Genomic DNA, 1,153,433 nt, shown 5'->3' on the forward strand with positions numbered 1-1,153,433 from the left:
ACTCATGATCAGAGGTGCATGCCTACCACGATTCCAGGTGTCCAGTATAATCCAACAATGTCCAGTAAAAGAAAATGACTTTCGTTCCTCCTGTGTCTTTAATGACTTTAAAGCCTTTCCCAAAGCTCCTCAGCATTCCCCTCATGTCTTGACTACATCTGGATCACTTGCCTGTTTTTAATCACTGACAAAGGGAATGGCCTCTCTGGGTTAGATAGATCATATTTACTTGCCCACCTGAGGATGGGCACTGGGTCAAAACTGAGACTTCCACAATGTGGAGGAGCAAATAAGGGCTTCTGAGTAGCATAAACAGAAACTGCAACAGGGTGAAACTAAATGTTGAGGACCTGTAAGAAATCAGACATTTCCTGCCCTTGAAAAGCCTGGTCTGAGATTGTAGTTCTCAACCCTATCAGACTTAGCAGACTCTTTATTATTACGTGGGAACATTTATAACATCGATCACACCCACTATCCTAAAATGAAATTCACATATAATTTACCTACATACACAATTCCAGAAATGGTCAGTCCAGTGACTCTATTGTAATATAAAGGAAAAGTGAAACCAATTTGTAATACAACATGAATTTTAACATACAAATGCCCAGATACTACTACACTAGAAAACCATGAAGTAGTCAGGTGCTTCCTCTTAGGTGTGAAAAAGTAAAACTGCTCACTCAAGTACTGTTAATCCTATTAGATATTTTATTTTATTATCTTTTTTTCAGTTTATTTTTGAGAGAGAAAGCACGAGTTGAGGAGGGACAGAGAGAGGAGAGAGAGAATCTAAAGCAGGCTCCACTGTGTGTGTGCAGAGCCCAATGTGGGGCTCGAACCCATGAACCGTGAGATTATGACCCAAACTGAAGCAGCTGCTTAACCAAATGAGCCACCCAGGTGCCCAACACTATTAGATATTTTATAATTTTTTTTTTAATGTTTATTTTTGACAGAGAGAGACAGAGCATGAGCAGGGGAGGGGCAGAGATAGAGGGAGACACAGAATCAGAAGCAGGCTCCAGGCTCTGAGCTGTCCGCACAGAGCCCGATGCGGGGCTCGAACCCACAGACTGCGAGATCATGACCTGAGCCGAAGTCGGATGCTCAACTGACTGAGCCACCCAGGCACCCCTGGATATTTTAAAATAAAGACCGAATTCACGATTTATAAAGAGCTGTATGTATGTAATGAGGATAACAAGTATGTGTTATTGGCCAAAGAACATGAATAATGTTACTGTTAAAAATGTCATTTTCCAAAATGGTGATCAAATTCTTGCTGAAGTTTTGAATAAAAGAATAGTATTCCTTCTGTAGGTAGGAAAGTTTGTCCCGAGCGAATATTAAAATTATATAAGTAACAAATAAAATAGGAGTTCTAGGCTCAGATAATAAAAAGGTGGGTTTATAATTTTTTTATTGAATATTGATATAGTGTGTAAGTTTAAGGTGCATATTTGATACATTTATATGTTGTAGTATGATTGCTAGAGCTAGCTAACTCCTCTATCATGTCACATCAATATTTCTTTTTTTGGGGTGGGAAACATTAAGATCTAGTCTCTTAGCCACTTTGAAGGTTATAATATAATAGTTGCCTATCAGCACTATCCTGTGCAGGACTTACCTACTGTTTGCAAATTTGTACTTTACATTTTTAGAAATTTTAGAATAGTTTTAGATTTATAGAAATGTTGCAAAGATAGCACAGTTCCCATATACCCCATACCCAGTTTCCTTTATTTTTAAAATCTTAAATTAGTATGGTACCCTTGTCACCACTAATGAACCAAAGTCTACACTTTATTCACATTTCCTTAGTTTTCAGCTACTTTTCTTTGTTACAGGATCCTATCCAGGATACCATATTACATATAGTTGTCGTGTCTCCTTAGACTCCAGTAGGATGTGATAGCTTTTCACACTTTCCTTGTTTTTGAGAATTTTGATAGTTTTGAGGAGTGCTAACTAGTCAGTGTTTCTCAGTTGGAATTTTATTAATATGAATTTTTTCTCATAATGAAACTGGGATTATGGGTTTTTAGGAGAAAGCCTATGAAGTGTCCTCAGCACATCTGATCAAGGGTTCACATTATCAACACGATGTATCAATGTTGCTATTAATCTGATCACTTGGCTGAGGTAGCTTTTGTTGTTTCTTCACTGTGAAGTCAATTTCCACCCACCCTCTTTCCACTCTGTGCTCCATGGAAGGAAATCAATATGTGAAGCCCACTTCCTTGAAGGGAAAAGCAAGCTTTTTACCTGTATGAATACTCGGTGAGATTTTTCAAAGTTGTGCAGGCCTTTACAGGATGTCTCACAGCCCTATCCCTTGTCCAGTAAGAACCAGTTGTGAAACCCAACCGAAAATGCCCCACGAGTTTCCAAAACTACCCCTAGGGGTCAGTAATGCCCTGTGGAGAACCACTGGCCTAAGATCTAAAATCTAGTTTCTTTAAAGTGGAGTGTGAACTTAAAGCATTTACAAAGGAATCTGAGTTCAGAAACCATAGTTTCATGCTTTTCTCCTTATTCACATGTTTTTTTGCCTCTAATTCAGGAGCAAGTTATTTTAGCTGTCTTTGAGAGTTCTTCAGGCTGTTCAGCTTTCCTTGTACATAAACTCATTTTATTGTTTTATATATTTCATTAAATTATATACTTATAACTATAAGAATAACTGTCTTGAACATGTGATCTGTCAGTAGACACGACTAACTTGATAAGCACACAACTCATCAGGTAAGTGGAAGTGTGCAGGTGTCCAAGAGAGTGACCAACTGGTTATAGTTATTCAGCCCGCCAGGGCATCAGTTCTTTACTGAGGAAATGGTAAGTCAAATCAAAGCAATAATCAGTGAAGTGGAAGCTGGTTAAGAGAATTTTTACTGTAAATGCATCGATGTGAGTCCTATCAATATTAGCAAAGATTACAGGAGATTTTTTTTACATGGCAATACCTAGGACTGCTGTACTTGTAACGAAACAGGCACTTTCATAGACTTGATCCAAACTATTGACACATCAATTTTGCATTAGGTTTCAAGAGTCATTAAAGACTTTAAAATGTTCAGATCCTGGGTGGCTCAGTCGGTTAAGCGTCCGACTTCGGCTCAGGTCATGTTCTCGTGGTTTGTGAGTTCAAGCCCTGCATCCGTCTCTGTGCTGACAGCTCACAGCCTAGAGCCTGCTTCAGATTCTGTGTCTCCTTCTCTCTCTCCCCTCCCCTGCTTATGTTCTGTCTCTCTCTTTCTCTCTCTCTCTCAAAAATAAACATTAAATTTTTTTTCTAAATGTTTGGATCCTTTTATCCAGTGTTATTGTGATATTCTGGGAGTTCTATTTCCTAGAAAATAATCAGTTTAGTTTTAAAATTATATCCTATTTATTGCTTCCATCATTATTCATAATAGCAAAAACTTAGAAACAACTGTCCCAAAATGGGGAAATAGTTAACTATCATAGCATCCTCATGTGAGAGAGTATTATCTATTTCAACACATTGTGTTTTAAACAGACATTTAAAGATATAGAAAGATACTCATGAGATACACTAAATGAAAAAGCAATATGTGAACTTAGGTACATTACTTTCTTGATTTGGTTTTAAAAGAAAACAAGTACACAAAGAAATGACCAGAAGGAAATGTATCAAATTGTGATTATCCCTGGCTGCTGAGATTATCAGTGATTTTATTTCTGTCCTTATATTTTTCTGTATTATCTAAATTCTCTAAAATAAGCAAGTATTGGGGCACCTGGGTTGCTCAGTCAGTTGAGCGTCTGACTTCGGCTCAGGTCACGATCTCACAGTTTGTGGCTCTGTGCACGATCTCACGTCCGGCTCTGTGCTGACAGCTCAGAGCCTGGAGCCTGCTTCAGATTCTGTGTCTCCTTCTCTCTCTGCCCCTCCCCCTCTCACGCTTTGTCTCACTCTTTCTCAAAAATAAATAAATGTAAAATAAAAAAAAATATTTTTAAAATAAGCATCATTTTTATAATCTGGAAAAGAATGAGAAATATTGTTTGATTTGCTAACATTTGATTTTTTTCACCTTTTGAATACAATGAGGTATTTTAACATGTTTTTGCTACTTAAACTTCTGTTCAGGATGGTGACATATTAAAAATTATGACATGCTTTTATAGTAAGTTATATTAAGTTAAAAAGACAACATTCTTGATGAGAAAGTTCAATTCAGTGACATTCAAAATTTCTTTTAACATTTAGAGAGAATGTTTAATTTTTTAAAAGTTGAAACAAGTGGGGCGTCTGGGTGGCTCAGTCAGTTGGGCATCTGACTTTGGCTCAGATCATGATCTCATGGTTAATGAGTTTGAGCCCCTCATTGGGCTCTGTGCTGACAGCTCAGAGCTTGGAGCCTGCTTCTGATTCTATGTCTCCCTCTCTCTCTCTGTTTCTTCCTTGCTCGCACTCTGTCTCTCTCTCTCTCTCAAAAATAAATAAACATTAAAAAAAAAAGTTGAAACAAGTGATAATCCATGAAGAAAGTTAGTAAGCATTGTATTTTTATCTATATTGTCTGCTCTTAGCTGATTCTGTAAGAACTTTCTTTGTTTCTTATATTCATTTTTTATTTTATTTTATACTGTAGTCCAGGGGCACCTGGGTGGCTCAGTCAGTTAAGTGTGTGACTCTTGATTTCGGCTCAGGTCATGATCTTATGACTGGGATTGAGCCCTGTGGTAGGCTCTGCACACTGAGCATAAATCCTGCTTGGGATTCTTTCTCTCCCTCTCTCTCTGCCCCTCCCACCCCCCATTCTCTCTCTTCTCTCTCTCAAAATAAATAAAAAATAAACATAAAAAAATTTAAAAAACAAAACAAAAAACTGTAGTCCAAAATTGGACCTCAAGTCAATGGCACACTTCGAGCATGAATGTCACCTGTGTTTATTTGAGAAAGTGCTAGTCAATATATTTGGAGGACCAACATATTGTAATCATCTTACCAGTATATTAAACAGCCTCACTACTCCCAAAGGGTGGTCCCTGTATCAGCAGCATCAGCAGCACTGGAGGGCTAGTTAAAAATTAAGATCTTCAGGCTTCACTTGAGACCTACTGAATGAGAAGCTTTATTTTCAAAGGATCTCCAGGCAATTAGTGTGCACAATAGTTTGAGAAGCACTGTTGTACAGACTCCTTTTTAAAGCCACTGATCTCAGAGAAGTATATTTCCAAAAATATGAATTTTTCTCCCATTGTTATAAATAAAGTAAAACACTCATTATTTGTAGCAATGAACATAAGGGATTCATATCTAATCTACAAACTCAGAGGTGTAAGAATATGAATTTTTATTCCTATTGCACATAGTTTAAAGGCCCCATTTTCTGAGGGGGTTAGGTAGAAAATGAATCTCAATAAATTCAGGATCTCTCCTGCTGCTGTTCTCTGAGATAAAATCTTAAGTTCCTGTAATGTCTAGAAGGTTGGGGGAATGTGAGCATCTGATCTTCCACAGGAGAACCATTCTATTGGCATTTGCTAAAATGTCAAGTGTCCTGTTTGGTCCTTTGTTATAGATCTAATGTGGCTTGCTGTTAGTCCATCATTCATTCTTATTGCCGAGGCTCTCTCAGGTCTGTTCCCTCCCTTGTGATTTTATTCTGCTGTTTCCATGTTATGTCAGCTATTTCCATTCCGCTATTTCCATGCTGTCAGGGAAATCTTTGGGGCTAAGGGTTCTCCTCTACAATATTTACCGAGGGAGCACTGGATGGTTCTGCAGCTCCTACATCACAAGGGGATGTTTCCATGGGGAACCTAACTCATGAGGTTTACATATGGTCCTACCTATTAGATATCTCTCACACCATTTCTTCAGGGATCTTGCTGACGTCCAGGTTTCTACCTTGGAAGCCAAAAAAAGGGCCCTTTTCCATTCAGATCTGAAGATACTCTGTCTCAGGACTCTGATTTCCCTTTACCTTAACCCACAGGTGCAGAGGAAGGTACGGCCTCCTCTTGGGGATTCACCAGGTCTCAGAGCTCTCCCTCTTGACCTGTCTCCTCACAACTCACAGCATAAAGGCTTATATTTTTGAAAGTCAAAGGCTTTTTTCCTTTTGTAACATTCCTAAGGCCTGTGTTCTAGCCGCCTGAGTGAAGAAGGGCCATGGGTCACAGAACTGTTGGGAGAAAAGTTAACGTTTTAAAACATCACGTCACATGAATAATAGGATATAAATCCTTGTAGGATTTATAAATCTCATATAAATCCTTAACGGATTTATATCCAATTATTATTTTATTATTGTAGTGTGCTCAGCATGACTGGGAGCACACAATCAATAATATTAAGTGTTTTCATAGAACCAGAAGGCTGGAAGTATAAGACAGGGATCCTGTTCTGTGAATGTTATAATTTGTGGAGGCAAACTGCACAAAACAACTACAGCACAACAGCAAAGCAAACTATCAGGAGTAAAGTAGGTTTAAAACCAATAATAGCTATCCTACTTGGGGCTATTAGTGGCAAGTTATAACACCTGAAGGACTTGTTAGAAGAATCCACCTTTAACTCAGTGTTCCCCGGATTTGGGAGCAAGAACCTCCAAACAAGCAGGGCCAAGATCTGTAGGGATAGGGAGCACAAATGCCCCAAGTGAGTAACCAAGCAATGGTGGCAGGCAGGGGCTGCTTACAGTTCTATCCACTGGTTCCTGAACACATATAATGCCTATTGGGTGTACAATACTAATAATGATACTTGCTTGAGGGTATATGATGTGCCCTGGCAGATGGCATCTCATCATTGCAGGCTTATATCTCCAAGGGGACACCTCAGCTACACCTTCAGAAGAGCTTCTCATCACACTCTCGTACCAGCAGCTTCTTATCTCTCCATATCAAATTTGAACTGGCTCAGGCATCCACATGCCATTTAAGTAGGAAGTTCAGAACCACTCTGTTAGTGCAGTACGTGATAGATCTAGTAAGTTCTGTGGCCATGTGTCCACTGCTACACCTCTTTTGCTGTAAAATGGACCCTTTGGCTGCCATCACCATGAGAAAAATATGCTCCAGGCAGCCACTGCCCTTCTAGCCTAGAGCCCAGCATGGGATGCATGGAGCAGAGTCATCCCAGGTGTCTGAGAGCCTGAAACAGAGTGACCTTAGCTGATCTGCACAAGCAAGAAATAAGTGCTTATTGTATGCTACTGAGATTTTTGTGACTGCTTGTTACACAGAATTTTTCAGACAATAACTGGCACACTTCTTTATCATTATCCCCCGAATTTCTTAGTTTATCTTGTTTTATTTTCTAATTTCTTAAGTGGAATGATTACTTATCAATACTACTTTAAAATCTGAAAAGTGCATTTAAAAAGATTAGTTTTTCCTGATGATACAAGCAAATGGAAAGATGTTCCATGTTCATGGATTGGAAAAACAAACACTGTTAAAATGCCAATGCTACCCAAAGCAATCCAGAGATTTAATGGAATCCCTATCAAAGTATCAATAGCATTTTACACAGAACTAGAACAAATAATCCTAAAATTTGTATGGAACAAGAGACCCCAAATAGTCAAAGCAGGCTTAAAAAAGAACAAAACTAGAGGCATTAGAATCCCAGATCAAGATATACCACAAAGCTGTAGTAATAAAAACAGTATGGTACTAGCACAAAAATAACACATAGATCAACAGAACAGAGAGCCCAGAAATAAACCCATGATTATATGGTCAATTAATCTATGACAAATGAGGCAAGAATATGCAATGGGAAAAAGAATGTTCAACAAATGGTGTTGGGGAAAATGGAGAGCTACATGCAAAAGAATGAAACTGGACCACTTTCTTACACCATACACAAAAATAAGCTCAAAATGAATCAAGGACCTAAATGTGAGACTTGAAACCATAGAAATCCAGCACAGGCAGCACAGGCAGTAGTTTCTCTGACATGGAGTATAGCAACATTTTTCTAGATATGTCTCCTGAAGCAAGGGAAACAAAAGCAAAAATAAACTGTTGGGACTACATCAAAATAAAAAGCTTCTGCAAAGGAAACAGTCAACAAAGTAAAAGATAACCTACTGAATAGAAGATACTTTGCAAATGACCTATCTGGCAAAGGGTTAGTAGCCAAAATATATACTTATACAACTCAACACCCAAAAAACCAAATAATCCAATTAAAAAATGAGCAGAAGACATGGACATTTTTCCAAAGACATACAGATGGCCAACAGACACATGAAAACATGTTCAACAACACTAATGAGGGAAATGCAAATCAAAACCACAATAAGATGTCATCTCACACCTGTCAGAACGGCTAAAATAAAAAACACAAGAAAACAGGTTTTGGCGAGGATGTGGAGAAAGGGGAACCCTCTTGCACTGTTGGTGGGAATGCAAACTGGTGCAGCCACTGTGGAAAACTGTATGGGGTTTCCTCAAAAAATTAAATATAGAATTACCCTATGATCCAGTTATTCCACTACTGGGTATTTGCCCAAAGAATATGGAAACACAAATTTGAAAAGATATATGCACCCCTATGTCTACTGCAGCATTATTTACACTAGCCGAATTACAGAAGCAGCCTGTGTCCATTGATAGATGAATGGATAAAGAAGATGTGATATATATGTGTGTGTATATATATCTGTATATATCTCTATATATGTGTATACACACACACACACACATATAGTGAAAGATTACTCAGCTATAGAAAGAATGAAATCTTGCCATATGCAACAATGTGGATAGTATGATGCTAAGTGACATAAATCAGGGAAAGACAAATACCATGTGAGTTCGTTCATGTGGAATTTAAAAAAACAAATGAACAAAGAAAAAAAGAGAAAAACCAGAAAACAGACTCTAAACTACAGAGAACAAACTGGTCAGCAGAGAGGAGATGGGTGGGGGATGGATGAAATAGGTGAAGGGGGATTAAGAGTGCACTTAACGATGAGCACTGAGTAATGTATAGTTGTCCAATCACTATACTGTACACCTGAAAGTAACTTAACACTGTATGGTAACTAAAGTGGAATAAAAAAAAAATTAAGAGGTAATTGTTAAAATGAAAATTAGAAAAATAAAAATACTAGTTTTTCCTTTTCCTCAGAACTGTTTTGGTCACATAGTACAGCTTTTGATGTTAGATGTCATTTACTGCATTGTGGCTAGTGAATGAGAACTGTATCACTTCTTCCTTTTGAAATTTACTATAATTTTCTTTGTGAACAAACATATGCTTGACACTCGCGAACAGTATGTATCTTCTGTTATGGGCTACCAAGTTCTATTTACAACTGCTAGATCAAAGTCACTGAGAATTTAAGTAACCTCCACAGCCACTGCTATCTCCTCCCCCTCCTCCTTCCTCTTTTTATTCTTCCCCCTCCTCTTCCTCTTATTTGTCTACTTGATGCATTGAATTCTGAGAAACACATATTAAAGTCCCCTAAGTAAATTTTTGAAAAGTTTTTGCCTTATATAGTTTGCTACTATAGTGTTTGATACATAAAGATTTATAACAGATCTTCACTTCTTGGGCTTTTATCATACAAAATATCCTTTCTTTCTCTGTGTAATGCTGTTGATTTTGAATTGCATTATATGTGAACTTAATATTGCCACCTCTGCTTTCTTTTTGTTTGCATTTAGCTGAAAGTTTTGCTCTTCTTTCTCCCTTTTAAAGTTTGTTTACTTTATTATCTTTAGCTAGCCAAACAAAGTATATAGAAAAAAAGTGAATAGTTGCCCTCTCCTCCTCCAATAAGTTATCTTGAAGAAATTTACATTAAAAAGTTGGTGTATACCTGTCCTTCAACACCATTCTCTAAGTCCATGAAAGTAAGTATAAATGTGTTGCACTTGGCTGAATAATGGCTCCCTGAAGTAACCAGGTCCTAATCTCTGGGGCCCATGAGTGGTACGTTATATGGAAAAATGGTCATTGTATATGTGGCTAAATTGGGGATCTTGAGATGAGGAGGTTATCCTGGATTATCTGGGTGGGCCCTAAATGCAATCATAAGGGTCCTTGTAAGAAAGAGTCAGAGGGATATTTGACACAGAAGAGAACAAGACAATCTGACAGTGACAGTAGAGATTGGAGTGATGTGGTGACAAGCCAAGGAATGCTGGCTGCCACCAGAAGCTGGAAAAGACAAGGGACAGACACGCCTCCAATGACTGAAGAGAACATGAAAATTAAAGATATTTATAATAATCTTTGATATGTCTCTAGACACATAATGGGTATACAATGCTCCATTAACTCTCAAGGTATGAATATAGTTCCAGCACTCTTATCTCTCCTAACCAAATTAAAAAAAATTTTTTTTCGTCTATTTATTTTTGAGAGAGAGAGAGACAAAGCATGAGGAGGGGAGGCGCAGAGAGAGAGAGACACAGAACCCGAAGCAGGCTCCAGGCTCCGAGCTGTCAGCACAGAGCCCAATGCTGGGCTTGAACCCACAAACCATGAGATCATGATCCAGATTGAAGTCAGACACTCAACTGACTGAGCCACCCACGTGCCCCGCTCCTAATCAAATTTAAATTGGCTTAAGCACCCAGATGTCACTTAGGTAGGAAATACAGAATCTCTCCATTGGGCTATTCCCATTGACCCTAAATTGATTTTTCTCAATGAAATATGCTTACCTTCTGTATCAAATCATCTGGAGATATTGTTAAGAAAGACTCTCACAATATCCATTAATCAGAATCTCTTAGGAGTGTCTGGGTGGCTCAGTCGGTTACGCATCCGACTCTTGGTTTCGGCCCAGGTCATGATCTAACAGTTCGTGAGTTTCAGCCTCACATTGGGCTCCACGCTGACAGCACGGAGTCAGAATCCCACGGAGTTGGGATTCTCTTTCTGCCCCCCCTCTGCTCCCTCTCTTTGTCTCTCTCAAAATAAATAAACTTAAAAAAAAATTTTTTTTTAATCTTTGGCAGTGGGACGCGCCATGCCCCAGATCACTCTTTTTTTGTTTATTTTTGAGAGGGAGAGTGAGCAAGAGAGAGGAGAGAGCAAGAGAGGGGCAGAGTGAGAGACAGACCTAGAATGTGAAGCAGGCTCCAGGCTTTGAGCTGTCAGCACAGAGCCTGGGGCTCGAACTTGTGAACCATGAGATCATGACCTGAGCTGAAGTTGGATGCTTAACTGACTGAGCCACCCAGATGTCCTGCCCCAGGTCATTCTTACACACACTTAACACATGACCTTTCTTAATTCCTATGAGACTGAAATTCCTATGAGACTTTTAGACTGGCACTCTCCAATAGAATTTCGTACAATGATAGAAGTGTTCTACACATGCACTGTCCAGCCTATAGCCACATGTGGTTATTGAGCCCTTGCAATGTGACTAGTATTACCGAGGAACCAAATTTCTAATTTAATTAAATGTAAAAGGTTACATGTGGCTAGAGGCTACCATATTGGACAGCGCAGTTTTAGGCTATTAGTCCTTTAGGCACCCTCTGTGCCTGGTACATGGTAACCTGTGAATAAAAACTGAAACAGGAAACAGGTCTGCGCTATTTCAATTTTTTGAGGTTCCTGGTATATTAAGAAATGACAAAACAGGATTACAAAATCTGTGGTATACTGTAACTGTTTACCTTACACTCTTTGTTTTTCTTCTGATGAGGAATTTTAAGATCTCCTCTCTAAGCAATTTTCACATATGCAATACCATATTACTAACTACAGCCACCATGCTGTATATTCCATCTCTATGACTTATTTTATAAGAAGTTTGTACCTTCTGACTCCCTTCATCCATTTCATCCACTCTCCATCCTCTGCCTCTGGTAACTACAAATCCGTTCTCTGTACGTTTGAGCTTGGTTTTGTTGTTGTTATTGTTTTAGATTCCACATTTAAGTTAGATCATATGGCGTTTGTTTTTCTGTCTGACTTATTTCATTTAGTATAATGCCCTCAAGGCTCATCCAAGTTATTGCAAATGGCAAGATTTCATTCTTTTTTATGGTCGAATAATATCTATTGTTCATATATACCACATTATCCTTATCCATTCATCTGTTGGACACTTTATTTCCGTATCTGGGTTGTTTTAAAGAATACTTCAATGAGCATGGGAGCACATATATGTTTTTATATTAGTGTTTTTGTTTTCTTCAGATATATACCCAGAAGCGGAATTGCTGGATCATATGGTAGTTCCATTTTTAATCTTTTGAGGAAGCTCCATACTGTTTTCCACAGTGGCTGCCCTGACTTACATTCCTGCCAACAGTGCATAAGTGTTCCCTTTTCTCCACATCCTCACCAACACTTGTTATTTCTTAACTTACACTTTCAAAGAAGCCTTATTGTCCTATTCTCAGGATAATTACAAGATTAAAATATTACATCATAGACACATTATTGTCTGATAACAATGCCTAATTGTTATGGGGTATTCAATTGCCTTTCTACCTTTAAATTAACCAACATAAAAGATGTATTAAGACAATGATGAATTCTGCTTTAAGATTTTCCATGTATTTTCAGTTAAAGCATATATGTGCAAATACATACATCAGTGAATACAAATCAGATCACTAATACATGGTAGAAAGGAATTTAAACCAAGAATATGATTTAGATTAGATTACAAAAATTCTGGCTTACTAAAAGAATATACTGAGAGGTTCTGAGAAATTATTTGGTTGGAGAATTAGGGATTTGAAGTTTCCTACTTATGTTTGCCAATCATTACTTTATCTACCTCTATCAGAAGGAAAAAGCAAAAATAAAAGAATGACATGATAAAGATTTGCAATGACATTAAAACTTCTTTGAAAATAATTCGTATTCCTAGCTTTATTTGGCTGAAGTGAAACCCTAGAGACCTTATAAACAAGACATTGTTATCAGCATGGAAGAAACTTAAGTTTCAACTCCTGCTTGAAGGGTAAGTGGCTACCTTTAAGGTAGTCATCATTAAATGTTTATCATTCATTTCTCTACATTTTCCCACCATCAATTGAGGTGGCTAGTGCAATTACACATAGCATGTGGAAAATTATAAATAAGTCTGAGCAATAGAAAACCCAAATTTAAGTAGGTTAGGACCAGGAAACAAATTAGAATGCAGATAGGCAGGCCACAGGTTCCTATTCAGGCACTAAAGCTGAACTGAAACTTGACTCAGAGCTTCCTCATGGCCAAAGTGAAAAGGGAAACACATCCAATTATATAATTTACTTGTCTGTAAGGAAGACATATTCAGTTATTTAAGGATAGCCAAGCATTTCATGACACTTGGGTCTGAAAAAAAATTCTCTCATGGGATTTTCCATGAGAAACATAAAATGACTGAATGCACAAAAACTCTACAGTAAACGCACTAGTGGGCTCTGTGGAGCTGTCTCTTCTAGAATCCCTTAATGTATGCTGAAGACACAATATTCAAAAACAAGTCATTAAAAGGCTCCTGGTAGGGGGCAAGGAAGGTTTATGTGTGTATGAGCTCAGGATAATACAATCAGGTATGTAATTTTCTAGTGAACCAGCTAATATTCTGTAGTTGACTGAAGGCTAATTCATATTTAGAATTCAGTAATGCAAATAGCAGATGGTTGACAGCCTTTTGTGAAGAATAAGTCCCAATGAAATTCTCACCTACATAGAAACACTTCTCTCTACAAAGTGGTGAACAGAGTGACAAACTGGAGGGAACCCAGGATTTTCCTTTAAAAACAACTCTTCAAAAATAAGAAAAATTAGTAAGTATTTAAGTCCATAAAGTTCTACCCAATTGAGCAGAGGGTCTGCAAACCCACATACTGTTTTGTTTTGTTTCAACAAAATTCATGTTAGTTACCAATACTTAAAGATCAATAGATTTCAAGTCTGGCAACCCTGGATGCTCCTATCACGACTTGGCAACAATCTGTTGTATGAAGAGTACAGCGCTCACTCATCTCTGAGGCATTTGAATGCCCTGTTGGAAAATGAAGATTTGGATTGAAAAATCTTCAAAGAAGAAATTATCCGTTGTTCACGTTGGCTATAGAAAAATCTGAATGCTCCCCTGAAATGAATGACTTTTAGCGAAGTGATTATCCAGTAAATCTACCTGCAGGAATTACTTGTAAAATATACCCTTAAATAAAGAAATGAATCTGGTGTTAAGTTACTGGATCGAAGCCAATTAAACTTGAGAACATGTACCAAAATAATACTTTTAATTTTAGGACAGGTTATCTTTATCCATTCTTTCAGCCAATGGTAAACCACAAAATCAACTGTATATTAAAGATCATTACAATAAAATAACAGCATTAAGGAAGATAATCAACTTCCTATCTCTAAAGCAAGGTAGCATACGTCAAAAGAATCCATGGTAGATTGAAAGTGGTTTCAAATTACTTAGCTACAGGTTAAAAACAAGGAGGGCCACAACTTGCTTCTACTTGAAATATCTTCTGATATATCTGAACACAAATTCTATTCATCTGGACTTACAAGAAATGCAGAAATCCTGGTTTCCTAGGAACTAGGATTCTGTATTGAACTCATGGAATTTAACCTGAAACTAGTTCTTGTCCACAGAGTAAACTCTGAGAAATCATTTGATGAAAGCATGCTTTTATTTGCTTTTTTAAATTTGTAATTATAAATGTACACTGTCAAAAATTTGTAAAATAAAGAAGAGTTTAGATGATTTTTCCCCCAACTTTTTAGTTTGAAAAATTTCAAACCAACAGAATACAGATATGCAGGCCAACGCAGTTACTAAAGCTGAGGCACAAATTTACTTGGAACTTCTAGGCAGTCAAAGTGAAAGGAGACAACAGCCAGTTATGTAATTCACATTGCCTATACAGAGAAAACATATCAGTTACTCAAGTATAGCCAAGTGTTTCATGATATCTGGCCTGAGAAAAAATTCTCTTGTGTTCATTTAATAAGGAATACAAAGCAATATCACACACAAACAACATTCCTACAGTAACTGCATTGATGAGTTCTGGAAACTATATCGTCTAGAATTCCTCCATGTTAGCAGGGGGTGCTTGGTATAAAGGTAGCAGCCTGGAGGTTAAAAGCATGGACTCTAGACCCTCACTGCCTAGGGCTGAATCCTGGCCCCATCAGTTATTAATTGTGTGAAAATCAGGAAAAATATTTCCTGATTTATAGTATTGTGATTAATATCACAAATATCAAAGAGCTGTTATGAGGCTCAAGTGGGCTAATGCCTATTATGTACTTAAAACAGGACCTGGCACAGAGCAAGCATCATCGTAATTACAGTAAATGCTAAAATAAAGGTGTGCACATGATGTAATAGTACAGAGGAAGGGCACTTAAACCAAGAGCCTGAGGGAAGGTTTCCTGGAAGGAGGATGCCTGTGCTGGGTCCAAATCTTAGTGTACTACTTAACTGTTGTTAGTATGACCTTGATGAGATTACCTAAACTTTGTATCCTGACCTGCTACAACAGAGATACAATGTCAGTTGTTGATACAATAAAGCTGATGTTTGCAAAATTAAATGAGATAATACACGAGAATTAGATGAGCAAATGTAATAGAGCATGGAAATATAACAAATAGCTGTTTCTTCTGGGATTTGGTAGAAAAGTAAAAAAATTCTTCTTGCATTCAACTATTATGTATGTCCATTTTTTCCAGTTAAACAGTGTTCTTAGCTGGGAAGTAGCTGTACATGAATAATCTTTCAGATCACAACAAAACTACCTAAATGGAATGTTAAATGATCAGCATTGGCTTAGCAGAGCTCTCATTTTTTTTAATCACCGTGGGAAATGTCTTGGTACAGTTACATCCACCTTTGAGGTATGCTGTGCCTATCTGAGGGAGTAGGTAAATACCTTGATTTCAATTAGACAAAATCAGTTACTCCCTTATCTGTATCACTTTATACATACTCCATGTCACTTCATACAGATTTCTACTACAGCACATAGTGTACTGTGTTACAGTTAAGAGTTCATTCAATTTGTACCTTGCTTTGTTTTAAAAAGAACTACAGCAATTAGTTACATCGTTATGTGTTTATCTCCCAAAATTGTGAGCTTCTCAGATAACTGGGTCATGTCCACCTGGAGAGAAGCTAGTATATAAATATATTGACAATGTTTGGTGAAATAATCTAAGTAGGATTTGAAGTGTGCTGTTACAAGCAAATGAGTCTAATATAAAGTTGGGGGGGATTATCTAGGAATTTATGTGAAAATCATAGGCTCAGCCTGATCTCTCCTTCGGTACAGGAGAAAACCAAAGCCTGGAAGAGTTAAGTGATTTGCCCAAGGTTATCCAGCTAGTTAACTGCCAGAACCAAGCAAGACTAGAGTCTCAAACTCCCATCAACCAGTCTGAAGGCCAATCCACTATATTGACCTGCCTTTCAGACCCCAGTCATTTGATGTTTATATCTGCTACTTTACTAAAGCCATTATTATTGGTCACCAATCCCTTTTGTTGCTAAATCTAGTCAGTGCTTTTCAGCCATTGATATACTTAACCTGTTTGTAATCTCTGACTCTGATGACCCCATCTCCATCTGGCAATTCCTTCCAACCTTGGCTTTTGAGGCATTATGCTCACCTAGCTCTTTTATCTCTCTGGCCATTGTTCCTCAGACTTCTTTGTGGGCTTCTGTTCATCTGTCACTCCCCTTTATTTATTTATTTATTTATTTATTTATTTATTTCTTTCTTTCTATTAAATATAATTTATTGTCAAATTGGTTTCCATACAACACCCAGTGCTCATCCCAACAAGTGCCCTCCTCAATGCCCATCGCCCACTTTCCCCTCTCCCCCACCCCCCATTGTCACTCCCCTTTAAAGTCAGTGCTTCCTGGGACTGTATTCCTTGGTCCTTTTTATTGTTTCTTCTAGATTTTCTCCTGATTGATCTCATCCATGCCTAGGACTTAAATTACCAATTACAAGTTAATGTCCTCTAAATCTATTTTATTTTGACTCAACTTCTCTCCTCATTCATAGATCTGTGTAATTCAACTGCTTATTGGATGTTTTCCTCTGGATATGGAGGTTCCCTCCATCAAGTCCCAGTTACAACTCAGCAGTCTTTGAGGGAACCTGAGAAACTTGCACCCTTCTTTTTCAGATAAAGGAGAATGTGGCAGAAGACCAACCATCATCTTTACTACTGACTGTATTAGTTTCCTATTCCTGTTGTAACAAATACCACAAACTTAGTAAAGAACACAAATTTACTACCTTAGAGTTCTGGAGATCAGAACTCCTCTAAAATCGAGGTATTGGCAGAGCTGCGTTCTTTCTGCGTTCTAAGGAAGAATCCATTCCCTTGCCTTTTCCGGTTTGCAGAGCTGTCTGCATTCCTTGGCTCCATCTTCAGTGCGAGCAGTGCAGAGTCTTCAAATCTGTCTTTCTCTCTGACCTTTGTTTCCTTCATCATATCTCTATCCCTGATTCTGACCTTCCTGCCTCAAAGCCCAGCCAGATAATTGAAGATAATCTCTCCATCTCAAGATTCTTAATCACACCTTGCAAAGTCCCTTTTGCCATGGAAGGGAGGGAGCATATTCAGATTCTGGAGATTAGGGCATGAACATCTTTGGGGGACCATTACTCTGTATGATACAACTGGCAAAGTTGGTACTGAATATTGCCTGTGGATAGCAAGCTTCATAATGCCAAACTCTGAAATTAAATAGGTTTACTAACTTTGTAGTCCTGGACCGGGCACCCTCAACCCCACCCCAGGTCCTGGTCTTCCAGAACAGGAGAACACCAGGGCATTGCACCCTGCCCGATATGGGGCTTGAACCTACAAACTGTGAGGTCATGACCTGAGCTGAAACCAACAGTCAGGTGCTTAACACTTAGCTTAACCACTTAATTTACTGAGCCACCCAGGTGCCCCTAGTTTTTCCTTTTAAAATCACCATCAGAAAGTTACTGCTCCAGGGAGGAGTGAGCTGGGACAGGTACAGTGAGAGGCCAGGAGTGTTATTTTAATGGATTCACTCCAGATGGAAAGAGACATCATGAGTGGAGAGTGTTTCCCCAACAAATATATCTATATTTGAACTCATCATCATCTCATCCCACAAATCTGATCATCCTCCGAGGCTGTCAACACCACTATCTATTAACTTAGTACAGAGACTTTGTACTCATTTTTCTTCCCATCTTGTGAAACGGTTCCACCATCTACTATGGCACCCATACTAGAAACTTGGTCTACTCACGTATCCCCCAACCTCCCACTCAGTACTGTCAATTCTACCACCTTAATAGCACTCACATCTATTCCTTTCCCTACATTCCTACTGCCAATACCTTTGTTAAGACTCTTATCGCTTAAATGGAATACAGCAATGGCCTCAATACTGGCCTCTCTGCCTCAAGACTTAACCTCTTTACTGTCCATTTTTCACTTCCATACCTTTGTTCATAAAACACCTTTTGCCTGAAATTATGTCCTTTTTGGTTAGTCTCCAAACCCTGGTACCCCAGTTTGCCCAAGCGTCAAGCAAAACTGACTATCCAACATCAGCCAGGATCAGACTTAAAGTTACGTTTCTGACTCCAAAGTCCATGCTCTCATCTGCTCCTGCTCGACTGCCTTCTAACAAAAATATTTTAAAGTCTAATGGGTTTATACTTTACAAAGAACCTCCGCATACAGTATTTTATCTTAGCTTCACAATTCCTCAATGTAGGCAGGATGGGTACCGTTACCCCATTTATAAAATGAGGAAACGGGAATTCAAGGCTCGATCCATCACACCCTGTTGCTGGGTTAACGAGTGTCACTCAGCAGTCTTCCGCGTTAACCGCACCCTCAGCCCCCTTTGGTCCCACTTTTGTATAACCTTCCTGCACTTTGCAGAAGTAGCCCATAGGATCCGCGCCAGTCTGGACAAGGCAGCTGCTCTTTCCGCCACAGGCGCCCTGGAACCTCGCGACGGGGACCTTCCCATCTGCCGTGACGCGATCGGTGACACCACACAGTGACGTATGGTGACGTGCTTACCCGGAGCCAGGTGCCGGCAGGGCAGCCACACCCTGGGGCCCCCAACTCAGGAGGGCGACGGGTCGGGCGGGTGGGGAAACGGCGCAAAACCCGCCAAAGGCCACATCCGAGCCCTAAACCCTCAGATCCCGCCCGCCGCCGACCGGTTGCTAAGTGACGCCAGCGCGCAGAGGCGCGTGCGCGGCCACGGCGGTGTGCGTGAAGGCGGACGCGCGCCGCGGCGGCGGCGGCGGCGAGGACGGCGGCGACGGCAGCGGCCGAGGGGGCGGTGGCTATAAGGGCGGTGCGGAGCAGGCGGAAGAGGCGTCCGTGCGGGCGGCTAGGTCGCCGAGAAACATCGTTGGGGTGAGTAGCCGGGACCTCGCAGGGGAGGTGGGGCCTGGCCGCACCTGCTGCGCGGGCCCGGGGCGCGGAGACGCGCACCCCCACAGTACCCGCGCGCGCCGCTCCACGCCCCTCTGCCGCTTTTCCCGGGGGCGGGGAAGGAGAGGGGACGGGGGCTGGCGAGGGTCAGTTCCTAGGCGCTGGCGCTCCGGGAAGCGGCAGCGAGGTGCCGACGGAGACTGTGTGTTCCCGGAAGGTGTAGTGGGAAGTAGGTGTCTGGGGGCGTCGAGGTGGCTTTGCCAGGCTCCCCGACAGAGGAGTCGGAATCAGGAGAAGCCCGGGTTCCCAGAACAGCCTCGCAGCCTGCCTGAGACGAGGTTGACCGGGATGGAGAGGAGGTGGAACCGGGGACGTAGTAGGGCTGGGATTCGGAAAGTTTGGCACTGCTGGGGCCTTCCTCGCCCCTGCCCTGGCTGGGCTCCGAGGAGGAGCCGGTTGTTATGGAGAGAGTTGTGAATCAGTGCCTGCGTGCGGCGTCAGACACACCCACGACCTGGGGAAGGCGATTGTCAGTACTGATAGGGGGCAGCTAACCTGTTGCCTGGAGTTTCCAACTTCACATGTGTGTGCACGTGCGTAAAGCACGCATACAACTTTGCCCTAGGCATTCTTTCACGTTGCTACAGATTTTAAGGCCAGGGGGCAGATATCCATCCTAAATTCTCACTTCCCTCTGGACTCAAATCAGCTGTTTTATTTCTCAGAACCTGTTGTGTTTCTGTCATTACTAGGGCCAAAAAAAGTATGGAGGCACTGTTTTTTATTTTCCTTAATAGAAGTACAGACGTCCTGTTTCCTAGGCACAAAATACAGATTCTGTTCAACGTGTGGGCTGGAAAATGTTGGTGGACAGACAAGCCTGAGTGTGAAGGTGTAGCAAATCATCAGCCCAGTGCTCTCAATGCTCTGGCTCCCCTCGTGAGTCAATGTGTGGTGATTGCAGTTGCCATCCTTGGGAGAAAAGAGTATTGAAGATAGGGAAAAAGTCGGTATTTTCTGGCTTTTGATTAAGGCAATGCCTAGAACAGAGGTAGATGATACTGAAATTTAATCAGGATCTGTGCAAGAAAATTGAAGAAACATAACTTGTCAGTTTTCATTCAGCTCTAAAATTTTGTGGTTCAGTTTCATAACTGAGGATCTGTGAAGTATGCTGCCTGAGGTGCTTACGTCTTGGAACCAGTAATCTTGCTCTGTAGCACCTAGAGTACTGGAGATTCAGTGTCTCTTGCTCACTGGACTAGGTAGCTTTTAGGACAGGTGTCGTGTCTTTTTTATTCATGGCTTTCTCTTCAGCATCTACACAAGTTTTGCCACAGAGTAGGCATACAATAAGGTATTTGTCATATATTGCACTGTGTATGAGTGTTTACCAATGAATCTAGCTTAGTCCATCAAGGAGTTAATATACGTTCTCCTCCCCCCCCCCCCCCCAATCATCTTATATGTGGGAAAAGGGAAAAGAGTTATATGGGTACAAATGACATAGAAAACCTGGCTTTTTTGGATAAAGAGCAAATAGACTGGGGGTGCCTGGGTGGTTCAGTCAGTGCAGCGTCAGACTCTTGATTTCTGCTTAGGTCATGATCTCACTTTCATGAGATCAAGCCCTGAATCGGGCTCCACACTGAGCATGGATCTTGCTTAAGATTCTCTCTCTCTTCTTCCACCCTTCTCCCCTGCTCATGCTCTCTCTCTAAAATAAAAATAAATAAATACATTTCTAAAAAAGTGTAAATAGTCTGGGCACAATTGGCTAAGTGTGATTCTTCATCTTAGGTCTTGATCCTAGGGTGGTGAGTTCAAACTCCACTTTGGGTGAGTTCAAACTCTGTGTTGGGCTCCTCACTGAGTGTGAAGCCTACTTAGAAAAAAAAAAAAAGCAAATAGTTTGTTATGTGTATGTCAAATGTATGAGCAAAAATATGTCAAATCATTATGAAACCAAATGAGGCAGTATGTAAACAGGTGCTATGTGAGATGCTGTACTTTAAGTGCAGTAGAAATTTAGAAAAGATAAGACCTGTGGTGGGCTGAGTTAATGAACTCTTTGGAAGAGGTAAGATTCGATCAGGTCTTTGAAAGAGCTATAAAATTTGAATTAGAGAAGAGGCAAGGAATCATGTTGAGAAAATTGTGTGAATGTGCTTGATGAGGGAGATATTGAGGAGACCTACATATCTGGTGAGTGGAGTTTACGGTCTCTGATAGGGAGATGTTGGAGAGAGAAGGTTTAGCAGATTGGGAAGGAAAAGTGTTAAGACTAAGGCACTCACTGATAACAAGATAGGGGCTGCTTGCTAGGTGGAATGGGAATTGTGTTAGAATAGTCTTAGACAAGAGTAAGTGTTATCCTTAAGGGATATTATGGTTGAATCAGGATTGGGTTGTTGTATACTTCTGATGTCAATTACTAATTTGAATAAATGCCTCATTAGTGTGAGTGTATCTTATGTACTTTGTCAGCAGCACGTGTCCCCATTTCTAAAATCTACCTAGTGTGCTTGGGCCTTTCCACTGGAAATCTGAAATGATGTACCCAAAGCAATTATCCAGCTATTCTCAGTGACACAGTTTTGCTTGGGATTATCTTTTAGAGTGCCCTGTGAGGTTTGTACTTAATCTCTGATTCTGTAAAATATACAAGTAACGTTTGCTGGGAAAGGAGTCTGTTTGAAGAAGGATGCTAAAAAGCATTGACAAAAAGATTTGAGAAAATTAAAGATGTTGCTGCTGAGTATCGAACCTTTGTTCTTCATAATATCTTTTGTTGTTATGTGGAAATTCTTCAGGCCCATTAAACCTGAAGCTGAATTGCTAACCTACCATGTGTAAAGTTGCAACACCAAATGTTGCATTATTTAACAACTCAGCAAATATTTATTGGGTGCTGGCTATGGCTAGATACTGTGGTGGGTGCTGGGAAGACAAAGAACATGACACGGTAAGCCCAAACCCTGTGAGTTACTACGTGTTCATTAGACGAGACAAACCCCTAAACTTGGGATGTTATGATAAGAGTTAATCACCTTGGAATAAGTAAAATGCTGAGGGCATTGATCACTTTGGAGGAAAAAAAATTGATAGAATCAGGGAAAGCTTTAAAAAGAAGAGGATAGAACTTAGCCCTGCAGGTTAAGTAGAATTTTGCCACATGTAAAAGGGAAAACACACAGTGTAGGAAGAGGGGAGAGCATAAGCACAGTTGCTAGAGATTAATATCAACAGGGTTTTTGGAAAACCTTGAATTGTTTCTTGATGAGACAGGAAAGATATGGTTGCAGCCAAACTATTAGGGGTTTTCATTCCATTCTAAAAAGCCTAGATTTTCCCTCCTCCCATTCCAACCCCCGTGTTGGTGATGGAGGGCCTTGGAAAGTGGACTCATAAGAAAGTTAATTGGCAGTTCCCGTGCAGAGCTGCATTGGCATGGAGAGGCTAGCAGACCGGTTAGGGTATACGTAAGAGATGCTGGGAGCCTGAAGAGGGACAGCAGGAATGGATGGATTGTAGAGATATTTTAAAATCTCTCTAATAGAGAGTTGTTAAAATCTCTAAATGTTATGACCAGTTAGTGGTGAGAGAGAGTGGGAAGTTAAAGATGTGTCTAGCTTTAGTAACTGGTGATTATGATGACATTAAATTAGAAAATACAGGAGAAGCAACAGAATTGCAGTGGAGGGAAGAAATGATGGCATGTTAATTATCAGGTCCCTGTGTAGAGTTTGGAGAGGTCCACTGGGTGATTGGAAATTCTACTCCAGAGTTGATGAGGCAGTTTAGGAATAATTGTAACAGTCTATAGGGCCAAGAAAATAGTACTATTCTAGGAGTAGTGTAGTACTTAACACTGTGGACTTTGGAATCAGGAAAACCTGAAGTCTTGTCTATTTCACTTACTGGTTGGGTCAGGTGACCTTGGACAAGTTGTTTAACATCTCTAAGCCTTAATTTCTTCTGAAAAGTGGGGTTAATAATACTTCAAAGAATAGTTGTGGAGATTAAATAAATAGAATGTGCACAATGATTAACATAATGCCTAGCTTATAAATGCTTAATAAATGATAGCTGTTGCTATTAATAGTGGTAGTAATAGTGACAGTTATAGAGGTAGTAGAAGAAGATACAACTACCCAGAAGAGTGGAGAATGAGAACTGGAAAGAACAAGGAATGGAACTTGTGGACATCAACACTTAGATTAAATTTAGATTGGTTCTCAAACTTGAGCATGCATTAGAAATACCTGAGGCCCAACGATCTCTTTTGCCGTGCTGGTGGGAATGCAAACTGGTGCAGTCACTCTGGAAAACAGTATGGAGCTTCCTCAAAAAGTTAAAAATAGAATTACCCTATGACCCAGCAATTGAACTACTAGATATTTATCCAAGGGATACAGGTGTGCTGTTTTGAAGGGATACAGGCACCCCAATATTTATAGCAGCGCTATCAACAATAGCCAAAGTATGGAAAGAACCCAAATGTCCATCCATGGATGAATGGATAAAGAAGATGTGGTGTGTATATGTGTGTGTGTGTGTGTGTGTGTGTGTATGTGTGTATGTGTGTGTGTATGTATATATGTGTGTGTGTATATATATATATATATATACATATACACACACAATGGATTATTACTCAGCAATCAAAAAGAATGAAATCTTGCATTTGCAACTATGTGGATGGAACTAGAGGGTATTATGCTAAGTGAAATTAGTCAGAGAAAGACAAATATAGGACTTAACTCATATGATAAATTTAAGATACAAAGCAGATGAACATAAGGAAAGGGAAGCAAAAATAATATAAAAACAGGGTGTGGGACAAAACGTAACAGACTCTTAAATATGGAGAACAAACAGAGGGTTACTGGAAGGCTTGTGGGAGGGGGGTGGGCTAAATGGGCAAGGGACATTTAAGGTATTTACTCCTGAAATCATTGTTGCACTATATGCTAACTAACTTGGATATAAACAAACAAAAAAAAAAAAACAAAAAACCTGAGGCCTTGATAAAACACAAATTGCTGGGCCCCACCCCCACAGTTTCTGATTCAGTAGGTCTGAGTGGGGATTGAGAATTTGCATTTTGAACAAGTTCTCAGGAGATGCTGATGCTGGTGTTCCCAAGACCTCACTTTGAGGACTACTGACTTAAAGGATGGATGAAAGAAGAGAAACCGGCATAGAGACTAACAAAAACTGGTGGACAGAGAACCAGGAGAGAGTGTAGAGAAGGATAGGGAGGTAGCAGCCTGCAGACTGTAGATCCACCAGTGTGCTTTCCAGTTCTCTAGACTTCATCTTGTTATTACTGTCTTCTCCAGAATTTGGCATAATACTCGGCACATAGCAATGCTTGTTTGAACCTTGAAGCCCCTTAGTACTGTCCTTGTGCATGATTGCACGTACTTCATGTGCAGATTTCATTCATTCTTTTATATCTCTGCTGAGTCATAGGGTGCTGTTTCTAATGTTACACACACACACACACGCACACACACACACACTAACTACAGAAAATTTCTTTCAAATAGCTGATGCATTAGCTAGCTGCTGTGACTTTGAATTAGATGTCTTACCCTCCCCCCTTTTATTTATAATGTCAGAGAGTCCAAAATAATTGTCAGTAACAAGTGTCAGGAGGATAGTCTGTGTCTTGAATTAGGCACTCTGCAGGTTTACAAGGTAAGCAAATAGTATACTCCCTGTACCTTGGAAGTTTGCAGTAGGATGGGTGAAGGAAGGGAACAGGAGGAGATAAGATCACAGAAATGTGGATTGAGAGGAACCTCAATATAAAGGCTTTTTCCTTGTTTGCCGGTATACTTTGTATCTTATGTGTCTGAGGACTTTAGCATATAGAGCAAATATTAGTTCTAATCTCTGATAGGAAGTTAAAAGATTTACACTGTATAAGGAAATCAAACACTAGTTGTGCAAAGATATAAGTACTATAAAGAGAGTTCAGGAGTTAAGTTGTAGTTTCATGATGGACTAGTTAGCTACTCACCATGCTTCTTTGGTTCTTGTTATCTCTCATTTATTTTTTCTGTTAATATTTAAGTATTTTACTTACTATGTGCCAGAAACTGTAAAGTGCTGGGCATAGGGAAATAATTCTCTGGGCATCTAACACTGGCTTTAGTTAGGGGGTATGATACTGTGTAAATGAGTGTGCACCCATGTCAGGAAGATCTGATATCTGCATTTTATAATTTTAAGAATATATTGATACGAGTAGACATTAAGAACTTGAAGTTAAATTCATTCAACTTGTGTATGCAAGGGACCATGAAAAAATATAAGCTGAAAACCTGAGTGTCCTCTTTCTGTCTTGTACCCTCATATTCTATCTTGTTCCATTTTCTCCTTTCCATTCTTACTGCTTTTACCTTCGTTGAAATCCTCAATTTCTTGCCTGGATTATTGCATTAGAGTCTTTAACTATACAGCAGTGGTTCTAGGGACAGCATTAAAGTCTCCTGGTAACTTGTTTCAAGTGGAAATTTGTGGACCTCACTCTAGAGCTTCTGATTCAGAAACTCTGGGGATGGTGCCTGGCGATCTGTTTTATTGCTCTGTCTAGGTGGTTCTGCTGCAACTAAAGTTTGGGAACCATGGACAGGGTGTTTGTAAAATTGTAGGAGCTTTTAAAGAAATTAGTAGATGCCAAAAGTGGAGAAAGAAGTGAACAATCTGTGAGAAGCAGGAACACATGAACCAAGTTGACTAGGGTGTAAGGTACCTCCCACAAGTGGGAAGGAAGACTCATTTGTTTCCTTTCTGGCTGGTTTATTTGTCCTGTAGAGTACGTATTCTTTGGCCCAGGATCCTAAACTCACACTGACGCTTTCTTGCTGGGACCCCAGCTCACATAGAAAATGTCTGTATCTTTTGATGGCTTCCCTCAGGAATTCTACCAGACATTTAAAGCAGAGTTAATACCTATCCTTCTCAGGCTGCTCCAAAAAATAGAAATGGAAGGAAAACTTCCAGACTCATTCTATGAAGCCAGCATTACTTTGATTCCCAAACCAGACTGAGACCCCACAAAAAAAAGAGAACTACAGGCCAATATCCCTGATGAATATGGATGCAAAAATTCTCAACAAGATACTAGCAAATTGAATTCAACAACATATAAAAAGAATTATCACCATGATCCAGTGGGATTCATCCCTGGGCTGCAGTGTTGGTTCAATATTTGCAAATCAATCAATGTTAATAAAAGAAAGGATGAGAACCATATGATCCTGTCAATATATGCATAAAAAGCATTTGACAAAATGCAGCATCTTTTCTTAAAAACTCTCAAGAAAGTCAGGATGGAAGGAACATACTTAAACACCATAAAAGCCATATATGAAAAGCCCACAGCTAATATCATCCTCAATGGGGAAAAACTGAGAGCTTCCCCCCCCCCCCGAGATCAGGAATACGACAGGGATGTCCACTCTCACCACTGTTGTTTAACATAGTTTTGGAAGTCCTAGCATCAGTAATCAGACAACAAAATGAAATAAAAGGCATTCAAAATTGGCAAAGAAGAAGTCACACTTTCACTTTTTGCAGACAACATGATACTCTGCATGGAAAACCCAAAAGACTCCACCAAAAGACTCCTGGAAGTGATACATGAATTCAGCAAAGTCGCAGGGTACAAAATCAATGTACAGAAATTGGGTGCATTTTTATATACCAATAATGAAGCAACAGAAGGAGAAATAAAGAAACTGATCCTGTTTACAGTTGTACCAAGAACCATAAAATACCTAGGAATAAACCTAACCAAAGATGTAAAAGATCTGTATGCTGAAAACTATAGAAAGCTTATGAAGGAAATTGAAGAAGACACAAAGAAATGGAAAAACATTCCGTGCTGATGGGTTGGAATAATAAATATTGTTACAATGTCAATACTACCCAAAGCAATCTACACATTCAGTGCAATCCCAATCAAAATTGCACCAGCATTCTTCTCAAAGCTAGAACAAACAATCCTAAAATTTGTGTGGAACCACAAAAGACCCTGAATAGCCAAAGTAATACTGAAGAAGAAAACCAAAGCGGAGGTATCACAATCCCAGACTTTAGCCTCTACTACAAAGCTGTCATCATCAAGACAGCATGGTATTGGCACAGAAACAGAGACATAGACCAATGGAATAGAATAGAGAACCCAGAACTGGACCCAAAAATGTATGGCCAGCTAATCTTTGACAAAGCAGAGAAACATTTCCAAAGGGAAAAAGTCTCTTTAGAAAATGGTGCTGGGAGAACTGGACAGCAATATGCAGAAGAATGAAACTAGACCACTTTCTTACACCATACACAAAAATAAACTCAAAATGGATGAAAGACCTAAATGTGAGACAGGAAACCATCAAAACCCTAGAGGAGAAAGCAGGCAACAACCTCTTTGACCTCAGCTGCAGCAATTTCTTACTAGACACATCTCGAAAGGCAAGGGAATTAAAAGCAAAAAATGGACTGTTGGGACCTCATCAAGATAAAAAGCTTCTGCACTGCAAAGGAAACCAAATCAGCAAAACTGAAAGGCAACCAACAGAATGGGAAAAGATATTTGCAAATGACATATCAGATAAAGGGCTAGTATCCAAAATCTATAAAGAACTCACCAAACTCCACACCTGAAAAATGAATAATCCAGGGAAGAAATGGGCAGAAGACATGAATAGACACTTTTCCAAAGAAGACTTCCGGATGGCCAACAGACACGTGAAACTATGCTCAAGGTCAATCATCATCAGGGAAATACAAATCAAAGCCACACTGAGATACCACCTCACACCAGTCAGAGTGGCTAAAATTAACAACTCAGGAAACAACAGATGCTGGCGAGGATGTGGAGAAACGGGAACCCTCTTGCACGGTTGGTGGGAATGCAAACTGGTGCAGTCACTCTGGAAAACAGTGTGGAGGTTCCTCAAAAAATTAAAAATAGAACTACCCTATGACCCAGCAATAGCACTGCTAGGAATTTACCCAAAGGATACAGGAGTGCTGATGCATAGGGGCACATGTACCCCAATGTTTATGGCAGCACTTCCAACAATAACCAAATTATGGAAGGAGCCCAAATGTCCATCAAGTGATGAATGGATAAAGAAGATGTGGTTTATATATACAATGGAATGCTACTTGGCAATGAGAAAGAATGAAATCCTGCTATTTGCAGCAATGTGGATGGACCTGGAGGGTATTATGCTAAGTGAAATAAGTTAGTCAGGGAAAGACAGATATATGCTTTCACTCTTATGTGGATCTTGAGGAACTTAACAGAAGACCATGGGGGAGTGGAATGGGAAAAAATAGTTACAAACAGAGAGGGAGGAAGGCAAACCATAAGAGACTCTTAAATACAGAGAAAAACAGGGTTGATGGGGGTTGGGGGAGAGAGGAAAGTGGGTGATGGGCATTGAGGAGGGCACTTGTTGGGATGAACACTGGGTGTTGTATGTAAGCCAATTTGACAATAAATTATATTAAAAAAAAAGAAAAAATGTCTATATCTTAAAACTTCCTGTTTCTGTTGTCCAGCATAGCACACAAACAGAAAAGTATGTGGAACACAAATACTGCACTTAATGAATTAGTTTAAAGTAACATCCAATTTTTTGTCCCTCAGCTTAAGAATAAAACACTGTTGGGGGCGCCTGTGTGGCGCAGTCAGTTGAACATCTGACTTCAGCTCAGGTCATGGTCTCGCAGTTTGTGAGTTTGAGCCCTACATCTGGCTCTCTGCTGTCAGCCTGTCAACTCAGAGCCTGCTTCGGATCCTCTATTCCCCTCTCTCTGCCCCCCCCCCCCCCCCGCTTGTGCTTTCTCAAAAATAAATATTTAAAATTAAAAAATATATAAAAAATAAAAAATAAAACACTGCTGGTCCCTAGGCACTCATCAGGTGCCCTTTCCTGGCCCTTCCCAATCTCAGCATCTCTCCCAAAAGTAAACACTGTCCTGACTTTATAATATTACTTCCTCTTATTTTAAGTTTTATCCCTTAAGTATACACTTCAAATACTTATAAGCTACTTGGCCTATTTTTGAACTTTTTGTAAATGAAGTCATAAATGTGTATTCTTTGTGTTTGGCTTGTTTAATATTACATTTTTGAGATTATTCATCTTGTTGCATACAGCTAATTTTTTGATTTTCACTGCTGCATAGTATTCCATTTCAGGACTATACAATTTATCCTTTATGCTTTTGGTGGACTTTTGGGTTGTTTCTAGGGCCTTTTGTTTTTTAGCTAGGATATTCTTATACATGCTTATGAACATATTTTACCTTAGGGTATAATAGTGTAGAATTACTGAGTCATATATTATACAGGTCTTTAATATCAGTAGATAACAGCAAACTTTTCTAAAGTGGCTAAACTACTTAAATGTTTCTATTTATTTTTGAGTCTTTATATTATCACTTACATCAAGCCAGCTAATACTCCTACCATAGTTTTCAGTACCTAGCTGAAATCCTAGAAACAGAGAAGGCAGCTTAATGAAGAAACACCCTTTGTAACCAACACCTCAGCCAACATCAACTCATTACCTTTTTAAAAAAAATCATTTGTGGGGCACCCGGGTGGTTCAGTCAGTTAAGCATCCGACTTCGGCTTGGGTCACAATCTCGCGGTTTGTGGGTTTGAGCCCCGCGTCGGGCTCTGTGCTGACAGTTCAGAGCCTGGAGCCTGTTTCGGATTCTGTGTCTCCCTCTTTCTCTGCCCTCCCCTACTTGTGCTCTGTCTCTCAAAAATAAATGAACTTTTAAAAAAAATCATTTTTTGAGGAGGTAATTTACGGACATGGTACAAAATTCAGAAATACAAAGGGGTACACAGTGGAAAGGAAGTCTTCCTTTCATTCGTACCTGACAGACCTCCAGTTCTTCCTTCTGGGAGCAGCCACTATTACCGCTGATCGATTAATTTGTTCAGCAGATTTTTATTGAGTGCCACTGAAGCACCGGGCATCGTTACAGTGTTTGGAGACAGAGGAGTGAATAAAAGTGAGAGCAAAGATCTGCTCTCACTCATGGATTCTTCCATTCTATTAGAGGTGATTAAAAGTAGTAAAGATACCTTTGCAGAAATATTCCGTGTGTATATGGCATATTTTGTATTTGTTCTTAAACATAAATGTCACATACCACATTACTGCCCTTGCTTTTTTTGCATTGTATCTTGAGGGCTGTTCCATATTAGTATATGAAGAGCCTGCCTCATTCTCTTTAGCAGCCCTTACAGCGTTCCATTGTATGGTTGTTGTCAGGAAAAAACTGCGGAGGACTGAAATGGGCATAAAATATCCCTGACTGCCCTATCTAGTGCACTCTTCCAGGCTGTCTGTACCTTTCATTTTCTTTGAGCTGTTTTATAACTATAAATTGTAGAAAACTGATAGTAATGCAGATGATTCTTATCCATAGAGACCAAGTGGGTTTTGTCTAGTGGAATGCAATCAAATGTTGTCCTGAGGATATAGACTAGTTTTGCATCTATTTGTAAAGCAGTGTTAGTATTCCACATAGGGTGTGTGTGTGTGTGTGTTCTTTGACTTCTCCATTTAACTGATTATAATATCTTAATGAATGCTTCATTAATTAATGATTTAAATAAAATCATTAAATTAAAATATAAACCATTTGATATGGTTTGTATTTGTATGTGTCATGATACCTTTTAACAGATACATTATAATAAGTTCCCTCTCGATGGCCACTTTATTTCTTCAGAAAGCAGTTCATACGAGTTTTAGACAGTTTTGGGCACAGAAAATCTGTGCTATCATAAAGCAGTACTTTGTGATGCTTCAACAAAGAGATTAATGGATGAGACTGTTTTGGTAGATCTTCCATCAAGCATTGTGACCTAGTCCCTGCCCTCAAGGAGTTTATAGTCTAGTGGAGGAGGAGGAGGAATGTGTCAGATGAAGTGTAGCATGGATACTGGATAATCTAGGAGATAGCTAAAATGAGGTTCCCCTAAGGGCAGAAAGAACAGCATGGACTTGCTTTCCTCACAGGATTTGCTTTTTTTCACACACCCCTGGTCTGGGCTCACTGAGGCAGAACTAAACATCGCCCTCTTTTCAATGCTTGGTGCCAGTGTACTTGTTTTTATGCTTATTGTGGAACTAGTCAAGTCTTGGGGACTCCAGTGGAATCCCGTGGCTCCAGTTGCCAGCACAGTGGTTTGTCTGTTCTTACAGATGGTGGCATTAGCAGGAGAATATAGTGGAGTCACATAGTTGGGGTGGAAGTGGGTTAGTGGTTATATTCTAAAGTCAGGACAAAGTGTAAAAATCAAGTACTGTGAAAATTTTCTTTAGAAGACCCTTTAATGCCTACAGAATCCCATGTCGTGGTTCTCTTAATACAGGAAATGTCCCCAAATAAGGTAATTTGGATTATGGAGTTTAATTTTATTAGAACTTTTGTTTGACGTCCTTAATTTGGCTTATTAACACCTCACCGTTACTAGCAATTTCTGGCTTGCCTCTACAGCACCACTGTGAAACTGTCTTGGCAGTTATGTAACTGGTGTTTGATAAAGTTCTCTCAGATACCTAGTTCCCTATTCTGTCAGTAATCATCTTGTGTGCAGTTATACTGTTTGCATTGATTTCTTTGCTCTACTGTTCTGTCACCCCTCCAGTAAGGTTTAATTACCCAAATATTAATGTAATGTTACACTCTGTTAACTATTGAGGAATTATGTACAATTTATTTCAATGGTATTAAATTCTTTTGATGTGAAACAAACACTCTTTCAGAGGTTTTTTTTTTTTAATGTCTATTTTTGAGAGAGTTCAAGTTGGGGGGGAAGGATGGGGGGAAGGACAGAGGATCCGAAACAGGCTCTGCGCTGACAGTCTGACAGCAGCAAGCCCCATGTGGGTCTTGAACTCACTAACCGGGAGATCATGACCTGGAGCTAAAGTCAGACACTCAACCGACTGAGCCACCTAGGCACCCACCCTCTCCAGAGTTTTTAAAGAAAGGGTTAATTTTCCTAAGGCAGGGTAACTCTGTTCTACCACTTCTCTTCCTTTCTGTTGTCAGTGTTTCTCTTAGGCCTTCAATTAATTTTTTTGCCACCTCCGGTTATCAGTGATTGAGAAAATTCCCAAATCACTCATATCTTGTTTCAGGCTTGACTACAGCAAGGAACACTGAATGGAATCATTGAGTCTGGAGTGATGGGTAGCTCCAGCTATTTCTGACTCCTCTTTCTGTATAAGTAATTGAATTCACGTAAGTTAAATTTCAGTATGATGTGACTCCTTTGTAGTAAGAATTGGCCTAATTCAGATGGAATTGGAGATGAGATTCCCAGGCAGCTTCCGTTTCATCCATGCAAACATCTGTTGATCTCCTGCTAAGTTGTATCAAGTGCTGCAAATACAAAGGAGAATAATTTGTTTCCTGTCCACAAAGGATTTGTGATCTAGTGGGGGAGGTAGATTTAAAGGTAGATGATTGTAATATAAAGTGGTAAGTGCTGTGAGAATAATATATCAAGACTGTTAGCTTAGAATTTATATGCCATGAATACTTAGTCTATCAGTACTTCTGTGGAGATTCTTAATAAGCACTGATGTTCAGAGAAGGCTTCCTGGTCAATCTGATACCTTATTACCCCTAAAGAATAAGGCTTTACCTCTGCAGGGGGTCAAGGGAATATGTATTTTTGACAGGGAGATGGCAAAGTGTGTCAGGGTCAGTGGTGTTGCTGAAGCATAAAGTGACAGGTAGGGCATCCTCAGAGAGGAGGCTAGAGTGGTAGGCAAGGGTCAGTTCAGAGAGGCCTATGGATGTCCTGTCTGTGAACTTGTATACCATTCCAATGACCATAATATGATCATTAATTATAAAGTTACTAATAAACCACCTGTTAAGCACTTACTATATGCCAGGGACTATATTAAGTGTTCTGTAGTTATTTAATCCTCTTGGACATTCACAAGTGAAAATATGATTGGTTGGTTATTGGTTGGTTATTGTGCAAGCCGAGTGGATATGGAACTGAGGGGGATAAAATGGGAGGTGGGGAGATAGTTTGGAAGCTGTTGAAGTAGTGCAGGTGAGAGATGGTTGAAGCCTGAACTAGAGTAGAAGTTATTAGAATGGCATATGAAGGATGAATTAGAGGAATAATATTTAGGAGGTAAAATAAGATCTAATTAATTGATTACACAGGGTGGGGTCAGGGAAAGGAAAAAGTCAAGGGAAATATACAGGTTTTTAGCATGAGTTACTTGTGTGGTGATACTACCTTTTAAGGTAAAGGACACTGGAGGAGGGCCTGCATTAAGAGAAGATTAGTTTGGTATTGACTATGCTGATTTGAAGTGCCAGTGGGGACATGTGGTGGAATCATATTGCAGGCACACAAATCTGAAATACAGAAGAGAGAGAGGTCTGGCTTAGAGATAGAAATTTGGAAGTTGGCAACCAGCAGTTGAAACCAGGAGGAATGATAAACTCACAAGGAAGGCGTGGCCCTGGGGAGTATACGTCTTAAAGACCAAGTAGTGAAAGAAGAGACTCAGAGGTAAAATGAGAACCAGGAGAGGAGAGTGTCACAGAGGCTAAGGGAGTAGAGTTTCAAGAAGGGTATGTTCAAGAGTGTCACATGCTACAGTGAGATCCAGAAAGATAAGAATGGAAAGTGAATCTTGGGTATTCCAATTAAGAAGTCATTGATGACCTTGGTTAGAGTGGTTTCAGTCGGGTGATGGGCCGTGTGAGACTTCAGTGGATTTAGGAGTGAATTGGAGTTTAGAAAGAGGAGGCCAGGGGTGTGGATAATCTTATGAAAAGTTTGAGTAAAAACTGGAAAAAGGATTAGAAAATATGTGTGAGGTGTAAGGGTGAACAGCTACCTCTAAACTCTTCATGCTCTCAACCTTAGGGAAGCTGGTTTGGGCTCAGTTCAACAAGTTGCATGTTTTTGAAACCTTTTGAGAGTGTAGACTCAAATCCTGAGAGCTAGGGTCAGCTGTTTCCTGTAGCCTCCCAGTAGCCCTTCTGTACCTGAATGGACTGTAATTTGGTCTAATTTGTTGTCAATGCAGTGTATGTGTCAGAAAATCATCACCAAAGTGCACCATCCTAAATGATATTTTGGCCAAAAAAAAAAAAAAAAAAGTGACGGGAGAAATTAATAAAGGAAACCCTGGGAAGGAAAAGGTATCAACCATTGTACTATGTCCTTCGCATGTCTTATTCTATACTTTATTGCATCCTCATAGCCACCATTCTGGGGGTGGGGTTATCCCCATTTTCTCAATGAGGAATTGAGATCCTATAGTCCTATGTCTCCTTATCTTACCCCAGCTTCTGCCCCTGATGACTGTGACCTTGGATAGGTTTCTCAGTTTCCTCCTCTATAAAAAGCTGTGGTTTTGATCCTTAAGTCCTTTCCAGCTCTAGGGTTCTAGGCATCTGTGAATATTTATTAGTGTTGCTATTTGGGCATGAAAAAAAAAGGCCATTCAGGGAATTTCCCCCCTCTCAGTGAATTAATAACTTAATAGTAACACTGTCAGGTTGTTCAGACTAAATAATTTATTTTCCCATCACAAAGTGAGTACCCATTATGTATGTGGCCTTAGAAAGCTACTGTAAAATAAATCAAGTAAATAGGCTTGGTGACAGGCTCTCCATCAGTTGTTACTAGCCCTGGGCACATGGGCAAATCGCTACCTGCAAGATTGTGTGATGATTTTAAAGTGTGTTATAGGTTAAGTGCTAAGTATTTTTATTAATTTAGGAAGTACTTTGGCATGTGGCCTTTAAAATTGCATTATTATATTATCATAAATCTTGATTAAGGCAACAAAACATATTTACTATGGCCAGCTTCACAGCTGGGGTGAAATATTTTATAGCGTGTATAATGAGCCACTAGATGATGGTGATTCTCTGTTCACATCTGAAAGATGAGAGTTGGGAAATGAATTAGAGGCTTTAAAGGGCTATTTAATTGTGAAAATTAATTTCAAGGAACAGTGTCATGTGCTCAGTGAGTATTTAATAATTGAAGAGGAGGAGGGAAAAAAGGGAATTGTGAGGCTTTCAAACCTTCTTAAGTCCATTTTGGAAAAAGGAGAAAAATATAATGCTAATGTGACTTTCAAAGACATACTCTACAACAGTAATGTAAAAGAAGCAAAATTAACCAGTACTAGGCATTTTAAGAGTTAAATATTCTCCCAATTTGAAGCCAATGTGTTCTAGATACACTGTGCCTGGCAAGCAGATGTTTTCAATGGATGTGGAATCTCTCAGAGGGCATTTGGAAAACTTACAGGGGCATTTTTGTTTTCTAATGTGGTTGAGATACATATTATTTTATTATAAATTATTTTCTTTTGTTTTTTCCCTTACATTTTAGCCAGTGTCTTATTTTAAGTTGTTGAGTAGGTTCTAAATCTCTGAATTGTATTTCAGAACAGTGTGTGTTGGGGCAGGGGGTGGTTAGCAAGATATTTGTTATAAAAAATAAGTTTGGGTCTGATGGGGTTGATGACCATTATATTAGTTTTCTCTTGGTACATAACAATGAACTACAAACTTCCAGCTTAAAGCAGCAGCCATTTTTATCTCACAATTTCTGTAGGTCAGAAGTCCAGGCACAGTATAGCTGTATTTTTGCTTGGGGTGTCCCCAGGCTGAAATCAAGGTGTCTGCAGAAGCTATGATCTCATCTGAAGCTTGGAGTCCTCTACCCAAGCTCCTTGGTGATAGACAGAACTCAATTCCTTGCTTGCACTCACGTGACTGAGGCCCTCATTTTCTTTCTGTCTGTAAGCTGGGCTGGTGGGGAGGGAGGGTCACTCTTGGGCCCTAATCACATGGCCTACTTGTAGTCTGGCAACTTCTTCAGAGTCAGCAGGGGAATTCTTCCAGTCTGCTTACACACACACACACACACACACACACACTCAAGGGGGAATTGATTATACAGGATGCATACACCAAGGGGTGGAAATCACGGGGGCTGTCTTACAATTTCGCCTACTGCATCAAATCTTCATACCTCTGTCTCTTATCTATGTCAATGGACCTCACTTATTTGAAACAGGACCTGCTAGCTATTTTAAGCATTTGTATAGGTGTTGTCTACTGTGCAACAGGTATTTTTCTAGGCACTGAGATGAACAGGTGCTCCCAGGGAGGTTATCTTCTAGTGATAGGTGCAGTGAAGAAAATAAAACAGAATAGAGGGTTAGAAGTGGGGTGGAGAGTGGATGTTCCTTTAGGTGAGGTGATCAGGGAGCAGATACCTGAATGGTGAGTAGTCAGTAGTGGTCTCTGAGGACAAAATATTCTGGTAGTGCGGACATAATTATAAGGGCCCTGAGTTCAGAGACCAGCTTGTCTGTGTTTAAGGAAGGCAAGACCAGAGTGTCTGGACTAGAATGTACGAGGAGGAGGGTAGGAAATAAGTTTGGGGAGGTGCTTGGTCACAGTGCATGCAGAGCCATGTTAAAGGGTATGATTTTTATTTAACCTGAGATAGGAAGGCGTTGAAGAGTTGTAAGCAATAGGGCGACCAGTCTGATACACATTTTCATAAGGTTTGTGTTGAGAAATGGCCTGTCAGGGGGAGGGCTGATGTATAAACACAAAGAGATGAATTCTGTGAAGGAAATGATTGCGGTGTATGAGTGTAGAGGACAAGGGACCCAGACTAGACTGAAGTCAAGGAAGGCTGCCTTGAGGAAGTGGCACCTGGGAGATGGAAGGTGAAAGACGAAAGGTAGTCCCAGAAGGGGAACAACTTATGCCAAGGCTCCATGATGTAAGGGAGCTTGTCAAGTGAGGGAACATTAGTGGAAATAACTGCATAGTTAGGAGGCAGAGTCCACAAGTCTTGAAGGCCTCGTTAATTGTGTTTTTTTTTTTTCTTTTTTTCTGTTGTTCTTTCATGTTAAGAGCATTGGGAAGCCACTTAAAGGGTTTTAAGCGAGAGTGGGTGTCCTAAAGGGAGGGGTTGAAGGAGACGGTTCATAATCAGTTTTAAAATTTGAGAGATTCCGGTCTGGCTGCTGTGTGGAGGATGGTTTGGAGTGGAAGCAGGGAGATCAGTTAGGAGCTAAGTGATGGTCCGAGTGAGAGACAAGCATGGCGTGGACTCGAATGGTAGCATAGAACTTGCCATGAAGTGAGTCGATTTCAGAGTTCATTTCGGAGGTAAAACCGAAAGACTTCCTGCTGGATTAGGGAGGGAAAGTGAGCTTAAGGGAGGTGTCGTTCTGGTTTCTCGAATTGGGTTCATTGAGCTGGCAGCTCTGCATGGGGACAGTTTTTTCATGGGAGAGAGGACATAGAGAGTATGAAGTGAGTTTTGAAGTACTTCTGAGGTAACCCAAGTGAAGATGTAAAGTAGGCAGTATATAGGAGTCTGGAATTCAGAGAAGAGGTCTGTTAGTATCTATATGAACTTTTTGGTTAATTTTGAGGACTTAAGTATGTCTGACACTGTATTAGATTCTGGGAATATAAAGAGGAAGGAGATGTTATGTTCACTCGGTATTTGTTGAGTACCTCTAGGCACCATGTCATGGTTGTTGCCCTCTGTGAGTTTACTGACCAACAAGGCAGGTGTATAATAAAATCCTAGTGTGTTGTAATGGGGGCAGTGATAGAGGGAAATAGCATGTAAAAAGGGCGCCTGACCCAGATTGGCAACATCAGTGAAGGCTCTTGCTGAAAGGCATGAAACCTGTTCTGAGCCTTGAAAGAAGAGACAGAATTAGCCAGACGAGGGGAATATAGAAAGTGCCGGCAGTAAAAGTCCTGGTTGTCTGAGAGAAGACAGTGGCGTCTAAGAAAAGCCATCAAGTCTACATCCCTGGCTTTCACTAGAGGCTTGACAAGTGGGAAGGCAACGTCTATGCCGGAGTTGGATGTTTTTACGGTGGTGGTGATGGGACTCTTATGAAGCTACTCTTGCTCTGCAGCCCTTTTGGAAAGAGGGGAGAAGAATATTCATAGCTGGCAGGGACTTCAGAGAATTTGTAGCCCTTTCTTCTCACTTACAAAGGAGCCAGTAGCCAGAGGAGAAAGGATTGGCTGATACCTTGTCAGCAAGTCCGTGTCTCCCAGAGTCAAGGCTAAGGGTCCTTACACTGCTACAAGAGTGGCAGTGCCTTTAACTACTTGTTCCCACACTTTCCCTGACATCTTTCGCTGGAAAGAGAATGTTCTGGAAATACCTAGATACTGCCTGCCGTTGAGTAATGCGGGTCTCCACATGGGCTGTGTCTTTGGGAGCTGATGCTAGCCTAGGTTTAGTTCTTTACCTGTATGGCAAAGTGGACTTGGTCCTTTCTGGGCTGCCTCTTTAAATTTAAACAGAAATCTCTCCGGACAGTCCATATTTGTAACTTCTCTCCATCTCTGTACCCATTTGTGTCTTTGTCCTTTTCTTCATCACGCACTGGTAGTGAATCGTAATAATAGTAGTAGTTGTAGTAGTAATGATAGTAGTGGTAGATATTTACTGAGCATTTATTATGTGCCAGTTACCATAGTATTTGCTTTTCTTTACCTCATTTAATTCTACCAACAGCCTCCAAGGTAGCATTTTCTTATTGCCATGTTTACAGAAGAGAAAACAGAGGCTTAGAAAGAGGTTAAGTAATGTGTCAAAGCTTACACAGTAGTATATGGTGGTGCCAAGATTTGAACTCAGGCAGAGTGACTTGAGATACTCTTTACTGCCTTTCCTAAGATAAACTATCTTACAGAAATTCTATATTTCTATCAGAAAACTATCTAATAGAAATATAAGGTGAGCTACAAATGCAAGCCATGCTTGTAATCCAAAATTTTCTAGTAACCATGTTGAAGAATAAAAATAGGTAAAATTAATTTAAAAACTAAAATTTATAATGTTTATTTTTCAGAGAGAGGGGAGGGAAAATATGAGTGGGGGAGAGGCAGGGAGAAAAGGGAACAGAGGATCTGAAGAAAATTAATTTAAAAATTAAAACTTTATAATGTTTGTTTATTTTTCAGAGAGAGAGAGGGAGGGAGGGAGGGAGGGAGGGAGGGAAAATATGAGTGGTGAGGGGTAGGGAGAGAAGGGAACAGAGGATCTGAAGCAGGCTCTGCACTGACAGCAGCGAGCCTAGTGCGGGACTCGAATTCACCGACTGTGAGATCATGACCTAAAGTGAAGTCAGATGCTTAACCACTGAACCACCCAGGCAATCCTAAAAATACTTTATTAAGCCCAGTATATCTCCCATATTATAATTTCAACATCTACTCAAGATAGAAAAGTAAATGAGATGTTTTACTGTGTCTTTGAAATACAGTGTATATTTTATACGTACAGTACGCCTCAGTTTGGACTCGCACATTTCAGGTGCTCAATAGCCACATGTGATGAGTGGCTACCATTTTGGCTAATGCAGCTCCAGAGGTTGATGAAAGTTCCGAGCACTTTCTATTGCTTTAGTCAACTAGAGAGAGAAAAAAACGTGCTGGAAATCAGCAGATGAGGTAACTGAAAGGGAAGAAAGCAGAGTAGTAATTCCTGGGTCTGACCCGTGAACAGGAACAGGTAGAGAAGAGTTTCCTCTGTTTTTTTCCCTGAAGCCAGCCAGTAAGGTATCTTTTTTCTTTCCAAATTGAGACTCAGCATTTTCCCATATTGTTACTCTTCGGCTTATTTTCATAGTGGTCCATTCCTTAAGATGCTTTGGGACTAAACAAGCATTTGCGACTGGCCCATCAGATATTGCAACATTGTTTCTATGGAAAAGACTTAAGCCTCCTGAGGTTTCTAAAAACTTGTTTTTGGAATGTTGTCTTTCATACATTGTGGGGAAGATTGGAGAGGAAATTATAGTTATCATTTGCTTTATGATCTTTAAGTCACAGATCAATGATCTGTTAAAGCACAGAAAGAAGAATAATGAACTTTTTTAGTTCCTATTTACGGGTAATGTTCATCACCTGTTACTTTCTTCCCACTGTACCTAGGTTCCTAGTAAGCCTTCACCAGTTGTTGAAGATTGGCTGAGAAGCAAGTATCTATAGAACTATTTGAATCATTTCCTTCATACACTTGCTTCTGGTTTGGTCCTACCCCTTATAATTAAGCAACACAGGCTCATCCTAACAAGCTAAATAATGTAGAAGTATAGAAAGAATGGACTTCCTTTGTTCGGGAAATGCAAACCTGTCTGTTGGCTAAAAGCACATCAACAGGATTTTTATATTTTTGTGAATGGAAAAATAGAATAATGATAGATTAAAGATTTTAAGGGAATGTTGGCTCTCAGGTTTATACTGTTGTTCATGTTTGTTTATATTCTATAAAAGTACGTATGGCATTTACTATTGAAAAAGCTATGCATCACTAGAGACTTAGAGGACACCAAGAAAGGTGTTGTATAATAAAGTGGTTTTGTAAGTTTAAAAATATTTGAAAGAATTTGAGAAATATGAGAACAGTATGCAAAGTATGATACAGGAGTGTAACCGTAGACAGTAAAGTGGAAATTAGGAAATCAAATACCTGCTGAATATTAGGGGGAGGGAAAACTTGTTGATGAAAACATTTGATTGTAAGTAGTTGAGAGATTTTTTTTAAAGCCGTTAATTTATTTTGAGAGAGCATGCTTCCCTGTGAGGGTGGGGGAGGAGCAGACGGAGAGAGAGAAAGAGGTAGAGAGAATCTCAAGCAGGCTCCATGCTCAGTGCATAGCCCAATGCAGGGCTTAATCCCACGAACTGTGAGATCATCACCTGAGCTGAAGTCAAGAGTCAGATGCTTAACTGACTGAGCCACGCAGGAGCCCCAAGAGATGGTTTTTTTGTTTAATTTTTTTTTAATCTTTATTTTTGAGAGACAGAGACAGCATGACTGGGGGAGGGGCGGAGAGAGAGGGAGACACAGTATCTGAAGCAGGCTCCAGGCTCTGAGCTGTCAGCACAGAGCCCGACGTGAGGCTCGAACTCACAAAATGTGAGATCATGAGCTGAGCTGAAGTCAGCCACTTAACAGACTGAGCCACCCAGGCGCCCTGAGAGATGTTTTTAAGATGAGCACATATATTTTTATCCTTGATCCCCAAGAATGACACAGTTGTACATTTGGGTCTATAGCCTACAGCCTATGCTTGGATCATTTCAATGTAATATTTGTTGATCGAATGTTGTCCTTGTGGAACACCAGGGAGCAATACCTAGTTACTGTTCTCTAGGATTTTGTGTTGTAACTCGTTTTCAGGTAACTCCTAAAAATCTGTTATTTACTAAATTTCTCTGTGCATCAGAATTTGCTCATTTCTACTCACGTTGCTTCTCAGTAAAGTACAAGTCAGATCTTGTGTTTTCATCCTTTTCTTAAAAGCCTTTTGATAAAAATATCTTACCACCTTTTTTAAGTTTCTACTTTTTAAAGTTTATTGAAATACCGTTTATGTAGAAGATAAATCAGTGATTGTTTTAATAGAAGGAAACACTTTAGAAGTACAATGAGTTTAAATGTAAAACTTCCTACTCTTTCCTTTGAGGGCTCCCAGCCCCTCCCCTCCCTAGAGGTTATTGCTGTTATTTCCCATTTGCTGCAGCCATGGACGTTTAGTCCCCCAGCTTTTTGCTATTACAAACAACGCTAAATTAATAACTTTTTATATATCCCTGGAAGTACAATTGTGGAGTTATAGGAAGTATATATTTAAGAATTTGGCAGATTCTGCCAAACTAACCTCCACAAAGCTGAACCAGTTTGTTATACTTCTAACAGTATATAAGAGCATGGCTTCTACACATATGATTTAGCTATAGAATTTTAGAACTTGAAGTTATCACAGAATGTAGCCTACCCCCTCCCACTCCTTTTCCAAGGTAGAAACTGGAAATGGTTTGCCTAGATCTAACCCAGCAGAACTTATGACTACTTCCCAGTCTTAGATCTGTGTTCCCTTGGAGGCATCTTAGTTTTAGACACATTTTATATTGTGAGGTTCTACCAGACTGTGTATCTGTTTCTATGTCTTCTCTGTTATTAATCAAAACAAACTTACTTTTCAGTCTCATATTTGCAGATATTACCCCAAGACTCCTGCCTTTGCCATCTTATCTGCATGGAACCTCTTTTGCTTCATATCCTTAAAAAGTGACCTTCTTCCATTATTTAAAACTCACCTTATCTACAGGGTGTATGGGTTACTTTAGATATACTCATGGTTCTGCACAGTGTTTTAAGAATCTTGTTTCCCCAACAGCAGCTAAACCCTACCTGGGTGGCCAAGTAAAACATAAGCTGCTTCTTTCTTTATAAACTTAGAGCATTTCTGCTACATTTGATCATTTTGTGTTTGTCAAATAATATAATACCGCTTCAATGAAATGAAATCTAACTTAATAGCATTAAAAACTTTATTAATCACAGTATATTTTTTTCTCTTAGAAATGACCTTCAGAAATATTGTGCTTCTAAAGTATGAATAGATTCTCCTCTTGTGTGACTATATTTATTCCTTAGGTGCCTGCATCGTAGCCTTGTTTCTCTTATAAAGGCATGGTCTTAGTATCTTTTCTTGATGGGCTATGAGAATTTGTGTCAGTGATATCCCAAGTTGGTGCTGTAGCTGAGCTGGTCACATATCAAGATTATGACTTTAGGTAAAGAAACAGCTGATGAAATTCTAAGGAACAGAGATCAGCCTTGATGCATATTTTGATCATGATAAAAGAGATAGAATTCAATATTAGATATGAATTAAATTTGGTCCATGAATGTTGTTCAAAACTGAGGATGGCAGTCTAATCATAAGCTCATCAATTATTCAGTAGCATCTTGGGGGTATTAGTGTATAGAATATAGAAGACCCATATACTATCCTTTAGAGTCTTTGTTCTAAAACAGAATGAAAAAAAATACAGTATTCTCTCTCTCTCTCTCTTTTTTTTTTATGGGTTTTATGCTCCCACAGCGTAAGTGAAGTTTATACATGCACCAGAAGAGGGTGAAAGACAGGGCACATATTTGCTTATTCACAGGGGTTTGTGGAAGATTTAGGGGAAGATTGTTTGGAACATGACAGGATGACAGTTTTACAGGAAAGGTCAATTTTCCTAAGCTCAAGAGACATGAACTTGAACTTTTGGCTAAGTTTTTCTGTTGCTAAATGAAGGTTGTTTGCTTGACATGTGCTGTTCGTTCCCTTATTCTTACATATGCACTATAGCTTTGGATTTGGCTATAGATTTAGTTTGGCTATACATTTGGAGCAGTGGCTGTCATTTCAGACAGTAACTCCTAGTCTGCAGGATGATAATTACTCTGATTTTTATTCTTTTTTTTTCATTGCTGTAGATAATGCTATGTTGAAGGAATAAAGACAATGCTCATAAAACTAAAGAGAAAAGGGGGAAAAAACAAAAGGAAGACTAGTATCAATTGTGAACATTTCCTTTAGATTGTGTTCTAGAATGGCAACAAATAAACTTATAAGTCAAGATTTTTAGGTGGACTGACTTCTAAGACTTGATCTTTTTTTAAATTCACAGCTCACAGAAAGTAGCCTGGATATGGGGTTTAACAAACTGCATCAAACTATGCACAGTAGAACATTTTTATAACATCTACAAATGAAAAGCCAATTTCCTTTACACAGACAGTAATGCAAATGTTCACAGTAGCTTTGCTACAAAGAAATTAAATTGTTGCAATTGATTATTCTACTGCTTTAATGGGAGTTCATGCTATAATGTTTATTAATTAGGAAAATATAATATAATTTAAATCTGGGCAAAATATTATAGACCCATAAGTTGCCACTGAAGAAATTAAACAGAAATGGCTTGTCCTGTATTTTCAAATATTATTACAACTAATAACCTCTGCACTCATCATGACTTATTCATTGCTTTTTGGCTCTAGGTGCATATATATTTTTTTGCTCCCAGCATACAGTTCATGCAGTCTTCAATGGACTTGGGACCAATAAGACTGAGCACCTGAAAAAGGATGTTTATATAAACTCTGAGAAGTATAAGTGATAGTCACTTCTTAGAGTTGTAGCCTGTGACTTGTCATTCCCAAAAGTCATCCCATCTTTTAGATGGTTGCCTTACAGGGACTTAAACAGTAGAACAAACACGACCTGAGAGACTGAGGGAAGTTGGTAGCTGGATAATGCATGTCTTTGGGTAAACATTCAGAACTTAGGTTAATAAAATCTGATAGTAAGTTTCACCTTATGCTTTTCTGGAGCATAAGCTTAAGAAAGTACTTTGTAGGGAAGAAAGAAGAAGTTTCAGTATTTAGGGAAACTTTAAAACAACAGAAGGAAGCTCCCTTGGGTCATTTGATATTTTTGTTCTAGGATAGCTGATTTAAACGCTTTTGTTTGTTTGCAGGTATTTGGGAAAGATTGTTTTAGAGATAGGAGCCAGAGAAACTGAAGACAGAAAATAAAATTAATACTGTAAATTATATACTGTTTTTGCCTTGGGAATCTTAGATATTTTGTGATGGAGTAATAGAATAGGTTCCCCCAACCACCACAAAATTAGATATCATTGCCAAACTGAGCCAGAAGCATTGCCTTATTTAGGAGAATGCTTCTCAAAAATGGCCAAGGCCACTGGTGAGCCCTGATCAAAAAATATTGGCAAGTGTCAGTTGATCTCATAGTCTTTCATTTATATATATCCTTTGGCAACTTACTAAAAACCAATCAAGTGAAGTGTTAAGGGTATGCAAAACGGCATTCATAAACCCATATTAGCATAATACTAGAGTCTAGAAAGGATTTTAATTTTTTTAATATTAGCAGTATTTTAATATATATCTGGATAAATGACATGGTGCTCTCAGTACCTTTTTAAAAAAATTATTTTTTAATTCAAGTACAATTAACATACAGTGTTATTTTAGTTTCAGGTATACAATTTTATATTCTGCTAATAATTCTGGCTACTGTGTAGTCTGTAGCAACATTGCAAAGTTCCTGTTCCATGTATGAACATGCTTAAGTTAGAATTATTTTACATTTTCAGAGAGATCCATATTATCAGTGTATGTTGGGTTGGTTGTACTTTTCACAGTTGTTTCTATTCTTGTTTTTTTATTATAAATTGCTGTTCAGTTGTATCATTGTCAGCTTAGTTTGTTATAGATTTTCTCTTAACCCTGTACTGTACATGGATGCATATTTGTATTAACAATATTCTTGGTCTGTAATTTTTCAGTAATTAGAATTTAACTACATTCAGTTAAAATCTGAATTATTCTCCCTATATTAGTAAAGCAGATGTGTACGTAATCTCCAAAAGCTGGTTTGAAAAATGACACTTCATTCTATCAGCCAAGGCATATTTTACCTAATCTAAACAGGGTGTCTTGAAAAGAATTTGAGGACTGCTGGTCAGGGAAGCTAGTTGGCAGGAATCATGGAGTCATTTCTGATTTCTTCCATGTCACTGTGGCATAGCTCTTGTTAGTTCAGGCCTTTGACAGACGTTGGTTTGGATGTGCTGTTTATTGTCTGTGCCCTTAGACTAGTGCCTAATCTTGTCTGTGTCTCAATTTCCTATCTGTAAAATAGAATTAAAAACAGTACTTTCCTAAGCTAGTTCTTTGAATATTAGATAAGATGGCGTGGATAAAATACTTAAGAGTCTGCCTGGCTTATAGTAAGTCCACTGTAAATCGTAACCATTATTATTAGGTAAAAGGTACTTTCTGTGTCCTACTGCAAAATAGTTAATTTGCTACTAGATTGTAATTTTGTTTTAAACTTCTTTTTGGGTTAAAGCATTCAACCAATGTTTGTTCAACATATGTTTTAATGCCTTTTGTATGAAGGTTCGTTGTTGATTTTTTAAGTTTATTTATTTTGAGAGAGAGAGACAGTATGATCAGGGAGGGGGCAGAGAGAGAGACGGGGAGAGAGAGAATCCCAAGCAGGCTCTGCACTGTCAGCTCAGAGCCCAAAACGGGGTTCAATCCCACAAACCCTGAGATTATGACCTGAGCCGAAATAGAGTTGGATGCTCAATCAACTGAGTGAGCCACCGAGGTGCCCCTGGAAGTTCATTGTTAATAATAGTGTATATTTCAAATGATCTTCTTGATTATTTCAAATTTGGAGGTCACTTTTTTACTGAAACATATTTGACATATAACATCATATAGACTTAAGGTGTGTAATGTGTTAATCTGATATGTTTGCATGTTGTAATATGATTGCCATTGTAGCCATAATTACCACCTTTATCATGTTACATGATTAGCATTTCTTTTTAGTAGTTGCAATAATTAAATTCTAATGTCTTAGCAAGTTTGATGGTTATAATACAATTTGTTGTCTATATTCACTGTAGTATGCATTAGATCTCTAGGATGTATTATAAAATCTGATTACTAGGAGTAGAATTATCATAATGGGCATTTACTTGTTGTTTTGGCATTGTTCCATTATCTTCAATCAGCAGTTTCCTTGCAGGAACCTTTTTTAGTCTGTTTGTCATTTTGTAAGCAATAATTTAATTAAAAACCAGATAACATTTGGAAAATTCACATAAGCAGTCACAAGTAAACCTGATACTTACTTGAGCAAATGAGTATACTTCCTGAGCCGTATGTCTTTGTTGAATTCCCTAGATGCTTATTTATCCTAGACAAGTGAGTGTTTTTGACATGCTGATCATGAGAGAAGGCAATGTTCATCTACATATTAAAGATTACTAAAGCTTAATTTTCCCTCTCATTTTTCTAGGTTAAAAATGAATGTCAGTAGAAGCGTTAAGGCTTTCTCACCAAATTCCTATGGCTTGTATTGTACTTGCTCTGGGATATGAACATCCCTTTTTGGAGAAAAGTAGCCAGTTGTTTGAATATTAACTTTTACTCTGATACAGGGATATAACATAATTTTCTGAGTTCCTGTTCATTTAATAACCTGTTTAGCATAGTTGTGGTTGCTTTAGTGTGGTACTTACAGAAGATGGCTGTATTTTACTTTCTGAACATCATAAAATCATGGCTTGCTAGTTCTAGAATTAGTATTATTTGTCTTCCGAAGTCCTAGCTTCCTCAGCAGACAGTGAGTTCTTCAAAGGTAGCAACTTTATCTTTTATTAATCTTTGTGTTCCTGTCACCTAGCACTGGGCCTGTATCATAGAAGAGAGCTCAATAAACCTATTTTTTTCTTCAATAAATCTTTTATCAGATGAATCATACACAGATTCAGAAACTAGTTTGTCCCTTGACAAAGTGGAGAATCAATGTGGGAATTGGTAAATGGAGTTATATACACTTCGATAAAATAATCTTGTTAAATGGTCTTGTTATAATATAGTTCTTTAGTATTCCAAACTGTGTATATCCATAAACATTTATTTACAAACGTATAAAATCATAGAGTGACAGGAATTTGGACCGGGACTGGATGTTAGAAATCATTTCATCTTTCCCAGGGAAAGACGTTTCGGGCATCCTAAAGCCAGAAAATGCCTATGAGACACAGTTGTGCTTCTCACACGGCCCTTACTGCCCCAGTGACAAGACTCTGCAAGGTTTAGGATTAGATTTGCAGAATATCAGAATCAAGGTTACACCTACCAATATGGGCAGTCTACACCTGTTTATTCAGACTTTTGGATGACAAGGGTAGAGTATATATCAAAAGAAGTGAGGTATCCCTCCCATGAGAAAGTAGAATGTGATTTTTTTGACGGTGCTTAAGATGCAGACAGGATATCTTTTATCTCCCCAGGCGATATTAATTTAAAGTTTAAGGAATACTACTTCAAGTTACACACCACATGGGTACCAAGAGCAGAAAGAAATTGCTAAACCATATGCTTGTAAATGCCATTGCTTTCCTCAAGAGAAAGATCATTTATATTTTGTAATTAAAGAGCAGAAGGTCTTTTTAGCCGTAAAGGCCTTTCAGCCAGGAAATAGGCGGGGCCAACAGGGCTTCCCAGGGGGATTTATACAGCATTCAAGGACTCCTTGGCATCTCCACCTGGTGGAACTTTGCTCTTTGTCTATGTCCTGATTAAACACTGGAAAATAAACTTTAATTCTAAAAAATGTGGTGGAAAGCCCTTCTTAAAAGTTTGTAAGCAGTTCTTTCAGAAGTGAGCTTTAAGTAAAGAAACTGATATTTAGGTAAGCTTGTTTGTTTGTTTTCAGACTCCTTAAGAAGTAATTATAACATTACAGTGTTAAAAACGACACATGGTGATCTCATTTTATTGATGGACATTGTTTATTATTTTGGTTTGAACAAATGGGTGTGGGTTTCTTATTGCATAGTAAACAGTCAATAACCCTTAGAATATTAGTACTGCTGCATTTGTCGTCTTTTTTTTTTTTATGCACTTGAACCCATGAACGTTACCCAACCATGAAAAAGAGTGTTGTTTCTATACCACAATCCCATGTAAATAAATCCATATGAAGTCCTGGAACCCTCAATTAATCATAGTAACTATATGCTCTCACGAATGGTGCCATTTTCTGGTGGTGGTATTCTTGTCCTCTCTTCTAGTAGGTCTGTCCGTATTCCCTCTGCCTTCCTGTTCTCTTTCCTCCCACCTTGAAGGAACAGCTTGAGTGAATAGATTACCCTTGCCTTATCCTGTGAACGTCAGCAAATTTAGACTGGGGCTGTCAACAGGAGCAAATAAATCTCAGAGCACTGTTTGCATCTGAAACAATGTGCCTTCAGTCTAGAAAAAGTCGAACTAAAAACCTCTAAGGTGAAGACCTTTAGTTGGGATATATCAGATACAGTGTCCTAGTAGGCCATGCTACCCAGGTATCTGATAATCATTCCTGCCTTGGCGTAATGTCTGTCTTAGTGTAATAAACTTTTTGTCCTTGTCTCCAAGTTGTTAATTTTCATCTGTAGAGATAATATATAGTCCCTCTGCTTACTGTTTTTAGTCGCTAAATCAGGTACTACTCGTTGTGGCAAATTAAAACACTTGCTGTCTCATACCTGAACTAATTTATTTTGTAATTTTAGTGGCCAAAGTTACTGAAATATTTGTATAAAGTTTTATCATAAATGAAAAATCTTATAAAATTTTAAACATTACAAAGCTATGTAGTGTGCTATTTAAAATTTTCACATTAATTAACCCTGATCCATTGGGTTATTAATAACTCTTGTTAACAATTTGACGTTTGCTTTTTATTTAACGGAATAACATTTTACTCTAGTACTGTTTTGCAGCTTGCCTTTTTCCACATAAATACATATATTTCAGATTTTTTTCAATGTCAATGGTATCTAAATTTATTCTTTTTAAATCATTATATACTATTCTACTCTATAGATTTACCATTATTTGTTTATCTAATTACCTTTAAATGAGCATTTACGTTTATTCCAATTTTTTACTGTTACAGAAAGTGCTGAAGTTGACATCCTTATGCATTTAATTTTGTGTTCTTGTGTGAATATCCAGGTTACTTTTTACAAATGGCTAGCCAACATCTTTTATTGAAAAAAATCCATATTTCCCACTACTGAATAGAAATGCTGTGTGTGTGTGTGTGTGTGTGTGTGTATACATATATTTGTAGTGAATTCCTGTGCATAGTTTATTTGTGACCTAATGTGTTCCAGTGATCTGTCTCTAATATGACATTGTTCTAATTGCTCTGATTTATGATTTGCTTTCTCATCCACTAAGCTGGGCCCCCACTATTTTTTTTTCCAGAATACACACACACACACACACACACACACACATACACACACACCCCAAATTTCATATTTATTCTTCCAGATGAACTCCTTTATCCCAACTTAATTTAAAAACTCTGTTGTGATTGTGATCAGGATTACTTTTAATTCCTGTATTAATTAGAACTGTGTTTCTCAACCTGAAACACCTCTTGATAAATATAAAATTCTTACTTCTCAGTGTCAACTTTTTTGTCTGTGCCCATTTACCAAATTATTGTTATTTAACTGTGTTATCCCTACCAAGAATGTTTTCTTGAATTTTGAGGTTTCAAAACATTTTGTGTTCACAATTTAAAGTACAATAGAATTTTTCATACGGTGATTTAGGGGTGATAGATCTCTTTAAACATTGAATCTTTCTATGTCCAAACAATGTATGTCTCTTCATTTATTTCTCCTAAATTCTTTTATAGACTTTGATAATTTACTTATTCTATGAATTTATTCCCAAGTATTGGATGGGTTTGCAATTATAAATTGCAAGTCTTTTTCTTTATATTTTCTGGCTGGTGGTTTTGGTGTGGAAGGATGCTATATATTTTCATATAATAATTTTTTGAGATTACTTTAGTGAACCTCCTTTATTTTCTTTCAGTTGATTTTATTTTTTTCAGTTGATTCCTCCTTTATTTTTTTTCAGTTGATTCTCATGGATTTTTCTTTTTTTTTAATTTGATTATTTATTTCAAAAGGAGAGATGATTTCAGAAAAAATATTTTAAAAAAACTATGTTGATGCACTCTCTGGTTCTTTAACATAGAAGCACAAAGTGCACAGAGGAGAGAGAATTCTTAGAACTATGTCTATAGTAAGAACATGTTAGGACAGACTTCTTAAAATTATGTTACAATTCGAAGATTGTTTCTTACCTCTTTCTTTTTTTTTTTTTCAATATATGAAGTTTGTTGTCAAATTGGTTTCCATACAACACCCAGTGCTCATCCCAAAAGGTGCCCTCCTCAATACCCATCATCCACCCTCCCCTCCCTGCCACCCCTCATCAACCCTCAGTTTGTTCTCAGTTTTTAAGAGTCTCTTATGCTTTGGCTCTCTTCCACTCTAACCTCTTTTTTTTTTTTCCCCCTTCCCCTCCCCCATGGGTTTCTGTTAAGTTTCTGAGGATCCACATAAGAGTGAAACCATATGGTATCTGTCTTTCTCTGTATGGCTTATTTCACTTAGCATAACACTCTCCAGTTCCATCTCATGGATTTTTCATATGGGGAATCAGATTATCTGCAAATAGTGATTATTTTGCCCCTTTGTTTTCTAATCCATTTAACTTTCACTTGGTTCGATTAATTAATTGCATTGTCTTTTGTTTCTGAAAAATGTTAATAGTGATAAGAGTAGACATCCTTGTCTTATTTCTGATCTTTCTAGGAATGGTTCTAGTGTTTTATTATTAATTAGATGCTTATATCCGTTACGGTTAAACTATGTGTATATATCAAGTTAAGGAAGTGTTAGTATCCTAATAAAAGGAAATATACTTTTATTCCTATTCAATTAGAACTTTAAAAAATAAATTTAGTAGTGATTGTTTAAAAATATTTTAGCTTTTATTGAGCTAATTATATGATGATTTTTTTTCCACTTTGGCCTTTTAATTTGAGGACTTATTTTTCTTAATATTCGTCTGTCATGTCATTCTTGGAATTGACTTACTCTGTCATGAATTGTTCTGCTTACTTCTGTTTTCTATGTTTTACATAGGATTTTTGTTATTTATGATGGTTTTTGAGTTTGTAGATATGGTCACATCTTCCTGTCAGGGTTAAATTGGCTTCGTAAGAAGCAGCAGAAAACTACTTCTTCCCATGTGTAGGAATTGTTTAAATAACACTGGAATTATCTGATGCTTGAAATTTTGAAGAAAGCTGTCCCTAAAACTATTTGGATCTGGCATAATGGGAGGTCCAGGATCAAGAATACATTTGGGCAGGTAAGGTAGGCTATTTTCTTGGTATTCCTCTCTCCAGGCCAAATCTAAGATTCAAGAAGTACATCAGATAGGCTTTTAAATTCCTTGTTTTCATTGCTTTTGCTAACATCATTAGATCCTCTCATTGTTTCTGGAACTATACAGAAAATGGCTAACATAGAAGGACTAAACTGCAAGGTTGGCCCTTGTCTGGCATCTAGATGGAAACTTAGATTTTAAAAGTGTTCCTGCCACCAGCTGATAAGAGTGGCTCACTCTAAGCAGTTTGTACAAACAGTATGGTCTGTATTGAACTCTAGTCCTTCTGGGAGTCTGGAATTTGGATACATGCTAGGCAGGGGCTTACTATTGAAACAGCCCCCATGATAAATCCCCAGGGCATCGGGGTGCCTGGGTGGCGCAGTCGGTTAAGCGTCCGACTTCAGCCAGGTCACAATCTCGCAGTCTATGAGTTCGAGCCCCGTGTCAGGCTCTGGGATAATGGCTCAGAGCCTGGAGCCTGTTTCCGATTCTGTGTCTCCCTCTCTCTGTGCCCCTCCCCCCGTTCATGCTCTGTCTCTCTCTGTCCCAAAAATAAATAAACGTTGAAAAAATAAAAAAAAATAAAAAAAAAAATAAATCCCCAGGGCATCAAGCCTCTAACAAGCTTCCTGGTTGGCAGCATTTAACGTGCTGTCACAACTTGTTGCTGGGGGCATTAAGCATGTCCCATGTAATTCCACTGGGAGAGGACCCTTGGCAGATTATGTCTTGTTCTCAAACTTTGTCCCATATGCTTTTTCAAAACCTTTGCTAATTTTGCTTTGTATTCTTTGGCTGTAATAAATCACAGTCATGAGTTACAATCAAATGCTGAGTCACAGAGTTGATTTCATATGTCAGGCCAAGACACTGATATTAAAAGGCGGTAGCAGAGTTATAAAATATAACTTTAAAAAAAGCCTATAACCATGTCATTACAGGTGTGGAAACAGTCTAATTGAAGTTAGAAAATTTGTCAAAGATCACATATGTCGATAGTGGCAGAATAAGGTTTAAAGCTTAAGAAACAAGTCAAGAAACAGTTTTGCTCCATTAACTTTAACATTTTCCCCATTTTATTTATCAAATTAAAATCAGCAGTTTAAAAAATTAACTTTATTGGTGTATGTTTCTAAAACAGGCCTTTTAAAATGCAGGTGGGTGGGCCCAAACTATTACTTTGTAAATAATCTAGGGCATTGGGCAAAAATATTTTCAAATATTTTTTGTTTATAAGCTGTGGCATTGGTAATTTTGTTAGAATAATTTGCCTCTTTGCAGTAAGATTCAAAACGGAATCAAACCCTCAATGAACTTTCTCAGCATAAATTTTGTTTGTATATTTGTGCATCAGAGTAAGCTATGTGACCATACGACAACAGAGTCTAAATCAGTGGCTCCTTTTCAGCCTGCTCATTAAAATCAACTTCTGGAAAGTGATTCCACATTCCAGACCAATTGAATCAGAATTTCTGATGGGTAGGGTTCAAGCATCTCTCCGCAACCCCCTCCCCCCGCCCCCGCCTCCCTTTTTTAAAACTCCTCATGTGATTCCAGTGTGCGTAAGCTCATTGACAATCTCTGGTCTAATTAAATTATTTCTACATGGCTAATAAAAATTGTATTTATTCCGTAGTAAGTGGATAGTCAGAAAAGCATAATTAAACCATAAATTTAGCAAAATGAAATTGTATGTATTAGAAATACAGATCTGGAGAACCTATTAAGATATTTATAAATGTAATGTTAATGTTTATTATGTATCAGTTGAAGAATTAAAAATTTATCTTTGTGCTAGTTAACCAAAAATCAGTCATTTCTCATTAAGAGTCACTTAGTCTCACTTATGACCTAGATAAAATTTTAAGAGAATATTATACCAGAGAATATAGTCACTGGTATATGCATAGCATTTGTTCAGGCAGAGAAAGTCTGTTTTGTTTAGAGCCATGCACCATCCCTGAAATTTGGGATAGTGATGTGAGAATTCATGTTGAAGAGGAGTGAGATTTTGAAGTCAGCTCCCAGTAGATTCCACAATTTCATGGCTAACACAGAAAATAACCATGTTATTTTGAACATTGATTGGGTAACCCAGCCAGAAATCAAAAACTAGAAAACAGTCTGATCCTTTGTCTAGAGTACAATCTTTGATCATATGTTAGAGCACGGTTTGGCAAACTATAGTCTTGAGAGTTCTATCTGTCCCTTTTCTGTAAATAATTTTATTGGAACATAGCCGTGCACATTCATTACTTACTGTCTATGGCTGTTTTTGGCTTCAGTGATCTGTATAGACACCGTATAGCTTGCAAAGCCTAAAATATTTACTATCTGACCCTTTGCAGAAAGTTTGCCAACTCCTCTATTAGACTGTTGTATCTTGCATTAAACAATCGAATCATGCGTTATTTGCTGACGCTCAAGCTGAATTTGGTCTTTCATACACAGGTGACTGGAGATGATTCAGTTTTTAAGGCTTTCAAATGGAGATTGCAGTTGAAGAAGAGGAATTTGCCTTGGCAACTAGGGAACTATGCTGTTAGACCTCTGATGCTGCTACGATAAGGGGCCAGGAACTTGTCCACTTACCTGGGGCAGGTGTCTCCTTGCCTCACTCATCCTCCATGTCCTTCTGTGTCGCTGTCCTTGCTGGTGCTCTGTCTGCTGGGGGTGAACATGGAGTAGCAAGTAACTGGGGAACCTGGTCTGTGAGGATCTTTCACTGCAGTATCTGGGGATTAAGGCCATTTTTTGTACACCTTGCTAATAATGGATCTAGATACGGAAGTTTAAAGATTGGAGTGGCTTAAGCTTTAATCCTGGTCCAAGTGGAGAGTTCAAGAAGGTGTGGAAGTGTAGTGAAGGCACATTCCCCTAGTCTCTGGTGCATTAGAAGGGTAGCAATAGAGGCTGAGCTGTCAGCCACATCTCCACCTTGGGCACCTGAATGCCAGTGAATGCTCTTACTCACTTGCTGGGTAACTTACCCTTAAAAACATTGTACCTGCAAATATTGGAGAGATTGGAGAATATAAACACTTTTAGCTTTCAAAGAACATAACTCCCCTTTCAAACAGGTAAATCTATTAATGATGTTTCAGCCCTTTGATTTTCAGTTACATCTGTAGAAAAGCATTGTATGCAAAAGCAAGGAAGTGCTTATAAATGAGATTAAATGTAATGATGTTTTGGTAAGCAATCTTACCATCAGAGCTGCAAGTTTATACTAGAAATTACAGTCTTGAGAAAAATATTGGGGTTATTTTTTTTTTTGAGGGAGGGTTAAGATTTCATTAATGTCAGGTTATTTTTTATAAAATATTTAAGATATTTTCAGACCAAAATCCCTGAAATTATTTGAAATCTGATGACTTAGTTAATTCTGTTTGTGATTTAGGTCTAGATATATGCCTGGATGACTTTTCACTGGGTATAGTTAGTGATATCCAACCTCATTGAATAGATCTATGCTATAAAGAGGAGTTCTTCTGGTTGTTGATTTTCCTTTCCTGAGGTTCTGATAAATAAGGGGCCTGTATTTGGGCATAGTTTTCTAGAATATGATGGCTCCAAGTTCTTTTGTATTGGAAGACCTGGCATTTTTGTTTTCCTAGTGTGATAAGACATTGAAGGGAATGGAATTAATGGAGTCAGGCTCAATTACTTCCCAGAATAAATTGGTTGATAAAGATACCAGTAATGATAAAATCTCTCTCATGTGAATTTTTTTAAAGTACTTTAAATTCTTGCTTAGCTATGTTTGTGGTATGTGATTTTCTAAGTATACTTCCCTCTCCCCCACTAATTCTTATCCCTCCTTTATATAACAGATCAGCGAATATCACCTGTTCTACAAGATGAGTAACAGTCACCCTCTTCGCCCCTTTACTGCTGTGGGCGAAATTGATCATGTGCACATTTTGTCTGAACATATTGGTGCCTTGCTGATAGGGGAAGAATATGGCGACGTCACATTTGTTGTGGAAAAGAAACGCTTTCCTGCCCACAGGGTAATTTTGGCAGCGAGGTGCCAATATTTTCGGTAAGTGTATATTACTTTTTGAAGATTCAAGTTACTTGTGGAAAACACTGGTATTTTCTACTCTATGACAAATATGTAACAAAGCATAACAATAAATTCTAGCAGTCTTTCAATTCAGCATCTATAAGAATTCCATCTTTGTAGACTTTTTGTTACTTTTTAATCACCTTTTCCTTCAGAAACCATCTGAGAATTAGCGGGATAGAAGGCTTTCCAGGCTAGACAGTCTCACACCAACCATTTTTCAAGGTCTTGAGAATATTTCTCAGGCTGAATCTTTGTTGCCCTCACCTGCTTCTCACAGTTGAACTTCAGCTGATTTATTGATTTATTGGCAGATAGGCTTCTTGTTGTGTGGGTAGACTGACCTCTGGACTTGCTAGTAAATATGTATACCTCTTAGTTTCAGACCACTGAGACTCAGGTAACCCAACAGATCTATCTCTAAGATACGCATTTGGCAATCCCATTAGATTAAAGGGAATTCATTTATTGAAAGGAAGTTTCATAGTTACATTAGAATTAAAACTAAGCAAAATATTTATGGACTAATGTAAAAAAATCCTCCTTGGGGTGCCTGGGTGTCTCATTCGGTTAGGTGTCCGACTTCAGTTTAGGTCATGATCTCATGGTTTGTGAATTTGAGCCCCACATTGGGCTCTGTGCTGACAGTTCAGAGTCTGGAGCCTGCTTCATATTCTGTGTCTCCCTCTCTCTGCCCCTCCCCTGTTTGCACAAGTTCTCTCTCTCTCCTTCTCTCTCTCTCTCTCTCTCTCTCTCTCTCTCTCTCTCTCTCTCTCAAAAATAAATAAACATTAAAAAAAATTTTTTTTAAATCCTCCTTATACATAACTGTTGTCTGTTACTCAGACCTTTAGCTTCCAGGCTTAAGATTGTTAAGCTAAGCTCTAATGACTCTACATTTTACCTAATAATTGTTAAATGGGAATCACCACAGAATTATAGACTGAGTGATAATTTATCCTTGATAAATCCTTGGAGTCCAAGGAGTCCGTATCCATAAAATCATGGATTTACCTAGGAAACTTGATATCTAAAAATTAAGATGCCAAAGGCTTAGAGAAAATTTCAGTTACCTTCTAGTGAAAACTGTAGTCTGATTTTTACAATTAGAGTTAAGTAAGTCAACAAAACAGTATCTAGAGTCACACACACACACTGTTGTGAAGTGAGTCTCTTGGAAATATTTACCATTTATCTAGAACGTGTTTAGTACATTTTAAACATTTTTAGAGCATTCCATTTTGTACATATAAAATGCCACTGTCGATAAAGCCAGGAGCTTCGAAAAGAGAGCGCACACTGTCCTACTCCCCCTGCTGGTGGTCAGCTCAACCCTGACTGCTGGCCTTGGTCTAGTCATTATTCGTTACCAGCCTCTGTCCTCTGCACACTTTTCCTTTGTGTTTCTGTCCCTTTTCTTACTTTTGGTCCATTCATTACTATTAAAGTGTTTGAGAGACCATTCCTTATTAGGTCAGAACTTTTCAGCCTTATGTTTTATATTTGTTAATATTATATGCCTCTCTTCTTTCAAAAATGATTTGAGACAACTGTGTGTGGGTACCTTTAAATGTTCAGGATATTCTTAAAAGAAACTCACATACTTTTAGAAATTTGAAGATCATTTTGAATGAATGGAATGTACTCCCCTCGCTTACTGAACTTGTTCTTGGTGTCTCTTTGTGGATATTAAACATTTATAATCTATGATGGCTCACTAGGCTGAACTCAGAGTCATTACCAAAGCTGTCTTAGATTCTCATTGCAGACACTGTTCATATGCAAAGGAAATTTAGGAGAGGCCCTAGTGTTGTCATAAAGCCTATCAATTCCCACATAAGGACAAACTAACTGTACAAGAGGGGATTTTTCACAAGTTGGGGGTTCATATTTAGTGTTCTAAGGGAGCCCCATGAAAACCACTTTTAAAGTATTGAGAATTTAGGTAAATACCATGGATCACTCTGCAGGGGGAGTAAGTCTTGGCGAGCCCTCCCTAGGAAAGTATTCTTTAATCTAGTAATTTTAAGGTCATGGTGGGGTGCTCGCTGGATTATTGAAAACCTTTAAGAGTGTTTTTAGGCAGAGTATATAACCGGGTGAAGAAGTATGCTCAGAATATTTGTGAATCTTTGCCTGGACGGTTTCAGCTGTTGCCCTGAGGCAAGCCAGAATGCCAAGGCCTGGGGAGGGTGGGAGAAGTTCCAGCAAGTATTGGAGGGAACCCTTGAAATGCTAGTCCTGCTCTGAGAATCTTAGGAGCAAGGGGAGTCTCTTTTCCAAACCCCCTTATTGTCTTGTTTTCACTTTTACACATTTCCTTTCTCACTTGTACTGTCCTTTTCTGCACTCCTCCCTGGTCCTCCTCTGGCTGCCCTTTCTTTCCTGATGGATTAGAGGTTTAACTGGCTCATATTATTCCTCCTGTAGTAATAGAAGTAGAAATTCAAATTCATTGCCTGACTGGATTGTCTGGTTTTCATTTTTTAGATGAGCAGATAAGCAATAATATGGGGATTTTTTTTAATCTGAAAAATACTGAAAAGACAGGAGGAAAAAAAAGTTAAATCACCCATAATCCCATCGCCAGTTTCATTTTTAATTTATAAAGTAACAAATGGAAGTCCTTCCCTACCAGCCATCTAATCCCATTCTCCAGAGACAACCTCTGTTAATAGTGTAAGATGAATTTCCCCTGATTTTTCTCAATATAAATAGACATATCCACATTACCTATGTGCATACACGTATAATTATGTGGTATATGCTTTTTTCCATGCAACCCATGTGGGTCTACAACTTGACTTATCTACCGTATCCTGGACATCTTCCAAGACTGTATATATTGATCTTCTTTATCTCTGTAATAGCTGTATAGAATGCATATATCCATTTTTTTAAGTGCATTTCTGTTGATGGACATTTAAAATTTTTTTTCAACATTTTCATTGTTTCAGTATACATTCTTAAGATGTATCTTTGCTTTGCTGTATTATTTCTCTAGAATTGAGTCCTAACAGATTACTTAAATTACTTTCTCCAAAAGGGCGCCTATTTATAGGGTCAAAGCAGTGCATGAGAGAACTTGTTTTTCTATTGCTTTTGCAGCACTGAATAGTTAACAGGATTTTTAATTTCTGCCAGTCTGACAGGGGAGAATGGCACCTGAGTGTCTGTAATTGTTTTTATCTGATTATATCTTTTCCTACAGATTTTTATTTTTTAAACATCCTTATCTATCTTTAATATGTTTATACGGATTTTGCTGTTCCTTTCAAAAGAGTACTTTCATCTTTCTGTTTAATGAATGTTTATTACATATTTGAGGTCTCAAGATAATTTCATTAGTCCAATTGTTTATGGAATTAATCCAAAATAGTTTATATAAATAATTTCTCTTCCTTTAGAGAAATAAAGTGATTACTATGCATTTCTTCACCTGAATCTTTGTGTCACTAAACAAATTTACGTTTGCATAATGCTGCTAACCATCGTTTCATGATATTGTGGCAAATCTTATTGGAGGTTTTCCTTACGCGTTTCTTCTCTCATGTGCAGAGCGTTACTGTATGGTGGGATGCGAGAATCTCAGCCTGAAGCAGAAATCCCTCTTCAAGACACCACTGCAGAAGCATTCACAATGCTGCTAAAATACATCTACACCGGGCGGGCAACGCTGACAGATGAGAAGGAGGAGGTGTTGCTGGACTTTCTGAGCCTAGCTCATAAATATGGATTTCCAGAGCTGGAGGACTCTACCTCTGAGTATCTCTGCACCATACTTAACATTCAGAATGTCTGCATGACTTTTGATGTTGCCAGCCTCTACTCACTTCCCAAGTTAACTTGCATGTGCTGCTTGTTTATGGACAGAAATGCTCAGGAGGTGCTCTCAAGTGAAGGCTTCCTCTCCCTTTCTAAGGTGTGTCATCATCTGCAAGAACTTCACAGGCATGCCCTGTACAATTTAGATCTGTGCTGTAAGAGTAGAGCAATAGACTGAGATTAAAAAAAGTAAAAATCATCGATCTAGAAGAGGTCATCTGTCTAGCCACCTGCCTCTGGCTACTGAGACTCTGTGTAGATCATATAAAAGAGAGGCAAATTGCTTTTGGTTTCTTTTTTAAGATTCTTCTGGTAGGTTCTATGTCTAAAAGAGACTGCTACAGAGCGGTATCATCAGTGTGATGATAGTCAAATAGGTTCCTTTGTGGTGTTGCATACTATGTTTTGGTTTTGTATTTTTCCAACAGAGTGCAACTAATAATTCCATATTATGGGAGGGAAAATTCATAAAAGAGATCTGATGTATCATTGGGTGTCTTTAAGTCACTGCTGTTTTGTTTTGTTTTGTTTTGTTTTGCTGGCTGAAAAAAATAGTCACACTATTTTGCTCAAAATCATTCTCTGAACCCTGGTGGTTGTCTCTCCTTTCCTTTTTTGTGTTCGTCCTAGAACCTGAATATTTCACATGAAAAAACCTATTTGAAAAGCTATGTATTTTGGCTTGAGTGTAAACTATGATTTTTATTATCCTACTTACTTTTTAGAGGCAAGGGTCTTCTAGGGTCACACCAAGGTTACTGGAGGTCAGTCTAGAAATCTGAGAACCAAAAATATGGGAGTGCAGTAATGCCGTGGAGCAAAAGATTTCGAATTTTAAATTCCAGCTGTATCTTACTGACTTAAAAAAATTTTTAACTTTTTTTTTTTTTTGAGAGACAGAGACAGCATGTGAACAGGGGAAGGGCAGAGAGAAAGAGGGAGACACAGAATCCAAAGTAGGCTCCAGGCTCTGAGCTGTCAGCACAGAGCCCAATGTGGAGCTCAAACCCACAAATGCGAGATCATGACCTGAGCCGAAGTCGGACTCTCAACCGACTGAGCCACCCAGGCACCGCTGACTGATTTCTAAATGTAAACTCTCCTGAAGAACCTGCATGGAATGACAGCTCCCCATGCTGCCATTTTTCTTCTTGTTTTATTGAAGATAGGTGCACAGAGGATGTGTTGGAAAAACTAGACATTTGGTGTAGTGGTTAAAGATGCCCATGGCTATTCATGGAGCCCTTATGGGCAAGAGAGTATATGGCATGAAGGTTAAAGAAAGAAGATGGTCAAAGAGAGTTGCTGAGATATAAGTGATACCTGCAGTTCTGTAACATTTTGCTGATTGATCATACACATGGTTGAGCTCCTTGATAACTGGAATTTTTTGCTTTGTCCTTTTCAGACAGCACTTTTAAACATCGTATTAAGAGATTCATTTGCAGCTCCCGAAAAAGATATCTTCCTAGCCTTGTTAAATTGGTGTAAGCACAATTCAAAGGAGAATCATGCTGAAATCATGCAGGCTGTGCGTTTGCCTCTGATGAGCCTCACTGAACTTCTGAATGTTGTGAGGCCTTCAGGACTGTTGTCTCCTGATGCCATTCTGGATGCTATTAAAGTTCGATCTGAGAGCCGGGATATGGACCTCAATTACAGAGGCATGCTCAGTGAGTACCTGCTTATCCTGCGTTCCTTAGGAAGTTTTCTCCCTCGTCTGATAGTTTCAGCTACAAAACGAGCCACAAAACTCTAGTTGCAGGTATATGTGGTGTGTGGGTCTAAGAACATACAGCTCTGTTTCCTGTTCTCCTCTTAATTCCTCCAGAGACTGGTGAGCCTTTGCAGACCCCAAAGTAGTGATTTCTTGCCATTTCTGGATGGATTTCTTTAGCTGTTCCCTAAAATGTCAGAAATAGACACTTTTCCAAACAGCTTCTCATGCTAAGACCTTTCGTGCCTTCCTTCATCACATCAGCACTGAGTATGTGCTACACGCTTACTATTTTAGGTTCTGTGAACATGGATATTCTAAATAATAATAGTAGCTAACACTTGTGTTACATTTCCAACACTTATGTGATTTTTCTTATTAATAAATATAATAGTGGTTAACACAAGGTGCTTATAACTATCAGTAATAGTTCTACATGATCATTTTTTTAAATGTTTATTTTTGAGAGAGAGAGAGAGAGAGAGAGACAAGTGCAGGTGGAGGCAGGGCAGAGAGAGGGAGACACAGAATCCAAAGCAGGCTCCAGGCTCGGAGCTGTTAGCACAGAACTTGAGATGGGACTCAAACTCATGAATCGCGAGATATGATCTGAGCTGAAGTCAGACTCTCACCCTACTGAGCCACCCAGGCGCCTCTCTACATGATCATTTAATTCTCAAAACAACCCTTTGAAGTAGCTACCATTATTGGCTCCATTTCACAAATGAGGAAACTGAAGCACAGAGAGGTTAAATAATTTGCTGAAGGTCACACAGAAAGATACAGAGCTGAGAGTCAAACCTACTAGGTAGGCTGTGTAATTAACCACTACGCTGTGTGTGTAAATGCAAAATAGTCTCTGCATTTGAGCCTTTTTAATTTCCTTGTGGAAATAAGATCTACTCCCATGAAAAGTTCAGTACAACAGTGTTTAAGACGAGCACATGCTGTGAACTTCTAAAGGGAACCTAGGTTCAGAAGGGTTGAGGGAGATTTCATGGAGATTATGAAGCCTGAGATGAATCCTAACATTTGATGCGAGGGGTATTGGGGCAGAGTGTATTCACAGGGGAGGACTGGTTATGACTGAGAGCCGAGGTGGGACATTTCAAGGACCGTCATCAGGAGAGCTCAGCTAGAGGTAGAAGGCTTGCATTGATAAACAACACAAGCTGTAATGGTCAGCTCAGGCAAAATCATAGAAGTCTTTCAAAGTAGCTTGGGATCTGGCTTATACACAACCAGAAGGTAATTTTCAAGAGGAAGAGAGACATGAGTATGGTGGTGGTCTTGAAAGATTGATCCATGATGTAATACTTGTTGATTTGAAATAGTGAAAAACGATTCAGGGAGACCAGCTGGGTAGGTGTCTGACTTGTGTAAGGTTGATAAACTAGAGTGGTAGTAGGGAAGATGGAAATTTTATATTCTAAAAAATCAGATCTTGGTGATTTAAGGGATTTAAATCTGAGGATTAAGTTTGGGAGGAAGTTAACCATATTTTATCAAATCTAAGAAACCAGAAGTTTTGAGGTCCCATTGTGTTATGTACCACTAAGAAAGGAAACAGTATTGCCAGTTAAACCATGACATACCATCATGTCTGTGTCTCAACTTCAGAAATGTTAAAATTTGAAAAACTCTGTCTTAGAATTGATGAAATGTGGTAGTTCTCCAAAGATGCTGAGCTTGTTTTTAGACTTACTGAGTTTGAGGGTTTCTGGAACATCTTAGTACTCTGAGTTCTGTCTCATGTTAGTCATTTCCCTGAATGATCTTTTCCTTGACCATGTTTCAGACATTTTCTTGAAAACTGACTGATCTTAAATAGGTGTCCTTAGTTTGGACTTCTCTCCTGACCCATCAGATTTAGATTCCTTTTCATTGGGCACAGAAGAAAAAGCACTGGCTTTGGAGCCAGACAAGTTTGACCTCAAATCCGGAATGAGTCACTTACTAGTTGTGTGACCTGGTATTAAGTTACGTAAGGAATTTTACCTTCAGTTTTAACATTTCCTTATATTGTTATGAGAATTAATTGAAATAACGTGTCCAGGGGTGCCTGGGTGGCTCATTCAGTTAAGCGATTGGACACTTGATTTTGGCTCGGGTCATGAATCTTGCAGTTGTGAGATGGAGTCCCATGTTAGGCTCCACTCTTGGTGCGCAGCCTGCTTGGGATTCTCTCTCTCCCTCTCTCTCTGCCCCTCCCCTGCTTGCATACTGTCTGTCCCTCTCAATCAATCAATCAATAAACATTTAAAAAAAAATAATGCGTGCAAATAACATCTGTAAGCTCAATCAAGGAAATGATTGTTTATATTATCATTATTTGTATTCTTCCTCATCTTTATGTGTCTCTGTAGGAATTATCACACTGGTCACATTGTTTTAAAACTTTTTGTTTGTCTTTGGTCCTCGAAGGCAGAGATGATCTTTGTACGGCCTGTTAATCTTTGTACCCTTTAACATACTCTATAGCCTATAGGAGACATTTGGTGCATGAACTCAAGGAGAAATGTCTAATAGCAGTGCAAGCATGTTACTGGAGTTTAGGAAGCAATCAGAACTGGTGAAGAAAGAGTTGAAACCTGGGCTAGAGTGTAGAGAAAGAAGTGAAGATCAAAGTCTGAGACTTGGAGAAGAGCTTTAGCCAAGGGGCTAGAGAAGGAAGAATTAAGTAGGAAGAAAACGGGGTAGGGTTACAGAAGCCGACAGAGGAGAGAACTTTTATATGGAGAGGGTGGTCACAGGTGTCCAGTGATGCTGAGATATAAGAAGAATGAGAATTGAGAGAAAACCTTGGGGTATAAATTGTGGTGGGTTGCTGAGTAGTCTGGGCAGAAGCTTGACTAAACGGGGGGAATTAGGCCATAGGTTTGAAAAGACAGTAAGTACCATGTGTTGACCGTCCAGTGTGTAAATTGGAGTGAAAGGCAGTCGAGAAATAGTTTGGTAGCCAGAGGGAATAGGTCGAGGGAGGTCCGGGTGGAGATTGGAGGTGCTAGAGAGTGGTCCTAGTTGAGGGTCAGCCTTGGATTAAAGTGTGGGAGGGTGGACGGGGGAGAGATAACAAGGTAAGTAATATACTTTTAGACTTTCTAAATTCTCATTGTCAGATCCTCTTGTATAAGTTTCTTTTTTCCCCTTCTTGCCCTGGCTTTGGTTTGAGGTGTTGGGAAGACCCTATAACTGGATTTGCCTTTAGGATAGGTTTGGTAAATTTTGTGGGAGGGAGATGCTTTGGACATTTCACATAGTTAATGGTAGCTTAGAATTGACCAACTGATAAGTATAGGTATTAGATATGGGTTATAATAAACCCATGAAATAACCATGAAAGGGACTACTCAGTTCTGGAATGATATATTTACTGTACTTAACTACTCATAAGTATTAAATTCTTCATTCTGGAATAATTCAGTGGGGTCTCAAGGAAGAGATTATACAGATGTTTGGGAATCTTTTATCTAATTTGTGAACTTGAGAAATGAATAAATAGCAGGCTGTTTTTCAGACTTTTTAACTATATGGATAGCAAAATCAATACTATCAATACTAAGGATGCATATCACTTTCCTATCAGATACTAAAAATATAGGTTATTTTCTAGGTAAATGTTATCCAAACATATTGTTTTATCACATTTCTTCACTGTTAGGAAAAAAGGGTCTAAAATTTGAGAACTGTTCCTGGGATGTTCTGGAACAATAGTTCTGCTTATTTTGAAACTATTGACCAAATTTGTTTGTGTCATTGTTTTCCCAGGGTATAGTTTCTGTGTCTTTGGGGACTTTTCATGAACTGTGGAGAGGTTCTGTTCTGGACTAGGGGCAGCACAGATACTAATGGTCTTACTTTGAGTTTATTAATATTAGTTTCTGGAAAGTTGTACACTTAAAGCTGTATATCCTGGGGATTTTAACCAAATTGCAGCAATTTTTTCCTCCTTAAAAAAAAGGGGGGTACCCAAAGGATGTTTTTAATTTACCATTGATGGTTAGTCTTCCTGAGAAGGTGGTTTTGACTAGTTTTATACATACACCTGGGGAAAAGGAATTAATTTTTAATGAAATTATTTTTTTCCCCCTTAGGGTATTTGAACTACTAGCACTCAGACCATTCCTTTAATGCTTAGTTTTGTCTTATGGAGCCCTTTCTACCTTGAAAGTTAGTGCTTTTTCTGTTTGGGCTGAGTTGTACTTTGTATTGCATGTCTTAGGTTTTAGACTTTGAGAAAGAGTACAGTAATATATTGCTTCTTCATGTTTATAGCAGGGAGCTTATCACAACTTCCATTCTCAAAATTTCTTTATTGAGTAAAAGTCAATCTGTTAATCGGACTGCTAAGTTAAATTATTGGTTGATATGTAAATATGTGTGTGTGTTTAAATCTGTGTTGTAGGTACATGGTACCACGTAGCCCTTCTTATAGTTGCCAGTAACTCAGATGGAGAAAGCTTGCCCCTCTTGCTTTTCTTGCCTAGATTCCTACAAGACTGAGCTTCCTGAGGACTGTAATTATGCCTTTCACCCCTGTTTTCCAGCACCTAGCACAGTGCCCAAATCTAGACTTTTCACAGTAAATGAGTGACTGAATGGATCCATCCCTTGCTTCTAGACTAGATTTCAAAATGTCTCACCTGTCACATACAGGCTATAATAACAGCAGTGAACCTTTAATACTTTCACAACCCTTTGACTCCTCTTTTATTTATCTTCTATAGTTCGTAGTATCTTCATCTGTAAACTAGGGGGGTTCACAAAGAATCTCTCCTGAGTGTTCTTCTGTGGAGGCATTTCCTGTCTGACATGCACTTGTCTGTATTAGATGGTGAGCTTCTGAGTCCAGCACAGTCCAGCACACAGAAGGCAGCTTAGAAATTTTTTTTCTTTAAATAAATAGGATGAAGGTCCCATTCGGCTCTTAGAAGTTTTCATTCTGTGATCTTTATAAGTAACTTGCCTAAAGTTACTGAGTGAAATCAATGCCTGAGCCGGAACCAGTGCTGCTCTGACTCAGGAGGCTGGTGCTCTTCGGTAAAGTCTCCTGCCGGGGTTATTTTCTATCTCTGTTTTGTGTTTGGTGTGTTTGAGCACCAGTACTGTTAAATGTGGAAAGGAAGCCTGCAGAGAGTGGAGATAATGGGGCGAGTCAAGGGAAGACAAGAGTTGTCAAGAAGGCCACGTGTAGTGCCACACGTGTTGGAAGGGAGGAGCCACACATTTTTTCAGGGATGTCAGGTTGGGGAGTAGAAGATGATTGGGGCACAGACTTAGGTAAAGAGATTGCAGTGGGCAGAGAACCAAGTATGGCTTCAAATGACCCATCAGGGGTGGACAGCTATCTCAATCTAGACGTAATAGAAAGTTCAATAAAGGAGGAGTAAGAACATAACACAACTAAAGAAAAATACAAGATAATTAACCTAGAACCACTCAGATTTTGGCACTGTGTCGCTAGCAGCAGGTCCTACTCCATTTCTCCTTAGCTTTTCTTTCTAATACTTGGCTTGTTTCTGCCTACCTGTGGAACTTCAAAGCTTATTTTTTTTCTTCATGTTTGTACAGTGTATCAAAAATCACAAATGTTAAGAAAACTGTTGTTACCCGCTATGCGTTTAATCTCTAACACCCTATATTTTTTGAGAGCTCTTTTCTCGACTGATAGATATTAGGCAGTAAGAATACATTTATGGTCACTTTTCTTCTTACCTTTAACTGTGGGTCTTGTGCGTGTGTGCAGGTGTGCGCACGTGCACATAGACACACACAAATACTTGGGGGTTGTGTTTTTATCCCGTGAGATATTCCGATTATGGTCACCATGAGAGGCTTGTCACTTGTGTAAGTGTTCTCCATTTTAAAGTGAAAGATACTTTCAGGGAATCTGTCAAGAACAGTTAGAAAAGTTCTCAAGCGCCCTTGAAATAAACTTCAGAAGAAGACTTTAGACTTGCAGTAGCACTTTCATTTCCATTTTAGACTTTTAGTTACAGTCACTTGAAACCCTTATGCCTAGTGTGTTGTTGTGAGCTTGATAAATTTTAGAGAAGAGGATGCTTGTGTTTAGAGAAAATCAAAGGGTGGCAGCCATTTCTAAGTCTGAAAGCTTGAGTTCCCCCCTTCTTGGCTTGGTCTTGACTGGTGGTGGCAGAACTGGTGGAGATGGTTCCAGTGGTCTGCGGCAACGGACTTCAGACCCCCCCATTTTACACTCAGCAGTAAGGGAGAAAATACCTCTTTTTACCCAGTGTTACGCATTATTAGCACTGAAAAGTGGAGATTGGAAGTTTTTGTTTGCTTGCTTTATGAAAAGCTTCATTTCTTGGTTGGAGGCATCAGGAGGGCAGGGCCCATCTCTGTCTTCCTTTCTGAGGCATTCCAGTGGTACCTGGTACAGATTGAGTCCTCGGTAAGGGTTTTTTGACTGTTTGAATGCTTTACACTTCCCATGATCCTGTAGCATATCTTATTTGTAGTATGATCTTTACAGTAATCCAGTGAGTGGGTTGGGCACAGCATTATTTGTAGATGAGAAAACCGATCCATACAGACTGACAGGCCTCACTCGGGGGAGTGGGGAGTAGAGCCTGAGTCTTAGACTTAGGTTTTCTCACTTTAAATCCAACTTTCTTTTTTTTAAAAAACCGTACCAGGCTCTGTTTTCTTCCCTCTGAGTCTCAGGTGACCCTATAGGGAAGGGTTTGGAGAGAGGGGTAAATGTGTCTTCCCATCAGAAACCCTTACAAGGCAGGTGGCAGGCAGGGCTCCTGGAAGCAGACTACAAGAATGCATATATATGATTACCATGAACTAAGAGAACTCAGGAAATTCTAAACCTGTATCACTTCATCATGAAAAAGGTTGAGCCTGACTAGGTTTTGTTTTGTTTTGTTTTTTCTGAGTTGCCTTAGCCTTTTGCAAGTTAACTAAACCTACCCAGTCCCCATTGTCAGCAGCATTTATTGTTATCTTCTGGAGCCACTCCCTTCACCTGGCTTCATTTGAAAAATGTTAAAAAAAAAATTTTTTTTTATCTTTATTTATTTTTGAGAGAGAGAGAGAGATAGTGCAAGTGGGGGAGGAACTGAGAGAGAGAGGGAGACACAGAATCTGAAGCAGGCTCCAGGCTCCAAGCTGTCAGTGCAGAGTCCCATGCAGGGCTCGAACTCACGAACCGCAAGATCATGACCTGAGCTGAGTCAGATGCCCAACTGACTGAGCCCCCTAGCTGCCCCAAAAAATGTTTTTAAAACCCACATTTTGGAAGAAATATGCAGTGATGAATTACCCCCTTTCACTAAGAGTCTAATTAAGCTCAAACTTTCCCCTATTCAAATCACATAGCTGAGATGTACTTGTACTGTGAGAATTCAGTATTTGTTTACAGTCTGTGAACTTACTTAGTTCTCTTATTATTGTCTGTTTTTTAGTATATGTTTCATAATAATAATGATCATGTTTTTTCTTAGAGAGCTTACTGTGTGCTTCACAAACATTATCTCATTTAATCCTTGCAACAAATAAACAAAAACATCTGGGTCTAGATATTGCCTTCTTGAGAAACTGAAGTTCTGAGAAGGTAACTTCCCCAGAGTCATTTGCCTCATTAAAGGTGTAGCCCCTATTTGAACTCTGACCTTGAAGCTCAGGCTCTCAACATCTGCTTTATGCCTCCTCCTGTCTTTCCACGGAGAGTGTCAGTCAGAATGCCAGCACCTAGAAAACACGCTCTAGCTCTGTGAAGCAGCCTTTGCATAGAGGACTTCAGAGTTCCAGGAACAAATGACACTTAATAAATCTAGTGTTGGAGAGGGGAGGGGGCTTAATTATAACCATAATAATGATTTTGATGACAGACTGAATTTCCGTTTTTAAAAATCTCAAAGTAAAAATAGATCTTCTTTTAAACATACTGTTTATTAGCTAGATTAACTGCTTCAGCATGTCTGTGTGTATGGTCCATGCCCAGTATCTCCGCTGTATTGGAACGTGTCTTCTTCTGTTGTCTTATCAGATATCTGACCTCTCTGCTTTGCTTTTATATGTCCAGATGGCGGGTACAGGTCATCTTATATGGCATTTTTGTCCTGTAGATAGTAAATTAAAGCTCCTAATAGAGTGAACTCTGCAGAGCTGGTTTGTTTGCCCTAGTACCTGTTTTTTTTCCTACTATTATCAGCTTCTTCCTTGTAGCACTAGTCTTAGGCACTTTGTGGCTATGCTGGCGTCATTAAATCTAAATGGTAGGTGGTATCTTAACCCTCGTAGACATTCCATGTCTTCTATCTCTGTAGACTTGTTTCTGCCACTTTTAATTAAATGCACATAATAGAATCAACTAGAATGTTAGAATTTGTCTTTTTCCCTACAATATAGAATAATTTACTAAGTAACCATTAACCTTGCTTTCCTATTTTTAATTGTAGTACCAGAAGAAAATATTGCAACTATGAAGTATGGAGCCCAGGTTGTAAAAGGGGAGCTGAAGTCTGCCTTATTAGATGGTGATACTCAAAATTATGATTTGGATCATGGATTTTCTAGGCACCCAATTGATGATGACTGCCGTTCTGGCATTGAGATTAAGCTAGGTCAGCCGTCTATTATCAATCACATACGGATACTCCTGTGGGACCGAGATAGCCGGTGAGTGATTAGCATGACTTGGACAGAAAATGACATTATATTTGATTGAATTGGCCTCATTTTGTGGTCATCTCCTTTGGTTTTACAGTTTGATGCTTTATTTCCTTGGGATTGTTTTGCCATTTCTCCTAAAGTTTAGTTCTGGGAGAAGAGTGAAAGGCTATATTCCTTTTAAAAAAACATTTTTTTGCTTTTTTTCTGTTTATAAAAGTAATGAATATGTGTTTATCATGGAAAACAGAAAATATAGAAAAGCACAAAGAAGAAAATAGAAATTGTTAGTAATCTTGCCAGCCATTAATAATCTTTGCATATATCTAGTATAGATGTAATTATCCAACTTTGTATATATTTAACTAGTTATACGCACATGTACATACACAAAACAGAAACCTGTAAAACCGTATAGTTTTATAAAATGAAGATTTGATATCTGAAGGCTGACTTCACTTTGTAGTTGTGAACATTCTACTCTTTAGAAATACTCGTCTAAAATATTACTTTCAGTGGTTGGTATTTCACCACCTGGGTTACCATTACTTATTTACTTGATTCTTCACTTTTGGACATTATAACCTTTTAAATGCATTTTACCCTATGAATGAAGAAAATAAGTTCTCTTTTAGTATATGTATAAATAATCATCCTCAAAACAAAGGAAGTTTTGTGAAAAAAATTTGATGGGCTCCAGCCTAGGAACCCCCCAGTTTGTAGTGGCTTCAAGATTCTGCCTTCCTTCTAGCACCTCTGACACTTTCACCCACTGTGGTTTCTAGGGTTCAGCCACGATGCTCAGAAGTAGTAGAGCAGTATAGGTGACCAAGAACTGTCTTTCTCATCACTGCCCATCATTAACCTAAACCCTACATACCCAGAAATTGATACAGAGTCTCCTAGGCCCTACTCATGCCACTGAGCCTGGGTATGGAGGACTTGATAGTAATGGTGATGATACCTTGTAAATCTTGCACGTTAATTCATTTCTCTTAGCACCACTGGCCATCACTCTTTTAAGCCATTTGAACCAAAAATGAGGAAGTTTTATGAGGTAGGAGTCAGTGTTTCCCATAGGCATAGGTGTTCAAGGTCCCCAGGTTATCTTCATCTGTTTCTTTTTTATTAAGAATGTATTTCCTGGGGAATCTGGGTGGCTCAGTCAGTTAGGCCTCCGACTCCAGCTCAGGTCATGATCTCATGGTTCATGAGTTCAGTCCCCTCATTGGGGTCTCTGCTGTCAGTGTGCAGCCTGCTTTGGATCCTCCGTCCCCCCCCCCCCCGCCCCCCCCCCCCCCCGCTCCACTCACACTCTCTCTTTCTCTCTCAAAAAAAAAAAAGAATGTATTTTCTGATATGTATCTTGTTGGATATAATATGTTTAGTTGGCAAAATGGAGCTAATTCACATATCATTTCCAAGAGTCTCTGGATTAATAATAACAGTATAACAATAATAATACTTATATAGCACTTTCATTACTTTTATGTGATCAGTACTATTCTCAAAGCTTTGCGTATATTCACTCATTTAATTAATAATGAAATTAGTATAAAGATAATAAAAGAAAAGGTTAGTATGTTTGAAACTGAAAGTAGTTATTATCGTTTCCATGATGTTAAATATTTATGGGCCACTTTGTTTTAGTATGTGCTTTACATTCACGGGGGACTTAACTTTCCCACATAGCAGTTCTTTTCTCACAGAAGTGGTTATCATTCTAAGCAAAGGTGAAAAATGCAGAATCTTAAGCCCAAAAGATTCTGACATGTGTTGTAAAATTATATCCTGCATTCCTGATAACCCAGAGAGGTTCAATAAAAGGTTATAACCAGTTTGAGACCGAGCGATAAAATGAATGGGAATGAGGGGGCAGCAGAAAATGAGGGGATGACACAAAATAAGCTGACCTTTTCTGGTCACAACTGTTAGTTGCAGGCTGACATTTATGGTCACCTAAATCTTCCGAGATTGTTCCTGTTGATATTACAGTACAAGTAATAACTGCATCTCAAATTCAAATTTGGCTTATGACAGGGGAATATAGATTGGTTCAGCATGGGACCAGCATCTAATGGTCCAGGGTAGCTGACTAGGGGAGGGTGATAGGCTATTTTCATTACTGCTGGATTATTAGCTGCCAAATTCTTTGTTGTATCCCAAAGAAACACACATTATCTCTTCACCCATGTCATTTATTTTTCTTCAGGCTGGATGTATATGTGGGATTGTGGGAGACTGGGAGGGAGCAGGAGATAAGCTGGCCTTTCCTGGGAACCATTCTGAGTTGGCTTTCCTGAGAGAATAGGGCTGAGCACCCGGACTAGGGAAGGCAGAAGGAGAAGGCATACCTCTTACTTGTCTGTTTTCTGTCCTGTCTCTTGTCATGGCTTTATTAATCTGCTGATGTAGTAGGAGCAAGGTAGCTGGCTCTGTTTGAAAAGGAGCAAATGTCTTGTGTGCCAGATATGTGCTAAACAGCATGCTAAACCCCAAATATGTGAAGACGAATATGGCGTGATCCTTGTTCTTAAGCAGCTTGTGGTCTACTAAAGCATACAGATGTGCCCGAGGGATAATCTCGATACATTGTGGTGAATGCTACAATACAGGGATCTATGCAGATGTTATTATTTTCTGAATTTGATTGTTATGGAGAATAATATGACCATTAGGCAGAAAATGTAATTAGTGAATACTGTAGTTTTTGTACCCTTTAACGTTTTATTAAAGTATAATGTGGTTTTGTTATTTTAATATGGTTTTTTCTGCCTTTTTCCTTTTGATTCATAGGTCTTACTCATACTTCATTGAAGTGTCAATGGATGAACTTGATTGGATCAGAGTGATTGATCATTCGCAGTATCTGTGTCGTTCTTGGCAGAAATTATATTTTCCAGCCCGTGTCTGCAGGTTAGTTCTCGTGGCTAATTAATGATTTTGATGTTTATTTAAGGAGATTTGGACTTTGAGAAATGGGCTACATTTTTTTCTGTCTCATGGAAGAAGACTTTTTCAGGATATCAGCTACTAAATGCATCCCAAGTAAAAAACTTAGAGAAAATATGGAAAATTAAGCATCTTAATTCTAGAGTATACTGCGGAACTGTTTATCCACAGTATTTTGTGCCAGACTTCAGCAGAAGACCCATAAGAACAAGAAGGGAGAGCGAACACTGAGAAGTAGAGATGCTTTTTAAGCTCCATGCTATATACTGAAAGCAGAGTGATTGGTAGGGGTTGTGTTCTTCCTGCAAAAGCCATGGGAGATATTTCTGGAGGCTTCCTTGGTAGTCCTCAGGGCCAGGAGGAGATTTTTATATGTTAGTGTGCATGTTCTGAGTAGCTGTGTTCTTTCTCTAGGTTGGTGCTTATCAGTGGAGTTTGACAGAACCAAGTGTTTCTAGTGGTTTGGGCTGGGAGCAGGGGAGGCTGAGCTGGTGGGGCTCCAGGCTCACACCCTCCCTTCAACTAGAGCACCTTCGTTCTTATTGTTGTTACATATTGTAATCCCATACAAGGTTGCTTTTAAAAAATGTTGATGAGCTACTGTTCTAATATTTCATATTCTTCCTTTAGGTTAAGGCCATCTTCTAAACCTTCTGAATTCTGTAAAACCTATACAACTAATGAATTTGGGTGTTGGAAAAGGTGGTGCCCAAAGTTCTGCTGTTTTTTTTCTTTTCTGTTGTAATTTTCCCTTTGGAAATTGCCCTCAGGTATTCCTTATCTTAGAGTCAAAAGATCAAAAGCAGAAAATGATTGGTTCATTTAGTCAGGTGTGGCAAGAAGAGAAGGAAAGGTATTCGGGGTGTAAACCAGGAGCAATGTGGTTCTGGCCTCTTACCCACTCCCATCCCCACCCTCATCCATGACCCCAGCTGACTGATTTGGAGCAGCTGGGGGTGCCCAATAGCACGTACTCTCCAGGTCAGAAGATACCCTTATACTTAATAAACTTAGGACCTAACAGCATCAGGCTGAATTCTTAACCTCCACCGAAGGAACTCCACAAAAGCTCTCCGCCTTCTGGTACAGTAAAGAATGTTGCCTTTTTTTTTTTTTTTTTTTATGGGTATGACCGGACACAATATTGTTACCCAGGGATCCTCTTGTGTAAAAATGAAAGAAATCAATTTCATTTCCCCAAAGAGAGACTAAAGTGTTGCAGGTCTGGCAGTTGCTCTTTTATCAGGAGTTTTGAATGGATTAAAAAAAGAAGGACAAGAAATTGAGTGAAGATTTTGTGTTTCAGAGCTGCCTAGGGATACTTTGAGAGTGACAGAGGGGCCCCAACTTGGAGGAGAAGATTGAGTCTGCATTGACTCAGGTTATTATGGTTGTATTGGATTAAAAAGTAAGCAACATAGCAACCAAAGCATCTGATGTGGACTGAAGGACTGTATGGGTTGCATTTAATTTGAAACAAGAGGAACTGGACTCCCAGAACAAATCATCATGAATATAATAGTAGCCATGACAGAGGCTGTATGCTTTACCCACTCGGAAATTCCCACTGTGTGGAGGGAGATTTATGCCTTCATTCGCCATCTCTGGCTTTTAGAAAATATACTTCACCTTATTTACTAATGGGTATTACTTATACTCCCCTTTCCTTATTTAGTCTCTTCTGTGTGGCCTTGCTTTTTATTGATGTAGCTTTTATGTGTTGTAGAGCTTGGCTGTATTCATGATGCTGGTTTTTGTCTTGGTATAGCCAGTTCCCAGCGCTGGTCAAGAAAAACTGAGCAAAGATGGTGTTAGAGATGGTGGTAACAAGACAAGGAAATAATCTTGATATCCATAGTAGTTAAGAAATAAATTTAAAAAGATTTATAACCACTTTTACATATTAATTACTACATTCCTTTATAAAGTGCCTTTTGTAATAGACTGGAATTTTGGTAGCCTTTAAAAATGAACCTAAGACTAAGTCTCAGTTGATTATCCAAGGATGTCTTATACTTGGTGTTTCTTATCTTCACACTCATTTATTGACTGTCTAAACAATGTTCTAAATACACATCTTCCAGGAACATTACTGGGTACATATAAATTACTTGGCGTTATTTAGTTAATTTGCACATTTGTACGTCACCTTTGTTTTTCGGTGTCCTTTGAGTATTTGTCTTGCCTCCAATACTAAAATTACAAAGTCTTGGAAGCAAGGAGTATGGATTCTAATCTTTCAGTATTCTTGCATGGTACTCAGACTGTGACCTCGTATGCAGTAGGTACTCTGTAAATGTTAGCACAGGTTTCGTGAGGTCAAGGCCCTGACTGCGTAATGAAGAGAATTGATTCAGCATTAATATGTACATACATTCATTGGCACTTTTTATCCACGTATTTGTTAAAATATATATTAGTGCTTGAAAGGTCTCGGAGTGGTACATGGTTCTGTACTGTTTGCAGAGGTAACTTCCTGTTTTTCATCAGGAAACTGAATTTTGAGGTTAATCCTGAAGGATATGGGTACCAGGTGTTGATGAAAGATTACATCAACTATATGCCCGGAAGAGGAGACTGTGAGTTGGGGAGTGTGAGACTAACTGAATCTCTCTGAGTCTTGGCTGGATTGCACGGAAATCAGTGCTGTGTCATAGAAACCATGGGCTGTGGAGCTAGATAGAGCTCTTCTCACATTCTGGTTTCACTGAATACTGGCATGGTGATCTTCGTTAAGCCGTGCTTCTCCAAGCCCTAGTTTTCTACACCAGTAAAAAAACAGCAATATCACAACACCATTTATGAGGTCTGCCGTGGGGAGTTAGATGACACGGCATATGTACAAACATTGAGTACACTGCTTGGCCCAAAGGAGAGGCTCAGTCAGTAGTGGTTTTTATTTTTATTATTTTTATTATTTTTAAATTGCTTTTATTTATCTATCTATCTATCTATCTATCTATCTAATTTTTGAGGCTCTCAACTGGTGTTTGACCTTCAGAGAAAGAGATTCGTTCTTGCCATCCTCTTTGGCCATGGGGGCTCTCACTATGAGGAAACTGTTCCTGACCTCAGGAGCCTAGTCTTCTTAACACTTTTCCATATTGCCAGTCCATACATAGCAGTCCAAAACATGCCTTAAATGGTTTTCTTTATCTCATAACCTGCGTATTGGTGTGCTTCTAACGGATTTAATGTATTTTCATTTTGGTAAAACAGGTTTTATTGTAACAGAATATATATGGCATAAAATTTGCCATTTATATATATCATGTGGAATGTAGTTCAGTTAGCAGCACTTCACTTCGTCAAGGTAGTAGAGTTTATCTAGTGGCAATAAGGATAATGTCAGGCTTCAAAGTCAGAGTGATTATTCCAACCATAATAGTGAGTGGAGGGAATGATCTGCTCTGTCTTCTGGGCCCTTTTTTAGGAATGTGCTGTAGATTAAGTGGGGACTGTTCTATAGAGCCAAAGTCTAGACTAATAACTCCCCCTGCTCAGCCTCCACCTAGGGATGAAGAAAATTGACTTGTCCACGTTAGTATAATCTTTCAGATGCACTCAGAACCACGTTATGTCTTACCAGCTTCCTCTTTCTCAGGAAAAGGCAATTTCTGCTCTACCCATAAATTCTCCAACCTTTACATTGTCTTGGCTATCTAGTAAGCTCTCTTCAAGCCCTTCCACATCTTTCCTAGATGCTGGAGCCAAGGACTGAACAAAAAACACTAATAAGGAGTGGCAAATATGGAGTGCTTTAAAAAACTTTCTGGCTGTTTCTCAACATGGTGCTAATAATTTGGCAGCCATACAACAGTGCTAAAATAGGAGAGGACCTGAGAATGTGGGTGTGAATGGGTAGAGGTGGATTTTAGAGCCTGCAGGCAGCTAGTAGCTGGAATTACCAAGGTGATCCTGGGGCCATACCTGGGAGTTGAGGGAAGGAATATCAGGCCTGCAAGCACCGTCCCCCAGGTATGCCTGTGAAGAGAGAGAAGAAAAGACTAGAAGGCAGGTGTGTTTTCTGTACGGGCTGGTCAGAGACACGGGAGGAGTCAGGAGGAGCAGTGACTGAAGATGAGGCCAGAAAGAGTATTGAGAAGGGTGTGGCTTGACAGGAATGTGGCACCAGAGGGATGACCTCAGTTAACACAAAACAGAGCTTCTGTCTTTTTCTTCTTTTTTTTTAGAGTTTATTTATTTATTTTGAGAGAGAGAGAGCATGCGCACATGCCTGTGAGCAAGGGAAAGTCAGAGAGAGGAGGAGAGAGAATTCCAAGCAGGCTCCATGCTCAGTGCAGAGCTCAACTCGGGGCTCAGTCCCGTGACCGTGAGATCATGACCTGAGATGAAATCAGGAGTCAGGTGCTCAGCTGAATGAGCCACCCAGGCATCCCCCCTTTTTTTTTGAAATTTTATTTTATTTTTTATTTTTTTAATTTAATTTTTTATTTTTTAAAATTTACATCCAAATGGGGCGCCTGGGTGGCTCAGTCGGTTAAGCATCCGACTTTGGCTTAGGTCATGATCTCACGGTTCATGGGTTCGAGCCCCTTGTCGGGCTCTGTGCTGACAGCTCAGAGCCTGGAGCCTGCTTCAGATTCTGTGTCTCCCTCTTTCTCTGACCCTCCCCCATTCATGCTCTGTCTCAAAAATAAATAAACGTTAAAAAAAATTTTTTTTTAATTTACATCCAAATTAGTTAGCATATAGTGCAACAATGATTTCAGGAGTAGATTCCTTAGTGCCCCTTACCCATTTAGCCCATCCCCTCTCCCACAACCCCTCCAGTAACTCTCAGTTTGTTCTCCATATTTATGAGTCTCTTATGTTTTGTCCCCCTCCCTGTTTTTATATTATTTTTGTTTCCCTTCCCTTATGTTCATCTATTTTGTCTCCTAAACTCCTCATATGAGTGAAGTCATATGATTTTTGTCTTTATCTGACTGACTAATTTCACTTAGCATAATACCCTCCAGTTCTATCCACATAGTTCCAAATGGCCCCTTTTGTTTTTAAGTACAAGAAATGGGAATGTCTTGTTCATGACATTTTTATTATAAAATTATAATGTAGGACATATTTTAAATACTGATAAAGCTTGCCCTCTGGTAAAGTTGTACCCAATTTCTACCAATAACACATGAAAGTGCTGTTTCTTTGAGTCCTTACCAATGTAAGCTTGTCAACATTTTGCCATTGTGAGCCTTGATTTATTAAAAAAAAAAAAAGCAACAACTTATTTTAATTTAGATTTCTTTTATCATCAATGAGGTAGAATAGTTTTTAATAATGGCCATTGTTCTTTCTCATTTATGAAAAGCCTGTTTTTGTCTTCTGCATATTTTTCTTCTGACACAATTATCTTTTTCTGTCTTGGGAGAACTTATTCTGATATCTTGACATATACACATTGAGATATCTATGTATACACACACACACACACACGCCGTCCTTTTGCCTGTCATGTACAATTTGTCTTTAGTTTTTAGTGTTTTACTGGTACTTTTTGCCATATAGAGTTTCACTTTTTATTTTTTTATTTTTTAATTTTTTTTTAACGTTTATTTATTTTTGAGACAGAGAGCATGAACGGGGGAGGGGCAGAGAGAGAGGGAGACACAGAATCGGAAGCAGGCTCCAGGCTCTGAGCCATCAGCCCAGAGCCTGACGTGGCGCTCGAACTCACGGACCGCGAGATCGTGACCTGGCTGAAGTCGGACGCTTAACCGACTGCACCACCCGGGCGCCCCTAGAGTTTCACTTTTTAAAAAATGAAGTCCAAAAAATACATACATACCTGCATACATACATATGTATATACATTAAGTAGTCTAATCTGTTAATCTTTTTTATGATCCCTGGTGGTCTGCTATCATGTTTAGAAAAGGTGTTTCTCATTCTAGCATTAAAGAATATTATATTTTTATAAACTTTTTCTACTATTTGTTATTTTTGTCTTTAGATATTTAATTCAGCCAGAATATTTTTTGTGTGTATTTTCAGTAGGAATAGTCAGTTGACTAAGACCATTTATTTAATAATTGTTCCTTACCACATGAATGTGAACAGTCATATTTATCATATGCTAAATTCTAGCATATTCTCCACTCTGTTTCACTGATTTCTTTGTCTATTGCTGAAAGTGTTGTAATTATTGTAGTTTCCTTTCCCTCTTTTTGATATTATAAATTGCCAAATGTGTCCTGGAAAAAAGAAAGGATGTTATAGAGCATCTGCCGGCCTGTCTTCTGGTCTCAGTGGTCACATTAGAGGCCATAAATGATGATAAATATCTCACTAGAATTGTTCTACTTTCACTTACAACAAGAAATTTAGGCATGCTTCACCAGCTAAGAAAATAGATTTTTCTTCATTTATTCATCAGTTCTTTCATTCATTCACTCATTCATCACTTACTCATTCTGCAGTAAGCTCTACTTTGTGCTCTGCACTGTACTTGATACCGAGGCCATAACACCTGCAGAAGACTGCCATGGTTTCTGCTGTCATGGAATTTGGGAGAAACCAACATCAACAAGTGATAATGCATCAAGTCATTTTAAGTGTTGTGAAGATGGTACTGTGATAGTGACCGTGGTCCAGGGGAGGTGTTGGGGAGGGTATTTTAGAAAGGTGGTCAGAGAAGGCCTGAGCAGGGAGGTGGGTATTCTTTGAGATGAAAGGAGTGATATTTTCTGGTCATTGTTTTAGATAGTTAGCCTTTCTTTGGTGTACATTGATTGTTATTCAGGAGTAACTGGTCTACTGTAGGAGGCCTCATTAGAGGGATACTAAAACTGCACTGTTTTTTCACATAGGACACTTTAATCTCTTTTATTGCTACCATACATTCCAGGTCCCTCCTCATCTCTGCCATCATTAGGTGCAGTATTTTTTTTTTTTTTTTTTTACCCATCTTCATTAGATTATGGTACCCACAGAGTGCTATAGATCTATAGGACATAAAACAAATGAGAAAATAAACATTGCTATTTATGCAAGCATTCTTTCCCAACCATGTTAACATTATACAAAAGCTGCATGTCTTCTTTCTTTTCTCTCTTGTTTTCCCCTGCTTCTGTAACTGGGCACTGATACATTCCTTTACTTTCCGAGGAAGGCACTTACTCATTGGTTCACCGGGATGCTTTAGAATTGTAGCTAGGATTATGCTGAGGCTTTATTTCTTTATGTGATTGGCATCTTCAGAATTCAAGCAATGCCTTATCCAGATATAGGGAAGAAAGGAATAGTTTCACTTTTAAAAAAGGAAACATTTTAGTGCATACTTAGTGTGAATTGTACCTACAACTTTGACGTCATAATTGAACTAGTATAGAGCAAACCTGCACGCAGGAACATTTTCTTCTGAGAATGCAAAGCAAAGTGCAGCCACATGGTGTCACTAAATCATAACAATTTTACTTGAGGCCAAAGAGGTTGAAATTGCTTTTTTGTTTTTTGTTTTTTAAATAAAACCATATTTATACATAGATTGTTCTGAAGTCTGTGATTTATGAAATAAATATGTGAAATATTTGTGAAATAACATGTGAAACTATTTGTACTATTTAAGTCTTTCAACTCACATGAAACATTATGTGTGAAGTCTGTAGATAGCAGCCAGCTCTTGACCCATCGTCTGCAAAGTATAGCAGCTATGTGGGCTTCTGTAGTACATTTATCAGTTTCATACAAATAAGGTGGGTTTTTTTTTTAATCTTCCTTTGGAATTTTGAAAGAAATAAAAGAGTAACTCAAAGGAGATAGATCCATTAAGTAGTTATAAGGAATCGGGGAGCAAAAGAAAGGAGGATGAAGAAAAGAGAGACAGGATTACAGGACCTCGGGAGAGACAGGAAGGGACAGTCTAACAGTGAAGGAGCATGTTCTCTGGGCCAGCCACGTCATTACCTTGTGTATCCTCATGGTAGCTCTACGAGAGAAAATACCGCTAACTACCTAATTTTACAAATGAGGAAACTGAACCTTAGGGAAGCTAAATTTGCAGGTCCCATCTGACTGTAGTTAACATCAGGGCCCTACATTGCCTTTGTAGGATATGAGGTAAAGACATAGCTCTGGTTTAGCGCAGGAGGAGACATGAAGCCCCGAAGAAGCTCTTGCTGCCTCTGGGGCAGCAGCAGTTTCCAGGAATGCCAAAAGAGAGGGCCTGCTGTGGCCGCATTCTGTTCTGCTCGTGGGGTTCATAGCCACCCAGACTACAAGGCCACTGACGATGTGGATGAGGATGATGATGAACAGTTGGGGAAGTTTTCTCTTTTAAAATGTGTCAAAGGGAGTGTAGCAATCCTTTATTGTCAGTTTGTCAATAGAGCTTTGAATTCCCTGGCCCCTTAGTTCCCAATAAGATCACTGTAGCCTTTATTATTACAATAGGGAGCCTGATGTTCTTAACTCCTGATTTGCTTTGCGTCCAGTGTATTTAGAAACATACTTCATATATTATGGATTCTCTCTTGAATTACTTTTTTTTTTAAGTTTAGAAATTTTCTATTTATTATTTTCACTTACAGTCCTCTTATTAGGCCAAAAGAAAAAAGAACCACTGTGTTTTGTTCAGTAAGACCTTGGAGACATGACTGTTTGTGCTTAAGTTATTAAATCACATCCAGGCTTTTTTTGCTTGTTTTGTTTAAAGAGTAATAACACGTTGAACTGTTGTGTGTTCAGTAGAGGAATTGGAATATGAGAAAACAACAGGGTTGTCCTTTTCTTTTGCATTTTATTTTATAATTTTAGAATATAAATTACTGCCTTTTAATAAGCCTATTGCATAAGATGATGTTAATAATACTAATGACTTGTTGTTATTGTCACAAACAGCCGTTGTCTGTTTTTCATTCTGGAAGGGCAGGAACTATATTTGGTGGCACTAATAGTTGCTCCCCAAGCATTTAGGTCCAGGATTAAGTTCAGATAATACCTCTCTGGTTGAGCATCAAAAATCTTTTTTCTCATGCTTTCACTCTCCTCAGCAGTGCTCTGTTACTTACAGGATTTATTCGTGTAGACATTCATCTAACAAACATTTACTGAATACCTGCTGTATTGCAGGCACTTAGTCTAGGTGTCAGGCATAAATGGATGAACTAGAAACAGTTTTTGCTCTCCTTCCAAGGACTGACAAAGTAAAATACGATAGGTGCAATGATAAAGGAATATATAGGGTATGCAAGAGCATCATTATAGGGGTTCCTACTGAAGACAGGATTTGAACTGAGTCATAAAGGACCAAGGGATTGAGCCAGCAGACAAATGGAGAAAGGATGTTCTGGACACTTGCCGAAGGCAGAGTCTGCATTGGACTTGGCCAAACCTGAACCCTCTTCTCAAGACTCTTCATCATTTGGTCCTTCTGCTTCTTTAGTTTCATCCTTGGTTCTTATTAAAAATGCCTTATTTTGTCTCATCAGTCAAAATCGTCTGTTTACCCTCTATCTTCCCATACCTCCCTAAGCTCAGAGACATGTACATGAATGACAGTCCTTCTCTCTTTATGTGACCTTGTATAACTGTTTCAGGTATCTGGGACTTGGTTTTATTTAAAGTTTCTTTCTTTCTTTCTTTCTTTCTTTTTTTAAATGTCTTTCAACGAGATTAGAAGACTCCCTGGGGAGAACTGTAAATTAGGTTAATTTTCACAAATAATATTCAGAAAAGAGCAAAAATTCCCAAGAAGCAGAGAAAAAGTTCCTGTTTTGGATCCAGGATTTGAGTCAGTGTGTCTTTTGCTTAGAAAAAGAATACATTTTCGTAAGTATTTCATTGTTGAGTATGTGCTGCATGTAAGGAAATGTACATTAGGAAATCAGCTTTCCTGTTTGAGATCTTCTTTTGGAATCTGTTTTGGTACTGCAGTGTCCCCAACACTTATTTATGGAACTTAGGAAATCCTGAACCGGGAGGCCAGGTACTGTGCGACTTGGCATGGGATTATGGGTCTATCAAGTAGAACGCAAGGAGGGAATAGAATACAAAGCCATCTGGGACTCTGGGCTTCTTAATATGAGCGAGGAGCCTCCAGCATATGTGAGCTGTGGGACGGGAATAGGAAACCAGGAATTAATGGAAATGGTGGGAAAGAGTTTCCAGGACCTCCAGCACAGCTTCCAGAATGAATAAGAGCATGGTATCAATGGAGTAAAGCTTCACTGACTTTGCTTTCTGAAAGATCAAGAAGAGGGAAGGACACCTAGATCTCAGATCTTGGAGATCAGAAAAAAAACTTAAACACAGATTTATTTGTGAATTATATAACCATTTTTACTCTTGTTTACTTTGGAAATGGTAACATAAAGAAGATATTGGTCAAGTAGTTAATAATAGTCTCAGTGGGGAGTTAGGCCTGTGCATATCAACACATCACCCCACACGGCCTGGCAGTGATTGCTCTGACCTTTTAACATTTATAGCTTAAATCACCCAATTCAGCCATTAATTACATAATATATGTTGTATGCCTCTCTAATTATTTTGTATTGTAGTTCCTGGACCTCACTGTATATTCCTTTGGTAGTAGTTGCTCATCAGATATCTTGTTGAATCTCTTTAGCCTTCTAACATTCCTGAAGGAAGTTGCCTGAATAATAATCTGTTTTTCTGGAAAAATCCTTTTAACATTGCTGTTTTTTCCTCAATGTTAGAGATACTAGGAAACTAGTTTTTGTAATATTTCTTTCCACAGAAAATATGCTCAAAGAGGACTATATGTACAAGCCCCATGGTTAATAAAACCATCAGAGCTTTCTCAGTGATCTTTATAAATGGCACAAGTTCCCTAGACCAGGGTGCTTTCTGTGGATACAAGGTTGGCTTAGGGGAGAGTGGACCAGAAGTGAAACCAGATTGCTTGTCTGCTGCCAGAAATTCTGGGCAGAGTGCCAAACTTGGTTCACCTTCTAAAAATTCATCTCCCAATATGAAAATAGAGGGCTCGAACCCTGCAAAGAATGGTGGTCGCATGTACCCTTGGACTCCCTTCAGCCCAAAGCACATTATCGATGATGTGAGGAAAGGTGGGGGAACTGATTGGTGTGGACTGGCGGCTTTGACCCCATTTAAGAGCTGTAATATTTTCCTGAACAGTCTTACTTCATTATGTTTCAAATTATAATTTCATAAGTTAATAATTGTTCTTCCAAATAATGTGGGTCATATATACACATGAATATGTTCTGCCTGATAGGAAGCTGTAGGTTTAATTTCTAATAGTCATAGAAATTCTGTGCACATTAGGAAGCTATTAGGATGTAACAGCTGTTTTAGTTCTTTTCACCCTGCAAAAGAAATGTGATGCAGACTAAAATGATCAGTAATTATGTATTTTGAAAGCTAAAGCTCCAGTTATAGAAAGAGCTAATTTACACATTAGATACTGATAAAACTACAGTATGCTATGAGTTTCAAAGTTAGTGTTATCTCTTGCCTAAGTCTATGAAAGAGAGGCTGTGCCAAAAGACATTTTTCCCTCTCTGAAATCCTCTTTTGCATTGCCTATTGTAATTTTGAAGTTGCAAATCAACAGTAATGAAGAACTGCTTGATATTTTTGTAAAGAAAAAAATTAGAAGGAATGTTAGAGGGAGTGGGATTTAGAAGGATTTTATTTTATTTCTGTTGATCAGTGCCTACCATCTGCCTTCCATTTAATGTTGTAGAAGCATGCATGCGTTTCTCAGTTCTGAACAGATGATGTGCATGGTTTGTTGAGATATATGTGTATTCTGGATGTGTGTGTGTGTATATATACCTACAGTGCTTAAAATCACACTTGAAGTGTAAAACAGATAATGAGTCTCCATTTTGGGCTAATTTGCATATTCGGCTCTTGTACACAAAACAAAAGACTACAATGACACTGATTTTCTTTTCTACTTTAGAATCGGCACTAACCAGCTGTCAACAAATATTTTGATTAAACACTTTCCTTTATTGGGGAACTTTGGGGCACATTCTTTGTATAAACATATTGTTTTCTTTGATTTCAAGGGACATATTTTCAATATGATTCATGGATGCATCACACCGGTAAGCTGTCATGCACAAAAATATATTTCTCTCTGTAAACTTCCTTTTTACCGTTGATTTCTCTAGGGCAAAAATATGGCTCAGAACAGAATATTCCAACTCAGGATACTTGCCTGAAATAAAGGTGGCAAATAAATGTATAAACCTGCTTTAAGTAAACTGAAAATTTTAAAGTACAGTTCGTTAAGCTGGACTTTTCCAAGAGATTTTTAAAGAAGATTTAACAGTTCCTCTCATACATTCAAAATGTAATTTGAGGATAAAAATTTTGTTAATATTTTGACAAATACTCATTGAGTCTTTCTTCTGTGTATCACGGTACGTAAACGTGTAATTTATAAAAATGGTATTATGGCACATATACTATTTTGAAACCTTGCACGTATATATTTATATTCATTATTTTTTTTTTTGCTTTATCCTTTTTGAAAGCACAGTATTCTTTTTATTTATTTATTTATTTTTTCAATATATGAAGTTTATGTCAAATTGGTTTCCACACAACACCCAGTGCTCATCCCAAAAGGTGCCCTCCTCAATACCCATCACCCACCCACCCCTCCCTCCCACCCCCCATCAACCCTCAGTTTGTTCTCAGTTTTTAAGAGTCTCTTATGCTTTGGCTGTCTCCCACTCTAACCTCCTTTTTTTTTTTTTTTTCCCTTCCCCTCCCCCATGGGTTTCTGTTAAGCTTCTCAGGATCCACATAAGCGTGAAAACATATGGTATCTGTCTTTCTCTGTATGGCTTATTTCATTTAGCATAACGCTCTCCAGTTCCATCCACGTTGCTACAAAGGGCCATATTTCATTCTTTCTCATTGCCACGTAGTACTCCATTGTGTATATAAACCACAATTTCTTTATCCATTCGTCAGTTGATGGACATTTAGGCTCTTTCCATAATTTGGCTATTGTTGAGTGTGAAAGCACAGTATTCTGAATGTACTGTTGTTTACCTAACAGTCTCCTACTGAGGGACTTAGAATGCTTTCAGTTTTACTGTTATAGAACACTCTAGTCTGTATACTTGTCTGATTATCTCTTCACATTGGCAGAGTCAAAGGATATGATCATCTTAAAATGCAAGACCTATTGGTAAATGCCACCCAGAAACATTATACCAGTTTGTTCCTACCAGGAGTATATGACACTACCAGTTTCTTCACATCTTATCAACAATGGGCATTATCATTGTTTTTAATGTTTTGTCAAACCGATAAGCAACTGCGGGCTCTCATTTGTTTTAGTGTGCAAATTTTTGATTATTTGTAAAGTTAAACAGTTGTGCATCTGTTTGTTGATAAGCATCCATATTTTCACTGAAAAGACGAAATTTAAGTTGGCCTGGAAAAATGAGTTGAGTTTTGACTGGGTAATTTTAGAGGGCTTTTTCTTGAGGTCATCTAGGAAAGTGGTTCTCCACTGGGGGTGATTTTGCACCCCCCAGGGGACATTTGGCAATGTCCAGAGACATTTTTGTCAGCCACACTTGAGGGGCAGGGTGCTACTGGCCTCTCATGGGCCTGTACGGTATACAGGACAGCCGCCTGTGACAAAGAATTATTCCATCCAAAATGTCAGCAGTGCCGAGGTTGCAAAACCCTCATTTAGAAGTTTGCAGTAATTCCATATGTGAAGGGAGCTTGAATTAGGATGTCTTTGGTTAACACAGAGAAAGAGAACAGGTGTGAACGAAAAACGAAAAACCATTCAAACTCAAAGACTGGTTGAATATGGGATAAGAATAATAAAAAGTTGAGTCAAAGAGAGCTTCAAAGCTTGGAACCTAGGTGGCCAGGAGGTGGGATGACATTGGTGTACAGAAGTTGTGAGCAAGCCAGCTTGAGCTAGTTGCAGAATTAGTACTTAGGAAACAAATGGTGACACTCTGCGAGTTCATCTGCTTTGCTTTGGTATAGTAAGATTTTTATTTTATGCGTGGTGGCAGGATTATGTTGGATTTTGAATTACAAAATCTCTAGTACCAAATATTTGATCTCAAACAGTTTCCTCTTTCTGAAATGTTCTTTCATCTCTAACTACTGAAATCTGGTCCGTTCATGTAGGGGTTGAAATGCCATTTCCTCCAAGAAATCTTCCTTAATCTCCCCAAATGAAATTAAGTATGCTTTCCTCATTTATTCAGTAAATACTTACCAAGTGCCTGCTATGTGACAGGTACCGTGCTAGGTAGTAGAGCTCCAGTGGAGAGCCTTAAACATACATCTCCTGCTCTTGTAGAGTTTACAGCTTAGCAGGAGAGTCAGATATTAGAACAAGATAATTACAAGTAAAGGAAGTATGATAAAGGCAAAGAAGGAAGACGCAAGTGAGCACTGGGAGTATAACAGAAGAACACAGTTTCAGCCGGGTGAGTCAGGGGAGGCCTTTTAGAGAAGTGCTGTTTAAGTAGAGACCTACGTGATGATTAACAGTTAAGCAGGCAAAGCAAAAGGGAAAAGCGTTTGGAGCAGAAACAGGAAAGCTTTGAGGGAGAAGAGAAGTTGACCTGTTTCTGAGGACATGAAAATAAGTCATTGTGGCTGGAGAGTGGTGACATGGTAGAGAGGCAGAGGTAGGTAGTGGCCAGGTTGTTCAGGACTGGCAGCGCCACATTAAAGAGCCTGAGGCCTAGCAAATATACAGTCCTGGGGGAAGGTATAAAGCAAAGGTGTGACATGATCTGACTTAAGTTTTTTGAAGACCTATGTCCTTGGGGAGTAGGTTCAGGTGGGTGGGAGACCAGTTGGGAGGCCTCTGCTACAGTTTAGTGGGAGAGGTAGGGCAGTTGCTTGTATAAGAATGGTGGCAGGGAAGTTAGGGAGAAATGGAAGGAATTGAGATGTGTTCTTCAGCTTGTGAGAATTCCAAGAAGTGTTGTTCCATGTACAGGCTAGGAGCTGAAAAAGGAGTTGGAAATAAGAAATTTAAGAGCTGTTGTCTTAGAGCATGATATCTGAAGCCACGAGAGTTGATAACATTCAGAAGAGAATGCAATAGAGCCTAGAAGGAGAGAAGAGGACCTAGAACTGAGTCTGAGTGCTCCAGAACTTGATCAAGTAGGAGAGGAGAAGCCAACCAAGGAAATGAGGAAGGAGCAGCCAACAGGAGAAGGACAAGCAGGCAAGTGTGGCTTCAGGAAGGAGGGGCAGGCCAAGATGTCAGAAGTCATTGCGAGATCAAGTAGATGAGGAATGAAAAGTATCCCTTGGCCCTGGCAACATGGCATGCACTGCCCCACTTAGCAGCAGCTGGCATGGTAGGGGTGGAAGCCAGGGTAGAATGGTTGAAGAAATAAATTTATAATGTGTCATGAAATTTACAGTGCATGTACTCCTTGGGATAGCAGTCTCCTAGTAAAATTCATTCAAAGAAACGTGTGTGTGTAAGGATGCTTATTGCAGCATTATTTGTAGCATTGAAAACTGGAAACTACCAAAATGCCTGTCAAGAAGGAAATTCATTTCAATTAAAAACAATTAATTGTATCTATATGAATTGACCTAGAAGGATTTCCATAAAAGTTGTTAGATGAAAAACAACACGATGTAGATAGTGTGTTAATTATGCTTCTTTTATCAACAAGCAAACTACCTTACATATGTATATAAATGTCTGTGTGGATTCATATGAGCATAGAGAATGGTGTGGATGGACAGATACACATCAAACTTTAATACTGATTACTTAAGGAAAATGAAGATGGGGTAGGGAAAGTAAAAAGATAATATTTGATATTTGATTTTTATTTATTTTTTGTTATACTTGCTATAACTTTTTTTTTTAGTTACAGTTGAACTTTAAAAAAAGAAAAAGCTCTGGGAGGTAAGCAAACGGAGAAAGAAAGAATGGATAACTCTTTTGGGAAACTTTGCTCTGAAGGTGAATAAAGATACAGGTTGGAAGGTAGAAGTGGATATGCCGTAAGGATAGAGGTACGAAAGCATGTTTAGATGCTGATTAAAAGGATCAGAGAGAGAGAGATTGAAGAGGAAGAGAGAAAGATAGTCAAAGGAATGAGAAGCACTTTCATTTTGTATAACAGGAGGAAGGGAAGAGAAAGAACAAACCCAGTTCCAGGCTGTGTCAATGTGATGGCTTCTGTTTCATATGGGGCATATGGAATAAACATCAGCTGTGGGTGAAAGGGAACTTGCAGGTTTGAGTAGAGAGAGATCAGAAATTCGTAGTTGTTGCAGACAGTGGGAGGGTCTATTTGAGTCTATTTGACTGTTTATTTGAGCCTGGTAAGCATGATCTGCCAGTGGTAGATTCCATCTGCCTTGTCTGGTTGTCTTTGGTGAAATCAGTTTCTCAGGTTAATGTTCAGAAAAAATGGGTGGTTGAGGCATGGGTGAGAGTTTAACTAGTCCAGTGCAATAGATGGTGGTGGGGCAAGAAAGGAGAGAGTATTTGCAGAGACTCAGAAAAGTCTAGAGGGGCACCTGGGTGGCTCAGTCGGTTAGGCGTCTGGCTCTTGATTCTTGCTCAGGTCATGATCTCCCGTTTCGTGGGACTGAACTCCGCATCGGACTGTGCACAGACAGCACTGAGGCTGCTTGGGATTCTCTCTCTCCCTCTCTTTCTGCTCCTCGCCTGCACATACACACAGTGCTTTTTGCCATTTCCTGTGTTGTACCTAGAAGGGCAGTGCAGTGTTTGCAAACTTTTCAATTGCTCAGTAAATTGAAAGATTATTTTGAACATTGTCATTGAACAGTACTCATTATTTGACCATTATCCCATTGGTTTTATCAGTTTCTTATTTGTGTTTTCATCTTAGAGAAGACATGACCACTAGATATGACATCTTTGGAACAGACCTCAGGAATGTGTTTTATTGCTGTCATAAGGTGTTTTAAAATATACCTTATGGAATGTGGGTCTGAAGGACTCTGACTCACATACTGATCTCTGGAGGTTTGGAGTTTGTTCTTTTAAAATACAAATTGTTGATATCTTATTTTAAAAATGACATTATCTGTAGAGTGTTGGTAATAAAGATGGAAGTCTTCTGAATACTAGGTGCTTTTACATAAGTTACTTTTTTCAGTTCTTAAAATAATTAAAAAAATTTTTTTAACATTTATTTATTATTGAAAGAGAGAGAGCGTGAGCAGGGGAGGGGCAGAGAGAGAGGGAGACACAGAATCTGAATCAGCCTCCAGGCTCTGAGCTGTCAGCACAGAGCCTGACGTGGGGCTCGAACTCACCGCGAGATCATGACCTGAGCCAAAGTCGGATGCTTAACCCACTGAGCCATTCAGGCGCCCCTTAAAATAATTTTTTAAAGATGGGTTTGATTATTCTCATTTTACAGACCCTCTGAAAGGTTAAGTACTTTGCCCAAGATCTCAAAATCAGAAAGGGCTAAGATTCTAACCCAGGTGTATCTGGCTTCAAAGAATCCATTCACTTACATAACTCACTTTTATTTGCAAGGCTCATTAGGTATGTGCTTGGGTCTGGGACCTTATTTAGTGGGGGAGGAGCTTTGTTTATAATACTGGCTTTATCAAGGAATGCTGACAAATTCCACATAATGATATCATAGCACCTTGTTTTCATAGATAAGTAGAGCCTCATTAGAGACTTCTGGAAGTTTTTATACGGTCATAAAAACTACGGTCATAATGCCTGAAAGAATGAGGTATTTATTCAGCTAAGATATGGTTTATAGCTCAGGTACTACCCACAATTTTCCAGACACTTTGGAGTATTTCATTAAGTATTTCTCCTTAACTGGGAGCTAAGCAACCATTGCATTTCACACATGGGGAAAGTGGGACTTGGAGAGCACAATGAACTTACAGTCACACAGCTGGAACACAGCATCTGAGATTGAGGACCAGATCTGTCTGACTCTAAAGGTCTTTTTTAACACACAATGCTGTCTTTTCCATCTCTGTTTATCATCTTGTGGCATTATCTTTGTTTTCTTGTGAGGCTTCATAGATAAAAAAATTTTTGTTTTATTTTGGACTTCAGGATTCTGAAGTAATAGCTTTTCCTGCAGGATAATCAACACACACACACACACACTCACTCACTCACTTTCTAGAACAAGGATAATTACCGTATGCTACATATTTTTTAATCTTTTAAAAGCACTTAGTACCCTCAGTAGATCCAGATTCTTACAGCTGCCAGATATATATTTGGATGCTTAAATTAATAAGTCAAGATTTTAATTTTGCTGCTGTGGTTTAGCAAATGATGCCAGAATTAAATCATTTCCATTATCAAAGAGTAGGATGCATACTAGGTATCATTTTATTCAGTCTATCCTCTGATGATAGGTCATGAAGACAGGCAATGTTAAAATATAAACTGTTAGGATGTGTTTCTGGAATATACTTGTAGTCCTCTGAGGAAGATTTCTAGTTCCCAAAGACCAGCGTATCTATGATGGCTGTGGCCTTTCATATATGGCTCTCCTTGTTATCTGAATCTACATTATCTCATGCCTTATAGTTGGCAAAGGTTTCATGGGGAAACAGAAGTCATTATAACATAAAAATGTTCACTCATGAACTGTCCACGTGTAAAATTAGTTCCCACTCAGACGTTCATTCCTGATGAATATTCTCCTTGTCCATCCTGTTAGTTACAGTGTCTCAGTGATTGTTGGGAAGATGTAAAATCATTGTACTCGATTGCAGAGTCAAATGCAGATTTTGCAAAAATACAGGAAATAAAGATTTAATGAAATCAAGAAAAGTAATGTTGAAGAACTGCCAGACTTGCACGCAAAGTCATTGGCAAATTAAATCTGGCAGTGTTAGACCAGTGAACGACTGCAGAAAAGAAAATCCACCAGAATAATGACGTGTTAGGCATTTTAGAGAAGGATCTGACTATAAAAAATTAAAGGAAATTTGGTGATAGCTGTATTTTTGGAAGAATGTCTGTCACTATAATTGTGCTGGGAAAGTTAGTTGGGAAATGTTAGAAAAACTATACCTAAATGGTATTGATTGAACAATTGTTACTACTAGTATTTTGGTCAGCACAGAGTTGCATTTATTATTTCTGAAATAGAAGATAAAATACACTTGTATTCAACCTCGCACTTCCTTAATGAACCGCTCACATTCACCGTGAAATTTTGGTCCCTGTTTTAAGTGAATTGACTTTAAATGTCCTTGTTCATATAACTGTTGTCCTCAAATAATGAGACCCTCCTGTACTGGGTTATATACCTGTCTTTATGTTTTTGTATGTTGTTCCTCTCCAGTTATGCTGGTAACAATCAGCAGCAACAAACACCGCTGTGGTGAGTTAGAGATAGGGGTGACTCATCCCAAGTAAAAATGTCTTTTAACCAGTGAGGCAAAGAGACAGAAACTTGATGAGCAACAATCTCTTCCAGAAGAATGACTAACCAACAGATTACACTTCTGTGTTGGAGGAAGGGCTTCAGGTCACTCATTAAATCAAAAGGCATTCCCTAAATAAAGATTTCCAGTTTGGGAGCGGTTGAGGGAAATGAATGCCTTAGTATTTATGTTTTTGAAGTCTTTGTTTCTATTCAATGACATTGCCCATAGCTTTAATGTTACGCAGACTCAGATATTTTGGAACTTCCTAATCCATTTGAAAAGAAAAACGTGTTTGTAACTTCACCAGCCTTAATTTGGCCCACCAATAGACTTGGCAGGCTCAGCTGAAACAGCAAGAGTGGAGCCGAATGAACCCTCCCGGCTGCTTTCACTACAGCCAAGGTTCTGGATGCCCATTATTTCTGGAGATGGTCTTCCTTTTCGGATTTTTTTTTTTAAAGTCTTGGAGCCCATGGAATACCCCAAGGGGGTGGCAGTGGCAGTGAATTCAGTATTTTCTGAGTTTTGAAATTAGTGTAGAGGACATATATCAGTTGAAAGTATAATGCACAGTTGATTTTCTGGTAACTTCCAACAACCTGCAAGCCCTGTTCTGAGCAAAATCAGAAGATTGGTTCTTTTTTTTGGAGACCTGCAAAGTAATGTATGCCTTAAAACCATTTTCCAAATAGAGCTCATTCGTAATGACCCCCGTTTACATTCATGCTTCCCTTGAACTTAGGCCAGAATATTTATCTGTGCAATGTAAGTAGCAACATGTTAGTTAAGTGCTTGATTTAGAGTAGCTGGCATTTCAATTTATTTTTCTTTATTGGAAAAGTTCATCCCTTTGAGAGGGGTTGAATTAGTCATTGTGTGGTTTAGGTAAGTCCCTTGATCTGGGGACAAAACATTTGCAGGATTTGTGGAGTTGTCTATAGTACCTGCGTGAGGGACACGTCATGAATCTCTTGAAAGTTGTGAGATTGCTTTTCACTGAAAAGTATGACATGTGTGACTGGCTCCTTCTCCCCCATTTTATGGCAAATCACGTAGCTCATATATCATGCTAACCATAAATCTTAATTTATATTTGTCCAAGGATTTTACTCTGAGATTCACCTTCTTAGAGCTGAAAAGGTTCAATACCATATGGTTTCTTTTTATTAGTATGATTAAGAATGTATTTTCATCAAAGTATACCATCTGTTTGTTATAAGAAGAAAACAGGTAAATACATTGGTATGTCTACTTCACTTTTTTCCTTTTAACCTCCATCCAATTAGCTGATCAGTATAAATCTCTTAGATTGGATTATTTAGAAAATATTTTAGAAAATTTAAAAAGGTATATGTTGAAGCAAGAGCTCCTTCAGGGCAGGTTTTAGCTGTTTTGTCACACACACATCTTGCATTATGTTACATACGTAGTAAAATTTTAGGAAATGTGATGAAGCGATTTGTAACCGTGGTGTTTTCTGTTATATTATAAAACTACAGAAGTATATTATCTGGTTGGAATTACATTTGGCTGTCTGAATAATTGGTTTCTTGTTCCTGGTCTGGTGCTTGGCCCATATTTGGCATTCAAGGTCTGCATCTTGACTTAGCTAATGAATGAATGAGTTAATTAATTGATTCTTAGGATAATTTACTCTGATGCCTAAATGAGGTATAAGACCAGTCCTATAACCTTTATTATAAATAATGTTTTTTTTTTAATTTTTAAAAATTATTATTATTTTTTAATGTATGTTTATTTTTGAGACAGAGAGAGACAGAGCATGAGCGGAGTAGGGGTAGAGAGAAAGGGAGACACAGAATCCGAAGCAGGCCCCAGGCTCTGAGGTGTCAGCAGAGCCCGACGCGACGCGGGGCTCAAACTCACGAGCTGTGAGATCATGACCTGAGCCAAAGTCGGACGCTTAACCGACTGAGCCACCCAGGTGCCCCCATAATAGTGTGTTTTAATGATCTTGCAGGAACAGAATTTGCTAAAAACATTTTCTTTGTAATAAGTTTGCAGTATTTATAAGAGTTTGAAATAGTCTCAAAACCCTAATTTATTTTTTTCTTACATTTACTATCTAAACCTCTGTTGAATTTTGTGGGGTTTTTTTGTTGTCATTTTTTCCATTGAAGCTCATAGGTAATATTCTTTCTGCCTAGATCTTTATGTTTCTAAATGAGCTTTTAAGGGTCCAGGTTAATAAATATATAACCTAGGGGTCACTTGGAGTCTTTCACTCCATGCAGTCTGGGTAAGAGTGCCTGAAACTCCCAATTCTGTGGTCTTAGAAAGTCCAAAATTTCTCCTAAGATATGTGAAGAATCCCAGGACTTAGTTCTCTACAGCTTTGCTGCCTTTGGTCTCCTTTATCCTTATGTGCTAAATTTGTGCTGCATCAGGTTGCCCAGATGTGAAATTCCATGCAGTTTCGAGTTCCTCCAGAAGAGCCCTTTCCAACAGAAGCATTAGCAACCAATGTACACTTTTCTGAGGCTTTCACTGGGAGAGAGAAGGAAAGGTTTAACATCATTCATCCCATCATGAATGCGTTTAAAAATCTGTTTTAGACATTATTTTTCATTTACTCATTGAAGAATATTGAATGAGTCAGGCACTGTGCTGGGCACATGGTAAGCAGGGATGAGCAAAAAGTAGACAGGTCCCCATTTTCATGGAGCTTATAGACCAGCAGTGAAGTTAGGTCATCAGGCAGGCACACAGATTAATGTAAAATTCTAACTGATAAGTGCAGTGAAAAAGAAGTATGTAGGCAGTACTTGAGGATGTTTAAGGGAGGTGGGGCGAATGAAGATTAAAGGAATTACCTGGCCATGGAGGGAGGGCATGGGCATGGAGAAATGAGAGGCAAAGAAAGGCCAGTTTCTAGAGTCTCTTTACCCCACACTGCTGTCTGTATTTTCCTCTGGGGCACTTCTGTCTCTCAGTGCCCAGTCTTATTGGCTGTCTTCTCCAGGATTTTCCCTTAGAACTTGCAAGGTCTTCTCCCTCTGTTAGAGCAGTGCTGCTATCTTCAGGTCCTATCCAGAAATTAATTAATTTCTATAAAACACTCCATATTCCTGCAAGATTTCACCCCCAGATCAAGGGAGCTATTCTAAACCGCACATTGGCAGCATCATTCATTCATTTTTTTTTCATTCACTCATTTGACCAATATTCACTGTGTACTTGTTTTCTGCAGTTTGCCTCCTAGGAGCCAGCAATATAACCCTCCAGTGTAAAGTCCAGGGAGCACAGGGAGCACTCAGTTAAACCTCCTTGCAAGACGGTTGGGCTTATGAGAAGCCAAAAGATTCTTTTATGACCTATGAAACAGTCACTTTTATAAAGTGTCAGGGATGCATCAATGAAACACAACCAAAAAACTGTGGCTTTCAACCTAAAATAAATGGAAAAATTTGAAAGTTGTATATGTTTTGATTTTCCAGACTATCAAATCACCAAATTAAGTGCTATGTAAGTCTTTTAAAATCTATTTATGTTTAAATATAATTATCTAAAAGTGGCCTTGCTTGTTATTGTGCCATCATTTTTGCCCAATTGGATCCGAAAGGAAACAACATCAGGTATGTGGGTGATTTTTAAATAATTGGAAGAGTTTTTTATATTCCTGTTTTCTGTGAGTATGTGTGTTAGTAAATTCTCATTTTGTGTGGCATTATATGTTTTCAAAGGCAGGTAGACTGTATTAAAATTATTAACTTTCTTTAGCCCAAAAGCATGCTTCCTTGATAAGCCTAATGAGCTTTCCCAACGGGATCATGGGGGATGAGGGGGGAGGGGGGTCAGCCTCTGTAGCAGAAAAATTGACACTTGGAAGACTAAACCAGTAAACAGGATATTTTGTTGGATGTCTTCCATGTAGCCAGTATTGAGAACAGTCTAGAAAACCACTGGATGCAGAACTTTGTCTTCCCTATAGCTTAGTGATCAGTTTTAGATCCTTTAGGTTGGCTCATTCAGCTAGATTACTAATGGGAGGTCTTGCCATCATCTCTGTTTTTTTTCAGGGATGGAAGAATTATCAACTGTGGGCTCTTATGCCAGACAGCATCCTACATTATCTAGAATCTTTTAGCATTTTTTTAAATGTCTTCATTTATTTTTGAGAGAGAGAGAGGGAGAATGAACATGAACAGAGGAGGGGCAGAGAGGGAGGGAGACACAGAATCCGAAGCAGGCTCCAGGCTCTGAGCCGTCAGCAGAGCCTGACATGGGACTTGAACTCACAAACTGCAAGATCATGACCTGAGCCAAAGTTGTGCTCTGAGCAGACTGAACCACCCAGGCACCCCTAGAATCTTTTCAAAAGACTTTTTGTTCTTTATTACTTTTTTAAAGTCTATGTATTCATTTTGAGAGAGACAGAGCAAGTGGGGAAGGAGCAGAGAGAGAGGGAGAGAGAGAATCCCAAGCAGGATCCACACTGCCAGCATGGAGTCCAACGTGGGGCTCGAACTCACAAACTGTGACATCATGACCCAAGAGTTGGACACTTAACCAACTGAGCCACCCAAGTGCCCCAAGACATTTTGTTCTTGATCTTCTGGAGAGGCCATATGTCCCACCCCTCTGTTAGTAGGAACTGAGGTGTAAGGTCTATCCGGTTTTTTCTTTTCCAACACTCAAAATGTTAGCCTTAAAGCTGCTAGAACTGAGGTAACACTGCCAGAGGCAGCAGCTTTTTTCTTGGATCTGTTTCAGTGACCAGCCTGTTCCCTCTAATTCTGTTCAGTATTGGGTGAAAATTATAGTCCCCTCACCACTGTCTTGGAGTTAATTTTACTTTCAGATTGACAGACCGTGGTGTGCTGATCCTGTTTGTCTTTTGCCCCCTTCATTTTAATCACATTTAGTGTCTGGTGGCTCTTTCCCCCTTGTGATGATATATTAACGATATGCTGATTGAAGCAGTCAGAGTCCAGGACATTGACTGTACTGACCAGTGAGTAAGATTGGTGGATTTTGAATAATCACACAACTATCGAGTCTTCTGCCTTTCATTTCCTTTATCTCTGGGATTGGGGTGGCCTTGCCATCTTGTTCTCTCTCCTGAGGGTTTCCTGCCTCAGTGAGGTGCTTCTGCCATCAGGTTCTCCTTCAGGACTACTTTCATACTTTATCCTTTCCTATGGGCAGTGTAGTAAATTGAACCAGATCACTTCATGTAATCAAGCTTTCATTTCATGAGCATCTCATTCTCGTTCTCTCTGCACGAAGCCTGAGTGTGATTGACACTACTTCAGGTCCCTGTACTCGTGGTTGGCTGAACTTAAGGAACTGTAGAGGCCCTTAGTTGCATTTTGATCCTAAGCCAAATGTTCTAATCCAGCATCACTAGATTCCTGCTTTGTAGTATTTGGATGTTAAACTAACTGGTGATAGAGTGGTACTTTGATTTTCTTTCAGCTTTTGATTTGCTTTAATGTAAATATATACAGAGAGAACGGTAAATGGCAGAGCAGGAATTCCAATGTCTTCAGCCATAACACAACCAAAACTCCTACTAATTTCTATATTCTGGGTCTAAGACCTGCCCACCCTTCTCTCTCCTTCCTGCCCTAAGTTCCGCCTTCAGAATCTTTAGGTTGTACCTCGCTATTCTCTTTGACCTTCTCTAGTCCGTTCTCTGCGCCGTAGTCAGTCATCTTCCTCTGGTACAGACTAATCTGTTATTCCCCAGTGTAAAAAACCTTGTCTATACCATGAAATCTGATATTCTTGGCACAGAGGTAATACGGTCTAATGGTTAGGAGTACTTTTCTAGAGTCTGTCTGCTTGGCTTTAAGTTTGCCTTTCATTTATTAGCTGAGTGGCTTTGGCTAGTCAGTTAATGTCTTTGTCTTCCATTTGTACACCTGAAAATGGAGATAACAGTAGTGACCTCTATGTACAAGAAGGATTGCTGTGATGGTTGAATTGCTTAAAAACAGTGTAAAGGAATCAAAGCAATGCCTGGCACGTAGTAAATGCTTAGTGAGTATTAGACCTCTATTTTCTAGCCTCACTTCCTGCTGAAACCTTAAGCCAACCAAAACCAAACTGCTTATGGATTCCAGATGTATACTATACTAGTTCATTATTCTGTATCTTTAAACATGATTTGCCTTTTGCCCAGAATGAACTTACCCCACCTGATGACTGAGCATCACCTTCCCTGTGAAAATATCCTGGACTAATCTGAACAACCTGAGTACTGTAGGCATTGAGGTTTCAGCAAAATACAAATCGCACAAAAATGCCTGTCTCTGTGGAGATTATGTTCTAATGGGGAGAGACAGACAATAAACAAAATAAATAAGTTTAAGCAGGGGAGAGGGACTAAGATGTTTATGGGGTAGGATTAGCAATTTCAAATAGGCAAGGCCTCAGTTTAAAGATGACATCTGAGTAACGACCTGAAGAAGATTAGGGAACCTGCCAGTGTGGGCAAAGAGTGTTCCGGGCTAAAGGAACAGCACCTGGCCCCGACTTGGGAATATTCTGCTGTGCTGTACATATGGTTAGGAGCCCACTAGAACTGGAGCAGAAGGGAAAATAGTACAAGATGGGGTCAGAACGGAAAGGGGGCAGGTTTGTGGGGCTTGGTTGAGTGAGATGGAGAGCCAGTGGAGGGTGTTGAGCAGACAAATCATGGGATCTTATCATCTCACGCTCATGGTGAGGTTAGGCTAGAGAGGGGCAAAGGTCATAAGGATAATTTAGGCAAAAGATGGTGATGATTTGGATGGGCGTAGAAGCAGTGGAGGTAGGGAAAAATGCTTTTGATAAAAATATGTTTTGAAGGTAGAGCTAATGACATTGGCCAGTAGATTTGGAGACAAGAAAGAAAGAAAAAAGAATCGGTGATGACACCAAGGCTTTTGGCCTGAGCAACCGAAACGATGGAATTGTGGTAAACTTCGATAAAGGGGACTGTGAAGAGTTGGTTTTAGGGTGACTCAGTTTGAGCATGTTCGATTTAAGATGCGTCTTAGATGCCCAGGTGGAGGCATTGAAGAGGCACTTGCATGTGTATCTACAGTCCAAGGGAGTCTGGGCTAGATCTATAAATTGAGGAATTATCAGCATAAGATGTGTCCTACAGCTGCAGGACTGGATCCGAGCAGTGTTAAGAGGTTGAGGACAGAAGGATCCAGCACACTAGAGCACAGTTAGGCGAGGATGGAGTCTTGGAAGCCGAGGGATGGAGTGACCAACTGTGTCGTGCTGCTGAGAGGTCACGTAAGATGGAGACTGACAGTCGGCAATGGGCTTTGGCAATAAATTGGCCCTGTGCCCTTGTGCAGTAGTTTTAGGTGAATGGTGGGATGGAAGCCTGATTGGAGTAGGTTCAAAAGAGAAGAGAAGAGGGGAATGGGAACAGCGTGGATAGGTAGCATTTTTGAGACACTTAACTATGAAAGAAAGGAAAGAAGTAGGGCAGTGGCTCCCTACTTTCTGGAAGCTTAGCTACATAGTCACTTCTGCTATCAATTGTCTGGGAAAAGTTATTTTTGCAGAAACCTAGTTATTACCATTAAGATTTTTTTCCCTCTCCTGACAGCTGTCATTTCGGGTTGCTTCCCTCCTTTACTTTGACAGTGCCTAAGTTAGGACCTACTGAAATCTCTCTTTCTGATCCTCAAATAGGATGCAAAAATACCAAGCTAGCCCCTGCTTGGGAACAGAGATACTGTCCTCCAAATCAGTTGAACAGGAGTGTCAGTTTGGAAACGCAGCATTTCCTAAGACTTGGGACAATGCCATGCACGCAGAGGAAGAGAACTAATATTTATTGAGTGCTTCCTCTGTGCCAGCACAGCCTAGGTGTTTTACATCATTATCCATTTAACCATAATAGCTACTTGGGGTGGGTGCTAGAGCTTCGTAAAGAGAAGCTTACAGGTAAATAACTGGATTTTGTGACAACCCTCTTAGCATTGTGTTTTATCTTACAAATGATAGCTCATTGGATGCCCAGGGATGTTTTATGAATGACTTTGAAGTGCCAGGCACATTTATGGAACTGGGCACAGAAGCATTAAAAGGAGTTATATCGTGGCTTGCTTTTTAAAAATATTATGAACTTCTGGTTAAGAACATAACCTTAATTTTCTTTAATTTTTAAATGAGATGCTGGAGTTTTGGGAGAATTCAATGAAAATCTTCCAAAAGATCTTAAATCCTTAGAATTTACAGATTCCTTTTACTCCTGGGTTGTGTTGTCCCTTTCTGCAGTTATTGATTTTTCCTAGTTTCTTTTCTATAATGTCTGCCTGGCCCGTATCCACTTCCATATGGATTTATTGCTCATCTTTTTACCCTGCTCTCTTTAGAGGAATACTATGTCAAACTTTTATCCCTTCCATCAGGTTACAACAATTTAAAGGTAGATTGTGCTCCTGGCCTAAACATGTTGACAATGACCCTTAATATTTGAATTATAGGGTGGTTTTCTGGTAAACATCTTAGTATACTGTTTTCTTTTTATGTGTGGACCTTGCTTCTTTACTCATTTACATTTCTCTAGGGAAAGATAATGCCTGAATGGGACAGAAAAGAAATTTTGCTTGGAAATTGCTCCATTCTTTTTTTTTTTTTTTTTTTTTGAGGTGCAATCTAGGAATACTCTATTTTAAAATTTTGAACTTTGCAGGCACATTTTCATTTTAAAAGAAGAGGGAAAATGACTTTTAAAAATGTGTTGGCAAAACCTGAAAAGAAAGCTCTAAAAAAAAAAAAAGGACTCTAGCCTGACAAGGGAACAGGAAGAAATGATTACTGATGATTTCAATTTCCAGTAAATTACAAAGCGTATGTAATAGGCTTTGAAGAGAAATGATTCCTATGGCATACTTCATGCTGCCTTTACAGATAAGTGTGTAAATGAAGGGAAATGAATTGTTTCAGTCTGGCAAATCTGTACCATTTTGGTGGAATGAAAATGAATGAAATTGAAATAATTCTATCATTCCTTACTGAAAATAAAACATATAAATGTTTTTGATGTGTTCCTAGAGAATAGCGTACTTGTAGATTTGCTATAGTACACATAATACTGAATCAGAGGTAACTAAACAAGTATCAAAAATAAGGGTATAATAGTGTGTTATATAATTTACACTGCAAGATTTGAAAATTTGAAATATTGGTGACTAGGAATAATTTTTTTAAAACCTCTTTAGAACTTAGCCAATTTTTCACAATGGGAAAGAAGCTTCATATGTGTATTCATTTTTTTTAAATGTTTATTTATTTTGAGAAAGAGAGAGGGAGGGAGGGGAAGAGAGAGGGAAAAAGAATCCCAAGTAGGCTCCATGCTGTCAGCGCAGAGCCGGATCTGGGGCTTGATCCCACAAACTATGAGATCATGACCTGAACTGAAATCAAGAGTCAGACACTTAACCAATTGAGCTGCCGAGGCGCCCCCATGCATGTCTTCATTTAACAAATATGTTTTGAAAGCCTACAATGTGCTAGATTATATTATCAATAAAACAAAAAAAAATTTGGCTAGCTCCTGCCGTTAAGGACTTTATATTCCAGAGGAGGAAACAGATAATAAACAGTCATATACATAATTATGTTATTTCACTTATCATACCATAAAGGCTGTAAAGGAAAAGAGGTCCTCCCTGAGAAAGTGATGTTGAAGCTGAGACCTGAGGAGTGGCAAGGAGGTAATGACAGGAGGGGCAAGGAGTTCAAAGCACTGAGAGAAGCAGTGAGTCAAGCAGTATGAATAGAGCAACAGAGCAAGAGTGGAGAGGTACAAAATGGAGCTGGAGTAGTGAGCTCAGGACAGGTCCTATAGTGCCTCATAGGTCATGTTGTGGATTTCAAACTTTATTCTGAGAGCACTCCTGGAGAAGCTAGTAAAGTAATTTTAGCAGGTTTGCATTTTTAAAAGCTCACCATGGCCAAAGGACCTGAGTAGACCTCTTTCCAAAGAAGATATGCGAATGGCCAGTAAACACAGGTGAAGATGAAGATGCTCAGCATCATCAGTCATTAGAGAAATGCCAGTCAACAGCACAATGAGATAACACTTCACAACCAATAGGACGGCTGTTATCAAAAACAAAGATGGAAAACAGCAAGTGTTGACAAGGATGCGGAGAAATTGGAACCCTCGTGCATTGGTGGTGGGAATGTAAAAGATGCAGCTGCTGTGGAAAAAAGTCTTCAAAAAGTGAGGCATAAAAAATTTATTTAAAAGCTGTTGTTTAAAAATATGCATAGAGAGTTTAACGTATAAATAAAAAATTAAACCATATGATCCAGCAATTCTACTCCTAGGTATATACTCAAAAGCATTGAAAGCAGACACTGGAATACTGATGTTCACAGCATTATTCACAGTAGTGACGAGGTAGAGGCAGCCTAAGTGTTCATCAGCAGGTGAATGGGTAAACAAAATGTGGTCTGTCCATACAATGGAATATTACTTAAGCCTTAAAAAGGAATGAAATTCTGATACATGGTACAATATTGATAAGCTTTTGAAAACACCTTAGGTGAAATGAACAAGACACAAAAGGATAATACACTCTTCTCCTTAGATGAGATATGTAGACTAGGCAAATTAATGGAGACAGAGAGTAGCATAGAGGTTATCAGGGCTTGAAGGTGGTGGTGCATGGGGAGTCACTATTTAATGGGTGTAGAGTTTCTGTTTGGGATAATAAAAAAGGTCCAGAAATGGATAGTGCTGATGATTGTACAACATGGTGAATGTGCTTAATGCCACTGAACTGTATACTTAAAAATCATTTGGATGATCAAAACAAAGCATAGCATATTTTTATTTTTTATTATTTTTAAATTTTTTATTTATTTTAGATAGCATGAGTGGAGGAGAGGGGCAGAGGGAGAGAGAGAGAATCTTAAGCAGGCTCCATGCTCAGCACGGAGCCTGATGCAGGGCTCAATCCCATGACCCTGGGATCATGATCTGAGCTGAAATCAAGAGTCAGATGCTCAACTGACTGAGCCATCCAGGCACCCCACATAACATATTTTTAAAAATATTACCATGCATATTAGTTAAGGATGCATTTTAGTACAAATCACAAGAAACCCTATTAATGGTTTAAATAATTAGGGTGCTTATTTTTCTTATATAAGAAAACTGGAGGTTGGTAATCTGGTATATAGTTCAACAATGCCTTCAGGAGCCAGGCTATTTCTGCCTTTCCGTTCTGATATCCTTAGTATGTTATTGTCCTCATGCTTGTCTCTGTAGGTCACCAAATGTCTGTCTGTTCTCCTCCAGGCCCACCTCCAGGCCCTTATCGGTATTCCAGGCAGGAAAAAGGAGGACTATGAGGAAGGAGCAGCATCTGTATCCAGAAAAAAAAAGCTGATTGGCTAGAACCTTTGTGTCACCCTGAATTTCTTTTTCTCATATACCATATCTACTCCAGCAACAAGTCCTGTTAGCCCTACCTTCAAAATACACCCAGAATTGGAACCATTTTTCACCATATCTGCTGCAACTGCACTGATCCAAGCCACCACCATCTCCTACGTTATTATAGTGGCCTAATACCTCATCTCCCTGCTTCCACTCTTGCACTCCTATAGCCCATTCTCAACCTCTGGAGTGGTTTTTTTTTTTTTTTTTTTTTTTATTAAGACATAATTCACATGCCGTAAAATTCAACCTTTTAGAAGGTGTACAATTCAGTGATTTTTAATCTTTTCCACGGGGTTGTGCAATCATTACCACTATATAAGCCCGGAGGGTTTTCTTTTTTAAACATAAGTCAAAATCCTCTTAAAGCCTTCCAGGAACTCATGTCATTCAGGATAAAAGCGTAGTTCTTGAGCAGTCTGCAAGGCCTGCATGATCTGGCTCCCCTCTCCTCTCAGACCTCGTCTCCTGCAACTCTCCCCTCATCACTGCTTCAGCCCCAATGGCTTCTCGCTGTTCCATGCCAGATGCACCCTTTCTTTGGGGCCCATGCACTTGCTGGTCCCTCTACCCAGAATGCCTCCTCCCTTACCTCCTTCCAGTTTTTCCTGATGTCACCCTTTCTGTAAGCCCTCTCCTGACCCCCTATTTAAAATTGCAGCCCCCTCTGTACACACACGCATGCACACTCACACTCACTGACACACATTACCATTCTCCCTCTATCCCTTTCACACTGTATTTGTTCCTTCATCTTCATCATCTTCTAGTATACTGTATAAACTACTAACTTATTTTATTATCTGTCCCTCCCTACTAAATGATAAACACCCAGAGGTAAGGTTTTCTGCCCAGCGTCTTGAACAATTGTAATATGTATTTGTTGAGTGACTAGAATGTGTTATATGGCACCCCAACTGGCAACAGAGGCTAGCTTCTAGATTAGTGGAAATGAGAAAAGGGGTTGGGAGTGAGTGTTCACCAAGCCCATTGAAAGTTGCAAGAGCTATTATGGTAGTACATTATGTATTTGACAAGTACTTATTACTAAGTGCTAAACAGTAGAATTAGAAAGGCGAATAAGACATTTGTGGTTCCTGCTGTAGTGGAGTGTATGTTCTAGAAGTTGGTATATCTGTGTGAATATATAATATATATATATATATATACACACATATATATATTGTATATATTGTTTTTGTTTTTGTTAATGGGCATTTAGGTAGTCTCTACTTTCTGGCTATTATGAATAATGCTGCCATAAACATACACAAGATTTTCCACGTGTGGGAACATATTTTTTTCGTGTTAAAATTTTTATTTGAGTACAGTCGACACGCAATGTTACATTGGTTTCAAGCGTACAACATAGTGATTCAACTTCTCTCTACCTTATGCTATGCTCACCAGAAGTGTAGCTACCATCTGTTACCATACAACGCTATTGCAGTATCATTGACTACATTCCCTGTGCTGTTCCTTTTATTTCTGTGACGTATTCAGTCCAATTGCAAGCCTGTATCCTCCACTGCCCTTCACTGATTTTGCCTATCTCTCATCCCCTTCTTCTTTGGCAACCATCACTTTTCTGTATTTATAGGTCTGATTCTGCTTTTTTGCTTATTCGTTTTGTTTTTCAGATTCCACATGCAAGTGAAATCGTATTGTATTTGTGTTTCTCAGTCTGACTTATTTCACCTAGCATAATACCTGCTAGGTCCATCCATGTTGCAACTGGCAAGATACCATCCTTTTTTTATGGCTGTGTAATATTCCTGCGTGTGCAGGTGTGTGTATGTGCACCACATCTTCTTTGTCCATTCATCTGTCAGTGGACATTTAGGTTGCTTCCATATCTTGGCTGTGTAAATAATAAACATAGGAATGCATATATCTTTTTGAATTAGTGTTTTTGTTGGGTAAATACCCAGTAGTAGAGTTATTGGGTTGTATAGTGTTTCTATTTTTAATTGGTTAAAGAACCTCCATACTGTTTTTCACAGTAGCTATACCAGTTTACATTTCCATCAGTAGTACATGAGTGTTTCTTTTTCTCCATATCCTCTCCAGCACTTGTTGTTCTTTTTGATTCTAGCCGTTCTGACAGGTGTGAGATGATCTCTCATTGTGGTTTTGATTTACATTTCCATGATGATTAGTGATGTTGGGCATCTTTTCATGTATCCTTTGGCCATCTGTATGTCTTCTTTGGAAAAATGTCTGTTCAGGTCCTCTGCCCATTTTTTAATCAGATTGTTGGCTTTTTTTTTTTTTTTTTTTTTTTGGTATTGACGTACATAAGTTCTTTATTCTAGATATTAACCCCTTATCAGATATATCATTTGCAAATATCTTCTCCCATTCAGTAGGTTGCCTGTTTGTTTTGTTGGCTTCCTCTGCTGTGCAAAAGCTTTTTATTTTGACATAGTCCTAGTAGTTTATTTTTGCTTTTGTTCACCTTGCCTTAGGAGACATATCTAGAAAAATGTTGTTGGAGCCGATGTCAGAGAAATTACTGGCTGTGTTCTCTTCTATGGCCTTTATGGTTTCAGGTCTCACATTTAGGTCTTTGATTCAGTTTGAGTGTATTTTTGTGCATGCTATTAGAGAGTGGTTCAGTTTCATTCTTGTGCATGTAGCTGTCCAGTTTTCCCAGCACCATTTGTTAAAAAGATTGTCTTTTCCCCATTGTGTATTTTTGCCTTCTTTGTCATAGATTAGCCATATAATCATGGGTTTATTTCTGGGCTCTTTACTCTGTTCCATTGATCTGTGTGTCTATTATTTGCCAGTACCATACTGTTTTGATTACTACAGTTTTGTAATATATCCTGAAATCAGGAATTGTGATATCTCCAGATTTGTTTTTCTTGCTCAAGATTGCTTTGGCTACTTGGGGTCTTTTTGGTTCCATATGAATTTTAGTGTCATTTGTTCTAGTTCTGTGAAAAAAGCTGTTAGTATTTTGATAGGGATTGCATTGGATCTTTAGATTACTTTGGGTAGTATGGGCATTTTAGCAATATTAATTACTCCAGTCCATGAACATGGGATATCTTTCCATTTGTTTGTGTCATCTTCAGTTTATTTATTTATTTATTTATTTAATTTATTTATTTATTTTTATTAAAAAAATTTTTTTTAATGTTTATTTTTGAGAGAGACAGAGACAGAATGCGAGTGGGTTGGGGCAGAGAGAGAGGGAGGCACAGAATCTGAAGCAGGGTACAGGCTCAGAGCTGTCAGCACAGAGCCCAACACAGGGCTCAAACTCACAAGCTATGAGATCATGACCTGAGCTGAAGTTGGACGCTCAACCGACTGAGCCACCCAGGCGCCCTCATCTTCGGTTTTTTAAATCAGTATTTTATAGTTTTCTGAGTACAGGTCTTTCACCTCCAGGGTTAAACATAATTCTAGGTATTTTATTCTTTGCCCCAAAGAATTTATGTTTTTACTTTAAATCATTGTGGAGTCATTAGAAAGCTCAGCTAGGGAAGTGATATGATCTGATTCATATTTTAAATGTGAACTTGCATTTATGGATTCACATACTCATTTGCTTTCATTGGTCATGTAGTGTAAAAGTATGTGGAAGGCTGGGACGCCTGGGTGGCTCAGTCAGTTGAGTGTCCAGCTCTTGATTTTGACTAAGGTCATGATCTTCGTTGAGATCGAGCCCTGTGTCAGGCTCTGTGCAGACAGAGCCCTTCTCTCTACCCCTCTCCCCCACCTCTCAAAATAAATAAAAATAGTAAACATTTTTTTTGAAAAGTATGTGGCGTGCTTACATAAAATGATATTGAAACGTCATTGATAAATGGCAACTTTTGACCTAATTGTTGGGAGACAGTGGAGAGATGGCTGGCAAACAGACCAAGAAAGTATCAGTCCTATGTCGACAGACACAGCCTCCTCTGAGCCCTACCAAGTTTAATCCAAGTGGAATTATATGGCTATGTTGCCAGGTCTTTTAATTTTCGAAGAGAAGCCAGGAATCCAAATGGTTTTTGTTAAACTTTTCAATTTGTAAGTATTAGTAACTAATGTAAGTGATTTATGAAAATATTATGGGCCAAACAGAACAGCCTTGCAGGTAGAATAGGTTTCCAAAGATGACACTTTGCAATCTCTGGATTAGGGTGATGGCAGTGGAGATATGGAAAAACAGATGGGTTTGTGATGACAAACATGGTGATAGAGTGGTTATAGAAGGTACAGGAGAGGTGGCGGAGACAGAAGCCTCACCCTTGACACTGAATTTCTGGCATGTACAATTGGGTGCATAGTGGTCCATTTACTGAGATAGGGAAATCTAGGGAAAGGCAGGAACACCAAACGTTTGGTATTGAGAGATTTTGGATTTGAGATGCCTGTGAGTCATCCAAATGGGGATTTCCAGAGAAAGTTGCATGAAAAGGACTGGCACATGGAAAACAGGTTTTGATTGAAAATGTATATTGGGAGTTAACTGGCATATAGTTGAGTTGAAGCTATAGGAGCAGATGTGCTCAGCTAGGGTGAAAGGTTGAGAGAGAGTACAGAAGAGGGTGTGTGTCTAGCCTGAGAGGCATAACTATTCCTTTGATAAGCATCTCTGCTCTTCCTCTTTCTATGTGTAAACATATGGGTTAAACATGTAATTAAGTTTATGTTTCCTGCTTGAGAAAATAAATATTCCTCTTATCTTTTTAGTAAGTGTAACAGTGATCCTAGGAACCTTAGAAACTCAAACTCATAAGGAGTTACTCATATACAACTAGAGGAAATGGCTAGTCTTATCTTAAACTTGCTAGAAGCAGAGAGAAAAAGCAGTGTTTTGACTAATTCTCAGTAGGGATTTCAGGCCAATCCCAGAATGAAAATTTTATAGTCACCCTCTATGTTCATGCTCCACTAAAGTCCATCCCATTTGAATTCTTCCCTCCTTCCCCTCTTCCTCCTGCCTTCCTCAAATACTTGAGCACCTACTATATGCAAATCATTATATAAGCATAGGTAAGGTAATAGTCAAAGCAAAACCAATAAGACCCATGAAACTTACTATCTATTATCAGTAATGATATATGTTTCTTTAAACATTCTGCTACCCTGAAATTCATTTTGTAAAATTTTTTCATGCTTTTTTATATGGGAGGGGGTAGTGTGGGAGGCCTAAAAGTAAAAAATCAGAATGAATACGAATAATATACATCTCACTTTGGGGGTCTTTCACCTGAGACTACCAGAAACATAGTCATTAAGTTTCTGTTTTACCTATGTGCAACATTAAGACAGCTTTTGTGTTTTCTTGGCTTGCTGTCCTTCTGATCAACCTATGAATGGATGTAAAAGAGGAGGACCCTGCTCAGTGCAGACCATGCGGGGGTGATGCTGTGTGTAGAGTATTGCCACTCTAGCATCTGGTATCTTAGAACACAGCAGGAGATATATATCACAGCTCTGCTTTGCTTTGGAGTTAAATTCAGAGTGGTAATTTTATTTTTAAAAAATTTATGTTTAAACCTTTAGATATCTCAACACTCACTCCCAGTGAAGCACCCCTGAAGCTCTCCTGCTAGTTGGTTCAAGCTTTGGTGTCCAGAGATAACAATGTTTTCTTGGGTTAGACTTTTTATTTTATAAATCTTTATAAAGTTGGCCCTTTCGGTTGACCTTCAGGTATAAGACATACTGCTTTTGTTTAGTGCTTTAAAAAAAGAACAAAAAGTGAATCTGAACAGAGCCTAGCTTTTCTTTTCGTTAGGATTTTGTATCTGCTTTTATACCTTGTGAGCGCCGGAGGCATCTTAAGATGGACATGATTTTATAAATCTTAAATAAAAAATAAATGCCTTATGGGCTTGGGGTTTCCAAGTGTGTAACATGCTGTAAGTCAGTGAGTCTGTTGTAATACAATAAGGTTTATTGTAATACAAACCAATTTATCACAACTATGGTCATGGATTACTAGCCTCATCCATAAAATGGGTCCCACTGTGGGGCATTTCATATTAATTTATTATACCTCCACTACGTGTAGTATTATTACTTAGCTCTTATTAAATGCCAAGTTTCTTAGGCGCTGTACAAAATCAGATGACAGAACTTGACTCAGGCCAAAATGTTGGCACACTGACATCGGAGCCAGGCAGAGGAAGGACAGCCCTGCTTTTCTGTGGTTCACCTGTTCTGATTCCTGTGACCCTACCATACTGTTGATTCCTAAATGATTTCAGTCCCATATACAATTTGCTCATGATTCACATGCCCTATGCATTGTAGGTATTAATAAAGAATCTTAACCTTAACTTTTAAGAGGAAAACGCTCTTTTTAAGACTTTTTCAGGGTAGCAGAAATTCCTCTTAAAAGGAAACGCTAATATTAACATTCCTGCCCTTCATTCTGTGAGAAACTTTTAACACTGGCAATGCAACCACCAAGGGGTTTCTAGATCTATTTATTTCCCTTCACTTGTGCACTCTAACATAGCACAGAATTTTTCCTTAGTCACATCTCTATGAGTCTAATTCCACATACAGCTTAATACAGAATCGTGCTTTAAAATATTTTATTTTTAATACCTCTAGTCAAATCTCATTTATCTCTTATAATTTACTCTGCCTTCTGTTTTATTTGTGGTGTATTTTTATGCCCATGTTGAATTGGTCCAGCTTCCAGTTATGCTCCCATCATTTGGCTTGGACCCAAGAAACACAAATCATTTTTCATATTATCCCGAGAAAAAGATAATCAAATAAATCTCTTTAAAAAATTAATAGACATTTCAAAGCCAATTAGAAGTGATTTGCAGATTGGTTTTGATCGTCTGTGCTTCTGCCTTCAGTTAACATAAATAATCAAAAGTTGGCTGTGGCACAGTATGACTCTTGAGCAGAGCAGTGGTCATCTGGTTATAAATACTCTCAAGACCAGCCATCTGTCCTAAAGGAATTGGGACACCAGAGTCTCAGATTCTTCACTTCATTTCTGCCCATCTTGGAAATTAGTGTTAAACCTGAGTTTATTTGATTAGAGGAGTAAATACATTTAAATAAGGCTGATGTTGGTAATACCTGTTTGAACCAAATTACAAAAACTTAATATTATATTAGTTGCTGACACTGTTGCTATTAGTTAAAAGTGGTGCAAGCAATTAAAAATTTGGTAAACAAAGGGCTATGGACTTAGTAAATTTTGATTAAAAAACTGATGTAGATGATAATTTGGGAGGTATTGAAATTACTCCTGCTTATATATAAAAAATGTTATGTAGATAATACCTGTCACTCCTAAAATGTATCTGGATTTCAGCATTAAAATCAGAATGAATACCCTTACCATTCCTCCCACTCCTATTTGCTTTTTTATTGTTAGTATAGACAATGCATATGCTCCTAAGGAACCCCTTAATTTCCCCAAAGTAATTTGTGATTTTTCTCATCTTTTGGGTTTAATACTGTGGAGTCAACCATTACTCTTTCATCTTAAGAAACTAATGAATTCCTAGGTATCGAGTGTGTAGGAATAGATTTATACTAGGTGACTTTTCCTCCCAAATTGGTACCTCATTACTATGAATTTGCAAAGAGTGGTTGCGGGTTCTAATATGCAGTTCTGATGTTTAATTTTACCAGTATCTGTATCAGTAAGGGAACAGATTAAGCTATTCTGTCAAAGAGACCCAGTGACTTTGATGAAAATAGAAACACAGTTATTTTTTTTCTCACTTAATAGAAATCGAGGGCTGATAGGCAGGCTCCCCCTCCTAACCTCATGGGACTCAGGCTGCCAGGGTGACTCTGCCGTCTTTAGATGGGACTTCCATGGTTCCTCTGGTGGTTTCATAGTAGCAGAGGAGTGCATGCCCAGTGTATTAGATCAAGACTTGGAAATAATTAGCCATCACTTCCACTCGCATTCTGTTGGTGAGGACTTAGTTACTGGCCACACCTATTGGCAATGGAAGCTGGGAAATGAAATCTCAGTTGGGTAGCCATGTGCCAGCTCAAATTTGCCAAAGAGGGAGAACAAGTTTTAAAGGCATGCCACTCCATCTTATATCTAATATTTTCTTTGTCCGTAACATAAGATTCAATGTCATATTGTCAGTACGTGGTAGTTAAAGTGAAGCACTTTCCCTAACTCTCCTTCATCTCCACATCTCTAAGAGAAATAAAAATGTAAGAGACACACTCACCCTTGTGTTAAAATGGAAGATTAACTTGATACAGTAGATCTGCAAAATCAGCAGAAATGGATAGAATTGCTCTTTGCCCTGCAGGAGTCTTTGATTATCTGTGTGTATTTACATATCCAAAAAAAAAAAAAAAGTCAGTCCGAAGGACTGTTAGCCACTTGTGAAAGGATAGTAAAGGGAAATTCACTGAGATAGATTCTGAGAGTTTATCCAAGCATTTTATAAGAGAGTAGTTGTTTCAAGTCCCAAAAGTAAGGCTGTAGATTGATGCCTTTGTTCATTTGAATCCTAACTTTCTTTTGGGGAGTAGTACAGACTCATCAAGCACCTTCCTGAATCCCATGCCATTCTCTGTACACAGAAAAAATGCATCAATCATGCAACCTATAAATATTTCTTTTTTGTTTTTAAATTTATTTATTTATTTTGAGAGAGAGAGAGAGAGAGAGAGAGCGAGCATGCACGTGCACAAGCAGGGGAGGGGCAGAGAGAAAGAGGGAGAGAGAGAATCCCAAGCAGACTCCACGCTCAGCATGGAGCCTGATGTGGGGCTCAATCCCAGGAACCATGTGATCATGACCTGAGCCAAAACCAAGAGTTGGATGCTTACCCAACTGAGCCACCCAAGCGTCTCACGCTATAAATATTTCTGATTTCTAGGACACTGATTTCTCATGATTAAAAATAAGTGGCTGGAAATCATAGTGATATATTTCATCCTTCTCTCAGAAATTAGTCTCTGGTTATCATTTTGACTAATATTGAAGTGGTTTGACTACAGGAATGAAATGTGCTATTCATGTCAGTATGCTTTCACCCATGTGATGAAGTATTTTTTGTTGTAAACTAATAAACCACTCTGGTGCCTACTCCAGCCTTAAGTGAATTTTACTAAGAGTGAGCCCATTTCTAAGGGCTTGATCACCCAGACACTGACAAGATAGCCAGATTTAGCTGGCCTTCCCTTGTTTGGTGCCACCCTCCCCAGGGAGTGAATGACTGATTCTGATCTTTGTTAACTCATGTCTTCATCATGAGCCATGAAAAATGTAGCTAGTGGACAGAGACTACCTCCTTGTGGTTTTATTATATAATGTTTAGCAAGTAAAAGTGGCTTGAAGAATTGAAGTCTGCCTCAGTGCTGCCAAAACAACTATCACTGTGCCAAAACTAAAACTCGTTTCTGAATGGTTAGAACTACATAACTCCATATTGTAGTCAGTGTGTACATTTTTCAGAAGATGCACAATGTTGGACTTACTGGAATGCAGTTCTGTGTAAAAATTGTGTTCTACAGGAAACAACTTAGATAATTTTGTGGTCAAGGTAGCTCATCCATTTATTAAATAAACATTGATTTAAGCCTTGTTCACTGTTCTAAAAATAATCCATCACTCTACTCAGTTTTTCTTAAGCAGTTTTCTTGCTTGCTTGCTTGCTTGCTTGCTTGCTTGCTTGCTTATTTATTCCTGAGAGAGAGAGACAGAGCACAAGCGGGGTGGGGCAGAGAGAGACGGAAACATAGAATCTGAAGCAGGCTCCAGGCTCTGAGCTGTCAGCACAGAGCCCAGTGTGGGGCTTGAACTCGTGTACCACGAGATCGTGACCTGAGCTGAAGTTGGCCACTTAACCGACCGAGCCACCCAGCCGCTCCAGCAGTTTTCATTCTTGAGAATCCTAAGGAGAAGAAAAATCCCTTAGCCTGTCTTAGAACATTTTGTAATATACGACCACTAAAGAGTTTTTTTTTCCCCAGTATTCTGCATATGGATTGTTCTATCATCTGGAGATGAAAACCCAGCCACTAAGCAGCTTTTTTTCAATATGCTTTTGATATAACCTTCTATACTTGGAAATGGTTTGAAGTCACCCCCCATCCCCCAATTTTTAAATTTTGGCTAGCAACTCTTATTTCTGACACTTTCTGATATTTTTTACTTAATAAATCTATTAATTAAGATTTATTAATAGTGATTAGTAACTGGAGAAATCTAACCTCTTGTTTTCCAAGTAGTGTTGTTGGCTAAGGAGAAAAACATTAAATCTCTCTTGTCTCCTTCTAATAATTGAAGAGATGTCTCAAAGCAGCTTCTTGACAAATGGACAATATGATATAGGCAAGAAATCTTAAAGGATTCCAGATTAGCAGGAGAACACAACAGTTTAAAAAACATAAACTTTAGAGCCACATTACCCAGGTGTGAACTGTGGGCCCGCCGCTCACAGCTATATGTCTGGATAGTTGCTTAGCTTTCCTGTGTCTCAGTTTCCCTAACCTTTAAATAGAGATAGTAATCGTACCCACCTTGTAGCATTGTGAAATTTAAATTAAATTAGTTAATATATATATATATATATATATATATATATATATATATATATATAAAAATAATGTTTAAGACAGTGCCTGGTATATACTATGCTATAAGCATGCTATAGTAATAATACCAGGAATAAAAAACATTCTAGACCATAACACTGTTGGAAGATTTTGGGGTGGATTAAGCTGAAGGACAGACAGAATTTGGATGATCTTAGAGGAGGGGAGAGACCTGTCCAGACAAGGCAGGGAGCCTGCATGATGGGTAGAGGGCACTCACTAGACTGGTTTGGTTGGGATGGAGTTGTCTGAAATATGAGGATTTGAATGCTGGCAGAAAGGCAGACTTATGCCCAACTCTCAGACTTTCAGTGTATTGTCAGGAGTTTGGATTTAACCTTTGTAGCAGGTAGAGTATGAGCATGTTTTAATTTTGATACGAAGTAGTTTGCTGGACTGATTGGTGGAGACAAGTGGTTAGTGATGGCCAGTGACATTATAGCCATCGCACAGACTCGAAGTGGGATGGGTACAGTAAAAACAGAGAAGAGATGTCTCTGCAAGAGGCATTGTCATGGAAAATTGAAAGGCTCTGCCTGCCTATCTTCTGAGCACTTTTCTCCTGCCTAGTATGTGCTCTCCCTTCACTTGGTATTTTTAACTACAGAGGGAAAATCGGAATAAGAAGCAGTCCGTGGATAGAGTATCAGATTTTTTGGACATGCTTAGATTGAGAATTGGAAATGTCTGACAGGGAGTTGGAAATGAAGGACTGAAAGGAGAGGAGCTGAGGCTGAGGTAGAAATATGGCAGTCATCTCCTTAGAACTAATATTTGAGGCGTGGGAAGAGTCAAGATCTTTGAGAGAGAAAATGGGAAAAGCTAGGCCAACTCCTTGAAGAACATCTGGTTTAAGGGAATATGACAAAGCAGCGGAAGAACTGGGGGGAAACCAAGACTGTGTTAACAATTCACATTAAAGAAGAGTTTGCAGAGTGCATAATGAGCAGTGTCAAGCTGCAGAACAAACAGAATGAGACCTAAAGTTGGTATTGAATCTAGTGATAAGGAGGCCATTCATAATCTTGGGAGGTAAAGCTTTGATAGAGTACAAGAAACCAGACTTGAGGACTTTTGTCTGAGAAGTAAGGATGTGAAAGGAAGAAGAAATATTGGATGGCTCTGGTAGGTCCAAGTTAACATTTTTTTCCCAAAAATGATAGATGTGCATATTTTCAGAGAGAGAGAGAAGCCAGTGGAAAGGAGAGATTAAAGTTTTGGGGGAATGTAGTAAACTGGAAAGGAGCGGCAGAGTGGAGCCCGTGGGCTTAGCCTCAGAAGGGAGGAGGCACACACTCTCGGGCAGTGGCCTGGGGTGTTTCATCTCAGACAGGGCTGCACACCCAGCAGGTATTTGGAAACACTATATAAAAGGAAGAATACTAGTTATAGAAACAGATATTCAGAAATAAGAGGTGAGAACGAGTGAGTTAATGATGTCTGTTGTGTTAGGTTCAGTCGTTAAGGTAGGAAACAGTCGTCAGACAAGATGTTCGTGAGGATGCTAAGAGTGATGGTTAACATCTACTATATGTTGAGCACCATTCTCAGTGTTTTACATGTATTATCTCATTTATTTCTCAAGCCTGTAGGGTAACTAATAAGGAATATTCATGAACATTTAGGACATTTATGGTGGTAATGGTGCCTAGGAAGCAAACTGTAAGATATGTTTTTTTTTTAAATCTTTAATAGCAGTGAATTTCTTTTTTTTTCAATATATGAAGTTTATTGTCAAATTGGTTTCCATACAACACCCAGTGCTCATCCCAAAAGGTGCCCTCTTCAATACCCATCACCCACCCTCCCCTCCCTCCCACCCCCCATCAACCCTCAGTTTGTTCTCAGTTTTTTTTTTTTTAAATTTTTTTAACGTTTATTTATTTTTGAGACAGAGAGAGACAGAGCATGAACGGGGGAGGGTCAGAGAGAGGGAGACACAGAATCTGAAACAGGCTCCAGGCTCTGAGCTGTCAGCACAGAGCCCGACGTGGGGCTCGAACTCACGGACCGCGAGATCATGACCCAAGCCGAAGTCGGCCGCTTAACCGACTGAGCCACCCAGGCACCCCTGTTCTCAGTTTTTAAGAGTCTCTTATGCTTTGGCTCTCTTCCACTCTAACCTCTTTTTTTTTTCCTTCCCCTCCCCCATGGGTTTCTGTTAAGTTTCTCAGGATCCACATAAGAGTGAAACCATATGGTATCTGTCTTTCTCTGTATGGCTTATTTCACTTAGCATCATACTCTCCAGTTCATCCATGTTGCTACAAAGGGCCATATTTCATTCTTTCTCATTGCCACGTAGTACTCCATTGTGTATGTAACCACAATTTTTTTATCCATTCATCAGTTGATGGACATTTAGGCTCTTTCCATAATTTGGCTTTTGTTGAGAGTGCTAATAGCAGTGAATTTCTTAAAAATGACTTCTTTTTTTTTTTTTTGTGAAGTTAATATATGCTCATTGAAGAAAATTTAGAAAATAAAGCATACATTTAAAATTTTTTTTTTTAAATATTTATTTGGGGCACCTGGGTGGCTTAGTTGGTTGAGCATCCAGCTCTTGATTTTAGCTCAGGTCATGATCTCATGGTTTGTGGGATTGAGTCCCACTTTGGGCTCTGCACTGACAGCGGGAGCCTACTGGGGATTTTCTCTCCCTCTCTCTCTGCCCCTCCCCCACTCATGTGCACTCACACTCCCTTTCTCTCAAAAGAATCTTTATATATTTATTTTGAGAGAGAGGGAGAGCATGAGTTGGGGAGGGGGGGGAAGAGAGAGAATCCTGAGCAGTCTCCATGCTCAGGGTGAAGCCCAACTTGGGGCTCAATCCTACAACCATGAGATCATGACCTGAGCCAAAATCAAGAGCTGTACACTTAACCGACTGAGCCACCCAGGCTCCCCAATAAAGGATACATTTAAACAAAGTCATTCTAAACCCACAAATAAACGTATGTTGACAATTTCTTTTATTTTTGTGAATCTTTTTTCTAAGTTTATTTTTTCTTTTTACAAAATTATATGAATGGGTGTATGTGCACAAGTATATATACTTTGTGGGATTTTCACTTAAAATGTTATTGAGACTATTATTTCATGTCATCAGATATACCATCAAAATCTCACCATTTTTCTTTTGTTGAACCACTGGGTCATTTCTGTATTTTGTTCTTGTAAATAATGTTACAGTGAGCAGCTTTCTTTGTTTACAGCTCTTATTATTACCTTAGGCTGCATATTAGTCAGGATGGCTTGGTGTGTAAGTGATTGGAGCCCACCTTGAACTAGCTTAGGTGGAAACAATGTTTTGGCTGGGATATATAACCGCTAAACTGTCAGGGCTGCAACTGGGCCCCAGGGGTCGCTGAGGCCAGGGACAGCTCAGACTCCTCAAAACACTCCCTCCTCATTCCTAGTTCTCTGTGTGTAATTGCTTTCAGAAGCAGTTTCCCCTCCATACCTTAGGAAACGGGACCACAGATCACTCCTGGGCCATAGCTCACAGCACTGGCAGCAGGGTGGGACCACAGCTTGCTTTCCCCAAAAACGATTTTATTATAAAATTCTTCAAACAAAAAGATCTACTCTTTAAGCATGTTACTTATATTTCCTTTTTCACATATCTATCCTGTTATCTATAGTGCATCTTTTGAAAATACATTTCAGAGTCAATTATAGACATTGGTACACTTCCTCCTAAGTCCTTTAGCATCATATCATTAACTTAGAGTTCAGTATTTGTTTACTTTTTTTTTTGACGTAAAATTTGCATGCAAAGAAATACACAAATTTTAAGTTAAATTTGCTGACTTTTGACAAATCTGTACACCTGTGTAACTCAAACCCTTAAGATGCCCACTTTTTATGATCTTAAGATAAAAAAAAAAATCCCAGGAAATTGCTGTGACTCACCTACTTTGAGTCTGGTGCGCATTCCTGAGCTCACATAGTTAGAGTGAAGGAGGCAGCATTTCCCACCATAAGAGGATTCCGGACAGATAGAACTGTAGATATCTGCAGGAGAGCTTTCTAGAAGTTGAATTACACTAATTGAATTTAGACAGCATGACTTTATGCTATGTAAAAACACGTATATTAGTTTTCATTTTCTTTAGAAAGCCACATCTGATGTCGCAGAGTAGTGGTTTCTTGATTCTGTGTAACTGTGCTTCATCATTTTTTTCTTTAATTTATATATCATGTATTTTATATGCCTTAAACAATAGATAGTAAACTCTTGAGGGCAAAGACCAGTTATTTTTCAAATCTAACTTTATCCCTTTTATAATGGCATGTGATGGTAGGTACTCAGATTCTTTTCCAACCAGCCAGATCCTTTATGCATCAGTGAAGATGCTTTTAACTGCATGTAATAGGAAACTGTGATTCAAAGAGGATTAAATAATAAGGAAGTATGCTTCCTTATGTAAAAGTACAGAGATTGACCAGCTTCAAATTAAATGCCGTTAATTTGTGGCTTTACGGCATTGTCAGAGACCTAAGGTTTTCTGTCTTTAGGCTCTCACTGCTTTAGGCCATTGTTGTGTCAGCTTTGTCTTCAGACTGCATCCTTTCATGGTCATAAGATGGCTGTTACAAGTCCAGGCATCACTTCCAGGTGCAATAGTATTCCTTTTTTTCTGTCTCTCAAAAGAGCTAAGAATCCTTTTCCAGAAGCCTCCTATCAGACCTCCATATGTCATTGGCAAGAACTAGTTGAAATCATCAACCCCACATCAGCCACTGGTGAAGTGTTTGATTCTTAGTATATTTTTAAAATGTGCATTTTAATTGTTTCTTCTTAATTTCACCTGGAATTAGTTCCTGTAAGCCTAATGTCTAAGCCTGGGTTTCTGGAAAACAGAGCCTGAGGCAAGGATTAAAGTGTTGATGCTTCCTTTGAGAGGTACAGATCCAGGTCTGCAAGGGGAAGGGCAAAAGGAGGTGAAGCAAGGAAAGATGCAAAGAAATGGATGTGATGTGTTGTTGAGTAGCTGTTGCTTCACTACAGGCTTGAAGAGACACAGCAGGTCACTCAGTGGGCATGTTTACTTGCCAACAGGATTTCTCTGAAAGGGTAGCAAGGAGGAACCATACATGGAGTAGTCCTCGGAAAAGATAAGGAAAGGGGAATTTATCTACCTGGTTTCCTCCTGTCTCCTCTTCCTAGTTGTTGAAGGTTTGTGCCCTGGGGAGCTGACTTCCCTGTACTCCCAAGCTGAATCACCCAGGCCCTTTATGGCCACTTGGGATGATAGATGCCCTGCAGTGGGGTAGTTCATCCAAGTCCAAAAGTGACTTGGATGAGGCACCAGCCGAGTGAGGAGGTGGCAGGAGGGAGAGGGAGGTGGTTGCAGATATCGGAGAAGGTACGCAGGTTTGTGTCCCAATATTCCTAAGAGGACTGAAATTGAACTTACTTGCTATATAGCTTTATAGTAGTCTCTCTTTATCCATGGTTTCACTTTGCACGATTTCAGTTACCTGTGGTCAACAGCAGTCTGGAAGCAGATAATCCTTCTGACATATCATCATCAGAAGGCCAGTAGTAGCCTAAAGTTACATCATTATGCCTATGTCATTCCCCTCACTTCATCTCATCATGTGGGCATTTTATCATCTCACCTCATCACAAGAAGAGGGTATGAATACTGTACAATAAGATATTTTGAGAGAGAGCGAGCACATTCACATAGCTTCTTCAATAGTACATTGTTAGAATTGTTCTATTTTAATATTCTTATTAACCTCTTACTGTGTCTAATTTAGTAAATAAACTTTATCATAGATATGCATGTATAGAAAAAACATAGTAGATACAGGGTTTGGTACTATCTGTGGTTTGTGGCATCCACCGGGGTCTTGGAATGTATCCTCCCACAGATAAGTGGGGGACTACTGTACTTTGGTTTTTAATTACTTGGAAACATAAGAGTCAGAAAGTGAGTCAGAAAGTAAGTCAGAGACTGTTTTTGCTACCCAAGGCTATGAAGGTTAAGATAATCGCCGTACGAAATGTTTTGCTTTTCTCTGGTCTGGGAATCTCTTTAAGAGGCGTTGGCAATGTTCCAGAGCTCACAAATCATATTGGTTGTTGTGGATCTAGGTCAACATCGACTTCTTCATAGTCTTCCTGAAATATGACTGAGACTGAATGGAGTGGCTCTGGGCACTGTGAGATTGTCTAGTCTTTCCAAGTTTATCAGGATTGATGGGCTCTTTGGGGCCCCAGACACTTGGAAATCCTCTAAATATTGGCTTTGAATTCTGAAAGTTCTTACAAGGCCACCTTCTTTTCAGAGAGCAATTTTTGCTTTTTATTCAGCGTGAAGAGAGACAATTGTATTGAATTGGTGACAGAAGAGGCACAATCTGATAGAATAAAGGGAGGAATGTCCTTTCTGACTTGGTTTGGTTTTTGCATTCTTCGTTTGTTTCTTCCATTTTCTTGGGTGAAGATCTCTTTGTTTTTTTCCATTAGTGTACTTTAGTCAGATCACTGTGTCTGCTTAATAGGTATTACAGAGTGATGGTAGCTGTTTTTGTGTGGGCGATTAAAAGATGAGCTTGTCAGAGATGAATGTTAATTGGCTGCATCTGATAAGCCTGAGGAGACTTCCTGCTTCTGTGTCATCATAGGAACTGAGGCAGAGCAGTTGGACATCCTTAGCATGTCTCTAGCTGAGTGTTCCCGACCCATTCTGCATTGCCTACAGGGAGCGGCACTGGCATGGACACTGGGAGGCCATGTAGCCCTGGGAGCTGCATTGAAAGTGGGAGAATCCCTTGCCAGCCTTTGGTTTGTGCTATCCATATTTTTGAAGGTGTTCTGAAAGGATTTGTGGGTTTTTTCACCAGGCTTTATGTCTAGACTTTACCTAGGGATATAAAGTCACATTAGGTATATTAGTGTTAATAGCATAGTTTCTACCTGTGTTATCTGGTTATTTGACCCTCTTCCTGTTTTAGGCAATTTATGGAATGACTGTTACTTACTTGATTTAAGGAAATCTTGAAAATAAAAAGTCCCTGCCTCCATTTTCTGGTCCAGTGAAGATGTTCATTTGCCTTTCTCTTCTGTTCACCTTGGACACTTGTTACCAACCGTGAAGTGTGAGGCTACTTGTAGGGCTGATTTAAGGTGAAATATTTTCTCCGTTTTGAGGCTCTACTTATAAGCTAGAGTCATAAAAATTCAAGAATCGTGCCAAATGTTCTTTTGTTGATGACTGTGATTTAGTCTGTTATGTAACTGTAATGTATAATTTACACATCCTGAAGATCATCAGTCTCTGTACAAAGTGACTATATTTAACCCTCACTTCTTTGGAAAAAGAGAACATTACCAATTATCTTTGAAACTGTATTTGTGAGACAATGCACATTGACCCACCCTCTGTCTCCATTTTTAATTTTTGGTGTGCTAAGTAGTATTTTATGATTTATTCTGTGCTTTTTGTGTATAAAGGCTCAAAGGAGAGCTTGGTGGCTGATGTCTTGAGGTCCCCATTGCTCATATTGTCTACACCAAGAACAACGGACATAATATCCGTGTCATCTCTGTTAATATTCAGGTCCAGAGAGAACAAAGGGTAAACTTCTTTCTACTATTATTTTTTAGTTGTAGAAGGGGAGTGAAGAGAGAAGATAGTGAAATATTAAATGGTGAACAGTTCTATACTTAGTAGTATGAAAACCATACTTCCTTTTTCTGTTTTGTGATGCCACTAGTGCCTGTGTCATTTGGAAGGTTTTTGAGAAAGAAAATAGTTAATGTTGATTTTCTTGTATCTTAACCTTTGTAAGTTAAGTCCAGTTTTAAGCTCAGATTCCATAATGGTGTCTTGTAAACAAATTCACTTATTTACCACATTTTGCCTCACTGCCCTGCCGCAGGCTCTGTTTATATGAAGTTGTCATGATGTAAGAGGAAATGTTGACTGTGTTCACATAGGACTGTGTTCCCTTAAGAAAGAAAGCCTTGAATAAGAAAATGATGTTCTCATTAAATCAGCTGTTTAAGAGTAGGTGGGAGGAATTGCTATCGATCTAATGGATTTAATAGTTCATATACAAAGTCTGTGGAATAGAAGTAATATTCTGCAGCTGAGTAACTGTAGATTAATCCATCTTCAGACAGAATTCTGGAAGCATCTGTAAAACTGGAAAATTACTTTTTCTTTCCTTTTTTTCAGGCACAACTGGACTAAATGTATTTCCCAAATACTTTAGAATTAAATTATATCCACATAAGTAGATCTACTAAAAATTATACGAAAAATTGAAATAAAATCATAAAATATAACTGTTAGGTTCTCCTTGGCTACATTTACTCTGCTGCTGGTTTGTTTGGAAAGGCTGCAGTGTTGAAGGGTAACCAGAGGTCACTTGTAGAAAGTCTTTCTTTGTTAGGTGGTTCTCTAATAGCTAGTAGTGGTCTATTTTAGTTCAGTTGGATGAAGTAGTCCTTTTAAGGTGGGTGGTGAAATCAGACATTTAAGCTTCTCTTCATGCTCGCCCATTGACCCTTTTAAACCCTTTTCTTTTATTCCACTCACTGAAAGCACATCACCGAGCCCTCCTTCTTTGTCAGGAAAGGCCAACCATTCCCTTTCCCCTTTCCGCCCTAACCTTTAATGAGCGGTTGGTTCTGTGAGGCTATGGGGGCTCCTGGCACATGTGAGACTTTTGATAGGTATAGGTGACATTCTGTGGATGGGAATGAGGTGTCCCTGATCATGTTCATGCTTCATGCCCATGTCAACTATGTATTCCATTCATGCCTGACACCTACAGGATAGTCCACCTGGGTAGTGCATGCCATTCGAAGGTTCTTGAGGAAAGAAAAAGTAGAATAATCATAATAACAACTACAACTCTGTGTATCAGAAAAGGAAAAATGCGGAAGGAATTGAGACTCTTGATAAACTGACAACTAAAAGACAAATAGAGCTGCATTAGGAGCAACAGCAGTCCCTTGTGTCTCTGTAAAGCATCGCAGTTTACAAAGCACTCTCTGGGTTTTGTGTGGTCTTCCCTGATAGCAGGAGAAGGGTGTGAGTTGGCAGGATCTCATGGTTTCTTTAGCCTTACAATCTCTGGATCTAAATATTCACACCTGGGATTTTATTTTTTTAATTTTGAGAGAGCATGAGAGAGCGTGAGCAGGTTAGAGGGGCAGAGAGAGAGAGAAAGAGAGAGAGAATCTTAGGCAGACTCCCTACTTAGCATGGAGCCCAATGCAGGGCTCGATCCCATGACCCTGGGAACATGACCTGAGCCAAAATCCAAGAGACGAACGTTTAACCGACTGAACCACCCAGGCACCCAGTCACCTGTGATTTTAATTGGTATGATTGCCGCGTGTTATTATTAAACTGCTCAAATAGTCAGATAGTCTGTTACTGGTGCAGCTGTTCTTCTTCGTGTTTAGTCTTTTCCCTCTTCTGCTTCTCTCATCACTGTCACTTTCCAGTTTGGAAACTAGAGCATATGTAGCCATCTTTATTTACTTTTGTTCTGTGCTAGCATTTGCCTTCTTCTAAATGAGGTTGTCCTTTATGAGACAGCTGGCAATTTGTTTCTACAGTCAGGGCTCATATACTGCATTTCAGAACCTGGGATATGTTACTAAGCCTTCAAAAATAAAAATATCATCTGAATGAGCACTGCCCTGGTGCTGGTGTGCTATAGACACCCCTCCCCTGCCTCTTCCCTACAAAACAAAAGTCACGCCTGAATGTGTCAGTGACACAATGTCAGTGACATTGGTACTTCTGCTTATTTACCCCACCTCTCCCGATAGTTTTACAATCAATAGTAGTCTGTGAGAATGGCCATAAATAGACATGTATGTGAGTATGTCTTCATATGAATCTCTTTCTCCCAAGCAGGACCATTTCTTTGGTTCATTTTCATGAGCAGTACTCTTAATTTGATTTTATTATCAGCCCACGGAGCATTTTTTTCTCTTTCATTTACATCAGGGTAGTTGAAAGCATCATGGGACTTTTAAAGCACAATGGGAGCACTTCTTAAAACATGCTTTTATTAAATCAACCTTCTAACAAAAATTCTATAAGCCAGATAAACCCCTGAGTTCCCTGGGCTTTAATGAGGTTCATAGTTAGGCATTGGGTTAAGGGTAGGGCACCATGAATCCATCAGAATTTATACTTGGGATGTGTGGACTAACCCAGGCAAAAACCAGTGCTTTTTGACCGGATCCTTGGGATATCTTCATCAATTCTGGTGTTTTTAGATTCTGTGTATTTTGGAACCTTGTTATTTTTACATTACATGTTATCACAAACTTCAGCATTAGGGTACATGGAAATACTTAAGTCTCAACCAGTATAGTATAGCATAGTATATCACTATAGTGGTTAAATATATTTATTTAAGGAAAAATTTATAATGATATGGATTCATTTTTAAAACCTACCCTTTCATAGTTAAACACTTACTTCTTAAGGATAATGAAAGTATTTTCTGAAATCTATTAAACTGTTGATTATTGCCTCTAAAAGGATTATTTGTTTTGTTTTGTTTTTTTTGTGAAAGGGTCAGACTAAGTAGTTTACCTCCCAGTGACACGTCTGCTCTGTTATAGAAGCTGGTAAAGATTTTGCAAGAGCAAGGTATGTAAAGTTGCTAAAGAAGAATTCATTTCAGTTCAGTAAGCGAACTCCCACCTTTTGCTTGGCACTGGAGAGACAGAGACGGCGTGCCCACATCCCTATTCTTAAACAGCTCACAGTTTACTGGAAGAGTGAATTTTATGTGGGTCATCTCAGTTGATTGCACCTAATTGATAGGCACCATATGGTGTTTGGGGTGCACACATTCCACAGGCCCAGTGTGATTACGCGGGTGAGGTGAACCATACCATCCCTTTCCTTTGTCAAACTTGGTGGTAGCTTTTCATTGCTCTGTGGATCGAGCTCAGTATGCCCACTCTGAGCTTTGGAGAGCCGCACGCCATTTCATTTATCTCTTATCTGCTTGCACATATGTGAGGTTAAGTCTTCCCCAGAATTGTACCTTGTGTCCTTCCTGTCGTCTATATGCAGGCAGATCTTTACTCTTCCATGTAAAAATTTGTCAGATGTATGTGAAAAAAGTTGACAGTCTCCCTTCATACTGTGAATTGTGCATAATGAATGTGTAGGTAATCACCATAATTCTAATATATAGGGATTCAAATATACTGAAGGTATTTCCAAACTACTCTGGGAGAGGAGCACGGTGGAGGAAATGATTATTTCTGGGGAGTTAAGAAAATGTTTTATAAAGAAAATCATGTTCATATAGATTGTCAAGGATGAGTTGGAGTTTCCCAGGTGGGAAGTTTATTTTGGGCAGAGGGAATAGTGTATGTGAAAAGTTAGGGCATCATGAGAGAATGGCACCAGCAAGATTTGTATGATAAGCTCTGAAACGCAAGAGCCAAGCCTAGGCAGCTCTTTGAGAATGCTGCATACTGGCGCATTACCAGCTGGTTTAGGCACTTGATAATTTTTTTTTTTTTTTTTTTTTTTAATGAAACATGAGGCTAAGAGTAGCTGGTTCTTTGATCAGGGAAGGAAAATGTGAGTAATCCTGTAAGAACCACATTCATTCATCATTCATCAGGCATTCATTCAACAAATATACACCGAGGCTGCTACGCTCAAAGCAACAAGGGAGATATAAAGATGTTCCTGCCCTGTGTATGCAATGCGTCTTCCCCAAATACAGGGTTTTATTAGATTTTTCTTTTGAAAAGTGTTAATTCTGTGCCATTTTATTATGTTTTATGCATGCTTGCTACCAAAGCACTGTATATTACTGCTCTCTCTGAAAGGTTCAAAACCATTTAACCCACTCCACTGCTTTATTTCAGGCGTTCTCAGTCTGCGTTTTGAGCAGAGTACAGGCGCTCAAATGGCCGGCATTTTTCTGCGTATTGTGCCTTGCTCGCCTGTGTTTATAAGGTCAAGTAGGTGGAGCCTGCAGTATTAGAGATGTGAAAGCTGATTTGTAGTGAACCTTTTAAGCCTAACATATCTTAGCTGCCATTCTTTGCTTATAGTCGGTGCAAAGAGAATACAGTTTAACTGTAGCAAAGAAAAACTGAATAACACTGAAAGCAGAATAGAAATTGTGTTCTTAAAGATTGGACTCCTGATGATATATCCTATTATGCATGTGTGAAAGAACATCCAAACCTGTTCTTGAGGATTATTTTAAATTCATCCCTTCCCTTCCTTTTCCTTCCTTTCCCTATCCTTCCCCACCCTTCCCTTCCCTTCCCTTTCCTTTCATCCACCCACTGCCTGTTCCCTTCTTTCCTTTGCCACATATTTATTGAGTAACTTGAATGTGCCAGCAGTCTGCTGGTATTGGTTTTCAACCATAAACTCCATGTTTCTTGTCCTCTGGGAGAGTACAAGTTATTCTCAATCCTGGCTGTGCATTTGCTATACATGTAAGCCTTTAAAAAGTACAGGTGCCGGGGTCCCTGTCCTGGAGATTCTGATTCAGTGGTTCTGAGGTGCATAGGTAGGATTACTGATGAGTTAATAGGTAATCACAGTTCTCTGAAGTAAGGCTGCAGGATAGTTCGCGAGTTCAAAGGAGGATCACCTAGCCTAGTCTTGGAAGATCAGGGTTGGTGGAGGGGTGCAGAGTAGAAGGCAGAAGCCTTTTTCAGGCTTTTAGGAGTAACGTGTGGACTGCAAGAAGAGAGAGCATGGGAGATTGGTAGTTTATTGTGGTTGGAGCAGAGAACAGGAGGCAAGGAGTAATGAGAGATGAGAGTGGAGAGGCAAACAAGAGTCCAGGTCATTCAGGGCTTTGTCAGCCAGGTTAACAAATTGGAATAATGTCCTGAAGACCATTGAATAAGGGAGGGCAATTAGAACAAAATATGAACACTTTTGCAGATATCTGGGCAAGAAATATCAGTGGCTTGAATCAAAATAGTGGAAATACAGAGTTGTGGACAATTTAAAGAAACATTAGTTAAAAATAAATCACCTACAAGAATAAGTATTTCATTGATTGAGTATACTGACCTTGGTTAATATTAGATGTGTTACTAGGGCTAGGGGTGAGAGACATCAGTGTATCAAAGACTGGATTCTTGGCTTGGGCTCATGGGATGGGGAGAAATACCATTCACTAAGATGAGAACACAGGAGAAAGAGCAGATTTGGCGAAGAGAGGTGATGAGTACAGTTTAAACAATGCTGAGTTTGAGATGTCAGTTAGACATCTAAGACTGGACTTTTAGGCAAATGGTCTGAAGCATGGGAATAGGATCTGAGCTACAGATAAAGATTTAGAGGACATTTACATATTTATTGTAACTGAAACTTTATGGGTGCATGAGATGATTGGTTCATTGTGTATGGAGAGAGGGTTCTGATGGGTTAGAACCCTTAGGAGCACCAACATTTTAGGAAAGGAGGAGAAAAGAGGAAGCCTTAGAGGGATATTGAGAAAGAGTGGTAAAGGTAGGAGGAACATAAAGGGGGTAAATTGTCATATAAGGCAAGAAAACTTTTTAAGAATGAAGGCATGACCAACACGGTTAAATGTCATAAAGAGGTTAGTAAAAAAAAAATTCTCGTTTGCTTTGACAACTATCAGAAGGAAGAGCAGCTGCATGGCATAGAGAGAAGTGGGTTGAAGGGTCTAAGGTGAAATAATCATGAGTGGTATCAAACCATCATATTGTAAACACCTTAAACTAATACAGTGCTGTGTGTAAATTATATCTCAATAAAACTGGAAAGCTAATCATGAGTAGACAATTGTTTCAGGAGGTTTGGGGCCACAGAGATAGGATGGATGGTAGTAACTAGAGGCAGAAGGGTTGAAGGAGAATTGCTGAAATAGGAGAAATGTGATCATTCTGTTGATCCTTCCCCCGACCCCTGCCCAGAGTGATGGATCTTTGAAGGTTCTCTGTGAGTCAGAGTCTGTGTTCTATGCTGAGAAGAAATCCTTGTTCTCATGGATCTTAATTGTAGTAGAATGGCTTCTTAGTAATTGAATAACAAACAAAAATAATGAGAAGCACTATGAAGGAAATAAGCAGGATGCTAGGGCTGAGAATAAGAGGACCTTCTTTATTAGATAGTGTGGTCAAGAAAGGTCTGTTAGAGGAGGTGTACTTTTAAACTGACATCTAAAGGATGCAGAGGAGACAGGATGTAAAGAACCTAGGCAAGAGTATTTCATTCAGGGGAGTATTAAGTGTATAGGTCCTGGGATAGGAAGGAGCTTGGTGTAGTCTAGAAACCAGCAGGAACAGAAGATTTTCGTGGCCACAGTGAGGTGAGCTGGGGAGAATAGTGTGAGCTAGGTCATGTAGTTTATGTTTTATTCAAGAGCAGTGGGAAGCCATTGGAAGAGCTAAAATGACGCAATCTGATTTAAGTTCTGAAAAAGTCCAGTGGCTGTTTTGTGGAGAATGGGTTACAAATGGAGGTAGGGCAAGAGTGGAAGCAAGGAGATCAGTTAGTGGTTAGTTGGATTAGGGTGGAGGTAGAGAGAAGAAGATCGCTAGTGAAATGTATTATGAAGATAAGAACCAGCATGATTTAGCTGATGATTGAGGGATTGAGGGATGGGGAAGAGGGACACTTCAGTGTCTGGTTCATGTCTGTATAAATGATGGCACCATTTACTGAGGGGGAAGAAACTGAGAGGGGCCCAGATTTTCAGTGTGGGTTGGGCCTGGGAGGACATGAGGAATTAAGAGTTCCTATATTATGCATGCTAAAATTCAGCTGCATAAGGATTTGGGCTCAGCACTCGGATGTAGCTATGTGGAGGTTAGAGGAGAGGTTTGGTCTGCGGCTAGAGAGTTAAAGTTTGTTGGCATATAGCTGCATTTCAAGCCATGAGAATGGGCAGGATCACCTGAGAAGAGGATGCAGGACCAAACCCTGAGGAAAATACTAGCATATAGAAGTCAGAAGAGACGAAGCTTGCAAAGAAAATTGAGAAAGCAGCTAACGACATAGGAGGAAACTCATGCTACACTGGAAGCTGAGAGAGGGGTGTTTCAGGAATGAAGGGAGTGAGCAATTCTAGAATGGTTCTCATACGATCTGAAAAGTGACCATGCATTAGGCCTCGTGTGGAGTAATAGTGACCACTGCAAAAGCACTTTGGTGTTACAGTGGGGACAAAAGATGAGTCAAAGACAGCAAGTGAAGTAGAGTTCTATTAATTGCACTAGATCTACTAGAATCTGTTGAATCATTAAGGGCTGCATGATGGTCCATGGTGTGGTTCTGCCGTAGCTCATTCAGTCTTATGTTCCGTGTGCATTTGCTTTGTTTTCATTTTTGCGGTTGAAAATAAGGCAATCATAGACATTCTTCCCTCCGCCCACCTTGCTCCACATGTTTGGGTGTGTGTGTGTGGTGTGTGTTTATCCTTACACACTGGTGAATTTATTTGCAAGGAAAGATTCTAAAGGCAGGATTACTGGGTTCAAGGATATATGTATTTTATGTCATTTTAGCTGGTATTGTTAATTACTCTCCTGAAAAGCTGTGAAAATTCACATTTCACTAGCAGTGTGTGAGCGATTGATGATTTGGGAAAGGAGGTCTACCTGAAGGTGCAAAGTTCTTGAATAGATAAGAGGAGATGGGTTCTGAAGCACCTGTGAAGGGACTGGGCTTTTGTAGGGAAAGGGACACCTTCACCATTCTAGTGGGGGAGAAAGAAGGTCTGAGATGTCCATAGTTTTGCAGTTTGGGTGGTAGTAACATGAAGACATTTTATACTCTCCGTGAAATAAGATATGGACATCAGTGAACAAGGAGGAACCTGGAAGGCTCAAAATATGAAGTTGTTACTAGAAAGTTGAAAACAGAGTCTAGTAAGATTGCTGGGTCATGCTACGTTTATTTTTTTAAAGATTTTTTAAGAAATGTGGTGTTTTTTTGTTTTTTGTTTTTGAGAGAGAGAGAGCAAGTGGAGGAGGGGCAGAGAGAGAGAGAGAGAGAGAGAGAGAGAGAGAGAGAGAATCTGAAGCAGGCTCTGCGATGACATCAGAGAGTCCGACGCGGGGTCGAACTACTAACTGAGAGATCATGACCTGAGCCAAAGTCAGATGCTTACGAGACCGGTGCTTTAGCCAACTAAGCAACAAAGCCAGCTGCCAAAGTCAGATGCTTAACCACCTAAGCCACCCAGGTGCCCTGCCATGTTGCCTTTAAAATGAAGTCTGACTGTGTGGTTTTTCTGTAAATATATACTGTTACTTAGGTTTGTGCTCAGAGAAGCAGGTACTTGGGGTCGTCTAATGCTGGAGTTTGCCAGGCAAGTATGATGGACAAGGGAAGTCAGGGTATACTGCAAGGAAATGCTTACACATAGACCATGCAGTCTAAGCTCAACAAAGGAGGGAACAAAAGGGGACAAAAAGGGGTTGTAACATGGTGACAGGAAGAGAATTTTTAGCCATGAGGATGCTTAAGGCACATGAACAGAAAGGATGGGAAGGGGTGTTGGAATGTGGGGTGTGCGAATTTAGAATTTTGGCTGAGGTATGATTTCTGTTGCTAAAGTCAGGGAGTTGCCCGTGGATTCGGGTCGCTGACATATAGTGGAAGAGGGATCCCCAAAAGAAGCTCTTGAGGACAAGGCAGGCTGAGATATTGTTTGTGCAGTGTCCATCCTGTTGACACATGGTAGCAGGAATGGGAGTGGAGGGCCGTGAGCCAGGAGTAGAGGTTTCCAGCTGGTGGCATGAGTATGAAGTTGGTGGAGAACTGTGGCAGCCTGGGGTGGGGCTTAAGCTTTGAGAGAGCAGGGAGATTTGCAGGCAGAAGGGGAAGAGGAGGGTTGGGGGTAGTGGTGGGGAACAAGGAGAGTTGCCTCTTCTACCTCCTGGCGCTGGGATTCATGGGGCATTGAAAGAAACAGAGCCTCTTGTGAGGGGTGCAGGGGAAGCATGTTTATGGGGCAGTGACAAGGAATCGGGAGCGAGGGGAGGCTGTGGAGGGACAGGTTGGAGAGCAGAGGTTCCTGAGAAGGGAGAATAGGTGGGCTGTAGTCTTAGTGGAGAGGTTAGCCTTGGCCTCCTCATAGAGGGGCAGCAGGCCCGGCTGTGGGTTGGGTAGCCAGAGGCCGGTGCCTCTCTCTCTTCTCTGCAGGAGGTGGCAGGAGCAGCTGCTAAGGGTAGGGCTGTAGGGGATTGCATAGGAGATTGAAAGGCATGGAGGAGGTTTGAAATAGCACCTGTGGAGAACAGACAAATGGAAGTGAGACATGGAAGGATCGTCAGGAGATGGTGGCATGCTCAGCTGAGGTTGGAAATGATGAGTTAGGCACAAACTTCTCCCTCTCACCCTTCCCTTTACATATGTAATGTCTATTTTACTCTATTCCCATCAGACTGAATGAATTGCTTTCTCATCTGTGTTTCCATAGTGTTAAATACCTACTTTTATATCACTCATCACATTGTGTTACAGTGATTTACCTGTTTTCCCTTTTAGAGTGTGAGTTCCTCGATAGTAGGGCTTATGTCTCATTTATCTTCTCTCCATGATCACCTAGAATAATGACTGGAACATAGCAGGCACTCACTTAGTGTTTACTGAATTGAATTGAATTGAATTACACAAGCATAGTCATTTTATTTTCTAATAGTTCTTTTTCTTCATTGATCTGACACCATATATTCTACACAATGTACTGGTGTCTGTGGGCACAGTATGATCATTAAGGCCAAGCCATCCTATTTCCATGCTATGCAGGAGCAAGACCTGTGTCGAAGATTAAAGTATCCCACTCGTCTACAGCTTTGGCATGAATTTATTTACCTGCAGAATTTCTGTCAACGGCATCTTTGTTTGCCTTACTGTTGACCTTACTATTTGACCATAAGGACATTTTTGGAGAATGTAAGTGGATGTCCATATTCTTCTGAGTGAATGGTACTGTGCTGTGTGATTTGAAAGCTGTGGGGGGCTGAACATGGAATAGAGAGCTTTTCTTACAAAAAGAACCCAATAAGCAAAATAAAAAAGTCACCTTGCTTCCAAAATGTTGGAAATAATGTACTGCCATGAAGACCACACAACCATGGAAAAGTATTAATTTGCCCATTAACACGCTCATATTGTTTTGTGGGTAGGAAAATGAAGGGACATCAAGTATTATTCACATTCCATGTCAGTAGCCACAACTTTGGAAGGAAGCTTCCTTAGGTTCCCTCTAATATGGAACTGCAGAATCTCATATGAGAAGGGACCACAGAGAGCAGCTGGTCCAGCCGTCCAGTGCAACATTTGAATCCCCTCTTCAACATGCCCACCAGGGGAGTACCCAGCATCTGCTTGTATACCTCTAAGGATCAGCAGTTTTCCTGGGAACAGAACCAAACTTCCTGGTTCTGCTGATACCAGAACGCTGCTGTCTCTATAACAGTAATCTCAAACTCATATTCCCAGGAGCCCTTTGTACTCAAAAATTACTAAGGATCTCAAAGAGCTTTTGTTTATGTAGGGTGTATCTATCAATTATCTATTTATTTATTCATTTTAAAATGCAATACTATAAGCCCCTTCCAGGTTGACATAAATAGTATTTTTAATGGAAAATAACTGTATATTTTCCAAAACAAAATAAATTTAATGGCTTTGCAAATCTCTTTAATATCTTTTATAAGTAGAAGACCTCTGGATTCTCATATCTCTTTCTTATTCAGTCTGTTGTGATTTCACAGATTGTGTAGCCTGTGGAAAACTCAAGTGTATGTACACAGGAGGCAAATAATTTCTTAGAATTAAGAAGGTTTGACCTCCTAGACCTCCTGAAAGGTTCTCAGAGATCCCTTGGAGTTGCCAAACCATAACTTGACAGCTGTTGCTCTCGTGTGTACACCAGAAGATGGGGTGATTGGTGAAGTAGGTTGTCAGGTACTGGAACCAGAGCAAAAATAGATACAACAAGAGAGAAGGAAAACATACTCATATCTGTGGGCAACAAATACTGCGTGCCTACCATGTGCCTGGATGTAGAGCATTGAAAATATTAACACATCAATTGTTCCTTGCCTTTGTCAATAGGAAAAATATCTTAGGATTGTAAATTAGCTATTTTACCTATATAACCTATTAATTGAGCAAATGACAAAAAGCTATGGGTAATTTGGTTACAGTTTTTAATAAATTTCTATTGTAATTGTCACAGCAGTGTCTGTGGACATTAGAAAATGAATCCTGTGACTGTGTTTTTATACATTACACAGCTGGTTTACAGGCAGTGTTTGGTGTCCGTGGGGATTTGCAAACCCTTGCAAATAACTGTACCTGGCCTGCGTAGCTGCCCCTGCCACCTATCGCCCGAAGGCTGGGAACCATGGTTCTGTGGGTTTTTCCCCCCTCGGAAGTCGTTCATCAGTTCTTGTCACCAGCTAAAGGTGTTGAGTGATAGAGTTGTTCTGGAGTTGTTTTGAGGCCATTATGACTTTTGGTGCCTTCAATTAAGATGGCAGGGTGTCATAAAGGAAAGCCAAAGACAAATAAATGCGTGTGCTTCTGGGGCTTCTGGTTCTCTTCACTTGCGCTGCTCTTGCCAAGACCAGTGGATGGGCACATGCAGATTGAGCACATCTCCCCTGCTCTGTGAAATATTGCCGAGAGCTTGTGGAAGAGAATCGTATCGAGAGAGTTAATACTGAGTTACAGAAAAGTGGAAGTGTGGTAATAGTGCAAGGGGAGGAGTGAGAAATTAAATGGTATCCTTTTTAGAAGTCTGCCTTATTGCAGTCTGCATTGCTCCTTGGGGATTTTTCTACTGAGTACAAGAAAATCAGCAAGCACTTCTTGAAAAACCCAGATGAAATTACTGCCATAAATTTTTTTTTTTTTTTCATGGTATAAAACCCTTAATTTAGATGGGGAGGGTTTATTACCAGTGTTTTCTTGGCATGGCTAAGTTCAATTAATTTCAGATGACAAGCTCACCCCCCCCCCTTGCCTTTTCCCTTTTTTTTTTTTTTTTCCCCAATATGTGGAAAGTACAATTTGTTATTGGTTTGCCTTTGGCTCTGGAGACCTCATTAAGGGCCCGAGAAAGGGATTCTATCTCTCTTTCTTTGACACCTTTCTGTTTTCTGCAGGATTCAGCCCATTTACATTGTCACATGGAAAGTATGTATGGTGTGTGTAAGGGGAAGGTTACTAGATAAAAGTGGTGGTGTTTATACTTTTAAAATACTGATTTGAAATGACTATTGCAAGTTAAGAAATTGTTACCACAGTGTTCAGCTGAGATAGGGAGCTCAGCTTAAGATGAGGCCTCTGAAAAGAATGTGGGCACATTTAGACAGGAAACTTATTTAGCTGTTGTGACAGTTCATATGTAACATACCTGGTTGTTTGAGAGCAGGAACAAGATGTCAACAGAATATTGTATTTGCTCCTAACTCCTAAGGCATAGCATGCCGCACCTTCAGGTTCTTGTTCCTATCAGAATACTGTGAACATATCTTGCAAACAAGGGAAATAATCTATGGTGTTTTGTTTTGTTTTTCTCTGCATGGTAATATAGAATCTATTGTAGTGTGAATAAGAGAAGTCACAAGAGATTCATTACTGTTTGTGAAGTGTGCTGTCTAGGTCTTTCAGCATGTGATTCTTTATTTTACTTACAAAGTAGATATAAAAATTAGAATTGAGGTGATGGAGAATATATATTGCATAAATAAGCAATTCAAACCAAAGTTTTACCATTATAACAAATAAATACCCTGCTTCAGAGGTTGGAGATTAGAATCCTGTTACATTAAATGCTTGACAATTAATTAGCTATTGTCTATAAAGTTCCCAAGATGACAAGTTACTTAAACACTATTATTAGGAGTAGCTGGATTAGTAATAATAATGTTCAAGTGCCATGGGCAACAATGAGGAGATTTTAAAAATAAAGATAAATGGGTGTGATCACAGTCGAAGTGATTTGTGTGCTGAATGCCGAGCAGGCGGTCCCTGTGCGCAGTGTTTTCTGAGCCTGCAGTGTGGAATGTGCAGGGCTTGGCACAGTGTTCTGAGGAGGATGAGACAAAAGTGCTTCATTTGTTAATATTTTTTCTCTGCTTTTTGTGTATTGCTTAACCCCTTGTCAAAATAGTGTTCACTTAGCAAAATTAAAAAGAAAATAAGAAAGCTGACAGAAAATAGGCTCGGCAGAAGGCCAAGTATCAAAGATGAACCTCTAGCCGTTGCTGACAGGCATTGTTTAAGATTCCAGATATGCTAGATCATTCATTAATGTGTTTTGTTTTTTTAAATATGGTACATAAGTGGATGGAGAAAAACGTGTGGGAATTTAACTTGATGGTACAGGTTTTTGTTCTGTGGAATTTATATCCTTAGGGCCCCATGCGTTTTGGATATAATTTTGTGAGAAAATCAGCATGGAACCGAGAACTGGCCCAGTATCAGTAATAGGGGAAAATTTCCACAGACAATGATGCACATGTATCCTTATTGTGGAGAGTGAGCGGTGTGGGGCTTCTTGATTTTTAGAATCAAAGAATTAAATGGGATGATGTACAGAAGTAGTAGGGCCCATCAACTATTTCATATGTCCCTTACGTGACCCAGCCTCTGTTGCTGTCAGGTTTGGGCTATGTGACTCGCTCAGGCCAGTGGGCTCTGGGCAGAAGGGATGTGTGGCCAAAGCATTTAAAGGCCAGTGTGCCCCTTCCAACCCTTTCAGGGTTACTTTCCACTCTGCATTTTTTCAGTACTAGATAACAGGACAAAATAGAACCATACACATTTTGAAATATATATGTGCCTCTAAATAATGACAAAAATTCAGCTTATGTTAACACATACCTATTTAGCACAATCTGCTATTTAGAAGTATGCATAATAGCATTTTCTTCTCCATGAATATGGAATGTGGATGACAGACTAGTTCTGGTATTGTGAGTGGTCCTTGATACCTCATAGGAGTCCTGGAAAAACCTCACTGAGGAAAATACTGGGATAGGTTGAATTTGGTTTTAGATATTATAGACAAGTGCCTTAGCCGGCCAAATTCGTACAGTAAACCACTTTTATAAGTGATCAGATTTCTGTCTCTGATGCTTTCCCGGGAACCACTCAAATGTTGATCTTCCTAAAGATTTGTATTAATAGGAAAGTCAGGTGTTTTTGTAAAGCTAACAAAGTTCAAACATAGCAGTGTTAAGACCAAGGGGCACCTCAGCCTTCAATCCATTTGTTTTCAGCGGACCTAACACATTATTCTCCTCAAATGCCTCTTTCTATAACCCTGGCTGTTGCCACCTTGGTGGTTTGCTTGCAGTTTGGTTCTAGCCAAGCTGGTTTAACTAAGACTTGGAAAAAATACTTTTAGCCTTGCCTGGACTTGAGAGAATAGGTGCTCTGAAGCCTTTATTTGCTGTAATGGCTGCTCAGCTAGTTGGTGGGAGTTCTGTAGCAATGAGGTTGGGAAATCCTCTAGTACATGATGGTTTTCATTATAATAGGTCTGGCTGTAAGGGGCAGTCATCTGTATTGAGGAAAGTTCTTACTGGATACTTCATTTTTTCCCTCTCCCTTACTCTCTCTCCTCCTCGCAGCGTTCTCTTTATAATGAATTCTGAACCTTGAAAAACGGGACCCCACTCTGCTCTATGTGTGGGGTCCAGGAATCCTGATTGTTTGGAAGAGCTAGCCAGCCAGCTTCTAACGCTATACTTAGGAAGTATCTTACTGAATATGGCATCTTTTGTGATGAGTGAAATGATAAAAGAGGGAATGTAATTTGAAGGGGGAAAAAAAAAGGAAAGCATATTCTTGGACCTACATTAGAGAATATAAATCACAGATCAATATAAAGTTCAGATAATACTTCTTCATCCAGAAATTATATGTGACAGCAATGAGAGGTTGGGAGAAGTTCTCTCCATGTGTACATTTTGAGAAGCACAGTGTTTTTATTTGGTACAGTTGCATATTCATTTCTAACAGACTGCATCTTAAAAGGATTGGACTTTTATAGATTCTATGAATATTCAGAGAGTCACCAAAACCAATTCCGTCTTTTACCTTATGCATCTAGAGCCATCTGTCATTTGCTCCCTAGATGGTCCTAGGTCTGTATTGGGAGCTCTCCCTTTTGAGAAGAAGGTGTTTCCTGTGTGGATGGGGGTGGGGGGAACATGTGGTACCTTTGCTGCCCTGGTTGAGAGTTTCCGCCCTCAAGGTGGATCTCGGTGTGTGTCTCTGTCTGTGTCACTAGGCCCCCTTGGGGATCTGGCGTCAGCTGTCTCATGCTTTTAGGGTGTTGTGTAGGACACTGACACAGCGAGAGGAGGCATAACGGCCATTGCTGCTAGTAAGTCATCAGGGTACTTGGCAAGCCGACAAAAGCTAGAAACCTTACTATTTTCATTTTAATTGGCGTGACCATTAGCCTAAAGCCCGAATTTTAGAAGTTGTCCCTTGAGCCCTCTCTCCCTTTTACCCTCTCATTTTCCTGATTCTGATTTGCATCTTCTAAAAGAAATGTTTCTCAACATTCTAAGCTCATATTCTTTTTAATAAATATAGAAATCTTATGCCTCCTTTAATGTTATTTAAGATATCCACTAAAAAGCAAGAATTGTAACAAAGAATCAAGGCAATGACAGTCTTAGAGCAATGCCTTTTTTTTTTTTTACTTCAGTCACGTGAGATCAGTGTGAAAGTGGGGTCCGCTCGCTTGCCACAAGCATTTTTCCTGTTGTTGCTAGTGACAGAGCACAGCATAGGTAACTTTCACACCAACCTGTTCAACTGCTTTGTTTTCACGGTCACCAAGGGCGGAGAGCCTGCTTTGCAAATATAGTCTATGTTATTGTAATTCTGAGAGTGCATGTTCAGACTACACACGTGCCCATCTTCCCCAGAAAAGATGTTGATATGACTCCCATGCCATTTCCCACCACCTCACTGCTTTAAATACTTAACTATAAAGAGAAAAACAGATGAAAGTAATTAAGAGGGGATAAGTAAGACATTCTTATTCATGAGCACATCCGCATCTCCTGGCCACAGTCCCCATGGGTCTCTCTTATTGCTCCTCCTCTTTGCTGTCCTGACCACCCTCAGACCCACCTGCCCAGCAGTTGGGCCCCCCACTGCAGCCTTATTTGGACAGGAGCAATCCGGCATCACCGATTCCCATCACGGTCATAATGCTGCGGGACGGAGACTTGTGGTGCCTTAAATAATAAGAAAGACTTGGTACAACAATAGCGTAAGACGCCCAGGACAAATGTGAGTTCTGTTTCCTTTCCTTCCCTCCCCGGAATTCACTGTTTTTGCTTCCAGAATCATCTTTGGGTCTTCTCATGTATGAATAGTAAGAGAGGACAGAGTTTTCATGGATGAAATCCTAAGTGGGTTTTACTGATTTATCCATGTGCCTTCATCTCTTCTCACTTTGGTTCCAGTCCTCCTTACAAGGAGGATAGGACTTTTGCATTTTTTTAATGTTTATTTACTTATTTATTTTGAGAGAGCGAGAGAACGAGCGAGCAGGGGAGGGGCAGAGGGGGAGTGAGAGGAGCCCAAGCAGCCTCTGCACCGTCAGCACAGAGCCAGCCCAGTGTGGGGCTCAATCCCACGAACCCTGAGATCATGACCCAAGCCGAAATCAAGAGTCAGATGCTCAAGTGACTGGGCCACTCAGGTGCCCCTTTTGCATTCTTTTAGTGGTGAGAGTGGGTATAAGAAAACCAGCATTCTTTGAGGATCTCCATGTGAGTGCAGGCACTGGGCCGAGTATTTTACTAGCATCATTACATAGAATCCTCACAGTGTTCCCATGAGATGAGAATAATTATTTCCTTTTCATAGATGAAGAATGATCTTCATGAGATGAGGCACAGGGATGTTATGTGGTTAAGTTGCTCTGCAGTGGTGGAGTCAGAATCCAAGCTCAAAGCCATTTCTCTTTACACTGTAGAGTTAGTTGCTCTGTTGGTTCCAATGAAAGGAATGATCATTTCAAAAACATGTTTAAACTTTTCTGGTTTTTGGGTAGGCAGAAGAAGAAAAAAAATTAATTAGGTAATCCTTATTATTCTTTGGAAAATAATGACTTTACTCTGCCTGGTAACGATTTGCTGTAGGGTCTGGGGCAATGTTTTCCATACCTTGCAGTTTATAGACTAGAAAACCAAGAACATTATAATCACTGGACTCTGTTTTCACTTGTTATTGTAATTAGAATGATGATCCCCTTTCATATGGGAAATCAATGTATTTTCAAGAATAAAAGTATTATAGGTTGGCCTAGGGGAGCCTTTTTGATAACCTGTGAGGGTAACTATCTTTCCCTGCTTCTTTACAATAATATTTGGAGATTTTTAACTTTGGATCCATTTTGATAGAAGTTGTAATGATGAGAATATAATGTACAAACAATGAATCTTTGATCCTGTTATGTAAAAACAAATGTTCACATATAGAAAAAACGAGTGAAAGACATTTCTATAATTTTTAAGTTGCTCTTTGTACTCATTGTAGAACAGTCCTGTGATTTTTATAATCTCGCTCTAGAGTTTAGATTCGAACACATAACAATTAGTTAATACCACTCTAGTGCTGGCATCCCAGCCGTTTTTCTGGGCTTACAGAAAATAATTCACTCATTGTCATGACTCTGTGTAAGGTTTTTGGTTTCACTTTGATTTCTTTTTTTATTCTCCAGAACATTTTTAGGAGCAACTTAGATTTGAGTAAAAGACTTTAAATTCGGTGAGGAAAATTGGCAATAGAAAAATGGCCAGATGTTGAAATGTACTGATATGTGCTGAGATAAGCCATTCTAATAAAAATAAATAAATAACAGGAGCTAACGTTTTGTTATTACCATTCACCATGGAAAAATTTTGCTATTGAACCTCTGCCTTTGGAAATTGCATTTTGAGCCTTTGACCACAGGAGGGCGCTGTGCTACTGCAAACTACCTATTCAAGTCATAAGTCATCAAATCTCTTCATTTGTTCTTCTCACTAAAAAGATAAAGGATTTATATTCTTGTAATGCCAAATCAGTTCATACTTAACATTCAGCCCTTAGCTGTAGAAACTTGTTTGAATGACAGTAATGGCTTCATTTCAAGTTATTTAAATGTTTAATGCTGTGTAATTTACTCAAATGTGTATAATCCTTTATTTAACTAGATGAAAATAATATACTGTTAACATTGTTTTTAGCATTAATTAATTCAACTAATTGAAGTTAAAAACACTAAAACCAATTTCCTCGTTTTGTTGCATGATCAGACTGCAAAGAGGTATCCCCCCTTGGCCCGGGCTGATCTTGGTTCAGTGCTTACCTCCCCTCAGCCCTGCTCTCTGCCCCACACACACTCCACCCTCTCCCTGCTATTTCTGTAGTTAATTTGATTTCAGTATACTGACAGCTACGGTTGGTAGCAAAACTGATTAACTGTAGATCGTTTCCCCTCTGAAAACTTGTCTTTGCAATGCATTATGACAGGAGCTTCCTAACATTATTTTGTTATTCCAAAATAAATGTAGTAATGATTGAAATCACCAAATTACTCCCACCTTAAAAGGAGGGAGAAGAGATGGAAGTACTTGTTGACATCACTAGTCATGGCAGTCAGTGAGAACTCATTTTCAGCAGGAAAAGGTGGAGCCTCAGCATTCCTGCCTGAAGACCCCAGGAACACAGCTCTGGTTGCCATTGACTCTTAGTAGTAATGACAAACAAAAACCAAAAGCCCCTGCTGTTTTCAAAGCTTTGGTATGGTCTTGGAGATCAGAGGAGAATAAGTCAAAACCAGGTAACACCTTTCTGGCAGCTTGTTTATACTACTGTGATGTGTTATATTAGAACTGCCCATTACAGTTCTCTGTTTGTAGGCATACATGATTCTTTCTCCTTAAACATGGCTCCTCCAGGGTGCCAGAGAAAGGAATATTTTTGCTTTTTGGAATTGTTGATAAATATCTTTTATTCGTCTAATTGTTAGGTCACAGTATGCTTTGTTATCTTAAACTCTGGAAGTTTTGCCTACAAACTGGACAATTTTTTAAGGCTTAAAAATGCAGAAGCAGCTCATTATTTTTAGATTAAAATCTAGATTAGAATTGTCTTAGTTTAAAAAAACGCCAAAAAAAAAAAATTGTCAACTCCTCACAGTATTTTATGTCCTCATGTGATCCTGTATATGCAGTGGCACTATTTTGTTTTGTGAATAAAATCTTAAATAGAAAATTTAAATTTAACTTCATGAGCAAAAGGCAGTCTCATTTAATTTAATGAGCAAAGTACACATTGGCTCTGGTTTATTTGTTTATCAACAGTTTTTTTAAAGACTTATATGACATTTGCACCGCAACATAATTTTCCTTTATCATAATTTTAAACATTATATGTGTATGTTTGATAAATATACACATATTAAAATATGTGTTTCTTAACCATTGTGTATACTGTTAAAAAACAAAATTCAGCTGAGTCAATTTGAGTAGCTAATAGGCTTTATTCAATGGTTCATGAATCAGGTGTCATCCCATCTAGCAAATAGAAAAGATCTTGGAGGAGCTGTACAAAATGGAAGACTTTTGTTGGCAGAAGGAGGCAGGACAAGGAAAAGGCAGACTGCCTCATCTTTCTTTGGGAGATGGAAGGGTTGTATCAGGCAGGTCACCTCTACTGCTGACCAGGGACTTCTAGACTGACCCATTAAGATTAAATTCCTGGGAAAGCTTCAAATTGCAGTTAGGTTCGGTGTTAAGTTTCGGTTTGGGGACGTGGGCTTAACGTAAGTGACTCCATTTTGGGCCAGTTGTGTCTTCTTTTTTTTGATCAGACTCTCAGCTTAACTAAGAAACATGACCAAAATTTCAGTGCCACTTCCAGCTGCCACTGTGAAGTTCTCACAGTTTTTGTTGGTTCCTTGTGTGGTATTCACAGATCATGACATTTTCTGCTTGATCTCTGTGGTATTCACAGGTCATAACTTAAGGCTCATGATTTTGATTTTGATTTTACGTTTATTTACTCTGAGAGAGAGTGAGAGAGCGAGGGAGGGGCAGAGAGAGAGAATCCCAAGCAGACTCTGCACTGTGAGTGCAGGGCTCAGACTCACAAACTGTAAGATCAAGACCTGAGGCAAAATCAAGAGTTAGTCGCTTAACTGACTGAGCCACTCATGTGCCTCTCAGGTTCACAATTTTTAAGTCAGTCATTGTTCTCGTTCCTTTTCTAACGTTTCTTGTCTTAGGGAGATCCTTTGCTTGGTAGTTAATGGGTGTGAACATGCACTTAAGGCTTTTAAGAGAATAGAACACACCAGGGAGATTACCGTGGTTATTATAACTGGAACTGTGTTCCCCAAGATTCAAACCAGTCAAAATCAAATAGGTCAAAGAAAGAGCCCACTGATGGAGTCACCTTTTTAAAACCAAGTGGCTTCTGCAGTGATCTTATGTAATTGAGTTTCAGCCTCCCCAGAAGCGTTAACCCAGGTGCAGCAGGTGGTGTTGGCCATAGCACAGACACCTCCTTGCTCAGCTAAAAGTTAATCAAGGGCTATCCTATTATCAAGGACAACTTTGGCCAGAGAGTCTGAGGATTTTCACTGGGCAACTATTGGGTTAGCAGCAGATTCCGTGGTACTTTGAGAGTTAAGGAAAGGTTCCTGATCATAACCTCATTTGTATTCACTTCTAACCAAGGAGGTAGCACCCTGCCAATGGAAGCAAATTCTGAATCATGAATGTTTCCTGATAATTCCCATTTGAATCTGTGGCTCAAGACAGGAAAGGTGACAGGCATAGAGGCCAGTAAAAATTTTAGGGTCTATAGACCACAAGGTGATTTTATTCTGGTTATCCCCCATGTCCCTCTCTTTGAACAGAGCCCAGTCACACGTTTCACTGTTTGGGGTTGTTAACCAGAGACAGAGACGTTGACCACAGTGTTGCTAGCTAGCATCACAGACAGATTGGACTTTTGATGACAAATACAGCAGTCTGAAAGGTGACCCCCCCCCCCCCCCTTACCAATGGTTTGGGAGCTATGGATGATAGCATTATCTTTCCAGGCCAATGCCAGAGTGAAGGAAAGAGAGAAGAGAGGGCTTCATGTTTAGTTAAAATATGAAGTCTTGATCCAGCATCTTGGGATGAAGCAGTCTACCTCAATGTCAGCTACTTCTTTTCCTAGTCAGTTTGCTTTGGAGGTCTCCAACGTTGGCATAAGACCACATGTCAGGTGGAGCCTTTTTTACCTGTAAGATGTGTATTCAGAGTTCAAGTCCCTGAAGTTTGGCTGCCAAACTTCTTAAATTCTTATCCAGTTCAGTTTTATGATCTTAAAGTTGTCAGAAACCTGTACTTGTCAAAGGTCCTTTTCTTGAATTTCCTTGAAGATGAAGTACTCTTGTAAGAATACTTTTGCAAAGAAAGCATCAGAGTAAAACAATAGCTCCTGTAGATGACAAAAGACTTAAAAATTCCCATTGTTAGGGGTACCCAGCTGGCTCAGTTGGTAGAATGTGAAACTCTTGATCTCGGGGTGGGGAGTTCAAGCCCCACCTTGGGCATAGAGCTTACTTAGAAAAAAAAAAAAAAGCCACTGTTAAAGATCTGAAGAGAGCTGATTATAATGGAATTGACAAAGAAATTTGTCATTTCTGTGACAAATTTGTTATTTCTGTGACACACAATATTTTAAGAGAATAACTGGAAATATAACTGACAAATATTACATATCAGATTTTTAGAGATTTTATATAATTTCTGGAACACATATTAATAACATATATGCATACAAGGATATCCATAAAGACGGTTTAACATCACTTACTTGAAAATGCTTCTCATGTGAATTATTATGTCAAATACACTTAATTAGTTTAACATCTTCCTTTTTGTAAGGAGAGAGAATGAGTCTTAAGAGGTTCCAGAGACTCTCTTGAAAGTTTCTAAATTAGTTCAAGATCAAAAAGACTTCATTTAGAATTTGATTTTGGAAAGCTTGTCAAAAATATCAAAAGGTTTTAAAACACTTGGTTGAAAAGGATCATAGGTCAGTGTGAAACAATACTTAGTTATCTGTTTAATCAGGGTTACAATTAAAGATTTTGCAGACAAATATGCAAAATTAAATAGTTGCATAACTTCTTATTAAGAGTAGACCAATAAACTAAAAACACTTTTCTTTTTAGTAAATGAAAGAAAATTAAGACTTAGTTGTACATAAGCATACTATTGATACTTTTTTCAAAACCCTTCTAACAAATTTGGTCTTGTATAGCTTGACCGCACACAGAATTCCTTACTCGACATTTTTTTTCCCACAGACTTCCTACAGCTTGTCCTGTTTTTCCTCTTTTCCACTTTGAAATAAGCAGCCTTGCTTTAGGACAAAATTACATTCTTTTCCCTCAACAAAAAAAGCATTTCCATTCCTCATATCTTCTTTTACTGAACACACACATCCTACTTTCCTTGTATACAGAGTTGTCTCTCTTGATATTTCTAGTAGTTTTAGTTACATATGTGAGAATTCTTAACCCTTAAAAACCTAATTTCTAATGAAAATAAAGAAGTAAACAATTGTGAACATTGTATAGCTTGGCAAATTTATAAATATCTTTTATAATTTTTAGAACATATGCTTTCTCATAGTAAATTTGTCAGCATGGCACAAAATATGTTTACTAATAGACCCACATATCTTTAATTCCTCTGCAAAAGGAAGCAAAAAGTGGAAAAACCTATGTTTGGTAATTAATGTTTTAGTATTTTATCTTATTTAGAAATAATCTGTATTCAATGAATTTAACTTGATTCAACCTTTAACTTAGCAAAACTTTAAAGGTTTCAGGTGTTGAAAAGATTTGGGGAAACTTTAAAAATTTTTTATCTTACTCATACCTATCTAATTTACTTGTTCTTAACAGTTATGTGTAGATTACCTACAAAAGCTTCATGAGACATTAGACAAAGTCAGCCATCATCCCAAGCTATTTTTGCTGCTGACAAATTTTGTAAGAGATAACATGAACTCATTTGACCTTTAGTAAGTCGAGGGAGAATAAAAGCTGTATGTCTGCATTATTTTTAGTTTGGATAACTGAAGACATCTATGTTAATTAAACCAACAAACTTTAGTCATTAAAATTTTTTTTTAATGTTTGTTTATTTTTGAGAGAGAGAGAGTGCAAGTGGGGGAAGAGCGGGGGGGGGGGGGGAGAGAGAGAGAGAGAGAGAGAGAGAGAGAGAGAGAGAGAATCCAAAGTAGGCTTCAGGCTCTGAGCTGCCAGCACAAAGCCAAATGAGGGGCTCGAACCCATGATCATGACTGAGCCACAGTCGGATGCTTAACTGACTGAGCCACCCAGACGCTCCAAAATTAGTTATTTTTAATGTTTATTTATTTATTTTGAGAGAGAGAGAGCAAGCATGAGCAGGGAAGGGGCAGAGAGAGAATCCCAAGTAGGCTCTGTGCTGAGGGGCTCAAACTCAAAAACTGTGAGATCATAACCTGAGCCAAAATCAAGAGTCAGATGCTTAACTGACTTAGCCACCCAGGCACCCCTAAGCCTAAATTTATTTTAATACCAAATATTTTTTCTCAGTTTCTGTGAACCTGAAATTCATTTGGGTTGGTTTCTGTTCTTAGAATTTCATTTCTGTAAATACTTCATTTTCTTAATACCAATTAAATAGAGCTCTTTTACAAATTAATCTTAGTGATAACTATCCAGAGGTAGAAAAATACCATAAATCCACAACACATCTATGTATAGACACCCTCAACAGAGACCTTATAGTTTCTGTTTTAAAATTACTGCTGTGAATCAGGTACAGAACTCACTAATGATAGAAGAAGTTGGATCTAAGTTGTTTTTCTGCTTTTGTAAAGATTTGTGAGATAAGGACAGTTGGTTTTAATTCTTTAAACAATGGGGTTGTAACTTAAATAATACCATAGGCTGGTCCACCCACAAATCCTTTCACAAGAGCTTTGGAAGGTTTTTCTTTGCCTCTGGGTACTTTAGCTTTAGGGACAAAGCCTACCAGGTTCTGAACTTTTAACCAGAGAGATATTTACAAATCCTTTTAATTATGTTACCAGTTTTTAGTCAGGACAAACAACAGCATTTCTGAGAGTATTAAATAACCTTCTTGGATGTAAGAGAGGTCCCCAAAGAGGATACAAAAGATATTTTGTGTTCCTCTGTCTACTGGGGACTACAGGCAGAAATCTGGGAGAGCTGACCCTGATAAAAATTCTCACTCTTGCTGACTTCTGCCAGTTTCCCCAGGATCTACTCGGCAGGCTCAGAGTGGGGTTTAGAGAGGGTAGCTCCGATATCTCCCAGAATTGGACAAGGTTTTTCATTAATTTTAATTTTAGTTTCCCTTTGCTATGTAAGGGAATAATAGCAGTTTACTAGAAAAAAACCCTTGGAATCCCGTCAACCCCCAGGAGGGACCCATACAGGGGCCCTTCTTTGGGAACAGATATGAGAGCATCTATAAAGCCACTAACTTGATGACTTTGTTTACAGTTTTGTTTCAAAGTCCTTTCAAAGTGCTCGGCTATGGCAATGAGTTCAGTCAGAACAGTGGCCTCCCATTCTGTTTTCTGCCTTTTTATCAATCCACTAATCTCAGGAGGTAACCCTTTTAAAAAACTTTTGAGGATCCTCCCTGGGTTTGGGAAATTCTTTGACTATGGCTTTAGATCAGCTTTTGACCTGGGAATGAGATACCTGAAGAGGAACCTTATAACCTCAAGTGGTCTCATTTTAAAAGGTAACTGTTTAATAGTCTCTTCAGAGAGGAAAGGCAATTGAGACAGAGGATCACTAGAATGAGTGTCAAATAAAGGAGGACAGAGAAAGGCAGTAGGAGTTAAGTCAGTCTTGCCATCTTTTGTTTTAGGTACCTCTTATATGTTTATATATATATTTTTCTAGTCTCTTGCAGCAAATTTTTCAATGAAGGTATTTTGGAATTTTAAAGCCTTTTGGCAGCTTCTCATGCCAGTTAAAATAGGCATCCCATTCTGTTTGTTTAATTTGGGAGCCCTTGCTTTTCCATGCACTTCTTCAGTGATCTCCCCAGTCGGAGCATTTCTCATAATGGCCATTGTAATTCTTGCCTGTAATTCCCCCAGAGAGCTGGCAGCAGTTTGGTAGGACCCTAGCCACAGATGGAGTTTAATCCACCTTTTATGTCTAGCCATATCTAGCTGTAGATGGGGTGTAACCCATATTTTGGGGGCCCTCAAATGGTTATCACACCAAGTTCTCAGGACACAGTAAGATTTTGCATTTTTGTGTATGCTTACAGCTTCTGAGACCATAGTTACTAGACATAGACATAAAATAAGTAGGTGGTATGTTCAATTCTTTGAAATTAAAGGATCCTAACTTTCTTTTTTATTTATGTATTTATTTATCCTTTTATCTAAGCTTTGGGGTCTCAGAGCCAAATTAATACCTAAGAGGGAGGTACTGCAGGATTGGAGATTGTGTGGTGTTTTACAGTGTACCTTGCACAGAAATGTACTTGAGGTCGGTGGGTGATGTAGTATCACTCTAACCCATTCCCTGACCAACTTATCCTAATATGGGAGTCTTTGAGTAGGTGGTGAACATTCTAATGCTTTTAAATGCTTGGCTTGTGCACACCAATTTTTGCAGCTTTTTGGTTTCAGAAATCCCTATTAGCAATAGCCTTGGTCTTCACAAAATAAGACAAACATATACATGTACCTTAGCATCGCGGTAACCAAGAGCCGTTACTAGACACTGGCCAAGAGAAGGGCCTGTATGCACCACCAGTAATTCCCAATCTGGAACTGGGACTGGGGAAAGGACTGAACCTAGTGGACCGCAAAAATGAGAAGTGGAGACTGGACTGGGGTTCCAAACAACAAGGGAATTGCAGGCTGGAAAGCCAATTAGATCAGGAGCACAACACAAAAAGAGCGGAGCTCACGCCCTGGAGAAACTTCCTGATGGCCTTCAAAAATGGTGAGAAAGACAGTTCACAGGGTACCATGCCTGTATTTTTTGTTGTCCCCAGATATCATCAGGATTTGCTTAAGATCCCGCTACTGCCACCAAATCTGTTAAAAAACAAAATTCAGCTGAGTCAGTTTGAAGATCTAATAGGCTTTATTCAACAATTGATCAATCTAGCAGCTAGAAAGGAACTCAGAGGACCTGTACAAAATGGAAGGCTTTTGTTGGCAGATGGGAGCAGGACATATTCTTTGGAAGATGGAAGGGTTCTATGAAGTGGATCACCTCACTACTGATGACCAAGGAATTCCAGACTGACTTGTTCCATTCCTGGGGGAGGTTGAAACTACAGTAGGTTAGGTGTTAAGTTTCGGTTTGGTGACGTGAGCCTATCAGATGTGACTCTGGAGCTTGTTGTCTCTTTCTTAACAACTCACATAATAGTTGTCTCAGTTGGGTAAAACAAAATAGTTGACACAAAATACTATGTTTATTCTTAAATGTATGCCATATGGCTCTTTTAGGAGATGAGTGTATGAAATTAATGAATGACAGGATGATACAAGTTTAAAAATCATTGTTTTAGTTATATTGTTCTTCTCTCTCAAGTCCATAAATGACAAGGATGCCCAGCACTTTATAAAGAGGCCTGCCTTCCATTTGATCTTTATAAACACTATGTCAGGGAGTCTTCATAAATATTATATCCCCATTTTATAGTGAAGGACATGGAGCTATCAGAACATTAAAATTACTTTCCCGAGATCCCAGTATTAGCGTGGTGTGAGGCTGAGGCTGAGACTGAGCTCGGTTTCCTGCTCTTTCCCTCCATCCTCTCTTCTTTGAAGGCTGCTGTGGACCCTGAGGGGTGGCTGTGAATCCCAGGAGAGCCCTCCTGCAGGGGAAAGCTGGCCTTTGTTTCCCTGTGTGTTCTAGACTTGCTTAGGCTGTTTTTGTGTCACTTTTCTCTAAAATGAGATATAGTTAGTCTTTGTCCAGTTTTATCCAAGACATCATAAATAATAACGAAGTTGTAATTTATTAAAAATTTTAAGCCGGGGGGGGTAAAAAAATCTACTAACATTGTGGTTGTTGTTTGTTGTTATTGTTTTGTTTGTTTTTGTTTTTGTCTTATTTTACCTCCTATGTTTCTGGAAGGGGCAAATGGCTCTTTTCTTCTTCTTTATGAAAAACAGTAAGCAGGCTTGAAAAGGAAAGTGCTGGAAGTAAACAGATGGATGAGGCATCACTGAAACACAGGGAAGCAACTCTAATTATTCCTAATAAGCCTTCTTGCGCCAGGTGGAGGACTCAGGCTTTGTTTTTCTTCCTTCATTGCTTCGTAGGTTTGTAGTTTCTTCTCACTTGAGAATGAGGTCCTTTTTTTTTTTTTTTTAATTTTTTTTAATGTTTTTATTTATTTTAGAGACAGAGAGAGACAGAGCATGAGCAGGGGAGGGGCAGAGAGAGAGGGAGACACAGAATCTGAAGCAGGCCCCAGGCTTTGAGCTGTCAGCACAGAGCCCGATGCAGGGCTCGAACTCACAGACTGTGAGATCATGACCTGAGCTGAAGTTGGTCGCTTAACTGACTGAGCTACCCAGGCGCCCCTTTTTTTTTTTAAATGTACTTATTGGTGTGTGTTAATAGATAGGCTGATTTCTTTAATAGATGCAATGTTATCAGTGTTTGACTGCAAAGATTAAGTTAAACCATAAATTAAGACATAACATTTCCTGAAGACATTTTATGTTTTAATCAGTGCTAAGATGAAAAAGATAAATAACTGCTCAAGTAGCAATAAAGTGAAGAAAACGAACCAGTGTTACCACTTAATATTATGCAAGAAAAAATAATTCCTTGTTAAGTACATGTAAATAAATACTAGTCAGTTACCAAATAAAGGTAAGAAGGGCTGTAGCTCATTTAGGTGATTTCTTGTGATGGTGTGTAGCCTGGACTGGGGACTTTGCTGGTAGTGCCCATAACACAGTGTCACTCTTCTTTAACCAACACCTTATCTCTCTTGCCAGCGTCTTAATAGTTGAGAGTGCGTACTGTCGCATCACAGTATTGTGTCTTGCAGGTACTTCACAGGGATGGGGACATCGCTTTCATCTCTGTCACCACTGCCAACCTATTCTTGAGACGTCTCTTCTCTGTGCTTGAGTTTCATGGTCTTTTGTCCCTTGTCATGTCCCCCTCATGCCTTCCCTTGAAAAGCTTCCTCTCAACCCAACCCTCACACCTAGTGACATCTTTTCCCTTTCACCTCAAAACTTTCACTGCTTTTTGTCATCCAAGTGCCTTTGGGGGCTTTGTTATTCTGGCTTTTATGCCATTATCTAACACGTATAGACCCCCAACTGACTCAGAGGAAGCCACAGTGAGGTTACCTGGTGCCTTCTCTGGAAAAATCTGCACATTAATGTTGAGCCCTTTTCCAGCTTGGATTCTGTCTGCCTTTGACCCTGCAGATCATGCTGGCCAGCTTGAAATGAATTTATATAACCTTCGTGTCAAAAGGACTTTAAGTTCTCTCCTGTCAGACTCTCTTTTGCCATCTCTCACCTTCTCCACTCTTCTCATTGACAGGTCTCTCTGGGGTGTGGATTCCAACTAGACTGCAACATCTAGTACTGAGTTCCCTGCCTTCAAGTGTCAAATAAGAACGAGCCTTTGAATTGGACATGCCTTTTGAGATTGTAGTGTCCATGCCTCTCATTTTATAGGGGAGGCATATGGTGCCCAGAGAGACCGTGGGATTTGCCTAAGGACATTCAGCAAGTGGGCAGCAAACCCAGGACTAGCATCTTATCCCCCTGGCTCTTAAGCCATCCAGTAGGGTTTCCTCTACACATTCCTGCCATCTGGCCACCGCCGAGCAGAACCTGTGCAGGCCGGGCAGATTTGGAAGAGTTACACTGGCTGCTTTTTGGAGACTAATGTAGGTCGTTAGCCAGCACCAGGAGATATGGCCCCACTCAACACTGGGCTATACTGATCTCTGTCAAAAGCACAAAGAACAGAGGCAGGGGATTTGACCAGATGGAAATGCTACATTGCTGAGGTTAAAAAAAACAACACATTTAAAAAGATAAAATTAAAAGGTAAATGGCAAAGTGGGAAAAAAAACAAAATTTATGACCAAAAAAAAAAAAAAAGTTAAAGTCTTTACTGTTTGGCTTTTAAAAAGAATAAGATGAATAACCTAGAAGCAAAATGGGAATAGGATATGTGACCGTGGCAATAGAGAGTTCAGGAAAGAATGTGAAAATAAATGTTTATGTGAAGAAAAGACCACCCTCCTTGTGAAATGAAGAGAAACCATTTTGTGCTTATCAGATGGGAAAATACTCTGAATTATGCTCATAGTCATGCTAATAAGGGTGGGGTAAAACGTTCTGTCATACATGCCTGTCCTGGGAGGATTAGTTATAGGAATTATGATACATAAATATAATGGAATTGTCCCACCATTAAAACAGTTTAAGGAGAATTTTGTATGACACAAAAATGTTCACGAGTTGACTTGTAACAAGTGCAAAAAAAAGATACTAAAATAAGTGATATTCTAATTTTTTAAATGACATATGTGTATATGCACTTTTTTAAAAGCTGTAAGGAAATACACCAAATGTTAAGTGTTTATCATTGAACAGAGGGATTATGAATGATTACTCTTCTCTTGAAATTTTTTTACATTTGCTAAATTTTCTGTAATGAATGTGTACTACTTTTAAAGTTAAAGAAACATTTTTTATAAGAGGGATTGAGAACTTGGGGCGCCTGGGTGGCTCAGTCAGTTAAGTGTCCAACTTCGGCTCAGGTCATGATCTTGTGGTCCCTGAGTTTCAGCCCTGCGTCGGGCTCTGTGCTGACAGCTTCGGATTCTGTGTCTCCCTCTCTCTCTGCCCCTCCCCTACTCATGCTCTGTCTCCCTCTCTCTCAAAAATAAATAAACTTCAAAAAAAGTTTTAAAAGAGTGATTGAGAACTCACCTTTAGATCACACGTTCTGTGCAGATCTGCTTGTTCTCATCTGCCCTATTTTAAAAGCTGTCTCCCACTCTTCGGTGTGCAGATTGTGTCTCTGTAGTGAGGTGAAGGCCACTCGGCACAGTGGGAATAGACCCAGCCTAGGAGCCAGCATGAACCACTGAGCTGTGTAAATACGTTCTGGCCTGAAGCTCATTGCTCCTCCACCAATGGTTTCTTCATTTACAGAGTGAAGGAGTTGGTTCCCAGTTTCTACAACGCCCCTTGCAGCTCCAAAATTGGATCATTCTGATATTCCCCAAGCTCTTCAGGAATCTTGTTTCCTTTTTATGTCCCCTTATATCATCTCATTGATCCTAGTCTGGGAGGCCAGATCCACCTTAAAATCTTGACTCTGGGAAGTTTTGTTGTCCGTGGTATTTTAAAAAACAGAAAGAACCCCTTCATAGATACTTTCTAAAACCTTCCTAGAGTTGCCTTTTCTAAGCAGGTATTTTATTCTCTGTTGCAACTATTTTTATATTTTTGCATCCATTTTTAAGTTCTAGACCAGGGGTCAGCAAGCTTTTTTGGTAAAGGGCCTATAGTAAATATTTTAGACTTTGTGGGCCACACAAAAGTCTCTGTGACATGTTTGTCCTTTTTTCTTTGAAACAACCCTTTTAAAAGATGTAAAATCCATTCTTGGGGCATCCGGGTGGCTCCGTTGGTTAAGCGCCCAACTCTTGATTTCAGCTCAGGTCATGATCTCGCGAATTTGTGAGTTCAAGCCCTGCATTGGGCTCTGCGCAGGCAACACGGAGCCTGCTTGGGATTCTCTCTCCCCCTCTTTCTCTGCCCCTGCCCCACTCATGCTGTCTCTGTCTCTCTCAAAATAAGTAAATAAACTTAAAAAAAAATAAGTAAAAGATGTAAAATCCATTCTTAGCTAGGAGGCCACAAGTAAGCCATGATTTGCTGACCTGTGTTCATAACCGTAGAGAAACAAGAAATTATTTTCTCATAGCTGGTGCTGCTTGCAAACTTGTTCTCCTTTCCCCATATTTCTAAGCCAGGTCGTCAGACTATAAATAAAGTAATCTTTCAGGATGACAGAGGAGAATTTATATAATGGGTAACCGAAAGCACATTATTTTGTCTGGTTCATCAAATGTCTATTGAACCAGAAGCTCAGAGGTGAAATCTGCATTATAGGATTGTTTTAAGTTGTTTTTTATATGATTTTCTTTGTACTATCCCTGGAAATACCTTGGAATCCTAGATTTGGGTGAAGACTCAAAAAGTTGACTCTCACACTTTCAGGAGGGCTACATCCAGTGCTTTAAACTCTCCTTTCTAAACATAGTACTTAGTTAAGAGTGCAGATTTTATAATCAAACGGACATGGGTTTTGTCCCAACTTGATCATTTATCCACTGTGGGCTTTCAATTTAGTTAGCCGTCCTGAGCCTCAGCTGCCTCGTCTCTAAAATGAGGACAATAACCTCATAGAGTTGCTGTTAAGTGTCGAAGGAAATCAGGCTTATAACACAGCCTTGGTATGGCTCTTGGCACTCCTGGGGGCTACTCAGTTGGTAGAGGATTATTATTATCCCTTTGTTTTTAAAATTTTTTATTGTTTTTTAAATTCCAGTATGATTAACATAGAGTGTTATATTAGTTTCAAGCGTACCATATAGTGATTCAACAACTCTACACATTACTCAGTGCTCATCATGGTAAGTGTGCTCTTAATCCCCTTCATCTATTTCACCCATCCCCCACCAACCTCCCCTCTGACAGTCACCAGTTTGTTCTCTATAGTTAAGAGTCTGTTTTTTGGTTTGTCTCTTTTTTCCTTGTTTGGCTTCTTAAATTATACATAAGAATGAAACCATATGGTATTTGCCTTTCTTTGGCTTATTTCACTTAGCATTATACTCTCTAGATCCATCCATATTGTTGCAAATGGCAATATTTCCTTCTTTTTTATGGCTAATAGTCCACTGTGTGTACCTACCACATCTTCTTTACCCATTCATCAGTTGATGGACATTTGGGCTGCTTCCGTAAATTGGCTATTGTAGATAATGTTACAATAAACATAGAGGTACATAATATCTTTTCAAAATAGTTCTTTTGTATTCTTTGGGTAAATACCCAGTATATTGCATGGTAACTCTATTTTTAATTTTTTGAGGGAACCCCCCCGCCCACACACACACACTGTGTGACTGCACCAGTTTGCATTTCCACCAACAGCTCATGAGGGTTCTTTTTTCTCCACTTTCTGGCCAGCACTTGTTGTTTCTTGTGTTTTTGATTTTAGCCATGCTGGCAGGTGTGAGGTGAAATGTCATTGTAGTTTTGATATGCATTTCCCTGGTGATGAGGAATGTTGAGCATCTTTTCATGTGTCCGTTGGCCATCTGTATATCTTCTTTGGAGAAATGTCTGTTCATATCTTCTGCCGATTTTTAATTGGATTATTCGTTTTTGGGGGGGTTGAGTTGCATAACTTCTTTATATATTTTGCATATTAACAATCCCTTTTTGTTTTAAAAGGATGTTTAGTGTTCTTCCTCAAGAATTAATTATAATCTCAAATACTAGTCAATCCCAGGAAGTGCTTCTATGACTCTAACTCACATCTCATCTACTCTAGGACTCCCTAGTTTTAGTCTACTTAGCCTGCAGTCCATCTCTTTCTATTTATCCTTGTTAGACATACAAATACATACATACATACATACATACATACCAGTAATGAACTCCTGAAGAATGAAAATAAAATACATCCTCATTAATTTTAATTCTGTTAATCTTTTGCTATAAGTCTGATTTCCCTATGCCCTGGTTATTTTTATTTTTCATCTTTACCCTTCCTGTGCTCTTCTACAGTTGAAGAGCAAAGAGCTGGGCACGGTGTCCTCAACAAGGATTTCATCATCATTTCATTTATTTATTCCGTAAATATTTGCAGAGCACTTGCAGTGTACTGACCACTGTGCCTGAAGCCGGACATAAATGAATGAGACCAAGTCTCTGCCCTTATGCTCTTTACACTCAAGCAGGAGAGGTAGACAAATGAGGTGTCAAGAAATAGGGGCACTTGGGTGGCTCAGTCGGTTAAGCGTCCGACTCTTGGTTTTGGCTTAGGTGATGATCTCACGGGTCTGTGAGTTCAAGCCCCGCATCAGGCTCCGTGCTGACAGTGCAGAGCCTGCTCGGGATTCTTTCTCTCTCGCGCGCGGTCTCGCTCTCTCGCTCTGTGCCCCTCCCCCACTCATGCTCATGTGCTTGCTCTCTAAATAAATTTTGAAACGAAAAAAAGAAAGAAATATGATACTGCTCTGTTTTGAAGAAATTGGAACAGGGCAATGAGCTAGCAGGTGACTGAGTTCAGAAAAGGGACATTAGAATGGGATGATTAGGGAAGGCCTCTCTAATGAAGTCAGTTGACTTGAGACTTGGATGATCAGAAGTTGGGCATGCAGAGAGTTTAGAGAAGAGTGTCCCAGGCTAGTGAATGGCCATGGTACAGGTCGTGAAGTGGGAACTAGCCCAGGGTGTTTGAGAAACAGAAAGAAAGTTGTATATGTCTAAAATCTGGTGATAGTCTGCAGGATGTTGAGAGAAGGTGTGGCTATAAATGAGGGCAGAGAGGAGGCAGCAGCCAGGAAACACAGGCCTTGGTAGTATGGAATTTATTCTAAGAAGCCATTGGAGGGTTTCAGTCAGCGAATGAAATAACTTGGTATGTATTTTTGAAAGATCACTGTAGCCACTATAAAAATTGACTATAAAGGGGACAGGAAGTTAAGCAGGCAAGGAAAAGCAAATACTGAAAACCGGGAAGGAGCTGCCAGGGAGGCAAGAGGGAAAAAAGAGAATCTTCATGGAAGCCTAAAGAAGACAGTCTTTCAGTAAGGGCAGAGCGGAAAGGGAAGTGGGTAGGGATGCTACCCAAGGCAGGTAAGAACAGGAAATTGATTAATAGATCTAGCAAGGTGGAGCTTATTGGTGACCTTGCTAAGAACCAATTCAGTGGAGTCATGGGAGGAGAGAATGGAGGGGGAGGTAATAGGGATAGCAGGCAACACAAGATGAGAGGCATATCACTGGGAAGAGAAGCAGAGGAGTGGCCAAGAGGCTGGAAGGGCACTAAAGGTCAAGGGAGGATGACATTATTGTATGTGAATTGAATGATTCTGCAGGAAGGGAGGATTTGACCATGCAAGAGAGTGGATCTTTGTAGGGAGGGGCCAAGTGAAAGAAGGACTGGGACCTCGAACTCAAGTGGAAGTTTGGCTTTAGATATGGATGAGGTTCCATCTTCCCTTATAACAGAAGGCGAGGCAGGGTGCATGTAGAATGGATATATACTGAATATATACGGGTAGATTGAAAGAGACAAAAATGGAAGAATTTCCTTCATGTTCACAATCCTTGTGTTTTGCTGCATCTTTCTGGTATGTTATGGCCCTCTAGATTTTTTTGTGTGTGCTGTTGTGCTGATTTATTTGTGCAATATATTTTTTTCTCCTTCTGCAGGCCATGTATCTTACATACAGATCTGTTTACATGTCTGTTTTTCCCACTAAACTGGCATCTCTTCAACAAGAGTGGGTATCTTTGTATCTCCAGACACTGCTCACTGTTTGGCAAGAACTGAGTTGAAGGAATGACAGCTACATCAGTACAAAGGACTCATGTAACAGCTACACAAACATGCAGTAGAAAGGAAAGTAATTCAGGAGCATGAATAAAATTCAGTGCTTATATTACTTAGGAGAATTAATCTTTTTAAAATTGAATAAATTGTTACTAGTTACCAGAACTGGGGAGTAGTTAAGGTTAAAAAAGGAACCACCTCACCATCGCCTGGAAGGAGGTGGAATTTTAGCAGCCCCTTTGGGTAGGGACGAGTTAGTGTCTGGCATGCTATGGTGGAAAACACATGGGGAAAACAGATTCAGAAGAAAGTGACACTTAACTGTATATGGGGAAAAGCAAATCCCAGTATGGTCAGCTTGTTTGAGGGGATCTCAGATTAGCAGGGAGGTTGTGTGCTGAGAACAAGATTAAATGCTAAAGAGAAATGGCCCATGCAGATTTGTGCCAAAATGAGTGAGAACAACTTTATAGAAAATTTCAGTTTAGGGTGCTCAGTTGGTTAATCGTATGACTTCGCCTCAGGTTATGATCTTGTGGTGTGTGGGTTCAAACTCTGCATCAGGCTATCTTCTGTCAGTGCAGAGCCCGCTTTGGAGCCTCTGTCCCCTTTCTCTCTGCCCCCCCCCCCCACTCTCTCTCTCAAAAATAAACAAACATGAAAATAAAAAAAAGAAAGGTTCAGTTTAGCATGCAAAGCTCGTTCCCAAATGCTTTCTACTTGGACTGGGAAAAAAACCACAGCAAAACAAAATAGTTAACTTTCCCCTTCAACATTATACAGCACATCCTCAATGAAACATGACTTTCTGAGTTACAAGCTGCCCCTGGCAAAGAGACTGGTTGTAAGAGCATAATCCAACGCGGCCCTGAAATTAATGTTCCATGGGCACTCCAGATTTGTGTGACGTACTGTAAGTTATATCTAACCCAACTGTTCTTTAAGCCGGCTGCATTAAGTATCATGAAATGAGTTGCCCTGAAAGGAACCATCTGAATAAAGAAGCTTTTACTCCTTTATAACTCCTTCTTGTGTGACCCCAGGTCACTGCTGTTGATATTGGGAGCTTCCTCTCCCACTTTTCACTCTCTTGCCTTTAATGGATGGGAGGTCTCCACACCAGGCTTTCTTTCTCTTTTTGGCTGCCAGATGCTAGCAAGTGGTGCTGCCATCCCCCTTGTCTCTGAAAGAGGCAGGCACTGTCCTCTCCATCATGTCTCTCCTCTTCCCAGCGGCCCGCGGGGTACCAGCTGAAGGAAGGTCACAGTCAGAGCTGCCCACCCCACAAGAGCTCATTTTCTCCAGACTTATGAAAATGCGGTCTTCATCTTTCCCCTGGACTTTTACTTTTCAAAACACTTTTCCGACGTGTGGCCTCATTTTATTTTACATTAAACTGACAACGTAACATCTCACCAGGTTATCAGCTGGGAATACAATTCTTCCCTCACTGTGCTGTGCCATCTTGCCAGTTCTGTCTTCGTTACTCAGCTCTCATTCAGAAAGGAATTAATTTGAGTTACATGATGCCGTGGTTGTCTCCTTAAAGAAAGCTAGATTTTTGTACACCTTGGGAAAGTATCTGTGAATGTACTTGAATCTTCTAGATTACACGCCATTCCTCTTTTCTTTCCCTTTCACATCATCGCGGGGTCCCCTCAAATTAGAGCTAAATCTTCCTATTTCTCTCTCCCTACTCAATGGGATTTTACTCAAGGGGCCCATGGTTTCTGTCTTTCATTTCCTTTTGCCTTAGAGAAGTTGATACAAGTGGAAAGGCATTTTCTAAACGTAAGGCTACTGCCATAAAAGAAGAGAATTTTTACTCTGCTGCAGGTGCCCAGGTGTTAGCTTCCCCAGGAGGATTTTGAACAAGCTTGGATTTGGAAATAAAAATTCTTGACCCAGGGTGTGTTGATTGAGCAGTAATGGCAACATCAGTGGCCTGGTCACACAGATGTGGTCCAGAAAGGGATTGTTGCTTGTATGGCAGTGATTCAAGCTTGGACCTGGATTTTAAATTTTGGAAAGTTTTGAAGAAATGGGATTGTTTTCTTCCAAAGATTTGAATAACTTTGCCATTGTGTTGTTAACGTAATCACTGCCTCACATTTGTCTTGTAGCCAATTTATGGTTTTACTAACATGAAGGACAGTATTCTTTTTATGTTTGTCCTTTCTGTCTTTCACCAGGTACACTGTGAATTATCATATAAATAATTTGGACGGTCGGTACTGGGCTAACCAGGGTTTAAGTGACACTGAGAGTGGGAAGCTGGGTGGGACAGGGGTAGGGACCGAATGAGTTGTGTTTCTGAACTCTGATCACTTTGATGGGTTTCATGTTGGACCCCTGTTAGCTTCTACTCACCCTTCATGGCATAGTTAGAAACTATCTTACAGGCAGAACAAAGTCAGGGAAATCTTTCCTCTTGCAGTTTAGGTCGTGTGCTTGTGGTTTCCATCTGTAACAACATAGTGTAGAGAGAACTTTTCAAGCTTTTTGAGAAGTCCTGAGACTCTTATTTTGTCTTCGCTCGCAACCAAGATAATTGAAGCTTTGTCAGTCTATTTCAGGGGCACATCCTCAGGTAGAATGTGATACTATTTGGGATGTTTAGATGGGCCAAAGGGAATGCAACTTGTAGCTCTTTCTGGAGCTATAATGCTGGTCCTGTGTATGATGAAAACGAAATGGAAGTTTTAGCCCACAAGACATACTAAGGCAACTTAGTCATTATACAGTAGCAGCCTCTCTTGTAATTTCCAAAGTCTCCTCAGATTTTTAGTCTGGTGATCATTCATTCCCTTCTTCAAAGAAAAAAAGGATTCCTCGGCCCTTCACTGCAATTGCTGAAATGGATTCACACAAAGTTTGAAGACGAGTGAAGTAGGTGAGAGCCCATCCAGGAGCCAAGAACCCCCCATTTCTTCCCTTTCTTAGTCTTCTGCATTGTCTGTCTGTCCACATTCCCTCTCAGCGAAGACAGAGTCAAATTCAGTGATGCAGAATGGAAAGAGAGTGGTTGTTCAAGAATGATGAGATCCGGCACCATCCTTACCACTGCCATGCGTGTAATTCCCACCCTACCCCACCCCCAAAACAGGAGACAGGATAGAGATAGTCAGATCATACTAATAGACCATTTACCTATATACACATGCTCGGAGGTGCCTAAAAGGCCAATAAGTGGAGATGTCAAATGATATATATAGGTAAATTAATGTGATATTCAAATGAGTAAAGTAGCAACAAAATATGTTAAAGATGGTAAGGCTCATGAAAGCAGAATAGTCACAAATATATAACCTTCCTTTGCACACAGCCCCTTCTCTCAAATACCTACGCACCCAAGCAGAGACTGACGGTAAACATTTTGGACCTCAGCTCCCTTCCTAGTGGAAGGGGACAGACAGGAAGCAGCGTATTGATTGACCACAGCCTCTTTCCTCTTGGGCACTTGCACGTACTTTCATCTCACCTCATCCTGCACAGCACCTTGGTGCAGCACGGCCATTCTCGTTTTACAGAGGAAGAGAACTCAGAGGAACTCAGAGAAGTCACACCATTTTTTATAAAAGCAAAAAAAAAAAAAAAAAAAAAATGGTGGGACCAGATTTCAAAACTAGGTCTGCCTGACTCAGTGACCTTGTGTGGATTCTTTTTCTGTGAAACCATGCTGCCTCGCTAGAAAGCTACTGACGTCTTCTCCTGATGTATTTGTAGCATCCTCGCTCTTCAGTTTAAGCCAAGTTAGTGATTCTTAAATGGCTCCAGGATAAGAGGACCTCCTGTTGAGGCTTTATGAAAAACAAATCTTCCCAGTGAGTATTGCTTTCATCTTCACTTTCTTAACTATAATCAGCATTGATTCTTTCTTATTCCCTGATAGCATTAAGTTATGATAACATTAGGGTGACCGAAAATAAAATTGGCAAATATAGATACCACTTAGGAGATCAGAATGTGAGAATTGGCAACAGTTAAAGTAGGTCTTATCTAAAAAGTATGAAGGTAAATACAAAGTACAGGTTTAAAAGCATTTCATATAAAGATAACTTTGTTTGCTAAACAAGGTTTTTTTTCAGGTGTAAAGGAAAATACAGTCTTGCTGCTGAGCATCTTATGATAAGCATGATTCTGCCCCTGGCATGTCCTATAGATGAGAGTTAGCACTTATGAAAGAAGCCATGTCTATTCAGTTGTATTCAGACTCCATTTAGCATATAGTAGGTACTAAATAAAGGTTATGTTTTGGACTGAATGTTCATCATCCTAAAATTCATACATTGAGGCCATAACCTCCCTCTCCCCCCCATGTGATGGTATTTGGGTGGGATCTTTGGAAGTAATTAGATTTAGATGAGGTTGTGATTAGTGTCCTTATAAAAAAGGGAAGAGACCAGATCTCTCACTCTCTCCCCCTCCCTTTCCCCTCCCCCTCACCACTTGAGGACACAGTGAGAAGGTGGCCATGGGCAAGCCAGGAAGAGAGCTCTCACCAGGAACCAAATTAACTAGCACTTTGATACTGGGCTTTCCAGCCTCCAGGACTGTGAGAAATGAATGTCTTTTATTTAAGCCCCCCCGGTCGATGGTGTTTTGTTAGAGCAGTGGAGCTAAGACAGGCTCGTTGAAATGAAACAGAAACTCGGTCTCTAATAAAATGTTGCCATCTTTCCACTACTTCATTTTGCTTCTGTTCCTTTCACCTCTGAATGGCTGTACTCTCCTCTAGTTTTGACTGCCATCCCCAGCGATTCGAGAAAGGTAGCACAGATTAAGGCTTCTCTTTTCTTTTCCCCAACTTGTGCCTCATTTCCATTTCAGGAAAGACGTCTGTCTCTGTCGCATATCCCTGGTCCTCAGCCCTTATTAATCATCCTCAAATCCCACCCATCCCAGGTGTCATCTCGTGTACACCTGAACGGCATTGGCAAGACCCTTTGGAGCATTGCCATCCCCTCCCTGAGTGTATTTAAAACTCGGTTAGCAAAAGTTTCTATTTAAAAGCTCCAAGGGAAAATTAGGTAGAGTAATAACATTTTCATATGATTATTTGCCATATTGGCATTGAGGCAGAGAAATCTGTTAGAAAAACTGTTTGCTCTTTTCCCATGTGTCCATACTGAATAATCTAGAGTTGGATATGCTGTCTCTATTCTGAAGCTGTCATGTGTTGTAATAAGTGGTTTGACACTTATTATCTTTTTTAAAGCAAAGAGGAAATTGTCAGAGTTCGCATCAGTAAAATAGATCCTTTGTTATTTGTATTATTTTCACTTGAAAGTATATTTTACTCTCTTTGCCTTGATAAAACTGAAGTTTATGCGGTAAAAGACGACGGCATGACATGAAATGCCAGAACTTGGACAGTATCAGAGCAGGATTCAAATGAATCCTTAATTGGTTATTTTTAGAACCAGTGTTTATAGACAAAGCTGTCAACTGAAATCATAGCCTAACCTCATAGGATGTTGGTGCTTTATCAGAATAATTATTCATCAATGACTTTAATCCATCTTCCTGGAGTGGCTAAAAGCGTCCTTTCCCTGCTCGTTCATAAGCACATATCACACACCCTGGCTTTCTTCGGGCCTGTGTTCATGTACTGTAGGGGTGGAAGGAGAGAAGGTGTAGCCTTGCCGGTACACTGAATTATGCTCTTAATTCTGTATCCCTGGGAGGAATTTGTGATCAGGTGATTCTAGCCTTTGTATTGTGCTGCCTTGAAAACAATTTCTGAAATGCCTAGTGGTTAACCTTAAACACACTAGTTTCATTTGGTTTCAATGAACCTTTGATATTCAACAGTTAGATTAAACAGAGTGAAAAACACAATGGCAATCCCAAATTCATTTTCTCCAGCTTGTCAAATGGACATCCAAGATACGGAATGGATGTTTCCAAACTTGCTTGCCATTTTACATTCTTGGAAGAGTTGGAGGAGCTGCTGGAATTCTAGCCACAGGATGGGCCAAGGAAAAGACCACTGAATTGGAGCCATTGTGTTTCTAGGCCTGGCTCTGCCACTCTCTCTCCCAAGGACCTGAATGGAGTCTCACTTTTCTCTTTTACTGATTTCAGTGATTCAGCTAGACCCTATCTCAGGTCTCTTCTCTGCCCCAACAATCAATCAGTGATTTAAAGTGGCAAGTATGGCAGCAGCCTTTGGCCAAGAAGCAACAGGAGATGATGGCTCTGGTAGACTTCCAAGAGCCAAACAGTGCCCCCAGTGTGGAATAACTCCATTCCGAACAAGCACCAAATATTAAATGGCTGTATAGAAGGGGCTGTGTTTGGTGCTGTGGGACAGGATGAAAAAAACAAAAACATAGTCAATTTGACAGAGAAGCGAGAGCTCAACGCACAGAAAAGACACTGATGAGTCAAGGCAGCATGTGTGGTGTCAGATGACTGCTTTGTGTAGTAGAGGTTGGGAGCAGGGATTGAGGTACTCTACAGCGAACTTCTACAGTGCTGCCATGAGCAGTATAGCATTGCAGCCCCAGAGAAGATGCTCAAACATTAGCAGAATGGCTAATGAATGAATATCACAATCTCAGTATGTAAAACTTGAATGGAAGAAGTCTATAGGTAGCCCTCATGGACTCAGAGCTGTGGAGCAGGAGCAGGCCTTGTGCAGGCAAGGGTAGAAGCAGGTCCCTGGGAAACAGAACCACAGACTTCTGAGCAAAGACTGGGAGGGCAGCCTGGGAGTTAGGCTGGAGTCTTTGCCTTTGAAATGGAAACATTACGTAGAGATTTTCTGGAAAACACCAGAAAAACATGGTAAGAAAGTAAAAATCACTCATAACTTCCTAATCCATAGATTACTACCTTAAATGTTTTTAAGTTTGTTTATTTATTTTGAGAGAGAAGAGACAGAATTCCAAGCAGGCTCTGCATGCTGTCAGTGCAAAGCCCAATGTGAGGCTCGAACTCACAGAGTGTGAGATCATGACCTGAGCTGACATCAAGAGTTGGATGTTTAACTGACTGAGCCACCCAGGCACTCCCATAGATCACTACTTTAATCTTTGATTTTCTTTTTGGTCATGTGTATGTATATGCATTTTACAAACGAACTTCAGATCATATATGTTTTATGTTGGTTTTTTGTTTTTTTGGTTTTGGCTTTTTTTTTTTTTAACTTAACATTGTATTACTTTTCTCCACATTACTAAATATTCCTTGAAAACATTTTTCAGGACTGTATATTATTTCATTAGGTAGAGGTGCCATAATTTGATTGTTCCTTTATTGAAGCGCATATAGGTTATTTGCTTTGATATTGTAAATAATGCCACGATGAATATTCTTATAAGTACATTTTTTCTTGTTCTTGTATATAAATTTTGTGATTATTTGAGATTGCAAAAAAAATCGTACTTCTACTTTTAAATAGAATTTAATGCGGCATTTGAGGAGCTCGAACTTTATATTGTAGACTTGAGATACAATCTAAATTTTTTAAATCATGATATTGATTACTAATTTGACTCTAGAAAGTAACTGTAATTGTATCTCAGAAAGAGACTGGAGGATGCCTCTACCCTGGGACAAGCAAGAGTATCATAAAAGAAGACTGTAATAACTGATGCTGATACCTATTTATTCATTCATTTGTGTGAACCAGAAACTGTGCCAGACCCTGGGAATGAGGATGGCTTGGATTCGTTCAAGTCCCTGTCTGTTCTTTCTAGGACTTCTGCAGTCGTTTCTTAACTAGCTTCCCTGTCTTCCACTCTTGGCTTCACTCCATTTTTGACGTAGAAGCTACAGTGTTCTTTTTAAAACAGAAATCAAGTCATGCCCATAACCCTTTAGACTTCCCATCATTCCCAGGATAAAACCCTGTGCCATAATTGTGGCCACTGTACTGCCTACTTTATTACCTCCAGCCTTCTGGCCTTTTTTCATTTTCTAAAATGTGTTGGGCTCTTTCTTACCCCAGGGTCTTCCCACATATTGCCTCTCTTCCTAGAATCTCTTCCCCAATCTTCACCTAACTACCTCATTGCTTATCTTTGAGTCTCAGCTCAGTTTTCACCAGCTCAGAAAATCTTTTTGACTACCTCTGCCCCTTATCTTAATTAAGCCCTCTCATAGAACTCAGTCTTAAAGCACTTATCACAATTTGTAATGATGCTTTTGTGTATTTAATGTGAGTCCTCTGCTAGACCCTAAGCCCAGTGAGGGCAGGGACCATGATTGTCTTGCTCACTTTGACCCAGTGTCTGTAACTGTCCTTGTCATATGGTGGAGGTGAAAGAGTAAATGAAAGGTGAATAGAATAGTCATAGGCCCAGTCTTCTTAGAGTTTATAATCTTAATGAGCTTCCATATTGTCTCTGAGAGGAAGAGAAGAGAAAGAATCAGAAACGGTGAATGAGGACTTGAATTTAGATTGTTGGTAGGATGCAAATGTCATTAACAGAAATGGTTAGGCTTAGTTAAATTAGGAGAGAAATGATGAACCCAATTTTTGGCACATTGAATTTAAGGATGAATGGGGGATAAGTGGAATAATCCATTGGAAAAATCCAGCATTTCAATACCAATCTCTTGCCTTAATGAAACAAAGCCTTAACCCAAGATTACTGTTCATTTCTTATTTGGAGATGTTACTCATGAACCAGAGAACTTTATTTATTTATTTATTTATTTATTTATTTATTTATTTATTTATTTTCCAATTGAGGCCCTGCAGTTTGCTTTTTTTTTTTTTTTTAAGAATATTACATTTATCCTTCTAAATGGCAGGTGAGGAAATAGAAAGAATAAAGCCATCATTTTAGTCTCCCTTGAAGACATGGCATTCTGCCATCTCAATTACAGAAGCTGTGACACCTCCCTGTTCTGTGTGGAGAAGAAAAATAAGTTGGAACTTTCCCCCTCCTTCCCTATCCCAGCCACTGCCATCGACTCCTACTTCAATTATTTTGGAAAAATATCTCAATTACAAATTTGGGGAACTTCCATAGTGTTTTCATATACTTGCTGAGATCTAATCATAGTATCAGGCTTATAATGTTAAATTTTGAATGTAGTGTTTAAAGTCTTGATATTTTGCAGAATTGCAAACATAAATTTAAATTGGAAGCTGATTTTCTCCAAGAAGTAATAGAAATATTCTTTGCTCTCTGAAATGTGAGTAATGCAAGAATGGACTTGATTATGACTTGAGCAGGATTATGGATCTTAGAAAGCCAAACCTAGATATGAGCTCATCTGTTCACATTATAGACCTAGTATATTTTTAGAAAATGAATAAAAATATAAACCAAAAAGCCCATCTCACATGGGTGCCTTTGGCCTTGGATCTCTAGAAGTCATCGAATTTATCCCTGGACTGGTTGGTGGTTTTTCACTTGTTTTCAGGATTGAGACTACCTTTGGGATAGTAGTCCGGCACAATCTGTAGGTCACAACGTGATTTTTTTTTTTAAGTTACTTAAGAGTCTAAGGCGTTGTCTTTTGCTGCTTGGGCACCTTTCTGTGACAGTGCCCAGCTCTCTTTTTCAGTAACCGACTCAGCCTGACACAGTTGTACTTGCTGCTTAACGCTCTGTAAAATGTTATTTAAATATTTCTAACTTATTGTTTCATGCTGGGTTTTATGGAACATAAATTTCTATTTAGGCCACTAATTTACAGTAGAAGTTTGTTACTAATATCACTGCAGGCTCCATCCATCTAAAAATATTGCTCATAACCTACGCTAAAAATATGTTATATATTTGCACTGTATGTAAACAGTGTTGTGTTTTATTAGTGTGCAGTGCTTTGTCTATGGAAATGTTGGTATTGCGGCATATATTTAGTGGGGATAGGAACTCAAGTATGGTGGAAAGTCTACAGAAAAGTGAAATCCCTGCAGGATGGGATTTATGGAATTTTCAGTGTGCTTTGCAGAAAATCTACATACAATATCTACATTCTCTACAAAGACAAAGTGGAATCTTGCAGAATGTTGTAGGAAGCTCTGTTATTTCCCGTATTATCCATCTTTCTAAGTGGTTTATCGAGGATTGAAACTGCAAATATATTCAGCTTAAAAGAGGCAATCATTATTGCCATAATGACCATGTTTTTATTTTTAAAAAAATATTTATTAAATGAACCAGAAATAATGTAAGCCCTATCTTCTTTCTGATCGTGAAGAAACATAATTTCAAGGAATGGGATTTTGTTTTCTTCCTCTTAAGTGTCCTTGAGCCGGAAGAGATGATTTAGAGAATGAAAGGTTTAAGACTTTGGAAGAGTTTCTTGGGATCATTTTGAGTAACCTTCAGTGACTACGAGTTATTTAGACTGGTTAACTGAAAGTGTTCAGCTCTTGTCCTATCCTTCACTAGCAAAAACGAGGGAAAGAAAGCAGATTCATTATGATTAAATCCTAGTTACACAAGCTTGTTTCATTCCTGCCAACCTGATGGACCTGATTTCCCTGGCAGCCCATGTGCTGACCCCATCCTCCTCGTTCTGATAACAGCATAGCTTCTGGGCATCGCCTAGTGAATGCAAAACTGGTGCATGTTGACTAGTCAGAAAGATGTTGTGTCTCAAAAACAGACTGATTTAAGTGGCCAATTAAATCACCAGAGCTGAGCTTTTATCACCTTTTAAAGGTATGTTGAGATTTGATAGCCAGGTTCTTAAATGGAAAATCTTAGAACTTATTTAATATACATTGGCTGGAAAGCAAGGCCATTGGTTCTTCCCCTAAAATAGGGATGCTGTGGTAAGAAGTTTATCATCCTGTGTTTACATGGCTCCCCAGAGTGCCAGGAGCCGTCATCTGTGATGAAGATTTTTTACAAACAACTCTCAAAGAGTTTTAATGTAGCAAATGAATCTTGGAGAATGACTGTCTTTTTATTTTACTACTTCATTCAATGCATGTTAAAGAAGAAGTGGTGAATCACATAATTAAATGTGACTTTTTTAAATCCTTTGAGGTGGCACTTTCCAAACGGTACTTATTGGCATTTTGCTTGGCCTGTTGGACTGAAGCAGGAGGTCATCCAAAGCTCATCCCTTCTGAATTCAGACCAAGAGTAAAAGGTGCTTTATTAGCAGCGTGTTGACTCAGCATGCCTTTAGATAGCTCACATCATCACGCTGTCATCACTCTTCTTAGGCATGGACTCCACCAACTCTTCTCTTGGTGGTCATGTTTAACTTAGAAACTTACAAATGTTCACATTAAAATGATAAAGCTTTCTCCAAAAGCTGACCACTAGATTATTAGAAAAAGTGGGATAGGATTTAAGTACCAAAGGTTTTCCAAAAAAGGCCCGCTTCCTCAGTTGACAAGAAAACGAGCACTCCCTAAACCAACATTTACATCCACAGACAAGGCATTTCCTGCAACTTCCTGAGCTGTAATCCATCCCATCTTCAACCTATGCTTTCATTTTCAAGACCAAGACAGACTTTGGCTACATGGAGATTCTTTGGGGAGGACCATGGTTGCCCTCCCTTCTCAACTTGGCCTCCCATCCACGCTCAGGCCTGTGCTAGGCAGGATGATAAATGTGAAAATTGGACTGCATTTCGTGGCTGGGTTCTTCACTTTGTCATTTTCTTTCCTCCCCTGGTTATTTCTTCTGTTCTTATAAAAAGGAAAACAAAGCCCATTTAACAACTGCAAAGCACACAGTCTGCAGAGGCCTTAAAGATTACTGGCAACAAAATATATTTATGTCTTTAATAAGGATTTGAAATTTACCACTCGCTAGATAAATTTTCCCTCTCTGTTCTTTCTCTCTGGAAATCCTTGGTGTTGGGTGAAACAATTTGGTCTACAGGATATTACATTAATGTCTTTTGATTTCTGAGGAAATATTTTATAGTTTTTTCTGCCAATAATAAAATTTTGAGATAATTCTAAATTCTCGCATACACGGGCAGTTTTGAATTACACATTAAATTATTCTGTATGACTTCCAAATGTCTGAAAACTGAAAGAGCATATCACATGTAAGGAATGCAGGTGGATATGAGAGTTTATTGAAAGGGCAAAGATGTGGCTACAGAATACAGGTCATATATTTCAAGGTGAACATGGAGTGATCGCTTGTAGAATCCAGATTAAAATCAGATGAAATAATTCTGTTGCCTGTGTAATGGTGTTTTATCAAAGCCTGCCTTAAAAGATGAGGAGGTTACCATGCCACAAATCAGGCAGGGTATTTTAAGAGTAGGCTTTGGGATAACTCCTGGTCCCCCTTTTCCTTACCCTTTAGGAGAAATGGCCAGACAGGTCTCAGAGACTTTATTTGGAGATGAGGGATCTGGAAGTACTGTTGAAGTCACTGTGGAGTACATTGGGCTAGGCCATCCACTGTTTTTGCCTCAGTCAGGATATTTACTTGTTGGCCGTTTGTCCAGCATATCTGAATAGGCTTTTTTTGTTTGTCTTTTGGATGCAACTTTAGATTTCTACAAACATATAAACAAGAATAGTAGGCATGAAAAAAATGACATTTTATTTCCTTGTTAAGGAATGGAGCTACCTTCTTTTCTTTATATTATCATTTAAAAATTTTTTATTTTTAGTGTTTTGATAATCTTCTGAGTCCCATTATCTGCTTTGATTTGAATCTTAAGATACTATTTTAGGAAACCTAGAGAGTACAGAGGAAAATAAAACATGATTCCTGCCTTCAAGCGGCTTACAATTTGATAGTTGCAAAAGAACTCTAATGAAAGCAGTATGTGTTAAGTGAGATAAAGAAATACAAAATGCTCTAGGAGTCTAGCAGAAGGAAACCAGACTATGCAGCGATATCATGGGGAGGCCCTAATGTCTAAAAAATTGGGGGCATCTTTCAAGGCCTAATATAAATATTTCTTTAGGAAGCCTTCCCTGATTATCCCTGAAGTGCAGTTGCCCTTTCCTAAATATGTTCTCACACCCTCCCCCCAAACCCCACTCCCCGTTCTGCTGTAACTCTTTAAATGTAAAACATAGGGAGTGAAGATATAGGAGTCCACTATGATCAAACTGTAAACTTGGGTAATCTAGGAAAATTGTGCAGCCTGAACAGAGAGGTTAAGGGGAGGGAGGAGATAAGATTTTGATGAGTTGATGAATCTTCTAGACGTGATGAAAGTGAAGTGCCACCAAGATATCAAAGTGGCTTTGTCGAGCAGGCAGGTGGAAATGTGGAGTGATGTTCCATAGGGTAGATTAGGTTTTCAGTTGACTGCACAAGCTGACGCTATGGATGTGGATGGAAGAAACTGTCTATCTAAAGTTCTCCTAACTCTAACTTTGTGATACCCAAGTAAAACTATTCCTCATACTCGTGATTAATATCTAAGTTGGCACTATGGTCTGCTCTTCTGTTGGGAGGATGGAGATAATTTCTGTGATTTCTACCTTGGATTATAACTGAGGTATTTGTACATAGTGATGCTAATTAGAGCTGCGTAAATTCAGAACCAGGTAGATAGGTTTATGTTTGTTCTTGTGAAAATGACAGGCATCTCTTCCCTAGGTCTAGGGGGAGAAACCTTGAGGACAAAGAAAGACCTGACAGCTTCTGGAAATCAAAGCTGAAAAGAAAAAAAAAGGAAGAGATCCTTTTCCATAGCCTTCTCTCTCTGTGGGTTTGGGAAACAGTCTTATTAACTTTTTCTACTTCTGTAATCTTTTTTTTCTCTTTCCCTAAATTCAAGACCACAAATAGGAAAAGCTGTCATTTGCATTTTAGTTTAATCAGCTCTCTCATTAGCACATTTTAATGTAAGAGTTCCCTGATTTATTGACTGAAGTTTACTGGATGCCTTATGTGTGTTTGGTTATGCATACATTTGTTAGCTGTTGTTCTTGAACTGTGGTGGTGTTATTTATTGATAATACAGCTCATCTGGGTGTGAAGAGTGGTCCAGATTTCAAGGATATTCTAGCTTATTTAAAATATGATTGAACAGTGCCAGTTTTTTTTTTTAAGTGTATTTATTTATTTTGAGAGAGAGAGAGAGAGAGCAAGTGAGAAAGAGGCAGGGGGGCGGGGATAGCAGATCCGAAGCAGGCTCTGTGTTGCCAGGAGAAAGCCCCCATGTGGGGCTTTAACCCACGAACCCTGAGATCAGGACCTGAGCCGAAATCAGACCCTTAACCCCAGCTGAGCCACCCAGGTACCCCTGACAATGCCAGATTTTTAAATGATGTCAGAAATTTATTTCTGGCTCTGTTCACTCAGTCTAACCTTTCTTTTGGGTGTTAGCACTACCCTACCACACACCTATATCTTTGGCTTTTCTACCTTTATGTTTGTGGTTTTAAAATACTGAATGATTTCTAGATAAAGTGCATACCCCAGTTAAAATATTTGACCCATTTTCATAACTGGATTGTATCCATAGAGAAATATTTTGAAGTTTTAGTTCAAAGCACAAACCAACCAACAAAAATAAAACAAAAACCCACTTTGCCTTTTTCAAGAAGAAAATGGAAATGTGGAATTCAGAGTTTCAATCAACTTGGAAGAGGTTACAGAATCATTACAGATTTTACAGATATTAAAATAATAAGAGAATATTATGAACAATTTTGTACTAATAAATTAGACAATATAGTTGAGATGGACAAATTTGTTGAAAGACAAAATCTACCTAAGTCACTCAGGAAGAAATAAATAACCAGTATAGCCAGATATCTATTAAAGGAATATAAATTTACAGCTAAAAACATTTCCACAGAGAAATGCCAGGCCCAAATGACTTTACTGGTGAATTCCATGACACATTTAAGGAAGAAATGACATGGATTCCACACAAACTCTTCTAGAAAAATTGGAACAGAAGGGACTATTTTCCAATTCATTTGTGAGAATGAGGCCCTAACACCAAATTGGGCAAAGATATTACATAAACATTAAGAGGAAAACTACAAACCAGTATCTAGTTTTCTTCATGGAACACAGGTAAAGAATTCTTAAGGAATTTCTAAAATTCAATTTTAGCAAATTAAATCTAACAATCCATAAAAAGGACAATATATCAGGGTGCCTGAGTGACTCGGTCGGTTGAGCATCTGACTCTTGATTTGGGCTCAGGTCATGATCCCAGGGTCATGGGATCAAGCATCATGTTAGGCTTCCTGCTGAGTGTGGACTCTGCTTAAGATTCTGTCTCTCCTTCTGCCCATCTTCCCTGCTTGCACTCTCTTTCTCTAAGAGAAATATATTAAAAAAAAAAAATATATATATATATATATATTTTAAAGGACAGTATATCATAATCAGGTAAGGTTTGTTCCAGGAATGCAAGGCTAGCTTAACATTCAAAAACTCACTAAATTAATTCACCATATTAATAAACAAAAATGGAAAAATCATGTGATCGTTTCAGTAGAGGCAGAAAAAATTTCACAAAATCCAATATCCATTCTTAACCTTCATCAAACTAGGAATAGAAAGGAACTTTCTCAAACTGATAACTCTTCTATGAAAAGCCTGTAACTCACATAAAACCTAAAGGTGAAAACCTGAATGTCTTATCTCAACATCAGGAACAAGTCAGGGAGGATGTCTACTCTCATGACTCCCATGTAGCACTGTACTGGAAGTTCTAGCTAGTGTAGTAAGGCAAGGAAGAGAAATAGAAGGAATTCACATTGGAAAGGAAGAAGTAAAATTGTTTTTATTCTCTGACAGCATCATCATCCATGTAGAAAATTCAATGGAATCTATAAAAAAAAAAAAAGCCACTAAAGCTAATAAATGATTTTAGCAATGGTGCCGGATACAAGATCATTGTACAAAACTGAACTTCATTTCTGTATCATATCTACAAACAATTGGCAATAAAAAAATTTTTTTGAAACAGTGCCACTTACCATAGCATCAAAAATTTGACAAAAGATAGACAAGACACTGAAAACTACAAAACAATGCTGAGAGAAATTAAAGACCTAAGTAAAGGGAGAGGCATACTGTGTGTATGCATCAGAAGATTTAATATTGTTAGGATATCAGATCTCAAACTGATCAGTAGACTCAGTACAATCCCAATTAAGATCCCAGCAGGCACTTTTGAAGAAATTCTAAAATTCATGTAGAAATGTCACAGTGCCTGGGTGGCTAAGATGGTTAAGCGTCCAACTTTTGATTTTGGCTCAGATCATCATCTCACGGTCATGAGATTGAGCCCCGCGTCAGGCTCCACACTGGACATGGAGCCTACTTAATTAAGATTCTTTCTTTCTCTCCCTCTGCTCCTCTCCCTGCTCGCATGCTCTCTCTCTCTCTCTCTCTGCCTCTCTCTCAAATTAAAAAGAAAGAAAGAAATGTAAAGAAGGTAGATTAATGAAAACAACTTCGAAAGAGAAGAACAAAATTGGAGACTTAACATGACCCGATCTTAAGATTTATATATCTAGACAGTATGGGATTGATGTAAAAGCTGATAGATCGAATGGAACTGAAGAGAAGATCTTGTGGAAGTAGATCCACATAGTTATGGATAACTTGTTTTCAACAGAGGTACAAAGGCAACCCAGTAGAGAAGGGAAAGTCTTCAACAAGTGATGCTGGAACAAATGGATGTCCATAAGCCAAAAACACAACACAACACACTTCAGTTCATACCTTGTACAGTGGGAAAAATTAACTCAAAGGATCACTGACCTAAATATAAAACCTAAAATTAGAAAAATTCTAGAAGAAAACATAAGAGAAAACCTTTGTGAGCTTGGCATAAGCAAAAGTTTTTAAGGTACAGCATCAAAAACATAATCATTAAAAAACATAAAATCATTGAATTCGACTTTATCAAATGTAAAAACTTTGGCTCCTCTAAAGACACTGTTAAGACAATGAAAAGATGAGCCACAAATTAGGGGGAAATGTTTGCAAGTCATATATCTGATAAAGAATTTGGAGTCAGGACTCAGAGAGAGTGCTTATAACTTAATAATTAAAGAAAAAAAAAACGAGAATAAAAGGGCAAAAGATTTCAAGAAATAGTTCACCAAAGAGGATAGATGAATAATAAATAAGCACTTGAAAAAAATGCTCACTATCCTTAGTCATTAGAGAAATGCAAATTAAAACCAAAATGAGATGCCACTATGGGGTTGGCTCAAATGAAAAAGACCAACCATACCAAGTGTTGGTGAAGATGTGAAGGCACTGTAACTCTTACGCTGCTACTCTGCTGGTGAGAATGTAAAATGGTATAACCACATTAAAAAATAGTTTGGCAATACTTGAATTGGTAATTTCCTAAAATGTTCAGCATGCATCTGCCTTATGATTCAGCTATTCCACAACTAGATTTTTATCCCAGAAAAATGAAAGCATATATCCATACAAAGACTTAGACATATGTATTCACAGCAGCTTCAGTTGTAATATCAAAAGCTAGAAACAGCCTTAATGTCCGTTAGATAAACGGAGAGATAAATTATGATGCATCCACGCAATAGAATACTACTCAGTGATAAAAAAAAAAAAAAAGGAAAGTATTGATATATGCAACAATATGGAGGAACCTGAAAATAGTTATGTTGAGGGTTGTAAGTCTGTAGAGGAGAAATGGAAGCAAAGCAAGGAGATTATTTGACTGGCTGTAGCTTAAGTGGTTGCATTATTTGGGAAAGCCTGGTTGGCTGTTTGTAATTGTTTTTTTTTTTTGTCCTTGAGGCATTTATAGGAATTAATTCTGGCTTAGCTTTCATTTTGCTTACATAGGCTACCAAGGCATTGGAGCCACCTCAGTCTAATGACTTCCTTGTTTGATTACTTTAACAAGCAAAATAAGCCAAACGAAAAAAAAGTCATACTGTATGATCCCCATTTATACAAAATTTTAGAAAATTCAGTTATCTATAGTGTCAAAAAGCAGTACAGATTGGGAACAGGGGTGGAGAGTGGGGAGATATAGGAGGGTAGGATATCAGAGGGACCCAAGGAAACGAGTGGAAGTGATGTGTATGTTCATTACCTTGATTATAGTGATAGTTTTATATGTCAAAATGATCAAATTATAGGGGCGCCTGGGTGGCTCAGTCGGTTAAGCATCCAACTCTTGATTTTGGTTCAGGTCATGATTTCACGGTTCCTGAATTTGAGCCCCGCATCAGGCTTCTCACTGACCATGGAGCCTGCTTGGGATCTCTCTGCCCCTCCCCTGCTCAGGCACATGTGTGGGCTTGCGCACGCATTCTCTCTCTCTCTTTCCTCAAAATAAACTTATAAAAATGATCAAATTGCACACTTCAACTACGTGTTGTTTGTTTCAGTTAAATAACTGGACTACAACAACTGCATGTACAACTACAATAACAACCACAATGCAACTACATACAACTACAATACAACTACAGTACAACTACATGTACAATTACAATAACAACTACAATAACAACAACAACTACAATAACAAACAACTACATGTTGTTTGTTTCAGTTAAATACCAATAAATCTGTTAAAAGCAGACAAAACCACTTTCCTTTGAAGAGGGGAATGGAATTTTAAAGCTCGGAGTATTTACCAACCTGGAAGAGATTTTTAGGACTTGAATGTGGGTCCAGCTTGCCTGAGGTATTCATGATGGAAACATGGAGGTATGGGGCTGTAAAATTTACTATGCCATTCCCTTCACCTCAAATGACAGAGAATGAAAGTCCTAGTCAGAATTAGGGGGGTGATTTCCTAAAGCACAAAATTTAATTACTTTTATAGTTAGGTGACAAAAATTAAACATTTCATCAATTATTAAGTTATCCAGCTTTAAAAAAAAAAAAAAAGCCTTGATTGTGAAATAATTAGTAACAAATTCCAAGGGTTGCTGAGTGTCTATGTGGTATATGAAGAAACATATCTTTTTGTTTATTATAAATTCACTAGCTATTAAAGTATCCTATTGTTCTTATATTACACTAGTAAATTCTTTTTTTTTTTTCTTTTCTCTTGGAAGGAGAAATAAATACACAACTGCAGCGTGCATAATGATGTTCAGACTAATGTTGTTACCAACCAAAAAACAAATAGCAATGTGTTGTCAGCTTCCTGGGTAGAAATGACATAAGGGGCAGACTGGTTTTATCATTTCTCAGATCCAACTGTTTGATGATTGCTGTGATATTACTAAGTTAGAAAGGAAAAAAACTCCAGAAAACTTAAATACATAGAGAAACTCATGTAGAAATAAGATCATTTGCATTTTTTTTACTGAATAAAATTTAGATTGTAGACCCTTGGAAGTTTAGTGTTGTAACAATTAGTCTGTTAACTACGTGTTAAAGTGTAAGCAAACATTATTTCTGAAGTCATTACAGACTCCCCACACTATTAAATAGGCTATTTGTGTAGGATTTTTAGTTGATATCTCTATCATAAGTTAGCCCGATATGATCCCCTACAGATGATGAAACAAACAGAAACCTATGGCTTTGTGCATGGAATGTTGCCAACCACAACATACAAATCAATTCAGGAGGCAACAATAGGAAACAGAATGGCTTTTTTAACATCAAAGACAGCATGCGGACTTCTACTTTAAAAGAATTAGTCTTTGCAAATAATTATACTTGCAAATAAAATATAAGTTTGTGCAGTGTGAAATGGGTTCTTTGACCAAAATTAGTCTCTGAACTGATCTCCCGATTATCCGTAGTTATAAATATGATTTTCATCTGTGAAGGTGTATTAATAAGGATAGACTAAGCTATGTTGTAACAACAGCAACAAAACCAAAATCTCAGTAATGTAGCATAACGAAAGTCTATTTCTTGTTGACATTACATATCTACCCTGGGTAAGAGATTCTGTTCCACAGAGTCTCTTAAGGCTGGACGCTCCACTATCTTATAGTTGTACCATCTGGAACATGTGGCCTCCTTGGTCACTGCAGCAGGGGAAGGGAGAGTTGGAGAGGCACACGCTAGCCTTTTTCAGCATGAAAGTAACATGTTCTTTCACTCACAGTGCATTGGCCAGAACCAGTAATATGGCTCCACCTAAAGTAGCTGGAGAATTGTGGGGGAGCCCATGCATATTTAGTGATAAGTAAATGTTTCTGCTGAAGAAGTATGGTCAGATTATTACATAACATGAACTCTACTTTGCTTGGCATCTTTGAAATAATACCTTAATAGAAAGTTTCATGTTAAATAATTAAAGTATACAACTGCTAAAGATGCTTTATAAGATGGCCTTTTTATGTCACACTTAAATTTTTCGTGTATTCTCGTTTGTTAATAAGGAGAGGAAGGGGAGAAGAGAATCTATATATTCTTCAATTTGCTATTATTCATATAAATAATAAATTGCCAGTTTCCATTTCCAAATAATCAAAATGACCTTTGACCCAAAGTGAGATTTTTATGTGTGTGTGTATCTGTATAGAAATATGTGGCTATAATGAAAACTCAAAATAGATTTTAAAAATGGCCAGAGTGATTTTTAGTGTATTTGGTTGGGAGTTTCTCCTGTTAGGAATCTTTCCATCCCAGTTTTTACTGATTTTCCCACCAATAAAATGAAACCATTGAGAAGACTCTTCTATCATGATAGAATTATCTTGAGGTTTTATTTTGGCTATTTCCTAAGTCTTTTGGGGTGACAAATCAAATGAGGCAGGACACTAGGATAGCAATGGCAGGGACTTCTAGACTTCCTTTGCATTCTTAAGAACACCAGGGAAATTATTTACATTCAGACCCTTAAATCCACATATATTCAGTCTCAGTTTAACCCAGTCATCTGACCTATTAACATGTAAATTTTAACGAAGGGAAAGAATTCATCGTTACTTTGCTGGTAGGAAAGTAAAAGGAGTAGAAAGAGAGTCCTCAACAAAAGTTCCCCTTGAAAGCCAGCTTCCTTAATTTGTTAGCAAATATATTGACTGCTGTTTTCAAGAGCCCCTTTTGCTTGAGACACTAATTGCCCATCACGGACACTGCAAAATCTAGCACTTGAAGTTTCTACTGTTGGGACTACCGTCTCCTTAGAGCTGCTCATTATTGCCACTCCAGTCCACTTTAGACATCCTGATGTTCTCTTCCCTCACGTATTATGCCTGTGAGAGTTCCACAGCCACTTTTAAGCACTTGTTAAGTATCAGGCACCAAGATTTGTTAAATATAGATATGAAAAAGACATGATCTATGTACTTGAACTAACAAGCCAGTGAGGGGAGAGAGACGGGTAAACGTATTTTAGTGTCATGTTGAATGCTGAGGGCTTTGTCCTGAACTCCACTTTTCTCTCCTGTGCTCTCCTTTCTTAACACACGTATGTACTCCTGGCTCTCAGATTTCTTTCTCTAGTCCAAGTTTCTCTATTATTGTGTCCCAGCTCTTGGCCTGAAATCTCTACTTGGGTGTCTCTTAGACATCTCAGACTTCACACGTCCCAAACAGGTCTTTGATCTTCACTTCTCCAGTCAGTCCTTCTCTATCCCAGTAAATGCCATTATTATCCACCCCATTTCCTTGGCCCCCAAGCCTAGGAGTCATCTTTGATGCTTCCGCTTTTCTTGTTCTTCGCGTTCTGGCCCATGGGAGAGTCCTGTTGGTTTGGGCTCTAAACGAAGTCTTAAATCCATCCGCTGCAGTCATTTTGCACTGCCAGCACTTCATTTGATGCCAGCATCATTTCTTGCCTGGGCCGTAGTGGCTTCCCGACTGGTTTCCTTGCTTACCTCTCCAGTAATTCTCAGTGTAGCCAGACAAGTCTTTAAAGTTAAGGAAGATCGAATTATTTTTTTGCTTACATCCCTTCAGTGGTGTCTTGCCTTCAAATTCCTCCAAAACCTATAAGATTTTCCCTGCCTCTGCTTCTTCATCTTCGTCTCATGCCTCATTCTGCTTTGCTTGTTGAGCTCCAGCTATGATGGGCTATCTTCCTTTCCTTGAACTTGGCCAAGCTCTTTCCCACCAAAGGGGCTTAGCCTTGCCCTTCTCTCTGCCTCTCTGTTCTCTGTGGTTTCTTGTATTTGGATCTCCACTCAAATATCACCTTCTCAGAGAATCTTTTCTGATAACCCTTCTTTATCATACCACTTCATTTTATTCAGAGTGTTTATTATAGCAGTGCCTGGGTGGCTCAGTCTGTTGAGCATCAGACTCTTGATTTCGGCTCAGGTCATGATTTCATGGTTTGGGAGATTGAGCCCCATGTTGGGCTCCACGCTGCATGTGGAACCTGCTTGGGGTTCTCTCCTTCTCTCTCTGCTCCTCCCCCACACACTTCCTCTCAAAATAAATAAGTAAATGGTTTTTTATTTTTTTAACATTTTATTTATTTTTGAGAGACAGAGACGGAGCGCAATCAGGAGAGGGGCAGAGGGAGAGGGAGACACAGAATCTGAAACAGGCTCCAGGCTCTGAGCTGTTAGCACAGAGCCCGACACGGGGCTTGAACCCACAAACTGCGAGATCATGACCTGGGCTGAAGTCAGCCACTTAACCCACTGAGCCCCCCAGGTGCCCCAATAAACATTTTTTCTTTTTTTTTTTTTTCAACGTTTATTTATTTTTTTTGGGACAGAGAGAGACAGAGCATGAACGGGGGAGGGGCAGAGAGAGAGGGAGACACAGAATCGGAAACAGGCTCCAGGCTCTGAGCCATCAGCCCAGAGCCTGACGCGGGGCTCGAACTCACGGACCGCGAGATCGTGACCTGAGCTGAAGTCGGACGCTTCACCGACTGCGCCACCCAGGCGCCCCAAACATTTTTTTTTTAAATGGAAATTAAAACCACAATGAGATAGTAAAAACCACAAGAGGATACCACCAAATGCCTGTTAGGATTACTTTTGTTAAAATAACCAAAAAACTGATTATGCCAAGTCCTCACAAGGATGGAGAGTATCTGAAATTCTCATTCATTGCTGGTAGGAATGCAAAATGGCATAGACATTTTGGAAAGCAGATCAGCAGTTCCTTAGAAAGTTAAACATACACCTACATCTGACACAGCCATTCCACACAAAAACTTGAATATTTACAGTGACATCATTAATAATCGTATAAAAACTGAATGTAACACAAATATCTCTTCAGCTGGTGAATGAGTAAACACATCTTGGCGTATTCATATTATGGACTACTACTCAGCAGTCAAAAAATGAACAGGTTACTGACAGCCACAGCAGCATGGATGAATCTCATATGTATTACACCAAGTGAAAGAACCCGAGACTACATACTGTATGCTTCCATCATGTGTCATTCCTTGGAAAGCAAAACTATAGCAATTAAAAACAGATCAGTGGTTGCCACGGTTAGAGGTTGGGGGAGGTCTCACTGAAAATAGCACGGGGGAAGTTTTGCATTGATGAAACTGCTCTGTGATTGTCGCCATGGCAATTTTTAAAATTCAAAGAACGGGGTGCCAGGGTGGTGCCATCAGTTAAGCATCTGACTTGATCTCTGTTCAGGTCATGATCTCATGATTCGTGAGTTCCAGCCCCACATTGGGCTCTGCACTGATGGTGTGGAGCCTGCTTGGGATCCTGTCTCTCCTCCTCTCTGCCCCTCCCCCACTTGTGCCCAATTGCGAGCTCTTTTTCTCTCTCTCTCTCTCAAAATAAATAATTTTTAAAAAGTAAGGTTTTCCTTTAAAAATAAAATAAAATTCAAAGACCAATACACCAAAAAAGAGTAATTTTAACTATTAATTTAAAAATAAACTTAAAAACAGAGTAATCATGGGCATTGCTCTGTAAACCTTGATTTTGGTTTTTTGTTTCATTGTGCTGGTTGTTGTACCACCGGGCTAACAAAATTCAGTTTTTATCTTCTTTCCAGTAAAGAGGTATCTAGTGACAGGAAGTGTTGGTTTCTCTCAGGCAGCCCACACGACAATGACATTCTTCAAGCTGATAATGCTGTATTGATTCTTCTCATTTTTTATTAGCTTTTGTTAAATGAATGAGGTTTAAATTTCTTATCATGAACTTACGTTATTATTTCCAGTATTTAATTTTACATTAATGTTGCTTTTTAAAACTACTTGTGGAAAGATATTTTTTTAAACTTGTATTTTCCTAAGAGTGGGATGATTTTCAGTGCTTAATGACCCAGCATTCCATATGTGAACTTTCACCTCAAAAATAATTAGACTAAGAAGGTACATAATTTTTAATACTTTGTGCTCATCTCTACTAAAACAACTGGCTCCACCAGAGGATATGAACATTGAGCTAACACTTGTCAGACAGTGTTTTGTACGCTAACTTCATTATGTTTTGTCGCAATCCATTGTGCAAATGTTAGGTTAATTACTTGAAACCCAGACCTACTTGCCTGAAGAATTTCCATTTTGAAGTACATCAGAGTCATTATTCACTACACCTTTTGATCTCCTCTGAAAAACTTCCCAGCATTTGTTTTTCTATTATCTCCCTCAACAAAAGGAAACCACTTTTTGAGCAGCTGATGCACGACCTGGTGTGTATGGTTCTGTTTCCTGAGTCTGTGGAATACATGGATGTAGAATGCGTTCCCAACATGCCTGCCCCGTTTGAAACTTATCCCACGTTCTGACATCTCCTCTTTCCAAAAAGCAGCTTGATTTATTTACGTGACAGTCACAGCAGCTTTAACATTTTAATTCCCTCTATCATCTTCTCTCTCCATTTGGGATGATATGCAATATGCAGGCGGACATTTGATGTTCCAGTGGATATCATAAGAGAATGTTGAAGAGCTAAGTAGGAAGCATTCTTCATACGGAATCTATCCAGTTACCAGGCTGTCCTCAATCACAGGGTGGTTCCGGAGCTACATCCTCATCTACATCATAGCATTTCTTTTAAAACTTGTCATTTAAAAACTATAAAGCCAAATATTTAAAAGCACTCTGGGTGTTTACTTTGCTGAGGCTCACTGTTGATTTTGTTGTTTTATGGAAGGCTGTAGAGAAGTCCATTGTTAATCACGTCCTAACCCTATAAAATATGTAACAAGCTGCTGAACAGAATGATGACAGCAGACAGAGAACAGAGTTTCATTTGAATTCATGCAAATGTAGAGGTTTCCCAGAAAGCCGTTTTTAAAGTATGAGCCACATTTTGAAAATAAAACAAAGAATAACGCCTTGGAGTAGAAATCTGTAATGAAACCCATAATAGCTGAAAGAGTACAATAAATTCTGCTGGGAGAGCGTTCCATTTTCTGTTCCTTTTCAAATTCTAATACTAAACTCTATTAGTAGTCAGTATAAAATAATGAGACATGAAGTCCTGCTGGTGTAAAACTATTACTAATCTGTTACTTTGCATAAATTTTCACTCAAACGATTGTCTGTGGTCTTCTTATGAAGGACCTGTTATATGCTTTCCAGCTAAACAGATGAGACCTATTAACCATCTCCTTTGAATGAATGACGGTGGAATTTGCAGGCATTGCACTTTTTTACAAGTTGGAGAAAGAAAGGGATTGCATACAAGGGACACAAGGGTATTTACTCCAATCAGAGATCAGTGTTCTCATGTGAATACATGAATTGAAGTCCCTTTCAATAATTTTAGGGTCACGTCAAGGAAAAGCAGAAAGGCATTTTTACTCTAAAGTTAGGTATATTCTAAAGTCACCTTCCTGCATCTTGGTCACATCATTGTTTTACTTTTCATAATTATAACAAGAAATTTATGGGGTTCCTGGGTGGCTCAGTTGGTTAAGCACCTGGCTCTTGGTCTTGGTTCAGGTCATGATTTCACGGTTTGTGGGATCAAGCCCCAAGTCGGGCTTGATGCTGACAGTGCAGAGCCTGCTTGGGATTCTCTCTTCCTCTCTCTGCCCCTCCCCTGCTCATGCGTACATGTGTGCTGTCTCTCTCTCTCTCTCTCAAAATAAATAAACTTAAAAAAAATTTTGTCATTTCCTCTCCTGCAAACTCTGATCTTGCCCTTGTCATTCCTGTTTCAGTCATATAGTTTCTTGGTCACACAGACTTTTAAATTAAGTCCATTTTGATTCTTTCTCTCTTCATAGGTTTAAGTAGCCGCCAAGTCCTTTTGATTCATCTTTCATAATTTCTCTCATATCCGTCTCTTTTTTCCATTTGCATTGCCAGCATCCTACTGCAGGCCATTATGGACTCATGCCTAAATTATTACATCTTTAATTGGTTTCCCAACCTCAAGTTAATTCCCTTCCAATCCATCCTGCATATTACCACTAGATTTATCTCACTAAAAACATGGCTTTTCTTACACTCACCCATTTGAAAGTTTGGAAGTGATTGCAGAAGTAATGGAAGCTATTAGTGTTATGAAGAGATGGCGTGGTATTGTGGTATATTGGCTTTGGAGCCAAATAGACATGGGCTGGGATCTCAGATTAATCCCTTAGTAGTGGCATGACCTCAGGCATTGAGTTACTTGACCTTTTGGGGCCTCAAGTTCTTCAACTGAAAATAGAATAATACCATGGTTATTATAGGGGAGTAAACACAATATGTAAAGTACCTCGCTTAGTGGGCTCAACTAATGATGGTTATGCTGAGTAGAAGTATTATTGCTATTACTATTAGGACAAAATGGAAGATGGAAGCAGAGATTAGAAAACATAAGGGAAAAGAGCCCTTCTACATTGGTAGGTGCTTCTGAAAGAATGACAATTTTCTTTTTTTCTTTTTTTAAAATTTAATTTATTTTTTAAATTTACATCCAAGTTAGTTAGCATCTAGTGCAACAATGATTTCAGGAGTAGATTCCTTAATGCCCGTTGCCCATTTAGCCCATCCCCCCTCCTACAACCCCTCCAGTAACCCTCTGTTTGTTCTCCATATTTAAGACTCTCTTATGTTTTGTCCCCCTCCCTGTTTTTATATTATTTTTACTTCCCTTACCTTACGTTCATCTGTTTTGTCTCTTAAAGTCCTCATATGAGTGATTTCATATGATTTTTGTCTTTCTCTGACTAATTTCACTTAGCATAATACCCTCTAGTTCACCCACGTAGTTGTGAATGGCAAGATTTCATTCTTTTTGATTGCCGAGTGATACTCCATTGTATAGATATACCACATCTTCTTTATCCATTCATCCATCAATGGACATTTGGACTCTTTCCATACTTTGGCTATTGTGGATAGTGCTGCTATTGACACTGGAGTGCATGTGCCCCTTTGAAACAGCACACCTGTATCCCTTGGATAAATACCTAGTAGTGTAATTGCTGGGTCGTAGGGCAGTTCTGTTTTTAATTTTTTGAGGAAGCTCCATACTGTTTGCCGGAGTGGCTGCCCCAATTTGCGTTCCCACCAGCAGTGCAAGAGAGATCCTCCTTCTCCGCATCCTCGCCAACATCTGTTGTTGACTGAGTTGTTAATGTTAGCCATTCTGACAGGGGTGAGGTAGTATCTCATTGCAGTTTTGATTTGTATTTCCCTGATGATGAATGACGAGCATTTTTTCATGTGTTGGTTGACCATCTGGATGTCTTCTTTGGAGAAGTGTCTATTCATGTCTTTTGCTAATTTCTTCACTGGAATATTTGTGTTTTGGCTGTTGAGTTTGGTAGGTTCTTTATAGATTTCGGATACTAACCCTTTATCTAATTTGTCATTTGCAAATATCTTTTCCCATTCTGTCGGTTGCATTTCAGTTTTGCTGATTGTTTCCTTCGCTGTGCAGAAGCTTTTTATTTTGATGAGGTCCCAATAGTTCATTTTTGCTTTTGTTTCCCTTGCCTCCAGAGATGTGTTGAATAAGAAGTTGCTGCAGCCAAGATCACAGAGGTTTTTGCCTGCTTTCTCCTCGAGGATTTTGATGGCTTCCTGTCTTACATTTAGGTCTTTCATCCATTCTGAGTTTATTTTTGTGTCTGGTGTAAGAAAGTGGTCCAGGTTCATTTTTCTGCATGTCTCTGTCCAGTTTTCCCAGCCCCACTTGCTGAAGAGACCATCTTTATTCCATTGGATATTCTTTCCTGCTTTGTCAAAGATTAGTTAGCCATACATTTGTGGGTCCATTTCTGGGTTCTCTATTTTGTTCCATTGATCTGAATGTCTATTTTTGTGCCAAGAGAATGAAGATTTTAAAACATTTATTTCTCTTATAGCATTTGCATTTCTTATATGTCTAGGTTCCCTCTCCTTAAATAGACTACAGTGTGTAATTTTTCAGGTACATTAAGACTTCTTTGCAAAGCCAAAGATCAAAGGTCATCAGTTTTGATTAGGAACTAGTCTCATATAGAACAGTAGGTGCCAGACAGGATTGAAAAAGAGATGGGCATAAGAGAAATTAATCAAAGGTAAATCAAAAGAACTTCAGAAAAAAATGCCAGGAGTAAATTGTAGAAAAGCAGAGATAGCGGTAAACCTTTTATCCGGTAGGTTTAGTGAGAAAAGAAGGAACAAATAGGGCACTAGCTGTGGTATCCCTGGCAGGGAGAAGGGGAGGCTTTTCTACCACAGGCTGGTGACATAAAATATTTAGAAGACAGAAGGAACCACCATTGAGGGTAAGTGTGGAAGTAAGAACCTCCATGGGTTGGAAGGACTGATGATTACTGTATTTCACATGACACTTGGGCTGCTCTTGGGCACTACTCCTGTCTTCCTGTGTGGTCACCATCCTTGTACCACAGACAGAGTGGAGACTGCTACTCTTTATGTCTCTCTTCTGCAACTCTTGATCGTTTGTAGATGTTTGAAGTACACATTTAAGGCTAGTGGGAGTTATAAGAAGTAAGTAGTGGCAGGTACTAGATGAGACACAACTGTGTTTTGTAAAAATGTCTTATTTAAAACCCAGGAAAGAAATGGCTGTCACTCATCAGTGAGTTTGATTCAAAGTTTATCATGCCTTCTGGTCTACTTAAGCACTGCACTAGGACCACAGTGACTAGAGATGAACACCTGCCTTCACGGAGCTTACACTTAAGTGAGCACAAAATACAATATAAGACATACATTCATTCAGTGGATATGTGTTAAATTTATGTTTATAACACAGCGTTATAACTTGCCAACTTCTGTGCAAATAATGAGGGTGAAATGGGTCTGAGACACAGACCTTTCCCTCCAGGTATGTGTTGTTAACTCCACTGTGTAGTAACAAGTTCCATTGGTGTAGTTAAAAATAGTGATACAGTTTAGAGTAATTAGGTGTCACACATGCTTGGAAAATCAGCAGAGAAATCATTTGTTGAAGCTGTTTCCTGAGGGAGTGGATGGGCTTTCAATGGCCAAAGAAAAGGAGTTAGTGAGACTGGAGTGAGGATGTTTCCTGACAGAGGCATCAACACAAATAAATGATCAGAGCAGGGAAACTGGTTGGACAGCCTGAGTGATATTGAGGATAAATGATAGGTGAAGATTCAGAAGTCACCTGGTCTAGTCCCCAATCTTGAGTGTACATTAGGATCATTTTGAGGGCTTGTTAAAGTGCAGATTCCCAGGCACTCCCCCATTCTGAGTCATGAAACCTAGAGAGTAGTCTAGTCTAGGAGCTTGCATTATTTCCTCAATTCCTATTATTTTCTGTTCGTCAAGCACATCAAGTGGTTCTAATTCAGCTTCTCCTCATTTTACACTTAAAGAAATACTGACCTGGGCCCAAACTTTCAATCAGTGCTCAAAACCCTTTCTTAGCATCTAAGTGGTTATCTACCCTTTGCATGAACTGGGACCCTGTCTTCTGGGACAGCGTATTCTCTCTTTGAATAGCCCTGCTAAGCAAGCTTTTCCTTTTGTTGAGCTGAAATTTCTGTCTATTCTATCTGTTGATGTTCACTCTCCCACCTTGAGGCCATAGGAAACAATAATAGGCATTTTGCCATGTGAGAGCCCTTCAAGTATTAGAAGGCCTCTCTTCTGTAGGCTGAACACATCCAGGTCCTCATTGGTTTGGTCTTGAGTCCTTTCCCTGTCCTGGATGCTTGCCTCTGAATGCATTCCAGTTTTTCTGTGACCTTTGTAAAGTGTAGCACCCAGAACTAAACATTATTACTGCATGGTCACTGAGTTGTGAGTGAATAGTACCCAGATGGGCCATGTGGTTTTATCAATTATTTCCTCATATGGTCCTCATAAATATTGTAATGGAAACATGGGGACAAAGGGTTGATTGCAATAACCTTTATTAAGAGATTTTATGCCACTGAGAAAAAGAAAGAGACTTGAACTGGCTTGTGTGCTCGGTAGTTGTCAGCTACTAAATTTTGGAATGAAATAGAATGAGAAAGAATACTGTTCTTGTCCCTTTTTTTCCTCCTCTGCTTAATTTCAGTCTTTTAAGTCTTATAAAAATATGCATCTCTTAACCTTCTTCTACCATAACACTTTCTTTTTAAATTTTTTAATTTAAAATTTTTTTAATTTTAATTTCTGCATAGTTAACATACAGTGTTATATTCATTTCATGTGTACAATATAGTGATTCAGCGATTCTATGCATTACTCAGTATTCATCATGATAAGAGTACTCTTAATCCCCTTCACCTATTTCATCCATCCCCCCACCCCCACCCCCCTTCCCCTCTGGTAACCATCAGTTTGTTCTCTATTGTTATGAGTCTGGGTTTTTTTTGGCTTTGTTTTGTGTTTTGGTTTGTCTCTCTTTTTTTTTGTTCTTTTTGTTTCTTAAATTCCACGTATGAGTGAAATTATGTGGTACTTCTTAATGCTTTCTTTTTTCTCTCCCCTTCCCTGTCTTTTTTTCCTTTCCTTATGTGTGAAGAATTTTGCATGTGTCTGTTTCTAGAGAGATTAGCTGACCTTTCATCTCATTCCAGGTACTTTCCAGTAGGGCAAAATGGAGAATCTAGGTGATGCAAGAGGGGTTTCAGTTTGGGGACAGAGCAGTCCGCCATTTCCATCCCATTCTCCCTCCTGTGTGGTGCTTGGCACACCCTGACTGCTGTAGGAAGTTCTTAGGCTGGGGCTCGGGGTTAAGCTAACCAGAGCTGCATCTGAGCAAGCTGAATTTAAGTCAGAAATTGCCTTTTGGAGGGTTATGTAAATGTACGGTTCTAGGTCTGTTTTAAAGCTGTTGAACCAGGACCAAAGAATGTTCTTGTACCTTCTGCAGACTTCATTGTCCAATGGCTGCAGTTTTAACTCAGTTTTTGCATGCTAGCAACTACTTTGAATTTTCCCTCAAAAGCTTAAATGTCAATTGTTTGAAGATGGGGTATTTTTACAGTGTGGTAAACTATATTGTATAGCCTTCCAACAAAGAGGCTGGTTGGGGCAGGGGGCAAAAAGGGAGATACAGTGTTTTTTCCTTTACCTGAGGAAGCCCGATAATAATTTTTCCTGTCTTGTAATCTTAATTATTAAGAAAAGATGTCTGTCAATTAGCTCTTTTATGTCAAAGTTCAGTATAACTGGACAGAGCCTGTACTCCAGCCTCCTTGAATTTTTCCTCTCTCTTGCCCTTTAGCAACATGTTAAATTGGTTGATGACTGTTAGACCTTTTATTTCTTCTCCTGCTGATATTTTTCTTCCAGAATAAGGATGCCAGTGGGCTTTACATGAACTCAATCACAGTTTCCAAATATTACCAACGTTTTAGGTTCTTTTTGACTTTGCTGAATTATTTGCAGCATCTTCTGTCTGTTGCTTGTCATACCAGGTGATTGAAAAGTCCCTTGAGTTTCTTCCTACCTTTCTGATCCCAAAATTGACAGCTGAATTGTAACAAATTGCTGTATACACTGACCCAAATTCTCTGTCTCTAATTGATGGGTCATTTGTACTTCCATGAGTGTTAACAAAGCAGCAAGATTTTTTTGACTCTCCCCTCTACTACAGTGTTTTGTCTCAAGACCAGTCAGCTTTTATAAAGCTTGATATATTTTTCCTTACTGGAAATAAATAAATAAACAAATGAATGAATGAATGAATGAATGAATGAATGAATGAAACAAAAAACCCTGCAGTTAAGTACCCTTAACAAAAATGTGAGTAATGACAGTTCTTTTGATGAGTTGTAAAATTGCCATTAATATAGAAGAAAAATATTAATTACATGGGGAAAAGTTATTGTTCATTTAAAAAAAAAACAAGGAGTTTTTAAGATAATTTTTGGTTTTCTGATTAGCCAGGTGCACAGGAATTTTGCCTGCTCTGATTTGTCTAGATTTGTGTGCATGATTTGACTTAGGACTTTGCAGTATGTGCTAAGAGATTGATTCCACTCTGCCTAACCACTTCGTCTAGTGTACTAGGCATTTGCTTTGACATCGAACAGACCTGGGTTCAAGTTCACCTGTATGACCTTAGGTAAGCTACTTGTCTAAGCCTCAATTTCTCTTTCTATTAAATATGGCTAATAATAGATCCTACCTCATATAGTCCAAGGTTAAATGAAATCATAAATGTAGAGATGCACTCAGTGCCTGGCATAGAGTTAGCACTCAATAAATGGCAGGTATCAGGGTGAACAAGAGTGTTCCATGAACAGAGTCCACCTCATTGTCTACTGATGGAGAAAGCTGCTAAACAAATCCTTATGAGAGTACAGGCGTATCTTGTTTTATTGTGCTTTGCTTTATTGCATTTCGGAAATAATGCGTTTTTTACAAACTGAAGGTTTGTGGTAACCCCGTGTTGAACAAGTCTGTCAGTGCCATTTTTCCAACAGCATTTGCTTATTTCATGTCTCTCTGTCACATTTTGGTAATTCTCATAATATTTCAGTTTTTTTTCATTTCTGTTATATTTGTTATGGTGATCTGTAGTTGGTGATCTTTGATGTTACTATTGCAATTGTTTTGGGGGAGCCATGAACCACGCCCACATAGGACAGCAATAAATGTTGTATGTGTTCTGAGTGCTCCACCAACCAGCTATTCTCTTTCTCTCCCTCTTCTTGGGCCTCCCTGTTCCCTGAGACACAACAATAATGAAATTAGGCCAATGAATAACCCTACAGTGGCCTCCAGGTGTTCAAGTGATAGGAAGAGTCGCATGTCTCTCACTCTAAATCAAAAGCTAGAAATGATTAAGCTTACTGAGGAAGGCATGCCAGAAGCCAAGATAGGCCAAAAGATAGGCCTCCTGTGCCAAATGGTTAGCCAAGTTATGAATGCAAAGGAAAAGCTTTTTGAAGGAAATTAAAAGTTCTGCTCCAATGAACACATGAATGACAAGAAAGTGAAACAGCTTTATTGCTGATATGGAGAAAGTTTTAGTGGTCTCGTTAGATGATCAAGCCAGCCATACCATTCTCTTAAGTCAAAACCTGATCCAGAGCAAGGCCCTAACTTTTTTCAGTTCTGTGAAGGCTGAGACAGGTGTGAGGCAGAAAAAAAGTCTGAAGCTAGTAGAGGCTTTAAGGAAAGAAGCCATCTGTGTAACACAGAAAGGCAAGAGGTAGCAGCAAGTGCTGATGTAGAAGCTGCAGCAAATTATCCAGAAGATCTAGCTGAGATATTGATGAAGAAGATGGCTACACTAAGTAACAGATTTTCAATGTAGACAAAGCAGAAAACAGCCTTCTATTGGGAGAAGATGCCCTCTAGGACTTTCATTGTTAGAGAGAAGTCAGTGCCTGGCTTCACAGTTTCAAAGTATGGTCTGATTCTCTTGTTAGGGCCTAATGTAGCTGGTGACTCCAAGGGGAAGCCAATGTTTAATTACCTTTCTGAAAATTCTAAGGCCCTTAAGAATTATGCCACATTTATTCTGCTGGTGCTCTATAAATGGAACAACAAAGTCTGGGTGACAGCACATCTATTTACAACATGGTTTACTGAATATTTTATTTATTTATTTTTTAAGTAAACTCTATCCCCGGTATGGGGAACTCATGACCCCAAGATCTAGAGTCACATGCTTTCCTGACTGAGCCAACCAGGTGCCCCTGGTTCACTGAATATTTTAAATCCACTGTTGAGATCTACTGCTCAGGAAAAAAAAAAAAAAAGAGTCCTTTCAAAATATTACTACTCATTAATAGTGCACCTGGTCACCCAAGAGCTCTGATGGAGATGGGCAATGAGGCTAATATTGTTTTCATGCCTGCTCACACAACATCCATTCTGCATCCATTTCATGGGTCAAGGAGTCATTTCAACTTTCAAAATGTATTTAAGAAATACATTTCATAAGGCTACAGCTGCCATAGGTAGCAATTCCTCTGATGGATCTGGGCAAAGTAAATTGAAAACCTTCTGAAAAGGATTCACCATTCTAGATGCTATTAAGAACATTGGTGATTCATGGAAAGAGGTCAAAATATCAACATCCACTGGATTTGGGGAGAAGTTGATTCCAACCCTCATGGAGGACTTTGAGGGGTTTCAGACTTCAGTGAAGGAAGTATCTGCAGATGGGGTGTTAACAGCAAAGATGTGACTGAATTGCTGCAATCTCATGATTTTAGTTGTTTTTTTTTTTAATGTTTATTTTTGAGACAGAGAGAGACAGAGCATGAACGGGGGAGGGCAGAGAGATGGGGACACAGAATCTGAAACAGGCTCCAGGCTCTGAGCACAGAGTCCAACGTGGGGCTCGAACTCACGGACTGCGAGATCATGACCTGAGCTGAAGTCAGAAGCTTAACCGACTGAGCCACCCAGGCGCCCCTGCAATCCCATGATGAACTGTTAATGGATGAGGGGTTGTTTCCTGTGGACGAGCAAAGACAGTGATAGAATCTACTCCTGTGAAGTATTTTTGAATACTGTGAAGATTTTTGAAATGACACCAAAGGATTTAGAATATTCCATAAACAAAACTGATAAAACAGGAACAGGTTTGAGAGGATGGACTCCAATTTTGAAAGAAGTTCTGTGGGGTAAACGCTGTCAAATTGCATCACATGCTACAGAAAAACAGTTCATGAAAGGAAGAGTTGATCAATGTGGCAGATTTCATTGTTGTTTTACTTTAAGAAATTGCCGTAGCCATCCCAGCCTTCAGCAACCACCACTCTGCCCTGACTAGTCAGCAGACATCAACATGAAGGCAGGATCCTCCCCCAGCAAAAAGATTACAACTCGCTGAAAGCCCAGATGATGGTTAGCATATTTTAACAATAATGTAGTTTTTTTTTTAATGCTTATTTATGTTGTTTTTGAGAAAGAGTGCATGTGCACACACTAGCAGGGGAGGAGCCGGGAGAGGGGAGGAATCCCAAGCAAGCTCGTGCTCAGCGCAGAGCCTGACACAAACTGTGAGATCATGACCTGAGCCGAAATCAAGAGTCAGACACTTAACCTGCGGAGCCACCCAGGTGCCCCAACAATAATGTTTTTAATTAAGGTATATACATTGTTTTTTAGACACAGTGCTATTATTGCTGTATAGTGTAAAGATAACTTTCATATGCACGAGGAAACCAAAGAAATGATTTGTTTTATTGAGATACTTGCTTTATTGCAGTGGTCTGGAACTGGAAGAACCATAGTATCTCTGAGGTGTGCCTATAGTTGTTTGATTTTGATTACCTATGCAACATGGGCAAAATACAGGGTCCATTTAAAGAGGCTGCTTTTCTGTGGTCAGTCCCTTTTGGTGGTTTACATTGACTGACTGTGCTGTGTCTTCAGCTGGGCTGATTACCCGGATGTGTGTATGGGAGCTAGAAGTGGTGTGAGAGGGAGGGAGAAGAAAGGTGGGTGGAAAGAGAATGAGAGAGTCTGGAAAGGAGTGAGAAGGAGAGAAAAAGAGAGGAAGGGAGGGGTGAGAGAGAGAGAGAGAGAGAGAGAGAGAGGTTAAGGCCAGTTTCTTGATTCCTGGCTTGAATGCTGAGTGCTTGCTGTTCCCTACCATCAACAGAGAGAATAGTGGAGAAGCCTTTGGAGGGGAAGACATAAGGACGTAGCATTATGGACCCTTGTAGTGGGAAACAGGAGTGGAAATGCCAAGATAAGGGGAGAGTGAGACAGGGACAGGTATGCATCGTGAAATGACTACAAAAACATGCCAAAAATTAAAGTGAGCAGCTAGGCTGTGACACATCTCTAGGTATTGAGGCATGGAAAGATTCAGCCAGGGAAAGACACATTTGCATCTCTTCACATGGACTCAGGACCAATCTAAACCAATCTAAATGTATTTTCTGTTCATAGAGGACTTTTGTCTGTAATATCATGTTTCAGTCTTTTTTTTTTTTAATGTTTATTTATTTTTGAGAGAGAGTGCGAATGGGAGAGGGGCAGAGAGAGAGGGAGACACAGAATCTGAAACAGGCTCCAGGCTCTGAGCTGTCAGCACAGAGCCCAACTCAGGGCTTGAACCCACGAACCGTGAGATCATGACCTGAACTGAAGTCGGACGCTTAACTGAGCCACCCAGGCGCCACTCAGGTTTCAGTCTTTGTTAGAATCTCTCACAAAGGCCTGAATCTATTTTCTTTGATTAAGTCAGTATAGAAGTATTATCCATTCTTGTGTGGGAAATTGTTCCATGTGGCTTTTTGTGTCACAAGGTCATATCACCACAGTCCATTCGCCTGCTAAGTAAATATTTTTTGCACATACAAAAGCAGAAATGAAGATGATTTTGTGCAGTTTGAGCTTGTTACAGTGTTTTTTTTTTAAAGGTTTGCTACTTCTGTATTCATTATCACAAGTGACATCATTCTACATTACTCTTTCCAACTTTCCTTCTTCATAGGAAGGGGGCAGCTGTCACTGACCAGAGCAGATAAGGTGAGCTTTCTGGTGGCATCATTATTAGCGTGGGTATCTTCTTACTGTCTAGAACTCAGTACTTTTGTTTTTATTTTATACATACCTCCAGAAAGATTCTGTTATTATATGAATTCAAGTTTATTACAGACTAAATCTTGTCCCCACAAAATAATAGTTGAATCTAACAAAAACCTGCTCCCCAACACTAGCATTACGAAGGTCCTGTGATTTTGTTTTTAGTGTTTCTATACATTTTGGTACAGGGGAGCCAATCTGTCTTGCCATGGTTTTGCTTGGGCCCTTAGAATAGGAACTTTTGCTCTTCTGTGGAATTCTGGGGAGGAAGCTTCATGTTTAAGGGAGTGACCCTGGAACCAGAATGCCTAGGTTATGTCCTGGCTCTGTGCCTTCTAAATGTGTGTTTATTTTTGACAGAGTGCTAGCAGGGGAGGGGCAGAGAGAGAGAGGGAGACAGAGGCTCTGAAGTGGGGCTCAGTGCTCACAGCAGAGCTGGCTCTGTGTTTTCTAGCGGTGTCACTGAGCAGTGTGACTGCGTGACTGTATTTGTACCATATGTAAAATGAGACTGCTGGTAACATCTACTGTACTTCATAGGTTGTTGTCAGGAATAATGAGGTACTGTACGTAAAGCACTTAGAATAGGATCTGGCACATAGTAGGTGCTCAATAAATGTTACCTGCGATTGCCTTCCCTCTGTCCCCCAGGTTGGAAGTGATAGGTTTTCCTTTCTGTGACACTGTAGCATCTGATACAGGATTCTGTATTCAGAAACCTCCTGCAACCTCTTTTCTCTCTAGAAAGTTGTAGGAATGAGATAAATGGAGAGAGGCTCACTATATCCAGAGGAACCACTAGCACCCAGGAGAAGTGAAAACCAGCGTCAAAACTGAACCCTTTTGAGCTGTGAGCAGTGCCACAAGCTTTGGTCTTGGTTTGGGTCACCTAGCATTCTGTGCTCCTCAGGGACTTTCTCTTTTACCTTAGTATGTTAGCTCTCAGTTCTGTTGAATAGTGTTTGTTTGTTTGTTTGTTTTACCCCAGGCTTATAATTCCCTTTATTGCAGTTTCATAGGTGGTCATACTGCTTCTCTACCTCTCCACAGGGTGTTTCTGGGAGTCCTACAATAAAATGAGTTATAGTTTTCTATAGAAAAAATACAAGTGTAAATTACTTCGCTAACTTAGACCTCAGTATCAAAAAACATTCTGGTTTTGGCCAGTGCTCGATTAGAAAAGTAAAGACAGATCAAGTGAAACATCTTTCACTTAAAATGAATTGCTAAACATTGTATGATTTTAAGGTGGCAGAGGACTTAGAAATGATCTGGTCTGACATTCATTTTACAAGTAGTAAAAGAGGTCTGGAGATGCTGTACTCACCATCCACCTGCCCTCATCACGGCCACCAGTTACTGCCACTGTGCTGAGCCCGGCAGTCTGTTAGGACTACCTGGTCCTCTTTCACCGACTAGCAGCGTTTGATTCAGTGGGTCACACTCTGCTCCTTGAAACACTTCATCTACTTGACTCCACGACAGCACTCTCCCTGACTCTCCTCCTACCTCACTGGCTCCTCCCTGTCTCCCTGCCCTCTAAAATTGAAGTTTCCTGGACTATGTCCATACTCTGGCTCACATTGTTGGTGATCTCATCTGGGCTCCAGGGCTTTAAACCATTTCTAGGCTGAAGATGCCCATATTTATATCTCTAGCCCAGACTTCTCCCTTGAGTTCCAGACTCATAAATTCATCTGCTTACTTGATACCTTTATTTGAATGTCTAAGAGACATCTGGAATGTAACGTAAACAGAGTCACACTCCTGAGTTAGCCTTTGAAACCCCCATCCTCCTGTGGTCTTCCATACTTTGGCAAATAGCAACTCCATCATTTGGCTCAGGCCAAAAACCTTGCCATCTTCTAGTCTGTCAGCAAGTCCTGTTAGTTCTACCTTCAGAATATTTCTGGAACATGATCTTTTTTCAGTGTCTCAACTGCCCCCACCCCTATTCAACACCTGCCCCCCCCCCGTTGGATTATTACAAAAGCCCAGTAACTGAGCTCCAACCCTTGCCCCCACCCCCAGAGTCTTCTCTCAACCTAACAGCCAAACTGATCCTTTTATTATTTTATTAAATGTTTATCTATTTATTTTGAGAGACAGAAAACAGGGGATGGGCAGAGAGAGAGAAAGAGAGAATCCCAGGCAGCCTCCACACCCATCAGCACAGAGCCCGAAGTGGGCTCAATCCCACAAACTAGGAGATATGACCGAAGCCGAAATCAAGTGTTGGATGCTTAACCGACTGAGCCACCCAGGTGCCTCCAAACAGATCCTTTTAAAGTGTCAGATTATTCTACTGCTGGCAACACTCCTAGCTTCCTCTGTACTTCCCATTCCACCCTAATTAAAAGTCATACTGCTTACAGTAGCCTACAGAGCCCCACATTATCTAGTGCCACTTTACCTCATAGACTTTCCTTTCTACTACTCTTTTCTTTATTTTTCCCACTCCAGCCACACTGACCTCCTTGCTGCTCCTTGCACACACAGGGCATACTCTAGCCTCAGGATCTTTGAATCTGCTGTCCCCTCTTTTGGAAGCTTTTTCCTCCAGCTATCGGCATGACTCATTGCCTAACCTCCCTTCAGGTCTTCACTGAAATGTCATTTTCTCAGTAAGACCTTTACAGACTACCCTATTTTGAAAATTGCCAAATGCGTATGTATCATCCTTCACTGTTCTTTATTCATGGCATTGATCACCACCCATCATATGTTTTCTACTAATTTATTTTGTCTTATTTAACTTTTTTACTATCTGTCTCTTCCCCACTAAAATGCCTCCTAGATCCTCCAGGATCTCGAGCTGTACATGAAACACAGTAGATGCTCAATAAACATACTTGAAAGATTGAAAGAATGAACTCTTGCTCTTCCTTGGTAGCTTTCAGAGGAATCTGTTCACTTAACTGAGGCCTGAATGACCAAAAGTTCCTTGCCTATTGTTTACATTTGAAAACATTGCCTTATTGGTAGTACTTGGGAGATATTTGAGTAGATCTACTTGTGTCTTCCCTCTGAGCTTGTGCCCTGTCATCACTCCCATAGCCCTGCCAGAAGAATTGGAGTCATCTACATGCCACCCTAGTTGTGAAAGGCTGTTAGCTCCTAGTCTGCACCTTGCATAGGAATCATCATCTACCCACTTCTACCGTTTGTCTGCTACCCACACTTACATGAAAAGTCCAGAGTATGTGAAAGCAATTTTTTATGTACCACATTGCCATAGAGCAGCGAGACAGTAGCATTCTCAAAGTCATATCTCTTCTACAGATGTTTCAGAACTTCAAAGTCAATGCTGTCGATGTAGGTGAAAGTGTCTTCCTTCTCTGTCCCCAGAGATCACTGGACTTTGGAGCTGGTGGGTTTTGTTTAGATTACAATTCCAGCTCTGACACTCATCCAGGTGTGTAACCTTGAAAAGGTTTCTTAAAATCTGAGAGTGGGTCTGAAATGTCACCCTTCAGCACAAGTTGCTTCCCTTTTCCTTTTCTGCTCCTTTGTCCCTTGTCCCTTCCCATCCTGTACCCAGAAAAGAGACTTGACTGCTGGGTTTTCAAACCTTAAATACAGAGGTCTCCATTTGGACATTGTCCTGTGCTTTAAAACTGTATTTTAGATTAATCTTGCACATTTCAGTGTGATCTTTCCCCGTTAATTGTTATTAATGAAACCACCTCCTCTACGTGACTGTGTACTGAGAAAGCCTCGAATCTGTGCTCTACAGGCGTTGCAAAGTGAGACAGATATGTCTTGGATGTAAGATTAAAGATGACTGCATTAGAAAACATGTGGAAAGGGTATTACCGCTTTCACAGTCCTTCTCAAGATGCCATTCTTTTTCAAAGAAATAACAAGAAACCCAGAAAAGGACATATATTATTTTCACACTTCTTTTTTTTTTTCAGTGAATAGAAGTAAAAATGAATAATAATGGGAAAAGAACATGAATCTAAATGAGGTATTTGCATCTTCCTCTATTTCTTCTTCCTCAAGCTGTTGTGAGCTGAGTTGGTAAACCTCAGAGCCTTGGAGCCAGGGGCAAGATACTGAGCAGGACCTTCTTCCCTCTTGTAAGGAGTTACTACTTGCTGTCACCCTTCCATGTGTACAGTAGGGGAGTAGGGCACATCCAGGGTTTCTTGCCATTAATGTCCCTGTTCTCCCTCTATCTTTGTGTCACTTTGACCTTTCAGTCTTAAAACATACACATCATCCTCGATTCTACATTTATGTATTCATACTCCTTAAGCCTTGGATTTACTGTAATTTGTATTAATTAGTATATTAGTGTAGTATACATTTTCCTCAGCCCAGCTTTTTGTGATACCATGTTTGATTCTGCATCTTTCAGAGGATAGAAGAAACTAGTTTGCTTCAGGTATCACAGGAAGCAGAGGAAAAGCTGGTTGCTCGAAGAGTGGGGCACACATACATATTCCTGTGACTACAACTATCATCATCATAGGCTTGTAATTTATTGCACTTCCTGTTTACAGATACTGTGAGGGGTTCACTGTGTGACCTGAATAATGCCAACAGCTGACTCAGATAGAGATTCTGGTTCTTGCTGAGGGAAAAGCACAGAGCTAGGGACTGAGGCATCCAAACCTGTCCTGCTCCCATTTTTAATTTAAAAAAAATTTTTGTTTTAATGTTTATTCATTTTTGACAGACACAGCATGAGTGGGAGAAGGGAAGAGAGAGGGGGAAACACAGAATCCAAAGAAGGCTCCAGGCTCTGAGCTGTCAGCACAGAGCCCGAGGCAGGGCTTGAACTCACGGACTGGGAGATCATGACCTGAGCCAAAGTTGGATACTTAACCAACTGAGCTACCCAAGCGCCCCTGTCCTGCTCCCTTTTTTTAAACGAAAGCCTTCATGAATGAGAATGTTGATGTTAACATATATCCATCCAGATTAGAATTTGAGTGGCTGTTGCTTCATTAGTTTCATTTATAAAATATTCTGTAGCCTTTTCTTGCAGGGTTAGACAATAAAATATGGGGGTGGGAGTGAGTGGGAGATTGGGATTTAAGATGAGAAATTGGAATGTGTTTTTTGGATGTTCCTCACTCTAATGCTTCTATTAGCTGTGGGCAGGAATCTGTAACTGTTAGCCTCATTTTTTACCTTTAATAGAATGGTACTTCCTATTTATCTGCTTATTAGTACAAGGCAGAGATTTTGTATAATATCAGGTTCAAGATACTTAAGAGATTTATGACATTTAGTGATTTTGCTCCATGTTGTTAACTTTATATTCAGAGTGTTAATATTGAACATTCCCTTAGACCTGTGGTTATACCAGAATATACTTATGCCTCAGTGGATTATTAGAAAGATAGAGATCTTATGGAGTACTTCTGTTCTAAAGGTTGGTGGTTTTTGGTATGCTCTAGATTTTTGTTTTTGAGAGCAAATGTTTAATTATTTTTTCTCTAGGGTCATATTTAATAGTTTTCTGTGACCCATGCTTGTGAAAGGTTAAGAGGAAAACCCGACATGTTTCCCTGGGCTAACAGTGAACCAAAGGACATAGCTACTTAGCTGTGGTAAAACAAATCAAACCTGTATTAAGCATTGTATATGTTCTTAGATTTGGGGGGATACTAAAGAAATAACAGCGTATTTCCCCTTTCTAAAAGTGTTTACATGGATAGACACAGATAATCTCTTCTATATCCTTATCTGTATCTACATCTGTGTAGTATATATATCTATCTGTATATGTAAATATACATGTTATCTATATCTACGTATAGATAGCTACTGTATATTTATACATACATGTACATACATGAAACAATTAAAATTAAATTTAATGTATAATCATAGACTTTGAATGTGGACTAGTACCAGAGAGAGAATGAAAGAGAAAGCTCTTTGAATTCGGATGAACTCATTCAACAAATATTGATCGAGTGCCACGCACTCACTGTTGCAAGCACTGAGGATACAGCAGGGAACCCAATAGACAAGGTCCACAAGGTGGTTGTGGAGCTTATATTTTATGGTAGAAGAAAGAAAGATAGTAAATAAACATTGAAATAAATGTGACAGTTGCAGATATGATGAATGCTAGAAGAAAATAAAACATGGCTTAGGAATGGAAAACTTCAAATTCCATGGTCAGAGAAGATAAAATCGGAGCTGAGGCTTAAATGGCAGGAAGGAATCAGGTAAGTAAAGACCTCAGGGGGACGGACACATTCCTGGCAGAAGGAATGCTCTGGAAAAGCCACAAGGCTAGGATGAGCTCTGTTATGTAGAAGGACCAGAAGGAGGGCCCGTGTGGCCAGAGGGATGGTGGAATGTGTGAAGCCACAGACGTGGCTAGAATCCTAATGAACTAGGGCCCTGCAGGCTCTGTCAGGGAGTTTGAGTTTTATTCCAGTGAGATGGGATGCCATTTTAAGCAACTTTTAAGAAACTTGAAAGAAGTCTTACTCTTGTTGCAGTGGCGATATAGGCTGAGGAGAAAAGAAGCAGAGAGACCAGTAAGGAGTTAAAATGGCCTAGAGGAGAAGTGATCAGAGCTGGGCCTTGTGTGCTACTAGTGGAAAAAGAGAGCTGTGATCAGATTCAGGATGTATCTGCAATTTTCCAGAGAAGTAGATACAGTTTGGGGAGGAGAGAAGTTTTTGGGTTAAGCAAGTAGATGCAAGATGGTGAGGAGGACCATGGGAAGAGCCCATTTCAGGGATGGAAATCAAGGGTTTTGTTTTGGTCATGTTACAATTCACATGCATATTTCTAACAGTTACTGGCTGTGGAATATTGAGCAAATTGTTCCAGTGTTCTCATCATTAAAAAGAAGGGTTGTAACAGCACCTGTGGTATATGGTTGGTATGAAAATTAAGGGAATTAATACCTCTGGAGCACTTCACACAGGGTTGGACACCTATTAAGTTCTCAATAAATGTTAACTATTGCTGCTACTATTATTAATATTGTTATGATTGAAGTGTTATGTATTCAGGGGTGATGTTGAGTAGGCAATAGGATGTATAAGTTGAGCTCAGAAGTAAGGACTGGAGATGAACTTTGATAATTATCAGTATTACAGGTGGATATTTAAAACCATGGGACTAGATGAGATTGCCCATTGAGGGGAGGGGAGAGGGAAGGGAAGGGAAGAGGGACAAGGACTGAAGCATGGGACCTCACCACCATTTAGAGGTCAGGAGAAAAGGCAGAGTCAGCGAAGAACTGAGAAGATGCTGTAAGGAGATGTGAGAGAAACCCAAAGGGTGTGTATGGATGGCACCATGGAAGCAAAGTATAGAAAGTGTTAAAAGACAAAAATTGACTGTATCAAATGATGCTGAAAGTAAACTAAGAGTAAAAAGGAGAACAGACCTGATAATTGGGTTTGTCAAAGGGTAAATTGATGGCAACCTTAACAAAGAGCCACATCAGTGGCATGGTGGGAGTGAAGTCCCTATTGGAGAGGCTGGGGAGAATGGGGAGGTCAGAAATGGGGCAGTAACTAGAAAGGGGAGGGGCTTGGAAGATGTCTTGCATTTGTATGTTACCTGGAATGATTCCGCAGAGAAGGAAAATTTTATGATGAAAGAAGGAAAGGGAACAATTATTAAGAAAATGTCCTTGAGTAGTCAAGAAAAGGATATGATCCAAGAGAGACATTGAAGGGGAACAGAGATACTTCTTCCATGTATGTGGAGGTGAGGCAGAATATGGACACAGCCATAGTGGATTTGAGGATGGAACGGGGGTAATTTTTGTTTCATGGCATACCTTTCAAAATGAAGTATAAGGTGAAGCAGTTTAAAAAAAAAAAAAAAGGAGGAAGACTTGGAACTATTCACAGTGAGCTCAGGATCTGGACAAATATTATAAGGTAACAAAAATTGGTTTAAAAAAATTCAAAGCTACATTCTATACAATAAGGAAATAATAAGGAAGGGATAGTCCTCATGTTGCAAAGATGATCTGGTATCATGTATTACCTCTGATAAAACAGAATTATTAAACTCCTGACTTCTATTTTCTTCAGTAAGGAGTTTGGCCTTCAAAAAGGAAAGAGTAAAACAAACATGGTTGAGAAGAAATTGAAGCCCAGGGTGTAAGAGAGCCAAAGGAAGAGTAAAGAAGTATCTGTAGCTTTAGATTAGTTTCTAATCTGTAGGCTGTGCTAAATTACACCCCAGGGGAGTCAGGGAACTTTCAGATCTGATTTGGGATTTTTCATTTACTACGATTTCTAGACAGAAGACTAATAATACAGGTGATCCCCCCCCCCCAAAAAAAAAGAGATTCTCTTTACAAATAACAATACGCCTGATTTTTTTGTGCGTGGTAAAATTCTAGAACTAGTGATTGATTAATTAACCTGATGATTTATAAGCATTTAAGGAAAAATGCATAGTTCTAGTAACCAATTTGAGTTGTCTAAAAATAAGTCATTCCCAAATAAATGGATTTTCTTTTAGAGTTTTATTGGAAAATCAGGGCAGTGCTGTAGCCATAGTATGTCTTGATTTCAGCAAAGTGTTTGATGCTGTTTCTCATGACATTTTCAAAAGTAAGGATGAGCTAACATTTAAGTATGTATGTGTGCAAGGCACTTGATAAGGTGGTGAAATTATATTGAATGTTGGTTCTTAAATCAGCCACCCCCATAGTGGAGTGTCACAGAATTCTGTTCTTGGCTGTGTCTTAACCAATGGTCTTCAGCAATCTAGATGAAAATATAATAAGCACTTGGAGAGAACTAATGCAGTAGATGACATAGCCAAATGAATAAATCATCTCAATGACTGGATAAGCTGTGTTATTTAACAGTCATTCAGGAACCATTCATTAGTTCATTTATTGGTATTTATTGAGAGTTTGGTATCAAATACTCTTCTTGGTGTTGGGAATACATGGGAAAACAAAGAGCAATGAGTCATGGTCCGTGCCCTCAAGGACCATATAGTATGCTAAAAGAATGCATTAATAGAGCAGTTTTCAATATAGAGGAGTGTACAAAGGTCTTTAGGGCATCAGGAAGGGAGTGGTCAGTTCATCTGGGGTGCTGTTCCATGCTGTGCTGTTTTTTCTTCCAAGTGCCCAACACCTGTCGAAAAGTCATCACTTCAGGCTCCTTGGCCCCTTTTAAAAAAGTCCTCTGTGTAGCACCTCTTGATGTTTAAATGTCACGTGGAAGTATCTCACTTATTAACCTTTGCAGCCCCATCTTTTCTTCCCCACCCTCATTCCCACCACCGTTGACAATGCACCCCTCTGAGAACCGGTAACCTTGGGAGTAGCTGTTCTTTGTTCCCCATACCTTTGAAAGGACCTAGTTACCTCCTTTTATGCAAATATGGAAAAGTACCTTCACTTATGCAAATGTTGAACATTAACACTTCCTAGTGCCCAGGAGCAATGTTCCCTCAAACATTACACTGTTCTGGAGTAACAAACTATGAAGGTTAAGTGTACAGGAACAGTTTAATCTTGTAATCAAATAAAACTTACTCTAGTTAACGCAAAACACGTAATAACGTACCTTATCGTTATTGTGCTGCATTGTAATTAGTCAAACAGAGAGTGGTTGACCTAAGAGAATACAATTAGCATTTCTTTTATATATGAAAGTAGATCTTTTGTGCTGTTTTCTTTTTGTTAATTCTCTGTTACCTATAATTATCTTTACTCTCAACAGTTTTTCTTGAGACCAATATAACCTAATCATTTTGTGAGCTCATAAGCACACACACAAATACTTTGACACACAGGTTAGAAAAATAAAACTCTAGTCCTTCTAGTTACTGGGATTCCCTCTTCTCCCTTCTAAGGGAGGTGTCTTTTCTGTGCTTGTTTAACTCGCACAGTATAAGAGCAGCAGTATAAGGCTGCTCTTGCTCCCCTGGTATTGACTTCAGCTGTATATTGGGGATCATTTGGGGAGTTTTTATAAAACCATGATGTCTACATACCCCCCTCACTGAGACTTTGAGGGTAGGTTTGGGGTAGGTCTACTACCATCAGAATTTTTTTAAGGCTCCTCAGGTAATTTTAATATGCACCTAGGGCTGAGCATTCACTGCATCTAAAGGGTTGGAGGTATATTGGCTTCTTGATGTGTCCCAGGAGGGTCAGTGTGAGCCTTATGGTGCTGCTGTAGAGGGCAGAGAGGTCATGCCAGCCTGGAATGTAAGATGCAGAGCCTAGAGAGACTGCACTTAGGAACCTGGGGAGACCAGGAATCAAAGCTTCATTTCAGGCATTTAAGGGAGTATTGAAGGCTGGGTGATTTCTGTTTCCTAGTCCACACATTGTCCCACATCAGGCATTCTTCATTATTTCTTGCAACCCCTAGGAATAGGCTTGTAGCAGCTCTAGATAGCCCCTCCTCTCTTCTTGGAGGTCCATCCTGATCCTCCTTTTCATAAAGACGCCGGAATTGTATCAGATTTAGTTTCTGGGTTGGGCTTGCCATTAAATACGATGTGATTGTGAGGGGCAATCCCTCTCCCATTCCCTGCCTTGGGTGTAACTTGTAGTTAGAATCTCAGAGTTTGAAGAATGACTTATCATGAGACATTGAAACCTATAGAAATTACATGAGACATTGAAACCTATAGAAATTAAATTTATTGCCTAATGTCACACTAATGTTGTGTTAGAAATAAAATGAAAACCCAGTTCTCTTGGCCACAAGTTCACTGTCTTTTCTATACATCATACTATCTTCTAGTATATTCTTCTGAATATTTCCAGTAGAAAATACCTTTGTATTTTGAAGATAGATTAACTTTTAGAAACTTTGTAACTCATTCAGAGTCAAGCCTAGTAGGATGGAAAATTTACCTAATATTTGCGGTCTATAATTGACAGAAAATTTACAATGAACTTGAGCATTGTGATCGAGCCAATTGTTGGGCAAGATTACTTTTTCTGTATCACAGAGAATTTCTCAACTGCTTCAGAATTTCTTCCTTATAAACTGCATGGACAGTATGACCTTGTGGGATGAATTTTGAATGTACTCTGCCATCTGCTTGCTGATGCCTGAAGTTCCTTTAAAGGAGAAAAAGATTTTCATTCCACAATTAGAAGTAAAAGCCTTAAGATGCAAATGCCTGGAGACATAATCCATTGAAACTCATTCACTCATTCACAAATCATTCAGTAAGTATAAAAATAACACTGACGGCCATCACTTCCTTAGTTCCTCTTAGATACCTAGCTCCTAGGTGCTTTGTGTACTCATCTCCAGTAATCCATACAAAAAGTTGAATGTCAGTATTATTTCCATTTTACAGATAAGGAAGCCAAACTTCTGAAAGGTCAATTAACTTGTCCAAGGTCAAGCAACCAGTAAGTGAAAGTGCCGAACATGGCACTGGCTCATGTCATGAGCCAGTTAAAAATACACCCATTTATTCATCTTGGGGGAATAGGCCAACAGGTCTGGTTTAACTTTTTGAGATTCCAGAAACATTCTTTTAACCCATTTCATTATTTGATTTATCATTTTTTGGATTGTATGATTTAACTACAGAATCCCAGTAGTAACTTTTATCCTTTGACCTGATGGATTTCCACTTTTGTTAACCATTTTGACTTTTATTGCCCAAATTAAAAATGAGGAGTTTATTTATAATGACCTGTTTGGCATTAGTGTACGTGTGCTTTGGTCCTCTTATGATAATTTATAAAGGAGCTAATGGATTTTGGTGAAATCACTTAAACTCCTAAAGGGTATCAAAGCATACCTATGCCTGGAAAACCCTGGGTAAAATAGTTAAATGGGCAAGTCATGACATCTGAGAAATGGGGTTTTTAAATGGGTATGTTCTCAATTATCATCTTCAGTAAATTTTGTGTTTCACGGAAGATCTAGTCTTAGAATATTAAATAGAGGAGAGTTCCGCAACCTTAAATCATTTAGGACATTGGTTGTTATATCTATGAGGCCCAATATTCCCTTTTTTATAAGAAATATTATGCAATGGCCCTTAACATCCTGAAATAAAATTTTAGAAAACATAACCTACCCACAAAAATAAATTAAAAAAAAAATCAGTATAACCCCAACTGTTTTTTTAGTGGAATTTAATAGGCTGATTCTAAAATGTATAAAGAAATATAAAGGAACAAAAATAAATCACCTATGAAGGAGAAGAGCAGGGTGGGAAGACTGGCTTGACTATTTGCCAGGACTTACCAGAAGGGGCATGTGCTGGGCTTCTGGGGTGCTGGGCATGGGTTTATTTTACAGCTATTCGCTACATTGTCCCTTTGTACTTTATCCATGTTTCTACATGTTGGTTATATCACAATGAAAAGGGGGTTTGAATAAATCAATATTATGTTCTTGCTGTGGCATAAGGAAGAAATAAAAGGAAAGGATTAGACTAGAAGATAAGGTGCTCCTTTTCCAGGACGCCTCCTAGAGTGATACCCTACCCTCCCTCCACGGAAAACCTCCGATTTAGAGAATTAACTTGATAGGGAGGTTTTACAGTTGTATTTGATGGCACTGGTTTTTTATTTAACCGGTTGAAGACCTGTTTCTTAATTTGTTATTCTCAGTCTTACCTCGTGCTCATTCTGATCGTCTGTGGAAACTAAGAGCAAGTGATCAGTATTTCCAGAGGCAAACATGCATGTTTTTGGCCAACCTGTCTGTATTTTAGTATTTGTACTCCCTATTTCCAGTCCTTTCTTCATTGTCTTTTGCTTTATTGATGTACCGTATACTTGTCATAATGAACTTAATTATTTATTCCATTGACACTTTAGCTTTAGTGAGAACTTCTAGTGTCTAGCTAATGGCTTGCTATTTGGTACCACCTCAGAATTCAGTGGCGTCTCCTTCTCATGCAGTTGTCTGGTCATGGATGCAAATGTTAAACACGCAGCACTGTTAAAGCTGGCCACGTTACCATGAACCCCTTAAGTCCTTTGCTCCACGTGCCTTATCCTGAGGCTGGCATACAGAAGCAGGCATCTTTGAGATGAGCTGTCCCATCTAGAAGGCAGCGTAGAATCTGTATATATACAAAGGAAAGTGTTAAAAGATAAGAATAAATTTTAAAACCAAAACATGTTCAGAAACAAGTGAACAAAATAATCTTGCCATCTAAATAATTTTTCCTTCTAAAACTAAATGTTTTCTAAAACACTTTTGTTGTTAAATACGCTTTAAGACATCATAAAAGGAAATAAAAATCCGAAAAGTTTCATCTAGTCATATCAGTGTAACATTTTAGTTTTTCTTTTTTACCATATTCAATAGTCTAAGGTCTTTTTAAATTAAAATTTTTGTGCTTTTCTTATGTAGCATTGTCTTTCAAACATTTTGTATGTAGTCAACACAGGTGCCAGTTTTAATGGCTGCATAGTATTTTACCATTTTGATAAAACCTACTGTTGACATCTTGGTGATCTTGAATTTAACAAGTCAGAAGCAATCACAAAGGTCTACGATCCAGGGATTTTACTGAAGCACAAGTTTGGGTCACTGTTGGCATTGCCCCAGAGATGCCAAATGAGTTTCTTACATAGTGAGTGAGCAGAGTCCCCTGCCAAACATACCACCTTAGTACCTTCATGCTGTTTTCTGTGTGTGTGTGTGTGTGTGTGTGTGTGTGTGTGTGTGTGTGTCTGCATTGAATTTATTGTATGACTTCCTTTTTTTTAAATATAATTTATTGTCAAGCTGGCTAACATACAGTGTATACAGTGTGCTCCCGTGATTCATTGCTCACATACAACACCCAGTGTTCATCCCAACAAGTGCCCTCTCAATGCCCATCACTCATTTTCCCCTCTCCCTTGCCCCACCCCCATCAACCCTCAGTTTGTTCTCTGTATTTAAGAGTCTCTTATGGTTTGCCTCCCTCTCTGCTTGTAACTATTTTTTCCCCTTCCCTTCCCCCATGGTCTTCTGTTAAGTTTCTCAGGTTCCATATATAAGTGGAAACATATGATATCTGCCTTTCTCTGACTGACTTATTTCACTTAGCATAATACCCTCCAGTTCCATCCATGTTGCTGCAAATGGCAGGGTTTCATTCTTTCTCATTGCCAAGTAGTATTCCATTGTAGATATATACCACATTTTCTTTACCCATTCATCAGTTGATAGACATTTAGGCTCTTTCCATAATTTGGTTATTGTTGAAAGTGCTGCCGTAAACATTGGGGTACATGTGCCCCTATGAATCAGCACTACTGTATCCTTTAGATAAATTCCTAGCAGTGCTATTGCTGGGTCATAGGGTACTTCTGTTTTTAATTTTTTGAGGAACCTCCACACTGTTTTTCAGAGTGGCTGCACCAGTTTGCATTCCCACCAACAGTGCAAGAAGATTCCCGTTTCTCCACATTCTTGCCAACATCTGTTGTTTCCTGAGTTGTTAATTTTAGCCACTCTGACTGGTGTGAGGTGGTATCTCAGTGTGGTTTTGATTTGTATTTCTCTGATGATGAGTGATGTTGAGCATCTTTTCATGTGTCTGTTGGCCATCTGGAATTCTTCTTTGGAAAAGTGTCTATTCATGTTGTTTTCCACTGGTCTTTATGTGCACAGTAACTCTTATAAAGTGATTAAAGAAAAATACCCTCACAGACTCATATAAGTTCTTAGATATTGTCACCATAGTAACGATGCAGGATAGTGTTTATTTAATGACAGAATCTATTAGTCTTATAAAAAGTTCTAGTCATCTACTTATAGAGTAATTAAAAGCTTGACAGGGTTATTTAATTATTTATTTATTTATTTTTACTTCTTTGTCAGGGAAGTGAGATGTTTTCAGTAGTTTTGCAAAATTTGTAGATTTATGAGTACCTTGGGATAAATCAGTTTTGACTGTTTCAGGTCTAGTGCAATTTATATTCCATTGTTGGACATGTAGTTGGTAGAGAAGGAAGATTGTTTTGACCACCATAAAAAGTGTTAAAATGTTTTCTCTTAATACTTCTTTTTATTTAAAAAAAATTTTTTTTTAAAGATAGAGAATGAGTGGGGGAGGGGCAGTGGGGGGGCAGGGCGAGAGAGAGAGAGAGAGAGAGAGAGAGAGAGAGAGAGAGAGAGAGTATGAATGAGAATGAGAATCTTAAGCTGACTCCAGGCCCAGAGCCCAGCATGGAGTATGACGCAGAACTCAATCTCATGACTGGGAAATCATGACATGATCTGAAATCAAGAATCACATACCTAACTAACTTGAGCCACCCAGGTGCCCCTCTTAATTCTTCTGAGTCCTTATTTTGGAGTCTTCTAAAATGTACATTTTCTCTTTTTTCTGGAGTACATCATACTCTGATTCTTTTAATTACCATGAATTTGAAATTTTAGACAAAGAAGAAAGGGACTGATCAGAGGGTCTCATAAATGTGATTTCCAAACATTTCTAAATTACAAGCACTACCTCTTTTTTTGTTATTGAGATATAATTCACATACCAAACAATTCACCACTTAAAGTATACAATTGAGTGCTTTAAGTATATTCACAAGAGTTGTGCAACTATCACCACAATTATTTTTATGACATTTTTATTGCCCTCAAAAGGAACTCCATGCCCTTTAGCTATCACCCTCCCCATTTCCCCATCTCCACCCCCAACCCCAGCTTCAGGCAATCACTAATCTTTCTATCTCTAGATATGCCTGCTCTGAATATTTCGTGTAAAAGGAATCATAAAATATGTGGTGTTTTGTGAGTGACTTCTTTCACTCAGCCTGTTTTCATGGTTCATCCATGATGTAGCATGATACATGCACTGATAAGTACTTCATTCCTCTTTATGGCCAAATAATATTCCATCGTATAGATATGCCCCATTTTGCTTATACATTCATCATGGAAAAGTAGGATTCTTCAAGAACTTGAAATCCCAGTACCCTAGAACTAATGGGGTTTACTGAGTAATAGGAATGGATATGGAATGTTTTGCCCATAGCCAACCTCCCAAAAACAAATAATCAGCAAGTGGAAAGGATGTCTTGACCCTTTTCTGTAGAACTTTTTGGGAACAGAAATTGCAGACAAAAATTAAATCTATTCCTAATGTCCCATAAACAGAATCCCCCTTGGGGCATCAGGATGGTGGGAGGGAGAGCAGAGAACATAGGGCTCTATCCCACGTATTAAGTAAAGAGATAGGATTGCCACATAAGAAGATTACGAAATGCATACCAGTAGTATTCCTATATAAAGGCATGTTCCATACCTGAAATTCATCACACTAATTTTCCTCAAATGCAAACACATGGCTATTTTATAAGAATGGGTTTAGTGATCTTTGGCCCACCTTGCTTAAGAACAGGGGTTACCATGTTCACACCCTCATGCATTCTCATCAAGGGAGGATATTATACACAGGGGTGAAGACTGTCGCTCAGGGTCAAAAAAATCTTACTTTTATGTATAAAACACAGATGTATATGCAGTACATAAATAAATAGATCGTTGTGCTACTAAAATTTCACTGGGGGTGAGGATAATTAGGAAAAAAAGTCTACAACAGCTCCTTAGGAGGGATGGTAATGAAAAGTATGATGAGAAATACTGCCATAAGGAGGAAAATCATTATTCTAGAGGAACCTGGAACAGTTTTGGCTTCATTTGGGGATTTTCCTGAGGATTTCATATAGCAGCCAGGAAACTTTAGTTCGCCCACTGCACTCATATACACATTCACTCTCTCTTCCTCCTACCTCCTTTTCCTCTCCTCTTTTTAGGGGTAGGGTAGGAGGTGTTGGGAGTGGTAGAGCTCAAGAGAGAAAAAGGACCAGAATTCAATTGTGTTGAGAAGTCCAGACCATTCTGTAAAGGGACAGTCTTATATACAATTAGGCCAATTTCTGCATCTGGACCATAACACATTTACATGATAGTTGTGCAAACCTAAACGTATTTCTCCGTATATTAGAGTCAGAAAGAGTGATTTTGTGTAATTTATTTCCCTTGGAAGGCTCATCTCATACCAACACTTTTGTTTCATCAAGATCCTTTATATTTTTCCCTTAAAATTTCAATGCAGTTAAATCTGACTCTTTATGGGCCATAAGCAAAGACATAAATGATAATAGAAAAAAACATTCTTCAGTTATAGCAGGCAAGAGTTCGAGGGTACATTGTTCAGCTGCTTTCTTTTCCCATGGTAGAAAGCTGATAAATGACTTTTAAAAGGTTTTCCTTTTTTTTTTTTTTTCCATCTTCCCCTTTGGGAAAATGTAAGTTGTGATAATCAGTTACTGAAAACAAATGTTACTCATACTGTGGGAAAATGAAAAAGTCAACTAAAACTAATATTCGTATACTGATTTATCAACAAATGTTTGACTACCAGTTATTTGTCAATACTTTATTAGGTACTGGGACAGAGAGGTAAATATGACAAAGGCTCACCTTCAGAGAGGTTACATTCTAGGCAGAGGAAATGGATGAAAAAGCAGTTAACCCTTATATCTCAATGAGATGCATGCAACAGTGGAGAATGTCCCAGGCAGTGTAAGAGTTGACAGGGGGCACATAACTCAGGCAGGTGGGGCTAACTCAAGCTCTACCTCTTAGGAGCTGCCCTTACAGACACATAAGGTGCTTGAGCAGAACCTGGGTGTTGCAGATAGAGCCACAGGTGATGAGAGAGAACATAGCTTCCCAGATTTGAGCAGACAAATTACTTGGTTCCCTTTTTAGAAGTATTGTTTAATAGTACTTTAGAGATACTGAGGGCTATAGAAGAAAGGGGCTGAGCAAGTGCTCTGGTGACTGGGTCCCAAATTGCAGAGCCTTTCTGGTCATGTTCTGAAGTTAAAGGGATAGGCCTTTCTTAGATGGCAGTTCAACATCTGTTTGTGCCACTCAGGACTACCCCTAGGGACTTTCACCCCTCCCCAGCCTTCCCATATCCCAGTGTTTGCTTCTAACCTCATACAGTGCTTGGTACTTTGGAATTCTCTAAAGTGTAGTTTTCCTCCGTCTCTTTATGTTTCTAGCAATGTTTAGCCCGCAGCAATATTTTAATGTCCCGTATAGCCAGTGTTCTGATAGGGCTTCATAGGCTCTGCTAGGATATTTGAACTTGGTCCTGAAGTCATTGATAAAGTATTTGAAGAAATATGATGAAGGAAGGGATGCTTTTTTTTGTTTTGTTTGTTTGTTTTAGAACTCCTCTAGCAGGCAACAAGTATCAGTGGATAGGAATGAAATTGGATGAGACTACCAAACCAAAAACAGTGGGAAACTATGATCATCATCTGACAAAATAAGATGATATGGTGGTGATGGGGATGAAGAAGAGGAATTAGATTTGAAAGTTATTAGATGATACATCAATAATACTTAGAGAGTAACTCTACCTTCTGCCTTGGGTGCTGCATTAGTTTCCTATTGCTGCTATAACAAACTACCGCAAACTTCGTGGCTCAAAAACAGCACAAATTTATTGCCCTACAGTTCTGGAAGTCACAAGTCTGAAATGGGTCTCACCAGACTAAAATCATGGTGTCACCAGTGCTTCATTTCCTTCTGGAGCCTCTATGGGAGAAGCCTTTTTATTAATTTATTATTTTTGCTATTATTATTATTTCAGTCTTTTTCCAGATTCTTAAGATTGCCCACATTCCTGGATTCCTTGACTCATGGTCTCCTTCCATCTTCAAAGCCAGAAATGGCTGGTTGATTCTTTCTCCTATCACATCCCTCTGACTTTGGATCTCTACCTTCTTTAAAGACCTTTTAGACTTTATTTTTCCACCCAGATAATGCAGTGTAATTTCCCTATCTCAAGGTTAGTTGATTAGCAACATTAATTCCTCTTTGCCAGTAACCTGGACTGTTCACAGGTTTTGGGGATTAGGACATGGACATCTTGGAGAACAGGGCTACCTACCTGTTGTGCCTACCATAAATGCCTATGTAGATAGTGGTACCATTGCTGTGTTGGAAAAGGAAAAAGTTTCTGTGGTGGGAGCATTGAGTTGATGATTACTGTCTTAGATGTTTGTGGGTTAAAGTCCCCCATGGAACCTTACAGCGGAAATGTCCAGTAGGCAGTTGGAAGTGTGGGTTTGGAGCTTAGAAATGATTAATTTGGGTGTTCTTAGTTTAAGAATAGTAGCTGAAGTCATGATTTTGGGTGAGATTGCCTAGGATAGGTCTACAGAGTAAAAACAAGAGAAGGCCAGGTGATATCTTGGATAACACCTGTGTTTAAGGAACAAACTAAAGGAAAAGAGCCATGCATAAAAGAGGAAGGTACTGATGAGGAACATAGAAAGAAGAGGAGAAGAATAAAAGGAAAGAATGGTGTCACAAAAGAATGCCCAGCAGTCAGCAGACTGAAAAATACCTGAACAAGTCCTGTGAAGTGGTGGGGCAGAAGAGCAATGGCGGCACACTGAGGAATGCATGGGAAAAAGGAAAGTATGGATTGATATGAAGGACGGAAAAGAGAAAGGGCAATAGCTAGAGGGAGGATACAGGTCTGAGAAAAGTTTTTTTTTTTTTTTTAAAGAATAAATGGTTGGGAAAAAATGATGACTTCATAACAGCAGGGCCCTGTGACTTGCATCCTGTATGATTCAAAGAATTAGTGAGATGTATTGGTAGAGCCAGTATTAGCTATTACTTTTGAGATGCCAGGGAGCACAAAAGACAGCTGTAAAAAACTGGAGAATTGCTTTTGGATGACCCTGGTAATTACAGATGTCTTCCTATTCCAGATAGCAAGGAAGATACTACAACATATCATCAAACAATCCACTTAAAAGAAACACCTTGACAAATACTAGGCACTGAATAGCAATGACTATTTTTGCAAATAGCAAATTTTGTCAGTTGTTAAGTCTCCTTCACTGATAGGCCACAAACCAGAAGAAATAATAAATGTAGCATCTGAACTTTGGTGAACCTTTTGGGGGTATTCTGTATTGTATAATTGTTAAATGTGCATAAAGTTGACATAGGTACATTGATAGCATTAGTCGCTTTGATAAATTTATGTGCCAGACATTGTGCAGAACACTTGATATGTATCAAATCATTCAGTTTTCACAACAGCCCCATTAAGTAGATACTATATTATTATTCCCGTTTTATGCATAGGGAGCTTCTCAAAAATCACACAGTAAGTCAGTGAGACAGAGGGCCTGAATCAGGCATCAAAGCAGCTGGCTTCTAATCCGAACTCTTACAGGAAAAAAATTAGTTTTGTGACTGTGGGAAAGTCCCAACACAGGATGATGCACTACTTCGTTTTTATTTTTTTAAAGACAGATTCTAGAATGCTTCTATAGGAAAATGACATGTAAAACTAAGATGTCACACAATGCACCAGTCCTGTCACATTCGTAGAAAATTATGTCCCCTTCTGATCTGTATTTGGACAAATGATGTCTAACCGGCTGCTTTAGAGAAGAGCAACCAGATGATGAATCAGTTAAAAAATAAGCCCCGTTCAAAAACATTTAAAATAGAGCTTACAAACTGGAGGTCTAAACAGTGGCATTTTTGCTTGACCCGTACAATGTAAAGAAGTCTGAATTGGATGTTAACTTAAAAATTGGGGAATTTCCCGTAAAAGATCCAAATCCCTAGCTGCTCTTGAAAAATAGGAAACTTTGTCAATCCCCCTTGGCTACACTGAAGAGAAGTGTATGTTCTCCAGTATGCCCTTCCTTGCCCTCTGCCCATGACACCCACATGGACATTACAGTTTGCCATTCCTAGTTCAGGCCATATGGTTAGAGAGGGGTCTAACTTTGAGACAGAATGCTTTTTTGAGAAGAGGGTTGTTATTGTCCTCCTTGAGGGAGTCATTAAGAAAATGAAAAGAAAAAAGGAAGGAGAGGGAGGTGAGGAAGAAAGGAAAAAACTTAATTTGAATCAAAATAAGAGTTTGGTAGGAAGAAATGATTTCCTAAGGGTTAGGTACTTGGTAGCAGGGCTATATATTGAACAGCTCCAATGGGCACCACTTTGAATAGCCATGTGAAGGTCCCCCTGTGGTGTTGTACACACCCATCATGTACAGCTTTATATATGCAGCAGGCTGGATTGAGAATCTCTAAGGCAGTGTACAAAATTTCCAACTGTGGACTTTTTTACATAGTGCAAATGGCATGCCGATTCCATAGTACCCTGTCACACAGTGGTAGGACCTCATCCCTTCCCTCAAATGCAGATCCAACCTGCGATACATGAGAGGCTGGTTTCCCCCACAACATTGCCAACAGAGTATGTTTTTCAAGCTTTTGGAAATCTAGCTGAGGAGAGATCTTTACTTCTCTTAAGGGGAGGGAAGTTGAGCATAATTTCATGTTTCAGGGATGCTTGACAATTCTGTGAACTCTGCTCAGTTCTCTCTCCCAGTTTTCGGCACAAGCTTTAGTTCTTTAATTTTAGGAGTTCTTTATGCATTAGGAATATTAACCTGTGTATGTGATAGGAGTTACACAGATATTTTTTCTCATTTTGTTATTTGTACTTTTTGTTTTGTATATGGAGGTTTTTTGGAAGTTTTTTGTCTTTTCACTGTGTACAATTTTGTTTGTTTTTATGTAGTCAAATTTACTAGCTTTCTTTCTTTCTACTTCTGGATTTTGAGTCCCTTAGGAAACATTTCTCCACTCCAAGGATGTGGAGCGATTTACCCGTTTTCTTTAATACTTAATATTTTTTCATTTTTTTATATTTAAATCTCTGATTTATTAGGAACTTATCCTCATGTACGATGTGAAGAATGCTAACCCGAAACTATTTACCAAAAATGTCAGTCTTTTCCAAGCCCTGATCTGAGATGTTAACTCCTTTGTAAAGTATGTATATATTTTCATGTACAATTAATTTGATCCTGTGTCTTGGATTTCTCCTCCATTCGACTGAGCTGTTTATTCATGTGCCAAGACCACATTACTTTATTTATAGAGGCTTTATAACATGTTGTAATATCTGCTCTTCTTTTTCAAGGTTTTTCCTGGCCTTTCTTGCTTGATCATCCTTCCAAATTAGCCTTTTAATTAACTTGTCATTTCAGGGGGGAGGGGACTGATGGTATTTTTGTTGGGATGTTACAAGTTAGGAATTAGGGAATAGGGATATCCTATGATTTTGAGTCTTCCTCTCCAGGAACATAGAATGTCTTAACCATTTGTTCAAATCTACTTTTATGCCATGTTCTTTCTTATACATGTTGCCCATCAGTTTGGGCCAGGCTGAATTTGAAGAGCTTTGAAGAGTTCAGTGCAGGCAGGCAGTCTCAAGAGAAAGAGGTTGGGCTAGAAATATATGCTCGGAACCACTTTCATTCATCATTGATGATTTCATGAAATGACATTTTCACTGTTGCATCTTTGAGTTAGTTATTTAATAACATTTTCTAATGAACTACCTCTTTTAAGACATTTAATTCATACTAGATACAGGACCAAGTAACATTTTTATGCCTTATCAGTGATAGAAATGTTTAGAACTGTTTTTAAATCCTGTGTAGCACAATTTTTCAGTTTTGTGGAACTAGAGAAACTTAAGTTTTTGAGACTGTTTCATTGGCTAAATTTCTTTCTAATTCTAAGACAGAAAGATAGATGTTTTCCACTTTATCAGGTACACAGAAATATTCAAATAAAACCATCAGTATTTTTTAAGTCATCAATTTCTTAGAAAATGCAAAGAAAATGGCAGTGTTTTAAAATAAAAACTCAGTGATGCGTTATAGCCCAGAAAATGTAATAGTTTAGCTTCAGAACTTAGTAATTATGGAATTGGGTTCACTATAAGGAGATGACTAGGTGAGTTAGTTTGAGTTATGCCTTGCTTTTGGCTTTATACTCTGGAAATCACACACACACACACACATTCTAGAGATAGCCTTTTAAAGAAATTTGTAAGCAGAAAAGTAAGGTAGAGTCACAAGTATCTGTTTTTCTGTATTTTAGAAATATTTTTACAGATTAAAAATTAAAATTAAGGCAACTGCTGGCTAGTCTCTACCTTATGCATTATCCTTCATTTCAAAACGAATTAATACCTCTTAGACCTGTGTAGACCATCTTCTGAAAGTAATGCCATGGTGTTGCAAATTAAACTTGCTTAAGGAATTAAGGTAATTAACTTCACAGTCTAGGCCACCAGATATTTCTCTTTGGAGAGTTGTCTGGGTATCTATTTTTCTCTAGCACTAGTGCCTGCAATAGTACCTAAAGCAGTTGAATTTCATACCACTTTCTCTCTTGGTCCTTGCTTTAGGCTGTGTGTGTGCGCAGAATGGACTGAGGGCGGAATGGAAGAAATGCCTATCTTTAGCCTTAGTGGCAGAGAAAGAGGGATATAGACAAAAGTAATTTGGAAGTCCTGTTTGTTGGCAGCCAAGACTTAGGAAATAACAGAAACTGTTGCCTCTTTTTTGTATAGATCTCTTTTTTTTCCTTTGTGGATTCTAGTCAAAAGCTATTTTCTTTGGAGTATTTCTAGCTTGTATGTTAAATGATTTTTCAGGAATTTTTCTTATTGGGCCAATATGCAGCCATAATGACCCTCAGACTGCGTCTCTTGACAGGGGGCTAAGGTATGAATGTCTTAGAACTGTTTCAACCCAGGCAGAAGAAAAACAAGCCTTGGTGGACCTCTTGCCCTATCTGCATTACAAAGCTTTGGATTCTTCCAAGTTTCCAATGCATTTAACCTTCAGGCATTAGAATAAGTGGGCAGAAGGAATAAGAGATGTGAGAACATTTTTTTTTTAAGTTGGAAAATGGATAAGATGTTGCATTGTCACTCATACTGCATTATGACAATGGAAAGTACATGGCAGGGATGGCCTTTGGAGAGAGTGAGTCACAGGTGGCAGTGACACAAGTTGGCTACTGCTGTCTGTAGGGCCACCTCAGGGAATCATGTTCACTCACTACTTAGATGCTATGATTTGAAGTCACAGCCTTCAAGTGTGAATAAATAAAAAAGCTTACTTTCAGGTTATATATTAACTGTTTCATTGGTACTCCTTTTCTGGAGAAAAAAAATCCATTATCTCCAAAAAGAAAGCATAAAGCAGCTTTCTTTTGATCATACATCTGATCATCCATCAGAGAGGCCCATGCAGGTTCTTGAATGCAAGGATTCTTGAATCTATCTGGATGGGTAGACAGGCATCATGGATTTTGTTCATTTTCTAATTAAATCCAGGTCTGATGATCATTTGCATAGTTTTTTCAAGGTTTCCTATTGATCATCCTTGTAGCCATTAACATAGGAAAACATTGTGAAAACACCTTGGCAAAATGAGATAGTATTTTGCTTTTTGTTGAAAACAATCCCTGAACGGATTTTATCCTGCATACTTACCCACATTTAACCACCCAAGCTATCTCCCTTTTCTAAATTAGAACTGAAGTCTAGCACATTGGCAGAATGACTTTAAATGCATAACCAGAATTCTTCAAAACCCCACCACACTACTCAAGCGGATATTACAGATTGCACACAGGAACAACAGTAACTGATTGAACTCCTTAGCCGGATTCGCACACAGCCAGTCTTGTGCACAGACGTGAGAAAGGGTAAACATACCTGATAAAGAATTGAACATAAAATTTCAAAGAACCGGAATTCAAAACTGATGCCCCACCAAAAGAGCTTCCTCCCTTATTGCTCAGAAGTGATCTTTCAATTTGGGCTCATTCTGAAAGCTACCATTTGAATTGGACTGAGAACACAATGTTGAAATTTACTGAAAACAACTCATTGCTTAATCTCTGGCAATTTTGTTTCATTATGTGATCAACAGATGTGTTGCAAGTCGGATTCAAAATGAAAATAAAAGTTTAAACAGTTAGAGTGTGGTCATCAAATAATCTTCCAGACTTGTAGGAAAATAAAATCAAAATCTGAGAATTACCCTCAGATGCAACACAGATTTTTATTCTTGTTCATTCCCATCTCTACACCACTGGTTATATTTGTGTCTTTGTTTACAGAAGTCAGTCAGGTAGCGGGACCAGAACAAGGAATTTGGACTCTGAAGACTTCATTTCAGGACCTGGTTCTGTCCTTTATTAGCTGTGTGAATCCTTCTCAGACCGGTCACTGAGTTTCCTTGAGCAAGGTGGTGAAAGTACCTGTCTTTCCTCCCTCACCAGGGCGATTATTGATTTCAGACGATATGATGCATTTAGAAACTTTAATTTATCCCAGTGTCATAATGAGATCACACACCCAGGATCGGTCCTTTAATCTTCTGACGCTGTTTTTGAGGGTAAGGGTATCAGAAAACTACTTTCCCAGTCTTTTGTACTCCCACCAAACTCTGTGGAATTGGGAATGCCAAGTCCTTACTGTAAGAAAATTTAATTCCCTAATCTAAGATTCCTTTCCAAGTGCCAATTCTGATAAGAAATTTAATGAAATGGTAATGTATGTATATTCCTATACAGTGTGACGTGGGACTTGCTGATAAAGTTGCTGATAGTAGAATTTGGAGATTTTTTTTTTTTATCAGTTCTCAGACTATAGATCAAAATGTCAACAGTACTTACAACTTGGCAAAGAATTTCGCCTTTGGCCTGTGCTGATACTCCACATAGTTTCTCTTTTGGGGACTCTAAAATGTTAGAGCTCTGTTGGAGCCAAAGATTTGTAAAAAGGTGCTAGGTCCCCCTCCTTCTGAACTGCAAAGAATTTGTTTCCTTATCTTCTCCTATCCTTCACCTAAGGACCTATGACGGCCTGTTGGATAGAAGCTCAGATTCTGGGTTGAGAGGCCTAAAATTTAGCCCATTTGAAGGGTAGCGTACTTACACATCTCTTTGCTGGTGCCAATGCCTGTTGACATTCTTACCACTATTACTGAGCTCTGAAGCTCCCATATTTCACCACCACCCCCCAACATCTCCACGCTTCACCAACTAATCCTCCAGAGGCTCTTTAGCAATTCAGTTTGTAAGTGTTGCACACACATGACTTGTAGAATTAGTCTAAGTGCTGAATTGTTTATTATTTTAATATTAGAATATTTATGATTAACGAAGAAATTCGAGTAGGCTTTATGGCTACTTTTCCTGATTGCACTCCTTTCTACTTATTTGAGGACATTTGGCTTTTAGAAATCAAAGAACAAATCGGGTTAAAATAATTTGAAGGTGCAGTCACAAAACAATGTATCATTTGCACTGGGAATGCAACACTAGCTGTGTGTTCCCTTCCTTCCTTCCTTCCTTCCTTTTCCTTTCTTCTTCTTCTTCTTTTTTTTTTTTTTTTTTTTTAACAATAGCACCAATAAAATGGCTAGTATGTGTTTTTGCCAGAGCTTACTTCTCATTACAGCTTCAGTACTGGAACAGAGATTAAGTTTCTGAATTTGAATCCGATTTTTCAGACTTCCAACTTCCTATAAGTTTTTATGTGCTGATGCAGGGTTGCTGTTTTTTAGGTCATAGCGATTTGGCTTTTCTAGAAGCTATCCTTTTTCTAAGTGACTGACAGGAATCATTACTCTCCATGGCAAGAAACCAGAAGTTGGCAGGAGCCCTACAACAACTGTCCAATTGGATTTATTTTTTTTAAGTGTTGTGCCAATTTCAAAATTATCTTCAGTTATAGGGCATCTGTTTTCTTAAAAAGGTTCAAAGCGAGTGATACACATGTAGTGACAGCTTTGCCCAGGTCAGTTGTGAGGGGATGGGCCCTCCCTCAGACAAAGACTTTCTATTTAGTGCTCTGGACAGAAGCCAGAGATCACCATTCATTCCTAGAATTGTGCCAAGCCAAAGCCACAACCATCAGGCAGTTTTGTATTTGTTCCTGAAACTCTCACACTGCGACTTTGATTTCTTCTGGTTGTTTAGAGGTATGAATCTGACAAGGATCGCTTTGTAACGATTGACAATAAGCACTAAAAGCCTCAGTGATTATACTAATATTTCCTGCCTCAGCCACTTCCCAGTATGAATTTTAAAACACTGAAAAGAAAGGGCCAGGGCTCTAATCGGAAGAGAATTCTGAATTTGCCTCTTTCCTGAGAGAATTAATTGACGTAGAAAGTGCTTCAGGTGAGGGCCGCCCGGAGCTGAGCCCTACGTTTTCACCTGTATTGAACAGCCCCACTTTTATCCCCTGCTTTGCTGGCCAGGGCAAATTTGATAATAACAAGCCCAGAATGAAACACATCTGTTTATTTTCCCTTATCTGCTGGTAACAACTAGAAATGCTTTTTGCTTGTTTGAGCTTTGCCCTCCCCAGAATCTTGGTATTTGTTTTGAATTTGGTTTTTGGCAGGATGATATCCCTTGCGTGCCAGGCAGACCAAGGCATGTGTGTTTAGTAGTGTGGGGCTTTGCTTTCTCTTCTTTTATTGACTTGCTTTGGGCTGAAGCTTTCAGTTTTTAAACGTCTGCCTCTTCTCTCCTTGTCCTAGCTATGCTGTCAGTAATAAATGCGTCCTCTATTTTGGAATTGTGCTGGATGAGATGCAGATTTGTCTCTCCTGTTCCTTTATCTAGTGAGTTTCCCCAACCGGGCCTGATGCTGTTTTAAAATTCTCAAGGCTTGGGGCACCTGGCTGGCTTGGTCAGTAGAGTATGTGTCTCTTGATCTTAAGGTCGTGAGTTTGAGCCCCACATTGGGGATAGAATTTAATACTTAAAAAAATTGGGGGGCTCAGTCAGTTAAGTGGCTGACTTCGGCTCAGGTCATGATCTCACATTCATGGGTTCGAGCGCCGCATCGGGCTCTGTGCCGACAGCTCAGAGCCTGGAGCCTGCTTAAGATTCTGTGTCTCACTCTCTTTCTCTGCCCCGCCCCAGCTCACACTCTGTCTCTCTCTCAAAAATAAGTAACCGTTAAAAAATTATTAAAAAATACTTAAATTTTTAAAAAAATATTCAAGACTCACAGAACTGTTCTATGTTAAAAGAAGAGGGTTATTCTGTAAGTCTGCCCAGCAGTCTAGTGCTGTAAAGGAATAGATCTAGATTAGCTTACCTTTTTTAAATTTGTTTTTTATTGAGATACAATTCACATATCATACAAGCCACCATTTTACAGTGTACAATTAAGTGGGTTCTAGTTGTGCGACAACATTCAGAAGGTTGTGCAACCATCACCACTACCTAATATAACATTTTCATCACCCCAGAACAAACCCCACACCCATAAGCAGCCACTCCCCATTAGCCTTTCCCCCCACTGGCAACCAGTGATCTACTTTCTGTCTCTATGAACTTGTCTAGTCTGGATAGTTCACGTATTTCATGCAATATGTGGCCTTTTGTGTCTGCCTCCTTTTACTTACCACCTGCCGTAATGTTTATCGGTTTCATCTGTGTTGTGGCGTGTTTCAGTACCTCGTTCTTCTTTATGGCAGAATAATGTTCCATTGTATGGATATATACTATTTTACTTACCCACTCATTAGTTTTTGATGTTTGGCTTGTTTTCACCTTTTAGCTGTTATACATAATGCTGCTATAAGCACTCATGTACAACTTTTTGTGTGGACATGTGTTTTCACTTCTCTTGAGCATAGACCTAGCAGTGGAACTACTAGGTCATATGCCAATTCTATGTGTAACTTTTTAAGGAACTTTCAGACCGTGTGTGTGTGTGTGTGTGTGTGTGTGTGTGTGTGTGTGTTTGGAGAAAGAGAGATAGCAGAGAAGGGGCAGAGGGAGAGGGAGGGAGAGCAGGCTTAGTCTCAGGACCTTGAGATCATGACCTGAGCCGAAATCAAGAGTCGATACTGAACTGACTGAGCCCCTCCAGAGCCTCCAGACTGTTTTTGACAGCTGCACCATTATACATTCATCCCCACCATTAGTGTGTGATGGCTCTTACTTTTCAGCATCCTGACTGACGCTTGTATTACCAGAATTTTTGTTGATAGACATCCTAGTGGCTATAAAATGGTAGCATATTGTGGTTTGTTTGAATTTACCTGATCAGTAATGATGTTGAGCATCTTTTTTTTGTGCTTATTGAGTATTTGTATATCTTCTTTGGAGAAATATTCAGGTCCTTTGCCTGCTTTTTCATTTAGTTATTCTTTTTCTTTTTTTTTGTCCATTATTTAATCAGGTTGTCTTTTTATTACTGACTTTTAAGAGTTTTTTATTCTGTATTATAGACCCTTATCCGATACACGTTTTGGGAATATTTTCCTCCTATTCTACAGGTTGCCTTTTTCTTTCTTGATAGTGTCCTTTGAAGCACAAAACTTTTACTTTTGATGAAGTCCAATTAATTTTTTCTTTACTTGTGCTTTAGGTTCATATCTAAGAAACTATGGTTGCCTAAACCAAGGCCATGAAAATATATACCTGTGTTTTTTTCTAAGCATTTGGTAATCATAGCTCTTACATTTATGTCTTGGATGCATTTTTTAAAGGTTTTTTTATTTATTTTTGAAAGAGAGAGAGAGAGCACAAGTTGGGGAGGTGCGGAGAGAGAGGGGGACAGAGGATCAGAAGCAGGTTCCCTGCTGGCATCAGAGAGCCTGATGCAGGGCTCGAACTCACAAACTGTGAGATCATGACCTGAGCTGAAGTCGGAGGCTTAACCGACTGGGCCACCTGGGTGCCCCAGGTCTTGGATGCATTTTGAGTTAACTTTTACATATGGTGTATGGCAAGACTATAAATTCATTCTTTTGCGTGTAGATATCCAGTTGTCCCAACACCATTTATCGGAAGAATCTTCTTTCCCCATTGAATTGTCTTGGCACCCTTGTCAAAAATTGACCACAGATGAATGGGCTTATTTCTAGACTGTCGGTTCTACTCCTTTATTATATATGTCTGTCCTAATGCCAGTACCATGCTATCTTGATTGCTGTGGTTTTGTAGTAAGTTTTGAAAACAGGAAATGAGAGTCTTCCAACTTTTTTTTCCTACAAGATTGTTCTGGCTATTTTGGGTTCTTTCCATAAGAATTTTAGGATTGGGTTGTCAATTTCTACAAAAAAGCCAGCTGGGATTTTGAAAAGGAGTACATGTAATCTGTTGATTGCTTTAGTGGTGGTGGGGGTGGGAGGAAGGGGGGGAGTATTGCCATCTTAACAATACTAAATTTTTCAACCCATGAACACAAAATATCTTTCATTTATTTAGGGCTTCTTTAATTTCTTTAAACAATATTTTGTAGTTTTCAGTATACACATCTTTCACTTTTATTGAATTTATACCTAACCATTTTATTCTTTTGATGCTATTATAAATGGTATTATGTTTTTCCTTTCACTTTCTTTTTTTTTCATTCTCATGTATAGAAATGCAACTAATTTTTATATTCTGATTTTATTCAATACTTTTAAGAGTACATGCTGTTATAATTTCAAATATATTGGAACCAGTTGATAAAGCCAGTTTTATCTTCCTTGAAATTCTTTAAAGATGAGAACATGTATAGATAACATTTATTGAGCACTTACATGTCATACACTAAGTATGTTACACTGAATTATTTTCATTTAATGTTTACCTCTATCTCCATTTTATGGTGCCAAACTCTTGCCCATATCCCTACTGTTAATAAATATAAGTGGCACAGCTGAGACTTGAACCCAGATCTCTTACCCCAAAGCCTAGCTTCTTAACCATTCGACCATACTGTCTTACTGGAAAAATACACAGTAGTTCTACCCTGAAAGCCAGGCAATAGATTAAGTAACATGGAAATATTTTTCTGGTCTCTAATTTTTGTTCCTTATCAGAGTTGATCATTTTTCTTTTGTACAGAGGTGATTCTCTCCCTCTTTGGGTAAATTTTAATTTCAGAGAGATACTTTAGCAAGAACACGTGAGCCATTGTAGAGCCTGGGAGCAGGAGGTTCTCAACAGGCAGGAGTGATTAAGGAGCAGTAGGGAACATGAGAAAAGTTATGGCTTTGAGAGACATTTTGAAAGTAGAATCAAGAAGCCAGTTATGGGGCGCCTGGGTGGCGCAGTCGGTTAAGCGTCCAACTTCAGCCAGGTCACGATCTCGCGGTCCGGGAGTTCGAGCCCCGTGTCGGGCTCTGGGCTGATGGCTCAGAGCCTGGAGCCTGTTTCCGATTCTGTGTCTCCCTCTCTCTCTGCCCCTCCCCCGTTCATGCTCTGTCTCTCTCTGTCCCAAAAATAAAAAAAATTAAAAAAAGTTGAAAAAAAAAGAAGCCAGTTATATATGGGAATGAAAAAGAATTCGTAGCCTAGGCCTGTCACAAAGTATATGCTTTAAAACAAACAAACAAACAAAAAACCTTTTTTAAAGGTGCTTATAATTAGCATGAATACTTTTATAGTCAGAAAGCCAGGTAAACTTTATTGTTTAAAAGTCATTGAAGCTCTGGAAGAGACTGAATTAGCCTTGGAGAGTGAATTTGCTGAAACAAGAAGATCTGGGATTCTTAGGGAATGACCATTGGGGTAAATCCAAGAGGATGCAGGTGCAAAAGAACCTGAGAAGGAAAGATGAGACAGGCAGGAGGAGATGGGGAGAGTGTTACAGAAGGTGGGGGGGGGGGGGGGAAGACTTTTGAGAAGAGAGGGTGAGTAATTATGCTAGATGCCCTTAAGGCTGTCAAGTAGGACAAAGACTGTGAGAAGTCATGGCCCTTATGTTGTCACCGGTCAGTCTTTAAGATCAGTTTCAGTAGAGCAAGGAACGAAGAGGGTAGACTAAGAAGTTAAGCTGGAGATGCAGAAATGAAAGGAGCATGTATGAACTATGAATTCAAGAAGTGTGATAAGAAAGGGGATAATTTCATACAGAGCAAGTAGGGTGAGAACAGGTGTGTTGTTTAAGGATCTGGTCTGAGAGGAAGTGGCTGGTGGAGAGAGAGCAGCTAAAGATACTAGGGAGGAAGGAATTGGTGAAGGAGGCAGGATGGAGCGGGGGCCAGAACAGAGTGGAGAGGTGTGTATTAGAAAGGAAGATTGACAGGGAAGGAGGAAAATAGTGAAAAGGAGAGTTGGAAGACACCATGTCAATGGCCTCCATTTTCTCCATGAAGTAGGGGGCAGGGATTGAGTAGAGTGCTCCAGGAGAGAGGTGAAGGTTTACAATCTCCATAAGGAAGAGAGGTCTACAGAAAAAAGTAATTGTGAATTCTAGTGGCTTTGCAAAATATGGTGTAGCTAGGAGGTATGATAATGTGTTTTTTCTCATTTACATGGTGTTAATTAATTTGTATAATATACTTTATAATTTACACAGTGCCTTTACATATACTGTTTTTTTCTGATCTCTGGTAACCCTATAAAGCAGATGCCTAGATGCATTGATTGTCACACCTTCATTTTTGTCTTTCCTTCTTTCTCCTTTTCCTTACAGAGAATGTTGTCAGTCATTGTACAGGTATTTATTATCTACTATGTGCCAGGCACTGTGGATTCAAAAGCAAATGAAACAGACACAGTTCTGCCCTCGCTGAAATCAAAGCCCTAGTTGGGGAAGCAGGCAGGTAAACAAGCAATTACAGTACAAGTGTGTTAAGTAGTAAAATTAGGGAAATGTACGGTTTTATGAGACCACATAGGAAAAGTACCATATCAACTAGTATTAGGTTCCATTGCATGTAACAGAAAACCCAAGATAACAATGGCTTAAGCACACAAGAATATACCTTCATGTAAAATAAAGTTGAATGTAGGCATTCTATGACTGACATGGTGACTCCACAAAAACCTGAAGAACCAGATTGCTTTTATCTTTCTGTTCTGCCATCATGAGTACTAGCTTCTTTTCTCAAGATTGCCTCCTTGTCCAAAATGGCTGCTGGAACTCCAGCTATCAAGACAAAATTCCAGACAGTGGGAAGAAGAGAAGTGCAGAAGAATGCATATCCCAGTTGAATTAGCAACTTTTGAGGAGCATTCCTGGCTGTTTTGCACAACTTTTCTTTCTTACATCTCTTTGGTTAGAACATAGTCTAATGGCTATTCCTAGCTAGCTGAAGGGAAATTTGGGAAATGTGGGTTTTATTTCAGGCAGCTATGTGCTGAGCTTAAAAAAAAAAAAAAAAAAAAAAAAATCAAGGTTGTTTAAAGACAAGGAGAATAGATTTTGGGGTAGGTAATTCACAGTCTCTGCCATAGATAACCAGACCCATCCAGCCTAGTTGGTAAGCATGTGTAGAGTTAAAATTATTTACTACCTCATCAGTTACCTCATTTTACTGACAGTAAGGAAAGTTAAGTGGCCACATTTCACATGATGAGTAGATAGCATAGCAGAAACTAAAATCTTCATACTCCCAAATCTAGCATTCTTTCTCTTGCACTATTGCTTTTCATGTGATTATATGCATGTAGTATTGGTAGTTCAACTAATTGACAATTTTAAGATTTAGAGCTTTACTTCCAGATATCTAAATATTTTGAATCTAGGTAGTATTATATGCATTATATTAAAGTCTAGAGAGATTAAGAAGTCAGTGGGATTTAGATGTGGTCCATTGAAAAGCTTTTTATAATGGGTTTAATTTAGTTTTTGTTCAGAAACTCGTTTGGCTTTTGAGACACAGTCATTTCTCAGTGTTTTGCAAAATGTTTGCAAATTCTTCCCACCATAGGACTTACTATTATATCATAAGTAACATTGATGAAGGCTATTCCTGAATACCATTTATTTTAAAAACAAACCTTTTCTTAGTGAAAACAAATGTTTCTCCATCTTAGTGTTGTGAAATGCATTTCATCTTAGAAAACCCGCAATGGAATGAAAAGCTGTGTGATTGCAAAGGCTTTGAACTGAGGAGCAAAGAGTATAGTATGTGATTCTGGGCAAGTCATTTGTCCTAGCCATAAAATAAAGTAATTACTTTTTAAAAATGGGTATGAGATTGGGGCGCCTGGGTGGCTCAGTCGGTTAAGTGTCCAACTTCGGCTCAGGTCATGATCTTGAGGTCTGTGAGTTCCAGCCCCGTGTCGGGCTCTGTGCTGACAGCTCAGAGCTTGGAGCCAGTTTCAGATTCTGTGTCTCCCTCTCTCTCTGCCCCTCTCCTGCTCACACTCAGTCTCTCTCTCAAAATAATAAATAAACATTAAAAAAAATTTTTTAATGGGTATGAGAAATTAGAGGGGAAAAAAATGAAGTGCTTAAACTTACACATTTGCAATAAACAGACAATGTTAAACTGTCTTTCAGCCACTAGCTTACTTCCCCTTCACTATCATAATTAATTTGTTTGGGGATTTTCTTGTTTTCCTGACTTGCTTGCCTATGAGGGGAGGATAAGTGTGCAATGAAGAGCTGAAGAGCACATGGATGGGGGATGGTGAGCAGGCCTGGATGAGGTCTCTGCTGGATAATCAGCCTGTAACTTTCATTGTTTCTTTTTAGTTTGAGCTGTTCAATGACAACCCTCAAGAAGGTGTTAACTTCCTTCTTCCTGAGTATTTTGCCTAAATATGTGCTATGCTACTTTAAAGTGAACATTGGTTCCTTCGTATGCCTATGTACTCCTAACATTCAGGCTTACACCACATATTATCACCTGAGAGTGAGTGAAGGAAGGAGGATGGAGAAGGGGAGAGGGAGAGACTTGTGAAACTGGCATGAGTACCATTTTATACTTTCCTCACCAAACCTTGAACCATAGGCTGTTTAGATTTTAAGGTGTGGAGAAATCATCTAGCCCAGTGGTTTTCAAATTGTGCACCATGGAACTCAATGATATGTCAGGGCCAAGTGGATGGGGACTCCTTTTTGTTAGGAACATGTACCTTAAAGAATGCTGTGAAGATCAAATGAGGTCATGTCACTCCTCTACTTAAAACTCCCAGGACCCCTCCCTCCCCCACCCTGCTTGGCCTACAGAATGAGATCCAGGGTCCTTAGCTTGAAATACAAAGCCCTTCACCATCTGCTCGCTTTGTGCTCTTGTGGTTTCTCCTGTCCCATTCCTCATTTGTTAGATTCCAGTAGGACCAGACTCCTGCTGTTTCCTGAATTTGCAAGGCTCTTCCACAACTGCCTGCATTTGCTCTTGGTGTTTCTTCTATGTAGAAGGCTCCTTCTCTCTCCATCCAACATTGTTCCTTGTTCCTATCTCGGTTATTCCCAGACTTAAATAGCGACCCAGCCCTATCCCATTTCTCACTGTCCTTTGATCCTGCTCTATTTCTGGTATAACACCCATCACAATCCAGAATATCCTTAATGTATTTGTTTATTTGTGTCCCCTGCTCATCTCACTTTGCACACCCTCCCCAGGTAATCTCATGGGCTCATGTGACACCAGTCCAGCAAGATCTTCAATTCCTGCCTGAATATCTCCCTGTGCTTGTAGCTAACACACTGAAATGGCCAGTGTGTAGTTTCCTTAGAGTGAACAACAGAATGCTTCAAGCTAACTAATTCTACACTCTAACACGTTCCTCTTCCTATGTTCTCATCTCAGTGAAAGACACCCACTTGTGCCAACCAGAAACCTCGGCATCATCTTTCGTTTCTCCCTTCTTTCTCCTTCTGCAGCCGGTCCGGTCAGTCTTGGCAGGTCCTTTCTCCTCAGATTCCTTCCCATGCATCCTCTTTTCTACATCTCCACTGTGACAACTAACTGCCCTTTTCTTGTCTAAATGTGTGTTATTTTAAACTTTTACATTCAAAAAGGTAAGAAGAAATAAGTGAAATTAACTTCAGTAATCATTTTTTTGTTGTTGGAAAATCATTTCTTTTTTTTTTAATATGAAATTTATTGTCAAATCGGTTTCCATACAACACCCAGTGCTCATCCCAATAGGTGCCCACTGAGCACCCAGTGCTCATCCCAATAGGTGCCCTCCTCAGTGCCCATCACCCACTTTCCCCTCCCTTCCACCCCCCATCAACCCTCAGTTTATTCTCAGTTTTTAAGAGTCTCTTATGGTTTGCCTCCCTCCCTCTCTTTTTTTTTTCCTTCCCCTCCCCATGGTCTTCTGTTAAGTTTCTCAGGATCCACGTAAGAGTGAAAACATACGGTGTCTGTCTTTCTCTGTATGACTTATTTCACTTGGCATAACACTCTCCAGTTCCATCCACGTTGCTTCAGTAATCATTTAAACCATTATATGCAAAATATAATCAGTTCAGCATGTAATCCATATTTAAAATTATTATTATACATTTTAAATCACTTTTAGGTATGACATAACAGAAAGCTACACACATTTAATATATACAACTTGGTGAGTTTGAAGGTAAGCATATACCCATTAAACCACTATCTAGGCCATTAACAACATAACCATCACCTCCTAAAGTTTCCTACTGCCCTCTTTATAGATGATCTTGAGGATATTGATGATCTGCATCAAGAAGAAGATGACGAGGACAACTTAACATACATCCTACCCCCCTTAGCAAATATTTAAGTATAACAATACATTATTATTGTTAACTATAGGCATATGCTGTGCAGTAGATCCCTAGATCTTATTCGTCTTGTGTAATTGAAACTTTGACTTTGACTGATGCCTGCCCCACCCTCAGCCCCTGCAACTACCATTCTACTCTCTGCTTGTATGAATTTGACTATTTTAGATTCCTCATATGACTGATACTATGTAGTATTTGTCCTTCTGAGTCTGGCTTATTTCATAATGTTCTTATGTCCCAAAGTTCATCCATGTTATCACATGTGGCAGGTTTTCCTCCTTTTTAAAGGCTGAATAATACTCCATTGTTTACATATGCCACATTTTCCAATACAAAAAAATTATTAATGAGGTGTTGTAAATTCTCTTTTAATACTAAGTCTTCAAAAATCAGTGTGTAATTTAAACTTCCAGCACATCTCAATTTGGATTAGCCACATTTCTACCTGTAAATAGGCAACTGTAGTTAGTGGCTGCTAAATGCAACATCATAGCTATAAAATACGGAGCCTGAAGCAAGGATTAAAGTGCTGACATTGCCTCTGGTACGTTCCATCCCAGAGTGGTGAGGGTAAAGGTCAGATAAGGACAAATGTGAGGCAGTAAATTACCATGCTGGTCACCACCTCACAACCAGTGCAAAGACACATAGCAGGTTGTTCAGTGGACATATTTCTCTCCCATCTTCTGTCACCATCAGTTAGGGCTCACCACTTGGAAAACTAATTTCTCTGTATTTCCTCTGCCCCTTGACAACTGTTTAGAAAGTAGTGTGACATTTTATCCGAGTGCACCTGTGGAAGGGTGCCTCAGCATGGCTTAAAGAGAATGTTGGAGAAGGTCGAGAGAATCACAGAGTCTACGTCAAGTTTGCATCCAGTACAGTGAATGAGCTTTGTGTCTCTGGTTTGTGTCTCTCCAGTACATTCTCCACACTGTAGTCAGGTGCTCTTGCTAAATGCAAACCTGACTCCATCATTTTCCTATTTCAAAACCTCCCATGACACCTCATTGCTTTCAGGATAAAGTCCAACACATGTTTTATTCAGAGTTTTACTTGATCTGGCCCTGTCTACCTTTCTAACTTCTGGTCTCAACCACCTCCATCCCTATCTTGATTGCTGTATGTATTATTTACCTATCTCTGGGTAACAAATTATCCCAAGCATAATGATTTTAAACAATAAGCATTTATTATCTTATGGTTTCTATGGGTTTGGATTTTGAGACTAGATTAGCTGGGTGGTTTTAGCTCAGGGTCTTTTATGGGCTTGTGGCCAAGATGTCAGCAGGGCTATGGTCATCTAAAGGTTTGACTAGGTTTGAGCAATTCACTTTTAAAGGTAGCCAGTTCTCTGCAGGCCTTAGTTCCTCTCCCCTAGAGGGCTGCTGGAGAGTCCTCACAGCATGGTGGCTGCTTTCTCCCAGAGAAGGATCTAAAGGAATAAAGCAGAGGCCACAGTGCTTTGTTGTGTTTTGTTTTACCTAGCCTTGAAAGTCACACATCGTCATTTCCATAATATCCTATTGCTTGCAAAGGTCAGCTCTTTGTAGGGGTATGAATAACAGAAGGCAGCCAGCAAGGGCCATATGGGAGACTGGCTACTACTGAATGGTGCATCTACAGAATTTCTTTAAGTCCTTTTAACATGATCTGATTTATCTCTGAGCATTCGTACATATTGTTCGTGCTTACCACGAAAAGAATTCTCTCTTATTTCTCTTTTCCTTGTTTGCCTTTCTAACTCCTGTTTATCCTTCACCAATGGTGTCCTTATTCCATGCTATCAGAGTACCCTGTCTTTCTCCTGTCATAGCACTTATCACATTTTGTAACATTTACCTGTTTCCTGGCCTATTTCCCCCATTTAGGCTCTGAGTTCACAGGACCAGGTCTTTCTGGTTCATTGTTGTGTCCCCAGTGCCCAGCACAACACTTGGCAAACGTTGCAGGTTGGTTGGAAAGATGAAGGAAAGGATGTGTGAATATATGGATGAATGATTTACCAGACATCTTATCTTTTCTACTAGAATCTGAAGTCCTAGAGAACAGTGCACTGGTCTTTTCATTTCTGTGTTCCAGGATAGAACATAGAGCCCAGCAGATGACAGGCCCCTAATAAACATCCCTTTCTCTTTTCTACTCTTTCCCCCTATTCTTCTTAGTGGAATAAAGATTTCTAGAGACTCAACATCTCTATGGATCTGTCATTAGGGGTAAATCTGATTATTTACAAAAATTTACCTGTTGGTTATTTCTAATTTCAATTATTGCTGATATTCCCCTGCAAGTGAACATTGTAATAAGTTTTCAGATCATTTATATTTGTGTTTAATAACTGTAGCAGTGTTTATTCAAGCTTAAGTGGATGCCTTGAACATGAAAGGTGTTTTGTGAATGGTAAATAAATTCAACATATCAATAAGTGCTTTTTAATGAGTAACTGGTAAAGCTTCAAGTCGTGTGAGAAGTGAATAGTTTTTCCTAGGTCTTGATTCTGTTAACACAAGGAATTACTGACATGTGAGTTGAAGTAAATTGTTTCTGTTTCTGGATTTGAAATTTAGGAGAAAATTGACCTACTACTGTGGCATTGGATTGTTTTTAAGGCCAGTCCTCTTCAGCTACCCTGCTAGCAACATAAAGGTAGCAAGTGAAAGGGAGACTAATTATCAGTAATGCTGGTCCTGCCGCCCAGAGGGTACAGAACCAAGGGCCAATTATGAAGAATCCAGTAGGATGAAAGCAATAACCTGGTAAATAAAATGTGGTGATGTGGTCCTTTTACTCTTTTCATTTCCTTTAAAAATTATGGTCTTATTTCATATTTTTATTTATTTTTATACCTTATGAATTAAGTCCATATTTGTTTTTGTTTGCATTTTCATTTTCACATTCCCTACTAGCGGTCCATTAAAAGGTTGTGGGCTTTGGAATTGAACAGAACTACATTCAAATTCTGACTGCTGCTTCTTACTGGCTTTGAGTCATTGGACAAGCTACTTTATATCTCTGAATCTTACCTTTTTAATGTGTAAGATGAAGATTGAAATGACCCCTCCGTGAGATTGTCATCGGGCTCAGTAAGGTATTTTATGTAAAAGCCTAGTGTGGTGTTTGGTGTATCGTAAGTAGATGCTTCGTCGTCAAGACTGGGGAATACCCCTTCCTTACACAGGTTTGCCCGGCTTGAAGCGGTGCTTAGCAGCGTGTCATGACGATCTGAGTCACATTGATGGGGTTTTGGAGTGATGGTGGGGGTTTGTAGCCGATGGCCAAGAAAGAATTCTTGAAAAGGTCTTCGGTGCAAAAAAGGTGATTTTATTAAAGCACGGGGACAGGACCCCTGGGCAGAAAGAGCTGCTCTGGGGTTGTGAAGAGTGATTATAAACCTTCAGGTTGGGAGGGGGTTAGGGACAGTGTTAAGTCTCTAAGGAATTTTGGAAGCAAGGTTTCCAGGACTTTGAGAGGCTAGCTGTTGCTAGGAAAACATCATTTATTACTATTTAGTAAAACTTTAGTCGTGAGACCCTTCAGATGGATATCAGTGGGCTATATGCTTGGAAGATGATTGCCAACATATACTTGGGGGTTAAAGATAAAGGAATTTTTGTGTGTTTAAGGAGACCCATAGGATCCTGGCCAACCTATGGGTGGGGATCAGGATAATAATAAGCCAAGATTCCCTTTTGCCCCTAGGGAAGTGTCATCACCGAGGCAACTGAGCTCCTAGAGGAAGGTCACTCGGCCTGATTCAAGGACTTGTCAGTGGGCTGTAGGCAGTAAGGGAATTTCATTTCTCATTTGCCTTTGTTTTCCACATCACCACGGCAAGCACTTAAATCCCGTTACATCTTGATGAGAGTGATATTAGGGCTCCAGGAAATGGAGTCTATAGGTTCCTGGAGATTAGGCTATGGATGAGATTGCCTTTTTCTTGCAGTATACGAAGTTATCCGTAAACTGAAAGACTCGTGTCCTGCATGCCTGTGATTTCTGTCAGTCAACTGTTTGTTTTCTTTCTTTTCCCCTGTTCTTGAGCAGCCAAGAGTATCTGAGGAATATCACCCATAGCCCACCTGGGGGGCGGGGAGGGGGTGCTGTTAGCCTGTACTTTGCCCTCAGCTTGCCTCACACTCCCTCATCAGCATTGCCCCAGCAGTAAGTGATACACATCTCTTCTGGCAGAGAGAGGTGGTTCTCTAGACCATCTGATGAAACTCCTACTCTGCTCTCTTCCTTAGTTTATTTCTCAACCAACCAAAGTAGTGTAGAGAGTATTGTGCTTTTCCTGTATGTGTTTTCTTTTCTTTCCTGTTTTGCATTCCCTTTCCTTCTTTGACCTTGTTTTTTTCTCCTTCCCTTTGATGATGACCGATATTTTTAGATCCCTGCTTACTTCCATTTTCTGGTATCACCAAGACTCGTTCTTCACCCTGCCTGCTTTTGCCAGGCCACAGACTCCCGACTGTCTTCCTGGGAAGCCTTTGCTCCCAGCGCTCCTAGCTGGGCTTTAGTTGGCATCCTGCCAGAGAGTGGTTGTTTGGTGATGTGTCCTCCTTTTTCTCCGTATGATCTTCAGAGAGATCTGTCTGGGAAGACTGTGATGGGACCTACAAATAAACCGTGTGGGTATCCAGATCTTGAGTTGAGTGGCCTGTTAAAACAGGTCTGTGTCAAAAGTGATGAATAGTTTTTGTGGGTTTTGAGCAAGTTGCCAATCGATCAGCTACTGTTTAATGAGAGAGAGGCACTGTAAGAGGAGCAGAAGCCCAGCTGCCTGTTCAGAGAGCCACCTGCCTTTTTTCTTTACTTCATTTTCTTGCTAATGAAGGAACCAATTGGTTTAGAGCGATCAATGCTGACCTATTAGGATCAGACATTGTTTTGGCATTGCCAAGGCAATTAAATTCAGCAGGGTGAGGATTAGAGAGAGAAAGGCAGTGAAAAAAGAGAAACAAGAGACTTTTTATTCAGAAACAGCCACTCTGGTGTTAGAGGTATAAAAAGGATTAGTTAAAAAAGAATTAATCATTAGAGCATTTTCTTTCTTGGTAAAATAATCAGAAGATTTGTTGACATTAGTTCTTAGATTTAGGGAGATAGGAAGTGCTGCTTGGCTGATCTGACTTAAGGTACAAGCCTTTATTATTTCCTATTTAGAGCTTTGACTCATCCAAAAAGCCTTCTCTAAAAGACTGCGTCAGGTAGTAGGTACCATGACCTATATGTGCTAGATTTTCCATAGCAGCTCCAACTTTAAATAGTCTTGCCCCTCATAGTGCTATTAACAGTTGATGTGATCCAGAAATTGTTAATCAGTCTATCACGGAAGACTTGATGGAGAGCATAGTACATAAAACCCTTGAGAGTAGGGTTCATGAGCTAATCATCTTGGCACACACAGTCCTCTTCCTAATTCTTTCAGCCAAGCATGGTGCCTTCCATTTAGATGCTCAGTAAATATTTGAGTAAACTGACAAATTGACTGGGTAGAATTTGAAAACTTGGTGTTCCAGGGTTAGGGAAAGAGCAGAAACAAGCATATAAAAGCAGGAATGAGGGGTGCCTGGTGGCTCACTCGATTGCGCATCTGACTCTTGATCTCGGCTCAGGTCGTGATCTCAGGGTCGTGAGACAGAGTCCTGTGTCAGGCTCCATACTGGGCACGGAGCCAGCTGAAGATCATGCACACACACCCACTCTCTCTCTCTCTCTCTCTCTCTCAAAAAAAAAAAAAAAAAAAAAAAGGCAGGAATGACTAGAGTAAGTTAGAGAGACTGTAGGTCCTATCTAGAGTGGAAGGCATATACTTCTCAGACTGGGATTTCACCAGCCTGTGTAATTTCCAAAAGTAATTTTGCTAAGCAGAAATGTTGACTGTCTGTTGTCCCGTAATACCAAAATATAGAATGTATATAATTTTGGCTCCAAAAGAGCACTTGTTTATATATTTTGCTATATTTTTAAAATCCTCTGTAGTTCTTTCTGTTCTGTACTAAGAAGAGCTGTTTGCACAGATACAGGCGACAGCCTCTAATATCTTGGTCCTGGTGGAGTGCCTCCTCAGAGTTGTCACTAGATTGCCTTTCATGGACTGCTGATGGTGTGCCCAGGATGTAACTAAGATCACTGCCACCACCTCTTTGCAATGAGGGTAGAGACAGGCATTAGCTTACGCGATGGTGACAGTGAAGGTGATTCCCGACAAGTCCCTCAGAGTGGTGTAATATCCCTGAATTGGAGGCAGTATCTCGATGTCTATATCTGGTGGATCTTTGATTCTCCCACGGGTTTCCCATACCTTTTGGTTTAATTTGTATGTCATCTGTGGAAGTGTCTTTTTTCTTGTCTATGAAGAGCTAAATGCCTTGCGGTGTTTGCTTCAGAATGTTCTCTGGAGTTTTCATTGGATAACTGCCCTGAAATTGCCAGAGAACTTTATACCAGTGGTCTCAGAATTTTTTTGGTCATGCACACCATTAGTTTAAAGAATTGCATGTGAATAAGATAATCAACGTTATTAGTCATCAAGAAAGTGCAAACCAGAGCTACAGTGAAACACCACGTCATGCCCAGTGGGATAGCCCGAATCAAACTGATGGTGGTTGCCACAGGGGAGAGGGGTGAAGAGTTAGGCAAAATGGGTAAAGGGGAGTGAGAGATACAGGCTTCCAGTTATGGAACAAATAAGTCACCAGAATAAAAGCCATAGCAAAAGGAATATAGTCAATGATACTATAATGCCAGTGTAACAGGACAGATGTTAGCTACACTTTGGTGAACATAGCATAATGTACAAACTTGTCAAATCACTAAGTCATACACCTGAAACTAATGTAACATTGTGTGTCAACTATACTCAAATGAAAGGAAAAAATGTGGTATTAAAAAAAAAGTCTCTGATAACAATAAGTGTTGGCAAGGATGTAGAAACACAGAACCCTCATAAACTGCTGCTGGCAATGTAAAAATGGTTCAGTCATTTTGGAAAACAGTCTGACAGTTGCCCCTAAAGTTAAATATAGAGTTACCATTTAACCTAGAAATTCCACTTTTAGGTATATGCCCAAGAGAAATGAAAATATGTATCCACATGAAAACTTGAACATGAAGGTTTATGGCAATAGTATGCACAATAGCCACATGGTGGAAGAGACCCACATGTCCTTAGCTGATGAATGGATATAGAAAATGTGTTACAGCTGTGCAGGGGATTATTATTCAGCCATTAAAAGGAATGAGATACCTATACATGCTGCAACACAGAAGAACCTTGAAAATGCTATGCTAAGTAAAAGAAGCCAGTCATAAAAGATCACACATTTTGTGACTCCTACTATATGACATGTTCAGAATAGGCAAATCTATTAAGACAGAAAGTAGATTAGTGGTTGCTTAAGGCTAGAAAAATGGGAGGAAAATAGGGGGTTGATGACTTAAAAGATACAGGGTTGTTTTCTGAGGTGATGAAATGTGCTAAAAATTGATTGTGGCGATGGTTGTACACCTCTGTGGATAAACTGTTAAACCACTGAACTGTGTACTTTAAATAGGTGAATTATAAGGTATGTGAATTTTATCTTATTGAAGCTTTTACAAAAAATATTTTCAGGTGGGCACCCCAGTATATTTATTTGTTTATAAATTATATGCATATATTCCCATACCAGTATGTATATTATAAAACACAAAAACATAAGCATTTTAAAAGCCTACAATGAAGGTAATGGTAATATAAAATCTAGTATTTTCTTCTGGAACTAATGAGTCAAAATTTTACAAGCCCCCTGGGGCGCCTGGGTGGCTCAGTTGGTTAAGCGTCTGACTTCAGCTCCAGTCATGATTTTACAGTTCATGAATTCAAGCCCCACGTCAGGCTCTGTGCTGACAGCTCGGAGCCTGGAGCCTGATTCACATTCTGTGTCTCCCTCTCTCTCTGCCCCTCCCCCTGTATGCACTGTGTCTCTCAACAGTAAATAAATGTTAAAAAAAAAAAAAAAAAAGAAAGAAAAAGATTAAAAAAAAATTTTACAAGCCCCTGGAGTGCATGTACCCCACTTTGGAAAGCACTCTTTGTGACCACATGATAGAGGTCAATGTATGTGAGACAAGCCTGCACAGGAAGGCTAGGTGTTGCAAGTCCAAGGAGCCTTCTCCCCTCTTATAGCCCTACATACACAGATAGATGATGGCACCAGCATTTCCAATCATTTCATTGTACCATCAGAGAGAAGTTTGAGTGGCATATGCTAACAATCACTGAAGGCCCTTATAACCTTATATTTCATAATTACTAGTAGAATATATTCAATATGTATGTGGGACTCTACAGAGAGAGAAGGAAGAAATCCTATTCCCAACTGAATGACATAAAGCTGTATTTTTATTAAGAGCTTTGACTGACAATATAAATCATGAATCACCAACATGAAGCTTGAGGCCCAGAAGCCAAAGAGAAAATATAACCTATAAAATGTACCATTCTGGTGTATTTTAATATTCATAGCACCCAGGATTTTAAGGCTATCATATACTAAGTTAAGGCATCCAATTTTTTTATTCAGTATTTTCTTTTTTTCAGGTGAGTTAGTCTTCTTGATCCCTTGTGTAATTTCTTTATCATATCAGCCAGCAGTAATCAGTTTGGATATTTCTCTGTTTGAGTGGTTCATGAAAAAGATGGTGAATAATTACACACTTTTCATTACATTGTTGTATACTGTAGTCACTCTAAAGCATACTCAGTTGTGAACGAATGTGAATACCCAGCAGCATTTAGCATGGGTTTATAAGCGTAGTGCACACGTGTTTAATACATATTTATTGGCAGTGATATTGATGTTGAAGGGTTAAAAGGGGAATATTTTCAAATTCCCAGGCGCTGTTTGAAATGTACAAAGAACATGGTATTGCATTTGCTTGTTTTTTGGTGCAGTAATGTATCATTAACAATTTATTGTGGTGTATCAAGCCATGAAACAGACCACGTATTGAGCATATTTCTCTGGCAGACAAAGGTGCAGATTTTATGTATTGAGTTAAAGGAAATGAAACTTCCCCAGCAAGATTAAGCAGAAAGAAATTTGGCTCTAGATATAATATATGTCTTTAAAATCTGGTAAAAATAAGTTAAAAAGATTCTTTATTAAATCCTCACCTCTATCAAGTAAACTATAAATTATCACAGATTTCCTGCCAGTTAAAGACAGTTAAAAGGTCAAGTGGAGAGTTTGGTGCATTACATAGTCCTAAAAATAAATTATTGTACTATTGTCATTTGCCCCCTTTTGTTTAAAAATTGTTTTTGCTAGTACCTGTGGTCTAACACAGCTCAAATTTCATTCTTGAGAAAGGATAAGACAATGCATCATAAAATACAATTTATGTAACCCCTTTAAATGTACTTTTTATGGTGACATTTTAATATTTCAGAAGTCATGAAGGTTTAACTTTAAGTTCCAGTTTATACGATTTTCGGATTTTGGATATTGGTATTTATTAGGAACAAAGTCATTTCAAGGTTAAAGTTTAGAAACAGCATAGGTGTTTGTATATATATACAAAATATGTACCATCAGAAAGAAGGTACCGGCCAAAGAATTGATGGGGACTGCTGTTTTCAACACACTTCATTTGAAAAGGACCATATCAAATCTTCCAACACGCTAAATTCAGCTGGTATATTCACTTTCGGTCAGTAAGAACTCTGGTAATACAGAGGAGATAAGAAAAAGCTAATACACTGTGTGCAGAAATCCACAAATAGCTCCCTGTTCCAAAGCATCTTTGTTCCCTTTTCCTTGGTGAAAAACAGAAAGCTGTAAGACAAATCATTATAAAAGTCTAAGTGGACTATAATCCTAACAGCTAATATAGGTGCTAAGTGTTACCATCTTCCTTTTCTTCATTCCTTAAGAAGCAAAACAAAACAGCCCCTAATGTTGGAGAGCTAAAGCGGCTGTCATTGTACAAGCCAAGTAGGAAAGGGGCCCTGATTACAGCGGCTCCAGCCAATTAAACTGTGAACCTCGAAGCTGTTTTACTAAAGCAGACTTTTTGTCGGGCAGTCATACTAAAAGCATTTTCTTGGCACAAAGTACACATCAGAACATTTAAATCCAAATATGCTAACAGATGTCTCTTGAGCAAGAGCATCATAAAACCAGATTTCACTTGAGTGAGGAAAATACTTTTTCCATCATTTTATATTTTTCACTTGGAGATTACATTTCACTTTAGACGATAGCCCTATGGACTGTGAGTAGCATCGGCACATCCTATCAGGGTGAGTTGAGCACATGCATTTTAAATCAAAGTGATGTTACCTAGTTCTGAGAACAGGGAATGCTAATGAAACGGACCATTATTTTCCTCTTTTGGATTTCAGGCCTGCTCGACCCACAAATGTCTGACACCCTGTGAATCCGGTCTTCTCCTTTATGATTCTGCATAAATGTATTTGGCATCTGGGCAAGTTCTTTCCCCAAGAATTTAGTGGAGTAGCTTATCTATTTGGCTGATTTCTCCTCTGGGCACAGATGGAACAAGCTGAATGTTACTCATTTAGAAGGTCTGTCCCAAATCCATACAGCCAGTCATGTGGCCATCACCCATAATCCCTGCTGCACTGACCGGATAGCAACTGCTGAATGATGCACATTAGACACAGGATCCCTTCCTACGGTTTTTGTCTTATAATCTAGACTTAATATAATGTCTCCCCAAAATAAACAAATATGTGTAGATCTTCACTCAGAACATAGAAGTAGTTGAAATAGAAATGATTATTTACCTTGAAGTTCCTAATAAGGTGAATGTCCGCAAGGAAATTCATAAGTGTTTCATTGTTCATTCTACTGTATGTTATACTGTACGTTATCTCTTCTTGCAACATAATATAGAATGTCACTTTAGAGGTACACTGGATACATAGTTTGGCAAAATGTAAAATTGAGACCAGAAGTAGAGAGAGGACTTTTGACAAAGAATTTGAAAATGTATCCCAAATATAAATATCATTACAATTTCTACAAGTTTAGGAATCAGAATTTTAAAGTTTGACACAATATGATAGGAACCAGCACCCTCAGCACTACCACCTGTTAAATTGATCCTATGACCACTATATTGCATGATAATAGACACTTTGAACTAAAGTCTGATGATTCCTAGCGGCAGCTCATTTTTCTGTAATTCTGTATTCTTCTTTTCGTATTTATTCTATTTAAATTGAAGATAAGTATCATGGATGTTATTTATGTTAGAGTCTTCTCTCCTATGAAAGTTTGAGGTAGCGAAGTTGACACCTATCTTAAATTTATCCTTACATGACATGAAGATTTCTCAAATAGAATTGTTTCTTGAGGGGCGCCTGTGTGGTCCAGCCAGTTAAGCATCAGACTCTTGATTTCATCTCAGGTCATGATCTCGTGGTCATGGGAGCCCCACGTTGGGCTTTGCGCTGAGCGTGGAGCCTGCTTAAGATTCTCTGCTTCTGCCCCTCCCATGCTTGCATGCATGCTCTCGCTTGCTCTCAATAATTAAAAAAAAAAACTTTTTAAAAAAGGAATTGTTTCTTGAAACTTGCATCCTATGTGAAAGAAAATAAATTTAAATAGAGGTTTTTTTGCTTATGGTTATGAATAACCGTTCACCAAATAATATTAAGAAGATTAGAATTAGGATACTATTTAATCTCTAATAGTTGGTCTGGTATTTTTAAAAATTTTGTAGAGATATTTTGATTCAAAAAGCATATAATGGTCTTCCTAAAGATAACTCGTGAATCTGTTTCTTAATATTTGCAATATTAATCTATACCCCTTTTTATATGACCATTCTGATTTTTAATAATTTTATACATAAAGTTAATACTTTTGTAATGATGTTCACACAGTAATAATTATCATTATAGCATTTTAGTCTCACAGTAATGAACACAGATTCAAACTTCAGCTGATTAAGATTTCAGTATCCAAATTACAGAAAGAGCTTTTCACACCAAGTTGTATCTAGCATGCTTGACTATATTTGAAAGTGAATAAGTAGATACTAAGGATAAGTCCAAATGGCATACCTTGTTCATAGTACTTTGGTTGTTATGTTAGTTGGGTTTTACAGGAGCCTACATATCACATGATCATTATCATGAATACATACATTCAATTGCCCAAAATGACACTGAAGCAGATCGTAGGCTTTTAACCCCCTTCCAAAGACTAAGGTTGAAGCCAGTAGTAGAGAACTGAGGTCAAAGCTAAAAGAATCCTGCACATTTAGATTTGATATGAACCAAGTGTATTTTTGACAGTATATTCCAAGCAAGATGAGAGAAGATTCCCCATGAAGCCTAGATGTCTTTTATCCTTTTTTTTCCCCCTATTGAATTGGCCACCATATTCAAGCATTGTCTTCTTGTGACATTTGAAGTCATTCAGGAGTTATCAAATATACCCCAGCCAAACTGTTTTCCAGTCTATTGGGGCCTGAAAACACCGTGATTTTCTTTATCAATTATGTGACTAAGGAAACACTAGTTGTGAAGACTTTCTAATATGTATCTCTTAGAAATGGGTTATTCTAGTTTATAAATGCTAACTGATCTAACTTCTGTATGAACTAAGCAGACCTTTACTGCTGGGATACATTTTGCAAATCCAAAAGAACCATTTGCCAAAGGCCGAGGCTCAGAGGAAAGATAAAAAAGAATTTATATCTGACAGCAATCTTTGTCTCTTTTAATACCATTTTATTGAATTCTTCATAAGGTGAAAACTACTCAGTGAATCTAAAGATATACAAATTAGGCCTGGAGAATCAAGCACATTTGATGTTATAGCAGAGAGGCAGTAAAACTTTATATAATGCAGTGTGCTTTATTTTTATATAGCCTAATTCACAGTATCACAAGACACTTTACAGAGAGAATCAATTGCAAGCTTAAAAGAAAAAGAAAACTTTTTAGGTGAGATTTAAGGATAGAAAATACTCTTATTTTGTACTTATAGTACAACTGAGTCAGTCACTGTTCCTTATGTGCTGCCGTGAACATTAGGCTTATGGTTTTCCCACTGAGCCCTATAATGTCAGCCTGCCAGAGGGGAATATTGTTCTCATGTGGCTCGCCAGTTGTCTAATATAAAAGGCACTGTCTCTGCTACAGTGCATTCAGTCATCCTGGGATTAGGGCAAAATCCCACCCAAAGTCCATGCCCTCTGTCTCACCAACATCTTTGTCATTGTCTCCACAGAACCTACCTTCTGATTTTATTCCAGTCCTCCTTATCATTGAGTGTTGTGTGTGCATATATATGCATGTGTATGTGAGCTATTATTAATTTTTTGGCTGAACATTTGATATACTTGATGATTTTTGAAAGGAATTTTTTAAACTTCTTTAAACTAAGACTGTCCCTTTAAAATTTTCTTAAAACCTTATTAGTTGGACTGTAAAAATTTTTGTCTGAAATAGACCATACATGCAAAAGAAGGCATATAATGTTTGGGTACAGTTTAAATAGTTTTAATAAAATGAAGACCCATTACTCATCACTAAGTTTAAAAGAGATCAAACATTACCAGTACTTTTGGCATCTTTACAATGTTGGGTCTTCTTATCCATGAATGTGATGTGTCTCTCCATTTATTTTGGTTTTCTTTACTGTCATTCAATAATATTTTATAATTTTCTCTACATCTTCCATCTTTTTGTTACAAATTTTGTAACATTTGTGAGATATATATAGCAAATATATATATAGCAAAAAAATATATATGCATAAATATATATATTTACTGCATATAAATATAGTATCTTTAATATAATCTGCATATTACAAAATGTATAGACAAGTAACTGACTTTTGGATTTTGATCTTGCATCTGGCAACCTTGCTAAACCCTTATTTACCATAATTGTTTGTAGTTTCTTTGCAATATTTTATATGGATAATAATTTCATTTGGTTTTGTTTTCCCTTTCTTTTACTCTGATTGTAGGAAATCAGAATGATATTAAACAGAAAGAGCACAGGTGGTCATCTTTCTCCTATTTGTTTGTTTTTAAATTTTAAAAGTAATGCTTGTATTTTACCATTAAAAACACATTTGCTAACAGGATTTTGATACCTACCCTTTATCAGGTTAGGGAAATTGCCTTATATTTCTGGTTGGCTAAGAGTTTTTAAAATTTTTGAATAGTGGCTGAATTTTATCAAATGCTTTTTCTGAAAATGTTGAAATGATCATATGTTTTTTCTTGTTTGAAGTTAATGAAGTAGATTATAATATTTTCTAATGTTAGACATACCTGGAATCCCTGGAAGAAATCTAATTTGGTCATGATAACTTTTTGTATATTGTTGGATTCGTTTTACCAAATATTTAGTTTTGCATTTGCATTCGTAAGTCAGGTCAACTAGAATTTTCTTGTAGTTCCTTGTCTGATTTTGTTTTCAGGTCTTATCAGTCTCATAGAATGTGTTGTGGGGTTTTGCTTTCTTCACCCCCCCCCCCAAAATATTTTTTTTTTTAGATACTAAATTTGTCTGTTTCTTGACTGTCTGGCAGAACTTACCTGTTAAACTTTCAGGGTCTTGCGGGAAGATTATTAGCTGTTAATTAAATATCTTATTATTTATGGAACTAGTCTTCTATTTTTTATTGAGTCAGTTTTAGTAATTCATATTTTTCTAGAAATTTGTCCATTTCAACTAGGTTTTCAAATTTATTGACTTAAAGTTATTCATAATTTCTTAAATTTTTAATCTCTGTAGCATCTGTAATTATGTTCTCTTTCTTATGCCTACTGTTGTTTATTTATCCCTTTTTAATGTTATTTCTGATCCATCTTATTACAGTTAACCTTTTCCAAGAACAGATTTTGGTTTTTCTGATTCTCTACATTATATCATTGTTTCCTGTTTCAGTGTTTTCTGTTCTTATCTTTATTATCTCTTCCATTTTCTATTGCTGTTGTTTTTCTAATAACTTTAACAATTAATAACAAGTTGATTCAATATCTAATTCAGTAATTTTCAGTCTTATTTTCTAATGTAAGCATTTTAAACTATAGATTTCCCACCATGGTGCACATAATCTATGGCCTACAAGTTTTAAAGTCTTTGTCTAGTAAATCTAGTATCTTCTTGGCTTCCTCTTGGATAGTTTGTATTAATTTCTCCCCCCACCCCCATTTATGGACCATACTTTCCTTTTTCTTGGCATGTCTTGTAATTTTTTCCTGAAACTTGAACATTCTGAATATGATAATAATGTGACAACTCTGAAAATCTGCCCCCCCTTCCCAGGGTTTGTCGTTGCTGCTAGTTATGGGTTGCTATTATTTAACAGCTAATGACTTTTTTAAATTACTTTAAAAAAACGTATTTTTTCGTATGTGCAGCTTTTGAGGTCTGTGTTCTATTGCACAGTGTTTTGACCTAGTGTTTTGACAATTTCCTTAAATGCTTGGAGCCAAGGAAAGAAAAGAAAAACCTCTCCCAGATTGGTTCTATGTTGAGGAACTGCTTCAGTGCTTAACCAACCTGTCTACAACTCTGCTTTATTTAGCCTTTACTTCCTGCTTGCACAGAGCTTGCAGGCCATCCAGGAGTGAAAGTTTAAGGGTTTCTCAGGCCTTTTTGAGCGTGTACTCGGCCCTTGGAATGCCTGTGGATTTCTGCATCCCCCCTTGTGCAGGAGCTTTTCAATCCCCCATTTGTCTCTTTTTCTATCGTCTTCTTTCTCAGGCTTCTCAGTCTATCATTTGTGCCCATTGTTGTCCCTTGGCCAGGCTGCTCAGCCAGTAATTGTACTTAAGTGCTTTTGGTATATAGCCACTCAGAAAGCCAGCTGAGCCCTGGGAATGTTACACGTTGAACAAAAGAAAGGCAACTCCTCACACCAGTCCTTAAGGGCACCACCAGATAGATCGAAACCCACAACCACAATTCTTTGGAAATAAGGTCCATATTGTTCCCTCTGGCACTGGAGACCTGCACCAGGAATGCAGCTGCTCTCTTCACAGCCACTGCCCTGAGGTGGGAGGTGCGAGGGGCGAGGGACGAAGGATGGTAAGTCGGCAGTTTAAGGTTCACAAGCACTCTTTTCCTGCAAGCAGCTGCTTTTCTTCACCTAGCCTTCTTCTGGTGGTTCTCAGTTTTTGACTAGACTCCAGAATCCTGCAAAAGTTGATTCTGACAGTTTCTGCCAGCTCATGAGTTGATTTTGTAAAGAACTGGAGTCCTGGAGCTTCTTATATACCACCATTTTCAGTGACAGCCCCCCATGAGTTTTAGTGTTATTTTCATATTGTTCATATCGAAGTATTTTCTTGTTTCCATTACTGGTTTCTTCTCTGACCCATGGGTTATTCAAAAATATATTGAGGGGCACCTGGATGGCTCAGTCGGTTAATCATCCAGCTCTTGATTTTGGCTTAGGTCATGATCTCACGGTCAGTTTGTGGTTCGAGCCCACATCAGGCTCCATGCTGGCAGTGCAGAGCCTGCTTGGGATTCTCTCTCTCTGTCCCTTCCCTGCTCACTCGCTCTCTCTCTGTCTCTCTCAAAATAAATAAATTAATTAAAAAAATTTTTAAATATATATTGAGCTTACAGATGTATGGGTTTTTTAAAGTTAGTTTTAAAGTGTGTGTGTACATATGTTTGTATGTTAATTTTTCAGTTAACTGACTGCAGTCAGAGAATGTGATCTATGTGATCATGAGCCTTTAAAATTTATAGACAAGTGTAGTCTTTTTTTCTTTGGTAAAAAATGTCTTTAGTGTGCTTGAAAAGAATGTGCATGTTCCAGTTATTGGGAATGTTATTCTCTTTATTTTCTCTTATTTTTAAAAAATATTTATTTAGTTAGAGAGAGAGAGAGAGAGAGAGCACACAAGCAGGGGCAGAGGCAGAGAAAGAGGAGAAAGAGAATCTCAAGCAGGCTTCATGCTGTCAGTGCAGAGCCCAGCATGGGGCTCAGTCCTACAAACCTTAAGATCAAGACCTGAGCCAAAATCAAGTCTGCCACTCAACCAACTGAGCCACCCAGGTGCCCCTGTGTCCAAGTTATTTTAATTGTATTGCTGACATATTCTGTATCTTTTATGACTTTTTGTCTGGTTGATCTATCAAATGCTGAAAGAAAGATGTTAAAATCTTCCAATGATAGTGGATTTGTCATTTTCTCATAAGTTTGTCACTTTTGCTTCATGTGTTTTAAAGCTGTGTCACTACATGCATACACATTTAGAACTGTTAAATATTTCTGGTGAAACAAAATATTTATCAGTGTGTAATTATTCTCTTTAGTAATGCTTTTCACTCTAATGTTTTCTTTGATGTTATTTTAACTTCTGCATATATACCCGATAGATCATTTTCCATACCTTTAATTTCTGGCTTCCTTTGTCCTGATGTTGTGTGTTTCTTATAAACAGTGTATCATTGGATTTTTTTTCTTGAGTTTGGCTTTGAGTTTCTTGAGTTTGGCTTTCTTGTCTTTCTTGTCTTTCAGACTACAGAATTAGTCTATGTATATTGATTGTGATTCCTAATAAATTGGGCCCTTGAACAACATGGGTTTGAAGTACATATGGATTTTTTTGGAACTTACACATGGATTGTTTTATACACACACGCACACAGACACACACACACACACACACACACACACACACACACACACAGTATGGTTCTCTTAATGTATTCTTTTTTCTTTATGATTTTCCTAATAATATTTTCTGTAGCTTACTTTATTGTAAGAATATAGTAGATAATACACAGAACATGCAAAGTCTGTAACTGATTATGTTATCAGTAAGGCTTCTGGTAAACAGTAGGATCTTAGTAGTTAAATTTTTAGGGAATCAAAAGTTATATGTGGATTTTCAAATGCATGGACGGGAGGAAAGGGGTCAGTGCCCCTAATCTCCACATTATTCAAGGGTCATCTGTATTTTCAGTCTGTTTCTATGATATAATATTTTGCTTTCTATTTGCCCAGTTTTTTTCCTTTAAATTTCTTATTTTACAAAAAAAATAAATTTCTTCTTTTATCCTTCCTTGTATTCTTTTATGTTGATTTTTTTGTTATTTTTTCTTCATTCTGTTTTCTCCCCCTTCTACTAGTTTGGAAGTTACATATTCTGTTTCCACTTTAGTGGCTCTACTAGATTTTGGGAAATAAATCTATGTTTTTACCCTCTATTTAGATTTCATCCGGACCTTAGAAGACATTTATCTTCTGGGGCACCTGGGTGGCTCAGTTGGTTGAGCGTCCAACTTTGGTTCAGGTCATAATCTCACAGTTTGTGAGTTTAAGCCCCACATTGGGCTGCTTTCCTCATGGAGCCTGCTTTGAATCCTCTGTCTCCCTCTCTCTCTGCCCCTCCCCTGCTTATGCTCTTTCAAAAATAAATAAAGCATTTAAAAATTTAAAAACAAAAAGAAGGCATTTATCTCCCATTATCCCTTATCTGACCAAATGCTGTTCCCCCCACCCCCACCCAGAATTTTGTGTATACCTTGATTTTTTTAACCCCACCAATGTGACATATTATTATATGTGTTTAGCATTATCCACAAATATTTCATATTCTTGACACACTATTCTTTCTTGCATCTCAGATCTTCCCTGCAGGATCATCTTCCTTCTTTCTGAAATATGTCACTAAAAATTTAAGTAAGAACCTATTGGTAATTCACACCAGTCAGAGTGGCTAAAATGAACAAATCAGGAGACTATAGATGCTGGCAAGGATGTGGAGAAACGGGAACCCTCTTGCACTGTTGGTAGGAATGCAAACTAGTGCAGCCACTCTAGAAAACAGTGTGGAGTTTCCTCAGAAAATTAAAAATAGATCTACCCTATGACCCAGCAATAGCACTGCTAGGAATTCACCCAAGGGATACAGTAGTGCTGATGCATAGGGGCACTTGTACCCAATGTTTATAGCAGCACTTTCAACAATAGCCAAATTATGGAAAGTGCCTAAATGTCCATCAACTGATGAATAGATAAAGAAGTTGTGGTGTGTGTGTGTGTGTGTGTGTGTGTATATATATATACATATATATACACACACACATATATATGTGTGTACATATATATATGTATATATATACGTGTGTGTGTATATGTGTATATGTGTATATGTGTGTGTGTGTGTGTGTGTATACACACACACACACACACACACACAAGCAGTGGCATACTACTTGGCAATGAGAAAGAATGAAATATGGCCTTTTGTAGCAACGTGGATGGAACTGGAGAGTGTTATGCTAAGTGAAATAAGTCATACAGAGAAAGACAGACACCGTATGTTTTCACTCTTATGTGGATCCTGAGAAACTTAACAGAAGACCATGGGGAGGGGAAGGAAAAAAAAGACAGGGAGGGAGGCAAACCATAAGAGACTCTTAAAAACTGAGAATAAACTGAGGGTTGATGGGAGGAAGGAAGGAGGGGAAAGTGGGTGATGGGGCATTGAGAAGGGCACCTGTTGGGATGAGCACTGGGTGTTGTATGGAAACCGATTTGACAATAAATTTCATATTACAAAAAAAAAAAAAGAACCTATTGGTAATTAATGCTTGTCCTTTGAAGATTCTTCATTTTGAAATTCTGAAAATTCTGTCTTTATTTCACCTTTATTTTTGAAAATATTTTAATTTTGGTATATGTTTGTGATTGTATTCTTTTTCTTTTTATCAAAGTAATATATGCATATGGATTAAAAAGTTGAATACCAGTTAAAAGCATATATAACAAATACAGCTGTTGCCACACTCACCCATCCTTATTCAGTACAGACTCCATCTCTAAAAGTGATGACTCCAGCTTTTTCCCCAGGCATTTACACATACCTATAATTTTCTAGTGATGCATTAATTCTTTTGATTAATCAATTGTAGCCATTTTCTATTCACTCAATAAGGAGTTATTATGATGGTTATTGATGAAGATTTGGCTCCCTTACACTGCCATGTCTCCTGTGCTATTGCCCACCCCTCCCACCTCCCCCCCCCCCCCCCCCCCCCCCCGTCTCCCAGTGTAGCTTTATTACAGTTTGCAGTTAAAGCGTTTTTTTACTTTACTTTGTTTATTTTGTTGTCATGCAAATATTATTCACACCCAAGCATACATAATTGTTTCCCTTCTGATTTTTTTCCCCTAAAGTTAGTTAAAAAAATTTTTTTTATTTATATATTTATTTTGAGAGGCAAAGAGAGAGAACACAAGTGGGGGAGGGGAAGAGAGAATCAGAGACAGAATCCCAAGCAGGCTCTGTACTGTCAACACACAGCCTGATGCGGGGCTTGAACTAACGAACTGAACTGTGAGATCATGACCTGAGCCAAGATCAAGAGTTGGAAGTTTAACAGATTGCGCCACTCAGGTGCCCCCTAAAGTTAGGTTTTAGTAGCTACTCATGATTTTTTCCACATGTTCTAATAGCCTCTAAATAAAATTTTCTTTGAGCACTCCCTATCAATTCCATTTTTGTTCCTGATAGATATCCTTCCTGGAGACCTCTATTCTCCTCTGGTTGCTATCTCAGCCTTATAAGCACCTGTTATTCCGGGGCTCTTCTGTGCAGCTATCCACAGAATTCTCTGCCTTTCTCCTGAGTTGTATTCTCTGTTTCTTTGATTTCCTACCTTCCATTTTTTGTTTCACTCCCTTGCTTTAGTAGAGCACATACTCCAGAAGTTGCATCAGACTGCAAAGTGTCCAGTGGCCACAGGTGTGGTGATGAGAGCCTTCAGTATTCCTGCCTTTTGAGTTACACTGCTCCCGTCATTCAGATTGCTTACCCTCTGCGATGGTCATAGTGGTCATCTCCCTTTACCATCATCCTGGAGATACCCCTTTATTCTCTTCTTTGATAGATCTTGTTTCCTATATTCCATGATTTGGGATAAATTATTTTCCTTCAGAAGTTTAAAGGCATTTCCTATTGCTTTCTGGCTTCAGTGTTCTTGAGAAATCTGATCCCTGGTTTTCTGTTTCTTTGTTTTTCTCTCTCTGGAATTTTCTAAGCCTTTCTCTATGTCTGATGTTACAAAGTTTCAGGGATATGCTTGCGCTAGTTCATTTTGATCATTGTTCTTAGCCCTTTCAGTATGAAAGTCTACATCCTTGAATTTTCTCCTATCAATTTTTTTTGGATGTCTCTTTCTGAAGTTTCCGTTATTTGAATGTTGGCCTTCCTGGATTGGTCTTCCAATTTTCTTATCTTTTCTCTCTTACTTAACCTTTTTCTAAAGTTTGTTTTTGTTTTTCAGCTATATATTCTGTGATATTTCCACATGTTAATTTCCGAGTTTTATTTTGATTTTTAAAATTTCTGCTATTCTGCTTTTAATTTTCAAGAGCTCAATTTTGCTCCTAAATAATTATCTTAAGGTTGTTGTTGTTGTTTTTAGAGTTTCTGTTTCCTCCAAGTTGTGGTGGTTTTTTTCCCTGTTTTTATTTTCCTCTCTCTCCTGTTTTAGAAGACTTTCTCATATGTCCTCTTAAGTAACCCTTGATTTCCCTCTTACTACTAACAGAAGACGAAAAACTGATTGGAAGCTTTGAATATGTTTTTGAGTTTGACTGTAAGGTAGTGGTTCTTAACCATGGCTGAACCTTAGAATCACCTAGAGAGATTTTTTTAAAATCTCCACTGTTGGCCATCTCCCCACACCTTCCCTCCCCCAAGACACTCTTGGGAGTGGAACCCAGGCACCACTATTTTTTCAGAGCTTCCAAAATGATGCTAATAAGCAGCCAATATTGAGAGCCATTGGTAAGCCATTTGTTGTGTAATCCCAGGTGCCAATATTTTAGGATTTTCTCCCATAAGCTAGTCAGATTCCTCAGAGAAGAAACCTCTGCCTAGAGAGGAAAGGTCCAGCTGACATTGTTCCAGTTGCTGAATAGGGAAAGAGGGTTGGGTATCTCAGCATAACTCAGTCAGTAAGTATGGTCACTTAATCACTTGATTTCAGTAAGATGCCCATGTCTTCAACTGCCTAGGCCAACTTCTAGTCCAAAGCCTGTTTTATCCTCTCTGAAGGGTTTACCATCAAGTTTTTTGCTAGGACAAAGGCTTACCCAGTGGCATGGAGTGGCGAGGGATCTAGGCAGTTAAGTGCTTAACAGTTAATAGCTTTCACTCTGTCTCACCTCTCCTTTACCCCTAGTTCCAGAAGTATCAAGGACTGCTGGTTTCTGAGACTTTTCAGGATTCTGTAGCATAATAAAGACTGATTGTTATCTTCCCCCACTACTAACTAGGAATCTGTGGAGAACTGGCCTGCTATGCCAGTTCCCAGCCTTCGAAATTTTGTTATTATCTTTTCTCCTTTTCTTCCTGTCCTTTGGCTTTGACTTTTTAAAAAATCTTTTTATAGGAGTTTTAAGGGATTTCAGGATTGAACTTTTGGTCAATGCTAGCTTTCTCTATAACTCTTTGATATTATTACACTGTCTTCCATTGTTGCTATTCAGAAGTCAGATGTCAGTCTCAGGGTCTAATCAGGCTGTGCACATAATCTCTCTTTTTTCCTGGATGCTTTTCAGATCTCCGTTTTGGTTTTAATGTTCTTCAGTTTCTCTAGTGTTTAGGTGTGGATTTCTCTTTATCCAGATTGGGGTTCTTTGGGATTTCTTTTTCTGAGTATTAGTATTTTTCAGTACAAAATGCTGTTCTGATATCTCATTGAATATTGCCTCTCTCTCATTCTTTATATTCTTCCTAGAATCTTGATTAGACTAGATGTATTTTAGGCTTCCTCACTCTGTTCTTCATATTTCTTAGTCTTTCTTTCATATTTTCCATTTCTTTGTGTCTCTACACAGCATTCTGTGTAACTTGTTTAGCTCTAACTTACTATTTTCTCCAACTGTCTTTGATTTTTCTGGTTGACTTATTCATTAGATAGTAATTTAAATTATATATTTTTAAAAATTTTTAATGTTTTTATTTATTTTTGAGACAGAGAGAGACAGAGCATGAGCAGGGGAGGGGCAGAGAGAGAGGGAGACACAGAATCTGAAGCAGGCTCCAGGCTCTGAGCTGTCAGCTCAGAGCCCGACGCGGGGCTCGAACTCACAGGGTGTGAGATCATGACCTGAGCTGAAGTCGGACGCTTAACCGACTGAGCCACCTAGGCGCCCCGTTAAATTATATATCTTTGGGGCGCCTGGGTGGCTCAGTTGGTTGCACGGCCGACTTCGGTTCAGGTCATGATCTTGTGGTCTGTGAGTTCGAGCCCCGTGTCGGGCTCCTTGCTGACTGCTCGGAGCCTGGAGCCTGCTTCAAATTCTGCATCTCCCTCTCTCTCTGCCCCTTCCCCATTCGCACTCTGTCTCTCTCTGTCTTTCAAAAATGAATAAATGTTAAAAAAAAATTAAATTATATATCTTTAAATCTAAGTACTGTGTGGTGTTCTTTAAATATGCCTTTTCAACTTTGATAGTCTTATGTTGCATTATCGTACTTTGTCTCCCCTTTAAATGTATTAAGCACGTTCTATATTCTAAATCTGATGATTCTAGTCTCTACAGTTTATACCATTCTGATTATGGTGTTTGTTGTTTCTGTTGACTCTCATTCATGAGGCTTCTTTCCACTTGTTTTAGTGATTGTTTTTATTGTTTGTTCATATTCCTTGGAATTTTTTTTATGGGAATTATTATTTGAGACCTGCCTGTGTGTTCCTCCATGGATGACTTGGTTAGCTTCTCTATGGTACCTAAGGGCAGACTACCAACAAGGATTATTTGAAACTTAATTTTTAATTTCAGGGTTTCTTAATGCTACTCTGTTAAGTATGGATTCTGTCCTGAAACCTGAATGAGAGTGAATTTGTGCTTTGGAATTTTCAAAGGAATTCTTTTTGCCCCCTTTTTTTTCTTTTCACATATATGAAAGAGTCAAGTTCCAGTTAAACATGGCTGTCTTCTTCTGTAAGACAAATTTCTTTCATTTTGTTTTTTTTAATTTTTTTTTTCAACGTTTTTTATTTTATTTTTTGGGACAGAGAAAGACAGAGCATGAACGGGGGAGGGGCAGAGAGAGAGGGAGACACAGAATCGGAAACAGGCTCCAGGCTCTGAGCCATCAGCCCAGAGCCTGACGCGGGGCTCGAACTCACGGACCGTGAGATCGTGACCTGGCTGAAGTCGGACGCTTAACCGACTGCGCCACCCAGGCGCCCCTCTTTCATTTTTTAATTTTCTTTTCTTTTTTTAACATAGCCACTATTCTGGTATCACCCTTTGTGAGTCAGGGCTTTGTTTGGTGGGGGGGGGGTGGTCTCTGGGTCAACATCTCACTCTATGCAGCCCCTAGGCTTTGTCACCTTCTCCCATGTACACATGTGGCCTGTTAAAATCCAAACTGCTACCAAGGATCAGCAAAAGACTTCAAGGTATGGTGACATATATCCTGGTGTGCCTGGAAAAGTTCGATTTTGTTACGGCTTAATTACCCGTACTCAAAAATGTCCTCGTTTGGCCACCTAACCAGAGGGCAAGCACCAGCTGTAAGACTTGCTCATTCCTGTGAAAGGTTCTTTTTCAAAGATTCTTGCCTCCAGTTATTTCCTGTGCTTTACTGCCAACTTAACCATACGTTTAAAAGAATTTTAAAAATATGTTTTATCCATTATTTTTAGATATTCTTCTTGGGGAGGGGTTTCTCTGCATATATAGTCAGCTAGTTGCTGGAAATGGAAACCCTGCCTATATCTTTTAAAAGATTTTTTTAAATGTTTATTTATTCTGGGGGCAGGGGTGCATGAGTGGGGCAGGGGCAGAGAGGGGGAAGGGGGAAGGAATCCTAAGCAGGCTCTGCACTGTGAGCACAGAGGCCAACACGGGGCTCAAACCCATGAACCATGACCATCTGAGCCACCCAGGCGCCCCTAAAAGAATTTTTCAAGAAGGAATCTAAAGATTTCTTTCTTAAAAAAGAACTTACTATGTTTCTTCCTTATACCTCCCTATTGATTATACAACATTTCATAGATTAGAAAAAATAGTAATTCTATCAAAATGGGAAAAGTACTATGTGGAAAATTAATGTGTTAGGTAAACATGATTATAAAAAAAAAGAGGAACATCCACATTCTCAAATATTGTAACTGGAAGTTCCTAGGAAAGTCTAGAATTATTAAAATGAGAAATAGTTCTGGATAAATCTAAAAGAAGATGTGTGTGTGTGTGTGTGTACACATATGTGTGTTCTTGATTTTTATGAATCCAAGAATGAAATACACAGTAAACTGAGAAACAGAAACTCAAAGTAGAGGTTAAATCTTATTCCTCATCTTTAGACAGTAGGATTGCTTTGGCCTCAGCTGTTAACAGTTGTACACCCTCACTGGTTTGTGATATTCTTAAAAGGTGCCATGATAAATAATGTCTGTTTCTTCATCCCTAAATAGAGAAGATGATTTCATTCTGCTCTGAGTAATTGTTTCCAATGGAAATACTAGTCTTAGCCCCAGAGTAGCTTCCTTGCTGTGCCTGACATGGTTTCTTCTGAGAAGAATATATTAGGCAGCAGTATATAGTTACATTCTCAAATGCATCTTCTACAAAGAAGTAAGAAATCATTATGTAAAGTGTTTACTTTTCATTTATATACATATCAAAATACACTTATAACAAGTTCAACCAAAAATTTATGTACTTTCTGAACCAAACAAGACAGTTATAAAAGAAATATAGTAGGTTCAAGTAAGTGAACCTGATGAAATATTCGAGACCTCATCCATCAACTCAAGAAATTGGTTGAGATAAGCCTAACTTTGCTCAAAAAACTTAACTCTGTGCCTTGGAAAGCAGCCTTTAATACAAGGCATGCTGGGAGGGTAGGTGTCACCAGTAGGATAATGCACTTAAAGGAAATTATGACACACAGTATATTCCGATGGCAGTCATTGTAATTCTAATTATCCAGTCCATTCAAGGTACTGGATAGCTTTTTATGATTATAACTACTCCAAGAAGGACAAATATAAGGTAATAAGCATACAGAGCTATTGAGTACCCAGAGTGCGTAGGCTAGGTAAAATGAATGATATTAGAATACATCAGCTTGTCTCCAATTTTCTTTGTACACAATTGCAATAAAATTTGATGTACATTGCAGGGTGTTAGGAGGTTTCTTAGTGGTTAATGATTTACATAATGATTTCCCTTTTATCAGAGAGTTAACACAGCTCTTGTTTCTAGGTTTAGAATAATTTTGTTACAGCCTTCATTCTGTTTAACTTAAATGTCTATCTGCACACCTACCTGCATGATTTGAGATGTGTACTTTTTATACATTAACCTCCATACATGGTATTTATATTATATAGATGTGGAAAAGTTCTGACATCGAGGATAAATTTTCTTTCCTTTAATTTAATTCCTTTTTCTCCTCAATTCCTTGTTTCCCTAGCACACTAACAAATATTACCCAAAAAATTCTTCATCCTTGGAATACTCTTAGATGTTATTTGTAGAGAGTATGACCCTGTTTAGTCAGCCCTTAGCTAAATGGTATGTGCTTAACTCTTACAGTCTTTCTGCTTGAATTGTCCCCTTTTTTCCACATGCATTGCTTTCCCTAATTTCTCTTCACTATGTATAACATCTTTTTTTTTTTTTTAAGGAACTTTTCCTTTGTGATTTCTCATGCTCATTAAGCAGCAAGGGATAATTTGGTGTTAGCTTTTGGCCCCCAAATATGGGTATTATGCTTCTGGTTATATTGAATGAGACATGAGATTGCAGACATGGCTTTATTTTCCTATTATAGTTACCTCTGCATGGTTTTTTTTTTGGTGGGCTCAAGGTTAATTACTTTAGATAAGTTTTTGCTAAGTCCAAATTTACTTTTTAGTTTAGTAATAAACTGATGTCCAAAACATACCGCCAGTATCTTAAAAGAACTAGAATTGTTCAGTGTGCAGTGTATGTGTATGCGTGCGTCTACCCCTGGTGACTCAAGCATGGCTGAATCTTCCAGCTTGCCCTTTCCCACAGACCTTGTCTCCCTTGAAGAGGTCTGTTCAATAATTCAAATGGTTAAATAACTCTGAGCAAGAAAAGGTCTGATATTGTTGCCAGAGTTCAAATATCTGGTAACCCTTCATGCTATGGTTAGCAGTGCTGGATTGTTATCTGGAAGACGTTGTTCCCAGCCTCAGCTCTCTGACTTTAGATGCTTGCCAACTTCCCATCTTCAGCAGTTAGTGGGTGCGGTGATTAGCATCTGGTACTGCTTGAACTCGTCTTGAAGATTATAAGCACTTTCAGAGCACAGACTTTCTAACTTACATTAAAACTTCTTAATGCCAACTTCTAGCACAGTAGTATGCATCTTATGATTGCTCAGTAAATATTTGATGCTAATGAAAAGCAGGATACAAGCAATTCAGTTGTCCAAATAAGCCTTCCACAGTTCCTGTTGAACGTGATTTTAACCAAATTTATATCTCATTATTATACTGACTGTCAGTCACTTTGCATTCTGAGCAAGGGCTCGTGTGGACAACTCAGCAGCATTTCTTCTACTGACTTTCCTTGTACTTACGTAGTCCTGGCGAATCTTGCCTCCTGACTTCTCCTTCAATGCTGGTTTTATCAGGGGACTTAGAATTCCATAGATGGAAGGAATATTGAGAAGTGATTCGGTAGTCCTGCCTTAAAGACAAAAACATATGAAAGACAACTGTAAGCCTCTTTTTCCCTCCTCAAATCTCCAGAGTGATGACTGTCACATCTCAGCTGCTGCTGGACACTGCCTTGTGTTTTTTGGACATTGTGTTCCAAAGATCACTAAAATGTCGCTGCTGACTCTGAATCACTTTCCTTGTTACTGTAGTCAGGGAAGAAAGCCAGTGATACTTTTCTAAGACACAGTAAGTGTATCCGTAGGTCTATCAGTGTTTTCAAGGCCACATAAAAGGTATTGATTTCATGCTGATTTCTATGCAGGGTTAGTTCTCTCTGTAGGTCGTGTGTGTGTGTGTGTGTGTGTGTGTGTGTGTGTGTGTGCGCGCGCGTGCGTGCACGTGTGTGTGTGTGTGTGTGTGTGTATTGGGGGGTGGTATCTGCATGCATGCATAAATTTTTTTCGAATAATTTGTTTTAAATTGAAACATTTCATTAAATAGTTTGTTCATTCTGGTGATTATGCTAAAAGTGAGAAGTCTTGGGGAGACAGTTCTAGTTCAGTAAGTTGAAATAATTTATAGAATTTTCAAATAATGGTATTTGTAATAATACAGACATTTCAATAAACTTGGCTTTCAAGTTCACAGACTATAATCTCTATGCTGTCTCTTCTTGCTATTATGTAGCTAGAGTGTTGATATTTAAAAAGCTTCCAGGGGTGCCTGGGTGGCTCAGTTGGTTGAGCGTCCAGTTCTTGATTTCAGTCAGGTCATGATCCCAAGGTCGTGAGATCGAGCCCTGCATCAGGCTCCACACTGATTGTAGAGCCTGCTTGAGATTTTCTCTCTCTCTCTCTCTCTCTCTCTCTCTCTCTCTCTCTCTCTCCCCCCCCTCTCTCCCTCTGCCCCTCTTCCCTGCTTGTGCTCTCTCTGCCTCTCTCTATGAATAAAAATACAAAGATAAATTAAATAAAAATAAAGTAAAAAATAAAAAGCTTCTATTTCAGAGAAATGCTAGGCATTGAAGCAGAGTTAAATGTTGACTTTGATAGTTTTGATATTAACTTTTAAACCTGAGTATTAAACCAATATTAACAAGTTTGTGTGTACCTCCCAATACTAAATATAGCAGAATGCTTTTCTAAAGTGCATATTTTATGGTCTCATTAAAAAGGAAACTATCACAATAAGTTTCCTTTAACACAAATAGGGTATTTAAATAATGTACTAATGATGTGGGATATACAAAGATGACTTAATCACAGTTCCTATATTCAGTGAACTTAAAACCTACTAAATGAGATCCAAAGCTTAATCAGGAATTTTTCTGAATTTAAGGTTATTTTCAGTATTGTCCAGAGAATTCTGGGAAGCAGCAAATGACACATTTTATTCTTGATCCCTTAAGGCTCTCTGTGTAGCTTCCTGAGGAGGGTGGCCCGGAATGACCAACACCATGTTTTTTTTCAAATCATGGTTTCTAAGTTCTTGGTTCTGGTCATCACACAGTTAGCCAGCAGACCTTAAGCTGCAAAAAGAAAAAAAAAAAAAAGCTAATAGAAGAACTTAATTCTCTGAAAGATAGAGAAAGGTGCGCACATACACATGCAAGGCATACAAAACCTGGAGAGGATGGGGCTGCTGGGTGGCTCAGTTGGTTAAGCAACCGACTTCAACTCAGGTCATGATTTCGCAGTCCATGAGTTTGAGCCCTGTGCCAGGTTCTGTGCTGCTTCGGATTCTGTGTCTCCCTCTCTCTCCCCCTCCCCCGCTCACACTCTCTTTCTCTCAAAAATAAAATAAATATTAAAAAAGGGGGGGATGGTAGAGAAAGGTGTGGAAAAAGAAACAAATGGAGAAGGAAGTCCAGCTTAGAGTTTTCACAGAATGATAGACCTTTGCTCTACTTGTTTTATGGCAAGTGTGAGATGCTTTTGGCTGGAAGGGAAGGCATTTGGATATATCACAGGTGGAAAAGGGTAGAAATCATGTCAGGTTGGGGAAATTGTTGGAAGGAAGACTGAAAAGAGGCTCATGTGGTCTGAGTGGAGGGTATGGAGGGCAAAGCCGGAGAGTCTGAACAGCCCTTCTAGGACTTTCTAGCACCAGATGGGTGGGCCATGCTCTCAATGCTGACAGTGCCTAACGTGTATTCCCTAAAAAGGGAATATAACACAGAAAATGATAAATTTGTTTTTCCTGAAAATATGGATGAAAGGGGTTTTATCCTCTTCTGCTTCTTCATACTTTAAAGTGTTCTTTTTTTTTTTTTTCTTGAAAGATCTGTAGATTGATGGAGCAGGATTTTCTTCGAGCTGCTGTAGTGCTATGTTTGATTTTCAGAAAATGGGTTATGTCAGTCCATACCAACCCACTAAAACCCCAGCTCTCTGCTGCAGAAATAGCCTGAGGAAGTGACAAATTAGTGTACCTCATCATACTGTGATTAGGCTTAGCATCTTTTAATAATGAGTGTGACTCCATGTGAGAAGAGAATAAACTGGCAGTTTTTACAAAGATACAATTTCCCAGGGATTTTGGTGATATTTAAATTTTAATCATTTTAGATTTGGGGTTATGAATGAGCCAAAGATAAGGTTAAGATTCTGTTGCTCATGGCCCAGGGACACTTGTCTCCTTATTGACACATGTGACTGATGGCCTAGGAGATGGCAAAACGTATGTACTGCCTTTTCCCATGGGATTCTCAGGGGTAGGACATCTAACTGAACATACTTGTTTTATGTTGAGGCGCTGTGATTTGTTGTTACATTGAGGTGTTAGCCTGTGGATAAATCCTCTTGTTTTATTTGCGTGGTCCAAAACTATATACTAATAATCTTTCCTTCGATTTTATAAAAAGTAGATACAGGCATTGAGGCCATAAAAGGCACCGTAACTTACAAATTTTGTTTATTTTTGCAGTTGCAAGCACAGGTTAGATACTGCTCTAACAGTTCAGAGAAATGAAAGATCATCAACCACGTCATGCTTACTCGATTCACTGTGGGTACATGCCTTATTTTGTGAGCTAACCTTGTTTACATTATTTTCAATGTGCTGGTGTGCAGATTACAGAAAGATTGGAAAGCTGAGAGATTTATTATTTACAGAAGGTGGACAGTAGAGTCTATTGCTTTAGGAAAACACAGCTCAGAGCAGCAGCCTGTTCGACATTAATGAATCATGGCCATGGCAGTGACCTTGAGAAGCCATCCATCTCATTCACCCCATGCTTCTGCACAGGTCTGTGTCTCACAAACACCCCTGGGCAGAACAGGCCTGTCATGTGCGGGATGAGATCCTGAGAAGGAGGGCCTACAGTCTCCCCCAGTCCCCCTGGCCAGGGATGATCTGGTAATCCTGAGTGGCCTTCGCATCCATCACCATCACTCAGGGCTGATTTTATTCATTGCTGCTTGATTATTGGAACATTTTCAGAGTGCAAATTTCTCTGTCTTTTGGAGAGAAAGCCAAAGTTAAACTCTAGCAAAATAAGAGGTGTCATCTGTGCACAATACACGGAATGGTAAATTGTCCCAGACACACTGGATCGCCTTTCAGTAAACTGATACTGCTGAGATCCATTAAAGCAGTGGGGGGCTGCCAAGTACTCACATCCTAGACTCATCAACTTGTTTTTTTGCTGACCACTCAGTCAGTCAGCAAGAACAATGCGATAAGTCCTGGATGATAAACATGGTTCTGTTGCAGAGACAAAATGGATCACGGCAGAGAAGAAAAAATGTTTCAGATGAGAAAAATAAATGCCAGGAACAAGGTCCTTTTAGATTAGAGCAAGTCCCTTCAGATCCAAGAGAATCTCGTTTCCCACATGGAAACTGGGCAGGGGTGTGGGGGTGGGGAGGATTTAAAAAATGTCCCACACCAGGCCCTTAGCCTCAGTCACCTGCAAGTCTGCAGAAGCTCTCGAGGAGAACCCTTGACTCTCTGGCATCTTAAGGGCAAATTTCAGTACTTGCTTAATAGAGTAGAGACATTTGTTGCCATGAAATGCAGATCTGCTGTTGGTGTGAATTTATTGTGCTGCTGTAGCATCTTTATTATTTCCTGTAAAATACAATCTGATTTAAAAATAACTGGTCCTATGACACTTACAAGGTTGAATCTGATGGGATGTCCATTGCAGATGAATAGCCCTGTAAATAATTTATATCTTTTGTCACTTGTGTGTGTATTCTCTTAGACCTACAGTAATTAGCAATAAGTTCTGGAATAAACTGGAGAGTGAAAGTATCAGAAAGTCATATAGGTTAGTGAGTTCTATTGATTCTTTAAAATAATTCTATAGTAACGACTACGGGAAAGAAGCCAGTGTTTTTCCAAGTCTGATTAATAGCTGATTTAATTCATAAGCCTTAAAGCCCAAAGCAAAGATTCATTTGTTTTCAATTCTGTTTTATGTTTTTTGGAGCATCAAAGCTTGGATAGTTTATTTAAATGAGCTACATTTATGACTTTTGCTATGATTGCCCTCCCATTTACACAGAAAGTAATATATTATTTTCAAAGAGGCAGGACGAGTGAGTACCACTGGCTCTGAAACAAAAGAAGGTGATGTGGATCCCATGTTGGATTAGTGCTGTACCGATGCTGACATCATCAAGTCCCTTCTGTTGCAAGGAACAGAACTGTTGCAAGGAGTAGATACTCAGGCTAGCTGAAACAAACTGGGAATTTACAACCAGGAGACCGGGATAGCCATTAGAACCAGGAAGGAAATGTGGTCAGGCCTCATTTGAGACCAGAATAGGGACTAGAAAGTGATTGTGAGCTCGTGTTACTTTCGTTGTCCCTCCAGTCTTTTGTCTCTCATCACTGCTTCTATGCACAGGCAGACTTTCTTCTTCACTGTGAATATGTGACCAACCATGGTTGCCTTCATTTCAGATTTATATTACTTCCCAGTTCAAGAAATACCTGCCAACCAGCTAGGATCCTGATTCCTAATTCCAGATTCCTTGAGATAGAAACTGATTGGCCCATTGTAGTCAAGTAGCCAAAGAGCTATGTCCAGGAGGACAGGGCAGTCCAGCACCAGAAGGGCACTAGGGCCAAAGCTCCAGTTTTGCCTAAGATGCTTCTTGTCATTCCTCCTCCCTTACCTACCTGTCTTTCTTTCGTGAGCATTACAGACGTTTTTAGAGCAATTACTTCACAAGGTGCAGAAGGGCAAAAAGATACCGAGGACGTTTCAGGCAGAAGAAATGGCAGGAATGTGAAGCGGCATGATGTGCCGAGTGAATTTGCACGCAGTTGGTAACAGCCGAGCCCCAAGTGTGCAGCGTGAATGGCATGAAAATGAGACAGGAGCAAGTGATTTGGAGGCTCTGCTAGGAATCTGGGACTTCATGTGTGTATGGGTTTGTCTGGGTATCTATTTTCCCCAGAGAGTTGGTCATTAAAGGGTTTTAAGTAGAACTGACAGATTTTGTATCCTTGGAAGCTTACTTAGGCAGAAGTTTGAAGAATGGATTGGCTCAAGAAGAGTAGAGGCAGAGACATCATTTGAGAGTCCTGGGTGGGGATGGGGCCTGAACTAGCAGAGCAGTAGAAGGGAGGGACCCATTTGAGACACATTAAGGAAGAACAATGAGCAAGACTTGTTGATGGGACACTGTGAAGTGAGGAGAAAGGAATCAAAGTTAATGCAAATTTTTTTCTGCCTGGGAAACTGGGAGACAGGGTGATAGGAACTGAGTTGGAATCCAGAAGTAGGTTTGAGTGGAAGACCGTGAGCTTGGTTTGGACAATTGAGTTCAAAGTATCTGTGGGACATTGAAATAGATATTTCTCTCGGCCTCAGCATCTGAGTCTGAAACTTGGAGATGAAGTGGGATTCCAGAGTACTCAAATGGTAGTTAGAGGGATGAGAATACGATAACCCCAAGAGAGCATGCAGAGCAGAGATGCTTAGCCTGGGGCCCATGGACAGGCCCCAGAGGTTCTAATAAATGTTCTGATTGTATATAAAATTTTGTACAGATGTGTTAGGGGCGGGGAGAGGGCGGGGAGGAAAGGGTCTATAGCTTCCATCAGATTCTCAGAAAGGTCCATGAATCAAAAAATTGTTATGGAGCTTTGGTGTAAAGCATGCATTCTGAAAGGGGGCAAAGAACAAACAAGCCAACAAACAAAAAACCCGTGTTCTTTTTACTGTATAAAGTGTAGATTTACATATATGCGGTGTACCTGTGGTGTTAAAATTTCATTGGAGCGATTAGAAAGAAAATGTCTTAAAAGGCTCCTTAGCAGAGTGACAGTGAGGAAAGGGTGCAAGACATCGATGTGGAGTAAGAGAAGCAGTGGGCGTCCCTTACCATCCGTGTCTGAAAGCCGAGAACAAAAAGAATCTGTAGTGTTTATTGCTGTCAGCCCACCTTTTCCCCCCATCTGTTACAACCCATCACTGTCACTACCACCACACACATACCCAGTATATACCTTCTGAAAAGTTCTAGTACGGTAAGCTGCAGTTACTAAGAGGACCAGGAATAAAGAGAAAACACTGCATTTTCCAGAAATGGTGTGTGTGTGTGTGTGTGTGTGTGTGTGTGTGTGTGTGTGTGTGTGTGTGTGTGTTCGTTCCATTTCTGGTACAAACCTCTTTCAAGATGATGCACATAATTAAGGTTATGAACATCTAGAGTTGGGAGCACATTTTAAAACCAGTCTTCCCCATTAATAGAGATGTCTACTAACCCTGCCTGCTATGTGAGAAAGAAAGCACTGTTTGTGGTCTGCACTTGCTAGAAGCTTCCAAGAATTGTACTCCCTTGGGCCTTTTCTCTACCTTCTCTTCTGTGGCTAATAAGTTCCTCTGCTGAGTGTCTATTGAGGCCTCACTGCCCATGACACTAGATCTAAATGTTGAGGAGCTTTACAGAATTCAAAGAGGACCTGGTATGCTCTTTGAGGACCTTCTCTTTCCCTCAGAAGTAAAAGCAGCAGTTCATTTCAGAGGCAAGCCATTGCTGCCGTGTCATTGTCAGAGATCACGCTCTGTGTCCCAGAAAACCTAAGTCACTACAAAGTATCAAGGGGCTTTCACTTCACCGTGTAATGTATTATGTATGTTTCTTATCTTAATTCTTTTATTAGTTGCTTATGAAAAAATATGGTCAAATTAACCAAATTTCACTCATCTTTCCATTCTTTTATTTTAATGTAAATTATTGGTCACCCTTGGGGCCAGAGCTGAGAGCAGCAAGTTTTGGAAGGGGAAAGCAAGATCAGCAGGTTTCTGGCCACTGTGGTTCATTAAGCCAGAAATCATTTATCTGCATTAACTCTTGTCCTAAAGTGTTCAGATTTTTAAACATATGTGTGTGAGGGTTTTCATAGGGTAACTGCACTTCAGGAAAACAACTCGGCCCTTTGAACCTGTACTCATCTTGAAGCCTTATTACTGAAAATGGTGCTATTCTCAGGCCTCCACAGTCAAAACGTCCAGAGCATGCTATGTGCTTACCTTTCCTACCCAAGCACCAAAATGCAGCAAAACTGCAATAGCAACAAATTGGGAATGCTAGAAGAGACTGAACTTGTATCATTAGACGGAAAGATCATTCTTCTTCCCATTGCTAGTGAATGGTCATAAAACTGAAAGCCTTTTTTTTTTCATTCTTCCAAAAGGCCCCTAAAGACAGATCACCATTACATTTATCATTCTTTCCCACTTTCTTTCATGGGATCAATCACGGTTGTGTGCTTGAAACTACTTAGGAGCATTTTGATGTGTAGCAACTCCCAAAATTATGATTTTAAATGCCTCTTTTGTTTTTAATTCTCAAACCAAGAATACTGTTTTGTTAAGGGAAGGCCGGGCCTCTGTTTTACACATACTCTTTGGTTGTGCCCTGTAATGAAGTCTACAGTATATACATGCTTTTTATGACATGCTTTGGGGACAGCTTTCCTTTTCAGACCCTGCTTTTTGTGTCAGCTGACTGGCACTCCCAGTGCTGGGGAAATGGAGTGGTTCCTTGGTGACTCCAGATAGCTGTCAGAATTAATCTGTAGACGGGAAAAGATTTTCCCTGAAAAGAAGCTGGAGGAAACTGCCGAGCAATATGCCTGCACTTCATTTTAAGGAGGCATTTAATTGCCGTGGTGGAGGCGAGGAAGGGGGTGCGTATTTTGCAAATTAAAATTGTGCACTTCTTTTCTTGACAAGTGAAAATCAGATTCGGTGGGTTTTAATAAATGTTTAACTTGCAGGTTCTTTACATTTTGATAGATCAAGCCTATCCACTTATGAAGCAGATCATATTCTCCTTTTTTAATTCTGAACAAGTAAAGCTGGCATTTTTCTCACTCTCGAGCACTACAGAATCAGATACCTTACGGAAGCAACCGTCTTCAATGTTCTCTCTTCCTTTTGAGTGAGAGGTATCCAGTTAATGTTGGAAACAAAAAGTCTTTGTTTTCTGCTGTTTCTTCTGAACCTTGCTTCTGGAAACCGGCATTGTCTAATTTGTGAGCAGTCTTTCCTTCCATTTTTTAAAAGCAGAATTTATTTTTTAATCATTCATCTACAAATTATTAAGGAGACACAAAAGTGTTACTTACGGATTGACTTGGTCTTGAGGGATTGTATTATGTACCAGTTGTGGTACCTTGTTACGGTTACTAGTATGCATACCATGATTGTAAGTGGGTCAGATTTTTACTTCCTGTTTTAGCTATGGAGATTAGACCCCAAGGCCATGGCCTGGGACTTATGGACAGATGCAAGTTTAAGTTTTTTGGGTTTTTTTTTTTTTAGAAAGGAACCTGTGGTGCGCCCGGGTGGCCCAGTCGGTTAAGCATCTGACTTTGGCTCAGGTCATGATCTCATGGTTTGCGAGTTCAAGCCCCGTGTCAGGCTCTGTGCTGACAGCTCAGAGGTTGGAGCCTGCTTCAGATTCTGTGTCTCCCTTTCTCTCTGCTCCTCCCCAACTCACACTCTGTCTCTCTCAAAAAATAAATTTAAAAAAATTTTTAAAAATAAAAAAATAAAAATAAAAAAGGAACCTATGACTTACCATAGCTGCTGTGTGCTGGCCAAGCAGTTTTAGTGAATGTTTAAAACGAAGCTTTGATGTGTAGCCTGGCTCAAAGCGTCGCTCTTTACTTCCCAGCTTGTGAGCTTGAGCAAGTTGGTTAAACATGGGATTGTGGGGTGCCTGGGTGGCTCAGTCGGTTAAGCGGCCGACTTCAGCTCAGGTCATGATCTCGTGATCCATGAGTTCAAGTCCCGCGTCAGGCTCTGTGCTGACAGCTCACAGCCTGGAGCCTGTTTCAGATTCTGTGTCTCCCTCTCTCTCTGACCCTCCCCCATTCATGCTCTGTCTCTCTCTCTGTCTGTCTCTCCAAAATAAATAAACGTTAAAAAATTTTTTTAAACATGGGATTGTGCCTCATTTTACTATCTTGAAAATGGAGATAGTAGTAATGTCTACTTCATGAATTATGAAGATTTGATGAGATAAAATGTGTAAAGTACTCAGTATAGTGCCTGGCATAGACTCCATGCTGAATTGTTTTTTCCTTGCCATATTTCTTATAATGTTAGCATTATAAACCGTTTGACATTAGCCTTGATGTTGTAAGTGTTATAGTTTAACACTGACCTGAAAACACCTTCCAGGGCCTGGATTGTTCAGTCTCCCTCAAGTACTTGGGAATTTCTGTTGTCATAGGATTCAGTGTTCCTAGGGCTTTATTCAGTGGTTTTGAGGAATCTCTGGGACAAGTCTTAGAGCAGGGAGAATGCATCACCTCTCAGGTGTCACACGACCTTGTCTCATGCATCAGCCTGTTTGGCTAGGTTTTTCTGTAGTCACTCATATGTCAGTATTTTCATCTTACCCGGTTTGGAGAGCTGAAAGAGTAAGGTGAAAGGATTTGCTCTAGATTGCCTGGGTTTGGTAGCAGAACTAGGCACAAAACCACTTTGACCGCTACTTGTGGAGGTGGCTTATTAACATGAAACCCTTCCACAGCTAAGTTGACATACGTACCATATCACATGAGTTGCCAAGGTCAGCCAAGGAATATTGCAGAGTTTCGTATCTCGTGGATTGAATCACTTAAATGTTAATTCTAAACATTTTATCATAAATATTTAAAGCAAATAACCAATTTCCACTTAATCATAAAGCACAACTCTTGTTAGTCTGAAAGCATTTGCATGGAAAATTACACATCACTTTAATGTATTTTCTGTCTGCTTTTGTGTCCATATAAAAACAACAAACCACAGATGCATGATGACATCATCATCACTGAACCAAAGAAGGAAGAAAAGGAAATTATTTCATGAGCTGAAGATTTAAAGATTTAAACTGTTCTCTATCAGGTTGTCAGTGCTTTGCTTAATATTTTTAGGAGGGAGGGCCTGTGTGTAGAGTCAGCTGCAAGACCAAGGACCGTTGACACTTCTTCCTGCAAAATGAGTCCAAAATTTAAACACAGTGTCCTCCAAATGTCCCTTGGCACCAATGAATGTGACTTTTTTTTTTAATGCTACATTAGCTTCTCTAGTTCATCCCACTCAGCTCCATTGCATTTTCTCTCACGTTGTGTCCAATTTTAAATGACTTGAGTGATGGGACTTCCATCTTTTACCTGGCCAGCGTAACCCCATGGTGCCCAAGATTCACAAGGCCTTTCCTGTGACAGCCAGGCTGCAGCAGACCCAAGAAAGGGGTGGCAGAGCTCACAAGGTTTTAATTGCTGCCTAATAGGCTATAGCAACCTGAGCATTTTATTAAGAGGGCATTTAAAATTAGCATTATTATTCCAAAAGATGCTTTCACACTGCAGTAAAAATCATGCTGAGAGAATGTCTGATATGCAACCTAATTTCACCATTTTCTTAATTTCTTTCCATTACTCCTAGTAATATACCTCTCAAGCCATTTTATATTCTCTTTGTACTTCTCTGATGACATAAATAATTTTATCTCCTCCCTTTCTGTTTCTCCCAGGTACGTTTGCCCAGAGCATTCATGGCAAGCGTAATCCTGCCGCTAGAACTGGAGGGTGTTACCTGCAGACTTCTCAGAGTGAGAGTAACTTTTAAAAAGCACATGCTGATGAATCCCATAGAAGTAGGCAATATGCACCTTCTCATAGCAATAATCAGGATAGTTTTGAGGGTTTTTTTTTTTCTTACTTTTACCTTCATCTTCCCCTAAATCATTCAGTTCTATCATTTCCGGGCTACTCATTCCTATTACTGACACTCCCATGAGTGAAAGCCGGATTTCAATATCATCCTCTTTCTAGAGAGGAATTTTTATCTCTCCTCTGTGATGATATTTGAGCAACTCTGCTATCATACCACGGTTATTTAATTCTATTGTATTTATAAGCAATTCTCTAACCTGCTGACGGTTGTCATTTAGAATCCTTACTGGTGTTTTTCCTTTCTTCTGCTATCCTCATCAAATCCTGCCACCTCATTCCTGCAACTGTGCACTGTCCCACCAGGATACAGCTACCTTATTAAAAAAAGGCTTTGAAAAAAGAAATACTGTCTAATCGAGACTTCCAATATACTAAAGCCTAAGCGTCTACTTCCATACTTGGTATAACACTGCTGGAAAATTCTTTGTCCTTTGCCCTTTGGGAATAGTTTATATTCCTCTAAGAAGTAATTTCACATAAATATCATTTGCTTTGATGAATTTTAACTATCTTTTAAAATTACTATATCCTTTTTAAAAAATTCTTAAATCCTTAATGCATTTCTTACAATGATCACTTTTTGTTTATCCACATTCATTCATTCATTTAGCAAACATTTGAGGGCATTCATTGCGCTCCACTGGATACCGTACTGGGTGCTTTGAAAAGGAAAATGAGGTCTCTGTTTTCAGAACGATCAAAATCCAATGGGGGGAGGCCCGAAAGTGGACACTGAACTGTCATACAATGTGAGATATGCTATCATAGAAGTTATGTGAGCACTAATCAGGGAGCAGTTAATGCTTCTCGGGATAAATCAGTATCATGGGATATTACATACAGTGTGAGACTGGATTTATGGGAGATGTTAAGGTTTCACTAAGGAAGTATGGAAAGAAGGGTATGCCCGGGAGCAGAAACTCCATGAGGAAGGCATAGACACCTGAAGCACATTGAGGAATGACCCATGATTCAAACATAGGGCATATGATAGAGGTAGCTAGTAATGGAGCCGGAAAAATAAGTGGAGGTACACTGAAAAAGTGGAGCAGCGGTCCAGTGATCCAGGGGAAGATTAATCCCAAACTAATCAGTCTTTGCTTTTGAAATGGGCGTCTTTACTGATGTATGACTATAGGTGTTTATTATGATTTAGACTAATGGTTCCCACCCCTGACTATATAGTACAGTCTCTATTAAATTAGAATCTCTAAGGGTGGCAACCATATATTTTTAAATCTCCCCAGTGATCCTGATGGGCAGCCAGGGTGGAGAACCACTGATCCAGACCTCCTCAACTCTTGAACAGGTTAGTGGAGGCACCCAGTGAGACCCTGACTCATTAGAGGTGGAAAGGGGTACCCTTAAGTCAGAACCCACTCCCCTCTTGACTGCTAGGAAGCAGCAACCTCTGCCTCTCTACTCACAGCTTTTTCCCCGGTAGCATTTAAAGCTTCCTGTATCAAAAAAATAAAATAAAATAAAATAAAATAAAATAAAATAAAATAAAATAAAATAAAGCTTCCTGTATCACTTCCACTTATAATTAAAACGGGCCCCTCTCCTGACTCTCCAGTCTCCCTCTAGCCATCATCCTGCTGTTCTCTTTATAGCCAGGCCCTGTGCTTCCAGTTCTCTTTCTGCTCTGACCCAGTACAGTCTAGACTCTAGTCCCATTGTGCTGCCCAGTCTTGCTGACCTTCCAGGGTATCACATTCTTAGACTTTGCATGTGCTGCTCTTCCCCTGGATTTTTCTTCCCCATACGTCTTTTCCCTGGAATTACCTACTCATCTTTCAGTACGCAGCAATCACATCTGGGAAGCCACCTCTAATCTTCCCAGTCTGGATTAGGTGATGATCCTTGGTGCCACCATGCTATTTTATATAGAATTTGCATAATAACATTTATTAGTTATCTATTTTAATTACCTATCTGCACTAAAATGGTAGACTTTTGAGGAATTGACTTACTCATATTTGTTTTTGTATCTAGTGCCTAACAGTGCTGAGTATATAGTAAGTAGTTCCTCAATTAAAAAAAAAAAAAATGCTAAATTACACTAAATGTGTTCATTTAACATTTTTTAAAATTCCCCTCTTCTATTTTTATTTATTTATTTTTAAGTAAGCTCTACATCCAACTTGAGGCTTGAACTCAAGAATTCAAGATCAAGTGTCACATGCCCTACCAACTGAGCCAGCCAGGTGCCTCTCATTTAACGTTTTTGAGTACCGACTACATGTTAACTACCAATTACTGAACTTATTATGTGCCTGGTCAAGTACTGGCTGCTGGGCACATGTATTTTTAATCTTAATACCAGTATTATTTTACCCCTAAGTTAGGTGCTGTTATTTTTCCCTTTACAGATGAGGAAACGGAGGCTTTAAGAAGTTAAGTGATTAAACCAGAACTGAATTGCCCTTGTGGTAACTTTCTCAAATTACTATTTTACATTTAATCTGAACCAGCTGGAACTTCTCTTATTTAGGCTGTAAATTGTTAGGTGTTTGTTTTTTTTTTTTAAGTTTGTTTATTTAGAGAGAGAGAATGTGAGTGAGGAGTAGGGGGGAGAGAGAGAAGGAGAGAGACAATCCCAGGCAGGCTCCATGCCATCAGCACAGAGCCTGACGAAGGGCCCGACCTCATGAATCAGGAGATCATGAACTGAGCCAAAATCAAGAGTCAGATACTCAACCGACTGAGCCACCCAGGTGTCCCTAGTCTGTAAGTTTTTAAAACACAACATACAATCATCTAATTATATGAATTTGTAAATTGGCAGCATTACCAGTTTGTCAAATAATCTTTTTAAAAAGATGGGACCCTGTGTGGTTAACTAGTAATTTTTTTGTCTTTTTGTCTAACATTTATACTTTTGCTAGCCCTTCAATGAAAACTGAGAACCAACAATTCATCCTATTGGGGAATTAAGAGAATCTAAGTGATTAAAATCAACATAGTGCCCAATCCCCAATTCTCAATTCTCTGTCTCCATGGAAGAGCCTCTGGAGCCAATAGTTTGAACGCCCTCCCTAGAAACCTACTCATAAAAAGAAAAATCGGCTAGATCGACTTGCCCCCTCCTCCTCCCTGCTAATGAGCAGTGAAATGGCCTAATGAGTGGGGCCAGAGGGAGGGGAGAGCAGAGAAGAAAGCCAGAGTAATGTGCACTCTGAATTATCAGCCTCTGTGTAATTGAGTTTTTTTGGCTTCCTTCTTTTCAGAGTTCAGCATTTTAGAGTTGTTGAGGGGTGCACTGTCTCTCCAGGCCCTGAGACGAGCCATGGTTTCAGTCTGTGCCACCGTCATTTTGATTCAGCTGTGTGGGCTAGAAGGCCTGTGTGTCTGATAGGGACTCCAGAAAGGAAGCAGGGAGAACTCTGGATGGCACAGCTCCCTTTTCCACTGAGAGGCAAGCACAGAATGGCCTTTTAATGCCCTTGTCTGTTAGACTGTGCATGATATAGGCTGAAAAGTGTTTGTGTGGCAGGAGTGGCCCTGGAAGATAAGGAAGGTGCTGAGTGGAATATGAATGCAGCCAGCTTCACATAAGCCCCGGAAGGGGAAGTAGCTGTTGGTGGCATGAGGTGAACATTTATCCTGGTTTGCCTGAGACTGAGTGGTTCCCTGGGCCCTGGGACTTTCAGTACTAAGACCATCGCAGTCCCGGGAAAACCTGGGTGGTTGGTCATCTTGTGTGCTTTAACTCCTTTCCTCGGCCTAAAGAAAAGCTCCCAGTCAGTTGGAAATCATTTCCTATTGTCTTTAAATCCTGTCTGGATTCGTTGAATGAGAACAAACAAAAAACTTGAGAATTTCCTTGGATGCCCTGGAGTAAGCAGTAAAATTGAATAGACCCTTGTTGAAAGATGTCTTCCTCCTCCACTTGCATCTAGCTCTCCCCTTGCCTAATTTAGAACCCCTGGCCGCCCTGCTCCCCACGCCTGTGAGGTATTTCTTTGTTCTTCCTCCCCTTCTCGTCTTGCCGTGGTCGCAGTAACTGCAAGGATTAAGGAGGATGTACAGTATGTACTTTCTCCTACTTTGGCACTGGCTTCCCGTGGCCCTGCTTAGATGCAGCTGGCTGAGCTGGGGCATTAGGAAGCCTCCAGGCGACCCACAGCTGAATCTCTCAAGTCCCCTGCAGCAGCTGTTATCTGAACCAACTGGGTCCTGCCGACAGCAGCAAAGGAAGGGTGCAGTGCGAATGTGCAGGAAGAACACCAGACAGGCCTGTCTGTGCTCCAGAGTCTAAATCACCCCATCTGCATGTGGAGCATGGTGATTGTTCTGGAGAGAGTGGGAAGGGGAGGAGACGGTGTTTTTCCACAGTTATCAAGATAAACAGAGCAGCCAGTGCTGTCTGTGCAGCTGTTTCAGGGTGAGGATGAGCCGAATTATTTTATTTTTATTCGGTGGGAATTAACACTCTCCCCCACACCCGTTTTCTTCTGGAGAGAGGGAGGCTGTGGCTAACCAAATCACTCGGTGATTTGAATCTTTCTGCAGAATGCTGATAATTTGTGGGACTGTCTGGACATATCCCTGTTTGGACATTTAATTAGTGAAAAACCACTCCAATAAATAAAATAGCTAAATCATCAGAGACAGCCATTTGAAGAGCTGGTAGAAGGAATGGGGCAAGGAAATGGGATGGAGGGACGGCAACAAGGTGACAACGTGATGTCAAGACAAGAAGGGATACAGAGCTGTAGCCCTCAGACTAAAGACAGGGAAGGAAATGAGGAAGAATGGTTATTGTCTCTTGTATTATCGTCCTAACTACCGGACAGTTTTAAAGGTTGTACCCTTGTGGCCATAGCAGCTTGGAAGACCCAAGGTCTCAGACCCAAGTCTGGTGGAGATCTTGGATTAAAACGGTATCTTATAGGAATAACCGCAGCCATGGACATACTCTTGTATGGTTAAGGTTTCAGGTGATGGTGGCAGATTGAACACATATTGATTGTCATGACTTTTAGGACAGTACTCCACTAAAGTGACAGTAAAGGGATTTTTTTTTTTAGGTTATTAACCTACGAGGATAAGGAAGAGGGGAAGAGGAAGTAAAAACACAAAAGAAGGAGCTGTAAAGCAGATAAATGAGTGGTAAAAGATTTAATAGGCTCAAGAAAACTCATTCCTAAGCCACCGAATTCTCAAAGGCTTAGGAATTAGAGGAACCAGGCACCTTTGAAGCCACAGTGAATAAGGCAGATAGGAAAGGGCTAAAGTGAAGATTGGTTGACTATGTGTTTATGCAGCAATTAAGAGCTCAGATTCCCTTCCCCACTCCACAGAACTTTGCTTCTGCCTCACTCTGATGGAAAAGTAGAAATGTATTCTTTTCTTTCTCCAGCTTTATTGAGGTGTGATTGATATCTGACTTTGTGTAACATGATGTGATACACTTACACATCGTGAAATGATTACCACAGTAGAGTTAGTTAACACCTCCATCACTCCATAGAAGTCCTTTTCTTTTGTGGGGAGAGCACTTAAAATCTCTCTCTTTGAAGATTTCAAGTATATAATACAGTTTTGTTAACTGTAGTCAGTCACCATGCTATACATTAGATCTCCAGAGTTTATTCATCTTATACTGGAAGTTTGTACTCCTGGACTAACGTCTCTACATTTCTCTCCTCCCCTCTCCCCCCACCCCCCACAACCACCATTCTACTGTGTTCTACGAGTTAGGCTTTTATACATTCCACATGTAGGTGAGATCATGTAGTATTTGTCTTTCTCTGTCTGACTTTGGAAGTTTATTCTTTGATGAGGGGCAAAACAGTGTCTCTGAACCAGGAAAGATACCGTGCACAGTTGAGGAAGGCCATGCTATATAGAAAGATGTAAGTGGCATATGCTGAGAATCCCCCCTCACAGTAATTATGCACCCCCCCCCAACACTCACACAGACAAATGCCCTTTGCCCTCTTTCACCACTTAGCCTCTGGAACTCTGGCAGGCAAACCCATACCATCCATGCAGACGATTAAAAACCTCTTCCTACGTAATTTGACTATCCCAAGTGGGAAGAGCTAAAGAATCTGAAAGTCAGGTTTTCCTAGCAGTTGGTCCATTTAGGCAACTGTATTCTCAGAATTTCCTATAGTATGTCCAGAGGTTCCTTCCTAATAACCTTCTTGACAGCGAGACATCTGAGGAAACTAATATGAAACATAAAGGCCGAAACAGGAAAAAAATAAAAACAAAAACAAAACTATACATGGAGATGAAAAATTAAAAAAAAAATCATTGTTTTCTTCAGAGAGATTGAGTAAATATGGCAATCTTAGACCAAGAAAATACCATAAAAAAGGAACATTTGGAGAATAATAAGTAATTAAAGCAGATATGAAAAACTTGGTAGTTAGCACAGATGATAAAGTTGAAGAACTCTCTCAGAAAGTAGAAAAAATGACAAAATGGTAGCAAATAGAGAAACTATAGAAGTGTGGGTGAAGATAAGACTGCTAATATCCAAAACAAAGAGCTTCGTAAAGAGAGATTTCGGGGCTCCTGGGTGGCTTAGTCAGTTAAGTGTCCGACTTTGACTCGGGTCATAATCTCATGGGTTCTTGAGTTTGAGCCCCACATCGGCTGTGTGCTGACAGCTCAGAGCCTGGAGCCTCCTTCGGATTATGTGTCTCCCTCTCTCTCTGCCCCCCCCCCCCACTCGCGCTGCATCTCTCTCGCTCTCAAAAATAAACATTAAAAAAGAGAGCGAGATTAAAACAAAATTCAAAGGAAGCAGTCAGTACCTATAATTCAAGAAAATTTACCAAAACTGAAGTATATGGGTTTCCAGATTGCAGGGCCTTCTGAGTGCCCAAACTAAGGGAAGAAAATAGACCCACACTAAGGCACATCTTCATGAAATTTCAGAATACTAAGGATGTAGAGGAAATCTGCATGCTTCCAGAGCAGGACATAATTTTTCTTAAAAAAGAAGAAAAAGAGAAACCAGATAAGGTATCAGCATGACTTCTCAATGGCAAAACTAGAAGCTTGACAGGCAGTAGAATAACACTTTCAAAGTTCTGAAGGAAAACTACTAACAACTTAAAATTCTATACCCAGGCAAATTACCAGTCAAAATCAAATATGAAGGTAGGCCGTAGGTATGTTCAGACAAGCAAAGCCTTAAAATCTTTACCCTCCAGATAACATTTCTGAGCAAGCTACTGGGAGATGCTCTCCACTGAAATGAGTGAGTAGATCAGGAAAGAAGACAGTATGAGCTACAACAGAGACAGTCCAGCACAGGAGATAGATGAAAGGAGATGGGGAAGACCTATCCCAGGATAACACCTGCATCACATCAAAGGGTACCCACACTTGACTGAAACTAGCCAGAGGCCTGGGAAGACTTCTTCAGGAAGAGGAAATAACTAGAAATACCTGATGTGTCAGAATGTTTTGAGGGAAGCTTTAGTTCAAATAAGGGACAACTGGGAGAGAGGGGGTGAGTTAGTATTGAGCACATACAAAACTAAGGAAAACAAAAATCAAGACTATTTTTAACTCTGTAAGTGAAAAAAATGTGCAGGAAAAGAAAGTACTTCCATATATTTGTTATGAATAATGTTTACATAATCATAATGTAAACACTGACTATTGATTCAGCTGAATTTACAATGTAATCTAAATTGGGCGATGGGAAAGGGTGCATGTGGAGAGGGGAGAGCTACATACTTACCCTCCACGATAGTAGATTGTTGGTAAAGCCTAAAATCAGAAAATCAAGAAGTAGCATTAAAAGTGTGATAATTATAGATGTGAAGTAAATCCTAAAATAATCCACGTAAGCAGGTAAAAACAGTTGTCTGCAGGGGGGGGAGGAAATGGAGCACGGAGGAGTATTTTTTTTTTATAATAAAACAGGCGATTTGACCTTTCAAACTATATATGTATAAAACTTTATCTTAAAAATATAAAAGAAGAAAAAGAAATAGTTAAGGCAGTTTTATTTTAATGAGGCCAAACACCACAACAGTAGCCATGACCATTGGTCATATTATAAAATTCTCTTGTTTATTAGAAAATTCCCTCTTACCAAGTATGCATTTTACTCAATGTGTGTTCCTCTCCTAAGTTTCCTCTCCTTGAATTTCTGAAACAAGTGTAAGGATTGACATTTTCTTTATGACCACTGGCTTAGCACTAATACTGTACCAGTAAAGTCTAAGTCATGAATGGTTGAACTCTCAAGAAGCTTTGGGGAGGGGGAACAAAAGCCTTGCCAGACTACTACACCTCCCAACCTGCTTGCTAATCCGGCAGAAATATGGACTGGAAACAGGCTTCAAAACTGAACCTCAGTAGTACACAGGACTCTTAACACAAAAGGTGTATGGGGAAGTGTCTTCAAATGATTGGGCAGATTGTTAGATTTGGACCCGGCCCATGCCTGCTCACCCCGTGCTCTAGCTGCAGATTCTGTAGACCACCTAATAGTGCCAGCTGGGGCATCTTGCTGTTTCTTCTCTGTTGCTCGTGTGAAAGTTCTACCACACTGACAGATTTTAGCAGCAAAATCCCTTACAGCAGTCTAGTGCTGAAATTAGTAATCCTTCATGCTGTTCAGAAGCTTGAATCCATTGGAATCAGCCCTTCACTCCCAGCTTTAATGACCCCTGAGATATAGGACATTGTACATATCCATACTGACTTTTGCACCCAGGACAAAAAGACTTCTCTTCTCTCTTCTGCTATCAGTTGCATGTTTTGTGGTGTTGGCGGTGAGCATTCTTCCCAAGTTTTCTGTAGTTTTATTTTTATTTACTTTGATTTCTCTGCCTCTTGTTGGTAGGTTTGTACATAGTTATATTGATGCTCAAACTAATGTGCTAGGTAAACCTCTGGGACTTTTTTCTTTTCCTCCTCATCCATTTTCTAGGTAAAGGTCTAGAACTTCTCAATGGGCAAAGGAGCACCCCTCAAATTTCCTGTGAGCATCGAAGCAGTTGGGGATAGTATATGGCAAGTGTTGGACTTTTCTGGGTTTCACTTAGTTCTCTGAGGAACTATTACTGCCTGAAATACAGGTTTCTTTGCATAGCATGTAAAGAATTCAGAGGCTTTGGGGGACATAGGTTCTGTTGATCTTTGATATCTCCAGCCTGATGGTATGTGTGTGGGGGGTATGGGTTTTCCGTTAAAGGAAATAATGCATTGCAAAGTGTAGCACATAGGAGGTGTTCAGAAGTTGCTGGCTTTTATTTTAATTGCACTGCTGGTTTCTCAAGGGTCTGGAGTGAAGATCTGCAATTTCCTTACCCCCATGATCTCTTTATTATTCTCTTGACTTTGACTTTGTTTTCACTTCTGTTGTTCTGAATGTCTTGAGCAATTTTTATCTTCTCAGTATGTCAAATATTTACATTCTTAGAAGTATTCTTAGATTTTTCTTTGGGGAGCAGCAAATTCTTTCTCCTTCTCTTTACCTCTCTTCCTTCTCTCCTTATCTTTTACTCTATAAGGACACAGGCGGCGGGGGCAGGTGGGGGGGCTCTTCCGACCCTTAAAATTTTAAGTTATAATAAATTGCATATACCTACCATAGTCTTAGATTTAAAAAAAGAAAACCTTTCCTTACCCACCATGATCCTAAAGCAGGCTTGCTACAGGTCATGGTCACCAAATGAGTTCTTACAGATTCATAGGGAAACTAACAAATTTAATTTTCTTCTGCTTTTTCTCTAGTGCACAATTCCATTAGACTCATTTGTCTACATTCGTGGGGATGCACAGCCTATTGGATAAACTGAAAAAGATAATGCAGCCATTTAAAAGATAAAAGTAGTGAAATCCTCTCCCCGGCCCCCAGCATCTTGGGCGAGGAGAAAAGTTAATGAAAAAATGCAAATGTTGAACTTTTGGTAATTTAGTTGTATTTCTTAAAATATACTTTTTGTTGGTTTCAGTGTTTTATTGAGTAATAAAATTGGTTAACAGTATTCCCACATGGGGATTTGTTCACATCAGCACATAACAGAGACAGAAGAAGGGATTGGTTTATTCCTATTCATGCTCTCCCTCTCTCTCTCTCTTCCCCTCCCTCCCTCCCTCCTCTCCACTCCCCACCCCTCCCTTTACCCCCCTTCTCTCTTCTCCCTCCTTCTCTCCCTCCCTGTCTCCCTTATTCATTTTTCATTTTATATCTTCCACTTCCCATTTTGTCTCTTTATAATCCCCTGAAAATTACAATCTAAAAAAAAAAGCAAAGATAAAAAGAAAACTAAACCATGAAATAAATAAGACATTTCTTCACATGAAATTCAAATCAGTTCCTCTTTCCAGATCCTAAGAAGCCTACTTAATTAGATTTTTGCCTGTATCCTGCTAAATATCTGTAATAGGTGAACTGTGTCTGTACATCAGACTCATTTACACTGTATCTGTGTTCTCAGGCTCAGTGTCGCGCCTTCCCATTTGACCCTTTTATTCCTGCAGGGAGACATTATATAACTGTTTATTCTTCCAGTTTAGCAAGTTTGTCTATAAAGTTCAGTGTTAAATAGATCACCTATCAACCAGCGGGTAATTATTTGATTTTTTTTTTTTTTTATTTCTTGTCTGTCCCCTGACCCTGAAATAAATATTCCACAGGGAAGAGATTTTATCTGTATTGTTCAATCCCATATCCCAACATGCAGCAACAGTACCTAGCACATAGTAAATACTGAATTAATACTTGTCAGGTGAGTCAGTGATCATTTGTGTGTATGTGTATGTGAGAGAGAGTCTGAGGATTATTTTTCTTTTAGCCACGTTTGTTTTGTTTTGGTCTTTGAAGCAAAAATAGTTCACAGAGAAGACTTTTAAACTTCATAGTGCTAAATTCAGTGTTATAAGAGTTGGCTAACCTCTTCACCATGTATGAATAGATAAGAAGCTCTTATGTTTTTCTCTTGACCCCTACTACTAATGTGTTTTAGTCTTGCCTTCTGAACTGCACTATAACCTTCTTCAGATGAAGGTGTGTGTCCTGTCGTTTGGGTCCATTCCTTACAGTGCTTAGCACAATTTCTTGCACCTAGTAGGTGTTTCTTAAATCTTTGTTAATAACAGATTTACCCCGTATCCCTACAAGGACTGTTGACTGGTTAATGTGCAATCAGGAAGTTAAATGTTATGTATTATATCATTTTCACAGGATTTATGTAAATATTATAATTAAGTTCTTTTTGTGATATTAATTCCAAATATAATTACATGAGTTGAACGTGTATTATTATGACAGGATAAGTTCTACATATTTGGGGGTGGGGAGAAGGCCTACTGTTGAAAATCCACTTTTTTTCCAAATAAAAAAACAACACTTAAATATTTATCTCTAATGTTGAAATGACTGTGTATTTTGGTAGCACCGGGCTACGATGTGTTAGTAATATTTACCCATCTTATCCTTTCTGCACACTTGATTCGATACAGCATCAATTTTCTCGGGAAACCAAGATGACTTCTTTCATTTGCCCTTCAAGTTGGATAGTGGAGGTGCTGGGACATGATCGCTCCCTCTGCAGGCCTTATGGTCAGACAGCACGGGGGCTGCTCTCTGAGAGGGTAGCCTCTGATTAGGCTAACTCTGGACCCAGACTCTTTAACCTTTCAATAATTCTTCCTCTCCCAAATAAGCAAATGCTGCTGGGGCCCTTTGCTGAAGTCAGTAGAGGAGAATCTATAGCTCTACAGATCAGCCAGAGGGAAGGTTTTCTAAGAGTAACAAATCTTTTCTGTTGCAACCTGCTTTTTCTAGAAGCTTTTTGTCATTCTGGCAGTAAACTGTTTTCCACTTGCTGCCTTAGCAACAAGACCTGAAGTCACTTCCCCCTCCAGTCTGCGGTTTGATTATAAGAACACTAACACCGTACACAGAACTGGAAGAGAATACCATACTGGAGAGACCTGCAGACATTACCTGCTTCTTGGGTCAGAGAATTATTTATGTACATTCTTAGCACCTCCTTGAAAGGAAAAGTCAGACAGGAAGTCTTAGAAGTGATGAATCCAAACCCCACACAGTTGCAAGTCCCTAGCAAATGTGGAGCTAAGGTTCTCGCTAGATGGCTGCATCTGGCCGCAGCAGAGTTCTCTGGCTAGCTCAGAGGAAGAGCCAAAATGTTAAGGAGCCCTTCTTGCATTACAGTCTCAGGCTGAATCTAGTTTCCTCAAGAGTCTGTGTTTAACCCAAGGGTATGAAGTTCACCTCGAGAATAAAACTTTGTTTACCAAAGAATAGAATTCTGATGGATTTTGGCTTCATGTGTTCCCTTGAGAGCTCATTTAACTATTTCTTACTGAATTCAATTTTATCTGGTAGCAGAACCCACTCAGTACAGACGTGGGTGATCCTGTAACTAGAGGCAAAGGTTAAGGGTTAACTGTAACCTCAGGTGGGCTTGTGGTCCACCAGAACTGAAGACTAGAGAATACCAAAGGATTTAGAGTGGGAATGTACAAGTTGCTATTTTTCTATACTTTCTACTTTTCTGTACTTCCCTTAGTATGTTAAAGATGTATGTGACTTAGAAATCCAATCTGGTAGCACCCTGACAAGAAATGATAGAACAATAGGTTAGGAATAGGAATCTGTACATTCCCAGAACTGGTAGGGAATGCAGTGAATCTCCAAAGCAAAATTCCACTAGGACACAGTATTATGATGTCTCTCTGTTAGGAAATGCTAATGTGTTTTCCTTAATGAATTAAAACTCCAAACTTCTAGAGTTTGCACAGAAACGAAACTCTTCTGTGGGCTTGGGTAACTAGACTCAATATGGGCAAAAGATTCTTGGCTTGCTTCTTCATGTAAAGCTGACTCAGGTCAAGAACATTTTAAATAGACTTTTCTGGGGACTAGATGCTTGAAGAATGAAATGCCGTAGGGCCAGGTCATTTGCAGCTGGGATGTGTACTGCTGTGGCCTCAGTGCCTCTGCTGTGGTGCCCTAAGAGGAAGAGCGAGTGCCAGCCTGTGTTCTTGAAGTCTGCCCCTGGGTGGGCCTGCCTCCTCCTAGATGAACCTTCTTAACAGCCACAGCTAGGGACACTTTTCCAGACAATCAGCGTTCTCGGGGTCCAAACCAAGATATTTTGTATCCAGTGATCTCTACTCTTCGAATTTCTGATTAATGCCGAGCGCTGCATTAAACACTTTAAATGCTTACCTCATTTAAATATCTTATAAGGTGTGTGTTACAGACCACATTTTATAGAGAAGAAAACTGAAGTTCAAAAGGTTTAAGGCGTTTTGTTTTTTGGTTTTTGGTTTTTGGTTTTTTGCCCAAAGTGACAGAACTAATTAAGTGACGCGGCTGGGCGACAACTGTAGTCCTGTTAGACTCGAAAGCACACTCTTCAAAACTCCATAGTGCCTTTCAATTTTAGAGTGCTCTCCTTGGAGGCTTTAGGTTTCATTTCATTAAAGAAGAAAGAATCTCTTTTCACCCACAATATTATAGCTTCTGGAAACTTCTCCCTCGAAACATCCTGTTGTGAACTGTGTTCCGGGATCCTGCCCCCGTCGGGGACGAGGAAACAACTAACCCGGGGAAGGGAGGAGCACATTAGAAACAGACGGTTACTTGAGGGCTCACGTGGACAGCATTCATCCCCCTCAGAAATGGCCAATCTGTTGCATATGTGCCTTTCTCAGAGCTGTTTAAGTTTTAATTATCTTCCAACTGTCTGAGCTGCTGTTGAGGATCTCTGAGAGAACAAAGGCCGGCTGCGAGATTTTTCAGCAGTGCTCCTCTCTGCACACTGATGAAGTCACTAGCTGCCACTGCCCTTATTATCAGGTTAAATCAGAGTCTGACTGTGCTTTGGAGAGATGCCGAAAGGAGAAAAAATTAATCTTAAGCTCTGCCCCTTATTCAAAATCTTTTGTGGCAGAGAAAATGTGATATCCACTCCTGTTTAGGTGTTATGACCCAGAAGCAAGTCTGGCTTTGTTTTTCAAAAAAAAAAAAAAAAGAAAAAGAGAGACTGGACCCTCTCCTATCCCCATCCCTTGGACTTTCAATAGTGCAGGTAATAACTTCTCTTCTGCCTCAGGGATGCTCCATTGTGAGCACCATGAAAGAAACATGCTTGTCATCAGAGATGGTACCTGTGCTGGTCCCTCTCCCTCTAGGCACTGCTCATGGGTCCAGGCCTCTGAGTTCTCAGTGTAGAGCTCCAGGTACCCCTGCCAGTCACTGAAGTTGGGGGATTAGTGGAAGCCTGTTTCCCACCTTCTAGCACAGACCTTTAGTGAAGAACAGAGTCCTGTGCTAAACAACACCCTGCCGAGAAAGAGGAGTGTGGTGTTTTTCTTGTGACTTGGTTACCGTTTTTTTTTTTTTTAATGTATTTGAATAAGGACTTCATGCCATTTTTGTGAATTATGCTATAATTTTGTGGAGACTTTGAAAGTATTGTAGAACCAGAATAATTAAACTTGTTATGAGCATTACGTGTAACAGGCTAATCAAGAAGTGTGATGTACAGTGGCGAATTGCTAATTTGACCTGAGGATTATGCGGCAGAGATAACATTATCTTCATTTATATAGAACTTTCTATCTGGAGGCATCTCTCAGTGCTCTTCGAACCATATACATTATCTTGTTTGTTATCATAAGCACCATCATTAAAGCTGTAAAATGTATTCCAGGACAGTCTTTTGTTTGCAGTGTCTTACAATTGGAAGATGAGGGAGGGAGGGAGAGGTTGTATATTTTCTCTTATTTTTGGTATTTGCACCAGGGTTAAGTTTATCTAAAGTTGGAGAACATGGTACCATGTAATGTTTTAAAAAGAAGGGGGGGTGGACATTACTGCATTCCTTAGGTCAGCGTGGAGTCTTAACCTTAAGAACTGCCAACGAGGAAGGCTCTGATCTATCTGTCATTTCCTGGCTCCTCTACCTTGTACAGTGTTAGGAGAGCTGCCTCTCCTTTGTGGAGACTCAACCTAGGGAACAGGAAAGTGATCTGATCAAATTCCCCAAACCACATTCCCTCCATTCCCTCCAAGGTTGCAGACAGCAGCACTCAGGCTGTCACGACCATGAGCACCTGAAAGTGCTATGCTGTTTGAGTTCTTGCAGTTTTAAGGAAATGGACAAAATTAGATCCAGGCCACTGTTCCAGGCTTAACACACCCCTTCCCTTCCAGAAAGTCCGTGGAGACCTGTCACTAGCAGCAGTAGAGAACAGCACAATTCCTGTTCTACACAGACCACTTAGAACTTATTTTACACGAACCTCACCTACCCACCCAAACCCAGTAACATCAGTACCTTCTATCTGCCTTGAGGACTCGAGGGAACAGATCAGGGCCAGCCTCCTGCTTAGCCAGAGGGCTCTGATGAGTGCAGCAGTGGTGGTGACTCTCCACACAGGAAGGATGGTGTCTCCCTGCAGTGGGCATGCCCGGGAGATAGCATTCATATGGGTTATGAAGATGAGTGGCCAGCTCATGTCAAGGAGCAGATGGCTAAATGAGGTGTACTGGGAATGCTGTGAGATTCATGCTTGAAGGAACAGGAGGGAAGATAGCTTATGAGATAAAAACCCCAAATACAGTCTCCTTAATGTGAATATTTTAAATTGGCATTTACATTATACAGTTAACTTGGAGTGATGAGAAATGTAAGGGAATTACCGAATTAGTGAACAGCGATTAACTCAGAAGTAAAATTATATCATCTAAGTCGAAGGTTGTTTTACACAGCAGAGGAAGGATATTACTAAAACCTTGCCCGGTCTGTCATCACCTAATTGAAATGTGTTCATTTAATATGCCCCATCCTTCAGAGTGCGTAGCTCATAATTTGGGAGAGTGCTATCACTTAATCTAGTTATTTTTCCTGGTTCTTCCTTTGAATCCTGGTAAGACAGTGTGTGGCACATTCCCCAGGGATTTGTGTGACACTCAGAAGAATGAGTTTGTCTGTTCATTAACCTGTGAACTGGCGGGTCCCTTTGGAGAGTGAAAGGAACAAGTCACTCCAAGGTTAATGCTTGTTTGTCGGAGGTGAAGCCTCCAGGGAGACGCAGAGGGTGAGCAGGCCGGGATGCTCAAGGACTGCCCCATGAAACTCTGCACTGTGTCCGGATGCCAGATCCATGTGGCCAGGAGGGAGATTGCCGAGCAGGCTGGGTCACCTCTGCGGATCACTTCCTCTGGTCAGGAGAAGGCTCCCCAGCAGTCAAGTGGGGTGGGGTGGGGGCTGGCGTAAGTATATAGGGTTAACTTTCTACAAGGATCTAGGAGCAGTGTTGAAATATAAGAAACTGTGAACAGTTTCAGTGGATCTGTCTTTTACACAAGAAGGCAATATTGATTTCATGCATTTGCCTCCAATGGCTGAAATCTTTCCTTGAGTTGGAAAACATTTGATTTTGCGAGTGTTTGTGCACCTGTGCACAGGCACATTCCTAACCACAAGACGAAGGTAGAAGCGGTTTGTTATTCTCCAGTGTAAATGCCTCATGGACATGCAATTATACTGACATTCAGGGGTTGAGCTTGAACAGCACCTGGTCTGAATTTCTAGGTAAATCAAATCTAAGTTCTGCTTAGTTCTCTGGAAAGTGGTATGTCCCTAGTTTTGCCGTAATTCTTCTAGGCTCAGTTGGAGCTAGCCCTAAGGAGCAGGTAGAGGGTCTGAAGTCAAGTTCAAAGTCTGCTTCAGTCCTAGCACACTGTATGTGTACAAAATGTACTTTATTCTGTTGTCTCTGGATTGGTTGTGATAGAAGCTTGTTTTCTTCAACAGATTTTCTTTTTACCCCCAGGTATATTCGAATAGTTGGGACTCACAACACAGTGAACAAGATTTTTCACATTGTGGCTTTTGAATGTATGTTTACAAACAAAACCTTCACTCTTGAGAAGGGGCTGATAGGTAAGTATCACAATTACATTTTTGTATATATGCTTAGATATTTTATCTTCAAATATTTTGCTATCTCATTAACTCATCTTAACCCACCTCTTAATCAGCTTTTGACTAAAAATTGGTTGATTTGAATGCCTTATGGCTGAGTAACATAGAAGAAGTCTTATATTTTTAGAAGTAGTCAAAATAATAATAACCTTAAAAAATATAAATATTGCACTAGGAGTTAAGAATTGATAATGTTCTAGTGATGCATTCAGACTTGCTATGTGAGGAATGCTTATGATAGTCAGGCAAAGCCTTTTACACCAAAGGCTTTTCTATTTTTAATGGTAGGTAGGATCACGGAGGAAGTCTGTAGAATATTGATCCAACGCTCATGCTTTCCAAGGCTATGGAAGCATTTTGGCCTTTAATTGGATATGAATGCTGTGCTCACTGTGAGAGTATCTTCTTTTCATGGACACATCAGTCCATGTTTGCACTGTTTAGCCAAGCTCACGTCCAGAAAATGCCTGCCTGTAATTTAAATAAGACTGGAGTAACTGAATTGTCATTGTGAAAGTCAGGTTATCTTGTGGGAAATACTGTCTGACTGATCTTTCAGAAGAGTATTTTTAGTTGCTATTTGGTTGGGTTCTGTTGTGTTTTGTTTTTGTTTTAGATAATACTTAGCGTGGCATTGTTTACAGCCCATCCCAGGTCTTGGCACCCTAGATAGCGCGAGCCATGCCCCCGGCTTTTTATACACGTGCTGCAGAGATCCTAGTTTGACTGACTAGTGCCTCAGATCTGTGTCTTTACTGCAGCTTCTTTGGAAAGGGACTCTGTACGTTCAGGTGCCCTTGCCTTGCTATTTCTAAAATAGAATTCTGTGCCTTTATAAAGGGATCCACGTCTTCTCTCCTTCTGAGGTCCCCTCCATCTGGGACGTAACATACGGACACACGTCCTGAAAACATGGTGATGACCAGAACAGGAAAGATGAGTGTAACTTGTAAATGTTTCCTAACTCTTGGGAAGGTCCTAAGTCTAAATTTCCTTAATACCTGCTGTGTCCTAAATGTAATCCTTTACTTAGGGAAGTTTGGAAGACTAATATTAATAGTGTAGCAGGAGTAGAAATTATTCCAATGTGTAGAGAACATTTAGGGCTCAACTAAGATAAATAATTTGGTATTACCTTTGTTGTGCATGTAACTTTTAATATTAAATACAAATGTTAATCATTGTGGCGACTTGTAAGTAATTTGAAAGTCAACAATGCTGAAACATTTCCTGGTATTGTTAAGGCTTTTAATTCTGTGGGCTGTATGGAATTGTGGTGATGAATGGTTGCAAGGAGAGCGCATGTTTTCACCTGCTACCCATGTTCTGTTATATGTGGGCCCCACTGTGCATGTGATTGTGTAGTTAGGGGTGTCCTTACCGAGAAGGATCTTAGAAACCCAACCAACCTTCCTAGTCCTGGCGTGCACACCACTTGGCTACCCATCTCGACCCCGTGCACTGCGTTCTTGAACATGCTGCATAGCAGGCACCCTCTACTTCAATCAGTCTCCCCTTCTTATTGGAGGAAGAACAGGTTTGTGGACACGGTAATTATCCAAGAAGCAGGTCTGTGTGGCATGAGAATCCATTACAGGATGAAACTCAGGATCAGTGGTGGTGAGGGATGTTGTTGTTGGTCTGCATTTTTTGTCCAAAGCGAACTAGTCAGCATTATCAGAAGCCATAATGGTCTCAGACATGTCAGGGGATGAAAGAAGATTGCAGAGATGCAGGAAGTGTGTTTGGTTTCTGGTCAAACACTTTTCTTCGAGCCCTTTTCTCTGATGCTCATGAGTTTGACTGCAGAGAGCACTGCAATCATCTGCCTGTCACCGTCCCTCAACTGAATGGGAGCAGTGGGGCAGGTTGGCAGGTATGTACGTGCACTTGGTGGTGGATGGCCTGCGGTGGGATCCCGTCTGGCCCTCCTCCTGCCATCCTCACAGCTCAAGCCGTCCCCACGCTGGGCAGACAGGGAGGCGGTGTGAGTCGTACGGGAGTGCAGGGGGATTGCATTATCCTTGTCTGACATGGCAGCGCTGCTTAGTTTAAAGGGGCATTTGAAATAGCAATGGCCAACTTTCCACATTGATGATCTCAGGTGCATTTTGGCTGCACGCAGGCCTCAGCCAGCCACCCGTCAGGGGCCTCCAAGAAGGGAGTGGTTCTCCAATGGGGGCACAGTGTACATCAGAATCATCTGGAGTCACTTTTAGATGGAGCTGCCTGCCATTTACTCCTTCCTGTGCCCTGTGAAGTACACACTTCTTCCTTGAGAACCACTGCTACACTCCTGGCTTTCAGGGAGGAAAAAAGTAAAAAGTAACATAATATCGTCATGAATGACTAGTAGGGTATCAGACCCTCCTTTTACGGTTTAAGATTCAGAACCTCTCTCTTTCACAGCTCCTGATCTTTGTTTCATAGTTTCCGCTACTCCCATTGGGGCAGTACTCTCCTTGTAGGCCTCAAGATTACTTTAAATATATTTGTGTTGGTTTTTTCTTTTAATCAGATTTTAGGATCATTTCTTACAACATACCATGATGCCAGGAAAAAGTAAGCTTTGTGTGGTTTTAGTCCTGTTTCCCAGCAGAGAGTTTCTTGCATGTCCATCCCTCACACATCTTCACTTGTGCAGATTTGTGGGGAAATCCCTGGGAACAGGCCCTACCTCGACCACACTGACCAGATCTGGTGTCAGCCTCTCCCAGCTCATCGGCTGCTGGCCCCACAGCCCTTTCTCATTTGGTGGCTGCTTCTGGATCGCACTGGGATGTATCCTTGCCTGCGAGAGTCAGCCTGTGATGACCATCTCCTCTTTGTTAGGAGGTGTTGATAGAACTCTAACCTTCTGACCCGTGAGGCATGGAAGGAATAATTAGAATAGATATGACCGCTATTTTACAAGCATTCAACCTCCCAAAGAAGGTATTTGCTTTGCCTTAGCACTCCACCTTGTGATACACAATGGCATTTGCCAAGTCCTTGTACTTTTTCATAATAACTGCCAAAGCTTCCTTTCATTTAATCTTGCGTTTAAATTCACTTACAGACAACCTACTTTTGTCTGTATGCTGCCCACTTCCTGTCTGTCATATTATTTTGACACCAGTCCCAGACATTTTATCATCTTAGACATAAATATTTCAGTATGTTGTCTCTAAAAAGTAAGACCCCCTTTTTTTGTACCCATAATGACGATGTCATTATAATATCCCCAAATTGAACTGTAACTTTTTATTGTATTGTTTTTTAAGTTTATTTATTTATTTTTAATTTTTATTTACTTTTTGAGAGAGAGAGAGAAAGAGAGAGAGAGCGCAAGCATGAGTGGAGGAGGGGCAGAGAGAGAGAGAGAGAGAGACAGAATCCGAAGCAGGCCCCAGGCTCTGAGCTGTCAGCACAGAGCCTGACGTGGGGCTCAAACTCACAGACTGTGAGATCATGACCTGAGCTGAAGTCGGACGCTCAACTGACTGAGCCATCCAGGTGCCCCTATTTATTTATTTATTTTGAGAGAGAGCGTGCACACACAAGCATGCGAGGGAGGGCAGAAAGAGAGAGAGAGAGAGAGAGAGAGAGAGAGAGAGAGAGAGAGAAAGAATCCCAAGCAGGCCCCACGCTGTCAGTGCAGAGCCCAACAGGGGGCTCAAACCAACAAATCTTGAGATCATGATCCGAACCAAAATCAAAACTCAGACACTCACCCGACTGAGCCACCCAGGTGCTCCAGGATATTTAATACTCATAAAAAGTTACAGTTCAAGAGTGACTCTTGGTTTCGGCTCAGGTCATGACCTCATGGTTCATGAGTTTGAGCCCTGTGTCAGGTTCTGCGCTGACAGTGAGGAGCCTACTTGGGATTCTCTCTCTTTGCCTCTTTCTGTCTTTCTCTCTCTCTCTCTCTCTCTCTCTCTCTCTCTCTCAAAAAAACATTAAAAAAAATATTTCCAGTCAGTGTTCAGATGTCCCTAATTGGATCAAAGTCTAGAGTGAGTTTATGTGCTTTTACAGGTTATTTAAATCAGAATTCAGTTAAGGTCCATACTATCAATAAACAGTATGACTCTTAAGTCTCTTTAAATCTGTAGGTTTCCTTCCACATTTCTGTCTATCTCTTTCTCTCTTGTTTTTCTCTCTATTAATTTATTTGTTGAAGAAACTAGGTTTTTGTCCTGTAGAGTTTCTAACAGCTAGATTTGGATGATTAAATCCCCATGGTAACATTGTCATTTTTTTTGTGTGTGTGGTATTTTTTGTAACTTAGTAGTTACATAGAGACTTAATCTGATTCAGGTTCTGGGGGGTTGGTTTTGTTTTGTTTTTTGTAAAAATGCTGTGTAGGTGGTAGTATATATGTGTTTATTAAGAAACACAGAAAATCTTTGATTGTCTCTCTCTTTTGGATGTTCCCCTTCATTCATGATTGTTTCCTGGATTCATTATTTCATAATTTGGAATTGCAAAATGATTATTTTCTTATTGTATCCTTCCTTCTTTATTTAGTGGCTAGGAAGAGAAAAATTTCCTCGACGCTTATTTGATAATTCTGAGATGCAATTTGCCAGGGAAAAGAAGGGTAAATGTCACACCCTTTCTGTGTATTTGCCATTTTCAGGTAGGTGGTTACCTACCATCTTACACATGGGACCGCTGAGAATTGTTGGTGGGGACTGTTGGCAGGGGAAGGGAGAGGAATACACATCATTTTCAATTTATGGGATTAAACAAATTGAACACCTTTTGATCACTTGCAGTTACTATTATTGACATTCAAGTTGTCCCCTTCTTTAGCCTTTTCATACTGGCTCTTGAGTCCTTCTGACATGGCCTCCATAGTCCTTAATAATTCCTTGATTTCTGGCAGGACATGACATCCTGGGTTCGTTTTGTACAGTTCCTGCCCCGACCTGGAATCAGCCATTTCTGCAAGAAGCCCTGCTTCCTTTCAGTGGGAAATGACATTTGGAAACCTCAGTCTAAGCCCTTGCTGCTGGGATGGTCACTATTTCTGGGTCTTTCCAGTGGATGGAACTAGGAAATGCGTGCACATTTCTTTATTTGTTTATCATATATTTGACAGGTTAAATATATCATGAGTGCATGCTGACACATCCAGTTAAAATTCAGTATGCAAAGTTTTTGTTTAGCCTTTCGTCTTGCAGCTCCTTTTTCCCATACTAAAAATCTTGGTTACCAGTGATACAGCACAATAATTCATTCGCTTTGTCCCCAGCACATACAAAACAGCCTCAGAATTACAGTATCATTGCTACCATATGGTTACTGAAAATAGTTTAAGATTTTTGCAATTATTTTTGAGGCCCTTAGGGTATATCCCACTAGAGATATATATTAAAATTACTGTGTTATAAAGTCATCTAAAATAATTCTCTGTGTGGTCATGCCACTGTTTCAGTATACAGTTGGATTCATTTACTCCATTTTGCTTTCAGTGTTTGGCAATTGCCTTTAAAGATTTTTTGTTTTGTTTTATAACCGTGTAAACTATATACACAGTTCCAAAGTGAAGTCTGCAAAGAAGCTGTATTTAAAGAAATCTAGCTTCTGTTCCTGTCCCTTCTACTCCTATAGGTGATCTCTTTTCAAAACCCTTGAGTTTTTTGGGTTATCCTTCTATTTTAAATGATGAAATATAAATAAACCAATATATTTTATTATGTTATACGACATATAATTTATATTTTGTATCCTCGTCAATATTCTTTGATAATTGGTAGCACACTGTGTGCTATTCATACTTTCTTTCTGTGGCTTGCCTTTTTGTACTTAACACTCCTCCCAAAACTAGCTATATAGAAGGATACGATGCATTCCTTTTTCTAGCTGCATGGTAGTCATTAGAATAGATGTACTGTAGTTTATTTGTTCAACTAGTTCTCTGTTGATGAACCATTTGGGTTGCTTTCTGTCTTCTCCTACAAATTGTGCTATTGCCTTGGGTAGAAGTCTTTTCCTGGTTTTCCGACTCTGTCCTTGGGCTAGATTCCTAGAAAGGGGATTACGTGGTCAGAGGGTAAATGCATGTTTAATTTTGCAAGGTGTTGCCAAAATCACCTCCACAGGGATTATACTATTTTGACGTTCTCATTGGCAGTATAGGAGAATGACTGTTTCCCCACAGCTTTGCCAGCGGAGGGTAGTATCACGCTTCTGGCTTGTTGCCAGTTTGCTAGGTGAGAAATGGTGTCTTTGTGCGCTTTTAACTACGTTTCTCTTTTGAGAGAAATTGAGCATCTTTTCGTATGTCTAAGGGCCATTTGCATTTTTTCTTTTTTAAATAGCTCTTCTCTTCTTATGAGTCTTGTAGATGAATAGAGAATATGCTTTTAGTAAGACTTGGGGGAGCAGTAAACACTTTACACTGATATTAGACTGTGGTATTTAGCATTACATGAGTCTAGTTTCCCTTCTTAAGGTCTCCTACTTCTTCTGGGAAACATAAGCTGTCATAAGTCCCTCTCCATCCTTATCTTTGGCTCTACCGCAGCTTAAGAAAGAGATAGTAGGCTAGAGCATGGAGCCCTAGGCTCAAAATTCAAGGTCCTTTAACCCTTCCAAAGAACAAGAAGCTTCCATTACCAGCTTTAGGCCTTTAAGGGCTACTTCTGTGTCTGCCGGTTCGTATCCATGAGGACCAGTGGCTCTTTTGCTCTAGTTTCTTGTTAGTAATTGATGTAGGGCAACCCAAATACAGGAATTCTGTTTCTGAAGCTCTGGGAGCACTTCCTGCCACCGCCACTGCCACCATGGAATCGTGCTGTCTGCACAGGAACATGGGAGCCTGTGCTCATCTGCCACCAGAAGCAGATAGAAACATTTCCTTTCTTCCTCCCACTTTCTGGTCTCTCACTGGTTTCTTCTACTGGCAGAACTTCACCAAAAACCAAGCTGGCAAGCTTGGGAGATGTGGTTTGGGGAACGTTAGCCTCCGAGATACTCTGAGAGTATTTAGTTGGGCTCTGAAGGAGTAGAGATATTTTCTTGCCTGGTAAGAGAAGGCTTCTTGAAGAATAGTAGTATTCTGAGGGGTGCCTGGGTAGCTCAGTCGGTTGAGCGTCTGACTTCAGCTCAGGTCAGGATCTCATGGTGTGTGGATTCCAGCCCTACGTTGGGCTCTGTGCCGACAGCTTGGAGCCTGGAACCTGCTTCGGATTCTGTCCCTCTCTCTCTCTGCCCCTCCTCCATTTACTCTCTGTCTCTCTCTCTCTCAAAAAAATGAATAAATATTAAAAATTTTTAATGGTATTTTGAGCTGGGCCCTGAAGAATTCAATAAATAGTATAGAGCACTACAAAAGTGCTAATTCACATAGCAGCAAAAATGGCTGATGCTCAGTGCGCTCAGAAGAGCTGGAAGCAGGAAATAGAAATAGGTTGTCTATAGTTGCTACTGTCATCTGAAAGTATTTTGAAATTGTAACAGTGTGTTTAGAATTCTGTTAAGTTCCTGGGGAAATAAACAGTTACAAATCTGTGCTGCGAAGGGCTTTTGGCATCCACTGAACTAAGAATATGACTTCTGTGCTTTGCAACTGTGTTTAAATAATAAGTGTACTCTGGAGCAAAAACAGAGATTTGGGGGTGGGAGAGTTCACTAGGGGGTGAACGTGTTAGAATGTGGCATCGAAGCAAGCTTGCAGGAGGTGGCAGAGGGGCCCTAAAGACCTTAATGCATATGGTTTCCTAAAATGACACTACTGAGTGTGGACTAGTCTAGACCAAGAGGCTATGCTTTTCCCAGCCTATTTCTCTAACCAGATATTAAAGCTGGTTCTAATTGTCAGTGAAGCTTAACTTCTTTATCTACTGTAAATTACTTGGCATTAAGCAGACATTTATTAAGAGGCTGCCAAGTATATCTTAGGCACTGGGGATTGAAAAATACAGAGGTGTAGTTTCTGCCTTGGAGGATCGTGTGAGCTAATGGAGGAGAAAGACACTTAAATAGAAGGTGACAACACAGTAAAATAGTTCATCTATTGGGAGATTTCAGCAGATGCTATAGGAACACTGGAATGGGGGCACCCAACCTGAGTTGGGGATGGTGTCAGGGAAGAGCCCCCAGTGGAGGTGATGAATGGGTCAGTCCCTGAACGAAGTCAGAAAGTGGAGGGTCAGGGGAAAATCACGGAAAATGATCAGTGTGTGCAAAGGCCTGTCTATCTCTGACCTTCTTCAAAGCCAGTGCCCATTCCAGTGGACCACCTTGCATCTGGTCAAAGGGTTGGAGTAAGAGTTAAGTTAGTTGTGGTCTCTCAACCTTCCTGAGGAGAAGGTTAAGCACTGTCTTCTTACAGGATCTTAGAGTTTAAAAACAAACTCAGATAAAGTAAATGCCCCACAGTAATGCCTACAGAATGTAACACAGTTTGCCTACTTCCCTAGTGAGCCTCGTGTTCGCCAGTGGAATGGGCTCCAGTTCTTACGTTGGGCAGAGGGCGAAGGAATGGTTAGAAAGCAACTTACTCATAATCATTTAGGATTCTCAGTCTAGTGTGTGGTCCTTGGTGCACATGGAAGTTTCATTTTCCTTTATACCTATATTTTGTTTCTGGTGGTGGTGGTGTTTTGTTTGAGAATAAAGACAACCTGAAAAAGATTTTATTGCTCTAATTTTACAGAATTTGTTTCTGTAATTTACAGGATTGATTTTTTTGGATCCTACTTAATATATCCCCTTGTTTGTAACAGTGGTATAGTGGGGTGTGTGTGTGTGTGTGTGTGTGTGTGTGTGTGTGTCCGTTCATCCAGGTTAATATAAACATGCACAAATTGTCTTAAATAGGACATCATGGAGCATAAATCCAACATTATGCAATGGTATCACTTTCTCAGAAACCATGGTTCTCCCTCAAACTAGCATTAAGAATAGCCACGTTGTAAATAGGCAGGGTGTTTCTCTGGCACCTACTATGAAGGATGTTCCAGTGGTCAAGGGGGTATAAAATCTAATTTTGTTGGTCTAGTCCCTAGTGCAGGCCTCTACCCCAAACCTAGTAGGTAGTTTTTTAATTTAATATTAAAAAAAATTTTTTTTTACATTTGATTTATTTTTGAGAGAGAGAGAGACAGAGACAGAGCACAAGTGGGGGAGGGGCAGAGAGAGAGGGAGACACAGAATCCAAAGCAGGCTCCAGGCTCTGAGCTGTCAGCACAGAGCCCAACGCAGGGCTTGAACTCACAAACCGTGAGATCATGACTTGAGCCCAAGTTGGATGCTCAACTGACTGAGCCACCCAGGCGCCCCTAATTTAATATTTAAATAGATAATACAAATATATATGCTTATTTCCCCCTTTTTATTAAAAATCGTAGCACATATTCTCATACATTTTTTTCAATTCGTGTTTCTTGGCGATCTTCCCTTACCAGTATACATAGAGCTTTCTCATGCTTTTGATTTTTACATTTGTGCAGTATTCCATTAAATAGAGGTCCTGTAATTTATTTAAACAGTCCCCTTTGATAGGCATGTAGGTGTTTCCAGTATTTTACTATCAATAACAATTCAGTAGTGACCCATTTTATAAATAGTGAGGCTTAATCAGAGGTGATTCTAATAAAGCCTAAAACAAACAAACAAACAAATAAACAAACAAAAATCCCCATTATAATTCCCAGGACCAGCTATATAATTTGCAAGGCAGAAGGCAAAATGAAAACATGGAACCCCTGTTCAAAGAACAGGCAAAATGCTATTAAAGGTACTTTTTTCCGTTTTCTCTTTCTGCACATTACTCTATGTTCATCACATTAATTTTACACTTAACCCCCTTACTTATTTCACCCATCCCTCCATCCACCTCCCCTCTGGCAAGGGGAGTTCATTCTCTGCATAAGTCTATGTTTTTGTTCCCTTCTTTTCTTCATGTGTTCATTTATTTCTTAAATTCCACATATGAGTGAAATAATATGGTATTTGTCTTTCTCTGCCTTATTTCACTTAACAGTGCAGAGCCCGACATAGGGCTCGATCTCGTGAAACGTGGGGTCATGACCTGAGCTGAAATCAAATATTGGTCACTTAACTGACTGAGTCACCCAAGTGCCCCCAACACTTGTTATTTCTTATCTTTTTTATTCTAGCCATTCTGACAGGTGTAAGGTGGTATCACACTATGGTTTTCATTTGCATTTCCCTGATAATTAGTGATATTGAGCATCTTTTCATATGTTCATTGGCCATTTGTATGTCTTCTTTAAAGGCACTTTGAAAAAAATGTTTTTCCTTTCTTTTGCAATCTTTCTGCTTGGCGTGATGTGTGTGTGTGTGTGTGTGTGTTTCAACAACAGATTTATTTTTTTGAAAGGAATGGATTTTCAGGAGAAAAAAACATGGGGCAGAGGTATGGAATAGAAAATAAATAGAATGTGAGCCATTTTGCTAATTGTTTTATGACCACAGCAGATTCATGTGGAGAATGCCCTGTACAAAAGAACACAATAAAGGGGCAAAGATTGAAGTGATCCCTAAGGCGAGGCTGAAGATTTCAGTCTCTGGTATTTGGAATAGGCTGTGGTCCTTGTTTTTAGATGGGTCACTGGGTGTGTGACATAGCCCACATATTGGGCAGCATAGTGGCCACCTGACCCAGACAGAAGTGGCTTAAAGCGTTTGGTTTCATGTGTCACATAACTAGCCAGGTTCCTCCCTAGGATGCACTACCAGGTGGGGGAGAGGAGCTACTTCTTGTCAAACTCCTTCTTAATATGAGCTACAATGGCTTTCTCCACGTTCCATTTCAACACCAAGCCCTGTTGCATCGCCTCCGACATATTGGCATTTTGGATCACAGCCTTCGATGGCACAGGGTTACAGGGGAACAGAGGATGGCCTACTGCAGCAGTCTCCACGGGGAGGGGCTGGTGACACTCAGACCCAGCGGGAGCCACCTTTGCTACCTAAGCCATGGCACATCTGGGGTGGCATGATGTTTCTTTTTGCCATTTAATGTCATTCGAAGTAAAGAAAATTTAAACTTTTTCTGAGAGAGAGAGAGCATGAGCAGGGGAGAGGGGCAGAGGGAGGGAGGGAGGGACGGAGAGAGACACAGAATGAGAGAGCGCAAATCTTAAGCAGACTCCATGCTCAGTGTGAAGCCCAGTGCAGGGCTCAAGCTAATGACTGTGACATCATGACCTGAGCCTAAATCAGGAGTCGGACGCCTAACCAGCTGAGCCACCCAGGTGCCCTGAAAAAATAAACTTTTAAATTATTAGCACAAATTTTATCATTCATCTTTATATTATGTATTGGTGGTTTTATTTATTTTTTAAAATTTTTTTTAACGTTTATTTATTTTTGAGACAGAGAGAGAGACAGAGTATGAATGGGGGAGGGTCACAGAGAGAGGGAGACACAGAATCTGAAACAGGCTCCAGGCTCTGAGCTGTCAGCACAGAGCCCGACCCGGGGCTCGAACTCACTGGCCAAGAGATCATGACCTGAGCGGAAGTCGGATGCTCAACCAACTGAGCCACTCAGGCGCCCCATGTATTGGTGGTTTTAAATGCAGATAAAAGAGCATTTATCTTATGTGTGGAACCAAAATTTTACAGTTCACATTTGGTAGCTCATGTGTATGTGTTTAGTTCTTACCAGAACAGTGGAAATTCTGCACAAAACTGAATTTTTTTATTTCACTTCTTAATTCACAGACATTCCATAAAAACTCTCCACCCTTGGCTTAATCGGTAAGCCTCCTTAATAAGGAAGGACTGAGGGGGAAAGGAACTATGGGTTGCCTGATCTTTCCCTTCCTTTTTTATCTTATTACTACCAGCATAAATATTTGGCTATAATAGGGAAACAGGAGTGAAAAAAGACAGAATGCAGTTCCTTGGTCATTAGTGCTTCTTGGAACACTGTTGCCTTCTTTCTCCCTTGGAGGCAAGTTCTACCTTGGGGAAGTGTGGCTTCTCTAGGCTGTCAGCAGCCTCACTCACTCAGTCACACAGTGTGTTTACGTCGTCCTTGCTTTGAGTCTCATTCAGCACCTATATGGTGTGTGGGTTCACTGGAATTCTGTACTCAGGGAGCAGCAGGTAACTGTGGACACACATGTTGCGTATCTCCTGTATTCATAGGCTTGCTCCATAGTTCCATCAGACTTTACTTAAAAAACATAAATTCAGAGATAAGATTATTAAGAATTTTAAGACCAATACAATAGAGCGTTAAACTCATGGCGGGTCGCTTCTGAGTGCAGGGCCTGTCTGAGAGCACTGGTTGCATGCCCATGAAGGGGCCCTGATTACCGCTGTTATTTAACATTGGTACGTCTGGAAGTTCTGGTGAGGGGACCCGGGGAAGAACACAAATAGGTGTGATAAATATTGAGGAAAAGGGACCAAATACCATTACCTGCAGATGAGATATGGTAAGACATCCAAGGAAATGAACTGAAAAATTACTAGAACTAACAAGAACTCTGAGGAATGTAGCCAGTCACAATAATAAATACAAATAAAGTGTTCTCAAAACAAAAACAAAAACAACCGAGGGAAAATATAATGAGGGAAATTCCGAAATTCCATTCATAATAGCATTGAAAACTGCCAAACACCCAGTAACAGCCCATGAGCCATACATCAGTCCATCCCTAGCCCTGTGACCAAGGATCAGCCATCTCCCAACCCCTCTTACGCCTTTAGAGATGGGAGCAGGGTCAGGAAAGCAAAGGTGGGAGCCGTTAACTGTAGATTATGAGGGGAGCATGCCAGGAAGATCTGCCAGAATTTTTAAACTTTTCTCCCCCTCACAAACAACAAATACCTACCAAGGAATAAAATTAATAAATCCACATGTTCTAATTTAAAACTATAAGTCTTTAAGAAACACTGAATAATGGAAAGACGTATTTCTGGATGAAAACTTTAATGCAGTAAAAATGTTGGTTCTTCCCATCTTAATCTACCAGTTTCCTGCAGGACTACTCAGAATCCCACTGTGCTTTAAAAACAAAACAAAACAAAAAACTTTGAGTTAAAAAGAATTTTTCCAAGAGAATAAATACATGGAAATCCCTTCCCAAAAACAGAAAAAAAAAAAAAAAATGAAATGAGAGGTCTAGTATTAACAAGGTATTAAAATTAGTACTACATACTGCAGTAGTATGGCATTAAATGCAAGAATAAACTGGTAGATAAATTAAGCCAACTCGGAATTAGATCTTAGCATATGTAAGAATATAGTGCAGGATAAAAATGACATTTCCCATGAGTTGAGAAAGGAAAGGTAATATAGTAAATGCTGCAGCAGTTGGTAACTAAAAACACCTGAGATTTTCCCCACATACTGTATACCAAAATAGTTTCCTGTTAAGAGTTAGATAATATTACTCCAGAAGAACCACAGAGAGCTGTTAATAAGTATTTATCTGAGCTCAAGGTTGAGGAGGTACTTCCTCGGCACAAAAGCAAAGGCAGAAAGCACAAATAGAGCTCAAAGGTCTTTGACAAACTGGGAAAAAATAATTGCAGCATACATGAAAATGAGGAATTACCTTTAATATAAAGAAAGTACTTTCAAACGAGTAAAAAAGTTGTGGATTCCCAGGGTACCTGTGTGACTCAGTCAGTTAACCGTCCGACTTCGGCCCAGAGCATGAACTCACGGTTCGTGAGCTCTGAGCCCTGCATTGGGCTCTGTGCTGACAGTGTGTGGAACCTGCTTGGGAATCTCTCTCTGCCCCTTCCCCACTCACTGTCCCTTTCTCTCTCTCTCTCAAAATAAATGAATAAAATAAATTCATTAAAAAAAAAAATGAATTCCCAACAGGTAATGTGCACAAACAGCAATTTATTAAAAAGGAAAGAAAAAGTGTAATTGTCAATAAACTTGACAAGAGTGTGGCCTCACTAATAATCAAAGAAATACAAACTAAGATACCATTTTTGTCCTCTTTTATCGGCAAGTATTTTTAATTTAAAATTTTTCATTTACATGAGTAATACAATCATTTTTCACCAAAACACAAACACAAAAATATATACAGTGAAATAAGATATTTCCATTTTAACACGTATTAGCCTAGTTATTGCTAAACTTGAGTATCTTTATGTTTATTGGCCATTCCTACTTTTTTTTATGAATTATATCTTCATGTTCTTTCTCAACTTCTTTTTTGATTGCTTGTGTTTTTTATTATTAATTTGTAGATTATGGATAATCATTCTTTGTCTTTTATACATGTTGCAAATATCTTCTCCCACACTGTTATTTTAACTTTGTGATGTCCTTGTTGTGCAGAAGTTTTTTATTTTGACTTAGTCATACCTGTCAGCCATTTCTTTTCTTGCTTCTGGATTTTGTGGCTTGCTTCGAAACTCCATCCTCAGCCCAAAATATAAAAATGTGCTCCTCTTTCACTGTTGTCAGTGGCTCGTTCTTGTTGTCTTACTGCTACGTGTGTGTGTAGCATTTAGCTCTTCGATCCATTTAAGTTTTATTCTGTGTTTGGTCTGAGGAAGGGGTTCCCCTTTTATTTCTAAAATATGTGACAAGTTGGGGGCGCCTGGGTGGCTCAGTCAGTAGAGCATGTTACTCTTGATCTCACGGTTGTGAGTTCAAGCCCCATGTTGGGCATAAAGCCTACTTAAAAAAATAAATAAAAATAAAATACGTGACCACTTGTTCTGAAATCCTTTATTGATTATTTCATCCTTTCCCACATTGATTTAAAATAGCAGGTATCCTGGATCTCTCCATCCTAGATTCTGTGACACATCATTTAAATAACTGCAGCTTTATAATCTATTTTGCTGCCTAGTATTGCAAATCCACATTTATAGCTATTCTTTTTCTAAATTTTCTGGGCTATTCTTTCGGATTTTCTTTTCCAATGAACTTGAAAATCAGCTTGTCAAGTTTCATTTCAAAATCCTGTTGGCAAAAATATTTTAAATGAAAATACTTCGTATGAGTGAGGCTGTCACGATATGGGCAGTGTCGTACTGTGGAGAAACGTGTAAGTTTTCTTGAAGGCAGTTTAGCAATAAATGAAGTGTCTTAAAAATACCCCCTCAATCTACTACTTTAGTAATTTATCCTAAGGAAATATTCAGGAAGAACATTTCTTTTACGTGAATGTATAATGCAGTGTCATATTTATGATAACCAAAAAAGTGGAAAGACTGCAATGTCTAACAATAGGGGCATAATGAAATAAATTCTGGCACGTTCACACATCAAAATTTCTATATAATCATTCATAACATAGGGAAATGCTCGTAATATAAAGTAGAAGCAGGATGCCATCTTTATAGCCAAACTGATGCCAGTATTTTAAAGATAGTATATGTATTTTTATATATGCGTATATTAATTTGCTAGGGCGGCCATAAAAAAATACCAGAGCCTGGGAGGCTTAAACAACAGATGTTTACTTTCTCCCAATTGTAGAGGTTGGAAGTCCAAGATCAAGGTGTCGGCAGGTTAGGTTGGTCCTGAGGCCTCTCTCCTTGGCCTGCTGATACCTGTCTTCTCACTGCGTCTTCACGTGGGTTTTTCAGCATGCACTCCCATCCCTGATGTCTCCTCCTCTTCTGATGAGGACATGGGGCCTGTTGGAGCAGGTTTCCACCCTTATTTAATCTTGATTATCTCTTTAAAGGTCCTATCTCCAAATACAGTCACGTTCTAGGTTAGTGGGGTTACCCCTTCACATTATGAATTTGCAGGGTACGGGACACAATTCAGTCTATAACAGTTCATGAAAACAGCCCTTGTTATAACAGGACAATAAGAAGAACATCAAAATGTTAATCGAGGTTATCTGGATGATGAGATTGTAGGCAATTTTAATTTTTTAATTATATTCTCTGCATTTACATATTTTCTTCAGTGAATATGTGCTACTTTTATGATCAGAAAAAAATATTAATGTTTCTTTTTCAAATAAAGCTATTTCCACACTGCCTATCCTAAGAGAGAGACAAGGCAGGGTGGATAGGGCCAGCACCAGTGCCCTCCAGGCACCACAGGACCCCACGTGCTCCCAAATATAGCCCACTAAATTAAGTCCTATTTCTGGGTTAGGTAGGGGAATTTCTTTGTGAAGTATAGTGATTCACCTGATGATGATTCTGTCGAGTAAACCAGGAGTCCCTGAGAATCTAGATGAAAGATGCCAAACAAACAAAAAAAAAGAAGATATACTGTATAATTCCACTTACAAGCAATTCTAGATCATACAAATTCACATATAGTAACAGAAAGCAGATTCACAGTCCTCTGGGGCTGGGGGACGGATTACAGAGGGGCATGAGGAAGCTTTCGAGGATGATGGAAAGGTTTGTTATCTTGATTATGCTAATAGTTTCATGGGTGTGCACATATGTCTAACTCATCAAATTCTACATTTCAAATATGTGAAATGGTCTGTGTGTCAATTATACCTCAAGAAAGATGTTTAAAAATGAGAGGAGGGAATTGGAAGGAAAAATTCCAATAGCCTTTGGGGCCTTACAGTATTCCTTATTTATTAAAATAGCAACGCGAGGGCCGTGCTTCTGTGAATCAAATGAAATCCTTGGGATTTGGAAGCTGTTGGAGCAGGCTGCTGTATAAAATGTTTTGGGAGGGGACCTCTAAACCTGATGGCCTTTTCCTGCCTCATAATTCAGTGTAACAGGGCTTGGGTGTGTCACTGATTTGAGTAAAATTAAGTGATTGCATGATACTGGGTGCCTGGTAGGTGAGCCAGTCCGGGACGCAGCAATCTTTTTGAATTTATTGGCTCGTTAATATTGTGAAGATGGGTATGTTTCTTTTATAGCTGCATTCGATACTTAGCTTTTTAAAGACAGGAACTGGTACAGTGCTACAAGAGAGAAATGTACTTAAAATCACAACATTACCTGTGGTAAAATTATCATAAAAACCACCCAGTACTGAAGCAGGGGATTACTTCAATCCTGCCCTCATAATGACAGGCAATGGTCGTTGGTGAAGTTGTTTTCCATGAAGCTGTGTTGAAATCAACCAGAATGGCAATAAAGCGGAGTGTAAAAATGAGGGGCTCAAGTGAGATGTAAAAGTGCAGAAGGTGTTAGATGTTCAAATTAGAATCTTCAGGAAATGATTCTGTAAAATATTAAGGATGAATTGATTGAGTTCTAACTTCAGGACTGTAGGCACCCCAGGCGGCCCTTGTGCCTGCCGGAGGCAGACACTGCACCCCCGTCCTAACTGGGCAGCTACTGCTTTGCTAATGGCCAGCGAAGCCGGCTGACAGAGCAATGGGCTTTGGTGGCAAACGATAGTTTAGGGAAGAGCTTAGAGCCCCATTTCCTTCCTTCTTGCTCAAAACCAAGGAGCCAGTTGCCCCAGGAGCATTATCAGACTTTTTCCCAGTGATCCTTTGATGAATGTTCAGTGGTTGCTGGTTATTAAAAACTGGAAGCACACCTCAGTAAAACCTCAGTGAGCTGTGGAAGCACACTAAAACATGTATCATCAGAGATATTTTTATATTATAGAAATAACTTATATCGATGCTGCATTCCAAATGTCAAATGTATTCCCTTCTTGCCCCCACGGCCACTACCATCCGAGTGCGAGCCACCACTGGCTCTAGCACTGCTGTCATGCCTGGCTACTCAGCAGGGTCTCGCATCCTCTCCAGTCCTTCCCCCTCATGGAGCACTCCTTTGCCCAGAGTCACTCAGAGCCTTCCCATTCCTCTTAAGACAAAATTCAGTCTTCACCGTGGCTTGTGAACCCGTGTGTAATCTGGAGCCCGCATACTTGCTTCAGCTTATACCAGTTCCCATCTAGCCTTCTGCTGTTCAAGCCGCAAGCCTTCTCTTCATTCCCAGAACGGACAGGGCATTCTCTGACCACGGGGCCTTGCACTTGGCATTCTCTCCGGAATGTCCCTTACCCTCCCCCCGTTACACCTCACCCCCTTTATCTAGGTAACCTCCTATTGATCCTTTAAATTTCAGTTTAAATGTTACTTCTTAAGAAAAGTTTTACCTGACCCTCTACCTTTGTATGATGCTAATAGATATGGATTTTTTTCCCTTCAGAAGCTCTTCGTTTCATTTGCAATGATACATTTTATTCACATGGTTTGATAATAGAAGGGACCGTGTCTGTTTTGTTCACTGCTATATTCCCAGCACGTGGAATCCCAATACTCAATAAATGTTTATTGAATGGATGGATGGACAGAATGGTGTGCTGCATTCTGAGGACCAGAAGATTAGCCCAAATTCTGGTTCCCACTCTGCTGCCGATTTGCCATGTAATATAGGACAGCATCTCTCTGAGACTCAGAATTCTCAGCTATAAAATGAAAAAACTAACCGAATGATCTGTTTCTTTTTTGTTTTGTTTTTAAATAAGCATCCTTTGGGTGTAGATAATTGTGTTAATCATATACCTCAGGGCATTAATACATCATCCTTGGTGTTCCAAGCAAGGCCTTTTTTTAAATTTGTGTTCCTTCTTTGCTTTGAACCCTGCTTCTGTTCTCCTTCTCTGTGACATCATCTTGAGCATGTTTGGCTATATCCTTAATATGCACTTATATTTGTAAAATCTATAATGTCTTGTATATGTGTTTTCATCTTCAAAAATGTTCGTATGCTATAAATCTTACTCATTTTCATACTTTTCTCAAGGAATACTATGTTTTTAAGACCTATGTATCATTGCTTCTTAATGTGACTTAGCATTCCATCATAATAATTATAAATATATTAACAAACTTATATAGTCCTACTTTTTGCCAGACACTGTCTAAGCTCTTATGTAAAATCATTTAACCCTCTCAACAGTCTTGTAAGGTAGGCAGTTATTCTCTTACCTGTTTTACTCATTCATTCCCCATTGTGATGGATACCTAGGTTGCCTCCAGATTCCTGCTCTCAAAAACAGCCCTGTGACGAATGTCCTTGTATCTATCTCCTTTGTACCTGCATGGGGATTTCTCTGGGGCCTGTATTCAAAGTATGATCCTTGAGCACTAAAGCACACGGCTTTCATTCTGCCCCTTGCTGCCAGATTGCCTTCCTGTATGGCTGCTGCTGGTTCGCATTCCCAGCACCAGGAGTGCATGAGAGCGCTTTTCCTCCCCATCCCCTTAACCCACATACAAGGTGGGTGTTCTGTTCTTTGCCCTTACAGTGACCTGATGGCCCTAAGGTCATAGTGTTGTTCAATTTGCACTTCTTTCATTCCTAGTGAGTTTCTTGCCGCTGCTGCTGCTACCCCCCCCAGTGCAAGCCACCACCATCCCTCCAATTGCTGCGTAATGTTTCTGCCCCTGGCTCTGCCTGCATCCTCTCTAGTCCTTCCCACTGTTCTCACACTCCAGGCAGGGTGAGCCCATTGGAACACCCTTTTGCTCAGAATCACTCAGAGGCTTTTTTTTTTTTCTTTAATCCACTGAAATGATAGATGCTCTGATGATGACCCCTACTTGCATTCCTAAGATAATTGCTACTTGGACATGATGTATTTTCTAAGTAATTGGATTTGGTGTTGGTTAATATTTATTTTAGAATATTTATACCTATTTTCTTTCTTTCTTTCTTTCTTTCTTTCTTTCTTTCTTTCTTTCTTTCTTTCTTGTTAGTTAGTTAGTTAGTTAGTTAGTTAGTTTAAGTAATTTCTGTGCCCAACATTGGGCTCAAATTCACAACCCCAAGATAAAGAGTCTCATGCTCTTCCAACTGAGCCAGCCAGGAGCCCCTACGTCTATTTTCTTAAATAAAATGGGCCTGTAAATTTCTTTTTTTGACCCATCTCTAGGTCAGTTCACAACCAAAGTTATATTAAAATGACTTGAGCAGCTTTCCCTCCTTTTCTGTTTTCTGGATCAATTTGTAATAAGATATAAATTATTTATTCCTTGAACTAAAAGGTTCTCAAGGTTCTTTTCTAACTATAACTTCGATGACTTGATGAGCTCTGGTAGCTATGGGTTTCTTACCAGTGGTTCACTGGTCTTGTGGATTAGCCAAGCAAATTCACAGGTATTCATCACCTCAGTGATACGAGAGAGGGTTAACCGACCGTGCATGCAAAAATGGCGTGTTTTCCATCGTGTGTACGGGTGGCTGTAAACAGGAGCTCCATGACCAACTCGTAACCATTTTCATCCATGCATCGGTGTTACTAAATTGTAACAACAAAAATTTCGTATAAATTCTGTCTAATACATTATAAAGGAGCTTTCTTGGCCTTACTCTCACCCCAACTGACTTCCTGGACTCTCATTTCCTTGCCCATAGAAATACACTGCTTTATTTTATTCCTTCCTCCTCCCTTCTTTCCTCTTCTCCTTCCCATCTTTCTGATTTTTATGGCTCTAGAGAAAAATTGGGTTCTTTGAGCCTAAAGACAGAGACATTGCCAGAAGGGGTGGGTTTTGCAAAATTGGAATTGTGGGTAATGGAGGGAGGAGATTCAATCTCTGCAAATTTAGCAGGTGATATAGAAGAAATTCTCATGCAGGTGCATATTCCATGGTGAAGAGCTTCTGGGGCAGACACAGGGTGTTGGTGTCCATACCCAGTGGCTTTGGAGAACTTTAGCAGTTACACACTCACTCTTGTGAGCTTAAGCCACTTGGACAACTGCATCACGATTCTCTGAATCTCAGTCTCAGCTGGGACATGTGACATCACTATTCCGACATCTCCCATTCTTCTTAGTACATACCACTTTAAACCATAATAGTAATTTTTATATCATGTTATTTTTATTTCTCATTTGGCTGAGGACACAGTGCATGCAGAGAACATTGCTCGTCAGACAGCGACTACCCGGCACACACAGTCCATATAGTGGCAGTTTAGCTGAAATCCAGAGACTGACAAACAAGCTATAAAATCTAAAAGGCAGGATTTCTTGTGGTAGATCGGTTATAATAATTTTATGCCTCAGTATTTTACATTTGTGACATTTTGTATAATAAACAATTAACTGCCTGCTTTTGACATTTGAAAGTTAATGTGAAGAGAGTTATAAAACAGACACTGTAAACATCACCTCCCAAAGCGAAGTGGTAAATGGCTATCGGCCTCTGGGAGGGTAAGACCTAATTATTCCTCACAGTGCACTCTGTACCTTTTTACTACCAGTTTGGTTTTCATTGTCTTTGATAAACAAGATAATTGATATAAATGAGTGTGATCCTGTAAAATGGTTCCCCAACTGCAGATTTTCATGCTGGAGGTATAATTTTCCTTATGGCACATTACTGTTAATCTTTAAATGGATAGGTTGGTTAATCTGCCTTCCATGAGAAGACATTAGGTGACTTACTCCTTAATCAGAGCTGATAAAAAAAAAACATCGGGTGTAGCCAGGGCACAGGAAGAAATGACTCATGGTCACATTAACGAGAAAGAGCATGTGGATTTTTGAGCAGGAGGTTCAGAGTCGGGAATGCCAGAAAACGATGTTGGAGAAGAAGCCACAGCCCTCAGGAAGAGGACACAGGCAGTGTATGTTGAAAAGTGAGGCCTCAGCACATTGGGCTTTCCCCTCTCCTTCTCAGCCCCAGCTCTTTCCAGTTCAAATGCTGATTCCGCTACACTGACTGATGAACTGAGGATCTTAAACAGGCAAGCCCTAACGTGCTTTCTTCCTCTTATCTTGTGGTAAAGGACTGGGGCTTTTTGTCCCGTAAATTAGCCTTCAACATACTTGATCTTCAGTTGGGAGGCTTTCTTTAGGAAATGTCAAGAGCCAAGCCAGCAGAGGAAGCATGTAAGCTTGCACCCATTTGGGAAGTCTGTTTAACATCATTGGCAGTTTGCTTTGAGGAACCCATTTCTCTTTATGCATAAAGGAAAGCAAGGGAGAAAGAATGAAAAAAGAAAGTGGACAAACGCTTAGAAGAGAGTATAAAATGGCTTATCCATGACTTCTCTTAGGGGAATGTTACCACTCAGAGTCAGGGCAGTTTAAAAAAGCAATAATTAATAATCAGTTACTTGTCTAGGGCATTCTAATATTTAGTTTTAAAAACTAATTTAAACTCATGGCAGGGAAGGCCACGGTGAAATGAGATTTCTCCCAGGACAGTTCTCTTTGGCAGTGTTATCACACAGCCTTTCAAAGATCCAGCAGGCTCAGGGTGGTTTGCTGTCCGGTTTAATGTCATCTCTTCACTGGAATACGTGGGCTCTCTCCCTCCCCCGCTCCCACTCTTGAAAGGTTAGCCTTTCTTCAGAATAGTACAGGTTTTTCCAGCAACATCTGTCAACCTGGCAACGAGCACACCCTAAGGAAATTATGAACATTTGAAGACCATCTAAATACTGTAGGGAACCTTTACTCTCCCTCTTCCTCCCCTCTCTCCTTGTGCCCCCTCCTGCCTTCCCCCAAGAAGAGTGGGGCAGCCACATGGCATTTACCACTGCCTGCCTCACTGATAAATGATATGCCCATTTGTGTCTGCAATATTTTTAATGTGTTTTGATTTTGCTCACTCAGTTGTGATAGTTCATGAAACCTCAAAGCAGTGACTCTTCTAGAAGACAGGCTGCAGGCAGACCCCTTAGTTTAATGAAAAGAGACCCCCAGCCACTGTACCGTTAGCACAAAGAGGCTTCTTTGGTCTAATGACTCAGATGATCTTGATCTGATTCAGTAGGTCAGAAATTGCTGTCCCCAGCAAATATCGACCAGAAGGAACTGCTTTCTTGGTTATTCTGAAACTGCCAGCTGCATATTACACTAGCAGGTGCTAATAGTTTTTGCAGGTCAGTAGAATTATTATTGGTTCTTCCTTCCCTTGCACCCTGTCCTTTTGCAATTATAGGGTACCTCGTGGGAAAAGAGGGTACCCCTCTTGTATGATACCGAGATTTCTGAAATGCTGGTCCCACCTACCCATACCACATGGCCAAAACCCTGACTCTTTCATGGCTAAGAAAGTACCAGTCCTGGGTCTTGTGCTTTTTTGGTCTCAAGGTGCTTTTGTAAACATCTCATTTTTTCTGTCAATATTCATAAGAAGGTAGAGAGAAGAAGGGATTATTCACTAAGGAAAGAAACTCAGTCCCAGAGCAGTTAAATGGCCTCCTCAAGATAGCCTAAGAAACCATCCCCGGAACTCAGGGTAGTTCTTTGGGTGCCTGCATTCAGTCCATGGCCTGGTCCATTGGATGTCAGAGCTGAAGACGGGAAGGGGAGAGTAGCATTTCCCCTCTCAGAATTAAAGTGTGTAGATATGATATGAAGAAAGCTAGAACCCAAAAATGAGATGCTTCTTATTAGGCGGGTTTGACAATATTCATAATAAAGTTCATTTAAAAATACTTGCACCCATTTTTCATTTCCCAAAGCACTAAGTGTAAACCATTGAAAGAATAATCGAAAATAGTAGCAAAAGGCTCTCTTTAAATTACTTTTTTATTGTATTTTAGACAAGACTTTTTTCATCACACACTGTAAGTCTACTGGAAAATGCAGCATGATTGTGTTTCCTCAATCTGGATTAACTTTGGCCTCCAGAAGGTAGTATACATTGTAGGTTTTGCTGAGGCTTTTTTTTTATTTCCTGAGAACTACTTAGAGGTATGAATAGAGTTGTTCCAGGTCACTTGGAAGACTCTGATTGTCAGTCTTTGAAGCCAGGTAGCCAGATTCTCCCAGGGATCCCAAGTTCATCAGTTAGAAGGCATCACTTGTGCCTCACCCAGGGGGACTGCTCCATTCCCCCACAGCCCTGGGTGGTCCCTCAGACTAAAACTGGGAGAGTGCCCAGGAGGCAGGATTTTTCCCTCAGGCATCCTGTGTGGTCTGACTACAGAGTCTTAATTCTGAGAGCCCAGTATTCGGAAGTTGAGACTCACCTTTACCTATCTGTTTCTTCTAAATTCCAGTCTTGCTCCCTTGAGATTCTCAGAGATTCTTTTCCTTCTCACATAACTCAGTCCAGGATGGTTTGTGGGAGCTAAAACATGTGAGAATTTGGCATTATCTCCAACCTTTTTCTGTCTGCCTCCAAAAGGTGTGGCAGGAAGATTCTGCCAAAGCAGAGTTGTAGGAACATACTTGTCACAGATCCGATCAGGACATTTTCTGTACAATGTACAGGGCTCCACTTAATGTTTGGGATGCCTCACTACTGACACGACTTTGAGTAAAAACTCAAATTTTATAGTTATTGATGCATTTTAAGGAAATATTCAGGATCTTAAAACTCAAGTCATCCATGATCCCAGAATCATTCTGATTGAAAATTGTTAAAGTGTGAACCAGATGCATCCTTCAGCTTATATAAAAAGAAAGCCACTGCTTGATTAAAGGAACTTTAAAAAAAAAAAATCTCCTTACAAAAAAGTATTGAGCAGGGCGCCTGGGTGACTCAGTCGGTTGAGCCTCCTGCTTCGGCTCAGGTCATGATCTCTTGGTTTGTGAGTTTGAGCCCTATGTTGGGCTCTGTGCTGACAGCTCAGAGCCTGGAGCCTGCTTCGGATTCTGTCTCCCTCTCTCCCTCCCCTGCTCACACACACACACACACACACACACACGCACACACACTCTCTCTCTCTCTCTCTCTCTCTCTCTCTCAAAAATAAAGAAACATTAAAAAATTTTAAAAAGTAAGTATTGAGCAAACCATTACTTCTTTCGTGGGGCTTTTAAAAACCTTTTGCACATCCTTTGTTCTATGCCCAGCATGAATGAGAAATACTCCCCCTAGCTATAGTAACAGCTCTGATCTTGAGTCGTAAAATTGTTGTGGCTTGATAAGACCTTTTAACCAGTGGTGGGGAACAAAAATAATTCTGTTGATTTCATCATCTTTTAGAACATAAAGAAAACTAAATCCATGTAAAACTTACGATACCACTCATAGAAAAAAATGCCTTTTACGTTATAATTTTGTGATTTTTTTGAGAGTTTCCAAAACTTTCAAAACCAGTTTCAGCGACTCTTTGTTATGTTAGGTATTTCCCCCTGTATGAGCTTGAATCACTTGTCCTGATGTAGGGGCAGATGTAGAGGCTCTTTCTCTAATAGATTATGTCCAGAGAAAAGAAAAAGTCACCCCAATGAGATATTGCCTATTAGTTCAAACACATAGTTGGATGTTTGGGATATCTTTTTTCTTACACCTGGAAATGCCTTTGTCCTAAATTTCAAGGCCTCGCCTACAGAGTGAATCCCTCTTTGATACACTGCAGTGGTTACTGCTTTGTAACATCTGATGCTTGATTCTTTAAGGTCTTTTTGCATTGAAGATTTTCACAGCTAAAACCTCCAGCATTCAAGCTACACCTAAGAGAGTAAACCTCTTAAACAGTTAGTTCTGGACCATGCTTTCCTTCAAAGGCCTCAGTATGAGAGAGAATTCACTGATCCTAGTGAATTTGTACCTTTGAGATCCACTGGCCCCACCCACCTCGCCTTGGCCCTGGGGATAACCACCTCTGATTTCTCACCTTCCCTCTGAAGTGATTGGAGCTGTGGCCTTACATAGTTTGCATATGTTTGGGGAAGGGGGAAGGGGGGCACATTTGAACTTTGGAAAAGTATTACCTCCTCCTTTCACTGGCCAAGTAGAGCCCAGCATGACTGTCAAAACCCTTACAGTCTCAGGAGATGGTGTGATTTGGGCAACTTTGATAACATCCGGAAGTAGAGCTAGACGGGAATGATGGGAGCATGCAGATTCATACTAACCCAAACAGAGGAGAGTGAAAAGCAAAGAGAAAAGGAAAGAGACACAGAGGAAGGTGAAGGGGGGGCGGGGGTGGTCCAGCATTCAAAAGGCGTGGTCTATTTTCTTCTCCTGGGCTTCCCCTGTGAGTGCGGAGAGGTGATCCTGTCCAAATCCTTTGCAATTGTGTTAGGAAGCAGTCTTCTCATGGAATTGGGAACTGGGGGAAATTTGGGGAAAAAAGTTTAAATGTTGCATGCCCTAAATGATCAATGGTTCTTCTTCAGTGATACGATTGATGTAACATATGATTAAAAAGTGATTTTTTTAACCTGATAGATAAAAACCAGGAATTAATATAACTTAGTGCCAGTGTTGTAGAATACATTTTTGTAGCTTTTTGATAGTTTCCAAGAATGATGGGCTTGTGCTCTAATTAGCTATTGTTCTTTTACAGCTGTTAAGATGTAACAGCTGCGGGTATTTTCTCCTTTGAAAAACTGGACCAAAGGTTGGATTGCAATCCGGTTGGGAGTTTGCATGCTCTGCAAAGTTGCAGTATAGGCCTGCGGGTAGGAGCCTCGGGTGAGCCCCCTTTTTTTATAAAAAAGTTTTGGGAGGCGCCCAGGTGGCTTAGCTGGTTAAGCCTCCGACTCTTGATATGGGCTCAGGTCATGATCCTGTGGTCGTGGGATTGAGCCCCACATCTGATTCTGTTCTGGTAGCACGGAGCCTGCTTGGGATTCCCTCTCTCCCTCTCTCTCTGCCCCTCCCCCCACTCACAAGCACACTGTCTCTTTAAGTTTAAATAAATAAACTTAAAAAAGTAAAAATAAAAAGTTTTGGTCTGTAGGGGAATATCTAGGTGTGATCTTAAGCTAATAACCTTAGTAGTCTTTTTGAAAGAAATTCTTTGTGAAAATCTCAGCAGTGGAGAAGAATCATGAGTCACTGTGCCATTAGAGAACAGTTTGTAATAAAAACAGCCAGGGAAACATTGAATAAAGCCTAACACAGGTATGGTTTGTGAGGATGACGGTCCTCTGTAAGTGCCACATGTTCTTTCATTTTTAAAAATCTGCCTCAAGTGGGTTTTTTCCCTCACCTCTCAAAGGTGATCTCTGGAGACAGTTAACTAACATGTCAGTCTTATCTTTAAAAAAAATTTTTTTTTCAACATTTATTTATTTTTGGGACAGAGAGAGACAGAGCATGAACGGGGGAGGGGCAGAGAGAGAGGGAGACACAGAATCAGAAACAGGCTCCAGGCTCTGAGCCATCAGCCCAGAGCCCGACGCGGGGCTCGAACCCACGGACCGCGAGATCGTGACCTGGCTGAAGTCGGACGCCCAACCGACTGCGCCACCCAGGCGCCCCATCAGTCCTATCTTTAAATGGAGCTGGTACAGGTGGCCCTCAGGTCATGTCCCAGTGAAGTAATACTGCCTTTTAAAAATTTTATTACTCCTGAATTAAATTTACTGGCAAGCTGTTGGCCGCCCCTGCTGCCGAAGGATGGTGAAGGAAAAACAGAAAGAGACAGGCACAAGATGCTGGATTTTGGCAGTATGGTTTGTAAACAAAGTGACACAAATTGGGGCAGAAATTCCAGGGGGACAAGAGAGGAAACTGGAAGACTGGAAATACAGCACAAAGCCAAGTCCCATCCAGATGGTGTTTTTAATAAATTTATCAGACGCATTATGAAAGATTGTAATGAACATTCAAACGGGGGGTGGCTTGGCCCCTATGAAGAAGAAAAACAGTAATGGCACCTTCTGTGCTTTGCAGGCAGAATCACTCTCTAATTTTTCCCAGTAAAAAAAGACCACAAAATTTATTCAAACTGTTGAGTAATCATTGAGACCGTTCAACTAGGCAGGCCGAAGTTTGTGTTTCTAGGAAGAGGAACTTAATAACAGAATTACTTTCTGCTGACATGGAAAACATGGTCTCTATGTGTTAGTAGGCCCAGAAGTGACTTTCAGGACAAACCTCTTCTGGAAGGATTCCTGTAGTGTAACTAAAGCAGATAGCACTCTCTGCAGGCATAAAAGAGCTTTTCTATTTTGTAAAAGCCACACTGTCACGTACGTTCCTCCTCTCCACAGGATGGTTTCTCCGCCAGAAGATATTTTTGTCCACCTTGAGCGACCATGCTTTCTGTATGTGGGGTGAACTTTTAGGGAAGGAGAAGTCAAGAGGGTTGAAGGTGTGTGGAATGCTTACACAGCAGCTCTTCCACACTGACCATATTTACTTTCTTTTTAATGTTTGGGTCAGGACCCAAAAATTGATCATACTTTACTTTTCTAAGAAAACTTTCACCGAGAAAGCATTTTTTTTTTCCTGCTTTATTCAGTAACTCTGAGATTTTCTAGCTTTTGGTGAGGAACTATGTTAAGCAAGGTTAAGCACCACAACTTACATAAGCATCCTTTTTTTTTTCTGTCTCTGATTCATTCATTCAGCAAATATTTATCTAACACCTACTATGTATGCTCAGCCAGCCCTGCTTCTTAGCAGTTGGGACTTGAGCAATGAAAACAAGAAAAGCCCCTGCCTTATGAAACTCACATTTTAATTCTCCAATTGTCCCCTTAGATGGGATCGGCATACTGGTCAGAATGTTAAGAATCGGCACAGTGCTGGAATGATGGTCTCATCTTGGTTGCCTATAAAATGTCATTATCCTCTGGGTTTGTGCCTAGGTCCCTGTTCTTCTCTTCTTTTGATCATTTAGTATAATTTGGTCATTATGTTGTTAACTTGACTCGTTATCAAAAAATAGGACTGAGAATTAAGAAAAGTAGTAATCTTTTGATTTTGTACCTTACCGGTAGATACAGTTGCTTATCAAGTTGCCAGTAGAGTTCTAGCAAAAGCTGTTTCTTAAAAGGAACTTTGGGACTTGGGGTAGATTTCACTAATACAGTTTATCTCTGTGTGTGTATGTTGAGATGTGTCTGTGTGTTTAAAAAACAGTGTTTAAATGTTTGAAACTTGGAAAACAAACAATATTCCATATGTGCAAAAGAATATAAAGAACATATATGTGAAGTCTGGGGGGTAGGAATACTCACATGCTGACCACTATTCTGAATAGAATACTGCCAAACCTCTAAAGCCCTGTGTGTGTCCCTCCCCACCCCCTACTCGTGCTTCTCCACTCTCTTCTTGATTTCAGTGTTTACTGTTCCCTAGATTTGCTTTCTGATCTCACCACCTAAGTGTGTATCATTAAACAACAGAAGTAGAATCATACTCAGTATTTTGTTTTGTTTTTTGATTTGGCTCTTTCCTTAACCAACTTTCTTTGTGAGATTGACCCTTGTTGGTACACATAGCTCTAGTTCATTTATTTTTAAAACTGTAGTTTTTGTTTAATAGTGAAATTTCACTAACTTGGTGAACAGGTTAAACAGCAGATTAGACACACCAAAAGAATTAGTGAACACAAATAGTAATTTTAAGAAATTGCCCAGAAGGGCGCCTGGGTGGCGCAGTCGGTTAAGCGTCCGACTTCAGCCAGGTCACGATCTCGCGGTCCGTGAGTTCGAGCCCCGCGTCGGGCTCTGAGCTGATGGCTCAGAGCCTGGAGCCTGTTTCCGATTCTGTGTCTCCCTCTCTCTCTGCCCCTCCCCCTTTCATGCTCTGTCTCTCTCTGTCCCCCCCCCAAAAAAAAATAAACGTTGAAAAAAAAATTTAAAAAAAAAAAAAGAAATTGCCCAGAATGCTTCAGAAAGGGGTACAAAGGGGAAAAAAATAAAAGAAAGGTTGAGAAACATGGAGGAAAGAATGAAAATTTCCAACAGAGGTCCAGTAGGAATTTGAGAAGCACAACAGCAACAACAAAACAGAAAAGGAGAGAGAATTGATATTCAGGGAAATAATGGCCAAAATTTTCCAGACTTAATAAAAGCCATAACTGCTCTTATTCAGTCCTGAGAAGGATAAATGTAACCTACGTCTAGGTACAACTCAGTTAAATTGCCAAACACCAAAACCAAAAAGAAAATCTTAAAATTAACTGTAGATAAAAACAATTACAACAGTTAGGGGGATAGCAGACTTTAGCAGACATAACAGTAAAAGTCACAAGACTATGGAATAATACCATCAAAGTGCTGGGGAAAAACAGCTTTTAACTAGAGTTCCATACGAATTAACCTATTTTCCAAGAGTGGTGGCAAAATGCACTTTCAAACAGAGACTTTGCTGAATGCTAGTGGACATGTCTTAGAAAGAAGGAAGGTGGGCCAAGAAGAAAGGAGGATGTAAAAAACAGTAATGGTGAATAAATTGGTAAGTGTGGGTAAATAAGTTTTGACTGTATGAAAAGAGGAAAGGTTAATGAGTTGAGTATTCACTTCAAGTAGTTGGAAAACGAAACAGTAATTTAAAAGGAGTTGAAGAAGAAATAATAAAAAGAGCAGAATTTAGTGAAATAGGAAATAAAGAATCAACAAAACCAAAAGTTGGTCCTTTGAAAACGCTAATAAGTAGACAAGCCTGTATAGGACTGAAAGAAGAGGTACAAATACAGATATTTGGAATGAAAAAGGAAGCATTGTGAAAAATTTTATGCCACTATATTTGAAAGAGTGGGTAAAATGAAAATTTTTTCTAAAAAGGCCAAGAATATCTAAGACAATTTGGAGGAAAAAGGAAAAGAAAAGGGGGAAGGAGAGAGAACAGAGGTGTTCACTGTATCAGATTTGAAGATTACTGTAAAATCCCAGTAGTTAAAACAGCATGGTAAAGACACAAGGCTAGTCAAATCAGTGAAACATAGCACAGATCTTAAGAAGAGACATGAATATATATGAAAACTTTGTATGTGACTGAAGTCTCATAAATCAGTGGGAGGAAGAGTTCATTAAATGGTGGTAGGGAAATTAGCTAAACTTATGAGTAAAAAATGAAAGTAGATTTTCTGTGTTATGGTAACCAAAAATAAGTATGTGAAAAGCAAAATTTGAGAACTTGTAGAATAAAATACAGGAAAATATCTTTATAAAATGAGGGTAGGAAAGAATATATAAACAAGAAAGCTACCAATCTTAAAGGAAAAGATGAATATTTCATCTCAAAGCATTAACCAACAGAAGACTGGCACCCTACAATCAATTAGAAAGACAACAGAAAAATAGACAAAAGATAAGATAGGTAGTTTACAGAAAGGAAAAAAGAAAAAAATAAGTTCAACTTCATCAAACAAAAAAATGAAAAACTAAAACCACATTGAGATATGTCACACTCATCTGTCTGACATCACCAAGAGCTGATAAGGATGTGGTGCAATGAGTTGAGAGTGTACATTTTTACAACCACTTTGGTGACTCATTTGGGCAATATCCAGGAAAATTGAGGGTAACTCATAGCCATGAGCTGCACAATATCTTATGTATTCCTTTAAGAAACTCTTAGCCATGTACACAAGAAGACACCTTTGTGATCGCCAAGAAAATGGTGGTAACAATCTAAATGTCCCTTTGTGGAGACTAGATAAATACATTTTGGTATGTTTATGCATTGAAATATGCCATATACTTTACATAAATTGACTAGATTTATCTTTCAGTTGAAAGTTCCTTCATCCTGGTTTAGTGTTTGTGCTAAAAGTTAATACTATTCCCCAAGCATTCCCCTTTCTTCTCCTGGGCACACAGCAGGGTTGTACTTTTCCCACCCCCTTTGAAGTTAGGTAAAGTCCTGTGACTTGCCTTGGTCAACGAAATGTGACAAAGGTGATGTGTGTTACTTTGAAGGAAGAGTCTTAAGAACCAGGACCCAGGTCACTTCTCATTGCTGCTGTAATTGAGAAAACCCATAGTAATACAAAGCCTCTGTCACTTGGATCCTTGTGTGATACAATGTATGAATACTGTGTATTCACAGGGAACACAAAAAATAAACATGTGCTGTGGAAAGGGAGAATGGGGGCTGTTACTGCAGCCCAAGCTATGACTGCAGTATTATTTTAATTTTTTTAACGTTTATTTATTATTGAGAGACAGAGAGAGACAGAGCATGAGCATGGGAGGAGCAGAGAAAGAGGGAGACACAGAATCCGAAGCAGGCTCCAGGCTCTGAGCTGTTAGCACAGAGCCTGACATGGGGCTTGAACTCACAAACCGTGAGATCATGACCTGAGCCAAAGTCGGATGCTTAACAGACTGAGCCACCCAGGTGCCTCAGACTACAGTATTATTTTATGTCTGAACTCAATTACTGTGCATCTTCTGCCACTTCCTTAAGTTCTGCCTTCCAAATCACGCAGTACTTCCCCTTTTCCATGAGATAGAGGTACCATGACTTAGCCTCCAAATACAGTCCTTTCTTGTCTTTCCAAAGTCACAGGGAACTTCTTTCTGAGCCCCCTCCTTCTCTGCCAGGAAACTGTACTCAGAGGTTATTTCTTGTTGCTTAGAGTGTTTTTGCTTGTTGCTTTGGAGTTAAGCTTGATAGTCAAGGGATTTATCACCAAAAATCCATCCTCTCTCCCTTCCTCCTTTCCCTTCTCCCTTTTTTAATCTGTGGATGGCTTCCTCTGCAGAGAACAAAGCAATTAGTGAAGCTGTGTAAGATGAGGACTCAAGTCAGGCATGCCCAACTTTGGAAAATAAATGCAATGCATCGTGCAGAATGTATGTTTAAGATTATTTACTCTACATCATTATAAAGGTAGAACGTTTTGGTATGGTCGTAGTCTACTGCTTACCCTCTCTCTTCAGAGAGTATGTAATATACTGAAAAGTATAGTATATATCTAATGAAAAATTGTCTTTTTGCTAACCTATTTTTAAATTATGTAAATAAAGTAAGTTACAGACCTTGAATGTAAGTAGCTGGGTTTAATTGTAGATTTGGTTTAAATAATAAATTACATTAAAACCCCAACACTAGTAAATGCACAGAAAAGGTCCTAGGGGGACTTAAAAGGCCCTGACCTTTTATTGTACTCGTCTCAGAGAATCTATATCCGTCTTTTTCTTTCTTTTCTTCTCTTTCTTTCTTTCTTTCTTTCTCTTTCTCTTTCTGTTTCTCTTTCTCCTTCTCTTTCTCTTTCTTTCTTTCCTTCTTTTCTCCCTTCCTTCCTTCCTTTCTTAGTTTAGATTTTGTGGGTTTTTTAAGTAATCTCTACACCCAACATGGGGCTCTCATAACCCTGAGATCAAGAGTCACATGCTCCACCAATTGAGCCAGCCAGGTTCCCCATATTTCATTTTTAGACAGCTGTCATTTTGTGGAAGCCCTTTACTTTTGTAAGTGAGCAGATTGGTATGGATTTGAAGTAGAGAGAGACTCAAAATCAAAACAGAGCTGGTTCAAAATATAGCAGTTCATGAACAAAGAGAAGAGCATTATGTGTTGAAATGTTCAGAATAGTAAACAAACAAAAAAGGGAAATGAATCCTGGCTGAGGGCAGCTGTGTATTCTGAAAAGGGATCGGTACCATTTCCTAGATCATCTTCCTGCTTTATGAATTTTAAAACAATCTATTATATCATGTTTTTCCAAACAAATTTATTATATTTGCCAAGTACAATAAATATATACAGTTTAGAGTATACTAATAAAACAAGTGCCTGTGTATTCACCACCACCTAGCTTAAGAATACAACAAGACCAGTACTTTTGAAGCCCCTCCAAGATTTCATCTTGGAAATGAAATCAATTAATGTTTGGACCCACTGGTAGGACGCCCTGCAAGATTTCATCCCCCATTCCCAGACACATTATACTGAGTTTGATATAATAATTCCCTGGATTTCCTTTTTAGTTTTATGTTTATATATATATATATATATATATATATATATATATATATATATATACACACACACACACACACACACACACACACACACATATATATACATGTATATATATGTATATATATCCATCCTAAACAAAGTGTATTTCTAGTTTTGCCTTTTTAGAAAACTCTGTATAAATGAACTCATATTCTGTGTTTTTCTTGTGCCTCGCTTTTTTCACTCGACATTATGTGTTTTGTTTTTTGAGTTTTTAGTTTTTTAGAAGTCACGTTTTTTTATGAAGCAACATTATGGTTTTTGATTCATCTATTTGTATATAGCTATAGTTCACTGAGGTCAATTACTGTGTAGTTTCCTATTATAGTAATATTTTCAAATGTATTTATCCATTCTGTGTTTTATGCAGTATCATATTTCTTTATAGTAAAATACTTCAGGGTTAATTATTACATGCTGTTTGGTTTGTTCCAATCTTAGGTTCAACTTTTTGTCTTGAAGCTATTTGGCATGGAAAGTGTGTTCATGTCTTGAGATAATCAAGATGTTCTAATTTCCCTTTTATCATTGATTTGAGATTGTAATTAATTTTGTTCATTGCACACTATCAGGATATATTTGGCTTCTCTTATCTTGATGCTGAATCTTGTGTTGCACTCACAGTTCCCATGGAGAATGTTGCAACAATTGCTGATTGTGCCAGTGTGATTGAAGGAGTCAGCCGGAGCCGAAATGCCTTGCTGAATGGAGACACCAAGAATTATGATTGGGACTCTGGCTATACGTGTCATCAGCTAGGAAGTGGTGCAATTGTGGTTCAACTGGCACAGCCGTACATGATCGGGTCAATACGGTAAGGAGATTCCTTTTCATTCATTACTTTTAAAATGGAAGACACATGTGCAAATTCTGTTTTAGAACAATGATGATACCATTAACTTCAGTGAAGATACATTTCTGTTCTGTGCTCTAAATATTGAAGGGGGAACAGAGAGAGATACAGAGTGCTTGTTTGGATCTTCTGGTGGGAGGATACACCAAGATTAGACTTGCAGAGAGACTAGATTAGAGGCTCTCCCTGGGTACGGCTCACCTCCTTTTTTAAAAAATGTTTATTTATTTATTTTGAGAGAGAGCATGAGAAGGGGAGGGGCAGAGAGAGAGAGAAAGAGAGAGAGAATCCCAAGCAGGTTCTGCACTGTCAGCTCAGAGCCAGATGCAGGGCTCAATCCTATGAACATTGAGATCATGACCTGAGCCAAAATCAAAAGTCGAAAGCTTAACTGACTGAGCCACCCAGGCCTCTGGCTCACTTCCTTCTTAAGTCTGTTTGAGTTGGTTAGGGGCTTAGAGGATAATTCAAGAGAGGTTATGTAGAATCAAAACTAATTTTCAACTTCAATAAATGGCTTTACATAAAACCAAACAAATGCGAGTATGAGACCTGGTACTAAAAAAAAAAAAATCTTCTTAGTGAAAAATCTGGGCTTGGGGTGGTTGTTTTCATTTTGTTTTGTTTTGTTTTGCTTTGTTTTTTAAAAAAGGAACTTTAACCCAACATTGTTTGACATATAGGCTCATATAATTTTAAAACACAAGACTAATGATATCCCCTAGAGAATATACTTTAGTTCAAGAGAGCCATCTGGGTGTTGAATAGGCTGCCCTTTTTTGCTTTTTTTATGAAGGTTCTAACAAGGCCTCTGAAAGACTAATATATACATATTTATGTTACATATTTATATTTATGTTTAGCAGTAGTTAAGGTATCTTACATGATAACCCACATGGAGATGTGGGTGGGACAGGACTGCCTCCCCCCCGCCCCCCATCACTGTCTACCACATTTGCCTTGTTGTTTTCTGTTCTCATTGTAAAGTCAGTGTATATAAAGAGAGAAATAGCACCAAAAAAATAAGGTAGTAGGATTCTAACAGGCAAAGGTTTATTGATGTTAAGGCTAATAACCACAGAGGTTACTGCAGCTTGCCAGTCCCCAGGGGCCCCCTGACGAGTGATGCTGGATTTCTGGGAGAATTCTGACTGTGGATTTCTTCATTTAAATTGTTAACCTCTTTTCATAAAGGGCTACATACAGGTTGCGTAACATAGGCAACAAGTCACACAGATAGAGAAGCACTGCAGACCAGACAAACCCACTTTGTGCTTAGGAAGGGGGAAGAGAAGCCACAGTCAGTCTGGACAAGCTACCAGTGCAAATAAACTTCTGTCAGATAGCAAACAACATCCCTGTCCTTCCTTTTTTCTCAGCTGTGGGTGTGAAGTAAAGCAGTCATAGGCCATCTATTTAATAAGCCATTCTAGAATTTTTGTCATAGATGGTGTGAAACTTACCCAAATGTTTCCCGTTACAATCTATTCCTCTTCGCTTTAAAAATCTGGGGAACAGTTGTCCTTCTCCGGTCACTGGCACTCCTTATAGTCTTCACAGTCTCTTGAAGATTACCAATCGTGGCTCTGAGATTACATCTGCAATTTCTTTCAGCAGGCGTGGGGTGTAACTCACCGGAGCTAGGAGACTTGGAGTCATTTAAATTGACTAGATACTCTCTTTCTTTCACTTCACCTATTTGGGGCTTCAATTTTCCCTTTTTTTACGGTTGTTCTGCCATTTCTAATTTGAAGACCAGTCTTCTCGCCAATGAAGATGGAAGCAAACTGGCAGCTTAGTGGCTCTTCCCACTCTCTTGTAATGTTCCCTGTGTTCTACCCGCTTACCTGGTACTCCACCTCCTCCCCCAACAATGTTACACATGCATCTCACACCGACACGCCGGAAATGGAATTCCGTTATCCTCCCTTCCCCTGCTCAAGTCACCTTGAGATTTCCCTCAGCTCATTCAGTGGTACCACCCATCTATCCGTAGACTGCGCTAAAAGTACGGCAATCTTCCTGAATTTACTCCTCTCCCTTGCCTCTCCTCTTCAACCAGTTCTGTCAGTACTGGCTCCTACATATCTCACAAAACCTTCCACCCTTCCCCACGCCCACTGCAGTTGTACCTTTGTAGTTTCTCCTCTCTGCCTGGTCTTCCAGACTTCCATCTGGCCCTTCCTTCCCCACCTGCAGCCAACTCCCCACCCCAGATCTGACGCGGTCACGCCCCTTCGGGAGAAAGTTCAGACGAAGGCATTTAAGAACAATCTGACTTGCTTCTACACAGCCTTGTCCTGTGCTTCTCCACCCACCTCTACACAAGCCCATCTTAGCCTGTCCAGCTTCCTGCAGTTTTGCACATGCCACCCCTCTCTCACCTCTATGCCTTCAACTCTTTGAACGTGCTGTTCCATTGCTAGTGTCTCTCACTGCCTTCTCCTCACCCCTTTGTACCCAGCTCTTACTCCCCCCTTCAAGACTCTGTTCCTCTGGGAATGCTACCCTAACTGCCCATCATCTCCTGGGCTGATCTAGACCTCTTTCTTCAGTGATCCCATTCATTCTCTATATATTCATTCCAATAGGAATTATATTTGTATTATAATCATTTACTTGCTGCCTCCTCACAGCCTCACCTGATATATAAAGCCTGTGGCAACTCACAATAAGCATCCCTGTCAGAGAAAATGTGTAGAAGGGGAAATTATAGCAGGTGCAGTAGGAGATCTAGAATTTTAGATCCAGCAGGAACACATGAGGTCACTGCCCAAGTGACAACTCAGAGTGAGACAAACAGGCTCTTTGTGTGACAAAGCCTCCTTGACCTCTGGCTCTACCCAGAGAATCAAAGATATTCAATCTGACTCCAGAAAAAGGTGTCACTGGGCTTAAAGCAAGAGAAAACAGTGCCCATTTGGTTTTCTTTAAACATGGAATGAAAATGGTTCCCCTGAACTAATTTTTCTTTCCATGACTCAGAGTGGCGATAATGAGCATGAACACAACCAAAGGTAGAATTGTCTATCTCAGCCTCCAAACTTCCTTAAGCCAGCTATTGTTTTTGCAGTGAGAAAATCCATGCAATTGAAGCCCCATGTAACTGGCTGAGCACTCCAAGAGACACGTTTCTGTGAAACTAACATTATGTTGTCAGGATCTGCATTTGCCTCTTCTGTGACATTATTAAGAAGAAAGGGAGAGGGATTTCTTAACCACCGATGCCTGTGGACGATGCTGGATATCTTGGCGGGCCATGGTTAGCAGCTGCTGATGTGCCCAGACAGACATTTATTGATAGGAAACTAGATCAGTGGCACCTCTTCATGGGGGTAGGTAATTGACCAATGACAGGATGATTAGTCAGTGACATTTGACCCACAGCTTCTATTGCTTGTGATGACTGACTTGCTTTCCTAGTCACTGTATCTGAAAAAGCTCAATGATTCTGAATCGACACCCAGAGGGAGAGTGTTACAGAACTGAGTAACTAACACTTTCCCCATCTAGGAGATAGGAGATCTGGCAATCCTGGAAACTCTTCCTCTAGGAAACGAAGCCCAGTCACATGGTACATTGGCTTTAAAAATTCAGGTTTCTTTGTGGACGGTGACTAGGAAGGCAAAGGACTCAAACATGAATTGTCTTAATCACTGTGATCGTTTTTCCTAAGGGAAGATGTAAGTGTTTTATGGATAGAGATGTCTTTTGTTTGTCTGTTTTCATCCTCAGAAATCATTTCTTCCTTTCCTGAGCATTTAGCTGTAGGCAGGTAGGCAGGCAGAGCCACCTTCTTTGCCTGGTGATGCTTGCTTGCTCCTAACCACAATCCTCGGAAACCTAATTCTGCTAGTGTGTCTGGTACCAGTACCTTGTGGTATCCTGGAGAGGCTGATCGTGAAACGTGACCCCTGACCATCCCTCCTCCCCCCCATTTTCTTTCATTCATTTAGCAAACATCTATTGAGCCTTCTACTGTGTTCCAGGCACTGTTCTCAGCCATGGGGATAGAGCATCGAATAAAGAAAACAAACATCGATGCTGTCATAGAACTGACATTCTTGTCAGGGGGAGATAAACAGTAAACAACACTGTAATATGTCAGATTTTTCGAAGTGCCACGGAGCAATCAGGAGGGAGGACTAGCAGGTAGAAACAGTGCAGTGTTAGATGCAGTGGTCGGGGAAGGCCTGTGCAGAGCCCGAAGAAAGGGAAGAGCAAGCCATCTGGGGACCTAGGGGATGAGCATCACAGAGTGCCAAGGCCCCAAGAGGGAGCATGTCTGCCACGTGGCAGGAGCAGTGAGGAGGCCAGTGTGACTAGAGCAGGGTGAGGGAGGCTGAGAGCAAGAGGCAAGGCGAGGGAGGTGACTTGGAGAGGCGACAGCCCTGAGATTTGTTGCCATTTGGTTTCTGTATTCAGTCACCAACTCCCAAAACCATCCCACCCACCACCCACACAGCCATCCCTGCATTTCATTAGCACCATGAGAGGAGAGTTTTCTGGGCTGAGGAGAAGAGGGGTCTGGTGGGGAGGCCATCACGCCTTCAGAAGCGCCTTCCTTGCTCCTGACCTGCCTTTATCCAGCCAACTCCTGGAAGAGAAACCACAGAGGCATCCAGTCCTTACAGCTCAACAGGAAACTTGCTCCCCAGCTCCCTCTTCTTTTTCTCCTAAGAGCCAGAGCAGGCAGTGTAACTGGGAAATAAAGAAGCTTGGCTTTGTTGTTGCTAGGTGTACAGGCACAGCCAGAGTTATTCATTGTCTATGAGAGAAAAAGAGAGAAACTGCCTGCAATGTACCTTACGTGTGGGTAACTGAGTAGTAATTATATCATTTTCGTGCCCCTTTTAAACATTAAAATTTAAATAACAGGAAACCTTCAGAGGCCTGATCACATAAAAAGACCAGGGTAAAGTCATAATAACTAACCAAATCTACCTAATGTCTTAGTTTATAGTCCCTCTGTCACCTTAGTTTAAGACTTACTATCTTTCTACTTGCTAATCATGATATCTTTATCATTGTTTTCTGGCTGGTATGAGAATCACATATGCTGTGTATTACGTATGCCTGTCACTCAGTCTTTTTCAGCTAATCAGTGACAGCACTTTGTGGAAACCCTAATTATAAGATAGTCAATTGAATTAACAATTTTTACATTTGCCTGAAAATGATTGTTTTGTAATTGATATGTGCAATGCCGTAAGTAAAACGCCCCGAATGCTTTAACTAACAAACCTCATTGTGGGTAGGCTATCCAGAGATGACGCCGTGCATGTAGATGCCACTGCCCATAGTCTGTCTGAGTGCTGTGAGGATTAAGGAATTACACAAAAATAGTTAAGGTTCCTCAGTTGGAAAATGTTGTATGAATATAATATGTAAGGACAAGATGGGTCCAGCCCAAAGTATGTTCTTGGTGGGTATTCATGATCTCTTCAGTCTGTAGGGATGAGCCTCTTTTTATTTTACAATAGGGAAAAAAGTTCTACCGCTTATAGAAGTTAATGTGGTGCAGAATGTCCAAAGCATGAATCAGTTTCTCTCTTGCAGCTATTAAACATAGAGAAAATGAAGCAATAGCAAGTTGATCTCAAAAAAAAAAAAAAATTAGGTATGCCTCTATGGTCCTTATTCATCCCAGTGTATTTTTCTTTCTCTGGGAGTTGTCAAGCCCAGGCCCAGTTCAGCCGCCCTTTCATTATTGTGCGGCTACAACCAACTGTAGATTATCTCTTCCGTTTGTAAATTATGGAGACTCCTTTTCGACTGCTATTTTCCCTTCTTCCCACTGCTTACCACCCTGCCAAGCTATTGCTCATCCACTTCCCTCCCAAAGGATAGGCACAGAAAAGAAAAAGGAGAGGAATCACAAACCATTCAATTTCCTTTCCTATTTAATAGTTCCAAATGAAGCCTTGGTCGATAGGGTGGGGAGAGGAATTGAAGCTAATGACGCAAAAGATGTTTTGTAATTGTTTGAGTATTTTTGACATCTGTGCTGCCCTCGGTCTCTCATAGGAGCACGGTTAATATCCGGTTGAAGATAGTGATTTTATAGTACTGAGATGGACGTGGGTTCCTGGCGGTGGTTTCCAGGTGCCTAGTACAAGTACTCTGTGCTGTGAGTACTCAATAAACACTCATTGACTGAACTGACAGCATAGTATGTTAGTGCAGCGAAAGGGAGTTCTATCTATCAACTAAATTGGACATCATATTTGCTCAGTGTGTCTGATCTAAGTGTATGTGAGGAAACTGCTAAAGATTTGGCATCTCCAGCAAATGACTGAAATTAAGCTCCGGAGTCAGGTGCTCACATTAGCACAGGTAAGGGCACTCGCCTCACACGTTTCATGCTGCTTCCATTTCATTCTGTCTGAGTGCTGCACAGGCAAGCAGTACATCTATTTACATCAGGAGAGCCTTCTTTGCAACCTAGAGAGCTAGAAATTTCCTTTTTATAGTTTAAGGAATACAACAAACATCTAAATATATGACTCCTCTGGCTTGGATTAAGATTGCCTATAATTCTAGTCAAAATTGGAAAGATATTTTACGAAATTTGCTTCATATCAGTCATGCTGAGCATCTCTGTCACAGCCCTGAACCAAAGAATTCTTCCTTGTCTCACTGATCCATGATTTATTTACCAAGCGTTGTTTCTCTCTCAGCCTATCTGCCTTGCACTAAAGTCTTCTCTTGTCACCCTCCGACCTCAGAACACTGGTTCCCAGAAAAACTGTTGAATAAAAAATTATATGTGTGGTTCCCAGTAGACACTGGAGTCTGAGCTGGGTGAATGCTTAGGGGATTAGAAATCCTCGAGCCTAGAAACAGATAACAGAGTTTGGGGGCAAGGTAAATATGTCTCAGCCAGTTTCATCCTAGAGGTATTTCAAGACCAGAAAGTATTGCTATGGCAACTAAGTTGAATGTTAAAAATACAGGAGGGGCACTAGAATTCGGATGTTCTTCGGAAAAGCAGGAAAGGTTAAATGCCCCCAAAAAAGGAGAGAGAGAGAGAGAGAGAGAGAGAGAGAGAGAGAGAAAGAGAGAGAGAGAGAGAGAGTCTGTGTATGTGTTTGATTTACCTCACATGTCAGCCATTTATTTCTCTTGAGTGATTAGAGAACTTGACAACTGGTCATCATAAAATATAGCTGGATACATGAAAAGAAAAATTTTTGTACTTTTCAAAGATTAACCCATCAAGAAGACATTTTTATAGGCGATATCAGCCCATTTGACCCAGTATTTCATGTACAAACATGCTTAGTAATTATTCAGAATTTTTATTTAAGACACTTCTAAGGGGCGCCTGGGTGGCTCAGTTGGTTGAGTGTCCAACTTCAGCTCAGGTCATGATCTCGCCGTTTGTGAGTTCGAGCCCCGCATCAGGCATTGTGCTGACAGCTTGGAGCCTGGAGCCTGCTTCAGATTCTGTGTCTCCCACTCTCTCTGTCCCTCCCCCACTCACACTCTGTCTCTCCTTCAAAAATAAATAAACATTAAAAAAATTTTTTTAAGACACTCCTAAGAAAATCTTCAGAAACAACCACAAAACAAGTAATAAAATGGCAATAAATATATATTTGTAATTACTTTGAATGTAAATGGACTAAATGCTCCAATCAAAAGACTTAGGATGACACCTACAGATTAAAAGTAAGGCAATAGAGGGGTGCCTGGGTGGCTCAGTTGGTTAAGCATCTGACTTCGGCTCTGGTCACGAGTTCACAGTTCATGGGTGCGAGCCCCACATCATGTTCTGTGCTGACAGCTCAGAGCCTGGAACTGCTTCAGATTCTGTGTCGCTCTCTCTCTCCCACTCTCAAAAACAATAAACATTTAAAAAAATTTTTTAAATAAATGTAAGGAAATGGAGAAACATCTGTCATGCAAATGGATATCAAAAGAAAGCCAGAGTAGCAATACTTACATTGGACAAAATAGACTTTAAAACAAAGACTCTAATAATAGACAAAAAGGACATTATATAATAATAAAGGGGACAATCCAACAAGATCTAACAATTGTAAATATTTATGCACCCAACATAGAAGCTCTCAAATACATAAAACAGTTAACAAACATGAAAGAATTAATAATAGTACAATAATAGTAGGGGGCTTTAACACCCCTTTACATCAATGAACAGATCATCTAAACAGAAAATCAACAGAGAAACAATGGCTTTGAATGACACCCTGGACCAGATGGACTTAACAGATATATTCAGAACATTTCATCCTAAAGCACCAGAGTACACATTCTTTACAAGTACACATAGAAAATTCTCCAGGAAAGATAATATATTAGGCCATAAAATAAGCCTCAGTAAATTTAAGGTCAAAGTCATACCATGCATCTTTGCTGACTACAGCGCTATGAAACCAGAACCATAAGAAAAAGTCTGGATAGATCACAAATACATGGAGGTTAAATAACATGCTACTAAACAATGAATGGGTCAATCAGGAAATAAAGGGAGAAATTTTAAAAGCATGGAAATAAATGAAAATGAAAACACAACTGTCCAGGGGTGCCTGGCTGACTCAGTCAAGAGAGCATGCAACTCTTAATCTCTGGGTCATGAGTTCAAGCCTGATGTTGGTTGTGGAGCCTACTTTAAAAAAAAATTAAGAAAAGTAATTCATTGAGAAGACACAACCATCTAAAGCCTTTGGGATGCAGCAAAAGGGGATCTTAGAGGGAAGCTTATAGCAATACAGGCCTACCCTCAAGGAGCAAGAAAAATCTCAAACAGCCTAACTTTACACCTCAAAGGGCTAGAAAAAGAACAACAAACAAAACCTAACACCAGCAGAAGGAAGGAAATAATAAAGACTGGAAAAGAAATAAATGATATACAAACTTAAAAAAAAAAAGGGACACCTAAGTGGCTTAGTCAGTTGAGTGTCTAACTCTTGATTTTAGCTCAGGTCATGACCTCAGGGTTGTGGGATTGAGCCCTACATCAGGCTGTGTGCTGAGCGTGGAGCCTGCTTGAGATTCTCTCTACTCCTCTCCCATTCATGCTCTCTCTAAAAATTAAAAAAAAAAAAAAGAAAAAGAAAGAAACTAAAAAAAAAAAAAAAGAACAATAGAACAAATCAATGAAACCAGGAGCTGGTTCTTTGAAAATATCAATAAAATTGATAAATTTCTAGCCAGATTTATCAAGAAAAAAGAGAAAGGACTCAAATAAAATCATAAGTGAGAGAGGAGAAATAACCAATACCACAAAAATACAAATAATTAGAAGATAATGTTATGAAAAATTATATGCCAACAAATTGGACAACCTAGAAGAAATAGATAAATTCCTAGAAACATAAACTGGCAAAACTGAAACAGGAAGAAATAGGAAATAACCAGCAAAGAAGCTAAATCAGTAATTGAGAAAGTCCCAACAAATAAAAGTTCAGGACCAGATGACTTGACAGGCAAATTCTGCCAAACATTTAAGAAGAGTTAATACCTATTCTTCTCAAACTATTCCAAAAAAAAAGAAAAAGAAGGAAAACTTCCAAATTAAATCCATGAGGCCAGCATTATCTTGATACCAAACTGGATAAGGACACCACAAAAAAAAAAAAGAGAACTACAGGCCAGTATCTCTGATAAACATAGATGCAAAAATCCTCAATAAAATACTAGCAAACTGAACCCAACAATACATTAAAAGAAATCATCCCAATAAGTGGGATTTATTCCTGGGTTGCAAGGGTGGTTCAGTATTCACAGATCAATCAATGTGATACATCACAACCATAAGAGAAAAGATATGAACCATATGATCATTTTAATAGATGCAGAAAAAACATTTGACAATGTACGACATCCATTCATGATAAAATCCCTCAACAAAGTAGGTTTAGAGGGAACATATCTCAGCATAATAAAAGCCATCTATGAAAAACCCACAGCTCACACCATCCTCAATGGGGAAAACTGAGAGCCTTTCACCTAAGGTGAGGAAAAAGTCAAGGATGTCCATTCTTACCACTTTTATTCAACATAGTACTGGCAGTCCTAGCCACGGCAATCAGACAACAAAAAGAAATAAAAGGCATCCAAACTGGTAAAGAAGTAAAACTTCCATTATTTGCAGATGACACGATACTATGTATAGAAAACTCAAAACACACCAAAAATCTGCTAGAACTGATAAACGATAAACTTTCAGTAAAGTGTCAGAATACAAAATTTTTGTACAAAACTCTGTTGCATTTCTATACACCAATCATGGAGCAACAGAAAAAGAAATTAGGGAATGTATCCCATTTACAATTGCACCAAAAGTAATAAGATACCTAGAAATGAACCCAACCAAAGAGATGAAAGACCTATACTCTGAAAACTGTAAAACACAAAAATTGAAGATGACACAAAGAAATGGAAAGACATTCATGCTCATGAATCAGAAGAACAAATATTCTTAAAATGTCTATACTGCCCACAGAAATCTATACATTTAACGTAATCCCTATCAAAGTACCAACAGTATTTTTCATAGAGCTAGAATAAACAATCCTAGAATTTCTATGGGACCACAAAAGACCCTGAATAGCCAAAGCAATTTTGAAAAAGAAAAGCAAAGCTGGAGGCATTACAATTCTGGACTTCAAGTTATGTTACAAAGCTGTAGTAATCAAAACAGTATGATACCAGCAAAAAATAGACACATAGATCAATGGAACAAATAGAAAAACCAAAAATGAACCCACAACTATATGGTTAACTAATCTTCAACAAAGCCGGAAAGAATATCCATTGGGGAAAGGACAGTCTCCTCAACAAATGGTGTTGGGAAAAGTGGACAGCAACATGCAAAAGAAAGAATCTGGACCACTTTCTTACACCATATACAAAAATAAATTCCAAATAGGTTAAAGACTTAAATGTGAGGCCTAAAACTATAAAAATCCTCCAAGAGAACACAGGCAGTAACCTCTTTGACACTGGCTGTAGCAACTTCTTTCTAGATATGTCTCCTGAAGCAAGGTGAACAAAAGCAAAAATACAGTATTGGGACTACATCAAAATAGTTTATGTATAGTGAAGGAAACAATCAACAAAACTAAAGGCAGCCTATGGGATGGGAGAAGATATTTGCAAATGACATATTTAATAAAAGGTTGGTATCCATATTACATATATAAAGAATTTATAAAACTCAACACCCAAAAAACAAATAGCCCTATTAAAAAAATGGGCAGAAGACATGAACAGACATTTCTCCAAAGAAGACATACCGATAGCCAACAGACACATGAAAAAATGTTCATCATCACTTACCATCAGGGAAATCCAAATCAAAACCACAATGAGATATCACCTCCCACCTATCAGAATGGCTAAAATCAATAACGCAAAAAACAACAGGTGTTGGTGAGGATGTGGAGAAAAAGGAACACTGGTGCACTGTTGGTGGGAATGCAAACTGGTGCAGCCACTGTGGAAAACAGTATAGAGGTTCCTCAAAAAGTTAAAAATAAGATCAGTCGCACTACTGGGTGTTTACTCAAAGAACACAAGAACACCAAGTTACACTAATTCAAAGGGATACATGCACACTGATGTTTACAGCAGCATTATTTATAATAGCCAAGATATGGAAACAGCCAAGTGTCCATTGATTGATGAATGGTTAAAGAAGATGTGGTGTATATACACAATGGAATATTACTCACCTGTAAGAAAGAATGAAATCTCACCATTTGCAATGACATGGATGAAGCTAGAGAGTATAATGCTAAGTGAAAGAAGTCAGAGAAAGACAAATACCCTATGATTTCACTCATATGTGGTATTTAAGAAACAAAACAAGCAATGGGAAAAAGAGAGAGAGAAACCAAGAAACAGATTCTTAACTCTAGAGAGTTAAGATTGGTTTACCACAGGGGGGGGGGGGGTGGGGGTGGTGGTGAAACAGGTGATGGGGATTAAGGAGGCCGTTTATTGTGATGAAGACAGAGTGATGTATGGAACTGTTGAATCACTATATCGTACACCCTAAACTAATATAACACTGTATATTAACTGGATTTAAAAACTTAAAAAAAAATAAGACCCTCTAAAATGAATACTACTTCACCAGTAGTTTGTTAAACAGTCATTTTAAACACCAGAATCATTCACCTTGGAAGAGCAGATGAAAGGAAAGCATCAACCTACTCTTTATGTGGTTTCACTTTGGCAGATAATTTACACACTGCTCCCCCAACCTGGCCCCATAGGCCATACAGGGGCACAGAAATGCAGCTTTTCTCATGAGAACTTACAGAAGCATAGAGCTTTCAGCAAATTGCCCAAAATTACTACAAATTTAATACATCAAATTGCTTAAGTATACCTTGTGAATAAAGCTATTCTTAACGCTGATGAAGGGTCACAGACATTTAAGGTTAATCCTTGAATTAATCCAATGCAGCCTTTGAAAAAACCTCACTTCCTTAGATGCCCTTAAATCAGAGATTGTTTTTCCCCTAGGAGCCCAATTTTGTCACCTTGTTAAGTTGCTTTTGATGCATCTTGCTTGGTAGCACCTGATACTATGTATCTCTCTCTTTTTAAGCTTAGCCCTTTGTAAACTGGTAACCATAGAGGCATTTGATTGAAACATTCTGAACCAGCAGAAGGACTGAGATCAAGAAAAAATGCTTCCAACACCCCTTCTTGCCTCTCCCCTCTGCCCACCTCCATCCTTCTCCAAGGAAAAATGATTATGATGACAGGCTGGTTGGTGCCCCTCAGGGACTATTTTCAACAACTTTCCTGGATACTCAGGGGCTGAGATCCAGCTGAGGAATCTTTTTTGTCTTTCTGCTGTGTTGCATCTTTCAACATTGTATTAGATTCAGTATAAGGGGTATTGGTTACCTAGATAAATGCAGAGTATGCTTTTACTTCTCCCTGGATTTTCTTTCTTTCCCCCCTTAAGACCTCACAGTAGGATCCTCTTTCTTCCTTTTGCCTTATGCTATCTGAAACCATGTCCCGCAATGATTATGACATAAGCCGCCCTGCCACATTATTCTTTTACTGTAACTGAATACCAGTCTAGACTGTTGAGATGTTCCATACAGTTTAATGTTTAGAAATGTCTAATGGTCCTTTTACTTGCCATGTCTTACAGTAGCTCTGAAGCTTTAGTTGCTTCATTGTCTCCATGTAAGAGGTGAAGAAACCAAAGTATAATTTGAGTTCCTTCTCTTTCTCTCCACCATGAACGTGACAATGCAGCCAGTGCTAAAACCCTAGCTGGGAAGATTCCAGTGTATTGCACAAGCCTACAGAGCTTCCTATGGCCTTAAAAAGAAAATGAGAGAAGGCATCATACTTTCTGTTCAATCCATCTTCTTTCCTAAGGGTGTAAGTTACAGTAACTTTCATTAAATGTTGTGGCTAAGCCTTGACCATGTTTGTTTTTATTGCTAGCCTGCGTTTGCCCCAAAGGAGCTTGCATTTGGGCTGCATTTAGCTACAAATAACAGAGAATCTGATTAAGACTTTTTAAAGGTGTGTGTTTGTTTATTTTTCCTTGGCTTATTTGTTTTGGTCTCACATAACAAAATGTCCACAGGTGGATGGTTGCTGGTATTAGTTCTGCAGTTCTGTGAGCTCTTCAATTTTCTTGGTCTTTTTCACATGCATTTTGGCCGCAGGAAAATGTTGGCTGCTAAGGCTTTAACTACCTCATCTTCATTTAGGCAGAAGGAAGGAGAAGGGCAAAGGGTAAAGAGCCCTGCCAGCCAAGTCTGCACCCTTTTATTAGGAAAAGCCAAAGCTTTATTTGAAGCTCCGCCCAGCTGACTTCCACTTAGTTATTGGGTTGAACTATGTTACACGGTCAGCCCTGGCAAGGTTGGAGAGGAAGTTGAGGGTCATGGTAAGGGGTTGGCTCATCCAGTCAGCAGTTCTGCCACAGAACCCTTCCTCCTACTTGACATTTCACATCTACCTTGGAATTTTTATAAATCCCCATATTTCATGTGGTCTTTTTTTTTTTTTAAAACAGCCTTATTGAGATATAATTCATATACCATTTACCCATTTAAAGTATACAATTCAATAGGGTTTTTTTTTTCTGTTTATTTTTTAAAGACACCCTTTGAGCTTGTAGCTTCTGGGTTTATCCAGAAGAGTAAATATAATAATTGTATTTTATATTATTCTCAGCTTCAAAAATGTTCTGTAAATAAAAAGCCTATTATCTGCCTACTGGATAATTCTGATCCAAAACAAGCAGAATTACTCATTATATATGTTTGACTTCTTAGTCATGAAGTTTATCTCTTGAAAAACACTTCACTTTTTGTTACAAACTGTTGCTGATTTTCTGTAACTGGTCTTCATGCTTTACCACCATAATGACAGTGGATGCACCAAATGAAATTGGAGAGGCAGGGCAAGATCCCAGTTACCTTCTAATACATCAAAAGGTGAATAAATTTTATTTGGTGTGGTTTTACTCTAGTTATCTAGTTCGGATATTTTATCATATCTGAATTCTTGTTAAAATCGGCAGTCCATACAGAGTCTGTTAACCAGACATACTTACTTAACTAACCAAAGCACCTACTTAACCTAACCAAGTTATAGAGAATTGACTTTTCTTCTGTACCTATCACATTCTCACATCAGAACTTCACTGCATATCCATGTTATTTTGTAGTGGCAGACGGATTATGTCAAAAGTCCTGCTAGAAATAATTTTTTAAGTCTTTAAAAGATCTGGACTCCTATCCATCTGTCCTAAATAAAATGATACATTAAAAGATCTCTGACTTTCAAAGGGGATGTTGGGCAGTAGCTGCCCTAGCACCTCCAATTTTTTCCCTCCTCTGAGTTTTTGGAATGTGGTATTTTGTTTCGTAGGATTATAGTGAGTGTTTCTGGCTTTGGGCTGATGAATGGATAAAGAAAATGTTGTGTGTGTGTGTGCGTGCGCACTGATGAATGTGATAACGAATATGTGGTGTATATACACACATGCACACATACCTGTATATACATACACACACAATGGAATATTACTCAGCCATAAAAAGAATGAAATCTTGCCATTTGCAATGACGTGGATCAGGCTAGAGAGTGTTATGCTAACCAAAATAAGTCAGTCAGAGAAAGACAAATACCATGTGGCTTTGGAACACTTGAAATAAGAAGTACAATCAGTCAGAGGGCGATGATAGTAGTACTATGATTTTAGATCTTGGGAGAAGAAACTCAAATAGCCTCTGCTTTTCCTGCCACTATTTCTTCACTCCTCCCCAAAATGCTGGTCATGGTCAAAGCATTTAGTTTTTTTCCAGGAAAGATGCTGATCATATTGGTGAGTTTGTAGGACTGAGAGTGGGCCACAGTTCAATGGAATCATTTCTTGTGTCTCTGGTCTCCCACTGGGCCCTAAGTGGTATGGGCCAGGACTAATTCTGTTAGAATGATGTCCTGCCTTCCCTCCTTGTCCCAACCTCTCCCAGGCTTCTCCTCACTCCTTTTCTCTCTTCTGCCCTCACAACAAAATGGTAAGCATAGCCATCCTTTTGTCCTTGGGCACTCTTACTTCCTCTTTTATCTTTTAGGGCAGCTGGGGTAAGGTAAGGTAAGCCTCAGCTCAGGGACAGTTCAGTGCCTGACAGCAGAAGCCAATGATCTCTTACCCGCTCACTCTGTTTCGGTGGTATTGTTGGGTTGATCCTTTCTAAAATTGTAGTGGTAAGAACCAAGAATAAGTTTTGGGTGTTGAAGAAGAGACAAGGCAGGCCACCTGGCTTGCTTTGGTTGAAATTGTTGAGGCATAACCAACTCGGGAATAGGGAGTACTCCATGTCTTACGCCTTTTGCATAAGAGTTTTGGGCCAAAAGTTCCACTAGTGATCACGTATCCCTTCTCACTTGCTTCTCACTTGCTGGGACTCTCTTTGGCGTATACAAGAACCTTGTGGGGAAGGGTAGTTGTGGTCTAGGCTAATAAGATTTTATTCCTAAGTCCCTTAGGCATCTACCATTTAATGTCCTCTGATGCCTAATGCAAACCTTTCTCAAATCTTTTCTTGATATCTAATCTTCTATATTCATTTCTTCCTGGAGGTTAAAAAAATAATAAAGCATCTATAATCAAATAGTATCTTTATTAGGAAGTTTATAGTAGCACTGTTAGAAACAGATAAGTATAGTCTATAGAGAATTGCCTGAGAGTTGGTGGTAAAAATCTGATAAATAATATCCTTTTGATAACAGCCTTCTTGATTGAACAGGTAAATGTCACGATTGTGTTCACCATAGTGAGATTTTAGCTGTATATGTTAGACTCACAGAAAAAGTAGAGAATTCATGGAGATTGGTTGGAACTATTTGGGAAGAACATGTTAAACAGAGTCATCCCTTCAAAATTGGTTTCATTAAAAGATTCCAAATGAAAAGCTCTGTTAGCACACCAAACACTTTACGGTTTTTATTGTTCTGTGGTCATAGACTGCCCCGGTCAGCTATCTTGTAAGATGCTTTTTATACTCACAGTAGACAGCTGGAGAGATAGCAAGGGGATGGATCCATACATACCTATTTTCTCCTGGTGACCAATAAACAACAACACTGTCTGCCTAATTAGTGTGGTTTCATCTGTGGTGTCATCTTCCCCTATAACTGATACATTATTTTACTGCTGTCATATTAACCACCCTATCAGCGACTCTATAACTTCCGTGTGCACGTATTGGTTATTGACTTTAAACATCCCTGCAACTTCTTCGCTTTATCCTACTATTTCCATGCCACTTGGAGAGTGGTGGTCAGTACTGACCGTCCTGTTTGCACGTGTCTTCAGTTTGAAGATGTGGCTCCTGGACACTTCATCAGTTCAGGGAGAGGGTTTGGGAATGGTTTTCAGATTTTTATTTTTAATGGGAGCTTTTTTTTGAGGGGGGGGGGGTCTCATTTCCTTTCTTGTTCTTTTACCCTTAGGAGAAATACCAGAAATTTGGGGTGAAGGCAAGCCAAGAATTGTCAGTACGGTTGTCACAGAACAAAGACAGGACTATAACAGAATCGAAAAACTCCACCTGGAATTTGCTATATGAAAATCTGTTGAAACACTTTCAACAGAAGAAAGAGATTTTAGACATTTCTAGGCTAAACTCTGCCTTGGTTTAAACTATACCTTTATTTCTTGCCTTGGTGCCATAACTCTTTACTGCTCAATAAGAACAGCTCTAGTTTTCTGCCTGTTCCTGGCGCCAGCAAACTTTTTCTGGAAAGGGCCAGGTAGTGGATATTTTAGACTTTGTAAGCCATAGTCTCTGTCACAACTGCTCAGCTGCTGACTGGGCATGGCTGTGTTCCAATAAAACTTTATTTACAAAAATAGGCAGCCACGGGCCACAGTTTATCTGTGCTTAATCTATCCAGTTCCTTTCCTCACTAACAGCTCTGGTCCATACAGGTGGGAGCGAAGAATTAGGGAAGCCCCTTTGCCTTTTATAGCTTCAAACAATGTGAGTAATAATACTTATAAGCCTGTTATCAAGAGACATGAATATTAATATCACTGTTTAGTTGAGAGTCAACATGCACACCACGACTCAGTGGTTTTTCCTACCATGTGTGTAGGAGGTGAGCCTTGGGGGCTGACACAAGGAGAGGCTGATGAGAAAGCCTGGCGATGAGACTTCATTCCCAACTCTGACCCTGGCAGAGCAGTTTTACTTTCATCTGTCATGGAGATTGAGGTTCTTCTAAGATGTTGTCTGTGAAGGGGTTCTGCTACCAAAGAACATTTTTTAAAATATTGGTTTACCTTTTTTTTTTTTTACAATTAGTAAAGGATGCTAATTGTATCTACTAAAAGATATTTAATACTAATAGATACTTTTTAAGAAGTAACTCTGACCCTGGCAGAGCAGTTTTACTTTCATCTGTCATGGAGATTGAGGTTCTTCTAAGATGTTGTCTGTGAAGGGGTTCTGCTACCAAAGAACATTTTTTAAAATATTGGTTTACCTTTTTTTTTTTTACAATTAGTAAAGGATGCTAATTGTATCTACTAAAAGATATTTAATACTAATAGATACTTTCTAAGAAGTACCAAAGGATTTATTGTGTACTACTTTGTGATTATAGAAAAAAAAAACAGATTAAAATAAAAGGAACCACAAATCATCGAAATTAAAATTCATCTCCCTGTCTTCTCCTACCCCACACCCCATTAAACAGATTATAAATCTGCGAGTATAGGGTTCCAAGACCGAGGCAGAGTTGAGACCCCTGTCTCCCATCTGCCACCACTGCTTCTGGTTATACCGTATTGCTTCGGAATGTCCTTGTGTCCATCAGAGGCAGTGGGAGAGTCACTGGAGCTTTTCCTGCTCCAAATAGACTGAGAAGATCATTTGACCCAGAATGCCACTTGAGGCCACACTGTTTTCCTCTTCCATGCTCACATTCCTTCTTCCTTTGAGCTACCAGGAGCCCCCCAAGCACCTGAATGCCCAATTTCCAGGGTACAAACTGTGCCAAGAGCTGGACTAATTCCAGCACCAACTTCTTTGGAAGTTATCCCAGATCTGTCTCCCAGCCTCTGGCACCTAAACATCGTCGGCTAGGTAATTGTTGGTCATCTGAAGAGCATTAGTTACAACAGTATCACGTGTGACTCAGACAGGCTGTCTTAGCCAGTCTCCTTCTGCCTCCCAACTTGATTATCAATGTTGACTATTGGGATTTGGTGCCAGAGTGGGAAGATACTTAGAAATCTGAGATCTCGCTACCTTGGGTATGATTTCTTCCCTGGCTTGTAAGAGTTGTTCATCTTTTCTGCCTGTACATTTCTGAAGGTGAGTCAGGGCAGTGATATAGCAAGTGAGGTGTGTGTGTGTGTGTGTGTATGTGTGTGTGTGTTCACGTGCATGTACGTGAACATGCATACATTGGGTGCCTGCATGGTATGAGGACTATGCTCTCAGGATGTCCGTGTATATCCTATCAGCCAAAATAAAAAGAAAGTAAAAAGGGGGTTCGAGGGTTATGGGGCAGAAGGGAGATAAATGTTTGTTGTTCTTGGTGAGGAAGCACAGGCCAGATCAACAAAAGAAACCATTTAATTCGCAGAGTGCAATGTTCTAATGCATCCTTATGCTGTGTTTGAGTCACAGTGGCAAGGTATGGCTACAGCAGGGCCTTCGACAGATTATGAGTGATTTATTCATCCCTGCCTCCTTCACTCAGATTTTCTCCTTTCAGCCATCCAATATCCATCATCAGAAAGCCCAGTTTCTATACAGGAGTTTACCCTGCTAGCTTGCCTGGAATACATTTTGAAGGATTAGTGTCCATGGCATGGAGACTGGCCCCTGTGCTCGGTACACTCTGGTGAATATTCATGTTGGCACCCGGGAGGGTTATTTCTAAAAGGGTAGTTCCTACAGAATGCATTCTAAAGAGGGAGTATTTTTCCCATCTGATGATCCTTCAACCAAACAAATGTGGGAGGGAGGGGAAGCTGTTCTGCAATGCTGGTGAGTATTTATGAGACAGAAAACTGCATTCTTCCATCTCCTGCAGCAGTTGGGGGGCACCTTGGCCCCTCTGAATTCGGAGCCTTTGCCCGGGCCTCCCACCCTGGGGAAAACAGTATAGGCAATTCCAGGAAAAAAAAAAAAAAATGGCAAATGCCTGTTTAGCCTTTGGTCCTGTAACCCACATGAGTTTGATTTGATTACAGCTGTTTAGCAGTTAGAAAAGTTAGAGTTATTAATGTTCAGCTGAAAACGTTTGAATTAAAACTTATCATCCCAGCTTTGAAGACCTGGATCAAGAAACCTGTACTGAGTGGCCAGTGATCAAAAGAATTCTACTGAAAAACATAATTAGCCATTTTTTCCTCCAGCCATTACAAAAAATTCTATAAAATCTTGCTTTTTTTTCTTAATTCTTGCCATTCTTCAAAAGCTTTATCACATAGTTACATATTAAATTAATTAATTATCTTTTGTTTATAAGAACTTGTCATAGTTAGGATTCTCACTTTTATGTAGTGGTAGAGATGCCACTATTATTATTCTCACTAATGTGGTCTTTATTTTAATGGTAAGTCATGTACTGCACGGAGGATTATGATTTGTCAGACACCTCAGACTTCAAATAGAATAATCTGCTTAAGTGTTTTAATTTTATAGCACTTGCAACTTATACAGTTTTATTTTTTCTGCTTTAGAGTCTAGTTTTGTTTTTTTTTTCATGTGAAAGCCTTCACAGAAGAATTTCGTGAAGGAAGTTCATTAGAGAAGGGACTGAAAGGGAGGAAATTTAGACCAGGTGAGTATGAGAAAAGAGTGCAGACAAGCATCTGATCGTGCAGGGCCGAGGAGGATAAATACTAGAGTTGGGAATACGATGGAGGGGGCAGTGACTTAGCAGAGAGGGGACATGAAAGAGGAACAAGCAGTGGCTAACACAGCTGGTACAGTTGACGGCAGATGAGGGCCTGTATTGGACGGGCAAGTGCTTTCAAATCATTTTCGTCAAGAGCCCAGGACTTTATAGATTGGGCCCTGTGGGGAAAAGAAGCTGATTCAAAGCTGGAGCAAAGGTTGAAGCCCAGATCTGATTTGGGTGAAAAGGTCAGGCTGGTAAAAAAAAAAAAAGAGAGACATAGGAAAATAGTACTGGCTGTGTTAAGAGAGACCAGGGGAAAGATTTGGTGAGAACAAAAATAAAGAGATTACCTGCCTGAATAGGAAGATTTTTGCCTTATTGCGCAGCCCTGCTGGAACGTTCTCTCGGCTGTAATATTCAGAGTCAAGCCTTCCCCACCTTTGTTTTGCCTCTCCGTTCTCTCCCTTTATCACCAGGTTGAGGTAATACAAAGATCTACCTGTAGCTAAATTGTGAGTTCTCCCACAGACACAGATTCCTGTGAAAACTTGACCTAAGGGAATAGAAAGGAGCCGTGGAGCTTATTAAATTTCTCTTTGGCTCTGCTTCTTGGAGCTTTGTAGGCTGTGTGCATGTGGACACATACTAGCATGTGGTCAGAGGAGGGGCAGGAGAAAAAGCTCAAGAGAAGAAATAGCAGTGAGCATTAATGTACTTCATAAATTTTCTCTTTTTTAAAAAAATTTTTTTAATGTTTATTTATTTTTGAGGCAGAGAGAGACAGAGCATGAGTGGAGTAGGGGGAGAGAGAGAGAGGGAAACACAGAATCTGAAGCAGGCTCCAGGCTCTGAGCTGTCAGCACAGAGCCTGACACGGGGCTCGAACTCACGAGCTGTGAGATCATGACCTGAGCCGAAGTCAGACACTTAACCGACTGAGCCACCCAGGTGCCCCTTCATAAATTATCTCTTAAGTGAGACCCTGCAAAATGGAGTGGGAGTGGAGGACTGACTAGGGGGGTGTTTCAGCTTGAAAAGTAATTTAATGGAGCATTAAAAGATGGAGCTACCTGGGTTTTGTGCGAAAGGGGATTTATCTGTAGTTCCCTGTCTTCTCTCCATCATCCTCTCCTGTCCTGTTCCCCATAGCTCCTTTACTTCAACTCAGTAGAGCTTATGACATGCCCAGGACCATGGGGAATACCAAGACATTAGCCATGCATGATCCCTGCACTCTCAAAGCATGGTCAGGGTGGTTACTCTTGGCCGGACTTGTTCTGAAAGTTAAAGGAGGGGCCTTTGGATGGTGTCATACAGGGAACCTGGAGCCAGGTGACACTTTACTCCCCTACCTGTTGGATGAAGACTCACACTGGGGCCATCTTATTTTACAGGGGTCATAAAAGTGAGTTAAAATCCAGTGAGTCAGATCCCTAACACACAGCTGGTAGATCAGTGAGCTCTGAGCTCTGAAACATGCCAGCACCTTCTCACCCTTCGAATAATTTCATAGAATTGGGTGCAGGGAACAGAAATGCTCTCACAAATGGATATTGTCCTCAGCCATTAACGGAAGAAACCAATTTTTGCCTTTTTAAATCACAACAGCCTTTCCTAGCAAATGCCCCTAAAAGTGAGCTGGACTTGATATGTAGGGAGCCAAGCCCTGTGGTCTGGGTGGGGCCTCTCTGTTTCTACCTCTTGCACAATCCTTTTCCAACCCTGTTGGTGGGCCAAATTGCACCCATGTCACTGATGGTATATGTGCGTCATGATGAGGAAGCTGCTGGGATCAAGGAAGACGGCCTTGCTGCCGAGAGGGACATTGATGATGCCAAATTTAAACACAGGGAAAGATCTGTGAAAGCTGCACCCCTGCTCAATGTGTCACTGCCAAAAAGGTCTACAACATAATGAGACTTCACCTTGTAAAATATAACAAGACCATGTGAAATGGCTCCCGATGGTTTTGATGCCAACGTCCTGCTTCAGGAAGGGACTGTATTGGAAAGAGGCGCCTTGAAAAGTAGACGAAAACTGCTTTTCTTCTTAAGGGCTGTTTGGCCTGGACAAGATTTTCTCACATGTCCACACTGAGAGCGTAAAATGAAAGAATTTCTGTCAAATTGGACTGTGTGGTATGGAATCTAGATCATAAGTCTAGGCCAAACCTTATTTATTAATAAAGGGTTTGCCAAGTGATTGAGTCAAATCTGTGAAAGATTGCTTGGGCAGTGTTTGGCCCCTGTAAGAAAATTAACCAAGTAACTTAGAAGAATAGATTTGCATTGAAAGCAGGAAATGTGCTGATTGTAAGTTGTGGGTTTTTTCCAAATGTGATAATGCATGCAAAAACATTTTGAAGCCAGTGAGGTCTGTGTGAATGTGAGGTGGGATTATGATTAGTCTATCACTGTTCGTTCCAGCCTTGGTGTTTGTTGAACGTTGCAGAGGCAGCCATGCTGCCTTGTATGTTATCACCTAAAACTTGAAATTAAAAACTTAATCCCGCCAGGGAGTGAAATGATAGTCTCAATTAGCTGTTAAAAGTCACGAGTTTTGTACTGTCTCAAACTCCTGGAAAGTTTTGTCCCGTCCCGCTATCCATATAGCCCTATCCTGCGGGCATGTTCTCCGTCAGCATTTCTCTACTGCCATAGAATTTACCTTGAATGTAGGATTTGTAGGAGAGAAAGCCCCTTCTTTTATTCCCTCCCTTCTCAGTGAACCAGCCTGCACGGTGAAGCCCGAGTGTATGCTTTGCCCCATCTCCTCACTTTTTTTTCATCCTGGGGCTTCAGTGACTAAATGCAGAAACTGCATATGCCAGACGACCGAGCGCTTGCACCTGTCTTTTCCCTCACCAGCTGCAAGAGAATCTTGTTAGCCAGTGCCATTATTTCTTCCTCTGTTGGAGAAACCGCCCTCTGTGTCCAAGACATGGGCAATTCCGCGGTTGCAGACAGTGCGTAGGCTCTCTGATGCCCTGTGACTAACACATCTCCCAAGATCCCCTTCCGTCTGGTGAGCAGCCTGTCTCCCTCCTCCTGCTGTCAGAAGAAGGCGGGTGTCCCCTTCGCCCTGAAAGGCTGTAGGGCCCCTGTGGTGGCCGCTCCTTGGGGGTTCTCATGTCTGGAATCTGCAGGGCAACCACCTGCTCTGCCTCCCGCACTTTCCATCAAACGTTGTTACTTGGCTCCAGTCTCCTGCTGAGAATCTCATTTTGGGTTCGTGGTCCTCCAGCAGCTCGTCTCAGCTCGACCTTGCTCTTCACCTGCAGAGGAAGCTGCGTGACTGAGCCCTGTGACAGCTCACAGTGTGGGTCTCTCTCATCTGTGGGAAAATTCCAGTTTCTCCCCTAGGAAAGTACTCTTCCTCCGAAGCAGTATAATTCCTTCTGGCAGCTGTTGCCGGCTCCCCCCTGCCTCTCAGCAGCAGCGATTAGAGTGGAGCCTCTGTCATGATGTGTGTCTTCCAGCTCCTCACTCAGGAGAGTGAAAACTGGGCTCCCATTGCTTACTGAAGTTTCCCTCTGTGGCCACAGCTCCGTACCCTTCTCCCTCGCCTCTATGTCTGCTGCATCTGTTCTTTTGCTTCACGACCTGTAGTCCCTCTCTATTCTGAAAGTCAGTCAGCCCCCTTTGGCCCCAGTTAACTCCTCAGCAGCTTCAAACTGGCCACTGCTCCAACTGGCCCTTGTCTTCCCTGACCCTGCCCTGAATCCCCCTTGTTACTGGTGGTCCTGAGTTATCAGCTACACTGAGTGTCCTGTCTCTGCAAGGCCCCCTCCCTCAGCTCTGCAGACCCCACAGAACTTGCTCCAAAGCTTAGGTTGCCTTTCCACCCCCAATGCAGCCCTGCCACTCTCAGCTTCCATCGAGAATCTTCTTTCATACTTGAATGAAGATCTCCATTCAAAGTGAGCTTCCTCACCATCCCTGTCCTTCACCTCCTATCTCTCTGGTCCTAGAGCCATCACATCATCCTCATCATGAGAACCTCTGCTGTAAGTTGAGTAGCTTTTCTGGCTCATGCACTCTCTGCTAGGAGCTTATGTTAGGCTCTTTGGTTCCAAGCTTAAAGAAACCACGTAAATATGGCTTAAGCCATGTATGGCAAGTTTATTAAAATGATGGGGAGATTTCTCATAGAACACCAGGGCAGAAACTCTGGTGACCCTCATAGGGACTATAGTCAGATACTAGAATCCTGCTGGGAGCCCAGATAACCCTCCCTGGGCCACATCATCTGTCTTCTTTGTTTCTCATTGCAGGTAACTTTCTTTGCTTCTTTGTGTCTCTGATGAAAGAAAGTCACCCCAGAAGGCCTGCGTTTTCATCGTCTTATTTTAAGTGAACAGGACCAATTAAGCTCGAATCTTATGTAATTCTCAATTTTTGATAAACGAAATTCAGTTGGTGCAGCATGGGCCATGTGTCTTCCCAGCATGCACTCAGGTCCACAAGCCAAGCTCAGGAACCCCTGTGTCCACCTTAGGGCTAGGCTAGAAACAGTTCTCAAAGAGGGAGGTTACTGTATAATGGACAGACATGCAAAGAAAAAACTAAAACTAAAAAACAAACAAACAACCCATCACCTCTACTGCTGGTCACAGCAAATTATAAAATGTTAGAACTGGAAGAGCCCTTAGAAACCGTTGAATCTAGATCTTTAATTTCACATGGGATGAAACTGAAGTACGAGTAAGTTAAGTGACTTGCCTAATGTCACTTAGTCAATACTCAGTAAATATTTGTTGAACAGAAGAAAATTATTTCTAAAGAACTTAATTTCTCAAGATCTTTAACAAAGAATGGTCTCCAAACCTGTGAGGTCAGACTCTCTTTGATTTTGACCAAGAGATTAGAAATGGGTTTGATAATAAATTATGTTACTAATATCTTGGCAGTTCTCTTCTCTCAAGTTGCCTGCTTTTGTCCAAGCAAGGAAACATGGCAGCAGCAGGAGAGGTGACCCCAGGCCTTCCAGTGGAGTCTCCCACGAACAGTGGACAGTTAGAAACAGGCAAAACAGACACTTGCTTCTGACCTAAAAGATACCAGTTCAGTGGAGAGGCTGTTGATCTCCACTGTTTAAACCTCAGCACTGTTCACAATCTGGCACAGAATTAATCCCTTAAGAAAGGGATGAAAAAAATGCCATTCAGCACAACATAGTTTGTCATCGCATGCATAATGCAGACTCTCCAATTAGAATGCTACAATTTGAAAACTTTCTTCACAGACTGATGAGAGAGCAATTATTTTAAAGAAGGGAAAACTCAGTCCACTGGGTTTGCCTCAAGTCACTTCTGACTCAAGCCGCAAAGACAGGAGTTTTGAAAACATATTCACTATTGAATTTTGTATCAAAACACCAGCAAGGAGAGCAATTAGTTGCTGTAAACCGAACCCCGGTAATCAATGGTATGCAGCCAGCCAGGGCATTTATGGAAGATGTAAGCAAAATCACATCTGCTAATCAATTACAAAAAGCCCAGCACTTCACTGCTTTTAAGGGAAACTCCACAATGAGTCTGAGGGAAGATGGAGGAGACAGTGTTTAATATCACCAGGCATCTCATGCAGTGCTCATTAGGTAGAGGGGTTCATGGCAACAGCTGAGTACAGACCTGGTCTGCATCAATAGATCTTGGCCAGCAGCTTCCTTTATTCAGCCCCTTTTGAAAATAGCTTCTGATGTCTGGGTGGAGGTGTGTAGATGTAGGGGGATATGTTTAAGAAACTCTTCTCAGTTAAGGTCAGAGGGGGTGTGTCTGTCCTGGGCAAGCTCATCGGGCAAACATTCCTTGGCAGATTACAAATCAGAAGTATCTCTGTGTTGTTGCAGGTGCACAGATGTGGGAACAGACTTTGCTGGCAAGGAAAGAAGTGAGGGAGTTGGTGGGTTTTTCAATTGTGCCTTATTAGAACAAAATTCCTCTCTGTGGAAAAAGAGAGATTGAGCCAATTTTTCCTGTAGTGTCCTTAGACTGTGCTTGCTTTTTTCAGTTGAATCAACAAAGGTATTTTCATGCCTGGCTAAGCCGAAATTCCAAGCAAATATGCATCCTGGCACATGAATTAGAATCTATCTTAAAAATTCCAAAGTGTAAGTGGCTTGATAAACTGAGATCCATCAGTGTCCCTTCTCTACTCAGGAGTCACCATGACCCCCCATTTCCAGCCCTCAGGGACTCTTAATAGAGGAATAGAAAGGAGATGTCTCAACCAGTGTGTGCATTTGGCTGCTGTTCAGAAAAAAGAATTTAGGCCAGGAGAAATTATTGAAGTAAAGATCGATAGGGTGAGCTAATAAAAATTAATATCTTCAGCATGCCAACTATGATAGGCAGCAGATTAATATCCGTCAAATATAGAGGGCATCGTGTAAGTCATTAACAAAAGGATAAATGTAAGTAGAAAATGGGTAAAATGTTCAAGTTCAATGATAAGTGAAAGGCTGCAAATTAATGACAAAGATTTTGTCTATCGAATCGGCAGTGTTTTTAAAGATAATACATGATTATCAGCAGTGACACACAGAAACAGGCGTCTCTTATGAACTGCTGGTAGTATGAGTATAAATTGGTTCAGACTTTTGTTTAGGGGAAAGGGAGAAGCGTGCAGCTGTTTGGTAATACGCATCAAGGCCTCACATGCTCTGCTCCAGCTTCACCCACAGAAGCTTTCACAGGCAACAGTCATAGATTTAGTGTAAGGACGTTCATCACAGAGTTTTACTAGCAGTGTAATACTGTCACCTACCTAAATGACCACTAATAAGAAACCGATTAAATAATTTATGGGGCATCCATACAGTGAAATTCCACGAAGCCGGGACGTGTGATGAGGAAGAGTATTTGATAGATACAAAAGAAGGGGATTCATAATACGTCGTTAAGCGAAAGAAACAAGTTACAAGAAAAATTGCATCATGTCTATGAGTTTATACCTGGAATCACAGGTGATGTTCCTTTTAAAACAAACATTTGTCTCAAAACAAGTCAGAGGGCTTATAGGAAAAGCTACTATGGGACAAAATATGTGCAACCTTAAAAATTCTTTTAATATCCTATTACTCCCAAGAATTTCTACCAGAGCATTTATGATGCTTACTTATAACTGGTCTTCCTTTTTATCTTCTTCATATCCTATCTCCCACATCCCCGTATTTTTCCATGAAATATTTTGGAATCTAGTTACATTCTATCCCAAAAGGCTTGATTATTTTCATTTGGATACACTGGTAGAAACCCTAACTCATGATTATCCAGAAGGATAGGGATTATCATAAAACTGGCTCTGCATCAATGATCCAAAATCCCCTTGAGAAAATAACCTCAACATTGTCTCCCAAAAAGCCTGTTACCAAGGCTGTTAAGTGAAGAGAATGATTAATTAATTTGAAGGTTTTTTTTTTTCTTGTTTTTAATCCACTCTGGCAAAGTTATAAGTTATTTCAGCCCGGAACATGTATGAAACATACACTATGAACAGAACCCATATGTTCAGAGTAGAATTTTTTAAAAAGAGAAAGATCAACAGTCTTTCTATAATCTTTACAAGAGCTAGACAAACATAGAAACAAAAATTACACTTTTACAAGTTACTCAACATAAATGTAAATTAACAAGCTAACTGCATAAAAGTGCTAAGAAACTAGAATAATATACAAGGAAATGACTAATGAGGGAAATGATTCACTTTCTTACCAGGCAAACTGGTAAAGAGCAGAATTATTAGACACTTAAAAACAATAGGGTAGAATCCTGTCTGATTCATTCAGAGTACTTTGAGAGATTAAATACTCAGGTGAATTAAGGGGAATATTCAGGTAGATTAAGGCAAACTCTGTTTCTGCTTTGCTTAAAAGATGAATTCCAAAATATTAGGTAGTGTGGGTTTAGTCATTGATAGCAAACAAAATTACACTTGAAAATAGGGAACAAAGGGTGAGGGGAAAGGGGAACACAGTGGCATTTCTGATCCCCAATAATAGCATTGTAGGTGACACTAAACTGAGCTTTTCAAGGGTTTTTATTGATTATAATCACAAGATTAAGGAGAAATAATATGAACTACTTTTGTAGAGTCATAGGTGGCAGGTTGTAAATTGGGACCCAGGTCCATAAACTGGGAGTAAAGAAGCACTTGGCAGAAGGATGACAGAAATAGGCTTTGGCCAGGATACCAGGTTTGATGAACCCCCTGTATCTGCCAACACTAACTGAGTATAGACACGTTACCCAACAGTGTTAAGCCTTACTTTCACCGTCTATAATTTGATGAGAGGGGTGCCTGGGTGGCTCAGTCGGTTGAGCATCCAATTCTTGATTTCAGCTCAGGTCATGATCCCAAGGTCATGGGATTGAGCCCCATGTCAGGCTCACTTGCGCTCACTCTCTCTTTCTCTCTCAAATTAAATATTTTGTATTTAGATGGAATATATAAATTAAATATATATGATATATATATATAATTAAATATATATAATTTGATGAGAAGAATAATGCTTGCTAAGGGGATTTTTGGAAGGATTTAATAAGATAAATTATATAGAGCACTTAACACAGGGCCTGGTACACAGTATGAACATTAAAGGTATGTTGACTATTATGATAATAATAATCGTCATAACAAATAAACATTCATTGAGTATAGGCTCTTTGAGACACTGTGCCAAGTATTGGGTATAAAAAGATCAAGAAGACATAGGCTCTGCCTTTAGGGAGCTCACTTTCTGTTCTAGCTGGTGGAGGAAGCAAATATGCATGACCAAATATAAAACGGTAAGATATCCTGTATGGGAAGGACTTTGGAAGCTGAAATCATAGAAAACAGTGGTCTCGCGTCCCTCACCACGGTGGCACTGTCAGAAGCAAAATGCTGGACCGAAGTCTAATCCTGTGTTGCAATTCTTAGATCCTTTTTTCTTATTGTGGGTTTTAAATTGAGAAATAACACACATCTTTTATATATAGTGCGAATGAGTATTTACTGTGTGTATACCCATGAACTACCACTCAGTCAGAGTCCTCACATTTCCAGCATCCTGGAAGGTTCCTTCATACCCTTTCCAATCATTACCTCTCCCAGAGGTAATCACTGTTCTGATTCCTGTCACCATGGATGAATTTTGTCTCTTTTGAGCTTCATGTAAATTAAATTACATAGTCTATGCTTTGGTTCTTATCTGGGCTCAAAAGGAGATAAGAAGAACAGAGCCAAAATAATCAATCTCTAAATAATAAAAAAGTTTTACTAATGAATATGTTTGCTTGTATCTCCAAATCAGATCATTATACTATAGCTATGCAAAAAGTCTGCTAAGAATGAGAAGGAATTTGAAACATGATAGTTAAGGTCATTGGGACTTACTAGTTACTACCAATTAGAAAGCATGGATTTCCCCATGAACAGGAGTCTCAAGGATATCACTTTTGGTCAGCCCAGTCAACTGGAGATGAATCAGGAAGGAGGATTTGGGGCCATCTTCTCACCCATGAGCCAACCAAAGAGCTTTGACAGAGGCTGCCTGAGATTGGGTGACTTGTGAAATAAATTCCTAAAGAGACACTGCTTCTTCTTCAGACTGACTCCACCTCCTCCTACCATACTTTTGCTGGGATTCTCTTCCTTTTTCCAGTCCTGGAAGTGTGGTGGGGCAAAGGAGGCAGGGAGGAGGGGTACGGCAGACATGGATTCACTCATGTCCACAGCCTCAGGAAACAGCCAGTTAGAACATTCACAGCATTCTTAACGTGTTTTTCTTTGTTCAGGTTATTACTTTGGGACTGTGATGATCGAAGCTATAGCTACTACGTTGAGGTTTCCACCAACCAGCAACAATGGACCATGGTGGCCGACAGAACTAAAGTCTCTTGCAAGTAAGTTACATCATTTCCCAGAATTTATTACAAGTTAAAAGAGTCTTATCTGATGGATTCAGAAGTTTCTGATGAAGATTTATGGAATCACCAAGTTACGTTCTTATTTGGAGGTTGAAAACATCCTAATGATCCTTCATTTCAATTTTGACTATTAAGTACTTCGGTGAGAATTTATATGCTCAAACAAACTTTCCTTATTTTGTGGTTTGAACTTGACTCTTGAAAGTGACATGTAGGGGTGCTAGGGTGGCTCAGTTGGTTGAGCGTCCAACTCTTGATTTCGGCTTGGGTCACGATCCCAGGGTCAGTTGTGGGGTCAAGCCCTGTGGAGCCTGTTTCGTATTCTCTCTCTCTCTCTCTCTCTCTCTCTCTCTCTCTCTCTCTCTCTCTCTCCCTCTCTCTCCCTCTCTCTCTCCCTCTCTCTCTCTCTCCCTCTCTCTCTCTCCCTCCCTTCCTCCCTCCTCCTTTCCCCCTCTCCCCATCTCACATTCTCTTGCTCTCCCTCTAAAAATAATAATAATAATAATAATAATAATTTAAGAATAAATAAAATAAATAAAAATTAAAAAAAGAAAATGGCATGTACCTGAGCAGGGAAAAGAAGGATTTCCATATGCAATCCTCTCTTGTGTCCCTGCCCCCATCACTGCACACTACCTCTTTAGAACTTGTTTCTTCCTTCGAGAATTTTGCTGATGTGATACACACTTTAGTAGTTATTCTGGGACTCCATTTTCCAGCCACATATGATTCTCAAGGTTAGCTTTAAATATTTATCTCATCTCAGTGTTAGCTACGCTGTTACCTAAACCAAAGAAAGCTTGATATGTAGGTCTCTAGTCATTTAATGTATATGGCATTGAGCCTCTGTTTGCATTTACGTTGTTGTAGGGGAAGCTAGGAGGAAGGATTATGTGGGTTCTGACTGGCCTGAGATCATGACTAGAATGATTATTTACATGTGTATATACCCATATAACTCACTCAGATCAAAATTAGCATGTTTCCAGCATCTTAGAATCATACCTTTTCCCAAACATTACCTAAAAAGAGCTCAGTGCCTTTTTGTGGAGAGCCAGATTCACTGGGAGGCAAGGTAAAGCAAATAGCTGAGATTTCTTTTTTTTATTATTGAAATATGATTCACGTACCATAAAATTCACCCTTTTAAATGCACAATTTAGTGATTTTTAGTGTATTCACACTGTTGTACAGTCATCCCCACTATCTAATGTTTCAAACATTTTCATCCCCCCCCCAAAGGACACCTCCTACCCATTAGCAATCTTTTCATTTCCTTCCAGTTCCCACAGCCTCTCACCACTAGTAAGCTCCCTTCTGTCTCTATGGATTTGCACATTCTGAACATTTCATACAAGTGGAATTAAATAGTATGTGATCTCCTCTAGCTGTTTTCACTTAGTACATATTTTTTTTCAAACTTATTTTTTGTGTTGCAGCATGTGTCAGCATTCCATTCCTTTTTACTGACTGAATAATATTCTATCATATGGAAATATATATGTCACATTTTGTTTATCCATTCATCAGTGGATGAACATTTGAGTTTTTTGCACTTTTTGGCTAAAATGAGTATTTCTGCTGGGACATTCATGTGCAAGATTTTGTGTGAACATACGTTTTCAGTCCTTTTGGATCTATTCCTAGCAGTAGACTTGCTGGGTTTTATGCTAACTCTGTGTTTAAGTTTTTGAGGAACTGCCAGACTTTTCCACAACAGCTGCACCATTTTGCATTCCCACCAGCAATACAGGAAGGTTCCAATTTCTTCACATTCTTGCCAGTACTTGTCACTGTCTATCTTCTCGTTCATGGTATCCTAGTGAGAGTGAAGTGGTGGTTTCAATTTGCATTTTCCTCGTGGCTAATGATGTTGAACGTCTTTTCATGTACTTACTTGGCCAGGATTTCATAATAGCATTAATAATGGCTTGTTTGATGCAATGTCTGACACACTTACCGTCATTATTATAGTACTTATCTTAGAGCATGTTTAATGTTTGCATTGGTTAAGGTAACACTTGCTGCTGTGACAAAAAGTGGCTTCAACATTCCAATGCCTTAACACAGTAGCTATTTCTCAATCATGCAACAGTCAGTAGGGGTGTTTCTGGTTGTCAGGTGGCTCTTCTCCACACATGACTGAAGAACCCAGGCATCTTCCTTCTTGTGGCTCTGCCCTCTCCTAGGGCCTCAGCAGCAGCATCTGCATCTGGTTGGCAAATGGGGAAAGAACAGAAAGAAGGTATACCTGGCTCTTCTGAACGGCCTTGGCCTAGGTGTAGTGACCATCCCTTCCACTTATATTCCACTGGGGAGAAGTAGTCAGTTACCACATTGGATGCTGGTCAGGCTGGGAAGCATGGCTCTGCTGGGCAGCCACTTCTCAGTGGAGCACACATCTTGTGGCCATCTCTGCGACTGGATGAGAAAACTAGCAATTATTCAGTAACTAGTATTCCAGCACTTTCCTGTATTTTGTCTCATTTTTTCCTGAATATAAAACACCTTGTGGGATATTGTCCTCTCCTTCTAAAAGAGAAAATGAAGGGCTCTTTCCATTGTACCTCAAAGCATTACTAAAGAGGGTTAAACCAAGCTAGTTGATGGAAACAGGGAAATGAAGTGATTACCTTATTTCCAAGCTCCCAGAACCCTTTCCATACAATAGGAAGGCCTTCAAGGCCCATGAACAACTGCCCATTTATCTTTTCAGAGCCATTGCTCATTGAGTATACAGCTCACAGGCCAGACCCTCTGCTTCCCCATCTTTTACACATCTCACTGGTTACCATCACCCATCTTGTCTGTCATTTTATGTGTTATAAATTAGATTCCTCATCTCTTTATGTCCCCGTACTGAAGGTGTTATACAGTATGAGTTTTTGACAAGAACTGGTTGACTAACTGCTGACACAGATACATATTATAATGGTTTTATATTTATTCAAATGGGTTTTTGCTTGATTCAAAAAGGCATTCACTCATTAAGTCCTTCCCATTAGCTTTGTATTAAGTCATTGACATCTTCCCCCCCCCTTTTTTTATATTTTATGTCCATTAGTTGGTGGATTTAAATAATTTATGTTTTTAACCTTCCATGTTAGCACATATATGCTACAGCAATAGGTGTTTTAGAGATTAATAAATAAATAATGTATTTTAAGAGTAAGAAGGCAAGTGCCTGTTAACCCCCTAAGAATGAGTGGAACCAAAGGTTATGATTTTATGTTTGTAGGTATAACCCAGATCTGTTGTGCCTTTCATTTTTTAGTTAGGTATTAAAAAATATAATAGAAGATATGCAGATGATAAAAGACGAAAGCCTTCCCTTTTTAACTAATACACTCTAGAGCAGTCCTTGAGAAGATTCTACTAGCTTCAAAAATTATAGCCTGCTTTTTATTGAAATAAAATATGTGAGTATGTTATGAATGAAATTCTATAGGACCTTTAGAGATCACAGCCCTGCCTCTTGATAGCACTCTACCCATGTCAGGAAATTAAATGACAGACTTTGGACAGACCTGGAGAATGAGATTCTCCAAATGTCTTCCCTTAAGACCCTAAGCTCCTAGAACAGGACGTTTTCCTTTATTGCTACCCTGAGTCCTTTCGGCTATAGCTGCAGCTTGGCTTGCTTTACTTTTAGGATAAAGGCTTATTTACCATCACAGGTAGCCATGTTTTTGAATAGACGGATTTTGGGTGTTTTCCAGCTTTTTTGGAAATAATTGATATATAACATTGTGTGTAAGTCTATGGTATTCAATGCAATGAGATATATAGCAAAGTGATCACCACAATAAGTTTACTTGACACAGCGACCATCTCACATAGTTACAGGTTTTTTTTCTTGTGATGAGAACTATTAAGATCTCTTACCAACTTTCAAATATGCAATAGTTTCATTTGCTGTAGTCACCATGCTGTACATTACATCCCCAGAACTTACTTGTCTTGTAACTGGAAGTTTGTGCTTTTTGATCCCCTTCACCCATTCCCCTCCCCCCCCCCCCCCCCCCCCGCCCCCACACACACACGCCCCTCTGGCAACCACCAATCTGTTCTTTGTTTCCATAAGTTCGGTTTTTGTTTTTAAGATTACTCGTTTAAGTAAGATCATACAGTATTGTCTTTCTCTGTGTGACCTTTTTCATTTAGCATAATACCCTCAAGGTTTATCCATGGTTTTGCAAATGATTTTCTGAAATTACTTTTTACCCCTCTTTTTTCATATAATATAATTCTGTACCTTTTGGCTTTATTCCAAAGACGTCACCTTCAGTCTTTGATTCCTTTTCTCTACTGTCTTCTAAATTGTTGAGCCCTACATCTGTTTTGATACACTAAGGCACTAATATCAGTTTTTTTATTATAAATGTAAAACATGCATGGAAGATTAATTTAAACAATACAGGAAGATAGAAGTGAAAAGTAAAATTTTATCTTCCCATCTTGTGCTCAGAAGTACTTTTGACTTTTTTTTTTTAGTTTTCATAATGTCTCACTATAAATAATATTTTTATATCTGTTTATTAATTTATCAGCTTTATTAACTTAACTACCTCTCATTTTTTGTTATATTTTTCTCTTTAGTCCTGCTATTACTTACCTTTTAAAATTAAACAATATACTGGGGCGCCTGAGTGGCTCAGTCAGTTAAGCATCTGACTTTGGCTCAGGTCATGATTTCATGATCCGTGAGTTCAAGCCCCACATCGGGCTCTGTGCTGTCAGTTCAGAGCCTGGACCCTGCTTCAGATCCTGTGTCTCCCTCTCTCTCTGCCCCTCCCCCACTCATGCCCTGTCTCTCTCTGTCTCTCAAAAAAATGAATAAATGTTAAAAAATTAAAAATTAAATTAAACGATATACTTAAACCTCTATTTTTTGATCCATCAATTGTAGATAGTATTTCTTTACTCTCCCTACTATGTATGAAGAAATTACCACCCTACATTTCCCTTTCCCATCTTCTGTTAACTGTCCCACCACATTGACATTTTAAAGATTTATGATACTTATTTTCTGTTGGGTAACTTATATTTAACTTAAGTTAAATCTTCCATGTGTTAACTATAAATTGGTCCTGAAAAGGGAAAGCCAGTAAAACCTCATTATAATATTATGATTATGTAAACATTATTCACCACAGATCTATAATTCAGTGGGTCTATAGTGAGGGAAATATTATTCTATATCACTAAACTTGTGTCCCTCTTGAAACAATTGTATTGTACTGTGTTCAGATCAAATAGATTTGGTTTTCTTACAAGTGCTCGGAATTATTCTACAAGTAATAAATCAGTAGCTTCATATTAGCCAGGTTTTTGTTTTCTTGGAGTTTCTAATTACCTCTTTTTTCCTGTTTACAGAAGTTTCTGGGGCACACTATTTGTTCATTGGTTAATTTTGAACAGACTGCTTCCTAGGCCTATATATATATAGCTTACAATTCTTTTTCTTTCTAGGCTGGTTTCACTTTTTCTTGGATTTCTTTTTCTTCTTGTAGCATGTGGGTAAAGGGTTAACAAACCCCTGTTTGCTTTGCAGTGAGATACTGACCTTGGGCCCAGTTACCTTTTTAGATCTTTTCTCCTGAAAACATGATAGAAGTAGAATGTCAGCTATTAGACGACATTGCTTATGATGAAAATTACCCCTAATAAATTGCATCTGGCCTGGAAGGACTGTAAATATCTGGTTGGAAGCTATAGCTTTGGGTTTCCCGAGTACAATAACTTTTGTGACTGGACATGTCCCTTGTGAAAATTCTAGGATCTTTGTTTATGGAGCTATTACAAGAGATAATAGTTTGGATTTGGAATGTGGGGTTTCTAAGCCAGAGTGGCTCCACCCCTGCCCACTCACCTGAGCTGTCCTCTTGCGTGCCAGCAGGAATAGCTCCCGTACAGTTGTATAGACCACTACAAGGACTCCCACTAAGGAGAAATGCTTGCTGCTGCTTTAGTGGCATGGTCTTCTGTTCGCTCCCCTGCATGAATCCGAAGCCAAGTAGGACTTGGTTGGGTCTCAGTCAAGATCTCTCAGAGGCATTGCACAGAGTAAATGTATTCAGAATTGTTTTCAGAAACAAAGGGTATGTAGAAGGCAAATTTTTAGAATTCTTGCATGCCTGAATCATAGTTTGGGTATAGAACTCCATTCCTTCAGCATTTTGAAAGCTTGGATTTATTGCTATCTTGCATCTAATGTTGCTGATGAGAAATCTGATAGAATCTGATTCTTCTTATTTGTAGTAATGTATTTTTCCCTATAGAAGCCTTAGAATCCTCTCATTATTGGAGGTGTTAAATTTCACAATGATATGTCTGGATGTGGACCATTTTCATTTATCCTGCTTAGTTTGCTTCATTATGGAGATCTGCCCAGCTCCCCACTGATTTATAAATAATATTTCATCCACCTGCCATTTTCTAGAAATTCACAAAAATTTTGATTTGCTTATATCCTTCCCTCCAGTTTGCAACACCTTTATGAGTGTATTTCCTTTGTATTTCTTTGATGTCATCTCATTGGTTTTCAGGAAGGGAGAAAGGTCAGTGTGCCTACAGTGTCATCCATCTTGAACCTGAATTCCCTAAAGCTCTATTACATGGGCTGTTGATACTCCCCAGTGACCCTAAATCCTTTGCCTTTCCTTCCTTGTGCCTGGCTGCCCTTGTCCCATATTATATAGCTGTCTTTTTTCCTGCTAGCGTGTACTCCTTAACATATTGACCTCATTCATGTTCATTTTTTAACCATTTCTTCACTTTGTCATGGTCCCATTGACTGATATTTTGTCTGTAGAAGTGCTAATGACCTCAGCCATTATCTGTCCAAGACTGTGCCCTTGGCAAACATTTTGGCAAATATAAATAAATCATCAGATATAAAGAATTAATCATTGATAATACTGAATTTTTTTCCGCTTGAGAATTCTATGATCATAATTTAGAACTACCTAGGATTTCTAGTTTTTAGCTGAATTTGCTCACAAGCTCTCTGTCTGCCTGCCAGATATATTATCCAGATTCCCTTTTAAATAAGTTTTTATCTCCAACCTCAGTGTTCATTAAAAATGTTGTGAAAGAGTTTTTAATAACTTAAGAAAATACTTATATAATAAGATATTTTTAAAGCAGAGTACAGAACTGTAAGAGTATTATATCACAAGTAGAAAAAGAAATATGGAAGAAGAAAGCCAGATGGAAATACACCAAAATGTTGTTAGTGGCTGCCTCTATGTACTGGGATTATGTAAAGTATTTCTAGTTTTCTGTATTTTTGACCAATTTACATATATTTCTTTTACAATCAAAAAGAAGACTGTATTTGAAAAGATTTTTTTTCTTGCTGCAGCCATAAATGTTTTGTAGATGTTTGTCCTTGCCTTTATTTGAGTAGCATATGCTAGCAGAGTGCATGGTTTATTCACTGCCAGCAATAAATTAAAGAAATTAAGTAAGTGCTGTCCATAGCAATATCCTAGTAGCTTTTCAGAACCTTGCAGCCACTTACCCCAAGCACGAGTTGTACTTTCCTGAAAAGGACACCTGAGCTGCCTCTTCCCGTGAGCCTCTTAAAGCCCCATTCTGGGAGAGTGCTTCCTCCTTTTGCCTTTCCCCAGGACTTCAAAAGTCCATTTCTACCTGGGTGTCCCCTCTCATAGAGGTCTGGCCTGCTTGAGACCTTGGAGCAGTCCCATGGATCAGGCAGTTTCTATAGCATCTTAACTTTAAACGTTTCTCCCCTGTGCCTTCCCTGAGGAGCACTTTGACAGCCTCAGTCACCTGGCAAGGCCTCTGTGGGGTCAGCTCACCTTCTCCCTGGGCTTCAGCATGATGATATTAATATGCGAGAAGCAGTGTGTCCCCCTTGCTGAATATACTGTCATTTAGTCCTGGCGAAGGGCAACTCTTTCTGTCCTGGGGTCTGTTTCCATAGTTGATGCTATTTATTCACCAGGAACCTGAGAAAGAGGAGTCATGTTTCTTTTTCTGAGTGCTGCAGTGGTTGAGGACAATGGGATAAATTAAAGGTGCAGAGTTACAGCCTCAGAAAACTCTTCTAAAGCATAGCAAGATTGAAAAATGAGACATTTGAACCTAGGCTATTTACCTTGCCTGCGATTTTCTGCATCTTCTTTGCCATTGTCAGTGCTAAAGTTGAGAAAGCCTTCTTTCCGCCAGCTTTGTTTCTTAGCCTGACCCTTAACAAAATGAAAATCTTGGGCTGATTCCAGGAGGTCACAGCTAACCATGTGACCCCGGGGTTTGTGTGTAGAGAGCTCACACCACTAATGTGATGCAATAGAACAAAAGTGGGTTTTAAAGAAGGAAATGTCTCCTCCATTGAGACCGCTGACAGAAAAAGTTCACACCAAATGTCAAGTTTTAGTTTCCAGGACAGGATTGCAGCTCTTGGCTGTGGCAGAGGTCCTATATTGAAATATTACTAGTTCTTGCAAGTCTGTGCTGTGCTAACAGACGGTCACCCTCACCTGCCCAGCTGCCCATCCCCGTGAGGTTGGAGGAGTACACTTGCTTGCTCCTTCAAGAAGAGTGAGCCAATTAATGGGCTCTGCTTGTGTAATTGTCACTGTTAAAATGCTCTATGGAGATTTTATTTTTCTCTTTTCAGACTTAATTCCATTTTTCTACACAGCATTTGACAGTAATGAAAAAAGCCAGTCATGTTCTTTCCTGTGTTTTTTTTTAAAGGGCAAAAGCATTGGTGTTAATTTTGTCACGAGTCTTAGAACTTGAACGATAAAGAAATATGGACTTGTAAGAGAAATGGCAAAAAAAAAAATGAAAAATGAAAAAAGTAACAGAATTCAGATAGCACACACACACACACACACACACACACACACACACACGGAGGACAAGTCTGGTACTAGGCAGACCCCTGTGTTAATGAGAAGATGTCAGAGCCTGCCTTGTAGAAGGCATCTGTCTATTAGACTTGGAGACCCTTGTTAATCAAACTGTTATTTATGCAGTTATAAAGTACCAGAAATAGATGAATATTCTGGAGTAGAAAACATCAGTAAGGAGTCAGTTACTCATACCTACTCATCTAGAGAAAGTGTTTATCTGTTGTTCTACATAAACTTTTTATGCAAAACTTTACCCATATGTTGGAAGCCATGTGGATAGTAGATTTTTATGCAAAGTATGTGAACTAAGTTCTGAATTGAGAGCTATCAACAGGTTCTGTGGACCACCACTGGGAAGGCCTCTCCACACCACATCATTTGATGAAGGAGCATGAAGGAAATGAAATCCCCTCAGATAGCATATGACCAGAAGGAAGAAGCTAAGAGCTCTTTTCCCTCCCCTTACTTAACCCAGGAGCCACGTTACTCTGTGAAGACAATAATTTTTCCGTGCCTATTAAAAAAAAGAACAAAACGAAACAAAGCATACCTCAGTAAAACTTTCTCAATGAGCTGTGTGAACACACTTAGAATATGCATGGTCAGAAAGATTTTTCTTTCATTATGGTAATGACTTTCATGTTAATATTACATTCTAAATGACAAAAATCAATCAAGAGCACACTAGCCCAACTACAGTCATCTCTGTCCTGTCCTCCACCCTGCTAATTGCCCCCACAATGGTCTCTCTGTACCATCCCTCAAGTTACTTACTATAGCCAGAGTGGCACATCTGAAGCACAATTCTGATATTATATCTGCATGAACCCTTAACTGGCTTCCCATTGCTCTCTCGATAAAGACCCAAATTCTTCACATGATATAGACTACCTACACAATCTGGCCCCCTCCTGCCTCTGCAGGCATTTCCTGCATCAGTCTTCCTATGTTCTCTGTGTTCACATCAGCCTGGCTTCCTCTCAGGCCCCGCCATGCATCATGCTGTCTGCCCTCCCACAGAGCCTTTGCACACGTCATGACCTCTGTCTGGAACCCACACCTTGTGCTTTGACTGGCTAACCCCCATTGTCCTTGACTCACGGGCCACTTTCTCAGGAAAATCTGCCCTGACCAGCCATCTCAATCAGAGTGCTTTGTTATTCCGTCTTGTAGAACCAAGCTATTTTCCTTCACAGCTGATACTGCAGTTTGCAGGGACCCATTCCTTAGCGTAGTATTAGGTCACTGTTTTTCCTCTCTGCTAGAATGTAAGCTCCATCAGGGCAGGGATGTGGTCCATTTCATTCTTACCCATGGTAGCCTAGCAAGGACCTAGCACTTGTTGTCTGAATGAATGGTTGGATAAGCACTACCACTCTGTCTCTGATTGTGATACATGTTGGTTTCATTTGTCCTGCAACTATCTGGAGCTGTTGTCTTCACAGGGCTCAATCTGGAAGTCTGTCCATCCCAGTTCAGAGGCTGTCACATGGAGCAAAGGAGAGTTTGTGGGAGAGCATAAAAGGTGCTCATTGACCCTGATCATGTAGTCCTTGTAGAACTAGGAATATGTCTTCCCAACTTCTTTTTATGAATCCATTATTGATCTTCCATCATTGATTCATTCACAGCCTTATTTCACAGATTCAGTCCTTGCCAGAGGTTCAGTTTGCTCTGGTCTCTGCATCTATCCTTGCCCCTCAAGTTAATGACTTGGATCCCCCAGTAACAGTTTATCACTCGAGACTGGTTACTGGCTGGAAGTCCATTACCTTTATTTTTAACCACTCTTAGAGTGAAGTTTTTCTTTACAGAGGGGCCATGTGCTTTACAGACTGTTTGCCAGCTGTGCCCTTTCACCTCGGAAATTGATTTGATTTAAAATCCCAAGTTTGTCAGCTTAATATGTTTTAATTGCTTCTCTGGATTTTTAGAGGAAAAGGTTAAAAAAAAAAACAAAAAAACCCCACAAAAACCTGGCCTTATTCTCCAGAAGGGAACTCCAAACCATTTGCCAAGGCAGTCCATGTACCTGTCCCACCAGGGTAGAGTTTGTCCAACCGAACAGACCTTACTCTGGAGTCCTGGAGCTCTGAACGATAAAGAAGTATGGACCTGTAAGAGGAATGGCAAAAAATGAAAAATGAAAACCTTCCCCTGGTTTCAGGATGGCTGCGGAGAGTCCTGTCCCAGCACTGTCCAGACGGGTGCTCAGGAGGTACCCCTTACCATGACCGAGCCTTACCATGACCTTCCCTGAGAGAGGCATTGCCGTTAAAAGCAATGCAGATAGCCCCTCAAGGGGCCTCCAGTCAGAGTCACATAACCTCAGTGAAGGCAAGCAAGTTGAGCACACAGTGACACTAGAATAGCAGTCCTCATAGAAATCCATTTATAAAAATGAATAGTTAGCATGCACATCTGCAAAAAGAAAGTAGAGCCTATTTGTTAGTCAGTGAACAAAGGCAGTGGGAAGGAAAGTCAGTTTAGTTTGATCATATCTGGTTAAAGTGGCCTGCCTCGTTTGTCTCTGGGTCCAAGTGAGGAGTGCTGTCTTGGTAATCTCACCATGATTAATGCTGACTCAGCTCTAGCCCAGAGTGTGAAGGGGCTCATATTTCTTCTAGGTTAAAAAAAAGAAAAAGGAAAGGGACGCCTGGGTGGCTCAGTCAAGTTTCCGACTCTTGATTTCAGATCAGGTCGTGATCTTGCAGTTTGTGAGATCCAGCCCCACACTGACCCACGTTGGGCTCCATGCTAACAGTGGGGAGCCTGCTTTAGATTCTCTCTCTTCCTCTCTCTGCCCTTTCCCCACTCCTGCATGCACTCTCTCTCTCTGTCTCAAAAAAAAAAAAAAGACACTTAAAAAAAGAAAAAGGAAAAAGTGTTCCTGTGAATTCAGGGATCCAGCATGCACATAGAACCAATTTTTAGAGCTAAAAGGGCACTTTTCCTTGACTCTCTGATTTATTCTCTTGGCTTCAGCTGTCTCTTTCATTCATATTTTCCATTAAACATTGGCCCCATCTAGAATGGCTTTTCAAACTCACCTTGTCTAAAACTGAGCTCCTTATCATCTTTCCCTGTAAGCCTCTTGTCCTTTGATGTCCCTGCTTGTGTTGGTGGTAAACCCCTTCGCCTGGGCATCTTTTACCCTTTGACTCTGGCCTCCTCCTTGCCCCTCCACAGCCATTCAGGAACCATGTCTTCTCTGTTACACCGTTTCTTCTTTATTCTGTTCCCATTGCCTCCATCTTAACTCAGACCTACCTCTCACCTAGCTTATTGTAGTGATTTCCCCCAATCTGTACTCTATCTGCATCTACTGCTGTTTTGGTATCTGGAACACTGTTGCCAGATCGGTCTGGCCATGACTCCTTTCCTTCCCTGAACAGGCTCCTCCAGTGGCCAACTGAGAAAAGCCTCAGATCTCTGCCTGGATCACCTTCGGTCTCCACACGACCAACTTTTCCCAAACATCTCGTTTTCAAATATTCTGCCCTACTGTTAGACTTCATGTTCAGATTTCAAATATATAACGACCATACTTTATCTGACTCTCACCAAACTTTCTTACCTTTATTTCTTCAACTCTCTCCTTGTAGGTATCATTTTTCCTTTAAGTCTGACCCAGTTGCTGCTGTCAAATGAGTCCATGCTTTAGATCAGCTGATTATTGCCACTGGCCGGTCTTTGAGTCTCTAACCCACCCCGGTTGCCTTAAAGACCCAGCCCAAAATGCCCTGTGAGTTCTTCCTTGATCTTTCTCCTCCTAAATACAGCCAACTGCTCCCTTTGCTGAATGCCCACTGTACTTTGTTTCTGTGTAGCTGGGACAACATTCACTTTTTCTTGGTTCTGTCTCAGAGGAGGGAGAAAATAAGGGGCTAGGCTGGGAGGAAGTTTGCTTTTTAAAAAGCTGGCCATTTTTCAACGAGAAAGAATGAAATCTGGCCTTTTGTAGCAACGTGGATGGAACTGGAGAGTGTTATGCTAAGTGAAATAAGTCAGGAAGAGAAAGACAAGATACCATATGATTTCACTCATGTGTGGATCCTGAAAAGCTCAACAGAAGACCAGGGGGGAGGAGCAGGGGGTGGGGAGAGTTACAGAGAGGGAAGGAGGCAAACCATAAGAGACTCTTAAATACTGAGAATAAACTGAGGGTTGATGGGGGATGAGGAGGGGAAAGTGGGTGATGGGCATTGAGGAGAGCACCTGTTGCGATGAGAACTGGGTGTTGTATGGAAACCAATTTGACAATAAATTTCATATTTAAAAAAAAAAAAAAAGAGCTAGCCATTTTTCAAGATGCACTGGGATCTATCCCCTGGAAGTACAGGCCAGATCTTTCCAGAGCAGTCTCTGGTTACTACATCTGTAATCAAATGCATAGCCCAGCCAGCTTTGATTCAGCCTAATATTTGTTAAGTGACCCTGGTAGATAAAAGCTACATTGTGAGGGCAAATACTAGGAGACACAAGACACTGTTCCAAAGGAACTTACAGGATGTCCACAATTTCTGAATATTTAGGAACCATCACACCCACACCCACAAAGTATAAAATACAAAACAGGATCCTGTAGTCATAAAATAGTTTAACTAAAAATACCTTGGAAATCATAGTCTAAGCCTCTCATTTTACAGATGGGACTCTGAGACAGATACAGAGTACAAATGCCTTCTCAAGTTCTCATCTGACGGATCCAGATTCCAACCCAGATCTCCTGATTCTGCATCCCTTGTTCCCAGGATGCTGCATAGCCAATAAGCCCATGGTGAGAGACAGTCATATGAAGGCTATGAGAATATAGACATGATCAGAATATACCATGCAGCTAGGGACTTTTTCTGAGAAGATGTATTTTGAACCTAGTCATTTACTGCGGGTCTACGTGGTACCTGGGAAAACAGGTGATCTCCCAACCAAAGGAAGCTGTGAACTTCAGATTTGAAAATCACATAAAGGTACAAGTCGGAAGCAGACTCACCTTCCAGAAGGCCTGATGAAGACTATAGATTACAAAGAAATCCACATATATTTTCACATGATCTCTTACCTTGCTCTCATTACTACTTCTTCCGCAGAATATTAATGTATCCAGCCTGTTAGCTGTATCATAATTCCGATTTTACAAATTGGTTTTAAAAGCCTAGTCTCTATATCAAATCACCTAGGGCTTCATTATCCAGGTTTGGAGTCTATTAGTCTCTGTTTTTTTTCCCTTTTCCTTCCTATTGCCTACAAAAGAAAACCCAAAAAACAAACAAAAAACAAAAAATCATTACCCTGCTCATTAGGCTATTTATTAGATTATTCCCTTCTACCAAAAGAGACTTGCATGTGTGTTTTTCGTCTGTTTTCAGCCAAGATCCATAAAGCATATTTCCCCCATAGTTGACATTTTCTTTTCACAAGCCCTTGAAATGGAATGTACGAATTTCACCACGGTGTTGTAAATTACGTACTGAGTATCAGTAATAAACATTTCTTACAAAGTTTTAAAGTGTAGTTGCAGATTGGTGATCATGTGGAATTGCACACATTTACCAGCTGCTTTGGAGGGAGTTACTGAGTGCTTTCTGCTCATACACTTTTCACCTCTTTATCCAAATTTATACCACAGTACAGAGCCCACATAGTAAACCTAAACTGAGCAAAAGAATGTTTGCACTCCCAGTAATGTGGCTTCACAGTCTGGACCTGGAGGGGGTGACGAATAGTCGTCTTGTTTGTATTTCTCCTTCCAGGCATTTTGCACATTAAACTTGTACCAGAGAGTTCCTGATTTTTCTCTGGTGAAAAAACCTGGATAATATCCCTTGCTTCCTTATCTCTGGTTCTCAGAGCCTCTACTATAAGTTCCTTAGGTGGGGGTGATGCTCAGGCAAAGGAGGGCAGCTCCTGTTGGTACTGCTGCTATTAGATGAAGGTAACTTATTTATATTGTTCTTTTTTCCTTCCTTATTCTCTAGGGAGTTACTGAATTCTCTATAGGACTTGGCAGTAGATACATAGGCTTAATAGAAATTCTGACTGCTGGAGCTGTGAAATGTATAGACTTTTCTCCAGGGTGTGCCGGGGGCAGCGGGGTGGGGTGGGGGGGGCGGGGAGGAGAGGCTCATGGAAGCTTTGGGCTTGCTTCACGTTTCTGAATCTTCTCAATTCATTTCTCCTAAATAAAATAAAAGTCCAAACCTCCACTAATGTAACGTTGGATCACAGGTTTCAACTAACAGGAGGGTATGATTCTAAAGTCCATGTTCTCACAGCACCATTGAGCCCCTCATATACAGCCTCTGTCTGTTTGTAGGTCCTCCAGGTGGACTAATTGAAGGCCTCAAATACATAGAGAAGTGGTTCTATTGCCCTGTGGGGACAGAGAACCACAATAGGTGTTTCGTAAGACGTGGTGTGTACTGTCATCAACAAATGCATTCATTGTTGGATTTCTTGTCTGATTTTCAAATTTATACCTTCACAGTGCATTAATATCATATTCTTACATTAATATTAATTAACTTTATAAATTTCTGAGGAGATGAGAAGGGAACATAGGGCACATTCTTCTAAACCATTCATATTTGGAAATGGAACACCTGATACTCTCAGATACTATTTTCTCCTTTTGCCACTTCCTTAACTAAGATTATCTTGCAACTAATACTGAATCACTGCTCTGCTAAAGCCCCCAGTCTGTGGAGCATGGGCCCATGTTAACCCCAAACTTGCTGTTTATCCATCCATTAACTTAACAGCAGACAGCCTTCGAGCCACTGCGCTAGGTCAGGCACTGTGCTGGGTGGGCACTTTCCTCCTCTATGGGCTCATTATATTTAAGCTTTTCCAATCAGCCCAGGACCAGCAGTAACTGAAGGGCCTTGATCTAAATGTAAATAGAGGCAATTGTGGACTCTGACACACTTAGCTAGACCAAATCTTCTCTGAATGACTCAGTAGGGATAACATTTATGGGAGCAAGCAGCATGCTAAATCTGGAGACACATACTACATAGAAGGGAGTGGGCTTGGCCTCAGTGGATAAATAAAGATCATTCCTTCTCCCTTCAGCCTGCTGGAGGGAAGTTCAAGTGTGCCTTTGAGCACAGATCTTCCCGGAGGTGGCAGGATTGCAGCCTGTAAACTCAGCCAGTCCACTTCTTTGTCACCTTTGTATTGGTAACAATAACCTCAGCCGTAGGGATGCTTAGCAAACTGAGCGTGTTTTGTTGCACGCCTGTGCCCATGCTCTCGCTGCCCTCTCTGATGATAAGATAAGTGTGATGTGCAGTTTGTAATGAGCACTTGCAGTTGCTGTAAACTGTGGAATACCATATAATAAGCAGTAGTTTTCCACTTATCCTTGATAACGGGAGGTTTCTGCCTGGCTTTTAGCAATAGCCAAAATGTGGGTTGTTTTTTTTTTTCCAGCAACCACCCCCCCCCCCTCACCAACATGATGCATGAATTTTCAGTCATCTCTCTTTTCACAGATAAATTGACAGGTTGTTTTCCAAGTGTGTCCAAAATATGTATTGGCTAATCTTTGCCTTTAAAGAGTCAAAGTCAAACAAAATGGTTCCAAAGTAGCCATTTATAATAAAATGACTGTATACATTCTTAAGCTCGTTTTAGCTGTCTCCTGGCTATGCTTTTCCTCAAGGGATTAGTAGCTTGAAGCTTAGCCCAATAGCTTGGATGATAAAACTGCCAAGTCTCAAGTTATTGTTTTAAATTTCCTATAAGAGATTATATCTTAGGTATAAAGTGAATTCACCCTAGATGACTTGGTGCTCTTCCCTGAGAGGAAGAGGGCCATTATGCTGTGTACTTTTCTCTTCCGAGTCACACACTGTCAAGACTGGATGGGGTTCTTACTATGATTTCTTTTTAATCATTGGGAAATACTTTCAGAAAAGAAATGGACTCAAGCTTTACATTGAAATCCCTCCACCTCTGTTTAAAGTCATCTCCTGACTTTCCCTTGATGCTCAGAAGACCATAAAATTCAGTGTTTCCCTGTAATGAATTAAGATTGCCTTTTCATCAGACAGTCTTCTCCCTTTCTGCGATGCTGCTTGCATTATCTATTCATTCGTTCGTTTCTGCGGGCCTCTTGGTAACCACTTATCCCTATCAGATGGCCTAAGCAAGACCAACAGCTGTTGAGTTTGTGATATCAGGGAGATCTTATGAATCATGCTGATGGGAGCCCTGGTACTTCATGATCACTGGGCACTGCCATTTGTCTGTCACAGAGCTGGCCTTCCTGCGGATTTCTTGCCTGGCACTTCGGTGTGTCTGACCTGCTAACACCAGGATGTCAGTGAATGGCTGCAACTAAGGTGCAGAAGTTGCCTGAGCTGACCTCACATTTAAAAGACGATTGTGCCTTTCTGGCACAAACGGTTGCATTTTTTCCATCAGAGTGATAGATTGATCCTCTCTGCGTGCAGAGCTCCATGTGGGATCACGAGGAAAAGAGAAGATGGACCACTTGCCTGTAGTCTAGTTCAAAAACAATATTACACATCAAAAAAGACTCTCTTATCAGCTGACTCTTTCCAAGTGTCACCTAAAAAGCAAACTGAAGCCCAGTGATTGTTTGCTCTTCATGTCTGCTTGAAGATTCATCGAAATTACACAAGAACTAGCGTGCGGTTTATAAAGACAATGTATTAGAACTAAAAAGCAAGCAAGTCGCGCTTTTACCAAGTTAGACCGCTGATCAGGGAGATGTGGGGAGGAGCGTGTGCTTGGGCAGAGACCTGGCTTCCTGCAGACCCCACAGCGGTGACAGTGTTGCTCAAAGAAAGTGCTTCTCATCCATTTGGTACATCATACTCTCGCAGCTCTTTTGTTTCCCAGATACGAATCCAGATATACCATTTCAGTGGCTCTGGGGTTTGGGGAGCTACTGCTTTTCTTTTTTTTCCTCCCGCGGGGCCTTCCATTGACACGGCTACTCTACATGCAGAGCTGAATCGTGCCCGTGAAACGCACTGACCCAGGTGGAAGCAGATTTTTAATCAAGTGCCAATAGAACGACCCATTTTCTGCCAAAACCTCTGGAGCCCTACCATTACCCGGTGCCCACATTTTCCAGTTGTTTCCTGGGATTTGATTTCTAGCCTAGCATGTTGTCTTTGGGTGTACTAAGATTGATTTAATTAAGGTAGGATTTATAGCTCTTGTGATCCTCTTACTTAGGAACTTTACATGGAGACCCCCCGCTACAGACAGAACATTGTGTGTTGGCAGACAGGTGTGATGACAGTGGTCTTTCCTTCAAAGCAGAAGTGGTTTGCCCTACCTTTGACTTGGGTGTTATTGCTCAGCCTTCGGTAGGGTGTGGGATGTTTGGATTTGCAGGTTGGGGTAGCTTTCTAAGTTGTTCGAAATGATGTTACAGACCAGTGTTGTTCTTTAGCAATGTATAAGTCAGATGATTTGTTAATTTTACTACAGTGAAAAGTAAAGGGGAGGTTGCTGTGGAAAAAACAGAATTGTATTTTCAAAGAGAAGACCTAAAATTTGCACGAGTGTTGCCAATTCCTGGTCTCCATTCTGTTTCGAAAGGGAAGCTGAGGAGGAAAAGTAAATACCAGGGAGGATATGGGCGAAAGGGCATGGGGAAAGCAATATAAAAACCGCTGTCAGCATTGTTTCTTTTTTTAAAAAAATTATTTATTTATTTTTTAATTTACATCCAAGTTAGCATATAATGCAACAGTGATTTCAGGAGTAGATTCCTTCATGCCTCTTACCCATTAAGCCCATCCCCCCTCCCACAATCCCTCCCGTAACCCTCAGTTTGTTCTCCGTATTTATGAGTCTCTTATGCTTTGTCCCCCTCCCTGTTTCTATATTATTTTTGTTTACCTTCCCTTATGTTCATCTGTTTTGTCTCATTTGAGTGAAATATGATTTTTGTCTTTCTCTGACTAATTTCTCTTAGCATAATACTGTCCAGTTCCATCCACGTAGTTGCAAATGGCAAGATTTCATTCTTTTTGATTGTCGAGTATTGTGTGTATATATATATACCACAGTTTTTTTTATCTTTCATCCGTCGATGGACATTTGGGCTCTTTCCATACTTGGGCTATTGTTGATAGTTCTGCTATAAACATGGGGGTACATGTGTCCCTTTGAAACAGCACACCTGTATCTCTTGGATAAATGCCTAGTAGTGCAATTGCTGGGTTGTAGGGTAGTTCTATTTTTAGTTTTTTGAGGAACCCCCATACTGTTTTCCAGAGTGGCTGCACCAGCTTGCATTCCCACCAACAATGCGAAAGAGATCCTCTTTCTCCACATCCTCCCTGTCATCTGCCGTTGTCTGAGTTGTTAATGTTAGCCATCCTGACGGCTGTGAGGTGGTATCTCATTGTGGTTTTGATTTGTATTTCCCTGATGATGAGTGATGTCATCGTTTCTTAATGAGGCGTTCCTTTCCCTTAATAAGAGCATCTAACTTCATGTTTTCTTGAGAAATGAGGATTCTGGTAGAAGGAGGTCTAGAGTCTCCAGTTCCATCCAGGTTCTGAAGTCTTATGCCACGTAGCACAATTATGTCAGGTGATGAGGCTTATTCTTTTTGCCTCCTGCCAGGTGTCTTTCAGTGTCCTTTTGCCCATGGGCTCTGTGGACAGCACTGTAGTTCATTATCATTGGTTTCCCTGCATGTTTGGTTGTATGCATTCGAAAACATTCTGAGAAAGGGGTTCATAGGCTTCACCAGACTGCCAGAGAGAGCCACGGCACAAAAAAGGGAAGATCTAAAGGTCAAAGGAATATTCACATATGTCTGCTTTGGATAAAGCAGACATTTTGCTAAAAATAGGAGGTGTTGGTTACAGACATCTTTGTAATTGTGTTGTTTACTTTTTTTTTTTTTGACCTGATTTCTAGTTGTTCTTCAGTGACCTTTCCATCTGGTGTGCACCTTAGGTCTGGGGCCACTCGCCGCTAAGGTGAGCATGTCAGGCTCATCCTCGTTACTGACCTCTCTATCGTAAACCCAGAAATCGGTGACTTCAGTTGTTCTGCTTCAGCCAGTGCTGCTGAGGGCCAAATGAAGTTCACGCTGAAACCGAGTCCTCCTCGCCAGGCTCAGATTTCAGAATCATTTCTCCCTTCACAGCTGCATTTGTACATCAGTCCTGAAGGTTGTTTCTAAAAGATTAGGGCTAGGGAAATGTAGCCAGCCCTTGGCTTCATGTCAGCCGATGCTCTAGCCCTTCAGGCCCACCTGCCCCCTTCTCAGGGCTTCCTTTTTCCCGGCAGGAAGCCTGTGCAGATCTTGATTGATTCATTCAACCCATTTTTATGAGGCACCTTCTGTGAGGTTACAACTATGCCAGGCAAGCATCCACCTGACCACAAAAGTCAAGAGCGTATGGGAGTGGGCTGGTGCTTGCATCTTGGCGGCCCCAGTTGACTACCAAGAGTGTGAAGTGCAGGCTGCCTGTGGGTTAGCAGTTTACTGTTCACCTACTGCTTCCCAGGCCCTCGGCTGGTAGAGACAGCAGAGACCCGCCCCCAAGGAGGATACAGGCTAGTGGATGAAATAACGTGCGCATGGATAAAAAATGAAAATCTGTGTTGGAATTGTTTGGGTTTAATGTAAAATATTTCAATCTCAGCCTTTATATTAGGGATTTTGTTCTTGAAGTACTTACCAGTATCTTTCCACCAGAAAGGGAAAGTGTGCAATACAGTACCATTAATTGCACATGCAGAATAAAAATCCCTGGACTAGAAATCAGGAGGCTTGGCTCTCAACCATAGTTCTGCCTCTGACTGGCCAAGCATCCTTGGGCAAGTCCTTTACTCTCCCTGTACCTCTGTCTCCACCTCTGTAAAACACCAAAGGCTTATGTGTAGGCTCTGGGAACTGTACTTATTAAAATAGTACAGTTCATTGTTATCAACAAAAATGTGAAACAGTTATGTAAAACATAAAGTACAATGGATTTATTTCTAACGTTCCTTCTAAAGTTTACATACCACAATTCTAAAGTCCTACTAGGATATGTGTTGGCTGGACAGATGTACCGATACCAACATGCATGTATGCTATGCATATAAAATATATATGTGAGCTTTAATAAACTCCTACATGTGAGGTAGAGCCAGCTGCTTCTCTGTCCTCTCCCTAGCCCCTGGAAACTCTCATTTGTTGCCATGAACCGCGCCCAAACAGCTACGAGGAGCTCCACCTCTAGAGAGAGGCCTGCAACCTCTGATATTCTTATTGTTGAGTGAAAAATAAATAAATAAAATGAAATATATTAAATACCTTGAGCTTCCTGAAGATAAAAGCTGTAATGTATACAGTTAAGTTATATTTGAAAGAAACGTGGTCATGTAGAACAACAAATAGAGGTGCTAAAGCACAAGGTTAAATGACTCTGTGTTGAAAGAAGGGTCAGGAAGTTCGCCTCTTCCTTCTACAGTCACTAAGTACACACCTCATGACTGGAAGCCGTTTCCTAATGAAATATTAACATCCAGTAGATGGTGGGTATGCATTAAAAATGTTTTAACATTTGTATTTTTAGCATGGACACCGTGGTATCAGTTAAAATAATTAGCCCTTGCCTTTAATCTAAAAGCCTTATCTCTTTACTCTTACTTTTTTAGAAGGCAGATGTTTTAAAACTGATTTGAAAATCAAATTTGCCCTTCAGTGATTTCATTTGGAAGAAACATAGAAGTAAACATTATAAAGGAGGCTTTCAGTACATTATGCATGCAAATGTGGCAGCCGAATTCAGGTTCACAAGTGGAGGTGGATGACTGTTCTGGTTGAGAAAGGTTGAGTTGTTTAAATGAATACAAAGGTCATCCACCCTCAGAGCGTGTTCCTCTGTCATTTAGTAGCAAGGCTATTGCTTCATGGTAAACTCTATCTGCCAAAAGGGAAGAATTGAAAGGCTTTGGCAGGCAAAGTGAAGCCGCGTTAATAGTGCAATGGCTGTGGATCGCTTTTCATCGAGCCCCTGCTCTCTGCCTAGCCCTGTGCCGGCTGTAACACAATGGGGTTGAGGGGGTTTTGTGCTCCTCTGGAAATACCCACTGCTGGTGTTGAGGCTGTGGTTACAGCAATTAACTGTGTCCTGGAGAGACGGCCTCAGATATATTTACAGGTTTGTCTGATACTCCTCGAAGGTCCAGGACTATGTCTTATTTGTTTCTGAATCACCAAAACGCAGCACACAGACTGACATGTGGTAGGAGCTTAGAAATGATTCGTGAGCAAATGAATGAATGAACTTATGAATGAATGATGAGGGATTATATTTTGGGGGCATTTTTTCTTAATGGAATGGGAACACAGGTTTTTCAGACTTACAGGGAATTAATTAGATAAAGGTTATCACTACGGAAGAGTGGAAAATGAGATTGAAACTAATCCAAACCAAATTCTTGCTCTCTGTCCAGGAGATCAAAAACCCGAGCCCTCCTACAGGTCTGTAGAGAAGTAGTCTCCCATCTAAGGACCTGTGACCACCCTGCCTACATTTTGGATTAAAAACCCTGTAGGCCTAGCTCCTCACTGGGTGGATTCAGGAACAGGATGAGTGGAGCATCCCTTGGGAAGAGCTTGCTAGAGCAGGCAGGAGGAAGCCTGGGCTTTAGGAGGAAGCTTGACCTCTTTATGTGATAGTAATCCGTGATCCAGAGAGACTCGTTTAAAAAGGCCTCATTAGGGGCGCCTGGGTGGCGCCGTCGGTTGAGCGTCCGACTTCAGCCAGGTCGCGATCTCGCGGTCCGTGAGTTCGAGCCCCGCGTCAGGCTCTGGGCTGATGGCTCAGAGCCTGGAGCCTATTTCCGATTCTGTGTCTCCCTCTCTCTCTGCCCCTCCCCCATTCATGCTCTGTCTCTCTCTGTCCCCAAAATAAATAAACGTTGAAAAAAAAAATTTTAAAAGGCCTCATTAAATGAACTTCAGCTCTAAGTCCAATGACAGTCAGGAACCTTCTGGGAAGAACTTTATGCTATGCTACCTCTCTCTTGTATCTTTTATCTCTTTCTATTTAAGAATCCTTATTTATCTCAGGTTTCTTAGGGAACATGATAAAAACTTTTCCGGGCTGTTCCCTGGTTTCTACCCTCCTTTTCTGCCGGGATGGTTCGGATTAGGCGGGAGGTTCCATGTGTAGCGCATGTTCCATGTTTGCTCCTCTGGCACTCTCCTCAGCCTGGGCAGACAAGACCACCTTCGCCTCTGGTGTTGGACTGGTGCTGATGGCTCCAAGAGTTTTTCCCAAATACTTCTAGCTGAAGCTACTTCTACATCTCTAATTATTGGAAAGCATAAAAGGGGCTTCTTTCAACAAATATTTTGGCATGCACTGCACACAAGGGAGAGTCAGCACTACATTCATACTCATTGTTCTGTGTCCTGAATCAGGTTGAGAATTCACTGAACTCCTCCTTGAGCCCCGGAAAGTGGACTTTCTACATCATAGGTCTCCCTAGGAAGTCCTTGGAAGGCAAAACTTTCAGCCTATTGACAAACAAAAAAGTCTCTGCGTTTCTTAAGAACCTAAGTCATTCCGTGAATAAAAAAGATGTGGTGTGTATACATAATGGTGTATTACTCAGTCGTGAGAACGGAGGATATCCTGCCATTTGTGACCACATCAATGGACCTCGAGCACATTATGCTAAGCAAGATAAGTCAGACAGAGAAAGATAAATACTGTTTATCGTTTATATGTGGCACCTAAAAAGGCCAAACCTGTAAAGCGCGCGCACACACATACACACACACACACACAAAGTAAAATGGCAGTTACCAGGGGATGGGGTGGTGCATAAGAGTGACGTTGTTTAAGGGTACAAACTTGCAGCAAGTAGTAAATAAGTAATAGCGATCTATTGCACAGTATAATAAATATAGACAACAGTGCTATACTATAATTATGTAACTGATATATATCACTACAATGGCAATCATATGATAATATGTAAATGTATCAGAGTAACACACTGTACACCTTACACTTATACAAAGTTACACGTCAGACATTCAATAAAAAAATTATTGTTAAAAAAAAACTCATTCAGGGAAGAGAAAGGGGTGGGGTGGGAGAGGTGGAGTGTACCTGCCAGATGCATGGATGACTGATCTGTTAGGAAGCAGAGACTATGCCAGCCCCACTCATTTGTCTTTGTGTCTCTCAGAGGCTGGTGTAGAGAGATGATGAAGGAAGTATCTCATTGGTTTCCTTTACGTTTGAGGCACTCGTGTAGATATGAGCCAAGAGAGCTAGCACCGGGGTTCTCCATTTTACCCCTGCCCGTAAAAGCATCCTCTGTCAGCAAGGGACAGCAGCAGCCTGTGGGGCTGTAGACGTCCAGAGAGAGCAGGGGATGGGGAAACCTCCACGACCAGCTTCACATGATGACCCACAGTGTCCTCTAACGAGAACCCCGAGGGGGCCGTCTCACAGACTCCTCAGGGTCCACTCTTCTCAACTTCCTTCTCCCCCGCTGTCCCACACAAGCTAATGCCTTCTTCTATATTCACTTCCATTTATTCCCCCAACCTAGAAACATCTAATCATACTCAACTCATTTCTTTCCATTGTCTGGATCGATTGTGTTTGCTTCTGTCTTCTCACCGACTCTCAGCTGGTCTCCACAGCCTCCCCCTCCACCTCCTGTCTCTCTTCCCTTTCTGCCTCTATAGTTGCCATTATAAAACAGAGCTATCATACCACCACTTGCCCACAATCCAGATGTCTCTGCCCGACATCTGTAGGATCTCTGCAAGATCCTATAGTCTGACCCCAAACTTCACATCCACCTCTTTTCCTCTTGCTTCTGTATTCGCCCTCTGCTTTCAATGCCGTGGGCCCCTACTTGTTCTCTGGACCTGATCTGTGCTTTCTCGTCTTGGTGAAACATCCATATGTTATTGCCCCTACCTCAAATGCTGGTCTTTATTGTCCATCCCTAACCCCTGCCCCTTCTCTGGTGAATTCTGGGTCATCCTTTATGCCCAGCCTAGTGTTTGTTCTCTATGAAGTGCATGACGACCCCTCCAGACTAAACGTGGAATAGCTAGAATCCCCAACTCAGCTAAATGTGGGAACCGCTCTTCCTTGATCAGCCCTGAAACTGGACTCACAGACTTAGCAAGGAAGCGGAGGATTTCAGGCCTGGCTAAATGATGAAGCCATTTAAAGGGTTCAGAAGAAAGTATTTTAATTGCATGGTAAGGAGGGCAGAACTGAATCTGGTTTGTTCACTTCCATGTTCCTGCCATTTGGTACAAGTTCAGTACATGCTAATGTGCATGAAGGATCCAGGAGACCATGTGTGTCCTGATCTAGAACTTAAAAGTCACTGCTGGAACTTGAGGAGCTCGTGGATAACATAGTCGTCAAAAAGGAACTGCGGGACCCAGAGACTCCCCTTCTAGGCATACACTCAAGAGAAGTGAAAACGTATGTCCACATAAAGGCTCGGACATGCGTATCCATTCACAGCAGCACTAGTCATAGTGGCCTCAAATGGGAAACACTCCAAAAGTGTACTAACTGATGAATGGATCAACAAATGTACATCCATGGAATAGTATTTGGCCATAAATAAAGGAACAGAGTACTGATACATGCTGCAACCCGGATGATCTTTGAAAACATTTTGCTACGTGAAAGAAGCTGTGTATTATATGGTCCATGTATCTGCAATGTCCAGAATAGGCAAATCCATCATAGAAACAGAAAGTGGACTATGGGCTCCCAGGGGCTGAGGGTGTTGGGGAGAATGGGGAATGACCATTAAAGGGCAAGGCGTTTCTTCTGGGGGAGATGAAACTGTTCTAAAATTGATTGTGATGACAGTTTGCACAACTCCGTGAATATACTAAAAACCATTGAATTGTACACTTTGAAAGGGTGAATTTTATGGTACGTGAATTAAATCACACTAAAGCTGTTATTTTTTAAACAGAACAAAGAGTCAGTGGAGCATTCCCAGGTGGGGGCTAAAAGTACCCTTGCACGAAGCAGGAAGGACTCATGTTAGGGACTAGGGACAGCTCCTCACAGTAGGAAGGCCCTCACATTGCCCTGTTTTGTTAGCATGAATTCCAGCTTCCAGACCCCCCGCAGCTTTGGCTCACAGAAGGACCACACTGCTGTTGGTGGGCTCTTAGCTCCTAGAAAGAGACTACACTGGGACCGCAGCAGAGAAACATAACTTCTCCCCACGACATTTTCTCTGCCTTGTCCTTGCAATTCCTTCGAGAAGGAAGAAGAGAGGCATGGTTAAGAAATTCACTTTTCCCTTCTCTCCTGTTTCCTGCTCCTGTGTGGCTGGGCCAGGGATTACTGCTCTAATGCATTTTTAATTTACAAATGCAAATTCAGAGATTTCATTCTGGGGCTTTGGGGTGAGAAGAGAGCAAAATACAGACCAGAGGGCCTTGCTTACATAGTAAAAAGAATGGTCCTATTTTCCTCACATGTGGCTGGGCCACCACTGAGCCATTGCAGCCCCATTTCTAGCCCACTTAATATGTTGGATACCAGGTCAACAGTATGAGTTCCTACTATAGAGTCTGACATTGTAATGGGACTCTAAGTCAATAAAATTCAAATTTTAAAATCAGAATGATTCTTGCCCCTAATGTTACACTAGAATAAGCATATATAAATGCACAGGTTAGAGACATTTACATGAACTTGACCTGATTGAGCAACAGCCCTCATAAATGGTCCTTGTGATGTGAAAACAATCTAATCCTGTAACCACAGAGCTACATGTGACATGTTAACTCTGCACCAACATCATACTAGAGGTCTCTCAGAGTACATGGTTTTTAAGTGGCATGTCTGTGTTATCTCACATAATACATTTTTACTACCAATTATTGTCTGACCTAACTCACTGCTGGTAATTCTGTTTGATTCTTTAATAGTATCATAAAATATTGATAACAAACCAAAGTTGATAACAACAATGGTAAGAAAGGAACCAAGAACCATTTTTATTAATACAAGGGAAGTCATAGCAAATTTATTTCGTTTCTCCTGATTACATAATTCTCACTGTTATTCATCCATTTAACAAATAAATTGAGCACCCACTAAGTGTTAGGCACTGAACAAGAGTAGACAAGATACCTACTTATATCAAGTATACATCTTAGCAGGGGGAAACAGGCAATAACATAAATAAGAAACTTCCAGCTACTGATAAATGCTATGAAGAAAATCAAACAGAATAATAGATAGTGATGAGGCTGTGCTAGGCAAAAAGCAGCTACTTGAGCTCAGGCCTCTCTGACGAAGTGACATTTGAGCTCAGTGATATAGAAGCCAGCCTTACAAAGGCTTGGGGAAAGAGAATTTCGGGAAAATTTAAGGTCACAAAGAAGAAATGAACTTGGTGTATGTGCAGAACAGAGAAATAGCTGGGGTTGCCAAAGCTTGAGGAAGGAGTCAGAGAATGGTATGAGATGGGATGGAGAGGCCAGGACCTCTCAGATCGTATATGACCTTTAGGTCTTGGTGTAAGGAGTGCAAGTTTCATTCTAAGAGCAATGGGGAAGGGCGCCTGGGTGGCTTAGTCAGTTAAGCATCCGACTTCGGCTGAGGTCGTGATCTCACGGTCCGTGAGTTCGAGCCCCATATCGGACTCTGTGCTGACAGCTCGGAGCCTGGAGCCTGCTTCAGATTCTGTGTGTGTGTGTCTCTCTCTCTCTGCCTCTCCCCCGTTCATGCTCTGTCTCTCTCTCTCTCTCTCTCAAAAATAAACATTAATAATAAACAAATTAAAAATTAAGAGCAATGAGGAGTTGTTGGAGGGTCTTAGGCAAACGAGTGGTATGAACTGATTTCTACTTTTTAAAGATCACTCTGGTGGCTGTGTGAGAAATGAATTGGGAGGTAAATATGGAACTGAGAGACCAGTAAGGAGGCTGGTGCTATAACCCTGAAAAGCCATGATAGGGTCTCAGACTAGGGTGGTGACACTGGGGATGATGGGAAGTGGTTGGCTATGGAAAACATACTGCTGATGGACTGGACGGGGAGCCAGAGTAGGGATGGGAGAGAGGAGAGAAAGAGCTCCTAGTATATACCTTTTGACTCTGTCCTTAGTCCTGGACATTTCAACATTTCACTGTTTTAATCAATGCCCTGAAAGAAGACAGAAGGCAGACGTGAGATTTAAAATGATCTCTCCATCCTCTAATGTGGCACCAAACCAACAGGATGGGTTTTAATGGGAATAAATGTGATGCCCTCCATTTAGGTTCAGAAAATCAATTGTACAGCACAGTATGGGGGCAGTGAAGCTTGAGAAATGTTTGTGTGAAAAAAAGCTGTGGTTTTAGTTGACCACAAACTTAGTATGAGCCGTTAGGATGAGGCTGCTACAAACGTGAGGCAGTCTTAGTCTGCGCTGGCTGCATAGTGTCCATATACCCACGAGACCTTCCTCTTGTGCTCTATATTGGTCAGGACGCATGCATCCATATTTAAAGAGGTACATTGAAGATGACTAGATGATAAGAGTTCAGGAAGCTGATTCATGATGGAGGGGAGTGGGCAGGGTATCAACGGAAGGAACCAAGGATAAAACAAGACCCAGGTATGACAAGACCAAGGAAGTGGGTTGTGAGGTCACGATAATGATGTCTCTTTTTTTTTTTAAAGTAAACTTTATGCCCAACATGGGGCTTGAATTTATACAACCCCCAGATCAAGAGTCACATACTCTACCAAATGAGCCAGCCAGGTGCCCCTGATAATGATCTTTAAATGTCTGCAGAGCTATCTTGTGGAAAAGAGACTAATTCTATGAACCCCAGCAGTTGGCACTAACATTTTTTTATCCATACCTTCAACACACATTTAATGAGCATCTACTCTCTCCCACTTAACAATTTTTTTTTAAGCTCCTGAACTTATGGTGCTCCGTTACGGTCCAGAGAGACAGATACATAAATAAATAAATAAGTGCAGTAGAGTATTCCAGATGCCACCATAGAAGTATTCACTGAGTACAATGGGGACACAGTGGAGGGAGCGACCATTCCAGCTGAGAAGGGTTACTTGGTGGAGGTACCACTTACACTGAATCTTGAAAGATGAGATGCTGGCTGGGGCACCATGTAGGGTGGGGAGGGGTATTTGGAGGTGCCTCAGGCAGCAGGAGTGACGTGTGCAAGGGCATGGGATGTGAAATAGCTTGGTGTGTTCACGGTTTGGCACGACTAGAGAGTGGGGTGGGAGGTCCAGGGACTTCCCCTTCTTGGTTCGGGGCTGAGGAGGATTTGTCCAACAATGTACCCTGGGCTGCCCCTGAAGTATAGTGTGACAACAGGGAACAAGCTGGAGAGAAGGCTGGAGGGACAACCTGGGACCAGACTATGGAAGTCCCTGGATGCCGTGATGGGGAGTTTAACCTTGGTCTCCTCTAATGCAGAAGAGAGGACTGCTAAAGGTGTGCTTCGTTCAGGTAGATTGTGCTTACAACAGTAACTAGAATGAATTGGCGGTAAGAGAACCAGGGGACAGGGGGCGCCTGGGTGGCTCAGTCGGTTAAGCGGCCGACTTCGGCTCAGGTCACGATCTCACGATCCGTGAGTTCGAGCCCCGCATCAGGCTCTGTGCTGACAGCTCAGAGCCTGGAGCCCGTTTCGGATTCTGTGTCTCCCTCTCTCTCTGCCTCTCCCCTGTTCATGCTCTGTCTCTCTCTGTCTCAAAAATAAATAAACGTTAAAAAAAAAAAGAGAACCAGGGGACAGGAAAACGGGGAAGCAGCAGTTAGAGACGAGGGTTAATGAGCATCTACACTAGAATGGGAGCAGTATTCCGGGTGAGAAGCTGAAGTGGGGTGGGGAGCCCTTTAGGGAGAGCAAGAAAAATTCTCTCTGTGCTCTAGTGCCCCAGGGCAGTGGGGCAGAACTGGGGCAACCAGTCAGCAGGCTGGACAGCCAAGGGCCCAACAGAGGCAGGAGGGCTTCTTCTGGGCCATACACATGTTGTTCCAGAAGTGCCAGATGGCAGCAGAACCCACTGTTCTCAAGTCTGCCCACCAGTCTGTGTCCTGGTGCCTGAGTTCTCAGCATGGAGAGACTGCAGCCTTCTCCCATCATGCTCTCCCTCAGAGCCCCATCAGCAGGAGAAGCCGCAAGCACAAGACAGAGTGGCCCCTCATTTTCTTCACAGACACAGAGCCGCGGACTTCTGCAGAGGCCACTTCTGAAGCACTCTCGAAGCGCTTCCTCAGCCAGCTGACTCCGGCTGCCACTGTGGCCGGCCAGCCCTGCTGTCTCGTCCGCCTCGTGCCATCAACCACTTTCCTTCTGTCCTGCCCCACCAGAGCAGCGGGGACAAGGACAGTCACTGCCGTGCGTGTCTAGGGCTCTGTAGCATCCAGCCAGCCTCACCATGTGGCTCTTTATTCTACAGCCATTTTTGAGAGGCTCATTGTTCATTCCTTCAAGAATCTCTGGATTAGAAATCTGAGGAATTTGAAGCCAGCGGGTAGCAGAATATAAGCTGGGAAGTGCAGAATAAGTATGTACCCTTAAAACAACAGCAAGTGGCAGCACTAATGCCACTAATGCCACTAATGCCTGGCTATAGCCAGGACTTCAAAGCACAGACCCCAACAGTGGTCCCATTTGGAGAGAAATCAGAATCCCAGCATTTTTGAAAACTTGAAGAAAGGAACTACCTGACCGTCTGTCTGGATGACGTTCTGCGTCTCCTTGCGGTACAGCATTTGGTCTCCCTGTTAAGTGGCTTGCACAGGGGAGGCTGGAGGTACACGTTGGATAAGAAAGCCACTCCAGGACACTCTTGTGAAGTGTTGTAAGCCTCGCGCTGCCCAAATCTCTGCTTGTCTCAGCTGTAAAATCCTGGGTCAAATTGTGGTCATAAAGTCTATTGCTTCCAAAGCAACCCTGCTGTCTTTAGGTCTTTGTTTTATTCAGGGCTGCTCTGTGAGCTATAGCTTGCCTTTGATGGGCCACAGCAGTGTTTTTCATGTCTAACTAGTGTGTTAATGTTTGTGAGAGGCTGTGGTTAATTGGATCCCCATGGTACCACAAATGGCTTCAGACGCCTCTTACGTTGGGGGAGGTAACTCTGTGACTGTGTGCATGCATGTGCGTGTATACATGTGCACTCACACCTGAGCAAGCACCATGAGACAAGTGTTCTTGGGCCCAGGTCTCAGCTTTGCGAGTGTTAATACTTGTTTTTCCAGAGTCAAAAGTCTTGGCATCATCCCTAGATTCTTAACCTTTCTTCTCTCACACTCTTTTGTTGTGTGTATTGTTCTCGGGCCAATTGGAGCTGCTGAGCCAGACTCTTCTCGACCATGGCTTAACCCACACTCGCAGACCCCTTACGAACTTCCACCATCTTGCTGGCTGCTGTGCACCATTCAGTCCGCATTTACTGACTTTCCTTTCTCAAGGTTGCAGCACCAGCAGGGGCTCCCACTGTCCCAAATCTGTAAAAGCTTTCAAGTACCTTCCTGTTGCCCTGTCTTGCTTTGTTTTGTTTGTTTTTCATCACTGCATTATTTAAGGGCTCATGACTGACAGCCATCCCAGACCCAGCCCCTTCTTCCTCTACAAAAGCAACTTAATATGAAAAGGAGCTGTTCTGCAAGGGCCCAGCCTAGGGGCCTGTGGGACTGCAGCTTTAATTCTCAGGCCACAGGCCTCGGAATGCAGGAAAGGGGGGCAGGTAGTCCAGTTCAAATGGGTGGAGTGCTGGTGAGGTGGATGAGGAGCCTGGGAAGTCCTGGAGAGCCCTTGCCCGGGATGACAGGACACCAGGGCAAAGGAGCCAGCAAGTTAAAGGCTTTCAAAGCGAGGTGAATCCATGCCCACAAGCACACCCCCACAGCCATGCACACTCACAACCACATCCATACCCACTCCATACACACAAAGGGCTGGGCTGCTGGGCAGGTCCACAGCAGGTGCGACTGCCAGGGGAGTGGGTCCTCTGCCATGTTACTGGTTGGCTGCCTGACAGGCATCTGTCTAATCTCTGTAACATCCACTGCCTCTGACAGGTAATGTGATGGGCTTGTGGGATTCCTCTAGGCATGCCGTTCAAGAGATGATCCTAGTGTTGCTGGCATGGTCCATTTTCTCCTCACAAACTTCTCGTGGTTGCAGGAGGGGCAGGTGAAGTGGGGCTCTAGGGCGCCTCCATCTTTTTGGAGGGGCACTTCCGTTCTGACTCTCTGCATCCCGTGTCTATAAAAAGGCGAACACTCGCCTTCCCCTGTTGGGATGACCCCTGGAGACCATGACTTCTCTAAGTCACCATACTTTGAATTGTGCAATCCAACCACCGAGATAGGGATCGGCGTTTTAGCATTTTTCCAAAGAGAGGGTTTCACACTCCCATCCCCTCTCTAAAACCAGTGGTGACCTATTTCTAGGAACTTGAACAAGCCTAACTAACATTCCTGTGGGTGGAGCAGAGGGCAAGTCAGGGCAGGTGTTTTTGTAAGGAAACAGGAATAAGTAAGTACCCTGGGGCAAGGCAGGCTGCTGTGCCCTAGGATTTGGGATGCTTGGAAAGCAGAGAAGTCAATCTGCCTCTGGCTTCTAGCCTTATATTCCATCCCAGCCAAGGGACTGTGCTGGCTCACTGAGCACAAGTATTGTTAGTCTCTTTTTATGTGTGTGCCATACCTGCCTCAAATCCGTGTACATGGAGGTCATCTCCAAGTGGTAAAACTCTGTGCAAAAGTAAGACATCACTAGATCTCTTCAACTAAGTCATAATCTCCTTCAGATCCAAGATTGCCTCTGACACTTCTTTGGACTCTCAGAGGTAGTCCCTAATCTCTGCTCTTTGCCTGGCTGCTCAAATGATCATTGAGCCACACTGGTTAAATGACCGTTTCCAGGCAAAGTAAAGTTGGCCTCCTCTGTTAGTCTCTCTCATAGAACCCTGTTTTTCTCCTTCATAACACCTGTCACAATTTATAATATTACGTTGCTTGTAATTTACTTACTAATTTCTGTCTTTGCTGTAGGCTTTAAGTTTCATGAAAGTAGGACCTTGTCTGCTTTGTTCATATCTACATTACCAATACCCATATAATACCTGGCACATATTAATATTTTTTTGAGTTACTAAAGGAGTGGTTTTGCAGGAGGACATTAGCCACTATAGAGCCAGAGAATGCCTCTGTTCTCCTAGATCGTATCAACTAGGGAGGTCCTTGACCTTCACCAGTTTTTCTGGACTAGCTTCTTCATGTATCCTGAGCATCCCACCTCTTCCCATGACCACTGAATTTGACTGCTGGTGACTTGATTCAAATGGATCTCAGAGCCTCTAGGGACACATCACTGGGTAAGAAGTGGCAACTTCCTTAACCAATTTGTCTCATTCCATTTGTCCCTGGTGTTGTGGGAGGTGAAGAGATGGGTGGTTTTAAGGCTCTGGAGGCACAGAGCTGGGTAGGTGGACCTCTGACCAAGCATGCAGGGACAAATGCAAAGGCCGCCCTGGGGAGCATCCACAAAGAAAGCATACTCTCATATCTTCCTGTCCATAGTGACTATATGTGCCCATCTCATAGGGAAGCTCATTAAGACATACATTTCACCACATGGCAGCAAGAATTCCATCAGAAGTTACTTACCTTAAGATGTGACTTTCTGACCCACATTTATGGGTTTACCCAAATTAAATTGTGGAATTGCAGCATCACACTTCATTATTACCTTGAAATTACAATCCCATCCTGAATGACCAAGCCTTGTAAGCAATGTAAGCACCACCTGACGCGCACGCTCTGAAACAAGTCCCATGTTAAGCTGCACAAGTGTGTAATGGGTGATACTTGGATAACTGATTAAATATATAAATCATGAAAATTAGAAGTGGGAAAAAAGTCAGCTCTCTGCCTGGATTAGCTACATACTACTGTTTGGCTCAGTAATAGATCATTTTCTCTCCACAGATCTTGCTCTTACACAGCATTTTTTTTTTTTACATGTTTACCCTTCTTTCATGGCACTTCCTTGCCCATGTTCACACCTTCCAGTAGACAGAGCCTCTCCATTTCTACTCTTTGTACATTGTGTGTACTTTGGCTGGTAATCTCTAAAAGGCTTTGTGCAAGGTTTTTAAGTATTTTTCATCCAACATTGGTTTTGCCCCAAGGATCATCTTCCCCCAAGCAGTGACACTGGATTTTGACAATCCTTTTCTTTCACATCGTTATGAGATGGCCCTCATCCAGAAGTATGCTCGTGACCATATCCAACATTAGGAATATTGCTCAGAAGGCCAGGGGCTTGCCAGCTGAGCCAGGCAGACTGATAAATCCAAGAAGAGGAATGACAACATAGAAAAAGAGGTTGTGCAGGCCAAAAGACTTGAATAAATCTTACTACTGAATTATCCATACTTCAGAATTATAAAGAACTCCCAGACACTCCAAAAGACTATGGGAAGAAGACCGACCAATACAAGGATTTCAAAGCAAGATGAGAAATTGGGCAAGTTAGGAGAAGATGTTGGGGCTGGGGTTAAGTGATTAAAAAAAAAAAAAAAGAAACAAAACAAGAATGAAATAAAACATTTGGCTGAAATGGAAAGGTTGAGCAGGAGCAGTGTGACAGGGTGGGGACAGACCTGTGGATGGGGGAGGAATTGGGTAAAAAGAAAGATAATTGAGTATCTAAATCCCAAATGCCTATGCAAGGACAACTTCCCATGTTTAGAAGGGTGGTTATCTGGCACTACAGTTCGGTGGGTTCAGCTGTTAGAATCCTTTTAAATTAGGGGCACCTGGGTGGCTTAGTCAGTTAAGCATCCAACTTCAGCTCGGGGCATGATCTCACAATTTGTGGGTTCGAGCACCACATAGGGCCCTGTGCTGACAGCTAAGAGCCTGGAGCCTGCTTCGGATTCTGTGTCTCCCTCTCTCGTTTGCCGTCTCTCTCTGTCTCTCAAAAATAAACGTTAAACAAAGTTAAGAAAAAAGAATCCTTTTAAATTCTTTATTGTGATAATCTACAAATCTTCTCCCAAACTCAGGATTATAACTTCATTTCTGCTGGTTCACACCACATCAGATCTATTAAAAAAAAAAAAAAAAAAAAAAGGTACAGAATGGGTAAAGAAAGCAGTGAGAGGAGATAGAATGGAATATGCCAGAAAGACCATCTGTGGCCACCCCCCTGCTTACATGTGTGTAACATGTCTAGCTATAAGTGAACATTTTATATGGATGTCTCATTTACTTTTGATATATGTGGTGTTCCTATTTTTGAGAGACAGAGGTGAGTGTTGTATATTTTTTAGCTGGAACCTTTTCAGTTCATGGTGTCTCCTTGGGATTATATTCTGCATCTCATTTTGTCCATTATTAAAATCAGAGTTTTTTTGTCAAGTCAATAAAATGATTATCAATGCTAATTTAGTCCTTTCTCTCTTTATCAGTGTGATTTTGAAGCATTTTTATTAATACCTTTAAGTGCTATGTTTGAGTAGCTAAAAGTCCTGTTTTTTAAGACAAACCTTATATTGCAGTGTCAGATGTATCCAATTCATGATAAGTGCTTAGACCAGTCTCTTAGCTTCTCTGGGTTTCATTTCTTCTGAACAATGAGTAATTATGCCAGTTCCTCCCTACGCGTAGGGATATTTGGAAGGTAAATGAGATCACATCTCTGACAGCACTGCCTGGACTTCAGAGGAAATCTGCAGTATTGTTACTGGGCTGTTACTGCTCTCTCCCAAATTGCACAGCACATAATGCTTGTGGCGCCCACAGTCTAGCTGGGCTTTCACTGGCAAAATGATTTAAAGGCGCTGGCTTGTCTCGGGCCGTGCTCAGGGTTCCCTGACGTTCTGTGGGCAGGAATCCGGTGGTGCTCTTGGCCTCGTGTGTGTACAGTGGGGTGTTGAGTGTCTGAGCCTGGAATAAAGAAGGTGGCAGTGGGCTCCTGGTGGGAGGCTTTTGGACGGGAGGCGTCTGGGATTATAAGAAGGCAGGTGCTGACTTACCTGTTTGCCAGTTTATTTTCTTTGGGGGAGGCAGTGTTTCAATTTACTGCATTCCTTGGAGGTTTGACATATCAATTAGATGTTATCGACAGTAATAGAGGGGCAGTTGCTGTAAATGTGAAGTTTTTACTGGTAGGCCATGAAATGACACCCCAAGGGACTGTAGCAGAGTGGCATGATAAATATCGTGTTACCTGCACACGGGCAGAGGGACTGATTAATAGGGGAGGATGATTCTATCTCCTGCGCTAAAATGTTATTTATTCATTTGCTGTCAATCAAACCTTCTGTTCTAATTGGCTGAAAGGTTAAATCATCAAGATCTGCTCATAAACCAAGTTAAGGTAGGAAGAAAAGCAGCATTAACTCATAATCAGTAGCTCGTTTATTTACAGCATTATTGTATCTGTGTGACCTTGGAGAGCCTCTCTCTACCCTCTAGTTACAGTAGCGGCCCTGAGCTGGGGACTCACATGCATGAGTGGAGGTTGCTGGAAAGGAGGAGATGGTTGCCGTCCCTGGTGGTGTAGCTAGAATCTGAAGAAGGCAGTGCTCAGCGCAGTGTTGCCTCAGCGTAATTAAACCACTGCTACTCTTTCTGCTGCATTTTTAATGTATGGCTCTGGTATTGCACAATACTTGTAAAAGGAAGACTTATTTTCAAAAAGACAAATATATTTCCACACTAACAGTTTTATAAAGATGTCAGTGAATAAGTATAGGCACCATTAAATCACATTTTAAAGGCAGGCTTCTTGTCATGATAAATCTGCATTATCAGGTCTCATTTCTGAAATGAATCACACATTGTAAAACTTTATGGGAGTTGAGTTAAAGATCCCTTGTTGGCCAGTACAAGTGTATATTGTCAAACCATGCAGGAAGGGTAGCTTCAAATCCCAGTGAAAATGCTGATAGGGTGACACCCCTTTCTTAGAAGCCGTATTTCAAGTACAAGCTACTTTGGGGAGGTAAGAAGCTTTTCTCACTGCCAAAGAAGCTTATTCAAAGAAAGCCAAGAGTAAACTCCCATTCAAAGGTTCTCTCTGCTCAGCTTGGCGCCATGAGAACACAGCTTGCTCTTCAGTGGGGCTGGTAAAGGTCAGTAACCCAGAACCACAGCGCCGAGGTGGAGGGGGCCTGTGCTGACGGGGCGTGCTCACCCTAGCATTCTGTCCTCACCGCACGTACCACCCGCGACACACCCTGCGCTCCTGCTCACTCACCCCCACCTCCTCCTTCAGCAGTCCAGACAGGCAGACACTGCAGCCTAAGAAGTGACTGCTCTACCTTTATCTTGATGTTTAACAAATTCACTTCCACGGTTGTTTATTTGGATATTTTAGCCACAGATAGCCATGTCAACTTATGAATCGTGAATCTGATAGACCGTATTACCATGTTAAATACCATCAATCTGCCGTATTAAAAATAAATTTGCCAAAGAGGGTCTGATCGTCACCTTTGTGGAGGGCATCTGCAAGATGACAGCTGAATGCCTTCCTCAAGGTTTGAAATCATTTGCGTGTGTATTTTAGGTCATCGTATCTGTGGAAAGGTGTAACAAATGTTTCTAGACGGCTCGTATGGCAAAAATGGCCAACATGATCTGCTTTTTCATCTTCAGTGACTGCTGAGTTCATTTTGCTGTAAGAACACACACCCACTTCATGACCACCCAGCCTCATTGTTCCTAGTGAATTACAAAGCTGTGCGTTCATGACCACCCGGACTCACTCGTTCTGGTGAATTACAAAGCTGTGCGGCTGTGTTGTTATGCAGTCAGGTCGCACGTGAGATGCCGACACTGTCCTACATGGTAGGACAAAATTGGAGGTTGCTTCAAGTCTGAGAATTAATCAGAAAGAGGAAAGTTAAGAAGCTGGACGTGGGTGGCTAATTCAGTAAGGAGAGACTATTTAGTCTAAAGAAGAGAATGTGATAAATGAATGTCCTCGTGCTCCCTCTGAAGGAACAGACTGAGCAGCACTGGAGCATGTGGCTTCTACCCACTAAACCCTCCACAAAGAGCTAGTCAGTCATCAGTAGCTGCCAGTGTTAACAAACCTGGTGCACACTCCAGGGGGTGGGGGGCACTCACAAAAAACTGTGTAGGAAGTCACACTCAACAACTTGATTGTTTTCCCCTATCAGACAAAATGTCATACCCACCTAGAAATTAAATTTCATAGAAATGACATATCCTGTGTAACTAGTCATTAAAGGTTTGTGCCTGAGAAATACACAATCTGCTGATCATTGGGATTTGAGAATAAAGAAAATTAAGACAACCGGTGTTTCCTTTGTTATGTTGCCCAGTCATCATAGCTTCACATAGCTCTCCATGTTGAGTTTCTGTCCGTGTTACACACGCTCAGCCTATAGGCTAGAACTCAGGCAACTGGTGGTAGATGTTCCAGATCAGGAACGTCAGAACCTGGACATGGGTTCAACTTCCTGCTGAGATGGAAGAGAAAATTTGAGAACATCTCTGCAATAGGAAGGGGCAAAAGTCCAGATAAGCAGTCCTAGGAGGAAGTCTGGTAGGTCCAGGAGGTCATTCTAGAAACAGCACAGCCTAGGAGCTGGTACTTAGGGAGTGTTCCAAGCAAGGTGCAGAGACCCCACCTTGGATATTGGAGTTCAGAAATAGACTATTGGACTGGAAAGGTTATAGCAGGACCTTAGGACTTTAGGGAATGAAGGGAATTCAGCAGAGCAGGGGTTAGGGCTGTATTTGGCCCACAGACTGTTTTTATATGGCCTCTAAACTAAGAATGGTTTTTACATTTTTAAAGGGTTGTAAAAAAAAAAAGAAAGAAAGAAAGAATAGTATGTGACAGGGGGCTATGTGGCCTAAAATATTTACTCTCTGGCCCTTGATAGTAAAAGTTTGCTGACCCTGGGGGTAGGCATGGACTTGAGTACAGAATAATTACTGGAACGTGCTTGTTGAATGACAAGGAATGAGGTGAGAGCCAGTTCCTAGGACCCAACTACTTGAGAACAGGGTCCAAAGCAGGGCTCACCTTAGTGCTGAGTAACTTCCTGCAGACCCCCCCCCCCCCACTTAGGGTGGGGGGAGATGGAACTAGGTAGGGACTGCAGGGAAGGGAGAGTCAGGTGGGTCCCACAGCAGGTGGAAATCCCTCAAGGACACAGGTAGTGTGGCAGCAGAGGGATTTCTGACATTTATAGTAACTCTTTATAGAGGGCTCTCCCAGCCTCTGCTTCCTTTGACTCCCTGCAGGATAGGTATTTTCCAGGTGTGACAGCAAGGACTCCAGAGATCAAGTGATTTGCCCAAGGCCATAAAGCTAGTGAGTGGTAGAACCAGCCAAAACCCGGATATTGTCACTACTGGCTGATGAACTTCCTGCTCCAACACAGCTCCTTTCCCAGGGTAGTGATCCTTGGCCAGCAAACCTCTTCACCTGACCAGGATACCTGTGGAGTACTTTGGAAAGCTGGATTTAAAACCTTCCTGCTGGGTCACCTGGGTGGCTCATAGCACCTGACCCTTAATTTCGCCTCAGGTCATGATATCCCGGTTCATGAAATCAAGCCCCACATCAGGCTCCACACTAACAGCATGGAGCCTGCTTCAGATTCTCTCTCTTCTCTCTCAGACCCTCTTCCTGCCCACAGTATCACTTCCATATCAGTCCCCCATCCTCACTACCAAGTAATTGTCTTCTTATGTCTTTCTGGTCGCCTTATTCTAAAACTACCTATGATTTTTCCAGCTTGCTACCTTCTACCTAGTGTAACATAGGCTTGTCCTCTTTGTTACAAAATAGAACAGTGGATCTCAAAGTGGGGTCCCCCGTTCATCAGCATCACCTGGGAAATGGGAACCTGTTAGAAACTCAAATTCTCAGGCTCCACCCCAGACCTGCTGAATCAGAAACTCTGGGGGTGGGGGCTGGCAGTCTCTGTTTAACATGCCCTCCAAATGCTGCTGATGAGTTTGAGACCCCCTGGAACAGTACATCAGAATGTGCCTCAGAATCTTATGGACTACACCTCCTCCCTCCCTGTGGGAAGCCCTGAGCTAGGGCATGTCAGTGTTCCCTCCAGAAGGTGGTTCCTGTATTCTTCAGTGACCATGAGGGTGTTAGTGACAGCTACAGCACAGGTCACGGTTTACTGGTTCAGTTATGAGAACCAGTGGGAATTTCAGTGTCATGGCAAATTCTTCAGATGCTGTCATCAGCTGCTAAGCACCCCTGTACTGGGGGGAAAGTTTAAGAAGATGGAAAATAAACTTGCGACTGTACATGCAGGGACCCAGACCTGGGAGTCCCAGTATCCAGGATCTTCAGCAGAAACCTGTGTTTCCCAAATGCTGCATTGCTGTGGGATGCCTTTTAGTGTCCCTGACTCGACTCAGTCACTATAAAAAGAAGGCTGAGACAAGACCCCTCTGAAGAGTTCGGCAGAGCCTATACCAGTTTGCTGGTCCCAAGTCTACTGCTAACAGGGTATTTTGACCCAAAGTTGGGAGTCATGATCATTCCCAGAAAAGATTATAAAAATGAAGAAAACGAAAATCATGAAAACAAAGATGGACATCCATATCCACCACCAAAGATGGTGCAGCCATCCCCAGTTATGTGCTCTGAGTCAACAAATGTAGCAGTGTCCGCTGCTTTCCAAGTTCAGTGTGGTTCTCTTTCATGATGTTTTGTCACATCCGGGGAAATGGCTCCAAAAAGGACATTTGCCATCTTTAGTCGTAGAATAGAGCAACGGTCCTTCATGAGGAGTGAAGGGCAGAAATATTGATATCCTCCCTAAAGCTTTAAAGTTGATGTTGAGGGGCCTTCCCCCCGGGGGGGCAGTTTTTAAGCTAGAGCTGGAGCTGTTCTTAGTGACGGCAGTGTTGGTTAGGGTTTTGTTGTTGTTGTTGTGTTCGTCTCTAGTTCAGAGTCTCAGATCTAGAATTCCGCTGACTTGATGGAAAAAAACAAGCTGAATGACAGAAGAGCTGAAATTTCATCCATTTCTACACCTCACACCCCACAGCCCTTCAGGACTAGACAGCAGGACACCGGCGTGATCCTGATGGGGGCAGAGCCACAACGAAGCAGGGAGAAGAGTAAATCCTCTCGCAACTTTAGGAAAATCTACTCTGTGCTTTCACACACTTGGTTGAACTTTTCAAAAATATTGACTAAACAACTTGCCAGCTGTGATTACCAACAGCTCTATTTGGCAGTCGTTGACAGAAAGCCAGTGGGCGTGTGCAACGTCATCTACTGCTAACAGGGCCTTCATTAGCAACTGTTGAGGAGATGAGTGCTCTCCTGGACCCAGAAGAGTGATTCCTGTCCCCTGGTGGTGCTCACTCAAGCATCGGTAAACTGTTTGCTTAGCAAGCCCAGGGGCAGACAGGAGGCCTGCCTGTACATCTCCATCACTCTGAGGGTTTTTTATGTCCCGAGCTCCAGGAACACAAATAATATTCTTTCTAAGCTGCTCCAAAATGCAATTGATAGAAAATATCATGGAAAAGGTGAATTGCCAGACAGTAAGCCCTCATGACCGAGAGCTTATTCATAAAATGATGACAAATTTATTGCACACATTCACTGCTGGCTTTCTGAGATTAATAGCTGATCTATCTGATTTTAAAGGCTGACAATGGAATCAGAAAGAGTTACTGGTCAGTTTTCTCACCCATCCCCTTCACCTAGAAACCTTCCTCCCCAAGAAATAATACAGAAAAATAAGCTGATTAAGCTTCAGCAACCGTCTTATAGTATTTTATTGCAGGAGATTTCCACGTGCCAAGGGTAACTTTTAACCTTGTTGAATGCAGTTTGACTTCTTGGCATCTGCCTTCAACTCTGCAAAGCCCTCGGGGCAGGGGACTAGCACTGCAAATAACTAGGGGTAGATTAAAACACAACCTGAAAGGAAACTGTATTTTTGTGCGTGTTTCATGGCTGCTTGTTTACTATGAAGTAGTAAAGAAGTCATTGTTTGATGTCTTAGCCTTGGGGCATGAACAAAATTCAAAGCAGGTGTTAAGAGATGCACTGCATCAGATCTTGGTCCCGGACACATGTGTACACACACAAACACACACACCTGTGTGTACACACGACGTCTAGGTTTACAAAATACAGGAAGGGAATCTCTGAGGTTGCTGGCCTGAGGGGACTCAGGATTCATCACAAACAGTGAGATGCCTCCCATGCATTTTGCACCTATGGTTTTGATCCTGATTTTGCTCCTGTGGCTTATTAAAATGATCCAAACAGACCCCTGACCTCCCATACCTCCAACCACTCTCCTTGCCCAGCTAAATCCCCCTACCTGTCTTGGCATTTGATTTTTGTGTCATAAATTACCTAAATTATTTAACCTGATTTTGGTACTTCATACCTGCCCTCGTTGTCTCCTGTCCTGTTGCATTGACCACCATGTTTTATAAGCTCACAGGGAGCCAAGGGCTGCCTCTTTCCCTCCTGCACTACGGTGGCGTGGCTGAAGACACTAAGACGAGCAGAGCAGGGTCATAGGGCAGAGTTCTTCCCTGCCAGCATGTAGGCCTGAGTCCAGGGAAGAGGTCAGAGAGTGACTCAGAACCAGGAGAGCCAAGGGGCCTGCAAGAGAGCACACGCACCCAGAAATCCATTGATGCTAAGTTGGGGTGGGGGGTGGCAGTGACTTTTTATCAAGAAAGTGTTTGAAAAGAGAGAGAAATTATCTTTTTAAGTTCCACTTTTTTATTAACAGAAAATGTCCCAGAAGAAAGATTGTTACATACTGCCTTACATCGGCTTTAATTGTGTTGAATGTGGCAATTTATGCAAATTCCAGAAAGGGCCTTTATGGGACCTGCCAGAAACACTTGTCACCTTTTTATTGTGGAACTCATATCAGAGATTCCAGTGCGTTCAGCGGCTTTAGGCTAATCTTGGACGGCTCCATGCAGAGAGTGATAGGTTTCATCATAGAGAAACATTCTTTTGTACTCTGGAGATTTTTAAAACTCTCCCCGATGCCCCCCACTTCTTACCTGTTCAGCTGCAAATATCAGGCCCTTAATGGCTGGAGAGGGAGAGTCTATTTTTAAGTTTTCACTGAGTATCTCCCCAGTGTTAGGTGCTGAACGAATTTGGCATATGTCATCAGATCTGGAATACCCACAGGAGCTCGGTGTAATTTTAGTTATGAAATTGGTCAGATTTGATTCAGAGAATGCCTGGCAGTCCTTCTGGAGGGCCACTGGCTCACCTTAGGTGTATGTGCTATGGTGGGTTTCTGAGGTCAGGGTCGAGTTTTGTTCTGCACAGGCACTTGGCGTGAATTTCCATAAAAGCAACCCTTTTTTAAAACCTGCAACGCAGGACTGTTTAGTCCTCATTGTGTTCTCAATCCTTTTGGTATTTAAAACACTAGGAAACGAAATTGCCAAATTCTTAACATTTGAAAATTGGCTCCTGCTCAGGCATGGTCCTCACATTTCCAGCGTGCATCTCCAAGGGAACGTGCTTCTGGAGGAGAAACGGAGGTGGCGTTGGACGGTCACACAGAGCCAAGGAGGAGGAGGCTGTCTCCTCAGAGGCAACAGCCTTTTCAGAGCGAGCCTGCTCTCCTTGCAGGCTGAAAGGAGCCACTCACGTCATTTAAATCAATAATTCTGTTGAGCATTGTACTTGCCGGGGACAGGGGATCCTCTGGGGAAGAGCAAACTGAATGTTCTCTCGCCCCTCCCCCCCCCCTCCCCCCAGCCTCTAGAGCTACCTGCTGGCAGAAAAGTATGGCCAATGGCTGGCTCTTCCATCCATTCAGTGGAGACCAAGACCCAGGTGGTTGTTACATTTCAGGCAGATTTCAGCAGAATTCCTAAGCACCTGAGCTGGGCAGCAAACGATCAAAAGTAGGAACATCCCTCCTAAACAATATGGAGCAAGTCAAGGTATGTGGAGCCTGTTCAGGGCCATGAGGGAGAAGAAGTGTGCCCCCTCAAGCCCACCGTAGGCCTGGCCTAAAGTAGCCAAATGCGTCCTGGACAGGAACTTCACAATACATGAAACCCAGTTAGATCATTCTCCCCAGCTGCCATCACTGAGCGAGGTGAATGGCCCAGAACCTGTGCGATAGAGAGAGGGCTGCTCCTGTCCTGGTCTTTGACATCACCAAGGACGGGACCTCACAACTTCCCGGGTCACCACATTGATGTTTCTAATTTCTCTGGTGGGCTGAGAGTTACTACTCAGTTGCCAGAACCATCATGTTGCTAAAAGGGTTCATTTCCCTTCTGCACATGAACCAGTACTGGGCCTAGTCACATCAGAAGAGTCAGTGGGTGGACTGAACACACTGGTGGCAAAATGTTGGTCTAGACTGCTCTGCCCGGCTTCCTGAAGTCTGGTCTGTGTCTTTATTTCCAGAGTGAGCTAGGAATTTTGGCCTCCCAAATAAGGGGCAGCAAGAGTCCCTATGTTTGTTAACACTCCCCTTTTCAACCTCTTCCTGCCTGGCTGTCACCAGTGTGGGGACTACTTGGTGGTATTTATTCTTCATGGGGGAAAAAAAGGATTTTTGTCTCTGATGTGGACCGAGAGCCAAATGAATAATGAATTTGTCTGGAGAAGATAGTGACTGGTGGGTAATCCTTCAATATCAGACAAGGGGAATGTTTTTATACGAAATCTTGTATTTATTGGAGCCTTTGAGGACACCAAGGAAATGGACAGTACCTGAAGTGTTTAGGGGTAAGGACTCCCCATCCCCACACTGTATCTTGTAAAGTAGTATGTCGACATCCTTGCGGGCTCTGGATCTCTGGACTTTGAGCAGGATTATCTTGGATAGTAGCTATTTCTGAGGCCATTTTTTATTCCCTCATGCGTTCAAAAACCTTAGAGGTGTGAACTTTGTAACATAAAATCTTCCTACCTAAATTGCTCAGCTCTCTCTGGCTTCGCCAGGAAAACTAACAAAGCTCCCAAAGAATACGTTTTACTCTCAGCGGGGAGGGGAGGGGCATTATTAGGCCAGGGACTCGGATGGCACGGATAGCACGTGACCCAGTGGTGGTTGGGAAGGTCTGCAGGGACTCCTAACACTGTAGCAATTGGCTTGAGACACACTCTCCCTTGGAAGAGCCCCAAGTTTTCCTCTGGTACCTGATGGGCTCTTGGAGGAGGCAGATAATAGGCAAGGGTAAAGGTCATTAATTATAAGATCCAAGTGTGACAGAAACCCTATTAGAAAGAACACATCTCTTCAAAAGACTTCCCAGACATTTAGAACTGTTTCAACAGAGTTTAAATTTGCGAGGGAAGCCATTAAACCTTGGAAGAGAGAAATGCCAGACCACGAGGGTGCTTTATAGACACTAATTTGATTGACCAGGCCTCCCCTGTTGCTATACCGCACAAAAGCTCTTGCCCAGGTGCAAACGTGGGCGCGTGCACACACACACACACGCGCGCACGCACCAACTCCCACCACCGGCTGTGTACAAACATGAATACAGAGGCAGGAAGACACATAGATTTTCTTTTTTTCTGCATGATACTCAAAACCATTGCGTTTCTAGCACAGCTGCTGCAAGAGAGAAAGAAAAGCTCTTGGCCCCAGAGTCTGTTTATGTGTTTGAGCCGAGAAAGCGATTTTTGTTGCAAGGAGCTCTAAGTGAGACAGACAGAGTCAGAGAATAAGAGAGAGAGAGATAATTATCTAAATTATGTTCGTGCTATTATCGAAGACGAATATAGTTAAAATGTAATTAAATATGACGGGCTAGCAGGATGTAAGCCAAGCTTTGGAATGCTAATCATCAATTACTGCATCCCCTTAGGGGAATCAAGGAGCGCTCCGTGGCAGGGAGTGGATGGCACAGAGTGGGAGCGGGGGCTTGGGGATGGGGGGCTGAGTGCAATGCAGAGTATTAAAACGGCTCCTCTCCCCTTTGCTCCCCCACTGCTCATTTGAACACTCTACGAATATCTCCAGGACACAGACCTTCCTGTGGCTGCCACAGGGTAGGAAGTTTCCGGCTCCGCTCTTACGAGGAGCTGGCAGGAGGGTCCTGACCCTTCCTTTGAGAGGAAACTCCTCTAAAAGGGAAAATTATGCTATGAGCAGGGAAGGTAAAACCCAAGACCAGTTCATGTTAGAACAGCAAATGCAAGTGCATTCACCAGAGAAAAGAGGCCAGAAAGCATGAAATGCCCACATAGGTCCAGAAACCCCCAGGGCAGGAGGAAAGTAGGGGACGGCTCACACTGCACTGTAAATAGGAAGGGACACATGTGTCCGTCCCAGCAGGCTGCCCCCCAACCCTCATCCCCAGCCAGGGGAAGGGCTCCACCCCCACTGGACAGTGAAATGCCCTGAGGAGTTTCAATGGGACTGACTCATGCAGAGCCCACCCCCAGGGATTCTGAGTGTAATCGGTCAGAGGCATGGCCTGGGAGTTGGACGGAATGTTTGGAAGCTCCACAGAAAACCTTCTACCACTGACTGTAGCCCAGGGGAAGACAAGCAGCAGTGACTAAAGACTATCAGTATCGGCTGTTCTGCCCTCAGTCGTACCAGTTCTTAAGGCCAAGAATAGAACAGTGTACGAAGATAGTCTTTTGTAAAGATTTTACTTCTAAGTAATCTCTACACCCAAGTTGACGCTTGAAGTCACAACCCCGAGATCAAGAGTCTTATGCTCCACCAACTGAGCCGGATTTTTTTTTTTTTAATTAATGAAACATAATTTGTGTATCTATTCTGGTGCTAGGTTCCCAAAGAATTTGGAGGTGGTACGATTCCTGTTCAAGAGTTTGATATTTAATTTGTTCCATTTTAACACTGTCTGAGCTCTCTCTAAGGCTGGGATGGAAACCTGGCCACTTGCTTGGGCCAAATGGGTGATGGGAACAAGCACAGCAGGCCAGGACAGGCTCCAGAGAGTGATGGAGACCACCAGAAGCCTGCTGACCTCAGTCTGTCTTGTTCACCTCAGCTCTAGCCAGTGTTGTCTCTGCAGAAAAGAGGACCCAAGGATGCCAGATCTTCTAGCTTTCAAAGGAAACTAGAAGTTTGTATTTGTATTTTTATGTGAAATCTCCCGAATTTTAAGTGGGAGATAACTCGGATTTTTAAAAATACTCAGTAGACCAGCAAAATATGCTTAGGAGCCTCCCCTGTGTGACCTTTGATCTCAGTAAGCATGTGGCTGATCAGCATGTGACTAAATGGTCACAACTCCCAGGTGCTCCTAACAATCTGTTTTCCTGCCACCTCAGGTCTGCAGTCAGATTAGACTAACTTAGCAGTGTTTTTCCTGGGCCTGGCATGTAGAAGGCTTTCTGTAAATAGTTGTTGAATGGAGAGACAGACAGGGTAAATGGAGCGAACCCAGAATTCCCTGGAAGTCAGGGCAGTGAGACAGCCATAAACTCCAGTTAAGCATCGTGGAAGACAAAAGAATTTCCTCCCATGGTGCCAGATTAGACCTGCACCACACAGAGGCTTTCCTTTAGACTGGCGTCCACGATCTGAGGACCGGGAGCTCTTGGGAAGGGGTTCATCAGAATCTGGGCTGACCCTGCCTCTCTGCTGCATAGGACACCATGTCACTCTGCTTCTGGGGCAAGGGAGGTACTCCCTGGATGTGCCAGGTGCTCACCAGATGTGCAGGGGAGAGACACGCCGGGCCCGTTTAAAGACTGTCACAACTCTAGAATTGTCGCCTCCCCCAGTGCTATACAAGATGCACTGTCCCTCCCATGCCCAGGCCCCAGTGAGGTGTTAGATCTGATTAGAGATGAATGTGGGATCCTGGGCCTGTCGCAGCTGTGAGGCAGACAGTAAAAACAGCGCGTGCGAAGGGACGGCAGGCAGCTGTGGGGTCAGCATGAGAGGCGCACTCATAAAGAACTGTCAGAGGGATCTTCAGGCTAGTCTGGAGGCTCACTCAAGGCCTTTAATACCTGTCACGTCTCAGCACCACACAGCTCCGAGAGGGCTCCGATGTCACTGCAGCTCAGTTGATAGGGGACAGCCTTTAATATTCCCTTCCTTTACAGGAATCTTCTCCGAAGGTTCATGTTTGCCTTCCGGCCCTGCTCCCAAAGGTTGTAAATAAATCTATTCCCCACATACCCTTTCCATGCCTCCTCACCGTAGGTTTGTCTCCTCTTCTTGGCTCTGCTTGTATTTTTCAACTTCTGAATTTCCTTATTTTTTATCCAAGTTATACATGTACGTTGTTTTAGAAGTCAGGTAGAGGGGCACCTGGGTGGCTCGGTTGGTTAAGCACCGACTTCAGCTCAGGTCCATGATCTCACGGTTTGTGAGTTCAAGCCCCACGTTGGGCTCTGTGCTGACAGCTCGGAGCCTGGACCCTGCTTCAGATTCTGTGTGTCCTCCTCTCTCTGCCCTTCCCCCGCTCTTTCTCTCTTTCTCTCAAAAATAAGTAAACATTAAAACATTTTTAAATAAATAACTAAAAGGTAGCAGCACAAGATTTATTAACAAAAGCAACAGTATGCTGCTTCACCGCCCCCAGCCCAGGTCCCACTCACCAGAGGCAGCTGCCTGCCTTCCTCCTCCCCAACAGTCTTTTAATATTTGTAAAAGATAATGCATTCAGAGCAAATGCCTTTAATATGGTTAAAAATTAAGGACTAAAGACAGCAAAATGTATCTCACCCACCACCTCTTGCTCCAGAGATTCGATCATTTATACATAAACAAATGTGTGTATTTTCCTGTTTTTTTTTTCATACAGATTTTTCTGTACCTAGGAGAACTCTAGAATGTTGCCTTCCTCTCTCCTTCCCCCACCCTCTCCATCTCCCTTGCCCTCTCCAGCTGCACGGTCTTTCATCATAGGGAAAGAGATGTACCATAATCCACTTGACCAGTGAGGAACATTTGGGTTGTCTCTATTCTCTTGCCGTTCATGCAGTGCTACACTGCAGTCCTTACTCCTGGGTCCCCCGGCTGGAAACGTGTCATAAGCTCAATTGATGTAAGAGGAATCGCTAGCTCTAGGGGTATGCGCATTTAAAATGTTGCTGGTTGGCACTTCCTTGAGCGAGCGGGGTGTGAAGGCGCCTGTGTCCTCCCACTTGGCCACCATAACACATGATCAGACTTTTAGACTTTGAGGCAAACATGTTCATGTCTTATAGACCTTTATTTTGGTCAGTACCTTCAGGTTTCTAAACTATATGCTTATCCTGCTGCTTTTTAATACTGTTACCAAAATTATCTGTCATCTCCCTACTTTGGAAGATAAGGATTTAGCTTCCTTACCCTTCCCTCCCATGATCATATTTCTCTCCCTCTCCCCTCTTCTCACTCCCGTTAAATCAGTTTTTAGCATTTAGCGTTGGCATTAGTATGACTGACTATTGTTCTGGGCTAAGCCACATAGTTTGCTAAAATTGCCTTTCTTTGTAATATAATTTGTTATTCCTGGAGTTAAAAATTACTTAGGGGGCGCCTGGGTGGCTCAGTTGGTTGGGCATCCGACTTCCGCCCAGGTCATGATTTCACGGTTCGAGGGTTCCAGCCCCACATCTGGCTCTGTGCTGAGAGCACAGAACCCGCTTCGGATCCTCTGTCTCCCTCTCTCTCTGTTCCTCCCCTGCTCGTTCTCTCTCTCTCTCTCTCTGTCTGTCTCTCTCAAAAGTAAATAAACATTTTTAAAAATTACTTAGTTTTCCATATTATCTGTCATTCATTAATTTTATAGGTACATATCACTTATTTTTGTCAGAGCCACACAAATCCCCGCAGCCTAACACCTCTCGGTTTTTCCCTCTTGGAGCCCTGCCTTCCCTCCCCTGCAGGGTTGGTCCCCTTAAGCCTCTGCTCAGCTCTCGTCCTCAACTTTCCCTTCCCATCCTCCTGGGTCATCTCTTTTCTGGATCCTGTAACTTTCTTTGCCTTAGTTTAATCCTTTGTTATTGATGGAGTACATTTTCCAGAAGTTTCTAGTGAATACCCTGGAGGTAAGTGTTTTCAGATTTATATGCCTGAATCCAAGTTTCTTTATTCTATCCAAATATGTGACTTGGCTAGGAATAGCCCTCTGGCTGGGACTAATTTCTCCCTCAACACTTAGAAGGAACAGCTCAGCTCTATCTTCTCCTGACTCCCAGTGTTGCTCTTGAAAAATCTCATGTAATTTTGGTGCCCTCATCTTTAGGTTGATTTGCTTTTGCCCTGTCCAGAAACATTTAGATCTTCTGAAATTTCTCAATAATATGTTTTGTGTTCTTACCTATTGTAGTGACCATTCAGTGGGCTCTTTAACTTAGTAAGTTATGTCCTCCATATATGGGAAAATTTCTTTTTACTTTGACAGTATTATAGCTCATACCTTCTCTGCTCTTTTTTTCTGGGACACCTCCTAGTTGGATAGTGGACCTCTTCGTTGGTCCTCTCATTTTCTTATCCTTTTTCTTCTATTTTCTATCTTTGCTGTCTTGTTGGATGTTCCACAAAATTTCAACTTAAGCTAGCTTCATTAGATTATTGATTTCAATTCATAGCCTCAATTGATAAGAGCATTTTCTTGTTCTCTAAATATCCCCTTTCATATCATCTTATTCTTATTTCAAGAGTGTATGGGGCATCTGAGTGGCTCAGTTGGTTAAGCATCTGATTTCGGCTCGGGTCATGATCTCACCGTTCGTGAGTTCAGGCCCCGCGCTGGACTCTGCTGACAGCTCAGAGCCTGGAACCTGCTTTGGTTTCTGTGTCTCCCTCTCTCTCTCTCTCTCTCTCTCTCTCTCTCTCTCTCTCTCTGTTCCTCCCCCACTCTCACTCTGTCTCTCTCTCAAAAATAAATCAAGATTACAAAAAAAAAACTTTTTTAAGAGTATAATAATTCTTTTATCTATCTGGCAGTGTATAGGGGTTTATTCCTGAAGTTTTATTCTGTCTACTGAATTATAACTGTATCTTCTGAATTATTTTTCTTTTCTCTGTGCTTTTGGTCTCTCTTTTCCATGTTAGGATTTTTGGTGATCCTCGACTGGCTGTTCTCCTTCAAACCTTAGGCAATGAGAAAGCTGGTTGGAAGATTTTCGTGTGAGGGTGGGTTTGCGGGCTTCCTTCTGGGTTATCAGACAGGGATTTGGTGTCTCACTGGGAGATCCCTGCCTGATCTCATTCAGGTCCAGCACAGCAGCTGCCTTCTGTTTCTTCTCACCGGAACACTCTTCCAGATCCACGTGGCCATTTACTCCGCTGGCGTAGGTCTTCGCTCACTTGTCACGTACCAGAGCGAGCCTCCTTAAATATGTTCTCTAAAAGCAGTGTGCACTTCTGAATCTGCTTACACTGCTTTACTTTTCTACTTAGCCCTATATTTATTTGTCTCTTTCTCCCACGAGAATGTAGGCTTCTTGATGGCAGAGTCTAAAATAGGGCCTACTCCATAGTAAGCACTGAATAAGTATCTATGGAAAGCAGACTGGAGGGACAGGAAGAAAGAAACTGGATAAGTGGCTCTTGGTCTTTCCTCTTGGGCTGGTTAGAGTCTCCAGAGGGATCCTCCAGAGGGATCCTCCGGTGTCTTGCATGGGGATTAAGCCTGGATCACGGTGGCCTGAAAGCCAAGACAAGGAGGGTGGGGACTGGAAGTCTCACCATTTGAGACATTCACTTCATGTAAATCCTTCTTCATAGACCCCTAGGTTCCCACCCTCTACTGTGCCTCGATCCCCTGGAGTAGACCCTCTCTGTTCAGGGACTCCAGAGTGAAATCTCTGTCTCCTGCCAAGGTGGGAGAGGGCTCATCCCTGCTGTAGAGGAGGAAGGAGAAGGGATATGGGGGGTCAATTTGCTCCTTTCACCTACTTTCAACCAGTTCTCGTAGTTGAGTCCCCTGTATAACCCCCACCTTCAAAGGTAACTGATAGTGCAGGGACATGAGCTTTTCTAGGGTTCTGTAGTGTGAATCTACTTGCTTCCTGTGCATTGTCTCTCAGGCGAAAACACAGAGAGGGTAATGTGTCTTCACTGTTTCTCTGCTTGGGGTGTGTGCGTGCGCGCGCGCGTGTGTGTTAGAACACATATATTTAATATTTGATATGATGCATATATTAGATTTCCTTACTGCCCTTTTAGTGGAGGGAGCAAAGATTAACCTGTGTGTTCAGTTTGCCATGTTTAACTGCCAGTGTGGCCCTGGCCATCTCCCCAGTGTTTACCAGGTCTGCTCCAAAAAAGTTCTGACCCTGGCATTCTCTTTATAGCAGAGGCATCAGAATCACATAATTTTCCAGAACCTAAAAGACCAGCTTCCCTTGGTACAGGATCTACAGGACCCCCAGAGAAGGTAGGATAAGGCTTAGGATGGAAAGCCAGTCTCAGCTGAGTCCCGCTGCCTTCCTTTCTCTGGTGGCCCTTGTCACCAGAGCCATTCACACAAGCCTGGCACCTACAGATGGCCGCTGTACCCCTCCCCAAGCCGGCAGCTCTCCTGTCCTCTGCTCCCACAAAGACGCACGTGTCCCCGGAGCCAGCGGCACTACCTGGCAAATCCACATGCCCACCGAGGGACTGACTCCACCTAGCCCCCTAAGTTTTATATTTGCACTTTGGTTAACTCCACCCCTGGTAAATTCTTTCTCGTATAAACACAGGCACTGTTTCACTGCCTTTCTTCTCCCTCTTTTTTTCTCTATTTCAAGAACTGTTTAAAATGCAGAAAAGAATAAGAAGTATTATAACATTCACTCACATACTCATCCCCAGAATTGACTGTAGTTAATATTTCTCACATACACTTCATCTTTTTTATTTTAATCAAAGAAATAAAACATTCCAGTTAATGATGAAGCCTCCTTTGTACTCCCGTCAGCAAACCCATTCCTCACCCTCTCTCTGAGACAACCACTGTCATGAACTCAGCCTATCTCCTTCCAGAATATTTAAGAATATTTTGTAAGCATGCTTGTTTCCATGAGTAACGTGTGCAGCGGTAGGGGTGGGGGGCACATTGTAGATGCAGTCCCCTGGCTTGCCTGTCAGTACGACCCCGTGTGTTCTCCATGTCTCCACGCTGATCTGTGTGGAGAGGAAGCACCTAGGGAGCCTCTTCTTCGCTCTTCCATACGTGAGAGTATGAAGACAGAACAGCAGCCGGAAGCCACTGTGCGCCCACCGTGTGCCAAACACCGTCGCCCCATTGAACCCTTCCGACCAGTTCACCGCCATTGCATGTAGGGACCCAGAAGTCAGCCTGCGATCTGCTCACGCGCGTGATCTCCAGCTTGGCCTCACGGTACCAGCACATAAATGAGGTCTGAAACTCGAGGACCCAGGCGACAGGGATTAGTCAGTGCCCCAGCCTCTCGGTCAGAAAGTTCCTCACTGTGCCCTTGGGTGGAAAGAAAACAGACAGCCATTAAATCTGGCTTCTGTTGACTCTACACCTGGTGGCACTGGAATGTGGACAGATTGCCTCTCTTTCTGCCTCAGTGTCTCACCTCAGAAATGGGATTGCAGTTGGCTGCCTCGGTACCTAACAGATTGCTGGCAACCAGATGTGATAGATCATGATCGTGAAGCACTTTGTGACCACACAGTGGTCTGCAGACAGAGGACAGCTCCTGGCCTACTTTTTCACTCCTAAACAGACCACCTACCGTATGCCAGCCACAGGCGCCTGATTGCATGCGCCTGACAGTACTTAATCCTTCGTCAAGCAGCAGCTTTAGAGAGACTGTTCTCGAGCTCTTGTTTTTCTGGCTTGTTTAATTACCACTATGGCAACAACATCGTTTTCTTCCTTTTTTTTTTTTTAACTTCATATATATAGTATTTCAGCCTCATTATGGGTTAAATTGAATGTTATGGGTGGGTCTGGAAACCCAACCAAAATTTATAGCTTTATTTCTCTGGAAAAATTGCTTCCAAGCTTCAAACAACCAATTACAAGGGAAGCGTTGGAACACCACCAGTTTGTGAGTTGGGACCAATGCACTGTTGACATTGTTCTCTCCATAGTTCACAGAAGGATAGCTGATCTCCCCAGAGAGATCAGGAAGCCCCTAAGGGCCAGCACTACGTCTTGCGTGGATCCCCTGGAACACTCAGGTGCCAGGTTCAAGAGTATATTCAAGAAATGCTTGCATAATTCCTCCAAAGCCCAGCCACCTTGACTGCCTCCAAGAAATGGGTGCTGATGGGGTGCCATGGGTACCCCTGGGAACCTCTGCAGTAGTCAGTAAATCACATAGTAACAAACTTGGTGACTCCCAGATGAGGCCCAGGAAAGCAGTGTGTCCTGTCCAGACTCTTTTGGCTGAATAGTAATTTAGTAGTAATAACAATACCATCTCCAGTAGTAATAACAGTACCATTTTTAGTGCTTTAGTACTTAGCACATGGTTCTAGATGTTTTATACTTGTTAATATATTTAATCTTTACCCAAAAAAGCTAGATATTTTTATTATCTTCATTTTACAGATGAGGAGCCTGAAGCCCAGAGAGGTTAAGCAGCTTGCCTAAGGTCACAGAGCTGGTAAAAGTGCAAAACTGAGATTCTGACCCAGAGCCCATGTTGTCAACCAGTGTGCTGTACCACCTCTAGTTCATGAAGGGCCAGGATCAAAGCCTCCTGTCTTGACTGTCACCCCCCTTGCCCTGCCCCGTTCCCCCCACTAGAAATATCTTGCATAATAATATAGCGTTGGCATGTTCACTTGCTTCATGTCACGTGATCTGTGTTAAAACCTTGAGTAGTAGGCAGGACAGGTACTTTTCAAAAATGCTTACCTCTACATTCTACCAAATTCAGACAGTGCAGAAAAGTACAAAAGTACAGTAAATTTCTCTGGGAATTCTTTCATCCAAAGCTAAAATCCTGATCAACATTTGACAAACATTCTTTCGGATCTCCCTCTGAAGACATCTGTGTGTAGATACATATTTACACTCCCCGGTCCTCCGGAGCGCACTCCAGGTGAGGTTACTTCTGTAACCGGGGGAGCCTGTTCTTGAGCCTGCAGCTCAAGGCGGGGAGTGGTTCCTGTGGTCGAGAGCCCCTCCTGCGAGTAACAGCTTGGGACTTCAGTCCAGGGTAGGGCTTTCTGTTTTAGTGTAAGTGCTTGAAGCAGAGACCACATGTGCTTTGACACCCGTTGCTCCTGTGCAGACACTTCCTCCGTCACCCAGTCATGGCCGTGAGCCAAACTGGGTGCCACGCCCCTAAGACTCCGTTGCCTCCCTGGGCATGCTGCCTGCTAAGGAAGGGACTCAGGGTACTTGGCAAGGAGGGATATTTTATACAGCTGTCAGTAAAGCTCAATAAATATGGCAGTGGAGCCTCGTGTGGACTGAGTGATGGCTGTAGTTTCCTGGCGCTGTGAGATCGCGGCTCAGGCAGCCGTCCTCCAGTTGCACGGTGATTGCATACACGGCCCCAATGTGACAAGGACTTCCGGGGCCACCTTATCATGTCCCCATCGAGCAGCATTTAAAGTTGTTTGCAAGAAGTTGAGGGGAAATGGGATCTGATACTTGGGTAGGGAGAGATGCTCATTACCTCACCCTAACCAGCATCCCTTCCTCCTGATATTTTGTTTTAGGGTCGGTATCCAGTTTTGCTGAAAATGAAATCATCTTGCAACTCTCAGGCTGTGTTAGTGAAAATGAACTCTAATGTGATTAGATATTAATGCGGTGTAATGGAGGATTGGTATTAAATTGAGGCCTTCTGATCTTATTACTCCACAAATGCTCCCTCCCGCTTGGGCTGCTGCCCTGCCAGCCCTGCTTCCCCAGGCACAGGCAGGGGGCACACGCACCCAAGCCGTGAGCCCGCTGCCCAGGGAGCCCGGCTCTGCCCAAGGCGACTCCCGTGAGATCTCCCTCCCTTCACTGCCTTGGGCTCCCAGCCCTGTTGTGAGAGGAGGACAGGTGGGACCTCAGGAGGCATCATTTGGATCCCCCAGCACTCTCAGAGCCACAAGCATGTTGTTGAAGACCGTGAGCCAAGTTTTACCTCTATGTCCAGAAGCACTTAAGGATTTTTTTGATAGGCATGCAGCTAGAAATCTAAGAACACAATCTGCACCTCCTCCACACCCAGCCCCTCTCCACTCCAGTCATTTTTCTGAAACCGATTGGAAGATAATAGTTGTCAGCGGCTGCTGTCACTTGTCCTGGCTCTGTCTCCCTTTCCTGGAGGGCTGGTCTGAGAAGCAGGCAGTGGCCCAGACTCAGTGTGTGCTTCCCTTAGGAACAGGGATGGGCCTCTGCTGCCCCACGCAGCGTGGACCCCTTGCTTCCTCTGACCTGCCAGAGGAAGGATGCCAGTCTGTCTGTCACACAGCTCACCTCAGAAGTGACAGGTTTGCCTGTGGGAGCCCAGGCCCGGGGTTGAAGCCCCACAGGGCCTCCCTCTGTAGCCCTGGCCCCAGCCCACGGGCTGCATCCCATCCAGCAGACTCACCAGGGGAGCCTCGTGGGTGTGGGAGCAAAACACCCCTCCCACCCCCACCCCCACCGAGGACATGGGCCAAGAGTGCAGTCTCTGGGGATGATCAGATGGCATCACCTTCACATATGAATGATAGCATTTTTGCAAAGAGAATGATTTTTCTTATGCTGTTTCCAGAAAACTGCTTTCAGAGGCACAGACTTTGCACACAGGATGGTAACGACTTTTTAATGACCTGAAGGGGCCTGGGTGTCCGGGCAGCAGTGAATCAATCTCAATGGGAGGCTCACAGTGAGAGAGAAGATGGAACACCTGAAACCAAAGGGGGAAAAAAACAAACCACAAATACATATATTTTCTTTGGTAGCATTGCTTGGTAATTAGACAATTACAGGAAACAGCTTCCCAGCAGCTGGCATCTCCACTGTGTGAGCGGAGGAGGGATGGCAACAACTGTGAACTCCTCACATTTATTACAGAAAATATTATTGGAGTTCACAGTCGTGGGTGCCGAGCTCTCCTCGAGTGTATTCTGATGAGCTGCGAGCCTTAAACCAAGAGCAGAGCTCCTCCTCTCGGGGTTGCTTCAGAGCCTGCCTGGCTGGGCTTTAAAGCAGCTGTCTTTGAGCCCGCCCAGAGACTGGCAGGTCCTGAGAATAAGCCCTTGGGGGGATGCCTTTGGAAGCAGGAAAGGGGGGGAGGTGGAGGCCTGTGGAGAAACTGCCTCTTCTTCCCCAGGTGCCACCACTTGCACTCATGGCAGTGAGTGAGCCCCTCCTCCCCCTCCCCTTGCCCTGCCCTGCTCAGTCCACATTCCTGCCCTGGTTCAAAACTCTCCTCCCAGAACCCACCACGCCTCTCAGGCGCACGCCCATTCAGCCAACAGGCCCGTTTCACAGATGAGGAAATGTGTTTTGTGAACTCTCACTGACCTTGATCACTTTTCGGCCTCACAATTGTTCCCTCGTGAACTTGGTCTGTACTTTGTGTGTGTTGATGGGGGAGCTTTATGTGAGTCCCAGGTTGCCTTCACAGAAGGCAGGGACACTACATACTGACTGCCTTCCTCAGGCACACATGAGGGAGAGCCCTGTTCCCATTCCCCTTCCCCACCCCCCACCCCTGCCACCTCACAGGCCTCCTGAGGATAGAGGACAGGCACCCTCCTTCCTCAGCACCTGGCTCCCCCTGCCTGCCGACAGGGTTAACCGTACAGTCTAACCAGGCAAATGGTTGTGCTTCCTCTCACAGGTCCTGGCAATCTGTAACTTTTGAAAGACAGCCTGCCTCGTTCATCCGAATCGTGGGAACACACAACACAGCAAATGAGGTAAGGGTCTCCTTTCATGAAAGACGCTGTGCTGTTTCATGATGTCCAGGTAAATGCTACATCCCGAGTTAAGTGGAACTGTTTGTTCTCCCCGCTAATGGCCTGTTGTCCAGACAGCTCGGTACAGAAGGAAGTCCTGCTCCTGCACAGTGGGGATATCATTATCATTTCTAGATGTCTCTTCACTGGGAAATGAGAGCCAACTCCTATGGCTTTGCTTACTCCCACCAGCCTCCCTGTGGAATCGGCAACCACAGAGACCTTAAGAGGTCAAACAACCCTGTCCTCAAGTCTTCTGCCCTCCCAGACGACAGCTATTTCAGAGGTCCCTCAGTGCTCTGAACATGGTGTTTAAGGGACCCCGGCCCCACGGGACCACCATGGAAGACAGTTGCTGGTTTTCTCTGCCTGTCTATTCTGTCCTGGGCCAGACTGCACATAAATGTTTGTGAGTGGGCCTGTTCCTCCACTGGTGTCCAGGTCTGGATCGTCCCAGCAGATCATGTTGTTTGTAGACGTCCCTTCATTTTTGGATTTAACAGGGGGAGAGTGGGCAGGTTGTTTCCCCCCCATTTTGGGTACCCACAGTCAGGGCAGCAGTCAGGTGATGGGTCTGAGCCTCAAACCGCCAGGCTGTTTTCTCGGGAATGTAAATGGCCCCAGAAAAAATGCACTGGATCCCTTGGATCAGGAAAGAGAAGACAGTGCCTTGGTGAACAGAGAAACCAGGACACTTGAGTGTGAGGGAGGGCATGATCCATAATGACACTAGGACGGCAAGTGTAAACCAGACATGAGCCAGGCACGCCTGGACCGTCATCCCCTCAACAATATGGATTTCCAGTGAGCTCACAGGGGCACCTGCGGATTCAGTCACCCCATTTAAGATGTGAATAGTGTCAGTCAACTGTAAGTTCATTACTTACCTTTTCTGTTCTTTGGGTGTTGAGTGAGCACTAGTGGCCACTCTGTTGATTTCATCTGCTTATTACACCCTTGCTTTTTATACAGTCATGAGTGTTGAGTGTGAACCTCTGAAGGACTGCTAGTTAAAGGCAGGAATCACGGGGTGCCTGAATGGCTCGGTTGGTTGAGCGTCCAACTCTTGGTTTTGGCTCAGGTCATGATCTCATAGTCCAGTGGGTTGGAGCCCCATGTCGGGCTCCATGCTTCAGCATGGAGCCTGCTTGGTATTCTCTGCTCCTCCCCCCACTCTCGTTTGTGTGTGTGCATGCTCTCTCTGTCTCTCTCTCTCTCTCTCTTTCTCTCTTTCTCAAAATAAATAAACTTAAAAAAAGACAGGAATCATAAGGAACAGGAAAGCTGGAACTCAAGAGGAAATGAAAGGCGTCAAAATAGTAACCATTCTGTAGTTTTCACCTCAACATGGTATGTCTCAGCTCTACACAAGACTGGCTTCGTGGGCATGTGACCAGGGCAGTTGTGTGAGGCTCCACACCCAGAAGGGGACTCTGTGCTTGGGGTTTATGTTCTCCAGCACCATCTTGAATTCTTCACAATTTTACCTGTGAATTTGTTTTCATAATGGGAGCCCCATGGGGACGTGGGGCACTCACCAGGGGCCGGGAGCCTCAGTTTACACACAGGCCCACCTCTGCCCCCTCTCACCTTCCCAGGACAGGTTCTCAGCCACCCACTGACCCCTGGTACCTAGACCTGTCCAGCCTCCCCCTCCTAGCCTGACCCATGCCTCCCACCACACTCCACTCCCCCTGGAGGCCCAGCGTGTTTGCAGGGAAGGTCAGGGTCTGGTGTGACTCTCACCTGAGTCACGGGATTGGGCCCCAGGCGCCTATGTGGGTCTGCCCCGGCCTCGGAGTCCCCTTGCCCAAGGGATTGCAACATTAAGTAGCAAAAGAAAACCCTGTGTCCAGTCAAGAGAGGAACTGTGGGAGAAAACATAAAGCTTTATTCCTGCTTTTTTGAACAGAAGGCTCTACATTTTCATTTTGTGCTGAGCCCTGCACATTACATAGCTGGCCCTGGGTTCGTGCATTGTGGTTGTCAAATCAGAATTCTCCAGAGCATACCAGGGTGTTTCTGGTACTTCAACTCACATTCTCCAAACTGAAAATATTGTGATAATTTATACTCATTTTGCCTTTTTATTCATTTGCATTTGCATTTTATTCATTTAGAACAGTGTGCCTACAGTGTGCTTCTTAGAGAGCAGAGCTTATAAACAGTAGTCTGAAACTTTCTCTCTTACCTCTTCGTTTCTAACCAAACCTGAAAATTATAAAAGTAAACAACTTGATATTTGTTAAGGCACAAAATTAAAGAACTCTAAATATCAGGTCATAAAAGCACTTTTTTTTTTTTTGATGAGGCAACAAAAGTAAATTTGAATCTGAATCAATGTATATTTGAGGCCCAAACCAAATACCCTATTTTTAAAATTTTTTTTCTAATCTTTTTAAAAAATTGTAATTTCAGTAAAGTTAACATACAGTGTTATTATTAGTTTTAAGTGTACAATATAGTGATTCAACCGTCCCATACATTACTCAGCATATTTTTTAAATTTTGCCAATAAATCCCAATTTTTTTGCCACTTATACTTACATTAAGTTATGTGTTTTTTATTTACCAAGTTGGGAAACAATTTAAATTTATCTTCACATAATATATCAAGCTAAAATTGAATATTTTTCATGTGCAGTCACTTCTCATATAATACATCCCCAAAAAACAAACCAGTTCTGTCTTTAATCCCTACATGGGACTCTGCAGTCTAGTATTCCAGCAGAAGGAATTCTAGGTCAGAGAAGGCCAGGGAGCACTGGGATGTATCTAGGAGGGTCTCCCGGCACTCAGCCCCAACACTGTCACCTACCTCAGTAACCAAATGAGGAATAATTTCCCATTACAGAACCCTAAAGTTGGAGTGCAAGACCTTCTCTTCCCCAGTGAGTTTCCAGAACTGTCTATGCAGGGAACTCCAAGTACACTCACCAGCCCATCTGTACAGGTTGACTAATTAACCGGTGATCTGTTGCATCTGCCTGAGCAGCAACTTGCCATGCTGCCTGACTGAGTCAGTTATTGTTCAGGGAAAAAAGCCTCAATGTGGTGTTGCCAACTGGGAAACATCTGAAATCATAACATGAATAATGAATGGGATCATAAGGCAACACCCACAAACTGTCTTTCTCAGAGCACACAAGAAGACACAAAAGTGCTGAATCTCCCTGAGTGTCAAGAATCTAGCACTCTCTCAGGGCCCCTGGGTGGCTCAGTCAGATGAGTGTCCAACTTCGGCTCAGGTCATGATCTCATGGTTCTCAAGCCCCAGGTCAGGCTGTGTGCTGACAGCTCAGAGCCTGGAGCCTTGCTTCAGATTCTGTGTCTCATTCTCTGCCCCCACCCCCTTGCACTCTGTCTCTCTCTCTCAAAAATAAATATTAACCAAAAGAAATTTTTTTCTTTAAAGAATATGGCAGCTCTCAAAGCATTCTCTCCTACAGCATACTAGTTTTGGAAAAAGTATCACCTATCTTAGAGAACAGTGGGAATGTGTCTAAGTTGGGGTGGTGATGTTCAGAGGTGTGAGAGACAGGGCTGTAGTATGGGAAGAGGGGTGACTAAGGTTGGTGGGGCAGGACTCCTGGGGAAGGCAGCCCGGGAGGAGAGCCTTGATGGCACAGCCAGCCAAGGAAAGGAGGCTGGGGGCAGAGTCAGGAAACCAGGATGGCAGGGAGATGGGGTCCAGGGTAAGCCCATCTCTAGTCCCATGGAAGCCAGAAATCTGCCATCAGGATATTGGGGTCTGGGCCCCTCTGTCTCACAGTTGAGGGTGGTATAGGGAGAAGCAGAACTTCCTCAGCCTGTCACTGCTTGTTTGCCAAATGACACCTGTGGCCTTCATTTAGTCAGAAGCGGGACCTTTAGATACTGAATGTTACCAAGCCACAGGCTTTGTGCTAATTTCAAGAAGCGTAGATGGGATTGGTTTTGAGCATGTGTGGGTAACAGAGAAATGTGGGTAACTGCCACATCTCCCAGGGAAGACTGTTTTCTGCAGGTGCTGCCCCCTCCAGGGAGAAGGTCTGACAGGGGATGGCAGGGAAGGCCCAGCTCAGAGGTTCCTCTGACTTGAACACTCCTGGGGGGCGCGGGTGGTCTGTTTTGGCGGCAGGTGGAAAGTGGCCCACACAGTGTGTCAGTGGCTGGGGCTACTAGCAGCTTGCGGCTGTGGTGCTGGCACCTACCCCGATTCCGGATCCCGGCTGCTGCTGGAACAGCAGAGGCCTCTGAGCTGAAACAGCCTGGGATTTCCTGCCCAGCGTGGGTGTGCGTCCCACCCCAACCAGCCAGGCCTTCCTGCACTCGAGGTCTGCCTGCGACCGCTGCATGTTAATTTCCCCGCTTCCCTGCGATTGGGCTCTCAGGTGACAGCAGCCTCAGCCACTGTGGAGGTTCAGATTTCTTGATCACCTGTTTTGGCACGCTTCTGATTTCCTGCAGCATTTCATCCCTTTCCTCTGGGAAGTGTGTGTCTGCTGCTGGCATCTGTCTCTCATCTATCCTTTGTGAGCACCGCAGCAATGAATTCATTTCATCTTTTAGCTACGTTTACGACTTCTGTCAATAAATTTCCCTAACGCTTACCTTACAGACTCCACCGCTGCCTCGTGTGACCTCCCGCTCCTCGTGTACTTGGCATCATCCTTGTCACTTATCTTCGCTTCTTACGCTTCCTCTCGCTCCCCGCCAGCGTGTGCTCTGTCATCCCCCGCTCCGCAGCCTCCCTGTGCTTGGCGTGTTTCCCACACGGCTCGCGTTTCTCCCCTTTACCCTCGGTTGCCTTTCTTGCATGTCTTCTCTGCCCACTCGCGGGGTTTCCTTTGTCTTCTTGTCACGCTTGGCACTAGATGGCAGACACGCATCTTTTAGCACGCCCACCCTCTCATCCTGCTCTCCTTCAGTTGTTTCCATTTGTCTGATTCTCCCCAGGGCCAGTGGCCCGAAAGGTCCTCCTGGGCTGTTTTCCTCAGTCACGTTATGGTGGCCTCAGCCGCCAGTCTGGCAGTCGTGAGGTCGTTCCCGCGCGGTTGCCCATCTTCCTCAACTGCTAATCAACTCTACGTGTTCAGGAGGCAGGTACTGCTCAGCTTTCTGAGGCTCTCTTGTCTGGAAACGGTTGCAACCCGGGCCTTGTCAACAACACCACAAACGTCACGGCAGATGTCCAGTTTCAGCTCTGGAGACCGTGGAGGAGCCCTGCTGCTTTTGAAGCAGCACCTCGCGTGGACCCCTTCGTTTCCATTTCATTAATTACCGTAGCAGGGCCACAGAGGGACACACCTCCATCCTCAGAGGCCAGACGAGGTCCAGACAAGAGCTGTCTGCAAATCTGTCCGTGTATTAAAGGAAGTAGAAGTGGTACCTGTTTGTTCTTATGGCTTGGATGGGAACCCGGGTTTGAGAGCACGTTCTGGAGCGATTTTTCAGTAGCCAGAGAGCTCAGGGGCACAGATGGCCCCTGGGGGCTCAAAAAGACTATAGAAAAAACTAACTGTCTGCAATATAGAAAGACTGGGGTCCCGCTCCCAAGAAGCCACATGCAAACCTTTGCCAAGTCAACAGAAGCTGAGGATAGGGCTGATGGTCCATAGGCTGCTCTCAGGGTCCCACTTCACCTACTGTGTGTGTGCAGCTGAGGAAAGAGGCTGTGTCATATTTATCTTTGTGTCCCAGGCACCTCGCATGGGCCTGGTGCGCATCAGCATAGAGTACCTGTTGGCTGAGCGAGTGAAGGAATTGTTCAGTCTCCCTTGTGCATCAGTCAGCCACGTAAAGGGTTCAGTAATACAGGTTCTCACCATCAAGAGACTGTGGTGGTCTAAGGCAGACTTTCTGTAGTCACAATGAAGAGTTTCTTAAACCAGTCACTTTTGTAAGTGGAAAGGTAAATAAGCCACATACCTCAGCATGTCTTAGTTCAAGACCCTTTATAATGATGATTCTTATTATAAATTATAAAACAAGAGCTCATGTGTACTGAGCACTTACTGTGTGGCAGGCTCTATTCCAAACCCTTTAGGTTTATTACACTATCTAACCGTCATATGGAAGTAGATTCTACTCTCATTCACTTTTTAAAAATGAGGTAGCTCAGGGGAACCTGGGTGGCTGTCAGTTAAGCATCCAACTTCGGCTCAGGTCATGATCTCATGGTTCGTGGGTTCGAGCCCCACGTTGGGTTCTGTGCTGACAGCTCAGAGCCTGGAGCCTTGCTTCAGATTCTGTGTCTCCCTCTGTCTCTGGCCCTTCCCTGTTCGTGCTCTCTCTCTCAAAAATAAATACATATTAAAAAATAATAATAAAGTATTTTTTTTAAAGTGAATTAGCTCAGTACCAAGTGTTGGCAAAGATGAGCAGTGGGCAACTCACATCCAGCGCTGTGAGAGTATGACCTGCTGTAGTTGCCGAAGAGGATGGTTTGGTAAGATCTACTAAAGTTGAACATCTGCATGCCTGCCCTAAGACTAAGCATCTCACACTCGTGTGTGTTTTCTAAAGAAGCTCTTCTGCAAGAATGAAAATGTTCACAGCAGCACCGTTCGTCCATACCAGACCGAAGTGGGACACCACCCAGTCATCTGTCCAGGGAGATGGATAAGCCAAGCCTAGTACGTCATCCAGGGGGCTGTGATCTACATGATGAACATCACAGCATGCCAAGGGAAAGAAGTCAGATACAAAAGAATACGTAAATTAGGATTATGTTCTTAAAACTTCAAGAACAGGTAAAAGTAACCTATCACATTTGAAGATGTGGACACAGGTGGTAAAACTTAAAAAAAAAAAAAAAAGCAAAGGAATTATTATTATTAAAACCAGAATTGTGGCTTCCTCAGGGTGGGGAGGCTTGGATCAGGAAGGGCCGGCCATGTGGAAGGACCAAGGTACACCAGCAATGTTCCTGGGTTCTTGAAAGTTTGCGTGGCTTTCATTACATAGTTATTCAACAAGCTATGCATTTGCATTTGCATGTACTCTTTGGTGCGTGGTTTTCACAGCCAAAATGTTTCAAGCAAAAAGGAAAATTTGATGAGGAAACTAAAGCCGAGTGATGTTAAGTGACTTGCTGTGTCATGCTGCTGGTGAGTGACAGAGTGAGGATTTGAATCCAGGTAATTGATCTTTTTTTTTTTTTTTTTAGTCTGTTTTTGAGAGAGAGAGGGAGCGCGTGAATGCACAGAGAGGGAGGGGCAGGGAGACAGAGAGAATCCCAAGCAGGCCTCACACTGTCAGCTCAGCTCAGAGCCTGACACGGGGCCCAAACTCACAAACTGTGAGATCGTGACCTGAGCCGAGATTAAGAGTCGGACGCTTAACTGACTGAGCCACCCAAGGTGTCCCTGAATCCGGGTAATTGGTCTCTCAAAACATCCAGGCTGCTCTGTCTCCCACAAATGCATAATAAATAGTAAAGCCACAGAAGTGAGCCCATCTCTGCTGTGGCACAGTCAGACTTAGCAAGTGGCTTCTGTGGGCACACTTCCCGTGCCAGCCAGTGCCTAGGAGAGAAACCACGGCAGGGCCCTTCCTTAGAGGGATTTCAGCCTCGCGCCTGGTGGAAGTCAGCCACGTGAGGGGCGCCTGAACTCGTGGCACCGTGGAGGGCAGCCCGCGGCGGAGATGGCAGTGCGGGCTGCCAGCCCAAGCAGCACAGCTGGCGTGCGTGGATGCGGGGACCAGGTCCGGAGGAGGGGGTTTCCTCATCCGTGAAATGGGTCAGATGACCCTGGCCCTGGGGACCCCATAGACACGAATGAGATCGTGTCGTGGAGGGTTGCGGAGGGTGGGCGATTGCAGACTGCCCCGCGCGCTCCGTGCTCGCCGTGGCAGAATAGCGGTCAGCTCACGAGCTTGCCGCAGGAGGGTCCTGCGCACGCCGGCACCAGCAGGACAGAGTGTCAGCAAGTGGCTGCTTGAGCTGCCCTCCAGGACCACTCAGCGCAGAGCCCGGAGTGAGGCAGAATTTATTTACAGGCTTCTGTCAGGCCGGTGAGTGGCTGTGGGTCCCAGTGCCATCCTCGTTCCCATAGCAACATGTGGCTCTAGTGAAGGGAAAAAAACAAAAACAGGGAAATGGGCTCTTTAGAAACAAAACAAAACGAAAAAGGCTCCTTCCTGGCCTGGTGATAATTATTTCCCAGAAACCCCCACCAGGTCTGATCACTCCCTCTCTGGTCCCCCCAGCATTTCCCCAGCAGCATCCTCTGGAGGCTGTGCTCTAAGCTTCCAAAGGCAGGTGCACGTCACAGCAGTCATAGGCTGGCTCTCAAGGCCAGAACTTCCGGTCGGTCGGCACCAGAACTGAAGCAGACATCCCAGCGGCAGAGACGCAGAGAGATACAGAGAAAGTGGACCAGTGAGCCTCTCCCTCGGAAGACCTACAGACAGAGACGCAGTGTCAGCCCTCAAACTCCCACTTCTGTCAGGGAGAAGGAACCGGGCCATCTGGGGGCGTCATGTGGCAGTGATGGGGAAGGGATGTGCACAAAGAAAACCTACTCAGGAAGAGAAATAACGAGCACAAGCCAGGTTTCAGGTGGCACCTGGATGCCCTGTGGGGTATATGCAAGATGGAGGTGGTATTTGCAAGGGCGGGACCAGGTGTGGGCCAGAGACCAGGGAAGCACAGGAACAGCAGGGCCCGGGGATGGGGACAGGTAAGCCAGCCTGGCACCTAGGAGTTTGCTTAATTAATAGAGGCTTTGCCTGGGTCCCGCACTATATTGTCCTTTTTTATTTTTAATGTTTATTTTTGAGAGAGGGGTGAGCAGCAGAGAGAGAGAGACAGAGGATCTGAGGCAGGCTCTGTGCTGACAGCAGAGAGCCCGATGCGGGGCTCGAACCCACGAACAGTGAAATCATGACCTGAGCCGGAGTTGGATACTAATTATGAGCCACCCAGGTGCCCCTCCACCGCACTTCTTGAGAGCAGAGACAGTGTCATGGTATCTTCGTGTCCTAGCACCCAGCCCTGTGCCCCACACACAGTGGCCCCTCCATAAATCAGACTGAGGGCCATAGCTACAGTGCAGTGTTCTGAGGAAAATAAGCTCTCAGGAATCACCTGTGACAACTTGCATCTGAGGAACGAGGGGGAGCTAAAGATTGCACCAGGCTGTCATCCCCATGACCTTGGAGAATGGCAGGGCTTGGTGGCTGGGGGAAAGTCTGTGGAAGCATTTAGTTACAAGATACTGTAGGGCACAGTGAGCGGGAGTTACAGGTGCCATCCACACAAAAATGTGGATTTAAGGAGTACACATGTAGCTCGCAATCCAGGTCAAGTACCTCAGAAGTCGGGCTAAGAAGAAAGGGCTGGAGAGGGTCTAGAAGCTCTGAGAAATAACCCTGATGTGCAGGCTAGCAAAGTAGGGAACGAGCAGAGGAGGAGAGAGCAGAGGGTGGAAGGAAGGGAGGGAGGGCCTCGTGGAGTGTGGCCCAGGAGACCCCAGCACTGGTGCCAGCCCCCCCCCCCCCGACCAGCTCTGTGACCCCCCCCAACAAGTCACTTCACTCCCTGGCTCTCAGGACACTTGTCTTTGAAATAAGGAGAGTGAATTCGATCTTAAATCCGGTCTCCTTCCCAGTGAGACAGAAAAAGCAGGAAGATACTTAATTTGTAGCATCATTACAAAAGAAGACCTGTTCTAGGCATCTTTATTCTTAAATGCCTATTATGGAAGACTTGCTTGGGAAGAGGGAAAACGACCCAGCAGTGAGCATGTGTCATTTCACTTACGCTGCCATCCACAAGGTCCTCGTGTGTGCCGTGCTGCAGCCGCACCGACTCGGCACCAAACCACTGCCCTGGGAGGCGGCGCCTGAAGAACCTGAGTGGGTGAGGCGTGGGGCCTCCCAGCAGCGAAGAAGGGAGATAACCCGGCTTGTGAGGATAATCTCGAATGGCGTCCTAGTGCCGAGCCAGCAGTTAGCAGCCGGCCCGAAACCTCCAAGCAGACACACATCACCTGGAGGAAGTGAAGAACTTTCCCGGAAAGCTGGGGCTACGCATGCCGGCCTTCCGGGGCTAGTGGCCACAGACAGACTCTCCCTTGATGTGGGAAGGGGGCCTTGGTAAGGCCACACCTGCCAGGCTCTGCCTGGGAGCTAGAACATTTCCCGTTTCTGTTTCTTAGTTTTTCAAAAATAAAAAGAAGCCACTAATACTCCAGGGCCAACTTAATTACGAAGAGAGAGTAAATCGCTCTCCCTGCAACTCTGGAGTGTGCACACATCAAAAACGGTAACTGGGGATTGTGGGGCTGCCTGTATTGATAGGTAGTGGAAAGACTCTTTTTCCGGAACCTTCCAAGCAGTGAAGTTCCAGGGATCTGTGGGTGCCCTGGCCTACATGAATATGGGAAAGTGATACTGGAAAGTTTAAAAACTTGCCCTATAAAAGCAGTGTCACCAAGAAATGTACTTCTATATGTATTAGGATTAAATATTTGTGCAAAACGATGTTGGCATCCTATCATCCGTAAGCAATGCTGAAAAAGTATTGTTCAGAATCTGGAAATGTCTCCCTCTGAAGAGGGTTTCTTAACTGAAAACAATGGTTTGGGCTGTTCAGATGTACAATTACAGAACTTTTGTTTATAAAAAGGGGTGTTTTGTCGGAGACACTTGGACTTCATTTTTAAAGGAACAAAAAGTAAAACATCCCCGCAGCCTGCAGAGGGACTCTTGACCTCTGCCCCTGAGGTGAGTGTAAGAAAGATGTCAGTTGTCACCAGCGTCAGGATCTGTCAATGCTCATTGAACGCGCAGTGGGTGTGGGGTGAAGAAAGATCGGCAGTCTTCAGGGTGGCATAATTCAGAAGCCATGTCTCTGTGTCTGACTTACAGGCAGATATCACTGAGAGGTGGTATCTATTTTATAAAGATATGTCACCTTGGAAATGTAAGCTGAAAGCTTGGGTCAGGAATCCTATTTGTATTGGTTGGCATGAAAGCAGTCTGTGAAAATTACTCAGGAGAAACCAGAAAAGCAAGGTAGAGCCACGGATCAACATTTATTAAATTTTCCCAATTTCTGCTACAGTTCACGGCGGACTCTTAGTGCAACTTGGGAAAATTAGCAGAGGCTTCTCTGCTTCTAAAACCCTTGAAGATGTGTCGAGCACAGCATGCTTGGGGAGTCCCTGTAATGAAAGGCGGCAGACAGCGGCCAGCCGAGGAGCCAGCCCCGTCACCGAGAAGAGGCCGGAGTGTTTGTGCTCATCCTTTCCAGGGTTCACAGGGAAAAAGAACACCCCAGACTATCTCAAACATGTCGAAAATTATGGCTCCCAGAGAGGAAAGGCAAAATGATAATAAACAGCAGCTACCAAAAAAAGGACACCCGGATAGCGACTAAGGCTGTGTCGGATTCATACACACGACTACATTCCAAATTAGCCGGCTCCTCTCCAGGGATAGATCCAGAGGCCATTGAAGCTGGTTCAGCGAAGGTGCCCCTTTGTGAGCGGCGGCAATCAAACAGGCTAATGGGATACATGATTGCCGAAAAGGGGAAGGGAAAATGATGCGGCGGCGGTCGTAATGGTTTTGCATAAATCAGTAGTGCGACTCTGCCCTGTATGCCTCATTCACTTTTGGTCACATCCTTTCCGAGGGGTATTGCAGTCTTGGGAAGGTTCGCAGGAAAGAAATTGAATTGCACAAGCTTCTGAGTGAAGAGAAACTCAGAACCTGGCTGTTCCACCTAGAGGGAGGCCAGAGGTGCACTTGGGCAGAGCAGCCTGAGGGTGTGGCAGGCAGGCGGCACACTTCCGATGGCACCCCGCGCCCCCGAGCCATCGCTCCCTCCCCTCGTTTCCGTGTGAGAGCAGGGGCCCTGCGGCAGGAGGAGGGAGGCGCTTCAGGCCCCTTCCGACCAACGACCAACGTGACCGCGACCCCCGAGGAAGGAGCCAGTTTCCCCGCAACAGGCTCGCCTTCCACCCCGGCTCCTGAGAACAGTTAGGCCCCCTCTCTGGGTGCCCAAGTTCCCGACGGGGAGAACCCCAGTTTTGCACGAGATGATGGTGGTGAGGTGCCATAGCCCAGGACGTGACGGGTGTTGGCTTCGTACTGTGTTAGGTTCAGCTGGCGGGTGGGTGGATCCTCAACCACAGCCCAGCCTGCACACTGTTCTGCAGACGGGTGAGCCGGCTCAGAGCTGCTTGGCCCTGAGGCAGAATGCCACGACGCATGTGACCCTGGGCACACTGCTGCCTCCTTTGCAGAACAGTAAACTCCTACAGGCAGGGGCACCCCTGCTTAGCGCCTGGTCAGTGTTTGTGCTCAGTGGGGCAGTTGAAGTGTGAAAAACAAAAGCAGGGAAAGGATCTGAAGATGAGGACGGGCCCTCGGAGGTTGGCTGAGCCGGGAGCCCCCTGGGACCCGCTGCTGCCATCTCTGCCCTCCCAGAGAATCCCCGGAGCCTTTTCTTTCCTGTGTCGGTCTCACCTCATCTGTTACCCAGTTCTGTTACTCTTCCTTTAAAAAGGACTCTTTCTGTTTATCCCAAATTGCTAGTCTACATCAGGGGGTTTCAGTGTTTAAGGGTTTGTTGTCATCTACCCTCCTCCTTTAACCACTTTTATTAGTTGTCACCATAAACATGTATTTCTTTTGTACTATTTTAAATTTAGTCCCTTTTCAAGAGTCTCTTCTGTCCAGAGCCCCTGTCCCCTGCTCCCCACCCAGGTCTGGCCAGTCCCTCATGGTACTGCCCTGGGCCATGACCCCACTGCACCCAGCCTGCACCCTCCTGCTCTCTCCATCATCACCCTCCCCACCAAGGCTAGAGCTACAGTAGCCTCCCCTCTCCTGCTGCGCCAAGGGCTCCCTCCTCTGGCCTTTCCTGCTTGGCTGCCTCAAGCTTCCCGACTCAGCTCTGGCATCTCCTCCCCCAGGAAGCATTTCCGACTCCCCCGGGCCGGTTGGGACCCCACCACACCCTCATGGCTCCCTGTAGGCCCAGAGCCATTTGCCTGTCCACTGAGGTGTCTGCTGTCCTCATCAGATGATGCACCCTCTGAGGGGCCAGGACCCGCATGGTGGGCATGCAGGTGGTGCATCATAAGTGTTGTGGAGTGAATGAATGCACTCAAACCTCCTGACCTCCAAACCCCATTCACCCGGTTCCTCTAGTCACACCTGCCACTTGCCGCCTATGTGGGGCTCGCTCTGTCCTCAGCGCCTGGCACGCAGAGGCACCCTTCATTTCCCGACTCCCGCCCGCCCTTTGCCTGCTCGTTCTGATTCCCACTGCACGTTTTACCTCTTCAGTGACTCCAGTCTCTGGGTAAGACTTACCCATCTTTCCATTTGTAAAACACCCTTTTCCACTTAAAATCCTCACTACACCAGTTTGTGACTTAATAAAATTAACTGTTTCTTGTGTGCTGCCTTTGAATCTGGCAGAGCCTGCTCGGCTCCCTGGAGATGCTCAGGGAACCCATGTTAAAGTTAATTGGTCCTTCAGCGACACTCAGGATTCCAAGTCCCAAACTGAAGCTCAGCTCAGAGGTGGCCCCATCCCCCCGGTCCGGTCACATGTGCGCCCACCCCAGGGCCGCATGAGCACAGTCAGGCAGCTGGGATTTCCACGGCCTCCGGTCTGCCCTATCTCAGGTGGAAGGACTGACCACTGGTGGCAGGGGAGCAGCGACTATGATTTCTCAGGGAGGAATAGCCAGAGCAGAACACAAAACAGCCAGTGGAGATTCGCTGTCAGCATTGTGAGGTGTGTTGGGAATAACAGCCGTTTGCACTATTATTTTAAAACAGGTGGGTCAAATGGGCTAAAGACGGTTGTGCAGTCAGCATCACCCAAGTTAAGAAAGAAATGCAGGCTAGGAGCAGGAATGACAGTGGAAATGAGGGCAACAAGAAGCAAGCCAGCAAGCATTCATTAGGCACCCACTCCATACAGTCTTCCCAGGCTTCACCAGCACCATGCAGAGCAGATGGTAGCGTCGCTGATGTGGACCCTTTCCGAGGTGAGAGCCATGTTCTGAAGGACCAGCTTGTTAGCGCCCAGCCTCACTGAGAGTTTTTTAAATTTTATCTTCCAATCCAGAATTTGTACTGACGTGTTTATCATTGTGCAAGGGCTGCATGGGAGAAAGGGCAACCACACCTTGGTCCTTGAGTTGCAAGGTTGCAAGGTGGGTAGACAGAGGCAGGAGGGGGCCGGGCTTTGGTAGGGAGCCTAAAGCCTCGCAGGGCCTGTGGGGCAAGAGCTCACCCAGAAATTAAGGACACTGAGGAGAAGGAGGGGGATAAGTCTCAAGTCAGTGCAGGGATTAGCATCAGCTCAGGGGCCTGAGGGATAACCTCTGGAGATCGGGGCTGAGAACGCAGGCGATGGGATTACACAAATAACAGCACGATGGGACAGGAAAAGGGCTCAGGGTTGGAAAGGGGAAGGTGCAGGAAGTACAGCATGTTCAGAACATTTCCCTCTCAGAGGGTGGAGATGTGGGCTCTGGGGACAGAGTGTGACCGGTCGGTCGGACTGAGAAAGAGAACAGGATGTTTGCTGGCTTAGGAAAAGCTTCAGGGAGGGGCTTGGGAGAGGGGGCTGGGGTGGGGGTGGGGCTCCAGGCAGCAGAGGTGTGCCCAACAGCACCATCCCCTCCCTCCGAACTCCCCACCCCCTCCTTACTTGGAAAGAGGAGTGTTCATAAAGCCAGAGGACTGTCGCTAACCCACCAAAAGATGGTCTGGTCACTTGAAAAGCTGTGAGAACGTTACATTGATGGAGGGGAATAGATGGATAGCTGCTACCAGGAAGCTGTTCAAATTTGCCCTGCATGGTACAGGTCAGGGCCAATGGCCTAGACAGTTTAAAATCCCCATGAAAGGCTCTCCCATTGAACTTTTGACCAGTAAGCACCTGCAGATGGGCCCAAGCAGAGAGATGTGCTAGAACAGGCAGAGGAAGGAAAGAGAGGAAAGGAGGCACGGGGGTACTGAGGGCAGCTGGCACCATGAGGCCCCCAGGAAGCACCATGGTGAGGACAGGGCCACCTGACCTTCGGGGAGTGGAATCTGCTCGCTCTGAGGGAGACTGGCTTTGCCAAAATGAACAGGATAGACCTGAAGACATATGGCCTCAGTCTTCACGTTAGAGTTTGAGATGTGAAATTTGAAACAGCAGTAGATAAATGAATTAAAGTGGGAGTGTGGAGAAAATAGTGATGCAGGAAGGTAAGCACAGAATTTATAATCTCACAGTTGATATCACATTTGCCTTCTGTGAATTTGATTCTACAGTAAAAAAGGTGTGTGTGTGTGTGTACATGCACATGTGTGTATGTGTGCACGATGCATGTGCATGCACACACTGGAGCCGTGGAGGACATAGAGCCCCCGGGACAAAGGAGAGATGGTTTCTCGTCCACCCCCCGCCCCCCACCCTCTGCTTGCACTTCCTCCCTTGGGGAGAGAAACAGGTGCCCACCAGCCCTGCCCCACATCCTGCCCACTCCCTGGATACCAGTGCCATATCCACTACAGATGGACCCTCATCCAGGAGCAGACTCACCAAACATGGGCAGATCCAGAGTTGAATGGCTCCTCTCCAGCCAGCAGGCCCAGGGAAAGAAGGGGTGGACCCCCATCCAAGGGAGCAGGGGTTGTAGTTCTCCAGGAAGCACTGGGTGACCAGGGAAGGGCCGGGAGTGTGCCATGCCCCTATGCCCCTGTGGCACACAGCCTGCCTTGCACGCTGTCTGCACAGGCTCCAGGCTCCCATCAGCCCTTCGCATGAATATCACTACAAAGCAGTTACACATTCAGCATCTGCAGCCAAGTTCAGTGGTAACTTTACAAATTTCACCACTTACTTCTTTAAGCAGAAGCCTGGGGATGAGAGGGAGAACGTGTTTGTCCAGGATGCTTGGATCTAGCGGCTGGGCTTCTGCCCCGTCGGTCCCCCAGCCTCAGTTCCTGTCCCAGCCCAGCCTAGCATACCAGTTTGTTTAAGACTCTCTTGTGCCATCAGGCCCCTCAGAAAATGGGACTCACCCCTAAACCCCATTCCAGGTGAGGCTTCATCTGCCCCTATTGCCTCCCTCCCGTCACCCTCCTGCCTCTCGCTGGGATCCACCACTGCCAGAGCCCTCCTCACCTCTCAGTTTCCCCAGTGAGCCTGTGCGGCCCCTCTTGCCTGGGCTCCACCAGATGCCTGGGCTCCAGCCTCCTGTGCCAGCTCATCTCAGAAGTCTGGGACCCCTCTTGGATTTGTCCCACTTTGCTGAACTTCACCTCTAACAAGTAACCAAGATCAATGTGTGTTTCTCTTTAATCACCTCATGGGCTGTAACTCCTCTCCTTGGCCTCTTTGACCTCCCGCCCAAAGCTCTCACCCCTTGTTGAGGACAGCGTGTGGGCCCCAAGCTGACCACCCTGCCCTCATTGCCAGATGAGTCTTTTCAAATATCCCAGTAGCACATCACCAGCACGGGTCCTTTTGAGGTCAGTCTTTGTTGTTGGATCTGATGTACAGGCCCAGCTCTGTGGGACATGGGATGAGCATGTCGTGGGGTGTTCCTGCCCCAGAGACCTCGCCGGCCCTGCTGACTCGGATCTTTTCCTCCGACATCACTGGGCCCTTTCCTCCCCTGTGTTATTCCCCTTGCCTGGAACACTTCTAACCCCAGATGCCCTCTCCTTCCCTCCAGGCCATGCCTATTAGCTTTTTTTTTTTTTTTTTTTTTTAATATGAAATCTATTGTCAAATTGGTTTCCATACAACACCCAGTGCTCATCCCAACCGGTGCCGTCCAATATCCATCACCTACCCTACCCTCCCTCCCTCCCCCCATCAACTCTCAGTTTATTCTCAGTATTTAAGAGTTGCTTATGGTTTGCCACCCTCCCTTTTTTTTTTTCCCTTCCCCTTCGAGTCTCCTAAGTACAGCAGTCATGGCCTTCAAACATTTTGTTCACTTACCCATAAAAGAACTTTGGAAAAAAGTAATCCTTTGAACACTTAAGGTTGAGAAGTGAGATACTAAGTTTAAATACAATTATTTTTATATATATGAGGTTAAAAAATAAACATTTTATAAGATGGAAGATGACCAATTACTAGGAATAAATATTTGGTGACATGATTTTAACCAATTCATTAAATAAGGCATACTAAATCTGAAAGACATTGTGCAAAACTTTTACTCATGGGCCTTAGCCAGTGTATCTTGAAAATGTTTTAGTTCTGGAAAAAGCCCAGTTACATTTAAAAAATTACATGAGGCACAAATACACTTGAGCGGGTCTTCACGCTCAGAGGGGCCAGGAGGTGTCAGGGCCCCTTGCTGAGGGCAGGTTAGGGGGCTGTGCTTTCCTTCTGTGAGGTGGGGAAGGGTGTTGTGAATTCAGTCATGTTCTTAGTGTTGGAAAATACAGATATTGAGGATCTGAAACGGATTCCCTCAGAACTGCCAGCTTGCTCCTTGGAAAGTGGATCTGTGTACCCCACACCAGAGACCACCACTGCAGAGGATGTGATTCCTCCCCTTCAAGAGTTCAGGGCAGGCCCCAGGGGGCTAGAACCCCAGAAGGATATGGTTGTTAGTGAAGAAAGGAACTTCCGTGTGTGCAGGGGAGGGTGTAGGTCAGCTTCCCCAAAGGCCCACCTCTGACGGAGTTCCTGACTGTCCCCTGTCACTGTACCCCCAGCTCACACACCTTCTGTTTCACAGCGGGTATGTTAGGCGCTCTCTCTCTCTCTCTCTCACACACACACACACACACACACACACACCCCATGCTGTGTATTCTCAGGGTCGGCCATGCCTCCCCCTTATTTGCTGAGCTCTGTGCTGTGCCCTGTTCACATAATAGTTGGCCCAACACTGAGTACAGAACTCGGTCATGCTTCCAGGTAGCAAGCTTTTCCTGGCTCCTGGGGGTGGCCGGCTCTTCCATGTGAGGGTTTCTTTTCCTTTTTTTTTAAATCTAAATCTTAGTTAAGATACAATGAAATATTGGTTTCAGGTGATTCATCACTTAACAACACCCAGTGCTCATCACAAGTGCCCTCCTTAGTACCCATCACCCATCTAGCCCACCCCCCACCTCCCTCCCTCCATCAACCCACAGTGTGTTCTCTATCGTTAAGAGTCTCTTGTGATTTGTTTCCCTCTCTCCTCTTTTTCCCCCCTTTCCCATGTGTTCATCTGTTTTGTTTCTTAAATTCCACATATAAGTGAAATCATATGCTATTTATCTTTCTCTGACTGACTTATTTCCCTTAGCATAATACACCTAGTTCCATCCACATCATTGCAAATGGCAAGATTTCGTTCTTTTTGATGGCTGAGTAATATTCCATTGTATATATACCACACCTTCTTTATCCATTCATCAGTCAGTGGACATTTGGGCTCTCTCCATAGTTTGGCTATTGTTGATAATACTGCTATAAACATTGGGGTGCATATGTCCCTTCGAATCTGTATTTTTGTATCCTTTGGGTAAATACCTAATACTGCAATTGCTGGATCATAGGGTAGTTCTATTTTTAGTTTTTTGAGGAACCTCCATACTGTTCTTCAGAATGGCCACACCAGTTTGCATTCCCACCAACAGTGCAAGAGGGTTCCCCTTTCTCATCCTCACAAGCACCTATTATTTCTTGTGTTGTTGATTCTAGCCATTCTGACAGATATGAGGTGGTATTTCATTGTGGTTTTGGTTTGTATTTCCCTGATGATGAGTGATGTTGAGCATCTTTTCATTTGTCTGTTAGCCATCTGGATGTCTTCTTTGGAAAAGTATCTATGTCTTCTGCCCATTTCTTATTTGTTTTTTGGGTGTTGAGTTTGGTAAGTTCCTTATAGATATTTGATACTAACCCTTTATCTGATATGTCATTTACAAATATCTTTTCCCATTCCATAGGCTGCCTTTTAGTTCTGTTGATTGTTTCCTTTGCTGTGCAGAGGCTTCTTATCTTGATGAAGTCCCAGTAGTTCATTTTTACTTTTGTTTCCCTTGACTCTGGCGACGTGTCTAGTAAGAAGTTGCTGTGGCCAAGGTCAAAGAGATTGCTGCCTGTGTTCTCCTCTAGGATTTTGATGGTTTCTGGTCTCACATTTAGGTCTTCCATTCATTTTGAATTTTGTGTGTGTGTATGGTGTAAGAAAGTGGTCCAATCTCATTCTGCATGTTGCTGTCCAGTTTCCTTTTTTTTTTTTTTTAATTTTATTTTAATGTTTATTTTTGAGAGAGAGACCGAGAGTGAACAGGGAAGGAGCAAAGAGAGAGGGAAACACAGAATCCGAAGCAGGCTCCAGGCTCTGAGCTGTCAGCACAGAGCCAGACGCAGGGCTCAAACTCACAAACCTCAAGATCATGACCGGAGCGAAGTCAGATGCTTAACCAACTGAGCCACCTAGGTGCCCCAACTGTCCAGTTTTCCTAACACCATTTGTTGAAGAGATTGTCTTTTTTCTATTGGATGATCTTTCCTGCTTCATCAAAGATTAATTGACCATCTAGTTGCGGGTTTATTTCTGGGTTCTCTATTCTGTTCTCTTGATGTGTGTGTCTGTTTTTGTGCCAGTATCATACTGCCTTGATGATTACAGCTTTGTAATAACAGCTTGAAGTCCAGAATCCACATGAGGGTGTTCATTCTAGGTTGGCCCAAACCACGTCAGGGTGAAGCCCCTTCCCCAGCAATGCTGCCCAGCAGATAATTACACGTCAGGAGCTGTTCCCTTCCTGAGGGCACAGGAAGAGCATGAGAGGGAGGGACTCACTTGGACCCTTGGAGATAAGCTGCTCCTCCCCCAGGGTGACACCCTGCTGGCTTTTTATTTTTAAGGGCAACTTTATTGAAATATAATTCACTTGCCATACAACTCACCCATTTATAGTGTACAATGCAGGGGGTTTTACTATAGTTTTGCGCCGTCACCAGTCAACCCCTGTTGACTTTTAACCCTGCTGCCAAATGCAAGGATTAATTAATTTAAAAAGAAGAGCTCATATGATAAAGGTAACCAAAAATGGAGTCATCCAGTGAGAACAGTCTGTAGGAATCCATGTCGTGCTGGCTGTATCTTTTAGACCCTCGGCCCATGTACTTTCACCCCACCTGACTGAACCATGTGTCACCTGTTAGTCGCTGTCCCAGGTCTGCGCAGGGGCGGCAGGACATCGGCAGCCTCCGGAGGCTGGACAATGGCCGTCGCTCACCGGCCTTTGCTCTCTCTCTCTGCAGGTGTTCCACTGTGTCCACTTTGAGTGTCCAGAGCAGCAGAGCAGCCAGAAGGAGGACAACAGTGAGGAGTCGGGGACGGGGGACCCCAGCCTGGTGGGGCCGCCGCTCGACCCCCATGCCCTGCAGGCCCCCGGTGGCAGCTCACTGCCTTCCAGCCCAGGCTCCGTCTCCCGCTCTCCCAACCGGCAGCACCAGTAACCGGGGCACAGATGTGGAGTGATGTGGGTGGGCCCCAGGGGCAGCGGCAAGAACCGGTGTCCTCCCAGGAGGGATCTCTGTGGACTGCCCCTCTCCCCCTCCGGGGAGGAGCAGACCTGGCTGCAAAAATGGACACAGAACAGGCTTTCTCCCAAGGACAGAAAGGGGCTGCTTTGTTCTCCTCAATTTGTTCAAATCAGGCTGGTCTCAAGGGGGAGAAAATGGGTCTTCAATCTTCATCAAGCCCACCATTAACACCCTACCTCTCTAATCTAACCCGGGCAAAAGGGGACAGGAGGAAGCGGTAGACAGGCCCGTGTCAGAATACAGCAATGGCCCGCCAGCACTCAAGCAGAGGAGAGTATGTTAGGCCTTTATTACCTGGAGGCTCCCTATAGGAAATGGGTTTCCGTAGAGTGTTTACTTTCATGGAACACATCGCCCTGGCAACTAAATGATTTTTTATTTCTTAGTTAGCATCCATTTGCTGAATCATAGGTGTTCCAGTTCTTCTTGAAATGCTCAAACAGCAAATCACTTGTTTTAATCCCTTTTGATGCTGTAATTTTCTTTCCTTGGTTTTGAACGGTTAAGCCTGGGGTGAAGCAGAGATACTGTGCACACGGCCTGTGCGAGGCTGAGACTCAGCTCATCACGGCACCCGGTCTGACCAGGAAAATCCTTTGAGGAAGTTCAAGAAAACACACAGCAAATCAGTGCGAGGACACTGGAGTTAATGGTCACTCGAGTTCCTGAGTGACTCACCTGTCATTCCTGAAATGTACCTCGCCTCTAAGCTTGGGAGGCTGACAAGGAACTAGTTCTTATGCCACCCGCTAATTTAATGTTCACACGTATGTAAATGTATATATATAAGTCTGTAGCGGCTTCCAGTTGGGTGGAACCCTCCCTCCAGTCACCACAGGTTAGCTGAGCCTGGGGGAGGGCAGCCCTCCTGCCCGTCGGTGTCTGGAACACAAAACTGGGCCTTTGCAGTTCGGGGGTTGCTGTGTTTCACCCCCAGACCACACGATTCAACTGGGGATTGGAAGGAAAAGCCGTTCTAAGAAGCTTTTCTCCTCATCCTCCTCGAGACCATCTTCTCTGACTGCCGTCGCTTCATCTGGCTCTGTCATGTCTCTCAGTAATTTTCAGTCTAGCACTAACTATCCCGTGGAACTTGATCAGACTGCCTTTTGATTTTCACTCATCTCCGGAGCTCACCCGAGGGCTCTGTCACACTCAACTCCACGGGAAGCTCGGTCAGGCTGGGCACCGTGGTCCTCTGGTCCCCCAGATGCACACCCAGGTCCTCTGCACACCCTGTGACCCCACTTGGAGGAAGATGGGCTTTCATGGGGGCTCTTCTCTGGTGTCTGAAAGATATCTGTTGTGGGCGTACACAGAACCACTGGCCCGACTAAATGCTTTCCCCAGTATACCTTCGTTTTGAGTGATCTATTGACATGGGAACATGGGGTCATCAAACCGCATGATTAAACAGTTAAGTTAGGTGGGCTTGCTGTTTGAACGTTGGCAGGAAGGAGAAACCATGGGGCCAGCGTCCCTGCTCGTGCCACAGGGGGCTCCAGGTCCCCCTCTGCCCTCAGCCCACGCATTTGACCCCTTCCCCACTGTGTGGGGTGAACAGCACCCCTGAGGGGTGCCAGGCAGCTCGCGAGGGGAGGGAGGCTCCCGTAACAGATGGCAGTGCCTCCCGCTTGCCGTGGGTGGCTGCCCTCTGTGACTTGGCCGCTGCCTTTGTCAGCATTCAGCACGTGGTTGCCAATCAGCCTGGAGAATTCCTGTCCACTCGGCACTTCCTTCAGCAGTGCAGTCCTGCCCAGCGAGAACAGAGGAGCCCGATAAGTCAGCAAGGGCTGAGTTCCGATGTTTGGAAAGTATCCATTCAGAGGGTTCCTTCTCAACTTTGAAGTCTCCTGTCCAGAGAGGAGTCCCTGGGCTCGGGGGCTGGCACTGCTGACCTGGGAAGAGGGGAGCGGGCTGGCGAGGACCTGGAAGGTTCCAACCCTCTACGTCCAGACCGTGCAGCCCCACTGCCCCACGAGGTACATGTCGCCATCCCAGGCACAGGTAACCAAGCTGGTCTGGCAGCTCACCGTCCCGTCCGAAAAGGCACAGACCATGAGGCTTTAGCACCAGACCCACATCTGGGCCTTGCCCAGCCAGCGGCTTCCTGTCTCCTCCTCTCTCCCACAGATTTCCATCGGTGTTCCCACCTTCCACACGTCGCTGTGAGGTCTTGAGAGAACGGACTTTGATCCAGTAAGGGAAGAAGAGGAAGATGAAGCCATGCCGATCACACATGACAGTGGGTGGGAGGGGTGGGGTGGTTCTGAAGGCATCTCTGCAAGCCATCAGCTGGCCACGCCATCTCCTGGTGCCGACTGGAGGCCTTGCCTGCAGGGAAGCCTTCTCGGGACCCCAGGCAGACACAGACAGAGCTCAGAAGCTGCTCTGGTCTACCTCCCGTTACCAGGCCAGTGGGCTCCGTCTCCGTGATGGGCCTTCTGATCCGGGAGCAGGGAGGGGCTCCTTCTGCTGGCTGGGCCAGGGCCTTCTGGATGGGGCCTGCAGAGCCCGGTGGAGGTGTGTGGCACCAGACAGATGCCGGGTGAAGCACAGATCTCCGGGGAATGAGGGGTGAGTGGGCAGCCGAGAAGAGGTCCCCAGTTGACTGGCATTCAGGGCCCTGGCTGGCCCTGCGGAGGACTTCTCCCTGCAGCCAACTAGACCAAAATGGCCCGAAGCTTAAACAGACTAAGGGAGCTGAATGGGAGAGCAGATAAGACAGCCTGGCACGCAGCTGGAAGGATTCCCAGATACCCACAGAGTCCTCAACCCAACAGGCGGTGGAGGCTAACTCCGCCGTGAAGTGTGAGGAGGGAAACGGCCCAGTGATGAGGGGGCCAGGGCCGATGAGGGCTGTGGCTCCCCCACCCCTATGAGGATGCAGCCCCGGTGGTGTTTGGTTTGAGGAGAGGCCAGGTGAGGCCTGGCCCCCAGGGGAGACAGACAGAGGGGTGCTTGTGGCCCCTGGCCCTTTACTGGGATGCTTCTCAGTTAGAAACTGTGCAACCACTGCCCAGGTCAGGAAACAGAACACTGCCAGAACCCCCTGCTCGTCATCTTAGATCATGTTTTTCAGGAGAGTAAAAAACCGCACTGGGGCTTTGGGGGGGGGGATGGCCTTCACCTTCTGGTGGCTCCTGGGAGGGCCAGCCGGGGTGACAGCAGGCCAGGCGGGGCGTGTCCCAGTGGGGCTGGCAGCCTGGTCAAGGCGGTCTGAAAGGTGGGGTTGCTGCCGAGCACTTGGGACCCGAACCAGCTGTAATAGGACGCGTGCGCACACCCACCCAGACACAGATGCTTGCTTTCTCATGGTCTCAGTGCTTTTTCTGGTTTTCTTCTTCTGATTTTAGTTAGAACCATGAGCCGTGATGAATGTGGGACTCTTCTCAATTGCTCTTTAAATTGTCACTTTTTAAATCTTATTAAATGAAGTGTCGATTCCTGACAAATACATTAAAAGTGTTTTATTCCTAGAAGAGTTGGGAAAAGAAATTATTTTCAGCAAGAGTGGGATGTGTTTGTTAGACTGATTCCTTGGCCAAAAAAAAAAAAAAAGAGTTCTCAATTGTGCAAAAAATTGCTCTGTAGTTACACTGTCACCCCAATTGTCAAATCGCTGTGCTGATGGATCTGAACCATCAACTTCACCTTTTTTTTTTTTTTTGGAAGATAACAAAATTGTAATCACTTATTCTTTCTAGATAGAGACTTGGAAAAGAAAACAAAGTAAGGTATCATCTGTAATAAAAAGGAGAGCATGGTGTGTGCCAGGGCCACTGGGTAATAGAGGGAGCAGACATGCCCCACCGCAGGCTTCGATCAAGAACCTCCCTTTGGACAGGGAAGAACGGTGTGAAAAGAGGAAAAGAAAATTAAACTTCTCCTTCCAGGAGTTTCTCCTCATTAGTGTTTGCATTTTGGTGTTACCTTTTAATCCTGCCTTCTGTGCAGGTGGTCGGTTCCTCTAGATGCTGCGAGGTCAGGGTGGCCATCGCTGGTGATGGCTGCGGCGGGCGTAGGCCATGCTCCATTTATTTTTGCGGCCACAGCCATCGATTCTGTGTGTTTGTCCTGACAACAGCTCCAGCAGGAGTTCAGTGCTCATTAGTGGCCCTAGGAATTTAAAATGCAGCTCATGGTTCTGTACCACCGTGGGTTTTATTATTATAATATTAAATTAGAAGTCATCCCAGTGCCTGGTGTTTGCTCAGGAGTTTCTGGAAAAGGAGAAGGGAATGGTTTAGACACCATGCAGGACAACTGGGACTCTTTCTCCTCCTGGAAGGTGACCGGTCACCCCCAATTACTGAACAGGATTCTAGAAGCCCCAGTGGTAGGAGAGCATACATGGAGAAGGGCTGGGTTGGAGGATAGGACCAGCTTCCCATATGCCTCGGCCTGACCCCTGTGCAGTGTCATGGGAAAGGACATGGTGATTCTGCTGGTTTCCATCAGACTGGCTGGCAGGGCCCTGTGCCTCCTGCCTCTGCAGACAGGGTCTGTTCAGATGACTGCGAGCTCCCCCACCACACACCCCCACATCCCTTAGGCAGGACTTCCTGCCGGAAGGATGCAGGCAGAACCTGTCTCCGTGGCAGGAGTGTGGAACAAGTATAGAAGAGCTCCCCCGCCCACCCCGACAACACACACTTTTTGAATATCACTGGTCTCTTAAATGGTTAAAAAACATTAAAGGGGCACCCGGGTGGCTCAGTGGGTTGAGCATCTGCCTCTGTGCAGAGCATGGAGCCTGCTTGGGATTTTCTCTCCCTCCACCCCTCTCGGCTCGCGTGCTCTAATTACAAAAAATATATCAGTACAGTAATGCTCACGGAATAACATTCCAACCTAACAGTAGGGACAAAGGTGCCCTCCCTCTCGTCTGGCTCAGAGTCACCCTTGACCTGAGCCAGGTCATTCGTTTCCTCTGTGATTGACTCACTGAGGGGCGGTAGTGCCCCCTGCCCCACCCCCAGTCATCCTTCCCCATACCCTGGCCTCTCCCAGACAGAAGCCAGGCTATGAAGGGGACCTCCTAGACCATCAGGTTAGTTTCTTTTTTTTAAAAGAACTGAAATATTCCCCCAAGGGGCCTCATGGCCTAAAGATTCACAATCATCCACCTATAATTTATAATGAACATCTAGAGCATTTACCATTTGCATCCTGAGTATTTATAGCCCTGAGAGGGGGGAGCAGGGGGAGGCAGAGGAGGCAGCAGCCTACACCTGTCTCTGCTTTTGTCTCCTGCTCAGCTGTCACTGGCTGTCACTGGGCTGGGACAGCTGAAGAATGCCAACTTTGAGAACCTGCGGAGAGCGGCTCCATCCCATCTAGAGGTGGGAGGGAGGCCCCAGCTCTGTACAGAATGAGGGTGGGGCAGCGCTACCCCGAACAGCAGGTCTGAGAGGCTTTTAGGATGGGGATCTGGGCTCCGGGGCTTGGGTTTCCATGGATGCCCTGGGAACACTGGCAATGCTTCTGTCCACCCATCCATCACCAAATAGTCCCATCCTGTCACATGAGCCCCGGGGTTTGTGGCCCAAGACAGGGCACCTGACCCAGATGGACACACACATTGCTGGGGGTGGTGGCCTCTGCTTGCTGTCCAGGGGGCAGGGGCAGGCTGGTCCTCCCATAGCTGCTTCCAGCCCCGGGGTCAGGGTTAGTCCCCATCCACATCTCCTTCCACTGGGGCCTGATGGTGCTCCCTCCGAGACCTGTCCCAAGCAGTTGGGTCTCGCTTTCAGCGGCCCACACCCCCATCCATGGCGCCACGCACTGACCGTGAGATCTGAGAAGCTTATAGGCAAGGACAGCAGGGCACAGAGCCTACTGACCACAGCCCTGGGGCACCGCCTCTCCTGGACTCACTCCCCTGGAGGGCAGCTCAGTTCTCAGGGCTCCCTTCCAGAGTGACCTTCTGGGAGGCAGTGCCCACTCTGAGGAACAGAAACCTCCCCCGAAACTAAGGTCCTGAGGCCACCCCAGCACAGCACCTGGAAAGGCCAGAGGTGCGGTGGGCCTGGGACTCAGCTTCCAGGGGACTGTGGAGAGGGTGATGTTCCGGGGCTGGCATGCGGCTTGACCTCTGAGCTACTCTTGCCAAACTTGTGTATACCCTGAATTTACCAGACACCATGACCCTCCACCCCCTTCGGGTTTCTGGGCTGCAGAGGTTGGTGGGCGCGGCCCCCACCCCCCTCCCCAGGCCTCCGGGATGTGGGGGGCTCATGCTGGACCTGGGGTGGGAACAGCCCTTCTCAGCCATCTATGGAGGACTCCAGGAGCTCCGTCCAAAGTTCTAAAAAAGCCCAAAGGGCAGGTTGCTGTTTAGAATAAGCATTAATTTGTGAACAGGATGCAGCCTCTTCCTCATTTTGCAGAGCAACCTAAGTTAGCCAATATGCCAAATGTATGAGTTCAAAACACCCGGAAGGTCCTGTCTGTGAGCCTACTGCTGTGCGTTTCCTCTTAAAAATAAAGTGATGGCTGCCTGTGTCTGTCTTCCCTTGTCCCTCTCCCCTCAGCACCTCTGCCAGCCCCAGGGCCCCCCCTTGTTTTCCATGCCTCTGGGAGGGAGGGGACAGTCATCTCCGGAGTCAGCGCTGTCCGCTTGGGTGGGTCCCCTACATGCAGTTCCAGGACTCGCCCTGTGACCACACTCCCTGGAGCTTTCTCTGAGCAGGGACGGCCCGGGAAACCCTTTCCAGGCCCCTGTGAGCCCTCTCAGCCCCTGCAGTGCCTGTTCCATGCCAGTTCTGGTGAAGAGAAAATTCCATCACCTTAAGCCCAGGCCTGGTTCCCTCGTTGTTTCTGCGGCCCTGGTCAGTCCGGCTGCCATCCTTTTCTCTCTTCTCCTGTACGACCGGCTCACAGGTGCTCCCCTGTGGGTGTCTCGACCCTCAGCTCGCTCTCACTCAGCGCCTTGTCCTTGCATGTGGCACCCGCATGACGCCTGCAAGTGAGGGTGACGTTCCTGCAGCTCCGTTGCTGCCTGCTTGGCCTAACTCCACGCGCCTGGGGGCGGGGCCTAGACTCCATGCGTGGGGACCGGGCGAGACTCGAGACTCCACGCGCGGAGGCAGGGCTAAGACTCCATGCACCTGGGAGCCCTGACGCCAAGCGCCAGAGGGCGGGGCCCTCACTCCACGTGCCAGGGGGCGGGGCCTAGACTCCACACGCTGGGGCGGGGGTGTGACTCCAAGCGCCAGAGGACCTAACTCCACAGGAGGCAGTGGGCCCTGACTCCATGCGTGGAGGCGGAGTCCTGACTCCACGTACAGAACGCAAGCCTGCACTTGGCCACGTCTCACCTTGGGCTCACACTGAGCCCTTTTCACTTAAATTGGGCAGCTGTGCTACTGCTAACGTAGTTTCTTTTCTGAACCTAAACTCAGGACTTGACATTTCTCTTTGCCAACTTCCATCCGGTGGTTTTAGCTGAGCACTGGAACTTACTGTCAAGACCATTTTTAAACTTGATTTAGGCACCATCATGTGAGTGAACCCTCCTAGTTTTTGATCGTCTAGCACTGACAGCATTTCCAACAATCCCTTGATGTATTGAACAAGACAAACCCCCCCAGAGAGCATTGGGGTTCACCAAGCAGCTGCTCCCCCAGTCCCCTCAGCCTGTGAACACCACCAAGCTCAAGTCGTTTTTGTTTTTTTCCCGTGGTAACAGATATAAGGGATTTAATTCTATCATCCCAAACCAGACTTTCTCCTTTGATTCCAACAGTTTCATTTCTCTCCTTAAAATGCATCAGGGAGGGGCACCTGGGTGGCTCAGTCAGTTGGGCGTCCGACTTCGGCTCAGGTCATGATCTCGCGGTCCGTGAGTTGGAGCCCCGCGTCATGCTCTGTGCTGACAGCTCAGAGCCTGGAGCCTGTTTCAGATTCTGTGTCTCCCTCTCTCTCTGACCTTCCCCCATTCATGCTCTGTCTCAAAAATGAATAAATGTTAAAAAAAAATTTTTTTTAAATGCATCAGGGAAGGTTCACTTATGACATGCAAGGTGAACAAAGGACAATCAGAAATTCACCAACTTTAGAAAGTGTAGGTAGTCTCCGGCAAAGGCAAGTGCAAAGGACCTGGGCCAACAAAGAGCATTTCCAATAAATAAATTTTTCCTAACACCACATAGAAAAACACTTAACAGGACATGACAGGGAAAACAATTTAGTAGGAACCAGAGTGCTTAAACAATCTTTTTAAGTAATAGGCTTCAAAAGGAAGTTCTTTATCCTTAAAACATAGCTATTTAAGACCTGATACAGGGCTGCCTGGGTGGCTCAGTCAATTGAGCGTCTGACTTCCGCTCAGGTCATGATCTCACAGTTTGTGAGTTCAAGCCCTGAGCCCCGAGCCCCGCGTCGGGCTCTGTGCTGACAGCTCAGAGCCTGGAGCCTGCTTCGGATAATGTGTCTCCTTCTCTCTCTGCCCCTTCCCCACTCATGCTCTGTCTCTGTCTCTCAAAAATAAATAAATGTTAAAAAAAAAATTTTTTTAAAAAGACCTGATACAATTACAAGTACTCAACTTTCCGTGCTTAAATGCAATCTCAACAGATAACCTTTCATCTGTTTTTTAAAATTCTTTTTTCTTAGTGATTTAGAGGGACTATTTTCAAACTACAATTAAATATTTTGTAAGTACTATCTGGCAGTTCCTAATAAATTGAGTATATTGTACAATAAACCACTTCACATCTTTCAGCAAAAAAACCCCCACCACATATTTTTTTTTAATGTTTATTTTTGAGACAGTGACAGAGCACGAGCAGGGGAGGGCAGAGAGAGAGGGAGACACAGAATCCAAAGGAGGCTCCAGGCTCTGAACTGTCAGCACAGAGCCTGACTCGGGGCTCAAACTCATGGACTGCAAGATCATGACCTGAGCCAAAGTCAGATGCTTAACTGAGTCATCCAGGTGTCTCAAAACCCACAAAATTTGAATAAAGCCATCACCCAATGAATTTGGACACAGTTAAAGTTTGCTTTAAATACTTCTTCGGGGGAGAAGATACCAAGCTGGTACTCAATTAAAAGAAACATTTTTACAGTCTTGAAAAGTCCTTTATTTTTTTTACATTTATCATGCTATGAATTCATAGGGAATGGGTTCCCAGCTCAGGCTCCTTTCCACTGGTTCTCACAAAGTGTGCTTCTCTGGGTGGGGCAGGCTGGTGCTTCAGTTGAACCCAAGTACCTTTCTCCTTGGCTTCCTTCTTTTTCTGATCATTTTCCTTCACATGCTTCAGGAAGCTGTCTCAGGTCTTTGCTTAACGTGCTCAACATATACATGAATTCTCTTGGCAAGAATCTTGCCCTTGTTTGTTTACAATAATGCCAACAGCATGCTGGGTAACACTGCAGACTCTTCCAGTTTTGCCTGGGTAACATTTGTGGGGCATTCCTTTTTGAACAGTGCCCATTCCCTTGATGTGCACAATATCACCTTTCTTGTAGATTTGCGTGTATGTTCCTAAAGGAACAACTCCATGTTTTCTAAAAGGCCTAGAGAACATATAGCGAGTACCTCTCCTCTTTCCCTTTGTGTTGGTCATTTTGGTGAATTACTGGAAGATGGCGGTTCCAGCTGAAAGGCAGCTCAGGTCGTTTTCTAAGTGCTGGGTATGTAGCAACGATCAAAGAGGACAAAACAGGCCAATGGCCTGCCTTCATGGCACTTACATTCCAGAGGAAGGTGACAGACAAGAGACAACATACACGAGTGTAAATGTGGCTCACACCTGTGTGCTCATGTGAAGGAGAGAGCTAGAAGTGGTTGCCCAGGTAGAAACCAGAGCAGCTTTCAAGGCCCTGGGGACAAGGGACAAAGACTGAGGCCCAGGGAAGTGGGGGGGGGGGTTTCTTTCCAGGAGGAGAGAGAGCAAAAGGGAGGGCCCTGCGTGACAGGTCCAGTGGGCAGGGGAGGGCCCTGGGATCCTTAGAGAACATTGGGTTCTTCTCTAAGTTGTGGAGCCGGTGGAAGTTTCTGAGCAGAGGAGGGCCCTGGTCTGACTCACACTTTAACAGGCTCACTGGCTTCCTGACTGGAGAATTCCTGTAGGGAGAAGGGACAGAGCAGTAGGGGTGAGGGCTGTTGTAGAAATCTGGGGAGAGGGGGTGCTGTCTGGGCCCGGTGAGCTTCAGGGGCTGGGGCAGGCAGGATTTGTAGGTGGGTGCGGTGAGAGACGCCACAGAGTCAAGGTAGACTCCAAGTGGGGTGGCCTTCACAGAACCAGGGATGGGGGGAGCCTGCTTGGGACATGCTGGGTTTGTCCAGAGAGAAGGCAAGGAGGCTGAACTTCTCAAAGACCTGCTCAACAAACACAAACCCAACACGTGTTTAAGGAAAACCATACAAACTTTACAAGGTGTTCAAGTTCATACTCATCTGTCTGTGACGGAAAAGGAGCTACTTCTCACTTATCCCTAGTCCTCAAGGTCACAATTTACCTTGGTACATCAGCTCAGCAGAAGTTAGGGATAATACTGCTTTAACTCAGTATTGGTTTGCAGGAACTATTCAAGACTGTATTGTTATGGGAACCAGAACATGTCAGGATGGCCCTGTTAATTTCAGTTTAGCTCAGGGTGCTGGGTTTCTGTTTTCTCTGAGAGTGGTGTGGAAAGTCTGTCATGGTTGTACCAGGAAAGAGCGTCAGGTTTTTTTCTAGAAGTTTGAGATGAGTACTAGAAGCAGTCCTCAGACCACAGCACAGATCAATCCCCCGGGAACTTGATAACGTGTCCACGACCACACCTGCGACCTACAGGTCTGGACTCCAGGGCTGTCATGGCCCAAGGATCTGCATTCTCAAGCATCCATTGCTACAGTGCTGACAACCCACCCTGGCTTGGAGGAACACTGAACTAGATGTGCGAGCCCCTGGGAACCTGAGCCCCGAGCCAAGGGCTGAGGTGTCAGCTGGGGAGAAAGGTGTCATCACCAGTGTTCAGGTAACTGGGACGAGATCACCAAGCAGGGAAGAGACGGGTCCTGAGCTGAGCCCTGGAGCTCCCAGTGGATAGAGCCTGAGGAGGTGAGAAGGAGCAGCAAAGGTGCTGAGGGACCAGGAGACCCTGTGTCTGAACACCTGGTGGTGATAGCCCAAGTGAGGGCAGATCGGTGTGTCAAATCCCCTGAGGGTTCAAGAAAAGAAGAGGGCTGAGGACTGATGGAACTTGGGGGTGGGGTGCCTGATTCTGATGGTATCTGGTTCTCTGGGCTTCTTTTCTGGAACTGACCACTTCTGAGACAGTGCCTGAGGCTATGAACTCATGTGTGGGCACCTGGGGTCCCCACTTTCCTTTCTCAATGTTTACCTAATACACTCTTCCTTCATTTCACTAAGGACTGGCATAGACTTCAAGCACAGCATTTGCCTGCCTCTGAGTCTTAGTTCTTCTTCCGCTGACAATATTTTTCCACCAGTGACCAATGGTTATCTTACAATATCTGCACCCAGGACACACTTGCCCAGGACTTCTTAGGATGAACCCTTTTGAAGTGGCTACACATTTTCTGTCCCTTCACCTGTCTGGGACTGCAAAGCTTCCAGTATGTTTTACAGGTCTCATCTATTTAAATTTTAAAGATCCTGGACTTTGAATTCAAGATGGCAGACTGCTATTTGGAGTACAATCTGGCTGTCTTGACTAAAATTTAGCGTGTGCAGTAAGGTAAAATGAGCACACACTGCCTCCCCCTTCCTCTAAATCACAAGCAATGACCAAAAAGATACAGAGCTTGAAAATAAAAATAACCAGAGTGGAAAACCAGGAGGAGATTTGAGAAACTCAGGAAACGGTGAAAGATCAGCAACAGAGGGATTGCCTAAAACCATGAGCTTGATTTGACCTTGACACACAGAACAAGATATACCACAAACGGAGGGCATTCAGAATGACACACACAGTGAGTCTTCAAGTGGTCATGGCTCTGCTGGCACGTTCTGCATAAAGCATGGGGACAGAAGGGGATGTGCTGGGTCCTCCTGCTGGGGCCCCACACAGTGTCCAGCAGCTGCTGTTGTTCTGGAGAGAAGCAGCCGGGACCTCAGGCAGACAATCGCCGTCACCTCACCTCTCCCAGCCGAGAGTGACATTCCATACAACTGGGGAGGGTGACATCAGTGTGTGACAGTATCCTGGGACAGCACCTGGCTCCAAGTAGGTGTGTCATAGATGCCAGCTGTTGTGATTACCTGTTGGCCTAATGCGGTGGCCCGGTCTGCATTTCTCTTGCTCCAGACATAGTTCTGCGCTGTACTTCATAGGCACATAGTCCCCAGGCCTCAGCTCCCCGATCTGATGCTCTCCTTGGAGATGCCTCTCGGTGCCCTTTGGAAACGTGAGCCCAGAGCATCTTGAGCACCTCTCCCTCAGGGGTGTGATCCCGGGGGTTGGTGGGCGGGGCCGGGGGCAAACATTGACCTTGAACAGCCACAAGGGGAAAGCCAAGCAGGAGAACCTGATAGGAACATAGGGGTTTTGGGGGGATAGGGTAACAGACCCTACCTGGGCGGGGCCTCTGGTGAGAACAGGAGATACATGTTGGTCTACGATGCTCCAGACTTGGAGACGGCATGGTTCCACAGAGGCCCTGGCTCTTTTTTTCCTTAGTGGGATTCCGACACAATTTTACGTCACATCCTTTGTAAACTCTTTTCCCAGTAATATTCTCTGGCCATGAAATCACTTTCCTCTTGCTTTTTAAACCCGTTTGGCTTTGATCCTTGGTTAATGCCGGGCAGGACCTTTCCTGATCACAACAGGCTCCAAGATGACAAATTCCTTTGTCCGGGGGCCCTGGCTCCTCCGTGTTCAGGCCTTCCACCCGGTCAGGTTTACAGGGAGCAGCACCAGTCTTGCATCCTGCATTTCCACACCAGTGATCCACTGCCGGGGAGGCTGGGGGGCTTCTGGGTGCTCTTCCTGTGGCCTCAAGGCATCATCAGGTGCAGCAGCGGTAAGTCAATGCCTGGTTCCAGTCAGCCCAGCTGTCAGGAGTAGCCAGGCCACCACGTCCCTCCTGAGTCTGTGTCATCCCTGCCCCGTGGGATCTGGGGCACCTAACCAGCGAGTGCTGTCTCCTGGGCCTGGTTGGCATCTGCAGCATTGTTAAGATGTCTCCTTCTGTTTCCATCAAAGGGCCCACCCCAGCTAGGGTGTGCCACCCCAACAGCCTAAAACCCTGGTGCCATTGGCTCACCTGCTGGGGTTTCCCCACACGGCTGCTCAAGGTCAGTGGTTTGCCCCTGGTCCTGCCCACACCCGAGGAGGAGGTGCTCATGGGTGATCTGTTTAGAACCCAACAGATGCCCACAGAAGAAAAGCACACTGCTGTTTGGGGCAGAGTCCGATGTCCTGTGTCACATGCTGTTGCTTATCTTCTACAGGCTCCAAAGTTTAAAGGGGAAAAAATGGGAAGACATTTTTGAAGAAATCCACCCAGTACTTTTTTTTTTTTAGATTTTATTTTTAAGTAGTCTCTACATCCAACATGGGGCTCAAACTCACAGCCTCAAGATCGAGTCGCACACTCCACCTACTGCCAGGCCGGTGTCCCCACCCCAGTACCTTTTTAATCTGCAAATTGAGAGAGTTGTTAGCTGGGATACACCACTTTGAGAATTAGTGTTTTGATGGTTACAAAATACACTCACTCTCTGTGCCCTCTTAGAATGGGGCAGGATGACAGCAAAGGAAACAACCAACAAAACTAAAAGGCAACCAACGGAATGGGAAAAGATATTTGCAAATGACATATCGGACAAAGGTCTAGTATCCAAAATCTATAAAGAGCTCATCAAACTCCACACCCGAAAAACAAATAACCCAGTGAAGAAATGGGCAGAAAACATGAATAGACACTTCTCTAAAGAAGACATCCGGATGGCCAACAGGCACATGAAAAGATGTTCAACGTCGCTCCTTATCAGGGAAATACAAATCAAAACCACACTCAGATATCACCTCACGCCAGTCAGAGTGGCCAAAATGAACAAATCAGGAGACTATAGATGCTGGCGAGGATGTGGAGAAACGGGAACCCTCTTGCACTGTTGGTGGGAATGCAAATTGGTGCAGCCACTCTGCAAAGCAGTGTGGAGGTTCCTTAGAAAATTAAAAATAGACCTACCCTATGACCCAGCAATACCGCTGCTAGGAATTTACCCAAGGGATACAGGAGTACTGATGCATAGGGGCACTTGTACCCCAATGTTTATAGCAGCACTCTCAACAATAGCCAAATTATGGAAAGAGCGTAAATGTCCATCAACTGATGAATGGATAAAGAAGTTGTGGTTTATATATACAATGGAATACTACTTGGCAATGAGAAAGAACGAAATATGGCCCTTTGTAGCAACGTGGATGGAACTGGAGAGTGTGATAAGTGAAATAAGCCATACAGAGAAAGACAGATACCATATGTGTTCACTCTTATGTGGATCCTGAGAAACTTAACAGAAACCCATGGAGGAGGGGAAGGAAAAAAAAAAAAGGTTAGAGTGGGAGAGAGCCAAAGCAGTTCTCTTAAAAACTGAGAACTGAGGGTTGATGGGGGGTGGGAGGGAGGGGAGGGTGGGTGATGGGTATTGAGGGCACCTTTTGGGATGAGCACTGGGTGTTGTATGGAAACCAATTTGACAATAAATTTCATATATTTGGAAAAAAAAAAAAAAAAGAATGGGGCAGGATGCTGCTGCGTTTGAGCAGCGGCCTCAATCTAACTGCACCCCAGAATGGCCTCGGGAGCTTTCAACAAACATCTATAGCCATGCTTACCTGACACATTCTGGTTGACCTGGTGTTGGATGGATTTGGGCATGGAAATTTTTGTAAAAGCTCCACAGATTATTCTCAAGGACTTCTGTGAGCCCCCAGGGGAGTGTCCAGGATGGAGAAATCTTCCACATTCCCCAGCAAAGGAGCAGGCCAGAGGGAGGGGGTCCCTTGGCAGAGAGGCACTTGGGAGAGGCCCAGCTGGACAAGATCTGTGTCCTGCCTCCTGGGGTCAGGGCTACCCCCCCTGCCACTGGAGCTGATCAGGCGAACTTGGGAGGGGATGGTCGGTCACTGTTGAGGAGCTCAGTGAAGGTGCCAGAATCCACTGCTTCATCAGCACCTGCTTGAGTCCATCGTGACGGCTGCCACCACACACTTGTTCCTGGTTACCCTGGGCACCCTGGGGTGCCCTCACCCTTCATCTAACCCCCCACCAGCTGTCTGGTCCACAGTGCTCCGCTGTCCTTGCTTGGCACTACCACCTCTGATCCCCAGTGCCACCCTCCAAGAACCTGGCTGGCTGAACCCACTTGCCATTGTGATGCCCAGGGGGCTGGGGACTCCCTGCAATTGTCGGACATCACCTGCTCAGCTCACATTACTGCAGACCAACCCTCCCAGGACCTAGTGGCCTAAAACACTTATTTTGATCACAGATCTCCAGTTTGCTAAGGGCTCAGTGAAGACAGCCATCTTTGTTCCCCTTGGTATCATTTGGGTCAGACAGAAAGGCTGGACCAGCTCATCTGAAGACTTGCTCATTCCCCACGTATCTGACGAGTGCCCTGGGGACTCAGACAGCTGGGCTCCTGGACTTCCCTCTCTCATCCTGGGCTCTCCACATGGTCTCTCCAGTACACCGGCTTTGGGGCAGCCAGGCTTTTTTTTAATTGCGGTGAGATTCACATAACATAAAACCCACCATTTTAAATGAACAATTCAGTAGCATTTAGTATATTTGCAATGTTGTACAAACAGCACCTCTAAGTCCAGAACATTTTTATCACCCCAAAAGGAAACCCATACCCATTAAGTGCCCATTCTCCTCTCCCCCCAACCCCTAGTAACCACCCACCTGCTTTCAGTCTCTATGAATTTGTCCATTCTGACATTTTACCTAAACAGAATCATGTAACATGTGATCTTTTGTGACTGGCTTGTTGTACTTAGCATAATGTTTTCAAGGTTTGTCCACATTGTAGCATGTGTACTTGATTTCTTCTTGTGGCCGAATTGTATGGCTATACCACCTTTTGTTTTCCTGTTCATCTTCTAATGAATACCTGGGCTGTGTCTCTACCTTTCAGCTATTATGAATAGAGCTGTCGTGAACATGTGTGTGCACACACATGCTGGAGTCCCTGCTTCCAAGTCTTTGGGGTGGATTCCAAGGAGTGGAATTGCTGGCATATGGTAATTTCAGTTTAACTTTTTGAGGAACCACCAGTTTTCTACAATGGCCATATTATTGTACACTCCTACCATCCATGGATGAAAGTCCCCATTTCCCCACATGCTTGTGAACACTTATTTTCCATTTTTTAATCATCACTGTCCCAGAGGATGTGACTCACTTATCAGCCCTGGGCTCCCAAGGCACATGTGTGAGAGAGAGTCCAGTGGAAGTCTTATCCTATGCCTTTTAGATCTAGCCTGGAGCCAGGAAGCATCACTCCTGCCATATGCTAGTCATCAGAAAAGCAAGTCTCCATAGCCAGCACATGTTCAAGGGGAAGGGCTCCTTGGTATCTTCATGACATTTCTCATCCAGTGCTACTCAAAGTGCCAGCCTGTGGGATGACAAGGTGCTCACACCAGCACACTGCTTCCTCATCAGGAGAGTCTGTTGGCTGACGCAAGCGAGTGCTTAACTATTTAGCTGACTTACATTCAGACCCAAGCTCCTCATCTGGGCCTGTGACACAGGGGAAGGGCTGTGGGGCCCCTCAGGTCTTGCTGGGAACTAAGCCACCATTTCATGCCTTCAACTCTCTCCCAGTCTTTATGGGGCCCTCTTTAGGAAAAAGAATAAAGAATATGACTATAAAGTCAGGCTCAAAGATGAAGAATTAGAAATCACAGCGAATCACCCATTTTTCAAAGTTGACACATACCCAGACATCAAGAATTCTAGAAAAACAACACAATGGTTTCAGTGGCTGTGCTGCGCGTCTATAAGGCTTGGGCTCTGTGCTGTCGGATCACCCTTTGCATGATTTCCTGATGCCATTCAAGAGCAGAAAGATTCCTCAATCTTCTGTCCCTTGATCAAACTTTGAATTACTGATACTTCACATTTCTTTCCTCTTCACAACTCACACTGGCACGGACATAAGTTTTGGGAACTTTTGTCAAATGTGAGGAAACCACCATTAGGTTTCTTCCACGTGTGAGATGTAGGATTCCAGGACATATCGGGAATTCCTAGGCTAATCTTTCACACGCTTTGCACTGCACAAGGCACATGCACTTACAGTTGTATGTGCCGCACAGCCCAGCATGCTCCTAACAAGAGGAGATTTCCATCTTGAGCAGGCATGGATGAGAATCAAGTCTTGTGCTTGTAAGTTTACACATCCAATGACTGGAAGAATTTTCCACAGACTAGCCTCTGGCTCCAAACATTTTTTTTTAAGTTTATTTATTTTGAGAGAGAGAGAGTGCAAGCGTGTGCACGAGTGGGGGAGGGGTAGAGAGAGAGAATCCCAAGCAGGCTCCATACCTTCCATGCAGAGCTCGACAAAGGGCTCAAACTCACGAACCATGAGATCATGACCTGAGCCGAAATTAAGAGTCAGACGCTTAACCGAGTGAGCCATCCAGGAGCCTCCCAAACATTCCAAATCTTGTCTCCCTTCCGTGCCTCCCCTCCTTCTAGTCAGCATGGTGATCAGCATGGCCGGCAGCGAAGTGTCCTTCTGAAAGCCATCCTTTCTCCCCAGGAAGACCATCAATAACCCAGTAAACACCGAAGTGACAGCAAACCACACAAATACATCCTACCCACTCCAAATATGTCCCCAACTCGACTTCACCTTGGCCAAATCCCCAAAATGCCCACATCACCTCAGCACCACCCAACAGAAGAGGAAGTTGGAGTGGAGAGAGACCAGCTTTAACCAACTGCAGCTACAGAATCTCACCCTTGCAAATTTTATAAAACCGTGGGCAGAGGCAGATTCACTGCCAAGGCCGGCCATCAGGACTTAGAAGGGGTCTTGGTGAGTGAGGGGCCTAGAGCTAAAACTTCATTTCAGTAGAAGTCCACCTTTAACATCTCCATCAAACCTTTCCTGCTCCTTATCCAACCTCCCTGCACCTGATGACCCTGCTTCCCACTTGCATGAGCGAACAGAACAGACAGCTTCCACCTGCCCGCCTGTGCACTGCGTCTTCTGGGCACCACTCTTGACTTACCCCTGCGTCCTATGCCCCCTACCTCTCCTGCTCTGATGGATCATTCCCTCAGCATAAACAGTACTTCTCTCCTGCCTCCACACCCACTCCATTACTGCTCCCTTCTCTGCTGTTAGTGCAGCAAAACCCTAGTGGGGCTTTCCAGCTTTTTCCCCGGTGGCAGGTCTCTGGCCGCTGGGTGCCCAGGCAGCACCCCCATGGACTCCCTTCTCTTTGAAATTCATCAGGATTCCCCTCTCTCTGGGTCTCCTCCTTCTGCTGGCAGCTTCTTCTCATCTCCCAGGACCTTGCAATACCACAATGTCCCTGGCACAGCCTCAGTCTACCTCCTTTCCTCCCTCAGTGACCAGGCTGGGACCTGAAGTACTGGCTGTGTGCCAAGGACTTACAAATGCTCATCTCTAGTCAGGATGTCTCCACTGAGCCCGCAGCTGTATACCGGGTGTCCCCTCCACATTTCCACCCGGACATTCAGTCTGTGGTGTCCACCCCACCGTGTTCCCACCAGAGTCCTTCATTAATGACACCTCTGGCCCTTCATTCTGGCCAGAGCCTTGAGGTCCTCCTGTCTCTCACCCACAGCCCATCTGTTGGCATCTCCTGTTTTCACTACTTTCAACCCAAGTTCACAATCTGACTTCTCGCCCCCTGAGTTCTGTGCCACCACCATCCACTGCCTGATATCAAGTAGCCTCCCCAGCCTCCCGCTTCCTCCCTTGCACACAGGCAGGGAGACTGTGTCCCCTGTGGCTCAAATCCTTGATGGTCCCCATCTCAGAGAAAAGCCCACAGGCCCTGTGCTTCTTAGCCACCTTCCCCATTTTGTAGCATACATTTATCCTGTTCTTTTGTCCCATCCCCACAGCCAAAGTAGGCACTATTTTTGGTCACCAGTACCTGGAATTGGTGCCAAGCACATTCCAAGGGTTGAATGAGGGTCCCCACAGGCAGGGCTCCGAGCTGGAAGGGCCCCCGATGGGGCTCACAAGGTGTACACAAGCTTCTGCCTTTGGGACCTGTGTCCTGGTGACATCCCCTTTCCTTTTGGTCACTGTGTCACATGGAGCAGATCCCTCCCCTCCTAATCTGGGACCCTCTGCTCCCGACCTCCTTCTGCTGCCTGGTGGGCCAAAGACCACAGTTCCCCCTAACCTGGGGGTCAGCTGATTCTGACATCTGACCCTGTGGCCTGCCTGCTCCCAAACCTTCCAAAGCCCTGGCCCCCGCCCCCCAACAAATCCACACTCCTCCCCACAACAGCTCAAGCCCTTCCCAGCCCTGGGAGATCAGAACAGGGCTGCCTGGAGATGGTGAGGTAGGGATGGAGTCCTAGGAACCACTGGACCAGCCAGCCTGGCCTCCCAAGTACCTAACAAGGGGTCATGCACAAACCTATTACCCACACGCATGAAACCAGAGACCCCAGTCTGGGGAGCATCTCACTTGCCAACAGCTAAATTGCCCAAACCCATGAGATCAGCCCCTAAAGCCCAGTGGCTACATGCCCCTTCCCAGCCAGGCCCTCTCTCGCACATCCTAAGGGTAAGCCATCAGTTTTATTTTGTATGTTCTTTGCCGAAGCCCACCAGTCTCCCCAACCTCTTGCTCCTGGCTTGCTATATCCATTTCAAAGTCCCTCCAGTGACTGATCGGAAACACCCTGACATGTAAACTTGGGGAACAGGATGCAAGTCAAGGGAAATGTGAAGTTCCGGGAATGTGCCAGGTGATTCAGGTTATGGGTCACTGGGACAGCACATCAGAGATCCATGTAAGCCAGGCAGGCCTGGCTAGAATTAACCCCCAGCACACAGAGGGTGCTCAAAGAACAGGGGTAACTTGTCCCAAGGTGTGATTATGAGAAAGCCCGGAGGTAAAAATAAGTCATGGGCTGCGTATTGTGATGCACTAGCCACCTGCATCTTCTAAAACATCTCTGACCAGGAAATCGGCTTTCCACTTGGCATCACCAAGGACCTGAGCTTCTTGAAATCCACTTTTGGGGAATGCTGGACAGGCTGGCTTCTGAAAACCCATCATCCTGACCTCCCTGGGAGAGCTGGTCCCTTCTGTCAGTTTTTAAACTTAAGGAAAAAAAAAAAAATCAACGTTGCACATGTGTATAGTCCTAGAAATAGAAAATATAAGGCTTGCTGAATTCCCATCCTCCACCCCCACAGAAAACCACTAAACTTCCAGCGTTTTCTTCTGCATTTACCTCCACATTAAAAAGAAATTTTTTTTTACTGTTTATTTTTGAGAGAGAGAGAGAGAGAGAGAGAGAGAGAGAGAGAGATCAGGGGGAGGGGTAGAGAGAGGGAGACACAGAATCCAAAGCAGTCTCCAGGCTGAGCTGTCAGCAGAGCCCCACACAGAGCTTGAACTCATAAACCAGGAGATCATGACCTGAGCCGGTCAGATGTTCAATCTACTGAGCCACCCAAGCGCCTATACCTCCACATTTCTAAATAACATGCTCACATTGCTCTCTTGACTTTCCAGTTTACACATTATTTAACTTCCCACTAAGGACGATGAGAACGTAGCCCCATTATACTCTATACATACGCATGCACGTACTCTGGTCTCCGAAGAGTTCTGTCACCAGTTTTTGCCAGAGCAACATTCATCATTATTTATAACAATCACAGCTGAGTCATGTAAGGTCTCTGGGCTCCTCTTAATATTTTTTGTGTGGCATTAATAAATGATCTATTTTAATTTGCTTACTTTTCTATCTATGAGATTCATGCCCAAACCCTGGGACAGAGGCATGGATCAAGTGTGGACCCTCTGAGACCCATGAGACTCTCACTGCCCACACCACCCACAGCTGGCTGCATCCCCCGTGACATCCCTTCCCAGTCCTCTCCTGAGTTTCCAGGCCTCCACGTTTTTCTCTTCTTATTCCTCTTCTTCTGGAGCCCTCCTTTAGGCAGGTTTGAGAATGGCTGTAAAGGAGATACGTTTTTGAGACAGCTGCAGAATTTTCCCGGGTATTTCTGTTGCTCTGCTGACTGCTGGAGTGCTCTCAGTTCGTTCCTTCTTTGGAGCCAGAGGGCTCTCTCAGTTTGCCTTGAGGACCATGTCCCACCCCCAATCTGCCTGCGGGGTGGGGGTGGGCTTCCTGCTCCTGTTCCTTGCTGTGGCTTCTTTCCAGAGCCATCTCTTCTGGCTGTGGGCTCCTGCTGGCAGAAACAAAACCTCCCAGATCAACAGGAGGTGCTAACCAGGGACAGAGGTGCATTTAGCGGGTTCCAAGGCCACCACACTCCTGTGCTCTTTGCACACATCTGCCTGTTCCCCTCCACCATACACCTCTAATTTCCTCCTAGGATTTCTCATCATCTTCATGGCAACTGTGTGGTCAAATATTCTGCCCTAAAGGTGGGAAGGAGGGATGCTACTCTCCTGCCACATTTTCAAACACCTGAAGACGTATCGAATGCCTCCTCCACACCAGAGTTGGATCCTCCCATGGGTGGGATCTGGGTCTCTGAGATGCTGCCCCTCCCTGCCCCCCAGGACCCAGGCACCCCTAAGGCAGGCACAACTGAGGGACTCCCTCAGGGCTGGTGTTTATTTCTTCCTATCTCCCCTACATGGGTGACCTCCTTGCTGCCAGCAAAGACTTGGCCCAGCAGGCACACCTTCATCCAGGGTCAGCCCGGGGGGCTCCCAAGGCACAACCCGCCAACAGAAACAAGGAGAGCAACTGTTTAGTCTGGACGTTTGACCCCCCCCCCGCGGAGAGAATGGAGGGGACGCTGCACACAAGAGCCACCTCCTCCCTCATCTCTTCCTAGCTCTGGCCAGGGAGACACTGTACCGTTTTTCTGGTTATACAGGTAGCACTTCGGAGAACTGGCGAAACAGAGAAATCCAAACTTTCATACGATTGGTTTAATTTTTTTTCAGCAGGAGAAAAAAGAATAAAGTTACAAGATTCTTTTAATATTTTCACAATGTTAAAACTAAAACTGAGCTCTAGGCTATGTGTGTAAGTAAATCTAAAACACAAAAGGGTTAAATAAGATCTTCTCTTTTAAAGATACAAGAATTTAAGCTTTCCTTACATTTAACAAACTTCACAGAACAGATACTGCAGGGGAACAAGCCCTCCCCCCACCCCCAGCTCTACCATCAGGAAGTGAACATGGGCTGCGAGCCCTGTGTGCCACCAGGCTCCCCAGAGAGCCTGCCTCCCATCCCTGCCTCGAAGCAGCAGCGGTGGGGCCTGAGGAGGGCCGGAAGGGCGCGTGGGTGGCCTCTTCGGGATCAGAGCTTGGCGGGGGGGGGGGCCTAGGCGGCCGCCTCACTGAGGATGGCCATGTACTGGCCAGAGGGCCGTGGCTTGACAACAGTGGTAAACGCGGGCAGACCTGGCCCCTCTGCCCTGGGCTGCCTTAGAGCAAGACACCAGTCTGGGTCCTGAAGCAAGAATAAGGCTGGAGATTTTGCAGCGGATTCCACTCTGGTGGGGGTGGGATGGAAGGAAGAGGCTGGGAAGAGCATGATTTCCTATTTCAGTATTCCGGATCAAAACCACTTGTAGTTGCAGGTGTGTAGCTGTGAACTGCAGACAGAGTCGAGCTGCTTGTTGTGGTATAAAAGGGAAAGTTTGCTGGGTTAACTATTCCAGTAGCCTGTGTGTGGGCAGATCCAAGCCGCCTCTGCAGGAGCCTCCGACTCTCACCAGCCTGGACCAGATGGGGTCTCTGGGCCACTCAACCCTGTTCAGGCTTAAGGCAGGAATCTTAATCCTGTCCACCCTCCCCGCCCCTACCCGACCGGTGACGATTCCCTAACACGGGCAAACAGGCCCAGAGCCACCCTCCCCACCTGGCCTGAGCTATCGTGGCTACTGACTCCTTTCTGCCCGCATGAAGAGGGACAGGCTGATAAATGTGCCTTCCCACCCCACTGCCAGAGCAAAGGTCTCTCAGAGCTGGGCCGGGCCACGAACCACTGTTCTAGACAGATCAACCCACAGCTCCTCTGGCGTATGCTGCCTGTCCGTCCTAAACCTATGTGGTAGAGGTTGTCCCTGGACTACAGAGCTGCACAGACACAAGGGGCAAGGCCATGGCACCATCCTCTCGGCCCACAGAGGGCTGAGTGGGTGCCACTGGAAGGGGCAGAGTCTGCAGACAGCAGCTTCCCAGACTCTCCCCAGCCTTCCTACTGATTCCCGTTGGCCATGAAATGTCTTTTTAAAAAATCCCAATATAGAAATTTAGCTGCAGAGGCCAGTTTGTAGATCCCAGCCGCAGCTGCTGTGCTGTAATTAGCCTTATTTGATCAATTGCCAGATCCCTGCACTTGGCAAATGGCAAACCAGAGCCAGTGGGGTCAGGGTGCGCCCTGGCTGCTTCTCACGACCGTGGGTCCTGTGTAGAAAAGATGGGTCTTGTACATGGACTAGTCTTGAATGGAACTAATTTTCAAAGTGAGGTTATTGTTTCTCTTCTCCTGTGATGAGAGAGTTTTTTCATAGCAAGTCAGGTAAAAAAATTTTCCTAAGAACCTGCCCCCCCCCACCCCCATTTCCAGCTCTGTGGGAGAGCAAAGCCACCACCCAGCCCAGCCACGTGGCCAATCTCAACAGCCTCCTGTGGCCAAGGCACGCGTGGCCATCAGGTATCCTGGCTACTGGGACTAAGGATAAGTGAAGAGGTGAAAGGCCGAACATTAACCAGAGTTTCTGGCAAAGCCATGTGCGTCATGGGAACTGTAACACCAGCTTCTACTCCTCTATTAACTCAGAGTCTCCGTCTGGAACACTTTCCGCTTAAGGCTTTTTATAAGTTTGACTCCAGCAGTGACAGGTATGTGTTGTTTTAAATCCACTAGCCATGCTCAAAAAAAAATATTCTTCACGTTTTAATTTTATACAATGGCTAGCAGGCACCTTAGTAACCAGCCAGAAATCAATTTCAACCACCATCAACCCCTAAACACTACAGTACCAGGATGGCTGGCTAAAGAAAGGAAACGGACTGGCTGTAGTCTGACGCGTGCCCAGTACAAGGTGTCTGGCTGACTTTGTCCTAAATAAGGCTAACATTAGTGAACTAAGAACAGCGTCATGTGGCGGCCATGCCTGGCCTTCAGGAGCACCCCTCCCCAATGCGCTGGCAGGAGCGCCCCACTTTCCGGTCCAGTTTCACCATTTTCATGATGGCTTCCTCTCGGCCGCGGCCCATGTGGTCAAATGTACAGTCATGCTGCTCGGGGAGGCGATGTAACATACAGAACACATAACCTGCAACAGTGGGAGAAGCAAAGAAAACAGACTGTTAGGTGGGCCCCCAAATGTCCAAACCCCAGCTTTCGTTCTGGCCTGGAGGATGGAGGGGCATCTCAGTGAGCAGACAGTGGCGCACAGCAGGCACTCCTGCCACCGGAGAGAGTTTACACAGCGGCCGCCTGGGAGGAAGGGGCCTTTACCACAGCTCCTCCTCCAGGACCTCAGAAGGCCAGTGACTTCTCACTGCTGCAGTGAGACACGCTGCCCCCTTCCCGGTGGGGGTGGGGGGGTCTGAGTCCCTCCCTCCCCACCAAACAGGCGGGAGGGCAAAAAGCTGCCAGCTCAGCACCTTCCCAGCTTGGGCAAGCTGTAACAGCCACAGGACACCCACCATTTCTAAGAGGCAGAGACGGAGCAGAAACGATTATGGCTTAAATTACATCCTGTACAGTGAGGGCTTAGGGGGGACAGTGGGTGTGATCAAACCACAGCCCACAAGTGAACGGAGACTCTCAAAGAAAAGGGGATTATTTCGAGTGCCAGAAAAGGTATTACATATCGCCAGCCATCTCAAAGGAGCCTGAGGCTTCTAACTCCACCTGGTAGGTAGGAGGCTACAGGACTGCTCCCTCTTCCTGGAGCAGAGAAATCAAGGGAAACACTGATGAGCCTGGCAGAACAAAGGACTGAGGAGAGGCCAACAGAGCAAGGAGATGGTGCAGGTGAAGGCCCTCTGGTAGGAAATAATAAGAGGTGGCCCTCAGGCAGTCAGCAGGAGGCTCAGAGGACAAAGGTAACACAGAGCTGCCAAGGATGTGGCCTGTTCCCTCCCCATTCTGCTCCATTTCTAGAACTGCTGATGTCTCCAAGGTCTGTCTGGCCCTCTCTGTCAGGGAGGGGGGAGGGAAAGATCCAGGCTGGGAAGCCACCTGCCAGTGCTGGCTGGCCCGTTGCCCCCATTCATCCCATCAGTCTATGTGGCCACAGGCCTAGACCAGGTCCACAGGACCGACCTGTAGGCGAATCTTCCCTAAACCTCTTCTCCCTGTGTGCGCGGGCAGGCATCCCACAACAGCCCCACCAGGCCAAGGCTCTCCTCGAAACCACCACCTCTTCCCAGAGATTTCTTTTGCGCCCAGATCTCACTGCTCAGAGCGAACGGCCAGCCACTCCCTTCATCCATCTCCACAGCCTCCATTTCTTTTCTTTTCACAGAAGAATAACATTGGTTGAAGCAAAGACTGAGTGGCCAGGACAGGCGACAGTTTCAACAGCCTAACCTGTAAGGTTAACTTCATCTAGAGAACACTCCTCAACTGACCCTCACAGCCCTGCTCTGATGCCCTAAAGCCCATGCTGTGCATAGAGCACGTGCACAGGGCCCAAGAGCCTGAGTGACCAGGCTGACTGGACCATCCGCTGTGAGAGAAAACACATTATTAACTGCTTCCCAGGGAGAGCAGGGCAATATGTTTGACTCTAAATTGGGACTGGGTTTAAGGAAAAGAACAGAGATGAAATTTTTGTCTCCTGAGAAGCCGAGTTCCCACTTGGTCCAAAAGCAAAGTTAAGATTAATGAGCTCATGTGTCATATTTACTGATAAGTTCATTACTCGAAGATATTGGATAGTGTTGTCTTTGTCCTAAAGGACTTCCCAGCCTAAGTGTGGATGGCCTCAATATACATCCTCCATCTAACCAGCACAGCTGTCCTTTGGGGCAAGCCTACCTGTGGGGAGAAGGGCTCTGATGGGGCGCTGGCAGCCTGGCACCATGACATGCTGGTAGGCATTTTCTGCCACCAAGTCCTGACATGCTTCTGGAACTTCGGCATCTATAAAAAGGGCGGGAGAACCCCCACTGCCCCCTTCCCTCCTTGTTTTCAATATACTGAGATGATGTAGGAGAAGGTCCCAGGGGCTCTTCTCTGCTTCTGATGAATGGTGCCGGCTGAATCAAAGTAGCAGGAAATGGATTACCTCTGAAATTAACTGAGCCCTGGCTCAGCCTAACACCTCATTAGTCAAAGGCAGAGTGGGGCAGAAGGGAGAGGCTCCAGCCTTGTCCTCACTACACACCCCGCACAACTTTGCTTAGCTTGCCTTCCCCTGGCTACAGAGCAGCCCCCCTCAGGGATCTGAGAGCCTCAGGCTCCGTGTGGAAAAGGAAACAGGGCGTGACAACCACAACAGCTGCCTGATGCTCTCTCTACACACCCGAGGATTCTCCATCCAGCCAGAAACACCTCATTTCTCCCTCCGAGTTCTGTGTACCTCTGTCAGACACAACTTGACACTTGGCTTTGATTTCTGTAAGGTAAAAACCACTACACAGCAGCTACACTTGGGTGTAGCACGGGTAACAATTAGAATATATGGCATTGTAATTCACTGGGGAAGAGTGTCTGGGCAAATTCTAGAAGGCTAGCTTCCCAACTTGCTGTACTGAGGTTAGTAGCTGGAATAAATTAAGTCAATCCCCTCTCCTGTCAGGGTCACTCACCAAAAGGAAGTTACATGCTGGAACTTGTCCCAAATGCTGAGCAGGTATGATCCACTGACAGCAGCCAATCGGCTAAATGCATTTTGGTGTCAGTATTCGGGAATGGGTTGCTCTGGATATAGACGGGGGTGGTGGGGGGCGGGAATGACCTGTGGGTAGACGAATCTCTATCCTCTTTTCTTGGTACCCACAGATCTGTTTCCAGAAACTATTGCAAGTGTCATGAACTTTCAATTATTCTCTGATTGAATTCTTTAAACAGAGCTGGGTATGGAGAAATGAGTTCAGGCTGCTAGGGAAGATGATTGTTCTTAATTTCAGTGATGAATACAGTTTAAAAGCGCAAGGGGATTTACAGCCTCTGTCTACATCCTCCACAGTGTTCATTAGAAACCAATTAGGGCCTTTCCAGAGAGGGTCAACCAAGGCAGTGTCCGAAGGGATGAAAGCACAGAGGACAATGAATTGATCAGCTGAGCTGCAATATGGGTTTGGTATCATCACCAGAGGATTACACAATTCTTTTGTCCCCTAATTTAAAAAAGTTATATATCAAAACTGAATTCACTCATTAATTTGCATACATACAACCAATCCATACCTACACTCTCGTCATACACTACCCCCATAGTTCAGCATCATGTACTTTAAAAAAAAATTCAATATACGTTTGCCTATAAGAGCTACATACCACATGGTACTCTGGCAGGATGAGGATGGATCAGGGTAGGAGAATATGATTAAAAGGACGCTGATTCCCAAAAGAGAATGAAAACACCCAAAGCCAAAGTTTTTGAAAATGTGACATGCCTGCTAAATGTGGTTTAACCTCAGCCCTTGCCCCTCTGGTGTCACATAACTGGCTGCCCTGCTCCCGAGAGGCCCAGATTCCTGGTTTTCCATGAAATACTGGCGTAGGAGGAAGCTGCAGAGCTCCTATAGGCTGCTGGGGTTGTTTTCAGTACATCTGCACGAAACACTCAAGAATTTGTGTGGGTGTTTCTTCACTAGCTGGCACTGAAGAACAATTTGGGATGAGCCCTTGATTAAAAAGGGAGGGTGAAGCAGCAACTCTGTGTGCACTTTGTTCCATGCCCCACCCCCTGCCCCTCCCTGGCTTCTGGCCGCCCATCCCTCACGCAGGAAGAGGAAGAGGAGGACCCCACAGCAGGTGATACCAGTCAGCCCCCTCCCAGTGAGCTGAGCTGGAAGGTCTCCAGCAGCTACATCCTCAGTTTGAAAAAACCTTCTTTAACTAAGCAGGCAGCATCAGGAGGGAAGAGGATGACTGTGTAGATGGTCACAGGGCTGACCTACTCAGGCTCATCCCAGTGCCCTGCCCAAGCCTGTGGCTATGGACAGCAAGAGGTGGGGGGATACCAGAAGCTTCCCTAACTCTATCACTCAGAGATACAAGAAAGGGTTTTTCCCTCACATGGCATGAGAAATACAGAAGGCAGCATTCAAGTCACTGGCCCTCAACAGAGAAGCCTGGGGGCACTCTTGTAGGACAGGTATTTTAATGGAAACCACTCCTCTGGACTCAGCCCTCCTGATGTGGGCCTGGGGCCTGTGGCACCCATGACCATATGCCATATCAGCCTAAAGATGGTCAACACCCAATGGCCCTGAAAATACATTCCCAGCACAAAATGGAACTAAGGCTCATTCTTCTAAGACTCGAAAAGGTCTGAAAGTGCATGTTTCTAAAAATGCTCATTTGGTGGGAACCAAACTTCTGACTCTTTAGCTTTTAAAGTTAATGTCTGGAAGCCATACAATTCATTCTGATGCCTTCATCCACAGTTAAACTTCACATCTCCTTACACGGGTGCGTGCGTGTGTGTGTGGGGGGGGGGTGTATTTTGAGACTAAACACACAGGATAGAGAATAATTTGTACAAATGCCATCATCAAACACAGATGACACCCAACACCTTGCTCTAAGTGCTATGAAAGTTTTAACACTGTATTCTGTTTCACTAACTTGTTTACAAAAATCCACAACTATCACTGCCCAAGAGGAACACTGGGAAGAAGCCTTACCAAAGACCTGAGAAGAAAGGGTCTGTGTCCTTTACCTCTCAGTAGTGCTGGTAGGCAAGGCCCTGAGGGCACTAGAACCAGATAACTGCCTTACCTACCAGTTCCATCCCTCCACTGCTCCCTCACCCACAAGCCATGGGAAATGGCTAAGGTACTGGGGGCAGGGAGATGGGAGGAGGAGAAACTGGGGGGCAGAAGGAGGGAGCCAACCTTACACTCTGTAGGCAGCAGGCAGGGTAGCCCTTACCCTCTGGCTGAGGCCCTGGGCTCCTCCCCCCCACAGCCAGCACTTCCCTCCAAACCCTAAGAATTAAGCAGGGGCTGGAACTTTATCCATGGAATTTCCTAAGGGAGGCAAAGAAAGTGATGCCAAAATCCACATTCCAAGTCTCAGCCCTTGACATTTTTATTCAATCTCTGTCAGACAGAAATGCTGCTTATCGGCTTTATCTTAGAGTAAAAAGCCCCATTTAAAGTTGGCAAAGTTGGGCAGCTCTGGATAGTTTTAGACTTTAATTAATTAAACATTTGTTTTCTTGCAGGATCTGACCCCCTCCGCCCCCCTCCCCCCTTGAAGGCTCACCCACCGCGGTGGTTTTAGTAAAGTCACAGACCAGGGCAGGCCTCAGCTCCAGCTATTTAGGTGTTTCTACCTCACTTGTAAGAAATATTTTACACTTTCTTGCTCATTTGAATTTCAAATTGTCAAAGCAAAGGTTCAAGCAGAAACTAAAAATACTGACAAGCCTTGGGGACCGAGGCCCTGTAAAATGATCCACCGGTGAGCAGCCTGAGGTGGCAGTGCACGTGTGCATGCTGTCTGTGCAGTCACGTCTGCCCTCCAGCCCCCTACCTGTGCTGGCTGCAGTGTACGTCCAGTTAGGAGGACAATCAGAGACTGTTCCTACACGTGAGCATGGGCTCCAGCAAACACAGCCTACCCGACGCCTCCCGAAGCTTCCTGAGAAACCTCGGCAACAGACACTCCAAATTTCAACTCATCAATAGGCACCACTTCCTATCTTTTTAAAGAATAATGACAAATGTGCCTGAGCCATATGTCTGAAATGACCAGGCAAGCTTGTTAGAAAAAAGAATCACTTTTTTTTTTCCAGCAAGGTAAAAGTTTCTTAAAGCTCAGGACAGCACAGTGACCTCATAGCTCATTTGTAAGTACATGCTGGGAACAGCAGGTGGCTACAGGAAAGCTTGTTGGAAAGCATTAGCCATTTATACTCCCACCAGCAGCAATCCCGGATTACACCACATTCACTGACCCAATGCCCAAGGCAGAATTTGTAGCACAGAAACATATTAAAGGATCTTAACACATTTTATTTCATCAGACCCAGGGTATGGGCAAAGCAGCTACAAGTGATTCAGGAATGGAGTGTGTCTGCTTTGCATTCTCCTCCATCTCTGGCTCTGCATGGTGGAGGGGAAAGCATCGTGCTCCAAGAAACAGAACTGGATCGTGGCTCATGAGTGGCCAACACAGTGCTTAGCTGGGCCGGGGGAGAGAATGGGTGGATGGGCAGGGGTCAGCTGCCCAGGGTGCTGGAACCAAAGCCACAGATCAAGGTGGGCATCGGTCTGTTTTTCAAAGGGAAGGAGAGCCTTCAGTTTGTAAGAGCCCATTCTACTCAACAATTTAATAAAAACCACTAAAATATACCAAGACAATTCTAAAACAGAAGCAATCATCTGTTTTCCCCCAAATCAATTATAATACCAGTTAATACAAGCTAAATGTTAGAACAAAAAAGCAGTGGGACAGCAGGCAAAGATATGGGAGCCTGGTGCCCTGAGCTCCTAAGGTGGCTGTGTGCACTCAGCAAGTGGCTCTGGGAGAGGAGACAGCAGCAGAGGGAGAAAAAGGTGTCGTGGTCCAGTGTAATAACAAAGCTCCTGAAGCAACTTGCACACATGTCATTTTAAAAGTATACAAAATTCACCACTCCTGGAATCCTTTATTGTTCTCTAGATAGCTCCCTTCTTGCAAAAACTCTACTGACCTCTTTCCTCTCCTCTGGGGGGAATGTCTGCCTTTTCCCAGTAATGTCTCCTATCACCCAACTCAGGCAACCTTGCTTTACCTGACATTCACAGAACAAGTCCTGCCCCCTTCACTCTTGCCTCCACCCAGGAAAAGCCTAGTCCTATTTTTGCCACCGTGGGTGGGAGGTAGGGCAGGGCACCTGCATCACAAAGGATACCGTGCCATCAATTCTGACTTGTGAGAACCCTCCAAGCATGCCCGGTAACACCTCAGCGCACAAGGAGAAGGGAGTTGGCTGCAGGCTCACATTCTGCTGGGCTGTTTTATCTACAGATGAACATATATTTAAAAACTAAGAGAAAATGGCTCAAGGCAGTTTTTGCCACAGGAATAATGACTTGCATTTTCAAACATCATTCCATTTCAGTAGCAAAGGCAGGCAGTATTAGCCTCTTGGTACCTGAGGCAGTTTTAACGATCCAGAAAAACCCTAGCAGGTGCCTGCACTCCCAGCCTCTGCTCCATTCCTTCCCCCCACCACAGGCCTCTCAGGGTCTCCAGATAATAGTGAGGTACTGGCAGGAAACTTCCATTTCTTGGGTGACCTTATCCTCCTCCCAACAGGCTGGAGATTTCTCTTTCAGCATTTCCTTGTCCTTTAAAGGACTACCTTCTCAAATGGAGAACCCTCCTAGAAAACTAGCTCCAAAGCTGCACTGTAGGCAAGAAAAAGGGCCCCACCCACCCCACCCAAGAGCCACTGAGGGCACAGCCTGGGCCCAATGCAGCAACTTAGCTGCGAGGCTCTCCAGAGAACTGTGGCCTGTTTAGCCATCCCTGAGGCTACACTGGCAAGAGCAAGTTCACCCAAGTCACAGAATGTCAGGGGGCCTCCGACTGTAAATGCCATGTGTCTCTCTCCAGAACAACACTTGGAAAGGAAAGGAATACTTTTGCCATTTTTCTCTGTTGGCCTTTCAATCCATATGGTGAGGTCATGGGAGAGAGTACGAAGATGACAGATCGGAACTGGGAGGTACCTATGGCAAATCCCATAAACAGGGCAACCTCAAGTTCTCTTTCTGCAAAACCCAGTGAGAAACTTGTGCTTTGGAGCCAAAGTACTGGATTCAAGTTCCAGCTGCACTGCTCTGACAGTTGTGTGTTACAGGTAAGTCATTCAACCTTTCGGAGCCTCACTTGTACCGCCCATAAACGGGGTTACGGACATTAAAGCAGCTAGTGCACACGAAGCCCCCGGCTGGAGGAAGGCTGCTGCTGGATGGCTCCTCCAGCTTTTGTCACCCCCTCACCTTACAGGATATAACTAACAAACTCGACTTCAAGGCTGGGAGCCCCCTTCCCCTTCTTCCTCCTCCCGTTTACTTCTCAGTCTAGACTCTGGTTTCCTTCTGAGAAACTGCTACTGACAAAGGAGAATGAACGTGAAATCTTCCTCTGAACACGTGGTCTCCTCTGCCCCTCTTCACAAACCTCTTTGTACAGACTACAGATGCACAGTAAGTGACAAGCTCAGTAAAGATTTCTGTTGAAGATATGCAAATTTTAGAGCAACTTGATTTAAATATATGAAGACTACACAGGGCAGCCTAGAAAGCACTCACTGGTTAGGGACACCATGAAAGCGACACAAACTTTCCAAGGACAGCAGAGAGCAGCTTCTCTGCTCCTGTGGGGGCTTCTCCACAGGTATGGTTGTGAATTCTGCAAGCCTCTCTCACAAGAAGAGGCAGAGCAAGTGTGTTTCCAAGTTTGGTCACGTACTGACCATGCGCTGAAGAGCCCGTGTCTATTTCCCTGAGACGGTCGAGCTGGGAGCTGCGGTGAAAGGAGGAACAAGAGAAAGGAATGGGCTGTAGACATTCTGAAAACAATTATGCTTTTATCCAAACGGTGCCAATGTCACGTGCATTTGCTTTGTGCTTCTTTTAAGAATGAAAAGTCTCTCTACATGCCTCTTGTTTTCACATTTACTCAGAAAGGTCATTCTGAGGGCCTCCAGAGTATAAGCACGCTCTTCTTGATCTTCACAAAATTTAAGCCTTAAAGTCACAAATCCCACAACATGTGAGGTCCACTATTCTACGTGTGTGTAGAGGGGAGGGGAGGGCAGAGAAGCTGGCTTCTTGATTCTCCATTTTTAAAGTTACTTTATTTAAACACCCCTCATCTGCAGGGAGAGAGGCTTTCTCAGTGGCAGAAGAATGCTTTAGCTGTACACATGAATTCAGACTTGAAACCAAACCATGGATATAGACAGTTAAAACCCCCAATGAATGGACCACCCACTCCAGGATCCTAGAGACTTCTTCTCTGCCTGGGTGGGGGGAGCTGACCTCACAGCCCAATTCCCCACTCGGAGAGTGGGTGGGGAGGGGGGCACAGATAAGGTTATACAGTCCAGGTATATAAAAAATGCCATGAATGGAGCTTGCTCATTGCTAAACCCAATGGGCTCTTTTCAGTTCTCCTCGATAGTGTCTGGAACAGTTGACTACTCCCACGGGCACATACTGCTTTCCTTGTTTTTATTCTCTCTCCCTACTGTCCTTTAAGTATGAGAATTCCTCAGCTCTGGACTCTTTTTTTTTTTTTTTTTTGGTCTCACCCACACTTGCCCCAATGTTTAAAACTCTAACCACATAGGCCAACAACTTTGAAATGTCTTTCTCTGTCCCAGACCTACCTCTCTCTTTGGAGCTCTATGCCTCTGTATCCAATTATCTACTGGCTAAGTTGGAGATCTTAGATTCAAGGTGCCCAAGATGGAACACTTGCTATTCCCTCACAAACATACTTCTTCAGTGTCCCCCACTCTAGCAGAACAGGCTCACCTTGCAGCCAGTGGCTTATGACACAAACCTGGGTCATCACGGATATATTCCTCATTCTTCACATTCAACCAGCAAGTCCTGTGGATCCTAGTCCCCAAAATCAAATTCATTCTCTTCCTTCCACCTTTACCACCAGCACCCAAAGCCACCAGTGTCTCCTGCTAGGGCCACTCCAACAACCTTGTGATCCCACACACCCTGATCTGTGATAATCAAACTCTTATTTAAACCCTTTAGTGGTTTCCCAAGAATGACAATCAATTTCACCATCTTAGCTCACTCTCATACCCCACTGCCTCTTTGTCTCTCCTCATGCCATTCACCCCCCCACCCTCCTGTACTCTATGTCCTTGACACACTCACCTAACCAAATGCTTGCATCCTCAGGCCTCACTTTGAATGGCTTCTCCTCAGGAAGACCTCCCTAGACCCTCAGACTAATCTAGAGCCCCATTATACACTCTCATGGCATCCTGGACTTTTCCTTGAAACACTGGTCACAATTATAATTATATAGTCATTGTGTAATGTTTTCATTTAACTTGTTTTCCTGATTTCCTGAAAGCAGGAACCACGCTTTTGTAATTTAATGCCTAGAACAGTGTGTGGTTCACTCAAAATATTTCAACTGAGTTAATGAACGGGAGGTTAGTTACAGAGACTGTGTGCTCCGAACCTCAGGGGACAGATAAAGGCCAGTCAAGAGCTCAAGTGGCCAAATCCAACCTGCTCACCCTCACTTCTCAGCAGCATCTGTCTCCTGTTCCTTTCTTGTAGTATTTCTCTCCCTTGGCTTCTATGGTGTTCTGTGATGTTCCTCATCTTCCTCCCACCTCACTGGCTATAGCTCCTTGGGACCCTTTACTGGCTTCCCTTCTGAAACCACTACAGAATGTAGTCCTCTTGTATTTTTGTACATTCCCTCCTGTAGGTAATCTCATCCAGACCCAGAGGTTCAAGTACAGTCTAAATACTGATGCCTCTGGAACTTTTATTTCCATCCACAAATTATTCCCCTAAACTCTCAACTCCTATATCTAACTTACTACTTGACAAACACACCAGAACAGACTGGTTAACAGGAACCTCAACTGTAACATGTTCAAAACAAAAGTCCTGTATTAGCTCATCTCCTAATCCTCCCTGCCTCGGGGAGTGATACCATATCCACATAGTTGCTCAAGCCAAACCCGGGCCTCTTTCTTGGTTTCTTATTCCCTTATTCCTCGCGCCAACTTTATTATTAGTCTTGTTGGATATACCTCTAACTGATGTTCTAAATCTGCCCAAGTGCTTCTCACCATCATCTCATGCAAAACTCCCGTGGCAAGAATGAGTGCGGCATGCTGATGGAACAGAACAAAGGCCAGCAAAGGCTGAGATGCAGTGAGGCCAAGCCTCCAACATGGCTACCTGGAGCCCACAATGCAGTTGCACTCTTCTGCCTTTGCTGCCTTCCCACCCCCAGCCTTCTCTCTCAGAGCAGTTAGAGGGATTTCTTTCTTTTTCTTTCCTTCTTTCAGGGCAAGTGACTTGAGATGTACTTTTTAGTATTTGTTAATTAATTCCTGTTTGAATAGGTAATACATGAATATAACAGAAATTCAATTTGCAGGAAATAATATTCAACAAAAACTAAGTCTCCCTTCCCATTCTCTCAGTTGCCCTCCCCAGAGGCGAAGCAACCACTACGACCAGTTCTTATGTATTCTTGATAGTGTATGCATACACAAGTATTTGTGTTCATGTCCCAGAGGGATAGAAATGTAACATAAAATGTAAATCAGATCACGCCACTCCTTTGCCTAAAGCCCTTCAATGCCTTCCCACTACTTTTACTTAGGGTAAAAGTCTAGTAGACCTTGCAAAGGTCTAACTATCCCCCATCTGGTCCTGCCCGCCTCTCCTCACGCACTGTGCTCCAACCACACGGGCCACCTTTCTGGTCCTGATATGCTAGGTTGTTCCTCCCTCAGGGTCACCTCACTGTTCTCTCCATCGAGGACACTTCCCCTGCCCAAGCTCTCTGAATGGCTGGCTCTCCCAGTTTTTATGTCTTAGCTCAGCTTTCACCTCCTTCCAGATGCTAGCCTCCCCACCACTACCTGCAGCACCCCCACCCCACCCCCACCCAGGGCAGAGCCCTTCTCTTTCTCCGTCATCCTATTACACCACAGCACTTACTCCTACCACAAAATATCTCATTTATATCTTTTCCCTTGTTTACTGCATCTCCATCCCAAAGAATAAAAGCACCATGCGGTCAGGGACTTTGTTGCTGTTTTCCCTGCTGTTCCTCTGGAACTCAAGTAGACTGAATAAATAAATAATTTGAGTCAACATCTGACTCATTAAAAATAGAAGAAAATTACTTTTGGCAATAAAAGAAATGTTTAATGCTGGTAACTGTGCCCCTCCCTGCCACCCCTGGAAAGGAACACCACCACACAGTCTACTTCCAATTACCCGGGTGAACAGGAGCACGGTGAGTGCAATCTAAAAACTATTACTGTCTGGCTTTGGATATATTCCATTGTTTTGCAGTATCTGGTTTACTTTCCTAATTATGCTTTTCTATTGCCATTATTAATATGAACCTATATTCACTGAGCTCACTCTGAGAGGCAACCCAGAAATGTCCAAGATGGCATTAGATGGTCTCCTGGAATTAAAACTTTGCTGTAACTCATAATCACAAATGAGCTGAGTACAGATAATGAAGAATTGAAGCATAATCACCCAAGTCCCCACTGACATTCATTTCGTACTCTACCCCCCAGTATTTTGGTCATTTATTCCAGATTCCATGGAAAATTAATCCTGGGGTAGTTAAGTTCAAAGAAAGAGCAATTTAATTGATACAAGAGTATTAACACCAACCTGGCCCTTTAATTTGTAAATCTGGAAGCCTTCCCCTTCCCAGGTGAATCTGTTACACTGCAGTGCACCGCTCTAGGGAGCACATGTCATACTATGTATTCGTCACAAGGATGCACAAACTCCATCATGTGCTGACTCATAGTTTCCATCTCCCAGGAGCCACCGGGCTGACATGGTTCAAGAAGAGCATGTGAGTGTGTGGAGAGGCCTGCTGCTATACAGCATAATCTAGAGAGGAAGAAGCCTGCTCAGCTCCTCAAGGCACAAGTGGGCTGCCAGAAGTCTAAGCCTCCATTACCCACAGGAAACGTCTTCAACAGAGTATCCACTGCCTGCCACCTCCCACCTTACAGCCTAAGAACAACCCATCTGCATCCAAGCAACATCTTGATTGATACTTAGAAAATTCTGGCCATAGGAAAGCATCCAACACCTGCATAGTACACTTCCCCCTAGTCCCTCTGCAGCCAGAGAGTACTGTTCTGGAGAATTCATCAGGTAAATGAAGCAGTCTTGGCTGTCTGCTGCAGGAGAGAGCCACTGGGCAGAGTTTCCCATAGGCCAGTGCCATCTGTCTCCCAGTCATCCAACATGACATTGCACATTTCAGCACGTACAACAGTTGGTGAGGCCCCGTGATCATGCACAGGGAGGTACCCAGAGAAAAGAGGAGCACTTCTTGTCATCCCCTCCTTCCAAATATGCCCCTGTGTTGCACACTGAGAACAAAGCAGACAGTACAGGTGGCTCTACCTGTCAACTCCACAGGCGACAACAGGGAAAGGGAACATCCTTCAAATCTCAGCAAGACGTAAGCTGGGGCACCCTCCCAAGCTCACACAACCCCTTGAGTAAATGCCAGTGGACTTCCCCGCCCCACCACATCTCCATTTCTGCCCTCTTCCCATTTCCTTACATTTCTAGTCCTTTTCTACTTTGTTTTCCTCCTTTTTCTAACACCTCCCCCCAAATCCCCCCACTCCCGCTTTCTGTTTTTCAAGGTGCCTCAGTAGCTATGGTTGCCTTGACACCTGCTCTGACCACAGAGGGGGTTTTCTGGACAGTAGGCTCAAGGGCAGACCGAGTCTGGTGGACAGTGGGAGTATCCACACTATGTAGCTTCTACACGTGCAGCTGTCATCTGTCTGGAAAGTACATGGCAGATGACTTCATCTCCTGCTCAATTCTGCCTAAGCCTGAATAGGGACGGGAATAATGTTTGTACAAACAAGGATATGTGGAAAGGTGAGCAATTTCGTAGAGAAGCCAGCTGACCCAATTATCTTAGGCACTTCTCCAGTGAATTATAGGGCTGTATCATCCTTTTTGGTCTTTGGCCTCTGAATTCTGTGCCATATTTCACAGTAGGCCTGGACTACCCCAAATCAGCTCTTCCTCTCAGCAGCTAGACAGTGCCATCTCTCAGCACGTATCTCCCACCTACCCAGCATGTATATGTTTGGAGTCTCTGGGTCCTGTCCCAGGGACGCTCTCCCTAGTGGCACTGAGTTTCAGAGACTGAATGGTTCTAATGACGCCAACCACTATCTGAGAAACTATAATCCACAAACACTGTGATGGGGCTCTCTGGTCAGTGGGCAGACAATACGTATTGAGTGCTAAGGTGACCTTCCCCATATCTGTCTTCTAAAAGATGGCTGTGCCCCCCAAATGCAAGTTCTCTTTTTATATATAACACTACCTATAATATCAACCGATGCTGCGGAACCTGTGTTGCTGATTTGTCACAGTCTTATTCAGGCTCATTGCTGGCTGCAAGATAGCCGAACCTGAAGTGGTGAGGCTTTTCTTGGAGTCTACATCTCTAGGGCCCAATAGTTGAGGAGTAAGGACTATCATGTGATCTTATCAGAGCCTTGGTCTGCTTAGGTAAAAGCACTTTCCAGAAGCAGAAACAAACTTCATTGATATTGATCTCTTCAGAGGAAAGGTGCTATAGAAATCTCATCTAATAAATAAAGGATTTAGGCTCCAGTGTTGGGCTGTCAGTCCAGCAAGGAAAAGAAGCTATCAGGCTCAAGGAGTCAAAAGTATTTATTGGTCATCTGTGCAATGTTTACAGAGCACTATTCTAGGGGCTGGGTGGAGGAAAAGGAAAAGAAAAAAGTCACTAGTTTTCCTGCCTTTCAAGACAGCTGGAGATGTGCAGAGAGGAAAACAGCTGAAGGACACAAGAAGCAAAGCAAGAAATCAACTGCAAATAAAATCAATACAAGCCAGCTATATGCAATAAATCGGGGGCACTGAGGAGAGGTCAACTGCATAAGGTATCCTGGAGTGGGTAAGTTTTCAAGGACAATGAGGACATGAATTAGCACTCAGGAGAAAATGGAACGTTCACATCAATAAGAATTAAGTGCCACTGTGTCTCACATTACCCAGGCGCAGTGAGAAACAAAAAGGTGGCAACACTATGGACCTTGTCCTCCAGAAGCATCTTATCTAGATGGAGTGACAAGTGGCACATGGAGCCAACTGGAAACAGTATATTGGGATGACTTATTACCACCGTCTCAAGTGGTTCTCACATAGTAGGCTGCATACATTTTTACCATTCATTGTTCAATAAAAAGCATCTCTGAATTGGGGCAGTGCTTAACAAATGGGCTAAGATCTATATGGCTGAAACTAAATGTAACTCATGCTGCAGGTTATCTCTCACTGTTTAGGACACCCATGGGCCAGTAGGGGGACATGAACACTGGTGGGATTCTGGGAGCTCAACAGATCTGGGCTCCAATGCCAGCCACTCCCTTAGTATTTGAGTTACTCAACTTCAAAGCTTGAGTGTTCTCTTCTGTAAATACGTAGTACCATTTCACAGCAATGCTTTCATCAGGGTCAAGTGATGGAACATAGGAGTAGGCATCCACTGTATAGTAGGTATTCAATAAAGCTGTTACTTTCTCCTTTACCCAGAGGATCACAACTGCAATGGTAGAGTTCACTCATTCACTCGAATGTTCACTAGGTATCAGTGCACTTCTACTACAGTAGAAGCTGCCGAAGAACACCATATGGTCCCTGCTCTCCAGTGCTTATGGTCTAGGAGGAAGGAAAGCTAATGTATGTTCTGAGAAGTATAACAACAGAGGTCAGCCATGGACTCCATAAAAGAGAAGACTTTTTAGCAGTTTCAGAAGGAGATCAGCAGGTAAAGAAGGGTTTTTGTTTAAAAAGACATCCAGATTTTGTAAGGGCTTCTGATGAGGAATTCTGTGGAGACAAACACTGAGCCCACTCTATCATGCCTATATCCCATCCTGGGCCATAACATCCCCACACAAGTTCTTCAGTCCTTGTGAATGGACTTGCTACTGGAAGACTGGGGTGCCGGAAAGCCAAAGCCCCTGTGTTCCAGTATCTGAGGAACAGGCTTGCAGGGGAGGAAGATGATTTGTGACAGGTCACTCTGAAGGACAGAGTGAGGAGAAATAAGGGCACATTATAGAAAAAGGCTGTTTTTATTCAATGGAGGAAGCACCTAGGTGGTCTAAGCTGCCTGGCAATAAGACCTGCCACATTCCCTCCAGGCTGAAGATGTACACAGTGGCTGGATTACCTGCAAGGGCACTGCTGCTGCTGTGGTTTCAAGGTCAGTTTGAGGGGCTGGCCAGGCACCAGATGGGTGACTTCTAAGTCACTTAAGTACTTGAAATCTATGCCAGAGTGTGACAGGTTAGGCAGGAATGAGAGACTGATGTGGTTGTATACAGCAGGTCTGTAACCTCCAAAGGGCTCATTTTATTCATGTGCAAGATGAACCGCAGGTTTCACTAATGCAAACACACTCATTCCCAAAGTCGAATATTTAATTAAACCATAAGCTTATCAAATATTTTTAATTACACCAAGCAAGCAATTCTATCCTATCTGATGTATGTATGTCTTGGCTGATTTCTACCCCCTACCAATAAAAATTCAAGGCAGATAAAAGTATGTAACAACAAATAATGGTAAGGTTCCCTATCTACACCTTATTCCTCCAGCCAAATATTCCACCGGGAAACCCTCAGGTTGCACATGTACCCTGGCTTCCAGAATTAACATGGAGACCAGCCCAGACATCTTCCCATTCACTTGCTTGGGCATGTCTTCGACTACTACTACAAAAGGGCTTTCTCCTAAGGATAATCAGCAGGTTCACCAGAACGCCACATTTCTGTGACCTCCGATTTGTCTTGCACATTATTAGTCAACACTGTCTGGGTACCACCATAGGCCACATACTCTAATAAGGGCAGTGGGAAGCTACAGAATAATACAAGATCCTGACCCTTGAGGATTTCAGAATCTAGGAGGGAAGAGAAGATCAGTAGAGGAAGGCATGTGTTAAATACTCAGAAGATGTAAATTTCTAAGTAAAAGAGAATGGAGTTGACTAGATCTGATATAAAACCTCTATGATGTGGATCACCTTATTTGACATGTCCAGTAATTCTATTTGGTCTTAAATTACCTTTGCATTTCCCATGAAAACAATGAGATATTAAGTGTGCAGATAGTTTATCAAACATTGGGGTATAAGAGAATTACCTGAGCAACTGCACTTTTACTTTCTAAAGAAGCATCCCCTTCTATCTGGGGATAGGCCCACATTTTTCAAGCAGCAGTGCTCATGAGGGAATCGCAGGAAGAATCTCTTTGAGAAGACTGGTAGTATCTAATAGCATATATTTGCTATTACAATGTACTACATTATGTATATAGTACATTATGTGTATAGTACTACAACGTTGTATACAATGTATACAACGTATTAAACACAAATTAGTTTTAACTACATACATTAAAGGCTTTGGAAAGAACATTTAGCAAAACTCTGAACAAACTGTTAATCTGCAAGAAAAAAAATTTAATAAAAAATCCTATTATTTTGTCTAAATACTAACTACTTTATTTATCTTTACTGCTAATGGTCTAATCTGGTGACATTTTGCTGCAAAGGGTTCATAGAAGAGTCCTGAGTTCTGAGCTAGGTTTTGGAGGCCAAACTAAGAGGAAGTGAAAATAGTCAGGTGTATTAACTTGAAAGAAAGACCAAGAAATCTTTTTGGGTACTTCAGAAGAGACCAGTAGGATTTGGTGGTAACAACAAGCCAACATCCAGGATGTGTGATGAAGAGTTATAGTTGGGCGGGGTGGGGGGAGGCGGCAAGACCTATGTGATGGGAGCAGGCACCGCTGTGAGCAGTCACCCTGGGCAGGAACTTTTTAGTCCCTGAGCTTTACAACAAAGGCTGCATGAAGTACCAATATTTTAGCACACAGGTGTGATCTGAGGCTAGTGGAAACCTTTCTGATCTGTTTCCTCATTTATAGAAAAAAGTGGGGTTGGCATGGCTGCTAAGGCTCCTTTATTATCTATCTACCCACAAATTTTTGTGATTGTGTCTTGTGGTAAAAGCACTGAATTCAAGCAAAGCATTTCCAAGCTTCTCTCAGTGTGGTTTGCTTTTATTACCTCAAGTGAGAATAACCCAGACAGAATAGCATTTTGGTGTCTTGTTATGATATTGGTGTGAGGAAAAGAGGAATATTCTCAGGGCACAGGTTTTCCCCACTATAGATGGAGACACATTACACAGAACTGTGAACAAAGGGAATATGCTTCAACTGTAAACAGAAATGAATTCATGGGATGGTAAACTCTTATTATTATTTTTTTTAATGTTTATTTTGAGAGTGGTTATGAGCAGAGGAGGGGCAGAAAGAGAGGGAGAGAGAGAGAATTCCAAGCAATGAGAGCACAAAGCCCAATGCAGGGCTTGATCCCACGAACCTTGAGATCATGACCTGAGCTGAAATCAAGAGTTGGACGCTTAACTGACTGAGCCACCCAGGTGCCTCTGGATGATAAAACTTTTAAAACACAGTTTTGCTCTTTTTTTTTTTTTTTTTTAATTTTTATTTATTTTTGAGACAGAGACAGAGCATGAACGGGGGGAGGGTCAGAGAGAGAGAGGGAGACACAGAATCCAAGCAGGCTCCAGGCTCCCAGCTGTCAGCACAGAGCCCGATGCGGGGCTCGAACTCACAAACTGTGAGATCGTGACCTGAGCTGAAGACTGAGCCACCCAGGCGCCCCTTGCTCATCTTTTTTAGGCCACATGGTAGTTCACCATGGGCTATATCATCTGTTTGGGGGGATGTATTTGAATATTGCCTGTTTTCCTAGAATGTATTCAACAGCTACAAATATTACAAATGTCAGAGAAGGGCAGAGGTGGGGAACAGCTATAAAAAATCTACAGCAGACGGGGTGCCTGGCTGGCTCAGTTGGAAAAGCATGCACTGATCTCAGGGTTCTGAGTTTGAGCCCCACACTGGGTGTAGAGATTACTAAAAAAAATTAAACTTAAAAAATCTACAGCTAAATCATACTTAGTTGTAAAATACAGAATTTTACCTAAGATCAGGGAAAAAGGCAAAGAGATCCAGTCTCAACACTTCCATTCAACATTATGGTAGAGGTCATGGCCAGTGCAACAATGCAAGAAAAAAACTGGCATAAAGTTTGAAAAGGAGTAAAACTGCCTTTATACACAATGACATGATCATGGATGTAGAAAATCCTAAGAAATCTAGAACTAATAAGTGAATTAGAGCTGCAGAATAAAAAATCATATGCAAAAATTGTGTTCTGAAGTGACAGCAAAGAACAATCTGAAAATACATTTTAAAAATTCTGCTCACAACAGCATCAAAAAATTAAAATGGGAATAAGTTCTTTAAAAGGTACTGAAAAATACAAAATATTGCTGAGAAACTTGAGAAGACTTACATACCATATTCGTGGGTTGGGATATTGTTAAGATGGCAATGCTGTACATCTTTTTTAAATGGTAAAGATACTTGAGGTATGGACTCTTCACAAAAGAACTGATAAATAAGTAACCAAAAAGCTTATGAAAAAGATGCTTAATATCACTAGTTATCAGGGAAATGTGTGATGGGAAATTAATATACCACACCAAGATGGCACCACATACCCACTAGAATAGCTAAAGTTAAATCAAAGACAATATTAAATGTTGACAAATTATGGGTAAATTGGAACCATAATTCACTACTAATGGAATTTTCTTAAAGTACTAAACGTCAGAGTCATTCAACCTGGCAATTCCACCTCTGTATCTACCTAAGAAGAATTAAACATATATCCACATAAAAACTTATACATGAATATTTATAGCAGCTTCATTCAAAACATCCTCAAACTGGTAACAACCGAAATGTATGTCAACCGGTAAATGTGTTAAGATCCATACAACGAAATACTACCCGACATTATAGAGGAATGAACTACCAATACATGACAATATGGATCAATCTCATAAACACCATGCCATGTAGAAATACAAGACTATATATATATACTGTATGAATCCACTGATATTAAAATTATCGAAAAGGCAAAATTATAACAACAGAAAAGCAGATCAATCAGTGGCTGCCTGGGGCTGGAGTAGGGGAGAGTAGGGATTGACTGAAAAGGGGCACAAGGAAAATTTTACAGGTGACTAAAAACATTTTAAAATTTGAATTTGGTGAAGGCTGTACCACTTAAATTTACCAAAACTCACTGACCTGTAAAATAGGTGAATATTATGGTATATAAATTCCATCTAAAAAAATCTGTTAAAAAAAAAAACCAAACAAACCCATGCACACTCTGCTGGACAAAGAATTAACTGAAACTATTTACTCTTGGAACCAAAACAAAAGACATCAATAATTCATTTTCTTTTGCAACGATCCATTTTTTCCCCTCCCATAAGGAAGTATTTCTAAGCAGGGTAACCTAGCCAAATAGCTTTGATAAAATTATTGATAAAATTACTGTGCTGTTATTGCTGCTCAGATTGGACTACAGAAGTAGTTGCAAATTTGCTGTCCAGACAGAAAATATTTCACTTCATGGGACGAGGGTCTCCTGGTTCACCTCTCAGTAGGGTGGGGAATGTGACAAAGGCTTCAGCAGATGTGTTCTGTACATGTTGTCTTTTGAAAGCTCAGTCTTTGATGCTCCTTTGCTGGGGAGGGGAGCTCTTCACGTTTCTGATTTCTTTCTACACCCTTGTCAAAGGGCACATGGTAGGTTGGATCTCTGAGACAGTGCTGAACTAATGGGCTAAATACAGAGTTAGTATTCAGTAAAAGGTTTGATTTGTTTTGCTCTAACATCTCAATGTGCAATTTATAGAGGAGCAGCAGAGGGACTAATCTGTTTGGTTTTAGACTAGAATTCTTATACATTAAAGATTAAATGGGGAACACAGCATACTCTTGTTCAGGTAAAAGTACAGTGAGAGCGAAAGAGAGTAGCAAAGGGAGAACGTTTTCTCAGAATCTGCCTCAAGATATCCAATTACTCTTAGTTCTCACATTTACAGTAACTCCCATCAAAGGGTGTTTTTGCTTTTGGGAGGATGGACAGGACACCTATGTTACCACAGGTAACATATACCCAGCTGCTGTCTTATAAGTAATGGAGAAACGTTAGCCTTTCATTGCCAGACTCAGCATGAAAACATGAAAAGGGCTGAGGTCTTGGTAACCACACACTCTCTCCTATAATACATGGCAGAGCATAAACTCACCACTCAATAGCAGTAATGATAACACTAAACCAACCAAATCAATTTGGTCAAGATAAAAGATCTCTGGTGTTTCCCTGGATAGCAGAGTTTTCTAACGGATCCAGGCTAGAACTCTGTAAGGGAATAAAGCCTTTATAAAAACATGCATTGCCTTGCTTTCTTTTAGAGACAAAGGACAGAATGCCACGTGTTCCTGACAGGTTCAAATCACATGTGGATGAGAGTTAAATAAAGGCGCAGATACAAGGACCTTATTTGTGATGATTTCTGATCCTGGTGAAATGGACCAACCTAGTCATTTCATGTCACCAACACACCTCATTATCACCACAGCTCCTTGCCCAACTCTGGACCATAAGATATCACCATTCATTCACTCTGTAGTCCCCTGTAGTGCAGGGATGGCTGTGACAGAGGCACATTCCTTTTCACTTAGTGAATTAGTTCACATTCTTCCCAGATCATTCCACTTAAAAGGATTCAACAATCTCCCGGGCCTTCTTGTGTGCTTAACTGGAGCGGGGGAGGGAGTCAAGGGGCACCTGGGTGGCTCAGTCGGTTAAGCGTCCAACTTTAGCTCAGATCATGATCTCCCAGTTCACGGGCTCGAGCCCTGCGTCGGGCTCTGTGCTGACAGCTCAGAGCCTGGAGACTGCTTTGGATTCTGTGTCTCCCTCTCTTGGTGCCCCTCTCTCGCTTATGCTCTGTCTCTCTCGCTCTTAAAAATAAACATAAAAATTAAAAAATAAACACACACAAAAAAGCGTGTTGACTATATTCAAAACCACGGGCAGCTTCTCACTGCAAACCAACATCCAAACCCTACAGCCTGGAGCCTGGAATCCTTACCCTCCCTTTCTAGTAGTCTCTCCTCACTCAACCCCAAGGTTCCATCCAGCTGTATAGAGGTCAACCATCTTTGACCAGGTAGTCCCTCTTTCCCCACATCTAAATCCCACTCTGCCTTTGAAGCCCCAATTGTCACAACCTATACAAGTACTGTAGTTGGAATTAATCTCTCTCTCCCCATGTTCCTACATATATGGCTTATGCCTCAGTTAAAACTCTTATGGTAGGCTGCCCTGGATGTCAGCTATTTCATGCCTTCCTCTTAGGCCCAGCAAATCCCTATTTTGAATGCATATTAAAACCACCTTGGGGATACCTAGAAAAATGGCTGATTCCAGGAGTTGGCAAAGGTCAAGTACAAGACACATACAGAACACATCTTATAACTGCCAGGAAGTAAGGAAACGTTTTCGGCACAGTTTGAGCACCAAAATAATTAAGTATAGTAATGAATTATGAACCACTGATAAAATAGAAGAGCTCATGAGCCTGTAATAACTACAGATAAATAAATGGGGAAGAAGGGTTTTCACTTACATAAGAACGCTGAGTGTCAAAGGAGAAATGAAGAAGGAGGGCTAGAGTTAGAAAATCATCATTTTGCAATGATCATAGTAAAGACTGGTTCAGGGGCACTTGGGTGGCTCAGTTAGTTAAGCATCCGACTTTGGCTCAGGTCATGATCTCATGGTTTGTGAATTTGAGCCCCACGTCAGGCTCTATGCAGACAGCTCAGAGCCTGGAGCCTACTTCAGATTCTGTGTCTCCCTCCCCCTCTGTCCTCCTCCGCTCACGTGCTCGCTCTCTCTCTCTCTCTCAAAAATAAACAGACATTAAAAAATTAAAAAGACCAGGGTGCCTGGGTGGCGCAGTCAGTTAAGCGTCCGACTTTAGCTCAGGTCACAATCTCGCGGTCCGTGAGTTCGAGCCCCACGTCGGGCTCTGGGCTGATGGCTCAGAGCCTGGAGCCTGCTTCTGATTCTGTCTCTCCCTCTCTCTCTGCCCCTCCCCCATTCATGCTCTGTCTCTCTCTGTCTCAAAAATAAATAAACGTTAAAAAAAAAAATAAAAAAAAAAAAATTAAAAAGACCAGTTCAGGAAAGAATCATCAATGGATGCTAAATCTAAGAGACACTTTTGATGATGAGCAGGATACTAACATGGTCACAAAGTGTTTTCCCACAGACTGCTTACTACTTGCATGGTCAAAGATAGTAACTATAGAGTGGAGAAACTGGGCAAAACTTTGAGTGAATTAAAATTAATATCTACAGTGAGGGGGATGATGGACATCTGTGCCTAATATAAAATCCTGAGAAAGACACATCACTTAATAGGAGTCTGAGACTAGGCTGGGAATAAGTAATCTGAATCTAATCATGAAGAAACACCAAACACCAAATAGAAACAAAGAGAGTTCTATTAAAAGGGGGGGAGGGCTATAGTCTTCAAAAATATCAATATCATTAAAAACAAAGAAAGGCCATAAAAACGTTTCAAGTTAAAAGGGTCTAAAGAGACATGACAACTAAATGCAATACTTGATCCTGGACTGGAGGGGGAAAAAGTGCTTTTACAGGAGACATTTTTGGATCAACTGATATGGGTGGCAGATTTAATAAAAGCACTGAATCAGTATCAATTTACTAAAATTGATAACTGCTATGGATATAAAATAATATCCCTATTCTTGGAAAACATTCATTGACATTTATAAAGACAAAAGGCCATGTTTGCAGCTTACTCTCAAATGGCCCAGAAAAACACTTTAAATTTCCAAATAAAAAGCTAAAACAATAGCTGGTGTCCTTTTCTGATTTAATTATTTAGAGTGAAGCCCAGACATTCTATTTTTAAAAGCTTCCCAGGACTGAGAACTGCCTAGAGCAGTGGTTCCTCAGACCAGCAGCAACATGACCCAGGACCTCGTTACACATGCACAGGCCACTGAATCAGACCTCTGGGAGGTGGGGGGTGGTCAGCAATCTGTGTTTGTCACACCTTCCATGCGAGTCTGATGTCCACTCAAGTTTGGAACCACGGACCTAGACTAAGAGCTCCTACATTCTATATTTCTAGATCCTACATTCCCCACAAAAGCTAGCAAAATGCTTCATGCATTGTCGTATCTCGATAAATGCTTGAAGAATTTAGTTTTACAGTGAATGATAATGCAGAAAATGACCACTGAGGCACTTGGGAGATGATAAACTAAAGGGCTAAAGCATTACTATGGAGTTTCTAAAGTGAATATAAAATTTATTTTGAAAGCAATAATAGAAGTCAGATTATTCAGGTTGTTAGTAAAAGCACTGTTATCCCAAAAGGGAGCATATCGGCTTACAGTTTAAGTCACTGTCAACTGAAAACAGGTGATAACTTATGCAAGCTCTTAGACTGGTATTTAAAAATTAATTCTGTGGTTCTGGGAAGCAAGGCACAACAATAACTAAGCCACGCTGTGTGCATCACGCAAGATCTGCTTAGAGAACACAGCATTCACATGGCTGTGATGTGGCCCAGATCTGATGAGGATGGTCAAATTTCAGAACATCTTCTAGCTGGCCTTTGGAGAGACAAGACTCCTGTAATGAGAATGAGCTGATCAATTTGCCTACTGACTAGAAAATGAAACAAATAAATCCATTTTTATGCAATTGTTTTCTATCTTGAGAAGCTAAACTGTTGAAGATGCTCTAGGATGCAGGACATCATCCCAGCCTCACCACATGCCTTTTCTAATTGGCATCCTGAGAGATTTCACAGGAAAAGGGTGTTACTTTGGTATTGTTGATTTAAAGGTTATCTAGTCACAGCAAGGCAGAGAAGAATTCATCTTCAAAATTCACCTCCTTATTGAAAGCCCATGGAGTATCTTGGCAATTAACAATTCCTATCACCTCTAGCTGTTCCCTATGTGAGAAGGCTCAGAACTCGCCTTACAAATTGCTCTTTTGAAGATCAAAGGGAAGCTGAATGTGTCTGTGTGTGCTCTCGATGAGACTGTAATTTAATGGAATTTTTAGAGAAGCCTTGCTGGCAGTGTTTGGATGACAGCCCCGGGGCGGAGGATTCAGGGGAGCTTGGCCACTCTTCCCTTTGGAGCGTCTTCTCTGTCTTTAATTGGCACCTCATTAGAAATTAATGAAAATGACATCCTCTGTTCTTCCTGCTCTAGGCATCGAATGCTACAAAAAGGCCCATCACAATTCATAACACATTCAATTTATATAGCAATGGCTCTTAAGCATTATTTATGAGATGTGAATTTCTTGTCAGCAGTTAATAACCTGTACAGAGTGGAAGGGGAATGGAAAAAAGGATTGTGAATATATATATTAAGAAAAAGATTTTCTGCAGCGGAGAAATGTTCTGTTTGAGTTCAAACTACCTTCCTGAGTCTTCACTTCTATCAGGAAATTACCATGCTCCCCCCCCACCCCCAACCTTTCAGGGCAGTTCAATGTCTCTTCAACACCCCATGCATCCTCAAGGAAATAACTACACAACTCACCCTTTCCTAGAGAGATCCGAGCAGACAGGCAGGAAGAACACAAGAGCTATTTGTCAAAGACAATCCCAGAGGTGTATGTTCCCACTGCTCTACTGCTGTCCTTTATCTTTTAAAATGCGGCAGTAGACTCAGTCATTTTTCTGGGCACGTAAGTGTAACACTCTCAGTGGGCCAAACTGAACTCCCCACTCTCTCTAGGAAGGCTACAACTGGAGGGAGTGCACAAAGCTCAGGGCTTTCTTTCCCAGCATTAAGATCAAATCTCTCTGTAAGTAGACCCTCAGAATTGGGCATAAGCCAAGGGACTATGTGTTAGATCATTTAAAAAGAATGCATATCTGTGGTAAACCCAGCAGGCAGTCAGAATTTACCAAGACAGTCAAGTTGGCTTCACTCAGGAGCATGTAAAATCATCTAACATGTATTTCTAGATTTTTTTCAGCTGAGTGCTTAAGACCTTAGGAAATCTGGGAGACCTGGTTACAATACTTCTGGATCTCTCAGTGCTAAACTGTGAATTCTCACCGCTTGCCTGACAAGGACAGGAGGTATCAGCCATTGCCAGAGGCAAGACAGCATACTTTATGGATCAATTGCTTGATCCACTAGGGCAAATCCTGTGTAATACCCAGGATTCAGTTGCTTTCAAGAAGGAAACAAGAACACAAGGTACAGGAAAATCTCATGATTCTAATTTAGGAATAACCAAGAGCATGTGTTATAAAAGCAATAGGCAAAACGGTCAGGTGGGCTTCACAACACTGATAACAGACTGAAGTACTGAACCCCTGCCCCCACAAAAGTTCATGTGAAGACCAAAGCTAAGAATCTGCAGACCACCAAAGACTGGACAAACCCTTCAATACAGGCGAAGGTGGTTAGCCACCATGCACCAGAGTCCGCTCTGGCTAACCACAGTATTCCTTCCCTGTTTCACTATGGATTTAAAATCACGTGGCAGGGTTGCTGAAGATGCAGTCTAAGAATAAGGTTCTGGGCTCTTCTAGAGTTCTACATGAACACAACTGGTCTGAAAACTCTGCTGACAGCCTCTCCTCTCACCTTTTCTCCTATCTCTCTTCTTTACACTTTCACACAAGTGTTTAATAGGAAAGTAAATGCCAAGCTAAAAAAATAAAAACTCATCCAGTGACACCTGGACTTCCCATGCTGGTGTCTGTTTCTGCAGTTGAGCATACACTTCCAATCTCATTGAGTACCACACACCAGAGCGTGCAACAAACAGATTCCTGGTCTTGATAACAACAGGAGTTCTGACTTTGTTTCCATGAGAAGCTGGTACACCTTTCCTTTTGGTTTCCAACAGGGTAAATAACTGAGGCACAGGGAAGCAATGGCTGCCTCTTCAGAAGATGAAGGACTATGAGTAACTGTAATTTTCTAACTGCTGAGAGAACCATCTAGTCCTGCCTGCCAGCATCAGTACTTGTAGGGTATCTATGGCTATCGCAGAGGAGAAGGGAGGCTTCTAAAGCTCACTCCTTAGGGCAAAGAATACAAGATACTCAGAGGCAAGAGCCAGGTCTTCAAGTCTGCCTGATGACAGCTCTTGTCCCATAGAACAATTTTATAAAACAAAGCTTTAAATCAGGAAATAAAAACAGGAACAGGAAATCTGTAAGTCAGCCTAAATAATGCAGCTACACAATTCTGCTTCTCTGTGACATCACGTACGTGGTCAAAGGGAGAGAAAGAATTGGTCTAAGTTGTGTTCCGTTGTGGGTAGTCATGAAGATTTTAAAAATACATCCCTGTACAGCAATTCTAAGAGCTAGTATAACACTGGATAATACAGAAGAAAATGTTACTTTAAAGCTACTTCAAGGGGTTAACTGACAATGAATTATGATTCAAAGAAAATGTTCCAACCAAACTTTAATTTAAAAGGGGTATGGGGGGAAAGAGTTTCCATTTATTATACGTAGTAAGATGTTCATTCAAAATGAATAACTGAATTTTATGGTACATATCTCAGAATGTCACTGGTTTGGTTAATTTCTAAGTAAGTCATCAATGAATAGGAACTAGAGTAATATGTAGTGGGGAGAAGTTGAAATCAGTAAGCAGTGACAATGCAACTCTAACGAAATAAATTTAAGAATGGGAATGTTTGTGCCTTGTTTTTACGTGTGAGAGGAAATAAAGGGCGTTTAGAAGTAAGACTTCTCGGGGTGCCTGGGTGGCTCAGTCAGTTGGGTGGCCAACTTCGGCTCAGGTCATGATCTCGCGGTCCGTGAGTTCGAGCCCCGCGTCAGGCTCTGTGCTGACAGCTCAGAGCCTGGAGCCTGTTTCAGATTCTGTGTCTCCCTCTCTCTGACCCTCCCCCGTTCATGCTTTGTCTCTCTCTGTCTCAAAAATAAATAAACGTTAAAAAAAAAATTAAAAAAAAAAAAAAAAAAGAAGTAAGACTTCTCTGCTCCTGCTTTATGAATCTCCAAACCAGTAGCTTGCAGGGAAGTACTCAGGAGAAGAACGAAGGGCTTCAGCCTCTTAGGAATAATTTCCAAAGCTATGCCAGGGTGTCAAGGACCAGTCTCCATCATGCCACTGGGGGAGATGCTTACCACAGCGGCATGATCCCAATTCCTGCTGCACCAGCTCCAGTTTGGTCTGACACTGGAAGCACCGACGTCGACTCTTCTGTTTAGACCGGCTGGTTTCCTCAGGTCGTTCGGTGTTCTCCAGTAGTCGTGCCCGTTTCACTGGCGAAGCCTCATTCTCAGACTGTGAATCTGACCAAAACAACACATTTAGGGGTCAGGGTTAGTGCCTGGCCCGGCAAGCACAGCTAATTAATGTACTGCCAGGCCTTCTGCTGCCCTTTTCCAGGAACTGGACCTGTGTGAGCAAGAGCCAGTTCTGCCTGGCCTGGTTTATACTGCACAGATTGTGACAAGAATGTACCTTCGGGGCAGACTTCTAATAAGCGAGGCCTGAGCTAGGAGAGGAGAGCAGGGTTACTTAACAAAAATCAGTCTGATGCTGTTGTTTTTAAAACCAGCTGTTTCTCTGAGGAGACCATCCAAACTGGGATCCTCTCTTTCTCTGTACCCCATCTCTGGGCCTTACTGCTTGTACTGGTTATTTACTGCTTCTTAGATATTTGGCCTCAAGTAGACTGTAATTCATTAGAGAAGAGACTATATCTAATATTTCTTTATATCACCATGTATAGCACAATTCTATACCCAATGCCACTGTTTAATGGGTGATCCATAATCTTTTCTAGTAAAAACACTCCTGTTTCTAGTCCTAAATGTAACAAAACACACAAGAATCAGGTTCTGATGCTGAAAATTATTTCAACTGTATTCAGAATGAAGGAGTATCCTCGTTTATTCACAAGCAGGCTATCCCACGGCCTCCACTGTGGAGGCTACCGAAGCAGCACTTTGCACCACAACCCTCAACGCTGGTGCCAAATTGGCAGGTGGAGGGAGGTATGCTGTATGACAACTTGTGTTTTGTGGAACCTTAATAAAGTTAACTAAAATGAAATAAAGTTCTTGTCATAGGCAGGCTGCGAATAACTCTTGCCTTCAAAAGAAAGGGGAGCACTTGGGAACTCTGTATTCTTGGACTTGCTCCACTGCAAACTGAAGATGCACCTCTTGCCAAGGTTCTAAAGGGGTTTGTGCTAAACCATCTCTGGAACACAGTCTCCTAAACGATTTTCTTCAAAACACATCCAGATCCCACCACTTCTCACCCCTCCACCAACACCACACTGGTCCAAGTTATTACCATCTCACATCCAGCTTAGTATAATAGCTTTTTAACTGGCCTCCTGCCCACCCCTAAGCTCCTACAGTCTGTTCTCCACAGCCAAGTGATCCTTTTAAAAATCAAGTTAGAATCATGTCGCTTCCTTCTTCAAAACCTTTCTAAAGCTCCCCTTCCCAGAGTAAAAGTTCAAACACTTACGACCGCCCTCACAAGCACCTGCATGATTTGCCCTCCTCTCTGCTCTATCACCTCATCTGCTGCTCTCTCCCTTTACTCCATCCACAGTAGCCTCCTTATTGTCTCCTACCTCAGGGCCTTTACACCTTCTCCTAAAACACTCTTCTCCCAGATCTACATGGGATCTCACCTCTTTTAAGTCTTTTAAGTCACATTTTCAATGATGTCTTCTTCTCTGTTCACCCTATCTAAACCACTCTTATCCCCCTTCCCAAGCACTTCCTCTCCTCCCAACTCCTGCCTTTTACTCCTCCATAGCACTATGCCTTTTAGTATAATCCTCTAGGAGGATGTAAATTCCTGGAAGGCAGGAGGTTTCACCTGCATTGTTCATAATCTGCCTTCCATGCCTACAACTCAATAAATATTTCTTGAATGAATCTTGTCCTAGGCAGTTGCATTTTCTATTTAAAGTGGCCCTAGTGAGAAGCAGCAGACTGCTGGATGTATTTCAGTGGAGGCTGTCTGTACCTTTTTCCCCAGCCTCCCTCTGTGTGAAGACGCTGCACTTCATGGGAGAGCGCTCACTGCCCCACCCTCCTCAGCCCACCACACTGTGCACTGACTTATGGAAGGCACGCACCATTCTTAGTAATTGTAAACTTCATTTTTCATCTCATTTAGTTCTTCCAGTCCTACATGACATTTTCCCCCAATACAAACCAACTAAACAAGGTCTTTGATGAAAACAATTGAAAGCAAGTTCAGCCTATTTCCCAGCTCTGCTGAGTGAAGCTGTCCAAACCCAATTGGTGTGATGACTGAGGCAGCCACAGACAGAGTCCCTTCCCCTACAACAGCAACAAGCAACAATCTAAATGTAAATCATTACAAAGCAGCCAGCCAAAAGGAATTCACCTCCTATGAGCCGCAGTGCTCTCCTGGGGGTCCTTTTTCACAAACCAGCAATGGCACAATTTGTATTAATAACCCTATTTAGAGATACTTTTTTTTTTTTTTGTAACAAGAAGAGAAAATTCTAGAGTAAGAGTCATAACAAAAAAAACGGTGCTTGTTCTGAGACAAGGTCCTAAATATGAAGCATCTTTATGAGAACTTATCTCCCAACGCTGGGGCATGAGGTGGGGAAAGAGAGAGAAAGGAGCCCATACAAGAAATGGAGGCTATTGATGCCTTTGCATTATTAATATTGTTAAAATCGAGAGGGCTCTGACATGATGCCAGCACATCTCTAATGTAAAAGAGGACTGCTTAGACCCTAACCCTCTTTCATTCACACTGCTATCTAACAGAACCGAGCCTGTGTCTAGAAATGCAGAGTTCACATTCAAAAGTGTTTTCCACATGACACTGTCCCAAACTGTCAAACATGCTATCTACATACGTCTCCATTTCTAAAGCAAACCTTTGCTACGAGGAGAAGACATTTTTTCTTTTAGCATGGCAATGCTGTCCACAGCTAAGTATGCGCAGATAAGCAAGGGAGTGATAGGTAATACTTTTTTAACATATGATTCTCAAGAATGGGAAATGGAATTCACATTTATATAATCATCAGTTGGCCATTACCAAACAACCCACCTGATGGGACTCTCAAAAGTTGGAGGCCTGTCTTTTCCTCTGATTCCCTATCTTGTCTGACCAGCAAGCATTCAATAGCAAAACTAAGGAGTAAGTTTGCATGATCTCATGCTGAAACTTTCCTTTTCCCATTCCACATTTTATAAAAGACTACTTGGTTATTTGTTCGGGTAAGCAGGAGGCATGGGATGTTGCAGAAATTATAGGTCCCAACCGGCTTTTCTGATGCTGCCGACCACTTCTGGCTGCACTGCCTTGGCCATCCTAAAAGAGCACCACTCAGCCCTAGTCAGTCCTCTAAGAGTCAATGTCTGGGCATCTGTGCAAGTCTAAGACAAAAGGCATCCATGTATATAAAGTCTGAACCACGAGAAGCAGTCCTCAATGATTCTAAACCAACACAGATGAAAAGTTTACCAGAATATGTGTGTGTGTGTGTGTGTGTGTGTGTGTGTGTGTGTGTGTGTGTTTTAGGATCAAGGAACTGTTCTGAAGACACTAAGAAATCCATGACTTTTATGTTCTGGAATATGCCCACTTAATCTTCACTCTAATGGTCTATTAGATGGAAAGGAATCCCTGTGCCCTCTAATGATCCCTGCCAGAAAGAAGGAGGGAGAAAAACCTTCTTAAACTGTTTACCACCCTCCACATGCTGTCATCCAGGAAGGTGACAGTGTCATATATAACTTCTTGGCAAAGCAAACCATTCTTTGACATTTTTTCACAAGTCAACTTAGTGTTTTAATTAGTAGCTAATGAAATAAATAGCAGTCTACAAGATCATCATCATGTCTGCATAAGAAATTTACATCTCCTCTGCTAATTACTTAATGAAACTTTGTGCCATGGGGTGAGTTGCCTAAATAAGAGAAACAGATGTCCAGGGCAGGATTCTAATTGCTTAATAATGAACTAAATAATTCAACTATTCAATTATAAATTTTATGTCAATTAAAAAAGGACTAACAGAAAAGATCCAAATGTGATCAACACTAAAGGAACCCCCATCTACTGTCCATATTTGAATAAATTAAACTCTGATTATTTACTTTTTGCTCGAAAATTTCGTTCCTGTTACTTTGAGACATCTTTAACTTCCTCGACAATGACGGAAAACACCCAACACTCTACTTGCACAATCTGAACTTGGGCAGTAAGGGTTAAAGGCGGAGAGAAAGGTGAACAGAAATAACTCTTACATGCAGCTTTAACTGTCAGAAGAAACACGTCCTTGCAAGGAGCATGCTCATTAGCAGCAGGAGGAGCTGTAGTGGCAAGCTAGAAACTGTTTCCACCCCAGGAGTTAAGAGTGACTTCTAATTAAGGTCCTTCATATAAAGGGCCAACAAAGCACATTTTTTCCAGTATGCTTTTTCTCGAGAACATAATCCAATCTGCATGTACCCACGCAAGAGCTGCCACACTCCCATGCTGGGTTCACAGTTCTTGGTACTCACCAGATCCCCTCTTCCTCTGCCTATGTTTAACAGAACGAGAAAGATATCACATCAGATTTTCTAAGTTGCAGGAAAGGTTGATCAAGAATCGTAATGTGATTACATGAAAAAGGAAAACCTTAAGACAAAGTATTTTACCTATCAGCTCCTTAGGTTTGATGGTAACTACTGCTTAATTTGTGACAGAGAAACAAGTACAGAGATTTTAAAAACACACAATCTTCTGAAAAGAGAAATTCTTCTAATTGTACTATTTCTTAGCCAATTGCAGAAAGCAGTGGTAAGACTTTCAATTTAGGAACACAGTTTAACTGGAAAGCTTGAGACAACAAACAGAGTTACTTCTTTTAAAATTCTGTTTTGTCTCTGACAGAAATTCACATTTGTTCCTTACTGTCACTGTTCTTGTCTTTATTACTCATGTTCTCTCCTGAAAATTTCCAAATAAATTGTGTCAGGCCTGTCAGAGTTGAATCCCAATCTCTCTTAATCTCCCGTCACTGTGCAGCTGGCAGCATGCACACACCCGGGGCTGCTAACCATGACTGTGGCCTTCCGACGTCTCAGGCAGGCTCTTAGCCCTCTGTACAAGCCAACACTACAATTTAGAACAGGAGAGTGGGAGAAGCAAAGTGGCAACAAAGAGAAGGAAGCCTTCCTCATTCGCTTCACCCACACCTTCCCTCACTTGTAAGAAAGAAAGATGAATCTGTTTAATCTCAGGCTGTATGACAGCTTTTGAGGCACTCAATCAGTTTTTTTAGAACCTATCACAGTCTCTTGACAGATTGACATTTATGATCCCAACAGCCTGTGCAAACATCAGTAAGAGCAATAATTAATGAACCTCACACATCACTGCTGTCTCTCCTTCGACCATTTAAAAGGAGCTTAAGCTGCTAAAACCTCTGTCCATGAAAAATACCATTCTCACTGGAAAAACTGATAAAAGAGACCTTAAAAATCTGTTTTGCAGGTACTTTCTCTGTTTCTCCTCATGCTTTGCTTTCAGTGTATGCAGGGATTAAATTCATCCTCTCCTGAAGGAGTTCAGGAGAGAAAACTTCCTTAGGACCTATTAAACATTTTTCCCTATGGTGTCCAACGGGGATTTCCCCCTCCCTTCTTACTGTCCTAATGGCCTCAGAACAATTTGGGAATATACACCTGTTACAAAGCTATTACATGGACAAAGAAAGAAATTCAAGTCTTTGGTGGGAATGGATTATTAAAATTTTGTGGAAATGCTTTTATATATGATATATGACATGGAGATGAATGTAACTTGAAATATACTTAAGATGCTATGTTTTATATCATAACCATTTTAAAGGTCAGTTGTTCTCAAACTGCCTGGAAGTACCATTCCTAAGCATCAATCTCTCTATTCTTCATCCGGTTCCACTCCTACCCCCGCCCCCTGCCCCTAGTTATTTTTTCTGGCTCTCTCTTTGCTATTAGAGATACCTGAGGGTGGTCTCCTTCTCCATCACAACCTCAAGACTGAAAGCAGACCTCTGACTCTTCCCTCCCTGTTGAGAACACAAGATTGGGAGACCTGAGGCAGCTGATCGGTAAAGCGGACTATCCTGGGAGTGCACTTGAATATTTGGGGTCTCTGTCCTCAAAATGCTCACAAGATACAAAACATCAGAAATCTTCTTGGGGGTAATTGTATCATCTAGTTGCCTCATTTTGGTCATCATGATAGCACTGCGAAAACTGCTTCCATAGGGACTTTTTTTGGTTAGAAGACAGCTTTAAGAGCAGCTGAACACATGGAAGTTGTAAGTCATGATAATTTGTACCCAAGTGGGAGAGGAGCACCCATAAGTCCCAAAGGCATGTTTCAAAGACTGGGCTCAGATTTCTCACTTCCCCAAAGCCAATCTTCCCCTCTGATTCCTGCTGGACAGGAAGGTGGATGCTGATTTTCATGGCACACCTTGACACCAGAAAAAAATGACTATAAATTTGTTCATGGATCAAGTAGGAGAAGCTAATGGGCTGTGGGGAGAGCAGCTCTCCATGAAATAAAACAATCAAATAAAATCATGGTACCAGAGCCCAATAGTTCCAAAGGAAGGAGTTTTCCCTCAACTTTTCTATTCTGCATGCCTTTTTATTTCTTTTTCTTGCCTACTGTGCTGGCTAGGCCTTCTAGAGTAATGCTGAATAGGAGTGTTGAAAGAGGACATGCTTGCATTGTTTCCAACTTCAGGAGGAAAACATTCAGCTCTCACACAACTTTTCATTTTGAAAAATTTCAAACACGTAGAAAAATTCAGAGTACAACAAACACCTGTGCACATTCCATTCAGATTCAACAATTGTTAATAATCTGTCACACTGTTTTATCTCTCCTCTCCATATTTACGCTTTCCCCCTCCCAAAACCATCTGTAAATAATTTGCACATATCAAAATACTTCATACACACACATCTAAAATAATAAGGGCATTTCCTGCCATGACCAAAATATCACACCTAAGAGCATTAAGAATAATTCCCCAGTGTCATCTCATATTCAGTCCATATCCAAATTATCTTCATTGTTCTCAAAGGCATGTCCAATCAAGTTTCATGTGTTACATTTGGATCTTATGTCTAAGTCTCTTTTAATCTAGGACAGCATGCCCTTCAAAGTGTTGGTTTTCCTTCATTTGTTCGTTCCTGCCATCAAATGACCTAAACTTTTGAACAGTCCTGGTTAGTTTTCCTGTGGAACATACCATATTCTAGATTCTTTACCTACTTATCTACCTTTTAATGGCATAACTTAACTTATAAGGAAGGGGATTTTTAATTGTACATCTCCTCTGTTACATACTCAGGGCCAGAAATTAAAACTTGCAGCAAGTCCCTGACAAATCCACATGGCTGCAGGGCCAGCACAAGCAAGGGCAGGTAAAGAAGAGCAAGTACTGGGTAGTCAACCAGCCCAGTTCCTACTGCACGCTGCAGTGGGGGGAGGCATGTTCTTCCTCTAATGGGTTCTACTGCACCCTTGCCACATACTGGACATCAGAATATAGTTCATCTATGCCTGGACAAGGGACGGATGCTCAGGCAAACATTAGGAGATGAGCTAGCTCCAAGTGTTTAAGCCCATGATTTCTTTTTTTTTTTTTTTTTGCCCATGATTTCTTATAGTCTGATGGCATTCCCTGTGACTAAAGCTGGTCCCACAGGCCACAAGTCATTCCTCCAATTATTTCCTTGCCAATAGCCTCCTGGCCTTTTTCCTGATTGCCCTCCCTCTCATGATGGACTACACTGTTGTTAATTATTGCTATAAGACATCTCTTCATTGCTAAACCACTCAACTCTCTAAAATTCTTCGTTATTTTAAACCTAAGGAAAAATTTCACCAGATTAAAAAATATACAGCAAAAGCCCAGGGATGTTCATTTGCAAAAATAATCACAATCTCATAAAGTACAGTAACATTCTCAGTTTATTTGCTCTACTTTATTTAAGCCTGTAGATTAATGACCACTCTGTTCAAGGCCATGACAAACAGACCATATATTATTATTTCTCAAGTGCCTACTATGTGCCAGGCACTGGGCTTTGAACTGGCAAATCAGATCTGCATATGGTAGTGATCTCTTCCCTCAAGGAGGCCACAATCCAGAAAGACAGACATATATACAAATAAACCTATAGCACAGTGACATATTAGTATATGAACAGAATGCTATGAACACAAAATGTGGACATGGTAAATTCTTTTGGGTGGGTGATCAAGAAGCAGAAGACAGAAAGGTCAGTAAAGGTACCTCTTGAACTTAAGAACTATATTAAATATATGCAGACAGAGGATTTTTTTGCTCATTTTTGTCATCTCCACATTCTTTTCTGGGGAGCCTGCTTTTCACAATACCATCTGCATATAACTTACAGCTTGTTCATCTACCTTCTTCTCTTTACCAAACTTCCTATCAACTAATAGACCCTTTCACAGTCTCAGGAGCACAGGTAACTGGAGAATACCAGTGAGTGGTTTTAGGGAAATAAAGCTGTTGTTACCTTTCCCCTCTCTTTGGCCCCAAATGGTTCAAATTTTTCCTTCCAGCATGTTTATTAACCTCAATATTGGCCTCTGTCTGGCTCAGACACATGCATGGCTTTAACTGCCAACTTTGATCAGGAATCTTCCAAGCCCATTCTCTGTTTATCATTAATCATTTTAGTTTGAGATAATTATAGGTTCACATGTAGTTAGAAGAAATAAGGCAGAAAAATCTCATGTACTCTTCACCCAGTTTTCTCCAATGGTAACATCTTACTAAACTCCAGTATGATAGCACAAGTAGGACACTGATAATGATACAGTCGAGCTGTATAGCATATGGATATAGTCAAACTACATCCATCACCACAAGGACCCCTCATGTTGCCCTTTTATAAGACAGACCCATCTCCCTCGTTCCCCTCTTGATCCCTGCCAACCCTTGGCAAACATTAATATGCCCTCCATTTCTATAATCTTGTCATCTCAAGAATGTCATTTATATGGACAAACAGAATCACATAGTAACATTTTGTCCAAGCTCATTTCTAAGGCCACTACCACAGTAGGTGAATATGATAAAAGAGATTCCTTAAGTTAAGCTTCCTTAAGTTAAGATTCCTTAAGTTAAGTATTGCAGTTATTAAGTAGTGCAATAATAAGTACTAACACAAAGCACTTATTTTGTAACAGCACCTAAATGCTTTTACAGTAGTTCCCTCTTATCTGTAGGGGATATGTTCCAAGAATACCCGTGGATGCCTGAAACCAGATAGTACCAAACTCTATATATGTTTTTTCTATACAAACATACTTATGATAAAGTTTAATTTATAAATCAGGCACAGTTAAGAGATTAACAACAATAACAGAACAACTATAATAATATACTGTAAGGTAAGTTATGTGAATGTGGCCCCTTCTCTCAAAATTATACTGCACTCACCCCTTGTCTTCTTGAGATAACGTGACAGGGAAAATACCTACATGAGGAGATGAAGGGAGATGAATGATGTAGACATTATGATGCAGACTTAGGCTACTACTGACTTTCTGATATGTCAGAAGTAGAATCATCTGCTTCTGGACTGCAGCCGACTGTGGGTAATTGAAACGGTGGGAAGGGAACCAGCGGGAAAAGGAAGCCATGGGAAGACTAATTACTGCACATATATTAGCTCTTTTAGCTTTTGTAACAAGGCTATATGGAGAGTGCTATTATTACCCATATTTTAAGACGAGGAAACTGAGGCATGGGTTAAGTGAATTGCCAAGGATCACACAAAGCTGGTAAGAAGAGTTAGAATTTGAACCCAGGGTGTGTGTGTCCTAGAGTCCTTGCTCTTAACCACTTAGCTATCCTGTCTCCAATGGTTATTACACTTCAACACTCTGCTTCTGCTCTTCCATGAAAATACCTAACTGCAAAGACTAGTTTCTACCACCTCCTATGTATACAAAGACCCAGCTGTCTAGGGGTGAGGGGGAAGCAGATCCTAAGCAAAGTATGGGAAGGAAAACAAGAGACCCTTTTGGTTCCACCTAGAATCTTCTTACCCAAATAAAATGGTACAATTTCTCTAAAATACATCTCCGCTGAATAATCCTACTTGTCTTCTGCTCTTAGAATATGATTTAAAAGACTTACTCCTGGGGCACCTGGGAGGCTCAGTCAGTTAAGCACCTGATTCCTGATTTCGGCTCAGGTCATGATCTCGCAATTTGTGGGCAGAGTTCCACCTTGGACTCCATGCTGACAATATGAAGCCTGCTTGGGATTTTCTCTTTCACTCCCTCTCTGCCCCCCCCTCCCCCCACACATGCTGCACACATTCTCAAAATAAATAAGCAAACTTTCAAAAAAAAAAAAAAAAAAGACTTAACTCCTACCATTTTCTTCCCATTCCCGCAAACTTTCCGAATTTCTGTGGACTAGACTTACAGCATTTAGTTTACACAAAATGAGCTTCATTTTTAATTTTCTCTGTTATTTTCAGGAATCTGTCCACAAAAGTTTCTTTACAGATTATTATAGGATGATATAAAAAAATACTGTGCCCCTAACAGCAAAAGTCAGTTATTTTCATTTGAAATTTTATTTAACAGTCAGAAAAAGTAAAACGTGCTTTTTTGCCTTTTTATGAGCCCCAGAAGTCAAAGCTTCCTCTTCTCCACCACCTTGACTCCTTCCTACAGGTCATACACCAGGTCTCTTTAAAAAGGCACTGATGAGGGTGGGTAGCCCATAAACCACTCCTGGGTTCACAGCAAAAACCGCAGCCACCATCCTTGTTTGTTAAATGCCATTCCTACTGCACTATTTACTTAAAGGGTATCCCCAGGAGCTACAGTCTACAGAGGCACCACTTGGTCAGTGGAGCCTAGCCTGTCACACCAGCAACACAGCAGTCTTTCTTTGTAGCTGATACTGGCCTGGTACCACTTCCTTGTTTTAGCTTCTCCATCAGCAACACCTGTCCTGCCTGCCCATCTAAACCATATTACTTTTCCCCACAGATTTTTCAGTTACTTATTTTAACTGACAAATTACCCGCAGTATACAATCTTTCCTTCTTATAACGTGCTTGGGAATTTTAGAGTTCAACAACATTACAAAGCATTGATTTTTTAAAAATATTACATTTATAGCATCAACAGAGTACAGAATAAGGTTAACACTATTCAGGTTAGACAGAGAGAGAAGCAAGATTAAGAAACCCATGAGAAAGACAGACCTCTCAAAAGGTCACATGCCCAAGTCCCCTTACTTCTGTTTCTTGACCACAAATCTAGGTCCGTTACCATGAGGGTTTTAAGACTCTCAAAGTGCTAAGACTGGTCTTGAACTTCTGTTCTACTATCTTTTCCAATATTTCTAGAAAACTAAGATCAGCCACAGTTTATTTTCATTTATCCAAAGAAAGGAAATTTGAGAGAATCCATGAATTATCTATATATCCAGATTTACCATCCTACAACTATGTGTAAGGCAGGCATACTGTTTTCATCCAGTTTCCTAGAACACTCATTTAGAAGTTAAACTGCCTAAAAATACAGATTAAGTCTTCTACTTACTCTGCAGTTATATGAAGCCTAGAAATTTTCAAATTATACCTTAAAAAACTACAGTTGACCCTTAACACAAGTTAAACTACTTTAAAGTGGGTCTACTAATATGCAGATTTTTTTTGGATACAGTACAGTAATGTAAACGTACTTTTTCCTTATGATTTTCTTAATAACATTTTCTTTTCTCTAGCTTTATTGTAAGAATATAGTATTTAATACATATACAAAATATATTATCAATAGACTGTTTATATTATTGGCACAGCTTCTTCTGGTCAATAGCAGGCTATTAGTCAAGTTTTGGGGGATTAAAAAGTTATATGTGGATTGTCAACTGTGCAGGGAGACGCGGGGACAGTGCCCCAACCCCTGTGTTTTTCAAGGGTTAACTGTAGACAACTGTTCAGAGCAAAACTGGACAGTAATGTGACTACAGGCATCTTTCTACTGTTGATCATATACGAAGAGGCCTAGTGGGAAGGGACAGGTCAGGAGTCTTCAAGTAATAATGTAATAACAGACCCCCCCATATTCGGTCTCCAAAGCACGGATGACTTGCTTAAGTCATGAGTCTTTTTTCAGAAGACTGAAAATAGCTGTTCTTTTTGGAAAAACACTGAGTATGGGGGTAGGGTGGGGAAAAGGGGAAAGAATAAGACACTAATTCAATTTTTTTTACTTGTTCTTAAAAAAAACCAAACATACAAAAAGTCAAACATTCCTATGCCCATCATCTCACTCCTCTGAAGCTTAACTACCCTCCCCAACATTTTCCAAATGTTTTGCCCATCTGGCTAATAACGCAAGTCTCTAGGGGCAGGGGCAGAAGTGACATATTTAGTACTCCACTGGTGCTCAACAACAACAACAAAGAATATCTCTGTAACAGGGAATAAGTCCTTAATGATGATGATCTCGCAATGAGAGACAGTCATTTTGTGGGCTGTGGTCCAGGTTTAATGTAAGGGAAAAAAAATATTTGAACATTTATATTATGTTATTTAAAAAAATCAGCTTGAATGTATAAGTAGATGCTAAAATTAAATAGCTGATTTGTTTTTAAACCATTTTTGTTTCTAATTCAGCATCAGCCTAATTCAGCATCAGCCTAATTCAGCTCCTCTCTTACCTATCGTTCAGTTTCTTCCACCCAAGATCTAGTCTTTTGACTCACTGCTCCCAGGGTAAATCCTTAAGTTTATGAATAAATACTTCTGTGCCTCACTGTTACTCTTTCTGATGTGAGGCTAATTGAACCTAAAGTTAGAACACAACATATGATGACAAAGCTTGCCCAGAGAAAGCTTTGTCTATTTATTTTCCTGAACGAGTACCATTAGGTATTCATTACTCGGGGTTGTATCAGGGTTGATGCACGTCCTACCAAGTATGTAGAGGGATGAAGAAAGCTGCCTTAAGAAAGTGGCTTATGAAGAAAAAAGAAATAATCTCATTTGTAAAACAAGTTGCTGGAAAATTAGAGGTAAAGAAGTCTGCATAAAATTATTATGAAAATTGTCTTTATCCCATATTTGAAACATGAGAGGATCAAGTGCCTAACATTTTAACCTCAATTCAATTGACTTTGTTCATCAGCCACTCTTCACTGAAAGATTATGGATCATAATGTCCATGCTAGAAAATCAATTATATATTACATCAATGTTTACTTCACAATTTTGCAAACTGTACTGTGGTTATGTATACCTTTTTTAAGGTATTTTAAGAATTACACACTGAAGATTTTAGCATAATAAAGGCACCTTACTCAAATGGTTAGGGATATGGAACGAACGAACGAACACACACACACACACACACACACACACACGAGGTCAGTAGGGGGGAGGGTAGAAAAAGCCCATATGGTAAAATGTTAAATCTGGGGAACGGGGAGGTGGGGGCACAATAAAGTGAGAATTTGACTTTCTTGTAACTTTTCTGTAAATCTGAAATTGTGTAAAAAAAACCCCAAAACACCTATATTCCAGGGTAGCCATACTTGCATACTGGCTAGAGTGTCTGCCAAATTCTTTCCCAGATGTTGACACTGCTTAGGTCTGATAGGAAAGTGCATGGCAAGATGGCTGTAGCAGGTAATCAACAGTAATGTCAACGCTTATGCTTCTCCAGGTTTGTAGTGAAGTCAACACTTATCTGTTAAGTACACTTTAATGATCAGTCACAGACTTTTACATATCACTTCCTTAATCTATACTTCCTCCAATCCCAGTAAGGACCCATTTTCAATTGCATCAATTACTGCAACTGCTATTCCAGGAAGGATGATGACCAAGACTTAAGATGTGATTTTAATCTTCTAGAAACGGATTTATCAACAGGAGGCCAAAGAAAAAGTAGATCTGAATCCTTGTCACTTACAGGAACTATCAGTTAATGCCAAGTTGAAAAACAGACTTTGCTGCAGCTAACACCTCCCATTCATATCAGTACTACACATATTCCCTTCCCAGCCCAACTTTCTTTTAAAAGTCATCCTGCATATTTGGACATATAACTCAAGCTTGAATGTAACAACATCTTTGGAAAAGAGTTGTTCAACATTCTGTCAAAAAAAAAAAAAAAAAAAAAGCAGTGCTCAATATATTTTTTCAAGTAAATACTGGCCCATATTCAAGGTAAAAATCTTAAAAGACTGTCTGTTGTATTGTCTTTCTTTATCCCTTGCTAAAGTAACACAGAAATTAACACAGTCTGAGTTAAATGCCCCATTTTCTTGCTTATATATGTATATACATTTTTAATAAGTTTTGATGGGGTGGATGGATGTGGGCAATGCATAGCATGCAACTAATTCCCCTGTCCACTGAGCTAATAGAGATGTGGTTTATTTAAAATTCAGAGTTGTGGTTCTGCTACTTGGGAATGGTTTTCTGAAACTCTGTAGGTGGATACTGGTAATGAAACAGAGAATTCAGAACGGCGGGGAGCATAAGGGCAAATAAGCTTTTATAGCAGTGTGTGTGTATGCACTAAAAATAATTATACATATGTAGTGGGAGGCTGGTTAACTTGAGCCCACAGAGGCACTTGGTTGTTCAGATAACTAATCACAATATGAAGTCCCCCGTGGCAAAAATGTTTCCAAGGTTAAACTGTCTGATTTTTAATCATAAAGAAGTGAATTTATTGGCTAAAGTTCTCTCATGTTGTTGGTCTAAATGTAACAGCCAGCCTTTTTCATCAAGATTTTAACCACAAGAAAACTATCAACCTTCTGTGGCTCCTAAATTGAGATTTGCTCCAGAAAGAAAAGGAGTTCTCAATTATAATATAAAAGCTTAGAGAAGAGCTCAGGATGTAGAAATGTCTTTCTTTCTTTTTTTTTTTTTTTTTCTTGAAGTCAAGCTTGTGAAATCGCTGTAAGGATTACTTTCTACCAATACACACAATATTAAAATTTTACTTTTAAAACTAGGCCCAGAAATAAAACAGAACAAAAAAGAAGTTTGATTTTCCCAATTCTGATGTCCAGTTTTCTTAAGAAAGAGTTTTCTGGACTTCCCGTCATTCACAGCCCTCACCCATTCAAATAGGGGCTGCTAATGGCTCTCCCCTCTTCCCTTGACCTCACTGACCTCTACTCTCCATCTGCTTGGCTTTGGGCCCTCATTACCAGTTTCCGATTCCATGTCTTTTTCTAACCGGACTACTGGAGTTGGGAGTTCTTTCTTACTTTCCTCCTTCAAGTTTCTCCTCCATCTCCTTTCATCATCAGGTACCTTCTGATCTTATCTCTACTACCTACTAAGCATTTATCAGGCACTATGTCAGGTGCTTTAAATGCATTATCTCATTTCCCTCATAACAACTCTACAGTTCAATCTGTCATTTTTACAAAGGAGAAAATGGAGGCTCACAGAGAGGTCCAACAGTTCTTCCTGTGGTTGGGAAACTGGAATGGGAACCCACATAGTCTGCCTCTAGAGCCCACCTCGTCAACCACCACATCCTACAAATACACCTTCAGTGGATCCCCAGTTTTCTGCCCTGCTTCTCACCCTGCTTAAGACTTTCTTTGCACACCAGTGGCTGTCACCCCTGCAATCACGAAGTTTCAGCCTCCACCCATTCCCATTACAATGGCTAGAAATTTGTTTAAAATATTTTGTTGATTATGTTAAACACACACAATTATATTTATTATAGTGGGTTCAGTCTTCATTACCATTATTTTTGTGCCTTTATTTCAGTTGGGTCTGGGGAGGGTCAGAAGAAAAAGTGTTTAGCCCTCTTAAAATAAAAGTTACCTGCAAAGTCAGGACTGTGATTTCTGATTTAGTCACCAGTGGAAGAAAAAAGGTTCTAGCTTCAAACAGAAAGTTGTGGTTCTCAGTAAATGTAGGGGATGAGATGTACCCAAGCTGTCTATACATTAAAAAAAGAAAACCTATTTATCTATATCTATACCTCTTTCCTCATGCCTCACGCTACTAGAGGCAACTAATGCTTCTGAGTTTTTGCGTCTAAAAAATCTTCTTTGTATATCTCTTCTATTTCTCCTGTAATATTTTCTATTCTTTTTCCTTCCTGTGTACCTTTCCTTTGTATCTTTTTTTAAAAGTTTTAATTTTAATTCCACTTCATGAACATACAGTCTTACATTAGTGTCAAGTGTACAATACAGTAATTCAAACAGTTCCAGAACATCACCTGCTCATCACAAGTGCCTTCCTTAATCCCCATCACCTGTTTCCCCCATCTTCCCACCCACATCCCCTTTGGTAACCATCAGTTTGCTCCCTATAGTTAAGAGTCTGTTTTTTATTTGTCTTTGTCTCTCTCTCTCTCCCTTCTCTTTCTCTATGTAATTTTTTTTCCTTTGGTTGTTCATTTTGTTTCCTTTAGCTCTGCATAGGAGTGAAATCATATGGTATGTGACTTTCTCTGATGTGTTGTGTTTTGCATTATACTCTCTAGCCCGATCCATGTTGTTTGTTGCAAATGGCAAGATTTCACTCTTTTTTATGGCTGAGTAATATTCCATTGCATACATATACCACATCTTCTTTATCCACTCATCAATCGATGGACACCTGGGCTGCTTCCATAATTTGGCTATTGTAAATAATGTTGCAATAAACATAAGGGTATATGTATCCCTTTGAGTTAGCCTTCTTGTATTCTCTGGGTAAATACTGGGTGTTGGATCTTAACAAGGGCAAAATATTTCCCTATCTTAACCACCTCCATGTTAAGAAATGCCTAACTCCATTCCTTCTCCAACCACCACTACTTACAGGTTTTTAATGTCTCACCTAACTCCTTAACTGAACGCCTTCTGTCTGCTGCCCCTATTTTCTTGTTATCAAGAACCTCTTTAATGACTGCTCATCAGGCTTTGGTTTCCCACCATGACACACTAACTTCTTTTATGTTTCCCAATGATATTCTGATAGCCACAGGCAACAATTTCCTGAGCCCTCATATCTCCTGGCCCCTATTCTCTTACATCTTTCAAGATCCTGTGTTTGGTTTGCTCCTTTCTTTAGCTTCCTTAACTCACTGGTTTCTTCTTCTCTTTCCCAGCCCCCCAAGTACAGTCCTTAGCAGCCCCTCATTCTTCTATAAGTCACTCTCTTACCCACTTTCACACTCTTAATCATTGCTTCTAGATCAATGATTTCCAAACTAGGCCTGTATTTATAATTTTCTATAGGACTATCCACAATAACCTAAAATTTAGCTCATCAGAAACTGAAAATAGTTTCAACCAGTTTTTCCTCTCACTCTTTCCCTGACATCAACCATTATCTGTCTTCCCTCAGATTCCCAATTTTTCAACTCTGCATTCTTTCTTGAGCCAACTCTAATCAGCCATTAAATCCTATTATTTTAAAACATTTTTCTCAAATTTATCTCTCTTCCTCTATCCACTGACCACTACCCACAAAACACCTTGAAAAAATGGGATAAGGAGGAATTGGTAAGTCAAATTATTACTTTATACACAAAAGGAAAAACCTATCCACATTAGCCCAGTGGCAAAACACTTTATGACTGTAACATTAATTTAGTTTATCAAAGGTTTGTAATATTATCATATATCCACATTCTTAAAAATGAGCCAAACCTATGCATAACTTAAGGCATCAAAGAGCTCCACAGAAAAACCACAGTTTTTCCAACAGCAGGAAGTCTCCTGATAAGTTAGTTTTCAAGGTAATACATAAAGAAGTGTATTCATTTAAAGGCACAAATGGCAACTGAACTACCAGAATGCCCATAAACTCCTGGATCAAACTGGTAAGCCCTTTTCAAAGCATTCCTCTGTAGCTATGCTACACATTTCTCCTATCCCAAAGGTCTAATTACTGTGATTTAGTGAAGTTGAGTGATCAGAGCTGAACAGAATAGAGGTGTATCTCAATTTTCCCAAGTATTAGGTGCTTATCTGCTACTCAAAAGCATTGCCAAGTCATACTTGCTGTCTTCCATTCACTGGAAAGCAAAGTCCTATTGCTAGACTTTGCCTCCACCTTCCAGTGTCCCCTTATCACTCCTACTGGCTCTAAGGAACTAAATTTTAAGCATTTCATCAGGAAGATAACCTTTTAAAAAATACATTAGTATTATATTTGTTTGTAAAAATTAACATAATTAATCCTCCCTGTGCTCACTTTAGAAAATAAACATTAATTATATTTCTTGCTCTCTAAAAATGGAATTAGTTGTGTCTGTTTCTGGACTTATTTATAGTCCAGACCATTCTGGTCTCTTTATAGCATAAGCTGCCAAGGGGCAAGATGCATGCCTATCACTTCTTTTGCATGTTCCTACAGAATTTACTACTGGACTGTCATAGTGGTCTTTTAATAATGTACTGGACTGGCTGAGTGACTACAGTATCTCTCAGCTGGTCCTATATTACACATAAGCAACCACTTCTGAAGGTGTGATCTATAACCATGACAGCAGGCAATACAATAAGATTATAGCTTTAATCGGCCATGATTATGAAATATTTCTTAAGATTCATAAGGGGGGGTGCCTTAGAAGCAGACACAGGTGTGAGGAATACATGCCAGCCCACCTGATGACAGAACAGGCAATGGGACTGTCTCTTCAGATAGATGAGCAAGAAGGAAAACGGATAACACAACTTGTCTTGGAAGCAAGCAGCACGATGAGGCAGTAAAAACCCATCAGCATACATCACCCTATCATGGCTAGTGTCATTCCCAGCCTCTATTAGCCCTCGCTGCATCAGCGCAAGTCCCAGACACTTTATCCTGTTTATAATTGCTGATGAGCAGTAATAAGGCCTCCATGCCTCAGCTCCGTCCGTTCCACTTCGGTACCCACCTATTAGGTAATAACTTTTATTTACAGCCTTGCTTGATGCGCTGTTCTATTAGTACAGCCAGGAACTGAGCGGGGCAAAAAAAAGAGTCTCCTTAATGGGCAGTATCATCGCGAGGCTTGGATGATTTATAATGCAGCTTTGTGGCTGTTCTATCACGCTCCTCTGGTAAGACTGCTCCAGGAAAGCTATGTTTCTAACGTGCTGTCCTCTAAAAGGCACACATGTGCTATGGAGCAGCACCTGAAAGGCATCCCCAGATACATCCCCGCTGCCCCCCACCAAAATCCAAAAGTTTCAAAGGAGGAGAGGGGTATTAAATTCCCTTGATATCCTTTTTAAATAGTGTTGGCTCAGGCATTTTGCCCCAGTGGAACAATAGAACAGCTAATTAATGGAAGTTCAAGGCTTTTCTCCTTGGTAAGAGTGCAAGCTATGATAAAATAAATGACCATAAATGCAAACACACACACACACACACACACACACACACACACACACACACACAGAGAACAGCTATAACTGCATTCAAATAAATAAGCAAACTGAATTTACACAAAGCATGTGGACCACTAGTAACTAGTAGCTCAACACCAAAGCCAATGCTTCTCATACACACACATCCAAAATAGCAGCAAGCCTCATCACACTTCCTTTTCCTTTTAATACTGGAGTGTATTTTTATCCATTAAATGCAAAACTGCCTCTTGACAAGACTGGCACCCTGGCTTGATATTCACTTTTATCAGCTTTTGTTCAAAGGAGAAGCTACCACTTCTTATGAGCAAAATTCAAACAAGTACTCTGAAACAAACCTTTGGCTTCAAGTCCAGCAAACTTAGACATTATTATGTGTCTAGCTGGCCTATAATGCAACCACAGTGATTAGTGGCAATGGGTCCAAACTCTGATTTACAAGTACAGGTAACCTGTAATTTTCCTCTCCCTAAACTTTTCTGAAATCTATACATTGTGTGAGGTGCTTTTAAAATCACCTATTATTCACATATTGACTATCAAATCATCTATTTATACAGTGTCTTGCTACCTCATTCTGTTTCTTAATATAAGCAACAATTCAGGCAGATGAAAGTCTTTACAGAAAATAAAAACCAACACAAGAAAAAGCATTTAGCAGGTTATTTCCCTACCCAGTTTTCCATGTACTTGTCAAAAAACATGGAGTATCAGTAAACAGCCACTAAAACATACTAAGATAACCTGTGGCTTGTTTTCTACAATAAAACACAGGAAGACACACCTTTTAGAGAAATGTTTGCAATCCTACCAAATATGCAGTATTCATCTTGTCCCCTACCCCAGGAATCAAATGAACTCTTTTAGGACCCAAGATGATGAGTGCACAAGGTAAAACATTTTTTTAATCCTTTTTTTCTTTGCCATGACAGATTTACTGTTTTGATCTTTCTTCAATGGTTACATTAAATGCTAATAAAAAATGAAAGGTTTATATCTTCCCTAATAGTTTCCTGATGGGAACTTGCATATTACACAAGTAGGTCAAATTTCTAATTTTCTGTCTCAAATGCTGATACTGCAGACCTGAGGGAAAAGCTATACCTGAAGGACCCAGGAGAAAAAGAATGAAAAAGAGAACTGAATTACACTTGAACTCATGCCCAAAGCCACCTCTCTTTAAAGCTCCACAGCATCCTTTCCAGAAGCGCCACAGACAGTATGTAATACTGACCAATACAGCTGGTTGAAATGTTTCCATGAATACTGACTCCACCAGCAGGTAAAACATACAACTGTAGGTATTTCTCAGATTTACAGAGCCACCTCTGATTTAACACTACCACCCTTTAGCTTCTGAATCAATTTAAAATATCTTATATAAACCTAACAACAATGAAACATTTCCCTTTAACTGGCTTCTGAACACTGATGTGGAAAGTGTTCGGCACATCAATCTTCTCTTAACTCCAGGTGAAAGGGGGTTTCTCCTCTTGTCTCTTTTTTTTTTTTTTTTTTTTTTAATTCTCTTGTCTTTGTAAGAACAGACAATAATATCACAAGCAGATTGAGAGAAGTGAGTCAAGAAAACGTTCTGGGGGAGAACAGGGAAACAATGAACAATACAAGGGTATCTAGTTCATGTCACTATTCATCACACTGAAAGAAAAACAGGTAACCCAAAAGGATAAACATGGGTTTTCGAGGGGGGGTGGTGGGAAAGGAAAAGGAAAGAAAAAAGAAAAAAAAGTTTTAAAAGAAAAGACAGCATGCAAGGGCTATACAGTTAAACAGAAATAACATGCTTCTTGTAATAGAGTGGAATTGATGATACTTTCTGCAAAAACTTGCCTTGATGTTTAATGGGACAGTTTCTAGTCCCATCTGCTTTCATCTCAGGCAATACTGTAACTCCCTTATGGCCCCACAAATGGTTATTTTACTTGCTATTCTACTAATTATAATCACATTTTAAACATACACACAGCATTTAAAAACCATCATTTTTCAAGTCTATCAGAGAGAATATTATTTACTCAACATACTTGCTAGAAGAAGAGTAAAACTGAATATAGAATATATTGAATATAGATACGGTAAACCAAAAGGCTGTTGGCAGTACCATTAAGTTTGAAAGTTGCCTATGACTTTTTCCCTATTTTAACTTTCAAAATAAAGAAGCTATAAAATGAAAAAACAAAATCAAGGCACATAAGAGTGGTGAATTAGGTAAGGAGCAATTTCCTTTTTTTCATACACTAAAAAGTCTACCCCTTGATATATTCAACCTAGCATAGAGTGAAGAGTTGGTTACTGCCTCACCTGGAAGGATCAGGGTCCTTGAATTAGTTACGGTTCAAGGGTCCTCGTGGAGACAGACCATTTCTCCACAAAAATTCCAGGCAAGACATGGTTCTGTCAATTACAGCTTAAAATTTAAAGTTCATCAATAGCAATCTCCAATAAATGAAACACAAAACAACATATTTCTTTTGCTGTAACTCTCTGTAAAAAAAAGAAAAAGCTACAGGTCTTTAAACAAGAAATCCTACAAAAAGGCAATAAACTTCCCTCCTGTCCCACAAGGCACTTTAACCATAAAAATATGACCACATAAAATATTCACCTAAATATCCAAATACCTTCCAAATAAAACTATCTAGACCACAGCTTAGATTACAACATTTTGGCTTAAGGTAGAACTTGATAGAAAAGATGAAGGACAAAAGGGAATCTTCCGGTAGTCTGTTACCAAGGAAAATGAACTATTTCTTTCATAATATACTCATTCTTGGCAAGAATGTTGTGAGAATTAACAAGGGAACATGTGCAAACCATTCTGAGCTCTTGGAAGAAAGTAAGTTCTCTCTAGTAATCTGAAAGTATGAAATGCTTTAACTCTCACATTCTAACCAAAAGCAACCTGGGACTTGGCAGCATTTTTCAACTCTTTGCTGACTGTTGATATCACAAAGCCACACGCACCTTCACTTCATTTTTCTCTGCTTGAAAACCACAATGATCACTGTGTGTGTGTGTGTGTGTGTGTGTGTGTGTGTGTGTGTGTGTGTGTGTGTGTGTGTTTTCCATCCAAAGATTACAAAGAGTCTAAATGTTAATAGTTCTATGTGGCTAAAAGCCAGCATCTAACAAAAAGCCATTTCTCAGCAAGCTCACAAATACAAACTGATCTTTCATTTGCCACTACTGTTCCTTTTTGTAATCTGCTTCTGAGACTCACAATCCTCACAAAGCAATTTCTAAAAGAGTTCCCCCTCTCATTTTGATGGTTGCAGACCAACCACTCTACACCGTCCACCTCTTTAAATTACAATACCCACTGATCAAGAAGTAGTCACCTGAAATGTAAACAGAGACATAATCAACCATTCCACGTATTAAAATCATATAATAACATGTCTGATGCTAATCTTCATATCTAATTTTCAAAGTACTAAAAAGAAATGACATATTTACTGAAGAGGTCACTAACCTTTTCTGAGTGTAAACACCTATCTAAGACATTTAGCTATGTACCTATATATATGTACGTATGTATATAGCTATGTGTATATATATATATACACACATATACATATATACACATATACACATACACACACACATTTCTCAGGGCACCTGGGTGGCTCAGTCTGGTTAAGCATCTGACTTTGGCTCAGGTCATGATCTTGTGGTTCCTGAGTCTGAGACCCACATTGGGCTCTGTGCTGACAGCTCAGAGCCTGGAGCCTGCTTCAGATTCTGTCTCCCCCTCTCTCTGTCCCTTCCCACTCATGCTCTGTCTGTCTCTCTCTCTCTCAAAAATAAATAAACATTAAAAAAATAAATAAAATATGTATTTCTATGTGTATTTGCTTGCTTTAAAGTATGTGCATGGACTAATATATAATTATGAAATCAATCTGCAAAATAGAAATTTTAAAAGCCTGACATAAAGAGCTTTTACTATTTTCTCCCTATACTTCACAGCCTTTTATATTGTATGCCCTTCTTCAGGGACCACCGACTTAAAGAACCACTTTATTCTAGACTAAGTTACGTATTCTTTTTCTAATTTCACGTCATTATTACGCTAGAGGATGCTTTAGGACCAAATCTGTATGGATAGATTAGCTGGGAAGAGTTGGTATAGTCAGAAGGTCTCACTCTACAGCTCCTAAGAAATAACATGTGGCTGTAAGATAATCTTTTACTGATCATCTATGCCTGAAGCCTGTGTTCTGAGAGACCGTTAGGAGAGCTACTATTACAGTACCCACTGTGGCAGAAGCACTACAGGGCATGTGTTAGAGGCATGAGTCCTATTCTTGAAGAACTTAGACATAAGGAATACAAGACACTGCAGCAACATAACAATAAGTAATTGGTGGTGATTCATAGGAAAAATGCCCAGAATCCCCATGATGAGCAACCTGCTGATTTCAGAACAGAAAGATGGAAACAAAGACAGTCAACCTGTGATTCCCAAAGCAAATCATTTAATTTACCTCTGAAAATCAGGAAGTTCTGCCCTCTAGAGTCAAGCCATTGTGTAAGGCTGAAGTCATTCACCTAGCTCAAGGAGCCTGAGGGAGCACAGATAGGTTTCTTGAAAAGAAGTGCAGCAGGCTGAACCTGATGGCCTTTAATGTCCAAGCTAAGAAATCTCAACTTTCTTTCAGACTTTTTGGAGACGACTTGCATGTTGCATTAATGTCCTTCCAAGCCAGAAATTCTCAATCTCTTTTTAGTTAAGAGGTATGTGTTCCCCCAAAATGAGGCCTGGAAATGTATGACTGAGAGCTCAATGCCTCCCTTATCATTTCATTTGTGGAGACCTAAAAATATTACCCTCCTCAGTTCCTAACATAGTACTGACATACAACAACATAATGTGAACAGAATGTGATCAACATAAAATCAATTAATGAAAGTAGATATGGCAATACATTCTGGTAAATTATAATCTACTCCTTTCTGCCTAAACTACCTATTAATGTAATATCAATACCATGTGTATACAGTTGGCAATCATATACATATAATCTTTAGTGACAGCACCTACCCTTATTGAAGACCTATTATGTGAGCTTTATGCATAGTATTTCTCACATCAAACCTACGAGACAGATTCATTATCCATTTTACAGATGAAGAACAAATTTTGAGAGGTTAACTTATTTACTCAGAATCACATTTTGTAAATGGTCAGGCTAGGATCTGACACCTGATTCGCTTCTAGAACTCACACTTTTATTATTATTTTTTTAAGTAGCCTTCACACCCTGATCTCATGACCCTGAGATCAAGACCTGAGTTGAGATCAAGATTCAGACACTTAATTGACTCACCCAGGCACCCTGTAGAACTTGCATTTTCAAACTACTTCACAAAATGCTATGTTTCAAAATCTTGTGTTTCTCTATCTCCATAATTCATCAATGATATGCTTTTCCACAGTGTGGCTGGGAGTATAAGTAATTACAATAAAATGCAATACCCAGTGACGTTATATTGCAGAAAACAACAATGGCTTTAGCATCTCAAAGATCTGTGTTCAACAAAGTGGCAGTAAACAGGGGGAGGTGGGTGGGGCAATGAGCGAAAACAGGTGGTGGGAATTAAAGAGTACACCTAGCATGGTGGGCACTGAGTGATGTACACATTTGTTGAGTCACTATATTGTAAATCTGAAACTAAAATAATACTGTATATCAACTATACTGGAATTAAATTTTAAAACTTAATAAAAAAAAAAGATCCATGTTCAAGTCCTGACTCTTACTAGTAATATTACCACCCCAGGAATATACTTAACTTTCTGAGTGCCCATTTATGTCATCTATAAAGGAGGAGTAATTACCTTGCAGAACTGTTCTGAAGATGAAATGAGTATGTATGTAAAGCATATTGAATGGTACCTGGTAATGTAGTAAGCATGCAATAAACACTGTTACTATGTTTGGATATATGAAGCAGAACAGAGGAAACAGATATGCCTAGAAAATGAAGCACACAAGTACATGATATTCAGGAAGAGTTCCTGCTAGTTTCAGTGTCTAAGCTGAGCATGAGCCTCCTTCCTAAGTCTCTGAGGATGCCTCAAGGTACTTGAGGCCCATTCCCTGACTACCTCAACATGTTAGTAGTGCCAATGGTAAAGTCTGCCCTGAGATCAAAGACTGAAAGGAAAGAAGAAAGACTAAAGTGTAGTGTGCATGTGAAGTGCTGAGATGAAAGGGCTCTGAGTGTTTCCAAGCTTCTGGCTGAAGTGGGTAGGAAGCTGGCTCTCTGACTTCTTACTGGCTGGTCGGGATGGCCTGTCTTACCCCATGACACAGCTCACTTCTATCTTAACCATGAACTACTGAGGGGAGCTTGGGTGCTGGGCACAGAAAGGATGAGAGCATGCCAGGACTATCTCACACCTTGCCTCAATACTAGTATAGGAGAGTAAATTTAAGTTCCTCAGAGTTCAATGCCTGGATGTTACTCTAAAACTGCAAGGACAGGCCTATTTCAGGTTTAACATCAAAACTATGAGCATTTAAAGGGACTGAGGTTTCAGTTTAACTTTGTACACAGAAATAGTTTGTGCTATTTCTACTGGGGAAAAAGACTTTGTGACCTTTAGAAAAACAATATAATTACTTTGACTCCTCAAAATATAATCTTTAAGTTATTTTAAATAGTAGGCAGCATTATTAGAAAAGGGAAATATTGTTTAAAGTAAATGAAGCTACAGACTAAGGGAGCAATGGACATTACGACTGCTCTTTAGAAAGTTGTAAGATTCATGACTTCATGTCTAATAAAAATGTCACAGATGCACAAAGATGTTTTTGGGATTCAATGCATCTAAAAAGAATGACTTCAGCATACCTCTGGCTTTAAGACAAATGGAAAAAAATTTTCTAAAACTATCAGGATACTACAATTATCAAGTTAAAACGTTGATTATCTGTACCACAACTTCTTTCACCTTCCACCTCCATTATCTAAACAATGTTTTTTTTTTTCAGTAGGTCCAAGACAGACAAATTAGACACATGCCAGAAACTAGGCAATTACTTGTATTTTCTGTATGTTTCATGTCTTAATAGTATTCTTCAGATATTAGGAAGTAGGTAAATTTTCATGTCCACCCTTCTTGGTTCTAGCTGCCAGCATTAACTCATTCTGACCTCTAAGAGCACCACTGTGACCCCCTGTTCACTCCACTGCCACTCCCAGAACTTAGCACATAATAAATACATCACCTTCACAACTGATGTAAGAAATTAGAGAATGCCCTGGCAAAGACACCATGTTTAAACCAGTAACTAATTTCTGTGAAGAATCCAGATAAGAATGAATCCAGATAAGAATGATGTACGTACCTGTACCACAGGATCTTTTGGTTGGTGTGATTAACGAGACATGAGCTGTGTCTGTGCATGGCCCACCTAGAAACAGAAAGGCAGGCACATCAGTCAGGACATATCTTCTACATGCCCAAAGTTGCTATCCTGGATAAAGAGAAACCTAAAAAGGCAGGGATTAACCTGCAAATATGCATGAAGAGGGGCAGTAGGAAAGATGGTGGTGGTAGCAGAAGGCTAATTTCTAAGGACCTAATTTTAGCTCAGCAATTTAGACTACAGGTCCACAGTCTTTCTAAATTACAACATGCTTTTCATAAAAAATTATTGAGTTCCATAATGTTCAGAAGTTAAGGATATAATTTTAACTAGAATTCTGATGCAGGTGAGAGAAAATTACCCAAAAGTTTGGGAAGATGAGTTTTTCCACAAAGCAATAAGCAGGAGCACTCCCTCTTAAGTTGATCTCGGCAGTCACCCTACCTTTAAATTTATTGTATTTAATAAATGGGCAATAAATTGCCCATAGCCTTACTTAAAGAGGGAGAACACCCAAAGGAACAAAACACAGCTTTACAGAAGAAATAAGGATCATTTTAATATATAAAGAGAGCATTACTGAACAAGGAAGAATATCTAGTTCAATTATAAGACTATGATAGAAAGAGGGGCTTTTATGGAATCTTGTGAGCCCAGAGATCTAGTAGATAGGCATAATTCAAGAGTATGCAAGAGATATAGTCAGTTTATATACTGGGTGAAGGCTTGAAAAGCAGTAATTTCATTCTGCACAATCAGGACCATCAACAAATTCTTAAGTTGATATTGATATATATACCCCAACACTCCCATATTGGAGAACACACCCTACCTTCTGAAAAAGGAAGTTACTGTATAAACATGAATACTAGTGGTTCTTGACATACCCTAGGAAGGGCAGTGGTGGTGATCATAAAGGAGTAAAACAGGCAAATGTTACACTATTCTGAAAAGGTTCCTCAGGTGATGATGACTAGCAAAGGGATACATGGTTTCTTGGCACAGCTGTAAGCCAATAATGACAAGACTTCCTATCACTGAAGTTACCCACTGAAAAGGAAGGAAAGGTGAAAGAGCTCTGAGCCCTATCCTAGAGTTCATGCCACCAACATCCATAGGTTTAGGGACCTGGAGATCCCACGTAAGAAGTTCATCATTAGTTCCACCCTTTCCTACCCCAACGCCATAAGAGCAGCAAACTTTAGCGGGTGTAAGACGACACAGAGGGGAAACAGAAGGGAGGAAAAACCAAGCAGGTGTATTGTTAATGTCAAACAGGTCTTAGTAAGTCCTACTATTTGTCACCACATGGGTTAGTCTCATGCTCAAGGAGTTTATACTTTTGTTAGGAAGACAAAATTTGTGTAAAGAAAAAACAATACATGACAGCAAAAAAGAGCTGAATGGGAAATGATCAAGTACCAAACACTATGGAACAAATAATAAATGCTAAATGTAATCAGGAAGAATGTTATCTATCACTGGCCAGCATCACCTGGAAATACATCTCAAGAATTTGAAAATGAAGGACTGAAAATTAGAAAGGCCAAAAAAGCAAGACATTTCAATTAAAATTTTTTCTACAAACATCACAAACTAGAGAAAGCTCAACATGCTAAAATTCCAGAGTCCAAATGGGCAACTGTGACATGACAAATAGGCAACATGAAGAGAAAACGGGCTGCCAGAAAACGGATACAGATCCCACATCCATAAGAACCCTCTTGACACTGGCTTCTATAGTTCCATAAATAAGTTAGCTTTTTCTTCCACGTGAGGTTTTTGATTTTAGTTTTGTTTTTTGTTGTTGTTGTTGTTAATCGAAGCATTTTGATTTCTGGGAAATGATAGGCTGCTACAGAAGACTCCATTTAAAGTCCTGCAGCTACTCCCTACTTGCTCAGTAATCCTGGGTAAGTTTAATAAAAAACATGGACGTCATAAATTGTGCATAAGCCACAGTGTTGATGAGATCATCTGTACAAAAAGACTTCATAAACTATAAAGCTTTATATTATGTATCATCACTTTCTCTTCCACCAGATTTTATGCTCCCAAGAGCCAAGACCTACTTTGTCATCTACTCTTGGGTCATGACAATGTCAACAGTGGGCAATTAATAGTGTTTATTAAGTGACCACTGCAAGCTGCTTGATGAAATCGGGAGAGTGCATTTTTAAGTTTTTTTTTTTTATTTTTTTTTTCAACGTTTATTTATTTTTGGGACAGAGAGAGACAGAGCATGAACAGGGGAGGGGCAGAGAGAGAGGGAGACACAGAATCGGAAACAGGCTCCAGGCTCTGAGCCATCAGCCCAGAGCCTGACGCGGGGCTCGAACTCACGGACCGCGAGATCGTGACCTGGCTGAAGTCGGACGCTTAACCGACTGCACCACCCAGGCGCCCCTTTAAAAGCTTTTTTTAAATTGAGGTATTAGATAAAGAAAATACTAGAATGAAGCACGTAAATCTTAAATAGACACAGTGAAGGGTTTTAACATATATATATAGTTGTTATATATATGTATATTTGCATATATATATGCATATATATATGCATATTTGCATAACAACTATCAGATAAATATACTAGAACATTTTCAGAATCCAGTAAGTTCAAAGGAGCATTTTCAAGATACAGATTCCCAGACCCAGACTCTGGAAATTTTGATGCAAAAGGTTCGGGTGGGCACAGGAAGCAATTTTAGTGCACATTTTAAAACCAGCTGAACACAATGTAAATATTAACAACCCAGTCAGTTCTAATCTCTGATAACATTTTCTTTAACTCCCAGCTCAATATCTGGCCAAGATCACAAAGTACTCACAGCATCGCAAGCTGCACAGAGCACAAGAGCCAATAACAACCTAACTAATGGAATACTTTTTTAAAAGGATACAACATAATTCATCCAGTAAAATTATGAGAGAAGGGAGAAATTGGTCACATCAAGACCCCTAAAGAAATTTAGCTGGGACTCATGACTTAACACTCCCATGTTTACAAATGTAATCTTTACCTCAATCTGTAGATTGAGAGCTGATCCTTTTTAAAATTCCTAATGAATGAATTTCTGTAGGCTTTGGCAAATACGCAAATAACTTTAAGGCTACCTAGCATATCTCAACATGCATCATCATGAAAGTGTTCTCCAGAGAGCTTGTTAAACTAACAACCCAATCCAATGTATTCACTACATTATAGTAAACTACAAATAGAACCATAGTTGAGCCAAAACAAATTGACAGCATGAGTAACTGGCAGTGATAATATATCCCAGCTTTGATAATTGGACAATATTATAAACAGAAAGCTTGGAATTAAGTTTGGTCTGGCAGACTATAACCTATGAAACTCTTTAAAATCCAAAACAGATGCATATGAGCACCACACATATATTCTACACTAATTGTGCTGTCATACAAAATTCCTTTACTCTCACATAAAAGGAAGAGTCACAGGAGATATTATCTACCTTTACACAATTACAAATCTTCCTCAACTTACGATGGGGTTACGTCCCAAAAACCCATCATAAATTGAAAATCCTAAGTTGGAAATGCATTTAATACACCTAACCTACTGAATATTCTAGTTAGCCTAGCTTGTTTCTTAAATGTGCTCAGAACACCTACATTAACCTACAGCTGGGCAAAATCATCTAACACAGAGCCTATTTTATACTAAAATATTAAATACCCTGTCTAATTTATTGAATAGCGTACTGAAGGTGAAAACCAGAATGGTTGTATGGGTACAAAATGGGTCTAAGTGTATTGGTTGTGGACCCCTGTGATGGTGAGGCTGGGGGCTGTGCTCACTGCAGCTGCCCAGCATCACGAAAGGGTACTGTAGCATGTATTATTAGCCGAGGAAAAGATCAAAATTCAAAATTCGAGTATGGTTTCTATTGAATTCCTATGGCTTTTGTGCTATCGTAAAGTCTAAAAATCATCCCAAGCTGAACCATGTTAGGTCAGGGACCACATGTAATTCCAAATCAACTCTGTTAAAATGAATACAGAAAATTAAGGCCCACTCAAGGGGAATCTTTTCAAGTTTTTGTCCACAACAATAAAAATATAACATGGGTGCCATGTGGTTATAGCAAACAAAACAATTTTGAGAGCTGATGGTGAGGGTCAAAGTCAGGGCACCTGTTCATCAAATAATGGAGTTGGCTTTTCTTTACTGGGCTTTCTAATGCCTGAGGGAAAGGCAGCATATGGTCAAGTCATTGTAAATCCTGCTCTTATTTTTGGCCCTACCTCCTCTCCTTTCCAAGCAGCAGGGTAGACAGAGCTAGTAACTGAAAAGCAAGGTGAGGAAGCCTCTTCACGACTGGGTTCTATAAGTGAATAACGTGTGTGTATGTGCATGTGTGTTATGTGTTGAGTGGGATCATGGTTAGGAAATGAAATGTATTTCAAAGCACAGCATGATTCACACCATTACTGTCTAGTCTACAGTAGTGGCAATTGAGTTCAGAAAAATAAGTTTTGGGTTTTTGAATATGAAAAAAAACAAACACCATAGTTAAAGTTCCTTGTTTAATAACAGGCTCTCTGCGAATTCTGAACCAGATGATATCAAGATTAACCAACCTAAACTAACTTTTAGACAGTCACCGAGAGTACTTTTTTGCTTTCTTTTGCTAAGACATATTAAATATCTGTCTTTTCAAATCTCTTCACTATCTGCTGATATTTAATAACAGACTATAATTTTGCATTTGATATTACATCCAGAGGACTTTTTACTAAGTTTCAATAATTTAGAGTCTGGAACTTCAAGTAAATAATGTTTGTGGTAGCTTGTGGTTTGTGGCCACAAGTCTGAACACACTATCTTGTCTTCTAGGGGATGTTTCTATTCTTGTGTTAAAGGTGTCCTACATAACGTAGCACTATGGATTGCATTTGCAATTTCACATGAGAGGCATGAAATAAAATTCTTCGGCTATATTCCCAACAAGAGATCTTTATACTGTTTCTAATAAGGTAGTGGATTTTCTTAGAGAAGCAGTACTAACTTCAGTCCTGTACAGTTGAAGGGTCAAATCTGCATACTAACTTCACTGTAACTTGCAAAACCAGAAGGACTGAATGAAGGTATCCCATTAATTATCAACATTCAAATTTCAAACTGAAGTAGAACTCTTAAATTTTCTGTCAGATTCCTATAGAGTTACTGAGTATGTCAAAAAAACCTCTGAGCTACCTATGTAGTAGTCAATCTCAGACTGGTTGAAGTCTGTGACTCAAGGAGGAAGCAGAGAACACAGGCTTAGAGGCAGCTGTGTTTAGGATTGCAATCATCTTAGGCACTCTAAATCTAAGGCTGAATAAATACAGAAAAATAGTATTTCTCCTTAACCCCGAAAATAGAGATGAACAATCTACCCAGAAAGGTTTTGTTAAAACAGCTGTGATGACTGGTTATTTTTGGCTTCTGGATCCACTAGCCCTCATTGGCTGCAGGTATACCATGTGTTAAAGCACATCAATTAGGAAAAATGGACTGTCAAGGAGTCAGTCAGCTAAAAATTGCCAGAAGCCCAATAATGAAACAAATATTCTACTATCAGCTCTTCATGGTAACTGCAAAACATTAATACACAAAAATAGCCATTCCTTTTGCAAATTTATAACACTTCAATATTCTTGCTTAATTAACATGACATTTACATAACAGTATCTAATTAATTTCCAACTAAAGGCACTATGGGCTAATTAGAAATGCATCATCCTTTTTTAACCAGCTTGTCAATTCTACTCTATCATAATCTGCACATTGTTTACCTTGCAGCATCTCACTTTCCTAGGCTCAGTGTTCAAAAGGTGATCTCTGACAACAGATTCAAGAGCTACAATTCTCCTCACTCTCAAGAGATTTATAGTATCTTATCAAGAGTTTTTTGATGAGACAACTCAAAGAAAAAAAAAAAAGCAAAAAACAAAAAGCCTATGCAACAGAGATAGTGAAATAAACTCTACATTGTCTCCTGATGTGGCTATATTAAGAATGTAAAACTATCTTTTAAAAATATTCAAAGAATCTAGATTTCTTTTGCAATAAGATACTCCTTCTCTAAAAACCCTTCAATACACACACAGACACTTAAAACAGTAAATGGTAAGAAATGACCAGTAAGAAATGAATATCAAGGACAGATCAGAATGCATAAGAAAATAAGTCATCTCCCCTTCAGAAAAAAGTCAACCTCACCCTAAACCTGCAAATCATGAATTGTTTTAATCAGAAAGAACACACCTAATCTATCTACATAATTGAGTTTGAAAAGCACCATTGATTAAAAACAAGGATACATAAAGATATAATGAACGGAAATCTAAGTATACAGAAAATCTTCAGCACAGATAATAGCCCTCCCATTTCTCCAAATGAAACTTTCAAATTAAACCATTTACAAAGCTTGTTACAGAATCTAAGTGTTAATCTCTCAGTCAGAAGTTCTAATCCTAACTTACTGCATGATCTCTCGCACCATTTAGATCTAAATTAGGGATTCATGAGAAGGGGATTTTCAAAGTGGGTCACAAGTTGCAATTGGTAGATATCTATTCTGCTTATAAAGGGCTTCTCAACAAAATTTCATTACCATTCTACCCCTGCTCCCCTAAATAAGTATCATGCTGGGAGGCTCTGCAAATGTTACTGTATGTTTGTGTGTGAGTATGCTTATTAGCCTATTTGTCCAATAGAGATAAAATTAAAAATCCTCCCATACCACCTTCCCCAGAGAACAGCACTACAAGCAAAATGAAATCAGTATGCTTTCATTCACCTAGTACTGATGGACTCTTACAGGAGTTAAAGTGGACATCCCTGCTGGGGCCAGGGAATGTGTTTTGGAAGAAATACTCTCATGACCCAGCAATGGCCTTAAATGGAATGAGCCTCAAGGGCAAGGGTAAAGTCTGACTCATTTTAGTAATCTAGCACGTTAGGTTTTCAAAAATGTATTTTCCACTGCTAAATGAAAATGACTCAGGCCAAAAGCAGTTACTGAACATACATAACTATTCAGAAGGGAAATGGAACAATTTTAAAAATAGTTGATTTTCACTATATTTACATGTTAATATAGCACAACAGTTCTCATTTTAGTCTTGGGAACTTTTTACACTTAAAAATTATTAAGGACACTAAAGAGCTTCTGGTTATATGGGGCATATCTACTGATATGTACCTGATCTGAAATCAAAACCGAAAAAATTTAAAAACACAGCTTCACTTAAAATTCACAAAATAATTACGTGTCAACATAAAAACATACCGTTTTAGGAAAAGCAATTACACATTTTGAGAAAATTATGAAGAGTTGTCTTAAAGGAAGACATCTGAATTTTCATATCTACATTCAATTTTAAATGAAGGATATCACGAAAAACCACCCTTCACACAGATGGGAAAGGAAGGCCCTTATGGTGCCCTGAGTCGATCTTGGGGACTTTATAGGTCCTTGGGCCACACTTTGAGGAGGACTGGTATAGAACAAAAAAATGAATCTAAAGGTTAATATAATTTCCAATTTCTCCATACTTTCCGCACATGTCAATTGGTTTATTCTGGTCTTGCAGAGACCAACTGGATGCACTAGTAGTAATAACAGTAAAACACTGAGCTCATTCTCAACAAAATGTTCAATATTTAAGCAAATACAGAAAGGCAAGGGGGTAGCAGAATAAACTCTATGGTCATAATTTCAACCAGGACATTTTGTTTCTGCTACTTATATACTAAGAGTAAAAACGTGTTTCAAGGAATTCAAAAAATTCTGAGCAATTAAATGTTTGATTTCAGTTTTTCAGATGTGATCTCTCAGAACCCCTTATGATCAGAACAGAGCTTCCAATACATTAGGAAACTGACAAACATCCAACATCATATCCAAATGTGATAAAGTCCAATAGCAATTAACATTGAAATTCTAAGATACCACCATCTTAGGGATCAAAACTAGAACCCTTTTGGGGCACCTGGGTGGCTCAGTCGGTTAAGCATCTGACTTCGGCTCAGATCATGATCTTGCGGTCTGGGAGTCCAAGCCTGGCTGTCAACTGTGCTGACAGCTCAGAGTCTGGAGCCCAGTTCAGACTCTGTGTCTCCCTCTCTCTCTCTGACCCTCCCCAGCTTGCACTCTCTGTCTCAAAAATAAACAAACATGGAAACACACACACACACACACACACACACACACACACACACACACACACACACCAAAAACTAGAACCCTTTTTTGAGAGGTCCAAATATCACCTAGCTAAAAGTTCTATTTTTAGATACTTCTTTCTCTGTGATAAAACTTATTTAATACGGATATGAAATCAGGAGCTGTCACTTCTTCAATTTAGGCTTCAGTTCTAACTCTTTACAGGCATAACTAACGCCCAACACAGATTTCTGTATTTGCATTTTACCATCAACATGAGCATGAATCTCATAACATTAATGGAGAAACCACTCAGCAATTATAAGAGCTTTTATTTTTGACATCATAGTTCAGCTACCAAAGATGCTCTCCTAAATCTTGGCCTACGTCAGCAACTGAAAGGCTGCAATGCCCTCCTCAGAAAGAAGTTACTTGTGCATGTTCTTTGTAAGACACTTTAGATAAAATGGAAAAAGACATTATTTAGGCCACAGATACGCCCTGTGGACATTTAAAAAGAATTCTGAATGCAGGTGCCTTCTTCCTTGGCCTTTGGTGAACCTCTCCTATAGGTAGCTGCACAGTGCTGTCAATGTGTTCACAGTGACATTGGTTGTAAGGTACCTGCGTCCAACCTCCTTGTTCTACAGAAGCAAACGCTAGCAGGTCTTACCAATGGGACCTCTCTTTGCAAAAACAGAGCCACAATTTGAATTATGTAGAGAAGTGTTTATACTGATATTTTGAGATTTAAAAACTTCCTCGCAAAGATGGCATCCTGTTTCTATTAAACCAAAAAATTGTCCTTTTGATAGATCAAAAAGTGAAATGGTTTATGAAATTACAGACCATGTGAATATAAAACATAAAGTATATATGTAGTCACTTTTTGGCACTGGCAGCTTTGAATTTTAAGAGAGAAGTTCACAAACACAATTAAAATATAAAGTTAAAATAACCACTTTTAACACATCCAAATAGATAGCCCTATTAGAATACGATTTTTTCAGCCAAACGCTTCTGTCATAACAAAACTTAGATTTAGTTTCAAATTGACACTGTCACCCATTACTTGTATCAACGCAAAATAAAAATATGACAATTGCAAAGGGCTAAAGCTGTGTGAAATGTAATTGTTCACTGTGACCTTTACTTTCACAGCAAAGTACAGAATACTTCACTTAATAAGAACATAAAACAAAAATCTGCATTTGCAAAGAGGGGGGCAGTGATAATGTTGCTTCAAAACCTAGTCTGAATATCAGTAACTGTATAATCTCATAGGTGCCTGAGGAAATCTTTATGGGAAATAAACCTTTCAGATTTGTAGACTTCTTAAGGGAGCCTGAAAAATGAGTATTTAAAATCTGCTAGTTTTCTGTATGGCAAAGGGGAATCCTAAAGGGGGAAATTGAAGTGATAAAAGAAATACTTATAAGCAAAAACTGTTACTTCACAAGCAAGTGGCTATTTGCATAGTTTAAAAAAAAAAAAAAGACAGTCTTCCATTATTCCAAATCTCTGGTGGATAAAAGAAATTAACTGTCACTACAACAAGGCAACCAGATTTCAAAATTTGGTAGGGAAACTGCCTTTTCGAGGTGCTTCATCTTGGGGTTACTGAATGGCACAGTCACAGAAAATAATAAAAGAACATTAAATAGCTGTTTCAAATCAGGTTCAGGCAATAGCACACTTCTCTTTAATGTGCCAAAACACATGAGTTTTCCAAAAGTTAAGAATTAGAAAACTTTTCTAAGTATTTAAATTAGTAAGCATTTACTAAGTACTGCCTTGCCAAGCACTATGCTGGTTGCTCTGGGGAAAAGCAAAGCAACATATAATAAAGTCTTCACTAATTCTGGACTTACCCTCTAAGTTGGTACAAGAAGATGACATTATTTTGTCAAAAAGATAACCAAAACAATATGTGATTAGATGTTACAGGTAGGAAGTGGAGGAATTCCTTGGAGGAAGCAATTAGTGTTGATAAAATGGTTTTGAGATGGCTTCCATGAGCACGAATAAAAATGGTTAAGACAAGTGCCAGGGCATCTTCTGAGGACACCAAGGGTCTAGCATGGTTCAGAGCTGAACATCACTGCTGAAATGGGTAGCCTGATCAGATACAATCAATGAGCGTCCAGATTACAGTGGAGGATGCCTGATACAGAATTAAGAATCTAAATGACCAGATGATGATAAGCCAACTAAAGAATTTCCTTTCTTGTTTAACATGCTTTCAATGGGAGGTTCTTGTGACAAACTTAAGGACTAGGACAAGAGTAGAAGATATGGCTACAATGCTGTAAAAACACAATGGTGGCAGTGACAACTTTCCAGACCTTTAACATCTCTCCATTAACTAGAAGATCATAAACAAAGAAATTAGGTAATATAACCAATATCAGTGAAATTAAGAATAAGACTTAGTTTGTGTACTTGGTATAATATATACTCTAAAGCTAATAAATGAGTGGTGCCTGGGTGCCTCAGTCAGTTAAGTAGCTGACTTTGGCTCAGGTCATGATCTCAAGGTTCATGAGTTCAAGCCTTGCTTTGGGCTCACTGCTGTCAGCACAGAGCCCGCTTCGGATCCTCTATCCCCCTCCCCTCTCTCTTCCCCTCCCCGGCCTCAAAATTAAACAAACATTTAAAAAATATTTAAAAAAGTAAAGTTAATAAATGAAAGTTATGCATTCCAAGAAATTTAGAAGAATAGATGAAATGGATGTTTTTAATATCAAAATTGACTTTAAATAAGGTAGAAAATATGAAAAGTCCAATATCAGATATCAGGCCAATCAGCTTTATGAATAAGTTTTTCCAGCTTTCAAAGAATAGACACGTTACATAATGTGAGAACATAATACAAAAACCTGCTTAGAGCACAGGAAAAGATGAACAGCTTTCTATGAGATTAATGTAACTGATGCCAGAACTAGACAGGAATAGCATGCCCACAATAATATAAATACACATATACATAAAATTAACTCACTTGTTAAAAAGGTGTAAAATTTAAAATAAAATTAGCATTTTGAACCCAGCAGTATACTGAAAGAACTAGTAGAGTTTAATTCAGGGAATGCAAAGATAGTTTAATGCTGGAAATCCATTAAATTAAGAGATTACATATTAAAAGAGAAATCCATTTGATCATCTCCAAAGATGCCCCCACCAAAGGTATTTTATAAAATTCAACACTCCTCTCTGACTTAAAAATAAAAAGTGAGCAAGCTATAAATAAAAGAATTTCCTTCAACTGATAAATAATAGCTACAAAAACAAAAACAAAAACGCCACCACAAATACTAAACCGTGAAATGCTACTAGAAGTAGTCCTATTAGAGTCAGAAATGAGAAAAAGAAAAATATATAAAGCTGGAAGGGAGAAAATCTTGTAATAAATGTTTAAGATTTACAAGAAGAAATGATAGGTGTTTACTCAAAAATATATAAGATTTGAATAAATGAAGACAAACAATATTCCTATGAGAAGGCCCAATAGTGTATTAAAATGTCAATTATTTCCAAATAAATCTACGTATTCCATATAATCCTAATCAGAATCACACTGTAATTGTTAATACAGCTTGACAAGCTGACTATAAATTCATCAAGAAAATACAAAAGAATAGCTAATATAATTTAGAAAAAAAAAAATAAACTAAAGGGGACTAGCTCTACCAGACATCATTACATACCACAAAGATATATTCCAGTTTTAGGAATATACAAGTAGACAACTGGAATAAAATAAAAGAGCCTAAAAACAGATCTGTGTTTATATAATATTAATGGAATTAGAAACCAGGCCTATTTAATAAATGGTTTTGAGATCACTGGTTCTCCATTCAGAAAAATTATAAAGGTAAATCCTTATACTCCTATCATATACAAAATGAATTCCAGATGGATTCAAGAGCTAAATATAGAAAAACATAAATTATAAAAGTATTAAAATACATTAAAAAATATTTTTATAACCCTGTAGCAAAGAAAGCCTTCTAAGACAGACACAACCCTAGAAGACAAAAGACCAACAGACTTAACTTTAAAAAACCTGTAAATTTTCAACTAAAATTTCAGACACCCAAATCAAAATTAAAAGCCAAGTGACATACTAGAAGAAAACATCTGCAAGATACGTAACAAAGACTTATGAGTTCCTACAAATCAGTAAGGAAAAGAGTTAATAAAAAAAATAAATAAGCAAAGAATAGAGATAGGCAAATCACTGGAGGCATGAACAGTTAACAAATGTGCAGCAGTGCTCAATCTCAGTATCAGGAGATGTCAGGGGAATGCAAATTAAAATGAGCTATTCTTTTGCCTACTGTCTCCTCCCCCCAGAACACCTAACAACGGTAAAAGTACGGGAAACACTCTCAAATACCATTCTTAGGGGTATATTTGATAACGTCATTTTGGAAATTAATTTGGGCCATGTATATCAAAAGTTAAAATATATATATACATATTCTGATTCTTTAGTTCCTCCTTCATGTATTCATCAAGGAAAAATGACAAATGCACCATTAGTCATGTATAAAAATGTCTACTTCACATGGCTTATAGAGAAATGTTAGAAAGTCTCAAAAAAAAGAGAAGATAATAAAAATATGAAATACTATGCAACAGCTTAAAAACAAGTAGGCAGATCTTTATGTATTGATCTGACAAGATCTCTAAAATATACTGTTAAATGGAAGAACAAGTTATAAACAATAAATGGAATATGCACTCATTTGAATAAAAATGAAGAAAATTGGGGAACCTGGGTGGCTCAATAGGTTGAGCATCCAACTCTTGATTTCGGCTCAGGTCATGATCTCAGGGTCCTGGGTTTGAACGTTGGGCTCTGTGCTGAGCATAGAGCCTGTTTAAGATAGTCTCTCTCTCTCTCTCTCCTTCTCTCTCTGCCCCCTCCCTCCCTCCTTCCCTTTCCCTTTCTCCCTCCATCTGCTCCTCTCCCCTAACTGCATGTTCTCTCTCTTAAAAAAAAAAAGGTTTTTAAAAATGAAGAAAATCTTTATGTATGCCAAAATACATATAACTTGAAAAAGAATGTATAACCCAAAATGAATAAACAATGGTTATCTCTGGAAAAAATGGGAATTTAGCGGGGCTTGGGGGTGGAGATATAAAAGAAGTATTTTCACCTTCTATTCTATATAAACCTGTATGTTTATTGTGTATTGTGTGTGCTATTGCTTTACTTGTGTACTTAAAAAATAGGATTTACAAATCTTTTAAGAAAAAAAAAAGCCATCAAATGAGTAATTTAAAAATCATTGTTTTGCTTTAGTTTGGTCTTTATTTTGACTACTTGTTGAAGGTCACATGATCCTATAAAGTGCCTCAACAAGTTTCAACCCAGATAACATTAAGGAATAGAAATAATTTCAGTAAGAAAACACTGCTAAACTGCTCAAGTCCTTCTGCTTTTTGACAGGGATTAATTTAATGATTCCATACATTGATTCCTGGTAAATTACAGCCATTCAATTTGATACATCATATAACTGTACATTATCATACTGTACTGCAAAGTATCTATCTTTTTAGTACATAGCCATAATAAAAGTAGAATGCTTTAGAGAATCAGCTCCAGGATAAATAAATGCACTAAAAAAAAAAATACCTTTAAATTAAAATCAAGAGACATTTAAAGTTTGGGCATTCTTCATTATGGGAAAGAATCTTCCACTTTGAGACTATTATATATCAGAAAAGCTCCATCTGTTGTATAATTATCTCTGATAAACGGCCTGATGCTTCGAGCTTCATTAGAGAAAAGGGAAGAGAAAGACACATACAGAAAGAACTATGAATAAATCTCCCCACCGTATTTCACTTAAAACCAGCCCAGCAGGAAGTCATAAAGTATTTTTTTAATAGGTAATATTTTCTAAATGTTCTACTAGAATAAGCCAGCCTGTTTTGCCCAATATCGATCTGGTTTTCTGAAGTAGGCATAGTCCAAAAAAGGGAAAACTAGTTTCGCTGAAAGATTATTAGAAATTTAATTGGTAAAAACAAACAGTCTAACTACTTGGTGGCTGTGATATTCATTTTTCAGGGGACATTAATTTAATCACAGATAAAGAATGTTCTCAAATTTCTATTTTGGGAATCACTGTCATAATTAAAAGAAAATCCAGCCAGCACTTGGAAATGAAGCTTTAATCATTAACAATCTTCATTAACATTCCAGTTAGTATGGTTCTCACTTTTTCTGTATATTTTCTTTTGGCTATAACAAAAGCATCTCTTGGGTGGATGCAGTAGAGAAGAATATGAAAAATCTGGAGTATTATAGATGAAAAAGGCCCAGAGCTGAGTGCTAGTCCTGTCATGTGACTCAAGGCAAATTAGCATGCAAACCTTTTTCTCAGCTGTAGAATAATAGGAAGAATAGCTGCCCTGCCTACGTTGCACACGGTCAGAAAGATCCCAGGAAAATAATATTTGTTAAAGTGCTCTGCTAAACAGGGGTTAGCAAACTTTTTCTGTAAAGAATCACTGGGTCTTTGTAGCAACTACCCAATTCTGCCATTGTAGTGCGGAAGTAGTCATAGACATAATACATAAATGAATGAGCATGTCATATTCCAATAAAACTTTATCAACACTGAAATTTAAATTTCATATAAGTTTTACATGTCACAAAATATTGTTCTTTTGACTTTTTTCAATCATCTAAAATCATTACAGGCCACACAGAAACATGTGATAGTCTAGATGCGGCCCATGGGCCATATTCTGCCAATTCCTCTTATAAACAATAGTTTTATATATGTGGTGGCTGCTGTTTATTTCTTAGTATGTGCCTCTACAGAGCTTAGGAAAAGTATTCTGTATGAGGTGGGCACTCTCTAACTGCTGGATTAGAATGTCAGAATATTTGTGGGGCGCCTGGGTGGCTCAGTTGGTTAAGCGTCCGACTTCGGCTCAGGTCATGATCTCATGGTCTGTGGGTTTGAGCCCCGCGTCGGGCTCTGTGCTGATGGCTCAGAGCCTGGAGCCTGTTTCCGATTCTGTGTCTCCCTCTCTCTCTGCCCCTCCCCCGTTCATGCTCTGTCTCTGTCTCAAAAATAATAAACGCTAAAAAAAAAAATTAAAAAAAAAAAAAAGAATGTCAGAATATTTGAAAACAAGCCCATTTCTTGCCATCACTCTTTCCTAGGTATGGATTTCAACTGTTTGAGTATCAGTTCTCTTCCTCTCTTGCCTTGAAAGAAACAGACCAGCCAAATCTCCTCCAACACCTCTATTTCTATCCAGTATGTAGTGGGCCTGGGAAAAAAAAACCAAAACCCAAAACCTAGGTAGGTACGCACATCAGAAGTCTCCTAAACATGTCTACCTGTAACATGCTCAGGATAACAAGAAAGCTGATTTATAAGACAGAGAAAGAAAAGGACATTTTTTCATCTTTTAAGCCCTATCTGATAAGACCCTGACTTAAGGTGACCAGTCAATATGCCCCTCATTTAAAAATAAAACAACTGGGGCGTCTAGGTGGCGCAGTCGGTTAAGCGTCCGACTTCAGCCAGGTCACTATCTCGCGGTCTGTGAGTTCGAGCCCCGCGTCAGGCTCTGGGCTGATGGCTCAGAGCCTGGAGCCTGTTTCCGATTCTGTGTCTCCCTCTCTCTCTGCCCCTCCCCCGTTCATGCTCTGTCTCTCTCTGTCCCAAAAATAAATAAAAACGTGGAAAAAAAATTAAAAAAAATAAAAATAAAACAACTGGTTCCGGTGTTTTCTATCTACAACCTGACATTATCCTTTCTCCCTTTAAAAGCTGGGTCGAGGGACGCCTGGGTGGCTCAGCTGATTGAACATCCAACTCCTGATCTTGGCTCAGGTCATGATCTCACAGTTTGTGAGATTAGGTCCTGCCTACGGCTCTGTGCTGACAGTGTAGAACCTGCTTGAGATTCTCTCTTCCTCTCTCTCTCTCTCTACCCTTCCCCCTCTCTCTTGCTCCCATTCTCTCTCAAAATAAACATTAAAAAAAAAAAAGTTGGGTCAAGAAACAGAAGTACAAATCACACTTCATCTCCTCTATGAAAACCCTGGAAATTGGGAAAACAGCGAATAAGTAGCAAAAGCAGAAGAAAGGTTATTTTGTTCTTGTTAAATGTTTATGCAACATTCCTTCCTCTGTAGTTTACATTTGCATGCAATGTCCTTTATACCATAAATCACCACAGAGGCAGGAAGTTATGGTGTGATGCCAGAATCAGGCTACTGTGATCTTGGGTAAGATACTGAACCATCATCCTGTGCCTCCACCTCCACACCTGTGAAACAGATATGGTAACAATCTCTACCATACAGGGTAATTATGAAGATAAAGTAGGTTACTGCAGATAAAGTATTTGGAATAGTGCCTGGTACTTGAGGAGTCCAGAGGTAGCTGTTACCACTGTTATAGCATTTAAATACTGTGACAAGTCCTTTGGTCACTCTTTGAGTTTTGTTTACACTGCTTTTTTAAACAAGTTTCTAATGGCTTAAAAGTTCCACAGACTGTTCTGTAGTCACACAACAAAGGGAGAGGAAGAGGTATGTGAGTGTTCAGACAAAAAACACAAACTTTGTCTGGAGCTTTTGGATATCTGTGTTATTTGACATTCAGTCAGGTTTTAAGAAATTCTTCTGGGGGGCGCCTGGGTGGCGCAGTCGGTTAAGCGTCCGACTTCAGCCAGGTCACGATCTCACGGTCCGTGAGTTCGAGCCCCGCGTCAGGCTCTGGGCTGATGGCTCAGAGCCTGGAGCCTGTTTCCAATTCTGTGTCTCCCTCTCTCTCTGCCCCTCCCCCATTCATGCTCTGTCTCTCTCTGTCCCAAAAATAAATAAACGTTGAAAAAAAAAAGAAATTCTTCTGGATAAAAATCTGCCCTGCTTCTTTGCTTTACATGCTTGTCAGTAGTTCTTACCCTATCTGCAGTCTTTTTAGAACAGCACTAATGCACCCAGACTCTCACCACATATATTTCATTTCTTGTCCTATATTCATTTCACAGTGGGAAGTAAAAAAGCAGATATAAATAATACCCATTCTCTTGATTATTACAGACAAATAAAAACTTTCCACAAGTCCTGAAGAATACACTACACTTCCAGTTCTACATAGTAACAGTAGAACCACAATTACTGTATAGTTAACAAAGTATGCAGTACTCGGATCTGCAACACAAACCCATTTCCCAGCAACTCCCATACCCCACATCTCTTTACCTCTATATAAGAGAAGCTACGAAGGGCCAACAGATGAAATTCTGGTCCCTTGAGGTTGCTAAAAGATCAACAGAAGTAATCCCCTTCCTCTGCTTCCTCCACCCTGCTTCTACAGTACACCATAGCTGCAGAAATCTCTAAGGTGCCTATCGATCAGGCTGTCTACTCTCACCTGGGTCTTCACTGTTACTTGGCAACCACCATAATTATCTCATGCTGACTTACAATGCATCTACCCTAATACTTTAACAAACTTTCTTAGTTTCTTCATCCCTATATCCCCCATCCACAAACCAGGCACACATAGTTTTCAATCTCGTTGAGGTAGCAACACCCACCTGAGAAAGCTTTTACAAATAACCTGCTTACTGACCACTGTTCATGCTGCTGCCTCCCTTACACCCCAAATTCTTCTGAACCCATTTGGGAGAATAAGCCAGAAAAGGTGACCTCCTTGGGGGATAGAGACCTAACCTTACTCATTTCTGTAGCCAGTACTTAACCTAGTACCTCACATATAGTAGGCTCTCAGCAAAGATTGCTAAATGAATATACAAGCCACTGAAAAAGATTATTAAATAGCTTATACTTAGGTAATCAGTCTCAAGACCATCAAATCCAAGTGTCTCTGGTCAGCTGACACTCTCTACAGCATTTTAACAATGATGAGGCAATAAGCTATTGTGGGTGCTTGCAAACACTTGCTTTGGAGCCAAATTAGTGGGCTGGAACATAAACTATGTTGAGAAGCAGAAGCTCTGTAACTTTGGACTGAAGTTACTGAACCTCTCTATTCTTTACCTTCCTCGTCTGTAAATACAATAATAAAAGCACCTACCTCATAAGATCCTGTGAAAATTAAATATTACTACATATAAAGAGCTTAGAAGAGTGCTTAGAATATAGCAGACACTTCATAAATGTGACCTTACATTTTCATTATTTTTTAAGTTTATCTATTTTGAGAGAGTGCACATGTGCAAACAGAGGGGCGGGGTAGAGAGAGGGAGAGAGAGAAACCATCTCAAGTAGGCTACATGTGGGGCTCAATCCCACGAACTGTAGACCATGACCTGAGCCCAAATCAAGAGTCTGACGCTTAACTGACTAAGCCATATTTTCACTATTATTATGAAAGACCACATCATAAGTTGAAATTTGTTCCTTGGCTTCTGTGACCTTACCAATTATCATTCTCCTCTTCTCTGACTTCTTCAGTTTCCTACTCTGTCTTGATTTCACTCTCAAGGTTCTATTCTCACTGCTTTTAATTGCTCTCATCTTTGCCAATCTCATTTAACCATTAAGGCTTCAACTATCATCTCCCAAGTGTTTGAAGCTCACTCTGACTCCCCCTTCTCCTGAGCTCCAACTCAAACTGCCCACTTGAACATGAAAGTCATCATCATATCTCAGATTAGCAAACCTCAATTCCTCATATCTGTAAAAACCTGAGAACTACAACAATGAGCCTCATAAGAGTTAGGAAATGAGATTTGTTTCAGAGAGTTTAACTCAAACACAAAATGGTTCAAAACAGTAATGTCATCAGAGAGAATGGATCTGAAGCTAGTAGAACTAGACATCTTTACTCAGATGGAAGGTATTTATTTATCAAAAGAAAAAACATGGCAGTGTACAATGGACCAGAATTGCAAGTTATGGAAACACAGGAAGTGTTGTGTCCTAGGGGCTCCAGAGCTCAGGGTGGGTGTAAGCCCAGGCAGAGAAAGGAGAAAAGGGTATGAAGATGTAATCTTGCATTGAATGCAACACCTTCCCTGTATGTAGTTAGAGTGTACCTCACAATCTGCTGGACTCAATTAAAAATTCGCTTCATTTTAATTCCACTTATTGAGGCCATACTTTGCCATTTGCTATATTAAATCCTTGTTTGGTTGGCTTTCCAGAAAGGTCTGCCTCCAGAGAAAATGTTTTAGTCATATGTATAAATTTTTATTTCCAATCTCTGTTACAGGATTTTTCATGATGAATTAACAAAGTAACTTTTGGTTATAATTTGAGTTTCCACATACCTTAATTATAGAGAGACAAAGTGCTGATCTTGCCAACACGAAAATTTCTATTCTCTGTGGTAATTATGTTTCCCATTGTGAATTAACTAATCAAAAGCATGGATTCTGAAGCCAAATGTCTAAATTTGAATCCTGGTTCTAGTATCTAGTTGTTTGTGACCACAGGCAAATTACCTGACCTCTTTGTACCTATTTCCTTATCTGCAGGATAGGGATAATGATAGTTATCTACTGTACTGGATTATCATGAAGAATAAGAGGGAAAATATGCAAAACATACAGAACACTATCTTGCATATAAAGTGCTCAATAAATGATAGCTATTATTATCTTCCTCTTGCACACAACTTGGCTGCTCAAGCTGTTTTTTGTGGTCTAATCCTGGTATGTATGAATCCAATCAGGTAAGATCCTGGCCAGCTCCAATCTTTCCCTTAGACAAGGAATTCTTCACCTAAAGGCTACAATGAGCTTAAAAAATTTTTATTCAAAATTGGATAGTATGTATTTTTCTGAGACAAGGGGTCATACCTTTTATCAGTGTTTCTCAATAAGTACATGACACAAATAGATTTTTAATAACAAAATAAAACCCATTGCCTTAACATTACTACTACTATTTTAATGTTTTCTTCTTCCCTCCTCTTAAATGATTTCTACACCTTCCCCTGGGCCTCTATTCAATAAGTTACAATATTTAAAAAATTCTTTCTCTGCAATACTATTCTAGTATAACCCTTCCCATTTTCAGGGTTACTTCTCCAAAAGAACTGTAATAATATTACTTTCTTTGCTCAAAAACATGACTATCATCTAACATCCAAATAGCTTAGCTGGGCATTTATGACTTGACCATCATCTACCTTTCCAACCTTGTCCTAGGGGTCACTTGCCAGTATAAAACCCTATGTAGCTTTTCTGCACAGCTCATTCTACTCTGTCTAGAATGTCTTTTCACCATCTGTGTCTATTTCAAGACCACTTTCTCCAGTAAACCAACACCCTTCTTCAAGAGTCACGGTCTTTAATACATAGGAAGAATCATTAAAATGGGCACATAAAACCAAGTATCAGGGTTTATCAACACTGGCATTACTGACATGTCAGGCTGGATAACTCCTTGCTGTGGAGAGCTGTCCTCTGCAGTGTAGGATGTTCAGCTGCAGTGGTGGCGGGGGGTGGGTGGCAAAATTACTCCTGGTTGAGAACCACTGATATATTATAACAAATATATTTAATTTCCTCTAATAAGTAAATTCTCTGAAGACACAGACAATGGTCTTCCTTACTATTATATTCTCAATTTTACCTAGTACACTGGCTTATGATCATTTGTTCTCTGCTTATCTTTCCAAAGTTAGACAGAACACTCTAACCTACCATATTCCAAGGATTTCTATATGCTCATTAACTCTGAAACAGCAAACTTCAACCTGTTATTAAAGCTTTTAAAAGGCAAAAACTGCTATGTCAAAATGTGCCTAAAATTTTCAACACATATGGTTATAGGTTGTGTCCTAAAGAAGATGGTTAAAGCATTTAAAAATTTAAGTGGACAATGGACTTCCATATCACATATATAACAATAGTATTCTATCATTGAGGACTTATAGAAGAACAGAAACCACTTCCTACTCTCTTCAAATATCCTATGTTCTATGAAGTTACTATCTCAGTTAATTGCCTAGAAACATTCAAGGCCCAGTTAGTGACATAGGTAAGTTTTCGATCCAAGGTTCCTAAATTAGAAGTTCTCTAGACCAGTGGTTCTTATCAATTAGCACACATTAGGATCCTCTGCAAAGTTAACAGATCCCTGGGCCTCCCTCTAGGTCAATAAAATTAGACTCAGGGAATGGGGCTGAAGACTAAAATTGTTTTTGTCTTTTTTTTTTTTTTAAATCTCTAGTGGGTTCTGTTTTGCAGCCAGGATTGAGAACCACTACCCTAGACTGGTTCGAAACTTCGTACTTGACAGTTAACATAGAAGACTATCTTTTAAAAAAGACCTTAAGCTCTACAGAACAGCTAAGACATATTCTCTTAACTTGTTGAGTTGGGCCTACATGTCAAAACTTTATCTTGAATTACAAAAGCTGCTATCTTGTTTTCTAGACAAGGCATTACCAAGAAGCTCATGATATGATTCTTGGGCTGCTTTCTCTACCACTTCACAGGATCTGGGCACTTACACTCCTCTTTACTTGGTGAAGTTACATTCAGTTCTGTCGGAAGCGGCTGCTGGCTGGGACTAAGAGTTGGCGTGGTTATCGAGGTATTGTTGTTGTCACTGGTGGTCTCTTCAGAAAACAAATCTGATTGGCTGTTACTGGTACTTGGAGCAGAATCATCGTCTGGTTGTTTCTTTTGAAAATCTGAAGAGAAAGAGTGATATAACCAGCTTAATTAAGGAGTTCACAATCTCCTTGGGAATTAGAAGACAATAAAAGTTAGTACAAAAATAAAAATTAAATGACACAGCAGCAATAATACACTTGGTGATGATAAAAAAAAAAAAAACGGAAGTAAAAAAACGGATCAAAAACATATACCATATAAGCCCTTCACTGACAGAGGATAACTGGAGTTAAAATTTTCCAAGGTCCGTGTATTGTTCAGAAAAATGGTAGACATATCAATTTTAATGTAAGAGTTTACAAAGCCAAATACAAATTAAAATTTTAGGAGTAATCAGTAGAAGGGAAAAATAAATAAAGAAAAGTTACTCAGGGGCACCTGGGTGGCTCAGTAGGTTGAACGTCCAACTCTTGATTTCAACTCAGGTCACGATCCCAGTGTTGTGGGATTGAGCCCCGTGTCAGCTCTGTGCTGAGCCTAGGGCCTGCTTAAAATCCTCTCCCTCTCACCCTCTGCCCCTCTCTTCAGCTCAAGCTTGCTCTCTAAAATAATAAATAGATAGACAGGTATATAGATAGATACATAGATAAAGAGATTTAAAAAAAGTTATTCAAATCAAGACAGGACAGGTAAAAAGGAAAAAATGAGCATAGAAAAAAACAGGGTAAACAGAAAACACATAATAAGATTGTAGAGATAAGTACAAATATATTAGTAATGGTAATAACTGTAAACTGACGAAACTAAGAAAATATTCAGATTGAATAAACAAAATCCTGTTTTATGTAGTTTATGAGACACACTAGAAACATGAACATGAGTATAAAGAAAATTTTAAAGTACATTATAATAATACCAGCAAAGATACATGATTAAAAAGCCAGTTATAGCCACAGTAGTAACAGAAAATGTAGACTAAGGCAAAAAAACAAAACAAAAACTAGAGAAAAAAGAGGATTATAGAATAGTAAAAAAAAAAAAAAAAAAAAGTTTAAAAGCAAAGAATTTACCAGGAAGATAAAACAATTCTAAACCTGTATGTTCCTAATAACAAAGCCTCAAAATATATAAAGCAAAAATGATTCTATTTATGGGAACCTGACAAATTTACTATCATAATGGGAAGATTTTAATATATCTGTCTAAGCCAAAATAATTAGTAAAATTAAAGAGGATTAATAAGCATAGACTCATATACTCAACAATAAGATAACAAATTATTTTCAAACATATGAGGAATATTTATAAAAGCGGCTATACCTGGCTAAATGCTGATCGCACATTAACCTATAAAGCAGAAGTCTTAACAGATGCCAAAGAATTAGTAAGATAAAAGCATTATTAGCTGATCACTGAGCAAGTAAATTAGATTCTGATAAAAAATTCTGTATTTGAAAATTTTTTAATATTTTATTAAAAATTTAAAGTAAACTCATGGGTCAAATCAGAAATTAGAAAATACTTATAAATAAATGATAAAGAAATTACTACTCATCAACATCCAGTAAAGATAAACATGTACATAACATTATACCTCAGTCATTTCACACCTAGATCTATGTCTAACACACATGTACAATGTCAACACACATGTATAAGAATGTTAATTATATATTGTTTGCAATACTAAAATGTCAGAAACAACCTGAAGGTCCATAAACCATACTAAATTCATATAAAGGAATAATGTATATTGTGAAAATGACTGCTACACACATCAGCAGGAATGAATCTCAAAATCATAGCACTGAAAAGAAAAAAACAAGTCACTAAATAACACAGTAAGATTGTGCTTATGTAAACCTTAAAAAGAGTCAAAACTCAATATATTATTTAGAATTTGTATGTTCAAAAATTTTTTTAATGTTTATTTTTCAGAGAGTGAGAGAGTGAGAGAGCTCAAGCGGGGGAGGGGCAGAGAGAGAGACAGAGAGAGAGAGAGACACAGAATATGAAGCAGGCTCCAGGCTCTTAGCTGCCAGCATAGAACATGATGTGGGGCTCAAACCCACGTACTATGAGATCATGACCTGAGCTGAAGTCAGAAGCTCAACCACCTGAGCCACCCCGGCGCCCCTAGAAATATGTATTTAAACCATTAAAAAATACTTAATACAATTCAGGTTAGTGGTTACTTCTTAGGTTGAGGGAGGGGGATGTGAAGGTGAGAGGTATGCAAAAATAATAGGAATAGTGTACACTGACACATTAAAATAAAATTGATGCATAAGGGAATGCTAGAAGGCAGTTAAAATTAATGGATAATACTACAAATACAACAAAAACAATGTTGAGTGAGAAAAGCTATGGAGGGATATATATAATATTTATATAAAAATTTATAATATGTAAAAATACCATATATTGTTTATTGATACATAATTATAATACAATGACATGTGTGGGGATGATACACCAAATTCAGAATAATGGTTATGTCTGGGGTGGGGGGAAAGGGAGGGCAAAGAAGAACAGAGATCTTCAATTCTATCTGTAATTTTTCATTTCTCCAAGTTGGTGTTGGTATGTAACTTAAGACTATTAGGTACAGTCTCTGTATTTTTCATTTAAAAATCTAATGCTAGTCTATAAAGTACATATTATACTTTATCAATTCAGAGAAGGAAAAGAAGATCCCGACAACTCTACATTGCTTTACCTTTTAAACCACAGAGAAACTACTATTACGCTCTTATCACCTCATCAGAATCACGGTTTTAACATGTACTGAGCTATTACTTATGTTGGGCATACCATGTGCCAGGCAATGAACTAAATGTTTTATGTGTATAACTCATGTACATCAATTCTCATGACAACCCTAACAAGGGAAGTATAATTATATAGTCATATACCACTTCACTGATAAAGAAACTGAGGCTGAGAAAGTTTAGGTTATTTGTTCCAAGTTAAAGTTACTAAGTAGCAAGACCAGGAATTATATACAGGTCCATCTGACACTAAAACCCATCCATGGTCTTTAATCACAACCACAGGATGTAAAATGATGAGCACTAGTTTGGCTCAAAAAAAAGACCTCCATGTCAAGTCCCTAATGATTCACAGAACCCATGTTGAGTGCAAGGGATTTAGCCAAAGAATCACTAATCTTTGTGCTGATTAGTGATCTAAAGCCTCTATTGCTTCTTTTCTGTATATTTATTTCTCCTAGCTACTTCCTCATTCTTCAGTGTTTTGGCATTTTAAAATGGCTTATTACCTCAATGTTATTTGTACAGCACCTTTAGAGAAAAAGGTACCATAAAAATGGAATAAAAATACTATAATAATGTAACAATGATGCTTCTTTATGTCATGTCATCTCATTAGCTCTCTTATGTCAATAATCATCGTGTCCCTCCTATAACCATCTCTACCATTTAATTGGAAATGTTACAAGGCCCTAAAAGAACTAAGTCATCATTATACCATCTAGCACAATCCCCAATGTCTGGAGACAGACACACAAACTCACTCACTCAAGCACAATAACACTTAAGGGTAAATGAAATTGGTGTCCACAGACAATAACCAGGTCCCACCCACACAAATCTCCAGCCCAGGCTTTCCATGCTCAAGTACTTTTAAGTTTTCTTTTGTGAATCTTCAGTTGAAACAATGTGCCTTCTTTTAACCCATTCTCTCATGATGACTTTTCTGCACCTCCACAGGATGATCAGGTGAAAAAAAAATCATCATTACAAACCAAACTGGCTACACACAAGAGAGCTAGCAGAATCTCTACACATTCTCTGCTCGGATTCAAAAAAGAGCCCAGGAATCAAATAATTTTACAGTCAGAATTAACTTTAAAGATCCAGCCCAATCCTCTCATCTTACAGATAAAGAAGAAAGCAAGGGCCAAGAAAGCTAATTCAAGTCACCAGAAACTCACAGAGCTAAATCCTAAGAGTTTTCTAACTCTCGGGCCAATATGAGCAGCTTATATACTACAAAGAGCTTTAAAGTTGGACCTGGATTCAAATCCTAACTTTGCTATTTAATAGACACATGGCTAAAAGAAAACTGTTTAATCTTTTGGGGCCTTGTCTGTAAAACAAAAGGAGGGAATTATTTCTTCCTCTCACAATAGTGTGGATTAAATAAGATAATGTGCATAAAGTAACTAGCACATGGGTACTCAACAAATGCTAGTCATTAAAAATAAAAGGTATTTTCCCAGTTTATAGAAAGATCATGAATTCTCTTTTCCTTTTAGCCCTGACATTTGCATCTTAGTTCCTACTCTCTTGTTCCTTTCTTTCTGAATCTTTTGGTATCCAACTTCTGACAAGTGACAAACAAACAAACACAGAAAGGAAAAAAAAAATCCCAGAAGTCTATTCCAAGGTCGAAGGGGAGCAGATCTGCACCACATGTAAAAAAGTGAACAAAGCAGGCAGAGAGACTGCCTTTCATCACTCTACTCTGAAAAGCAGTATGGAAAAGGTGAAGAAATCGTCACTTCATTTGATCCAGCCACAGTAAAGCCTTGTTCCATTTGTTGTACAGTTCTCACATAAATGGGAAAACCAGAAAACTCCGAGCTTATCAACTTCTATGAGGAAAAAAAAAAAAAAAAAGGAATAATTACCTATTATTGTAAATTGGTAGAGTTAATTGTATATCCAAAGGTGTAAGCTTGGTGAATTTAAATAAAGTTTTCCAAAATAGTTTTGTAAAACTCAAGTAAAAACCTTTGGATTAATAGGATTGCTGTGCAAAAGTGAAAAGAAGCCAAGATCCTGGCAGCTTAACTTATTATCAACTAAAAGGAAAAATAATTTCTCAATGAAGGTAACTCTTAGAATCTGAAATATCTAGAAATGGGATGTTTCCACAAGAGAAAATGACCTACTGGTACCAGCTGAGCCAAAATGGCCAATATAGTCCCCTGAGACTACTTGCCCATATACTCACTGGACCTATTTTTTCCCATTGCTTTTGCAATGCTTTCTTTCACAAGTCAATCTTATTAGAAAGTGTACCTCAAAAGACTGAGAACATTGTAACAACACCTCGCCCTGCTCTGCTGACAAGCCCATTCACCTGAGCAGCCTCGCTGGGACTATACTTTATCTGATTATTACTCAAAACTTACCTTTGGTTTGTATATCCAATGTACTATACAGATTTGGTAAGCTGCTTAGCTCCTTTAACTCCCATCCCACTTCCAGATTAGGACAACTTTTTGAACAATTCCTTTAAGGCAGAGAATACACAACAGTGATTCAGAAAAGATTTCACTAAACTTACTTTCTTTGATAATAAGTTCCTTTTTTTAAACTCTCTTCTTAACCTACTTTTTGCTCTTAGCAATATATCATGAATATTTTTTGTCACATACAGACATGTGTGATCACTCATGGGTATGCAATTAAACCAATTCACTATTGTTGTATCTCTGTGCAGTTACCAATTTTTCACTATTATAAGTAAGATTCCATTGAACTTCTTCAGGTTATATTGCTACAAGCAGAACAACTGGGTAGGAGAGAAAGTGCATTTTTAAAACATTTGGTACAAAATATCAAATTCTCTTGGCACAATACCCTGTGATTTCCCACAGCACAAGACCTACTATGGTACGTTAAGAATCTTCTGTTCAGTATCCCACAATATATGGCCCCAGGATAAAAACACTGCTCAATAAATGCTAACTGAATGATAAGTGGCCAAATGTTTTCCTGTAGAAAAACCCATTGCTGGATTACATTTAAAATTATTTATCCGTTGTCATTTCAAACCTCTCACAAACTACTTTGTGTGCCTTCAAGGGCACTCCTAAAATCACCTGGATTAGCATTTCTGAAAGATGATGTACTCAGTACCCATTAATTTCTATTTTCATAATTGATTAGTAGAAATGAGAGATTCCACTGCATTTGTTCCAACTCACTAAGTTTATACAGCCACTAATAAGGCTTCTGTATCATTATTATAGATACTAAAGCTGGGTATAAAGAAAATCAAATTGGTGGTGAAAGAAGAGCTATGATTTAAGTGCCTACTATGAGCAAGGCACTTTGTCAGAGGCCTTCTGTTCATTTTCTCATTTAATCCTCAAAATAACCTGGGCAGTAGATGCCATCCTTATACTTTAGCAGAGGACAGTGGGGCATGGCAAGGGTGGGCAATCTGCCTGTTCCTAACAAGTGCTGGAGCTAGGGTTTTGAGAGCCAGGTTTATGTGATTCTTATGTTCATACTCTTCCCGCTACAGCCAACATCAGTGAAGCAACCACTGCCCAGCTTGCCAAAATGCAACAGCTTGCAGACTGCAGGGGTTACTTTTCCAGTTCCCACATCCCATTCCCAGTCTCCAAACTCCACCTGACTGTAGATTATAGATCTACAGATTACAGGTTAGAATTCCATTTTCCCACTGGAAGCTTTATTGTAGCATTTCACACCATAACAATGCTTCATGCTTCAAATAGCCAATTAAAGTGGAAACGTTGCAAATAAAAATTCAATAATCTTAAAAGTTTAGTTCATGGAAGACATTATATAAAGGCCTCCTTTACAAGAACAGGGTTCTTTTTCCTTCTCTTCATCCCTTCCCCCAATTTATGTCCTAAATAGGCTAGAGCCTCCATTCATAAGTAATTTCTGAGGTTTTTAAAGCTGTATGTTCCTACCCCGACCCCAATCATAAACTTTAGATGCCTTATTTTTAAAAGCTACAAACCCATTATCCATTAGCCAATTCATAAACCAGTTTTAGCCTTCTGATTAAAATCCTAAAAAAAAAAAATTCTCCTAGTTGGATGTTAACCTGGGTTTAAAAGCCTCAGCAAAAAACAAACTCGTTGGAACAAAAATTAGCAAGAACCAAGGACAGATTACTATTAACACCTTAAAAACTTAAAACTTTGGATCTTATCTTATGGGGAAAACAGTGATCTACTCAATATGGCTAGGTTCATTTAAACTTTCTTTCATTAGTAATCTCTTTTAGCTTCTTAAAAAACAAAAAACTTTACCCTACCATATTCTCACCTACATTCTCATAATGATTCCTTCTCTTTAAAACTGAGACTGTCTTCACTGATCTCAGAATAGACACTGTCTGATACTGCTTTGATACTAATTGACATTTTCAGGTCAGTTTAAAATATATACATTACAATCTCCCACGTACCACATACATCCTACTAATGGTAAATGACTCCTGTCCTGTGTCCCCATCTGTGCCCATGAATCTTTGAGGTATATCTCAGAAACTATAGACCCTTGTCTTCTGCCCTCCTCCCATCTCAGGGGATGGCACCAACATTCTCCTGGAGGCTGAAGCCAGAAGCAAGGGAATCATCTCAGACTCCATATTCTCCTACCCTTAATTGTACATCTCAAAAAATCTCTGAATCTAGTTATTTACAACTCCAATATCTCTTGAACCCAGCCATTTCTCCATTACCACACTAACCTAAGTCGTCATCATCTGTCAGATTCCTTCAATGGTATTCTATCTGATTCCTTTGCATCCTACTAGCTCTTGGCCCGCTCTAATACATTCACCACAAAACAACTAGCATGGTGGTGTAAAAACCAAATTCCCGTAAGTTCATTTTCCTCCCTAAACCCTTGAATGGCCGCACCTTGCCTTTATAACTAGATCCAAAATCATAAACACGGTTTAGAAGTTAACAAGTCTGTTTAAGAACTGGCTTCTGGCTATCTCTTCAGTCTCCTCTTAAGCCACTGCTTCTCCTCTCCCTCCTCCTACTTCAGTCACTCAAGGGTCCTTTCTGTTTTTCAAACTTTCCATGCTTTTTCTCAACCTGGAGTACTTTGATCACAGCAGGTGACTATTTTTCTTTATCTTGCCATTTGCTTTGACTCCTACTCATCTTTGAACTTTAACGTAAGCATGATGTCCTCAGGGAAGCCCTTAAGATTATATCCACAGAAGCACTTAATATATACTTGTTGGATGAAAAATAAATGAAGGTCTTATTCACTGTATACCCTAGCCCCTAGCAAAACAATATTATATCTGCCACATAATACACAATATACATTTGCTGAATATAACTTATTTGATCTGCTCAACATACTAAGCTTAAAAAATTTATTAGTTGTCTCAGAACTTAACGGACTTCAAATTGCTACAAAATAGTTATAGGAAGTGAATGTTTCTATATACAGTAAAAATATTAAACACCACTGTCAGTAAGCAGATGTTTACATTTTACAAGTTATCCCTGCACATAAAAAGTTTTCTTCTTTTCTACTCACCACAGGTAACTAGTTCTGATAGGACTCGAAACGTCTCTCAAGTCCTATTTGCTTAGGTCTAGACCACAGGGTTGTAAGCCTTTGAGAACAGAAATAATATTACACTGCTCCCCAAAGTATGTCTTCAAATGCTTCTTGCAAAAATAGTCAACAAGAGAATATATGAAGTTGACAAAGCTTACAAGCGAAACTCTTATCAGTAATTAAGCTTCTTTTATAATCTGGTGTATCACAAATTATACAGTCCCTAGATTCTTCACACCTATAGAGCCTACTGCTCAGAAGTGTGAACCAGCAAAAAAAGTTGTTTGGAGGAAGGCTTATTTCTTATACATCATTTATTGTGCAGACTCTACAGTTTTTTCAGTAACAGTGTCTCCTACTCATTTACAGGGCATAAATTAACATGTTAACATTACAGCAAATATCTAAAGATCCATTAGTACTACAATAACATGCACCAGCGACCTATTTATTTCATTTGTCTAACCACAAAATGTGTCAGTTTTTTAAAAATCGACAACACAGGGAGAAGTTTTCTAAATATTGTGACATTAGCCTAGGTCCAACAAGATGAGCATTTGCTGATGTGTGTGTGTGTGTGTGTGTGTGTGTGTGTGTGTGTGTGTATACATATATGTGTTCATGTGTATGTGTGTGTGCATACACACACACACACACATATCCTACACATATAGCTCAACCATCAGAAGTATTGGTAGGGCTAGGAAAATTGTGGAAATATTAAGAAAAGCTGACAAAACAAAGGCCAATTACAACCTAAAAACAAAAACCTCTGACTTACCTGTTTGTAGCTGATCCTTCATACCAGTTAAAGACCTCTCCTCAGGCCATTAGTCCCTACTATCATTCACAAATCACTACAATGGCATGGGTGTAAAATGAACATAACTGCTGGAGATGTTGGAGCCTAGATTTTTTTTTTCCAGTTCAGACTTAAGGTTTCAAATGCCCATAAAGACGCGATAATGGAACAAAGAATTAGAAAAGTATTTGGGAATAAATTACAAAAAAGTCAGGTTACCTCCTTTTTCAAAGATTTCTGATTGTTTTTATAACTATACCTACAGTCTTCATAATACTATCCCTTCATTTCACCATGTAAAAGTAATAAAATAAAAAAAAATACCTCCCACTAATATGTCCCTTTTTGCAAAGTGGCAGGGGAGCAGCGTTCATGCTCCTGCCATTGATACCCCTACAACTTGGTCCTGTTGTCTTGGCTTCCTTCCATCCAGGAGGGCACCTCTTACCTTTAGTGAGCTATTCCCACCCCCTAGTATTCCATTTCCACTCAGTTCTCAGCATCACCATCTCGTATCAGGTCACATACGACCAATCTCCTACATTTAACCCTATTGCCAAGCTGATCTCTTCATCTGCTTCAGGACTTTCAACTTGGGGTGGTGGTGGTAACTTCTGAGACACACATTTCCTAAGGATAAAATCCACAGAATGTTCAGCACAAATAATTATTTTTCAAACAATGCACTATGGTATATTTTAAGAATGGCAATCTCTTTCCCAAAAAATAACAGACTACACACTGTTTTAAACTACTAAAAGAAAAAATTTTAAAGGATAAAGTGATGGGTTTACTAAACACTTTGTCATTACACCTATTAAAATATATCACGGGATGCTCAGAAAAAGACAAATTTTTATCAAAATAATGTATGTTTGCATGATTCACAATCTCCAGGAGGCATCTGTCTACTAGTAGAAAGAACAAGAGATCTTTCTGAAGAATACTATGGCTGGTTATGAAAAAGCTGTAGAATATAAGGAAAATCTTGTGCTTTACATAAAAGCCACCATCAAAAGAGGTAAGAGATTTCTCCACTCATGAGAAAAGCTCATGCAGTTATCTACCCCGTCATAGTATGGTGTTTAGGAGTGTGGAATCCGACGGTTCAAATCCTGGCTCAGCCTCTTCACTGCTGTGTGACCTTGGGCAAGTTATTTAACTTCTCTGGCTTCAGTTTTCTTCTATAAAATGAGAATGATAATTTTATCTACTTCATAAGGTTACTGTGTGGATTATGTTAGCTACTACATGTTAAAGTCTTAGAACAATGCCGGGTACATAGTAAGTCTCTAGGATTTTTATTATTCCATTCTGGCTTCTTGCACAGTATTCTAAAACTTTGCTATTGCAAGACTGGCAATGAAAAATATTTTCTCTGATGCCAATAAAAATGGAAATTATACTTAACTCGGTTTCATTAATAATGTAAGCCAATCTTGGGGTTATAAATTCAAAAGTTTTCAAGGATCAGGTAGTTAGAAATGTATAAAGACAGCTGGCCTAAAGGATAGGGAGTAGTGGTTACTGTGGTTAATTGGCAAGTGTAAACCTCTCCTAAAGGCATGTGGGGGCGCCTGGGTGGCCCAGTCAGTTAAACACCTGACTCTTGATTTTGGCTCAGGTCATGATGAATTTGAGCCCCACATCATGCTCTGTGCTCACAGCTCAGACCATGTTTTGGATCCTCTATCCCCCTCTCTCTGCCCCTCCCCTGTTTGTGTTCTCTCTCAAAAAAGATAAACGTTAAAATATTTTTTTTAAGTCTTGCTGTTTGATAATATTGAATTATTAATTCCATATATTGGTAAAAAATGATTTATCCAATATATGTGCAACAGATAGATAGGAAACTGTGCAACTGGATAAATAGGATAGTAGAGATACAAGAGAATGAGACAGACCTATGTTTGATCCTCACTAAGCTTCTTAGAAGCAGCGTCCATAAAAAAGTCCATACTTGTTTCTTCACCTGCAAAAAAAATGTTAAAAACCTACTCTATAGGGCTTTTCTGATGGGCAATAATGTAGGTATCCTTCATGAAACAGACGTGTTCAATAAAATTTTAAATGAATAACAAATGAATGTCAAAACATTCATCTAGGTCTAGAATAGAGACTCAATCTGGGGTTCTTATATGGTGAGTCATCTTAGGATAATTTAGGCTGTAATAACAAACAACCCTAAAATCTAGAGGCTTTACAACAAAAATAGTTTGTTGGTTTTGTTCACATGTGTCTTCATTCCAGGAATCCAGAATGAAAGAGTGGCTCTAACCGGAACACTACTGCTCTTGTGGTAGAGGGAAAAGGGAAAGCTGCAACTGTACCCTCATTTTCTGTTCACTAGTGGCATATGACTTTTTCTTTCACGTTTTATTTGTTAAAAGATATCACATGGCCAAATCTGATGATGAGAACAGAGAAGTATTATCCTCCCATCAAAGGAGCAGTAAATATATGGAAACATGTATAATCCAGAGTTTATAATATGTGTGCCCAGAAAATTTTGCATTTAATTCTGGGTTAAATCTGGGAAATTAAATGCAATGCTGTGTATGCATACAGGCCCATTTTTCCCCTCAGCAAGTGGAGCATACACAGTATATTATGAAAAGTATCACAGACCAAAATGGCCTAAAAGAAGTCAGATTGGGTTTGAAAGAAGTCAAGTCTCAAACATACAATTATTACTAGTGATTTTATAATAGCAGATCAATAATCCTAACTATGATTTTCCTAGCTTCTGGTTACTGGGCAGCATGAGCCAGGGAAATAATCCAAACTTTCTCCCAGAAAGTATTAAATTCTAGTATTGTCTTATGAAAATCTGAATCACAGTAAAACTGTTATCAGGCTGATACTGGTTTAATAAAGATTCATCTGAAAAAAAAACAAAAAACCCTGCTATTTCCAGGCAACTTGAAACCCTTCATGAAATACAAGATAGTGTGATCCTAATTCAAATTTTGTGTGTTTTAAGTTAACAAGGTCATGCTATGTTTATTATATTTTTTAATAATTGCCAACTCAGCCTTACATTCTGATTTTCAAATAGACAAAGACTACTAAGTCAATGAACTGAAACATTTAAAGCTCCCTATCAAATAGAAAAAACAAATCAGGGGTGCCTGGGTGGCTTAGTTGGTTAAGCATCCAACTTCGGCTTAGGTCATGATCTCACAGTTCATGAGTTCGAGCCCTACATCAAGCTCTGTGCTGACAGCTCAGAGCCTAGAGCCTGCTTCGGATTTTGTGTTTCCCTCTCTCTCTGCCCCTCCCTGACTCCTGTTCTGTCTCTGTCTCTCAAAAATGAATAAACGTTAAAAAAAAATAAAATAAAAAAAAAAAAGAAAAGAAAAAACAAATTATTAGAAAGTTCTTCTTAGGAACCAACTGCCTTATGCTAATTAAATAATCCAGTCTGATTTTGTCTAAAATTCACTTAATACAGATGAAATTTGGCATAACTAACTCATTTAAAAATATATTTTTCGGGCGCCTGGGTGGCACAGTCGGTTAAGCGTCCGACTTCAGCCAGGTCACGATCTCGCAGTCCGTGAGTTCGAGCCCCGCGTCAGGCTCTGGGCTGATGGCTCAGAGCCTGGAGCCTGTTTCCGATTCTGTGTCTCCCTCTCTCTCTGCCCCTCCCCCGTTCATGCTCTGTCTCTCTCTGTCCCAAAAATAAATAAACGTTGAAAAAAAAAATTTAAAAAAATATATTTTTTTTTTCATTTGGGAATAGTTGGGTTTTTTTTTTTTTTCACTTGTAAGTATGGGTGAATGTGTTTTGAATGGGATGAGGAAGAGGAGCAAGTTATTCTAAAATTATCTTTTAAATGCTTAATGGCATTTATAGACAAGTTCCTCCTTTTAAGGTTGTATTACTACTAAACAAATTAAGTGATAATGTTCTACGCAGATACAACTCTAATTGTCCCTTACTCTATAGGTACCCCAACAAGAGGCCTTGTAAATCGAATTTTTTAGAACTTTTTCTAATTTAGGCAACTAACTGGGCTTAGATCTTGCATTAGTGTGAGATGGTATTTACCATTAATTCTCACCAGTGAGAAAAAGGAAAAGGAGATGTATTTGGACTGTCAGTGCTGGTACTCATCTTTCAGAGAAAATGCCTTTGGCTTCTTACAAGGGATGTTATGAGAAAGAACTGTGTAAAACAGTATATTCTGAAGAACCGTTATTGAGAACACTGCTCCCTACTGTTCTCACTGTCTCCTTTAGAGCTCATAGGATGGTGATCTGTGAACTACTTGCATTTCCATTTCTGCTCTGGCTCCTAGGAAGCTCAGGTTTCAATCTGTACTCTGTCTTTAACAGTTATACGGATGTTTATGGGTGTGAATTTGTGTACAAATTTCTCTTGTCTTTATCCTACTAATCAATCTGAATTTTCCCTTTTTCCTGATTCCTTCATTTAAAAAGAAAAAGTCTATTGTACTCTATATGTTATTTTTTACTACCATTTTTTGGAAAGAAGTAGTGACACATAAAAAACTAAATGCCACAATCTCATTTTTATGTGGGTATTTCATAAAGATCAGCATTTATAAATAATACATATGTCTATATCTATACTTGAGTGAAGGTTACTAATAAAACCAAAAGGGAGGAAAATTACTAGAAAATTTGTGAGTATATTAAATTAGGAATAAAATTCTACATGAACTATGTTAGCATTTCTGTTATGAGTAGACCATAGTTATGGATTTTTTTTTCACTTTACCCTTTAGGGCAAAGAATGCATGCAGTGGAAATATCAACCAAATAGAACTGAACAGGTTTCAAGGCAAGACATGCCAAGTCTAAGTAACAGATCTAAAACTGTGAGAAGTTGAAAAGTAATGGACAAACAAAAATGAGAAGATGTATAGGAGGCTAGGTACAACACTGCCAAAGCAGTACAATTTCCCTTGCAGTTTACACTTCAATGGTCTCAGCACAAATCATACAAACCTAAAAAGATATGCTCTGAAAAGAGAGAGCAATTACTTTTGCATTTTCGAATGTACTTTATCAAGAGCAAAAACATCTTCCCAACACAACCGGCCCCAAAGCTCCCATTTCATGAAAGTGATTTACCATCTCACTTGGCTCTCTGTGTGAGTAACACTGTAGTGCAAACTTAAGGGAACAAGCTAGCATGTCAAGGAGGATGGCAGCACATTCCCAATTTCTCTTTTAATACTGTGCTTATCAATTTGATGGATGTTAAATTCCATTCATCTTTTTTCCTAAAAACTAAAACTGAGAGTGACAAGGAAAATTACATTCTCTACAGCCAAGTTCTTGCTGAGGCATTAGAGATGCTGGCATGCCTACTCAAGAGTAAACTGTGGCTCTAGAGCTCAGGAGCTCAAATTCTTCTGCAAGATGGGTAAAGGATGAGCTTTTGTTTCCATTTTATTCATGTTTCCATTTTATACAGGTCCGATAGGGAAAATATAGTTACAAGCTTATTTGCATAGACAACAGTGTTTCTCCATACATCTTTTAAAAACCTAAGAGAGCTGGTCTTACTTTCAACCAAATTCAAATCCAGCAATAAGGTTTTTTTCCCCATCAAGCTTTTCCATTAACCACTTAAGTCACAGACAGAATTTAATGCAACCTAGGTAGCAATTACAGGTGGCTCTTGAACAACATGGGTTTCAGATGCACAGGTCCCCTTATACAGATTTTTTTCGATACAGTATAGTCAACATATTTTCTCATCCTTATGATTTCAGTAACATTTTCTTTTTTTTAGCTTCCTTTATCATAAGAATATACTATGTAATACATATAACAAATTCCAGTCAACAACAGGCTATTAGTAGTTAAATTTTTCAGGAGTCAAAAGTTACACATAGAATTTTGACTGCGTGGGGCCTGGCACCCCACACTCACATTGTTAATGGTAGTATATTGCTATGGATGCAAAAGAGAAAAAGAAAAAAGAAAAAGGTAGAGAGGGTCAATTTAATGGGGGAAGGGGAAGCAAAACTGGCTTATACTAGCAGTGATTATAATTGGAGAGACATAGTAAAGACTTTGAACTAGATTTTTATGGAATTGTTTTTTGTTGAAGTGGCTACAACTATCTATACAAGAGAAACTGCTCTTTGTGACTATTCTCATGACAGACTTTGTCCCCCAAAATCTATATTTTTCTCCTTGTCACTTTAAATCACAAAATATACTCATGTGATTTTGGAGCTGAAGAGCTTTTAGAAATAATCTACTACAAGGTTTTCAATCTAAAAACAATTTCAAAGGTACCACCAGCATTTTAAAGAAACAGAATAGAAATGGAGTGTACTGCAGATTTAGTAAGGCTAAATTTTCTTTCATATAACTTTTGACTTTGTTACAAATATGCATTATTAGGCACACATACATGTATACTGGATCACAACATAAAATGTACTTCTTACTGCATGATGTGGTTTAAAAAGTTACAAAACCAATGATCCAATACATTTTCATTTTATATATGAGGAAAGTAAGGCACAGAGAAGAAATCAACTTGTTCTGGGCAAATGCACCCCCCCCCCCCCGCCATGGATGTTAAGCTGTAACTTTTCCAAGTAGATTTTATCACTTAATGTAAGTTATATATTGCCAATCATCTACTCTCTAGAATATACTCTAAAACTCTGGCAATGAAAGATAAACCCTTCTTTCTCTCCCTTTCTTGCAGATGTTTCTTTTAGTTGAAAACCAGTAATGACAAAAACTCCTTACACTTTTTTTTTCAAGTACTCCTTATGCTTCTTAAAAGCAGCAGGTTAATGTTTAAGTGTACTTTTCCCAACCTCAAACGGGCCAGCCACAAGTATGATTTACTCAGGCCATACGTTATTTGAAATGTGCACTTTTCAATTCAGCAATTCTACTTTAAGAAAACTGTTTTAAGGAAAACAAGTGCAAAAGTAGTGTACATATTAAGAAAATAATGGTGATGTAACAAAAGAACACAGAAATCAAGTTGAAGGTATTCAGAGTGGCCAAATTAGGACAATTTGAACCTTTAAAAAAAAAGAGGATAGTAATGAAGTCTAACTTATTGAATAAAATAGAAATTCATTGGTTCATACTGATGTAATTAAAATGAAAGAGAGGAGAAAGCTCTTTGTTACAGGAGAAAGAAAACTAATAAATACAGAAGAAATAATGTGGTTGCTAAAAATCATCAGTGGGTGCTAACACTACTGGGTGAAATTTTGATGAGGAACAGGATATTTATATAGTAGTCTCAAAGCACCTACCCACAAATTCCTTATTAATTAGAAAGGAAACTGTAATTTTATAGTAGAGAGATCTGGGGACACCACTTTAATCACATGCCTCTCGATAGGATGCAATTAGAATACAACAATCATTTGTGTGAAATATCTCCCAAAAATGCATAATTTGACCTAATCATGAAAAAACATCAGAAAAATATAACTGAGGGACATTCTACAAAATAATGATGCGCATTCCTCACTAATGTCAAGGTCAGGAAAAACAAACAAAACAGGCTAAGGGACAATTCTAGACTAAAGGAAACTAAAGAGACATGATAAGTAAATGCAATGAATTAGACTATGATCCAGGGGAAAAATTTGCTATAAAGGGGATTACTGAAACTGATGAAATGTGATTATAGACTATGGATTAGATAATAAAACAGTATCAATATTAGATTTCCTGATTTGATAACTTCACTGTGGTGGTTATATAAGAGAATATATCCCTATTTCTAAGGAAATATACACTGAAATATTTAAGGATAAAAAGGCACATCTCCAATTTATGTTCAAATGGTTCAGAAAAAGATGTGCACATGTGTGCCCCCATACATACATATACAGAATGATAAAACAAATGAGGCAGAATGTAAAAAAATGCTGGATCTGCATAAAGTAAATATAAAATTGTACCAAAATTACAAGTTTTTAAAAGGTGTGTACTTGGGAAGCAGCCCAAGTGTTCACTGATGAGTAGATGGATAAACAAAATCAGGTATATACACATGGCAGAGTATTATTCAGCCTTAAAAAGTAAAAAGAAAGGGAATTCTGTCTCATGCTACAATGTGGATGACCTCTAACGGCATTGTTATAAGCCAGTCACAAAAAGACAAATACTGTATGATTCCACTTATGTGAGGTACCTGGAGTAGTCAGATTCAGTGACAGATAGTAAGATGGTGGCTGCCAGGGACTGGGATGGGGAGGAAGTGGGCAGCTGGACAGGTATCAAGTTTCAGTTGCGCAAGATGAAGAGTTCTGGAGATTGGCTGCCACAACAATACGAATGTCCTTAACATTACTGAACTGTAAACTTAAAAATGGTTAAGATGAAGTTTTAGGATATATGAATGGCCCACAATTTAACAATTCTAAATAAAGTGAATTTTTAAAAAGCTATGTATAAAATAGTCACTACAATCTTTTGTTCAACAGTGTTAACCATCAAAATGTCCTTTAAGAGGAGATGAAGCAGATCTGTACCTTATAGAAAGAGTGGGGAAAAGAGTGAAAAATCTAAGTTTACAAAATACTATGTTTAATATACCATCTGTATATGACAATTAAAACTTATAATTCTTTTTTAGTGCTTTTCTCCATTTCTCCCCCCAAAAAGTCTAATAGAGATGCATTATAAGTTTAGGAGCAGTAATATCCGGGTAGTAGAATTAAGAAGGGGAATATTATTTTCTATCATTATGTCACAATTGCCTTTTTTTAGACAATAAGTACGTATTTTAAAATCTATTTAAAACAAACATAGAAGGGGGTGCCAGGGTGGCTGGGTCAGTAAAGCATCAGACTCTGTGCTAACAGCTCAGAGCCTGGAGCCTGCTTCAGATTCTGTGTCTCCCTCTCTCTCTGCCCCTCCTCTGCTTGCACACTGTCTCTCTCTCTCTCTCTCTCTCTCAAAAATAAACATTGAAAAAAAAAGTTTTTAATAAAACAAGACATAGAAAACGATAAATACCTGCATTCTCACCACTTAGAAGTAACTAATTTTGGTATCTATTGTATTTGCGATACGTGTGTGTTTGTGACTTTTTTAAAAAGTACTGATAGAGTTGTGGTTCCCCACCCTAGTGCTCTTCTGTTTCAACCATTACCATGGATTTGGAATGTCTCCTTGTAAATCATGTATTTTACTTGTATTACGCAGGCAAGTTTTAAAAATTTACATAAATGACACTATACTGCATGTCTCATACTATAACTAGCTTTTCCTCAATGTTAGTTTGGCATACATCCATTTTGACACACATGCATCTAATATTTTCATTTTAACTTGTAAATACTACTCCAGCTTAGGAATATACTCTCCTCCTTCCCACTTCTGAGAAAAGTCCCTGGGAAAATTCTACAAATCCTTAATAAACATAGAATGAAAATGTGTATGGAACAGGTTAAAGAGGAAAGAGTGGCCAGTTAGGCTTTTCCATATATGTCTGAAAGCTGATTATGGACAAATTTAACCTTCAAGTTGCTAAGAAGCATTGACATAAGTCAGGCAAAACTCTTGAGATTCTTTATATCCTATGATCCTCTCATTCTTCCCAAATAATCTTTAGTTTTGTTAAGACTGATTGTCATTTGGTAAAAAAGAAATTTTAAGGGGGATAAGGCACTAACTTGTAGAAACAAGACCCCACACCTTTTGAATTTTACTAACAAAATGTAATTTTATATTAAAAACAAAAACACTAAATTGTTCACTTTAGTATCTGTGGTTTTACTTTGACCTCAAAAACAGCCAGGTATCAGTTAACTTGAGCTTCAAGCCAAGCACGTTTCAGGGTATAATCCAACAGCTTCGAGAGGCAGTGATGTCCTAAAAGCCGATTATACAGTAACAGATTCAGCTCCTTTTTGGTGTGCCTTGCTTTCAAACCTTTGCATCTAGAATGACATGTAAAATCTGAGACTACTGTTATTTGGCAAAGGCAAATGACTAGGAAGGTCTACTGACACTGAAAATGTTCAGGTGACAATTCTGAATCTTCTAAATTATGCCAGAAACACTTTATTTTCTCTCTTAAAAAAACTAACGTACAGATGTGGGGAAATGACTTTCAGCTAACTTTTCCTATATGAACATCTTTGAAGACCCTGCCTCAGAATGCTTCCCAGAGGCCTAGGATGAACCTTACCATTTTAAAATACTCCATTTTATAAATAATTTCTCTTGCACATCCTTCCCAAATCCAATTAAAATGGTACATTTGCTTGAGTTTTAGTTGGTAAGATTCATTTAAAGTTCACACATTTAAAAATATCTGTATGAAATAAAAAGTCATGAGCCCTTTCATAAAGAGCTAATGGACCAACATGCTAAGCAGAACCTCCTGTTTTGATTGCAAGCAAAGGGCTACACTACATGTACCACCTCTACCTCTGCCATACAGGAGAGAGCAAAGTGTCATCAACAGGCTAGAGGGTAATAAAGCTTTGAAGCAGAGTCACTTCTACTCTTAGGGTCCTCAATACAGCAACGGCAGAGAAAAAGACAGGATGAGATGCCTACAACCAGAGACATCTGGTTGGATCAGTTGATTAATCTGTGAAGTCCTGCTTGTCTAGGCTCCACAGAGCCCTGGAAAGCCCCCTGGCTCCATGTGTAGACAACTATGAAGGAGCAGAGTGTAGCCCTTCACTCTGCTTTTAACTCTCTACCTCCTCTGTTCTTTGGCACTTGTATTAATTAGCTCATATCCTTCCACACAATCCCCTTATTATTAAGATCGTGTAAAAGAAAAGTCACTCCCTCCCCCCCCCCCCAAAAAAAAAGATTAAGGACGTGCAGTCTGGAAAGTTAATCTTTGATTCACCCTATATTGCAGTACACAGTCAGGAATACTCTGGTTTTGTTATCAATTATTTATACTTGGTCAATAGGCAGACCCTTGGCTAGTCTCCAGGAGAGAGGAGAGGGAACAAGAGAGCGCAACCTATACACCTAACCCTCAGGAGAATGACAAAGGTGAGCTTAAAGGACCCCAAGAGTCCTCATCTGGATTAAGGAGCACTGGCAGTGACTGGGCCCTTGTGTGGCCCCTCCGCAATAGATGTGCTACTGTGCCCCCTGCTCTGGGTACGGACAGGCTGTTTCTTTTATCTACTTTAATGCATGTACCCCCCAGCTGATGCCTTACCATTAATTACATAATCATCATCACCTAATTGCAGGGCAACCTGGCTGGTAGAAAATTTTTTATTATTAATGCTCGTTAAACAAGCATTATCACACTTCTTTGGGAACAGTAAATTTGAACTATCACATAATCTAAATTCTTACCAGAGAGAAGTGAATACTGGGTCAGCTTAAAGGAAAATTAAAGTTATTATATTTATTTAAGGATGAAAATGTCTGACTATTTAAGAAACCAGGACACAGGGAAAAAAAGATTTTCAACTCTTATTTATAATGAATTCCTGCATTATGGGTTATGCCTAGCTAGAGTACTCCAACAATGCTCATTCTGATTGAAATGTTACACTTCACGATTTGAAAAATCTGGGATGAGAATATGGCAATATACAGTGTTTACTGACATGGTGAGAGGTGAAGTTCACTCAACTATCCATGGCAGAAATTCTATTCTGCTGAACCCCAGAGGGCTAGCTTGTGCCACACATCAGGAAGACCACAATAGGAGAGGTACCCAAGGCTTGGCTATCATTCAGATAAAACTAAAAAGATTTTGTATTCATTTCCTGGTATTTTACATGTTGTGTGTGCTTACCCATTACATTCTACAACCCTTTAAGAGATTCTAAGCTAGAAATGGCCACAGAATACCTATTCTCTCTTCCCTAAAAGACTGAGTAGCTCAAAGAAAAAAAATATGTTGGGTTAGCAGGATATCACATGACTAGAATTGAGATCCTACTCCTTAGGCAAAAGCTACATTGTTTTATACAAATTCTGAAGCAATTTGGTATGTTATAAAGCAAACAGAATTAAATGGAAACTATCATCTGTCCAAGTGAGAAAAGTATATGTTATATAGAAAATGAAGTCGGGGCACCTGGGTAGCTCAGTCAGTTAAGCGTCTGACTTCAGCTCAGGTCAAGATCTCATGGCTCGTGGGTTCGAGCCCCACATCAGGCTCTGTACTGACAGCTCAGAGCCTGGAGCCTGCTTCAGATTCTGTGTCTCCCTCCCTCTCTGCCCCTCCCCTGCTTGCACTCTGTCTCTCTCAAAAACAAAAAAAAACATAAAAAAATTAAAATGAACTCGATTTTACAGTTTTTGCAAATCCCACCAGATAGTTTACCTTTTAAAATATATTCATAAATTTACTATTACATGTTAAAGTTTGCTTACCTACTTACCTTCTCTATTTCTATTGGGTACATTTTTCTTATGTCTATCTATTGATATTCTCTTTGATGAATCATTGTAATCACACCTTCCTTTAAACATATTTACAATTATACAATTTAAAAACATATTGTAATTTGAAGTCTTTGTCTATGTCCAACATCTGGACCCCTTGAAAGGCAGTTTCTATTGCCTGTTTTTTTCTCCTGCATAAGGTAACACTTCCATTTTCTCTGCATGTTTTGTAACTTTTTGTCAAAAACTTGACTTTTTAATTGAAAAAATTTTCTTTTAACTGGCCATTTTAGATTACATGTTATATACCAACTCTGATTACTTACTCTCCCTCTTTGGTTGGGTGGTTATTTGTTTAGTGACTTGGTTGGACTACATCTGTGAAGTTCATTTACCTGCAGTGTATATTCTCAGATGACCCTGCTCAGACTTTCCCTTGTTTTTATCTTTTAACCTAGGCACCTAGGGGGTCACATATTGATCAAAGTTTGTGCTTGCTTAAACCTCCTGAGCCAGTTAGTTTTCCATCCTTTACTCTTCAATATGTGTGTGGCTTGGAGACTGCTTTCACTTTTCAAGGAATGTATGATATTGTCCTGCATTCTGCCAGGGACTAGCAACTTGGGGGTTCTCTCTCTCACTACTAACAGGGCGCAGCTTGAGCATGCCCAGCCTTAAATACCATCAGGGAGGAATGTAGAATACTGATTTCATTTTTAAGCCTGGCTTTCTAGGCATCCCCTCTAGATCAGATTGAGTTATTGTTCAGTTAGTGTTTTCTCACACATTGTGCTTAAGCCCCTTGAGCCAGGAAGACTCCACATTTCACTAATGGATCTGTGTGTGACCTGGGGAATGCTTTCAGGTCCACCCCACATCCTGCTCAAACTGCTCCTAAGTGGGTGCAACATAGTGGATGTGCACAGCCTTCCAGACCTCAAGAAGTGGCTGTGATCCTAGGAGGGATCTTTTGGCTTTTTCCTTGGTTCTTTTCTATTTCTGGCTGGTTTACCTTTTTGTTTATTACTACTAGCATCACAGAGCTACCTCTACCCACTTAATTATGCCACTGTTTCCAATCATGGCCTCAGGTATGAACTTTTCTACGATTTGTGCCAAATAAAGTCAGTGTCCACTCTCTCCCCTCCAATGCAGACCCTCTACCATTTCACAGGTGCTGAGATTGAGGAGAGAAGTTAACTTCTCCCACAGTGACACCCTGGTTCATTTTGGCTTGCCCTTCTTGGTATAGAAACTGTGCCCTATGAGCAAGGTGGGCAAGGGCAAACAGAGATCCAGTACCTTTGTCTTGTTACGTCTAGGGCAGAATCCTTACCCCATGAGTGGAAGGAAACTGGGTTGGAGAAGGAAGCCCCAGTCCTCTTAGCCACTCCTGCCCAAAACAGTGCTTATGCAATATGAGGCTGGAAGCACTTAAGAGAGGCTAGCTGTCTGTCCCTCATGCAGTGAAACTGTATCCCTAGAATTGCAGTTGGAGGAAGAAAGAGCTCTCTGTACCTGCACTGGACATATCTACCTGGGGCACATGTTCTATAACATGGAGCTAAGAGAGTTTGGAACAGGTTGTGACTCGAATGCCATAGGCTCTTGCTGTTCTTACCAAAATTTAGTTGACTGTGGTAAGTGTTTCTCTATTTACCGTGCACACTTAGGACACTTTCCAGAAATTTAATTCAAAAAAAAATTTTTTTTGCTAGATGACTATTTCACTAGGGAGAGGGTCTACCAACCTTCTCATAGAGCCATTCCAGAAATTCCCACCCTGAACTATTTCTAGGAAATTAAAATATGGAAATGAGATGATAAATCTTTACCTTTCCTAGATAAGTGGTGTGTGTCTGTGCTGTTCTTGAATGACCCAACACTGTTTATACAACAGTTTATATTACACAAAAAACAAAATGCAGAAACCATTACAATAAGAATTATGTTAATGAGGAATTCTCACATACTAATTAAGCAATGTAAGTTTATTGTTTTGTCTGTACCTAAATATAAATATTATTGAATACTCTTTCCCCCTTTTTGAGGGTTATTTTTAAGAGTTTCAAAGGTAAAATACACCATCCCTTAAATGGTGGACATATATGCCCAGCCATGTATCACCTTGGTTGCTTAGAAACCACGAGGCACAGCCTGAATAAGCAAAATTAGAACAGCAGAAGGAAAGAACCCTTTGTTAAAAAGAAGTTCAGGAGAAAATGCCCTGGCTATATTATGTATTTTGAAAATGAGAGACCGCAAGATAAACAAACATAATGGAAGGTTTAGGATGTCACATGTGAAGATGCCTTCTCCAAAGCACTTTCTTACTACTCTTGAGTTACATACGTCAACTCAGTTGTACTTCACCAAGGAAGAAGAATAACTTTAATGCATGTACAAAATTTCCATAACCCCATGCATCAAAGTGTCAAAAAACTACCAAGAAAGAAAAGCTGACCTATATTTATGAACTCCAAAGGTCAATGTGAAATCAACGTTACACCAGGCTCAGGAGGTGTAAAAATTTAATTTCCACTCAATTCTGACTATTTAATAGCATGAATCAGATGTAAGGCAACTCATCAACAACTCTATGCCTTTAACAGGAAATTAAAAACTTAATTATCTTAAAAATGACAAAAGAAGACCTGCAAAGGATGTAGTCCTTCTGATCACATATGGAAAATATTTACTTAGATTGGTTCTGGTTTACATTAGCTACGAAATGTCCATTACAATTTATACTTGGCTGTATCTAAGCAAAAAATGATATTTAATAATTAAACAAATTTAAATTTTTTTATAAGTTTATTTATTTTTGAGAGAGACAGCATGAGCAGGGGAGGGGCAGAGAAAGAGGGAGAGAGAGAATCCCAAGCAGGCTCCACACTGCCAGCACAGAGCCCAATGCAAGGCTCAAATTCACGGAACCATGAGATCATGACCTGAGCCAAAACCAAGAGTCAGACACTTAACCAACTGAACCACCAAGGCGCCCCAAAACAAATTTAAATTCTAATTGTTAGTATTCACTCTGGATCATCAGCCTCATAGGAGATACATGTGCATCTGAAGTTAAGCACGCAACTTCCTCTGAAAAGGAGCATAATAAAAAAACAATACACTGCAAGAGCAAGTGGCTAAAGCACTAATTTCTGAAGCAAGAAAGGAATGTTCTATTCTTTTCTTTTTTTAAAAGAAAAGTAAAATGATTTTTAAAGTTGCCAATAATCAGCAGTTCCTATAGTGGATAGGAAAATTACTCCAGAAACCAATATGAAATACCACATAAAATTTAAAAATTCTTGGGCAGAGTCTCTCTTACAGACTTTTATGGTTCATTTGTTTGTGAGCTAAAATCCGAGAGGACTTACACAATTTGGAAATGGTGCTCATTCTCCTAGCTGTACAGAAATCAAACAAAGGAAGGAAAGGATATACCACCCAGAAAGGGTAGTGGTACCTCCTGTATGTTCTCAAAGTCGGCAGAGGGACTTGTATGCTTGTCTGTACACAACCTGATTTCCACTTAATAGTTCTTAATCGTTTTTTTAAAACACAAGATGAACAGTCTGAAATTCCTGAGAAAATGGACTATTTCCTATTCTATATTCAGCCTAATTCTAGAGCTAGAGAAGTTTTATTTAGGGTCCAATCTGACTTTCTGCTAATACCTGTGAGGCACACAGAACAGTACCTTGTATACTGTAAACCCAACAAATAGAAACCACTATCATCCTTATCCTGCAGACAAACTCCCCAATACAGAAGTCACCAAGGGCCTCCACCTCATTTCTAATGATATTTATCTCCATTCTACTTCAGCTAACCATTCCCAAGGCAATAACCTGACCCTCATGACCCCAAATAGCCCATTTCAGAAAATTTGAAACTCACCATCACATACTCTAACCACCATCTCCTTTCCTTCCACAATCTGTACTCCTTTCCTTTATTCCTATTATTCTTCCTAACTCTTAAGTAATCAGCCTCTTGTCAGACTTAATCCTTATTCGACCCAACCCAAATTGCTTATGGTCCATTATTTGGACTATTGTCACCAATCCTTAACTCCCTTGAAACCTTGTCTTCTGTTCCACAGGCCCTACAAACAAGCCTCCAACCCCAGATCAGTTCCATAATCTGCTCCTAATCTAGACTGCCAAATTCTGCTAAAAAGATTTATGCAACTGGGTAAACTAGGGCCACTTTGGGCCAATGAGGCTCCTTCCTACTGGCAACTCCCACTATTTGTTGTTTCCTTATCATCAGCATATAAACATGCTAAAATGGATTCCCATGATAGATGCTTTAAAAAAAAAACAACTCTCTTGATCCTTGACCCCACAGACATCACTCTTTTTTCTTTCTCATTCAAGATTCTCAAGACAGAAAATTCAGATGACCTTAGATTCATCAATGACTTTTTAGATGTAACAGCAAAAGCACAATCCATGAAAGACTGATAAATTGGACATTATTGAAATTAAAAATCTCTACTTTGCAAAAGACACTGTCAAGAGAATTAAAAGACAAACTGCAGACTGGGAGGAAGTACTTCCAAAAGACTTCTCTCATAAAGAACTGTTATCCAAAATATACAAAAAACTCTTAAAACTCATCAGTAAGAACACAATCCCATTAAAAGACAGACCAAGGCTTTAAAAGACATCTCACAAAATAAGATACACAGATGACAAGTAAGCATATGAAAAAATGTTCCATATCACATGTCATCAGGGAAATGCAAATTAAAACAAGATACCATTACACTCCTATTAAAATGGCCACATTCTGAAAACACTAAATGCTGGTGAAGATGTAGAACAACAGGAAATGTTCATTCATTGCTGGTGGGAATCCAAAATGGTACAGCCACTTCGGAAGACATTTTGGTGGTTTCTTACAAAATTAAACATACTCTGACCATACGATCCAGCCATCATGCATCCAACTGGTATTTACACAAAGAAGTTAAAAACTTATGTCCACATAAAAACCTGTACAGAGATGTACTTTATAGCAGCTTTATTCATAATTGCCAAAACATGGAAGCAACAAAAATGTCCTTCAGTAAGTGGATGGATAAACTGTGGTATATCTAGACAATGGAATATCATTCAGTGTTTAAAAAAAAAAAAAAAAAGAGTTATCAAGCCATGGAAAGACATGGAGGAAACTGAAATGCATATTATTAAGTAAAAAAAAAAAAAAATTGAAAAGGCTACATACTGTATGATTCCAATTATGACATTCTGTAAAACACCAAACTGGAGTGACTATAAAAAAGATCAGTGGTTGCCAGGGGTTTTATAGAGAGGGAGGAATGAATAGGCAGAGCACAGAGGATTTTTAGGGCAGCAAAACTACGATACTCTAACAGTGGACCTGTATTATCATACATTTGTCCAAATCCATACCATATATAGTATTAAGAGTAAACCCTACAGGCTTTAGGTGATGATGATGATGTATCAATGTAGGTTCGGCCACTATAACAAATACACCACTGTGTTGGTGCATGTTGATAATGGGGAGGTTGTCCATGTGCAGGGGGGCAGAGGATATATGGGAAATCCCTGTACCTTCCATTCAATTTTCCTGTGGTCCTAAAACTTCTCTTAAAAAAAAGTTTCATTAAAAGAAAAATTCTCAAGATACAAATTCTTGCTTGATTTAAGTTTAAGCAGAGGTGCATGTAGTAATAGTAACATCAGAGGAAGTAATGCTTACACAATACAAGGATTAACAACTCAAAGCCACCACCTGTTCACAAGCAATTGACTACAGAGGGTCAGATACTATGGCTAGTGACTTCCGGTTTTGAGTAAGTAGGGGCTCAGAGAGATGAGGAAACTGAGGCTTACAGAGATTAAATAATTTTTCTAAATCATATAGTTAATAAGGGATAAACAGGACATACATCCAGAAAGCATAATATGGTGAAGTGATTTTATCCTTAAAGCATTAATACGGTTTCCAGAGAGGTAAAATTCCTTGATGTGAGAAACTGGTTTGATAACACTGGTGAAGAGAAGTAAACCTATCAGTCACTGCCATGCTTAATGTATAAGATTTGATTTTCAGTCAGTCTAGAAATAAATATGAAGTTTTACTACTGCAATTATCTTCCTCGAAGAATCCAAGATTCTAAATTATAACCGGCCTTGTTAATTTGGTCCTTACACTCAATACAGTTTGAATATTAAACGCACAAGTTCAACATAGTTCATTATGGCATATTCTTTAAAGATTCTTTTTAGGGAGTAGTACTAGAACAATTGTATTTATCAAATTACATGTTTTAACTACACAATAAATATCACTCAGTAAACACGACATTTCTCATTGGTTGTTCTATTTAATTTTTTTTAATGTTTATTTTTGAGAGAGAAAGCGAGCGCGCATTGACGAGAGAGACAGAGACAGAGAGTGGAGGAGGGGCAGAGAGAGGCAGGGACAGAAGATTTGAAGCAGGCTCTGTGCTGACAGCAGACAGCCCGATGCAGGGCATGAACTCATGAACCCCGAGATCATGACCTGAGCCAAAGTCGGATGCTTAACCAACTGAGCAACCCAGGCACCCCTAATTCTCCTTTATAAAAAATGTGTAGGTAGACTTTTTGAAGTGCTTACTAACATCATTCTAAGAACCATTCTTTAGAACTGATAGTTTTCCATATACCTGAAATCTCTGGGGGGGAAACCCAGTATCAGCTGTTAGGAGAGAAATTGCTTCATTTTTTTTCTTCTAGCGTTATCTAACGTGAATTTTGAACCCTGAATGAAAGTTCTTTATTTTTAATTACATTCACCTAGAATCTTTAAAAAGACACTGCATATTTTCCAAGGTAACTCAGCAGACACAGGATGTGCTCCCTCTGCTGGCTTCTTGAAGGAGAAATGAAAAATACAACTTTTTCTAACAAAATAACTAGAGAAGGGTGGCACATCTCATTATAATGTATTGGATGGCCTTTTATCAAAGTAGATTTAGCAAGAGTCTGTTAAACCAATATCAATGGACTTTCCCCTTTTTTATTCTGGATTATTTTCTTATCTCCCATTTCTCACATGGGCTGGGGTAGAGGTGGGAAAGGTAAAACTTCACAAAAAGAGAAAGGGCAGAGACTAGTTTATTTCATATACACACAAAAAAACACACTGCAGCATGAAGTATGGCATATCTGACTTTACACAAACGCTGAAATTGACTGTAAAACATAGTAAATTCAAATCTATTTTAAAAAGCTGAGGAAACCACTGTTTCAGTCAAAAGGCCAACATTATAATGCTTTTTCAGACCCCAAAGGGGATGGAAGGTTAGAAAACCAATGCACAGTCTAGAAAACATTCTTTCATTAAGTTATATGTTTTAATTCCTAAAGTTTTAAGTCATTTGTGAAGTAAAATTTACTTTGAAATAATATCTAGAAGTAGTATATTTAAACAAAAGCTTTAACTCTGCTTGCTTAAATATCTAAAGCTATTAATTTTAATTGTTTTGCCAAGTATCATTAGATGAATGTCATGAGAACTGTTATACAGATGTCCTGTGATTGACTGACTAAGCTATCCCGGAAAGGCTTCTAGGGAGAACATGAAAATTTACCTCCTCCTTGACTATCACTAAAATACAAGATGAAAGAACTTTCAACTCAAGGCACAGTTGCTAATTGTGTAATGAGTATAGCACATTACCATAGAAAACTGTGGATTGGCATGTAAAACTCAGTACAAACAGAAATGTGAGTAAATGGAAGGGTAAATAATCCTTCCAGACAGAGCTGAATTACTGCTTTAAACTACTGGCTGTCACCCACATGCTGTTCTAATTACCTGGTTAAAGCAGCCTGCATACCATTCCCGTGGGCCTCCTACAAATGACAAGCTTGGTCTCACAATGAGGTAAGGAGGGGAACACTGTAATAAATACAAGTTCCATTAACTAGATCAAACAAGCAGCTGGCGTAATGACATCAACTCCAGCTAGAAAAACATTTCAACTTGACACACCAAAAATGCAAAATTTCCACCTTAAACACACATACACAGAGACACACACACACTCTAAAGACTGGCAAAGCTGGATTGATATTTTCTAACCTATCCCTGAATTCTGTCCCTTTTCTCATCAGTGAGACTGTATTAATGAAGTTTAGAGTTTCTATAAAAAGTGAACTAAAGCCAAGCTTAAGTCCATTCCTATCTTCTCATATTAGATCTAAGTAAGTTATTTCAAATTTAGATCTCAGGAATCTAGCTCCTGAATAAGGGTTTACTTGCAGTCATTTTGGCTAAGGTGTTTAAAGTTTTCAGCTAGCAGGCTTCCAGGTCTTTTCAATAAATTCATTAGTTTTATAACAAAAAGATACATGGTTTTGCCAACAAAGTATTCACATTTTTAGCAAACAACCAAAGCTTGGGTCTTACACAGAGTAGCAACATGAGCCTGCAGATGGTAAATTCAGTCACAAAACCAGGTCTGATCTTTATTTTCTAGTTCCTAAATGTGAATAAACAATAAATCAATTCAGAACACACCTTTCAAATCAATCAAATGCTGATTACAAGCAAAGAAGTTTGCTAGACTCTAGGTAAGATATCATACGGCTCCCACTTTGCATGTACACTTGAGCAGAACAAAGTCCATGCACTCCTGGTCACCATTCTCCTCCAGAGTTACTAGATAAGCACCTTCTTTCAGTTGCCATTAATTCTACCTTTTAAAAGAGATGCAGGGTTTATCAAACACCTTTTGAAAACAATCTAGACTTCTGTCTTCACCAGTAGTTTCTCAGTACATTTTAAAGGAAATGGGTGCTTACAGTTTTGTTCTCTTTTGAGGTCCAGGCTCCCTATAACTTGCTCTGTCGCTTACAGCCCTTTATATCATATCTCCATCACCACTGAGCATAGCCCAAATGACATTAACTGTCCCAAAGACTTTGGCAAAGTTAACTTCTATTGGTGAAACTTTCAATTAGTTAATATACTCAATGAAAAAATGATTATAGCATGTTCATATAGCCTGGATTATTAGATCCCAATTAAGAACATTTCCAAATATTATTTTTTTTGTATTATATATTACTGTATCATAATAATATGTTGAGTATAATACCCGCTATAACAGAATCATTACCATTATCATATTAACATGGAAACATGTCATAACAAAAATGCACTATACAAAACAAAGTAAAAGTCCAGTTATGTAAAAAATACATACATGTGAAAAAGGAGATATATTAAAATGTACTAAAATATCTAGGCAGAAACTATTGGGCAATTAACTGTTAACTGAATCAACCAATAATTTTTTGAGGTAGTTATAATTTATCTTCATTTACACTCAGAGAAACTAAGGCTTGTGGAGACTGGGAAATCTGCTCAGTCACACAGCTAGAAAGAGGCAGAACTAGGATACAAGTAGTCATCAGGTCTATCGGATTCCAAAGCGGGAGCACTTACTTCCTCTACACACCAAGGAAAAATGCCAGAACTGAGAAAGGCTTGCAACCAGGCCTTGAACCAAGGACATGACTGAACATGCTATGGGGAGTCTGTCATCTCCAGAAAGGCAAAATAAGAAAAGGTAGGGCTAAGCATACTAGGGTCATCAGGTATAAATTTAGGTTTGAAGTATAAAACACAGATCCACTGAAGAACAGAACAGTCTTTATGGAAGATGAAAGTGAAATTAGTAAGTACTGAGGTAGCTAGTAAGGAAGTGAATAAAAGCTGTAGTAAAATCCATTGGAGTACAGAGTAACTATGTGTCATTTTAAGGAAAAAAACAAGGCACAAACAAGGAATCAAACAAACAGGTGGTAGCACCAAGAATGGAGAAGAAACAAAAACATTATGTCATGGAAAAAGCACCAACTTGGATATAGAAAGATCTGGGTTCTATCCTGGCTATATAACCTTAACGGAGACCACCTTCTTTTTTGGCTGTATTCTTAACCTATCATATTCTTATTCATATTATTTCTTTTTTATCTCAGATACTACTAGAACCTTAGCTGGTTTTTATGGCATTCATTGCCCTTCTTCCTTTATATTATTGTCATCCATTTTTGTTCAACATGTATTTTAAACTCTAGGCGACACTGGAACTGTTACTTTTCATTGTCAATATTCATTTAAATTAAGCCAACTTTATTTCATCCCTTGCTATTCACTACCTCAATCAGTTTGGTCTGGCATTTTTCCCCGTCTTGACTGAAGGTTTTCTTTCCTTTTCTTTTTAAGTGTTTCTTTTAATGCAGATATGTGGGTGACAAACTCCCTCAGTTTTTGTTTTCACAAAAATGTGTCCTCACTTTTATTTTTGAAAGATATTTTCCCTGTGTTTGAATTATAATTTGACAATTATTTTCTCACTGACTTTCTAAAGATGCCATCCCTTGTCTTCTGGATTTCATTATTTCTGTTGGTCCTCATATTGCTTCTTTTAATGAAATGTGTCCTTTTCTCTGAATACTTTAGTTTTCAGAAGTTTTATTGCAGTTGTCACCCAATCTCTGTGCTGCCAAAGAATCAATTTTACTATGAGAAGCACTGGTGTGGTGTCTCTCTATTAATGTTTTCATGATAGAGCTAAATAGAAATTACACAAATTGGAATACAACTGAAAACAAAGCATGAAAAATAAAGAACAGAGTATCCAAGGCCAGTTGAATGAACAGCCTTAACTATGTGTAATTCTTATACTAGAAGGATAAGAGTGAGAAAATGAGGCAAAATTAATATTTGAAAAAAACGACGGCTGAAAATTTTTCCAAAATGAATGACACCAAATCCCAGTACAAGAAGCTCAGAAAATATGAGGATAATCCTCCACCACCACCCTGGAGATACCCTACTATTCAAGGTGCTGAAAACCTAGAATAAAGATAAAAATCTTGAAGATAGAGGAAAAAAGACCTGCTGAAGAGTGAGATAAGAACTACAGCAGACCTTCATATCTGAAACTCTTGAGAACCAGGAGAAAACAGCAATAAAAAGTGCTGAAAAATAGCCAACCCATAATTTTATACCCATGGAAAATACATTTTGGCCTCCCCCTCCCCCATTTTTACAAATGAAGCTATAATGAATGTTCTTATACCAAAATCTTAAAAAGAATCTCTATTTTTTCACAATATATTGTTTAAAAAGTATTACCAGTAAACAGCTATATTTTTAATGATTTTGATAACCATCACTTAGAGTGTTATACTCTCTCAAGGATGATATATAAGTACAAATTCTTGTAAATACTACATCATTACAAAATCAAACCTATCAGTTCAGTAGTGATTAATGTTACCTAATTTCTCTTCCTAGTGACATTGAATGTTTTTTCTTATACTTATTGTGCAAATTGTTATGTTTTTTTAAGTTACATATTTATATTTGTACCCAGGTTTTCTGTTGAACTTTTGTCTTATTTTAATTAGAGAAAGTTTATTATATATTAACAAGAGTAAACCATTGCTATATATGTTGCTAATATTTCTTTCTAATTTGACATTTATTCTTCAAATATTTTTATGGTATGACTTTCTCTTCAAGCATTCATGAATATGTTGTCAAATTCTTCAGTCTTTTATTAGTTTCTTTTTTTAATATAAAATTTAGAACAGTTTTTTTCACGGAAGGTTAGAAAAACAGTTCCTTATTATTTTCCTCTACCTTTAAAAAAAAAATGAGGTATGGGGTGCCTGGGTGGCTTAGTCAGTTAAGCTTCCAACTTCAGCTCAGGTCACGATCTCAACAGTTTGTGAGTTCCAACCCCGCATCAGGTTCTGTGCTGTCAGTATGGAGCCTGCTTTGGAGCCTCTATCACTCTCTTCCCCCTTGTTCTCTATCCAAAATAAACATTAAAAAAAAGTTTTAAGTATGTTTCATATGTTTATTGACCAGTTGCATATCCCCTTTTGTAAAGTGCCCGCTGTTTGCCTATTTACCTACAAAGTTGTATTTTTTAAGGTGGAAGGTAGTGTTCTTTTTAAAGTAATATGTAGATATTCTTTATTTATACTAAATAGGAGTCCTGACTTTACTATTGCCTGAGAGGTTACAAACTAATTATAATCGTAAGTGCTGTGTTGTTTCAGAGGTAGTAGATCCAAAAGAATACTTTTAAGAAAAAGGTAGGAAACCACAAGGAAGACATTTTATTACAGTCACATATTTAAAATGTTTTACTCATTGATATTTAGTAACAAAGAAACTGGTTAAAGGAGAAGTAAAACCAAAAGATAAAATCAGAATTCCTATCCTTCCTGAGATCCAGATACTGGAAATCTGTACAGTTTATAGGATGATTGTCAGGCTGTACAACTTTAGGTCAGGAGTCAGAAAAAGGGCCAAACACCTGCAATAATTTGTGGATGTATTTTGGTGGAAACGTTTCAAAAAATAGTTGTTTCTTTTCTTAATTTTTTTTTTAACGTTTATTTATTTTTGAGACAAGAGAGACAGAGCATGAATGGGGGAGGGTCAGAGAGAGAGGGAGACACAGAATCTGAAACAGGCTCCAGGCTCCGAGCGGTCAGCACAGAGCCCGACGCAGGGCTCGAACTCACGGACTGCAAGATCATGACCTGAGCCGAAGTTGGATGCTTAACCGACTGAGCCACCCAGGTGCCCCTCAAAAAATAGTTTTAAAAACGGCACTGTTTAAAGAAGATGAGTAAAAAGGTCTAACAGAACTTTAATGGCTTCTATAAACACTAATTTTCTCAAGGTAGGAATTCAGGTGCAACTCAAATAGCTAGCCAGGCCCAAGACAGAAGATTTGGGTCCTACTAACTTCCCAATTCCTCCACTGGCTAGTAAGTAAGCCTTCATCAAGACAGTCAAGAGAAACAGATGTGCCTGTGATGAGAGTCAAGGTCAACCTCACTGAAAACACATCTAATCAGAGGTCATTAAAACAATTCCTTATAAGCAGAAAACAGAAGCTTGATTTGGAGTGGCCTATTTTTGCTCCATCCTTTTTTCATAGAGAAAAGAAAAGGCCAAGTTACCTAGTTATGCTGTATAACAGAATTCCACATGGAATATATGAAATCTATCCATTATAAACCAGAAAGCAGGCCAAGATCCCACAGCATGACTTCAAGACAAGGTAAAAAGCTAAAACTTGGAATTTACTAATTAGTAAGTTAACTCTGACCTTATTTTTATTTTGTTGCCATACTGTTGAGGAGAGGTCGGTAAGTGGATTCTTTCCTACCTTAGGTCAGACAAGCTTTACTTGCATCACCTTCTAAACCTAATCAAGCGGATCTGTAGTTGTCTGAAGAAATTAACTTGGAAAAAAAGGCATCTTGACTGGACAATAAATACAAACAAACAAAAAATACACTCATCGTATACAGACCATTGTACATTCAAATTGCAGTTTCTTAAGACTATCCAGAGATGGGGGTTTGTTTGTTTGTTTGTTTGTTAAAGATAAAGTTGAGGGGCACCTGAGTGGCTCAGATGGTTGAGCGTCTAACTCTTGATTTCAGCTCAGGTCAGGATCTTAGGGTTGTGAGATCGAGCCCCATGTCAGGCTCCACACTGAGCATGGAATCAGCATAAACTTCTGTCTCCCCCTGCCCCTCCCACTCATGAGCATGCATGTGCTCTTTCTCTCTCAAATTAAAAAAAAAAAAAAGTAGAAGAGAGAATTTTTTTCTAAGACAGTACAGAAAAGTTGGTATAATATTTAACTAAAACTCTTAATAATATATACCACACAAACATTTAGGTCCTACAAACCCTACCCAAAATTTATAATGGTATACCACAGTCTAAATTTTAGTAGGAGGCACAAAACTATGGAACAGAGAAAAAGAAAGAGTCAGCTTCCTTCTTGGCTTAATGGTATTTCTGGGTATTGGCTAAAAGGAGGCTTTACATACCTCTACAAAATAAGGAGCTGCAGATAATTTCCAAACACTCTGATAGCAAATGTGTCCTTCTAAAGGATGTTACAACTTGGAGAGAGCAAACAACATTCTGGGGGAATGTTCCTTAACCACCTTTAAGCCTGAAAAGCAGTGACTTCTCAGTTACTGTAAGAGGCCTGCATGAATTACAGAGAAAACAAAAGCAAGGATCTACTGGCCAGCATAGCTCAGGATGAGATCAGCTGTCCTATCTTGGACTGTGGCTGAGGGCTGGGCTCCCTGAGAGATTCTGCTGAGTCAGTCTCCCACTCACCCTATCGCACTTCCCACCCTCCTAAAATATCCATATTGGTTTCAAAGCCTCTGCTGAGAACATCAGCCTTTTGTACAAATATTAATATTTTATATCTACCAAGGCAGCCAACCATGAAGAACAGTTTTTCTTCAAAATTTTGCTTTGATTCCTTGCTACTCTGTCTGAGCTACTGAAAGCTAGATAAGTTACACACATACACCGCTGGGTTTTTCAAGACTTAGTACATTCATTAATATTTTATAGACTTAATTCTAAGGCAGCTAAACAATATATTCTATTAAAAATGCTCTATTAAAAAAAAGAGGTACCTTTAGAAGGGCAAGCTGCTGCCTAAAATATACTTACAAAAGGAAAAGTTAACCTTGAAAAAAGGTATCTCCAAATGCTATTCAAAGCTCCTTGGGTTTTTTTTTAGAAGAACGTTAAAGATTCCATGAAAATTCAGCATGGGGTTTCTCAATGAGGACTGAATGAGCAACCATTTATAAACAATGAGGCATTTAAAAGGCTTGATTTTTAGGAGAAATACTTTAAAAACAGAAGGTAAAAGGACATAGAAGAAAATCACTATAATCTACTCTCTTAACTATCCCTTAGACTGAGAAATTAACAAATGTTTGTATCCACCTAACACCATTTTGCTTGTGCTCACTGTTCATTACCCATCACTAGAGCCCCCCCTGTAGGCTCTTCAAGATCTCTCTTCCTGCACTGGGGACTAAGGGAAATATTTATGAAATAAGATAGGGATTTACTTAGTTTCAAAAGTAGACAGTTAGTAAATCCATTCCTTATTTTAAACATTAATCAATAAAAAGACTTGGACCTGGAATTTCATCTCAAAGAAAACTAGCTAATGTGTAGGCAGACAAACTAAATTTGCTCCCCAAGTACAGCATGTATACATTGAAGTGATGTTTCGTTTTATACTACACACACACACACACACACACAAATCAGGTGATTTTATTAAATTACAAAAGCCTAATACCACAGATGGTAGAGGGAAGATGTCCACTTTCAGATTTTAAAAGCATTTTAAGCTCATCTAAAGAGACCCTAAAATAATACAAATGATAAATGCTTACACAATTCAAAATGTGGTGCAGAACTTTATGGCTGAGTAAGCATACTCTGAGTCCTTATATTGTTAAGAAGCATTTCCTAATGCCTTCTGTGTATAAACAAAGTCCTGATCACAGTGCTAAATCAATGTGCAAAAGAAGCTGTTCTAAGATTTGGGACTGAAGAAGTAGGATTCAAAAAGAAAAGTTATAAAAACAATGTATAAAGTATAAAATGATGCAATATAAATTGGATATATGAATGTTTAGGGGAAGAGATTTCCTTGAAGAACTGCATTTTGAAGTGGATCTGGAAAAGGATTTGTCAATAATTTATAATAAGACAATGTTTCTTTTTATAGTACCTTTATTGAGGCAAAATTCACATATTATACAATATATTAAAGTATATAATTCAATGGTTCAAAATATATTCACAGGGTTGTGCAACCATCACAACCAATTTCAGAACAATTTCATCACCTCAAAAAGAACCCCTGTACCTGTTAGCAGTGACCACCCCCCACCATTTCCCTCCAACCTCCTATGCAATCACCAAGCTACTATCTATTTCTGTAAATTTGCCTATTCCAGACATTTCAGAAAAATGGAATCATACAATATATGGTGTACTGTAACTAACCACTTTCATGTAGCATGTTTTCAAAGTTCATTAACACTGTAGCATGAATCAGGGCTTCACCCCTTTTTATGCCTGAATATTCTCTGTAGGGGGTTCAACTGGCTAAAAGATGAATAAGCAAGTTATTTGTCAGACTCCTCTTTAAAGTCTAACGTTTTACAGTCATGAATATCACGAATTCAGCATAATTAAATATTTCCTAAGAACAAAACAGACAAAAAGAATGATGTGTTCACAAGAATGATACAATGATATTTCCATGTATACTTTTAGTAATCTGACTGCAATAGTTAACGTTTCAAAAAAAAATTTTTTTTAACATTCACAGAAGTTCTCATTTGATGTACATGATATGGCCTTTTCCATCTTCCTCTTCTTCTTTTTTTTTTTTGAGAGAGAGAAAGCCTGTGCGCACAAGTGTGGGTAGAAAAGAGAGAGAGGGAGAGAGATAACCTTTAGCAGGTTTCACATGCAGCACAACGTGGGGCTCGATTCTATGACCATGAGATCATGACCTGGGCCAAGATCAAGAGTTGGATGTGTAACTGACTGGGCCACCCAGACTCCCTTTCCCTTTTTCTTCTTTGACTTGGATATTTTGCCTACTAAAAAGAGGATGAAAATAAACTACCACTTCTAATTATGAAGTGAAAACATCCTAAGTAATGAAAAAATGTATTCATGTAACCAAAGGAAGACCTCTGCTTCTCTTCAGTAACGTCTACTCTTAAAGGTATGTGACTTGTAAATTCTTTTTTTCTTAAGATGTCATGTTTATAGCAACTCAATTAACAACCCTGAGTTAGAAAATGAAACTTATTTCTAAAGCAAAAGAATGTAGTGGTTCTAGTATTAAAATGTACTAAACTCAACTTTGAAATCTGAGAAGAGCATCTCTCAATTCTGTGACATGTGAACAAATACCAGATACATGGAACCAAAGAAGAAATCATGAATAGTACATGTTATTTCTTTACTGAGGTGAATTCCTACATAAAATTAACCTTTTTTTTTTTTTTTTTGGAGAGAGAGAGAGAGAGAGAGAGAGAGAGAGAGAGAGTACATGTGAGGGTACAGATGAACAGGGGAGGAGCAGGGAGACAGGCAAAGAGAGAATCTTAAGCAGGCTCCAATGCCCAGCACAGAACCCAACACAGGGCTCAATCTCACTACTGTGAGACCATGACCTGAGCCAAAATCAAGAGTCAGAATCTTAACTGAATGAGCCACCCAAGTGCCCCTAAAATCAAACATTAAAAAAAAAATTTTTTTTATTACGTGGGCAGCTTCTTTCTACCTTTTGGCTATTGTGAATAGTGCTGCTATGAATGTACATGTCCTTGTTTGAATACCTGTTTTTAATTCTCTGGGGTGTATATACTTAGTAGTAGAATTGCTGGGCTGAATAAAAGGAATACTGAATACAGTGATTTCTACGATTGGCCAATATCATTAATCTGATTATTTCCTAATAATGGAGTACTTTAAACACTGACAGAAAGTATTAGAGACCAAAGTGAATAAGCAAGTAGAAACAAGCTTAAATTACTTGACATCTTTTTTTTTAAGCTATTCTTTCCTTGAATCATTTCTGATTTTTCCAGACAACTAATGACATTCTTCTTGTGGGTGTATGAAACTGCTCTTGCATTTGGATATTTTCCTCTTGCCAAAATGAAATGCTTCCACCTTGCCTATGCCAAAAGTCAGATTATAGGCAGTTTAGAGACAGTACATTCTGGATTCTTTATAAGAATTAACTTTCAATTCTTCTTTTAAAATATAAAAACTTCCACGCTGTTAGTATTAAAATGTCTTACTTGTTAGCAATAATACTTCAATCAAACTAATGTTCAATGAAAAGGGGATTGTCTACCTTAAAATAGCAATTTACACACACATGCATAGCTCCTTCTCTTGAGAGGCTTTTTGAATATAAACTATCAGAAAAATTAAATCTTCCTCAATTCAGAGTGTTTGGCTAGCTCACCTCTAAAACGCCCCTTCTAGCCTTATGGATTTGTTAGAAAGGTTTTACCAAACACTTTTTTCCCCTAGCAGATTACAAATTGAAAAACCCAAGAAGGATAATACATTCAAGTAGCAAACGTGATTTTACTTATTTGCAAAGGATATGCAAATTCTTTGTCTTTAAAGCTAATCCCTTCCACATATACCTGCTCCCCTGTTTACAAGGAAAAAAACAAGGACAACAAAGAGTCACTGAGTTGGTGGCAGAACTGTGCTAGTCTAAGGCTGTTTGTTCCAACCAACTTGTATTGTGCCCTTTAAGATCAAAAGAATGATAAAATCAAATATTCTGAATAAAAATTATACAATTCACCTATCTGCTCTCAGATAATTTCTGACCAAATGGCACAGAGACAGGAAAGTACGTTGGCTAAAGGGCTTAGGGCTCTGACACTCAGCCTTAATACTTAAATGTGTGACCTGACCAAGACATGTTAGAATTCTCTAGGCCTAGGTCTTCATTTAAAAAAAAAAAAAAAAAAAAAAAAGGAAGAGGAGGATGCTGTGTTCTAAGGATTAAATCAGAGAACTTTATAAACTTAGTATAGTGCCTGGAACAAAGCAAACTTTTTTTTTTCTTTTTCTTTAAAGGTAGGCTTCAAGCCCAGCACGGAGACCAAAGGGAAGCTTGAACCCATGACCCTGAGATCAAGGCTGAGCTGAGATCAAGAGGTCACTTAACCCACTGAGGCAGCCAGGTGCTCCCACAGCAGACTCTTAATAAACGGTTGCTGTTGTTATTAAAAGAACTGCAAAACAAAGAAGTGACTTATTCCTGTTACAGAGATTAGGTAGAAATAATTTCATTTATAAATAACACCTCCAGGAAGATGCAGAAACAGCACCAAACAACGTGGCATTGCAATGACACTACAATGACACTAAAATCGTGATCAGGCTTACTGCTGATAAAATAAAAGGCATTTCTTTCTTTCTTTTTGAACCTTCTTGCCTACTTTGAACAAAGAGAAAAACAGAGGAGATGCTCATTTTAGAAATGCAGGCTACTTTTTATAGCAGAGCTTCTCAAAGGTTAATGGATATGCAAATAACGTGGGGAGCTTGTTAAAAGGCAGAATCTGATTCAGTATTCGGTAGGTCCGGGGCAGCCCCTGAGATTCTGCATTTCTAACAAGCATCCAGGTGATGAGGAAGCTGCTAGTCCAGAGATTATACTGTGAATAGCAAGCGTTTACAGGATACCACATTCAAAAACAACAACAAAAAAGAACACCTAACTTTGATCCTGATACCAGATACTTGAGTACCAAATCACAAGACTAAATGGCACTTGACACCATTATAAGCTTGCTATGACCTATAATCTGTGTTTAAGTACTGATAGTTTCTTGAATACTCATCTAAGCCAATCTTTCTCTGCTAGGGTACATATTGCTTCAAAATGATCCTGGTGCCACTCTGCCTTACACTGAAGGTCTCAGAAAATAGAGGCACTTGCAGCTGAATGAAGAAACAGGCACTGTCTCGAGCAGCCCTTCTGAGTCAATGAATCTAACGTTATAACTCAATTTTACTTTTAATGATGCATGCAATGGGTGAAGAGAGGTGTCCTGTCACTATCACCACTAAATTTTCACCCATTCCCCTTTAGACATCTGCCCCAAAAGGAGAGATCATAATACCACAACTCATCCAAGGAAAAAAGGAAGACAAAAACTCCATCACCAATAGGAAGACAGAAGTGAGAACTTTTAAATTTCTATAAGGACCAAAGTGTTTTTCTAACCCCTCCTCTTTCCAGGTTCTACTCTACTTTCGGCAGTCAATGAAAAATTCTAGCCCTTGGGAATACACTTGAAATTTAAAGCTTCTTCAGTTTTACCAAGGGAGAAAAAGCTAGTGAACCACTAAATTCATGTAAAAATAAGCATATATAAGCCATAAAAAGCATGGTCCCTCCTTCTTCCCTTCCATCTTTCTCACCTCCACCTTTTAAAAAGGGGCACAGTAGAGACTTAACGTTCACTGGTTTTCACAGACAAATCATTAATCTTCTCCATATTACTTATCACTGCAGCTAGGATATTGTTTGCTCTAATCTAACAGATTTTCATTTCAAAACCAATTCTAAAGCTCAGCAGGGTGCTATATACAACTTTAATGAGAGCTTCTTACCCAAGACTCTTCCACTATGTGCTTGTTCAGAACTGTTGAATTTTACTGGTGGAGGTTGTTGAATGAAGCAAAGGAAAGGTTAACCAAGAAACAGAATTTAAAAACTGAAACTCACTTATCTTTTTTATTCATTTAAGTATACAACATTAACAAATTGAACCAAACTGATGACAGGATTTATGTTTACCTTATGTGATACCTAAGCCAGCTCTATGTATCTCCTTTATGGACCCTTCTACATTGCATCCTGTGGCTCCCTACAATTAATGCAAAACAAGGGAGTAGCTCTGTAAACCTGCTGACAGCTGTTTAATGGGAGAGGTGGAAAGTAGTGGACGTATCCTGGTAGTGTGCTTAATGGATACACAAACACCACAGTCATCAGCCTGAAGTGATTCTGGCAGAAAATTAACTTAGAGATACAAAACTCATTTGGTGAGAAGACCCACAGCAATCTGAACAATATCAGACTGTGTAATGGGGAAAGGGGTAAAATAAGATGATGTGTTTTCTAAACTCCTCTTAAGAAAGAAGCAGAAACATTTTTTTCCCCACATGCTACTTTGTAGCTTCTTGCTTCAACATACAAACCTGCAGTTGCTTTCTCTTAAAGCAAATGCTACCAATTATAAATGACGCACCGGACAGAGTATGTCAGAGATTTGTTTGTTAATATCCAAGTGTTACAAAAGCATAGTATTTTATGACATAACCTGAAAATGTTATCATCATCAACTAATTTTTCCTTTTTAATTTTTTCCCCAGCATTGTGACATTCAGGTTAGAGAAAGGAAGAAACCTAGCATGTGTCAGATTATAAACTGTGACACTCGGCTCCAAGGAAATAACATTGTTTTAGTGAAAATGAGGGTGGGAAAGGGGGTTAAATATCCACCAACAAGAAACTAATTAAATAAATCATAGTATACCATAAAATTTTGCTACTGTAAAAAAGGAGTCAATGAAAACACCTCTAGAACATAATGACTGGAAAGAACAAGGTCAAGCAGAATCTGGAAATAGGAGAATCAAAATGAGTATATATAAAGAGGAGGCAAACTATGGATGGGGATCTAGAGCAGATTTTCTTTTAGTGATGTGCCCTCTTGTAACTTTTAAAAATTTTGTGGAACACATCTATACTTCCTTTTCAAACAAGATTCAGTGTTTACATTTAAAAAATAAAAACATATGCTTTGAAAAGACAGTAAAAAAAGAAAAGCATATTATTTGAGACAACTTAATTATAACCATTTATGATATGCTACAATATGCAATATTTTATTTTCAGCTTTACTGAGATATAAATGACATGTAACACTATGTAAGTTTAAGGTATTCAACTTACTGGTTTTGATACACTTATGTACTGCAAAATGATTACCATCATAGCATTAGCTAACACCTTCATCTTGTCACATAATTATAATTTCCTTTTTGTGTTAAGAATTCTTCAGATGTACTCTCTGAGCAACATTTAGGTACATAATACAGTATTATCAGATTTGATCACCATGCTGTACATTAGATCTCCAGAACTTGTTAATCTTGTAACTGGAAGTTTGTCCCCTTGGACCAGCATCTCCCCATTTCCCCCATACCCCAGCCTCTAGTAATCACCACCCTACTTTGTTTCTCTGAGTTTGGCTTTTTAGATTCCACATATAATAAGTGGTATCATGTACTATTTGTCTTTCTCTGTCTTATTTCACTTAGCAAGATGTAACAATAAAAAAATTTTTTTTTGCTTATTTATTTTGTGAGAGACAGTGACTGCGCAAATGAGGGAGGGACAGAGAGACAAGGAAAGAGGGAATCCCAAGCAGCTTCCGTGCTGCAAGCACAGAGCCCTATGTGTGGCTCAAACCCATGAAACCGTGAGATCATGACCTGAGCTGAAACCAAGAGTCATACACTTAACCAACTAAGCCACCCAGGTACCGTAGCAAGAAGCTTTTAGTATTATATTTCAAAATGCAAACATAATAAAATGTTTTCTTCATTTACTCATGAAGAGATATTAAAGGACCATGTAGATGCCTTGTATAATAAAGATTACAGATGACAAGACAAGGCTAAGAACCACCTTACAGAATATGCCTTAATTATTTAGGAGATAAATTAAAAGTGGCATTATCTAATCTAACCCATCTTATTTTGAAAGTCACACATAAACATGGTAAATTTATATTCTATTAAGATAACTGACTCTTCACCTATGATAGTCTACACTAAGAACCATAAAAGGGGGCAGACCTTAAAATTCTATGAAAGGTGGGAATGTGGCGGGGGGGATGATGAAGAAAAATAATTATAAATAGTTTTCCAGGAAACTAGGAAAAGCACACTTTTGAGAAAAAAGGTATGGAGACCTGGGGGAAGGGAGAAAACAAAACTCAAAATGAATCCAAGAATGCTGACAAGAATGTTACTTTCTGTCATTTGAGAAAATATATTCAGTTAACACCTATTTCCATAAAGAAACAGCACAGATGGAAAAAAAAACAAAAAACAAAACAGGCCCACCGTATCTTTGGCTAGAAAAGTAAATGATGAAAGAAGTTCCTTAGAAGACAGAAACATACATCTAGAAATATATGGTTCCTTTTATGAATATAGGGGTATCTCTCTTCAGTGAGACAAACAACACCATGTCTTCTCCCCCCACTCAGTTTTTCAAGTATCAAATACAGAAATTCTAACTGTATACATGCTTTGTGAGCATCATTTACTTGCAGTTTAGTATTCACAAAATGAAAAGACAGGCTCTGCTAAAGTGCCTTCCGAAAAAATATGAACAGTGGTTTAGTGGAACTAAGCAGATCAAGCTTTTAGACTTTATTTCAAAAACACTGAGCTACCTCAGGAATGCACGGCTCACTGGGCACACTAATAACTAGCTTCAAATACCAGTTGAAGTCACTGTGGAATGCAAAGGCAGGGCTTCTAACGGAATGTCAAGCAGTCCCTGTCCCCATCTCCACACAGCAGTTCTTTCTTGGGTGCTAACCACAAAGCTTCCTGCTTCTCTGTGAACTGTGAGTTACCTTTTGGGCAAGTGTTTCTAGAAGTGATCAATCTTTCAGAAAGACTGGGTGAGAAAGGTGATCCTATTTTACCATATGGCTGGACTCACAAAGCCATTCCCCAATTCCCCTTGGCTTTGGGCACCTGCCATATACCCAACAACTCTAAAATGCCTAAAATTCTGGCACTGGGGGGGTCCTTTAAGAATGAAATCTTCTCAGATAATGTATCCCCACCCCTCAATTTGATGAATCTGAACAGAAGGCAAGCAATGCCTGGTTATGGAAGTTCAAGACAGTTTAAAACAACAAAAATCCAGGTTCACCCCCTTCTCTCTTCTATACACAGTAAAGAATGGCCCCCTGGCTAGATGTCTGAGTTAGGCTTATGAATACAATGTTTCTAAAGATCCCTAAAGCTAGTTCTCAAAAGACTGTTAAAAAATGTTAGCAGTAATCCTATATTAAAAGGTTTTTTTTCTTAATCACCAACAGTATCTTCACAAAAAGGATCTTTTTCAAATCATTAAATAAATTTTCATCTATTATACTTGTATCTGTTTTTAATATAATCATGCCTGGTTTCTTTATTCATAACTTTCACTAAACAAATTAAGGATGGAAATTTCAGCTGTTGAAAAATTACAAGTAACTGACCTATTTTTAAAGAACTTTTTTCCTTTTAAAAAAGCAAGGTTACCCAAGAGGAAAGCACAGTAACAAAGTTAACCTCAATGATCATTCATAATTGAGTTTGTAGGTGGAACAGTACAGATATATAACTCTAATGTGGTTTCTAGGTTTTGGCATGTATTTTGTATTCTAGAAATTAAAAAAAATTTTTTTTAATGTTTATTCATTTTTTGAGAGAGGGAGACAGACAGAGGGTGAGCGGGGGAGGGGCAGAGAGAGAGGGAGACAGAATTCAAACCAGGCTCCAGGCTCTGAGCAAGCGGTCAGCACGGAGCCCACATGGGGCTCAAACCCACGAATTGTGAGATCAGGACCTGAGATGAAGTCGGACGCTTAACCTACTGAGCCACTCAGGTGCCCCTAGAAACTTGTAATTACACCAGTCATACTGGAAACAAGCAATACTGTGTATTTAACACATTTTCCCTGTATCACCATGACTCTACCGAAGAATGGCTCCTTGAAAAACTACATTTATTTAATGTAGGTGGCTAAAGGCTAATTTTAACTATCAGATATTGAGTACCTGTCCCATACTGTTCTTTTTAAAATCTCACAACCCATCCCCAGGAGATAAATCTGACTGCTACACTTCACAGATGGCCATACTAAAGCCCAAAGTCAGACAGCTAAGTGGATAAACTGGGATTCTAACCCAGATACACTTGACTCCAAAACCTAAATTCTGGCCCACTGCCTTTAACCTCCGAATTACATGCAAGAGGTGGCCTGCTGTTCCACAATACTACTGATGACTGAATTCATGGTTACCACTATAGCCCTGAATGTATCTAAAATACAAATATACAGAAAGTTACAGAAAATAAAATGAAGTATCTAGTATTGTCTAATCTTAATATTTCACTGTATTTGTTTCAGAGTCTTAAAGAAGAAATGAAACATTGCAGGTCAGGTGTAAGGTCTCTATGCACTCCTTTCCCAATCTCATTCCTTTCTCTTTCTCAGAGGTAACCACTACCCTAAATTTGGTTCAAGATTTGCATTTCAAGTCATGCTTTTACACTATTTCTGCAAACAAGCATCCATTAAAAAGCATGATTTTTGCATGCTTTCAAACTTTATGTAAGTGTGCCATACATAAATATCATTCAGAAACTTATTTTTCTACTCAGCCATGTTTTTGAGGTCTTCCATATGGAGAGCTGCACAGCATTCTGGTGGATAAACAAACCGCAATCAACCTACTCACCTAATGTTGGACAGTTCTTGTTTCCCATTTTTCCACTAATACAAACACTTATTGTGCCTGTCTCCTTTGCACAAGCATTACAGCATTTCCAGGGTACAGACTTAGAAGCAGAAATGCCAGGCCAAGAGGAACTGTACCTTTACTAAATACTGACAAATTGCTCATGAAAGTGATATTCAATTCATATTCCTACCAATAGCAGAACCCACACATCCTCACCAACACTTGGTAATGCCAGACATTTACATTTTTGCTAATATCATGGGTGTGAAATTACCTCATTTTCATTTTAATTTGTATTTCCCTGATTAATAATGAGACTGAGCATGTTTGCATAATTACTAGCCACAATTTTTTTAAAAAGAAAGGCCAATAGCACAGTAAATAATTAAGTATCAAGGACATAGAAGTAATATAAAATGGATATAAAAGTTTTTCCTACAAGTAAATATTCAATGTTGAATTCTAAATAATGAGAGAAAAGTAAAATATATACTGTTATTTATCTGAAATATTAAATAAAGTGTAAGTTTTCATCTATCAGTCTAGTCATTTACTGGTAAAAAGCAGGTTAAATTAAACAATCAAAGGTCTCTTCCAACTAAAAATGTAATTCATAACACAGTCAAACCCTATTATGAGAAAATCATATAATTTCATGTATGAATGAATGAATCAATTGATCAATGGATGAATGAATGAATGAATGAATGAATGAATCAAAGACACACAGAGTAACCAACAAATTGCTTTGGGTTTAGAAAACCTTCGTAATTATTTTCTGAACTTGCAGAACTGTACCTGCATCCCCTTTTCGGCACCTTAAAGGAAATAGTGTTTTAGCCTATGAAGCAGAAAGAAAATGAGACAAAGAAAAGTGGGTTGTTGCTTAACTAGATTCCATCTTCTCCATATCCTAGAAAATAAAAGGAAATGCCCTCTCCCTTTAGGAGACAGGGCCCCAAGAAAGAAGAGAATTTCAGACAAATGACAACATGAATGAAAAGAGATGACTGAAGCCACATGTACTCTGTCCAACCCAGCGTTTTTAAAAATGAAAAACAAAAATCTCTCTCAATATTTTACCAGTTAGTGATCTGAATTAACAGAGCTTGGTTTTTATAGAGCTTGGTTTTCATAAAGCTTTATAAACTTTTACAGAAAAGTACAAGACTAATATAAGGACTCCCATATATCCTTTACAAGATTAATTTACCAATTGTTTACGTTTTGTCCAAGCTGCTTTATCATTCTTTTCTCTGAATATTTCTGGAGCCACTTGAGAATAAACTGAATACCTCTTTTAACAGTAAATATCTGGATATTAAACCTGTTATTCATAGGTCTTAAGCCATCAAAGACCTTTGCATCTGGCTTGGAAAAGGTATTACTGTCCCATTAAAAAGCAAAGTTTTAACTCTAGCACCTAAAAATGGCAGGAATTTTAACTCTAGCACCTATGTATTATTATAGGTTAAATAGGGCAGTGGTACATAAACTGCTTTAGATTAGTATCATGTGGGAGTCTTTAAAACAAACAAACAAACAAAACAAAAAACCAGATGCCTGGACCTGGCTCCCATCCCAAATACTCTGATTTAATTGGTGTTAGATGTGACCTAGGCAATGGGATTTTTAAAACTCCCTAGAGTTTTAAAACATGCCCCAAAGTTTTGAAACCAGTTTTAGGGACTAGGTACCTACACACCATTTGAAATACTGGTTCTAGGAAAATACGTTATAGTTCAAAGCAACTGATGACAATAAACAAGTAAATACAATCAAAGTGCAAACTGGGGCAGGCAGAAGTATTCAACATTTCGTTTTTCATATAAATACTTATTATGTGCTTTCTATGTGCTGTTCTGGGACCGCAAGATATAAAAATGCAAAGCCAGGAAGTAGGCAACACAAGTAATAACTACAGCATAAGTAATAAGTACTAGATTTAAAATATTTTAAGACTAACAGGAACACAGAATATATTTACTCTGAAGGCTCACAAGGAATGGCGAGTGGTACAGAAAGAAAGTTCCACATGAGATAATCATTAACGTATGAAGAGGACTTCACTAAGCAAGACTGAACTACAGTGAAAGAACATTTTGAGAAACAGCATCAGTAAGAACTCTGCTCCACAGAAATGTTAGAAAATGATCAGTTGTTCCATGAAAACCCCAAACAGGGTTGCATGAAATTCAGGCCACAGTATATAAACCTTGTATACAGGAATCAAGGAAACCAAAATCTGTATTTTAATGATTAGGGATGCCATATTTAACAGCACCCAGCACATAGAGGTGATCAGTAAGAGAAGCTTTCTTGCCTGAGTCTCCCTTTTTGTTTATTCATTTAAACAAAAACTTAAGTGAATAAACTCAGAAAATACAGAAAAGTATAATTATAAAAAGTCATCCACAATCATACTACCCAACCAATTTTGATATTTTAAGTAACTCCTTACTAAAGCTGTTAGTCCAGATTTTTTACTCTGTAACACAAAAAAAGAATTCTATAGAAACAACAACCCCCTCAGCCATTATCTTTCCTGATGGATACTAAAAGAGGATCAGTTCAAGTTGCAATATGGCCATAGCAACCACTAGAGGGTGGCCAAGTCTGATGTATCCATCAACTTCCCATACTTTCTTAAAGGCATTCAAGTTAAGATCTCTTAATTGACATTCAAGTTAAGATTTCTGGACCCTAACACTTCATTACAATAAAGACTGAAAATTAGTTTCAAAGAGAAAAGAGAGACTCTTTCCAGGCAATTAAGTGTTAACAGGATACCAAGTCTGCCTACTCAGATATTTTACCAAACGTGTCCATCTACTTCTTGGGAACAAGACGCAATTTCTCCAACGGGGTCAGTGTACAGCAGCATTCTATTTCCTACTTCCCCCAACCCCCACCACTGACGTACTGAAGCATATTAGGCTAAAGTTCTCAATTATGAATACTTATACAGAATTGGCCTCAAAGTACTATATCCGTATATAGTGCTTTTATACATACTATATATATTCCAACTATCAAATGTTAATACTTGAGTGTCCTCTATTTAAATTTTTCATATTAAAGTTTTACAAAAAAAAAAGACTTATAAAATACAGCTATGTATCCTTACATTAACTGAGGAAAAAAACATTTTGAAGATTTACATTAGGTTTTATTTCCCCAGAATCCTAATTGATAAAGTACCATCACAAAGAATTATTTTAATGATACAATCATTTATAGTATGTTGCCAATATAGGTTGCCAATTCTAAGCAACCAAAAAATCAATTAATATAAATACATTTGCTGATTGTAAAGAATCAAATTATGTTCTGAGAAGATAAAGATTATAAAGCAAAATGGTAATAATCTGAAGAAAAAAAAAAAGAAACTAACCCACAAAACTTCTTCCTATTTGGAGCTATTAACACAAATACCAACAAAGTACACATTCACACCCATTAAAAACAAACCTTAAGGAAATGCAATTTAAAACGATAATGAGGTATCACCACCCACCCAGTGAAATGGCTTAAAGTCAGAAAAGATTGACAATATCAAGTGTTGACAAGGACATGGAGCAACTAGAACTCTGATGTATTACTGGTGGGAATACAAAATGGTACAGCCACCTTGAAAATCAATTTAGCAGCTCCTTATATAGGTAAGCATACACTTGCTATAGCTTATCATACATGCAATCCAGAAATGCCACTCTCATGTATTTATGCAAATAAAATAAAAGCCTGTGTTGATACAAAGACCTACATTCAAGTGTTCACTGAAGCTTTATTCAAAATAGTCCAAAACTGGAAGCAACCTAAATATCCATCAACTCAATAAATGGAAAGCAATGACAAGGAACAAACTACTGAAATATGCAACAACATAAATGAGTCCAAAATGCACTGTGACAAGTGAAAGAAGCCAGACACAAAAGATTAATACTATATACTTCCACTGATATTCATTTTTCAGAAAAGACAAAATAACAGTTACAGAAAGCAGGTCAGTGGTTGTCAGGGGTGATGGAAGATGATGACTACAATGAAGTATGAGGAAAGTTTGGGTGATAGAAATGCTCCATATATCATGATTGTGGTGATGGTTGTTACACAACTGTATACATACATCAAAACTCATCAAATTATACTCTTAAAATTAATGAATATTACTTTAAAATTTATATCTCAAAAACCGTGGTTTAAAATTTCATTAAAAACCCACAAAATAAACTGATTCTAACACATAATAATAGGTCATGACTTAATGAGTTCATCAGAAGAATAAAAAGAGATGGTCAAAACAAAGACATTCACATAAGGGAATAATAATTCTCCTTCAGATCTTTTTTGTAATGTTTGTTTATGTTGGGGAGAGAGAGAGAGAGAGAGAGAGGGAGGGAGGGAGGGAGGGAGGGAGAGAGAGAGAGGGAGAGAGGGAGGGAGGGAGGGAGGGAGAGAGAGAGAGGGAGAGAGGGAGGGAGGGAGGGAGGGAGAGAGGGAGAGAGGAAGAGATAGGGAGGGAGAGAGAAACAGAACCCAAACAGGGGAGGAGCAGGGAGGGAGGGAGACACAGAATCTGAAGCAGGTTCCAGGCTCTGAGCTGTCAGCACACAGCCCAATGTAGGGCTCAAAACTCACCAACCCTGAGATCATGACCTGAGCTGAAGTCAGACACTTAACCAACTGAGCCACCCAGGTGTCCCTCCTTCAGACCTTTAAAGAAAAGTTCCTACATGTAAAGATCTACACATGCAAAACATTCATGTATATAGGTGGTAATTATTTTACTCTTCACAACATGGAGAAGCATTCAGTCACTGTTGCTTACCACATTAAGATAGGAACATGCCTCCTTATCACCGTTCTTACATGGTCATTGCTACAAACCAGCCACAGAACCCTCAAGAAACAAGCCCAACTTCGCCCAAAATTCTGCGTCCTAACCCTTAACAAAACACAAATGAGGTAAACCATTCATTCCACATCTAGGGCCTGCCCTAATTAGTAGGCAGAGCAACACAGCATGGCACTGACCAAAACAACCTGTTTCCTACATCTTTACCACAGTGTCTAAAACCTCCATCACTGGAGTCACTGTTTGAGAGGTCCACAACTAAGTACAAAATACGTGGCTAAGAATCCACATTAAGTATGATCAAATCAATATAGTCTATGGATATAAAATTTCTTTTCAGGAAGATGAAAATATTCCAAAATTAGATTGTGGTAATGGCTGCACAACCCTGTGAATATACTAAAAACTACTGAATTGTAAACTCTAAATGGGTAAATTTTATGGAATGTGAGTTATATCTCAATAAAGCTGTTTTTTCAAAAATCAACATAGTTTATCATGTTAGTTTAGAACTCAACACTGGAACTAGGAAAATTTTAATGCAGCATGTAGGCATGAGCTAATGATGGGGAAAAAGCCAGGTGGGTGTCAGAGGGAGCCTCAGTGACTACTGGGAGAGGAATATGGAAGAGCAGAAAGGAGAGAGCAAGCACTGGCTCAGGGTCGGGAAAGTGAACCTCAGGCAGGATGCTGAAAGGATGCTTAATGGCACGCCAGGGCTGGTCCTGAACATCTGTTGTTCTTAATACAAGTCTATTGCTTTTCTACAAACTATTACTAATGCTAATGTTTTTGTTCTTCTCTTTCAAACTTCATGACTATCTACTTTTTTTTTCAATCACATACTAAATCATCTTAGCCAATTTACTTCTTCATGTATAAAACTGCCCTGAACTATATAAAATTAGATGAATAATCACAGGATATTAAGAGACCTTAAATAACACATTGCCTACTTTCCTATTTTTACAGAAGAGGAAATTAATGCACAGAAAAAGTGGTTTGCCCAAGGTTATCAGCTAAAAGTGGAATAAAGACTAGAAAAGATTTCTAATCTATAACTGATTTTATATGACAGCATACATCACCTATTTTAGAAGTCTACAAAGGGTGTTCATTATTTCCTGAAATCATGTAATCATGCCCCTATGTACAAAATCCCTTAAACATATAGAAAATGGTTTTTTAATGTACCCAACAGAACTACAAAATAACCAAATATGATCATAGGCACACCCAATATACTTGTGCTGTCATTCACACTCAATTCAATTGGTAAAGGAAGGCTTCACTATCAAGCTGAAGATTTTACCAGAATGTAGCAATAAATTATAAGCTCATATTCTTTTCAGGGTTCTGTGACAATCACAAACTATTAGATATGTAAGGCACAGCCCTATGGGAACACATCTATCTTCAAATGTGACCTTGCAATTAAGCATGTGCCAACTATCTTTCATATGCTGCATACAAAGTATTTACAGAAAAGTTCAGCTAAATTAACAAACCAAAACAGAAAGTTAGGGTTTCTCACAATCTGTCATTACTCCATTCCCACTGAAGCTCTAACAAAGGCATGAAAAGACTAACAGCTGCAGATGAAAGTAAAAGACACACCACTAAACCTGAATTAATCTAATCAAAATGATGCTATTATATATGAATTTTCAAAATCCAGTTAAAGTCCTGTACTGAGGCTTTGGTTCCAAAACGGCCTGTATCCTTATGGCCAGTTATCTGATAGAAATGGAATAAAGTAAACATTTTTTCTCCACAACCCTCCCATCCCCACCAAAATTCTCATTTCATCAGGAAGACTGAAGATTTAAACTTTAAATTTCCTAGACAGTAATGTAACTATAACTTATTGTTATTTGGTGACTGATTACACACACTGTAACTTAAAAGGCAGTGATAACTACCAGTCATAACATCTGATCCCTTAAAATGTGTCCATATCAAAGCAAAGAGAAGGTTCTCTCTTGGTGTGTGAATACAACTGGAAGGAAGGAGACCTACTCTGGCTCAGGAATTCCTTGGGAACACCCCAAGGAATTACCAAAAATTTGCCAAAAGTAACTAAAATCAACACTTTTCCAAAATAAAATCTGGATGGTGGCTACATATTATAGGTTATGGCAGGGTCCTATAAGAGTTCTGAATGCAGTTTTGGCAGCCTCTTGCAGACTAACAGATGTATGAGAGAGATTTGGAAAGTGGCCTTGTCTTTTCCAATATAACTATTTTTGGATATTTACACTGAAGACTGCAGAGTGGGAGATAAACACTGGCTCTTTCATAACCTGGTATCCAGCAGTGTTTTGGAAGTTACTTGCCACTGTGGGAAAAAAGAGAAGAAACCCACCACTCAAAGTGTAGGCTGTTAGTGGGAGTAAGGCCAAAAGCATTTATTCCTTGATGAGATGCCACCCAAACCTTGTATTTTCTCCCCTTCCACACAAAAGTGGCTGGCATCAGAAATGACACAATCTTAGTGAAGAAGTGTAGAAATTTTTTTCTTTAAATTTTATTTATTTAATTAATAATCTATTCATAGGGCTTCAAATTCAAAAAGAACAAGAAGGTATACAATGAAGACTCCCTCTGCTCAGGTCCTTCAATCATTCAGTTCCTCCACAGAAGGCAATTCAGGTACTTACCACTTACTGACAAGACAGTAAGGGAACCAATTCTAGTGCAGAAGTAAGACAGTCAGTCTTGGAACAAGATGCTTGCAGGTAAGCATCCTCAAAGGAATTCTTAATTATAGGGTATTAAAAACTCTGAACCCCACATACAAGCATAAAAGGAATGCTTATATTTTAAATACCTATTACTAGAAATTCCACTGTAATTCTTACAGATCATATCACACTTAGCAGGTCTAAACCTATGCTCTTCAACCAGCCTTTAAGAGTAAGCAATAGTCTTTGTGTAAATAACAAAGTCCTCAAAATGTTTAGTACAGTCTTCCAGAAGCTTAAATTTAAGCTAACAAACTATCTGGGATGGGAGTGGAATAAGGGAGATTGGGGGGGGGGGGGGGCGCGGATGGGGAAAGGATCTCCCCACTGCCACACATGTCCAGATAGAGAGGAATCCTCATGTTCAAAATGTTCACTGTGAATAGAGCCCTGAAACTAGCTGGGCTGGAGAGGGAGTGAGTGGAGTAGTTAACTTCTAAGGCTGTTTCCAACTTTGTTTTCATTTGTATTTCAAAATTCCACTGCTTGTTACTATTTAGTCCAAAATTGTGACATAAATTTCTTACTGCTTAAAAACTGTTCTCTATTTGCAATTTTCCCTAGGCTTTTCTAAATATAAAACTCTGAAAAGATAAACCTTAAAAACAGCTTCCAGGGGCATCTGGGTGGCTCAGTTGGTTAAGCATCCGACTGGGCTCAGGTCATGATCTTGTGGTTTGTGGGTTTGAGCCCTGTGTCGGGCTCTGTGCTGACAGCCCATAAGCCTGAGGCCTGCTTTGTATTCTGTGTGTGTGTGTCTGTCTGTCTGTCTGTCTGTCTCTCTCTCTCTCTCTCTCTCTGTCCCTCCCCCACTCACTCTCTCTCAAAAATGAATAAACTTAAAAAAAAGATTTTTAAAAAGGGCAGTGCCTACATGGACCACAATAAGAAATTTCCATAAACGCCCGCGCGCGCACGCACGCGCGCGCACACACACACACACACACACACACACACACACACAACCAGCTTCCAATTCCTTTAAACATCCATTTATATCTAACTGATAAGCAATTATAAATCGTATTACTATTAATGTAAGTCTCAAGGCCTCTGTATACCACATTTTTAGGCTGGCCTCAGTTGTTATTTTAAACAACCTATTTCCTCTAACAATCCTCATTTTGGAATACTTGTTAATTAGATAAGGCAAAGGCCATGTGAAAATTTCCTAACTGAAATTCCTGCTTTCAGAAAAGTTCCCTAAATCAGTATCTAATTCTGTTATGCATGTGAATCACCTAGGGTTCTTGTTAAAATGCAGATTTTGAGCCAGCAGGTCAGGGCCTGAATTCTGCATTTTCAGCAGCTTCCAAATAATGCTACTGTAACTAGTTCCTGGATTATACTTTGAGTAACAAGGCCCGAAATCATTGCTCAAGATCTCAAGGAATCCATTCCACAATCTCATGAGAATTGTATTGTGAGTTAATTCAATATGGCAATATATATGCCACACATCTTTGTGAGTACCTACTGAGACTGATCTGAATTGCTTTCTCAGTTGTGTTTAAATTTTCTACAAGCCTCTGTAGTTGATGAACCTGAATTTAATTAAAAATACTATTTTGCATGGGGTGACTGAGTGGCTCAGTCAGTTAAGCACCTCTTGATACTGGCTCAGGTTGTGATCTTGCTATCATGAGATCACATCCACATCAGGTTCCAAGCTGTCCTACTTGGTATTCTCTCCCTCCCTCCCTCTCTCTCTCTCAAAATAAACAAACTTAAAAAAAAAAAAATACTATTCTGCAGCAGTGCTTACCATAAGGGAAGAATTAACTTTGAGCTGCAATAGGCTAACGTTATAGTTTTTCATTTTTTTTTTTTAACTTTTATTTATTTTTGAGACAGAGAGAGACAGAGCATGAACTGGGGAGGAGCAGATAGAGAGGGAGACACAGAATCTGAAACAGGCTCCAGGCTCTGAGCTGTCAGCACAGAGCCCGACGCGGGGCTCGAACTCACCGACCGTGAGATCATGACCTGAGCCGAAGTCAGACGCCCAACTGACCAAGCCACCCAGGCACCCCTAGTTTTTCATTTTAAATTGTTACATTATTGTTCAAGTTAATTATCATCATTTGATCAATAACTTCTAAATCCTGGGCCACAGACCAGGTGGTCTTCTCATTTCATAGCGAAATGAAAAGAGTAAGAACAATATCAGTTTTTCATAAGGCTAAATATATTCTACACTGTTACATTTAATGTTCCTTATAATTTACTTATTTGTAATTCTTTTGGTGATTTTAAATATCCAATTGATTAAATAAAAGTTAGCAACCTTGTGTTGTTCACTCTTCCTTCTCTCTTTTTATTTTAACAATTTAATGCAATCCAAAAGTCTGAGAACCACCAAATTCAAGTAACTTCTCCGTACCCCTCTGTTCTCTGGGACCTGGGGGTGCTGGACTCTCAACAAACATGGGCGGGGTGGGTGGGCGTGCGCACTAGCACACAAGAACAGTAAGTACCACTTCCGGCTTTTTTTTTTTTTTTTTTTTTTACTTGTGGCTTTTTTTTAATCCTCTCCACCAATCCCTAGATTGTGGATTTACCAATGGAGCTGATAAGATATTCAGACACACTAAATGAGGCAGTTCCTAAGGTCTTTGGAACTTTGATAGCTGTGGTTTCAAGGAATCTACACCCTTTGCTCCCCCCATCCTCTCTAAATAATCCAGAGCTGGCAAAACCATCCATCAAAATCAATCAATCTCATCCTCTACTCTATAGGCTGAGCACATGTCAGTATTATGCAAAAGTTTTATTTTCTCCTGAAGAGAAACATGTTGATGAGTTTTGTACTCTTTGCTACTCACAAAGCAAAGAAGGTTAGGTTTTAGCTAGGTATAAGCGCTTATTTTGCATTAATAACACTAAATGAGGACAAAGCACTCTCAGAGCAGCAGAGTTCCTGAAGAAAATTAAATCTGTATTTAATTTAGAAAGGAAAGCTTCTTAATTAGGCAAATTTCACATGTTCTGTATAAAAAAACACAATTATTTAGTGTGAAATAAAATTAGCATGAAATTTCTCATCAACCCACATTCTTTTACATTAAATGTAAAGACACACAACAGCTGGTCAACTTATGTCTTCTGTTATTAAACATTACCTCAAAACCATTAAACTCACTTTCTCCCCCACCCTTTCTCCCACAAAAGAGCATATAAATTGTACACTGTGTGTCATACTGGGAATCTGATGCACACTGAAGCTGACACTACAGGAAACTGAAGTGAAAGTAACCTATTTTACACATCTTCAATGTTAGCCTCAGAGCTAGCTACACCATGCAGGGAGAGTTGCTGAAGCTAGCTGGCTCTGCCTTCATCTGAGTTCATTTAGCACACCACTGAGAAAACTCTTCTGGTTCAATGATCTGTGATTACCTAATTAATAACTTTTTACAGCGATTTCAAAGGAGCAGAATTATGGGCTTAATATATGTGCCAAATGTCCACATATGAATTCATGTCTCCCTGAACTGTACGTTCAGTTTCATGTAGATTGGTAACACTCAAGTAGTCCACTTTACCTCATACATAGCAAAGAACCGTAAAACCACAGTAATATTCTGAATCCTATTTTTAAAAATGTTCTAGAAACCTGATCAAATTAAGATTTTTCAGATGTAATATTCTCCTCTTGGCAAGCCACACGTTATTAACTATGTAGAATGTAGTAACTGTATAATAATTAAAAAGGTTTTTTAAAAATCCATCATTATAAGAAAAGGGATTTGATTTAATGTGTTCAGATTCTTGTATGACAGTCTATAAATGGAAAGCTATTTGTCATAACTGGCAAAGGAAACAAAATTACTCTGATTTCAATGGTGTTTTAAGAAAGTTAGCTTCTGTCAAGTGTTTTCTACTTCTTACAATAAATAATTCCACCATGTATGCTGAAAATATACATGATCGTGACTTACTTAGAATCAAGTAAAAATATCACACAGTTCTTACTAGATTCTACACAGAATCCTAAAATGTCCAGGTATTAAGGAACATCCACCATCAGGTAGCAGGGCGCCAAAGATCAGATTTAAACATACTGGTACTTCCCTATTAAAATCTAGAATATACCTTTGACTTCAGTGACTTAGTCCTAATTATCCTTCCAGAAATCAATCTTAAATGCTTTCATCTAAAAAGGATATAAAAATGCAAAACCAGTTTTTATCCTTTCCATTCCTTTTTTTTTTTTTTTTTAAGAGAAAGAGCATGAGAAGTACAAGACTAACTTTGAGTCTAAAGGGAGAAAAAAAAAAAGAACATGGTGTTTAGAAAAAGAGTAACTGAATTGTTCAGCAGACATAAGTTACAGTCCTGGGAACTGGCAACTTACCAGCTATGTGAGACAGATGTCAGTTTCATTAATTCTAAAATAAAAGAGTGTAGAAACTGATTTCATAAATATTTTCACACTATTGGATTCTTCCCCTTCTCAATCATAATATAGGCTTGTGAAGAGAATAATGGCCATGAATTCTTTAAATACTATTTTCAAAATGCTTCAATATACCTATTTTATTTTCACAAGAATTCTATGACACACAGAATAGACAGTATTATTAACATTCTACAAATAAGTAAACTGTCTCTCAGAGCAATTAAATGAGTTGCCCAAGAGCCCCAAACTGAGAGAAGGATAGAGACTTGTCAATCTTCTTTTTCTTTTTTAATGTTTGTTTTGGAGGCAGGGGGGAGGAGGGGCATTGAGAGAGTGGGACAAAACATCCGAAGTGGGCTCTGCGCTGACAGCAGTGAGCCTAATGAGAGCTCAAACTCACAAACCATGAGATCATGACCTGAGCCATCCAGGCACTCCTCAATCTTGTTTAATAACTCGTTCTACTATGCTACAGGATTTTGATCTAGAAAACTTGGGTGCTATAAAACGTCTATTTTTGGCAGTCAACTGTTGTTTCTTATTGGCAATGTAATAATACATACCTATACTTATTTTATATACTGGCACTATAAAGAAATTAAGGTTTGATTGCAAGGAATTACCCTTAGAAACCATCTGTCAATGTCTGCCATATTTTGGTAAAGATATTAAACCCTATCTTTGAGACTGCAGTACTCTTTTTCAAAAAATGCTTAGACAGATCTGTCCACTGAGAGTAGATATATAGAATAGAATAGGTCCATAACAGAACCCCAAATAAAACTATCCTATGTGGAGCTCCTGGGGTTTGAAGTGGCTCTAAAGAAATTTATCACAGATTCTCTGCAGATCTGCTGAGCAGACTCTCATTTTCAATCTTGCTCATATAAAAACTTCAAAGCCACTGCTTTTTCAAAAGCTGATTACCTTGGTGAAGACTGTCCATCACTTCTTGTGAGAGGTTGAACATTTCACTATCCACTAATTTGTGATGCCAAGAAAACTGCCAACAATCAGAGTTAGAAGGGATCATAATAATTTCCTACTTTGAAGGCACCGGGTGACTCAGACAGTTGAGTGTCCAACTCTTGATTTCAGTTAAGGTCATGATCTCATGGTTCATGAGTTCAAACCCCACATCAGGCTCTGCGGTGGCAGCATGGAGCCTGCTTGAGATTCTCTCCCTCTCCCTCTCTCTCTCTACCCCTCCCCTGCTCACGTTGTCTCTCAAAAACGAATAAATATTTATTTAAAAAAAATAATTATTGGAGCACCCACGTGGGTCAGTCGGTTAAGCCTCCGACTTTGGTTCAGGTCATGATCTCACAGTTCATGAGTTCAAGCCCCTGTGCTGACAGCTCAGAGCCTGGAGTCTGCTTCAGATTCTGTGTCTCCCTCTCTCTCTGCCCCTCCCAACTCATGCTCATACTCTGTCTCTCTCTGTCTCTCTCTCAAGAATAAACAAACATTTAAAATAATAATAATAATTATTATTATTATTATTATTATTATTATTATTATTTCCTAGTTTGAGACCTGTATTTTATAGACTTCAAGTAAGCCCTGAGTGATTATTGACTAAGCCACCCAAAAGAACTGTCACTGTGTTTTCCTATTTGGCATACTTTTACTACGTAGTGTTAAACCATTGTATAGCTACACGTTTAATGGTAGAGACGAAAGTTTTAACTCTAAAGGTTAAAAGCAAAGACTGTGAATTATCTCTGGATCTTATTTTTCCATACCATTCCTATTCTACAGTAACATCATGTGTCAGGCTAAAAAGTGAAGTTTGAAGGTTATGAATTTATATGTACACATTCAAATATTCAAACTTTAGAAAATAAAGGCTCAAAATCACAAATAAAAAAGATGTTACATTTAGTATTGTTCACTTCTATCTGAATCAACAGCTCCTATTGACGAAAACAGATAAAGATTTTTGCATCTCTAATAGCGTGTTGTCTTATCAGGATTCTGCTGTCCTAAAGCAACCTAAAAAAATGCTGAATGGAATGATGAACAAATGGAAAGAGAAAGAAATCCCACAGAGTAAGAACACTGGATACTGCCATCCTAAAACAACCCCAACAGATGCCCTCATAAATTAAAAGAATGAAGGGGAAGGAGAAGGAAAGGAAAAGAATCCCACAGAGAAAGAACATCGATCACATCTTCAAGGCAGGCAATATAATGCTAACAGCTAATGTGCTGGAAATTAGATTTCTCCTTTGCTGAGATTCTACCAAATATCTGTTATCAGAAATCAACCTTATAATACACAAAAGTTTTATATAACCACAAAATCCCAAACTGTGTATTATTCAAGTTCTAGGATATTAATTAGAAGCCACTGCCATAGCCTCTCCCCATATTCTACACCCAACATAATGTTACCAAATTTTTAAAAATATAGTACTCAAAACTTCCTCCAAGGGACCACTGGAAAACCAAACCCTGGAAAGCTGAATGGTGAGCCTATGGTCTAATACAACAAAATTAAAAGGACAGTTGAAAGGAACAAAAAGTTAGTTGCCACTCAATATTAGGGTCCCTAAAAAAAAAAAAAAAACAAATTCACAGTGTTTTCATTCAGGGTCTCCTGGGTAGCTCAGTTGGTTAAGTGTCCGACTCTTGGTTTCGGCTCAGGTGTGATCTCACAGTTCATGGGCTTGAGCCCTGCATCAGGCTCTGCGCTGACAGTGCAGGACCTGCTTGGGATTTTCTCTCTCTCTCTCTCTGCCCCTCTCTGGCTTGCTCTCATGCTCTCTCTCTCCCTCCAAAAAAAAAAAAAAAAAAAAAAAAAAAGAAGAAGAAGAAGAGTGTTTTCTTTCAGAATACAGAAGATGATGGCTACAGGGAACCAACAGTAATAAACAATGATTGATGGGTGCCATGAAGGCAAAAGGAAAAGAGATATAAACTGGAACCTCAAGATTCTGCATGACTTTTAAACACTAGAAGTTCATTTACTCAAATTTCATTAATTCCCATTTATAAGCAAATACAATATAAACATATTTTAATAATTATAAATTAAATTAAAATATTGTGGTATAATTCAAAGCTAGACTCTAAGTTTCTTGAGGGTATCATATTTGTACTCATGTCTTCACACTGAGATTGGCAAGTGTTTATAAGCCTAGTTTATGATTATACAGGCTTATATAACACATGAACACTTGTAGTACTATATTTTGTTATTTTAAAGAAAATCACATCTCTGAGTATTCTATAATTCAGGCTCTCATTAAATCAGACAAAACTTCTGGATCATCCTTTACTTAAAATGTTCACATCTGATTGTATTTTCACTGATAAATAACACCCATCCATCTGGTAATACAAGAAATTAGCTCAACTTTTCCGTTTCTGGTAATTACACAGCAGAGATCATGATCATAAAAGAGGAAAAAGTATTTTTTTCCTGAAAACCCACTACATCATTTGTTAAGCCCTGGGTCAGATACACCAGCATCTAACCTTCAAGGACATTAAAATCTAGCTAATCAGTCAAAAATAACCAGACTATGTCACTCTTTTTACAATTTATTTATTTTTGAGAAAGAGAGAGTACATACATGCACACACAAATACCCATGAGCGGGGAAGGGGGGGGAGAGGGAGGGAGAGAGAGGGAGCGAGAGAGAGAGGGAGAGGGACAGGGACAGGGAGAGAGAGAACCAAACTATTTTTTTTTTTTTAATCATTGAGCAATTTGTTCTGAATTAGTCTTATTTTCACTAGTATGTCAACTATTTCAAAGGAGAAATAGAAAGATCAGTAGAATTTTAGCCACTTTAAAACAAATCTAAAATCTTAAGCTCTAAAGTTTCAGTGAGTTTGGGAACTATTCTCATCTATGTTTCAAATAATGAGAAGACAAACAATAACCAGAGAATCTAGCATAAAGGCAGCACATGACTGTTAACCTCTGCATTCATACAATATATCAATATTTACACAGAAAAGGGGTGAGAAGAGCTCAGGCCAACAGCCACTATTCTTTTGTGTGGAATAATTTTTATTCCCTGGGACAAAAAAGTTATCTTTACTTTTATTCCTTTTTCTCTACAGAGGTTGTTGGGAGCTATGGAAATGTACCAATACATGTTTATCCATGCACTGAAAAAGGTTTTCCAAAACTACATAAATCAGACATCTCACTATACCAATTACATTGCACAATTTTAGGATATTTACCCATGACCATGGGAATGAATTAATGGCTAAAAAAAGAGCAAGTGCTAATACCAAGCCTTTAATTTTATGGCATAGAAAGTAATGCTATACTTTCTAAAAATCTGGAGCTCTGCACTTCTGGCCCAAAGCCCAATAAAAGATAAGATTCCAATATAGTTTATGTTGCTCCACTCTGTGGAAAGATCCCAGAAACACAAAATAAATTGGGCAGGAAAGAACACCAGGATGGAGATCGTTTATAACAGAACACAGTCTGTCTCACCACATTCATTTGCATCAAGCCCTTTAGTTCTCAGACCCAGCTACAGTTCCAGGGGTACTCTACCTTCCAGAAGGTCAGACACTAGTAGAAATGGACTTGTGAGAGTGAAGCAGTGAACCAGTTTCCGAAATAGCTGAACTTTGTTTCCAGAGGGTTAAGGATATTATTCAACCTGGACGTTGGTAATATTGTCTCCAAGTCGGGGAGCCCTGGGTGGCTCAGTCAGTTGAGCGTCCAACTTCAGCTCAGGTCATGATCTCACAGCTTGTGAGTTTGAGCCCCGCGACGGGCTCTGTGCTGACAGCTCAGAGCCTGGAGCCTGCTTCAAATTCTGTGCCTCCCTCTCTCTCTGCCCCAACCCACTCACATTCTGTCTCTGTCTCTCTCAAAAATAAATAAACATTAAAAAAAATTTTTTTATCATCTCCAAGTCAACAAAGCATGACCTATTTAAGCAGAATGAATAAAGATGCTTCAGAATGCTTTCTAGTCTAAGGCTCAGAGTTTATTTTGGAGATTAAAAAAATTCTCCCTTGCAAAAGGATACATACGCATTTGCTGCATTTCTAAATTACTCTGCATTCTTCAACCAGGTTAAGTGTAATTAGAGCAAATTTTGAGCTTTATTCAGTGCATCAGAGGAAGATTCAGTATCTACAATTCTTCATTTGTGAATATTTCTAGTAATACACAAAAATAAACAATTATTAAGCAAAGTAGTAGGTAAGCACAAGACCCTTCAGGGTCTATGGACTTTTCACTCTTTCTTAAACCTGTATGGAGGGCATGTGAAAACCAGTTTCCATTTCTCAATTTCAGAATTAAATTACAAGAGTTTATACTTAATTAAAAGAAGCTGCTTGGGTCTTGCAAGTGATAAATATGAGAAGATAATTCTCATATTGGAATCTCTAGGATCATCACAGGAACTCTTTGGGTGGCTTGTTATCCAAAAAAAAAATTTTTTTTAATGTTTATGTTTCAGAGAGGAAGAGAGCACTTGAACTGGGGGAGGGGGGAGAGAGAGAGACAGAGAGGATACTAAGCAGGCTCCACACTGACAACACAGAGCACCATGCAGGGCTCAAACTCACAAACCCTGAGATCATGACCTGAGCTGAAGTCAGACGCTCAACCAACTGAGCCACCCAGGTGCCCCTAATCGCTTTTATTTACAAGAATAAATTTTAAATTCCATTTGGGAATAAGGGTAAGTAATTCTACCTGTGTGCCACTCAGAAGTCTTTTTTGTAAGATTTTCAGAACATTTCTAGTTTATAGAAAAGTTGCTAATATGGTATAGATGATATAGAAAGTTCCTATACACCTGGAACCCAATTTCCCCTATCATTAACATCTTATGCTAGTTTGGTACATTTGTTACAATTAACAAACCAGTATCGATACAGTATTAATTTAAGTCCATACTTCATGCATGCATTTCCTTAGCTTTTACTAATTTTTTTTTCTGTTCTATAATTCCATTCAGGATACCATATTACATGTAATCACATTACATTTAGTTGTCATGTCCCTTGGGGTCCTGTTAACAATGAGTTTCTCAAACTTGTTTTTGACGGCCCTGACAATTAGGAAGAGTACGTATCAAGTATTCTGCAGAATGTCCACCAATTTGGGTTTTTATGATGTTTTTTTCTCATAGTTAGACTGGGATTATAGTCTTGGGGGCCAAAGACCATAGAGGTAAAGTGTCATTCTCATTACATCATATCAGGGGTAATTATCACTGCTGATGTTAATCTTGATCACCTGGCTGAGGGAGTATTTGTAAGTTTCTCCATTTTAAAGTTACTCTCTCCCTTTCCATACTGTACTGTTTGGAAGGAAATCACTACTCACCACACTTTAAGGATGGAGACTTAGGGTCACCCTCCTTGAGGGAGTACTATCTACCAATAAATAATTCTGAATTCTTATGCGCAGTAAATTTGTCTCTTCTGCCACATTTATTTAATCAATCACTAAGTATAGCTGTATGGACTCATGGAGTTTTATACTTTGGATTATAATCTATTACTACTTATTTTGTTGCTCAAATTTCTCCAGCTTTGGCTACTGGGAGCTCTTTTCAGTTAGCTCTTCTGTTCCTTTGATGTGGTTCCATCATTGTGTGTGTGTGTGTGTGTGTGTGTGTGTGTGTGTGTGTGTGTGTGTTTTAAGTACTTCCTTTACTTTCTAGCATTACAATATGCTCCACGCTCATCTTGCATATTTCTTGCCCCAGTTCTGGAACTCTGTTTCTCCAAGAGCCCTGGTTTCTCTTACTGGAGAGTGATATTAAAAACCAAGATCTGGGTGCCAGGTATGCTTGTCACTACTGTATGTCATTACTTCTAAGGTCATTACTTCAGTTGACCAAGCAAGAAAATATAAGTGTGTATATGAATCTGTGTGTACACACAACTATAAATATTTCCATATGTAACCATCTAAAATAAGCTACACATGAGCTCTTACTGATGTCTCCAAATCCAATCCATTAAGACATAGATCATCCTGAACCCCCCACTACCTTGTTTATCTGTAAACTCCCAACAGTAAGAAGAAATCTGACTTCAATCAGCAACCATCCATTTACTTTATTGTTCAATTTCAGTATACATGTATAGTAGTTATCAGAATTGTTAGCCTGTACCCTGTGGGAAACAACTTTATCCACTGGAGTATAGTATTTATGTATAGGTCTTTTGCCTTTAGTCTTAACAGACTCCACTGACTTCCAAAGTTACTAAAGGTCAGCACCTTTTCCTCCTACCTCTTCAATGAGATGGTTTCTTACATCTGTAATACAGTAAAGTCTGTTTTGTCACACTGTCTTCCACCCTGGGATCTCAGAATCCCCTAAACTAGTTTTTAAATTTGCATATATTAAAGTTCCCTCTCTGTGAAGATAAAGTTCTACAAAGCTATAAAGTTCTATAAAGCTATAAAGTTCTGTGTATTTTGACAAATGCACAGGGTCATGTGCCCACCATTCTAGTATCATACAGAATAATTTCACTGCTCTAAAACTTCCCATGATTCAATCCTCCTTCTCTCCTCCCAAACCCCAGCAACCGCTGATTTCTGTACCATCACTTTAGTTTTCCATTTTCCAGAACATCATCATATAGAGTGTAGCCTTTTCAGACCAGTTTCTTTCACCCAGTAAGAGGCATTTAAGATTCACCCATGTTTGGGGCACCTGGGTGGCTTAGTTGGTTGAGTGTCCGACTTTGGCTCAGGTCATGATCTCACAGCTCATGAGTTTGAGCCCTGCATCGGGCTCTGTGCTGACAGCTCAGAGCCTGGAGCCTGCTTCAAAGATTCTGTACCTCCCTCTCTCCCTGCCTCTCCCCAACTCACCGTGCTCGCTCGCTCTCTCTCTCTCTCAAAATAAACAAGCATTTAAAAAAAATTAAGAAAAAAATATTCACCCATGTTTTCTTGTGGCTTAGGAGCTGATTTCTTATCACATAACAACATTCTATTGTATAAATGCACCATGGTTTGTTTATTCATTTACCTACTGAAAGACATCTTAGCTATTTCTAGTGTTTGAAGATTATAATAAAGCTGCTATAAACATTCATGTGCAGGTTTTTCTATGGTTTTAAGTTTCTTGATGATAAAAATTCTCAACAAAGTGAGTATAGAGGGAACATACCTCAACACAAGAAAGGCCATTTATACACTGATAAGCCACAGCTATTATACTCAGTGGTAAAAAGCTGAGAAAGCCTGGGGCACCCGGGTGGCTCAGTCAGTTGAGCATCCAACTTTGGCTCAGGTCATAATCTCACAGTTCATGGGTTCAAGCCCCACATCGGGCTCTCTGCTGACAGCACAGAGCCCACTTTGGATCCTCTGTCTCCCTCTCTCTGTGCCCCTCCTGTGCTCATGCTCTTTCTCAAAAATAAATAAAACATTAAAAAAAAAAAAAGGTGAAAGCCTTTCCTCTAAGATCAGGGGCAAGACAAGTATGTCCATATTTATCACTGTTCAAGATAGTACTGAAGTCCTGGCCAGGGCAATTAGGCAAGAAAAAGAAACAAAATCATCCAAATTGGAAAGAAATAAAACTGCCACTATTTGTAGATGACATGACATTATATATAAAAAGCCCAAAAAACTGTTAGAATAAATGAATTCAGTAAAGTTGCAGGATATAAAATCAATGCACAAAAATCCTGTTGCATTTTCATAATAACAAACTATCACAAAGAGAAATAAAGAAAACAATACCATTTACAATGAATCAAGAAGAATACAATACCTAGGAATAAATTTAACCAATTTTAACCTCCTTGTAGGTGACAACTACAAGATATTAATGAAAGTGGTTCAAGAAGATGCAAATAAATGGAAAGATATTCTGCACATGGATTGGAGGCATCAATATTGTTAAAATGTCTTTACTACTCAAAGCAATCTAAATTCTAATGGCATTTTTCAAAGAAATAAAACAAGTAATTCTAAAATGTGCATGGAACCACAAAAACCCTGAATAACCAAAGCAATCCTAAGAACGAAGCTGGAGGTATCACATTCCCTGACTTCAAACTACATTGAAAAGCTATAGTAATCAAAACAGTATGGTACTGGCATGAAAATTAGACACATCACTCAAAAGAACAAAACAGAGAGCCCAGAAATAACCCTGTGCATATATGCTCAATTAATTTACTACAAAAGAAGGAAAAATATACAAGAGGGACAGGACAGTCTCTTTAACAAATGGTGTTGGGAAAACTGGGCAGCCATATGCAAAAGAATGAATCTTGACCACTATCTTACACCACGCACAAAAATTAACTCAAAATGGATTAAAGATTTGAGCATAAGATGTAAAGCCATAAAACTATTAAAAGAAAACACAGGCAGTAAGCTCCTTGACACAGGTCTTGGCCATTATTTTTGAATCTGACACCAAAAGTGAAAGCAACAACAACAAAAAGTGAAAGCAATAAAAGTAAGTGGGACAACATCATACTAAAAAGCTTCTGCACAGCAAAGGAAACCATCAACAAAATGAAAAGGCAACCTACTAAATTGGAGAAAATAACTGCAAATCATATATCTACCTGATCAGGGCCTAATATCCAAAATATATAAAGAACTCACATAACTCAATAGCAAAAACACAACTGATATTTTATAAAATGGGCAGACGATCTGAATAGACATTTTTTCAAAGAAGGCATACAGATGGCCAACAGGAACATGAAAAGATGCTCAACATCATTAGTCAATAGAAAATATAAATCAAAACCACAATGAGATATCATCCCATATTTGTTAAAATGGCTATCATCAAAAAGTCAAGAAAACAAGTTTTGGCAAGTATGTGGAGGGGAAAAAGGGAAGCTTTGTGCACTCTTGGTGGGAATGTAAATTGGTGCAGCCACTATGGAAAGCAGTATGAAGGTTCCTCAAAACATTAAACTACCAGATAAACCAGCAATTCCACGTCTGGGTATTTATCTGAAGAAAACAAAATAATTAACCTGAAAAGCTTATATATACCCTCATGTTCTCTGCAGCATTATTTGTAATAGCCAAGATACAGACACCTGAGTGTGTATCAATGGATGAATGGATAAAGAAACTGTGATACCACTGCACACTTGTCAGAATGGTTAAAATTAAGAACTCAGGAAGCAAAAGATGTTGGAAAGGATGTGGAGAAAGGGGAATGAACCCTTTTGCACTGCTGGTGAGAATGCAAACTGGTGCAGCCACTCTGAAAACAGCATGGTGGTTCCTCAAAAAATTAAAAATAGAACTACCCTATGACCCAGCAATTGCACTACTAGGTATTTACCCAAAGGAAACAAAAATGCTGATTTGAAGGGGCACCTGCACCCCAATGTTTATAGCAGCACTATTGACAATAGCCAAAGAATGGAAAGAGCCCAAATGTCCATTGACTGACAAATGGATAAAGAAATGGTATGTGTATGTATGTATGTACACACACACACACACACACACACACACACACAGGAATATTACTCAGTGATCAAAAACAATGAAATCTTGCCATTTGAAACAATGTGGATGGAACTAGAGTGTGTTATGCTAAGCATAATAAGCCAGTCAGAGGAAGACAAATACCATATGATTCCACTCATATGTGGAATTTATGAAACAAAACATATGAATATAGAGGAAGGGAAGGGAAAATAAGATAAAAACAGAGAGGGAGGCAAACTATAAGAGACTCTTAAATACAGAGAACAAACTGACGGTTGCTGGCCAAGTGTTGGGCATGAAGGAGGACAACTGTTTGGATGAGCACTGGTGTTATATGTAAGTGATAAATCACTAAATTCTACTCCTGAAATTATTACTAAACTGTATGTTAACTAACTTGGATTTAAATTTCAAAAAATCAAAACAGAAAAGAAAAACTGTGGTGTGAATATTATTCAGCCATAAAAAAGGAATGAAATTTTGTCATTTGTGATAACATGGATGGACCCTGAGGGCATTTTGCTCATAAGCAAAATAAGTCAGACAGAGAAGACAAATAGCATATGATCTCTCTTATATGTGCAATCTAAAAACAAAAACAAAACAAAACAAAACAACAACAACAAAAAGCATGCTCACAGTTACAGAGAACAGACTGGCGGCTGCCAGAGACAGAGGGTAGGGCTTAGGAAGAATAGGGGTCAAAGGTGAAAAGAAAAAATTAAAGTAAAACAACTACAACAACAAAAGAAGTTTCAACAGAGCAGTTAACCATCAACTCTTCTTCCTGAGCAACCTTCCAATTCTGTTAACCATCCACCAAAGCCATCAAAATCTATTCCTACCAACTTGGTGGATCTGTCCAAACAGCCTCAAGTAATCTAATAAAATTTTCACTTCATATCTGCTAGCCACTCTTTACAAAGCTCATCCATGAAATGAACTCAACTGAGTATACATTCACTAAGGGCCTACTATGCACTGTACTAAAATTCAAAGGATGAAACCATGGTCTTGGCCCTTAATGAGGGAAGCAAAGCATTTCACCTAGAGCACAAAACACCACAAGTGCTTCACAGAGCACCCAGCAGCTACCTCTCCCTGCACTAGCTGTCTTAACTTCAAGTAGGAGCTAGCTTGGGGCTCTCTAGGGGTATGAACTGCCTGCATATTTTTATTTGAGCCTCTTCTCTTCTGCCACTATGCACCTGAGCTGGCTAAATTCCTAGCTGTCTTGAAAGTCTGACATAAATTCACTGTCATTGTATATAGGCATTCCTGAACCTTCTTCTATCAATGCAACACCATTCTTCTCTCCATCCCTATTTTCCTTACAGAGCTTGGAATCATATGCCAGTGATATTCCTGAAAATGTAAAAACAAAAAGACCATGCCAAGAATGATAAAACTGAAATGCTTTAGCACTTCTAATTTAATATTGTCTGTATCTCTGCATTTCTTACATTTCCCAGTAGAAATAAGAAAATAGTATAAGTAACTCAACCTCTGCTGTTCATATGCAAAATGACTAGACAATGCAAAATGACTATAAGGAATAAAACACATTTTGTTCTGCAAATCTGTTCCTCTCTAATTAACATCATAAACGTATTACTAGGCACAAACTAACATATGAGGTTCAAGAGTATATCCGACCCACTTCTGGGAATTTATCCTATAAAAATAATTCAAAAGAATAAAAATATTCTATGCAGAAAAGTGTTCATTGCTACCTTATGTAAAAACCTGAAAACCAGAACAATACCAAAGTAGAAAAATGGATGAGCAAATATGAATAAATTAGATCAATGCATAATATATAATACAAAATAATTTTAAAAAATTAGAAGTATGTGAAATGTCCAACAGAATGACAAAGTAGTAGTAAGATATAAGATCATAAATATGTTTACACATTGCAAATGTATGTATATGATGGAGAGACTCAAAGGAAATATATAGAAAAGGATTTAGGTAATGAAATTAGCCACATTTTTCCTTTAAATTTTTCTTTTACAATAGAAGTTTAAAGAAAATAAAAGTTATTGTATTTCTCCACTTATACTGCGTTTTGCAGGTTCTTCCAAATCACACTGAAAAGGGGTGGAGGGAAAGGCATAGGAGGTGAGGGGATTAACTGAGACCAAGAAAGAAAAGCCACTCAGATATGTGACAGCCTGGTTTGAATCCAAGCTCTGTCAGCCATTATCTCTGCAACCATGGGACATTTACTAATCTCTAAGAATCCCTTTATAAAATTGATTCTTAACATTTTGTGAAAAAAAAAAAAGAAATAGTGTAACAAGTGTATGATAACAAGTGTATGGTTATTATTCCATTCATATATGTGTTGATCAGATAATAGTGTTGAAGAGAAATACTGTGAAGACTATTAACATAATCTTAAAGTAGCACATATTTGGGTTGACTATTTGGTGTTGGTGAGACTACAACTTCTGAAAATCTTTTGAATTTTTTTCTGTAAGAGCCCTACTATTAAAAAAAAAATTTACTTAGAATAATTTATTTGATAGTATCATCTAAAAAATTACCAATTGATTTTTGATATTTCAAACACATTACTTACGCTCATTTTACTTGTTTTACTTTTTGTACTCATTACAAGGCTTTTTAACAAATAAATTTTGATTCAAGAAAGAGGCTCTGCTTTACTCATCTTTCTATTTCCCCAGCACCAGATACAGTAAGCGTATAGTCAACAATCAATAAATACTTGCCAACTGAACTCTTTAACCATTTTTTTCCCACCATTGCAGAATTAAAATTATGCAATGATCTGGCTAAGGAATAGTTAATCACTGCACATTCCTAATGTAACTTTCCAAAAGGGAATTCCTATTTTATTCTAGAACTTTTTTCATTAAACTAACAGAACGTCGCAATCTAGCACTCACTGGTAGTTAAAGACAACTCAGGATGAGAATTTAACAGCTAAAGACAGGAAGTTGTAAAAGGCTCACTCTTACAATTGTCAATGAGACTGATGCCTAAGACAAAAGTTTCCCTCACCTTAAGAAACCTGACAAAAATAAATTTCTAAGTAAATATGTGATATTTACTTACTAAATATTACTAAGTATCCTTTTAGGGGTAAAAAGGACGAAGAAATTCTGGTTCATCAGATCTGCCAGGGGTCAAGAGCTGCCTTTTTGTCCTTGACACGGCACACTGCATCCCCAGAACTAATATCCATGAGGGGTCTCCAGTATTACCTTACCTTTCTGTTCCTACCCTTGCCTTTGACTCTCTCGTTCATTTACTGCCACATTCAAAAGAATCTTTAAACTGCTATGCCACTGCCAACAGCAAATATAGAACCAGTGATCAGCTACAGACTAGAACACTATCATTAGGATCACCCCCCTCCTCTCTGAGATAGGAAACTTAATGGCTGGCCACTACTGCATGCCAGTGTACTTGGGAAACCTGCCTGAAGTCTGGTCAATAAAGATGAATGCTAACAAGGCACAGAAAAGCATCTGCAAAAATTCTGCCCTCTTGGTAAATCTTCTTTGTTTCAACTTACTCTACTGAGCCACAAGGTATAACAAACTGTTTAATCCTGTCTGATTTGTAACTAAGCAGCTATGCTTTACTGATGGAATTGGAAGGTAAGAGATACAAATCACATATTTAAAATTATAAAGGCATCTACATTGTATATGATAAATATAGACACCCTGAAGAACTAAAGAAGTACCCTACACTGTGCCAAGCACACAATGTCAAAACAGTGAAAAATGTTAAGACTCCAGCTCATAATTAGTCATTCTACTGCTAGGGAGGTGATGGCAGGCAATTTCTGTGGGAAAAGTAATGTCTGAGCATGGAACAAGCAGTCTCTCTACCAAAGAAGTGGACACTTAAGAACTGCTTTAGCCTGCTCATAAATATTCCCACTCACTCAGAGACAGACGCCAGGTGATCTACCTAACCTACCTGATTCTGAGTAGAAGACTGTATAGGAAAGATGAAGCCAAAGAAAGAACAAGTGTTTTCTCATTTCGTTGATCCACTATAAGAAATAGGCTGCCTCTTCTCCAAAGACACTTTAGGATTTTTCTCCCACTGACTTTAACTTCTTTGATCCATCTCCAGAATCGTAACATTATAATTGTTATATAATTACCATTTTTTCTTACAGAAGCCAACACACACACACACCATAAACTTGTCCTCTGAACTACAAACACACAATTCTACTAAATATATGTACAAATGCAAAAAGTTGGATTCAAATTCTCTCTGATTCTTTGACACACCCTGTTTAAGTGGTAGTTCTATGACTTATCTTTACTGGTCACATTCATTCTTTAAAGGAGGATTTCCGTATCCTTGCAAAAAATGAGAATACCACAATCAGCCCCCAAAAGAGTTCAGAATTACATGCTAAATAAACAAAACACTACTATATTGTGTTCTATAATGTAAAATACGGTTAAACCAAGCCAATCATTACTGCATGGCAATTTTGATTTGGCTAGGTTTGAAAACGGATTATTAAATAATTCAGAAAACATTTTTTAAGTTAAAATTCCTGAGCTTTGAAAGAAAACAGATAAATCAGCACCAACACTTTATTGTTACAAGTAACATCACCAATAATTTGTATAAAGAAATAGTCTCCTTAAAAATAAAAAATCATTTTTAAAAGGTTAAGAGAGGGGCGCCTGGGTGGCTCAGTTGGTTGTCTTTTTTAATTTTTTAAAATGTTTATTTATTTTTGAGACAGAGAGAGACAGAGTACAATACAAGCAAGGCAGAGTCAGAGAGAGAGGAAGACACAGAATCTGAAACAGGCTCCAGGCTCTGAGCTGTCAGCACAGAACCTGATGCAGAGCTTGAACCCAAGAACCATGAGATCATGACCTGAGCCGAAGTCAGACGCTCAACCAACTGAGCCACCCAGGCACCCAAAGTGTCTGACTCTTGATTTTGGCTCAGGTCACAATCCCAGGATCATGGGACTGAGCCATGCACTGGGCTCCACACTTAAGATTCATCCTCCCTCCCTCCCTCCCTCCCTCTCTCTCCCCCTCTGTCCCTCCCTCCCTCTCTCTCCCCCACATCTGTTCCTCCCTCCCTCCCTCCCTCTCCCCCATTCACATGTGCTCTCTAAAAAGAAAAAAGAAAAGGTTAACAGAAGTCAGCAAAGGCTATATTTCTATGGTTTCATTATGCTTAGAGTTACATAAAGGAAACAAAAAAAAAAGTATGTCTTAGGGCTAATAAATATCCAGGTTTTTTTCTAGATTAAAAAGATACTTCCTGAATTCTATAGATCACTTAGTAACTATGGACTGAAAAACATATATATACACAATGAAGTGATCCAGGTGTCACCAACTTAAACAAGTGATCAAACTTAGCTACTAGTACCAAGAGCAGCACGACCCAATTCCTGGGAGCATCTGATGTGATGCAATAAGGAGCACATGTCATCTATAAAGCACTCTTGCAAAAAAGTGTTTAGGCTGAATTTAGTCATAAGGAGACCAATTAGACAAATGTGGAATGTTGGACACTATATAAACTTGGACTTGACCAAGGCTTTAGCTCTTTAAAAAAAAAAAAAAAAAGTCAGGAAAAACAAAGAAACAAACCAAAAATGATACAGAAACCACTGCATATTAAAATAAAATTAAAAAAGACATAATCAAATGCTTAAACCTTGACTGGATCCTGGATTAAAGACAAATTTTTTTTTAATTGCTGTAAAAAACATTTTGGGGACAATTAGGAAAATGTAAATAGGGCCTGTATATTGAACGTTATAGAATTAGAATTGTTGACTTTGTCTTAGGAACAATAATAGTATTGTGGTAATTTAAAAGTATTCTTGTTCTTGGAATGCCTGGGGGGCTCAGTTGGTTGAGCATCTCACTCTTGATTTTGGCTCAGATCATGATTTCACATCTTAACGGTTTCCGGGTTTGAACTTCACATCAGGCTCTGTGCTGACAGCATGGAGCCTGCTTGGGATTCTCTCTCTCTCCCTCCTCTGCCCCTCCCCTGCTCACATTCTCTCCTCTCTCTCAAAATAAACAAACAAACAAACAAAAAAGAATATTCTTATTCTTAGGAACTGCATGCTGAAGGATCTGGGGGTGGGGGAGGGGGAGCAGCAGGATGTCTGAAGCCTGCACACAGCAAGGCAGCAAAGAAATAGCAGGAGAAGGAGAAGAGAGGGAAAGCAAATTAAAAAGTATAAATTGGTCAGTCTAACTGAAGGACATAATGATACTCGTTGTAGTCTTTTAACTTTTCTGTAGGTTTGAACATTTTTAAACTATAAAGTTGGGAACACGGAAGAATGGGTGTGAGGGAGGGCATCAATGTTTTCATCTTCTTGCAGTACTGTGCTTTGCCTGTATCTCCAAACAACACTCAAATTCATCATTACTTTTCTCTCAGCAGCAAAAGATGATAAATTAAATGCTGACGCATAATAGGCAGCACAGATATAAAATTCTTTTTTTCCAGGCACAGTAAAATCTGCCTCAAAAAACATTCAGAAGAGAGCCCTTCAAGGGTGAATGGATTTAAAAGTCTTGTCTAGGAAACAACATAGTTCCCAAACCTTATTACATACGTTAAAAGAAAAGCCCCAATCAATTTAAGGAAAGCCAGTCAGCAGGAGTAGTAAAATATTTTCAAAAAATGCAAATCGTATCACCCATTTATAAATTTAAAGGCTTTATCAAACATGATTTATCACCACGAGCAAGAAAATCTTAACATTTCATTCGTTTATCTTCAAATGGGCTAAGTGTGAAAAGAACGCTGAACCAATATAAAAAGTTTAATAAACAGAAAGCATTTTTCCTAGTAGGATTTCATTACGTTGCTTCCAATATGTAAAAGTAAAAAGAGTGAACAGTCTCTGAACAATAAGAAACTCCAAAAGAAGATCTGTAAAGAATAAAAAAACTGTGCCACACACATAGTGGGAAAGCAAATACTTGTTAAACGAGTACTTACAGAAGGCAAAGAAAGTGCACCACGTGCCCTTAAGATATGCTACCACCCAGCAAAAGAGGGGCATGTGAAAAAAATTCCCCCTAATTAAGACTGTGACACTGCAATAATCAGATATGTATACAGTATACCCTTGTCAACAAAAATTGATATAGTGGTGCTTTCAACAAGTAGATTTGCTCTATCAAAAACTAATCACAAGTCCTAAGGGGATCCTCCTTCACTAGGAAAAAACTCACAGACACATAGAAGGGAAAATGCCTTGCCCATAAGTTAAGAGGCTAAGTTCTAGAAACCAACAATATGGGTTTTTAAGAATCGGCTATTCCTTACAACCTCTGGAGGTTTCCAGAGCTACTTTTCCAGTGAGAAATATTCAAGCCTGTAGAACTGACAAGAAACCTTTTGACGACATGGGGTTCTAATGTGGCACAATATCCTTGGTGGAAACAGACTCCCAGGAATACCAACCAGCTCCTTGTCCCTGACTGACCTCTTGAGAGACAGAAAAGCCTATATGCAGCTCAAGGATGCCTGCCATGCCCATCGTCATTCATTCTGCATAAGGAAAAAAGTTTCACTTACATGTGTATAAGTAATTAGACTAAGAATCAGTACCTGAAGCAAGGCACAATGGAAGTGGCCAAGACGGGTAGGGTGAAGAGGAGTGGTTAGATGGGCACGGTCTAAAACAGTTGTCACTGGCCACACACGGTTATTGCTCACTTGAAATGTGATTAGTCTGAATTAAGATGTGCTGTATGTATAAAATACATGCTAAATTTCAAAAACTTATTAAGAATGTGAAACACCTTATTAATAACTTTATTATATATTAAATATTTCATATATTTGGGTTAAAATGGTTAAAGTTAATTTCGCCTTTCTAATTTTATTTTGCTTACTTTCTTAATACAGCTACCAGAAATTTTTAAATTACATGCTGTTCTGTTCATATAGCCTTTTTAAAGAGCACTGACACAATGAACAAATAGAGTTTGTTAAAAGAAGCAGCTGGGGCGCCTGGGTGGCGCAGTCGGTTGAGCGTCCGACTTCAGCCAGGTCACGATCTCGCGGGGTCCGTGAGTTCGAGCCCCGCGTTGGGCTCTGGGCTGATGGCTCAGAGCCTGGAGCCTGTTTCCGATTCTGTGTCTCCCTCTCTCTCTGCCCCTCCCCCGTTCATGCTCTGTCTCTCTCTGTCCCAAAAATAAATAAACGTTGAAAAAAAAAATTAAAAGAAGCAGCAACTTATTTAGTATGGGCATTTACCATGTTTCAAGTACATACTATTTTGTTGTTGTTGTTGCTGATGTTGTTAAGTAAGCTCCGCACCAGTATGGGACTTAAAAGTCCCAACCCTGAGACCCTGAGATCAAGAGTCACATGTTCTACAGACTGAGCCAGCCAGGCGCCCAAGTACAGGCTATTTTGAATATAGTATTTCTTTTATTCCTCACAAAAGCTTTAAGAAATATATACCTTCGTTCAGGGAAAGGAAAATGTGGCTTGAGAGGGTGCAAGGGGAGACAAAAAACAAAAAAAAAGAAAGCAAAAAACCCACCCCAAATCACAGAGCTAATAAATACCAGAACAGGGATTTGAACTCAAAACTGATTTCCAGAGCTTAAGCCCCAGAACCTCTAGGCCAGTAGTTCTCGAAGTATTGTCTGAGGACTATCATCATTACCTGAAAACTTGTTAGAAATGAAAATTCTCCAACTGTACAGCACACCCAGAGACCCAAACTCTGGAGGTGGGGTTTAGTTAGCAGTCTATATTTTAACAAATCCTCCAGATACTGCTGAACTGATTCAGCCAAAAATTCTGAGAACCATTTCCCTGTGTTATCAGGTAGCAGCCAGTCAAATCCTCTCAAAGGAGCAGAACTTGAGAAGTCTGAGGAAAGCCTAGTCCCTGTTGCTATATCCTTTGTTGAAGCTCTTCAAGAAACATGCTCTATCCGGTAAGCACTGAGGTCCTGCAGTTGCATCCCGACTTTACAGAGCATCCCTTCAACAAACCCATCATCTAGTGCAGCATTTCATTTACGATCCTAATAAAGATTAAAATGCAAATAAAATCACAAAAATACTGGCAAAAAATACATACTTTTAAAATAATGTTAGGATAAAGATCTAAGTATGAACCAAACCCTGACACTATAAAAAACTGATTAATTCAATAATATTTAAAAAAAGTCTTGAATTGCACAAAAACACAACAAGCTTTAAAAATAAAAACAAGGACAACTGGGGCAGGCTGACTTTTGCAACAAATATCACAAAGAGCTAATTCTTTCATTTATAAAAAGAATCACTACAAATCAAAAGAAAAAGAACCACCCAAGAGGAAAAGGTCTCTCCAAATTAACTAATTAAAATAAATGGGTCACAATAAAGGAAATGCAAATGATCAATTTCACTCACAGTAAGAGAAATACAAATTAAAATGATTTTTTTTTTCACTTTTCAGACTGACAAAGATCAATGGGTTTAAAAAATGTGTCTAAAGGTAAGTTTCTAATATTCTAGCTCCCACACCCATGCCTTTTGATAATCAGTTTTTGGTGATTCCATTCAGGAACTGCTCAAGTCAAAAATCTTTATATCACACTTGATTTGATCGCTGTCTCTTCTTTCTCCTTCTTTCCCCCTTTCTCCCACTTCTGATCTGCCAGCAATTCTGCCAACTCCACCTTCAAAAAAGATTACAAATTCAACTATTTTTCATCACCCTTACTGTCATCACTCTGATCTAAGATATATGAACTCTCCCTTGGATTATTACTGTAACCTCCTAACTGCCCTTGCTCTTGTCCCCCAGTCATTTCTTAACACAAAAGAACAGCTCTAGCTGCTAAAAGCACATCAGATTATATCATCACTCTGCTCAAAACCCTTCAATGGATTTTCATCTCATTCAGTAAAAGCTAAAGTCTTTACCATGATACCCAAGCCCTTACCTGATCTGAGCCCCTTACCCCTTGACATCATCTCCTATTATTCACCCTTTGCTCTCTCTGTTCTAGTCATACTGGCTCTCTTGCTGTTCTTAATCAAGAAAACTTCTGCCTTTGGATCTCTGCACTTGTGTTCCCTCTGTCTGGGATGCTCATCTTCTAGATATCGACATGGCTAACTCCCTCACATCCTTCAGATTTTTACAGTGACATTCTCTAGTCACTGTATCTAAAATTTTACTCTCCAATCCTGGTATCTTATATATTGCTTTGAAGGCATCCCTTCATTGATTCACAGCATCCAAAGGCGCTAACAAAGTCTGGCAACTGGATTCTCCTTAAGCAGAGAATCTGGTGTGAAATTTCTTTTAGAAGCATTTTTTTTTTTATGTGTTAAGAAATTTTATCAGGTTAAAATCTTGTAATAATTTGGTGTGGGTCCACTGATTTTGAAGATTTCAGATTTCAGTCTTTAGCACTGCAAACTTTCTTTCATTATTTTGACCCTCCTCCCATTTTTTTTTCCTGCTTTCCCTTTATGGAACTCCTGTTAGACAAAGTGTCTGAGGTAAATCACTCTGAATTTAGGCCTTTCTATGCAGTCACACAGCATTGACACCAAAAGAGCAAAACACTAACGTTTTCCAACATGACTGTCAAATGTACCACATAGTTATTTCTGATAACAATACCAGAGCATGTTCTCCAACAAAAAAGTGATCCTCAGCAGTAGGAAGATGTGAAATACAAGAAAGAATTGTAAGCAAACACGAGTTAAACTCACAGTTACGTCTAAATATATCGCTATTTTTTTCATTTTTTTAAACTATACATTTTAGCCAACTCCTAAGAAACATGATTATCAAAACAATTTAGGTGCCCTTATCCAGTCTAACAGCATCTCAAACTTAAACATGCCCAAAACGCAACTTATTTTCCCATCAAAACTGCTTCTCTGGCAGCCTACTTCATCTCAGTAAAAGATACTTCTATTCTTCCAGTTGCTTAGACCAAATATCTTGAGTCATCTTTGACTTTCAAAAAATTCTCTTAGAGATACCTTCAAAGTATATCCAAAACTGTAACAGTTCTTCCCAACTCCATAGTCCTGGACACCATCTGATCTCAAATTCGAATTACTGTAATAATCTTCTAAATGGACGTTCTGCATCCTCCTTTGCCCCATGTATCAGCCCAAGAAACCCTTTTAAAATTATGTCTGATCACATCACTCCTTGGATTTCATCAAACCCTGCTCTACGCTGGCTTCCCGTCTCATCCAGAGTGAAAGCTCAAGTTCTTACTAAAGCCTGCAAGGTCCTTACTAACTCAAGTCTCTTGTTACTTCTGACTCCATCTTTTTACCAGTCTCTTAGTCTTTCAGGCTGCACCAGCCAACAGTGGCATTTTGCTGCAGCTCCTAGAACATATCTTAAACACTCTCCAGCCTCAGGGCCTTTATATCTGCTGTCACTGTTGCCTGGACACTCTACCCCCAGAAAACCACATAGCTTGGTCTTTACCTAATTAACTCCCTTACATAAAATAAGAAATCTACACATTCACATATTCCTCCTCCTAGCATCCCCTCTGTCCTTAATTATTCTTTTTATTTTCCATAGCACTCATTATCATCTGACACACTACATATTTATTTCTCTTCTCACAACAATATAAGGTTTTTTAGAAATAGAGACTTTGCCAGTGTCAATTTCTGGTATATTCCAGTGCCAGAATAGTGCCTAATATACATTAGGTGTTCAGTTAAATATTTGTGAAGTTAATAAAAACTAGACACTTTAAAAGCTTCTCATTACTCTATTTCTGGAGCCTAAGAGTCCCTGACACAGAGTATACTCAGAAAATGCTGGAGAAAGGGAGGGGAGGGAGGAAGAGCTAACAATCTACATTGAGACCACATTCTTTTTTAATTTTAATTTAATTTTTCATTTTTTGAGAGAGAGAGAGCATGCACACAAGCAGGGGAGGGGCAGATGGAGACAACCTTAAAGCTGACTCCGTGCTACGTGCAGAACCCAACACAGGGCTCAATCCCACAGTCCTGGGATCATGATGAGAGTCGAAATCAAGAGTCAGACGCTTAACAGATTGAGGCACACAGGCGCCCCAAGGCCACATCCTTAAGTGAACAAGAGGAACAAGAGTTGTTAGAAGCAATATGAAAACAAATCAATGTCAAAAATTTATCTTAGAAATAATGGCTGGCTTCAATGGAGACATCAAGCTAAGAAAAAACATTTAGGAAACAGCATATTTTAATTTTGCAAAACAAAACAAAAAAACTCCGTAAGTTTCCGGTTAGAAACTGTATTGAGGTAACATTAACATCTTGAATTATATGGGGGCAAACAATGAAGAATGTCAGGAATGGAGACAAGATGACAAAATAAACAAATTTCAGAGCAGTGACATTTCTGGCAGTGAGTGGGGGAATGGGAAAGAGTTGGCAGCAGATGCAGCAAGACACCACTGCAAGGACAAAGTTTGGCAGGAACAGAAAGTATAAAGGTCAAACTGGAGATACATATTGAGACCACATATTTACACAGCTTACCAGGAAAGCAGCATTGAAGTTCATACCCAGTGATACAGAAAGAATCCTATGTGCTTCTACAGTTATCAGGAAAAGAGCATGAATCACACAGTCGAATGGGGTAATAAGGCCGCTGTGAGGGCACAGATAACGTTACTATGGAAACTTTGCTTTTTTTTTTTCAACTTATTGGCAAAATTAGCATTTTACTTCTAACGTAGCATTAAAAATTTTACCAAAAAAATCTAACTTACACAGTATTTATTGTGTCTCAACTCCAACAACTTTATCAATAGTTTTCAAAACGTCCTGCAAGTAACTAGAACAGTTCCAAGACTTTCCTGAGAAACTCAGAATTTTTTCCCAGAAAATACTAAATGTATTAAAAGATATTATTTTAAAGAGGAAGTTTCATTTTGAAGGCATGTCCAACAGTAATAATACTTCCTTTTAAAGAAAGAGAAGTTGAGGGGCACCTTGGTGGCTTAGTCTGTTAGGCGTCTGAATTTGGCTCAAGTCATGATCTCACACGCAACGGGCTCTGTGCTGCCTGCTTCAAGTTCTGTGTCTCCCTCTCTCTTTCTCTCTCTTTCTGCCCCTCTCCCGCTAGCACTCTCCCTGTCTCTCTCTCAAAAATAAACAAACACTGAAAAAAAATTTTTAATAAAGATAGTGCAGTTGAGACCAAGGAAATCATGACCTAGGGTCACCAGATCCATACCAGTTTCCAGTGAGAAGAGTCAGAAAGTCACCTAAACCTATCTGGCTCTTGCTTCTCTCTCCACTCCTCTTAACCCTGATTCAACAAAGTACAAGCAAATGGTTTCAGAAGTTCTGCATCAGGACAGTAGTGTTTACACAGGGGTTAAGAGTTAGATTCTTCTAAGTCTGAGGCAGGTGACCGAACTACCATTTGAAAGCAGACAATTACTGCATTGAGAATGCTTATGATTTCTTCAGGTTTTATAGGTTTAGGTTTGTAGTCCCAATACCACACACAAATACAGGTATCCTCATTTTTCTCAGAATAAGGTATTCCAGGATATTCTAAATCTCTATACAAGCGAATTCTATTTTTTCTATTAATTTCCTATTGATTCTAAAGTTATGACAACAGTGTTACCAATTAAAGGCTAGCTATTGTTACTGGGAGGACTTTTAGAACAAATTCAAAACTCTAAACCATTTTTTCAAAACCTAGGAAACAATCTCTCTGAACATCATCATCTGTAACCTCTGACTCCGCATATCACAGAAATGAATTTCTCTCATGCTTGGAGATATGGGGCCTACCTCACTTCGACTCCCCCACATTTGTTCTGAGTATTTACATTATCTCCTAAAACTGAGGTTAAATTTCAAACTTTGTCAACGGGTGCCATAATCTGATCCGAAGTAAAACCCTACTCCAATCTAAATATTTTAGAGATTTTTCCAAGGTCACTGATCTCCAAGATAAATCACTGGCCTACATTCGGGAATAAGTTTTAAAATTGGTAAGCCATAGGCTATCTGAATAAGATCATATATTAGTCACCTTTGTATTCCCCTCCATGCTTAGAACATTTAGCAAACATTCTGAAAACTTTTTTCACAGTCATAGTTATGACTTAGGCTTCTTAATAACATGGTATGAAGTAAGTTTGCCTTTCACCATATAATAAAGGAATAAATAACGAGTGGAAATATCCTTCTTTCAGGGTATGTATGGATGGTTGAATATAACATTCCTGCTTTCTTCAAAGATTCATCTCTTGCTATATACCCTTTCTTAAATTATGATAATTTTAAATGATAAAACTAAGTGATTTGCCAAAATGCTTAAAAAAAAGAAGCTGGGTCAATGTAAAGCTGGACAGAAGACTCAGGGAGTTTTACTAACATTTATTTTTATATACTAAACTAAGGATTAAAAACCCGCAACAAGGGGCTAGCCACTATATGTTATCTAAGGAAACTATGTTATTTAAAGAAACTAGTGGTTATTTCTTCACTTCCCAAAGTAAGGCATTTCTTATGTGCAGATGACACTAGTAAGCAACTTACTAAGTACAATTTTTGGTGCCTATCGTAGAATGTTATTCAACGATTGCCACCAGCCTCAAATCTGTTAAGTCCCCTCCTAGTTGATGAATCTTATCAGAGTTCAAGGGCAAAGGTTACAAACTGAAATGTCTATGGGAACTTGGGCAGGTAAGAGAAGTGAGTAAAGTAAGCTGGGTTCAGAACAACATGAAGTTTTAAGTCTGTAACAAACTCAGGAATGCCTGTCAGTCTAAAGGGGCAACATCTACTCAACACCTGAAGGCTGGAAACACACCAAAATTAAACAGAGGTAAGAAAAACAGTTTGTAAAGAGAAGCCAAACATTCATAATTTATGTAAAAAGCTCCCCTAGTTTTAAAACACTGAAGGCCTGGGTGCCTCGGTGGCTCAGTCGGTTAAGTGTCCGGCTTCAGCTTAGGTCATGATCTCGCTGTTTTTGAGTTCGAGCGCCGTGTCAGGCTCTGTGCTGACAGCTCAGAGCCCGGAGCCTGCTTCAGATTCTGCATCTCCTCCTGTCTCTGCCCCTCCCATGCTCATGTTCTGTCTCTCTCTCTGTCTCTCAATAATAAACATTAAAACAACTTTAAAAAATAAAAAATAAATAAAACACTGATGGCCAAAATAAACACATTTATAGACAATGTCTACTTTGTGTTTCCTATTAAAACACACATGCCCCTGGAAAAGTAGGTTAATCAATTTCCATCTAGGGATATGAGCATAATGCCTTTAGCACAATGCCTTTAGTACTCAATAAAGACTTTTGGGTTGGACAGACCTTATATTACAAGACAATTCAGATGTTAAAAGAGAGTAGAAGAATAAAAAGCAAATCTCACATAGCTTCACAATTTCACAGATAGCTGCCTCTCTTGTCCTAAACGTTTACCTCTTCTACATCTTAATACTCCTTTCTCTGTTCCCCTTTCCTGTTCTGTAATTGCTTATGCCTTGCTCTGTTGGTATTACCAATGACTTAAATGGTAACACCGACCTAAACTTTACTGACGATTTTTTTTTTAACTTTGAAAACTAAAATGTTAGTATAAGGATTTCAAATAAAGTCTAAGGTTTTTTCAGGCCAAGACTGTTATATTCATATTTATGTATCTTCCAACTATGACTTCCCTCTTCCTGGCGTCACTGAAGTTCCTAAGAAATAAGTATTTCCTAGACTGAGTTAGTGTCATTACAAAGAAATTTTTAAAATTTTCTTTCACCAAAGGATTCCCTTGAATATCACATTCCTCCAGTGCCTCAAACATACCTGGTGCTCAACAGTCATTGCTTAGCTTACAGGTCTTTATTTACTAAGCTAGAGGAAACTGAGGGAAATAAAATCAAAGTACTAAAAATCTTACATAATTGAATAATTACAAATGAAACTCTTTTAAATTTTTTTCAGTTTTCACACTAAAGTATGTTAAAAGAAGAGTGTAACTGCTGCAGCAGCTCCAAGAACACAGAATACATATCCTCTCTGAAAACCAACAGACCAAATCCCAGGTTTTTATATACTCAAAAGGGAGATGCACTGACAGCAACTACAACTAGCTCACTGTGTTAGACAGGTTTACTGAACCCTGCCTTACCCTCTGCAAGATCAGCTCACTCTCACACACTGGACTCATGCTGCACAAATGAACGCTAGGATGTCCTAAAATCATTCTTTAAGTCAAAGTTTCTGCAAACTCACCATCAGCATTGTATCCGGGATGACACTGCTTTGTTCAAATTATGTAATCAAACACAATTTAAAGGTTGCCAAAAAGTGCAATCTCTACATCCTACCATCAACTAAAGAAGAGACCATAAGCTGACTGGCATTCAAATCTTTAGTGTGCTCTCAGACACCAACCGGGGGAATGTGGAAACTAAGACTGCATTGAGCACATCTCATCCTCCATTCCAAGCAATGGATGGTTGTGCCACTTAATAATACACTTCAACTTCTCATATATACAATGGGAAAACCTAGACCACTTTACCTTAAAAGCTTTTAACCCTCAGTTCATCAGACCCAATTTAGTATCCAACTTATTTTTCAATAGTTCTAATTAAGATTCATCTTTATTGACCTCTATTCACAGACTCAATGTAAGAAACTTCATGCTCCACCTTGCAATTACCATATTGGTCTGCTGGATCTGTTTTATAAATCTAACACATAACATAAGTTTAATGATCTTATTTTCTCTGTATCTTGAAACATTTTTGCAGTTTCGTCATCCTGGGAGTTACTTTATCATTACTTGCCATTATTTATCAATTATATCCAACTATGCTTTTAAAAAGGCTACAATAATAAGAAAAAAGGAAAAGGGAATTGTCTACATTGAAGGATGATGCAACAGTGAAACAATCATACCCTTCCATTTTCTCATTGCATTGTACAAAGTATTTGCATCGTCTTTCAAGAAGGAATAAAAGGGCACCTGGGTGGCTCAGTTGGTAGAGCACCCGACTCTTGATTTCAGCCCAAGTCATGATATCATATCCCCGTTCGTGAGTTCCTAAGCCCCCAGCATCGGGCTCCATACTGACAGTGCAGAGCCTGCTTGGGGTTCTCTCTCTCTCCCTCTCTCTCTCTGCCTTTCCCCTGCTTCTGCATGCTCGCTTGCTCGCTCTCTCTCTCTCTCAAAATAAATAAATAAATTTTAAAAAAAGATGAAGAAATTAAAGACTTGAAGATACCATCTTTGTAATCTGCTTTACCTTCCAATAATTGTAGCTGAGAAATCAGAATTTTTCATTTTCTGCCAAAGATGGCAAAGAAAATTAACAGAGAAAGATGGTTCAAAATTATTAGACAAATCAGATGATTGCAAAAAGACAGAAGCACTCTAGACTGTTAAGAATGTATTTCTAATGTTAAAAAGAAAACAGAATATTCTTGGGGCACCTGGGTGGCTCAGTCAGCTAAGTGTCCACTCAGGTCATGATCTCATGGTTTGTGGGTTCAAGCCACATGTTGGGCTCTGTGCTGACAGCTCAGAGCCTGGAGCCTGCTTCAGATTCTGTATCTCTCTCTGCCCCTCCCCTGCTCCCTCCCTCTCTCAAAAATAAACATTTAAAAAAAATTTTTTTTAATTCTTTCTCTCCCTCTACCTCTCTCCCCTGCTCATGTTCTCATTCTCTCTCTAAAAAGTAAAAAATAAATTATGGTATTCTCATCTAGTCATTTACTAGGAAGAACTCTGTCACATGATCTTTTGCAACAAGAACACAGATCACCCCATTCTGCTAAAAAGTACATGTAACTGTATTCTTTCATCTTTTGTGATGTTTACATGGCTAAATTTACATGATAAAAAAGTGTGCTACATTTAAATCTAATTAAAATTCATAAAAGCCTTTTTCACTATCCTTTATTTTTGTATATTTTTCATAATGACTTAAAATATAAAAATATGAATATCCACTGTACTCAAATGACAAATAGTGATTATTTTTCCAACCTACCAGAGACTGAATATCAAACTTCCTTTCCCTACCCCCTATACTCAGCCTTTTAAAGGTTGCTACACCATTTACACATCATTTACAAATACAAAAATGTATAATTGGCTATATTTTTTATTATACAACTCATGTTGCCTTTCTACAAAGAAAAAAGTTATTATTCATGTTATATGTGTTTATATTTAAATAATGCTATAAATAATTTATACCATACATAAATGTTATATTTTGTATGTAAATGCAGATTTATAAGACTAAAATACTGTATTTCAACTTACTTCTTTCATTCAAAAATATAAATAAACATTTTAAGTAAATTTACCCCCAGTTTCAATAATTACTGTAGGATTCCTTCTACTTTAACAATTAACATACCAGATTACCTAACTATGACCAGAAGTCAACAAAACACCCTGTGATTTCATTACAGAAGTCACAGACATGAGACTCACATCTGCTCTCAAATGGATGAAAATGATTTAAGAAGAAAAAACACATTCACAGAGGAGCATCATTTAGTCTTAATTCTTAAGTAATAGTAACAGCTCTCTTCTTATTCCTGATTTTGGCACTACCCTTTGTAAGTGATGACCTTATCATATGATCTTTAAGTACCCCTAAATTTCTGAAAATAGAAGAAACATGTTATTCCTATGAACATAATAGGATCCTAAGTCAGCCCTAATTCTTCTACCTACCCATCTAATACTATCAGCCTATAGGCTAGAAGCACTCTCTAGGTGTGGGTCCCCCCAGGCTCAAGCTCCTGATTTTCTCATTTCTCTTTTTGGAAAACCTTATATATTTAAAAAAAATTTTTTTTCAATATTTATTTTTGGGACAGAGAGAGACAGAGCATGAACAGGGGAGGGGCAGAGAGAGAGGGAGACACAGAATTGGAAACAGGCTCCAGGCTCTGAGCCATCAGCCCAGAGCCTGACGTGGGGCTGGAACTCACGGACCGCGAGATCGTGACCTGGCTGAAGTCGGACGCTTAACCGACTGCGCCACCCAGGCGCCCCATGGAAAACCTTATATATTTTAAATTTACCCTCTTCCCTTGCTCTGTTCTCTGTACTCTTAAAAGTATATTCCAATTGTGCTTTTTTGTGTACAAGAACAAGTAGAAAGCAGAGAAATAAATTCATGTTATAATTTTTCCAGAAAGATTCTACTTCACCAAGCAAGATACTGCTTACCCTACAATTAATTTTAATATTGTAGCAGGGAAGATTTTTTTCCTTTATGTTTTAATCTGGGGACAAGAACAAATCCAGTAATAGAACGTCAACATTAATTTGAGGGGAGATGAAAAATGACTTAATAACACTGCAGCAGGATTAATATTGTACGATAGATCATGAAGCCATAAAACTCTTGACAAATTCATTTTTGTATCACTGTATATTCTTGCTAATAGGGCAGGGCATATCTGAAAGGTTGCTAATACCTTCCTGCACAAATGCCAATCAAATTGCACTGCAAGGGGATGCATTTTGAAGGAGATGGGAGAAAAGAGAATTGTCCTCACCCATCTGCAACTTACATTTAAATGCAATACAGAGAAAAATAAGGGCAGAGTGATTTTTTTTATTTTTTTAATGTTTTATTTTTGAGAGACAGACAGAGAGAGAGACAGAGCATGAGTGGGGGAGAAGCAGAGAGAGAGGGAGACACAGAATCCGAAGCAGGCTCCAGGCTCTGAGCTGTCAGCACAGAGCCCGATGCGGGGCTTGAACCCACAAACCAGGAGATCATGACCTGAGCTGAAGTCTGACACTTAACCAACTAAGCCACCCAGGTGTCCCAGAGCAGAAGCTAGCAGGAAGATAACATTTGCCTGAAGTGGTACAATTCAGAAAATGAGTTGATGGTTAACATGAAGTCTGCTTCTACTTCAAGACCCTATAGCCCAGGAATTATGAGTGGAAAACAGATCAGCAAGTGACACAAGACAGATTTTACCCAAAACAGCTACCTAAACAAGATGCCAACCCCACAGATCAAATAGGGGAAACTAGTATAACACAAAAGAAGCTACCAGGTCCTTAAATGAATTAACAAAAAGCAGCTATCAGATCTTTACACCAAGAATAACTTCTGTTCCCAGAGCCAAGACAGACTAACAGGAAATGAATTTATCCTCTTGCCTGAAACAATGGCGGATGGATGCACGGAAGGGAGGGAGGGAGGGAGGGAGGGAGGGAGGGAGGGAGGGAGGGAGGGAGGGAGGAAGGAAGGAAGGAAGGAAGGAAGGAAGGAAGGAAGGAAGAGAAAGAAAGGGACATGAGATAAAAGTTTTCAAAATTCAAAATTCACCATCTGACAAAATAAGGGCAACAATAATTCCTAAGAGATAGGAAACAACGGAGACAAGCCCTAAGAATGCCTCAGTTTATAGCCTTGGAAGAGGTCTCCAGGCCACAGAACGTGGAAGGGAAAAGGAGATGAAACCCCGCAGCAGCATTAGTTTCAGGGGCTTTGCAACCTGTGCAGCTGTAGCTCAGAAAGGACCTGTGCATAGTTTAATGCTCTGCTGTTGCCACCTTGAAATTCAAAAAGTTTTGGGGCACCTTAGTGGCTCAGTCGGTTAAGCATCGACTTCAGCTCAGGTCATGATCTCACGGCTTGTGAGTTTGAGCCCTGCGTCAGGCTCTATGCTGTCAGCTCGGAGCACGGAGCCTGCTTCAGATTCTGTGTCTCCCTCTCTCTCTGCCCTTCCCCACTCACACTCTGTCTGTCTCTCTCTCTCTCAAAAATAAATTTAAAGAAAAAAAAAGAAATTCAAAAAGTTTTTGAATAATCGGCCCACGTTTTCATTTTACACTGGGCCCTGCAAACTGTATAGGTGGTCCTGCCCAAATGCCCTGAGCTGAGGAAATTAGCTGCAAATTGGCTGAGACCAATGCGGCTAGATTTCATAGGACAGATTAACAGTGTACAGATCAGTACGTGTATATTTAAAAAAAACTATCCAGGGTGCCTGGGTGGTTCAGGGGGTTGAGTGTCTGGCTCCTGGTTTCCAGTCAGGTCATGATCTCACAGTTGTGGCATGGAGCCCTGCATTGGGCTCTGCTCTGTGTGTGGAGCCTGCTTGGGATTCTCTCTCCCTTGTTCTGCCCCTCCCCTGCTAGCATGCACATGCACACACTCTCTTGCTCTAAATAAATAAACTATCCAAGGCCAGGGAAAGAATCCAAAAGGATTAGGAGGAATAGTACCTGTCATGCACACAAGGCTGGGAATGGTGCCAAAGGTCAGACGAAGAAAACTCATAATTTAGGGCAAGGGTAAAGTGCTCAAGAAGATCTTGCCTTGCAAGTGGAGAACAATTAACCCTAGATTAAGCACCACTTCAGACCCATATTAACAAAATCCTAAAAGCACAACTCCAAAAGATCATATTGTTTCCAAAGAAGTTAACTGCATCCTGGGACAAAGCTCAAGAAGATTCGTAGGTAGACAAAAATATGCAGCATCCAACAAGGTAAAGCTCACAATATCTGGTATCCAAAGATTACCAGGTACACAAAGGAGTAGGAAAACACCCATAAGAAGAAAAACCAATCATTCACAACTGCTATGGTCATTCACATGTTGAAATCCTAACCCCTAAAAGGTGATGATATTAGTAGGAAAGGCCTTTGGGGGGCAATGAGCTGATGAGAGTGGGGTTCTCATGAATGCGAATAGTGTTCTTATAAAAGAGGTATCACAGGGCTAAGTAGCCCCTTCCTTCACGTGAGGGTACGAGATATCTATGATCCAGAAGAGAGCCGTCATTCGGCCAAACTGCCACCCTGAGCCAACCTCCAGAACCGTAAAGAAATAAATCTCTCATTTATAAGGCACTCAGTCTGTGGCATTTTGTTATAGCAGCCTGAAAGGACTAAGCCATCAACTACCAGAACTAACACAGATGTCAAAATTAGCAGATAAGAACATTAAAACAACATAGCAGAATCTGTATTGCTGCTAAAGCAATAATTAGATGGAAAATTATAGCACTGAAAATCTTTATTAGAAAAAGATCTTAATAAATTTGGCTTCTATCTTAAAAAACTAGAAATGAAGAACAAATTAAAATTAATATTCAGAAGAAAGGAAGTAATAAAGATAAAAGTAGAGGTGCCTGGGTGGCTCAGCCAGTTAAGCATCCAACTCTTGACTTTGGCTCAGGTCATGATCTCACATCTCCTGGGTTTGAGACACACTGGGGCACTGTGCTGACAGCATGGAGCCTGCTTGGGATTCTCTCTCTCTCTCTCTCTCTCTCTCTCTCTCTCTCTCTCTCTCTCTGCCCCTTTCCCACTCACTTCTGTGTGCACTCTCTCATTTAAAAATATGTAACTGTATTTGTAGTTAAAAATCCTCCCACAGAGAAAATTCCAGGCATAGGTGGCTTCATTTGTGAATACCAAACATTTAAGTCAGAAATAATACCAATTCTAAACAAACTGTTACAGACAACTGAATTGAAAGGGATACTCCAACTCAGTGTCTGAGGTCAGAATTTCCTCTGATAATAAAACCAGACAAGGGCATTACAAGATAGAAAAACTATAGACTAATATCCATAATGAATACAGATGTAAAAATTCTAAATAATATTTTACCAAAATGAATCCACATTATCCACTAAAAGGATACCACATCATGAAGCAGGGCTTATCTCAAAAATGCAGGACAAGGTTTGAAAATCAGTCAGTGTAATTAATTCACTAGATTAACCCCACATTAAGCTAAAAGAGAAAACCATATGATCATCTCAATAAGCAAACAAAAAGCATTTTACAAAATCCAACATTCTTGATAAAAACTCTCAGCAAACTAGAAACAAAAGGGAACTTGCTCAACCTAGTCAAGACCATCTATAAAAAAAACCTAGAGCTAACTCCACACATACTTAATAGTGAAAGACTGAACACTTTTCTGCTTAGATCAGATATTCGGTCACCACTTCAACACTGTAGTGGAAGGTCCAGCCAGTGCAATCAGACAAGAAAAAGAAATGAAAGGCATCCAGATTAGAGAGAAAGAAGTAAACTCCCTTTATTCATAGAAAACCTGTTAAGTCTACGTAGAAAACTCAATGGAATCAATAATAAAGCTACTACAAGTAATATTTAAATAATTTATAAACATGACAGGATATAAAGTCAATGTACAATCAGAAATAGGAAAAACTTTAAATACTACTTATAACACCAAAAATAATAAATCTGGAGGGGGGGGGCGGTGACCAGGTGGCTCAGTCAGTTGGGCATCTGGCTCCAGCTCAGATCATAATCTCATGGTTTGTGAGTTCAAGCCCCATGTCTGGCTCTAAGTACAGCTCAGAGCCTGGAGCCTGCTTTGGATTCTCATTCTCTACCCCCCCCCCCACTTGCACTGTCTCTCTGTCTCGAAAATAAATGAAATATTAAAAAGACAAAAAAGAATAACTCTGACAAGAGGTATGAAAGACCTATATAGGAAGAAATACAAGATATTACTGAGAGAAATTAAAGTCTTAAATGAATGGAGAGAGAGAGCTTGATCATAGATAAAAAGACAAGACTGTTAAAGTGTCAATTCTTTCCCAAGAGTGGTACTGGCATAAGATAGAGAAACAGATTAACACAACCAAATATGAGTCCAGGAAACAAAAAAAAAACTTACACATATTAATAAAACAACTGATTTTTGACAAAGGCCTAAAGGCAATGAAATAGTAAAAGGAAAACTTTTCCAACTATTGGAAGCGGCGGTGGGAGGGTGGGGGGGGGAAGCTTGGATCCATACCTCATACTGTAAATATTACTACAAAATAAATCATAGATCTAAATATAAAACCTTTAAAACTGTAAAACTTCTCGAATACACAAAGAAATTTTAGAGAATCATCTAAAACAGAACAAATGAATAAACTTGAACTTCACTGAAATTTAAAACGTCTGCTCTTCAAAAGTCACTTTAAAAGAATGAAAATATAAGCCACACAGCAGTAGAAAATCTTTAAAAGCATATATAAAAAGGACTTTTATCCAGAATACATAAAGAATTCTCAAAACACAGTAATAATAAAATTAACAATCCTATTTAAAAATGTGCAAAAAATTTAGACAGTTCACCAAAGATACATGGGTAGCAAATAAACACATGAAAAGATACTCAATGTCATGAGAGCAATGCAAATTATAACCACAATGAGATACCAAAATACACCTATTAGAATGGTTAAAAACTAAAGAGTAACCATATCAAGTGGTGGGGAGGATATAAAAGAACTACTACCCCCATATGCTGCTGCTGAGAGTATTAAATGGTATAACCCCACTGGGAAACTCTGGCGGTTTCTTAACAAATTAAACGTACACCTACCCATATATGATCTATCCATCCCACTCCTAGTAATGCCCAAAAGAAAAGGAATATAGGGAATATATGCCCATATAAAGTCTTCCACGTCAAAGCCTTGCTTTATCTGTAATAGTCAAAACCTAGGGGCACCTGGGTGGCTCAGTGGGTTAAGCACCCAACTTCAGCTCAGGTTATAATCTTGCAGTTCATGAGTTTGAGCCTGCATCGGGCTCTGTGCCGACAGCTGAGTCTGGAGCCTGCCTCAAGATTTTGTGTGTGTGTGTGTCTGTGTGTGTGTGTGTGTGTGTGTGTGTGTGTGTGTGTCTGCCCCTCCCCTGTTTGCACTCTGTGTGTCTCTCTCTCACAAAAATAAACATCAAAAAAAAATTTTTTTTTGAACCTAAAAACAACCGAAATGTCCATCAACAGATAAATGGATAACTTACAATATATCCACACAACAGAATACTATTTAGCGATCTGAAAGGAATGAACTGTTGACACAGGCAACAATATGGATAAATCTCAAAACAATTATGCTGAAAGAAGCCAGATCCACTCCCCTAAAGATCCTCCCACAAACTGTTTCTTGGCCTTTTGGTTATGGTTAAGTGAAGAGCCCCCTGCCAAAAAAGTATACATCCTACGATTCCATTTATGCAAACTAATCTATTGTGACAGAAAGCAGATCAGCGGTTGCCTGAGATGAGGTCTTAAGGTGTGAGAGAAAACTTACTTGTGGATGACAAGTATGTTCACTATCTCAGTTGTGCTGATGTTTTCACAGGTATATACATACGTCAAACATACCTCAATCAAGTTTTTTAAATGTACAATAAACATATTTCAAATATAAGAAACAAGCTAATCCAGGTCACTATCCTGTCTCCACTAACACTTTCTCCTTTTTTTCATTTCAGCATTTCAAATACTACCAGTAAATGCACTTCTCAAACTAGAATACATGTCCTTCAAAAATTTCCCTCTAGTTTCTGCATTACAAGCAAGAGTGCATTTATACTTAATGAAATGTTTTTTGTGAGTCCTACCAGCAAGCTGATCTTCCTAGAGCCTATTTGTCAGCAGTGGATTAATGTGAGGTATGCTTAGGGTAAGGCTGCTTTGGGTGAGACTCTACTAAAAGGCCAAATTAGCCTTCTCTTCCCAGTGCTTGCTAAGAACCACTTTTCTGAATCAGAAGATGAACTTGAGAGAAATCATTATTTTTTTCTTCAAGTTTTGATTTAAATTCCACTTAGTTAACATACAGTGTAATATTAGTTTCAGGTGTAGAACTTAATGACTCATCACTTACATACAACACGCAGAGAAATCATTATTTCATTCTATTAATCTTCACAAAAATAGATTTCTTGCTGCTATGGTACAAGCAAGGAAACTGAGGCAGCTTATAATGAAATAGATGGAAATGTGAGGAGGTAGCTCACCAGTTCATGGCTAACTGGCCAGGTTCTTGAGGCAAGAATGCCCAACTTCATCTAATGCATTATCAAAAATTAGTTATTTTTTATACACTGAAATCTATTTTCCCACTGATTAAAGTTTCACTCTCAACTGACCTTCAATTGATGACCCAAATAAGTTAAGGTCAAATGATAAACTTGAGAGGTGCTAGTTAGATGAACCTATAACGACCACCTTTGAAAAGCAAGAATACTTTAGTAATCTGAACAATTACTCCCAAATTTACCTACATGCAAGAATTTCTAAAGCAAAGAATACTTGCAGGTGGAAAACTTTTCAAAGAAAATAAGTAATGAAGGTAGAAGTGAAAGTATGAGTAGACAAAAGAAGAATTATTTGTTATGAAAAGGCAAGATCTGATTATTTCCACTTGTGAATCTACCAGTTTTAGTAAAGTGAAAGTTGATTGTTTTCCTACCGATACTAGGTAATAAACTCTCAGGTCACAACAATGGTTTGAGACAGAAAACTAATCTGACCTATATAAAATATACTGACTCCTGCACTGCTCATCTAAGATTATAGTAAATACTTAGTATTTAGTGGATGAGAAAGAACATTTCAGAACTTCCCCAATGTAGAAACTGGGAATAGTGGAAAACAGTCCCTAATTTATTTCGCAGAAAAATCCAGAAGAGTGACTCCAGGCAGTATTCAGGTCTTCAGCTTCAAGAAAATCCCAGTGGGATCACTTTCTTTCAGAACCTCTAGCTTAGGCACCCTATATAATGCTCCAGAGCTATGCTAATACAAGGTATAGCAGCAAAGAACTGTGCTGTCACATGTGGCTATTTAAATTTAATAAAATGGAAAATGCAGTTCCTTAGTCACACTAACCACATTTCAAGTGCTCAATAACTACAAGTGGCTATCATACTGGATAGCACAGATATGGAACATTTCCACCATCACGTAAGTTTTTATTGAATAGTGCTACTCCAGATTGACCAAGTTTAAAGATGATGGCTCTCTTTCATAAGCTATTTCAGTCCTTTACTAATAAATGAGGTTCATCTTTACAAAAATGGCATTTTCATTTAAAAAAAAATACAGTTTTGTGAATTCATGCTTTTTAAAGTCCAGAAAGCCACCCATGGAATGGAATTAATTTTAGAAACCATCCACCTAAAATGCAGCACAAGTTTTTTAATCATATAGTTCCTTTACCTTGGGTGCATTTAACTACTTGCTAAGTGCCATCAATAATTTATAGTACTCAAAGTTGTTCTGCCCCTTTGGAACATCTGAAGGCTGACAGGGAAGAACATCATGATAGTTTTACCAAATCAGCAACTCAGGAACTGAGAAAAAGTAGTCAAACAATTAAAAGCCATGAATACAATGACAGAAGATCTAATGACTTTGACGGATGAACTCAGGGGAGCGAAGTGCCAACAAAACTCAGAAAGTGCAAAAGTTTTTTCAAAATAAACTATCACTTTATCAATGGATATTAAGTTGGCAAACTGCATGAATAATTCAGGTCTATTTTCATTTAAGTGGAATCTTCACTGAAGCCATTACATTATTGACTTCACCACACCTGTCTTTCAGCTGACTGCTAACAAAACTACTCTATCACAGGTTCCTGGAGATGAATATTATCCACTGTTCACCTACGTCTTTAACTTAAGTCCCGTCTGCCAAAATAAAATCTTGCCCCAAATGTCATAGAGAATCTAATACGGCCAAAAGCTTTACAAAGGGAAGAGAGGGCACAAAGGACACCACCTGGTCCCAACTACCCATCCACTCCCATTCAAATAAAATAACAGCTGTTGTGATGCTAACCATTATTCTTTGATGTTTCAAATCATACTAAGTCCTAACTCTTTATGGATCTTCAAAATGAGCATGCTCCCAATTCCATATACCTGCAAGAGTCCAAAAAATGCTAGGCAAGCACATCTGTTATTCTAACAACATATTTAATACACATCAGACATCTAGGGATATAAATTTTCATTAGCAGAAGAATCATCGATTATCTCTGAAGCCTTGCTGAGGCAAGTATAAGACTCTGGCTGGCAAAAGACTGGTTTGAAGAACTGATGCTCTAAGAGTGAGGCTAATGTGCTGAACCCAGCTTTATGTGAGTCTTCTGTACTATTTTAAAAAAAAAGTGTTGCATTGAGTGAGGTGTCAAGCCTCGTAGATTGCTAACAGGTTAAAAAATAAAAGAGAGGTTGTTTAAGGGAAAGAAACAGGAGAATAACTCAATTCAGATGACTCTGGTCTTCCATTTTTTTTCTACCTCCCTCTCCCTCATGTACCCAGAATTCATTTGGGAAAGCCACTATTTAATAAGGACAAGAAATATTAGCTAGAGAAAATTAATACAAATTCAATAGGAAACCCTCATTTCTGCTATTAAGTTGGAGGGAAAATAATGGAAATATGAAAGCAAATGCTGTTCATTCAGGATGAAACCTTAAGTAAATCTTAGAAATAAGCACAAGGCTGCTGACTAGAATGAATCGAAAGTAGATTTAGCCATTTTAGAAGAGCTTGGCAACATGAGGAAGTGTGTCCAAAAACTTCACCCAGCCACCAGCATCAAATTTAGAATGTGTTTATCATGTTACTCAGAAGGCAGTCAAATCAACAAGTATCAAAAGCAAAAATTCAATTTCAATTGAATTAGTGAGACCCTTGGCCAACCCAGAACTAATTCCCCTCACACAGACACAGAACAGCATCTCTGTCATTTACAAAATGTGCTTGAGTGTATACAACAGGGGGCTGTTTATTAATTACAGTACTAAGGGCTGGGCCACAGGATGGCTTAGAAAAAGTCAAATAACAACCTAAGGCCTACATTATGGGTTCAACTAACAAAGATTGCAAAAGTGTTCTGTGCTATGTAAAGTATTTGAGAGTGAGAGGAGTAGAGACTAAAAATTATACTCAAATAAAAGCTAAAAGATATTCCTGATGCAGGCTGGATGTCATCACTCAGACATCTGGGAACAAAACACGTTTATCAGAATCATGAACCACATCACCAATCCAAATTTTCAGTGCAGATCATCACAGAAAGACTGAGGAGGAATGAATGAGAGTCCTTAGACCAAGGCATATTTAATCTTTTTTTAATTAGTGGGCATTTCCATTCCAACTATTCTGATATTTGAGTCAAGATCGTAGACCTTCTAGGTCCTGTGAGACAGGAAAACTGAAGGAACCCCACAAAAGAGAAAGTTGTTTTTTCCTTTGGTCCTTTTTCTGCTTCTATTCTTGCTAGGATCTGCACCCCCACCTTACACAGGCCTTAATGTACATCCAACTTGTAAAGGTCAGGGAGTTAATAATTTCTTTGGAGTCTTCCAGCACAACAGATAACATTCAAGGAGTGTCCAGGTAAGGTCATCTTCAGCGTTTTTTAAGACCACTGACTCAAGACAACCTCATGTCCAGACCCCTAGCTCCAGGGCATAAGTGGCTTATGAAGGACACCTGATATTCGTCATTTTGACCAAATCATGGATGCCTAAGAGGACAAGAACACCAGACTACCATACTCAATAAAAACCCCAGATCCCAAGCAAAGATGAGACTCATCTTCCATTTTCTTTGAGTCTCCTAGATGCTCTGTCTGTATCTGTGTTTGATTTCCATCCTGTGCAAAGCCAAGGGCCCTCTTGGCTGATCCTGTGGGACTCCCTCTGGGCCCTCAGACCCGAAACACCTTCATCACTTGTCGTCAATGCTGGGGTACTACATAATACTTGCCACAGAAACAAATTCTTTCAATACTAAGTCACCGGCACGGGCTCCTCTGGCCTCTCACTACACTGTAAGAAACTGGCTGGAACCGTGGCAGCAAAATATTTTGTGACTTTTAATTTTTTACATAATTGCAAACTTCCAAATACTCTAAGAATGATACAAGGAACTGCCACATACATTTTACCCCAGATCCATAACCGCTAACATTTTCTTAGCATGGAAAATCTGACACATTTTAAATTTCTGACCTATGTGTTTTTTTCCTTCTGGAAATGACCTTACATTCTACTAAATCCTGTTAATTTCTCTCATTTTAATGATACTAAATCAATTCAATAACCACAAGGGGATTTGATGGTTTCCTAAAGATACACACTGAGCAAGAATTTACTAGCATGGTTCCCATCAAACAGTTTTCCTCAGATATTCAGGGACTAACTCCTAAATTACTGAATTCAGAGAGGGAACAGACAGAAAAAAATTATGGATTAATCAGAGCAAATTTCAGTAACTACTAGACCAATTTACCCCCATATGTTGAGTTATTCTAAGTTATTTATTACTCTGGCCATTATTGCATATTTGATTCACTAATATACCTTTCTCTTGCTTAAAACAAAATTCCAAATTTTGTTTTTACCATACAGTTTTCTTTAACTGCACTGAAATACATCTTTAAGAATTTTAGGGGTAGGATTTCACAATATCCCTAAGTCACTAGATATCCTCTGGTGTTATTTCAAGAACAGGGCTGGAATAAATTTTCTTATCCATTTTTTCTGATGAGAAAATATAAGAAAGTACATAGCAGTGGGAATGAGCCTACTCTAGCACAGTGTGCCACGTGGCTCATTCACCATCCCAGTTCTCACTGTTAGAGATTTAAAACCTCCCTCTCAGTAACTGCTAGCTGTCCTTCCTGCTTATTGTTCCCACAGAACAGCATAGACCAAATATAATCGTCACCCCACACCCACATTAACGCCCAGCTTCATGCCTCCTACTAATCCTGTGTCAGACAGTCTGCCTTTACCCTTCCAAGGAGGAGTCTGCATCTAGTTTGCCCCAACCCAAGTCTCCATCCTGTTTGGCTTGGTGAATACATAACATCCTGCCAATGGTTAGGCCTAGCCCAATTAGTCCCTTCAGAGAAGATTCTTTTCTTCCATCCATTCTAAACCCTCTTGCTGACCCAGGAACCTACCTCATTCTACATCCTCTGTGTAACAGTAAAATTTGTTTTTCTTTTCAATCTCTAATGAGAATTCCAGAGACAGCCCATTAAGCCCCAGTTTCTTGTCAAAGGAACAATTCTAGTTCTCTGATAATCTGCAGAATACAAATTACTAACCCAGGCTGATCACAGGAAATGTTATTTCTCAGTTCTAACATTCAATTCCTCCCACTTAGATATTTTAGTTGGTGCTCTCCTGCTAGCAGGACAATCATTTCAGAGAACTCTTAATGCTGCAATTTGTATATAGTGGCAAAAACACCAAATAAGAGGATGAGATAGTGTAACACAGTCATTAAAAAAATTCACTTGGGAGCCCAAGCTGAAGGAGAAAAGTATCCTACATTGGGAGAGAGAAAGTGGGGAACTGACTGGAATGGGAGGCAGAGCCCAAAAAGGAAAAGCAGGGCATCCATTCAAGAGGGGAGGCAGTGATAACAGAGATGGGAGACTGGTAATATATAGAAGGATTGATCACTTAGCAAATATATTAAGGACAATGAAAGCCACGTTTCTCACAATAAGAGAAGGGGTTTAGAAAATAAGAAAATGAGAATGAGTCCTGTGGTATTAAGACTGGAATTGAATTTAATATTAATTCTTCACTTTCAACATATTTAAAGATATAAATAAATACAGAGGTAAATGTGTAAGTATCCACTACGAAAATCTAGGAGCAACAACATTCTAACAGCAGTAAATATACTAAAGACCCATATCTTGTCTTCTGAATACTATTTTCCACTAAAAAGAACCAAAGTTCCTTGGAGAAATGACTGATTGATTCCAGGATTGGAGCAAGAAGGTACAAAATAAGCCTGGAACATCTTGTGCCAGAAAGCAAGAAAAATCTCAAGAGTATTTTGTCAAGGGATGTGTCCAAAAAGACACAGAAATCAACCTGAAGAGGCTCTCACTGGCCAAATCTGGAACAATCTGGCCATCAAAATACCTAACAGTAGTAACAGACTATAACAGACTGAATAAAACAGGAAATATGAGTCCATACAGATACAAATTTAATGAATAAGTAAACAGTGTCATGAAGATGGAATATTTACATAGTTATATATTACTTTCCTACAAAACATTGATTACAAAAGTGACAAGAGTAAGTAACTTTACAGTAATGAAGCCCAACAGACAACACCTCAATTAAAGTCGTCAAAGTGGTCATCATTAGTAATGGGTCAAACTGAAATTGTAGGACATGTGACATGGTACAATGAGAACATCACTTATGTGATACTTCTCCAAACGTAAGATAACACCAATCAAGAAGAAATAACAGATAAAACCAAAACAAGAGACATTACACTAAATAAATGCCTTATAATCTCCAATAGTGCTAAGTTCACAAAAGTTAAGAAAAGAGTGAGGAACTGTTTTAGAAGGAAATACAGAGAATTATGGGGATAGATGCTATATGAGACATCATTGGGATAACTGGAAAATTTGAATGCAGTCTGAGGATTAGATAATAGCAATGTATCAAAATGCTCTTGTTTTCAGAAAACAAACACTAAAATATTTGGAAGTGATAGAGCCTCAGGTTAGCAACTGACATTCAAATGGTTCTGGGGGCAGGGGGAGGGGGGGTGGAACAACATTATCTGTAACTTTCTCATGAGGCAAAAAAACAAAGAAATCTTATTTAGGAGTCTGGCAAATCTAGTTTCAAAATCAGGTTCAGCCACTTCCAAACTAAACAGCTTTAGACAAGCTGCTTGATCTCTGTAAACCTCGTTTGCTCATTTAAAAGTGGGGAATGGGTGAAGAAATGGATGAAGAAAACATGGATGAAGAAAACATGAATAGACACTTCTCTAAAGAAGCCATCCGGATGGCCAACAGGCACATGAAAAGATGCTCAACGTCGCTCCTCATTAGGGAAATACAAATCAAAACCACACTCAGATATCACCTCACGCCAGTCAGAGTGGCCAAAATGAACAAATCAGGAGACTATAGATGCTGGAGAGGATGTGGAGAAACGGGAACCCTCTTGCACTGTTGGTGGGAATGCAAATTGGTGCAGCCACTCTGGAAAACAGTGTGGAGGTTCCTGAAAAAATTAAAAATAGACCTATCCTATGACCCAGCAATAGCACTGCTAGGAATTTACCCAAGGGATACAGGAGTACTGATGCATAGGGGCACTTGTACCCCAATGTTTATAGCAGCACTCTCAACAATAGCCAAATTATGGAAAGAGCCTATATGTCCATCAACCAATGAATGGATAAAGAAATTGTGGTTTATATACACAATGGAGTACTACGTGGCAATGAGAAAGAATGAAATACGTCCCTTTGTAGCAAGATGGATGGAACTGGAGAGTGTGATGCTAAGTGAAATAAGCCATACAGAGAAAGACAGATACCATATGTGTTCACTCTTATGTGGATCCTGAGAAGCTTAACAGAAACCCATGGGGGAGGGGAAGGAAAAAAAAAAAAAAAAAAAGAGGTTAGAGTGGGAGAGAGCCAAAGCATAAGAGACTCTTAAAAACTGAGAACTGAGGGTTGATGGGGGGTGGGAGGGAGGGGAGGGTGGGTGATGGGTATTGAGGAGGGCACCTTTTGGGATGAGCACCCAAATTGGTATGGAAACCAATTTGACAATAAACTTCATATATTGAAAAAATAAATAAATAAAAATAAAATAAAATAAAAGTGGGGACTGGGGTGCCTGAGTAGCTCAGTCGGTTAAGTGTCTGACTCTTGGTTTCAGCTTAGGTCATGATCTCGCTTCATGGGTTTGAGCCCCACATCAGGCTCTGTGTTGACAGCACAGAGCCTGCTTGGGATTCCCTCTCTCCCTCTCTCTCTGCCCCTCCCCCAATCATGCTGTCTCTCTCTCAAAAAATAAACTTTAAATAAATAAAATAAGGGGATCAATCTCTAATCTGTGGTGGGAATTAAGTGAGATATGTTTATAAAACACCTTTAGCACAATGCCTGGCACTAAGCACGTGCTCACTGACAATTATACTTTCTCTGAAGACAAAATCTGATAATGCTGGATTCCCCCTAAGATACTTGGAAGAGAATCTGCATCTAGCATTTTGCAGACATTTGGTTGTCAACCACAATTACTATTTGTAAAACCTGCTGCTTGCAATTCTGTATCACAGATACTTGCTCTGTCACTGCTTTTGCATAGAGGGAAAACACAAACGCCAAGCTCCTCTGTCTATGGTTCCCCGTTGTCCACAAACACACAGTCTGGTTTGAGGTTGTACTTTAGGAGACCACACTGCCAGTGACTAATTCACCTCAGCCCACAAGGTACTGGTACTCAGCATCCTACTCTCACCTCCTTAGCAGAGCTGATTTGTCTAAGACAACGCATGCTTATCCGGCCTTCTGAGAGTAGAGTTCTCTTACCTCCAAAGTGAAGAGAAATTAGAGAACTGCAGAGCTGAAAGGCAAAGAGCAACAACTTCAAGACCTGGGAAGGGGCAGAGTAACAATCAGACAAGGACATTCCAGAGGCTTCAGACATCCCTCATACATTGTCCAGGTCAAGAAATGGGTTTGAACTGCTAGCTACTAAATGTTATTCTGTTTTGTTCCCATCTACACGTTAGCGCACACATGTTCTGCCTTCTAGGAGATTGTCCATACACACTAAAACAGTGCTACTCAAAGTACAGCCCATGGACCAGTGATACTCTGCAAAGTATTAATGGCCTGTAATGAGATCAGTAGAAATGTTAAGGGTAAGAATTTTAAAAATGTTGTAGTAACTTGATGGAATAGTTTTGTCTACTAAATATAATGAAAAGCAGGACTTATGGGACACCTGGGTGGCTCAGTCAGTTAAGCATCCAACTCTTGGTTTCAGCTCAGGTCATGATCTCGTGGCTTCATGGCTTCAAGCCCTACACAGGGCTCTGTGCTGACAGTGCAGAGCCTGCTTGGGATTCTCTCTCTCTCCCCCTCTCTCTCTCTGCCCACCCACCCCCCACCCCGCTCACATATTCTCTCTCTCAAACTTTTAAAAAATTGGACTTATATTTTATGTCTTTATTGTTGATTTTTTAATCTAGTAATTCAATCTTATTATATTTTACAAAAACCTGGATTGTGACAGGTTGAGGGAAAAAAGAACTTCTCTTTCACCACAGACAGTTTAGAAAGTAATAACTGAGATTTTCATATCCTAAGTTTCAACACAGTAAACATTTATTAAGCACTTACTACATGTCAGGTACTGTTTGCTTTACACACAATACTTTATTAAATGCTCACAGCAAGCCAAGTCCAATCTCTACCCTAATTTTCCAGATGAGAAAACTAAAGTGCTGAGTACAACTTGGTACAACTTGCTTTAGTACCAGAGTAAATAATATATTTCACTTCTGAACTTAAGTCCTTAACTACTAAGCCATAGAGTATTGAAAAAAATACAAAGTAGGAAAAGAAAATGGTCAACATACTCAGAAATGAGAGGAGAAAGAATTCTTGAATGCGTGATGGACCAGGTGGCATTCGACAAACATGGGTATTTTGGCCTATACGCCATTACATGTAAGAGAGAACGTAACCCACTTTACCTGCCCCAAGTAAATACAGTGGGTGGTCACAAGAACACATACATGTAACAGGGTTTCAATAATGGATGTGGGCCATTGTCAGAAACAAAAGCTGGCTGGCCACCTCTCTCAGGGGCTGTTCAGTCACTGATTTTATACATGCTCTACTTTCTTCTCTCTGCCAGAGCTTCCTCTGCTTCAACCTGTGCATGACCAAAGATGACCCAATGCAAGTTCCCTGACCATCACCAGTTTAAAATTTCCCTTTGCATTTCTCAATGGTTCACATTTCTCTGATGAGCCACACAGGTCAGAGGTTAAAGACTGGCTACCTCATGAATCAGGCACCCCTTCTAGTCAATGGTGGTCAAATGACACAGAACCTGGGTGAATCCACTTACAGTAGCTAGGGGTGAGGAAATATAAAGTCCATTATTTCTTCTATATTACCTAATTTTTGAAAAGATGGTAATCGTCTATAAGGTCTGAAGAAAGATTTAGACATAAGGGATTGTTTTCATTTTGCAAGACTTGAGGAGGAAGATTTAAAAAAAGTTGTTAAAAAAAAAAAGAGGAATGGAACAGAAGGTAAAACAGAATTACAACAGAAAAAAATAAGATGTACAAAGAAGATTTTAAAATTTTATAAAAATGTTTATGTGGGGTAGGGGGGTGGGGACACACACAGGGGAGGGACAGAGAGAGAGGGAGACTGAATCTGAAGCAGGCTCCAGGCTCTGAGCTGTCAATGCAGAGCCTGATGCGGGGCTCGAACCCACAAACTGTGAGATCATGACCTAAGCCAAGGTCAAACGCTTAACCAACTGAACCACCCAGGAGCCCCAGATGTAGAAAAAAGTCTAATATATGAAACACTGGTCAAAACCAAAACCAGTAGACAATTCTTCAACAAAAGTAGCATTAGTAAGATATCAGACATCATAATTGAGACCCCAAAATAGTACTGGAAAGCAGAGAAAATATGCATGTATATATGTCCACCTTATGTACTGTATATTACTGGATTAATCCTGTTGCAGTATGAAAGAGTACTATACCCAATAGAGAAAGCCTGGATTAGAAACATTTGACACCTAGATCAATAGAACAATGTTAAGTTCTAGGCTCAGAGGGAAGCAGAAAAATAAAAATAAAAATAAAAATAAAAATAAAAATAAAAATAAAAATAAAAATAAAAATAAAAATAAAAATAAAAATAAATAAAGGGACTGGAGAAGGCTTCCACATTCCACAGACCAGAAACCTTCACAGGAGAAGCTTGTTATTATTGCTGGTGAAAAGGGGGGGGGGGGGGGGGACCTAAGAACTAGAAAGCACCCATGACCTTAATTTTTAAAAAGAGGAGGTAAGGGGGCTCTCAGGACAGATCATCATTTAACATGGAAATCAGTAAAAACTTTAGTAAGAGTAGTTTCTGTGGCTAAAATGCATAACAAATAAGTGAATATGGCAGCCTTTTCTAAACTTCATACAATGGGAAGGTACACACATCAGAAGGTAGCTACAAGGTTCTGGGCTGATTGTTTGAGTATCAGCAGTGTGGGACACGCAAAAAGGATATAACTCATGGAGAGTGAGCGAGCAGTTCCACAAAAGGGACGAAGCTGCCATGCTCAAGCAAATGTCCTGATGGCCCTTCCCATCACTTCTGTTGGGAGTGGAAGGCTGTGTGTATGTATGTGTGCTGGCAACAGAGATCTGAAATGTCTGTCACACTAAACATTTGACCCACAAGGGTATAACACCTGGGGGGTTTCAAGGTTCGCTACATGTTATCAATTATTTGGTAAGTATGAATTCGAATTGTGCTGTAGGACAGCTGTGCAGGCATGAGCTACTTGGCTCATCAGTAAACCCAAGCAGATCAGCTCAGTGTGGTTTTACAGTTTTTATTTAACCCAGGGTCTCAAATAATTCTCACAACTGGGGAAGGCAGGGTATTATCACCCACATACTATAGCTAAGAAATCAAAGAAAAAGATACACTACACTGGTATCTTGAAGGTTTCGGAACACATCTCCCACAAATTTCAAATTTTTGATGTTAATGATGATCTCGCCAACTAGACTTTGAGAGTAGGGACTACATATGCACTTCTCCCTACAGTGCTTAATGTAAAGCAATAAACATAGTAGATACTCAAGAAAAGCGTCTTATGGATAAATGTGATTTATTTACTTATAACACTTCTTTTCAAGTTTCAGACACCCCGGCTTTAAGTGTTCTCTTTAGAAGGAAACAGTTCAAGTTTAAATCAGAAGCCTGAAGAACTTACCTCTACTTGGTCAATTTAATTCTAGGTCTGGAAGGTAAAATTTATCCCAATTTAATGTAAAGATTTTCAAAGTACAGATAAAACCAAGAAGCCTAGCTCCAGAAAACACTGATTTATATAAAGCAAGAACCACAAAGACAGCGTCTTTTAAGTAAGGTCTAACAGCATTCACATCAAATTCTTACAAAGCCAACTACTTATATATGACAAGTTCTGCAAAATCATTACCATTTCTATCGATAATGTGCATCTGTATTTTTCAAACTGACGTGGTGAAATACGACAGATAAAATACCACCATAACCAACAGAAAACACATGGTTGTGTTAACTGCTTAATACTATTTTTAAGTAAAAATCGGTTTTTAACCTTGTGCATGTAACAGAAGCAGGACAGAATTCACAGATTTGAAGCCATCTATAGGATTCCATACTAACTTTTCTACCTTGATGAAGTCAAGCTAAGTGTTTGCAGGAAACCATCACTACTGTGGAGAAACTACACTAATAACATTGAAACCTTTTCTGTTGCTGCACATTAATGTCACAAAGCTAGACTGAAGCTTGATTTATGGATCACTGTACTGTGTTAGGTTGTATGTGGCATTATTTTGGTTACAACTGCAACACAAAAGCAAAGACCTGCATTTAAGAGAATTCCAATGAAGGGACGCCTGGGTGGCTCAGTTGGTTGGGCGTCCAATGTTGGCTCAGGTCATGATCTCACAGTCCATGAGTTCGAGCCCTATGTCAGGCTCTGTGCTGACATTTCAGAGCCTGGAGCCTGCTTTGGAATCTGTGACTCCCTCTCTCTCTGCCCCTCCCCCACTTATGCTCTGTCTCTCAAAAAATGAATGTTAAAAAAAGTTTTTTTAATAAAATAAAATAAACAATCTGGACTTCAAACAGTTTAGTTTTAAAAAAGAGAGAGAGAATTCCAATGAAATGGACTGCCAAAAACACACCACACCTCAGCACTCCCTATCCCATTTCTACTCACCATAGACTTAACTCTTGACCTCTTCATCAAGCGATACATTCAATATTACAAATGGGTACTGAACCTGAAGATGACTGGTGCTGAAACCTGTGGCAGGATTTGGGCTCCTTTAGCCCTTTTTGTAAGTTGTGCTAAGACTCCACTTGGCAGATAAAATTAATAAGGGCTAACCATCTTAAAGCTTGGGAAAGACCTGAAGCAAACTTAGGAGAGAAATTTTACCCCAAGTTTACCCTCATGAATGGTGAGATCATGATCTGAACCAAAATCAAGAGCCAGACGCTTAACCAACTACACCACCCAGGCGCCCTGGAGCTGATGTACATTTATCCAAAATTTTATTGTTAGAACCATGTCAGTTCAGTTTCTTCCTAAATAAAAATCAAATCAAGTGCTCAGTATCTTGGAGCAAACACTTGGCTTCCAAGATTAACTAGTGATGACAGTGGTATAGCATTATAAAAATAACCTCCTTTCCATATAAAATGGCTTAGAGTACACATCTAAAGCAATTTTTAACCTTATTTTTATACTAAAAATTTATATATCTAAATAGACCTAAAGAATAAAGACAAGTATCAAAATATTTTATGGCTAATTTTCTGTCCACATTGATATTATAAATTCTTCTCCCCAGAAAAAAAAAATCAAAATTTAATTCTGCTTTCTATCACAGTGATCTGGTCCAATCTTCCTATTTGAATTATGTACAAGATTTTTGGACTAAATATAGAGAAGCAAATTATAGGCTGTAAACACCCTATATGTCACATACACAGCATATCTGAGTTTTCTCCAAAGGCATATGAATAAATTATTCCACTAGGAATATTTACCAGTGTGCTGCCTTTCCTCATAATTTTAGTCTAGGTCTGAAATGCAGCTAACATATGAAAGCAAATACAAGTTTCCTAGAATACATCACATTTCTTTGACAACTAGAAGGTAGAATTCTACCACATTACTTATGGAGAAACTAACCGTCAACTCTTTTTTCATTATATTTGGTTTTTTTTCTCCCAACTTTATTACGGTCTAATTGATAAGTAAAAAATGTGCATATTAAGGCGTTACAAGATGATGGTTTGATGTATGTACACATTGTGAAATGACTGCCACAATGAAGCTAATTAACACACCACCTCACATAGTTACCACTTTTTGTATGTGGTAAGAACATTTAAGATCTATTCTCTCAACAAATTCAAATATAAATACAGTATTAACTGTAGACACCATACTGTACAGTAGATCCCCAGAATTTATTCCTAACTGAAAGCTTGTACCCTTTGACCAATATCTCCTAATTCCTTCACTCCTCAACCACCTTCTGTGAGTTTGACTTTTTTATATTCTGTATGTAAGTGAGATCACATAGTATTCGCATGTCTCTGTCTGGCTTATTTCACTTAGCATAATGTCCTTCAGATTCATCTATATTTTGACAAATGACAGGTTTCCTTCTTTTTTTTTTTTTTGACTGAGTAAAATTCCTGTGGGGGAGGGTAGATATTTTCTTTATCTGTTCACCCATTGACAGACCCTTACATATTTCCTTATCTTAGCTATTGTGAATACTACTACAATGAACATGGGAATGCAGGTTATCTCAGGCACTGATTTATGTCCTTTGGATACATACCCAGTAGTGAAAAAGCTGGACCATATGTAGTTCTTTCTTAAATCTTTTAAGGAACCTCCTGAGTATCTTCCATTATTTAACTGTAAAATTCACATTCCCACCAACACACTGTACAAGGGTTCCTTTTCCTCCACATCTTCACTAACACTCATTTTATTCTGTCTTTTTGATAACAGCCAATCTGACAGGTAGGAGGTGATATCTCATTGTGATTTTGATTAGCACTGACCTGATGATTAGTGATACTGAGTACCTTTTCAAATACCTGTTGGCCATTTGTATGTTTTCTTTGGAAAAACGTTTGCCTGTTTTTAGTTTGGTTCTTTCTGCTACTGGGTTATAGGAGTTCCTTACACACTTTGGATATTACCACCTTATCAGAGATATGGTTTGCAAATATTTTTTTTCCCATTTCATAGACTGCCCTTTTACTGATGGTTTCTTTTGCTATGCAGAACATTTTAGTTTAACATAGTCACACTTGTTTATTTTTGCTTTTGTTGCCTGTGCTCTTGGTGTCATATCCAAAAAAACCACTGCCAAGACCCATGTCTAGGAGCTTGTTCCCTATGTTTTCTTCTAGGAGTTGTAAAGTTTCAGGTCTTATAGTTAAGTCTATAATCTATTTTGAGTTAATTTTTGTGTATGGTGTGAAATTTGCATGTGGCTCTCCAATTTTACCAATACCATTTACTGAAGAGACTATCCTTTTCTTATTGTATATTCTTGGCACACTTGAAAAGATTAGTTGACTGTATGTGCATGAGTTTATTTCTGAACACACTATTCCTTTCCTTTAGTCTACTGTGGCTGTTTGTATGTTACGATACTGTTTTGATTATTACAGTTTTGTAACGTAGTTTGAAATCAGGAATTGTGATGTCTCCAGCTTTGTTCTTTCTCAAGACTGCTTTGGCTATTTGGGGGTCTTCTGTGATTCCACACAAATTTTAGATTTTTTTTAACGTGAAAAATGCCACTGGAACTTTAACAGGGACTGCACTCAATCTGTAGACCGTTTTGGGTAGTAGGAACATTTGAACAAGATTCTTTCAATTAATGAAAATAGTATATCTTTTCAGTTATGTGTCTTCAATGTCTTACGAGTTATGGTTTTTTTTAAATGTTTATTCATTTTGAGAGAGAGAGAGAGAGAGAGAGAAGCAGAGAGAGGGGGAGAGAATCCCAAGCAGGCTCTGCACTCAGAAATGGTGAGATCATGGGGCGCCTGGGTGGCTTGGTCGGTTAAGCGTCCGACTTCGGCTCAGGTCATGATCTCACGGTTTGTGAGTTCGAGCCCCACATCAGGCTCTGTGCTGACAGCTCGGAGCCTGGAGCCTGTTTCGGATTCTGTGTCTCCCCCTCTCTCTGCCCCTCCCCTGTTCATGCTCTGTCTCTCTCTGTCTCAAAAATAAATAAACGTTAAAAAGAAAAAGAAAAAGAAATGGTGAGATGATGACTTGAGCAGAAATCAAGAGTAGAACACTTAACCTGCTGAGCCATCCAGGTGCCCCAGGAGTTTTCAGTTCCTTATGTGTTTATTTTAAATCTATGCAACAATTCTTCCACACCACCCTCTAGTTTCAAGATACTACAAATTTTCTGCTTGAATAAAAACCAAATCTAGACATTAGCATTTTTATCAATGTTTTATTACTACTGTGTCTAATTGGAAAGTTACATGTGTAAAGGTTTATAGTTTACTAAGTACCTTGCAGATTTATTTGATCCTTAAAATTCCCTGCAGGACAGGTTATCACCACACTCATCAAGCAAAAGAGCAAATGGAGACTCAGAAAAATTGATGTCATTTGCCCAAGGTCACACAACAAATAAAAGGAGAGTTAGAACTCAATGAAAAAACTTTTGATGTTAAATCCTGAGCATTTGATCAAGGATATAATAAGACACAATGAAATATTTCTACTAGAATTGTCAACTGAAAGGAAAATAATTCATAATCTTCCAGGATAACAGACAACTTGTGTTTTTCCTAATAGAGGGGAAACTTGCTTAATATGTCACTGAAAGACTGTTAGGACTGAATCACCCAAACACAGTAAACTGTTCTGACCTCTCCGGAATAGAAAGGCAGCAAAAGAACAAGTGGCCAGGAAAGGAAGTCATGAAAGCCATGGGCCATTTCATTGTCTTGAAATGAATACATTTTGTTTCATAGTACCCCTAAAATTCAGAAAGTTGTGCAGACTATCATAGGTTTATTTTAAGGACCTCTATGATGGGAAATTCCACAATCATCAGTCCACTCCCAACAATACTCGTAATCATGAAGAACCAACTGTCCATATCCGCAATCACTTCCTCCTACCTTCTCACTTTTTCTATCTTATAATCTCACTTCCACATCTACCACTCTTAATGAGACCACTCTAAATCCAAATTCTTCACTAGGATGTGGGTGGTCTCAATGAAATTTATGAACCTGCTAAAAAATGTGTGCCAAACTATGAAGACATGTACCTTCTCCTGAGAACTGAATCCACAGTTCTCATCAAATTTTCAGAAGTCTTTTAGAAGACTACAAAAGAATAAACATTGTTAAAGTCACATATACACTGTCATTCAATTTGACAGTCATTACTCATTTTTCTCTCCCTACCTCACTTGATACCACTTATTATCCAAATCTGAAATCCTAAAATACATCCTTTCTATAATCTATATCACAAGTGTCATCCAGTGTCTGGTGGTCACTTACTGCTATGACTTCTGTGATTTATTTCCTTTCATCTTCCTCCACTAAGAATCAAAGCATCCCTTTGTTCACTCCACTAAGTTAGTGGTTGTCAAAGTGTGATCTCCAAACCAGCAGCAGTAGCAGCATGACCCGGTAATCAGTCAGACATGCAAACCACTCCGGCCCCACATCATGCCCACTAAACCAGAAACTCTGGAGGGTGGGGCCCTGCAATATGTGTCTTAAAGGCCCTTCCAGGTGCATGTTCAAGTTTGAGACCTATAAGCTGAGCACAATAACCTTCAACTCTATTATTCTGTCTTTCAAATATTTAGTGAACAGTAGCTGTATACAAGAACCTCATCTTAATATGGCAGCTTCTCAAAACAGACTTTAGACCTTTCACACATTCCCAATTTCTGAACTGCTTATAGAAAATATGCAGTCCCTTCATTACCTCAAATTCAGTCCAAAATCAAAGTCACTGACACTCCCCTCCCCCAAATACAAACACGCAAAACACAAGATTTTCCTATTCTGTTCAGTGCATTTACATACATATTTATCTTTTCCTCTTTTTCTACATATGAATCTCAACAAGGATTCCCACATTCTTTTATCCCAACATAATTTAGAATTTACTCCTTGATCTCTATTCCCACATTACCATCCAGATCTGGGGCTTTACCGTATTTGCTGCACAGGTCTAACCAGTAACTTCCCCCAGAGTTAAGTGGCAGAGATGAGAAATAAACCCAGAAGCTATCTGACCCCAGAGTTCAAGCTCTCACTTATAAGCTACACAGTTGACCCTTGAACAGCAGGGGGGTTCAAAACACCAACCCCCCCACACACAGTCAAATATCCATGCATAACTTCTGCCTCCTCAAAAACCTTACTAATAGCTTACTGTTGACCAGAAGACTTAACAATAGCATACAGTCTATTAACACATACTTGGTATGTTATACTATATATATATGTATATACTATATACTATATTCTTACAATGACTTAAACTAGAGAAAAGAAAATGCTATTAAGAAACTCATAAGTAAGAGAAAATACATTTACAGTTCTGCAGTATAAAAAACTGGCATAGGGGCGCCTGGGTGGCTCAGTAGGTTAAGCGTCCGACTTCGGCTCAGGTCACGATCTCGCGGTCCGTGAGTTCGAGCCCCGCGTTGGGCTCTGTGCTGACTGCTCAGAGCCTGGAGCCTGTTTCAGATTCTGTGTCTCCCTCTCTCTCTGACCCTCCCCTGTTCATGCTCTGTCTCTGTCTCAAAAATAAATAAATGTTAAAAAAAAAATTTTTTTAAATAAAAAACTGGCATATAAGTGGACCCATGCAGTTCAAATCTGTGTTGCTCAAGGGTCAACTGTTATTATGGAGGAACTGAGAACCACAGATTTTTCATCACAAACAATGTAACAAGACCACTGTCTTTAAAAGAAAAAAGGCAACCTAGAATTCTACACTCAATGAAAATATCTTTAAAACAAAAACTAAAGACTTTTTCAGGGTGCCTGGGTGGCTCAGTCGGTTGGGCATCTGACTTTGACTCAGGTCATGATCTTATGGTTTCTGGGTTTGAGCCCCACATCAGGTTCTGTGCTGTGCTGACAGCTCGGATCCTGGAGCCTGCTTCAGATTCTGTGTCTCCCTCTCTCTCTGCCCATCACCTGCTTGCACATTCTCTCTCAAAAGTAAATAAACATTCAAAAAAAATTTTTTAATACAGACTTTTTTAAAGTTACAAAAACAGAAGAATTCATCACCAGTAAGAAATATTAAAGTACATCTTTTGGACAGAATGAAAGTGATACCATATGGAAATATGGATCTATATAAAAGAATGTCAAAAGTAGCAGTAAGTTATTACACTGATAAACTTAAGATTTTTCTTAATTCTGTTTAAAAGACAACTATTGAAATAAAAATAGTAATAATGCAGTAAAAATTTTACAAAACATGCAAAAGTAAAATGTATGACAGCAGCACAAAGGTAGGGAAGGAAGAAAAGCACACTATTACAAGGTTTTTATACTGCATGTGAAGTAATCTAGTACATAACACGAACACAGATTATGAAAAGTTAAAAATGTGTATGACACACACTAAGGTAAGCACTAAAACAAAAGTAAATCAACAAAAAACATACAATAGTATCATTAAAAATGTTCAATTAATCCAAAAGAAAGCAGGAAAAAATAATAAATGGCATAAATAGGAAACATATATCAAAATAATATTTAATTCACATTAAATATGATAGATTTAAACCTAACATACTAATAATTACACTAAATGTAAATGGTCTACACACCCCAAATGAAAAGATAGAGATGGTCTAAACAGATTGAAAGAGAGACATCCCTAACTATATACTTCCTACAAGAAATGCATTTAAATATAAAGACAGATAGAATAAAAGAATGGAAAAAGACGTATCATGCTTACACTAAGCTACAGAAAGTAGCTAAATTAATCTCAAAGTAGACTTCAGAATAACTACATCTAGAATATACTCATTTCAAAATGATAAAGCAATCAATTCATAAATACGAAAAAATCCTACACATCTATCATTTCACATAGCTTCAAAACCCACAAAGCAACCCATGATAGAACTATAAGAAAAACAACAGAAAAATCCACATTTATAGTCAGATATTTCAATAACCCTCTCTCAGTAACTGATAGAACAAGTAGGCCAAATATCAGCAAAGACACAGACTTGAACAACAATATCAATCAACTTGACCTAACTGACATTTAGAGAACACACCACACAACATCAGCAAATTGAGGGCGCCTGGGTGACAAAGTCAGTTAAGCATCTGACTCTTGGTTTCAGCTGAGGTCCTGATCTCACAGTTCCTAAGTTCTAGCCCTGCATTGGGGTCTGCGGGGACAGTGCAGAGTCTGCTTGGGATTCTCTCGCTCTGCACTTTCCCACCTGCCTCTCTCTCTCTCTCTCAAAATAAATTTTAAAAAATTAAAAATAAAAAATTTTTAAATGAAATTTAAAAATCTTAGAAGTAAATTTAAAAATTAAAAATAAATTTTAAAAATTAAGAATAAAAAAAAAAAAAAAACCAGCAGCAGATGTGCATTCTTTTTAGGTGCAAACAAAACATTTACCAAGACAGATAATATTTGGAGCCACAAAACAAGTCTCATTAAGTATAAAAGGACTGAAATCATACAAAATATATTTTCTCGATACAATAAAATTAAAATAGGGATAATATAAATATCTCTGGAAAATACCCAAAGAAGGAAAAAATAAAGGAAATATGAAACACCATTATATACTAAAAGGCCCCAAAGATCATAATATTTATATACCCGTAATAACATAAATACTCAATAATTATTTAACCAAAAATTGCACTACAAATATATTTGCAGGAAGGATAGTACAGGATAGTATAAGAATACAAACATTTTATACATCATAACAAAAAATTAAAAATGTGTAAAAGTGACAAATCAAGTAGGAGCATAAATATGAAGAGTATGAATTTAGAAGAAACAGCAGAAAGAATTTAAAGTAGTTGCTTCTGGGAAAAACTGGAGGGAGGAGGGAGGAAAGGAGGAGCATTTTGCTACCTGTAGTAATTTAACTATTTCAACAATATGCATGTAGTACAGTACTTTGACAAAGAAATACTTAAAAAAAATTTTAATGTTTATTTATTTTTGAGAGAGAGAGACAGAGCATGAGCAGGGAAGAAGCAGAGAGGGGGACACAGAATCTGAAGCAGGCTCTGAGCTGTCAGCACAGAGCCTGACATAGGGCTCGAACTCACAAACTGTAAGATCATGACCTGAGCCAAAGTCGGACACTTTACCAACTGAGCCACCCAACCGCCCCAGGAAATACTTTTAAAAGACATTTCATCTACATTATCTCATTTGATTCCTAGTGAGGAAGGAGGTATAATGACTCCCATTAGACAAATGAGTTAACTGATACTCCAGGTTACACCAGTTGCTCAAAGTCAAAGCCACTACAACTTTTCTTTGATAATTACATACACAATACTTGTCATGGCATCATTTAAACAAATAATAAGCAGAGGAAAAAAACTGTTCATTTTTCATTTTAATTTATTACTTCTATACATATTTTTAGTTTTTATTCTCCTCTAATGAAGAGGACTAATTTATTGGCTGCACAGAACAAGAAGGAATATTCTCACTTAACCTCCCATTAATAACAGATTTTTAAAAGAAATCTGAACAGAGGTGGATTCTTGGCAAATGTGGAGGACAAAATTGTAGTCAAACTCCAAGATTAAATATTTCTTTAAGACCTGTAACTCTTAATCACTACTTTTAACTATGGTAAAATACACATAACATTAAATTTACCATTTCAACCATTTTTAAGTAACACTTCAGTAGCATTATGTACATTCACACCCTTGTGCAACTATCCCCACCATCCATCTCCAGAACTTCCCCCATTCTCCCTTCCCTCCAGCGCCTGGCAACCACCATTCTACTTTTTTGTCTTTATGAATTTGACCACTCTGGGTACTCTAAATAAATGGCACCATAGTTTATTGTCCTTTTGATGCTGGCTTATTTCTCTTAGCAATTATGGTTGCAATCTATGTTGTAGCAAAACTTTTTAAAATTTGTGTCCAAAGCAGTGAAAAACAATTCCTTGATAATGCTGTAAGAAATTAAAGCGCCAGTGAATTTAAGAGATACCAGTTAAGAAAAATTGTTTCCATCTCCCTTAACCATTCACAAGGCACAAAAGAATAAAAAGAATATGTCACAATTTTAAACTACTGAAAAAGGATATCTTGGTACTTTATAACGTACACAAAGGAAGGGGGGGGAACCTACTTTTGTTTTTGAAAAATCCAAACAATTCCTTTTCCTCTAAGGTTGGTGCTCTTTTGCATTGTGCAGCAAAGGTCTATAAGGAAGGGCCTCTGTGAATGCAGACTGGGTCTCTGCTTTCTATTTTAAGGGTGGGGTCACACAAAAGACAAAAGCACTAACAATGTTAGGTGTTCACAAAATACTGAGTCATGGTAAATATCTTATAAATCAGAAGCGAAATAGCCTCCATTCAGTCACACAGAGCTCAAAGAGGAAATACATGAAACTTGACCTTTACAATATACTTTGAAAAGGTTCTCCTGGCTCCAGTTTTAAAAAACAAGCTTATTGTGTACCTTTACATTCCCCTCCATTCTCTTTAAATCTCTGCCCTGAATACCTGCATTTATTTCCATCTAAAACTCAAAAAGAGGTCCCAAAAAGTCTTTCAATGGAGACACTAAAGAGACAAATTACACCAGCTCTTTGAGATATCAAAAACATCACTCTGATATTAGGGTGAGGCTGGTTTTGTGAATTTTGATTTATGATGCAACTAGAGTCACCCAGAAAATTTTAATAAATAATAAGGACTGATTACCAGTAGTGCCTCAAGTATCCAGGTGCCTGACAAGCATTTAAGCAAGAGCTGTGCTTTTCATAGGTTTGGAATATTAACACTAAAAAAGAAAAAATGTCCACTTAAAACAAAGTCAGGTATTTTCTATAACAACTATATAAAAAACTATATAAAAAAGTGTTTTAGGCAAGACATTCATTTTTCCATTATGAAGACTATTCCACTTGGTATGCCCAAGAGTTAAGTGATTACCACTTCTAAATTTTTTTTTAATGTTTATTTATTTTTGAGAGAGACAGAGACAGAGCTTGAGCAGGGGAGGGGCAGAGAGAGAGGGAGACACAGAATCCGAAGCTGTCAGCACAGAGCCTGACGCGGGGCTCGAACCCATGGACCATGAGATCATGACCTGAGCTGAAGTCAGACGCCCAACTGACTGAGCCACCCAGGCGCCCCAAGTGATTACCACTTCTAACATAAGACTATGTCAATGATGTTCCAATGCAAAATGTCCCATTGTCCAAAATTATCTGATTCACTTGCTATTTTTCTATACACTATATAGTTTCATGAAACCTCTCGATAGCCAAAATATTAAGTATCTAAGTTTTTAAATTGCTACATAAGGTACAAGTGGCACCATCTCTGTGTGCCACCCACTGGAGATAAAACACAAGACTTCACTCATACCCAAAGAAAAATGAATTTATTGCTTTTGACCTTCCCTTCAATAAAGACAAATTATAGTCTGAGGGAAGCATACAAAGTTTTTTCTCTCCTCATTTTTAAGCCCCTCCTCCTTCAGGGCCTTTTAAACTTTTTGAGAGAATTTTGTCTGTTTGTGGTATGTTATACAACCAGACTACTCAATAGAAGGACACCATAAAAAAAGTCCATTCCCAAACAGCATATATACAGCATCGTGGGACATGAAACTTTTTATCTTGGGTTGAAAAATGGTGGGGGGTTATAATAAAAAAGACTTTTGGTCACATTCAGGGGGATTTCTTTAAGGCACTAACGATGTAGAAAACATTTTAAGACATTTTACTTAGTTCTATAATTGCTATGTGGGAATAAAACCTCACATATAATGCAAGCCTCTTATTTGAGAAAAATTTTAGGAAAAAAAAGTTGTAATCAATGTATCTTTAGAAAAGAGGCATCTGAGTGGCTCAGTCGGTTCAGTGTCCAACTCCTGATTTCGACTCATGTCATGCATGATCTCCCAGTTTGTGAAACAGAGGCCCAAGTCAGGCAGAGCCTGCTTGGGATCTTCTCTCTCCCTCTCTCAGTCCCTTTCCCCCCATCAAAATAAATAAACTTTAAAATAAATTATATAAGGTTGTCAACTGTATACCAACTCTACAGAACAATGAATAAACTTAAGAAACTGCCAAACTTAATCAGCAAATGAATGAACAGATAGTAAACAGAAAAACACATAGGATGTCTTAGGAGTACCCATAAATAAGTGTTATTGCCACTTTGTTATAGATTGCTTTCTAGTCCCAACTTCAAGATTACTAACATAGCATAGTTACATTGGAAGAGAAAGGGAATTATGAAAGACAGACATAAAAGATGAAAAAAAAACAAGCCAGTTTACCCCTACCACATCACTTAACTTGAAACTCACTAATTCAGCAGACATTTGGAATAAGCATCAGTGTTAGAAAAGCTCTAAGATTCCTTCCAAATATCCTATGATTACCATCTCCTAATACCACAATTAATGGGATTCAACACTTCTAGACTTCCTAAAAACAATGTTACAAAACACAATGTACACTGAGTAACTGAATGCACATAGAAGAAATGAACAATCTAATTTAGCTTTTGACTACCATTAGAAGGTTAGGACCTGTGCTTAAAAACTTTTTCAAAGAGGCTTTTTGACATTAATTTTTTTTTTAATTTTTTTTTTAACGTTTATTTATTTTTGAGACAGAGAGAGACACAGCATGAACGGGGGAGGGGCAGAGAGAGAGGGAGACACAGAATCGGAAGCAAGCTCCAGGCTCTGAGCCATCAGCCCAGAGCCCGATGCGGGGCTCGAACTCGCAGACCGCGAGATTGTGACCTGAGCTGAAGTCGGGCGCTCAACCGACTGAGCCACCCAGGCGCCCCTTGACATTAATTTTTGATTCAAGTATGGAAATTAACAGCTACTAGATCTTAAACCATATGAGTCAAAGAATACACCATTGTCACTCTGTGCAAAACTGGCAAATTCAGTGATTTCTGAAGATGTTGAATATTTTCAAAGTTCTTCTTGGCTTGTTCAGCCATAGATTAGAATGTTAAGGAAAAGACAGCAGCAGATTTAAGCCTTAATTATCTTTACTCAGAAAACTGTTTGAACTTAAAATATTATCCATATGGGTGTTAATCTTCCAAACTGAGGTATGGGACATTTAATAATATTATGACTGTCTCCTCAAACCATCAATATAGTTTGCAAGACTTTCATAGGACAGTGATAGAAATGCATAGGTTTCATTTAATTTAGTCCAATTAAACTAGCTAGCTTCCTCTGGTACAGAGCTCATTTTTCCAGAAACAGCTTTTTTCAACAGGGCACACCTACATACTTTTTAATTGTTTCACAGAAATGTACTCCTCTTGTTCTCTCTTGCTTATATAGGTTAATAAATGTTATAATGTTTCTAAAGTCATTACCAAGTCTTTATACAACTTTCTTCTTGCTGTCTTTATTTCAAAGCTTTTGACAAAATCCTACTGTCTACTTCATAGTAAGTCCTATGGAAATCAAGAAAACACAAGCAACATCATGCTTTACTTGTATCATTGTTGAGTTCTAGAGTTTATTTGGCATTTCAACTAAAAACGGAACTCTATCAACTGTAGTATAGATACAAATACAATACTGGAACCAACTCACATGTGGTGTCTCCCTATGCTGTGAATAAGTAAACTGTCTGCCTATGAAGATCTATGCAAAGACATCTGTCCTTTAAATGTTTGATAAAAGTAGAAGCGCCTGGGTGTGGCTCAGGAGGTTAAGTGTCTGACTTGGGCCCGGGTCACGAGCTCACGGTTCCTGAGTTCAATTTAAATTTGAAATGTCTGATGAAAGTGCTACTAAAATTCTAAATAGTTTTAAGTCACTGATGGCTCAAAATTCTATTATCATATGAAAATAAAATAATATCCACACACTGTGGCAAAATCTTATACTTCTCTCATCATTTTCAAGTATCTTTCAAGTATCTACTATATTGAAAATTTGGCTTCACATATTAGAAAAATAAAGAGGTTAATAACATACCTATGGTTTTATATGCCCTCACCTTCCTCAACATGAACAGTTCAAACTTCAGAAACTGCAGCAGGCACTAGATAATTACTCAGGAATTTAGAGAGTTTTGCTAATGCATGTCTCAAACATTAAGAAAAAAAGTATCAAATGACAATCTTTTAAATTTATTTAATCTATGAGGAAATTTATAAAACCGTATTTTGTGGAGGTAAATCTTTACCCTTCTTTCCCCCAAAAAGTGCTGATCTTTAGTAATGACTCTTCTTTTTAGTCAAAGAGTTAAAACCATCTCTTTTACTCCCAAATGAGTGTCAGTCCTACTCAGAGGTGCCATGTTTTATTTAAAACACACTCTTTCTCAGTAACCACTTTGTTCTAATTGGCAAGGCAAAGCCAGGTCCCTAAAGCACATAGCTCGTTACATTCAGTTTGGATTACAAAAACACACGATGAAACAAACTGCATCGAAATGTACAAATTAACGGCACCGGAATATGGGACAGGGAGGTGGAATTAGATTGTAATATGGAACAAAACCCACAGGGAGGCCGAGGAACAAATCACTAGTGTCTCTATAAACTACACAAGGTTTCCAAATGAGCAAATACATAGGCAGAGGACAGGCTTTTCCATAACTCAACCAAATTGCTAAATATGGATACAACAAAACAAGACTTTTTCTTTTCACTATTATGCACACGTTTGAGACAATGGGAATACCAAGAAGGTTTTAACAAATGAAACCTGCAGGATGCACTGTCTAAATATGAAACTCATCTTTGCTTTCACACTGACAACGTGCAAACAGCCCTGCAATTAAATCACACCTCCAAACATTTTTTAAAAAATCTTCTGAGAAGCTAAACACAGGAGACTAAATTAGAAACGGTGCTTCACTATGCAGCTTAGAGAGCAAGGTTAATGAGCTAAAAGTTATAAGAACAAGAAAAAGAAAGATGTTATAAAATGAAGATCCCACCACCAAAACAGAAAATGCAGTAGACAACTCACCCCCCTTCCCGCCACACATGCACACCTTTTCCCAAATTAGATACTCAGTGAAGCTTCCGGCACTGTTTCTCTGATCTTCCCTAGAGATTTAAAGACAAACTGCAACTGAACTAGAAGAGAACAGGAAAAGTGTATATACCCTTAACTTACACACAAATGCAAAACAATGTTACTGCTATATCTTCACAGGGTCTTTACAGTACAATCCCATGTAAACCTACTACCTTCACTCCTAACAAAATTTAACAGTGGGTGAAGCTTATAATTAAGTGTCTAAATACCTGTAATCAAATCTCAGTTCCTTGCTTTAAAATTTAAAGCACCTGGGTAGCTCAGTCAAGCATCCGACTTAGGCTCAAGTCATGATCTCACAGTTCGTGAGTTCAAGCCCCACGTCAGGCTCTGTGCTGACAGCTCAGAGCCTGGAGCCTGCTTCAGATTCTGTGTCTCCCTCGCTCTCTGCCCCTCCCCCACTCATAATTTATCTCTTTCTCAAAAATAAATATTAAAATTTAGTTAATCTTGGGAACATTATTTAATCCGTTTAAGCTACAGTTTCCTTATCTGTAATATGGAGATAAAATCACCAAAGTTTTGAGGATCAAATCAGATAATATTGTGCAAAATGGCTTTATAATATAAAAAGGCTACAGAAATCTGAGTTATTGCTGCAATTACTTCATCTCAGGATTTTATAATTGCCTGTGCCCTTTCTCCCTCTTATTTCACCAACAGTAATTCTTATGCTTTTATGTATCTTTTTTTTTAAGCATTCCCTTTTAATATGTACTCTTGTTATTTTTCTCCAAACCAGAAGCCTTGGGTTAAGGTATCTTTTTCTTCTCTACATCCAGTATTTAGTCTAAAAGTAATTTAAAAATTTAAAACAGGGGCACCTGGTTGGCTCAGCTGGTTATGCATCCAACTTTGGCTCAGGTCATGATCTCATGATTCACGAGTTCGACCCCCACGTCGGACTCTGGGCTGACAGCTCACAGCCTGGAGCCTGCTTCAGATTCTGTGTCTCCTTCTCTCTCTGCCCCTCTCCCGCTCACTGTCTTTCTCTCTTTCAAAAATAAATATTTTTAAAAATTTTTAAAGAAATTTAAAACAGACCTTTTGTAATAATTAAGACTGTTAACATATAGGGGTGCCTGGGGGGCTCAGTCAGTTAAGTGTCCAACTCTTGGTTTCAGCTCAGGTCATGATCTCACAGTTCATGAGTTTGAATCCCGCATCCGGGGATGTTAGCTGTTAGCACAAGAGCCTGCCTGGGATTCTCTCTTCCACTCTCTCTCAAAATAAATAAACTAAAACAAAACAAAACAAAACAAAACAAAACACCTGTTAACATACAGTGAGTTCTACATCACACACTAAGGACCAACTGAGCAGTGGGGCTTTTAAATGATAGAGAATTCTGTATTATTAAAAATCATACTTTAGTTACACATTAATGGCCTGCAAATAATGCCTAATCACTGTACCCACCATCCCTACTGTGGACTAAGGATTAAATGCTCGTGGGCTTTAGCCAGGAAGCATCAAAAAGCAACCTCATCATAACCCTGTCATTCAAGGCCAAAGAAACAGTGAGATCAAGAATTACTCTAAGTATCTGTAGCACAGAGGAGTCAAGATCACTGAAGCACAAACAGAGTTTCATGGTACTTTCCTGAGTCTATCTGATAGCTATCCATATCCCTGTCAGGCCTAAAAGGAAGCCCATAAACCTACCTGATCATTTAGTCTGCACAGACTACTGAGAACATGAAACACAGGAAATGTTAGCAGTTAACTTCTATACAGCTTTTTATGTCATCAACGGTTGTTGCCTTATTACACGAAGGTACCAACCACATCTAACCCAAGCAATCTCAGAACGAGGGATCTCCAAGCTTCTTTGATAGGGGTATACCATCAGTATAAAATTTGAGCACCCACCTTCTACGTGTGTGTGTGTGTGTATACACAATTATATATTCCTGCAGTGAACTGAATGATGTGACCCCTTCTCACATCCCTCACCAAAAAAAGTCTTGTGTGTGTATACACACACACGCACGCGCACCACACACACACTTTTATGTATTTTATAGTGGGGGCACTAAATCGTGTGTGTGTGTGTGTGTGTGTGTGTGTACACACACACACACACATTCCCAAACCTGTAATCTTATTTGTTAAAAAGACCTTTGCAAATGTAATTAAGAATTTCAAAATAAAATCATCCTACATAAGCGGGGACACTAAATCCAAACAACGGAGACACACGAGAGAAGGCCATGTGAAGATGAAGGCAGACACTGGAGTACTGTGTATATAAGCTGCCAAGGAATGCCAAGAATTGCTGGCAGGCACCAGAAGCAAGGAGAGGCATGGAATGCATTTCCTCTCTGAGCCTCCAGAAGGAACCAAGTCTGATGGCTGACAACACCTTGATTTCAGACTTCTGGCCTCTAGAACTGTTGTTTTAAGCCACCCAGTTTATAGTGATTTGCTATGGCTGCCCTAGGAAACTAACACCAATAAAAATATGTACATTATAAAAATCAACAACATATATATGGGATGATAAAAGTATAGAAGTAGAAATTCTAACATTTCTTTATGCCTCAATGGATAATCTGATGCACCATTATGAAGAACACAGCTGTAGACCAACATGTGGACAGAAATAAAGCCAAACGAGGGCGCCTGGGTGGCTCAGTCGGCTTCGGGTCAGGTCATAATCTCACGGTCCATGAGTTGGAGCCCCACATCGGGCTCTGTGCTGACAGCTCAGAGCCTGGAGCCTGCTTCAGATCTATGCTCCCTTCCCTCACTCTCTCTGCCCCTCCCCAACTCACACTCTGTCTGTCTGTCTCTCTCTCTCAAAAAATGAATGTTTAAAAAAATTTTTTAAAAACAGAAAGAAAGCCAAACGACAGAGCCAAATTATCTTAAAACCCCAATAACCATTAACTTTCTTTTATTTTTCCTAAAATACTGACACACCATGATGATTTTTGTACATTAGGCCTAAAAGCTACCTTTCCGCTACTTATAGCACTGAGAATTTTTTCATTACAAATGCAACAATTATTTTTGACATAATTTCCATGACAACATATCTTCAACACACTGCTTCACTTATCATGACTAGCATAATAATTAATCATACCATTTAAGAATGCTCACTAGTGAAGGGCACCTGCGTGGCTCAGTTGGTTGAGAGGCCGACTTCGACTCAGGTCATGATTTCACGGTTCGTGGGTTCGAGCCCCGCGTCAGGCTCTGTGCTGACAGCTCAGAGCCTGGAGCCTGCTTCTGATTCTGTGTCTCCCTCTCTCTCTGCCCCTCCCCTGCTCATGCTCTCTCTCTCTCTCTGTCTCTCTCTCTCTCTCACAAAAATAAATAAACATTAAAAACAATTTTTTAATAAAAAAGTAAAAAGAAAAGAATGTTCACTAGTGAGACAGCAAACGGCTATCCACCAAGAGGCCAGAGAGTGCTGCCAGAGTTCAGCTTTGCTAATCAGTGTAAGGACCTGCTGCCCTGTGTCTTGCTTTCATTTGAGACCAAGGAAGCTATACCACAGAGAATATGGTTTCTAACACAGAAATAGTCAACACATTCAAACAAGTTTTTAAAAATAGAGAAAACATAAGGTTACAACTGTGATATAAAGAGAGTAACTGAAAAGAATATGTCCATTAACAGGGGACTAGATCAATTGGGGCATGGTATAATGAAGGCGACCTATAATTTATCAACCAACTGGGACACTTTGAAGAGTACAAAGGGGTATCATTAGTTTCACTGTCATAAACACTTTAAACTCTATTTCATGTAAATCAGGATACTGATTATAATAATATTATAACAGTTAAAATGAACTAGAGCAACATGTATCAACATGATTGGTTTTTAAAATCATTATTAAAAAATATAAGTTGTAGAATGACTAGTGCAACATACCACTAGCCATTTACACATTTTTAAAACAGAATCATATATTGTTTATATAAATACCCACTCATAATAAAAAGTATAAATACAAAAATAACAATAGTGATTCTCTGTGTGATGAAAAAAGGATGACTGAGGTAGAAGAAAAACTAAGTTTAAAATACAATATAAAACAAACAAAAAGGACAAAAAAATGTCAGTATTTGTTAGTTCTGGTTTGGGTTATGGATGTTTATTATATTATTTTCTAACTTCAGACACTCACACCAGATACCCACCAATGGACACCTACTGGTTGGGAAAATTCAGTGACCTAAATTGTCTCTTTTTAACCAGTGCATGACCTATGTGTTCGTTATACTTGAGAAATCTTTCTTTAAAAACTCAGTTTTTAAGAAATCAGAGCATTCAACAGTAAGTCAATTACAAAGACAGAACCACCCTATTCAAATGTTTCATTTTAAGAGCAGCAGCTGCATTTCTTCTGGGAAAGGTGACTTGAAAAATCAAGATATGACAAGCATACAAATTCTAGTATCTTGCCCCAACCCCACCATGCTATAAAATGACTCACTGGAGAGGGTAGTTTGTTTTATACCATTTTAGCGATGGGTACAGAGTTCCCATAATTTCTAAAAGAAAACATGCATAACAAGAAGTGCTTAAATTTTTCAGATTTACTCTGTTCCTCTTACTGCAGATCCTCAAAATTCAGCTATAACCTACAATTCTTCTTCCCTTCCAAAAGTGACTGGTATCAAGCCACTTATACTTTGAACTTCTAAAACAGAATGGAAGCAGAGAGGAGATTAAAGTGCAACTCCAAAAAGTAAGAATTGCAGGTTCATAAGGAAATGTTTTAATTTACTTGCCATGAAACAGCAATTTATTGCCCTGTTCTGGAAATAACCATGGAAAACAAGTCACTTTGAAGAGAAATGTTTGCATTTTGGCTTATCTACCCTTCCACCCTATACCTAGCACTGCTGTATCACTTAATTCAAATGCCAACCTTTAGATTCTCTTTGCTGCAACTACAGCCAATTTATGTTCCTCTCATTTCAGAAAGAAATTAACCACTTCCAGAATGTGTCAGACATAAGTAGAAATGCGCTTCACTTTTTAAAAATCTATATATTATTTACAATTAATAAAAGTCTGAACGTACAAACAAAATTAAAATTAAAATTCCCCCAATACGCCTACTCTGAGACGACCAAAATTAAACTTTTCGTGTACCTTCTTCCAGCTTTATCCCATGCAACCATAAAAATTATGTGTAGTTATGGGTATTTACCTAAAGAAAACTAAAATACTAATTCAAAAAGATATATGCAGCCCTATCTTTATTGCAGCATTATTTACAATACCCAAGATGTAGTAGCATCCTAAATGTCTGGCAATAGATGAATGGATAAGGAAGATATGGTACAAACACACAATGGAATATTACTCAGCCATAAAAAACAAACAAACAAAACAAAACAAAAAAAACAAGATCTTGGAGCACCTGGGTGGCTCAGTCAGTTAAGCATCCAACCTCGGCTCAGGTCATGATCTCACGGTTTGTGGGTTCGAGCCCCGCATCTGGCTCTGTGCTGACAGCTCAGAGCCTGGAGCCTGCTTCAGATTCTGTGTCTCCTTCTCTCTCTTCCCCTCCCCCACTCATACTCTCTTTCTCTCTCAAAAATAAATCAACATTAAAAAAAAAAGGAATAAGATCTTGCCATCTGTGAAACATGGGTAGATCTAGAAGGTAAGTTGCTAAATGAAATAAGACAGTGGCAAGGGCCACCATTCTGACTGAGCAACCCTAGTGAAAGGAGCCGAAGAAGTAGCACAGGATGTCCCCATTTTCCCTCCCCCTTCCTTTCTCTGGTTGACTTCCCAAGCCCTCTATACGCCAGTCCTGGTCCCACCATGTCCCAGAAATAAGAAGAGGAGAACCCTGCACAAGAGACTGGTGACGAGAAGCAGGACACACAGGAGAAAGGAGGTATTCTCCCTGAGAGAGGAAAGGAGGCAAAGCTAAAGGCCAAATATCCCATAAGACAAAAGCCAGATGGCTCCAACTTCATGGAGAGACTCCAGAAAGGGCAAAAGTACTCTGACTCAAGAGACCACAACATGGCCAAAGACAAGAGGAAGAATAAGCAGTTGCCAAGTGCAGGACCAGACAAGAACCTGGTGACTGGTAATCACATTCCCACCCCACAGGATTTGCCCCAGAGAAAGTCCTCACTCATCACCAGCAAGCTTGTAGGGTAACCTCAGCTCCCCTTCTCTCTTCTTCCTCACCCACTGAACTTTTAATATATCATAGGCTGGAGTGGAATGAGTGCCTGGTTAGATCTCAACTTGCGAGCCAGAAATGACCCTAATTCCCACAGGAGCTGCTGAGAAGATGATGTGGGTTGAAAGGGGGCTCTGAATTCATTTCTTTGGTTAAATTGAGATTTTCACACCCTCACTGAGCCCAAGCAAGGGCCAGAAATGAGAGACTAGGATTGCATAATGCTGTAAATGCTCTTTTTTCTCTGTATGAGAACCTGGGAAGATGTGATTTCTCCTTTTGGAAGAGAATATCCCAAAACTGGTTAGGCTAAGCCTTGAGTAATATGGTAGGTTTACATCTGGAGGCCAACCTGACAATGCTGGGAAAGGGAGACTGAACAATATCTGTTTTCTCTGCTTCTACATGTTTTGTTTTTGTTTTTTTTCCTCTTAGGCTGCTATTGCTTCATATTTCCATTATGGCAGGTTTAGAGAATCCTCAAAAAGAAAAACTTGCTTGCCTAAAACTACAATGCCCACCTAACCTCCCTTACTGAGTGTCTCTTACAGTTTTCCCTACATCATTTACATGAAACGGGCACTTTCTTTCTCTTCTAGCATGTGCTTTTGAAAGTATCATGGGACAGTGGAAAGAGCACTAGGTGTAGAGTCAAGATATCTGGGTTCCAGCTGCACTGCATCTTCGCAAAACTGATGTGTAACCTTGGTAAAGTCATTTAACCTCTATGGGTTTCTATTTCCTCATTTGTAAAAGAGTTGAATATAGATAAGACTGATTCTAATTTCAAAATTGTATAACTGCCAGCTGAAAAAAAACAAACAAACCATGCCATTCATGGTAAAACTAAGTGAGGAAAGCCTGTGGGTGAGCCTACAGATGGGAGCCATCTGAAGACTAAATGGGGAGAGAAAAAGTTGAGACTTGGGAGCTATATATTGGAGCAAGAGGGCCTCATAAATATCATGGTTTTCAGCATCAAGGAAAAAGTTCTAAGAAGCTAGCTTCTAGAAGCATCTTGCCCTTGCCCACTTTCCTGGCCTTTACTGCTAAAAAGTTGCTCTGGCAGCCAACCTGTGGGCCTGAGGACACATGCTTAGTCACACACGTTTGGTGGAGTCCCACATTTCAGATGTAATCAGATGCCAGGTGTATTGTTAAGGAGATCAGAAGAAATGGGACACATTGAGCAAGCCTCTGGGCTTTGGTATTATGGCAGGGCTGGAGCAGCAGGTCCCTAGGAGATGATTCACCTTGGAAGAAGGGGAGGGGGGTCAGGTGGTCCGGGAGAGAGAAAGGGAACATTGAGAAATCTCTGCCTTCCTAGAGCTCAGTAACTTGACTCCTTGACTCCTATGGGATGAGGAGAAGCAGCAATGTGAATTCATGAGCAAGTGGAAAAGAGGGGTGCAGGTGGCCAGCACCTTCATTCTATGTATCACTAGTCTGGCCTAAATCCTACTGCTAATTAGGATGGCAGGAGTGAGAACTAACCATTCAAGAGGGTAAGATTTGTAATCCTCTCTCGTCCTCTCACCTCACAAATTCAGATACATCAAACATTGGGCCCGATGAGAATGACCATGAACCTACTGATACATGTGTGGGGTGATAGCGGGTGTGTATGCTTCTTCCTGACTGGCCATTCACTTTTCAAGCTATCAGATTGGATAGGAGAAAGCTGGTGAAGAAGGAATAGAGAGCAGGATCCCTGGATTCCCTGGGCCCCAGACTCCTTGACTGTCACTTGTATATAATTTTTGTGTTTCTTGCTCCGTTTCCTCATGCTGTCTTCCTTAGTATAAAGTCTGTGTGGGAAGGGGAAAACGCAAAACATCCGTGTATAGTTTCCTCAACTGTCCCAGCCATAAACATAAACATGTCATGTTATTATATAAATATATACATAATTTTGTGTGTTTTCTTCAAAAAAAATCATCAGTAAAAGACAAAACACTATGATTTCACTTATATGTGGAATCTAAAGAGCGAAACAAATGAACAAAAAAGCAGAAACAGAGCCATATATACAGACAACAAACTGGTGGTTGCCAGAAGGAAAAGCAGGGGTATGGACAAAATGAGTGAAGGAAAGTGGGAGGTATAGGCTTCCAGGTACAGAATAAGTTATGAAGGTGAAAAGTACAGCATAGGAAATACAGTCAGTGATACAGTAATAGTGTCGTATGGTGACAAATGGTAGCTACACTTGTGGTGAGCAGAGCTTAACATACAGACTTGCTGAATCACTGTGTTGCACACCTGAAACTAATGTAACATCGGTGTCAACTATACTTCAGTAAAAATAAATTATATGTAGTCTAATTAAAAACAGAATACTACATATACTGCTTCGTAGTCTTCTCAATCGGCATTTAATTAATGTCCCTGTTATTTTTGAAAGGGAAAACAAAAATCCCAAACTAATGGCATGTTAAGAGTATAAATTAGGTAACTGTATTATTCAATAATAATTTTTGATTTAGGTAGAAAATTTGACAGCAACGAACAAGCCTGATAATTTCCAAATTGGATACAAAGTAAGCAACAATGAGGAAAATGAAATCCTGCTTGAATACTTAGGCTATTTCAATCACTTAAAGCCTCCCCAAAGTCCATTTTGAATTTAAAACAGTAACTATATGACAAAATCAAGAAATAATAAAAGTGAAAATGAAAGTACTGTACAGAACAGTTTTCTCCCAGCCGACAAAACCTGTAACAAAAATATATTAATTATAACAATATTTTCTCCAAAGTTAAGTATCATAAACTGGCGTCTAAGATTACTCATTTGAATAGGTACCTGAAAACTGACTCCCACAAAATAAAGTACGCACCTAGCTCCAGAGTCATATTAAACTATGCTTCTTAGGGGCACCTGGGTGGCTCAGTCGGTTGAGCGTCCGACTTTGGCTCAGGTCATGATCTCACGGTTTGTGAGTTCGAGCCCCGCGTCGGGCTCTGTGCTGACAGCTCAGAGCCTGGAGCCTGCTTCGGATTCTGTGTCTCCCTCTCTCTCTGCCCCTCCCCTGTTCATGCTCCGTCTCTGTCTCAAAAATAAATAAAACATTAAAAAATAAATAAATAAATAAACTATGCTTCTTATATGACAGGTATTATTTTATTCATTGCAATATTCTTTATCAGTATCGAGGCACAGTACACAAGTAACCATGAAACAAAAATAAACTTAGCTTAACTATCTTCCCACTAAGAAATACACGTATGTGAAAAGTCACACCGAAATGAATTTTCAAAAACTTAACTTCACCATTAGCTTATAATTTAAGAAGTGTTTTATCTATAATTTTAATTCATCTTCAACTGACAAGACATCCCTTATGCGTTAGTTCTTCTATTCTTGTCCCTTTCTGTAAATTGACATAGTAATACATTAAAACTATTCTTTTGGGTGGCTCAGTCAGTTAAGGTCCAACTCTTGGTTTCTGCTTGGGTCATGACCTCACAGTTCATGAGATGGAGCCCCACATCGGGCTCTGCACTGACTGTGTGGAGCCTCCATGGGATTCTCTGTCTCTTCCCCCCTCTCCCCCACTTGCACGCATGCACTCTCTCTCAAAATAAACTTTTTACAAAGTATTCTTTTTACTTTCTTATTATAGTTGACACACAATGTTACATTAGTTTCAGGTATAAGCCTCAGTGATTAGACAAGTTATACCTATACTCATCATAAATGTAGCTACAAACTGTCACCATACAATGCTATGGTAATATCACTGACTACATTCCCTATGCTGTACCTTTCATCCTTGTGACTTACTCATTACATACCTGGAAGCCTGTACCTCCCACTCCCCTTTATTCATTTTGCCTATATCCCTACCCTCTCCCCTCTGACAATCACCAGTTTGTTCTCTGTATTTGAGTTTGTTTCTGCTTTTTATTAAAAGTATTACTTTTTGAGGGCGCCTGGGTGACTCAGTTGGTTAAGCATCCGACTTCGCTCAGGTCATGATCTTACAGCTTGAGTCGAGCCCGACGTTTAGGCTCTGTGCTGACAGCTCAGAGCCTGGAGCCTGCTTTGGATTCTGTGTCTCCCTCTCTCTCTGTCCTTCCCCTGCTCACACTGTCACTCTCTGTCTCTCAAAAAATGTATAAATGTTAAAAAAAAAATTGGGGGGGGGGGGCCTCCTGGGTGGCTCAGTCAGTTGAGCCACCGACTTTGGCTCAGGTCATGATCTTATGGTTTGTGACTTCGAGCCCCGCGTCGGGCTCTGTGCTGACAGCTCAGAGCCTAGAGCCTGCTTCTGATGCTGTGTCTCCCTCTCTCTCTCTCTCTCTGCCCCTGCCCCACTCATGTTCTGTCTCTCTCTCAGAAATAAACATTAAAAAAAAATTTTTTTAATCTTTTTAATAGAAAAATGTAAAAAAATTCTGCCTTCCCCACTTGTGGCCATCCTGCTTCTTTTCTCACCCATACTTTTATTTAGCAAAAACATTCTGTGAAAAGCATTGCTAATATGGTAATACAAGAGGTCTTTGTGAATGAGGTACCAAACGTCCCAAAATATCAAAGGCCAGTTAGTATCCAACTCACAAATTCATAAACTGGGTTTGCACTCAAACAGAAAATAAATGATACCATAACCAAAGGTCATTTTTACCTTTGTAAGAGGCACCCTTTAGGTGCTATGCTTGACTTTTCATATATATTTTAACCTAGGAGCAATCAGGTTAGTTCATGCTTACATACAGAAAATCATGTAATTCAAACTATTCAAGAGCTCAGAGTAGACAAAGGTCACAAAAAAAATCAACTGGTTAATGTTTTGCCTAAAGACAGAAAAGAAATATGTACTATTTTCCAAAGAAAATGGGATCTCAAATAATTCAATGACTTTCTAGTGAATTTCTGCAATTCAGTGATTTTTAAACCACAGTGGTTTTTAAATCATAACCCTGGTAATATATATTTACATCACAACCTATTACGCGCTATTTTCATTTACATATGTAACTCAAACAAAGGTTTCACAAAACAATACTTGCCCTTAATATTTGTGATGCACTGATTATTTCCTATTCTAGTCAATTTTTTTTAACGTTTATTTTTGAGACAGAGAGAGACAGAGCATGAACGGGGGAGGGTCAGAGAGAGGGAGACACAGAATCCGAAGCAGGCTCCAGGCTCTGAGCTGTCAGCACAGAGCCCGACGCGGGGCTCAAACTCATGGACCGCGAGATCATGACCCGAGCTGAAGTCGGCCGCCCAACCGACTGAGCCACCCAGGCGCCCCTCTAGGCAATTTTTTAAATGCAGTCATGACCCACTGAATTGATTTCTCTAACCACAAATGAATCACAACACCAGTTTTGAAAAAGTGCATTAGTGGGGCGCCTGGGTGGCTCAGTCGGTTAAGCGTCCGACTTCGGCTCGGGTCATGATCTTGCGGTCCGTGAGTTCAAGCCCCACGTCGGGCTCTGTGCTGACAGCTCAGAGCCTGGAGCCTGTTTCAGATTCTGTGTCTCCCTCTCTCTCTCTGACCCTCCCCCATTCACGTTCTGTCTCTCTCTGTCTCAAAAATAAACGTTAAAAAAAAAAAAAATTAAAAAAAAAAAAAGAACAGAAAAAGTGCATTAGAAAGTATTGTTTCAACCAGTAAGTGTTTATTCACCATAACGTAACTACAAATACCATATCATGAAATTTTGTGGCTATTATAGAAATTACATTTACCGATTTTTTTGGTACAGTCAAACAACAATATAAAAATGTTTACTAAAAGGACAGTATGAAAGAATATTTTAGAATATTATCAAGGGGATAGAAAAGCCAAAATTAGACCAAAAAACATGCTCAATAGTTATATAAATTAGAAAGATCTGTGTGGCAAGATCAATTGATAACTTAAGTTCAAGGGTGCTTAAATACCACCGTTTTCAATAGTTTAGACATTCTTTCCATAACTTCAAATAAACTGAAAATCTGTTAAATGAATCTTTTTTTAGAGATAATACAAAAATAACTAACACACAACTGGAAGGATAATATATCAACTCAAAGGTGGGAGAATTCCTTATCCAAACTGCAGATGTCTCTGGTTTCTGCTCACAGAACAGTCTTAGTCTTAAAAGAGAGATATATTCACATTTTCAAACAAATATTCAAAATTCTGATTTGAAGAAAAAAATAACACATAAAAGGGGATTGACAATAAAGTAGGAAAACAACAAATACTTACGGGAATGGAAAAAATATACTATGATAAAATTAACTTCTCCTGTTTTTTTTTTTTTAAAGACTATAAATAATAACCTCAGGTAAAGAGAACCCAGGAGAGTGTTTCCAATCCACGGTACCTCAAATCATAACACTACAGTCAATCATTTCTTAGTGCCTTCCCAGAATATTTCCTTTAAATACCATAGTGATTCTGGCACAAGAAAATCTTGGGATGATAAGGGTCTTCAGGTCAAAGGCACTTTAAGGCTAACAAAGTAGCATACTGCACATTTTGGGGGCTGGGGTGACTCCAAATGGCCTAAAATGATTTCAGCCATGCCAAACCAGGAATCTAGATGTCAAAAAATAAAAATAAAAACCGTATCTTCCCATTTCAAAGAGACGAATTTTAGTTAAGCTGCAAGCTTGTTAAGAACAGCAAATCCAGCCAGCTTGGATATACATTTCTTATTCTAACAATATGGAGAAACACTATTATTTGCATATAATTTACCTGCAAAATTAACAATTCAATGGTTTTTTAGTAACTCTGACTTTGCATACACTCATGTTCTTTCCCTCAAACAGCACAGGAGTCTTTTATAAAAAAAAAAAAGGGGGGGGGTTGGGGGATCTGAAGCAGTAGTAGTTACTAGGGCAAGTGCTCACCATTTGGCAGAATATTTCAATGGAAGCAAACAGTCATCAAAGTGAGTTTTAAACCGGCACCCACAGTTCCTAACTTGGTAATCTATTTCAACAAGATTTTAAACATGTTTTTACTCACTTCAATTTTACATAAACAAGTTCCAACAAACTCACTCACTTTTCCACCACATAGATTTTGAAAAGCAAAATAAATGTGTCCCTAATGGGACACAACAGCTGTTTTTAAAGTAATTTTTCCATCTTTTAAAAGTACATTGTATATTTCATGGTATACTTTAAAAGAGTATTGAAAATCACAGTGGCTTTGACCAAAATAATCTTCTTGTTGTTCTATACATCTCATGCCTCTACACTCTACTTTCATTCAGGAATGAAATCCACAAATATATTGTAAAGTTCAGTGACTTTTTTCCTGTACTTCAAAAAGAACACCAAATGCTACTTCCACAAGCAGTGTGTTACTAATCATTCCTTTCAAATGATGTCAAATGACATTGAAGACATTAAGAATATGGGGATAAAGAAGGAAAAAGATTATTTTCTTTACGCACTTAAAAATACCCTTAATATTTTTAAAAGCAAAAATGACAAAGCTGTATAAAGAGTAAATGTACACAAATCACCAGAGAGACAATAAACAATTATAACCATAAAAAATAAAACTGTAACAAGTACAAAGAAATGCAAAGACCATAGGTGATAATTTCTAAAATTGTATATTTAATTAGGGACAAGAGACAGTTCTTGATTTGACATGAGCCCTTTCTCCCAAAGCCACTCTTTACTGAATTGTAAGGGGAAGCTAGCAATATATGGAGACAGTCATCAATCTAATATACATTCTGTCTCATTGCTACTTTCATCTTTACCATAAAATTTAAACTCTCACCAATGAGGAAGTAGTTCTTCATATCTGTAATTGTAGACATGTAAGTAAAAAGAGCAGAATACATTCACTTAATGGCAGAGATACTATTAAAAGTTGGATAAAAACCAAACTTACCAATATTTTTTTTTCTTTTAAAGACCTAAAGTATTTGACAAATTCCAAACTTTTAACAGATATAAAGTACCTTCCCCAACCCTGGGCCCTGCAACTCCCTGCCACCAATCCCCTAGCTTAGGCATAAATGTAAACGACTAAAGCCTAAATAGCATAATGAATAGAAGGTGAAAACTGACAAAAATTCTCTCCTTGGCCAATCTCTAGCAGGCTCATCTGAGCCCTCTGCTCAACTAGAACTCAATCTCAGCTTATAAAAACTACAGACTCCATCCCCTCCCCAAACATTAAAATATTTAAACAAACACTAACACAGTTTCTAATCAAGACCCCATCCCTAGGATGACCCCAGTCCCTCTTAAAGTGCCTGCCTAAGAAAGCTCAAGGCTGCCTAAAGAATTTAAGGTTTTATTAGCTGTAACACCTGACTACAGGCCTCTGAACATCCTATCTTAGACCATTTACTGAAAAGAGTTTTTTACAACTGTAAATTCTTCCTCTGTCCCTTTGGAGATACGTATGCATCTCCTACATCTCAGGAATCCCTGTCAAGCACATGAAAAACATTTCTTTAAAATGTAAACATTAGAAAGGATAGGGCCTCAGTCTCTCAATCTCAGTAGGAGGGCAGGATCCTAACTTCCAGACAGTCTGCTAATAGATACAACCAACCTAGTCATCATTTACACCGACAAACCCTTTGTGATTTTTCACTTCCTGGACTACTAAGCCAAGTGAGCAACCCCTCCTTATTCCCTCATTCTCCATTTAAAATGCCAGTCACTTCTGCATGAATAAAAGTTGTGTTCAAACTGAACTCTTCCCTATTGCTATATATTACTGTTCAAAGTCTGTCCTTAGCACTTTAACTAGCGTCCAGCTTTATCTACGACAGAATGAGTAGAAAAGGAAAGTTAAACATCTCTCAGTTAGTAAAGACTCAGGTATTTTATTAAGATCATCAGATATGAAATTCTTTAAAAAAATGAAGGTTTAAGTTCATGAAGGAGTCATAATTTAAGGAGTCAACCAAATAGCATTTGGGGGCTGGAAAAGGACCCTGGCAAACATCAAGTCCCAAGCCCTTCATGTTAAAAATGACAACTCTAAGGTCTAAAGAGATTAAATGATTTACCCAAAGTGATTTCAATAAGGGACGGGATTAGAAAGGGCTAATTCGGCATGATTTTCTTCCTGACTCCAACATGAAAATATCCTTTCTCTTATATGCTCACTGGCAAAAGCAGAATTTCAAGTCAAGATCAGAGATGGACATGTATTACCCTACAACAACACAAGATTTTACAGTTCCACTATACATCAACAACTGTAAACTATGGAAAGCTTGGTGCAAGTACACAGATGATTTCATTTCACTCAGGGAAGGCTATTTTAATAATCCTAACAAATATATGAAGCATCTTGGTATGGAGAATCTGCTTTCACACACCAGCAAAGAAAACAAAACCCCATGCATAAACACAAAAGGAGGCCAAATAATTTAGATCATCTTAAAAACAATCAAAAAAGAAAAATAAAAATAAATTAAAAACCTTTTTTCTGCACTTACCAGCAAAGCATTTGGAACAGAGGTTCATAGTCTTGCTGGACCTGGGGCAAAAAAAAAAGAAAGAAAAGAAAGAAGAGCTAAAAATTCAGTATTACTCTAATGAAAACATAAAGATGTTTGAAATGTAAGCAAGAATCCCCTGGCCAGACAACTGAACTAATAAACTAATAAACTAACCAACCACCCTCTCCCACAAGGAGACAAAACAAACAAAACAACAAAAACAAAATATGATACTTTATTATCAGTGAGTTAACCAATGCTTTGTTTTTTGTGATTAGCAAAACTCAGAAATTAAGTAGCAGCAAGTTCAGAATTACTCTAACATGCCCAGATGACGACACAGGAGTCAATTTGTCCCACAAGATTACCACTTTCCGTCTGTTCACACTGGAACATATACCACAAAATTATCACTACAGACAACGAAACTTTTGTCTCTAAAGGAGTAAAACTGTCTCCCCAGATATATACTTATTTATCTCCATAACATTACTTAAATTTTTATGTTCTCTTCTTTCCTTTCATTCTAGTCCTATTTCAGATCCTGGTCACATTATGACCCTGTAGTTTAAAATTCTTTCTTCAGATGTTACCAATCAAATTATTTTTCATGTCCTTTCATCTGTTAATAATGGCTACAACTCACTGAACACTAACTCTGATGGACACTAAACACATTATCTTATTAATAAACCCAATATCTGTGAGATAGGTATTACCATATTGCTTGCTTCTAAAAATGCACTTTAAAAAAATCACATTAAAATGTCTAGAATCAGGAAACATCATATGATTGGCTACAGATGATGACTAAATTAATGAAATATTCCTACCACCTCCTCCATGGTGTTATTAAATTGAGGGATCTTAGGAAATCAAGGACAGTCTCATCTCCATTTGACCAGCTAGCATTTGCCCAAGGTCACAGAATTAGGAAACGGCAGAGAAAATAAATGACCTTGGGCCTGAGCCAATGCCAAAGGCCATCCTTTGTTCACAGCATAACACAGCACCTGGTACCACACAGCATCCCAGGCACAACAGGGCGGGCAATCAATAACTTGTCTATGAAGTTCTTCTCATCGCTGTTTCCCTTCCTGATTCTCTCCCAAGTGCACTCATTCCTACAGCCATCTTCCAAAAACCTCCTACAATACTCTCTGTTGGATATAAGCGGACCTATTTACAGCCTCATTCCCCAGCAACACCCCTCCCAAAATCTTAGTCTTTGCCCAGAGCTGCTCCTACACAGAATAAGCCAACTTTCTTCTGCCCTTCCTAGTAAAGTTCATAATTAATGAAAGCCTCCCTCAGGAAGTATTCCCTGATGGCTATGAAGGTTTCCCTCTATACTGGAACCCAAGACCTAAGGGTAAGCAACTGTCACAGGGTGACAAAATTGGGGTGGGGGTGGGGGAGTCATTGCTTCTATTTCCCAAAAGAGATGCTACGTCAACTGGAGGATCTTTCTTTAGAATTCTGCTTAATATAAAGACATCAAAGGCAGTAAGGAAATCTTAACTATCACTAAATGAATAAAAATGAACAAAGAGATGAAAAGATGTTATTAAGAGTGCAATCTAACATTTATTATATTACCTACATGTGGTAAGCATACCAGATGCCTTCAACCCACTTTACCAAACGAGGAAAGGGAGCCTTCCAGAGGGTATATAACTTGCCAAAGGTTACAGAACAAGTGGATGACCCTGGTCTGCCTAACTCCAAAGCCTGTGTTCTTTTCACCCAAATTAAGGCCTCTGCCCCCAATACAGAAGCAGAAGAGTACAAATAATTCCCAAGTCAGCACTCTGGTCGTTTGGGAAAATGGTCCCATGAGTAAAGACTGAATGTATGGTAATCGAGTCAGCTCCCTGAGAAAGCAGAACCTTCCAACAGGATAAAGCCCAATCCCTGACTTCCCCTCCAAATATACATACACATGTATGTGCAGGGAAGCAACCCTGACTGACAGTTATTTCAGTTCCAACTGAAAGAGAACTGAGGATGAAACAATATCTTTGTTACCAGAAATTCCCCCCAGGAAAGCAGGGCTCTTCCAGATATGGTCACTATCTTTGTCCATGCAGCAGCACTGAAAGCAAGAGGTAATTTGTTTATCACTTCTGCTGCCCCCCACATCCAGCAGGTATCATGGAACGCCTGCAAAGAACCACTGAGGGCAGCTCGGCACCAAGTGTGCAGTGTTACCATTTGTGTTTCACAAAACTGGTTAAGGAAAAAAATGGCAAAATAGCATTTTTCTCTGCATCCCCTATTCTTTCCAGAGAATTTATTTAAAATACCCACCATACCTAAATTTTACTTAAATGACATTCATCCCACTTTCTGAATAGGAATTTTCCAGCAACATGCTTATCAATGAGGTTGTGAAAGACATAATACAGCCACTGATATTATTAATCAAAACGGAAATGCCTGAAATCTAAAATAAGCCAACCTTTGGCTATAGAAATAATGGCCACTGGTAATGCCAACTTGGATCACACAGGTCAGCAAAACAGAACTTGAAAGAACTGGCAGAGGCTTCTGAGAACTTTTCTCCTTTCTCATGTTCGACATGTGAAACTTGAAGCTAACCATAGGCATACGACTACCGACTGCCCGTGGAAAAGCAGTCTTGGGACAGACAACAGAGTTTCTCTATGTGATAGCAAACATGAAAGGTAAACAGGATTCTCTTATGTCTCACTGCTCCAAAGAAACAGCTCTTATTGAGATCTCCAAAGGCTACCATGTTTCTAAAACCAAGGATCAGTGGATTGAATAATGGCCATCCAAAGATAACAAATCCTAATCCCTGGAATTTATTTTATCTGGAAAAAAGGTCTTTGCAGACAACTTAAAGATTTTTAGTTTACCCTGTATTATTCAGGTGGGCCCTAAATGATATAACAAGCATTTCTGAGAAAGGGTAAAGGAGTCTGGAGAGACACACAGAGGAGAAAATGATATAAAGATTAGGTAGAGCTATAGGAACGTGGCCACAAACCCAGGAATACTGGGACAGCTAACAGAAGCTGGAAAAGGGAAGGAATGGATTCTTCCCTAGGGCCCCACAGAGAGAAGGCAGCTCTGCCAGATTTTGGACTTCCAGCTTCCAGAACTTTAAGAGAATAAATCTCTATTGTTGTTTTTTAAGTTTATTTATTGTTTGACAGAGTGGGGGAAGAGCAAAGCGAGAGGAGAGAGAGAATCTCAAGCAGGCTCAGTGCCATCAGTAGCAAGAAGCCCAACACCAGGCTCAAACTCACAACCTCAAGATCATGACCTGAGCCAAAATCGAGTCTCAGATGCTTAACCGAGAGAGCCACCCAGGTTCCCCTAAGTCTCTGTTGTTTTAAGTCATCCAATTTGTGTTAATTTGTTATGGAAGTCTCACAAAACAAATACACAGTTAGGTCTCTGATCATCTCAATGCCTCCCACTCAACAGCATTCATCCAGATCCATCCCTCTTGAAACTCTCTTTACTTTTGCCTTCTTGTTGCTTGGATCCTAGATCAAATTTACCGCCCCCCCCCCCCCCCACCTAGTTTTCCTCACCTAACTGCTCTCTTTTAGCCACCTTTGCTGGCTCCTCCTCCAATGTCAAGACCTTTACCTGGAGGTCCCAGGACTCAGTCCCTGTTACCTCCACTTCTCCCATGGCTTTAAATATTGTATCTAAACAATAGACTCACAAATAAATGTTCACACTCATCCCAAACCTCTTCACCTTGCTCCAAACTCATGTATTAAAATGCCTATTGGGGCGCCTGGGTGGCGCAGTCAGTAAAGCATCCGACTTCAGCCAGGTCACGATCTCACGGTCCGTGAGTTCGAGCCCCGCGTCGGGCTCTGGGCTGATGGCTCAGATCCTGGAGCCTGTTTCCAATTCTGTGTCTCCCTCTCTCTCTGCCCCTCCCCTGTTCATGCTCTGTCTCTCTCTGTCCCAAAAATAAATAAACGTTGAAAAAAAAAAAGAAAAGAAAAATAAATAAATAAAATAAAATGCCTATTTGATATCTCAAAATGCAGCTCAGAGTCAACATTTCAAACTAGAACTTTCAATACTCCCAAACTTGCCTGATGCATTTTATCCACTTTTATGAATAACAACACCTTCTTTCCAGTTGCTCAAGTCAAAATTCTAGAACCAACTTTGATTTCCGTCTTTCCTGTAGTCTCTCATACACAGTACTCAGCAAGATCCACTGGGTCTATTTCCAAACAGACCTCAAATTTATCTACCCTCTCCTTTGTCAATGCTTCCACTCTGGCAACCATTACCTCATACCTGGGTCATTGTAAATGACTTTTTAGTGGTCTCTCCATTCCCACTCTTGATTTCTTAAAATGATTTTGCAATGAGTAATCTTTTAAAAGCAAATCAGATCATGCTATTTCTTGCTTAATGCCATCCAACAATTTCCTACTGCATTTAATACAAAATTCAAACATCTTACCAAAACCATTTAGTTCCCTCATGGTCTTGCTCTGCCTACCTCCCCTCTTTATTTCTCACCATTTTGCAACCCTCACTTACCACATTCCAACCACACTGGCCTTTTTTCCTGTTCCTAGAATGTGCTGTAGAGCTCTTGCCCATGCTGTTTCTTCTACCCTCAAATCACAGTAAGACTAGCTCTTTCTTGTCACTCAGGTCCTGGTTCAAACCTCCTCAGGCTTCACCTGACCACCAATTTAAATCAGTCCCTCTTCCTGTTTTCTTTTAACAAATGACCCTCTTGGTCACTCCTGCCTAGTACTTAATAGGTACCCAATATTTGTTAAATGAAGAAATGAATCCCCCTTCCTGAAGGCATGACACATGAAACCCTAAGTAGATTTAAAAAATGTATTTTGTAAAGGTCATTCAACACTATCTAGAAGAAAGGGCACCCACAATTCCTGTAGCTGTCTGCCTGTCATTTCTCAGGAGCTCTGTCATACTGTATTACCTACAACTGGGAGATAATGCCACCCTATGTACCTGGCCATGATTTGTCACTCAGGAGATAACAGGTGGCAGACACTTTCAGAAGTTTCTTTCCAATGAAATGGAGTTGGAAAGAAACCAGCTTAAATTTTTCTCTCCTTTCAATAAATGTTTAATATTTTCTAGTTTTGAAAATACATAACCCTTGTACAGAGTTTAGAAAAAGAACATAAACATTTAAGTGAAAATTAAAGATCAATGATAATCCAATCCCGCAAAATGAGCATTGTTAACATTATGAAATAACTCCTTCTTATCCTATGGATATACATAATTAAGAACAGTGTTGGTAAAATTGTATGGTACGTTTATAGGCGTGCATTTTATTAGGTGTTATAACACATACACGTTACATATTCTCTTTTGCATAGATCACATATTTCATTTTTAAAAGTGTTATAAAAATATGTAAATTTCATTTTCATTTTGTATTTATGTTTACTATTTCCCATGTCATTACGTATTCTTGAAAAACATGCCTGTTGGGGGCGCCTGGAAGGGTGGCTCAGTTAGCTGGGCATCCAACTTCAGCTCTGGTCATGATCTCCCAGTTCGTGGGCTCCAGCCCCATGTCGGGCTCTGTGCTGACAGCTCAAAGCCTAGAGCCTGCTTCAGATTCTGTCTCCCCCTCTCTCTCTCTAACCCTCTCCCACTCATGCTCTCTCACTCACTCTCAAAAATAAATATTAAATATTAAAAAAAAAAAAACACCATGTTTGTTGCTCTGTAATAGTCCAGTACATACTAATCCTATAATTTATTTAGTCATTCGCTTAGTTTTTGGATGTTCAGTCTTTGCCCAGATTTTTTGTTATAAATATTCCTATAATGAGCATTTGGGGATATAAATCTTTGGTCATAAATCTTTCATTAAAATTGATTCTGAGGAGAATTGCTAGATGAAAAAGTATGGTTTTAGTAAGTATTGCCAAATTCCTTACCAGGTAAGTTCTACCAATTTACACTGTCCTCAAAAGGATCTGAAAGTACTTTTTTCAATACAGTTTCACCAGCATTAAGTATTATTACTTTAAAATCTTTGCTTGATGGGAGAAATGGTTATCTTAATCTGTTTTCTTCCAAAATAAAAAATTTTCCAATTTTGAAGGATATCAATTTCTTAATGAAGAATCAATTAACTTCTAATTAATTCATCATGGGGAATTAAAACAACATTACTAATTTTTGAAAATCCTAGAAACATTTTGTATTTTCTTGATCTCCATATAACACTATTGTATCTCCCTACCCCGGAAACATATACATGCCAGGTCTTCCCCCACTAAATATTTTAATATAAATGCGGAGCGGTGCCTGGGTGGCTCAGTCGGTTAAGCAGCCAACTCTTGGTTTTGGTTCAGGTCATGATCTCACAGTTTTGTGAGTTCAAGCCCCGAGTCGGGGTCTGCACTGACAGCATGGAGCCTGGTTGGGACTCTCTCCCTCTCCCTCCCTTTCTGCCCCTCCCACCTGCACAGTCTCTCCCTCCCTCCCTCTCTCTCTCTCTCTCCCCGTCTCCCTCTCCTTCTCCCTCTCTCTCAAAATAAATAAACTTTAAAAAATTTGTTTTAATGTGGAAATAAAAAACACTGTCACCATATCAATGTTCCTTCAACAATAATACTATTTTTGGTCCAACAATGAGGAAGAAACTGAGGCACAAAAAAAAAAAAATTAAAAAGAGTCAAAAAGAAAACAATGGTACCAGCATGGAAACATACCAAAGCCCTTCCTTCCAATCTTAAGGTCCCTAAATTTCTCTAGGTTAGGCATGGATCAATAAAACTACAAAAATTTAGACTACAAAGTGATTTCCTTTTTTTTTTTTTTTTAAAGTAATCTCTACACTGAACCTGGGGCTAAAACTCACCACCCTGAGATCAAGAGTCAAATACTCTTCTGACTGACTGAGCCAGCTGGGCACCCCAATGCGGTTTCCTTCTTAAAGAAGAGAACTGATCTGTAAAAACCAATTAGTCACATTTCCTAGTTCAATCTTCTTTAATAATCTATAAGAAAGAGAGGAGGGAGGAGAGGTTGGGGAACAAGGAAGGGAGAGGGAGGTGAAGGAAGAGAAGGAAAAATCAAATCACAAAGCCTTCTCCACTCTAAAAATCTTTCCAGTTGCCTAGAAGTAAGATTAGATGATTAAAGGCCAGTAACAATATGTGTGCCAACTCGTACACTTACAGCCAGAAAGTCTAACTTCCTACAACAGCTAGGAAGCAAGAAACAGCTCTACTAAATCATCACTCTTTGCTCATCCCCGGCAAACAAGAAAAAGGACAGTTCAAACAGATGACATTCTAGCTGGCAATGACAAAGGAGGCTTTCAACAGTGCATCCAGCCTGTCTCAACTGTTACACATCACTCTAAATCATTCAGACAATGTCTGCAAAGTTTTCTTTTTAAGGGAATATTACAAAGAAAAAGATGGGGTGGTTAATAAGGAGGATCATTTCTAGAATGTAGCAATATGGGTCATACTACTTTAAAAGATAATTTCAATTTAACAACTTAGATTCCAGTTGGGGTACTGTAATGAACGGTATCTTAACATTTTATACCCAAATTCAAGGAAAGCAAGGACACAGCATACACCTCTGGTTTTATGTGTTTTAAGTCCCTACACTAAAAAGACATATAAATGTAAAACAAGTCACCTGATCATCTGTGACCCTGTATACATTACTGAGAGCTTAGTCCAGCACTAGCTAACAAAACAAGATGAGCCACATCCATCAATAAACTAGTAAAAAGAAAGACAAAAATTAAAACATGTAACAGCTCTCACAGGAAAGGAGGAAAAACAATGAACTAAATAAAAATGCCAAATAATTTTTCCACATAAGAGAAACTAATGACACTATCAACTCTAACACAAAATGGTATACAGTGGCTGCAGCTGTCTTACCATATATGCCCAAATATAAGGAAAGGATTTCTTCCCCTAAAATTATCCATAAACACACACACACACACACACACACACACACACACACCTGTTTTACAATTAAGTCTTTACTTCTGAGGCTGGTACCAGTAATCTTATACTAAATGCCAACGGGGGAGAAAGAAGAGCTTCCAAAAAACCTAGAAGTGAAAAACCCAGGGAAAGGGCATGGGGAGGTTTCAAAAGAGGAAGACCATATCAATAGAATTAAATGCCCAGGGGCATTTATCCAGTCAGAGTCTGTGAAAAGGGTGAGGCAGTAAAGTTCTCAAGTTTTAAGGGGAGTAAAATGCAGTTTTAAATACAGACTTCATACTATTTTCTGGAGTATGATCTCATAATTACAAGTAGTCGATCCCACTGAAAAAGGTTTTTGAAGATGACTTAAAAAGCAACACAATAAAAGCCTTGGAATGTTAGGAAGATTACAAATAACATTAAAATGATGGCAATTCTCCTAGTGTTATATGAATGGATTCTTGTGGCTTCAGATAAAATTTCCAGTAAGAGCAACATTTACAAATTTTTACAGTGTTCTACCTCAAATAACTTGTAAGGAAGTGAATAACTGAAAAACTGTGCTCAATAACTTTAAATGTGGTTTTAGTAAACATTGAAGACACTGATATCTGTGAAGATGCAGAAAGTTCAAATAGATTGGTTTCATAAAGAGAGTGTGGAAAACCTAGTTGTTTTTTTTTTAATGTTCGTTTATTTTGAGAAAAAGCAAGCAAGCAGAGGAGGTGCCGAGAGAGTGGGAGTGAGTGAGAAAGAGAGAGGGGGTCCCAAGCAGGCTCTGTACTGTCAGCACAGAGCCCACTTCAAGTCCTCTGTTCAGCTCTCTCCCCCTCCCCTACTTGCTCTCTCTCAAAAACAAAATTTAAATAAGTAAAACATTTAAAATTTACATTGGGAACATACACAAATGCATACAATTTTATATAATCTGTGATCTTAAATAAGCATGTGAAGTCATCATAGTGATAAAATAGAGAATATAAATCTCTTTATGTTATTTTCTTTACAACTGCATATAAATCTACAATTATCTCAAAATAAAAAGTTAAATTAGAGTTTTAATACGTATATGTGCAATTAACACTTTAACTAGACATTTAATTACTTCACCTATACCCTTAAAGGTTTCTATATTCAAGCTGACCAAAACACTTCTTTCTCTTATTGAGAAAATGTAAGACTGCCTTATATCTGGGTCTCTTCATCTGCAAATATATGGTATTTCAGGAAATTCAAACTCTATGTTAGAATAAAACTAACGTTCAGCAGAATTCACTTTTGTAAAACTAGAGAAAAAAAAGACTAAGTTAACTGCTGTCCAGCTACCTAAAAAAATTTTATATACAACTTTTTTTTTAATGAAGTATTTTTTATTTTTGAGAGAGCACAAGCAGGAGAGGGGCAGAGAGAGAAGGGAAGAGAGGATCTAAAGCAGGCTCTGCACTAACAGCAGAGAGCCCAGTGCAGGGCTCAAAGTCACAAACCGCAAGATTATGACCTGAGCCAAAGTCGAACACTAAACCAACTGAGCCAACCCGGTGCCCCAATATACACATTGATTATTAAATTTCTCAAACTATTCCCATCCAGTTTGCAAAAAAGTTTCTTAGAATTCTATAGTAATGGAAGGTACTTTCTGGAGTGATAAAAATATTCTTTACCTAGGTGACGATTACACATATACATAGTACACACTGATCAAAATTCATTACATCATACATTTAAGATTTTGTATTTTACTACATATAAATTATAGCTCAATAAAATACTATAGCTATAAAAAATTTTTTTTTAATTCAACACCTCATTAGGCACTACTACTGTTACATTACAAAAGACGTTCTTCATGTTGCCATGAAAACAGTGAGGTTTTTTTCCCCCAACCATTTGGTATAGGAGCAAAAATCTGAGAAACTGAGAAAAAAAAAAAAAAACCAGAGAGACACGCTGAGGTATTCCCTGCCTTATTTTTCTCCTGGCTAGCCATGCTGCTGCTCCCAACAGGTAGGGGAAAGGGACACTACATTTATGGAGGTCAGAGTGTTTTGCCCTGAACAGTGAGCAACATAATTAAATGGCAATGAAACTTCTGCAATGGGTTAATAATTAAACTAAAGAACCACTTCTTCCAAGGCAAAATAAGGGCTTTGCATTTTCCTTCATCTTTGCAACTATCATTACATAAAAACTACTGAAGAATTATATATGTACAGATCTTATTCAAGAGGCAAATCTTTGTTTCATCCTGGTGACGCATACATTTATCTACTCTTTTACTAAGGTAATTTAGACTTGCAAGGAGAGGCATTCACTTATCCATTTATTTATTTATGGAAAATCAGATCAAATGAAGGATAATTTTCATGACAGATGAAAAGTAAACCTAAAACATTAGATCTTTCTTTATCAGAAAACGAGACATAAACCTGGGAGATGACAGAGTTACAAGGGTTCAACTATAAGGTTAACCAAGCTTAGCAAGGGTAGATGTAGGGCTAAGGAAGAAAAGCACAGATATTTCCAGCAGCTGGAAAACACCCAAGTAAAAAGACATCTACAAGATGCAACATTTCAGTGCACATCTCACTTAGGTGAGGTGCAAGCACCAACATGACATCTACTAGATATGGAGGAGGAGAAAGCAGTATCTAGCAATATAGAAACACAAGAAAAACTTAAATGTGTAGGTAATGTTATCAACATTAAAAAACAAACATCTTTTATACTTCAATACCACCTTCCATTTGTTTAAATTCTAAACGCTTTATGTGCTGTGTCAATCTAAGATCTACTTAAGGGGTAGGTGAAAAGGTCAGGATCACACCTACCTTGTGTGATGAGATATGGCTGAAAGGTGATAGAAGAGAAACTGCTCTCCTTATTCCCAGTCCCAAGCTCATTGAGAGAGAAAAAAGTTCACAATTTCCATTTCCTGACTATTTTAGTCATTCACTTTAATATACAAAATTGAGTAAAGACTGCAAAAGAAAATTCTCCATGTAATCAACCGCAGCAGAAAAACAGAGGCAGAAGGAAACTCAACAGTACTTCTTTTATGTCTCTGACTCAAGACTTAGAGTATCCCTGTTCTATAATCACCAGAGATTCCATTTCTTCTTTCTGTGTACTTCACTACTGCCTTAAAATCATGAATTTCTAATGTCTTACTATAACCTTCCTACTGTTGTAAACGCCTTTATAATCTTGTCGTCAGTGTAAAAACACAGGCTGCTACATGGGTATTGGTAAAAGCAGCAGCCTGGGAAGAAAGGGCCTGGCTTGGTGTAACCTCAGTTTTGGGTTTTCTTACCCATTAAAATAAAGTGGGTTACTTAGACCGGTGACTATGACGTTCTAGGAGTCAATGGTCAAACAATAATATAATCATACTATAATCTAACAAGAGAACTACTGAACTCTCCATTATTTCTAGGCTAACTACCTACTAAAACCTTCTGATGGGGACTATTTCCTAACTATTTAGTTTTCTCACTCTGGAACATTTTTCCAAGTGTACTGAATGCATACACTGTAATGGTCTAATACAGAATATGGTAAAGGAATGGCCCTGTGATTTCTTTAAGCACCATTCCAATTATATGACTTGTTATCAATGGTTTTAAATTTTTTTAATGTTTGTTTATTTTTGAGAGAGAAAGAAACAGAGTATAAGCAGGGGATGGCAGAGAGAAAGAGAGAGACACAGAATTTGAAGCAGGCTCCAGGCTCTGAGCTGTCAGCACAGAGCCCAACACGGGGCTGAAACTCACAAACCACAAGATCACGACCTGAGCCGAAGTTGGGATGCTTAACCAACTGAGCCACCCAGGCACCTGTTATCAATGGTTTTAAATGCAAAGGCATCACTGACTCTTATTTAACTGGTTTACTTATCACCTTAGAATTCTTCGTACTATCATTGGTACCAACCCAATCCTACTCCTATATGGAATTTCCACAGCTGTTTACTTTCCTTAAGGAAATTATCTTGCTGTGATCCTGAATAGCATACTATTTTTATTTGCCAACTTTTCTAAATCTCAGATATTTAGAATTTTAATCCAGTTGCCTATCGAACCATCGATCTCACCCAAACTTGAAGTCATTCACAAACTTAATAAGCATAACCTGTGTGCCACAATCTAAGACTCTGGTGGAAATATTAAAAAGCTCAGGACTCACGTGACAGAATTCATCTTGGAGTATACAGCCCCCCTCCCCAATGCTGAGGACTGGTGCTAAGCTGTGGCTAACTGTTTGAAGAAGAGCTTAATAATCATGGATCTACCTTCCAGGCCACAGAGCTTGCCACTCACTCTTCACAAACATAAGCTACCTTAACCATCACAAAAAATAAGATGAAAGGCTATAATCTGGCAGAAAACGGGACTCATAACAAATAACCTGCTCTAGGCACCTTAAGATGGTGAGTCTGCAGCAGCAGCATCTTCTACAAAGAAGATAGCAGTAGTTTCCTTTGCAAGACTTCCCTCAACTGGCTATATTAACTGACACTTGAGACCCTCTATAAAACGGACATGCCCACAGCTTGGCAAATGCTCTCCCAGCCAGCAAAGCTTTTTTCCAATACAGAGGCTTATTTCCACTTGTATTAGTTAGCTGAAGGTTTATGAAGAACTAGTTGTCTTTTGTTCCCAAGTCTGTCTATATCTTATAATTACACCTATTTTACTTGCTGCTGTGATCACACAACTACCTAAACCAGTAAGTACAAAAAGAAAACATTATTTCTATAAAATCTATGTTGAATACTTTGAATAGATAAAAGTCATGTTGCTATTTTAAAAAAAGAATGCTGTCACATTAGGCATGGACATCTTAGACAACTTTAACGATGAGAAACAAATATAAAAACCTAGAGTGCTCGCAGTTGCTTCACAGATATCTTTATAGAGTTTCACTCAATGAGACCAAATCTGGACTTTAACTAACAAGCCCTTAAGCACTTATCTGCCAGCTACCAGCAAAATTAAAGGAGTTAACCATTTTAAGCTAGCATGTAGTTTACAATTACTAACTTTGCTATAATCAGCATTTTGCACATGGGAAAACTGAGATGTTGTAAGTAACTTGCCTAAGTTCATGTTTTAGTAAGAGGCAGTTGAGGGTTCCAGCTCAGAAAGCCCAGTTCCCAGAGGCCATATTCCTAACATGTTAAACTATCACAAATGACATATTATTTGTGTGACTTAAATAGCCCATATGGATGACTCTTGAATCATTATTGACTCATATGCAAAGGTCTTAAGCCTACTGCAAAAAATATAAATTATATACATTTGTTTTTTTAAATTAACCTAAAGCATCAAGTTATTTTTTAGCATTCGATATTTTAACACATTTTTTTCACTTACTGATCAGTCTTGTTAGAATAAAAGACTTCTGGTATACAATCCCAAATTGTGGAGCAAGTCAGTCACAAACCACAATGACAGAGTAAATGGTTTCACATTAATGACAGGTATTATTGAAATATCATATTCTCTTTTCCAGTGAAAAGAAAGAAAAGTATTACTGGTTTAAATGTAACATTCTGAGATTCTACCCATGATGAATCAGCATAATACAAGCAATTTCAGAATGCACAGAGGACAAAACTACCAACTCTACCAAAATCATAAAAAAAAAGGGGGAAAAAATGCAGAGAAAAAGTAAGCTATATACAAAATATTTAACATTCAGAAACAAATCTGGGAGTGGGGGTTGGTGAATTAGTTGATATATGTTTACTTACTATACAGAAAGTGCTCCTTCTTACTAGATTCCACTAATTTCTCTACGGTCTTATTCAGGTGAATGCTAAACTGCAATCAAATACCAAAATCAACTTCTGAAACATAAAATCCATCTCCACACCTTACATGCTACTATAATAAATTTCTCTCTGAAACTGTGAGTACAATATAACAAGTCAAGGAGACATCTGGAATATATTCATCCAAGCACAGAAACCAAAGGAAGATAATGCAAAATGCCTTTTCAACTACACAACTAATGAAGTTATTTTTCAAAAGCATTCTATGCACCCCCCTCAGTGTGGTAATTACTTCAAGCAATGTTACTAAAACCATTAGGTGAAAGGTTATTGAAAAACAAGACAGCATATGGTCTGGAAGTTTCATCCTACAAATTACCTGCTAAATACAAAAAAAAAAAAAAAAAAAAATCATACCTTTGCAATCTGGCAGTCAATACCTTAACCAAGTGATCCCATTTAGCTACACAAGCAAAGACATAACATTCATCCTGATTCAATATACATTTATGTTTTAAATTATTTAAGCTATTTTTATGATTCCACACATTACTTATTTTCATTTGATCATTGGTGTATAAAGAAGTACACAACTTCACCTATTAGGTACGCTTGCCAAATATGTTTAAATTAAATCACAAGAAAGCAATGAGACAAATCTAAAATTTGGGATAACTGGCCTGTATTTTTCTAAACCTCAGCGACATGAAAAACAAAAGAGGCAGAGGAACTATTCCAGATCAAAAGAGATTAAGAGAAATAACAACCAAATGCAAACCAGAAGTGTCTTATTTTTGGATCCTGGATTAGAAGAAAGGGGGGGGTCAAAAAAAACCCTCTAGAATTCTAGACACATTTGGGACAAATGGGGAAATTTTAAATATGTATATAAAATAGTTGATATTATGAAATTATTGCTATTTTTTTTAATGTTTGTTTATTTTTGAGAGACAGAGCACAAGCAGGGGAGGGAGAGAGAGAAAGAGAGAGAGAGAGAGAGAGAGAGAGAGAGAGAGAGAGAGAGAGAGAGAGAGAGAGAGAAAGCACAGAATCTGAAGCAGGCTCCAGGCTCTGAGCTGTCAGCCCAGAGCCCGACGCAGGGCTTGAACCCACCAACTGTGAGATCATGACCTGAGCCGAAGTTGGATGCTCAACCAACTGAGCCACCCAGACACCCCTATTGTTAATTTTTTAAGTCCGATTATGATTTTGTGATTATGTATGAGAATGTGTGTCTTTGTTCTTAAGAGATTCATGCTGAAATACTTAATAGGTAAACTGTCGTTATAATCAGCAAACAATTCTGCAAAAGGTGTATTCATAAAAAGAGGTAAGGAGGCATGGGTAGCAAATGTTAACAATCAGTAAACCTAGGTGACGCATGTATAGGCGTTCATTATATACAGACATTTATTACACACACACACACACACACACACAATTTTTGTTATTTCTACTTTCTGCAGAGTTGAAATTTTACAGAGTAGAAAAGCTGAGGGAGGATGTCCACACACAGACTTGAACATTCATTATTCGTAACAGCCAAAAACTAGAAACAATTCAAATGCCCATCAACTGATGAATGGATAAATAAAATGTAGCATAACCCACAGATTTAGCAATAAAAGGAACACTATGTATACATACTACAACAATAAACCTTGAAAACATTAACTGAAAGAAGGCAGTCTTCTTTCTACATACTATGAGTACATTTATGTGAAAAATATCAAGACATAACTTTAGAAACAGAATGCAGATCAGTGGTTGCCTGAGGTGGGTACAGAAATTTACTACCAACAGTGCTAAGGAAACTTCTCAAGCTGCTATAAATGTTCTAAAACTGCATTTGGTAATGGTGGTACAACACTACAAATTTACTAAAAATCATCGAACTGTACAGTTACAATGAGTTGATTTTATGGTATGTAAATTATATCTCAATAAAATTGTTAACAAAAAAGTTGAGAAAGGAACATTCTCTAAACTGAAAAAAATCAACATAAAACAACAATAATTTGGAAAGGAATAAATTTGATTATTAGCTAGTATAGACTAGAGGCAGGGAGTTAAGACATCAGACTAAACTATATAATTAAAGGGTGTTATATGTCTACAAAAAACAGATGGAAGTATTCAATCAAATGTTACTTCAAAAGTAAAGAACTCAATGGGGCACCTGGGTCGCTCAGCCAGTTAAGCATCCAACTCTTGACTGGGCTCAGTTAGGATTTCACAGTTGTGAGACAGAGCCCCGCAGTGGGCTCTGTGCTGGGCAAGGAGCCTGCTTAAGATTCTCCCTCTCCCTCTGCCCTTCCCCTACTCACAAACCCACACGTACTCTCTCTCGAAAATAAAAAAAAAGAAAAAATCCAATCCTTTACTGTTATATTCCCAGATAGATTTTATATTCCCAAATAAGCCCCCCGAAAAATGACACATAATTTTATAACCAAAAGATTCTTCAACAACAAAAAGACAAAATCCAACTTAAAAATGGGCAAAGGACTTGAAAAGACCTAATAAGATCTACTTCACACCTAATAGGATGGCTATAATAAAAAAGTATTGGCCAGGATGTGGAGAAATTAGAACCCTTATATACTGCTGGTGGGATGTAAGACGATGCAGCCACCATGGAGACAGTTTGGCAGTTCCCTCATTAAGTTAAATATAGAATTATGGTATGAATCAAAAAGAATTGAAAACAAGTGTTCAAACAAAAACTTGTTACATGCATGTTTGCCGCAGCACTATTCACAATTGCCAAACGGTGGAAAGGGCTCAAATGTTCATCAACTAATGAATGAACAAACAAATCATGGTATATATCCATACAGTGGGTTAGGGCAACCACTAATCTTCAGGCTTGGTGGATTTACCTATTTTGTATGCTTCGTGTGAGTGGAATCATACAACTTGTGACCCTTTGTTATCTGGTTTCTTTCACTTTGTATGTTTTAAGGTTCCTCTGTGGTCCAGCATGTATCAGTTCTTCATTCCTTTTTATGGCTAATTAATGGATACAGGTTTCCTTTTGGGGTGATGACCACGTTCTGAAACTAGATAGTGGTGATGACTGCACAAAATGTGAATGTACTAAATGCATTCAATTATACACTTCAAAAGGGCTAAAATGGTGGATTTTATGTTCTATGTATTTTACTACATTTTATTATAATTTAAATAAACTGCCTGTGGGTATACATACAGGATATTTAACTTGAATGTATTATAATTTTTCTACTTCTTTTGGCTTTTACATATACCATAGATCATATAATAGGTATGCCTTAAAATCTAACATTTATTGAGCACTTATTATATGTAAGATACATGGTAGGCATTTTTTTTTATGCATTTTAATCCTTAAAAACCTGTAAGGTAGGTAGGTATTGTTATCTCCATTTTATGTATAAAAAACCAAGGCTCAGAGAATGAGGCAACAACTATTAAGAGAGCTAGGATTCAAACCTAACCATTTTTAAGACTGTGATATGCCACAGGAAAAAAAAATCATCTTTCTTCAGACTTTTCTGACAGATTTCTGGTGAAATATATGGACAGAAAGTCAAAACCAGTTCTAAAAGACCTTCAGTATGATATATGCTAGCATTTCTTTCCTGCCAAGACATAATTACTGTGCTGGTTATCATTTCCAGAGAAAGCAAAAGGTCCAAGATAATTGTCACCACTCATTTCAGTGTAAGCACGAAGTGGGGCAGGGGAGTGGCTGTACATATGCACCCAAGGAAAGGAAATTTTTTCTAAAATATAGATTCCCTGGGGCTCCTGGATGGTTCAGTCGACTAAGCATCCAACTTCAGCTAGGTCATGATCTCACAGTTCATGAGTTCAAGCCTCGCATCGGGCTCTGTGCTGACAGCTCAGAGCCTGGACCTGCTTCGGATTCTGTGTCTCCCTCTCTCTCAGCCCCTTCTCCACTCGCGCTCTCTCTCGCTCTCTCTCAAAAATAAATAAACACTAAAAAAAATTTTTTTTAAATAGATTCCCAGTCTCCACCCTAGACTCAGTGAATTAAAACTTTGGCTAATGCCCAAGAATTCTTATGTTTTCTTAAACGTTCAGGTGAACTGACAAGTGTAGGAAATGCCATAGTCAAAGTGGGGAAAAAAATATTTTTTAGTCAAACAGAACGGATAACCCTGCTCCAATTAGCACTGATTTTAGAATACAGGATTATCAGATTTATAATAATCTAGAAATGATATCAGATCTTTTTACTATACACTTACATTTCAGAGGACATGATTCTACTCAAAATACATTTGAATCTTTGCATTATAATTCATGAAATTCAACATATCAAATTGTACCAATGCCTTTAGAAATCTTTTATAAATTCTAGTTGTGTATGTGTGTGTGTATGTGTGTGTATGTATATATATATATACATGTATTACTACGCATGTACACGTATGTGTATGTGTACACACACACACACACACACACATTTTATTAGTTAACCCTATGCAACATTTAGCATGGTGCCTGACAATCCAGCCTCAAAACGTTTTCAAATGGACAAGCACAAATACATTCAATTAATACTGATACCCACTTCATGTGCCAGGCACTGTGCTAGATGCTGTGAATACAGGTAGGAACAAGACATATTCTCACAACACTTATTATTAGCAGGGATATCAGTCATTAAGCAGGCTGCTGTGGAAGTACCCACCCTTTTTCATCATTTTCCTTATTTTACTTTTAGATGTGAATTCTGCTTCAGCCTTCCCTAGGGCATTGTAGGATTCTCACTTTGTCATATCAATCCCTTTAAGTTCCAATTTTCATTTTACATGGGAAAAATGTACATCCAAGCAGCCTCCGTTACTATTTCAGAGCAATTGGAAAAATCCCAGAATCCCCATTTCCAATGGGCTGAGACTTTCCAATATGCCTAATAATGATACTTTATGACCTAGAAGTTCCAATGAATTGGTAGTAAGAAAACATTGATCTGCTTCAGTGGCACTGTAATTGGAATGGTGATTAAATGCATCATGTTAAATTTACCCTGGGCCTTTTCCAGTGTGGCAAACATAAAATGAGCTATCAGCATCAGCAGAGCCTAAACCACTCTTTCCTTCTAAAATGATAGTTTTCCTGCATGTCAAAGGCGCTATGTTTGAGCTTCTCCATTAATAATTGGGTGGCATAACACGACAAACCGTATACACCCCCATAAGCTTCCACAGGATGTACACTGCCCAATATGGTATATTGTATTTAGCAACTTGGGAAAACCTTATGTATGTCAAAGCAGTGCATTTGCACCACTATAGTTAATGGTCTGTCAGCATTTCCATTATAAAGCAATTTTCAAAGGTTTATTGCTCTGCTGAAGAATTTGCTCTGAGCTGAAATTTGGCATTCCAGAAAAGCAAAAACTGTAGCCTGTAGTTGTTTATTCCCTTCCAAGTAGGCCAAGTAGTTTGTTTTTTTAAAGTTAATCTATCCCTTTATTTGAGAATTTCCTCATAAAGCCCTTTGGGAATATCCACAGAACAAAAACCTCACACCTCACAAAGGGACTATTGTTTGGTAATAGCAGCTAGCAACTTGAAGGTACAGAGGACACAGATTCCAACTTATTTATGAAAACAATTTTTAAAAAGCAAGCATATTTTTGATGAACAAATTGCAAGTTTAAAAACTTTTTCATCAATTCTACCTACTTATATTAAATTATTCATGCTATTAGAGTATACCACCATTCATAGCAAAATCAATGGGTGACTTTAAAATTCTCCTCTACTGTTAAGCCTCCTTTTATCCTTCCAAGAACCATAGCTACTACTGACCTAATGGGAATCTTTCATACTCTCCATTCCCTCTAGCCCAACTAGTCACAGGGAATAAGTGTTGTAAGTAAAAGCTAGGCAGCAAGAAAAGTTACAAAGTAGACAGAGAAGCTTTGAAGGTAATTTAGAAAATTCAGCAACGATGAGCAGCCCCTGAGTGACAAAGTACACAGAAAACAGCTGTGGTAACCTATAAGACTGGCACATTAGCGATGAACAATTTTATTCAACCTCTGGAAACCGTTCTATTAGTCTAAAAGCTTACCAGAATATTTCATGTTTCAAACAAACAAGAAATCAACTATTCCAGTACTTTGGTTTCTTGTTACTGAATCTAACTTGAAAGCTTAAATATTTATGCTTTAAATTACAATGGTTTTCAATTATACAGCTAATTATAATTGACACAACTCTACCCAATAAATAAAGTAGTTATAAGAATGGTTTTCTAAGCTTAAAAATTCTTATCACTCACAAATAAAGAATCTCTAAAATTTTGGCAATCAGTGATCAAAACAACCTTTTAAAAATGAATACTTTTTAGAGAAGTCTAAAGATTCATCCTAAATTACTACTGATATAGCTTAATATATTTTGCCAATTTTCCAACTAAATTTTACTCTGAATACAACTATTATCTCAAAGTATTAATTTTTAAAACCATCTATGAAACCACTTCCACACACAATAACAACACAGAATAATGTTCGTAAAATGGTAAGTAAACAGGATCCAATTCGTGATTACAGCTAATAGAAGTATAGATATGAATGCATCAGACCAGGACCGGAAGGGTCCAAGAAACAAAAAATATAGGCAAAACTTTGCTTTATGATTTTTCTTGATGTTATATTCTTTTTAAAACATTTTATATTCAGATTGCAAATTAATCTCACCTCTACCCTTGGCAGACATTAATCATACTGGCTAACTTTACAAGTATAAAAGCTAAAGCCCCCAAAAAATTATTTACTAAGGATAAAACAGAATACTCAAGATTAACCCTCAAATAGCATCAGTGTTACAAATTAATTAGATCGACATATAGAATCTGACATCTAGATAAAGAATTAAGTTACTTTTATCTTTTGCAATTTTGTTAGTGGTCTCAACTAAAAGGAGCCTCCAGTAGTTAACCCAAGGACTTGTGAATCTTTCTGGCTTCTTAAATGTATATTTTTTAATGTTTATTTATTTATTTTTGAGAGAGTGAGAGAGACAGAGTACGAGTGGAGGAGGGGCAGAGAGAGAGGGAAAACATAGAAACCAAAGCAGGCTCCAGGTTCTGAGCTGTCAGCACAAAGCCTGATGCAGGGCTCTAACTCAGGAACCCTGAGATCATGACCTGAGCCTAAGACTTAGTCATTCAGGCATTCCCTCCTTTTGGCTTTTTAAAGAGAAACCTCAAGGAAGCCTGCATGAAGAGGCAGCAACCCAGTATATGGTGTTGGCTATCACACCTTTGACTCAGCCTCACTGCTTTTTTTTATTCAAAGGATGGACACCTCTATAAAAGGCTTAACTGAAATCCAATGGCAAATAGTTATCGATGGTTTCATTTCCATGTTAGAAAGACAAACATAACCTTACTAATAATAATTTTAAATAATAGCAAAGGAGCTTATCACCTATGTTTTCTTCCAGGAGTTTTATGGTTTCAGGTCTTACATTCAAAAGTCTTTAATCCATTTTGAGTTAATTTTTTATATAGTGTCAGACAGTAGTCTTGTTTCATTCTTTTACATGTGGCTGTCCAATTTTCCCAACACCATTTATTGAAAAGATTGTCCTTTCCCCATTATTTATTCTTGCCTTGTTGGAAATTTAAAAGATGACCATAAGCTACATAACATCAGTATCAGCAATTTTTTTTTTAATCTGACTCCAAAGGTAAGGGAAACAAAAGCAAAAATAAACAAATGGGACTACATCAAACTAAAAAGCTTTACACAATGAAGGAAACCATCAACAAAATGAAAAGGCAACTTACTAACTGGGGGGAAATATTTCCAAATCATATATTTGATTATTGGTTAATATCCAAAATATATAAAGAACTCATACAGTTCAATAACAATGAAACCCAAACAATCCAATTAAAAAATGAGCAGAGAATCTGAATAGACATTTTTCCAAAGCAGACATACAGATGGCCAACAGGCACATGAAAAGATGCTCAATATCACTAATCATCAGGGAAATACAAATCAAAACCACAATGAGATATTACCTCACACCTGTTAGAATGGATATCATCAAAAACACAAAAGATACCAAGTGTTGGTGAGGATATGGAGGAAAGAGAACACTTATACACTGATGGAAGGACTGTAAACTGGTGTAGCCACTATGGAAAACAGTATGGAGGTTCCTCAAAACATAAAAAATAGAGCTACCAGAAAATCCAGCAATTCCACTACTGGGTATCTATCCAAACAAAATGAAGACACTAATCTAAAAAGACAAATGCACCTCTATGTTCACTGCAGCATAGTTTACAATAGTCAAGACAGAGAAGTAACCTAAATGTCCACTGATGGATGAATGGAGAAAGAAGATGTGGTGTATATATACAATGGAATACTATTTGAAGGAAGGAAGGAAATCTTATCGTTTGTGACAACATGGATGGACCTTCAGGGTATTATGTTAAGTGAAATAAGTCGGAGAAAGACAAACACTGCATGATTTCACTTATTTCTGAAATCTAAAAACCAAGAACAATCAACACAAAACAAAACCCAGACTCACAGATTTAGAAAACAGACGGGTAGCTGCCACAAAAGAGGTAGGTGGGTGATGAAATGGGTGAAGAGAATTAAGAAGCACAAACCTCCAGTTACAAAAGAAGTCATGAGGATGTGATATAACATGGGGAATATAGAAAATAATACTGTATTGACTTTGTAAGGTGATAGATGGTATCTAGACTTATTGTGGTGACCATATCACAACATATATGAAAGTCAAACCAGTATGTTGTATACCTGAAATTAATACTGTATGTCAATTATACCTCAATAAATAAAAAAATAACAGCAATGAGTTTTACCAGATTTGATAACAACTGCTCATCTCCTGTCCACTAACCACTCAAAACTCCCTTCTTTCTCAGAAAGTACTTTTCCTTAATAATGCTGTTAGGAGAATAACATATTTAAAGGAACCACTTACTATCAGTTTTGAGTAAGAAGGTCCTGACCTGACAACAGAAAAAGGGCCAGGGATGTCCTGTGGAAAGTAGGGTAGCTCCCTGCTCCCTCATCTCTAACACAGTAGACTCTTTCATTAAAATGTATTCTTATAAATGTAGCACATGATAGAAAATTCAAAAGACACTAAATAAAGAGTACTAGTGAAAGTGTGTCGCATTCCCACCCATGTCTGCCAGACACCCAGATCCTCCCTACGTTAGAAGTAGCCACTATTACCAGGTTGTTGTAGATTCTTCCCTGAGGCACATCCCATTTTAAAATACTATCCTATCCTCCAAACCTCAGCACTCCCTAGCCTGCCTGCGTGCTTCATTTTTCTAACATTATTATTTACTATTATACACTTAATTACTTTACTCCTCTCCCAATCCTAACCCACAACAAGAATAAAAGCTATATTCCCAGAGTATACAACAATCGGTGGCACATAATGGAATCCTGACAAGTATCTGTTGAATGAGTTAATAACCTCATCATTACAAATACTAGTAACAAGCAAGTTATCTATTCTTTGCAAAATACTGATGCTTTTCCAAAAAGGAAAAAAAAAAAAAAAAACTACAGAAATAGTGCACTCTGCTTAGGAAGCTAAATCAGCTTAAGAGTATCTAAAATTGCAAACACTCCATATTGCCCATTATTTGAGATTATAAATTTTACACTGACTTTCTACATAAAAGGAAGTCTACTTAAACACCACTTGTAATATCACTTTCCCTTGAGATTTTCTCGAAAATGAGATGTCTTCTGCAAGTCTAAGAAAGTAAAATTGTAATGTGCAATCTCAGGAGTGCTGAAAAGGTAGTTTGCTATGAAATTTTTTCAGAATAAAGTAGAAATACATTATAAATAAAAACATTAAGAATAAGTTTGGGAAGAAATCTTCACACATATGCAGAAGGACATGTATTACAAGGCTTTCTACAGCATTGTTTCAAATAGTTAATTAACTAAATAATAGTTAAGATTGTCAAAAACATGAACATCCATCAGAAAAGACTAAGTATGCTGTATCCATCGAGTACAATATGAAGCTATCCAAAACAATGATACATTTTTATATAAGCTAAAATGGAACAATCTAGAAGATATATATCACAAGAAAATATATAGCACAAAACCAAATGTGTATTATTTAAATACCCAACCATTTATGGAATGAATATATCACAGGAATGAATATATCACAGCAAGAGAATACACTCTATGGTTTGGTAAAAAATGGCAGCTATACTTGTGGTGTTTAGAACATAACCTATAGAACAGAACTACCAAATCACTATGTTGTACACCTAAAACTAATGTAACATTGTACTTCAGTTAAAAAAATTAAAATTCGGGAGCTTGGCTGGCTCAGTCAGAACATGCGACTCTTGATCTCGGATTGTGAGTTTGAGCCCATACTGGGTGTGGAGATTACTGTAAAAAAAAAATGTTTAATTAAAATGTAAAAATTAACTAATTAACATAACCATTAAGCTCAATATAATATGGAAGGCTAACCCCCACCAAAAAAAAAAAACTGGTAAGAAACTGCTGCAGGGCAAAGAAACCATGAATTTGGGTGGGGTAAAAAGATTTACTTTTTACTGTAAACCACTTGCAACTGTTTGAATTTTTACCATATGAAGATTATTTTCTTCAAAATAGAGGGGGAAATTACAGAATAAAACTGAAAAGAAATATTACTTAAAATATGCAAAGATAATGGGCATCTCTGGCATAAGGGCTAAAATTGGAAATCACTTATCTCTTATTTCAACTATTACCTTATAGAATTTAAATTCAAATATACATCTAAACTGGAGAGATGAACAATAAATACTTTTGGATCATGACAAGTATTCATGCCACCTCAGAAAAATCACAACACAAAAATAAATAGCAACACAATGACATATCATTCTAACCTTCATCAAAACAACAATAGAAAGCTAACATCACACTTAATAGTGAAGTATTGTACATTTTTCCCTGATGTCAAGAAAAAGGCAAGGATGTATACTATTCATATCTATTCAGCATTATACTGGAAATCCTAGCTGGTGAAATTAAGCAAGAAAAGCAAAATAAGAATCCTAAAGATTAGAAATAAAAAATTAAATGCCATTATTTATACACAAGACTGGATACATTAATAACATGCAAAAGAGTGGCTCAGTCATTTAAGTGTCCAACTTTGGGTCAGGTCATGATCTCAAGGTAGTAGAGCTGAAGCCCCATATCAGACTCTCTGCTCTCAGCACGGAACCCACTTTGGATCCTCTGTCCCCCTCCCTCTCTGCCCTTCACCTGCTTGCAGGCATACTCTCTCACGCACGCATGCAAAAATAAGTAAATAAACTTTAAAAAATGCAAAAGAAGCTATAAATATTAACATTAGTAAATGAAGTTGGCAAGATTTCTGATTATAAGGTCAACCTCCAAAATTTTATTTCTACATCTGAAGCAACAATCAAATAAATAATAAACTTTAAATCAGGAAAATTTACCGTAGCAACAATAAAAAATATCAAATACCATCAAATACCAAAAAATAAATCTAAAAGATGTACAGAGCTGCTTCACTAAAAATGTAAACATTACTCAGAGAAATTAAAGAAAATTTAGCATAAAGAGGTATACACTATGCTCATGGTTGGAAAGCTCAAAAAAATAAAGTGACAGTTCTCCCCAAATGATCTACAGATTCAAAAGAATATCAGTCAAAACCCCAGCAGATTCTTTTTAACTGAAACTGATTCTAAAATGTATATGAAATTGCAAAGAATGCAAAATAGCTAAGACAATGTTAACAAAGCTGGAGGACCTACGCTACCAAATATCAAGACTTATCCAAAAGCTACAGCAATAAAGACAGTGTGTTCATTAGTGCAGAGATAGAGCAGAAAACTCCAGAAACTGACCCACATATTTGGTCACCCGATTTAAGACAAAAAGATACCAGAACAACTCACTGGGAGAAAATTAGGTTTTCAATAGTGTTAAAAATGAGCTTTGACCTTTATCTCATATCATGTCCAAACATGTGAAGTAGACTCAACTGTAAAACTTTAATAAAGTGAGAAAAACAAAACACAATTTTTTATAAACACTTTTTTTAAGTTTATTTTAGTAATTTCTACACCCAATGTGGGGTTCAGACTCTCAACCCCAAGATCAAGAGTCACATGCTCTTCCGACTGAGCCAGCCAGGCACCCCAAAACACGGAGTATGTTTATAACTTTGGAGTAGGCAAAGATTTCTTAAACACAAAGAACACTAACCACATAAAACAGTAATAAACTGTAATTCATTAAAATTAAGAACTTCTGTTCATCAAAATGCTAAGAGAATGAAAAGTAAACCACAAACTGAAAGAAGAGTTGCAGTACACACACACACACACACACACGTCTGTGTGTGCATGCAAGTCAAAAATATATAAGGAATTCCTATAAGTCAACAAGACAATGGATATCCAAATTTAAACTGCACAAAACACTTCAACAGGCTCTTTAAAAATGTGGATATCTGCAGTCAATAAGTTAATGGAAAACTGCTCAATATTATTAGATATTATAGAATGCAAATTAAAATCACAATATAATACCAACAGAAAAGCTAAAATTAAAAAGACTTTGGGCCGCCTGGGTGGCTCAGTCAATTAAACGTCTGACTTGATTTCAGCTCAGGTCACGACCTCACAATCATGGGTTGAGCCCCAGTCGGCCCTGCTCTGGGCAGGGAACCTGCCTGTGATTCTCTCTCTCTCTCTTCCCCTTCCCTGCTCGTGCTTGCACACACTCTGTCAAGATAAATAAACATTAAAAAAAAAGACTGAAAATATCCAGATGTTGGCAAAATTGGCAAAGGTGTAGAATGCTAGAATTCTAACGCTCTGTTGCTGGTAAACTGGTATGGCCGTCATGTAAAGAGCTAAGCATACATAACCTAGGACTCCCCAATTCCCACCTGTGTATATACCCAAGAGAATTGAGACTGGATTTCTACTAAGAGACATGTGAAGCAATGTTCATAGCAGCATAATTTATAACAGAGATCAAAAATAACCCAAATATCCACCCACAGGAGAATAAACTGTTCTACTGTCACAGAATGGAATGAGTACTACTACCACAAGCAACCACAAAGATGGACCTTTCAGACAAAATTCTGAGGAAAAGCTAGACACAAAAAGAACCTATGACTCTACTTAGATGACGTATGAAATAGATAAAACTCAATCTGTGTTGACAAAAATTAAAATCCTGGCTATGTATGAAGGCAGCTTTGCCCAGGACCAGGCCAGGAAGAGACTACAGGGGCTCTGTTATTTGGATCTAGATGGTGATTTCAATGACATATAGAGATACAGATATAAATACAAAATTGAAAATTCACTGAATTCTAAATTTAACATCATACACCATACTATATGGGTAATTTTAAAAGAGGATATATTACGAACAGAAGTATTGTAAAATGGTAGATAAATTTCTAGGGGAAAAAAAACTTCTCAAAACTGAGAAGAATAACTAGAAAATCTAAACAAATCCTGTAACTAATAAAGAAAATAAATCCATAACTTAAATTCTTCCAATAACGAAAACTTCAAACTCAAATGGCTTTGCTGGCAATCTATGTAGAGTTAAAGAATAAGTCAGTAATAAAAACAAAGCAGAGAATGGAAAGAGAAGAACATTTGTCTATTCCTTTTATGAGGCCAGCATAACCTTAATGCTGAAACTCAACAAGTACATTATAGGCAAACAAACAAACAAATAAATAAAATAGAAATAAAAATTACAGACCAGCATCATGAACACAGATGCAATAAATGTAAGCAAAATTTAGTAAACCAAAATAAGTAATAAAAGAACACTATAGCATAATAAAGTAGGTTTCTTCTGGGAACCAGGTTGGTTTAACACTCAGCATCAATCAGGGTGTCTGGGTGGCTCAGTCGGTTAAGTGTCCAACTTCGGCTCAGGTCATGATCTCATGGTTCATGGGTTCAAGCCCCGCATCAGGCTCTGTGCTGACAGCTCAGAGCCTGGAGCCTGCTTCAGATTCTGTGTCTCCCTCTCTCTCTGCCTCTCAAAAATAGATAAAACAGGGGCACCTGGGTGGCTCAGTCGGTTAAGTGTTGGACTTCTCAGGTAATGATCTCACAGTTCATGACTTCGAGCCGAGCCCTGCATCAGGCTCTGCGCTGACAGCACGGAGCCTGGAGCCCACTTTCAGTTGTGTCTCCCTCTCTCTCTGCCCCTCCCCGGCTTGCTCTCTCTCAAAATTAAACAAACATTTAAAAAAATTTTTAATAAATACTTTAAAAAATTAAAAAAAAAAAAAAAAAAAAAGAATAGGATTGCCCGAGTGGTTCAGTTGGTTGAGCAGTCTGACTCTTGATTTTGGCTCAGGTCATGATCTCACAGCTCATGATTTTGAGCCCCGCATCACACTCTGTGCTGACAGTGTGGAGCCTGCTTAGGAAATATTCATTCATTCATTCATTCATTCATTCCCTCTCTCTCTACCCCTCCCCTGCTGGCACTCTCTTATTCTCTCACTCTCTCAAAATAAATAAACTTCAAAAAAAAAGAAAGAAAGAAAGAAAAATAATAGAAGTTAGAAGTGAACTTCCTTAATTAGAAAAAGAGTACTGCAAAAAAAATTATTTAGATAAAGCCGACAGAGAACATCAAGTAATGGTGAAAACCTGAAAGCTTTCTGTTTCACAACAATATAAGTAAACCCGTTACCATGACATTTATACATCTATTCAATTATCTACAAGGCAGCCCAGTCGCACAATAAAAAGAGAAACAAGTAAAAAGGTACAAGAATTTAAAAGAGAGAAATTAAACTAATTCACAGAGTAAATGACTATATAAGTAAAAACTATTTGCAAGACCTCTATTCACAGAACTATAAAATATAGTTGATAAAAATTTAAGAAAATCTAAATAAATGAAGATACCATGTTTATGGTTGAAAGATACAAAAAGTTCTCCCCAAATCTAAAATTACCAACACAATCCTAGTCAAAATTTCAATTTCTGAAAGAAAATTAACAAGTTTATTCTAAAATCTATATGAAAATTCAAATGACCAAAAATGGTTAAAATCAATCTTGAATAAAAACAAAGCTAGAAGATTTACTCTATCAGACATCAAAACTCTCTATAAACTGTGAAACCAGGGTAACTAAACAGTTTGGCACTAGAACAAGTAAACTAACAAGTAAACTAACATATTAGAATATAATGCAGAACAACCACATCCATGGACAACTGATTATTAAAGACATCAGTCAGGGAAAGAGGGTTTTTTCCAATAAATAAATGGTGTTGGCTCATTAAATATATCTATATATATCTATAGATATAGACATAGACATAGATGGAATAAAATGAACTTAGTTCCAGGTGAATTACAGATCTAACTGTGAAAGACAAACCATAGAGCTCCAAAATGCTAACAGAAGAAAAATGTCCTGATGTGCTCTACATAGAAAAAGATAAGATACGAAGCACTAATCATAAAGAATTACTACACTGGAATACATTAAAATTACCTTTTCATTCATAAGAATCTCTCTTCATTAACCAATACAACAGAGTAAAAAAGCAAACTACGAATTAAGAAAAACTACCTGTAGCACACATAACTAACAAAATACAGACTGTATAAGAACTCCTATAAATCGGGGCGCTTGGGTGGCTCAGTTGGTTAAGCACCTGACTCTTAATTTCAGCTCAGGTCATGATCTCACGGTTTGGGAGTTTAAGCCCCATGTCAGGCTCTCACTGACAGTGCAGAGCCTGCTTAGGATTCTCCTTCTCCCTCTCTGCCCCTCCCCGGCTCACCCACTCACTCTCTCTCTCTCTCTCAAAATAAATAAATAAACTTAAAAAAAAAACAAAAAAAAAGTTTTACAAATCAATGAGAAAAAAAACAAACCAAAAGAAAAAGGGGCAAATGTCTTAAATAAGTACTTCCAAAGAGAATGTTTTAAATATACGAAAAATATCACAGTAATCAGTGAAATGTAAATTAAAACCATAATATGATAATGTGAGACTATCAAGACAATAATTAATATCTAAAAGAACCACAAGAATGTGAAGTTACCACAACCCACATGTACAATTTTGAAAAATAGTTTGCTATCATCTATTAAAATAGACAATATAGAAACCTCTATCTTGGCATATGTCTTAGCACTCCTAGTTATACACTCAAGAGAAACACATGCTCAGGTTAAAAGACGTGTACACAAATGTTCACAGTAAACAACCCAAATGTCCTTCAACAAAATGGATAAATATATTGGCATGTTCTCATAATTTCATACACACACACACACACACACACACAAAGAAAAAAGATGAAGACTTCCGCTTTCCACCAAGACAGAGTAACATGAACCAAATCTACCCTCCCACCTCAAACAACAAAAACAAAAAGAAACAAAATACATGAAACAAAGGTTCTCAAGAAAACGGTCACGAGAAATAAAGTCACAACAGAAAATGAAGGTCACTGATCTCTAAAAGATAGTAAACAAACAAAATGAGCTTCTGGTTTCTCCATTTTATTTAAACTGTATTCAGGCCACAGCCAAGGACAAGAGAACCTAAGAGGGCCAACGCAGCTAGAGTTTTCAGCGCAGTTACAAAAAAGGAGACAGTTACAAAGAAAACTCTGGAGATCTGCAGAGGATCCTCTGAATATTTAGCTGAGTACTTCATTTGAGGTTCATGTGAGGAAGAGAAAAGAACTACCAGAAAGGATTAGAGGGAACAATAATAGCTATAACTCACACAGGGCCTGGAATAATGTCTATTCCCATCAGTCAGAATAGAAAACCTCATAATTGATAGGGCAGTGGGTAGAGTGCTCACAAAGGTTTTGGATCAAGAGTGGAGTAAGTGAACTTTAAATTAAATGCTGATCTGGTACAGCCTAAAAAACAGCTTAAAAGATATGAAATAAACTCATTCAAAGAAACTGAACTGCATTCATAACAAAGTTCAAGAATACTTAGAAGAATACAAAATATCTACCACCTGGCCAGGTAAAATTAATTATGTCTGGTATATAATCAAAAAGTACAATAAGCATGCAAAGAACAGGAAAATATGACCCAGAGACAAGAATAATCAAATCAAAACCAACCCAGAATTGGTGCAGATGACAGAATCAGTAGCTGACAACATTAAAACAATTATAACTGTATTCTTTTTGTTCAAAAAGTTAAGTAGGGACTTGGAAGGTATAAAAATGAACCAAATTGAACTCTTAGCGATGTAAATTACATGGTCTTAAGATGAAAAATACACTGGATAAAATTACAGCAGATAGACACTGCAGAAAAAAGATAAATAATCTTGAAGACATAGCAATAATAAATACAAAGAGAGAAGAAGAAAGAAAAAGAATAAGATATGTAAGAAAACTTCAAAAGGCTTAATATATGTGTAACTGGAGTCTATGAATGGATAAGAGGGAAACAAAATTTATTTGAAGTAGCAGAACATTTTAAAATTTTATTAAAACTATAAACTTGTTGATCTAAAAAAGCTCAACGAACCAAACTCAAAAAATATAAAGAAAACAACACCAAGGTATATAATAATAAAAATGCTTAAAACTAGTGATGACAAAAATCTTTAAATAACCAGGGGAAAAAAAGACACAGAAGAAAGATAAAAATGACAGATTTCTCGCTAGAAATGATGCAAGCCAGAAGGCACTAAAGCAGTATCTCTAGAGCACTAAAAGGAAAAACTGTCAATCTAGCTTTCAATACTCAGCAAAAATATACTTCCAAACGGAAGGAAAAATAGACCTCTTCAGACATACAAAAACTGAAGGAATTCCATACCAGCAGACCTGCACCAAATTAAAATTAAAAAAAAAAAAAAAAAAAAGTTAAAGTAAGTATTTCCAGGAGTAAGAAAACAGCATCAAATGGAAATAATGGACCTATGCAAAGGAATGAAAAACATGGAAACAATGACTATGTGAATAAACTTCTAATTATTCATACATTTTAAAAAATATTTTTAAAGCATAAATAGCAAACACAGTATAAATTTTATAACATATGAAGAAGTAAAAGCACATGGTAACAATAACATAAGTTCAAGAGATGAACTGAAAGTCCTTATACCACACATGAAGTTTATAATATCACACTTTAAGGGACATTGCCATAAGACAAAGATAAAAGTAAACACTAAAATAGCAACAAAAAGTTATACCTGGCTGCCTTTTATCAGGTTGAGATAGTTCCCCTCTACTAGTTTGTTGAGTGTTTTTATCATCAAAGGGTATTAGATTTTATCAAATGCTTTTTCTGACTCTCTTGAGATGATCATGTGATTTGTTTTTTTATTCTATTGATATATTACATTACTTAATTTCATAATTGGAAACAGTATTACTCTTGACATAATCCTACTTGGTCATGTTATAGAATTCTTTTTTTGTTTTTAGATTTATTTATTTTGAAAGAGAGAGCATGAGCAAGGGAGGGGCAGAGAAAGTGAATCCCAAGCAGGCTCCACACTGTCAGCACAGAGCTGTCTGACATGGGGCTCAAACTCATGAACTTCCAAGATCATTACCTGAGTTGAAACCAAGAATCACTTAATGTCTGAGCCACCAAGCACTCCTATAATTCTTTTGATAATGTTACTAGTATATAGTTGATCTTTATATCCACATTCAAAAGGAATACTGCTATTTGGTTTTCTTGTGATATCACTGGTTTTGGTATCTGGGTAATACTGGCCTCATACAAAAAACAGCTGGGAAGTCCACCTTCCTGTTTTTTTCTTTAAAAATCTGTTAAGAATTGGTATTATTTAATTTTTCTTTAATTCCTCTTTAAATAAATGTTTATCAATTTTGTCGATGTTTTCAAAGAACCAGATTTTGATTTCTTTGATTTCCTCTATTGTTTTCTATTACCTGTTTCATTAATTTCTGCTCTAATCTTTATTGTTTCCTTCTTTCTGTTTGCTGTAGGTTTAGTCTGCTCCTCTTTCCACTGTCTTATGTGGGAAGGCTAGAGTACTGAGTACTCCAGTACTAAGTACTAAGTACTTTGTTCTTAGTACAGGCTAAGCTATAAATTTATAGTACAGCTATAAGTTTCCCTGTAAGCACTACCTCAGCAGCATCCCACACATTTTGATATGTTGTATCTTTTCATTCATCTCAAAGTATTTTCTGATTTCCCTTTTGATATCCTCTTTGACCCACTCATTATTTAGGAGTGTGTTGTTTAATTTCCACATACTGATGAATTTCTCAAATTTCTTGCTGGCATTGACCTCTAATATCATTCCATAGGATCAGGAAATACAATCTGTATTATTTCTATCCTTTTAAATTTACTGAGGCTTGGGGTGCCTGGGTGGCTCAGTCGGTGGAGGATCCAGCTCTTGATTTTGGCTCAGGTCATGATCCTAGGGTCATGGGATCAAGCCCTGCATCAGGCTCCACACTGAGCATGGAGCCTACTTGGGATTCTCTCTCTCTCTGCCCCTCTCCCTTACTCATGCTCTCTCTCTCTCTAAAAACATAAAAAATAAATTAACTGGGGTTTGTTTTACCACCAGCAATAAGTTCTATCCTGGAGAAACCCATGTGCACTTAAGAATAATGTATATTCTGTCATTTGGTGAAATATTCTATAAATGTCTATCAGGTTTATTAATTGGCTTATAGTATTGTTCAAGTCTTCTATTTCCTTGTTTACCTTCTATCTAGTTGTCCTATACATTACGGAAAGGTTCTGAAGTTTTCCAATTATTATTTTCTCCTCTTTCCTCCCTGCTTCAGATGTCCTCATATGAAGGGGGATACTTGGAGCTGCTGCTGCCATTTTATAACCATAATGAGAAGGGAAGTGTAGACGTGCTAAACCCACCCTGGCATCACAGATTCCAGACTTCTTGTTAAATGAAATAATAACTGTCTGTGCAGTTTAAGCCCACGCTACTCAAAGGGTGGCCCTCAGGCCGCTGCTAGTCTGCAAAGTGTGTGTTACCAGTCCACAACCACAATAAATGCGTGAGAGCAGGCATTCAAAAACTTTATAGTAATTTTATATTCCCACATTTGTATTGTATTTTAAAAATAAAATTCAGCAATGAATTGAAACTAACAAACAAAAAAACTGGTCCTTCAACACGTAGTGGGAAAACATTTGTTTAAGCCACTTTTAATTGGGTATTAAGTTACTTGCAGCCAAAAACATCCATGAACTCAGCAACATCCAAAAGAAAGTAGTCTACGCAAGTCCTCTTATAGACTGACACATTTATTTAAGAGTAACCATTCTGCACATAACATACCAGGTAAACTTAAACAAAAACAGAAATGAGTATCATTGGAGACTAGCATTCTTGTCTCTCATGCAATCATTCATTTCTAAGGATCCCAGAGCACTACGGAAAAGGGAAAAAGGAAGACATGTAAGAAAATTCAATGTATATACAATCCAATGACATGAAAAAAATAAACTCTAAAAGAATAAAAGCACAGATGATTGAATCATTATGCATGCCTACTCAAAGAATAATTCACATTCTATAATCAGTAGTTAAAAGAGCTTGTCCAGAAATTACAGTTATAGTTAACAAACATCTTAACTGCCTAATGAGATTAACTCTAATTGAATAAGTGCTCAACTACTAAACAAGACAACCCTATTTTTTTGACCAAAGAAAAAAAATGCGTCTATGGTATACTTATGGAACCTGCATCTTACACAAAATAAAGTTCTCCTATCTAAATAGAAACAACACTGGAGCACTTAGGTGGCTCAGTCGGTTAAGGGTCCAACCTTGGTTCAGGTCACGCACGCATAGTCTCTTGGTTCACAGGCTCAAGCCTCAGGTTGGGCTCTGTGCTGACAGTGCAGAACCTGATGCCTGCTTCGGATTCTGTGTCTCCCTCTTTCTCTGCCCCTCCCCTGTTTGAGCTCTGTCTCAGTCTCACAAAAATAAATGAATGTTAAAAGAAATGTTTTTAAATAAATAAATAGAAACTAAAGAGCAATTTTATATTCAAATTGCCTTGGACTTGAAATATGCCACAGATAAGATTATCAGGAAATACAACTGAAGGTGAGTTTTTTTTCTTTTTATCACAAGTTTATTCCCAACACCAGAAGTCCCAATTTGATTATGTCTTTTTCGTAATATACATTAGGGTTACTTAACATGTTTAAAGGGTACATATTTCTTTTAACAATCTTGATATAGAGCAAATGCTTTAGTTGGTACAAAGTACTAATGATTTTTATTTTAAAGAAAAAAGTTATGATGATTACATATTTAATATAAAATTCTTACACATGCCAAAAACACTAAACATATTACTTTTAAACTAAGAAGCGCACCTCTGATGTACTTTTACAAAAGAATTACTTCCATTACTCTGCAATTTCATGCTTCCAAATCCAAGAACAAGATTTATATCTAGAATGACATTAAATTTTTTTTTAATGTTTATTTTTGAGAGAGAGAGAACACACACAGGCAGGAGACGGGCAGAGACAGAGGGAGACCGAGAATCCGAAGCAGGCTCCACGCTGTCCAAGCAAAGCCCAATGAGGGGCTCGAACCCACCAACCACCCACTAACTGTGAAATCATGACCTGAACCAAAGTCAGATGCTCAACCGACTGAGCCATCAGGGCTCTAGAATGACATTTAAAAGAAAAGGGGCTTGTTTCACCAAATCACCACACTTCCTACTTCATTAAAACACTCCTTATGCTTTCTAATTTCTTTCATTGAATAAGTTACCAGTTTAAGGAACAGAAGCATGATGTACAACCAAGAGTTTCTTGATTATAACATCCATAACATGGAATCTTACTTGTACCACATACATGGATATTCATATGCATATATACTAAGCCATCTTAAGTTATTTTAAGGCAATGGCTTTACTGACTGAAAATGTGCTGAACCTAGAACTGCTCTAAAATACAGTCTTCCAAAAAAAATTTTGTTTTGAAAACTGAAAACATTTGCTCAGCTGTTCTGCTCAAAATTATACATTTCCCCCCTTTTTCTTTCTTTCTTTTTTTTCTTAAACAAATAAACCATATGCCCTTTTAAAGAAGTAATCTCGGGGCACCGGGTGGCTCAGTCAGTTAAGCATCTGACTTCGGCTCAGGTCATGATCTCATGGTTCATGGGTTCTAGCCCCACGTTGGGCTCTGGACAGTTCAGAGCCTGGAGCCTGCTTCAAATTCTGTGTGTCTCTCTCTATCCCTCCATTCACACTCTCTTGTCTCTCTTTCAAAATAAATAAATAAACATTAAAAAAAAAAAAGTGGGGCACCTGGGTGGCTCAGTCGGTTAAGCATCTGACTTCAGCTCAGGTCATTATCCCACAGTTCGTGAGTTTGAGCCCCGCGTCAAGCTCTGTGCTGACAGCTCAGAGCCTGGAGCCTGTTTCAGATTCTGTGCCTCCCTCTTTTTCTGCTCCTCCCCCACCCGTGCTCACTCTCTATCTCTCTCTCTCTCTCAAATAAACATTAAAAAAATTTCAAAAAAAAAGTAATCTCAAGGAAGTTGTTCTCAACACTGGAGCCATTACTCAAAAACAATGTCAGACTTCTTCAAAACTGTCTTCAGATCTACATTTATAAACCAAAAGAAGGAATTAACATATGGTCAATTACCAAGTCAATTACAAACCAAGCATGGAGACTCTTCACTTATTCTTCATACCAATCCTACAATGTGAATATCTCAGCTTTAGAAATAAGGAAACCAAGGTCAGACAAGACCTGTGGCTGCAAAGTCCCTGGATATACCTCTGGCTCCTCTCATTGTTACAATAGAGACCTTAAGTATTCAACTTAATAGTCAGCAACTCTCTTTCCAATCTTGTCTCTAAAAACATTTGTTATCATACTCCACCCCCTAAAGACATATCAAAGCCCCAAGAAATGATGGGCCACCATAAAAAGCGGTTAGAACAATGTTCTTCAGCACCTGAAGACAGACCCAAGAAAGAGATGCCAAGACATTCTGAGTAATGATGGGACTGCTGGAATAATTAAAGAAGCTGAAAGCAAGAGTTCTGAAAAACAATCATGTGGATGTCTGTTTTAGAAGGCTTGTAAAAACAAGGATTTACTTGTATCCCAGAAGTGGAATTTGAAGGTGGAAGGAAAACAAAGATGTAGTCAAAATTCCTTCCCAAAAATTCATGCATGGATTTGGAAACTACTACTATCTGGCAAGAACTGAAGTGAAAGAGCCATAATAAATATTCTCCATGCAACAGCAGTTTGAGGAACCCACTGATAATTTGTTTCTTCATTCACAACTCTCAGCAAAGTGCTGAGTGACATCACTGCATACTTGAATGACTACTATTTAATTTGCCTATTGAAAATCTTGCCTTCCCAATTAATATTTAGAGTAGCAGACAAATGGTACCGATGAGAGACTTTTTTCACAGGTATCTTGTTCTACAGCCTAAGGCCACACTGGAATTTTATTCTAGCAATCTCTCAAAGGATATGCAACGTTAACGTGTGCAATATTTTTGTGAATCAAGACACACTTCATTAGGAGTGCCTGGGTGGCTCAGTCAGTTAAGCATCCGACTTTGGCTCAGGTCATGATGTCACTGCTTGTGAGTTTGAGCCCCGCGTCAAGCTCTGTGCTGACAGCTCAGAGCCTGGAGCCGGCTTCGGATTCTGTGTCCTGCTCTCTCTCTGCCCCTACCTCGTTCATGCTCTGTCTGTCTGTCTGTCTCTCTCTAAGAATAAAACATTTAAAAAAAAAATTAAAAAAAAGATACACTTCATTTTCAACCACTTATAAAGCCCTGATTGATCCCAAACAATATCAAAACTATACCAAACAACCTCCCACTTTTATGTGATCAGATTCAAAATTAACCTCCATTACAAGAGCTACACATACACCATAGCTTTTTCTACCTATACAAGTTCTTAAGGACCTGGAGTTCTTGGTCATCCAAATCTTCTAGATGATGACTGTAACCTTTAGAACCTCTAGCTCAAGGTTCCTAGGCCTGGAAAACCTCCAGAACATCATGAACTACTTGGGTGGGTGGGGATAGAGAAAGTAGACAATAAAAGGGATATAGGATAGATTTCTAAAGGCTTAGCTATTTAAGAACATTTGGCAAACTAAACTCATTTGTAATCTATTTTCCATACTGTCAATAGCCAAAAAAGAGACAGAGAGAGAGAGAGAGAGAGAGAGAGAGAGAGAGAGGCAGGCAGGCAGACAGACACACACACAGGAAAGGTGGGGAGGGACAGACAAATTAAGAACAGAAAAAATGCAATGTTAATGCTCTTCACAGTGACAAAAAAACCTGCTGGTACCAAGGGATAAAATTATCCTAAGATGCACTCACCCCCCATACATGCTTTGTCCACTACTTATACTATTTGTGACTCAAATTATTGATTTATTAACTAGGACTGTAAGAAGTTTTAAATAAAAACATGGACTGGATAGTGCTAGCGAAACAGTAAACAACGACTGGAATATCCTAATAAGCAGGAGTAAATGTTTATGGGGGTAATAAATTTTTCCCAGAGTCCCACAGTGATCAAATATAAAGATACACAGGGGATTTCTGAGAAGAAATCCCAAAAGAACTGGCCAACTAGTCCCTGTTCGTTCCTCATCTTTTTTTAAGTGACAATTATTTTTTTTAAGGTTTTATTATTTTTAAGTAATCTCTACATCCAACGTGGGGCTCAAACTCACAACCCCGAAATCAAGAGTTGCATACACCACCAACTGAGCCAGCCAGGTACCCCGCTTTATTCTTCATCTTTATGTAAAGTCCAGCCTAAGAACTGGGCTGATCTAGTCCTGGCCCTCATCTCTAATGTCACAAAGGAGAATAAAGACGTAAACTCTCCATACTAAACAAAAGGAGATGGGGTTGGTGCACAGACCAGTGAGGTTCGGAGTCTCTGGATTATGCAGGAGTTACACTCATGTCTGCTTTTCTCCTCCAGTAGACAAGTAGAGCAGCAGAGACTGACCACTAGCACCGGAAAACACACCTTCGAATGCAATGCTTCATTCAAGCACCAGAGGAACCCAAGGCCTGGGAGCCCTACCCTTAAGTATCCCATCCTTGGACAAAGGGAGAAGGAAGAGAATAAGAGGATTATATCAACATTCTGGTTTATCACTGCCCACCCAACCACCACCACCACCAAACAAAACCAGAAAAGACTAAGGTTAAGTGTTGACCGGCTACTCTATACTGGTAAGAGAGGAAACAAGAAACCACTGCTAATCTAATCTAAACAACTTTAAAAATTTTTACTTAATTCAGCATAGTTAACCCAAGGCCACTGTTGCTCCTTTGTATTTCAGAAGGGGTTGTATTACTTTAATGACAGACACAAAGAGTAATATTTTTGTTAACACTGGCCCTAAAGTAAAATCCCCTTCCACCAGCCCCATAGCCAGGGACCTAACCACACAAGTGCCCTGTCATTGAAAATCACCCTAATGTCACAGCTATCTCTGCACTAATCATGTTTTAGAGAAACTGGAAAATTCAACATTGGGAACATTCTGCTGCAACACGAGTGAAATTAAATTGGCTATTAGGTAGTAAAAAGAACAAAACTGTCTTCACACAAACCACCTGCTAAGCTCTGTACCCCAGTGACCTGTAGTCCTCATATGATTATATGGGAATCTTTTTGAACCTCTTATACTTTTTAGCCATATACTAGCATCCAAAGGAATATATTATTTTAACTACATTTGTTAAAATTCTAAATATAAACAGTCTTCAACTCCACTTCTGCCTCAACCCCCATCCCTCTCCCAATACCAAATCTTTCCATTGGAACCCTAAGCAGCTAGGAACAAAAATCTCTATGAAGGTTCCCAAAGACTTAAAATTCTTGTTTCTACCACTTAGTGGTCTATTGCTATTCAAAACCCTGTACAGCAGGTACCTTTTAGCTAAGGAGATCAGAAAACACCAAAGCCCCAGCAGCCCAACTGTTTTCTTTTCTAATTATTGAAAGGGGAACCTGTGGAGGGATTAAAGATTTAGCCTTACCCCAGAGCTAAAAGCCTCTCTCCACCAGCAATCCTATCTCTTGCTAGCCTAAGCAGAAAGACAGAACAGGGAATCAAATCTAGTCTCTAGCATCACTTTATAGGACATTAATAATGACAGTCTGTCCAGCCACCCAACAGCTCTTTAATTTAAAGGTCAGCATAATCCCAAGCCTTCCCTTATAGACTATCTTCTGTGATGTACTGGCATACAACAGTGGGGTATTTAACAATAAACTTCTCCAATCACATATAATGGGACAGTAATTTATGATCAAGAACTATATACCTTGTTTAATTTTTTTTTAATGTTTTATCTATTTTTGAGAGAGACAGAGACAGATAGAGCACGAGTGGGGAGGGGCAGAGAGAGACAGACAGAATCTGAAGCAGGCTCCAGACTCCGAGCTGTCCGCACAGAGCCCTACGCGGGGCTCGAACTCACTCTGAGATCGTGACCTAGAGCCAAAGTTAGACACTTAACTGAATGAGCCACCCAGGCACCCCAAACTAGATACCTTTTTTTAAAAAAAAAAAAAACCACTTTCCATATTAAATATGCCCTTCATGGAAGATGTTTATAAAGAATAAAACATAGCTGAAAAACTAAATTCTGATTCAACGATTTTAGGTAATATTTTCTCAAAACTTGTAATATAGACTTTTTAATTCCTTTAAAAAATTTTTAGTTCAGAAGGGCTATCTCATCCTGGAGGATTTTGCCAGCTTGATCTTCAATTCCAAGTACTTCATTCAAGTCAACTCTGGAACATCTCTAGTGAAAAGATTTTCACTGAACTCCCTTAGCAAGTTATTCCATTGTCTGACTGACCTCACTGTCAGGTAAAATTTTAGCAGAAGATTAGAACATTTTTCTTTTTCAGTTCCACAACAGAGTAGTTTTTAGATCAAAAAGAATTGCTGCAGCATCCTTGCTGACACAATAGGATAAAGCAAAGAAAAAAAGCACTGGTTAATACCATTCAGCTACTGTAGAGTTTATTTCTAAAGCTGTGAATATAGTTTTGAAATATGAAGCTTAAAGTAACATGGACAGCCAAAGCTGTATGGTTTTTGTTGCTTCATTTTTTAAAATTAAATCCTTTAATGGCTATTTCGTCCATTCACCTTTCTTTTAATACCAAGAAAGGCGAAAAGAAAAACATTTCATGTTAGTAAATGCTTTATTGACCTAACTCTTATCTGAACAAAAATGACCCGTATCTCACAACCTCTAAAAGCTTGTAGATTTAAGCCAAATATACAAAACATCACATGCAAAGATTTTGCTTTTAATCCTTAAAGTACAGCCAGGCAGCTAGCACTAAATGATCTGTGCCCATGCATATAGCCTATTACACAATCCCTCAAAAAGTTCCCAACCGACAACTTTCAGCTATCCTAAAAATACTACAATATTTAATTCTTTTGAATATGTGGTTATATGTGCTAGTTACCTTTTCATACCCAGATTCACATTCTTAAGGGATCTATATATAACAAGCAAGATCTGTTCTACCAATAATGAATTTCCTATCATCCATATTAAGATAAAAAGCATGTTCATTTATCCATTGCATTCAGTTATTTGAATACTCTTAAACTATTCACTAATAACAGGCAAAACAAAGCTTCAGATCCACACACTTAGGTACCCTTGATTATGCAGTTAACTCATTTAGTTGGGTTCTGGTACATGGACATACCTATATATTTGTTAGTTACACAAAGGAAAAAACTCCTTTTAATGGCCACAGGAAATAATCACCCCAGTATGCAAATCTACAAAATCAAAGATAATAAAGGTGGTTCCATTCAGTACTCCCACTTTCTAAAATCAATCCCACCACCTGCACCTCCTCCCAAAAAACCTCTTCTGCATTTGGAATGAATATTAGAAATAGAGCAGAAACCTGTTTCTGCTCAACCAAAGATCTATGAAGCATCCTACCACACACAAAGTAATTTTGAGCAAAGTAGTCCCAACATGTTCTCTGCCATCCTATCCCACTCACCATTTTAATTCCTCTAAGGTGTACCTTGTTAGAAACATGCAAGCCAGCAATTACACAGGTCACAGGGGTTTGAATGAAGAACAGTAAGTTTACTTGGGCTGGTAGTCAACTACACATGGGTTGGGCATGATGGGTTTCCCTCTGAAGTTTGTAACCCCAACTATGACCAACAAGGATCCTGCTCCAGGCACAACAACGCTAAATCAATCCAATCAAACCCTGTCTGTAGGATCAGTTGAAAGGGTCAAGCTGTTATCTGGAGAAGTTAGCTGGTCCTAAAGCAAAAAGGGAGACACCTTCCTAGCTATTTAAGAACCACATCAGGGGAATTGGGGATTGAGTACTACCTAGGCAGTGAATGAAGCAAATTTCCTTTTGTACCTCTCACTCCATTCTTGTTATCATGTGTCTCTTCCTCATCACTGAGAAACCTGACCAACCAGATCAGTACAAATTCTTTTCAGAAAGTAAACTAATTCCCAAACCTAACAGCTTGAAGTTGCTTCCTTTCTCTTATTCAGTTTCAAAAAAAATCTATACAGCCAGGAACCAAGGAAATAATGCATTTCCATGTAATCTGAGATTCATATGAAATATCTACAGAATAATAAAAGAGAATGCTACACTAAGAAATTTTCCCCTCAAAGTACCAAAAGAAGAAATGTTTCCAAATGAAAAGTGGTATGATCATCCATCCTCAGGATAAACAATGAAAATCACCACCTTCTTTATGCCCATCGAAGAAATGATGATACATTATCCAGAATATCTTTAAGGGGCACCTGGCAGCTGAGTCGAAAGAACATGGACTCCTGATTTTACGGTCATGAGTTCAAGCCCCTAGTTGGGTGCAGAGGTTACTAAAAATAAGTAAGTAAATAAACTTAAAAAAAAAAAAAAAAAAGTCTTTAAAATAGATTATTTAACACTCATACAAAACTCTACAGCTCTTCTTTCACATGCATAAAGTGCTTGCTTGCATAAATATACAAACATTAAAACCCAGGATCCATGTGTCACTCAAGGAAATGATTGCTGCAGGCACAGAATTAATTAATACATTCCCAGAGTTTCCACAATAGAGCAGGAATACTTTCAAAGCAATTTAATAAATATGTATAAAAAACAGCTAAACATCTAAAATAACTAACTTGGGGCGCCTGGGTGGCTCAGTTAAGCCTCCGACTTTAGCTCAGGTCCCATCTCACAGTTCATGGGTTTGAGCCCCACCAGAGCTTGCTTCAAATTCTGTCTCCATCCCTCTTCTGCCCCTACCATGCTCACACTCTCTCTCAAAAATAAATAAAATGTAAAAAAATAAAAAATAACTAAACATCTAAAATAACTAATTTGGGGCACCTGGGTGGCTCAGTTGGTTCAGCATCCAACTCTTGATTTCACCTCAGGTCATGATCCCAAGGTAATGGGATTGAGCCCTGTGCTGGGCTCTGCAGTGAGCATGGAGCCTGCTTGGTATATTCTCTCATTCTCTTTCTCTCTCCTCTCTCTCTCTACCGCCTCACTCATGATCTAAAATGTAAAAAATAACTAATTTTAATAAGCCAATTTATATGTGTGTGTATTTTAATCTCAGACACAAGACAAAAAGAGGATGCAATGGCCATCCCATTCAAAGCCAAAAGAGACACAGCTCTACACAATATCCTCATATCAATATGTGATATGAGATAAGAGACTCATAAAAGAGACTCACTGCTCTTTCTACCACACTCCAAAATGCCCTCTGCTTCTATATTAATAAGACACATACCATAACTGACTACTGTTCTTTACAGACCTTTAAGTGTTGGTATGACTGACCAGAATTAAAACTATCTCATTGCCTCCTCAAAAGAACCACAGATCATTTCAACTACATGAACAAATGTAAGAACTGCTGCACAAAGAACATATTCCAAAAATATAGCCTTTAATATACAAGAGGGACAGGATCCTTCCTGTTCTGTATTTTCTTCTATACACTATTAGCATTGTCAAGAAGTATCTATTTTAAATCCTTTCTATGCTTGCTTGTTTTGCTGTAATGCTGACAGTGATACCTTCTCTTACCACTAATACACAAGAAGTTCTTTCACCCGTTCAGGAGCTAGTAGTAACTCTACTTAGCTTATATCAAGAAATAATAAAGCATGGCATATCTACTGAAGTTGAAGGTAGAAACAAAGTACCCATAGGGTTCTAAATGTTGCTAGGGAAATAAAAAACAAAACCTGGATAAGTAGTAACTTGAAATGATTTCATTTCTGCTGTGCCTTCCTCATCAGTATATTAACCCAAATTAAAATAACCAATTTCCTTTATCTCCTGCCTCACCTTTTCCATTAGGTTATATATGCTAAATGAGCAGTTTCCCAAATTGTCAAGTAGTAAAAAACTTCCTTTCAAATGAAATCTTACAAAGAGCATGAATATAAAATTGAAAGTAAGTGTTCTACAGTAAATAAATTTTCAAAGTTCAAGTGTAAAGCTTTCACTTATTATAAAGCCAGTTACCAAAAATACAAGGTTAATTTGATTAAAATACACTGAAATCAAGGATTATAGATAAAAATCCTACATGCAGGGGTGCCTGGGTGGCTCAGTCGGTTGTATGTCTGACTTCGGCTCAGGTCACGATCTCACAGTTTGTGAGTTCAAACCCTGAGTCCCATTCTGTGCTGACAGCTGAGAGCCTGGAGCCTGCTTCGGATTCTGTGTCTCCCTCTCTGCCCTTCTCCCTTGCGCGCATGCATGCTCTCTCTTTCTCTCAAAAATAAACATTTAAAAGAAATGAAAAAGAATCCTATATGCAAAGTAAATATTATACTAAGAAGAACTGATACATAGATGGCAATCAAGAAAATCCTGATTCACACATATACACTGCTAACAATGATGCTCTTTAAACAGAGAGCAAAAAAAATTTTTTTGGAGATCTACACAAAAATTACTATAATAGCAACAACTAAAGCATTAGTGGTAACTCATATATTAAAATTGAGTTTACTTTTAAAAATAAAAAAATTTTTTAACATTTTTTAAATAATCTCTAAGTGGGTGCTCGAACTCAAAACCCTGATATCAAGAGTTGCATGCTCCTCTGACTGAAGTAGCCAGGCACCCTAAAATAATTTGTTTGTTTGTTTTGGGTTTCTTGTTGTTTTGTGGGGGTTTTTTTGATAGCTTGTTTATTGGTAACCTCTTTTTCCTATATTTTTCTTTTTAAATCTAAGCTTAGGAGTAGATGGTTTCAGGAGTAGAATTCAGTGATTAATCACTTACATATAACACCCAGTGCTCATCCCAAACAAGCGTCCTCCTTAATGCCCATCAACCACTTAGCCCATCCAGCAACCCTCACTTTATTCTCTGTATTTAGAAGTCTCTCATGGCTTGCCTCCCTCTCTTTTTATATTATTTTTCCTTCCCTTCCCCTATGTTCGTCTGTTTTGTTTCTTAAATTCCACGTATAAATGAAATCCTATATTTGTCTTTCTTTGACCAATTTATTTTCCTAAGCATAATACATTCTTATTCTTAGTTCCACCCATGTTGTTGCAAATGGCAAAATTTCATTCTTTTTGATCACCAAGTAACATTCCATAAAATTCTTAATAAATGTTTATGAAAGCCTTAAAAGCAATTCTACTGAACACTGAGCAACTACTTCAAATCACTAATCTAAGCCAGTTTTTACTACATTATAACATTATAATTCTAACCCACCTCCCAGGAACATCTCCAATTAGGCTTGGTGGCGGGGGAGGGGGGGATCTATTCTTTCTAAATTATAAACAGAGTAATGGTTATTTGAGCCTGAAATCTAAATATCTCTGGTAAATCAATATAAACTCTTGTCCCTCATATTCAAAAATGAAACTGATGACTGTTCCTCTAGTGAATCTCAAGAGTCCACAAGATTAGCCATCTCACCTAAAGATGCACCTAGCATCATTTGGGAGCTGGTAACTCCTACAGTTATCATCTCTGCCCTATTCCGTAAGTCAAGTGCTACAAAGTGCACCAAGCTGGCCAAGTCCAGGCCATCCCACCTGATTTTTAATGATCAAAAGCTAATAATGATGTTATGGGCACATCTGGGTGGCTCAGCCAGTTAAGCATCTGACTATTTTGGTTCAGATCATGGTCTCACAGTTCGTGAGTTGGAGCCCTGAGTTAGGCTCTGTGCTGACAACAAGGAGACTGCTTAGGAAGAATCTCAAGCAGGGATTCTCTCCCTCCCCCACTCGTGTGTGTGTGTGTGCGTGTGTGTGTGTGTGTGTGTGTGTGTGTACGCACGTGCGCACATGCATTCCCTCTCAAAACAAATAAACTTTATTAAAAAAAAATGAGTATTATATATTGAACTGTGCCTCCCACCCCCAAACAAAAAAGTATTTTGAAGTTCTAACCCCCAATATCTCAGAATGTGACCTAATTTGGACATACAGGATCTTTACAGAGGTAATCAAATTAAAATGAGATGGTGACAGTGAGCACTAATCCAGTATGACTAGGAAAATTGTACTCAAAGACAGACACATACAGAGGGAAGACAATGCAGAGACACAAAGATGGCCACTTACAAGCCTAGAAGAAAGGCTGCAATAGATCACTCCCTTACTAAGAAAGAAAGAACCAACACTACCAACAACTTGATTTCTGACTTCTAGCCTCCAGAACCCTGATGCAGTAAGTTTATTTAAGCCACTCAGTTTGTGGTACTTGCTTATAGCAGCCCCAGCAGACCAATACAAGTGGTTTTTACCTTGCAAGTGATTGAAAAAAAAAAATCAAAAAATATTATTTTGTAGCATGTAAAAAATTATATGAATTCACGTTTCAGTGTTGATAAATAGTATGTAATAATAACTATTCATATATGTATTGTCTGTGATTGCTTTTGTGCTGCAATGGCAAAACCAAGTAGCTGCAACACAAGTCCCTAAAAATATTTACTATCTAGTCCTTTACAAAAAAGTTTCCTAATCTTAGAATAACTCTTTTGTCACAAAGCATCACCACAAGGTGAAGATGGACCCCAAGGTCAATCTCTTAACATTTTCTGTTACCACATTCTTTCAGCTGCTCTTCTATATCCTGCTTTTAGCTTTACCATATTTAATTTTTCCGAGATTACTGTATACATCAAGTAAGTACCAAATATAAATGCCTTATTAAGCTATAAAATATAAAAGTTATACAATTCCATCCACACAGAACATAAATAAGTTATAACAAACAACTTTAAGGACAACAACTGATATACTCCTGGACCATGAACCTGATGGCCTACTAATGTTAGCAAAACTTATGTACTGATAAAACTAGATAAAATACCTCATATGAGTGTCAATGACAGATCCAAGAATTATAACCACATAAATGATTCCACTAAATTCAGTAAGCCTGAGCAAACAAGCAAACACATGTTATATATGAATTAAGGCTGTGTTTACCTTGTATTATCAAACTAGCAATTCGTCAATCAAACACTAAGGGGCTAGCACATGGTAAGAATGATGAATTGTGTTTGTAATAACTCTTTGATTTCAATTTCCTAAAACCTAATATTTGTTCATTAAAAAAACAATTAGGTACCACTTTGGTCAATTGTTTGGCCAATACCTACTGCAGCTGAACAAAAGGGTCACACCCATGACCCAGTAATTCAATTACTCAATATATACCCAATAGAAGTGAATACACATGTACACCAAAAGACTTACAGAAGAATGTTCAAGCAGCACTTCTGTAATAGGCCCAAAATGGAAATAATCCAAATACCCACTTACAATAGAAGGGACAAATGAATTATAGTAAATTCATAAAATGAAATGCTTTTCAACAATGAGAATAAACTACTCCCACACCTGACATGGAATAATCTCACAAACATAAAAATAGACACCAGACAAAAAGCAAAATACATGAATTATCAGTTATACAAAGTTCAATAACAGGCAAAATTAATCTATGGCACTAGAAGATAGGAGACTGACAACTTTGGAGAAGCAGGTAGGCGCAGTGATTGGGTAGGGATACAAAAGGGGCTTCTGAGGTACTGGTAATGTTCTGTTTCTCTAAGTCATGTTCAATTTGTAATAGGATACTGAGCTGTAGAGTTACAATTGGTGCACTGTGTGTGTGTGTGTCTGTGATATATCATACTTCAATAAAATGGTTAAACAAAATATTAAGTTCCAAACTCAAGAGCTGCTTCCTAAGATTACTGGAGGTGGAACATAATGTGTTCTTATTGGACCAACTGTCACAAAGATATAAACCATAAACTCTGGACAAAATTAAAAAGTAACTACCGGAAGACAATGAAAAGCAATCAAAAGCAGAAAAGACACTATAGAGGAGTTCCTGGGAAAAGGAATAGCACTGGGGAATTTTTTTTTTCTTTTTTAATGGCTTTCTGCCTGAAGGCAGGTCCAGTTAAGCATTATTAGGTAATAGAATTTGGACAGAAACCATACTCTTACACTGGCATGAAGAACCAGAGAACAGAGTTCTGAATGACTCCACCAGGAGGGAATTGAGGGATAAAACCAAAGAAAAATCAGCCACAATGGGATAGGTCCAAAGTCTACTTATAAACTTTGCCCCAAATCTGTAGCTGATCCCTGAAATAGGCATAAGTGAAAGAGACAAGGATCCAAGATAAGACTAAAAACTGAATACAGATTTAAACTGCTGACCACAGGGGAAAATGATCTGGAACTTGAGCCTATCCTTACTGAAACAATTAAATAAAGTAAAACAAATGAGTCAATATTCTTTGGAGGTACACAAAAGATCCAAAATCTCTATAACGAATGGTTCATAATGTCCAAGATTCAATTCCAAATTACTAAACATTCAAACAGGAAAAGGTGGCCCACAGAAAAGACAACCAAAAGAAACCAACACCAAGACAATCTGGATGTTGTTATTAGTAGAGGAGGGCTTTTAACCTTCACTAAGGTTTCTCTAATGTTAACATTTTAGATAACCCCCATAGAGCTATAGAAACCAGGAAATTAATTAATGATAAAATACTATCAACTACTTTACAAACCTTATGTAAACTCTGTCAATCAATTCACTTTTCTGGCCCACTTCCAATCCAAGATCCCACACTGCACTTAGTTGTCATGTGTTGCTAGTCTCCTCCAACCTGAATATAGTTCCTCAGTATTTACAGACAAGATTTTTTTTTTTTTTTTGACAGAGAGCAAGCACAGAGGGGCAGAGGGAAAGAGAATCTTAAGCAGTTTCCACATCAGCAAGGAGCCTGACACAGGGCCTGATCTCAAGACCCTAGGATTATGACCTGAGCTGAAATCAAAAGATAGATGTCCAAGCAAACCACCCAGACACTCCCAGACTAGAATTTTAAAAGCTGTTACTTATAACCATACTCAAGGATTGAGGAAAATATGCTCGTAATAAATAGGAAATATCATAAGAGAAACAGAAACTATAAAAAAGAACCAAATGGAAATTCTAGATTGAAAAATACAATATATCTAGGGGCGCCTGGGTAGCTCAGTCGGTGAAGCTGTGCTGACAGCTCAGAGCCTGGAACCTGCTTCAGATTCTTTGTCTCCCTCTCTCTCTGCCCCTCCCCCACTCATGCTCTGTCTCTCTCTCTCTCTCTCTCTCTCAAAAATAAACGTTTAAAAAATTTTTTAAGAAAAATACAATACCCAAAATAAAAACATCTACTGAACGCAGACTAACAATGGCCGAAGTGTTGTAAAACGATCTATCACAGCTGCCAACTCAGGAAACAAACAGATAAGTTCTGGTGCACTTCCTCAGCCTAGTGTTCGATCCTGGGGAATCCTGACAGAGCTGAACAAACCAAAAGCGTAGTTCCTGGCTCCATCTGCCAACAATGTCGTGAAACAAACCCGAATAAACTCATCCCAAGAGAAGTCTATAACTCAAGAGAGGAGGGTTTAGAAAAGAGAAAGGGAGAAATTTATTTTGATGCTGGCAGCCAGGAGATGTGGCAGGCTCAGGCCCTAACAACCAACCTTTCTGCCCACAAGAAGGACACCCAGAGTTTTACCGAAGAGGTTCTGGGCGGAGAAGGACGGAGGGGGGAGGGGGGAGAGGGTGGGTACATGCAAGGTACATGAACATGAGTGGGATCACTATGTGTATCATGGATAGGGAAGCATAGGGTGTGTTTGGTCTGGGCATTCTATTGCTACCAGGGCTTTTCTGGTCTGGGGGCTGGAATGTTCTGGGTCACTGCAAAACTTCTCATCAATGCCTCAAAAAAGTGCAATAAGAAATAAACACAGTGGGTTTACTCACAAGAGTGAGTTACACAGTCTTGCCTATTTCTGGCTTTAACTTTTGAGGTTTATAGTTGAGCAAGAAGGCTTGCTAACAGAGTCAATACACTTGAAGATCAGTGGCTATTATCCAATCCAAACAAGAGAGGAAAAAAAAACAATTAGAAAACTGAAGAGTAGTATGTGACATGCGGTACACTATCAAAAGTCTAAACAACTGTGTAAGAATAATTGGAGTCCTATAATCAGAAGTGAGAAAAAAATGGAACAGAAAAAAACTTTGAAGAAATAATGGCTGAAAATTTCCCAAATGTAGTAGAAGTTGGAAATCTGCAGATTCTGGGAGCTCAGTGAACCACAAGAAGGACAAATAACAAAGAAAACACCTAAGCACATCCCAGTCAAACTGCCAACAACCAAAAATAAAGAGAAAATTACTAAAAGAACCAGAAAAAAGTGACATATCACATATAAGAAAACAATAATATAAATGATCAGTGACTTCTCAAAAAAAATAATGGAGGTCAAAAGACAGCAGAAGGACATTTTTTAAGTGCTAAAAGAAAAAAACCTCTTGACAACCCAGAATTCTACCTTCAGCAAAAATATCCTTCAAGAATGAAGACAAAATAAAAGTATTTTCAGGGGTGCCTGAAATAGTTGAGCGTCTGACTCTTGATTTCAGCTCAGGTCATGATCCCAGGGTAGTGGGACCAAGCCCCACATGAGGCTCCACACTCAGCATGGATTCTCTCTCTCCCTCCCTCTACCCCTCTCCCCTGCTCAAAAACACTCTAAAATTAAAAAAATAAAGCAACTTTTTTTCAGAAAAATAAAAGCTAAGCGACCCATCATCAGCAAACCTACACTATAAGAAATGCTAAAGGAAGCTTACTTAGCAGAAGAGAAATGATGTAAGATGGAAATTCTGATTTAAAAAAACGAAAAACAGAAAATGTTAATTATGTGGGTAAATAGAAAACACTGTTTTTTCTCTTAAATTCTTTAAATATGTATGACTTTTTAAAAAACTTAATAGCACATTCCTAATAACCAATAAGTCAGAGAAGAATTCACACACACACACACAAAATTAAAAATACATTGAGATGAATGAAAATGAAAACCTATCATAAGTTCTGAGATACAGCTGGATCAATTCTCAAAGGAAAACAGGTAACTGTAAATGACTACATTAAAAAAGGTGAAAGATCAGGGGCTCCTGGGTGGCTCAGCGGGTTAAGCATCTGACTTCGGCTCAGGTCATGACCTCACAGTTCAGGAGTTAGAGCCCTGAGTTGGGGTCTGTGCTGACAGCGTGGAGCCTGGAGCCTGCTTCGGATTCTGTGTCTCTAGCTCTCTCTGCCCCTCCCCCCACTTGTGCTGTCTCTCTCAAAAATAAATAAACATTTTTAAAAAAAGAATGACTATGCCCAACAAATTAGGTAATCTAGATCAAATGGACCAACTCATATAAAGACACAAATTACCCAGGGGCGCCTGGGTGGCTCAGTCAGTTAAGTGTCCAACTTCGGCTCAGGTCATGATCTCGCGGTTTGCGAGTTTGAGCCCCGCATCAGGCTATGTGCTGACAGCTTAGAGCCTGGAGCCTGCTTCGGGTTCTGTGTCTCCCTCTCTCTCTGCTCTCCCCTGCTTATGCTCTGTCTCTCTCTGTCTCAAAAATAAATAAAACATTAAAAAAAAAAGACACAAATTACCCAAACCAACAGCAGAAGAAAGAAAAAAATCTAAAATACATACACAAGTAAAAAGATCAAATTCTTTCACACAGAGAAAAGCCAGGCTCAAGTGGCTTCACTGGTGAATTCTACCAAACATTTAAAAAATAATACCAATTCTTCACAAACTTCCCCCACACACACACACCAAAAAAAAAAAAAAAAAAAGGAAGAGAAGGGAACATATCCCAACTCATGCTATGTGCCCAGTGTTACCCTGAGACCAAAACTATGTAAAGACATCACAACAAAAGAAAACTGCAGCACAGTATCCTTATGACAAAAAATACAAAAATCTTCAATAAATACTGGCAAGCCAAATCCACCAAAAAAGCATCATACACTGTGACAAGGTGGGATTTATCCCAGGACAGCAACATTTATCACCTCAAAATAAACTCATGTAAATACACCATATTAATAGACTAAAGGACAAAAGCCATATGATCATCTTAATAGACAAAGGGAAAATTTCTAACAAAATCTAACACTCTTTCATGATAAAAACGCAACAAAAGTAAATGTAGAAAGGAACTTCCCCACTCTGATAAAGGGCATCTGTAAAAAACCCACAGCTAACATCACACTTAATGTTAAAGTACTAAATACTTTCTCCCTCAGATCAGGAACTATGGTAGGATAAAGCAAGATTACCCCAAAATATCCAATTCCTAATCCCCAGAATCTGCGAACATGTTAAAATGAAATCTGCAGATATGATCAAGGATCTTGAGATGAGCAGACTATCTGGGTCAGCCCAATATAATCGTCAAGAGTCCTTATCAATGGGAGGCAAGAGAGCTCAAACACAGAGAAGGCAAAATAAGGACAGAAACCAAAATAGTGTGTGGTGCGCTTTGCCAACGTTAGAAAGGGCCACAAGTCAAGGAATGTAGACAGTCTCCGGAAGCTGGAAAAGGCAGGAAACAGATTCTTCTCTAGACACTCCAGAAGGAGCCAATCTGGCCAATACCCTGATTTTAGCCCCATAACATGCATTTCAGACTCCGACCTCCAAAACTGTAGGAGAATAAATCTGTGTTGAAGTCACTAAATTTGTGACAATTTGTTGCAGTAGCAACAGGTAACTAAAACAGGATCCAGGGGCACCAGGGCAGCTCAGCCAGTTAAGTGTCTGACTCTTCATTTTGGCTCAGGTCATGATCTTGTGGTTTGTGAGATGGATTCTCTCTCTATCTCGCTCTCTGCCCCTCCCCGACTCACTCTTTCAAAACAAACAAACTTTAAAAAATAAACAGGATCAAAACAAAGACGTCCACTCTCATTTCAATTTGTACTAAAGGGTCTAAACAAGGCAATCAGATAAGAAATAAAAAGTATCCAGACTGGAAAAGATGTAAAGCAATCTGTATTTGCTGATGATATGATCTTGCATACAGTAAATCCTAAGACTTGCTAAAATACTATTAAAACTAATAAATTCAGCAAGGTTGCACGACAAAATCGACATACAATAAATGTATAGCTGACCCTGCAACAACGTGGGTGTTAGGATTACCCCCACCCCACGCAATGAAAAATCCACGTATGACTTTTGATTCCCCAACAACTTAAACTACTAATTGCCTCCTGTTGACTAAAAGCCTTAGTGATAACAAAAACTCATTCAACATATATTTTGGATATGTTCTATACTGTATTCTTACAATAATCTAAAGAAAATATGAAGCACCTGGGTGGTCATGATGATACAGTTTCATGGGTTCAAGTTCTGTATCAGACTCTGAGCTGACCACATGGAGCCTGCTTGGGATTCTGCCTTCTCTGCCCCTCTCCCACTCATGCTCATTCTGTCTCTCTCAAAACAATTAAAAAAAAAAAATCAATAATCTAAAGAAAATGTTAAGAAAAAGGAGAAAATACATTTATAGTACTATACTGTATTTATTGAAAAAAATCTATGTTTCAGTAGACCCACGCAGTTCAATCCCATCTGGCTCAGGGGGTCAACTGTTTTTCTACATACTAGTAATAAATAGAAAATGAAATCATGAACATCAAGATGAATAAAACATTTGGGTATAAATTTAATAAAAGAAAGTGCTAAGACTTGTACAGTGAAACTATGAAACATCACAGAAAGAAACTAAAGAACTAAATAAATGACACTGGAAGATAATACTGCTAAGAAGGCAAAACTCTCCAAACTAATTTACAGATTCAATGCAATTCTTATCAAAATCTGACAGTCTTTCTGAAGAAATTGATAAGCTGATCCTAAAACTCATTTCGAGATTCAAGGGACCTCGGACAGACAACAAAAACAATCTTGAAAAAAAATAGTATGACTCACATCTCCTGATTTCAAAATATACTATAAAGCTACAATGATTAAGACAGTATGGTCATAGCAGATAGATATATGGATCAATGGAACAGAACTGAGAATCCAAAATTAACCTGCTCATTTATGTTCAATTAATCAAGACAATTCAACATTTGTTTTTTCAATAAATGGCACTGGGATAACTGTATATCCACACACAAAAAATAAAGTTGAAACTTCACACCCACCCAAAAAAACTCACAAAATTAATCCTAGACCTATCTATATAAAAGGCAATATAACTCTTAGAAAACAGAAGCAGAAATCCTTATGACCTTGGATCAAGCAATGATTTCTTTACATATGGCATCAAAAAGCAGAAGCGACAAAAAAATTAGACTACATTAAAATTTAAAACCTTTAAAATTTAAAACCTATCAATACAGCTAAAAGACAACCCACGGAATGAGAAAAAATACCAGAAATTATGTATCTGCTAAGTGACTTGTATCTAGAATATATTAAAACTCTTACAACTCAGTAACAAAATAATCCAATTTAAAAATGGATAAAGAATTTGAATAGACATTCCTAAAAATACACATACACACACACACACACACACACACACACACACAAATGGCAAATAAGCATATGAAAAGATGTTCAACATATAGTCATTAATGCAAATCAAAACCACAGTGAGATACCATTATATACCTACTAGAATGGCTATAATTACAAAGACAAGGGATGGTAAGGATGTGGAGAATCCGGAATCTTCATACATTGCTGGTTGAAGTGAAAAATTATGCAGCCACTTTGGAAAACAGTTTGGCAGTTCCTCTAAAAGTTAAGCACAGAGTTGCCATATGACCCAGCAATTCCACTACTAGGTATATTTGCACATGAAATGAAAACACACATCCACACAAATACTTGTATACAAATATTCACAGCAGCATTAATTATAATAACCAAAAAAAAAACCTGATACATGATAAAACATAGCGTAACCACACAATGGAATATTATTCTACAACAAAAAGCAGTGAGTACTAACATATGTCACAACATGGATAATCCTTAAAACCATTCTGTCCAGTGAAAGCAGCCAGGTGTAAAAGACCATATATTTTATGATTCCATTTATATGAAATGTCCACAATAGGCAAATCTATAGGTAGAAATCAGATCAGTGGTTACTTACAGCACAGGCAGGGGGATTGGAAGAAATGGGGAATGACCACCAACAGGCACCTAATTTCTTTTAGGAGTGACAAATGTTCTAAAAAGGTGACAAAAGTGTTCTAAAATTAGATTTTTGTGATGGCTATACTAACCCACTGAAAATATTAAAAAAAAAACTGCACTGTACACTTTAAATGAGTGAATTATATGGTATGTGAGTTTTATCTCCAAAAAATTGTTAAAAGAAAATGAAAAGACATACAACAAAAATGCCAAAATGTTCAATTACCCCCCCCCCCAAAAAACAGGAAAATGTGAAGAAACAAACAAAAAAGAGATGGGACAAACAAAACAAATACTAAAATAATAGACTTAAATCCAACATATCAATAATTACATTAAATGTTAGTGAACTAATTTAAGCACTCCAATTAAAAGGCAGACAATGTGAGAATGAATTTTTAAAAATAAAAACTGAAAGTATACTGTCTATAAGAGACATACTTTAAATATAAAGAATCTGAAAGGTTGAAAATAAAATAATGCAAAAGGACATACCTAGCAGGAAGTAAGAAGCATAAAAAGGCTAGGGGGCCTATATTCATAACAGAGGAAGCAGACTTTATTAGACAGAAAGAGGGCTATTCCATAATGATAAAAGGGTCAATATATCAGGAAAAATAACAATAATAAATGTATATAAGCCTAATGTTAAGGCTGCAAAATACATGAACCAAAAATTTCCAGAGTGTTAATGACAGAAAGACAAGTCCACATAGTTAGAGATGTTAATACTCTCCTCTCAGCAATTAATAAAACTAGATTTACAAAATCAGTAACAATACAGAAGGTCCAAAAACACTCTACCAATCACCTTCAACTAACTGACACTTACAGAACACTACACTCAGGGCCCCCGGGTGGCTCAGCAGGTTGAGTGTCTGACTTCAGCTCAGGTTACAATCTCACAGTTTGTGAGTTCAAGCCCGATGTCAGGCTCTGTGCTGACAGCTCAGAGCCTGAAACCTGCTTCAGATCCTGTCTCTTGTCTCTCTCTGCCCCTCCCCTGCTCACATACCATCTGTCTGTCTGTCTCTCTCTCAAATATAAACATTAAAAAAAAGAACACTATATTCAACAACTGTAGAAAACATTCTTTTCATCAAGACCAACACACTTCTAAATAACCTATAGATCAAAGAAAAAAAATCACAAATGAAATCAGCGAATGTTTTGAACTTAATCAAAATAAAAATACAACATACACAAATTTGTGGAATACAGCTAAAGAAGTACTGAAAGAAAAATGTATGTTTTTAAATGACAATATTTGAAAAGAAAGTTATCTAATGTCCTAAGAGTCTGCCCCAAGAAGCAAAATAAAACAACAACAACAAAAAAAGCAAAGAAAACCCAGATTAGAAAGGAAATAAAAATAGGAGCAGGGGTGCCTGGCTGGCTCAATCAGGTAAAGCATGAAACTCTTGATCCTGGGGTTCTGAGTTCAAGCCCTACATCTGGCACAGAGATTACAATAAATAAATAGACAGTAAATTAAAATAGCAAAAATCAACATAACAGAAAATTAGACAAGGGCACCATACAGACAATAAATAAACAGTAAATTAATTAAAACAGAAGCAAAAATCAGTGTAATAGAAAACAGACAGGGGCACCTGGGTGGCTCAGTAGGTTAAGCATCTGACTCTCGATTTCCTCTCAGGTCATGATCTCACGGTTTGTGAGATCAAACCCCACATCAGACTCTGCACTGACAGCGTGGAGCCTGTTGGTACTCCCTTTCTCTCTCCCTCTCCCTCTCCACGTCTCTGTTGCTCGTGCGTGCCCTCTCTCTCAAAATAAATATTAAAAAAAAGAAATATAGACAGTAGAGAAAATGAATAAAAGAAAAAGGTTTTCTCTAAAGATTAACAAAATTAATAAACACCTATTACCAATATTGGAAACAGGTAATATCACTACAGACCCTACACTGTGTTACATGAATAATAAATGAATACAATGAACAACTTTATGCCAATAAATTCAACAACTTAGATGACAGGGACAAATTCGGTGAGAAATACAACTGTAAAAAACTGATATAACACAGACTAAAATATCCTAATGACCCTAACTCTACTAAAAATAATAATGAAATCCTAATCAAATGAATTCTCACAAAGAAAACTACCAGGCAAGATAGTTTCACTGGCTAATTCCCTCAAACATTTAAAGAACAACTAATGCCAGGTGAACACAAACTCTTCAGAAAAAAGAAAAAATAGTTACCAACTCACTTTGAAGCCAGCAAAACCTGATAAAGAAAACTACAGATTAACATTCTTCATGAGCATGTGAACAAAAATCCTTAATATACAAATGGAAGCCAGCAACATATAAAAATTATGATGTCACGACCAAACAAGGTTTATCCCAGTAATACAAGGTTGTTTTAACATTAAATAACTCATCATCCACAATGCATCACTGCAGAAGAGATCTCTTTATTAAATAAATCTAATAACGTCCATTTCTCTTAGGTGGCTCCCCCATACCTACATACAAGACAGAAACCTTTTTACCATACGTTAACTAACTAGAATTTAAATAAAAACTTGAAGAAAAAAAAGATAGAAACCTTAACATAGCACAGAAAGGATCCTTTCATAACTCTGCCTCTGCACAGCACCCACACCTCTGCTACCATCCTCCAATACGCAGTCCATACTCCTGCTACAATGTCCACACCCTGTAAGATAAGACACTCCCCTCCTTCCTTCCACTCACAAATTTCAAATCCCCACCTGAGCTGAGTTCCTCTGAAAGCCTTCTGGACTTTGTCAAGTTGATTTCATTACTCCTCTCTCTACATTCCCACTGCATCTTTTGTAACCCTCGATTAGATTTTACCAGTATTTCTTTTTCTTTCTATTCAACTACCACTCCTACAGTTCAGGGGCCAGATCTCTTTACCACATTAACAGTGAAAGAAAAATCATATGATCTTTCAACAGGTGCAGAAAAATCATTTGTCAAAAGTCAATAAAATCTGTGGAGGAAAAAACTCTTAGCAAATTATGAATTAAAAGGAGCACCTGGGTGGTTCAGTCAGTTAAGCATCCGACTCTTGATTTTGGCTCCGGTCATGATCTCACGGGTTCGTGGGATCCAACCCCAAGTCACAGGTTGGTGGGATCCAGCCCCACATCAGGCTCTGTGCTAACAATGCAGAGTCTGCTTGGGATTCCTTCTCTCTCCCTCTCTGTCCCTCACATGCACATGTTCTCTCTCTCTCTCAAAATAAATAAATGTAAAAAAATTAAAAACTAAAATAAATTTCCTCATTTTCTTCAAAGTCATATAAGAAAAGTCTACAAGTAACATCTTTTTTAACATCCAAGTAGCATTTATCTCAGTAACACTATTCAGCATTTATAAGTGCTTATTTATCTCTCACTGGTCCTCACAACAAACATGTTGAGAGGGAGGGAGGGAGGAGCTATTATTGTTTTGTTCCAACTGGTAGAAGAGTAACTCTGGGTCAGAAATATTAAATCGTATGCCTAAGTAAGAGAGCCAGTACTAGAATCCAGGCTTTAACCTGAAGTACTTCTCCACTAGAGTATGCAGTCTCTCATCATCAGGCTCATTTCACAATAAACAATTCATCTCTCCCACAAAGCATACTTTGGTATTCTTGTCAAAGACTAGGTGCTGGTCCCTGGTGTGGCAATTCTTAAAGTTTCTAGCAATGCCACTGGTTTAGAGAATTATAGCAAATAGTAAGATACTCAAACGATTATAGTTCATTAGTTGATAAAATAAAATAGGACAAGTAACACTAACCTGGAATAAATAATTCTAAAACCCACATTAAAAAGAACCTCAGGGGCACCTGGGTGGCTTAGTCAGTTAAGCATCTGACTTCGGCTCAGGTCATGATCTCGTGGTTCGTGGGTTCGAGCCCTGCGCTGACAGCTCAGAGCCTGGAGCCTGCTTCAGATTCTGTGTCTCCCTCCCTCTCTACCCCTCCCCTGCTCATGCTCTGTGTCTTTGCATCTCTCAATGATAAATGTTAAAAAAAAAAAAAAAAAAAAGAACCTCAAATCAGGGTGCCTGCCTGGGCAGCTGGCTCAGTTGGTTAAGCATCTGACTTCGGCTCAGGTCATGATCTCCCATTTTGTGAGTTTGAGCCCTGCATCGGGCTCTGTGCTGACAGTTCAGAGTCTGGAACCTGCTTTGGATTCTGTGTCTCCCTCTCTCTCTCTGCCCCTCCCCTGCTCAAGCTCTTTCTCTGTCTCAAAAATAAACATTAAAAAACAATTTTTTTAAACAAAAAAAGAACCCCAAATCCCCCTTCCACAATCTGTCTGTAGTCTTTTCCTTCATAGGTCTAAAATGCAAAAGATAAACAGATAATTCAAGGCCACATTTAAATTTGTACTCCAATCTGCGCCTTATCAGCTGGAAGCTTAGGACCACAGCTCCTTAACAGAGAAACCAAAGTGCCGAGGCCACTTCTGAGTTTCTGATTCATATGAATTTTTCATGCAGGCAAATATGAATGCTGTCTTAACATCTTTCCATGTGTGATACATCCGCAACCAGCAAGTTCCACAATGAGGTTGGATTTGCTTCTTTACTGCACAACATGCACTTCACTTCAAAGCACACAGGGAAATCCAACTCTCTTGAAATAATCTATTAACAGAACTACCAAAAAAAAAAAAAAAAAAGGAAAGATGTTTCTTTAAAGTAGTTTTGCCAACCAGCTGCCTAGAGACCAGTCACTTCTATGCATTCTCTTTTGTGTTTTTGTGTTCTCTAAAAGTGAACATTTGACTTTGAGTCATCACTTATCCAGGACAAAGCATTAGACAAGTAAGATAAAATAAGCCTTCTCCATAAATACAGTTGTCTTCGGTGTGAACATCCCAGGCTCTTATGCAGGAACCCATATGTTCCATGATAACACAGTGCCCTTTCTACACAAGTTCCTAAAGGGTTTGGTGAATTTTTTATCTGACCTTACTGCTGCTGCAAGTCAGTGACCACAGAGGTATCTCTCACTGACATTTACAGTAACTGAAGTAAAAATAAGGACCTCTTTTCTTCAAGTGACACAGAAAACTCAAAGGTCACTGGATAATACACTACACCAAGGAAGAGTGCACCAGTATCTCAGATAAATAGCTTTCTCATGACTACTTTATGGATAAGCCAATAGTACAACTTCAAACTTCTCTTTAATTCCAAGAATTCAAAAATGTTTAGATGATGTCTTTAAAAATAAGAAGCCCTTTTTAAACTTAATTCTTTTCTTATTAATCACTAGGCAAAACAGGGAGTTATTAAAACAATTTAGAATTGCCTCAAGTACCACACCATGTACAATGTTAAGCAAACTACAGACCAAAATTCCTAACTTCACAATATCACCTTCAAGTCTAATTACAGGAAGAAATTTAAAATGTTCAAAGAATGATAATCTCAACCAATCACTTTATGACACACTTTTTTCTTTTCTTTTTTTTTTTTTTTTTTAATCTTGCCTCTAGCTGAATAATTCCAAGCAACCTTCTCCCCATCAGCCTGGGGCTGGCAGAGCTGCTGCTATCTCAAAGTTAAAGTCAGGAGTTGCCACCTTAAAAAGACAGAAGTTGCCACAAAAGATGTAGCACTGAGGCACAAAGACCAAAAATTAAATAAATTGGGCAGAGATTCAGGTATACTGAAAGGTAAAAGCCCCACTCCCAGTTTCAGAATTTGAGGAAAGAAACTTTTTCACCCACTATTCTACCCCCAAGGCTGCCTATGGACCACATTCTGTGTGACCCACTCCTACTCAATCCAGCTCTCCGTTCCCAAGAGCAACACCTTTCCCTCCTGCTTCCTCAGCACTATGAAGCTCTAAAAAATTGTCCTTTGTGTCCCTAGTCTGTAGCTGAACTCTGAGGCCAAATTATTTTCTCCACTCAAACTGCTCAAACCACATTCCCAACCCACAGTCACATTTCACATAAAATTTGTTCGAAGATCTAGCATTACAAATACTACAATGCATGTGAAATATACATTTCTAAATTTTCAACAAAAAATAAACTTCCTCAGTTAAAACAAGGCCAAGAAAATGCATAATTGCAATTAGACATACTGCTTTATCTGAGCTTAAAAAGCATAATGACAACAGAGAAAAAAATGATAAATATGTGCATGTTGACAAGCCTTATTGTGTGTGTGTGTGTGTGTGTGTGTGTGTATAATTTTCTTGAATTGGTCTTCATACAAAAAAGGCTACTCAACTGTTCTGCACTGTTGGTGGAAATGTAAACTGATGCAGCCACTATGGAAAACAGTATGGAGATTCCTCAGAACATTAAAAATAAAACTACCATATGATCAGCAATTCCACTTCTGAGTATTCATCTGAAGGAAACAAAATCACTATCTTGAAAAGAAATCAGCACCCCCAAGTTCTCTGCAGCATTACTTACAATAGCCAAGACATGGAAACAACCTAAGTGCCTATCAGCAGATGAATGGATACAGAAAATGCGTTATATATACACATTTATTATCATTCAGCCATGACAAGAGGGAAATCCTGCTATTGGAGACAACACAGATGGACCTTGAGGGCAGTATACTACGTGAAATGAGCCACACAGAAAAAGACAAACACTGTATATAATCTCACATGTAGAATCTAAAGAAGGAGGGAAAAAACCCAACTCATAAATACAGAAAATAGGCTGGAGGTTGCCACAGGTGGGGGACAGAGAGGATGGGCAAAACGGATGACAGGGGACAAAAGGTACAAACCTCCAGTTTAAGATCAGTACGTCGTGGGGATGTAATGTACCGCATGGTGACTAGAGTTAACAATAGTGTATTGTGTACTTGAAAAGCTGCTAAGAGGGGTGCCTGGGTGGCTCAGTTAGTTAAGCGTCCAATTCAGCTCAGGTCATGATCTCACGGTTCATGGGTTCGAGCCCCGCATCGGGCTCTGTGCTGACAGCTCAGAGCCTGGAGCCTGCTTCAGATTCTGTGTCTCCCTCTCTTTCTTCCCCTTTCCTGCTCACATTCTGTCTGTCTCTCAACAATAAATAAATGTTTAAAAAATTTTTTTAAGAAAAACTGCTAAGAAAGTAGATCTTAAAAGTTCTCATAAGAAAAAAAATTTGTAACTATGTATGGTGATAGATAGTAAACATATTGTGGTATTCATTTCACAATGTATACATGTATCAAATCACTATGCTGTACACCTAAAATGAGTACATTATATGTCAATTACATCTCAATTAAATTTTTAAAAGAGCTGTTCAAGAGATATGATACACTTGGACAATCTACTACATCTCATCTCCTAATCATTCCTCATTATGTCCCACAGGGAAGAATCTTGCAGGAAAACCTATAATCCTTCCCATGTAGAATTATGATAACTACTCAACATTTCTCGTATTTAAGAAATCATCACTTTGCTTATTTTGGATGCCCAGAAAATTGTGCAATTATGGAAAATGTTGTCTGGTAAAAACATAAAAGGCAAATGCCTATATATGTAAATGCAAAAAGAAATCATGATGAAGATCCAATTCAGGTCTCAAAGCCTAAATTTAATTTTTTATTTAAATTCAAAAGTGGAACTTTTAAGTTGTCACTAATCTTAAAATTGATCAAAGTATGCTTCATCAGCTGCATTAACCTGGTAAGCATTTATCCTTAATCAATTGGGAAAGTTTAAGACTCTCTACCTCAATCCTCAGTAATCCAGGGAGTCTCCTGCCCTCAGTGAGTTTAGTGTATGTTACCAACCTACTAGCTGTCCTAGCCTTGGCTAGGCAGTTGTTATAATCAAAGCTGTGACTGCTTAGCCACTTGAAAATATGTCTGAGAAATAATTTTGGTTAAACTTCATGGAAAAATTCTGTGAAAGCTAAAACTTTCAATAACAACACCAAAATAGATCATCAATACAAATCAAAGATTCAAAGTATAACTTAAGAAATAAATTAAAATCACACGAAATTTTCTTATGCCATTCCCTCAAGTGCATTTTTTTAAAAATTATTCTGGGGCCAGATCCAGACTCAACAAGAAAAAGTACTGTGGGCCAATTATCCTATTTCCACCAGTAGCACTGGTGGGGAAAGGGGTTGTACAGAAACAGAACACATACATGTTTTCTATCCCTACTACCTTTCAGCAAGGCCTAAAACAGTAAAATATTAGAATAAAGCTCCAGTTACCTATACCTAATGCCTAGGAAAAAATATTTCTAAAATAAAGTTGGAGGCTGAAAAACAATACAGTATAATACCTATGCCCCATGGCCCTCTCTATAAGGGATCTTTAGTTACAGCCAGAGAAGCAAAGACTTCATCTGTACCCTTTCTATACAACATAAAATCCTATTTAACCCCTATAAATCTTACTTACTTCATCTTTGAAATGTACAGAGCCACACCACACCAGAAGATTAACATGAAGATTAAATCAAGTAAGTATGTGAAGCTCCTAACACAGTGTTTTTCACTGTACCCTAAATAAATGACACTAATACCCTACTTACGCATTTTGTCATGATGTCCCCTCTGCCTAGAATGCCTGTCCTTCACTTCTCCCCTTCTGCCTATCCAAACCACTTCCATTCTTCAGTCTTTTTCAAGTCACTCTTAATGCCTCCTGCCTTATCTACAACACCACAATGGCCTTTTTCAGCTTTAATATCCAATTGTTTACCATCTGTAACATTCATCATGCTATTTAACAAGACATTGCTCTGAATTTACCTAATATTTCACTGGCATATAGAACAGATCTCAAGCAGAGGAGAAGCTCAAAACCTTCACGGAGTATCATCTCATCCTTCCATGTCTACTTCAACACCTATCAGTGCTTTACAGAAACTAAAACAACATTCAGTAAATAAATGTCGTATGAGTGAATGACCAAATGGAGGCACAGAAATTACAAGCTGTTCTGTTTGGATAAAAAATGTGTGTAAAAGGTAGCTCATGAGAAGGCTCTTGAGAATCCAGAAGAGTAAATGCATGACACATGCTATAACTGAAATCTAGTTTACTTTTAAAACAAAAACAACAAAAACAACAACAACAAAAAAAAAAACGCTAAATAAATATCCTCTTTGCATTAAATACCACTTCACAGAAGTTACAAACAAGAAAAGGCATAATGCAATCAATTCCTTACTCAAATTGACACCTCCTATAACATTAAGCACTTCTATAGAGAATATAAAATTTGATAGACATTCTTGGCTCAAAATTAGGATTCTTTTCTCTAATCCATTGTATTTCTAAAGAGACAGCCAGCAGGGGGAGCACAAGCTCACGTACACCAGAATCACAAAATATGTAAGGCTAACAAATTTCTGAAATTCTGAATTTTTTTTCAAGTTAAACTCCTGAACATTAACCATAAAAAGTTAATGAAGCCCATGCGTTTATAAATTATATTTTATAATATTATTTCTAAATCATATAAATACTCCATAAACTGTCACTTCTTACCTCAAGTTCTTTTGTGATATAGGTACATTCCAAAAATTAAATTTGAACATACATCCTTTTTACAGACATAAAGAGAAATCCAAATGACAATGGAGAAAAGCTGCTACTTTCTAAAAGGTTACCCAAACTAAAGTACAAGTCCAGTCTCCTAAGCCCAGCACCCATTCATCAATGCAGTCTTCATCCATTGTTCTTCCCAAAGCCTCATTTGCTGGTCTCCAGGCTGCTATTACGCCCCTCCCCAGAAAGCAAACCTCATTTTTAGTCTGTGACTGTAAGATTTCTCAGAAAATAGTTAAGACCCTGGAAATTCTGAGATACAATTTAGGAAGAGTATTCTCTGTTGACAACTACAGACAAGCATGGCTACAAATGGTATGGAGGAGGGGGTATAACTTGTGGAACGATAGGAAATCCTAATTACCTAAGGCAGAATACTCAGATAAAATTACTCTAAGCGAAAGTTAGTCATGATTGTCTGTTTTCAATAAGAGAAACTGATGGATAGAACCTAAATGTAATACTGAAATTTTCTCTGCTCTGCTTAAAAAGTACTTCTATAGGGGCACCTGGGTGACTGAGTCAGTTAAGCATCTGACTCTTGATATCCGCTCAGGTCACGATCTCTCAGTTTGTGAGTTCAAGGCTCCACGTCGGCCTGTGCGTTGACAGCACGGAACCTGCTTGGAAGTCTCTCTCCCTCTCTGTCTGCCCGCCCCACCTTCTCCCTCACTCTCAAACTTAAAAAACAAAACAAAAGTACTTCTATATACATTACCATATTTGATCCTTACAACAACCCTTCTGAAAAGCAGGTAACATGCCCGTATTTTTTAAGTTTATTTATTTTGAGAGACAGAGTGTGCACGAGGGAGGGAGAGAATCCCAAGTAGACTTCCCACTGTCAGCCGCAGATCCTAATAAGGGCTCAAACCCACGAACCGCAAGATCATGACCTGAGCTGAAATCAAGAGTAATACACTCAACCAACTGAGCCACCCAGGCACCCTAGTAACATGCCCATTTTAAAGTTAAGGGAACTGAGATGCAAAGAGATGGTCTCAGTCAAGATAACAAAGCTATTCAAGATAACAAGCGATAGGAAGAAGATGTCAACTTGGGCTTTCTGGCTCCAAAGTCAAAGCTCTTTGCATCACAAATTGTCTTCCTAAAACAAGGACTAGAACACATGTACTGGAAATATGGCTCACCTGGTCACAAAGGCACAAAAACTCTTTTTTCAATAGGTATATAAACAATTATATTCTAACAAATTGGACACCTTAGAAGAAGGAAATGAACAAGTGGGACTACATCAAACCAGAAAGCTTCTGCACAGGTAAGAAAACCATCAACAAAATGAAACACAACCTACAAATGGAAATATTTACAAAACAAAATTGCAACTGCAAATCAAAACCACAATGAGATATTACCTCATATCTGTTCGAATGGCTATCATCAAAAAGACAAGATGTAACAAGTGCTGGCCACAATGTGGAAAAAGGTGAACCTTTCTGCACTACTGATAGGAATATAAATTGGTACAGCCACTACAGAAAATAGTATGGAGGCTCCTCAAAAAATTAAAAATAGAACTACCTTATGATCCAACAATCCCATTTCTAGATATACATCCAAACAAAATGAAAACAGGATTATCAAAAAGATACCTGCTCTCCCATGTTCACATAGCATTATTCACAACAGCCAAAATACAGAAACAACCTTAATGTCCATCAACGGACAAATGGATAAAGAAGATGTGGAATATATACACAAGATGATGTGCATTACTATTCAGCCTTGAGAAAGAAAGAAATTCTGTCATTTGTAACAACATGGATGGAACCCCCAGGGACATTACACTAAATGAAGTAAGCCAAACAAAGGCAAATACTGCATGTTACCACTTTTTGTAGAATCTTAAAACTTTAAAAGAAACAAACAGGGGTGCCTGGATGGCTCAGTTGGTTAAGGGTCCAGCTCTTGATTTCGGCTCAGGTCATGATCTGGCAGTTCGTGGGTTTGAGCCCCGTGTCGAGCTCCACACTGACAGTGTGGGGCCTGCCAGGGTTTCTCTCCGCCCCTCTCTGTCCCTCCCCCACTCATGCTTTCTCAAAATAAATAAACTGTAAAACAAGCAAACTCACAGAAACAGAGTGGATGCCAGGGACTTGGTCAGGGCCGGTGTGGTGGGGGGGGGGGGGGGGGGTAAAAGGGTACATCATCATCATGATCACAGACAGATACATGACTACAAGTCAATGAAACATGCCCAACGTTGGCCCTGGTAGCAAGCATATCTGTTCTTTTTGCTCTTCCAATCCAAAGAAACAACAGTGCCATCACTGGCACACTCAAAAATTGTATTTGTAGTCAAACACTGTGAACACGAAAGAGCCAATTATGCACTAATAGCTCTTCAAGGAGCAAACACATTGGTCTTGAAAGCACTACACAAAAGACAATTCTAAAACGACAGCTTCACCTTTTATACTTTTTCTTTAACTGGTTTAACAAATAGGTTTCACTCATACCCAGCAAATATTAAATACACAGTGCTAGAAAAGCTGGAGAGCAATATGTGACAAATTCAAATGGACAAATATAAATATATAATAGGATGTGTTTTACAATCAATGACCCCACTTTTCAGTCATCTAGGTGGGAAATGTAGGCTTTTGTTATATATGTACACATTAAATTTTTTTAAGAAAAAACTACCCTCTTCTTCCATGAACCTAAAACCTCCAGAAGGACAGGTTTCAAAGTCTTAACACTCCACAATCTATTCAAATGCTGGTTTGTTTTGTTTCAAATATTATTCAAACCTTTGTGCACTTCAAGTTTAACTCTTCCCCCTACATCTTGACATTTCTATCAGAAGTCTAGAAAGCCCTCACTACAACTTACCATCATCCTCCCCAGGAAAAGTGCCCCAAGAGGTCTTTCCGGCATAAAGTTGCCTGTGTCTATCAGCGAAGATGACCCTACTATTTTAGTTGTGTCAGATTAAATCAGGAATTGGTGTTCCAGCCTAAAGCTGCTGTGAAGTGAATGGACACGTAGGGTCAAACCCGGCCCAGGGTTAACTGCACATGGGATGGTGACATATCTATCCAAACAGACCCTCCATATACACTAGGGCAAAGAGAAGGCAGGTCACTAGAGTTCAGGCGGTACCCCCAAGTTATTCTAAACTCTCCATGAGGATTACTCCATATTCTCTAGCCTGGGAAATACTAGGGTCCTGAGTGAATGTGCAACTAACAAGCAAATAATACCCTATACTACAGCACACTCTTCTCAATTAAGCCCCATGCCCGAAGGGAGATCTCCTCTGCACAAACCTAAAAAAAAGTCTATCTAACACAACTGATGTACTTCTCTAGACATAGCAACACATTCACACATCCCACACATGGACCTGGTCACTGGACAGCCGTGCCTTCACATAAACACTATACTCCTCTGGCAGCAAGGGCAGGTAAAGTTGAGGAGAGACCCTTTCCATTACATAAAATTCTCTCTCGTCACAATCAACCATAATAATCCTGAGCTGCCTGACAACTCACCTCCTTCACGAAGACTTCTCCAACTGATCCAAGTGACATTAAATTATTCCATGGCCCCTCAATATATTGTTTGTTCTCTAAATCACACATTTCAGTTAACTTTTGAGATTCAGTCCAACCTATAGTAACACAGAAATTAACCTCATGCTAAACATTATTTTAAATTTGCTGGGTTACAATTTTTGTTTTATAAAGACCTTTATTCCCCCATGATTTAACCGGTATATTCATTTATACTGTATCCACAGTATGGTGTTCTTCAGAGTCTTTTATAAACAGTATTTGTCTCCCCAATGTAAAAACTAAAGTCTTGGGGAGTCTGAGCGGCTCAGTCGGTTAAACGTCCGACTTCGGCTCAGGTCATGATCTCGCGGTCTGTGAGTTTGAGCCCCGCGTCAGGCTCTGTGCTGACAGCTCAGAGCCTGGAGCCTGTTTCGGATTCTGTGTCTCCCTTTCTCTCTGACCCTCTCCCGTTCATGCTCTGTCTCTCTCTGTCTCAAAAATAAATAAATGTTTTAAAAAAATTAAAAAAAAACAACTAAAGACTGTATCATGACTATTCTTTTACACGTTTCCACAAAACCCAGCAGTATTTTACCCTTACCAAATGAACAATTTCCTTAATAAACACAATATTCATCCTTAAACACACTATTCTAAAGGACTTTTGAAAATGGGATATTTTTATTATTTCACTATTCTGGATTTTCTAATACAGTTACAGAAACAAGTAAAAAGGACAGTTATAACCATGGACTGTATTTTAGATACAGTATTTACCGTGTTAATATATTAAATATATCCTCACAAAATTGTTGCATATAAACAAATTACAAATATGTATATTTCATTATTGACAAAGCACAAAGTATTAGGCAGTGAACATAGTGCACGACTATCAAAAGAACAAAATCAGATTGTGCCCTAAGGAATTCAAAACAGACAACCTATCTACAAACAGTATGCATGCGGGAGTGAAGGATGTCCCTGACAAAAAGAACAAACAGATAAGGGAAGGTAAAAAGTAGTGTTTGCTTCACTGAACAGGTGGAGTTTTGAGTATGACCTGAAGCAGAGAAAAAAACTAAATATGTTGAATATTGAAAGAAGCAGGTATCTGGCACAGCCAGAAATGGAATATCAGGTGCACAGAAAGAAGAGTAACATGGATCCAAAAGAATGCTTCTACATGGAACCATGCAAGGGAGCTGAGAGAAGAAGAGAAGAGAGAAGAGAGAAGAGAGAAGAGAGAAGAGAGAAGAGAGAAGAGAGAAGAGAGAAGAGAGAAGAGAGAAGAGAAAAGACAGAAGAGAAAAAAGAAAAGAAAAAGAAAAAGAAAAAGAAAAAGAAAAAGAAAAAGAAAAAGAAAAAGGACCAGACCAAGGTTTACACGGGAAAAGACCAGATCTAAAAGAGGAAGAGAGGAAATGATAGCAGGTTATGGATCAGCCTGTGTGCAATGTCAGGAATTCAGAAGACTATAATGCAGTATTATGCCTGTATATGAACAATGTCATTATTTTTACAAAGTTTCTATCCAGAAAGAAAAATCTTCTTAGTTATTTCTCAAAGAGTAAGGCAACAATAATTAGAAAATACATTAACTGTGTATATTCACATTACATAAAGTTTCACATATACTGTCTCATTTCAAAATGCAACCCAGGGACACCTGGGCGGCGCAGTCGGTTAAGCGTCCGACTTCAGCCAGGTCATGATCTCGCGGTCCGGGAGTTCGAGCCCCGCGTCAGGCTCTGGGCTGATGGCTCGGAGCCTGGAGCCTGTTTCCGATTCTGTGTCTCCCTCTCTCTCTGCCCCTCCCCCGTTCATGCTCTGTCTCTCTCTGTCCCAAAAATAAATAAAAAACGTTGAAAAAAAATTAAAAAAAAAAAAATGCAACCCAGATTTTACATTCACTAAGTCATTGCAGCCACCCAAAAATGAAAGAAAAGGTGTTGCTTTTCACTTGACTAACAAAATCAAATAGTGTACTTGCTCTCTCCTCTCTTCAAACTTTAACCCTTGAAGGTATCCCTATTAAAAAAAAAAAAAAAAAATCCCCTAACATCAAAACTAAATTCCATTCCTCTTTCATTAGATTCAAGTCACTATCAAAAAATTAGTATGACCAAAAAAGAAAATCAACAATCAAATTAAATTATGGACACAAATTTCAATGGTCACAGAATCTAAAGTAACTCCCTCAGTGCAATCTTCCAAAAAGCAGGACTTCAGACGGTTGTTATCAGAGTGGGTCACCCAGAGATTGGAAAAGAGAAGAGATATGAATAAGCATCCATATCATAAGCCAGCAAGATTCCAAATGTCTCACCACAGAACAATTATACTTTGTGAACTTCAGACTTCGAATATTTTGCCTTCTGAACTGCACTTATAACAAATTTTATTGCCTTTAGCTTTTTTAGACTAAAATAGAAATAAATGCCAAAGCTCATCAGCATAAACAACCATAATTAAGTAATACAGTTTAAGGCCAACCTAGTCCTCACACACTGAAAGAATAAAAATAAAATTTTTAAAAAACTTGACGGTTTACCCCATGTAGTCTCATTAATATAATTGAGAATATTCTGGAATCAAACACACCTGGTACAATCCTGACTGTCTGATCTTGGGCAAAGAACTTAAATCTGAGTCTGTTTCCTCATTCATAAAATATAGATGCTACTAAAACCTATCTCATAGAGCTGTTAAGGCTAAAAGGAGACATGGCATGCAATACCATTTGAACTGTGCCTGGCAAACAGAAAATGTTCAATAAATGTTTTAATCACCATTAATGTTTTTTAAAATTGATTATCATAATCTAGGGTCCTCTATTACTACCTTCAAGAACCTCCAAAAAGTAGAGGGACCTGAGATTTTATAATCATGTCCTATATGTCCTCCACTACATTTTGATATTAAATCAATAATATGCTTCTTAACTGAATTCATGCCTTCCTAAAGATGGAATATTCAAGAAAATGTTTTATCTGTTGTTTTCTCTCTGCCTGGTAGACTTATGGTGGGTTAGCCCACTAAAAAAAATAGGGCAAAGGCCTTATTTTGTGTGTTTGAGTTTTCTGTCCTGAACATATATTACTTTTGTAATCAGAAAATGCAATAGATGTTGTAAGATTAGTTTTTCCTCTCAATAATTTATTTTGGCAGTCAGGAATTCTTATGCAATACACTTATTTTTTTCAAGTGCCTAATAAAACAGTTTAGATTCTTAGAGGTTTCAGCGTTTTCTTCCTACTTCTTATAGCTATTACATTGCTCATGAGCTAAGGCTTGGAAACAAACCTACTAAATCATATTATATAAGTAAATTTTAAATACCAGCAGTTCCCCCTTTAGAGTACAATCTGTTTTTAATTAACTTGTTTGGAACTCAGGCCTCATTTTCCCTTAATGTTGTAAGTATGGTTAAACTTCCTACATTAACCAAAGAAGATTATTTAGCCAAACTATTACTGAATTCTACTAGTAAGAGTTATTGACCTAGGTTCTAAAATCCAGGGTCAAGCCACACACAATAGCAAGAATTAGAAGTCTGAAAAGCTGAGCTCCTTTTTTGAAGCTCATAATGACCCTTGGCAAAATTTTAAAACAGGCAGCTTATCTTGGTATCTTTTGAATGCTCTCTAATTTGTGCCCTGGGGCTCTCCTGTTGTCTTGTGCCCGTCAATTATGGAACCCTATCCAAGCCTGGTCTCCCATGATACAATTTTACAAAGTCCTCTTTTCCCATCCATCCCACCACTGTAACTGATCACATTTAAGTATTACAGAGTCAACAAATGAACCAACTCATCAATTGAACACCTTAATTCTAACCTGGAGTATTTCTGGTCATATAAATAAAAGTGAATCTAAGTCACATATAAATAAAGTGAACTACACAGACCATGTCAAAATAGATATTACTGACCTAGAAGGGCACCTGTCACAATCAACTTCTCACAACTCTTCTTTCTAAGCCCACCAGGTTTCAAAAAACAACAAAACCCTCTCAGACACTTACAGAGAAGCAACTTAGAAGCACAGAGTAGACATCCTTTGAGAAACTTAAAAGTTAAGGAAATAAACCTAAGAATTTGTGAAACTGAAGAACTATCATTAGTTTACATTAACACCAAATGCTAAAGGAACACAAAAATGAGGTCCTAAGAGACATTCTAATTACATGAGGAGGAGGTAGAAGTTATTCCAGGAAGAGAGAAAAGGAGAAGGCAGGGAGACTGGAGAAAAAAAAGGTATGTACAAGAGGTGATAAAGACACCACAATGGGATAAAAGAGGAAGAAGCATGGTTTTAATTGGGAGGTATACAGGACCAAGCAGAGAAAAAAAGTCTTCAAGTGAACAGGTACAATTTAGATTTGAATGGACCCAAAAAAAAAAAAAAAAAAAAAAAAAAGTCACTGCCAGGTAATTCTTTGCTGTGAACAATGTCCTGTGTATGGTAGGATGTTTAGCAGTACCCTCGGCCTCTACCCACTTGATACCATTAGCACCTCTTTCTACCAAGTAGTGACAACTAAAATTATCTCCAGACACCGTCACATATTCTCCAGGGGACAAATTTTCAACCTTCCCATACCCACTCACCTAGTCCAAGTACTTTATGAGATAAGGAAACTGAGTCCTAAGGGAGTCACATAACTTGCTAAGGTCAGACAGACTAGTTTTGGTGCTGCCAGAGCTAGAAAATAAGCCATGCCAAGCCAAGCCAAGTGCTACATTAGGCTTTGTGATCTTCCTAAATTACGTTTAGAATGGCTTCTAATGATTCTTTAGGGGTCATCACAAAATTAATTTTAATACCTAAACTGGACATTTTACCTGCAATGTATACTATACATGTTATAACAGCTTTCTATTGTTTCTGTAATGCTTTACAGAATCAATCATTAACCAAAAAAATCCAAACAAAACAAAAAATGTATTAAGTTACCAAAGGAACACAGCAAGTAATATCCAACTACACTAAAACTAGCTGGTTAGATCCCTGAGCACCTGGGTGTTCTAAAAAGCCAGTTTTTCCTAACAGCTTAAAATCTGTCCTTAAAGATACCAAGTTTCTCCCCACCCACGAGTTGTTTTTGGTTTTTTTTGTTTGGGGGGGGGGTGTTTTTTGTTTTTTGAGAGAGAGAGAGTACACAAGTCCAAGTGGTGGAAAAGCAAAGAGGGAGAGAATCTTTAAGCAGGCTCCAAGCCCAGCAAATCCAACATGGGGCTCCATCCACCATGACCATGATTCATAACCTAAGCCAAAATCAAGAGTTAGATGCTTAACCGACTAAGCCACCCAGGTACCCCTCTCCCACAGTTTTAACTCAGACAGATATTTTTACTTTTAACTAATGCCTTGCCCTCTTAAGCGAGAACATCAAAGACAATTTAAACTCTATTTTAAGATTCAGAGTCATTAGGAAATCCACTCATAATGGTACTCTAACACTTGGAGATCTTCAGAGAATACCGTAAGTAGGTAACAATTAGCTTTATGTGGCTCAAGGAGAGTGCATGTGGAAAAAAAGTGGAAGATAAGATGAAATAGTATAGTTTGGAGCCAGACTAAGGAGTGTGAATTTTATATCAGAAGAGTAGGCATTCCTCAGGCTCTTCTGGGTGGGTAAATGACAGGAACAGGTCTGTTTTCCAAAGATCACAAATGAATAGAATGGAGGAAAGAAAAGGTAGACTCCAGCAGGAAGCTCCATTTAGAGGTAACAGGCAGAGCAAGAGGCAGAGGCTGCCTGAACTACAGTGGCAGTGATGGCAAAAAGGGAGAGATAAAATACAAGAAACAGCTAGAATACCAATTTGGTGAATGAAGGGTGGGAAACAGAGTGGTATAAAGAGTCAAAGAAGGCACAGGCTTCTGGCTGGGTAGATATAAAATAAGACTGGGCAAACAGTAATAGAACCTCATTTCCAAGGAAAAAGAGATTGAGCTACATTTGGGTTTAAAGGTCTAGACCCATGACGTCAGTAACGTAGGCTTTACTTAAACAAGTCAGATGTCTACTAAGTTTCACCCTCAGTAAAAATGGTGAGAAAGAATATGTATCCAATTCATTTGCAAAGATTGAGAAAGTAAAAGTACTTTGGAAAAAACCAGTCTAGTGTAAAGAATAAATACTTCTTTTCTTTTCTTTTTTTAATTCCTGCCAAAACTACTACTAAGTACAATCTTCACTGGGTACTGGGTAGCTCTATTTCCTTACCACAAATCTTTCTAATCATCACCCTGAATGATTCACATTAAAGCCACCAATGGCTTCTTCCCAGTCATTTCTGTTCTACTATCTTTTTTTTTTTTTTTTTTAATTTCACCACTATGTGTTTCACCTCTGCCCTGACATTCTACACAACATCTACTGCAGGAAAATCACACTAAGAACATTAATTCTGAAAGTTTCCTTTCCATTAAAACATTTTTCATCTTGGGGCACCCTAGGTGGCTCAGTCAGTTAAGTGTCTGACTCTTGATTTCAGCTCAGGTCATGATCTCAGTCTTGAGTTCGAGCCCTACATCAGGCTCTGCACTGACAGCAAGGAGCCTGCTTGGCATTTTCTCTCTCTTTCTCTCTCTCTCTCTCTCTCTCTCTCTCTCTCTCTCTCTCTGCCCCTCCCCAGCTGGGATACACTCTTCTCTAAGTAAATAAACATTTAAATAAAACACATTTTTCATCTTTACATATTTTTTTCTACTGCAGTCTTGTCTATTTCTTACCACCCCAGTCCCATTTCCAAATTGTACTACTTCAATGGTCTCACGGTTTCCAACATTTCCCCCAAAGTTAAAATAAAAAATTCACCCTACTCCTCCTCCTCCCCCCCACCAAAAAAAAAAAAAAAAAAAAAAAAAAATCCCTCCTGGCTGTGAAGGTCTGACTAGTCTGGGTTAAGGGGAGAATCACTGAAGTGAATGTGTATTGTGTTAAACCTCAAGAAAGAAAAGGGTTGTAGAAAGTTAGAACACAATACCTCCCCTCTCCCAGAGCAGACTCAGACTTTGTAAAGAAAATTAGAGGAGTTTCACAAAGAATAAGAAAGGATGAGTAGGAAAAAAGGAAGAGAACCCAAAATATCGAAAAGTAGATGACTACAACACACAACGGGTCACACTTGGTTACATGTTTTACTGAGCATGTTTCATGGCCTCCATCTACCTTCATAATCTTCAGAAGTAACTGCCCTGTAGAAAACTTGCCCTTTAAATAAAAGATGGACATCAGACATCCCTGGGGGAATAGGGGAGTTAGAAAATATCCACATGTTGTCACAAGGGTATCAATTAGATTCCCTTGTGAGGCCCTACAATCCCTACAAGGGATTTACAAAGGTGTGGTCTCAGAAGCAGCATCAGCATCACATCACTGGGGAACCTGTTAGAAATGCAAGTTATTGATGAATGCATAAAGATGTGATGTGTGTACACACGCGCGCACACACACACACACACACACACACTGGAATGTTACTCAGCAATCAAAAAGAATGAAATCTTGCCATTTGTAGCAACATGGATGGAACTAGAGTATATTATGCTATGCTAAGCTAAATTAGAGAAAGACAAACATCATGACTTCACTCATATGTGGAATTTAAGATACCAAACAGATGAACATAAGGGAAGGGAAGTAAAAATAATATACAAACAGGGATGGGGACAAAACATAAGAGACTCTTAAACAAAGAGAACTGAGAGTTGTTGGAGGGGTTGTGGGTGGGGGAATGGGCTAAATGGGCAAGGGGGACATTTAGGAAGACACTTGTTGGGATGAGCACTGGGCGTTATATGTAGGGGATGAATTGCTGGATTGTACTCCTGAAATCATTATTGCACTATATGCTAACTAACTTGGATGTAAGTTAAAAACAAATAAAAATTAATAAAAATTAATTTAAAAAAAGAAAGAAACACAAATTATTTGTTCCCATTCTAGAAATGGGGCCCAGCAATCTGTGTTTTGAAAAGCCTTCCAGGTAATTGTGATGTAGTCTAAAGTTGGAGAACCACTACAAGAGAAAAACTTGGCTATTATTAAGGTCCTCAGAGTCCCCCTAAAAACAGGTTTTTGGATTTTGTTCTTGGATTAACTTGAGATTTCCCTGTATTCTTGAATACCTAGAATAGCACCTGACACAGAGTGCCTGACTCAATAAATAAAATAAAACTCCCTCTTACTAAACTAGCTGTAATGAAACTATTTCTTATAACCAAAGTAATCTTAATTAGGAAATGAGTACGTGAAGTGTGGGCAAAGAACACAGAAGACAGCCTGAGTCATTCTGAGGTAGTCCATGGGACCTTAGAGAGCTAGGACATTGTTTGGAGAAGGAAGAGCTAAGAAACATACCCTGTTCAAAAAAGAAAAAATGAAAGATTTTCAAGGGGCAAAAATGAGAATTTAACAACAGGGTCAAGGAAATTGCAGGTTTAAGAAACTGTGATTTGACCTTGTACAAGGCTCTGAGGCCAAAGCAGAAAATCATCATGCTTTCTCTAGGGCCTAAGAAGTTAATAAAGACATTGACCTCTGCCTCAATGAAGAGTGATAAAAGTCTACATACCTAATGATTTGCCCGATTTGTATGTAATTTGTACCTTAAGATTCCATCATACCATGGAAATAATTTATGCCTTTCAACTCTGTTATAGCAGACAAAACCTTGAAAAATAAGAGCAGACTAAATTCAGAGAGCTTAGAAATTCTACCATGATCCCTGTCCCTTGATACCAAATATTGACATAAGAAATTTACTACATAAAAGGCAAAAGAATAAAACAAATGAAAACTTTTTTTGCGGGGGGGGGGGGGGTTGCCTCTATTGTCAAATCCCTTAATTCCAATTCCCCGTATCTCATAGAAAGATTCTCCTTCTCAAATAACGTAATAACAATACTGCAGCCCTTCAGTGGTCTCATAAATCATATTTAAAACTACTCACCATGGCCTTTTTTTTAAGGCGGGCATTATTCCACTTCTTAGACTATTTCCCACTATACCCCCACCTATGCCCTCTGCTGCATTAAGTGTCACCCTCATGTAGGCTACATGAGGGCAGGGACTTGTTCTTGTACCCCCAGTGCCTAGAACCATGCCAGGCACAAAGTAAACAGTAGAATATTTGTTGATTGATTGACTGCCACTCCCATTCCTAGTCCCAGTTTTTAAAAAAAAATTTTTAATTTTTTGTTTGCTTGTTTTTGCTTTTTGAGAGAGAGACAGAGAGCATGAGCAGGGGAGCACAAAGAGAAAGGAAGATACAGAATCCAAAGCAGACTCCAGGGTCTGAACTGCACACAGAGCCCAATGCGGGGTTCAAACTCACAAAGATCATGACCTGAGCAGAAGTCAGATGCTTAACTGACTGTGCCACCCAGGCTCTCCTAGTCCCAGTTTTTTAAATCCCTTTATTAATCTCAGTCTATCCTTTCTCAGATTGAAAACCTCACCTCTTTCAAAAAAGCCTCTTCTGACTGGCTCCAAAGAGTTTCAGCTGAAAGAAAACCATCATGCTTATGTTAACACTTATGTACAACTATCACTGATTGTATGTCTCAGTTATCTATGCTTTTTTCTTGTCTATCTTCCATTTTAGACAGGCCACTCAAGGGCTAGAAAAAGCCCCTATTCAAGTAGTAAAACCTAACTGGGGCCATGTCCAGGGTGAATGCAATGTCCCAATGATCCCCTGCTCAACTTGTTGAATAGATACAACATAGCCATTTTATAGGTACCTTCAGCAGGCAAAAATGGCAGCAGCAAAGGGGAGCAGAAGGCAGCAGAGAGGAAGGGATATGGCAGAGAAAGAGAAACCTAGATAAGACTATGGGAAAGGAGGGGAGAGGACAACCAAACTCACAAAGTCTCACTCATTTGCTTACTCAGGACCATCATAATGCCTCCCACAAGGCACTGAAATCAAATTATAAGTCCATAAGCTATCCTTCAGAACATTCTCCTACTATTATTACAACTGTTTCATCAAAAAGAGTAAATTTTAAATAAAATCAAAATAGTAATGACATAAGCACAAACCATTAAATGAGACAAATCATCTGGGGGAAATAGGTTTTTATAAATTACTTACCACCCGCCTCCTCCAGACAAGGGGTTGGTGAGAAAGACAAAAAAAAAAAAAAAAAAGGAAGAAAAAGAAATAGTACAAAGCAACTCTAAAAGGAGAGCTCTGCTGGGGCGCCTGGTTGGCTCAGTTAGAAGAGCGAAAGGACCTGAGACTCTTGGTCTTGGGGTCATGAGTTCAATCCCAACAAAGGGTGTACAGACTATTTAAATAAAACTCTTTATTTTTTTAATTTTAAATAAAACTCTTTAAAGGAGAGAGAGTGAGTTCTGGCTCTCGGATGTGGTAGATCTGTACTTACCACCCCTTTTCCCCATCTCCTCCATCCTCTATCTTCACTGCAACTTTCTGGCCATCTGCTGCTACTGCTATAGGGCAGCAGGAATGTGAAATCTGAGCCAATTCATCTCAATTTGCAAGGCAGTTAATTTTAATTACACAAATAATTACAACACTATTGGTCGATATGCCTTAAGACTTCTGTTAAACTTTGATTTTTTTTTAAGATCTATTTTTTTTATGTTTATTTACTGGGGGGGGGGGGGGGGGGATAAAGAGAGGGAGACACAGAATCCCAAGTAGGCTCCAGGCTCTGAGCTATCAGCACAGAGCTCGACATGGGCTCAAACTCATGAAATGTGAGATCAAGACCTGAGCCCAAGTCAGAAGCCACCCAGGTGCCCCTACTTTTTTTAGGTAGGCTTCATGCACCCAGAGTGGAGCCCAACACGGAGCTTGAACTCACAACCCTGAGATCAAGACCTGAGCGGAGATCAAGAGATGGACACTTAACAAACTGAGCCACCCACATGCCCCAAGATCTACTTCTACAGGAAAACATGATGTTGAAGAACCTCACTTGTCAAAACTAGATCAAAGGTATACAAAATATAAATTTAAAGGAAGAAGTCAACAGCTTTCTCCTTCTTATCTTTCAGCTTCTTACAAAACTACAGCATTAAGGAAGAAAACACATCCCTCCTGTTTTCTCAAGTCTTCATTGATAAACTGTTACGTTCTAAGCTACACAGCTCCCTCTCCAGTTTAAAAGTTCCATGGCTAGTTTAAGTTATGACAACCCAAGCAGTTCTATTTCTGCATTTCCTAATTAAAAACTTACCAGAGAAAGGATCTTTAACTGAAGCCAGAAAGAGGTTAGCAGAGAGTAATTTATGATGAGGCTACAGAGACAAAGGGAATATTCCACAGAGGCAGACTATACAGTCTCCTTATTCCGAGCTGCAGCTCCAGGAATCTAATGATTCTTCATCTATTCAAAAATGAAAATGATAATAAAATTCCCTAGTGTTGACAGCAAGTGATTCTTAACTTCGCTGCTGCCTGACAGGCACCTACAGGCTTTACCTGGCCTCAATCTGTCCAGTTTGGAACTGCCAATTAGTAGCTTCTCAGAAGCAAATCTCAATGTAAGCCATTAAAAAAAGTGCTTTTCAAAGTGTCAAATACAATGGATTAGTCAAACTCAGCACGTTAGAACAAAATAAAACCTGGGTCCCCAATTCAGGTTTCAACTGTCAAAGCCAAGTGACAAAGAATATCAATTCCAGAGCAAAAAAAAAAAAAAAAAAGGATCAAATTCTCAAAACTGTTGTGATACACACAGTCCCCTTAAATACAAAGAACGCTGCAGCGGTCTAACAGGTGTCTTTCCAGAAGTCTTAGCCTTTCTCAATCAAGGCTCCACAGGAGAGAATTAAGCACTAGTACCCTAAGGCAGAAGTTGGCAAACCTTTTCTGTCAATATTTCAGGCTTTTCAGACCATGTGGTCTCTGTCACAACTACCCAATTCTGCCACTGGAGCTCAAAAGCCGCTGTCAACAGTTAAGTAAATGAATGAGAGTAGCTAGTGTTGCAATGAAACTATTTGAGGACACTGAAATTTGAATTTCATAGAATTTTCACAGAAATGTTTTTTTCAGCAATTTAAAAAGATAAAACTGTTCTTATTTCATAAAAAAAAAAAAAAAGGGTCATAAGTTCTTTGGATAGATTTGGTTCTGAGCAGTTTACAGAGCAATTCCCTAAGGCATCTTTTGCATATAATAGATTGACCTCTCTCTTCTTCATCCAGAATGGTACTAATGGTACTAATTATGTATTGTACTACAGAAAATTGAGAAAATAGTCACTCAAATCATTTTCTGTGTGTCTACAGTACTCTAACAGAATACTATGTAGCGTGAAGCTAACTGGTGAGATTTTATTAACATTTGTTAACTTGCACAAGAAAATACACAAGCTATTTTTTTAAGTTTCAAAATATTAAAAATTATAAAAAGGAACTTCTATATCCAATATATTGCCAATGGATGATATAAATCAAGATGTTTCAAATTAAATCTCTGGTTAATGTATCACTAGAAACAGTAAAGAAATTCTTATAGTAAAGTCAAGAATTCAATTACCATCTTTCAATGTATATATTCAGACATTGTTTCTTCTTAAAACAGAATCTACCTTGAATAAAAACCAAAAATATAAATTACAGAATTGCCTCAGACCATTATATACTAGATCTGAGTTCCAGCTCTACCTCTTTCTAGGTGAGTGAGCTTGAGCAAGTTCCAGACTCTCTTACTCATCTGTTAAGGAGAGGAAATACCTGCAACCCTCCAATAGTAGTCAGAAGTGTACAATTAAACTTAAGTGAAAGAGTTTGTATACTATACAGTGCTACAGAAATATCAGTTGCCATTATTAGTATCTGATATGCCTTCTTCATAATATAATTTTCTGCTTTTGAATAACACTAGTTTCCGCTAAGCCTTGGTTTTAGTGGAATACTGTGCACCTACGAGTATATTCCACTCAACACATTTAATTTAAGCAAAGCCTAGGGGCGCCTGGGTGGCTCAGTGGGTTTGGCTCAGGTCATGATCTCACGGGTTTGCGAGTTTAAGCCCTGTGTTGGGCTGACAGTGCAGAGCCTGCTTGGGATTCTCTCCCCCCACCCCTTCTCCACCCGTGCACATGCCCTCTCTCTCTCAAAATAAATAAATACACTATAAAAAAATAAATAATTTAAGCAAAGCATAAAGTGAGGCACTGTGGAGGAAATAAAGATGACTGAGATGGGGGCGCCTGAGTGGGTCAGTTGGTTAAGCGCCTGACTCCGGTTCAGGTCATGATCTCGAGGTTCACAAGTTTCAGCCCCGCCATCAGGGCTCTGTGTTGTCAGCTCAGAGCCTGGAGCCTGCTTCAGATTCTGTGTCTCTCCCTCTCTTTCTGAACCGCCCCCCCCCCCCCCAGGCTCTGGCACACGTGTGCCCTCTTTCTCAAAAACAAACAAACAAACAAAAAAAAACATGACGGAGATGGGCTTGGCACTCAAACAGCTAACAATGATCTCAAACATGTACACAATAAGTCAGTGCTTTAAGAGAAGCAACTGACAACCAACATGAATGTACTGTGGAATCAGAAAAAAATTCACAGGTATTTATAATAAGGGTCTGGGTATATGATGGGAGACAAACAATTAGGGAATAGCAAAAAGTGAGAGAACACTCCACACACCCCAGAATGCAGGGCAGTTCAAGTTCTAAAACAAATTCCCAAAAGGGGAGTTTCACTTTTAAAATCTAATCAGGAAAAGAAAAACCTCAACCATTAGTCTTTAAACCTCTGAAAGGTACACACCTTAAAAGACAAGCAGGGGCCCAATTTAAGCAAAAGAATTAGGAAAATTATGAACCATGCTGGTTTCAACCCATTTCATCATTTCCCAAAGCACTTAACTGACATTATCTAAAAGAATATGTTCAGAGGGGACTGCGTTAAGAGGAAGGGACAAGTCTGGCCTAGCAAGCTCTTAGGGAGTGGAGACTGACATACTCTGCTTTTTTTGATGACACACGCAATTCATCAACCTGCTTCAAAACCAATTTCTTAAATTCTGCAAATTATCACAATTCACTGTAAGAAAAAGCAACGTCACAAGTTAGTTCTTGTAAGAATAAGCTATTTATGCTTCCTTGGGAGGAAGGAGACTAGGAAATCTGTCATTCTTCTAGAGTTTATTTTCTTGTCTACATCATTAAAAACCTCTTCCATACCCAAATTTTATTCCTGTTTACCCCTCTGCCAATAACAATAACAAAATATGTTTACCTTGGAACTCTGCCTGGGCATGGTAAATTTTAACCCAGAAGAAAATTTCTTTAAAAAAAAAATAGTAATAATGAATAAGAAGGGTATTCTGTAATTCAGTTACCTACCCCTCCCAACACTGCCAATGCACCAGTGAAAGATTAAAGATGGCCCCAAACTGCTACTCCACTCTTTGACAGATGGAGTCCAATTTCCCTCCCCCTGAATCTGGGCAGGTTCTCTAACAGCTTTGACCAGTAGAATATGGCAGAATAAGCTATGCCAGTTTCCAGCTGAGCCTGTCAACTAACTGTGAGAAGTGATACTAAGTTGTTTTTTAAGACTCTGAGATTTGGAGTGATTTGTTAAGAAGCAACAGGTAATTAGCACAGCCACCAGACACAGTTCAAGCTTTCACGACTTTAAACACACCAACAGCCAAAACGTAAAAGGAAATAAAAACTCGGGAGTTACAATTTGGGGGAATAGAATATGCTGTCGACTAGCTCAGAGCATAAAAAAGAAGACCACAGTATCCTAATTCCTCCTAAGAGATGCAAACTGCCAAAAAATAAAGTCAGTCAGGTTCTATCAGGAAAGGTTATAAAAATAAAACTCCTTGAGTATACCAAAGTGATGCATATATTCTTTAGACTAAAAAAAACTCTTTGGTCTGGACGGTTACATCCAAATAGCAGTCACCTCTGGAAAGTAGTATTTGTGAAGGAGGGAAAGAAACAACTTTATGCTTTATACAATTCTGAATCACTTTAAATAAGCATGTAATACTTCAAAAAATGTTTTAAGTTATTTCCTCTGAAAAAAAGCAAACCACTATATCCCTAACAACTTTTAAATGTCTTTTTGGTACATTAAGAATGATAGCAGGGGCGCCTGGGTGGATAAGCGTGTAACCACAGCTCAGTTCATGATCTCACAGTTCATGAGTTCGAGCCCCCCACTGGGCTAGCTGCTGTCAGCGCAGAGACTGCTTCAGATCCTCGGTCTCCCTCTCTCTCTGCTCCTCCCCACCCCCTCCACTCTCTCGCAAAAATAAATAAAGATTTAAAAAAAAAAATGTTAAAGGCATTTAACTCAGACTCAGTCAAGTGTCTGACTTTGGCTCAGGTCACGATCTCACATTTCAGAAGCTGAGGCCCTGCATTGGGCTCTCTGCTATCAGCGCAGAGCCCACATCAGATCCTCTCTCCCCCTCCATCTCTGCCCCTCCCCCACTCACAGTGTGCGCTCTCTCTCTCTCTCTCTCTCAAAATACATAAACTTAAAAAAAATTGTTTTAAAGAAAGTAAGAATGATAGCAAATGCCACTCTTAATTATGCTTTCAGAGAATAAAGGATGGTGTCAGCCCCTAAATGGGCACCTATTTTTAACAATGAGTTTAGGGGCACCTGTGTGACTCAGTCCGGTAAGCGTCCAACTCTTGATTTTGGCTCAGGTTATGATCTCAGGGTCATGAGATCAAGCCCCACGAGAAGCCCTGAGATGAGCTCTGCATCAAGTGTGGAGTCGCTCTCCACACTCTCTCCCAAGGTTCTCTCTCCCTCTCTCTCTCTCAAAAGGGGCACCTGTTGGGATGAGCACTGGGTGTTGTTATGGAAACCAATTTGACAATAAATTTCATATTAAAAAAAAAAGACTTCTAGACAGAACTAAAGGCCAATCAATACTGTACTATAAATGTAAAATTAATACATGATGATTAACATAAGTAATCTTAGATAGAGAAGTTTTCACGATTGCACCGTCATCCTAAACTTAAGTATAGCATCCTTAGTGAGTTATTCATACTTTAATTTTTGCCAAAAAGTTCATGTTTCATGGAGTTTATTACCATATAATAAGAAGATTAAAAATTAGGTATCATGGTAAATTCTCTCAGAACCTGAAACTGTGTACAAAACTACAGTCCACATTAAAAATAATAACCAAAAGCTAAAAACAGGAGTTATTGAGCAAAATGGTTCTGTGCTCTACAGAACAGTAGTGACCCTATCACCTAATCAACATAGGCCAGTAGCATTCCTCAATAATCATGAGGGGAAAAAAGATGGTTTCCATACTTCCAAAATCCTCCAGAGAAACTGCACTGAGAATATTTACCTGAATTTTGGATTAGTGTTATTTACATGTCTTTCCTCTCACATTATCTGTTATATCCTAAAATTTTTCTTTTTTCTAAACATATGAGTTCTTCTGATAAAAGTTTTCTCAGTCACAAAGCCTTAAATCCGCAATTTTGCAGTTCTTTGAAAACTAATTTTTGAAGATTCAATTAATGTTGAATGTGAAATATTTCTAATATCAACATGTAACATTTATCATTTTTATTACAAGATATTGTTACCAATTTGTTATTTTTACCACTAGACTTCCTTTTATTTTTTAATTACTCAATTCTTCAAGTTTTACATATTGGGCACATTTTCTTCTATACTTTCAATAAATGCATTTTTGTCTATAAATTATAATTTGCTGGGTTTTAATTTTGTTATCTTAGTGTCTCATGCACATGTATGTGGGCATACGTAAAAGAAAGATGGTTCATGCATGTCATTAAATCCTTGTAAAGAATTAAATAAAATTTCCAGCTGATATTATAAACTAAATATTTTAATTGACGTATAGTTGACATACAACATTATATTTGTCACATTATGTTATTAAACATAATTATTCAATATTTGCATATAGTGTGAAATGATTGCCCCAATAAGTATAGTTAACACCCATCATCATACATACTTCGATTTTTTTCTTGTGGTAAGAATTTTTTTTTTTTTGGTAAGAAATTTTAAGATCTACTTTCTTCGCAACTTTCAGATAGGCAAGATGGTATTACGAACTATACTTGCCATGCTGTATATTACATTCTCATGACATTTATTTTATAACCAAAAGTTTGTTATCTTTTGGCTCCCTTTACCTCTTTTGCCTACCCCACACTCACCACCAATCTGCTATACTCTATATCTATGGACTTGATTTTTTTATTCTTTCTTTTCTTCTTGTTTTTCAGATTCCACATATAAGTGAAGTCACTATTTCACTTAGCATAATGTCATCAAAATCTACCCATATTATCAGAAATGGCAAAATGTCATTCTTTTTTATGACTGAATAATATTCCTGTGTGTGTGTGTGTGTGTGTGTGTGTGTGTGTTTTGCATTTTCTTTATCCATTCATCTGCTGATGGACACTTGGGTTGTTTCCATATCTTGCTATTGTAAATAATGCTGCAATAAACATGGAGTTGCATAAAAAAAAAACTATCTCTGTTCACCCCCCACACCCCCTCCCCACAGGCTCATGGGGCACACGCTCTCGCTAACTCACTCTCTCTAAAAAAGGAGGAGGAGGAGGAGGAGGCGGAGGAGGAGGAGGAAGAGGAGGGGAAGGAGAAGAAGGAGAAGAAAACGAGTTCAGCCTATGTTCCCTCCACCTTGTATCTCTTTCTTATCCCTCTAGCCACATGCTGCAAAATGGGGCACTCCCAGTTAGCACAGTGCCCAAAAAAGGGGTGGAGGACTGTGAAACTGCTTTGTCTTCCTTCTTTCAAGCTTTGAAGAGTACTAGGTAAGATAAAAACAATTTTAGAACTTCCCTCCACACCTCCAGCAATTCTGTCAAGGCATCTTGCAAACCATTTCCCAGGGTTTTTGTTCTCAGGGCCTCTGCCACACTCCCAACCCCAAGAAAACTGGCAAGATGATCGGATTTATATGAAAGAGTGTGGAAGCAAATCAAATCACAAAGATGCAGAGCAGAAAAGAAAATAATTCCTCCCTTGAGTATCTTTAAGTTTTCATAAACTGTCCGTATCTCTAACCTCTTCTCTTTAAACCAATTCCTTCCTCCTAAGAAATTCCATCAGGAGACAGGTAAGGAAAAGATAAAATTCAGAATACTTTGCTCTGCTTCTGGTAATTAACATCAAGTAAAGTACCAAAGTGGAAAGGAAATCACCACAAGGAAAGCTACAAGGTTTTGAAATTATCACAGGGTTTTGTTTAGGCTTTTCTGCCATGTATCATTAAATGTTGAGAACTCACTGTTATCTATAAGCGCTTCCAGGGAGCCCTTCCCAACCCTCAGCTTATCAGATTTCCTAAAAGGACAGAAACACGAGCGTTCAGCAAGTTTAACTATCAAAGTTTATTACAAAACATCATTTATTAGAGTCCTATAATCTCAGATTCAGGTTTTTCTCTTTACTAAACCCTAATACTCCAATTTCGCTTACATCCCTCATAAGAAAATAGAGATAAACAAATAGAGCTACAAAATGAACTGATATAAAACTAGGTAAATATAGAAAAACATTAAGTACGGGTTAGTAAATTTAGAAATAACACATAAAACAGATTAGTGAAAATGACCAAAGGATCACCCTTGTGTCACGTGCCTATTAATAATAGACAGCAACTTGAAGGGCAGGAGATGAAGAAGAGAGAATTATTTTTAAAGCAATATAATACATGCAAAGTTAAGAAATAATCTTACTGGGGCGCCTGGATGGCTCAGTTAAGCGTCCAACTTTAGCTCAGGTCATGACCTCACAGTTCGTGGGTTCGAGCCCATGTCGAGCTCAGGGCCTAGAGCCTGCTTTGGATTGTGTCTCCCTCGCTCTCTGCCCCTCCCCCACTCGTGCTCTGTCTGTCTCTCTCTCTGTCTCAAAAATAAAAGCATTAAAAAAAAGAAATAATCTTATTATATTAAACATTAGTTAGAATCTTTTAACTTTTATTGTATGTTCCAATCACTTTCAGGGAGAGGAGAGATGGAAGAAACACTGATGACAGAAAAATTATCAGAGGTCTGGAAATGTTAAGGGAACATGAGACAGTTATCTGATTTACCGATGATTGTGAGGAATAGAGATTTTTAAATTGGAAAATGTTGATTAATTGCCAAAAACAGGCTCAAACATCAAGTCATTAAGCTAACACTGGTCTCTAAAACAGGAATACAGCAGGCCACATATTAGGCCACATAAACTCTCATATTAGTTCTTAGTACTGTCTTTGGTTTCAGGGAGAAGGGTACGATTTTACAAAACTGGATCACAAGACAGGCACACTTCATCTTCAAAAACAATAATAATTAATCACCTTAATAGGGCACAGTGACCTAAATGCATTAAGATTTTTAAAATCATCCCCTAGTAGAAATCAATTCATAATGGATGAGATGGTTTGGAACTGGGGTGCTCATGAGGCTAGGGCATCTCCAAAACTATACCTAAAATCAAATCAAGGGAACTAGAAAAAGCAAAGCTGGAATATAAAGGTTTTTCTTAAGAAAACTACAATCTATTCTAGTCTATTTCCTGATGTCATGCTTGCTGGTAATTGATTTTTGTATTGTTATTATTTAAAAAGCAAATTAGGGTGTCTATAAACAGAATAGACAAAATGGTGGTACAGTCACATAGTGGAATGCTATTTAAAGTTATGCAATAATAAAAAGGAACAAACTACTGCTACATACAACAGTGACCTATACCAAAAACACTACACTGAGTCAAAGACCCTTTAGCAGAAAGAGTACATATGATTCCATTTACATGACTTGAAAAACAGGCAAAGCTAATCCACAGTGGAGGATTAAAAAAAAATTAATGGGGCACCTGGGTGGCTCAGTCGGTTCAGCGTCCGACTTCAGCTCAGGTCATGATCTCACAGTTCGTGAGTTCGAGCCCCACACTGGGCTCTGTGCTGACAGCTTAGAGCCTGGAGCCTGCTTCAAATTCTATGTCTCCCTCCCTCTCTGCTCCTCCCCTGCTCATGCTCTGTCTCTCTCTCTTTCAAAAATAAATAAAAACATTTAAAAAAAATTAAAACAGTGACTGCCTGAGGAAGGAAACAGAAAGGGGGGTTGGGAGGACAGACTGACTGGAGAGGGACATGAGGAAGCTTTCTGAAGTCTGAGCAACATGTAATATGGTATAATCCAGCTAAAATATGTATATATCCTGATAGAGATTTGGGTTACACAGGTATATGCATTTGTCAAAACTCATGTTAATATACTCAAGATTTATGTTTTTCAATGTATATTGTACTTCAAAATAAAAAGGAAATGTTAAACTCTAGTTAATTATATGCATGTCATAGTGTTTGAAGGTAAAGTACCAACGTCTACACTTTACTTGGAAAATGAAAAAATCAAATGGATTAGTAGACGGATAGAGGGATAGAAAGCAAATAAAGCAAAATGTTAACAGACTATAGATAGCAGTGATGGTTGCACAACTTTGTGAGTATACTAAATTTCACTAAATTGTACACTTTAATGAATTTTACGGTGTGTGAACTGTGTCTCAATTAAAAAAAAATTGATGAGGAACAAAGCAATTGAAACTTACTTTTTCCACTCAATAATACATAAGACCATGTCCAAAAATTTTCAATCCCAAGGTTTCAGCTAAAACAAATAGCAGTAGAAGTAGCACTTCAAAGATGCATCTAATTCTGAGCCAGGAGCCCAAGCACCAACTTTCTAATCTTTCTGGGTTAAAATACAGCAAGTTGTCCTCATTTGCTGATTCAGCCACTGCCCATATTGCAGCCCTGGGCCTTCCTATGTGTCTCCATGTTGTTAAACACCAAGGAGTCAAAACAGCATCAACCTCACCCTCCTGACCTGGGATAGTCTAAAATGAATCAATGGTAAGCTGCCAGTATACTTATTAAAATATTTACCATTAACACAATGGTGTACACAACTGTACCTTAGTAAGAGTTCATCTATAAATTCAAATGATCCAACTGTCTTTGATCACAGTTTAAATGTTCAAAAGCTTAAAATTCCTTAAAGTCATTAATACAGTAGTCATATAGCTAAATAAACTAAAGACTTTGCAGAAAATAACAGGCAGCAAAATAATATTTTCATAGTATCAATCTGACCTTACCTCTCAATCACACTATGCGTGGACTAATATGTCCTTCTTGTGTCAATACTGACACATACAACCCATAATCATGAATGAAATGGTATAAATCAGTATCAGCCAGGAAATTTACCTGCCCCCTCAATTTTACTTCATACCTCAGCTGATTTTTCCTAAATATATATTTAGCTTAATTTTCAAGAAATAGATTTCATCACCTCCCTTATGACTGGTTTCATTCTACCTCACCCTAACCTATACCCGCTTGAAGAAAAGAGTGGAAGAGGAAAGGAGGAAGAATAAAGTGTTTTTTCAGTGACACAGAGGTACTTCAAAAAGACATCACATTCAACTGGAACACTTTAGAAAAGATATCTGAATATTTACAAGGATGAAAGTCTGGACTAAATAAAAGAGACTTCTTCATAGAAAAACAGAAGCTTACACAAGAAGATTAAATCTATAAAACTAAGTAAAATATCAAGACAGATGAGGTGAGTGCAACCTTTCCCACCAGAACTTAGAGGTTATAAAGTATTTCTTCAAACCTAAATTGGTAGTTCAAGTTTTGTTTTTAAATCTAACATAAAATCTTAAGTAATCTGTTACTGTAAAATAATCAACAGAAACGAAAATTGTAAACAGATCCCAGAAAAGTTTCTTAATTCCTGATTATCAGATTCTTGGATCGTTAACAGAAGTTGTTAATTTCTGGTACATGTGGGATGTAATTATGGCCATTTTTCACAAAAGGTATCTTGGTACCACGCTCAGCCAGAACACTGCTGAGATGCACATGTCTAAAAAAGTATTATTTAAATCCTTAGCACTTTAAAGGAGCAGAGAAGTCTCAATCATCATCTTACTTGGCCACTCTTTGCAGCACAACCCGACTGCCACTTCTGCACTGAACTATCCCTTTGGTTTTGGTAACCCCACACTCACCTGATTTCGATCTCTCCATCCATCTCCATCTCAAACTCCTCTTATTCTACTTGTATTTACCAAGGTTCCATTCTCAACTATCTTCTCACCCTACACAACTGGATCTTAAATGAAAGTTACACACAGGAGCAGTAACCAAAGGACGGAAGAAAAAAGGCAAGATTGCCCAGATCCCACCTTGGACACACTAAATTGGAGCTGGGGGAAGCAGCAGTAATGTGTTCTAGAAAGGTTACTAAAGTGATTCTGACAACCCTATCTCTACTCCAGAGGGAACCACTGGTCTAACAACACTTTCTAGGTGACCCTAACTGGCTTCAGCTATGACCTATGTACCCATGTCACCCTAAATGGTGCAGCCATGGTTCACCTTCCCTCCCAAACTTCAGACACCTAAGTTACTTCACATTTAGATGGTCCATAAGCCCTACAATTCAACATGCCCTATTACCATTTTTTGTAGCATAGTAATAATAATGACAACCACCATCAAGTATTGACTAGAAAATCTGGTTAAATTTTAGTTTATGCACCTATTGGGATACCGTGCTGCCATTTAAAAGAAGGTAGAAATGTATATGCTAACTTGAAAAGAACTCTAAAATACAGTTAAAAAAAAAAGCAAGTTACAAAATAAGGTGTAATGTGCTACTACTTGTGTTAGAAAAAAGAATAATGTGATATATGCACAGGAAACTTCTGGAAGGATACTCAAGAAACTTAGCTATGATTCTCACTAGAAAGTGGAACTCTGGGTATGGTGTAGAAGGGAGTATACCCATATACAAATGAATATATACTGTATACCATTTCTGTTATTTGAATTTTCTATTATATGAATGCATTCCTTTTGTAATTTAAAAAAAGAAATTCAAAGATATTGCAAAACTATATAAGAAAATGTACGTGCTATCTGAAAAAGGACTTGTATCCAGAATAAAGAATTCCTAAAAATGAATTTAAAGAACCAGACAACCCAAGAGAAAAATAAGCAAAAGGTTTGAATAAATGCCTCTCACTGACGTTTAGCCAAATCGCCAACAAAGAAAGTTGCTCAATTTCATTAGTCATCAAGGAAATGCAAATTAAAAAACCATAATGTAATAACCCTACACACAACTAAAATGAAAGACACAGTCAGTATCAAGTACTAAGGAACATGTGGAATAACCATAACTCTTATATACTGGTGGTGGGAGTGTAAATTGATAAAAATACTTTAGAAAACTAGCGATATCTACTAAATCTAAACACATATACATACACTTTATAATCCAAAAATTCTTCTGCTGGGTATATACCCAAAGAGAAATGAGTGCTTATGTCCACCAAAAGGCACATGCAAAAACGTTCACAGCCACATTATTAATAATACCCCCAAACCAAAAAGCTCCAAAAAGTGGAATGGGTAAATTATGCTATCATATAATGGAATACAACAAACCAATGAAAAATCATTACCTCTCTACACAAATGTAGATGAATCTCATAGTCATAACGCCGAGAAGGAAAAAGTCATACATAAAAGAGAAATACTATATATTCCCATTACATAAAATTCAAAAACAGGCAAAACTAACCTATAGTGACAAAGGTCAGATATGGTTGGGGGAATCACCTGAGGTAGGGAACAAGGAGACTCCTGCTGGGATATTGGAAACATACTATTTGTCAATTTGAGTAGGTGGTGGTTATATACTTGTATACATATGAAAACAATCATCAAGCTATACATAAAAATCACCAAACTTAAGAAAATGAGAATACAACTGGGAGAAAAATTTTCCAAAAGAGGTACCTGATAATCAGAGGACTGCATCCAATATGCACAAAGAACTCTTAAAACACAATGAGAAAACAAACCCAATGAAAAAAAAAGGAAGAAGACCTAAACAGATATCTCACCAAGACCTGAACAGATACCTCACCAAAGAAGATGTACAGATGGCAAATAAACACCTCAATATTCAACATCACTTATTACAAGGGAATTGCAAATTAAAATAAGATACCACTACACATCTATTAGAATGGCCAAAATTTGGGGCACCTAGGTGGCTCAATCAGTTAAGCATTTGACTCTTGGTTTTGGCCCGGGTCATGATCTCAGTGGTTAGATCATACCCCACATCGGGCTCCCCACTGGACACACTCGCTTTCTCTTCTCTCACTCTCAAAAAAAACAAAACAAAACAAAAAGCCAAAATGCAAAACACTGACAACACCAAATGCTGATAAGCATGTGGAGCAACAAAAACACTCATTCACTGCTCTTGCTGGGAATGCAAAATGATACAATCACTTTGGAAAATAGTTTGGCAGTTTCTTATAAAACTAAACACACTCTTATCATAATCCAGCCATCACATTCCTTGGTATGTACCAAGCTGACAACTATGTCCACAAAAAAGCTTGAACATGAATGTTTAGGGCTGCTTTATTCATAACGGCCAAAACTTGGAAGCAATCAAGATGTCCTTTAGTAGGTGAATAAATAAACTGTGGCACATCCAAATAATGGAAAATCATTTAGTGCTAGAGAGAAATGAGCTATGACTTATGAGGGCGCTGCACTTATGAATGGGATTAGTGCCCTTATAAAAAAAGGTTGAAGAGATCCCTTATCCCTTCTGCTACCTGAAGAGTATAGTGAGAAGACAGCATCATCAATGAGGAAGCTGACTCTCCCCAGACTTAGAATCTGCCAGTGCTTTGATCTTGGTCTTCCAGCCTCCAGAACTATGAAAAAATAAATTTTTATTGTTTATCAGCCACCCAGTCTGTGGTATTTTGTTATAATCCCCTGAATGGACTAAAATACTCAGATTTCAGCCTAGATTCATTCTTAGCTCTCCTACTACAGCATTCACTCAGTTGCTTTATCTTGGGTCCACAGACCCCACAGTCTGTGGATAGAAGTGCATTTAGATCTAATTGGGTTCCTTCATAATCATAGGTGTTTTATTTTATGTATTATTCTGAGAAGAGATCCATGGTCTCCATCCAATTATAAAAAAGGATCCATGGCCCAAAAAGGTTTCAATGCTTTAACTGGACTCTGCTTCAATGCGTATGCCCTCCAATTCTCCACGCTGCTGCCAGTTATTTTCTGAAACATAAATACCATGTCATCACCCTTAAAATCCTTAAATGGTCCCAACTGCTTCCAGGATAAAATCTAAACTCAACTGCATGACAATCAAGAATGTTCATAACTGGCTCCTGCTTATCTCCTCAGCTTCACATATACTGCAGCTAAAATACCGAGCTGTATCTACAATTCTCTCAATTCTGCATGCTTTCTCACTTTTCTCTGCCTTTGCACAAGCTGTTCCTCCAGCATTTTATACCCAGCTTAAGCACCATCTCCTCAGAGAAGCCCTCCTGGCCATCCTCCACTCCCAGTCTCAAAAGGATGCCCTGTCAATGCTCACATCACTTTGTGATGATCCCCCAAAGCACTTTCCTCATGGTATTTGGTCAGTTTATCGGTCTGCGTCCCCTTCTAGACTATGAGCTTTTTTAGGGCAGAAGCCAGAGCAGAGTATATCATGCCTCTAGACCCACAATAAGAGCACTCAACAAATGCTTACTGAACAAGAGATTGGCCTTGGAAAATAGCCAAACTGGCCAAAGGCTGGTCAGAAACCTCATCAACTAACTAGGTAACACTGATCTGGAGCCTGCCACTAATGCAAATGCTCAGTTAAGTAAGATAGTTCTGCCTCTACTAATCTACCACCAATGTTCCTTCATTCAAGGCTGGGAAGTTAGCCTTTAATAAATGTAATTACCACAGTCAGGCACTGTGCCAAGGGCTTGACAGGCATTAGAGCTCACTAAACCTCAAAGCAACTCTAAGGTAGTCTGTTTGTTTGTTTTGGGTTTTTTTTTAAGTTAAAAAGGCAGAGAGGTAAACTACCCAAAGTCAAGCAGAAAGTTTCAAAGTCAGGTTTTAAACTCAGGATTCTAATTCCAAAGCCCATGCCTGCTGAACTCAGTTGGTTTTCTGGAGATAATAGATCAGCATGCCCTTGGAAGAGCCTGGATTGGATAAGAGAGTACATTTCATTAGCCATTCAGCAAATGAGAAAGGTCTTATTCCCCAGGCAGCACTACTAGTAAATTCTTTAACATTTAATGTAACCTCCCCCATAAGTACTAGCTGCAAAATCTTTTTAAAGAGAAAGGCTCAATGAGAGTTGTTTTTCCAAGAACAGCAAGTAAAGATGGGTGAGACTTTGCTGAACTCTCCATCAGGCTTGGGGATTGAGAAGGGAAAAGAACAATCAGTCTCAAGAGATGGAGTTGGTTGTGACAATACCAGTAAAGGAATGGAGAAGGTACATGGAATCTCCATGGCCTGCTGCAAAGAAATACCATGAAGCACTATCCTTTAACAGGCTGAAAAGGTGTCTTTAAGCTTAAAAAAAGAAAGAGCCCATGAGGTTCTAACAGACGGAACACCAATTTGCCGAAAGCTGCTGCTGTTTCCACTAAACTTTAGCCCGGAATTTGCACCACAGCTCTTACCCTCTGATCTTTAACGCTTCCCTGCAAGACCCCAGGGGACTCACACCCTGCACTTCAAGGGAAGACAGAATGTTTTCTTTAATCCTACCCACCACCTGTTCACATTAGTTTCTCTAGCCTTTACAGATGCGACCACCTCTCATATTTTGAGTAGAAAATAGTGACCACAGAACATCTTCATTCCTAATGACCACCACTCCACTTCCATTCACATTCCCCCATCATCATCCCCCTCACATTGCAGTCTTCCTCTTAACCACCTTCTGTGTCCTTCCTGCTCCAACTCAGCCCCAAACCTATTGTGATACATATCTATCCAGTGACTTTTAAAAACAAAACAAACACAGTCCATTATTCCTAGTCCCTAGCTCCAACCAAAACAACATACCATGTAAGTAATGAAAACTATTCGGGTAAACCCAGGGGGCTTTCCACTAAGATCAGAATACCAAATCACTAAATAGTTGAAAACCAAGGGTGAGAGAATGCAGTCTGTAGGGACATATACTTCCACTGAGCAGACTGTACATGGTTATCATTTTCTAAACTAATCCATACTGACACTGAGATCATAAACGCCTAAAGAGACTCACATATATACCATCCAATCTCCATACTTTCATTCGAGACCGTATTTTTATCATTTAAATCACAGCAACAGTTTCTTGATTAGATCCCACCCAATATGCACTGAAGAAAAATATTAGCCTTACCAAAAAAAAAAAAAAATACATGGTTTGAGTACCTCTCACTGGCAGTGGGGGGTGGAGAAGAGGGGTGACATGGAGACAGGGAGAGCCAATTAATAGTGACTTACCCACAGAAACAAGGAATATAGGCCTCAAAGATTACATGAACACATCCCCCCAACCAACAAAAGTTCCCCTAACCAAACATTTCTGTGGATCAACATCAAGAACATTCCTTTATTTTTAAAGGTGAGTAGCACGGCTTTGTATTATTTCAAAAGACAAACTACATAAAACTATGTAAAGTCATAAATTATGAGGATTTTATATACACGTGCAAAGTTTCATATGCAAACACACAAAGACTTGAAAAACCTGGTTTTCTGGATTTCAGTGGCATCTAAAGAAGAAAACAAATAATACCATCCATGCCTCCCCAAGGACAGAAACCTAGAAATAACAAAACTAGAAACAGTTCACGCTGAAATATACCACACCTGGGGCTCCTGGGTGGCTCAGTCAGTTAAGCATCTGACTTTGGCTCGGGGTCATGATCTCTTCGTTTGTGGGTTCAAGCCCCACGTTGGGCTCTGCACTGTCAGTGCAGAGCCTGCTTGGGATGCTGTCTCCCTCCCTCCCTGTCCCCTGCTTGCTCTCCATCTTTCTTTCTCAAAAATAAATAAAAAAACATTAATTTTTAAAAAATGAAATATACCACACCTTCTCCCACCTCCAGTTTGTTTTTTATTATTTTTTGCCAGTTAATATACTTCTGGCCAGTTTAAGAATGACTGTATTATTCAACCCACTTTGTATCTCACTCATTACATTAAAAAAAATTCTTTCAGGCTATAACTTGCCAGCACATCTATTCATATACGGCACCGTAGAAATGGCTGAAAATTGAAAAAACAATAACCTGAATGAAATAGGCAGACTTTGAAAGCACAAATATGCTCAGCAAAGCCCTCCACCCCCACTGTGTTCTCCAAATTCCTGCCCCCACTCTTCCAGCTAGGTACTATAAGCTACAGAAACTTCACACTATGTTCAGAAATTCTACCAACATAAGCATGCGAGAGAAAATCAAATGCCTGGCATAAGAACCTGACTACAGAAAGAATATTTGTGATACTTTTGAATGGTCAGAATACTTCTCCTTCCAAGAAGTGTGGCTGAGAGTGGTTATTTTATATAAAGGCACTTCAACTTACCAATGTGTAAGAGTCCAAGAAATAGGTAAGACATCAACAATTGTTACTCCACACCATTCCACTTGAACAGAAAGAAATGAGAAAAGGCACTCCCCCCAAAGGTCCCAAGTGCATCACCAACCTCACTCTTTGCCAGGTCATTAATGAGGCGGCAATGCAGCTAACTAGAGCCTGTCCACAAATTAGAAACACAAAATGCTATGGCGTGGTCTGCTCCTATCCCCCTCACCCTCCAATCACCCACAGCCAGGGTGATAGCAAACTCCATTAATGACCTCTCCCAGGACATTCTTCTGCCTTAATCACACCTGCCTATGATACAGGACATCTGGTACAGTTGAAGGAATTGATGCAATTAGTAGCCAGTACTGCACCTTCCTCCTACTGTATTCTTCCTTCCTCTGGTTAACAACTGCAGCCACAACTTCAGATGTCCGGCACTGCTTGCAATTCAGTCCCCTGGCCTCAAGGATGACAAGGCATTTTCATTCATCTTGTACCATTCGCTTAGCCTGGTTTTGCCCAATGTTGCTGGATATTCCAATACATTCCAAGTTTTTCTATACGTGGGAACTTGAATTTACCAGAAAATCCAATGCACTTATTCCCAATCACATTTCAAAAACTGCCATATGAGATTTACATTTGTAAAAATAAATATTCCTCCACAAAAGTCAGAGTCCAAGGTGAATACCTTCAAAAAGTCTCTCACTAAAAAGAAAAAAAAATTGATTCTCTATTAGCCCAACACTTCCCTGTATGGGTCTCTGAGGTTCCCAGTTTAACAGTGCTAAGAAAAGAGCAAAGATGATTGACTCAAAAGCTAACATGAAAAAAAAATGTTCAAATTATGGACTAACTTGTACTGACATTTTAATTCCCAAAACTGAGCAAAGGAGCACTTCCCAGTAATCTGAATTAACAATAGCATTACTTCCCCCAATGAAAATAAAATGTTAGAGCTGGAAAGCAACTTAGAGCTAAATTAGACAAGTCCCTCATTTTCAGAAGACAAGAAAACAGGGGTCTGGAGAACTCACAAAATAAGCTTGAATGTCAATTATAGCTCAACAAAACTGAGGAGGAAAAACAAATAGGCTTGAAAATCCTGGCTGGCTGTCAGGTCAATGTTCTAGATGAGCACTGTCCAAAAGAACTTTCTGGGAGTTTGAAGTGTTCTATATATGTGTTCCCCAATAGGGTAGCCACTAGCTACTGAGCTAGTTAAATGCTACTTAAAAAGTAGCTACTGCAACTGAAGAACCGAAATTTTATTTAATTTTAATTAGTATGAATTTAAATTGCTATATGTAACTAGTAGCTACTGTATTGCACAGCACAATTCTAGAAGTTGTTCTCAGATTCTGGTTTTTAAAACTTCAAATGAAGCTGTTTAACCTCTCTTCTGCATTTAACACATACAGAAAATTTCTTCTTTATATCTAAAATATTTCATTCAGCAGCATAATCTTGTTATGTGGAGACCCAGCCCAGAGCAAGATCAGCCTGTTTCTCAAAGCCCCTAGCAGAACTGAGTGACATTAGTGTCATCCACCCAGTTGGACTGAAGTCCCTCTTTCACCAACCATTCACACAAGTCCCACAAGCCTGACACTACCCAACAAGCCTGAATCTGGAAGATTTTTCAAGTGCCTCATTAAAATTACACAAGTGTTGAAGTGTGACCAGTCACTTCCTACATGTGGCATTGTTGAGATACCAAACTTTACCTTTCTTCAAAAAAAAAAAAAAAAGGAATTTTTAACGTCAATCTTTATCTATGATTACTGTAGGATTCCAAAACTTCCCTTCAGTTTGCACACAACCTTTTTAGGATTTAATAAAAATCCAAATCATAGGGGTGCCCAGGTGGCTCAGTTGGTTAGGACTTGGACTTCAGCTCAGGTCATGATCTCATGGTTCATGAGTTCGAGCCCCACGTCAGGGCTCTGTGCTGACAGCTCAGAGCCTAGAGCCTGCTTCAGATTCTGTGTCTCCCCCTCTGTCTGCCCCTCCCCTGCTCATTCTCTGTTTCTCTCTCCCTCAAAAATAAACATTAAAAAAAAAACAAGATTTTAAAAAAATCCAAATCCTGTTAGTTCTCACTGTCTTAGTACTCTGCTCTCAGTAAATACTAAATATGCTTGGGTGTTTTTTTTTAAGGACTTTATTCAGGGGCACCTGGGTGGCTCCGTCGGTTGAGCATCCAACTCTTGATTTCAGCACAGGTCATGATCTCACAGTTTGTGAAATCAAACCCCACACTGGGCTCTATGCCGATAGCGCAGAGTCTGCTTGGGATTCTCTATCTCTCTGCCTCTCCCTTCCCCAAAATAAATTAACAAAAATTAAAAAAAAAAAAAAGATTTTATTCATTTCAAAAGATCCTTAGCCTTGATTTTTCTACCTAGGAAAAGGTTAGTCTGTGAAAATTAATGTTAACTTTAATACTATGAAGGATTAAGAAGAATTTTAGTCAAAACTTTTCAGTAGAACGTAAACTACTGGATTCTCCTTTTTATGAGGAGGAGGGTGAATGGGAGAAGAGGATGATACCAAAAGAGCAGTATGTCCTATATGTTAACTGAATCTAACTTTAAAAAGCTATTGCTTCAAACCAAAGTAAACAAAGACCATGTTTTCCTTAACAAAAAAATAAACTCCCTGTGTTCCGTCAAATCAAAGGGACAGTTTCATGTTTTCTGAATACCCAAATATAATCAGGAAAATGGGGCAAGTAGACAAATGCACAGTGAATACTTCATTACATCACACTGCATCTTCAGGTGCACATAATACTGAAAGACACAAAGTAAAACTGCACAAATGAGCTGTTTTGTTTTTAAGGTAACGTTTAAGGGAATTTCATAATCGAGGGATAATTAGTGACATCACTGAAATAATCATTCTACTGATTAACTAGTAATTCATGCTGTGTTCACATGAACTTGAAAGCCCAGGTTAAGCTGGTTGAAGCGTGGCAACATGTTCTAAATTGGGAGACTGAGACTGAAGAACCAAGGGCCACACACTGTTCAGAACCAGGCACACTAGCCAGATGACTCACAAAGTGACAGAAACAGGGTTCTACATCAATTCCCCAGCCTGGGATCCAGGCGGGGGGGGGGGGAGAAAGAGACAGATTTTATTCAACTAACTAGTCACACCTTGTTATTCCCAAAAGTGAAACGGAATAGAACAAATCATCTTTTATGTTCTATCAACTTTCTACTAGTAACCTCTTCAGAAATGGAATATAGTTTGTGAGATTACTCTTCATCTCTGCCTAACCCCATCTTTATTTAAAATACATTATTATCTAGCAGATCTAGTTGGTGAAATAAAATGCTTCAACAGAACAGATCACAAAAATAAAATCCTAATAAAATCTATTTCCCTAAAGAAAATTCATCCATGTAACATTTATTTTATGACATGGTTCGTTAAGAAGAGCTTATTTTTTATCAAAAACAATGAATAGTTTACCAAATAAAACTCACATTTATTTTTTTTTATTTTTTTTAATGTTTATTTATTTTGGACAGAGAGAGAGAGAGAGAGAGAGAGAGAGAGAGAGACAGAGCATGAGCGGGGGAGGGGCAGAGAGAGACAGAGACACAGAATCCGAAGCAGACTCCAGGCTCTGAGCTGTCAGCACAGAGCCCGATGCGGGGCTAGAACTCACAGACCACGAGATCATGACCTGAGCCGAAGTTGGATGCTCAACCGACTCAGCCACCCAGGTGCCCCTAAAACCCACATTTAAATGTTCCATTATTCCCAAAGAACAAGACTGAACATTTGTCAACTATACTTTAAACTAATTTATGAAAGAAATAGTAGTTCCCAAAGTTTCCATAATATTACAACAGATTGTCTCCAATTGTAAAGGCAAAATATCAGTACTTGATTTTTATACTTAGTAAGTGAAATTTGAAAAAAGTCCATTTTTTCTTATCTAATTATCTTTTTTTCTTATCCTATAATATAGTCAGTACATTAGTGTCTTAAGTCTTCTCCCTCTCTCTTTTTTTAAAGTTTATTTTATTTATTTTGAGGGAGAGAGAGTCAGCAGGGTGGGGGCAGAGAGAGAGAGAGAGAGAGGGAGAATCCCAAGCAGGCTCCTCACTGTCAGCACAAAGCCTGACTCAGGGCTCAATCCCACAAACTGCAAGATCATGACCTGAGATGAAATCAAGAGTTGGGCACTACAGAGCCACCCAGGCACCCCTCTTCTTCCTCTCTTTTTTAGAATATTTCTTTTTTTTTCTTTTTTCCAACGTTTATTTATTTTTGGGACAGAGAGAGACAGAGCATGAACGGGGGAGGGGCAGAGAGAGAGGGAGACACAGAATCAGAAACAGGCTCCAGGCTCTGAGCCATCAGCCCAGAGCCCAACGCGGGGCTCGAACTCACGGACCGCGAGATCGTGACCGGGCTGAAGTCGGACACTTAACCGACTGCGCCACCCAGGCGCCCCTAGAATATTTCTAAGTCTGTTCTTTCAACACCGTTTGAAAATGCCTGTAAAGAATCTACGCGTTTCGGTACATTTTAAACGTCTAAACAACTTAAAATGCAACTTCAACTAGTAACACTTATACCCATATCATTTAAAAGTGCTTTTGTGTATGTATATATTTCTAAAATACTATTTCTAAAATGATATTTTTATTATTTTAAAATACTATTTCATTTCAGGTTTATTACAAACTAGTATGTTTTTCGCAGGACTACGGAATGCCTAAAAATTAGCCAAGAAAATACTCGTATTTCACTAAAAGTTTTAAGTACATACCTCAGGGAAAAAAACGGTTTATGATCATTAACTCTAAAAACATTGTACACACCACACAATTTTCAACTTTTGTAAAGAGGTAAATCTTCAACAATTTCCAAGGTAGCAAAGTTTCCCAGTGGAGAGATGGTCTCTCCGTAGAACAGTAACTTAATTCCATGCCCACAATTAAACAACATAAACCAAGAGGGAGAGAAGTAGAAACTTTCCTTATTCCAAATACTCACACATTTGCATTGTGTGCTCCTCTTGTCATTCTACTTTCTAACTGTTGCATTCCCACAAAAAAGACCTCACAGCTCTCTTGTTTAAGCAAGCCCCACTGACTGGTGTCCTGACTGGACAATGCCAGGCAGCAAGTCTGGCAGCCTAAGTAACTAAAGAGCAATCTTAAAGGAACTGCCTTTAGTCTACTGGTGCCAGAACATTCTGCTAAGAGGCTCCTCTGCAAAGGACTGTGGCTAGCTGACTTTACAGACCTATGGCTTCCACAGAATGCAATGCTGACTGAAGTTTTCGGGTAACACACTCACCTTCATTTTCATGAAAGAAAAAGGCACAAGATACCTACTGCATGGCTCTCACAGCTTTCTACTTTTCTCCATTCTGTCTAGCTACCACACAGGTGCAGGCCCCAATCATCCCTGGTCTGGATTACTCCTCCTGATAAGACTTCTGTACCTCTAGTAATACCCCACGAACATAAAAACACCACATTCATATACACACACACCCAGACCCCTCTCAACATCATCCAATCTTTCACGTTAAAGAAACTCACGCCACTACGTGTTCAAAGTTCTTCAATAGTTCCTGAGTGAACTCAAGATAAAAGTCCAAAGACCTAGGCATTACCTACAGAGCCCTACATCACCAACTGCTCTCACCATCTCACCCTCATCTCTAGCAAATTGCCCTTCACAATCTACCAGTCAACTCCAATGAACTTTTAAGTTCCTCAAATGTGGGGTGCTTTCTCTCACATCCAGGACTTCACCCATGCTATCCCCTCCACCTGAAAGAAACTCTTCTAATTCCATTCTCCCCTACCCTTCCTGCAGGCCTAGGCCGGTGTCACTTACTCCAGGCTACCTTCCTCTACCTCCACCTCAATTAGGTAAGCGCCCCTGCCATTACACCCTGTACCAATCCTAACATACTTTATTCTGACACTTTACTTCTGCTCCCAGAAGACGGGGCCAGTGCCCCCTTGTCCACCATTATACCAGAGACACTCAATTATTCGTTGAATATATTCAAGGTTACTTAATGAACATAGTATGAATGTGGCCCATACAGTAAGAAATACATGTTCGGTTCGGAGTCAGTCATGATAAAACTCTGCAGCAATATCATTACACTTTGGTATAGAATGCAAACTACACAGGTACCTACAAACTCCTTTAGAAAAGGTTAAAACATTACACATTAAAAAGAACACTTTTCAACATAAAAATATTAGTTTTGTGCTCACAACTCCTATCAGGCAAACTGCAGTTCATTAAAAAGGGCCAGATTGAAAGTATCAAAAAAGCAGGACTGATTGCTTATAGGTCAAGTATGATACCAGTTTCACTAATCCTCCCTGCAACTATCAAACTTTCTTGGCATTATTCAGAACTCTGCAGCCTAAAAGTAAAAGGCTATTCCATTTCCTTAGTTTCTATGTCTTGACATAAGTCTTTCAATAAGGGTTCTGCTCAAGATAATGGTCCCAAGGACAAACTTGTTGCCAGGAAACAAGCCTCTCTCTGATACATCCTGGGCATTAGTTGCCATTGGCAGCTACTTTCTTTGAGCCACATGTCTTCTTATGAGTTACAATCAGAGGCTTGTGACACCAGATTTTTCCAGGGCAGCAGATTGATGTCATAAACGTGATGGTACTAAGCACTCTGACGAGCTCACCAGCTCCACCCTACACTCACTGCATACAAGGGGCAAGTTATCCACCTCTCAAAGCCTCAATTTCCTCATCTATAGTGGGATAATGGTTGTACCTCCTAAAATTCTGTGGGAATTAGATTGTCCAGGAAAGCACTTAGCAGACAACCCAATTATTAGGAAGACTATAAAACCTAAAATATTTTCACATCTTCAAAACTTTTGCTAATACCATAACTTATTTTTGACTAACATCTTTCCACCAAGTATTTTTTTAAGAAAAGGCAGAAAAGAGGACAAAATGAGAACCTATTTCTGTCACGACCTTTCAATTTGACAAATTCCACAGAAATCTACATTAAGATCAACTTTCTTTCTCTTCACTCCCAAAAATCCCAGACTTAATCTGTACTTCAACCATTCCTAACATCTGGGGGATAGCAAAAATAAAATACTTAAATACATCTTTCCAAAATGTTCTCACCAGAAATAATCATTTCCTTACTGCCTCTATACACTATGAAATATACTAGGTCTTTGGAAAATAGAGGAAAAAGGGATCAATCACAAAAGTCCTTCAAAGTCTCCCAATTCGTCTACAATTAGAGTCATAAGGTAGGATGGAGGCACCTGTTAGGTAAGAGGGATGGTAATCCATAAAACTCCAAGTGTTAACAAGGAGAATTTAAAATGTAACTGTAGGTGAAAAAGTTAATTTCCCACCTCACAGTTTTTCACCCTAACAGGATGGTCAAGTAATAACGCAGGCTGGCCAATGTAAATATTTTTATCATTAAAAAAAAAAAAAAAAAAAAAAAAAATGGAGAGAGATGAATTTGAGCCAATTGAGCAAACTGGCTCTCACGTTCCCAAGCCAGGTTGACTTGAGTTGGGTGTTCTGGGTTTTTGTTTTTTATTTTTTGGACAAGGAAATTTTACAGAACTCCTGAAATGTGTTTTAAATAAAGGGGAGACCTCCATATTCTTATAACTTTACCCTAGACTCGGCTCTGGGCTCGATTTTTAAAGATGGGTGACGTGTGAACAGCTTCCTAAAAGCAAATAGGGCACTGGGATATAATTTAGGAAGTGATGATGCAAGTCTCTGGGGGACAAGGAGGGAGGGGGAGGTGAAAAAGTCAGAGGAAATACCCTCCTGGTGCCTGGGCACCAACTCATACCAAGGCAGGGAGGGAGGGCTGGCCTCCACATGCCAAGGGAAGGGGCACCCCAGCCTCACCCGGAGGTGCCAACACCGCCCCCTCATCCCTCTCCGCTGCCCTGCCCCCCCTCACCAGTGGCCCGGGCGGCCCCTGTTGGCCCAAACCTCTGGCAGGAGAGTCCCAGAGGGTGGCAGTGCACCCGGGCCAGGGCCTTCTCTGCCCACCTCCAGCTCCCCACCCAGCGCCCCTCCCCGAGACTCGGCCCCTGCCCCCTCCCTGTAGGCCCGGCTAGGGCCCAGCCCCCAGGGTTCCGGCCACCCCCGGCCCCGAGGCCTGCCCGGGCAGCCCCCGCGCCAGCGCCCCCAGCCCCCGCCCCCACCCCCACCCGGCCGGGCACTTACCCCCAGAAGCCGCAGGGACAGCGAGGCGGCAGACTGGGCGCTTTGCTGCGCTCGCTCCCGGCGTCTCCCATGGTGCTCGGCGGCGGCGGAGCTCGGCGGCGGCAGCGGTGGCGGCGGCTGGGCCTGGGCCCCGCTTGAAGGAGGCGGCGGCGACTACGGCGGCGGCGTCGGGGGGCTCGGGGCGGGGGGAGGGGGAGGGAGCGGGCGCGCGGGCGGGCGCGAGTCCGAGGCTCCGAGCCGGGATTCCAGGCCGGTCAGCTGGAGGCGGGCCGCACCACTCGGCCTGCAGAGATGGGGGGGCCGGGGGAGGCGCGGAGAGGGAGGGTAGCTGAGGAGGAGGGGCGTGCGGGTGAACCGAGGACCGCGGGGGAGGAGGGAAGACCCGGCGCCCTCGGCAGCTCCCACCGCCGCTCGCAGCCAGAGCGCTGTCCCGCGCGGCGGCGCTGGGAAGGACCTGAGGCCCCCGCCGGCTCTGGCGTAGCAGCGGCGGCTGTGAAGCCCCGGGCCTCGCTCGCTCCGTCACGCTCCCCTCCCCCGAAGGCTGCGCTGACCGGACAATGGCCGCTCCGCCCCCTCCCCTCCTCACACACCCCTCCTAAGGAGTCACAATGGTCTCGCCCGGGGGAGCCGCCGCCAAAGCCCAGCAGCTGATCAGCTGGGATCCGGGCGTGCCACTTTGTTCAGCCCCCTCAAAGGAAGAGTACGGGGCTGTGGGCAAAGCCGAGAGCGTCGGGCTATCACCCGGCGACGGGCCTCTGAGGTTTTCATATTCTTGGAACTTTTAAAATCTGAGGCAAACTTACCTTCTCCCTGTCTGAAGAAGGGGAGCAGGTTTCTGAGTACCCTGGGGCACGTTGCCTCCCCCCAAACGCGAATGGTACGCCCCGAGCGGGAGGAGGAGGAGTAGATTAGTTGTTTAGGGTAAGTCGGGCCAGTCCCAGAGCGGCGGACGAGTGCTACGCATGCGCCCGGAGACCCCGTAACCGGGTACTGGGAGGGGCCAGAAGGGAGTGCTTCCAAATCCGGAAGTGGGTCTCTCTCTTCCCGGGGTTGCGGGGGTCTTTAGCTGCTGGGAGGTCTACCAACCGGCTGCTGCTCCCTGCTATGGGCGATGCCAGGGACCATTTCTCCACTAACTGCCAATCCCCTAGAAATCTGTCTTCCCAGTCCCCCCACACCCGACCCACTCTTCCAGTTCCACCCGGAGAACTGGTCTCTTCTTGGCAGTAATGAACTTAAGGGAAATGTCCCTCCCCTCCCCCGCCCCAGGAAGGGCGGGGTGCAGGAGGGTAGTGTCTCTGTGAAGTTCCGAGCTCCTCCTCCCCTTTCTGTGCCCCCAGCCTCAGAGACACAAGTTCACTCCCGATACCCAGACTAAAAGAGCCTCTTTTTTTTCTAGAGTGGACATGTTTGGTTTGGGGAGGGGACCTATGGCCGAATCAGTGATGAAAATTAACGTAAGCAAAGAAGTTCGAGCCACCAAAAAATAAGCCTTTAGCGCTTCTTGTCTTTCATCTTGAACTCATTCTGAGTTCCAGCCAATCGTGAGCAGAAGGCGATTGTAGATGGCAAATGTCAACGCGGAGGAAACTTCCACCATATCTACTGGAGAGGTGACTCCCACAGCTGAGACCCTTGTTGGCGAACTTCGAAGGTCACTGCTACTTCCGGAAGGCTTCCTGGCTCTTAGAAAAGGCAGCTGTGTACCCCTGATTCGGCAAGAATACGAGACCCTCAGAGGATATTACCTAGATTAATTTTATTGTCAAATGTTATTATTTCTATATCTACCATTATGTCTGTGCATGCTCTGTGGACTTGTTGACATTTATGTCGCTTCTTTTGGCCTCTAAAGAGCAAGGATCACATTTAGCTTAGCATCTTCTAAAAGATGCTGTGGATGATAAAGACAAATGATTGCAAAAATCAAGTTCTTTACAGCCAATGCACTTCCAAAAGTGAGTGCTGATTTTCGTAATATTTAGTTTCGACTTTGTGCATTTTCACAAGCCTTCAATGAGTAGTTATGTCAAAAGTCCATTGAGTGGATGAAGCCATACAGCCATACAGCTAGGTGCTTTCATTGGACTCACATTCCCCTTAAATCTTCACTTAAACTAACATGAAATTGCCACATTCTTAAAAGACTTATAGCTTTTGAGTTTAACAGACCAAGATTAAGTGGGACTCTCTCTCTATTGGCATTTTGATGGTCTTTTATATATGGAAAAAGTAAACCTAAAACCAAAAGGAAAATTTAATATAAACTGTGATTGTCATCTTACAAACTGCTTGCCTACCTGTCTGCTTGCCAGTTATTCTTTTTAACAAGCATTGACTGACTACCAAGATGTGCACAAAATTTTCTAAGGCCTTATCCCTCCTGTTACCCTCTGCACCACTGCTCTTCCTCTCTCTTGCCCAGGACACTACTCCTGCCCATTCAGGCATATGTTATCTCTTCAATGCCTTGCCTTTGCTAACAAGGCAGAATTAGTCCCTCCTTCCTCTGCCCACATAATCTCCATTATAGGACCAAGAAATATACATGTTTGTCTCCTACCACAAAACCTAACTCCAAAAGGTTTGGCTGATAGAAATAGCTGCTAAGTACTCTCAACGCAGTGGGGATACAAGATGCTCAGAAGGTATCACCTAGATTAATTTTATTAGCAAATATTATTTTATTTCTATAAATGCCATTCTGTTTGTACATTATCTGTATACTTGTAGGATCCACAAATCACCATGGGATTGAAGCCAACTCAATCCATGTTTACTGAATGGAAGAGCTTATTTGATAAGAAGCCACTCTTAGTCAAGCCTCTTGTATCTGCAAGGAACAGAAACCCACTGAAACTTTATGCAAAAATTAATTAATTGATTAATAGGGGCACCTGGGTGGCTCAGTGGTTGAGCTTCCAAATCTTGATTTTAGCTCAGGTCATGATCTCATGGTTTGTGGGTTCAAACCCACTCTGGATCCTCTCTCTCTGTCCCTCCCTTGCTCATGCTCTCTTTCTCTCTCTCAAAATAAAATAAACTTTTTAAAAAATTAATGAATTAATAATAATTTATTGAAGGAAATAATCTTTTTTCTTTCAACGTTTATTTTTTTTTTTTATTTTTGGGACAGAGAGAGAAGCATGAACGGGGGAGGGGCAGAGAGAGAGGGAGACACAGAATCAGAAACAGGCTCCAGGCTCTGAGCCATCAGCCCAGAGCCCGACGCGGGGCTCGAACTCACGGACTGCGAGATCGTGACCTGACCTGGCTGAAGTCAGACGCTTAACTGACTGCACCACCCAGGCACCCCTGAAGGAAATAATCTTAAAGAACCCAAGAGCACAAAGAGCAAATAGATCTCATGAAGGACTGGAAGAGGGATCTAAAATACAGAAGCCAAGTAGCTAGTTTCTCATCTCTTGTTCTCTCTGGTCACACATTCTTCCATCTCTTTCACTCTACAGAGCTGCTTCATTCTTCTCTGCAGACCTGCTTCCACTGCTTCTCTGGGAATATAGTCAAACATGACTATCCGAGCTCGCCTAGCCTCACCTCAAGAACCAACAGAAATTAATTAATTATCTATGAATCCCAGTTCTCAAGGGAAAGAACCTTATTGGTCAAATTTACGTCAGGTTGTCTATTCTTGATAGGATAACTTTGAGCCAGTCAAGGCTTTTTGTTTTGTAACACAAACATGACTGTCAGAGGTTCATCCTTGTAGCCTGTGGTTCTCAAAGGTCAGTTATGTTCTTGGCAAAGATTCCAAAATGTATCTAACACAGACCAAAAAAGGAGTAAATTACAGCCTGAAATCAAAAAGCATAAAGAAGAGTGGACATGTTCAAGAAACTAACTCCTATTTAAACTATTTCAGGCCTGGGGCACCTGGCTGGCTTAGTTGGTAGAGCATGCAACTCATTAATCTCAGGGTCATGAGTTCAAGCCCCACATTTGCTTAAAAAAAATTTTAGGGGCACCTGGGTGGCTCAATCGGTTGAACGTCTGATTTTGGTCTAGGTCACAATCTCAAAGTTTGTGGGTTCAAGCCCAGCATCCAGCTGTACACTGACAGTGTGGAGCATGCTTGAATCCTCTCTCCTCTCTCTCTGCCCCTCTCCTGCTCTTTCGCACTCTCTCTCTCTCTCTCTCTCAAAATAGATAAACATTAAAAAAATGTTTTTAGGGGCACCTGGGTGGCTCAGACGGTTAAGCGTCCGACTTCAACTAGGTCATAATCTCGTCTGTGAGTTCGAGCCCCGCGTCGGGCTCTGGGCTGATGGCTCGGAGCCTGGAGCCTGCTTCAGGTTCTGTGTCTCCCTCTCTCTCTGCCCCTCCCCTGTTCATGCTCTGTCTCTCTCTGTCTCAAAAATAAATAAACGTTAAAAAAATTTTTTAAATGTTTTTAATTTTTAAGTAAACGTAAAAATAAATACCAAAAAAATAAAAAAAATTATTAAAAAAAAACTGTTTCAGGCCTAAAATTAAATGGCATTCCCTCAAAGAAGCTTTCATTGACCACCCCCTATCCCCACTTAAAATTATATTACCCTATTTTTATCTTCTGTGGCACCCTTTTCCTTTGTAGAACCTATCACAGTTTATAATTAAATATTTATTCATGTTTTCTCTCCAAAGATCGTGTCTGTCTTGTTCACCATTATTTATACAATGCCCGGGACACATTTGGTAGACATTAATAAATATTTGTTGACCAACAACAACAAAAAATAATATGAAACCCATATGTGAATTGGCACCCTATTCAGACTATCCTGGGGGAATGTGTACCACATACCTTCCCTACAAGACACTGAAACTCACTGCAAGCTTTTTCATCACACAAAATGAGACCCAGTGTTCATTTGCTCCCTCTTATGTTCCTAGCTGGCTAACTTTTCACCCTTCGTTCCCAAGGTTTCTATCGGAAAAGCCCTTGAACCAGTTCCTATAACATGCCCACTTAGTTGGCTGAATGCTCAGAGAGAACATAAAATTTCAGGGCATCATCAAATTAGGGGACCAAAGTGTGGGGGTAATTGTCAGAAGTGCTTTTGTCATAATTGTCTTGACTATTTTCTAGTGTAGATTACGTTCCAGATGAGCCTGTGATGTGACTCTTGGGAGTAGTTTGCAATCACCATTGGCCTAAAAGGAGCCATCTACGTGCTCAGTAGGGTCTAGTAAAGGATAATATTAATGCTTCAGCAGCCAGAGCTCTTGAAGTAGCAACTGAGGTTGTATGGGAAAGAGCCAGGTATGACTCAAGGGCATGGGCTCACAAGGGCTGCTTTCTTAGTAATACTGAGTCCAAAGACCTTAACCCTGCGAGAGACAGCCAAAAAGGAGACACTCGTGGAGACCTGAGAGAAAACAGATGGTCCTCTAACTCAGATTCTAATTCTTACCCCACAACTCTAACTCCCAGGGCCAACCCTTCCATCAGAATTCATTCTACCTTGGTATTAGCCCCAATGTCCATTCTACACTCTAGCCTCCGTCTTAATCCTAATCCTAACATGATCTGGAAAAATTAATCCTAGATTTCAGACCTAATCCCAACCTTAATTCTGTGATCTTAACAAAGGCTCCTTGCCTTGCCACTGAGTTATTTTCCTCAGTTCCTCTCTCTTATGTCCCTTGACCCTGACCCACTCCTGGGAACAGAGAATCCTATAACACTCTGGCCCCCTAGGCAGAATGGGAGCCAGTTTTAATAATCCTAAAAAAAGAAAAGGGCCTTGGGCTGCTAAGAAAGAGAAAATGGGGCATTTCTCACCTGCACGGGAGGCAGCAACCATGCCCAGTCACAACATGTCCTGTTTGCCTAATTCAGACTGCCCAGCCCTCTGAAAGTCCAGAAAAGATGCAATCCGAGTTACCTGTGTAGACTTAGGAATGTGTGACATAGCTGGCCAAAAGAAGATCTGAGACCTTTCTGCAAAATGATAGGGTTAGATTAGATGAATGTCTTTCAAACCACATTCTCAGCAAGAATTCTGGTTTCTGCGTTCCTCCCACATTTGGGTTTGGTTTTCCAAAAGGGGAAAAAAAAAACTTTTTTTTTTTAAAGTCACTGAACTAGACCCTCTCTAAGGTTTCTTCTGGCCCCGGAGTTTTCTGATATGCAGTTGATTCTTTTAGTCACTTACGGTCCACTTGGCATGGATAAACTCTCAGAGCCAGGAGAAAAGAAGAGCAACCAAGCATACCATCTTCAGCCCTTCTCAGGAAACTAAAAATAAATTAAATAAAATGAAGAGTGCAATGGAGAAGAGAGGGGAGGGGAGGGGAGGAGAAAACGCTGCCATTTCACGTCTCATGTTCCCATGTTCATGAAGCAATTGCTGATTTCCCTGCTGCTCACACCCATCTTGGTGTGAAATTTGATTTTACTGACTTTTAAATTTCTTTTCAAGAATGGAAATACTGTTTTTCCCTGAAATAGTTGACCTTTGTGAGGAAAATTTTTCAAATAATAAGAACGCAAAAGCCCTCCCTAATATCACTTCCTAGAGAGACCCTTTGTTAACAGTTTGTTATGTAGCCCTCCAGGCTTTTCATTTATATATTGTTATATAAACGGGGTCATGTAACACAGTATACTCTAGCCGATTATTTTTAACTTAGAAATATGTCATGAACGGGGTACCTGGGTGGCTCAGTCGATAAACGTCCAACTTTGGCTCAGGTCATGATCTCCCAGTTCACGACTTTGAGCCCCACATCGGGCTCTGTGCTGACAGCTTAGAGCCTGGAGCCTGTTTCTGATTCTGTGTCTCCCCCTCTCTGCCCCTTCCCCACTTGCTCTCTGTCTCTCTCTCTCTCTCTCTCTCTGTCTTTCTCTCAAAAATAAACATTAAAAATAAATACATACATACATACATACATAAATACATAAATACATAAATACATAAATAAATAAATAAATAAATAAATAAATAAATAAATAAATAAATAAGAAAAACGTCCTGGACATCTTCCATATTCATGCATGTAGCTTGGCAGTATTGTCTTGTTGCTAATTATTAGGGTTCTCTGGATGGTTAAGATATATATGAAACCATATACATGTATACATATACATATATATGTGTGTGTGTGTGTGTGTGTGTATATTATATATATAGAGAGAGAGAGAGAGAGACAGAAGGAGAGAGAGAGAGAGAGAGAGAATACAGTGGACCCTGAACAACACAGATTTGAACTATGCAGGTCCACTTACATGAGGATTTTTAAAAATAACTATAAATGAATTCTCTCTTCCTTATGATTTTCTTAACAGCATTTTCTTTTCTCTAGCTTACTTTATTGTAAGAATACAGTATATAATACATATAACATACAAAATATATTTTAACCAATTGTTTACGTTACTGGTAAGTCAATAGTATGCTACAAGTAGTTAAGTTTTGGGGGAGTCAAAATTTTTGACTCAGTGGGGAGGTGGTCAGTGTTCCTAACCATCCCCCCCACGTTGTTCAAGGGTCACCTGCATAACCACGTATATGAGGTTTATTTCCATGTGTTTATAATATATATGAGTTTTATTATAAGGAATTGGCTCATGCAATTATGGAGGCTGAGAAGTCCCAAGAACTGCCGTTTGGTCTCCTGAGAACCAGGAGCCAATGGTTAGAAGTTCCAGCATGAGTCTGAAGACAGGAGAAGACTGATGTTCAGCTAAAGACCATTAGGCAGAAAGCAAATTCTTGCTCAGCCTTTTGATCTACTCACGCCTTTAACAAGTTGGATGGGGCCGGCCTACACTGGGGAGGAAAATCTGCTTTACTCAGTCCACTGATTCAAATGTTAATTTCATCCAGAAAACCCCCTCCCAGACACACTCCGAATGTTTAACCAGATAGCTGGGCACTCCATGGCCTAATCAAGTTGGCACATAATATTAACTCATCACACTATAAATCATGGGCTCCAGAGTCAAAATGACTGTATTTGAACCTGGCTTTTACCACCTTCCAGCTCTGAGACTTTAGGGAAGTTACAGAGCCTATCTGTGCTTCAGTTTCCTCATCTGTTACAGGAGGCATCTGTAGTGGTCTGTGCTTATCATCTGCCCATTTTCTTTTTGGTGGCCCTACTTCTCCTGCTCCCAGGCCTCCTCAGAGATGTACAGATAACTAGCTTTAGTCAGGGAGTGCTATCTGGACTTTGCAGTTACATGGACCAATAAATTCCTTTTTTTTCTTCCTAAGCTAATTTGGGTTAGGTTTCAGTATGCTTCAATGAGAAGAAAAGTCCTGACTATGCATGATAGTATTTACCTATGCGATAAGTTTATTGTGAGTGTTAAATTATATAATCCATGAAGAAAATCATAGCATAGTATGTAGCTGACAGTACAAGCTCAATAAACATTCACTATTATTGTTCATTTATTTTTAATGGCTACTGACCACTCTGTTGTATGGATAAACCATTTAATGTATCTCCTTTTGATTAATTTATCCTATCATTCATTCATTTATTCATTCAGCAGATACTTTTGGAGCGCCTACTATGTGTTAGGCACTGGTTTAGGCATTAAGGATACAGTGGTGAGTGAGACAGATAAGGTTCCCTACTCTAGTGGTACTTATCCTCTAGTGGTGGAGGCAGACAATTAAAAAGTTTTCATGAATGTCTTAAAGTACAGTATTGTCCAGCTTTCCACATTTATAAAAAATCTTACAGTGAACATTTGCTTGTTTGTCCTTTTAGTGTCTTGGATACATTTTTTAGAAAAAGAATCAGGGGCACCTGGGTGGCTCAGTTGATTAAGCATCTGACTCTTGACCTCGGCTCAGGTCATGATCTCACTGTTCGTCGGATGAAGTCCCTCATCGGGCTTCGTGCTAACAGCACAGAGCCTGCTTGGGATCTCTCTCTCTCTCTCTCTCTCTCTCTCTCTCTACTCCTCTCCCGCTCAGACACGCACTCTTATCTCTCTCTCAAAATTAATAAACATTTAAAAAAAAGAAAACGAAAAAGAATTGCAATACCATTTGTTATGTATGGCCAAACTTTCCTCCAGAAAGGTTGTACGAATTTACAATCCCTTCACCAGTGAATGAGAAGGCTGTTTTCCCCACACCTCAGTAGCCTTGGGATACCATTACTCTTTTTAATCATTGCCAGAGTAAAAGGTAAAAAATAGCACCTAATGGATGTTTTAATTTGCATTTTTTGGTTAATAATGAGGTCCAGTGTGTGTGTGTGTGTGTGTATATTATATATTTTATATATATAATATATATTATATATATATATATATATATATATATATATATTGAGGGCACCTGGGTGGCTCAGTTCATTCAGCATCTGACCCTTGATTTCAACTCAGGTCATGATCTCTCAGTTCATGAGGTTGAGCCCCTTGTCAGGCTCTATGCTGACAGCACACAGCCTGCTTGGGATTTTCTGTCTCCCTTTCTCTCTCTGCCCCTCCTCTGCTTGCTCTCTCTCTCTCTCTCTCTCTCTCTCTCAAAATAAGTAAATATTTAAAAAAAATTTTAAGAATATTAGCCTTTTGTCATATGTACCACAAATTGTTTCTTTGTTTATCTCTTAGCTGTATCTAGGCTTTTGACTTTGAAGAGTCTAAAATGCAGGGGAACTATGTGAATTACCTCTCACTAATGTTTGAATTGCCAACATGGCATTTTTTTGTTAAAGCCTGTAGGTTGCTACTTAAAGGTTAAAAAAAGAAGATGAGAGAAGTATAGGGGAAAACACAGGCAATTGCAGGAGATGGGGGGCAAGCAGGGAGAGAACCCCATCCTCTCAGCCTACCCAACTCTGCCTCATCTCAGGCAGGCTCAGCTATGAGGCAAATGGCCAAGGCCTCTATAGGTCAGCTCAGACCCTGGGCCAGGCCTGAGCTCCCTGGGGTGAATCACCCACAACATATATCTCAGCCTTCCTGATATTCTATGTATAAGTAGAAAGGCCACCAGAAGCTGTGGCCCTATAGTTCTGTCAGCCCCCAGGGACTGGCCTGAATTTCTCATCAAGTCACTTGCTCAGGTCTGCAGAGGTAATTTCTAGGAGTGAATGATACCACATGTGGCCAGGCTGGGCTTCGAGAACTGACCCAATGAGAAGAACTAAGGCTACATGAGGAAGGGGGAAAGTGGTTAGAAAAAAAGGGTTAGAATTCATGTTTAGGATGAAATTAGGGAGGGAGCCAGAGTTGGAAGAATTGGGCTAGGGAGTCAGAGGAAGCAGAATTGGTGGCTCAGGGACATGTTTGTGACTGGGCAAGAGGTTTAGCTGTCCAGGATAGGGCTGAAAGGCTAAGGCTGGTGTCTTCGTCTAGATCCTCCACCAGAAGCTGACCCTTAGAGATCAGGAGGTGGAAAGAATACTTGTAGGGATGGCAAGGTGGCCAATAAAGGGTGTGTCATCAAGCCATCTGTCCCTGGGAGTGACCAGAGCTCAGTGACTAGTCCTGTGAGTGCCGTGCAGAGTCACACCTTGAAGTTACCCCAGCTGAGGGATGAGGGAACTGAGTATTTATACATCTGCTTCTGTTCGTGGTTGATGGCTGCTCTCGGCACTTCAGCCCATCTTTTTCTGGCAGAGCAGCCTTCCCTGGTTTCAGAGAAAGCCCTCAGGCAGAGAGGTGCAGGGACAGGCCACTCGAAATTAGTGGGATCACTCTGAAGTGTTAAGGCCCCAGGGACTATGAATGAGACACCCACAGAGTCTGCTATACCTGGGAACAGTTTGGGGTGCGTACATATTTGGTATAAAATCATGCAGGGATTTCTTCCTAACGTTGTGATTAATTAAGGAAGGCTGAATGCCTTCTGATTAGTAGGAGCTAGGGAGGAGAGACAAGGTTAAAATTGAGATTAGAAGGTTAGGGTTCTGTTAAGGGCACTCAGAGAGGCTACTCATCCCTCCTGAAGTTACACAGCTAATAGGTGGTGAGCCGGGGCAGGATTGCAGCCTGGGCTGTGTTACTCCAAAGCCCATTAAGAAGCAGAGTGCAGGATAGCCTGGTGAAGGGAGGGAGGTATCCACAGGATCCTTGCCGCCTGGGCTCCTTCCCCAGCAGCCAGGGAGTGGGGCTAGGAGGAGGCTGTGCAGATGCCATCTGTTCTCTTGGCTCCACTGCCTGGCAACTGCCCGCCTATGTCTGTTCTCTGCTCCGGAGGAGGATGCATTCCTCCATGGCCCATCGGGCAGGATGAGGAGCCGTGCCCTCGCCAGGGTTGTACCACATGATGGATTCAATGATTATGAGTTTCTGATGTGGAGGCTGCTCAGTCATGGAGCAGACCCAATCCCATCTGGTGTGTCTTTCTTGAAAGAGCTGCTAGAAGGAAAAATCTGCATACTACTCACGCTGTTAGGAGCGTATGCGTGTACACACAGGTACAGGTGGGCATACGCAGGTGTGAACTTCTGTGTGTGTATGCGCACACATGTGCGTGCACAGGTGTGATGTGGATATTTGGAGTGCAAAACCATTGTGGTTCTATTTCTCAGAGATCATTTAGCAAACAAGTCATTGATTAATAATGCTACCATTTTTGAGTACCCTCCATATGCTAGTAACTGTGGTGGGTGCTCTACACCCATTGGTTGTTGTAGTTAGCAGAAACTTTACAGCTGCCATGCAAGAGAAATTTTATCTTCCTCATCCTGCAGATGAAGAAACCAAAGTTCTCACGGCTAAATGAGCTGCCCAAGGACTTCTTCTTAGAGCCAGGATTTGAGACCATGTCTGTGATTTCAAAGTACATGGTATTTAAAAAAAAATTTAATGTTTATTTTTGAGAGAGAGAGAGAGAGAGAGAGAGAGAGAGAGAGACAAACATCATGAGTGGGGGAGGGGGGCAGAGAGAGAGGGAGACACAGAATCTGAAGCAGGCTCCAGGCCCTGTGCTGTCAGCACAGAGCCTGATGAGGGGCTTGAACCCACAAACTGTGAGACAATGACCTGAGCCAAAGTCAGACGCTCAACCAACTGAGCCACCCAGGTGCCCCAAAGTGCATATATTTAATTTCCATCTCCTCCCAAATCTCAGAATAAGAATGAACAAACTACTGCTATGTATGACAATAGGAATGATTCACGTAAAACTCATGTTGAAAAAAAGAAGTCAGACACAAAACACCTGCTACATAATTCCATTTCTGTCAAGTCCAGAAACAGACATAACTAATCAATGCTGTTGAGAGAAGAATGGTTACCATTGCAAGGCATAAGGAGTGGCTGGAAGGGGGCCCTGAAGAAACTCCTGGGGGTGGCTAGTAATATTTTATTTCTTGATTTCTGTGCTGGCCACATGGATGCATTCAGTTTGTGTGGATTTATTAACTGTGAATGTATGATTTGAGCACTTTTCCATATGAATGTTTCACCTCAAAAAGAAGTTCAAAAAAATTTTTCAGGGTGTAGTGAGGTATTCAGAGAAAGGAAGCATCACTGAGCCTGCCTTTTGAGGGGGGCGCTCCTGTTCTAATCAGGACACAATTGTGGTGACACAATCTCAGACTCGGGAAGCTTCCAGGCTATGGAGTGGGGTGGGGGATTGAGGTTAGTGTACTTCAAGCTAAATGCTCCAGGGAGGCAGGGTGCCTGGGTGGCTCAGTCAGTTAAGCATCTGACTCTTGGTTTCAGCTCAGGTCATGATCTCACAGTTTATGAGTTCAAGCCCCACATTGGGCTCTGTACTGAGAGTGCAGAGCATGCTTGGGACTCTCTCTCTCTCTCTCTCCCTCTATCTCTTTCTCTCTCTGTGTTCATCCCCTCCTTTCTCTCGTTTGCTCTCTCAAAATAAATAAAGAAAATTTTTTAAAATAAATGCTCCATGGGGGCTGGCTAAAAGGAGTGATAGGGCCTAGGGGAATTCACAATGGTACTGAGTCTAAAGACCACGACAAGAGAGAAGCTTCTTCTTCTTGGTCAATGTGTAGAGGCCAAGAGAATATTGTGACCTTTGAAGCCCAACAGACCTGGGTTGACCTGGCTTCCTCCTCCACCACCTGTGGGACCTAGAGAAAGCTATTTATCTTCTCAGAGTCTTGGCTACCTCCCCTGTGCAATGGCTCATTGCTAACAGAGGCTACTATAAGGATTCAATGGCACGATAGAGTCAGAGCACTTGGCACAGAGCATGCTACGTGACTGGCATTCAGTAAAGGTATATTTGGAAGGTAGAAGTAAAGATACTCTGGAATCTGAGATCTCCCTCAAATATCAGAGGGGCTGGCAGGTGGAAGATGCCTCACACTCATTCTGGGTAGCTGTGGCCAGAACAAAGTGGTTTATTAACCATGCAGTGGGACCTGGACATGATGGGCAAGAAGGAGTAAAGTTAGTGGAGGCACCTGGGACTGACTGTCGGCTCTGTGATGAAGGTCCTAGTGAGACAGATCCCAGAAAGGGACCCCTAAAAAAGGAGCCAGGCTTAGAGCAACAGGGAGAGGTTTCTGGGTCAGCAGCTGAGCCAGAGAGCAAATTTTGGGGAGAACAGCCAGCAACAGAAAGCTCGTGGAACTGTGCACTGTGGGTGGGAGTTCTTCCTCTAGGAAAACATGTGGAGTCTACCCCTGAAATTTTTTCCACAACATACAGGGACTGATAGAATTTGTTCTAAAAACTGGTGAAGGGACCAAGTTTGGCCAGACTGAGAGAGCATCCGCCTTCTTAAGACACAGTTGACAGATGAGATACCGAAGGAAGAACTGCCTGGCTGTCTCCTAACTTGACTGCCATCTACCCCAAGAAGCTTCATTCCACTGAGAATTCCGTATTTTCACTTTCATGCTCCTGCAGCATGCTATTCTCACTGCATGGCCCATTGGACATTCTGCCTGGAGAAGGGAGAGAGACTTGCATTCCATTATTTTTCTGATTATGACCTAAAATCCGAATGGCAGTGGCTTAACCACAATAGCAGCTTACTTCAGTTCCATTCAAGGGAAGTCCATCAAAATGTGTGCTTCGGAGGGTACCATCAAAAAAATGAAAAGTCACAGACTGGGAAACAATATTTGCAAATCACACACTTGACAAAGGACTGGTATCCCAAATTTAGAAATAATTCTGGAAACTCAATAACAAAAAGACAAATAATCCAGTTTAAAAATGGACAAAAGACTTGAAATACACATCTCACCAAAGATACCTGAGTAGCTCATAAGCACATGGAAAGACGCCGACCACTGCTAGTCGTTAGGGAAATGCAAATCAAAACCACTTCACATCCAGTAGGATTACAACCAGAAAGACAATAACAAGTCTTGGTGAGGAGGTGGGAAATCTAGACCCATGTGTATTGCTGGAAGGGATGTAAAATGACACAGACACTCTGAAAAGTAGTTTGGCGGTTTCTTAATAGGTGGACCGTAAGTTAACCGTACAACCCCACAATTCCACTTCTAGATATGTACCCACCAAGAAAAACTAAAACATATGTATGTCTACAGAAAGACTTGCAGACAAATGTTCATAGCAACATTATTCATAATAGCCCAAAAGTGGGAACATCCCAAATATTCATCAACTAATGAGTGGCATACCCACACATTGGATTCTATTCGGCAATAAGAGGAGAGAGGCACATTTACATGCTGCAACAGGAATGAACCTCAAAAACAGGAATGAACCTCAAAATCATGATGCTCAGTGAAAGATCCAAAAGTCCATGCATGATATAACTCCATTAATGTGACATGTCCAGAAAAGGCAGACCCATAAAGGCAGAAAGTAGATTTGTGGCGGCCATCATGGTGGCCAGGGGCTGAGTGAGAATAAGGGCAAAATGGATACAGAGATTGTGGCAAGGGTTGTGCAGCTCTCTAACTTTATCAAGTTACTGCTGTTGTTCCTTAACTTCTGTTTGTTTTTATTGAGGTATAACGTACATCCCAAATAAAGCATGCAAACCTTAAGTGTACAATTTAATTTACACACACGCACACACACCTGCATACCCACCACTCAGATCAAGATAGTGAACATCTCTGGCACCCCAGAAGGCCCCTCCTAGCCAGTCCCCCCACAAAAGTGACCACCATTCTGACTTCTGTCACCATAGAGGAATATCACCTGCTCTTAGTGCAGACCAGGCACTCAGTGAGAGTCACCCACCATTTTCTATTCTCACATGGCTCTTAATGTGTGCCCTGGGCTCCTTGGCTACTGTCTTCCTATTTCAACACTCCACCCTACATTGGACACCACCCCTCTTTCTTCATCCCTCTCAGAGTGCCAGTAACATATCATGACGGTGTTGATTTTTACTGAAGATTTGGAGTCATTTGGGAGTAATTGCAGCACAGGGCAGAAAACAACCTAAAGCTCCTTGTTAGGCATCACAAACTCCAGAATTACATGGGCCAATCTCTGGCTCTTGGAAGATCCCTCCCAGGTCCCCCCTCCACCAGGTGATTGCCCACCTCCAGTAAAGACAACAAACCCCAAATCCTCCCTGGGACAGGGAAGTAACTAGCATTCATGGTCAAGTGGTTCTGTGATGAACTCCAGACTACAGGCCCCATAAAAGAAAGGCAGCAGCATTCAGCTCCAACCTAAAGTTGATAAGGCAGGAAGAGGAATGTGTTTTTAATAAAAGTGACCTGCATTTGACCAGTGTGCACTATCAGCTCCAGACCTCTCTGGTCTTTCTCTCCTTCCCTCTTTCTGGGCCTCTTACCTAACCTCCCCTACTTTGTTATACAAAGCAATTCAGTCCCATTAGCCTCAGGGCTCCCCACCCAGGCTAGGCCCACAGCACCTCCTCTTTCCCACCAAAATCACTTACCAGGACTCATCAAGGTATCTTCCCAAATGAAAGAACCAGAAGAATGTCTCAGCTTTTTAAAATAGCACTTTTGTTTTTCCTCCTGTGGTCTCATTTTAAAGATGAAGAAACTGAGACCCAGAGAAGTTAAATGACTTGCCCTTATCAAAAAATGCTTAAGCAGGGAAACTGGACATTGAGCCCAGACTCTAACATCCATGAAGGTGGCTGGTCCATTTCTGTATCCTCAGAACTTAGAAAGTGTCAGGAATCAATTAATGCATGTTGTAGTTCGATCGAACGAAAGGGCGGGTGTGCAGAAGGAAGGCGTCCTAGGCCAGTGAGGAAGACTGGAGAGGAGAAAAGACAAATTGTTTAAGAAGTGAAGGGCAGTGAAGTGAGAAGGGGCTGGGCCCCTCTGGCTTCTGGGAGTGGGCTGCCCCTCATGGCTTCCCCGCCTCCTGCCCAGCCTTCCAGGGAGACTGGTGCTCCTGGCAAAGGCTGCTGCCATCATTCATCAAGGCCTAGCAGCCTGAGGAAGTTCAAGGCCTATCCTGTAGGACACTTTCAATCAACTTTGGTTCAATTTATTCCCTCTAAATGACTCTGAAATGTAAATAAAATTAAATTAATCCTACTGTGTTTGTCTCTGGTTAGGGCTATAATGGGCTGCAGTAATGCTGCCCCTGAGATCAGCTGTGGAGAGAGAAGCCCAGACAATAGCAGCATGGCCAGTGTTGTACCCCTCCACACACACACCCCCATCCCCTGCTCTGGAGGGACAGGCTGCACTATCCAGATTCATCCATGCTGGGAGGTGGGGGGTGGGCATCATGGCACCTCCACTTTTCCTTCTTCCACCTCAGACCAAGCCAACCTGGACCACATAATTACTGTCCACTGGTGGCCCCATTTCCACTGCCCCCATCACTCTTGAATTTGGGGAGCTGCAGAACAGGGCAGAATGGCTTCTTCTTTGCCCACCAAGCCTAGAGCCACACATGGCTCCCGCACCAGGGCATGATCACTGCGACCACTCACCCCTCCACAGAAAGGGCTCTATTGCCCCAGATCAGGGTTTCTCAATCTCAGCACTATGGACATTCTGGGCTGGATAATTATTTGTTGTGGGAGACTGTCCCGTGCATTGTAGGATGTTGAACAGCATCTCTAGTGTCCACCACCAGATGCCAGTAGCATCCACTCCCCTGGTTGTGTTAACCAGAAATGTCACCAGACGTTGTCAAATGCTCCTGTTGTGGACAATCACCTGTAGTTGGGAAGCTCTGCCCTAGAGGAGGGGAGTGGGGGACCAGAGAAAGGGGGAAGTCTGAGGGAGGGGTGGACTATGTGGTGCACATGTGTCTTTCACTCCTTGCCAGTCTCATCTACCCTGCTCTCAATACAGTTTCTTAAAACCATGGGGCGTGTAGGTGGCTCAGTCAGTTAAGTGTCTGGCTTCGGCTCAGGTCACGATCTTGTAGTTTGTGAGTTCGAGCCCCACATCAGGCTCTGTGCTGACAGCTCAGAACCTGGAGCCTGCTTCAGATGCTGTGTCCCCCTCTCTCTTTGCCCCTTCCCCACTTGCACTCTCTCTCTCTCTCTCTCTCTCTCTCTCTCAAAAATAGATAAACATTAAAAAAAATTAAAACAGCAACAAAAACAACAACAAAAAAAACCATACTAACATTGTTGTAACATAAATAATGAATGACCATCCAAACTTTGCACTAAAATCCAGGACCCTGACCTCTTCCATCCAGAAGCCTCACTCCACCCTCCATCACCCCAGTCCCCCAGTTTACCCAGCCCAACCAGAACCCAAAGGTTTTCCTTTAGGATTTCTCCATTGATAAAAATGCCCCCAAGTGAAGAGGTTCTCAATGGATTGGCATTCTCCATGGAGGGACAAATGTCCTGCCAAGAAGAGATTCCCAAGAGAAGGAAATTCCAAGTAGGAGGCAATTTTCCAACAGAAGTAGGCCCCAGCACTTTTTACAGACTGGGCTATCAGAATTCCCCCAAAAGCTTCCTAGTACCTTACTACTATAGTAGGTGGTGTAGGTTGGGGTCTGGCAGGAGCCTTTCCCAGGGTGCTGCCCAGCGGGGCCTGAGTCAGGAGAAAGCTGGAAAGGGAGAGAAGCATTATCCTACAGCATTCAGAGGTTCTGATACCAAAGGCAATAGCAATGAATTTGCCCTGGGAGAAGTGGGGGGATGGGGGCAAAACCTCACTTCAGTGTGCGTTCCATCCCTCACTTCAGCTCTTTCATTTTACAGAACCAAACTATGGGGGAACAATCCGGGATTTTAACTCCATTTATAAATCTCCTAAAGCTTTCATGTGGTCCAGAGGAAGGTCTCGCCAGACCGGTCCAGCTTACGTAGAAAAGAAGTCAAAGAAAATGACTTATAATCACAGGACAAAGACTGAGCCCAGAAGCCCGAGAGCCTGGGAGGCTCCCTACCTCCCTGCTGGATTCATTACCATAAAAAGAATTAAAATCCCACCTCCCATCCTTGGATTTCATCATAATCTGATTTGTGTAAATGTGTTTGCTATATTTCTATCTCTTGCCAAAGTCTGTTCCTGGCAGAATTTCTGATTTCCATAGTCCAAAAAGTCCGTTCATAATCTGGAGAATGTCCATCAACCAGCTTTATGTTCATAGGATGTTTATTTGACTCATGGCTGCTAGGCTCACTGACTTATCAAAATGTGCTGATCTGGACTCAAATGTATTTGTGCTAAGCCTTTGTGCTGATTGGATGGCAGCTAATTCTGCCATGCGAGGAGACCCTAATGCAGATGATAAAGAAGCTACTGACAAGATGGAAGGGTGAGCACTTCACACATCCTTGCATTGGTCTATCAGCATGGCAGTGACCTTGAGGTTCAGCCTCTGCTCCTTCCAGGCGTACAGAAAAGCTTCCTTGATCACTCCATACTGGCGACAGTGTGCACTACCCTCTTGAGGACAGGTGCAAAGGGGTGGGCTTCCAGTGGGGTGGGAAGGACTGGGGTTGCCCTGGCTCCTCCAGTTCCTCTACAGAGTCCCTCTTTGGAACGGACTCGTGGCTTCACTGGACCTCTGACTGCCTGCTCCCTCTGGCTACAGCCTCCCTGGGCTCCCATCTCTGGATGGAGCCTCATCTTCAGGGGCCAGGGGCAGGGCCTGCCTGGCAAACATGGGAATTTCATGGACCCTGTGTCTCACTATCAAGTTCTAGAGGTGGTTGGAAATTAGAAGTGGACTGCAAGGAATCCAGATCACTTTCCAGATCCTTCCTGGGGAGCTGAGGTTAAATCCATGACTCTTTCACTCCAAAGCCCATTCAGAACAAAGAGGATAAGGGAGATCCTGTCCACCAGGACACTGCCCTCCACTCTGTCTCCCCCAAACCCAGGTGTCCATGTCCCCCAGCCTCCTCTCCAACAGCTGCCTCCAGAATGAGGCATTAGCACTTTACTGATGGCACAGCACTTGGTCACAGTGCCAAGTTCCCTTTTTTGACTTTGATAGATGACGAGCAATTGGAATGACAAATGTGTGTGTACACGGGTGTGTGCTAAACAGATAGGGGTGGGGAGGCAGACAGAAACCGAAAGATAGGACAAGAACAGGAGGCAGAAGGAGAAGTCCAGATACAAAAGTTGACTGAGGAACAAAGGCAGAGGGTAGTTGGGAGGGGAGGAGAATCAAAATGGGGCTCTAAAAGAGACCTCAGTTGATCCAGAGCTGCCCGAGGAGCTGTTTATTACATCCCTGTGCCTTAGTTTACTCATCCATAAAATGGGAACAATAATCATATAGCTACCTTATAGTGTTATTGTAAAGATCAAATGAGTTAATATACCTAAAGTGTATATTACAGCGGTGACTGCCTGTTTTATACCACCTTGATTGTATGAAGTATGAGATAAGGCTGAACAGATGGTTTAGATTCAGTGCCGGAGGGGCTTGAATGACAGTCTGAGTTTGCGTTTTGTTCTGAAATAAATGGGGAGCCATGGATGATATTAGAGAAAGAGCATGGCATTGGGTTTTAAGGGCTACTAAGTACAGGGTAGTATTTTAAGTTCTTTTTAGTCATTTGCATGTTTGTGAAAATGAGTTTCAAATACTTCCATGGGAACAGGTTTGATAGCAGAGAAGGCATAAAGATTTGGGACAATTTGGCCTAGGGACAATTGGCCCTGATATGAGAACTGATATAGACTCTAAGCAGCCAGGCCAAGCATTTTATCCCAGGCACTCTTCTGTAATGGAACCTGGGCTGGGAGCCAAATAGAGAATGGTACGCACCCAAGTCATGCTGTGTGTGGGTGTGTGTGCATAAACATGTGGGTTGGGGGCCAACGCTCAAACACACGTCTTGGGACACAGAGTAGAATCTCCATAGCGTTGTGGGGGGTGAGGAGGTAAAGGGCCATGGTTACAAAAGCATAATCTGGAGGGGTGCCTGGGTGGCTCAGTCGGTTAAGGGTCTGGCTCTCGATTTCTGCTCAGGTCATAATCTTACGGTTCGCAGATTCAAGCCTCGCATGAGGCTCTGTGCTGACAGCGTGAAGCCTGATTTTCTCTCCCTCTCTCTCTGCTTTTCTCTCTCAAAATAAAGAAATAAACATTAAAAAAAAAAAAAAAGAGCATAATCTGGCACCATACTGCCTGAATTCAACTCCTGGCTTCTGGATGTGTAAACTTGACTAAGTGAATAAAGCACTCTGATGAGCCTCAGTGTCCTCATCTGTAAAGTGGGTGTAATGATAATATCTACCCTGGGGCTGTTTTGAAGAATTAATGAGTTAATACACTTAAAATGCTTAGACTAGCACCTAGCAATAGAGTAAGTCCTCGGTATGGCATGGTTCATATTATTACCATTATTGTTTGGTTATTCTTGATATTATCACACCATTATTATTAGTTATAAGATTCTGAATTGAGAATGCAGACATCTTTTTTTTTTTTTTCAACATTTATTTATTTTTTGGGACAGAGAGAGACAGAGCATGAACGGGGGAGGGGCAGAGAGAGAGGGAGACAGAGAATCGGAAACAGGCTCCAGGCTCCGAGCCATCAGTCCAGAGCCCAACACGGGGCTCGAACTCACGGACCGCGAGATCGTGACCTGGCTGAAGTCGGACGCTTAACCGACTGCACCACCCAGGCTCCCCGAGAATGCAGACATCTTGATCTCATCTTGGACTCTTAGATTCCTCCTTCTTCTCTCCCACACTCTTGTGGAGCTAGTTACCCAATCTTCCATCATTCCTCAAACTGCCCCTCCTTCCTTTCACAGGAAGGCCCTGGTCTCCCAAGGCCAAGTTAGTTTGCTATGGCCCTGTCCACTGGCCCCTGGGACTGGATCAGGGCTGGCACCTGCACTGAGCTTCAACAGTTGGGGGCTCTGCCTAGGCATTTGAAATTGGGAGAGAGAAAGAGAGTTCCAAGGAGTCTGAGTCCGACCTGACCTGAGGATGCTCCGGTAATCTAAATTCATTTGGGACACAGCTTGCATGTTGGGGCCCAGCTGTGATGATACCTATAGATTTCATAAGACCCTTCTTTGTCTTCTTTTTTTTTTAAAGTTTACTTACTTTGAGAGAGAGAAAGAAAGAGAGAGAGAGAGAGAAACATGAGCAGGAGAGGGGCAGAGAGAGAGAGAGGGAGACAGAAAATCCCAAGCAGGTGCCATGTTCCACGTTGAGTCTGACGCGGGGCTCGATCCCATGACCCTGACATCATGACCTGAGCCCAAATCAAGAGTCAGACACTCAACCGACTGAGCCACCCAGGCTCCCTTCCTCTGTCTTTCTAATAATAAATTTCCCCTTTCTTTCTTAGATTAGTTTTTGTTGCTTGCAACCAGTACTGCAAACACGGTCTTATATATGTGTATAATCTCATTCTCTGTGCACGTGTGTATTTGTAGATACGCTCCTACTCCGGTACACACACAACTTCCCCCTTCGGTCACCTGTCGTTAATCAAGGTCAAGCAGGTACTTCGGCCCCTGTGGCTAAAAATGAGACAGCTGTCAGCAGGCCAGGCCTTCGTCTCTTGCAGCTGCTTCCTCCCACTTGGGCTCCAGTCCTAATGGCTTCCTGAAGTTCCATAAATACAGCCCATGCAGCCACGCCTCCATGCCTTTACACATTTGGTGTCCTCTACCAGGATGTCTTCCCTTTTGGCTAACTCCTCCCCCACTTTTGAGATTCAGCTCCAGCATCTCGTCCTCCACAAAGCCTCCCCTGGCCCTAGGCCTTCCAGCCAGCCTGCGTCTGCCTCCTCCTGTGTCTGGCACTCCACCTCCGTGCTTTGACGGTAATTCCACCAACCCATCGCTGGCAACTGCGTCTGCTTACCCATCTGACTTCCCGCGGACTGGGAGCCCCTGAGGGTAGTGACCGCATCTTCTAGTTCTAAATCTCCAGCGCCAAGTGATGGGGAGGCCCAGTGCTGACCCGAATGTAGACGTTGGGGTGGGGTATGCAGGCAGATTTTATTAGTATCTACTATGTGTGCTAGGTTTTTTGTACATGTTGCTCTCCTTGATTTTTCTCAGAGCAGCCTTCATGGCAGACATTGTTGTCTCCATTTTATAGATCAGGAAACTGAGGCTCAGAAGGTATACGAGTTAGGAATAGGTTCTGCTACAAGTCACAAAGACCCCAGGATGGTTTGTTTCTTGCTTATGTGAAAGTGCAGAGGTGAGCTGTCCAGGCTGGTAGGCAGCTCTACTGTATCAAATCCTCAGGGCTTATTGCTCCAGCCTTCCTAGAACATAGCCCTTGTTATCATGGACCAAGACGGTGGCTAGAGCTCCAGCCATCACATCTTTGTTCCAGGTAGAAGATGGATGAGCGGAGAATAAAGAAGAGGGCAAAAGATGCTTTATTTTAAAGGAAGATTCCCCAGGCTGCCACATGATGTTTCTATTTATTTATTTATTTATTTATTTATTTATTTATTTATTTTTCATGTTTACTTATTTTTGAGAGAGAGAGACAGTGCGAGCAGGGGAGGGGTAGAGAGAGAGGGAGACACAGAATCCAAAGCAGGCTCCGGGCTCTGAGCTGTCAGCACAGAGCCCAACACGGGGCTCAAACTCACGAACCATGAGATCATGACCTGAGCCAAAGTCCAGACGTTCAACTGACTGAGCCACCTGGGTACCCCTGCCGCGTGACATTTCTGCTTATATCCAGATCTTAGTCACATGGCCACCCAGGTACAAAAGAGGCTAGGAAATGACTTCTGGGTGGCCATGTGCTGAGCTAAAATTTGAAGGTGCTGAGCTAAATTTGAAGGTTCTATTACAATAGAAGAAGAAAGGCCACACCAGCAGTCCTTGCAGCAGAAAAGACCTACCCAATGTCACACAGTAGAGAAATTGCTAGAGCTAAAACTCAAGCTCATCTCTGTGAAATATGGAAACCAGTGTTCCTTTTGGTAGATCATGCTGTTTTTTACAATCAGGAGCACAGGGCAAGATGTTTACAAAATTTTAAGGAGGCAGTGAAGCATGTTAGGGGTTGGTGATGAGGAGAGTTCTGGATCAAGAATGACACAAATATATGCATTAAAACACAAGTTCTGGGTCATTCCCACAGGATGACAACCTCCACGTAAGGGGCTGGCAAATGCCTGTGATACTACTAACTGGAGCATCTTCTCAGAGAAGGAGGTTGACGGGAAGGAAGGCTCTAGGAAGGACTGGGGTCACTTCCTGGGTGACAGCCCCAAGGGCCAGAGTCTTACAGCCTAATCCCAGACGGGGCAACAGGGAGGACATGGGAGAGGCAAGATTTCCTCACGACAGCCTCAAGCACCCCAAGGTGACCTAGTGCTGGGCTATGGAGAGAGATTACCAGCTACTAATAGGAAATTGCTGGATTTCACCTCTCGTTTGAAGTCTCAATCACTTCTCGAGTAAAGGCTTACAGGCTTAAGCCCTCTGGGATTGGACTTTTTTCTGTTCTCCCAGGGGGACCCTCCAGTCAAGGTGAGGCACTCTGGTGCCAGCGGGGATGAGCAGGAGGGGTGGAGGGAGACTGCAGCCTCAGCCAGTGGAAGCAAAGGTGCTTCACCAGTGGAAGCAAAGGTGTTCCCCGCCATGTCGAGGGTAAGAGCCGGCTGGACAGTCACTGAATGTGCCCTTGGACTCCAGCACTTGCAAACTTGTTCAGACTCTCCAAATGCCCTCTCCCTCCAAAAGCATCAATAGTGCTGTTTCTAGCCATGAAAGAGCTAGGACAAGTCACTTCCTATTGCTGAGCCTCAGTATCATCATCTACATAATGGGCAAACTTAGTATTTTAAGGTCAGAATAAAGATTACCCATGGTGGGTATTGACTGGAATGAAGCATGAGGGAGCTGTCCGAGGCACTAGAAAAATGCTCTGTATCTTGATCTGGGTGGTGACACAGGAGTGCATTTAGGTAAAGATTCCTCAAACTGTATGCACAATTAAGGTTAGGGTACTTTATCACACATGAGTCATACCTCACCACAAAAGTAAAGAATCAGAGAAGATGCCCCTCATCCTCAAGTCTAGCCCAAATGGTAGTTGTGAGAATTCACAGAGAGGCGGAAAGCAAAGTATTTAGCACAGTCTATGTGGCACTATCGTGTTCTCTCATTCCCTGTTTGCACCCCGGTGGCTTTGTGAGACATAACCTCAAGGAAAGCAGTTTCCCTGAGTCTTTCTGGGGAACAAGACTGGAAGTATGATTAATTACATATATCAACGAGGAAAACTTCCCTGACTTACACAACCTGAGGCATCAACCCAAAGAACAAACAAGACACCTGGATTTAGGCAGGAGAGGTAGCATCGTGCCCATTTTGAAGTTAGCTGAGGCACAGAGGGAGAAAGTCCCTTGCCCAGGGTGGCCGGTATGTAGGAGGCCCAGGAAGGACTAGCACCCAGGCCCCTGACTCCCAGTCCAGTGCTCATGGAAGCACTGGAATCTCTCAGATGGCCTGAAGGCCAGGCCTGGCTCCCCCTCGCCCCCCTGTGGCCAGCCTGGGAACACTCGTGTTGCAAAGCTGCTAGGACTGCCGGTGCACAGATGGGCGAGGCAGCAGCCCTCCGCTCCGGAACCCTCTGCGCTCGCTCGCTCGCTCGTGACAACTCAGCCGTGAGTCATCCCAAAGGATGAATGAGCAAGAGAACAAACCCCACCTCCTTGAGGTGGGGGCAGGAATCCCTGAACGGCTTCCCTGCCTTGCTGCACATCTTTGCAAACTTGCTTGCCTGGCCTCTGGGCTTACAGAGGGACAGAGCTGGCAGCTTTATCTCCTGGGTGCCCTGGCTGACCTCTTGACCCAGCCAGCTGTATGCTGAGCCCCCAGGGTCCCCATATTTAATGTGTCCCCTGTGGTTCCCCTGCTCCAAATGCCTCTTTCTCTTCTCTACAGCCCCCTTCTCCCTGCTTCCTGACATGTACTCTCTAACCCAACCTTATTATCTGCTGGGCCACTGGACCCTTTCTGGCTGAGTTGAGAGCCTGCCAGGGACACCCATCAACCCTGTGGTCCCACCCAGATGGTTTCTCCATCCCAATAAATCCCAGTTGGTAGCCATTCTAAAACAAGGCTGAAAAGCAATTTTCATGTGAATGCCTGGGTCTGTTTGGTTACTCCTCCACTCAGTCATTCAATAAGCATTTATTGAGTGCCAACAGTATGCTAGGTATTATGCTGGATACTGAAATTACAGACAAAAAGCATGGCAAAGGCCCCCAGTCTGGCATTCAAAAATGTTCCGTTCCACTCTTCTCCCTTCCCTTTAAGAGCTCTGATTCTGATTTTTTTTTCCTGCTTACAAGCTGTGTGACCTTGAGCAGAAAGTAAACAAGAAAAAAAAACCATTATTATAAATGCCAAGTACTATGCTAGGTGATTTACATCTGTTATTTAATTCTCCTGACAACCCTATGAGGTAAATATTATTATTCCTATTTTTCTACGTGAGAAAATGGAGGCTCAGAGAACTTAAATACACTTGTCCAAGACCACACAGTTAGCTGTTGGCCATGCCAACATTTGAACCCAGGTCACTCAGCCTCTCCAGATCTTTGCTTTCTTGTCTGTGAAACAGTATCTGTGCCATAAAACCCATGCTAAAGATACCCAAACAGGTTTTAAGAACCTTTTTTGCTTTTCTTGCCCCTAGGTAATGGGTACAGACATTGGCCAGGGGCTCAGCCGTGCCAGAGACAACATGAGATTCAAGGCTATATTGGGAAGGCTTATGGGGTCTGTCCAGGGGGTCCCGAGGCCGCCTTCTTCTCCCACAGATTCATCCACAGTGCAGAGCTCTGCTAATCTCATCCCAGCACAGCCCAGCTCAGTGGGAGGAAGTGGAAAGTGGTATATTGTTGCTTATTTTAAAAGTCAAGTATGTGTCTCAAAATAATGTTAATGGATTCATCAGAAGAGAAGCACTAGGGTGTTCAGAGCAGCTCCATTCATAATAGCCAACACCTGAAAACAACATAAATATCCACCAGTGTGAAGTTGAATAAATAGTGGTTATTTATGTTTTATATATTTTTACATTTATGAAGGGAGATACTACTCAGTAATGAAAAAGAATTCCTATAACCACATGCAACAACATGGATGAATCTCAGATATAATGTTGAGTGAAAGAAGCCAGGTGCACAAACATCACACACTGTATGATTCAATTATATAAAGTTCAGTAAGGGGCAAAATTAACTGGGTCGCTCAGTCAGTTAAGCGGTTGACTCTCGATCTCGGCTCAGGTCCTGATCTCGCACTTTGTGGGTTCGAGCCCCGTATGGGGCTCTGCGTTAATGGTGCAGAGCCTGCTTGGGATTCTGTCTCTCCTTCTTTCTGCCTCTCCCCGGCTTGCACGCTCTCTCTATCTCTCTCAAAATAAATAAATACGCGTTAAACATTTTAAAAAAAGAGAGAGAAAAACTTTGCTTAAAAAATTAACTTACACCAATAGAAATCACAGTAGCAGCTATCTTCGGAGGGGTGCTGGCTGGGAAGGGGCGTATACCTCTTGAGGTGCTGGAAACGTGGAAATGTATATTTCGATCTAGGTGGTGGTTACACGAGTGTATCCATATGTAAAGATTCATGGAACTATATGCTTGAGATTCATGTTCTTCATGGCATATATGCTGTATCTCAATTTAATAAAAATGATTTTAAGGGTGGCTGGGTGGCTCAGTCAGTATGCATCTGATTCTTGATTTCTGCTCAGGTCATGATCTCACAGTTTGTGAGATTAAGCCCTGTGTAGGGATTCTGCTTGGGATTCTCTCTCTCTCTTTCTCTCTCTCTGCCCCTCCTCTACTCTTTCACAGGCACATGGGCACATGCACTCTCTCTCTCAAAATAAATAAATAAACTTTAAAAATTAATAATTTTAGGGGCCCCTGGGTGGCTCAGTCAGTTAAGCATCCAGCTTCAGCTCAGGTCATGATCTTGCAGTTCATGAGTTCAAACCCCACATCCAGCTCTGTGCTGACCACTCAGAGCCTGGAACCTGCTTCAGATTCTCTGCCTCCCTCTCTCTCTGCCCCTCCCCCCCCATGCTCTCTGTCTCTCAAAAATGAATAAATGTTAAAAAGGATTTTTTTAAAGGAGAGACAGTGTTCAAAACCCTTGGAGGTGTTTTACCTTGTTCAAACCTTCAGGGTTTGTTGGATTTTACTGCTGAGGAAAGAAGCCCTGAGAATTGAGCAGCGTGGGGAAGGTCTCCTGGTGAGTTACTGGGGAGTGTGGCTGAAGCCCAGCCTCTTCTGTCCCAGTGAGGGTGCCTGATGGCCAGAGTAGGATACCGGAGTCAGATGCTGGAATCTGGAGTCTGGAGGGACTTGCTCCAGGAGGCGTCTCAGAGAGGGGTGGGCTGGGCAGAAGCTGCATCACTTCAGCACGGGAAACTGTGTATGAGACGGAGGCTGTTAAGTGGTGACTGGGCTGGTGTGGGGGGTACTTTAACAGCTCTGACCTTCCTTCCACCTCACCCCAAGGGAGAAGAGAGCTGGAAGTTTTCCGCCTTTCTATCTCCATGCCACCCCCTTCCCAGCTGCCCACCTCCTAGGCCTCTGCCTGCTACCCTTGGTGGTTCTGAACCCTTTCAGTTCAGTTCACGCTATGGTTCTGGCTTTCAGAGAATTTCCCTGTGTTTGTTGGCCGGTTGGGAGGGCTGAGAGTGGAAGGTAGGGCTGGAGAGACCAGGATGGGAGGCAGTCTTGTGCCGAGAAGAGGGCCCAGAGGGTGGGGCTGAACACAGTGGTGTTGGGCCGTGGGTGGCAGGATGGGGTGGGGTGGGGTGTGCTAGCTGATCCTGTTCACGGGAAGCAACGCCTACAGTTCCTCTGTTGTGTGGGAAAAAGGGTGAATAGACACAAAGCCTGCCCTCCAGCCAGCTTGGAAGTAGAAACAGCTCAGCCTTTCCATCTAGAAAGTTCTCTCTGCCATCTAACTTCCACCTTCCTGTTAGAGTTTATTCTCCACCCTTTTCTTCTGTCTTCAGTGGAAATGGAGAGGCCAAAGGAGGTCAGAAAGCAAAGAGACATTCATTCCAAACCCCACATCCTTGCCTTCCCTTTGAGCTCCTGAGAAATCTCTCCTAGACCCTCCTCACTTAGGGGAGACCCACCTGCTTGCTGCTCTGCATCAGTCTCTCTGGGTCTGAGATGGCACCGGGCACAACCGGTGTAGCCCCGGTAGGTGACTGGTGGTGGGCCCAGGGCTCAGACATCCAGGAGGTGTGGGTGGCAGTGGTAAGGTTCTCCAACCAAACCCACACATCCCACAGTCCAGGGCTTCCAGGCCATCCACTTAATTATCAGATATTTCCCATTTAGTTTCAATTTTATTTTTAATGACTAAAATAAATGACTAGGTTCTCCACAAACACGTTCCACTCCTAAGTTCTTCTCAGAGACAACCCACTTCATCCTTTTCTTGAGTCTCCTTCCGAAGATGCGTACAGACCCATAGATGCACATATATTCTGTTTTCTACTTTACACAAACATACACTGCTCTCAACTTTTTACAGGGTATCCTGGGGGTGGTTCCACGTGAATCCCTATCACATGGTCCTCATTGTTAAGCAGCGGCATTGTATCCCTTGTATGGATTATAACATATATCCAAAGCACCTACTAGGTGCTGTGTACCACGCTAGGCAGTGACTCATAACAGTGAACAAGCCAATCAAAAAGTCCCTGCGCTCATGGGTTTTATAGTCAAGGTGAGTTGAAGATAAGAACATAGGCAAGTACCAAGCAGGCTCCAGGTTCTGAGCTGTCAGCACAGAGCCTGATGCGGGGCTCGAACTCATGAACCACAAGATCATGACCTGAGCTGAAGTCTGACACTTAACTGACTGAGCCACCCAGGAACCCTGAGCATCTCACTTTTGATTTCGGCTCAGGTCATGATCCCAGGGTCATGGGATCGAGTCCCACATCAGACTCTGTGCTGAGTGCAGAGACTGCTTGAGATTCTCTCTCTCTCTCTCTCTCTCTCTCTCTCTCTCTCTGCCCCTCTCTCCCCAATCACATGTGCTCTCTCTCCTCTCTAAAAATAAAATAAAATAAAATAAAATAAAATAAAATAAAATAAAATAAAATAAAATAGAAAGCCAGGGGAATGGCAGAAAAGGCTACAGACAGGAGCAATGTCTATAGTGAGGCCAAGTGGGCATTAGCCAGATGGAATATGAGTAGGGATGGAAGACAATTTAAAAAAAAATTTTTTTTTTAGTTTTTTTTAACATTTATTCATTTTTTTGAGAGAGAGAGAGAGAGAGAGAGACAGAGCACGAGTGGGGGAGGGGCAGAGAGAGAGGGAGACACAGAATCTGAAGCAGACTCTAGGCTCCGAGCTGTCAGCACAGAGCCTGACGCGGGGCTCAAACTCACGAATAGTGAGATCATTACCTGACCTAAGTTGGATGCTTAACCGACTGAGCCACCCGGGCGCCCCGGGGGGGAAGACAACTTTAAGCTGAGGGGACAATGTGTGTACAGGGAAAGACATTCTGGGCACTTGATGATTCAATGTGGGGGTGGAGTAGGAAGGACACTGGTATGGTAAGAGAGGTCCCAGCGGGCTCTCAGCCACGGAGGAGCAAAGGGCTTTGGACTTGACCCGTGCAGTGGGGAGCATGGAAGGGATTCAGGCATGACTGACACGATCGGGCCTGTGTTTTGAAAGATCCTGGTAGCTGCTGTGTGGAGGGAAGATGGAGAGGATGAGGGACCACATGAGCAGCAGGGGGGCCAGCTGGGTACTCCATCCACCAGGCCTGAGGTCTAATGTTCACTGGCTCCACATCAGCAGCCCACCCCCAGCCCATCACCATGCAGACCTGGGGGCAGTCACAGCCTTTTCTGGCCACATTCCCTCACCTCAAAATGCAGGGAGGGGCAGTGGATTAGACGACACCCCCGTACCTTTCCTCCCCACACCTTTTCCTCCATGGATGCTGTGATGCAGACTGGGTGCCCCTTCTGTCACCCAACTCTGCCGTCCCTCACCCCTTTTCAAGCGTGTCAGTACTTGGAGCCTGGTAATCACTCAACTAGCCCCTCCTGCTCCCTCTCCCTCCTCCACATTTGCAGGCAGATTCCCATTCTCCTAGTTGGTTATTCAGCCATTTCTTGGGGTCCCAATTCTGTGCAGGTCTTTTTGGTTCCCCAACTGATGTGTAAGCCCAAGGATGCCCAAACTCAGTACCTCCTCACTTCTAGGGTTGCTCCCTTCCTCTCCTCTCTAGACTCCCCCTTCTCTATTGGATCCAGAAAGCCCCCTGGAGAACTTCCCGTCCCAGACTGGTTGTCCACTTCCCTTCAGATCCACTTTCGGCCCTTCCTGCACTTTGCTCTGTGCCCCAGAAAGCTGACCTCTACCTCTGCATCTTTTGGTTTCTGCTCTCTGGCTTCAGGTGGGCTTGGCAGGCCAGAGGCACTAGCAGTAGATCTGAGAGCTGCAGGAGAGAAAGGCCAAGGTATTTAGTGCCCCTCCATCTTTGCCCGGCTGCAGTTTGGGGCTGAGGCTGCATTCCTCCACCAAGCTGTGGGCTGCAGCTTCTGGGGCGGGGGCGGGGGCGGGGGCGGGGGCGGGGGTGGTGGCGGGAATGCCAGTCTGCCAGCTCCCTTAGCTACAGCTCTTGCTAGGCCCCTCCCCTGCTCCCTCCCACTCCCCCTCCCTTCCCTCCCGGAGCCCTGGGTGCTTCATCATTTCTTATTCATTTCTTTAAAGCTGCCCACACCTCTGTAAGTAGTTCCTTCATTTATGCCTTCAATTAAACCTTTGAGTATGCTCTGTGTTTCCTGCCAGCACTGATGGATGCACTCCTCAAATCCCCCCACCCATCACTCTCCCTCCACCCTCGCTAGCACCCGGGGTGAGACAATTTGCATATCTCCCCTTGGGCACTGGTGATTCTTCCCTTTGATACTGGACAAGTTGCTTATGCTCTCAGTTTTCGGGGCAAATGGGAATAATCATCAGACCTCATTCCTAGGGTGGTTGTGAGCAGTCAATCAATGTGTGCTCATGAGTCATGCGTCTAGCAGAGTGCCGGGTGCATTGGAGAATCTTGGTGAATGCTGAGTTCTTTCCCCTTTGGTCAGTGGCTTCCTCTTCACACCTGCCTCCCCCCCTTGAGCTGGGGGAGTGTTCCCTCTGAGGGGCATCTGAGCCCAGGAGAGAATCATGGGCTAGAGGGAGTGCTCCCAATGACAAATCCTGTCCCCAAACCGCGAGAGTGACTTGGTTAACTTAGAGAATGCCTCTCAAAGCTTTGCCTACCAAGAAGCCGAGCAGGCTGGGGTATGTGTGGGCTCGGCTCATTACAGCAGGGGCCAGAGAGGCTGCTCTCTTTGGCTGGGCCCATGCTGTCCACCATTAGCACAGCCCAGCCAGGCGCTGCTTTCACTCCATTAGCCTTCAGGAATAAAAAGAACGATTTCTTAAGTCAAGAATAATTATTTCAACCAGCTTTCCTTCTCAGCTCGCTGCTGCGCCGGCTGGACTGCGTGTGCTGGCTGACAAATTAATTTCTATTATTTATATTGGGCTAGAGAGGAGCCACATGCCTGGGGAATGGGGGTGGGGCAGAGGGGTGCTGCAAAGAGAGGTGGGAGATGGAGATGGAGAAACAGGGACAGGGAAACTGGAAGAGAGGTGTAGGGAGGGGGGGATCAGAAACAAAGAAGCTGAAGAAAAGACAGTTGGTGGTTGGATAGAAAGAAGCCAGAGGCAAGGCAGGCTGGGGTGGGCTCCAGGCTTGAGGGCCAGCCTGGAGGCTGGGGTGTGGGCACTCACTCTGCTCCCTGCTTCTGTGGGGACTGCTGGGTCAGGGCACACAAGCCAGCAGAAGCCTGCCCCTCCAGGATTTCTGCCAGTGAGCCAGCCTCCCTGTTCTCCCCATCTGGGACATGCACTGGCATATCATCTGGTACTCAGGGCGAATGTTCTTCATGACCCATCAAAATGCACAGAAATGTCTCCATCTTCCCCAGCCTCCTAGGCCCCTGCCAGCAACATGCCGCCTCCCTGAGACACTAAGAAGGTCTCACTGAGCTTATCCCACCCAAGTCATAAACACTGGAGGCTTTAAGAAAATGCACCCCTATCTACCCCTTGTGTGCCCCCAAATCTCTTCCCTTTTCTTCCTACCTCCTTCCCCTTTCATTCTCCCTCTCACTTCCCCTATCCTTCCTGGGATAGAGAGAGAACTGGCCAGGCAAATACCTTCTCCCCCTGACCCCGGCCCCGGTGGCAGGGGGTGGGGGGGGAGAGTAGGGGCACCCAATGCAAACTTCCCTCCCTCCTGCGGACACTCAGGACCTCTCCCTCCAAAGTAAGGGAGAGTGGGTCAGGGTCTGTGTCTCCATCCCTACCTTCTTCCAGGATGCAAAGCCAGAGTTTTCTTGCCTATCCAATCTTGGCCCTGACTCTTTAAATGATATATATGACTAGGGCGCCTGGGTGGCTCGGTTGGTTAAGTGCTCTGACTCTTGGTTTCATCTCAGGTCCTGCTCTCACAGGCTGTGAGTTCAAGCCCTGCCTGGGGCTCCACACTGGGTATGGAGCCTTCTTGGGATTTTCTCTCCCTCTCTCTCTCTCTGTCCCTCTCCTGCTCTCTCTCTCTCTCTCAAAATAAATAAATAAATAAATTTAAATGAAATATATTACACATTTATTTCCTTATTTATTCATTTTCTTTTTTGTGGAGGAAAATCTTAAGAGTATAGCTTGAAGAGTCTATATATATACATAAAGAGAATACACACACACACACACACACACACACACACACACACACACACAAATACCCTTGTAGCCATCAATCACTTAGATCTAGATAGCAAACATTTCTAGCACCCGAAAGACCCCCTTCATGACATAGTCCTGGTCTATGTCCATCCCACCCCCTACCACCTCGAGGTAACTATTATTCTGATCTCTATCACCACAGATTAAGCTTGCTTGTTAGTGAACTCTGTATACATACAACCATGCAGTAATACACTTTTGTATCTGGCTTCTTTTGTTCAACATTTTGTCTGTGAGATTCATCCATGTTGCTGTTTGTAGCAGTAACTCTCTATTTTTCATTGCTATAGAGTACTCCCTTGTACGCTGATACCACAGTTCATTCAAACATTCTCTTGATAGCTATCTGGGTTGTTTTAGTTTTTGGCCATTGTGAATAAAGCTCCATGAACATTCTTGTACCTGTTATGGTGTGCACATTAAGAGCAGTGTAACCTTTTTTCCCCGGGTGGCTCGGTGGTTAAGCATCTGACTTCGGCTCAGGTCACGATCTCGTGGTTTGTGAGTTCAAGCCCTGCATTGGGCTCTGTGCTGACAGTCAGAGCCTGGAGCCTGCTTTGGATTCTGTGTCTCCCTCTCTCTCTACTCCTCCCACCCTCTAAAAAACAAATAAACATTAAAGTCTATTTGTTTTAAAAAAAAGAGAGCGGTGTAACCTTGGGCAAGTGTGATACTATGATTTGTAAGAAATGTTTCGTCTTTGTCATGGTTTCTAGCTCACAGCTCCCAAAATGCTTGGCCAATGCTTGGACTTTCCTGAGTAGTGAGAGCAACGGGAGCATCGTCATAATATTTAGTCTCTTGTCCTCAGTTCCCGAAATGGCTTCAGAGCCATAAATGTGACATGAGTGTCTTGTTATTCGTAACAAGCCTCTTTCCACCACACCTGAGTTTGTGTTAACGCGGTAACTTTTGGAAATCTAAGGATGGGGGCTGGTTGCCAGGGGAGCCAACCTTGAATAGAAAGTCGGAACTTTCAGTCCCGGCCCCTGATTTCCCAGGTGGGGAGAAGGGCTGGAAGTTGAATCAATCATCAATGGCCAATGATTTAAGCAATCATGCCTATATAATGGAGCCTCCATAAAAACCCCAAAAAGGAGGGATTCGTAGAACTTCCACATGCACCATGCCTGGCCCCAAGCTCCACAAGGACAGAAGTTCCTTTGTTCCTCTGCATCTCTACATTTGCCTGTGAATTCATATCCTTTAATATTCTTGTAGTAAACCGGTAATCAAGAGATTTAAACAGGTTTCCTGAATTCTGTGAGCCACTCTAGCAAATCAATCAAACCCAAAGGAGGGGGCTGTGGGAACCTTTAGTCTATAGCCAACTGGCCAAAAACACAAGTAACGACCTTGGCTTGTGATTGGTATCTGAAGTGGGGGGTTAGGAGGTAGGGAGGTCTTGTGGGAATGAGCCTTTAACCTGTGGGGTCTGATGCTGCCTCCAGGTAAATAGTGTCAGAATTGAGTTGAATTGTAGAATACCCAACTGGTGTTGTGGAGAACTCCTTGGTGGTATGGGGAACCCCCACCCCAACCCCACTGCCACCACTTTACCCATACATTGGATGGTGGGTGCAGAAACTTTTAGCAAGGTACCTAACTTCTCTGAGCCCCAATTTCCTTATCTCTAAAATGAGAGAGAGGGAAGATGTCAACTGTTGACTGTCCTGTTAGGTGATCACGAGGTGATCATGAGGTAACACATGCAAAGTGACCAACACAGCATCTGGTACACAGTAGGTGCTTAATAAGTGCCATTTCCTCTATCTATAATTTGTTGGGAGCTGGGAAAGGAGGTTGCAGTATATAATTTCCAGCCGGAATTCTGAGGTCAGAAAGCTATCTCAATAGCAACCATCACCCACAACAAAATAATCCTAACAACACTGGTGACTGCTTACTGAGCACTCGTGTGGCCAGTGCTGTGCTATAGATTTTACTGTCATTTCTGCCATCATCCATAACTGCTCCCTGAGACTCAGTTGTCTGTGGCTTTTCATTCTTCGTAGAGCATCATCAGGAATGATTTTCATTTTACAACTGGGGAAACTGAGTCACCGAATAATTGAAAGGATTTGCTGCAAATCATTCATTCATTTGGCCTGAGAGTAAAGAGAAATCTCTTTTACTCCTGTACCTTCTTGTACTCAGCAGAGGATCTGACTCAGGGTGGAAGCTCCTATTTGTGGAATAAATAGAAAATGAAGACTCTCCTGTGCTCAAGCCTTCCTTCTGGGTAGCCTTTACCAGGGAAATATGACTGCCACTCTCTGCACATGATTTTCCCCCTAGAGAGGCCTCCCTTGCTGTAAACTGTCATGCAACAAGCAATGAGGAGCTTTACAGCCACTTCTGAAAGTGAACTGGGTCACCTCATTTGCTCTTGCCTCAAATATGGGAGAATCCAACATCCTGGGCTGATAGCAAACTCCCAGGGATTGTCATATTTGGCCTCTGGCCTGGGATAGGTCCTAACCAGGTCAATGGCCTGCCTACCCTCTAAAGCCCTTTAAAAAGGGGCTGCCTTCTCTAATGCTGGGGGAGGAAGCCAAGGAGACGTTAGGCTGGGGGTGCAGTGGGGACCATGCTGGATACCTGATTCCAGTGTGGCTTTCTCCGTGGCCTGAGTGGCTTCTGGTGGCCTCTCTGGACCCTGCTTTTCTTGTCTAGGACAGGTCTGGATGAATACACACACTGCGTTGTGTGCTTTGGAAGAGAGGTAGGGGTAGCTGTGCTCCATTCCAGAGACTTGGGTAAGCCAGCGTATGTGTGTGTGTTGGGCGGGGGGTAGTGGAGGTCGCCACGGCTCTGCTCAGGGCCTTGGGCCTTAGAGGCCCCACAAGGCTTTCTTTCACTCCTGCAGCCATTAGGAGGAGGGGCTACTGATTGCGAGGCTGTGGGCCGCTAATGAGCCCACTGAGGACCTCAGAGACAGCTCTGATGGTGCTAAAGGGCTTCCCTGAGTTTCCTTAAAAGCCCTGGTGGCAGTGAAGCCTCCATTAGCCGGAGGATTAATCACCAGACTGGTCTCGGTCACCCCCTTTCAAGGTGCCCCCAGCTGCTCCCAGCTGGACCTGCTGCCCCTGCTGTGCTCTTCACGTTTAGAGATGCCCTCACCCATGACCTGCCCTATCTGGTCTCAGATGAGGCAGCAGAGTAGGGAAATGGGAGCCTGAGGGCCTGGGCCTGGGGGACATCAGGGGACAGAGGAATGGGGGATGGAGACCTGCAAAATAGGGGCCGGGGCCTCTAGGGAGTGATCACAGAGGTTTTGACAGACCCCTAGGGGAATGCAAATGATATGCAAAATATGCAAACCATTAGTGGTTAGCTGTGGGTCAACAGCTCGGGTCGTTTGAGTAATAAGTTGACAGCTCTGTGCTCTAAGCCTCTGATTAGGCCCGGGGGAGGGTCAGGCAATGTGGCCTCTGTAGGCCCAGACCAGGACTTCTGACCCCTCAGCTGGCCAGCCCTTCTAGCACCCTCCCAGGCCACCTGCCCTGGGAAGTGAGAACTTCAGGCAGCCAGAGGCTCAGAGAAACACCTGTTCAAGTTGCAAAATGCCTCACCCTCTCCAGAGCCCAGGGCAGTCCTTAGTCCTGAGGAGGCCAGGCCAGGCTCCAATTCCCATCTCCCCCTCTCCCCTTGGGGAATTCCCCCCCCCCCCCCCCCCCCCCCCCCCCCCCCCCCCGCTTTACCCTGCCCTTTCCTCTCCAGCCTCTCAGTCCCTGTCTCTTTCCTGTGCCTGGTCTCTGGATATCCCCATCTCCTGCCTGCCTCTCCACCTATTATTCTAGTGACCTTTCCTCAGTGCTCTTGGTGGAAAATTTACCAACTTCAATGCCCTTGTGACTCAGCCACCTAATTTGCACCTGGTTCTTATCTTCTGGGTACAGAGAGCCCAGCCAGCCCGGGGGGTGGGGGGGTGGGGGTGGTGGTGGTTGGAGAGGGAATAGGACCTGCTCCGTCATCTCACTTCATTGAGAAAGCCCACAGCTGCCAGTCACACCTGCCTCTGAGGGCAGCATGGTGGGGGGGTGGGGGTGGGGCGAGAGGCACCTTTTCCATCTCCCTGCCTCCCACCAAGCCATGCTGGATGTGCAGACAGGCCTTTCCATGCTGGTAGGACCCAGGAAGGTTGCACACCTTTCTGAACACCCCGGCCTGCACCCTGACACCCATTTGAGGGGGAAAATTCTTCCTGGAGTCTTTGCCATGGCATGGGGAGAGAAGAGAATTAGTCAATATTTGCCAAGTCCGGGCAGTATGCCTGGCGGTGCCTAGGTATCATAAGATGAAGTATGTGAGGGGGAGGGGCAGCAGGCAGGATACCTTCAGAGAGGCCACCTTCTCTATGTTCCCTCCTCAATGTGCCCTGCCAGCAAGGGAGGGTCTACAGGCCTGGCAGGGCTGTGTAGGGGGGGATCCTCCTTCTTTGGGAAGGTGAGAGGCCCTGAAGCAGGGCAGGGAGAGGCTACTGGCCCCACTTTCATCCCAGGAGACCAGGCCCCAGGGTCTGACCCTCTGCTGTGGTGGATGTGGATAGCAAAAAGCAGGCAGTTGTGAGTGGAGGCCAGCAGCATCCCCCAGCAGCTCCTACACCTGCTCCCTCTGGTGCTGACTCCAAGGAGGGTGAGCTGAGGTTGGTGTTGTCCTGCATGGAAACTCTGGGAGCCAGACATGTTGTGGGGGGTGGCGGTGACGGTGTTTGTTCCTCATCTGACCTTATCTGCTCCCAGTTTCTTTCATCACTCTCCCTTCCCATCCTAGAAACAGAGGCCCAGGAGGGGAAGAGGAAGCACCTGGAAGGTCTGGGCCTCTGAGCCTTGAGGACAGCTGGGGCTTCCTGCATGGAGTTCCCTCATCTGCAAAATGGGAATTGTTCTGCCTGTCTCTCAGGTGGTGGCAATAACCAGATGAGAATGTTTTTTACGGGCCCTGGGGACTTTATGCAGCTATGCAAAGCTAAGGTCTTGAGTGCATAGCGTCTCTCAAAGATTGCTTTGCATTCTGAGCACTCTGTGACACACCGTCTTCCTGCTGGCCACTCCCCCTCTCCCCCCAACCTCTGGGATGGAGACCCCCATTTCCCAGTCGTTCCCTTCCCTCCCAATCCAACCCCCCACTCAGCAGTGTCCTTTGTGACATTGCTAGAATGGCTGAAGATCAGACCCCCACCTCCCAGAGGCCTCTCCAGGGTGTGAGCAGCATCAGCTTTCCAGCAACCCCCACTGCGGTGGCCCAGACACTGCTGGCTTCCCTGACCTTCAGGCAGTGCCCGGACCCTCTTTCATCTCTTCTATCCACTTCCCCCCCACCTCCAGCCTCCACCCTCCCTTCTTGCTGTCAGGCTATAAGGCTGGCTAGCTCTGCAGCCCCGAGGGGGGATCAGGTGCGTAGAAGCGGCTGCCCGGCTCCTCCCTGGGGCTGAGGAGGAATGAGCAACCTTTCCCTTCTGTGACTCGGCAACGTGAGCCCCCATCTCTCAAACTGGAGCAGAGGAACGTATAGCTGAGAAGGGGCCTGCAGAACTTGTCTGGATTCTGGGAATCCTGAGGCCCAGGATGCTTCGCTGAGCTGGGTCTGAGGCTGGAAGGGGTGGAAAAGAAGAACAAATAGAGCCTGGATTAGGATGCTCACTCAGCTCAGCATCAAATTTACGGGGCACCAAAAAAACCCTCAGCAGTTGGCACCTGGGTGGCTCAATCAGGTAAGCGTCTGACTTTGGCTTAAGTCATGATCTCATGGTTCTTGGGTTCGAGCCCCGAGTCAGGCTCTGTGCTGACGGTTCGGATTCTGTGTCTCCCTCTCTCTCTGCCCTTCCCCTGTTTGTGCTCTGTCTCTCCGTCTCTCTCTTAAAACTAAATAAACATTTTAAAAAATGTAAAAAAACCCCAGTAGTAAAGAGAAATATTTTCATGCAATACCTAAAAAAATCTAAATTAATGCAAAACAAAATCCATGATTGTCATAGGAAGAAAAATGCTGCCCCCCTCCACTCCCCCCACCAAGGTCTGTGTCCTTATCCAGGATGCGTGAATGTGTTGAGTTATATGGGAAAGGAGAATTAGGGTTGTGGGGGAATTACTATTGTTAATCAGCTGGCCTTAAGTTAGTGAGATGAGCCTGGGTTGTCCAGGTGCGACCATTGTCATCACAAGCGTCCTTAAAAGTGGAAGAAAAAGGCAGAAGAGCCTGAAGAAAATGTAATCACAGGAGCAGAGTCAGAGTGATATGATGTGATACATTGTGATATGATGAAGATCCCACTGGCTTTGAAGACGGGATGGGGCTACGAGCCACAGAATATAGGTAGCCTGTAAAAGCTGGAAAAAGCAAGAATATAGATTTTCCCCCTGAGGCTTCAGAAGTAAATAAAGTCCTGCTGACACCTGGGTTTTTGCTCGGTGAGATTGATGTCAGACTCTGTCCAAAGGAAATGTAAAATAATAAATTTGTATTGTCTTGAGCCACCAAGTTTGCAGTGATTTGATACAGCAGCAATAGGAACCTAATATAATAATGAGCCAAATATTAACATTTTAAATAAAAACAGGGTCAGGAGTCTCCAGGCTCCTGGAGGGGGTATACAGATACACATATTAAGATCTTGAATGTCTGAAATGTCTTTATTCTACCCTCCCTTTGTTGATAGTATTGCTGGGTATGCAATTCTAGACAGGAAGCCATGTCCCTTAGCATTTAAAATGCATTGATTCATTATTTTCTAGCTTCTGCTGTGGTTGAAAAATCTGAGTCCATTATGGTTCCTTTCCCTTTCCAGGTGACTTTTGTTTTTTTAATCTCTAGAAGTTTGTAGGATTTCTTTTTTTATCACTAGTGTTTTGAAATTTTATAATGATGTGGCTTTATAGAGGTCCTTTCCTGTTCATTGTTCTGGATGATCTCAAGCATGTCTCTTAGTACTGGGAAAGAAATTTTCTTATATTACTTCTTTGCTTATTTCTTCCCTCTATAGTCTCTGTTTTTTTTTTCTTCTTCCTTTTCTGTTACTCCTACAAGACCTATGTTGGATCTTCTCAACTGATCTTTGAATTTTCTTATTTTTTCTCTTCCATTTTCCCACTTTTTGTCTTTTTATTGTACTTTGTGGGAGATTTCCATAAATTTATTTCTACACTTTTAAAAAAAAATTAAAATATTTTTATTTATTTATTTTTGAGACAGAGACAGAACATGAGCAGGAGAGGGGCAGAGAGAGAGAGACAGAGACACAGAACCTGGAGCAAGCTCCAGGCTCTGAACTGTCAGCACAGAGTCCAATGTGGGGCTTGAACCCACTAGCCACAAGATCATTGACCTAAGCTGAGGTCGGATGCTCAACCGACCGAGTCACCCAGGTACCCCAAGTAGCTATCCTTTTAAATTATTTTTCATTTTTAAGAACACTTTTTTTCAGAATGATTCCTTTTATAGTGTTTTGTTCTTATTACATGGATACAAGTGCCCCAAGTAGCTATCCTTTTAAATTATTTTTCATTTTTAAGAACATTTTTTTTCAGAATGATTCCTTTTATAGTATTTTGTTCTTATTACATGGATACAACATATTCTCATCTCTCTGGAAATAAGTTTTATATTGCTTTTTATTTTGTAAGTTCTCATCAGCTTCCTGCGTGGTTTCCATTTTGTCAGATTTCCTTTCTTTTCTGCTTTTCTGTTTGGTCTTCATCTTTCAAACTGAAGACTCTGCACACATGTGATGATCCCTGCTATCTGTTCATACTTAAAAGCGGGTTACTAGGAAATCATCTGACAGCTCTATGGGAAGGCTGTCCTTCCCACCCAGTGGGCCTCATGGGTAGGTGATCAGGTGGGGACTTAGCTGCTTCATTGGCAGATGCCCAATGTCAGCACATATAGACTTTTCTCTTAAGACAGTTTCTCCAGGGAGAGGTTCTCCAATCTCCTCCAGGGAGTATAAACCTGACTGCCAGCATGCTTAGAACTGAGTAGGGAAAGAGAGCTGGAGTCCCGCTGTTCGGAGAACAGACTGTCACTTATCATCTCTTCCAGTAAAATACCTGCAGTGAGTTGTTTGGCTCCCTAAAAGGTGCCCAACTTGTAATTCCTCGAACCTGCCAATGAGAACATATTTGGAAAGAGGATCTCTGTAGATGTAATTAAGCTAAGGATCTTGAGATGAGGTCATCCTGGAGTGTCAAGGTGGGCTCTCCATCCAATGACAGGTGTCCTATAAGTGACATACAGAGAACAGACACACAGAGAAGAGGAGACTTCCATGTGAGGATAGAAGTGGAGTTTGGAGTTATGTGGTCACAAGCTAAGGAACCCCCAGAGCCACTGGAAGTTAGAAGGGGCAAGGAAGGATTCTTCCCTTGAGCTTTTGCAGGGAGCACAGCTCTGCTGACACCTTGACATAATTCAGACCTCTAGATCTGTGAAAGAATACATTTCTATTATTTTCAGCCATGAAAATAATTTTTGATTGTGTGTTATGACAGCCCTAGGAAACTTGCATAGCACCTTACTTCCAGCTGGCCTGTTATTCGTGAGACTGGAGGTCCTTTGGTTCAACCCCTCCTGGGAATAAACATCCAGGCTTCTGCTGGGGTGGGGACAGGGTAACTGACTGAGGTCTGAGAGGAGGCCAGAGGGTCTAACTGCTCTTACTAAAGACTTTTATTGAGAGAGAGAGAGAGAGAGAGAGAGAGATTCCCAAGGAGGCTCCACACTCAGCATGGAGCTCAAATCCAGGCTCCATCCCACAACCATGAAATCTTGACCTGAGCCGACATTAAGAGTCAGACGCTTCACCGACTGAGCCACCCAGGAGCCCCCCACTAGAGACTTTTTATTTTTATTTTTTTTAATGTTTATTTATGTTTGAAAGAGAGGGAGAGTGTGCCTGAGCGGGGGAGGGACAGAGAGAGAGGGAGACAGAGGATCAGAAGTGGGCTCCACCCTGACAGCAGAGAGCCCTTATACGGGGCTCAAACTCACGAATTGTGAGGTCATGGCCTGAGCCGAAGTCAAATGGCCAATCAGCTGAACCACCCAGGCACCCCTCTTTATTCTCTTTTTGTGATTTTGTTTTTTGCCTTTAAAAAGATAAATGTGCATATTCATTTACATTGTTTAACCAGAAGATTCATATTCTTCATTTTAATTATTGGGGTTTGACTGCTATAAGGAAGGCCACACATTCTCTACTTTGCCACAGACCTCTCCACTCCCTGCAGTTCTATATCTGGTCTGATTTGCACATTTGTGTTTCCCACCTGGCTTGCCCCTGTAGGCATCTACATTTGTTATCACTGGTTCAAGTGCCTCCAGAGAACCACAGTGAAGGAGGGGGATGGGTATTTGGCAAGACAACTTCTAATTCTCCCCACTTTAAAGATCCTAAAACTGAGCTGGAGACATAGAAAAAATTATAGGTAGAAGATCGGGGTAGGAGAGGAGGAAATTAAGGATGGCTCACCTTGGCTTGGTTGAATATCTAATTCCTGGTACTGGTTCCTGTTTTTCTAGCCCCCTGCCTCAGTTTCCCCATTTGGCTAATAGGCACAATCATCTATGCCCAGTGGAGTGAGGTTGGCATGGTGAGATAAGACATAAAAAGCCTCAAGAGAAGGAAAACAGAACTTTGCTATTTTTCACATCTATCTGTAATAAGTTATCTTGATTGGCATTGAATTGATTACTCAGATACATCTGCTTTCCCCATTGGAATTAACCACCTAGGCCACCTTAGCCCGGAATGTTGTTTGTTGGAAGGAGAGATCTTGATTTTAAGAGTCAATGGTTTGGGAATCCTACAAACTGGTGCTTCTCAGCTGGGAGACCCAAACACCATACCCTGGGTTCCTCAGCAGTCCCCAAGTCAATGCTGGAGGGTGTCGGCTAGGAAGACACAAAAAGCAGTAAGAGCGATTCTGGGAGGATTGGAGATGCGATGGTGGTTGAGGCCAAGGTCTGAGCTCAGGGCTCTGTGGTGAGTTTTGGAGGGAGATACTGAGCAGGTGTTGTTGGGGGGTGGGGAGGGGAGAGGGAGAGGGAACTAGTTCTCCAATAAGGGCCGACCAAGCAGTGGTGAAGTGTTTAACATCTCCTCTTTCTCCCATCCCTCTCCTCCTCCCCTAAAGCCCCCAGGGTCCCAGCCATACCTTCACACAGTGTAGGAGTTCTGATCAGTGGGGGTTGTTGTTTGGATTGAGTTGAATGGCTGTACCTCAACAATCTCTGTCCTTCCAGGAGAACGGAATCCGGGGAAACAGCGTTCAGTATTTCAGGCCATTAACTGCTCTCTCCAGATCAGCCAGGGGCAGCCACCGTCACCACCCACCAGGGCCATGATACCGGCTCTGGACAAGGGGAGCCTGGAGCCAAGAGGGAAAAGGGGAAAAGCAGAATCTGACAGCCCTAAGCCCTGCCACCTCCTCTTCCTCTTTTCCCCTCTCCCCTGTCTCCTGCCTCTCCCTCGCCATGCCCCAGGAAGCACCAGACACAATCAGCAACTTTCATTTTTTTTAAAAAGAAAAGGCACTTTAGGGCTTTTACGGAGGAGGCTGTGGCCCATTAAGACACAAATTAAATCTTTGTGGGAATAACCAGAGTGCAAATTCCCAGTGTGAGGACCGCCCCTCCCCGCTACAGCTGCCCCCAGCCTCAGGCTTCCACAGTCCTGAGCCCCACCTCCCTCCCTGCAGGGTTTAAAGTGCGTCTCAGGGGTTGAAGGAAAACTAATCAGTCTTGGCATTGAGTAGGTCTTAGGGCAGGGCTAGAAAGGGGTAGGAGGAGAGAGAAAGGAGCAGGTGAGAGAGTGGAGGGGTAGGGGGAAGGGCAGAGGAAAGGAAGGAGCCAGCCAGACACTGACACTCTATGTGTTGTTTTATTTAGCCCTCTCACCAAGTGAAGGAAGGAACTAATGTTACCCCCATTTCACAGATAGGAAAAAAATGAGCCTCTGAGAAGTAGCGTGGCCAAGGTCATGCTGCTAATGCCAGCTGGGATTTGAATCTCCTTTTAGAGAGTTGCAGAGGAGAAAAGGGGGAGAGAGGGGCACCTGGGTGGCTCAGTCGGTTGAGCGTCCGACTTGGGCTCAGGTCATGATCTCGCGGTCCGTGAGTTCGAGCCCCACTTTGGGTTCTGTGCTGCCAGCTCAGAGCCTGGAACCTGCTTTGGAGTCTGTGTCTCCCCCTCTCTCTGCCCCTCCCTGGTGCGTGCTCCGTCTCTCTCTCAAAAATAAATAAACATCTTAAAAAAAAACTTTTTTTGTTTTTTTGTTGTTGTTGTTGTTGGGTTTTTTTTTTTTTGGTATTTTTAATGACTGACACAAAACAGATTTAAAACCGCAGCTTCTGGAAGAAACATTTGTTCTTGCTCGTCTTGTACCTCTCCTCGAAGTTGACCTTGGCCTCTCATCAGACCTTGCATTTAAGAGCAGGGTCTCTGAAGACATCCTTGTTGACAACAGTTTTGTCCAAGGGGATATCCCCAGAGTACCTTGTGGACATGAAGTGATTGTAGTTATAAACTTTCACAAAAGACTTGATCTTTGACCTCTTGGCGATTTTCTTCTTGCCCATGGCAGCTGTCACTTTGCGGGGATAGAGGTCAATTCCAGCCACCAGAGCATGGCTGTAGGGACAGTCTGAGGTGCCATCATCGATGTTCTTCCCGATGGCCGCCTAGCGTCCCGAGTAGCGTCCGGCCAGGACCAGCACCACCTTCCCAGGTTTCAGAAATTTGCCCATCTCGACACCAGCTACTCGACCCTACGGCAGAAAGGAAGAAAGCCCACTCTTAAAACTTTTTTAAAAGAGAAAATGGGGAGAGAGCTACATGCACACTGTTCCCCTTCGTTCATTCCCCCCTTCCCGCCCCCCTTTCCAGCATTTCTCTGTAGTCTGAGCATTTCTCAGGAGCTAGGAAGTCCATATAATTGCACCTTCCTGTGAATGGTCACTCTTGAGGGTCCCACAGAGAAGGTGTGCTTTATTTGGTCCAGGGCACTAGAGCACATATGGTACCCATGGCTGGGTGGGTGTTGGGTGAGGGACCATCAGCCAGTCTACCCAATGAACCTGTTGGGAGCCATGCCAGGCTGAGGGGTTTGGTCATTGGAGTTGGACAAAGTGGGACAGGCAGAGACTGAAAAGACCTTGGGCCAGGCAGTCTCCACAGTGGGGGGGTGGGGAGCCAGTGGGGAAGAAGATGGGGAGTGGGGCTTTCCAAGAGTTTCTGGGCGCCCCTCACCTCCCTCGTACTTGGTGCTGCTGGCCTGTCACTCATTCACTCAACAAATGTTTATTTAGCACCTGCCGTGCAGCTGGTGGGGGGCTAAGTGCTTCAGTTAGGAAGCAATATGAAGGAGAATAATGCTGTACTTCATCTTTCTAAGAAACACATTTTCCCCCACAATTTTAGCATTTCTGAAATCAGGATATGTCTTTCAAGCAGTGAATTTTGGTTATTTTCAGCAGTGTTTTATTTTTCTTAGAGGTACATGAAGTCATGGTGCATCCAAACCATGACAGCTTAGATATGATGAAATTTGGCAACAGCTATGCTTACAGTACTTCCTGCATGCCGAGCACTGTCCTAACTGCTCTGCGTGTGTCAGCACATTAGGTCTTCCCATCCGTCGCTGAGGTAGGAATGCTTGCTGTTCCCACTTTAGAGATGGGAAAACTGAGGCACAGACAGGCGCATTCTCATTTCCCCTTCAAGGAGGGGGCAGCACAGAGGCTGCCCGATAAACACCAATGCCAGGCTTGCTACCACGGCAGAGCTGTGGCAACAAAGAAAACCCCAGAAGGGGAGAGCCCACTACCCCAGAAGTGGGGAGCCCCGCCCTGGAAATCTCACACCCAGAGCTGGCTGTGAGGGTCCGCCCAGGCCCTCCCATTTAGCCAAAGAGTGATGCCCCCCAGTTCGCTTCTTCCTGCCCCCACTCCCCATCCACCTCTCCTCTGTGTGTGGTTATAGGGGTTAATCACGGAGGCAGCTGTCATTCCTATCAGCCCCATGACTCTCAGCTCAGTCCTGGCCACAGGGAAGGGGATGACGGGATAGGGGGTAGAGGTGCAGAGCTGGGCACGAAGCGCCTCATTATCCCTGGCCCCTCCCTGGGGTAGACACAGCACATTTCCTACAGCTTGAGTCTCTCCTTTTCCTAATCTGTCTCAGGCTAGGAAGTCCCCTGCTGATAGGGAAGGTTTACAGCAGGGAGGAGAAAAGGAAGAGAAGTTACCAGAAATCCTGTCCCCATTGCCACCTCCTTTACCAACCACACTCCAAAGCTGGCCAAAGCCACACTGGAAGGCAGAGGGCCTGGAAACCTCCCCCCAAACCTGTGACCCCAGGCAAATCTGTGTGCCTCTCTAGGCCTCAGTTTCACTATTTGGACAATGGGGTTAATTCTCCACAGGAGACCCTGGATGGGAGGGGGGATGGTGCCTAAGAAATGCGATGCTCCAGGCCTTTGTTTCCCTTGCGTCCTCCGTCTCCTGACTATGTCCCCACCCCATTCATTCCTACCCATTCCCTGACCCGACTCTGCCAAGTACTGGGAAATGAAGACCTCACCTGCCAAGAGGGGCTGGGAGGGGCCCTACAGGCCCTGCCAGCAGCCCTGAGCTGTCAGGCTGGCTGCTTTCTCTTGCTGGTGCTGGCAGTAATTAATTAATCCATCCAGAAGCCCAAGGCAGTCGTCAGCAGCATCTCGCAGATAGAAACTGCAGCAACTCCAGCTGGGTTACAGGCTGAGGGGGGGGGGGGGGGGGTCCTACCAACGGCGGCCACATGGACCTTGGTTCCTGCAGTCTGAGAGGGGCTGGGAGGGGGGTGGTGGTCATCTTCCCAAGCCCTGTGTGTCTCATGTTTGTTCACTCATTCAACAAACACTGTTAAATACCCGCTCTGTGTCTTGGGTCTGAAAGCACAGCCTGAGCCAGGGATTCAGATATACATGGTTCATTAAGGGGTGCTTGCTTTTCAGGAACTCCTTGTGGAGGAGGGAACTGTCTTAGCTTGAGCTGGTATAACAGAGCACAGAATATATTACAGAATACCACAAGATTGGGTGACTTAAACAGCAGACATTTATTTCTCACACTTTTGGAGGCTGAGAAGTCCAAGATCAAGGTGCTGACAGATTTGGTTTCTGATTAGACCCGTCTTCTTGGCTTGCAGACGTCTGCCTTCTCACTGTGTATTGACATGGCCTTTCTTCTGTGCATGTTCGTGGAGAGAAAGAGAGAGAGAAAGGTCTCTCTTCCTCTTCTTGTAAAGGCACCAATCCTGTAATGAAAGTCCCAACCCCATGAACTAATCTGAACCTAATTACCTCCCCAAAATTCCACTTCCAAGTACCATCACATTGGGGATTAGGGCTTCAACATAAGAATTATGCGGGGGCGTGGGGGGTGGGGGTGGGGAACGGGGAGGGAAACACAAATATTTAGTCTATAGCAGGAGTTGAGCATGGATGTGGTCTCTGCTAACACCTAACCCTAGCCTGATCTTCAGGAGGCTTTAGAGCATAAACCACACCACAAAGTTGTCCCCCACTTTGAGAGGAGGGCCAGCCCTTTTTACCTCCTCATCAGTCAGTCACTAGCTGTGGACTATAGTGGGTGGGTGACCTCGAGGACAAGGTGCTTCTCATTTGCAGTGGGTGATACTCCAGCGAAGGGGCAGCTGGGGGCCCTTCGCAGCCAACGTCCTCAGCAGTTGAGAGATGATATGCCTGCTTTGGTGTAGGGGACCTGGGCAAGGAATCAGCAGGTTCTACCACACCAGTGTTCTTACCACCGGACCAACAGTATCAGCATCATGGGAAACGAACATTGTCAAGCCTGATTCTAGAGACCGTAAATCGGAAACGCTGGGGATGGGCCCAGCGAGCTCTGTTTTCATCAGCCTCCTAGTAATTCTGGTGACTGCTTACTTTGGAGAACACTGACCTGCAGGGTACACAGTGAACAGTGTAGTCACCAACCCATTATCGAGTCCAGTGTGGCCAGACCAGCAGGGCACATGTGGGTCTGTTTGTGGGTTTGTGGGCCCAGATCTGTGGCTGGCAGCTCAGCAGGTTTGACCAGAGTCTCTTGGCAGTGGTGCTACTCCCCCCCATCCCCCCCATCCCCCCCATAGACCTTTGTCTTCAGAGTCCTCCATAACAGAGGATTTCCCCACCTCCTCATTACACCCAAGGAACAGTACCCTTCCTGCCTCATCCTGCCATGGCACCACTATAAGGGAAGAACGTTCATAGTCAACCAGCATGCACTGAGTCTTTTCTGGGCTCACTGTCATAAGCTATTTTATTTGATACCTTTCTATAGCACCCTGTGTTGTAGATAGTAGCATCCCTGTTTTACAGCTGAGAAAACCAGGGTTCAGAATAACTTGTTAATAAGAGAATGAGAACTTGGACTTTTCAGTTTCGAGCTTGGCGTGTATTCTGCTGTAAACAACTTTGGCGGAAGTCAGAATGCGGGTTGCCTTGGGTGGGGGATATGGTGGGATAGAGTACTCGGGGGTCTTCTGTGGCTCTGAAGGACCTTATCTTGATTTGGGACATCCACGTATGCCTAGGTAAAAAGTCCCTGAGCCTTACATTTAAGATTTATGCAGTTTTTTGTTTGTAAACCACACCTCATTTTATCTTATTTAAAGTTCATTTATTTTGAGAGAGAGTGAGGAAGGGAAGGGCAGAGAGAGAGAGACAAAATCCCAAGCAGGCTCCATACTGTCAGGTGGGCACTGCCCACCACGGGGCTTGAACCTATGGGGCTCAGATCATGACCTGAGCTGAAATCAAGAGTCAGGCGCTTAACCGACTAAGCTATCCAGGCGCCTCTGTACCTCATTTTAAATAATGCAAAAATAAAAGCCCTAAACAGACACAAAAAACCCAAAATACTATATGACTTCACTTATGTGAGGTATCAGGAGTGGTCAAACTCCTAGCAACCGAGAGCAAATGGTGATTGGCAGGGAGAGGGGGGGAGTTGATGGTTAATGGGCACTGAGTTTCAGTTTTGCAAGATGAGGTTCTGGAGGTCATTTGCACAATAAATGTGAATATAGTTAACACTACTAAACTACACACTTAAAAAAGGTTAAGATGGCAAATTTTATATTACGTTTGCCTTATCACAAAAGGAAGATTAAAAAATTAATCTCTCGAAATTTTGCTTTGAGATGTTCCACGGATTGAAAAGGCACTGTGGGATCAATGCTTGCCCTTTGAAAGTGCTAACTGGCGATTGGCCTCCTTAATGAACTGGCTAGAACTTTGGACGCTTGAGGTCAGAGAAGGCAAGCCTTCCCATCTCGTTCTTGAACTCTCTCCTACAACATCCTTGCTAGGTCGTTTCCAGCCCACGCCTAAACACCTTCTGGTTTCAAGGCGCTCACTCCATCCACACTCAAGACCAAAGCAGTAATGCTAAATAATGATGGAAACTCTCTAGTTGAATGAAGCCCATCCCCTGCCCTTTGGTTTCTATTCCAAACCTTAGGGCTGTAGAGAATGAATGACATCTTGCACAGGACTGCCCTATAGGGTTTCATTTTGTTTCCTGTTTTGTTTTTGACTCCGTATATTCACACTTGTTTTCTTCTCCATTAGCCACATACTTCCAATGTCAGGGATACACCTATTAGATAGGTGTCAGTATGGACACGTATGGACTCTGGCCTTCTGACTCCGTCCCGTTATGTTACATTGCTGAATGGATGGAAGGAATACTCCTGAATGTCACCCCTGCACCAGGACAGCTAGCAATAGCACAGCTATGACGTGGAAGTGACTGAGAATCAAATAAACATGTCCACTGCACCCAACCCAAACTTAACCTAGTTTCCCCTGAGCTGGATCCCATAAATGCCCACAGCCACTAGGATACCACATAACATGGAGGAAAATGTGAGGAGGGGAAGTCAAAGTGGAAAGAGAAGGGGATCTTAACAGGTTAGGATTAAAATATCTATGTTTGCAGACTTTACAAAGCTATATGATCATGTGAACGTTTTGTCAACTCCCCTCTGAGAATCTTGGAAGGGGCCTATTTAAGTGAGGGGCCCTGAAGCAGCAGCCATATCAGCTCCATGGTGAATCCATCTGTGTCCATGGGTTATGATTTCCCAGAGAGCAGGGCAGCCTGGCAGGTTTTTGAGGACCCTGACCATTCTCCCCTCTTTCCCCCTCTTCCCAGGCTTCTATTTTGCTGGTTAAATACGGCCAGTGTCTTCTATGGTTCCTCAAAGACAGGTCCCAGGTTCTTATCTGAGCTGGTGTCAGTTTGTCTACATCTCTTTTTTTTTGAAATGTTTTATTTATTTTTGAGACAGGGAGAGACAGAGCATGAACAGGGGAGGGTCAGAGAGAGGGAGACACAGAATCTGAAACAGGCTTCAGGCTCTGAACTGTCAGCACAGAGCCCGACGTGAGGCTCGAACCCACGGACCGCGAGATCATGACCTGAGCCAAAGTCGGCCGCCTAACCGACTGAGCCACCCAGGCGCCCCTGTCTACATCTCTTTAAAAGGATCCCAAACTGACTGACAGGCTGTTCATATCACCTGCCAGGGTAGGACACCTAGGTCTGCACGTACACTGTTTCCCCTACAAGGCCTGGGGGCCAGGCACGGTTCCATCCTCCAGTGGAGGATTAATTTAGCAACTATTTCTGAGTGCTTTGTCTGTGCCGGGCTCTGGGGTGGGCCTCGGGATCCAGTGGAGGGCCCCTGTTCTAGGGGTGTTTACACCCTCAACTTAAAAAGTTAGCTTTTAGCCCCAGTCACAGGGCCTTCCGCAGATCCTTGACTCAATTTCATCTTTTTTTTTTTTTTTTTTGACTCAATTTCATCTTATTAGATTTGCTTCACTTGGCCATTCTGCCAAAATCATTTTGGATCTTGCTTCTGTCATGCCCTGTCCCCTCTCTCCCTCCCGGCTTCGTGTCGTCTGTGAATGTGATAAGCCTGTCTGTTATGTCTTCATTGCAGTCTGGGATAACAGTGTTTGACTTCCCAGGACAAGGACAGAGCCCAGAGGCATTAGGAGTTTCCCTCCAGGTGGACATTTATTCCTTAATCAGCACCCTTTGGGGACAGTGGTTCAATCCACTTAATTACACGGTCACCCAGCCACATTTGTCCATCTTGTTCACAAGGACATAAGATGCCTTGTCACATTCCTCAGTGAAGTCCAGACGCACTATGTCTGACACAGTTTTCTTGCCGTCAGTCTGGCAACCCTGTCAAAAAAAGAAGAGTGAATTCTGTTCTCCAGCCACAGACACCACACTGTAAAAAAGAAAAAAGAAAGAAAGAAAAACAACAACAACAAAAAACTTTTTACTGAAGCATGCATTCAGAAACAATGCTAAATCATAAATGTACAGCTCTCGGTTAAAGAAATGGAACAACACTGCCCCCCCACCCCCAAGCCCCCTAAGTTCTCCTTCTGGTCACTGCTACCTGCCAAGAGTAACCCCCTTGTGACTTCTCACACCATAGATTAGCTCCTCCCAGTTTTGAATTTCGTGTAAATGAATCATAGAGGATGTATACTTTTGTATCTGGTTTCTTTTGCCCCACACTATCTGTGAGGCTCACCCATATTGTATATAGTTGTGTGTGCTCATTCTCATGGATACGTAATATTCCATTACACAAATACAGCATGATTTATTTATCCTTTCTACTGCTGATGATTGGAGTTGCCTCCAGTTGAGGCAGTTATGAGTAGCGCTGCTATGAACATTCTGCTATTTATCGTCTAGTGCACAGATGTACTTGTAGTTTGAGTCTATCCCTAGGAGCGGAATCTCTGGGTCATGATGTATACATTTTATAGATTTTTGCCAAACAGTTTGGGAGAGTCATTGTATGATTTCATACTCCCACCAGAAACATATGAACATTCTCACCAACATTTGGTTTGTCGATCTTTTCAATTTTATCCCGTCTGTGGGTGGGATGTGGTGGTATCTCATTGAATTTGCATTTCCCTGATGCCTAATGATGTGGAACACCTTTTCTTGTGCTTATTGGCCATTTGTATGGCCTCCTTTGTGAAATGTCTGTATAAATATTTTGCTCATTTTTCTATTGGGCTGTCTGCCTTTTTCTTATTGATTTGTAGTAGTTTCTTTTTAATTTTTTAATTTTGAGAGAGAGTGCGAACAAGCTGGGGAGAGGGGCAGAGGGAGAGAGGGAGAGAATCTCAAGCAGGCTCCACACTCAGCGGGCTTAATTCCATGACCCTGGGATCTTGACCTGAGCCGAAACCAAAGGCCAGCTGCTCAACTGACTGAGTCACCCAGGCATCCTTGTAGTTTCTTTTTTATATTCTGGATGTGCACCGACTCTGCTCTTAACTCCAGCCAATTATTCTTTTGCAGATGAGTGTATCTGATGCTCAGAGACAACCGGAAGGGAACGACTATCCCTTTAGGTGATGTCAGAGCCACACCACCGAGGGGGTGACGTCACAGCTGCACCACTGAGTGGGGTGACGTCACAGCCACACCACCGAGGGGCTGGTAGCTCCAGTTGTCAGTGTTCCGTAATCAGGTTGCTATGTTGCTCTTGGAAAGTGGTGAGGCGAGGTTGTGTGGAAGATGAGAGTCTGGAAGCCACATGTGGAAGGGAAGAGGGCAGAAGGGGCAGCCCCAAAGCCTTGGTGGGGGACTTGGAGGGTCCTTGTCAGAAACCCTAAACATGGGCACTGGCCCCACCACTTCTGAAGGTGTTATCTCAGCTAAGCCACTTAGTCTTTTGGGGGATCTATTCTCTCCTCAAGGAAGTACAGACAATACCTATTTCACAGGGTTTTCTGTTAAGTGAGAAAGCAGTTTATCAAATGTAATATTCCATGCAAACATCATGTATGTCTTGGAGTTGGGAGGACTCCATGAGTCTGCCTTAATATAGCAGCTGCTCAATAAATATGCATTGTTGAGTGCCTGCTGTATACTAATCTGGCAGTCTGGTGGTAAAGAGGCTCTGATGTCAAATTACTCAAGTTCAAATGCCAGTTCCATCACTCACTTAGCAATGTGTCATTAAGCAAGTTAATTAGCATCTTTATGCTCCAGTTTCCTTATCGATAAAAGAGGGATAGGCTAGTACCTAACCACACAGCATCAACGTGTGAACTAAATGAGATAATTTATGTAAAGACCGGTACCAGGCTCATAGAAAGCACTCCTGTTATAATCAGGAGTTTACGTATGTCCTCTCACATAGTCATCCTAAAGAAGCAAGGTGTGCGTTATCATTTCCATTTTATAGGTGAGGAGAGGGTAAGAGAATTGCCAAAGTCATGTGCCCTGTAAGTGCCAGTGCTGGGATTTGAACCCAGGCTTCTGTGGGTATGTTGTTAATCTAGTGCATCTAGCTGTACTGCCATCCAGCTCATATTTGTCTGTCCTATTTCCAAAGATATTTGGAAAACCCTCGTCAAATGCTTCCCTGGATTTTTGGGGTTGGGGGAAGACAGGCCTGAGCCTCTGGATGCAGCCACGGGGCAGGTTGGGCCTGCCAGGCCTGGTGTGCAGGGAGAGGAGAGTGAGGCTCTGTGAAGTTCAGGTGCACGTGCTGCAGAGCCATCGGGACTGGGAGTCTGCAGTGGGTGCTCTCCTGAGCCCCAGGCCAGGCAGCAGGGAGAGCGTCAGAGCTTTCTGTAATGAGCCTGCCACACGACTGGACAGAGACTTATGACTTCTGGTGGCTGGGCTGCCTCCTCCCACTTGTCCTCCCTGGTTATTTATCACATTTGTCCCTCTGGAGAGGCAGGGACATTGCTTACACTGTCCAGAACAGGGAATGCAATAAAGCCAGTTCTACAGGAGGCCCTGAGCCCTGTCCCCTTCACTGAGGGGGGGGAGGGGCTTGAGGGGCTCTCCTGGTGGGGGGTGGGACACCAAAGCCAACCTGAGTTCAGCTTCTCAGAAGGTCTCCAGCAGCGTCTCCAGGACCACAGTGATGAACATCATTAGCTGCCACAGCTAAGCTGGCACTAACCAGACCACTATGCACCCCAACCCCCACTCATGGTATCGTCCCTCCCACCACCCCAGGCACTGCCACCACCAGTAAGACTAACATCATCTCCGGTGACACCACCTTGAGCTGCCACAGATGGAGATGATGTCACTATCACCAGGATCACTGCCATTATCACCAACAGGAAGATAATTATCAGCCTGGCTTCATTACCCACCCTAGCTTGGCTCAGAGAAACAAGGTAATAAGAGTTTTATGGCTGTTTCTACCTCTGCTCCTGACCTTCATGGCTCCTGGAAGAAGTAGTCCTTCTTGTCTGGCTTTCCTGGTTATCTGTAGATAGAATGGGGTCATGAAAAAAGCTTAGCTCTAGACAGACTTGACCTTGAACTCGTCTGTTCAAGGTCAACAGATGAGAGGCCCAGAGCCAGTAAGATGCTTTCCTGTGCCTCAATAGCCTTATCTGTAAAGAGAGGATAGTAAAATTCACCTCACTGTAGGGAATAATTGTAGGGATACCGTAAGGATAACAAAGTGTCTGGACCACTGTAGGTGATCAATACATGGCACATTAAATAACTATCATAATTATCATTATTACAGGATGAAACTGTTTTCTTAGAAACTGCCACTTCCCGGGGCACCTGGGTGGCTCAGTCGGTTGGGCATCCAACTCTTGATCTCAGCTCAGGTCATGATCTTGTGGTTCATGAGATTGAGACCTGTGTTGGGCTCTGCACTGGCACCATGGAGCCTGCTTGGGATTCTCTCTCCCTCTCTCTGCCCACCCCCCCCCCAATAATAAATAAACTAGGAAGGAAGGAAGGAAGGAAGGAAGGAAGGAAGGAAAGAAAGAAATGGCCAATTCCCAAAATGGCAGGCTCCTTATGTCTGTCCAGAGCATCTCCTGGACCTCCCATCCTGGACACCTAGCCCAGGACAGTGGCTTCCCTCTCTCCATCCTGCTGCCTGACCCAGTTTCTGTGAAAACCCAAGTTTCTCCCTAAGCAGAGGCAGCAGTCACATCTCCAGGTCTCATCGTCCTATTAGGACAACATCAGTGTAAACATTAGTTATTCACAAACCCAATTACATTTTGATTGCTCTGACCCAACCGAGATTGGGGTTACTCTCAATCCACATTTATTTTTTGGCACAAGCTTCCTAAGGTGCGGGAAGAGGAAAACAACCTCCCTCCTCCTCCGCTGCACCAGGCAGGAATCTTCTCCTGGGCTTCCTCATTCCTTCTCTGTCTGTGCTCCAGAATGTGACCGTCCCTGGGCACTCTGCTGTTGAATGGACAGCAGGAGGGGCTGGGCCAGGGAGAAAGGGAAGTCCAGATACCTTTGGAATTTCAGTAAGAAGGAAAGGAGAGCCTGTAACAGGGAAGGGGGAGGAGGCAACAGAAAGGGCACAGGAGGATGTCTTTGGCCAGCTAGGGGACTGAGAGAGGAGCTGCCTATGTTTGGGGTGGGGGTGGCAAGCTGCTTCCCAGCACCTGGGACACCATGCTCCCACAATCTCGGCTGCACCCTTCCTTAACATGTCCCAACTTGATTTCTGGATCTGCCCCCCAAAACCTGCTTCTCCCAATGTTTTCTCCATCCTTGTAAGGGATGCCCGGACCAGTTGCCTGGGCCAGAAACTCAGTCCAATTCATTAGCAAATCTTGTTGGCTCTACTCAAAATATGTCTAGAATGTGGCGGTTTCTCACCGCCTCCCCCACTCCCAACCCTGGTCCAAGGCACCATGGTCTCTTGCCTGGCTAACTGTAATAGTCCCCTAAGTGGTATCCCCTTCAGCTGTAGTCTATTCTCAACACAGCCACCAAAGCAGCCCTTCTAAACATGTAGTTGACCAAGTCATTTCCCCATTCAGAATGCTGCAGTGGGTCCCCGTTTCACTCAGAGTAAAAGCCAAAGTCTTAAGTGCCTATCTGACCTGACCTGGCCTCCTGCCTTCCTCTGACTCTGTGTCTATTATTCTTCCCTCACTTGCTCTGCTCCAGCCACAAAGATGCCAAGCACAGTCCCGTCTCTGGCATTTGCATTTGCAAATGTTTCCTGTGCCCAGGAAACTTCCTTCCAGATATGCACATGGCTTGTTCCTTCATCTCCTTCAGACCTCTGCTCAAATGTCACCTTGTCAATGAAGCCATCTCTATCTGTCAGGTCCCTGCAGAAAACAGATGGCACGCTCAAATTCAGATCCTCTGAAGAAGCTTTACAGAGACGTGGGCAGGGGGGTGGGAAACCACACGGATAGTGTAGGAGCCCTAGGCTATTCACAGTGAAGAGCTATGACCATCCCAAGGCGAGATGATGGGATACTGCGGTTGGTATGGCAGTTAGGTTGGAGGGAGGCAGCCAGCCCACGTTTTCCGCCTTCCCTCTGATCTCCTGTGGGGCTTCCGATTGGCCACACTTAACAGACACCAGACAGCAGGGGGTCTGGGTGATGCAGTCCATGTGGGTCAGCCTCTAGGGGCACAGAACTAGGTGAAGGGTAGAGAAGGGTGGAGAGTGGGTCTGGAGATGCAAAGGGATGATGGTTAGATCATCACTCATGACTACACTACTTACATATCACTCCCAGAACTCTGTCCTTCTTCCTGCTTATTCTTCTGTATCCCACTTATCACCTTCTAAAACACCATATAATTTTTGTTTATGTTTACCCACTGGATTGTAAACTCCACGAGGACAGAGATTTTGTCTGCTTTCATCCACTAATGTATCCCCAATACCTAGAACAGAGCCCAGTAAATCATAAAAGGTTAATACAAATGTGATGAAGAAGTGAATGAGTGAGTAAAAGAGGGGAGCAGCGTGGGAAGGGCTAGGTGAGATCCAATGGGGCCTGAGATCCCTGGATTTCACCCTGGGAATTGCCATCTGTAATGAAGAAAGAATGCATTTGTTGTTCAAGTAATTGGTAGTAACTGATGGTAATTTCAAGTAATTAAACACTAATTAATTCAATGAGTCAGTAATGTATTTATTTATGGTATCTGTGTTTGTTTCCTTATAAATATTGGTATTACTTTTGTCACGTAATTAAAATTCACTGGGGAAGTCAGTGAGGTTCCCGGGGGTTACAGAGGCTTGGCTTGGTCTGGACCAGGAATGAGCAGTGGAACCAAGGTTGGGTGAAGGCTGAGGTCGGAGTTCACTTGGTGCGGGGTGGGCCAAAGCAGGCACTGGTAAGGGGTTTTGCACTTTTGGCTGATGTTAGTTTGAGGTTGGGGATTAAGACACTTAACCACAAAATCTTTTCAAACTTCATGACTTCTTTTATTCCCTCCACAACTCAGAAGTATTCTTTTTAGATTGGAATACATGAGGTCCATGGGGGTCATTGAGTATAGGAGGTCTTTCCCTCCCTGGACTTCTTTTCTAAGAGAACAGCAGTATCTTGAGCTCTTGGCCTTCTGCCCTGAACTCTGATCTCCTAGGCATGAGACCAACTAATTCTGGGCTGGACAGAAGATGGAGAAGGAGAGGAAAAGGGGATACCCCAGCTTGTAGGCCCCAAAGGACCCAGAGCAGGATCTGAAGGGTTGAGAAAAGTTGTATGGGGGTGAGTGGTGCTGGGGGAGAGCACAAGCTCATAACAGGCAAGTTCAAGGCTCTGGGGGGTTCTCGATGACTTTGGGCCAGGCAGGTATAAGTATCCTGGTCACACAGATGGACAGACACGAAATGACACAGAATGATGGCACCCATAGAAGACACTGCCCTCATTTTTCTAGATTCCCAGCCCACATTCCTCATCAACCTCAAACTGGCAGTGTCCAGCCTTAGGCCAAAATGTAAACCTCCCCTCCCCCATCGTACTTTGCTTTTTAATGTTTTTATTTAGTTTTGAAGGAGAGAGAGAGAGAGACAGACAGACAGACAGAGCATGAGCGGGGGAGGAGCAGAGAGAGGGAGACGCAGAATCCAAAGCAGACTCCAGGCTCTGAGCTGTCAGCACAGAGCCTGATGCGGGGCTCGAACTCACGGACTGTGAGATCATGACCTGAGCAAAGTCGGACGCTCAACTGACTGAGCCACCCAGGTGCCCCCATGTACTTTGCTTTTTAGACCCTCAATGGCCACTGGGCAACTTACACTTATTACAGGTTAGAAAAAAGACAAATGGGCATGAAGAAAGCAGAGAAAGAAGTGGGGGGGTGGGGGGTAAGGGCTGGATGTCTCAGAGGCTATAGTATGTAAGAGATCTCTCTCTTCACGTGCTTTCTCCAACTGCTGCCCTCCTTCCCCCTCCAAAGTGGCAGCAGGGAGGTGTTCAGGCACAGGTTCTGGAATCAGATGACATGGGGTTAGATTCTGGCTGTTTTACCACTTCTTCTCCATATGATGTGTTGGACAAGTTACTTAACATCTCTGAGCCTCAGTTTTCTTATCTGTGAAATGGGGATAATAATAGTATCTCTCCCATAAGAGATGTTTATAATGTTATATATTGCAATGTGGGAAGAGCAATATATAGAACAATACATTGTTATAATGTTTAAATACACTTATGCACATAAAGCACTTAGCCCATGTAGCCTGGAAGGCAGAAAGTGCTTAATCTGCCTTAGTTATTAGAATAACTAATGTAGATGTCCAGCCACCATGACTCACTTTTTGAGTGCCAGCTTGGCCTCATCTGTAACCACAAAGAATCTCATATCCCTGTTGGTGTTGACCGGCCCTAAGGATTCTCCTTTCAAGGGCTCGGATGAAAGAGGACTGTCCTTCGAGATCTGACCTGGGCATCTTTTTGCAGCAGACCTATACTCATGGCTCTGCTTTACGCAGAGGTCTTTCCTCTACCCCTGCTTCTCTCCGGCAGCCCGGCCTGTGGAGTAGCCCCAGCTGTGGAGTGACGTCCGGCTTCAGGTTTCTTACTATGTCTCTGTGACTCACCACCATGGCAGTCTTGTTCTGCCTCACTGCCTCTGTCTCGCTGTCTCTGACCCGGTCCTGGCCTCTCTGGCCTGTCTTTCATTTCCCCTTCTCCGTTCCCCCTTTGTTCTCTCTGTTTGTCTCCCTTAATTAGCCATACTTTGGAACCGAAGTGTTTTTATTATGTTTTATTTATTGAATGGCTGTACGTTTCCTGTTCTTAATTTAAAAGGCAGATCGATAAAATGCTTTATAGTCCTTGCTTAAAACAAAACAGAACTAAGTTAAGTTGTTCTTGGTTCATAGGACTCTTTCTTGCCTATTTCTTTTTTCACAGGAAGAAAACGTTCCTCATCCCTATTCCCTTAACTGACAAGAACACTTAATTCACCCACTGGCTCATTCATTCAGTTAATTACTCATTAAACAGCTATTGAGCCCCGTCTGTGTGCCAAGCACTGCGCAGGACTCAGGTGCCACGCAGAGACTTACCAAGCCCTGTTCCTGCCCACAAGGGGCTCCTAGCTAGCTGGGGAAACTTGTTTGGGCACCGGCACGTGCCAGAAAATGTTAGAGGTGCCGTGTCAGTGTGTGATAGCATTGGATGTGGCACAGGTAGGGAGTGGGAAAGACTTCCTGCGTGGGCAGCAAGCTGGGCTACGAATTCAAAGATGAGTCGATGTCTTGATTTGGGCTCTCCCAGAAGCAGACCCGAAGACCAGAGAAGGAGTAGAGGTAGTTAATTCGGGAGGATCCCAGGCTGCACTAGTAGGGGAGTCGATACAGGGGACACCAAGGAGCAGGTTACCACTGTGGGCAACGGGGGCGCCCTCCTTCCAGAGGCTCTGGGAGACTGTGCAGAGCACATCTCTGAGTTGTCTCAACTGAGCGGTGAAGGAGCTGGAGTATTCATACTCCTGTCGACTCCCACCAGTCATTGGTGTGGGCCTCCCTGGAAAGTATTGATTCCTCCACACTCCTGACGAAGTGGGCACTGGTGGTCAGAGAGAGCCGTCACGCAAAGGATGTGGGTTCTGGGAGTTGGGGGTCAGGCTGGTGTTCACCGAGGCGATGAGGACAGGGTAGTGCAGTGGGGCACCAACATCATCTGATACAATAGGTGTTGGGGGAGGGGAAAGGAATGCTAGTCAGGTGGTAAGTGTGAACACACAAAGGGTGTGGTGACCCTAGGAGCCCACACGTAGTTCTGCACGGATCCATATTTCAAGTCCAGAGATTCTGGTATCGTGTGGCCTGGGCCTCAGCTTCCTCATTTATAGAAGGGGATATAGAAACACCTTCCCTCCTCATCCAAGATGATTTGCACAGACCTCCCAATGTGGACCCTGCAGAACAGGGCCCACGTCAGCCCTTTCCTTGAATTTCTCCACCGTGCCTCCTGCCAGCCTCCGAGGCTCTGGATATTTGAGGCTATTTATGATGCCCTGTCGATATCTGTCTTGGTGGAGGAGCCTGGAGGGGGACGGATGGAAGCTGGGGCCCTATCCATCAGTCACTTGGCTGCAATCTCTAAAGAGATTTTAATTGTGAGCTCAGATTTACTCCAGTCATCAGCAGTGCCTGCCCGCCTCTTTACTGGCCGAGAGCGGGGCCTGCAGGCCCGCTGTGGTTTGCCAAATGGACGTCTTGTAGCAACGCTGAGGAAATATTTGCTGCAGTGAAACAATGTGCCCGGCAGAAAGCAATCGTCCTAAATCGCCCCCTGACACAGTGCGCCAGAGCTCTACCGGGGGCTCCTTCCACCGTACTCACAGCTATTTTTCCGGAGGTGTATCCCTGCTACCTGCCCAGAGAACAAGGACAACCGTCTCAGACTGAATTGGAGGGAAACTGAGGCAGGGAGCATCACTCAACTTCTTCTGGGCCATGTGCAAGAGGGGATAGTAGGGGAACAAGGTGGAAGGGGGTACACTGGGGGTGGCATGGGAGACAGAGCCCTGGGTTAGGAAGACCTGTCCCAGGCCCAACCTGGGCAAAAGAGATAGTAAATGTTATCCCCACTTATAGCTGAGGACACAGAGGCCCGAGATTGCACAGCAAGTTATGATGGAAGAAGATGGGAATCTTGAGCATTGGTCTTCTGGGGTTTTGCATAGGGTTTTGTCTGTGGACCCCTGAGTATCCCTTTCTGAACTCCTTTTCCTACGCCTCAAGGCTTCTTTGCTCCCTCTTCAGAGGACCAGGGCCCTTTCACTCTCAAGATTTGCTCTGGAGCAGTGACCTGCTTCCAGGAGCTTGTCCCTATCAGTGTCTTTAAGTGGCCATACCCTGGATGTGGTCAAGTCTTCTCTCTGCCTGTGGGGTACACCTACTTGTATCTTGATCAAAGGAGAACCTCTGGGGGAGAGGAGAAAGAGAAACTGGAGGAGGAGGAGGAGGAGGAGGAGGAGGAGGAGGAAAAGAAGAGATCCTTCCTAGATTGTGAAGTCACCCAAATAAAGCCTCCTGTTCTGCCTTCAGGGCTCAGGACTCAGGAGCAGGTCTGGCCTTGGTGAACATTCCCTTTGACCCAAGCCTGTTGTTGCAGAATTTATCCAACAGAAAAAACAATGCCCACAAGAATCTCATGCATGATATCTACTGTCACAGTGCTGGTGATAGAAAAAAAAAAACTAGAAAAATGAATGTCCATTAATAGGAGAATGGTTGACTAAATCATGGTCCAATTTGGGAATATCATGCAACTATCAAAAAGGAGGAGGGGCAGCTGCTGGCTCAGTAGGTTGAACATCCGACTCTTGATTTCAACTCAGGTCATGATCCCAGGGTTGTGGGATCAAGCACCTTGTTGGGCTCTGCACTGGGCATGGAGCCTGCTTAAGATTCTCTCTCTTCCCCCATTCTCCCTCTGCTCCTCCCCTGCTCATGCTGTCTCTCTTAAAAGAGAGAGAGAGAGAGAGAGAGAGAGAGAGAGAGAGAGAGAGACAGACCTAAAGGTTGACTTGGAAATTCACACAGGAAAAAATCAAGTTGCAGAATAAAATGTGTGTTTGAATTTCATCTTTAAAAACTTGCATACGTTTGTATTTTGGGGGTTAGGTAAGTAAAAGCATTTGGAGGGTTCAGATAAGGATCAGGTTCAGTTGTGAAAAATAGAAAAAAAGACCACATAGCAATAGTTTTTTTTTAAGTTTATTTATTTATGTTGAGAGAAACAGAGACAGCATAAATGGCTGTGGAGCAGAGAGGCAGGGAGACAGAGAATCCCAGGCAGGCTCTGCATTGTCACTGCAGAGCCAGACCCGTGGCTCAATCCCACAAACCGTGAGATCATGACCTGAGAAGAAACCAGAAGCTGGATGCTTAACCAACTGAGCCACCAGGAACCCCTAGTTTTTGGGGTTTTTTAAAGCTTTCTTTCTTCTTTCTTTCTTTCTTTCTCTTTCTTTTCTTTCTTTCTTTCTTTCTTTCTTTCTTTCTTTCTTTCTTTCTTTCTCTTTCTTTCTTTCTTTCTTTCTTTCTTTCTTTCTTTCTTTCTTTCTTTCTTTCGAAAGAGAGGCAGAGTGTGAGCAGGGGAGGGGCAGAAAGAAGAAAAAGAGAACCCTAAGCAAGCTCCATGCTGTCAGTGCAGAGCCCAATGCGGTTTGAACCCATGAACTGTGAGATCATGACCTGAGCCAAAGTCAAGAGTCAGACGCTCAACCAACCAAGCCAGCCGAGAGCCCCAATAGTTTTTTTTAAAGTTTATTTATTTGTTTTGAGAGAGAGAGTGAGCACAAGTGGGGGAGGGACAGAGAGAGAGGGAGAGAGAGAGAATCCCAAGCAGGCTCTGTGCTGTCAGCATGGAGCCCAACATGAGGCTCAATCTCATAAACCATGAGATCATGACCTGTGCCAAAACTGACTGAGCCACCCAGGTGCCCCAAAACAATAGTTTTTTAAACAGGATAAAGTTTACTTCTCTCTCACTTAAGAGTTTTGGAGGTGGGGTGCCTGGGTGGCTCAGTCGGCTAAGCATCCGACTTCAGCTCAGGTCACGATCTCGCAGTTCATGGGTTCAAGCCCCGTGTCGGGCTCTGTGCTGACAGCTCAGAGCCTGGAGCCTGTTTCAGATTCTGTGTCTCCCTCTCTCTCTGACCCACCCCGTCCATGCTCTATCTGTCTCTGTCTCAAAAATAAATAAACATTAAAAAAAAAATTAAAAAAAAAGTTTTGGAGGTAAGTGGTTTAGGACTGGTGTGGTAGCTCTATTCCTTGAAGTCCTCCAAGTTTCTTCTAGCCACCATGAGTGGCCTCCATTTCCATTTCTTCATCTTATCACCCAATATGGCTGCTTTAGCTTCAGCCATCATTTCAACATCCTAACCAACTGAAAGGAGGAAGGCACCAAGAGTGGCATGCCTTCTTCACTTAAAAGGTCACTTCCTCAAAGTCTCATATATTAATTTTGGTTACATCCCATTCACCAGAACCTATTCTCATTGCCACACACAGCTGCAAGGAAGGCTGGGAAATGTAGTCTTCATTCCCAGTGGCCACCTGCCCACCTAAAAGTCTTTTAGGAAGAAGAGTATACATATAGGGGATTGCCTTTGCCCAGGAGAAGGAAACTTGATATTGATCACTTTAGGGAAGAGGTTTGGGGTATGGAAAGTAGTCAAATATTAGGGTTTTTAAAATATCCTACACTTAATGCTTGACCTATTTGAGTTATTATTAAAAATGCATTACTTTATTGCTTTTGTAACAAAGAGTCCGAATAACAGATTTCTTTTTTTTTTTTAATTTTTTTTAACATTTATTTATTTTTGAGACCAAGAGAGACAGAGCATAAACGGGGGAGGGGCAGAGAGAGAGAGACACACACACAGAATCGGAAGCAGGCTCCAGGCTCTGAGCCATCAGTCCAGAGCCCGAGGTGGGGCTTGAACTCACGGACCGTGAGATCGTGACCTGAGCTGAAGTCGGACGCTTAACCGACTGAGCCACCCAGGCGCTCCCCCAATAACATATTTCTTAAAAACCTCTCTGATTGGGTGGCTCAGTCAGGTGAGCATCTGACTCTTGTTTTGGTTCAGGTCAAGATCTCACAGTTTGTGAGTTCAAGTCCCACGTCAGGCTCCACGCTGTCAGCTGTCAGCCTGCTTGGGATTCTCTCCCTCTCTCTCTGCCCCTTCCACTTCTCATTCTCACTTGCTCTCTCTCTCTTTCTCTCTCTCTCTCTCTCAAAATAAATAAATAAATAAACTTTTTAAAAAAAGTTAAAAAAAAACCCTCTCTGATTGCTTTGTTTCTTTTAGAATAAACTCAATCTCTTAGCATGGCATTCAGAGCCCTCTCAAATCTGCCTAGGCCACACTTTGCAACCTCTTCCCTCTTCTGTGCACCTTGTTATGGCCACACTTTTTTTTTCTGTGAACCACCCCCTTTTCCCTGTGAACTGCCTCCCTCTGTGACTCTGTATATTCTGGTTCCTCTTCCTACAATGACTTTTCTGCTCTTTGTCTCATCTTTACAGATGCCACTCAAGGAAATCGTCCTTCCTTGCTCTGGGTGGTCGTCCCTCTCCTTGCACCTCTGCTGCCTTCAGTCTCCTTGTGAGCACACACTGTGCCCTCTGGTGATTCATCCCCTCTGCATCCACTTTCCCCATTAGACCAGGAGCCCCTCAAGGGCAGAGGTAGGGACTGTCACTCATTTGCTCATATCTTCTGGCACTTACTTACAATGGTACTTGTTTCATTGGAGGTGCTCAACGAATGTGCCAGAGATTCCCTGCAAGCATCACCTCATTTCATCTTCATATCAACCTGTGAGGTCAATACCATCATTCTCCGTTTTACAGGAGTGGGTGGCAGTACTGCAGAGTGGTTATAGACAAGGAGCCAGGCAGGCCTGAGTTCATGGAATAATACCTGGGTAAGTTACTTAACTGTCCAGTGTTTCCCCATCTGAAAATCAGAGCTCATGATATAGGTCAGTATACAGTAGACACTCAATAAATGGCAGTAATTATGGACTATCAGATGGCTGGGGCTAGGATCTTTGTCTCTTCCTTCCTCTCTATAGCCCTCCTCCACTCAGGTGGAATCATACCACCCACATCCTTTGCCCAGCCCTGTGGCCAGGTCCAGGACAGGTCAAGTCCACCCCAGCCTATCCTCTCACCAGCCCCGATGTGGAAGCTGGAGGAACAAGGGGGCAGAAGCTTGATGTCCCTTAAGTGATCATACTTTCTTCCCAGTGTGTTCTCCTATGGCTTTTCCACACCTGGCTCACCAGTCCGGGCAGAGTCTTTGCAGCTGGTTCTGGTTCCCTCCTCATTTAAAAAAAAAATTTTTTTTAACGTTTATTTATTTTTGAGACAGAGAGAGACAGAGCATGAACAGGGGAGGGGCAGAGAGAGAGGGAGACACAGAATCGGAAACAGGCTCCAGGCTCTGAGCTGTCAGCACAGAGCCTGATGTGGGGCTCGAACTCACGGACCATGAGATCATGACCTGAGCCGAAGTCGGATGCTTAACCGATGAAGCCACCCAGGCGCCCCTCCCTCCTCATTAATAAGAAGGGACTTTCTCTGTCTGCAGGACCCTGAGTCACCCTTCTGGAGTTGAGATGGGACACTGGCAGATGTAGTTTTCCAGGACCCTGAAAAGAACAGGTGCCAAATGGGGGAAGAGACCCTTACCCCATCACCCCCATTGTCGGTCAATACCCACCCTGGCAGCCTGCCTGTACAGCTTCTGGCTGGGCAGCCCTCCCTCCCATCCTTTGGCACCCATTCCCTGGGTCTGCCACCCCAGGAAGAGAAATCATCCTAAACTGTGGGAAGAGAACAAAAACAGGCTTCCCATGCAGAGGAGCAAGATTCTTCTAGCCTAAGCCTGGGAGCCCTGTAAATTCAGCCTGTAGATGACCTTAACTGGACTATACACACACACACATGCACGCACACACACACACACACACACACACACACACTCAGAGACTAGCAGTGGCCTCCCTGGGGACCCCACAGCTCCTCCCCAGAGTCCTGTGTGGTCAGAAATCATCAAACCTTCTACCCCATATGTCTAACTATGGCCCCATAGTTAGAGGCCATGTAGAGAAGAAAATGTCTGCCCCTCCTCGTCCTCTGGCTTCTGTTAATATCCACAACCACCACTTCATCCAATGATACCTTCTGTACTGAGCCAAGTGGAAGTCAGAAAACTGTTGAACCAGGCTCTAACTTTGGTCACACATGCACAAACAAACATGAGCAGAAGCATTTGGGAGGGGGAAGGTCAGGGAATGAGCACAGAGGATTCTGGAAGGATCTACCATGAGCCTCCAAAAGTGGATGGTGAGTTCTGTGGCTGATTGCTGGGAGGGAAATCTGGGATTCATTCTCCTTTCTGGGTGGGGGAGGTGAGCCAGTAGGCAGAGGCAGATGACCTTTTACCAGGCAGACCAGGTGACTTCTGGGTTCTGGGGTCTGAAGCCCTGGCTCCCATACCTCATCCTCTTTTGTCACTTGTTTTCCTGTTCTGAGGCTGTGTGTTTAATGGCCAAGTCCTGACTTTCCCTCAGCCAGATGGGAGCGGGGTAGGTGCAGAAATCTCAGCCTCCATCACCAGAAAGGGGCCTCCTGAAGGCCAGAACCTGTGTCCTCCAGCAGACACGGAATGACTTCTGTCACAGCAGGTACTGATTCCAGAGGATGGACCCTGCCTCCCGCCACCAGGCTGGGCACCCAGCTCTGGCCTCAGCGGCCCTCAGCTGGAGTGGGGGGTTTGGGCAAGAAGAGACGGCAGGAAGAGACCTCCTGTCTCTGCCCTCTGCCCCCACCCCAAATTGCCTCCTTCACCTTTCCCAGGTTGTGTTTACCTTGGCCTCCTCCTCCTGCCCTGTTCTCCCAGCCGATCTGATTGCTGTAATTAGTTAATCAGTAACTGGCATAATTTCCTCCTGATTAATGCAGAAATAATCACCCGCCAGGGCTGCCAGCAATTTGCTTATCAGAGTCACTTTGAAACAGCTTTGAAAATGAACGATTGGCACCTTCCTTGGGGTTAAAATTAGAGCCTGAGGAGCCCGCCCTGGGCCGTGGGCGTCTGGGATATTGGGGGGGGGCCCACAGGGGAGCCCCCACCCCACTCCCTGTGCAGGGGCCTCCCCTCTGGTCGGGGGCGGGGCAGGCACACCCTCGGCCTCCGGGGGTCTCTCTCGGTCTCACCGGACTGACCTGTGAGCGGTCAAGGTCCTCCAGCCTGCTTCCGGTTAGCCCTGGGCTCAGCTGCACCCCAGGGCAGCACGGAGCTTCCGGAGCTGGCGAGAGCCAAGGTCCCCACGGCGTCTGGCTCCAAAAATGTTTGCCCAATGGATGGAGGAGAGATGCTGTTCCTGCCACCGCCACGCCTGCTACACGGGGCTCCCGGAGACACCGGGAGGCAAGGCGCACTTACTCGCTCACACCTTGCAGCCAGGCGGTCATTTGAAGGGCGGGTGGCGGGGTACTGCGGCGCCTTCCGGGAGGGAGCTGGCTGGTGGAGACCAGGCATGAGGCTTGTCCAGGAGTAGGAGGCTGTTGGTAAAGGGACAGGGCAGGGCGATGGCCCAGAAGGAGGGGCCTGGCCTAGGTGGCAGTAACAACAACAACAACAACAACAACAATGATAATAATAATAGCATGAGTGAAAGACAACCACCCAACCTCTTATGGAGTACAGGAATTGTACTACATTCTTTACGTACATTATGTCATTTAATCCTTATGAGATAATAATAAACACTTAATGAGCACATAACTATGTGCCAGTTCTGCTTCTTCATTTTTATAAATTTACTTTTAATTATGGAAAATTTCAAGCAAACACAGAGAGAATTGTAATAGTGAACAACTCCTAGGTACTCAACGCCCAGTTTCTGCAATTTATTAACACTTTCCTAATCTTGTTCCATCTCTTCCACCCTCCATTCTTGTACCTGTTTGAATATTTTGACACCAGTGCCAGTTCTATCATTTCACCTGTAAAATGAGATGCAGGTAAGAACATGATCCTCACCGGGTTGTTGAAGGATGTAATGAGATCGTGCATGCGTGGGTCTTAGGACACATATGCACGCCATAGATATTGGTTATTATTATGTAGAAGCGAGGGAGTGTTAAAATCTCATCTACATCTGTAAGGTCTAGAGGAGAAGCAACAGACAGGGCTGGGGTGTGAGAATCTCCAGGTGCTGGTGCTGGGGTTGTTGAGTCAGGTCTTGGGGTTTGGGGCAGGAGAGGCTGGCTGGCGTGATTGTTGTCAACGTTTCCTGTGTGCGTGAGTCACCTACGGAGCTGCGAATGGCAACTGCGTTCGTGATCACAGGGGCTGCTGTGGCCTTACAGCTGAGCTATGGCCCCTGGGCGTTCTTTTTGGCTCATCAAATGCATGACTCTCTCCCCAGGTCTCCTCTAGTAACCTGAAGAACTGAAGGAGAGGGGCAGGTGGGTAGTCAGAGGCCCTGGAGGACTCGTTCCAATTCTCTCAGAAGGGGGCATCGTGGCATCAAGTCAGGAGAAAACGGGGCAGTCCCTAGAGTACCTCTATATGCTGGGGGGCTGGGGGTGCTGTGTTGTTGGTCCCAAGTGCGCTGCTGGGTAATGAGGGATATGGGAAAGCGGTGGTGGAAGCCGCTGTCCCTGGCCATTAGGAGCCCACAACCTGGTTGGGACACACTGAGTTAAACGATAATCTACAAGATGCACAACTGTCACATGGTGTGGTGTGATCGTCCAGGTCAGTTCCCAGGCCCGGCCTGCTGGGGACGTCCGAGCACACCTTGGACTCACGCTCCTGACTTGCCAATGCGCTGTCCTGCGCACACATTGTCAAGGGGACACCTGTCACTGAGAAGCTTTTGTCAGGGTAAGAAATAAGCAGAGGTGACTACAGAAACATTTCTCTGTCAGACACGTGGGACTGTATGACTAGCTGCATTAAAAAAATAGCTCCACAAAAGATTTAAAAAAAATTTTTTTTAATGTTTATTTATTTTTGAGAGAGACAGAGACAGAATGCGTGTAGGTTAGGGGCAGAGAGAGAAGGAGACACAGAAGCAGAAGCAGGCTCCAGGCTCTGAGCTGTCAGCACAGAGACCGACGCGGGACTCGAACTCACAAACCATGAGATCATGACCTGATCCGAGGTCGGACGCCCAACCAGCTGAGCCTCCCAGGCACCCCTGGCTCCACAAAGGATTTCTAAAATGGACTTTGTTTTAAGTTTATTTATTTTGAGAGAGAGAGAGAGTGCACACACATGCATTCGAGCAGGGGAGGGGCAGAGAGAGAGGGAGAGAGAGGGAGAATCCCAAGCAGGTCCCACACGAACCCAACCCCATGAACCCTGAAATCATGACCTGAGCCGAAATCAAGAGTCGGATGCCCAACCAGCTGAGTCACCCGGATACCCCTAAAATGCACTGTATTTTTAAAGAATCAAGCTGTTTTCCATGCTTGGCAGCTGCCATTGGTCAGTTTGCAGAGAGCACCGGTAAACAAGCTTGAGGGATCAGGCATAGGAGCGGGTGTCTGTATTTCTGAAGGTGAGGCTGCAGCCCCCTCCCCTTGTCCTCCTTGTCACCCTCTCCCCACCCCTTTCTGGGAGCAGGGTTGGCCTCCTCCCTTTGACTGACATTGACACTTTGTATCCATCTCCTTCCTTCTTGCAACTCTCACTCCCTCCATTTTGCTGACACGGAACTTAGTCACTTCTCCTCCTACATCTCTGGTGGGCCCTCCTCCTCCTCCTCCTCCTTTGCTCACTCCTCCCTCTGCCCTCCCTTTACATGCAGGCAGCCCCTCTGAGACTCCCTCCCCGGCAGAGTTCCATTCTGGCACCACCTGCCCCCGCCTGGTGTGAGCTCTTTGATTCTCTTGTTTTCAGCTCCTGTATTGCCACCAAGCAGACTCCCAAACACATCCCCATCCCTTATCCTGATCTTTCTCCAAGGACGCTGGCCGGCGTTCCCCTTGTGTACTGGACGCTTCCACTAGGCTCTCCTGCTGCGACTTCAAATTCAATTTGTCTTTATCAATTTGTCATAATCTTCTTCTGCAAATTAGATTTCCCTTCTGCAATCCCTAAACCCTCAACGGGGACCACCGCCCTTTCAGTGCCTTTATCCAGAAGCTCGGGAGTCACACCCAGCCCCCCCCCCCCCACCCCATAACCATGTGGGTCAGGGGCTTGCATCCTGGATCTGTCTTCCTCCTCCCTTCTCCTCGCCATCCCCCACTCCCCCACCGCCACCCTCCTGGTCCTCTCATAGGGACTCTGCCTCTCACTGTGTTCTGTCTCTCCTCCACCCTTCAAGCCACAGTCAGGGTATAAAAAGTCCAGACTACTCAGGGAGGCACGTGTGAGCTCCCTGTGATGGGTTCTAACCAGTTCCTTCCACTGCACCTCCCTGTGCTCGCTTCCCTCACCCTGAACCCAAGCATCACCCTGGGTGTGGCAACGTCCACAGAGCAAACCAGGCACTTGCGTACATTTGTCCCTCACCCTTCCCAGCCCCGTCTCCGATTTCTACCTCTCCCGTTCCTACTCATTTTACTACTTAGCATCAGGTCCAGCTGCAAATAAGAGAGACCTCAAAAAATAATGCCTAAAGTTAGATGTTCTTTCTCTTTTATGCAGAAGTCCACATGGAGTGTTGCTTCATCAAGTCCTCAGGGACCCAGATTCATTCTAGTGTACTGGTTTGCCATCCCTAGGATCCAAGAGGACAGCTAGAGCTCCAGCCTTCACCTCTGTGTTCCCTGTAGCAAAGAGGGCAAAGGGTATGGGGGGACCTGATCAGGTGGGGGGCAGCGGTGCGGGTGGTGGAAGAATTCGCCTGGTGTAGAAGAAAAGAGAAGTTTATCGAATACGCCCCAAAGGAGCAGGCGGCAGGACAGAGAAGGAGAGACTGCTTTGAGGGGCCACAGCTGTATGGCAGATTGAGGGGTTACGGGGACATACGCAGTTTTCCCTTTCCTGGTAACCGTGCCTGGTTGTAAGTAGCCCATTGCTCAGTTAGGGCCTATGGTTTTCGAGGTGGGTCGCTTCCTGAGCCTGTTTGCATTCAACGTAGTGGTCAGTGGTCGCTGCGGGTCCTTTTGTCTTACTCAGGTTTCCATTGCTCAAGCCTGTTGCCTAAAAGTGGCCTCTATGAAGGGCACGTGTGACTGTGTTAAAGGAAGGCTCCCAGAGGTACTTACGCTGCTTTTCCATTTATATCCTCTTAGCCAGCTGCAAGGGAGGCTGGGAAATTTATTTTGAATCACGTACCTGGCGAAACCTCTGATCTTGTAATATACTGTAGAAGAAAAGGAAAGAGGCTATTGGGGGAACTATTAGAAGTCTCTGATACCATCTGACAGAGACCCATTTAAATGCCTCTCCTTCAAGTGCTTTCTCAGAGCCCCACATGGAATTAACCACTTCTTCCTGGGCCCTTGCTACAGTACTTCTCAGAAATTCTCTCCACTGTCTATTGCAGTCAGTGGTGGAGTTGATCTCCCCTCCCAGACCGTGAGCCCCTAGAGGCAGGGGAAGTGTCTCCTACAACCTCGAGCCTCCTCATGGCCAGTCACGAGTGCAGCAGAGCGGGTACTTGGGGAGCGCGTGTTGACCAGATTGAGCCCTTGAGCACCTCAGGTCCTGCCTCCCTGGGGAGCAACAGCATGGTTTCAGAGGTGCCTGGTTGTCGTCAGGATCACAGCCTGCTTGGGGACCTACCCTGTGGCTGTGTTTGTTTGCTTTCACATAATGGCACTTTACTGGGGTGTAATTTATATACCTTCAAGTGCCCTAATCTTAAGTCCAAATCAATGACTTTTGACAAGTGTACACACTCATGTAACCACCACTCAGAGCAAGAGATAGAACATTTCTAGCACCTCTAAAGGCACCCTTGTGCTCCTCCCTAGTAATAGCCCTTGCAGAGGTAACCGCTGTCCAGGATTTTTGGTGGCTGTGGTTTTATGGGTACTTATATTAACTTCAGCAACATATGGCTGCTTGGTGGCTGTGTAGAAAGTAGGAACTGGGGTTGGGGAGCATTAATGTCCCTGCTCCAAGTCTTCTCCCATCTCTCTATGTGCCAATCATACTAGCCTTTAATTTCCTTTAACTCACACAGCTTTCTCTGGCCCCAGGGCCTTTGCACATGTCATTTTATCTTCCTGGAGTATTCTTCCTATGCTCATATGGCCTATCTTATTCCTATTTGATCTTCAAGTCTCAGCTCAAACACCACTGCCTCATGAGGCTGTCCCTACCTTACTCAGACTGGGTTCTACATCCCACAGCACCTGGCACCTTTTCTTTTGTAACAACCATCACCATTGTAAGTCTTTAATTCCTGCATGGCAGACACACCCCAAGATAGCCTCTCACTGAGTCACATATCTGAGTCACATATGATTTGTTTCTCATCAATAGACTATGTCAAGGGTTATAGGATTTCACAGTGCCAAATCAATTGATTTGAGGTTAATAAAAAATTTATTCTAAGTTAGCCTTACTTAATCATGTTAAAGCTCCTATAAAAAGGATGGGGGACCTCCTTGAAGTCAGAGACTTTTCTCCTAGATTCAGAGAAGCAAATTACCTGGAGTCCCACCTCTATGTTGAAATTAATTTGGTTGATGGAGCTTGGAAGCAGGTCTCTCTCCAGTTAGGCCTCTGCTGAGAATACGGCCCAACTGATGCCTGGATGTAGCCTCGTGGGTCTGTGAGTAGAGGACCCAGACAAGCCATGCCTGGACTCTGGGCCCACAGAAACTGTGAGATAACAAATGTGTATTGTTTTAAGCTTCTAAGTTTGTGGTAATTTGTTACATCACAATAGATGACTGCCTTTACTAATACATCTGCCTTGGGGTTCCTGGATGGTTTCCTTGGTTGAGTGTCCGACTCTTGATTTTGGCTCAGGTCATGATCCCAGGGTTGATCTCAGGTCACGAGCCCCATGTTGGATTCTGCACTGAGCATGGAGCCTGCTTGGGAATCTCTCTCTCTCTCCCTCTCTTTCTCCCTCTGTCCCCCTCCTCTACTTGCACTCTCTCTCTCTCTCTAAAATAAAAACAAAAATCCAAAACTAATACATTTGTCTGCCTCTACCTCTAAACCATGAGATCCTTGGGGGCAGGGACCTTGTACACTGTGGCTATCCCTGTCTTCTGATGTAGAGGTTCTCAAAGTTTCTTGGTTCACAGTATCCTTAATGTCTTAATTTTTTTTTTTCATGGTGTCTCTAGATCAAAAATACTAACACTTCTGTTAATTCGATAGCTACACCAAACAACTTAAGTATTTATGTCCTAACAACTTCGTAGCCATTTGCAAAAAATAATGCACACAGATTAAAAGAAAAATTATATTATTCTATTCTTAACTGCAATTATTTGCTCGTAGGACGTGTGTACCTGTCGGACACTGCACAGCTTCTCCAACCTTGGAATCAGAGTCGACACCACCACACCACCCTCATCCTGGTTTCCTTTTCTACATTGATTTTCACTCATGGAGTGAAAATCTATCTTCGTGACATCATTGAAAGGAATGTAAGGCAAACTAATAGTTGATGTGAATGTGAACCAGCTCAAGCTAGTAGCTTGCATGATGTACAACAGGTGTTGCTGTGTTATCTTTGAAAATGTCAAATGGGGCACCTGGGTGGTTCAGTTGGTTAAGCGTCTGACTCTTGATTTCGGCTCAGGTCATGACCTCATAGTTCGTGAGATCGAGCCCTGCATCCAGCTCTGCGCTGATGGTGTGGAGCCTGCTTGGGATTATGTCTCTCTGCCTCTCTCTCTGCCCCTCCTCTGCTCAGAGGTGCATGCTCTCTCTCAAAATAAATAAATAAACATTAAAGAAGAAGAAGAAGAAAAAGAAAATGTAAAATGTCCCACAGCTCCCCTGTGAATTGACTGAGATGCCCCAGGGCTCCTTGACTGGCACGAACCATAAACCAGTATGTGGAAGGGACTCAACAAATAGTTCATGAACTGAAAAGCGACTGACTGCCTTGAATGGGTGAAGCATGGTGGGAGGGGGGAGCCCAAAGAGGAAATAGAGCTTTGAGTGAAAAGGCCCCGTTCTTCTCCCCTAGTACAGTGGCTCTAGAGGGCTATCAGTTAGAGTCCAAACAGGACAGCAGAAACCACTCTAGATGTTTCAAAGAGGAGGAACTCAACACAGAGGATTGGTTATACAAGTGGTGGAGGACCAGAGAAGATGGACAAGGGCTGGTGAGGTGACTCGGAGATTGGTGAGAGCTGGAAACTGCTCCTACCCTCAGGCTGTAGACACATAGGAAGAAGGGTATTTCCCACAGCAGGCCTGTCAGGCAGGAACTGGAGCCATGAAGGAGACACAACACCGCTAAAGACGCCAACCGAGGCGGGGGGGTGGGGGGCGGGGCTCTCCCTTCTAATTGCCTTCCAAGCTCTCACCATTGGCCAAACCCAGCAAGATGCCAGGTGGCATAGAGCCTGACAAACACAACCTGTAGGGGTCAGCCCCTGTCAGAGAGAAGAGTGGGGAAAGAGTAAAACAATAGCTCTCAGAAGGGGCCCAGGAACTGCTCAAGAGAGGTGGAATGAATTAACTGTGTCTGGGATAGACTGGGCTGGGAGGAGGGTCCCTTCACCCAGGCCCTTACCCTGGTGTGGGAACAAGCAGGTATCATTCTGAGAAAGGTCAGCATGTCCAGGACTGGCCTGAAATGGACACCTTCTGTTCTCCTGGACGCCGGGGAGGCCCCTCCTCCCAAATCCAGAACTGAGACCAGGCCCACTGTAGACCTTTGGAGACAGGCCTGTTGCCAAGTGGCTGAGTGACTTCTGTCAGGTCACTTAACCACTCTGAGTTCTGGCCTTCTCACTGTAGAACAAGGGCTCGGACAAGATGACCTCTTGGATTCTTCCTATCTTTAGGATCCTTCGACACATGACTAAGCCAGACTTTGAAGAAGTTCCAGAGGGGCAGTTTGTAGATGGGGAAAGGGGTAAGCAAGAAGGTGGGGCCAGATTCCACTCATTTATCTAGGGAAGCAGGGGCTAGAGGCAGGTCACCAGCCTCGCCTCGCTGGCAGGATCTGGGGGAGTTGCCTTCTTCCTGGAGGTACTGCCCACGCCCAGTAGCTTTCTCCGGAGGGACAAGAGGCCCCAAACAGTCTACACTTCTTAAAGGGTGGAGAGAACTTGGTGTCTGGGAGAGAGGATCCTCTAACTCTGGAGGCATCTGCAGTGATCCCAGGGAGGGGGATAGAGCTTGGGAGATGGATTCAAAGACCCAGGAAGATTGGAGCAGGACGAGGAGGAGTGAACTGGACCAGAAGTTGTCAAGTGACTCATAGACCTGGAAAATGTCAGAACTGGAATGCACTTGACATATTACCTAGTCCAGTCCTGTTGCTTTCCAATGAGGAGACTGAAGCCTAGAGAGGGAAAGTGACTTGACCAAGACTCCTCATCTATTACTAGCCAGCCTCTGACTCCCAGCTTGGGTCTTTTCTGAAGCATAGCTGCCTCCCACATCACACTCAGACCAAAGCTGACTTGATCTGGGTCCTCCTCTCTAAGGACTCTGGTCTGGATTCTTTGTTGCTCTAGAAAGTGAACTGAGCAGTGAGTTTTCATTAAAACACAAGTTTAATATGCAGTCCTACTAGAATGTCAGCCCCATGAAGGCAGGAATGTTACCTGCTTGTTTTTCCTACTGTACCCCCAGCGCCCAGAGCAGCGTCTGCCACGTGGTGCTCCCGCTCGGCAGTCTCAGTCTGCCGGGACGATGTTCTAGGCACAAAGTGTAACAAATGGTGGATATTTCCAGGCTTTGGCTGGGGGAGCCGTTTGAGATCCCCCCCAACTCAGGAGTGCTATGCTCCTCATGCTCGCTCTGAACAGCCACCCCATGGGCCCCAGGGGAGACTGTTCGAGCTCTCCTCAGCTCCCCCTGCCAGTTTTCTCATCTAAGAATATCTTTAGCCGGATCTGCTTGGTCAGAGTCTCTCCTCCTTCCCCTTCACTCTCTCCTTCCGAACATCCCGTGGAGCCCCGTGCAGGGGATTAAGAGAACAGTGCCTAAGACCCTCCCTCCCTCTTGGCCCCAGCCTGGCATCACCCGCGGAGCTGTTTACTCTAAAGATGTTTTCTCAAGAGCCAAGCTCACATTCTCAAATGCTCAATAAGCATTTCCTCCTGGATGGTCATCATGGGTTGAATTGCGTCCCCTAAAAAGATTTATGAGGATACCTGTGAATATGATCTTATTTGGAAATCATGCCTTTGGCAGATGCAATCGATACTGGATCGAGATAGGCTCGGAATCCAGTGACGGGATGTTGTTTTTACGAAGAGAGAAATTTGGACACAGATGCAGGGAGAATGCCATGTGTCAAAAGAGACAGAGATTGGAGTGATGTGTCTACAGGCCAAGGAACACCCAGGATTGCTGGTCAACACCAGAATCTAGGAAGGGGCAAGGGGAGTTTCTTCTTAGTGCCTACGGAGGGAGCATGGCCCTGCCGCACCTTGATTTTGGACCTCTAGCCTCCAGAACGGTGAGAGAAAACGTTTCTGTGGTTCTAAGTCACCCAAGTGTATGTTAATTTGTTACAGTGGCCCTAGGAAACCAATACAATGGTTTACTGGTGCCTCAAACTCAACAAACATCCCAAACAGAGATCATCACCTTCCTTGTCAAGGCTGTGCCTCTGGCAGCCGCCCTCCACCCACGCTTCAGGTCTGAGCTCCGTCTCGTCCCATTCCTTGGCAAATCACTGCCAACTGTTGTGGTCTGCCCTGCCCCTCTGTCCCTCTCCTCTCCCCCCACCTTCTTAGTTTACGCCCTCATCTGGATCTCGCGACCCCTGCCTCCGATCCATCTCACGCAAGATTGGATGATTAATATTCCATCATGCAGCTATCCCATGATACCCCACTGCTCTCTAGCTAAAAATCCAAACAAACCTCCTTTGTAAGGCACCCTGCTGACGGCCCAGCAAATCCCCTTCATTTGGCATGTGCTCTTATCCCCCAGCTGTTGGGAGCATTGACTGACAATAACTCACAACCGGTCCTTCTTTGGAGAATTGCCCTGGGCCAATGGGAGCCATCTTTTCCAGGAGCTATGTCCTCTGTACCAAGGGCAGCCCGCAGCAAATGACTGACTGATTCAGGGGCACAAAAGGCCAGCCCCCTTGCCTCAAAGCAGGGCTAAATCTGTGGTGTAATTCGTTCTCCAGAGCTTCCTGGGGGATCAGGCTGAAGCCAGACACTGGGCAGAGACCATATCCTTCCTTGACCCCTTCCCCTGCCCTACCCTGTTCCCCAGTTTCTCCTGAGAGTTTTATCTCCATAATCACATCACTGAATATGTGTCCCGGGCTTTGCTTTCAGGGAGCTCCCCTAAGATGACCCTAGGTAGAGCAATGGCATTTCTTAGTAAAATCCACACCTTTTTACTTGGCATTCAAGGCCCTCCATGATTATACTCAGAGCACCTACGTTCCCACCTTGAGTCCCCTCTTTCCCTGTCCCTTGTACTATGCTGGTGCTAAGCATGGCATATCATCGACCTGCATACTGAATCAGGCAGGCGTTCCTCTATTTCTCACCTTTGAGCCTTTTCTATGCTCTTCCTCCTGCTGGGCCTCCCTACTCTGCCCCCCTCATCCACACACATGGAAGCACTTACCAACTCTTCAAGAACTGCCTTCACCAAGTTTTCCCAGCCCGCGAGCAGGAAGTCCCATTTTCCTTCTTTGATCTCCTAAGCGCGTCCTGTCCCTCTCCAATGACATGAATCACTTTCTGCTCAGGAATCGTAGGGTAATACCAAGTTAAGTGGCACAATTTCTGTCTCAGTGGAGGCCCCAAGTTACCAGGTGCCAACTGGCCCATATCCAAATTGGGGTGCAAGACCACTCCAGCGGGACCTCCTTTGTAAAGGAGGTGGCCAAGAGCTGGCCCTCACCTCCAGGCCATCGGACAGATGGGGAGGCTGAGAAGTCGGAGGTTAGGAGGGGCGAGCTATTGGTGAGCTGAGTCTCATGATGGCAGATGGGTCAGCATTTGCAGGGGTTAAAGATGCTGAGGATTTCCCATGGAGCATCTGGGCACCAACTGGGATTCTTTTCAAAGGGATGGTCTAGCAGATGCCCAGAGAGGAGGGCAGATGAAATGACAGCTGGAGAGTGCCACACCCATGTCAGGGAACAACCACAGGTGAGAAAGCCCGGCAATGAGTTCCCACCAGAGGAAGAGGCAGCTTTGTGCACCTGCTGAGCCCCTGGACCCTCACACTACAGTATGTGACAGAACCAGGCAAGCAAAACCTTTCCTGCCCCAAACCTGGGGAGGACAGAAGTGGCCTGGTGATTGGGAAAGGGAAAGGGGGGGTCTATCAAGGAAAAAGAAGAGAAGCAAGTGAAATATGTCTCCCCCTTCCCACAGCAGAGTGAGGCCCCACTTGGGGCAGGGAGCCAGGGAGGCGCTTGAAATGTATGGGACAGTGCCTCTCTGGCAAGCTGTGGACCGGACTTAAAAAAACACGCAAGCTGTATCATGGAGAATTTCAAACATATCCCAAAGTAAAGAGAACAGTCTACTGGGTTCCCACTCGCTCTGCTTCTGTAGCCCGGTTTCATCTGCACTCCTGCTCTTTTCCCTTCCCCTTAATGGACTAGATGTTTTCATTAGCAAACGAAAATTTGCTTTTGTTACACCGGCAAATGAGAACTTACTGCCTAAGAATAGTTTTGGCTCTGTGTGGCCTTGGGATAGTGGTTATAATTACTATAGTGCTATAGTCACTGTGCTATAGTTACTGCCAGGGCATGATCTCCATCCTTTTTTTTTTTTTTTATGTTTATTTATTTTTGACAGGGAGAGAGAGAGAGAGAGAGAGAGAGAGCAGGGGAGGGACAGAAAGAGAGAGGGAGAGAGAGAATCCCAAGCAGGCTCCGCACTGCCAGCCCAGAGCCCGATGCGGGGCTTGAACTCATGAACCGTGAGATCACGACCTGAGCCATAAACAAGAGTCAGACGCTTAAGCAACAGAGCCCCCCAGGTGCCCCTGATCCCCGTTCTTCTGACCTATAAGATGCAGGCCAAGGAGGTCCTCTGGGAATGATCGCATGCCGGGTGGATGGCAGATGGTGATGACAACAGTGGTGACTAAGAGGGTCAATGGATGGCGTGTGTGGTTGGAGAATGGGTGACCCGCGGTTGGGTGGCATGTGGAGAGATGCTGGATTCGTGGTAACTGGTTGGAGTGTGGTGACGTGTGCGGGCACACGGCTGGCATGTCTGTGGCATGTAAGTGGGAAACTGGATGATGTGTCGGTTGGCACCTACGTGGCGTCCAAGCAAGGAGGTGCGTGGGTGCCGGCTGGTTCGCTGTGGGCTCAGGGTATGTAATGATTTATCTGATTTGCCCTCCGCTGTGCCTCCCCTCCCGGCGGCTGACTGCATCTCATACATACAAAGGTTCTTATCACATCAAGAATTCATAATCATCCCAAAATATTCAATGGGGACATGAAATATTTACACACGAGGCGCCAGACGATGAAATGAAACGAGCCTGTCCCCAGACCCTGATAGAAACCTCTCTCCTGCAGGGACAGGAATGGGGCTGAGAAGCGGGGGCCTCTTCATGGGTTCCTGTTTCTCTCCCAGAGCTCTGGGGCCCACAGGACATATACCATATGTGCCCTTGTTTGGTGGGGGACAAGCAGATCTCCAGACTCCTCCCTGTTCCCTGTGTGGGCAGGGGATGGCTGCGGGGGTCGTGGGAAAGCCGAGAGCCGCCAGTCCTGTATCATAGGAACCCAGAATCTTGGAAATGGAAGCAATTGCATCATTCATTCACCTTCTCCACAAAATGCTGCAGGGATCCTCATTTTATCTGCTTGCTTAACTCCACCAACAGGAAGCTCAACCCTTATTCAATAGCTAGTGTGACTCATGATGAGAAAGCTCTTCCTTGTATTCAAATGCCTGTAAACTCCATTTGCCAGTCTTCTTCAGCCTGACGACATTTCAGCTCCCTCTGTGGGTCACCTTGTCCATCGCCCTGCCAGCCTGGTCCTTAGTATCTTGAGGCCCCCAGCCCTGCCACCCGCCCTGGGATGGCCCAGAGCACAGATACGCCCCTGAGCAGCTGTAATGGCATCGTCTGTTTAATTAGCATGCAATTAGCCTAATGCATATTTTAACATCACACCAGAGCTGCTTATCAATCATCTGTAGCCAGGGACAGACAGACAGACTGGGGATCTGCAAAGCTAGGAGAAAGGAGATCTTCTCAATGACTTTTAGGGGCACAGCACCCCCAGAGGGTTACACAGAAGCCTGAAGGGTTGTGCCGTGTTAAAAGACCCAAAGTCCTTCCCTCCGGCATCCAGGGCAGGAAGATGATGCTCAGGCCTCAGTTTCCCCGGTTGCAACTCTACCCTCACTTAGGCCAGCACTAATGTCAACTTCTTAAGGATACTATCTCCGCCATCAGGCTGGAAATCCTTGTCCTCTTTGAGGACAAGTACCCTGTCTTCTCTTTCCTCCCCTGACCCCTTCTCACTCCGCCTGGAATTCCCAGCTAAAAACTATGATCCAGAACAGAAAGAGCACCGGACTGGGAGTCACCGGATGTGTGTGTTATGTTGACCAAGTTGTGTCTGTCTTCTGGCAGAATCTGTTCGCACCATGGTGGGGTAGAGACAACAGAGGCTTGCAAGCTTGATCAGTGTTTCATTTCAGCTCTATCACAGGCTAGCTGGGTGACCTTAGGAAAGTGTCTTAACCTCTCTGAGCCTCCGTGTCCTCAAATGCAAATGGCTCATAATAATACCTACCTTATGGGGTTGGTGGGAGAATTAAATGAGCTAACACAGTGCCAGCACTTATAGTACCAAAGACATGATATTTTCCTCCCTCCCTCCCTCCCCCTGTCCCTTCGTCCCTCCCTCCCTGCCTCCCTCTTTCCCTTCTATCTCATACTGTCTTGAATTCACACGTTCCTCCAGGGTTTCTGGCCACTTTGCTGGTGGGGAGGTGAGACTGGATCTCTGGGGGACAAAATAACCGTTATTGTCTATAAGAGCTCTTGGGTGGAGCCCTGAGTGGGGAGAGCTGGGGGTGGTGCTGAGCAGGCAGAGGTAGCCTTAGATGGGTAAGGCAGGGCATTCCTGACTGACACCTTTTCCATGAGGATAAACTGGAATGTGACATTGTTACTGCCAGATCCTGAGTGGCAGAACACAGAGGAGCCTAAATATTTCATGGTCAAATTCATCAATAATGGAGACCGAGACTAAATTACATAACTGTCACCTTTCTGTTAAATAGTATTTTCTGGAAGGGGGGGGGGGGTTGGGAAGGGGCCATGGAGGCCTTTACTGAAAATCATGAATGATTTAAGGCCAGCAAATAAAAGGGATCAGGAAGAAAGGAAGGGAGAGGGATTTTCTAGGACCACCTATCTCATCATCCAGGGGTAGCTGGATGGAAGCTGAAAGGTGTGAGGGTCTTGGGGGAGAGGGTACCGGGTATAAGGCTTTGGGGGTTGGGTCACACCTTCCAGAACAGAGTGGGGTGATTCACGTGCTAACCTGAGTTTCACTGTCACTAGATCCTTTTTCATGGAGGTGGACAGAAAGAAGCTCAGATTCAACTATAAATCAGGGGCTCTGTCTCCCCATCAAACTGTATTCTGAGTGTAGGCGCTTGTCTCCACCATCAGACCAGGGACTCCCTGAGGCAAGAGCTTGTCTGTCCCATCGAAACAAGGGCTTCCTGAGGGCAACGGCTGTTTCTCCTTCTTGAAGACAGGAGCTGTGTCTCATCCCATGAAACGGGGTTCCCAAGGGCCTGTGCCTTCCTCATCAGAGAGCTCCCTGCGGACAACAGCACGCCCTCCTCATCAGACTTGGAGCCCTCGAGGGCAGGAACTGTGCCTTTCTGACAGACCCAGGGCTCCCCCACCGCATGGGCATGTCAGATCAGGGGTTCCCAGAGGGCAGGCATCCTGTACCCCCCGTCAGAGCGGGGCCCCTGCAACCAGGAACTGTGTCTTCACCATCAGACTGCACGCTCCCTGAGGGAGGTAGCTCAGTCTTTTCCTCACCTTCGTTCTTTGTTCAGCAGAAGAGGGAAGGCATGAGGCCAAGCACCCGGCGTCTCAGGGCCTCGGCAGCAGGGTGCCCCTCCCCTCCCCAGGAGGGAGCCTCAGTGGGCGTGTGTGCAAACTCACCCTGCACCGTCAGCCCTTCGTGGGAAGGGTGAGGGTTGGGAGCACTATGCCCGCTAAGTGTATAATTACACAGTACTTGGGGTAATTTTCCTCTTCCTCAAGAAGCGCACGTTGGCCCTGATTTTCCTATCTGCAGATTGTAAGCTCGTAATTAGCAGCAAATTACCCACACAAGTGACAAATTTTTGTGCTTTCAAGTAAACAGACAAAATACCCACAGTTCATAAATTGCCTCTCGGTGCCGCAGCCACCTGGCTCCTGGCGATGCCCAGCCTGCCCACACGTGGCAGAGAAGGGGGGTGGAGAGCCAGCGTGAAGGCCAGGGCTGCAGTCAGAGGGATGATGAATACATCGGCTCACTTTAGAATCAGTCCTTCCCACTCACCAGCCAGTGTGGCGGGTCAAAATCCTTGGTCCAGGTCAGCTTCATGATGCTCGCTATGGATGTGAAGCACTGGGGTAGCAGCACCAGCCTGGAGGGTAAGAAATAGGTCCCCAGGCCGCCATGTGTCACCCAGGATTTCATTGAAGCTGACCCCGTGTCTTCTCTCAGCCAGTATCACCTTGTGTAGGTCACACAGGCCTGCTGAACATGGCCTCTTCCTTGTTTGGGAACACAAGTCTTACCTGTTTGGTGCCGTGGATTCTTTGGAGATAAGGCGTTTAAGGAGGTAATTAAGGTTGAAGGAGGCCATAGGGTGGGGTCCTAATCTGATAGGACTGACATCCTTCTAAGAAGAGGAAGAGACACCAGATCTCTCTCCTTCTCTCTCTCTCTCTCTCTCCACCCGGCCCCCTCCACGTGCACGCAGAGGAGAGGTCAGGTGAGGACACAGGAAGAAGGCGGCTGATGTAAAAGAGATCCCACCAGGAACCAATCCTGCTGGTGCCTTGATCCTGGGCTTCCAGACTCCAAAACTATGAGACAATAAATGTCTATTGTCTAAACCACCCAGTCTGCAGAATTCTGTCAACGGCAGCCTGAACAGACTAACATACCACGTGGCTTCTCTGAGCCTGTTTCCTCACAAGCAAGACAGGGGTAACGGTGGAGCCTCACGTAGGACTGTAAGGATTAAATGAGACAAGGTATGTAAAATTCTTGTCAGCATTCCTGGTCCATGGCAAGTGCTCAATTGCTGTGCTGTTATGAATGTAGCAGGATGCTAAGCCCATCAGCAATGACCCCCTCATCCTACAGTGACCTCATGCCCAGCATGGCCCCCTCGCCAAACTTGAAACAATGAGAGCCCGGGGTTGGCCTCCCTCTTCTCTGGTCCCTGGGAGAAAAGAAGAGTAACATTTACCTTCCTCCTAATTTTGTCCTTTTCAAATGTCAACAGGGAAGGGAGGGGATTCTGTTCCTCTCTCAGCTCCACACGGGCCCTCCCTAGCAGAACACTTCACTCCCTATCTCCTTGTCTGCTTCCGTGGGATGGGGGAGGGGTGTGAGGGCGGATATCCTCCGGGATCCCTGGAGGATCAGGGTGGCTCAGGGGCAAACGGAGGCCACCCCTATTGGGGTGCAGACAGCTGGGGCGCTTCCTGGAACCAGGTAATGTGGAAAGAGATGTGAGAGGTAATGAGACAGTGGCAGGGGACACAGGTCCATCTGGCCCTTTGCCTCAGGATCGATGGTAGTTCTGCCTATCGACGCATCGTAAAGTAGCCCAAAACTTAATAGTTTAAAACAATAAACGTTTTATTTGGTCACAGTTCTGTGGGTCAGAAATTCAGACAGGTTATGCCAGGGGCAGCTCATCTCTGATCCCTGTAATGTCTCCTTGGGCTAGAATGTCTATGGCCTCTTCATCCACAGGTGGGAAGGCTGGAGGCCCGTTGGAATGTCTTGACTGGGTCGTTTATCTGGCTTCCTTGGTTCTCAACCATGTAGTCCTGGGGTCTCTTCTCCCCATGGGGCTTTTCCAACCTGGCGGTCTTTCCTGAAAGGTGGCTGAACTTCTTATGTGTGGTTCAGAGCTCACAAGAGTTCAAAAGTGGACGGTATGGGGCGCCTGGGTGGCTCAGCTGGTTAAGCATCCAACTCTTGATTTTGGCTCAGGTCACGATCTCATAGTTTGTGAGTTCAAGCCCCGTGTCGGGCTCTGCGCTGACAGTACAGAGCCCGCTTGGGATTTTTTCTCTCTCTCCCTCCCCTCTCTCTGTGCCTCCCCTGCAGGCATTCTCTCTCACTCAAAACAAATAAATAAACTCAAAAAAATAGATCCAGAAGTGGAAGCTATTGGGCAGTGGTGTGCTGGTAACGAACTGGCTACAGGAAAAAAAAAAAGGGGGGGGGGCAATGAAAAAGGAAGGAAGGGAGAGAGGGAAGGAGGGAGGGAAGGTCCTTGGTTTATAGTATTCGCCAATTTCTGCGGTATACATACTTCCACCAAGACTAATTTCAAGCTACCAACTTGATGTCGATCAACTCATAAAATTCCTCAAAATTTAACGATCAGCTCTTGCAAGCTAATACAAACCAGGGGTGCACGCAGGGCTTCTTAAGGAATTTCAGCCAGGAATTGAGCCAACATCCCTTCTGCCATATTCTACTGGTTAAGGCAGGTCTCGGGTCGGTGCAGAGTCAGTGTGGGAGGGGAGTACACAGGCCATGTTGCATGGAGGTGTCCTTCTTTGGGGACCACCAAAGTAGCAGCTCACCAGGGACGGTAACACTGATCACAGCTATCATTTCATTGTACCAGATGCTCGGGACAGGCATTTGGCAAATATTACCCCTTTCCGGCCTGAGGAAGTATTTAAGATGAAGGCCCTGAGATCAGAGAGGGTGGCAAAGTTCCTAAGCCTTAGATCCTATTGCCTCCAGCATGGAGGCATCTCCTCTCTAGAAGGGCAGGGATGTTATAGTTATTAGATGGTATTAGGGAGCTTCAGAGTTTTGGGGAGCACAAGAAACAGATTCTTATTAAACGAGTGTTGTTACATCTGGGAGTACGGTGGGGAGTGACATGAATGAACATGAAGGGGAGGGACAAAGAGGGTATGAACTAACTCACTGAAACCCTATAATATAAAGGAGGCTACAGGGAACAAGTGTGGGGGCAAAACGAGGGTGCCCTCTCCATCCCATCCCAGCACCCCTGCAGCTGGGTAAACTCAGGATTCCAACCAGGGGCGATGCCACAGGTCTGCCGTGTTTCCAGATTTCTGACAGCTACTAATTGGAATCCTGAGAACTCTTGGAAATTCCTAAAAGCACAAATTATTCTGTATTTTCCAGAACACGATACTTAGGCATTTTAAATGAGCGACAATAAATAACAAACAGCGAATCCTTTTTCTGTCATAGGGTTGTGCTAAATGTTTCAGAGGTCTTTTGTTTCTAAAAAAAAAAAGATATAATGTTAAATGCATGGCTTATTATTGCTATGAACCAATATATTTTGACAAGATTATATATTTCAATAACATGTAAAATTGCTCCCTACCTGAAATTGACACTTGATAAGAGAAAACATTAAATGAAGATGTAAATATCAACACAAAACTAATGATAAATAAAAATCATTAAAAATTGAAAGATAACAGAAATATTTAACATTTAAAAATTTTCATTCTTGGGGCGCCTGGGTGGCTCAGTTGGTTAAGTGTCTGCCTCTTGGTTTCGGCTCAGGTCATGATCTCACAGTTTGTGAGACAGAGCCCGGAGTCTGGCTCTGCAATGACAGTGAGGAGCCTGTTTGGGATTCTCTCTCTCCCTCTCTCTCTGCCCCTAGCCTGTCCTCTCTTTCAGTCTCTCTCAAAATAAATAAATAAACATTTTTTTAAATGTTCATTCTTAAAACATTTTTATTATTTTTTTTAAGTTTATGTATTTATTTTGAAAGCGAGAGAGAGAGAGAGTGAGCACAAGTTGGGGTGGGGTAGAGAGGAGGAGAAACAAAATCCCAAGCAGACTCCACACTGTCAGTGCAGAGCCTGATGTGGGGCTTGAACTCTTGAACTGTGAGATCATGACCTGAGCAGAGATCAAGTCAGATGCTTAACTGAATGAGCCACCCAAGCTCATTAAAATTATATATATATATATATCTCATTAAAATTATATATATATCATCATATATATGATGATAAATATATATCACCTATATCATTTTAATGTTTATTTACTTTTGAGAGAGAGAGAGAGAGAGAGAGAGAGAAAGTGCGGGGGAGGGGCAGAAAGAGAGGGAGACACAGAATCCGAAGCAGGCTCCAGGCTCTGAGCTGTCAGCACAGAGCCTGACACATGGCTCCAACTCATGAACCATGAGATCATGACCTGAGCCAAAGTCAGATGCTTAGCCAACTGAGCCACCCAGGTGCCTAAAATGATATTTTTAAAACACGCAACACATTATTTGATCTGACAGTCTTGATCTTTGTTTTACAACAAATATTCCAGATACAGAAAAAAAAATCGTTTTTGTTGACATTATTTGAACCATCAAGCAAATGTTCAAAGTATTTTCAGCTTGGGTGTTAGGGCACACGGTGCTTCATATATGCTCTCTCTTTTTTTTTTAAACAATGAAAATCTTTGTGTGCCTGCCCTGATTTTTTTTTTTTTTTTTGCCATTGAAATTGATATTGCTTTTGCTCATTCAGATTTTAGATCAGTTTCTAATTTCATGTCTGAGAATTCCACAACATTCCTATTTCCTTCTCTACATTTCTTCCACAGTGAGTAGCTAAGCACAGGCAAATGCCAGTGACCATCCCTGGTAAGTACTTAAAGACGGTAACATTCATATCCTAGCAAGGTTAACAGCACTTCACATATTAAAATTGACAGTTTAAAGGCTTATTTTGCTTCCAAAATTTATTTCTTAGAGTACTGATAATAGGATTTATATGAAGTATACCATGCATATAAACTTCTTAACATTTATTTTACTTGTAACAATGTCTCACCATTGGTAGCACACAGGGCCACAATCACATCTTGATATAATGGCAATAGCTATGAGCAAGACTGATTGCTTCTCACCTATGAGCTCTTGTCCCAGTTCCCAGAGATGTTGACATTAACCTTCAACTCCATGGTGAAGGACTGTTTCCAGCTCTTGTTTTCAACTTGACATCAGTTGATCCTTACAAACCAGCAACATCTCTATGCTGATTATGAAGCTTTAGTTCCTGCAGGGGAATTATAACACTTTTTTTTTCCATTTTTCAGTTTTCTTGACTTTTCTTCAGATTTTGAATTCAAGAAAGAGAATTTCTGAGAAATGCTGGGAAGACACTACTGTGTTGTAACGCTGGGTCTATAGCATGGCTGAAGGGATGTGAGCTCTATCTAAAAAAAGTGAAGTCTTGACATGCCTACTCCTAGATGGGATGTTATGGCCTAGAGGTTGGAAAGGTCATTAAAGAGAGGGCTGGACTCCAGTAGAAAGACCACCCAACCGTGTGGGCTCCCCAGTGCTCTGTTTCCCCTGCTGACCTCTTTCAAGGCAATGTGCCCCAGGGACCTGTTTTTAGCGCCTTTCTTGTCTTCATCTTCACACTCTCTGGGGCACCGCATTCCTGATCTTGGTTTCCTTGTAACGATGAAACCCAAATTCACATCTCCAGCCCAGACCCCTCCCACTTTTCTACCTAAAGATCCATTTGCAAGTTTTTTGCTTCCAACCACATGATTCCAGACTTTGCTGGTTTAGAAGTCAGAATATCCAAGGTAGAAATGCTTCTACGAGTAGAAAAAAATGGTTCCACTAAACTGGAAGTTGAGTTGTTACCAGGCCCTTTTGTTTCTCATGCACAAAAGGGATTATAGCGCTGGTTGGGGCAACTCTAATTATCACTGGGAAACAGTGGGACAGGGAGGTGTTTGGGGCATTTCCTAGTACTTCTAGGTCAAGTGGTAAACGTTAATGGAAGACCATAGCAACCCAAACAGGCAATACCATCCAAGTCTCAGCCTTCTCCAGACAGAAGGTTAAGATTGCCCCCCCACCAAATGAAGAACTCTGAGTAGCTGACATACTTGTGAAAGGCAAATCGGAGATGGGATAAAATGACAAATATGAGCTATGGTCTTGTGATTAAATGCAGAAGTGAGAACTATAGTATTCACCCATATTGTACTCCTTGCTTTGAGATGGATATATTGATCTATTTTATTTTGACAAAATTTCCTTCTTTCTCCCATCCTGATATCCTATTATTTTTATATAGTGACATTTTTGATGGTTCTATTTGCAATTTGTTGGGTAGGTTATAGAATATCAAGATTGGATCATGATGGAATTAGAAAAAGAATGTGTCATAGACTCTGGGTCTGGAGTTCTCTCTTGTCCAGTGAGAGAGTGGGACACAGGATTAACATGCTAGAGAGGCTAATGTCCAGGAGGAGACAAGAGCCCCAAGTAAGGGTCCTTGCTCTGTTTTTGTTAGGATCAGAAGGCTTACAAGAGTGATGGGCATACACAAAGAGACAATGAAACTGTGAACACTAACTCATGGGCGTGGGGGAAAGGGGGTTTTGAAGATATGTGGTCTTAGGGGTTTAGGTTAATATAAAACAAAATTCTGGTGCTGGGTGGAAGGTTGTTTACAGCAGACGTGAGGGCCATCTCGGTTTACCTAAACTGTCTAGGGGACAAGAAAGACAGAGCAGGCACTTCAAGGTCAACAAGGCACCTTTCTTTTGCTAATTAGGCACCTTTCTTTTGCTAATTAGCTCCACTCTGGGCAACTTTGCCCTGTTGTGGCCTAAAGTCCTGTTTACCTATTTTGGTCCTTCTTTCATGTGAAAGCAGCTTTCTGCTATTGTACTAAGTTGGGGGGGCGTTTCCGCCCTGAACACCTAATCTTGTTTACCTCATTTTTGATGCTTTCATCCTGAGGCTTTTCTATTCTTGTATCTTTGTCCTATACTGGGGGCCTTTGCCCTCTTTACCTAATCTTGGGTGTGTTCATCCTGTCGCTAATTCTTTATGCCTTGTTAACCCTTTGGTGCAGGCTCAGGGAATTCCTAAGCTTATTCTCCACAGAATGGACATCCCAGTTATCCGGGTTGAATGACTGATGTAAATTTGGGTTGTCCCCCTTTGGGGAGAAGGGTTAAGTTTTCATTTGTGAGGAATTAATTACATTCCATTAGGCAGAAGCAGGTTATGATGGAGACTGCTCATGGTGGGTAAGTTTAAGAATGGAAGAAAGGGGAGGGCCTGCATGGCATTTGGCTAAGCGTCCAACTCTTGATTTCGACTCAGGTCATGATCTCGGGGGTCATGGGATCGAGCCTCGTGTCAGGCTCTGCACTGACAGTGTGGACCCTGCTTGGGATTTTCTCTCTCCCTCTCTCTCTGCCCCTCCCCTGCTCTCTCTCTCTCTCTCTCTCTCTCTCGAAATAAACATTTTTTTAAAATTTAAAAAAAAAAAATAATGGAAGAAAGGTGTATGTTGATGTTGGGCAGCCAAAACAAGGATCATAGTGGACCTCTGCCATTCTTCTTGTCTGCCTATATCTTTTGAACTTTCTTCCTTTATCTGGGACTTCCTTACCCACTTTTCCCCTGAGTAGAAGGCAGTAGAGCTCACTTTCCCAGGATGCCTTGCACCAAGCATCTAACTAAATAGCTAACATTTTTTGAGCACTTGGATTGTGCCAGCCACTGTGCTAAGAACTTTTCCTGCTATATCTCAATACTTACAACTACTTTATATGGTAAGTACTATAGCTTCATATTGGAGACAAGGAAACAGACTCAGAGAGGTTAGGCAACTTGGCCAGGGTTAGGTAACGGTCTGACTGCACTGACTGTACTCTTAACCATCTGCCTCCAGGCAACATCTGTGTTCGGTGGGAGAACACACAGATTAATGTCACAATAATCTCAATGTGTTGAGGGTATTACTCTGGGAGCAAGGAGAAGCAACTAGTGGAGATCCAGGAAGACTTCTGGGAAAAGACATAACCTGAGCTGAGTCTTGAGGGATGCGGGGAACAGGTTAGACAAAGGGGGACGGGCAGGACACTCCAGACTGGGAACTGCATGTGCAAAGGCCCAGAGGAATAACTGGCATGACTGCAGTAGCCATATTTCAGTGTGTGGCAGGGAACAGAGGGGAGGAAGGCAGAGTCCAGATTCCTCAGAGTGCCTCGGGCTAAGCTGAAGAGTCTGAACTTGATCCTGGAGGCTACGGAGGGCAACGAAGGGATTTGCAGTGGATTTGTGATTTGGAAATCTCTGGCAGAGCAGCAAGATGGCTTGTGGAGTGTGTGGGCTGGAAGCAGGGAGCTTGAGGAGGCCTTAGCATAATCCAGGTGAGAAATGAGCAGAGTCACACGAAAGAAGCCGCAGTGGTCGGGAGGGGAAATGGACAGAGGGGATGGATATGACAGACATGGATGAGGTAGAATCTGCAGTGTGGATGTGGATTCTAAAGGGAAAGTTAGAGCTCAGGTTCAGTCCCAGGTGCCTGCCAGGCTAATGGGGGAAATGGTGAACCATTCACTGAGATGAACACAGGAGGAAGAATGGGTTTTTAAATTTTAAGCAGAAAGGTGGGCAGCCTCAGGGAGCCTCGGGGAGCCCAGGGCTGACGATGCACCTAATAACGGCTAACAATGACTAGGTGCCTACAGCACGCTAGGCTCTGTGCCAAGAGTCAACTTTACAGGGATGTGTAAAGATTAAATGAATTAATACACATGATTAAATGAGTTAATATGTGTAAGGTGTTGAGAATAGTGCCTCTCACAAGTAAGTACCCTGGAAGAATTTGCTGTTATTACTATTAGTGGCCTTGATTTAGAGGGCTTAGGGAAGTGAGGTAGCTTGCCCAAGGTCACATAGGCAAGGAGCAGCCATCTGATTCTAAGGGCCGCCACCCCCCCCCCCCCCCCATACACACACACCTTGCAGTCTGCAGGTCAGAGTGTGGATGCTGATCAGAGCCCCGGGGCAGATGAGCTCACAGCGGCTGGGGGGGGGGGGGTGGGCATGGAAAGGACAAAAGCGTGGGCTGATTGCTGAGGCCCATAGGAACACTGATAAAGCTGTCCTCAAAGATCCTCAGCCCATTGCATGCCCTCAGGGCCCCCCTGGTGCCCGTGCTTTAATGCACACACTGCTCACCTCTGGAGCATTTAAAACAATTTTTTTTTAAGTTTATTTATTTTTGAGAGACAAAGAGAGACAGAGCACAAGCCGGGAAGGGGCAGAGAGAGAGGGAGACACAGAATCTGAAGCAGGCTCCAGGCTCCGAGCTGTCAGCACAGAGCCCGACGCGGGGCTTGAACCCACAAACCACGAGCCGAAGTCGGACAGTTAACTGACTGAGTCACCAGGCACCCCATGGAGTGTTTTAAAATAGTATGTTCCTAGTATATTCCTGCGCCCCACGCAAGAACCTCTGCCTCGGTAGTTCTGGAAGAGTCGAAATCCTGGACCGACCTGGAGAGACCCTGAGCTCACAGTGAACTCCGTCAGCACAGGAGAGATGCTGAGTACCCTCTGCTGAACGGTGCAGAAAAAAGTAGTACCTCTTAGAGGGTTGTGGTGAAGGTCGAGATAATGTTGTACATGTACTCCATAAAGTTTAGTCTTTATTATCATCAGCCATTATTATTATTGCTATTGGTGCTCAGGCTTGAATCTCTGGGGTTTAGCACAGCTTCTAGGACTTAATACATAACTGCGGAATAAATGTCTGGATCAGAGCACCTCGGTTCTGGTTCTAGCTTCCCTTTGGGTGAGTCATGCAGAGCCTCAGTTTCCTCATCTGCAGCCTGGAGACACTGACCCCACCTCGCAGGGCTCCCCGGGATTAAATGAGAGCACGCAGGTCTGTATTTTAAGGGCTGAGAAGCATTCTACAAAATGCAATGCAGTGTCATGCTCTCTCTCCCCTCCCTGGAGGCGGCTGGTGACAGACCAGGGGAGGTGAGTGGGAGGCTGCCTTCAACCGGTGGGACGCTCTCGGTTCCTTGTGAAACAAGTGGGGTGAGGCCAGCAGGGTCCTGGGAGGATGTGGGCCAGACGTGGGCCGCCACTGGCTCACCAGTTTCAGGAGGAATCATTGAGGCTAATGGACTGTGGCCTCCTTTCTGCCTGGCGCAGCTCACGTCTGACGGTCCGGCATTCAGTGGTGCTGCGTACTAGATGCATGCTTACCTCTGCACACATGTGTGTACACGTCTGCACACAAGGCGTGCACACTTAGGGAAGCCTCAAACATCTCCCAGAGCGAAGGGGTGGCAAATATGAAATCTTGGAGAAGCCACCTCTCACATGCAGTAGAGATAATTGGAATACGTGGAGCGTTTGGATTTGTCTCAGTGTCTGTCCTGATATCCGTAAGCCAAACATGTGCACACATGTCTGTATGAGCTGCTAAATGGTGCTGATGAGCCACATGTGGAAAAATGAGGGGCCAGTGGTGGTGAGGCCAGCCTGGTGGCTATACGCCGTGGCTTACGCTGGTGGTAACAATGTCGGTGGTGTTGAGGGTAGGCTGATGCTGGCCTCCTGCCTGTCCCTTTCACACACTGTAGACATTTTCCTTGTAGGTTAGGCCTTTTCTTGAGAAGGGATGGTGATGAGGAGGAGGTTAGGAGGAGGGGAAGGGAGGAGACGCATCCTTAGCACTTAGCACCCAGTGTTCAACCAGCAGTCTCTCCCTGACAATCCAGCTCTTACAATATCAATTTTTTTTGCGCTAGAAAGCAGTGCACTTTTGCTATATAATTAGGAAGGTAATAGGTGGGAGCAGCCCCCCTCCTGTGGCATTAAAAAAAAAGTTTTTTTTAATGTTTATTTATTTTTGAGAGAGAGAGACAGAGACAGAGACAGACTGTAAGCAGGGGAGGGGCAGAGAGAGAGGGAGACACAGAAACCAAAGCAGGCTTCAGGCTCTGAGCCGTCAGCACAGAGCCTGATGCCGGGCTCGAACTCACAAACCGCGAGATCATGACCTGACCCTAGGTCAGATGCCTAACTGACTGAGCCACCCAGACACCCCGTGGCATTTTTATCTGGGTGGAATGAACATACTCTGCCTGGGTCTTCCTCTAGACCTTTGCTCAAACTGCTCCCATTACCCAGAATACCCTCCGTTCAGGCTGACATCTCACCCAGCCCTAAAGGCTCAGCTCAAATGCACCTCATTTGTCATGTGATAGAATTAAATTCTCTCTCCTTGCTACTCCTTGGTTGCAAAGACGACTGTATCGTGGTTTTGTGTGGCTCTGAGGCCAACAAATCTAGGTGGGCCAAAGTTACACTAAAAATGTGGTCAATGTCCTTCTCTGGTTTAGACCATAAGTACTTGGGGTCCAGGCCATAAGTACTTGGTGTGGCCTGAGACACCAAGGCCTGATACAGTGGTATATTGGCAAAGGTAATGTTTAACAACCAGGTATCTTGGGAGGGGGGGAAGCCCTGATTTGGTCTACTTGCCAATTTCCATGGTATAAATACTGCCACCACATTAAAGCTACCAATGTAACAGCACTGCAGGTGTTTTTGGGGAAGAGCTGTATACCATCAGCTCTATGAGCTCGTATGAGCTGGTTTCAGTATACAACTGCTGACTCATGTCCATGCTCCATAAATGTTGACATCAGCTAGTGCCCGGCACATAGTAGGCCGTCAATACATGTTTGAACGAATGGACAGATCAGTGAATACAGAGATAAATGAATGGCTGAAGGACCAGTTGAGTGGGTGAAATTAAATCAGGTGGCTACAGCGGTGGTGACTCCTGGCTGGCTTTGGCAGGGGGAGGTAGGAGTAGAGAAGAGGGTGTGTCTGTGTCTCAGGCAGGGGCACCTGCCTGGTGGCCAGCACCAGGCAGATCCAAGGGATCTCGGTCCCCGCCCAGAGGGTCTTCCTGCCTCCCCCAGGCTTCCCCTGCAGCTGAGACTGCTTTGCATTCTCTCATAAATAAACTGTAATGCCGCTGAATTCAGTTTTCTTGTTGGGTCTTTTGTTTCTTCAATCATGACAAAAGCTGTACTAATGAGTTATTGGAAAAACCAAACCCTGCTCCAGGCCAGAGAGGCTGGGTGAGCACAGAGTGGGGGGGAGGTGCAGAGCACAGCAGCTCAAGCAGGGCTGGAAGCAGAGCCATTCCCCGAAGAGACCTTGCGAGTGCTACAGAGGGGATTTAAAAAGCCCTAATAGCTCGTATGTGTCCAGGGCTTTCCAGTTCACATAGACTATCTCAAGGAATCCTTCTCCTCAAGCTGCTTGGGCAGGTGTTATCGCTATGCTGCCGCTCAGGTGTTTCCAACTCAGGGCCTTCGCACTTACTGTTCCCTCTGCCTGGAACACCCTTCACCCTTGCGGCCAGATATCTACTGGTCTCCCTCCCTTCCTCCCTTCACTCCGGTCCTTGACTGAACTGCACATCCCCTTCTTAGAGGGACCTTCCCCAACTACCCTGTCTAAAATGATGCCATCCCTTGTTCCCCACCTCCTTATCCCCTTTTAATTTTGTTTTCATAGCACCAACTCTAATGCGATGTCTTGGATTGGATTTCCCCAGAGCAGACCCAAGACAGGTAGTTGAGGACAAGTAGTTATTGGTGACTCCCACCCACGGGAGAATGGTGAAGTGATACAGGGAAGGGAAGGAAGCCAATAAGGGGCATTTTTGAATCCAGTTACTGTGGGAACTGGAGCCCAATCCTGCTAGGTACTCTGGGAGCTAATGTGGGACACACACCTTGGAGACATCCTGCCTGAGGGGTGAGGGAACTGGGGTATTGATGCACCAGCTCTGGGAGTCCCTGGCCCTTCTAGCTGTTATGTGGGTAGGCAAAGTAGACCTTGAGCAACGGCACCCCCTAATTGGGTGGTGGCCGTTAGAATCAGCCAGAGGGCACCGCAGTTAGCGTGAGACGATGTGGGATGAGCACCCACAGCACCTACTAGACCCAATATGATACAACAGTTTTATCGTTGGTCTTGGAGGGACTTCGTCATGTTCCCTGGTCCATCCTCTGTGCCTGAACAGTGTTCGGTAATCATGACATAGTTGCTGAATGAATGGAGGCCCATTGTACAGATTAAAGATGGTGAGGCTCAGAGGCCTGAAGGACTGTGCCGAGATTAGATTCATGCACAAGAGAATTCTTTACTGAGCACCTATTTTGGGTCTAACACTTTAGACGCTCTGACTCCAATTCCTTTGCTTCCCCTTAGGAACTCCCTTCCCCAGCCTGGGTCCTAGGAAGGGGGAGGTGGAATTTTCGTGACTCCATTCCACATCCCTGGCAAGGAAATGCTCAACTGCCTCTGTCTGACCTCATGAGAGGTCTGAGAAGCCATCACTCAAGGCATGAGTTGTATAACCAGGATCTATACTGAGATGTTACTGGGTGTTTTTCCCACATCACTTGGAATAATGACAGACATCTCCCCCTCCTCCATCCCAAGAAAAGAACCAAGGTCAGTGTCTTCTTTCTGGGCTTTTTTTTTTTTTTTTTTGCCTCAAAGAGCTTTGGGTTTTGTTGTCAAAGCAGCAGGGGACCACCCTCTTCCCCCAGTTAGGTTTGGGAGGTGGAGGTCTCCTGAGAGGGGGTGAAGAGAGAGAGAGGACTGGAGAGGGATGAGGAAAGGTGGTTTGACTAGGAGGGAGAAGGGAGACGGGCTCTTCTCCAGCCACGGGGAGGACAGAGATTTGGGGCCTTTGTCTGGGGCCTTGTGTCCCTCTGGCCAGAGGTGCCAGATGGGGATATTTGTGAAGGCTGGATGCTAAGCACAGAGGCCTGGACAGTGTCCAGGGCCTACTTGTGGTCATTGAGAGGGATGCCACGGAGACCCCAGAGCCTGTCTGGGGCAGCTGAGCCCAACTGAGGTGTGGCTGGGGGTTCAGGAGCCAAGGTGACAGGAGTCAATTACCACGGCAATGACAAGGCCTCAGGCCTCTTTTCCTGGGTCCCAGATTCTTCTATGACCTGAGACTACCCCCCCCCCCCGCCCCCAAACATAACTAAGGCTGATTTCTCAGAACTCTGGCAATTGGAGACTTGGGATCAGAATTTATTTGACTTGAAAAAATAAAACAGTATGACATTTATTGCATGTGGATGTTGCTGAGTAAATTCAAGCCCACTCCAGTGCAAAGGGACCTGAGGGCTTTTGGATGAAGGGCACACACAGGCCTCCTGTCTGCTGACAGGCCTGGCCAGGCAAAGCCAAACCTCAGGGCAGGCCTCCTGGGTGTTTGGAGGGCCAAGGAGGCCACAGGGGAAACACTGGAGGAATTTAATAAAAAAAAATGTATTTGAAAATCACATTTGTTTATTTCTGATTATAAAAATAATACATACTGCTTGTAGGAAATTGGGGAAAAATAGAAACATATGAAGACAGAAATGCAAATCACCCATAATCCCACCGCCCACGATAATCATTAAAATGGCATTATCTATCCTGTTCATCTTTCTTCTGTATACAGCTTTTTACATAATTGAGACCATATTAATATTATTTATATAATTTATATTCTATCTATCATGGACAACAGGTCCCTGAACTCTGCACAGTGAACGAATGAAGAACACACATACACAAATACTCCCACACAAACACACACCTGTTAATTTGCATAGACAATGGAGAATGGACCAGGAGAAAGGACACTGGATGGTACTCACAAGTCCCTACCCTGCTATTAACCAGCATCATGACCCTGAAGAAATCACTTCACCTTCTCTGTGCCTTACTTTCTTAATCTGTAAAATGGAAGGGTTGATGAAACCCCATTTACCTGCCTCCCAGCAATTTGGGGAGGGTCAGACTTGAAGGTTCTTTATCAACTGTAGTGGTATCATTAGGCCTCGTAAAAGAATTAGGAGCGCCTGGCTTTTGCCATTTAATGTGCTGTGTGGCTTTGAGCCAGTTCCTTAGTTTCTGTGGTCTTAGCCACCTACTTAGTTACATGCAGGGCTGGACTAAGATTCCTAATAAGGAAACTAAGAATTTTTAGAACAATTTATTTTGTGCCAGGCACTGTACTGAGCACTTTGGATGCATTTTCTCACTTAATCCCCCTAATAGCTCCGTGAAGTCAGAACTATTTTTGCCACCCTTTTACCCACAAGGAAATAGACCCAGAGAAGTTAAGTGACTTGCTCACAGTTGCTCAGCTAGTAAGCAGTAGAGCTGGGGTTAAAATTAAGGACTCCTGAATACCACTGTCAATTAAACCCCTATAATGGTAGAAACAGTCTCTCTCCCTATTGTCCAATAGGGTGGCCACTGGTCATGTGCAACTATTAAGCACTTGAAAAGTGGCTACTGTGACTGAATTAGCTAGTGGCTATGTGTCAGCCGGCGCAGCTGTAGGGTGTTAGCCTTAGGCCCTCTTCTATGTCAGAGGCAGCACCAAGTAAAGGTGAAGAGTGTGGACCCTATAGCCTCTGGAGCCAGATTATCTGGTTTGATAATCAGTTTTGCCACTTATTAGCTGTGTAACCTTGGGAGAGTGACTGAACCTCTCTGTTCCTCAGTTCCCCCATGTCTAAAACGAAGATGATAAAGCTCCCTGCCTCCTCTGATGGCTGTAAGTCCTGGGTTAGCCGACCGAAATGGAAATGGAGAGACGTGGGGATACACTGGCCTCACAGGGCTGAGTGGGAGGGTCCGTTGGGTACCCACTCCCACGGGGGGGACTAGATGTGGCTCCTGAAGGCCCGGGCTAGTGGACTTGGACGATCCCTGAGGAGAGCAGGGAGAGCCAGATAATGAGCCGAATTCATCAAAAAGGCAGCAAGTCTCTGGGGCTCCCAGTGTGTGCGGAACAGCGAGCCTGCGAGCCTGCGGGGCGGCCGGGACCCCTTCCCCGCCCCCCCCCCCCCCACCCCACTGCGTCCTGCGGGGGTGGGGCGATTAGGCCTGGCGTGACCCGGAGGGGAGGGGGCGGAGGGTGGGTTGGAAGTGAAAGGGCGGGGGAAATGAGGCACAGGACGGGTTGACACCAGCTCGTCCTGGGGTTGGCTCCGAGCAGAGGGAGCTGAAGCGGGCCACCACTTTGCACACTGGGGTGGGAGGTGGGCGCCATTCGTGTTTTATTCTGTGTAAATGGCGCCCCCTGGAGTTTATGGCACGCGGCGGTCCTGTCCCTGTGCGCGCGTGGGTGTGTGTGTATGTGTCTATGATTATTCCACTCCAGATTTCCTGCCTCTCACCCCTTTACATGGGTCAAAAAGAGGTGATGACAAAAGGAACGAGAATTTGCTGGGGGAGGTTAACCAGGAAGGAAGCAAGAAGAAACACCTGCCTGGTACCTGGGCCCAGCCCTGGCCCTGTTCCCTCCCCTGATTTCAGCTTCACTCCCCGTCCTGCCCTTTCCTCCTTTCCCTACACACCCTAGCCTGACTTTTCAAGCTTGAGAACATTTGATCCGGCTTCCTTCCGAAGAGCTGCCCTGGAGAAGGTGAGAAAGACCAGCTCAGCGAAACTCGATGCTTTCCTTTGGGGCTGCTGGGGCCCTGGGAGCAGATGCCAGAGGACAGAGCCCCCTTCAGCCTGGCAGAGCCTGGGGTCTTCAGGAAACCCACCAGACCCCCACACCCCTCCTAGAAAGCATCCCAGAATGAGGCAGAAGTGGAAAGTCACTTCCCCTGCCCCTTGTTTATGCAGGATTTCCCAATAACTTCTGCCCCTTGCTTGCCTACTTCCCTAAGAATCTGCTTCTCCTCAGCCTGTACATAACACAAATAGTTCCTCTTATATATTTATTATTTATATTTGTCCCTAATCTACATATTGTCTGGATAGTTTGGGTTTCCCTTATCCTGGTAATTCAGGTCTTGACCAGAGCCTGTTTTTGTTTGAGTTAGTGTAATCCAGATCAGCTCATTTCAATGAGCGGACATCAAGTGGCTACTGGGTGCTCAGCCCTGCACTGGGCTACCTAATAGGAGTGGGGCATCCACCCTGCCCTCGAGCTCAAGGCACAGGCAGAAACAGAACATATGACGTGACACAGATGCCACCTTGAGCCTGGGGTCGGAGGTGACATCCATGAGACCAGGTGGAACCTTGGGAGAGTTGATCTCCAGGTGTTCTGCAATCCCCTTGGCCAGATGTGTCCCTAGGGAGGCTAGTGGACTGAGGCGGGGATGGGGTTTGTTGCTGGGCTGGGGCCTGGCCCCCAGAGAGAGTGGGTTTTCTTCCCTATGGGGGCTGACTGCTACATGCCAGCCTCACAGTCTTGCCTCCAAACAGGCCTGGTTCCCAGGAGCCCAGAGAGACATTTGCATTAGGAGAAAATACCCAAATAAAACACCAGGCTGCTTCCCCTGGGCTTGGTTGAAACTTGGAAGGCTGCAGGCAACCAGGCTTAAAGCAGGGAACAATCTTGCAGTAAGAGCCAAGAAGTCAGTGTAACCAGCAAGATGTCTTCCTTGTTCCCTATCTCCTTAGCGATTACTTTATCACTGTTACAACATATCTGCTTCTAGATCTATATCTTGACTACACTAAAGAAATTTTTTTTAATGTTTATTTATTTTTGAGAGAGAGACAGAATGCGAGTGGGGGAGGGGCAGAGAGAAAGGGAAACAGAATCTGAAGCAGGTTCCAGGCTCTGAACTGTCAGCACAGAGCCCGATGCGGGGCTCGAACTCACAAACCACAAGATCGTGACCTGAGCCGAAGTCGGATGCTCAACCGTCTGAGCCACCCAGGTGCCCCCTGACTCCGTTTTTATAGCAGGATCTGTAACTCCATAGTAGCAGTCTCCTCTCTCAGACTGGGGCTCCCTGAGGCAGGGCTGTGTCTCCTCCCTCAGACTGGGACTCCCTGAGGGCAGGGCTGTGTCTCTCCCCTCAGACTGGGACTCCCTGAGACAGGACTGTGTCTGTCTTCAGACTGGGGTCTCTGAAGGCAGGGTTGTGTCTCCCTCTCAGACTGGGGCTCCCTGAAGGCAGGGCTGTGTCTCCCCCCTCAGACTGGAGCTCTCTGAGGGCAAGGCTGCGTCTTTATTTGTTGATATCTCCAGCAGAATACCCAATATGATGAAGGCACAACACCTGGCTCGAGAAATATCTGTTGAATTAATAAGCAGTCAAGAGAACCCAACTTTTTCAGCCTGTTCACCCCCTTTCCAGACCAACCCAGTGGGGAAGTAGAACCGGGTAAATCAGTGCTCCTTATACGCACTCAGAGTGGGAAGACCATGTGTTTTCCAAGCCGGTGTTAAAACCAAACTACTTTTGATCCATTGGAACATCAGCTCAAAAAAATTAAACAAAACTCCCCTGTTCCAATATTAGCGTGGACAAAGGGAGCTTGGGACAGCTTAGGTGACCCTCACCTGAGAAGCACTGGCATCCAGATAACAGGCCGCTGACACAGCTCACAAGCATTTGGAGTTTGGGCTGGGAGCAATCTCAGGGGAGGCGGGGCACATCTGCTTGTTGTGAAAATGTGAATTTGGAGCCCAGAGATGGAAAGCCGCATGGTGAGGCATGACACGCTTGTGGAAAGGTGGCCAGACAGGGGAAGGGACTCCTATCTCTTTTGTGTCCCCACCCCCACCATTCCAGGACTGGGATTTTCAATAATTAATTGTTAAGCCGGTCAGCGAATGTCTCTTTGGCTCAGTCTTCACATCTGTGAAATGGAGGCCACATGTCTTACCCCACAGGCACGTTTTAAGGACCAAATAGGGTAGTGGGTGTGGAATTCCTTGGAAAGGTCAAATGTGAGGGTACCCTTGGTGGTTGTAAAATAATTTACAAGAGGACCCATATAAATTGGACTTTCAAAAGTGATCATGTTTCCCCGTCTCACAATCCAGCCCCATCAGGTTTTATGTGCCAATTCATATGACAAGCATTTATTGAGCACCCACTAAGTGCCTGGCACTATGCCAGCTGCGAGGGATACTGTGGTGCCCCCTTTAGTCAGTCCCTTACACAGAGCCAGAGTGAGCCTGCTAAATTCAAGTCAGATCCTCTCCCTCTTCTGATCAAAACCCTGCCAGAGCTCCCATCTCCTGGGAATAACACTCAACCTCCTGCAATGGCCCTAAGGCCCAAAAGACCTGTCCCCTTAGCCTCTCTGATGTCAGCTCCTACTACTCTCCGGTCACCTATTCAACTGCAGCCAAATCCTCTTTCACCACTGCGGGGCCTTTACACCTGCAATGCTCTTCCCCCAGATATTGGCACAGGTTGACCCCCCGTCTTCTTCAAGACCATGACTCCAGTGTCAGCGGAATCTTGTCCAGATACCTTCTCTCACATTCTGGCCCTCCCACTGCCTCCTCCTCTTCCTAGCTGTAGTATTTCCTTACTATCTAAATACGATTTCTTTTCCTTACTTATATAGTCTTTTGCCTGTCTATTCACCAGAAAATAACCTCCCTGAGGGCAGGCTCTGGTCTGTTCATTCACATTGAATTTGCAGTGCCTGGAGCAGTGCCTGGCACAGAAACGGAGATACTGGTTAAGTGAATGAATGGTGAACAGACAGGCTCCCAGAGCAGAGGATCTGCCAATGAGGAGGGAGGGGAGGGGCTACAGAACCTGGGTGTCGGAAGTCTCCTCCTCTCCAAGGGTGTCATTGCAGGACTGCATTGTCACTAGTCTTGAGAAGCACGTTTTAGAACGGGAGTTAACTGCTTACTAATTAGCAGCTGGAACCACTAATTGGCTATTTGTTAGAGCCTGAATTAATAAACTGGTCTTCCTGCGAGGTCATAACTCTGCTCATTCTTTACCCCTCCCAGTCAGCCTTCACCCCACCTGACCAGAAAGTGTCTTGCCCTGAGGCTGAATCGATACCTGCCACTGTATGATTTTCAGAGACAATCTCCCTCGCAAAGGCGACACACCATTTCCACAAAGACTTCCTCTCCCTCTCTCTCCTCCTTCTCCTCCTCCTTCTCTCTTCTCCCAGGCTCTAACTTGCCTAAGGCAGGAGGAGATGGGGGAGCTTTCTAGGAAGGAGCTCTCACAATAAAAGCCCTCAGCTGCCCTGCTTGGCCAAAGTCTGGGGTTCCTGGTTCCCTGGCCTGTCACACCCCACCCCCCCCTCAATCAGCAGCTAGTTCCTGAAATCTCTTGGAGTCCAAGGAATGGGATTTCTCCGGGGCAGAAGAATAGGGTTTTCCTAGAGTATCTTGGATGGAACTCAGGAGTTGACATCAGGTGCTACCCACAGAGCCTCCAGGCAGCCCAGCCTCGGTCGGGCTCAGGTCCAGTGGTCTAGAGCTCATATCCCCACCCCTCAACAGCCCATTTGGGGCCCAGTGAATTGTTCTCCGTGTGTGAGGAGAATATGAAACATTTCTTGTGAAAACATTTAGTAGGCACCTAAGCCCTTTTCAGTATAGAGCAGTGGGAAAGAGCAGTGTCGTGGAGCCCAGCTACCTAGGTCAAAGCCCGGTTTGGCCACTTAGCTGTGTGAGTCACTAAATCGTTCTATGTTATTCTATGAGAATAATAGCCCCATCTCACATAGTTGTTATGAAGATTAAATAGTTACCGACATGTAGGGCTTAGAATAGTTCCCGGCCCATGGTATCAGTTCTTATTCACTCCTGTTTCTCAACCACTCTGTGAGACAGGGATCCTACTCACTTTACAGCTGGGGAAACGGAGGCCTAGAGAGGTTAGGACTGGAAGGTCGGGCTGATGGTTCTCAAGTCTAGTACTTTTTCCCTTCTCTGGGGTTGCCAGACAGAGGGCCGTGTCAGAGGCAGCAGACCAGGCACACTTGGGGGACGAGATGGCCGAATCCACAGGCACACGCAAACAGGATGTCAAGGTATTTACACTGCATACAATTAGCTGCAGAGTATTCACAAGTGAATTAGCTACAGCAAATGTTCAATCCCAGCCTGGCTCCCCCACCCCCCACCCCTCCTCCTGGTCTCTCCCTGACCAGGAGTCTTCTCTCTCCTTCAGGCCAGTGTGTGTTCAGGGAGGGCAAACTCAAATGCATGTCAGCTGAGTCAGTGGGGTTCCCTGCCCCTCAGTAATACATCCCAAGGCCAAAGAGGAGCAATCAACTGCTGTCTGGCGTTGGACCAGCTAATTGGAAAATAGGAAGGCAGTCTCCTATGACATGGATACAAGGTCATTTAATTCAGAATGGGCGAAGCCAAGGAGAGCAGGGAATCACCCTGAGAGCTTCCTGGAGGCGGTGAGGGTTTCTAGGGATTTTTGAACAATGGGAAGGAGATGACAATAAGACATTCATCATCACACCCTCCATCGATGCCACTTCCTTTTCAGACTTCCCGTGGAGCAGGAAATGGATTTTTCTCTTTGGGGTATTGGTTTGGGGTGGAGCATAGAAAGGATGGCTGTACGGAGGGTATCCTAAGTCTGTGGTCTCTGGCCTTATGATGGGTATCACTCATCCATTCATTTAGCAAATCTTCAGCTGGCATCTGCCAGGTGCTCAGCACTAAACTGGATCCTCTTATTCAGCCTTGGATCCACAGGAAACGAAAGAGAGAGAAGGGGGTGGGGGGAGATGAAGAAGGAACAATCAGTTGGAGGGGGGCTGAAAAATAAGATTCTTCAGATGTTCTCGGACTTCCGAGGATAGACCGAAAGGGAACTGAGGAGGTGCCAACTGATGGCACACCCCCAGTGGCGGCCTGGCATTTCTCCCAATACCTCCCACTGCTGCCGGGTCACGTTCTCCCGTGAGCAGTCCCTTGAGGGTCAGGGGAGGGGGGGACCTAGCAGGAAACGACCTGGGGAAGGGGTGGGTTTTATTATTTTTTAAAATTCATGTTTTAATTTCCATATTGAAAAATTAAATCTTTTTGGTGTAAGTTCTTTGAGTTTTGGTAAACGCAGAGTCGGGTAACCACCATCACAGCCCAGATACTGAACAGTTCCGCGGAGCGGGGGAAGGAGGGTTAATAATCTCCCCGCTTGTTAGCTGCTGCGGTTGTCCGCGCTCCCACGGGCCGCCCTGATACAGTCCTTGCGCACAAGCCGAGATAAATAACGGCGACAGGTGGAGCAGGTGAGATTAGCAGGACCGGGGTAGGGGGACGCGATCGGAGGCGCAGCGGAGGCAGCCCTCCCGGCTTCCCAGCCGACGCCCCCTCCCTGCTGGCGTTTGGGAGGAGCGCTCTCCCCACCCCCGCTCTTGGGGGCGGGGTGAGGTAGCGGAGTTCCGGAGTGTCTGACGCCCGCAGCTGGAGGGGGCCCCGGGCTTGGCTGCCGGAAGAGAGTGCGCCCCTGGGGCGCTTGGGGGCGCTTGAGGTCCTAAGGAGAGGCAGGATGGGGAGAGACAGGGGCAAGCCGGGGAGAATGTGGGTGGCCTCGGGGAGCTCCCGGTGGCGGGGTCCTGCGGACAAACCTGTTGGCAACCTGTGGGCCGAGGCAAGGGCTGGAGCTCTAAGCGTGCGCTTTCCGCCCCCGGCTCAGCCAGCTGCTCTGGCGGTGGCCCCCACGCCCTACGCAGGGAGAGGCCGAGGCTGCCTGGAAAGGGGCGGGGGCTCGGCCGGGGGCGGAGGGACTCCGGGGCCGCGCAGACAGCCCTGCAGACCGACAGCAGGCGGCCGGCTCGCGCGCCTGCAGGACCCCAAAAGACGCGGGCCCTTGGCCTTTCCCTCCAACCTCCGCTGTAGTTCCAACCACCAAAAGTGCAAAACATTTACAAAGTGTGCAGTGCCCCGCAGGCTTCGGTCCCCGGGGCGAACGGCAGTGCTTGCCCCGCGAGCGTACTGGAATCGGTGTACCCGGCTCGGCAGCCAGTCTGGGTGTGCAAGGGCGGGCGAAGAGCGAGCGTGAGAGCGTGCGAGCGCGCGGCTGCAGAGCCCGCGCCGAAACCCACGTCCCTCCGCCACTGTCCTCGGGATAGATGGATCCATTTCTGCTTTCTGACATTTTCCTGCCGGGGGGGGGGGGGCGGAGAGAGGGAAAGAAGGGGGAGGGGCAGAGAGAGAGAGAGAGAGAGAGAGAGAGAGAGAGAGAGAGAGGGAGAGGAGAAAGCAGGCAGTCTGCTTCCCCCAGCCCTGTTTTGTTTTCTCTAATTGGTCCTGGGGGAGGCGAGGAAATTGGACAGAGGCTGGGCCGGGCGAGCTGGGCTGCCTTTAATTGGCTCCTTTTTTTAACTGGAGGGGAATCAAACAGGAGAGCGAGCGACAAAGGGTGGGAGAGCGAGAGACCGAACGAGGAGACGCGAGGAGGAGGGAGGAGGAAGGGAGGGAGGGAGGCGGGGGGAGCGCGGAATGAAAAGCTCCGAGGGGGGAAAAAGCAGCACAGCGAAGCTCAAGTTGCCGAGCGAGCGGAGCGCTCCCGCGGCCCCGAGCCCAGCGGCCGCCGCGCCCGGGAGCCCGGCCCGGCCCCGCCCGCTCGGGGCCCCCGCTGGCCGAGGCCGCCGGGCGGGGGCGGGGACGACCAACTTGGGGCGCGGCGCAGCCCCACTCTCCGGAGAGCATCGAGACCGGGAGCGCCACGGCCGCGGCCAGACGGCGGGAGCGAAGCGCGACGAGCGGAGGCAGCGAGCGGCGCCCGCGCCGCAGCCCCGGCCTCGCCGAGAGCGCGAATATTTTTCAAACGACTCAAACTTTCCTCCTTTCCCCGCTTTCCCGGTTCTCTCTTGGCTGGAATTGCTCTCCTGATTCCCGCGGGGCGCCGGGGCGCGATTCCTCCCCGGGGCTCCTCGGTGGCTCGGGTAACTTCGCGGACCTGGGGACCCGTGGATCTCGCCCCTTGGCCGAGCCCAGCCAGCGCTTCTCCCCCGCTCAGGAGGGCCGGGGCCGGGGCTCCTTCGCCTTTGGGAGGGCGCCCAATCCGGCTCCCTTGGGTCGGGCTACTGAGACCCCAGGACCCGCCGCAGGACTGGAGACAGCGGATTAACCCGAGCGAAGCCCGGGCCTTCCAGCCCCCACTCCGCGGAGGGGCGTCCCCTGGGCGGGGAAAAAGACAAGTTTGTCAGTCGTCGGTGGCCTGTTGGATCGAAGAGCCCCTGCCGCCGCAGAGGGGTCCCTGGCGCCCAGCACACGGAGCAGACAGCCCTGGGGACCCGGGGCAGGTCGGCGGCCGGGCTCCTCGGGCCGGGGCGCTGGCTGCTGCGCCGGGCGCGCCAAGGCACCCGGGGCCGGGCCAGCGCCCCCTGCGTCCCCACGCGGGCAGCGGCCCCGCCGGAGGAGAAACCCGGGTCGGCGCCGCAGCCACCGCCGCCTCCTCAGCCTCCCGGTCTCCGTCGCCGCCCCCTCTGTCGCCTCTCGGGGAAAGGGGGGACGCAGGGGGCTTCGCGGGGCCCCGGCGGATGCGCCCCCCACCACCTCTCGGGCTGCGCCGCCTCGCGGGGATGAAGCACCGGCCGTGAAGATGGAGGTGACCTGCCTTCTACTTCTGGCGCTGATCCCCTTCCACTGCCGGGGACAAGGAGTCTACGGTAAGATCCCGCGTCCCGCTCCACGCTGGCTTAGCACCGCGCGGAAACTTTGCAAGAGGCGCAAAGTGCGCGCTGCCGGGGTTTGGTGGGGACCCCGGCTCGGACTCTGGAGTGGATGCCCGGGTCCCCGCCCTTTTCAGGGCGCGAGGAGATCGAGCTCGCCGTTTCAGAGCACGGAGACGGGTCGTAGGGTCTGGCGTGAAGCCGGGGATGCCAGGGGGAGGCACACACTTCTCAAACCTTGCCGGGGGCCGGAGTGACTCGAAACCCTTGAGAGCACCCAGTGGGCTCGGGAGATCCCGACTGACCCCAAACCCGAGCCTGGGGCAGCGACTTGCACAGAAACCTAGTCCTACCCTGGCTCGGCCTCCGGAGTACAAGCCGAGCGATGCACGATCCGGAGTTGCGCGCGGCTTGCGGGTGAGCTGGCTGCCAGCACGGCGGCGGGGCGGCGGGCTCGCCTTCCCCGCTCTCGCTGCGGCTTCGCTTCTTTTACTCGCTTCTTGACTGCCAGAGCGGATGCCAGCATCCCCTGGATTGGGCACCTAAAACCCCGGCATCCGTTTTCGGTTCTAGCCTGAGCCAGTTCTTCCCATCCCCGGTTCCCAGCTACAAAACCCCAGCCCCACCTTCTTTCTCCCTGAGCGCATACACGGACGCATTCAGCCACCGTCCCCAGGAAACGCAAACACGGCACGCACCCATCGGGCTACGTGTTCAAACTCTGCCTCCTGCCACGCAGCTTTGCTCCTGCGTCCCTACGCCTCGCTTTCCGGCGCTAAGGGGACTCTGGCCGGTTACCCCTTCTCCTGTCTCTCCCGTGGGTGTTCCTGTGGAGAGGTCCTGAGAGCAGGCATCAATGTCCAGGATCACCCCAGGGCTCACCACTCTCAGGGACCCTCCTTCTGAGTTCTAATAGGCTTCAGTGCCCCGACCTTACAGTCTCAGGGCCTAGTGGCCCTTACTCTGCCTTCTGACTGCAGGATGGTCTGCACAGATCACTTTTTAATATTGTATAGGTGGGGTGGGAGGGTTCCCCGTCCCTCTATCCTGAGTCCAGGGCCTAATTATTCATCTTTAGATCAGGGGAGAGTTTGACCTGTTCTGTTGGTGTGGAGGCAGAGACATTGTCCCCCCAGCCACCAGCCTGGGGCGCAGATGTTAAATGCTTCCTTCTGGGGGTGGCTGGCGTTGCCTCCTGGTACCTCGCGAGAGGCAGGGGTGTCCTGAGGGGTGTCTGGGAGGTGACATGCTCCTGGCTCTACACAGCTAGCTGGCTTGGGCATAATTCCCTGGGGAGGCCGGCCCAGGCATCTGGCCAAACTCTGCTCTTAATTAGTTTGTGTGTCTCTTACTGCCTGGCCCTTTACATAGGCCAGAAGAGGAAAAAAGAAGGAAGAATGTAGCAGGGACCTAGAGAGGCTGGGTTGTGGGGAGGAGGCCACTGAGCTAGCCCCAGAGGCCTCCCCGGGGGCAGAGGAAGACACCAGAGGTCTGGGGTGTGTGTGTGGGGGGGGTTCTTTTTCTTCGTTGTCCCCAAGGTTTTCTTGTAGCTTCACTGCCTCCTTAAGAGGTGGCCTAAGATGGATGTCACTGAGGTCTTTACCTCCTCACCACACCTCAGGGGCTCTGAGGGTGACAGAGAACCCTCACTGTTCCCTACTGTCCTCTACTCTGCCCCTCCCCCCTAAGTGTCCTTGGGCAGATCTGGCGAACTATCTCCTGGTCATCCCTCTCCTTGGTCCCCTCCAGCTTTTCCAGACTTCTCCAGGGCTGCACAGGGCCCATGTTGGGGAAGCCCCTCTGAGCCTAGCCTGGAAACCCCAGCAATAAGGGCAGGGTTGGGGTCAGGTGGGGGCTATGGAAGTAGTGTCTGTAGACCCTGATTTCAGAGTCCTAGGGGACCAGGATTTAGCCATTGGCTTATCTGCCTCTCATTTTCTGTATTTTCTCCTCCCTCATGTGCCTGGATCTCACTTTTTGTTGCTCTCCACTTAGAGCAAACCAAGGTGCGCTGGGTGTACTGGGGCCAACCCCAGGGCTCTAGGGTGAGAGTCTTTGCATCTTCCCTTTGAGGTGTTGGCTCCAGGGCAGGCTGGCGCCTCAGGGAAATTGCAGAGTGAAGCATTTTTATTGGGATAGATGGGGAAGAGGTTAAGATCTAGTATGAGAAGGAGGATGGCAAGAGGCTGCTGAGTTCTTTGTGATGCTAGAAGCTTTGGCCAGAGACAGCAGAAGGGGGAACTATGGTACTACCGTAGTCCTTCTGCCCACCCCCCCCACCCTGGTTTCCCTCTCTGCCTAAAGCAGATGAAGCAGCGTGAGAAAGAGTAGAGTGTAGGGGTGAGAGATGGCCACTTGTGTCCATCATTGTATCCTGGCATCCAACATGGTGCCGGGCACACAGCAGGAGCTTGGCAAATGTTTGCTGCAGGAATGAAGGGCCATGGTTGCGGGTGGCGGGGCGTGGGGGGAGGTTGAGGAAATGCTTTTTGAAATTCTTTCTCCCCAAGAAGTCTGTCTAGGATGTTTTCCAGCAGGGTAGTGGGGCACACTCTGAGGGTCTCTGCTTTAGGGAGAGTCACAGAGTCCTAGACTGGCAGCTGTAGGAGACCTCAGGGAGGAGGAGAGAGAAGAGGCTGAAAGCCCAGTGCTGCCTTGGCAGTGAGGAGAGGCCGGTTTTAGTCAAGGCACAAAAGAAAACAGTGTGTCCTGGGGAGGGAACCCGGCCCCTTCCCCTCTGCCTAGCCCTGCGTGGCTGAGGGAGGGGTAGATTAACATGGAAGCCGAATCGAGAGGGCAGAAGAGCAGGAGGGCAAAGCCGGCAGGATCTATCTAGCTTGGGCTGTGGGTCTCTGTTGAGGCTGGTAGGAGGCAAGTGTCCAGAGCCTATTGGCTGCTTCCATCTGAGGGTCCTGTTGCCGGGGTCTGAGGTCTGCTGTCTGCAGCAGGGCTGGGGAGGTGCTCTCAGTCTGGCCAGGTGGTTTCGCTCCTTCTTTGGGACACAGATGCTACGGCAGCCCAGTGCTGGACCAGATGGTCCATTTGGAGCTGATCCCCTCTTCCCTCCCTGCCTCCCAATCTCCTGGCCCAGTTTGTTGTGCTCCGTGGTGGATTCTGCAGTCTGTTTTCTGGCTGGCCAGGGGGGTGGGCTGGCCCCAGAGGCCTACCCCTGGGCAAAAGCAGGAGCCAGGTGATGGAGGAAGGGCATCCCGTGTGTGGAAAACATCAGAAAACACCCGCTCCTCCATCCTGGCTTCCGCTTCTCCCCGTAGCTGCCGGACACCCGGCCAGGGCAGGTCAGTGGGATTCCACTCCCTTACAAAAACACAGCAAACCTCTGGATTATTTAATATGCAGGAGTAGGAATTGACATTATCCTTAAGACAGGTTGTTTGCAACTTACTGGTGGAAGTCAAAATATTTCACCAAAGGTGTCATCAGAAACTACTATCCTATGCTAATTTTTGTGGGAACATGAAGACAGATGTTGAATAATTTGACAAGAGCAACATAGCTTACAGAATTATCACCAAGTCAGGTTTTTTTCCCCCTCCTCTGAGGGGTGCAGAGAAAGAATGTCAGGAAGTGTGTCTCCCAGTGCCATCTTCTGGGTGTTGATCCTGGCTGTGGGCACTCTTGGGATTTCTCCCTAGAGTTTCTACCACAAGTCTTGAGTCTGGCTGTCCAGATCTAACCCTGCCCCTGGAGAAGGCATGCCATCAGAAAACTGGTCCCCTAGGGCTAATGGAAGGCTCTGGGGGTTTCTAAATGTCCTCAAGAAGGTTCCAGCCTCTGTTCCTTCTTCCTTCCCAGTTATGGAAACTGCATGAGAGAGAGACGGAGCCTTGTGCCCACAAGTCAGGCTGGTTTCTTTGCCTTGCCAGCATTGTCTTCCCACCCCCCTTCACCTTTCCCTGCTGAAGTTGATGTTGGCCCCTGAGCCAGCCTGAGGACTCCCCAGGTCCAGTAGCGAGCCTGGAGAGCCCCACTTAGGGTCAAGATCTGCATGGTGCCCCATCCTACACTGCAGGCAGGGAATTGGTGTTTCATGGGTGGTGGTGGGGCCCTGGTGAGGGGGTGGTTAGAGAGGATTTTATTAGCCAGGAAAGCACCCTTGAGGGAGTGTGCTGGGGACATGCCAGGGGCCCACTTGTAATTGGCCAGGCTTGGCTGTGAGTTGCTGGGGCCGGGCGGCAAAGCTTCCTTTAGAGCCTGGCATTAGCTCTGCTTTGCTAGAACAGGGAGGAACGGGGTTGGGGGGGGGGGGGGCGGCTGTTGGCGGGGGGAGTGCTCCGGAGGGAGAATGGAAGGAGCTAATCACGGCCGCCAAGGCCCGGCAAATGAATGATGCAGGAAATCAATACCTGGGGGCGGGGGTGGAAATCCGGGCAGTGGTAGCAGCCCCAGCGTCTCTAGCTGCCCAGAAGGCACGGGTGGGCCTGGGAGTAGTGAGACAGGCTGAAGTGTGAAGGACCCCTCTCTGCCACCTCCTCCCTTCCTCCTTCCTCACCACTTCTCTGCCTTTCTTCTCCCCCACTCTTGTCTTCCATCTCCATGTTGGGTCAGGCAGTGCTGCACCCCACAAAGGCAAGGGGCCTGGGAGAGAGGACCTTGGGCCTCTCAGTCCTGGCAGGACATTGCCCTGCCCCCTACCTGCCGCTGGACACCTGAGCCTGACCAGGCCCCAGGTGCAGGGAGCGTGCGTAGCTGCCCAAGGACTGTACCTGATGCTGCTGGCACTGCCACTCCAGATGTGGCCAGCAGGGGGAGGGCTTGGCCACCACATTGCCTTTTCTGGGCTCCCTGGGCCTCAAGACTCCCGGTGGGATGAGTTATTCCAGTTCCTCAGCCCGGGGTCTATGGGAGCTCCTTAAGGCCTTCTGATGCTCCAGGCCACCTCCACCTCCCACATACCCAACCCCCTGTCCCAGGGCATTTGCCTGTGGCCAAAGCCACACTTGCTGCGCCCCATGCCACAAGAGAGCTCGGCAGTAGGACTCAGCTCTGTGGGATCCTGCCCAGGTGGGGCGGTGTGCAGAGCTGAGACTGTATCCATCACAGCGCTGCCTCTTTGTGAACCTGGGGTGTGGCCCCTGTTCTTCATCTTCCTCCCCTTCTCAGAACACTCTGCTTTGCAGGCACACCATCTGCCCATGGCAGGAACTAGGTATTAAGGGACCCTACTGCATTTGAATGCCGATACAGGAGTCGAGACCAATGCTTAATAGCAGAGGAATCTTTTTTAAACAATGGAATTGCTACCCCCACCCCCCACCCCCGCAGTCAATGAGTAACACATGCTCTTTGCAAAACAATCAGAGAATACAAAAAATTATAAGGAAGAAAGTAAAGCTCACTTGATATCCCACCCTGCATTTGGTGATGGTTCTTTCAGGTGTCCCTTTATGCAAAGAAGAATGACTCTTTTCGAGAGAATCATTGGTTATTACAACAATCCCTCATAGGGAGTAAGTGTCATGTGCCTTTACCCAGTGCTCGTATGCCTCTGATTCCCGTAAGGTTCTGAGAGGTTAGCACAGCATGTCCTATTGTCCGCATTTAAGAGAAGAGGAGACAGACACTTAAGTGACCTGCTCAAGGTTACACAGCTGGTAAGAAGTGGCCACGAGGCTCCATCGCTGGGGACCTTCTGATTTGGAGGTAGGAAAGATGGAGTTTCCTCCCTCAAGGAGAAGGGGAGAGGAGTTACACACAAGATGGTTCCTGAAGATCTTGGTAAATGCCATGTGGCAAGGGCAGATAAAGGACTGAGGGAATTCAAAGGGTTAGGAAGTTACTTCCAAGGTCTTGTGAAGGGGGCGTTTCAACTGGCTCGATGAATAGAAGTAAGGGCTGAGGAGAACATCACAGATGGAGGGCTCACTGTGGCAAAGGCATGGAGGGTAAAGAACCTGGTCTGTGCAGGGAGTAATGAGTTGTTCCGTCGGGCTGGAACATCAGTTGAAAAAGAATGGGCACTTAGAGTTGGCACAGCAAAGGAACAATCATAACAATGGCTAATGTTTACTGCCTGGGCTGAGATCACAAACGTGCACTCACTACAAACATGCGGTCACTACAACCCTTGGAGTGAGTCATTTTCAGCCCATTTTACCAAAAAAGTAAACAGGGCTCAGAAAGATGAAGTTACCTGTCCAAGTGCTGGAGCTGGGCTCAAACCCATATCGGATTATGGAGCCTGTGTTTGGGTGTAGGAGGCTGGAATTCTGGGTCTGGGAGAAGCTGTCAGGAAGGTCCTGAGCAGAGAAATGGGTTGATGTCAGCCATATTTCAGGCTGCTGTGCAGCTGTGTGTTTTGAAGAGGGTATATATGGTCAGGAGGAGGGAGACTGGTTGGGAGGTTCCGCGGTTGTCTGGGGAATTCATAGGGAGAACTCCATCCAGGGTGGTGGCTGTGAGAATGGACAGGAGGTTTCAGGTACAAGAACCACAGGGAGTAAAGGCTCTGTATGGAACACGAGATATCTGGCGAGAGAAATAAGCTCTTACTCTCTTAGAGTTTGCATTCACGCTGAGGGGAAACAGACAGTAAACAGTAAACAAGTATAAAATGCATCCTATGGTGATGGGTTCGATGAAAAAGGGGAGAGGAGCTAAAGGGACAAGGAGGGGTAGACTGTGGTTCAAGTTCACAGACAGTGGCTGGGAGGCTTCCTTGTATAGGTGCCACCAGAACAGAGAGCTGAAGATGTGGAGGGAGGAAGCCCAGTGGATATCTGCAGGAGGTATATTCCAGGCAGGAGATTAACCAGTGCAAAGGCCCTGGAGTAGGAGCCTGCCTGGCCTGTTTGGCAACAATGAGGAGTCCAGTATGGCTGGAGCAAAGTGAGCGATGCGGGGGCCGGGGGGAGGAGGTGGCATGAGAGAGTTAGTGGGGCCTGGTTGTTTGCAGTCTTGAAGGCTATGTAAGGATGTTGGCTTGTATTCTGAGAGGCGTGGGGGAGCCATGGGAGGCTTTTGAGCAAGAGAGAGACATGAGTTGACACCTTTTTAATAGAATCCCTCTAGCTGCCATGTGGAGAATAGACTGTAGGGGGTTGGGCGTGGGGGAAGGGATCCGGTTAGAGATTGTCGGAAAACGCAAGAAATGAGACTGTACAATCATTAGGGTCCAAAAGGGCTTCAGGAAGAGCACAGGCAAGAGCTGGGGCTGAAAATGGCTCTGAGGTTTGGCACACAACGGCAGAGCAAAGGCCACAGAAGTCAGGCAGGTTTAGGGCAACGGCGTGACGTAGTTAAGAGCTTGGAATTTGGGGTAAGAAACCAGGGCCGAACCCCAGCTCTGCCCGGCACCAGCCACGAGAGCCTGGAAGGTTACATCAGCTTTCTCAGGCATGGCTTTTCCGCTTGTCGGAATGTTTACTGCCGACAGTAGTAAACTGCGGTGGGTAGTCGAGCCCACCGCACGGGTTTGTGATAAGCACACCATGAGACGGTGCTGGGGAGCCCTGGGCACTGTGCTCAGCACTCAGCCAGGCCTCAACACATCGCTTTATTCTAATGACGCCTGTGCAGTTTTGAACTTTGTGGGATTGTGGTGTGGGATGTGTGGGAGCCCTGGTGGTGAGGTAAGTGGACACGAGTGTTCATGCTCAGGAGAGAGCATTCGGGAAGAGGCAGATTTGCACACGTGGATTTATGTGCACAGAACAATGTGGGTTGAAATCATGAGTGGACTGAAATTGCCAGGGAAGAGAGAGTAGAGTGAGGGGCACTGGGCTGAGACCAGCACCCTGGGGGTGGAAGGAGTGAGAGGAGACAGAGTAGAAGGCATCAGGGGGGAAGAAGGAGACCTAAGAGGGGACAGGGATCAGAAAGCCAGGAGAAGGGCCGGGGTCTGTGGGAGGAAGGGCCATCTAAGGTGGAGGAGGAGACAGAGTAAGGGCCATCTGGGGACTAGGAGGTTGGCAGAGAGGCAGCAGGGCTCCTCGAGATCCTCTGGGGACTTGGGGAAACCTCAGATGCTGATTCAGTGGGTCTGGGGCTAGGCTGAGACTCTGCATTTGTAACGAACTCCTCGGGGTGATGCCCGTGCTGCTGGTCCAGTCGCTCTTTGGATAGCAAGGGCAACCAGGAAGGAGGTTAGGCTCAAGCGGCAGACTTGGGATGGAGGGCCAAGTAGGTGGCTTGCTGCCTGTGAGGGGCTGTGGCCCAGTAGCCTCACCTCCGAGCCTCAGTTTCCCCATCTGGAAGGCCGGTTTAGGCATGCCCGCCTCTTAGGATTCCAGAGAAGCCCGACAGTGATAATGCTTTGCAAGCTCTCAGGCGAACCCTGGGGACTCTGTTTCGCGAGAGCAGGCAGATGGTAGGGAGCCCCGGGTGTGGGTGGCCTGTTGAAGCAGGAGGTGCGGGCTGCGCTTTTGAGAAACGTGGCGGGCCAGGGAGGGCCTGAACGGCAATTCCTGCTCCCCTTGCCTGGCCTTCCGCCTGTGGGAAGCTGGGCTGCAGGGGTGGGCGATCTGGGTCAGTGGGTGGTGGCCTGGGCAGGCATGAGGACGCTGCTTGGCCAGCTTTGGAGATTCCACCCCACGCTCTTCTGGGTTCCTTTCCAGTCCAAGAAACTCTGCTCAAATAGACTTTGGTTATCTGGAGGGCTGGAAGCTGCGTGGAGAAGTGGTTCTCAACCCCAGGGGCATGGCAGAACCACCTGGAGAGCTTTTTCAACGACAGATGCCCGGCTCCACCCCAGACCTCCTGAATCAGAAACTCTGCAGGTGGCATCAAGGCAGCTGTGGTTGTAAGAGCTCTCCATTCGATTCTCGGGCACAGCTGGTGTAGACAGTGCATCCGAATGAGTCAGGCCCAAACAGATGTCTTCTTCCCCTGGGCTTTCTGAGGGCATTTCTGGGTTTTCTAGGTCACCGCCCAAGCTTTGTTTCAGCCAAGCTCTGGACCCTGGGGTTTAAAAAAAAAACCCTATGCTTATTTTTCTGTAAATTAGGAGCAGGGAGGCTTTCTAGTTTAAGAGTTCTAACTGGCAAGTGCAGGTCATGATCTTTGGGAGACTGGCCCCTCCCTCTGCTTCTGACCACGGGATTTCCAGTCCCAAACCTAGAGAGCCTGAAAGAAACTGCCCCAGAAATGCTGTTTTCATTGATTTTCAGTAGGTAAATTCTGTTACCATGTTGAAACGTTGCCCTTTTGTTTATTCTTTTCTCTTTTTGGTTTAGAGAAAAATGAAAATTTCAGAGCTGGACCACATCACAGCAATTCAGTGTAAACCAAGCAAATATTTAATGAATATCTATCTGCCGAGTGTCTGGAAGGGTAGTGGGTGCCGTGGCTGCAGGGGTGAAGGGCACCTGCCCCCGGGGAGCTCACAGTGGAGCAGGAGAGTGCAGTCCTTTCCAAAGCCCTCATTTTGGAGAAGCTTGAGTGATTTGCCCAAGGCTGTAGGGTTAGCAGGTAGTGGAGTAAGGATTTGCACTCAAGCCTGCCCAGTGCAAAGTCTAGGGTCTGCCTGCTGCCCCACATGTGAGGTTCCTGAAGGAAGTATCTGGCCATTTTTTGTTCCCCAGCCTGTGTTGTGGAGGATGGGTTGGCTGAGGACCCTCAGTCTTATATCAGATAGACATCACATTCTGTTGCTAGAAACAAAGACTTGACTACAGAGCCGCCAACAAATTAAAGCTGATTTTCTTAAGTCGAGAGGTAGACTATCCATGACTGCTATGGTGACTTCCTGGTCAATGGAGATCCATTCTCTTTTCACCTTATTGCTCTGCTCTCTTTACAATGGTGCTTCTCAAACTCTGCCACGTGTTAGAATTACCAGGTTGGGTGCTTAAAAATCCTGATGCCTAGGTCATACCTCTTACCAGTTAAATCAGAACGTGTGGGAGTAGGAACCAGGCATCTGTGTGTGTGTGTGTGTATGCGCACGCGCGCGCGCGCGCGCACACACACACACACACACACACACATATGTTCAGCATAATGAACTCCAGCCTTAGAGCATTTTGCTTCAAAGTCGCCAAAGGGCTGCTGGGGCTCAGCCATCATGACACATTCCAGGCAGGAGGAAAGGAGGAACATTTAAAAGGGTGGACCTGCCAGCTGAGTCAGCTTCTATTAAAGAGCTTTTCCAGAAGCCCCCTCCCAATGACTTCTGCTTGCATCCCATTGGCTATTCTTAGCTGCAAGGGACGCTGAGACATGCAGTCTTTTAGATGGGCACATTGTCACCTAGGAAAATATCAGGTTACGTTAGAAAGAAGTGGAGAATGGGTATTGGGTAGGTAATGAGTAGTCTTTACCACAAATCCCTACCTTGGGGCCAGTTGGCATTTCTTGAAATGAGAGGGGATTTAGATGGATGTCAGCGCTGCTCTCACCCCTCCCTGCCGGCCTAGCTCAGGGGCTCTGGCTGCTCTGAGGATGCCCAGAAGAGATATAGGGAGGAGACTTGCTTAGGGTCACCCAGACATTCATGAGGGGTCTAGTTTCCCATCTGCCAGTGCTCCTTTTTTTTTTTTAAGTTTATTTATTTATTTTGAGAGAGAGAGAGAGAGAGAGAGCGAGCACACACAAGCAAAGGAGGGGCAGACAGAGAGAGAGGGAAAGAGAGAGAATCCCAAGCAGGCTCCGAGCTGTCAGTGCAAAGCCTGATGCGGGGCTTGAACTCATGAACGGTGAGATTATGCCCTGAGCCGAAATCAAGTGTCAGATGCCTAAGTGACGGAGCCACCCGGGTGCCCTGTATCTTCCAGTGCTCTTGTTCCTTCCTCCCCACCCCGGCACCATTCACACTTGCCTGAGGTTGTTCATTTCTGCTGGCCGATACCCCTTTCCACTAGCAGGTAGCTCTTTTTGCTCACAGCCACCAGGAGGGCGCTGTGGATTTTTAGACCAGAAACTGAAGGTCCATACTAGAAGCCAGGGACTGGAGAGTACTGTAGAGGTGATGATCTAGCTCATTTTCTCCCTCTCAGGCCCACACCCATCTGAGACCAGGCTACTCCATTTGCTGTTTGCTCAGTGTCTCTGGTCCTTGTTGCTGGAAACTTCTCATTGTCTGACCCTATTTCCACTCACCTTAACATAATCTCTTATCAGAAAGATTCGGGAGCTGAGGCCTTTGAGCTGAACTTGAACATCTCTTTGGCCCCGAGACTTTCCCTATGTGATTCTTAAGGAACTCTTAATGAAGGCACTTTTTCCTATGTCTGAGAGGGACATCAGGAGGGTAGAGGTAGGGAGCTGGGTTCTGGTGGCCCCATCTACCTGTGTTTGGTTCTGGCATTTCAGTAAAATGCAGAGGGACCTTGGGGGAGGTCACTTTAACTTCCAGTAAAGTACATAAGTCCACAAGGCAGGCTGGAGGTGGCAAGGCCTGGCTTTACTCTCCTTTCTGGAATAAGGCCACAGAGTAGACAGAGGAAAGGCCATGAGATGGGGTCTCAAGGTGTGGCAAGGAGTGAGCTCATCTGCCAGGCAGTTGCCTTAAGTAGTGACCCAGAAGCAGATCTTCGAGATTCAGTGCAAGAAGAAACAGACCAGTGAAGGTAAGTGGCTTGCCAAGGTCACACAGCAATTAGGTGTCAAAGCTGAAGTTAAAAGCCATGTCAAGGGACTCTACAGCTGCATCTTTCTCATTATCCAGTATCACCTCGTAGGTTCAAGGAGAAGCCAGGACATGTCTACATGGTATTTACAAACTTTTTTGTGTTCACACCTTTATAATTCTCCCCTCACCCCTGTGAAGGCTATGTCTCATTCCCAGGCCTCATTGCATCTGGACTGTAGGATCTGGGGCTCATTCTGGGTCCAGGGCTCCTGCTTAGATGTTAGAAGTCCTTAATGGAAATGTCAGGGAGGCCCCCCTTGTGGGTAGAGGAAGCAGTTGGCTTGGCAATGTGAACTGGAGTTTGCTGCCAGTCCCCACCAGGCCCAACATCTCTGTCACACTGCCTGAGTCTCACCTTGGAGTTATTGACAAGTTAGCCAGCAGAAGCATGGTCTATGTTACCAGAAGGTTGTTCTGGGAGTACCTGGCAGCCCTCAAGCCTTTCTCCAGTGGCCCAGGTTGGTTGATCAGATGAGTTGGATCTTGAAGTGTTGGTATTCATGCAAGGAAGTTTCCAAGGAAGTCATGGGTAGAGGTAGGGAAGCATGGTAGGTTATGTGATGTTGGTGGGTGTGATTGTTAAGCAGTATGAGGGTCCTGGGTTGTGGCCATGTGAGAGATTTAATAGTGGACACCATGATGATCAGGATTGGCTTGGGCTCAGTTTGGGCTCCCCAGAAGCAGATGCCGAGATAAGGAGCCAAGTGAGGTAGTTTATTTGGCAGGTGAGCTTGGAAAACTGTGGTAGGGAAATGGAGATGTAAGACAGGGAAGCACAGGGAACCAATAAAAGGTGCCCCGTCAAGCCAGTCACTACTGTGTCCCATTGGGGACCTCTGGGACACTATGTAAAACACTCTCCCACCATGGTGAAGGAGCTGGGGCATGTATACACCAACTCCTATCTGTGTTGGTTGAAGGCTGCTCCTGGGGGTATTAATTTCCTGGTACTTCTAGCCCAGTAGGCATGGAATGTAAGCTCTAGTGGCCAGAGATGGCCTCAGGCAGAGAGAAGCAGGTTCTGGCCAGTGTGCAATGAGGTGGTCAGGGGAGAGGATGTGGTGCAGAGAGGGGAGGCACCAACAGCTGTACGACATCCTGCCTAAGCCATCGGTCTTGCTTTTTCCGATCCAGCCTGTTTTGCTGAGCTCTTTGTTCTTAGGTCTTGTCTTCTAGATGCATGTATAAGCCCTGACTCCGGGATAAAAACTCTCCCTTGCGGCCATCAGACCTGTGAGCTGCTCATTTACTTCCTAGGATTTTGTGACCAGAACCCCAGCACATCGATTTCCCCAAGACCTTCCTGATAGAGTCCAGGCTCTCCCTGATGGATTGAAGGGGGCCTTACACTTGGGGAGGGCAGGGTTGGGGGATCACTGAGGACAAACTCAGAGTCTACAGGTCTTTTGGGCATTGCCACGAGAGGCATGATCTTTAGCTACCCACCTGCTGAATTCAAAACTAAGAAAGAGGTGGGGACAGTCTCTGAGACTAGCTCTCCACAGGCAGAATTCTGTGTGGGTGAAAAAGTAGATTGCTTTCTGTCCACCTCCTTCTCCAGGAACCAAACCTCCTCCCGTGGGCAGACTAGCCTGTACCCCTGAACATCCCTGGGCCTAATGGGTCCAGATCAGAGCACCTCCATCCTGTTGTGAATTTTTGTGTCTCTTCACTACCCACCTGAGATTAACTAATTAGTCAGATATTTACTGAGCACCCCCTATGTGTCAGACACTGTTCTCAGCACTGAGGATACGGCAGAGAGCAAGACAAAGAAAAGATCCAGAATCACAGGCTTGTAGAGTCAGAGCCAGGAGGGATCTTAGGGCAAATCTGATCATTTGTCGGGAGAGAAACCTGAGGCCGAGAAGGAGCAAGATAAGCCTTCATGCCACAGAGCAAATAGGGAGCCCAGCCTGGAATCATGGAAGGTCAAAGATAATGGGCTAAGAGGTCACCTTTCCCTAACTGCTCAGTTTTTAGAGGCAGATACCGGTGGCCAGAGGCAAGAGTCACACCAAGCTAGTGGCATGGGTTTTGCCTGCCAGTGAACACAGCATTCTCTCCTGCATCCCTTCCAAGCCAGACTTGGGCTCTGATGTACTGAAGGGAGCGTGTGTGTGTGTGCGTGCGCGCGCGCGTGCATGCATTGTGCCTGTGCCTGTGTGGCTTTACATGGGCTAGGGCAGCCATCAGGAGATCTGAGTGGCTTTCCTGTGATCAAGACATCCCACCTCCTTCTGGGACGTACAGTGAGCTCTCCCCTCCTGCCTCCTCTAGCTCTCCCATACAGCCATGGCCCCTGGCACTGCCCACTGCCACAGTGACCTCGGGCAATGTTGGGAGGGTTCAGTCCTGCAGGATGCCCTGATGTGCCCGAAGCATCAACATCCCTGACTGCCTCACTCCCTTTTTCTGGAGCTGAAGGAGCAGAGGCTGTGAGGCTGTCCAGGGCAGGGGTGGGATGCGTGCCTCCCAGTCTGCTCCCCCTCATTCTGTTGGAGCTGGGGCAGGTGTAAGGAGTGGCTCTAGAGAGCCAGGCTGAGAGGCAAAAGGGGAGGTAGTTCTGTGTGCTGGTAATCAGTGTGTGTGTGTGTGTGTGTGTGTAGGACCATTGGCATGAGATAAACTGCTCCCACTGGGTACCTTGATAGGAGCTAAAATATACCCCCCCCCCCCCGTTCTCTCTACCCTGTGCACGTGCACTTTACATGTATTTTTTGTGTACCCGTAAATACACCAGGGCATACATGTGCTGAAAGTGATGGTGATGTACAGAAGAGCCTGCGTACAGGGGACCAGATGTGTACATGCGGGGAGACTGCTGACCTCTTTCGGGGGCCTTCTTTGGGTCTACGTTTATCCCACTGCCTCTCCAGGCAGCCCTTGGCTCCCAGGCAGGGGGCAGGAGCGGGCATCCAGCACTCTGGGCCGCCAGCTCAGCGCTTATATCCAGCCTGGGTTATGGCTCACCTCCCCCCACCCCGCTTCTAGGAGACCTGAAGTGGGGGCCAGGGGCAGGCCGAGGCTGGCCTGGAGCTCCTGGCTAATTTTCCCCGGCCTCCATCGATCCAGCAGCTTCTCCTGAGTCTATTAGCAGTCGGCGAGTGAAAATATCCCCCATTGCGAGCCCTGACCTGAGACAGGGAGGAATCCATAGCAATTTGTTCAAACAGAGGAAAGCGTTTCCTTCTGATTTGTATTCCAATTTATTCTAGGCAGGAAGGGGGTCAGGGTGGGAGGGGTGAACCCTGGCTCACTAAGCGCTGGGCCCGGGCCCATCCCCCTCAGCCCCCCATGCCAGCCGGGGTGGCAGCTGGTGCTCCCCATGGTTCCTGGGGTGGGGGCTGAGGAGGGGAGGGTGGGCCCCAGCAGGGGGACGGGAAGAGAGGCCCGCCAGCCTTCCCAGCAGGCCCTGCTTGGCTGGAGAGCTCAGTTGTGGATTTGGTTTTCACAAAATACAAAGCCGCCTGCTCGGAGCCTCTCTCCCGGGCACTGGGGCCTGTGCCAGGCGTGCGCTCACCCGCTGCGCCCGTGCCAGGATGGGGGCTGGGCCGGGCCCATGGACAGTGGCCCCAGCTGGGCTGAGTGGCAGGAGGGTCTATTCTTCTCCTGAAGCCCCCCCAGCCAGCCTTGCGGGAACAGAGCTGCTCAGGCTCTGAGGGGAGCTGAGACTTTGGAAAAGCTGCTGTGCAGAGCAGAGAGCCCCTCTCCACGGGAGTCCCAAGTGCATCTTCCTGGCGCAGTGCTCAGGCTTCGAACCTGGTCTGAGCGAACTGGGGCTCACTGCTGTCCTGCCCAGGAAGACTCTTTTGAGCACTTACGATAATGACAGCTCTGACTGACATTCATTAAGTGCCTACAGTTTGCCGGGCACTGGGCTAGTACTATTGAGTATCCAGTCCTTGCAGGTGCCAGGCCGCCTCATGTGCCTCAGTTTCCCCCTCTTCCACATACTTCTGTCACCCCGCCCCCCCATCTCTGCTCAGTCTCTCTCCCTTCCACCTGAGGGTGGGCCTGGTGACAGAGTCTCAGTACTGACGCCTCTGCAGCCCCCTTTTCCAGAGGGACCCCGTGAACAGGCTAGCTCCTTTTCTAGCAGGTAGCTTTCCTTTGGCCCCACCTCACCCTCACCGCCAGGACCCCGGCCTCTGCAGAGGTGGCACCATGGCAACAGGAGACAAGGATTCTGGGAAGGGTCAGCCAAGTGGTCCTACAGCCACCCCCCTCCACTGCTTTCCTTCCTTCTTGGGTCAGTGCCCGCAGGGAGGGGAGTAACCAGAGACGTTCTTCACACCCAGGTGTCAGTGACTCGCAGCTCTGAGGTCAGCTGTTGCACATGATTTGCCAGGCTCCATGACACCACCAAGGTCTAATTTCAGAAGCCAGCAACTAAATATACCAAAGCTGATGAATAATCATCTCTCTCAGGTGGGAGCATGCGGCCTCAAGGAGCAGAGGCTTCTGAAACAGATCTGGGTTCAGGTTCTGCCTCAGCCGCTGCCTGGCTGTGCGATCCCGGGCAGGTTGTGCTCTGTGCCTCATGTACAAGATGGCATTATAATAGCACCTTCCTGAGGGGGCGGTGGTGAAGAGGGAGTGGGAATGCATGGAAGCCATTCTTTTTTTTTTTTTTTAATGTGTTTATTTATTTTTGAGAGGACGAGCACGAGCAGGGGAGGGGCAGAGAGAAGGGGAGACACAACCCCAAGCAGGCTTCGTGCCATCAGCGCAGAGCCCGATGCGGGGCTTGAACTCATGACCTGAGCCGAGATCAAGAGCCCGACCCTTAACCGACTGTACCACCCAAGCGCCCCTCGAAAGCCATTCTTTGCCAGTGTCCGGCACATGGGGAGTACGTGACGGCGACCGTCCAGGGGAGGCCCTGCTAAGTGGGTGCTTCCAGTGCCTGGGCCTGGCTCAGGAAGCTAGTGAGTCACAGAGGCAGCCACCAGGGAAGTGGCATGTGAGGCTCTGTGTACAGGCATGTGACGCATTATCCAGAGAAAGAGGGAGCAAGATGGAGACCCTGTTCCAGGAGAAGGGGTGGCAGAATTCCAGCCCTCCTCCCATCTTCCTCTTGGAAGTTTATGGCAACAACGTTCCCTTTCAGCCACTTTGTAGGTGGGGAGACAGGTGTGTTTTGCACCCAGCCCTTTACTGCACCACTGCCTATTCCAGACCTCAGTTTCCTCCTAAGAGGCAGCCCCCCCCCCCCCCCCCCCGCCCACCTCCTCAGCCCCTGGGCACTTCCTAACAGCAATGACTTTTCTGTCTCTGGCTGTGATTGAACTCTGGTCCAATTGGCCTCCCCCATCCCCAAGTTCTTCACTTTTCTCCCCCGACCTACTGGGTTCCAAATCATTTACAAGTTGTTCAGAGGCTCAGCATTATAATCAGATCCTACGGTGCAAGCCACTTACGTGGTTTCTAAAATTTTAGCCAAAAAAAGGAGTGAAACCCTTCAGTGATGGAGAAAAAAACAATAATGAAAATACTTAATAGGGGGGCAGGTATTGCATTTCTTGATTTATAAATGTACTCAATGCTAAAGAAAATATGTTCCCAAACTTTATGCTTCCTGAATTGACTCTTGGAAAAAAGGAAAAGAAGATTGTTCATCCTTTTCAGGGATTTCACATGCTTTCCCTCCCAGGGGTGTTTGCCTTTTGAAAGGGATACAGAAAGAGAATAAATGAGTGACTGTTTAATATGCAAGGTGTCGATGAGTGTTATGAAGAACACAGCAGGGAAAAGGATTGAAAATGGTAAAAGTGGGGGCAGGCATGCTGTTTTAAATGGAGTGGTCAGGGAAGGCTTCTCTCTCTCGAAAGAGCTGTAGGAGGTAAGGGAGAGCGAGTTCTGGAAATCTGGGGAAGAGCAATCTGGCAGCAGGAGCTGCAAGTGCAAAGGCCCTGAGGTAGGAGTGGGCTTGGCCTGCTTTGAAGAACAGCAGAGAGAGCAGTGTGGCCACAACGTGGAGTGTAGTAGAACCTAAGGGAGCAGATGACAAGGTGGCATGGTAGCCTGTTGAAAAGGCATTGGCGGGGCGCCTGGGTGGCGCAGTTGGTTAAGCGTCTGACTTCAGCCAGGTCACGATCTCACGGTCCGGGAGTTCGAGCCCCACGTCGGGCTCTGGGCTGATGGCTCAGAGCCTGGAGCCTGTTTCCGATTCTGTGTCTCCCTCTCTCTCTGCCCCTCCCCCGTTCATGCTCTGTCTCTCTCTGTCCCAAAAATAAATAAACGTTGAAAAGGCATTGGCTTTGACTCCACATGAGATGGAAGTCATGGTAGGGAAGAGGAGAGGAAGCAGAGGAAGGATGGGACCTTAGTGTTGTAAAGGGATCCCTCTGGCTTCTTGCAGAGAACAGACTGAACCGGGCAAGGGAAGGAGAGCAGACCTATCAGGAGGCTGCTATGGTAATTGGGGCAGGAGGTGGTGATGGCTAAACTAGAGTGGTATCTTAGGGGTCAGAGTTAGGATCAGTTTTTTGTTTTCAAATTCATTTTGAGAGAGAGACAGTGTGAGTGGGAGAGAGGCAGAGAGAGGGAGAGAGAGAGAGAATCCCAAGTAGGCTCCGAGGCAGGGCTAGAACTCATGGACCAACAGTGCAGAGACTGACACGGGGCTTGAACTCATGAAACCATGAGATCATGACCTGAGCCGAAACCAAGAGTCAGATGCTTAACGGACTGAGCCACCCAGCCGCCCCTTCGAGTTGGGAATCAGTTTTGAAGGTCAAGCTGAGAGGGCTTGCTGATGGATTGGGTGTGGGGTGTGGGAGAAGGAGAGAAGTCAGGGAGGACTGTTTCTCGCTGACAGCAAGGGACAGAGTGTTTTCACTAATGGGGGTGGGGATGAGGAATGGCTCTTCCACCTTGGAGTCCTGGGGGGGGGGGGGGAAGTAAGTGCTGTCCTCCTGAGGTCACTGGATGTGAAGAGAGGCGTAAAGTGAATCAGGCCCTTACATCTCTGCTCCCTGATTTTTTTTTTAATTTTTTTTTCAACGTTTATTTATTTTTTGGGACAGAGAGAGACAGAGCATGAACGGGGGAAGGGCAGAGAGAGAGGGAGACACAGAATCGGAAACAGGCTCCAGGCTCTGAGCCATCAGCCCAGAGCCCGACGCGGGGCTCGATCTCCCGGACTGCGAGATCGTGACCTGGCTGAAGTCGGACGCTTAACCGACTGCGCCACCCAGGCGCCCCTCTGCTCCCTGATTTTTAAACCTCAGAGCTAATCTTCCTGCCCCCTCTGAGCTGGGGTGAAGGCCAGCCTGGAGGGGCCGTGAGACATTTGAAGCAGTCAGGTCAGACTGCTGTCTGGCCGTGGTAGGCTCTCCAGAAACACTGTCCTTCCCTCCCTGCTTTCCCATCCTGGGGTCTAAGGCCCCACCTGCTCTTAAGCCACAGGATTGATTTTGCTTTCAGGGTTGTTATTGTTATTATTACCCACTTAAACAACTTCATAGGGGAAAAAAAAGGAACCCAATGACCATCAAACATTAACCATTCATTCTAAATTCCCTGCCCATACCTGTCAATACATTTTTACATAGCGGTAAACAGTCGTCTGTTCTGCTTTGTCGGCCGACTTTATCTCCTACACACGTCTCCTGGTATTGACTGAGACCTCGGACCTGTCACTTTAATAGCTACAGGGCACCCCCTGCATCGATACTCTGGAGCCTGGTGACCATCTCTCTGTGGCGGAGTGTTTGGGAAGGTGCCAATTTCCCCTTCTTCTAAATAGCTCTGCCGTGAATATCCTTATGTGAATTACTTTTTCCTTTTAAATTACGTCCTTGGGGCCTGTTCCCCAAAGTGAGATTGCCTAATAGGTCATAGGATAGGAACAGTTTTATGGTTCTCATTTTGCACCGCCGGGTCGTGCGACAAAGAGTTTGAGCCAGCTTTGCACACAACCCAGCCACAAAGGATTTGATCCTCCTAATTTATTTTCACTGGCTTAATAGGTGCATTATGGCTTGTTTCTTAACTTCCAATTTTCACTTCCTGAAGCCACGTTTGGGTCTTTGAGCACCCAATAAGACCTGATCTGTGCAGAACTTCATAGTTTACATGGAGCTTGCTGATATGTCACCTCAGTTAATAAGGCGCTGTGAGTGTAATACTATTGGCTTCTGTTTCGTATGGCAGAATGGGAGTTTAGTCAAGTTAAGTGCCATAGCAAAACCTCCAAACAGTTCTTGCGGGTTTGTTATATAGGATTCCCACCCACCTGTCCCCATCCCATTCCTTCTGTGGGCCCAGGATCCGCAGGTACCCATTTCAGCCCAAATTCAGTGCCCTAGCCCTGTTGTCTCCCATCGGCTCCCACAGCCAGCGTGGGCCAGGCCCCAACCAGTGCCCTGCGCTGCCAGGTTGGGTCTCAGCTCCGTGGGGCTTAGAGGAGGCCTCTGCATTTGGGGGTCAGGTGTGGCTTTGGGGGTCCTTCAGCAAAGCCATAACTCTTTCCATTGCCTGGCCTAGGACTGGCCCAAGCTCTGTGTTCTGGGTTGGGGGCCTAGACCTGGCAGCGTGTCTCTGGTCCCACCCAGGATGTGCCCCAGGCCCAGTGTTGTACCTAGCGCAGGTGCACTGGAGCCTCGGTGCCCCTAGGGACAGGGCCACTCAGGGGGCTGTTGGGCTCTACATTGGAAGCTGTAACTCTCAGACCAGGGGCTTCTCATGGCAGACACACCTGAGCTGTGAGTTTGGTTTTATTTTGCTCCCTTCTAGCTATAATTCTTGAGTGTCTACTAGGCAGCATGCACTGTGCTTGGCGGATGGCATTCTTACCGTATTTCACACTCACAATAGAGAGCGCGCTTATGCCCATTTTATAGTCAGGAGACTGAGGCTCTAGACAAGAGGGTTAACGATTTGCCCCAGGCCACACAGCAATTACTGCAATGGCCTGGACAAGAACCCCATGCCCAGGGCTGTGTCTACTCCAGTAGGTTTGGATCCTTCCATGGGTTTGGGTCAATAGGTGTGGGGGCTTGGTCATATCCAGTGTCCGGTCTCCTGCCAAGGTGGGGAGCCAAGTGAGCGACAGTGATGGGGTCCCCAGGACTGGCAGAGCTTGGCAGGGCTGGGTAGCTGGGACTCAAGCAGGAGAATTAACACGAGTGACCCCGTGTCCCTGGGCCACACATCCCTGGGCCCGGCAGCTGAGGTCCTGGGTTCTAGAAGCCATTCTCTGCCCTGATGGGTGGCAGACTCTCTCTCCCACCGTCATCCTGTATGTTCTCTTGGGGAGATCTTTCCTTCCCATGATTACCTCCGTTAGCCCACCTTGCTGTTCTTATCTCTTGAGATCAGGGCTCTTGGCATTCTCCCTAAAGTAGACCTCTTCATCCAGTTTTACATTTTCTTATCGCAGGCCCTTTGAGCAGGTTCCTGAAGAGTCTCGAGCTATATTATTAAATGGAAAAGGGACTAACATTTGTTAGTACCTACTAGATACTAGTCATTGTGTTATGGACCCAATGTACGTTTTCTCATTTAATTCTTGCAACCCAGAAGTTAGTTATCTCCCCTAGTGCCTGAGATGTATTTTCTCCATTTGCAGATCGAAGAAATTGAGGCTTCTGTTTCTTATAGTAATTAGATGAGAGATGGAGTCCTGCCTTCGGCCCCTCATACCACACCATCCGGGCAGCCCCCAGGCTTACAGTGGCTTAATCTTAAGAGAAAGCATGTGCCTCAGATGAAGCAGAGCCAGACTTAGGGCATGTGCCTTTCTCCTCTCTTCCCTGAGCATCCTGCCTTCACTGCTTAGAGTTGCCCTAGGTCCTCTCACTGTTGAGAGTTTTGATCCTGGTCTCCTGTGACCCAGGGAGAACATCCCTTATAGCTACCCTCAGGGACCTCAGAATCCCAGTTTAGAGGGCTTTCCCCATGGCCTGTCCCAACATCCCAGAGTTCCCTAAGTGGTGTGCCTATCACACTTCTGTTGATGCACAATGAAGAGTCCAGGAGGATAACCTGGCCCTCTCAACAACTATGTGCCTTCTCATGAGGCCAGGATATAGGTGCAAGGGTGCTGAACGTTCTCTGGGCCCGGGGCACAGGTGGACTGGCCACCACTTCCAGCAGAGGAAGTGTGTCAAGGGCACCAGGCTGTGCCAATGGCACAAGACGCCACCCCCCATCGGCCCCTGAAGATGGAACCAGGCCCTGCAAGTAGTGTCAAGCCCTGCATCTGACCATGGAAGCAGACTTTTCATGCTCAGCCGTGGTGATAGGGCGGCAGCCTGTGTGCTGATCCTTCCTGCGATGGCTGCTCTCGTATTCAGTGACAGCACCTTGTACTTGGAGGTCAGAGACAGATACGCTCGGGTCGGGCAGAGATTTTTGTGGTCAGAGAGGAGGTCAGCTGCATATGGGTTTGGTTCTGATGAGCAAAAAAAGAGCTTGCGGTGGGGAGCAGACTCTAATGTGGTCTGCCGCAGAGCGAAGACAGAAGAAGTTCCTCACTGAGGATGGCTCTGCCTGATTCGGCTCTGATTCTGTCTGGTGCCGGGGCAGGACATTTCACACAATAGGTGCTCAGGAAATACTGCAGAACAAATCAATGAATCGATGGCAAATAAACAGGCAATGTGTGTGTCTTTGAAGTGTTGGGAGGCAAGGAACGAGAGGGAGGGTGGCGAGGGAATCAGCTTGCACTGAGGTCTAATGGCCCGAGAGAATGACCGGAGTGTGACGGTGCTTCCCCTCAAGATGACCAGCATTAAGATGAGGCCAGAGGAGATGGGGAGGGATGGGAGAGACTGTTTCAGACTGGTTTTCCCAGCGTAGAACTGGAGCCTCCCTTAGACTTGGAGTGCTCCTGAGGTCACCTGGTTCATTCTGGATGGGGAACAGAGGACAGGTATTAGCCTGCTCCACAGAGCTAAGGGGAGGCTAAGGGGAGGGCAGGGCAAAGGGGAGGGCAGGGCAAAGCCCTGCTGTGGAGAGCACAGAAGGGCTAATTTTCCCAAGAGGTCCATGTTTGATGGCCCATGGTCTGCTGAAGAGGTACAGAGCATTGTCCCGGGCAGAAGGATGCCCAGGCCGAGCTGGCCAGGTGCCCTGCCCCGAGAGCCTCCTCCAAGACCCTGGCCACCATTCTTTGAGCGGCTAATTAAAAGAGAAAAACCTGTTAATATTTCAGCACTGTTAACTCTGCTAAATTATTAAGTGTCCATTTGCATTACATGTATAAAAGGATCAATAAACATGTGCATACCAGGAGCTGGGAGGGCGAGGGAAGGATAGCTTCCAAGGATGCTGCCTGGGACTGGCCCAGGTAGCGACTTGGAGACTGTGCCCTGCACCCTGAGCCCTAAGTCCTCAGCACTGTGTCAGGCACTTAGGACCTGGAAATGCATGGGGCTTGGCATAAGAGTCAGAGAACCAGACTCTAAATCAGCAGAGCATCGTTGAACAACGTACTTAACCTTCCTGAGCCTCTGTACACGTCCCTAGTTCTCCCTGGCACCAAGCTCAGCACCTCATATCCATAAGGATGTGTTGACGGTCTGATAGAAGGAAGGACCAGAGCACAGATCCTGATTCCGTATTGCCTGGCCCAGAGCACTCAGTGGTGCTGTGGGAGGCTGTTAGGATGATGGCATTCACCCTGTCTGCTGGTAACTGGGCGGAGAGAACCAACTCCAGGCTGGGAAGTCTGCAGCCTGCTTCCTTTCTCTCGTCCCCACCTCCTCTGCAAGTGTCCCAGGACTCCTGCAGACACACACTTTCCCTGAAAGAGTCAGGGGCAGAAAGCACGACAGCAGCCCATACCCGACTATGATTAATCTTTTTTTTTTTTTTTTTTTTTTTTTAATGATTAACCTTTCTAAATGTGGGGTAGGAAACCTGAAGGAAAGCTGATGGAGCTTTAAATTAAGGTTTTCCAGGGGCACGTGGCTGGCTCAGTCAGAAGAGTGTGTAGCTCCAGATCTTGGGGTCACGAGTTCGAGCCCCACATTGGGTGCTAGAGATTGCTTAAAAAAAATAATTTATTAAGGTTTTCCTATTCATTTTGCTATCTGCCTGCTTTATATGGCTCTACGTCTTACCGTCTCATCCTTGTGCATTTGATAGCACCCTCTGTACCCTGGCTAGTGCCGGGGAGGAAATTCTCTGATGAGGGATGAGGTCCTTGATGAAATTTCCCTTCCAGGTTCCGGTGACAATTCTCTTCCAAAGCCCAGTGGGCAAGTTGGAATTCATCTTAACATGAGTCCTTGAGAGTTTGTGGCTTCCTCCCTGGGCCTGCTGGGTGCTGGCTGTCCCTACCCGCCCCTCACCTGGAATTTGGGGTCTGTGTTTTTTTGGTTTTTTTTTTAGGGGAAAAGGAGTACACAGATAGGCCGGAAGCACTCTACCAGGGACTCACTATTTCTGCCTCAGCTGAACTCCTTACGATGTTGCCCGGTGGGGAACATCTCTCATGCTGGCTTGGCTGTTTTCGGACACAGGCTGGGGAAGGCCATGTTATTTGTCTCCATAGCCATGAGTTTTATGCTGAGCTTTGGATCAACATTTCTCCACTCGTTTTACACAATGCTTCTAGCTGTCACGACACTAAGAGATCCTCTGTGAAGAAAGCACTACACGGTCAAATTTATTTGGAAAGCACCGGCTTAACACCAAGTTACATAGGTGTGTTTACTGCAGGACTTTTCAGAGCCTTTAACAATACACACTTGGGTGCCGACACACTCTGGGAAGGAGAGAAGACACAGCATCAGCATACTTACTCCGCAGAGGACTATCGATCAACACCTTACGGCACACAGCTTGGGAGACACCAGTTTCCTTTTCCATGGGGGTTTGTGGCTAGAGCTCAGGAGAGTGAAATAGGAAAAGTCTCATAGACAAGAAGCAGGGAAACATACTTGTTTCCAAAATCCCGCCCTATTTTCTACCGATGTGGTGTCAAGCAGAGGGGATCAAATCCAGCCTCCCGAATTTCCAAGAAGCTTGTTACAAATACAAACTCTGAGGCCTGTCCCTGAAGAGTAAGGGCTGGTGGTTCTGTGCTGCGACAGGCTCCCTGGTGACACAAGGCAGGGGTAGGGGAGTCCGTGGAGGACTGGGACAGTGAATGGAGTGCCAAGCTAGCAGGTGAAAGGCCTGGGTTCAAGTCCCAGCTCCGCTCCTGTCCTGTGTGAGTGAGTGACGCGGACGGGGCATTTTCTTCTCTGGGCCTCGGTTTTCTTCTCTGCTGAAAGAGGCTAAATAGGACTTGCTCTTTCTGCCTCTCTGAACGAGGTGAGGAGCTTGGAAATATACACAGTGGACCGCAGGAATGTATCACTCCTCACCATCTGTGGCCAATAAGGCAGGGTCCTCTTGTGCAGAGGGCTTGCAGGCCCCCAGGGAGGTGGATTCTTGAAAGGAGTGCAGGATCATTTATAGAATAATGATGCCAACATGTGTGGATGGTTTACTGTGTGCCAGACACTGTTTTAAACACTTTGTGTGCGTTACTGATGTATTCCTCACAACAACCCCGTTTTACAAATGAGAAAATCGAGGCTTAAGTAACTTGCTAAAGTCACAAAGTAACTTGCCGAGAGCTAGACGTGCTGGATGCTAAGAGGGATGCTTAGAGGGGTCCCATCCCTCCCCTTGCTCCCAGCTCCTCTGAAGCCATGCACAGCCCGCAACATGAATTTTAACATATTCGTGAAACATCCCTGTCGGCTTTATGTCTGTTTTCAGTGTCTCCGTGCTGGGATATAGAGGGAGCCACAGAGGGTGGTCTCCTGTCCCCATCTCTTGTCCCTATTTAATCATCTCAGGAACTGTCATTTATTTATTTATTTATTATTTTTTTTTTATTAAAAAATTTTTTTGACGTTTATTCATTTTTGAGAGACAGAGACAGAGCATGAGCGGGGAAGGGACAGAGAGAGGGAGACACAGAATCTGAAACAGGCTCCAGGCTCTGAGCTGTCAGCACAGAGCCTGACGCGGGGCTCGAACTCACAAACTGTGAGATCCTGACCTGAGCCGACATGGGATGCTCAACTGACTGAGCCACCGAGGACCCCTATGATTATTATTATTTTTAAGAGGGAGGGAGTGGGGAAGGGGCAGAGAGGGAAGGGAGAGAGAAGCTTAGGTAGGCTTCATGCCCAGCATTAGCCCAGTGTGGGGTTCGATCCCACGACTGTGACATCATGACCTGAACCAAAATCCAGAGTCAGGAACTCAACCAACTGAGCCATCCAGGTGCCCCAGGAACTGTCATTTATTGGGAGAGCACGTCTTGTATGGCCAGATGTTTTACAGGTCTTGTATTAAACCCTCACACCAGCCCTGGAAGAAGGCATTTTTGTTCCCATTTTATGAATGAAGAGGCTGAGGCTCAGAGAGGTTAAGTAATTTGCTTAATGTCACTCAGCTAGTGGATGGCAGAGCCAGGAATTAGTCCCAGATTGTCTGCTTTTCCCATTTCTCTAAACCATGTCTCTCCTCTGCTGTCACTGTTCCGTGACGCATCCCCTGCTCTAGAGTAGTCTTAGCACTTACAACACTCTGAAACCACCCTGTTCATTTCAGTTCCCTTGTGTGCTGTCTCCCCAACAATGCTCTTTTCATTGTTTGCTTTTCATGACAGTCTCTCCAGCACCCAGCACAGCAGCCCCTGCTCGGAGCATTTGTTGTTTGACAGACTGAATGCAGGGATTATGATGTCATGGTGCCTCTTGACACAGGCCCTGGCCTAGTTGCCTTTGGAACCGAAGATGCTACTGCTGGTGGTGCCTTCCTGGGGTGTGTGGAGCGGGAGGTTAAGTGGGACAGAATCCCATTAGGGGCCCATGAGTTGGTGGGGACTCTGTTGGTTCAGGGTCCAGATCACAGTTGTAGCCACTCCAGAGGTGACCAGAGTCAGAGAGGCTGATTCATGTTAACAAAGCTCAGTGGGAGGTGATGGGGAGATTGAAATGCCAAGGCCAAGGGAGCCTGGGCACCACTTGCTCCAGAGGGAAAATCTGCACTGTGAAGAAGTCAGCCATGGGAGGCAGCTCATCAAGGAGTCAGAGTGAAGGGAGTGGGTAGGGTAATGGTTAGTGTCAACAGAAGGAACTGGGTGATCTCAGTGGGCAGTTTTTTAAAACTGAAGTGTAACTGAGTACAGTAAAACCTTAAGCAAATAACCTGACACATTTTTACATCTCTATCCACTCCTATAACCACCACCCAGATTAAGATGTAGACATTTCCATCCCACCAGATGGGATCTCATCTTCTCCCCAGAAACTTCTTTTGTGCCTGTCCCGGTTAATAATCCCTATCCCCACCCAAGGGCAACTACTGTTTAGATCTCTATTGCTTTAAGATGGGTTTTTTCCAGTTTTGAATTGCAGATATATGAAATCACATACTCTTTACTCTTTCGTCTCTGAGTTCCTCCACTCAAATTGTGCATGTGAGATTCAACAATGACGTTGTGTCTATCAGTGTTTTTTTTTTTTAGTGTAATATTCCATTGTATGATTATACCAGAATTTATTTATCCATGCTAGTCTTGATGGACACATGGGCTGTTTCTTGTGTTTAGCTATAATGAAGAAAGCTGCTATGAATATTCTTGGACCTATTGTTTGTTATTTAAAAAAAAAATTTTTAATATTTATTTATTGTTGACAGAGCATGAGCAGGGGAGGGGCAGAGAAAGAGGGAGACACAGAACCCGAAGCAGGCTCCAGACTCCGAGCTGTCAGCACAGAGCCTGACGTGGGGCTCGAACCCACAAACTGCAAGGTCATGACCCGAGCCGAAGTTGGACGCTCAACTGACTGAGCCACCCAGGCGCCCCTATTGTTTGGTTGTTATAAGCACTCGTTTCTACTGGGTACAACCCAGGAGTGGGATTGCTGTGTCATGGGGTGTACCCTTGAACAGCTTGAGTAAGTACTGCCAAATTCTCTTCCAAAGTGGTTCCATCATTTTAGAGTTTGATGTTCTTAAGAGTCAATGTCATCAAAGGGAGTTGGGTAATCTTCATGATGTCATCATCCATGATGCCCCATCTCCAGTGAGGAAACTTGTCAGGTGGCCAGAGGCCTTCTGTCTGCTGGCCAGGCCCCGTTTTTTCCTGGCCTGTGCCGTCCAGACCCTGAGAAAGTGTGGCTCTCCAGCTCCTTTTCAATATTCCTTATCAGTCACCAAACCTTCTGTTGTGACAACACTGCCTGGCTATTGGCGAGCCACAGTGTCCAGGATTCCAGCTTATCTTCCACTGGAGCCTATTAAATCAATGTCTTCCTTGTTGAGAGGCACCCCAGGCTTCTTATAGACATCCACGCGACCTTCTGATCTTATCAGCAACTGGCATGCGCGTCCTGCATTGGTGGGTCATTTCCTCATGAGATTGCTGGGGACCTTGGCCACAGATGGCTCTCTCTTCCATGGTGTGGTGATGTGCCTGCATTTGCATTGCAGGGAGGTGTGTGGGTGACAGTTTCAGACCCATTCCCCAGACTCTAGGGTGCGTCTTCTATATGCACTATGCGCTGATTACAAAATTCATAGAAAGTGTGAGTTGAAAGGGATCTCAGAGGTCATCTAAACCCACTCCCATGCTATATAGGTGGGGAAACTGAGGCCCAGGAGGTCTGACTTGCCCAAGGTTGCGTAGCTTATCCCCTGACGACTAGCCTAGGTTCCTTTTTCTGTGGCAGCCCGGTGGTCCAGAAGGTTGTCTGGACACTCAGACTCTGGGTTCTTGGCAGCTGCCACTGTTTGCAGGAGCCGCTGCTGTTTGCAGAGACTCTCCTGGTTAAACATGGCCCTGGGTTGCTCCCTGTTGCTGCCCCACAAGCTTCTTGACCTACAGCTGGGCTGCCTCTGTGGACCCACCTCTGTAATTAGTTCCTGACTGCCCCAGTGGATTTGGTCGGAGAGGTTCTGTTAAGGTCTACTTGCGGCAGCTCTAGAACACATTAGGGGTCTCCTAAGCACTTGTCATTTTGCCTGTGTTACTGTCACACCCACCCCTGTGAGTTCTCAGGCCTGGCAGCACTCTCTCTGTTTCAGAGATGAGAAAATGAAGGTCCAAAGACCACTAAGGGTTTACTCCAGGTAATACATATTAGACAGGACTCTGCCCGGTCAACCTGCACAAAGTCCCTTGTTCTCTGAGGCCTGGTTAGAAGGCTATCTCTTCTGTGATTCTTTCTCTAGCAGACAGTGCTCTCTCTCTCTCTCCTCTGACCTTCTGGGCCCTCTCCACCTCTCTTACAATGCTTAGACACATTGCCATGGGATGTTCTTGTAGATTCATTCACCCAACATTCACTGGGAACATCAAGGTGAAACTCATGGTTGGGTAGGCAGAAAGACAAGAATTCTGAATCTGGCAGACACACAGATTGATGCTTTATTGTTGTACTGGGATAGTGATGGATACAGAAGGAGGGAGGGTGCAGGTCAATCATGGGATGATTCCTGGAGGAAGTTACACATCTTATGCACAGGCTTTATCGCATCTTTGTACACCTCTTTAGGGCAAGGACTCTGTTTTCACCCCCTTGTGCCCCGGATTAGCCTTCCTACCTCCATTTTCTCTACCCTCAGCTGAGAGCAGACAGGTAGGAACTCGGGGGGTCTTGCCCTCCTTTTCCAAGCCCAAACATTGCTGGGCTAGGGGCTAGACACTTAGGGAGGGACTGTGTACTTTCCCAATCCAGTCATTTTCCCTTTGGGTGTCCCAGCCACATCCTAGCCCTGGTCCCCCAGCCCTGGTCACGTGAGAAAGGCCAGGGAGGAGCCAGTCTTTTGGAGGCTTCCAGGCCCCTGGAGAGAACTTGTCCCTAGAAGAAGAGGTTGGCCTGCTCAAGGAGCAATGGGGGAACAGTAACAGGCCTTTGGGTGAGGGCAGTGAGCAGTCTGTGGGGCTGGGAAATATGTTAGTTAAGCTCTCTAAAAGTAAAGGCTGGATGGTTGATGGGGTATAGTTCAGGCAAGTGATTTGCTGGGAAAGTGCTCTCAGGAGAAACTGGATGGGGAAGCAGACAGACAGAAATGTGGTTCAGTTGTTTTAGCCTCAACCTATTCCCAGGGGGGCTCTGGAGTGCAAATGGCACCATAGTCATCCCACCAGGAGACGGGGATCTGTCAGCCATTGGACTATGTGCATATGCACTAGGGGAAGGGGAGAGCTCCCAGGCATTTCTGGCTCAGGCAGCTCCCACTGGTGAAGGACAGTTCCCAGGGGAAGGTGAGCTGTATGTGCCTAGCAGCTGGGGGATGGATGTACCCGGCAGGTATGGGGACCTGGGGGAGCACCAGCAGTCTCTGCTACAGAGGCTGCTAAGACAGCGATGCTCACGGAGAGATGACCCATCTGTATGGATTACTGAGCCCCTCATACTCATCAGCTCATTGAAAACACAGAACTCTTGCAAGGAGGGTGGGATGAGGATGAACTGCCCCTTTCCTGAGTCCTTGACCTTTCTGGGCCTAGCCTGGGACCCTGGGAGTATTCTTTCCAGAGCTCCATAGGTCAGGCCTCTAAGGAATGGCCTGGGGAGTTCTGGGCTGACATCTCCCCCTAACACACTCAGAGGAGGGAGCCTTAGACCCCCGCTGGCCTTGGTGCCTCTTACCTAAACCTGCCCCCTCTCCCGCCAGCTCCCGCCCAGGCTCAAATCGTCCACGCGGGCCAGGCGTGTGTGGTGAAGGAGGACAACATCAGTGAGCGCGTCTACACCATCCGGGAGGGGGACACCCTCGTGCTGCAGTGCCTTGTCACCGGGCACCCTCGGCCCCAGGTAAGTCCCACCCTGGCCTCGCATGTGCCTCCCCTGCCCTTACCTCCTCACTCCGCGCCCCACTCTGGGCCCAGAGCTAGAGAAGAGGCAGCAGGAGCTGGGGGTAAGAGGTGGATGTTGGCCAGTAAACCCAACACAGAAGGCTGGGGCTAGGGAATAGCTGGAAAATGAACGCGGTAGGGAAGGGCTGGAGTCTGTGAGCTTATTCACCTGAAAACATCGACGACTGAGGGAATAATTCAATGTCAGTTGAATTCTACTTCATTCCCATTGTATCTGTTGTGCAGACGCTTCCTCACACGCACCTTCAACCTCCGTTTGAGGGAAGACCACGTGCCAACACTGTGCTAGGTACTTCCTCCAGTGTTTTCTTGTTGGAGCCTCACGACCATGCTGTGAGGAAGACATTAGGGCATCCACTTCACAGCTGAGGAAATCAAGGCTCAGGGAGGTTGAGTAAACTCGCAAGATCACACAGCTCCTGTGAGGGTGGAAGTGGAATTCGAATCCAGAACCAGCGTTCGCTGTAGCTTTAGCGCACCTCCTCCCAGTGTGTCCATCTTTGGGTTGGAGGCTCCAGGAGTTACCAACAACATATAATACATTCTCTCCTTCAGGAGGCTTCAGGTAGGCAAGCCCCACATTCTTGATGGTAAAAGCCTGAAAGCAATTAGAAAGCAGCAGAAGATGAGTAAATTTACCAGAAGCCAGGTAAATTTTGTCACAGACCACGTATATGGTTCCGTCAGAAGCGTTGGCCAGTTCTCACCGAAGCTGGTGGCAAGAGGCAGGAGCTGGGCTGGAGGAATGATGGAATTTGCTGGTGAGCTGCCGTGGCATTTAAGAGCAGCAGAAAATTTTTCATTGGATCCTAGGGAGGACAGTGAAATGCAAAATAGTTTTTTGGGATAATCTTGGGAAGAGGGATGGCTTTGATGGGTTTGGCCTTGAGACCAGCAGATGGACAAGGAGACCCCTAAAGACTCAACCTAAAACCATTATCACTGCTCGTTTCTTCTCAAAGTTTTGTTTAGAAGTGACAACAATGCTGCCAGCCTTCAGGTTGGTGTTTGTATCAGGTGTGACATCGGGATGGTCCTCCCTAATGCCAGGGAGGCAGCTGGGCCATCTCTCCCTAAGGCTGCACTGGCCATCTACGTGTGTCCCCTTGTGCATCGCGTTTTTGAGTCGTTTGTGTCTGTGGCTGTGCGTGCACACACTCTTTTTTCTACTTCCATCCATGATTTCATTGTTCCTCCTGCTACCTAGGCTCAAACCCTTGGGCTAATATTTGACTCTGCCTTCTCATTCCCCACATCTAGCCAGCCTCTGAGACCTCTGTTTTTATGTCTCCCGCATGGGTCTTCTGCTTCTATTCCTCATTACTTCTGGAGGCCAGACCTTCAGTCTTATCCCTTGGACCACTGCAGTAGACTAACTGGATCCCCATGCTTCTGCTTCTGTACCCCATTCCCAGAATCATCATCTTCAAACCTGCTCTGTCCTATCACTCCCCAGCTCAGACACCTTCGATGGTTTACCTATTACCTACCAGACCCATTTCAGGCTGCTAGGGGTGGAAGTGAAGACCTCCCATAGGCTGGTCCCACCTGCCTTTCTGCCTGTCTGACCTCCATTGCCATCCTCCTCACACCCTGTGCTCCAGTCACACTTGCCCAAGTACACCCTGTTCATTCCTGCGTTAGCCACTTCTGCTCCCTTCTCCTGAAATGCCGTCTACCTCCTTGTTTGCTCAGTTCATTACAACAAATATTTATGGAGCACCTGCTATGTGCCCAGCACTGTGATGGGTCCCAAAGATACAGTTACAGTTTTGTTGTCATGGAGCATCCAATCTAGTAGGGGAACAGGGAAGCAGCATCTCATGGCCCACGTTGAGGTCAGGATGGGGGGCTGAGTGGGCATGGAATTGCCCACTCCAAACAAGTAGCAACAGAGAGGGAATCTTGAGGGCCAAAATGAAGGATCTATAGCAATGGCAGTGAGCAGAAGGTGAAGAACTCCTTGGAGGGGCTTGGACTGCGTACTCACCTCAGGGATAGTAGTATTAACACACACATGGGGGATATGAGTTGAGGCCACAGGTCCATCTATGCTTGGAGGTTAGACCTAGACTCTCTACCTAAAGCACGAAGCTGGACAAGGGCATCACCTGTGAATGGGGATCAGAAGAGCTCTGTCCCACATCCTAGAGTCACAGCAGGGATCAGATTCTGCTTCAGGGCATGGGTATAAACAGAGTCACCTACGAAGGAGCACAACCCTTAGGCTGTCTGTGTCTTGCACTATCCAAGTGGTGATGAAACCCTAAGCTGAGAAATTAGTATAAAAACTAGTTGGAACCTGTGAACCTATGTGTCTTGGGCATTGGGGACCATAAAAGCTATACCACAGACAGGCCTGTGAGGGCCAAAGTGGGACTTCTGTGGAAGAAAACTCCCATGAAATGCAAGCCTGTGGAGTAAAGTTTCCAAACACATTTGAAAATACACTGCCAGGAGAGCCAATCCATAGACCCTCCCCCCCTCCCCCCGCCAAAAAAAATTGAGCAATCCACATCTGAGGAAACAGAGATAACAGAACAATCTGAAAGGATCTTTAAAATAAATATGATTAAAGTGTTTCAAGAGATAATGAAAGGAATATAATCCACAAGACAAGAGATTGTACAACCCGATCAGTTAGATATGGGGGAGAAAAACAAATAGAAATCCTAGAGATAAAAATAACACAGTCTTTTTAAAAACTTGGCCTCTGTGCATAGAGATAGCTAAAGAGAAAATTAGCGAATTGGATGATAGATCCAGGGAAATCAACTACAGTGTGGTCTGGAGGAGACAAAGAGATGGAAATGTGGAAAGGAAGCTGGGAGGCATGGAGAATAGAATGACAAGCTCCAACATAAATGTAGGCATTCTGGAAGGACAGACTAGAAAAAACTGAGAGAAGACGACATTCGAGGAGGTAAAGACTGAGAATTGTGCTGACCTGAAGAAAGGTACAAACCCTCAGGTGGATAAAACAAAGCAAATCCAAAGCAGTTTCTAAACACATCCCATCTAGATAAACACAGTAAAACTGCAAAATGTCAAATGTAAAAGAAAAGATAGTCTCATGGCCTTGGTTTCTCTCCAAAGCACCCTCCGGCCTAAGTATGAATTGCCTGAAATTGCCTGTAGCCTTCTGCAGGTTTTGTCCCCTCTAGGTCCCTGAGGGAAAAGTTGAGGATGGCGGGGGGATGACAGTAGCAACAATGAGGCCTGCAGTGACGCTTCTCTGAATGAGAAGGTTGCCCTTCACCCACTTCTCCTGAGCCTTGCTGTTTTTGTGGCCTATGGCCTGACCTATTCACCAGCATCAGGCACCTTGCCCTGTCTCAGTAATAAGCAATTTTCCCCAACTTTAAGATGGAAACTTCCCTACCCCATCCCCCAGTCCTCAAGACTCCATCATCTGGAACCGATCAATTTTTCTTAAACGTCTGGTACCCTGAGGAGTAGCTCCAGTTTCTTGTGTGATCCTCAATAGTTTCCCACAATTTAGGGCAAATATAATAATAGGAATTTGTTGAATGACTAATATGGGCCAGGGGCTACCTCACAATGACTCTGCAAAGTGAGTATTATGCTATATGATAGTTACAGTTATCTATTGCTGCATAACAAATGCTGTAAAACTCAGGGACTTAAAACAGTAGGCACTTAGTGTCTCACAGTTCCTGTGGGATCAGAATCCAGGAGCAGCTTAGCTGGCCAGTTCTGGCTCAGGGTATCTCAGGAGGCTGCAGTCATTTGAGAACTGACTGGGGCTGGAGGACCCACTTGCAAGCTAACTCCTGTGGCTGTTGACCTGAGGTTTCCATTATTTCCCTGTGGACCCCTGCACAGGGCTGCTCGTGACAGCCAGATGGCTTTCCCCAAGATGGAAGTCACAGTCTTTTATAACCTGGTCTTGGAAGTGACATACCATCATGCCTGCTGTGTTATATTGGTCACACAGACCAGCCCTGGTACAAAGTGGGAAGGCACCACAGAAAAGGACTAGAGGCAGGGATCACTGGGGCCATCTTGGAGGCTGGCTACGTCAGAGACCTCTTTCACAGATGAAAAATCTGAAGCTGAGAGAGGAATAGCCTACCCAAGGCTACTAAAAATTTTACCAAATTCTTAGTCTTACAGGCACTAAGGCACTAAGGCGCATGTAATCCTCCCAGTAACCTTAGGAGGGCATAATGTTCTCTATTTTACTAATGAGGAAAGGAAGGCAGGAAAGGTTGGGTAATTTGCCCAAACCCATGCTCTTAACCACTGCACTACACAGCCTTATTTAAAGCCTCCTCCATCCGACCTCAGATTTCCCAGGCTCTTCCCTGAGGCGTCCTACCCCATCTGTGTATCCCTGGGAGTCTGTCTGGGTTAGTTTCCCAGGCCCGGGTGTGCCCCCCACTCTCACTGCCACGTCTGACTGTGTCCCACCCTGCCGGTCCAGGTGCGCTGGACCAAGACTGCGGGCAGCGCATCCGACAAGTTCCAGGAGACGTCAGTGTTCAACGAGACGCTGCGCATCGAGCGCATCGCACGCACACAGGGCGGCCGCTACTACTGCAAGGCTGAGAACGGCGTGGGCGTGCCCGCCATCAAGTCTATTCGTGTGGATGTGCAGTGTGAGTTGGCGCCGTGGGTGCCCCCGCGTGCTCAGCCTGGGAAGAAGGAGGCGGGTGGAAAGGAGGCTGAAGAAGCAATAGCTCCATGGAAGAAGACAGTAGAGACCTTCTTATCTCTCCCGGACTAGAGGGGCATATCTGCTGTTCCTCGTATCATCCTATACAATTCACACATATCCGTCTGTAATCTGTATGAACCTTGCAACGTCCCTCTAAAGTGGTCAGGGAGGGGCCTCTGCGTGGCTCAGTCGGCTAAGCCTCCAACTCTTGGTTTGGCTCAGGTCATGATCTCACTGTTGGTGGGTTCAAGCCTTGTGTGGCTGTCAGCGCAGAGCCTGCTTGGGATTCTCTCTCTCCCTCTCTCTACCCTTCCCTCCCTCTCTTGCCCTCAAAATAAATAAACTTAAAAAAAAAAAGTTGTCAGGGAGGGCAGGACAGTTTGGATTATACTCTTTTTCACAGATGATATGAGGTACCAAGGGTTTGTGTTTGTGACTTGTTCACCTGCAAAGGTGCTCTTGACTCTGGTCCAGTGCCCTTCCCACAGGACCTCATATCTCTGCTTTTGTCCCAAGGGTACCTCTGAATCTTCCCTACCCCCACCACCTACATAACCAAGCACCCCTCAGTCCTTGCTGCTGGTTGAATGAGAAGCCCCTAGTCCCTACCGACCTTCCATGGAGATACCCCATTAACCCCAAGAGGCTATTTTACTGCTTGCCACCTGCCTCTGTGCTCACCCAGGCTGATCCTAGGTACCCAGAAACCGTAGAGCCAACCCAAGGGGCCTCTCTGGCACCATCTTAATTTCTGCAATGATTCTACCCATTAACTATGCCTCACGCCCCCCGGTGAGACCCCCAAGTGGTGACCACTGGAACCTTAGACCCTTCTGTCTCCCATCAGCCACCCAAGGGCCTGCCAAACCCTGGGGCTGAGGATCATTTTTTGAGTTATTGGTGCTGGAAAGGGCTGGCAGGCATGGCTTAGGTGTCATCAATACCTTACCTCCACCCATGGTCTTTGTTATGACTTCTGTCCATGGGGGCTGTGCAAGGAAAGAGTGACGGGATGTTGGAATGCCTCTTGTGGGATGTTAGACTGTGGGTTGTTGATTCCTGTGGTTCACAACACTGGCTGTACATTAGAATGTCTAGGGGCTCTTGTTTTGGTTTAATGTTTATTCATTTATTTTGAGAGAGAGTGTGTGTGTGTGAACAGGGGAGGGGAGAGAGAGAGGGAGAGAGAGAATCCCAGGCAGGCCCTGTGCCATCAGTACAGAGCCTGACATGGGGCTTGATCCCAGGAACTGCAAAGATCATGACCTGAGCCCAAATCAAGAGTTGGGCACTTTACTGATTGGGCCACCCAGGCCCCTCCTAGGGGATCTTATAAAGAAAATACTGATGCCTGGGTCCCACTTCCAGAGATTCTGATGTAATTGGGGGTGGGGCCGGCATCGGGATTGTTTTCGTTTCTTTTTTTTTTTTTTAAGTTTATTTATTTTTGAGAGAGAGAGAAAGCGAGCACAAGTGGGGGAGGGGCAGAGAGAGCAGGGGTTGGGGGTGGGGGGCGAGACACAGAATCTGAATCAGGCTCTAGGCTCTGAGCTGTCAGCATAGAGCCTGACATGGGGCTCGAACCCACAGACTGTGAGATCATGACCTGAGCCAACATTGGATGCTTAACCAACGGAGCCACACAGGCGCCCTGGGATTTTTTCTTCAACTTTTTTTTTTTTTTTTTTTAATTGAGGATTAACTTACATCCAATAGAGTTAACTAATATTTTTTTAAATGTTTATTTGTTTTTTAGAGCGAGAGACAGAGTGAGTGGGGGAGGGGCAGAGAGAGAGGGAGACACAGAATCCAAAGCAGGCTTCAAGCTGTCAGCACAGAGCCCCATGAGGGACTTGAACCCACAAATCGCGAGATCATAACCTGAGCCGAAGTTGGACGCTTAACGAACTGAGCCACCCAGGCGCCCCTAGAGTGCATTAATCTTAAATGTACAGTTCAATGAATTCTTATGTGTATGCCTATGTAAACACCATCCAGTTCAAGAGCATTTCCAGGACCCCCGACAGTTCCCTCATGCTCCCTCCCAGTTCAGTAATCTCCTTAGAGGCAATCATTCTTGTGACTTCTGACACCATCAGTGAGCTCTGCTAGGCTTTGGCATTAAAAAAGAAAATCTCCATGTGATTCTGTCACGCAAACAGAGGTGAGAACCACCAATCGAGTCCAGTTTACCAGTGAGGAAAGAGGCCCAGAGAGAGAAGGGACTTAGGCAGGCCACACTGCAAATTAACAGGTAACCTTGGATTTGGACAGTGCCCTGATTTCCAGTGTGCCCTGCTTCCTCCATCCCATGATGGGAGGGTGAAGGTAGACACCCCCATGCAGTTCCTGTGAGGGACAGCTAGGAAGCCATGAAGTCCATTCCCCTGCCTCTAACACGTTGGTCAAGCAAGCAGGGCTGGGACGGCATCTGGCTCTCTGGAGGCATCCCTTGACGGTGGCTTAGCTTTCCTGGGGGGCTGCCAGGAGCCCAAGCCCCCCACCGTGGGGGTCACCCAGCCCTGACCTCGCTGGGGCTGTGTCCTTGCAGACCTGGATGAGCCTGTGCTGACGGTGCACCAGACGGTGAGCGACGTTCGAGGCAACTTCTACCAGGAGAAGACGGTGTTCCTGCGCTGTACTGTCAACTCCAACCCGCCTGCCCGCTTCATCTGGAAGCGGGGCTCCGACACTCTGTCCCACAGCCAGGACAATGGGGTCGACATCTATGAACCCCTCTACACCCAGGTCAGGATGGACGGCAGCTGGCCTGTCTCCTCACGGCTCCCCCCACACTCTTCCTTGTGCACCCAGCAAGGGAGGGGAACGTGGGGACTGAGGCCTCATGATCTGGTGTTCCAGGGGCTGCCCTGACTCTAATGATTCTGTTCTGACCTCAGAAGCATGCGTTCTGATTGGGCTTCAGAAAACTTGGGCCAGATGAGATCAGGACAGAAAGGTCAGGGAGCAGTGGTGAGGACAGCAGAGTCCCCAAGGCAGCGTGTCTTCCTGGAACATCGCTTGTTAGAAAAGGCACCCCCGAGGGGCGGATGTGTCATCCCTGCATGCACATGGCAGGGGAGGGGCTCCTGGGCAGGCACAGCAGGAGTTGGGGGGCAGAGAGATGACTGCGCTTCCCATGGGTCCCCTCCAGTCCCAGGAGATGGTGATGAATCTGTCCTGCCAGGGGAGTCTTTCAGAGGTGGCTATCCCTGGTGGCTGTCAAAGCTCCCCATGTGGACGTGGCCTGTGGGCCAACCCCATGTCTGTATAGGTTGTAAGACAGGGCAGGATTCCTTCCTTATGCTCCCTTTCCCAGAGTGGGAAAGCTGAGGCGTGGTCCTGGCTGTGTGTACCAGGACATCGCATCCAGAGACGCTCAAGCTACGGAGAGCGCAGTATCCATCCCAGGCTCGGGCTCCCTGGGGATAAGCAGTGTGGAGGTTGGAAAGATAGGAATGAAAATAGGAATTTGCTTCAGCCACTCGTGCTGGGTGAATGTGTGCGGGATCCCCGGAGACCCAAGCAGGCCCCTCAGCCCAGTGGTGTGCTCCTGCCCTAGGGGGAGACCAAGGTCCTGAAGCTGAAGAACCTGCGGCCCCAGGACTACGCCAGCTACACCTGCCAGGTGTCTGTACGCAACGTGTGCGGCATCCCGGACAAGGCCATCACCTTCCGGCTCACCAACACCACGGGTACAGGACTGCCCTGCCCATGCCCTTTGCCCACCTGGCTCACTCCCCAGCCAGGAGAAAGTGCCCCACCCCACACAGGACTCCAGGCACGTCACCATTAGTGCGTCCCCTCCTCCCCCACGCCTGCTCCCTGACTTCTCCCCTCTCTTCTCCCTCTGGGCCTTCTCCAACCCCATGGTTTCCCTGGACCCCACCCCTCCCCCAGCCCTGCCTCATGGTCCCCTAAGACCCCACCTCCTTGTCCTCTTAGCACCACCAGCCCTGAAGCTGTCTGTGAATGAAACTCTGGTGGTAAACCCTGGGGAGAATGTGACGGTACAGTGCCTGCTGACAGGCGGTGATCCCTTACCCCAGCTGCAGTGGTCCCACGGGCCGGGCCCGCTGCCCCTGGGTGCCCTGGCTCAGAGCGGCACCCTCAGCATCCCTTCAGTGCAGGCCCGGGACTCTGGCTACTATAACTGCACAGCCACCAACAACGTGGGCAATCCTGCCAAGAAGACCGTCAACCTGCTGGTGCGATGTACGTGGGTCCAGAGGGGTGGGAGGGAACTCGGGAGGCAGGCGGCGTCCCTGTCCTCCAGGAACTGCCAGTGACCTAGGAAAGGGGCCTGTCTGCTTCCTTTTCGGGGATGAGACATGCCGAGGAGGCGTGTTCCAGGCACTGTGATTTCCCCGCAACTCAGGTGTCTGCCCGCGGGCAGCAGGACCACGATTTGCAGAACATTTTATTTATAATCTCCTCTCCCAAATATCATCTCAACAATGGAAGAAGGGAGAAGGGCTGGCGTTGATTACCTACATTTTTTTTTTAGATTGGGAAACTGAGGCTGCGAAAAGCTAAATGTGGACATTCCAGTCTGCAAGAGAAATTTCCTCTCTTCCCGTACAATGGTTTCTACCTTTTTATTTTTTTATTTTTTTATTATTTTTTTAAATGTTTATTTATTATTGAGAGACAGTGAGAGATAGAGCACGAACATGGGAGGGGCAGAGACAGGAGGAAACACAGAATCCGAAGTAAGCTCCAGGCTCCAAGCCGTCAGCACAGAGCCCGACGCGGGGCACGAACCCACAAACCGCGAGACCATGACCTGAGCCGAAGTCGGACGCTCAACCGTTTGAGCCACCCAGGCGCCCCTGGTTTCTACCTTTTTAATGGAGTTAAAGTGAAAGTAACATACATTTGCACATACCTCATATGCAAATCTTTATTAGCAAAGCATGTCAGTGAGTCTGAAGGTAATTAGTAAATGTAAAAATGATACAAAACTTGGGGGCGCAAATGAAGTACAAACACTTCCCTTATGAAACTTCAGCCTCATTAGCTGCTCCGTATGATCTTGGTTTTGCTCATGTGCTTTACAGAGAGAACTTTAAATTCTTCTGACTTAGGAGTAACCTTAGGTTGTTTGTTTATTGTTTATTTGAAAATTTTAAAGATCTAGGCTTGATTCCAGCTCTTTAGCACTTGAAAATAAAGTACAGCTTCTGTCAAATTCAGTGGAGAATCTTCTGATGAAATGGACTTTCCTTTTGTTCTTCCCTCACCAACCAGTCTCTCTCTGACTCTTCTCACAAAAAGAAGCTAGCTCTCAGTGACTTTTTACTTAACCAGAGCAAGAAACACAGTAGCCAGATTGTTGCTGATGACTATTTCTTCCTCTGATGGTTCTTCTTCTGTCAGATTATTTTTCTCCACCTAATTACATTCGGGGCCTTTAAAACCTGGGTTCGTGAGATTGCAATTTACATCAAATACTTACGGTTACCTCTTAGGGTGACATACAGCCTGCTTTGCCCCGGGCCAGTCCTGGTTCATGGCCATTGTACCACGGTCCTATTGAATCCGCACCCAAATATTAAGAATGCTGTCTACCTCTTGGCTACGTCAGAACAATATTCAGGTTTTTCTTTTTCTTTTTCTTTTTTTTAACATTTAGACTTTTCAAAAAAGGCTAGACCTTTCATTTTTCTAAACTCTGTGTTTTTATGTAACGTCATGTAAAATTATCGTATTAGGCTTTCATTATAAAAATTACACAAACTTATTGCAAAGAATCAAACAGGACAAAAGGATAAAATGTGCAAATTAAAATTTCCCCTCAGTTCCACTCTTTAGATAGAAGTACTAGTACATTCTGGCACATCTTTCCAAAATTTGTATTTTGCATATTCAAAGTTTAGAAAAGAACAAAAATAAAGCAGCACAGCCGTTAAGAGCGTAGGCTGAGTCTGAATTCAAGGTTGGCTACTTCTTCGGGCAAGTTCCTTAAACTGTCTGAGCCTCAGTTCTGTCCTTTGTAAAATGGGGACAGGAAAGTGCCTCCCTCAAAGACTGTGGGATGGGTTAAATGAGTCAACCCATGTAATGGGCTTAGAACAGTGCCTCTCACATAGTGGATGTTCAATCAACAGTGGCTAGAACAATTACTAAACCTACTTTTCTGCAGCCAGCTTTTTTGAACTTTTCAAAATGCATCTGAACAAGCAGAGCAATTTCCAAGTAAAGTGATGGTTTCTCTTGGGGGTGGGATGGGGTTGTAGCCCCCAGCCTGCAGGGAGGGCTGGTTCAAGGAGAGAAGCTGGGTCTGGATGGGGGTGGGACATAGAGCCTTGGCTTTGGGCCAGCCCCAGCCACCCTTCCCTCCCCATCCACCTGTAGCCATGAAGAATGCTACGTTCCAGATCACCCCAGATGTGATCAAAGAGAGTGAGAACATACAGCTGGGCCAAGACCTGAAGCTGTCATGCCATGTGGATGCGGTGCCCCAGGAGAAGGTGACTTACCAGTGGTTCAAGAATGGCAAGCCGGCACGCATGTCCAAGAGGCTGCTGGTGACCCGAAACGACCCTGAGTTGCCTGCCGTCACCAGCAGCCTAGAGCTCATTGACCTGCACTTCAGTGACTATGGCACCTACCTCTGCGTGGCCTCCTTCCCAGGGGCACCAGTGCCTGACCTGAGCGTCGAGGTCAACATCTCCTCTGAGACAGGTGGGCAGCTGAAGCAGCATGGGGTGTGTGTGTGAGGGAGCTGGAGAGGCCCACAGAGGGGAGGTGGGGACAGTAGCTTGAAAAAAGGAGGCCACAGTGAGGGGAACACCATTTGTTCACGTTGCACACATTTATTAAGCACCTGTTATATGCCAGGCATTGTGCTAGGCTCGGGGGTAGAGTGGTGGGCAGATAAGCTCTGCTTACATTGAACTAAGTGGGAAGGCAAACGTTGTTCAGATAGTCTCACAGATAAATATATGACTATAAACAGTGATACGTGAGAGTCAGGAAAGAGTTTCCTCAGAATGTTTGATCTGAGATCTGAGGGAGGGGCAGGTTTTACTAGGCAAAGGAGAACAAGGGAGGGTGGAAGAGAAAGGCAGGCCAAAGAATCAGCATGTGCAAAGGCACTGGGGCAGGTAAGCGCATGGGCCATTTGGAGCACCCAAGGAGAGTGCGACTGGGAGAATGGAGTGAGGTGTGAGAGAGTGGAGGGGCCAGCAGGGGCAAGATCATGCAGGGATTTGGGTCTTTATTCCGATAATAATAAATAAGAATAATGAAATAATGACTAACATTTATTGAGTGTTTACTATGTGTTCTGATGATTTCATATTGATGTCATTTACCTTCATGGTTTACCTTATGGGATAGTTGATCATCAGTTTTGAGATGAAGAAACGGGCTCAGAGAGTTTAAGAGACTTACCTAAGGTAACAAACAATAAGTGGTGTAGCTGGGATTCAAACTCGAGCAGTCTGACTTTAGAGCCACACCTGAAGGGTTTTCATTTTATGCATGACGGAAGTTTGGAAGGGATAATTTCGGAGAGAGTTCCTAGAATCTTATCTCCAGCCCCTAGCCCCTTGCACTGAGGAGCTGGCTGACTTTGACTAAGCCTCTTTAATTCTCTGGGCCTCCATTTCACCTCTGTGAGACATTGAACCAGATGGCCTCGGAGGTGCCTTCGAATCCTGACTTTTGCACAGGGAGACGACTTCGTGTCCGGGGAGAGTATCCCTTACAAGGGGATCCCATAGCTGGGATACAGGACGAGAGAGGGAAGATGAGGTGGGAAAGGCAGAGACGGGAACAGGACCCTTGGGTTTGCAGACGCGAGGAGTTTGAGTTTTAACCTGAGGGCACTGCAGCCTCAAAGCGGGGAGACAACAGCCCTTTAGCGTGTGAGGGCACAGAAGGTTGGGGAGCTGGGATGTTTTAGAAACAGGGAAATCAACGGGGCGCAGGGCCGTTTCCTCCATTTGGCTCATCAGCCTGATGCCCATGGCACGGAAGCTTTTTAAGGGCTTGTGGCAATGATTCAGACCCGGAAAAAGAAATTAATTGGCTCCAAAATACAAAGAGAAAACTGTAAAATTAAAGCCAACACATGTATAAATGTTTACAGAGTATAAATTATGCTAACTAGATAACTGGACCTCAGCTTGCCTTGTAGAGTTATTTATAATTCATATTTGATGTCGGACATTTTAATTTGGTCCATGTCATGTGGGATGGGACCCATGGAAGTCTTTAAAAGACTCTCCAGTTGGGTGATGTGTTGGGTTGGATTAGGTTTGGCGGTGAATAACAGAAAATCCCGAAATGCTACTAGTGGCTTAAACGAGGTAGATGTGTACTATTTTTTCTGGTAAAAGTGAGCAGTCTGGGCTGGAATAATGGCTCTGCTCCACCAGATCCTCAGGGCCCCAGGCTCCATCTTGTCTTGTTACCCTTAGCGTGTACCGCCTTGTCCACAATGGCAGTCCCAGCTGCAGCCATCAATCTGCATTCCAGCCTGCAAGGAGAAGGAAGGGAAGAGGGGCACAGCCTCTGCCTGTGAAGAACCTTATTTTCTGTCACATCCCATTGGCCAGAATTTGGTCACATGGCCACAGCTAGCAGGCTAGGGGACATCATGGTTATTCTGGCTGTGTGCCCTGATAAACTCCAGACATTCTATTACTTTGGGAGGAGGGGTAAGGATGTTGGAGGACCGACTAGCGACCTGTAATAGCACTCCAGAAGACAAGATGGAAGCTTTAATTAGAGCAGGGCCAGTGGGCAGGAGAGAGGGGGTTGAGGGAAGGCATCCTTTGGTAGAACTGTTTAAAAGTGGAACCCCCTTTTGTTGGGGTAAAGGGAAAGAAGGAATAGGCCAGGATGACTTCAGCCCTTTTTCTGAGTTGGGAGACCCTCAGGGGTGCAGGAGGTGGGGAGAATGGGGGGAGGCGAGTTGTGCTTTGGAGATGCTGAGGGATCTTTGGGACATCTGGGATGCGCGAGGGAGGCTCCTAGGGGGAGGGGAGCAGAAGCCTCACGGCAGAGGCTAGCGGGGAGCTCTAACCTTGCTCCTACCCGCTTCCCCACCGCAGTGCCGCCCACCATCAGCGTGCCCAAGGGCAGGGCCGTGGTGACAGTGCGGGAGGGCTCGCCCGCTGAGCTGCAGTGTGAGGTTCGAGGCAAGCCGCGGCCGCCGGTGCTCTGGTCCCGCGTGGACAAGGAGGCAGCGCTGCTGCCCTCGGGGCTGCCCCTGGAGGAGACACCGGACGGGAAGCTGCGGCTGGAGCACGTGAGCCGCGACATGAGTGGGACCTACCGCTGCCAGACGGCACGGTATAATGGCTTCAACGTGCGCCCCCGCGAGGCCCAGGTGCAGCTGAACGTGCAGTGTGAGTCCCATCGCCCCACCTGGACCACATCAGAGCTGTCCCTCCCGGTTCGCAGCCTGGCCTGCCCCCCTCTTCACCCCTTCGTACACTCCAGTCCAACCAGCCCCCTCCAAGTACTGCGGATACCCCTAGAACCTTGCCACCCCCGTGTTCTAAGGTGGGAAGTCTGACCCTTGTCACACTTCCAATACCAAGTGCCCCCCACCCCCATCTGCATTCCCAGGGACCCAGTGAGCAAAGAAATAACTGATTTTGACAGGTAGACACGGGAGTTTGAAAGACTCTCAAGGGAGCACGTTGTGTCTGAGACTATAACGATGAGAGTTAACTCACCTTGTGCCAAGCCCTACTCTAAGAGCATTTTAATGCATGAACTTATTTAACCCTCCACAGCCCTATAAATAGACTCTATCGTTCCCTTATTTTTACAAATAGAGAAACCGAGTCCCAGGATAAGTAACTTGCCTAACGCCTCACTAGCTAGTTTGAGGCAGGGCTGAGATTTGAACCTAAGGCAACTAGCTCCGGGGATCATGCTCTAAACCCCGACGTTATGCGGCTTTTTCACTACACGGTGGGGTGAGGGGACCCTTTGAGGCAAGACTAAAGGCCCAGTCTGGGAAGCACGGCTGGAGGAAATGGCCGGGAGGGGGGTGGGTATCTGCAGGTCAGGGAGTTCTGAGCGTGGCCATTGTGTTATGTTGCGAGCGTGTATCCGCTCAGAGATCCTTCCAGGCTGCGGGGTGCGGGAGCAGGGTCGAGTGCGTCGCCTTCAATGGGGCCGCTCCTCAAACCCCACTCGGCCCCGCTGACCGCCGCCCCCGCCGCCCCCACCCCCAGTCCCGCCGGAGGTGGAGCCCAGCTCCCAGGATGTGCGCCAGGCGCTGGGCCGGCCCGTGCTGCTGCGCTGCTCGCTGCTCCGAGGCAGCCCCCAGCGTATCGCCTCGGCTGTGTGGCGCTTCAAAGGGCAGCTGCTGCCTCCGCCGCCGGCTGTCCCCGTCGCCGCCGAGGCTCCCGACCACTCCGAACTGCGCCTCGACGCCGTCACCCGCGACAGCAGCGGCAGCTACGAGTGCAGCATCTCCAATGACGTGGGCTCGGCCACCTGCCTCTTTCAGGTCTCGGGTGAGCGTCCCGTGGGTCCCGCCCCACCCAACCGCGCCCACCTGGGACCAGGCTCCGCCCCAACTCCACCCCCCGCCCACTCCCGGACTGGGCCGCGCCCCTTTCCAGTTGCCCGTACTGGGTTCAGGCCCCTGCCTTCCCAAGACCCGCCCATGCCAGGTCTAGGCCCCGCCCATGCCGCCCGGACCTAACCACGACGTCGTTTACAGCCAGGTCCCCTCCAGACAGGCTAGATCCCTTCGCCCACGCCCACTCCAGGTGTAGATCGTCTCAAGGTCCGCTTGTACGTGTCCTAAGTCCCCCTCCCCCCGCCCCCGTTTTAGCTCAGCCCCGTTCCTTGGCCTCGGACAGCCCTGCCTCTCTCAAACCCCTCCTTCCCCGGGTTTAGACTTCTCCCCTCCAGTCCCTGGAGCACCAAGTTTGGGCCCTTCCCTCTAAAGACCCGCCCACACCACGCCTAGGCCCTAGTTGCCTGAAGCATAGGCTCCACCCCTTCTAGCCTCGTCCAATCCCAGCTCTCCATTTCTTGCTTTTTTTTTTTTTTTTGGTAGCAGGTACGCTCCAGCCCCACCCACACCAGGTTTAAACCCGCCCACTCAAGTCCTGGGCACCGCCCCATCCCAACCATCACGTTTCAAGCCCCTCCTCCTTAATCCGTGGCCCCAGAAGCTGCGGATGGGGGACTCCCTCTTTTCGTGACCCCAGGCCCAATATGAGGGGCCAGAGCTGTAGCTTAGAGGAGAGCAGACGACCCTCAGCAGCCTCTCTGGAACGTCGTGGGTGGCTCTAGTCCTGCCAGCACACATTTCCTGAGCTGTCACCCCACAGATTCAGGCCCCTCGGTACCCAGGAATCCCTCTCAGCCCATCTCATCATCAAGTCACTCCCGGGTGGGCTGTTTGGGGCTGCAGGCGGGCCTGGGTGAGTCAAAGGGCTGAGGTGAGGGCCGAGGGGAATGCATAGTGGCCGAAGGAGTTGCTGATCCCCCCCTCTCTTCATGAGGGAGAGTTGGTTCCCCACCGCTAGACCTTGTGGCAGCACCCCAGGAGGAGAGCCACAGTTGTGCCTGTGCCCTTCTGCACCCCAAGCTCTCCCAACAGCCCCTACTGACTGGGTGCCCCTTTAGTCCTCATTTGGATTTCCTCACTCAACAGCAGGGGGCCAGGACGGGTCACTTCCCAGCCCTTCCCCACCCCACCCAGCCCTGCCAGCCAGAGGCCCCTGTGACATTTCCCACCTCCTTCCCCTCTCCCCTGTTCTCCCATACTTTCCTTGTCTCCCCACCTTTTTGTCTCTCTCTGTCCTTCTCCTTTCTCTTCTCTTCCTCGTACCTCAATATCCTTACCCTTCTTTGTGTCTTTTTCCCCATCCTCTTTCCCTGTGTCCTCTCTGATATCCCTCCCCCGTGTCTTCCCAAATCTCTCTTTTCTCTGGCTTTTCCTTGGCCTTTCCTCTCTGTTCTCACCGATACTACCTCTTGGAATTCCCAATCTCCCTTTTCTCCATTTCCCACCTTCCCTGTGACTGCACTCATTCTCCCAATCTCCTCCTCTCCCACCGTCTCCTCTTGTCACTATATTCCCTTTCTCTTTGTCTCCCCATGCCCTCTCTCTGTTCCTCGCCATCTTCTTCTGTCTCCCTTTCCGGCACTCCCTCTCTCTGTATCTCTCCCCATCCCCCACCCTCCCCGGCCCCACGCCCCCATCCCCATCCTCTCAGCCAAAGCCTACAGCCCGGAGTTTTACTTCGACACCCCCAACCCCACCCGCAGCCACAAGCTGTCCAAGAACTACTCCTATGTGCTGCAGTGGACCCAGAGGGAGCCTGACGCTGTCGACCCCCTGCTCAACTACAGACTCAGTGTCCGCCAGGTGGGCCAAGGGGGACAGGGGCCCGGGTGCAAGCTGACCCTGGGAATGTCCATCAAGCCATGGGAAGGGGTTGGAGGCAGGGCCTGACCCCTTATAGACAACTCTTCAGACCTACAAAGTGTTCTGGACACAGCAGCAGAAACTGGGAGGCTCTAGGGACCTGCCCCCTCTGGACTCCTGCTCTGGGCACAGGCTTGAGAATTGGGCTGGGTCTGCTGGATTCAGACAGGAAAAAGGGCAGAGCCACCAGCTGTGTTCCCAAAATGTAGAATCTGCTCTCGGGTCAGGAGCTTTTCCTTGGCCTTTCCTTACGCCAAGAGCTTAAGGTGGGGTGTGGGGTCAGTCTTGTCCACAGGATCTCTAGAATGCAAGGCCAGAGCTTTGCGGATGTTTTGTATAGTCTCCTTCGGTGTAGTTCTGCCCAAGGGGCATTAGGTGTGGAGGGTAAAAGTGTGGCTCTGGGGCAGACTGCCTAGGCTAGAATCCAGCTCTGTATGAGCTAGGGCAAACTGCATCTGTTTGGCCTCAGTCTCTTCATCTGTAAAATAGGAGTAATTATAATGTTCCACCTCATAAAAGTGTTATTTTGAGGAGTAAATGAGTTAATAATGGCAAGTTACTCTGCATAGCGCCCAGCACACTTTTGTTGTTCAGTACGTGTTGCTATCGCTTACTAAGACAGCCCTAGGAGGCAGGCATAGAAGGAGTGATTGTCCTATCTCACAGATGGGGAAACTGAGGGTCTGGGTTCTTAGTCCTTTATGCTTTCTGCTCCCTGACACTGCCCCCACCCCACCCTCCAAGTCTCACCAGGGCCTGGGCTGGTGCTCTGGTGGAGGGTGTGGCCCGCTGGGCATCTGGGAACTCCCTGTATCTACAGTTGAATCAGCACAACGCCATGGTGAAGGCCATCCCAGTGCGGCGCGTGGAGAAGGGGCAGCTGCTGGAGTACATTCTGACCGACCTCCGTGTGCCCCACAGCTACGAGGTCCGCCTCACACCCTACACCACCTTCGGGGCTGGTGACATGGCCTCCCGCATCATTCACTACACAGAGCGTAGGTGGTGGTGGTGGTGGTGGTGGTGGTAAGGGGGGGGGGGCATCCCATACCCTGGGGACCCCTTCCAACCTCACCACATGGGTCCAGAGCTTGGGTCCCCCCACTGTGTTGTGTTCTACTCTGTCACCCCTCTGGACCCCAGTCCTGGTTTCGGGAACCCTGTCCCCTGGTCCCAAGCCTGGGCACCCTCTGTGCAGTCCCACACCTCAGTTCTGACTTGGTTTTCCTACTTTCTTTCTCAGCCATCAACTCTCCCAACCTGTCAGGTGAGACAACTCCCTCCCACTTCTTCTTCCCTTTGGGGACACAAAGACTCCCGTGGTGGGAGGAAAAGACCCTGAGAGATACTCAGAAAATGGGTGGAGGCCAGCAGCTGGAAGGAGAAGCCAAGGGGAATAGGGCTAGGCTTGGAGACATGTATTTCCAGGATTTATTCTGGGGCTTACAGGTGGTTGGGGGGGGGGGTAGTCAGGGATGGGAGACGTCTCAAACTCAGGGCCTTTCCTCCTCAGTCAGTACCATTCACAGTCCTTAAAAGAAAAATAGAGACCAGGCTAATCCACGTCCCCTTTTCTCTCTGGCAGGGGTACTTAATCTGTTCCCCACAAAGGATCTGTGTATAGATAGAATTCAGGGGGGTCCGTGATCCTGGAACATGGAAGGGCATACAATTACTTCTTCATTTTCCCTAACTTCTAGTAGAAGTTTAACATCTCCTTCAGTGATGAACGTAGGCGACAAACCGCAGTAGTAACATCACTACCTGTGACTTTGTCATCAGTACAAACCTGGTGCTTTCACATCACCTTAAAGTTGTTACAGCTATTTCTAAATATCATTAACATTCATTAGAACTTCAAAACCACAGCAGTTATTAGACCCAACACTAGATCTTGTTATTTAATTAGATAATAAAGAAGCCCACTTATTATTATTACAACACGGATTTGTGTTTTAAATATTTTGACAGCTGTATCTCAACATAATTGATTTCCTTTGTAACCCTGTGTATTTCATTTTATGCATCTAAAATTATTATTCTGAGATGGAGTCCTTAGCCTTTACTAGATGACAGAGGGTCTGTGGTGCACAAAGTTTAAGAAGTTCTGTTCTGGGAACAAATTTGTCAGGGGCCCAGTTGCCTGGTTTCTCAAGCCCTGAGATCCTGGGTCCATCGTTTGGATGCACGGGACCTGCCTTGGGGTGGCCAGGGAGGGCAAAGCTGGACCAGGGGACCCAAGGAGCCTGACCCTCTTTGTCTCATCCCCACCCTCACCCCAAACCAGACAACACCTGCCACTTTGAAGATGAGAAGATCTGTGGCTACACCCAGGACCTGACAGACAACTTTGACTGGACACGGCAGAACGCCCTCACCCAGAATCCCAAGCGCTCCCCCAACACCGGTCCCCCCACTGATATCAGCGGTACCCCTGAGGGTGAGGACATGGCCTGCTGCAAGGAATGAAGGACAGCTTCAGGGAGGGGTCTAGTGCCAGGGAGGCCAGTCTGAGGGGGGGAACACAGCCCTTCCCTCAGGGAGACCCAGTCTGAGGGGAGACAGCGCCCTGCCTCAAGGAACCCTAATTTGAGGGGGAGACACAACTCTGTCTTCACGGGGATTCGGAAGAAGAGAGAGTCCAGTAGAGCTCAGAACTGGCCCAGACTCCGGTGCTGTGCTATGAGGCAGGGAGGACAAGGTGCCATGGGGGTCAGATGAAGTCAAGGCAGTGAAGGAATCAGAGGGGAAGAGGCCTGTGTGGGGTGAGGCGGAGGCTGCTGGTGCATCTGCCCCTTCCCAACAGGCTACTACATGTTCATTGAGACATCAAGGCCTCGGGAACTGGGGGACCGAGCCCGTTTGGTGAGTCCCTTGTACAATGCCAGCGCTAAGTTCTACTGCGTCTCCTTTTTCTACCACATGTACGGGAAGCACATTGGTGAGTCGGAGCACCAGGTGGTCTGCCCAAGCGTTGCTGGGGCTGGAAGGAGAGAGGGAGTCCACAGGAGGCTGGGTATTGGCCCATGTGAGGCCTGGGCTTCCCAGCTTAGCTGAATCACATATCCTTGGAGGGGGTGTGGGCAGAATCTGGGCAAGGGAGGAAGGCAGAGCCAGCTTGTCTGAGGTTTTGAGATGATGAAGGCTTCCTGAGTCTGCAAAGAAAATGGCTCCAGCCGGACAACATGCAAGTCTTGGAGGAGACGGAGAAAACAGGTAAGAGGTTGCATGTATTGAGTGCCTGTCAGGAACCAGGTGAGCTCTGGGAGCTCTGTCTCCGTGGTCTCACTATCTCTCACAACCAACAGGTGAGGGCGGTGTTACCCTATAAATCAGAGAGGTTAAGCATTTTCCCCGAGATCACACAGCAACCCGAGTTGTCTTCCTCCCCCAAGCCCTAAACACAGAATTGGGAGGGTGCTGTTTTGTGAGCAATGAGGGGAAGTCCTGCTTCTTAAGTGTGGGTGTACATTTGCCCTTGGAAAGAGATGGTAGGAGAGTCACATTAATCAATGAACTCATCATTCAGCCGTCACTTCCAGAGCTCCTGCTCTGGGGCCAGGCATCAGGTGCTGCTATGAACAGGACCGACCAGTTCCCATCCTGGGGGCACCCGAAGTCAAGTGGGAGAGACAGGCATTGAACAGCTAATTGCAGCAGATAAGATTGAGCAGCCACTGTGACACATGTCCACAGCAAGACAGGGGCCAAGACAGCTGGTAACAGGGACTGACTATGGGGGCTGAGTTATGGAAAACTCTGCTGAGGAAGTGACAGTCTTTAAAATTTTTATTATTTGTTTGTTCACTTATTTAGGGGACAGGCCATGTATTTTGCATGGGTCAAAGGTACAAAAGGTACATAATGAGAGCCCCCTGCTCGTCTCAGTCCTCCTGCTGCCTAGAACCCTTCCCCACAGGCAACCACTGCACTTAGAGACTTGGGGGCAAGTTTCCAGAAACACTTTATGCCTACAGAAGCCAGTACATGTGTGTTTGATTTTGCCCCCTTTTATACACACTGTTCTGTGTCTTGCTTCTCCCTCTGAACTGTACATCTTGGGGATCATGCCTTATCAGACCACAGAAAGTTTCACAGTAGAGGAAGTGACTTTAAGCAAGAGTAGACCTAATGGCTCTTTATGGACAAGTCTCCCCAGCTAAAGTAGTGGGTCATGCTGAACTGATTAGCCAGGATGGGGTAGGATGGAAGGTTCTGCGTCCACTGGGGCCTCCAGACCATCCACCCAGACCATTGCACTCGTGGCTCGGTCTGGAATTTGTGGGAAGATTCCTGTGGGGTAGGTGGGTTGGGTGACCAGCCCTGCGCTGCCCAGGCCTGTCGTTTCCATTTGGCTCCTCATTTGGCCTTCCTGAGGAAGACTCTGTAAGCATCATATCTGGACAGGAGGACTTTCCAGTAGGGATGCCATGGAGGGGCCCCCTGTCCCATGTCATGTTACTGCCCTGCTCTGCCCTCTTCATCACCATATTTTCTAGGCCTCCAGTACCTGATCTGGTCCCTGCCTCCTTCTCTGACCTCATTTTCTGCCACTCTCCCCCTTGGCTCCTACTCAGCTTGAGCACACTGGGCTCCTTGCTTTCCTTTAAATACTCAGGGCAGGTTCTTGCCTTAGAGGACTTTGCTCATGATGTTCCCTGGACTGGAACATTCTTCTCCTCCCCTCATTCAAGGTCTCCTCCTCAGAGAGGTCCCTGAAAGCCCCAACTGAAATACCTCTGTATTCCTTTCCCTGCATTATTATCTTTATCATGCCCATCACCAATAGAATGTAAGCTCCAGGAAGGCAGGGGTCTTTGTCTTATTCACTGATGTATCTCTAGTGTCTAGAACAGCCCTTGGCACATAGTGGTGCTTCATTAGTTGAATGAGTGAATGAGAGGGAGGTCTGAGATTCATGAACCCAAAGTAACTTCTAACCATGAGGCTCTATGAAAGTCCTTTTTCAGTTGTGAGCATAGTCATGAAAGGTTCTTCAGTCAGCATTTAATTATTGAGAACCAATACCAGTTTGGTGCAGACTTTCCCTCAAAGAGTCAAATGAGGAGGAGATGTTAATCCCAATAACTATCACACCACAGAGCAGAGAGTGGTCTGGGCCTGGAGGGCTGCAGTTGAAGGACCCAGGGTTCACAGGACGCATAGAGGGCTCCCAACTCAAGCCTAGGAAGACTTCTTGGAAGAGAGGACATTGCAAGAAGGATTTGGCCAGGGGAATGTGGTAGGGGAGGGAGTCTCAGGCAGCTGGAAAAGCCTGAGCAAAAGCCCAGAGGCTGGAAAGCTGGGGTATGTCTAGGCTCCAGCACGTAGTCCGCTTTGGCTTTGCAGGAGGCAAGGAAGATAGGGAAGAATGAAGTGAGCAGGCCCACCATTAAGGGAGGCTGAAGGTCTTGGGCCCTGGCTGATCCCTGTGAAAGGCGGTCCGGAAGCCCCTCGAGCAGGGGAGATGCTGGAGATGATGGGGTGCTCGGGGGAGAGGGCAGAAACACAATTTTTGTTTAAGTAGTAAAACGGAGGGGTTCCCCCATTAGTGTCCTGGGGGCAGGGTGGTGGAGGAAGAAGAAAAGGTGGAGATTGAGGGGGATAGGAACAGGGGGAAGAGCTCCAGGACAGGGAAGAGAGAAAGGCCCCTTTGGAGCTGGTGAGGAGCCTGAAAAGTATTGGCGCTTGCCTCCTGGCCCCCTGGAAGCTTGCTGCAGCCCTGTCGTGGCCCCATCTGCCGGTGAGGGTCCCCACCCAGGCCTAGCTCTGCTGCTTGGGAGGGGGTGTTTCTTGCTGTCCAGTTCCCTCCTCTCCCTTCCTCTGCTACCCCGCCTGGCAGCTCTGGCACCAGCTGTCCCCAGACCTTGTGTCTCGCTGGCTCTCCTCAGTCTAAGCCAACTCCTTTCATCTCAGGCAGGTAACATTTGGTGGCTCTCTCCCACCGGGGGTCTGTCTATCTGGTGTCACAGATGGTGTGCCTTTGTCTGTGGGCAGCGCCATGGAAATGCCAGCCACCGGGCACTGTCTAAGATTGATTCCCCTTCCCTCTGAGCCAGGTCTTTCACATCACTGGGGGCTTGAGGTGGGCCGGAAGAGCCAGGAAGGGGCATGACATCACCTGGGTGCTCTTAGCCAAGCCATGATTCCCTCCTTCTTTTCCGGGGCCCCCAGCACCTCCAGAATTCCAGGCTTCTGTGGCTGTGGGCAATGGGCCTCAGCACCCTCCGTCTAATGCCCTCAAAATTTTACTTTCACTGTGCTTACCATGGCTGTGTAGCACAAATACTAACATCTCTCTTTAAAGCAACTCACTCCTCTTGTCTTAGCTTTGTCCTAAGCATCAGTATTAGAGAAACTGTGAGTTGGAAGGACTGGCTTTATTCATTTCTTAAAACATACATATAAGTATTGAAAACTTAAAAATTTTTAAGTCCATCCCCATGCCTCCAGAAATCATCCCATGTATCATGCCCTGCCAGGGGTATGCACTGTGTGCTTTGGGAATCCTGCTTTGTGCTCAGTCATAGGCCCTGCCGCCCTGGGATAACTCCACTGTTGAGAGGAGGAAGGTGTGTGTGTGTGTGTGTGTGTGTGTGTGTGTGTGTGTGTGTGTGTATGCCGGGGTGGGGGGAGGATTGGTTGACTAGAAAGGAAGGGGAGAGGGGCACCTGGGTGGCTCAGTTGGTTAAGTCCAACTGACTTTTGGCTCAGGTCATGATCTCACAGTTCATGGGTTCAAGCCCCGCGTTGGGCTCTGTGCTGACAGCTCAGAGCTGGCCTGGAGCCTGCTTCGGATTCTGTGTCTCCCTCTCTCTCTGCCCCTCCCCTGCTCATGCTCTGTCTCTCTCTCTCTAAAAAATAAATATACATTAAAAAAAAAAAAAAAGAAGGGAAGAAATGAATGAAAATTTGCAAGTTGTCCCAATGAATTGAAGCCGCGCTGCTGTCTTCTCTTTCCTGTGTGGAGGTCCCTCCCCCGGGAAAGTGGGACAGTGAACCAGTCTGGGATGGTGCTGTGGGCAGTGGCAGAGAGGAGGGTTTGGGGAATGTGGAAGGGTAGGGGTGTCCTTGTCCAGACCTCACTGCCCCCTCCTCTTCATACCCACCACAGGCTCCCTCAACCTCCTGGTGCGGTCCCGGAACAAAGGGGCCCTGGACACGCACGCCTGGTCCCTCAGTGGCAATAAGGGCAACGTGTGGCAGCAAGCCCATGTGCCCATCAACCCCAGTGGGCCCTTCCAGGTGAGTCACCGGGTGTGGGGGCCCCCGAGGTTCTCCCAGCCCTTGGGCCATTGCTCTGACCAGGGAGCACTTAGGAGGACTTCATGCTCTTTCTGGGGAGCTGGGGAGAAACTCAGGCAGGGTAGGGGGGGCTTTCAAGTGGACTGAAGGGAAGGGATTGGGGGCTCTGCATGGCAGAACACCCCTAATCCCTGCTCTCTGACCCCGCCCCAGATTATTTTTGAGGGTGTTCGAGGCTCTGGCTACCTGGGGGATATTGCCATAGATGACGTCATGCTGAAGAAGGGAGAATGTCCCCGGAAGCAGATGGATCCCAACAAAGGTGCCAGATGGGAAGGGGTAGGGGGAGCCGAATCTATGGGGAGCTGTGTAGGTAGGCACCTGTCCGTATCAGGAGAAGGTGCTGGTGTCTGAATGGTGGTTCAGAGTGACTAGGTGGTGGGATGCGTGCGTCAGTGAGTATGTGAGCAGGTGTTGGTGTGTTTGGTACCCACCTTGGGCTCCACGTTGGCTCAGGTTATGGGGCATATGTAGGGCAAGGAGAAGACTAAACTCTGCCCTCCTGTGAACTTACTGAGTTATTTACAGTACCCGAGTGCCTCCTGTGTCTGTGTCCAGGTATGTGTGGGTGCAGATGTGAACATGTGCCCCACCCCCCAGGGCCAGGTGTTTGCAGTTATAACAGCTGGAATTTGCTGAGTGATGACCATGTACCAGGCAAAGTACAAAGCCCTACATGTATCTGATCTCATTTAACCCTGATGACAGCCCTCTGGGGTAGCACTTACTATTAGACTCATTTTACAGATGGGGAAACTGAGGCCAGTGAATTGCTCCGTGTCTTAGTGAGCTGCAGAGCCAGGATTTGGACCCTCTCAGGCTCAAAGTTAACCCCCACCCCACGCCACCAGACGTCTGTGCTTACAAGTATGTCTGTGCACAGTGAGGGTAGTGTCTCACTTTAGGTCCCCCAGAGAGAGGGGGAAGCCTGCTAGTCCCTGACATGCTGAGCTGATCAGAGCCCTGGCCTGTCTCCCTTTTCTCTCCTGTCACAGTGGTGGTGATGCCAGGCAGTGGAGCCCCCCGCCAGCCCCACCCACAGCTCTGGGGGCCCATGGTCATCTTCCTCTTGGCGTTGCAGAGATGATGAGAGCTGCGTGGCCCCCCCACCCGGCCCCCGGCACACCAAAGTGTCCGCATCGTACCAAAGACTGACCCCCGCCAGCCGGGGTGCCCAGGGGCAGGGCCGGCCCGCCAGGGAGGGGGCCTGCATTGGCTGCGAGGATGAGCAGAGAACAAGGACAGAGGCCCGGCGCTGAGGCCCTGGAGACAGTCGTTTGACACACGCACACACTCACACACTCACACTCACACACACAGAGATATATTAAAGCACAAGTTTCTATCCGACCTGCCAGCACCTTCTTTTCTGCGGAGACAAGGGACTCGCCCGAATGGCGTCCACCACCCCAGAGACCTCGGCGCCACATAGGCCTTGTCCAACTGCACCTGTGGCGTGTTTCTGACCTTCCCACATTCCTAACTCAAGGCTGAGCCCCGGCCCAGTGGCTTTACCAGACGGGAGCCAGCAGAGGAGCAGACTCAGGAGCCCCACCCTTGGCTGGACTCTGGGACTCCCTGGGGTGGGGGAGGCCTGGGTCAAAGGAGGCCAGGGGGTACTTTGTGAGCTCCGTGAATGTCCCCGTGCAGGTGATGGCGAGGGAGGTCAGGTACCTGTTGCACACACCTCTGTTTACAGGGCGAGAGCTGGAAGGTGGAGATCCCAGGTCACCCTGATCCCTTGACCTGTTCCTTGGACGTCATATCTCACCTCGATGTACCCTTTTGATGGGACCCAGCACAGGGTCCTGGGCCTGGGCAGTCTGAAGACTGACACCTTCCCTTCTACCCCATCCAACCCCCACCCCACCCTACGAGGAGCTGGATTCCTGAGAGCACAGTCCCCACCCTAGTCAGCTGGCCTGAATTCAGCACCCACCTGCGTCTCCGAGGAGCCAGGAGGGGTGGAGGCCGGCTGTTTTCTGGGGTGAGGCTTGACTTTGAGAGGGGCAGAGGAGAAAGCCTGCTTTTGTGAGTTTGTGCTCCCATGGCATTTGGGAATAGAGTGGAAACTTCATTTCTTATACACTTGGCATGAAGGAGTGCCCTGGATAGGAGGGTATACATAGAGGGGGTGCCCCTGCAAAGCACTGTCTAGTTGGCTGCTCCCTTCCCTGCCCAGGGTCAGTGAAGGGGGGGGGGGTGGTGGTTTGTAGAGCAGCAGCAGAGGGTGGGGCAGTTGCTGGCCTCCATGTTGCCTGGGAGCCGAGCTCATGCCCTGATCCATGAAAGGGCTCCCTGTCCTTGGGTTCTGGGATGGGAACCTAGATGGGCAGGGTGGAATCTAGACCTGTCCTTCTCAACATCACCCGTGAGACCCCAACCAGCCGTCTATGGGGGAGATGAGGACCAGCTCTTTCCAGGGTGAGCCTTCACGCTTGCGTACGTGTGGCTGTGTGTGCGCGCACATGTGTGCACGTGCGTGGACCGATCTGTGTCTGTGTAGCACTGTGGGGACATCTCTGGGCAGCAGTGTGTGCGAATATGAGTCCGCATGTGCGATTACACATATCTGTCTGTGAGGCCGGGTCTAAACCCTGTCTCAGTGAGTGCCTGTGGATGTCGGCACGCACGTCAGCCTTCAGGGGGGACACGAGTGTTTGTAGGGGGCTGGTGGAATATACCACTTCCGGCCCTAGTCTGTAGTCTCAAGCTGCCTGCCACCGCCTGAATTTCTACCTTTCATCCCCTCTAGATGACAAAGAGTTTACAGATGACCCTATTGAAATGCAAGCACCTTTGGTGGGGGTTGTCACAGGGATTCACCCGGAGCATTCTGCAGGGACAGTTGCCCAGAAGGGGCAGCACCGCCATGCCAAGAGGCAGGCAGGGGACCAGGGGACAGGCCTGTGTGGTCATCATCACCCACAGCTGGCAGGGGGCTGGGCCAGGCCTGGAGCAGGGCCTTCTGACGCCTGACCAGCCCGGCTGCCTTCTTGGCCCAGCCGAGGCCTCGGTCCGAAACGAGTGGCTCCAGGTTCCCAGAACACACTTCCATCGCACCGGCTGGGTATTGTTTCTTAATTGTCCCATCTGTGCAGGGTCTGCTGCCCCGACTAGACTGTGAGCTCCTCCTCTGAGCCTTCCAACCTTCTCCCCCACCCCCGCTCCCAACCTCAACGCCCAGCACAAGTAAGTGGGCCTGTTATGGAAACCACAGCAGGCTTTGCCCAGCGGGAAGGATGATATTAATCGGTGGTTCCCAGCCCTGGCTGCAGAAGAGAACCACCCGAGGGTCTTTAAGAGAGCCATGATGCTTGGGTCCTACCCCCAGAGGTTCTGATTTAATTGGGCTGGTGTTCAGCCTGGCATCAGAAATGTTTAAAAGCTCCCCAGAAGAACCCGGGAGTGGGAACCTGTGGCCTATCACCTGCCAAGTGCTTCCTTTGCGCCCTTGCTGGGGTGGGTATGGAGATCCAGGGATGAAAAGCACCAGGTACTTCCTCCTTGGGACACTGAGGTCCTGGGTCCTCATGTGTGGATGGGTGAGGCTGGTGTGTGTGTGTGTGTGTGTGTGTGTGTGTGTGTAGGCAGGTCTGCAGGGAGTGTGGGTGTCACTGTGTATTAGCATTAACAGTGTGCGATGAGAGCACTTAGAGTGTGCCAGTCAGTGTGTGTGGGGGGAGAGCGGGGGGAAGATGGGGTCTGCAAAGGAGTGTCTTTGTGCATCTGTGTGTGCCTGTGATTCAGCACCTCTGTATCAGTGTCACTTGTGCTGTGTGTGTCTTTGAGTGCCTGTGGTTGTCAGCACCGTTGTGCTGGTAGGTGGCCCATCAAGACCCCCAGCCCAGGGGAGACCAGGCTGGCAGGATCCAGTGCATCTCCCCCTGGGGCAGTCTCGCCCTCTGGGTCAGGGTGGCTGAGGCATTTTGTGGCCTTAAAACAGGGAGTCCAGGGTCAGCCCTCATGGTGTTGGGGTTTGTTTAGCCCTGTTGCCCCTGATTTGATGTTTTGGGGAGACCCCTAGGGCCCGGTGCTGTACAGTTAGGAGAGGGGAAGTCTCAGCTTGGCTGTCCTGCCCCTGGGACCACAGACAGCCCTCCAGGGTGCCCAGCTAAGCCTGCGGACCACACCCCCTTCTCCTGGAATGCCCCTCCCACCTTGCCTTCTCCGGGATATTCTGCCGCCTCTTTCCCTTTCATTCTTTCTCCCTGTGCTCACTGGCTCAGGCTCTCATGGCCAGGGTGGGCCTCAGAGGTCTGAGCCCCTCACCTTGTAAATGGATAGGAGCAGGGGTGGGGGGGCTGGCCCAAGGTCACATGGCTAGTTGGGGTGGAGCCAGCCTTGGAAGCTGTGCTCTACAGCCCCGAGGGTGTCACACTGCTGGCCACTGCCTCCTGCTGGCAGCCAGACTGCCCTGTCTCTGGGTGCTGGTACAGATGTGACTGGGCACCTGCTCTAGGAAAGGTGCTCCCTCCCTGCCCCAAATTCTGGCCTCTCATCCCAGGCCACCGCCCCTCTCACCCCAGATCAGGCCTGGGTGCCCTGTGAAAGCTGCATCCCTCTGCCCACCCAGGCTTTAGCTAGTGTCCAGGTTCCCAGACAGAAGGGACTGTTTCCCCTCCCTGCCCTCTGTCTTCACATAAGCCTGGGCTCCGAATGAAGGTCAGTGTGTCCTTGTGTCCTCATCCTGTGGACTTACCCCTAAGGACCAGGAAGGCAGGGGTGAGAGTGTACAAATTCTTGTATTTTCTTCTCCCTGGATTCGAGGGGGTTGGGGGGGGGGTTTCCAAGGTCTGTCCCAAGGAATGGGGTGAATGAGCCTGCACTGGGGAGTCCCTGTGGGGCCCCTGGTTGAGGTTCTGGGCTCTGGGGAGCCCTCCTCATTTCCACAGGCAAGATAGCACGCCCCTTTCTGTTGAGTCAGTGCTATGTGTGAGGCTGTGTGTCTGTGAGGGTGAGGGTGGGGGGTGTGCATATGAATGTGTATGAGGGAATGTGTGTGTGAGGCGTGTGAATAGGTGTGAGGGTATGTGCTGGAGTAGAAGGACCACTCTTTCCTAGAGATCCCTGGACCCTTAGAGCTGGAAAGGACCTTAGAGACCATTTAATCCAGTGCCCACACTGTACAGGTGAGAAAGCTGAGGTCAGAGAGATGGCACTTGTCCACCATCACCCCTCCCTCATGTCACTTGCATTCGTTTCCCAGGGGCTCCGCTAGACGTGCCCGCCCTCCTGGCACCTCCCCACCCCCCACCACCGCACCCATAATCACAATCTCAGCTTGACTCTGCAGGGCCCTCTGCCCCTGTGGCCTCCAAGCACCCTTCCTGCCCCAGGTGGCCAGTTCACCAAGGCCTTTATCCCCAACCCAGAAGGGGCAGGGGAAGGAGGGGACTGCTCCAGCCTTGAGGCCTCATAGACTTAAGAGAAAAGCCAACCCCTCCATGCCCAGGCTCACCCCACCACCAAGGTAAAAGCACAACAGGAGACCCTCATTATTGGGTGAAAGGTATTGGGGTCGTTGTAGTCACACGACCCCGTCCTCACCCCTTTGCCTTGCTCTCTGTCTCCACCCCAGCCTCTGTCCCCCCCTTTGTTCCTCTTTCACCCCCAAGCCCCCCGAAATGTAACCTCTAGTTGCGGACGCGGATGTTTCAATAAATAAAGCTGCAGTGTTCTAGTGCTTCGGGTCCGGCTGTGTATGGGGCGGCACGTGGGCCGGGAGGGGGCGCTAGTGAGCTGCTGGGGTTCTTTTCAGGTCAGGGGGAAGAGCCTTTCTCTTTGCCACCTGGCGTTATGGGTCCTCCTCTGCCTCCCCGACAGTGGGAACCTACGTTCTGGTCTCCAGCCCAATGAATTCAGTGTCCTCATTCATTTATTCCTTCAAGAAACACTGGCCAAATACCACCTTCGTGGAAGCTTCTGCTAAGTAGGGGAGATGGACACTAATCTAATCATTACACCAGGAAGCACATCATTATCAGTACAACTAAGGCTGTGAAAGAAAGTAAGAGCATGTTCTTATTTGGGTTGGAGATTCAGGGATGACTTCTCTAAAGAAGAGGCATTTAGGAGACACCCAACGAATGATTGGGGTTGGCCTACCAGGGCAGAGCGGGTCTTCCAAGCAGAGGGAACACAGCATGTGCAGGCCTAGAGGGCTGAAAACCATAGAAGGCTCAAGGAAGGGGGAGGAGGATGAAGAAGGAGGAATAAAGTTGGTCAACCACTGTATGAACTTGGCTTTTTGCTTCTCGGCACCCCGGCCTACCGTCCCTCCTCTGCTCCCCTACCCGATCCCCTCACAATCCTCCCCTCACAATCTCTGGGTTCCTTCCTGGCTCCATCAACCCCACTATGCACTCCAATTGGGGCTGCCTCCATCATTCACCACCAATGAGCTGCCCACTTGCCCCTGAATCATTTTGTACCAACCTTGTCCTTTTTCCCAGACCCTCCCAGAATCCTAGAATTTCAGAGCTGAGAGGTCCTTAAAGGTCACTTAATTTCAACCATCTATCACTGTTTTCCTTAGGAGAAATAGCTTGCCTACATCACAGGGGCAGGAAGTAACGAGGAAAATTCACTCTCCTGTGCACATTTGTGCAGTGACTCCAAATCAAGGGCACGGGTGTCATGATACAAATTACAGCAAGATCAAGCAAATGACAGGAAGAGTCTCACATTACTTGGTTACAATGACTCAGGTAAATAGAGCAAATAGTTTCACTTCCATGCTCCAGATGGGGAAAGTGAGGCTCAGAAAGGTGACAAGGCTAGGGGTTCCCTATCCCAGCTTTATCAGATCACATCTGGGATAACTTTTTGTTGCCATACTTGGGATTTTTCTTCTAAGAGCCGAGGACCCACCACTTGGTCAGGTTGGCTCATTGTGTACAAGCAAGAGAGAGACCCACTGTAGCTCACTCAAGTACAGGAGCATTATTGTAAGGACATACATAGTGAAGGGGACAGCCACTCTCAGAAATCCAAACACGAGAGGTGTGAGAGGGATGGGATTCTTGAACCAGATGGCATTCTGGATTCAAGGATGATCTAGGAGTTTATGACCCTTCACCTGTAACAATGGCCACAGATCCTTATCCTACCTACAGAGGGGAAGTCTAATTCCCTTCTTCTTGAATCTGTATTAGTCTTAGTGGCTTCTTTGGCCAGTAGAATATGACATTGTGAGATGAAGATGTCTTGAAGCTTCAGCCAAGACCCCTTAGGAGATTCTCTCTGGGAGCACTGAACTACCACATAGGATGTCCAACTCCCCTGAGACCAACATGCTGGGGAGACCACATGAAGGGCTCCAGTTGACTGTCCCAGTAGAGCTCAGGCTTCCAGCCATCCCCCTGTCCCCTCAAAGCACTAGCTATGGGAGTAGAGCTGCCTTGGACCATTCAGAACGGACCTTCCACTAGCTGAATACCTTTGCCAACGCCACAAAAAACAGAAGACTCATCGAGCCAAGCTTTGCCCAAATTCCTGACTCACAGAATCAAGGGATATAAATAAAATAATTATTATTTAAAGCCCCTGAGGTTGGGGGTAGTTTGCTACAACAGCAATAGATAAGCACCCTGGAGTGATTCAGCCACTTTCCTTTCTTCACTTTCCGCTTGGCCCACATGGTTCCTCTCCTGACTTTCCTACGTTAGCCTCTCCAGCTCCAACTGTCCTTCACAACTTTCCAATGGCAGCTCCCCTTCAGTCCCGATCACTGACTCAGCCTCTCTAGAGAAAGGGCCAGTTGGACTGGCCCACCATTTTGTACCTAGTCATAAACGCATCATTGGGCAACCAGCTGACTGGCCACCCTGGGGTCAGCCCTGGTCTAATCAGCTGGGTAGGAGGAATCATGCATATAAAACATGACTGCCTATGGCCTGCTGCTTCTAGAAAGGCTGAGACTTGGCCCCCTTCAGAGGGGCAGTGGCTGGCAGGCACCATAAATGTACCTCCTTGGTCCTCCCCTCTGTCATCTCTCCTCTGATGACCATCTGCTCCCAGGGCCACAGTTGTACAGTGTGTAAACTATAAAGTGACCCCATCCAAGGGCAAGTCCTAGTGTAAACTATACAGGTAGGTCAGGCAACTTACAGGAACAGTGAGTGCCCTGTATTAGACTTATGATAAGGCAGGTATATTTATTTTTGTGTTTAGAGATGGGGAAACTGAGGCTCAGAAAGGTGCTGTGGTTACCCACGCTCGTCAACTTAGGAAGGGGGAGAACCTGGAGACAAAGCTAGAGGTTTGACTTTGGGTGCTACGTCCATTCACATCAACCAGATTCCTTCCTCTTCTTCCTCCCCATTTGGGGTCATTCTGCTTTTCTCACCAGCTCATCCCCAGGGGCTGGGAGAAGCAGGGCCCTTTTCCATGCAGCCCTCCACTTCAGATGGAAATTGTTCCTGGTCCTGACTTTCTATTTCTAGCTGCCTGACCTTTTTGCATATGTCCTTTGTGGAAAGCTACTATAACACCTTTTTAGAAGGAGGTTGGGTATAAATAAATCCAAGAAAAAAGTTGAAACTCTTCTCCTTGAAGTCACCCCAACCCTGAGTGGAAGCATCTCTCCATACTGCTTCCCAAACCCCCTGCTCCTAAATTCATCTTTCCTGAGCATGAGGCCCTGGCAGCACCCAGCATGTCTCCCTGCCCTGAGGTCAGCTTGGCAAGCCCCCCAAATGTAAATCTCACCACTGAATCCATCACCCTGTCTCTTTAGCAGTTTTTGGTCTTTAAAAATGTTTTGAGCCTTCCATTTCCCTCAGGCCCCATGAGACCCAGCCAGAGCTCAGCTGAGTAGACTCAGCACTTTGCAAGGCCTCATTCCATCTACACAGGCTGCCCTAAGTGGAATCCTGCGCTCAGGGTCCCCATCCCCCACCCCCCCCCCCCCCAGAACCACCCACCAATCAACTCTCCTCTGCGAGGCAGCGAGAAGAAGAGTGAAACATGAGTCAGAGAGGCCCAGAGTGCCAAATGTCCCCACAGTGGGTGTCTCGGCTGCCATTTAGAGATGTCCATAATACATTGCTGAGACAGAAGGGCAGATAAGGAAAAAAAAAAATAGGCCTAGTACTATTTCATTTTTTCATATAAAAATATCTGTGTGTATAAGTGTGTGCATTTTTTTAAGTCCAGAAGAATATTCACCGGATTATCTGTCGTTATCTCAGCGATGAAATTTCAGACGCTTCTGACTCACGTTTTTAGATTTTTCTGTATTGCCTGAATATTTTTATATGAACAGGTATTATTTTTAATAACCAGGAAAAAAAAAAACTATTTTCTCGAGAAAAGCAAAGCCAGAAGTCATCAAGGACTACAGATTAGAAATAAAGGTCACTTTCTGTTCTTAGTATTATTTTTATAACCATACATCACAGAGATGGGGAAAGGGCTTTGAATTCAGGCCTTGGAATCTTTTCCTGCTGATTGTTCAAATAAAAGTACGCAGACAATTGGGAGGAAGAAGGAGGATGGGGTTGTGTTGACCAGGGTTGGGGGGTGGGGGGCGGTAAACAAGCCAAGTCGTGAGGAAGAGAAAGCCCAGCAGAGCTAACAACAAATGCTAACGTTGGAGGTACGCCGACACCGGTGTGCTTGGGGAGGGGTGCAAGCGTGCATGGGGGCTTGCATTCCCGTGCAGGTTTGTGCATGCCCTCTTTGGGACACCTGTGTCATTGGCAGGCCCTGTGCAGCACTGGTGTCTCCCTCCCTCTCATGATTTTAATGAGGCCTCACTCCAGCCAAGGTGAGTGTGTGGGCGAACGTGTCACATAGTGGGAAGCGGGAGGGCTGTCTTCGGCAGCCAGGGGAGGGCCTGGACGGAGGGGCAAGATCTGTGGCTGGGTCCTTTGCAGGCTCCTCCGCAATCCTCCCCCCACCCCTGCCCCCCATCGGGCAGACAGACCCCCTTGGAAACTCAGACTCTTGATCAGAAGCCTCCAGGCTTCTGCTGATCCTTGCTTCCACTGGTGAGCGGCAGAGAGAAGGGATTAAGGGAGGTGGAAAGTCACAGAGCTGGAGCCCACTGGAAAGAGCACTCTGAGGAGAGACAGGGATGCCTGGGCCCAAATTCCGGCTTGCGACCTGGAATAAGCAGACCCATCTGGCCTCAGTTTCCCTGTGAAATGGGGGAGGTGTGGGAGGTTTGAACTTGAACATTCTTTCAGGCCTGGGATTTAAAGAAATGAGGGGTTGAGGTATTCCTAAGCAATGCAGAGAAAGGGGACCCCCCCCCACACACACAAAAGAAATGGAAACCTCAGTGACATAGCCCTGTTTCTGTTTGTGGGACTGAGCATCTGTCTGGTCTCTGTCCCCCTCCCCAGCACTGAGGCCACCGCGAAAGCTGGTCAATCTGGTCTCTCCACACATCAGTCCCTCAATTGGGTCCCACCCCCGCCTAGAGGTGGGAGGTGGGCAGGTGGCACGAACGAGCCCAGCTCCAGCCCTGGGAGTCCTGGCCAGGCGCCCTGCGGTGGCGGCGGGGCGGTGGGTGTGGGCGCAGAGCCCGACCGCGGTGGCTGAGGGACCGCGACGGAGAAGAAGGGGGCTCCGGGCTCCGCGCCCAGGGGCGGGCAGCCTGCTGAGCGCCAGCAGCGCAGGCCTGGGAGATGAGCGGGACTGCGGGGAGCGGGGGGGGGGGGGGGGGGGGGGGGGGGGGGGGGGCGGTTCTGGCTGAGTCCTGAGGCCTAGGGGTCTTGGCAGTGTCGGCTGGGTGTCAGGATCACCAGAGACTGAACCAAAGACAGAGGAGAGACCCACAGTCTGCAGAGAGGATGGCTGTAGGGTCCTGGAAGACTGCAAGCTGGCCTGGATGGTGGGGGGTGGCAGCTACCAGGACAGGCAGGAGGGTCCCGCTCTCCATAGCTCCCAGAGGCATCAGGAAAGTCCTGTTCAATCTGGGCGGCGAAGGGGGCAGCCCTGTAAATCCAGAAGGTTCCCAGAAGGTCGCTGGCCAGCCCCGGACATCCTCTCCTGGAGTGAAGGTGAAGGAGGTTGGGAGGTGGGGTCTCAGAGATGTCGCTTTGCTCCCTTTACCCCGAGTCCAGAGATGGGGACAAGATGAGGTGCTGTGGGGTGCAAAGTGCCCCTTTCCCTCTTTGATGGGAATTTGAGGCCCTTTTCTTTGTCTAAAATTTGAAGAGCAGAGTAGTTTCTAGATGCTATTCCCCTGGGGACTCTGGCAGGAGGGGTGTGCTGCATTCTGGCGACTTCTGGCCTGTGGAATGGTGATGGTGGGGCCGGGGGCGGGGGTCCAAGTCTCTTCTCTCAGTTCAGATCCCCAAGCTCTGGTGGGTAGGCCTGGCTCTGAGGAATCGGTGCAGCCTCTCTTGTTGGCCTGGACTGCCCCCCTGCCCCTGGGGCCTGCTTGGCACAGGGCCACACCTTGTATTCATGAGCAAAACATATATATATATAGCTATAGCTATAGATAGACATCTAGATATATAGATATAGATAGACATGCCAATATATAGTTAGATATAGATCTAGACATATGATAGATATATAGATAGATAGATCTAAAGAAAGTGAGAACAGATACGAGATGAAAATGCCAACTGCATCTCGTATCTGTTCTCATTCATTCATCAAATTCATTCATCAAACACGTATAAATACATACTGTGTGGAAAGCACTGTGCCTCGTGCCAAGGCCCCAGATTTCAGGCTGCTCATGGTCTAGTGGGAGAATAACATGAGTCTAGACATTCAAATCCAACAAACTTTTGTGAGCGCCTGCTCTGCCCAGACACGCACCCAAACTGAAAAGCAGAGAGCACCAATGACATTACATTTGGTGGGCCATGGGTCGGCCCCCCGGGCTCCCTCTTCCCCCAACTTCGTCTGAGCCCAGGCATATAGGAAGGAGGGAGAACAGTGACAATGGCAAGTGAGGGCCTGACCCTCAAAACAAATCTTTGCTTTAGGTTCTAATGGGAATCCTGCCTGCTGAAGCGTACATTCTTTTTGTTCTTGGGTGTGATGGGGAGCAGTACCAGCATCTCCCCCGGGGACCCCCTTCTGATGCCTCTGAAGAAAGGCTGTCAGTCTCGCACCCTCCGGGTAGTCAGCTGGCTCATTTCCTTTGGGAAGCAGAGAATCGTGTGAATGGTTCTCACCCCGTACCTGGCACACAGCGAGTATGCCACAGGAGTTTGATAAACGGATGAAGAATCGAGAAGTATGTGGTAGACTGTGTTTTCCAAAATTGGCCTCAGTAATGTTCCTGGTCCTGTACTAGCTCTTTCAGAACCTGACCATCCCTCATCAAAAGGTGGATCTCTTTTCTCTCTGACTGAAAGGTGGTTTTGTGACCGCCTCTGCCAAGAGAATGTGATACGGCTCCTCCTGGGTCTGTTTCTCTGGATGCTCACCCTGGGAACCTGTCTCTATGCTGGGGGAAAGCACAGGCCACGTGGATGGACCCCAGGAAGGTGCTCTGGATGGTGGTCCAATAGGAGGTCTCAGCCGATAGGCAACATCGGCTCCCAGGCACATGAGTGAGTGAGCCTCTGGTCACTTCAGCCCCCATCCTTCACGCCACCCTGGCTGGCGCTGGGTGGAGTAGAGATGGCCTGTCTCCACCAAATCCTGCCCAAGTTAGAGATTCCCGAGCAAAAGATAGGTTGTCATTGTTTTAGGCCGCTAAGTTTTGGGGTGGTTTGTTATGCGGTGATAGATTTTAAATGGCCACAGATTCTCTGCAACTCTTCCCACCAAGAGATGGAGTCTACTCCCCAGCCCTCCAATCTGGGCTGCCTTTGACCAGCAGAATACAATGGAAGTGATGTCACATGATTTCCAAGCCTAAGCCTCAAGGGCATTGCAGCTTCTGTTTGCATGCTCTTAGTGCCTGGAGACTCCGTGAGCAGGAATGAGCTATCCTCCTGGATCCTGGAGACATGAGGTCCCGCCCACAGGCAGCACTGGCCTCCAAACACGTAAGTGAATCCATATGCAAGCATCCTGACTGCGGCCACACCAGGGGTCCTAGGTCAGAGCCCAATCCAAATGACTGACGCCCAGTCCTGGGCGTCAATGAAACGGTTCTTGTTTGAAGCCACTGCGTTTGTTACACATCAACGGATAATACCTGATAATACCAGCTTTTAATTTCTGAATCAACATGTGGAACCGAGAGGTGTTTTGGGTGCCCAGTGCTGCGTGGGGATGGAGGTAGGACACAGGATTCTCGGCTCTAGGAGCTGATGGCCTCGTTGAGTCACGGGGAAAATGAAGTCTCACACCGGAGTCAGGTCCCTCACTGACAGCTCAAACCCATCCTCCCTTCATCATGGGGATGGCATCGTGGCTCAGCAGCACGTGGCTACCCAGCTGCGCCTTGTTTCCTAGCCTCCTCTGCAGCAGGATTTGTCACATGACCGGGCTGTCTCCAATGGGATGTGGGAGGGAGTGGTGGAGGCCACGCGGGGGCCAGAGCCTATAAGGACAGTCGGGCTGTTTTTCCTCCCTACGGGAATAAAAGGAGCCAGTCTCTGCTTTTCGGTGACGAGAGCTGCTCACCACCCTGGCCAGGATCGTTGAGAAAGTTCTAATCCTCTCATTTATGCTTTGCGTTCTCTGTTGTAGGAGGTTAGCTTTATCCTGTTTCCTACTGCCAGCCTCTCCTGCGTCTTATGTCCAGACTAGAAGCTGGGGTTGGGGGGAGGTGGGGGGCGGTTCCTTCCTTAGACTGTGAGCTCCCAGAAAGCAAGGATTTCTGTCTGTTCTTTTTGTTCACGGCTATGTCTCCGGGCCAGTGCTGGAAACGGAGCATGACAGATAGATGCTTACTAAGTGTTTGTTGATTAGATGAATGAACCAGGGAAGGAGAAGTATTTCCTAGTAATTCTGGAAGCTTCAAAAGGGCTTAGGTCAGGGAGGCCTCAGACGGAGACCCCCTGAGGGCAAGGCTCCCTGCACTTTCTCAGGCTGAGAGCAGCTCTCTGGGAAGCTGAGACCAGTGTAGGGCAAGACTCTTGGCTGTCCCTCCCTGGCCTCCCAGCCCCCTGTGACGTGGCAGTGGCTATGGCAGGAGCCACAGATGGCATCCAGTGATGCCAGAGGGTGGTTAAGCACCCTTGGAATGAAGCTTAGCCTCATTACGGCTTGTTTGAAAGAAGAGCCAATTAGGGAAGTGATTCTCCTTGAGCAGTCTGAAGAATGGGGTAAAACGATGCCCAGTCAGACAGGAAGCCAGCAGCCCCCACACCTCAGCTGGCTCTATGGAGGCCCCCCGTCTGCCCCCTCGCCTCCTAGGAGTGCCCCCACCCCGCCTCCCAGCCACCTGGATAGAGCCAGTGGGTAGAAGGGGGCAGTCGAGCCCCACCTGATGCCTCAGGGCTCCAAAAGGCGCCTTGACCAATCCCCTCCCCCATCCAGCACTCAACTAACTTAACTTATCGCGGATATGACCACTCCCAGCTTCTAAGAGCCTCATGCTCCTGGCACTAGGAAGTTCTTGACCACGAAGTGTCCTCTTTGGGGCTGTGATTTCTTTTCATCCTATTCTTTGTGGGGAAAGAAAACAGGAAGCACACTTAGGAGAGGCTCAAAGGCCCCTTCAGAACCTCCCTTCTCCCTCCAGGAAGCCCTGTGCCTTCTGTCACCAGCAGATGACAGAAAGATGGTTTCCTGGGACTACTACATCGGCCAGGACTCGATGGGGAGCACATGACAGAAACCCAGCTTAAGTGATTGAACTAAGGCAAAAGAAAAAAACGGGGGCGGGGAGATTTGTGGGAAGGATTTGCAATATCTCTCCTAATCAAAGGACAAGCATGAGAACCTGGGGGACCACTGTGACCCGGGACTCAAACACTGTCACAAATTCTCTCATTTCTCTCTGGTCTCCACTCCTCCACCTATTGGCCAGAGTCTCTCTGACCCTCCTCCACTCGGCAGGCACCATGGCTCTTCCTCGTGTCCCACAGCATTTCCACCAGGAGGTGCTGAACCTCTCCCAGCTCCAGTTTGAAGAATCCCAGGGAAAAATTCTGGCCCAGCTTTGAGCGCGGGCTCAAGCCTCAGCTGATCATCGATGGCCAAAGAGTGGGAGGCATGATAAATGCCCTCTACTGGGGTCAGCTGAACAGGTGTGGGCAGCTCCCCCAAAGAAGGGGGAGGTCAATCCCAGAAGGAGGCTAGGGGCCGGGAAGGCTATATACTAGTTCCCAGTTACGGGGACACAGCTGTCTCCTTCGCTCACTAGGTACCAGCATCTTGTCAAATAGTCTATCTCATCTCTATTTCTTGAAACAAGCATGAGACAAGGTTCTAGTATCATCCATGATATACAGATGAGGGCCCTGAAGCTCAGAGAAGTGAAATAACTTGCCTCAGGTGACGTAGCTGTTAAGTGAGAGAGCCAGAACTTGAACCCAAAACTTTTGGTGGCATAAGTCGGGGAGGGAGGGAGGTCCAATCCATATAAGCTAAAGCGTGGACACGTGAAGTGGAGCTTATAATACCAGGCGGGCTGTGCCATGTGTCCAAAGCAGAGTCTACACAGAGCTGAAGGGAGCCAGACCCAGGGGGCAGAGTTGAGCAGGCACCAGCAATCAAGGTAGGCTTCTTAGAGGAGGTGGCATTTGCCAGCATAGTAGAACGGTTTGGATCGCTCCAGAAGGAGCACGCAGACGAAGAGGCGCAGGTGCTGGCAGTTGGAAGTTGGGCTGCTGCACCACAGTGGGTAAGGGTGAGGGGCCATGCGTGGGCTCAGCAGCATCTGTTTTCATCGGCCAAGTCAGGGGGCTGTGCAGCCCAGGTCAGAAAGGTGCGGGACTGACAGTAGAATATTGTGACCTTTTTTTCGGGTTAAAATGTCCTTATTTTTTTCACAAGAAGTTTTAAAACGTGTGTGTGTGTGTGTATTCAAATTGTTACTTAAATTCTAGTTCGTGAACATACAGTGTAATATTGGTTTCAGGAGTAGGATTCAGTGATTCATCACTTACAACAGGCAGTGCTCATCCCAGGTGTCCTCCTTAGTACCCATCACTCATTTAGCCCATCCCCCACCTACTTCCCTCCATCCACCCTTAGTTTGTACTCTGTCTTTAAGAGTCTTTTATGGTTTCTCTCTTCCCCCACCATATGTGCTTTGGCTTTGTTTCTTAAATTCCACATGTGATTGAAATCATGTGGGTATTTGTCTTTCTCTGATTTATTTCACTTAGCGTAACACTCCAGCTCCATCCACATCACCACAAATCACAAGATTTCATTCTTTTTGATGGCTGAGTAATATTCCATTGCATACAGGTGTATACCACATCTTCTTTGTTCGTTCATCAGTTGACGGACATTTGGGCTTTTTCCATAGTTTGCCTACTGTTGATAGTGCTGCTATAAACACCGGGGTGCATGTGTCCCTTTGAATCTGTATTTTTGTATCCTTTGGGTCAATACCTAGTGGTGCAATTGCTGGGTCGTAGGGTAGCTCTATTTTTAACTTTGAGGAATCTCCATATTGTTTTCCACAGTGGCTGCACCAGTTTGCATTCCCACCAGCAGTGCAACAGGGTTCCCCTTTCTCCGCATCCTTGCCAGCACCTAATGTTTCTTGTGTTGTTAATTTTAGCCATTTTGACAGGTGTGAGGTGGTATCTCATCAGGGTTTTGATTTCCATTTCCCCGATGCCGAGCGATGTTGGACATATTTTCACATGTCTGTTCGCCATCTGAATGAATGTCTTCTTTGGAAAACTGTTCATGTCATCTGCCCATTTCTTAACCGGATTATTTGGGTTTTGGGTGTTGAGTTTGAAGAAGTTTTAAAATGTTTAACTGAAGTGTAGTTGACACGCAATGTTACATTAGTTTCAGGTGTACAACACAGTGATTCCACAAGTCTGTACGTTATGCTGTGCTCACCACGTGTCACCATACAGCCTTATTACAAGACCCTTGACTGTATTACCTATGCTGTGCCTGCCGTCCTGGTGGCATTCATTCCATGACTGAAAGCCTGTATCTTCCACTCTCCTTCTTTGCCCATCCCTGCCTCTTGTTCTGGTAACCGTCAGTTTGTTCTCTGTATGTATGGGTCTGTCTCTGCTTTTTTTGTTTGTTGCTTGCTTTGTTTCTTAGATTCCACATATGAGTGAAATCATAGTATTTATCTTTCTCTGGCTTATCTCACTTAGCGTAATACCCTCTAGGTCCATCCATGTGGTCACAAATGGCAACGTCTCATCCTTTTTTTAATGGCTGAGTAATATTCTAGTGTGTGTGTGTGTGTGTACCACACCTTTATCCATTCATCTATTGATGGACACTTGGGCTGCTTCCATAATTTGGCTCTTTTAAATAATGCTGCAATACATATAGGGGGACACATATCTTTCTGAATTAGTGTTCTCATTTTCTCTGGGTAAATACCCAGTAGTGGGATTACTGGATCATATGGTAGTTCTATTTTTAGTTTTTTGAGGGACCTCTGTTTTTTTTCTCTTCTCTCCACGGGCTGCACCGATTTACGTTCCCATCAACAGTGCTTTTTCTCCACATCCTCTCCAACACTTATTGTTTCTTGTCTTTTTGATACTAGCCATTCTGACAGATATGAGGTGATATCTCGTTGTGGTTCTGATTTGCATTCTCCTGGTGATGAGTGATGTTAAGCCTCTCTTCATGCATGTCATGGTGAATTTTAAACAGACATGCTGACAAGAGGGAAAAAGCATTTCTGGAAGATGGGTCTCAAATATTTATTGAGCATGGCAATCCACGGCCTGGGCTAAGGGGAAGGAGAAGGCCGTGGGGGTTGGAGTCTCCGCCCTCCCTGCACCCCTGCCCTGAGGCAGCACAGGGCTTAGACTTGGAAGCAAGGCTTCTGTCTAGCTGGGCCCGCCCTGGAGGAGCAGCACCTCACACGGTGTTAGGCACATAGTAAGTGCTCAACAAAGTGGGGTAACCATGACTCAGCCTAGGTGGTGACAACTCCTCTGTCAGCCTGGATGTTCGACGGGGTCTGTGCCAGAGGGCATTCTGGACAGATCAGGCAACGCCCTCTTTGTGCCAGTGCCTTTACCACTCCTGCAGAAGGTGAGTCCCGAGAGCACACTCTTTGGTGTGCTGTTCCCCTGCACGTTGTAGGGGCTCACTACAGATCAATCTACAAGGTAAGCCTCACAATCGCCACTTTACAAATGGGGAAACGGAGGCTCCGAGAACTAAAGGGACTTTTGTCCAGGCTCGTGCAGCTAGAAAGTGAGGGAATCGGGTTCTGCTGATTTCCCAAAGCCATTTTCTCAACCAGCAACCCCAGCTGCCTCTGAACTCGATGGATAGTAGCCAGGCAGAAGAGGGGTGGGGGCAGGCTTCTGCCTCCCCCCTCAGACTCACTGAAGAGAGGTTTTTTTCACTCCCCCTCTTCCCTTACTAGGTCCTGCTCAGGACTGGGGCCAAAGGACACAGGGGACCTGCAGAGGTCTCGATGGCTTGGGCCCGTGCATTCCAGCCACTTCCCGGGGAGTCTGAGGGAGGCGGCCTCAGCAGCAGGGGCAGCCTGCTAATTAGGGCGCGGTGTTCATGATTCACTATTCCGAGATGTCATTTTCTAGACTTGGGGTTGGGGTGGGAGTGGAGAAGGCACACACGGAGTTGTTTTTAATTACATTTGGTTTGCTAATTTCTGATAGAAAATAAATATTTACCGGGAGCCATATTTCTTCATTTCACGCCGGCTGACTCCTGAGTTTATCGGGAGCCCAAACAGGCACCTCCCGCTCACCTCCCGCCCCCACCAAGTCCCCAACCCCCCTCACCGCGCCCCCCCCCCCCCAACTGGATTCACACACCAGAGCAAGAAGGGAGGGCAGGCGGACGGGGAGAGATGGGAGGGAATGGAGAGGCGGAGGGGGGCCCGGCCTGGCTTCTGTGGGCGGCAGGCCCACTCTCCAGTGTGGACAGAGGGGAAGGGGGCCTGAGGAGGAGGAGGAGATGTTCACGTAGCACAGGGCGGGTCTCGAGCTGGAAGCCTGGAGGCTGGGGTGGCCCTAGCTCTGAGCCAACCAGCCAGGAGCACGCCTGTTTCTACTTATCAAGATGATCTCTAAGGACACTTCTGCATCCTATGTGTGCTAGGTCTCTCCGAGGACTAGCTTTGGAGGACTTTTTGGGGATGGGGATGGAAGGAAGCTTTGAAGGGCCGTCTTGTCCACTCCTTGGCCTCCAAATGGGCTCCTGCAAGGGAGAGGGAGCAAGACGCCGGGAACATGGGGAGGAGGGAAAGGGAGTGAGGGTGAATCCCCCTGGTGGGGGTGGGGATAGGCAGCCTCCAGAAAGCAGGGTCGTCTGCCTTTCTCTCTGCTGAGGGTTGAGATCTTGGGGTTTGCAGGGGACACCTATAAAGGGGGATGTCTCCCTGATGGTGGAGAAAGGAGAGGAAACTAGAGACCCCTTAGCTGAGGGCTGGGGGCCTCTGCAGAGTGGACAGTTAGAGCAGGGCAGACTTTCTCAGCCTCAGTACTATTCACCTTTGGGGCTGGACAATGCTTTGCTGTGGGAGGCTGTCCTGTGCATTGTGTCCCTCCCTAGTGCCTCTAACCTACTAGATACCAATAGCGCCCCACCCTGCTAGCTGTGATAACCAAAAATGTCTCCGGACATTATCAAATGGCCCTTGGAGTTTGTGTGTGTGAGTGCAAAATTGCCCCTGATTGAGAAGCACTGTTGGAAAAACCTTGGGTGGGGAAGAAGCCTCAGAAAGAGAGGAAAGAGCTCTTGGGGACTCTGGACTAAGAGGTGATGGGGTCCCCTGAGAGATCCAGAAGAGATAAGGAGATCTGGAGGCTAGAGAATGGAGAGGCCCCTGCCCCCAGCCTGGTTTCCAAATCCATGTTAAGCCATGATTTTTTTTTTCCAATTACATTTCAATTTAGCTCAATTACTTTTCCATTATTGTTCAAGCGACTCGGTTTTAATTGAAGCTGCTGGTTCTTATCTCTCTCATTCCCCTACATACAAGAGGGGAGGGAGGAGGAGGGTTGGGTTAGAGGAAGCCCACGTTGGTGGAGTTCTGGGGGCAGTGGGCACCTTGAACAGAAAGATCAAGGCCTTGAGGGGTGGGGCACGCCCAGGAGTTCTCTGGGGCACTCCAGAGTGGCCAAATAAATCTGCAGGTGGGCAGGGGTGGGTGGGCGAGGAGAGGGACAAAGAAGGAAGGCTATTATCACAATATTCATCAAGTACTGGACATTGTTGTAGCTAAGACCAGTAAAGTATATGCTATTATCATACCCATTTTACAGATGGGAAAACTAAGGCACAGGGAAGTTAAAAACTTGCCCAGAGTTGTACGCCTGGTAAGTAGCAGGGCTGGGAGGCAATCCAGCCTGCTGGCTCTTGAATTTAGGTGCTTAACCCCAAGCTATACTCTCCCTCCTTCACAGTTATACCCACTGGCCTCCTATCAGCCCCAGCCCCAGCCCCATCTCCCTGACAATCCCTCTCTCCCAAGCTATGAGGCTCAGTTCCCTCTAGGTTGTTTGACATTCCATCTGTCTCTAATTCCTCCTCAGCCTGCAAGGGCTGGCCTTCACTACCTCTTCCAAGAAGTCTTCCCTGATTGTCCCTGCCCAAATGTACTTCCACAGCCCTGAACATTGCCCATCATGGTGAGGTTGCAGGGTGGTGGGGGTGGAAAAGGCAATAATTTGGAGTTGGACAGATCTGAATTAAGTCATCTGTGAGCTGTGTGATTTGGGCAAATCACTTAAGCTTAGTGAGCCCCTGTTTCTGTGTCTGTAAAATGGGTATTAACATGTACCTCTTGGGAGCAGGTGATCTGAGGATTAAAGTAAAGGTGATGAAGTATGTAAGATGCCAGGAAGGGGTAAGAGGCTTAAGCAAGATAAGGGGTTTTCTCAGTGAATTGTAATGTTGGCTCTGAGGCACAGGTATAGCGGGGATCAATCTCCCCTTCACAGAGCAAACAAATGAGCCCCAGAGAGGTCTTCAAATCCTGCAGGGACCTGGAACAGAAACTGTGACTGGGATCCCCCACTTAACCCTGAAAGTTGTCAACCTATGTATGGCAGAGGAGACAAAGGATAAGTGTCCACAGCTGTGAACCTTCTGAGCCCATGGGGGTGAGGGGCTTGAGATCTTACTCTTCCCTGACCTTCCTTGTTCTGCCTGTGAACCCAGTGAATTCACAGAGGGACTACCCCTGTGACTCTGAGGGTGGGTAAGTGATAGAGGTGAAAGTAAGCCCCCTGCCTTACAATTGTAAGCCCCCTGCCTTACAATTATGGTTTGTCTGTGTTTTTCTCAGTTAAGAGAATGCCACTAGAAGGAATAGAATATTAGACTCAAAGTGGCTTTAAATGGTTTTCCAGCAAAAAGTCTGAAGTGGGTGCTTTCTGGGTTGATCAATGACTGGGCTCTTCACAGATTCCTCTGTTTTGCCACTTACAGCATTTTTCATAGCCTCATGGTTACAAGGTGGCTGCCAAAGCACTACATCACAGCATCCCAAGACAGCATCCAGAGCTGTCTGGAAGGAAAGAGAAGAGAGTCCCCCTCATCCCCTCTTTCCTTTCACTGAGGTGAAATGTCTTTCCCAGAAACTGCCCAGCAGATTTTCCCTATGTCCCATTGGCAAGAACTGAGTCATACGGTCACCCCAGCTGCATGCCAGTCTCTGGAACCATTACCCCAAGGGCATACCCTTTGGGGCACCAGCTTGATGTAGGGAGAGTCCCTTGGGAGATCTTGACCTTGACTTCTGTACCCTTCATCTTGCGTGTTCCCTGAACTGAAGCCCACCCAAGTGAGCAAATAACCTCAGGATAAGCAGCTCTGGCCCTCACCTGTCTGGTTATAAGCTTTCATCTCAAAGTTGGCTCTTTCCTGCTGCCTTTTTGTCTTTTTTGAAGATTCTAATTAATTTCTTAAAATATATTTGCCCAATATATTTTTAAACGTTTACTTATTTTTAGAGAGAAGGCACATGTGAGCAGGGGAGGGGCCGAGAGGGTGGGGCAGAGGATCTGAAGAGGGCTCTGTGCTGACAGCGGAGAGCCTGATGCGGGGCTCAAACTTACGAACTGTAGGACCAGCCCCACCAGAATCAGGGTTCTCTGAGAAGAGGAGGAGGGGAAATGGCTGCAGTGTAGACCGTCAACAGCCAGAGCCACAGTAGCGATCATTACTGCTGAAACCAGTGGGACAGGCACAGGGGACTACAGGAAGCTTGCCTGTGAAATGTGCCTCTTTGCCTGTGCTTGGAGATGTATCAACGTTTTCCTCAACAAGCATTTTATTTTTTTATTTTCAAACCACAAACTCACAGAAGAGTTGGAAGTATTCTTCAAAGAACGGTTTACTTTCTGAATTATTTGAGAACGAGTTGCACGCCTAATGTCCGATCACTTCCAAATACTTCAGTGAGTATTTCTTATACACAAGGGCATTCTCCTGCATTCCAAAATCGGGAAGTTAAAATTGATACGTTACCACAATCTGATCCTCAGACCCGTTTAGGTTTTGACGACTGTCCTGTAATATATTTTTTAGCAAAAAAGATTCAGTCCAGAATCATGCACTGCATTTAGTTGTGATGTCTCTGACATGTGAAGCTTTCTTCACTCCAAAACTGTTCTCTAATCTTTCCTTGACTTTTGCAACTTCAACATGTTAAAGACTACCAGCCAGTTATGTTGTACATTGTCCCTCAATTTCAATGTTTCTGTTTCCTCATGATCAGATTCAAGTTATACATCTTTGGCAAGAAAGAATATCAAAGAATTGATGCTGTGTTCTTGCACCCTATCAGGTTTCAACATATACCATTTCTGATGATGTTCACTTCCAACATTTTTGAACGTATGCATATAAGTCATGGCCTTTGGCTCCAGAGTGTCCCACAGATGCTGTCCAGACCTGCACACATAAAACAAACTGAGGCCGAGGCAACCTTGTGCTAAATTGCATGTTTTGGGCAATTCCATGGTTTATTCATTCAGAGTGGAGAGCAATCAAGGAGGACTTCAAGGAAGAGATCAAGAACGGCTTCCAGGGAAGGGGAGGATTTGGCAGGGTCTGAAGGGAAGTATTAGAAGGTAGGATGGAGAATGTATGAAAAGGCTCAGAGCTGAAAAGAGTAAAGCATATGTGACAGAGACAATGTCCTGTATTGCTGTGTTGTTTCTCTCGGGCCACAGAAAGACTACATTTCTCAGACTCTCTTGCAGATCAGTTGGGCTATGTGACTGAGCCCTAGACAGCAGAATATGGATGAAAGTAAGCAACATTGCTTCCAGGCTTCCCATAAATCCTTCTGCATAATCCTCCACTCTCTTTCTTCCCCTTGGAGATTGAAGTTTGAAGATGGCAGAGAACCTGGGTCCCCAAATGATTGTATGGGACAGAACTCTACCTCTCCCCCACTGCCGATCACATCAGATTGTGACATGAGTGGGTAATTATCCTTGTTTGTGATAAGCCACTGGGATTTGGGGGTTGTTACAGCAGCTGGCATACCTTGAGTAAGATAGCATGTGATGGGAGACATCGAGGAAACCAGTCTGGTTAGTACAGAGTCATGTGGAGATATGTGAGACATGATAAATCCGGTTTATAGCGGGGCCTTGAATGTCAGGCTAAAGAATCTAGAATTATTTTCAGTAGCAAATAGGGAGCCACTTAAGGTTTATTAGTTGGGGAAAGACATGAAAAAAGTAATGTTTAAAGCAGAGGTGGTTTCTAGGATAGCTTAGGTTGCAGTGAAAGAAACCGAGAGGACATTTAGAGGCTCTTGTGCTCATCCAAGAAAGGGATGGTACTAAATAGGATTAAGTTCAGATTGACAGAAAACCACAAATAACGATGGCTTACTAGAGGTGAATATTCATTTCTCTCACATAAACAATGGCTGCCACTGTGATGGGTTCCCTAATGGTGCAATTTCAGACACCAGCAGAAGGAGTTGTATTTTTCTTTCTTTATAAAAATCTGGGTTCTGATGCTGAGGAGACAGAGTAAGCATACCCTCCTTTCTCTCTCCCATGGCATGGAATGATCAATTCTGAATTCAGAAAGCCAGTTTCAGAGGATTCTGAAAAATAAATGGTGGCAAGTGGATTAAGGAAGAATTGAAGTTTTATCTCTCTGGTATTGCCCACTCTGGACTTAAGGGCAGCCTAAAACTCAGAAGTGCACATTGGGTGTGGACAGAAAGAGCTCCGTGAGAAGCTTTCTATCTCTGGATGAAGGAGTGGAAAAGGGGACCCCTACGGGTATCGAGAGTAGGAGAAGTCCCCTGTGTTTTCATTTTTACCTTTTTTTCCCCTGGCCCCAGCTCCCACAGTGGTAGCAGAGGTGAGGGGTGCACAGTGATGGCAGATTGGGTCAGCAGGGCAGATGCCTAAATCTCTGAAAGAGGGAAACTCTTATCTCTCACCAGAGTAGCTGTGATCCCCATAGCAGAAGGTGAATCCCCATTAAGTTTTCCTTTCTCTTTGTCCTCCCACTACTTGGTCCTGGACACAGAGGCAGTAATGGAAGGAATGCAGCCAAGTGGGGAAACTAAAACCCCAAATTTCTGTCTGGAGGTCTGGGAAGGCAGGCTCCAGGGATCTGGAAATAGTCAGGGTGGATCATGGAGAAGAGGGGGAGTCAAGAGAGTAATCCCATCAAGTTGTGTGTGAATTCCAGGCCTTGCCTCTGAGCCGTGTATGTCTGGATCTGATCCTAGACAGCTTATCCAGCCTTCAAGAACTGAGCTTCAACACAGATCAGACTATCCCAGGCTGACAACTGGGTGTCACACACATGGGACTATCCCTCAAAGCACTACAAGTGCTTTGAAAACCAAACTGACTTTGGGCCTACAGCCCACAGAAGGCATATCAGAACTTGCAATCTAAACCCAATTTGATTGGTTGCCTGCTAACAAAAGACCCAAATATACTTCTTAGGATTTATTTATTTTTCTTTAAAAATTTATTTATTTTTAGGAGAGTGCAGTGGGGGGAGGGGCAGAGAGAGGGGGACAGAGGATCTGCAGTGGGCTCTGTGCTGACAGGCAGCAAGCTCGATACAGGGCTCAAACTCGTGAACTGGGAGATCATGACCTGAGCAGGTGTCAGACGCTCAACTGACTGAGCCACCCAGGCACTCCCACCTCTTAAGATTTAAACAAGACCCAACATGTCTAGGATAAAATCCAAAATTTCTTGGCATGTGAAGAATGAGGAAACTCTTAACTCACAAGTGAAAGGCAAAGCAACAGACACCAACCCCAAAGTAACACAGATGTTGGATTATCAGAGACTTTAAAGCAGCTATTATAACCGTGCCTCAAGAAGTTAGGCTGAACACTCTTGAAATAAATGGAAAGGTACAGAGTCTCAGCAAAGTAGTAGAAGATTTAAAGAAAAGAAAAACCAAGCATAACTTTCAGACCTGAAAAATACAATGACTGAATTAGAAAATCACTGGATGGGCTCAATAGTGGAGTGAAGATGACAGAGGAAAAATGAAAGAACGTGGGTGATCAATAGTTATTCGGTTTGAACAACAGACAGAAACCAGTTTCCTTAGAAAAGTTGAACAGAAATTGAGAGATCTGTGGGACAGTACCAAAGAGTTGAACCTTTGTGTTAATGCATGCTTAAAAATGGAATTCAAAGCATGGTTTCTGACCATAGTGAATTAAATGAAAAGTTCATAACAGAAAGATAATTGGAAAACCTCCAAACACTTGGGAATTGAACAACACACTTCCAAGCAATTCATGGACAAAAAGGAAATCCCAAAGAGAAAATGTTTTGAACTGGATGAAAATGAAAACAAAATACATCAAAATGTATGGTGTGAAGTTAAAGCAGTGCTTAGAGGAAAATTTATAATATTAATTGCTTATATTAACAAAGAAGAAAGCTCTCACATTAAGAATCTAAGCTTCTTCCTTAAGAAACGAGAAAAACAGTGCAGAAGAAGTAAATAATAAAGATCAGAGCAGAAATCAATGAAATTGAAGCCAGGAAAACAATAAAGAAGAATCAATTGAATTAAGATCTGGTCCTTTGAAAAGATCAATAAAATTGATAAACCTATAGCTAGATTGACAAAGAAAAAACCAGAAAAGGCACAAACTACCAGTACCAGACATAAAGAGGTAATGTCACTACCAACACCTAGGCATTAAAATAATGAGAGAATACTGCAAATATCTCTATGTCCATGAGCTTAACAGCTTAGATTCAAGGTCAGCAAATTATGGCCCATGGCCCAAATCTGGCCCATCTCCAGTTTTTGTAACCAAAGCTTTTTTGGAACATGGTATACAGGTATGAATAGCCCCCCTGCCAAATTCATGTCCACCTAGAACCTCAGAATATGACCTTAATTTGGAAATAGGGTTTTTGCAAGTGTAATTAAGATGAGGTTATACTGGACCAGGATGGGCCCTAAAATTAGAAAAATGACTGATATCTTTATAAGGAAAGGAGTGGAAGATTAGGATACAGAAATACAGCGAGACACAGGGAGAGGCCACAGGAAGAGGTACAGATGGGAGTTACATGGCCACAAGCCAAGGAATGCTTGGGGCTGGGAAAAGCAGGATTCTCCCCTCCAGACTTCAGAGGGGACATTGTGCTTTGCACTTCTAGCCTCCTGAACTATGAAAGAATATATTCTTGTTTGAAATCACCAAATTTGTGCTATTGTGTTATGGCAGCCCCAGGAAACGAATAAAACAGACAGGCTCACTCATTTATTGATTGTCTCTGACTGCTTTTACACTACAATGGCACAATGGGATGGTTGTAACAAAGACTGTGTGGCCCAAAAAGCCTATGATCTTTTCTACGTGTCCCTCTACAAAAAAATGTTTAATGACTTTTGACACAGATGAAACAGAATAAGTCCATAAAGGCCACAAACTACCAAAATGCACCCAACAAAAATAACCAGAATTATCCAATATCTGTTAAACAAGTTGAACTTGTTGTTTCGGTTTAAAAAAACTTTTTTAAGTTTATTTATTTTTGAGAGACAGAGCGAGAGAGCGCCAATGAGCAGGGGAGGAGCAGAGAGAGAGGGAGAGAGAATCCCAAGTAGGCTCCTTGCTGTCAGCACAGGGCCCCATAGGGGGTCGATCTCACGAACCCGTGAGATCATGACCAGAGCTGAAATCAAGAGTCGGATGCTTAACCGACTGAGCCACCCAGGCGCCCCAAACAAGAAGCTGAGTTTGTAATTTGAAAACTTGCAAAAGAAATCCCCTGGAGGGTGCCTGGGTGGCACATCTATATCTATTTATATATAGCTATACGTGTTATTAAACTTTTGTTTGTTTTTCTCCTATTAAAAAGAAAAAAAGAAATCTTCTGGCTTGAATGGTTTCTCGAGTGAATTCTAACAAATATTTAAAGAAGAAATAACATCAGTTCAACACAATCTCTTCCAGAAAATAGAAGTGAAAAGTTCCCAACTCATTTTATGAAGGTGACATTACCCTAATGTCCAAACAAGATGAAGACAGCAGAAAAGAAAACTACTGACCAATATCGCTCAGGAACAAAGAAACAAAAATCTTAAAGAAGATACTGGAAACTTGAATACACAATGGCTATGAAAATAATAATATACCATGACCAAGTGGAGTTTATCCCAAGAACGCCAGACTGGTTCAACGTTCAAAAATCAATCAATGTAATCCATCATATTAACAGACCAAAGAAGAAAATCCACATGATTATATCCAACTGAGATAATAAATGTATGCTGTTTTAAGCCGTTGAGTTTTGTGATAATTTGATACTCAGTAATAGATAATTAATCTTAGCAAGTTCTTTGTTCCTCCTGTATTTCTTTCCCCACTCATCTCACGCCCCCAGGGAAAATATTTTAGTAATCATTAGATAACCACTAACCTGAATGTATTGTTTATCTTTCTCATGCGTTTCTTCATACTTTTTTCTCTTTATACTTTCACTTATATGCATATACCTCCAAACCAAATGTGGTATATTTTACCATATAAGATTTACACAAATGTTTTTTTTTAATTTTTTTAATGTTTGTTTATTCTTGAGAGAGAGAGAGAGAGACAGAGCGCGAACAGGGGAGGGGCAGAGAGAGAGGGAGACAGAATCCAAAGCAGGCTCCTGGCTCTGAGCTGTCAGCACAGAGCCTGATGTGGGGCTCAAACTCACGGACCATGAGATCATGACCTGAGCCAAAGTCGGATGCTTAACTGACTAAGCCACCCAGATGCCCCTACATAAATGTTTTTAAATTTTGTATAAATGAGGGATGCTTGGGTGACTCAGTCCGTTAAGAGTCTGACTTCGGCTCAGATCACGATCTCACAGTTTGTGGGTTCGAGCCCCGCATCGGGCTCTGCGCTGACAGCTCAGAGCCTGGAGCCTACTTTGGATTCTGTGTCTCCCTCGTTCTCTGCCCCTCCCCCACTTGCAGTCTGTCTCTCAAAAAATAAATACACATTAAAAAATTTTTTTTAGTTTTATATAAATGGTATGACCTTGTATTCTGCTACTTATTCTTTTTTTTTTAATTTTTTTTAATGTTTATTTATTTTTGAGACACAGAGAGACACAGCATGAGCAGGGAAGGGGCAGAGAGAGAGGGAGACACAGAATGTGAAGCAGGCTCCAGGCTCTGAGCTGTCAGCACAGAGCCCGAAGCGGGGCTTGAACTCACGAACCGTGAGATCGTGACCTGACCTGAAGTCGGACAGTTAACCGACTGAGCCACCCAGGCGCCCTCTGCTACTTATTCTTAATATTGTTCTCCGTTTCACCCATGTTACATGTGTAGGCCTTGTTCATTCATCCTTCCTGCAGTATCATATTCTACAGTAGGATTATGCCACAGTTTACTTATCCATTCTTGTATTCATGACATCTAATTTGTTTCTAATTTTTTTTTTTTTTTTTTTTTTTTTTTGCTTTTCTAGTGTTGCTGAGAACCTTCTTGTACATGTTTCTGTGTGTAAATGTATGGGAATTTCTCTAGGCAGAGGAAAAGCTTGGTCTAATCCTGGGGTGTTCTGGCTTTTCTTTTCCCAGAGTCCATAACGGAGGGGTTACTCAGAGTCCAAGCTGAGTGTGGTGTGTGTGTGTGTGTGTGTGTGTGTGTCTGTGCTTATGAAGGTTGGGGAGGAAGAGTCATAACATAACAAACAACAATGATCATGAGTCACTGAGCCCTGTCTGTGTACCTGAACTATACTTATCATAGAATGTCTCCACGGGAAGGGGCTTTAGATGCATTTGTAGAACTTCCTGGGAATCCCTTTCTCTCTCAAACACCTGTCTTGCCCCACAGCTCCTTTCCTACTCCCTTTCCAGTCCAGATCCTGCTGCTTTTGTCAAGAGCTCAAGAGAAGGCATTAGGAAGCAGTCTCTGCCAGCAAGGCAAATGGAAGGCTCAAAGCCCATCGCGAGGAATCACGACCCGGGCCCTGCTCTGACCCCTACTCTACACCGCCTCGGACAGGCCCCACACTCCCCCCTCCCCGCCCCCCTCCAGGCTGCCCTTGCCAAGGAAGACAGGCTGGGAGCGCTTATGCACAACAGAGCTTAGGGTGCGGGCAGGTACTTGCTGGTAGGGGTTGTGTGGCCAGTGGGGCAAGATGCATTCGGGCTGGGGAGTGCTTCCGCTGGGTACAGGAGAGGGAGGTCTGTCTGCACAGAGGACACCACATCTGGGGCATCCCGTCTGAGGCAGGGAGGGGATGAAATGGCCTGGGGGTGGCCTCTCAGCCCCCACAGGCCTGTCCCATCTCAGCCTGCCCGGGCACACACACACCTCTTCCCCATGTAAATCATCCAGCAGCCCGCTGTTGACAAGGGCAATTTCCCACCATTTGCTCTTGGCCCAGCTGCCCTGTCACAGCCTAAATGTTTAGACAGGAAAAATTCACAAAGCCCAGGCCCCAGGCCTGAGGGACAGCACAGCGCAGAGAGTTTTCTGCTCCAAGTGCATCCAAGGGTCTGCCCAGCTCCTGTGGACTGGACTGAAGAGAAAATACTGAGGAGCCCTGGGTCTGAGGGAGGAGGCATAGTGCCCACCCTCAGGGAGCCCTCCGTCTGAGGGAGGAAGCACTATCCCCCCCCCCCCCCACTGACCCCTGCTCTCAAGGAGTCACTGGTTTAAGGGGGGAGGCGGATTCCCTACTCTTGGGGAGTTACCAGTCCAAGGGAGGAGGCACGGGCTCCTCTATCAGTCCGAGGGAGCTCCCAGTTTGGTCGGCTGTCAGTTCTGCACAGGTATGGACTGGAGATGCTAGGGTATGAAAGACCTCTGATCGTAGGCCTAGAGGCCCTGGGGACTCTCGTAGCATGGGAGAAACCATTGATTTCTGCTTTTGCTGGCAGGAGAACTGGAGGCAGACAGCAGGAAGGACTTCCTACTGAGAAATGAAGGGACTAGGATGGTGGGCTTTGGTTCTGGGAGGGATGTGCATCCTCCCTGTCACCCACCCGGCACGTCTCTCTCCTGGCTGGACACCTATCCTTTGAGGCTCAGGTGCCATCCAGTACGGATGCAGGGGTCAGACCACCTTTCAGTTCTTCTTCACTCTGAAGAAAGTCCTGTCCTTTTTTTTTTTTTTTTTTAATGTTTACTTATTTATTTTTGAGAGCGACAGAGACAGAACGTGAGCAGGGGAGGGGCAGAGAGAGAGGGAGACCCAGAATCTGAAGCAGGCTCCAGGCTCCGAGCTGTCAGCACAGAGCCCGATGCGGGGCTTGAACCCACAAACTGCAAGGTCATGATCTGAGCCAGAATCAGATACTTAACCGACTGAGCCACCCAGGTGCCCTGAAAGCACTGTCCTTGAAGGCGAACCGAACCTCGCAAAAAAACAAAAACAAAAGCAAAAACCCTGCCCAGGTGATCAGGAGAAACAGACCTCCTCTCACTCCCCAGAGCACTGCTGCCTCAGCAACAGCACCCTAATGGAGAGGACCCTCTCCCCACTTTCCTCCACTGCCCCCAGCAGAGCCCTGGCTGCCCTCAGGAGGCCTGGATTCAAGTCCTAGCTCTGCTTCTGGTTTGCTGCATGTCCCCTGGCAACTCAGTGAACCTCTCTGAGTCTCATTCATCACAGGGAGAGGAGAGCCCCCCACCTGGGACTGTTGTGGGGTTAAAGGCGATGCTACTGGTGAAAGCAGCTGCTGGGTTGTAAATCATCGCATAAGCACAATGGACTATTACCACATTTTAATTGTTACCGTGCACCTTACTGTGACGGTAGCATCCTGGGTCCCAGGGTGACACGACAGGCTACTACCCTCTGGGGTTGCAGAGTCTAAGGCAGGAACAGGGACCCCAATGTATGGATTCCTCTTAATAGCCAAGGCCCATCTTCAGGGAGCCAGTTGGAACCTGCGGGGCCCCATACCCACCAACTTCATGCAGCCCTGCCAGGTGGCTTGTAAGGCCCGTGGAAGCCACGTCGGTCTGCCTGTTCTGCCCCCTCCCCCAGGCCCCAGGAGCTGACAGCCCAGAACACTGAGCATTAGCTAGTCACTGTTTCTCTTTCTAAAAAAACACAACTCTATTAAAATAACAGCGTGATTTAGTTAATTATTCTCCATAGTAAGTGGGCAACTGTAGGAATACAATTCATCCAGCTCCCTGCTGTCTGATTGAGTTTCCTAAAATCTTAACTTTGCTGTTGTCACTGCATCCCCTCCCCCAAGAGTTTTCCCGTCCTCCCAAGATTACATAAGACAAAGCCCCAAATCCTAGGTCTGGGTTTTGGGGACCTCCACCAGTTTGGGCCTTCCCTACATTCTAGCCTCCCTGACAGGACTCTACACTTTGGGTAAACTAGGCTGTCTATTCCCTGTCCTTGTCTCTGCCTCCTTTGACTGAGCCTCTTTAAGACTGGTCAAATCCAGCTTCCTCCATGAAGAATTCTTTGATTGCGTACTCCAGAGTTTCTTGAAGTGGACTTGTGCCATTGGCATCAGAATCACGTGAAATGTATGGGAGACAGGGTGGTTAAAATGCTGATTCATGGGCCCCCACCCCAGATCTACTGGACCAGACTCTCTGGTGGGAGATGATGTCTGAAACTTCACTCATTTAACAACCCCCAGCCCTGCCCTATCATGCTTCACCGCCCCGGCCCTTGGTAACTAGCTGTCCTGCTCTGAAACCCTGTCGTACTTGGACACGGGTCTCTTGCCTGGAAACATCACAGGCAGGAACACAACAGACTAGACACTCCAAGGGGCCCTCTGTCTATAAAACACTCAAATCACAGTAAACTGTATGTAAGGACATGGAGTTTGGGAGATGTAAGGGGGGGATTCTTAAAGACTGCCCTGAGGGAACATGCTGATATCACTCTACAGCAGGGAAGGCAGAGAAACTCACCAGATACTCTTGCTTTAAGCAGGGACTCAGATGGCCAGTCCTCTGGCTTCCAGCAAAAGCTATTGCAAATCTTCTCTGGAGGAAAATATTCCAACTTTGTCCCAAGACTCCCAAGGATTAGGGATAAGCAAAATAGAAAAACAAAACAACAAAAAACCTCATGGTCACAGTTCACCAAACATTTATGAAAATGAGCCACCATGAGTGAGAGCCAGCAGAAACCATAAGCAATGGATGTGAATTCCCAAGGAATTCAGATATGAGAATAATTAGACACTGATTACAAAATAATTATGCATAAAATACATTTAAAAATATTTTTTAACATTTATTTATTTTTGAGAGAGAGAGACAGTGCCCGCCGAGCAGGGCAAGGGCAGAGAGAGAGGGAGACACAGAATCTGAAGCAGGCTCCAGGCTCTGAGCTGTCAGCACAGAGCCCGACATGGGGCTCGAACCCACGGATTGCAAGATCATGACCTGAGCCACTGCATAAAATATTTTTTTAATTAAAAATAGAATGGCAAAGGGGCACCTGGTTCAGTCGGAAGAGCATGTGACTCTTGATCTCAGGGTTGTGAGTTCGAGCCCCATGTTGGGTATAGAGATTACTAACAAAAATAAATAAACTTTAACAAATGAGTATTTTTTAAAAAGTTGAATGGCAAAGGTACTCATGCAACCAAATTCTAGCAATGACAAGGCATATTTTTTAAAGGACTGAATAGACCTCATATTAAAGCAAACTCAGTGGATGGGTCAAATAGGAGATGAGACGCAGCTGAAGGAAGAGTTAGTGAAGTGGGGACTAGAGCTGGAGACTTCGCTGTGATTGTAGCACACCAAGTCAAAGAAATGGCATATGGAGAAGGGTGGCAAGGTGTAGGAGACTCACCGGGGTCCCAGAAGAAGAGAGGAAATGGAGAAAAGGAAATATTTGAAAGTATAAGGGCTGGAAATTTCCCATTTGTGACTAAAAATATGGATTCATAGAGTCAAAAGGCACAAGGAAAAGCAGGATAAATAAAAAACGGCTGCACGGGGGCACCTGGGTGGCTCAGTCGGCTAAATGTCCAACTCTTGATTTCAGCTCAGGTCATGATCTCTTGGTTCGTGGGATCGAGTCCTACATCGAGCTCTGCACTGACAGCACGGAGCCTGCTTGGGATTCTCTCCCCCGCCTCCTCTTCCCCTCTCCTACTGGTGTGTGCATTCTCTCTCTCTCTCTCCCTCTCTCAAAATAAATAAATAAACATTTAAAGGAAAAAGGCTTTACCTAGACCACCTGGCAGGGCTGCATGAATTTTGTGGGTTTGGGGCCCAACAGGTCCTAACTAGCTTCCTGAAGACGGGGCCTTGGCTATTAAGAGAAACTCATTGTGCAGAACGTCAAACAGAAAAAATTCTAAAAGCAGCCAAAGAAATAAGACAGATCTCATGTCAGGCCCCCTTATAATGTCAGTTCCTGGCAGATGAGCCTGGCCAACCTCTGCAGCCAGACCGAAATCCCCTAAGGCCCAAGCCTCTGTCATCTGTGAGCCCTCGGGTACATTATTAACCTCCGAGTCTCTGGTTTTCACTGGTGGAAGGCTGAGGGGGTGTTGCAGTATGGAGGGGAGGAGCCCTGGCTTTGGAGTCAGGTGGACCTGGGCTAAACTCTGGCTCTGCTACTCGCTGCCTGCGGTCATCTTTCTTGTCCCGGGGCTGATGCTCACACGTAAAGGCATTGGCTTGTGTGCTGCTATGGAAGTTAAAAAAAAAAAAAAAAAAAATGAAGAGCCAGTTCACAAAACACCCAGGTGAGGATTCTGGTTTTTTACAAGATTTACTTAAGTTCTGACTCTGTGCTCGGATATTCCTCGCACAGTCTCTCTGGGAGCCCTTGTGACGTCCCTGTAAAGTGGTCATCCTCTGGGGAGGGGACTTCAGGGGCCAGGACATGAGAAAACCACCCCCCCCCCTCAGCTCATGGTGTACTTTTGTTGTTCTCCCCACCCCCACCCCCACCCTCATTCTCTCTCTGACACCAGCACACATTCTGATGCACCTCATACATGCCCTTGAATATGCATGTCTATTCTCGTTAAATATGTAGTGTCCGTTTGCCTGAAAATGTGGCTCTAATTTCCATAAATGTTATTGTGCTCTGGACCTTCATTCTGGTTTTTTTCCCCCCACTCAACACTACACTTTTAATATCCATCCCTGTGTCTGTCTGTATTCCTAGCCTGTTATTTTTTATTGCACTTTGGCATTCCACAGTGTCCCCACTTCACAGGTGAGGAAATGGAGGCCCAGCGGGCTCAGATGACCTTGCCCAAAGTCACACAGCCAGTAAGGAGCTGGCCTTGGTCAGAACCTTCACAGCAGGCTTCTCTCCCTTCACAGAGGTAGCGAGAGGTGCTCATTCTCTTCTCACTGGGCCCCCCTGACCTACCTGCTCCCTGCAAGGGGAGGTTCCCCCACTGAGCCTCTGCTGGCCTCCAAAATACCTCCACCGACCCCCACAAGGGCTCGTGGGTTCTGAAAGGCCCCATCCCTCCTTCTTCTAAACCTCTTCAGTGGATTTCTTTTACAGTATTTAATTGAGCATATCTAATTAGGTAATATAATTTCATTTATTTAAATAGGTAATACAATTGCATGTTTCAATATTCAGAAGAGAGAAGAGGGGATACGGTAAATTCTCACTCTCTGCTGACCCCACCCCCTAGTTCCCCAACTTGGAAATACTCCCTGTTACCAGTAGTCATGACTCTCATCAGAGATATTTTATCCTTACACAAAACTCTGTGTACATGATGTTCCCACCCCCCTTTCTTACGCAAATGCCAGCATACCCTTTATATTGTTCGACACATTATTTTTGCCGCTCCAGACTGTATGTCGGGGATTGTTCCACATCAGTACTCTAATATATTAGCTTCTGTTTCTTTACGGGTATGTGGTATTCCGCTGTGTGGATGCACCATTACTTAATTCAACTAGGTCTCTATTCATGGACATTGTCCAATCTTCTAAATAAACTGCTGTGAACATCCCTGGGCACAGGGCATTCTCATGTAGGTGAGTGGACTGGATATTATGAAGCATTGCTCAGACTCCTTTGCGATCAGGCACCCGTTCCCCCGGCTGCTGGAGCGTTGGCTGCTAACAGCTCACACACCTCTTCAGACGCAGCCCTCCACCAGCCCTCCACCCTCACCCAGGGCTTCGCCCCTCCCGAGGCATAAACATCTGCTACTTAATCCTTAAGGCCCCTTTGCCTCAGTTTGGGACACCTGTGCTCCCAGAGTTCCTGTGGGATCTGCAGGACAGTTCAACTCCTTCCTCTGCCCATACTGCTTCCCTCAGTCCCCTGCAGGTGTGGTGCCCAAGAACATTCCCCAGCCAACCTCCCGCGTGCAAATCTCTGTCTCAGACACTGTTTCCAGGAAACCCAGTCAAAGACAGAAAGTCTGTTTGCAGGATAAATTCCTAGTTAGGGAATAGAAGGACCAGTGCACTTGTAATGTGGGTAGCTTTCCGCGTGTTTTCAAAGGACAGAATAAAAGAATATGCACAGAGCTGGCGTGCAGTAACTGTCCCTTCCACCTGATCCAGAGTAGAAGGCACTTTTGTGCAGATGGTCACATGGGATTTTCCAGCATCCTTCTGCAGCGGGAAGGACAATCTGAGACCCGGCAGCTAAGGAGGCTGGGCTGGAAGGGGGGCTGCTTGTCCAAGATGTCACAGCTGGAATGGCAGAGGCAGGGTCATCCTGGCTTACGCCAGATGTGGGGATGCTGAGATGTTGGCTTCACCCAGGGAGGGACTGGAGGGAAAATAAAGATGATAAAGGGTGCAGCTGGGGGTGTAGGGAAGGCAGAGTTTGTAAAACCTCCCAGTTAGGGCTCTGCCCTTCTCAGATGCCCCAGATGGCCCAGTGGGACCCCGCCCTCCCTCTTCTGGCCTGACCTTCGCCCGCCCTTCAAGCTCTTCAGGCTACTGTAAGCTGTCAGATGCCCAAGAGAAACTGATTCAGACTAACATGAGAGCCACGTGCAACCTCTCCCAGAGCTACTCGAATGTCTGAGTTTTAGACTGTGCAAAAATAGCTTCATGCACTAACATCATCTTTATAGCCATTTACGACAGCCCTGGCTTACATCTGGACCCTAACAGCTGGATTTTGGCATGTGCCCTCAGCCTGGAATGGACTTCCCATCTCCTCTGCTCCCGCCTTCATGTGTCCTCCTCGTCCTCCAACCTTCAACCAGGCACTGCCTCCCTTAGGAAGCATGCCCCATCTTCCAGGGGGTTGCTCCCCACCCCAGACCTCAATAGCCACTGCTGACACCCAGCGCTATCAATTGTTAGTGTGTTCCCCCAAATTCCTGTGTTGAAGTCCTAACCCCAGGACCTCAGAATATGACTTTATTTGGAAATAGGGTCATGGCAGATATAATTAGTTAGGAAGATGAGGTCATACTGGATTGGGTGGGCCCTGAATCCAACGTATCTAGTGTCCTTATTTTAAAAATGCCATGATACGGGGCGCCTGGGTGGCTCAGTCGGTTAAGCGTCTGACTTCGGCTCAGGTCACAATCTCACCGTTTGTGAATTCGAGCCCCGTGTCGGGCTCTGTGCAGACAGCTCAGAGCCTGGAGCCTGCTTCAGATTCTGTGTCTCCTTCTCTCTCTGCCTCTCCCCCACTTGTGCTCTGTCTCTCAAAAATAAGTAAAATGTAAAAAAAAATTTTTTTCTGAATTTTTTTAAAAAAATGCAATGATAAAAAACTTAACCCAGTTTAAAAAAATGCCATGAGAAGGGTGCCTGGGTGGCTCAGTTGGTTAAGCGACCAACTCCTTTTTTTTTTTTTATCACGTTTATTTATTTTTGAGGGGCAGAGAGAGACAGAGAGGGAGCAGGGGAGTGGCAGAGAGAGAGGGAGACAAAGAATGAATCTGAAGCAGGCTCCAGGCTCTGAGCTGTCAGCACAGAGCCCAAGGCGGGGAGGGCCTCCAAGTTAAGAACCATGAGATCATGATCTGAGCCCAAGTTAGATGCTTAACTTGACTCAGCCACCCAGGCGCCCCTAGTGACCAACTCTTGATCTCTGCTCAGGTCATGATCTCACGGTTCATGAGATGGAGCCTCATGTCAAAGCTCTGTGCTGACCGCATAGAGCCTGCTTGGGATCCTCTCTCTCTGCCCCTCTCCCTGCTCTCTCTCTCTCTAAATAAGTAAATAAATAACCAAAAAAAAATTCCATGAGAAGAGAGACACATACAGAGGGAAGATGATGTGAAAATACCATCTACAGGGGGCGCCTGACCATCTCAGTCAGGGGAACAATGGAGTGTGCCACTCTTGATCTCGGGGTTGTGAGTTCGAGTCCCATGTTGGGGGTAGAGATTACTTAAAAATAAAATTTTTAAAAAAGAGAGAAGAAAACGAAATACCAGCTACAAGGGAAGCGAAAGACTGCCAGCAACCCCCCCCCCCCTCCCCGAAGCTAGAGAGAGGCCTGGAACAGATCTCCCTCAGAGCCCTCAGAAGGAACTAGCCTTGCTGATACCTTGATCTCTGACTCCCAGCTTCCGGGACTGTGAGACAACACGTGCCTGTTGTTGCAGCCTCCTGGTCGGTGACACATTGTTATAGCAGCCCTCGCACACTAATGCACTCACTGGGCTCTCGAAAGGATGAGCTGAGGCATTCCTGGGGTGCTACAGGTGGGGTGCTATCACCCTCATTTAAATGGCAGAGGGCAGATGTGGACTCAGGCCGTCTCTGGAGCCTGTGGTTTCTAATCACTAGTTTCTATGTCTTGTAGTGGAAAGTTATTGGTGGTAACATTGAAAGAAGACCCGCAGTATTACTCCAGGCTGTGGACACAGCGCTGATGGCTCCCAAGCACCACAAGGGAGGTGGGAATCTTCCAGCAGCTTCAGGGGTTCGCCCCGGCTCCTGGTCAGTAAGATGCAGGCCCAGCACCTGTTATCTCCTATAGATAGACACCACATCCCAGCTCCATGCGGGTGAGCACGTCTGCCTCCTGGCCCAGCTGCGTGTGCCCTGACCGGGGCCTCAGGGGGCCCAGGACCCAGCAGAGCGCTGAGCGCACAGCAGGTGCTCCATCAGTGTGTGCGAAGAACCCACGTGTGGCTGTGATGCAGCAGCCTCCTTGGGTCTCATGACAACATTTCATACCCCGCTCCAAGTATCGACAGAGTTCTCATCTCAGCCTGTTATGCGCCTGCCTAATTTTCCACTCGATTGACAGACTCCATTTTACTTAACTGGCCCCTATTGTGCGGCAATTGGATGGTTTCTCATCCCCTCCTAAACTAGGGGGCGGCACCAGGGAAACCCGAGCTATGAGCTTCCAGCTAGGGCAGTGGTGCCTTCTGAAGGAGCCAGCCCAGGAAGAGCATTCCTGTGCCCAGAGTGGCAGCTGCCAGCTGGGGAGAGGCTTGGGGACAGGCCTGGGACTTCTTGAGGCCCAATCGGCCTCACCCTGTCCCCAGTTCCCCTCGAGTCCTGTCCTCAGTCCCTGCTCACCTTTGCTGACCCTTCAAGGCCACAAAGGACAGAGCTCCCAGGTGGTGTACTCCTACCCCAACCCATCTTGCTCTGAGCCCCCACTCTCGGGTCCTCCCTGTGTCTTACCTCTTCCTACCCTTCTGTGAAACAGAATCCTGGAATTCTTTCAGTCATCATCACTGAGCACCTACCGGGTACCCAGAGCTTATCCAGGTGCTGGTGCTTCATTCAGCCATCAACAAGAGACAACATCCCGGCTCACAAAGCTGACATTCCAGAGCAGAAAGATGGGCGGTAAACAGAGAAGTGAAACACCAGGTGATAGGCACTGGGGGAGGGGGCCGATCATTCACATGACACGGTCCAGGAAGGTCTCTCTGAGGAGACGAGCAGAGACCTGAATGACGGGAAGGAGTGAACCATGCAGAAGTGTGGAGGAAGGACTTTCCAGGCCAAGAGAACAGCAAGTGCAAAGGCCCTGAGGCACTGGAAACAATAAGGAGGCTGATGCGGCTGGAGTGGGCGAGGTGACACCAGGCACCAGGTATAGGGCTTTTAGACCTTTTTCACAGTATTAGCTTTTATGCTAAGGGAGAAGAAAAGGCAAAGATGAGGCACTTGAACCAGCTTGTTTTAAAAGATCCATCTGGCTGCTATGTGGAGAGTGGACTATAGCAGGGACAAGGGTAGAAGCAGATGCGATTTTCCAGGCAAGAGACAATGGTGGCCTGGACCAGAGTGGTGGCAATGGAGCATGTGTACACACGCGCGCACACACACACACACTGCCCTCAAACCCCCCCCTCCCCACCCCACCCCCGCCGCTGAGTAATTTTGGATCTATTTTGAAGTTGGGACTAACAACATTAGCAGATCTAGAAGGAGTTTCAGAGATCATTGCACAGCCCCATTTTACAGACTATAAAACGAAGACTCAGAGAGGAGAGGTGGCCCATCTTTGTTACACACATAATCAGGAAGTCATACCTGGAATCTGGTCTCAACACCCTGCTCCTATGCTCTGCCCCAGCATCTCTCTCCACTTCTTGAGTGTTTCATTGTGTGTCCCCCCCCCACCCCCCATTTTGTCTCTCCCTGTTCCCAGCCTCTGTCTCTCTATCTCCGCAGATGCCTCAGCATTTATTTCCCCTCCCGTCAGGCACAATTTGGAACATTAATTAGTGATGAATTAACAACGTAAATCCCAGCAGTTGCTGTCACCTTGTGCCCATGGGCTCTTGGAAGGGAAGGGACCTTGCAAATCTGATCTTAATACCTCTCGCCTCCTCTCCTAGGGCAATTACTTCTCACATCATTTGTTTGCGGAGGCTGTGGCCACCCCCACCCTCCCAGCCCGGCTGAGGACAACAAGTTCATCTTTGTCAATTAATTATTGAACGGTTTATTTCTCACTGGGAGGTGATAAGAGAAGGGAAAGCCGCATGTTGTGAAATCATCACCGTAATTATACAGCCACTGCTGCAGCACCTGACATCACAACGCCACAGGGGCCAGTGGGTGGTGGGAAGGGAACAAAGGGCAGAGGTCCCTGGTGGGCAGGAGACCTGGCTGTGAGGCCTAAGATCAGCCCCTGGGCTTCTCTGCAGTGTGGTCAGCAGACATACCCATATTAAGCTCTCAGAGTCCAATTCCAAATGAGGAGGAGGGAAGTGCAGGGAATTAACCATGGGGGCAGGCTCCTACTTCTTCATCTGGGGTGATCAGAACACTAGAAGGCTAAGATCATCTTTATAGTCCTTCCCATCTGAACTTAGGAGCCCCACAGCATACACAAAATATGGTAGCATAGCGGAGGGTCTTTAACACTTTAGCAAAAAGCCCTTAGAGTAGTCTGAAAAGCCCAGAGCATCTGTTCCACCCAAATATAATCTACCCTATTATATTTCACCGCATCTCTGACTGTTCTCTCCTTTGCTCACTCCACTCCAGCCGCACTTGTCTCCCTGCAAATGCCTGGCACACCCTGCCCCAGGGCCTTTGCACGTGCTCTTCCTTCGGCCTATAGTGCTTTTTCACCAGAAATCTGTATCCCTCTCACCTTCTGCAGGTCATTATCAACCATCACCTTTCAGTAAGACCCTCCCTGAGCACCTTATTTTATTTATTTATTTATTTATTTATTTCTCAAGTTAGTTAACATACAGTGTAGTCTTGGCTTCAGGAGTAGAACCCAGTGATTCATCCTAATTGGATAAAGGATTAGTATTCAAGACCTGAGCACCTTATTTTATTTATGTTTTTAATTTTTTTTTAAAGCTTATTTATTTTGAAAGACAGATGGAGAGCAAGCGTGCACATGCACAAGCAGGGGAGGGGCAGAGAGACAGAGAGAATCCCAAGCAGGCTCCAAGCCATTAGTGAAGAGCCCAATGCGGGGCTGGAACTCACAAACAGTGAGATCATGACTTGAGCCAAGGTCAAGAGTCAAGCACTTAACTGGGTACACCACCCAGGTGCCCCTCTGAGCACCTTATTTTAATTCGCAGCCTGTCCCACCCCCCAAAACGCCCTGACACAAACATTCTCTTTCTTCCTGCTTTTTTCCCAGAGCATTTCATCATTTTTGACATATAATGTGCCTGTTATTTATTTATTCTCTCTGTCTCTCTCTCTCTTCCCCCCCTCCTCACTTCCTCCCTCCCCAAAGTACTGGGTTTTTTTTGTCTGTTTCCTCCCCTGTCCCGTATCCCCATGTCCTATCTGTGTCTTCTGTACTTTGAACAGTGCCTGGCACAGAATAAGTGCGGAGTTAATCATTCTTGAATGAATGAATGAATGAATATTTGTGTGGGATGGGGCCTGAAAGTGGAAAGGACAGGAGTGAATTCCCTTTTCCGGGAACAGGTTGGCAAGGGCCATTGCAGCACCAGGAATTCGGGAAGATTCTTGGCAGTGAGGGGGGGCCTCCGCCCAGAGAGGAAAACTACTGGAAAAGCCATTTTAAAAGCCAGTGTTCCAGTTGATTTCATGTCTGTACATGCCTGGAGGCCGGCGTGTTTGATGCTACCCCTCCACCGGTCACACTCTGACTGGTCCCCACCCCCCACCCCTCCCCAGGGAGGGGACAGAAACACGAGAAGCCGAGGACACTTTGATTAACTCCCCAGCAAGAGTCTCCACGCCTGTGTCTCCCTTTCTCTCCAAGGCTGTAATGGGGGGCAGTGTGCTGGGGGCTGGGCAGGGGCATCTCCATAGTGTGTAAGAAGATGGGGAGGTGGGGCTGCAAGAAAAGGGGCGCCGGGGAGCACGGTGGGCTGGGCTTTGCCCCCCAGGAGGGGGTGGAGGAAGATGGGGTGGAAAGGTAATGGAGAGATGGGGAGGGAGCAGCACGGCAGGTAGGGAAGGAGGCAGGCCTCACTCTGGGCCACCAGAAGCTGCAGTGAAAGAGCACTGGAGGGGGTGGACTGGGGGGGTGGGGGGGGTGGGAGGGGAGGGCACTGACCGGATGCCCGAGGGCCCCTTGGGGACACCAACTCTTTTTCCAGGACCCGCTCGCCCCAAGCTCCTCTCTTCTCCGCCAAGCTGTGCTGCCTTCCCCCTAGAAACGAAGATGGTGATTTTTTAGAGCCAGTTTCCCCCCAAATCTCCGGAGAGACCAGAGCTGCTGTTTCCATGGAAACCTTCCCCGCCAACCTCCGGAAGGAGGAGCTGGGCAGCCGCCCCCGCCCCCACCGCCCCCACACTGCCCCTGCTCCAGCCTGCAGGGGGGCCCCAAGTTGAAAATAATACCCCCTCCCCCAGATTTTCCCAGTAGGGGCTCCACTTCTCGAATGAGGGAAGGCAGCTGGTTTGCTCTCCGGGCTCAGGCTGTTATATGGGGACATTAAGACCCACGCAAGACAGAAATGGGGTTGCTGGTGGGGGTGGCGGGTGCGTGGGGGCTAGGGCAGGCTCTGTCTTCTGTCATCATCCCCCTGAAATGACTGGCCAAGGGACCAGTCCCCAGGGAAGGGCCCAAGGGCAGGGCCTCTCCTTCCCTGGGAATCCCAAAAGATGCCATTTTTCTTTGGCTCTATTCATCTCTAGGGAGTTTCCTTCCCCAGATCCCAGTCCCACCTGAACTCCTCAGGGATCACACTGCAAACTGCACACAAAACAAAACAAAATAAAAAATACAACAACAACAACAACCCCCAAACTCTAACTCAAGAACAGAAGGAATTTATTGGGAGGACACCGCCTAGCTCCTTGAACTGATGAGAAGGCTGGAGAAGCAGGCTGAGAAAATTGCCAGAAACAGGAGAGGCTGGTGAAGGGGGCCAGCCGGAGCCATGCCCAGAGCTGCCCAGCTAGGGCAGGGGACGCTGCTCCCTCTGCACACAGGCCACCTGTGGACTCCGGCCCACCACAAATAATTTTAACAGTCCCTACTTCTCTGTAGTGCTCTTTCCAGGTCAAGATCCTGGGCGAATGGATAGTCTGAGGGAGTTTTTTGGATAATGGAACTGTTTAGCGTCCTGATAGTGGTAGTTATATGAATCTCTACACGTGTGTTAAAATTCAGAAAACTGTACACTCAAAAACAAAAAGGAAAAAGAAAGGAGTCAATTTCACTGTTTGTGAATGGAAAAATGAAAGCCTAGGTAAAAAACAACAACAACAACAACAACACATCCTTTGACGAAGGTGGCTTGTAGGCCCGCAGGCCAGCTGCCGGGGCCAGGGGAGGGGGCCTGTCTGCAGCCGTGCAGACTTCCAGAACGGGCTAGGGCTCTGCCTCCAGGCCAGGGTCACACGCTGGGGGACTCCATGAAGAGGTGAAGAGTTTGGGTGCTGGGCAGCTAGCAGATGGACAGATGTCCACTTCCCCAGAGGAGCATTTGGGCACTTGGGAGCTTCCCAGGAAATGGGACCACTGAGACGTTTCCGGTTTCAGTCAGAGCAGCAGGTCTGAAAGAGGGGAGACAGCAGGTTCCTGACCCAACAGACACAAGAGAACCCAGTCAGCCAGATAAGCACACCCCCCCCGCATGCAAATGCCAGACCAAATACACACACTCAGGCTTCCATACCTGTTTGTAAGCCCCCAAATCGCCAGTTCAGTCGGCAGGAGACTTTGGCCCCCTCGTCCCGCATGATCTTGGATAAATCCCTCTCCCCTCTGGGCTACATTACCTCCTCTGAAGAATGTGAGGTCTCTCCACAGCTCTGGCATGCTGAGCAAGGAGGCCCCAGAATTAATGGAATTGCACTCAGGAAGCCTGGGTTTCTGGTGTGGTCCCCCTCTGCCTCTGCCCTGGACGACAGTGGGATGGAGAGAATGACACATCACACAGAGAAACCCTTGAGGTCCCACTTGAGATGGAACACTCTTGTGCCAAAGGAGGAGCCCCTGGTAAAAGGGAGGACTCCCCCCCCCCCCCCAACCAACGAGCAGGAATGCAAAATGGAGCAGTGCCTGTCCCATAGCCAGTGCCCTGGTGCTTCTCTGAGAGCCTGAGGGTGGTGGTGATGAGGTTGCTGTGCCTTCCCCAGGCTCCAGCCCAAGACAGTCTGTGTCCCCTGAGACCTAGCCTTCAAGGGTAGTGGACAGTAGTGGAGGGTGTTTATTAAGGAGCTCAAGATAGCCCAGCACCGGGCTTCACACACTCCAACTCAGTATCTCAGGGAATCAGGGAGGACAGACTCCCTCAGCAGTGCTCCCCTGGCCCACACTAACTCCCGCCAATTCTAACTGTGTCTAGGGTGAGAGCCTACTCTGGTTTCTAATCAGGAGCTTGCTAAAGGCTTATGGACTGTTCCTTCCCTGGAAAAAAGCAATTCCTGACTGCTTAAGCTCAAGTATGGGGCCGTGGGAAGAGGGTGGGGTTCTCAGACCTAGAAGTAATGAGTGAGTATCCAAGTTCCTCGCCCCTTCTGGAGCACATCTCCCAGCCCTTGAGCTGTTTGAGGGACTGGCTCCCCTGCCGGCATCGCATGGATGTAGGAGCCCCCACCCAGCTCAGGGTGGAAGGGTCGAGGGAGGTTGAAGGCAAGGGGGACAAGCTACAGAGTGGCTCAGTCTGAGGCTGGACCGAGTGGCCTGGTGTGGGGCTGGGGTGGGGAGCAGTGGAGTGGGTGGGAGACACATAACCCGCCTGGTGCCCTCCCTCCTACCTTCACATGGCCTTGGGCTCTGCTCTCTCCCTGCTCCCCTGACCCTACCTGGATCCCTACTACCTGGGCCAGCATCCCAAGGAGGGAGATGGGGAGGGTGGGACAACAGGGGCTCTCTGAGCGGGCGGTCCTATCTGGCAGGAGGTAGAGGGATGGGCCATGGGGCAGCATAGGGCTTCCCCTGAGCACATGCACCAAAAAAGCTGAGCCTTTCCCACAATTTAAAAGGTCACGTGTTGACTTGTCTTGTTGTTAAGACTGCATGAGAAAAACCATGTGACAGTAAGACCGAGAGACACAAAGGATTGTCCAAGGGGGCTGCCTTTTTCTGGCCTGCTCCCCCACCTGCCTCCAGCAACCACAGGGCACAGCCATCTGGCTCCAGCGGCTCAGGGAGGGGGTAGGGGTCCTCTGACCTGGCGTGGAGACGCGGAATCTGAAACTGTGGACACCGGGGGAATGGAGAACGGACAAAGATGAAAACCCCACCGGGAGCCAACATTTACTGAGGCTTTTGTGGCGCCTCTAGCAATTTGAGATAAAAGGCACTTCCCAGTTCCTCGGAAGCTCCCGGCTTGTGGGAAGGCTCACAGAGAAGTAATTAGAATCCAGTAAATGCAGTTGGGGAAGGCGAGGGCTGGGGGTGGGGGCATCCAGGAGGGGCATCTACCCCACTGAGGGAGCACAGGGGACATAGACGTGCGCCTGGGGAAGACACAGAGGGGAGGAGGCAAGAAGGGAGAGTGAGGGGCACCTGGGAGGCAGGGAGGGGGAGAGAGCCTCACAACTAGACGTGCTATGTATGAAGCCACCAGTGTTGACACAGCACCTTACAAACTGCTTGCTTCCACCTGCTTTATGTTAGTCGTTTCTTGACACGGTGAGGATGATGGAAATGCTGTGTATCTGCACCATTCAGTCTGGTAGCCACTAGTCACCTGTGGCTCCTGAGCGCTGCAAAGGTGGCCAGTGAGACTGAGGCGCCGGCTTTCGGTTCTAATTACTTTAGTTAATGTAAATGCAAACTTAATAAATAGCCCCCTGGGCCTCCTGGCTACTGGATTGGACAGAGCAGTATGGAGACCTTGGGATCCATCCCTGACGTTCTGTTCCAGGCGGGGAGAACAGACATTAAACAAAGACCTATACGGTCCAGTGTCGGGTTGCAATAAACGCTACCGAGAAAAATGGAGTGACAGAGTGACGTAGTGGGCTGTTGTTTTAGAAAGGGTGATCAGGGAAGGCCGCTCCAAGACCCGGCCTGTGCAGAGACCGAGGGAAAGAAGAGAGAGAGCTGGGGTGGTCTGGGGAAGGGCGTGCCAGGCACAGCAAACTGCAGGTGCAAAGGCCTGGAGATAGGAGTGGGCTCGGGCCAGAGTGACTGCAGCCCAGGGGTGGAGTGGGGCTTGGGGTTTGGGGGGATAGGTAATGAGGTCTGAGCTGACCCAGGGCACAGAAGGGAGCATGGGTTTTATTCTGTCACATGGAGCGCTTGCCAATGCCAACTGGACCAGGAATCGGGTCCAGTGCCTGGCCCCACTCTGGCAAACCAGCTGTCCACTTATTCTCTGCTGGCACATGGTGCTGTTTTCGTTGTGGGTAAAGGAAACAGACCTGCTGGATGCGTGTCTCAACTCCTCCTCCTGCTGTCCGCTCCTGCTCTGACTCTGTGACTCTGCCCTGCACCCCCACCCAGCTGTTTCCTCTCCCTAGCTCCCTGCTTCTGCCTGCCTCCTGGCTGGTGTCTGACAGGTCTCTGTATGGTTCCAAGTCTCTGCTGGGCACACCCTCCCCTTTTGCTGGCTGAGCAGAGACAATGAGGGCCTGGCCCATGGGGGTGGGCAGTGCACCAGCCTGGGGTGTGATGGGGGGGTGCCCAGCCTGGCTGCAGGGAAAGGCCATTTCCAGCAGGTGGGGAAGGGTGGTAGGGAAGGCTATGGGTCGGGAGTCGTGTTCTAGAGGCAGAGCCAGGAATTGCCCGGGACCCCTCCAACAGGGTAGGCAAAGCAGGTCATGTCCCAAGGTAACTGGAATGGGACAATGTTTCCCCTCTCTTTCCCAGCTCTCTCTCAGCCTCCACCCCAAGGAGACATGGGAGGCTGGGGGCGGGGTGCAGGGGGAGTGCAGGAGTTTCTAGGTTTGTGTAGAGAGAAATGGAAAGATGGGTTGATTAGTTTTCTTGCTGCCCCCTCAACATATTACTGCAACCTAGTGGCTTAAGACAACATATTTATTCTGTCACAGTTCTGGAGGTCAGGAGTCCCAGATGAGTCTTAAGGGACAAAAATCAAGGTGCCAGCAAGGTTGCTTCCTTCTGGAGGCTCTAGGGGAGAATCTGCTCTTGCCTCCTGCAGTTTCTGGAGGCTGCCGGCATTCCCTGGCTTGTGGCCACATCGTGCCCACCTCTGCTCTGGTCATCACATCTCTCACCCTCCTGGCTCTTTCATTTATAAGGACTCTGGTGATTACACTAGGCCTGCCTTGAGGAATCTGGGATAATCTCCCCACCTCAAGATCCTTAATTTAATCAGAACTGCAAAGTCCCTTCTGCCAAATAAGGGAACACTGATAGGTCCCAGGGGCTGGGAGGGGCACATCTTTGGGTGCCATCACTCAGCCTGCCTCAGGGGCCCCACTGACGGTATCCTACTGCGGTCACCAGGCTGTGAGGCCTCAGCAGCAGGGAGTCTGTCTTTTCTCTCTGCCGTTCCTGCCCTCCAGAGTTTGTGCAGGAGCAAAAGATCGCGTGGGCTCCTCTGCCTCTTCCTTGCGGCGATCCAGGGCAAGTCACTTAAACTCTCCGTGCCTCAGTGTGCTTATCTGTAAAATGGGGATAATAATAGCACTGGCCTCAAAGGTTTTTTGGTGAGGATTCAATGAATTAATCCATATTAGATGCAGAGAACCATGCCTGGTGAGCTAATAAGTGCTGTGATCAGAGGTACAGTGCATAGCACACGGTGAGCATGTCAGCTGCCAGCATCATTATCACAAGTCCTGCTGTCATGCTCTGGATGGGCCCAGCCCTGTGATAGGCACATGGGAGCTCCCCAAGAAGGAAGGAACACTGCTTGCCCTCAAGGAATTTACAATCTAATCGGGAATACAAAGGCTTGTAGAAACAGAATTTTTTTTTTTTTCCTGGAAGGACGGCTTCTAAAAATTCTCTCACAAATGTTTAAGCTATTAAAGTTTCTTCATTGTGCATCTGTGATAATCATTAATGCAGTATGCCAAGTTTTTTCCAGCTCTCTGCCTTCTGCCTTCTGCCAAATGGCTGAATTGGCACTTCATCGTGGGTGGGTGGGTGGGCTCCTGGTCCTGGGTCTGGTCCTGGTCGATGAGTGGGGAGCAAAAGTGCAAGGGCCTGATAGGCCCGAGCATTTCATGACCGGGGCAAGATCCTCCAGACCTCTCTCACTCTGGCGTAGCTTGCCTTCAGCCCGATTCCCCCAGTGGCTATGAAGAGGGAGGCAGAGTTAAACTGGTTGTTTCAGGGGCATCTGGGTGGTTCAGTCGGTTAAGCGGCCGACTCTGGATTTCGGCTCAGGTCATGATGTCACAAGTTCAAGAGTTTGAACCCCACAGCCCACTTTGGATCCTCTCTCTCTCTCCCTCTCTCTCTCTGTCCCTCCTCCCCTCTCAAAAATAAATAAATGTTAAAAAAAATAAAGTGGTTGTTTCAGCCCTTGTGCTTTAAGAGTTACTTGTCACCTCAGCATCACCTAGCTTCTCCCAACTGGTTCAACAACTGAACTGGTTTACAGAAAAGAGCCCAATCAGCACCATTATACTATTATTGGTGATTCCCCACTCAGTCATGTTCTCTGCACCAATGTATAGTTTACATAGTTATAATCCGTGAAGAATATCTATTTTCTAAAAAATTTTTAAATGTTTATTTTTGAGAGAGAGAGAGAGGGAGGGAGAGAGCATGAACAGGGGAGGGGATAGAGAGAGAGGGAGACACAGAATCCAAAGCGGGCTCCAGGCTCCGGGCTGTCAGCACAGAGCCTGATGCAGGGCTCGAACTTATGAACTATGAGATCATGACCTGAGCCAAAGTTGGACACTGAACCAACTGAGCCACCTAGGCACCCCAGAACATCTGTTTTTTGTTAAGAATTTTAAAAAATTGGCATAAAACATTATATTAGTTTTAGGTGTACAACATAATAGTTCGATACTTGTATATATTGCCAAACGATCACCATAGTAAACCTAGTTAACATTTGTCGCTGTGTATAATTAGAAAAACGTTTTACTTGTGATGGAACCTTTTTTTTCTTTTTTTAATTTAGAAAGAGGGAGGGAGCACATGTGCATTTGAGCAGGGGAGGGGCAGAGGGAGAGAGAGAGAATCCCAAGCAGGCTCCATGCTCAGCCCAGAGCCCACCGTGGGGCTCAATCCCACGATCCTGGGATCATGACCTGAGCTGAAATCAAGAGTCAGATGCTCAACCAACTGAGCCACCCAGGTGCCCTGTAATGAAAACTTTTAAGATTTACTCTGTTAGCAACTTTCAAACACGCCACACAGTATTATTAACTATAATTACCATGCTGTACATTACATCCCCCCACGACTTATTTATTTTATAACCAGTTTATACCTTTTGACTCCCTCTACCCATATCACCTTTTTCCCACCCCCTGCTTCTAGCAGCCACCAATCTGTTCTCTGTACGTATAAATTCAGGTTTTTTGGTGGGTTCTTGTTTGCTCTGTGTTTTTGTGTTTATAGATTCCACGTATAAGTAGGATCATACGGTATTTGACTTTCTCTGTCTGACATTTCACTTAGCACAATGCCTTTGAAATCCATCTGTGTTGTTGCAAATGGCAAGATGTCCTTTTTAAGGCTGAATAATATGCCATTGTGTACACACACCACATTTCCTTTGTCTGTCCATCCATCGATGGGCGCTTAGGTTGTTTCCACATCCCTTGGCTATTGTAAATAATACTGCAATGAACATGGGAGTGCAGATATCTTTTTGAGTTAGTGTTTTTTGCTTTCTTTGGATAAATACCCAGAAGTGGACTTGCTGGATCATAGATATAGTAGTTCTATTTTTAATTTTTTTGAGGAACCTCCATACTGTTTACCACAGTGGCTGCACCAATTTACATTGCCACCAACAGTGCACAAAGGTTCTCTTTTCTCCCCGTTTTTGCCAACACGTATTTCTAGTCTTTTTGCTAATAGCCATTCTAACAGGTGTGAGGTGATATCTCTTTGTGGTTTTGATTTGCATTTCCCTGATGATTAGGGGATGCTAAGCACCTTTTCATGTCCCTTCTGGCAACGGTATGCCCTCTTCGGGATAATGTCAGACCCTGTGCCCATTTTTGAAGTGGATTATTTGGTTTGTTTTGCTATTGAGTTGTGCGAGTTATTTATATATTTTGGATATTAACCCCTTACCATTTATATGATTTGCAAATATTTTCTCCCATTCAGCAGGTTGAAACTATCGAGTTTCCTTTGCTCTGCAGAAAGAAGCTTTTTAGTTTGATACCATCCCATTTAAAAGTTGTTGCTTTTGTCGCCTTTGCTGCTAGCGTCCAATCCATAAAATCATTGCCAAGACCAATGTCCGCTCTTTTTTTTAAAATGTTTTTAGGGGCACCTGGGGGGCTCAGTCAGTTGGGCGTCCGACTTCGGCTCAGGTCATGATCTTGCGGTCTGTGAGTTCGAGCCCTCCGTTGGGTCTGTGCTGACAGTTCAGAGCCTGGAGCCTGTTTCGGATCCTGTGTCTCCCTCTCTCTCTGACCTTCCCCCATTCATGCTCTGTCTCTCTCTGCCTCAAAAAAATGAATAAACGTTAAAAAAAAATTTTAATGTTTTTAATGTTTATTTACTTTTGAGAGAGACAGAGACAGACAGAGTGTGAGCGGGGAAGGGAAACAGAATCCGAAGCAGGCTCCAGGCTCTAAGCTGTCAGCACAGAGCCCGACACGGGGCTTGAACCCGCAAACCGTGAGATCGTGAGCTGAGCTGAAGTCGAACACTCACCCGACTGAGCCACCCAGGCACCCGATGACCAATGTCCACTCTTATGTTCTACTTTTCCACTTAATATTTTCTTCCTCTGTGTATGCATCAGTGAGAATTCAGTTTGGCTGATAATAACAGAAAACCCAAATTAACAATGACGTATACACCCAAGGTTACTTCAATCCCTCAGGTGAAAATTCCAGAAGCAGGCTGTCTGGGGCTGATATGGTGACCCCATGATCATGAGGAACCCAGGCTCCTTCTTTCATGTTACTCTGCCATTCTCAACAGATGATTTCCTCCAAATATCTTAAGAGAGCTGCTGAAACTCACACTATGCCATCTGTGTTCCTGCGAGTGGGACATGGAAGGGGGGGAGGGGTGACTCCGTAATGACGTGTCACATGTGGCTGTTCTGTCTCTATCTCATTGGCCAGAACTGGGTCACAAGGCCACGTCTAGTTGCAAGGGAGGCTGGGCAATGAAATATTCATTCCGGGCATCCATGTACCGTGATAATTTTCTTTTCCTAAGGCAGAAAGAGATGGTTCCAGAAGGTAACCAGGATGGTATTCTTTCACATGTAAGTTCCACGGTGTAATGATCAGTTTGGACTTTTCTAATTTTTTTTTTTTCTGCATTCTGGATAACCGTATTAGTGCAAATTGCTTTTCTCCATTTGTGTTATTTCCTTGAGATTCCTTCCCAAACATGTGGTAACCTAGCAGGTTGAAGGGGGTGACTCGTCCTCTCTGGCAGTGGCTGCTGTTACATTTGCAGGCCTGGGCTCCCAGACACCAGCCAGAACAACAGAGCCGTGCAGAATTTATGAGCCAATGTTCCCATTTCCTCCCAGCCCAACCAACGTTGGCTTGAGCTATTTGAATTTATTTTTACTGATTTAACAGGTGTGTTGTTTAAGGATGTTTTTGTTTTCGTGTCATTTATTAGCAGCCAGCTGAGGTTTGGGCCTGGGCTGGTTATACAATCTATATTTTCTCAAATAACAACTGTTTTTCCAACGTCGAGGGAAATTTTTATTTTATTTTATTTTATTTTATTTATTTTTTTAATTTTATTTATTTTATTTTATTTTTATTTTTTGTTTTTTATTTTTATTTTATTTTTTTAACTTTTATTTTAGTTTTTTAAAGTTTATTTATTCACTTTGAGAGAGAGAAAGTGCAAGTGGGGCAAGGGCAGAAAGAGAGAGAAAGAATTCTAAGCGGGTGCTACACCATCAGTGCCGACCCGACCGTGGGGCTTGAACTCGTGAACTGTGAGATCATGACCTGAGTCGAAGTTGGACGCTTAACCAGCTGACCCACCTAGGTGCCCCCAAGGGAAAATTTTAAAGTCCATTTTAGAGCTGAGAAAACTCAGGCCCTGAAGCTAGGGTCACACTCCAGTTATGGCAGAGCCAGAACTTGACCCCAGTTCTGACTCCTAGCTCAGGGCTCCTATAAACAGACCTGTGTAAAAGAAGAAAGCAGGAATTTGACCGAGGCTGATGTGCAGTGGGAAAACCACTGGATGGTGGATTAGGGGCCTCCCTAGGTGAAGTTTAGTGTGACTAAGGACCACAGTTTTGTACTAGCTGCCTCATCTTTCTGGGCCTCAGTTTCCCCACAAGCAGAGTAGAAGCGTGAAGGAGACCCCTCTCAAGCCCCTCTTAGAGCTGGATGGAAAGTAAAAGGACAGTTTGGGAGGGTGGGGTGGGTGGGGAAAGGGGAGCACTGACTCCCGGGGGTATGGACAAATGGGGAAGACCTTGGGAGGGGGGTGGATGGAGCGAGTCTGGTCTGCCATCAGTGGGCACTGTGCTCTCACAACATTTTCTCAAGTCCGGGACTGAGGGTGAGCAGACACAAGTCTGTTCTGGAGGCACAGGTAAGGACTGGGTATAGGGACCTGGCACTACCCCTTTTCCCTCACCCCAAGGATGAGGGGTGGCGTCTGGGGTCCCAGGGGAAGGGATGCAGACAAGCTTGTTACTGGGGTTCTGGGCTGAGCCTAAGGCTGGGACCCTGGCCTGTTGTCCAGGTCCAGCCCTTGGTGATCTTCTCACTGGAGGGAGTTTTCCAGATGCTCCAGGTCACTGAGGTGGATAGCTTTGGAAAGGTGGCACTGGGAGTTAGTGGGTGGCATGAGACCGCAATCTCCCTGGCCAACTTCTCCCCACCCTGGTCCAGTTTTCAAGACCCTCCCACCTGACCGATTCCACTAGAATCCACGACCCTGTAGAGGGAGGGGCCAGTCCTACAATTGTGCAGCTGAGGTATGGGGTTAAGTGACCCCACGTAGCATGAAGGGGCTAAGCCCGGCTCTCAAGCCTGGCTCCTCTGTGTTAGGCCTCACGGGCTCCCGCTGATTCTGGGGCTGAGACTGTTTGAAGAGCAAACTTCATGCAAACTCTTCTGAGGGATGGGATGGGATGGGTGGGTGGCACCAGGCAAGCAGAGGCCTGGAACAGAGAGCTAAGGTCAGAAAGGCCATGACTAGGGGCGCCTGGGTGGCTCAGTCGGTTGAGGGTCCAACTCTTCGTCTCAGCTCAGGTCATGATCTCATAGTTTGTGAGTTCGAGCCGGCATCGAACCTGCTTCAGATTCCGTGTCTCCCTTTCTCTCTGCTCCTCCCCTGCTTGCACTCTGTCTCTGTCAAAAGTAAACATCAAAAAAAAATTTTTTTTTAAAAAAAGGCCATGACTAGAAGGACAGGTGGTCTAGAGCACTGACAAAGAAATGCCAGTCTAAGGAAGAACTGTGTGTGTGTGCGCATGTGTGTGAAAGTGTGATGACTGTGAGTATGTGGGGTTGATGTGAGCAGATTCCTAAAGGTCAAGAGGTAGAGCCTGAGGCTTAAATGGTTGAATGAACCAGGGCTTATGCCTTTGACTTTGGGTGAGGGGTGGGGTGGGTGCCATTTAAGGGGTGGGCGAGAGGAAAAAAAGGGGCTTTGGAAGCACTAATCCCAAACCAAAGGATCTCAGACACCAGCTGGGACTTAAAAGAGGGCGGTTCTGACCTTGTCTCCTGGAGGCCAGGTCAGGAGCCCAGCCAGAGAAAGGCCCATGCCAGTTAGAAACTGAGGGTCAGAGCGGCAAGGGGCCCAGAGGGTGTCATCCCCTCCCCTTGGCTTCTCCTCCTGCCTCCCTGGATGCCCTTTCTGAGCCTCCCTTGCCATCTGTCCCTGTCCCCTGGACCTCTGAGCACTCAGTGCTGGGCCATTCCTCAGTCGCAATGCCTTTCCCTGCTCTATCTGCACTCACTCCCAACAGGCTTCTACGATACATCTACCTGTTTGTCAACAACCTGTAAATTTACTGCCACCGTTCAGACCTGCTTCCTGAACTCCAGACTGTGTCTGCCTACTGAACATCTCTACTAGGATGTCTAATGGATATTTCAGACTCAGTGTTCGCAAAACTGAGCCCTGGCCTTTCCTCCACAAACCTCTTGCACCAGAGTCTTTTCCTACTCAGTATATGGCAGCGGCATCCTTGCCGTTGCTCACAGAAAGACCTGGAATCATCCCTGACTCCACTGTCTCTTACACCCCTGTCAACCCATTAGCAAATCTTATAGGCTCCATCCTCTACATCCATCTAGAACCCTCCCACTTCTCACACCTCCACTGCCCTCCCCCGCCCAACCCCCACCATCTCTGCCCTAGGAGACTCCAGAAGCCTCCCCGCTGCTCTCCCTGCTTCTGCCTTTGACCTTCTAGGATCTACTTTCAACACAGCTGCTAGAAATATTCTTTAACAAAAGGTTAACTCACATCCCTCCTCTGCTCAGAAGGGCTGCTCATTTCACTCTGAGTTAACAGTGCAAGCCCTCACAATGGTCCAGGAGCTCTATACCTTCTGGCCTCTCATTACCTCTCCAACTTTATAGCCTACCATCTTTCCCTCATTCACTCCACTCCAGCTTCCCTGGCCTCCCTGATGGTTCCTCAAACACATGAATAGTCTCCTACCACAGGACCTTTGCACTAACTATTCCTCCTGCCTGGAAAACACTTCCCCCAGGTATCTGCAGAGCTCACTCCCTCGTTTCCTTCAGGTCTTTGCTCCAATGCCACCCTCTATGACCTATTTAAAATTGTAACTCCATCCCAATCCAGAATTTTTTGTCCCTCTTACCCTGCTTTATTTTTTAAACATTTGTTAAATGTTTATTTATTTTTGAGAGAGAGACAGACAAAGCACAAGAGGGGGAGGACAGAGAGAGAGAGGGAGACACAGAATCCAAGGCAGGCTCCGAGCTCCAAGCTGTCAGCACAGAGCCCAACGTGGGGCTCAAACCCACAAACCATGAGATCATAACCTGGGTGGAAGTAGGATGCTTAACTGACTGAGCCACCCAGGCGCCCCACCCTGCTTTATTTTTTATAGCACTCATACCCTTTAATATACAGTATAACATAATTATTTCTTTTGTCCCTATCAGCTTTCTTCATGAAAATGTGAGCTCTACAGGGTTAGGGATGTTTGTCTATTCTGTTCACTGATGTCTCCCCAGCATCTGGGATGGTAACTGACACACGGTAGGCATCTAGGTCATATTCCTTGAATGAACGAATTAATCTAATCCAGCCCCTCATTTCAAACAGGAAGAAATAAAGTCCCAGAATGAGGGACAGTATCCCTGAGTCATACGCAGAAAATCAATGACAGGAGCCAGGACCAGACCAAAAACACCTCCAGACCCGCAATCCTGTGTTCCTTCTGCCCCACCTCCCACCCCAGGCTGGATAAAGCTAAGTGTGGCAGATGCTTTTGGGGTCCTGCTATGATATTCTCAGATCCCTTTAACTGCTCTATGTGTTCATCTCCGGCTTCTGTGTGCTTTGCAACTAACGTCTGGCACCTTGACCTTTTCCAGCAGTTTCCCTTGGGCTGTGGTAGCACCTCATCTGTAAGGAGAGCTGGAAGTGTCTGGGAGTCTGCATTCCTTCCCTCCCACACACATAGGCAGCCTGAAGCCCGTGACTGGCAGGAGAGTAAATAAAGTCCAGCAAGCTTGCCTTGAAGCAGGACCATCCCTGAGGTGTGATTTATGCCTGAGTTCCCTATAGGATCAGACTGAGGTTAGAACCTTGCCTAAATTCTCCCCATGCTTGGCTTCTTTATCTTTCCTGTCCTGCTTCACCCCTCTTTTGCCAGATTCTCAAGTGAGCACTCCTGTAATATCTTACCTGTGCACGAACCCTCCTAACAGGGTCAGCTTCTGGAAGAACCCAATTTAAGGTGAGGACTTCTGTGCCAATGTGGGGTAGACTTGTGTACCAGTGAGGTATAGGAAAGAGACTGCAAGCTTTAGAGTCCCAGTTTCAAGCCCGAGCTCAGCCCCTGACCTAGCACAAGACTGCGAGGAAAGTCCTGAGCACTTTGAGTCCAATATCCCCACTGGAGAAATGACATCAATCATATCTTTCTATGGAGCTGCTTCAAGGATGAGCGGAGATAAAATGTGAGAAGCACTTTGTATGGTGGCCAGCACAGAGTGGTTGTGCAATAAATGTAAGGTCTTTCTCCGTCTCCCGCCTGTGGTCTGTTGTGACCAAGCTGGCCTGTCTGGATACAGTTTGGGCCCCAAGATTCTCCCCCAGCTGCTGAGAAAATATTGCATAGCTTTGAGTGTGATGAGTAAGAAACTTATCACTTCTTCAGGGAGTACTGGGGTCATAAGAAGAGGTATCCTAAGGCCACTGGGACATCTCCCAAAGAGTCACAAGGTTAAGAAGACTATCTGAAATGAAGGGCAGAAGCAAAACACACACACACACACACACACACACACACACACACACACACTTACACACACTCCCCATGGGTTCCCACTTTACCAACAGCCAAGTGGCACCAATGGACAGGGAAACATTGACAATCAACTCCAGGCTGTAAAAACCAGTCCTCAGCTGACTGGGGAGCTTGCCTTGGGGGGACTGTGGCACCAATATTGGACAGTCGTGAGACTCAGGAGCCCTAGAAGCCCTGGAGGACCTAAGGTCCAGGAAGGCTGTGTGGCTTTGGGACCCTAGGAGGTCCCTCCGCTGCTGCCTGCCTCTTTCCCACATGCTGGACAGCTCCCAGGCTGACACTCTTGCCTTGTTCATCCTATTCCCTGTCTGATATTGCATCTGTAGCCCTGACCCTACAACCCTACTCTTGCCTCCTATCTGTGTCCAGGCTTTCTTATAAGCCCAGTAGCTCCCCAGAAGCAAAGGTCAAATTCATCTTTATTTCTTTTTTCTTTGTTTATTTATTTTGAGAGAGAGAGAGAGAGAGGAGAGAGAGAGAGAGAGGGAGAGAACACCTGCATGTGTGAGCCAGGGAGGGGCAGAGAGATAGAGAAGGAGAGAATCCCAAGCAGGCTCTGTGCTGTCAGCACAGAGAGACTCAATCTCATGAACTGTGAGATCATGACCTGAGCCAAAATCAAGAGTCAGACGCTTAACCAACTGAACCACCTGGGTGCCCCGTCTTTATTTCTTTTAGAGTCTAAGTATAATGGATTGTATTTTATAGCTAAAATGTTATCACTCCTCAAATCCAACCCTCCCCTATATTTTGTAAATATGACAACAGAAGCAGAGAGAGAGGAAAAGTGGCTTTCTCAGGGCCCCACAATAACTCAGTGACAGAGTCAGAATGGATCCCTAATGCCATCCTATTTGCCACCACAGGGATATCTCTTAAAAGCTGGGCAGATAAAGACAATGACAGAGATGCACCATCCTGCCTGTGGCAAGGCCTCCAACATAGCACCTCATGGGGTCCCTTCTACTGAGAAGGGAGGGAGTGGGAGCCACACGGAGCTGTCCTCCATCCTGCTCACAGTTTCTATCAGTAGCTGGAGGAGACCCTAAGGAAGAGAAGAGACTTATAAAGTGTCTACCACGTGTTGGGCACTGCACACATGCCAAGGTACTAAAACTGACTTTTTCATGGAGTCACCAATGTACAATACAGGTGAAATTTCAAAGGCAGATCTTATATACAGAATTTGCCAAAGAAATGTTCCAGAACCGGTTTCATAACTTGTAGCACCCTTAGCCAAGTCAAGGACATATAAAGAGGACACATAGTAGAAGGAGAGGATTCTATGAAGAGACTACCTTGGAGAGAGCTCTTGCTATACTGTGGTCCCCATCTCACATCCCTAGGATGGCCATAATCCCAAAGACAGATAATAACAAGTGTTGACAAGGACACGGAGCAACTGGACCCCTCATACACTACGGGTGCAAATGCAAAATGGTGCAACTTCTTTGGAAAACAGTCTGGTAGCTCCTCAGGAAGTTAGAGTTACAATTTGACCTAGAAATTCCACTCCTAAGTTTGTTCCCAAAAGAAATGAAAACATATGTCCACACAAAAACTTAGACATGAATGTTCACAGGATCATTATTCCAACTAGCCAAAAAATAGAAACAGCCCAAGTGTCCATCACTAATGAACAGATCTTTAAATGTAGGATATACACACAATGGAATATGATTCTGCCATCCAAAGGAACGAAATACTGACCCACGCTACAACATGGATGAACCTTGAAGACATTATGCTAACTGAAAGAAGCCAGCCACAAAAATTGCCGTATGGCATAATTACATTTATGTGAAAGGTCCAGAGGAGGCAAATCCATAAAGATAGGAAGTAGATTAATAATTGCCCAGGGCTGGGAGGATGGAGGGGGGAGCAGGGAAGGGGGCAGTAACTGCTAATGGGTAACAGAGTTTCTTTTTGGGGTGATGCCAATGTTCCAAAATTGATTGTGGTGATGGTTCCATAACTCTTTGTACTGAAAACTATTGAGTTGTACACCTTAAAAGGGTGAATTTGGGGCACCTGGGTGGCGTAGTCGGTTAGGGCATCTGACTCTTGATTTTCAATCAGGTCATGGTCTTGTGGTTGTGGGATCAAGCCCTGCATCAGGCTCCACACGGAGTGTGAAGCCTGCTTGGGGTTCTCTCTCTCTCTACCCCTCCCTCACTCACATGCACGAACGCTCTCTCCCTCAAAATAAATAAATAAGTAAATAAAAGGTGAATTTTATGATATGTGAGTTATATTTCAATAAAGCTGTTGCTAAAAAAAAAAAAAAGTGCAGAACCATCATCCACCTAAGAGAGTAGAAAAATCATGGGCCCGCCAGTGTTTTCCTGTGTGTCAGGGGAAGATAACCCCCACTGCATAAATCTGACAGAGACCGTGGAATACATTTTTTTAAAGTTGAAGTGTTTGCTCCTTACACTACCTAAATACATGCTTGTTTAAGGTACTTGTCAACCTGTCCCTGACTGAGAGCTGCCAGGATCCAGTTTTGCAAAGGCCATCACAGGCTGAAATATAAAAAGATGGAAAAGACTGGGGGAAAAAGTAATCTGGTATTTAATATCTGCATAAATTCAGAAAAGGGTGGGGTGTTAAATTCAACAGAAGTTTGTGTGAAAAAGACCCAGTTTTAGCTGACCAACATTTGCTAACCATTGGGTGTGATAACCATAAAAGCTTGCTTGATCTTAGATTACATTAAAAGATATAGAACCACGGGGTCCCAAGGTGGTGAGAACCCCACTCACCTGTTCTGTTCTGGGCATCAGGTAAGAAGTACACTGGCAAACATTAACCAGTCCAGGAGAAACTGGCCAGAAATGTAAAAGCTTGGAAATCATGTGAGATGAGAACAACAACAACAAAAATCTGACAGTATTTAGCTGGGACATATACGATAAAAGTGGGGGCCATGTAACTGTCACATGGCAAGTTGAGTGAACCTTCATTATTGCCATTCTTTAGTGATGAACAAGGATCGCACATGTAAGTTATAGAAAGGTAGGTTTGGGTCTAATGTAAGGAACTAAACTAGTTATCGAAACAGACTGCCTCAGAAAGAAATTATACTAGCTATACTTTACTGAAAAATACTGTGCTTATTTTGAATAGGTGATACATTCACATACTCAAAAAACAAAACAATACATAAAGGTCTATAATGAAAAGTCTTGTTTCTATCCCAAAATATCCTCTACCCCTCCTATCGTCATGCATTCAGGAACCACCTTTTCTCCTTCCAAAGCTTCCATACGCAAATAAAGCACATATTTTAGACACACCTCTGCCTTTTTTCACAAAACGTAACATATAATACACACAGCTGTGTCTTTGCTTCACTTTGGATAGTTTCTATTTACCCGTTACAATCCTCTTTTCTCTTGTATCTAATCTGATGGTAAACCCATGCATTGAGTTCTTGATTTCAGTTATTTTGTTTTTCAGCTCTATAATTTCCATTTGATTCTTTTTTTATATATTCTATTATCTAATGGAATATTCCATTTTTAAATGTTTTTCATAGTTTCTTCTGGTTTCTTTGAGCATATTAATCATAACTATTCTAAAGTCCTTAATATATCTGGATCTCCTGTGGGTCTATTTCTATTGTCTATTTTTTTCCTCTGACTTAGGTGATCTGGTTCTGTCTCTCACATGCCTAGTGATGTTTTTACTGAATGCCAGACGTTGTGATTTTAATACTTTACAGTATACCTTAAAGATCTTTCCAGTGACATATTGAATATATTGAAAATGTCCTCTTTTTCTGGATAGGCATTTTATAAACAGTGTCTTCAGACAATATAGCAATTCTGCAAGGTGTGCATCTTACCCAGAGAGAATCCCACAACTAAAATCCAGCAAGGATGGGATTCATGTCCAAGTCTATCTAACCTCAGAGTGGGTATTTCCCCCAACAACACCTGTGAACAGCCATCATTGGAGGGGCTCAAGTGGATCCCAGAGGGCCCTCTAGTGTAGAGATAGTTCCAGCAAGACTGCTGGCTATGGTACCCATTCAAGTTAGCTCAAGTTAGCTCAAGAATAAATGGTCATATCAGTTAAGAATTCTTGTGGCTACAAGAACTGAGTGTTAGTCAAGATCTCAATAGGAGGTAAGTAGCACACTTAAGACAATTCAAGGATAACTTATTTACAAAGGGATTAATTACGAAGGTGTAGATGGGCTATAGGGAGACGACAAGGGGGAAAGAGAAGAAACCTAGGGTTGGCATCAAGGGAGCTGTGACTACCCCAAAGCTGAAAGGGATGGAGGGGGAGAGAGGTTACTGGAACCCAGCAACTAGAGTCATGGGGAACAGGCCAGCTTGAGAGGCACAGGGCCTTCGGCCAGCCTGAAGTGACCTTGCAGGTAGAGAGTCAGGGGAATAAATGACTTCATCATCACTGTTCTCCCTCTTTCTGGTCTTTTGCTAGGGCTTCCGATTGACTAAACACAATCAGAAGCCTCCTGAGACAAAAAGGAGATAGAGAGAAGTGATCTAGAGTGGATCAAAATAGGCAGGAAAGTATCTGTCACAGGCACACACACACACACACACACACACACACACACACACACACACACATCCTGGAGGCCTAAGCAATAAAGACATTTAATTGTGTCACACATAAGCCTCTGTAGGCAGTCCCAATGTCATTCAGAGGTTCAGTGACATCACTGTGGACCTAGGCTCTATCTTGTCACCTCACCGTCCTCAGGATGGTTGACTTCTTATCCTCAGGCTGTTGTCTCATGTGTCTCAGCCTTTACACCCTTACTTGACTGCATTCAAGACAGAAGAAAAGGCACACTTCCTTTTCTGTCTCTTGACCAGGGAGTACAGTCATTCACAAAAGCCCCCCTCATCCTTCCTGCCCCAGTCTTCCCACTGCATCTCATTGGCCAGAACCGGGTCACATGCCCACCCTCAAGCCAATCCCCAGTAAAGGTGGCCAGGATTATCTTGGTTGGCATAGATCACCTAGTTCGTCTCTTGGGGCCAGAGATTGGGTTCACTTTCTTGAGCATGCCCCCCGCCACCCCTTAACAAAATCAGGGTTCTACAGTCTAAGGAAGATGGAGGGATGGCTGATTACCTATTTGATAGGTAGGTATCAGCCATATGAGTCGCCGGTTTTTTTTTTAATGTTTATTTATTTTTGAGAGAGACAGAGCGCATGTGGGGGGAAGGGGCAGAGAGAGAGGGAGACAGAAGATCTGAAACGGGCTCTGTGCTATTAGCACAGAATGTGGGGCTCGAGCCCACCAACAGCCAGATCAGGACCTGAGCAGAAGTCAGATGCTTAACCAACTGAGCCACCCAGGCACCCTCAACAGCAGGTTTCTTTTACTTCTCCCCAGGAAGCTCCAAGCTTGCAACTCACAGGTTGCACAGAGGGGTGCACCACAGCTGAACTCAGGGAACTGGAACCAGCTGAGGTTCTGAGTGGGCCACAGCTCCTCCCAGCCAATCTCTCTGCCCTGCATAGTCTCCTGTTTACAGCCAGGCACTGCTTCTCTCTGCTCTGCCCTCCTTCCTCTAACAGATTCCTCTCTCCAAAATTTTATCTTTCCTGGCCCCTCTCAGCCTGTTGCACGGCAAAGCCCTGCTGTAGCTAAGGCTAGGGGGTGGGATGATGGGTGCAGACAGCACAAGGGCAGCAGGGGCTGGGGGTGGGGGCAGTGTCCCATTATGAGAGTCCATGCAGAGGTCAGGTGAGGGCAAATGAAGCTGGGGTGAAATAACAGGATAGAATTTACCTAGATGTGAATAAATGCATGATGAAACCAGGGTGTGTGTGTTCATGCACTTGAAAGAAGGTAACAGTGCAGAGTTGAAATGAAAACTCTCCTAACTTGTATCTTTGTGGTGCCCCCATGGACTGACAACTGGGAGCAGGCGTCCCTTCTGTCCTCCCTTCTCCACACCTCTGAGACAGGCTCAGAAATCATGCCTAGTATGAAGGGCAATCTGGAGGAACGCAGTGGGTGCCTGGTGCCTGCCCGGATCCCCTTTATCAGGCCTCCACACTCAGCCCCAGCTGCTCAATGTTCAGGGTGGTCCTCTTTTCCAGAGAATTATTCTCAGCCAACAGAGCCACCTGACAAAATGTCTGAGATGTCTGAGAGGTTCCCTGGGCTCCTCACAGCCAATGACTGCCTGATTGAGTGAAGGTGGTCATAAAAAGCCTCCTTCCTTCACGGGACCAGCAATGTGGTGCCGTTCATGCCCCCGAGCCTCCTGTGGGGTCAGGCCTCCCCCTTGCCTGGATTTCTCCTGGCCTCGCCTGCGCCTCCTCTCCTCCTCCACGGCAAGTCACCCGCAAAGAATTCACATCTCAGGCTTTGCTAGCAGGGAGAAGTTAGACAAGCTGATATCTAAGACTTGTCCATTCTGAGATTCGCGGGCCTGGGCTTCATCGTGCGGGGCTCCCCAGGGGCGAGAACAATGAGCAGGAATCCTGTCTCCTCCATCTTTCTCCTCCAGTCACAGCACAGAAATTCTTCAAAAAAAATGTTTTAATTTGAACATAGTTGGTACACAACGTTATATTAGTTTCACGTGTGCAACATGGTGACTCAACTTCTCTCTGTTATGTTGTGCTCTCCACTAGTGTAGTGGCCATCTGTCACCACACAACCTAATTACCATACCGTCAACCATATTCCCTATGCTGTGCCTTTTATTCCCATGACTTATTCGTTCCATAACTGGAAGCCTGTATCTCTCACTCCCCTTCACCCATTGCGCCTGTCCTTCCAACCCCTTCCCCACTGGCAGCCACTAGTTTGTTCGTGCTTCTTGTGTATTCATTTGTTTTCTTTGATTCCACATGAGTGCAATCATATGGTATTTCTCTCTCTCAGTCTGACTTATTTTACTTAGCATCATTCCTGCTAGGTCCGTCCATGTTGACGCAAATGGCTCAATATCACCCTTTTTAAGGCTGCATAATATTCCATTATATATCTTCCATATCCATTCACCTATCAGTGGACATTTAGGTTGCTTCCATATCACGACGATTGTAAATAAGCTGCAATAAACACAGGGATGCATGTATCTTTTTGAATTAATGTTTTCATTTTCTTTGGGTAAATACCCAGTAGTAGCATTATTAGATCACATAGTGTTTCTATTTTTAATTTTTTGAGGGACCTCCAGACTGTTTTCCACAGCGGGTGTAGCAATTTACGTTCCCACCAACAGGGTATGAATATCCCTTTTTCTCCACATCCTCGCCAACGCTCGTTATTTCTTGTCTTTTTGATTTCAGCCATTCTGACTGGTGTGAGGTAATACCTCATTGTGGTTTTGATTTGCATTTCCCTAATGATGAGTGATGTTGAGCATCTTTTCATGCGTCTGTTGGCCATCTTGTCTGTTAGTCATCTGTCTTTTTTTTTTCTGAAAAATATCTATTTAGTTCTTCTGCCTTTATTTATTTATTTACTTATTTCTTTTTGAGAGTGAGAGAAAGCACAAGCTGGGGAGAGGGGCAGAGGAGAGAGAGAGAGAGAGAGAGAGAGAGAGAGAGAGAATCTCAAGCAGGCTCTATGTGCAGCACAGAGCCCAACACAGGGCTTGACCTCACAACTATGAGATCATGACCTGAGCCGAAATCAAAAGTCAGATGTTTAACCAACTGAGCCACCCATGTGCCCCTCCTCTGTCCATTTTTTTTTTAAAGAGTGTTTTTTTTTGGTGGAGTTGTATAAGTTCTTCATGTATTTTGGGTATTAACCCCTTATTGGATACATCCTTTGCAAATATATTCCCCCAGTCAGGAGGTTGCCTTTTAGTTTTATTGATGATAACCATCCTTCACTGTGCAAAAGCTTTTTTATTTTGATGAAGTCCCAAATGTTTATTTTTGCTTTTGTTTCCCTTGCCTCAGGAGACATATCCAGAAAAATGTTGCTACAGCTGATGGCAGAGAAAGTATTGTCTATGCTCTCTTCTAGGATTTTTATGGTTCAGGTCTTACATTTAGGTCTTTAATCCATCTTGAGTTTATTTTTGTGTATAGTATCAGAAAGTGATCTAGTTTCATTCTTTGGCATGTAGCTGCCCAGTTTTCCCAGCATAAGCGACTTTTTCCCATTGTGTATTCTTTTCTCCTTTATCACAGAGTAGTTGACCATAAGCATGTGTATTTAGCTCTGGGTCCTCTCTTCTTGTTTATTGACCTATGTGTCTATTTTTGTGCCATACTGTTTTGATTACTATACCTTCATAGTGTATCTTGAAATCTGGAATTGTGATGCCTCCAGCTTTCTTTTTCTTTCTCAAGATTACTTTGGCTATTTGGGGTCTTTTGAGGTTCCACACAAATTTTAATATTATTTATTCTAGTTCTGCGAAAAATGCTGTTGGAATTTTGATAAGGATTGCATCGAATCTGTAGATTGCTTTCGGCAGCACACACATTTTCACAATATGAATTCTTCCAGTCCATGAGCATGGGATGTCTTTCCATTTGTTTTTGTCACCTTCAATTTCTTTCATCAGTGTTGTATAGTTTTCAGAGTATAGGTGTTTCACCTCCTTGGTTAAGTTTATTCCTAGATATTTTATTCTTTTTAGTGCAATTGTAAATGGAATTGTCTTCTTAATTTCTCTTTATGCTACAACATTATTAGTGTATAGAAACACTATGGATTTCTGGGTATTAATTTTGTATCCTACAAAGAAATTCTTAGAGCACCTACTATCTGCTACATACACCGTTGGGCTCTGTAAGAAGTTAAGAGGCACAACACAAGGCCTCTGATTTCAAAGGGTTTAAGTTCTGGTTAGTGGGAGAGAACATACCTGTCAAAAGGGAAACAGCCATATATGCAAGCAGCATATGCCAAGGCCCAAAGGTTGAGAGACCAATAGATGTGCAGAGAAGGAAGATGATGCTGCAGTCCGGAAGGGCTCCCTGGAGGAGACGCTAGGCGATTTAAAACGCCCATAAGCAGAAAGGAGGCCTGGGGAAGGAGCTAGGGTTCAGGTGGCCCAGTGCTCAGGCCACACAGCAAAGTGGAACTCTGCAAGGAAGCAAGAGAGGTAAGATGAGAGGCCTGGGGGCGGCAGGAGAGACAAGATGGCGCATGAGACCAAAGTTCAGAGTCAGGGTGATCAAGGGAAGGAGGCTCAAAATAGGGAAGTCCATTTGTCTCGTTCACTGTCATCCTGCTTCTTCCCCTACAACACCTAGCGCAGTGCTGGGCACAGAGCTGGTGGGTTGTAAGTGTTCACTGAACAGGACCCTGAACATGGGCCCGCCTCCTCCTCACCCTCTTCTCAGATCCAGGCTCTTCCAAGCAGGAGCAAGGCTGTGTGATGGGGATGGGGAGAGTGGGAGGGGCCTTCCGGGTCAGCGTGATCTGGTCCCCTAAGAATCAGGGAAAGAGAAGGCCCCTCCTTTCATCCCAGCAGGAATTTAATTAGGAGAGCTAATTAGTGGCCCAGGAGGGAGAGATGAGGCGCTGGTGCCCGTGTGCGTGCAGGAGCCTACGGGCTGAGGATAATTTCAGGCTTGTCTTCGGCAGGGAATGAAGCCGCAGGAGCCAGGGCTGGTGTGGTCAGACAAGAGCCAGGGCCCATCCCCCTCCACCAGGGACAGGCCCCGGGGACACGCACCTGCGTATATACACGCACATGCACACTCACACAGACACATCACATCACACACCTACACACCCACACACGTGCTCACACGTGTGTGAGTGTAAGTAAGTGGCCTTTCACCCACGTACCCACCCGCACAGTTCAGACACCGACACACGTACACATCCACATGCACGTTCGTGTACAGCCACGTTACACGCATATACACTCATGCACGTGTTCACAGCCACACACACCTTCACACACGTGCCCACACACGCACATACATTTCCCACACACTCATACGCACTCACACACTTGCATACACATTCACACACATACAGGGGGAGCAGTTCTGACCTTCACGGCTCCACACCCCACCCAGATCCCTCCATCTGCACTGCGCTCCAGTGTTCTCAGCTGTGTCCCAGGGCCGTTAGCAGAGCCGGCACCCTGCACCATATAAACACCAGGACTCACACCTCGGCCCTTGACAAGGTCCTCTCCCACCCCTCTGGCTTTCTCAAAAGGAAAAGAAACTTCAGAAAACGGATGCTGTAGTCTCCCTTGCTCCCACGGCTTGCACATCCCAATGTGAAAAAGTTCCTCCTCCCAGCTCCCATCAATTCTTTGCAGATTCAAGCCAGGCCAGGCCAGTTCTCATGGAAAGAGAATGTTCTCACTTGACAGCACGAGGTCCAATGAGAGCCAGAGCCAACCACACCCCAGAGCCACATCACAGGATAAGGTTGGGGGCTTTGGGTCTGGGCTCCAAGGGTTCTACACCAGCTCTGAGCAATCTTGGGCAGCTAAACCTCTTGGAGCCTCAGTCTCCTTGTCTATAAATGAGGGCAGGCACGGTTCCGGACTGTGTAAGAGTAAGTGAAATTATACATGTAACGTGCTTAGCACGGAGCATGGCATAGAGTATGTGCTCAGTAAGTTGAACACGTACCATCACGGAGGCCAAACCCAGCTCTCCTGGCTTCCCGCTTCCCCACCAGGGTTCACTCTTGCGCTCTGGGTCTGGCTCCCTCTTGCCTTCCTTCCCTGTCTCAGAATAAGGAGACAGATTATTAGTACAAATTTGATCAAAATGACACATGGATTAGCATGTACGCTGCAAAGTCTAATTCTGTTTACTGTTCTAGGGGAGCATGCAATTATTACAGGGGCTGGGACAGAGTGTTTTTAATAACATTTCTTGTTAAGATTTAATTATAGGAAATTGTATTTTCTTAATCACTGAAAACTCAACTGGCTAGGAAGAGAATCGTGATAATTTTGTTTGCAGTTTATTAAATCCTTAGGATATTCTTTCTCTTACTTTTGCTTTTATTATGTGCTGCTGCTAAGTGCTTTTTTATCCTTGGAGCTGTGAGGAGGGAGGCCTTTGGCTCCCTGCCTCTCCCGCCCCCAGGCCCTCCACTCCTGGCAAACTCAGATGCCAATAACCACAGAACTAAAGGAACTTATGAACTTGAGTTGTTCAGTTTCCTGCTCAGTAAGAACAGGTGTGTTTTCCTTGTCTGAAGTTTGGAGGGCTGAGAAGTCGTCCACTGAATACCTGGCCCTCATACCCACCTCCCCTAGAAACCCAGCCTCAGGTATCTCTGTGTCAAGAACCCCCAAAGGATTCCAAAGGTGACACTGTCACCTGCCTGCATTCACAGGGTGTTCCTGACCCCCTCAGGGAGTCCAGAGCCTAGTAAAGTGCCCTGAGGGCACTGTAGGAACCATCAGACCCCCTGTCTGTTCTCTTTTGGACGAGGCAGAACTGGGCAGGGGGTTGGGGGAGGTTATGCCTATAATTGATCTTGTATGAGGCCACTTTCCTACCAGATGTGAAGAACTGGGGACACAGAAATGGATATGACAGAGCCCTGCCCGGGTTGTCCACAGGGCCCTCCTGTTTCCTTTCTGCAGCTTCTGCGCATGCGTGGGGAGGCTCAGGGAGTCAAGGGGGCCGTGGAGAGAGGTTTACACGGAGGAAGCAGGATGTCTGCAAACGAGAGGCACAAAGGAGCCACAGTCTACCAGTCTACCAGGAAGCCATGCTCAGGGGAAAAGATGCAATATTATCAACAACATGAAGAGTGATGCTTATAAACCAATGTGAGATGCTGGCCCCACAGGGATTTGTGCTGCCGTGGTTAAGTAAGAATTCTTGAGCCAAAGGAAAGCATCTCTGACTGTGAAAGCCTGTGATTCCTGAAGTGTGTGTGTGTGTGTGTGTGCGTGTGTGTGTGTGTGTTGGTGGGGGTCCTCTTGGCCTCAGTCACGGCTCCAGCTCTATCTCTACCCAACCCCATGACTCTCCAAGCCTGGACCATCTCCACACCAATGCTGTGTTCACAGGCCCCATTTCCTCCAGAGAGCTCCACCCTTTCAGTCAAAAAGTGCCAACCTGTGTCTAGCCTCGGGCTCTCCTGCTGCAAATCAAACCCATGTCCTCTTGCTCCTTTGGGGGGGTGGGAGAGAGGGATGGTGAGACAACAGATCCAATTCCCAGCAGAACAGCCTTCCCCGGACACATCTCCAGTTCTTTCCACTCCCCGCCAAACTCTGAGCCCCCAGCTCTCCTAATGACCCCCCAGTGGCCTCTCTGTTCCCTCCATGTCCCTTTGGTGTCTTTGTTCTCTGGGGCTGGCGAAAGCATGCCTGACAGTGTTAACCCCTGATGGCAGAGTGCAGGACATCAAAGAGGCGGCAAGAGAGGTGATGGATAATAGATGTCTGAAAGCATGAATGATACATATGCAGATAAATGATGGATAATGGGGCCTGCATGATGTATAGGCAGCTGCCGGAGTAATAGATGTGTAGGTACATATAGATTAATGGAGGGAGACAGTTTCAGAGACACAGGGGCAGCTGGAAGGACTGATCCCGGATCAGTGGTAGACGCATTGATCCTAGATAGGCAGGGAGATCAGAGGCAGGGCCGGTAGCTAGGAGACAAGACAGAGAGATATACACAGAGAGGGACTTTCTGGACACAGGGGACTGGAGAAAAGACAACAGGCAACAAACGGACACCCACTGCTGCTGCCCAGGCATGCATGGTAGGTCGCAGGATACAGGGGGTGACCTGAAGGAGCCGGAACACATGGACAGGTGCTGGATGTGCCAAAAGATGACGAATAAATGGGCAGACCCTCTAATGGGGGGGGGGGGGTCGTTTCTCCCCGTGGCCTCCCTGGGCCCTGGGCTGAGCTCCCACGCCACTGGGTGAAGCCCCGGCGGCGGGGTGCTGAGCCTCTGGTGACCGCGCGGGGGCGCCCACGGCGGGGGTAGGCGAGAGGAGGGGCGCCGAGGGTGGGGGCTGCGGGCTGCCGCGGGGCCCGCACCGGAGTTTGTTTCCATGACGGCCGGGCCCACGTGACCTCCTCCCCACTTCCCCCCGCCCCGTCTCCTTCCCTTCATAAATAATGTCCCTCGTTGAAAACTGCTCCCCAAGGAAGGGCAGGAGAAAGGCTTCTTGCTGGGCTGCTTCCCTCAGAATCAGAGCGAGTCTTTGAAGCCCGTCCGCCTTCCAGAGCCGCCCGAGTCCGTTTGGTCCTTTTCCCTGTCACTCCCTCTGTTTGTCCCTCTTGCCCTGTTTTAAATCCTTTCTCTCTCACTACCCCGCCTCCCTGCTCCCCCAGTCTTCAGGGTCTTACCGACCCCAGCTCCTCTCCGGAGCCAGCAGGAACGGGGAGGAGAAGACAGTGAGGGAAGCTATTGTTCTGGAAAGGGCAAGGCAAACTCCTGGGAGAATTGGGGTGGGGGTGGGTGGGGGCTGGAGCAGATGAGACCCCCTATCAGCTGAAGCTGTCATGAAGCCGAGCTGGGGCGAGGGGCTTGTCACAGCCTGAGTCTGGCTCAGCAGTTCATCCCAGCACCCCACTCCTCACCCCCACGTCTCTCCACCACCCCCCCACGCCCCCCACACCCCGGGAATAGAAGCATCCGGATGGAGGGAAAGGCAGGGCCCTCCCTCAGGCCCAGCTTGGGTGGTACAGCACTGCATAGGAGGAGACAGGAGGGGCATTAGCCCCAGTAGCGTGGTCTCAGGGAGGGTTAGGGTCCTGGGGGTGAGGCAGTCACTCTGGAACAAAAGACCCCTTGCCTGAACCCTTGGTTTCCTTGTGTCCCCTGGAAGCTGGAACCACAGACTCAACCCCCCAGAAGAGACAGACCCTGCTGACTCCAAGGCATGCCTTCACAGCTCTTGTTACTTATTACTTATTACTAAGTAATAACCACTTATTACTACCCACCCCACCCCACCCCACCCCCCGCCCCGCCCCGCCCCAGGCACCTTGCAACAGAGAACCCTGGAGAACCTTCTGCAGAGAGGCCAGCCAGGGAGGCACAGAGAGGTTAAGTGACTGGCTTAGTGCACCACAGCCTGGAAGCTGCAGGGTTGTAGCCACCACCAAATCCAGAAATTCTCAGTCCTGGAGAATTAGGGAAAGCAGCAAGGAAGGAATGTGAGACACACAGAGAAGTAGTCAAAGCGGGGCACAGTTTTCAGGAACTGGTTTCCCCTTCAAACAATGGCCAAGTCCCCATCCCTGCTTCACATACCCCCCTCCAGTTCTATACCCTGAAGATTAAAAAAAAAAAAGCCAAGCTGACTACTTGGCCTCTGCCTGGAGGAAGTGATACCAAAGCAGTCTTTAAGAAACAGTGGGGGTGGGGGTGCCTGGCTGGCTCAAGTTGGAAGAGCGTGCGACTCTTAATTTCGGGGTCAGGGATTCGAGCCTGAGTCCTATGTTGGATGTAGAGGTTACTTAAATAAATAAATAAACTTAAAAAAAAAAAACACGGAGAAGCAGTGGGGGTCCTCCAGGATTAACTGGAGGTTACAAGGGACAGAGAGGGAAATCCAGGCAGAAGGGGAAGCACAGCAAAGGCAGAGAGACAACGGAGTGTGAGAGGAGTAGAGACAGCTCTGTATTCCTGGGGTGAAGGTTCAGCAGGAGCAGAAAGATCTTTCAGAAGAAAGAGGCAGAGCCTAGTTCCGGAGGTCTTGCTGTCCATCTGAGAAGTTCACAGTAGGGAACTGAAGGGTTTTGCACAAAGGAGTGGTAAGTTGAGATTTGTGACATAGGGGGTGGATTGGAGGCCGTGGGTATTAGAGACAGGGAGGCCAGTTAGTAGGCTACTGCAACAGTCTGTGGGGGCAGGGAATGATGGGGAACCACATCAGGGCAGTAAGAATTGGGTTGGGGGAAAAGGGAGAGTCAAGAAATATTTTGGAGGTCAAAGCATCAGGACCTAAAAGAATACAGAGTGAAGAAAACTGAGGTCAAGGCTGACCCCTGGATGTCTGGCTTGGTTGTGGTAAAGGTAGAGCCACCCTCTGAGTGGTCCTAGGGGAAGAAGAACAGACTTAGGGGACTCGTCCAGGTGGAGCATGTTGAGTTTGAGGATGTGCAGACCAACTGGGGGTAGTTGAATATTCTGGCCTGAGCCCCATTGTTTGTGGTGGCTGAATTCCCAAAGGGGAGTAGAGGTGACTGCCTGCGGCGGAGAGAGCAGGGGCCCAGCAACAGACACATGAAAGGATGCTCAACATCACTTATCACCAGGGAAATGCAAGTCAAAACCACAGTGAGATATCGCCTCACTCCTGTCAGAATGGCTAGTATCAAAAAGACGAGAAATAACAAGTGTTGGTGAGGATGTGGAGAAAAGGGAACCCTCGTGCGCTGTTGGTGGGAATGGAAACTGGTGGAGCCGCTGTGGAAAACAGTATGGAGGACGCTCCAAAACCTAAAAATAGAACTACCCTAGGATCCAGTAATTCTACTCCTGGGTGTTTACCCACAGAAATTAAAACACTACTTCAAAAAGATATATGCACCTCTATGTTTACTGCAGAATTATTTATAATAGCCAAGGTATGGAGGCAAGCCAACTGTCCATCAATAGATGAATGGATAAGGAAGATGTGGTGTATACATACAATGCGATATTACTCAGCCATAAAAAAGAATGATACCTTGCCATTTGCAACAACATGGATGGACCTAGAGGGTATTACGCTAAGTGAAATAAGTCAGACAGAGAAAGACAAGCACTATATGATTTCACTTATATGTGGAATCTAAGAAACAAAACAGATGAACAACAACAACAAAGACCAAATGGACTCTTAAATACAGAGAACAAACTGGTGGTTGCCAGAGGGGAGGGGAGTGGGGCACAAACTTCCAGTTATAAATTAAATAAGTCACAGAGATGAAAAGCACAGCATAGGGAACACAGTCAATAGTATTGTAATAATGTTGTATGGTGACAGATGGTGACTCCACCTGTGGCGAGCATTGAGCAATATATGGAATTGTCAAATCACTGTGTTGCCCACTTGACTTGAAACTAATATAACATTCTATGTCAACTGTACTTCAGTAATAAATTTTTTAAAATAAAAATAAAAAAGAAGGGGCCAAGACAAAACTATCAGAGAGAGAGAGAGAAGGAAGCTAGTAGAACACTGTGTTGGGGAGGGAGGGGAGGAGAGAGGGGCTGATGAAGGAGGGAGGGAGAGAGGGGTGTCAGGTCAGATGCTGCAGAAGGTGCCGGTGAGAAAAACACCAAGGGTGCCCCAAGGACTTGGCACCAGGGATTTAAAATTTGCTTTCATGTTTATTTGTTTATTTTTGAGAGAGAGAGACAGAGAGAGAAAAAGTGAGGAGGGCAGGGGCGGGGAGACAGGGAGACAGAATCCCAAGCAGGCTCCACACCTGTCAGCTCAGAGACCGGCACGGGGCTCGAACTCACAAACCGTGAGATCAGGACCTGAGCCGAAACCAAGAGCCGGACACTCAACCAACTGAGCCACCCGAGTACCCCTGACACTCGGGATCTTATTTATAATCAGGGTCTAGCAGGAAACTCAGGATATGTTCAAACTGAGTAATCCGAAGGGAGTTTCATGAAGGTGCTGGCAAGGTGCAAAGGTGTGGAGAAGACGTAGGGAAATCAGGAGGGTGCGGTGAGGGGCCAGGCCAAAGGAGACCTGGAGGCTCCTCAAATGGAGCCATGAGGAGGAGTCACTGGCCAGGAGCCACAGGCAAGGGGAGAGGAACACAGCCAGCCTCCTGCAGCCGACAGGGAACAAGTCAGGAGATTAAATACCTCGGCCTCACTCTCCCCCTTCTCTCCACCTCCTGTGGGGCTCCCTATCAGCGGGGCCCACCTGAAGCCACAAGGCAGGGATCCTGGGCCATGCAGCCTGGAGCCCAGGCACTGACCACCAGGCCCCACAACGCTGGTGAGCAAACAGATAAATGCACTGACCCATGGAACTAGCAAGAACGGGGTGGCACTGGCTCCAGGCCCGTCTCGTTCCTTTCTCTCCTCTCTGTTTCTTTCTGCCTGATCACTCATTCCTCCATGACAGGAGTAGCCCACATCTAGCCCCTTCCTGTGTCTGTCACCCCAAAGGAAAAGTTGCTCTTCCCTGCTGGCTCCAACGGCAAAATCCCAGGAAAGGCGTCTGAGTGGTCTGGCCCAGGTCACATGCCCATCCCAGAAGCACTCATTCCGCTTGGGGTGGGGAAGAGGAGACTTGCCCACAGCAGGAGCCGCCCCAGGAGCACTCAGCCCAGGGAGAGGGCGGCAGCTGCTGAAAAGCGGATACTTGTAGATTAAAGCTGGGAAAGTGGTGAGGAGGCAGGCTGGGACCAAGATACAGCCCTTGGTGTTTCTAAATGAGACAGGAGGTGAGAAGGCAGCAGAGGGAAGCTTTCCTTCCTTGCCTCCTGCTGGGCGGACACCAAAAATACAGAGATCTGTACTCCCACACACCCACAAACACACATGCTTGCATATATAGCACTATAAATATATGTATATATAGGCACATACGCATGCCTATACAAACATGCTTGCTCACTTTACACTCCTGCACAAACATATACATAGTCACCGATGTTTATACGGCATCAGTCAGGATAGGCAAGGTTGTGCTGCCCTAACAAACAGCTCCAAACAATCTCCATGGCTTAAGACCACAAAGGCTTCATTCTTGCTTACACGCGACGTCCATCGCAGCCCTTGTTCATTGTGGTCACCCCAAACCTTGCTGGGCACCGTGCCAGAGGGAAAGAAAGACTTTGGAAGGTCTTGGGTGATTAAATCTTTACGCCCAGAAGTGACACTTTCTCTTCTGTTCACTGGCCAGAACTGGTCCTATGGCCCCCACCCAAGGAAACCAGAGACCCAGAACTTCTTAGCAAATAGCACTAATGATGACCACAACATAACACAAGCGTGTGTTCACACACACACACACACACACACGCACTCACTGCCCTTCCCATGGCTTTTTCATTTCTCATATCCTTGTGTTGCTCAGACCCTCACAACTCCCTGTTCCCAGCAATCGGGGTTAAAGGTCCCTTCCTGGAAACCAGAGGTCATGGAAACCCCCACCCTCTTTTACCTCAGGCCCAGCGGGCTGCTAGCAGCTCTCCCTCTCCCAGCAGGGCACAGCCACGCATCTCCCCTCCCCTGGGTGACTACTCCTCCTTACCTCCCTTGCCCCTGCTTCCTCCCTCCTGCTGAGGACAGATAAAAGGGACAGCTGCAAGCTCCCCACTCCCTCCCTCCCTCCCTTTCTTCCTTCTGCGATTGCCTTGGGAGCTTACTGAGTGTGAGCTGGTGGCACAAGAGAGGCAGGCTTCTAGGGGGCTAGAGAGACAAGGAGGCGAGGCCCAGAGGGCCTGGGGGTGAAGGGAGGTCAGGCAGACACCAGCAAAGACCCTGAGAGGGCCTGCGATGCAGGGAGCCGGACACAAATGGAGAGAGGCAGAAAGGAGACAAAAAACATGGCAGAGAGACCCAAAAACACAGCAGAGCAACAGAGGCAGATGGGAAGAGACACAGATTGACAGAGACGAAAACAGAGACAGAGAGATGACAGAAATAGGTGGAAACAGAGACACGGAGACTGGGCAAGGGAGATGCTTACAGAAAGGAGCGGGACAGAAAAGACTGTTGAGCTCCAGGGTGGAAGTGGGGATGTGTCAAGAGTGAGTGAGTGAGTGTGTGTGTGTGTGTGTGTGTGTGTGTGTGTATTACCATACAGCCCTGGTTTTGAAGCCATTTTATCATTCGTTAAAATGGACCAGTGAGAGGCCCCCGAGTGGCTCAGTCGGTTAAGCGTCTGACCCTTGATTTCGGCTCAGGTCATGATCTCATGGTTCCTGAGACCGAGCCCTGAGTCAGGCTCTACACTGACCGCTTGGGATTCTCTCTCTCCCTCTTTCTCTGTTCCACCCCTACTTGCACTCACTCTCTCCCTCTCAAAATAAATAAATAAACTTAAAAAAAAAAAAAGAAATGGGCTAATGAAAGTGGGCTCTGAGGTATCTTTAGAGATGGGGAGAAGATGTGTCCCTTTTCAAGCAAGTGGCCGGGTTTGGGGCCAGGCAGTAAGCTCAGGGGACTGGCGGGGGTTTCCTTGGAGATGTCTACTGTTCGGCTCAATCATGCTCGTTCTGTGGGCTGGAGAAAACTGCGGGGTCTGAGCTGTGAATATATTCCCAGCTATCTCTGCCCCACCTCTGCCACCTGCTGCAGCCGTGGCCCGGCAAGACGACCCTGGAAGAAACACAGAGGGAGACATGTGGTCCCTGTTCTGTGCAAGGAGTGGAGGTGTCCCAGGCTGGGAAGAGAGGCAGATTCCTGCCTTCAGGGGGCCCTGGGTCTGAGTAGAGACTTGGGCTTCATTCATTCCTTCACCAAATAATCATGGAACCTGTGCCAGACTCTGTGCCTGGCCCCAGAGACGCTGTGGAAGACAAAAGCCACAGGCTCCCTGTATAGTCTAGTACAGCTGACAGACTCCAAACAAACTGCAATTGTATAATGACAAATCAGGCTAAATGCTACAAAGGAAGACAGTGTCATGTGCGAGGGAGATTCCTCAGACTGGGTGCTCAGGAAGGTCTCTCCAAGAGGTAATACTGTGACCAAGACCTTCCTGATGAGAGGGGGCCAAGCAAGAGGAAGAGTGCGTGCGGCATGGGGTGGGGAGTGGGGAGACAGGGCCCAGGTGGAGAGAACAGCCTCAGCAGAGGCCTGTAAAGCAATACCAAGCTTGGGCGCCATACCAAGACCCAAGGAAGGCCAGTATGGCGGGAGCCGTGAGCCAGGGCAGCGCCGGGAGTAGGACCAGCCAAGTGGGCAGGCGTTCCAGGGCAAGCCCTGCACTGTGGAGTGTATTCTAAGGACAACAGGAGAGACATGAGTGGTATCCATCCATTCGTGTGCTGACACCTACTATTTGTCAGGTGCTGGAAGCCAGCTAAGGTGTTGGGGTAGGAGTCAGAGGACTGTGGAGCAAGGAGACTAATGCACACGGTCATGTTGCTGCTTTGCTTAATCCCCCTCAGTGGCTCCCACCGAACAAAGTCCAGACCCTTTAGCAGGACTGGCAACGCCCTGCCATCCTGTCTCCACCTTCCTCCCCTGTCATTCCTCTGCCTCAGACTCAACGCTCCCCACCAGGCCTTTGCACATGCTGTGCCCTCTGCCTGGAACACCCTCCCTGCTGCTCTTTCCCTCCCCCTGCCGACTCCTAGCCGTCCTCCAAGACTAGCTCCAATCTCTTGCCTCTTGGCGAAGGTTTTCATGAGTCTGGTCCCCTCCCCAGTGAAACGGACCACCCCCACTTTGGGCTTCACAGCATCAGGAGCTCGGGAACATTTCCCTGCCCTTGTCTGTCTGTGTGTCTGTCTCCTGGATGGAGTCCTGGAGACCACCGCTCTGCAGGCCAGCTCAGGATCCCCGGATGAATTGCCCAGCTGGTCAGAAGCAGGGCTCTTTGTCCCAAGGGGTTTTCCAATGTCCACACCCCAACGCCACCTCAGGAGAATCGGAGCTGAACGCTTGTTTGTAGGGAGAAGAGACAGAGGGCCAGAATCTAGGAGATGTGTCTAAGAAATGTCTCAAGCCTTTTGCCTCAGTGCATCCGTGAAAGCAAGACGGGGCACCGGCATCTGTACCGGAGCCCTCTGGGAAAATGTGACCAGAGTTCCCGCTCTTGTAGCATCTGCGCAAACCTGCGGTCCCAGCTGGAAACATGGCCTTGATAAGTGCTGCTAGTGTCTCCCTTAGTACGCAGAGGACACAGGCTTCATTAAGCTGGATCAGTGACCTTCCTGGAATGGATCATTCGAGACATCTTCCCAACAACCGAAGTAGTGCTAGCTCTTTGTATGTAAAATTTTTAAAACTTTAAAAAAGAAATGTTTCGAGGCAATGAATGGGGGGCAGGGTTCAGGAGACAAGGCAGGGTCATGGTTTAGCAGCGGGGCTAAGGGGCTCGGAGCTGGGAGAAGGGGTGGACCGGGCAGCGGGGCCGTGCTGAGGACTCTGGGTAATTGAGGCAGGGACCCGGAGAGAAGGTCAGGGAGGGGAGATGCTCTCCATCTCTGCTGTCAGGTGCGCATGACTCGGGGCACCGTCCAGGAGCGCCAGCCTGAACCTCTGCCTAACCCCGGGCAAGTGCTGCTGCCACATGGAGATTGTTATCCAATTTGCCACTGTCTCCTCCAGAGACTTCATGTGCTGCCAGGACAGAGGCATAGGGAAAGCCTGTCCCCCGGGAGGTGACCTCTCCAAGATTCTTGCCATGCTTCTATTTCAAGGAGGACATCGATGTCTGTGCCGCGGCATCCCCTTGGGAGGACCTGGGAGTGGGCGGCAGGGGACAAAGCTAAAAAGTCAGGGAGAGGGGGACAGAGGTCAGGAGAAGCAAGGCAGGGGCGAGGGAGCCTGGGGAGAAGGAACTATCACAGAAAATGGTACAAATTCACCAGGCCCCCAGCCCACCATCAGGGAGGCAGCAGGAGGAGGGCCCGTAGAGGGCTTGCCTCCGAAAGATGGAAAGCTAGGGAGAGAAGAGTGGAGGCCAAGGCGAACTGTTCCCATGGCTGCTGGCTCTTCCCTTCCTGAGCACTCCTGGTGGGAAAGGGACATTTCCGAAGTCGAGCGTGGTTTGGATGCCCATAAACCAGTCCCCAGAGGCCCATACAACTGAGTGAGATCCCTGGATGGCCAGACCATCCTGTCAGCACCTACTGAGGCTGGGACTGCCCTTGGCATCTAGAAAAAGAAGGCCGCACTTTGCCCAGAGCCTGACAACGGAGACAGCTGCATTCGGCCCCTGCTGCACAGCAGGGCAGTGGGCCTGGGGTCGGGGAAAGGCCCCGTGACGTGGGAGATGGAGCAGCCTGACCTGGAGAGATGTGGCAGCAGCAGGGAGGAGGACACAGGCCCACTCCAGACCGTGAGCTCAAACAGAAAGACATACAGGGATAGAGACAGGGACTGGAGGTTGTGGGGAATGGAGAAAAAACCAAGAAGCAACACCGGTTGCTGTAACAGGCAGGTCCCCGCATCTCAAGGGCCTGGCCTATGAAAGTTCACTTCTCTCTCAGCCACAATCCAATGCGAGTGTTGGGGTGGCCTGCCATGTGGCCCGTTAGGGCCCGGGCTCCTTTCTTTTGTGCCTCTGCCTCCCTTAAGATCTCTGACTCCTCCTTGCTCAGCCAGCAGAGCAGGAGAGACACCGGAAGGGTGCCCCCAACCCTTGATGCTTCTGCCTGGAAGTGACACGCCCCCATTCCACTGGGGAGAACTAGGAATGTGGCCCCACCTAGATGGAAAGGGGCCTCGAGCATGGCCAAAACTCGGCCCAAAACTCGACACGGTGAATGGGGTTCGTGAAATTGTGGCAGACTGCTGGTCTGCTCTGTTTCTGTTGCCAGCATTAATTGGACATTTCTCCTGGGCCACACCTCTTACAAAATGCAGTTTATTCTAGTCTTCCCAACAAGCCCTGAAAACCAAAGACTGTTAATCCCTTTATACAAGGAGAAACCAAAGCTCAGACGGGTTAAGAGGCTTAGCCCTTGGTGGGGAAGCGGGGATTTGAACCCTGGGACTTTCAGGTCAGGGCCTATGGCATTTCATTTTCCCAGATCACCAGGCTGTTTCTCTAGCAAATGGCTGAGAGCTGGAGATAGGCAAACAGGAGGGAAGCAGAAGGCAGCGATGAGGAGTAAAGGAAAAGGACGAGGGAGAGAGGACAGGAAAGAGCGAACTACAAATAAAAAGAAAACTGGAGATTCCCATGGAAGGAAGCAAGTAGTGAAGCTTGAGGGGAGAAAGAGCTGGAAGGAGATTCCAGGAAGCTCTTGGTCCAGACACCGAGTCACTCGTCACACCCTCGCACCTCCTCCAGTGAAAATGAGCTATTCTCATAGACAGTGTGGGCCCGGCCTCTCCCCTCTTCACTCCTCTGCCGCTTCGGGGCTGCTCAAGGCCGCCTCCTTTGTGAGCTTCTCTGCTTGGCCTCACCCCTTTGAGGAAGGATCTGGCTTTAGCTGTCCGCCACAGGCCTGAATTGGAGTCCCACCTCTGCAAGTACGAGCACCAGGTGTTGAACGGTTGAGGGCTCAGTGACGATGCAAGCACTTTATAAACGCCAACAAGAAATGGTCCCGGGAGGGGGGGGGCCGTTCTGAGGGGCGTCCGCTGGAAAGAGTGGCAAGATGGGGAGCAGCCCAAGGGCTGGGGAGGCAGCTCGAAGCCTTGCTGCCTTCCTGCCCTGGATGGCACGGGAGGGAGGGGAGGACGGAGATAAGGCATCTGAAGGCAGCTGTGTTTCCCAGCTGCCCTAAGTCAGGAGCGGCTTTCCTGACAGGGTGACTCGGGAAATGAAAAGAAAATGAGTTGCTAAAATGTTTTATTTCCCTGGCTGCGTCATCAGCGTGGGTGCAAGGACTGCAGTGAGGAGCCGTGCATCACTTGACCTCTCACCTTAGCGGATGATGGAGGGTCACTGCTCCCCGCCTTGCAGGCCCCAGAGCAACCCTGCCGCTGCACAGCTTGTAAATCGTTATGGCCCGATGAAGAGCTCACCCTTAAATGTCACTTACTGGGGAATTAAGGCGAAGACAGGCATTGGGCCCCGAGGTGGGGGCTGACGGGGTGGGGAGTCAGCCTTCCCAGGAAGGGCAGTGGGACACTAGGTCTGGGGTTAATGAAAAGTGCCCCTGTCCCCCTGGGTGATCATTATCTCCAATAATTATCCCTGCTCCTGTGGCAGAGGCGGGGTGGGGGAGACGCTTGAAAAGCTGTCATTAGCCTAGATGGGCTAAGAATAGAGAGCTGGCTGGCACCATGGGCCTGGGGTCCTCATCCCCTCCTGCCTCCTCTCTCTCTCTGTGCCTCTGTCTCTCTCCCGCTCCCTCTCTCTCTCTCCTCCTCTCTCCTTCCTTCTCCCTCCCTCTCCCCCACCCCTTCTTTCTTGTCTTTCTCACCCCAGAGATCTGCATGGTTCATGGGCTTCTCTCTGCCCCAGTGGACTCTGAGCGCAGAACTGAGGAGGAATCTTAATGAGTCTCCGGGCCAGAGGGCCATGGTTGGGGGCTGCCACACCAGCTTCACTTTCTAGCTTTGGGGCCAAGGAGAGGTCAGCTTCCACCTTTTCCTTGGAGGCTCTTTCCTGGAAGAAGTGATACCACAAGTCTCGAGTCATCCCAGCAGTGACCCTTCATGCCTCCTCTCTGTCCCATAACCTTTTTTTTTTTCATTGCAAAATAAGTCTCGCATCCAGAAAAGGACATGAAACAAATGCGCCATTTAATAAATTATTTTATGGGCACCCGGTTGGCAGTCAGTTAGCGTCTGACTCTCGGTTTCGGCTCAGGTCATGACCTCACGGTTTCGTGAGTTCGAGCCCCGTGTCAGGCTCTGTGCTGACAGTGCAGAGCCTGCTTGGGGATTCTCTCTCGCGCCCTCTCTCTCTACTCCTCTCCTACTCACACCGTCTCTGTCTCTCTCAAAATAAATAAATAAGCATTTAAAAAATAATACATTATTTTAAACAAACACTAGGGTAGCCACCACCCCAGCCAAGGACCAGCTCTAGCAACCCATGGACCCCTTGCCCATCTGCCTCCCTCTTCCCCAGGAGGTCCCAGGCAATCACTTCCTGCTTCTCTTTCTAGTCTGTGTGCTCCCTCAGTAATATGGTGCTGTTTCGCCTGTTTCTGAACTTTACATAAATAGAATCGTATGTTACATATTCTTTCGTGTCTAGCTTTATTCAACCAACCTGGTGGTGTTTGTGTGACTCAGCAGTGTGGTCGGTGTAGTCACAGTTCATTCGTTCTCATTGTTGTAGAGAAGTGTTGTCTTCGTGCCCATCTGCCCAGTCCCGCTGTCACCAGCTGCAGCACCTTAGCGCTTCAGGCCACCCATACGGTGGGGACACAGCTTGAGCCTCGCAGCAGCCAGGCAGAGCCCTCTGCAGCCTCTGCAGACAGACTTGTCTAGATGGCACAGTAGGAGTGCTGGGTCAAAGTGAGCCCCGGGCTCTGGGCCCTGAACCCAAGCTCTCCCACCCTCCTGGGAGTGCTGTGTGCTAACAGGGAGCCTAGGGAGACTCTGGCACCCACAGAGAGAAGTTCTAATGGTGGCATCCCAGGCATGGGGAGTAGCTGGGGAGAGAACTTGAAATAGCATTTGGAGCCTAAGTGTTGCCTGGTAGATGTTTGCTGAGTTAATGAATGACCGCCTTCCCAGGATCCCTCCAACCAGGCTTCTAGGTGGCCAGCCCTTGTTCCCTTCCCACCCCCACTGCCAACCACACCAGCTCTCGGCTGAGAGCTTTCTGAGACTCCAGCTTTCTGAGAGTCCAGACTCATAACCTCCCTCCTGCCTCGCCATTAACGGCTCTACACACGATACCTGCTTGCTCCTGGGCCCAGGAAGGAGCTGTGTGGACTGCTTCCTGTCACCTGTTGCAGGTCTCCCAGCCCGTCCTGCCCGGAAGTTCCCTTAGGTCTAACCTCCATCCCTCTCACCTTCCTCACCTGACCCCCGCGCCTTGACGTTGCTGCCTTGCTGGCTCTGATCAACAACAGTCACTCATCAACTGCATTTTGAATGTATAAAGCGCTTCCTAATAACACTAATCGCGTGTGGACAGCTATTATCATCCTGTTCCAAGCATTGTACATTTTAAACTCATTTAACCCTCAGAACCACCTCTGCGGCGGGGACTATTATTATCCCCACTTTATAACGGAGGGAGCTGAGGAGTTAAGGAGCTTGTCCAAGCTAGAGTTGCCAGATAAAATACAGAATGAGCAGTTAAATTTGAATTTCAGATAAACAAGGAATTTTTTTTAAGTATAAATATGTCCCAAATGTTGCATATCAAATTCAAATGGGCATCCTATATTTTTGATTTCCTAAATCTGCCAGCCCTAGCCCAAAGTCCCCTAACAAGTAATGGTGGAGTCAGATTCAACCCCCAGCTCGCCTCTGCTCCACCGGGACCCACGCTAAGGCCCTGGCACTGGCAAAAGACACAGATGGATTTTAGACTCTTTTGTAAATCAAACCAGCAGAGCTAGGAAGCAGACTTGCTATGGAGGCTGAAAGGAGCCCAGTTTCTGGCTCCAGGAGATAAGATTTAGAGAAGAGGCTTCTTGCTGGGAATCACTCAGCTCAGAGCCTCCAGAGGCCAAGGCCAAGTCCCCTGGGTTTCAGATCACCTGGGGGCCAGTGACCATACCCTTTGATTCCTGTTTTCCATGCAGCCACAGGGGTTGGCCCTGCCCTGCCCGGCTCAAACCCAGGCACCCCAGTCCTTCCAGCTCTCCAGAGGACCCCCGTTTCCAGCCTTAAGACTCATAAACCACCTCGTCTGACTGCTAAAACCTCGCCAGGGCCTTCTGCCCTCTGCCCTCTGCCCTCTACCCCGTCCTCCGCCAGAGCTAATTGCTTTATTTAGACGTGATGTGGCCACAAGATGTAACTATGAAAATTGCAAAAATGACTATGTGGTGGTGTCTGAGGCTGCAAATGGGGGTATGTGCTTTTATTTTGCACCAAATAACGCATTTAATTACTTCTTCAGGGGGAAGCCTGTTTGGCAGATAGCGAAGGCACTGCTAATAATAACACTTTGCACTGAGTGCCTCAAACATAGAGGAAGAGCCATGAAAGGGTCCCGTTTCTGTTCCCGACAACTTGAAAGCTCCGCGAACACGCGTGCCTCCTTCCTCAAGAGCAGAGGGAATTGTGAAGAAAATGCTGTGCGTTTTCGCTTTTAACTTGCTGTTTTCATCCTTTCCAGCCACCAGATTGTAGAACCCCTGGAGAGACTGGCGGGGGGGGGGCAGCTGCGGGGAAGTGGGTGTCTGGATGTGGAGGTCGGGGCTCGCCCCTTCTCCCTCCTTCCACCACCCTCTTAAAGGGCAGAGCAAGAGGGAACCGCCTAAAACAACTTCTGCCCTGGCGGAGGCGCAGATTTGTGGGCAGAGAAATGAATCAGGAGAATTCTGTTTTGCCAGTCTGGGCAAACGATGCTCCGTATCTGGGCCTCAGTCTTGCTGGGGGGTGTCGGGCTTCATGATCCTCGTCCGGACAAGGGGGCTCGTAATGAGCCCCGTACAAGGATGCCATGAGGGCTAAATAAGTCAGTTCATATAAATGGGCTTAGAACAGGGTCTGACACACAGAAGAGCTCAATGCATTCAGCCAGAACAACAGTTATCATTTGCTGAACCATGAGGAGTTTAGAACAGCTCGGGGACCAAGGAGATAAGCGTGTGAGGAGATGGGGTGTGAAGCCATAGGGAATGGAGCAGAGTATGACTAAACTACAACCTGTGTGGGCAAAGTCAAACATAAATTGAAAAAAATACTCTGCAAGGCAAACGAAATGGGTCTGCGGGCTGCCCACAGCTCTGGGTCCACCTGTTATAACTTGGTTGAGCTTCAGAAGGGTCCCTTCTACCATTAAAAACCTATGATTTAGGGGCGCCTGGGTGGCTCAGTTGGTTGAGCGTCCAACTCTTGACTTCAGCTCAGATCATGATCCCAGGGGTGTGGGATAGAGCCCCATGTCAAGCTCCACACTGATGGTGGAGCCTGCCTGGGATTCTCTCTCTCCCTCTGCCCCTCCCAACCCTCCCCCCCCCCCCCGCCAATTAACAATGAATAAATAAATCTATGATTTAGATCCAGCCTCTAGCACTCAGAACTAGAAAGTGCCTTGGAGCCCATCAAGTCTGACCAACTCCCTCACCCATTTTACAGGTGAGGAAATGGAGGCCTAGAGACGGAATGTGCCTTGTGAGTTGTACATGTGGAGGAGGGGGTGGACTCCAACCCAGGGTGTCTGTCACCCATGCAGGGCACTTTCCCATACATCCTCCTGGCTCGCTGCTGTGTGCTCTTGGGGAAGCTCCTGTACCACTCCAGGCTCACTGTTTCCTTCCCTGTGGAAGGAAAGGCTTGGACTGCATGCCGAATGTGGGTTTAGGAGCAAGGGAGGCCTGGATCCGAATCCTTGCTGTGTGACCTGGGCAAGCAACGTCAGTCCCCAAGCCTCATCCATCGTCATCCACACCACCACCACCAACACGGCTCACTCTCTATAGGGCGTGCTGTGTGGAGGCCCTATTTATCCTAAGTTGCTTTACCTGGATGGACTCGTTTGTTCCTGACGACAACACTGGGAGGTGAGTCCTATTATTATCCCCAATTTGTAGATGAGACAACTGAGGCCCACAGAGGTCAAGTAGCTTGTCCAAGGTCATGCGCCTCTCTTGGGGTTATTAGTGGGAAGGAGTCAATGTCCACGGTATACGCCAGTGTGAACATCAGTGCCCCACCCCCAGCCCCAATCTAGCCAGTGCCTTCTAGGAATCTGTCATCACAGCCAAGACTCCCAGGAACCAAGAGACCTATAACACACCATATGGCTATAGAATTAATAAAGTGTTGTAACCAAAGATTGGAAAAGAGATCAGGGGACTCAGCTCCTGGAGTGAAACTATTAAAAAAAGAAAGAAGCCACTCAGCTCTGCAACAGAGGAGTGGGAATGGGGCCCAGGTCTCCTCTTAGATGCTGGGCAAACACCAGGCGAGGGAACATCCCTAACCGGCTCAATGTGTCTGCTGTTGGTCATAAAGACACAGTTTATTGGTGCTGTGGTGGTAGGAGAGCCACTCAGCGCTGTGACTCCCGTCCTGACGACAGAAGGCAGAACCCACCTCACTGGGCCTTGGGGCTGCAACCCCCCATCAACCTCTGCTCCCAGGTGGGGGGATGAATCAGACTCAGCATAGCCTTTGCCCTTCCTCCTTGTTTTTCTGGAGCGATGTCTACACTCTACCCCAACGGCAGAAGCCAGAATAGGCTTCCTGACTTCTGCGGTCCTCCCTCCTGGCCTGTCCAGGCAGAACTGACTTGTTCTCACCTTCTTCTGCCTTTCCTGGTGCCAGGGCTGCCTGGGTTCAAATACCAGCCCTGCCACTTACTGGCTGGGTGACTTGGGCAAGTCACTTCACCTCTCTGGGCTTCAGTGCCATCATCTGTGAAATGGGCATAATAACAGAAACCACTTCGTGGGATTCGTATGGCGATTAAATGAGGCACGTAAAGCCCAGTGTTTGACACTGTGTAAACACTCAATAAATGCATTTTTAAATTATTATTAATACCAGTTTGGCCCTTACCCTATTGTATTATAATTTGACAATGAGTCTGTCTCCTTGACTAGACCATGGGCTCCAGACTTCTCCTGTCCTCCTAACAACCTCATGATGTAGTTTCTTTTGTCTTCTTAATGTTTCTTTATTTATTATATCATGAGATCATGACCTGAGCCGAAATCAAGAGTCAGACGCTTAACCGACTGAGCCACCCAGGTGCCCCTCCTGATGTAGTTTCTATCGTCTCCATTTTAAATATAATGACATTGAAACTCAGAGCGATTAACCAACCGGCTGCCCCAGAGTCACACAGCTGGTACCAGACGGGGAACAGATCTGAAAATTAGACTCTGTGACCCTTATATTTTGCAACCAGGGTCTCAGCCTGGGTGACATCCAGGGGCTCCCAGTTCTGCTGCTTCAGTGCTGGGCTTTTGGGCAGTAAATAGTGAAAGATGCTACTCCAGACTTCAGGCAGGAAACAGTTAAGGAAAGGTGCAATTCCAGGGGGGGCCCAGAAGCCAGAAGCCGGAAGCCAGGTCTGCTGGCCTCTGGGATGCGGTGCCAGGAGGCTCAGAGGAATCTGAGCTGCGGAGGGCAGCTGCCGTCACTCAGACAAGGAAACACCAGCTGGAACGCCTTCATCACCGGGAAGGTGCTGCTGCTGTTAACCAGCGTGCACACACGGGGCCAGATATGCAGAGATGCATACACATGGATGTATACACACACACACACAAACACGCACGCGTGCATGCACACGGGTGTGCACACACACTCTCACACACACCCACTCACCCCCTGCAAAGCTGCGCCAGAGGGAACCACTGTGCCTGCTTCCTCGGGAGGGAGGCTCAGTGTTTGGCCAAGGACGCCTGGGGGGTCCTTGTCATAGGAGAGGAATTTGGATGAACGTGGAAAGTGCAACTCTGGCAGGCAGCGCTATAGGGAGGGCAGGAGGCTTCCCAGAGTTTTGCTCAGCAGGAGTTCAGTGTGAAGGAGTGAGAGGTCAGAGGACCTTAGGGTTAGCAGATCTGATCTCCCTTGGCTGACATCCATCCAAACAAGTCTATGACCTGACCCTTCCTTTCCTCTCAAAGAGGCTTTGCATTTTTTTTTTTTTAAGTGTATATGTTTTGGAGACAGAGAGAAAGTGAGTGCGAGCGGAGGAAGGGCAGAGAGAGGGGGGACAGAGGATCTGAATCAGGCTCTGTGCTGACAGCAGAGAGCCCAATGCGGAGCTCAAACGCACAAACCGTGAGATCATGACCTGAGCCAAAGTCAGACACTTAACCGACTGAGCCCCCCCAGGCGTCCCAGAGGCTTCACATTTTAGTGGACATCCGATCCACCTGGGAAGCTAATTTAAAAATTCAGATCCCTGGGTCACCCCACCCGCAATCATCCTCCCCATTTGGCAGGTGTGGAAACTAAGGCTCAGAGAGGCTAGGTAACTTGCTCAGGACCACACAGCAGAGCTGGAATGGAACTCTGGGGCCCAAGTCCTGAGAGGCCAGTGCCAGGCTCTATCTCAGGGGTAGGCATCTGAGGAAGCCACAACCGATCCCTTGGGGAGTGAGACCAGGAGCAGGGGGCAAAGGTAGGAAAAAGGGTCGGGACCCCATACTCAGAGGCAGGCATTCCAGGCAGGGTTCTGTTTCTACTGGGGGCTGGAGGCTCAGAGAAGAAACTGAGGCATGGGCACAGCTGTGTGGACTGGCTCGGCATCGCTTCAAGACAAGTGCCTAGTGGTCAAGGACACTGGCTGTGCAGTTAGCAGGGACTATGTGACCTCGGGCAAGTGATTTGGCCTCTTTGAACCTATAAAAAAAAAAACAACTGGGGTAGCAGCCATCCCTACCGCACAGGGCTGTTGTGAGGACTAAGTGAGCTAATGTGCCAGGGGTCCCCAGAATGGGGGGGGGGGGGCTGTCTAGCCTGTACAGACCCAACCACGGGTGACCCCCCCTCCCCCCAGCCCGAGGTGGGTATACCACCCCAAAGCTGCCTGAGGGCTGGTCCACTCCTCCTGGCCCACCCCCGGGCCACCTTGAAGCCAGCCCGACTCACCTTGCTCTCCAGGAGGGGAGCAGAAAGGAGGCCGACCCTGGCTCCGGATGCAGTCAGCCGGAGCTGCTAATAGAGTCTCCTGCCCCCGCCCTGGGCTGCCATCTGTGCAGGGCCGGACGGACCTGACAGTCTCAGAGGGCGGTTCATTTATAACCGGCCCTGCTCCCCATCTATGCCCAGCCAGAAGGGCCACGAGCCCCAAACCCCCAGCCTCTCGGCAGGAGAAAGAGAGGAGAGCGAAATCGGGAAGAAGTTCCAGCCTCGAATCCTTTCTTCCCAGGGACGGGTAGACAAAGGGGCACGGAGGTGAGGCCTCTCTCCTTTAATTCCATCTATCAAAGCCTTGGTCTCACATCCACACCTCATTAATCTGCACACTTTACTGAGAGGCAGAAGGGTGAGAGAGCCCGCCAGAGCGGGGGCTCTGCAGCCCGACGGACCCACCAGCTCTGCAGCCTTGGACAAGTTGTTGTCGCTCTCTGGGCCTCTGTTTCGTCGTCTATAAACCGGAGACCATAACAGAAGCCACCTCCCAGCGCTGTTGTAAGGATTAAGTAATAATACAGATAAAGATTTCGAACAATCGCGGGCACATGGTAAATGCTCAACTGTCATGATCAGCTGCTGGACCATCTGGCGTCATCGTGGGCACTGGGGGGGGGGGGGCAGATATGGAAAAGGAGGCAGACGTGCCTCAAGGTCTCCCTGGGGGATGGGGGAGGCATCTGATGTGTAACAGGTTGCGTGATTGGAGAAGGCCACAGGGTGGGGAGGGTAGCAGAGGGTGTCCCAAGGAGCAGCGGCAGAAGCCCAGGGGTCTTTACGGAAGGGACTGGAAGTCTGGGCTTAAGCCACGCGGCCTGGCTTATGTTTTTCCCTCCTTCATTCTTCGTTCACTTTCTGTACGACTCCTGAGGGAGACACCGACAGAGAACTCATCTGTGGTTGGTCATTTTCCCGTCAAGGGACTGGCCTCAGGCCACCAGGCATTCCTTTAGGATCTCTGCCCCCTGGTTGGCCTAGGACTCCATCAGGCCAGTGTGGTCACCGCGGAAGGGGAAAGCACAGTGTTGACCAGGAACCAGGAGGCTCTGTTGTTTTTTAAGGAGTAACCCAGCAAGGGCCCCGACCAGGAGGCATCTTGTCCTAACTGTGCATGGGGGTGAGGCTCCCTCACACGTGGTATCTCCCCGGCTCAGATATTCAGCTCTCTGAAGACGCAGTGACTGTTCTGTCCCCTTGTTTAGGGGCTCCCTGAGGACAGGGTTGTCTCCTCCCTCAGACTGGGGTTCACTGAGGGCAGGACTGTGCCTCCCCCTCAGACTGGGTCTCCCTGAGGGCAGGGCTGTGTTTTCTCCCTCAGACTGGGGTCCCTGAGGACAGGGCTGTGTCTCCTCCCTCAGACTGGGGTTTGCTGAGGCAGGGCTGTGTCTCCCCCGTCAGACTGGGGCTCCCTGAAGACAGGGCTGTGTCTCCCCCTTCAGACTGGGGTTCGCTGTGGCAGGGCTGTGTCTCCCCCCTCAGACTAGGACTCCCTGAGGGCAGGGGTGTATCTCCTTCCAGGTACCACCTCACTTATCTCCTGGAACAAGACTCACAGGTGCTCTAGGGAGGGAAGATGGATGTTCCCTTCACCTAAAAATGCCTTTCATCCTATCCAGGTAGGTGGGCAGTGAGAAAGAGAATTAAAGTGCCGGCAGGTAGTGGAAAGCCCAGTGAGAGGCGTAGAGCCCGTGTTTAGGCAGTGGGGGTTGATGGAGGGCATGTCCGGAACACCCTCTCTTCCCTGCTCCTGCCCCAGCCAGCAGCTTTCACAGACCTGTCTCTGGCTTCAGGGGCAGGGAGGAGTGTGAAGGGCTCCCCAGTGCCCAGCCCTCTCCAGAGCCCCAGAAGGAAGTGCCTGTGCTGTGAGATCCGGAAGGACCCTCTCTACGCATAAACCACACAGACTGCTTAGGTTTGAGTTGCTGCCCAGCTAGTGTTTGTTGAGTGAATAAACGCAAACATGCCCGCCAGTGATTCCCCAGCCTAGATGGTTCACCTTTACCACCCTCCATCTTTCCAAATCCTCCCAGGCCAGCCCGAATTCCAAACGGCCCAGGCACAGACTCTCTCAACCTTCTTTGACCCCCTGCTGCATTCAAGCACGGCCCGGCCCTCGACTCCAGTCTTCAACCGTGCCACTCACTGGACTCGACCTGGGGAGTTCCCTCAAACACTAATGCCCGGCCTCCCCATCGCGGATTCTGATTTGATTGCCTGGGTGTGGGGCTGCAGGGCATTGCTTCTGTTTCATTCCCCCCGGGTAATGCCAACAGCTGCAAGGTTGAGAACCATGCAATTGAGAGATCGTGCTGAGGTCTCCTCTAGAGGAAGGGGAAGCTTTTGTCACCACTAAATCCCAGCGCCTAGCACATGGTCCATGCTCAATAAGTGTTTGCTAATAAACGATTGCATGACAGGTGGGCCGATCCCCCTCCTGGAGGTGAGGTAGTGATTAAGAGCTTATCTCTGCGGACTGACAGACTAGAGTCAAGTTCTGCCGCGTCCTCAGTCTTGGGCACGTTGAACCTCAGTTCCCTCATCTGTAAATGGGGCGAATAACCGCCCCTTACCTCGCAGAGTTGTTCTCAGGGAGGATGGAGAGCATATCTGCCAAGGCTTAGCTCAGGCTATTTGTGTTAATCTGGGTCCTGGCAGGAAACAGATGGTTCATTCAAACCACCGAGGAGAGTCTATCGGAGGGGTTAGTTGCAAAGGTATGGGCAGGATTGAGGAAGGAGCAAGGGATGGGAAGAACCCCGGGGCTGGCAACACTGGGGAGCTATTAGCACCCCTAGGCCTGGAGGAAGATGAGGAGAAAGCAGTCGTGGGGAGCCGGAGACAAAGCTGTGCTGCAGGAGAGGGACCGAGACGGGGCATCGTGAGCACTGAGGAAGTAGCCACCGCATCCCGAAACACCTACCTCAACCTTACCCCCCTCCCTCCTCAGTTTCTCGGCGCAGCCTCCTCCCGGACACTGCCAAGCAGGGGAGGTCATGGCGTTGTCCATGAGGTCAGGCTCCTGGAGCCACAGTGCAGGGAGGAAGAGGGCAGAGAGTGGGTTTGGAGGAACAGACAGAAGATACGCAGCACTTGCCATATGGTAAACACTGATGAAATAGTATGGCTATTATTACTGTTCAGGTGGCTCGCGCGGACCATTTTGTGACATCTGACTTTGACATTTAACGGTATCATCTGCACATGTCAGCTCTCGCTAGCGTAGCAGACGGTTTAGGGGCCAGGCCCAGCTCCTCAGCTACCCCATCTGCACACAGCAGGTGCCCCATACACACTGGAGAGAGAAAGGACCGCAGGAAGGAATGACAGCACATTTCCGTGTTCAGCCATGGGCTTCAGCATGTTTGACAAGCCATCAAAATGGCTTTGCGATAGCAAGCTTCATTAAAATGGAAGCATGGTGCTCTAGTATGCAGATGGGGCCACTTTATTACTTTTTAATTTGTTTACAGAAAGCCCATGTTTGGTGTTCACCATCTTCGCAAATAGTAACAAATGGGCATGTTTGCTGCCTCCAAAGCTGTGGTGTCCCTGGATAAATAGGCTGAAACCGTGTTTGAACACTGCACGTGGTTACTCTTAATAGAATCTGACATGCTCCTCAAAATGTGTGGGAGGCTGAGTGGAGGGGGACGCTAAGTGTGTGGTTTGCAGCGTGTGTATCTTTGGGTGACTCCTGCCCTTCTCTGGACTCACCTTCGCCATCTACACGATAAGAGCCCTGGGCCAGATGGTCCCCACAGCCTTTGCGGCTTTCCTATCCCAGGGCTTTGTAATGCCTCTATCACCCTAGAAGCTACCAACCTCCCTGAACCACCAGCTTCCTGACTCCCAAGAGAAGCCCTCTTCACGAAAATAAAATAAAACTACACATTACCAAATGCATTTTGAAAATGGGTCAAATTGAATGAAGAATACTTAATGGAGCATAACTATTCGAGCGACAGTTACAAATACTTACGCTGTAGTCCCCCAAAGCAACAACATTCATAAACCCACCGGGACCCTCGAATCCCAGTTTCACTCGTTATTAGCTATGCGATGTTGGGAAAGTTACTTAACCTCTCTGTGGCTCGGTTTGCTCATCCGTGAAGTGGGGTAATAACGATACCCTCCTCATACGGCTGTTGTGGGGGTTAGATGCATAGCAGTATTTGTATCAGAGAGAAAGGATTTAGGACAATCTCTGTTTCATAGAGTTGCTCATTCAGCGGAGCCTGTCCCATCCTGACCACGCCCAAGGAAGTGGCCCAGCCCCATGGGTTTATTTTCTTTGCAATGCTCATCACAACCTTCTTATTTATCTCTCTCTTTATGGCGTTCTCTCTCCACTTCAGTTAGGGCTGCGGGAGAGCACGAACCTTGTCAGTCTTATTCCTGGCTGCCTTCCCAGCGCCTAGAACGGCATCCGACTGGTTCTCCACAGATTCTTGTCCAGTGAATGAACATGCAGGGCATGGGGACCAGACTGGAGGATAAACTCTGAAAACCACTGGTCAAGATCGGGCCCCACATGGACCCCACACGCACGTACTGTGTGTTTCATACACACATATCCAACCTCTGAAGTCTTGGCTCATGGGACTGTCCTTTAACTGGATTTGCGTTTTGACTTTTAGGATAAAGCAAGATCAGCAAAGAAGGCACAGAAGCACTTTCTGTTCCTTGGGGCGGAGTCCGAAACCCAGCAGCCTTGCGCCATTACCTGGGCCTTCGATCCAGGGGCCGGGGATAACGTAACTTCTTATCCTGGAAAGGGGCCCCCAACAGAGGCTCCCAGATGATGTACCTACACCCTTTGGGTGCCCAGGGCTTTACAGTTTAGAAAGTTCTCTTGGAGCCCTCATCCCACCTGATACCTCCATGTGAGAAGGGAAAGCCTGCGCTCGCTCAGGGATCATGACCCCACCCCCCACCACCCCATTTTATAAATGCAGAAGCCAGGCGTGGAGGCAGGACAGACTTGCCAGCCTTAGGCAGCCTGGCCTGGGCTCTCTCCAATAATGCCAGGAGGCCACCCGCAGAAAAGAATATTAAGTACCCTGCTGATTAAAGCAAAGAAAGGAGTTTGTGCATTTCAAATAAATTTCCAACCACAAAGGGAATGAAACTGAAAGGAATGGGCTACTCTCAGTTAACCAGAGTATTCTGTTAACCAGGAACATACCCTCCCCCAACCGTCAGCACGCTACCTGGAAGCATACCTTGGAGATCATCCTGTCCAGTGTTCTCAGGATTTCAGAAATTATATCTATTTCTCTATATCTTTTCTTAAAGTTTTTTAAAGTTTATTTATTTTGAGAGGGGGGAGGGAATGAGAGAGAGAGAGAGAGAGAGAGAGAGAGAAGGAATCCCACGCAGAATCCACACTGCCAGCACAGAGCCAGATGAGGGGCTTGAACTCACAAACCGTGAGATCATGACCTGAGCTGAAATCAAGAGTCAGACACTTAACCGGCTGAACCACCCAGGTGGCCCAGAAATTATATATTTCTAATTGATCACTCTAGCAAAGACTCAGGACCCAGTACAATAAAAACAAAGAGTCTACCTTTCCTGAGAAGCATTTAAAGGCATTCCGTTATTACCCAACGGAATGGGTAAAAATGCCCAACCAAGTATGCACTTATGATGCTCCAAGCACTCTTCTTAGCCCTTCAGGTCACAACCCTTAAGATACATCATTTTCCCCTATTTTATAGACGAGGTACAGAGACATTAAGAAACGTGCTCAAGGCCACACAGCTGGTAAGTCGTAGAACCAGGATTCACATCCAAATAGTCTGGTTCCTGAACTCATGCTCTCTACCATTGAACCCGATCTCTCCAAGGGAAAAAAAAAATCTCAGTAAATTTTAAAGAAGTAAAAAGACACAGCAATATTGGTAAAAAAAAAAATCATTTTATTGCCAAGGTTTTAAGTCACAAAGATAATGGTTAGCAGTGGAAAGTCCTGACTATCATATTGGGTGTAAAACTTTCCTTAGTACTACCAGTGAGTGAGGCTGCAGCAGACGATATATCCCATTGACTGGTGGAGGTGGCAGAAAGTGAGTTTGGGTCACGGTTATAAAACACTGCTAACGACCGTGATTATGCTGCTGTGTCTTCTCACCTCTGTTCTTCTTTTATGTGTACACACCCCAAAGCCCAGAGAGGTTGGGTGATTTGCCAGAGGTCACACAGCGAGTTAGCTGGAGAAGCTAACCCACTCAATTCAATGAATGTTTATATAACATCTGCCACGTCACTGAGTTATGTTCTTTGCACCAGAAGCGAAATAGGAAGCCGGAGGCCAGATCGTTGTAAGCCAACTTGTTAGCCAGCCAAGGACGAAAACAGCTCCTTCCCTTGCCCCAGCCGTAGCCCGGGGCTATTTTCTGCTGTTAATGCAGTGGCCACTGTGGGGTAGTCACTTAAAGGTTTTAGACCTTGGTATTCCTCAGGAGAGGAAAAAGGAAAAGGCCAGACGCCTACTGCTCCTTTTATTTGGGGGCCAATGAATCCCTCTCACCTCTCAGAAACTTCCAAATAACCCTCTCCCTTCCAGTAATTCTAGAAGAATGAAAATTGACTCCCACCTGCTTCTCCTACCACCATTCAAGCTAATCGCTCAGGGAAAGGCAGGGACAAGCTTCTCTGTGTGCCAGGGGTCTCCCCTTTCTCCTCACCGGCCTGCCTGGGGAGACTGATAATCCCCATCAGTGATGTCACAGGACTAGGTGGGGAAGGGGGCCGCTGTCATGCAGGGGACGTGAAGACAGAGGTCTCCAGCCAGGTGGCTGGGCAGCGGTCAGAGCAGAGGAAGGGGCCCCGGAGCCCCTCCCAGGGTCTGCGTTGGAGGCTTTCGCATGAAGCGACAGCAGCTTATTACAGCTAATTTCCTTCCCCTTGCTAGAACCACAAATCCACAGGGTTTTCACAGCATATTTGTGTATCTGGCACTCTCAGCTCGCCTCCCCTCGGGGACCATAAGAGATGCTGAGGAAAGAAGCAACATGGTCTTCCATAATTTCAAAGTCAGTTCCAGAGTTAATAATAAATTAAGAGCTGGGGGCGGGTAGAAGGGGACTAGATGTGGAAGGCCCACTCACTCCCTGCCAGTGTAGACCGGCCCCTCCAGGAACATCTTCTAGGCGTCAGGGGAAATAATGGGAGCTCTGGGGTCTGAGATGCTGAGGTGGCTTCCCCAAGGTTACAAGGCCACTAGACCCCAGATCTTTGTGGTACCTAACCCGGTGGGTCCCCCACCCCCCAGGATGGCTGGGTGGGGGATGGAAGAATTGAAGCACATTCTCTCCCACAGCTATCTTTCTCCCTGTCCGTGGAGGGTTGGGGCACCCTAGCAGGCCCCAGCCCCCCTCAGAGCACCTGATGATCCCAGAGAAAAGGTGAGACAGCTTTTTCAGATAGAACTGGAAAATTCTTCTCCCTGGAAGACAACTAAACCCACTCACCCCTGAGGAGGTTTCCAGACCAGCAACCACGCCAGTTGGAAATTCAACAGTTCCAAATGCCTGTGAAATTTTGTTATTCATTTTTTGGTCCTAGGAAGACTATCTCCCAGACTGGGAGCTCCCTGAAGACCAGGGGCTCTGCCATCAGACTGGAGGCTCAATCAATTATTGTCAGAGCTAAGATCTCGAGGGGACTTGGAAGCAGCAGCGAGAGGACGCTGGGCACCACTGGGTGGGTTGAGCCTGGAGAAGACAGGGTGGGGTTGGACAAGATGGCTGCCTTGGAATCCCGGAAGGGCCGTCCTGTGAAGCCTGTAGAATTCACTCCTTCTATGTGCTACCCCCAAGAAGAAGGCTAGAATTAAGGAGAGATGATACAGGGAACTGGACTTTGGTTACAGAAAAGGATGAACTTTCTAGGAGAATGGATGGGCAAGAGGTAGTGAGCCTCCCATTATTAAAGGGGGAGCTTCTGAGGAGGGGTCTGAAGCACCAGGTGATAGCTGGACCAAGTGCCTTTAAGATCCTTTCCAAACCCAAGGGTCAATCAGTGATGGTGGGTGTTCTAGTCTCATCCACCCTCACACCTAGGACTGTTCCTCCTGATAACCCCAGGAATGGGCCAGAGGCAAATGGGCAGGAGGACACAGGGACACAGCCCCAGCCAAGGAGGCCATTGAATAAATTAGTCAGGCAAACAGCTACAGCAGAGATGCATGAACACATTGTGGCTGCTGCAGGCCTGGAAGATGGCCCCACTCTCTGTAGCTGAACAGAACAAATAAATAGGAAAATAAATCTTCCTTGCTGACCCGGATCGTGTTCTATCCTTACTACTGCAGGAGAGCAAGGCCTCTGCCCACCTAGCGCACTACAAGGGACCTGCTCATTCTTCATAAGGGAACCTGGGCCAGAACCAGGGAGTGACTTGCCCACAGTCACACTGTGGCTAGTGGCTAGCAAGGGGCAGGGCCAGGGCAAAGCCCTGGAGCTCCTTCCTTGCAAGCCAGTGCTTTCTCTCAGTCTTGGCTGCCCCCACAGTGCCATCTGCTCCTGCAGCAGCTGGGATTCCTCTTTAAAAATATGTTCATCGCAGGCAAGTCCCAAAGTGGACAGAGAGATGATATGTGCATTATTTGCTGACCCAGGAAGAGCAGGCACAATGAGCTCCTGACATTTCTGGAATATCAAGGAATGTGTTACACTCCGTCTCCCATATTTCCTCCCCAAGCCATGTTGTCTCCTGAGCAATTGGGAAGCACGGACCTTTGTCATCCTTCACCTTCCTGTGCCTTTTGATTCCTTCCAGGAGCCCCTCCACACCTAGTTCCTCCAGCTGCCTGACGGGCTGATAAACTCCTCCACTGGAAGATAGTAGCCGTTCAAAGTATTGTTCCTTCCGGAAGAATTTACTTACTAAGGCTCTGCTAAGAGGGGAAGGCTTAATATAGAGCCAGAACCTGGACATCAAGGGCTTTCAGGATGACAGGGAAAGATGTGGGGGGTCAGAGATGCCTTCCCGGGGCTCCTTGGCTGCTCCCCTGATGAGGAAGGAAGGCTCAGGTGGAGGTGGGGGCACTATCCAGGAGGGGAGATAAAAAGGAGCCTGGGCACACCCGGAAGGCTGGGGGCAGCCCTCTCCACCAGGAACCAATGGCAAGGCTGTCCCCAGCCACCATCTGAACCAACCAACCACCATGAAACCACCGCAGACCATCCACTTCACCCACCAAAACAGACATCACCAAAACGTTGCTGTGGGGCGACTTGGGTGGGCTCTCTCTTGGAGCTAGTTTATCACATGCTGTCTGCATGCCAGGGACTGGATGCAGTGACCTCCGGGGGTCCCCTGCTGGAGATTTCTAGCCCCATCAATCCCAGGGCACTGGAAGAAAGGAGCAAATTCTATGTCCGGGGACTCCTAGGAGCGTGTTCACAGGCTCCAGAGCAGGGCCTGAGCAGGGCCTGTGGCTCCTGATCCCTCCCCCACCCCTCCTCCCCGACCCAGGGCAATTTCCCCAGAAGTGTGCTCATGCTGCGCCCTTCGAGCCTCAGCGCCAATTGACTGGATTTCAATCAGAAATCCATCTCCCTTAAGGACCGCTTTGGATAAAAGCAGAAGTAACCCGCAATCTAGATGTTGGTGCCAAGTCATAATGGGGGAGCCGGAGAGAGGCCAGCTGCCCGACTCGGGTCCCCAGCCCCCAGCGAGAATGAAAGCAAGCTTTGGCTGCGGCTGCGGCCGGCCGACTCAGCTTCCACGGACTTAGAGGAGAGGGGTAGAGCCTGGTCTCCCTCCATCTCTGCTACCCGCCGCCGGCCGAGCCACCGAGCCTGGCCGAGGGGTTAATGGGCTGCTAGCAGTTGGCCAGGGTCCGGGAGCAGCTGTGCGCCCTGGGCGCGCCCTCCGGGTGGTTCCGGAAGCGCGCGTGGCAGGGGCTCCGGTAGGCTGGCTAAAGGGGACCCGACGTGCCCTTAAGAGCAGGAGGAACCGGGGGCTCAGTACTTCTCCCCACCCACAGACCCCAACCTCATCGCAAGCTGCCACTTCCGTCACCCGTTCCTCTCCTGACCTATACTGGAGTCAGGAAAGGGTCCCTCCGAGAGAGGACGGCTGCTCCAGTCCCCTCCCCGCCAAGACCCCGCACCCTGCGGGCGGGGCCGGGGCTGCAGGGACAGGCGGGACCCCGCCGAGCGCTGGCGGCTCTGGTGCGCAGCGCGGGCAGCCTCCCTGGTAAATAATGCACGCCTCCCAGTCGCGGCTGCAGCAGGTAGTGTATCAAAGTAATATCGCGCCGCGAATTGCAGTGTAATCGCCGTAATTTAGGGCCCCATGGGTGAGCCCGTTTCGGAAAGGCTGCGCGCCCGGACGGGCAAGGTGACTGGAGCGTCTGCGCTGGCTTTGACCTCTGGATTTCCTCCAAGCTAAGGGAGGCCATAAAAAATTCAGAAGCCCAGGCTGTCTCCTAGCAAATGGGGTGTGGGCAGAGAGATTGTATTATCTATCTAGACCCAGAGAGACGGATGCGGGGCCGGGAGTAAAGCGCTGTGGCTGTGCGCGCACAGCCAGACACGTTGGTCGTTGGCGCGCTGCATTCATCCTCTCCCAGGTGGCCGAGAAAGGCCCGGACGGTGTGTCCAGGGCGCCCTGCCAGAAGCGAGGCGATGTTTTCATTAGGACTTGGGCGGCCCCTGCAGCCAGCCGGCGGATCCGTTCCTCCCGCGGGCTGCTCAGCAACCAGCTTCCAGACCCTCCGAGGACCCCGTTCGGCCGCCGCCGCTGCTCCTCCTTCCCCCCGCCCGGAGCTGGGAAGTCGTAGGGCATTAATATTCCTGCCCAGGTCCCCCTGAGGGGCAAGCTGCCCGCGTCCCCTCCCCCAACCCCGCCAGGGAACGTCGCTGTGGGGTGGAAAGATGATAATAGGAGATGTATTTGCAGGCTCCCTTCTAACTTCTTGATGGGAGCCAGCTGGAAGCGCACGAGCTGCGCTGTCCCTCTGCGCTCCGCCTCTGGTGACCTAGAAGGTGATAATCAGGAGCTTCTCTCAGGAAAGACAAAGAAATGGAAAAACTTATCAGGCCCTGCAGCCCTGTCACATTGCATTAGCAGAGAGCCTGTGTATTTGGCCCTACTTTCACTTAGGTGTCCAAGGGGCTGTTTCCTGGATCTGTAAAAGCCCCTCCCCCCACCCCAGGCCTAACTGGACTCAGGAGTTCTCTTCCCTCCTCACCCCTCTCCAAATCGTTTTCATCTCTCAGGGAAGAGATGTGACATACATCAAGCTTTCCTGGACTGACAGTCAGCTGATGTTCCCCACCCGGGTTCCACCCCACGGTTTTCTCTCTGTTGCCTGGGCAGTGAGCTAGTAGGGCCCTCGCAAACCAGCAGTTCCGGCTGAAACTAATCTAACGCTGTTTATTTATTACACTTCAATTAAAAATTAAAAACAACAAGAAAGAGATTTCTGTGTGTGTGTGTGTGTGTGTGTGTGTGAAGATGTCCAGACTATATTGTTAAACAGAAAAAGCAAGTTGCAGAATAGCACGTAGAGAGCGATCTCATTTGTGTTACATTTTAAATAAAGGCTATATATACTCACATGCTTGCATATGCATAGAAAATGTCTGAGAAGATAAAAAAGACTGTTAACAGTGGTTGTCCCACGGGATGAAGAGAAAGGGACTTTAACCTCTTACTCTTAAATTTTTGTACTGTTCAATTTTTTTCAACAAACAATTGTATTGCTTTCATAATTTAAACATAAATCTTTTTGAAAAAAAGAAAAAGAAAAGAAAAGAAAGAAAGAAAGAGAAAAATCTTCCAGTATAACCCCTTCATTGTAAACTGGGCCCAGAGAGAGAAAAGGAGTCACCCAGGTTGCACAGTGCCCACACGGTAACCCAGTCCCTGTCCTACACTGTTCCCACACCAAGCCCCTTCCCAGGCACACAGCCCTGCCAGTCAGGCTCAATGGGACTGCAGGGGGATCATGGACCCCTTTCCCAGAGCAGGAAAGGTCTCTGACAGGAGCATGACCTGATTCAAGGGAGCAGCCAGATAAAAGAGGGGGAACCAAAGATAAGAGTTGGAGCCAGATTTGGACGCGTAGCCAGTGTGGCCTTTACTTGCCGGTGGCCCTGCTTTCATCCAGCCCCCACAGACCCAATCTTCTCATGTAGCTGGCTTCTCTTGGTCCAGCCTTAGCAAGGATGAGTACTGAAAGGTCATGCCTAGCGTGTCTAACCATCTTGACTTGTCCAGAACCGAGAGGGTTCTCAGAATGTAGGATTTTCAGTGCTAAAATTGAAACTCTCCTAGGCAACCCCGGACATGGACACCCTCGTGCTAGCCATGTCTACAGCAACCCCCTGAGAGTTTGGCAAGGGCACCCCTTGACAACTCAAAGATGAAGATTCTAGGTTATCTCCAGGCGAGGACAGCCAGCACCTGCTCTGGCTTTTCTCAGAAGTATGAAGCGGTAAGAGTTAATTTATGTCTTGTCAGTTGTGATTTCCCCTCAGTTCAAGTACACGCACGCATGTGCGCATGCACACACGCACACAAAACACCTCCTTACCTCCCTTAGTCTGTCCAGAGGCACGTCAGCCGGGGCCCAGCAATACCGCCCAGAGCCCCCATGTGTCTCTGAGCAACATAATCCTCAAGAAATTCTAGAGCCTTTAATTACACACGGGGTGCATCGCAATTTCTCATCTCTCCCTCCCCACCTCAGGAGACAAAAAGGAAATTTCACACCCTAGTGAGCCCAGCTCGTCTTTTCCTTTTTGATGCCAGCCTGGGGTTAAAAAGCAGGGACAGGCAACACAAACCTCCTCTGGGTTCTGATTCTTTTTCTGATTTTGAGATTCAAGGCACGCATCTTAAAGATCATAATCTGGTTTTGCCATGCTCGCCTTCCCCGCCGATTAATGGCACCCTGGCTTCTGTATTACAGCACCCAGAGTTCTGCAGAATGCCACCTTCCACATACCCTCCACCTGCCTCTGGCCCTGCTTGAGACTGATAGCCCAGGGGAGAAAAGGCTAAGGTTAAGCAAGGGAATCTTCACAGAACAAACGGGAGATCCCAGATCAAGTGCTGGTTCTGTCACTAGCTAGCTGTGTGACGTTAGACAAATTGCTTCCCCTCTCTGATCTTCGGTTTCCTCATTCATAAAACAAAGGGGTTGACCTACGTGGTCTCTAAAGTCCCTATAGGCCTCAGCTTAAATACTGGCTTCCCCTTCTAGGCGGGTGAACTTGGGCCAGTTACTTAACCTTTCTGTGCCTCGGTATCTTCATGTAGCTCATTGGGTTGCGGTAAGGTTTAAATATGTTAATATTGTAAAATCCTTAGAGCAGTGCCAAACACATCCTAAAGCACTTGTGACAGAGATATCGGTGCCCCTACCACATGCCCTCTGCTCTCACGAGTCCATGTGTAGCACTTGGATTTGTCTGTTTCAAGGATCTGCATTTCTGTGTCTGACTTTCTTCGATTCCCCCCACCCCACCCCTGCCCGCCCACCTACCCCACCCCTGAGCTCCAGGCAGGCTGGAAATGCAAGCAGTTTAAGTACCTGCTCACGGTAGGGAGTTGCCACATAAATGCCCAGCAACCTTGTCCCTCGTTGAGACAACTCTGAGGCTTGTTCCACGCAGTTTCCCAGAGGCCCAGCAGAACAGAACCCAGGATCCAGGACGGTAAGTGCTCTTCAACACACCCTTTATTGGCTTTCCTCCTTTCTCCGCCTGCCTCCCAGTGCTTCCCAAGATCACCCTCCAAATAAACTCCTTGCCCACAAACCCTCCCCTCAGTTATTACTCTGTGCCAAGGCATTTTAGGCATTACTTTCACTCGCTGCAACAACTCTGTGAAGTGTGTGTGTGTGTGTGTGTGTGTGTGTGTGTGATTGTTCTGGGTTACAGGTATGGAAACTGAGGCCCACAAAAGCTAAATGCCCTGCCCAAGATCATACAAGTAAGTAAGTGGCCCGGCTGGGATTTGAACCCAAGTGTGTCTGACTCTGTAGGCTCTGTATTTCCATCCGCCTGCCTCTGAATCTTGCTCCAGGGACAGACACCTCATTCCTTCGGAGCTACAGTAGCAGCTCCTTTGCTCCAGGCAGGGAAAAGGGGCACGGGGCCAGGGCCATCTGTGAAATTTCCTCCCTGGCAGCCACTGAGAGGCCACCCAAGGACTCTTTTTCCAATCACACAGTCAGCCACAGAGCCCTTGGGTGGCGCAGTCCTGGGCAGAGCAATCAGGCACTTGGTACCACAGCCCCAGTTTTAGGGCAAACATGTGGGGTCCCTTGGGGGAAAGCGGCCTCCCAGGGCGCCAGGAATGGACCAAGCGGCTGCCTGCCCCGAGGGGGCGCCATGTTTCCTGGCCCCCCGCGGAGCCTCCCTCTTGGCCTCAGAAGTATGTGCAGGAGGCAAGAGCAATGGACCATATGCCTGAAACTGGAGGAACCAAGCCTCACAGCCATCCCCCAGCAGAAGACCTCACTTCAGACTCGGGCTCATTACGGTCCCTGATGTTTTAAGTCAGATTTTATACTTATCAATAGCTTTTATACGCACATGGTTCCAAATTCACAAAAGACTCCCTCCCTTCTTTGCACTCCACTTTCCCTCCCTGAAGACAACAGCTGCTGTTGCTGATTTACTGTGAATCCTCTCAGAGATATTCTACGGATAGACAAGCACACAAATGTAGGCATTATAGCACGTCGTTCTTTTTTCTCCAGAACAATATATCTTGGAGATCTTTCTATATGAGTACATAAAGAACTTCCTCGTTCCCTTTTACGGCTGTTAGTATCCCAGTGTTTTTATGTCCCATAATTGATTTAACCAATCCCCAATGGATGGATATGACCACCCATTTCCAGTCCTTTGCTAATACACACCTTGTACATATGTTATTTTGCATGCTTGGGAGCATGTAGGAAAAATAGCTAAACATGGAATTTCTGGGACAAGAGATACGTGCATTTGTAATTTTGAAATATGCTGCCACACTGACCTCCAAAGATGGCGAGTCATTTGTGCGCCCATCAGCCATGAGCCCTGCAGAGGGCCAGCTGTGCCTGGCATATATGTGCGTGCTGACTTTGATCTCACAAAGTGAGAGGGTGGCGTTATTATCCTTCTTTGATGAGAAAATTGAGAGCGATTCAACTTTGCCTAAGATGACCCAATAAACCTTTTTATTGAGCCTTTAATTGCATGCCAGGCTCTGTGCTAAGTGTTTTACGCTCATTATCGTGTTTAACACTCCCAATAACACTATGAGGCAGTTACTCTTACCATCATCATTCATTTTACAGATGAACCAAGTGTGGGAGCTCAGAGATGTTAGGCTTTCCCAGCATCACACAGCTGCCTGTGTACACACACTTGAACAAAGAGAACCCGACTAAGCAGCCTAGTATCTGTGTGGAGGGAGTCTTATTTATTAAGCACCTGCTGCATACACATAATCATTTAAGTTCCACAATAACTGTATCATTTTACATTCCCAGCTGAAGAGGAGCACTAAGAATTCAGGAGCACAGGAGTAAGTAAGTGAAGGCAGATTTGGGAAGTAAGCCTAAAACCCAAGCCGAAGGCATGCCACCTACAACATGGACAACAGTGAGCTAACAGGGCTGATTGTAGGTTCTCGAACCAGGACGTGACTTCATCAAAGTCGTGTTTTAGCATACTAACTCTGGTGGCAGTGCTTTGCACATGCTATTCCCCTGCTCAGAATGCCTTTTCTCCTTTTTACACCTGATACACATGGAGAATTATAGCTGAAAGTTCTCTGTGAAGCATTCCCTGACCCCTGGGAGTTTGACTAGGTGCATCCACACCCCTATGATAGACGGAGAACCCCCGAAAGCAGTGGCTGGATCTTATCTTTGCTTCCCCAGGCTCTTGGTCCGGTGTCAGGTACGGAGTGGGAGCTCCATAAATAGTTACAGAATGAATGAATGAATGAATGAATGAACGAACGAAGGCCTGACAGAGATAGTGGCAGCAGGAAGAGAAAGGAAATAGGAAGCCAAGTTGAAGAAAGACAGAGAAGGCCTCTTGACTGGTTAGGTATAATAATAGCAGCTTACATGCATATAGCACCTACTGTATACCAGACCCCATAAAGGAGGTACTATTATTATCCCCACTTGACAGATGAGGACACTAAGGCTTGGAGACATTACCCAGTCAGTCAGTGCCTGAGGTCACACAGCTAGTAAGTGGTGGAACTAAGCTTTGAACCCAAATGAGTAAAGTCAAAACTCTCTGTCCCGGGAAACTGGCATCACGATGCCCAGAGCCCCTAGGTCTTCTGATCTCTGCTCTGTTGCATTAGCCCTGCCTTCCCACCTCCCTCTCAGTTATCACCTCGAACACTCTTACAGGACCCAAGCTGCGGCCCCTGTAAAATGTACAGCCTGGACAGAAGGGGCAGAGTCCCCTCCTTTTCTAGCCCTGGGTGCAGAAACGGGGGAGCATGTGGAAGTGCGGGCAGGAATCAGAGCCCCACCCCAGTGGCTTTTGGCCTGCCCCAATGGGCTCTGGGCGGGCAGCCAGTGCAGGCTGTAGTGCCTGCCATCTCTCAGCTGCGCCCCCTCCTTCACCCAAGTCACACTCCACACGCTCAGGTTCCTTTGTGGTGGGCGTTTTGATTAATTTTATTCTAATTAATTCAGTAATCTCAAGCTGTTTGCAAAATCTGCATCGAGCACTGCTCTGTGATGGATCTGCAGAAGGGGCTGCAGACAAACACACGATTCATTTCTCTGTTGGCGTTGTATATATCTTACGGCTGGGAGAGGGTGGGCTGGGGAAAGGCGCAGGAGCGCTGCCTGCTTGCTGGCTTTCAAAGTCGTCTCCCAGATGCCCTCTGCTTGCTCGGGGCCGGGGCTTTTATGGTTGGTGGCGGGAGGACCAACACCCCAGAGGCTTTCCTGTAGGCAGGCTTGGTGGCACTTCTGCGTCATCTTTTTTGTGGTTCCTTGAGCAGTTTGCTTAACCTCTCCAACTTCGGCACCCTCACCGAAAATGTAGGTGAAACACCTGCCCTGGCTCCCTCATGGGCACTCAGAACCATCTAGAAGTGGGGGGACAGGCTTGGGAAACTGTACAGAAACAAAGCGCTGCTGGCATCATTATTGGAGAGGCAGTAGAGCACGATGGTTAAGACTGCCGTACCCTCTTCCTATCTGGATACCTTTGGAGAGGTTACTTCACCTCGCTGTACCTCAGTTTCCACACCGGTAAGATGGGGATGAAAAGAGCACCCTCTTTATAAGGATTCTTGTAAGGATTAAATGAATACGAGTTTTTAGAACAGTGCTTGGCATGGAATCAAGCACTGGACAAAATTACTATTATTATGGTTATCTCAACCGTCTTCATCCCTTTAAAATCTTTGCAGTGCAACACAAGTGCCCAGTTAGGCAGGAAGTCTTTTCTTATTAACCATAATGAAACTTGCACCCCAGTCCCAAAGCATCCATCTGTCCCTCGTTTCTCTGAATGTATTGAAGTCTTCAGCCATAATCTCTATGTCCTCCTTGGGTGGCCCATTTTTTTTTTTTTTTTTTTTTTTGCCTGCTCAATGGAACAGCCCAGATTACAGGACCTGTCTTGCCCTGAGTCTCTAACTCCCATGATGCTGAGATTAAAGGGGCTCCGTCTGTGGCTATTCCAGAAGTCCCATCCAAAGGGACCTAGAGGCAGCAAGCTGATGAGAAGGAAACTCATCTTGAAGTTGAGTTTGCTAAGTATACACGAAGATTTTACTTACAACTAAATAAATATAGGAAAGTTTCTTTTTAATTGAGGCAATATCAGTTGTCTATATAAATAACGATTTTCCTTTGTATGGAGGGACACTGGAAGGGAAATACGGACATAGTGGAGGAGAATCTCGCCCAAATATACCCTTGGAATCTGTACTAGTGCCACAAAGAAGAAAAACCAACCAACCAACAACCCAGAAGAAAATGGAATGGAAAGGGAAGTGATGCTTTTGATGGGTACTCAGGGTACTTCTCTCTGAGAAGGTGTCATGTCAGCCAACCCCTGAGAAATGAGAGGAAGCCCCTTGTGTTACCCATATGGGTTATCATCAGTTCATGGGGCACCTGAGTGGCTCAGTCGGTTAAGAATCCAACTTTGGCTCAGGTCATGATCACTATCAGTGCAGAGCATGCTTGCAACTCTCTCTCTCCCCCTCCCCCTCCCTGTCTCCCTCCCTCCCCCCCACCCATGCATGTGTGTGAGCACTTTAAAAAATAAATAAATAAAAATAAGGAACTTTCACCATCTGGGCCATGAGCACCTCAGACAGAGGGCACAGTCATGCAAAGGCCCTGAGATAGGAATGAACTTGGGGTGTTTGGAAGACCGACAGCAGTGGCTGAGGAGGACAGAAGGATAAATCAGAGTCACAAGGCCACCAGGCCCAGACTAAAGGATCTCATAGGCCATGGTAAGGAGCTAGGTTTCATTCTAAATGCACTGGGAGCCCTTGGAAGTTTTTAAGCAAGAAAGTGACCCAATCTCATTTGTTTTTAAAGGTCACCTTAGCTACCTTTTTAGAATTCATTCATTCATCATGCCATCCATTCATCAACAAGATTACTGTGCACCTACTGTGTGCCAGTCTGTGCCAGGAACTGGCAGTTCAGAGTTGAGTAGGACATTACCCTCCCCTTATAAAGCTCAGCATTGATGAAGAAACGGACATAGAGATGCCTTAAAGGCGGGGTGGCAAGTGCCATGGTAGAACAGGGTGCCAGGGGCCTGGGATTGGGAACAGAAAAAGCCATTGTAAGAGTAGTTGTTCTCCAAACTGAGTGGCTTCAGAATACCCTGGAGGGATTGCTAAAAATAGATTGCTGTTGCACACAGTCTCTCCCCACAGATTCTGATTCATTGAATCTGGAGTGGGGTCTGGGAATTTGCATTTCTAGCCAGTTTCCAGATGACGCTGATGCTGCTGGTCCAGGGAGTGCACTTTGAGAACCACTGGATCAGAAGCTTTCCGCTTCTATGGACCAAAAAAGGCCTAGTTCCTGGAATCTGTTTCAGGACTTGAGATCCTGGACAGTTCCTGGCATCTCCCTTTCATATTTTTCTTCCCGCCCCCACAAGGCCTGAGACAGGGGAGCCTGCTGAGCAGGTGAGATTGGCGATTTCCCCACGATCTCCCTCCATCGGCTTCCCCTTGAATTCCACTCAATTCCTCCTTTCCCCTCTCCCTCCCTGGGAGGCACATCTTCAAACTCTGTCCTGCAACTGAAGGAGCAATTTCACTCTCAGTCGCTTTCATTGATTCCTTTCAGGATGCAGAAGACCTCAGTCACCACTAACACAGTTCCCATTCAGCCAGCCGACAGCCTTCATCTCCCTCCTTCTCAAAACTGTGCCTTGGGCTGGGGGATTCCAAGTCCCGCAGCCTTCATCTGCATGTCATAGACTTTATTCATTTCACACCCTAGTGGTCAGACATCTCCCCACCCCCTTCCTCTCTTCCTGCCCCCTGCCTTTCTCTGTGCCTTGAATCTCCCCTTCTCTCCCTGTCATTTTCCCCCAGTCCCCTCCCCTCCTCACCCCTTTGCTCATGCCTTTTGTGCTAAATTTGGCCAGCTCTCCCATGAAAACCTAAATTACCAGGGTTCCTGGTTTCCTTGGCCCTAAGTCCCTCAAAAGGACAGGGCTGAGGTTTCCAACATCAATCAAGAGCCTGAATTTCAAAATTTATTAATTCTCCAATTTGGGGTTTTCCCAACTACCCTTCAAGACTAGAAATATCCTTGGATTTTCAGGGGGCAGTTAATTCCACTCCCCTCTCCTCCACCAGACTATAAACTCTCTGAGAACAAGGAGCTCTGCTACTCAATTCTGAGATAATATGCTCAGCACACTGCCTAGCACCTAGTAGGCACTCAGTAAATGGCCGCTTTATTATCACCAGTATGATTGCCTTGTTATTGTTATTGTTATTGTTATTGTTCCCTCCTTTGCTTGTGCCTTGCCCGATACCTGGCACATAGGGTCTCAAAGCCTTCCAGGTAAACACATAACAGAATGCAGAGCTGTCGTTCTTACCTCACTGGTCTCGCCTCCTACTGCCTCATTCGCCTGTAACAGCTTCGCTCTCATTTGCCTTTTTTTTTTTTCTTAACTGCCGCTGTGTTCCAAGCCGGAGCATTTGAACGATTTTTGTGCAATAACTCCCCACCCCCAACGCCCAGATCTTAGAGGCCTGGGAGATTAGTGTCAGGAGATTTGGTGGGTAATGGGTTCTGGGCAGTAGCAAACGGCCCCCTTTGCAGAGATACAATTATGCAGGTTACACTTCCCTGGCTTCAGACACAGCCACGGACCTCAGGGAAACCGGTGTCAGCACGTATGGTGCATGGGGCCACATTATATAGAATATTCTCCACTTGCCATAAAGCTGTTGACAAATATATAAGAAACAAGATGGTTTTCTTTTCCTTCTTTTTTTTTTCCTCCGTTAGCCAAATACCGCAGGCCCTCGTGAGTCACAAAAGTTTTGAGATATTACTCAGGAATGTAGGAGGAAAACTCCATATTTCCCCCTGTCAAAGGTTTGGTTTTCTTATTTATTTACTAGCGTGCCACTGGGTAAATTGAACCCTGAACAACATTAAAAGGAAATAAACATATCTCTCAGCTGCTCACGGACCTGGCGCTCACCAGGGAGCTGGGTTATCAACAGGCCTCCCCAGCCAGGGATGAAGTTGCAGCCTAGAGGTGCAGTGGGAGGGTCCAGGGGCCCGCAAAGCAAGCGACCTTCAGCTCCCCACTCCAAGTATATTGGAGGTCCCTTCCCATCCACCAGCCTCCGAGACCCACGACAGACAAACACCTGTACTCGGTGTCCACAGCAGCTCCAGGTAGCAGAATGGCTCCCTTTTTATCCCCACCTTTGTCCTTCTTGTGCTTCTTATCAACCCCTACACACACACACACCCAGCAACGACAAACAAACCAGAACCATAGGAGGAATGTCATCTCAGAGTCATATCTGCATGGTTGAAATCTAAGGGTGAGATGCATGAGAGCCTCTTAAGGCCTGTTTACAGTCACTGAGAATCAATACTTACTTTTGGGGAAAAAAAAATACACACACACACACACACACACACACACTCACAGCTATGGTGAATGGATGGATCCCTCTCACCCTGAAAACCATGACAGATGAGTTTTGTTCAGACCTCTATGCATTTTAAAGGTGCATTTAAACCAAATCTGGGTCAGTGGAGGCACCCACCCAGCCCTGGCCTGGCCTCCTCTCTCCCTCAGCAGGGGGGCAGCCGACCAGGGCTTCGTTCAGAATTCAATCTCGCCTGGTGGGGTGACTGCTTCTCTCTCTCTCTGCTCAGTTTCCGTAATGAGAAAAGCTGGACCCTCTCCCCAGGGGGCAAGCCTGGACCAGGTGGGTTTATAGGGGTGAAGGCAACGTCCCCACTCTCCTGTCATCTTCAGAGACCTTGACCCCACCACAGTTGTGCCTCGAGGCTGACCTGGATCATGACAAGCAGTCCACACAGTCTCCGAGAATGCAAAACCCGTTTTGACATTCCTTCTCTTGCTCAAGAACCTGCAGAGGCTTCCGTTCTTGCTCAAGAACCTCCCAGAGGCTCCCACCACAACTAAGCTTCTTCTCAGTCACAAACCACAGGCAGGGTCTGCCTGGAGCTTTGGGTTGAACAGAACTCCAAGGCCCAGCGTGGCTCAGCAGGGAGAGTGTAGTGACTGATTGGCAGGGCCTGCCATGGATGAAGGTGAGATATTGGAAGCACCTTTGCTGAAAAGCTGTCTTCCCTGGGTTCTAGAATTGAGACCAAATACCTCTGCTGTTCTTTCAAATCCCTCCACTGTCTGGCCCCTCTCCAGTATCATCACCCGCTACTCGCCAAGGCCACCCCATCACGCTGTACCTGGCATGGGCCACCTCCGCCCAGCTCCCGTGCCTTTACTCCGGCTGGTATCCTCACCCTCCTGCCATCTCTCCGTCCTTTGTCTACGAGTTTGATCCCTAATCCTTCTCGTGGTCCAGTTTAAATCCCCCCTGTCCCGTTAAATTTTCTTAACTGCTGCAGTCCGGCTCTCAAAGCACCCAAGGGCACTACCACACATTGAAATATCTGTATGTGAGGCATGTTTCCTATTCTAAGTGCTCATCTCCCCAACGTGATTGCAAAACCCTCACCCCGCCATCACCTCCCAATAAGAATCATATCTTAATTTCTTTTTGCACCCCCCACAGCACGTCACACAATCCTTGCCAACACCCAGCCTGGCCACAAGCACTTGCTGATTACCAGGCCTTCTACAGGTTTAGACAAGTGCTCTGAGATCTTTGGGGTCTTAGAAACCAAACCTGTGAGGCCAAAGATGGAGTCAGATGGGCCTGCCTTCACTGTGCACCCTGTGGCCTGGGCACAGCCTAAATTTCCGGGCCTTGTTGTGCCCATCTGCAAAATAGTCAGCCACTTTTGTGCCCCCTCCTTCCCTGCCCTCCAGGCGAGGGGCAGAGTTTCAATTTCTCCCCTGCTACCAACAAGCCAGAAACCCAGGGCCAGGGACCAGGCCTCTTTGAGTCCCGGGGTCCACCCCTATAACATTCTCAAAGGAGAATGGGTCTTCAGAAAGGGTTTGCTCCCTTCTCTTTGGTCCTATTCCCTCACGCACAGTGGAGGGTGACTGGGGAGTAGGTGAGGAAGGGGGAGGCAGGAAAGTTGTGGGCCCAGCATCTCACCCTTGGCACCACTCGCCTTATTCCAGAGCTCTCTAATTCCGCCCACCTCTCCTTGGGCTAGGGAAGGGTTTGGGAAGACGGATGTGCTTTACAGAGTCCACAAGGCAGGAGTCGGGAGAGCCTTTAGGCCTCCACTGGCTAGAGGAGGAAGGCAAATCTGAGGCCTACAGGTCAGTCATAGGACAAGTCAAGGGGGGGTGGGGAAGGCTGAAGGCCCAGCAGCTTCCCTGAGGAGCAGGGTCAAGTGGAGAAGGGCTGAGAAGACAGACCCCAGTTGGAGGTTCAAAGAAGGATAGAGAGCAAAGGTCCCCCAAGCCCGCAGGGCCCTGGTCCCACCAGTCACAGGACCCTGCCAATCAGATACACACAGATCCTTCTTTACAACCACCCCCCCCTCGCCCCCGCACAAGGACCACACCCCACCCCCTTCCCCATACGCGTAGATCACAGCTGTTCTGCCCCGCCTTCCCCCAGAGGAAGGGGGGGCCGCCACAAATAGTGATTACACGAGTTATGGAAAAATATCTGTGGCCCAGTTAAGTGCAGAAAGCAGGACACAGCACAGTTTGTACAGTCGGAGTACCACAGGGTAAGAAATGTTGAGAGGCGAGATCCAGCAGATGCTGAGGGAACAGGCTCTAGAGCCAGACCACTTGGGCTTAAATCTCAGCTGTCTCTTCCACGCTGCGTGACCTTGACAGGGTACCTGACCTTTCTGTGCTTCAGTCTCCTCATCTATAAAATAGAGAGGACTAATATGGGCAGCCCTCTTGAGCGAGTTAATCCTCAGAAAGCACTTAGCACAGTGCTTCGTAGCACCGTAGAAGCCACTGGGAAGCAAGCTCAAAAGCGTGCAGACTTTTGTGTCTTTGATGGACCGCTTTATCCCTGCACCTAGAATACCACCTAGCACGTAGGAGGCATCAACAAATCTGTATAAATGAATGAATGGTGGTGGAGAGGGGAGACACACAGATCAGTCAGAGGCTGCCACACTCCCCACTCTGGGGGAAGCAAACACACACTCCGTGACCATCTATATGAGTCTGTCTTTCCACAAACACTGAGCATTCACTCTCTGCCCAGCAATGCGCTATGGGGTGGCAGGGGTACAACACGGGGTGGAGGGAAGCCAGAGACTGCTGGTTATCTCCATTCCTTTCTCCCCTTCTTCCCTAGTCCTGGAAATTTGGCAGATCATATGGCCAAATAGAATAAAGACTACATTTCCTGGCCTCCCTTGCAGCTAGATATACTCACGGGACTAAATTCCGACAACTAATGTTTAAAGGGAAGCGTCAAGCGATAGCTTCTGGAAGTCTCCTTAATAGACAGGTAGCACTCACTATTCCCCCGGTTGACTGGAAAGTGATGTCATGACTGGCATTGGAGCAGTCATGTTAGTCTGTGAGGGGTCATTGGTCATGAAAGCCATCTGTCACAGAGCAACAAGACGGTAGGAGCCTAGATCTTGGAGGACAGAGCCCACCTGGATGCCAGACTTTCAAGAGAGAAAGAAATAAAACCTCTACATTGTACAAACCAATATTTGAGGGCTTACTGTTACCTGCAACCCATCTCCATCCTAACTGATGCCTACTGCTCCATTGCTGGAAACCATAGTCAACCAGGTAAACGGACCAACTCTGCTGAGTGGTCCGCACAGGGCACTTACCGTGGGAAGAAGCACAGAGGCTGGGGGGCGGGGGGCGGGGAGGGGAGAGACCACGACCCAACTGGGAGGAGGATGTGGGGGAAGGGGATTTCAAAGGATGGGGAGGAGTTTTCAAGATGGCAGGGGGGAGAAGGGAGAACTCTGGGAGGGGGGGAACAGAATTTTGTCCCAAAAGACCAAAGAAGGTTTTCCAGAGTGAGTGGAGCCAGACTCTGATACGAAGGACTTTGTCAGGGGGCGCCTGGGTGGCTCAGTCAGTTGAGCGTCTGACTTTGGCTCAAGTCATGGTCTCGCGGTTTGTGAATTAGAGCCTTGTGCTTCAGATTCTGTGTCTCCTCCTCTCTCTGCCCCTCCCCTGCTCATGCTCTGTCTCTCAGAAATAAATAAACATTAAAAAAAAAAATTTTTTTTTTTTTTTTAAAAAGAAGGACCTTGTCAGGCCAAGGCTGGGAGGAAGGGCATTCCTGGATGAGGAATGGCAAGTACAGAGGCTAAGAGGCCGGGCTGAGGGACAGAGACAGTCCGGTGTGGTTTGAGCACAGTGTGCACAGGGAGAGGGTAGGAATCATGGAAGAGGAGTCACGAGTGTTTTAAACCATGTCTGGAGCAAGACTTGAAAGCTGTGAACAGGTACCTAGTGTTTTAAGTGGTTTAAGGAGTATAAATCCCTCAACTTCACCACAATCCGATGAGGCAAGCACTCTCCTAATCTCCTTAGCAGATGCAGAAACCAGGCACAGGGAGATGAAACCCCTTGCTCCCGACTGCATGGCATGAGAGATGGGGTTCAGACTGGCATCTGGGCAGTGGGACCCCTCAGCCTGCATGCTCCCCCCGAAACCCAATGCACTTTCTCAGAACTGTGGACTTCACTCTGAGTTCTTTCTTTCCCTCCACCTGCCCAGGCAAACCCCTGCCCCGTCCACACCTGGCATCCTCTGCGGGCTCATATGGGTGTCGGGCCCCCTTATGGCAATGCCAGGAGATTTTGGTCTTGATCCTGAAGGGAAAGGGAGAGAAGGGACTCCAGGGAGGCCCAGAAAGTACAGAGCAGCCAAAGAGAAAGGCCCATCGAAAAAGGGGCGTCTTTTGTGTTAGGGGTGAGATTTCCAAAAGGAAACATCACATATCTAATCTCGTGTATACGATAGGGAGTTAACGACCATCTACATGTTAGTGCTTTTCTTACGAGTTCTCATTTCAACCCACACATCAACACTATGCAGCTGACACTCTCACCCTCATTTTACAGACAAGACGAGGCACAGAGATGGTAAGTAACTTGCCTGGGGTTGCCCAGCTCATAAATGTTAAAGCCCGTCTGTGTGACCCCCCAAGCCCACCCTAGGCGGCCTCACTCTTACAAGATCTCTGTCAGAGATCTTTATATCCGTGACAGAATTCTGTTCAGATGCTGCTGCCTCTTCCCTCGCCACCCTCCCATCCCCCTCCCATCCTGCTACCACAATCTGTAGTCAACATATGCCTCAAAAAGGCGACAAAGCCACAGACGTCCTCAGAGGTTTAAAAAAAAAAAAAAAGTAGTATCATTATGCAAGAGCTGAGAGAGTCGTCGCTAGAAACACCCCTTGCCTTACGCAGTCCTGGCACGTTTGGAAAACCCGTCCTAAGACAAGGATCTGACTGCCTTCGGGCACCAAAGACCTTGGACTGGTCCTCCTCCACCCCCTGCCTCAGGGCAGGAGGCCTCTCAAATACCAGCTGAGCTGGGGAAGCGCCCCTCTGGAGATGGATATTTATGTTTCCCCAGCTCGGGCCATGGATTCGTGATAACCTCTCCACAGGGAGAGGCCCAAAGCAGGGGTGCACATCCGGGGGCCCGGGGGTGGGGGAGTCGGTGCTGCTCGCTCAGAGCTCGGCGTGCCTTGGTCCCTGGAGCTGCTGCCGTGGGCCAACCGCCTCCCCAACTGGCCTCAGCCCCTCAGGGCCCCACTGCCCAGCTGTCAGCCCTTCCAGGGCTTTGCACCAGCCTATGGGTGGCCTGCTCCAGACCTTGTGGTATTTTAAGCCCCAACTTGAGGCTGACTGATGGCTGGATGCTGGGCGGCCCACACGTCTGGAGTTCTTCCTGGGAGAAGCCCCAAGTACAGCCCAGTAAATCAATAAACAAATTAATAAGCAAATACTGCTGTCTGCTGAGCCGAACTGGGACTCCCGGAGAACAGATTTCAAATCAACAACAGACGGCCACAGGGCATGCCGGGAACCAGGGCATCATTTCTGGGTGGAATTTTCAAAGCCCCCCCTTGCTTCCAGGACTAGAGACAAGGTTGGGGGCCGGAGCCAGCAGGGAGCTGAGGGGGACAGATTCTGTTACGGAGGAAAGCGTCTTTCGGTCCCGAGTTCATCTTTCGTTCTCACTTGCGCGGGTCCACTGTTCCCTGCGGAGAGCGGGGCTTGGTGCACAGCTGGCAGGAGCTTTGATCTGGGTACCACGGATGATGATGTGGGTGGCAAAGGAGCCCTGAATCACACAAGGCACCAATTAAGGGAGTTGGCCCTTTATTGCCGACTCTCATCTACACGCACAGGGGCTTCTGTTCACTTCCCAGAGGGGCCTGCACAGGCAGGAGGAGGAAGGCCCAGCAGCCAGGTGGAAACAGGTGCCTGTGGCAGAGGACAGACCCCGCTGGGTGCCACCCCCATCACCCCAGTTTTTGAGAAAGTGTGCACATAGGGTGCCTGGGCCTGGAGAAGACCGTTACTCCAGCTCTGGGCAGCCCGCACCAGATCCTCCAGGCTAGGAGACCCTGGTAGAAATCCCTGTGCCAGCCCCCTCCCTGGGCAGCAGACCCCCCACCCCGCCCCACCCCCACCCTGCACTGCCCAGGGCCAGGGTCAGGACACAAACAGAAATGCCCAACAGCCGAAAATAGACTCAATCAGACCTCCAGAGAATCTCCAGCCAGGAGGCCGGTGGCGCCCTTTTCTGAAAGGGACTCCAGAATGCTCGCGTCTTCTCTTTTGTGCTCACAAATGCCACCCAATCGCAGCGAGGCCACTGAAGCTGAATAATAAGGCAGAAAGAGTTATCTGCCTGGGGCGCTGGCCTCTGGGCTGTCTGCCAGGGCTGTCAGGCCACCCAGACTTCAATACCAACAGAGAGAAGGGACAAGAACACAGCTCCGGTAAAGGCTTGGAAGCTGGGGAGGGAAATGACCTGTCTGGTGAAGTGACAGAGTTCAGCCTGCCGGAGGCCTTGTGACGCGAGGCTGTCGCGAGGAGGCCCGGGTGGGCAGGCTCTCCCCCACTGGGCGGGCACTTAATGGTGCCCACGGTCAGCAAAGCGGACCTTGTAAGCGCTGCCCTGCCTGGTTGCCTTACGGCTGGTGCTGCTAATGAGCCTGGGCCTACCGTTTCTCTTACAGTCGTTGGCGAGGGGTCTTGTCAAGCAAACAATCTTCAGAAAGGAGGACAGAGGCCAGCCCCAAACACCCCAGGACACTGGGAGGATTCTGATCGTGCAATGCAGGTGCTGACAAACCCCCCGTGATGCTCCACGGGCTCACAGAACAACATCAAGACTCATGAATGTGTTCCCCTGCTGATTCAGTCAGAGGGTACCTGCTCCGTCCCAAGCACCTTTGGAGGAAGGTGTCCAGCTGGTGACAGTGAGCAACACAGACATGGTTCCTACCCTGCCTGAGCTTGTGGTAAGAAGGAAGCCCAGCTTGCAGATTCAAAAGGTGGGCTGGGGTGGGCAGGACACTCTCCAGAGGGAGGGCAGGATTTCAACAGGGCCTAGAGGCGGGCTGGGATGGGCTGGGAGCAGAACACATTGCAGACGGTGGGGAGGAGGCTGGCAAAGGGCAGAGGCCAGGATCTGCCAGTCAGGGAGAAGAGGAGGCCAGCCTGCCCAGAGGGAAAGGGTATGGGGCAAACATAAACCTCGCCCTCTTCCAGGCCAGGTGGAGGGACAGAGGGCCCAGCTCCAGGGCCTGACTCCTACCTCCCAGGCCACTGGCCCTGAGGTGCCCAGCTAGCCCAGGCCAGGACGGATCCCATACCAATCACCACATGACAGGAAGAGAGTAGTGGGGGAGGGGTTTGGAGGAGCTGAGAGAGGAAAAGAGATCAGGGCACAAGACGGCTTCCTTGCCTGCCCCAGGGAAGCTACACAACTATAGAGCACAGACCTGGGGGCCGAATCCTAACTCTGCCTCTTAATAGCTGTGTGGCCTTGGGTGAGTCACTTCCCTTCTCTGTGTGTTGGTTTCCTCATTTGTTAGATGAACGTAAAAATAGTACCAATGTCCATAAGTTGTCATGGGATTAGATGAGCTCCTGTGTGTGAAGTGCCTAGAAGAGCTTCCAGCACAAAGTAAGAGCCCTGTAAGTTTGACTCATTACGCTCAGGAACAGGCAGCTGGGCCTCCTCCCGAGGAGGGTGCACCGGGCCCAGACACTGTCAGTGTGGACAAAGGGAGAAAAGAGAAGAAAGTGGGGACAAGTAGCCCTGGACGACAGGCTGCTCTACCCTTTCGGATGAGCCATGGAAGCCAGGTAGGAAACCACTGAGCTCTGATGTGTGTGTGTGTGTGTGTGTGTGTGTGTGTGTGATTTAGGTACAGTCGAATGCACTACCCTTAAGTGCACAGCTCGGTCAGTTTTTACACACGTGTACACTCGTGTAATCACGATGCAGGTCAAGATGATATTTCCGTCACCCCAGAATGTTCCTATAGGGACATTGGCCTTTACAAAGCAGTCTGCATCAAAGCAGGGAGCCCACATCCCAAGGAGGCATGAAATAATTATTGGGGTGCCGCTTCTATTTTACCTTATCCTTTTCAATTTGGCTTTTTGTGTGTACTTTATAATACATATAATACATTAACACGGTTGTGTGTGTTTAGAATTATTAATAGATAAACATATATTTGCTGGGGATATGAGCTGAATATCTCCCCCCTTGGCCCTCCTCCACCCTGCCCCGAGGCTCCCTGCCCAGGCGTTTCGGGTAAGATTTGGTTAATAGGAGGGTTTGTTGGAGGACAGTCCAGGGAGGGAATTTATTCTCGTGCCTCTCCCCCCTGCAGAGCCACCTCAGACCACTGTGTCCCTTACTAGAAAGCTCCTCACAGGTTGACTCTCTCCCTCCAAATTTCTATAATCATTCCCTTCTCTTCTCTGTGGACAGAGGGGTGGTCTTTTCTCTGCTTACTGCACAGTCCCTTGTGGTTCCTGTACACCCACATCTCTTTTTTTTAAGTTTATTTATTTTGAGAGAGAGAGTGTGCGCGAGAGAGCGGGGGAGGGACAGAGAGAGAGGGAGAGAGAGAGAGAGAGAGAGAGAATCCCAAGCAGGCTCCCCACTGTGGGTGCAGACCCCGACACAGGGCTTGAACTCATGAACCATGAAATCGTGACCTGAGCCGAAGTCAGACGCTCAACCGACTGAGCCGCCCGGGCGCCCATACACGTACATCTTTACAAAGAGTCCTTTGTATATAAACTCTCTTGGGTTACCCTCATTTAAATAGGACATCTGTTTCCCCGCCGGGACCCTGGCTGATACACAGGCACATCCTCAAAAATGTTTCACCCACAGGAGTATGTGATCCAAACATTTGGAGATCGCTGTTAACTCCGTGCTCTGTTACCCAGAAATCTGGACCCATCGGGGCGGCCTGGCTCTTCCAAAGGAGAGAGGGGAAGGCAGCAGTCTTCAGCGTTTGTTTCCCCTCCAAACTTGGAAGCAGCAGGTGTTTGGTCTGCTTTAGAGATGGACCTGACTGAACTCCCACACGAGGCTCGCCAGCGGCTCCTCATCCAGGAGATGGGGCAGTGGGGGCTGGGGTGGCCATGCCTCCTGCTCACCCCACTGCCTCTCAGTCCCCATTTCCTGTCCGTGAGGGGAGTTTAATGGTTTGCTTACAGAGGTACAGACAGGGTTTAGGGAAGCCCGCAAGGGGTAGCCCAGCACCCTAGGGCTGAAGAAAGTGGGGAGCCCCTGAGAGAGTAGCAGTGTGGAGGGGGCCGCCTGACAGTGCGTAAGGGTGGGTAGAGGGCACAGCCAGCCCGTGATGACCTCACCAGGAGGGAACTGGATAATAAAGTTCCCATCCTCACTCCCTTCCCTTCCTCCAAACGCAGCAGGAAGCCAGAGGTCAGGGGAGCCCTCGGAGGCGGCCAGGAGGCAGCAGGATGTGGGAAGGTGGGATGTGGTTCTGGAGGGACAAGGAGAAGGTTTCCTGTCCAGCACCAGAAACGACCTCTGTTCCCGAAAGGCCTTGCCGCTGCCCCCAGGGCCCCCGGCCCCCCAGACGCTCAGCGTGACCACAGCTCAGCTCCACACAGCCCTCCAGGTACCCGCAGGAGGGACTCTCACCCCAAGCAGAGGCTGGAGGAGTGAGTGGGAGGATCCAGGCACGCCGAAGGTTGGAGGAAGAAATCTGAGCCTTCCAGGCAGGCGGGTGGAGGCAGCTAAGCTGTAATCTGGCTAACTCCTGGCCTGAGCCGGCACCCAGCAAGGACAGAATCTCTCTGAGTCCTCACAGCCTCAAAGAGAGGAGGTGAGGGAGAGGGGAGGCCACAGATAAAACCGCCGGTGCCTCCAGCAAGCCATTTAGGAACAGCTCCTCCTGAGCCTTTGTTCACCGCAAGCACACGGAACTGATTCTCCCTTTCCCTGGAGCAGGGGTTCTGGTGTTTATGGCCGAGAAGGAGAGGGGAGGGGAGGGAGAAGGGGAGAGGTGGCTGGCAGAGAAGGTGGAAACGAGTTCTCTCGCCCTCACCCCTGGGAAAACTCGGACCCCCTCAGACCCGGCTTGCATCTTTCTGACTGTGTAGCTCCGGGCAGGTTCCTGCATTTCTCTGGGCCGCAGTGTCCTCATCTGGAAAGTGGCAATCATAGCACCCTCTTCCCGGGGTTCTTGGAGGAGTAAATGCGACAACACGTGTGGAAGCATATGTTCCTCACCAGAAGAAACGGGGGATGGTGGGCAAGTGCCATTTTATGGAAGACCCAAAAGGAATACTCGTCTCTAAATGTGTCTTGTTGAAATAACAGGACCTTTCCCCCGCCCCCTAAGGGTTTGCTGAGTGTCTTCATGGGCCCCCCTGCCCTGCAGGCTGCCTTGGAGCAGGGGAGAGGATGGGGGCTGGCGGCTGGGCTGGAGGTCAAACACAGACATAAAATGTGGGAACTTTGGGGGTAGGGGACACAATTTTGGGCGCATTTGGCAATTCTGGCAAGGGGAAGTTGCCCCAGAGGAGGCAGGCAGTGTGGCTAAGCATAGCTAGAGTCAGAATTCCAGGGGAGGGGCACCTGGGTGGCTCAGTCAGTTGAGCGACAGACTCTTGATTTCAGCTCAGGTCGTGACCCCAGGGTCGTGGGATGGAGCTCCAGTCAGCGTGAAGCCTGTTTAAGATTCTCTCTCCCTCTCGGGGCGCCTGGGTGGCTCAGTCGGTTGAGCGTCCGACTTCGGCTCAGGTCATGATCTCACGGCTCGTGAGTTCGAGCCCCGCATCAGGCTCTGTGCTGACAGCGCGGGGCCTGGAGCCTGCTTCGGATTCTGTGTCTCCCTCTTTCTCTGCCCCTCCTCCACTCACACTCTGTCTCTCTCTCAAAAATAAAGATAAAAAAAATTTTTTTTAAAAAGATTCTCTCTCCCTTTCCCTCTACCCCTCCCCTGTGCTCTCGCTTGCTCTCCTCTCTCTCTCTCAAATAAAAATAAAAAAGAATTCCAGGTGAGGGGAGCCACCGAAGTAGAAGCAGGAGACTGGAACAGGAACATCACCCAGGAGGGAGGCAGGGCAGGGGGCTCTGTGCTGGGGCGAGCTGGTAGGAAGGGCCACATACAGGTCCTGGGACAGTCCATGCTGTCAAACACCACACCGTGTGTCTTGATAACCTCAGATGTAGAGACCCTACCCCAGAGAAGCCCCTCCAAACCTTTGTCCCTCTTGCTGTCTTTCTGCTACTCCCTCTGAGCAAAGCCCATCCCCGGATTAGTCCAGCCATCTGCCTTTATTCTCCAGATTGCTGAGGTCTGCAAGAGAAAATGATTCCTTCTTATTCATCCTGGAGCCCCTGCAAACTCATTCATTCATTCCTTCCCACATTTATTCATTCAACCAATATTTATTGAACATCTACTACTTATGTTCACTATTCTAGGCCCTGGGGGATACATCAGTGAATGAAATGGAGCCAGGTCCTCAGGGAGAGAGACAATGAACAAAATAAATGAGCAAAATATAGAGGAGGTGCTATGGAAGAACAGGAAGGAGAATAAGGGGACTTGGGAGGGGGCATCAACTTAAAGAAAGTAGCCAGAGAGTATCTCATCCAGAAGGTGGCTTCTGAGTAAAGACCCGAAGAGAGCGAGAGAGGAAGCCATGGAGGCATCTGGAGGGAGAGTATTCCAAGCAGCGTGAACAGCAGGTACAAAGACACTGGGGAGTGTGGAGGTGGGAGTGGGCCTGGCATGTCTGAGCAACAGCAAAGGCCAATGTGGCTGAGGTAGAGTGAGCAAGTGAGAGTAATAGGAGGTGACATCAGAGTTAGTGGGCGGGAAATCCAGCTGTGGAGGGTTGTGGAGGCTATTGGAAGAGCCTCAAGACCTTAACACTGCATTTGGTTTCCTTCTTTCAAGCCACACTTCGGTTATTTCAAAATGTCAAATCCCCTGTGTCAATTAGGGTGCATTCGGCAATTAGGATGCATTTGAAAAACCAACAGTCAGTGGCTCAAATCGTGAGGGTATATGTTGTGTACTGGACAAGTGTCTGCAGGGAGCAGGTCTCAACACTAGTTTAGCAGTTCTACAGATGTCATCAAGGCCCCAGACTCTTCCTGTTTTTTTCATTCTGCCACCCTTAATGTGTCTCCTCGTGGTGACAAGATGGCTGCTGCAGTTCCGAGCCTTGCACGCCCTCCCAAAGGCTGCCCAAGTAGAAATAAAAGGGTCAGGCAGAGAAAAATTGTATGTGTACCGTGAGAAGACAGGAAGATTTTCTTCTCACGTATGTCTCTTATCATGGAGGAAACAGTTTCCTAGAAAACCCAGCAGACCTTTGGTTTCGTTGACCAGAATGGGGTCACATGTCTACTCTTAAGCCGATCACTGGCAGAGGGGACTAGATGGTCATAACTGATTTGTACCTATCATGATTCATCTTGGGCCTGGGCACACTGACTGGTGGAGAGGATTGGGGCTCTCTTAGTGAGGGAGAAGGAATCCTGTAGAGTAGGTGATAGGTAGTGTCTGCCATGCCCATCCCAGTCCCCACTGCTCCCCTTCTGGAGCACAAAGAACACAGAGACCTTCAGGCTCCCTCAACCACCCACCTGCCCTCCCATCCCACCTATGACCCCTCCAGCTGTACCCTGGAGCCCAGCCCTCAGGGTCACCACTCCATTGAACTCATCACTGTTCTTCCTCAAGCAGCCACTCTGCCCAACTTTCCTGTCCCAGCAAATGGCAAGACCATCCACTGGTCCAAGACAGAATTACCTGCTTATGTCATATTACATTAGCATCATGTGACGTATTACATTAATAGAGAACGTGATACACAAAAAGAGGTTGTGACAGTACCCGCATGGTTTCGCTTGGCCTCTTGCAGTCTTGCCATTTGCTGCGAGGAGAGGAAATTCCCGGCAAACTGTTGTCTCCTCTGCCTGAGTCCCCAAATGAGACATACACGGAGCAGATGCGAACCTGAGCAGGATCACCCCAGCTAACCTGAAATCCTGTGAGCAAGAAGTAAATGTTTGTTGTTCTAAGTCAGGGAGATTTTTTTTAGGATTATTTGTTACTTGGCATTTTTTGCCAAATCGTGGTAGTAGCTGACTGATATAAGGGGCGTTTAAGTTGTTTCCAGTTCTTTGCTATTGCAACAAGACACATGCTTGTAACATGTCAGCTGGTGCACGAGTCCATCTTCAACTTTTCTGGTTAATGCTGATTTGTTTTCCAGAATATTGTACTAATTTACATTCCACCAGCAGTGTTTCAGAGCTTCCGTGGCTCCACATTCTTGTCAACCCTTGGTTTTGTCAGATGTCTGCTGATCTGATGGGTGTGAAATTGCATTGCCTGTCTAACTCTTACTCACCTTTGCCTTCCTCTGAGCCTTCTTCCCTAGCTCCCCGGTCTGTTTTTTTTTAAAAACATTTATTTCTTTTTTGGGAGAGCACAAGCAGGGGAAGGGCAGAGAGAGGGGTTACAGAGGATCTGAAGTGGGATCTGCGCTGACAGGCTGACAGCAGTGAGCCTGATGTGGGGTGTGAACTCCCAAACCGTGAGACCATGACCTGGGCTGAAGTTGGACGCTCAACCGGTTGAGCCACCCAGGTGCCCCCTAAGTCCCCAGTCTGAACTAGGTCCACATTCTCAACACATCCCTAGCTCCTTACACTTGCCTCTCTTACAGTGCTGGTAACATGGCATCGTATTTCTCTTTCAACCAGCCCCAGTATAGAGATCAGCACTTAGTAGGCACTTAGTAAATAATTATTAAATGAATGTCTGATGAGAAACTTTAAGCAAGCCGGTCAGTTCCTGAGTGTACGAGTTGAGACAACTGGCTCATCACAGGTACAATACACATCAAGGTGTGTAAAATGTCAGAGACTGATTGCTTTTCATGTGGGTCTCTGATTTGGGCTTTGAATGCTGCTGGGTTTTACGCCGAAAATGTGATCAGACCAAGGTGGATCTCAGGAGACTAGCAGCAGCTACAGAAGTGAGTGAAAGCTAAACCCTAAGGGCCTGGGAATGTTTTGTGGGGAAACGCGATCTAAAAAAAGCAGGTAATAGTAAACAGCTAGCATTTACTATTGTTGCACACTGTTCTAAGCACTTTTTACATATATGGAGGCTTACAGCAACCCTGTGGGAGTAAATATCAGAGGAGGAATCTGAGAAAAGCAACTTGCCTGAGGTACACAGCTGGTGTGGAGGACCTTGATGGGTTTGAACTCAGGCAGTCGGGCTTCGGAGCCTGAACTTTTAATCTCCATTCTCTGTTGCTGTTGGAAACCATCACATGCACCTCCAAGGCAATTGCTTTAGAGATCATGGAATTTGGCACCCCCCAGAGATCCCTTCCCTGAAGTGCTGAGGACCCCTTTGGATGGCATGGTTTTGTTTGATATATCTAAGGTCATATTCAAAAGCCAGAGTTCTGAGGGATCCTTGAAAATGCATCCTGCTGCCAGTCAGCGTGACAGAAAGAACACAGATCTGGGAGCCAGGAGACTTGGGTTTAATCCACTCTTGGCCACAGTCTTAGTTTAGGTTATTTTTGTTGCGAGAAGGAAACAACAACAACAACAACTCCAAAATTCCCCAAATGAAGAGGAAATACAATAAGGGATGGGTGGTGTTCGTGGCATACCCAAGTGTTGAACCAAGAACTGGTACATTGATAGGACCATGCATTCTTTCTGTGCCTTTCTTGCTAGGCTTAAGACCATCATCTCGTTCCAGGGTCAGATTCTTAGGTGATGAAATCTGATTGGTCCAGCTTCAGTCAGGTGTTCTCCTCAGGTCCAAACAGCTGTGATGAGGAAGGCAAGATCCCATAAACCTCAGGAAAGGGGGATCGTTGTGAGCTAGGCAGATTATCTCTAGAAGGTGTCTAATAAAGTTGCAAATTCATTGTAGACCTTAGGGAATCCATCTTCCTTCCCGGGACTCAGTTTTCTCATTTGTAAAATAAGAGCTTGGATCTGTGTCTGTTTACCATTTTATTTGCTATGCTTGGCATATGGTAGATGTTTAACAAATGTTTGTTGAATGAATGAATGGGATCCAGCCATCTCTGTATTACCTTCTGATTCTGATAGTCTGTCTTCTGGAATGCTTATTTTCAAACTGTGGGGGTTGTGAGAGCTGACAGTAAGGAAGAAGAGGGAGAGGAGGGTAGACAGACACCAGCTGGAGGTGTCCAGGGAAGCCAATTTAAGCAGCCCTTTCTCTGGGCATCTTTCCAGTGTCAATCCTCTATCCTCACCAAGCACAGCCTCCTGGACAGAATTTGGCTTCTCTAATGGACTCTGCCCCTGGAGGGATAGTGCCCTTTGTAACTGAAATTGGCTTCCTGACAATAGACAGCACAGTGTCATTTGGTCTCAAGGAGATGACCCTGGTTTCGTGTTTTGTTTTGTTTTGTTTTGTTTTGTTTTGTTTTGTTTTTCCCCTGGATTTGACTCCAGTGTCTAGAATCCAGACTCTTCCAGTTATTACATGACCCAGGTGGGTCACTTAACCGCTCTGAACATCAAAGTCTTCATCAGCCACACAGATATGAGAATATTTGTTCTGCCTCATTCATAGGAGCGCTTGAGGAATATTGCATGTAAATTACCCAAAATAATTGAACTACATTTATGGCGTGCTAATTAGGTGCTAGGCGCATCATTGTATGCTAAAAGGGATGATTTCATATAATCCTCACACGAATTTTATGAGGTATCTACTATTATTATCCTCATTTTTTTATAGATGTGGAAACTGAGGCTCAGACGTTAAATGACTTGCCCAAGTTCACACAGCTGATGAGCAACAGAGCCATGTTCGGAGCCACTCTGAACCACTAAGCTCTACGGCCTTTGTCGATGGCCCAGCTATAGACAGGTGCATGACAAGGTGGTGGTAATTACTATTATTGCTGCCCAGAGCCTAAGCCCCCTTGGTGAAGCTAAACATTGAGGTTCCTGACATGGGATCCAGGAAACCAAAATTTGGACCCCAGAGAAACAGAACTTCAGAGTATACTCCCTTAGAAAAGAAAAAAAAAAAAGTCTAAATATTATATGAATTAAGAAATCTCTAGGCTGTAAGTGAAAGAAACTTAGCTCAAACTAGCTTACTCAAAAAAGGAGATTTCTTGGCCTCCATCCTGGGAGGGGCAAGGGTGAGGAACATGAGCTCCAAACAGCTGCTGGGCACTCTCTGTCATAGCTGCTGCTTTGTGCATGCTGCCGGCCTTCTCTCATATTTCACATGAGCTGCTTCTCCTCAAGAGAGTATAGCTCCCAGCCATTCCAGGATCACATCCCAACAGTTCTACAAGCAGAGCTGAGGTGGAATTTCATTTCCCAGCTAGAGATTAAAAATCTCAGGGAAGAACTCCATTGGCCCCGCTCAGGTCATGTGATTGGTCTGAACCAATCACTATGGTCAGGGGCATGTAGTTCTATGATTGGCTGCCCAACTTGAGTCCCATGCCACCCATATGAGCAGTGGGAGTGGGTCTATTGTCAGAAAGGAGGGGCCAATAGAGATGGCCACACAGAGATGGACTTTGAGGAGGGAGGAGATTTCCGAAGCCAGCGGTCACCCCAGTTTGTGTCCTCTCCAACTGGTGACTCCAACCTTGGTTGGAGTCCTTCTCCTTCTCAATCTACATCTTCTAATAGAAAGTTACTTAATGAGCTGTTAGTTTCATATTCCTGTCTTTTTCTTTAAAGGTGTTCAGTGGTCTAGATATATAGAGGGTGAGTCTGTCCTTTTCTGCAAGTTACTGCATTCATGGATGCACCTCAGCTTCCTTGCCTGCAAAATGGGGCTGATTGAGTGTCTACCTAACTTTCCTTACGGGGGCGTGTGCGGATCCACAGAGCTAATGGATGCGAAAATTGCTTTAGAAAGAACAAAGTGCCATGTTTACAAACACAGGATGTATTTATTGATTTATTTATGTTCTTTGTGTTCCCAAACAGGATTTGAGGTCGTTTACCAAGATGCACACAATAGAGTGAGATAAAAATAGAGTGAGAGAGCAAAGGGAAAACAAGGGTGGAAAAATAAAATAAAGCCAGGGAAAACACTAGTACATGGAAACCTATGCTCGAAACCCCTGAACAAGTTCACATCTGAGCTTCCTCATGAACCAAAATGTGGGAAGCGTGATCAGTTACAAAAGAGACGGTAGCAGGGGCGCCTGGGTGGCTCGGTCGGTTAAGCGTCCGACTTCGGCTCAGGGCATGATCTCACGGTCCGTGGGTTCGAGCCCCGCGTCAGGCTCTGTGCTGACAGCTCAGAGCCTGGAGCCTGCTTCGGATTCTGTGTCTCCCTCTCTCTGACCCTCCCCCGTTCATGCTCTGTCTCTCTCTGTCTCAAAAATAAATAAACGTTAAAAAAAAAAAATTTATAAAAAAAAAAGAGAGATGGTAGCCATCAAGGCAAAAACCTAACAACATGCCGGGAAAGGTCACACAGCTTATCTTGGCACTAGCATCTGATCAAGAGGATATTGTGGATATCAAGACATTAAGGATATGCATATTCGACAATATTTAGATCCCTGTCCTTTTGTTTTCGCGATGTCACGTGACATCTACTTCAGGGCCTCATGGAGATTCATCATTTATGATTTGATTCAATTGAGCTAAAAAGCAGATGCCAATTAAATAGCGAGCAAAAACATCCCTTTCGTCTCTTTTGCTGTCTGTTTATGGTAAAATGAGATGGGGCGCAAGGAGTGCTACATCGGTTCCCCAGTGACGTACAGGACAGAAAAGTTCGAGCACCTTGGCTTAGCCGAAACGAATAAAAATCACCAAGACATAAAACTGATCCAAGCAGGCCATAAAGACACCGCTGCCTTTGCCTCAGAACTTGGGCTGTAATCTGCTGTCCTGGAACAAAATTCAAACATAAATCAGCCTCCACTGTATTTTTAACCACCTACGAAATTCTTCATTTCCTGCCTGAAATGCTTCTGACAGTGAAGGATTCCACTCTCCCCCACTCCTGCTCTGAGAAGGTGCCCTCGAGGCAGTGGGGGCGCGGAGAGGAGGGTTGGGGTCCAGGTCCGGGCCCCACGGGTCAGGCAAGCCCAGGATGGAACAAGGGATAGAAGAATCGACCCAAGGGTCTCCGTGACAAATAAGCCAGGGCTGTGGCTAGCCCACACAGCGCTTTTGTGCAAAGTTGAAAGGGTGACCCTGTAGGCATGGGAAGGCCCTTGGGGTCGCACCTGCACTGTCCTCTCTTCCATCCTCACCTAACTCAACCTTGTCGATCCTGGGACCCACAGCCTAGACAAAGCCCACAGCATTCTCTTTTTCTTTCTGAGCTCTAATGCATTAATGCCAGACAGCTGGCATTTAATTAGATGATGTCTGGCATTCACTATTTCATGTTGTCAGTCTGTCTCTCTAACTAGATCGAAGCTATCTCGAGGTTAATGATTGGTTCTTATTTTATATGTCTCCTTTACGGTCAAGGAGGGCACCTTATGTCTAGGCACTTTACCTATCACAAGGTCATTACAACAGAATCTTAAGGTGTCTAAGCTGTCTAGTCCCCCCCCACCCCCCCATGCCCATTTCACAGATGAGGAAATTGAAAACCAAAGAAGAGGCTTTACCTGCCCCAGGCCATGCAGTGAGAACCTGGCCTTGCCAGGAATGAACCAGTTTTCCTGTCTGCCAATGCAGTGCTCTATTTCCCTTAAACACTGCGCTCTAAAACTCATAAATAGTTCAGAACCACAGCCCTCTGGAGAACAAAGATGGACAGACAACTGGCCCACAGTAATCCATCTGTGTGTGGGCAGAATTTCCAGCACAAAGCCAGGCCAAGCTGCAATAGGCTTGGCAGACAGCTCCCATGGGAATCAAAGCTGGTCTTTATATGTACCAGGGGGACGAAAGGACGTCGGGGGCTTACCTGGGGCTTTTCAGCCTCCCCAGCACCACGGGGATCACACTGACTACATGTCTGGACACGTGAAACCCATGACTGATGGTCTCAGCAGGAAAGACAAGTAGAGAGGTGGAGAGAGCGTCACAGAGAGACCCTTGTGCATGTTGGGGGCTGCCTTTTGCAGTGAACCACTCATCCTTGACAGCAGGAAACAACCCAAGTATTTGCCCCAAACTCCTTACACCAGATGCTTTACAACAGTGTCAAAGCTGATTGCAACCAATACCAAAACAATGCCAAAAAATACCAATGGCAGAAGTTACTAAGTGAAACCTAGACTGGAAAGCTGGCCCCAGAGGCATCTCTCCTGGTCATTCACAAAGCACAGCACCAACCACTTCAGAATTCTCACAACAACCCTACAAGCCCGGCTCCGCGAGCTCATTTTGCAGACGTAGAAAACATGGCTCAGGGAACTTAAGTGTCTCGTCCCAAATCACACCACTGCTAAGTGGCAGAGCTGGGATTGGAGTCCGGGGCAGTCTCCCTCACTTCCCTTACAGCCCAACCCACACACACGCTGAATCCAGCCCCATTTCAAGTATTTGTCCCATCATCAGAACCATGGGGCAAGGTCTGGTGTGGAAAATCTGAGGCTCTTGCAGGAGAAGGATGATAGCTTGGCCAGCATTTCACAGGGGAATTGGGGACAGAGACAAGGGACCGAAGCCCACTTAGATCTCTGTGGCTTTTTCTTGGTGCAAACAAATGCAGAAGGAACCACTTCTAAAAGAACACAGTGTCTTCCCCCCTCTTCTCACCTCCCCTGTGTCTGTGCCTGTGATAATTGGGAAGACAGAGTCTGGTTTTTCTGGGATTGGAACCAATACTGTGAAGAGTGTTCTGACAATAAATGCTGTTGATTGACAGTTGATGGACAATGTTCTTGAGTAAGTTTTTCCTGTGCTGGGTGTTGAGAACTGCTCTAAACAACTGCTCAACAGCCTGCCTCCTGTTCAGACAGGATTTACTATACTTTCCCTCTGTGGGCCTCAGTCAGGCAGCCAGGCGAGATGATATCTCAGGTCCCTTCCAGCTCCATCACCCAATGACTCTATCAAGAAGAGAACAGAGATCTGAAAACATTTTTTCTTTTCCCCCCAGACATTGAGTTGGGGTTATCATTCACACACACAAACACAGGTTCCAGTGGAGAGATAACTAGTCAGAACGTAAGGAGCTTTGATTCTGGTATCATCCTCTTTGACCCAAAATTCCACTTGTGTGAATTTATCATAAAAAGCTATGTACACAAAGATGTTTGCTTTGGCATTATTTGGAAGTAATGTCTGATAGAAGAATGTCCGATACAAGAATGGTATATACTTACCTGGCAATATATACAGCTATCGCAAATGATGATTTGAAAGACATGGGAAAATGTTTATGACTATTTTTGAAATTGCAGTTCAATATCCATTAATGGGCCATGAAAGAAACCTAAAAGGTCTCCTACCACCAACTTTATTTTTTATTTTGTTTGTTTGTTTATTTACTTATTTATTTTTAAGTAGACTTCATGCCCAGCATGGAGCCCAATGTGGGGCTTGAACTCACGACTCTGAGATCAAGACCTGAGCTGAGATCAAGAGTCAGAAGCTTAACCAACCAAGCCACCCAGTCACCTCCCACCAGCTCTTTTTAAAAATGAAATACGGCTGTCTGGGTGCTCAGTGAGTTGAGCATCCAACTCTTTTTCAGCTCAGGTCATGATCCCAGGGTCGTGCGATCAAGCCCCGAGTTGGGTTCTGCCTGAGTGTGGAGGCTGCTTGGGATTCTCTCTCTTTTTCTCTCTCTCTCTCAAAAAAAAAAAAAAAAAAAAAAAAAAACCGACAAACAAAAACAGAATAAAATGAAATAGAATGGAATGCGGTGAAAAAAGATGCGAAATGGTTTTGAACTAGAAAGAAAAGGAGCAACTCCATCCCTAGAGGGTGGGCCATTGCTCCTCACGGGCCAATCTAGCCATCCTCTCCACGCCCCTAACCTGAGACCTCAAATTAGAGGTTGCCCCTCATAAACATGGCCGCCCCAAGCGGGCCACGCCCCTCAATAAGATGGTGACCTCCAGCAGCCCCACGCCCCCCGCCGCCGCCACGGCCAATGAGGGAGAAGCACGATTTTTGCTCATGCGTGGTGCCGCCAGAGGGTGCGTCCAATAATGACTGGGGGATCCCTGCGAGTAACATGACCAAAAAGAAGCGGGAGAATCTGGGCGTCGCTCTAGAGGTGAGGGGAGAAATGGGGGGTGGGCCGGGTCGTTCGTTGCCTTCTCCCCGCGGCGGGGAAGTGGGTCGGCCCGGCTCCAGGTTGGAGGAGGGGTGAGGGGAGAAAGTGAGGGTGACGCGGGTTCGGGCGAGGGACGTGAGGGGCCGTAGAGAGTCCGAGGGGGTGCCCGGAGATGAGGGGCGGGCTGAGGGAAAGGCAAGTTGGAAAGTCCGAGGGGGCACCAGAAGTGAGGGGACCTCCAGGGGGAAAGAGACGTGGGGGGTGAAGGGAAAGCCCCAAAGAGGGCGGGACACGGAAATAAGGAGGCCGTAGTGAAAACGTGTAACTGAAGAGGACGTAAAAGGGGCGGGCACTGGGAGGTGAGGGGGACCCCAAAAGCATGCCTGTGGATGAGGGAACCCCCGCAGAAGTGAGGGGGCCCATACCGTTTACTCTATTACTAAATGGCTTAAATATCTCCTGAGATAGGAAGTTTTCCCTCTGGGGTGCTGAAGCTTGTAGCTTGAAAATTACTTTGGCGATCTGTGGGATTTTGTAGAGAATTGTGGAATGATGAAGTTCCCAAAGAGCTTAAAAATAATTGACTGCATATGGAAGGGAAAGAAGATTGAGGCATATTGAGCAACTGAGTGCTACATGGTACTTCGTTTGCGTTCTCAGTCCTCGCTATGGGCCTGTGAGATTTTTACAGGTGGGGAAACTGAGGTTGCAGATTGAGGCCAGGTCGAAGCAGTGGAGGAGCTGAGAATCAGCACAGGTGATTTGCCCTCTAATGCATCTTGTTTCTCCTGGGTTACAGTTCCCTAGATTACTGTCCCAGTGCGAGGGAGACAGATACAGGGTAATAGTCTTCCTGAACTTACTACCAGTAAGTAGTTCTCAGACTTTAGAATGTATTAAGAATAATTTGTCGAGCCTGTTAAAAATGGAGAGTTGAATCGTCTTCTATCCCGAGTAATTCAGTAGGACTTGGGTGTGTATTTTCAACAAAGAATCTGCTTTTTTTTTTTTTTTTTTTAAGTAGGCTCCATGCCCAATGGGGGCTTGAACTCATGAACCAAAAGCCAAATGCTTTACCAGCTGAACCAGCCAGGCACCCCCAGGAAGCTCCATTTTTAACCAGCTACACACACCCATGCCGATGCAGAAGGTTTTTTATACCACCTCTTGAGAAATACTAGCCTACGTGGCACGAAAAAAAGGTTGATGGAAATGTGAACCTCCCTCTAGAAGAGAATATGATTGGAAAAATGAGGTAGCACTGTGTGGTGGGAAGAGCATAGACTTTATAACCTGCATTAGGACATAGTAGGCTGCTGTAACAGAAATTCAAAAATTCAGTGGCTTCAGAAAGTTTATTTTTTTCTAGTAGGACAGAGCAGGGATTGGCAGATGTTGTCTATAAATGGCCAGATAGTACATTTCTAGGCTTTGTGGGCCGTATGTCTCTGCTGCAACTATAGTTGATCCTAATTATTCACGGATTCTGTCTTTGTGAATTTGCCTTCTTGCTAAAATGTATTCGTGACCCCCAGATCAGTACTTGCGATGCTTTTGCAGTAATTCCTACACAAACCGGTGAAAAATTGGAGTCACCTGAGGCCCAGCTAAGGTCGAACAAAGCAGTGCTCTGCCTTCGTATTTCATCTCATGCTGTAAACATGTGTCTTTTTTGTGGTCTGTGTAGTGCCATGTTCTTTGTGTCTCCGTGCTTTTTGTTGGTGATTTTGTTGTTTAAAATGGCCCTCACGTGTAGCACCGAAGTGCTATCTACTTTTCCTAAAGCACAAGAAGGCTGTATTTGCCTTCCAGAGAAAATATATGTTAGATAAGCTTTGTTCAGAGATGAGTTATAGTGCTGTTGGCTCTGAGTTCGATGTTAATGAATCAATAATACATATTAAATAAGGTCTCTAAACAGAAACACAAAAAACAAGGTTTTGTATTGATCAGTTGATAAAACTGTTGTGACCAGAGGCTCACAGGAATCTAACCTGGTTCAGTATTTGCTAATTCATTGTTGGCAGTAACCGTAATAGACCATAACTACCATGAATAAGGAGCATCAACCATGCTTAGACAGGCTGTCTTAGCACAAAAGCAGCCATAGACAATATGTGAATTAATGGGTGTGGCTGTGTTCCAATAAAACTTTATTTATGAAAAAAGGCAGGGACTGTATTTGGCCCCCAGGCCAACAGTTTACCAATCCCTGGTCTAGAGTACCAGGACAGTAGTGGTTCTGCCATATTCCTCTCATCTTGTGACTCTGCCCTTCTTCAGTGCCTTAATTTCACCTCATGAATGAAACTAAGTCACATCCCATTGATGTGTCCACTGGCAGGGAAAGAGAGCAGAGGAAGCATAAACATCACTGTCTTAAGAGTCGTGGGCCCAGAGCGCCCACTTTCGGTTGGCAAAGATGCGAGCTAAGACTCCAGAGCTCACCTAACTGTAAGGGGGCGCTGGGAAATGCATTCGTTGGCCAGGAGGCCGCATGCCCAGCTACAGCCCCATCACTGTGGAAGAAGGGCCTAGTGTGTTTAGTGAACAGCCTGCAGTCTCTGTTGCAGATTGCAGTTTGCCTCAAGTGTGGTTTCGAGGCTCACATGAGACCATAATGTGTGAAATGCCTAGCTCACGCCTGGCTCAGGATGGGTAATCAACAAACAGCGCTCTTACGAGTAGCCTTTGTAGTTCTTTTGCAACCTTCCATCATGGCTAAGGCCCCACATGTGGACTTTAGTTTCCTTTTCTGTGGCATGAAGGCCTTAAACTTAACCGGAGATTAGAAATTCATTGACCGTGATCCCAATACGGATCACAGATGTTTTTGTTTGGCTGACACAGGTTTCTAAAATGTTTCAAATTTGGTGGGCGTATGCTCTCCTGGTGTCTTTACCGCTCATGTTCGCCTTTTTTTTTTTTTTTTAATCTTGTCGATACTGATTTATTTACATATGTGATCTTGTTCTCTAAGGTTACTTTTTGCTTGGATATTCTAAGATTCGAGATCTGTAACTGTGCACCTTAGGAAAAGCTTGGCATCTGTCTCCCCCACCTGTTCCTCTGTTGCCCCCAGCAGATCTGAGTTTTGAATGTGCACTGATATTCAGTAGCAGGGGATATTGTCCTCTTATTAAAAGTCATGTGCTCAGAGCCAGTGAAGTGGTGATTTAATCAAAATGTTTGTTAATCTGACGAGTGCAATAAAACCCCCACAAGCGAGTGATCTCAGCACCTGCAAACAGTCTCCACTTGTTGTAATGAAGCAATTACCACTGCCTGCTTGGTGGTTCTCACCCGAAGACTGGCTTGGGCCGGCTATACTGGGCTGTACCGGGCAGTCACCTCCCAGGACAACCAAGACACCTCCTAGCCGCCTCTGCTTGTGTCTCCTCTTAAGGTCTTTTTGTCCAACCCGTTTGCTACTTTCCAAGATCTCAGAGTTGGAAAAGACTGGCTATGAGTTTTAGCTTCTGAGAGTTAATTCTGCATAATGAGAGAGCATTCAGATGAGATTGATTTTAATGTGTGGAAGGAGGGAAAGGTGGCGTTTCAGTCTAAACTGATAGGATTTTGGCTGAGACAAAACCTGTTTCTGTTTTTTTTTTAATGTCTGACAGTAACGAGCTGTTGGTCACTGTACTTTTCTTTTGTAGCTACACCGTCCATTCAGGTTGGTGTCTTTAGATGTTTCAACAGCCAGTGGGTCTTAACAGATGTGTGGTGTCCTAGCTGACATCTTAAGGGAGATAACTGGCTTAGATCTGGTCCCCAGTACAAAAATCTGTCAGTTTGGAAACTTTTTGCTACAAGGTACAGGAAACTGACCTATATGGCCTAAGTAAATAGGAATATACTTTTTTCTCTCTAACAAATTTGGAGGTAAATGTCCCCTGGCATTTATTGGTTCAAAAGCTCAGTCAAGGCTGGTATTTCTGCATTCTGTTAGCTATTTCCTCATAGTCACAAGGTAGCTGCCACAGCTCCAGTCATCATATCCAACTTTTAAGTCAGGAAGAAGGATAAAGGAACTACAACACTGTCCCTTTTATCAGCAACGCATAAGCTGTCCCAGGAGTCTTCCAGCTGACTTCTGGAACATCTCATTGGCCAGAACTGGATCATGACCACCCCTAGCTGCAGTGAGTCTGGGAAAGCACCTGTTGAGCTTTTCTAACCTCTGTAATGGAGGTGGGCAGAGGAAGAGGGGTTTGGGAATCAGTGTTGGGTTGGCCAACTAATAATATCTGCTATAGGGAAGGAAAGTTAATGGGAGTCATTAGAATTCACTGGAATCCTTACCAGAAAAAGAGGTCAGGATCACTGAGGAGTAAGGAGAGTTGGTAAATTGAGGGGAGAAAAGGGCCTACACAGGATGAGCACCAGGAGGAAAGAACCTTGACATTGTAATTACTTGTTCGATGTAAGCCACTGCTGTAAACTCCCAGCGGGCATAGAGGGGCAGAAGCACCAAGTTGTTGGTTTGCAAACAGCCCCCTGACCTGGAGGGCAGAGAGAGACCCAAGAAAGGGGCAGGCCACTCCAGACTGGTAGGTGGCAGGTTTAATAAGCAAGGGAACAGGGGCGCCTGGGTGGCTTAGTGGGTTGAGCACCCGATTTGGGTGATCTCGCAGTCCGTGAGTTTGAGCCCTGTGCTGACAGCTCAGAGCCTGGAGCCTGCTTCGGATTCTGTGTCTCCCTCTCTGCCCCACCCCTGCTCACGCTCTCTCTCTCTTTCTCTCAAAAATAAATAAAAACATTAAAAAAATTAATAAGCAAGGGAATTCACATATGAGGCTTGTCCTGGGTGGTGAGTAGACCTCCACACCTGCCTGCCAAATCTTAAGTTTGTATAGAGGCCTTAACTGGGTTCAGTCACGTATGCTGTCCAGATGGTCTCCACAACACATTGGTCTCTCAAGGCTGTGTCCTTAGAACAGCTCCCACTGTGGGAACAGTGGGCAGAACGTACATTCCAAGGTCAGGGGAGGGGTGAGGAGCCTCCAATTGCCCTAGTCCTGCGCGCAGGTCAACCTGCCTGCGGTCACGCTCCCTTCATTACCTTCTGCGGCACAAAGGTGAAGACACAGTACTGGGATAGGCTGTGTACAAGGCTAAGGGGAACCTACCGGTTTTCTGAGACAAGGGGAAGAATCAGCTTAGTGGATCATCAATATATATTTACTGAATTGGCTTGAGTGGCTGGAGGAAGCACTTGAACCCGCGCCCCTGACGTCTGGGCCCCGTTGAGTGGTTCACTGGTCAGAGGTTAGGAGGCCACGGTGGGGCAGGCAGCTGGACGCCTCCCATCCAGGGGCCGGGAGAGAGGCTCATGGCGTGTGGAGACTGTTCAGGGGCCACTGACCATTAAATGAGCCTCACCTGCTGCCAGGCGCAAGCGACAGGTTGCCGTTGGGCAGGTGATTTCTCTCGGCAGCCCGTGTCTGGCTTCGTTCCACTTGACGGGGGTCAGGAGACTAAAACCTCATTACCTAACACGGCTGGATGTCAGCATGTGTGGAGTGGCTGTTTGCCAGCATCTTAATTAACGAATTCATAAGGCATGGGGTGGATGCCAGTTCCTGAACAGTGCTTTGAGCCTTTCAGCGATGAAGAAGCTTTTGCTAATTTATCAAAAAACATATATTGGGGGAGAGAAGCGAAAACAAACCCCAGACAGTGTTCTGGCCTGGGGACAGCTGAAGGCCTCAGGCCGGGACTGACGTGGCTCTCCTCGCAGAGCTGCTCAGCACGCCAGAAGGTCTCCCAGGATCTCAGAGCTGCCGTGTGCTTCGGCAGGGCCCCTCGTGATCCTGACCCAGGGTGGGGGGCGATTCTCCAGAGAAATGACAAGCCCTTTGGCTGTCTGCTTTTCCTGGAAGTTGTTTGTTGATTAAAAACTGGGAGGGTTTACTGTCTTCATCTGCTCAGCCTGGGAGAGAAACTTCTGATGATTTGGGGAGCCATGGGTGAGGTTTTTGTTTTCTGAGCCACCTCCACAGAAAAACACCCCTTAAGCGGTGTCAGGGTAACCGGCCCTTTGGGGTTTGAGGCTGGTCACCCAGAAAATCGAGGCCCGTGACCCCCATGTGACTTGGCTGTGTGGTCTGACGGCCTCAGATGGAAAGCCCCAGTGCTCTTGCCAGAGACCATCTGTGCAGGTGTTCTGGCCTCTTTACCCATTATAATAAATGTCCCAGGGCCTCCCTGATGTGTGAAAATGATTCCAGAAATCCAGTTCCCGGGCCACTGGGGCTGGAGGTGAAGCCACTGACACCCTCTTCAGGGCTGTAAATTGGCAAGTGAAAAGAAAGGCCTTGCCCCCCACTGGGGAAAGAAGGACTTGTCAGGGCTAACTAGCCCACCTTTTCCTTCTCGAAACTGGGTCTTTTTGTGTGAATTTTGGAGGGTGCTGTGGCAGTTTAGGCAATCTGGGGGAGGGTGCCAGGGATGTTCAAGAAGCCGGAAGGTGGGGGCGGGGGTAATTGCCTTTAACATGAGGACAGGCACTCTGCTCCTGTCTTACTGTCTCCAAGCAGATTGCAGTCAGGTTCTTCCCTCACCGGGAGTATCTGTTCCGTGGACAGAGACCAAGCAAAGCCCTCGTACAAGATTATTCAGAGTAGAGAATCTGTTGAAGCCAGATCAACGAGCTTAGATTGGCTTCGACTGGGATGTGGGATGACTTTGTTCCCCAGAACCCTTCTTTGTCATGAATGTTTTCATGAGGGATTTTGGAGAAAGAGCTTGCAGTATTGGAAGGAGCATAAGCTCTGAAGCAGAAAAACTCAGATACAGATCCCCAATTCTGCCACTTCCCAATTACATGACCTTGCTTAAAATCTCCCCACCGGGAGTTTGCTCCCCTCTACAACAGGGACAGTCCCTTCCTTGCAGAGCTGATGCTGACATCGGTAGCATATACGAAGCCATCTCAGACTGCCTAGCCTGGGGTACAAGGAGCAGAGGTTACGCCCAGGAGCTGAGTGGCTTCGGGCTGGTAGCTCTCTGCTTTCTTCGTTGGGGCTTGGGGGGGGGGGGGGCAGCTAACAGCACAGACTCCGACTGCCCAGTTCCCCTATGGGTAGCCCTGGACAAATGGCTTCATTTCCATGACCTTAGTTTCCTCATCTGCAAAAGGTGAATACAGGAGATCCCCCTTACCCGTGATGTCAGTTACCTGCGGCCAACTCGGTCTGGAAGCAGATGATCCTCCTCCTAACATAGTGTCAAAAGGTGGCAGGCAGGTCAATGCTCCCTTACAAAGCCTGTGTCATTCACTTCATATCATTCTCATCATGTAGGCATTTTGTCATCTCATATCACAGGAAAGGTGAATACAGTACATACAGTAAGATATTTTGAGAAAGAGACTCCATTCACATAACTTTTGTTATAGTTTTACTATTGTTAATCTCTTACTGTGCCTAGTTTATAAATTAAACTTTATCATAGGTATGTGCGGATAGGAAAAAACACCATATATGTATATATATAGGGTTCAGTAGTATCTGTGGTTTCAGGCATCCACTGGGGGCCTTGGAGCGTGTTCCCAGCTGACGGGGGGGGGGGCACTGAGCAGGGGGGACCACCTCATAGGGTTATCGTAAGCATTCCGTGAGTGAAGTGCTCAGAACAACCTGGAATATAGCTCATGCTATAGAAGTGTTGGCTGCTACTGGTAGTGTGATTTAGTTTTGCATGGACTTTTGGCTTCCAGAAGCTGCTTTGACTCATGCTGTGCCATCTAATACCCTGACACCACGCTCTCTATTAGCAAGTACCTGGCCAGGCAGGTGTGGGATATGCCCCGTGACCACTGTCTGACTCCGGAGGTTAACCTATTCTAGCAATTTCTGTCAGTCACTGGCCAGAAGCTCTTGAGAGCAAGACTGGGAAAACCAGAAATAACTTCCCAAACCAGAAAGTAGAGTGATCTGCATTGTAACCCAGAGCTAAGCCCTGAGGGTGCTTTCTGCCCTTTCCCAGAAGAAAGCCTGGCCATAGACGGTGGTTTGGGGTAGGCAGGGAGTCACCTCCCAGGCCATCAAGATGCTCATGGGAGCACCATTCATCCACCTTCAGTAGGAACACCTGCAGCAGGGGAGCAGCAGCCTGTGGCTCAAGCTTCTCAGCAGAATATGAGCTGTGCACAGGGCCCAGCAGCAGCCAGACCTGGGGCTGCTCCCCCACCCCTTTGGGGCCTGACCCGACCAGCATGCTGGGCAGTTACCCATGCGTGAGCTGGCACCCGGGTTCACCGTCCCCAAAGAGGCTTTATTCAGGGTTTCGATTCTAGGAGGCTCCACACTCCTGAAAAAAGTGCCTCACGGGATTTCAGACGAATTTTACAGTTTCTCTTAACACAGTGGTTTTATGGTGTTATAGGACCCCAGGGAGACTTCCCGAAAGCTCTGAGAATAAGGTGTTATTCCCCAAGTCAGGTGGCAGAGGGGCTTTTCTTAGCTGGCTCAGGGCTCCTGAACTGCCGGGGCGGCACACAGAGCACACGGCACTCAGCCGCATCTGAAGGGCACTTGAGGAAGAGGCTGCAGGAACTCTGCCCCCAAGGACTGGAAATGAAGAAGCCCTTTCTTCCCTTGGCACCTGCCAACAGGATCAGTGGCCCCACTTGGTCTCTGCTGACCTTGACTGCTGGGCTGACTTCAGATCTTCACCTTGTTGTGCAGGAAACATCCCCCACTCTGTGGAGAATCCTTGGTCCTAAACTTCTCACTGAGCCTGCTCCTCTGCCCGCTCTCGAAGCCGCCCCCCAGGCTCTGGGCTCTGATGCCCCAATCCATGTTTGGGGCATCAGAAAGACAGCGGTTCTCATCCTGATGGCCATGGAATCACTTGTGGGCTTTCTTGTTCAAGTACACTCTTCCTGGACCCTGGTTCCAGGACCGCCTCTGGGACCTTCAACTCCTTCCTGTATCCTTCTGCCTCCCTACCTTACATACTTCTTTTTCCCTCCTCCTCTGCATCTTCCTGCCTGGGCTCAGACCCATAGTCCCCATGGTCTCACCTCAGGGTAAGAACAGACTTTCTACCAGGGCACCCTGCACACTCCCCACCTACTTCTCTGTCCACTGAACTGCTGCACACAGGTTTTCACCCCTTCCAGGTCCTCAACTCTGTGTGAAGGGCCAGAGGTCACAGCTAATGACAGCTCACACCGCCACCTTTCTGACTTCCGGTGTCCCTTTATATCTGTGCTTCACTGGCTGACCGTCATCTCAAAGGCTTACAATATTCTTTTTCCCTGTATGAAAATGGACACTTGGTCTTCTGAATACAAACATTTTTTAAATGTTTATTTTGAGAGGGAACACACACGAGAGGAGAAGGGCAGAGAGAGAAAATTCCAGGCAGGCGCCTCGCCCAGCACGGAGCCCCACACGGGGTTGTCTCACGAATTGTGAGATCATACATGATCTGAGCTGAAATCCGGAGTCAGACACTTAACCACCTCAGCCACCCAGGCGCCCCTTGGTATTTTTTAATGTAATTTTACATCGTCAGTATCCACTCTGTGCTCCCACACTGTGTCTAAATGAGTGCCTTGTCTCAGTCCCCCCTGGCTGTTACCACTTTGCCTGTGACAGTCACAGCCAGCAGTGTTGTCCCCTTTAGCTCCAGAAAAGCCTCAGTACCTGAGCTTGCCTCGGGCCAGCCGTGCTCTTCTTGCCAGTTGACCCTGTATCGTCCATTGGGCAGAAGTCCTAGGAGACACTATGGCCTCCAGAGTGTAACCTTCTCTTCCTATTTGAGTCAGTCCAGTCTCTTTGACCGTCCCTTTCTTAGTCCCGGGGCTTCACATTCCTGCTCTCGGCTTAACTGGATGCCAGGCCCATGGTGTGGCCAAACACGGTCTCCAACTGCCTGGGTCCGCCTGCCATTTCATGTCTCCTCAGAGGCCCATCTGTGCCCACACCACACCTGAATCTGTTCTGCCCTTAGGCACTGCTCTGGCCTCACCCTTGGGCCCAGCCTCAGCAGGCTGGTGCTGGCTCCAGAGCCCCACGCTTCCAGCTTCATCCTCAGACAGGAACATGAGGTTCCCAGCATGCTGTGTCCTAAGCCAGCGTGGTGGGCCAGCCTTTAGAGGCAGTGCTGTTTTGATGGTCTGTGCTGCAGGCCCCCCCTCCCCCACCGAACCCCGCCGCAGACCCAGAGGATGGCCATATCCCAGCTAGAGGGTCTCCCCTTCCCACTGCTGCCAGCCAGTGAGGAGTGGAGATTCCTCTCCATCACACACCCCACCCACTTCTGTCTCCTCCTCTTACTCTCACCTCACGTTAACTCACTTTCCTTTTTGTTCTCCGAAGATCCAGTGAAAGCCATTCTCTGCTAATAGTGATAGCACACACTTCTTTAACTTTTAGGCATTATTCTAAGCACCTTACATGTATTGCCTCTTATTCTGACAACAGCATTTTTTGAAATATGAAACATTAACTTTGTTTTGCACATGAATAATAAGTGCAGAATTAAGGAAGTCCTTTAGAGGGCAAGTGAGCAGTCAGCTGAGGCACCTGATCACAGCCCACACTCCTTACTACCACACTTTTCAGGAACCACAATTTCAGGTTTCTGGGCACTTGGGCTCCCAACTGCTTGTCCAGCTCTGACCCTATGTTTCTAGAATCTGCTTGACATTCATCTCTTTACTCTGGTCCTAACCCTGTTGTCCTCTCTCTTGTCCTGGCTGTATTGTCCTCTATTGCCTTTAGCCTGGCAGCAGAGAGAAAGCTAACCAAGGATTATAGATTTGCACTGGGGAATCTGCAAGGTGAATAATCCACCTTGAGAGTGTCATTGTGAGTTGACTGAAAACCCAATGAGAGGCTTCCTTTAAGGCCCACTTTCTAGGTCCTCTCCCCGACTTCTGGGCCCATCTTGAGTCAGTCCCACTCTGTAGCCACCACTCCTGACCCCAGTCATAACTAAAAGCTGCGTCCTGACCTTCCCTCCCTGCCTTCTCTGCAGCCAGGTCACCCTGGATCTTTGCACCCATTATTAAGCTGCTTGAAAGCTGCCTCCTGCTTCAGCAAATGCTGCAGGGTGGTTGCCAGCAGAGTCACCTTCTGAGGACAGGTTTGTGGCCTACTGAAGAGCTTCCTGACAGTCTCAGCCTCCCCTCACTCAGCCCACATCAAGCAGCTGGGTTATAAAAAAAAGGGGGAACTTGCTATTTCGAAGGGAATCAGAGAGAGCTGTCAGCAGGACATAAATATTCATAGAGGGAGGTTAGAACTTGAGTCCCTAAAACCTTGATTTGTGTTCGTCCGTTTAAGCCTCATTAAAAAGTGGTAAATGAAAGTGGGGATATTCAGTGGAACTGCAGATAAATTGGGCTTGTTCAGATAAAGGCCTCCTACTGCCAGCTCCACACGCCCTGCCCAGAGCACGACAGCAGATTGGCTTGGCCACTTGTGGTTTGCCAACCTCAATTTGAAGATTTTGCTTAGCGTGAGTTCCCGGTCTTGTTCTGGGCCAATTACCACTTGTTTGGGCACCCGGTAGCCTTCCAGAGATGTTTAGGCGTGGAAATACCGAGCCTGCTTGGGGACATTTGAACCAGGACTTGGCCCAAGGAGTGGCAGGAAGACATCTGACGCAAGAGTGAGCTCTAAGGGAGGGTTTCAGGCTCTCGTTTCTACATGAGGCCTAGATCTGTAGCCCCTCGGCCCCATCCACGTTCAACTGCAGTCCTTCCTCCGTGGCTACAAACACAAAGACTGCAGCAGGACAGGCTTTGTGGTGATCACAAAGGGGAGACAGACGGCCCCCATTCTAGGATAGGAGCTACAAAGTCAGGCATCCTTAGGAGCCGGGCAGTCACATTTGCAAGTGGAATGGGCCAGTCTGGGCTAGACTTGATCCCTGGGCTACAAGTTTACAACATCTGCCCTAGGGGTTCCCAGAGTATAGGAAGGTAAGGTTTAGACACCCGTAGCTGGGATGACATCGTGTGCAGTCAGCCTTAGGAGAGCCAAGGGAAGGAAGTGATACCTCTCCAGTCAAGGGCAGCAGAGAAGGCCTGTGGAGGAGGTAGCACTTCAAGAACTAAGCTTTGGGACCTAGCGTGGAATTTGGTGCCCTGATTGTGGTTTGCACACCATGGGATGGAAACAGCAAGTCTCAGGGCCCCAGGAGCGGGGCTGTGTGTGTTGAGGGTGCTGCTGGAAGAGGGGGCTGCATGGTGGCCTACACCACCTGCTGTTCTGGTTCAGCTCCACTGACCATCACGTCACGTTCTTGCTGTTCCAAGCCTGACTGCCCAGTGCTTATTTCCCTGTAGCGCAGGTTCCAGGACAGCCTTCGGCCTCCCAAGGCACAGGCCCCAGCTCGTGGCTGGGGCTGTTCCCCAGGACAGTCCTTCCTTTGGTGCCCATTAGCAGAGAAATGACACAATTAACCAGGCAGTCAACTCAGGGCTCTTCAGTTGCTCCCTCCCACAGGGCCTTGCCTCTGGAGCTGCAGTTGGCAGGTGGCTGAGGCTGTAGGGAAGGGAATAGATGGTATGTCTAGAGCTAGGCGTTGGGACAAGGCAAAGTGGCTGACCCAGAGGTGGCTGGGATGGGTGCTGGCCAGGGAGAGGGGCAGAAGGCTTCAAGTGCATCTCTCCTAACACAGGCCTCAGAACACCTGCCTGGGATTCTGGGATCAGCATTTGTAATCATTGATCACTGTCTCTACAGGGGCCTCTCCGGGAGGAACTGGATAGAGAACTGACTGAGACCAGTTAAGGAGAGGGGTGCTCCAGTCTGACTCCTCGAAAAAGTCCTTCCCTTTGGGGATCCCAGCCTCCCATATAGAGGTCATATTTGCTATCCCTCTCCAGGGATGTGATGGAAAATTGAGCATCATGGGACCCCAGGCACTATTCAGTCACCTGCCACTGAGGGACACTGGGCCCTCTGAATCTTCCCACCCACCAAAATCTAGGCTGCCTCCAGCAGGGCAGAGGTACAGGAACAGACCTGGGCCCAGAGAGGTGGCAGATTAGACACCTGGAGACAAATGGACAGAGATGAACTTTCAAAGCCACATACATGATACCAGGAATCAGGCTTGAACGATCCAGTCCAGTATTTTAGAAAACATTTTCCTACAACTCACATTATTTCCCCAAGAACGTGACTCTGAAACTATAATAAATTTAAAAAAAAAGGGGGGGGGGGACGGATACCTTTGTCAGCCAGCCTTTGAGGAGCTTACCTACTTTGCCCCACAAGCTATAGCTACCTTGATGATAGGCAATGTTTTTGCACAAGAACCAAGTCAGAAACAAGTTTTTGAGCTGTGTTTTTTTACAGTCCGTGATTTTTATTGATTCTCATGGGAAAATATATATATATTCTTACAACTTAAAACTACCTTAAGTGTGTCAACGCAAGAAATACCTCTGCTTCTTGGCCCCTAGATGTCTAATCCCCATCCCTCGTGTGTGTGGAGTGCTGGGGAAAGGCAGGGCCTCCCATAGCAGTGCCTTGTTCCCTCCTAGACCAGGACTGTCTCAGGTCACTCCTGCTGTCAGCCTGGCCGGCATGCATCCTGGGAAGACAGGGAGATTGCTCCTGACGGCCCCCAACCCATGCCTGGTCCAGAGAAGCAGGGCAACTGTGGGAACTGCACCACACCCATAGCTGTCTGCAGTGGGGCTCAGGCTGCACTGTGTGGAGGTAGAGGACGGCAAAACAAAGATGCTGGGGGGACGGGGTACTGTCCAGGAAGACTCCTAGAGTCCCCTTCCTCCCTATCCGAGGACCCCAACTGTTTTGAAAGTTAAAAGGCTCTGTCACCCATCTCTATCTGCCCATGTGCTGTGTGTTTCAGATCGATGGGCTGGAGGAGAAGCTGTCACAGTGTCGGAAAGACCTGGAAGCTGTAAACTCCAGGCTCTGTGGGACGGACCTGAGCCCAGAGGCCAGGTAAGGCATCTGCCCTTGGCCCCTCATTCTCATCCTGGGGACCTGGCCCTGAGCTTCCATTTGCCCTACTCCTTGCCGCTGGAGATTTGGGCTCCTTGTCCATCATGCCCCGGTGTGCCAGCTGCCCCTCAGATGGGAAGGAAAAAGGCTTGAGCCATAATACTCCTCCCCTTACAGGAAGTCTCTGGAGAAGGAGAAAAACAGCCTGATGAACAAAGCCTCTAACTATGGTAAGAAAGTTCCCTTCCTGTACCAGCCCCATCCTCCAGGCCCAGGGAGCCCACCGGGTGATGGGGATCGAGAGGGTTCTTTGGGAGGGAGCCATCCCCCCCGCCCCTCCACCGAGGCTGTAGGAACCCACTGTAGGCCCAGCAGCCTGGAAGGAGAGCAGGTTTGTTTCTTTGTTCCAGGGGAGATGGAGAGGCCTACGGGCCTCTTCTTCCTCTGTGGGATGAAGGGGAATGGCTGTAGTCAGGTCCAGAAGAAACTCTCATATCCACCCAGACTTGGGACATCTGTTCTCCGACCACGCCCCTCCCCCTTCCCCTCCATTCCATCCCAGGATGAACCTCCCACTTGGGCAGCAGGAAGGGCTACTGTGGGTGGAGCAATGCTGCCACCTTCTGGGCACTGGGGGCAGAGCCAGGTAGAACCAGGTAGGGTGCAGAGCGGGAGGGTGGCTGGTACCACCCCTACCCCCACCCTGCCCCAGCCAACCTCAGAGGAACATGGTCTACAGAGGCTCATCAGACTTCTCTGTTCTGTCCTCCCCGAGAGACCAGACTTGGCCAAGAATCAGCCCCAGAACAGTCCAGGTGACAGGGAACCTCCCAGAGGAACCAGTTTGAATCAACACTGTAAGCACATACACACCCCTGTGTGGGCCCCAATCTCAGTCTGGCCTGCCCAGCGCTGATTTACAGGTACATACCCACTCTTTTATACAAGTAGGAGTGGGATATCCATTTTGCCTCAAGCCCAGCAATTTTTTTTTAATGTTTATTTTTGAGAGACAGAGAGTGAGCCGGGGAAGGGCAGAGAAAGGAAGACAGAGGATCTGAAGCCAGCTCTGCGCTAACAGCGCAAGATGCAGAGCTTGAACTCACAAACTGTGAAATCATGACCTGAGCCGAAGTCAGACACTTAACTGAACTACCCAGGTGCCCCTTAAGCCTAGCAATTTTTACAGCCGCAGCATCAACCCCATTTCCCTGAGAGGTACGGTACCTCAGTACCACCCACCTGCATGTCACACGAGGGGATGAATGGATTCAGTGTGGCCATAGGACTGGCCTCCTCTAGAGGCGAGCCCAACCACCTTGTGGGTACAAACTGCTTTCTCTTAGTGTCCCTGGTTCCTGCTTAGCTGGGTGTCCAGCAGGGGGCAGGACTGGAAGCCCTGATGGTGTGGCCCCACCCGGTACCCGCTCCAGCGTCAGGCCCCAAAAGTCCCAGCTACCCCGAGTCTCTAGTTGACCAGATGAGAACACCTGAAAGGATGAACACCACATAGCCCCCACCCCCAGCCCAAAGGACTCACCTGGTGATGCCATGCCAACACCTAGCTTGGCTTTCAGGTGTGGCCTTTTTGATAACCCCCTCATACACTCCATCCTCAACTTTCACTGCGTTTGAAGAAACGGCTGAGCAGCATTGCGTGGTGGGATTCCTTTGGGCCAGGATCTGTAGCCAAAAGGTTGTGCGAATCTGGGCAGATCAAGGACTGTCATTTTTATAGATAAGGAAGTGGAGAAGCTGGGAAGGAACACATCTGCCCCTCAGAGCAATGTATGTGCCCATTTGTGAGAGAAGCAGACAGAGGAGAGTAGCATATGGGCCCAAACTACCTGTCCACTCCTGTTTCCTCCCAGAGAAGGAGTTAAAGTTGCTTCGGCAGGAGAACCGGAAGAACATGCTGCTCTCTGTAGCCATCTTTATTCTCCTGACCCTCATCTACACCTACTGGACCATGTGAGCCTGAGACTTCTCCACAGTCAGCACGGGGTTCCTCCTTGGTCCCCTGGTCACAACCAAGCAGGCCCTTCAAGCCTCAGGACAATCAAGGTACAGGCGTATTTCTCCCCGACCCCGACACTGGATCAGGGCTGCCAGACCAGCCCCTCTTCACTCCTGGTCCTGCTGTGCGGCCTGGGTCTCCAGAAGGACTTTGTGCTGATTCCCCTCTCAGCCCAAGGGAGAGGCAATAAAGAACAGCCAGGCTGCTTCTGTCTGCTGAGTAAATGTCATGGTCTGACTGCAGCTGGAGGGCAGTGGGGGTGGCACTCGGGAATCAAGGAAGAAAAGATGTTCAAGGGGAAGTGTTCAGCTTAGAACTCAGAAAGGAGGGGGAAGGCAGGGTTGCGAAGGTGAGTCCCCAGCTTAAGTGGGGAATAAGGAGACAGGAGGAAGCATGTAAAAGCCAAAACTATTCTGGGAGCCATTTCCAGGGCTTAGGCCTTGCACTACCAGTCCACCGTGCCCACCAAACACACTTTCTTGCCCTCCAGTCAGGGTCACTGCCTGTAATTATGGCATGAAAAAAAAAAAAACACACGCCATGCAGCAAAGGGTGACCAGGGAAGTGGTCATGTGGAGGTACCACAGGACCACAGAGTTAACCCATCTTCAAGAGGCAAGCAGGGCTGGTAAGGCCTGGCAGAGTAGGCAGCAAGAGCCATGGTAATGACCAGACTTACAGTGACAGTGGGCAGCAAATCAGGCAGGGTTGGCTGGAGTGGGGGCAGGAGCAACAAACACGGCCACCCCCCAACTCTGCTCCCAGCACCAGGGCCAGGAGGGGCAGGAGTGGGAGGCTGAGCAAAGCCGAGCATAGTAGGGCAACCAGAAGGATCAGGGGCTTGGCCTGGAGACTACACCAGTTAGGAAAGTGGAGTTGCCCTAAGAAAGGAGTTGCCCTAGGAGCTCAGGATGTGAGACATCATAGGACCCTCCGGGGCCAGGCTGAAGGAAGGAGCCAAAGTACAGCAGGCTGGAGGAGGCCAGCACCAGAGCTGTGGAGCTGGTGGAGCAGCTCTAGCCCTGGGCCGAGAGGGAGGCACCATCGGCACCTGCACACCTCACCCCAAGCACAGCCCCCCCACCGGTGCAGGCACAGAAAGGAGGGGAGGCTGGCCAGGGGTCAGTGCAACCGTCTCTCCCTCCCTCTCTCCCTCCGGTCTAGTGACACTAATTGGTCTGACACCTCTGTTATTTTAGTCACACAGACTGATCCTGGATTGTCACAGTGCTACCATGGAGTGAGCCGTGTGATTTATGTAAGGGGGAAGGTGCCTCCCTGCCCTGCTGGGCAGTAGGTTCTTTCATTCTCCAGTCCCTGCTTCCAACAGGAGCTGCATAATTTCCGGACTCTTCCTAGGTGGGGCCCCTCTCTAGCAGCAGGGCCCACGAGGCCCAGGAGCTTGTAGAGGCTCTGATTAAACAAACCTGCTTTTCTCCCCTCTTCTTAAGTAGAGCTTCCTCCCCTTCTCCAGCCCAAACTGTTTCATTCAAGCCAATCCCAGACCACACAGCACCAAGGACAAACAGCACTATCCCCAGCACAGAGCCACACAGGCATTAAAAATATGTTTATCTTTAATGATCCAAGATTCTGCAAGACACACTGATATACCCAGAACGGGGTGGAAACACACCTTTCTCAGCCGTGCTGCCACCAACCTGGGGGGAGGGAGGGGCTAGATGCTGGCTAGGCAACACCGCCCCCCCCCCCCACCCCCAGGTAGAGTCATTTCCAACCTCACAGGGAGTCTCTGTGGCCTATCACCATGGAAACCAGCCTAGCACTGGGATGGGGCTCTAGGGAGCCCATAAGAGCATCTCTGAGAGGTATTTCCCATTAAAAACAACCACAAGTGCCCTCCCCCACCCAAAGCTACTGCCCAGCTTCCCTTCTTCCCCCTCTGCCAAGACAGAGGAAATGGAGTGACCACAAAAGGACAAACAAAAGTGACTGTACTTCCTACTGGGGAAGAAAAAGGGGGTGAGTAGCAAGGTGGCTGTGGCAAATGGGGGGGGGGGTGCCATGATTGCCAGAAGGCTGGGTGTGACCCAACCCGAGGTACCTCTGTTGCCAGGGGGCCACTGCTGCTGGGGCATAGAAAAAGGTCTTTAAAGGCTGCTTCCTCTTCTAAAGCTGCCCAAGGTTCAGAACAAAAGGGAATGGGGCCCAGGAAGGCTCTACAACCCCAGGAGGCAGTCATGCCCGCTATCGAGACAGCACTGTGTCCCAATGCAGTGGCAGGGAAGTATGGCCCACGTGCCTCCCTTCCCGGCCTGCGGGACTGTCAGAGGTCCGGCTGGGACGAACTCCAGGGAAGACCAGGACAGAGGTCAGGGAGGAGATAAAATCATCTCCAACTTGGCATCAAAACAGAGCAAGTTCAAAGAAACAAAACCTTGATTTGTACAGCAGCTGCCCCTGGCCTACACCCACTCAGGGTCGGCCCAATAAAAAGCTGGGCAGAGCACGGGCATGGCCACCCTCAGGGCAGTGCACGGAACTCAGAAAAGTGAGTCTACAGGATACAAGAGAGAATGGCAGAAACAAAGCCCTGCTGTTCTCTGACACGTCCTCCACTGGCCACACATGCCCTCGGCCCTGACCTCAAACCTGCCTGTAGGAGCAGCATCCTTCAGGCTGATTCCTGGCAGGGAAGACAATTCCCAGGCAGGTCTCTGGGGAGGGAAGTCCAAAAGGTGTCCCAGAAGGAACGTCAGAGTCCTCAGAAGGTCCCCAACTGAGTTCTTCAGGGAGAATGGAGAGGAAACCACCCACCCCTTATGGTCAGGCTGCAGTGACTGTGCTCCCCAGTCCCTTTCCGAGAAGGGGTAAAAAACCAGTACTGTGAGCCCCAGGCAGAGTGCCCTGACTCAGAGAATGACAGATCATTCAGCAGGGGTGGGCATCCCCACACCCTCAGGCGCTGTGCATCTGGATGAATGAGAGGACATCTTCCTTGGACAGCTTGTCTGGGTCCTGGGGCTTCTGGGAGTCATGAACACGGATGCCATCCCCCCACTCCCAGAAGAGCCTGCCATAGTAGCAGATGCTGGGGAGAAGGAAGAGAAAGGAGGTCAGAGGGCTGTACCCGGGTGGAGCAGGACCAAGAGACCACCACCCCAACCCTGGCAACCATGACTTAGAGGACTGATCCTTAAAGGGGTGGGTCATTTAACTCCAGTTGAGGGTCTTCCCTCTAGCAGCCAACAGGTACTCAGTAGGCCCCAGCTCCTTTCCAACAAACAGATGCTGATGCTAATTGTGTCCAACTAGATTCCTAGAATTACTGATATTCCTGGTTTATCTGTCTGTGCCGTTCTAATAAAACAGTGTAGCAACAGACACTGGTGTCAGTGGCTAATTATAGGTGCATTAGAGCTACTGGCTGCTGTCAAAACCTATGACTGTAACAGTCTGGCAAACGGACTCTGGGTGCTCATGAGAGACACCTAAGACCCTTGAATCCCAAGGGGCAGGGCTGCAGGCCCTTGGTAGGTTTGCACCACCAGGCCAGTGTCAGAAAGTCACATAAGCAGTGGCTGCTCCATGGGGCAGATAGATACCCTGCCTGGATGAGGCTCTTCCCACCCAGGACCCCCAGCCATCACAGCAGGTCTTGGTGTCACTTGCTTCTCACTGAGCTTCTATCCAGAACTGGGGGCCACGCCCTAGAGGGGGCATAGCCCCACCCTTGGGAGGAGCCCAGTCTATGCGAGGGGAGCCCCTGCTTGGGCAGCCATCTTTCTCAGGACCTGGGGTATGCCCCAAGAGGGCTGGCCGGCATCCTGGCAGGAACACCTGGGGTTGTGGAGTGGACAGGCACGGAGGAGGGCCACTTACTGAAATGGGGCGATGGAGTCTGCAGGGAGGTCAAAGGTAGAGATCTTGGTTTTCTTATTGTAGAAGAACTTCCTCTTGAAGCTTTTGCTGAATCCCATAGTCCATGGCTCTGACAGAAGGAAGAGGGGAAAGCTCAGAAAAGGACACAAAATATTCATGCGGGACAGGAACAGACCAACATAGGGGTGTGCCTTTCTGCCCTTGTGTTTTTCCATTGCCCTCTCTCCCAAAAAGCAGGCAGAGAACAGCCTGTGAGGAGGATGCAGCCTTTATCACCAGCCCAAAGGGGCTCAAGGAGGACAACTAAGATAATTACTTCTCAACAACCCCGCCCCAGTCCTGCCAACCTGCCACCAGGCAACAACTCTGGGACCCTGGCAGAGGGAAGGCTCTTTGGCCAGAAGGCACTGAAGAAAAGGGACTGTACAGAGGATACAAACGGCCAAGCCTGACTTGCTGCCGCCCCCAGAGAAGGCCCTTTACCTGCATGAGGACACTGTGTGTGCAAAACCAACTGGGCTCCTCTCTCTCAGCCCCAACCCGACCCCCAGGACCCACCAAGGAACAGAAGAGGCTCGGGAAACAGTCCCCAACCCCACACCTCAAAGAAACACCAGCCTGGCTGCCATGCACCTTAGTAGGCAGCCTTTAGCTCCGGCTCAGACAGGGTCCGGGCTAGTCACCCTGGCTGCAGGAAAGAGGACAGGCAACAATCACCCATCACCTACCATTCACCGTCCTGACGATGTAGAGGCCAGTGGGCACAAAGTGCCGGTCATCCCGCCCTGTGTAGCTGAGCTTCGGGGTGCCACTGGAGCCCTTGATGATCTTCATTTCTAACCTAATTTCTCCGAGGTGAGTAAACAGCAAGTGTGGTTTTGTGCATGAGAGTGAGCCCTCACATTATTCTCCGGCTAATATTAAAATCCCACCACCCACAGCATTTTATCTCAGTTCAACATAAGAAATGGAAACTGAGGCAGAGATGTGAGTTGCTCCAGGCTACCCATCGAGGGAGTCTGTGCAGAGCTGGATGGAGGACTCAGGCTCTAAACTCTAAGCAATGGAGTCAGGAAAGTGACAGATGGCCCTGCTCTGTTGCTGCCGTTTGGGGGATGGGTAGGAAGGGTGTTTCAAGGGTGACACAAGTAAGGTTAAGATCTGAGACCAGAGGTGCCACTGGGTCTTCGATCCCCCACCAAAGGCATCACTGTGGCCACTAAAGAGTTAACACGAGACCACAGAGACCTGGCCCAGCTCCCATGGCCGCAGCGGGCACAAACCCAGGATGAGACCCCCAGATGAGAGCACCCTGCACACCACTAATGCAAGGAAGCAGTTACGCCCCCTGCCCCTCCAGGCTCAATCTCTCTGTCAGCACCAGGAGCTGGGATTTATAGTGTTTCAAGCAGCTTGCTGCTCTGCCCCTCGCAGGGACAATCGTAACTATTACAGCATCAATGAGCCCGTATTTCTGCCTGACACACACCGCCCTGCTCCCCTCCTGACGGTGCTGAATCAGCTCTCAGCCGGGGGGCTCTTGGCTGCGGCAGGGGGGTTAAAGGCAGGCTTCCAGGGCCAACTCACCACCTCCCCCATGACACACCTCTGCAAAAAGAGAACACTGCTGCACCCCCACCCCAACTCTCCTCTCAGATCCTGCTCTAAGACTGAGTCACTCACCTGACAAAAATCTTCTCCATCTCCTCCAGCCTGTACACCTCCTTCACCCTGTGTGTAGAGGGACAGAGAGAGGACAAAGGTTTTCTGGGGTGTGGGGGGCAGATATTCTTACCCAGCAGCAGCTGGAGGCAGGAGGCTGTGCCTGTCCTTGTCTTCTGCTTCTGGCCCCAGTACCCCAACCCACCAGAATGAGGACCCCCAGCCCCGTGTGCTGCTGTCCAACACAGATGCCCTAGCTCAGAGCTACCAAACACCCCCTTGGGCCTGCCCCACGGCAACTGGGGAGCACAACTATGGTTACTGAAGAAGGGGGAGAGAGGAAGATCTGGCAGACACCCAAGTCATCTTCACTGTCACCGGGGGCCCGAATACCAAGGTCCAGGCTCTTGTGTAGGTCACCATGGATTTTAGGGCTTCCTGTAGCAGAGTTATTTCCAAACAGTCCTAACGGGCCTTTTACCCTAGGGGGCAGGGGGACCTCTACCCAGGGTGCAGGGTTCCTTCACCTCTGGGGGCCTCTGAACACATCTTTGGAACTGCTGGGTAAGGTCTCCAGGGACCCAGCAACTAGACAACAAGCAACACAGGGAGGGTCCCTGGAAGGTGTCTCTCAGGACCTGGCAGACAGGACATTTTATAAAAAGTGTAGACACCTCGGTCTCCAGTCATATAGTCTGGGTCTCCAAGCCCCAAAGGTAATAACCTCTGACCTGGGCACAGCCTGGAAAGTCTGGTCTCCCTATGTGGGCTCCCTGACTGTCCTCATCCTCCTCTCCTACCTCAGGGCCTGGAACTTTCACACCATCTAACGTGGCAACAAACACTCTCTTCTTACTGTTCAAAAACTCCCATTCCCTTAGCACCCTTTTCTCACCTGAAAAAAAAGAAAAGGCCAGGTGGTATGCTAATAATGAGTGTGAATGTGCAAGGTGTGTCGGTGCCCCGAGAAGCATATGCATCTTCAATGACACCTTAACCCCTAGGAATGCATCTCCTGTGGAGGCTGGCCCACCATGACAGGCGGGATGGGGAGACACTCTGGGGCGAAGGACACACCTACCCAGCACCCCACCCCAATTCACATTCACCAAGGGTAGTCTTATCTCTAACCACAACTTTGCCTGGTCCTCTCTCCTGAGCCCTCCCATCCTCCACAGGATGGGGAAGCAGGCACTGGCCAGAAAGAAGCAATGGGGAATGGGGGTTTGGGAGGGAGACCATATGCTCACCTGATGGGATTCATGTCAGGCCGACTGGGCTTGGAAACAGCTTTCACAAATTTCTCAGCAAGCTGAATTCTAGAGCACAAACAGAGTCTCTCAGAGGTGAGCCAAGGCGCCTCCACTAGCACCCCTGCCCCCAGGGCATCTGCGTGGCACCAGAGACGGAACACTTCTGAATGTGGAGCAAAGCCGCTCCAAGAGGCAGCACTCCTATGCCTGAGGAAGCCCACCCTGCCCTTCTCCACTAACATCTTTGTGGACGCCCTCCCTCTGTAGATTTGGACATCCAGTTTTGCTACATGTTGGTAGGCTTTTCTGAAGTGTGCTTTGAGTTGTGCTCAGTCCCCTCCACTAGAACTTAAAATGTCATCTGTATCGTGTATGTCGACTCACCCCAAACCACTGATGCCACAGCACACCCACTCAGAAGAACCAACTTCGGCATATCAGTATCACGGCAGTGTGAGAGGTCCTTCCTTTGTGTCCCCCACCCCCCTTCTAACAACTGATCAGTCATCCATCCACAAGCAAAAGGGCCGCTGTGGGATCCAGATGAACAGACTTAAACGGGACCACCCATGCTCAAGACGTGTTCTTCAGAGACCCTCCCTCTCTCCATAAGCCTATCCTCTTGCTCAACCTGAATCAAAACCACTTCTGATCTGAACAGCTGTGGCCAAACGGAGTGTGCTGGTATCTGTGGCAATGGAGGCCCAAGCCCCAGCAAACTCTGCAGTGCAGATACTAATTCCTCACCCAGGCCCTGGAACCAGCCCATGGGTGGGGAAGGAAAACTAACGATAGCCTTAGGCAAGAAGGCCTGGGTGAGGGACCAAGCCTCAGAGGCTGCTGCCGCACAGCTGACCTGGCCTACCCTGCCCTCCCTCCCCAGGACCCAGGTCAAACCGCTGGTTAAAGTGCTGCTCCCGCACGTCACTGCCATTCAGCACGAGGACATCGAGGATGTGGATGGCACTAATCTTCCGCTGGGCCTTCCCCTAGAAGAAGAAGTGCGCTGCCCACCCTACCAAGCATCGGCCTGGGGCCCACTGCCCACCATGGCATGCTGGCCTCCGTTCTACCTATATATCACCGGGGGAAGAGAAGGACTCCAAACACAGAACTTTCTTGTGCCTCCCGCCCAGATCATTCTCAGCACCACACCAGCCCAGACTTCCGAGCAGCCAGAGATCTGAGGCTTTAGGTGATGAGCACCCCTGAACCTCAAACTCAGTGAGGCTGCCGCCATGGTGCTCCATGCAGGGCCTAGCTTCCCAATCTTGTCCACTGTTCCCATTGACTGTTCTGAAAGTCATCTGTATGGCTGTCATGGCCAAAGCTCAAGGGATCCCTGGTAAAAACAAAATCAGCAGCTAAAAAATACCCAGCAGGCCCACTAGGGCCCAGGATGCCCAGAGATGACTGAGGTTCCCTCTTGCACACATGGGGACTGTGATCCTTCCTACCTAAACGTATCATTGTTTCGAGCAACTACCCAAGGAGGAGGAATCATTTCACAGCCTTCCCCCAGCTCTGGGCCCTGTCAAGCACCACAATGTGACCCAGTTAACTTGGGGGGGAAAGGGCCAGGCTCAGCCATGCCCCAGTTCCCTAGCTGGCAGGGCCAGAACACATGAGCAGAACCACCTCTGACCTCCCCTTTCAGTTCATGGACGATCTCCACAGACAGCAGAGTATCCCGGGGTAGCTCTGTCTTCAGGTCTAGCTTGACCCAGCGGTCTGACTGGCGGCCGTCCCACGTGTAGATCTGGGACTTCTATAGGCAGAGAGAAAGGGCCTCATGAGGCAGGCATGGAGATTGAGGGGTGAGTGCTCAAAAGAGCTTTCAGTTGGCGGTTATAAGCTGATGGGGCTGGGAAATGTCAGAAGAAAATGTCTAGGAGAGATTAGTATTATACTTCAACGACAGGGATCTGGCTCAGTCCTGGTGGTAGGGAACAGGCCCAGGGCACCATTCAAAAGGCCTAAGTCCAGGGGTATCTGGGTGGCTCAGTTGGTTAAGTGTCCAACTTTGGCTCAGTCATGGTCTCTTGGTTCAAGGGTTCGAGCCCTGTGTCGGGCTCTGTGCTGACAGCTCAGAGCCTGCTTCAGATTCTGTGTCTCCTTCTCTCTCTGCCCCTCCCCTGCTCATGCTCTGCCTCTCCCTCAAAAATAAACAAACATTAAAAAAAAAAAAAAAAAAAAGGCCCAAGTCCATGATTAGTGACCCTCAAAAAAGATCAAGCTTATGGAGCACCTGGGCCTGGGTGGCTTCAGTTGGCTGAGCACTTTTTTTTTTTTTTTTAAGTTTATTTATTTGTTTTGGGAAAGAGAGAGGCAGAGAGAGCGAATCCCAAGCAGGCTCCACGCTGTCAGCACAGAGCCCGATGGGGGTGGTGTTACAAAGAAATGGCTGCATGGATTCAAGCCACAGGAGCCTGCTGACAATCCTGTTGGCCTAGGAAGCTTAATATCACAAGAAAAGAAGCAGTGTTCCCTTTACAATGCACAGAGATGAATACGCAAATGTGAATGAATGAAAAACTGAATGGATGAATGACACTTGGCTAACTCACAGAAACGAAGTGAAGCTTTAAGAAATACCTTCCCTGGGGTCAAAGCCCCAGCTCCCTAGTGCCAAGAGAAGAACATGCACCAAGGGTGGCAGGCAGCTGTCCAGACTCCCACAGACACAGAGCAAGGTTCCACCACCCCGACAGTAGAGAGGAAGCCAGCAGCAGACTTACCCCCAGACCGATGAGGAACTTCTGCTCGCTGCCAGACACCATGCAGCGGTAGTCAAGCACTGGGCGGATCTTCTCCAGGGTTTTGGAGGTGAGCAGCGTGGGCTTATAGCTGAAGATGTCAATCTCAGTGCCCTGCAGCCCCGGGTCAGAGAAAACATGGCTGGGTTGGGGGAAGGGACAGGCGCTCAGTATGGGTGCCTGTATGAGGGATGGGGGCAGGCTGGGAGAGGCGAAGGACAGGAAGCACTTGCTCTCTGAAACATGGCCCCCTGCTCTCCCTAACCATGCACTAACTGGGATCTAATTCCATCTGCTTGGAGTGTTCCTTTAGGACCTATTAGAAGAGGCTGGGAAGGGAAAGAACACCAACTCCCTGAGTACAGATCAATTTACCAGAGCTATAAGGAAATGCCGCCAGAATATATAAGCCACCCCTTCAATAAAACTGAAGGCGAGGACTCATCAGTAGTTGGTCTGAGAGCAGTTAAGTGACTGCTCCACCCCATTCAGAAATATGTACACATGCTACTCTTCTGAGGTCATCTGGAACCTCATTCTCCAGTCCGTGACCCCACAAAACCAGCACAATGGCCCCATAATCTGGGCTAGATTTAAATGAAGCCCAGCCCCTCAGAATCCAGGAGGTGCCTACACAAGCCCTCCGGAGGCCAGGCATCTGGAGGGAGGATGGCACGGGTCTGATACCTTCCACATCTAAAGTTAGGCCTCTCTGACTTTTTATTTTCAACAGATACCAAACTCACCTGGATTAGCTCAAAGAACTTAGATTTGGGGTCTGAGGAAGAAGGAGCAACTCGAGCCTGGTCTGGGATCTGAAAGGAGCCGGCAAAGAGCTTTGATTTGCAAATGTACTTTCAACGAAAGCTGTGTGTATGCACATGCAGGCGAGGGGATAGGTCCAGACAGGGGAAGAGGCAATGGCCCCCAACAAAGGGAGCTAGAAAGCAGGAGATGGGAGTGGGTAATCCAGTCACTGCCTCACTTCAAGCCCTGTGGTTGCACACCACAAAGGCCCCCTCCCTCTGTCTGGGACTCACTGTGGGCAGAGAGTTGCTGTATAGGGCCCTGGCAACAAAATGAGGCCTGGTCACCCACCACCCTTGTCCTTTTTGACCCAACTGCAGGACCACAATGTCAGTGAAAGGGCCAAAAAGGTAACTTCTGACAATGCTAAGATGTCTAACTCTGGAACCCTGTGAGGGTAGGGAGACGTTTACATGTAAGGAGAAACCCTAAGTAGACAGGGTTGGTCAATCCATTCTTCTCTACAGCTTCCCTGCTCTGGAGTAATAATGGGCTAGGGAGATGCTCACCCCCCAAAGTCGAAGGCACTCTTTCCGGATCTCTGCCTGCCGAGGCTCACTCAGGGTTCTGGGAAAATAAAACCAACAAGTGATTAAAACCTCCAAGAGGTACAAGGAGTGTGCATCCCATGCACCCCTCAGAACTCCCAAGAGAGGAAGCCCAGATGAATAAACGTGTGTGCACACAGAGGCCATGCTGCCATTAGCCCAGGATGCTTACAACACTCACATGGCTCTGCCCCTTAAAGAAGGGGGATCAGATGTAGACAAAATGGATAAGCTCCCCTTCTCACCACAAAGGGAAGGAAGACTACCCTCCCGATCACCCTGAATGCCAGAGTTCCCCACACACTCTCCTCTCTGAGCATGTTCTGGCTTTTCCTCTGCTGATACACATTAAGTCCATCCCAATGGATGCCACTATGCTCCAGAAAGCTTTATCAGCTTATGCTGACCCCCTACCAGAAGAATGGTTTTCTTAAACCAGTCCTATCTCCCCTCTCTTGATCACTCTTTATTCTGTGTCCCCTCAACATTATGCATTCTACTCATACTATGCCACTCTACACCCTCTGATGCACCCTCTACATTCCTCCTGTATCCTTTTCCTGGGGTACTCTTATCTGCCTAAACACAAAGTCTTTGAGGGCAAGGTTCATGCCATCTACTTCTCTGGTATGCTTCACAGACCACAGCAGAGTAAAAGATTAAAAAAAAAAAAATGGACGTTTTTAAATGTTTGTTGAAATGAAATAAAGAGCTCAGAGGAAGGAGCAAAATGAAAAGATCTTTCCTTGAAATAAAAGAATTCTGGGGAGTGGGCAACACTCACGTGTCTTGAACAAAGGCATGGATTTTGGCCAGAGCTTTGATCTGCAGACTACAGTGGCTAGAGAGAGGGGGGGGAAAAAAAAGATTTAATTTCAGAAGGATTACCAAAAAAGGCAAAAGATATCAAAAAAGAGAAGCTCAGCCAGAGCAGTGGCCATCTACATCTGGGGGAGAGGGGCTGAAGAACTGAAAGAGAACCCCCTTGACTATACCCCAAGATACAGTTACATGGGGCCTGCTAAAGGCTTACAATAAAGCAGAACTGAGTCAAACCCGCTAGACACCCAGCTCCCAAGTCCTGCTAAAAGGAAAGTTCTGATCCCATCCTTAAAAACTTGAAAGCAGTAGTGAATTAATTCTAAATAAAGCAACGACAAAGCCCAGACCCAGTTCAGCTGCAGACTGAACTGACTCAACCCACCTACACTAGCAGCTGCCCTTGCTACTTTAATCCCCACTATCCTTTTATACAATGTCTGGCATTAAATTAAAGAGTGTGTGACATGTGATAAAGCAAGAAAATGTGACCAGCTAACAAGAGGGGAAACAATCCAATAGCAGAAGATCCAGAAATGGTCCAGATGTTCATATTATCAGACATGGCCCTTAAAATAACTGAAAAACATATTAAAGGATCTAGTAGAAAAGATGTACAACATTCATGGAAAGATAGAGAATTTCAGCAGAGGTACAGAAACCATATTTCTAAAAAACCAAGATTCTAGGATTGAAAACTATGATATTAGAGATGAAGAATGATTTTGATGGGCTTATCACCAGACTGAAAACAGCAGAGGAAAGAATCAGTGAACTTGGGGATAATGAGGTCAACAGAAACTCAAACCAAAACATAAAGAGAGAAAAAAGTGAAAAAAAAAAATACCAGTATTAGAACTCTACAGGACAATAGCAAACAGTTAAACATAAATAAGTAGAGTCTCAGAAGCAGAAAAAAGAATAAGACAAAAATACTAACAAGATAATAGCCAAGAATTTTCCCAAACTGGTAAATGAAATCAATCCACAGATCCAAGGTCAGAGAACCCCAGGCAGAATCAGTACAAAGAAAACCATATATAAACACACTGTGGTCAACATGTTGAAAACAAAGATAAAGGGAAAATCTTAAAAGCACTCAGAGGAAAAAGGACACATGATATGCATGAAAACAGTAACAGTAATGACTGACTTCTCTCATCAGAAACAACGAAGGCAGAAAACAATGGAACATTATCTTTAAAGTGCTGAAAGAGAAACATGACCAACCTCAAATTCTATATCCAATAAAAGTATCCTTCAAAGAGGAGAGGGAAATAAATACATTTTCAAAAGACAAATTACTCCAGCATACTTGCACAATAAAAATAGGCTAAAAGAAATTCTTTAGGCCAAAGGGAAAGGATTCCAAACAGAAACCCAGTTCTGCAAGAACTAGAAATGAAGAACACCAAAATGTGTAAATAGGTCAGTAGATACAAAGGACCTTTTTAAAAAATGTAAATGTACATATGCAGGCATACCTCGTTTTATTGCACTTCACATTACTGCACCTGACAGATAATGCATTTTTTACAAATTGCAGGTGGCAACCCTGTGTTGAGCAAGTCTATTGGTGCCATTTTCCCAACAGCATTTGCTCGCTGCATGTCTCTGTGTCATATTTTGGTAATTCTCATAATATTTCAAACTTTTACATTATTGTTATATTTGTTATGGTAATCTGTGATCAGTGAACTTTGGAGCCTGAAGATGTGGCTAAATTGCTATAAAACTTTATCAGATGAGGAGGTGCTTCTTATGAATGAGCAAAGAAAGTAGTTTCTTGAGATGGAATCTACTCGTGGTGAAGATGCTGTGCAGACTGTTGAAATGACAACAAAGGATTGAGAGTATTACATAAACTTAGCTGATAAAGCAGTGTCAGGGTTTGAGAGGATGGACTCCAATTTTGAAAGAAGTTCTGTCAGTAAGATGTTATCAAACATCACATGCTACAGAGAACCCATTCATAAAAGGAAGAGTCAATCAATGTGGCAAATGTCATTGTCTTATTTTAAGAAACTGCCACAACCATCCCAACTTTCAATAATCACCATCCTGATCAGTCAGCAGCCATCAGCACTGAGGCAAAACCCTGCACCAGCAAAAAGATTATGACTCACTAAAAGCCCCGACAATGGTTAACATTTTTTTTTTAGCAATAAAGCATTTTTTAAATTAAGATTTGTACATTGTTTTTTGTACACAGTGTTACTGCACACTTAGTAAACTATAGTATAAACACAACTTTATATGCACTAAGAAACAAAAATTAATTTGACTTGCCATATTGCAATATTCACCTTACTGCAGTGATCTAGAACCAAACCTGCAGTGTCTCTGAGGTATGCCTGTACAGGCAGATATACTTTAAATCTCTTTAAAAGATGATATAGACTTTATGGTTTAAAATAAAAATAATAGCAAGCTAAAGTAGGGTTTATATAAAACAAGAACACAAAGGCAGAACTGTAAATGCATATATACTGTGGTAATAAGGTTCTTACATTGTTCATAAAGCAGGATACTCTTTGAAAGTAAACCATGATAAATTAAAGATGAATACTGTTATCTTTAAAAGAGCTAAAATAACTCTCAACAATAGCCAAATTCTGGAAAAAGCCTAAATGTCCATCAACTGATGAATGGATAAAGAAATTGTGGTTTATATACACAATGGAGTACTATGTGGCAATGAGAAAGAATGAAATATGGCCCTTTGTGGCAACGTGGATGGAACTGGAGAGTGTTATGCTAAGTGAAATAAGCCATACAGAGAAAGACAGATACCATATGTTTTCACTCTTATGTGGATCCTGAGAAGCTTAACAGAAACCCATGGGGGAGGGGAAGAGAAAAAAAAAAAAAAGAGGTTAGAGTGGGAGAGAGCCAAAGCATAAGAGACTGTTAAACACTCAGAACAAACTGAGGGTTGATGGGGTATTGGAGGGAGGGGAGGGTGGGTGATGGGCACTGAAGAGGGCATCTTTTGGGATGAGCACTGGGTGTTGTATGGAAACCAATTTGACAATAAATTTCATATATTAAATAAATAAATAAATAAATAATAAATAAATAAATAAATAAATAAATAAAAGAGCTAAAATATAAAACAAAAAGACATAAAAAAGAAAAAATCCAAGGAGATATAAATGAATATTAAAAAATACCAACCAGCCCCCCCAAAAAAGGAAGGAACTGAGAAACAAAAAGAAAACAGGATAAAGAGATACTAAACAACCAAGATAAGAGGATTTAAAAAAAAATTTTTTTTAATGTTTATTTTTGAGAGAGACAGAGTACAAGCAGGGGAAGGGCAGAGAGAGAGAGGGAGACACGGAATCCAAAGCAGGCTCCAGGCTCTGAGCTGTCAGCACAGAGCCTGACACGGGACTCAAACCCACGAACTGTGAGATCATGACCTGAGCCGAAGTCGGACACTAAATCAACTGAGCCAGCGAGGTGCTCCAAGATAGAGGATTTAAACCCAAACATATCAATAATTACATTCCATGTAACTATACTAAACACTCTAATTATAAGGCAGAGACTGTCACACTGCATAAGAAAGTAAGACCCAAGCATATGTTATTTATAAAGACAAACACAGGTTGAAAATAAAAGGACTTAAAAAGATAAACCAAGCAGGGGTATCTGTGGCTCAGTCAGTTAAGCATCTGACTTTAGCTCAGGTCACGATCTCATGGTTCCTGAGTTCGAGTCCCACATGGGGTGAGCTAGAGACCTGCTTCGGGTGAGCTCCAGCCACACTTTGGATGAGCTCGAGCCCCACTTAGGCCTCTGTGCTAACAGTGCAGAGCCTATATAGGATTCTCTTTCTCTTCTCTTTCTCCCTCTCTCTCTGCCCCTCGCTCACTCACACTCTCTCAAAAATAAATAAATGAATTGAAGAAAAAAAGACAAATCAATACTAAGCAAAAGAAAGTTGATGTGACTATATTAATACCAGATGAGGTAGACTTCAAGACAAAGAGTATTACTAGAGATAAAGAAGGATATTTCAGAATGACAAAGGTCAATTCATTAAGAATAACAGAATACAGATTTAGAGACTAATAACCCTTATGAACACAGACTCAATAAAAGATTAGCAAATCAAATACAGAATATATAAGAATGATATTCATAACCAAAGCATATTAAAAAATGCAAGACTGGTTTGCCATCTGAAAATCATTCAATGTAATTCACTGTATTAATGGAATAAAGAATAATACCATAATAATTTCTATAGATACAAAAAGGATCTGACAGAACTAAACATCCATTCAAAATAAAAACGCTCAACAATCTCAAAATAGAAGAAAACTCAATCTGATAAAGGACGTCTACAAAAACCTATTGCCAACACCACATTTAATGAAAGATTAAACACTTTATGCTTAAAATTAAGAGTAAGGCAAGGCTGTCTGCTTTTATCACTTCAATTCAACATCAAATTGAAGGAATTAGTCATTTCAATAAGGCAAGAAAAAAACCAGAACTACCATATGATCCAGCAATTACACTTCTGGGTATTTATCCAAAAGAACTGAAATCAGGATCTTGCAAAAATATTAGCACCCCCATGTTCACTGAAGCACTATTCACAGTAACCAAGATGTAGAAACAACCTAAATGTCCACTGACAGATGAACAGATAAAGAAAATGTGGTAATATATATACAATGGAATATCTTTTTAAATTTTTTTAAGTAAACTGCATACCACATGTAGGACTTGAACTCACAACCCCAAGATCAAGAGCCACACGCTCTACCCACCGAGTCAGCCAGGCACCCCTTTACATACAATAGAGTATTTAGACAAGACAGAAAGACAGAAAGACAGACAGAAAGACAGACAGAAAGACAGACAGAAAGACAGACAGAAAGACAGAACAGAAAGAAAGAAAGAAAGAAAGAAAGAAAGAAAGAAAGAAAGAAAAGAAAGAAAGAAAGTTAGTTAGTTCTAGGCATCCAAACTGGAAAAAAAAAAAAAAGTAAAATTATCTCAGTTCACAGACAGCATAATCTTTCATGCAAAAAAACCCTAAAGATTCCACCAAAAACTATTACAACTAATAATCAAATCTGGCCAATTTGCAGGATACAAAATCAACACACAAAAACCAGTCATTTCTACACAATAATGAATAATCTGAAAGGATGAAGAAAATAACTCCATTTACAATAGCATCAGAAAGAATAAAATACTCCGAAGTAAAGAAGTGTAAGACTTGTACACTAAAAGCTACAAATCACTGCTGACAAAAATGGAAAAAGACATAAATGGAAAGACGTCCTGTGATCATGGATTGGAAGACTCAATACTGTTAACAAGACAATATTATCTAAAGCAATCTACAGATTCAATGTAATCCCTTTCAAAATCCCAAAGGCAATTTTTGCGAAAATGGAAAAACCCATCCTAAAATTCATATGGAATCTCAAGGGGCCCCATAGCCAGAACAATCTTGAAAGAGAAAAACAAACTGAAAGTCTCATATTTCCTAGTTTCAAAACTTACTACAAAGCTAGAATAATCACAACTGTGGTTCTGGCATAAAGATAGGCATACAGAACCAAAGGTACAGAATAGACAGCCCAGAAGTAAACCTCTGCATATATGATTAAATGATTTTCAACAAGGGTACCAAAACCATTTCATGAGGAAAGAATAGTCTTTTCAACAAATGGCGCTGGGAAAACTGGTTGTCTACATGCAAATGTATGAAGTTGGACCCTTACTTTATAACATCTACAAAAATTAACTCAAAATGGGTCAAAGACCTAAAGATAAGAGCTAAAAGTATAAAACACTTCGAAAAAAGCACAGTGAAAAGTTTCATGATGCTGAATTCAGCAATGATTTCCTGAATATTACACCAAAAGCATAAACAATCAAAGAAAAAAAAGAAATTGAACCACATCAAATTAAAATCTGTGCATTGAAGGACACAATCAATGCAGGAAAAAAAACACATAATGAGAGAAAATATTTTCAAATCATATATCTGATGAGGGATTAATATCCAGAATATTAATAAAGAATCCTACCATTTGACAATGAAAAACACCAATTTAAAAATAGGCAAAGGACTAGAATAGGCATTTCTCCAAAGATACACAAACAGCCCGATACGAAAATATACTCAATATCAAAAGTCAAAACTACAATGAGACACCACCTCACACCCATTAGGAGGGCTATTATCCAAAAAAACAAAAACAGAAACAAAAACAGAGAGACAACAACGGGTGTTGGTGAGAATGTGGAGAAACTGGAACCCTTGAGCATGACTGTTGGTAATGTGAAGTAGGTGAAGTAGGTCAAGTGTTGTAAAAAAATAGTATGGCAGTTGTAGCTGCACCATTTTAAGCACAATTACCATAGGATCCAACAACTCCACTTCTAAGTGTATACACGAAAGAACTGAAAGCAGGGGCTCAGTTACTTGCACACCAATATTCAAAGCAGTATTATTCACAGGAGCTAAAATGTGGGGACAATCCAAATATCCAACAACAGATGAATGGGTAAACAAAATGTGGTGTGTGTGTGTGTATATATATGTGTGTGTGTATATATATATGTATATATGTATATATATATGGAATATTATTTAGCCCTACAAGGAATGGAATTCTGACACACGCTACAACATGATATAAACCTTAAAAACATTATGCAAAGTGAAATAAGCCAGACACAAAAGAACAAATATCGTTATGATTTCACTTATATGAGGTACCTAGAACAGGCAAATTCATCGAGCTTCAAGGTGGGAGAAATGGGGAGTTATTGTTTAATGGGTACAGAATTTCTGTTTTGGATGATTAAAACATTCTGGAAATATACAGTGATGATGGTTGCACAACAATGTGAATGTATTTAATGCCAGTGAATTATACATTTTTTTTTTTAACATTTATTCATTTTTGAGAGACACAGAGACAGGGAGTGAGCATGGGAGGGGCAGAGAGAGGGAGACAAAATCTGAAATAGGCTCCAGGCTCCGAGCTGTCAGCACAGAGCCCGACGTGGGGCTCAAACCCACAAACTGTGAGATCATGACCTGAGCTGAAGTCAGACACTTAACCGACTGAGCCACCCAGGTGCCCCAGAATTACACATTTTAAAAATAGAGGCACCTGGGTGGCTCAGTTGGTTAAACCTCCAACTTCAGCTCACGTCATAATCTCACGGTTTGTGGGTTCAAGCCCCACCCCACGGTCGGCTCTGTGCTGACAGCTCGGGGCCTAGAGCCTGCTTCGGATTCTGTGTGTGTGTGTGTGTGTGTGTGTGTGTGTGTGTGTGTGTGTGTGTGTGTGTGTGTCTCTCTCTCTGCCCTCCCCTGTTTGCACTCTCTCTCAAAAATAAACAAATAAAAAGGGTCAAAGTAAGGGGCACCTGGGTGAGTTTGAGCCCTGCAACGGGCTTTGTGCTGTCAGCAGGCTCTGTACAGAGCCTGCTTGGGATTCTCTCTCCCTCTCTCTCTCTCTCTCTCTCTCTCTCTCTCTCTCTGGCACTCCCCTACTTATATTCTCTCTCAAAATAAATAAACTTAAAAAAACTTTTTTTAACTTCTGTTTATCAAAATATACCATTAAGAAAATGAATAGGCATGTCACACATTAGGACAAAATATTCACAACACACATACTTGAAATCAGACATGTATTCAAAATATAGAAAATAGAAAATATATTACAATTTAATAAAAAGAGGGGCACCTGGGTGACTCAGTCAGTTGAGCGTCTGACTCTTGATTTTGCTCAGGTCATGATCCTAGGGCTATGGGATTGAGTCCCATGTCAGCCTCCATGCTGAGCATGGAGCCTGCTTGGGATTCTCTCTCTTTCCCCAGCTTGTGCTCTCACAAAGAAAAAAAAAAAAAAACAAACACCAACTTTTTTTAAAAAGTTTATTTATTTACTTTGAGAAAGTGAGGAAAGGGATAAGAAAGAGGGAGAGAGAGAATCCCAAGCAGGCTCCGCACTGAGAGTGTGGCTTGATCCCACAAACCGTGAGATCATGAGTCACATGTTCAACAGCCAATAAACACATGAAAAGAGGCTCAACGTCATTAGTCACCACAGAAATACAAATCCAAACCACAATGAGATATCACTTCACAGAACTATTATCAAGAATAAAAAATAAAACAAGTTAAAAAAAAAAAAAAAACTGAAAACCAACCCCCCTCCCCAAAAAAAGACAAGAAATTACAAGCGCTAGAGAGGATGTGGAGTAGAGAACCCTTGTGCAGTGATGGTAGGAATGTTAATTGGTACAGCCACTATGGAACACAGTATAGCATTTTCTCAGAAAATTAAAGATATAAAACTACCACAGTCCAGCAATTCTTCCAGGTATTTATCAAAAGAAAACAAAAACACTAATTTGAAAAGACATATGTCCCCCTAGATTCATCACACCATTATTTATAATAGCCAAAATGTGGAAGCAATCTGAATGTTCAACAGATGAATGGACAAATAAAATGTATATATACAATGGAATATTACTTGGCCACAAAAAAGAATGAAATCTTATTATTTCCAACAATACGGATGGATCTAGAGGATATTATGCTATGTGAAATAAGTCAAAATGAGAAAGAAAAAGACAAAAACACTTATATGTAGAATCTAAAACACAAAACAAATTAACAAATAAAACAAAACAGAAACAGACTTACAGAGAACCAACTGATGGTTGCCAGGAGGGAAAGAGTGGAGGGGGAATGGACAAAATAGGTGAAGGAGATTAAGTGGTGCAAGTGGTACAATCTTCCAGTTAAATAAATGAGAGACGGGAATGTAGTTAACAATAGCGTAACAACTTTATATGGTAACAGATGGTAACTAGACTTATTGTAGTTACCATTTCATATATGTATATAAATGCTGAATCACTATGTTGTACACCTGAAACTAACACAGGTATTTAATTAACTATACACACACACACACACACACACACACACACACACAAACAAAAATAGAACCCCCCACCAGAATAGCTAAAATGAAAAAGACTAACAATACCAAATGTTGGCAAAGATGTAGAACAATCAGAATTCTCACACTCTGCTACAGAGAGTATAAACTCATATAAGCACTTGAGAAAACTGTATGGCATTATTAAAAAGTACTCATCTAACCTATGACCTACAATTTCCACTCTTGGGTATTTATCTAAGAAAGGTGAAAACATTTGTCCACCAAAATCGCTGTACAAGAATGTTTTAGCAGCTTTATTCAGAATACCCCCAAACTGGAAATAAAGTGTCCATTAACAGAAGAATAAATTTGGTATGCCCATACAATGGAATACTATTCAGCAATAAAGAGGAACAAACTAACACCACATGAGAGAATCTCAAAAACGTTATGGTAAGGAAAAAAGACAAAACAAAAAACAGACACATGAGTGTGTATGTATATATGATTCCACTTACACTAAGTTCTAGAACGGGCAAAATCAGCCTAAGATAAAAATCAGAAGAGTGGTTACTTCCAGGTTGACTAGGTAGGGGCACAAAGAAATTTCCTGAGGTTAATTTTTTTTTTTTTAATCTTAATGGGAACGTAGGCTATATGAAGATATGCATTTGTCAAAAGTACACATAAGATCTGCATTTCATTATGGAATTATCCATCAATCTTTAAAAAAAAAAAAAGCAAACTGACTCATTGTAGGACTGCTTAAACACTGCACTATTGGGAGCACTGCAGAGTCCAGTTCCGCCATGCGTCCACACACATTCATAGCAGATGGGAGCACGGTTCAGCAAACAGAAATGTTACAAAGCCCTGGCGTTGCTGACTCTAGACCAGTTCCCGGACCTGTTTCCTCATGTATAACATGCCGAAGCTTAGTATCTTCTCCACCGTGGTGCCCAGCATTACCATCAAGATGAAGGCGCTGATGTGGCAGTACTGTGCAAAGTTAAAACACTGCAGGATGGTGGGCAAATGGGTAAAGACTTTCTATCCTTCTGTGATTCTCCAGGGCCACCTATACCTTCAAACTTCCATGGGAGACAGGATTATACCCTTAGAAATGACACCAACACCTGTTTGGCCCTGTGAGAAAGCACTTCTACTGATTCACTGTTACTATACAACTCTCCAACTTACCTCAAAAAATTTTTCTCCAAGTTTTCCCTTAGAAAACTGAGTCAACTGTCAACTTTAAATTATTACCAATAACAAGAAGGGGGCAGAAATCAAAAAAAGGCTTAAAACAAACAAACAACAACAACAAAAAAAACCCCAGCATTCAGATCATGCATCTAAAGAATTCATGAACTGGCAAAAAAGGTTTATTACCAGAAATTTCCAAAGCATGTTGCATATTTGCTTTCTAGCCATCTCCTGTTTCCAAACAGGGAGTTTCACAAGGCAACAACCATGATGGCTTTTCACAAACAGAAGCAAATAGAGTTACTCCTGCCTCCAGGGACCGGGCACGGTTGCACTCTATCAGGTTCCACTATCATATTCAGGCTCCCATGGGCAGGGCAACACCAACCAGGTTCCCACTGGCCACCCTAGGGACAGGGCATGGGAGTAGGACAAGGGTCCCCAAGGTCCCCCGCATCCCAGAGAGTCCTGGAACAAGCACACCAATCCTAGTTACCAATGTTTGGGAATCGACAAAGTGATACTAAGAGCCATTCAGTCCTTCAATCTCTGGTCTTCCTTGATAACTACAGTGGTATCAGCAAAAAACACTGGGTTTGCTTACCTCTCATTGGACCGTATCATGTAGTCAGTAAATTCATGGTCTCCCTTGATTACCTCCAAGGGGACCACAAGGTTGACATCAGAATCAGTGTTCCGCAGCTGGTTGAGTTTAATATTGACTGAGAAGAGGTAATCGCGCACGTCATCTATGCCCACCTTCAGGCCCTTGCACACCACATACCTGGCAGAAGATACCCTGTCACTCCACTGAGCAAGGGCTTCTCCCCCACATTCCTCCTCTCCAAACTCCTTGCTGAGTCATAAAGCTAAAGAATCTTAAGTCTGTGCACAAAGAACAGTACCAATTCTGTGCTGCAAAAGTTCAATTCAATTCCTTCCTTTTTATGTTGGGCTATATTTCTACTCTCTGTGGCAGTGGTTCCCAACTGCCCGGTGTCAGGCTGGCTGTATCACTGTCACTAGGGAGTCTGTTAAATTACAGACCTTGTCAATCAGACTCCCCAGGAACAGGGCCCAGAAATCTGTGTTTTTAACAAGCCACCTAGCAATTCAGACTGGCCACATCTTCTCTCACATCATGCATGAGCACTGTGTCCCAACTAGGATGCCAATAGTGCCTCTGGTTGGTGGCCCTCCTGCCCTGGCCCAGCCCATAGGTGCCCTTTTCACTTTCTCTTTCCCGGACCAAGCCAAGGATCCCCGACCTAAGTGTGAGGAATAAGGCTTGTGGAGAAGGAGGCAGAAGTTGCACTGACACACCACAGAACCAGTAAGATCCAAATCTTGACTCTTCTTGGCTCTAATCACTTCCTTAAAATCAGGGTTTTAATGTAGCTTGAGTAGTTATGCCAGAGAGCTGCACTTTTCTGTTCTAACATTTAGTCAACTAGTCTGATTAGAACGGAGAGGAAGGCTTTACCTCTCGGAGTTGGCAGGACGGCTGGTAATCGGCTTAAAGAGACACACTCGTTCAAAGCAGCAGTACAGCAGGTAGATGAGCCCCACGCTGAACGGTGTGAACAGGTCAAAGGTTTTACAGATGAAGTGGCCTCCTAGATTAGAGTGAAGACACCAACAGCCGTCAGTGGGCTCTTACCCAGTGGTAAGGTAGTCTGAAGGAGTAAATGTGACAAAGCCAGGGACCCAGCGCTCGGGTCCATTAAAAGAGGCAATTTAAGGGGTAGTCTCAGTTTTAGAGGGGACTCTGGGGGATTCTGTTGCACTAACTTCCCTAAATTCCTCATTTAGCCAACTGACACCTGATTTAAGCAGGTTTTTTTTTTTTCTTACTCCGAAACCCCATACGTGCTCGTGTCCAAACAGGGCCTCTAGCGGACCCCAGGCTGGGGAGACACCTGAGGAAGCGTTACCTGTTCGGACAACAGACAGCGCCATGAGGAACTGACAGAGCAGCAGCTGCTTGCTGAGGATCTCTTGCAGGTTCTCCTGTCCCTCCACTGAGAAACCCTGAAATGAGAATATAAGAATCGGAAGTAGGAAAGAGTAGTGATGAGGACCTCGCTCATCCCTACTACATCTTCATTAAGATTTCCTGAAGCGTTTCCATTGATTTCCACCATCAGACTGATAAAAAATACAGCTCAGCGTTTAAATTATTTTGCACAGTCATATGGCTCCTCGCAGACGGAGCCAGTACCAGGACCCAGGCCTGACTCCTAGCACAGGGCCACTCTTCTGCTCCATCACTCCCAGGAGATACAACCAAGACTACTTTTCCAAGGAGATGGTCCAGAAAATTTTAAAACCCATTTGGGAACCCAGGGGAAGAGTAAGGCAGGGCAGAGGCAAAATACTGGCTGGTCACAGGCCAACTACAAGATAGGAAACAGAATGCCCTGGTCAGTCCAAGACCCTGAGAGTGGTGTGAATACTCTGCCTGGGCTTAGCCACTGTTCAGGCCCCAGGATGGTGATAGGTGAAAAGTTAACACAACTGACAGTCACAGTAATCTCGTTCTCTGCTAACCAAAACCCCCTTCCTGTCTCAAGACCTTGGAGCCTCTCCCTCTAGCTGGCAGGGTCTCTGGCCAGGGTGTTTGTTCAAAGAATGTGCCTTGCCACCCCTGGAGTGGTCTCCCTCTCTGTGAGATACCAGCAGGGAGCAGAGAGCCAAGCTCACACAGAAGTAAAGGAGGCTAGGAGTTGGAGGAGGGGGGAGAGGAGAGTTGTTTAATGACTAGAGTTTCAATTTCACAAAAAGGAAAAAAGCATGGAAATCTGTTTCACAAAAATTTGAACATACTCAACACTACTGAACTTAAAAATGGTTGCAATGGGGGGGGGGGGGGGCGGCGCCTGGGTGGCTCAGTCAGTTGAGAGTCCAACTCTTGATTTTGGCTCAGATCATGATCCCAGGGTCGTGGGATCAGGCCCTGCATTGTGTTCCACGCTGAACATGGAGCCTGCTTGGGATATTCCCTCTCTCTCTCTCTCTCTCTCTCCCCCCCGCCCTCTGCCCTGTTTGCACTCTCTCTCAAATAAAAAAATTAAAATTAAAAACAACTTAAAAAAATTTTTTAATGGCTGAGATGGTAAATTGTATGTGTGTTGTTGTTGTTGTTTTAACAATAACTTTCTTAAAATGTAAAGGACGCTGATGACTGTTAAGCTGGCACCAGCCAGGCCAGGTCTCCCTGCCTCAGTCCTACAAAGGTAATAGCTAAATGACTCAGAATCAGAAATTGTTTAACAATGTCCTCCAGATTTGTAGATGTTTCTCAAAATGCATGCCTGTTCACAGGGTCAATTAAATAAATAAATAAATATCCCAAGTCATCAGGCTCCAATGCCTAAACAGAAAGACAATCCTTGAGTTTGTGCTCTAGCTGCCACAATGCAACAACAGCCCCCCAAGCACTATCAGGCCCCCACATCTGCTCAGCTGGAGCAGCCCCTCCCTCTTCTCCCCCAAGCCTATCTGCTGTTCCCTGCCATGCACGGTGCTGTGGAAAGCCAAGGCATCTCAGAGCCTATGCTGACATCCTACACACTCCTTCACCTTTCCACATCGTTACTGCTTGAGAGGCCACCCAAGGAGCTCTAGAGGCTCTTCTCAATTCTAGCCATGTGACCCTGGAGCAACTGCCACATTCTGTCTTTCCTCTTAGTGAGTGGTGGCTTCCTCCAAAAAAGACTACCTGCAGCATCAGATTTCCAGGTGAGAAAGCTACAGTGGGCTCCCCTCTGTGCCTCAAGCAGCTGCCCGAAGAACAAGGTTCCTTGAATATTCACTTCAGCCCAATCACTGACAGGGCTTCCGGTGGATTCCCCTGAGCCACTGCCTTTGGTTATGTGGTCATCTTCAGCCCATCCAGAGGCTTAGGTATGGTCATGTAAGGACAGCCTCTACCAGGAGCCACACCCAGGTGACCAACGATGGAAATGTTCTTTCCAGTCAGTTTTGCGTAATCCATCTTAGTCATGGTTCTCCCCTACCATTTCTCACAGCCAACCGAGGCCCTTCAAAGAAGTGAGCTCAGAAGGTCCACTTGCTCTAAGCAAAGGTGTCCACAAAATCACAGCATTGACAAAGTTATCATTGAAAATATGCGCAGAAAGAATAAAAAAATGCATCATATATCCCTACTATCTGAATAGTGAACTACCATTTTCTAGGGCAGCCAAAAGGACCAAATAAAATAAAACAAAACAAAAGCAACTCTCAAGCTTCTAACATGATAAATCCCTAAAGCATCGCTCTATGGAGAACAGATCACCTACCCCATCAGCCATCAGAAAGTGGACACCCTTGCGATCTGTGTTATCCAGGACAAAATTCCGAAAAGCAGTGATGTTCTCTGGGCGGGTAATATCCCCATCTCCATCGATGCCACCCTCACCTGGCAGGACACAAGATTCACATTTAGCTCATCTGCCCTGTGGATCCCAGGAGCCGGGACACAAGCTCTCTGGGACTGTGAACACAGGTTCTCCTCAAGGACCCGGAGAAAAGGCCCTGTGAGGAGCAACTCAATGCAGAATCCATCCTGCAAGGCTGCCTTACAGTGATGGACCAAGAGGCAAAAACAGGGCCTGTTGTGATAAAGCAGAATTCAAAAAGAGTTGTCCAGCCAAGAGTCATCAATTGAAGTAGAGGGCCTTCCTCTTCAAGACTCAAGTTGTGTTTAAAGCACCTATATTTAGGAACCAACATCCACTTTTAAATAAGAACTGTTAAGAAAGAACTTGGGACTTTCTGCCAAATCACAACAATCAAGGAAGAGTGGAGGGGACTGCTGTGGGGCTGCTGAGCTGTCCGTTATCCAGTGAATTCCACACCCCGTGCACAGGCTGGAGATGGGCATGGAGTTTGTATTTGTTAATAACCCTGTCATTTCTCAGCTGGAGATCAGGCAGTTTCATTATCTCCTGTCACCACAAGAGAAGAAAAGGGGAATTAATATGGTTTTGATGAGAGTTTGCCTAGTGGAGTGTTTAACCTATATCCTACAGGCCTGGGGTAAAAAAGGGAAGGTCTAGAGGGAACGGAGATCTTCAGGACAAGGACTGGAAACCCCAGGCTGAGAGACCTAGGAAAGAAAGCATGCCAAGTGGATAATAACTGCATCTGACCTAAAGTCCCCACAGAGGACTCTCTCAAAGCCCGTCACCCTCCTCCATGTTCCTACCATAGTAGGGTTCGAAGAGCTCACTGGAGGCCGAGTAGAAGTCCTCCAGCTTGAAGTCATTTGGGCCCTTCAGAGTCATTCCAAAGCCCTTCGCATGCCACTTCTTCCTCCACAGCACATACTCAGAGAAACCGCCTGGGCCTGCGCAGACGTCAGCAAAGTACAGAAGCTCAGCTTCCCGGTCCTTTACCAGTGGTTTCTGCAAAGGTAAGTGGAGGACAGGGGAGGAAGGGAAAAAGTCTGGCTCAATGGGCAACAGGAAGGAGAATGCAGGGAGGTAAAACGAGCCTTTCAGCAAGCGGAGTGCAGAACTCCCGCCAGGGCCACGACACCCAGGATATGTATCCTCTGTGATCATCACCCCCTGGAGTTGCCCATCCGTGCTTCAAAATACCCCTAATGCCTTTCAACTACATGGCCTGGCTCAGACTCCTAATAAAAACATCTTAATGGGAATCTGAGTATTCGTTTTTATTTCTGAGTCCTTTCCTTACCATATCCTGACTCTAAGAGTCCCATTGAGCAGAATAGATGCTGTATCCCCCACTTACAGACAGGGAAAAAAGACACCAAGACACAAAGCAACCTGTTCATAGCCTGTGTGCAACAAAGCTCAATCAGAATCCAGTTGGCCTGACTGCTGGACTCCGGTCTTCCTATCCAACGTCTGAGAGGCTCAGGGTTCCTGGGTGGCTCAGTCGGTTGAGTGTCCGACTTCGGCTCAGGTCATGATCTCACAGTTTGTGAGTTCGAGCCCCGTGCTGGGTTCTGTGCTGACAGCTCAGAGCCTGAAGCCTGCTTCAGATTGTGTCTCCCTCTCTCTTTGCCTCTCTCTCTCTCTCTCAACAATAAATAAAAAACATAAACAAAAACAAAGTCCGAGAGGCTCTAACATGTTTCCCTCCTGGTCACAGGGCCTACCTTTCCAAACCATAGCCTTTGCTTCCCTTCTCCCCTTCCTTCTTGGTTCTCCCTATTTTTTTCCAATTAACTTTTTATCTTGGAATAATTTTAGATTTACAAAAAAGTTGCAAAGACAGAGTTGTCATATACTCTTCATCCAGATTCCAATTTTGTTAGCATCTTACAAAATCTGTCAAAATTAAGAAACCAACACTGGTACACTGCTATTAACTAAATTCAACTTGATTCATATTTCACTAGAGTCCTTGTTTTGTTCCAAGATCCAGTCCAATATATCACAGTGCTTTGAGTCTCCTCCTTTTACGCACTCCCTTCTCCTGCCTTTGCCCCTCTGCTAGCCAGAAGTACGGGGCAGTGCAGAGCTGGAGGCTGACAAGGCAGAGGGGGAACGAGACACTGGCGTGGAGCTTCCAGGCAGCCCCCAGGGTACCCGCCGACACCTTAGGAATAACTGAATTACGACAAGTATTTGAATTTTTACTGGATTATAGTTTTTAACCCTCCAGTAGCTTTTAACCCTTAATCTGAAATTTATGCTGAACCAGCACTGGCCCATATTGTGTTTATCTTTTACACACCTGGCCCTAGAGGGTGAATTCTACTTGTTCCAACCTGGCTCCAAGGCAGAGGGGATATACCACCTCCACACTGGTGACAACAACAGGTTGAGCTCTAGAGCAGGTGACTAGAGGACCCTGAGGAACATCCAGCTAGAAGGAGCTTAGGCAGCTCAGCCTTCCCTCTCCATAGGTTTGTCTTGGCTGAGTACTTATCCAGAGTTCTGTAACTGCTAGATAAAGATCAGAAAGCTTTCAGGGAAAGAGCTGTAAGAAAGAAATGGAAAATACTAATGTTCACAATCTAGTCACTTTCTGGGTGAAAAGGGCCTAGCCTCTGATGATAGCTATCCTGCTTAACCAAAACAGTTGAAGAAGTCTCTGGACTTTAGCTAAAAATAAACTTCATCATCCTAAGATAAGCCCACCCAGGCATGCTGAGATGTATCAGTTCTTTCTCTTCTTTCCCACCAATCTGCCTCAGTATTCTTCCTTTCTGAGCCATCAATTATTCATATTTTTGGATTATATTCACTTGCACACATACAAAAAAGGCCTAACGGCATTTGCTGAGAACATTATGTAGCATTTTCTAGGCAGCCCAGTGGTAATGAGGCAGGGGTCACAAGTTTAAGGCCTGCACACACTGGAAAGAGGAAAAACAATGTTTCTCATCACTGGCTATGCCCTAACCCCAGGCTCTAGGCTCTCCAGGTGAGCCACTGGCCCAAAGGAAGACCAGGCAGAGGAAGGAAAATGAATCAGTCAAAGAATCTCACCTCCAAAAAGAGCACTTAAGTATGATCTCCATCTGTGATTTCAAGACCTCACAGGTCATGGCCAGAAGGTCTTTTCATAGAAAGGACAGCTGGAGTTCTCACCTCTGCCACTTACTGGCTGCGCAGTTAAGGGCAAGCATAAGATTTATGCCTCTAAGCTCACATTCCCTCAACTGTAAACTGGGATTAATGTAACTAATTTCTCAAGGCTGTTGTAGGATTAAAGTATCATATGTCAAAGATCTTTATAAACTGTAAATACTAAATGTAAGATGACACAACATTCAACTGATCAACTTCCTTGGAGTCAAAACTCTTGTCTTTTCCCATCTTTTTCCTTTTCCAATGCCTAGTGCAGTACTCCACACTCAGTAGGCACTTTATAAGTGCTATCTAATTTCCTCTAAGATAGCACTGAAACTTACAGATCTACATTCAATTTTTGTCTCCTGAGGCTACACAACGTTTACTATCTCAGCAATACCCCCAGGCACACAGAGCCTGCACATAACGTGCTAGCATATACCCAAAGAATCTTCAACTCTCTTCTTTCCCTTATCTCTTCCAATTCATATTTACAATTTGTTTCCCTACCTAGTCTCTTTTCTCCTTTTACCACAACCCACAGAACCAGAAACCCAGTAAAAAAATTCACAGTCCCCTCTGCTTCCCACCTCCAACCTCCTCACACCTATCTAAGCTTCAAGTTCTCCATGCTCTTATTCTAAAGTTTGTGTGATCCCAGAGCCACTGAGATTCTAGCAAACCCAGTGTGTGTCTGGACCTTCAGCCACTCCCATCTCTGCTGGGGATTGCTCTGGAGTGTCTCTGCTCGCCTGAAAAACACACCAAGACTACTGGGCTTGGCTATCACTCTGGTCCTCAGGGGAAAACAGAGATGAAAAGAGAGAAGAAAACACTAGGGGCTGGAGAGAAATCCCTTTTTATAGCAGAGTGTAGAGAAACATCTCAGAAAGGGCAATTCTCCGTGGCCACTAACAATCAATTCAGGTCAAGAAGCTGCCTGAAGCGTTACAAACACAGTTGCCTTTTCCTATGTAACTAACATCTCCACCCTTGACCTGAATGGTACAACCCTGGCGCCTACTTCATTTTCCTGACAGCAAAAGACAATAACCAGATACCAGCTGCTGGAGGCGTTTACATTCAAAAGCCCAAAATGATGCTGTGACTTCCCATCAGCTTGACAGAGCTCCTCTGCCAGGCAGGGGTTTAAAGGAAATCATTTGGAACTCAGAAAATTAAACCAACATTATATCAACCTAATATTCTCAAGATGCTAATTCCAAGAGCCCTTTTGTGCTGCCTGCTGGTCCTGGCAAACAGGGAGGGAGACCTGGGAGAGAGAAATGACTACAGGCTGGAGGGGTCTACATGCCAGTTTTGCCAGCACTGAGGGAAGCAGTAAGGGAGGTGGAGCTGAAACACTAAAAAACTTGGAAGATAAGTTCCTTTAGCGGGTGGATAATCATGGGGCCTATTGAAAGGACAGAGTGTGAAGCAGAAACAGGTTTGGGAACAGCTGGCTGCTGACCCTTCACTGTCAAAGAGAACTAACTTTCTAGGACCGGGCAAAAATGCTTTGAAACCCTAAAGGGAATGCCAGAATGAAATTTCCTTTTTTCTTTCTCTATAATTATTGTGTGTCTGGGTTCAGATAAATGAGATGTAGCAGAGTAGAAAATCATTCTGCTCTACCACTTCTTGAGAAGGGCCAAAATCTAACAATTATATGATCCCATGCAAAGCTGGTTCAGAAAGGCAGAAAGGCAGAAAGGCAGAAAGGCAGAAAGGCAGAAAGGGAAAGTGGCCACATCTGAAATCACAGATCTTAGATCTGGAACAAATCTTAAGGGCCTTTGGTCCAACCCTCTGGCAGGTTAGTAGGACTAATTCCAGAGATGGGGCAGCCGAGCCCCAAAGAAGGGATGAACTTAAGTGACACTACTTGCGATGGACGTTCTGTACTTCCTGCCCCCCGCGACCCCTCACTGAAAAACACAGCCTAGATTTTCAGACGTGATACTGATTTTAAATAGACCAGTGAAAGGACCCAGATGCCCACATTTCATTCAACACTCACGTCACATTTGCCAGAGCACTCCCTTCTCAGACCAGCAACAGCACTCAAGTCAGACGATATCACAAATTTGAATTTGGAAAATAAGCTCACTGTAAGGACTACATACTCACCCTTACCACTCCACCTCATCCATGGTAGGAAGGCAGCAGTCTAAAGCTCCCTGGCAGCAGCTGCCCTCCACACACCAATGAGCCCAGAAAGGCTTTACAAGCATCTCAACCCTGCACCCTTACCAGTTCTCAAATCCACCAGAACATCCGGAACCTAAGTGCCATGGGGGAAGGGATCACATCTATCTCATTTAAAATTATATTCCTGGTACCTGGCACAGAGTAGGATAAATACGTGTTTACCGGATGCAGGAGGAGGGCCCACGCCCTATCTCATAGCCTCACCTCCCTGCCCCCTAGGCCTGTAGGTAGCACAACTGCCAATTTGGCCCAGAAATGTCCCTTTGCCACTGCTACAAGCCCTGCCCTCCTCCACTTGGGGTGGGCAGGAGGATCTGCAGAGTTGGGGGCTGGAACTCTGGGCCTCAAGCCCTAGACACAACTGCCTTGTGGAGCATCCCTGGGACCAGAGGAAGCACTGAGGGACCTAATTTGAGGAGCTCCAAGCAAAATCTATCTCTACCACATAGCAGGAATACTCTCCTAGCATTGCACGAATGGCAATTTCTGGGCCGCTGAAGCTTAAGCTATAAATTCACACACAGAATCTTGTTCTCACCCCACAAGAGTCCCGCGGATTTGTAAACATGCGATCAAACACAAAATCCATGTTAGCCATCTTCATTGCCGCCCTGCAACAAAGACAGAAAAGTGCAACTCAGTACACCAGATGTATGGAAAGCTGAGGCTCAGATGAAATGTGCAACAGTACATATCAGGGCAGGGGAGGGGAACGTCCGCAAACCTGTTTAGGAAGAAGACTCCACGGATCATTTCGTAGGGATTAGCCCGGGTCCGAGCTCGCCGCATCTCCTCCCCATCCAGGACATCAAACACACTCTGCCCAGAGACAATCAGAACCTCGAGGTGAGCATCACCCTCCAGGATGGGACAGGGGACTCAAGTGCTAGAGGAGCCCAACTCAGCCCTCTGAGGAGGGAGAATACTGCTGCATCTCAGCTCTAAAACGACCGGTTGTGTGACCCCAGACAAGTTGCTCAATCACTCTGACCCTCAACTATCTCACCTATTAAGTGGAAAAAAGAAAATGTAAACATGTCCCTGCATGGTAAGTGGTTAATAAATGGCACCTGTGGCTATGCAGAAAGCCACCTGTTGGCATCACCAATCCTTAGAGCAAATCTGTTTCTCCACTCCAACAGCAACTTTCCAGGGACCAGAATTCTGATGTTGAGCTCACTCAGAGAGGGCAAACAAACCAAGACCAGTGTTTTCTGAATGGCACCTAATGCACAACGGAGACCCCTTCTTCCTTCTCCCAATTTTTTCCCTGGGAACAAAAAGCCTCATTTCACCTGAGTTCCAGTCACCTTAAGGATATTCCCAACCCTCTGCTGGCAAAAAACATAAGTTCAGTGAGGCTGGTCTGAGGTATTACTTCTTCTCCAACCCATTTCTTCCTCAGAGGTTCCCTGGCTCATTCTGCCCCAGGCAATGTACTTCCTGACACAAAATCACTCCCAAAGTATCAAGGAGAGACTAACATTCACCCAGCGTGTCATGAGCTTCACGTGGATTATTTCATTTAATTCTCATAACAATCCTGGAAAGTATTCTCTCCCCATTTTATAGATGAGGAAACTCAAACTCAGAGCAGCTAAAGCAACTGGCCCAAGGTCACACAACAAAAAAAACCCTGAAAAACAAGGACTTGAATTCAGGTCTGATGGTAAAGAACGGACCCACTGAGTTGTTAAGTGAATCCTTTCCTGGCTACTGACCACAGGGACAGCCCACTACTGCAGGGAACCAGGAAAAAGGATACTATCTCAGAGAAATGTAGCAAGACACACCTCTGATCTCCAGGAAAAACCTCAGCTAAACTTCAGCCCCACAACCAATTCAGAAGAACTGGAAGAGCCCAGAACATCCCCTCACAAAAGGTTTTCAACCCCAGCTCTAGCCACAGGCCTTACCTTACACTGCAACACACTGTGAAGCAGCTCTTCCCCACAAAACTCTGTCTCATCTTCAATAATCATCTTTCTCTACAGAAAGAAGAAAACAATCAATAACGACCACGTGTGACTGCATTTAGGGGAATGAATCGAGAAACGAGGGTTCCAAGTGAGTAGAGCAAGAAGGGGCTTGAGTGCCTGCCAAGGAACATCAATCCCTGGGGGGAGGGAAAGAGAAAACCTTAAATCCCTCTGGCTACACTCCAGATGGCTGTGAGATGAAGCAGCCCCCTGGGTGCTCTGACTAGAGCACCATATGGATATAAGACTCATGAACGCTGAGGCTGAGAAAAGCAAACAGGAAGGAAACGTTCAAGCTGTCTGCCCCCAGAGCATGGAGGCAGACGGATGGGGACCGCCCTAAATGACAGAAGCCTGTTCTTCCTTCAACCAGGAAGCCTCCTCATCGATGATGGGTACAAAGGTAGGACACCAGGCACCAGGTAGGAGCTGGTAGCATCAGAGAAGACAACGGTTCAAGAGACCTTCACATGGGTGTCAAATCCAACCTCAGGTCTGAGTGAGGCTACCTCTAAACCAGCGATGCTCAGACTTGGGTGTTCTCAGGTTTTACACACTTCAAAATCACTGAGGACCCCAAAGAGCTTTTGTTTATGTGGGGGATATATACGTAACAACATTATTAGAAATTAAAACCGAGAAAATGTTAAAATATCATTCAGTGTAATAAAGCAATACATTGTGTTAACATATTTATGAAAAGTAACTATATTTCCCCAAAAACCTTCTAATGAGTGGCACTATTTTCCATTTTTACAAATCTCTTAATATCTGGCTAGATTCTCCTCTCTACATTTACATTCAATTGGTTGTGGTGCAGCCTCTGGAAGACTCCCCTGGACACTTATGAGAGAATGAGTGAAAAGACAAGTAACCTTCCAGTACCATTATGAAAATAACCGTGACCCTGCAGAGCCCCTGAAAGGGTCTTGGAGATCCCCAGAGGGCCCTACACTTTGAGAACTGTTCTCCAGACCATACTGATTTGGTGGCTATCTACTTTATTCTTACAATTTTCCAGAAGGAGATTAAACAAATTCCCTCTGTAACAACTCCCTCATTATTTTCTGAGGACAGGGACGGTGTCTTTTCATCTACCTGGAACAGTGCCCAGCAGTGACCAGAATATACACAAATGTATAATCAGCTACTCGAAAAAGCATCCATGAGGAAGACAGAAGTTATGCATTTTGTGCTGCCTTGCAAGTTAAATGACTAGGAGAAAAAAACCTTGTCACATCTCCTAGGGGAATATCTGTAAAGCCCTTGACACACCATCTTGACACAGCTTTACTCTTGCCAGAATGGCAGATTTACATTTTTCTTAAACTATGAGTATACATACTAGACTCAAGGAGAAAAGTCAGGAGATAAGTGCCAATAATTCAGGGTGTATTTTCCTGAAATCCTACCTTTCCCACAACCATCCAATCACTCATTTCCTGAGTGTCAGGAATTTCAGTGGTACATTCTGGAAACCATGACACCTGCTCACAGGCACTGGGCTACAAACAAAAAAGAGGCAAGTAAGTCAAGTAAAACAACCCCTTAGGGCTATGCCCCAACTCATTAGGGTTTCCCCAAAACAATCAAAAGGGACTCAGACAGTCCAGGAAGGGTCCCTCCAGAAAGCTGAGACCAAATGCAGTGGTCAGACATGAGAACTGAGAGCCATGATGCTAAAGTTTAACTTCTGAAGGCCAGCAACAATTCTAGTTTGAATCTCTAGAAACTTCCCAAAACTTCAAAGTTTCTTTTATTTGTTCTAATGTTATTTCAAAAATACATACTATGGGCTAAGTACTCAGAATGCAGTTAAAAAGACATGGTCCTTGACCCAAGGGGCCTACAATCAGAGCAGTAGGGACACAGGGAAGTACACATAGGATATAAGTCTATGAAAAGGTAATTATACCAGGAAGACCCAATGGCAATGTGTCTCACCTCCTGATGCCTTTCAAAGTGTTATGAACAAATAAGATTCTTCACCTATTCATTCCAAAGCCGAAACTGGCACCTCAATGGTGTATTCTCTTAATTTTTCAATTACATTATACATTAGAAATATCTTCAGTCCTGTTTTTTTTTTTTTTTTAAGATTTTATTTATTTTTAAGTAATCTCTACACCCCACATCGGGCTTGAACTCACAACCCAAGATCAAGAGTCGCGTGCTCTGCTGACTGAGCCAGCCAGGCACCCCTCTGTGGTCCTTTTAAAAACTACTGATAGCTAGGCCCCACCCTCAGAGTATATAATTCTATCAGTCTGAGACAGAATCTGGTTCTAAGTACATTTTTTAGCTGTCCCCAAATGATTCTAATGTCCAACCAGGACTACATTCACTGGATTATAAAACCTAAACAGGTGGCTAACCTGCGTGGCAACACTACACATTGCCTCCCAAGCAAGTGTGGAGAAGAGACTCACCACTGCAAACTGAAGCAATGTGATTAAAGGCAATATTCCATGCTCTGAAAAGCATAAAATGGTAACGCAATGCAAGGTCATGAGAGCAAGCCAACCATCAACTAGAGAGAGAAAGTTTCAAAGAAAAGTTACTGAAGCCTTTTGTCAATGAATCTGGCAGTGAATCATGGCTTCCCCCCCTCCCCCCACCCCGGTCAAATCCATTTGTAAATGGTTATACATTATAAACTCTAGGGGGAAGAAAACTCACATACACTTGGCATGTCCTTTTGGAGAAAATAAGCAGACTCAATCTCCCCACAGAAGTGTGAACATGAAGGGCAAAAATGGACCACAAAGAGGACTTTGTCCGAAGGGTCAAACCTTGCATTCCACATTCCTGGGCTGCAGCAGGCACCAAGCACTTTCTCTGCAGCGACTCCAGGATTGGACAGTCACCCCAAGGTAACCCAGATTCATCTACCTTAAAGAAGTGGACACCGCCAACAGGCCAAACTCTTAAACAATAGGGTATCTCTTTTAAGAGAAAAACTGAATCACAATAAGTGATAATTAGGACAGCCTTGCCTCAGAAAGGAATTTCAATAGCCTGTGTCCATTAAAAACAGAGATCTTACAGGCAAATTTGAGATTCTGAGTTAAGTTAGTTCTAATTCTGCCCCACTAAGAGAATCAAATCAAGACTCTTTACTGGTTTTCATACAAATGAAGACATGGAAAGCACCAAGTATTTCTGAGGTAAAAACCTCTATCTAGCACCCAATTACAAATATTTACCCTATTCTGCACTGTCTCATCTGGTATTCTGCTGGTCTCGTCTCCTCACAACTACAAGGCAACACAGCAGGACCACCTCCAGAAACCATTAGCTCCTGACTTGTCAGCATCTTATTCTGAAGCCTTATTAAGCTTTTATCATGTGCAATTCACGAGAGTTCTTTCCTGAACTGGAATATCAGGGAGACAAAATATCAATTCTCTAGAATTCAGAGCCACATGTGAAGCTCAACTACAGCAACTATGTAGAAGACTAGACATTTGTGTTCTATTTTCTCTGGTTTCAACTCCGTAATGGTAATATTTCATCATTATTTTTAGTTGCTTTTATCACATCTACTTCAAATCCTCTGTGAAATAAGATAGGACATAAATAAATGAATAAAAATAAAATCTCAACATCATCTGTGCCGTGAAAAAGGACAGGAGTCTCTTTTGCTAGTTGGGGTTAGAACAACTGGTACCCAACCAGATAAGCAGACCAAACAGTAACTTATGGAGTATAAACAAACACCTACATAGGTAGAGATGGGGTGTCATAAACCCATAGAGGTGCAAGACCTTAGAGGGCATCTAATCCAGTCACTCACACAATGGGTAAACGGGTCCTCATTCAGTGCCTCTGAATCCGTTCAGCAGAGAGAGGGACCTCACTATCTCATGAGGTACCTTAACCACTTATAGGTACCTTAACCATAAATAGGTATACCTATTTATTAAAGTTCTTTGTGGGAGCGCATGGGTGGCTCAAGTCGATTAAGCATCTGACTTCGGCTCAGGTCATGATCTCACAGCTTGTGAGTTCAAGCCCCGAGTAGGGCTCTGTGCTGACAGCTCAAAGCCTGGAACTTGCTTTGGATTCTGTGTCTCCTCTCTCTCTGCCCCTCCCCACTCATTGTCTCTGTCTCCGTCTCTCTCTCTCTCTCTCAAAAAATAAACGTTAAAAAAAATTTTTTTAAGCTCTTTGTGAAGTCAAACTCTGTCTTCCAGCTTCTTCTACCCACCGGTAGAAAACAAACCCACATCCTATCATATCTCCCTCAGTATATCTCTTCTGTTTCCATTATGGACATCCCCAGTACAAGTCCACGTAAAAAAAACCAGTTCCAATCCCTCTGGTGACTTCCAAGCCTCTGGAGACTTCTAATTTGTTAATATGGCTACTTCAAGCCACGTATACAAATTGGCTTTCCTGTCTCCTCCTCCCCTCACCAGTTACCTCTGGCTCATCTCGCCAGTCCACATTCAGCTCTTGATCAAAACCTTGCAGGGTCAGACCCAGGCCTCTTCGACCTTTTTGATTAGAGGCCTCAACGATGTCCTTCCGACCCTGGCTGTATTTACCCAATCCTTCACCTTCCCTGAAGCCCATCTTGGCCTGAAAAAGAAATAAGATAGAGCATTTATATAAATAAACAGATAATAAGGGAGCACTTATATAAACAGACATTTACTTAGCCCCTATCACGTGTCAGACATTGTGCTAAGCTCTGAAAAAACATCAATGAGTAAGGCCTGAAGTTTTCCTTTAGGAAAGGCCTAATGAAGAAAATAAGCATAAAAAGTAACTGCAGTTTAACTGTGGGTCCAGTGGCTGTCTATTCTGGAGGTGAAAGTCTAGGGCAACCAGAAGGTGGAAAAATGAGAAGGAACCTCATAGCTGTAATTAAAAGCACCAAGAGCACTTAACAAATCTCATTGGACATTTGCACAACTACCCTTCCAGCTAATTTGTCTGATTAACTGAAACGTAGCTCTAGAGTAGAGTTGATAAAGAGAACGTAATTTAAAATGGAAATGCTTCAAGCAGCAACTCTACCTTACTCTCAGCCACTCAAACAGCCTTACCAGGTAAAGACAATGAGGGCTTGCAGGAGCCCACTTAATCAAGATATTAACTGAAAAATCACTTCATGTAAAACTGAGGTATGGAAGGTACCATAAGATACTGAACAGGAATGTTTTTTAAATGTCACCATTGTCCATAAGCTCACACTAAACCCCTGAGTCACTGGGCCCAGTTATATGCCCCAAAATCAGAAACCCAAATCCCAAACCCAAGCACCCTTATCTAATAAAAGAACTCCAGTCCTAAGAAAACATAGTTCCTCCTTGAGGGTCTATATTCCCTTTGGAAGGAGCATTACCAACTCAAGAACTGGACAGAGTTCCTACAGTAGCCACAAATCTCTCCCCAGGTCAAAAAGGCTGACTGAGCTACAAACCTCCCCACTGTCCACTTCCCCAAAGTTTGTGGCCCCCCAGACTAGAATCCGGACTAGGACTTCAGAAGTTGCAGTTCTTACTCTTAAATGAATCCAAAAGAAAATGGAGGGGTTAACTATAATATTAATATTTCTAGTCAGAAAGCAAACTTGAATTTCCCTAACCTCTGTGCACTAACGTTTGATAAGGAAAGCAAGCAGGTCTTCCTGGTCGCTTTCCTTCTTCTGATATATCAATGGAGTCTAGAAATTGGGAAGGAGAACCGGACCTTCTTTTCGAAATAATATAAAAGACTGTTCTGCTCCCACTTATTTTAGGCATCTGAGAGTGAGCAGGATTTTAGTCATTTCTCTTGAGATTACTCACTAGAGCAAAAATTCACAGCATGAAGCCTCTTTACCCATCCACACGCATCTATGTGTAGGGAAGTATGTTCACATGTACTTACAATAAGCTTTCATTACTAGGGAGACCAAAGAGTGATCCAGCTCTGGACAGGTCAGAAGAAGCAGGCTTGGGCAGCCACTTACCATGGATGATTCAAATGTGACAGATAGTTCTATTAAGAAGGAGGCCACACTCTCTCTACTAAATTTCAGTGGCTGAAAAGCAGAGGAAAAACTCATGCCTAGCTTTTCTTCTTTTCATACCAATACAATTTCCCTTCTCTTACTCTGCTGGTGGAGCTTTAGAAACCCAACCCGAGCACTGACATACCATAAGCTTCTGGGAGACACTATTATACATGGAATAGCGAGAAGAAGTTCCCTCCACAAGGGAGTCTGCTTTGAACGCATCGTCAAAAGAGTCAGAGCTGTGTTGCTTCCCCTCAGTCTCACTGTCGGACCCACTTAGGCTCATGGTAGATGCTGGAAAAGAAGAAAAGAAACTGTTTAGGTGAGCTTATGGCACAAAGTATCCTCTAGAAGTCCAGGTTTCATTTATTCAACTAGTGTTCAGTTTATGCATCGCACACATAAAGTTCATTAAATGACCCAGGGTCAGACGTATTCTCTACCTCTTACTATGTTAACGTGAGCAAGTCATTCAAAGCTCCTAATAGTACTTGACACACGTTGGGAGCTCAGAAATAACAGGTGTCCTTTCCCATCCTTTCAATTTCTCCCCCACAAAACTGAGATGATAATACCTACCTCATGGGGTTGTATGAAAGTTAAATGAAACCAGTGTTTGGAAGTACACTGTCAAATATAAAATGTATTTATTGAAATTTTATTTGTTTATTATTTGAACATCAACTTGCAAACACTGATACCGAGCTCCATTTTCAACAATTTTATCATGGGACTAACAGTTTCTGATTGCTTAATCTCCTGGTTTCCTCTGTTTTCACAGTCCTTCAAACATATAGGTAAGAGGGCAGATCTACAGCACTGCCCCAGAGAAGAGGTAGAAGAAGAGCAAGGGAAAAGAGAAGGGTGGGAAGAAGGAAAAAGAGCAGGAAGGGGGAAAAGAAAGGAAGGACAGGGAAGAGGAAAGGTGCTTATGCAGCAGCATCAACTAAGGCAAACAGCAGAGGAGCTACACCTAAATGCTTCAGGAGGAAGCTGGTGGCTAAACAAGCTAAACCATTATCTTCATGGTCAACCACCTCGTTACCAAAGGACTCCAACTAAGACCCACCTTAGCAGCTGCCAGAAGTGGTCGGTTACCTGTGTCCTGGCTCAAAGTGGGATGACTCACACTCTATTCACTATGTCTGTCTGGCTCTTACCCTCTCTTTTATAGATACATGAATTTCTTAAATTGAAAGCGATTTCAACCTGATGTAATTTTATTCAGGTAGTTTCTCAGACAAACCCAACCAAATTTGGAAATGGACCGTATCTCAAAAACTTATCAATTTCTGCATATTCCCATTGAAAATGGTATAAATTGCAAGCCAGGAAGAATGCAAGACAGAAAATGAGGGTGGTGGTGTCTAATCTCATCCCAAGGCTTGAGGTGTTGTACAGTGCTCAACGGTATACACATTTCATTAATAAGTAACTGTACTTATTTAAGAATAAAAAATTTTTTTCCAGTTTACATGTATTATGCTTTCAAACATATACTAGTTGTTAGACTAGAAATGCTTGTTACTTAGACCTAAATATTAATAATATGAACTTTTAGGTATTTCTTTTGGTCTAGGAGCATGGTGAAAAAAGTTAAGGGAACACTGAGGGTGCCAAGAATCAAAAAAAAAAAAAAAAAAAAACACTTGGGAGTCTCTGCTCTATGTACTGAAATGATCACCAGGACATACTGTCAAATGAGTAACAGAAGAGCTAGACCATATGCATGACACATGGCATCCTAAGTCTATACTAAAGAGAAAATAAGAATATATATTTATATTTCTTGTAATTGCACAAAGAGCTTTTGGAAGGAAAGATGTACAAAAAGACCAATAAAAGTGATTATCCACATATGCGGAGTTGAGGCATGGAGACAGAATGCCAAAATGATTACTTGGAACAAGTGAAAGACATGACATTTGATTTACATTTTATATCACTGGAGTTTATACTTACTATCTTTTTATATTTTTGATTTATGAACCATGTGAATATATTACCTATTAAAATTTAAAATAAATGTGAAAAAGAAAGTGACTGACACAATTCTCTTAAGGAAGAAAGGAAGTCCCGGAGAAGAGATGCGGAGTCAAAGCCTGGCTGCTTGTTAAGGAAAGGCACTCGGGTAAAACAATTCTTCAAACACCCAAGATGGTCACTATTCAGGTATTCGTAACTTGCAATGACATCATAATTCGAAAGCCTATCTGCACTGATCCGCCCACTTCCCCATGAGAACACAAATTCACTAAGGGTGAACATTTGAGAAGAGCCAAGCCTTCCTCCAGCACCCCAGGCCTGATTCTCCCTCCCACCGCGCCCCAGCAGCAGCAGCAGCAGCAGCACTATCAGCCCAGCACTCATCACAAATACTAGGACAGGGTCACTCCCAGAGAGCAAGAACTGTGTCACACTCCACATCCCATCTCCAACACCTGGACTGAATCTTTCCATTTAACAAAAATTAAGTACTCACTGCAGTGAATTTAAAAAAAAATTTTAAGCCTTGATTTATGGTCTTTAATGTATTAACTACGAATACATTTGTCTATAGAATGAGACATGTACAAAGTAATCTAGAAATTGCAACATAAATTTTCCCTTCAATAGTTTCATATAGAGGAGAAAACTTGAAAATAGTAATACCCACTGGACAAAATGTACAGTATTGCCAAGAATGGCTTCATGTCTCACTTAGGTACATTTAACTTTGTTTTACTGTTAAAACTCTGACAAAGATGGTTTTTTAAAAAGCTGCTTTATGACCTAATGCCATAAAAATTGTTTAAATTAAGTCTTTAAACTTTTTTTTTTTAAAAGGTTAAGAACAAAAAGTTTAAGCATGAGTGTGAAATGCCTATACCTTAACAGAGAATTGGGCCTTCCTTGGACGATTACTTAACAAAGCCCATTCCCCCACCACTCCCACCAGTAGGCTGAAATAGGACATGTGTCAGATCTGTCAGAAAACAAAACACTGGTATTGTTTAATTGATCAGACAACCACTCTGGTTCAGAACCTGTTCTATAAAAGGTCCATGCTATATATAATGGGGCACTCCCCTAAAGTAATAACTCTACCCTCAGAGTTTAAAAATCAGATAGCTAAGGTCCTGGTTGAAAATGGTGGCAGCAGCTGGGTACGGGTTTCTAGGCCACTGGGTTGGTCCAGGGCACAACTGGGGTGGTCCATGTCAGATGGCACACATGGCAAGGAGGGCTCAGCCTGCATGTGTAAGGCCCTCACCCACTCTGTAGGGCTCCCCAGTGTGGAAGTGAGCATGCTGAACATCTTCCTGAAGTCATATCATGGAGAGCACGAGAGATGGGGAGTTCATCACCTACCCCCATTTCCACATCAGGTCCAAGCCCTTTCCGTGGGGAGATGGTAATCATACTCTATTCCATAACTCTCACATGAATTCACTTCCCACTAGCTATGAGGATGAATAAAGAGAACGTGGACCACTGCCCCGTGGGGACCACAGCACTGGTTTAGACCATGACTCAGCACAAGGACCAGAAAAGTATATAGGACCTTAAGCCCACCTTCCTTACTTGTATCACATGATGACTGGTACACTGATCTTGAGTCCCTTTGCTTATGGCAGGAGATGGTTTAAATAAATAACTTAGACTGGTCCATGAAAAAAAAAATTTAATAATAATAAATAAAAATCAGATAACTAAATATGCATTTCTTTTCTTTCAAGGATATAGCATTTGCAAAATAAAGAAAAGTCCTATGAACATGTTTGAAAAAAATAGAATAAACTTAAAACCAACATTCTGGTTCCTAAGCAGTTAGCAAGGAGAAATTTTGGTTGAGAACGTCCTATATGAGAGGTTATCAAATCTACCCTTTCCTCTTAAGGTTTCTCCAATTCTCTCAAAAAGGAACTGACTTGCTTACACAGACCAATGCAGCACATGTCACAGAGTGCCAGAGAATGCCACTCAGAAGGAAAGACCCAGAACAATGAGTAACCATGGAAACTGTGAGGTGAGGTTATATTTATTTTCTGTTTTGCACTTGTCTACATTTTCTGTGTGAGAAATAAGAATATATTCATTAGAGGGCGCCTGAGTGGCTCAGTTGTTAAGCATTTGACTTCGGCTCAGGTCATGATCTCACAGTTCGTGAGTTCGAGTCCCACATCGGGTGAGCATGAGCCCTGCTTGAGGTGAACACGAGCCCCGCTTTGGGTAAAAAAAAAAAAAAAAAAAAAAACAAGAATACATTTGAGTTAAAAAAAAAAATAAAGCTATAAAGAAATAAAGTACCATTCCACACCTTGAGAAAAAGCAGTTCCTTTTTAGACCAATCTTCAGAGGGCAGCAAGATCTAAAGAGGAAGACCTCTCGAGTGGCTCAAGACTAACCCTGGGTTTCTCACCTATTCTCTCACATAGAGGAAACAGATACACTCTATAGCACAGTGCCCACATACTAAAGAATTGTGCTTCCAAAGGTGAAATTCTCTTTACTCAACTGTTTCCATGCCTTCAACCTGTACCAAATGATACAGAAAGAGGTGGTATGTGGGCAGGTCCCTAAGCACAGCCCTTAAGTTTCTTTCTGTGTAGCCCAGAGATTCAGAGTCCTGACTAACCAGAAGCTACAATGTTAAATCAGTTACTACTCCGTTCACCAGCTCTCTGGGGATTCATAGGCCTACCTACGACAAGTTAGGAAAACCTGGTATCCTCACCAAAGGAGAGTGTGCCCTTGGTCTAGCTCCAGTTAGAGTTGCAGGCTCTCAGGTTTGCTTGAGGACCCATCTGTGGTCACTCATCAATGGTAGGAATGTCATTCCTGGGCATGCAGGACACACACCACCCTCAAATCTCAAAGAGAAATCTCTTGTCTTTTTTGTCTTCATAACATTCTTGGACCAAAATGACAGGGAGAACCAAATTTGAGTGGAAGGCTTATCAGGCAAATCAGCGGTGACTCTGGTGCAAACTACCAGCACCAGATTCTGGCACAAATTACCTTTCCACTCCGTTCCTCTTCCTTAGGCGTTACCTAGCATGCAGCTGTCTACATGGTTCTGAGAATGAGGTTAACGGGAGCTAAAATATCACCTTACTAGGCATTTGTGAGATCAAGAAGTGTCTTGGATAAGCCTTATTTCTTTTATTTCATGCAGTATTTGAAGCCAATTCTTAGCCTGCCATGATTTAAGACAAAGTTGCCTGGATTAATCCTGATGTCCACAGACTGCCACAGTCACTACCCATTTTACCCCTGGGCCTTTGGGGCCACTCTCTTCAGATGAAAAGGAGACAACTGTCATTGCTGCAGCAGTAACTAAAGAGGAGATTTAGCCTCCCAAGACTGATAAGAATTTAGCAAACACTGGGCAGACAATTTTGTAATGAAGATATAAATTAACAGGAGTAATAAGGTCAGTCTATTAAAATGATTAGTTTCATTAAGAACTTGCCAAAGCTGGGTGGCACTCCCATTTACCTCCCCAGGAGCTCCCCTTCTAAAACCTAGCAGAGAGCCCAAAACATTATTTAGAGTTTTCATTTAAGAATTCTTCTCTACCTGATAGAAATCATTACTCTTAAGTCATTTTAAAGAAGAAAAGTTCAAAATTTTTCACATAGCAATACAACAGCAGGGCAGAATTTTTTACATGGCAATAGAACAGTAGGGCAAACAAGCCAAGATTAAAAGTGAGAGTGACAACACATATAGAGAGGCAGTTCCAACCACTAACGGCCAAGGTGAGCAGCACACAGATACAGAAGAATAAATTATGGATTTTAATAAATATCGCATCCTGCCTAACAACTGCTTTGGAATACACTCACTCCTGTTTAAAGACTCAATTTCTCCTTCATGCCAGACAAATGGTAACTCGTTAGAGCAATTTAAGCAGATACCGATAAAGGAAGTTTTTGATTAAGGTCATGAATCTGGGCTGACAGGAAAGCGATGGTGTTTCAGGGAAAATAGCCTATTTAGGGAAGAATTAAACCTGGTGGAGGGGAAGACGCTACTAGTGTGGTGCCAGCAAAAGGGCCTGGCAACATCCAAAGCAACACGCTGTGGGAGGGCCAGGAGCCCGCACTGGATACACACACAGCTAAAGAGAAAAGGAAACTGTCTTGGAGCCTAGACCACATTTTCCCTGAGAGAAACAACTAAAAAGAACAAAATGACCTCCACCTGCCTCTTCTTACTTCAAAAGGTTGTTACTTAATAGCAAATTTCCAAGAGTTTATTTAGGCTTAAAAATCCTTCAAAGTCCTCTTAAAATACTCAAAAGAGGGGCACCTGGGTGGCTCAGCTGGTTGAGCGTCCGTCTTCAGCTCAGGTCATGATCTCGAGGTTAGGGAGTTCGAGCCCCATGTCAGGCTCTGTGCTGACAGCTCAGAGCCTGGAGCCGGCTTTGGATTCTGTGTCTCAGTCTCTCTCTGCCCCTCCCCTGCTCACACTCTCTCTCTCTCCCTCTTTCAAAAATGAATAAACTTAACAAAACTCAAAAGAACACATGATGCCACAGTGGCCATTACAATAACGTCCCTTTTTACCTTTACTCTGGTCAAATGTCAATCTCTGACCAGGCAACGCAGTTACCTTGTCAATAAAGTAAAATAAACACACTGATTAAACTAAATAGATCTATTAATGAGTCATTGCACTGAAGTAGCAGACAAAGCACAAATAAAGACAGAAAGCACAAGAAAGCACAGAAAGACAAAAACAGTAACTAGTATTTTTTGTTTTTCTGTTTGTACTCCCTAAAGAGCATTTTTCACTCATCTGTTCAACAGTATGTTCAGGTAGCAGTGGTTGAAGCAAAAGGAAACACATTTGCTTTAATGCAATGACCTCACTAGGAAAGCTGTATATAAACCTCAGCAAATGTAGTTTCTGGAAAGACAGTAAACTACCAGGGCACAACGTCCAGGGGACACCTAAGAAAAGCCAATACAGAACAGAAATGATATAAATGCTAAGTACTTAATGAAATGATCTTCTACAGAATGGAGGAGGATAGGCAAAATGAAAGAGGTGAAGCATTTTAAGCTTCTTGGAAAAAATGCTACTGGTACTTCTATCAATTCTATTCGGTGAATATTTATTAAGCATTTATTCCATGCGGGAGGTGGGGTGGGGGCAGCACAGAAAGCAATCTTGCTGATGAAGACACCAGACTCCAGCCCTCAGTTTTTGTGACGTGGAGCTGCCCCTTCTTAAAATAAGCTAAACCAGGGAAATCTCACAATGTTTCTTTGCCTCTGCCTCCCGCCTCATTTCCTGAAAAATGAAAAGGACCAAATGGCCTACTGCCAGACACATACAAGGTACTGGCCACATCTAGACTTCCATTCTGTACACACAACAGCAATAGTCAATCCTAACTGAATCATATGGCGCTACTTCCAGAAAAGGTTAAAGCTATTTGGTGCAATTAAGGGGGATGCAGGGGGGAGTTGGGTAATCTCAATTCAGTCCATTTTAAAAGCTTGAAATTTAAATCAGACTGGTTCCCTTATAAGATCCTTAACCATGTACCTTCCTCTACCTGGGCGTTGCCCTCTCCTTACCTCAAAGAGATGTCCCCCGAGAACCGCTTAGACCTAAATACTGCCAGCACCTGAGCACATCTGAGAAATGTGAAAAGCGTTTGAAAAATTGTGAAAGCACAGATGTGCTTTCCCTTCTTCTCTTGTAGGCCATCTCTCCCAATAACCCAGAGTTCTACCTAAGGAGACTCTACTTTCACCAAGCTGCTCAAATCCCGGGTGAAAAGCAAAACTCCCTTTCTTCAACAATCCCTAGAACGAATGCACCCAGTATGTTTTTGCCTTCCCACTTAATAACCTCAATTACATACAGCCTTTCTCAGCTACCTGGAATGGAAGCTACTATGACAACTTTAAAGGCAAACGTATCTCCACACACAAGGTTATGAGTCTCTTATTCAACCGGGACCACAGCTGCACCAAATGCTTCAGCTCTACTGCCAGTCAAGCTTCTCCTCTCGGAACCAGCTTCTCAGTACAACCGATGAGTAACTGTCCTTCAATTAGTCTACCACTTGTAAACTGTATTTCCTACCACTCTCAAAGGATGCTTCACACCCTTTCAGTCACCAATCTGTCACCAAATTTCATTCTAATTTACCAGTGATCCAGCAAAGGATCCAAAATCCAAGATGACTGGTATACTGGACTGACTAGCGTCCCTCCAAAAAGCTATATCCACTCAGCACCTGGGAATGTGAGATTTGGAAATATGGTCTTTGCAGATGTAATCAAATTAAAATGAGGTCATACTAGATTAGGGTGGGCCCTGATCCAATGACTGATGTCGTTATAAAGGAAAATTTGCACACAGACACACACAGAGGGAAGTCAGAGGCAGACTGGAGTTATGCTGCTATAAGCCAAGAACACCAAGGACTGCCAGCAACTACCAGAAGCTAGAAGAGGCAAGGAAGGATTCTTCCCAAGAGACTTAGGAGGGAGCACAGCCCTGCCGACACCTTGATTTCAGACATGGAGCCTCCAGAACTATGGAGAATAAATTTGTTGTTTTAAGCCACCCAGTTTGTGGTAATTTGTTACAGTAGCCCTAGGAAATACAGCTGGCAAGTCAAGGTAAATGTAAGTGGAACTACTTCTAATTGCTTGGTATCTGAGGCAAGCTCGTAGGCACCTTACAATTTCTCACAGAAAGTTACCTATGGAAACTGTGAATGTCCATAACCCTAAAAAACAGGCAAAGCAAATGTCAGTTTCAACCAGATCAGTGAAATCTTTTGAGTTTAACGTCAATAGTGAGCACAGGATGCTCCAATTCATTTAGGTGTTTCTGGTCACACATGCTGAGGGAATTGAGAAAACAGAATACAAAAACCTGAGGGGAATTAGGCCAGATCACTGCAGCAAAGAGCCCATCCCCTGCGAAAGAGCCCCAGGATCATTAACAGCAATTAAGAGCACAGGGCACTCAATGCTCACCACTACTTCCAACAGGTTTAAGGCAGCAAAAGAGTGCCACCTGCTGAAAGGCCAGCAGCAGAACTAAGGCACTACTGTCAAAATTCCAATTTTTTAATTTAAAACAAGTTGCCCATTCCTAGTAGAAGAATGACAGAAGCAAGAGAAGCTATAGCCAACAACTCTCTGCAGAACTTGCCTAATTTCCCTCAAGGGGCAGTGGACTGTGTTCTGCCCAATTCAGGCACCAGGGATTCAAATAACCAGATGGCCAGTGGCCTCACATCACATGGGCAAGCATACCTTTTGCTGCGTGATTGACAGAAGAGGGAGGTTCGTCATCAGACGTAGAGCTGAGGTTCAGGGCAAGCTCTGCAACTCTTTTCTTCTGTTTCTTGATAGGGGCAGTGCATTCTGGATCATTTCTCCTCCTCATTGTTACTGCAACCATAAATCCAGATAGTCAGCTGCCCTTGTCAGAGCCACTAGGATCAGAGCAGGGATTCCAAGGTAAAAGTCATCAATGGAATGGGATTCAGCAATTCCAAATAGCTTCTAGTGCCAGCACTTGAATAGCCTCTTCCTCAAATTGAAGTCCAGGAAGGATGCTAGCCAAGCTCGTCTTCAATAATAGCAGTTAATTTTACTGGATAATGTGTGGTGCTTACAGACCCAGAGGCCTCAGGGAAAGGGTGTCAGATACCAAAAAGTCATGGATCAACTCCACAGGCCACAAGGAAGAAAAGAAAAAAAAAGCCTTGGGAACTTATCATTCTATACTTTTCATACAACACTAGCCAGCATGACAACAGTGTGAACTGGACCTGATGAGTATCGACCACTCCAGAATGTGAAGGGACCACCCCAGAATGACTGCTCCATCACCATTATTATTTTAGCAAGACAATCAACGGATTACATAATATGATAAAAATACTGACTTTGGTTTATTTCGGGATATTTGAAAGCATGGAAGAATTGGGAAAGTTTTTAATGAGTAAGGAATGGAAACAGTAGTTGACTCAGGACTGAGGAAACAGAAGAGTAGGAAAACTACTGAAACCAGAAGTAGCCACGTCATAGGACTCAGGTACAAAAATAATTTTAAGAACACGAACACACCTCCGTGAAAAGAGGATGGAAACAATCAGGCACCACATCACCATCACCCATGCCCATGTGTAGGCACAGGAGGTAAAGCATGAGGGGGAAAAAATGCGATGGAATGAAGTGATTATTACATCTAGAAACTTTAAGGAATGATCAAGTCAAAGAGCAAGCAAGAGTAGTAGTGAATACAGTGTGGTTTACACACAACTGACTGTCTGTTAAGACTCCGAAAAGAGAAAGAACTCCAAACATAGGAGCCAACAGGTGGGTGACCAGCTGGGCTGCAATTCCTTGAGGAAGGGGAGGTGCAGAGGCACAAAATGGTCTTTTAACATGAATCACAGCAGAAATGTGAAGAAAGCAATGAAATGCACAGATATCACTGATCCCTTCAATCTCACAAAACCCCGAATCACATGTTTCACTTCTCTCCAGCTCAAGGATGAGCCCATCCACCCAATGCATAATCTTATCCTCTTTAAGGAAGCAGCCTTTTACTAGGCACAGACAGGGGTTATCCCAGGGAAGAAAAACGGGAGACACTGAACAAAGAGAAAGCAAGACCACGTTTCACTTTAAACCAGCGTCTTAAATGCCACCAAAGGCCCGTAACAAAAGTAAAAGGGCCATCTGATTATTAGCGACTCTGAGAGATGGTAAGCAACGGGAATTCAACGTGGACTGCGTCGCAGTGGGTGCAAAAAAAGAATGCATAGTTGTGTGAGAGGCAGGAGACACTGATGCTCCTCCCCAAACCATCTTAGATCTGGGCCTTCCAAATCATCTACTCCAGCGCTCTCATTTTCCACTGGAAAAAAATTGAGGCCTGAGAGGGGAAGGCCGCACACCTTAACCAGTGCCCTGCTCCAGTGACCGACACAGGCCAGAAGAATGTGCCCAGGCAGGGAACTTCTGCGTGGAAGGCAAGAGGTCTGGTTCTACCTGCTGCTCCCCCCAAGGGACGGGTTCAAATCCCCTCTCCAGTCTTCTCTCCCGGGGTGTCGGTTTCGCACTGCCACCCCTATCCACTGAGGGAGGAGATGAGCTCCCATCTCTCCGAGCCAGTCTTTTCATTTGAAAACAACGTGTGTGAATGTGTGCGCAGAAACGTTTGTCAGCGGCAGCTCGGGCTGCGGGAGCTGGAAGAGCGGGTGGGGAGCGGGGGAGGGTGGAAAGGAGGAGGGGAGAGAGAAGGGGCGGCGAGGGTCACCACCGCCGGTGCGTGGCCGAGGCGGTGGTGGAGGGGAGAGGGATGCTGAGCCCGCGCGCCCGCCCGCTCGCTCCCCCCGGGCCGCGCGTCGGCACTCACGCTGAGGGGAGAGGGTGAGCTGCCTGGGAGCGGAGAGGGGGGGGTCAGGCCGCCGTTGCCGCCGCCTCCTCCACCAGGCCTGGCCCTGCCGCTGCCAGAGCCGCCGCCTCCTCCCTCAGTTTCGTTTCCCCCACAAGCCAGCCAGGTCCGCCGGCCGCGCTGTCGCGCTCGGGTCCCGCCCTGCGGGCTGCGCAGTTTGATGACGTCAGGGGCAGCCCGCTCCTTCTCGCGGCCGGGTCCTGGCCCCGGGGAAGAAGACCCAGGTTAGGGCCCGCCCCACCCCCACCCAGGGCCTTCCAAGGCGCCTGCGCGGAAGAGCCTAGCGGGGAAGGATACGAAAGTAAAAGTAACCGAGGTACCTTCTCTTCCCGCTCTGGGGACGAGAAACAAATATAAAAATTGGAAGAGCAGGTGTCGTCACATCACCTCATTTCACTTAATCTCATTGTCTTCAGTTTACAGATTAAGAACAAGTTGAGAAAGGTAAATGGTGAACTGGTTGAGGGCAGAAACCCAGTCTTCTTGTTCACTGCTGGCTGTATCGCCAACATCCAGCATATAGTATGTCCTAACCAGATGTTGAACGAAGGTGGGGAGGAAAGAAGGAATGCTGCCTATGGCATCTTACCATATGGACGCAGATGGTTTCCCATCCCAAACCCTCTTCCAGTTTTCTAGCCAATATGGCCAGAAGTGTGCTGAACATCCTCACTCAGTCACTTCACACCCATAAATTCTAATCTGACTTTATGTTCTGTAAACCTGCCCTTTTCCCAGTGAATGGCACCACCATTCATCCTGTTGATCCAACCAGAAATCTGAGATGGCCCATTTTCCTCATTCCCCAAGTCCTCCCAATATACACTTCATTGAGTTTACCTCCTAATTATGTCTCATATATATCCATTCTTCTCCATCCCCATTGCCACAACCCATGCACTCACTTTCTCTAACCAAGATTAGTCCAATAATCTCCAAACCATTATCCCTGTCTCCATTGGTGATGCCTCTGGTGTAGATTTTTAAAAATTTATTCTGATCCTGTCACTACCTATCAATGGTTAAAACCCAGCAAGGACTTCCTATTTCACTTAGGTTGAAGCTAATGTCCCTGAGATGGTTACAAAACTCTCCAGTCTCACCCCTTCTGCAGTCATGCCTTGTGTTACTGATCCTTAATTCCCATTGCCTTGTCTCCTAAGGGTTCATCCTCCTGTCTGGATAGCTCTTCTCCCCCTTTGCTTGGCTACTGTCCACATATCCCTGAGATGTGTTTAGCATCCTTATCTGGAAATTTTTCCCGACTCCCCAAGTCTGGGTTGGGAGTCCCACCCTGTGTTCCCATAGCTTTGTCCTTCTGCTATCAAAGCATTTATCACAGTGTTGTGTAATGACCCCTTGACAGGTTTGCCTCCCCCACTCGGTTGTAAATTTTGTACAAGAAAGGTTCTTTCCGGGGTGCCTGGGTGGCTCAGTCTGTTAAGCGTGTGACTTCGGCTCAGGTCACGATTTCACAGTTCATGAGTTCGAGCCCCGCATCAGGCTCTGTGCTGACAGCTCAGAGCCTGGGCACTGCTTCAGATTGTGTCTCCCTCTCTCTTCCCCTCCCCAGCTCATGCTCTGTCTCTCTCTGTCTCAAAAATAAATAAACATTAAAAGAAATTTTAAGAAAGGTTATCTCCATCCGTCTGTATTAAATCCTTAAGATCCATAAGATTTAATACAGTGGCTGGTAGTAGGTGCTCAATAGACATTTATTGAATCTGTTGAAGTATGGAAGATGAATGAAGGTTAAGTGATGTGCCCAAGGTCACAGAACCAGGAAGCAGCAGATGAGCATTTAAACCAACTCACGACAGATTCTTAACATATGTGTGCCTTAGACACTTTTGGTAATCTTGTAAAGCTTATGGACAGACCCATTCTCAAAAATAATAATTTGAATGGCATAAAATACAAGTTTAGGATAACAAAGGAAATCAATTATATTGAAATACAATTATTTAATGAACTTTGTGATTTTTTTGTAATTTTAATGTAAAGCATTAAGTAATGATTTTAAAAATAGGAAAATTAAAGATAAAATTAGTTTTTAATATATATGAGTAAAAAACCAATGAATAGAGCTGGAACAACCAAATAAGTATTTAGGGGAATGATGAATCTTGATTTCTACCTTACACCATGTGCAGAATTAAATCAAAATGGATCAGACCTAAACATAAGAGCAAAAATGGTAAAGCCTGTAAAAGAAAACATTAGCAACTATGGAGAACAGTAATGTATATTTGAAAGTTACTAACAGAGTAGATCTTAAAAGTTCTCATCACAAGAAAAACAATTACCACTGTGTGAGGTGATGGATAGTAACTTATTTGTGGTAATCATTTCACAACATATACATATTGTCATTATGTTACACACCTTAAACTGATACCAAATGTTATTATAACTCCATAAACAGGGGGACAAGGAAGTTAAAAAAAGAAAACAGGAGAATATCCTTGCAGGCATGGAGTAGACAAAGGTTTTTTTCACAAAAGACCAGAACAGCATTAATCAGAAGAAAAACTTGATAAAATAGACCTCATCAAATAAAAGCTTTTTGCTCCTGAAACCAATATTGCACTGTATGTTAAATAACTAGAATTTAAATAAAATTTTGGGAAAAAAGTAAGAGGCTGTTGCTCATCAAAAGACACCATTAAGAGGGGCACCTGGGTGGCTCAGTGGGTTAAGCCTCTGACTCTTGATTTCAGCTCAGGTCATGATCTCATGGTTTGTGGGTTTGAGCCCTGCATGGGGCTCTGCACTGATGGCATGGAGCCTGCTTGGGATTCTCTGTCTCCCTCTCTCTCTCTGCCCCTAGCTTGTTCTCTTTCTCTCTTTCTCTCTGAAAAAACATAAATAAACATTTAAAAAATAAAAAAGACACCATTAAGAAATTCAACAGGCGAGGCGCCTGAGTGGCTCAGTGGGTTAAGCGTCCGACTTCGGCTCGGGTCACGATCTCATGGTATGTGAGTTCGAGCCCCGCGTCGGGCTCTGTGCTGACTGCTCAGAGCCTGGAGCCTGTTTCGGATTCTGTGTCTCCCTCTCTCTCTGCCCCTCCCCCGTTCATGCTCTGTCTCTCTCTGTCTCAAAAATAAATAAACGTTAAAAAAAAAAATTAAAAAAAAAAAAAAAGAAAAGAAATTCAACAGGCAAAGGGCACCTAGCTGGCTCAGTCAGTAGAGCATGCAATTCTTGATCTCAGGGTTGTGAGTTCCAGCCCCGAGTTGGGTGTAGAGATTACTTAAAAATAAAATCTTTAAGAAAAAGAAATTGAATAAGCAAGCCGCAGACTGAGAGAAAAACATTCACAACACATATATCTGACAAATGACTTACATCCAAAAAACACATAATATTCAGTAATAAAAAGAAAGTTGCAATTCTTGTCAAAATGGAGAAAATACATTCCATCCCATTTCTCCAACTGAATGCAACTAAAACCTAGGAAGAATGCATGGAACATCTCTCTAAGGATTCTGAAAAGGAAATGGTAGCAGGATTAGTGGAGAAGGAAACCAGAAGTCAAAGAACCACCAAATTGGAGATAAGTTTCCCAATTCTAACCTCATTGGTATCTCCTGGCCAGGAATGAAAGGCAGCTTGAAACCTGGAGCTATCCAACAGGTGCAGGTGAAAAGAACTCCAAGAGAAACCATGTATTTCTCATCCCAGAAGCAAGAAAGAGGTTCCTGCAGATTACAGAAAGTGGGGGAGGGGGGGTTGTTTTGTCAGCTTCCTTAATTCACTTCCATCCCAGTCTCCCAGCAGTCACCAGGCGACAATGCGGACAAAGCCTACAGCCCATTAGAATCACAGCCCACAGAAGGTAGATAGGCAATTGTGGTCTGGACCTACTTGGGCCAGTTCCCCATTATTGTGTTTGTTTGTTTGTTTGTTTGTTTGTTTGTTTATAGTAGGCTCCACGCCCAGCACAGGGTCCAATGTGGAGCTTGAACTCATGACCCTGAGATCAAGACCTGAGCTGAGATCAAGAGTTGGACACTTCACCAACTGAGCCACCCAGGTGCCCCCAGTTCCCAGTTAAAACAAACAAAAACAGAACAAAAAACAACCAAACAAAAACAAATAAACCAAAAAAGAAAAAAAAAATCAACATTCTCCATAGGATTTGAGCAAGACCCAGCATCGTATATGTAATATTCAAAGCGTCCAAGATAAAATCCAAAACTACTCAGGTGCCTGGGTGGCTCAGTCAGTTGAGCAACCAACTCTTGATTTCAGCTCAGGTCATGATCTCAAGGTTGGTGAGATTGAACCCCGCTCCAGGCTCTGCGCTGACAGTGCAGAGCCTGCTTGGGGTTCTCTCTCCCTCCCTCCGTCTTTCTCTGCCCCTCCTCCACGCACTCTCTCTCAAAATAAACAAGTAAACTTAAAAAAAGACTTTATCTTTTCTAGAGTTTAAGGTTCACAGCAAAATTGAAGGGAAAGTACAGAGATTTTCCATATACCCCTGCCCCCACACATGTGTGGTAGCTTCCCCCTTTATCAACATCTCCCACAAGAATAGTACATTTGTTACAATTGATGGACTTACACTGACAAATCATAATCACCCAACGTCCGGAGTTTACATTAGGGTTCACTCTTGATGTTGCACATTCTGAGGGTTTGGACAAACGTATAATGACATGTATTCATCATACGGTTTCACACATAATATTTTCACTGCTGTAAAAGTCCTCTGCATTCTACCTATTTGTCCCTCCCCACCCCAAACCCTGGCAACCACTGATCTTTTTACTGCCACCATAGTTTTTGTCTTTTCCAGAGTGTCATTAGTTAGTAATACGCACTAAGTTTCCTCCAGGCCTTTTCATGGCTAAATAGCTCGTTTATTTTTAGTGCTCAATAATATTCCATTGCCTGGATGTACCACAGTTATTTATCCATTCACCTACTGAAGGATATCTTGGTTATTCTGTTACTTCTAAGTTATGAATAAAGCTGCTATAAACATCCATGTGGATGTTTTGGTGTGGACATAAGTTTTCAACTCCTTTGGGTAAATACCAAGGAGCACAATTTCTGGGTAGTATCTTAAGAGTATATTTAGTTTTATAAGAAACTATCAAACTGTCTTCTAATGTGGCTGTACTATCTTACATTCTCACCAGCAATGCATGAGAGTTCCTCTTGTTCCACACCCACACCAATGCTTGGTGGTATCAGTATTCTGGATTTTGGCCATTCCAGTGTGTGTGTGTGATGGTATCTTATTTTAATTTGCATTTCTCTGATGGCATATGATGTGGGGCATCTTTTCATATGCTTATTTGCCATTTGTGTATCTTCTTTGGTGAGGTGTCTGGTCAGGTCTTTGGCCTATTTTATAATTAAGTTGTCTACTGTCTTATGAAGTTCTAAGAGTTCTCCATAAATCTTAGGTAATGTACTTTACCAGATGTGTCTTTTGCAAATATTTTCTCCCAGTCTGTCTTCTCATTCTCTTGACATTGTCTTTCATAGAACAGGTTTTTTATTTTAATGAAGTCTAGCATATCGATTATTTTTTTCATAAATCATGCCTTTGGTGTTGTATCTTAAAAGTCATCCTTATACCCAAATTCATCTGGGATTTCTCATATGTTCTCTTCTAGAAACTTTACAGCTTTGTGTTTTACATTTAGGTCTGTTATCCATTTTGAGTCCATTTTGGTGAAATGTGTAAGGTCTCTGTCTAGATTGTTTTGAATGTGGGTGTCCAGTTATTCAGGCACCATTTGTTGAAAAGATTTTTTTCTCCATTGCATTACCCTTATTCATTTGTCAAACATCAGTTGGCTATATTTGTGTGGGTCTATTTCTGGGCTCTCTATTCTGTTCCACTGATCTATTTGTCTATTCTTTGGTCCATACCACATTATCTTGATTACTATAGCTCTACAGTAAGTCTTAAAGTTGGGTAATGTCAGCCCTCCAACTTTTTTCATCACCTTCAATAATGTGTTGCCTATTCTGGACCTTTTGTCTTTCAATATAAACTTTAGGATCAGTTTGTCAAGGGGCACCTGGGTGGCTCAGTTGTTTAAGCATCTCCAGCTCTTGATTTTGGCTTGGGTCATGGTCTCCTGCTTTGTGGGATCAGGCCCAGCATTGGGGCATGGGCCCTGCTTGAGATTCTCTTGCTCCCTTTCTCTCTGCCCTTCCCTCAATCATGCTTTCTTTCTCTCTCTCTAAACAGGCAAATAAACATTAAAAAAATAATAATCAGTTTGTCATTATCCACAAAATAACCTTCTGGCATTCTGATTGGGATTGCATTGAATCTATAGATAAAGTTGGGTGAAATTGATATCTTGACAATATTAAGTATTCCTATCCATAAACATGGAATATCTCTCCATTTATTTAGATCTTTTATTTCATTAATTGGAATTTTATACTTTTTCTCCTATAGATCTTGTACATATTTTGTTAGATTTATACCTAAGTATTTCATTTTTGAGGGTGTTAAAGTAAATATTGTGTTTTTAATTTCAAGTTCCGTTTGTTCATTCTGGTTTATAAGAAACTGATTAACTTCTGTATATTAATCCTATATCCTGCAAGAGACAAAAGGTTTTTTTAATATATATTTATTTTTGAGAGACAGAGAGAGAGACAGAGCCTGAGCAAGGAAGGGGCAGAGAAAGAGGGAGACGTGGAATTCAAAGCAGGCTCCCAGCTCTGAGCTGTCAGCATACAGCCTGATGTGGGCTCGAACCAACAAACTGCAAGATCATGACCTGAGCTGAAGTCATTTGCTTAACCAACTGAGACACACAGGCACCTCAAAAGACAAAAGCTTTTATAATAACTGTTATAAAATAACAATGACCAAAACAAATAGCCCAATTTAAAAATGAGCAAAAGACTTGAATAGACATTTCTGCAAAGAGGAAATACAAATGGCCAACAAGAATATGAAAATATGCTTAATATCAGAAATCATTAGAAAAATGAAAATCCAAACTGCAATGAGACATCACCTCACACCCATTAGGATGGTCACTATCAAAAAATGAAATGGGTGCCTGGGTGGCTCAGTCTGTTAAGTGTCTGACTTCAGCTCGGGTCATGATCTCATGGTTTGTGGGTTCAAGCCCCATGTCAGGCTCTGTGCTGACAGCTCAGAGCCTGGAGCCTGCTTTAGATTCTGTGTCTCCCTCTCTTTGTCTCTCTACCTCCCCCACTCATGTGCGCTCTCTCTCTCTCTCTCCCTCTCTCTCTCTCTCCTTCTCTCTCAAAAATAAATAAAAACGTTAAAAAATTTTAAAATATATACTATAACAGAAAATAACAAGTATTGATGAGGGTATGCAGAAATTGAAACCCTAGTGCTCTGTTGGTGGGAATGTCAAGTGCAGCCACTACGGAAAACAGTATGGAGGTTCCTCAAAAAATTAAAAATAGAGCTACCATATGATTCAGCAATCCCACTTCCAGGTATATATCCAAAAGAATCAAAAGCAGGATCTGAAAGAGAGATTTGCACACCCCTGGTCATTGAAGCATTATTCACAGTAGTCAAGAAAGAGAAGCAACCTAAGTGTCTAAAGATCTGTTGCAGAACAATATGAATATAGTTAACACTACTGAACTGTACATTTTAAGATGGTTAAGATGAGGGGCGCCTGGCTGGCTCAGTTGGTAGAGCATGAGACTCTTGATCTTGGGGTTGTTAGTTCAGGCCCCATATTGGGTGTAGAGATTACTTAAAAAAAATCATAAAAAAATTAAAATAGTTAAGATGAAAATAAATGGTTACAATTTACAAATGGTAAATTTTTATGTGTTTTCCCCACAATTGAAAAAAATGTCTATTATAACCACAACCTAAGAAGGAATGCAGACTATTAAAATGAATAGAAAAATAGTAAGTTTCCACAGAGAAAGAAAAAATATAAAAGAGAACGAAGTAGGGATTTTAGAATTGAAAAATACAGTAAGAGAAACAAAAATTTCACTGGATGAACTCAATATCCGAATGGCAATGGCAGAGGAAGAGTCATTGAACTTGAAGATAAATCAATGGAAACTCTCCAATCTGAACAACAAAGAAAAAAAAAAATGAACACAATCTCAGGGACCTGTGGGAAAACATCAAAAGGTCTGACACCAGTCCCAGAAGGAAGACAGAAAGACAAAATATTGGGTGCAGAAAAAAATATTTGAAGAAATAATGGCTGAAAACTTCCAAAAGGTGGTGGTGGTGGGGGGGAACCCATAAATTTATAGATTCCAGAAGCTCACAACTCTCCAAACACGAAAAACTCAAAGAAATCTATTCCCAAAAGCATCATAACCAAACTGCTGAAAACTAATGACAAAGAAACTATCTTGAAAGCAGCAAGAGAGGCGCCTGGGTGGCTCAGTCAATTAAGTGTCCGACTCTTGATTTTAGCTCAGGTCATGCTCTCACAGGTTCATGTGTTTAAGCCCCGCATCTGCTCCTTGCACTGACAATGCAGAGCCTACTTGCAATTCTCTCTCTCCCTCTCTTTCTGCCCCTCCTGAGCATGTTCCCTCTCTCTCAAAATGAATGATAAACTTAAAAAAAAAAGAAAACAGAGAAAAACTGAATATAATATACAGAAAAACAACAATTAGAGCAACTATGGATTTCACATCGGAAATGTCAGGAATGAAGGAAGAATGATAAAAATGGTAAGTATTTAAGTAAATATCATAAACTCTTTTTCTACTTTTATGTTCTTTAAAATTCACATGAGATTTGAAAGGGAAAAATATAACATCGTCTGATGGGGTTTTCAATGGATGTAGACCATTGTAGATGTCTGTCTCTATGTATGACATCTATAACATAAATGGGGGATGGCAAAATGACCTATAAGGTGGCAAGGTTTCCATATTCTGCTGAAAGTTGTAATATATTAATTCTAAATAGACTATGAAAAGTTAGGTATGCATATTGTAATCCCTAGAGCAACCCCTTAAAAAAGATTTAAGAATTCCAACTTCTGGAATAGCATAGTAAGGACCTCTAAAAACACAGTCTTCCATAGAAGCAATGAAAACACAGGCAAATTTGTCAAAATCAATTTTTTTAGAACTCTAGAAATTAACCAGAGACTTGCAACAATCCAAGGAGGGTTTCCTCAGGAAAAATGGGTTCAGTAAGAACAATGAGCTTTGTGGCATTTTAACTTGCCCCAATCCTATCCCCTTATCACCAGCTCCATAGTAGACTTGAAAATCAACAGCATCACAAGCATGGTAGCTATGAAAACCATCAACCTAGCAGCAACTAGCAGGACAAAACAGGTTTGGAGCTCCTCCAAAGCCCCACCTCCAGAGAATTATCTCTATTTTAACTGTCTGGCAGCTTGCTGAAAAACTCCATTCTCAAAGCATGTCTTTATTTTATCTGACCCAGAGGTTACTCTGTGCAAACAGTTCTATTTGCAAAACATTATCAAAAATAATCACTGGCAAGCATTACTTGAGGCAGCGTTACCAGTTGGATCTAACAAAAAACAAATATCTGGGAATGAGTTGCCCAAAGGGGTCTCTAAAAAGCCCCAGAATATTCCTAGGTATCTAGAAGGCTACAGGAATATGCAGGGCTGTGCACATGCTTAGGAAAGACTTGAGAGGGCCCTAATCTCTCACCTCTCACCTACTGTGCGGCTCTGCACAAGCAGGAAGTGAAGACAAAGGCAGAGTTAGTTGCAAACTGCCTGTCAGAGCATTGAAGCCATATCCCAACATGCACACACAGACCTTGACAAAGGCTAGGAGATTTATTGGTTCCAGGCATTTAAGGAAATCTGTCCAGTCATTAGCTGACCGTTAAACTAACCAAGCAGAGACTTCAGTGGCCATCCATGACAAAGAATGCAAACTTTACAGAATTCAGGAAAATTGCTAATAGCAATGAAACCAAACTAGTTGTGGGTGGGGGGCAGGGAGGGGACAGTGCAACATTATTTTAAACATTCTGTTTTCAAGACAAAAAGAAATGGTAAAGTATGACTCATACAAGGAGGGGAAGCAGCCAATAGAAACTATACCAGAGAATGCCCAGAAACTGAACCTAGTAGATAATGACTTTTAATCATCTATTATAATATGTCCAAATAATTAAAAGAAAGTATGAGGGTAGTGTCTCACCAAATAGAGAACATCAATAAGAAGATAGAAATCATTTTTTAAAAAGAACAAAGTAGGGGCGCCTGGGTGGCTCAGTCGGTTAAGTGGCTGACTTCAGCTCAGGTCATGATCTCGCGGTCCGTGAGTTCCAGCCCCGTGTAGGGCTCTGTGCTGATAGCTCGGAGCCTGGAGCCTGCTTCTGTTTCTGTGTCTCCCTCTCTCTCTGCCCCTTCCCCATTCGCGCTCTGTCTCTCTCTGCCTTTCAAAAATGAATAAATGTTAAAAAAAATTTTTTTAAATAAATAAAAAGAACAAAGTAGAAATTCTAGAGTTGAAAAGTACAAAAACTGACATGAAAATTTCACTATTGGGACTTATAATGGACTGAATTGTCCCCCATAAAATTCATATGTTGAAGCCCTAATTCCCAATGTGACTGCATCTGCAGATAGGGCTTTTAGGAGATAAATAAGGTTAAATGAGGTCATAAGGGATCCTCAATAACATTAACAGCTGACTGCATCAGAAATCATGGAGGCCAGAAGACAGTAGGATGACATATTCAAAATGTTGAAAGAGTGCACCTGGGTGGCCAGTCAGGTGTCTGACACTTGATTTTGGCTCAGGTCCTGATCTCACAGTTTGTGAGATCAAGCCCATGTGGGGCTCTACACTGACAACATGAAGCCTGCTTTGAATTCTCTTTCTCTCTCCCTATCTCGCCTTCCCTCCCCTCTCACATGCAAGCTCTCTCTCTTTCTCAGAATAAACTTAAAAAAAAAAAGTGTTGAAAGAAAAAAATTGTAAATTAAGAATTCTATATCCAGCAAAACTTCAAAAAAATAGCAACAAAACCAAACTGGGGGTAGGGGTCATAAAGAAGAAATTAAGACATTCCCAGATTAAAAACAAAAATTTGTCATTATCAGACCTGCCTTACAAGAAATACTGAAATGAATCTTTCAAGCTGAAAGAAAAAAGACACTAGACAGTAAATTGAATCCACACAAAGAAATATATAGCACCAGTAGAGGCTGCCTCAAATCCATTTTCAGAGTAGGCAAATGAAAAACAGTAAATAAATTACATTCAGAGTTCTCTGTCTTCTATTCTCTGCCATGTTCATCCCTGTCACTTAATCAGAAAACCAAGTCAGAAGTAACTTGAGAAGATGTATTTTTATTTCTTACTTTAAAAATAAATATGAATTTTTAAAGTATATACAGAGATATAGTAAAAAAAAAAAAACTCACTATATCAATTAAAATGGAATCTTAATCCAAAAAAGTCAGAATGGCGACAGAGGTACGAAAAACAGAACAAACAGTATAAACAAACACAATATAAAGAATGCAGACCTATAGCCAAATATATCAATAATTGTATTTAGTGTCAATAGTCTAAACGCATCAATTTGAAGACCAAGATTGTCATAAAGGATAAAAAAATCAAGAACCAATTTATATGCTATCTATAAAAATTCACTTAATACAAGAGTCAGTTAAAATTAAAAGAATCAAGAAATGATATACCAAGCAAATACTGACCAAAAGAAAGCTGAAAGATCTAGAATAATATCAAAGTAGACTTCAGAGAGAGGAAAATTCTCAAGAATAAAGAGAGACATTGTATAATGATAAAAAGGATCAAGAAGACATAACAATCTTAAATATGTATGTGCATCACAACAGGACTTCCAAATAAAAGTGAAGACTGATGGAAATGGAAGGAAAAATGGGCAGTTATGGTTGGTGAGTTCATCTCTCAGTAATCAGTGGGACAAGAGACAGAAGTCAGCAAGGATATAGAAAATCTGAACAACTTCATTAACCAACTGGATCTAACTGACGCTGACAGAACACTTCACCCAACAACAGTAGAATATACATTCAAGTACACATGTGCACCAAGATAGACTACATGCTGGATCATTAAACAAAGCTTGATACATTTAAAATAATTGAAATCATACAAAGTAAGTTCTCTAACTATTTAGCATTAAAGTAGAAATCAATAACAGAAAGATAACTGAAAAATCTCCAAATACTTGGTACTTATATTATTTCAAATGATCTATGGGTCAAAAAGAAATCTCAAGGAAAATTAGAAAGTATTTTGAACAAAATAAAAATAAAAATACAACATACAAAAACTTCCAGCATGCAGATAAATCATGCATAGAGGTCAATTTTATTGCATTAAATGCAGAAAAGAAGAAAAGTCACAATCAACAATCAAAGCTTCACTTCAAGAAAATAGAAAAGGAAAAGCAAATAAACCCAAAGTAAGCAGAAGAAGGAAATAATAAAAATAAAAGCAAAAATCAGTGGAATTCAAAAAAGAAAAAGAAAGAAACCAGAAGCTGTTCTTTGAAAAGATCAGTAAAATTAATAATCTTTTTGTAAGACTGACCAAGAAAAAAAGGAGGTATAAATTTCTGATATCAGGAATGAGAAAGGGAGTATCTTTTCTTTTTAATTTTTTTTTGTTTATTTATTTTTGAGACAGAGACAGAGCATGAACGGGGAAGGGTCAGAGAGAGGGAGACACAGAATCTGAAACAGGCTCCAGGCTCTGAACTGTCAGAACAGAGCCCGACGCAGGGCTCGAACTCACGGACCGTGAGATCATGACCTGAGCTGAAGTCAGCGGCCTAACCGACTGAGCCACCCAGGCGCCCCAAAAAGGGAGTATCTTTACAGGCCTTGCAGACATTAAAAAGATAATAAGGGAATACTAAGAACATCCCTACATATAAAAATGGACCAACTGATATTGACCAATTCCTTAAAAACTACAAATTACCAAAACTCACCCAAAAAGAAATTGATATCTGAATAGTTCTATATCTGTTAAAGAAAATGACTTCATAGTTTTAATTTAAAAAAAAACTTCAAAATAAAATTGAGGTCCAGATGGCTTCACTGTTGAATTCTTCCAAACATATAAAGAAGAAATCACACCAACTCTACACAATCTCTTCCAGAAAATAAAAGAAAGAACACTTTCCAGTTAATATGAGGCCAGCATTATCCTGATACCAAAAATGAGATAAAGACAATAGAAGAAAAGAAAATTGTAGACCAATATCCCTTACGAAAATTAGAAACAAAAGTCCTAACCAAAATACTGGCAAATCAAATCCAACAATGTATAAAAAATATTCACACCATGGCCAAGTAGGGTTTATCCTAGGAATGCAACACAGATTAAATATTAAAAGGTCAATGTAATCCATCATATTAACAGACTAAAAAAATCAAACCTCATGATATTAATTATTGCAAAAAAGTATATGACAAAATTCAGCACTCATTATTAAAAACTAGTAGTAAAAAGGATATATATAACCATGTATTATCATAATATAATGTAGTAATATGTGATATATATTAATTATCCTAATTAACAGTAAAAGTCTGATGCTTTTTATCTGAAATCAAAAATGAGGGAAGGATAAACATTCTCACCACTCATATTCAAATCATACTGGGGGCTCCTGGGTGGCTCAGTCAGTTGGTTAAGCAGGTTAAGCGTCTGACTTCCATTCAGGTCATCATCTTGCTGTTGGTGATAGCTCAGAGGCTGGATGGAGCCTGCTTCAGATTCTGTGTCTCCCTTCCTCTCTGCCCCTACCCCACTCACACTCTGTCTCTCTCTCTCTCTCTCTCAGAAATAAATAAAACATTAAAAAAAATCATACTGAAAGTCCTACCCAGTGCAATAAGGCAGGAGAAAAAAGACAGATTATTGGAAAGGAAGGAAGAAAAGGATCTTATTCACACAGAAAATGATATCTATATAGATAATCCCAAAGAATCTACAAAAAAGTTCCTAGAACTAATAAGTGAGTTTTTTAAGTTTGTTGAATTCAAAGTCAACATATATAAATTAACATTTCTGCATACTAGCAATTAATAATTGGACATCAAAGTTTTAAAAATACCATTTACAAAAGTTTCAAGAAAATGAAATATTCTAACAAAACTTATTCAAGGAATGTCTGCTAAAAAGAAAAAACAACTACAAAATGTTGATGTAATAAATCAAGGAGGACCTATATAGAGAGAAATACCACATTCAGGGACTGGATGACTCAGTATAATTAAGATGTCAATTATCCTTAAATGATCTATTGATTTAGTGTAATTCTGATAAAAATTCCAGCAGGAATATTTATAGATATAGACACACTGGTTTTTAAATTTATGTGGAAAAGCAAAGACACTTGGATAGCCAAAAACAGTCTCAAAAAAAGAGAAGTTAGAGTTCATAGTACATGATTTTAAGACTTACTATAAAAAGTTTACAGGTCACCTGTAATTTACAGGGCTCAGTCAGTTGAGCATCTGATTCTTGATTTCAGCTCAGGTCATGATTCCAGAGTCATGGGATCGAGGAATCAATGGAAAAGAATATAAAGGTCATAAATGGACTCGTACAAACATGGCCAATTGCTTTTTGACAAAAGTACAAAGGCAACTGACTGGAGAAAAGATGGTCTTTTCAACAGATGGTGTTAGAACACCAATTAAATATCCATATGCAAAATCATCATCATCATCATCATCATCATCATCATCATCATCATCATCTTGAACTAAACTGCAGCATTATACAAAAATTAAACCCAAATGGATCATTGAGCTAAACATAAACTCTAAAGCTATAAAACTTTTAGAAAAAAACATAGGAAAAAATCTTCATAACGTTGGTTTAGGCAAAGGGTTCATAGATATGACACCAAATCATGATCCATAAAAAAATATTGACAAATTGAACTGCATCAAAACTGAAAATTATTGCTCTGTAGAAGACATTGTTGAGAAAATGAAAAGAGAAGCTATAGTTTTGGGGAAAAGATTTGCTAATCATATATCCCTCTATGGACTTGTATCTAGAATATACAGACAACTCTTGGGGTACCTGGCTGGCTCAGTTGTTAAGCCACAGACCCTTGATCTCAGAGTGGTGAGTTTGAGCCCTGGTTTGGGCTCCATGGTGGGTGTGGCGCCTACTTAAAAAAAAAAAAACAAGAAACCTCTCAGTATTAAACAGTAAGAAAACAACCCACTTTTTTAAATGGACAAAAGATTTAAGCAGATAACTTACCAAAAAAAATATATGGATGACGAATAAACATCTGAAAAGATATTCAACATCATTAACCATTAATGAAATGCAATTTAAAACCACAGTGAGATATACACCTACAATTTTTAAAAAATCTGATAATACTAAGTGCTTGTGAAGATGCAAAGCAATTGAAACTCTTCTATGTTGCTGGTGGGTATACAAAATGGTACAAACACTCTAGAAGAACTTTATTTGGCAGTTTGGCAGCGTCTTAGAAACTTAATATGTATACACATACCTATTACCCAGCGGCCACACTTATCTATTTACCCTATATAAATGAATCCTTTTTTATGATTTTATTTTTTATCTTATTTTTAAATTTATTTATTTTGAGGGAGAAAGAGAATGAGAGAGAGCAAGAGAGAGAGTGTGTGTGTATATAAGCAGGGGAGGAGCAGAGAGAGAGGGGAGAGAGAGAATCCTAAGCAGGCTCTGCACTGTCAGCACAGAGTCCCACAGTGGGGTGGCGCTCAAACTCACAAACTGTGAAATCATAACCTGAGCCGAAATCAAGAGTCCGACTGAGCCACCCAGGCACCCCCATAAAGATTTTATTTTTAAGTAATCTCTACACCCAACATGGGGCTCAAACTCACCACTCCAAGATCAAGAGTCGCATGCTCTTCGAACTGAGCCAGCCAGGCACCCCTGTATAAATGAATCTTATGTTCACACAAAAACCAAATATAGGGGCACCTGGGTGGCTCAGTCAGTTGAGTGTCTGACTTCGGCTCAGGCCATGATTTCATGGGTAGTGGGCTGAGACCAACATCAAGCTCTGTGCTGACAGCACAGAGCCTGGAGCCTGCTTCAGATTCTGTGTCTCCCTCTCTGTCCTTCCCCACTTGCACTTTGTCTCTCTCTCTCTCAGAAATAAACATGGAAAAAGTTTTAAAAAATACAAATGTTTGTATATCAAGTAGCTCTATTCATAATTGCCAAAATCTAGAAAGAACTAAAATGTTCTTCAATAGGAGAATGGATAAACAAACTGTAGTACACCTATATAATGGAATACCATACAAGCAAGAACTATTGACATAGGCAACAACATGAAAAAATTTCAAATGCTGAGTAAAAGAAGCCAGGTTCCAACGGTTACATACTGTATGATTCCATCTACATGACCTTCTGGAAAAGACAAAACTATAGAGACAAAGAATGGATTAGTGATTGTTAGGAGTTAGGAATGCGGGTGCAGGGTTTACCATAAAATAAAATGGGATCCATGAGGCACAATTTAGGGTGATGGCACTATTTTATATCCTGACTGTGGTGGTGACTACACAGGTCTACACATGTTAAAACTTATAGAACTGCACACCAAAAAGCCAACTTGACTATATGTTAGTTATCAAGAACATACAAATTAAAACCATTATGAAATACCACCTTACACCCACAAGAATGGCTAAAATTAAATATACAGTACAGACAAAACCAAATGTTGGCAAGGGAATGAAGCAACTAGGACTCTCATACATTGCGTGGAAATCACTGTAGCAAATTTCTCACGAAGTTAAATGTAACCTATTCTATGACCCAGCAATTTCACCTCTAGGTATTTACAAGAGAAATGAAAACATGAATGTTCATAGAATCTTTATTGATAATCACCTGAAACATAAAATATTGTGCAAAAGGAGCCAGGCACAGAAGAGTATTTACTCTATTATTACATTTATATGAAGTTCAAGAGCAGTCAAAACTAATCTATGGTAATATCAGAACAATGGTTGGCTCTGGAACAGAACTGAAGAAAAGAAGAACTGACTAAAAAGGGGTGTGAAGGGACTTTCTGAGGTTCTGGAAATGTGGTGGTTACACAGGTACATACACTGTCAAAATTCATAGAACTGTTCACATTTAACATCTGTGATTTAACTAGATGTAAAATTTACCTCAATGAAAAATTTATCATATATATGATGTGTATCATATATATATATATCAGTGAGAAAGCTGTTATTTAGCTTAAATAAGAAACCTGAATTGTGAGATGGTCTTTACACTCATGTTTTGTTGAACATTCAATCAATTTTTAATTTTTGTTTTGATGGTCAGAAGTGTTGAAAATCCCCACTTATAGATTCATAAAGATCTATTGTTACAAATGGAATTAAAGTTTCTAGAGTGTTTTTTAAAATCAAGGCAAGGATAATCCTATCTCAAAGAATACCAGAATTTTTCAAGTATGTTTGAGTTAAACTTCAATTGTAATTTTTTGTTCTAAAAATCAATGGATTAATCTTCAGTTAGGTCAACATCTTAACATCTTTGATTCAGTTTATATAAGAAAGAAATGGATTACATATCTATAGTTCAATTTAGGAGCCATCAAGATAGAAATAACTTTTGAAGGACTTCTGAAGTGTTCCAGAACTTTGCAGATTTCTCCTTTCAAAGGAATTGACAGAATTTTGTATTACAACTCCATCTTAGACAAGCATATCCTCCAGTTTCTTCTTTATTGATCGCTTAACCAGGAATGTTCTAAATTTTTTAGGAAGCGTCTATAATGTTGACTTCATAACATTGAATTGAAAGGTTTAACTGATTCAACATGGTTAAAAGTATGTGCCAGGTAAGCCAATACATAGATAGAACTCTTTTTCTCATGACCCAAGGGTGGATTTCTTTCTTTCTTTCTTTTTAAAATTTCAGTTAAAGTAAAACTTCTGCCCTTAGTTTGAAAAAGCGCTTGAAGGCATATCTTCACGAAGGCCAGTGAATTTCTGTGTGGTAGAGAACGAAATTCATATTTTGCTTTCATATCTTTACAACAAATTTTAAAATGCATTTGACTCAAAGATCTGCCTCTGGTGAAGTTGATGACATTTCTGGCTATTGACAAAACTTCTTTTTCAGGGTTGTTAGAAAAATCTTGTTGTCAGTGTATGTCTGGGTAAAAAGGCAATGAGTGATGTGAAAAGTTTCCTTTCTCGTGAGAGTAGCGAAACTAGGTGCATTACCAAGCATCTCAGGGCCTCCATCTATGCAGAATCTGAAGGTTTTCTTTCCAAAGTTTTATTTGGCAAAAAATATTTTTACTATTCTCAAAATATCCATAGCCTTTTTAATTTCCCAAAGCATTCACAAAATAAGAATTCTTCCTTGATGGCACCAACATGTGTACAGGAAACACAAAAAAGAAGCTGGCTACATTGAGAGATATCTGTGGAGAGACATATCTTATTTAGATGCCTTTCAGGCTGGACAGATGTGAGAGGCTCTTTCAATTTTGCTGACATTATACTTCAATTCACATTAATTTTTATACATATACACATCCCACTCTGGCCTTTGTGTTCCATCACATTCAATAATGCACATAAAATAATATAATACATGGTCTTCATCATCTGTCCTTTTCTTTGACATTTCATTTTAAATTGGGTTTGTAAAAAAAATATACAAAATAAAGCTAAAATAAAACATTGGATCCAATTTAGTTTTTTTATTTTGAAATAATTTAAAACTTACAGAAAATTTCAAGAATAATACAAAGAATTCCCATATACCCTGGACTATATTCCCCAATTATTAACATTTTACCACATTTACTTTATCATTTTCTCTCTCTCTATATATATATACCTATACCTCTCTCTCTCTCTCTCTCTCTCTCTCTCTCTATATATATATATATATATATATATATATACACACATATATAGAATATATATAAATATAATTTTCTATTTTATCATTTCATACAAACATAACACATTCATCTCTATGTAAATAGGTATTGTTTTCATGAACCATTTGAAAGTAAATTGCAGACATGATAACTCTTTATTCCTAAATACTAATGTATTTGTTTCATAAGAACAAGGATATTCCTTTACTTAGCCATAGTATAAGGATCAAAATCAGGAACTTAACACTGATATGCTACTGTAATCTACAGACCTTATTTATATTTTACCAACTGTCCCACAATACCCTTTATAGTAAATAAGAATTTTTTTGATGAATAGAATTTTTTAAATGTGCTAGTCTCACACACACATACACACACACACACACACACACACACACACACACACAGGAATAAAGAAATCCTGCCATTTGGAATGACATGGATGAACCTGGAGGGCATTATGCTAAATTAAATAAGCAAGGCAGAGAAAGGCAAATACTGCATGGTTATCACTTATATGTGGAATCTGAAAAAAAAAAAAAAAAAGCTAATAAAACCAGAAAGTAGAAAAGTGATTGACAAGGGCAGGGAGATACGGGAGCTAGGGAGACGTGGTAAAAGGGTAGAAATTGTCAGTTATAAGATGAATAAAATCTGATGATCTAATGTATAACATGGTGACTATACTGGCTAATACTGTATTGCATAATTACAATTTGCTAAAAGAGTAGAGCTTAAATGTTCTCACAAAATAAAAGGTAAATAAATGAGGTGATGGATGTGTTAATTAACTTGATGGGGGAATCCATTCACAATGTACACATATTTCAAATCATCACATTGTACACTTAAATATCTTATAATGTTATTTGTTAATTATACCTCAATAAAGCTGGGAAAAAAATTTCTGGTCCAATCCAGGATCATTTGTCAAATTATGTAATGTCACTTTAGTCCTCTTTAATCTGGAACAGTTCCTAAGTCTTTGTCATTCATAGCCTTGAGGTTTCTTTTTTTTCTGGGTCCTGAATCAGCTTTATTTTTCTCTGCGTAGGGAACCCTGCACAGGCAATTCAAATTAAGACAAAATAAATGTATGAATATTTATGTAAAACTGTCCTTTCTAATGAACAACGATACACAATGTACAACTTCACATTCACTGGGTGGGTTTACAAAATGTAACATTCCCAACTGATAACCTTGACATTTTTAAAAAGGCGTTTTGTGGAATGCTCCTCAATTGGAATTTGTCTGTTTCATGATTGAATTGGGGTTATGTACTTTTTTCATTTTAATTGTTTTTAATGTTTATTTATTTTTGAGAGAGAGACAGAGTGTGAGTGGGAGAGGGGCAGAGAGAGGGAGACACAGAATCTGAAGCAGGCTCTAGGCTCTGAGATGTCAGCACAGAGTCCAACGTGGGGCTTGAACACACAAACTGCAAGATCATGACCTGAGCTGAAGTCAGTCGCCCGACCAACTGAGCCACCCAGGCGCCCCTGGGATTATGTACTTTTGAAAAGGATACCATAGAAATGATACTGTGCTAACACCACCCCCCCCCAAAAAAAACCCCAAATAATCTAGTGAATGGGCAAAAGACATGAACAGACACTTTTCCAAAGAACACATCCAGGTGGCTAACAGACATATGAAAAAATGCTCAACATCATTCATCATTAGGGAAATACAAATCAAAACCACAATGAGGTACCACCTCACACTGGCTAAATGTGCTAAAATGGCTAAAATGTTAACAACAGATGTTGGTGGAGAAAGAGGAACACTTTTGCACTGCTGGTGGGAATGCAAAGTGGTGCAGACACTCTGGAAAACAGTTTTGAGGTTCCTCAAAAAATTAAAAATAGAACTACCCTATGACCCAGAAATTGCACTATTAGGTAATTATTCAAAGGATATAGGTGTGCTGTTTCGAAGGGGCACATGTACCCCGATGTTTACTTATAGCAGCACTATCGACAATAGCTAAAGTATGGAAAAAGCCTAAATGTCCATTGACAGACGAATAGAGAAAGAAGATGTGGTAGCTTCACGCCAGTCAAAGTGGCTAAAATGAACAAATCAGGAGACTATAGATGCTGGCGAGGATGCGGAGAAACAGGAACCCTCTAGCACTGTTGGTGGGAATGCAAACTGGTGCAGTTGCTCTGGAAAACAGTGTGGAGGTTCTTCCAAAAATTAAAAATAGATCTACCTTATGACCCAGCAATAGCACTGCTAGGAATTTACCCAAGGGATACAGGAGTGCTGATGCATAGGGGCACTTGTACCCCAACGTTTATAGCAGCACTTTCAACAATAGCCAAATTATGGAAAGAGCCTAAATGTCCATCAACCGATGAATGGATAAAGAAATTGTGGTTTATATACACAATGGAATACCACGTGGCAATGAGAAAGAATGAAATATGGCCTTTTGTAGCAACGTGGATGGAACTGGAGAGTGTTATGCTAAGTGAAACAAGTCATACCGAGAAAGACAGATACCGTATGTTTTCACTCTTATGTGTTAAGTTTCCTGAGAAACCATGGGGGAGGGGAAGGGAAAAAAAAAAAAGGTTAGAGAGGGAGGGAGCCAAAACATAAGAGACTCTTAAAAACTGAGAACAAACTGAGGGTTGATGGGGGGTGGGAGGGAGTGGAGGGTGGGTGATGGGTATTGAGGAGGACACCTGTTGGGATGAGCACTGGGTGTTGTATGGAAACCAACTTGACAATAAATTTCATATTAAAAAAAAATAAATAAAATAAAATAAATAAAAATGAAAAAAAAGATGTGAGAGATATATATACACATACACACAATGTAGTATTACTAGGCAATCAAAAAGAATGAAATATTGCCATTTGCAATAACATGGATGGAACTAGAGTGTATTATGCTAAGCGAAATTAGTCAGAGAAAGACGAATATCATATGACTTCACTCATGTGGAATTTAAGATACAAAAGAGATGAACATAAGGGAAGGGAAGCAAAAATAACACAAAAACAGGGAGTGGAGCAAAACATAAGAGACTCAAATGTAGAGA

General features: G+C 42.8%; 5 protein-coding genes, 4 long non-coding RNA genes and 4 pseudogenes across 23 annotated transcripts; 6 read left to right on the forward strand and 7 right to left on the reverse strand.

The window, feature by feature from the left end:
• Nucleotides 1-19,106: 19,106 nt before the first annotated feature.
• Nucleotides 19,107-432,578, forward strand: BTBD9 (BTB domain containing 9). 4 transcript variants are annotated; one of them, XM_027057832.2, is made up of 12 exons: nucleotides 19,107-19,375; nucleotides 54,606-54,751; nucleotides 55,988-56,199; nucleotides 59,782-60,145; nucleotides 61,457-61,721; nucleotides 70,198-70,417; nucleotides 73,205-73,324; nucleotides 286,056-286,165; nucleotides 320,316-320,505; nucleotides 350,714-350,821; nucleotides 408,455-408,533; nucleotides 428,812-432,578. In XM_027057832.2, exons 3-12 carry the CDS (start codon nucleotides 56,015-56,017, stop codon nucleotides 429,007-429,009), a joined length of 1,839 nt encoding a protein of 612 aa, XP_026913633.1. In that variant the 5' UTR covers nucleotides 19,107-19,375; nucleotides 54,606-54,751; nucleotides 55,988-56,014; the 3' UTR covers nucleotides 429,010-432,578. The 4 variants fall into 4 exon arrangements, with proteins under 4 accessions (XP_026913633.1, XP_026913632.1, XP_014925276.2 ...); XM_053222857.1 differs by lacking the exon at nucleotides 19,107-19,375 and adding an exon at nucleotides 19,528-19,622; XM_027057831.2 differs by lacking the exon at nucleotides 54,606-54,751 and having other exon boundaries at nucleotides 19,108-19,375.
• LOC113598878 (uncharacterized) lies at nucleotides 381,357-399,332 on the reverse strand. Its single transcript, XR_003419636.2, has 3 exons — nucleotides 398,917-399,332; nucleotides 388,512-388,622; nucleotides 381,357-385,842 (listed from the first exon to the last, which is right to left on the reverse strand). It is a non-coding gene; the product is annotated as an uncharacterized LOC113598878 (long non-coding RNA).
• LOC128315646 (uncharacterized) lies at nucleotides 409,555-418,532 on the reverse strand. Its single transcript, XR_008298627.1, has 4 exons — nucleotides 418,321-418,532; nucleotides 413,166-416,623; nucleotides 411,510-411,647; nucleotides 409,555-410,440 (listed from the first exon to the last, which is right to left on the reverse strand). It is a non-coding gene; the product is annotated as an uncharacterized LOC128315646 (long non-coding RNA).
• Nucleotides 425,738-439,020, reverse strand: LOC113598531 (60S ribosomal protein L21-like; annotated as a pseudogene).
• Nucleotides 439,021-449,590: 10,570 nt separating this feature from the next.
• Nucleotides 449,591-772,651, reverse strand: ZFAND3 (zinc finger AN1-type containing 3). Of its 5 annotated transcripts, XM_027057835.2 has the most exons (7): nucleotides 772,519-772,651; nucleotides 667,207-667,247; nucleotides 665,523-665,546; nucleotides 529,771-529,953; nucleotides 508,095-508,160; nucleotides 481,430-481,597; nucleotides 449,591-453,589 (listed from the first exon to the last, which is right to left on the reverse strand). In XM_027057835.2, exons 1-7 carry the CDS (start codon nucleotides 772,587-772,589, stop codon nucleotides 453,435-453,437), a joined length of 708 nt encoding a protein of 235 aa, XP_026913636.1. In that variant the 5' UTR covers nucleotides 772,590-772,651; the 3' UTR covers nucleotides 449,591-453,434. The 5 variants fall into 5 exon arrangements, with proteins under 5 accessions (XP_026913636.1, XP_026913638.1, XP_053078833.1 ...); XM_027057837.2 differs by lacking the exon at nucleotides 665,523-665,546; XM_053222858.1 differs by lacking the exon at nucleotides 508,095-508,160.
• LOC128315644 (uncharacterized) lies at nucleotides 611,475-618,932 on the reverse strand. The gene is made up of 2 exons (XR_008298625.1): nucleotides 617,876-618,932; nucleotides 611,475-617,640 (listed from the first exon to the last, which is right to left on the reverse strand). It is a non-coding gene; the product is annotated as an uncharacterized LOC128315644 (long non-coding RNA).
• Nucleotides 657,402-658,494, forward strand: LOC113598880 (alpha-endosulfine-like; annotated as a pseudogene).
• Nucleotides 772,652-772,659: 8 nt separating the features above from the next.
• Nucleotides 772,660-775,577, forward strand: LOC128315645 (uncharacterized). The gene is made up of 2 exons (XR_008298626.1): nucleotides 772,660-773,395; nucleotides 773,918-775,577. It is a non-coding gene; the product is annotated as an uncharacterized LOC128315645 (long non-coding RNA).
• A 41,398-nt stretch (nucleotides 775,578-816,975) lies between these two features.
• LOC106972771 (60S ribosomal protein L27-like) lies at nucleotides 816,976-817,386 on the reverse strand (annotated as a pseudogene).
• Nucleotides 817,387-879,003: 61,617 nt separating this feature from the next.
• MDGA1 (MAM domain containing glycosylphosphatidylinositol anchor 1) lies at nucleotides 879,004-939,245 on the forward strand. Of its 3 annotated transcripts, none has more exons than XM_027057841.2 (17): nucleotides 879,004-879,137; nucleotides 909,373-909,512; nucleotides 914,022-914,196; nucleotides 916,807-917,003; nucleotides 917,818-917,950; nucleotides 918,201-918,470; nucleotides 920,613-920,942; nucleotides 923,321-923,617; nucleotides 924,458-924,742; nucleotides 926,462-926,613; nucleotides 927,494-927,671; nucleotides 927,917-927,940; nucleotides 928,958-929,113; nucleotides 929,480-929,614; nucleotides 933,788-933,918; nucleotides 934,132-934,240; nucleotides 934,974-939,245. In XM_027057841.2, the coding sequence occupies exons 1-17, from the start codon at nucleotides 879,071-879,073 to the stop codon at nucleotides 935,063-935,065; spliced, it is 2,871 nt and encodes a 956-aa protein (XP_026913642.1). In that variant the 5' UTR covers nucleotides 879,004-879,070; the 3' UTR covers nucleotides 935,066-939,245. The 3 variants fall into 3 exon arrangements, with proteins under 3 accessions (XP_026913642.1, XP_026913643.1, XP_053078836.1); XM_027057842.2 differs by having other exon boundaries at nucleotides 928,961-929,113; XM_053222861.1 differs by lacking the exons at nucleotides 933,788-933,918; nucleotides 934,132-934,240; nucleotides 934,974-939,245 and having other exon boundaries at nucleotides 929,480-929,876.
• A 125,071-nt stretch (nucleotides 939,246-1,064,316) lies between these two features.
• On the forward strand, nucleotides 1,064,317-1,088,551 carry CCDC167 (coiled-coil domain containing 167). Of its 2 annotated transcripts, none has more exons than XM_053222865.1 (4): nucleotides 1,064,317-1,064,473; nucleotides 1,078,325-1,078,419; nucleotides 1,078,597-1,078,649; nucleotides 1,080,296-1,088,551. In XM_053222865.1, exons 1-4 carry the CDS (start codon nucleotides 1,064,348-1,064,350, stop codon nucleotides 1,080,748-1,080,750), a joined length of 729 nt encoding a protein of 242 aa, XP_053078840.1. In that variant the 5' UTR covers nucleotides 1,064,317-1,064,347; the 3' UTR covers nucleotides 1,080,751-1,088,551. The 2 variants fall into 2 exon arrangements, with proteins under 2 accessions (XP_053078840.1, XP_014925281.2); XM_015069795.3 differs by having other exon boundaries at nucleotides 1,064,321-1,064,473; nucleotides 1,080,291-1,080,660.
• On the reverse strand, nucleotides 1,081,996-1,131,626 carry CMTR1 (cap methyltransferase 1). 5 transcript variants are annotated; one of them, XM_015069793.3, is made up of 24 exons: nucleotides 1,131,426-1,131,624; nucleotides 1,129,310-1,129,447; nucleotides 1,120,177-1,120,328; nucleotides 1,118,453-1,118,611; nucleotides 1,115,440-1,115,532; nucleotides 1,113,965-1,114,036; nucleotides 1,112,773-1,112,867; nucleotides 1,112,587-1,112,659; nucleotides 1,107,494-1,107,692; nucleotides 1,106,586-1,106,704; nucleotides 1,104,216-1,104,312; nucleotides 1,103,765-1,103,897; nucleotides 1,102,886-1,103,065; nucleotides 1,092,090-1,092,146; nucleotides 1,091,267-1,091,324; nucleotides 1,090,697-1,090,765; nucleotides 1,089,933-1,090,064; nucleotides 1,088,840-1,088,962; nucleotides 1,088,092-1,088,183; nucleotides 1,087,192-1,087,260; nucleotides 1,085,963-1,086,010; nucleotides 1,085,008-1,085,120; nucleotides 1,084,280-1,084,388; nucleotides 1,081,996-1,083,488 (listed from the first exon to the last, which is right to left on the reverse strand). In XM_015069793.3, exons 2-24 carry the CDS (start codon nucleotides 1,129,440-1,129,442, stop codon nucleotides 1,083,356-1,083,358), a joined length of 2,508 nt encoding a protein of 835 aa, XP_014925279.2. In that variant the 5' UTR covers nucleotides 1,129,443-1,129,447; nucleotides 1,131,426-1,131,624; the 3' UTR covers nucleotides 1,081,996-1,083,355. The 5 variants fall into 5 exon arrangements, with proteins under 5 accessions (XP_014925279.2, XP_053078838.1, XP_053078837.1 ...); XM_053222863.1 differs by lacking the exon at nucleotides 1,102,886-1,103,065 and having other exon boundaries at nucleotides 1,131,426-1,131,625; XM_053222862.1 differs by lacking the exon at nucleotides 1,092,090-1,092,146 and having other exon boundaries at nucleotides 1,131,426-1,131,625.
• Nucleotides 1,123,091-1,123,677, forward strand: LOC106972740 (cytochrome c oxidase subunit 6A1, mitochondrial-like; annotated as a pseudogene).
• Nucleotides 1,131,627-1,153,433: the final 21,807 nt, after the last annotated feature.

The sequence above is a fragment of the Acinonyx jubatus genome, chromosome B2 (genome assembly GCF_027475565.1).
Source record: "Acinonyx jubatus isolate Ajub_Pintada_27869175 chromosome B2, VMU_Ajub_asm_v1.0, whole genome shotgun sequence".
NCBI lineage: Eukaryota > Metazoa > Chordata > Mammalia > Carnivora > Felidae > Acinonyx > Acinonyx jubatus.

Coding starts and splice junctions, on each gene's coding strand:
- BTBD9 (XM_027057832.2), top strand. CDS start 56,015: ATGAGTAACAGTCACCCTCTTCGCCCCTTTACTGCTGTGGGCGAAATT. Junction 61,722..70,197: donor CAATTACAGAGGCATGCTCA/GTGAGTACCTGC, acceptor TTTTAATTGTAG/TACCAGAAGAAAATATTGCA. Junction 408,534..428,811: donor CACACAACACAGCAAATGAG/GTAAGGGTCTCC, acceptor CTCTCTCTGCAG/GTGTTCCACTGTGTCCACTT.
- ZFAND3 (XM_027057835.2), bottom strand. CDS start 772,589: ATGGGAGACGCCGGGAGCGAGCGCAGCAAAGCGCCCAGTCTGCCGCCT. Junction 508,161..529,770: donor TTCACCAAGTAAAGAGGAGT/GTAAGTGCCCAG, acceptor TTCTGTTTCTAG/GTGGGCCATGCACAGACACA. Junction 453,590..481,429: donor ATTGGGATCATGCCGCTGTG/GTAAGCATCTCC, acceptor CCACTGTTGCAG/GTTATGTGTTCTGTATGTTA.
- MDGA1 (XM_027057841.2), top strand. CDS start 879,071: ATGGAGGTGACCTGCCTTCTACTTCTGGCGCTGATCCCCTTCCACTGC. Junction 914,197..916,806: donor TATTCGTGTGGATGTGCAGT/GTGAGTTGGCGC, acceptor GTGTCCTTGCAG/ACCTGGATGAGCCTGTGCTG. Junction 934,241..934,973: donor GCAGATGGATCCCAACAAAG/GTGCCAGATGGG, acceptor CTCCTGTCACAG/TGGTGGTGATGCCAGGCAGT.
- CCDC167 (XM_053222865.1), top strand. CDS start 1,064,348: ATGAGGGAGAAGCACGATTTTTGCTCATGCGTGGTGCCGCCAGAGGGT. Junction 1,078,420..1,078,596: donor GACCTGAGCCCAGAGGCCAG/GTAAGGCATCTG, acceptor CTCCCCTTACAG/GAAGTCTCTGGAGAAGGAGA. Junction 1,078,650..1,080,295: donor GAACAAAGCCTCTAACTATG/GTAAGAAAGTTC, acceptor CTCCCAGAGAAG/GAGTTAAAGTTGCTTCGGCA.
- CMTR1 (XM_027057843.2), bottom strand. CDS start 1,129,457: ATGGTTGCAGTAACAATGAGGAGGAGAAATGATCCAGAATGCACTGCC. Junction 1,090,065..1,090,696: donor AGTTCTTTGAGCTAATCCAG/GTGAGTTTGGTA, acceptor CCGGGGCTGCAG/GGCACTGAGATTGACATCTT. Junction 1,083,489..1,084,279: donor GACTCCATCGCCCCATTTCA/GTAAGTGGCCCT, acceptor CCTTCTCCCCAG/CATCTGCTACTATGGCAGGC.